Below are 1,153,433 nucleotides of genomic sequence, written 5' to 3' on the forward strand. Positions count from 1 at the left end.
GTCTAAGCACTATCTCACTGGAAAGCAATAAATATGGTATTTTAAAACGATAATTACTATTTTCTTCCGGTTTGGCTATTCTCATTAAGTATTCTATGTTTGTGGAGATGTCTTACATGATATTCGGCATATAAAATGTCGTACGTTACGTTTTATAGGTTATAGTCAGAATTATATTGTTACCAGTATAGAATTTATAACTTCAATTGCAGATTTCCGTAGAAACGTCCGGAAATATTTAAAAAGTGGGTTATAGCTGTGAGAAGGGTACACTGGACCCTAACAAAATGGGAGATGTTCGATACATTTTCAACTTCTTTGAAATAATTTCAGAAAAGATTAAAGAAACAACTGATAGGGGAGCCCTAAATGTAGATCAATGGTGATTGATTATTTTGTAAAGTGTATATATTTTGTTTATTAAGTGTATATTCCGATGTGAAGTTGTGTATTGTGTATTAATATATACACGCATACGTATGCTGCCTTTGTCCTGATAATAAATATGGTTCAGAAACTGATTTCAATGAATTTTCAATTGACCGTCATTCGCAGATATTTCCCGTCTAAAATCACTACCGGTAGGCTATAATTTTGTATGCATATGTTTCGTTTGTATGGCGTCTTCCTAGTGTAGGTATTGGTCTCGAAAGCCAAGAATAACGGCTGAGAGGATTCGTCGTGCTGACCCCACGACAACTCCTAATCTGCAGGCCTTAGGACTGAGCAGTGGTCGCTTGGTGCGCCCTGGCCTTCGAGGCTGTTGTGCCAGGTGTTTGGTACTTTTTTAAGTGCAGATATACGCATTTACTGTCTTGTGATCACTTAAAGAAAAATGTTTCAGAATAATCGGGCCTAGAATATATTTTCATTTTATCCAATATTCCTAGGCATTTTCAGTTTCAAATTGCTATTAATCCTCTGAAATATATATTTCACCGTAAATCAGGTGAAATTTGCAAGAGACATTCCGCTTAAATGTTTAAAATTCGCTATGATACCTGTGTCTCGTCGCATGTACGTATACGTCCGTCACGCCTCCATGCCGTACAGCTAGTCGCCCCGGAAGCCGCACTTCGCTCCCATACAGCCGGTAGATTGAGTCGTAGATCCTCACTGAAGTAGGTTTCCCGTGCCAGTACATAAACAATTCTGGAGGGTGCCAGTTTACCTACTCCTAGGGTCTTCTTCAGGAAGCTTGCTTTGACCCTTTCTATCATCTCCAAGTCACCGATTGTCAGGTCGTCCCATATTATTTCGATTCCGTATGACAAAATTGGGGTTATTGCGGTCTTGAATAAAGTCATCGCTGTATTAAGGGATAGCATAGATATATTCTTGATATTGTGGATGGCTCTGATTGCTGCTGTCGTTCTGTCTATGACGTGGTTATTGAAGGATGACATGCTCGTTCGGAACGTGATGCCCACGTATTTGAATTTCTTGACTATTTCTAGTGGTTTATTATTTAATGATATAGCGTCGTCCTTGGCGGTCTTGCCACCTTTTCTGAACACCATCTGTACTGTCTTTTCCTGATTAATTTCAAATTTGTTATCTGAAGCCCAAGCTTGTAACTTCATCATTGTCGACTGTAGTTCTGCATTTGAGCTCGATCTCAGAGCCATGTAATCAGCGTACATTATTAGAGTAGTCTCAGGGGAGACCGTCATTATTTGTGTGATATCTGCCGTTGCTACGTTGAATAGTAGCGGACTTAGGGGGTCTCCTTGGGGTACCCCATTTGTTTGAATTACTTTCCCGGATGAGGATGCTCCATTTTCAATTTGGATTAGGTTGTAGTCTAGTATGGTCTCAACGATTCTCACGAGCGTGTTGTCACCAATCATTTGTTTTAATTTTCCTATCAGGATATCTCTGTCGATAAGATCAAAAGCCTTCTTATAGTCAACAAATACGACGTAGTACTTCCCTTTTGGGTACCTCAGTGCCTCTTCAATTTTTTCTTTCAGGCATGCTGCGGCTTGTAACGTGCTTTTTCCTTTGCCGAAGCCTAGTTGGCATTCTGGTATGAATGGGTCTATTTCGTTGTTCAGGCGATTCGCTAGAATAGTTGCAAATACTTTGTATAGATTGCTTTCTAGAGGTATACCTCTATATGGGTCGGGGTTGTCACTTTCTCCTTTCCCTTTGTACAAAACCTTAGCGTTGCCGTTCTCCAAAGTTAGCGAATTGGTCAATACTTCCCATTTTCTCTAATTCTGTCTAAGTGAATCCGATAAACTGATCGATATTTCGGTCATAAATAACTTTGGGTTTATTACCATCTTATAAAATATCAGCTATCCTACGTTTTCCTCCACACATCTGATGTTGCGACATTCCTATTGAAGCCGCTGTTTTAGGGAGTGATGTTATGCCCGTTTCGCCATTAGAAAATGCTATATAATTTCTCAGCATTTTCTGATGTGGTACAGGTAGGCAGTGCAAGGATCTCAAATCTGTAGCCGGTGGGTGCTTTCCTATGCCAGGGGACACAAATTTTTAGCGACGTTTCTCCGTACTTCACTATTTCTTCCTGTAATATTCAGTTTGTTCTAACAGGAGTAAAGCTCCTAAATGATCATTTGTACCATTATTATTTCTATTTGGTTTACTTTTTGATCAAGTTCAGATACCGGTACCTTACATCATTTTTCTGATTTCATTAGCGTATCCTACTTCTCAATGTAAAGACTGTTTTCCGTAATCCAGCATTTGAAATCAGTATATATTTAGATTTAACAGAGACACTCGTAGCCTTTCCCTGGCATAGAAACGAGACTTGTAGTACTTTTTTTTTGTTTGTGGGTGACAAAGATCAGTTATATGCTGAAGATATGGTATGTTCATCGGTATCTGAATCAGAAATTTTACTAAATTTTGATGGCAATACGCCATTTCTTGGAGCTGGAGCCTTCCTGCGTTTGACACCTTTCTGTTGTGAACAGGATATGCACTAAAAACCGAAGGAACTTCATTGGGGACAATTCGCTTGAATGATATTCTTACACTGAAATCTGATGTATTAAAATGCAAGCTACATGCTCGTTCCACGAAATAGCTTGCCTGCATTTCTCGCTAGCGCACTCCGAAGGAAAATTATGGAACGTCACATTTTCTTGCTTTTTAGCGGTATCCGAAGTATAGAGGTACACAACAGTGCACCATGCTTTTCAACCTCACGGATACTCACCGACAGAAACAATACGCACAATAAATTGCATAAAACCAACACAACATCAAAATTACTCCGTACATCACAATGTTTAAGTCCGCCAAGAGCAGAACAGAAAACTGACATGTAGTGGCCAAACCGTGAACACGGTCGGGCCATCCTTTCAGCGGCAAATTAGTAGCTATGTCCAGGCCTTGTTTATCTCGTAGAGACAGACCGTACTTTACTCCCTGGATAGTTTTTAAAAGTTTTGCTACAGCGATCCACCAATTCTCACTTGATTGGTGCATAGTTGTAAACGAACAACTATATTTACGGATGCTCAAAGTGTACTTTATGCATTAACTCGAACAATCAGGAGTTTACATAACAGTAGTGTGGATCCCAGGGCATTCTGGTATTTATGGAAATGAGCGAGCTGATCCTGCAGCTAAGGCAGCTAGTACTCAAAGTACAGCACCAATACTTGTAGCACCCCCCCCCCCCCGTTGACTTCCTTTCTGAACTTTACGAAGTAGCATATAGTTCGTGACAAGAGAATTGGCAATATTCCACTAATACAAAAGGCAATTTTTTATCAAATTCAGCCGCAAATTTCACATAAGCCTTGGTTTTTTTTATGGATCATACACTCGTCGGCATATCACAAATATCATACGTCTTCGTTTCAACCACGCACTTACATCGCAATATAAGTACCGTTTCCAACTTTCTAACCTCTCTACCTGCATGTGTGGCCACCCACATGGTGTCAGTAATCACATTTTATTTTCATTGTCCAAAATTTGATTCTCCCCGTCGTCAATTTACGCAACGCCAGTGTTTCCTGTTTATTGTCAAACCTCACTCCCACTAATTGATACATTAAATAAGTTTATTGATGAGTCCAAATTGCAGTTGTAAAAGATGAGCTATTCCCTCCTTCATACAGTCAAAATATGCTTCTTGTTTCCACTGTAAAATTTATTCCAAACTCTACGGGTAAATACAAGCAAATCATAACAAAGCTGTGAAATTTTTATAAAAATTGGTTCCATAACATATATTATATATCTCATATTCTAAATAAAAGGCATATAATAAAATTCCGTACCCAAGACACTTGTGATTACACCACAGATGTAATGACTGGACAAAATTCATAGAGTCCAACAACGGCCATCTTGATATATAGAGGCCTGCTACCAACAGTTGTGACGTCACGCGTATAGTGCTCACTCTCCGTCGTCGCGTGTAATTCCTATATTGCTGATACGATACTTTTTATCATAATTTGACAAATAAAATGCAACAACAAGCCTATAAACACAAAACACCGAAGAAACACTTTCAAAAGTATACATAAGAATACACAAATATATGCTCTCAAGGTAATATATTATATATTGTAAAATGTTCGACTGAAGGCTACTCACCTGGACTGTACGATGACGGTGAATAGGCGAATGGTTTTCTTTCAAAACAATGCAATTCTTTTATGCTTGTCTGAGCACATGAATAAGTTAAAAACGTATTTTCAAAAATGACAGATTTTGGTCACAACACTCATTAACTCAGCAGCACACACCCACACTTGTCACGGATTTTTCAACTTTCATTATCAAAACATTGAAAGAAACATCCCTAGAATTTCCACTGTCTAAAAAAATATCTTTGAATCAAGTTAATGTGTAGCTTTCCACAATTTAAAAAGTAGTATGATGGTCACTAGGCAAAATGTTCCTGTTTCAAAAAAGGCCATTATATTACACTTATTTGAGCACATAGTGTTATTAATTAATTATTTATGAATGACAGGAAAATATTTGCTATGATATGATAGATCTTGGACACAATGCTCATTAACTCTGCAGCTCACACCCACACTTGTCACAGAAATTACCAGGTTTTTTCAACTTTCATTATAAAAACATTGAAAGAAACATCCCTACAATTACTACTGAATGAGATATCAAGGTCTTAGTTAACGTGTATCTTTCCACAATTTGAAAAGTAGTATGATGGTCACTCGGCAAGCTGTTGCTCTCTTTAAATTCCTTATATTACACATTATACTTAGTTGAGCATATAGTATTATTAATTAGTTATGAATGACAGTTAGCAAAAATATGTGCCATGATATGATAGGTCTTGGACATAACACTCATTAACTCTGCAGCACACACCCACACTTGTCACAGAAATTACCAGATTTTTTAACTTTCATTATCAAAACATTGAAAGAAACATCCCTACAATAACAACTGATGAAAGTGGTGGTGATTATTGTTTTAAGAGGAAGTACAACTACGCAACCATCCTCTACAATAACCACTGAATGAGATATCAAGGTCTGAGTTAATCTGTAGCTTTCCACAATTTGAAAAGTAGTATGATGGTCACTCAGCAAACTGTTGCTATCTCTAAAATGCCCTTATATTAGACTTATTTGAGCACATAATGCTATTAATTATTTATGAATGACAGTTAGGAAAAATATTTGCCATGATATGATAGATCTTCGACACAACACTCATTAACCCTGCAGCTCACACCCACACTTGTCACAGAAATTACCAGGTTTTTTAACTTCCATAACCAAATCTTTGAAAGAAAGATCCCTACGATTTCCACTGTTTAAAAATACATCTTTGAATCAGATATCAAGGCCTGAATTAACATGTAGCCCTCCATAACAAATCATTTGATGCTCAATAGGCGAACTGTTGTCTCTAAAATGTTATTATTTTACGCTTGTTTGTGCGCACAGTGTTGTTGTTAATTATTTTTGAGTAATTGTTACAAAATATGTTTCCGAAAATGTGGCAGATGTTGGACACAATATTAATGAACTCTATAGCACACATAGACTTATCACCGTAATTGCCAGTTTCTTCAACTTTCATTTTCAAAAAGTTTGTAAAAACATCCCTGTGACTTCCGGTGTTCAAAAAGGCATCTTCAAAATCAGATATCAAGGTCTGAAATAAAGTGTAGCCCTCCACAGCAATTTGAAAAACAAAATCTGTAGGCTGTTTCACCCCTCTCTGCACAGCTTTAGAAAGCATGAATTTGGTTTGAAGCTTGTAAAACAAAACTTTTTTGACATCAATTTTGGTAGAAAATTCAAGTACATTTAGGGTTGTTAACAAGTCCTCATAATTTGATATCTTGTCTCCTTCTTCTGGCGATTTTCGTTTGGCAGATATTGGTTCAATCAATCATCAATCAATCATCAATCAATACTGATCTGCATTTAGGGCAGTCGCCTAGGTGGCAGATTCCCTATCTCTTGCTTTCCTAGCCTTTTCCGAAATGATTTCAAAGAAATTGGAAATTTATTGAACATCTCCCTTGGTAAGTTATTCCAATCCCTAACTCCCCTTCCTATAAATGAATATTTGCCCCAGTTTGTCCTCTTGAATTCCAACTTTATCTTCATATTGTGATCTTTCCTACTTTTATAGACGCCATTCAAACCTATTCGTCTACTAATGTCATTCCACGCCATCTCTCCGCTGACAGCTCGGAACATACCACTTAGTCGAGCAGCTCTTCTTCTTTCTCTCAATTCTTCCCAACCCAAACATTGCAACATTTTTGTAACGCTACTCTTTTGTCGGAAATCACCCAGAACAAATCGAGCTGCTTTTCTTTGGATTTTTTCCAGTTCTTGAATCAGGTAATCCTGGTGAGGGTCCCATACACTGGAACCATACTCTAGTTGGGCTCTTACCAGAGACTTATATGCACTCTCCTTTACATCCTTACTACAACCCCTAAACACCCTCATAACCATGTGCAGAGATCGGTACCCTTTATTTACAATCCCATTTATGTGATTACCCCAGTGAAGATCTTTCCTTATATTAACACCTAGATACTTACAATGATCCCCAAAAGGAACTTTCACCCCTTCAACGCAGTAATTAAAACTGAGAGGACTTTTCCTATTTGTAAAACTCACAACCTGACTTTTAGCCCCGTTTGTCAACATACCATTGCCTGCTGTCCATCTCACAATATTTTCGAGGTCACGTTGCAGTTGCTCACAATCTTGTAACTTATTTATCACTCTATAGAGAATAACATCATCCGCAAAAAGCCTTACCTCCGATTCCACTCCTTTACTCATATCATTTATATATATAAGAAAACATAAAGGTCCGATAACACTGCCCTGAGGAACTCCCCTCTCAACTATTACAGGGTCAGACAAAGCTTCACCTACTCTAACTCTCTGAGATCTATTTTCTAGAAATATAGCAACCCATTCAGTCACTCTTTTGTCTAGTCCAATTGCACTCATTTTTGCCAGTAGTCTCCCATGATCCACCCTATCAAATGCTTTAGACATGTCAATCGCGATACAGTCCATTTGACCTCCAGAATCCAAGATATCTGCTATATCTTGCTGGAATCCTACAAGTTGAGCTTCAGTGGAATAACCTTTCCTAAAACCGAATTGCCTTCTATCGAACCAGTTATTAATTTCACAAACATGTCTAATATAATCAGAAAGAATGCCTTCCCAAAGCTTACATACAATGCATGTCAAACTTACTGGCCTGTAATTTTCAGCTTTATGTCTACCACCCTTTCCTTTATACACAGGGGCTACTATAGCAACTCTCCATTCATCTGGTATAGCTCCTTCGGCCAAACAATAATCAAATAAGTACTTCAGATATGGTACTATATCCCAACCCATTGTCTTCAGTATATCCCCAGAAATCTCATCAATTCCAGCCGCTTTTCTAGTTTTCAACTTTTGTATCTTATTGTAAATGTCATTGTTATCATACGTAAATTTTATTACTTCTTTGGCCTTAGTCTCTTCCTCTATCTCGACATTATCCTTGTAACCAACAATCTTTACATACTGCTGACTGAATACTTCTGCCTTTTGAAGATCCTCACATACACACTCCCCTTGTTCATTAATTATTCCTGGAATGTCCTTCTTGGAACCTGTTTCTGCCTTAAAATACCTATACATACCCTTCCATTTTTCACTAAAATTTGTATGACTGCCAATTATGCTTGCCATCATGTTATCCTTAGCTGCCTTCTTTGCTAGATTCAATTTTCTAGTAAGTTCCTTCAATTTCTCCTTACTTCCACAGCCATTTCTAACTCTATTTCTTTCCAGTCTGCACCTCCTTCTTAGTCTCTTTATTTCTCTATTATAATAAGGTGGGTCTTTACCATTCCTTACCACCCTTAAAGGTACAAACCTGTTATCGCATTCCTCAACAATTTCTTTAAACCCATCCCAGAGTCTGTTTACATTTTTATTTACCGTTTTCCACCGATCATAGTTACTTTTTAGAAACTGCCTCATACCTGCTTTATCAGCCATATGGTACTGCCTAACAGTCCTACTTTTAAGACCTTCCTTTCTATCACATTTATTTTTAACTACCACAAAAACAGCTTCATGATCACTAATACCATCTATTACTTCAGTTTCCCTATAGAGCTCATCTGGTTTTATCAGCACCACATCCAAAATATTTTTCCCTCTGGTTGGTTCCATCACTTTCTGAATCAGCTGTCCTTTCCATATTAACTTATTTGCCATTTGTTGGTCATGCTTCCTGTCGTTCGCATTTCCATCCCAATTGACATCTGGCAAATTCAGATCTCCCGCTACAATCACATTTCTTTCCATGTCGTTTCCCACATAGCTGACTATCCTATCAAATAATTCCGAATCCGCATCAGTGCTACCCTTTCCCGATCTGTACACTCCAAATATATCAAGTTGCCTATTATCTTTAGAAATGAGCCTTACACCTAGAATTTCATGTGTCTCATCTTTAACTTTTTCGTAGCTTACAAATTCTTCTTTCACCAGAATGAAAACTCCCCCTCCCACCTTTCCTATCCTATCTCTACGATACACACTCCAGTGCCGTGAGAAAATTTCTGCATCCATTATATCATTTCTCAGCCATGATTCAACTCCTATTACAATATCTGGTAAATATATATCTATTAAATTACTTAATTCTATTCCTTTCTTTACAATACTTCTACAGTTCAACACTAACAATTTTATGTCATCCCTACTTGATTTCCAGTTCCCTGTTCCCTTATCACCGCTCCCTAGGCCATCCCGTTTCCCTGAATGTACCTCCCTATTACCCTTCCAAACAAATTTCCTAACTTATACGTACCACTGCGGTTTAAATGAAGGCCATCCGAGCGCAGATCCCTTTCTCCTACCCACCCATTAGGATCTAGAAATTTCACTCCCAGTTTCCCACATACCCACTCCATAGTCTCATTTAAATCCCCAATCACCCTCCAGTCAGTATCCCTCCTACACAGTATTCCACTAATAACAATCTCCGCTTTCTTAAACTTCACCTGTGCTGCATTTACCAGATCCCACACATCTCCAACTATGTTGGTACTTATATCAGCTTGCCTTACGTTGTTGGTACCAACGTGAAACACTACCACCTTCTCCTTCCCCTCCTCCCTCTCTTCTACTTTCCTCAACATCTGCCTCAACCTAATTCCTGGATAACATTCTACCCTGGTTCCCTTTCCTCCACACACTTTCCCCACGTGTCTAACGATGGAATCCCCCATGACCAGAGCCTCAACCCTACCCACCTCATTTGATCCCCTCCCCTCCTGGTCAGCCCTATCTTTCCTGATAGCTGCAGAAGCTACTTCCTCCTCCCTTTTCTCCTTCCCATGACCCCGTTCCACCTGTCTTTTCCTATCCTCTACTCTACATTTCCCTTTCCTACCTTTTCCCTTCCTCCTACTTCCACGCATCTCAGCAACAGTTCCCTGTCCCTCATCTTCCCTCTGTTGTTCTACCTGGAGTGACTCGTACCGATTTCGCACAGACACCTGTCCTGAATTCTGATCCTGAATAGAGCCCTTGGCCTGCAATCTCCTTCCCCTTAGAACATTAGACCACCTGTCTTCTACAACTCCTCCCTTTCCTTCCCCTCCCTCTTGTACACCTACTGTAACCTGTACATTGTTTGAGGGAGTCCTATCTTCCTTCCCGTCTTCTGTGAGAATCCTAATTATCTCCCTCAAACTTTCCAACTCCTCCCTCATACCCCTCAATGCCTCACCACACCCACAATAAGTACACTCGCGCTCCTTAGCCATTCTTTACGGGGGGAAATTTTAAATTAAAAAAATAAAATAACTTATTTGCAAAAAAATAAATGAACGGAGGGATATATTGTCTGGGATAGTACACAACAATAAGGTAATTAATATACGACTACACTACAATACTACTTAGTCGTGCTCTATTATTATTTTTTTAAATTTTTTTATCCTACAACCCCTAACAGGATAAAAGCTGCTGTTAATTACTGAATATCGAAAGTAATACACAAGAACTACACAATTCCAAACTGCAATTAAGCCTATCCTAATTTCAACAATATTTTAGTTGAGACATATATGACGGCTGCCCAGGAAATATAGTTGGAACAGCATCGTCAGTTAGTTATGGCTTTACCCTAGGCACAGTTAAAGCGGAACCATCAACTCGAATTATGTGATTTTCGGAAAAATGTTTAATACAGACACAGGCATATTTACTGAGTTCAAAATTAGATCGGTGTATAGCATAAATCCATTTTGCTCGCTTCTCCTTATCGCTAGGAAACGCGAATGTTAAGATAGCCACCTCCACTCTACACGTTCGCCCCATTTTGCAAAGAGGAGCATACACTACACTAACACATTATAGTAATAATCATAATTAAATGATCAACTTTAGAGTACTTTAGACAATTCATAATAGCTCAGTAGGTACACTTAACTTATCACATAACCTAGCAGTACTTCCTAACATCAGGCTGCTCAAATTAGAATTATATAGTATTTAACAAACACTATTGCTGAAAATACATACCTTACTGATGCGTCATCATACATTTATGACTTTTAAACACGAACCAACACCTCTAATGACGTTGAAATAACAACAACGTGCTACGAAACCACCATGTAAACAAGACTCGTGCCCACATATCGCTGCACTAAAAAACTGACGTCATCACTATGGAACTCTCATGTGTAGCAGGCCGGAACTTCGAGTTGGCCGTGGTCCAACCCACACCATCAAGAAGAAGAAGACGTATCGCCCTCGCGGTGAAGCGTGTCTAAGTTTACGTGGTCGTAGCTGTAGAAAACTCTGTGAAGTTTACTAATTCGTGAGTGTAGTGAAGTGAACTAATGGATCAAGACAGTGGTGGAGATGAAGCTCCCAAGCCAGCCTCAAGAATACCGGTTGATCATGAAGAAATTGTGGGGCCAAAATTAGATATGTCAAATAGGTCTCCTTTTAGCCCTTCCTTGTCGGATCCAAATAGCAGCATTTCGTCTACAGGGTCTCTTTCTAAACAAACTACTAATGTTGATATTGAAACTTATTCTGTAAATCACCCTGGTACTTTATTGTATTTCTTTCTGCCCAATGTTCCAACAATATAGGCTATTTACATCCTATGGCCCTCGGAAGGCTGTTTTATGAACGAGACATTCATGTAAAAGCGATCAAGCCCAAAGGACGAAACCGTATCCAGGTTGAATTCGCAAAAGCTCTTCAGGCAAATCCTTTTTTTAGGCATTCTGTGTTATTTACCCATAAATTAAAAGCATTTCTCCCACACTCCAATATATATCGGGGTTGAATTGTATGCGCTGTAGACATTTATCTTTATTTATATTTATCTATATTTATTGATCTCCTTAGTATAATTAAGAGCGATATTAAGGTAAAATCAGCTCAACGCTTAAATAGAAAAGCCATTCAAAATTACGAGGTCATATACGTTACCACTGGAACTATTAAGATTGTTTTTTGGTCTAAGCAACTGCCTACATTTGTCTCTATCTATCAAGTTTACTAAGAGGTAACACCTTTTATTTTTTATTCCATAATATGCTCAAAATGTCAAAGGTACCGACACACTCAAAAGAACTGTCAAGCTACGTCCTACCGATGCCGTAACTGAGCATTAAATATAACACTGCTGCCTGTCTTGAAAACGTTTGCAAGTGTTTATATTGCCACAAAGGGAACATTCTACTGGTTCCTCTGAATGCGCCACGAACAAGCTACAAATTGAAATTAAGAAATGTATGTGCTTAGACAACATTTCCTTTTCAGAAGCTTCCTCTCGGCTATATCTCCCAGAATTTAATGCTTATGGCAAAAATTTCCCCCCTTCCTCAACAGCATAACTCATCACCAGTCGAAACGCCTTGAAAGAGGAAATTTACTCAAGTCATCGTAAAAGAGCAACCTCCTATTCCCACACCAGGGTATGACAGGTCTGCTTATCTCCAGATAATTCAATCAACTACTTTACCCAGACAGTTTCAGGTTCATTCCGCAATGCCTAATACATCCCCTTCACAGCATACTCCATCATCAAGACAGCGTGCTCTTATGCAATCCGCACACCATTCCATGCCTGCTTGAATAAGCAGACTCAACGAAAACACTTAAAAAGCAGCATTAACAATTTACTTCTTCAACTACACCAGTTATTGGGCGATCAAACTATTGTACTGCCCGCGTTATGTCAACTTCGAGATAGTTTAAATGTCATGTTTTCCATTGATGGTTGCCATTCTCCAATAGCATGTTAGAAGTCTATTAAACAAACAATTTGAATTAAAAATGTTATTACAGGAAACATTTCCGAAAATTGTCGCAGTACAAGAAACAAGGTTCTCACCTGCCACTGATTTATTTTTCAAGGATTTTCAAATCGAACGACATTATGGTAATGGATATGGTGGGGTTGCCCTGTTGATACATATGACGCTCTCCTATACCCTGTTGCCAATTCGGTATCAAGTAACAAATACATATGTCATCGGCATTGTATATTGTGACAGTTTCGAAAGGTCTGATGACACGACTTTAAGGAGACCGAGTGGTATATCTCTGGGTTGGTGTTCCCTGCATACATATGGTTTCCCATAAGGACTTGGTACTCTTACAGTTATTTAGTTTTGGTCATAACTTAAGCTATAAAACTACAGACTGGTGTCGGCAGCTGAGGAATAAACCTGTTTGGAGAGCGAAGGGGAAAAGGAAAGAAATAGAAACGTGCCTAGCGAATGTACGAGAAAGTTGAAGGCTATGTCACCGACTATGTCAAATTTAGCAAACGACTAGTGTTATTATTAAATAGCGTGATGGAAAGAGAACGTTTATTCCAATAATAATAATAATAATAATAATAATAATAATAATAATAATAATAATAATAATAATAATAATAATAATAATAATAATAATAATAATAATAATAATAATCAGCAACATCAGAGATGCACCCAAATCAATCCCACTGGGGGACAAAGCAGTACAAAGGACTAACTCCTTCAAGTACCTAGGAGGATGGATAACCCCAAACATGAATGAAGATCAGGCCATGAACAGCAGATGCATCAAATTGGAAAGCGCTTACCACCTATGTAAGAGTATGTACCAATCCAAATTCCTCTCCCTTGACCTCAAAATCAGGCATTACACTACTAGTGAGACCGTCAGTTCTATAAGCCTCAGAATGCCTAAATATGGTAAGAAAAGGGCAACTTAGAAAACTGGGGCTGAAGGAAAGGAAGATCCTGAGAAAAATCATGGGCCTTATTAAAGAAGAATGCAAGTACAGAATCAGGCACAACAATGAACTGTACCAACAATTGGAGAGCATTACATCTATGAGGAAGAGGAGATTGAACTCCTATGGTCATGTCATGAGAATGGACAATCAGAGGCTCACCTCCAGAATCTTCCACGCCATCTCTAGAGGGAAAGCGACTAATGTCACGTTGGCAAGACTTGTCAGAAAAGACCTTCAAGAACTGGACATCGCTCCCAGTGAAATCTATGACAGGAATAGGTACAGAACGTTGATCAAAACATCAAACTCTCTCCAGTCACTAGCAGAAAAAACAGTTCGCCCGGGAGGAGGTGTGAAATGGACTCAGGAGCGAAAAGATATTCACAGTGCAAGAATGAAGGAATACTGGTCAAAGAAGAAAGCTGCTAGAGATAAGAACCACGTGGTCCATAGCAGGCCCAAACGGAACTAAAATAATAATAATAATAATAATAATAATAATAATAATAATAATAATAATAATAATAATAATAATAATAATAATAATAATAATAATAATAATAATAATAATAATAATAATAATAATAATAATAATAATAATAATAATAATTACATATTTTAACCATAATATCACAAATAGAATGAATTTTGGATAATATTAACATAATCGTGAACTTGACGAGACTTCCGGCATGTGCAAGAGCGGTGTGCGGTGCTACAAGGACACACTCGCCAGATCAGAGTAGGTTACTGGGTCATCCGGTCGCCAAACGTCATTCATTCTCCACATGTCATTCAGTCGAAGGAGATCGTTCGCCGGCAGGCATACATTCCTCTTGCGGAATCTGGGGAAGCAAGACTTTGCTTCTGAGTAACTGTGTGTCCCGCAGACATATTACCTGGGCTATTCTGGTTGATAACGTGCATAACATTAACAGACGTAAAGTTAAATCGAGACTACTTAATTTCAGCTCTAAATCAAGAAGAGGACAACTACAAATTCAAGATGGAGATGTTGCCTACTACCGTGTGTAATAGTGCCGATATGGAGGCCTAAACCCTAAGACCTCAGCTGACAGCGATGGGTTAAGAGGAAGCCACATGTAATTGTATCATTGAGGACAACCAGTCGTCCAGCATCATGAAGACATCGAAAAGCTAAGTCGACACAATAGTAGGCCTACAATAAATATCTGTTCTCTAGTGGGATAGTTAACTTAGTTAGAATTGGTAAATGGTCTTGCATTATTGTATAGTTGTGCAGTTATGGTATGTTTCCATGTAGCAGTATCAACAGACGATCATCACATACTTTGTTTCCGTTAGATTTTGATATAATAGTGAATGGTATACGTAATTTTCTGAATTATGTTCGGCGAATCATTTATTAAAAATCCTTATAATTTCACTTTGTTCGTTAAATGTGGGCATAACTTGTGGAGAACTGTGTCAGGATCTCCGTGTATGTAACTTAGATTTTCTCGGGTGTACAGTCGTTTCACTGAATCGAATTGTAATTTCAAATAGTGCATGTTTTGAATATAAATTGAGTGTGATCTTAAAACTCAAGTCTTGGAAATGATTCTATTCCTTTGGATCAAAACCCATTAACGTGATAACAGAGGAGAGATAATATTAAGTCGAAAAAATGAAAACCGGAAGATGGGTTGGATCTTCGAGAATTCAAATCTGTTAGTTAAGTGTTGAGTACGCGTAGGACTTGTTGCGTGATACTATATTTATGAATTTGTGACATCCCGGTGCGGATCACAAATGTATGGCTCTGTTACATGGGACATTATAGTTCACTTCGCGATTATAAACGTGTTAGTCCTATGTCTTCAAGAGAGTGTATTATAGTGTATAATGGATGTATTAGAATATTATGCGAGAGTAAAGTAACGCTATGATTATTGGAGATGGTTATTTATGCAAATGGCAGTTAAGCATTGTGATATTTAAGATATTTGTGTGATATTGGTTTATTATACACTGCGCGTATTTGATCTTGGACGACGTCTTCGGTTAGTGTATTTATTTATTTATTTATTTATTTATTTATTTATTTATTTATTTATTTATTTATTTATTTATTTATTTACGAAGCACAAAATACAGCTACACTGAGCAAATTTCACTTGCACTGTCAACAGACTATTTAACAAACGTAAACTTTCGTAATAAAATATAACAAACATAACGAAATAAAACAAGTTCAGGTACACAGCCTACTAATAACAACTGTCCAAATCGAAAACCATGATAATGTCCATGTTCATAGCCAAGTCGCCGTGGGTCAAGATGGTGGTATAATCCCTTCACGTCAACTTATATTTAAGAGACTATTTACACACCTCCCGAATACACTTTTATTTGATGCTATATCAAGCTCTTGTCTCCTATTAATATTGTTAAAGAGTGTTGGGAGGCAGATTAGGAAAGATCGTTGAAGTATTGAGTGCTGAGTGTGGGTTCTGGTGGAGCGGGAAGGAACACGGAGAGAGAAGGGTGAGACAAGATGTTCCGAGCGGTAATGCCCATTTAAGATCCCATGGAGGTACACAGGTCAGCTACCTGTCGCCTGATGTGCGGCGGTGACATATTAATTGCCATTAATACCTGCTGCGTAGACAGAAATCTGAGCTTGGGGTTTCTGCTCCTTACAACTGCAGCAAAGAAGGACACTGCTCTCTCTAACTGCTTAGTATTGGAGGGGGAGGCTGTTGTCCAAATAGGAGAGCAGTAGTTTAAGAGAGGTTGAATGAGGAAAAAGTGACGAAGAGCAATGGGGTCAGAACTTTCTGTGAAGCGATAGAAAACGCCTAGTAATTTCGTAGCCTTGGTTGTATATGTTTCCATGTGGGTCTTAAACTGTAATTTTGTATCGAATATTGCACCTAGGTTACGCTGTTGCGTAACTACGGTGATGGGCTTGTCGAGTAGGTAATATGATGTCGGTAGAGGAGATTTCCGTAGTGTTATGGTCATGTGGCTGCATTTTTGTGGATTGGGGATAAGTTTCCAAGTACGGCACCAGTTCGAGAGGGGATTAAGTGAGGACTGTAGCAGAGCTGCATCTGCTGGATTCCTGATCTCCCTAAATATCTTGCAGTCGTCAGCAAAGAGTAGGGTATTGGCTGTTTTATTGAGTTCGGACGGCAGATCGTCCATAAACAAAGAAAACAGCAAGGGGCCAAGAGTACTGCCTTGTGGGACACCAGAGGTGACTGGTAACCATGAGGATGAAGTGCCTGATATTACCCGTCTCTGCCAACGGTTATGTAGGAAGCCAGCAAGAAGAGTCAGAAGACTGCCATATATATTAAACCGTTCGGAGAGTTTATGGAGCAACAGAGTATGGTCTACAGAATCGAAAGCTTTCGAAATGTCTACGTAGCAGATATCCAGCTGTGATTTAGCTGCAATGGCGTGTGATGCAAAGCTATGCAGAGTGGCCAGCTTTCTTAGACAAGAGCCACCTTGTACCGTACCCAAGGGTAAATACCCTCTAGGACGATGCCTCCATTCCTGTATGAACATCCGACTAACTCAGGGTTGGGCAGAGTGTGGGTAGGTTGTCGGTTGGGTCAGGATAAAAAGCCGAAGTTCTACTCTAAAATATCAATCAATGACAGGAAATGGATGTATAACACGAATGAGAAACAATCATAGGGGGTAAGATGGATTTATTGATAAATATCCCCGATCATATTACGAGAAAACAATTAAATCAAGAACAAAATAATATGTCAAAATGAACTCAAAAATGTAGAAAATAAATGGAAATCAAAACATTACTTGAATGATAAGACAAAATTTGAAATCAAAAATCAAGTTCAACAAAGAACATCATATACATCAAGACTGAGCTGCTTCCTATAGTCCATTGTTTATATTGTCTGGCAACAAGTGTACGCAAACACTGACATGTGGTATTTCCGTATGGAGTTACACACTATCGCATCACAACGATACGGTTTCTAAATTTAAGTTAAATCCGAGAGTCGTCGAAATACTGCCGTTTAATAAAAGTTACATTATAAAGAGAAGTTACGACGAAAAGGAAAATAATTAAGACGCAACGGACGCTATGTAAGTTATGTAAAATACCAGGGGCATATCCTACACTATATTTACAACAATTCAAATAATCAAACTAAACACATCTATATACATCGGATATCGAGTATAGTCTTAAATGCTACACAGATTCTAATGTGAAACCCGGTTCACTGCAAAAGATCTAGACAGAACTAGATAAACCATCAATACTTCAGCACTTGGGCTGTTCCCTTTTAAAACAACGAGACAAGTATACGACCACAAATAACAATGTAAAACATCAACCTGTAAGGGAAAGACATATAAATAACCTTTGATATCATGAAGAAAGCAATGGGCAACATTGTCTCCTTCTGCTGCATTTGAACGCTCAACAGCGCGGTCATCCGTCGTGTCCTTCCGGGTAGATTACGAGCTGAAAAGAAATGTTGAACTCAACACTATGCTAAAGTTTGGATTCTGTCTCTCGGGGCGGTCGCAAGGAAGTATCGTCTCCTTCACACCTACAGATAAACACAGGCCAGAAATCAGCTTGCCATGAGATAACGCCTTTCGCCTGCTACACGGAAACTCACGTATATTCATACCTTCTTAGCATGCTTTTACCATTGAATATCATCAGACTCAATAGTCTGGAATTATACTGTCCATTCTGATCACAATATACACTCAGAAGACACTTAGCAGGCACACACATCTGCACAATATCCTTTCTCTTGTCAGGCATACAATCAGCCTGCATCAATACATTATAATTCGGCATGCAATCTTTATCTCATTATTTCTCATAAATCCCATTGGCCTTCCACATTATGAGACTCAGTTCGTGTCCTTTACAGACCATCAGGTAAAACAGAATCCAACTTAACACAAAGATCTTATTTTAACAACGACGTTCTGCAGCTCCTTCAGTCCGCTTCCGTAAAATCATGCGTCATGCAGAGTATCTATACCTGTCTCTCTGAATAACCGAAATGAAAAGAAGTAATACGTATTGAACGTTGTATAAAGATGAACCTGTCAATCTAGCCCTTCTAACATATGAATAAGGAAAACTCGGAATATCCTATACTAAGTAACATGCGTAAATAAACAACAACTAATCCTATCAATCCCTCATTTTCCCAATCATCTAATCATAAAGCAAAATGAAAATACACTGACTGACAGAACAAATGCAACACCAAGAAGGAGTGGTCAGAACTTTATGCCAATTGCAGGGTAGACTGACGTCACTGAGGTATGCTCATGATGTGAAATGCGCCGCTGTGCTGCGCACGTAGCGAACGATAAATGGGACACGGCGTTGGCGAATGGCCCACTTCGTACCGTGATTTCTCAACCGACAGTCATTGTAGAACGTGTTGTCGTGTGCCACAGGACACGTGTATAGCTAAGAATGCCAGGCCGCCGTCAACGGAGGCATTTCCAGCAGACAGACGACTTTACGAGGGGTATGGTGATCGGGCTGAGAAGGGCAGGTTGGTCGCTTCGTCAAATCGCAGCCGATACCCATAGGGATGTGTCCACGGTGCAGCGCCTGTGGCGAAGATGGTTGGCGCAGGGACATGTGGCACGTGCGAGGGGTCCAGGCGCAGCCCGAGTGACGTCAGCACGCGAGGATCGGCGCATCCGCCGCCAAGCCGTGGCAGCCCCGCACGCCACGTCAACCGCCATTTTTCAGCATGTGCAAGACACCCTGGCTGTTCCAATATCGACCAGGACAATTTCCCGTCGATTGGTTGAAGGAGGCCTGCACTCCCGGCGTCCGCTCAGAAGACCACCATTGACTCCACAGCATAGACGTGCACGCCTGGCATGGTGCCGGGCTAGAGCGACTTGGATGAGGGAATGGCGGAACGTCGTGTTCTCCGATGAGTCACGCTTCTGTTCTGTCAGTGATAGTCACCGCAGACGAGTGTGGCGTCGGCGTGGAGAAAGGTCAAATCCGGCAGTAACTGTGGAGCGCCCTACCGCTAGACAACGCGGCATCATGGTTTGGGGCGCTATTGCGTATGATTCCACGTCACCTCTAGTGCGTATTCAAGGCACGTTAAATGCCCACCGCTACGTGCAGCATGTGCTGCGGCCGGTGGCACTCCCGTACCTTCAGGGGCTGCCCAATGCTCTGTTTCAGCAGGATAATGCCCGCCCACACACTGCTCGCATCTCCCAACAGGCTCTACGAGGTGTACAGATGCTTCCGTGGCCAGCGTACTCTCCGGATCTCTCACCAATCGAACACGTGTGGGATCTCATTGGACGCCGTTTGCAAACTCTGCCCCAGCCTCGTACGGACGACCAACTGTGGCAAATGGTTGACAGAGAATGGAGAACCATCCCTCAGGACACCATCCGCACTCTTATTGACTCTGTACCTCGACGTGTTTCTGCGTGCATCGCCGCTCGCGGTGGTCCTACATCCTACTGAGTCGATGCCGTGCGCATTGTGTAACCTGAATATCGGTTTAAAATAAACATCAATTATTCATCCGTGCCGTCTCTGTTTTTTCCCCAACTTTCATCCCTTTCGAACCACTCCTCCTTGGTGTTGCACTGTCACTGTCAATCAGTGTAAAATAAACATGCATTGTTCTCGTATCCGAAGCTATCATAGTAACAAAATTAAAACAAACACATGCCGTCAGGCTTACTTTACAGGAAAATTAAAAATTCTATCTACACTGCCCTAGTACCTTAACATAATTTACATATCATGCCATAAATAACACATGCGTCTTAACTGAATTCCATCCGACGACTCTCGAGATACCAGGATAGCAGCTTACATCCCCGCTGATTTAGGGATTTACTCCATGTTAATCACACCATTTACATGTGGGAATGTACTTCCTTCTTCTGCATGCATGGCCATCATCTTGCTTGAAAATAATCCACTGGAACACAGAAGACTATGGTTGACAATATCTTCGCTGGTTAATGCTACGAGCCGAAATACCCTTTCTCTTTACAAGATCAGCTATACACACTGATACATATAATACACACTTCACTTAAAGGGTGAGAATACAGTTTAAAAAGCAGCACACGGTTCGCTACGGAAGTTCCTCGCGAAACGCGCCCGTCGCGAAGTAGTGAAACAATAGCACGTCTCCACCACACTTGCTACACATCGGTCACTAAGCACCGTCTTTATATATTGAAAGTAAACTCTGCTAAAATATACTATTCCATTTACTCAAGAACAGTAAAATCTTCCAACTGCACAATTTAAAATATCATTTAGAACCAGATACTGTTACTGGAATCATGATCACCAATTCAGAGTTTGTGCTTCCGCACTATCCAAGCATTTAACACAGAGTGACGCTCTCCAGAGCTGGGGTTACTGAGGAGGCTTCGGTGACGCCATATCCATACTGGGGTTCCCGGGTGTCTGAACAACCACCAATCAGAAAATTCGTTGTATATGATGACACAATATTTATTTGTGATATATTCACAAAACACAGCTCAAACACTAGCAAATCGCTTCCACCAATTTTTATATTACTTTTCCAAATATATCTGACTTCTGAAACTGTAGAAAACCGATTACCGACATAAACTGACTTTAGCAACTGAGCACGTTGGTCATTCTGGAATCAAGATTTGGCGCGGTGTGGCCTCCATGTTTCCCAAGTCCTTAATTTCCATTGGCTGAAATATATTGCTTGGTCAGCATCTAATACACGTGTCGATCCTTGCCAGCGCTTGGTTACTCCACCCTTCCTCATGGTCATATGGAAATATGAAGCAATATCCAGCGACTCACAGTCTTGCTCAACATCCGGTATCAACTGTCTTGGGATACGATGCTTTAACATGTTAGACTGTAACTTTTATAAATAAATTTTACATATTGGGTCAAATAATACTCTAATTATAATTATGGGCCGGTAGGATACGGCTCAACGTGGTAGAAAACCATGATGCTTGGTTGAGATATACGGCAAAGTGAATGCGAGGAGACGCTGGTGTATCATTTTTTCAAAGATAAAAGATTGTGTGGGGAGAATAGAAATTGGTCGGTAAGATGAAACATTAAATTTGTTGACTGATATGAGAAGTGGAACAATATTTGCCTGTTTCCAGGTAAAAGGAAAATAGCCCGCGGCGAAACATCTGTTAAATAATTTAGAGAGAGGGACGCAAAGAGTGCTGACAGTATGTTTTAGGAAAAGAGGACCTATAATGTCGGCACCAGTAGCTTTGTAGGTACGAAGAGTTTGAAGAAGGTTATGAACTTCACTTGGTGTGGTTTAATTATATTCCGAATTCTCCGAAGTTTATTGTCACTTTAATAGTCACGTTGATTCACGATATTTATGGAATATTCTTCGAGATTATACCTGAACATTCAAGGACATTCATCGGTCATCTACTTAGATTTCAAAGACATAGAAGTTCATTTAATAAAGCAAGGAATATGTGACTATATTTGAACATGATGTCATCTCCCTTGTTGCCAAATGTTGTAAATATTGTAGGATATTCTGTAGATATTGTGGTTGTTATGTTCTGAACACTCTACTAAATATATTTATTCAGTACTTAACATTATTTTATTTGGACATACATTTAATGCACAGCACGGTGTATCTCTTCATTACAATGAAAGTCCTAATGAGAAGAACAACTGTTCTCTCCAGAGACTATACATCTCTGTGGCGTTACCCTGATGTTACCAACGCAATCAATGTATTTTTTAAAAAACATTATAGTCTCCCCCCCCGCCTTAGATTCGTGTTATACACTGAATTTTAAATAGACGCTATGAAGCTGTGAACTTATCATATAAGGAATATAGACTAATTAAATAAGAGGGAGAACAGATAATCTATGGAATTTTCAAAAAGGAACTTCAGTTCTCACAGGACAGTCCAGCTGAGATGATTCACAAAACAAAATCACGGAACCGCACAGGCAGTCGAGTAAGTCTCAAAGATCTACGGACACGTACATTGTTGGAATATCGGGATTCTGTCATGGTGTCACTGTCACATCGGGGGTTGGTGAATTTTCTACTAGAACAGCTGGATCTTGGTGTGGTGTTATTGTTAAATTAGAATTAACCGAGTCATGACAATCTGGAGCTCTAGGCACGTCGTATCACTGGGTTGGTTCAAATGTAACTGATTTAGGTCGAATCAGTGTCCCACGCATTTGGTCAATATGGCGTTTTAGTGTCCTTCCTGATTCGTCCAAAATAACTAGATGGTGTCGCTGACCATACTTCCTGCAACTTTTCCAAATTTCCGAGTGTAATTGTTATTCCAGAATAAGCGCACCTGGACTCTCTCTCCCGCTTGAAACGATCGTCCTGGTTTGGCTACTGATAATGAAGGTTGAGGTCGGATAGAGAAGAAAGCATCCAGGCGAATCCTCATTTTCCGGTTCAGGTACAGCTCTGCTGGTGACTTTCCACATGCAACGGGTGTACCACTGTATCGTTTGTATTTTCTTATGGACTGTGACATTATCATCTGAGGCAGAACGGAGACAATTCTTCAATATTTGAACATGTTGTTCTGCTAAGCCATTAGTGGCTGGGTGACCAGGTGCAATGAATTTTTGAAAAATTCCATTTGTTGAACAATAGGTGCGAAATTGATTGCTTTGAAATTTGGCTGCATTATCTGAGACAATGCTTGCTGGAAAATCATGAGAAGCAAATGTACGGTTTAGCAACACAATTGTGGAGGTACTTGTTGGTGTATCTCGTAAAATTTTCACTTCTGTCCATTTCGATTTGGCGTACACACAAATCAGAATGTTGCAGTTTTCAAAAGGTCCTGCGTAATCAATATGCACTCCTTCCCAGTTCCCTTTTGGTTCGTCCCATGGATGCACTGGTGATTTTGGTGGATTTTCTCTTGTCAGAGCACATGTTTGACATCCTTTTACTAGGCGTTCAATGTCTCGATAAATTCCAGGCCAGTAGACGTAACGACGGGCCACCTGTTTCATCTCCATGATGCCCAAATGAGTTTCGTGAAGTTCATTTAAAACCTCATCTCTTAGTCTGGAAGGGATAACAACTCTATCTTGTCTAAACAGCACACCCTCATCCCGAGTATATTCTGAAACCATCCGTTCATTCTTTAAATCAAAAACAAGTTTACTCAATTCATGATCATTACGTGTTTCATCCTGGATGGTGCGAAATGTGATTCGTTCGCTTGAAATTTGAAAAGTTAGATGTGTAAATAACTGGTTAACTTCATCTCCGATGGAGATATTTCTTGAGGAATGGACTGCTGTAGGGAAGTCTGCGATAAAGAGTCAACATTTTGGTTCTCTGCACCCTTCTTAAACTGAACTGTGTAATCAAATCCTGACAAGAACAAAGCATTTCGTAGTAGACGAGCAGATGTCATCTGTGGTAGAGCTTTGTTTTGCTGAAAAATACGTGTTAGGGGCTCATTATCAGTCACTAGTTTGAAGTGCCTTCCAAAAACATAGGCGTAAACGTGGTTGACAACAAACATAATTGCCAAAGCCTCCCTGTCTATTTGGCTATAGTTCTGTTCTCATACAGTCAGCGACCGTAATGCATATGCAATCGGCAATTCTTCTCCATCAATTAGATGGCTAAGGGAGGCAAGACCTGTTGGACTTGTATCTGATATCAGAACTATTGGTAATTTTGGATCATAGAGCGTTAAGACCCTATCGCTATATAACTCTGCCTTTAACTTGAGGATTGCGGCTTCAGATTCCTAAGTCCATATGTAACGTTGACCTTTGCGGAGCAGGTGCCATAATGGCTACGACATGGTCGAAAAATCTGGTATAAACTTAGAGTGGTATGTGATTAATCCCAAAAATCTGCGTAGTTCATCAACGTTTATAGAATGAGGCATGTTATTAACAGCTCTACCTTTTTCTGGGGATTTACTAATGGTATTGTGCTGGAAACATGGCCCAAATATTCAGTTCTCTCTTCAAAGAAAGAACACTTAGCTCGTTTTACATGCAAATTAAAACCAGATAATCTCTTCAAACATAACCGCAAATTATGTGTGCACTCCTCAGGAGCTGATCCGTGTATGATTAAGTCATCAAAATAAGCTTCTGTTTTTGGAAGTCCCCTGAGGATTTGTGAAATGATTCTGTTAAATTCGGATGGCGTTGTTTTAATTCCGAAACTTAGACGATTCATTCTATATGTTCCACGATGTGTGGATATAGTCTGGATTGTAGCACTTGCATAATCAACTTTCAAGTGTAGATATTCTTCGAACAAGTTATATTTACAAAAATATTTGGAATCACATAGGCTATTCAACACATTATCAATTCCCCTTATGGGGTAATTTGCAGCAACAAGTTTCTCATTTACCCCACATTTGTAATCAACACTTAATCTAACTCCTCCATATGGCTTGGGAATGACGAACAACGGTGAATTCCAGTCACTTGATGATACAGGAGAGATGACCCCAGCTACTTCTAGTGAGTCCAGCTCCCTTTCAACTCGTTCACGAAGTGCACAGGGAACATCCCGTTCTCGTGTATATACTGGTTTAGCTCCTTCACCTAACTGCAACTTTACTTAAAATTTTGGAACACGCCCAATTCTCTCATCAAAAACATCATGAAATTCATTAATTATGTCATCAACTGAAAAGGTAGTGTTTACTGGATACGACATGAGTGGAGTGAACTTGCTAGCATGTATTTCCTTTAATTCAATACCAAGTCTCCTAATCCACAATCTTCCAAGGAATGCCCAATAGCCCTATGGGAAAGGTAACAGTCTCAGCTGTATATAAAGACAAGGAAATCACAGATGATATATACATATTGTCCCAAATGGCTAGTACACACCAAGCGACAAAGCCGCGGAACACTTGTATCGCGACAAGTCTAAGGGATGTCCTGCGACACTTTTTCCGTGTTTGGGACGGTCGCGATACAGAAGTTGCATGTCGCAGGTCTCCCATTCGAAATGAGATACATGATACAAATGTTGAGCAACATGATGTAGTCTGGACGTTTCGTGAGACGAAGACCTGGGACACGCCGATGCCAGTGTGCAGATAGCCGCCACATGATTGCGTTGTGTTGTGTTTTGTGTTCTGTTGTTTTGCGATCGAAACTATTCAAAAAAGTATTGAGAATTTACAAACCCTCCTTTGTCTTTGGAATGTTACGTCTACCGAGTATAAAAACAAAGAAAAAAGGAGGGAAGAAGTAGAGACTCTTGCTAAAAAGTTCACTGTGTCTATTTACGAGATGGAGAAAAGATTCACAACATTAAAAATCAATTTAGGCGAGAGCAAAAAAACTTACGGAATCCAAAAAAGTGGTCCTTCCCTCAAGAAGTCAAAGTGGTTTTGTTACCAGCCTTTAGTGTTTTTACTTCAAGGGATGGAATCGAGAGGAAGCAGAAGCACTGACGGCGATGAAGGCGGGGATAGTCAGACAAGTAATGAGGTAAGTACATTTTATTTTGTTAAAACAATTTATTATTATTAACTACACGTTCACATTTAGTAACACTTATTACAAAATAGGTAACGTTCGAAAAATTGAAGTACAAATTTAATAAGAATAAAAATTAGTTTTTATTCCTATACAAATGTAATGTAAACATCATAACGGCGCTTTCATAGATTGTTTTGCCATGGTAACGCTCCTTCTGGAGACAAAATAATCTCGAACGTTATGCACTTGGGTGAGTGAACGTACAGGCATGTTTTGTAAAGTTATTAAACCACTTTCTAATTCAGAACTCCATTGTCCATGTACCTAATTACCATCTGCATCTTCCAGATCAAATTATCCTGGAGAAGTATAAAAGCTTCTTGATTCAGAGTTTTTTCTTAAATTTAGTGTATGTAATGACAGTTAAAACCACTGCTTCCACTTTATCAGGGTGAAGAGCAATAGGTTTCAAGAGTACTCGAAATTTGAAACTTACAATACAAAATATATTTTCAATAATTCGTCGCGCTCTAGATAACCTGTAATTAAAAATCTTTTCTGCTGGTGACTCACACTATCGACCTGGATAGGGTTTCATTACATGGATGATTAATGCTGAAGTATCATATACGACAAATACATATGGGGCAGAGGTCGACCTTCTTGGCAAAGCTATTTCTGGGGGGATATTTAATTTATTTTCCACCATCTTCCTCTAAAGGGATGTAAATTTCAAAACACCGCCATACGATATTCGGGCTTGACACCCTACATCTGCATATATATGGTTGTAATTGGCATCACCAACTCCAAAAAGCACTATACTGAAATTTCCTTCGTAATTATAATACATGCTGCCACAATCTGAACGTGTTTGCCGTCCATATTACATAATCTGAGGAAAATTCCATCTTGCTGAGAATTGCCCCGCTACTTCTGTCCATTCTGATTCAGTTTTGGGATCTGAAAATCAAGAAACACATTGCAATATATTAAAATATAATAAAAGAACAATAACAATAAAATAAAAATTAATAATTCGAAATAATTTGTTTGCCCCCAGGAGGTCAACAACGACGAGGAAGAACAAGGACATCAAGCAGCAGAAGAAACTGTTCCACCTCAAGAAGAATTTAGAAATTCACCAATACCCAAAAGAAAGAAGAACAGCGTTGATCAAAATTACATCGCGAGGGAAACCGTTAATTGCATAAAAACATTAACAGAGGTGGTTACTCGAAGAGATGAATTTTCGGTTTTATGGTGAGCATATTGCTTATAAACTGAGAAACTGGAAAATTCTTTAGCTCAGCGTGAAATTAATGATATAATAATTAAATTATAAATGGGAAAGAACAGCACAGACCAGTCAACTTGGGCATCACTGGACTTATTAACCCATCCAATCAATAGTTCATCATCAACAACCCGTAGCATAAATAGCAATCACTCAGTCTATTCGGATTCCTTCTCACCATCTTCCGAAAGTGTCTCTACTCCAAATTCAGATGCGATGGGACGAGACCAAACAATACAGACTTTTCTTAACCGAATTTAAATGATGAAATACCACAAAACTTGTTAATGCGTAAGTTGTGAGAAATATTTCATTCATTATCATGTTAATTAGTTATTATTACGTTTAGCATTGTTTTTCATTAGCGCGGACAGAATTAAGTCGATTTATTGTTATCAAAATTTGTGTTATTTTGTATACATATTTGTTTCATTATTGAATATAAACAAAATTACGTATATAGAAGGTAAATAAAAATTTGATTATATCTTACCTTTACAAATACTTTTAGAGAAGTAATTAGGGCCTGACAGACTTCTGGAACGATATGTGAAATAGCTTGTTTTGTAATTCGAAAAATAAAAGATTCAATCAATCAATCAATCAATCAATCAATCAATCCTGATCTGCATTTAGGGCAGTCGCCCAGGTGGCAGATTCCCTATCTGTTGCTTTCTTAGCCTTTTCCGAAATGATTTCAAAGAAATTGGAAATTTATTGAACATCTCCCTTGGTAAGTTATACCAATCCCTAACTCCCCTTCCTATAAATGAATATTTGCCCCAGTTTGTCCTCTTGAATTCCAACTTTATCTTCATATTGTGATCTTTCCTACTTTTATAGACGCCATTCAAACCTATTCGTCTACTAATGTCATTCCACGCCATCTCTCCGCTGACAGCTCGGAACAGACCACTTAGTCGAGCAGCTCTTCTTCTTTCTCTCAATTCTTCCCAACCCAAATATTGCAACATTTTTGTAACGCTACTCTTTTGTCGGAAATCACCCAGAACAAATCGAGCTGCTTTTCTTTGGATTTTTTCCAGTTCTTGAATCAGGTAATCCTGGTGAGGGTCCCATACACTGGAACCATACTCTAGTTGGGCTCTTACCAGAGACTTATATGCACTCTCCTTTACATCCTTACTACAACCCCTAAACACCCTCATAACCATGTGCAGAGATCGGTACCCTTTATTTACAACCCCATTTATGTGATTACCCCAGTGAAGATCTTTCCTTATATTAACACCTAGATACTTACAATGATCCCCAAAAGGAACTTTCACCCCATCAACGCAGTAATTAAAACTGAGAGGACTTTTCCTATTTGTAAAACTCACAACCTGACTTTTAGCCCCGTTTATCAACATACCATTGCCTGCTGTCCATCTCACAATATTTTCGAGGTCACGTTGCAGTTGCTCAAAATCTTGTAACTTATTTATCACTCTATAGAGAATAACATCATCCGCAAAAAGCCTTACCTCCGATTCCACTCCTTTACTCATATCATTTATATATATAAGAAAACATAAAGGTCCGATAACACTGCCCTGAGGAACTCCCCTCTCAACTATTACAGGGTCAGACAAAACTTCACCTACTCTAACTCTCTGAGATCTATTTTCTAGAAATATAGCAACCCATTCAGTCACTCTTTTGTCTAGTCCAATTGCACTCATTTTTGCCAGTAGTCTCCCATGATCCACCCTATCAAATGCTTTAGACATGTCAATCGCGATACAGTCCATTTGACCTCCAGAATCCAAGATATCTGCTATATCTTGCTGGAATCCTACAAGTTGAGCTTCAGTGGAATAACCTTTCCTAAAACCAAATTGCCTTCTATCGAACCAGTTATTAATTTCACAAACATGTCTAATATAATCAGAAAGAATGCCTTCCCAAAGCTTACATACAATGCATGTCAAACTTATTGGCCTGTAATTTTCAGCTTTATGTCTATCACCCTTTCCTTTATACACAGGGGCTACTATAGCAACTCTCCATTCATCTGGTATAGCTCCTTCGGCCAAACAATAATCAAATAAGTACTTCAGATATGGTACTATATCCCAACCCATTGTCTTTAGGATATCCCCAGAAATCTCATCAATTCCAGCCGCTTTTCTAGTTTTCAACTTTTGTATCTTATTGTAAATGTCATTGTTATCACACGTAAATTTTATTACTTCTTTGGCCTTAGCTCTTCCTCTATCTCGACATTATCCTTGTAACCAACAATCTTTACATACTGCTGACTGAATACTTCTGCCTTTTGAAGATCCTCACATACACACTCCCCTTGTTCATTAATTATTCCTGGAATGTCCTTCTTGGAACCTGTTTCTGCCTTAAAATACCTATACATACCATTCCATTTTTCACTAAAATTTGTATGACTGCCAATTATGCTTGCCATTATGTTATCCTTAGCTGCCTTCTTTGCTAGATTCAATTTTCTAGTAAGTTCCTTCAATTTCTCCTTACTTCCGCAGCCATTTCTAACTCTATTTCTTTCCAGTCTGCACCTCCTTCTTAGTCTCTTTATTTCTCTACTATAATAAGGTGGGTCTTTACCATTCCTTACCACCCTTAAAGGTACAAACCTGTTTTCGCATTCCTCAACAATTTCTTTAAACCCATCCCAGAGTCTGTTTACATTTTTATTTACCGTTTTCCACCGATCATAGTTACTTTTTAGAAACTGCCTCATACCTGCTTTATCAGCCATATGGTACTGCCTAACAGTCCTACTTTTAAGACCTTCCTTTCTATCACATTTATTTTTAACTACCACAAAAACAGCTTCATGATCACTAATACCATCTATTACTTCAGTTTCCCTATAGAGCTCATCTGGTTTTATCAGCACCACATCCAAAATATTTTTCCCTCTGGTTGGTTCCATCACTTTCTGAATCAGCTGTCCTTCCCATATTAACTTATTTGCCATTTTTTGGTCATGCTTCCTGTCGTTCGCATTTCCTTCCCAATTGACATCTGGCAAATTCAGATCTCCCGCTACAATCACATTTCTTTCCATGTCGTTTCCCACATAGCTGACTATCCTATCAAATAATTCCGAATCCGCATCAGTGCTACCCTTTCCCGATCTGTACACTCCAAATATATCAAGTTGCCTATTATCTTTAGAAATGAGTCTTACACCTAGAATTTCATGTGTCTCATCTTTAACTTTTTCGTAGCTTACAAATTCTTCTTTCACCAGAATGAAAACTCCCCCTCCCACCTTTCCTATCCTATCTCTACGATACACACTCCAGTGCCGTGAGAAAATTTCTGCATCCATTATATCATTTCTCAGCCATGATTCAACTCCTATTACAATTAGCAAATGAACAGATAATTATTTCATTGCGTCGATTAAGTTTAAGGGAAAATTATCGCATCAAATTATTTGTAAAATCAGTAACAGTAAATCCAGATTTTGGGCAAATAACTGAAATTTGTTTTAATTGTCGTACAGAATTTATTTTTCTTTTCCTTTCTAATATTTCAGGTTGGATTATCAGAACCTAGATCTTTCACAGTTAGTTAAATAAAACTGTATGCTTAAATCATGAGTGAAATCAATATGTAATTCTAAATTTTTTAGGGCGAGATATGGCAAAGATTCATGTACCAGGACATTTGATTTATTTTTATGTACTTCAAGAACATAATTTAATTTTTTATTAGCGATCATTTCCATAATCATTGTTAAAAAGGATGACAATATGATACTGTTATTATGTCAATATACCATTCCAATATTTGAATTTTATTCAGTATTTTTCTTGATTACATGCCAGAGTATTAATAATTTCCATGCATGCCATATCCTTTATTATTTCACTCATGCGTCCTAATTCCGAACTGAGCACCCCTGAGGTGTCTCAGTGCTCTGCGACTGTTTTTTATGCTAACGGGCAAAATATTAACATACATATACCATAAATTTATATTGATATTTACATTCCATATGTCCAGTGGATGAAATTTTTTCAACAGTTTGCACATGCCAATAAAGTACTCATTCGCGGCGATTTCAATCTTCACCACACGCAGTGGGGGTCCAATGTTGATACCACGCAAATATCTCGGTTTTTAAGGGCGGCACACAAACATGATTTAGTGATATTCAATTATGGTTGACTAACACGAGTTAATCCCCCTTGATCCCCAGCCAGTGCGGTCAATCTAACGATTTTCTAGGTCTAATACTGGCTTTTTTTTTACCACATGGCGTATATTAGGAGATACCCATCATAGTGATCACTTCCCGATTCTAAATACGTGTGGTATAGGGCTTCCACCCCCTCCCCCTCCACCCACTGCCTCTTCCGGAGGTATTCTGACATTACGTCATTTTGATGACAAGTGTTTTCATGCCTTCATGGTACAACACCTTTGGATAATTCCTGTGGATGAGTTAAATTATAATTCCTTACTACAATTATACACACTTATCTCGAACTCCACTATCCGTTGAAAATACCACATAACCGATCTACCCATCACCAACATGGTTTAGGGTGATGGGATTACGAACGTCATCAGCTTGTTCTAAAGAGAAGTCGTCTGCTCCGCATTTATCGCAGAACTTTAACTCAATTTCACTTCTTTCGATTGAAACGACATATTGCTCATACTCAGCAGATATGTAATCACAAGCGCCGACGTTCCTGGAAAATGTTTATATCCTTCTTCATTGGAGACCTTTCTGCCTCCAATTTATGGAATGCTGTCCGTGCACTTACAAGAGTCTCTACTCACACACCTCGTCCTGCAATAGCTCCAAGTATTTTAACTGACTTTCTCACAACATTAACCCCTGATTATGTAGTATCACCTTTCACCCCCTCCCCCATCACGTCCCTCGTCTACTTACTTTTCAGTACTTCCACAACACATGGACAGCAACGAGTTAGCAACAATACTTCAACGCAATAACACTTCCTCTCCTGGACCAGCGGCCTGATCCACGAACGGACTTTGCAATTTTTCACTTTGTACTTTTCAGTTCAGAATTTGTTCCACCATCACTTTTCAGATTTAGCTTGCAAAATGAAAAGTGAAAAGCTAGGAATCTTTTCATTTTTCAAGCCTGTTACGTTCCTCTATTGGCACATAAATGCAAAGTGCAAAGATATGAAGTGAAAAGTTTTCATAAATCTTGCAAAGAGACGATTCCCTTTTCATCTGTTAATTAACAAGTATTTGCACGAGTTTCTCGACGTAGAATTTAGTTTAGTGATATAAACACGTTGCGACGAGAGCTTTTGTTAGCATCAAATGAGCACAGTGATGAAGAATCAAATAAGAGAACGTACAAAGACAGGAATAATTTTCATAACTTCACTTCGACGGAATTTCACGAGTGATTTCGTATTACTCCAACACAGGCTGACTATTATTCTTGAAATAATCCGTCATTTATTGAAACATGCAACAAAAAAGAAGACAATTCCTTTCCGAAAAAGAAAAAATATTATATGCTTACATTGGTTAGTAAATGGTGCCCAGCTGCACGGTGTAGCAGCAAGGCATGGGACATCAACATCAATTATTTGCATAACTGTTACCAAGTTCGTAGATGTTATAGTAAATGTAATATTTCCTAACAGTACGTTGGCCTAATAATCCACATAATATAGCAACGTGATTTCTAATGAAGGGTGAATTTCCTTCTGTATGTGGATGTGTTGACGGTACTGTCGTTAGTATTGATGAGTGTCATCATTTGAGAGGTTATTTTTAAAGTTGCCAAAAAGGATGTCACGTTTCTCCTTGACAATTTCCAGCACAGCCAGCTTCTTATAATAACCTTTCCTTCCCATGACAAAAACGTTAACGGTACCACAATTATACCGTCAAGTTCGCCGCGTAAATAAAGCATTAAAATCATAGAGTATTAGGCCTATACAATTTGCTCATGGAATAAACTCGATCGGATCTCTCATTCACAAAGACTTTTCACTTTGCGAAGAAATTGAAAAGTACATCCTAGATCGTGGTGGAACAGAAAGACTTTGCACATTGCAAGAATTGAAAAGTGAAAAGTGCAAAGTTGAAAAGTTGCAAAGTTCGTTCGTGGAACAGGCCCCCAGATTACATCTCTTATGCTATGTTGAAGGCCTTGGCTACAAGAGCTCAAAGAGTGTTATTACAGTTATTTAATAATGTTTTACGCACCACCATGCCCCTTAAAAATGGAATGAGTTATTTTTGGTTACTGTTCTCAAACCTCGACTCCATCCGAATGATCATAATAAATTTCGTGGCATTGTTCTTGTCTCTTGTATTGGAAAAAACATTTTTAAATCATGTTACAGAGGTTTTATGGGCATTAGAATACTATACTCTCATGCCGAAATATTAATATGGATATGTTAAAGGAAGGAGTGCTCAGGATACTATCAACACGTTAATCATTGATATTCTCCTAGTGAAATCTCGCAAGCAAAGTACAGTTGCAGTTTTTTCGACATCCGTGGCGCTTTTGATTCTGTTACCCTTCATAAACTTTGGAACATACTAGCTCTCAAAGGTCTCCCACCTCCATTTTTAAACATCTTACGCAATCTACTCAGCTATCGTAACCTAATTCTCAAAACGCCTCAACCTGCCCAGATTATGCGTCAATAATCAATCGGCGTCCCTCAACGAGATACTTTCAGCGGCATCCCTTTTGTGTTATTTTTGACTGACCTGGAACATCCGGTAACAAATGTTGCGCGCATTCTCATGTATGCAGATGATATCGTTATCCATTACGGACATTTGACACGAACAGGCAATGTATAAAACAACGCATGAGTTAAGTTCAGCAGTGGCTTACTTTACACGGGTTATACGTTTCCCCTCTAAATGTTCTGCGGTGATATTTAGCCATAAACGCCAATTCAATACTGAACCCATAGTGTTTGATCATTATGAAATTCCCTTACGCCCATGTCATAAGTATCTCGGTGTCATGATCGATCGCAAATTAACTTTCAAGGAACATATAAATAGCCTACGAAATAGCACTGCTGCATATATCAAAATATTGAAGGCCATCACACCTCGATCATGCGGATCTGACTCCGCTACAGCTAAGTTGCTCTTTCGCTCTATAATACGCTCAAGGTTTGACTTTTGTGCACATGTCATTGATCTAGCATCCCAGTCTTCTCTGCAATCTATGACTACTATACAGTATCAAACACTACGTATCTGTTTTGGAGCATTACAAACCACTCCAACCAATGCACGAGTAAAGTTAGTTACTTCATCAACAATATAGTTGGAAGGTCCCTACGGTTACAGAAGTGCAACATCCCGGATACTGTCATACACCCCTACTATAGAGAGTACTGAACAATATAATTACCCTATATCTCCAATATGCCTTTGCTGGCAGGACCTAGTGTTTACATGGCACTATGTCTTCTGGTATAGGCTAGAGCAATTTTGTTACTTTCATAGATCTGTCTCTGTCTTATCCTTGGGTTTGACAATATGAAAGTGACTGAGGTGTGAGCGATGCTAGTAATGCCAATCCTTATGCAGCCAGTCCCTGCTATGAATAGTGTGAAAATGTTGCCCATAGGGTCGGTTGGTGCATGTATTTCAGAGGGCTTGGCAGACTGATATGTAATAGCAACTCTGGCTCGGTGAGGAAAGCAATGGGAAACTACCTCACTCCTCATTTCCCTAATACGCCTCTTTAGTTATGCCTAGGCCATCTATGACAGCTGATGGCAGAGCTGTTGAGGATCCCTCCAGCGGCATCGCTGACGGACTGAACATACATACATACATACACACATACATACATACATACATACATACATACATACATACATACATACATACATACAATAGATATGACGATCTGTTTATTTATGTGTAAAATTGTGTGTTTTTGTGACAGTGCTCCTCGTATGTACGTTCATCTGTAATGTGAGCGGGGAAAAATACAGCGCCCATTAATCTTTCAAGAAGAAGAAGAAGAAGAAGAAGAAGAAGCTACACCGATTCACATGAGCATTGGATATTACCATGAAATACATAAATGCCAATATATTTCTTCAATGAAGAAGCTCCCACAATGCCTTTAATATTTTTGTCAAAGATGTTCTACTGGCCAGATATAGAAAACAAAGCAGGATCGCTATATTTCTTGATATTAAACGTGCCTACGACTCCGTACCACTGCACATTCTATGGAATAAACTAGCATTACCGAAAACTATTGAAGGATTTTTAAATATGCTATGGCAATTAAGAACCGAACACTGTGCGTTAAAACGACACAATACGGCATACCCTCCCTCCTCCCCCGAGAGACATGACGTAGATTACCTCAAGGGGATAACTTGAGTGGTATACTTTTTGCCCCGTACATGAGTGAGTTTGAACAGATCATTTTACGTTCAGCGCGTCTTGTTGCATATGCGGATTATTTCGTGCTTTATTACTCACTCGATAATTTACACGAATGCAGACAACATATGACGTTCACCATGCGCGAGGCATTTACGTGGCTCGATGCCCATGGCCTTCAAATCTCACTTTCCAAATGTTATGCAATGATTTTTACATACCACCGATGCCATGATAGCTCTCCGATCTCCTTTGACACATATGAAATAACAATTGGTAATCAATAAAAGTACTTGGGAGTAATCTTAGATAATAAACTCACTTGGACGAAACATTTTCAATACATTCGAAGAAAGAGTTATATTTACACTCAAGTACTTAAATCAGTTTCCCGTAGGTATTGGGACGCTGACCCGTGTGTTGCCATATATTTGTATAAATCAACAACATGAGCGTACTTAGACTATGGTTCTCGATATAGCATCGAGTACTAATCTGACGCAGCTCAATACCAGTGGCGGCTCGTGGCTGAAAAGTATGGTGAAGAGCTATAACCCGTTCGGTTCCGAGCGACAGATTTAGGAACTACGTGTTGTTTTTGGTTTTGTACTCGTATCTCGTACCAGTGACTGGCGGAGGGTCCAGAACGCGACCAAAAATGTATACAGACCGGAGCGCTGTGTAACGTCACAGCGCTGCAATCATGTGGCTGCTTTTGCTCTAAAATGCAAAGTGGAGATAAGATCTGACCAGGAGACTAACAATTACGGAAGCGCGGCACCTTCGGGAAGAGCTGGACATTTTGTCGTTTTTTCATTTACGACGCACAGCTGTTTACTGACGCTAGAAACAGAAAAAGTCACAGCAGTAAAGAAAATATATATTTACATTAACTGCTTTTTCTTAATAATTGAACTCACTAATTTTTTGTATATCAAGTCGATCCTCCAGTCCTTTAAAGATGTAAATTTGTCGGTAATGTCTTCATAGAATGGTTGTTTGTTCATTAACTGCAGAAGTAGTTCTTTCTGAATAGCAATATTCTCTCTTCTGAAATTGCATTTCTAAGGTATGTTTTTATACGTTTTAGGCAAGAAAAGTTTTTTCCACTGACGCAGTAGCAGGTGAGATGGACAGAATAAGGGAGAACTATTTATAAGCGTCCGTAAAAATGTCTTTATTTTCGTGAAGCATTTGGAACATCTTTTCAGTAAAAACATGTGTGCACTTTTCATCGGCTTACAAAATAGAGAGTTCGTTTCTTAAGCGATGCATCTTGGGAAACATAGATCCAAAGAAATTTTGTACTTTTTCAAGAGCACTAGAAGGAAAGCACGTGTTTTTCTTCAAATTTTGTGTTATCAGCTAAGCAAACAAATTTAATTTTTCCACATTCGCGAAATCTCTCATCAACTTCCATCTAAATGTTATCCAAAATTTCAAAATATAATACTCGATACATCTGCACACATTCGTCCTGAATAAGGGTGCTATACTCTCAGGTTTGACTCATATACGTCATTTTGCTGGCCTTTTCATATATAATTAGAAAATGCTCATCGGTCCTCTTGTTTCTTAGATCACATGTTGTTCTTATTTTTGATATACGATTGTTCACATCCTATGACCTATTTTGAAAAATATCATAAAGAATATCAGTTAAACAAAAAATGTCATGAAACCCTACAGCCATAAAAGTGAATTCAAAACTGTTCATGTCGTGAAGAAAGCCTCTGGCAAGTAGAATACATTTGTCACCGGACTGTTCACTGGTAACTATATTTTCGAAAACTTCTTTCAGTTTTTCCAAGTCATCCACAATTACACTCAATAATTTTGAGTTCGAGCTCCAGCGGACATGAGGTACGGTTGGAATACGTGGCTCCGATACAGCAGAAATGGCGTAAGTTCTCTTCGCCAAGTGATGGAAAAAGGATGGTATTCCAGAAATTGGTGAAAAAATATACGACAATTTCGTATTGTTTTACAACTCTGTTGTAAGTCCAAATTTAATCGGTGAGCCAAACAGTGTACAAATACTGCAAGAGGAGCTTTCTCTTTCATCTTTCTCTGGCTTCCATTTAAATGGCTAGACATCACGCTAGCACCATCGTAAGACTGTGCTCATAATCGAATGGTCCCAAAATTTTTGTCCAATAAGGCAAACAAAGCATCTGAGGATCTGTCAGCACTTTCATCACGGAAACCTAAGAAACATTCCAATAGAGTCCCGTCAGCATTAACAAACCTCACAATTACAGAACACTGAGACACCTGTGTGATATCTGTCGTATCCACATGAACAGAAAAAGCAGCACTCGTCAATTCTATTTTTACGAAATCATCGATGTATTCTGAAATGCACTCGATCAACTCATTTTGAATACTTTTTGATTTGCCACTAAACACACTTTTTATTTTAGAATACTGGTTTTGTATTTCTGCAGGGCTCCTTGTTACCAGCAATGTTAACAATTTCCTGAAAATTACCGCGATGTATTGAATTTGTTTCTTCATTACCACGAAAAGCTAGTTCTTGCTTATTTAAGTAGAGCACTGCATCAATTACCAAATGAAGGAAAAGCCTATTTAAACGTACATTTTCATTGAACTGTACAATATACATTCTAGAATTTTTCTTCAGGGCATCAGAGATCGTATTTTGGTTTCTTTCCAAAGTCTTCAAATCTAGCTGGCATTTTATATGTTCCACAGAGTCTGAGTGCTTATGTAAGGAACGTGTTATGCTCATCGTCAAGTTCACCAACAGGTGGAAAAAGCAAGAATTAATGATGGCCAAGAAGAAAATTAGACAACTGCAGTCCTCGGCAGTTGGAATAGATGCTGCTGGCCACACGGTCTACATAAATGATCATCTCACTTCTAAAGCTAAGGGGCTACTAAAGGGCGATAAAGACCCGAGGATGAAGGGGTATAAATATGTGTGGACCCAGGATGGGAAAATATATGTGCGAAAATATGATACCACCCAAGTAATTAATGTCAAAACAATTTATGATATTGTCAGATTATAATCATGAATTTTACAGTTTAGCCACTTAAACAAAAATTACCATCATAATCATCATAATCAATGGATAGGTCAGAAAATCAATTAAATAGCTTAGGCGAAGTTAAAGATAAAGTGAACAAAATTAGGATATTATACACTGCCTGACAGAGCAAATGCAACACTAAGAAGGAGTGGTTCGAAAGGGATGAAAGTTGGGGAAAAAACAGAGACGGCACGGACGAATAATTGATGTTTATTTCAAACCGATATGCAGGTTACACAATGCGCACGGCATCGACTCAGTAGGATGTAGGACCACCGCGAGCGGCGATGCACGCAGAAACACGTCGAGGTACAGAGTCAATAAGAGTGCGGATGGTGTCCTGAGGGATGGTTCTCCATTCTCTGTCAACCATTTGCCACAGTTGGTCGTCCGTACGAGGCTGGGGCAGAGTTTGCAAACGGCGTCCAATGAGATCCCACACGTGTTCGAATGGTGAGAGATACGGAGAGTACGCTGGCCACGGAAGCATCTGTACACCTCGCAGAGCCTGTTGGGAGATGCGAGCAGTGTATGTGCGGGCATTATCCTGCTGAAACAGAGCATTGGACAGCCCCTGAAGGTACGGGAGTGCCACCGGCCGCAGCACATGCTGCACGTAGCGGTGGGCATTTAACGTGCCTTGAATACGCACTAGAGGTGACGTGGAATCATACGCAATAGCGCCCCAAACCATGATGCCGCGTTGTCTAGCGGTAGGGCGCTCCACAGTTACTGCCGGATTTGACCTTTCTACACGCCGACGCCACACTCGTCTGCGGTGACTATCACTGACAGAACAGAAGCGTGACTCATCGGAGAACACGACGTTCCGCCATTCCCTCATCCAAGTCGCTCTAGCCCGGCACCATGCCAGGCGTGCACGTCTATGCTGTGGAGTCAATGGCAGTCTTCTGAGCGGACGCCGGGAGTGCAGGCCTCCTTCAACCAATCGACGGGAAATTGTTCTGGTCGATATTGGAACAGCCAGGGTGTCTTGCACATGCTGAAGAATGGCGGTTGACGTGGCGTGCGGGGCTGCCACCGCTTGGCGGCGGATGCGCCGATCCTCGCGTGCTGACGTCACTCGGGCTGCGCCTGGACCCCTCGCACGTGCCACATGTCCCTGCGCCAACCATCTTCGCCTCAGGCGCTGCTCCGTGGACACATCCCTATGGGTATCGGCTGCGATTTGACGAAGCGACCAACCTGCCCTACTCAGCCCGATCACCATACCCCTCGTAAAGTCGTCTGTCTGCTGGAAATGCCTCCGTTGACGGCGGCTTGGCATTCTTAGCTATACACGTGTCCTGTGGCACACGACAACACGTTCTACAATGACTGTCGGCTGAGAAATCACGGTACGAATTGGGCCATTCGCCAATGCCGTGTCCCATTTATCGTTAGCTATGTGCGCAGCACAACGGCGCATTTCACATCATGAGCATACCTCAGTGACGTCAGTCTACCCTGCAATTGGCATAAAGTTCTGACCACTCCTTCTTGGTGTTGCATTTGCTCTGTCAGTCAGTGTATATTAATGCTCAGAGTACACGTAACAAATGGATAACGTCAACTCTCATTGTGCAAGCATACATGCCGGATGTTATAGTTATTACAGAAACTGAGCTGAATCCAGATGAAGAAATATATTATAACTTATCAAATTGTGATGACGAATTTTGTTCAAGATCGTTAAAGGAGGGTGGTGGAATTGTCATATATGTCAGGCAGTGCTATAAAGCCAAGGTCCTAACAACTGTAAAATCTACAGATATGACGTTTAGTATGTTATTAGTTGAAATTTCTGGTTCTGATAGAGAGTTTTTTGTTCTAGCATGCTATAACCCAAATTTTAAATATGCTGATTCATTCATCACTTGTCTTGAAGAGATGTCGTGTAAATATAACAGGAAGTTATGTTAATGTTGGAGACTTTAATATAGATAAACTGGAAAACCAGCAATCTGAGGAATTGTACAGGCTGGAGTGTGTGTTATAATCAAATATCTTGTGTGTGCATATATATACAAACGAACACCGCTGTTTTCATTTGAACAACAATTTTATGATTTTAGTGACCATAATATATTAATATTTGATTAGAAAATCAGATAGCCGTCCAAACAAACAAGAAACATCTTGTAAACAAAAGAGTAGATGTTAAACGTTTAACTGAACACATGTTTAATAATCCCTTAATAATTGATAAGAATGACAAGTGTAACAGATTAGTGAATAAACTAATTAGCTTTATAGATGAAAAGTGCACGCTGTTCGTTAATAACCGAGGTAACTTAAACAGTAAGAGAACACATGCCCATGGATGACACCTGACCTCTTGAAACTTCTTGAACAAAAGAACAAGCTTTATGCCAAAATTAAAAGGCAAAACTTAGAAACTGTATGGGGTGTGAATATTATTCAAAAGAACTGGCAGGGGACTACAAATCACTGTGTAGAAAAGTAAGTAAGACGAAAAGGGAACTAGAAAATTCATATTTTATCGACAGATTAAATACTACAAAAAAACTATTGGAAAGTGGTAAATGAAATTCTAACCACCGACAGCGATATTGATAGTAAAGAAATTCACTTGAGAGTACAGGATACATTTATCACAAATTCACTAGAGATATCTAAAACATTTAATGAATACCTATTTCACTATTATTGGTAAAATCCTAGCTGCTAATATTCCAAGAAAAGCCACTCCCAATTTAGGAACAGGTCCATGTAGTTCTCTATTTTTACACCCTACCAGCGGTAATAAATTATTTAATACAATCAGAAAACTGAAAAATGCCTGTAGCCGTGACTGTTATGGTGTAAGTAACAACCTTATAAAGAAATTGGCTCCGTACCTAATCCCTTATAATACATAAATATGTCGTTTAATGAGGCTACTGTCCGCAAAATGTTGAGGGTCACAAAAATTGTACCAATATACAAAGGTTTACATAAATTTGACGTAAATAACTATCGTCCAATTTCTATACTACCTATCTTATCTAAAAATTTAGAAAACATATTTGAAGGGAGATTTCGGAGCTTTTTACTTAAAAATAATCATTTTACGGATATCAGTATGGATTTTTACAAAATTATAGTACATACAATGCAATAGAAAGTATAATAATCAAACTTTAGGAAAATTTAGACTCAGGAATCATAGTGTGGGATTACTCATTGACTTGAAAAAACCTTTCGACACAGTGGATCATGATATTTTAATAAGGAAGTTGCAAGCTACTGGAGTTAGAGGAAGAGCATTAAATTGGTTTATCAGTTAACTTACAGACAGAGAACAATTTGTGTCCTGTAATAATGTTAACAGTACCCCATTGCCTATAAAAATAAGTGTACCCGTGGTTCAGTACTAGGTCTCATTATTTTCTTCGTATTTATGAATGATACAGGATCACTAAAATTGTACGGACGATTGTCTCTATTTGCTGACGTCACTAACGTGTTTTACACGGACACTTCTCTGGATAACCTTGAAATCATGGTGCAGTCCGATATTAGCTTACTTCATAATTGGCTTCTTGTAAATCGTCTATCTATTAATCTGACTAAAACAAATTATATCATCTTTCATAAACCAGCGTGCAGGCTTTCTCTGGAAATAACACTCAAAATTTATGACTGCAAAATAACTAGAGCTGGGGCGACAAAGTTCCTAGGATTAATGCATGACGAATTCTTGGATTGATCAGATTCAGGCGATATGTAATAAAATTACACAAGCAATTGGCGTTCTTAATTGACTTAAATACACACACACTAACACTCTGTATAAGAGCGTAATAAATATTCTTTAGCAAAGTCATATACATTATATGGTGCATATTTGGGCATGTTACAGTAAAGAGCTATTTCAGACTGTTGAATTTATACACGGGAGAGCATTAAAATACTTTTTAAGCTACCTACATTGACACCAACAGCTTATCTATACAAACATTGTAATGTTCTTCCACTCGAGGCTTTACGTCAGAAAGCTTCAGCTGTGATGGTCTACAAATTGATAAATAATCTGGTTCACTCCAATACCTTATGTGTGATAAAAACTGACATACATTCTTACGATACAAAAGGTATCAATAAAATACACATTTAATTAATTAACCCAACTTAGTATTGCAACAAATCTGTATGGTACTACACAGCGCATGTGTATAACTCACTTTCTGGACATATTCGACAGGTTGCTTCATTTTCTGTATTTAAGCAGAAACTTGTAAAATATTTACATAAAATACTACAAACATCTGAGTTATCTTGACTATTTAACATGTATACGTTAAATATATCGTACCTCTATGATGAGTTTAACACACTTTCCGTTTATTCTCATGTAAAACATCTGTGTACTTAAGATTCTTTGTTATCTCCTAATTCTGCTACATGTATATCAGATATGTACTGCACCTATATGAGCCATGGCTCAGGTGCCATTTATGAAATAGTAAATAATTAAACAAATAAAAAATAATTTAAGTTGTACGAAAACACTGGAGACTAGTTGCTGTAAACAAATACAATATCTGTATTTTATTTTTTGTAAATTTGCACTGCGTCGTGCGGCTGAGGGAATAAACTGAAAATGATAAATAATCTCTTCTCAATTTTTGGTCCTACATCTAGTATTATAAATTTATCTCTCAATTGATTAAGAACATTCCTTGGACTTTTAATATTACCCTTCATTTACTGATTAATTCCCTCACGTCTCACAGTTACTTGGTTTTCAATTACAAATACCCTTCATAATGAATTTAAAACTTTAATTGGACCAACTAGCCATAATGGGAGAACTTTCATCTTCATTTCATTATTCTCACTTATTTTATTTAATAATTTTCTAGGGTTATTCCCTTATATTTTCACAAGTTCTAGTCATTTAGCATTGACATTCACCTTTACTGCTTTTCCCAAGTATCAGTTAGCAACATTAAAGGATAATTCATCTTCATTTTACCCATTTGTTGTGAGAAATACGACGAAGTACATATTTAAAGAGTACTGTTTATAAGATATGTTTTACATGAGACGAGGGTAATCAAAATTACTCTTGAACTGTAAAACTTGTTTCATTAGATTCCTGTATGGCAGTATAGGAAATATTTGATGTAGAACTTTCCGTCTTTAATAACAATGGTGAAAGTGCATACCAATATAGAAAACTAAGCGATTTGCTTACAGAAATAAAATATTGCTGCATGCGTGGCCGCTTACGTCCGCTATGTAAACATGCAGCGTGGGCGGGGCTAGCGCAGACGTCACCTTTTGACCCGTCCTCCCCTTCAAGCCACACTACTCATATTCAGGCTTAGGTGCTAGGCCGTCTCCCTCTCTCACTCCCGCCATTGGCCGCGCGGCGTAAGGACTAGAGAAATTACGAGACGATCTACCTGGAACCTTCCTCCTCGTGAAGTTTCTGAATACATGTAGCAACCGGTCTGTTCTGGAATGACTCCCCAGATATATAAGGCAGCCGCATGGGCGCCCGCAGGAACTTTTCCAGGGGGGGGGGCACATTAACAATTTTCTTGAATATAAAAACCAATATAACGTCAGCAACATTAAATTGTTTACAGAAACTTCCAGTTATAACATATGCTAGATGACTGTCAGTAATTTCAGTTTATGAAATAATCTAATAATAATCTAATAATAATTAAACAATTGAACATCAACATCTTTAGAATTCCAGGGGGGGCAAGTGCCCCCCTTTTCCCCCTTGCGGGCGCCCATGGGCAGGAGGACTTGCCAGGAGTGGGAGTTGTCAGTTCGGTCATTGAGGGTGTGGACTCAGTGGGAGCAAAGGGTGCTATAGTTACGGGTGAGCTCAATGTGAGCTCCGTCAGTTGGTGGCCGAGTGTTCAGTGTAGTATAGCCTGAATTGAGAACGGAAGTCTGTTGGGGTATCCGTCTGTGGGAGCTGAGGATTCGTTCGGTACGCCTGTCGTCGAGTATGGGTGTCTCTTGGACCAGCTGTTGGATGGGAACATCGAACGTCCTCGCGCAGCCTGGAAGTGAATACTGGAATGTAGGCACGGGCTGTGAACAGAATTCTACTGGAGTGTGGGGACAGCGGATAACATCCTAGTCCGCGAGACTGTCATACGTGGGCTGCGAACTGTGGAATGTGACAGCGCCAACGAGTCTAACTGGGTGATTGAGTGAGACTGTAGTGTGAGTGGATTCCATGTGGTTTAGTGTAAATAAGCGGTGATAATAAGTGTGAACGCGTACTGTGTAATTGTGCGTCTATCTGTAGCTTCAGTAATTATTAATAAATCTTAGAAGTAAAACGCTACCAGATTCACTCTTCATTTATTTACCCAACCAATATGTTACCATTCTTATGCGCCAGAAAAAGAGACGTGTGAAGAAAGCAATGGGTGAACTAAGCACTATTACCGACAGTTTTAAGGCACGGATAGATAAAATTACTGAGTGATGTTAGTTGCTTTACCAGTTAGGCCTGTATCATTGTGTCTGTATAAAAGACAGCAAGATAAGACGTCAGCTAACAACAGCAAAAGCTCTATGGAAAGTGAAAAGCATCTGTCAATACATTTCAGTTTTTCTCCAAAAGCAACCCGGTATTCGTTTGTGAAAAACACTTTCCACTATTCCATTTCAATTGTTTTATACATTAACTATAAGATTAATTAATTAGCCTATTATTTCTTGTAGTTAAACTGGTGCACCCCTTGTAAGCGTAGTCGGCATCTACCGTAAATAGGAAACTGTGTGTTAATCTGGTGGAGGATAGTGTGGCGAGTGATATATAAGTTGCAGAAATGTTGGGTACAGTACAAACACCCAGTCCCTGAAACAAGGAAATTAACTTTTACGATTAAAATCCCCTAACCGGCCGGGAATCGAACCCGATTGACGTAATGTCAGACACTGCCCATTCAGCCATGAATACGGATAATGATTTAATCAAATGTACTGATGCCTGAATATCTCTCTATTTTTATTTACATGGTTTACTTGAATAGCTTGGTTTAACAATTTTATAATAATAATGAAAGGTTAGTGTGGTGGATGATAGATTTTTAGATAATATATGAAATTTAGGACATTTGCATTACTTTCATTGTCATTACCTAATTCATAGGCCTACTCTGTATGTTTTATTGTGTATGAAATTATGCGTATAGTATAAATCTAAATAAATAGTATATACTTAGATTTAAATATTTATGAGCAGTTTACAACGTTCTCCTATTATCAAATATAGGCTATACCGTTGTAAAAATGCTCTATACCTTGCATATCTGCAATACGTTTGAGCTAAATAGAATTGCATATTGTATTAAGCCCCATTCACAATGCAAACGTAACGTAACGTATACTTAAAATTAACGTTAACTTAGAAGTTAGCGGCCATCTTATATAATGGAACCATTCACAATGCGCCGACGTAAACTCAACTGCGAGTCCGTAAAATTAAGGGATTGCAAACTCCAAGCTCTTGCGGTTAATTTTACGTTAACTTGAAGAACCAGCCAATCAGAGCAGAGGTAAACATTGTGTGTTGTGCACGACATAATGACTTCTTTCGACGAAACACTTATAATTCTCTTTCAAAATAATCTTTGTGTACAGGCTATGTATGATAGAAGGAAAAAGAATTACAAATACGCTGTACCGAAAAATAATAGGTGGAAATACACTGACTGACAGAGCAAATGCAACACCAAGAAGGAGTGGTCAGAACTTTATGCCAATTGCAGGGTAGACTGACGTCACTGAGGTATGCTCATGATGTGAAATGCGCCGCTGTGCTGCGCACGTAGCGAACGATAAATGGGACACGGCGTTGGCGAATGGCCCAATTCGTACCGTGATTTCTCAGCCGACAGTCATTGTAGAACGTGTTGTCGTGTGCCACAGGACACGTGTATAGCTAAGAATGCCAGGCCGCCGTCAACGGAGGCATTTCCAGCAGACAGACGACTTTACGAGGGGTATGGTGATCGGGCTGAGAAGGGCAGGTTGGTCGCTTCGTCAAATCGCAGCCGATACCCATAGGGATGTGTCCACGGTGCAGCGCCTGTGGCGAAGATGGTTGGCGCAGGGACATGTGGCACGTGCGAGGGGTCCAGGCGCAGCCCGAGTGACGTCAGCACGCGAGGATCGGCGCATCCGCCGCCAAGCGGTGGCAGCCCCGCACGCCACGTCAACCGCCATTCTTCAGCATGTGCAAGACACCCTGGCTGTTCCAATATCGACCAGAACAATTTCCCGTCGATTGGTTGAAGGAGGCCTGCACTCCCGGCGTCCGCTCAGAAGACTACCATTGACTCCACAGCATAGACGTGCACGCCTGGCATGGTGCCGGGCTAGAGCGACTTGGATGAGGGAATGGCGGAACGTCGTGTTCTCCGATGAGTCACGCTTCTGTTCTGTCAGTGATAGTCACCACAGACGAGTGTGGCGTCGGCGTGGAGAAAGGTCAAATCCGGCAGTAACTGTGGAGCGCCCTACCGCTAGACAACGCGGCATCATGGTTTGGGGCGCTATTGCGTATGATTCCACGTCACCTCTAGTGCGTATTCAAGGCACGTTAAATGCCCACCGCTACGTGCAGCATGTGCTGCGGCCGGTGGCATTCCCGTACCTTCAGGGGCTGCCCAATGCTCTGTTTCAGCAGGATAATGCCCGCCCACACACTGCTCGCATCTCCCAACAGGCTCTACGAGGTGTACAGATGCTTCCGTGGCCAGCGTACTCTCCGGATCTCTCACCAATCGAACACGTGTGGGATCTCATTGGACGCCGTTTGCAAACTCTGCCCCAGCCTCGTACGGACGACCAACTGTGGCAAATGGTTGACAGAGAATGGAGAACCATCCCTCAGGACACCATCCGCACTCTTATTGACTCTGTACCTCGACGTGTTTCTGCGTGCATCGCCGCTCGCGGTGGTCCTACATCCTACTGAGTCGATGCCGTGCGCATTGTGTAACCTGCATATCGGTTTGAAATAAACATCAATTATTCTTCCGTGCCGACTCTGTTTTTTCCCCAACTTTCATCCCTTTCGAACCACTCCTCCTTGGTGTTGCATTTGCTCTGTCAGTCAGTGTAAATATCCTGTAGCAATGAAATCTGGCGGTAAATGGCGGGAGACAAGCTAGCAGCGCTGGCGAACGGACGAGAGACAATCCCTGTCATTAATAAAACAGTGTCCCTGTATATTTCTTAACATTATGACGGACTACTAGTTTACGAAAACGATATCATCCAAACAAATAGATCCAAACATCTCATCGGGGTGTGATAGATAGGGTCATACTCGTAGATGTCGGTAAAGGAGACCTTACTTTTCCTTTTATTAGAAAAGGGGAAGCAAATCGTAAGAAAGGCAAACAGTTCAGGTTTCATCCGCATGTCCAAAACGAACTGATGAGGATAATTTCTTATAGTAGATTACCGAAATCGCCCTGAGATAACCTTATTTGATTCAAGGGATGAACCCATTTTCTGCACCGTTGTTTAGATCGCCTTTTTAGGTACCGTTGGCCTACACAGCTCCCAGGAGCAAAGCAATAGATGTGTGAAGTAATATGAATTCCGCTACCACGTTGTTTGATTCCATCGAGCTACTGAAATATAAAACTGCGAGATAGCCCAAAACCCGACTTCCGTGCTAAATAACATGGCAGAGTTTTGATTGGCTGCTGTGTACTCTTTACGTTAATGTTACGTTCCTCTATTTTGAATACCGCAAATTTTACGTTAATTTTACGGTTACGTTTGCATTGTGAATGGGGCCTAAGTCTATTTGATCGCATAATTCTGAATCTGTAACCTACTGCGATTTAAAACATGTTCTGGATTGTCACTCATTCAATAAAACAATCAATCGCTACAGATCTGCTTTTAGGGCAGTCGCCCGGGTAGCATATTCCCTATCCGTTGTTTTCTACAAGTCTTTTCTTAAATCCCCTTGGCGAATTATTTCAATCCCTAACTCCCCTTCCTATAAACGAATATTTGTCCTCTTGAATTCCAACTTTATCTCATATTGTGATCTTTCCTACTTCTAAAAACACCACATACACGTATTCATCTACCAATGTCATTCCACGCCATTTTTCCACTGTCAACTCTGAACACACCACTTAGTCGAGCAGCTCGTCTCCTTACTCCCAAGTCTTCCCATCCCAAATTTTGGAACATTTTCGTAACGCTACTATTTTTTTCAGAAATCGAACAAATCGAGCTGCTTTTCTTTGGAATGTTTCCATTTCTCGAATCAAGTAATCCTGATTAGGGTCCAGTAGAACGGGTTGGGGTCTTACAAGAGACTTACATACCCTGTTCTTTACATCCTTACTATAACCCCTAAATACCCCCATTACCATGTGCAGAGATCTGTACACTTTATTTACAATCCCATTCATGTGATTACCCCAATAACGACCTTTTCTTATATTAACAGCTTGGTACTTACAGTGATAGTGATCCCCATAAGGAACATTCACCCAATCAATGCAATAATTAACACTAAGAGGACTTTTAATATGTGTGAAACTCATAACCTGACTTTTAACCATGTTTATCATCATACCATTGCCTACTGTCTATCTCACAAAATTATCGAAGTTATTTTGAGTTGCTCACAGCCTTGTAACTTATTTATTACACTTTGTAGAATCATATCATCCGCAAAAATGTTTATCTCTGATTTTCGTACTTTACTTAAATAATCTATATATATAATAATAAAACATAAAGGTCCAATAATACTACCTTGAGGATTTCCCCTCTCTATTATTACAGGATCAGATAAAGCTTCAACTACTCTAATTGTCTGAGTTCTATTTTCTATAAATATAGCCACCCATTCAGCCACTATTTTGTCTAGTCCAATTGCACTCATTTTTGCCAGTAGTCTCCCACTATATACCCTATCAAATGCCTTAGATACGCCAATCACGATACAATCCATTTGACCTCCTGAATCCAAGATATCTCGCTACCGGTATATATTGCTAGATCCTACAAGTTGAGTTTCGGTGGAATAACCTATCCTAAACCCGAACTGCCTTCTATCGAACCAGTTATTAATTTCGCTAACATGTCTTATATAATCAGAAAGATTACTTTCCCAAATCTTACATGAAACAATTTTCAAACTGACTGGCCTGTAATTTTCAGCTTTATGTCTATCAGTCTGTTCTTTGTACACAGGGGCTACTATAGGAACTCTTAATTCATTTGGTACAGCTCCTTGATGCAAACAATAATCAAATGAGTACTTCAGATATGATACTACATCCCAACAAATCGTCTTTAATATGTCCCCAGAAATCTTATCAATTCCAGATGCTTTTTGTTTTTGGCTAAGATGCTTTTGTATCACGTCACGTTGGTAACAAGAGGAAGTAATAATACTAAAATGACTTCGAAACGGCCTATTCTCATAGGAATTAACTGGCACTGGTGACCTGGCCAATATGGGTGAACAACGAAAAACTACGCATCAGCGAGTAAGTACTTTGGGGTAATCATCACCATCTCTATATTATTCTGTAATCGTTGGATACATCGATCAGATCATAGTCATGACCTAGATCGTCCAATTCCATTCCGCAGGCCACGGACACCTTGTAAACAACTTGGCGAACAAAATAGATATCAATAGCGTGCTATCTATATTACTGGGGCTCGTGTAAGAAAGAAAGAAAGAAAGAAAGAGAAAAGTAAGAATTGTCAGAGTCGGCGAAGAGGTTGTGTTAGTGTGAAAGATGTTCAGCTAAGGAAGGATAACGAGGAAGTAATAGGAAATAAACAGGAGTAAAATGATGAGTAGTGTGTAGTTGGAGTGTACATTAGGAAGTATATATTGCATATCATATTTATTGAAAAATATAAAATGTCAGGGTGGAAATGTGAGAATCAGAGTTTGACGCCATGAATGTCAATGTTCACGTTCGGATTTTTATATGCTAAACGGCAGAAAACAGATTCCTGTTGAGCGATCTATGGCTGAATTTAATAAATGCTTTAGAAAGAAAATGACTCTCAGGAGATCTCAGGAGGGGTATAGGAAGGATTTTCAAAGATGCGCGCCAAAACCAACACGCCACCCTCGTATCGTCATGGCAGAGCACAAAATCGTGGCATTGAAACGGCGCGTTTGGATCCTAAAATAATGCAATTAAAAACACATGGATTGCTGAATGCGCTTTTCTCCACCCTTCAGAAGTCCTACAAATTCTGAAGAGTTTGTTCCCACAATTTTAGACTCTGAAATAAAAAGTCTTCGTTGATGTAAGTCGAATGGAAGAGGATGGTTGCATAGGAACTTAATGGACTCGGAGATTGAGGTGTAATGAAGTAGAAGGAGACCAAAGCAAAGATGGCTACACTCAGTTTTTAACGATAGGCATCAAATATGTAAAACTAAACAAGGCCACAGAGCTAGTTGCAAACAGAGAATTGTGGAGGCGTTTAGTTAATTTACAGAAGCTTGCAGACTGAACACTGAAAAGCATAAAACAATATAATAAAATTCATTTGTATTAAAATATTTCTGTATTAATAATACTTCAAAATAAAGTACAAATTACGGCAGGGCAGCAATGCAATCAAATGAAACTACTACTATAACTGATACGGTTGCCAAATGCCCAGATGGGAAATACGGAACACTTCAATTTCTTTAACATATAGCGCTGAAATGAAACGTCGTGGCCGTTTAATTAATGAGAGAAGGGACCAGGGACGTACTGAATCCGTAAACTTTGGTGCAGACTGAGCCATAGCCCAAAACTCCTGAGATTTTCCGATGCAAAGTGAGCTCAAATTTTAATACATGCAAAGAGTGGAAGCTCCTTTTTTATTTCGTATCCTGACTGTGCGATCTCAGTGACCAGATGGTATCTCAAAACTGTTCCCACGAGTTGTGTGCTGACGCCATTGCCACGTGTAGATCGCGAAGGTATACGTGGAAAAATGTTGACATGGAGCTATTTCCATAGCAGTTAAGCCCTTGTTAAAACTAGAGGAAGGAAATTCATTGAATTGAAGAGGATATTGTTACGAGTTCACCAGTGAAAATTTATGTTCAAATTTTTAGAAGGGGTATAGGAAGGATTTTCGAAGATGCGCGCCAAAACCAACACGCCACTATCGTATCGTCATGGCAGAGTATAAAATAGTGGCATTAAAACGGCGCGTTTGGATCCTAAAATTATACAATTAAAATTATTTCGAAGCTAGTTGGATGCCTTATATACATGACAATTTCTGAGGAAGAAAACTGGCCGTCTTCAGTTTTCACATAGACAGACGAGCCTGGGAAGGGCAGCCGAGGTAATAAAACCAGGGTAGCCATGTTGGATTTTCATCATTGTTTTAAAAATTTCAGAGCGACACCACGCGTCTCACTGCAAGTTAAAAAAAGCGCGATTTATAGACTAAGTTCAATACGTGGGTCTTAAACTCAGAGCGAGGTGGATAGATAAAGGGGCATAGCCCCAAAACGGGTTGAAAACGAACATAGACGGGGATATCATGTAGAACTCACAGCCTTTTGAGTGCCGGTAACTTTAGACTTTAACTAAAAGTAAATTATCGACAAACATTTCTGTTCAGGGAACGGTTGTATTTAACATCGAATCGACTATATTCTGAAGTTTATTCTCGATCCAACGCATATTTTAAATAGAGACGACTGTTAATACATTTTGTTGTTGGTCATAAAGATGGTGTAAATTTTCAGTTAACTCTTAGACACTGCGGTGAACAGCCATAAAAATTCGTAATTGGTGCCGTGTCATTGAGCTATACCAATCACATTAGTTGTCTTTTACAGAAAGATGTAGTCCTTGTACGAGTTTAACAAAGTGATAATAAAACTTCAATATAGAAGCTAATCCGTATAAACTGTATATTTACATGTAATTATTTTCAGGTTAAAAATGTAAAGCAAGTCATAGTACCCAAGAAATCCTAAATGAAAGAAATTAAGTATCCAAATAATTGTCCGATTGTCAGGATGGTAGTCTAAATAATAGAGATAGCTGGCGAGTCCGCGATGTAGGAAGATGTGTCGACAGCGCTGGACAGCAACACGTAAAGTATTATCCGCACACTTTATCGTGGTGCATTTACACCCTAGTGCTGAATCGGTTGACCTCGGTGATCTTCGAGATTCGTACTGGCAACCTTTGAAACACAAACTATGAATCGCTTAAGCATCGTTGTGCGACATCTGGCGTACACTTTACGTATTAGTACTGTTGTTGTTTACACAACAAAGCCAAAGTATAGAATTCATGCTAGGAACAAGATTCGCATCGAGAAATGTTTTATAATGTTATATAATGTGTATGTGACATAGTTGTTGGCTTAAGATGATAACGGTTTAGAAATTTCATATCGATCGATCATATTCTCGGTTCAATTCAGATTTCATTTTCATTCAGTCGGCAGCACCAGGCAGCACTATCGATACTGGGACAGCTCCCTCCTTACTCCTCAACCCGTACACAAATGTACCAAGATAAAGTGTGCGGATAATACAAATGGCTACGCACTTGACATGACATGGTATTTTATTGACACCAACAACGAGTGCACAAACAGGCCAGCAGATGGCGCTGGACAGAAACACGCCAGTGATGTCGCATGAAATTCGTGTGCGGTATAAAAGAAGCTGCCGTGAGAGAAGGCGTCAGAAACGTCTGCAATCGTGGAATGTCATGCTTAGCCTGCGCGGTCCCCCGACCTCAATATGTGTAATTACTGGTTGTGGCTTTACCTCAAGTCGCAAATCTACCGCGATCATCCGACTTCATTAGGGATGCTAAAGGACAACATGCGACAGCAATTTCTCACCGTACCTACGAACATGCTGTACAGTGCTGTTCACAACATTGTCTCTCGACTACAGGTATTGTTAATGAATGACAACCGGCATATTGAGCATGTGTTAAAAAGAACAGCGTCCTAGCTAAACCTCGATTGTTGTGCTAATTATTGCTTGTTCATCGTATGAAGCACCATCTGTTGGTCATTTAGTGTACTCTATTTTAGTGTCAATAAAACCGCATGTTATGTCAATCACGTGTGTCAAATATTAACTCTCTACCTGTCTACCTCCAATATTCTGTGAAGTATTACCTTGTCAAATGTTAACACACTTTTGGGTCACCCTGTACTAAGTCGTTAACTGATCACTATTTCTTCATAGAAATGCTTTATTTAGATCCAACATTTGCGCCCCCTCACTGCTGCAGTTTTCTACGATAAATATGGTAGATATGTGGTAGTGTTAGACCAGCTCCATATTATTCTTCTCGCATGCCAACGGCAGGGTTGGGCACGATGAACACCAAGGAATAAATAACCGAAAAACACAACACATACACAGGCAGAAGGATAACGAAAAATAAAAACAAAGCAAAAAGGCAGTGGAAGTTCAAATCAACCAGAGGTAACGGGACGATAAATAAATACTTACCTATCATGTTCGTGTGGACCTGGTCGAAAATGGCCAGAAACAAAGTCATGAACTGAACTCGAGCCTATTAAATCAAAATGGTAAAATTTAAAAGGCTACCTCTTCTACTCCTACAATAATAACGCCGAGTAGGAAACAAGGAGTTTATTAAATAAACATTAGATCAAAATAATAAATGGCCACATGAAAATCAGGCACAAATAAAATAGTGAAAGAAAACCGGCCCTTATGGGAACAATACATAGGCCCGATAACCTATTCACTACGATCATAGCATCGTGCCTACGCATAATATGATCCAGCCAACAGGTCCATTCATAAAATACAAATATTCAGAACATAAGAAAATAAATTGTTAACTTAGGAAAAAATACGCTAATTCCATAAGGCAGACCTCGGCCCAAAGTAATATATCAGTTGATATCCTTATCAACAGGACGAGTATTCATAGATCGCAACACACGGCCATTAAATGAATGCAACATACAACAATCGTTTCAAACGATCTCAGAAAAGAGGGAAAGATAAAATATGGCCGAACAAAAGATCAAAGAAGGGGAAGCACGCCCAAGCATAGCGCCAGGGATCAGGGATAAACATGGCGTTGCTAAGAGAATATACACAAAAAACAAGTGCCAAAGAAAATGCAAAGATAAGAACAAACGACACAAGTAGGCAATATGATATGCGTCCTACATATCTCACATTCGAACACCCACGCAGTAGGTTAAAAGGGTCCAAGGAGCAGGGAACGTTTAACGTAACAATGGTCAAAAAGAGTATAAAAATGTAGAAGCACGATTCAGAAACCCACACAAGATTGGAGGCCCAAATCACATCATCAGTACGTCTCTCATATAAAACTCAAGGGCGCCCATAGGATAGTTTGTAGGGGGGATTAGACCTGGGGATATGTAGTATTTTTAACATTTTGGAAGATGAATGGCGACTTGTATTCCACGGTAAAATACCACACCCTGTATCCCCTACCACTTCTACGTAAAGCCGATTTTTAAATCTTTTTCTTGAAAGAAAAACACCTGATTATATTAGATTTTTCCTTTTCTTGGAAGCTAGGAGGGGGCCGCGTCCCCATCTTGCTCCCGGACATGGGCGCCCATGAATTACAACTCAAATGCCAAAACAGCAAAAACCTCCTATGCACAGGCCCTTCCGATACACAACCGCATAGCGGGGACATCGGAGAGCAAATTGGTACATGAGTAATAAGGTAGAGACCTCCACAACTTGAACCGTAGAATAAAGTCGACGTAACACACATCTAAGGTGCAACAAAGCTCATTCACGCAATACAGACACAATTCAATGTACCGAGTTGTGACACGAAGAAAAAGATTCCTGATATAAATAATGTAACATGGACAACAACAGAAAGAACCAATATGGCCCTCAAAATAAATAAATAAATAAATAAACAAATTAAATAAATAAATACCAACGGGGAACAAAGAAATAGTGGCCAACCACAATGCCACGTGGTGATAAAAGCAAACACAAGAAAATAGAAGTTACATTACCTTAATCAGGCCATTCATATATGTGCAATAATGCACATTGGAAAACTCCCGAAACCAATAGCATTCTCGTCCTAAAACGATTGAAATAGCGCTTGTAAAAACAAGCGTCGGGAAACATTGTGTCGCTCGCCATAACCCTTAACCAAGATAAAAGCTTAGATGAAGAGCCATGGAAAAGCTAGACAGACCAGATCGGGAACAAACGTCGTAAAATCACAGAACGGCAAAGGCAACATCTGTGGTCTCCTTGGACTAAGTATGCGTGTACAATTAAAGTTGAAGTCGGCCATAATAACTATGTCAATGAGTACATATAAATAACAGAGAGCACATCAGCGCCCATATGACAGTTTGTAGGGGAGGCAGACCTGGGGGTACGTAGTATTTTTAATATTTTGGAAGATAAATGGCGACTTGTATTCTGTGGTAGAATAACCCACGGTGTTCCTTGCCTGTTGGTGGGGAACAGTTCGTCCGAAAAGCGAACCAGATAAAAATTGAGATGGTCAAGATATGACACAAATTTCAGGTACTTCCTTCCACTATACAATGTAACTCAGCTTCAAATCATTGTTTTAAAATAATTCGGGTGGTAAACCTTTCTCAGAAATTTCAGAAAAATATTTGGTCCTCTCCAATTTATATTGTTAAAACTTGCCCTTTCCTATTATTCTGGGATATGACTATTTTCCTCTTCCACGGGACTTTTTATTCCACCTTTAATTCTCGTATGTCATTTCATTTTCATTATTTGCTCCATATTCCCCTTTACCGACCGTTTTGATTACCGGTAACCTACTCATTATTCGTGTTTTATTTCTTATAATTCCTTTATCGAGCACTCCCAAAGACAGGTAGTGAATCATCTAAATGATCAAGTTTCTGATGTCATATCACCAAATTTGGGTACTGTTCTTAATTATCAGGCACATTTGATCGATCAAATTCCGATACGCTCTCCTCCCAACAAGTTAAAACCGCTTAGTATGCAGAAGACGAATGGTCTTCTTGAAGAAATGCTTGCCATGTCAATTATCGTTCCGTCTACTTCTGACTATGCTTCCCCAGCCTTTCTGGTAGACAAGTCAGACGGCACTTCCCGTCTTATTGTAGACTACCGTAAGTTGAATAAGAAACAAATTCTATGATGCTACCCATTTCCAATACACCTTCCAATATTTTAGTAACGCCTAATATTTTTCAATTTTGGATCTTAATTCGCAGTGGCGCTGACTTTGGGGGGCAAGGCGTTTCCTGCCCCTATAATGATCTTAGTGGGGCAGAGTGCCATTTTGCCCCCAAAAAATTCTCCTCCTAGATGTTAAGTCCCCTTAAAACGTGGAGTCTGGTAGTCTTCGGGGGCTGCTAAGGCGTTAAATCTGGAGGAGGAGGTAGACAGTTTTATATCAAGAAATGAGATTAGAAAGCGGGCATTCCTTCAAAGAACTACATTTCCCAAAGGAGACTGTCCAGTCGGTACATCTGGTGGTACAGCTTTTCAGATTTCGTATCGTGAAATGCACAATATTTAGTACGGCAATAGGATATTTATTAAGAATATGTATTTATGAAGCAAGTTCTAATTTTTACTTGGGATTATTTTTTGATAGCTTTGTTCGTAAAACATTCCTTCAAAATATTTACTATATTTATGAATCAAATTATATTATTCTGTTTACTTGTGAATATTATTGAAAACTCCGTACATAAGCCTCGTTCAAAAATGTATTTGAGAAACAAACTCTATTGCTGTTCTGTTTCTTTCTGTTTGTGAATATTGTTATTGTATAGAAATGTTTGTTCCTCATTTCACATGCCTGTTAATTCATCCTATAACCTAATTCCTCTTTATCCTCGGCGTAATACTGCATTTATTACACAAAATAGTTTGTACGAATGCACTAAAATCCATCCTGGCCTTAATTTCGGCTCTCAAATTATGCGAAGGTTTATCGACTCTCTTATTTTCTGACATTAAATTTCAGCACTGGCGTAGCCAAGGGGGCGGGCAGTGGGGCCTGGGCCCCCCAAAAAATATATTTCCTGAAACTAAAGCGACGATCAGCCGTTATTTTACGTACGTTACGAAAAACTTAAAAACTTACGCCGAAATGTTAAATTAACGTAACGACAAAGTATCTACTAGCAAGGTTTAATAGGTCTAATCATAATTCTCCATATTTGCACTGCCTGAATGAAAGGAAAACACTTAGGATTGTGATGCGCGGGAATATTTCCCTGTAGAGGTCTCAGTATTGGGAATGTAACCGTGTGTTGACAAATGCCAAGACATGAGGAAAAGGGGGAAAAATGAAATGAAATGGCCTATGACTTTTAGTGTCCGAGGGTCCGAGGGCAAGTTCGGCTCGCCAGATGCAGGTCTTTTGATTTGACACCCGTAGGCAACCTGCGCTTCGTAATGAGGGTGAAATGATGGTGAAGACGACACATACACCCAGCCCCCGTGCCAGCAAAATTAACCAATTAGGTTTAAAATTCCCGATCCCGCCGGGAATGGAATCCCGGACTTCTGTGGCCAAAGGCTAGCACGCTAACCATTTAGCCATGGATACGGACAGGAAAAGGGCAATTACCAAGGGATTACTCATTTGGGGGCCGGAACGTGACCACCGAGATAATTGGGGCCACGGCCAGAAACAGCTACAAGCTTACAACATAATGTCAGATTTGGAACATCGGTTCTAGGAAACAACAATATCCTAGGGATCCTCGGGTTGTACCGTGGTTGAGAGATGTGCTGTGTTTAAGTTGCAGCGTTGGGAAGACTGTGACAGTATTTTGAGCTGTACGTCAGTTCCCCATTTTGTGCCATATAAGTAAATTTTTTTGAAGAGGGCCATTTCGTCACTGAGAAGCCAAAACTATGTACATCCTCGGTAAGTTATGAAAATGTTTTCTTTTAAATTCTAACAGTAGCAAGACAATCGCGGATGCGTGCCTAAGTTCGATATATAGGTCTATATATTTTGTCAAATGGCCGGCGACTGATTGGAACCTCAAATTGCACCATCAAAAGTACGGGTAAATATTTTGTAATTGCCCGGCGTGATAACTCAGTTCCAATGGTTCTATCTTCTCATCGGGACGGCCCAGGCTTGAATCGTAGTCGATGCATGAAACATTTTTAAAATGGGAAGTCACGTTGTATTGATATGGATTCTACTGTATTTAAAACACTAGATCCCGTCCCTTACCTTTCTTTATACTTTTGAGCCATAACCGCGTCATTTATGGTGGTGTATTTTGAGTATCCAACCATTCTTTGGTCTTACCTTGTACCTTAAATGGAGAGTGGATGCAGTGGCGCACCCACAAAATAATTTCAGTGTGAAGTCGAGGCCAGTAGCGTGGATACAACTTTTCCTTGGAAGGGGTTGTGAAAATATTTTTTATTTAGAATTTGCTTTACGTCGCACCGTAGGTTTTATGGCGACGATGGGAAAGGAAAGGGCTAAGAGTGGGAAGGAAGAGGCCGTGGCCTTAATTAAGGTACAGCCCCAGTATTTGCCTGGTGTGAAAATGGGAAACCACGGAGAACCATATTTATGGCTGCCGACAGTGGGATTTGAACCCACTATCTCGCGGATGCAAGCACACAGCTGTGCGCCCCTAACAGCACGGTCAACTCGTCCGGTGGATACGAAAAAAGGCCGGTCTTACCGAGTGCGATGACGGATTTTCAGTAGATATTGATGGTTCTGATTTGTTACCATGTACAATCATAGCTTCTGTACTCTTAACATAAACCGGCTGCATTATTGAAACTGTTCCTAAAATTGATAATATCGTTCTTCGTTTGTGAGGAAGTAGAATTTTCATTTAATTTGTTTTCTTAAAAAAAGGAACCACTTTGGTACAACACACCATGAAGGTGACTACCTTCCAGGTCGTAGATATTTCGATTACGGGAGACTCAAGGCCAACTCTACTGCACCCACAAACAAGGTTGTGTCTTCCGCATCCCATGCCTTTCTTAACTCTGTCAGTGACGGGAATCGAATGCAGGATATCTTAAGTCAAATTCTAAAATAAGGAGACCTAAAAGTAACCAGCCGGTCCCGCAGTGTAGGGGTACCGTGCCTGCCTCTTAGCGGAGGCCCCGGGTTCGATTCCCGGGCAGGCCAGGGATTGTTACCTGGATCTAAGGGCTGGTTCGAGGTACACTCAGCCCACGTGTTTATAATTGAGGAGCTGTCAGACGGTGAGATGGCGGCCCTGGTCTAGAAAACCAAGAATAACGGAGGGGAGGATTCGTCGTGCTGACCACACGACAACTCGTAATCTGCAGGCCTCCGGGATGAACAGCGGTCACTTGGTAGGCGATGGCCCTTCGGGGCTGTTACACCATGGAGTTTGGTTTGGAAAAGTGAACAGAGAAGGAAGCGACACCACTGCGAGACTCTTTAGCTTCCAGCTAGTTCTTCTGTCCGGCCTCGTGCATTTAGGACAGTTGGAAAACGTACGCCGTAATAAATGCTCCTCATAAAACCTTCGTAAAAATACTAATGGCATCTATTTATAACAATAATCACAAAAGCCGCCTTTTCATGCGGCTCGGTTGGTTGAGTCACTGTCCTTCTGAGTCCGAGTTCGCAGGTTCAAATCCCGGCTTGGGTTGGTGGCCCTTAAAACGGTGTTTAAATGGCAACAGTTCCGTGTCGTCGGTTATGGCACGTTAATAAAAATTATACAAACGAATATTAGCGTCACAAAACTGTAACTTTATACTACTATATTCTGTATCCCAGGCTGGCGAGGGAAACTGATTAACAATTTGCTTTACGTCGCGCCGACACAGATAGGTCTCATTGCGACGGTGGGATAGGAAAGGCCTAGGAGTGGGAAGGAAACGGCCGTGGCCTTAATTAAGGTACAGCCCCAGCTTTTGCTTGGAGTGAAAATGGGAAACCACGGGGAGCCATTTTCAGGGCTGCCGACAGTGGGGTTCAAATCCACTATCTCCCGTATGCAAGCTCACAGACGCGCGGCCCTAACCGCGAGGGAAACTAATAGGACAAGGTAAACTCTACCTGGCATATGTTGTGACGTGAAATTTTTCTTTGCCAACTAACAAACTATATATATACCCATACGCTTTACATTCTATATTTATTTATTTATTTATTTATTAGTGCCTGAACGCTGAATGGCATAACAATCTATAATGATAATGTATGTATGTATGTATGTATGTATGTATGTATGTATGTATGTATGTATGTATGTATGTATGTATGTATGTATATATGTATGTATTAGTGCTTCTGTACAGTGGCGAAGTTAGGGCTCCTGGCCCTCTCGTATACTTAACCATATACTAATCAGAATATAAAGTAAAATACTGAGATAATTGAAATAGTTAAAACTACATAAATTAATAGAATTGAAAATAAACAGAATTGAAACTAAATTTAAATATATTACTAACTAAATTAATATTAAAACTAATTAATATTAAAAACTATTAAAATGACTGATCCTCAGGCACGCACACATTCATATTCAACCATTAAGTCAGCTGTCCTCAGCAGGTAGTCTCGGCAGGTGACCTGAAATCGTGATTTTAAAAAAGCGACAGCCGCCACAAATGATTTATTAACTTTATTTGTGGGGTGCAGTGGAATAGAAAGAATGAATCTAGAACGTGTATTTAAGTTGTGAAATGATGATAAAAAGATGAATTTAGAAGAAATATACAGTGGCTGACTTTCAGTTACTATTCTAAACACCATTGTTGAAGTGTGTAGCTGCCGGCGTTTATCAGACATCAACCATGAGGCAGCCTGAAAGTACGGGGTGATATGAACATCGTCCCCTATATTGTAAATAAATCGCAGGCAGGAATTCAGTGCTCGTTGAAGTTTAAGTGTTTCTTCTCTCGCCATGTCAACTAAAACAACGTTACAATAATCAAGAATAGGGAGAATGAGTGTCCGTATGTGTTTGGTCTGTAGCTCAAATGCCGTTTAAGAGGGTGAAGCACTCCAAATTTTTTTTTACGTATTTCTTTCGTGTAATCTGACCAATCAACTATTTCATTCATCATTACGCCGAGATTTTTAACCGTTTTACTGTAGGGAATAATGTTACCATTCAGTAGGATAGGCGGGATTACGACATTGTTTGAGCAGCTCAGTAATTTTCGTGATCCAATTATGTGTGCCTGAGATTTTGTGCGGTTTAGTATAAGAATGTTTCGTTGTGCATATATATTGAGTCGTCGGAGGTCATTGTTAATATCTTGTCTTGCAATGTCGATATATTTGAAGATCGTCAGCATAGAGGTGGTGTGTGTTATTTCCTGTCACAGATGGTATGTCATTGATATAAATACAGAAAATTAGAGGCCCTGGAATACTGTCCTCGGGGGTAATATTAAGTTTCATTTTCCATTTAGAGGCCTTGTCGTTTACTGTTACACTCTACTGACGGTTACTCAAGAAAGACTAAAAACCTTAAGCGCAGCCAGGTCGAAATTTAGCTGTTTCATTTTCTTTATCATAGTCGGAATTACTATACTGTCAAAGGCGCTACTGACGTCAAGTATAGTGAACAGTCGTTTGTCCATAGCGTTTCTAATGTCTTCAGTAATCTTCAAAAGAGCTGTCGCGGTACTGTGACCCTTCTTAAATCCAGATTGCAAAGGGTCCAAAAGAGCATTTTGATTTAGGTATTCCAGAACTTGCTCGTACACTAAACGTTCAAGGGCTTTAGAAAGCGCAGGGAGTATAGACCTAGGACGATAGTCAGAGGTGATTGTGGGTTTAAACTCTTAGGTACCGGTATAGTATTGGCTGTTTTCCAGACAGTAGGGAAATTTCCGTTTAGCAAACAGTAATTCAGTATGTGCATCAGTAGTATGGACAGGACAGTACCCATAATGTTATGTATAAAAGTAATAGGAATATTATCTACACCTGTAGCCTTTGATTTAATGGAATGCAAAGCCTTTTCAACCTGATTTTCTATGACACTGTGAAATGTGAATGGTGGATTGGCTGGAGGGGGATGGGCGGTGAGTCGGTGCAGTTAATTGGGGTAGGTTGAATATTTATTCTACTAAAGTAATCGTTCAGTTCGTCACGTGGAATGTCAGAAGTCGTCTGTCTCTGTTGATGTATTCCTATTCCTAGAGCTCTAAGTTGGTCCCATGCGCTCTTAGAATTTAAGTTGTTAGCTAAATTCCGTAAATATATACATTTCTTATTTTGATTAACTGCTTTGTGCCATGTTTTAAGATGCGGTAAGACTCGAAGTCTGTGTCATCTAGGGTTTGTTTATAATGTCGAAATAACGAGTCACGGTGGGCCATCATTCTCTTGGCTTCATCATCTAGCCATGGGCAAGAAGGGCGAGAAACCCGTATTCGGCGCGCGCGTGTGTGTGTGTGTGTTTCTTTGTCGCATTATTTGTATAATATGTCACTTCTTTATTGCTTATCACATGACCATTATTATAATTACCGTATTTATTCTAAACCAGAATATTGCATCTTTACTCGCATTGTTTATTTTTGCAATAATTTCACTTGTACTTGGAATATATGAAATGCTGCAGTTATGTTAGGATGGGAGTAACAGAGGTAGGCGGGGGGGGGGGGGAAGGCCTTGTCGTTCAAGGAGTCCAGACACCCCAGGAGTTTTAACGAATCTACGTTTATTAAGCATTTTATATATAACGTATATTAAAATTAGCTTCCGGAGTCCGACTCATTGGCTGTATGATCAGTGTTGGGGCCTTCGGTTCAGAGGGTCCCGGGTTCGATTCCCGGCCGGGTCGGGGATTTTAATCGCGAATGATTAATTCTTCCGGCTTGGAGACTAGGCGTTTGTCCCAACACTGTCCTCTTCATATTCAGACAACATACTACACTGCCAACGACCAAAGAAAAACACAAGAGTGATTATATCCCTCCATTATAGGGATGACGTCGGGAAGGACATCCGGCCATAAAACAGGGCCAAATCCACCTGTGCGGCACAGTTCGCACCCGTGACCCTACAGATGTGGGAAAAGCGAGGAGGGGGGCAGTTGTAAAAAGAAGAAGATTACTATTAGCTTCCGGAATCCGCACGAATCCACCACTTTTACTTGGATCCACGGACACTAATTTCCTTTTTAGGTATTCTACACCACCCAAACTCTGGAAGTTTGGACACCTATCAAAATAAAATTCTGGATGAATGGCCCCCCCGCAAACTGAAATCCTGGCTACGCTACTGAATTTCAGTATCTCTTCCCATATGTTTACGATTTACTTATATACAGCCCCGACTTCGATTCTTACATTTCTCATTTAACAGGGGTTCTGTCTAGATTATGTCAAGCTAATTTAATTGTCAACCCTTCAAAAAAATTTAGCCCATAATTTTGTAAAATGTTTAGGCCATATCCTTTCATCCGAATATGTCGCAGTTGAACCCACAAAGCACCCCTGCTATAAATCAAACTCCTCCTCCTAAGAATCTCAAACACTTCGTACCTTTTGGGGAATGACTGGATTTTACAGTAAATTTATCCCCCTTTATTCCCATATTTCAGAAAACCTTCACTCCCTAAAGTATAAGGGTGTAAAATGTCATTGGTCAGAACCCCAAAAATCAAGACTATTAAGTTAAAATGCTTGCCTGTTCAGGCTCCTATCCTTCATATACCAAATTTCTCTCTCACATTTGAAATACATACTCACCCATCAAACATCAAATTCTTGAGCAACAACCCTTGCCTGTTGCCTACTAAAGTCACCTACAACTGTCCCCTAGTGAGCAACACTATTCGACTTATGAGCAGGAAGCTTTTGCCCTCATGTTAACCTTAGAACATTTTTCCAACTACAGTATAATGACCACAAAGAATTTTCTGTTTAAGCTGACATCCAAGCATTGGCCTGGCTATTGAATAATACTCCTAAGATTGGGAGTACAGGTCACTGGTTAATGTGCTTGTCTAGATTCAAGTTTTGTACCAGGTAACTACAATAGTGTGGCAGATGCTCTTTCTATACTTTATGATCTTTCTCGTGATTCTAATTCTGATTCTTTTTCTAAACCACCATCATCCCCCTCTGTAGATGGTGAAATATTGTCTCTTAGTCAATTTTCCTGCCTCATTCGAATCATGTCAGAGCCATCAACTCACCGACCCTTTTTGTATCCAATTAAAGCAAACTATCTCAGCCTGACTATAAAGAAGCATTTTGTGTCCTTAGCAGCCTATTGGTATATAAACCCACTCCGGAATCTACACCCAAAGTAATTCTCCCCAAGGCATTACAACCCATGATCCTTTCCGATTATCATCTTTTACTGGCCCAAAATGTATGATGCTGTTCAAACCTCTTTACGTACGGTACCTGTGAATCTTGCCAGAAGAACAAACTACATAATACACTACCTTCTGGTACTTATTCTGCGGCACATCTTACATATGATACAGATGTTGATTCCCATAGGGAACCTGAAATATTTGTCCTGAATGAGTAAATTTATAATATGTAAGTGGTCCATTATTGGACATTATAAATTTTCCATGTAACTCATTCCTGGTTGCCCAACTTAGCACACTGGGGCAAAATACTGGCAACCAGGAATGAGTTAGCTAGAAAATTTATAATGTCCAATAATGGACCACTTACAATGATATTATAAATTTACTCATTTGGGACAAATATTTCAGATTCCCTATGGGAATCAACTTCTGCATCATCTGATGGCCAGGCAGGCATAAATTTTTGGTAATGAGACAAAGTCTCTCATAGTGCATTGGCACTGACAGTTGCTCCAAGTAGCCTCCACAGTGGCCTCCACGGTATGCACTAGCCATGCGTCTTGGTGGGTGTGCTATTTACCAACCGATGAGCCCAACTTATCACACTGGGGCAAAACGCTGGCAACCAGGAACGAGTTAGCTGGAAAATTTATAATGTCAAATAATGGACCACTTACATTGGTAATACATCTTTCATACCCGACTGAAGTTTTCTACGTATATGTTTGGTTATCCATCCTATTAGAAATGCTTCCACTACCACCACAAAAATCTTAGTCAATCAGATTTTCCCCTCACGGGAATTCCACACAAGTTAGTACTGGATAATGCTATTATTTTCACTGCTAAAGCATTTTATGACGTGTTTCTCACTAGGGATTAAGATAGTTTTCACTACACCGTATTACCCTCAAGCTAATATGTTGGAGAGATACCATCAAAACCATAAAAGAATTCTCTCTATCTTTCTTAGTGATAACCACAAAACTTGGGACTCGGAGCTTCTTTACTGCACTTAACTCTTGCTTTCAATTCTACTGGCAATGATTCTACTAAGCATACTCCTACTTAATTGTTTTCAGGCTGAGAGCAACACTCTCCCCTTTCCTTAAATTAGAATCTGCCAACCCTCAGTCTTCCAAACAAGCCTGGAAATCAACTTTGAAAAATCTGTACCGGTATCAATCACAGCAATTGTATTGTAAGAAGTGTAGTTTCAAAATATGGATATGATTTCTAAGTTCCGATTTTGGTATTCCACTCTTCTACATGAAATCTAACTGAATTAATTAAAAACAGAAAATATGTTTTCGTGGGTTTACTGGGCCTTTAATATTTACCCAATTTTAATCCAGAAATACAATATGTACCTGCCTGCCTTCCTTACACATAAAAACATATTCCTTGTACTTATGCTGTCTGCTACAATCATTTCTCTTTATTGAAAGAATATTCCAGCAAGTCCACCAGTGAATATAGAGTCCTAACTTGTCCATAATTGCATTTAAACTTGGAATAATACCTTTGTTGTACAGATTCAGCATAAGCCTTCATAATGCATCATGATCAAAGCTGTCAAAGGTTGGCTTTTGATCTCCCTTGAAGTTGTATTTTGGCAGGATTGTTAAAAGCTCCTTTAGACTTTTTTTTCTGTAAAATTCTATGAATTGTAGTTTTTGCACTTTGATCCCAAACTCTACCAATAGACATTAACGATTTGCCATGTCTTGCGTCCTCAAACTTATTTTCAAAATACTCGCATACGTGACAGACTAGCTCATTCCTATCTGAACGTATTGCTTTACCCATCCCTCCAAGCAAGCAAACAAACAAGTAAAATAAGACAGAACATAACCAGTGATTCCATTAACACATCCATCTCTAACTAAACCTATATTAGGTTGTATGTTTGATTTTCTGGCTTCTGTTGTGTACTCTGATGTATAACAGTACTTTGAACAACAATACTGACACACAAGAGTTATTATTGCAAGAAACACACACACACACTCTCTCTCTCTCTCTCTCTCTCTCTCTCTCCTCCTGCTGCACGTCTGGAGACTGTTCACCCCTCCTCACCCCTCTTTGAGCCACAAATACTTGAAATGCTTAGCGGGAGGATTCTCTTTACTGCCCTTAGCAACCTAAGCAATGGGATCATACATGGCAGTGAATTAAAGACATTTTAATCTTGGATAAACATTTTAATTCCCTTGTGAAAATAAGAATATTATAATTAAAACAAAACAACTGCACTTTTGGGGCAACATAGCTACTCATTTCTGGTATTTAGTAGTGGAAAAGAACCAGCTTACTGTGTGTTCCTATTCATGTTCCTGTCTTTCTATATATTGTATGCGGCAAAACGGACAACACTGAAATGTTATTTAACTGCGTTGGTACAGATGTGTTCATAATGTGTACTAACATGTACTACACATTGTTCGTAAGGTTTCTGGAGATTATTGAACATGTTGATGAACAAAGGTTGTTGTAAGGACACAAAAAAATGATACTTCTCATGTAATTCGGAAATGTTTGTAGTTTAGTCATCCGTCTTGAAAACAAATTCTTTCAATATGCTCCAAATGTAGGCATCTGGGGCCATGAGATCACGAGAACAAGAAGGGTATGGGAATGGAGTTCCACAAGAAATTAGGTGATCGCCAAAATGTTGATGCAGAAGGGCAAGTGACCCCCTCGTGTGTGCTTCTACAATTGTAGGGGGTTAACCTTGGTTACCCTCTTCAATTGAAGATCTGCGTGGTGAGGGGGACTAGTAGCTCCTTTCTTGCGATGCCGAATGGAGCCCTACTGGGTAACCATTCGGTATACAAGGAGGAGGAGGAAGCTAATGCACCACCCAACCCTAAGGTGTAACGCGACCCATGCCGATGGGGTGCATGGCACATGGGAGATGTGTCTTGAACGGAGCCTTCGAGATACTTGGCGCCCTCTCGAAGTAAGTAGCCTTACCCGGGTATGCGGGGCTCTGCCTGGGCGAACTCGTGGGACCTAAATGAGTGCCGTAGCTACCCATAAACCGGAGAGCTCTTCTGGGGCCTCCGAGAGGAACACCAGTTCAGCAACAACCGATGGGGACTCTTCGGAGGTACCCTCGGACAGCACGACCTCGACAGTAAGAGAGCTCGCTCTAGAGGTGGGCAATCTACTAGTCCAGAAGAAAAAGAAGAAACAGCGCTCCGGCGCTGAGAAGAGGAGGTATAAGAAGGCTTTAAAGGCCCAGGAGCAGGCCAAAGAGGGCCTAACTCCTGGAGCTGAGAGGCCTTCTACTGCCACAACAGCGACGACTGCGGGGGGGATCCAATGGGCACAAGAGGCGGGACCCTGAAAAGGGCTCTGCTTCTAGGGCACAGAGGACTCCACCCACCAAGATGCCAGTGGGGAAACGACTTCTGTCGGGGGCAACCCCAGAAGAAGATCGGCAGACCCACAAAAAACCCAAGGTGGAGTATGCTAGGATAGCTAAAGCTGGGATCAGGATTGCCATAGTACCTGTAGGATATCCTGACCAGCAGCTAACCGAGAAACAGGTGGAATCTGTGGAGGAGGCTATCACCAATCTGATAGACGAGCTTCTGGAGCAGGGGCCCATTAAGCCTCAGTTCCTGGACTGCTATCTGTCGAGAGGTGCGGCCGTCATTATCGCAGAGAATGATGAGTCTGTAGCATGGCTTTCTAGATGTTACAGGTATACAATCGTGGGAAGGAGCCAGGCTCACAATTGTGGGCATGGATAAACTCCTTTCCTATAAGAGAGTCATGGTCTGGATACCAGGACAACCAAAGGACAATAACGTCCTTTTGGGAAGAATGGCACGCCAGAACCATGGCTTAAATCCCAACAGCTGGAGAGTCTACGACCGCAAGGAGGAGAAGAGAGGTATCCGACTTGTGGTCAGCATGGACTCCAGAGATGTGGAGAAAGTGGTGGGGAAGAAGATCTTCTGCGGGGTGCATGTAGCTACCTTCACCTTGGTGGAGGGCAAGCGTGACAAGCAGAGGACCAACCCCACCACAGACAACACTGAGACCAGCAGGGGCGAAGAGCGGGAGCCCGGACAGGAACCAGGGCCAGCCAAGCCTCAAGATTCATCGCAGGAGACGGAGCTGCATGTTCCAGAGACCGCATAAGGTAAAGTATTGCATGACAGTAAGGAATGATTACTTTCATACAGGCAAACATACAACATTGTATAGCGGCCTGTAGGGTACGTATCAGAAGTATCCAGAAAGGCAGGTTTTTGGTCGCCCTGATACAAGAACCCTGGCTTAGACAGGGGCATATCATGGGACTAAAATGTGCAGGCTTCACTCTATTCAGTGGAGTAGCAGATGAAAAGCCTAGAGCATGTATACTAGTTAAGGATCATAATACTTGGGCTATACCAGGCTTCACTACTAGAGACCTTGCAGCAGTTCTAGTGAGATATGAAGAGGGCAGACAGCCAAGAGACCTGGTTGTTTGTTCTGCATATTTCCCAGGAGACTCTGTATCTCCACCCTCGCCAGAGGAGTTCAAGAGACTGGTGATATACTGTAGGAAACAAGGACTAAACCTCACAGTAGGATGTGACGCCAATGCTCATCACAGCATTTGGGGAAGTAAACACACAAACCAAAGGGGAGAGCATTTCAGAGAATTTCTATGTACAACTGATCTTGAGATCATGAACATAGGTGATACCCCTACCTTCATCAATAACAGGAGTGAGGGGATCATAGATCTTACCCTGGGTTTCATGGGAATCATACTGGAATTTAAAGACTGGAAAGTTTCTTTGGAGCCTTCCTTGTCAGACCATAGACACATTGTGTTTCATATAGAGGGCTTCTTTGAGATCCCACCTTATAGAAACCCTAGACGAACCAATTGGACGTCTTTCAGGGAGGACGTGGGGAGGGGACTGGAAGGAGGACCCTCAAATATAATTAAGAACAAAAAGGAGCTGGAGCTCAGTGTGAGCTTTCTCACACAGGCACTGATTACCTCTTATGAATTAAACTGCCCAGTCGTTAGGCAAAAAGAGTAACAGGAAGCTTCAAGTGGAATAGTTATCTTGAACACCTGAGGAGAAACACACGAAGGCTCTGGAATAAATACAGGGAACTTCAGGATCAAGAAAGCCTAGATTCTTATAATCACCAAGAAGGTACAAGTCAGAAGTCAAAAAGGCTTCTAAGAAATCTTGGAGACAGTTTTGTGTCTCCATTGAAAGTCAACATGAAGCGGCAAGGCTTCATAAAATTCTAACCTTGGATGGAAGGGCAAGGCTGGGCTCACTGGAGTCACCTTCGGGTGGATATACATCCATAGAGAGGGAGACCCTGAACTTCTTGATGCCCACTTTCCAGGTTCAGCAGTCACGAATAGTGAAGTAGAATCGAGCGGATCCTTCAGACCCAATAGAAGTGGCTGGAAGGAAGCCACAGAGATTGTTACCCCAGGAAGGGTGAAGTAGGCATTAGAATCTACTGCCCCCTACAAAAGCCCAGGAATGGATGGGATCTTCCCGGCGCTTCTTCAGGAAGTGGGTGGGGTCCTTATACCATACCTGGTCAGAATTTTTAGAGCCTGTCTCACTATGGGGTACATGTACTCCTTGTGGCGTCAGGCGAAGGTAGTGTATACACCCAAACCCGGAATTTCTTCATATACTAGACCTAAGGATTATAGACCCATCAGTCTTTTTGTTGTATGTCCGGCGCTCCCTTTCTCGCTCCGCCAGCCAGCTGCACGCGCGCCTGTGTATCATTCTGCTAGCTTCGACGCGCAGCCCTCAGTGCGCGTGCCTGACCATCGAGTGTACTATAAATAGGAGCTCCCTGCCTACTCACTTGCCCACTTGCCCCGGTGTCCAGCTCCAGAATACACCCTACGTCGAGCACGGAGGCTACTCCTCTTGAAAATGTGCTTCGACCAGGTGGACTGAATTTCTGGCAGTACGAGGTTTCACCTCTGGTCACCGTTCCCTTTCCTGTTTCCGCTGCCTATGTTCCGTAATTCTTTTACAAGCCATTTTCATTCCCTAATTTATGCAAGCTCCCTTAGTTTCGCTAGGTGGAATTTCTTCAATCAATTGAACTTGCTTTTTAGGAATTCAGGCACTTCAACAAACAAGGACTCTCATGAACATTTATGTTAGTGTGCCAGATAGTTCTCGACTATCAACGTGTCAATTCATAAAGACTATCTTTTCAAGATAGAAGTGTATATAAAGACTGCAAACCTGTACATATTGTATAAAGACAGACTTTTCTCAAGATTCAATATTCCTTTTTGCTTCAAAATAAATTTCAGTTATTTGTGTAAATATCATAAAGTGAAGCAAATAAAGTTGTGTTCTGTAAACTTCAACCTTGGTTACAACACAACTCTATGGCGACGAGGTAAAAAAGCGACACTACAATTCATCGGCCCCAGTTGCCAACTCTATAGCGACGAGGTACACACGAAACCAACACTACAATTCAACGGGCCCAGTTGTCAACTCTACGGCGACGTGCTAAACAACAACGACACTCCAACCAGTTCTGACACACAGCTTACCTTACTATTTCTTGCACGCATCTCGCAATGGCTACTGCGGAACAACTCGCTACGGTTTTCCAAGCCTTACAGCAACAACAACAACAGTTTATGCAACAACAACAACAACAGGCAGCATTAATTCAGGCTATTCAAGCTATTTCTGTCTCTACACAGCCATCAGCTATTCCTCCGTTCTCTGCTTTTGATCCGGCTAAGGAAGAATGGTCAGTTTATTTAGCCCGCTTGCAACAGCATTTCATCTGCCATTCTGTCCCAGATGATCAACGCCGCCGCGCACTATTTCTTAGTTCGGTTGGCAATGCTACGTGTGAATTACTACGTAAATTAAGTCCAGAAGAACACTTATCTGAGGTACCCTTCACGCAGCTCTTGGCCCGTCTCACGGAACACTATGCTAAAGCTCCTCACATAGTGGCTGCTCGCTATAAATTTTTTCAGAACAGAAAGCAACCCCATCAGACACATACTGAATGGATAACTGAATTGCGTGGTCTAGCTAAACCCTGCCAGTTCATCTGCTCCAAGGACGGTTGTGGTTCATCCTACACTGATTCTCTCATTCGGGACATGATAATTTTACATACTCCTGAAGACAAAATACGTTTTGACGCTGTCAAGCAGAGTAACCCTTCTTTAGAAGACGTCCAGCGTATTGCTACGGTTTATGAGCTTACTACCAAGACTGCCGCAGCCATAGCTTCTCCACACGAAGTTGCACAAGTCTCGCCTCAGGCCCGCAAGTCCTCTGCTACAGTGAACCGTACGGATAAGGCGCTCTCCAACAAGCATTCTCGCCAGGTTCCCTCTCGTAATGCTACACGGAAGCCCAATTCTAAAAGCACCTCGAAACTCCTGCCTTCCTGCCGAGGTTGTTTCAAGCATCATGAACGTCGTGACTGTCGTTTTTTCAAAGCTACTTGTGAACGATGTAATAAACTTGGACACATTCAGACTGTCTGTCAAAGTTCGCTCCGCCCTGCTAAGACTACTGCAGCGCGCCGGAAGCATATACAGCCCCGCCAAGACATGGAAGTTGATCAGATCAATCTTATTCTTCCCACAAAGGATTCTCACAAAATCATCATTCCTCTCTCATTCTCTGATCGATCTGTCGATTTTCAATTAGACACTGGATCACCTGTCTCTATTATTAACCTGACTACCTACCACGACTTAGGTTCACCTTCATGCTCTCCAGCTGACATCCAGCTCGTGACATTTAACAAGAATAAAATTGACATCAAAGGTCAAATTAAGCTTCAGGCTAGTTATAAAGGAATTCAGAAGGCCATTCCTCTTCTCGTAGTTAACAACTACACTGCATCAAACATTATGGGCATGGATCTATTTAACTTATTTGGTTTCCAGATACATGACAACATTAACGTCGTATCTACATTGCATCCTACTTCTGACGTTACCGCTCTCCTAGAGCAGTTTCCTGAAGTCTTCGACTCTCAGCTCGGAACAGCAAAAGACTATACAGCTCACATACAGCTGAAATCCGGAGCTAAGCCTCGCTTCCTCAAAGTACGTCCAGTACCCCTAGCACTTCAAGACCAGGTCACGAAAGAATTAGAAAGATGGATACAAACTGGAATTGTAGTACCAGTTACTTCTAGTCAATGGGCTACTCCACTCGTGGTAATCAAGAAACCTGATGGTAATGTTCGACTTTGTGGCGATTTTCGATCTACAGTCAACGCACAACTCGAAACCGATATCTTTCCTATTCCACGTCCAGAAGACTTATTCCGTCGTCTCTCTGGTGGACAATTCTTCTCTCGAGTTGATCTTAAAGAAGCATATCTCCAGCTACTTTTAGACGAAGAATCTAAGAAATTTCTCACACTCAACACTCCTCTAGGACTGCTCCAGCTCCAGCGGCTCCCATTCGGTATTTCATCCTCAGCGGCTATTTTTCAGCGCTATTTGGCTCAACTCACCGCCTCAATTCCCGGTTGTGCTAACTACCTGGATGATATTATTGTTACTGGAAAAGATCATCAGGAACATCTAACCAATCTCCGCCTTCTTCTCCAGAAATTGAAAGACAATGGCCTACGAGCGAATCTCGCTAAATGTACCTTCTTTCAACCTCAAGTTCACTACCTCGGACATATACTTGATAAGAATGGAATTCGTCCTAGTATACAGAATGTCTCCGCGATAGTAAACATGCCAGCACCTCAGAACCTCAAGCAGCTTCAGTCCTTCATAGGCAAAGCGAACTATTATAATAAGTTCATTCCACGCTTCGCTACAGTAGCAGCTCCATTAAACGCTCTACGTAAAAAAGGTGTTAAGTTTCAGTGGACTCCGCAATGCCAACAGGCATGGAAAACAATCAACAACGCCTTAATTCAAGCTATACAACTCACTCATTTTCAGCCCCACAAGATCATCACGCTAGCTACTGACGCTTCAGACTACGGTGTCGGTGCCGTTCTCTCCCAGAAGGATCGTCATGGACAAGAACGCCCCATCGCCTTCGCTTCGAAAACGCTTAATGACCATCAACGTCGATACTCACAGATAAAGAAGGAAGCTTTAGCCATCATCTTTGGTATTCGCCGTTTCAATGAATATCTTTATGGCAACCATTTCCTGATCATTACCGATCATAAGCCTCTCGTACACTTATTCCATCCTGGTAATAAGATCCCAGAGAATTCCCTCAGAAAGCTTCAAAGATGGTCCATGTTCCTTTCTGATTATTCCTATCAGATTGTATATCGAGCCACATCCCAGCATTGTAATGCTGATGCCCTCTCCCGCTTACCCGTTGGTCCTGATACTGCCTTCGATTCTCAAGAATCTGAATGTCTTCAGTTGGACATAGAACTTGAAGATACTGTATCCAGTTTTCCTATTGATGCTACCTGCATAGCTAAAGCTACGGATAAGGACAGTACACTTGCTACTGTACGTACTTACATCCGCAACGGTTGGCCTCTTCAGAGCACACTTCCTGCCCACCTGGCACCTTATCATCGTATGCAGCATCGTCTCACGACTCGTGCCGGAGTTGTACTACTAGAAGCAGGCACCATCTTCCGAGTGGTTATCCCACTTAGCCTACAGAAACAAGTTCTCGAGTTATTACACCAAAGCCATTGGGGTATCTCCAGAACAAAGCAACTCGCCCGTCAACACTGCTACTGGCCCGGTATTGATGCCGCCATCGAAAAGCTAATACGTCATTGTGAGCAATGTCAAACGAATCAGAACGCCCCGTCTTCTGATCTTGCTTCATGGCCTCCTGCTACTACTCCATGGGAACGAGTTCACATCGATTTCGCAGGTCCTTTCCTCAATTCCATGTGGTTAATAGTCATCGATTCACTGTCAAACTTTCCATATGTAGTGGATATGCATTCGACTACTACAACCGAAGCTACCATTCGTGCTCTCCAGAAAATCTTTACTACTGAAGGTTTACCGCAAGTACTCATTTCGGACAACGGACCTCAATTTACAGCTACTGCTTTTCAGAACTTTTGTACACATAATGGCATTCGTCATATCCTAGCACCACCTTTTCACCCTCAATCTAATGGTGAAGCTGAACGCTTCGTACAAACATTTAAAAGAAGTATGAAGAAAGCTGTCTCTTCAGGCTTAACTAAAGACCAAGCCTTGCTCCAACTCTTAAACAACTACAGAACTCTACCCGGCGCTGATAATATCACTCCTGCACAGAAGCTCCATGGACGACCTCATAGAACTTTACTTTCTCTGTTACAGCCTCTTCCGGCCCAGCATAAGACCTCACCAACGAAGTTCTCCCTCAACGACAAGGTCTACACCAGGACATTCAAATCCAACCCACTCTGGATACCTGGAGTCATCTGCAGATCTTTGGGTCATCGTCTCTCCGAGATACAGACTACGGAGAAACGTATCTGCCGCCATCAAGATCAGATACGTCTGCGCTACCGCCCCTGTCCAGCTATTGATGCTATTGCTAAACCTGATAAATCTATTGCTGAAAGAGCTTTAGATCATTTAATAACAATGGGTTCCTTTCAGGACGAGACAGCGCCACTCCGCCCAGTTCCAGCTCCGGACACTACAACAGAAACATCAGCAGCTCCGCCCCAGCATCGCAGTCGCCGCCAGCGCCGCCGCCGTTTCACGCCGTACCGGCGCATTTAGGAGGGGAGGGTGTTGTATGTCCGGCGCTCCCTTTCTCGCTCCGCCAGCCAGCTGCACGCGCGCCTGTGTATCATTCTGCTAGCTTCGACGCGCAGCCCTCAGTGCGCGTGCCTGACCATCGAGTGTACTATAAATAGGAGCTCCCTGCCTACTCACTTGCCCACTTGCCCCGGTGTCCAGCTCCAGAATACACCCTACGTCGAGCACGGAGGCTACTCCTCTTGAAAATGTGCTTCGACCAGGTGGACTGAATTTCTGGCAGTACGAGGTTTCACCTCTGGTCACCGTTCCCTTTCCTGTTTCCGCTGCCTATGTTCCGTAATTCTTTTACAAGCCATTTTCATTCCCTAATTTATGCAAGCTCCCTTAGTTTCGCTAGGTGGAATTTCTTCAATCAATTGAACTTGCTTTTTAGGAATTCAGGCACTTCAACAAACAAGGACTCTCATGAACATTTATGTTAGTGTGCCAGATAGTTCTCGACTATCAACGTGTCAATTCATAAAGACTATCTTTTCAAGATAGAAGTGTATATAAAGACTGCAAACCTGTACATATTGTATAAAGACAGACTTTTCTCAAGATTCAATATTCCTTTTTGCTTCAAAATAAATTTCAGTTATTTGTGTAAATATCATAAAGTGAAGCAAATAAAGTTGTGTTCTGTAAACTTCAACCTTGGTTACAACACTTTTCTTCTTAAGACATTGGAAAGACTGGTGGATAGACATATCAGGGAGAAAGTATTAAGAGACTGTCCCCTGCATCCTCATCAACATGCATATCAACCAGGGAAGTCGGTTGAGACGGCACTACACCAGCTAGTTTCTAGGCTGGAGAGTGCCTTGGATCAGCAACAATTTGCTATGGTTGTATTCCTAGATATAGAAGGGGCCTTTAACTACACATCTTTGGGCTCCATAGAACTTAGTCTAGAGAGAAGAGGGGTGAGCAGGATGCTCATAAAATGGATTATGGCCTCACTGCAGGGCTGTCAAGTTCTGTTTACCCTCAACGCTGTAATGTTGAGAGCTAATATAGACAGGGGGTGTCCACAGGGAGCAGTGTTATCACCAACATTATGGTGTCTGGTAGTGGATGAACTAGTTACCAGGTTAAATGTTGGAGGAATTTACGCCCAAGGCTATGCAGATGACATTAGCCTGATGGCGGTGGGAAATTTCCCCAGTACAGTTTCAGAGCTCGTTCAGAGCTCCCTACGTAGGGTGGAAAGATGGTGCCACGACACGGACTTGTCAGTTAACCCCGACAAGACGAAGCTCGTGGTATTTACCACGAGGAGGAGGCTAGACGGACTGTCAGAGCCTTTCCTATTTGGGAAAAAATTAGTTAGGACAACCTCAGTTAAGTACCTAGGGGTAATCCTTGAGGCAAGACTGAGTTGGAAGAAACATATAGACCATAAGGTGGATAAGGCTCGCAAGATAATGTGGGCCTGTCGGAGGGCCGTCGGAAAGACTTGGGGCCTAGGACCTAAGGTGGTCCAGTGGCTCTATATTTCCATTGTACGGCCCACGATCACCTACGCATCTTTAGTCTGGTGGCCAGGTTCGGAGAGTAAAACTGAGACCACCAAGTTAAACAGTGTCCAAAGACTTGCGTGTCTAGGAATAACAGGGGCACTGGATACTACACCATTATGGGCAATGGAGGCCATCCTAGGTCTTCCCCCCTTACATTTATATGTTAAGGAAATAGCGGGAATGAGTGCCTACCGCCTCTGGTCACTTGGAGGATGGTCCTTCAAGAATCCGAATAGAGGTCATGCCTCTATTCTTACAAGGCTTCACCAGACCTGCCCTACGACAATGATGATCGGGGACCTGATGAAGCCTAGTTTTAATTTGAATTATAAGTTCACAGTGGTGATACCCACAAGGGAGGAGTGGGCCGCTGATGCTGGGGCCCGTCTTAGGTCTGGGGGCTGTACATGGTACACAGATGGCTCGCAGACAGAGACGGGCACAGGCGCCGGGGTCTGGGAGCCTAAGACAAGGCTCTCCCTACCTATGGGTAAATACGCTACTGTTTTCCAGGCCGAAGTATACGCAATACTGGCCTGTGCTGTATATATATGGAACATGCCTGGACACATAAGATGCATCGCCATTTGCAGCGATAGTCAGGTAGCGTTAAAAGCACTATGTGCAGTTAAAACAACATCAAAAATGGTATGGGAATGCCAAAGGATGTTAGATCAGCTGTGTGAACTTAGCTCAGTTACCCTATTATGGGTCCCTGGGCACACAGGTATCAGTGGAAATGAAGAAGCTGACAAACTAGCGAAACAAGGCTCAAAAGGTCCTCTTATAGGACCAGAGCACTTCCTGGGAGTGTCACTCCGTAGCGTGAAACTGGTAATATCCCAGTGGACAAACCAGTCTCACTTAAACATTTGGAAGAGGTTAACTATAGCAAGGCAGGCACGTGAACTTATCAAAGGGCCTAGCCAAAGTTATAAAAAGGTCCTGATAAATTTGAATAGGACCAGAATGCGAATGGTAGTTGGACTATTGACAGGCCACAATACCTTACAGAGATACCTACACATCATGAAAATCAGTCAGGATCTGATGTGTAGAAGATGCGGTAGGGAGGAGGAGACCTCCGCGCATGTGTTATGTCGGTGCGAGGCTCTTGCAAACACTAGACATCGATGCCTTGGCTCACATTTCGTGAGCCTGGAAGACATTAGGAATGCCAACATCCGAACACTGGTATCCTTTATAGGAGCACTAGGGCTGGACTAGGCAAACCCGTTTAAGGGATACAAAGGGTCTTCACAGACCTACGGGTGGAGCCCTGCGAAGGCAGGGTTCACCCATTCTTTATCTATCTATCTATCTATCTATCTATCTATCTAAGGGCAAGTGACTCCCCCGCGGTGTGGGAACAACACTCGGCTACAATACTGTAATCGGGCTTGCACATCCCTTTCTGTTGGATGCTGATCAACTTAAATGCTGTATGCAAATCAACATCAGCCTGACAGTCCAATTGTTCAGAGTTTCAGCAGTTTGTTCATAGACTATGCTTTGGGGACTGTAATATCTGTGGCAGAAGTCTACAAGAGCTAACATTGTTCTTTATTTGGTGCTTCCTTATTAAATTTCTCCTCGTACCCTTTTTTAATGTGAATCAAACTCCATCCTTTCTCACCCCCCACCCCATATGTAACTTATAAGCTCTTCAGTCTGTCGAACGCACAGTTAAATATAAATATACAACACACCTGTATAAAAAAACATTATTAGACAAGGGATAAAAATACACACTATTAAACAATTGTCTAATAATGCTTTTTGTACAGGTATGTTGTAGTATAATATTTATATTTAACTGTGCATTGGACGGACTGGAGAGCTTTTTAAGTTACATTTAACTGAGTCGACACTAATGCTCTATATGATCAGAAATAATGTTTCACGATAAACATCTCTGTTGTGAGAACAATATTATAGAAATTAACAAAACGCTGAATTCACAATATGTCAACTATTATATACAATACTTCATTACTAAGTAAACATGAACAGCAGATTTTTTTTTTTTTTTTTTTTTGCTAGGGGCTTTACGTCGCACCGACACAGATAGGTCTTATGGTGACGATGGGATAGGAAAGGCCTAGGAGTTGGAAGGAAGCGGCCGTGGCCTTAATTATGGTACAGCCCCCAGCATTTGCCTGGTGTGAAAATGGGAAACCACGGAAAACCATTTTCAGGGCTGCCGATAGTGGGATTCGAACCTACTATCTCCCGGATGAACAGCAGATTAGCAATAATTTCAGTTCCATTGGTTTTGTTACATACGTACCGAGCAAGTGGCCGCGTGGTTTGGGCCACGTAGCTAACAGTTTGCATTTGGGAGATAGTAGGCTCAAACCCCACTATCAGCATCCCTGAAGGTAGTTTTCCATGGTTTCCCATTTTAACACAAGAAAATGCCGGGGCTGTACTTAATCAAGGCCATGGCTGTTTCCTTCCCATTCCCAGCCCTTTCCTATCCCATTGACAACATAAGACTTATCAGTGGCGACATGTGACGTTTTGAAAAGTGTTACCACCACTCCTGAGAGTATATTGTCGCTTGCACCCCAGCATTATTACGAGCAGTACAGATGTCATTTCATAAAAGTGAAAGACTTTATAATTGATATTACTTTTGTATAAGATAACATTATTTGAAAAGGAACAAATGGCACATAATATATTTAACACTAGTGAGCAGCAATATCATAGAAACTAGCAGTCTCGATCATGCACTAATTGAAAATAGTTCACATCATGCAAAACGTATGGCACTCATAAACATAAAGTTTAAAATAATTTCTAATGGAGCTTTAAGGGTTACATCACTATTACTTATTTGTACTTCAGGTCAATACGGCGGCATGTTGTGGCATCTAAAACGTCTATCACAGCATCGTAGAAATTAAGTCCTCTTCATTACATCACTCAGAACTTTATTCTTAATCGCAATGAAAGCAAGTGGAGAGAGCCTGTTCTGTACTTGTGAATTTCTTTGGAAGGTGTGTATACTTTTTTGAGACTGAGAAGCTTCTTCCAGCTGAAGCGCTTGTTGCTGGGATGGTGAGAATTAGGTCAATCAATTTCGTCTGAGTTATCTTTCATTTCTCTGAATAATTCATGGAGATCTGTACAGACAGAGGACACAACTTCAACCAGCCTACCAGCATATATCCATCGGGTAGGCGCTACTTTAGTAATCTTCTCCGTATTATTTTGTCACGAACAGTGGCCCTTTTAGGGGATGATGAAAAACCCCTGGTAACCCGGACAAGGTCTGAAAAAATACTTTGCATTCCTTGATGTGGTTAACAGATTGCTGTAATATCAAGTTGAGCCTATGACCAAAGTAGTGAACAAATACAGTCTGGTCATATTTATCCCTGACTAACTTTTGCAACCCACTGTACTGTCCTGACATCACTGCTGCGCCATCAAATGTTTCTGCTACTAACTTTTCACCATACTGAAATTCTAGTAACACTCCAAAGAGATATTTAGAGACAGAAACAGTGAACGATCACCGCTTACATCACTGAATCTCAAAAATCTCCCTTGAAATTCGCCTTTGGGACTAACATATCTAAATACCATTGAGAGTTGTGTTCTGTTAGAAACGTCCGTACTTTCATCCAAAATAACGGAAATAAAGTTTGCTTTCTTAACCTAGTCTTTAATTTCACTCCTCATAAACGCAGCTATGGCTTCAGTAATATAATTTTGTGTAACAGATGAAAGCCCTGACAAAACTGTAGACGTTTCTAAGTGGTGCCAAAATACGCCATCTTTCTTAGCAATTAATGCTAGTAACTCCCTGTAATTACCTCTGTTATCAGATTCTTCAGTTTCTCAATGACCCCTGAAAGGTAATCATTGCTTTGAAAGAAAACACACAGTATCTATAAAGTGCTGAAAATTTCTCTGTTATATTTTACTAGCTCATTATGCTCATCAATTTTCTTTCTGTAAGCTGTACTCAAACAGAACTCTATTCTGGACCTTCCGAACTGAATTATATCGTCAACAGCATTAATGTGTGCTTGAGACACCTCATGGCGTCTCTCAAACTCTGAAACTGTTTAAATTGTCCACACCGTCTTTATTCCAAGCTTTATTTTCTGAGGAAAATATAATACATAGCCGTTTATTCATTTTTGCACAACTACATAACCAGTCCAGATTTATGTACCATGAGTCATGAAAATATCGTACTGTTCTTTTCGATTCCTTGACTAAATTTTTAAGAGAAGGTGTGGGTCTACCTTTTTCAATTATGTTTTTATTTTCTTCAAAAGTTCTTAATGAAAATGGAGTATTCATGAAGCTTTCTATTATACATGAACATTCTGGGCCAACCCACTCACTTATTTTCGAGGTGGAAGTGACAGTACTCATAATGTTTAATACGTTGTGCAGTCCTGTAGGCCAAACATCGTCAATCGAGAGCGAAATGCCTTCGGAGCAAGTTTGCTCCCCGCTCTCGAGGAACGAGAGCGGCTTAGCGAGTGCATGACGTAGTACTACTGCAGTCCAGTGGCGCAAAGATAGCACATCTTTCTGGGCAGGTTAGATTAGGACAAGATACGCATGAACTCCATGTGAAGTGACAGTAGTTTGTTTCCATGTCTTTATCCTCACACCACACAACGTTCAAATCTAGTTGGTTAATGTTGCATTTACTATGGAAGAGAGTTCAGCACAGCGTAGGCTATCGATGCCAACAAGTTTCAAACCTTCGTGGGAAGAAGAGTATTTTTTTTTTTTGAGAAAATAATATAGCAAAATGTTTAACATGTAGTAAAATATTGAATCACATTAAAAAACATTAGGATATAAAGAGGTTTTAATGTCACTATATGACGATTTTGAGAGTAGGTTTCACAATATTCAGGCATGAGAAAAGGATCTGCAGGTGTTCGCTATGCCCTTCTCACTGGATGTGCAAGCTGTTAGACCAGAACTACAGCTAGAGGTGATTGACCTACAGTGCGATACTCAAATGAAAGACAAGTTTACAAACACAAACACATTGAATTTTATGTTCGTTTTCCAAGGGAGAGATTTCCGAGATTGTACAGATTTAATGCTCATATTGTAAGTTTATTCGGATCAACTTATTTATGTGAACAGGTATTTTCATTAATGAAGATATATAAATGTAGATACAGCAGTAGGCTCACCGATGAAAATTTGAAATGTGTTTTGCAACTTGCCAGTATATAAACGATAGTACCAAACATTGACATGATGCCATCTAAACGAGACCAAAGGTCGCGTGAAGGAGTACACCAGTGATGTGTTTCAGTTTGTGTATTTAATTTGTTGTCAATCATAAATGATATGCAAATATTGAAATGTATGTTAATGAGAGTGCAAAGAATATGTACAAATCACATAAATTGTATTTTCTGTTGGTAAATGTACGTGTCCCAAAGCCTCAGTTAATCGTGAAAATGTATTTATTCAGGAAATATTGCACACTGCTGTATATTTCCTTTGCCAATGAATAATTTTCTTGTCCTGTTATACTCTGTAATCTGTGTCCTGTTCGTCTCACATGATCCATGCTCCAAATTATTATTATTATTATTATTATTATTATTATTATTATTATTATTATTAAAGCTGTTGTTCATATGGTAACATTTGCAAGTGGCAAGTACAGTATGACCACGGTATGCAACCCACCTGTCCGCTGTTCTATGGTCACGTGACAGGCAGCCGTCCCGAGCAGAGCAAGTAACATCGGCTCCCTGAAGCAACTACGTGATGACCTCTGCTATAGGCTATCCCTACCTAACATAAATTAAATATAAATTCACGCTTTAACAAGAGCAGCCACATTGTATTATAATAGAAAACAATAACACAATAATATAACAATGCACTGTTGAGCACGGTGGAAAGAACGGACAGAACAGCTCAGCTCCTACGTTATAAGCTTTTGTTTCCACTTTCCACAGTGGTAACACGACCAGAGAACGTTGCAGAATACATCTCAGTGTCAAGGGGAGAGAGGCTTTGCTTGGCGCAGTAATACTCACCCAGCTGTTAGAAGAGATTCAAAGCGTAACCATTGCACGGAGTGGTAACAGCCTCTCGCTCAGCTTTGACGGTAGCAATCTGATGCAATAGAGTTCTTGCGACACGTCCAGGTGAAGAAACAAAAATATTAAATATTAATATTAAAGAATATTCGATTTTTATATTTTCAAACTGTTACCACTAGCACGCTCACCACTAAGACTTATCCGTTTCGGTTTGATGTAAAGCTAATTGTAAAAAAGAAAACTACGTACCGTACAACTTCATTTCTGATACTAAATGTACAATTAGTAAAGGTACCACTGAAAGTAACATTTCTAACACCATTTGTGATGTTAATATTTTCTTTTACATCAGTGGGGCTACTAATGGCATATTATATTGAAACAAATTCAAATGTTTCAGTTTATTCTATTCTATATCCTATGGCATTGTTGCCATCAATATTAAGGGACTCCCATTCATGCAATGACAATAACATATATTTCATTATTTCAGCATTAAGAGATTTTTGTGGTGGTAGTGGAAGCATTTCTAATAGGACGGATAACCAAAAAATATAGAAAACCAATGTAGCAAAGTGAACATATATACATTTCCCTTGGTTGCCTTATAATGCAGTATTGGATAATAAATCTTACTTGTTCACATGTCTTACACTTAAGAACAAAGCATATACTTACAATCACATGGTACAATAAACATACTTTTTTAAAGCCAAACCAAAAATGACAAGACACCATGATCAATATAATGAAGAGGGAAACTTTTGTCTTAAACACTGCACCATATTTTTCCCCGATTGCTGTGCTGATTATAACCACCTTGGCAATATAACGTAACCTTTAAATATTTGACAATTTGGATATTTCTAGAAGAAATTATCTGGTATGAAGGGGTGTCAGAAAATAACCAAAATGATTTTTTTGTGTTTCAATAATCCCGCACTGGATTTTCCAGGTGGTAGTACTGGAAAGGTCTGACCTTGAGTGATACAGTGCGAAGCACGTCACTCACCTCAGGCTTCTCAGTTGCAGGGGAGCAGCTGAGGAAAGAGGCCGTGTTTGCTGTACCCAACATGGATCTCAAGTTACAGCAGCGCGCTTCGATTAGATTGTGTGTTCCCCTGGACAAAACTCCAACACAAACAGTGGAAATGTTGCAGCAAGCTTACAGAGAAGAAGCCATGGGAAAGTTGCAAGTTTTGAGAGGCACAAACGCTTTAAAGAGGGTAAAACTGATCTTGAGAATGCTCCACGTCCTCGAAAACCCTCAACTTCAAAAACTGACATCAATGTGAACAGAATTGATGTCATGTTGCGGGCAGACCACCGTTTAACCATTGAACAGATTGCTGGAATGATAAACATCTGTGGATCAGCCAAAGACATTATATGCAATGTTCTAGGGAGTAGAAAAGTTTCAGTGAAGTGGGTGGTACGTGTGATGAATGACTAACAGAAAGCTCACTGTGTGATGGCATGTCAAGAATGGAAAGGGAGACATCGGCGGGAACTAGATTTTTTCAGACAGGGTCATCGCATGTGATGAGTCCTGGTTACATAATTATGACCCAGAAGCAAAACAGCAAAGTGTCCAATGGAAACATCCTTCCAGTCCAAGACCCAAAAAGGCGAAAGTCAGGCGAGTGCAGAGAAAGTCATGCAGCTTGTCTTTTTTGATAAGCAGGGTATTGTGTACGATCATGTAGTGAAAAAGCAAGGTACTTTTACTGCTGATTATTGTGTGGAATCACATGCGAGCCCTCTATTCCGCATGACGTCACAAACTCGTATGGCAGTGCACATGTCCACAGTAACCAAGTGGTAGACCTAAGTCTGCTGTTAAAGGATTTGGAACAAGCAGTAGAACACTAGGAGTTCAAAATACTGTAATCTGTTATGTCTCGTTCGTGATAATACTAACATAGTTCAATTTCTGGGGAAAACACGGACCATGATTATAAGTTTTGAATGTGTATTTCTGTGTTGCCAGCACAACAGTAAAGAACATTTGATGTAACAGGGTGACTGGATTATAAAACTTAAATTTTGCACACAGCAAAATGAATGGTCTTCAGCTTCTGAAAATAATTGATGCACTATACAGTTGAACTTAAAATTTATTCCTCGATCCACAAAAACAAGATTTGGTTGAAAAAAACAGGAGGGAAGAGATGCTGATATACAGCAACCTCAAAGAGGAAATAACAGGGTCCCTTATATAAAATACATTGTTTTAATAAAATACTTTCAATAGGATTTTAATATATAATTCCCACTCCATTACACTGTACCCTTTTTTCGATTCACATTCCACTAGCCATTACAATCACAGCATTTCCTGCAATTAATATAGGGGAAAATAAACAAAATAAATATATTTATATTTATATATATATGAAAAACAAAGAGACATACTTTGATGTACAGCTAAAAAGCATTGCACTTTCCATTCCAATTCATCACAGTCAACTCCTTGAACATCCTATACATGACAGACTTACAGCAAACAGGCATCGAACATGAAAACATAGACAACTACTATGATGAGCAACAACTACTAGATTACTATACCAGGATAATAATTAAATCTCTCAGACGTTTATTAAAAATTAGACTGACACAGGGTCAATGTATATTTGACATCGCTCCTGTCTATTTAAGAAATGATAATGCTTTATTACACTGAAAAGCACTTCCATATTTCATTATATTCTCAATACAACTAGACTCAAAATTATGCACTATTTTAATTACATAGATTCATTCCTATTTTAAATTACTAAAAGAAATGGTATTTCCATATTCTCAATAACGTACAATACTATTTATAAGTTTGAACTTACAATATCAAATATTTTATTATTATTAATTCTTCCCTGAGTTCTTTTCATATAACTTTGATATCAAAGACTACAACTATTGAACAATATCTATAATATAAAACTTGACTGAAAATTTTAAAAAAATCACAACTATGATTTCTCGTTTTTAAAACTAATGAAAAACAATGTAGTTTTACACAATTTATATTTACAAAATCATGTTTTAACAATTTCTATACTTAAGTACAGAATCACAAACTTCAATTACTTTGTTTAAAGAAAAAGAGTCACCAATCCAAGACATGAATAACTTGATTATATTGCACTATTGGATTACACTTTCAAGAAAAATATGGATTACAAGACAGAGTCACCACTACATCAATAATAACTGTTCCTATTTACAATGACAAGTAATGTTTTCAACAGTTGTACAGTTTACTTAAAGAATATGAAGACGAAAAAAATATGAGATAAAATATGACAGAAGAAACATACCTTTTAAAGTTATGTCAAAAATCAAAGAAATAATCTCCGAAGCTGTGACAACAGTCACACTTTGGAATATATATGTACAGAAATGTCTTTTGAAACAAAATATGAAATATGGATAATTGGGCTAATGGAACACTGTGGGATCTTTCAATTGAACTCATTCAGTTCAGTTTGGAAGGTGTGCAAGCAGCTTGAATTTGTATGCCAAGCACAACTTTGTGACTAGATTGTTGTTTTTTTTTTTGTTTTTTTTTACAAAATAATATAAGTAAAACTCTGCAGAACGAACTAACACTAAGAAGAATATCTTCAAATTACCAAGCATTTTTGATGAAATAAATTTAATTTATGAGTGAGAGGCATAACATCTAGGTCCATGTTAGTAGCATGAATCAAGAGAAAACATGAGGTGGACGTTGGTGTGTGTATACACACACGCACATTTTACTTAATCATATATGCTGTATGACCTGACATTGCTTCATGCTCAAGCACTTTCACATACAGAACATGAAAGAAATATTCTGTGTATCTCACCACTGGCACTGAAAAATGAAACCTATGCAAAGACTGCATACAAATTTTGAACATACACGGGCAATAGCAGATTACACTCAAAGGGTTTGCTGATGATATTTAAGCCTTAATTAACTACTTTCATTTATATCCCCTGTCTTGATCATATTTACTTAATAATGGAAGCAGTAACGATGGCCACAGTGAGTGCAAAACTATAGACACTTAGCTATGCTGATCATGATCAAAGGAGGAAACAAAATTAAAAACAAGATCTTTAAAACATTCAGTTAAACTGCATGTGACATGCAGAGTAAAAGAAGAAAGAATACCATCTGGAACTCATCCTAAGCCAGGTTTAATTTGAAAATTTGAAGATTTTTTTGAAATACAAATATGAATATCTGGGCATGATTCTGAAGAACAATATTCTCACATGGTTCTGAATTAGAAATTACTTAAATTCTCAATTTCCTTTTATAAATCTCACTTGCTATTATTTCCAAACTAGTCAAATTTCAAAGGTACAAAATGTACTATTTCACAACTCCTAAAATTGAAAAGTAGAAAGAATAGGCCTTCAATAAAAATATTTTCTTTTGCTTCTATAGGTACAAGTCAGCTCATATCTGCATTCATCTACAGTATCAAGTATAATTTACCAAAGTATTTCAACTTGCACAGTAAATTCCACAACCTTTCTAACTCATTGCTAATAAGAAATATTGTAGGTATAGGCCTAGTACTCAATATTCAGGAACCCTTTTTCAGAAATGAAGGAAGGTAATGTATTGACTTGGTCAAATGAAGACATTCTTCTTAATAATATTCCCACAACTATTCTTCATAATATTAAACAAATTCATAACTTCCATTAAAAAATAAATTTCATTTTGCAAGTTACTTTGTATGATTTATAGCTCCTAGATGTAGTTTTACACTGAGTCAAGTTGTAAAATTAAAAAAAGGAGAAATTCAATACCTGATAAACTAACAAAAGATCAAATTCAATATGCCTTTTCCTCAAGAGAATAAAGCTTACCATCACAGTTATTCATTTAAAATATCAACTCGCCCATTCCACTTCAAGACGAAAATAAAATAATTAACTTGCTTTTATTACAACAGTATATAACAAAATAGTATGAATCTTATGTTAATATGGCAATTACATAAACCATATTACCACTGATATACATTTCTTTCTATTTGGCGTGATATTGATAACAAAAACGTATTATTTTCTTTCTTACTCTTTTTCTTTTTTTGAGGATTTCAATTCACAAAAATTTCTTCAATATATTTCTCACTGAACAATAAAAATAAAAAAACTGCTTTTAGTTATTGTATCTAATGAATATGATCAGTTGTCTCCTCAGGTCATCTTATGCTTATAGTCACTTTCTCTACACCTAGCAGTTCTCTCACTCTATCATTGTACTTAACTAACGCTACCTTCGAAGCACGAATGTTTACTTTCTCACCCCCACCTAGTAAGTGGCAACACTTTGCCTGTTCCAAGAAGTCTGCCATCTTTAACTCACGTAAAACACTTTTAGGAGGCAATGACGGATCCGTGTTGATCTGCCGTAATAAAGCTTCACGTGATTTGATCCTAAGAAGTGCAGTTAAGTCTTGTAAGAGCACCCACCGTTCTAACACTGGTTCACCACGTAACTTGTACAGCACAGGTAATGCTACATCACTTAGTTCAACATCAATCTCGTCTTCTTCCAGGGGTTCTGGAGACATGCATGGTGGATCCTCTAATGGATCATATCCACTATTGGGAGGGTCTGAAACATACAAACTATTCCTTAACAAGGCACAGAATTTAGATCAATAAATTCAAAAATTAATGCTATACCAATACAATATTAAGGCCAGGTGCCCTTCTCTTATCTAATCAAACTAATATAATAAATTTACAGACATTATGGTGTGGAGGTTGTCCTTGTCCTTTCACATTTTTATGTTTGTTTTCTCTCTATTTCTATTGCTCCATCTTCCAATGCTGACCTGTCACTGTGTTTATCCTATTATGTGTTCTTATTTATTTTCCTACCTTTTCTATATATATATGCAGTGTTCTCCCTAGGACCTTTTTTATCGGCCTTGCCGTTTTTACAGACTGCCTGGCTAACATAACCTAGATATGTACAAGTTACATAATATTAATACACATTGTAGTCACTGGGTCCTCCAAATTAAAATGTAAATACTTTAAATCTGTTTATTTAAATGATAAATCTTCATTACTGTCAGCATAATTGCATCAATTGTATCAGAGTTTAAATGTTTAGCTTGACTATCATGTAGTGTCATGCGCGAGCAGTGCATGGATTAGCGCCGAATCCCATAAAAGCACTGGATTCTGCGGGAAGACACAAACCCGTATGGCACTCCACAGCAACTGAGTGGTATGAATTATGATTATGAATGAACAATAGAACACTAGAAGTTCAAAATACACTATTATGTTTTTTTTATGATAATAACATTCAAATAGTTCAATTTTGCAGTTTTCCTGTCTGATATTACTGTTAATGCCCTGAAGGGAATAAATTAAAATTTTATCATATTCATTTTATACGTAGTATTCCCTGCCTGACTATTCATTCTTGCTACCCGGCTGATGGAAATTTCTGGGGAGGACACTGTATACGACTTGATTTTTCACTTGTTTGTTCCTTTCCAATACTTATGCTGACCGACTGGGATCCTCTTCTTTGATGATGTCCTGTGTTCCTAGCCTTTTACCACCTGTATTCATCTTTGTCTGGCTTTCTCCTTATCCCAAACTTTCCATATGAAGACTTAGATCTGTTAATATGGTTCCTCAGTGATTCTGATGCCCACCCTGCTAATGAAGCCAGGAAGCAGAAACAAGCTCATTGGGGGGGCTGAGAATGATAGATATACATGAAATGGGTCTTACGAGGAGAGAGCCTGTCTATTAGAAGATGGAGTTCATAATATGGAGAGAGTCCTTGTCCTTTTGTGTTTCCATGTTTATCCCCGCCTGCAAGTTGTGAAATTTTACACATTAAAATAAAATCACCACCACCACCAGTCAAAAAAGGGTGATCAAGTAGATGAAGAGAGTGCAACAAATCTCTTTCATCAGGCATATATTCAGTTTTTATAGGAAAATGAGTACTGTAAATTATTAATTTCAAACTAGATTATAATCAGTAATGGTTTATTATTGATTTGATTAAGATAGGGAATACAATTATGTTCAAATAAACATTAAAAAATTGATGTACGAAAAATGTTGTCCTGTATCCAGGATCATCATTTTCGGGTGAGGTGGTACAGCTACGAAAAAGGTGATGCAACTCACTTATTGTTAGACGACAGGTTGTTGATGAAATGCAACTGTCCACACGTCAGAATAACATAAAAGAATACACTGAAATGGATGAGAAACTGCCATAATGGTTAAATAAATATAGTATGTGAATTGGGAGACACACCTGACAAGTGAAGCTCAATGTGAAGCACTTCTCGGCTTGTTAGTGATATTGTAGGGGAAAGGTTCTCTGTTATCAACCAGGAGATATGGGGTTTGAATACTGATATTTTTGGGTTTTACAGGCCTCCATCACTCTATTATGTAACGGTACCATACTAACAGTCTTTATATTTCCACTCTGAAAGCTTGCTATGAGCACGTAGTTTATCACCACTGGCCCTTCAAAGAACTGTTATAGATGTGTAAATATGCAACATGCCAAGCACAGAGGGGGATAGCCTTACAATATGAAGCATACTCATGTGACTGCCAGTTAGCTCCAAGGAAGCATACATGCCTGTCAAGGTGAGAACCAGGGTTCAAGTCATACCCTATACATATATTTATTTTTTTTTTTTTTTTTTTTTTTTTTTTTTACTTATGCTAGTCCTGAAAAGGAATGTTTTAGACATGACTTAACACCTTGTCCAGTATCTTTTTTTTTTTTTTGTGCTAGTGGCTTTACATCCCACTGACACAGATAGGTCTTATGGCGACGATGGGATAAGAAAAGACTAGGAGTTGGAAGGATGCAGCCATGGTCTTAATTAAGGTACAGCCCCAGCATTTGCCTGGTGTGAAAATGGGAAACCACTGAAAACCATCTTCAGGGCTGCTGACAGTGGGATTCGAACCCAGTATCTCCCGGATGGAAACTCACAGCTGCGCGCCCTTAACTGCATGGTCAACTCGCCCGGTAAGTGTCCAGTATCTATTGGCTTGAACAACTTGGAACTGACTCAACAAGCTTTCTGAAGTATTCTTCGTCGAGGACGATCTCCTCCCAAGCATCCAATGTAATGCCCTACAAAGCATCGTACAAACAGAGAGGAGGACGAAGCCAGTGTTTTTTACATGGCGTTTCCACCTTGCCCGCGCACGTTCAATGGGGTTCAAATCTGGAGCTCGAGGGACCCAGTTGGGTAATTCAGTGGCGTCCTGCACAGAAAACCAGCCCTGAACACAACTGCTCGTGTGGATTGAGGACTTGTCTTGTATGAACTGTATTACTTCATTTGGATAGCACTCTCTCACACTCTGAACCATAATATTCTGCAGAACGTCCAAATATCTGTCTGACGTGAGATGGTCATCAATCCAATGAAGCACTCCTCCAGACCCATCAGATAATAACCATCCCCAATACAACACAGACATATAGCAACTGTCTTAACACCCAGCTATATATCTTTCATCGTATCGAGCTCCCTGTGGCCTGTAAACATGAACTGGCTTGACCTCTGCTAAACTGAAATAAATCTCATCAGAGAAGATCACATGATCCCAATTACAATTTAACTCCATCTCAGCAAAGGTGCACTGATTAACCATCTGTTCATCGGAGAGAGACTTTTTAGTGGTAGCTTTTCTGCAATGGAATCCGGCTTCTTGTAAACGTTTACGGGCCGTGTATGAACATTTAGGAAAATTGATCACCTGCACAAGCTCCGCCAAGCTTAAGAAAGGGTTCTCCTGTGAAGTTTCAACTAACCTGTTGTCTTCTTCCCTAGTAGAAACCTGCTTTAAACCAGTGCCTAGTAGAAGTCCAACATCCACTGACACCCGCCACTTCTTTATCAGTCTCTGAACAGCCCTAGGCAAAACACCACTCCAAATCGCTGCCGTATGAATACTAAAATTACTAAAATCGCCGTGTTGGACAAGAGACAGTCATTTTAGGTGACACTTTCTCTCTTGACGCATGTTAATAATGTCCCATGTCAAAATGAAGTGAAGCATTTAGCATCGAAGTTAGCGTAGCCAAACTTGGTGTGTTTGTTGCCCGACATCATCACGGAATATTCATTCATGCCAGGATTCAAACCTTAGCTGTTATGGTAGGCACGGATTTTGTAACCTACTGCTGACCCACTGCACTACATGGGAGCATGCCTAGTTCTTATAATTTCATAGTACTGTATGCAAGTGCATGTCACCGGGCAAGTTGGCCATGCAGTTATGAACGCGCAGTTGTGAGCTTGCAGCCGGGAGATAGTGGGTTTGAACCCCACTGTCGGCAGTCCTGAAAATGGTTTTCCGTGGTTTCCCATTGGCAAATGCTTTTGCTTTGGTCCGTCTAGTGACGATCCAAGAATTTCACCTCTAACATCGCAAGCACAAGAACTGCACATCACTTTTAGCAGGGTATGCCCTTTCTGCATATGACTTGAAAATCACAAAAACACTTACAAACATATCTAAAGAAGTAAAAAATAATGATAGTACGGTAACACTATTACTTGTCCACAATTCAAAAATATTTTCATAACAAAATATAGACTATTCTCAATATGTCAAAATAGAGTGCTCTCATTTTTACAAGGAAACATGTTGTCCTCACTACGGCAAACTAGCGATAGTGACGAACTAGCGAACCTGTAGTTCTAAAGTTTTGGTCCAGATTTTTATTATTTATATAATGTCTACCCTCTGACAAAGTCTCACATCTGCAGCTTGTTCTGTGTGGCTAACACATAAAACCAATCATTAAATATAAAAATTGACTTGACATGAGTAATCACAACTTCTTTCAGCTCTCCTAATTTTTTGACAGTTTGCGCATTCGTTAATTTGCCAGAGGGGAAACGATATAATTCTGCCACTGACGAACATCCGGCTCTCTTAACTGCAGCACGGGAAGCCAGGTGATAGGTGATAAAACATTCCAGCAATTAGCTGCTTCTGAGAATTGTATCAGATTGTGACTTACTTGTGTATTATTGCATATACTACTTGTGTATTAAGTAATCGATTGGGAAATGAAGTATTCGGTTGAACAGCAAATTTATTTGGTAGAATGTTATGTAAAATAAGATAATTACAAAAGATGCTTTTGGAGATTTACTTGTAAATATCCTGCCTAGCATTCCTACAAAACCTTGTGTTTTGAAGTTTATGAAAAATTGGCATACAACAGGTTCAGTATTTTCTTATTTAAAATATACATGGATTTTGCCACCTTTCAATACTGTTATATTTCAATTTGGTACTCTACAAATTGTTCTTTATCATTAGCAAGGAAAATTATGAACAGTACATGTTTCAGCTTTTATTATTAAAAGTTCATAGATTAAAATTTCTGGCCATTCTGGCATAACCAGGGTGACCAGAATTCCTCTTATCCGGACATGTCCTCCTTTTTAGATCACTGTCCAGGGTCCGGGTGGATCATTTAAAAGACCCAAAATGTCCTCCTCTTTTAGTGAATTTAGTTATTTTGGAATAATTTGTTTTACCACTTCGTTTTTAGAATTATTCATTACACGACAGCATCACTGATATCATATCGATCATGTGATTATGGATATATGGAACATACGATTATTTTATGCATGCCTTGTATTGTGGTAAAATACGCTATTCACCACTCTGTATATTGCATGCTTCTCTCTCAGCAATACTCTGTCGGAACACTGCTATGTTAATGTGTGACAGCTGACAACATGACAAGTGAGAAGAGATCATCTGGATTTGAAGGAAGCCTGTTTTAAATGGATGGTACTGAAAGTAATACTTATTATTGTGATGTTGAAAATGTACTGTATTCTGCATTTGCCTTTCAAACTGATGATGTGAAATCTTTTGATCGGTTCTGCAATTTCAAACAATTCATGAACGAGAGTAGTAATGACCCTGAATATAATAACAAGTTACCTTGTAGTCAGAAATGGGCAAAGCTGATTGTAGTTCAGAAAACTTGCAGAATACTTTTTCTATACCAGGGCATAATGCAGTTATAGAAAGAGTATTTTCCTTTAATCTCAGCACAATGGACTGATAATAGGAACTGTTTCAAAGCAGAATCTGTGAAAATCTTCATGGTTCAATATAATCTTTAAAAAAATTATATGTTGTTGTTGTTGTTGTTGCTGCTGTTGTTTTTGTTGAGTCATCAGTCCATAGACTGGTTTGATGTAGCTCTCCATGCCACCCTATCCTGTGCTAACCTTTTTCATTCCTACATAACTGCTGCATCCTACATCTGCTTGTCATATACATACCTTGGTCTACCTCTACCATTCTTACCCCTATACTTCCCTCAAAAATCAACTGCAAAAGTCCTGGGTGTCTTAAGATGTGTCCTACCATTCCATCTCTTCTTTAAGACATGCCAAAACTCCTAAAGTCAACTGAATCTTCAGAAAAGTACCAGCAAGGCATGTAAATTAGTTCCATTGTTTAATTTTTTGTAAGAATTTACTGTATAGTATGGAAATGGATTTAAAAAAATTGTATGTGAAACTTAGAATATATAAGTCTAAATTCAGAGTCTCAACAAATGATTTTTGTGCCCTCTATTTTTTTTGGGGAGAGGCATTGTACCCCTTTTTAAATAGTTTTGTCCTCTTTTTAAACTATTTGCTTCTGGTTACCCTAAACATAACAAGAATGCTTGTTTCATCAGTCTTTTAAGTGATTTAAGAAGATTTTTACAGGAACATTTTTTTGACGAGTTGTGTTTTACTTAGAAACACTTACATTTTTAATTTTTTGCTGTCGAAGAAAGCTTAGTAAGAGCTGAAGTTTATGGTTCTTCAATTCTTACTAATGAAAAAGAACTTCAGTTTGTAGAATAAATAAATGAAATATAACAGTAGTGAAAAGTGGAAAAATCTATAATCTTTTAAATAAGAAAATTGGTAAAACAATTTTGTCAGTGGCGGTGATTATTGTCTTAAGAGGAAGTACAACTAGGCAACCATTGTTTATAAACATTAACCAGAAGGAAAAAATGGAAGGAGTGCGTTACAGGGAAAAATGAAGATATCGGCCAAAGAAAGACAAAGGCCATGAAGATCGTGAAAATTAAGTTTCCTTAGCCCTCGGAATATAATAACATCTGCATTGGAAAATAACAAGAGTTGACCAAAGGAGGTCAGATAGGATAGATGAAAGTGACGACCCTGGCACAAGTAAGTGAAAACAATGCCACGACTCAGCTAATGGGCCCCGAATTCTTCTGTCACCACCCACAGGGGGCGGAACAATTCTGTCAGTGAATTCGGAACAATTATGAAGTTTATTACTTGCAACAGGTTCAGTTTATGACGTACAGGGAAAGTGGAAAAGAAATGTTTCAACTGAACTTGTGGATACTCGGGTGCGGTTCGAAGCAAGTCCCAGAAAATCACTTAATCGTGTTATGCAGGAAACAAACATAACCATGGGGTTCGCCCACAAGACAACCAGACTGCTAAAATTTCGACCACCGGGCTGATTGGTTCAGACAGTTGAGGCACTGACTTTCTGACCACAACTTGGCAGGTTCGATCCTAACTCAGTTCGGTGGTATTTGAAGTACGTCAGCCTCGTGTCAGTAGATTTACTGGCACGTAAATGAACTCCTGCAGGTCAAAATTCTGGCACCTTGACATCTACAAAAATTGTCAAAAGTAGTTAGTGGGATGTAAAAACAAACATTATTCTCTCTCTAAAATGTCAACCATATAAAATAAGATTTGTGCAGGAACTTCACCAGACAGACAATGCCACGAGAATAAGGTTCTGTAAGTGTTTTCGTACAGTGTTTACATTAGAAATTTGGATCCACAACTAATGTTTATGTTTGACAAGGCATGGTTCCATCTTTCTGGATATGTAAATTCTCAAAGTGTGCAATTGTGAAATACTGAGAACCCATATATTGTACAAAAAGTGCCTGCCATTGCATCACATTAAAACAAGGGTGTGGTGAACAGTAAGCGTGCAGTGGGTAATTGGGGCTCTACTTTTCGATGAGTGTGTACATTCAGATGCAAATGTAACTATTTTTTAATGAACTGATACAGGAACAAAAGGATTATGGATATTTTCGACAGCATGGTGCCACAGCCCATACCACCCTTCATTCTATACACACATAATGTCCAGTTTTTGATGACCAGATAATTATTACAAGTTTATCAGCAAACCTTACTGTGATTATTATCTTTGGGGAACTCTAACGAGCAAGGTTTACCAAAATAATCCCCTATACTATAGAAGAACTGAAGGCTGAAATAAAACTTGCATTATAACGTATTACTGAAGCAGAATTATAGAAAGTGGCAAATAATTTGTTTAAATGTTGTAAGCCATGTCTTACTGAGGAAAGGAGATCATTCTGAACAGTATCTGAAATGGTGAGTGATAAACCTGTATATCTGCACAGTATTTTTAACAGTAACATTTAAATTTGTTGGGGTTATTTTATTCTGTAGTTGCTAAATGTCTTTATTTGCTGGTAGTAATGGAACACAGTCTACTGGATTCCGTTGGTATCTAGTTTCCTTATTCTAGCTTCCCACACTGCAGTTGAGAGAGGCAGAAGTTGGTCCGTGGCAGAATGATCCGAAGTTTCCTCATAAAATGAGAACACTGTATATAAGCAATTCTGTATATCACTAACGCTCGCATAATTTAGTATGATACATTCTGAGTTTGGACTACACGAGATCTATAGTTAAATATATCATTACAATTTCTTATATAACAAAATCTGAACATTAAATAGTTCATACCTAAGCACGAAGCAGATCCCTGGAAAGCCCATGGTGCTGCTGGAAGTCCTTGAACATCTGCCAGATGCTGCTGCAAAAGTCTACGGGAAGCTTCGTCTGAGGCTAAAGCCAGCGGACTGACTCCACTGTAAGTTGCTAACAAGGGATCAGCTCCATAGGAAAGCAGCAATCGCACCAGCTCGGTAAACCCATTCTCTGCTGCTTCATGTAGTGGCCTGAAACAAAACAAAATAACCCACTCTCATATATTTACTACAATTAAGTTGAGAGGACTAGAAGTCAAAATAAATCTCTACCTTTGCTATAGGTCTGCTCTTTTATATTGAATTACATACATGTGCTATACTGTTCAAAATGAAATCTGCATAGAGATAGTGACTTGCCAATGCAAAAATGTCCTTAAAAAATGTTTGAGGTAATCTAATCTGCCTGACTGCATTTATTGTAATGAACTAAATTAAGGAAAACAGGTCAAATTGGTACTTAAGATATGTGGGCATGAAAACTTAATATTTCGCTACCATGCAATTTCCTGTAGATGGAAATTTATTATAAGTCAAATTTTGCTTTATATTGAACTGACAATGTCAATGTGCAAAACCAATACACAGTAATCTGTATGCCGGGCTGAGTGGCTCAGACAATTGAGGCGCTGGCCTTTTGACCCCAACTTGGCAGGTTCGATCCTGGCTCAGTCCGGTGGTATCTGAAGGTGCTCAAATACATCCGCCTCATGTCGGTAGATTTACTGGCATGTAAAAGAACTCCTGCGGGACTAAATTCCAGCACCTCGGCGTCTCCAAAAACCGAAAAAGTAGTTAGTGGGATGTAAAGCCAATAACATTCAGTAATCTGTACGATGACCCTTTATGCAATTGAAAACAATTAAAAGACACAAAGGTCAGAAGAATTATTGGGGAAGTTGTCCAACACAGAAAAGGGAATGATCACGGAGATACAGCGTTTTTATATAAAACCTGACCGCTCGTGCAGGGCTGAGCCAAGGCTGGCTGGCCAGCTGGTTTCCTTCCCCCACACCCATGGCCGATTTGGCTGTCTGGCTCACTTCCTGTCCTTCACCTCCTACATTCTAGTCACTAATCCGCATTCATTTAAGAAGATGGAAAGATAGTTACCTCAAACGAGGCATGGTTCCACCTAACTGGGCATATCAACACTCACAACACATGCCACTGGTGTTCTGAAGATCCACCTTGTAATGAGGAAATTCTTCTTTATGATAGGAAAATCGGAGTTTGGTGTGCAATCAGTGCAACACATATAATCAGTCCAATTCTTTTACAAGGATACAGTAAATGGAGAGTGGCACTGAACTGCCATTCCCACCGTATTTTTCAGCTAACAGAAGAAAAATCATATTTTAGGTTTGAACAAGATTTCACAACTGCTCATACAGCAGATACAATTACAGAAGTGTTGGAAGATAGAATAATTAGTGCTGGTATATGGCCCTCCTGGTCCCCAAATCAACAGTCTGATTTTTATTTGTGGAGTACCCTGAAGGACAAAGTATACCCCACTCTCTCTCTCTCTCTCTCTCTCTCTCTCTCTCTCTCTCTCTCACTCACTCACTTATTTACTTACTTACAAAAAATATATGAACTGCAATAATAAACATTACAGTGACCAAGCTAAATTATGTCAACTGAAATGTATTTACCCGGTACAAAGCTTGTTTAGCTATGGACAGACAACATTTTCAGCACTTGGTATGAGGTACGAGTTTAGTTTCTTATACAGTCTTATGTACAGAATTGGGAAGTAATTTAGTAAAAGTAATCAGATTACTCCTAAAGATTATATTTTCAGTAATTTTTATTTGTAATCATTACTTTTTACAGAAAGTAATTTGTACTTTTAATTTACTTCTTGAAATAAATTTGATATCATTACCTTCTCATAATCATAACTTTCTAGTAATTGAAATGGGAGAAAAAATAAATAATAATGATGAAGATAACTTTTTTTTTTCAGTTCTACTACTGCAGAACCAGTAGCTTCACCAGTTCTGGATGAGGAACTGTACGTTCTTATCTCTCCAGTACAAGAAGACATAATTCATACTTATCCCTATGATGTTCTTAAAATTAAACACAGGTACTCTTTCAAATGAACCTGTCGGGCATCTCTTCAGTAAATGCAAAGATGTACTTACCCCTAACAATACCTAGTCTTAGCGATGAGAATTCTAAGAACCACAATTATTTTGTTTCTAAAAGTAAATGAGAAATTATCTGAAATGCTGAAAGTCATTAACTAAAATAAAAATTATGGGAAAAGATCATTTTGTAAGTTCCCAAGTATCATGTTCATTCTCACCTTGTGATGATAGCCAATTACTGTCTCTATGCTAAAGAATACACACAAAATGAAAAACACCTTTTTCTTGCAAACTTTTGTATTATTCCAACCTGGTGCGAAAAAAAAAAATGTCGGAGATTTCCTTAAGACTAGTGTAATCTGTAATGTAATGTACTTGTTGAAAAAATAGTTTTATAACTGAGTAAATATTTGTCAGGTAACTGTATTCAGCCTCTTTTTTTTTTTTCCCCCATCACTGTGTATATGCAGATTGACAGATTTAAGAAGCGAAGACAGAGTACAGGCCGGCTGTGGCCGGGTAGGCCATGGGTATGGGGGAACCCAGCCGGTCTTCGCTCAGCCGTGTGCGAGCAGTCAGGTTTTATAAGGATAATGTGATATAAAATAATTTAGAAAACATACACATGTGAAGAATTGGAAATGTCAATGGTGTACATTGAAAGAAAGAGGAATGTTAATATGTATAATATTTTGCAGAATGTGCAGGTAGTGGCAGCACAAATTGGCCCAAAAACCATTCAGAACCAACCCTTTGGTCTATTGAACTGCAGATGAAGTCTTAAGAATAGATGGACTCTCCATGATTCACACAAATTATCCTTCCTGAAGAGTATACCGGTTAAGAAAATGTATGCTATGCAAGTGGAAAAGCATCCCAACATTGCGGTGTCATTTGAAAGCTACAGAAAATTATTCTAGAAGTAGTTTACCGAGCTCAATAGCGGCAGTCACTTAAGTGCGACCAGTATCCACTATCGTAAGTTATGATCTTCATTTCCGTGTTGACGTTTAACCTATAATGTAGAGTTTGAGGGATGTTCCACCATTCAACACATTACAACAATGTATCCACTATTCAGGGAGATAGTGGGTCCGAACCCCACTGTCGGCAGCCATGACGATAGTTTTTCGTGGTTTCCCATTTTCACACTAGGCAAATGCTGGGGCTATACCTTATTAAGGCCACGGCCGCTTCCTTCCCACTCCTAGCCCTTTCCTGTCCCATTGTCGCTATAAGATCAATCTGTTTCAGTGTGATGTAAAGCAACTCGTAAAAAAAAAAAAGTTATTTAACATCATTTACAAATATCTGCACAGAAATGCGTGAAGTACGCGTGACTTGAAATAATTTGTCTGGAGGTGAGTCAAGAGTTTTATTATGCTGGTCTAGTGGGTTCTGGGTTTTTCAAGTTACTTGAAGAAAGGGATTTACTCCTGCTAATTGCCTGACTGTCGTGATGGTGAAGCACCTGGATTTTCTTTTCTTTCATAGACATTATCCTGTACTATATTTGACCTCCTTTTTTCATGTAAACAATTTTGAAATAACCTTTGTATCCTATTAATAGATATGTGTCAATTGCCAAGACATGATGATGCCTAGGAAGTATGTGTCATTAACACTGAACAAAGAGGTGAAGGTTAAATAAGTGAATGAAAAGAAAAAGTTGTATGTGTGTGAAATTATGTTGTGTTTCAGATGTGGAAAACTTAAATTTATGAGACATTAAATAAAGCACAAAGATAACATCGCTAAGCAGTTGATGGTGGGCAATGAACAAATGGAGAGGAAAGCTGAAAAAAAGGTAACGAAGAAATCAAAAGCTGAAAAACGGGTAACAAAGAAATTCACAATTTAGTTGAGGAATTGTTCATCAATGCTTGTTCGAAGACCTTTTGGTTCAGAACTAAGTATTTTTTATTTTCCACCTTGTCGATACATTAGTTGCTTAAGGCAACTTATTGGTTAAAAGTGGTACATGTTTTGAATATTATTAACATCTTCAGCCACATAACACTGTTTAGATGAAAAATTCATATATTGACAAAGTATCAAAGAAATTCTGTTGAATCTGTTGAAGTGTGATTCGGACCATGAAGCTGATTTTATGTAACATTTTGGTTAGTGGACTTATGCTACAGAATGAGGCTGTCACTATCGCCAAATCACTTGGCAACAAAGACTATAAAGCATCAACTGGGTGGCTGGACAGTTTCAAACCAAGGCACAATATCATATGGAATGAAGTTTGTGGGGAGTTGAAAGGTATGGATGGAAATTGAAGCAGTAAAACTTAACTTCTGGAAGTGACTGGAAATGTTGCAGGATATGTAACTAAGCATGCAATATAGATTAATACATTTACAGTGATGACCAGCTTGCTACTCGCTACAGTTTTCAGTCTGCTGTACAACAACTAGAGATCCACTGGGCACAGAATCAAGAAGATAAAAATCTAAAGGATGAAGGTCAAGATGAGGAAGAGGAGGAAAGAGGAGAACAGGAAATATATGCACTCATGAACAAGCTATTCAGTGTGTCAGTGACATGAAATTTGCTTTCAACTTGAATTCACCATGACTTCTAGAACTCCTGTACAGCGCTGAAGACAACATTGAAAAAGATGTCAGATGAAGGAAGGTGAAATAGGTTTCTTTTTTAGATATGTGAAAAAAGAAGCCATCATCTAATTGGTATTCAGAGTTAGAAATACGACAGCATGTTAAGTGTATTATAGTGCATGAGTGAATAATTCAACATTATGTAGGTAGAATTCCAATTCATAAGGCTAAATAATGCATATGGAGCCACTGTTGTATACTTATTATTGTAGAAATTATTAAAGGTGTAAACTTTAACAGTGGTTATCCCTAAACATGGAAAATTTGACATTCCCTCATCTTCCTATGTACGGTACCTTCCATTTTCTATAATTATGGACATAACACTCATTTCAACTCCAAAAATTAGAGAAAACAATATTTTTAACGTTAACTGACTGTTAATTAAATGTATGTTTGTATTATGAAGGTGAATTTTGGGACACATGATTCAAAATCTGCCAGGGACAACAGACTATTGGTGAACCTAGGTCTGTTTGCAATATGTTAATAGAAAATTAATAACATATTCAATATAGTGTACAAGCAGACCAAATATGAGTTTGACAATTTGAATTGCATGCCCAGAAGTGACAAAGTAATCTCATTTTCTCAAAAAGAAACATTTTCTCCACCATTCCAATTGTGTCATCGTTCTTTACATAACATGAAGAGCATCCGTGATTTTTTGCTGGTATAATTTAAGATATACTCTGTATAAACTTACCTTACTCCTCCCAAGGCACTGGCACTGACATTTGCTCCATACATTAGCAGCAAACGAGCTATGTCTAAATGACCTCTGGAGCAAGCCTCGTGAAGGGGTGTGTAGCCAGCATTGTCCTGTGGTGACGGAGTATTCTCCAACTTTTCAAGACAATATGCAACCACATCCTAAACAAAGAAATAAATGTAAACAGACAAATTCTTCTCAAGAGAGAAAATCAATTTCTGAACTGAACAACTGAAACAGACAATGATGGAATCAAATTTTGACAAGGCAAAACTTAACTTGCAAGTTTTCAAATGAATTTTTTTAAATAATATTTTTAAAGAATGATATCATTAAAGCATGCTGAAGTAGTAGCAGGCACAGGAAGGCAGAAGAAGTCTGGAACTGTAACGTTCTACAGCAGCATGAAACTCAGGGTAAATACACCACTAAGAATGCATGCAGGAGGTAGCTTATGCATGTCTTTTGCAGGATCTTAGACCTAGTGGCTATCAATGCCTAGGTCATTTGCAAGCAAGTAATGGTTAAGAAGATTAAGCAGAAGAAGTTAATTTCTTGGCTGGCAAGTGAACTGACAAGAGGGGAAAAAGCAAGGACAGCATCAAGAAGAGGAGGTTGTACGACCATGTCCATCCAAAAAGTTGAAGAACATTAAAAATTTCATTGTGATCTATATTGACAGTTGTGAGTCACTGTATGGGTATACAAATATTGTTTAGGTTGACTTTAATTAACATTTAATTTTGTAACGTAGAAGTAGTCTCAAATTGGTCTGTATAAAGGCAATAAATCCAGCAATGTCTGCAACAAGTGCCTCAAAGCCATCTGCAAAAATATGCATGAAAAGTAGAAGTCACATGTTGTTAAAGTATTTCAGAAAATGTAAAAGTATTGCAATGTCGAGGACTGACTAACAAAATGTGTTCAGTTGGTTAATATTATAAAAGCTCTTTAGAGAAACAGTCACCTGTATGAGTAGGCAGCAGCAGTATGTTATCATTATCAATCACCCTAACAAACATTAAACTAACAAGCAGCCTCTTTGGCAGTTGCACTCGGTAGCAGAAAGATGGAACCATGCCTCGTCAGACACAATCATTAGCTGTGAATCTAAATTTCTACTGTAAACACTTACAGGACCTTATTCCTGCTGTGAACTTTGGCTGGTGCAGTTCCTCTACAAACCATATGGGTGAAAATTCACCCGTCTGGCCACTTTGTGGGCGAACCCCATGGGTATATTAGTTTCTTGCACAAGACAATTAAGTGATTTTTCTAGGACTTGCTTCTAACTGCACCTGAATGTCCCACAAGTTTATCTTCTCTTAAAATGTGTCTTTTCCATTTCCTCTGTACATCACAAACTGAACCTGTTGCACGCCACTTTTTCATCAACTTCGTATTACAAAATATTTTAGGAATGCTAGTCAGGATATTTACGAGCAAAACTCCGAACGCATCTCCTATAATTACCTTTTATTTAGTAACATTCCACCAAATAAATTTGGCATTCAACCAAATACTTCCAATAGATTACTGAATGTTCAAACAATATACACAATAATACACAACAACAATCGCATACACATTCCAGTACAATTCTGAGAAGCAACTAACCGCTGGGATGTTTTGTCAGCTGTCACCTGTCACTTGGCTTCCCACGCTGCAATTGAGAGTCGAATGTTGGTCAGCGGCAAAAAGATATAAAGTTTCCTCGTAGAATGTGAGCACTATATACTCACATGGGCGGTAACAATGCATAGTTTTCCACAAAACTGTCTCAAATTTCAGAGACAAGAGTGAAGCTTGTCAACTGCCAGGCGTTCAGCTTGGGTTGATTTGTGATTGAAATGGAGAACTTTGAGAAGCTGCTGGAATCTATCTCAATATTTGTCTTTCATGAACTGCCGTCCACAAATGTAGGTTTGATGTAGGTTCGGTTATGTATTAAGGTTAGGTTAAGTGTATAACTAGTAAACATTTTTCAAGTGTGCATTTTCAGCAAACTTCTAGATGTACAATACTTGTGGTAATTCAAGGGAACTCTGAAACAATAACTTATCAAAGATGTCTGTGTATTAATTAGAATCTTCTGGATTCCTTGTGGTAATCGGATGTTATGAGAAATCCAGAATTGTCTTAGTTGTGCTGATTCAAGAGAACTTAAGAGCACTGACTTATCAAAGACATCTGTGTATTACCATAATTCTAGAACTTTCTGGATATCTTGTGGTAATAAGATGGATGTGACAAACACAGAATTATTTGGAAACAGACAGAAATGTATATAAATGGCAGTACAGTCAGATCGGTGATCAAGTTGTTGCTGTTGCCATGTTGTTATGACTTTTATACGAGGTGGAACGACTTGAGTCAGCTGTGTATCGATACCGGTTGATGAATCAGTTATGGATTACTGATTGTGTATGCATAATAACATATTTATTAATGCAAGATATGTAAATATATGAGTAGACAGTAAGAGAAGCAGTTTTATTTTACTGCATAATTGCACTATGGTAAAATAGCGACCACGACAGGACAATCTGAGGGTTAGAAAGACAGAACCAAGAGCTGAAGCAGGTGCTACAGATTCATCTAGTACACAAGGAGACCGTCAGGTACCACAATAGCTCTCTGCTTCACGATGACATATCAATCATGCCACTGGATACACCCCGGCAGAGCTGTTCCTTGGGCGCCAACTACATTGCACCGATGACTGGGGTACTAAATTATCTCTCACATCTGGTCAAGACAACACTGAATGGCAGCACAACATGCAGAGGATGACATGACATCCAGAGAAAGCATGTGTTAGCCGAGAAGAGAACATTTACCCAGGCCGAGGCACTAGACAATGAAGAAAACCAGGTCTTCCTACCAGGCCAACAGGTACTGCGGCAAAATCACCCAGTCAGTAGCAAGATCAACGTTCAATGTTCATATTGAAATACCATTGCTATTTTTAATTTTTCTTGCTACCTGTTTAACGTAGCATAAACACAGTTAAGATTTAGACGCTGTTGAACAAAAACAGATGAGAAAGGAGCAGGAGATTCTCAACATCATCAAGATGAGGAAACCTGCCTACTTTGGTCATGTGATGAGACACCCTGAGAAATATGGTCTCCTCCATCTCATCCTGCAGGGAAAGATGCATGAAAAATATGGCCCAGGAAGAAGAAAGACCTTATGGCTGGGAAACCTACGTCAGTGGTTCGGGCTTTCCTCAAGAGCTCTCGAGATCAGTCATCAATAGGATGACTTATCCAACATGAGTGCCAATGTCCGCTTCCGGACATGGCACATCAACAAGAGAAACGAGAAGGACAAGAACTGGGAAGGTAGCATCCATTGCCTTAATTAAGATGCCTGGTGTAAAAGTGAGAAAACACAGAAAACCATCTTCTGGGCTGCCAATGGTGGGGTTTGAAGTCACCACCTTCCGAATGCAACCTTACAGCTATATGACCTGTACTACATATCCAACTCACTCTGAATTATTATTTCAAATTTTCTATTGACAAAATAAAATGGATGTAAAAACACTCAATGGTGCTAGAGCTCTGATGAGCCTTAGCCCATGAAGTGAACGCTGCTCAGCCCGAAGACCTGCAGATTACAAGATTACACGTGGTCAGCATGAAGAATCCTCTCGACCATTATTCCTGACTTTCTAGACTGGGACCACTAACTCACCATGAGATAACTCCTTAACTCTTTCACATACGCTGAGGGGATCTCGAATAAGTTCTCAGACCCAGTTAAAATTCCTGACCTGCCTGGGAATTGAATCCAGGCCTCTAAATAAGTAGGCTCACTACCCCTAGACCAAGCAACCAGCCAAAATGAATGTGAATAGGAACAGGAATTAAGATTTTTGCATTCAAAGCCGCATTAACCAGTTTCTTCTGCTCAGCACATCTAGTCACTTTATTCTTTAATAAATTGCTGCTCTAGTACAGCATAAAGATCTTAAAAAATGAGATTCTGAGATAGCACAATTCTTAGTCTGTCTCATTCTGTACTAAAATATCTTGAATTCCAGGGAATTCACAGTCTGAAAATAATATTAGTGTCAATACGAAATGTTCAAGCGATTCTTTCAAAATAGCTATTTTTAAGGTCTTACTTAGTATTGAACTAGCGCAACAAATGGTGATCATTTCCTCAAGAGCTAGAATATTCCCTGATCTTCCAGCTTTATCATTTTAATACTAAAAATAAGTTCCAGCCTGAGTAGTAACATACCGTATATCCCAGCCTAGCTGCACGATGAAGATGGGTCTCTCCTAAGCCCTTGTTTATTACCCAGCCTCTAATTTCTGTCTGGATATCCTGCACTGATTCAGAGCTTGGTCTTGGAAGTATACACTGCAACAAAATAAATGAAACTGAAACAAATTTGCACAAATAATGTTTTACAATAAAAATCCAAACTCGTGGAGGAAATTAGATGTTCAGTTAAATGCAAACAGGAAATATCAATACTGTATTTGTATATACTTACATATATTATTTTGACATGAAAATAATGTAACTGTACTGAAGTAGACAAGAATTCTTGTGACCCTATAGATACATCTCCTTACCTATTTTGATGATTAAGAAAATTGTCAGAGTTGCCCACAAAATGATCATCACACTTATTAATCAAATCTATATATACAATCTGATAAACCTTTTCCTGGAATGGAAATTTAGGGAAAATGGCTAAATTGATTTCAATGACAGATCCCTCATTTTAAAGCATACAATTTGAAGGTCCAGTTTTTAAAAAATTGCAAATTTTCCTACATAATTTTCTTATTATCTTAAATAGTTCCAAGGTTCTCCATTACATACCAGGTGGCAACTGGTATCGTTGCTACCAGTGCTATAATGGGAAATGGAACCACGGTAAAGTATTATCCAGGAATTAGGTTAAGGCAGATGTTAAGGAAAGTAGAAGGGCAGGACGAGTGTACGGAGAAGGTGGTACCAGTTGCCACCTGGTATGTAATGGAGAACCTTGGAACTATTTAAGATAACAAGAAAATTATGTAGGAAAATTTGCAATTTTTTAAAAACTGGACCTTCAAATTGTATGCTACAAACAACATATGGCAAGCAGGAATACGTACCACTATAGTTAATGATGTGAAGGATCTGGTTATGATAGTGCAGGAAAAGTTTAAGGGAGATGAGATTGTTATCGGGGGTATACTATGTAGAAGGGATACTGGCTGGAGGGCAATTGGCAATTTAAATGAGACTATGGAGTGGGTTTATATGAAAAACTGGATGAGAGATATGTAGATCCTAATGGGTGGGTACAATATAAGGATCTGTGCTCAGATGGCCTTCACTTGAACTGCAGTGGTATGCTTAAGTTAGAAGATTTGTTGAGAAGATAAGTATGTAGCTGAATTCTGGGAAATGGGAAGGAATGAGGAGCAGTGATAAAAGAGGGAGCTGGAAGTCAAATGAGGAACTGGCATTAAACTGTAGAAGTATTGTAAGGAAAGGAAAGAAATTTAATATACAATTACCAGATCTTGTGAGTTTAATCACAGCTAAGAAGTGATATTATGGATACTGAAATTTTCTCTTGGAAACAGAGGGTTTATTGTAGACGCAGGATAGATATAATAGGAAGGAAAGTACTCAAGCCAGTGAAAAGAGGAATTTGTAAGCTATGAAAAAGTTAAGGCTTGATGTTTGTGGGATGTACAGACCTGGAAGGGGTGATGCTGATGCAGAAGTATTTGACAAAATAATCAGCTATGTGGGGAACGACATAAAAAGAAATGTGATTGTTGTAGGTGATCTTAATTTACCAAATGTTAACTGATATAGTAATGCAAAATACAGAAAACATTACCAACAAATGGTAAATAAGTTAATCTGGAAAGGACAGCAGAATCAGAAAGTGATGGAACGAACTAGAGACAAGAATTATACTATTGAGGTGCTGATAAAACCAGAGAAGTTCAATAGAGAAACACAAGTTGTTGTAGTTAAAAATAAATGTGATAGAAAGGAAGGTTGTAAAAGTAAGACTATTAGTCAGTACCATATGGTTTATAAGACAGAGGTGAGAGAGTTTTAAAAAAAGTAATTATGATCAGTGGAAAATGGTAAATAAAAATGTAAAGAGCCAATGGGATAGGTTTAAAGCAATTGTGAAAACAGGTCTGTATCTTTGAAGGTGATAACATATGGTAAAGACCCACTATATCATAAGAGAAAAAATATATTAAAAAGGAGGTGCAGGTTAGAAAGAAGAGTCAGAAATGGTTGTGAAAGTAAGCAAAGATTGAAGGAGATTGGTACTTGTAGGAAATTTAATTTAACAAAGAAATCAGCTAAGAATAACACGATGGCCAGCATAATTGGCATTCATGAACTTTATTGAAAAGCAAAAGGCCATATATAGATAGATCACCTTGAGGCAGAAATAAGTCCAGGAAGGACATTCCAAGAATCATTATTGAACAAGGGGAGTGTATACAGGATTTACAGAGGCAGAAGTATTTAGTTAGTAGTATGTGCAGATAGTTGGAAATAAGGATAATGTTCACATTGAAGAGGAGACTAATACTAACAAAGTATTGAAATTTACCTACAATAACAATGGTATTTACATTAAGATACAAAGGTTGAAAACAGCAAAAGCAGCTGGAATTGATAAGATTTATGGGAAAATACTAAAGGCAGACTGAAGTATTGCACCATAGCTGAAGTACTTGATTACTGTATACATGAAGGAATTATACCAAATAAAAGAAGAGTTATTACAGTAGCCCATGTATACAAAGGAAAGGGTGACAAACATAAAGCAGATAATTACAGGCCAGTCAGTTTGACAGGTGATGCATGTAAGCTCTGGGAAAATATTTTTTCTGGTCTATATTAAGACACGTTTGGAAAATTACTAACTGGTTTGACAGAAGGCAGTTCAGTTTAGGAGAAGTTATTACAATGAGAGTCAACTTGTAGGAATCCAGCAAGACATAGCACATATTCTAGATTGCAGGAGGTCAAACAGAATGCATCGCTATTCACTTACCAAGGTTTTTGATAGGGTGGATAATGGGAGACTGGTGACAAAAATGAGGGCTATCGGCTTAGACAAAAAGATGATTGAATGGGTTGTTGATAAATTTCTAGAAAACAATCTCAGACAATTAAATTAGGTGAAGCTTTATCGTATCCTGTAATGATAAAGAGGGAAGTTCCACAAGGCAGTTTTACTAGAACTTCACGTTTTCCTATATATACAGTATATATTGTAGCCACTGATGCTTTCACAGCCCGCACTTATAGACACGATAACAACAGTTCTCTGCGACACGTAAAAAATTTCACCTTATTTTCTTGACACAGCATAAGCCCAAAAGCCTATACAGTATCGTGTCTACAGTATATATTGTTGTTTTGTGGAGCCAAGCTGAAGGAGGAACGATCCATAATGGCCCCAGTGACGTCGATGTGCTGGAGCCTTGCTACCTGCTGTACAACCAACCTGACTGGGGGAGGACCGGCACACATCAGTCAGATACTGCTATAGCGACCGTCATTGGCCGCTACATTGCTCAAGAGGTGCAGAAACTATGAGGCACAAGGAGTGAGAGATTTCCATATCTGGAGGTTTCTAAAGGGCTTGAGTGACTGACGTATCTCAAAGGGCCGCCGTAAGTCAGGAGCGACCTGCGAGACAAGTTCAATTCAGTTGAGTTGGAGCTCAGCGAGTGAGCAAAGGAGAACGAAGGGTGCTATGGTCACAGATTCAGTAGTATGGGCGAGCTCAGTGTGACCTCCGTCAGTCAGCGGCTGAGTGAGAGGACAGGCTGAGCCAAGTGTACTAATCTGTTGGAGTGTCCGGAGCAAGCTGCTGAAAGAGAACATTGCGTGTTCTGGTGCAGCATGGAAGAGAACATCAGATTTCGGCATGAGCTGTGAATGGAGTTTTACCTGAGTGTGTGGACAGTGGATACTATCTTGAACTGCTAGACTGACAAGTGCAGACTGTGAACTGTAGACTGTGACAGCGGTGACAAAGTAGCGAGTGAATTAGTGTGAATGAATGGTGAAAAATAAGAGAGAGTACGTTAACTGTATAAATGTGTATCGTGTACTATGAGCGTAAGTTGTAATCTCGGTATACCTGTGAGTGTTAATGTGTAGGCTAGTAATTAGTTAATCAATTTTAGAAGGAGAATACTACCAGTTTCTGTATTCATTTATTTACACCGCCAACTCGGACCAATATGTCTATATACCAAGCGGACTTGCTGCGCATGTTAATGCTCTATGGCTACGGAGCCAAGCACTGCATTCAGGAGACGCGTGGGCCCAAGCCCCACCGTCGGCTGTCCAAAAATGGTTTTCTGTGGTTTCCCATTTTCATTTCCAGACAAATGCTGGGACAGTTCCTACTCATAGCCCAAAGCCGATTCCTGCCTTACCCAATTTCATTCACTACCATTCATTTCATCTTCATTAGCTCCTCAAATAACGTTGGCATCGGGAAAGGGATCCAGCCATAAAAACATTCTATATACATTCATCTCACCTTATCCCCGACCTCGTATCAAGAAATGGGACAAAGGGATAGGCACACACACATATATATATATCAGTAAAGAACTGGAATCTGAGATAGCCTAAGGCTTTCTGCAGATTACGTTATAATGTAGAGTAATAAATAAGATACAGGATTGTGAGTGACCGCAAAAAACACTCAACAATGTTGCGAGATGGACAGATTGTAAATGGGGTGAAAAGTCAGATTGTTTCACAAAGAGGAAAATTTCTCCCAGTTCTAATTACTGTGTTGATGGAGTGGAAGTACCTAATGGGGAATACTCTTAAGTTATAGCAGAGAATGGATCAACCAAAGTATGGCTACTACATCACTGTCAGAGAAGCACCATGTTCTACCAGAAATGCTATAAATATAAGAAATTTAAAACTATGCTTTTATGAATCTAGGCTGCACCTATTCCTTTTAACGTACCTTGACAAATATTCCTTTAGAGACATATGTTATAAAAACATAACAAACAATGGCAAACAATGTCAGAGCTTATCGAGAGACAAAGAAGAAAAATTAATTTTAAAAAATATTTTGTTAAGAAATTGACAAAAATCAATTTTCAACAGATAATTTAGAACATTTACCTTTTTCTTTTCTTTGACTCCATCAGAATCAAGGTTTTCCTTTTTCTGCTGCTTCTTCTTCTTACGAATATAGTCAAACCCAGAACGAAATTTACGGCGGACGGTACGTAGTTTGATTCTTTTCCCAACTCGTGGGGTCGCTTCAGCAGGTAGGGGTAGAATAGGAAGACCATCATCTCCAGTAGTTAACTGAGGTAGCAATACGACTGGCTCTGGAGAAATACACTCTGAATCTTCACTAGCCAGAGCGGACAACTTTTTTGATGCAAGCACTCTTAGGAGATCGTGGTTCAAGTGTCTACTACTGTTTAATAAATGCCGTTTTGAATTGAGAACTGCCTTGTGGCTACGTAGAGCTGCTGCACTGCGTACACTTGTTCGTCCAGGGTTGCTGATACCCCTTGTTACCATACCGGAGCTATTTCGAAGCACCGTATTTGTCCTCACCTCCGAACTAACCAAACAAGCTTCCGTAATAGTGGGAGGGGCTGATGCTGGACGGTCTTCCCCAAACACTTCACGAATAGTAGCTTTTCGACGCAATGCACGAGTTTGAGTTCGTGTCCTAGACCTAAACGTATCAGAAGAAAAGTTTTCCCCAGCAACACCTTCATCACGACGGAAAGCGTCACAAAAATTAAGAGTTTCTTTCTTAAAGTAGCGTAAAGGACTCGAGTCAGAAGTATCACAGATAGCTTCACTTCCTTCATCCTTGTTTTCCTTAGGAGACTTCCTATTAAACTGTTTTCTAGAGGGGGATTCACACTTTTTATTGTTCCCTTTAGAACCTGGAGATGTCTTGGGAAGTCCAGTACTCTCTACAGTGTCAGACAAGGGTAAACGTGGAGGAATTTTCTCAACAAACCACTTTCGATCCAAGGATTTCTTGCGAGGAGATTTGCTACGGCTATATCTGCGCATAAGCTGATCCACTATGGAAGTGTTATTGTCATTTGCACTATTTTTCAATCTGCTAGATATAGTAGTAGATGAGGTTGCTTCTTCAGAATCAACAGCACCATCCTCACTCTTGATATCCTGTTGCCAACTCAATGAAAAGTTGGATGTGGAATCTAGATCACTATCAGCCAAATCACTGCGGTTGCAACTCCAAGAGCGTTGAGGAATAGCAGAACTATCGAGAAATTTGCTACGAACCATGTTACAAAAGTCACTTGAGTCCATGGTAGATGTGGCAGGAGAATTCGGGCATGGATCTAGATCTGGCAATGATGCAGACAAATGACGTGCATGAGGTGGGCGAGGTATATTGATAAGCTGAGCTGGCATACGTAACGATCGCTTGAAACGGTACATTTCCTCCTCCCACCCAGGATAGAAGTCTGATCCGTCACCAAACTGTGTCTTTTTCTGTTTATTTGGTGACAGTTTTGGTTCACTGTCAACTGCCGACACTTTCACTGAAGTGGAGGAATCCTTGGAACGTAATCTCATGCCAATAGATTCAGCACCAACACTCCGCTGCTTACGACGACGAAGTCGCTCTGCAACTGTCTCCTGATGTTCTTCACTGCTACTATCATCGGTATAATCACTATCACTGTCACTGTCAACACTACTGCTACTGCTGCTCACACTTTCCTCCACTGATAAAACACTAAATTTCTCATTCCTGTCTAGTCTAGCCTTTATTTCAGCTAAACTAATTTCATCCTCCACATCTTTGTCATATTTCTGTGATGGTTTCTTATATCTACCTTTATGCTTAATTAAAGGCATATCTTCATCAGATTCATCCTCCTTTACTTTCTTAATGACTTTGTTTTTCTTTGGAGTACATTCATTCTTCTCCATTCTCTTACAGTCATCTCTTTTTTCATGATCCTTCAAACTTTTCTTTCCTTTTTTGCACTCAACATCCTCTTTTCCATCCTCTTTTACAGATTTCCGACCATCATTTTTCAGTGCCTTTTTTCCTTCATCCTTCGTTAATTTCTTACTTTCACAATTAAATACTTTCTTTGTATCTTCTTTAATAATCTTTTTGGCATCACTTTTAAATATTTTAATAGTTATAGGTTTCTGAAGTTTCTTTTCATCATCTTCTTTCCTCTTTCCATCCTTGGTAGCCTCAGAACCATCTTGCTTAGGTGATCTTTTATTTTCCTCTTTCATCTCGCCTCTCACTTCCTCTTTTCCAACTTTTCTTAGAGTAACTTTCATTATGTCCTTATCTTTTAAACCTTTCTTTTCATCCTTAATATCTCTTGTTACTTCCATTGCAAGTTCCTTCTGAATATTATTTCCTTCTTCTTTAAGAATTTTCCTGCTTACTTTTGATGGGCGTGTATTTTCTTCTTTGATCATCTTACTTTCTTTCTTTAATGACTTGATTTCCTTAAGTACTACTTCCTTTTGTTCAAGGCCTTTCTTTTCTTCTTTTTCTTCTTTTGAAAATTTCTTGGTTTCATCCTTCTGTATTTTCTTTCCACTATCTTTTAATAATCGTCTGATCTCTTCTCTTACCATACTTTTCTCTTCTACCAAGTGCTCTTCATGATCTGTCTTCTTTCCCCTGTCATCATTAAGTATTATATCGTTCTTAAATACCTTTCCATGCTCACTTTCCTCTTCTGTTCCTCCTGGTAATAAAGGCTGAGATTCCTGAATTGCATCTTTATCTTTCTTAATTGACTCAATTGTACCTTCCTTTTCTACAGAAGTATTCATAACAGGAATAACATTTTCCTCTGTCTTATCAGGTTCAATTTTATCACTCTGATTACTAACCGATGCCAATGCTGCTTTCCCTTTCCTACGAGTCTTTTTCTTTACATTTACTCCTGTCCTCAGCTGTTCAAGGAAATCATCACATGTTGCTGACCAAAACGGGTCCTCTGGTTCAGACGGACCTGCAGCATCTGGACCTTTTGCAGTAGCATCATTGTTATTTGTAGAATTTGTTTGCTCTTCTGCAATTTCAACTGGAGACAAAATAGAGATGGGAACTTGCTGTTTAGTGAGAGATTTTCGGTCTCTTCTCATTTCATCTAATGTCTGTCTTTCTAACACAGGCATTTCCCCCTCTGAATCACTGTCCCGAAAATCAAACACAGATGTTTCTGAGGAGCTTCTGAGACCCGAAGTATCACGTGGAGGAACCAACGATGTTCCAGTAACATTACTACCAGACTGTTCATCATCAGGACGACTGAAAAGCCTCCTCCTAGGGGCTGGAACTCCCCGTTCACGTGTAAGTTTGGGTGGACTGCCACCACTTGATGCACCCCCACTAGCACTGCTACTCTGCACGGCAGACAAACGGCCCAGAACATCCGGAATTGGTGGCTGAACAGATGGTGGTGGAGAAAAGACTGTAGGAGTACCAGGCGTTGTACGTGGTGAATGCACAGAACTGTTGGATGCAGATACAACACTGGAAGCTGGTGTTGGGGATCGGAACTGATGCATCATATTCATCTGTTCCAAACTTGGACCAACCTGAAAATACAGAAAGATAAAATGAATAGATGAACACACTATCTCATAATATGAAATACATATATATGTGTCTTCAGTGTAAAATTAGTTTTTACTTGTTGTTTAAAAGGGCCCTAAAAAAATTAGTTCAATGTAAGCTCAATTTATTATTACAAGTAATATATGACATGTTTAGCCCGTATTGTCAACTTGGAACAGTTTAAAAATATTAACATTAAAAGTTCCACCTTTACAATACTCACGACAAAAGTTTTTATTCTTAAAGCAAAGTTATAGGGACATGTTTCGTCCCTCTTAGGGACATCTTCAGCCTAGTGAAGAACGAAAGTTAAATAGTTAAATAGCATAACAAAAATGTGTTATGAAGTCCATGTCTACAACAACTCAAATTTACAGGGTCTTAGTGTGCCATTTGACAACAAAGAGGTGACGTGAAATCACTTTGAAACATCTCAACATTTTTCAAGTATAAAAGAATCTTATGTCTGCTGACACACAGGTTAAGATTCTTTTATACTCGCATAACGATGAGATGTTTCAAATGGATTTCTTGTCACCACTTTCTGGTCAAATGGCACACTTTTTTTTTGCTTTACGTCGCACCGACACAGATAGGTATTATGGTGACGATGGGACAGGAAAGGCCTAGGAATGGGAATGAAGGGCCACGGTCTTAATTAACGTACAGCCCCAGCATTTACCTGGTGTGAAAATGGGAAACCATGGAAAACCATCTTCAGGGCTGCCGACAGTGGGGTTCGAACCCACTATCACCTGGATGCGAGCTCACAGCTGCGTGCCCCTAACTGCATGGCCAACTCGCCTGGTAACAGCACACTTAAGACCATGTAAATACGAGTTGCTGTATACATGAACTATATAACACTTTTTATGTCATGTTAATTTTACTACTTAACTTCCGTTTTTCACTAGGCTGAAGATGTTTGCAAGAGGGACGAAATATGTACTTATAACTTCGCTTTAAGAATAAAAACTGCACTGTATTGTAAAGGTGGAACTTATAATTTATTCATGGTCTAAACATAACTTCTAAATTCACACTTTGGGAATAGAATAACTGAAAACTAACCAAATGGAGGTTCAGAAACAGGCAAGTAAGCTTTTTAGTTTTAAATTACAGATGTTACTGTGATCATAGCCAAGGGACCTTTCATTTTATGTGGAATCTGAACCACATGCACATGACTTTTCTTTTCAAAATTTGCACATGTATTGGCCGGGATTCAAGCTGCAATTAACTTGGTATGAAGTTAGTGACAATGCCCTGAGGATCAAAAGGAAACACAAAAACACCGATAGCAGCTGCTCCGAGTTCACTGCTGCCACAGTTTTATCTATCACAAAATTACATTATTTATTTCATCCTCTAAAATGCTTCAGTATCGTAAGCACACAGTAATAACGAGTACTGTGTCTACTATCACTGATGAGAGGACTGAAATAGCAGTCACAAAGGTAATTTTATATCCATACTTATTGCGAGTGATTTCCCTAATATTTTCTTGAGTTTTGAACAAAAGTAAGAAACAAAGATTAGCTAATCACACTCCACTTAAGCATTAATAACACTGATCTCCTGTGCGAGTAAGTGTTAAATATGAAGGTACACTATTATGTGTTACTGAATAATAACGTTCTTATAATAAGCAACTACAGTAGCTTTTATCCAGGGCTCCACCCATGTCAACCGGGTTTTACAAATCCAAGTAAGCGATTGTGTTCTCTGGGTTTCATAAAATAAACCACAAAGTGGAACACAAAAGTGTATCACTTTTAGCTACTGCAGAAAAATGGATTTGAATAAACCTAGGGTAAACCTTGGCCATCAGAGGTTCGATGAAAACTTTTAGGAGGTAATACTTCCAATGCTGCTGTTTTTGTCAGCTACACATCACAACTTCTTGTTATTTATCTTACTGCCAAGTGCAGCATTGTTACTATGGGCAATCTTTTCAAGGTATATGGTCTCATGGACTTTATCATAAAACTTTCTATGCTCTATAATTCTTCTATTCATAGTTTGAGAGGTCTTTTAACAGTTTAGGCAGCACCAAACTAACCCTAAGTAATGCTCCTCCCATACCAAGGATGGGGTTTCTATTATTAACAAACATTAAAAGATGTTATTGTGAATGACTTCTTAAAAATAGGTACGAGGTCCCAAGGACATTTTTGTAGAACAGTTTTGATCTAAAATTCTCATGCACATCTTTAATGGTTTAGGCAGCGTGAGCTAAGAATGAGTTTGTGTAGTGTCATTTTTCTTCTGAGTTGTTTCTCAGAAACTGTTACTGCTCAGCTTCCTTTCATCACAGTGTAATATTTAATAAACAGAAACTTTCCTCAGGAGATCCTCTAGGCAAAAGCAAAACTGCATGAAAATCTGTACAGAGGTTCTTGAGTTGTACATACACAAGGGTGTCCATATGATCGTGTGTAGGGAGAGAGGCCTAGACCTGGGGGTGTGTAGTATTTTTAATATTTTGGAAGATGAATAGAGACTTGTATTCCACGGTAGAATAACACCCACTGTGTGTATCCCCTGCCTGTTGGTGTGGGGGTACTACCACTTCTATGATATATAGACTTTCAAATCATTTTCTTGAAAGAGAAACACTTGACTACATTAGATTTTTTCCTTTCCCTGAGAGCTAGGACATGGACACCCTTGTACATACCTTGAGGTTTTTATATATGTATAGAAGAGATGTAGTGGCTATATGAAAGGATTACAAACTCACTATGCTTTCAAGATATGCACTGATATTCTGTAGTCCAGAATTTTATGTAGGTAGCACATTTTTACCCCATCCTTAGCACCAGAAAAGTTTGAACAAAATACAATTCTACGTATTTATGGATAAATCATAGAATTTAACACATTTGTGATGTGATAAAACTTTGGATCTAATGCCATTTTCAGGAATAAAATTCTGACACAACCATGCAGGATGTCACAGTAGCTTCCCGCATTGCAAGTAACTAAGTGCTGTAAACATTCAATAACACAGGTAACTATTGCTTGAAAATTACAGAAATATGCTTTCCCCATCACGGATTGACATGACAAAGCCCACCCAACTCAGTATTGTAATGTCCATCACCGCAGAGTAACAGTTAATGCTATTTGCTGCCATCCTCGGAGGGCCGGGTTTCGTTCCCAGTATTGCCAGAGATTTAAGAAGGGCAGGAGGCTGGTACGAGTATGTGGTTAAAATGGTACAAGCAGCTCACATTCATTATGGGTGTGCCTGAAAAGAACTGTACCCCCTAAGAATGAGGACACTATTTACTTACAGGATCACAGTCAAGTTTTATAATGCAGTAATTGTAATTCTTTTAAAAAACTGCCTTAAATCAGAAAGTAGTTTGAAATATGATTCTGGTTTAATTGCATAATTCATGGCTCTGCATGCATGGGAAAAACATTCTCAAAGAGAATGACAGTGACATGCTAGGATGATTCTTTTTCACAATATCAAAAGGTACACTTTGTAGAAGCAACTCACCTGTTTAAGTTCTGCTTTGGTTCTTATGCGAGCAGCAAGGTAAGCAGCAAACCGATCAAGATCAGCAGGACCAGTGTTACTGTTGGCAGTTAGATCATGCTCAGGTCTGGAATCAACCTGCAACTGTTGTTGCTGTTCTTGCTGTTGTAGTTCCTGCTGTTGTTGCTGTTGCTGAAGATGCAACTGCTGTTGTGGTTGCTGCTGCAGTTGTTGTTGTTGTTGTTGCTGTTGCTGCTGCAGAAGGACATGCTGTTCTTGTGCCTGTTGCTGAGAAGCAGGAACTCTCATTGGAACAGTACCCGATTCCGAATCGATACAAACAGAGTCCATGGCTTTAGGTAAGTGGAATTTGTGTGTAGGATATGTCACCTGGTTTCCAAGAGTTGGTGCTGGTGACGATAACTTCTGACGTATCTGCGGCACTTGTATTTGAGGAATATTAGGTTGCACGGATCTTCTATTATTTTGTTGAGCAGCCTGCTGACTCTGAAGACGAGCATTCTGTTGAAGTTGATTCTGTAACTGAGAAATTCGAGCTTCTTTGATTTCCAGGTTGCTGCGCAATATACTGATAACCCGTTTGTCTGTCACTCCTCCATTTCCTAAGCTGATTTTACTACTGCTAGTTGTAGTACTATTAGTATTAGGCAGCTGAGGAACTGTTGATGTTAGCAACCTCTGCAGAGCCTGCTGACTACTGTGGACTTGTTGCTGTGTTGAATGATTAGGGTATTGCTGACTATTATGAGGTGACGTATATGCAGTGTTCTGAGAGGCTTGACTCGATCCAAAATTGTGCTGAGTCTGGGGCACTCGTGGATGAACTGCCATTTGATGTGAATGTGCTGACTGTTGCACTGAGTGTACAGAGGTATTTAAATTTGCTCTAATATTAGACGCAGCAAAATCTGTTTCAGATAGCACAGTAGCACTGTTCATACTAAGATTCCCATTGTGCAAACTGCTTGCAAGCTGCTGCTGCTGCTGCTGCTGGTGTTCTTGCTGTTGCTGCTGAGCTCTTGATGCCGCATATGAGGAGAATCTCTGTTCTATCTGCTGATCTATCCAAGTGTCCAAACGAGGCATTTTAGCTGCTGCTGATTGTCTCATGTCTCCACTCCTCTTCTGTCCAGCAACAACTCCTTCTCTGCTTGTATTTACAGAAGGAGAATAAGCAATGTTTGTTGGTGTTCCTGAGTAATCAACTCGATTACCACAAAAATTTGATCCTGCATCTGAAGACCTCTTGGAAGTGTCACATGCAGATGGCATGGAATAGTGTGTGTTTGATGCATGGCTATAAGGTGGCAACATGGCAGATGCTGATGCACTATTACTGGAGTGTCTCTGTTGCATCTGTGCAACTGATGTCTGATAATACTGAGAAGTTTTGTGCTCAAAAGAGGTTAAATTTGCAGATGTAGTTTTCTTAAAGCTAGCAACATGAGGCAATGTGGCTTGTTGATGAGCAAATACCTGAAGGTGTGAATTTGCTCTAGCTGGAGAACGTTGCTGAGAATCAGATGAATAATTTGATGATGGCACTGCACTATTATGAGAAGCAGCAAAATTTGGAAGGAAGTCTACTTTGGGAGAGGAAGTAACACTGCTGTTATTACCATTATTTGTGGTAGCAGCACTACTGTTATTTGGACCTCTTGTATCAAATGAAGGGTATGCCATACTGGAAGGTAGCTGTAATGGTGGTAATACAGCTCCCTGCTGGGGAGTACGACTTCTTCCACTGAGCTTTGCACTTCGATGGTGGTCTAGTGATACAGGAGAATAGCTAGCTATGTTGTAATTTCCATCACTATCATCTTTAGCAGTAGAGTCAGCAGACTGGCGGACAGTTTTAACAGATAAATCCAGTGGAGACTCCCGTTTGCTTCTTGAGTTTCCACTCTGCAGTGAAGTTGAGCCTGGTGCAGCACCCGCAACAGGCGTAACAGGTACAGCAGAGATCTGGTGTCCGTTTGTCAAAAGGCTAGAAGGATTTGCTGGTGTAGCTTGCAGAACAGAACGTCCAGATGTTGCAGATGCATAGTATGCCTTAAATAAAATAAAAAATGTATAAATTAAGGATTTACAAATAACTTACACATGTTAAAGATCCTGTAATAATAAATAAGTTAACTGTTCCTATACAACACTAACTTTTTAAATGCTTTCAAATACTCAACACTTATGTTTATATGAATCCATTTATTATTATTATTGTTATTATTATTATTATTATTATTATTATTATTATTATTATTATTATTATTATTATTATTATTATTATTATTATTATTATTATTATTATTATTATTATTATAATATTTAAATGTTATAAACATCTTTGAGTTTACATTTCTTTTAAATCTTAAAATGAAGTCCAAAGATGGTTGGCAGGTTGTAGTGATGCACATTCAGACTAGTAACAATTAGAGTTTGGAAGTAATCAAGTAAGTAATTGAATTACTTGATACTTTAATTATGGTCACTCTCCGAAGACCGAAAAAGAAAGTAGTGGGTCGTCAAGCAAATAGCATTATTATTATTAATTAAGGTCACGGCCGCTTCCTTCCCATCCCATTCTTTCCTATCCAATCATCACCATAAGACCTATTCTGTATCAGTGCAACATAAAGCAATTTGTAAAAAAAAAGTAACTTCATGTCCTGTGCTGTTGCACAACACTCTTAAGTACATCTGCAACTCAGTACCTAGCATCCATGTTAGCCAAGCTCTCGAAGATTCATCAACTGAACACCTGCTCTCACAACAGGAATATCCTGACCTTTCCCGCATACACCACCAAACAGTACACCCAATCCTTCACAGTAGGCTTATTGTGGGTCTGGAACTCCCTACTGAACGAGTTAGGGAGCCTGATACCATGCTCTTCATTCAGATACAAATACAAGAAACATCTATTATCTGTTTAGTAGGGAGTATTACCACTGTTAAAACTACATGTAGTTGGTCCCCACCCCAGAATACATATTTCTGGATTTGCATTGTGCCAAGATAACCGTACTCACTGAAGGACAGGAGTCCTTACTCATCAACATTAGACTACTCAAGAGTGGAGCGTATGATTTTTGGTAATGAGACTAGGATTGATTTAAGACTCGTCACTAAAAATATGAGAGTATGGAGGACTTCTGAACAATTCTGGGCATGAATAATCATCCAACAGCAACCCATTCATGGCACTCTGATTGGTCCCTGATATGTACAAGAGATACCAAATGTTAGTGTTAGGCCCTATAGATGTAATACTGGGGACTATTTTCTTCTAGGATAATACAAGATCTCATCATTCTAGAGTGGCATGTCAGTATATTGAAAGATACATCAGCAGAACAGACTGGCCTTCACAGTTCCCAGACATCAATCCAATTAATAATGCACTGAGTCGAATCCCATTTCTCACTTCTGAGAGCTCAGAACCTACCATAATCACTACAGTGATCAACATCTGGTGATTTTTCATCTTGTAGATGAGAGAATTTAATTTGTTTTTGTGAGTCATAAGCAAAGAATGTGAAATCATCATGTCAATCACAATCCATTGAATAGAATAAACAGCATCAATGAAGTCAAACCTATTATATGCCAAGCTTTTTGAAGTGTATATTATTAAAAGTGATATTCATCAGGTGACAAACAGTCTGGTGTGTGTGATTATATTTGGAAGCAAAAGCCGTAAAAGCAAATGTGGGTAAAAAATAGAAAAATACAATGTAATTTTCAAATGTCAAACGTGAATCAATTTACTATTTTGGGGGGGTTTTAAAAGGGTAGTTATTCATGTTTTCCATAATAACAAAGACCAACTTAGATTTAGTGCCAATGAAATACATGGCTAAGGCTAAAATAATTCCTAAACATTATAAAATTTCCATAAACTAACCACAAATGACCTAAAATTATTTAAAATTGAAATATTTTCATACAAGCAAAGACTACAAATTATGAGTTTCTTTGTCAACAAACCTGGTGAGCTGAATATTGCTGCCTAGACTGGAGAAGTTGATCAGCTTTTGTGAGAACATCCTGGGCAGGTTGGTGCTGAACAGAGGCTTGGTGGGGCTGATGGTACACATATTGCTGCTGATGGCGTTGCTGCTGCTGCTGCTGCTGCTGCTGCTGGTGCTGCTGCTGCTGTTGTTGCTGTGACTGTGACTGCTGTTGCTGAAGCTGTTGTTGTTGCTGCTGTTGCTGATGTTGCTGCTGTTGCTGATGTTGATGTTGCTGTTGTTGTTGCTGCTGCTGATGATGATGATGCTGCTGTGATAAGGGGGAAGACATGCTCATCGAGGGAGATGAAGATGGTACAGATAATGAAGATGCAGAAACAGGACTTGGAACATAGTTAGTATAGACTGAATTAACAGAACCATGATACTTAGATGTTCGATGTCCATATTGTACAGCATTCACGTTACCATTATTACTATGTTGCACTGTATTATTACCAGTCACGTAACGAGCCTGGTTTTGTTGCGATATACTATAGTCTGTATGAGTCCGATGTAAATTTTCACTTGATGACGCTAGCTTACTAGACATCTGATGCAATGGTATGGGAGCTGTGGCTACTTGTGGTTGTACCGAATGTCGATGAGAAGAGTTTGACAAGATATCTTTAGCACCTGTAGAGCCATTTCGACTAGCATGGTAATTAGATAAAGCAGCTATTGGTGGCAGATTATGACCTTGTTGTCGTGGAGGTGCTTGTTGTTGAGGCTGCTGCTGCTGCTGTTGTTGCTGCTGCTGCTGCTGCTGCTGCTCTTGTTGTTGCTGTTGCTGCTGTTGCTGCCGCTGCACGTGATTCTGGTAGCTGGCTGCTTGCAGTTCCAATGCTGAGAGCCGGCTTCCATTATAAACTGTCTGAGAGGCAGAAGGATGGTTCTTTGGAGGTAAGTACCGGTGGTGAAGAGCCTGCTGCGACGGGGGTACTACAGTGATGCCTTCTTTGCTTCTCTGGTACTGGGTGTTGGTTGAGGTCGCGTGAGGTGGCCAGTAGGAAAGAACTGATGCAGTAGCTGGGGAGGAGGTTGAGGTGGGTGCTGTTTGTTGTACTTGTCGCTGCAAAGGTACTGTAGCAGACGTGGTGGTGGCAGGTACCGAGGAGATGTTACCCCCAGTATGACTACCCCCACCCCCATGATCGTAATGCTGTACAGCTGACACTGCTTCCTGCTGTGGTTGTTGAGAAGAGCTTGCTGCTGAAGCAGGGGATGGAAGACCTTGGAAGTACTGGCGTGCACCCTCCAGAACGTTGCTAAAGCTGATGTCCATCGCCCACTGGGAACCTAGAACGAAATAAAACAATGATTTGTATAAGTTTACCCAGTACAAGTACAATCACAGAATTATGGTATAAACATGAAAGAATAACTCAAGAGAAACTTTCAAAGAATACTTTGAAATTTATTTCAAGTACGATGTGGTTGTGAAAATTTAATATTCATCAGAGAATAAGCTTCAGCAGTAACATACCATACATTTTTTTAAATGAGAATGAACTATAAAAGTGATTAAAGCAGTAGTTTCATTAATGTAATAGTTTATTTTTACTTTGAACTTAAGTTATATGTTTCATTAATGAAGAGATGGTGGTATCAAGATACATAGGAAGACGATGATAATAATAATAATAATAATAATAATAATAATAATAATAATAACAATAATAATAATCTATATATTTACAACAGTAGGGTGATTTCTGTTACCGCGAGTTATGGCTGAACTGATCGACATCGCAAAGCATTCTGACGAAAGCTCATGACCTGTCGATTTGCAGTGTATCTTTAAGAGCATAAAAATATATTGCCGTATATTTGTAAATTATTTTAAAAATGTAGCATTCTGATTGGCCAAAGCGCTCACAAGTACTTCAAGGCCACCTGATGGTCCATTGTCGGCCATGTGCCGTGACGGGAATTCTGAAGGGCGCACACGTATGCGCCGTCTGATATGTCTCCTCGATGTGGTCTACATAACTGAGCGGTCAGTCGTGGACTCGTGGTTTGTCGAGAGTATTTCATGTTTATTACACAAATATTCAAGCACTCACCATTTCTTTCTGTCAGAGTAGAGTTTCTGTTCTTCTACATCCTCACATTTCACTTTTTGGCTCTCCTACTGCTCTTTTCCCTCTCACTTCTCTGTCACGAACATTGTCCACCTAATTTCCTGTCATGGAAACCCGAAGGATTGTACCTGTACTAGGTGATGGAAATTGCTTATTTACACCAGTTTCGTACTGTTCAGGTATATCAAAACGAAGAACGTATTGTGAGCTGCGTTTTCACACTGTTGAAAAAAAAAAGTTTCTGACTGAGTTAATTATATGGACTTTAATATTGGAGATTAGTCTTATCGCTTTCTCAAAAACCAATGCGAGTGTGAAAGTCTCATGCCTCTAGTCGGTGATTATTATTATTATTATTATTATTATTATTATTATTATTATTATTATTATTATTATTATTATTATCATCATCATTGAATTAATGTAAGAATACTTGAGGCTGGAAGGTCTTCACGTTAGATATTAGTAATTTATGTTGTACATGCATTTGAGAAAAACACAGCTATTTCCAGGTTCGGAAAAACATCCAGAGAAACTTTGGTGAACATTCGGAGAGTCCGAATCATGAGACATCGATATCCTGAAGTCAGCTTCGTAGCTAACTACGAACCCACTCCAGTAATAGCTGGCGAAGGCATTGCCTTAGCCCGTAATGCATTCTGTACTTAGAGGGTTTCACAGAGTTAAGAAGTAACATCTTTACGTAAATATATCAGCGAAGCTAAACGATTAAAAATGGCAGGCTTCTATAGGCGAACCTGCCATTTCAACCAAACTTGGAACACACATGACTCCAAATAGCTAAGATGTACGGTGACACTCCGCAGGCCGTTGAAGTCTCCATCGGCATTGGGGGTGAAAAGGGGTGAAGAAGAAAATGTCCAAAATTACTGTGCGCAGTTTTCGGGTTCGTTAGGCTGATTGGTGACAGTGCCAATGACAGTTGGAATCGTGTACATCCTATTTATAGCGCGACGCGCAAATATATACAATTATCACACATTTTTATTAATTGTTTGGAAGGACCGGCTTCAACAAGGATAAACTTCCACGCGAAACAATACAATCTGAAACTAAAACGTTTAATTAAACACACAACAATAAATCTAAAACTACACAATAGTTCGTAATATATCAATGAACGTCACAAAGAACTCTACAAAAAAACTCATTTCAAACAAAATTAACAGGTAATATAAATCCTAAAAATAAACATTCAAGTAATAATAATAGCACACTATCGCCACATGAAGGCATTTTGAGTTGGCGCCATTTAGGCTGGCTGAGTGTCAATTTTGACGTTCCGCAGGACTAAGTAGCTCAGACGACAGAGTGCTGGCCTTCTCGGTTCGATTCCGGCTTAGTTCAATGGTACATGAAGGTGCTCAAATAACTCCTGAGGGAAAAACATTCCGGCACCTCAATGTCTCCGAAAACCGTAAAGTAGTTACTAGGATATAAAAACCAATGACATTAACATTAATAATTTGACGTTCCGTTTTACTCTGTTAGATGGCAGAGAAACGAATATCTGTTGGACGATCTGTGACTAACTGCAAGTTGCCATTAATTTTATCGGGTAAACACCGAATGAGTCAACAGAGATCTTTGATACGTCGACAAAGTGTGGAATGGACTTTTTCGTTTCTTCACACTTCAAATATCAGTCTTCCTCTGTCGGGTTTGAGCCCGCGATCTTGAGGTCTAGAGGGTAATATTCGACCACTAATCTACAGAGTGTGCCCGTTTACATCTCGTAGACAGCTTTCAAAATGGCGCCGAATGAAGGTATGGCCCATCCGATCTATGAGATACAAGGAAAATATATGTAGTGCGATATTATAGAAGGCCATGCATGTCTGGGAACGGACAAATATTGAAGGCACTACGGGACAGTAGAGAGTCAAGTGAATTGTTTTACAAATAAAAGAGAAGCGAAGGGATTGTTAAAAATTTCACTTAAAAATATGCATCGCAAGAGTGAAGACGTAACCGGTAAACGAGCTATATATTGAAAGAAGATACAAGAATTTTGAGGAGATTCTTGAAGAAAAGGGATCGTCGTTGTAAAACAAATAATATAATTCACCGGCCGACGAACCAGAGTTAATTGAAATATAAAAAATAAGCAAGATACGGCGATATACGCCTAGAAGGATCCCAAGAGCAATCGCGTCGCATTCTGTAAGGAGGGACCAATTGAAACCCAAGAGAAATACTTTCATACGGCAAGAAGAGAAGAAGAATAAATCTTCGAGATTTTCCCAGAAAGAGCCGATATATATACGGAGAACTTAATCCCGACGAGATCAAAGTTATATCTCAGAAAGCAAGAAAAAGGAATAACAACTGGAGAATTATTATTGTCAGATGGATTATATCATGACAATTTTCTGCTCCGAAATGTATATTTTTGTTGCCAGCAGAAGTAATAGGATGTGTGCCTGCTAAACATGCACGATGGACCAAACTGGGGAGCGGTACATCCTAACCAGATGACCAACCCACAATGAGGAAGGCAACGGCCAACCAGATGATCAACCCATGATGAGGAAGGCAACGGCCAACCAGATGACTAACCCACATCCTGACCGCAGAGCTAACGACATTTGAGTGGAGGAGGAAGAACTGGACCAGATGTAACGACAAGCAAGCTAAGTCTTTACATTTTTAATTACGTAGTTTTTGATTTGCGTATACATTTACTTTTGGCATGTGCTGATAAGTTGGTTATATAAACCATTGAATCAAGAGTGCAAGTGAATAATGGAAGTGAAGTGTGAGATATTTAAGTCTATAGTAATACGATCGAGCAGTGTAGAATAAGATTCTTGTACATTACATACACGTCACCGCATTTTTTGGTCAGAATAACTAATGAGTTACGAGAATTTGAAGGAAGTGTCTTTTATAACAGCTGATAGCAATGATTTGACACATTGTGGAATTTTGATCAATCTCGTATTGGTTATACTAAATGTTTACGTCATGTTTGGTCCGCGCGTCTGAGATGAATGTGTAGAATCACGTACTCTTTGCTCCGCAACATAAGAATATGGAACTCAGTTTGGGGTTATGATATATAACGTTATTGAGATGTAAGAAAGGCAATTGTGACATATTTGGCACGGTAATGTAAGAGTAATCGCGACATGTTGTAGTGGAGGTTATGATAATGAAGTTGTTGGTTGAATGTTGAAATCATGTTACAGTATTGGTAACTCGGCGAAATAAGTCAATGTATAATGAAATGCGGATGTTTATTTATGTGTTACGGAGAGGGCAAGGATTGCCTGCATCTAAGGAAATGCCATGTCACATTTATAAGAGGTAAGGATTTGTGTGAAATGATACATGTACGTGAAACTGAGCACACCGCGGGAATGACCTAAACTAAGGTATGAGTGATATACATTGAAGTAGAATTGAGATTTTGATGGGATTATATGACAATAGTAGATGCTGTAATTCAAATACGAGAATATTATGATGTATTTTATAACGGTGTTCATGGCCAAATGCAAATATGATATTTATAAATGCGGTAATATATTTCCGAGCATAAATGCGTAGTATTTACATTCTGACTGCCCAAATGAATTGAGTAACTTGCGAAGATGAGAAATGTTATGGAATATGACAAAGGGAGAGCACATAGAGCCTGAAATAGATGTGTATGTGAATCAAAAATTATGTGGAAAGCTAGATAGATAACTTATTTATTCTGACACAGAGTTAATTTGAATTTACATTCTTTAAGAGAATAATGGATAGGGAAATGATAGGCTAGGAGCCAGATTTAACAGGCATTAGGGAAATATGCCTTAGCCCGTAAGTCGTTACCGAAGCGTATCTAAGAAGAAAGACCAAATTAAATGAGTTCAGATTTATGTCCGAATTTATGTTCAAGCTTATGTTCAGATTTATGAGTAGATTTATATTCATATTCAAACTCAGATCTATTTGTTTATTTTACATTTCATTCTGCTAAACTATACATTTTATTCAGATCTATTTAGCCTGATTTTGATGATAATGAGCAATCTAAACATCATAACGATATTTGCGTCAACTCAATGACTTGTTTCCAATGAAGACTGTGGATGTCCAGTGATCAATTGTAAATAGTAATATCCATTTTTGACTTCATTTCGGAATTGGTGTAAATAGCTTAACACTGCATTTATTTTTATTTTTACAAGCCACCGGTGACTCTGAGTTATTATCTGTACATAGTAACAAAGCAAATACTACCCTAAATTACATTACTTTTTCCTAGGGCAATCTTTTATTCAAATAAATATTATTATTATGTTTTCTAGAATTTGTGTGTGATGAATTATTTCCCTTTTACGTAGTTGATAAGCTAGTTGGTAAGCCAAGAAAGTAACTGACTGAGTTGATGCCTGATTTGAATTTATCAAGGCCTTACATCGTTGGTACTTTAGTCAGGTGAATTAATTATTTGGTATTACATCCTCGGTGAACCGGCATTCTCTTCGAACTCACGTTAAGCGAGACCTAATGTAAAATCTTCATATTTTACTCGAGAGATGAATACCCTGAGAAGAAATTGAGCCGCTGGGAATTATCTGCTTACCCTTTTCCAACAGAGGGGGCACAAGAGGAAGCTTCAAAACATGTCTTGCGGCTGTCATGAGAAAATATTAGACCGAACTGACGTAGTTACCAACTTCTTCTGACATCATTCATCTCTTCTTCGTTCGGATTGAGACACCACCTAGACCCTAGATGAAGCTTGTAGAAACGTCAACAGCAATTCAGCCAGCCCTCTATAGCAGTCTTTTGCGTTTTATGCTAATGGTTTTACGTTGCACCGACTGAGACATGTTTTATTGTGACGATGGGATAGGACAGGGCTAGGACTATGAAGGCAGCGACCACGGCCTTAATTGCCTGGTATGACAATAGAAAACCACGGAAAACCATCTTCAGAGCTGCCGACAGTGGAGTTCAACCCACTATCTCCCGGTCCCCCTGTGGGTAGGGGCGATGGAATAACATTCACGGTATCCCTTGCCTGTCGTGAGAGGTGACTAATTGGGGCCCCAGGGGCTCTTAACTTGGGAGCGTGGCTGATAACAACGGGCCCCGTAACTGAGTCCTGGCATTGCGTCCACTTCCTTGTACCAGACTCCTCATTTGCATATACCCTATCCTGTTCGACCTATCTTAGTCAACTCTTGTTCCTTTCCGACCCTAACGGTATTAGAGCATTCGAGGCCTCATTTTTAGGTCCTTCGTAACCGTTGTCTGTCTTCGGCCGATACCTTCATTTTTCGAAGTGCCGGATCCCTTCCATTTTCTCCTTCTGATTAGTTAATAGAGGATGTTTGACTAGTTGTACTTCCTCCTAAAACAATAACCACCATTATCTCACGACTCTGCCAGTCGCTCGGTCTTGTTCTGTCTTTTACGCCCTGTAGAGCATTCTTGTTTTAATTACGTTTCCTATGGAGTGAAAATAACAGACTGACTGCTTCCTAGAAACTCTTCGCACAGAAATACGTGTTAAAAGTACCGTTGATCGTCCTCTCGGCAAATAATTGTTCAAAACAGATCACGTTCTGAAAGCGCACGTACGTTCACAAGATTTTCGATGATCATTTGCATATTCTCCACCAGACAGCCAAGGCCCTACTTCACTTGCTTTGAGCCAAATTGCATATTCCTGTGAGCAAAACGCCGGCTAACGTTAGGTCATGCAAGTAATCGGAAAGCAGAATGTCAGGGAACGAGATTTTAAGGAACAATGGTTACTGTCAACATAACTGTAAAGTCCTGGAGATGCATTCAGAATATTACAATTTCCCATATCTTCAAGTGTAGGCCAACTCAATATTTCTTGAAAAAATGAAATATACCAAAGGTTTATAAGTTTCTATTTCAATATTTCTTTGGATTCAGCGACATCAAGTACTCCATAGAGCATTTTACGATTGTAACTATCTAATTCATTCCTGTTATACTCGTCAAACACCATGTAGTGTTCACTTTTTTAAAGTTGCTTTACGTCACGTCTTACGACGACGATGGGACGGTATAAGAGTTAGGAGTGGAAAGGAAGCGACCGTAGCCTTAATTAAGGTACAGCCCAGCATTTGTCTGGTGTGAAAATGGGGAAAACGGAAAACCATCTTCAGGACTGCCGACAGTGGAGTTCGAACCCACTATCTCCCGAATGCAAGCTCACTACTGCGCGCCCCTTCTCGCTACATAACAATGGCTCGCTAGGTAAGGCAATGCGCATTGACCTCCTCTGTCAAGCTCATGAGATCGAATTCTTTTTTTTTTTTTTTTTTTTGCTAGGGGTTTTACGTCGCACCGACACAGATAGGTCTTATGGCGACGATGGGATAGGAAAGACCTAGGAGTTGGAAGGAAGCGGCCGTGGCCTTAATTAAGGTACAGCCCCAGCATTTGCCTGGTGTGAAAATGGGAAACCACGGAAAACCATTTTCAGGGCTGCCGATAGTGGGATTCGAACCTACTATCTCCCGGATGCAAGAGATCGAATTCTGACACAGTAGGATGACATCTACAGTCAGCACAGCTGGAACGTGAATACAAATTGGCTGTTTTGTAAAATGAATATCTATTTGTTTGCACTTTTCTGGTAGGAACATGATAAAAGTACATACACTATGTGATCAAAAGTATCCGGACACCTGGCTGAACATGACGTACAAGTTCGTGGCGCCCTCCATCGGTAATGCTGGAATTCAATATGGTGTTAGCCCACCCTTAGACTTAATTACAGCTTCCACTCTCGCAGGCATACGTCCAATCAGGTGCTGGAATGTTGCTTGGGGAATGGCAGCCCATTCTTCACGGAGCGCTGCACCGAGGAGAGGTAACGATGTCGGTAGGTGAGGCCTGGCACGAAGTCGGCGATCCAAAACATCCCAAAGGTATTCTATAGGATTCAGGTAGGGACTCTGTGCAGGCCAATCCAGGACAGGGATGTTATTGTTGTGTAACCACTCCGTCACAGGCCGTGCATTATGAACAGGTGCTCGATCGTATTGAAAGATGCAATCGCCATCCCCGAATTGCTCTTCAACAGTGAGAAGCAAGAAGGTGTTAAAAACATCAATGTAGGCCTACGCTGTGACAGTGCCACGCAAAACAACAAGGGGTGCAAGCCCCCTCCATGCAAAGCACGACCACACCATAACACCACCGCCTCCGAATTTTACTGTTGGCACTACACACGCTGGCACATGACGTTCACCGGGCATTCGCCATACCCACACCCTGCCATCGGATCGCCACATTGTGTACCGTGATTCGTCACTCCACACAACGTTTTTCCACTGTTCAATCGTCCAATGTTTACGCCCCTTACACCAAGCGAGGCGTCGTTTGGCATTGACTTGCGTGATGTGTGGCTTATGGGCAGCCGCTCGACCATGAAATCCAAGTTTTCTCACCTCCCGCCGAACTGTCATAGTACCTGGAGTGGGTCCTGATGCAGTCTGGAATTCCTGTGTGATGGTCTGGATAGATGCCTGCCTATTACACTTGACGACCCTCTTCAACTGTCGGCGGTCTCTGTCAGTCAACAGACGAGGTCGGCCTGTACGCTTTCGTGCTGCACGTGTCCCTCCACGTTTCCACTTCACTATCACATCAGAAACAGTAGACCTAGGGATGTTTAGGAGTGTGGAAATCTCGCGTACAGACTTCTCACACAAGTGACACCCATTCACCCGCCCAACTTCGAAGTCCGTGAGTTCCGCGGGCCGCCCCATTCTGCTCTCTCGCGATGTCGAATGACTACTGAAGTCGCTTCTATGGAGTACCTGGCAGTAGGTGGCAGCACAATGCACCTAAGATAAAAAACGTATGTTTTTGGGGGTGTTCGGATACTTTTGATCACGTAGTGTACGACGTCTATTTTTAATACATGAACTCAAATTTTACTTATCACCTTCAGAAGATAAATGAACTATATATTGTGACAGTTTCGATAGGCCGGATGGCTCGAATATATGAACCGAGTGGTAGCCTATATCTTGGAGTTAGTGGTCTTTGCATTCATATTGGTTTCACCTGTGGACTTAGTACTCTTCTAATTAGTTGATTTAAGCCATAAGACTTCATACTAGTCTCGGCGGTTAGGAATGAACCCGTTTGTGAAAGAAAGAAAGAAAGAAAGAAAAAGAAAGAGAAACGCGCCTCGCGAGCGTACGATAAATCTGTAGATTATCACCGGCTGTATCCAACTTCAAACGACTAGTGATACTATTAAACAGAGTGCTGGAAAGGCAATGTGTATTCCAACAACAACAATAATAATAATAATAATAATAATAATAATAATAATAATAATAATAATAATAATAATAATAATAATAATAATTCTGAATATTATCTGGCAAGCAAAACAAATGTGGGAAATTATTACAGTTGTGAATTTGACAAGGTTTCCGGTCTGAGCACGCGTGCGCACTGCTTCAAGGACTCCAGCTCGCCAGATGATGTGAAAGTAGGTTACTGGGTCAGTGAGTCGCCGTACGTCAGTATTCTTCGACACGCCATTCAGGCGAAGGACTTTGTTCGATAGCGGACGGTTATACCTTACACGGGATCTGAAGAAGTCGAACTTTGATTTAACGTAGCTGTATGCCCCGCAAATATATATCATTTGGGCTATTCTGTTTGTCAACGCACATAATACAACAGACGTCAAGATAAATCGAGTTTCCTACAGTATATATCTTTTGGACAATATTTCCAGGAAATGGTGGTATGACAAATTTATTAATTTTTATTGTACCAGTTTCAGATTGAAATCCAAGAAGAGGACAGTTACAAATTTCATCATAGTGATGTTACCTAACGCCGCGCGCGCGTGTGTGTGTGTGTGCGCGCGCTGAGATGGAGGCCTAAATTATGAGACCGTAGGTGACAGTGATGGGTTGAGAGGAAGGCACTTATAATTGTACTATTGAGGACGACCAGCCGTCCGGCATCACGAAGACATCGTGCAGCCAAGTCGACGCAATTGTATAATAATATCTGTTCTGTAGTGGGATAGTTATGTAGTTATAATTGGTAAATGATCTTGCAGTTTGTTGCAGTTGTGTAGTTGTAGTACTTTGCCATATTGTAGTACCAATAGATGATCGTCACATATGTATCTCCGTTAGATAGGTTTAATATAATACTGAATGGTATACGTGATTTTTTAATTATGCTCGGTGAACCAGTTGGTAATAATTCTCATGGTTTCATCTTATAAATTCATTATAGCCACGACTGGTGGAGAATGATATTAGAATATTCGAGTACATAGATTAGATTTTTCTGGATGTACAGTCGTCGCACAGAAGCAGATTGTACTTGCATATGGTATCCGTTGGAATATAACGGTGTGTGATATTTGAACTTACGTCTTGAAAAATGATTCCGTTACTTTGAATCATAACCCGGGTATGTAAATGCAGAGTGGGGATAGTTAAATCGAGACTCGACAACCGGTAGATGGATTGGATCTTCGAGAATTCAAAGATAATTATATACGCGTAGGACTTGTTGCGTGATGATATTGTAATGAATTTGTGACATCCCGGGGCGAATCACAAATGTATCGTCGTGTAATATGGGTCAATATTATAATTTCACTATTATTAATGTGATAATTTTGTGTCTTCGAGAGAGATTAAATTATAATGCATAACTGATGTATTTCTTCGAGAATAGAGTCACGCCATGATTATAGAAGATGATTATTGAGGCAAATGATCATTAGGTATTGTAATATGGTGAATACTTGCGTGATTTTGGATAATGAGTCTGCGTATATTTGAGTTTGACTACGTCTTCGATGAATTATGTCTAATTAGGTTCTATCCCGAGTTCTCCGTAATTTGTAACTTTAATGTTTGCGTTAACCCACAGTGGTTCTGGAACAATCTTCGAGACCTTGTCCGAATTCGAGACCTTTCCCGAATGTTCGAGGACTTTCATCCAAGTCATCTGCCTGAATATTAGAAACCTTGAGGTACACTTAGCTATGCTAGGATTATTCGATGGTATTCGGATGCTGTGATCATCTTCCGTGTAGCCAAATATGTAGATATTGTAATATATTTTATAATCATGGCTATGGTAGTCTGAGTTCACCTTTTATCTTATTGTCTCAGATGGTGTTATACTATGTGGGCAGTGTTACTTTCTTTGATATTCGCATCCAGGATATGTGATGTGACGTGTCGGAAGTTAGATTTTGTTAGGCAGACCATTTGAAATGACTATAATGGTATTTCCAGACTTTAATTTATTTATTTAATTTCGCTAATCCAGTAAGCGCCTGGTAATTGAACAGATAATTATTTCGTTGAATCGATTAAGTTTGAAGAGAAATTATAGCATCAAAGTATGTCATAGTAAAATGTAAACTTTGGGTAAATAATTGAAAACTTGATATGATTATCGTACAAAATTTAATTTAATTTTTCTTCTTTCTAATATTTCAGAGTAGATCATCAGAACCCAAAGCTTTCAGTTAATTAAATGAAATCTGTTTACCTGAACAAAATTATCGAAATTAATATGTAACTGTGATTTGTTAGGGCAAGATAGGGCGAAAAATCATGTACCACCCCATTTGATTTATTTTGTTTGTACGTCAAGAGTTGCATTTTTAATTTTATTAGCGGTCATTTCCACAATCATTGTTATTAATGGATGGCAATCTGAGATTTGTTGTTAATAAACCATGCCATATGTGAATTTTACTCTTTATTTTCTTTATTAGATGCCACAATTTCAGTTCATTTTCCTATGCATGCCACATCCTCGGGTGTTTTACTTAGGCGTCCTATTTGCGAAGTGAGCACTCCTGAGGTGTCTCAGTGTTCTCCGGCTGTTGACTAGTATTAACGGGTACAATATATCACAAAACACAAAACTGAATTTTCTTTACTACTTTTCTATTCGTACACTTCATTCTAGGAATTAATCCAAGCACACACACACACAAATCAATACTTCCACAATATTAGTATCGTGTGGCATATCCTTTTACCTCAGTAACTTCCTCGCACTGTCTTTGCATAGAAGAAACTAGTTTCTTGCATTGCTCTGGACTGATGTTCTTCCATTCTTCTGTAATGACTCTTCGGAGCTCCGTTATGGATGCACTCTTGTAGTTTATGACCCTCCTTTTTAAAATCGGCCATAAATATTCAACTGGATTTAATTTCGCTGACTGAGGATGAGTTTTAAGTTGAACGTTCCAAATCAGCCAGGTTTTTATGAGTTCCGAAGTATGTTTAGCGTCATTATCATGTTGAAACATGTAATTACCATGAAATCCCAGTTTTTGGGCACTATCTTTCAAATTTTTGCCAATATATTCTTGTGCACAGTTTTGTCCATTCATCCCTCAATGAAGTGCACATCTCCCACTCTCTCTCTCTCTCTCTCTCTCACACTCTCTCTCTGAGAGGATATACAGATCCATAACAGAATGAAAACGCGTCCATGTTTCACTGTTGGGATAGGATTTTCATTACGGTAGGCTGTGTTGGGCTTACTCCAAACTTTGCTGTTTCTATCCGAACCAAAAATATTTATTTTTGTCTCATCAGTACATATGACTCGATCCCAAAATTCTTGACCTTTTGAAACATGTTCCTTCGCGAACGTCAATCACTTCAATCTGTTGCACTAATGAAAGGCTTCTTGCGTTGAACTCGGCCACGGTAAGCATTTCTCCATAAAACACGACGTATAGTCTGGTTAGAAAGTTCCCTTCGCAGATTGTTTTGTACAAGAATGCGCAGTTTTGGTACACTTAACTCAGGATCATGTCTAATTTGATGTAAAATATACGTTTCAACCCTTTCATTTAATTTTTTTCTCTCTTGGTTTTCATCTCAAATTCTTCCACTTAGCCTCACATTGGAATTTTTTACGATATACTCAATTGTTGAATGCGTTTAACCAACTATCGTACTTATTTCCCTTTAAGAGCAAGCTGGATAATTTTCATGTCACCCGAGAGCTCTCTTCTTTGCACCATCTCGCACCAAGCTACAGGTAGGACTGGGGTTCACAGACGGACATAAGTGTTCACACAGAGGCCCAATCAGTATAAAATAGGTACGGTAGCAAACTGAGTACGTTGTTCGATCCATTATGAATTGAAACGATACATTATGCATACATACGCTAAAATACGTACGGTAAAATCTTAATCATCATGAAGAGATGAGGAAAATAAGGCCGGGCAGTGGCGGTATGCCTGGAGAGAAGTCCACACACACACAGATGAAAGCTATCCACAAAACAGAGTAGTAAACATCAGTTCTGACTTGAACAGTGAGGAAAATTAGGAAGGAAACTACTACTAAAGAAATAAAAATAATAGTAAGTCTGCATGAGGTAGGCAAACCACACGCCGAAATAGCACAAATCATCAAACGAAGCTGTTACGCAGTGTGCAGTATCATCAAGAATACAACTTCAAAAACATTGACAAATAAAGAAAGAAATGGACGTCCCCGTAAGTTCACTCTGAGAGAAGGGAAGACTGTAATTAGGACAGTGTAAAAGACTTCGAGAATATCAGCTTCCGAAATTGCAGCAGAACTTCAGGAGTTGCATGGTAAACAGATACATCCTAAGACCATTCGTAGAGCTCTTCATAGAGTTGGATATCACGCCCGAAGTCCCAAGAGGAAGCCATTTATCAGCCCAGTAAACAAAAAGAAGAGATTGGCATTGGAAGAATGTTGGTGTGGAGGAAAATCAATGCAGAGTTTGAAACAGCCAACCTCCGGGCTACAGTTAAACACGATGGAGGAGGTGTTATGGTGTGGGCATGCATGGCAGCTCCAGGTGTTGGGGACCTAGTGTTTATAAATGGAACAATGGACCGGTGTGTTTATTTGGATATTTTGGAAAACAATTTACGACACAGTACCCAAAAACTGGGTTTACAGGCTGATTACTACTTCCAGCAGGACCCGACCTGAACCATACCACGTTCGTTATTGGATTATTTGTAATACACCTCATATCCTAATAACCCCCCCCCCCAGTCTCCCGACCTTAATCCCATTGAACATCTATGGGATGAATTCGAACAACGAGTCAGAAAGCACCACATATCCGGCAAAAACCATCTGAAAGAATTGCTTCTGCAAGAGGAATACTATTGGTGAAGAAGTCACAAAAAAATTGGTAGGTTCAATGCCCAACAGATTAAGACGTGTTATTCGCAACAAGGGAATGCACACACGTTACTAAACCGTACACAAATGGTGACAAACGCGTAGTTTTTCTTGTGGGAATATTTATGCCCAACACTAAAAAGACTTCTTCTTCTTCTTCTTCTTCTTTTCTAGCCTATTTCAATCCACTGCTGGATATAGGCCTCTTCCATGTGCTTCCATCGTCTATTATTTTTTAACAAAGCAGTTATTTTCAGTTTGTGTATTCTGTAACTGAATATACAGTTATAAACGAAATACATTTCTTTTAAATATAAATTTAAAAAGCAATTACTACTGCCAATATGTGTATATGCCAAATGTCTCTACTGCTGTGTGAACACTTATATCCGTCAGTGTATTTCAGGGCAGCTTGTACGAATAGAAATGTTGTAAAGGAAGCTGTTCTGATTTTTGTGCTTTCTGAGAATGTTAGTACATTTTCTGAATGTGATATGTAATATTTGATTTCATGTATTAAAAATAGACGTCATACTTTATCATGTTCCTACCAGAAAAGTGCAAATATACCGGTATATATACAGTTACTCACAAGAATATTCCTACACATTATATATTAATCATCGTCCAATGTTAATAACAGTATTATGGCTGTCAAATGTTTTAATATTTGTAAAATATGAATGCGAAATGTACAGTCAATAGCACATGCTGGGTACCTCGTGTACAGAAAACAGTTTTGTCTTGCGAAACGTGAAGCAACGTAACTGGAACAATAACGTCACGTCACAAAAGTATTCGTACTTAGCTCTGAAACATCGGTTTGGTTTTGTCCTGAATGGAAACTACGCCGAGGATGCACTCAAGATAGCAGTTGTGATACAGACATAGACCGCAACAGTCTACTGCTCCTACAAACAGTACAATGGGGCGTAAAAGCAAAAACACATCCATTGAATTACGTCAGCTGACAGTTGATCATTTCAAGAAAGGTAAAACATGCCGACAGATTAAAGAAATCACGGGAAGATCTGTTTCGACAATCCAGTAAATCATCAAGAAATTCATGAAAGGAAACAGGCTTCAAGATGAACCAAAATCAGATCGTCCTAGACTACCGACTCCAAGAGGTGAGCGATTTATTGTAAATAAAATAAAATCCAAGAATGAGTGCTCCCATTATTGATTCCTGCTGTGAAAACGATACTGGTGTAAAACTAAGTGCGAGTGTTAAGGAGGAACAATTATAAGGGGAGAGTAGCTAGAAAAAACGTATATCAGTCAAATAAATCGCAAAAAGTGCGTGGCGTTTGCTGTGGAACATGCAATCAAAACAGAGGAGTTTTGGAAGGACGTTATATTTACTGGTGAAAGTAAATTTAACATGTCTGGGTCAGATGGTAGGCAAATAGCATGGAGAAAGGCAAATGACGAACTAAATATAAAAAATCTTAGTTCCAGTACGTGGGTGGTTCAGCAGTAGTGTGGGGCTGAATGTCTTCCGGTGGTATTGCAAATCTAGCCTTCATTAAACGCACGATGGACTAATACAAGTACGTAGACATACTGAGACGAATAATTTAAAATAGATTGCTATAAAAATGGGTATACAGAATAGTTTCAAATTCTACCAAGGCAATGACTCGAAGCACAAGTTATTACTTGCATGTAGTTGGTTGTTATATAATTGCCCTAAAGTACTGGAAACACCTCCCCAATCGCCGGATATCAATCCTATAAAAATTTTTGGTCTCACCTTGTAAAACAACATCGAAAACATGACATTCGAAATGCTACAGATCTTAAAGAAAAACTTCAAGAAGAATGGCAGGCTATTTCACCATCAATAACAAGCAAGTTAGTAAAATCAATGCATAAACGGCAAGTGCTAATTTGTAGAACATTCGTGTTGTATGCATACTTTTGTGCTGCGTACGAATACTTTTGTAATGGTACTAATACGTTTGAGGCACTGTATTGTTATGATTTTGTGATATTCCTTACTATTGTCCTATGTAAAGGTCAGAGATGATTTAAGTTCATATGTAAAATCTGTATTCCTTTTCATTTTTATAAGTAATATCACAATTCAAACATTAAATCTCTTTCATTTATAAATACCTCTAGTGTACGAATACTTTTGTGAGTAACTGTATATATTTATTTCACAAAACAGCCACATTCCCGCTGTACGAACAGAACTGTTACCGACTGCAAGTGCCTTTAAATGTCAGACATTTGCGTCGATTGATTTACCTACGCATTAAAGAACGGATTTTAGGCCTAAATTCCGGGATTCTTGGGTCTCTTGAAACTATCAGCATATGAAGTGACGTTAAACACTATTATTATTATTATTATTATTATTATTATTATTATTATTATTATTATTATTATTATTATTATTATATTATGATAAATCCATCTGTTTATCAGTGGTAGTGTTGCCCTCCAGATGCCAAGATCGCGGGTTCAAATGCAGCAGAGGTAGATAGGTTATTGAAGGCGGAGGGAGTCCATGCGGCATTTCACCCCGATTCAACTTAATCTCCGTCGACGGAGTATTTCAGATAAAGCCGGTTGCAGAGTGAAACCATGCCATGCCGTGCAAACAGCCAATAGCACTCAAGTTTGCTCACGTTTACGATAAGCGAGACGTAGGTCTAATAAAGCGGGAGGAGTTAGTCTGGCGCGCGCGCCTGTTATTACGATGGTCCGGCCCCACTGCTGAGCATGCAAGCATTACTTACTTTGACACTGCGTTCACCAGCATAGTTATGTTATTGGTTCTTACGTCCCACTAATTACATTTCTTTTCCTTTTTTCTTCCGGAGACGCCGAGGTGCCGGAATGTTATCCCTCAGAAGTTATCTTACGTGCCAGTAGGGTAAATCTATCGACACGTATTAGAGCACCTTCAAATACCACCGGACTGAGCCAGGATCGAACCTGCCAAGTTGGGCTCAGAAAGTCAGCGCTCCATCGTCCGAGCTACTCAGCCCGGCTCACCAGCTTGATGTAAGACAAACCGTCTGCTATGCTTATAACGCCTCGTCACTTCAGTCGGAACCCTGTACTACAATCCTCCGCCACCCACCTCAGAGCGCTGCAAAGATGTCGGCCGAGATAAGATCTGCTATGACAAACACCGAGGACGAGCTTGACTGTGGTAGCGGAAGACGTACGTACCTCTCGCTCCGCTCTTCCTCTCCTCGCCAGGTGGTCTGTACTTTCTAAGTACTAATCAGGCAGCTGTACTTGTTGGTACACTTGCAAAAGAGCATTGCCTACTGTGTGTACGCAGTGAGCTTTGTCAGGAAGCACTTTGTAGTGCTATGTCTCTTTCAAGATTTTATTTTCAAGAAACAAAAGGGATGATGGAACTGCGAGAAGACCTACCGGAAGGCTACAGCGAAGCAGTGGCGGATGTCGTACAGTGGGTTGACCATAGGGCCGTCTCACTGAACGTGGTCCTCCCTGCTCTACTGGTGCATTACCGACAGGGACACGATCCCAACAGGGAGGCCTACCTCATCGTCGACCTTCTCACCAGGCTAGAGGGGGCTCCAGGGAAGGACCTCTCAACCGACGCCGTCGAGAACATCCTGAACTGGGCGATAATCATTCGCCCCATGGACCCAGCCCAGATCAGCCGCTACGAGAGGAACTTTTCTGCTTACTTTCAGGTCACCCGACAACCAGCAATGGGAAGCTCTCCCACCAGCACCGGCAATGAGGAGGAGGCCACCCAGACGTCACAGGGGACGTCTACAGTCGGGACACAGACAGCCAGGAGGCAGAGGCACAAGCACGTGGGATCGGACCCACGCTTCTTGGCTCCTCTGGAGCCAAGGACGACGGCGGCGCTCCCGAGCGCTACGACGGTGCGACCCAGGTTGATTTGCTGTACTTCACGCAAGTACACGCAGACCAACAAGGCCGCCAATCAGGCACGTCCACCACCTGGTCAAGCCACCCAGGGAAGGCCTACCACCCGGGCGCAGACCAGGAAGGCGACCCGGACGGCGGAATGCGACCCCAGGCGTTCAGAGGCTGCTACCCAGGCCCGGCCTGCTAACACCTCGTTCTCGATGCAGACAGCCATATGCGCCCTACAGGACAGGGAATGCACAGAGATGCCAGCAACGAGCGGAGCCGTCGCTGCCGCCGCCGCCGCCAGCCAGAAGGGAAAAGACGGCCCTGCAGCGGGGCCACCCACCACAACACGGTCACCAGGTACGGAGGAGGAACGCTCCCAGAACGCGGCCTCTTCCCCCGTTGAGAAAAGAGCACCACCGCCAGGAAGCAGACGCTGTCCACGGACCAGGAGGGAGAAGAAGAACAAGACAACGACGTCGGTCCACCAGGAGAGGGCCAACCAGTCGCAATCCAGGACTGCTACAGAGAAGGCAGCCGAACGAGGAGCCAATCAGGAGTGGACCTCAACGTGTAGCGGCAGATAGGTGAGAACAGAACGTCCTCCTCAGCAGCCCTTGCGGTGTTTCCGCTGTCTGAGGTGGAGCCACCGTCAGATCAGCTGTGAGCTCCAAGTGAGGTGCAACCACTGTGGTGGTGATCATCATTACACGGCCTGCGCTACACTTGGAGGCGCCGGTGTGCGCCAACTGCGCGGGGGGCCACCCGGCCTCCCATCGCAGTTGCCCTGTATACCGGGCCATGGTGCGGGCAGAGAGGAAGGAGGCCCGGCGCCATGTTTCGCACCCATCCAGCAGGTCTCCGCCTCGGTGGGCTTGGCCTCATTCTCTGGGATCGGAGACTGGGTACGAGGGATCCCCGAGGGAGTCGGGCGGTGCGACAGGCCCCAATGGCTATTGCCGCATGGCTCGGCAACCGGCAAGGCCCGCGCTAGCCACAGCAGTGCCTAGAAGGTCTGATCCCCTGAATAACTGGACTGGCGAGGAATAGGCTTATGACTTGTGCATGATACCTATTCTCAACTAACGCAATTACCTGGACCTCTCCAGAACCACATCCTTGCACGTGTTATCTACAAAATGACAGGGTTTACATGTAGGCATCTTTCTATTTCTGCCTATGTGGTTTTGTCCTGACCCTTATTACCCGATTACACCACTATTGATACCCATCACCACATCTGGCCTGGTAACATGCTGAGCATGGGGACAGGCAGATACTCCTGTAGTATCACACTCCCACTCCTCCCTGCTATCTTTCTCTTCTTAGAACTAATAGCATGTCGGAGGCAATGTAGAATAGAGTCGATTGCCATGCGGGGGAGAGCGAGCATCCCCCCCCCCCCGAAAAAAAAGTCGTGACAAACTGTACAGACGCATGACACAGATGATTTCGAGCGGTACAAGATTCTGAGAAACAGAACCAAGCAGTTATTTACGAATTCTAAATATAAATACTTTCAGGAACTGATGAACAATAACAGCCCGAGACAAAAGTGGCACAAGGTTGCACCTGACAGTTGTACTTCATGTTGGCACTACTGCAAAATATAATTGAACTTCACCTTCAATCAGAACGACCAATCCACTATCTTTTATGTCAGATACAGTTATACATTCTAGACATATTAATTTGTATTTAATTTCGTATAGTGTGTATAATCTTTTATTTACTTACAAAAACATAAGCTTTTTTAAAATGTAATGTTTAAGCGAGCTGAAAATACGAATTGTTTTCATTTGGTTTTTGTTGGCAATATGGGTAGTATAGTGGTGCCATCTATAACTACCTTGAGTTCCGTGTTGAAGTGTTGCCGTTTGTCTGCCGTCGCTAGCACGTGGTCAGGTGTGATCGCGCGTTTATGAATGTGGTGTTTTCTTTGTGACATAATTGTGAAGTTTCTGTAACTAGTGCAGTGCGATGTCGCGGAAACGACAACATAGTGATGAATCGTGAAAATATAATCCTTTGCGCCTAGGAGTGCCCCTTAATAGTCAGACATGTGAATTAGTGCAGAAAACTCCCAAGTTTTACGAGAGGGAGGGAGAATTCGTACGCTTGTATGACCATCCCTCTGTTCCTGAAGATCAAGTTGTGGAACGTAAAAGTAACACATTAAGACTTTCAAAGCGTACTGTTATTCCGAAAGATGCCCACCTCAAGAAACTGAAGGTAAAAGGGAATGGGGAACATAGCAGTAGCGGAAACATAGCTGATAATGGGGACTTGATTCTTAGCACTCCAGGAAAGAAGCCATGGCCGAAGAACCGAATTAAGTCATCTCCTATAACATTTCTCCCATGTTCCTACAATCTCACGTGTCGTGCAATCAGCTGTTGTGGCGGCAACATCGCTTCGTGCGCCATTGCAGTATGACCAACATTTTGCGCAGCTGTCATGTGCAACCTTATGCCGGCCCACCTATAGGTAAAGCCGTAGAGCAACATGTACCAAGCATATCGCTAGAGGCTTTAAAATGACCATTTCGCACGGCCAAGAATAGCCTCTACCTCCTTCCCTAAAAGTTCACTAGCCTTGTTTCAACAGCAGTCTGTGTATGAGCAATTCTCTTTTAGAAATGTCACCTCGAATGAAGTTCAAGGTGTGATATACTCCATTACATCTAATGCCACAGGTAATGATGGCATTCCTATATCACTTATTAAGGATATCTTAGGAGCTGTTCTGCCAATACTAACTCATATATTTAACTACTGCCAGACAAACGGAGTGTTCCCAGATGTTTGGAAAGATGCACTAATTACACCCATCCCGCAGAGCTCCAAGTTAGATTCTCCTTCAGATTATCGTCCACTATCCATCCTACCACCCTTATCCAAGGTGCTTGAACGTCTAGTTCACACACCTCACTAAGCATTCCCTCCTCAACCCCTTTCAGTCCGGCTTCAGGAAAGGACATAGCACTACGACAGCTTTACTACGAGTGACAGATGATATCAGACGTTCAATGGACCAACGGGACGTGACTGTACTGACATTATTACATCTCAGTAGTGCCTTCGACACTGTCAAGCCTCAGTTACTACTGCAGAAACTTCGAGAGCTAAATTTTAATAATTACATCCGGGAGAGTGGGTTCGAACCCCACTGTCGACAGCCCTGAAGATGGTTTTCCGTGGTTTCCCATTTTCACACCAGGCAAATGCTGTGGCTGTACCTTAATTAAGGCCACGGTTGTTTCCTTCCCATTCCTAAGCCTTTCCTATCCCATTGCCGCCATAAAACCTATCTGTGTCGGTGCGACGTACAGCAAATACCAAAATAAAAAATAAAAAAATAGTGTGTCACTTGGTTTTTTCTCTTACCTTGAAAATCGCCGGGAATATGTTACAGTCGGAAATGTGAGTTCAGGATGGCAAAGTAAGACCCTCGATGTCCCTCAGGGGTCGGTCCTCACAACACTTATTTACCATCCAAATTAAATATATATCAAAAGCTCTTAAATTCTGCATATTACAAGTGTACGTGGATGATGTGCATATTTACTCTCATTCGAAACCAAGTGATATCGATACTTCAATTACTAAAATAAATTCCGACCTTCAACATCTTAGTAGCTATGCAAATAAAGACAGTTTTATTAACAAACCCAAATAAAACTCAAGTTATTATCATCGGTACCAGTAAAAACCTATATTCCCTCAAGCAACAGAACATCTCCCCAATAATTTTAAATAATGAAATTATACCCTACGCTACTTCAGTGACTAAGGAATTATTATGACTGAGACCCTAAATTGGACTCAACAGGTGATAAGCACATGTAATAAAGTACATAAATGCTTATATCCATTGAAACTGTTCTGTAATGTATTCTCTGTTCAACTTAAAGTACAACTAAAAACTCACTCTCTGATACTACCTACATTTGACTATTGTGATACTGTGTTGACTGAAATACCCTGCAACATTAACAAGAAACTGGACCGAAGCCTGAACAGCTGCGTAAGATATCTTTAAACTGCGATATGATGCTCATGTATGTATGTTGGGTATTCAGCCCGAAGGCTGGTTGGATCCTCAACAGGTCCACCATTAGCTGTCATAGATTGCCTAGGTGTCACTGAAGAGGCTACTAGGAAAATGACGAGTGAGGTAGTTTCCCGTTGCTTTCCTCATTGGACCAGAAGTTGCTATTGCGTATCAGTCTGCCAAGCCCACTGAAATGCGTGCACCAACCGACCCTATTAGAGACATTTTCACACCATTCATAGCAGGGTCTGGCTGCATAAGGAATGGCATTACTGGCATCACTCATACCGCAGTCACTTTCATGTTGTCAAAGCCAAGGATAAGACAGACAGGTCAATGAAAGTAACAAATTTATTCTAGCCAATACCAGAAGATATAGTGCACTGCAAACACTACATCTTGCCAGCAAAGGCACGTGATGCTCATATATCACCTTATTATAAGGAGCTGCTCTGGCTTCAAGTGCACCAGCGCCGTGAGCTTCACATGTTATTACTTCTACACTAAGTATGTTCCACTAATACTACCAACTATCTGTCTTCATCTTTTTCTTATCTCTCGTCCTATCAAGACCACAATACAAGATCTGGCTCCTCTCTTGCCATACCTGTAAACCGCACTGCTGTGGCAGTTGAAGGAATTAGGGTAAGAACTGGCTCAGTCTATTCACCATGTGAGGGTGCATATGAGGACGAAATTGACAAGTTTTATGAAGCATTGGGTGACGTCATAGTCGGGATCAACAGCAAGAATAGGATAATGTTAATGGGCTATTTTAATGTGACAGGTGGAAATAGAGCTGAAGGATATGAGAAGGTGATAGGTAAATGTGGGGAAGATATTGACGCTAATAGGAATGTAAAGAGTTTACTGGATGTCTGTGCTAGTATGAGATTAGCAGTTACGAATATATTGTTCTAGCATTAGGCTATTCAGCGCTACATATGGGTGGGTACGGGGACCAGATTCATAATAGACTATCACAACCGATTTTGAATTTAGGAAATCTGTTAGAAATGTGCGGATATTTAGGAGGATTTCTTGATAATACAGACCACTATCTGATCTGTAATGAACCAAGTATCCCTAGGCTTAGGACAGAGAAAGTGAAATCTGTCTGCAGACGAATAAGAGTAGAAAATCTCCACAACGAGGAAATTACACAAAAGTACATGGATATGATAAGTGAAAAGTTCCAAACAATAGATAGTAAGCAGGTTCTGGAAATAAAAAGAGAATGGGTGGCGTACAGGGATAGTGAAATACATAGAAACAGGAAGGGAATGCCTACGAACAACTCTGTGTAAAGATGGAAAAAATCGAACATCTTGGTGGAATGATGAAGTGAAGGCAGCTTGTAAACGGAAAAGGAAGGCGTACCAGAAATGGCTCCGACAAGAACTGATGGAGACAGGGAATTGTACGTAGATGAAATAAAGAGAGTGAAACAAATAATTGTTGAATCCAAGAAAAAGTCGCGGGAAGATTCATTAGTAACCTGGAAAGGCTTGGTCAAGCGGCAGGGAAACCTTTCTGGACAGCAGAGATTGTCTTGTCATGTTTTTCAGCGTTCAGTCTCCAAGCCTCTGATAGGCCTTCCTTTTCCGTTTACAAGCTGCCTTCACTTCATCATTCCACCAAGATGTTCGATTTTTTTTCCATATTTAACTAAAGCGCCTCCACAAGCCTCGTTTTGTAACTAGCTCGTTTATTTCCACACCTCTTATCACTACAGCCATTAAAAACGGAGTCTAACCTTCATCACTTTAGTTTCCCCCAACTTCTTTAACTCTTCGTGGCTGAGCCCAATATTCTCCTCGGTAACCTATCACTCTCCATTCGCCTCACATGACCCCACCATCGAAGCCGGTACGTGATCTTGGGAGGTTTATTTTTCAGTTAGAAACTAGTATAAAAAATTTTAGCCTGAGATAGTAATATGAGAATACTCTTCCACAAAGATAATACGAGAAAAATTATGTGACCAGTTAACTTATTCAAATTAATGGAGTTCTCGAGCTGGTTCTGAAGCCGAACTTCCGGGGCTGAATTTTTTCACAGGCTGATTGGGCTATTTTACGCTCAAATATTCCAACGTCCAATGCCTTCCAAGAAAATTCAGTGCGAAACTTACACCAAATTCAGAAGCAAAGATAAAACAAGTCCTAAAAATATGCTCAGAAAATTACTACTGTACTTGTTCATTACATTAAATATTTCAATGATTGCAATGCGGTAGTACAAAAGAAGTCCCATTCTCTTCAGATTTTACTTGCTCGAGATGCTAGATCCCAAATACCCGTGGCGCCATTTCAATTGGGACTAAAAGCTAGCTCGGAAATGCTAGATGCTCTTACGCGCGTAGACGGCGAAAGTGGCACTGTTAGATCGCAAAGTGTGAAAGGTGTAAAGTGGGAAGGCCGCCAAACTGAAGTCTCGTTTGAGGCTAGCAAACGTCGGTCGCGCCACATAGGTACAACGCATAGAATTCTTAGAAGTATTAGGAATACAGTAGATCGGGAGTCTTCAAATGGCGACCTCCGGTCTGGGTCCGGACCCGGATGCTTTTTTCTTTCACCAGATCTGCACGGTTTATACGATGTCAATAAGAAAAAAAGAAAGAAAGAAAGAAAGAAAGCAAAAGAAGGAAAATATGCGATGAAATCAGTAAAAAATATCTTAGTAATGTTCTACTAACACGCTCCCTGGCCTAAAACAGTATTATTTGCTCCACAAATATCAGTACCGAATTTTAGAGATATCAGAATGAACAGGTTTCCTATTTACTCCACATATGGCAATGAGTATTTTGGTTTTTCGCGAGTCTGCAGTCTCTTCCCTGCCTCATTTAGTAGCAAGCAGGCTTGCTCCGCACACGAACTAAACGTACCGTGTTGTTTTTACATCAGCGTAATTTTTAAATTATTTCAGGGAATTTTTGCGTCATGAGTGACTACAAGTAAAGTGCACTCTGAAGATCGCATCTTCAAGCCTGAATGGTAACTGCAATTCTTCTTCATTTTTCCTGAGCGTAAAGGCGCAAAACCGACATGTTTAATATGCAATCAGACAATTGCTTTGATTAAGAGAGGAAATTTAAAGCGGCAGACATAAACACTATGCACCATTATATCCGAGTATGATATGGAATGGGAAAACCTGGTGTGGTGCTTGTAGCACGATGGGTGAAAAGAGTGAGTGACCTGGTGCATTTTATTCCGGATCAAAATACGTAGTAATGTGTTTTGCCACTGCATATTTCACCAAACCGAACTGTGCAGTAAGTTGTCTCCTGGCTTGTCGGAAGTTAAAGAGTACAGCCACTCGTATGAAAATGTTGTTTACGAGAGAGATCATCATTTATAAACGAACTTTTCAGAACCTACTTTGAGGAATTTGGTGCCATGCACACAGCTCTTCTGCTTCACGACAATGTTCGCTGGCTTAGCAACGGATTATTTGAACTGAAAGACGAAATCAGAAGTTTCCTCAATGGCTGTTAAAGACAATTACCAGAAACGCCAATTCATCAACTTTCACGGTCGCTTACTTCTAGCCCCTTCCTATCCCATCGTCGTCGTAAGGTCTATCTGTGTCGGTGCGACATAAAGCAAATTGTCTGTATATATATATATATATATATATATGTTAATCTTGATGTAGTGTAACAGATTTCTGCATACACGTAAATGGTTCACTGGCGGCGGTCTTGCGTTTTAGTGTGTCCTCGTAGAAGCTGGGTGAGGTCTTGTTTATTTTATTGCTGTTGATCTTACATTAAGTATATGAACCTCCACAGGGAGGGGTGGGAAACAGTCAACAACTTGAAATTTATTTTACCATTCCTCCACGACAATGTTAGTTCTCTGCCGGTCACTATCTCCACGTTACAAACGTCCCACACTTCGGGAGAGAGCCTTACTTGGAATACAAACCACGGGAACGTAACTTTTCGTTCCAAAAAACTCGCACACATTGGCTGGGATTTTTGTAACAATTGCCTTGATAAGAAGCCTGTGACAGCACCAATCAGCTATCACGTTTCGTAATATAAATACATACTGTATCAACCACCCCTCATTATCACCGGTATAAGCCGCAAATCAGAGCAAATTACATCAAAGTATATATAATGTGTGTACAGAGAGGGCATTAATAATGTTAAGCTCAGCCTACCGACTGAGGAATCCACTAGTAAGCTATTGCTAATCGTCCTCCATTTTGGGCATGATTCATAAGTAGTAGAGTAATTCCATGGTCTAAATGCCAAGTCTGCTTGTAGGTATTTCATGCTGTGTTGTACAAGCATTAGACTCGTACAATGCGAACAAGTTGATGACCCAACATGGGTTTCAGAAATTCGTAAGATATGGTACCTCTTTTCTCCAAATTCCAAGCTCACCAACTTAAAGGGTACATTGCACCGCAAGTGTGCTGTAGCAACACATTAATAACACTTTTCAGAAACTGTAAACATATTCCGTTGTAACAGCTGAATCTGAAATATACGTCAGTACCCTAAAGAGAGTTCTAATGAGATAAAACAGATTAATGCGGAGTCAGTATTTCCCGTAGGAAAAAAAGGCTACATTTCTGCTATTGAAGATTTCAACAAGTGAGTTAGACCCTGACTGAAGCAGTAGCTCGTTGAACATTTTTCGAGTAAAGTTAAGGTAATTTTATGCACAATGATCGATATCACTCGAATTTTTATTTAGTACACAACGAATTTTTTTTTTTCTAATTAGCTCCGTACAAATTTAAGGTCACGAGATGCCACTATTGCAAATAAACATTAGTGTTTAACCAGAATAATGTTAGAACAGGATCTCTATAACAGCAATATTGTTATCGCTTTAATACAAAGTGGATTCAGTTTAGTACCAACAAGCGTGCGAGAAAAATGTGGGGGGAAAAGCCATCCGACTGTGAAGTGTTTGATCTATCACGCGCGCGTTTTCTCTATCTCTCTCTCATATATTTTAGAGCGCAGTATTCCATTAATCAATCCCTTTCACAACGATCACAGCCAAACAACAGAACACCAGCCAGCTGTTGAGCTGCTAAAGGTAGGTTAGTGTGCTAGAATCCATGTCGATCAGGTAGCTTCTATCTCATTACAAGCTATCATGATAATCACCTTACACCGTTACCAATATAACTCGGGATTCACTCCTTCAGTAACTTTCAATATCACTAGCAAGTAAGAAAAAACATCGGGCTGAGTGGCTACGACGGTTTCTGAGCCCAAATTTGTGAGTTTGATATCGGGTCAATTCGGTGGTATTTAAAGTGTTAAAATACACCAGCCTCGAATCGGTAGATTTACCGACAAAATTCCAGCACTTCGGCGTCTCCGAAAACCGTAAAGGTTGTGAAACCAAAAACATCATTGTTACGAATAAAACACTGTTTTATAGAACAAATTTAATCTAGGATGATCCAATCAGTGTACACACACAATACTCGACCTGAATTACAACTCCTCGCTAATTACTGCCCTTTTTAATATACAAAAGTGTGTGATCTTCTCATCGGATCTTCGGCTGGGAGTCTATCTGGAGCGGATGATTTTCAGTACTACAACGCACGACGACTCCAGATAAACTTAATAACTCGCGCAATCAACTCACGTGACCGCTCCACACAGTGAACTCTAAGTTCACGACTCATAACTAGGGCCCGGATTTAAAAAAAAATGCATATGCACATATGCAAATGCATATTTTGAACGTTAGTGCATATATAGGTATATTTTTCTCTTGTGTGTGATCAATTATCTAAGATTTCTGAATGAAATGAAAAATCTAATGGTCTGTATATATGTTGTACATCCCTCGGCAACACGAGAAGCCTTCTCTGACCAAGGGAAGAGTTTCCAGTGTCGCAGACGGATAATAACCCTTTTCACAACAGCCCAATCGCCCAGTTATGTCCATCGATATGGAACGATCATGGTCAGCGTTTAAATGAATTTTGTCCGACAGCAGAAAGTCACTGACCCCTGAAAACCTTGAAAGGGTCTTAATAACATAATGCCATGCATAATTTTGCAAGGAATGAAACACGTTTATCAATTTAACACTGAAGCAGAGTTAAATAATGCGTTTTGTAAGCGTATTTTGTTTTTTTACTGCATATTTGCATATTTTCAACATTTTAATGCATATGTGCATGCATATTGTTTGAGATTTTAGTGCATATGAATCCGGGCCCTACTCATAACTGACTACTTAACACACAACAATATAATCGACAACCTCTCTTCGAAGCGAGCCTGCTTTTATATACTTGGTAATGAAGTTCTAGTATCTTCGGGGTACAGCCAGAATATGAGTGTTATAGTTTCGCCTCCTAGAACATTCACGGAGACAACAGACGAAAGGAACAATAGAAGCAGAGACTGGTGACACGTCCTGCAGGCCGGCCGGAAGCTCCCCAGTCTGATTTACTCATCCCTTCCAGGTACTACCAAAGGGGGCTCCAAACAGCTGACAGTTCCATTACCGGTTTATCATTATAATCAACTAGTCGAAAAATAGCTGTCCCAAAAAACCTATAGAAATAAAACTACAATTTTGTCTGTACACTTCAAATTTTTGCCTCATACTTCGTTTTTTTTTAAATCTCGGATTAGGTATACAGAAGTCGAAAGAGCGTGCATTTAATTCTTGTGTTTGTTTATTTATTTGTTTGTTTGTTTGTTTGTTTGTTTGTTTGTTGCGACTTTATGGAAAAATGGCTCAACAAATTTTCTCGAAACTCAGTATTTATGTTCAGGAATAGCCGGGGTGTGCGCAAGTCTATGTTGTATTTAATCGGTATACAATAGTGGAGCAATATTAAGGGGACCATAACACGAGATGTCAAATTTCTCCATTAATATTAGTTGTATCGAAAAGCTGCATATAAAAGTTGTGCAAAATAAATTTTCCTATTATTTGTTTCATGCGCTTTTATCCTACGAGGCATTACAATGGACATATTCGCGATGAAAATGAAATGGCGTATGGCTTTTAGTGCCGGGAGTGTCCGAGGACATGTTCGGCTCGCCAGGTGCAGGTCTTCTGATTTGACTCCTGTAGGCGACCTGCGCGTCGTGATGAGGATGAAATGATGATGAAGACGACACCTACACCCAGCCCCGTGCCAGCGAAATTAACCAATAATGGTTAAAATTCCCGACCCTGACGGGAATCGAACCCGGGACCCCTGAGGCCGAAGGCTAGCACGGTAACATTTAGCCATGGAGCCGGACTATTAATTATGAATCTACTTTGACGAACTGAACTTATACATTTAAGACGAACACAAACATCCAGACCCCGAGCCGGATATTTTAACCAGACGAAATTAAAATCCCCGGCCCGGCCGGGAATAGAACCGGGGATCCCAGTGACCAAAGGCCAGCACACTAACCCACCTCTACATTTTTAGCTGGCCGAGAAATCTCAATGCATTCCCTCCTTTGTTCTCAGGGACTTAAAATTTTTAGCCGATCACTTCGTATGTCAAAAAGTGTTCAGGGTATTTTCCAGGATGGTTACAAATCCGGAGAGGCCCCGGTGCTGGTCTTTCACATTGAAACCCGTGGGTGACCTGCGCATCTGTGAGGATAGGGCCCTATCTAGGATGTAAGACGGCACGAACAGTCAGTCCCTAAAGCAGAGGAATTAACCAATGAAGGTTAAAAAAAACCCGACCCGGCCTGGAATCGAAAGAGGGAACCCTCTGGAGCATGATAACCAGCTCGCCGCGGAGCACAGCTGGTATACGGTTAAGATGGCACAGTCGCATGGTATTGTATGTTATGTTCCTCCCATGTATCTGTAGTTCAATTGCTCTATTTATTTTCGGTTTCGACTGGGTTTACCTATTTTTGTGAAGTCTTCCGGTCAAAAGTAATGGATAATTCATAAAATTCCTGAAAAAGAAAACATCTACGGCACAATAGTACATCTTTTTCAACATTATTACATTCATCAGTTTCGCGATTATTACATTTTCCACAAACTTCCAAATATTTCCGGAAATATTAGTTCTATCTATAATCTATACATGAGAACAATTTATAAAATACAACTTCCGGTCATTTATGTCGCATACATTGTTACTGTATGGCTCTGACAACAAAGATATTTACGAATTTAGATATTTAGTGCGAAGTTCATAAACGCCGAAGAAAGACCGATTACGAAATGATTGACGTATGAAGCGTTCAGTAATTCAAATCAATACAGATCAGGAAAAGTCCAGCTGTGGCAGTATTCAAGAGCTTTCCTAACAAAAGAAATTTCAAGTGTACGTATTTTTATTGGTCACATAGGACGAAGACTGTCCTACAGGCGGTTTCATTGAGTAGTAGTAGTAGTAACTACCTTGTTATTCTCTGTATGGAACATACATTTTAAAGAATAATGTCGGCCATATGCTCGGATGTTTTAACTGGAACACGTATTCTAAAATTACTAGTGCTTTTGCAGCAAATTTCACGAAACAATAATGTTTCGAAGGTACTTATGTTAAACTGCAGTTTGTCTTTGTGATCTAGTTATTGCAGTTAAAACTCTCCAGGCTCGGTTTCTTTCAGATATCTCTCTATAGGATTGGCCGAGGCTACTGGAACGTTGACTAGCGGACATGCTAGTATACTGATTTGTATACTAACATTGTACAGAGGGAATGTAACTCCCCAAGTTCCTAACAACAAAGCTTCAAGCCACAGCTCGTAACTTCACGCTACCGTCTTAACACTATATTGACATTCTACTGATTGAAACTAGCGATCCACCCACTATAGCGCTAGTAGCTGTCATACCCTTCGAGCATAGAAATAGCTGATAGAGAGGGCGCTCCGTATGTTTCTACCGGCCAAGCGTGGCACCAACATCAAGCTCTGAGCGATCGGCTGATGTAGGGCAAAACAAAGCGGTCTTCCGTAAGAAGAACATCGCGGAGTGTTTTAAGCGTGCTCCTTACGCTTAATTGATTTAAACTATTGAAGATGGTGATAAATGCAATTCCCAAGGAATATTTCCGTTCCTTTTTGTATGAAAAGTGTTAAGTATCATTTTATATGTGTGATATTCTGATGTGTTTATGTATCAGTTGAGCGATACGGTGACGTGAATAGGTCTCACACGTTGTTAACCTATTTTAGTTCTCCTAATTTCGCAAGTTTAATTTTTCTCCGCAATTTTCGTCTGAAATAGTTATTTTTTAAATATTTTCACAGTGCTGCAATTAATACACTCAACAAAACATACCAATAACTTGAATTTCTAATAATGCCGATTTTATGCTGGTTAAGCCTTATGAATCAAGAAACGTGACCGATAATAACACAATCGTCCCCACTGCACCTATAATAATTACGGTCAAAGAAAGTTTGAAATTACCAATACTTAATACAGGTGATAATCTCGAGGTTCTGTTATTATAAAACAGCTGTCACCATCATCACACTTATTCAAAGACCTTCACATTTAGTTTACAGATGTACATTTAGGCATGATGATAATTGTTTCAGGCCTAACATCTAGGTTATCAGCCACTATCAGATATGAATAAGTACACACACCAAAAGTTGTTCAACTGTTCTAAATACTCAAGATATTTCAAACTATAACTTAGTTAAGCCTAATGAGATGTAACATTCACAAAACTATCCTTAAAATGTACAATATGATGAAAGACAGGAAGCAATGTAGGCTACAACTCACCAAAACAGCTGCAGCCAGTTAATGCACAAATGTATGATACAACACAAAACTATAATTGAAGTAGTTATGCCTAATTACCTGTAACATTCACAAAACTATCCTTAAATACGTACAATAACGTAATGTACAATATGATGGAAGACAGGAAGCCATGTAGGCTACAAGTCACCAAAACAGCTGCACCCCGTTAATACCCAAATGTATGATAGAACACAGGAAACAAATATTTACATGTAAGTTATTCACCATTCTTCTCCAGGCTGAAGATCAGGAACATTTTGAAAACCAGAGAACTGCATATCTTCACAATACTGTCCTAAAACACTGATGATTGAACATATGTACTTGTTCAATACACTTCTTACTTTCTTTCTGTCTTCTACCTTAGCACATTCGTGTCGCATTCTGGAAATGACATAACACTTCACAATTGCCTTAACCAAGTCCATTTCATGGCTCCGTGCAAGTTATTGCTCAAGTAAATGGTCCTTTATACAATAAAACAAGGCTCCATTCACTGACCTCAACAAACTCCTTTGCTCCTTAGTACATTGATATTTCTGAGTGCACTTTCTGTCAACTTACACAACACTATCACATCTTAGGAGGGCACGATTAATCTCTCACTTCCAGAGTACATCCTCACCTTGATTAAAGCGTAGTCTGTGTAGTTCTCTCGGGCACTCCTCAGAGCACTAGCATACTGCACATTTGGTAAGGCATTCCACCTTCCTCACTACAAATCTGGCAATATATGTCACATCACTCACATATGGAGACAACTATTCAAATGCTGGATGATTACAGTAGTCATGGTCAAAATCTGGAATGAGTGGGATTTCTGCAACCCTATCCTGTGATACTGGGAGAATTGCATGTCACTGTAAATCTGGACTGGGCTCGGAGCTAGATACGCTCAATATATTAATTTGATCCAAGGTAATGCAATTGCTTGAATCTGCTCCTTTTACCTCATGGTGAGCCAGCAGTCTTTTGTATGCAGCTTTAAACAGAGCAGCAGTAGGGTTATTGTTATTATCACCACCTCTCCTTCTAATGGTAGAGAACAATACCTCCAAGTAGTCCTGACTGAATTTGAACAATAATAAGTACTTCAATTTATGTTGCTCACTGAGGACCAAATACTTATAGAGGCCAAGGCAACTTCTTTTGTACACCAAAAATCCAAGAAATCTAGTCTTTTTTCTTGAGTGAAGAACAGAAGAGTCTAATGAACTTGATGTTAATAGCTGCATGATGTATGATTCTGCCTTGCTGGGGAAATCCTTTATAGAAACCTCTGTTTTGGGAGAGAATGCACATTTAAATCCCTTTTGTAATATACTTCTGCTGTTCAAAATGCCAAATATGTTATTAAAAATTTCTACAAATTCAGCTGTAGCTTCACAGTATTCAAATAAATCAAACCCTGAATTTTTCAAATACCTGAGTGCCTGAGCTACACTGTTACTCAAAGTTTGGACTGCTAATTTGACTTTCACCTTTTCCGATTCCCAATTAATATGGCATTTAGGAATCTTAGTAGCAAGCTTTAATCCCTCTTCTAGTTGTATTTCCACTAGTTTTTCTACGTACGTCCATTTTATGGTATTACCTTCACTGTTATAAATTGTGCCCAGAAAAGTCAAAGAATTCCTCACCAATTTCAGCATGTGGCACACATATAGAAAAATAAACACTGGCTCTTTTGTCACTCTGTGCTAAAATGAGGTTTTCTCATTGGCTTAGTGAATATGCAGGCCCACAAATTTTACCATTGACAAGTTGCTGGCTGCCCCATCAAACGTTAAACTGACTACATGAAAATCCAGTGTTATGCAATATGGTCAGAGCAGTGGTTAGTAAATTTGCCGTATCTTCTCCTGACAAGCTATCGATTAAAAATAAGCTATGGGAGCCTTCCAATGGTCATTGATGGCATTTGCCAGAAACACAAGGGCCTTTTTGCTTCTGGGAGTGAATCATCATCAACATCAGTCCCCATGTCCACATAACCACTTGTGGCCTTTCCATCTATCTTGTTCATGATGGACATTTCATCAATGATGAGGCTACGAAGGACTGGTTTACCTGTGGCATTACCTTCTTCCACTTTAAGCTTTAGAGCTGTTAGAGCTTCTTTTGTGAAGCCAGGAAGCTATCAACATGTTGGTAACATTTCGTAAGAGTGCGTGGATAAGGCAAGCATACATTGAACACCTTTCTTGCATAGTCGTAAATGTTTTCGGTGGATGGAGCATGCTGCTCAGTTGAATTATCATTACTATCAATTACCGGAAGTGAAGATAAAGTGCAAGAGGTGTTTCGATCTTTAGGTGGCTTACGATGCCTGGAATATTTGCTCAGGTGTCCTGGAAATTCAAAAACAGTCGGAACTCGGAACTAATCCTTTCAGAGGAAATGGATGGCCAAACCTCTCTTTGTCGAAGCAGCTAGGTTCAAAATGTTTTTTAAAAAGCTGACTAAATTTTGATGGCTGAAAAACCTCTCTCTTCACATTTATGACCCATTTCTTCAGCAATTTGGGGTCTGAAGGGAAACTGAAATAAGTGAATAACATAATCAGTTATGCTTAGAGGGTGATATCCAGCAATGTATCCCACACATAACCCATTGATATTCTCCCACCCCAAACATTTATATCTTACATTAAATAAATGATGATGTTACTTCATTTGAGTGGCGTGGGACATATTGGCCATCATCCCCTTATGCTCAGGTGTTTGTTGAATTTGTCTGATAACCTAGCGTGTGTAACTAGTTTTTAAGGTCTAGGATTCAGGTAAGGGGGGGGGATGCTTTATACAAGTTACCATCCCGGCATTTTCCTGAAAGGAGTACTGGAAAACCCGGGGAAACCCACTACTCTAAGGACTGCCAGTTAGCACCGGGATTCGAACTTTCTATCTCCGAACATCCGGCTTAGCCGCGTAGTGATGGTGCGCGACTTACGGCTGTGCTGTAAGGTCCAGAAATACATTTATGCTACCAGGAAAAACGAGTATGCCAAATAAGTTCAAAGTAAGATAAGTCCACGATGTAGTTATAAGTCAGAACTAAACTATATGTACCTAGGCCTAATATTTCATTTCGCTCCAACGATACAAGTAAACATGTTAATATCTATCTATGGGAGAAGAGTACAAGTCATTTTCTGACTTATACTCGTTTTCCTTGGCAGCCTAGATACTGTATGAAATCAAGACAGTGTCTTTTCAAGATACAGATTTTAATCCTTACCCGTGAAAAGATATCTTACTGCCTTTTCAAATCTCTGACTGCAATTGTAAGCAGAGCAAGATATGACCATTTTTGCTATATTCTTTCAGATTGGTGTACTTCGCTTATCACATCAACGAAAATACGTGGTTTTTATGTTTGTGACACATTAAAATTGCATAGAAAAAGTCTTGTTTGTCGAATCCTTGAAATCTCCCCGCTTACGCCGATGGCCCGCGCAATTTACGATAGGTGCCCAACATCGGCTGATTTGTATCTTGGCGCCACGTTCTGCTGGTTGCGCCCCCTCTATCTATTTGTATACTCGAAGGTCATACCAGCTGCCACTCGGTTAGTTGCGGAGGACCTAGGAACTACGCCAGCTACTACACGGCCAACTGGATCCCTCGCTGTGCTCCAGCTAGCTAGAGCGACGCTCAAGTCAGCCGTGGCTACTATACGGTATCTAGCCAACACCTCCTAGATAATAAGGCCTAACAACAGCGTAGTGACGTCACGCTACGGAGGCGATGCAACACCTCCTAGATATGTAAGGCCTCACAACTGTTCTGGGAATATACTGTGACGTCAAAATCGGGAGGCAAGCTTGAACCTTTTCAGTAATAACACAGCAATGAGTTTGGCCATGTAACGCTGAAATTAGAAGAGTTTTAATTCGTTTAATGGTGCCAATTGTTAATACCGTTGTACGTAATGGTACTGATGTGTTGCGTACTCAACTTTAAGGAGAATTCCGGCAGTGATAACGAAGTGCATGCATTAAGTTTACGAAAGACGAGGTTATGCGGCAGATATGTTTACGTGCAATTCCAAGACAAGACTACAGATTTACTAATAACTCAACGGTGAGTACCGGTAACTATTATTATTACATTCTCACACAATCATAATGAGTATAGGCCTTTGACGTATTTAACTACACGCAACAGCTGGTGATATGTAGGCATATTTACTCTTTAATGATATAAGGTTATGTTAGATCACAATCATGGGATACATTATTTCAACGGTATTATTATTATTATTATTATTATTATTATTATTATTATTATTATTATTATTATTATTATTATTATTATTATTATACGCATTAAAACATACCACCTACAGGAGCTGCTGGTGTAGGCCGATTCACTCTGTAAATGCACGAATTTCGCTCACGGCGATACATTATTTTACAGGTATGCCACAGACATTTCAAAGTCGGTGATATTTTATGGGAAGTAACTGGTACTGATCCTGCCAGAATGTGACTATAAATATGATGGGCAGTTGGAAAAGATATAAGCCACTGCTGTCTCTGACAATCATGGTCTTGGAAGAGGAGTAGTTAAAAGAACCAGGCAAAAATGTAGAATAGAAAGGAGCAATAAACAGAGCCATTGAAGATAGTACATATATCATACACAGAATTTCAACACAGCTGAAAAGTACAATAAACACGTTGTTACCTGATGGTTGTTGTACTGTGATGAAGGGAACGTAATTTTTCTGTACGTCGATACATCAAGGCAACCATACTGCATGGCATATGTAATCATCTTATAAGACATGGCCTTTATTCTAAACGGGTTTTATTAAAGTAAAAATATTTCTAATGTATATGTGGACAAAATTACTAATATAAATGCGGTATATTCTTTAGTTACAAAACATCATAGCTGCATCACAAGGAATGAGTGTAACAATGTGTAGAAAGATTCAATAAATAAGTTAATTCTAGTCCTAGTTGGTGAATTGGACACCGAGGATGATGTCCCCACAGTTAATTTAATAGCCATAGTTAAAACATTTCTTAGTTCATAAAGGAGTATGTGCATGATTTTCTTGTTATTTGTTCAACCTTCTGTCTGATATCTCCTCATGTTTACAAATTTATGGCCGACCCCGTGGTGAGGGGATATAATACCTGCCTCTTACCCGGAGGCCCCGGTTCGATTCCAGGCCAAGTCAGGGATTTTTACCTAGATCTGAGGGCTGGTTTGAGGTCCACTCAGCCTGCGTGTTTACATTTGCGAGCTATCTGACGGTGAGATAGCGGCCCAGGTCTAGAAAGCCAAGAATAACGGCTGAAAGGATTCGTCATGCGGAACCCAAGACACCTCGTAATCTGCAGGCCTTCGGGCTGAGCAGGATCAAGGCCAAGCCCTTCAGGGCTGTTGCGCCGTGCGATTTTTACAAATTTATGAGACAGTAGCAATTTAATGTTGCCACAATATGTCAATACTTTTAAAAGAGTAGGCTCCAGTCCGAATGGTAGTCCAATATTAGGTTAGAAACTTACATACTTTCTGGAATACATAAAGGTTTCGAACAGGATTACAAATTAGTAACATCGATGGCAGGTGAAATTCTCATTAAACCATACATGAACTTCAAGAGAGGAAACATTGTAGGCTCATGTGCAAATACTGCCAGTGATGCTACATCAGCTTAGATGTTAGGCCTATGCTAGTATTATACGTGCTAGTTTTCTTTTAAGATCACGTAATACCTATTTAAATTGAAATATGTTTGTAACATTCTGTTGTGATGTTAGCAATTCGGCTTAAGTGAGTTAACATTGCATAATGCTGTCGTGTTTTACAACTGTCTGCTGTTTATCTTTAATGGCAGAGTCACTAAAATACGGTAATAACGACAATATAATTCAATATCCTTCAAATTTGAAACGCTATTTGTTAGTAAATAAATTATTCCATTGGCAAAAATATTAAATTCATGTCTGTGTTTAACTATGTTCCGCGTTTCTCTGCATTGCCATCGCCCAACACCTCCTAGATAATAAGGCCTAACAACAGCGTAGTGACGTCACGCTACGGAGGCGATGGCAATGCAGAGAAACGCGGAACATAGTTAAACACAGACATGAATTTAATATTTTTGCCAATGGAATAATTTATTTACTAACAAATAGCGTTTCAAATTTGAAGGATATTGAATTATATTGTCGTTATTACCGTATTTTAGTGACTCTGCCATTAAAGATAAACAGCAGACAGTTGTAAAACACGACAGCATTATGCAATGTTAACTCACTTAAGCCGAATTGCTAACATCACAACAGAATGTTACAAACATATTTCAATTTAAATAGGTATTACGTGATCTTAAAAGAAAACTAGCACGTATAATACTAGCATAGGCCTAACATCTAAGCTGATGTAGCATCACTGGCAGTATTTGCACATGAGCCTACAATGTTTCCTCTCTTGAAGTTCATGTATGGTTTAATGAGAATTTCACCTGCCATCGATGTTACTAATTTGTAATCCTGTTCGAAACCTTTATGTATTCCAGAAAGTATGTAAGTTTCTAACCTAATATTGGACTACCATTCGGACTGGAGCCTACTCTTTTAAAAGTATTGACATATTGTGGCAACATTAAATTGCTACTGTCTCATAAATTTGTAAAAATCGCACGGCGCAACAGCCCTGAAGGGCTTGGCCTTGATCCTGCTCAGCCCGAAGGCCTGCAGATTACGAGGTGTCTTGGGTTCCGCATGACGAATCCTTTCAGCCGTTATTCTTGGCTTTCTAGACCTGGGCCGCTATCTCACCGTCAGATAGCTCGCAAATGTAAACACGCAGGCTGAGTGGACCTCAAACCAGCCCTCAGATCTAGGTAAAAATCCCTGACTTGGCCTGGAATCGAACCGGGGCCTCCGGGTAAGAGGCAGGTATTATATCCCCTCACCACGGGGTCGGCCATAAATTTGTAAACATGAGGAGATATCAGACAGAAGGTTGAACAAATAACAAGAAAATCATGCACATACTCCTTTATGAACTAAGAAATGTTTTAACTATGGCTATTAAATTAACTGTGGGGACATCATCCTCGGTGTCCAATTCACCAACTAGGACTAGAATTAACTTATTTATTGAATCTTTCTACACATTGTTACACTCATTCCTTGTGATGCAGCTATGATGTTTTGTAACTAAAGAATATACCGCATTTATATTAGTAATTTTGTCCACATATACATTAGAAATATTTTTACTTTAATAAAACCCGTTTAGAATAAAGGCCATGTCTTATAAGATGATTACATATGCCATGCAGTATGGTTGCCTTGATGTATCGACGTACAGAAAAATTACGTTCCCTTCATCACAGTACAACAACCATCAGGTAACAACGTGTTTATTGTACTTTTCAGCTGTGTTGAAATTCTGTGTATGATATATGTACTATCTTCAATGGCTCTGTTTATTGCTCCTTTCTATTCTACATTTTTGCCTGGTTCTTTTAACTACTCCTCTTCCAAGACCATGATTGTCAGAGACAGCAGTGGCTTATATCTTTTCCAACTGCCCATCATATTTATAGTCACATTCTGGCAGGATCAGTACCAGTTACTTCACATAAAATATCACCGACTTTGAAATGTCTGTGGCATACCTGTAAAATAATGTATCGCCGTGAGCGAAATTCGTGCATTTACAGAGTGAATCGGCCTACACCAGCAGCTCCTGTAGGTGGTATGTTTTAATGCGTATAATAATAATAATAATAATAATAATAATAATAATAATAATAATAATAATAATAATAATAATACCGTTGAAATAATGTATCCCATGATTGTGATCTAACATAACCTTATATCATTAAAGAGTAAATATGCCTACATATCACCAGCTGTTGCGTGTAGTTAAATACGTCAAAGGCCTATACTCATTATGATTGTGTGAGAATGTAATAATAATAGTTACCGGTACTCACCGTTGAGTTATTAGTAAATCTGTAGTCTTGTCTTGGAATTGCACGTAAACATATCTGCCGCATAACCTCGTCTTTCGTAAACTTAATGCATGCACTTCGTTATCACTGCCGGAATTCTCCTTAAAGTTGAGTACGCAACACATCAGTACCATTACGTACAACGGTATTAACAATTGGCACCATTAAACGAATTAAAACTCTTCTAATTTCAGCGTTACATGGCCAAACTCATTGCTGTGTTATTACTGAAAAGGTTCAAGCTTGCCTCCCGATTTTGACGTCACAGTATATTCCCAGAACAGTTGTGAGGCCTTATATATCTAGGAGGTGTTGATCTAGCTCGTTGGTATCTAACCACGCACCACGGTACCTAGCGGAAGATTTTGAGACTACTTGAAGAAAATTTTGAAAATTGTGTAGAAAAATTGATGATAATATAAACGCTACTATTTTTCCAAGGATCTTCAGATATTCACGATTGAAAGTTTTACAGGATTGCCGATATTGTGATTACAGCCAAGGAACCTCCATTTCATGCGAAATCCGAACCCCACAAACGTGATTCATTTCCAAGACTCACATGTACTGGCCGGGATTGAAACTGAAGCCGCATTACTGAGAAGCCGGCGACTGCCATTCGGCTATGACATTCCCGTAATTTTGCGCGCGCGCGTGTGAGTGTGGGTTTTTCAAACATCTTTATTTCTGATACACCTGTAACGATTATTACGCATTTATCCGTTCATATGACACTGATTCTTGTTGTAATTACCTGATTTTATACTTCAGCTACCAATACACTAGTGCCACACCGCTACTTCCTATCTTCAATCTTTCTAACTACGTGTCTGTTACTCTTACACCGGGAAAGTGTTGGGGCTGTATCTTACGGACACGGCCGCTACCTTCCCAAGCCTAACATTTTCCCATACGTGCGTCGCCAAAAGCTTCGAAGTGTTAATGTGGCGTTAAACCACTAGCAAAAACAATAATAATCATCAGTAATGGTGGTGGTGTAGAAAAATTGACAATACTATAAAAACTCCCTATTTTCCCGAGGATCTTCAGAACGTACGCTTGAAAAGCTTGTAGTTTTACATGACTGTCGATATCATGATTATAGCCAAGAGACGTAAAATCCGAACCATAGAAATGTGACTTATTTCCAAAACCCACATGTATTGACCGGGATTGAAACAGCGGATCCTTCGAAGAATGAAGCTATCGACAAAAGAAACGGATGGACCATTAAAGGCGTGAAAGTAAAGTTACCCAGGCCTCGCTAACCTAACACCGTCGTGGTCGGAAGATTTGACCCATGGAGGCCTGATAGGAAAGATGAAAGTGAGAAGCCTAGCACAAGGAAGTGGAAAGAATGTAACACTCAGTTAGGGGACCCGTGGAAGCCAACGCGTGTTCCCAAGTTGAGGGCTCTAGGGCGTCCCCTTTCGGTCGCCTATCACTCTCACCTACAAGACGAGTTGTTAGATGGTGGGACTAACGAAAATGATGTCTAACGTTGAGATACGTACTGTGATGCTATTTTTTTCATCAAAGGAGCATATCAGCACCTTCGAAGATCGTAGAAAACGAGCTGTGGTGTTGTAAGCAGCCACCGTACTGGTGCATGACGACACTAGACCGCACATGAATTGTTAGGTAATAATTTATTGCTTTTATGTTCCACTAACTACTTTTATGGTTTTCGCAGACGCCGATGTACTGATTTTTTTTCTCCCGAAGGTGTTCCTTACGTGCCAGTATATCTACCGATACGGAGCTGAATTATTACGAGCTGTTACTAGGAGGTTCTGGATCATTCTACCCAGACTGATATCCAGCCTATTGGATCACTGTAGACGCATCCACGTGGAAGAGAATAATAATAATAATAATAATAATAATAATAATAATAATAATAATAATAATAATAATAATAATAATAATAATAATAATAATATTAATAATAATAATAAAATTTTATTTTTTTCGTCCCACTAACTACTTTTAAGGTTTTTGGAGACGCCGAGGTGCCGGAATTTAGTCCCTCAGGTGTTCTTTCACGTGTCTGTAAATCTACCGACACGGGGCTGACGTATTTGAGCATCTTCATATGCCACGCGCAGGTCGCCTACGGGAGTCAGATCAAGAGACCTGCATCTGGGGAGCCGAACTTGTCTTCGGACACTCCCAGGACTAAAAGCCATACGCCATTTCATTTATTTTTGTCGGAAACAGTACGTTATTTTGACTGTTTTGGCGTTGACACTCTACTTAAAATAGGTCATACTAAAACAAACTACTCCGCTCCTTTCCTTGCATAACGATTTTAACGGAGGAAGCGGTGGCAACGGAGGTAATCGGAGATATCGATTGATGTTGCGCGAACAACTTCTCCGCTCCTACCGCTCCTTTTTCAGTACTAAGCTATACTAGACTTAACTAAAGTTGGTGTCTGACAGGTAAGGTTGAAGGGAGCAGCACTGCACGTGCCATTTCACGATGTTGCCACAATCCAGCATTCCTTTCTACATGCTCTTACCCCTCGCTTCCGGCTCACTTGTTCCATCCCTTCATTCTGACCGCCGTGATCTGTTGTAGACTACCTGGCCAGGCGGTGTCGTCCCATTTGCGATCACTCTTATACAAACAATCAGGTTCTTATCAGTGACATACAAACAGTCAGGTTGCTGTGAGGGAATTCCTTACTGAAGGATTGGTACAGGAAGACATCCCTCAAGTAACTGGCGAAACTGGGAATCTTACTAATCGTATGTTGAAAGTCATTAAATTACTTATATTTACCGTTTGAGACGGATGCGTTTATATCGGGACTGACAGGGAATAAACAGGACTCAAATAAACCTTTTATTTACCGAGCTGGAGAGCTGCAGTCGCTTAAGTGCGGCCAGTATGCAGTATTCGGGAGATAGTGGGTTCGAACCCCACTGTCGGCAGCCCTGAAGATGGTTTTCCGTGGTTTCCCAGGCAAATGCTGGGGCTGTACCTTAATTAAGGCCACGGTCGCTTCCTTCCCATTCCTAGCCCTTTCCTGTCCCATCGTCGACATAAGACCTATCTGTGTCGGTGCGACGTAAAGCTACTTGAATAAAAAAACTTTTCTTTAGAGTTACCAGATGGTTGTGGGTGTAAAGGCAGTTAAATGAGTATTAAGAAGTGGGACAAAAGATGGGCGTATTAAAACCGTTGAATTTTACACTTTCCGATTTCAAAACAAAGGATTTTCCTGTAACACTTAACATTTTCGACAGTGCTACCCTTTTTAAAGCAATTGTAGCTCATCTCATACTTAACAGTTAACTTACACTTTCCTATACAATAAGGGACAATATTAATATTAAATGAATGCTTACATAATGCTCAAACTGTTCAAATATTCATACTATGACGTTAAGTAAGCAGCTGCTCAAAATATAATCAGCCTACTTTCCTCTGTCTGTATGCATGTCTACCTCTCAGTCTCGTTTATTGATACCGGGTCAGGATGAGATGAGATTAATTTATACAACATGTTTCTACTGCCGGATGCCCTTCCAGGCACCAACCTCAGTTGAGGAGCTAATGAAGACTAAATGTGTTATGGTGAATAAAATTGGGTAAGGGGTGCCTATGGATAGGAACTGTATCGGCATTCATCGTACTCGAAATATAAATTAAAATACAATGATTGCACGTGCGTACGTGCGTAAATAGTATTTAAAATAAATTAGAAACTTACTAACGGCCACTCATACTGAACTGCTTGCGACAAGATCTAGCTCACAAGTGAAGTGAGAGGTTTGGCAACTCCCAGCAAGACGACCTGCCCTGAAGTTTGATCTCCATGGCAACCGCAGTCGCCCCACCCTCGTTTCCATGGCAACCACACAGCCACTCCCTTTATCCCGCCTCGGCAGGCAGTAAACGGACCTCCCTCAAAGAAATGTCACACACCAACTCTTATTATTAGCAGTATAGATTTGAACACAGAGCTACACGCCACGTAACACACAATGACTGTTCCTTGGTTTGACTCCAGTTATTTACACAGTCACGTGCAGTGAACAACTAAACAGCAGGACAGTACTCACAAAACAACCATTAGCACTGTTCCAATTACCCTCACGGTAGCTGCTTCGGTCGCCGACTCTACGACGATCCTCTGTCCACAGAATCACACAAACACACAGTACTCTCAGGCAGTACGCCGTCTTCAGCTACTCATTCACTCTCCGATGCAACAACAGCCACAACTCCTCGTTCAGACCTCGGTGGGACACTAGCGATAGCCAACACTTCTGTCGCCCTCAGCCGTGCCACCGAACCTCAATACACCGAGTCTCACACCGATTCCAACACTGAACCCCACAGTGACTAACACAGACTCCAAGTCCAACAAGGACTCTACCACGGAATCCAACATTGACTGAGTGTCCGCCGCTAGCCTCCCTTTTTATAGCTGGATGATGTGTACCAGAATATTCGCGACGTGGCTAGAGAGAGAACATTCTCGTTGCATCTCCCAGAAACTCACAAAGTAAACCAGCCTACGAGAACAGTACACCGAAAGGCCGACTCGGAGATTCCCAGTCGTCTGACTCACTAGCCCCTTCCAAGAAGTAATGAAAGGGGCTACCACGGGGCTGGCACGTAACATCGTTAAATCCGAATTCTGACCTATGCATGTATGAATTTAAAATGACGACGGGTTTTTGTGGTTCTAATTTCACGTAAAACTCGAGGTCACAAAATCGACATGAAAAAATGCATTTACTTCTTGTTAATATAGTCCTACACTTTACACATAAGATGAGAGTGTACGTTCTCAAAATGATCTACAATTCTACACAGTGATGCCTTTGTATATGAGAGCTTTTCAATGTAAATTACGTCATTGGTTATACAGAAGCATGAAATGGTCTTGCTTTCGCTCGTCACAGAAAATTCCTAAATGACGTTTAAGCTGCCGGTGGAAATCAATATAGCTTTATATGATCCTACTTGTGGAACGGTGCGTCTGTGGAGCTCCTTTCGTTGCCTAGTAACATGTGCTGGGGTCCTGTCTAAGCTCGTCACAATTTCAATAGCTGTTGCTGATTCGTTTAGGGGCACTGGAGTTCGGCCCCGCGGTGTAGGGGGCAACGCGTCCGCCTGTCATTCGGCGGCCCCAGGTTCAATTTCCCAGCTGGGTCAGGGGTTTTCAATTGTGAATGATTAATATCCCTCGCCTGGGGACTGGGTATTTGTGACGTCCTTAACGTTCCTTTCCTCACATTCAACGCTCTACACTGCCTCCATTCCAATTACACGCAGGTCCATATCACATGGTGCAAGTATTGCACCTTGTATTGCATCGTGTCCGTGAAGATTGCCTTCAAGCCCCGCGGCGTCTCAACGGACGACGACTGCTTGACAGAGTTACGGTCGTGAATGTTTTCTTTAATGCGGAAAAATAACGAGAACATCGGTTTATGACAAGAATCTCTCTCTATTTTTTGGAGAATATATCTACAGTTTCGGAACCGTACTTGGTCAGTGAGCTATACATAAAACATGAACGTTTTAAAATCGAAATAATTTCTAGACAAGACATGTTTTCCGAATAACCTATCCGCTCCAGCAAAGAAGTTAAACAAGGTAATTCGTAGCGAAACATAGAATGTTCCACAAGGAATGTTTACTGCAATTTGTATGGTAGTGACACTTAGGCTAATCTCCCTTCAAAAGAGGCATTTGAAGGCAGAGAACACATTAGGTCAACAAAATAAGAATATGAAGATAATCCTTAAAAAACAAGAAACGTCAGAGAAGCGGGCATATCTCCTAGCTATTGTGAGATAATGATGTCCTTTCAATTGTAGCTATTTAGAACGACACCAGGTTGCCAGGATTTTGACCTGTAAGCGTTCTTTAATGTGCTAGAAGTGACAGCATTTAGACAACCCCAATTTCAGACGGAATAGAACACGCCATCTTGGGAACAGTTCGACAACTACCGGTACTCGATACTGAGTTGAGTGTTGACATATCTGGAGATCGTATAGTATTTGACGCTATTCTCGGCATTTAATTCTGATTCAGAAGCACAGAACACGTCGCTTTGCGGGAGGTGTACGGTCTCAGCGACGGAGCTATTCATAGCTCGCAGCATGCTACATTACTGTATGCAGATCAACTCTCAGCAGCACACCTGCTGCTCTCACTTTCTGATCTCATCTCCTTCCGACTAGACCGATGTGTAACTCCAGTGTTACTCAACACTTGCTGTCGCGTCCGCACTTCGGCATATCACAAGGTCTAACCCGGTAGGTTCTAGGACAGGTATGGCGAACCTATGACACACGTCCCACCACGTGACACGTGAACACGACTTGTGTGGCACATCATGCTAACAGTTCTTAACATGTAATAAATAGGTCGGAAGTCTAGCAACATAGCATATTTTAATGTTAGGCTTTAATAAAGAAGTATGTATCAATTCTATGGCCTTTTTTACAAACTTGATTGCGTTAAAGAAAAAATATACCTTATTCTTAAAATGTACACGTTGAAAACATGTAATTTTCCGTGATGTGTGCAAAATAAAATCATTAATGGATTTAAAGGTAATACAATCTAATACCTAAATGACCGGGCGAGTTGGCCGTGCGCGCAGAGGCGCGCGGCTGTGAGCTTGCATCCGGGAGATAGTAGGTTCGAATCCCACTATCGGCAGCCCTGAAAATGGTTTTCCGTGGTTCCCCATTTTCACACCAATTAAGGCCACGGCCGCTTCCTTCCAACTCCTAGGCCTTTCCTATCCCATTGTCGCCATAAGACCTATCTGTGTCGGTGCGACGTAAAGCCCCTAGCAAAAGAGAAAATACCTAAATGAAGTCATATGATGGGTTTCATGATGATTTTAAAGGAAAATAACCGATGGCACACTGGACAGTAGAAAATAATAAACCAGACCTTAACTGACACGCTAGTCGGCAAAGGTTTGCCATCCCTATTCTAGGACATTTCGTACCACTTGACCGGCTGATTACCTGCGAAGTGTCAGCTAATGACTTCAACATATTTAGGAGAGGACATTCCGTACCGCTTGAGAGAGTGAGAAATATTGCGAAGTGAAAACGATATCCTAATGAATGTAGACCTATTCATTTGTGTACGGTATCCATTGTCCATTAGTGGCGCAGAACCCTCCGCGCGGTGATGTTAACCTCCGTCGTGCGCGACTGACCGGATTGGCACTCGTATTAATTCTTATCTCGTATTCGTCATTCGCGGGGACCTAGCTACATGCACCTTTCAGTAATTTCCTGTTTCCGCGTGACCTTCAAGCCCATATCGGCCAGTTCATCAGAATATTTTATTTTAATTACTTGATAATAAAATAGTGCATAGTTTATAAATATTCACAATAATAGTAATATTAAACATCCTTATGCACACCAGGAACATTGCGCCCGAATACGATGTACATTTCTATTGTATTGTTTTGTTTCAGAATTTATACTTCAAAAACCGACTTTCCTATATTAATATTTACATAAACGTAAGTACGATAATTAATTTCGTGTGGCTATTTCTAGCCGAGTGCAGCCCTTGTAAGGCAGACCCTCCGATGAGAGTGGGCGGCATCTGCCATGTGTAGGTAACTGCGTGTTATTGTGGTGAGGGATAGTGTTATGTTTAGTGTGTGAGTTGCAGGGATGTTGGGGACAGCACAAACACCTAGCCCCCGAGCCACTGGAATTAACCAATGAAGCTTAAAATCCCGGGACCCGGCCGGGAACGGAACCCGGTACCCTCTGAACCGAGGGCCAGTACGCTGATCATTCAGCCAACGAGTCGGACGTAAACGTATTTTTAAAAATTAAAAATGCTATTTATTCGGGGCGTCGACATAAGATATTTTGCCCCTACTTTGCACCATATGTTGTGAACCTGCGTGTATTTGGAAATGGCGGAAGTGTGAAGTGTTGAATGTGAGGAAAGGAACATTAACGATGACACAAAAGCCCAGTCCTCAGGCCAGGGATATTAATCAATTACAATTAAAAACTCCTGACCCGGCCGAGAATCGAACCCGGGGCCGCCGGGTGACAGGCGGACGAGTTGCCCCCTACACCGCGGAGCCGGAGGACGTAAACGTAAGTGATAAGTATAGTTTAAAAGGCACTTATTAATATAATATCGAAGTTTTCTTCAGCAAATGTAAATTATTTTTGTTTCTGATTCCTGAAGTGTGTCTGTCAGGCCCATTACGCCCGCTGGCGTGGAAATGGAATTCCAATGACATCAAGTGGTACGGATTGTCCTGGCGTAAATAATTGGGGATTAAGGGAAAACTGTTGGCAAGTAGATAACGTCATAGGTGGTACGAAATGTCCTCAAAAATCAAGTGGTACGGAATGTCCGTGGTACGAAATGTCCGGACACCAACCCGGTAAGGGTCGCAAGGAACCATCCCACTTGGAGGTCGGGTAGTTACGAAAGCGCCACACGTCTAGTTTGCATGCTCAATATTGGCAAAGGAAAGCCATCTCCACACGGACCGTGAAGGCCACTGGAGGAGTGGAAGATGCCTCCATTATCTGTCGGCGGTAGATGCAGAGTGGGTCTCGGCCCTCAAGTGGCCACGGCTGGTCCGTGGTCCAATAGCACTGCACTCTGACCGGCCAACCGAGCAAAGGAGTGGCCAAGGCTCTACCGTGGCTCTACGCCTCTGCATTCGGGAGCCGGAACAGGGCTGGACCTCATGGCTGGCCCGAATCGTCGGCTGTCCTGAGACTCGTTTTCCGTGGTTTTCCATTCTCCTGCACCAAGGCGAATGCCAGGACAGTTCCTAGTATAGGCCACGGCCGCCAAACCCCTCACCTTCTCCGTGCATCTCCTTCACCGTAACAAATCTCCCGGCCTGCGAGACGGCGTCACCGTCTAAGAGGCCCGCCTCCCCCCCCCCCCCCCCTTTAGGAGAGAAATGAAGACATTTTAGTATTAGCAGTCAATTATCCGTCCACTGGATCCCCAGTCGGCAGCCTTTGAGTTGTAGCGGAACACTTGCTTTTGCCCCCTAACACCCTTAGAAACCATTAATACGTGCCCGTGATTCTAGTAGCACGTTGTTGTCAAGCTGCCCCTTTACCGCTCTCTTTCGGAGTATTTGTTTTGAACACACTCCGTAAGAGGCTTACACACAGTTATGTGAACACCTAGAAATATTAAAAAGAAATAAAACTAGTGCGTACTGCTGCAGACAGTAAGATACAGTAAGAGTAATGGTATTTAGCAAAAACGCTTGTTTTGAAGAAGCCTACATACCTTTCAGGGTGGGTATGACCTTGTATCGATAACATAGCGTTCACTTTGATATCGGCTGAGGATCCAACGGGCGCAGCGATTACAACCTCGGCACGAAGTGGAACAGAGGATAGTACGGAGCCTTTTCTTGATCCCTGAGCTCCAGAGTGCTGAATGGGAACTTGGGATCAAGAAAAGGTTCGCGTACTATAGTTAGCTCTACACCCGGCCACCTTTCGATCCATGAATTAACCTGCTACTCATTTTTAGAGCCATGTACCTGGTAGACATGATCGTTTAAGTATTAAATCTGTATGGTCTCAAACCGTGGTTAGCCTGGTTGCCCGGATGCCCTACCTGACATCAACCTCATCAGAGGATTTAATGAGATGAAATGAATGACGTGATCATGGATAGTAGGAAGAAGAAAGGGGAAGCCCGGCGCTGTCACACAGTCTATCCCTGTCGAATAGCACCAAGGGGTTTGTTCAAGGCTTAACATCTCCATCCGACGGATGAATCGCTATCAACAGTGACATATACCCTCACTTCATATGAACACTGTGGAAAGGCCTGGAATTGAACTCAGGCTTTTGGCACACAATCCAGTGATTATGAATTGTATACAATCACCTCTCCTACCCTGCCGGCCAACATTCTGACAGTAACATTTCTTTCAATCGACGGGACTGGAATCAGCTAACCACCGTGACGCTTGAACGATCATGCTCACCTGATGGCCTAAGTCAGGTGATAGGAGTAAGGGAGCGAATAGAGGTGATAGGAATTACGTCAGCCCTGCCTTTTCTTCTTCAGAGTAAAGCGGTAAAGTCTCTCGAACCATACGACCACCAGCTACATGCAGTCTGCTTTCTTCGTCACCACAGTGTTAAAATGAACGTCCAAGCCATGTTCCGTTTCCCTATGGGGTCAGTTATGAAGTGAGATAATTGTAGCGAGTTTTACGACCGGATGCCCTTCCTGACGCCAATCTAATTACAAGATTTAATGAGACGAAATGAATAAAGTGATATATACTAGCAGGAATGTTCTTATAGAGGCTTGAGATTCACGATGGCAATTTCTCATCAAGCTTTTTTCTGTAATGGTTCCGCACAAATGTCGAGTCATTTACAGGTGGAGTTGACTTGGTGGTGTGTGCTCGGGATAGGAGATAACACGTCTAGGTCAGAAGGTGAACGATCCGGTACAGAACTGCTTGCTTATGATTGTGTTGGGGGTGAGCTCTGGGGTAGAGTTAATCTTTCCTGAATATCTGTCACTTTCATACTGAAACAAAGTATTTTTTTTAAGGTTCCAAAGTCGCAAGAGGAATGGAGACAAATAGCATGAGGATTTAGGAATAGATGGAGTTTTTCTCATTGCTTGGGTCATGATTGTACCACCGCCAGCGAGTGGTTCGTATGTTTACAATTATAAAGGATGAAATAGCATGGTACTGATAGCTGTCGTCAATGTAAATTATGAATTCATTGTGTGTGCATTTAGTGTAAACGAAAGATGTACTTAAGTTAGCGCAAATTTACTTGCACTGTGTAGACGCCGCCCAGTGTTCCGTCAGTTTTGTGCAAACTATACCGCACAAGTAAGTCGCTGGCGTGCGGACGTCCCCATATATTCTCGCTCCATATGAACACTGCGGAGAGGTCTAGAATTTAATCCAGCAGGCTTTTGGCACCCAATCTAATGTTTAGAAAGTGTATACCATCAGCTCTCCTATCCTGCCGGCCAACATTCTGATAGTGAATATTTTGCGACCAACGGGACTCAAACCGACTAACCATGGTGAAACCATTCACAGACTTGACGCCTAAACGAGCATGGCCATCAGGCGGACCATCACAGAGTTAAAATATCATATAAAAACTTAAGGCTTGTTAACATGGAGGTCTATTTGGAATCAGCGTCATCAATTTCCTGACACAATTGTAAACATTGCAACAGTGTTCGTCATGTATGAAAACTAGGTCAGTAGCGTCATCTATACGTTGCTATAAGAACGTAGCTCTTAATTACATGTTATAAATCGCTCTCTCGCCTTCTATAGTTCTATTAAAACAACGTGCGTGTTCTGACAGCTCCCAGCGTGGTAGTAAGAGGAGGCAGTTACTATGGCAACCAGTACACGCCTCCCGTTTAAGCCAATCCCTGCTAGACCTTTTCCTACCCCCTCTGCCTTAAAGCTCCGCGACGCGGCCGGTCCGAGTTCTACGTTGCCAATTAGTATACCATGGTACATGTGGCTGGACTATTTAACAGTGTCTGCTTTTAGTGATAGCATTCATTATCTGTACGATGTGTTTTTGAAATCAGCTAAATATGTATAGTGCTACTGTGTTCATCTTCATTGTATTTGTTGTTTTTTGTTTCTTGCTTCGGATTTCAATAAAATAAGGTCCCATGACTAATGATCGCAAGTTTATTTAAAGGCATTCGAAACAAGATGAAAGACGGACTTTTACCTATCACAACTCTCATTTCAATATTATAGCTGGCATCTTGAATTGTGCCGACGCCTGTGGCAGGATCAGACCGATTTCTCCTCTTTATATATAGTATACAAAAACTCTCTAGATATTTCTCCTATCCTCAACCGGACTTGAACCCAGCACCAAGTGAATCATTTTCCAATGCTCTCTACCTGCTGTATCTACGGCCCGTATTCACAAACGTCAGTTACCTTTTCTGTTATCTCGGATAACGCACACTTCTATATTCACCACAGAATTTATTATCTCGGTTCATCGAAACTAAGTTTTCGTTTCGGTGTGAATCTGAACTTTATTTGTTCATACTAACGAACGGAAAACAAATTTCGTTCGGGGTTAGCAAATAAATTATCATAAAATATGTCTGCTATTGACCTGAAACGAAGAAGGAAGCCTAACATGACTTTCCAAGAGAGTGAATTGTTACTGAATTTGGTGATAGAAAGCATTGACATCATCGAGGATAAGAAAACAAATTATAGCCTACATCTTGTATATTTCACTAAAAAAATAAAGCAGTATTCCTTAATTCTTTATTAAAAAGTCATCCAGTCGTGTACCGTACAAGATATAAGCTATAATCGAGAATTTATCTTAGGCCTACCTATGTGTTGGGAATTCCAGGTTATGGTCGATCATGGATAATACTGGCAAGTGGAAGCTTTAGATCAGGCATCGCCAATCGAGAGCAAAATGCCTTCGGAGCCACTTTGCTCCCCGCTTTCGAGGAACGAGAGCAGCTTAGCGAGCAAGTAGGGGAAAGTAGGGGACGTTCATGATAATGCGTACTGAAGGCCAGTGGCGCAAAGGTATAGTACATCTTTCTTGACTGGTTAGATTCTGACACGATACGCCTGAACTCATGCGAGGTGACATTCCGTATTATACGAACGTGCAGTGGTTAAGTAGAAGAAAACTCTTTATGGAAATGCACAGTGAACCACTAAGGGAACTGAACAATGGAAAATAGATAGGAGATGTGGCATTTCTAGTACTGTAGATCTCACCAGCCACCTTAATATTCTTAATTCCTCTCTACAAGGTAGATATCTTATCATTATTCACCTCTTTGATCGTGTTAAAGCTTTTGAATATATGTATATTGCTATTAGCTTTACGCCGCACCGATACAGATAGGTCTTATGGCGACGATGATGGGATACGAAAAGCCTAGGAGTGGAAAGGAAGCGGTCGTGGCCTTAATTAAGGTACAGCCCCAGCATTTGCCTGGTGTGAAAATGGGAAACCACAGATAACCATCTCCAGGGCTGCCGACAGTGGGGTTCGAACCCACTATCTCCCGGATGCAATATTAAAGCTTTTAAGCGAGAAGTACTATTGTAGGAAAGTCAGTTCGTGAATAAAGGCAACGCGTTTTCCGACTGTGACTGCTGAGTTGTGTCTAGCTCCAAACTACCCCGGTAGAGCATTAGAAGAATATAAAGAGGTTTCAATGTCACTATATGACGAATTTGAGAGTAGGTTTCACGATATTCAGACATTAGAAAATGATCTGCAGGTGTTAACTACGCCCTTCTCCGTGGATGTTCAAACTGTTAGACCAGAACTGCAGCTAGAGCCGATTGACTTGTGCGATACTCAAATGAAAGGTAAAGGCAAACAGTTTGACTGAATTTTATGGTCGTTTCCTACGGGAGAGATTTCCTAGATTGCACAAATTTAATGCACATATTTTAAGTATATTCGCATCAACTTATTTATGTCAAAATATGTTTTCATTAATGCAGATTTGTAAATCTAGACACAGAAGTCGGCTCACCGATGAAAACTTGAAATGTGCTTTGCGACTTGCCAGTCCGCAAACGATAGTGCCAACCATTGATACAATACTATCTGAGTCCAAAGGTCCCGTGAAGGAGGAATACACCAGTGATATGTTTTAATTCGTGTGTTTAATTTGTTGTCATAGTCATAAATGCCATACAAATATTGAAATGTATGTTAATTAGAGTGCAAAGAATATGTACAAATCACACAAATTGTATTTTCTTTCGCTAAATGTACGTGTCCCCAAGCTTCAGTTAATCGTGAAAATGCATTTATTCAGGACATATTGCACACTGCTGTATATTCCTTTGTCAATGAATAATTTTCTTGTCCTGTTATACTCTGTAATCTGTGTCCTGTCCATCTCACATGACACATGCTCCAAATTATTATTATTATTATTATTATTATTATTATTATTATTATTATTATTATTATTATTATTATTATTATAACAGTTGTTCATATCCGAGCGGGAAGTACAGTACGGCCACGGTATGCAACCCGCCTGAATGCGTTCTCTTGTTACGTGACATACAGCCGTCCAGAGCAGAGCAAGACACCCGCTCCCTAGAGCAACTACGTGAAAACATCTGCTTTACATAACCTAAAGCGGGTTTCAGAATCAGTGTCATCGTAGTCTTCAAAGCATGTAACGCGTTCGTTTTATCCGCCTAGGACGTTTTACTGCAAAATCTTTGTTATATTCTTCGTCGCTGTGATTTTCTCTGTTAGTTAACTATTCCAGCTGTCTACGGACTGCCATCTCGAAAGGCTATTATCTTAGATTTCCTGTTTTACCGGCCAACCTTTCTCCAGTAAAATTTTAAACCGAGATAATAACCGTTATCGGAGATAATGTTGTTGGTGAATACAAATTCAACTGTTATCTCGGTTTTCTTAGCTTTAAACCAAGATAAAAGTATTTACTTGCGTTTGTGAATACGTGCCTACGAGTTAATTTGGCTATCAAAGTCGAAGATCTGAAAATCTGACCACTCTCGAGACCGGAACCCGAACATCCCGATTAATGTGAATGTCACCTGTCGACCGCCCTAGCATAAACGCTGACACACTCATGTGGAGATCAGAGGATTCGGGTTCGACTCCCGGGAATAACATTTTCAGTTCCTTCGTTTTGGATAACGACCCCATTAAAAAATAAAGTATCCTATAAAGCCACGTTCAAATAAGCAAACCACAATGAGACCAGGAAATGGTCCGAGAAACGCAAGATTGAGTTTAGCAAGATAATGAAGGATTACTGGGCCAACAGGAAAGCTCAAGGTGCCAAGAGGAAAGCAGCAGCCAAACCGCACCATCAAGAACTCCAGAAGCGGAAATCATCGACTATTTTTATTCAATAGCCTATAGAGAGAAGACTTTTTAAAACATAAAATACATAAAAGGGCAGTTATGGAGTGTAGCCAAAATACGCCTATATCCACAAACTGTGAGACTTCCTTAGCGTTAGCCCACTTAAGCCGCGTTTAAGCCGAATGCTACCAACAAATATTTATAACTCTTTTTGTTTATTAACACGTCTTTGCAACAAGTGTTGGTAACAGTAACATCAGTGTCTCTTCTACTTTCGATGATCGCAACATTTCCTCCGCTCCTTCTCATCACGCGATCACTTATCGCCCGCCAAAGACACCCTACCAGCGAGTGCGAGAGAATCGTTTCGTAAAAGATGTGTTGGTAAAATTTGGTGTAAACGCAGCTTAACATGTGTTGGTAACAAATGTTGCTAACATTCTTTGATCTTTACGGTCTTCCGACACGGAAAATCTCTTGCTAACATGAGATATTGATACATTCATCAGCGTTTTTCGAAACATGAGTTAGCAACACCTGGGTAATCGCGGCTTTAAAATGTTCTATGCTATAGCACGCTACTACGCTACACTACTGGCTCATGAAATGGAAGCACTATATCAATGCCATCTATGTAGGTGTGATGGAGCGAAGCGTACAATTTACAGATAATATCCATGTATTCTATATCATTGTTTACATTTCCCTCACACGTAAACAGTGATTTCATATTATTCCGTGTTCAGTCTGGTTTTATTTTACAAGTTTGTTGTATGACATTTACTCAATTCTAGTAGTGGCTTCATGTGTTTGTACGAAGTTAAGTCTATCATATACCTCTCTGTATACTGCTGTTTTGTTTATAAATGTCCGTGTATGCATCACTTAAACTTTTTATTACCAACATGTAATGCAAAGGAAATGTAAGGGTAGAACATACAAACATATTCATTATAGACTGTTCCGCCTTCCGCGTTCAGTCTGCAATCCTCTGTAAATTAAATAACGGACTCTACAGACCTCTATTAGCAATTAACATTGTTGGTGTTTGGGTCATCAATCCATAGATTGGTTTGATGCAGTCCTCTATGTCACCCTATCTTACATCTACTGTCATATTTATGCCTCGGTCTACCCCTACAAACGTTTTTACCGCCTACACTTCTCTCAAAAACGGGCTGAACAAGTCCTGGGTGTCTTAAGATGTGTCCCATCATTCCGCCTCTTCTTCTGGTCAAATTCTGCCAAATCGTTCTCTCAACAATTCGATTTAGTATATTTTCATTCGTGATTCAATCTACCCATCTCACCTTCAGCATTCTTCTGTCACAAACATTCTAAATGCTCCTATTCTCTTTCTTTCTGAACTAGGTATTGTCATTGTTTCACTCCCACGCAATGCCACGCTCCAGACGAAAGCCTTCAAAAACATATTTCTAGTTCCTATATCAGTGTTTGAAGTGGGCAAATTTATTTTCTTAAGAAAGGCCTTCGTTGCTTATGCTAGTCAGCATTTCGTGTCTTCCTTACTTCTGCTATCGTTAGTTAATCTACTACCAAAGTAACAATATTTCTTTACTTAATTTAGGACTTCATATCCTAATGTAATATATCCTGCATCACCCGACTTCCTTCGACTGCACCCCACTACATTTGTCTTATAATTTAGGCCTGTTTTCATCTCGTACTACTTCTCCAAGACTGTGTCCATACCATTCAGCAGTTTCTCCAGGACTTCTAAAGACTCAGATAAAATGACAGTATCATCAACAAATCTCAGAGTTTTGACTTCCTCTCCTTGGATTGTGATTCCTTTTCCAAATTCCTCTTTGATTTCCTTTACCATCCGTTCTATACAAACGCTGAAACGGACAGGGGACAAACAGTAGCCTTACCTCACTAATTTTCTGCACTGCTGCTTCTTTCTCATAGATGAATGATTCCAATTTACAAAAGTTAGTACTGGTAGGCATATGTGAGGAAAGCAACAGCAAACTACCTCACTCCTGATCATGCACTGTATCTATCATTATGGCGCCGTCCTTGGTTTTTGTGATTTCCTTATAACCGCATAACCTTAGATGGTGCTGTCTGAGGATTCAACCAAGCTCTGGGATGAAGACTTAACCTACAGACAGTATCAGTTAGCGCTATGATTGTGTATTGCGGAGGACGCGGGAAGAGCGATCCACCGAGCTAAAAGTAAACAAACCTGTACCGTGGTTTACGTGACTGTTGATGCCGTGATCATAAACAAGAGGGATGCCTTACGCTGACAAGATCTTGTGTTTACAGAGTGGCCTGGGTTAAAACACATTTATTACTTTCACTGACCTGTCTCAGTCTCAGTGGTGACAATATGAAAGTGACTGAGGTATGAGCGACGCTAGTAATACCATTCTTTATGCATCCAGTTCCTAATGTAAATGAAGTGAAATTGTCGCTCATGGGTCGGTTCGTCGTGCATTTCACCCTACTACGCTTCTTCAGTGACGCCTAGGCCAACTATGACAGCTGACGGGGAGATATTGAGGATTCAACCAGCTTTTGGGCTGAGTATTCGACATAAAGCCAAGGTGACTTCTATATTTTTCGTGAAATCCGAGCCACAGGTACGTAACATGCTTTCACCGGAAGTCGAACCGCAGCCACCTTAGTAAGAAGGCAGCGGCTATGTCATTCAGCTATTACGCTCTCACCGTACAAAAAGAAAAATCCGGGACTTCTGCACATTAGAGCAGCCATACGTGCACATTAGAGGCTAAAATCAAGTGATCATGCCGAATGCGATTTTTCCTTATGGATGACACACTGTATTTCGAACCGCGACATAAAACACACACTTTACCACAGCTTGGTTACTGATACAAGACAACGAAAACAAAGGAACTACATCCTCAACAGTTTTCAGTTTGCTACACGTCGCACCGACATATGGCGACGATGGGTTAGGAAAGGGCTAGGAGTGGGAAGAAACGCCAGCGGCCTTAAGGTACAGCTCCAGCATTTGCCTGGTCTGAAAATGGGAAACCACAGAAAATCGTCTTCAGGACTGCCGACAGTGGGATTCGAACCCACTATCTCCCGAATCCAAGTTCAGAGCTACGTGACCCCAAACTGTACGACAAACTCGCTCAGTGTGTCTTCTTCTTCATACATGTATTCACCACAATCTGAAAGGTGTGTGTGGGGGGAGGGTGATTAGCTCAATTGCTCAGCTGCTGGCTTCCCACCCGGTCGATCCAGGGTTGAGATTTTTATCTCAAAAATAACGTCGTGTCAGGAAGGGCATCCGGTCTTAAACTCCCGGTCAAAACCAAAATGAGTCTAGGTAGCTCCAGCGACCCCAGAAATATCTGGAATAAGCTAAAGAAAGTTAGATCGAGCGGAGTAGTTGCGCGTATTAACGCAGGACAGCTCTGCATTCGGGAGACGATTGGGTTTGAACCCCAACGGCTGTCCTTATAATGGTTTTCTGTGGTTTCCCATTTTCACGTCCAGACAAATGCCGGAACAGTCACGCCACAGCCGATTACTTTCACCTTCTCACACAATTTCATTCACCGTCATTCATTTCACCTCCATTAGCTCCTCAACTGAAGTTGGCGACGGGATGGGCGTCCGGCCGTAAAACATACCAGATAATATCATCTCACCTCGTCCCGACCCCGGACTAGGAAATGGGATTAAGGGGTAGACATACATACCACAGTCTGAAATATTTGCACTCAAGTGATCCGAACGTAAGGTCATGCAGCCTATTGATGAAATGAAATGGCGTATGGCTTTTAGTGCCGAAAGTGTCCGAGGACATGTTCGGCTCGCCTGGTGCAGGTCTTTCTATTTGACTTCCGTAGGCGACCTGCGCATCATGATGAGGATGAAATGATTATGAAGACGACACATACACCCAGCCCCCGTGCCAGAGAAATTAACCAATGATGGTTAAAATTCCCGACCTTGCCAGGAATCGAACCCGGGACCCCTGTGACCAAAGGCCAGCACGCTAACCATTTAGCCATGGAACCGCGCCTATTGATAGCAATGCCTAGTCTATTAGTAGAGGCATGATTTTTTCGCATTAACGGTAAACGCAACAAGAAATGTTTTGAAGCGATTTTCAGTCATCTTAACGAATCGTATGATTCTAGTTAAGAAATTAGTGATTTTGTTTTTGCGAATTACATCGACAAGGCCTATTGAAAGCGAAATTTACTTATTTTGCGATATGTGCGAAAATGCAGCGAAATTCATGGAAAATAACGATCTTGACATTTTATTCCAAAATTACGTGTGTGAAGGGAAACATAAGACAGAATAAAATTTCTCATTTCGATAGAAGTATTTCTTCGTAGTAACATTGTATAAAATCCCTCAATCGTATGGCCATATAGGGTGAAAGCTATGTCCATGCAGGGTGAAAGGGTAATTTGTTAAGTAATCTTGATTAGGGCTATATTACAGTCTCATCCAGATTACATAAGGAATAATAAATTATCATCAATATTGTTTCTCTTTATTTATCTTTCACATGAATAATTCACAAATCTCACGAATTAAAGTTGTATGAATACTTTTAGGAAATGATTAACGCGAAATTAAAGCGATGGGGTCAGCTCTATTTCGCGAAATAACGCGAAAAATTGTTTCCTTTTCGCGAAATCCAACAAATTAATGCGAAAAAAATCATGCCCCTATCTATTAGCAATAAATGCACACGTTTTTATTACCGGTATATATTTGTTTAAGTTTAGGACGTGGAGGATTGAGCACCGACCAATTTGCAATATGGTACAGGAAGATTATAACATCAGTAGATGAAATCTTCAAGTCAATGCACGGAACGCACTCCTGCTCTGAAAGTGAGAAAGTTTGTGTTCTGAATATTCCTCTGCTTATAGCAAGCGCCCAGGAAGTGGACAACAGGACTTGTGGTTGTAACTTGTAAAACAATAAAGTGAATGAGACCCGCTGGGCTCGAACTGTGAGGACGACCGTTGTCATGGCAGTAGCAGCAACTCCCCGGGGCGACCACTATCGATTTCGCAACACACAGCATAGCAACATCGTTCGCAGGGGGCAGACGAACGCGTGCCAGGCGTGAGCGGGCAACCTTCATCATAGACTAGCTTCGACCAGGGAGACACTGCTACTAAATTTAGAAAGTTGCATTATTTCACACCACACAAAATGGTAATAATCCGAAGCACCCCACCCCACTATGCAGCCCTGCCTTCTCGAGGATACCACCACGTCTCACGCGGTCGACATGACGAACAGCAGTAGTTTTGCATCACAAACAGTTCCTAACTAATTGTGTTACCACTTACAACCATAGGGTTAGAAGATATACCACTTCTGTTGGCATGGGAATCCTACTATAATTGAACCGGTAATATTTTTTAAATTTCTTTTTACAATTTGCTTTACGTCGCACCGACACAATTAGGCGATGGGATAGGAAAGGGGTAGGAGTGAGAACGAAGTGGCCATGGCCTTAATTAACGTACAGTCACAGCATTTACCTGGCGTGAAAGTGGGAAACGATGAAAAACCATCTTCAGGGATGCAGACAGTGGGGTTCGAACCCAATGCCTCCGGACTGCAAGCTCACAGCTGTGCGACCCTAACCGCACGGCTACTTGCTCGATAATCGGTAATTTCTAAAAGGCCCCATGCGCATGGAGATTATTTTTGAGAAAAACACAAGAATATGTATTACCGGTACATTTACACTATTTATCTGAGACCAATCATTTTTGTGCATTACATGTAAATGTCATAATAGTTGTTTTGAAATAGTCCGACTCGTTGGCTGAATGGTCAGCGTACTGGCCTTCGATTCAGAGGGTCCCGGGTTCGATTCTCGGCCGGGTCGGGGATTTTAACCTTCTTGGTTAATTCCAATGGCCCGGGGGCTGGGTGTTTGTGCTGTCCCCAACTTCTCTGCAACTCACACACCACACATAACACTATCCTCCACCATAATAACACGCAGTTACCTACATATGGCAGATGCCACCCACCCTCATCGGAGGGTCTGTCTTAGAAGTGGGGAAACGACGAAAAACCATCTTCAGGGATGCCGACAGAAATAGCCACACGAAATTATTATTTATTTATTGTTTTGAAATAAACACTTTTTTGGTCCTATTCACTGGGAAGGATAGAATAGGCTTTCAAATTCTGTAAAATAAGGGCCTTTTAGAAATAACTCTCTACAGTCAATATTTATATCTACTAAATGTTTAATATTCTGGTGATTATTTGTTCTTTTAATGAACACATCCGTTAAAAGTGTCTAAAACTTCAATTTTTAATGGTGTTATTCTCCGAAATACATATATTTTTTTACATATAATGGTATTTTATAACACAGAATAGCATCAAGTATTCCTCTTGTGGGATGTATCGTACTTTCTTGATGTCTTCTACCTTGTTTGTGTTAACTGGAACGCATCCGTAGAACGCAGGGTACCGATAAAGATTAATACGTTGATGTCCTAGCAAACTTGAAGCAAAAGTGAGCTTTACAAGTTCACCATTAGAATCGAAAATGGTCAAAGTATGAGGAATTGTTGACTGGTATTTCAATTCAGAGTAACTGATATGACTGAATGATACCTTTGACTGGGGTTCAACTGCCCTTCCTCAAGATTCCATGGAGAGACCTCCCTTCTTGCAGAGATTTGGCTACCACATGTTAAAATCCAAAATATCCTCTGTACCTACATAGTTTACAATGATTTCCACTTTGTGGAGGAAACATTACATTTTTATTACATTTTAGCTGGCTGAAACTAGGAATTAGTAAAAGTGGTACAAGTCCTGTTGTCTTATCAGCTACTTCTTTCCTTTATTTTTTAAATTATTAACAAAATGATTAGCAGAAATATGCATAAAATGTTGTTCGTCGCGGTAACCGATTTGTACACTGACTTAGCCAATGTCATGGGATAGTCACCTAATAGCGTGTGGGGCCTCCTCTGGCCCTGCGAACTGCAGTGGAAGTAAGTCGACGAGTCCCTGGTAGTCCTCTGGACGCAGCTGACACCAAATCATTTGCAGAGCGGCCGCCAATGCTGGTCTGTTCGTGGGTGCAGGATCCATGGCATGGAGCCTGCGTTCCAGGACATCCCAGATATGCTCGATAGGGTTCATATCGGGACTCCTGGGTGGCCATAGCAGTCGTTGGACCTCCGCTGCATGTTCCTGGAACCATTCCCGGGCGACGTGGGAGCGATGTGGCGGCGCGTTATCATCTTGAAACACCGCAGAACCGCCTGGGCGCTGGAAGGCCACAAATGGGTGGAGATGGTCTCCGAGCAGCAAAACATACCGCGTACCATTCAAAGTCTCTTCCAGAACAACTAGGGGGCCCATTCCATACCAGGAAAATGCACCCCAGACCATAACAGAGACACCAGCGCCCTGGACCACACCTTCGAGGCAGGAAAGATCCATCGCTTCATGTGGTCTGCGCCATACACGGTGCCTCCCATCGGCATGGTGCAGTTGAAATAGTGATTCGTCCGACCATATCACGTTACGCCATTGTTCCAGTGTCCATCCCTGGTGACTGGCGACAAATGCGCGTCGTTGTGCCCGATGACGTTGGATTTAACAGTGGCACCCGTGTGCGGCGCCGGCTCCCATACCCCATAGAACCCATGTTCCTACGGATTGTCCACTGGGAGACGTATCTAGCACGGTCTGTGTTGAATTGGGCCGTGATTTGTTGCACGGTTGCCCGTCTGTCACTATTGACAATCCGTCTCAGATGTCGCCGGTCACGGTCATCGAGGGTGGCTGGACGGCCGGTCGTTCGTCTGTTGTGGACAGTGACACCCGCATTCAACCATTCACGATGCACCCTGGACACTGTTGATCGCGTGAAGCCGAATTCCCACACCACTTCCGAAATCGCACTTCCCATCCATCGGGCACCGACCACTATACCCGTTCGAACGGTGTTAGCTCACGACGATGTTCCATGTTGCACCTGTCACATGCACAGCCACTGCTCACAAGGTCTCCTATACAACTGCCGCTGGCACAGGGGGCGTGTGGTGCGCAGACACCACACCTGCGCATCAGTGTTCCGCTATCTCATAACATTTGCTCAGTCAGTGTATAGCGTCACAGCAAATACTGGAGACTTTGCATGTGCTGTGAGGAAGGGTTGCAGGGTGGTGTGGTTTTTTCTTCAAGGTCATGGACATTGAAGTACGATTCACCTGCGCGCATTCGTCAGTCTGGCAGTCTCTTTAATGTATGTTAGCTTCTTAGTGTGGAGTCAAATACTAGATGATTTTTAATGTTATAATCACGCTGTACTATTTAATTGTAATACATGAAGAAATATTCTTTCTTTGGTGACAGTTTTATTGTACAGTACTGAATCAAAATATTTAAACAACTATTATTACTGCTCTTAAGTTGGTAAACTGTTAACATTTACATTTCTGTTGTAATTGTTTTTTTTTTTTTCCCCAGTTTTGATATATATACCCCGCACCCACCCACCCCCACACCCCTCGCTCGCTATATCCCACAAACCTGGGTACCTTTTGTTGTCTAAACATTTTTGCCCCCCCCCCCCCTTCATATTCCCAATCGCCGCTACTGTCTGTCCAACTTATTAACAACTCGCGTGATGAGTCCTAAATCTCTCACATGGCAGGTATAAATGAGTAAATGACCACGAATCGGAAACATACGAACAATGTCTTCAAACCGAAGCCGAATAATTGAATGAGTCTTGTTCTGACCACAAACGAATCAACAAATGCAAAACCTTCGCAGAACGTGGCACGTACTCCTCTATGTACAGTACCGGTAGTTAAACTTATTTATTTATAGTAGACTTATTCACGCGTTTCTAATCAAAACTGTGAATTTAACACAGAACTGCCCGATAAAGAACCTGTTATGTTACTCACTACATCATAGCAGAGGATCTGTTAAGAAGTTTCCTTTATCTCCACTTGATGGCATCTGCTTCTAGCTTGCTCTGGTTCCTTTCTAATCCCCCCTACCACCGCAGAAAGGGCCCTTTAGAAATTAATGCAAATATCATTGTCGTTCTGTAACTAGTGTAGGTAGAAAGAAGTCATTTCAGCATGGAAAGTGTCTTTACTTCTCAAGAACTCCAATCCATACTTAACTTATTTTCAGCAAAAATGTCAGAAAGGACATTTTTATATATGACCTTTCTCCAGCACTTTTCCAGTTATCATTCCTTCACATTTACCTTCTCATTTTTCATAGGCATCGTGATTACTTTCATGATCAATATTCAAGAGGGCCGGCATTCTTGTACCTTACTCAAATAATCAGGACAACCACCATCACCGCCAGTCAAGTCATTACCATGGATAAATTTCTCGACATCAGTGATGCTCAATGTTGACAATGCAAGTTCGTGAATATCTCCGTATGTACGGTAAGATATGAACGATTAGAAACTGAATTATCTACAACTTTTATTAAGTAATATTTGCGGAGATATTTGGAAGTTATGCTTTTGCTGGCAGAACGTAGTGTTTACAGTGCACTATGTCTTCTGGTATGGGCTAGAGCAATATTGTTGCTTTCGTTGATCTGTCTCAGCTTTATCCTTGGCTTTGACAAGATGAAAGTGACTGAGGTATGAGGTATGAGTGATGCTAGTAATGCCATTCCTTATGCAGCCAGTCCCTGCTATGAATGGTGTGAAAATGTTGCTCATAGGGTCAGTTGGTGCATGCATTTCAGTGGGCTTGGCAGGCTGATATGTAATAGCAACTTCTGGCTTGGTGAGGAAAGCAACGGGAAACTACCTCACTCCTCATTTCCCTAGTACGCCTCTTCAGTGATGCCTAGGCCATTTATGACAGCTGATGGCGGAGCTGTTGAGGATCCAGCCAGCCTTCGGGCTGAGGACTAAACATACAACACATTTGGAAGTTTGTGAAATATCAAACAATCGCTAACATCCCCATTATTATTCCTCGCACGGTAAAAAAATAATGAAAAATAAAAGATCACCAACTCACAATTTCTATTAGGCCTATGTACAGCTTTCCGAAATAGCTAATTTGAAAGTAAAAATGTGATACCTCCTGTCTGGCCAGGTTATATTGCTAATCTACTGATCGAAAAACATATAAGCTTAGAGCACAACTCTGCTATCCCTGAAGTTAAATACTGAATTTCGAGAAATTCTGTTCAGCTGGTTTCCTGTGATGTCATGACAAAGAAAAATTGAACTGAACCAATTTTCGACTTCTGTGTACCTAATCCGAAAACAAACAATGAGACAAATCTAAAGTGTAAAATTTCATCTATACAGACGAGGCGAGTGAGTCCGGCTCCTTCGGTTAAAAACGCTCTGGGTTCGATTCCGGGCCGAGTAAGGTATTTTAGCCGCGTCTAGTTAACCACTCCGACGCGTTTGCGTTTGTCCTATTATGCTGCTTCATATACACACTCAACACACCACATTACCAACTACCATAGAAAGAGCAATAGCGAACAAATCCATCCCCATAAGGTTGGCGTCAAGAAAGGCATTCAGTCGAAAAACAGGACTAAACCAACGCCAGGGTGAGATGTGTGACTGAAGAATAATAAGAAGAAGAAGAAGCTGTGAATTTTTTTAAAAAAAGCGTTACCATGTATCAAAAACAGTGGGAAACATAACTAGACCAGCGCTTCGGTGTAAATTAGATACAATTAAAGATAAATTATATTTCCGAGTCATGTTTAAGAAGTATGGAAAATATAAGTGTTAGATCACCAGAATGACAAAAATTCAGAATCTGCTCTCCACTTTCCAGGCTGCTTCTAGTATTCACTCATCCAACTATCAAAACGAGTACTGAAGGTTTTGGCAGATTCCTTCCTAGATTAAAGCCGGTCGACGGGCAAAATTGATCGCATTTTCCTCATCGTCAGCAATACAAGTCAGAATATGACAAGCATTATTTTCCGCTTTTGTGTACCCAACCTGAGATAAATATGAAGCAAAAATTTAAGAGCATACGGACAAAAGATTAACGAATAACGGATACTTACGTTCACCTAGTTGAAATATAATGCTACGATATTTAGAAGCTGGGAACATAAAATATCTGCATAGGTGTCACTTGTGAAGCGACTAGTCTGTGTTTCTAGAACTAATTTGAAATAAAGTACCATTTCAGTACTTATTATGAGTGCGTGTGGAAAAAAATGAAGCACACGCACAGGATGGCTACTAAAAGACCATCGACGTAAGAGTCTGTACTGCACTAAATTTCTCCATGCTGTTACGTTTAGTATAATATGTTTCCACGGGCTATCTATAATTTTTCCGGCATTGTCAGCGTCTTGGCTTTCGGTCTTCGGAGCCATGAGTTCGATTCCAAGCCGATCCGTAGGACTTTAAGCATGAGTGGTTAATTCCGTTGATTCGGGGACTGGATCTTAGTGTAGTACGAAACATTCTGCAATTCACACACCACACAAAACACTATCCTCCACAAGAATAACATGCAGTCACCACAGCAGATGCCACCCACTCTCATCAGAGGGTCAGCTTTACAAGAACTGCATCAGGGTAATAATAGCCACAATAAATAATCATCATCATCAATATGGTTCGTGGTACGGGTTACTGTAGTTAACATCCTAGCTGGCGAACCATGGGCAACGGTTGAATGGACTGGTAAATGGTTCTAAGAGTCTGGATACCAGTTTCTATGGAATGGGAGAGGACATCTGAGTCGTGGCTCTCCTTGTGCATTAGGATTACACAGTCCAACGAAAGCCCCTAACCCATTAGAGAAGAGATCCTCACTGGGACTATGTGCAAGTAGGGTAGCACCTTGCATCACAGAATTTACCGAGCTCAGAACATTTTAAGCAAGCCTCGAACCTATAGGAGTAACGGAGTCCTACTTCCATTTGACAGACTGGGCACTCCTTGGAAACAACTTGAACGATATGGGATTCGATGGGGAGCTACCAATATTAATGGGGCTCTGGAAATAAAATTAACTGGCTAAGTCAGCAAAGAGGATGCGTATGGATGCATTAGGAATAAATGATATTCAGATAAGGGGAGATAACGATGAAGAGGTAAAATATTATATTCTTAACGGTGGTTAAAAAGGGTAGGGCACTGTGTGCGGTAGGACTGTTCAGCATGAGCGGATGATGTGGGTAGATTTCGTATTTCGAGGAATTAGGACGAGAACTGCCTCAGTTCATGTAGTCAGGGTCAACAGCAAGAATATGATAATGCTTATGGTTATGGGCAATATTTCAATTCGATAATTTGAAACAGAATAAGGATGGTGGGTAAATGTGACGAAGATATGGAAGCTAATAGGAATGGGAATGGACTTCTGTGCTAGTATGTGATTAGCAGTTACGAATACATTCTTCACGCATCGCACAAGGCTATTCACCGCTACACTTGGGAGGGTGCTGGCACCAGATCTATTAATAGACCATATCATAACCGACTTTGAATTTAGGCAATCTGTTAGGAATGTGTTGGTATTCGGGAATTTCCTGATGATACAGACCACTATCTGAACTGTACTGAACAAAGTATCTCTAGGCCTAGGATAGAGAAAGTGAAATCTGTCTGCAGACGAATGATGGTAGAAAATATCCGGACGACGAAATTAGACAGAAGTACACGGATATAAGTGAAAAGCCCAAACAGTACACAGTAGGCAGGTTCAGGATATAGAAAGAGAATGGGTGGAATACAGGGATACTGAAGTAGAAACAGCAAAGGAATGCCTAGGAACAACTGTGCGTAAGATTGGGGAGAAGTGAACTTGGTGGAATGATGAAGTGAGAGCAGCTTGTTAATGTAAAAAGAAGGCATTTCAGAAATGGCTCCAAACAAGGACTGATGCAGACAGAGAATTGTACGCAGATCATGGGTGAGAAGTTATATTATGGATGCGGAAATTTTCTCAAGGAACTGGAGTGTTTATCGTTGAGACAGATTTTTGTCTATCTCCGCCAGATCGAACCCACGAAATTGGGATCATGTGTCTTACACACTACTCACCCAGTTACTTTTTAAATTATACGCCACAATGCGTTCATCGATATATCTATGCGAATTCCGTTAATTATCTGTTGCATGAGATGAAGGCTGTTTGAAGACAATCGCGTAGACTCGTGGAACGAAGAACAACTTACCTCAGCGAGCGTGGGATTGAATCAGCAGCATCCGGCCGGGTCTCGCAAGCATCCTGCAACACAGAACACATAAAATTAATATTAGCCTTCGCTACATATACTGTACACAGACAGGGAAACAAAACCAATACAACAGTAAATGGTTGACCAACAACAGATATTAAGTGCCTTATGTCAATATTTTATTATTTTATTATTATTATTATTATTATTATTATTATTATTATTATTATTATTACTGGCTTTACGTCCCACTAACTACTTTTTCGGTTTTCGGAGACGTTGAGGTGCCGAAATTTTGTCCCGCAAGAGTAATTTTACGTGCCAGTAAATCTACCCACATGCGGCTGACGTATATGAGCACCTTCAAATAGCCTACCAACGGAATGAGCCACGATCGAACCTGCCAAGTTGGGGGTGAGAAGGCCAGCGCTTCAACCGTCTGAGCCACTCAGCCTCACTCAGCTCTGTCAACTAGATCGCAAACCGTGCAGACGCACATTTTACTTTTTTCTCCAGGTCTTTCGCCTTGAATTCTCCAGCACTACGTTGTAGACAGTGTTGTGTTAAGACTTCAAATGACCACATTTTACAACCGATCATTAGGTGTTCCAAATTGAGATTTGTCCGTGTGGTTCAAACACTGAGCTTGTGACGTTCAGTTTTCAGACTAATATACACAGTATGCCAGTTTCATTGAAAAAGGAAAATGCAACCAAAGTTATTTCTCACCATTAAATGTCGTTGTGTAGTGAAATTTCTAGGAGTGGAGAACCCATTATTATATTCGGTTTACATCGAACCGAGGACGATGGGATAGGGCTAGGAAGGAAACGACCACGACCTGAGTTAAGGTACAGTCCCAGCAATACTTTGGTGTGAACATGGGAAACTACGTAAACCCATATTTCATGGTTACCGACAGTGGGGTTCAAATCACCATCTTCCGAATGCAAGCTCACAGCTGTGTGGCCCGAACCACGCAGCGATCACGCTCGGTAGGACACAATGAGTTGGATTCGGTATTAGCGTTAAAGTAAACAAAAGCAGCTGGTGTGGTCACTCCTCGAGTCACGTATCTTAATTTTTGTCTCTAATATTTTCAGTAATCGGCGGTACTCCACTCCCCATAGAAACGTAAGTTGTAATCGAATGTCCACACTTAATTATACAATACTGATGTCAGTGCTCAGGTCTTTGAACGAAAATATACTACAAACTGTACCCCTTCGAAGAGTTTGAGTTACCTTCACTTTTTCATGTACACCCGGCAGCCAGATTGATAATCTCGTGGCTTCAATGCTCTGATGTAAATACGAAGTTCTACTCCATGTAGTCCAACTAGACGTATGTGAAAGTATTTAAGTTTAAATTTCATAAATCCTTCCATATTTGTTCTAGGACTGTTCACTGGAAATAATTATTCTATTACAAACATGAGGTAAATTGCTACTTTATTTTCATCTGTTGCCGTTGATTTTGATTCACAAGCAGTGAAATGCGTCTCCGGTCCCTCTCAGTCAGGATATTTTTCTGACCACAATTCTAACGTCGTGTTTCGTGGTCACGTGTAGTACACCACTGCTTGTAGACACGTTGAACAGTCCGCTATTATAATTTCGTGTGGTTGTTTCTAGCCGAGTACAGCCCTTGTAAGGCAGACCCTCCAATGAGGGTGGGCGGCATCTGCCATGTGTAGGTAACTGCGTGTTATTGTGGCGGAGGATATTGTTGTGTGGTGTGTGAGTTACAGGGCTGTTGGGGACAGCACAAACACCCAGCCCCCGAGCCACTGGAATTAACCAATGAAGGTTAAAATCAGAGACTCGGCCGGGAATCGAACCCGGGACCCTCTGAACCGAAGGCCAGTACGCTGATCATTCAGTCGGACGAACAGTCCGCTACGAAACACCAACAAATCCACCAACTTCACGCGCCGTACGGCCATGGGCACGGTCAAACACGATTGCCCTTTTTGCCACTCTTTCACATCCTTCCGTCTACCAATGCTAACGTACACTGTCCGCTTGAAACATCTATGTCTCACTGATCGTTACTGCCTTATGCTCACGAAGAGGCAGTGTGCGTGCGGTTGATCATGGGGTGTCGTCGCGATTGCGAACAGTCTCGATTGCAGACATAAAATGTTGACGCAAGTGTGATAAACAGATATAACTTGAAAACAATATTCGCTCACCCATGGCTAACTAATGCAAATATCGAGCTCACGTTATTATTATTATTATTATTATTATTATTATTATTATTATTATTATTATTATTATTATTATTATTTTACGATTATGGTTGCTATTATTATTATTACTTGTATGTGTGGCTATGAAGGGTTACATCCAATTAGTATTAGTATTATTATTAATACATCATATGTACATACGATATCGCGCTGTTTGTGAGGTTATGTCATCGAAACATGTTTTGTACATACATATTTATATAAGTTCAGTTACTGTAAATACCTGTAAATTAATATTATATAATTTATTCTTGCCTGTATTTTGTAATCCATAATTGTGAAACACACTGTAACTTCCAGAATGGTAATAGGTAGACGAGAATTATTGAGAATATTCTGTACACAATTTCTATGTATTGAGCACTCTCAAATTTTCGAGAAGGTATATTTTGTAATGTAGCTTTCTAGAAACCTGGCCAGGCACATATATAGGGAAGCGATCTTGAAGGTGAAAGTGAGTTACTGTTAAGTGAGTTGTTGGAAGAGAGTTATTGTGTAGCAAGGTTAATGTTGTGATCACGCATGGACATGCTTTTAAGCAGTCAACTGTTTTATTTGTGTTCCAAGGATTGGATTTTGTCAAAATGAAGTGAGGGTATTGTTGTGACAGCGGTGATCCCGGTTATGTGTGTGTTTAATTTGTAAACACCTGTAAATACAATAATTGTGTCAACTGACAGCATCTCGTGTGCGTCTTTGCGGATACGTTAATGTTTGGGAGGAGTGCCAGCTCGTTCCAGGGTTTTTCCCTTTCAGTTGAGTGCTTATTGCTTATAGTTTCGATTAATAGTCTCGATGTGCCTCGATTGCAGATACTATTTCCTACAGGATAAGCCTTCGTGGATTAAAGCATCTATATTGTACTTTTATAACTAGGACAAATGAGTAAAGGTTCACTGTTAGCGCCAACCGGGACTGGATGGCCTTTTTGTTTTGTTTTTAGAGCACTTCGCTATTTTCGAGGTAGGCCTGCCGTGTGGCTCAGCACATGAAGTTATGGGCAGGCGGTCGGAAGATCCACGGACGCCATGAACTCGCACAGTTAACCGTAATCGGCCTTTAAAATAATGAAGATCTAGTACCATAATTAGCTTCTTTTTTTTTTTCTTTGTCAGAATAACTGTTTGCACTTTTTAAGAAGTTTGTCGTTTTACTACTAATTATTCACGTATTAATTTAGGCTTATAATCATTTCTCATTTACAAGATTCGTCATAATTTTAAATACTTACCGCTAATAATACCTTTATTTACATCATACGTTTTTTGAACGAACGACACTTACGCTTACTCCATTCTGAGGACAAATGACATTGCATCCAAAATCCTTATTTATTTTACAAGTTGGTTTATGTCCCACCGACACAGATAGGTCTGGGACAGGAAAGGGCTACGAGTGGGATGGAAGCGGCTGTGGCCTTAATTAAGGTACAGACCCAACATTTGCCTCGTGTAAAAATGGAATGTCGGCCGGCACCGTGGTGTAGGGGTGTAGCGTGCCTGCCTCTTACCCGGAGGCCCCGGGTTCGATTCCCGGCCAGGACCTGAGGGCTGGTTCGAGGTCCTCTCAGCCTACGTGATTAGAATTGAGAAGCTATCTGACGGTGAAATAGCGGCCCCGGTCTAGAAAGCTAAGAATAACGGCCGAGAGGATTCGTCGTGCTGACCACACGACACCTCGTAATCTGCAGGCCTCTGGGCTGAGCAGCGATCGCTTGGTAGGTCAAGGCCCTTCAAGGGCTGTAGTGCCATGGGGTAAAAATGGAAAACCACGACAGTGGAGTTCGAACCCACTATCTCCCGAATGCAAGTTCACAGCTGCGCGACCCTAACCGCGCGGCCAACTCGCTCGGTTATGACAACTACCGGAATTGTGTCCCGCATGAGTAAATCTACTGACAGGAGGCTGACATATTTGAGCACCTTCAAATACCACCAGGATCGAATCTAACCAGTGCCAGCGCTCTAACCGTCTGAGTCACTCAGCCAGGCATGTGATTCAGTTGTGAGTGTTCTAAATAAATACATCTATCTACAAAACGGTACATAACATTCCTCAGTCGTTTTTTGTTGAGTTCGCCTGAATGAAATAACTCCAAATGCCTGCCCCCCACCCCCTTCAAAACATGTATTTGTTGAGTTTGCACTTTATGTTTGTAAAACCTCATAAGTGTACAGAAATGAAACGCAATACGTTCGAGATGGTTAAGAACTTACTGATATAAATAATGGGAAGCACTTCAAGTATTGCTACAAAAATAAACAGGGTAGTTAACACACTCGACTGACAAGCTAATTACACAGCAATCGTGGACGTCATGAGCATGTTTTCCTTAACTCCGGTAACCAATGAGTGTTTTACCAACATGGAATAACATCATGCAATTTATAGCGGAACATTACAACCCAATTACACGACTATAACATGATCCTGGCAACAGGAATGTAGGCTCTAATAATACCAGTGCAATTAGGGTGTAAAATACAATTAAAGCCATAAGTAAGCCATGTAGGCCTATGTATTAACAGTCTATCACATTTGATAAGTCCAAGTCAGGAGGAAATGTTAAGATAGAAGTTAACAACATACTAAGACAACATCGACTTCAATACCATTCTTCTTCTTCTTCTTGGTATATTCCTCAATTGTTGAGGTACCGTTAGCGCTATAATTAGGCGTACACGGCAAGAAAAGGAGTGAGGTAGTTTGTTCATTGTTTTTCTCGCTAGGCCAGAAAGGGCTATTGCAGCACGACCATCCTGTGAGTAGCGCCTTTCATGATACTCAGACGCACTACTCGCGCTCTTAATAAAATTACTCAGCATCACCCAGCTTCCATACCGTCACAGCCATAAATGAGACAGACTTCGCTGGAAACCACATTTTGTTCTGGTCTGTACAGGCAGATGTAAAAAAATACTGCATTCATCACAAAACAATAACAGGCGAAGAGCGCAATCTAAACTTTTATGAACGGCTGTAACTCATGTAAAGTGCAGCAAAGCTAACGCGGTGCAATCAAGGGTATTCTATAAGAAAGAAACCAGCTCTCGGATGAAAGTATATTTCCATCAGTCAGTTTTCAGACCCACTTCACTGTACGGGAGCAAAGACTTTAATATTATGGCTGGGTGGACTCAGGATACATTATTCATAAGCGGAAGTAACGGACATGAAAGTAGCAACTATGATTGATGGTAACTAACATGTGGGAACAATGGCAACATAAGGCTATTCGGAATGAGAATGATGAAGAAGCTGTACCCGTAAACAAGCTTGGGAGGTGGCGTTAGGTGAGGCGAATGGAGAAGAATAACAGTCTCAGCCATGGAGGGTAACAGAAGCTGAGGGTGACCAAGAAGACATGGTTAGACTCAGCTTTCAATTATTTAATACCGGGCGAGTTGGCTCTGCGGTTATAGGCGCGCAGCTGTGAGCTTGCATCCAGGAGATAGTGGGTTCGAACACCATTGCCGGCAGCCTTGATGACGGTTTTTCCGTGGTTTTCAATTTTCACACCAACAAAATGCTGGGGCTGTACCTTAATTAAGGCCACGGCCGTTTCCTTCCCACTCCTAGCCCTTTCCTATCCCATCGCCGTCGTGTCGGTGCGGCGTAAAGCAAACTGTAAATATATATAGTTCAAGAGTCCAGCTCCATGGCTAAATGGTTAGCGTGCTGGCTTGCCGGGTTCGATTCCCGGCAGGGCCGGAAATTTTAAGCATCCTTGATTAATTCTGCTGGGACGGCGGTGGGTGTATGCATTGTCTTCATGTCATCCTCATCAAGACGCGCAGGTCGCCTACGGGAGTCAAATCAAAAGACCTGCACCTGGCGAGCCGAACGTGTCCTCGGACACTCCCGGCACTAAAAGTCATACGCCATTTAATTTCATCCAGTCAGAAGTCACCATTAATATACAAATGGAGATGTGTGTGGAGACGGGTGGGGTATGAAGCGAAATGAATCTTCGTAGCCAGTTTTTACGACCGAATGTCTTCCCTAACGTCAATCTTATCAGAGGAGTTAATGAGATAAGATGAATGACGTGATGTATGAAAGCAGAATGGGAGAGGGTGAAGCCCGGTGCCGGCATATGAACTACTACTGTCGAACAGCACCGACGGGTCAGCTCAAGGCCTAGCATTTCTATTTGTACACATACAGAGGTATGCTAAGAAACTGAAATCTGACATCGTTCGTGCTTCACACAGGATCCAATTTCCTTTTTCTCACGAACTGACCGAGCAAGTGACTGTGCGGTTTGGGTCACACAGCTATCAGCTTGCATTCCGGAGATAGTGGGTTCGAACCCCACTGTCGGCAGCCCTGAAGATGGTTTTCCCCGGTTTGCCCATTTTCATACCAAGCAAATGCTGAGGCTGTACCATAATTCAGGCCACGATCGCTTCCTTGCCACTCCTACCCCGTTCCTATCCCATCGTCGTCATAAGACCTATCTGTGTCGGTGCGACGTAAAGCAGATTGCAATAAAAAAATTAAAAATCTCATGAACTGTTCTCTCTCTTCGGCCGGACAGAGTAGCTGAGACAATAGAGTCTACTGCCCATCTTGGCAGGTTCGATACTGGCCGTTCGGTGGTATTTGACGGTGCTCAAAATCGTCAGCCTCGCATCGGTAGATGTACTGGAACGTTAAAGAACTCCTGAAGGACAAAATTCCGACTATTATTATTATTATTATTATTATTATTATTATTATTATTATTATTATTATTATTATTATTATTATTATTATTATTATACCGCTTTTCCCACACCTATGGGGTCGCGGATGCTAATTGTGTCGAACATGTAGATTTGGCCCTTTTGTACGGCCGGATGCATTTCCTGACGCCAATCCTATGTGGAGAGATGTAATCACTAGGGCCCGGATGTTTATGACCTAAAAATGTTAGAAATATTGAAGCATTTATGACCTAAAATATATGAAAATATGACAAATATGACTTCAACAATTTTTGGTCACATTTTCGAAATCTTCAAAATCTTGCCGCTGTTTAAATTATATTGGAAATACACTTTTAAAATTAATTTACATTTTATATGTTGAATTGATTTTATTTTATTTAATAACTCAATCCAGAGGTAACTCTTCGACTATGGACAGAATGAAATAAATGTCAACATTTTGATGGGAGATCAGAAAGAATTACAATAGCATATTACATACATTTTAAAGTTTTCAAATGGGAACGATCTTCTACTTTCACGCAACATGACTTGTAACGGGAAAAATGACCGCTCAACATCGCAGCATGTTATTGAGACATATTTGAAATAAGTCAATCCATTAGAGTTCAATTGAGGCTCACCTCCATGGAATGTTGGGGAGGCAATGGCACAGAAGGGACCATTTCCTTGAATTTCTGCACTCGTGGTGAAGATCTGATGAATATTTTGTTCACTACTGAAATTAATAAAACCACGTCAGGATAATTTCCACGAAATCCTTCCGCAACTCGATTTAGTGCATGTGCAATGAACGTTACATGTACCGTATCATTTTAGGGTAGAGAAGCTGCAGATCTTTGCCAGCTTCCACCATATAGGGAGCAGCAAAGTGACTAGAAGTAGAACATTTTCTCTTTCCATTGCTTCAGTCCACAACAGAATCTGTCCAATGCTTCACAGCAAATGAGAAATTTATCTCCTGCTCATTCTCCCTTAACACAGCAGCAACAACAATGTTTGCCACATATCTCCTTTCAGCGTCGGTGATTTTATCCATAAAACCCAGATCGTATTATCAGCTACACAGGATCGTATTCTATTAAAACATCTTCGTAACAGGTAATGACGTAGTTCTTACGAAGTGTTGTTGCATACGGAATGTACTGATTAAGTGTATTTCTTCCAAAAATCGCGGAAGTGCTGATTATTAACTTTCTCCAGCGGTATATCAGCAGACAGTATCATGGTACATACATCCTTGTTAAAATCAGAAGTTTAGCTTGTCACAGACGGTGACGAAATTCTCTGGAACAGGAGCTATGGACTCTTCTGTGACATAACATTTCGAGCGCAATTGTTTTTATGTTTTGCTGTGCTGCAGTGTTCTTCAAACATTAAATCTCTTCTTAGCTTCTATTTTAATTTCGCACAGCTTACAGAACAGAATAGTGTCATCTGTATTGAAATGATTATCTCCAAACTCCCGCACAAATACTTGCAAGTTTTCACTTACCGAACCATTTGTTTTAGACATAATGAACAGAGTATCCGCGATCAAACACACATACAGCGAAATCTTGTCTAGTAACCGAGCCTTCTGTACCTCCATATCACCCCTCCTTATCTAAGGCACCCCCGCGAAAACAATTCTACCTGCTACAGTTATTTACAGAATTTGCATTGTTACGGAGTTATCCGTGGAAGGCAGAGGTGAAAGAAGGTGCGGGCTGGAATGGGTCTAACTACAAGTCCGAAAAGCGAATTAAAATTTCAAGAAAGGTTATATTTTCAAAAATGCCAAAACTTAACAAGATTTAACAAAGCTTTAGACTTCAACAAATAACAGCAAGTTAACCAATAACCAACAATAAGGTCCAAGACCAGGGAAGTTAAAATTTAGAGGCAATTAAACATATTTTCACTAGGTGAAATTACCACAAGGCAAAATCCAGGTACAAGTATGATTTTCCAACTGAAAGAACAAGTCCAATGTTCGTTACAAGTCCTGGGCTTCAAGCCCCACCTTACATCTTTGAGCTTCAAGCCCAACTTTGCCAAGGTGCCTTTTTAACTAAGGGGCAGAAAACCCCATCATACCAAGGAGCACTTGCTCCTAATTACAATGTTAAGCCTTCTAGAGGCACACAGAGATCAAATCTAGGAAAGAGCAGACCCGCTCTCAATAATTCAAGCCTATCAGAAGGCCACAAACGGACTGTACACTTAACTGCCCTTAAGGCACACTTATAAATAAACAGGGGTAACTAGTACCCAACCTACAGGGCCTTCGCAATGAAGAAAAAACAACAGGGTAAGTCGGTAAGTTACTGGCCCAAAGTACAGAGAGGACTGGAGGCGTGAACTTGCACTCCTAAATACACATTATAAAATGTAAGTGGCTCTCGGCCAATTACACAGGGGCTAATCCCAAGGTAGGGAGGTGACTCGTATGATAAAACTTTAATACATTAAGGAAGAGAAGAAACGGTTATGAAAACGTAGTCACCTCAACTTCAAAATGAAGGGGAACTCGAGAGGGTAAAGCACTCTCTATCCCCGAATTACAGTTCAAGTTATGTGAAGTTTTTACAAGGGTAGAAAAGGCTTACATATTTAAAGATAAAGGTTACATATTAAAGATTTCGAACCTTCCCCGAGAGTTAAACTGCTGAGCTAGCAAGAAATACAGATGTTAAAAGGCCATTACCTTGTTGAAGAACGGCTGCCTGAAGAACGAGGCGCTTCCCGCCCCCTGCTACATATTCACACTCTGAGCAAGATGTTATAAGAGTGGCCCAGAGACAAGAAAATCAGCAGTTTTATACCCTCGTGGAAAATTCGAGACCTTTCAGGAATGAGTAGACACATCCACTCAATTTTTATTGGTTGACTAAGAGTTACACATGGACATTCGAAGAAGAAAGCTATGATTGGAGGAAAATTAATTACAGAAATTACTGATTGGCTAAATTAAAAACAGGCGGAAGGAAAGGATTAATATTGCCAACCCACAAACCACAGAACAAAATTTAGTAAAGACAAAACTTATGAATACAACATTTCTCCAAGAAGGTTCATTCCTTTACACCAGAGTTCGTTATCATAGTTTTTGGTAGAGACATCTGTTAGAGAATGTCCACACTTCTTGATCAATGAAAAACAAAAGCAAATCAAAAACACACAGTGACATCTTCTGATAACCAGTAGAGTTAGTTCAGTTGTTAAGTTCCGGGTTTCTCCAGTAGAGAAGTTTCAATTGGCGCAAGATTTGAACTTGCGTCGTAGAGGTGTACCGCCCGGTACATGCATAATACCTGACAATAGCCAAGCCTTTTTCTTCCTTTTCATCTGTCACTTTCTACGCATCTGTCATTTTCTATGCTTGTTACCCTCCTAATTCACATAAATATACGAGTATATTTCTTAGATAGATAATTGTAAGAAATTACAGACAATAAGTAGGACGTGAAAAATCCGTCTTTGAGACGACTGCAAGCAGGTATGCGTAAATGGAATTAAAAAGATGAAAATATGACAATAGGAAAATTCACGGGAAAATATGATCGTAATACGAAAACTTACACGGAAAATGACAAACAACGTTAAAGAAAGCCAAAATATGACTTTATATAACCCGTGAAAACTGCATAAATTTAGCCACCGTACATAAAATTACGCTTAACTTGTATTTCCATGGAAATAATATAAAGAAAGAAAATACGACATGGCATAAACATCCGAGCCCTAATAATCACTACTGTGTGTTTCTGTGGTGGTTGGTAGTGTGTACTGTTGTCTGAATATGAAGAGGAGAGTGTTGGGACAAACACAAACACCCAGTCTCCGAGCTAGAAGAATTAATCACACAGATTAAAATCTCCGACCCTGTCGGGAATCGAACCTAGGACCCTCTGAACCAAACGCCTCAACGCTGGCCATTCAACAAAGGAGCCGGGTTATTATTATTATTATTATTATTATTATTATTATTATTATTATTATTATTATTATTATTCCTCTTCACTCTCAGTGCGCCATATTGGAGTTCAGAAACGATCAACACCGCATGTCACCTGTAGCCAGTATCACTTTCCGTTTGGTTCTACGAGATCATGAAGAGGATTCTTTGAATTCTCAGGATGTACAGATTGTAATGTGACAGCGTTCAAGAAGCTTGACACATGCATCTCTTGACGAGTCCAAGATCATTCTGTTATGTATCCACAATGACTCGACAACGACGTATTTAGCGTGTATCCAAACACCAAACGCCGCTACAGAAACACAGTGACTCCCTCTGGCCAGATGCCAGTTGGTTGGGCGGCCAGTGGCTCCTATCGGAACTCCCTCCTATTGTTCATCTGTCACAGTGACAACAATGTCATTCATATGGCCACATTAGGTTGTGCCTTCTCTAGTTACGAATGCCAGCATGTCAGATTTACTTCAACTGAGTGACACAGAGGTATAAATTAAAAGGGTAACAGAATTATCTAAATGACAGGTGTGAGGTAGAGGGATTTCTAGCCACTGTTTCATGTAAGAAGCATGGGGTACTGTGATTCAACAACCTCGTTTATTAAGACATCTGAGTGAATAAAATTTGATAACGTGAGTCCCTCTATTGTAGATGCTGCAGTGTGCATTCATACAGGGTGAAACAATAAAGAAAGGCCGAATTTTCATCAACATCATCATCATCATTCCTGGCCTTTCTTCCAATAACTGTACTTAGTTTTGGAATTTCAAGTGAATTTTTACAGCCGGATGGCCTTCCTATCTGCAACCCCTTGTGGAGCTATGTATTCACTATTGCGCGTTTTTGTGATGGTCGGTAGTGAGGTGTATGTAGATGAAGAGAACTGTGTTAAGAACTCTTAACATCCAGTGCTCGAGCCGAAGGAGTTTACTGTTCGCGGTTAAAATCGAATCCATGGCCCTCTGAGTCGAAGGCTAGTACGCTGACCACTAAGCCAAGGGCCAATTTTTTGTCCATCATTCTTGTTCTAAAAAGTATTTGAATTACAGGCCAACTTAATAAATGTGATTTATGAGTCTACCAAGCGGCCGCAGCTAGCTGATTATTATGCCCATTTAAGATTTCGTGGATGCTGTTGATGATTTATTATTATTATTATTATTATTATTATTATTATTATTATTATTACATTAACTTATTGTGACAATTTCCCATTAGGGTCTCTCTCTCTCTCTCTCTCTCTCTCTCTCTCTCTCTCTGTAGCTGTAGTTGTCATCGGGCACATGTAAATTAAATTGGACAGAAAAGACTAACGTGTTTTTCATTTCACCGTAAGTCAGACTTGTGCCGGTGACGTCACGAACATCCAGCGGGACAATCCCTGCCTTGTCCACACCCGTATTTCAAAAACTACAGTACGTTTTAAAATGACAATCAAATAAACAGTACACAGAAACACACCTGGAAGGGTACGATAGCTGAGTGATATCGTCGCGCATCAAAACAGAGCGGTTCGAATTCTTACCAATGCACGTTGGATTTCTGAAGATAAAGAAGTCTTTGTGTTTCGGATCCCTCGAAAAACTGTAGGAATCGTGACTATGACTACCAACAAAAACTTAAAACTAAAAGCTAGCTAGCTGGCTTGCTTGCTTGCTTGCTTGCACGCTGGTTATCCGTTTCTCTGCGCATTTCATTTCTATACACTCGGTCGATACGCTGCTTGCAGTCACTCTCGGCCGAGTTGTTGCTTTTGCACAACGAATGGTTGACTTCGACTGTTCACGTGAGGATTTTAAGGCGTTACAGAAATATGAAGTACGCAATTCAGACCAGCGCAGCAATCCTTTTTTACCAGAACACCCAATTCCTTGGCTAGTTCTTACTGTCCTCACATAAATTTTCTTGGCTGCTCTATATGCTGCAACGCCATACCTGTGCGAGTTGGTGACGTTTAAGAGAGTGAATGATTCCTATTGGTCGTAAGTAGAGCTACGGTCCAAGTTTCGGATCCTTACTAGATAATATGATCTGGAAAGGTCGTTCACTCAGCCTCGAGAAATAAAGAGGCGCTTCGTGATACCAGCTAATTATAACTTCAACACTAGTCATGTGCGACACAAAGTTCTAACCCTATAAATCATCCAGTTCGATCGGGCATATTTCTTCGGTACCGAAGCTTTTAATCAGTGCCTAATGCACAGGATAAGTAGAGATAGTAACATGTAAAGTTAAGCTCTTTCAATTACGAGTATTCGTGGCAACTATCCAGTCAATCGGGTCGGATTGCGGCATACGTTACTGATGCTGGCAACGTAACCTGGCTCTTAAAAAAGGGAACTGTTTCGGATGGACCAGACAGATTACAATGAAACATGGGTGAATGATCAAATTACAATTTTAATTTAATGTTAATTGTTACGGGGTTTCCGTAACTCACAGAGGTGTAAGAAGCGGCTGGGGTTAAGGGGTGGACGAGGAATTAACTAGATCACAATTCAACACAACAAATTTTGACATTTTATTTCTTTCCTGTTTTTTAATTTAAAAATTGATAAATAGAATATCTGAACAAACAATAACAATATTATAATGAGCTCGTCAGCTCCAACAACGTAGTGGACGTAGAAGTCCGATTATCGTGAACAAAACTTGACAGAATTACAAAGGATAAATTACACAGAAAAGAGGTGAATTTATTGCTCTTGGCAGGTACAAGATTTACAAGAGCACGATTTGCTCCTATCCTTCACACAACAGGGGAGCCTGCGCTCCATCCAGCTTCGCAGAGGCATCAATTTCTAATTGCGCACTGCCAACTTATTGGTTGCTCTTAATTAAATAATTTACACAAGGTAGCTCCGAGATGGGCTTGTCTATTGCTCAACAGTTTATAACTTTCTGTCCCTCAAGGGACTTCACACCAGACTCAATTCTACACACCACAATAGATTTTCAGCGGCATTTTTGCCCATACTAAATGGCCTTAATGCAAAAGAGAAGGTTGGTTGTAATCGGTCATAAACAAAATGCAAGGAGGCGAAACACCTGCAAGGCCTTCCAGAAATACTTAAAACCCTAAGTGGGCTTATGGCCCAATGACACAGAGGCTAAGCCTATTCTACAGCGGGGTGACTAAATGAGAAACATTAAATACCAAGAGAGTGGAATGGGAATCAACAAAGGGTAATCGCTCTTTGTTCCCTTACATTACAGATTTCCTAGTGGGGAATAGAACAGAGTCCTCAAACTGGCCGAAAATACTACATTTAAACCACCAGATTTAGAAATTTACATGAACTAAAAGAGGTTGAAACCTTGCCCTCAAGCTATCTGCAGGAGCTGTCACATGTCTATAAACATTCTGCCATTACCTTGCCTGGTTAATACATGAGTTCAAGTTAGATTACATAGATGAGCTTATAGAAGGCGCGCAGTTTAACTGATCGGAGAAGGTGTACCCCAGGTACAGTAATAATCATTTGCTGTAAAATCAACGGTAGTGTTATAATGAAGTGCAGAAAAAAATATAATAGAGTTTGAGGGATGTTCTGCCATTCAACACATTGTAAAATACATTAAATTTATTGGGCGAAGACCGGTTTCGACTCCCTTGGAGTCATCATCAGTTCTTGTTGAATATCAAATCAAGGGGAATCTGATAATTATCATTAGGGTTGCCTACATACAACTCGATTGGTTGACATATGACATCATAATAAAAAGTTATACACACAATCGCCATTATGTGTATAATGATCTTCTACCACAATAACACGCGGTTACCTACACATGGCAGACGACGCCCACCCTCATCAGAGGGTCTGCCTTACAAGGGCTGCACACGGCTAGAAATAGCCACACGAAATTATTATTATTATTATTATTATTATTATTATTATTATTATTATTATTATTATTATTATTATTATTATTATTATTATATCCATTCATTCATTCGCCTGGTAACAACAACAGTATTAATGTGAAGTCGCCTGGGCGGCAATGGACAAGATGAAAATATTTGTTGCAACAGAAGACCTAACACTGCCCTCCTAATAAAGAGTCTCCGGAGTTCAAAGGAAGTGGGACGTTAACAATTACTATATGAGCCTGGCATTGCTTTCACTCACCCAACGCAAATTTATTTCTGATCAAGTCTTGTTCTCTGATGTCCACGAAAGGTGGAAGAATTAAACCGTTCTTAAGGGAAGTTGTATTGTCCTACCTAACGTACGATAAAATTGCCAAACTTGTGGGTTACGTTGTACCGTACCCAGGGGTAATACCATCTAGGACGATGCCTCCATTCCTGATTAAACATCCGACTAACTCAGGTTTGGGCAGAGAAGTGGGTTGGTTGTCGAAGGGCAAGTCTAAATGTCGAAATTTATCACTAACTATATGACAGGAAATGGAGGTTTAACTCGAATGAGAAACAATAATATGGGGTAGGATGAGTTTATTTCATAAAATAACCCCGAATCATATTATCACAAATGAAATTCAAAATGTACAATGATTATAAAATTATCACCGAAATTAAACTGAAAAGAAAATGGACAACAAAACGTTAAGTACGCAATCATTTAAATGAAAAATGAAAGTTCAAACACAACATTAAATACTTATGAACTTCATAATAACTTCACATAATTGTCCAATGTTCATGTTTATAATTGTATTCGTATTCGATTCGATTCGTATTCGGTTCGTATGGAGTAACACGATTTTAACTATCACCACAATACGGATTGAAATTCAGGAGAGTTACTAATTGCTTTACGTCGCACCGACACATTTACGTCTTCCGGCGACGGTGGGATAGGAAAGGCCTAGGAATGGGAAAGAGGCGGCCGTGGCCTTAATCAAGGTACAGCCCCAGCATCTGCCTGGTGTGAAAATGGGAAACCACGGAAAATAATTTTCAGGGCTGCCGACAGTGAGGTTCGAACCCACTATCTCCCGGATGCGAGCTCACACCTGCGCGCTCCTAACCGCACGACCAACTCGCCCGGTCAGGAGAGTTGCCGAAAAATTTAACATTAAACGAAAATTAAGGCGCAATGGGACATGATATGAACTATGAAAAATACTAGTGGCATTTACCTACGCTATATTTACAATAATCACTGTTCCGGGGTATTTGTGGGTCGCAGAGGTGAAAGAACGTGCCGGGATGAATGGGTCTAACTACAATGTCAAGAACAGAATTTAAAACTTAAAGTGAAGGTTATATTTTCAGAACTTCACACATGACAAGATTTTATGACAATAATGCAGGTACAAGTTGCAATCATTGAACAATATTTTTTATAAAATCCAAGATTCAGAACCTTAACACCTTGGGCCTTAAGCCCCTAACTTTACATTTCCTGAGCTACAAGCTCAAAATTACAAAGAGCACAAATTTTACTCAAGGGCAGAAAAACCCCTAATTCATGGAGAACTTGCTACCATAATACAATATCTAGCCTTCCAGAGGCACTCGCTAACCCCAAAATAGAAAAAGAACTAACAGGCTCTCAGTTTTCCAAGCCTACTCAAGGCAACATTGCATGAAAATATAAAAATCTCTGGCCTTACAAGGCACTCTTTACAAACAGAAATCACCTTACACAGAGGTAGCTAGTACCCAACTTACAGGGCCTTACTGAAAAAGAACAGGTTAAATAAACGGCCCGAGTACAATTTGAATGAAATCGAAGACTGCGCTCAAAAAAAAACTTATAGGGCGCTGGGCCGACGAAACAGGGGCTATTCCCAAACTACTGAGGTAGCACGAATGGAAATAAGTTTAATACATTGTAGAAACAAAACGTGGCACCTCAAACCAAGATGAAGAGGAGCTCGAGAGGGTACATCACGCTCTATTCCCAATTTACAGTTGAAGATTTTATGAAGTTATTACATTAGCCGGGAGAAGTTTACATATTTAGAAAAGAAGGTTACACGGTTAACGATTTCCGACGTTTCCCTCGGATTAAACTGCGGAGCTTAGCGAGAAATAAAGATGTTAAGTGGCCGTTACCTTATAGAAGTTCTAGCAGCTGACGAAGAGGCCTCCCGCCTCCTACTTGACACACACACACACTCACTCACTCACTAAAATGACGATCAATTGGCCAAGAGACGTAAAAATCCGCAGTTTATAAACCCTAGAGGAAAGTTCGAGACCATTCAAGATTAAACTAGCCACACCCTCTCATTTTATTGGGTAATTTAAAGGTTACACTCAAAATCGAAGAAGAAGAAGAAGACTGTGATTGGTACAAAATTAATTACAGAAATTAGGGATTGGCTGGATTCAAAACTGGCGGAAAGAAAAGATAAATATAGCCAACCCAAAAATAAATGAACATCAATTAGTAAAAAAAACTTAGGAATACAAAACTTCTTTAAATCAAAAGTTCTTTCATTTCGCACCAGGGTGCATGATCATTGTTTTTAGCGGTGACATCTATGGAAGAATGTCCAAACTTCTTGATGAATGGCAAACAAAACAAGTAGAAATACAGTCAATTCAGGAAACTTCACAATAAAATTATATCATATTTTAGTGGTGACATCTTCTGAGTAAATTTAAAAGTTGGTCTAGTTTCAATTTCACTGTTTCACAGTAGAGGAGTTCTTATAGGCGCTAGATTTAAATGCGCGGCATTGGGGTGTACCTCCCACTACAATCACAAAATAATTAGAATATCTCAAATATTTACAGTGGATTAGGAAAGGGAAAACTTGTGTACTACACTGACTCGACGTGAAACGCGGTTCACCAAAAGGATCTAGTAAGAAGTAGATTGACCACAAACATTCACTCAGCGCTCGGGCTGTTCCCCATTAATCAACCAGACAATATATCAAACAATATGAAGTTGCACAAAACACCATCTTGTAAGAGAAAACAAATATTATACTTGAATAAACAAGTGGAAAGCAATGGGCAACATTGCGTTCCTCTGCTGCATTTGCGCACCGGAAAGTGCGTTCATCTGTCACATATTTCCTGCTTCGCTGCGGGCTAAAACGAAATGTTAAAACTCAATACTGCACTGAGGGCTTGGTCACTGTTCAACAAGATTGTATTACGGAAACGACATCTCATTTCACACTGTCTATATAAACACGGCTGATAAGTAAACCCGTAAGGCGAGCTCGTATTTCCTCAACTGCTCGGAAATTCACAATCATACTTCTTGCTAGCATGCTATTATAATTCAATACACACATCAGATTCACTGGCCCGACATTAATTTCCCGTCAATTCTGATTCTCAATAATCTCTCAGAATACAATTGCAGCACTATTCTCCCTGCACACAATTCTTATCACATCATGAGGCATGCACTGGGCCTGCATAATCAACTTCATAAATCAGCATGCAGTAAATTCTCGTTTATTTCTTACGATCTCATCAGCCTTTCTCATTATAAATCCGGGTTCGATTCCCACTCAAATCATTGTACGAAACAGTGTCCAACCCACATTGGAAGAATCCGTTTCTAGTCAACATTGCGATGCAGCGCTACACGTGTCACAGCTCCTGAAATAACATGCGTCATGCAACCTAACTCTTACTAACTTTCCTAAATGGAAAAAATTGAATTTACTCTCAACGCCGCAAGTGTTTAACTCGGAAAGTGAATGATCTTGTCAATCCAATCCTCCTATTTCTAACATACAAGAATATTGGAATAATCCTAAGCTAAGTAACATGCATAATGACACAAAAACAAAATAAATCCTAAACGTCTCCCTCAATATCCCATCTAACTAATCGTAAAGTAAAAGGAAAATATAGAAATAATATTTACAGCATCACAAATGTAAAATAAACACATGCCGTCCGGCAAAAATTACATTAAAGAAAATCCCTACACTAATCTTCACTAGTATGCTTTGTGTTGCACCGACGCAGTTAGGTCTTATGGCGACGATGGTATAGGAAAGGCGTAGGAATGGGAAGGAAGCGGCCCCAGCATTTGCCTGATGTGGAAATGGGAAACCACGGAAAACAATTTTCAGGGTTGCCGGCAACGGGTTTCGAACCCACTATCTCCCGGACGCAAGCTCACAGCTGCGCGCTCCCAGACACTCGTTCAACTGACATATTATACTGCATAATGAGCCAAACTAGGGGTTTTAGTTATTGTTATGATTAGTCTATTATTATTAGTATTATTACAATACAGCCGGGATGTCCGTATACCAACAGAACTAATGCTATACTGTAATACGTACTAGCACATAAGCATTATATTGGTCTGCGCACGTCCTGGCTACTGAGAAAACACATAGTTACATGGCGGACGTAGGTTTTTGAACGCCGCGTCGTGTATATTCTGTTCGATGCTACACGACAGGCCCATTTCTTGATGACAAAGGTGCCAATTAAGAGAGCACGCGGTTCTGGCTGGTGCTAGCAATAGACTTCGCACTATTCAGGGTTAAACGCCAACTTTTGACAGCTGTTTTGAAAATTTCCTCTAGTCAGTCAATATGTATAACCTTAAACATGCATTTTAAATCAATGGATAGAGTGAACACTAATTCATTGAAAATATTGCTGGCCCGGATCATGTACTTAGAAACTGCTCCAGCTAGACAGCCCAACCTTTACTGCACGTCGTCTTGGACGTCACGAATTTGTGTCTCTAAATCTCTGAAATCTTCTCCGCTATAATTTTGAAAAAAATATTTGGCATCTACTGTAAATTCAATGGACCAAAAGGAAGTGGCCTTTCTGATTTCGATGTGATATATGGCTTTATTTAAATCACTTTTTTGAGAGGAACATATATTACCTGTGTCTGATTCCGAAAATGAGAACAATATTTCCTGCGATTTGATTTGTTTTAGCTATTTTAAAGACTTGTTGATAATTTATATATTCTCCGTTCAATAGTTCGAGAGCTATAGGAACCCATTTTCAAATGCCTAAAGTTATCATTGAATTACAATGTATACTCATATAATAAAACACTAAATTACAAACCAAGCACCTCGATCTAGGCCAGCGATTCCAAATCATAGTTCCGCGGTGCCATGTTGGCGGTTCCCTGAAATTGCATAAAATATTTTACGAATATCAGAACACTCAACTGCTCCTACAGTGAACGCTGCACACGGACATGGCTTATGATTCGACATGCGAACTTTCTGCCATCGGACAGAAGGGCGTTTCTTGTAGTATCGCAGTAAGCTTTAAACATATTACTCCAATTCTCCACATCTTATGTGAACAACCGCTTTCGTGTTTGTTGAACTTCTTTTTTTCAATTTGCTTTACGTCGCACCGACTCAAATAGGTTTTATGGCGATGATGGGATAGGAAAGGGCTAGGATGGGAAGGAAGCGACCGAGGCCTTAATTAGAGTACAGCCCCAGCACTTGCCTAGTGTGAAAATGGGAAACCGCGGAAAACCATCTTCAGGATTGCCGACTGTGGGGTTCGAACTCACTATCTCCCGAAGACTGGATACTGGCCGCACTTAAGCGAGAGCAGCTATCGAATTCTGATGATGAAAATTAAAACGAAAGAACGAAATAGGCTTTTGTCCGCCAAAGAAGAACTTCGTGTTTGTCTATCAAATCTGCGACCAAGAATAACATTATTGTGGTTCAAGAGCCAAACCTAAATATCACAGAGAGAACTGTTTACCTTTTTTAACTGAGAGTGTATCCCTTTTTTTAATGTTTTGCAGATACAGTATTATTATGAATCTCTTTATCTGAAATTCCTTCGTATAAATATACAAATCTTGCACTTCTTATTAACACTCTTTTTATGTTGTAAATCTTTGAAGATTATTAAGTGGGCTCTAAAATTTAATTGAAAATATACAAATTGCAATTTGGCCCGCCTACTGTACAATACTTATTTTGCACAAAGTTAAAATATGAGTCAGGCAGCCAGAGTTCCCCAAGGTTTAGTTAAATATTCCTAGGGTTCCTAGATACAAAAGATTGGGTAACACCGGTCTAGGCAGCCATATATTCTATAGCAATGTTACCAACCTAAATGACGAAACTTACTACAAATTAGTGAAAACCAAAGCTTTCTCAGTCACTTCGCTTTTGGAATGCGGAAATTTCAACAAAAGAATGTGAAAAATGGACAAGCCTAGTTTTAACGATCTTTGTAAAACATCAAAAATTGTTTCCGGGACGAGTTGTAATAAATGATACACCAATTCAATCAGAATATTGTACAGTTCTTCGTAGGATGAAAACCTAAAAATGTCCAAAATGTTGACTTTTAGGGTTTCATTTCCCCTTAAGCTTTGAGAACGGAAATCCTCTAAAGTCGAGGGGTTCTTTTTTATTCTTTTCCTAGTGTCTTGCTTCATCTCTGTGAATTATATCCTGTATGCAGTTTGTGTAGTACACGAACGAACGACTATTTTCGATGCCGACTGGTGATCAGGAGGGCTTCGGGAAGATGAGGCAGTGTGGCAGTATCGATCTGCAGGCCCTGGCCCGTGCCGGAATGGAGGGCAAAAGCTAGTTCCACACATCTCAATCCAGGCCCTGGCGTCTCCGACTTGCAGCTCTCAACAACTCCTATCACTGGGTGTACATCACTTGCGCTCGAAAGAGTTAAGTACAGTAATCAGTTGCGCTTGGACCATTCCGTTGTAAACACGCCAGTTGCGTTCGGAGTACAGTACAGTAAAAATTCATGAACGAGTACATATATTAAACTGAAAGGCACAGTAAATGCTAACAGAGGCAATCCAAAACATTTCGAACACGCAAACAGTACGTACATTGAAGAGCTGTTTATCAATATAAGAACATCCACAGCCTGTTTCCAGTTTCGAACGGGTCAGGAATGGAATGAAGCCCCCATCTAGCGGCGAGGATAAGAACTGTGCCGGCTGCCGAAGCCTGTCGCACTACTCTGGGGCAATGAGTAATGACAGATGAAATGAAATGATGGAGAGGGTTGCTGGAATGAAAGATGACAGGGGAAAACCGGACTACCCGGAGAAAAACTTGTTCCGCCTCCGCTTTGTCCAGTACATATCTCACATGGAGTGACCGAGATTTGAACCACGAAACCCAGCGGTGAGAGGCCGGCGCAATGCCACCTGAGCCACGGAGGCAACTGTTTATCAATGCAGATAAGGAAATAATATTAGCACACTACATTTCCTGAGAAGCGTTAGTTATTATAAACATAAAAATGAATTCTTGTTCCAATTATTCCATACACTTTGACAAGTATCAAGTTACTGATACGATCATTTAAACACTTTTACGGATATCAAGTCACTGGTAGGAATATTTTGAACAGCATCTTAACCAAACCCGTTGATAGGAAACTTCTTCACGGAGAGTGTCTCTCTAAAATGAGAAGGAAAACGCCACTGCGCGGAAATTGATCACCGGGCGCAACTGATGCGTTCCGATCAAATATAATTTTCATCTTCAGTGCCACTGATGAACTCCCCTTTCCCTGCCAGCTGAAGTGGTACACACTAATCCTTTCGTGGAACCATTAACCATCAGAACAAAGGAGTAAATAATCCAACAGATTATGGTCTTGATAACTGGAGACAATCGTACGTCTGGCGTCACCCTTCTGCCGTATAGTTTACAGTAATTAATGCGTGCTATTCTTCCTGTTGGAAAACAATCAACTGCAATAAAAGTCGCGCAGCCTCTCGTCAGAGGCTACCACAATGGAAAGTAAAGTGTGAACGATAAGTGAATGCAGACACGAAGCGTCAAGTCACGGGCTAATTAAAACCGAAGGCCAGCCACGAGGGGCGATCACGTGAGAATCTCTGTAAATACTCTCTTTGAACCCTATTTATACGCGTTAGGAATGCCGTACGCATCGAAAGCATTACGTTAATTATTCGCAGCAAGAACGATGATCGCATATGAAAGCACAACATTAAGTACTGTTCAGGCTGAAAACGTGCGAATATGAGAAACATTGAAGGTTCGATTCTTCATCAGATCGAGAGTATTTATTTATTTATAGTCAGATACTTCAACTGAAGAACTTGGATTATCATGGGCAACAGCATCATGTAGGCCTACTTACTGCATTAGCAAATTTTACATAGGAGCCTGTGTTATTACTGAGTTTGTTTTAGTGAGCATGTACTGCACTTTTTATCAACCAGAATTAGGATTGGTGAAGATGTAATAAATTGTTATTGGCTTTACGTCCTACTAACTACTTTTACGGTTTTCGAAGACGCCGAGGTCCCGGAACTTAGTCCCGCGGGAGTTCTTTTACGTGCCAGTAAATCTACCGACACGAGGCCGACGTATTTCAGCACCTTCAAATACCACCGGGATGAGCCAGGTTCGAACCTGCCAAGTTGTGGTCAGAAGATTAAAGATGTAGTCCTGGTCATGCCTAGTTTTGAAAGTTGAAACCATTCCCAGGGTGGCCGTGGGCAGCAGTTACGCTCACTACTTACAACACGGGGGAGTATTTCATGATCTTATCTAGATGATGCTGCTGCTGCCACAGTTGCTGATAAAGATGGGAAAAGGAAAGACTCAAAAGGGGCCCATTTACAGTTGAGCCGGTCCATGAAATAAATCCCCGCCTCGAATCCGACTGGCTCCACTATTACTATACACTAGCGAACTGGTCGGCGAACCGGTTCGCCAGTCAGTAAGTATACCGCTACCTGGGAAGTTCACAATGAATGGAAATAGTACATAACATCCCCTAATTTTTCATTATGGCCCAACGTATACATTCGCAAGTGCCTATAGCTGTTGCAGCATTATTGAGCTTTGATGAGAAAAAGAATGGATAAAGAAACAGTTGAGAGATAAACCACGATTTTCTCATGTCAACATATTACGAACTCTGTACGTACAGGAACCTGCAGATTACAAAAACTTTGTGCATATTGAGTGAAGTAGGATTTTTTTTAACTGTTCGAGTTGATTCAGCCAAACATTGCGGAACTGCAGACCACACATGAGAGAGACCATCAGTTCTGAAGAAAAAAAATAAGAGAGTTTTTCCTACTTGTTTTACGTCGCAATAATAGACCACATCGAAGGTTTTCGGCGACGAAAGGATGGGAAGAGTTAGCATTGGGAAGTTAGCGGTCGCGGCCTTAATTAAGGTAGGCCCACAGCCTGGTGTGAAAATGGGAAACCACACAAAACCATCTTGAGGACTGCCAACGGTGGGATTCGAACCCACTATCTCCCGAAAGCAAGCTCACAGCTGAGTCACCCTAATCGCAGAGCCAACTCGCTCAGTTACTACGATTCTATCGACAGGGAGATGTTATGAAGATCCCATATTTAGCAGTGCAATATCTCCTCAGTGACTTCAAAAAATCATCCGTGAGAGGTGTTGGGCAATCTTCGAAATGTTGCAGCCAGAATATTTGTGCGTAATCACGGAAAACCATCCTCAGCATAACCGATGATCGGGTCCGAACTCACCATCTCTCGAATCCAATCTTAGAGTTATGTGAACCGAATCGCGCAGCCAACTCTCTCGGAGACCATAGAATATTTAACGAAAACGATATAAGCACATTTGAAATTAGAACCAAGTTAATTGTCTAAAAATAATTTTAAAGTGAAAAGCTACACATAATGCAAACAAAATTTAAAACTAATGAAAAAGTTAAATATTACACAATGGATACAAAATAAATTCGAAATAATCAATACTGTAAAAGTTAATGTTTGCTTCATCCATTGATTTTACCTCCCATAGACAAGGATTCGCCCGGTACATTGCAACAAATCCTTTCCAAAATTGCTTATTTTCCTCAAAGTAATGGACTTCACAACTTAACTTACACAGGAGCCGGTCGGATAGTTGGCCATACGCACACCGACGGGTTGACGGACCGGTCGGATTCGCCCGGTTATCTGTCGAACCGCCAACACGGACCCAACCTCGAGCTCAACCACGATCAACCTCCCATACATTCCAGCCGGTCACTGCGACCGAGATCATGCACCGGTTGGTGGACGGTTCGACTGCGAATAGTCCCCTCAAGACTCTCCAAACTCCGCTGATAGTGAAGTGCTTCCAATCATTGTCGAGTGTGTGTGTGTGTGTGTGTGTGTGTGTGTGTGTGTGTGTGTGTGTGTGTGTGTGTGTGTGTGTGTGTGTGTGGAGGGGGGGATCATCCTCGATTAAATTAGTTCAATAAAATAGTCAGTATTTTACTCGTGACAATATAACACGAAGTTTAGTAAAGAGCATGACAAATACCCCTATAATAAAACCATAGTTTAATAATGCACTTACTGAGCTCGATAGCTGCAGTCGCTTACGTGCGGCCAGTATCCAGTATTCGGTAGATAGTGAGTTCGAACCCCACTGTCGGCAGCCCTGAAGATGGTTTTCCGTGGTTTTCTATTTTCACACCAGGCTGTACCTTAACTAAGACCACGGTCGCTTCCTTCCCACTCCTAGCCCAGAATTTTTATAAAGTTTTCAACCTTAGTTCATGTAAATTACTAAATCTGGTGGTTTAAATGTAGTATTTTCGGCCAGTCTGAGGACTCTGTTCTATTCCCCACTAGGAAATCTGTAATGTAAGGGAACAAAGAGCGATTACCCTTTCTTGATTCCCATTCCACTTCGTACGGGATGACTAAAGTACCTCAACCATTAAATTTCCTTACACTCTCTTGGTATTTAATGTTTCTCATTTAGTCACCCCGCTGTAGAATAGGCTTAGCCTCTGTGTCATTGGGCCATAAGCCCAGTTGGGTTTCAAATATTTCTGGAAGGCCTGCAGGTGTTTCGCCTCCTTGCATTTTGTTTATGACCGATTACAACCAACCTTCTCTTTTGCATTAAGGCCATTTAGTATGGGCAAAAATGCCCCTGAAAATCTATTGTGGTGTGTAGAATTGAGTCTGGTGTGAAGTCCCTTGAGGGACAAAGATATAAACTGTTGAGCAATAGACAAGCCCACCTCGGAGCTACCTCGTGTAAATTATTTAATTAAGAACAACCGATAAGTTGGCAGTGCGCAATTAGAAATTGATGCCTCTGCGAGGCTGGATGGAGCGCAGGCTCCCCTGTTGCGTGAAGGATAGGAGCAAATCGTGCTCTTGTAAATCTTGTACCTGCCAAGAGCAATAAATTCAGCTCTTTTCTGTGTAATTTATCCTTTGTAATTCTCTCAAGTTTTGTACACGATAATCGAACTTCTACGTCCACTACGTTGTTGGAGCTGACGAGCTCATTATAATATTGTTATTGTTTATTCAGATATTCTATTTATCAATTTTTAAATTTAAAAACAGGAAAGAAATAAAATTTCAAAATTTGTTGTGTTGAATTGTGATATAGTGGATTCCTCGTCCACCCATTCACCCCAGCGCTTCTTACACCTCTGTAAACCATGGTATCCCCGGAATAATAATAATAATAATAATAATAATAATAATAACAATAACGGGGGAGTTAGCTGTGCGGTTAGGGGCGCGCAGCTATGAGCATGCATGCGGGAGATAGTGGGTTCGAACCGCACTGTCGGCAGCTCTGAAGATGGTTTTCCGCGGTTTCCCATTTCCACACCAGGCAAATGCTGGGGCTGTACCTTAAGGGCACGGCCGCTTCCTTCCCACTCCTCGGTCTTTACTATCCCATCGTCGCCATAGGACTTATCTGTGTCGGTGCGAAAGCACAATAATAATGATTAATTATTAATCATTATCAATTCATTATTATTATTATTATTATTATTATTATTATTATTAGTGTGGCGTGTGACACCCGAAGAGGCCTGGTACAAGTCTTTCGAGTTAACGCCGTATAGGCGACCTGCACGGTTGTGAAGATCGGGCTCTACCAACGATGGATTATAATGCTGAAGACAACATCGCCCCACCACCAACCCCGAACCATTGGAATTAACCAATGAAGGGAACCGAACCCGGGACCCCCTAGACCAAAGGCCAGCACGCTAACCATTTAGCCACGAAGCCAGTTTTCTTTAATGACTAAGCAAGACCAAACCTCCAGAACGGTATCCAGAGCTCTTAACCAGTTTTCCAATATTCAACGTGGTCAATAAAGTTCAAACATCTGCCAATAACTATAATTTAGCAAGAGTCAAAACAGCACGCAGAGACATAAACAGTAGCTCGACACAATAGGTACTAGGGAGTATTGTTCTCCAGCTGCAAATGCCATAATAGAATTTTCAGTCATAACTGAAGCAAAATATCGTTGATGAAGGAATCTAATACTGGAACAATGAAATATATCTTTCAAGGGAATATATGAACTGCGTACGAAACCCATTACGAACACCTTTTGTAGTGCTTATGAGAAGTTAAAAGGATTACAACAGAAATGATGCGATATTAAACCTTAAGTTAGTATATATATTATGAGCATGAACTACCATAATTAAACAGGCAATTCTTGTATTATTTGTCCATCAATCCTAGTGTTTATGGTTTGCATCAGTAATTCCCGCCTATTGCCATTTCTTGATGGATGCAGTATTTTTGTATCCGTCTCTTGGCACAGGCCAGAGCAAAGTGTAGCTTCCACCGAAGTCCCAGTCCCATCCATGGCTGTGACTATGGAAGCTGCTGGGGTATGGGTGGTGCTGAGTAATGACATTTGGAGCACGACTAGTGTCTGAGTGTTATGAAAGGTGTTGCTCATAGGATCAGTCGTGCTGCAGTAGCACCTTCTGTGAGGAAAGCAATGGCAAACTACCTCACTCCTCATCTTGCCTAGTACGCCTCATTTGGGCTCTACCATTGCTTTTTGTGGTTTTCCTATAACTGCATAACCTTTGGTGATGCTATTTGAGGTTCCAACCAGCCTCTGGGCTGATGACCTGACAGACAGACAGACATCAGTAATTCACGAAGGAAATTTCGGTAGAAACGGTTTTGGTCTATGATAACGTAGACTATCTCAAAGTCTCCCCGTGGGTAAAATAAGGAACGACGGAAAACCATTTCGATTATAAATGACGATGTCTCCTGAATACACTAATAACACCATGCTAACCAGTGATCGAATGCTATGAACTGTCCAAGTAACTTAATCGCATACTTAAAGTTGCAACATATAGGTCTATACAGATTATCGAATTTTAAAATATTCGTGTATTGCGCAACAGCTCATTAGGGCCTTGGTGTGCCAAGATTTGATTTCCTTATAAACTCATATGATCGGAATTCACCATGCAAAACTGTAATACCGATATTATAATTAGATTATAAGGATAGTGTCAAATCAAGATTAGTATGACAGTAAAAATATTATAACTTAGCAATTTTGCAACTAAGGTACTTGTCGGCAACAGAAGTAATTGACTGATGTCCATGTGGCACACGTGAGGAACATCTGCTGACAATGACAATTATCGGTCCTATGCAATACAACGAACTGTTATTGTAGACCAGTTCATCTAGAACTCAAAACGGTGATCAGCTACGGGACTTGTCACGGCGACGAATCCCTCCAGTGTGGCAGAAATATGTTCACCCAAATGTTAATGCACTGAATAGCAAGATATGTTAGTTCTTTTTCCCACTATAACGTAAACTGCTGAGGAATTAAGATACTAGCAATTTAGTTTAGTTTTAACATGTAAATATAATAATACTAAAATCATTTAATAGAAAGTTAGGTTTTATAAACTCTATTTCTAGATTTACTGGGTTTGCAGGTTATTTATCAAGTGATTCGGGTTCGCCCATACATGATCAATTAGTTGTCTACGATATGGTTCATTTTCGTATATTGCTTGCCGCGGTGTAGGGGTAGCGACCTTGTCTGTTACCTGGAAGCCCCGGGTTCGATTCCCGGCTAGGCCAGGGATTTTACCTGGATCTGAGGGCTGATTCAAGATTCACTCAGCCTACGTGATTACAACTGAGGAGCTATCTGGCCGTGATATGGCGGCCCCGGTCTAAAAAGCCAAGAATAACGGCCGAGAGGATTCGTTGTGCTGACCGCGCGACACTTCATAATCTGCACGCCTTCGGACTGAGCAGTGGTCGCTTGGCAGGCCATGGCCCTTCGGGGCTGTTGCGCCATGGGACTGTTTGGTTTTTGCTCAGCTAATTACTGAAAGTGACAAAATAAAACAACTTCGGTTGATTTAGAGTCTGCGGCAGAAGATTTCTTGCATATTTAATAGAATTAGCCGATGGCGATTTTTTGTTTTAAGAGGAAGTTACTAGGCAACACTAATTAGTGGAAAAAATATAAGTATTTCAACCACTGGAAGAATTCGGGTATAAGAAAGGAAGGGCTACGAATGGTCCAGAAACAGTCCTAACAAACCTTGAAACCGTCGTACAATAGTCACCATGTGCTACAATTGCCTGCAGCTGCACCATTCAGCTGCTGAATGCAAAAATGCCACCCACTGCAACAGATGTGGTAAGTGTACGGTACCAAGGGAGCAGGCGAATTGTGCGAATTGTTTCGGCAATCACGCAGTTTCGTATCCTGGTTGCCCTTTCTTCAAAGAAAGCCATCAAGGAACACTACTTCAGACAGCAGTATCTACACAGACAACCACCGCAGCAACAAGCGAAGTCACTCCAACACAACTCACAATATTGTATTACTACAGTCCCTACTCTAACTCCTAGGAAATTCCTGCTAACTAAACGAGCCCTCACCCCTTATCCAAGACCTACCCCCTTTAAAAGCACTGCATACCCCCAAAAGCAAACCACACGCCTCATAAACCTCAATAAGAGAGTCAGAACTGATGGCAGACACCTTCCTGCTGTACGTTCAACAGCCCCACTTCCAAAATCTTGTACCGCAACCACATTTCAACTTCTGCACAACCGCAACCACATATCAATTTCTCCACACCCACGTCTCACCTTCTACTTTCCCTTAAATACCGGAAGAGTAGGATTTAAGTCGCAACGACGCTGCTCACACAACGTTTTGTAATACTGCAATTAAACAATGCTTAAACAAGAAGTTACCAACAAGCTATTATGGTACATAGGACCACAAATGCTCGGCGGTCCCACCATTCATTATCCACACACAAGGGCACACAAGGGAGCCGCAAACAGAATACCGTCGGAGTAGGAAGAGAACATGAACTCTCCGAGAGAGATCGGATACGAAAGTCTGAAAATGAGGAGCCAGGCACAAGTGGAACCAATGATATACTCGGCTAAGGTTCCCGTGGTCGCCAAACCACGTTCCCAAGTTGGAGCCTCTTGTGACAGGCTATTTCGATGATGTATTCTACAGACCCCACCTACAGAGCAAAAGAGATAAATTACATAAAATGATAATTTATCTAACACCTTAGAGTGAAACAACACACACAATCCCACGTGTTACAAGTAACGGGATTCCCTCACCACACAGCCCTAGTTACGTCATACATGCACTTTAGCCTGTCGGTTTTGCAAAAACAAGAGTGTAGAGAAATGGGTCACGCGAACTACTAGCCAACTGAATAGCTAATGAATGCTGTGATATTGCGTGGCCTTGACTGGGGCCTGCAACACAACCGTTACCCAATGACGTAGCGAATTAGGTCAGCGGAGTCGGATACGGGTTTAGGGAGAGCCTTAGGGAGACCTACTCGAAACTCGTCTCTAAACCGGAAAAACGTCACGAGTCTTGCTCGTTCGTTGTTAATGTTGGTTTGTACGTCCCACTAACTACTTTCATGGTTGGTTTTCGCAGACATCGAGGTGTTAAAATTTTGTCCCGCAGGAGTTCTTTTACGCGCCAATAAATCTACCGACACGAGACTGACGTATCTGAGCACCTTCAAATACCACCGGACTGAGCCAAGATCGAAACTCCTAAGTTGGGCTCGGAAGACCAGCGCTCTATTCAGCCCGGCCGTTCGTTGTTGATGATGCTTCATGTTAAGGACATCGTGCACTTTAGTACTACATGAAGTAGATATGTTAACTTGGGGTTCTTCTTCCTGGCCTTTTTCCCAGTTTCTTGGGGTTGCCACTTGTATGGATTTGGCTTACGTTTACGGCCGGATGCCCTTCCTGACGACTAACCCTAAATGGAGAGAGGGGATCTTGATGGTCGGAGGTCCACTTAACGTCAGCTTCGAAAGCTGGATACGAAACGTGCACCACTGACGGAACAATCAAGCACCACGACGTCGGATCATATCGTCGTAATTTACAATTTATTATTAAGCTTAACTATGATACGTTTCTCTATAAATTAATTCCTGACCTTTTACAAAGACCTTTGACTGATGTGTAATAGCAACTTCTCGCTCGGAAAGCAACGGGAAACGACCTTACTCCTCGTTTCCCTCATATACCTCTTCAGTGACGCTTAGGCCGTCTATGACAGCTGATGGCAGAGCTGTTGAAGATTCAACTAGCCTTCGCGCTGATTACTCAACATACAGACAGCAACAGAACGTGTGCCATCACTATGCCATAAACAACTGTAGTACAAAACTCTCGATAATAATCGCTTTCTACTCGATATATTTTTGCAACGCTATACCGTTAATTTTTAAAGCTAAATACGGGGAAGAATGATAAAGGTAAGCGGGAGAAGTGCTGAAAAATTGGGAGTGTCATGCCTCGTACAAAGGGAATAAACACAGTCGGCATAACTGTTCTGCTTGGCAATTGAAATACGACCCCTGGACTTAAAATAAGTTACTATGCTAACATTTTCCAAGAATAAGGAATTTTTTTAATTTGTTTTACGTCGTACCGACACAGATAGGTCTTGTGGCGGCGATGGGATAGGAAAGGCCTAGTAATGGGAAGGAAGCGGCCGTGGCCTTAAGGTACAGTACCAACATTTGCCTGATGTGAAAATGGGAAACCACGGAAAATCATCTTCAGGGCTGCCGGCAGTGGGGTTCGAACCCACTATCTCCCGGATTCAAGGTCACAGCTGCGCGCTCCTAACCGCACGGCCAACTCGCCCGGTGAATGAGAATAGAAAAACCATTCAAATCTAGAGTTTATGAGAGACAGAACTTCTCAATCATTTCATTTAACGTTTAATAGTTGAGCCTCGTCATGGTTGAGCTACGATGGTTAATAAGAAGAAAATGGCAGTTCATCTGTGGAAACATCTTTAAAATCTCCAACAAATATATTTCACTTTTTAATTTTATTCAAATACATTAACTAAAATCGTCATAAAATTATGTATGTATATATGTATGTTGATTTTTCAGCCCTAAGGCTAGTTTGATCCGCAACAACTTCACCACCAGACAGTCTCTAGGCGACATGAAAGCATAATAGGAATACGATACCGTTACACATCAACCGCCAAGCGCGGAGAAACCTACACACCATTCGACCCCGCAGGCGACATTTTCACACCATTCGCCACAGAGATTGGCTACAATGATCGCTTGTACTCTATCACTTTCATATTGTCAAAGCCAAGGATGAGACTTACATCAATAAATGAAAGTAACAGATTACTTCTTGCCCATATCACAAGATATAGCGCACTTTAAAACCCTCTTAAAATGTATTATTTATTACGTCATTTAATCGATGGGCTGGATTCAAAACTAATGAGGGGTATTTCGGGATTATTTTTCCCACGAGCATGTTGCATCGCTTATGCAGGAGTGGATTTTTTGGATTCTCCCTCTCCCCACGAGCAGGCTGTATCAATGGTCAATTAGTGCGGACACCCACCACCCCAGTCAAACCTAGGTTACGATACAGATACGATATAGGATTCTAAACGAATACAATATTTACATGGAAATCACTATTTGTTACAGCTCAGCCACTCGAAACGGGAAAAATGGCTTCTGGAAGAAATCAACTGAAGTCGGCACACAATATAATTAAGAATGTAAGGCATGTAGCAAATTAATACTCGTGCAACAATCGCGATCCTGACATGAGCTTTCTATGTTGCATAGGATCTACATTTGCCTTTTGCCTCCAGCCAAATCTCTCTCAGTCTTTTTCACTCGATCCATTGTGCACTGTGGTTGGTTATCACTTATCATTCATTGTACACCATGCTAAACAGAACGAGGTCGAATCCTGGTGCAGTCGGTTGGCTTTTAAGAGTGCTTAAATACGACAAACGTGTTTCACTATATTTAGTAACACCTTGAGGAACCTATTTTCTGGGTAATCTTCTCTTTAAAAACATCGTGTGACTTTTTTAGTCGGAGAAAAATAGACCCTGCGATGGGCGGTGCCTGTCGTGTACGGGAAACTTCGCATTAATGTGATCAAGGATAGTAATGTGTGGTTTTTGAATTGCATGAATGTTGAAGGTATAAATATCTAGTCTCCGAGCCAAGAAAATTAATCGTTTACGATTAAAATCATACGATCCAACAAGGAATCGAACCCAGGGCCCTACGACCAAGACACTGACCACTCAGTCATGGTGTACGACGGTAATATATCTAAAAACTTGTATGAACTGAAGGAACGATAGCATCTCCTACAACCATTAAGATCAATCATGTGTTCTGTTTTGCACACAGAAGTCACTGAAGTCAATGTGAGCACTGAACATCAGACACCTCCATCAACGAAGGTAGTAGAGCTCTAATCAGGATACTGATGCCCTAATCATCAATCCCGTTTGCTTTCTATGAATGGAATCTGACTGATAACCTGTATTTACCGCGGTCTTTATACTGTATATGTACGTGAGATGAATAATGACTAGGAATGGTGATAGTGACTCTGTGCTGGAACTAAGGTAGGCCGTCTAGGCCTACTCAAATGTTACCCTAGAATACATGAGAATAAACTGAGAAATATCTACCTTCAGAACAGCCACCGAAAGTATCCGCGACCTGACATCCAACCAACCAGTCATAGACTGCAAATCTACGAAGGTCAACCACAGTAGACAGTAATCACATTTACGTGGGACCCCATTAGCACTACCTGTAACAGCAGGTATGAGATATACATTATTGATTTTCAATTGACCTGAGGGTTAAGAACTGCTGTCATCGCTGAAAATTGTCGATTTCAAATTTTCTGAAAAGAAAAATATCCATGCCAAGATTACTTTGAGTTCAATTCGTATGTGGTAGAAGTATACCTTCCGTTAATACTTTACCGGGCGAGTTGGCCGTGCGGTTAGGGGCGCGCAACTGTTATCTTGCATCCGGGAGATAGTGGGTTCAAACCCCACTGGCGGCAGCCCTGAAGATGGTTTCCTATTTTCAGACCAGGCAAATGCTGGGACTGTACCTAAAATAAGGCCACGGCCGCTTCCTTCCCACCCCTAAGCCTTTCCTGTCCCACCGTCGCCATAAGACCTGCCTGTGTCGGTGTGACGTAAAGCAAATTCTAACAAAAAATGAAAAAATACTTAACTCGTAACCCAGGAATAACTTCTCACTATTCTCACGTTACAATGAAGATGTACCACAATCGTACAAAAGCAAACGATTTTGGGTTATAAAGCCCTAGATATGAGAACGTATAATTAATCAGCAAAATACTATTCTCTTTAGGGCTATACAAAGTCATTTCAGGAAGATATATGTAAAACTGTTTTCACTTTTCAGAAATGCGTAGTGAGAACGAGTGTTCTAGCCGCAAGTTGGCGGGTTCGATCCCAGCTCAGTCAGGCGGTATTTGAAGTTGCTCAAATACGCCTACTTGGTGTAGGTAGACTTCCTGGCACGTAAAAGTACTACTGAGGGATAAAATTCCGGCACCTCTGCGTCTAGTATTCATATAAGTAGTTAGTGAGACGTAAAACCAATAGACCCTAACATTATTGTTATTATCATCATCATCATTCAAGAAACTCATCCTTGACATTATTGTTGCTTCATTTAATGTAACAACAGCAATAATGACGTGTGGCCTTCGGAAAGGCCTGGTCTTTACAACTGACACGGTATGGGTGACCTGCGCGTCTGTGAGGGTGGGGACTTACCTAACTCTAATGTTGAAAACAGCACAAACACCCAGGCCCGAACCGGATGAATTAACTAATGATAGTTGATGTCCCCGACCGGGCCGAAATCGAACCCAGAACTCCTGGACCAAAGGCCCCAATGCTAACCATTTAACCATGGTGCTGGGCGTTTAATGTACTAGGATTACAGCGGTCATTGTACAGTCACTCAGAGAAGCAAGACCGCATGGTACTGTAATGTTTCTCGCGGGTACACTTTTCTTAGAAACAATTGAACCTATACATATATGCTGATGTTTGTAGTGGGTATCCGTAGGGTTTGTGTCTATATCGAACGTGATATTTTGGTAATAATCAAAAATGTCTGCTAAAATATCAAATGCGAGGAACATACAATACCATGCACGCATGACTACACATACGTTTCAATTCCACCTGGCAGTAAGCGCTGTTGCAGTATTACAGTAATCATTTGGGGACAAAGCTAGGGAAGATGTCCTTGGATATACTAAGAGGCGAAGCATTGAAAAAATCTAATCACACTAGCGGGTAAGAAAATGTCATTTACTACTACGTCTGGTGGGCCTACCGACATTTCGGTTCCGCGGTAAAGCCTTGTCTCTTGGGAAGGTGTCCGAAATTCACACCGAGTCGTCTGCTGCTGAAATGATAAATCAGTGCGTTCTGTGAGATCTGATAGATAATTGGCAAGTAATTTGACAAGGGGAGGCTATGGCGCTTGGGTGACCGATTCGATCATCTTTGGTACATGTATAGGGCATGATCAGGAATATAGCAGGTGCAAGTAGTAAGGCGCAATTCTCAGCCGTTTCCGCGAAATTAATGAAAAATTGCAGTGCGTTTATGGGCACCTTAGTACTTGCACCTGTTATACTCCTGGTCATGCCCTACACGTGTACCACAGACGGATCGAATCGGTCACCCAAGCGCCATAGCCTCCCCTTGTGAGACCGGATCACTACCAACAAAATCGGAAAACGAATGTTGGACTTAAGTTGATGTAACATATAGATGATGATGATGATGATGATGATGATTCTTGTTTAAAGGGGCCTAACATCTGGGTCATCGGCCCCTAATGGTACGAAATGAAATGACAAATTAAAAGTTCAAAAGCATCCACTGACCAAAATAAAAAATGCTATGAAGAATGAATGGATGGATATGAATTTAAAACTATCAGTGGATCCGACCCAAAAACTACCATAAAAGTAGTATTATTCACCAAGGGATCACTTCTAAAGCACAAACCTGAATTTACGATGCTTGTTGTCTAAAGGGGTCCAAAATCCAGGTCAACGGCCCCTAATAATGGTACTTGTCATGATGGGGTATTTTTTTTTTTTTTTTTTTGCTAGTTGCTTTACAGATAGGTCTTATGGCACGAAGGGACAGGGAAGGGCTAGGAGTGGGAAGAAAGCGGCCGTGGCCTTAATTAAGGTACAGCCCCAGCATTTGCCTGGTGTGAAAATGGGAAACCACGGAAAACCATTTTCAGGGCTGCCGACAGTGGGGTTCGAACCTACTATCTCCCGAATACTGGATACTGGCCGCACTTAAGCGACTGCAGCTATCGAGCTCGGTGGGGTACTAATCAAAAGTAGCGTAGACTCACGGTATTCCACACGTGATGGTACCACTCACAAGTCTTGTACGTCGCACAGGTAACGCAGACCTGTGGTGTTTCTCACATAATGGCGCCACGCATAGGCAACGCTAATCGATGGTGTTCCTCACTTAGGTGTACTAATCACGGGCGCCGGTATTCCCGCGGTGTTCTTCTCACAGGCAACGCAGACCCACGGTGTCGCTCATGCAGTGGTACTAATCACAGGCAACGCCCAGACCCGTGGTGTTTCTCACAATGGTACTAATCACGGGTACTGGAAACCCACAGTGAACCACTCTCTGCTGCTACTAATAACAAACCGATTGTGTACCTAAAATAAGTTAGTGGTTCGCAAGTAAAGGCGAACCATGGTGTTCCCCGCGTGATGGTACTAATCAAAAGTAGTTTTATGGATCTACTACAATCACCCCTTGGTCGCCCCTTTTAGTCACCTCTCACAACAGGCAGGGGATACCGTGGGTGTATTCTTCGTCTGCATCCCCCACCCACAGGGGGTAGACAGAGAGAAAAAGGAAGAAAAAGAAGGGATCCGTCACTTCGAAAACTGAAGTAACGGACGAAGAAAGGTAAAGGCCACGAAGGGCGTGAAACTGAAAGACTCCCTAGGCCTCGAATGCTCTAATACCGAATGCTCTAATAGAGTTGACCAAGGGAGGTTGGACAGGATAGATGAATGTGAGGAGCCTGGCAAAAGTAAGTGTAAACAATGCCAGGACTCAGCTAAGGGCTCCGTGGTCGCTACCCCACGCTCCCAAGTTGAGAGCCCCTTGGGCCTCTTTTAGTCGCCTCTTACGACAGGCAGGGAATACCGTGAGTGTATTCTTCATCTACGGCCCCCACCCACAGGGGGTGATGTAACATATAAAAAACAAACTCGTCTGTAATGTACATTTTCGAGAGGAACAATGGCTGCTTCCACCGTCCAAAACGTCAAGAATATAATGGACGAGGAAAGAAACTGGCAGACCTATTGTGTATTAACGGACTTGTTACAGACTAAGTTTGCAGCGTTGCCTTGACATACGTCTGACAGCCACAGTAAATGAGATTCCTACCAACTCTTCGTCAATGCAACAGCGGTCTACGCGAAGCTGTTGCTTTTCAAATAAAACGTGAGGAACATTCCCGTGCGTACCAAATGACTTATCTGTCGATGGTGGTGATTTCTGTCGTTTTAAAATCAGCAATTTAGCATTTTCGAAGGTTGAAGAAAAACAAATTTTAAGTTTATTGTGATAAACAGGTAACGTCTTTTGATAATATTAATGTTAAACTAAAATCGTATTTACATAGAGCTAATAGTAAAATAAAAATGTTTTAAGCATAACGAAACTGGACATTTATTTTAAATTGATATAGGCTAATGCATAACAAAGACAAAATGGCATTTATATTGAGGTAAAGGAAGAATAATAAAAAGAAAATATACAAAATTTACCTTTTCATGCTCATAAAATAGTGACACTGTTCAAGGAAATCTTCGACCATACCTGAACATCTTGTTCCGTCATTCGTGATCTTCTATTACTTACAATATTAAAATTGTATGTTTTGAAATATCCGTTTTTATCAATTTGCTTTACACTGCACTGTCACAGATAGGCCTTATGGCGACGATGGGATAGTAAAGGGTTAGGAGCGGGAAGGAAGCGTCCGAAGCCTTAATCACGGCACAGCTCCAGAATTTACCAGGCAGCAAGAATTGGGACACACGTAATACAGACAATCTGGTTTAATAGATGACATTCTCGCAAACTACAAAAGGAGAATTCTACTCCCTCTTACGACTACAAACTATAAACTGCGCATTATTCTTCGCAATTGTATGCGCAAACATCCAAAACATACTTCTAAATGTGTATATCGAGGGAACCCAGGGAAGATGTCCTTGGATTTGCCGAGAGGCGAAGCATTGAAAAAACCTTATCATATTAGCGGGTAAAAAAATGGAGGAGATGAAATTATATGCATTTTAAGAAATATAATATGCCTTTAGAGCTAAATGTCTTTGTCTGGATTTCGAAAGAGGAAGTGGAACTACTTTTGTATGTTAATATGGCAAAACAATGCAGACATTGAACATAACCAACGCACTTATCAGGGAGAGGATCAACAATTAACCAAAACTTTGTCAAAACTGAACTTGAACAATTTGAAACTTTCGTAAAATATAAATATTTTTATTTCGTTTTCCTTGCGCGTGTTCTTTGTTTTCCAGTGCCATTTTGAAGACGTATAATTCTATTGACACCACTCGCTTTTGGAACGGGGTTCCTAACATTCGATATCCACTGGCGACAATACAACACTGGCCTATCGAGAGAGCCACTTCCGACCTGTAGGTATCGGAGTTCGAAAGTACCGGCATAGCAGTATTGGTGTACAGTATTTCTCAGTGCAGCAAGAAGTCCTCTCACGCGGCGGCTATAGGCACCCGGTCCGTTGCCAGTCCCTAGTGTGTGCACTGATCAAGAAAGCACAGCATTTTCCCTACATTCTCCATACACAAGGATCATGTCGGTAGTTTCAGGATTTCTAAATAACATGCGCTTTCAGCACGACGTACTTCTATACAATGCGACGAAGTACCGGTACTGTAAGAAATTTAAATGTAAGCTACATAAACCTATAGCAAAACATCTCTGACAACATACATGATTTTAACCCGAATGAATGACAACTGAACTTACACTGCCGCTCGAAAGTTTGATTACGAAAAGCTATGGCATGGAACGAGCAATACAAAGGCTGAAGCTGTTTCTTCTGTACAGGAGTCCGCTCAATTTGTGTGTCAAGAAGCGTACAGTTTTGTGACTTCTTTAATTTCTGAAGTTCTTTTATAGACAGTTCCTCGCGTACGTCTGACTATAGTGATCAAAATTTTGTGGTATTTCATCACCCATCTGCATTCATTTTATGCGAGTACAACTTTGAGCGAGTAAATTCCATCGTCAAGAAGATACTCTTTAGTCTATGTAAAACAGGGAATGCGCATGAGCACGGCAGTCAAGCTGTTCTTACTCTACCGAGATTCTCGTCAATCTTCCTCAGGCCGTGTGAAGGGAGGGATGTGAGGAGGCGGCAATTAAATCTGCATTATGTAATATCTAAGATATCCTTAAGCACTACAATGGATACCACAAGAATGGAAAACTCATGAAAGGCGAAGTTAGGAAACAATCGCAATTTGTGGTCCCGTGATTCGTCATCCAACCAGTGTTACCTCCATAACCACTTTCCTTCACTCAATCTAGCAACGAGAAGCAACCAACACGCATCTTTTAGTCAACCACTCATCTCACGGTGTCCGGCTCCATGGCTAAACGGTTAGCGTGCTGGCCTTTGGTCCAGAGGGTCCCGGATTCGATTCTCAGTCAGGCCGGGGATTTTAACTTTCATTAGTTAATTCCTATGGCTCAGAGGGTAGGATGTGTATGACGTTTCCAGCATTAGATTTCATCTTAGATAGACGCGCAGGTCGCCTATGCGACGCCTAATAAAAAGATCCGCACCAGGCCACACGCCAGTATTATTATTATTATTATTATTATTATTATTATTATTATTATCTCACGGATTTGAGCATATTATCAAACGGAATGGGAAGAAATAGTATGTACATGAATTTGTTAACACAGTCGAGGATGTTAATAATAATAATAATAATAATAATAATAATAATAATAATAATAATAATAATAATAATAATAATAATAATAGAAAAGGTTAAGAAGAATCATAAGAAGTTCGTATCTGACTGACAGAGCAGATAATTATTTACAGGTACCTGGTTATATCCGATAGTAATAAGACAACCTGGAGATCCTGATCATGTAAGACGCCAGCTTTAAAACAACTAGGTACGGATTCGAGATAGACTGATACTGGTTCTTACCAGCAGCTATACAACTGCTCCTGATAGCTCTACGAAGGAGAACTATCTCCCCTGCCGTAAAAAAACGGCAATGCTCATAATCAAACCATTCACTATGATTTCTAATACAGTACTACAGTCTTATACACTCATCTCGCGGTGTCCGGCTCCACGGCTAAATGGTTAGCGTGCTGGCCTTTGGTCCAGAGCGTCCCGGATTCGATTCTCGGTCAGGCCGGGGATTTTAACTTTCATTAGTTAATTCCTATGGCTCAGAGGGTTGGATGTGTGTGACGGTGGTGGTGGTGGTGAATACTGTTTTAAGAGGAAGTAAAACTGGTTTTCAGTTATAACTATAGATCCTATCGTCTACGTACAGGAACGAAGTGGAATGATAACGGATGCAAAGACACGATATTGCGTATCAGTCATTAATAAGTATAATATATCTATTACTAGCAGTAGTGTCCGTCGTTGAAGGGACAATCATGTAAGCATGTGCAAAGTTATCAAGATTTCGAAACACACTTTGCAATTCATGAACACTGACGGAACGCACAGTGTTCCAGTTCCCCATTGATAAAATTAGCATGAGTTTAAATCAGGCCGACGAGGCCCTTACTGATGATGTAATCATCATCGAACACTTTCTGCAACAGTCACATAGAGCTACGTGATGTACGGGCAATCGTACCATCTTGCTGAAAATAGCCATTCCTTTCTTCTTCTTCTTCTTCTTCTTCAGTCAGTTGCGAAAAAGAAAAAAAAGATTAGAGAAAGCTGTGAATATAACTGTTAGAAGTAATTATGCACTGAAAAAATCTGACCGATAATTCGTCGGGGAGTAACAGCGCACCACACACCCACCTCCACACCGTACAGAAATCTCGGTTGTTAAAATGTACGTGTTCTCCGTATCCCGAATCATATTGTTCTATGAACTGACATTCAAAAGAAACCATGCTTCGTCATTCACAAAAAGAAAGTTCGGACATACGATACCATCGCGGACACTATTCATTAAATAATAACCCTATAGCACTACAGCTCTGACGGACCTTGGCCAACCAAGCGACCGCTGCTCAGCCCAAAGAAGCAAAACTACCACCTGATTTCAAGTTCATTTCGCCATCCGAACTGTTCGTCGCTATCAAGGGGCTAAAAAAAAACAGGAAATTCCCACCCCAAGACCAAATCTCCGCCACATTTCTGAAGAATTTCCGCAAAAAAACTGACCTTTTATGTTCCGCTTTGCCCACTTCCCTTTACAATAGAAGCTGGCCAAATTCATCATGATACTAAAACCTATTTACGACTCCACCTTTCTCCAGAATTAGCGTCCAATCTCGCTATTATCCATCCTTTTCAAGCTCTTTTAAATCATTCTTCATCGAGGATAAACATTTCTTGAAGGAAGAACAGTTCGGCTTCAGGAGCGAGCACTCCACTACCACAAACTCGTAAGGCTCGTTGAATAAATGACTAGAAACTACAATCATAGGAGGCACACGAAAGTCTGTTTTCTAGACATTTCGCGCGCGTTTGACAGCATATGGCATCAGGGTCTTATCTACAAACTTAAATTATTAGGGTTCCCATTATACTTAATTCACCTCATCTCTAGCTATCTTTCAGACAGACAATTCCACGTCGAGGTGAACGGCGCCCTGTCGACCCTCCCGCGAACAGGTTGGTGGTGTCTCTCCCATACTGTTCAACTTATGCATGTCAGGCATACTCCGTCCACCGACGAAAATATACATGTATACAAATGATACTGCCCTATCCTCTGTTTGATGGCAATTACCCAGAGTCCAAATTTACCTTCAGGAAACTCTCTCCGTATTCGAACCTTGGTTTCGAAAGTGGAGAATCAAAATCAACGTCGCCATGAGCAGTGCCACTCTTTTATCAAAACGCACTAGAGCTGATTCCAAACCACAGGCCTTCTTCGTCGAATTGATCCGGTGGTCAAATATTACCAAATACTTGGGTGTAGGCTTGGACAGACGACTAACATTCAAGGATCATGTCATCAGAATTTCGGCCCAGGCCATTAAGCGCCTTTCAGAAATTATTCCATTAATGAAAGCCGAGAATGTGCTTAACCTAGAAAACAAGCTCACGCTGTACAAAACCTCCACACTGCCATTGCTTGAATAACCAGTCCCATCTGCGGGGTCCCAGCCAAAACACACCTTGATAGAATACAGCGTATCCAGAATAAAACTTTAACGCATGATTTCTGGCGCGCAATGGTCCGAACGGGATAAAGAAATACACGATGATATACACATGCAAGAAATTTACACCAGAATCTAGAGGACATCCCAAAAATTCTATTCTGGTGTCAATGCCAATCCCAATCCCAATCATATCCTCATTGAAAAACTTTTTTTTTTTTTTTTTTTTTTTTTTTTTTTTTTTTTTTTTTTTGCTAGTTGCTTTACGTCGCACCGACACAGATAGGTCTTATGGCGACGATGGGACAGGGAAGGGCTAGGAGTGGGAAGGAAGCGGCCGTGGCCTTAATTAAGGTACAGCCCCAGCATTTGCCTGGTGTGAAAATGGGAAACCACGGAAAACCATTTCAGGGCTGCCGACAGTGGGGTTCGAACCTACTATCTCCTGGATACTGGCCGCACTTAAGCGACTGCAGCTATCGAGCTCGGTCATTGAGAAACTACGACACAGAAGAACTCGGGTACAAAATGCTTAGATCCCTACGTGACTAAACATCTACCTTCAGATTCCGTTCCAGAAGTAACACCACTTCCATACCCATCTATGCAGCGCAGTAAAATGGCTCAAAAATTGCACTCTAGGCCTCATGGGCCGAAGCGCTAAACTTGCTCAATAGGTTCGGGCGTGTGGTCTGTCTCTCTGTATGATTAGGGACAGAAGGGCAGGAGAGTTATTCGAAGTTCGCATTTCTTCCGGGGTATCACTTGGTGTTGACGAGCTCTACTATCATTTTTGTGACCATGAACTTCATTTACGACAGCTGAGTGACTTAAGCAGTCCTGAGAGTCGGAATATCATGGATAAGGAATAGACATCTCGGATATATTTTGTGTGGTGGCGACTCCCTTCCTTCTCAAGCGGTTTACATTATCCAATACACCAACTAGTCCCAGAAATAACAGACAAAATTCGTGGGACTGTATTTGGAAAGTTTACTACTGCCAACTCCCTCCTTTGGTTTTTAAGTCTGACCTCCCTACCCCGATAGTATTCATTTTTCCAACCCCTAATGGATTTCTCCTTTCTTTACCCGATGCTTCATTCGTGGACGGGCTTCTTCCCTTAGGCTTAAGGTAATATTATGAAGGGTAAAATGCCTCAATTTTCCGCCAACTCTTACCGATAAACGGGTGATGTATCGCAAATGCCCGCCCTTGTGAAATAGATCGACTGACGCTATAATCCAATGATCATAAAAGTCATAAAACTTGGCGATTTCATCGAATGAATAATCCTTTTTTGTACTTCCTGTGAAAAAACAGATAGTTTTCTATTTTGGTAGAAAAACAATGTAGAAATCTTAATTAAAGTTGATGTAATGGATTTATGAGACGAGAACTGTAAAATGTCACAAATGTCTTGGTCTTTTTCACTACACCACCTGGTAAAGTATTTTTAGGTAAACTGTTCTAAACATGCCCGGTCCCAAAAAAGTTAAAACCATAATCGCTATCTCAATTCCAAACTAAGCACAGATTTCCGGGCTGCATTAATCAATTTAACAATTAAGTATCACACGATTTGAAATTTTCCATGAATACGAGTATCGTATTGTTGAAAGATATATTTTCCGAACAATGGGCCTTTTATCACAGTGAAGAGTAGCTGATTACAGTAAGGCCTAACATTAAAAAAAAAAAACTACCAAAGAGTGGTTGCTCAAGTTTTTAAATAGCTTCAGTGAACCGGTTCTCGAAGCGGAAGAATTCTGATGGTCTACTGTATGTTGAGTGGGGGGTCCTTGAACTGTCAGATGTCTGCAGCAAGGCACGAGGAGAGTACTATTCAATTCCGACTCTTCATCAATCAGGACTGCAGACACTAACATAAACTGCATTCCATATCTGACATTAACACTGTATCATGGGCATATAATAATATTAGGCGGCAATCAATGCTATGCATAGTTTATATGTAGCATAGCTTGTAGTCTTAGTAATCATGTGTAGACATTTCAATCTGACTCCATCTAGGATGATGCATGCCCGTCAATTTCGACTTTGTTTTACTCTACCAGATTGCAGAGTAGATCTGATTTCTCTTGGACGGTTTATGGCTAAGTTGTATACACCAAATGTGTCACCAGAGATTATTTAAATGCCGACATCGTACAACATTGTCGAATGGACTTTCTCCGCCCTTCAAAAATCCGACTATCTCTGCCAGGTTTGAACCAAAGATGTTGGGATCTCGAGGCCAACATTCTACCACTGATCTAGAGATGGAGCTATATATAGCAATATATATACTGTATTAAAAAAATACGAGTTTTGTCTGTACATTGCCCAGAATTTAAAAAGAATGGTATCTGTATCGGTCGTGTCCACAGTAAGGAGAAAATGTACCTTTTAATTTTCCGTAATTTCTGTCTGTATCTGTATGCATGTATGCGCATCACGAGAAAATGGCTGGAGAGAATTTTTTAAAAAATGGGTATGTAAAGTCGGGGAATAAGTCGCTACAATCTAGGGTATAAATAATTTTATGCTCAACGATGCCGAAATATATTATATGCCAGAAAACTGAATCTTAATGAGGCTCATACTTCAAGTTTCATTATGATACAGTTTCTCCACCAATCAGAGTTCAGATTTTCATTATGATACAACTGTTTGACCAATTAGGCAAGGATAGCATCGCACCTGCGCCCAACGGACTAGCTTCACACGTCTTTCCAAAATCAAACATGTCGGACACACATATCGGACACTTCGGAATAGAATTAGAGTAATAATTCGAAATAAGAAATTTTCTTTTTACAATCACCTGGCTGGAAATTTAAATGTGTCAAACACTTGGAAACAACTTCGTTCCATTGGAATTGGGAAAGCTTTGCCCCAGCCATGTAATCCAGACATCTCTCTGGATAGATTGAATGCTCATTTTTATGAAATAAAAATTAAACCGGAAATACACACAATATCACAGACTATAAAATCTCTTCTGAACCAGCCACCACCAAATAGGCCATTCTTTGAATTTCGCGAAGTCACAGAGATTGACGTGAAACGCGAGGTATTATCAATCACATCATCTGCTGCAGGACCTGATGAAATACCCATACTCTTAATACAACACATCATTGACATTATTCTTCCCGCCATTACTCATATATACAACACGTGCCTCACAAGTGGCATCTTTCCAAAAATGTGGAAAAATGCCATTATAAATCCTGTTCCCAAAACTTCCTCATCTGTACTTATAACAGATTATCGACCTGTTTGCATACTTTCATCTCTCTCCAAGCCTCTTGAACGCATAGTACACGTGCAATTAACCGACTATTTAAATAAATACAAACTACTTGACGCTTTACAATCGGGTTTCAAAAAGGGACACAGTACGGCCACTGCCCTGCTGAAAGTTACAGACGACATGAGACGTGCTATGGACGAAAGGCAGGTGACGTTACTTACACTTCTTGATTTTAGCAGCGCTTTTGACACAGTAAATATAGACGTACTGGTTGCTAAATTGAAATCGCTTCACCTTGGACAGACAACTCTAGAATTCTTTCTCTCATATCTTACAACGAAAACAACGCGTAATTCTTCAGATAGGTCATCCGAATGGGTAATGAAATATTCAGTACCACAAGGCTCTGTACTTGGACCACTTCTCTTTGTTATCTATATTAACGATATATCTACACGGCTAAGACACTGTAAATACCACTTGTATGCTGACGATCTACAGATCTATTATCATTCCAAAATTTCAGACATCAATCAAGCAATAGGTTGTATGAACACTGACTTAAATAATATCTGTGCATACGTTCATGAAAACTGTATTTGAATTAATCCATCAAAATCTAAAGCTATTATTGTTGGGCAGACGAAACAAATCAGTGCGGCAAAAAACAAAAACATTCCTCCACTAACTTTATCTGGTAAAATTATTCCGTACGAAAACTCGGTAAGAAATCTTGGTGTAATTATAAACGAGAATCTTAACTGGGGAGAGCACATTACAAATATCTGTAGAAAAGTGTATGCGTCCCTTCACCCACTAAAATATCATCAAAATATGCTGCCACTAAACATGAGAATTAGGCTTATGAATACTCTTATCCTCCCTATATTTTCCTACTGTGACGTAGTACTAATTGATGCCACGAGAGAACAACTAAACCGATTACAACGTGCTATGAACTCTTGTATTAGATTTATATTTTCTTTACGCTATGATGTTCATGTTACCCTTTATTATCGACAACTTTCCCTTCTAAAATTTGAACAATATAGAAACCTCCACGTGGCAGTATTAATCTTTCGAGTATTAAAAGAGAATATCCCATACTACTTATCTTCACAACTCAATTTCCTATCCTCTTTCCACCAGCATAACACACGCTCCGGCAGTACACTTGCTATCCCTTTCAGCAGGTCAGCAGCATTTAGCCGTTCCTTTGTTGCAAATGGAGCTAGAATATGGAATTCTCTCCCCCAAAACATTAGAGCCATAAAATCCTTAAATTCCTTCAAGTTGTCTTGCCGTGAGTATCTCCTCGATGTGTGCCGCCAGGCTGAATGAATCTGGTAGAGTGAATGTGTGTATGAATGTACGTTTACTGTGCTTATGGTATTTTGTGTCATTCAACTTTTAATTTGTAACGATAGTTTTAAGACATGACTAAGAATATTTATAGAGTTTATGTTATTTTGTTTCATAGTTTGTAATGGTAGTTTTAAGATAAGATTATGAATATTGCCCTCAGATGTACAATGTTAATGAAGTGTGGTTAAGTGTAAGAGAGGACCATGAGTCCTAACTTCGCCACTACAAATAAAGGCAAATATAATAATATTATTAACATCAATGCACCTTCTACTTCCAATATTCCACAACCACACGGCACATTCCCGCAAATTCACTTCACCAACTGTACAATAAGCATTTTTTTTTTTTTGCTAGCGGCTTTACGTCGCACCGACACAGATAGGTCTTATGGCGACGACAGATAGGATAGGCCTAGGAGTTCGAAGGAAGTGGCCGTGGCCTTAATTAAGGTACATCCCCAGCATTTGCCTGGTGTGAAAATGGGAAACCACGGAAAACCATCTTCAGGGCTGCCGACAGTGGGATTCGAATCTCTCCCGGATGCAAGCTCACAGCCGCGCGCCCTTAACCGCACGACCAACTTGCCCGGTGTATTTGAAATAAAGCCAGGTTATGATAACCTTCTATCAAAACTTTGAAAACATATGACATTGTCAAGGTCTCTGATCCACTCACGGAAAATCAATGACCAAGCGCATGCGCTCTTTTCAGTACACTCAACTGTCAAGCAACATCTCGACAGAAATGTATGAATATTTAAAAAATAAGAGTTATAATTATCGTCGAGCATAAATAGTCGTATGCAACTCGCCTATAATTAGAGCCCCGCACGGATACGGATATCCGCGAGGTTAGTGTCTTGGCGGATACAAATTGTATGGTAGTGCGAATAATTTTGCTGATAAATAATGACGTTTATTGATTTTCAGTCAGGTATACTCATTTTTGCTTTTTGATTACGCCGACTTCGCAAGTAGTATGGGAGAATGGTGATATATAAAGAGCCTTGAGACCATAAATCCGTAAATCTGACCTGAGCTTACCTGACTCCTGTCCGCAATTAATGGAAGAAAGAAACACAGGTCATTATGTCGGTAGTTGTCGCAAGAGAAAATCTCTCATAAACCCATAACTGTAGGGGTTCTGGTGCCAGGTGTCAGCCTATTGTATTATGTTAACAGATCTATCAGTTTCAAAACCTTGGGTGTACCATACTGTAGTTAAATATTTACAATATCCGCGGATAACCATTTGCGGACGAAGGAAGTGCGGATGTGGAGCGGATGCGGATATTATTTTGTATATCCGTGCAGGGCTCTACCTATAATGGTCATTAAGACACTCGTATGGAAATCGTTAAACTCGCTTCGCTCGTTTTATAACCGTAATCGTGTCTTAATTATTGCCATTATAGGCTTGTTGCATAATGTACTATTATTCACGCTGAATACAATGGTAGTTTAGGGAAAGGCCTACAATTTACTTCTCAAATATGTATGTCATTAGGGGTCCTATCGATAAATACTACATCAGTTCATCCTCATCACGATACGCAGGTCGCCTACGGGAGTCAAATCAAAAGACCTGCTCCTGGCGAGTCGAACATGTCCTCGGACACTCCCGGCACTAAAAGCCATACACCATTTAATTTCATACTGAAGTTATATAGTATTAAATTTCCGATCATTTATGCCTTATACATTTTTACCGTACCGCTTATGATAACAGAGATGTTCATAAATTCGGTTTTTTGTTACTAAGTCCATATCAGCGCCGACTCAGGAGAAAATGGGTAAACAGAATTTAATGAAAATCGGCATGTAAAGTCAGGGAATAAGGAACTACAGTGTACACTATACGTGCCGTAATTTTATAAGACGCCCTTATATCACAGAGTCGAAACAAAACTAAATGTGAAGGCCTACAATATAGAAAGCTCATAAAATTGATCAACAATAACATTACCATTGGCCATCGTTTGTTTTGATGTGCTTTGTGCTGTGGATTCGTGTCTTCTGTTGCCACTCATCTCCGTTAGATCACATTACTGCTGGGTACCAAGTATAACAGTCTGCCTGAATATTGGCGGGAAGTAGATGGGGAGTTAGATCTCTCTCTTCTTTAGCATACCATTCCTCTGGTTCATCCATTTTTTGATACTACTAGTGCATAACACACTGGTTCATCATAACATCCCAGATCCTTACTCTGAGGTGCTGACTGGAATGAGCACTGTGTAGGCCTACATTTAACGGAATAATGGCAGAGGAGTGTTCACGACTGTCTGCGACCTGGTCATTCCAGCTCTGGAACTTTGGACTGTTAGATTGGCACCGTACTACTGTTCGTTAAAAGTGAGAAAATGTGCGGTTTTTCATTTGATCGAGTATTTTATAGGATAGCATTGCTTTTAATCGCTACATTCCTACTGACATCACTGTAATGACCTATGTTGACTTCAGTTGGGTAAACCACAAAGACAGTCTTTCTGAGAATTCCGTAGCGAAGCACGGGTACATCAGCTAGTGTAACTTATCATAGTTATGGCAAGCTGAAATGCCACCAACACCAATATAATGCAAGTGTAATATTTCACGTTAGATGACGCAACAACAACTTCAGCGGGTAAAGACAAAGTATAGCAGTGCAGCAGGTACTCTATCTACAGTTTATGTTTACGACCACATGGATATGTTTAAATATTTAATAATAATAATAATAATAATAATAATAATAATAATAATAATAATATATTCTTCCTACAGTTTGTTACGACTGCCGAAGTAGCAAGATATCCGATCCCGGGGACAAGGTTATCGGATACACACTTGGACTATGGATATCTGGAACTTATCATATTGGATGACGGCAGGAATGTTGAGGACCAAGCAGCACAGACTAAACAAGTCTCAACGTTAGCCATGCCTTTGATTTCCAGTAGAGGAGGGAATAATAATAATAATAATAATAATAATAATAATAATAATAATAATTTCGTGTCGTTATTGCTAGCCTGTACAGGCCCCGCGATGTAGGGGGAGACGCGCCTGCCTCATACCTGGAGACCCCAGGTTCGATTCCCGGCCAATTCAGAGATTTTTGCCTGTATCTGAGGGCTTGTTCAAGGTCCACTCAGCCGAAGTGATTACAATTGAGGAGCTATCTGACGTCGTGCTGAACACACGATACCTCTTAATCTGCAGGCCTTCGGGCTGAGCAGCGGTCGCTTGGTATGCCAAGGCCCTTCAAAGGCTGTAGTACCATGGGGTTTAGTTTGGCTTGGCTTAGCTTAGCTTAGCTTAGCTTAAATAAAAATTTGAGCAAACTGAACGACGGCTCTGAGTTCAAGTGCAAAGAACAGAACAGTAATATCCTGTTACGAGATGTGGATAACACTCGATTGCTCGCCGGGTGACACCCGAGATTCAGGGTTTTGTTCCGCACGAGTTCTTTTATATACCGATAAATCTACCGACACGAGGCAGGTGTATTTGGGCACCTTGAAATACCACCGGACTGACTCGGGATCAAACCCACCAACTTGGGGTTAGCCAGCGTTATGCTGGGGCGAGTGCAGGTTAAATGTGGTTGAACAGAAATTTAGAACAAGAACCACCATACAGCATTTCCTTCTTTCTGAGAAAGCAAACCCTAATGGTGGTTCTTGCCAGAGTGGAATAAAATAATAATCTCCCTCATATGACCTCAGTTAACGTGTGCAGGTATTTTGATTTTAAGCCATCTAAGGCTGCCTGCCCAAAATTTCGACGAACCGTTTTACTCTACCAAACGGCAGAGTAAACCGGATCTCTTGAGCGATCAATGGCTGAGTTCTTAATTAATACTGTCAGATAAAACACCAAATGTGTCATTATGCATAGCAGACGGCGATGGTCTGACACTTGCTCAACACTAAGTTTGTTCATTACATATCAGCGACAAGCATCTTCCAGTTGCCGATACATACGCCGAAATTTATTTCTGAAATTATAAAAACATCCGAAGAACGACATGATGGAAGAGTTGATTTCTATTTATTAGTGACATGCCGGGAAGATGAATAATGTCTTATACGTACGCCCAGACAGAGTAATTCTGTACCTGAGTTTAAATACCCAGTTCAGTAAATAATGGTATATTTTTAATTGCATTATTGTTTGTTGTGGTGCTGATGTAACAGTCGGAGCTTGCAATCGGTGTAGAGTGACAAAATGTTCAATCAATCAGCATTTAGGGCAGTCGCCCAGTTGGCAGATTCCCTATCTGTTGTTTTCCTAGCCTTTTCTTAAATGATTGCAAAGAAATTGGAAATTTATTGAACATCCCCCTTGGTAAGTTATTCCAATCCCTAACTCCCCTTCTTATAAACGAACATTTGCCCCAATTTGTCCTCTTGAATTCCAACTTTATCTTCATATTGTGATCTTCCCTAATTTTTAAAGACACAACTCAAACTTATTCGTTTACATGTCATTCTACGCCATCTCCCCACTGACAGCTCGGAACATACCACTTAGTCGAGCAGCTCGTCTCCTTCCTCCCAAGTCTTCCCAGCTCAAACTTTGCAACAATTTTGTAACGCTACTCTTTTGTCGGAAATCGCTCAGAATAAATCTAGGTGCTTTCCTTTGGATTTTTTCCAGTTCTTGAATCAAGTAATCCTGGTGAGGGTCCCATACACTGGAACCATACTCTAGTTGGGGTCTTACCAGAGACGTATATGCCCTCTCCTTTACATACTTACTGCAACACCTAATACCCTCATAACCATGTGCGATCTGTACCCTTTATTTACAATCATATTTATGTGATTACCTCAATGAAGAACTTTCGTTATATTTATATTTAGGTATTTACAATGATCCCCAAAGGGAATATTCACCCCATCAACGCAGTAATTAAAACTGAGAGGACTTTTCCTGTTTGTGAAACTCACAACCTGACTTTTTATCATCATACCATTGCCTACTGTCCATCTCACAACATTATCGAGGTCATTTTGCAGTTGCTCACAATCTTGCAACTTATTTATTACTCTGTACAGAATAAAATCATCTGCAAAAAACCTCATTTCTGATTTCACTTTTTTTACACATATCATTGATATATATACATATAAGAAAACATAAACGTCCAGTAATACTGCCTTGAGGAATTCCCCTCGTAATGATTACAGGGACAGATAAAGCTACGCCTACTCTAATTCTCTGATTTCTATTTTCTAGAAACAGAGCCACCCATTCAGTCACTCTTTTGTCAAGTCCAACTGCACTCATTGACCTCCTGAATCCAGGATATCTGCTATATCTTGCTGGAATCCTATAAGTTGAGCTTCAGTGGAATAACGTTTCCTAAACCCAAACTGCCTTCTATCAAACCAGTTATTAATTTCGCAAACATGTCTTAATATAATAGGAAAGAATGCTTTCCCAAAGCTTACATACAATGCATGTCAAGCTGATTGGCCTGTAATTTTCAGCTTTATGTCTATCACCCTTTCCTTTATACACAGGGTCTACTATAGCAACTCTCCATTCATTTGGTATAGTACCTTCATGCAAACAATAATCAAATAAGTACTTCATATATGGTACTATATCCCAACCCATTGTCTTTAGTATATCCCCAGAAATCATATCATTTCCAGCCGCTTTTCTAGTTTTCATATTTTGTATCTTACTGTAAATGTCATTGCTGTCATACTGTCATAAAATTAATTGTAATACTTCCTTAGTATTAGTCACCTCCTCTATCTGGACATTATCCTTGTAACCAACAATCTTTACATACTGCTTACTGAATACTTCTGCCTTTTAAGATCCTCGCATACACACTCCCCTTGTTCATTAATGATTCCTGGAATATCCTTCTTGGAACCTGTTTCTGCCTTAAAGTACTATACATACGCCAATTATGCTTGCCATCATGTTATCCTTAGCTGACTTCTTTGCTAGATTCAATTTCCTCGTAAGTTCCTTCAATTTCTCCTTATTTCCACAGTCATTTCTAACGCTATTTCTTTCCAACCTGCACCTCCTTCTTAGTCTCTTTACTTCTCTGTTATAGTGGATCTTTACCCTTCCTTACCACCTTTAAAGGTACAAACCTATTTTCACATTCCTCAACAACTGCTTTAAACCCATCCCAGAGTCTGTTTACATTTTTATTTACCGTTTTCCATCGATCATATTTACTTATTGATTGATGATTGATGTTTGTTGTTTAAAGAGGCCTAACATCGAGGTCATCGCTCCCTAATGGTACGAAATGAAATGACAACTTAAAATTCCAAAATCCTCCACTGACCAGAATTCAAAGCATGAGGACGAAGAATGAATGGATGGACGGATATGAATTTAAAACGATCAGTGGAAATTAGCCACAGTGCCTCACATGCACACAAGCTGGCTGGTATTACTGACCAAGGGACTGCTTCTATAGTACGATGCTCAATCGATTATGCGTATTGTCAAAACGGGTCCAAAATCCAGGTCATCAGCCCCTTATAATGGTATTTATCGCTAGGAAAGTAGAACCATGCTATGTGTAATGTTGCGGTACTAATCAAAAGTAGCGGATACTCGCGGTATTCCACACATTATGGTACTATTCACAGGTAGTGTAATGCGCACATGTAACACAGATCTATAGTGTCTCGCACACTGCGGCACCACTTACAGGCAACGCAAACCTATAAAGGCAACGCAAACCCATGGCGTTCCCCACTTAAGTTGACTAACCACAGGGACTCGTACTATCCCGTGGAATTCCTCACACAGTGGGAACTGAGCATAGGTAAGGCAGAACCATGGTGTCGCTAATCCCATGGTGTCACTCATATACGGGTACGAATCACAGGTACTGTAGGACCCTCCTCCTGATTCACACTGTCGCTACTAATCACAAACCTATTGCGTACCTAACATAGTGGTACTACGCGCAAGTAAATGTAACCAATGGTGTTCCCTGCGTGATGGTACTAATTACAAGTAGTTTCATGGTTCTAATTCAACCATCCCTTGGTCGCCCCTTTTAGTCACCTCTTACGACAGAGTGGATATCGTGAGTGTATTCTTCATCTGCGTCCCCACCCACAGGGGGTAGTGTGTTTGGTCCGCGAGAGGCATTTTATTTCCCTCAAGTCCGCCGGCAAGCCGGTTAGGACCCCCTATCCGCCACCTTGGACGCGCCACGTCGGAGTATCACCTCTCCCCCTTCTACGTCAGCGTAGTAGGTTCATGGTATTTACTTATGAAAAACTCCCTCATGCCTGTTTTATCAGCCATATGGTACTGCCTAACAGAACTGATTTTAATATCTTCCTTTCTTTCACATTGTTTTTAACTACCACAAAAACAGCTTCGTGATCATTAATACCATCTATTACTTCGGTTTCTCTATAGAGCTCATCTAGTTTTACCAACACCGCATCCAGAATATTCTTCCCTCTGGTTGGTTCCATCACTTTCTGAATCAGATGCCCTTCCCATATTAACGTATTTGCCATTTGTTGGTCATGATTCCTGTCGTTCGCATTACCTTCCCAATTCACATTTGGTAGGTAAATTGAGATCACCCGCTATAATCACGTTCCTTTCCTTATCGTTTCCCACATAGCTGATTATCTTATAAAATAATTCTGAATCAGCGTCTGCGCTACCCTTTCCTGGTCTGTACACGCCAAAGACATCAAGTTGCCTATTATCTTTAGAAATGAGCCTTACCCCTAGAATTTCGTGTTTGTCATCTTTAACTTTTTCGTAGCTTACAAATTCTTCTTTCGCCAGAACGAATACTCCCCCTCCTACCATTCATATCCTATCTCTACGATACACCCTCCAGTTCCGTGAGAAAATGTCTGCATCCATTCTGTGGCTTGGTTCTAAAAGGGCCAATGTCATATTTTATCGAAATTGAGATATTAACTGATACAAACGCGTTTTATCCTGGCTAGCAACATGTTAAAAGTACCAATGTCTCTGTTAAGTACTAAACGAACAGTTAACGTTTAATTAAATAAGCCCTAGCCAATAATGTTAGATTACCAATAAAGATTAGAGACCTGGCAATTTTTAAAGAATACGATAGAAAAAATTATCGTTTAATAAGGTGACTTCTACAAAGAAAGTATAAAGTTATTTAAAGTTAATTGTCGAAAAAAATAATTGGAAAACTATAAGCAAAACTTCAAATGCCCATAGCTCAAAAACAGGTTTTTTGACATTGGCCCTTTTAGAACCAAGCCACTGCATAATATCATTTCTCAGCCATGATTCAACTCCTATTACAATATCTGGCAAGTATATATCTTTTAAATTATTTAATTCTATTCCTTTATTTACAATACTTCTACAGTTGAGCACTAAAATTTTTATGTTATCCTTACTTGATTTCCAGTTCCCTGTTCCCTTAACACCGCTCCCTAGGCCACCCCATTTCCATGAATGTACTTCCCTATAAACCTTCTAAACAAATTTCCTAACTTATTTGTACCACTGCGGTTTAAGTGAAGGCCGTCTGAGCGCAGATCCCCATCTCCTACCCACCCATTAGGATCTAGAAATCTCACTCCTAGTTTCCCACATACCCATGTACTGCCATGTACTGGTTTTAGCACAGCCCACTGACAACGCCGCAGCGTAACCAACGGTACACTAGGTAAACTTTTTATCTGTAGCAACTTTGTGCGACATTTTTAACTCCTGAAGAGTAGTCTGAAAGACACACAGTATTTAAAATGATAAAAAATACGATGTAATCTGGCAACTACAACTGTATATGGATAGCGTACAGAGGGACAAGACTAACATTAATTGAAGTTGCTTATTTCATTAACGATATCTAAACACCAATCAAGATTCCAGCTGCGTTACTAACTAGCCTTAGGTCCAAGAGTCGCGGGTTCTATTCCCTACCGGGTATTTTAATCTTCACTGGTTACTTTATCTGGCTCGGAGACTGAGTATTTGTGCTATCTTCAAAATAATATTTCATCCTAGGTAGTGCAACATCCTTATAGACGCGCAGATCAACCATGGGCGTCAACTCTAAAGAACTGCACGAGGATTCTCCAGAGACCATACAGCGTTATTATTATTATTATTATTATTATTATTATTATTATTATTATTATTATTATTATTATTATTATTATTATTATTCAAGAGGTTCTTTCTTTTACAAGTTTCTATACGTCGCACGGACACAGATAGGTCTCATGGCGATGGTGGGACAGGAAAAGGCTAGAGTGGGAAGTTGCCATGGCCTTAATTAAGGTACAGCCCCAGTATTTGCCTGGTGTGAAAATGGGAAACCACGGATAAAAACTTCAAGGCTGTCGACAGTGGGGTTCGAACCTACTATCTCCCGAATACTGGATACTGGCCGCACTTAAGCGACTGCAGCTATCGAGCTCGGTATTGTTCAATAGTGTATTCAACACTAGTGTCTGCTACTGAGCTCGTAATTCGAAGCAGTGTATCGATTCATTCAAGTGTCCAAATGAATCGATTCACAAGAACGGCGAGCTCACGGCACACGATTCAGCTGACTCGCAGCGGACAATGCTGTAAGAAGAGGACAGTGAATGTAAGTGGGTATTATTTTCAAATGAGCTGAGCTCGCGAGTCCATCTGTATGTATTGCCTCAGAGGAAATGCTGCTCCCCGCCAATGTCCAGTGTACCGATAATGAACCGTGAGTGAGTTGTGTCTCACTGGTCCGTGACTGCGTACGATTCTTTCGGTGTGCCACATGGCTCACTGTATGTCTCGCTGCAGCGGAAGCTCGGCTCCCCGCCAGCGCCAGTGTCCAGTGTGCCGATAAGGAGCCGCACCACTGCCTTCGTGATATACAGGCCGTACTGTAGCTCTGATGATGTCACGCTTTGGGTGGGACTTGGAGGCGATACACATCCGCTCCGCTTGAATAACACACTCTGTTAACACCTTATAAAACCAAAAACTATTCATGAATATATTTGTTAGTTCTGACATACAATGCATATCCTTCCCCGTAACGTTCTATTTCTCGCGTAAATCCGTTCATTTACATGAGCACGGGCTAACTCTTTGAGACATATTCTTGCGAATTCTATCCATTTTCTAGTGAACTGGAAAGTTCACATCATATACGCAGCAAGCAACCAATTACCAATACAATATACTACAAATGTAAATCTCCCTTTTTTTTTTTTTCACCACCAATTCAGTACCTACAAGAGAGATTATGAGTAAGCTAACCTCCAACAATAACAAAACATTTACTGTCACTATCATGAAATTCAGTAATTGTTTTAAAAAATGTAGATTTTTAAACAGCAAGTAATGCATATACACTGACTGACAGAGCAAATGCAACACCAAGACTGCTTGCTTGCTTGAGAGTTTTCATTCCCCGCCCGAAGGACGGGGCGGGCCCCCTAGATCGTGTCGCGATCTCTCGGGCCAAGGGGAGCGACGATAACTGTGAGGAGCAAGGAATGAGTGAGATGGGAGGAGCGATGTGACAAATTTAAGGAGGTGGGCTACGGATATGCGAATTTTAGGGGATTTTCGCTAGGATTGAAATTTAGAGAAGATTGTGAGGATAGCATTGAAAGGTGAGGAGATGCAAGGACGTAGTGAGATTATGAAGGGAAGATATTAGGTACCGGATGAGATGGAGTGGCGGAGGTGGGTAAGGAAAGAAGCTATATGGGTGAGGAGGTGGACTGACAGATTGACTAGGTGAGAAGTTGACTGCCTGGGGGCGGCGGGGAGAATTGTTGGTGGGTTGTCTGACAGGATTAGGGGGAGAGATGGACGGTTCTACTCGATGACGTTGGCCATATATGTAAGCTCCGTGGTCAATGAGGTGTTGAACATCTGTGGCGCTCGGGACATGGATGCGTACCATGAATGTTGGCCCTGTTGCATTCTTGATGCGGAAGACTCGGCGGACTGGAATGTCTTTAGCTTGTAGTTGCTGAAATATGGTCCTTTCGGAGAGAGCCGGGTCCACTCCACGGATGACACAGCTGGACATTCTGTGAGAAGTTGTTGGTGGCTGCGAGGGCGATGATGTTGCGGAGGCTGCTGTTCTGGGTGAAGCTGGCGAAGGCGGTGCGTCGACTGTGGTATGCGTTGTTCCAGGAAATACATAGGGATGTGAAGGGAAGGGCGAAGTGAGGAGTGGAGAGGTCATTAGTGAAGGTGGGTGGCATGGGACAACTGTTGTAACAGCGATCTGGGAAGTACGGAGGGTAGATGTTGGAGTGGTCGAGGTGACAGTGGTGGTCGTGGTGGTGTAGGTGGTGGTAATGGGAGTGATTTAGAAATTTGACGAAGTCTGTAGTTGTGGTGGTTTCTGTGATGGCGTAGTTGTAGGCTCGGCTGTGGTATAGGCAGTTGGCTGGGCTGACGTAGTTGTTGCCGGAATTTCTTCTACTCGATGGAGCTTGCCTTGGATATAAACGCCATTATCAACAGCATTCCAGAAGTCAGCTGCAGATGGAGTATAGAGTAGCACATCAGTTGATGGTCCTGGGCCAGCGGAAGATCGTATGGCATGGTGGATGCCAATCGCACGGAGTTCTGCTTCAATTTCTTCTTCGGGGATAGCTGGATTGACATTCCTGGCGAGACAGATATACAGAGTGGGGAGGCCGACTTCCATCTTGGTGTCAGCCTGATATGCTTTTTTGGGTTCGGCGAGGCAGCAAAGTTAGAGTTGGTGAGCCACCAGGCCGAAGAAAAAGTAATTGGAGATGCGCAGAGAATAAGGCAGTCAAGTTTCGAGTTGCGCGAGAAGGATGTCCTGATGAACACACCAAGAAGGAGTGGTCAGAACTTTATGCCAATTGCAGGGTAGACTGACGTCACTGAGGTATGCTCATGATGTGAAATGCGCCTCTGTGCTGCGCACGTAGCGAACGATAAATGGGACACGGCGTTGGCGAATAGCCCACTTCGTACCGTGATTTCTCAGCCGACAGTCATTGTAGAACGTGTTGTCGTGTGCCACAGGACACGTGTATAGCTAAGAATGCCAGGCCGCCGTCAACGGAGGCATTTCCAGCAGACAGACGACTTTACGAGGGGGGGGGGGGTATGGTGATCGGGCTAAGAAGGGCAGGTTGGTCGCTTCGTCAAATCGCAGCCGATACCCATAGGGATGTGTCCACGGTGCAGCGCCTGTGGCGAAGATGGTTGGCGCAGGGACATGTGGCACGTGCGAGGGGTCCAGGCGCAGCCCGAGTGACGTCAGCACGCGAGGATCGGCGCATCCGCCGCCAAGCGGTGGCAGCCCCGCACGCCACGTCAACCGCCATTCTTCAGCATGTGCAAGACACCCTGGCTGTTCCAATATCGACCAGAACAATTTCCCGTCGATTGGTTGAAGGAGGCCTGCACTCCCGGCGTCCGCTCAGAAGACTACCATTGACTCCACAGCATAGACGTGCACGCCTGGCATGGTGCCGGGCTAGAGCGACTTGGATGAGGGAATGGCGGAACGTCGTGTTCTCCGATGAGTCACGCTTCTGTTCTGTCAGTGATAGTCACCGCAGACGAGTGTGGCGTCGGCGTGGAGAAAGGTCAAATCCGGCAGTAACTGTGGAGCGCCCTACCGCTAGACAACGCGGCATCATGGTTTGGGGCGCTATTGAGTATGATTCCACGTCACCTCTAGTGCGTATTCAAGGCACGTTAAATGCCCACCGCTACGTGCAGCATGTGCTGCGGCCGGTGGCACTCCCGTACCTTCAGGGGCTGCCCAATGCTCTGTTTCAGCAGGATAATGCCCGCCCACACACTGCTCGCATCTCCCAACAGGCTCTACGAGGTGTACAGATGCTTCCGTGGCCAGCGTACTCTCCGGATCTCTCACCAATCTACCGATATTTAAACAAACAAAAAAGTGAATATTATTTCTTCTTTCTCCCAGCCTAAAAATGAAAAAGTAAAACCTAACCTACAACGCGTAATATACTGGACCAGTACGAATCTACGTAACGTAAAATTTAAATTTCACTAATTAAATTATTGCAAATAAACACTAAACACCAATGTTTATAGAACTAAATGCCTCTCTCTCTCTCTCTCACACACACACACACACACACACGCGCGCACACACAGACACACACAATTAAGTACTTTATCACTACGATACTACACAGAGCTCTTGTAAGAGTCGACCGCTCGCTAGCTCGTCCAACAATCTTCTCATTGTTCGGTGGTGGATTCATGCGAGTCGAATGAAGATTACCTAGGAGAATAATGGACTCGGGCACGGAAGATAAAAGATTTAGGGGGATACCAAGGCGACGATGCTTAGACTCTGTTTGTGATGATTTATGGTAAGAAATATGGAACTAAACGATGCCTCAGTTGTAGTTAGAAATAGGGGATTGTGGAGTAGCGTAGTTAATTCACAAAGGCTGAATGGCATAACAATCTATAATGAAGGTGTATGTGTGTGTATTTCTTTTTTATAACAATATTAATAGTAATAAAATAATAATGAGGTCGCGAAACAGTTACTTTACTCACAGTACGTCGTGAGTAGCCTCTTTAAAGCGCAGTTGGCAGCCTAGTGGACGATCTAAAATTGGACTTCATTACGCACTACTACTTACCGCAGTTCTTGTTACTCGCAATCAACTTAATTTCGTTCTCTGATCCCATTCATGAGATTTACCTAGTCGGTGCTTTCATGATTCGTCCCTTGGTCGCCCCTTTTAGTCGCCTCTCACGACAGGCAGGGGATACCGTGGGTGTATTATTCGTCTGCGTCCCCCACCCACAGGGGGTAGAAGATTATGTACATAGATGGCGTAGCACAAAACTGAAATACTGGCTGATTAATTTCTAAATTATGGACATCAATTCCCGTCACAACACTTAAATTATATTCAAATTCAAGAGGTTTCATAATCTTACAACAATACAGTATATTACGCCGGTGGTTCACGAACATTGTAGAATACGGAGCACAAAATTAATGAAGGAGCACTAATTTTCACCACGCACTTAATGACACTTCTGTTCGGCTCCTTAGCTGAATGGTCAGCGCAACGGCTATCGGTTTAGATGGCCTGGAGTACGATTTTCGGCCGGGTCGGAGATTCTAACTGCGTCTGGTTCATTCCGTCTGACTCGGAAACTGAGTGTTTGTGTTTGTCCCAATACTTTCTTCTTCACACATACACAATGCACCAAACTGCCAACCACCACACAAACACGGAACAGTTAAATACATCCCTCAATGTATGCTTGGCATCAGCAAGAGCATTTGACCATAAAAGTGAGCTAGATCCACGCAAGGTAGAACCATGGTATTTGTCATGTTGTGGTACCAATCAAAAGTAGCGCAGACTTGCGGTATTCCACACATTATGGTACTACTCACAGGTAATGAAAGTCGCACAAGTATTACAAGACCTACGGTGTTTCGCACATTGCGGCGCCATTTACAGGCAACGCAAACCTTTGGTGTTCATCACATAAGTGTACTAACCACAGGAACTCGTACTACCCCGTGGTGTTCCTCATATACAGTAGTGGGTACTAATCATAGGCAAGCCAAAACCATGGGTTCCCTCATCCCATGGTGTCGCTCATATAGTGATACGAATCACAGGTACTGTAAAAGTCGCCGCGCTCTCGTTTGCTACTAATCAAAAACCTATTTGGTACCTAACATAGTGGTACTACGCGCAAGTAAAAGCGACCCATTGGGTTCCCCGCGTGGTGGTACTAATCACAATTAGTTTCATGGTTCTAATATAATCATCCCTTGGTCACCCCTTTTAGTCGCCTCTTACGACATGCAGGGGATACCGTGGGTGAATTCTTCGCCTGCGTTCCTCACCCACAGGGGGTAATAATAACCTAAGTACCAAGTATTTTAGTGTTATCTCCAGTTCTATTGTTTCAGGTAACCTGTTATAATTAAGATACGCATAAGTGCAGTTGAGAATTGTAGAGTGGTGATTTTAATAGATAGTGCAGGCGAGATCGGTTAGGACGACTCTGAAGAGACCGGTAAACAACGGTTGTTATAACCGATAGTCGCACAAACCGGTTTTATTTTTCGTTGCTAAAAATGTAATCTCTGTAAGTTTTAGGCTGCACACATACATGGTTAATTAACATACTATTATTAAGTTAAAACGTAACTTATCTAAGTACTGTATCTGTACATACAGTATTTGTGGAGTGGGACCGAGAGTAATTTCATTGGCTTTAGCTTAAAGAGATCCATTGATCGGCACATTATTTGTTCTTTGCTGCTTAAACGAAAATACAGGGTGTCCCAATAAAATATATACACTCTTTGACAGTCCATAAACCGGGCGAGTTGGCCGTGCGGTTAGAGGCACGCGGCTGTGAGCTTGCATCCGGGAGATAGTGAGTTCGAATCCCACTGTCGGCAGCCCTGAAGATGGTTTTCCGTGGTTTCCCATTTTCACACCAGGCAAATGCTGGGGCTGTACCTTAAGGCCACGGCCGCTTCCTTCCAACTCCTAGGCTTCTCCTCTCCCATCGTCGCCATAAAGCCTATCTGTGTCGGTGCGACGTAAAGCCACTAGCAAAAAAAGACAGTTCATAACAACCACGCTTTTTGTCTTTTTTCAGTTGTGGATACTTAAAATAATGGCTGGAGTCAGACTAAACTTTGAGGAAAGAAAATTAATTATAAAGTGCTATCGGAAGACTGAAAACATAAGTGAAGCGCAAAAACTGTTTAGAATGGAGTTTCAACGCGATGTACCATATAAAATCACAATTACTCGCTTGCGAGATAAGTTTGAGGAAGAAGGTACTGTTTAGGATGTCCATAAGAGCCATTCCGGAAGACCACGATCATCCACCATCCCCACAAGAGAATGAGAAGTCACGGCGCGATTTCAGCAATCGCCTAGAAAATCTGTTCGGCAAGCGGCTCGTGAGACAGGAGTTCCAATTTTGAAACATTCCCAATGAAGAAGTTTTATTCCTATATTAGTCCGCGCTCTTAATGAAGATGATTATGACAGGAGAATTGAATTTTGCGAGTGGCACACAGCAAAATCTGCACAGGACAATTCCCATACTAGATTGTTTGAAGTGATAAGACTACGTTCAAGTTAAATGGTTCCATTAATCGCCACAACAGCTGGGCAGCTAACAATCCTCATATGACAGTGGAACACCGGGTGAACTCACCTGGAATTACAGTGTGGTTGTGGTTTGTCAGCATTTGATTTAATTGGACCTTCCAGTTTTGATGATACCGTTAGTGGTGCAAATTACCTCAACTTGTTACAAGAATAAACTATACCAAACACACAAGAGATGTTTAGGAATGAAGAATGATACTTCCAGCAGGATGGAACACCTCCCCACTACAATCGGTATGTAAGGGCCTATCTTGACGACCACCTGTCAAACAGATGAGTAGGGCGAAGAGAAAGTAACGAGTAACCTCCACGCTCACCGGATTTGACCCCCATGGATTTTTTTCTGTTGAGGTATGTTAAACACAATGTTTACACCACAAAACCAGCTACAACCAATGCATAGAGAGCAGCCATTGAAAGAGAATGTGCCGACATATCAACTGAAATAACTAGGAACGTTTTGGATTCAATATGTCAGCGTTATCAGCTGTGCCTGGATCACAATGGCCAACAGTTTGAACACTTTCGATAATTGGCTGGTTTCTACATTTGTTCACATAATTTTGTTTTTGAAACTTTTCTGTATTATAATAACTGTTACTGTTATAGTCATTTAAGGAGTATACATTTTATTGGGACAGCCTGTACGTAACAAAAAATCATTCGACATTACAGCCGATACATTCCTCCGAAAATGTGACAAAAATACGTCGTTTTATACGATACGTCGTAATAAGCGACGTCGTATTAAGCGATGTATTAAATACAGTGTTTATATAGAATTCCGGCGGGACAATTAGATTTCGCCGTTATATCCATACGTCGTTAAAAGCGGGGGCGCAATAAACGGTTTTTGCATCTTGTCTGCTATATGCAAAAGAAATACCAAGGAGGGTCTGCAACAGGGCATAAAATTTAACAATATCTTACTTAATAATAATAAAAGTATAGCTGATGGCTTTGCAACCTTTTTTGGATCGGTATATTCGAAACCTCCACCAACCTATGTTATTCCTGATTCATCTGATGTATATGTTAATTATCCGTTATCTTTAGAATTAGTGGACGAAAAGGAATATAAGTTAGCTATTAAAAAATTTAAACCTAAAAGGTCATGTGGTGTTGATGGAATACCGCCGTACGTACTGAAAGCATGTTCGAATTTGTTGGATTTTCCCTTACGAGCCTTATATAACATTGTGGTAAAAACGCAAACCTTTCCAAAAGTATGGAAGATAGCGAAAGTGTGTCCAGTTTTTAAATGTGGGGACAGTAAAAATATTGAAAACTATCGCCCTGTTTGTATTTTGTGTGCACCGGCTAAAGTATTTGAGCAAATAATGTACACGCGTATATTTAATCATGTGAGGGTCGGTATACATATCAATCAGCATGGTTGTATGCCATGTAGATCAACTACGACTAATTTATTAAAATTTATACAATATGCTTATACCGTTTTGAATAATCAAGGACAGGTCGACGTAATATACACAGATTTTTCCAAAGCCTTCGACAAATTAGATCACGGCATTTTAATGAAAAAATTGTCATGCATTGGTCTGACCCCTCCTTGGTTAAAACTGCTTGCATCTTATCTTAGTGCACGGAAACAATATGTTTACTATCATCAACATGAGTCTTTCACATACAATGTTACTTCTGGTGTACCACAAGGCTCTAACATTGGCCCTTTATTCTTTATTTTATATATTAATGATTTGTCCACTAGAATTAGGTTTTCTCACTATTTATTATATGCTGATGATGATGTCAAACTTTATAAAGAGATAAAAATGTTGATGATATGTTGAAATTACAATATGATTTGGATTACTTATACGCATGGAGTATTGAAAACTGTTTGCAACTTAATATAAATAAATGCTGTTTCCTTCAGATTTCAAATAAGAAAAATACATTGAATTATAAATATAAAATTAATATTGAAGAACTCAAAGTTGTCCACTCTGTTAATGACTTAGGGGTAATTGTTACAAGAAATTTATCTTTCAAGGAGCATATTAATACAATGGTTAATGATTCCTATAAGAAATTGGGTTTTATAATTAGAAATTCAAGAGATTTTTCTAACACGTATGCACTCACCTTATTATTCAATAGTATTGTCCGATCAAAACTTGAGTATTCATGTATAATTTGGTCTCCATGTTATAAATCTTACCAAAATCAAATTGAAAGGGTGCAGAAACGCTTTTTAAGATATATTTATTATAAAAAATATAAGATATTCCCCTTTAGAAATTATGTTTCAGATGAATTTTTGTTGAATGAATTTAAATATGTATCGCTAGCCAGTAGGCGTGTAATAGCCCAACAAATTTATCTCTATAAGATGGTGAATGCATTAATTGACGATAATAGTTCGCTTCACGAGTTATGTTTCAATGTTAGAAAAGGAAATTTAAGATTTCGGCAATTGTTTATTACTCCAGTCTCCAAAACTGTATTTTTTAAGAACTCTCCGTTTATCAATATGTGTGAAACATATAATAACTTAGTTAATAAGTATCATATAGATCTTGACTTTGCTTATGAATATGACACATATGTAAATATATTAAAAGAATTTTTCTCGTCGAAGTGATTTGTTTATATGTATAATATTTACATGATTTTGTTACAATTTTTTGTTTGATTTATTAACAGGCTTCTGTATACGATATATTGTTTCATCCATTTCATACAGAGCATTATCATCTAATTTACGTAGCGTTTTCACATTTTCTTCTTTTTGGTATTTCTATGTTATTTGTTCAAATAATTTGTAAAAGCCACCTATAATTGGAATGTGTCTCTGTTGGTGGCACATGTATTAAATAAATAAATAAATAAATAAATAAATAAATAAATAAATTCGTGTATAATCCTTGTGTATGGTAACCCTTTCGATATGTAAGCGTTTAACTGAACGGCAAATTTTATTTCTATTAGAGCATGGAAGGGTAAAATAATAATAATAATAATAATAATAATAATAATAATTAGAGGACTCGTTCTGCTTCGCAGCATTCGTTATAAATAGGTGAGATAACTCGTCTTGATATGCCTGTCGTAAGTCATATTGTTTTGCCCACATTTTTCAATGGTTTTATGATCATTTAATAAGAAGCGCCATATATTACACCGCAGTTCGTAGTCAGAATTCATCTATTCTGACGCCATCATGCCGTCTGTGCAGTAAAAAAAATCTATCCATATATTCGCTGTTTTATCCTGCAGTTCTTGATGAAAAGCTTGATATTGTGTCCTAGAAGGCAATGGCATTTTTAACCGCAGAGCACAATCCGCTGCCATCTGTTGAATCTATTTAGAAGCCGGAAAAGGTTAGAGAATCAAAGTTTATCTAGCAGGGAATAGTATCCTTCCGTGATCAGAGGAAGTGTATACTCTGGCTTGACAGGTAGTAATCAAACATGGCTGCATGCAATGTCATTACCCAGGATGAAAATCAGAAATCAGAATATTCATATACGTGTTAGTCGCTCAGCAACCTGCTGAGTACAGCAGGTATTGCGAGTTAGGGAAAGCCTTCGCCTGCAGTTATTGGAGTGATCATTTAAAGATCTGTTTTTATGATTACACAAAGATGGCTGAACTTAGAGACCTATCAATGTTTCATGATTCACCGGTAGGTAATTCCAGAGAGTATAAAACCAAAACGAAGAAATCGTTACAGTACAACGGAAGGACGGATTTGCCAAAGCTGCTTTTAGTAAACTCTTAATATATAGATATTAATAATAATAATAATAATAATAATAATAATAATAATAATAAATGTCTGCGCATTTGTGTAATCCTTGAGTAGTTCTTGCGAATTTCAAATTTTAATTGCAATTTTCATTTAAGCCTGCGCGTAATAATAACCTATTGTAATTAGGATACGTTTGAACGCGAGGAAAAAAAGGGAGGCGTTTCGTATTTACTGAGAAAAGTACGGATAAAAGACGCTCCACGCATGAACAAACAACAAGCATAAAGTAAAAACTTTTATTAGAGTAAATGACATTTAGTGTAGCTACAGTGCTGAGAGTAACGAGTAAACTGTGAAGGTAACGTACAAACTATAGAGTATATACCATATAAGCTATAAAAATTCAGAAGTTCCCTGTGTGCTATACGGGGATAATTCAGTGATGTGACAAGTAGTGGGTCTGCTGTAACATACAAATGCCCTACGCGGAAACGCACTGTAAATGCAACTTTGGTGATGCTCATAAAAAAAGAACACCTTGAAAGACTAGAGATAAGAAGTTTATATTTTCAGGACATGTTCATTAGTATGTTCTACAGAAACGGTTTGCATTCAGTCACCTAGGTTCAGCATGTGTCCTGTTGCCTAGTAGGCACCGGGTCCTCCATGGGCATTAATAACTTGTTCCATGCGTGACGGCATCGACGCGTATAAGGCGCGAATGGCGTCCTGAGGTATAGCCATCCATGCTGCATTCACCCGGTTCCACAGTTCATCTCAGGTGGTTGGCATTGGGTCACAGCGCCGCGCCCGTCATTTAACCCTATCCCAAATATTTTCGATTGACAAGTCCGGTGGTCAGGCGGGCCAGGGCAACAGCTTGATATCCTGTGACAACAAGAAGGCACGTGTTCGTGCAGCAACATGTGGTCGCGCAATGTCCTGCTGAAATGTTGCGTCTGGGGTGTCGTGCAGAAAGGGTATGGCTACGGGTCGCAGGATGACATTCACATAGGTCAAACTGGTCACAGTGCTCTACATACGCAACAACTGTGATTTGTGGTTGTACCCAACAGCCTCCCACACCATAGGGCCTTTTGTTGGCGCTGTACGTCTTGTGCGAACGCAGTCAATGAGATGCCTCCCTCCCTGTCTGCGGCGAACCAAAATGCGGCCATCATTTTCAAACAAACAGAACCTGGATTCGTCCGAAAACACTATCTGCTGCCATTCCTGTCCCCAGTGACGTAGTTCCATACACCATTGCATGTTTATGCACATTAGTCAAAGGTAAGCGAAAAAGTGGACGACGCGCCGGTAACCCAGACCGTAATAAACGGCGACGGACTGTCACTCTTGATAGTCTACGACATGTTTCACTGTTCAACTGTTGCGCCAGAGCCGAGGAGGATGCAGATCTGTCCTGCAATGCCATTCGGATGAGGTGTCAATCTTCTCGGGAGGTGGTCTGGGTGGTGCGACTAGATCCATTTCGTCGTGTTCTACGGCCTTCTGTGAACCATTCTGTACACACCCGTTGCACTGCTGACACACACCGTCCTACACGAGCAGCAATTTCCCGGATGGATGCATCACGTTCTCTCAAACTCACGCATTTGACGGTACGGTTCTCGCATACGTCTGCGAGGCATCCTGCACGTCTGCTCAAGTCACACGGATCTATTATCTTCGGTTTATAGCAACAACGAGAGTCGCAGGCACATTTTATCAGTCGGTGGTGGTGCGCCGAGATATCTATGTTGACACTGTACCTGAGAGCCGACATGGTTCAAATGCTCATCATTTCTTCAGAATATACTAGTGCACTTGTCCTGTGAATATGAACTTCCTATCTCTAGTCTTTCAAGGTGTTCTGGCTTTTACGAACATGAGTACTAATCGTGAGGAGCGAACAGGGTATGCTGTAAAAACACACTGCCGTAATGACACACTCAATTTACGCATGAATGCCAGACGTAATACGGCAGCACGCGGCCGCAGCTGACAGCAAAGTGACACTCGCTGCTAGGATGACGCAGGGCAACACAAACTTTTCTCACAGTCGGTTAACATATTTAATAAAACAGCATTATTCTCAGCTACTAAGAGCTTACCGGATTTACTAGTTGAATTATTTTCATTCATGCAAATCTGTTCTGGGCGACCTTAAAAAGTAGAAGTTACTACCCGTAAAAAAATACAAGTAGACCTACAATAAATTGTATTTGAGTTACAACGCCGCAGTCTATCAGTCGTTGGTTTTCTATTACGATAGAAAGCTCACACATGGCTAAGGTCTGTGGTATTTGAGGATGTTTTTATGCAAGAACTCCATCCCGAATTCTGGCATGTTGAAGAACTCCTCTAGGGCAAAATCTATCCATCCTGATGTCTAGTTTTTCAACCCGAAGGGACATTGAACATTATTATTACTATTATTATTATTGTTGTTGTTGTTGTTATTCGTTCTTGAATGAAAGAATGAATGAATGAATGAAGTGTGAGATCCCTACAGGGTCACATGAGGTGAATATTTCGGGAGAGAGAGAGAGAGAGAGAGAGAGAGAGAGAGAAGATTCGCGAATTAATTTATTGAATGACCTTTTCTCAGGAATGGCTACCTAGATGCACTTCCCTTTCGATCAATATCACCATCAACACTACAGTGGCAGAAGAACTAGCTAGCGCTGATTAATATATTTAGTTTATAATAATTTAAAGTAGACGGGAATGGTAACAAACGGCTAGAAAGCGATAGTCGACAGAAGGCTTTCTTGGTGCCAACCCCATGAATAACACGGTCACTTTCAAGATTTGTATTTGTTGGTTGCGCGAAGCGCTTCGAATTTCAGGTAAACAATATTGTGGCGAGTACAAAATGGTGGTTATTATTGTAAGAGCACCCATCCTCTCCATATCCGATCCTTCGAAGAATGAAGGTATCGGCAAAAAAAAAAGGGAAGGGCCACTAGGGGTTTGTAATGAAAAGCGCCCTAGGCCTCGCAAACCTAGTACCGTCGGAAGTGGGAAGAGAACAAAGTTGGCCAAGGGCGGTCGGATAGGAAAGCTGAAAGTGAGAGGACTGACGTAAGTAAGTGGAAACAATGCCAAACTCACTAGGGGTGCGTCTCGCAGTTCAATTCTCTCCGACACGAATAACAACCCTTGACCAACTAAGGCACCAAGTAGACTGTCGATGGTGAAATACTGATCAGTGTGGCAATACCTACATCACAGTCCCCATACGAAAATATAGATCAAATCTTCTGCGCGAAATCATTAAAGACGCACAGAGACCGTTCGGGCATAATGTATGTAGTTCTACCCTGAAAGTGGCAATTTCAATGAGTTTATTTCCCCTTCTACTACTGTATGCGACCTGTTTAGTATTTACAACAGAAACCTCGACATGGGACGGTGTGATTAATGTTCCTCTGAAATGGCTGTGGAACTCAGTCGATAGCGAGCTGCTGATGTAAACCTTGCATAGCGCAGTACATCCCAGCGCATCAATCACAAGTGCACCAAGCTCCCATACACTCGGGAGATAATCGATGACTAGGCACAAGCATGTTTAAAGAAAGGGGCACTTCTCTACACGAGCTCAGTAAATTGCTGTCGTAAATATTGTCACATGATGGATAGCAAGAGAGAAACCAGCATGAACTTCAAAAGAGAAAAGGATAAATAATAGCTGAGTAGCTCAGATAGTAGAGCGCAGATCTTCTGACATCGGTTTGTGGGTTCGAGCTCGGCTCAGTCCGGTAGTATTTGAAGGTGCTCAAATACGTCAGCCTCGTGTCGGTATATTTACTTTTGGGGGAGGGGGGGGGGAAGTTACTTTACGTCGCACCGACATAGATAGGTCTTACGGCGACGATGGGATGGGAAAGACCTTGGAGTAGGAAGGAAGCGGCCGTGGCCTTAATTAAGGTACAGCCCCCAGCATTTGCCTGATGTAAAATGGGAAACCAAGGAAAACCATATTTAGGGCTGCCAACAATGTGGTTCTAGCCCACTATCTCCCGAATGCAAACTCACAGCTGCGCGCCCCTAACCGCAAGGCCAACTCGTATTTACATTCTATACTTCTAAATAATTTGAAGTCAGAAGAAGCGTAGCGAAAGGAAAATCCTTTTACGAAACATCGGAACATGGGATGGAATTGACTTGCTATTTAAAAAGGGACAATTCTTATCTTGCCAGTATCCCGCTCAAGGCCACTTCCCGGCTTTAGAATTAACGAATCTTTTAACACTTTTTATATCTAATTTGACTAATCGGTTACTTTCCATTTTAATGTTGTTTGAAAGTTTAGTATGCAGTTGTTAAATACACGTAATTTTCCAAGCTATAATTTTAGCTCGACAGTATATTTTTTCCACAGATTGCATGCTGCAAAAATTTTGCTTGCATGATATTACTCAATGTGGCCATCACATTACACTGAATGTACAAATCTTGACAGGCAAGCGATCACCGACGCTATGTCCGGCTCCATGGCTAAATGGTTAGCGTGCTGGCCTTTGGTCACAGGGGTCCCGGTCGGGAATTTTAACCATAATTGGTTAATTTCGCTGGCACGGGGGCTGGTGTATGTGTCGTCGTCGTCATCATCATTTCATCCTCATCACGAAGCGCAGGTCGCCTACTGGTGTCAAATGAAAAGAACTGCATCTGGCGAGCCAAACTTGTCCTCGGACACTTCCGGCACTTAAAGCCATACGCCATTTCATTTTTTACCGATGCTATAAATTAGCCTACATGTTTTACTATTAGTACTCTATAGTATTATGCAGGAAGGTCACTGGTTCAATGCTGACAGCGATAATATGTATCTTTGAACGATAAGAAAATCTTTCTATGGGTTCATTTTAAAACGTGTGTCGACCGTTCGTCAAAACTAATCTCATACTTTTTTTTAATCAACACCAGTGGTATCAGTTCAAGAACCATACAACCTGTAGCTGAGACTAAAGCAGTAGTAGTAGTAGTAGTAGTAGTGGTAGTAGTAAGCGGATGTAATTGTTCCGAATCATGAAGAAAGCGCACTTAGATTTGAAAGACAGGCGGGGAATATTGGACCTATACAAAAATCAAAGAGTGAAGACGGAACTTAATGGACAGCAGCACAAATACAAGTTAGAAAAGGAGGAAGGTAAGGTTGTTTCCCGTCATTATATTTGTTTAAAATCTCCATTGAAATAGTAGTGAAAATACGGAATCAAAAACACCTGTAATCAAGGTAAATGGAATTGCCATTCACCTTTAAGTTTTGCTGATATTACACTATTGGCAGACAGTGAAAATGACGTGCAGAAAATACTATACATTTTCTTACATATTTAAAACATAATAATTACAAGAACGAAACGAGCTTTCACATAGATAAATACCTTTTTCGGCACTGAAAGAAGAAAAAAACAGTTTGTGAAAATATATATTTGGAAAGTTTATTTTATGGTTGTGAAAGCTGGACTCTTTCTACACAAGACAAAAAAGCGTTTAGAGGTATTGGATATGTTGTTATAGAGAAGTCTTTCGAAAACTAGCAGGACAGAAAGAAAAAAAATGAGAAAGTTTTTAAAAAAGAAAAGAAAAAAAGCCTCATAGCTAATATCCAGAAGAGGATGGCAACTTGTTCAGGCACAATAGCTTTATAACAAAGGCCTATTTGTAGACAAAGTTCTGGGTAAGACGTAAAACGATTATCGAAGATGTACTAGAGCAGAGGTTCTCAAACTACAAAGAGATTGTACCCCTCAATCGTGGCTAAAAGTTCAATGTACCTCTACAAAAAAAAAAAAAAAAAAAAAACCTTAATGATAGGTTTAAAAAATATCAGTACCTGGCTAATTATTAAGTCATTATTATCAATTAATTCAAATACACAACGTACAAAAGGCGAGATTGTGAAATGAAATACATTTTTGTAACACATCATAAGAAATTTAAGAGTTCGTGACTGTATCAAGTATAATTCAATGATAATAAAGTAACACAAGATACCCTGTTTGTATGAACATTGCACAAAACGAACAATATCAAATACAGTACTAAATAGGGATGAAAAATGTTCGATCTTAATTCTGAAATTCAGACATTGCGAACCTTCAAAATTTCAATGGGATGGGTGTGCCTGTATAGTGTGACAGTTTTCTGATGTAATGCACTTCAGGATCAGTTTTTTTTCTATGAATTATTTGAATGACTAACCTTTTACCTTTCATTTGGTGAAAACAAAATGAAATTATCTTAAATATCTCCGGAGATATAGCCCTAAATGTTAGTTGTTGTCGCTTAAGTTGTCTCTTTAAATTTCAGACTACCACGACCACATTAGTTTGTCACGTACTACTCTGAAAGAATGTTTAATGCTTTCTCGCTTGGTCTCTATTTCCATGGAGTTCGTTGAATTTCTTTCACTCTCTGAGGAACTGGATTTTCGATTTTCTATTGTTTATCTTTGTTTACTTGAGAAATGTGGTTACCGTGAGTACAACGATTGAAATTGTTTTGGTGTGAAAGTAGTGATATTTGCGCGTGTATAATTAGTTGTAAGTGTAGTGGTTATTAGGAGAATATAAATGGCAAAACGTACGGTTATATATAGACCTAAAAAGGCAGGGCTCCATGGAAACCGGTACAAAAACGCTGGAAACAAAGCACAAGCACATGGTACTCCGAACCAAGTTTGCGGTAGTGCTTCAGCAAGAAAGCTTTCCAGCAACACCAGTTTTAGTAGCGACTGTGCCAGTGATGTAAATATGATTTTTAATTCAAATATAATGTTTAGTAAACTTGAAGAATGTTTGCGTTGTGTGTGTGTGTGTGTGTGTGTGTGTGTGTGTGTGTGTGTGTGTGTGTGTGTGTGTGTGGAGCTAATGTAAATATTAAAGTAGACAGGATAGTAGGATTAGGTTATATTGTTAAAATAATGTGTAACAACTGCAACGAAATTGCTTCTTTTGACAATTGTAGTAAATTAGGGAAAATCAAGCATGTTTATTCCATAAACAGACAAGCAATTTGTGCTATGAGGTGTTTCGGACAAAGTTTGGCAGGTATGACTTGTGTTTTGTGGACTCATGAATATGCCACCACCTGTCAAAAAAATCTACTTACTGTATGGTAAACAAACGCATTCTCACAGCAACATCTGAAGTGACTAAAGGGTCCCTACGTAAGGCAGCTGAAGAGGAGCAAGCCTCACAGGAAGCAGGGACATATCTGCGAGTTGTGATGGATCTTGGTTGACCAGAGGACATAGTTCACAACATGGGGTATGTACCGTAATTGGTGCTATGACTGGTAAAGTAAAAGACACAGGTATTGACAAAAATGTGCAAGGAGTGAGGGGTGTGATCAGTGGAAGGGAAAGGCTAATACTATAGAGTATTCCGAGTGGCTGGAATGCAATAAAGACGTTTGTGTTACAAACCATGAGGGTAGTGCAGCTAACATGGAGGTGGAAGGTATGAGAGTGATATTCAGGCGCAGTGTCGATAAGCACAATTTGCGATACCTAAACTACCTTGGTGATGGAGATACAAAGACATACAAAGCTGTTGCAGAAGACAAACCATATGGACCAGTGACTCATATTGTGAAAAGGGAATGCGTTGGTCATGTCCAAAAAAGGATGGGTAACCAGTTGCACAAGTTAAAGGATACCATGAGGGGGGGGGGGGAAGCTTAGTGATGGGAAACCTCTAGGTGATAAAAACAGATTGACTGATTCTGTCCTAAATACCCTCACAGTTTACTATGAAAATGCCATAAGAGCCAATTGTTCATCTGTAGATGATATGAGATAAGCAATTTGGGCAATATGGCACCCTAAGCGATCCAATGATAAAGAACCAATGCATTATTTTTGCACAAAGGGTGGTGACTCATGATGTCCATATCAATAAGCGGTGGCTGAGGGATCTGTAGAGCAATACACACATAAGAACACTATTGGCCCTGCTTTAATGGAGGCAATAAAGCCTGTATTCAAAAATCTTGTTCAGACAGAGTTGCTGAGGAGGCGTGTCGGTGGTTACACCCAAAATAATAATGAATCGTTCGACTCCAAAATTTGGAAAATATGTCCAAAAACTTGATTTGCTGGGAGAAAAACTGTTGAGATAGCAGTTAATGATGCCATAATGACCTTCAATGATGTGATGAATGATAGATTTCAAGTGATACAGAAGCTCGGACTAAAGGTTGGGAAATTTTGTGTTAAGATGCTTCATGAAGAGGATGACAAACGGGTAAGGTCAGGAAATAAACGTGCACATGAAGCCACAAAAGAGGAAAGAAAATGCAGAAGAAGGCTTAAACTAGAAGAAGCAACAAAAGCCAGCCAGGAGGGGGCTTAGTTTATGCAGCAGGGGCTTTTTAATCTAAATTCTACCCTTAGGTAACTTTGAACCTCGTTTCCCAGAAACGTTATTTTCACACAGCGTTTACATAACTCAAATACTATTCAAGATATCTCAACGAAATTTTGCATGATTGTGCATTGTACTAATGTGAACAACACAATTTTTTTAATTTTTTTAAAATTACATTTTGGCATTTGGTCCGTAAGACAATGCTGCCAACTCTGTACATTTAGAAAACAGGAAAGTCAAAGAGCAACATCTTTACAACATGGGACCGTTCATGGCATTATGACTAATTGGTGATGGAAAGCCACGGTACAGGAACTTTGGTTGGATGAGAAGACAACACAATCGTACACCAAAATATTTTGTATATCGAGTACACTTCCTATTTACGAGAATACTTTTTACCCAACAAAAGTTATATATATATACATTTAGAGTAAGAATATGAAGAAAAAATTTCCTGAATACGTGCATGAATTATTTTCGTGTATGTCGTAGGCGTAAATGTTACCAACAGCTCAAAAGAACATTCATGTAAATATTTTAAACTGTGGTGTACTTATCATGTAAACGCTGTCCAGTCGCAAAAAAAGACTGAAGGTTTAGTGGTATAATAATGCATTACTGCAAGCATATTATAAAATGTGTTTTGTGAATAATAATGATTGAACTGTGTGTAATAATCCTGCAAAGTTTTATTTCTTTGCACCATGTACTTTATGAGATATTTTAAAAAATAACTCAGTAGAAATTGTCATGCGAAAGGTGTACCTGGCCCCTTAGCGAAGCGTTGCTCGATGTATATACTTAACTTTTTTTTCTTATTTATTTCCATAGTTCAATTTTTCTTCACTTTTTCCCCGACGGCTGCTCGCATACCCCACTAAAAGTCTCACGCGTAGACCTACCAGAGTTTCATAACCACTGTACTAAAGGCCACAAGGTGTTAGAATGAAGAGGAAAACAGAAAAAAAGAGAGAAGAATGGTTGCGACGACAAATCACAACCTTTACAATGAGGAGATATTATTATTATTATTATTATTATTATTATTATTATTATTATTATTATTATTATTATTATTATTATTATTATTATTATTATTATTATTATCATCATCCCTGGTCTTCTTCCACTTATGGGTCTTTACGTCGTGTAGATTAAGCCCCGAGTCCAGTTTTACGGTCGGATGCCTTGCCTCTCGCCAACCCTATGTGGAAGGAAGTACTCACTATTGCATGTTTCTGTGGTGGATGGTAATGTGATGTGTTGTATGTAAATGAGGACACAGCATCCAATCCCCGAGCCAGAGGAATTAGACCTGACCGAGCCGACCGAAAATTATCATTTTCTATTTTATTTTATTTCTATCGTGTTTCCGTTGCGTTCTCTGTGATTTGACACGCGTTGATGACACACTGATAACACACGCACAGAGAACCGGGCTCGAACCCACCAACTTGTACGTTGAGTGAAGACTGGCTCTCTGGATTAAAAAGAAATAACGTTATTCTCATTGACGACAAGAACACCCCGGAATCAATGCAGTTAAAAGTTAAGTCCTTATTGTTCTGGAGACAAGCCCCAAATGAATTAAATTTAATCATTTATTATTCCTTCATCAACTGGTGATGGGCTTGGAAAGTTCACACGCCAATGACGTCAGACCAGGTCAAGGTCCGGTAGCGCTGATCTGGAAATGACAAGCAGTACGAGAAAAATAGTCCCGTTCGCTCGGCAGGAGTCCCTCAATAGCAGTTAAAGGAGAAAATATTTACTCGTCTGGTAAGAGGCTCCCACTCCTTCAACCAAGCGAAATAAACATGTCGTGTACACATGTCTGGGCATCTCGAGTGAGGAAGGCAAAGAAATTACGTCATTCTAAACAGAAAAAAAAAATCACTACCTTGTGTGGTAGTTAGCTAACTTATGTCTAGGTAGTTCCTGGACTGAATTTCTCGTCTTACCCAGAGATGTCTCTTCAGGATGACAGCGTATAACGAAGTAGACTGTCTGAACTGAACATTATTGGAATGGAACTTCGACACTTGGACAGGAGCTCCGTTAACAAAAGATGAAACACGAAGTTGACAGATATGGATAAATACTCTACCCGCATGGAAACAGCTTTGGTTGGACCAGACCGACTCCTATGAAACTTTGTAGGAAGATCAGTTAAGATATCATAAACATAATAGTAACTGCCACTCTGCTGTAACATAACACAGTATGTACGTACTGTACTTCAAAAACTATTCATTTGTAGCTGCAATTTTAAATCGATCGACTGCGATGAAACTTCATAGGATGATCAATTAAAACATTAGAACACGCCTGCCGTTACGAAGGCTATTCTTAGCATGACAAAATGAGTGATTATGAAAAGGAATATGGCAGGCCCCTTGTTTATGCTTATAAAAGATTACACGAAGATATCTTCTGATAAATAGGTAGTGTCTTCCGATACTGTAATACTGGTGTGAAATTAAAATCGCATTTACATAGAACTAAAAGAACAATTAAAGTACATGAAGTATACTACAACTGTACGTTTATTTTGAACTAGTGTAGGCCAAAGCATAACAGAAAGAAAACAAATGATGTAAAATCAGAATAGACTAATAAAAAGAAAATTTTAAAAAATCTGTGATATTCATGAATCAATGACATTGCTGAAGAAAATTACACAAGATTCCTGCAGATTTTGTTCGGTCATTCGCGTTCTCCCATCACTTACAAAATATTTACTGAAAGACATTACAGTATCTACGATCTTGGTAGGACCCCAAATACACTGCTGAGCTAATCGGACAAACTTTGGGTACTTGAGCTGAACAGCCAACAGCATTTGCAGGCAGTTGAAGGTGAAAAAACTGCTCGGTTTAAGATTCCAGAAAAAAGTACAACAAATAATTTGAAAAAATCCTCGGTGTAGCATGTTATGTTTTCAATACACATTTTAAAAGTGGTTTTTCCATGGCGAAAAATGAAATTTAAGGTCCTCTCTCTAAAATATATCAATAGGTGTATGTAAATTTCTCTAAATTTAGTTTATTCATGGCAACTGTTTAAAGCTATTCGTTTTTATTTATTGAAGGTGTTGTAAATATGTGTATATAAATGTCCCTAGATTTAGTATAAATATGGTAATTATTTTAAGAAAGGAGTTTTATTTATTTAAGGTGTATCTGTCGTACATAACGTTTTATTGAACCATCTTTTATTTACTTTATTAGATACTTTATTATTATTTTTCTCTAGATCTACAGTAATAATACCCATTTGATCCTTTAAATGAGAAAAATAACATGTTCAGCCCATGCCAAAATTCACTCTTTCAAACTCTACACACTGTACAGAAAAAAGAAAAGAAAAATAAAACACGCAGAGAACAAAAATGAGCAAACAAAACAATATTAACAAGAAAGAAAAAAATCAAACGTACTCCATGGACATGCCATGAAATTCCTCAGATACTCCGGAAACGTAACCCCCAAAGTGAGGGTCACCACGGTAGTCATCCTCGACCCTTTCATGCCACGTCCAACGTCTTTGCTGAATATTCCTGTTGTCTTCCCAGAATGTGTAGTTTAAATAAACATAATTAAAGGACATAATAAAGTTATTGAACCATCTCAAATTGGGTAAATAACCTGATGACGATAAGTAAATAAATCTAAGCACAAGCCTTTCTGATTCGACGCTAATATTGGTAGTTTTCGATTATTATTGTACGCCATTCCCTCCCCTAGGTTTGCTAGAAGGTGTCTTACTCCTCCAGTATCTTTTCGAGATAGTAATTCGTATTTGTACGAACTTTGGTTGAGAGCTATTATGGAAGATACTGTACACACATACAGTACATCTGAATTCTTTATCATTTTCTCTTTCATACGTTTTACTTTAAGGATTTGTATTACCTGTTTCAAGTGTTTTTCTTAAGTTTGCTTAATTGTGACGCTAATTGACTGTTTATGAACTCTTTTGTAAATTTAGAAATATTGTTGTGTGTTTTAGCTTGACATTATTTAGTTTCACTTTAAAGTATTTCCTTCTGACAGCCCAGATTGTCTAGGATGTAGTTGATCCTTTCAAACAAATACTAAAAACAAGTTATAACGTAATGTATTTACGCGTCGCATTATAGATATGACGTACACCATGAATCACCATGCCGATGTGTGATGAATTTGGGACTTAAACGACATCCGAAGTGTCACTATTCATCTCGGTGACCCGGAAACTATGGATTCGATACTAATATCGGCTGTTATTATTTTACATGGCACCCCTCCCCCAGAGGTGTCTTACCCCTACAGTATCTTTTCGAGATAGTAATTCATACCCATACCGAGTTTGGTTGAGAGCTGTTCTGGAACATGCTCACATACGTCCATAATCTGGGACATTTTGGACATTTTCTTTTATCACACCTTCTCACCCAACACCCACCCCCCTTGCCATGGGGAATGATCGTCAAGCTTAAAGGCATATGGAGTGTCAGTATTCACGTAAGCGACACCAAACACTATGGATTCGACAGTAATATTCGTCATTTTCGATTATTTTTAGTATCATCCCCTCCGCCAGGGGTGCTAGATGTGTCTTAACCCAAGCATTTTTTTCCCCAGATAGTATAGCAAGTCATGTGTGCGCAACAATTTTAGTTGACAGCTATGCTGGAATATAACACATCCATAATCTTGGGTCATTTTGGATATTCTTTTTCGACCCTTCTCAACCTTTATTCCGACGGGGCCTGAACTATGACTCAATCGGCATCCCAACTGTCACGGTGTTAGGGGACTCCTGCCCCCACAGCCATTTCTTCAGATAGTAAGCCATGCATGTACTATGTTTGTGTGAAAGCTATGCTGGAACATACATTCAACCATAATCTTGGTTATTTTGGATATTTTCTTTTTCATTCCTTCTCACCCCCGTGCCGATGCGGGAGAACTTGGACTTAAACGACATGAGGAGTGTCACTGTTCATCTCAGCAACCCCAAAACTTGTGGGTTCAAAACTATTTTCGATTATTTTTATAAGCCATCCCATCCCGAGACATAACCGCTAGGGGTGGCTTACCCCCACAGTGCTTATTTCGAGACAGTCATATGTGTAGCAGAATCTCCCTTTGGCCTAACCTATAATTACGCACGTGCCTACTTCGAACACCAGGCCTGTATTCTACTGCAGAATCCCTGAACTGACGTTGCCATTGTTACAGCTGGTCATTTCTTCATCCAATTCTTAGAGCGGGGTATGTGATGGCAATATCTCCAAAACGGTTGGTTTTAGGACCTTAAAACATGGTTTAGGGGCCCATATGGCCTTACCGAGTTTTGTTCTTCGCGTCGTGAGGCTTAAAATGAGCTTTATCTCTTCCTGGTACGACAAATCGGATATTTCGCCTATATTACCTTATGTTAATGTGCCAACGGGCCTAAATCTAAGGAATGGAGAACGATAATATTTCTTGCAGATGGGGTTACCCGTAGGGTCCTAAAAGGTAAGTATACAAAATTTGGTTCAGATTGGTGGAACGGTACATATTTGTATAAGGAACAGACACACAGACAGACATTCTCTTTTATACATATACAGTAGATATATTTAAGACACATAGAAGTATAAAATTTTACCGATATTTATGCCTTCCATAACCCGAATTGCCAACACTGCTTGTCACTTTCCAAGTGTAGCAAAACTACGTGCGATTATTGGCAAAGTGCGTTTTGGACTTTAAAGAATAAGAAAAGAACGATCATAGCATAGGACGCGGATTCTTCCGCGCGGAAGTTCGCTCAGCTTTTGTATTGAACCCATGACCTTTATGCCCTAAGAATTTTAAGTATGAAAAGTTACTACATTTCTGAACATTTCTTGATATCACGGGAGTGACACGTGGCAAGGAGGTAGCTACTTTTCGTCCCACGCTCTGAGATGTGACGTCATCCGCACGTGTCGGCAGTGGAAGGATACAGAAGAAAGTTTATGTTGAATAAATATAATTAAATGAAAGAATTAGTGGTGAATACAATATAATGATGGTCCTGTATTTATCTTTAAGACAATTGGTCTTTAGTAAGACGGATTTGAGACTGCTAAACCATTTCTGGGGATTATTTCAGAAGGGCGCGCGTCTCTAGCGTCCCCCACGCGAAGTCGATAGAAAAGTAATGCCTATCAAATGAGGCCATCTAACCAGTTAATTTAATATGCATAAATTTTAAATTCCAGGAACACTACCGATAGCCATGTAGCAAGTACGTGGTTACATCCAAAACTCTTTTAAATACGGTTCATTTAAGTCGAAAAAGTTACGCAAATTTTCTTGGCGGCAAAGGGAAAATGCCTGGAGGGAGGAGGTAATGGCTATAAATATAGAAGGGACGCCATGTTCAAACTCCTGCATTGTGTTATTGAATCTTGAGCGAGAGAGTTAGACTGTTCTGTAAATCAAGCGACAAAAAGTAGACTAAGTCCGACGAACAGATTTTGGCCGATGTGGCTGGGGTCTTGAATCCAAGTGGATTTTGTTTGAGCAAAAGTAGTCTTATAAAAAGAACGGTCAAGATACTGCAGAAGTAGTATTAGAGAGTTGTAATTATTTTTGTGTGTGTTGTAAAAGTAATTCGTAGCGGGCAGTAAATACCATCAGTCGAGTGCGATCAACGGAGACACGTGTGAAGGGTATTTCTTTTTTTTTAATGTTTTATTTCCAGGAAAAATAAATAAATATTATGATGTACAGCCAGAAATGTAAAATGGCTAGATAAGCGACAGAAGGTCACGGGTGAGCCAAACGATGGAATTCGACGTAAACCTAAGGTAGGTGCCTTGCCATCTTACCACCTACTATATCTTGTTTTGTGATGTCAAACTTATGTGCATTTGAAACGGGTTTTTATGACTCAGTTGGTCACCCATATGTTTTTTTGGCGAATGTCAGAAATACGACGAAAGGTCATTTGTTTTATTTTCTGCTTGGATAAATTTTAAAATAATGCGAGTGCTGTGTGACATGTAAAAGTTATTAGTGAGGGTTTCGCAGTGATATCACGTCTAGAGTAGATCGTCATTTCCGTGAATTTATTGATGTTAAATTAAGACAATTTTATCTGACGTAAATTTTTTCTGTTTGAAATTTGACGGAAATGATGTAAGAAATCCATGGTTACCCATTTTCAATCGAGTGGAAGCGCGCTGTCGGGTTGAGAAATGTGGAGTGATGAATTTTGCCGCGAAGGGAAACGTTATTCTATATCCATTTAGACTGTGCCTGACTGATGATAAATAGTAGAATTTTGAGTCATTTTGTGAAATCCAGTTTTGGAAAATACGAGATCAGTATGCGAAGTGTTCATTATTAATGTATTTTTGCGTATTATGCGTCGTGGATTCTAAGTATTTTTTAATTCCAGTTTTTGTCAGTGAGAGCCGTCGAGTTGAGACAAGAGTTAGATTTGTCGTATGAGTTGAGATAGGATTTGTGAATCAGGTGATTGGAAGCCTGTAATGTGCCGAAATATGTATAAGCCCGAAGGAGATTTTGTGTAATGTTTGGGATGGAAAGTAGAACTAGAGAATCCACGCCGGTATTAATTTGCGACGTGTACAATTATTGTAGGGCATTTTGAAGTATAATCTATGTGCATTTTGCTGGTCAGAAATATCGTATTTGTTTAATTATGTCGGCGAAGTTAATTCATTCTGAGAGGCCAGTCAGGCAAGACGAAACAGATGTTCCATATCACAGCGGAGCGGGGGTCGTGTTTCAATGCCGTCAGCTGATAGGAGTTCGCAGGTCGAGAATAACGGGATTTGGGTAGTGTGTCAGAATTGAGATCGCATTTCTTGGCAGCGGATATCAATAATTATGGAATCTAGTTAAAACATTTCATCCGGGAATAACGTGTGTGTTATTAGATACTGTAAATTTGTTTAATTGAGATTGTAATGTACATTTGAAACCCTAAAATTAGAGTATAATGAGCGAGGTTAGCCAATTTCAGGGTTGTCCAAAATATAGAGCGATGGTAATGATGATTGTTTTGTTTGTGAGGGGCGCACAGAGCTTCACGGAAATGTTATGACAAGATATGACATCGTAATCGGTTTACATTGTACGGCGAGTTACTTATGGTTTTGTACTTACTTATCAGGGTTATCCAAGTAGTAATAATGGTTGGTATTAGATTAAATTAAAGTGCGATGTCACGAAACAAGATAAATACTGGGAATAAATTATGTAAATTTTTTCCAGCTACAGGGATAAACAGCCGACGATATACACCCAACATGATTAAAAATGAATTACGTCAGGACTTGTGTAGGGACTTGTGAAGGAAACAATTCGTCCGCGGAGATAGAATTTGTTGTTCATTAGGATTTTCATTAAATCATTTAAATTTATTTAATTATTCAATTCAGTGGAAACGTATTTTGAAATAACTTTAAAACAAGCGAATAACTTGAAGATGCATTCTGGAAATCTTAGTTTATTTTTCTGGGGAATATGTAAATGTTAACGTAACGATTAAGGGGACATATCCGAAGGTAATGGATTTTACTCCCACAAAGTATTGTGAGCATTGATGTTGTTGCATTATTTGACTTTGACTGATGGAGCAGTAAATGTGCTGGGGTTGTTAAAAGTGGAAACTTTGGTCATCAACCGATGTAACTTAATTGTGTTTAGCCTTCAGCTTAGAAACTTGGATGGTCATGGGGTCATCAACCTCAGTGACTTAGAGTAGGGCCATATGCCACCGTAGCATCATTTTCCTTGCGGTCATCATCCACAATGACTTTAAAGTAACTTAGAAGTTTAGATGTCGGTCCATGACATAGTCGCAGGTCACATTTCAATTAAGGGTCCATGCCGTATAACCACTGTGTGGCACACATCGATTGGACTGCCTTAATTATACCCAGAGTCCAGAGTTCGTGTTACGAGGACTGGACTATAAAGAATGTAGTCTCACATGGAAGCCGAATTTAAGGATTTCCAGACTTTCTTTCCTTTAATTAATTATTGAGACAATGGTTTCTAATGAGGATCCCATCAGGCAGTTATGTCAAAGGCTCACACCAGTGTTCTGACCTTCTGTATAAAATGATTGTGGTGTCCAGTGGACATGATTGGATCCCAATGATACCGATGATAAATTATTAATCATTCAGAAATTATATGAATAAATAGGAATATTTTAAACAGACCTTTCATTTGAGTAGATAGATTAGAATTACTGAACCCTATCTTTCCCTCAGCAAGTGACGAAGAACCCGATACGACCCAAGAGATAGATCTCATGAAATTTTGCTGATAGGTAAGGAAGGTAGGTATCCTTCATAGTGGACCCAAGTGTTCAGTGTCAGAAAGTGTATAATCTCAAAATAAAGTTACGGATGAAAAGTCATGATACAATGAGAATGAAGTATAAAAGAATAACATACAGATGGACAAAACATGCTTTTTTTGCGAGTTGGCCGTGCGGTTATGGGCGCGCAGCTGTGAGCTCGCATCCGGCAGATGGTGAATTCGAACCCCACTGTCGGCAGCCCTGAAGATGGTTTTCCGTGGTTTCCCATTTTCACACCAGGCAAATGCTGGAGTTGTACCTTAATTAAGGCCACGGCCGCTTCCTTCCCATTCCTAGGCCTTTCCTGTCCCATCGTCGCCATAAGACCTATCTGTGTCGGTGCGACGTAAGAAAATGGAAGGAAATAATATAATACAGTACTTGGTGTGTAATAGAATACCTGCGAAATGTTACATCATTTGTAATAGTACAAGCTAATGTTCATCGTTTACATTCTCAAATTGATGGCAAATCTAATTTATATTGCTGTAATGTTTGTAATCATGTGTGTGCCATGGAGCGTTCGTTGTATGCATTATTTAGTCGATCCATACCTAGTTGCATAGACTCACAGTATCTGTTACAGGATTGGCTGGCTTAGTTTGAAAGTCAGGAACATATGCTAAATTGAAGCCCATGCATCGTCTCTAATTCCTGAGATCAGTTTGTGAATAACTTCCAGTTTCTATTGTTATTTTTTTACGTCGCAGCGACTCAGACAGGTCTTACGCGACAAAGGGATAGGACAGGTCCTTTATTAAGGTACAAGCCCGGCATTTGACCGGTGTTGAAAATGGAAACCACGGAAAACCATCTTGAGGGCTGCTGACAGTGGGGTTCGAACCACGTAGCCAACTCACTCGGTCTACTTCTCTTAATTATGTTCTTTTTTTTTTTTGCTAGGGGCTTTACGTCGCACCGACACAGATAGGTCTTATGGCGACGATGGGATAGGAAAGGCCTAGGAGTTGGGAGGAAGCGGCCGTGGCCTTAATTAAGGTACAGCCCCAGCATTTGCCTGGTGTGAAAATGGGAAACCACGGAAAACCATTTTCAGGGCTGCCGATAGTGGGATTCGAACCTACTATCTCCCGGATGCAAGCTCACAGCCGCGCGCCTCTACGCGCACGGCCAACTCGCCCGGTAATTATGTTCTTTTATGTAGCAGCAGCAGCAGCAGCAGTTGTAATAATAATAATAATAATAATAATAATAATAATAATAATAATAATAATAATAATAGTAGTTACTGTTGTTTAAAAATTTCGGCCGGATAAACCCAAGAACATCACTGGAGACAGGCACAATATGAAGAAAAATTTGCCATACATAATTTAATGTTTTAAAATATCTTTGTTCTAAACTGTTTCGAGCAAGTTTACATCAGTATTTTTTTTTTTTAAATACTATTTTATAGAAATACTATTTTATTGATTAAGTTAGGCCTATATTTAATAATACGATAGCAAATGAAATACAATCTCAATAATTTTGTAGTATTTCAGCATCAAGAAAGCCTTACACTGCCAGAATAAAATAAAGCATTTGTTACTTCAGCTGGATTTATCACTGGTTAAAATACAAGTCGCGTTTAAATATTTTCTGGCAAAATGTTGTATCTTCTGTGCGACGAAGTAGCCGACAGTGGTACTCTAGGACGCTAGGAGGGAGTTAAAAGAGAAAGTCAGTGTTGCCAGATTGCTGATGGAAAGAATGACTTGGGTTTTTCAGATGTGTTTCCTAGAAAATTCTCTCGATACAATATCTGGAAAAATTGAGGGAGAAATAAAATAAATGTGAAAAACTGGATATGTTACAAAATTTGAAGTAACAGGAAATATAAAATTTTACGAAAATAGTATTTACAAAATAAAGCTACAGAGAGCCTCCGTGGCTCAGGCGGCAGCGCGCCGGCCTCTCACCGCTGGGTTCCATGGTTCAAATCCCTGTCACTCCAAGCGAGATTTGTGCTGGACAAAGCGGAGACGGGACAAGTTTTCCTCCGGGTACTCCGGTTTTCCGTCATATTTCATTCCAGCAACACTCTCCAATATCATTTCATGTCATCTATAATTCATTAATCATTGCCCCAGAGGAGTGCGACAGGCCTCGGCAGTCGGCACAATTCCTATCCTCGCCGCTAGATGGGGGCTTCATTTTTTCCATTCCTGACCCGGTCGAATGACTGGGAACAGGCTGTGAATTTTCATTTCAAAGCTAAAGAGAAGAGCCATGGAAGACAACCTGAACCTCACAAATCTTAACATCAGGATCAGAAGCGAACAAGAATGGATCAAGAAAGGTCAGGTAGGAAAAATGAAAACCTGTCACAAGAATAAAATACTCGCAATAGACTTACACGAGAATTCCTACCCTCGTGAGACTATACGAAACCTACGCGATGCTGATATAGATTGAAAAGTGGAAGGAAACCGCCCTCGCTATAGTGAATACATTTCTGCCCTATCCCACTGTCCAGTGGTCCCAACAGTAAATTCCCCAACGCTCGGTCATGAATATAAGAGAAACTTTAGAATGAGATAGAAGGGGAATTCAACACTCACGCTTGGTGGCCGTCCGGCTCGATGGCTAAATGGTTAGCGTGCTGGCCTTTGGTCACAGGTGTCCCGGGTTCGATTCCCGGCAGGTTCGGGAATTTTAACCATAATTGGTTAATTCCGCTGGCTCCGGGGCTGGGTGTATGTGTCGCCTTCATCATCATTTCATCCTCGTCACGGCGCGTAGGTCGCCTACGGGTGTCAAATCGAAAGACCTGCACCTGGCGAGCCGAACTTATCCTCGAACACTCCCGGCACTAAAAGCCATACGCCATTTCATTTTACTTGGTGGCAGTCCATCCATGGGAATAGAGAGAGAGACAACTGTTTTGTAGAGTTGTTCTTGCATAGATGATCAGGGCAGAGAATACCTAGTTCCGAGCTGGAGGTAGTTCTATTGAATACAGGACATACAGTGAATTGTGCGAACTCAGCTGGCGCCCTTCCAACAGCGCCTCATCATTCAAAAATGCAAACATTCACCGAACTAGGGTCGTGAAACTTTCAGGTCTTAACGAAGTACCTAGCGTCTATTTAAACTGAGACAGAACTACTGGCAGTCAACAATGATCGAGGATACAAGAGCATCAATGGCTATAAAACCGTGTAATGTGCATTAAGAAACTGTAGCAGCAGTAGTAGTAGTAGTAGTAGTAGTAGCACACAATACATTAAAAATGGTTTTAATATACCTTCAACTGCCATCGCCCATAATATGGAGTGCCCAGATTTTGTGCTGAAAAGGTTTATATCTTTTTTACTATGCCATCAAATCTTACACAGGTCTCTCGTTTCAACACAATTATGTCAACCGATTGCGCCGGGAATGCAGACAAAATCCCTGAGCTAAATGCGAACGTCTAACCAACTACTCTGTACAGCTGTATATCTGTTCTGTTGTTGATGATGATGTCTTATTAAGGCAGTTACATCCCAGGATGCTTGAACTGTATGAAAGATATGTCTGATAGCTTGCATTATCTCTACTGTATATTAATATGGAGACTTGGCTTAGCTTCTGATCCGGAATGAGAAGGGGTCAAGTAATCAGCTGGTTCAAATTCCTTGTGAGCTGACTGATTATTACAGAAGGATTAAATTTTATTTTGATATGTTATCCCAAGGTACCGTACCGTTTCATCCAGTGAAATGCACTCGAATGTGTTCCTATTCAGAGTTATCAGCAGAGGTTATCAGCGGATCTTTACATATCAATATGGCATTAATTTTCGTAGTATATATTTGGTGTCCGATCTCGGCTAAAGAAGTTGTTACTTGATCTGTAAGAGGTTCAGCTGCTGCTTTGTTCTTACACAGACGCGGCAAATCATCGGCAAAAGCAAGTGCCGTCAGACTGTCCATACTCGGGATTCAGTTGTACCCATATTCCTCCGCTATTTCTCTTTCACTTAATTGTCTAAGAATATGATCAACTGCAAAATTGAACAGTGTAGGAGGGAGAGGAACACGCTGAGCTACGCGTTTCTTGATAGGAATTTGACTTGTTCTAGTTGTTGCGTTTATCTGTATGCTGTGTGAATTTTCCTTGAGGAGAATAATTATTAGAGTTCTAAGGTTTTGTGAAATGGGAATGGTGCTTAGCGTTCTTTCTTTATGCTGATGGGATACGTTATCAAACACTTTATAAACATCTAGAAATAAAATGCAGCAGTCCCTCCTTTTAAGTTTTTAATATTGTATCAGCCATCTACACCAGATGATACAAAACCATTCTGATTAGTATTTGAGTTCCGATATTTTATTTTATACATCACTCTTTCAACAATTCTCCGTAATATGGAGTAGACTGTAATAAGTCGCAAATTCTGGACATTGACTGGATCCCCTCTTCATGAATTAATATCGTTCTGCCTTGCCTGAAACACGATGGGACATATCCCCCAGTGAACCATGAAAGTTGCTTTTGTCGTTCCTTTTACTGGCCTGTTCAAGATTTCAAAATCTTTTGTAAGTTAGTCCATCAGGATTATATATCCGGGCCTGCCTCTTTTTTACAGTATTTTACTGATGGATGACGTGGCCCTTTACAACTATTCACAGCTTCTTTGAGAAGTACGCAGAAGTCATCCACTGCCTTGTCACGCTCTTGATCTTCAGGTGAACACACAGAAACAAGTCCTTCAAACATACTTTCCCCATTCCTTACATTCATTGTTGACGTCATGTCGCAGATCTGAGCTATTTTGACATGGATAGTTTGAAGTTGGAGCTGCAAAATCAGTATTGCTGGGATTCGTCGATGGAGTTGACTAACGTTGTTCCAGTGAACTTAAGGGTGAGATCGAACCAGGTGGCGAATGATACTTTTGAAAAGCCCTCCGTACAACTCATATTTCTTCAGTGATTGGGGTAAACTGTTAAGGATTTTAGATGTTACATTGCCAGGAGAACTCTGTGTATCATTAGGGCCTTCACTGTGACAACGACTACTGTTATTCACATTGCCTCTCGTGAAGCATTCTACGAGTGTTCGTTTTCCCTTTTCAGATGTTAAATTAAGTCAATGATAACATCGATTTAATTTTAATGTAATGAATTACGAAGATATGTGTGATGAACGAACCGAAATAGTAACTGGTTCAGAAAAGCAACACTACAGTACTCGGCACGTAAGGCTATACTATACACTAAAAAGAAAATATCGTCACCCAATTTTCCTTTTTTACGGCGAAGAAGATGAGAAGGTTGGCAGCCGTGGTCTCTAGGCCTGCTAGGAACTGTTCCGGCATAACAATACTCCTGGTGGATCGGCCTCTCGTGACATTTAGGGTTCAATTCCACATTATATAGGGGTGTCCGGATACGTTTAATCAGGAAGTGTACTGTATAACCTATTTCGGAAGTGCTAGAAACAACGAACTATACATCTCTGAGTTGGGGCCACACGCAGAAAGCCAAAGGAAATCGCTATAGCCCAGATTCGAATCACTAAACTTTGTCATGTTACATGACCTTAAGGCACGGCCAAGTGGATAAGAAAGAATCAAACACTTTAACAGAAAGCGAAAACAAAGCGTAGTAGATACTGCGCCTCCAACTTAGCGTGATGCACTAGGAAATTGGGTAACTCTTCAGTAACCGGAACCACAACACTGTACTTGAATGACGATCAATAGCGCAAGCAGCTTTCTACTCGTTAAACCTTGGGAGAGTTGTGGAAGGCCAGCGTGTGGGAAAGATTAGTTCACAACATACAGCTTTTCTTGAGAGAGTATCCTTGACCCTGCGACTGCGCAAGGGAATCAAGCTGGCCTAAGGGACGCCTGACAGCCAATCAACTTCAGTCGCCTCAAAGTACAGTAATAGGTTCCAATACGACTGCCAGGAAGTGGTTCAGATGATAGAGCGCTGCTTCTAAACCCAAGTTGGCAGGTTCGATCCTATCTCAGTTTGGTGGTATTCGAAGGTACTCAAATACTCTAGTGCTGTGTCGGTAGAATTACCAGCATGCAAAACAAACCCCTGTGTCCGACTCATTGGCTGAACGGTCAGCGTTGAGGCCTTCGGTTCGGAGGGTCCCGGGTTCGATTTCCGGCCGGGTCGGGGATTTTAATCGCGTCTGATTAATTCTACTGGCGTCAGTATCGTATCTATGGACCCAAAAGTTATATTTCAAGATTTAAAACCCTCCATTCAAAAGCCTCCACTCAGTCTGATTTATGAGAGTAAATGGCCTGTCATCACGTGATCTTACCATCTCACCTTCGATTTCGGAGTGAAATTTTTTCTCTACTTCAGAATTTCCCAGACCGGCAAAATATCCCTCCTTGCTTAAGTTCATCATTCTGTTATTATCCCTGTCCAAGAAAGACTAAAACGTATGACAGAAAGCCAAGATACGCAACCCAACGGTAAAAAAAAAATCTCTCCAATTTTACAGATCGCCAAGGAGGCGATTTTCATAGCTGTAGCTGGCTTCGCGCATGGGCATAGTCACTTCTTTGCCTGGCGTCTAGCAAACAGTCGTTTCATGTGTGTGGCTTTCGTGACTTAGCTCAATACAGCAGCTATCATTGTTTCTGTGTTTGTTAAATCATGGAAGCCAGACCAAAGTATACAAGACTGATTGAAGAGATACAAAAATATACTTGTCTCTCAAAATATTAAAGAAATTTAACCATGAGAGATAACTGTTGGCAACAAATAAATGAAACTCTGGGAATAGATTATGATGATTGTTGTTTCAAGGGACCTAGCAGCTAGGTAATCGGCCCTGTCTGGAAATTGAATGTACGTCTTGCTTTTACATACATTTTTACCCTACATTCTGTAATTTGGATACTTCATATTCATTTTTTCCTTAGAAACAGAGAAAAGTTCATGAAGCTGTTCCTGATTTAGACGGAAGTAATTTTTAATTCATCACTTCCGTACAATGCTTGAATCAAATGATGGAATTTACCGTGAATTATTCTCCCTCCAATTTCACGTATATAGAATCTTCTCGTATTTCTGTGTTTTTTTTTTCCTTTTTCTTCGTCTTCACGACAGCGGCCAATAAAAAAGTTTCCTGTTCAATTAATCCGCCATCTTTAAACGGCTGCCTAGCACAGTTTAGCTTAGCTTTTTATTCGTGACACAGCACAACATAGCTTGGCATTGCTTAGCACAGCGTAGCTTATCTTAGCTTTGTGTGTGTGACGGCCTTAATACAGGGCGATCCACATAGACCTTTACAATGTTAATGAACTACCGGTATAGTATCCCTCTGGAAGCTATTGTAAACTTGAAATTGAGTTTAATGTTCTCAGTGGCTATGGGAAAATCTATATTTGTATTTCTACCATCCATTGTTGACTATGTCCGGCTCCATGGCTAAATGGTTAGCATGCTGGCCCTTGGTTTAAGGGGTCTCCGGTTCGATTCCCGGTCGGGTCAGGGGTTTTAACTTTCATTACTTAATTCCTATGGCTCGAGGGCTGGATGTTTGTGACGTTTTCAGCATTAAATTTCATCATAGGTAGGGCCCCATCCTGACAGACACGCAAGTCGCCTATACGGCGTCAAATCGAAAGACCTGCACCAGGCCTCGCCGAAGGCTACACCCCATTAAAATAGTTGACTATTATTAATTAGCTTTTGAGTCATAATACGAACATGCAGTACTCTCATCATTATCAGTTTTAACCAACTGGATGACAAATTCCTTGACAAACACAACGGGCATTTCGATGAGAATTCGAGGTGCACGATGTTAAAATCAGATACGAAAGCTGGAGATAATTGGCTCTATTCTCAGCAAGAGTGGAAAAAACAGATCTGGAATGAGTCAAATTGATGTTAATGTTCGAGGACGCTCACTGAACTACCAGATTGAGACAGGGGACAGGTTACTCGCATGGCACATGTCAGAGAGCTAGACAGAAATCTAACTTACGAGCATACTGAGTGCATGCACTGCAAAACAGAATTGAAACAACCAGACGTGGAAACAATAGCTCTGAGGAATCTCTCACAATTACTCTCTAATTCAGAACAGATTGCACACGTTTGCTACTATCGGTTCAAAAGTTAAGTCATTAAAATTGTAAAGGTTTATATGGATTGCCCTGCTACAACACAAAACATGACTTGTGCTACTTCACAGTGCAACATTTCATATAATAAAATATTACATCGGAGACGAGTCTGAAACGATCGTTCAGGAGTACTGTGTGCTGAGTGTAAGGAATGTGTAGAAAATCTTTGTAGAGGGAAGAGGCACGGTTCACATGTGAAATTTCAACTAACCTATTGTCTTCTTCCGTAGTAAAAACCCGCTTTACACCAGTGCCCGGCACTTTGTGAAAATGAGAAAGTGTCTCATAGAGCATTCGCACTGCCGGTGGCTCCAAGTAGCCTACGCAGTGGCCTCCACAGTATGCACTAGCCATGCGTCTAGGTGTGCTATTTACCAACTGACGAGTCCAACTTAGCACACTGGGGCGAAACGCTGGCAACCAGGAATGAGTTAGCTGAAAAATGTATAATGTCCAATAATGGACCAACTATAAAGGTGTAGTATTCCAACCGATGAGCCCACTGCTACACTGGGACGAAGCTCTGGTAATTTCACGACTGAAAAAGCCTAAAGACTTAAAGCAAGGCGTTTAGGCTTAAACACTCGCTCATTCGCTTCGTACGAGAGAGAATGTTTTCAGTCGCTGAACAGTATTATGCCGGAAATATGTAGCGAAATATACGTACCCCCAATCTAAAAGTATCTTGTTTGAAGACTTAGCATGAACAGTAATTTGATTTTGTGTTACTTGACTGAAACCAGAACCAATAGTTTTTTATCACGCTTTTTTTGTTGATTTTTTCCTTTCTACTGGACAGAAGGATCACAAGTACATTGTAGTCTCTGAAAACGTTTACATGTAAGAATTTTGAACTATATCAATTTCAACACAGTTTTTAAAAGTCCTCAATTTACACCGATGAGTACAGCGGAGCGAGCTTTTTGGCAATCAGCTGAGATTTCAACATTCTACGCTCGTGACACTGCGTGGTCACTGCCGTAGTGGAACCAGTTAGTAGCACTGCCTTCGTAATGTCCAGGCCGTACTGTACCTCTGATGACGTCACGCTTTGGGGGGGGGGGGACTTGAAGGCGATACGCATACGCTCCGCTTGAATAACACACTCGTTTAAATTACTTAAAGAACTGTTAACACCTTATAAAACCAAAACCAATCCTGAAAAATTTCCTAATTCTGACATACAATGCATATCCTTCTCCGTAACGTTCTATTTCTCGCGTATATACGTTCGTTTGCGTGAGTACAGCCTAACACTTTGAGTCATATTCTTGCGATTTTATCCATTTTACGGTCAACTGGAACATTCACATCATACACACTGAGAGAAAACATGCAGCCAATTACAATTACTATTTATTACAAATATAAATTATTTCTGTACCTCACTGTTTCCATTCCATGACTGCAGCTTTCCTAGATCTCTTACAGGAAGTTACACCAGTATGGAGTAGGTCTGCTCTCTTTGAAGCACTTTGTTGAATACACAAGTCGGTGTGAATTTTGGAAAAGTTATTTAAAAATATATTCACCCAAATATATATACACTGTCCGGCCAGGTCTTCCAATTTCTTCCCGCAGTCACAAATGAATAGGGAATCTGCCAACTGCATTGACTCCAAAGCCAAGAATTTTGTGACACACTTAGGATTGTCTGAATTTAGAAATACCATCTTATATGTATCTGACACTAAGACACAAAATACTTTGTACAACTCAATTCCAAGTTCTATTGACATGTCTGATGGATACTTTAAGCCCCCTCGATTTAGGAAATTCAGATATCTTACTTCTGGAGGTAATTCATAAATAAGATCTGAATCTGTCAGAAGATAAGATTTACATAAATCACACTGCTGTTTGATACTCATACATTTTTTAATCTTTTTTTTTTTTGCTAGTTGCTTTTTGTCGCACCGACACAGATAGGTCTTACGGCGACGATGGGACAGGAAAGGTCTAGGAATGGGAAGGAAGCGGCCGTGGCCTTAATTAAGGTACAGTCCCAGCATTTTCCTGGCGTGAAAATAGGAAACAACGGAAAACCATCTTCAGGCTGCCGACAGTGGGGTTCGAACCCACTGTCTCCGAATACTGGATACTGGCCGCACTTAAGCGACTGCAGCTACCGAGCTCGGTGATACTAATAAATAAGACTTGCATTTTCAAATACACCGAATTCAGATAAGCCGTAGGTCTGATTACATAAAAATATAGGGCCTACCTAATGTTACCCATGTTTATGACAATAAAAAAAAGTTAACTCACCATCTGCACGAGACACACTTATTTCCCTCAGGATGTGATTTTCAGGAAAGTGCTTGATACACACAACTGCGTTGTGATTAACTATTAACTTCTCCCTGGGAATAGCCTTCTTCCATAACTTCACTCGTTCTTCATCAGAAGGAAACACAAATGCCGGAGTGTACTCTCCTTGTTTATAATTGGCTTTGCAGCCAGGCACACAGCAACTCTTAGGCATGGTGATTTCCCACAATGATCATCTTAATTCAAGTATATACAATTCGTGGTTAATAATAAAATACAGAATGCACTAACTCAATTAATTTTACACTAAAAATATAACTTTACACAAATAAACTACAAAATTAAAACACTGAAGAACGATCTTCTTAACCTATAGCTTCACATAAATACACGCTCACACTAAGTTTTCTTCACTAATTAACGACTTTCCACTTAATAATGCAGTCGATGACGACGCATTCTCACATATATCTGAGTAAACATGCGGCCATCGTTAAAAATTTCAATAAAACTGCGAAAATCTATGTTTAACTCTACTAACTCATGTGCTAAACTTCCCCCCTAACGATCAGCTGATTGCTTTCCCGCGCTCGTTACAGTACGGCCTGGATATCACGAAGACAGTGTTAGTAGATAATGCGCCAGAGGCAAATAGCTTAATATGATAATAGTGAAAACTCCTGCGAGAAACTGGCGACACCGCTTCTGCGTGACATCTAGCGGTTCAAGGGGCTAACTACACTTACTCCTGCTGTCAGCTGTGCATGTTACAAGTGTCTCATGTGTACGTCAGATTGTTTTATGCTTGTTATGTATCACTATTTTGGAAATGGTAGGAGGAGGAGTTATTTGTGCTATGAATGGGTGTTTTAATTACAAAAGACAAAGTGATCGCAAGTCATTTTGCAAATTTGCTAACAACAAAGTGCTACCTGTTAATGTTTACGTGCATATATGTTTTTCTATTTATGTGAACATGCTTTCTTTAAAACATTGTTATTATTCAATCTATGCATTCAATCGATTTTTGGGTGTACTCAGTGGGCTGTGAAGAGCAGAAGGCCAGATTTAGATGAAATTCTGAGGACCAAAAAAAAAAAAAATATATGCCGACCATTATGTCATGGGCTGGGCATATAACAAGTTTCCCCGTGCTAACTGTAGCGATGTATTATGATTATGATTATAGCATGGGAACTTTGTACATAGAAATGAAGTATGATAATTCTAAAATGATGTTTCCAAATATTTGTGGGGGAAAGTTAGGTGCTGTTTCTTTTTTCTTTTTTTTTCTTTTTTTTTTTTTTTACAATTTTGCTTTACGTCGCACCGACACCTAGGTCTTATTGCGACGATGGGATAGGAAAGGCCTAGGAGTGGAAAGGAAACGGCCGTGGCCTTAATTAATGTACAGCCCCAGCATGTGCCTGGTGTGAAAAACGATCTTCAGGGCTGCCGACAGTGGGGTTCGAACCAATCATCTCCCGGATGCAAGGTCACAGCCGCGCGCCCCTAACCGCACGGCCAACTCGCCTGGTCAGGTACTAAAATATCAGGAACATTTAAAGACAGTTTTTGTCAGTCTTTGTTAGAAAACACACATGGAATTAGAAGAAAATTAACTGACAGGTTTTTGTCATTGAATGAATGTTGTGAAGGCATATTTAACAGTTGTATAAAATTACTAACAAGTTTTTCAACGCCCTTATAAAGGCACATGCGAATAGAACCAATGATACAACACAGAAAAATCTTGCCAGTAAAAATATCAAGTTGAAAAATATATTGCTTTTGTGATTTGTTCTTGAGATTGTAGGCCCTAGTCATAACATGACGATCGAAAGTTTTAATTTGATAATACATTTGTTTTATTCTTATTACGGGTTCTTTGAGATCTACATCCACCCTTTACCTTCCCTATATTATGTTACAAGAACGACGCAAATGTCTTAAAATCTGTATTTCGTTGGATTCGAAGTCGAAATGTGTAGTGTTTAATAGCGCGTTGTGTTAGTGTTCCCCTCGAGCCGCTAGATGGCAGCACTTGCCGCTGCTCCGCGTGTTCAGTGAGGAGTTTCTACTATTATCACATCACGGCCGACTTGATGCGTCGCTCTAGTCTAGCTAACTCCTTACCGGCCTTGACAATCGGGTGCACGCACTGTAATCACGGCCGACTGGATCCCTCGCAGCGGTCCTTATACCGCCCTTGACAATCGCTTCTGAAGCCCAGCATAAAGCTGTCATTGGAAAGTTTCACCATAATGCCGCTGGAGCGTTGGCGTCCTAAGCCACTGACAGTAAGCTGTATACAGCAAATTACCGCATTTCCAGTTTTATTTATATTGTTTTGCTGTCGTAAATGTTGGCAATGTGTTCGCAATGAGGTGTTGAGGCTTGATATTGAGAGCTGATAGTTATGCGTTAATCAGTTTATATTTTATTGTGTAGTGTGGTAATTTGATTTTTTAAATTGCGTTTACAAATCTTGGAATATGTGATATTATTGCGCGCCTTTTTGTACTTCGACCAGAAATTTTCTGCAAACAAATACGAATGTAATGTGTGGCTCAAAGTGATTTCTCGCCATAACTTCGTCCTAAACAAGAATTTTAATTTATATGCTAATTCGTTTTTTTTAATTGTGTAGTGATTTGCTTTTCTTTAACTGTGTTTGGAAATATTATAATATGTATTGATGTGTGTCTTTTTGTACTTCAAACAGGAACAAAAGAGCAAAGGGACACCATCATTTCACGAATTCTCTGTAGACCGGGACAAACCTACGGAGTGGCTCAAAACAGTTATCACTTTCATTTTAGTTTTCCGTTTCTACAGTATTTAGGGTATTTATCTTCTTTCTTTCTTTCTTTCTTTCTTTCTTTCTTTCTTTCTTTATCTTTTTACCCCTCCAGGGTTGGTTTTTCCCTCGGGCTCAGCGAGTGATCCCACCTCTACCACCTCAAGGGCAGTGTCCTGAAGCGTAAAACTTCGGGTCGGGGATACAACTGGGAAGGATGCCCAGTACCTCGCCCAGGCGGCCGCAACTGCTATGCTGAACAGGGGCTTGTGTTGGGGATGGGAAGATTGGAAGGGATAGACAGCGAAGAGGGAAGGGAGCGGCCGTGGCCTTAGGTACCCCGCATTTGCCTGGAGGAGAAGTGGGAAACTATGGAAAACCACTTCGAGGATAGCTAAGGTGGGAATCGATCCCCTCTCTACTCAATTAACCTCCCGAGGCTGAGTGTACCCCGTTTCAGCCCTCGTACCACTTTTCCAATTTCGTGGCAAGAGTCGGGAATCGGGTCCGTTCCCACGACAGCGGGGCCTGATCTCGGGTTTATTTAATTATGTTGAATGTTTTTAATATTTTTAATCCATGAAATTATATTTTTTTCTTTTCCCCTACTTGTTTAACGTCGCATTAACACATCGAAGATTTTCGGCCACGGAAAGATGCGAGTGCAGCGGCCGTGGCTTTAATTGAAGAACAGCCCCAGTATTTCTCTGATGTACAAATGGGAAGTCACGGGAAATTATATTCAGGGCTGCCGACGGTGGGATTCGAACCCATTATCCCCCGCATGCAAGTTCACAGGTGCACAACCCTAACCGCATGGCCAACTCGCTCGGTAATTATGGTTTCCTTCTGGAAACGTAATTTTTGATATTTTATTATTGTTTATACAACTGTGTGTTACAGAGACATACGTTACTTGACAAGTCTTTAACGAAGCGATTATAGTTTTTGTCTTAAAAGTTACGTTCGTTCCGTTCCGTTTGTTCTGTTTTTATTGTTTATTCGTGTGAACTTCCATTCTGCAATGTCTTCGATTTACATTAGTCATTTATGGAGGGCGAAAAGTTCGATGCTTCACAATGAAACTAGTTCATCTTGTCTGTTAACACATTTTACGTTCTCCGCCACTTGAGACCGAAACAATTACAGAGTGACGCTAACCAATAGCCACATATTGTATGCGTTTCTTGTGTATGTCGCCGTTGCCTACGTTATAATACAAGGCCTGGAAATAGAGCCCGTAAAACGCTATAGAAGTGGTTACACTGAAGTTCAATGCCGGGCCGCTAGGATCGCTATCTTGCCCCCTGTCTTACCAGGCTCGCGCCTTTAAACGTGTTCATTAACTGTGAGTTGGTTGTGAATGTATTATGTATTTGTCTGATGTTAAGCATTCGCAGTTCTAGTGATGGTTTATTCACGAGAAATTAAAGGTAGTGGAATTTCGTTTCACAAGTTTTCAGTGAATGTTCAATGTTCGAAACATTATACAGAGGAAGTATTACGCATGAGATACGACTTCAAGCTGATCGAAGTAGGCCTCTGTTCCTAAGTTTTGATCCGAGTTACGCCATAAGAATCGGGCGATCCCAAAATTTGTCACTGGACTTTTTTAAAACTATGCTACCGTGACCGGCAATCATTTGAGAGGCATCTTCAAACTCAGAAATCTTAAATTAGGAAACCAACGAGGAAAATAATTTGCTCAACAAATTTCACGAAAATGAATGTAGCAAGAGCTAAAAATATTGTATTTTCCCCTGAAACAATCACCGGTTTTGTAAAGTATGGAGGTGGTTTTGTCCCGAGAGCATAAAATACAGTTTAAAATAAGCATGTTTTATGGAGCATTTTATTAAATTGTTTAATGCGCATAACGTCTGCAACACCTCACATGGGACATATTCAGGAACGAGAACAAACGAGCATCTTTTAACCGGGCGAGTTGGTCGTACGGTTAGGGGCGCACGGCTGTGAGCTTGTATCCGAGTGATAGTGGGTTCGAATCCCACTGTCGGCAGCCCTGAAGATGGTTTTCCGTGGTTTCCCATTTTGACACTAGGCAAATGCTGGGGCTGTACCTTCGGCCGCTTCCTTACAACTCCTAGGCCTTTCCTATCCCATCGTCGCCATAATACCAACTTGTGTCGGTGCGATGTAAAGTCACTAGCAAAAAAAAAAAAAAGCATATTTTAGTACTGAAGATGAACTCCTCAGTTGGTTAATTAATGATTTCCTGTCATATATTAAGAAACTTAAAATGCATTCAGAGAAAGTAAAAAAGAATCATGAGAGAAATGTATCAGGCATAGATCTTGACTACCCAGTCCACTGTGGCCTGCGTAAAATACTTCATAAGTATACATTTACATTATGCATTGATGAGGAACCTAACGAGCTATGACATCGAGCTCTTCTTCAGCTACCTAAGACGCCAAGCGGAATACAATGGCATTATGGTTCGTGTGGCAAAAGAAAAAACAGACTGTAAAGGCTGTTTAGAACATATCTGTTCTCCAGCTACTCAAAGTCCAACATTGTGTCTTATTCGTTTTCAAGATCGAGGAGCCCTCAGATACCGAAAATCGTCTGTGGCACTTCTGCAGTGAACGACGGAATTTGTCACTTCCGCTACGCAGTACTTGTCCCGAAGAGAGTTACCTACTAAAAGGTGTACGTTTATTTTTTCGAAAGACATATTCAACAGTGAAATTAAGGGTGGAAAGTGTAAAGGAGACAAACCACCTCTTTTTCAACTATGAAAATTTCTGAGACCTCTGTTAGACAACATTACTTTGAGCCACTCAAGTAGAAGAGAGAAAGTTTTGAAACTTGATAACAAGCCCCTCAGAAGAAGAGTTTTGAAACTTCAATGACATATCCAAGCCAAAGCAGCACCGCTCTATAAATAAAGTACTGTCAATACTCGCAAAAACATTCAGTTCTTTTTATTTAGGATATACTTTACTTATTGACATATACGGCCATGCGAATACAAGGGAGCAAGACCGCGATCCTAGCGGCTGAACGGTGAACTAGGAAGCAACCCGTTTCCACGAGTGCATTTCAAGGCCTTGTATTATAGCGTAGGCAACGATGTCGCTTTCAAGTTCCCAAACATATATCGCTATTGTAAATAGTCTACTCCATAGTCGAGGGGTTTTGCCGCGTCTGGTAAGTTTCTCTGACTCGAGTACTCTGTATTTGTGTTCGTCTTAATGCATACTTTTGCATATACATGTATTACACTATTGACAATAACAGAATAGTAAATACGCCGGACTAGGTAGCTCAGCGCTGGCATACAGAGCCCAAGTGGCAGATTTGATCAAGGCTCAGGCTGGTGGATTTGAAGGAGCTCAAATACGTGAACTTTGTGTCGGTAGATTTAGCAGCACGTAAAAGAACTCCTGGGGGAAACACAATTCTGGCATCCCGTCGTCTCCGAAAACTGCAAAACAGGAACCGATAACCTTTATGCTGTCCCTTAAACAACAATCATCTTAATAAAAAACGTAAAAGTATTTCGTGGGACGTAAACCTATAACATAATTATTATTGTTAAAATTGTGAATCCACCTAGGATTTGGCGTCAAGAAGGACATCCGGCCGTAAAACTGCGCCAAATCTACATACAGTCCTGAACCCAGGAAGAAAAGGGAGGAGAGGGAGGAGAGGAAGGTCATAAATGATATGAAAAAATATTGTAGGCTACTATAAATATTTTCATAAGCAAGCATAGGCTGAAACAAGCAGAAAAATATTGTTGTTTGAGTCATCAGCCCATACATTGGTTTGATGCAGCTCTCCATGCTAACCTTTTCATTTCTACATAACTGCTTCATCTGCTCTAATCTGCTTGTCATATTCATACCTTGGCCTACCCCTAACGTTCTTACCCTCTACACTTCCCTCAAAAACCAACCGCACAAGTCCTGGGTGTCTTAAGATGTGTCCTATCATTCTATCTTTTTTTCTCGTCAAATTTAGCCACAACGATATCCTGACACCAATTTAATTCAGTATCTCTTCATTCGTGATTCGATCTATCCATCTCGCTTTCAGCATTCTCCTGTAACACCACATTTCAAAAGCTTCTGTTTTCTTTCTTTCTGAGTTAGTTATCGTCCATGTTTCACTTCCATAAATGTCACGCTCCAAACGGAAGTCTTCAAAAACATTTTTCTAATTCCTATATCAATGTTCGAAGTGAGCAAATTTCTTTCCTTAGTAAAGGCCTTCCTTGCTTGTGCTAGTCTGCATTTTATGTCCTCCTTACTTCTGCCATCGTTAGTTATTTTACTCCCCAAATAACAATATTCATCCACTTCCTTTAAGACTTCATTTCCTAATCGAATACTTCCGGCATCGCCTGAATTCGTACGACTGCACTCCATTACTTTTGTTTTGGACTTATTTATTTTCATCTTGTACTCCTCGCCCAAGACTCCGTCCATACCATTCAGCAACTTCTCCAGATCTTCTGCAGTCTCAGATAAAATCATATCATAGGTAAATCTCAGAGTTTTGATTTCCTCTCCTTGGATTGAGATGCCCTTTCCAAATTCTTCTTTGATTTCCTTTACTGCCTGTTCTACATAAACACTGAAAAGGTGGGGGGACAAACTGTAGCCTAGCCTCACGCCTTTCTGGATTGCTGCTTCTTTTTCATTGCCCTCGATTCTTATCCCTGTAGACTGATTTTTATATAGAACGTAGATAATTCTTTCTCGGTACCTGATCCCGATCACCTTCAGAATCTCAAATAGCTTGGTCCAATCAACATTATCAAATGCCTTTTCTAGATCTACGAACGCCATGTACCGTATCTCTGCTTGCCATTCTTCATTCGATCCTCTAAGATGTAAAGTCAGGATTGCTTCACGTGTTCCTACATTTCTTCTGAAGCCCAACTGAACTCTCCCAACTCAGTTTCAACTTGTCTTTCCATTCTTCTGTAAATAATAGAATTTTGCAGGCGTGAGATACTAAACTAATAATGCGGTCGTTTTCACATTTGTCAGCACCGGCTTTCTTGGGAACAAGTGTAACAACATTCTGCCGAAAATCGGATGGCACTTCTCCCGTCTCATACATCTTGCACAATAAATGGAATAACCTCGCCATGCTGGTTTCTCCTAAAGCAGTCAGTAATTCAGAGGAAATGTCATCAATTCGAAGTGTTTTGTTCCTATTTACGTCTCTCAAAGCTCTGTCGAATTCTGACTTCAAAATTGGGTCACCCATTTCATCAGCATCAACAGTAACGCGATAAATTCTAGAGTACACGGTAATTCTCAGTATGGCAGACAAATGTGACTGAGCCCAATGAATTATCTATCTAGTGCGCTGTCGTAGTAGTTGACACATAAATAATGAGAGTACGTTATGTGCGGTCATTACTCTTATTACATTCAATCACAACAACACTTCTCGGTTAAAATATTGCTGAAAACTAAAGTTCTGTGTTTCAATAATAATAATAATAATAATAATAATAATAATAATAATAATAATAATAATAATAATAATAATAATAATAATAATAATAATAATATGCTGTTACTTACGGACGGTGTCTGCTTACTGGTTAACAGACGTATTTTTCCAAGGCAATCCTTACCTGCAACAAAGAAATACGTTGTACTAATAATAATAATAATAATAATAATAATAATAATAATAATAATAATAATAATAATAATAACCATCATTTCCAAGATTAAAATGGTGGCAGTTAGGATTAAATCTAGGAAGATTGAAAGCCAGGTAGTAAATACGAAACTGGAACAGGTGAACCATTTCAAGCGGCTGTTTGCATTTCCTCCGAATGACAGTGCATCGGAAGGGTGAAAACATGCCTAGTGAGTCGCTAGGTATATCGCTATCGCTGCTGGCCTCAGTGCACGGTGAAAAACTTAGGTTAAAGTATCAATCGCGATCTGCTTTGTCAACTCGACGGTTTTTTTTGTATTAATCTCACCACTGATATGAGGGTGATGATCTTGATGGTTTGGACCTCCCTCCTCTTCAGGCACATGACCAGATCAAACAATAGTTGTTCAAGGAGAGAAAAATGCATCAGAGAACACTTCGAAACATTTTTCCTAGCACATTTACAAAATATTGCCACACTAGCTAAGAGCAATGTGCAGTCACGTTTTATTTGGGTACTACTTACAAGTTGCTAAAGTGTATTCCGCTGTAATTTTAAGCCATTGAAAATGGATGTTATTTGCACTTTATCTTTTGTCCATTCATAGTACCAAAGTTGCGCACTTGTTTTGCAATTCCCAGCTCCCGGCTTAGTACAAAATGTACGTTGCTTTTTGTTTTACTACTACTACTACTACTACTACTACTACTATACTACTACTACCAGTGGCGCGCACTGAACCCCCATCTACTCCAGCGCAGCTAGGGTAAAGAACTTTCTGCAAGTTGCTTTACGTCGCACCGACACAGATAGGTCTTATGGCGAGGATGGGATAGGAAAGGGCTAGGAATGGGAAGGAAGCGGCCGTGGCCTTAATTAGGGTACAGCCCCAGCATTTGCCTAGTGTGAAAATGGGAAACCACGGAAAACCATCTTCAGGGCTGCCGACAGTGGGGTTCGAACCCACTATCTCCCGAATACTGGATACTGGCCGCACTTAAGCGACTGCAGCTATCGAGCTGGGTAAAGAACTTTTTATTAACACTTTCTAATTATTCCTTAGAACGCTTTTTATAATGTTTAAAAATGTGAACGTCCAAGCCAGGGCCTCTCAAACGCCCAAAATCTCACGCGTGCAGACAGCGGCGCCGAGTTCCTGTGCACAGTGCATCGGTCCCGCTCGGCTCCGCTCGGTCCAACGCTTCGTCTCTGGGCTACCCGGCTAAGCTCGGCTCGGATTTGGAGCGCTACGGAGCAAATGATGAAGAGGGAGACAGGGGGAGCGGGCGAGACAGGCGTGGGGAAAGAGAGAGACAGCGCTATTGCTTTCTGCACTCTGGTCAACCAAGCGAAGTCGTCTTTTGCACCGTGCACAGTGCATGCACCAGGCACATGCACCCTGAGAGGCCCTGATCCAAGCCAAGTACAGCTCTCTCGACAATACGCTCGCACTACCAAAGTTCACCTTCTTCAGCGAGCTGGGTTTCCTTGCCAACGCAAGAGAGAGCTACCCCAGCGAAATTTAAGGTCACTTGGGTGACGCATGAACTTGAAGCTTCCTTGTCCTGGGAGCGAGGCGGAGTTGTAGGCCCAGCAATTTACGCCGACAGGCCAGCTAGCTTAGGTAAGGTAATGTTAATTTTAATACTTTACACTCGAAGTCTCCAGCGCCACACGCTAGACACTGCAAGAAAAATATCAACATCTTAACAGTATAGCCACTTGCACATCGTCTTGCTAATAAAAATAGAGCCAGTACATGAAATCAATTGTAATATAGAAGAATATATTTTAGTCTTGGGTTTAGGCATGTATACAGTTTTTTCGAGCAATTCACTGATGGCACGTGTAGAGTATGTGTTCCGATAGCAGCAGAAAAATATTTAGGTTGTCCAGCATGAACACAGAGTTAAGCGTGAATGGTTGTCTGTGATGGTGGTATATAGTGAATTTTTGTAGTGTTCCCCTTGGATTATAGGTGAAGGTTTCGTGAGTTCTGTGGCGTTCTTCATGAATATAACGTGTGTTATACGCCGTGAGAAATATTTTCCCTCGTTTGTCGTTGATGCACGTACACTCAGTCTGCGAGTGAAACTATCAAACTAAAGCGACGGTAAAATACCAGTTAAATTATGCCGATTAGTTTGGATAAGGTTTTTTAAGTAAAAACACAAATAGTCCCAGTGTATTTTTGTGAAAACCATGACTATACTATCACGAAGAGTCACCAGATGAAACTGTAAGTACATTGTTTAAAATCTGCTATAGATTAAGTTATGATGGTGTCATCACTGCCGTGGATATCAATTTGGAAGTATGTGCGAGCATGTGGTTGAAAATATTCTTGAAAGATCTTTCTCAGGTAGACCTTTCCACGAAAAACGCAGCCTTATAAAATGGCAATGTTGACTTCAGAGAGTGTAGTGGGACTACGATAGTTTAAAAAACATGTTTGCAGCTGGGGTAATGAATATGTTCACCGCACGCCATTGACTACTACTACTACTACTACTACTTCTTCTTCTTCTTAAAAGTTTTCACTCTGTATCCTGATGAGGAACGGCAGGCCTCGTGGACGGTAACGCCGTCTACCAGACCACGGAGATGGGAATTGCGGAGAAGGTGAGGGGGGTGCGGCCTATAATACGGACTGTCCGGCATTTGCATTAATGCAGGAGAATGGAAAACCACGGAAAACCATTCTCAGGGCAGCCAACGGTGGGTACGAGCCCCTCCACCTCCCGAATGTAGAGCTGCAAAGAACGTCCCATATTGAGAGTTCGCTGAGTTATCACAATTATTTGCTCCATAATTCCTGTTATTTTCAACATTTTTTTGAGGGTGAGTGCCTGAGAGTCCCAGGGCGAAAACTATGCCCTTTAAGTCATATTTTCCGAGAAATGTCGATGAGTCGGAAAAATATATTTTGCAGTGGCGAGAGAAAAACGATCTGGTTGACAGGCGTATTCACCTTCCGCCAGAGAAGAAACCCCCTCTTCGCTGAAGCATTGGGATTTCATTTTGAGTCTGAGTTAGGGGGGATTTCCCTTCTTAACAAACGGCCCCTTTCGGGGGTTTAATTTCGAGTTTAATTTAGTGAGAGAATGATTTTAAATTTGGAAAAGGCCGAAACAATTTCCATTTCCTATTAAAACAGGTCAGCGAAGGAGAAATGAACCTGACTGCACCAATCAGAGCACAGTCCGTCTCGCTGACATCGCGGCAAACATCTATACGGAAGAAGTCATTTGTATCGTGGCGAGACGTCAAGGCACTCAGCCGGACGAGATAGCGAGACATCTCGGGCATGCACTATTCCATTTAGTTCAGTGTTTGTTTTAGCACACTTACATTTTCATAGTTAGTATTAATGATCAGAATTATAATAAAAGACTAGCTGGTACCCACGGTTTCGCTCGCGCGGAATTTTATAAAAATGAATTGTTCCTCGTTACTGCACTAAGACATTACCTTAAAATCCCTAAAGTATAAAAACTCGCCAAAAAATTGCATGCTGCGAGCTCGCATCCGAGAGATAGTGGGTTCGAACCCCACTGTCGGCAGCCCTGAAGATGGTTTTCTGTGGTTTCCCATTTTCACACCAGGCAAATGCTGGAGCTGTACCTTAATTAAGGCCACGGCCGCTTCCTTCCCATTCCTAGGCCTTTCCTGTCCCATCGTCGCCATAAGACCTATCTGTGCCGGTGCGACGTAAAACAACTTGCAAAAATTGCATTTCATTTACGCCAGAACCTCTTTGTAAACCACGTTTGTGGCATTGCCTTTTGGGGCTAAGATGACCAAGCTACTGGCAGAGCTAAATCTGGAACATGCGACATGGAACTCTACGTGTGAGAAACAGTAAAAGAAAAAAAAAAGAAAAAAAAAAAAAAAAGGGGGGGGGGGATTCTTTATTTCTAAAGGAGATTACAAATACCAATTTTCATGCCTGTAACATGTTAAGTTTATGAGATATACTGTATATATACTAATTTTAAAAACTGCCCCACTGCTTGGCTGAGATTTCATCGTTGAGGCCTTCGGTTCACAGAGTTCCGGTTTATTCCGGGCTGGGTCGGATATTTTAATCGCGTGTGATTAATTCTTCTGGCTCGAGGACAGGTTGTTTGTGTTTGTCCCAACAATCTCCTCTTCATATTCACTCAATACACCACATTACCAACCACAACAGGAATACGCAGTAGTAATTACATCCCTACACAAGGTTGGCGTCAAGAAGAGCATCCAGTCGTAAAACAGCGTCAAATCCACATGTGGGACACAGTTCGCACCCGCGGCCCCACAGGTGTGGGAAAACCGGTAGAAGAGAAGAAGATACTCATTTTAAAATATCACCCGCCTTTTAAAAATGTTCACCCCCTTAAGTGAATTTTCCAGAAAACGTGCGTTCATTTATTTTTAAAAGAGATTCCACGTACGGCCTACCATGTTAACGTCTGTAACATTTTCCATTTCTGAGATATATGTATTCTCATACAAATAATTCAATTCCTTCCTCACTTCTTTTCAACCCTCACCCCTTAAGCGGATTTTCTGAAAACAAAAGTTTGTGTTCTTTTATTTTAAAGGAGATTCCAAATAACAAATTTTATGTTTGTAACATGTTAGGTTTTTGTGATATATTGTAGATAATCTCGCTGCTGTAAGCATACTGGAGCTGATGTTGCCATGGTTACGGCAGTTCATTTCTTTATCCGATTCCTAGAGCAGGGGTAGTGTGGTGCCAATATCTCAATAACGGTTGGTTTTAGGGCCTTAAAACATGGTTTTCGGGCCCGTATGGCTTATCGAGTTTTGTTCTTTGAGTCAAGGAGCTTAAAATGAGCTTTGTCTCGTCCTTGTACGACTAATTCGATATTTCGCCTATATTAGCCTAGTATTTTTATATCTCTCCACGTCGCCCCCCACCCCTCGAATTGTTTTGAAAATAAAATAAAGCCTATAGCACTCAGGGATAATGTGTCTTTCTATTAATGAAATAATTTTTAAAATCAGTCCAGTAGTTCCTAAGATTAGCCATTACATACAAACAAACTTTCTATAGATTTAAGTAGATGTAGGGTGTAGTAGTTATGTAGAAATGAAAAGGTTAGCATAGGATAGGGTGGCAGGCAGGGCTGTATCAAACGAGTATATGGACTGATGATCCAAATAACAGCAACAACAACAATTATGATCATTATTATTTAATATATTTGATAAGCTAGGTGTAATTAGTTCACTGACTTGGCTGCTCGACTTTCACTATGACAGCCGGGGTTAGTATTCCGGCGGATCCTAGGACGGGATTTTCACTTGAAAAGTTATATAGCGGAAGGCAGTCAGCCTGAAAACCCCGACCAAAACTCCGATGATATGGTGGTTTAAGCGACCTTGGAAATAACTGTCTTTCCCGGACGCCGGGTTTGATTTCCGGTACGAAAAGAAATTTAAGATTGGCATGAGAAAGGTGCATGCAGCTCACCTCTACCGGGTGTGTGCCTGAAGAGAGTTGTACCACCTCAGGACGAGGACACCAATTTTCCTTATCTAGTGAAACTGATTCTACCGGGCGAGTTGGCCGTGCGGTCAGGGGCACGCGGCTGAGCTTGCTCCGGGAGACAGTGGGTTCGAACCCCACTGTCGCCACCCCTGAATATGGTTTTCCGTGGTTTCCCGTTTTCACACCAGGCAAATGCTGGGGCTGTACCTTAAGGCCACGGCCGCTTTCTTCCAACTCCTAGGCCTTCCCTATCCCATAGTCAGTGCGACGTAAAGCAAAAACTGATTCTCTCACTAAAGTACGCCTAATGCGAATGCAGTATCTGGCCGTACATTTGTTTCGTTTTCCTTTCGGTGCGATTCTGAGAGGGCTGACAAAATGCGCAGATAATATCCATCAATTATTCTGTTCAGACTGAATAAATGCAAAAGCTGCAATTCTGTTTTTTTTTTAAAATATATATATATACCAATATCAAAGTAGAGACATCCAGAATTTCCCTACACTCGTATCAATACGTTAAGTCAGAGCTGAGAAATAAAATGTTTTAACCTATAGAATACCGGCTTTCAGCCGCACAGAAGCGACCAATGAGTTCAGAGGCTTCTCCCGCGGACCAGATCCATTGTGGTTGCTTGCTCACAATAGCGGTTGTGTTAGGTAGCCACCTTATTGACTTCTGCTCGCTGTTACAATGCAAAGCCATTCGAACTAAAGTCTCTAACATAATTCACGTGTGCACTGACTGCGAGATTGTGTCTTTTCGAGATCTTTAAACTTAATTTCCTTACACCCATACTTACAGTAACCCTTGAACCACACATTATTGTGAGACTTGATGAGTAGCGTTCCATTTCGAGGCGCCAGTAATCGCGTTCGATGTTAAGGTTATGAATATTTTATCGGATATTTCGATTTCCACATATTACTGTATCCCTGACCATTGCGGATGAATTAGCGGTATGATTTTCCATGTTCTGCCATTTTAAAGGCGCAGCGAGACATTTAAATGCCTGCCGCATAGCCATTTAAACGCCTCTTTCTGTTCGTCCCACACACAACATTATCCTGTACACGCATTTATGCATTTTTTGAAATACCCTCTGTATTACTGACCCTGAATTGTGCTGCAATCTGGCGCTGAATATAGGTACTATTACTACGTGAAATAAATAAATAAATAAATAAATAAATAAATAAATAAATAAATAAATAAATAAATAAATAAATAAATAAATAAATAAATAAATAAATAAATTTTGCATTTAGATTCTATTTGTTTTCATTTCATAAGTTTTTCTAGTTGCTTTTAAAATATGAGTAGATGAACTAATTCTATTTCTGTAATATTTGTGATTACTACATATTACCGTGCCGCATATTACTTCTATTTGCATGCAAGTATTTGAGAGAGTTGTATCTATCTTTCTTTTTGTTTTGTAATTTATTGTGGTTGTGAATCTTCTTGCAATTGTATTGCATTCTGTGAATGTATTACTTAGTTATTATAAAATGCATTCAGTCTCTTCCCACTGGTATAAGCCAAAATGCAAAAGCAAAAAGAAAAGAAGAAAAAGTGGCAATATTAAAAAATATAGACGATTTTAGAAAATATGCTATAGTCTCAGTTTTACATTTTCACAAGTATAAAATGTATTTACGTGCTACTGAACTGATGCTTTTATCTTGGAAATTCACATGCATGTTCTTCAGTACATTATCCATAAATACATGTATTATTTTTAGGATTGCAGTACTGGTTTGCCTGTAAAAAAATTTCAAACCTTAAATTTTCAAGAATTTTACAAAAAATAAACTTTAATAGGGAAAAAATTGGATCTTCATAGTAAATAACAATCTCAAAAACGATGCACCGTTTCATTTGTTTAATACCGTACAAGCTAATTATAGAAAAAAAAATGCGCTAACTGAATCGGTTTAGCACGCTTAACATTTAGAATATATCTGAATAATTTGCATATAAACATTGGAAAATAATATCTATGAAACTAGTAAAGTTACAAAGTTGAACTTTGGTACAGATATTCATACTACCACATAATTTGAGCCAGAAAAGTATTAAGCTGGTATATTAATATTTACAGGAATTTCAGTCCCAGTGTCCCTTAAGGTGTAAACATTCTCTCTTTTTAACTGTAACTCGTTGCGTGGAATTCAAAGCCATCTGAAATATCAAATTCTAGCACCGCACAAGTTATGAGACCTCAGTTTTAGTATTAGTAGTGGTGTTTCTTGCCAATTACGGTATATCATACGCCCACTTTAAGAAATGGTTCTCTACAACCCTTACTCTCTTCTTTCTGAAAATGTACAACTTCTATCAACAAATCCATAGAAGCCAACATGTTCCAATGTTACTACAATATGGTGAACGCATTCTTAGACTACAGTTTCCAGTGTTCTATAAATAGCCACGAAATAAATTTCCACGCCTGCGAAGCTACGGACAAAAGCTAGAAGACACTACACATGTATAAATTAATCGGCTACTAAAATTCAAGATATAGGCCTAGACACACTACAGAAAAATTCAAGAAATAGTTTATAGCACACTGAAGTAGGAAAATACATCTCTTTAATATTCAGTGGAATTTCATTACTCTGTAAGTTGTATTATAACGGATGAAATGAAATGGCGTATGGGTTTTAGTGCCGGGAGTGTCCGAGGATATGTTCGGCTCGCCAGATGCAGGTCTTTTGATTTGACACCCATAGGCAACCTGTGCATCGTGATGAGGATGAAATGATGAAGACGACACATACACCCAGCCCCCGTGCCAACGAATTTAACCAATGTTGGTTAAAATTTCCGACCCTGCCGGGAATCGAACCCGGGAACCTTGTGACCAAAGTCCAGCACGCTAACCATTTAGCCATGGGGCCGGACATTATAACGGATTATCATGTATAAGCAAATGACACCTGTTATATTGTCTCTCAGAATATTTTACAGTGAGAGAAAAGTCGTTCTAATTCACGTGTAGTAATCGGTCAAAACTTTTATTTCATCAGTTTCATGTGGCTCAAGTACGGAAGTACCGAATTACTACAAATTACTGTATGTTTTCCACCTTGGATTACGCTCAAGCACACGCTTAAGTCTGACATTCACTGGCGGGGCTATGCTGTACTGGCAGGGACTTCCTCTAAAGTTTTGGTAATCTGTCAAACAACGTTGACAGTTTCTATCAGAGATTTGTTTCTTGCCTCAAGCGTTCTGTTATGGCATCTGGGATTCCACAGAAGTGGCGCTTGATGTACGTCAAGACACCATTTAGGTTCCTTGCTAATAATCCCGCCTTGATTTCCTTCACAAGCGGGCCCCGCGGTGTAGGTTTAGTGTACCTGTCTCTTACCCGGAGGCCCCGGGTTCGATTCCCGGCCAGGTCAGGGCTTTTACCTAGATCCGAGGTCTGATTCGCGGTCCACCCAGCCTACGTGATTACAATTGAAGAGCTATCTGACGGTAAGATGGCGGCCCCGGTCTAGGAAGCCAAGCCGAGAGGATTCGTCGTGCTGACCAAACGTCACCTGATAATCTGCAGGCCTTCGGGCTGAGCAGCGGTCGCTTGGTAGGCCATGACCCTTCGGGGCTGTTGCGCCATGGGGGAGGGGGGGTCCCTCACAAAAGTTGCTTTTCGAGTTAAATTCCTCGATCAGAGAGAGAGAGAGAGAGAGAGAGAGAGAGAGAAATGTCATTTCACACACGACACATTTATCGTGTGAATGTTTCTCTGAAAGACGTCACTGAACTCTTTATTATGTGTTTAGTGTGTTTTAGATTTTGTTTTACTTTATTTTATTTTAGCCACTATCATTTCTCCGAAGAAAGAAAGCCTAGACTTCTTCGCGACGATTTTGAGATTCATTAACGTCTGTTCGTTCAGTTCCAGGTGACATGCGTTTTTTCACATCTCATCTAAAATCACGAGTTCGACGTAACGATTCACTTAATTTTATTCGTTCTCTACACAAACGTTGATTTCGGAAAACAAATACTGAAAATAAAATAAAAACAAGGTGCAGTGATAAGTAAGTTTCAGCTTTCACGCAAATCAAGGAACATTTTCCCATTTGTAGTGAGAAGAAAAAAAAGATCAGAGACAATCCATTCGTTCCATTACACACTTCCACAACTTCTCTCCTTTCATATTCTCCAAGTTTTCAGCAGCAGATGTGCAAAGAAATACCATTTAATATACCATAGAATTGCCAATTTTGTGCACGAACAGCCATTTAAAACATGTGAAAGTCTGACGCATTAGTGATTCATCAACCTTCTGTTATGTTCCTCTGAGAACGAAAATTCAAAACAGTCTTCCGATCCATTAGTTCGGGACACATTAGGCCGTTTCACGTTATTATGCAAGCACTTTTCTTCCTAGTAAAATAGCTTACATTTCAGCAATGTATCAGTGCATGAACAACCATTTTAAACATGTGAGTGTCGGAAGGGTTAATGATTAACCAACCTTTACGTTTGTTCCTCTCAGGAGGGGCAGAAAATCTTAAACCGCCTTCCGATTCAGTAGTTTCATTTTAAAAAAAAGCTTAAATTTCAGCAATGTATACGTTTGCAGGATATGCCAAGCTCGATAAAAATGTTACGTTAAAACTTATGAATATTCTATATTCGCAGAAAAGCGAACATGATCTTTCTAGACGTTTAACGTCGCACTAACACGGAAGATTCCAGACGACTCAAAGATGGGGAAAGGGCTAGCTAGGAATAGTAAGATAGAGGCCGTGACCTTCATTAAAGCACAGCCCCAGCATTTGCCTGGCGTGAAAATGGGGAAACCATGGAAAACCATTTTTAGGGCTGCTGACGATGGGACTCGAATCCACCATCTTCCGAATGCAAGTTCTGGCTACACGACCATAACTGCAGAGCCAACACGCTCGAAGGCGAAATGAAATAAATTTCCTAAAATGGGTAGTTTTAGGCTTCAGTCATCAGAATATGCACAATCGTATCAAATGGGCATTTGTAGGAACCTTAAAATTGGACTCTCCGACTCGGAATAACAAGAAAGGCGTTTATATCTCAAAAGCTTACGTTACCGCTGGGAGAAAAAACCTTCCCTTAGTCACAGAGAGTCAACGAACGATGGACATTAGTTTAAGCTCTTTCTTCCCTTCAAACAGCAAGAGAGACGGGGACTTAATTGTGTTTCTTGTACTTCATCCCACCCCTCCGGAGGGTTGAAGGTCGAACGAAATACAACCTGTGAGTCTGGCAGGTGCACTAAAGCTGACGGACACAGCTGAGAGTCACGTGCAAGCGGCCCACTGTACATTCAACCCCTGGTTGCCAGGGTCACAAGACAGACAGGCAGCGCACAAGCCAGTTCAATTCACTCCTCTTCTACAATCCCTCTACACTTCCTAAACGTTCCGAAATGAAAAGCTTCTTCTTGCGACTCCATTACAAATTAAAATGTCACCATCAACATCACACCATTGATTCGCCACATTAATACATACCACAATGAACAGCGGGATAACAGGTTGAACATCAGTAAAATCTACCAGAAGTTTATATCCTCTTCCTCCTCCACCCCGAACCCTTTTCCCTGTCACCTGGGATAGGCACTTCTTACGGACTTAGCCCAATTTTACGGCCGGATGCCTTCCCTCACGCCATCCCTAATGTGGAGGGTTATATTCACTATTACATATTTCTGTGATAGTTTTGTAGTGTGATATGTTGTATGTAAATGAAGATACGTATTAAGACGAACATAAAGACCCGGGCCCTGAGCTAGAGGAAAAATCCCCGATCAGAGCATGAATCAAACCCGGGATCCTCTGAAACGAAAGCTGCTATGCTAATCATTCAGTAACAAGGAGTTGGCTTCACCTTATATGGCTTTAAACAAGTTCTTCACCGAGGGTATCTCATCCGCGACCTTAATAGAAAGGAATCAGGCAGAAGAAAGGGGATCCAACACCGCTATCACCTTGGGAGCCTGGAAATGGGTAACCAAGTCAAACTAATACAGCTCTAGTTCTTGTGCCTTCTTCCCATACAAAGTTGGCAACCATCGTATAAGAGCTGCTGCATCGTGGATGTCGAACTGCTGTCGGAGGTTAACACCTAGGATAACCTCCGCCCACGTCCACGTTTGTCTTTTATCTGACTTCTATGCTATGACCAGCTTTATCAGACTGTATTTGTTATTTGACCAATATAGGCTGCTTTCTTGTGTTGCGCATCATTTCCTGGCATGACGGAGCACTTCGTCGGTAATGAGGCCTACCCATTCAACATTCTGCGATGCATTCACATTTCTAGAGCCCACAGGCGGTTCACTGACAAAGTATTTAGTTTGTTAAAACTGAAGCCATACTTGTCAGTGTCGGCTCAGTTACATTAAGTGTTTAGTGCCAATCCTTAGACACAATTAGAGAAGTTAAAAAGGCATCATCGTCAACAAAATTACAATTTGTTTCACGTCGCACCGACGCAGATAGGTCTTATGGCGACGATGGGATAAGAAAGGCCTAGGAGTGGGAAGGACGCGGCTGTGGCCTTAATTAAGGTAGAGCCCCAGCATTTGCCTGGTATACAATGGGAAACCACGGAAAACCACCTTCAGGACTGTCGACAGTGGGGTTCGAACCCACTATCTACCAGATACAAGCTCACAGCTGCGCGCCCCTAACCGCACGGCCAACTCGCCCGGTCAACAACAATACTATTGCTATTATTATTACCACCACCTACGATTGAATAATTCTTTGAGCCCGATAATTTACAAGTTAAATGCCACTATAGTTAAGCCCAGTATGGCTGAATAAATCGCTTAAAGGCAGAGCTCTAAACAAATTATGAAGAAAGGTTGGAAGAATTTAGAGGTACACAGGGACCATTTTAATGAATAGGCTTACGGTTGAATCTTCCTGGAGAAAGAAAAAGTATGTACAGTAATTTAATTTATGGTGAGTGAAATGTTCAAAAATGTTTTATTCTAAGTTAATCATTAGGAACATTATGTTAATTTTAGACAGTGACTTATGGTAACTGCATGTGCTGTAACGAGATCTCTGTATAATAATAATAATAATAATAATAATAAAAGAATGCCGGTCGGTGCAGTGTGATTGTTAAGTGCTCTCTGTTATATCCTGCGAAAACAGCAATAACAACCGCATCTAGGTACGAACTCTCTCACGGAAAACATTTGTACAGTGTTCTAGTTGAAATATAACACTAAAACATGACACTTAAAGACGATAATCAAAGAATAACTGTCTTTGAAAGTCAACTGAGTGACTTCCAAGCTCGCCTGGCAGCAGCGACCACCAGTGCTGGCGACACTACTACCAACCCACGACAAGAAATACAGAGCCTGACTGCCGACTTTGAAACCTTCAAGGACCAAGTGACCACTGAAATTGCCGAACTTAGGACTAAGATATCTACGATGGACGAGACACTAACCCGTCATGAAGAAATGATTGACGATTTGGCTCAGTATAGCCGTGGTAACTGCCTCCTACTGCACGGTGTTGCCGAGGAACCTGATGAAGACGTGTATAAAAAAGTTACGGACTTCATCGGGGATAAGACAACTGGACATCTCACTAGGAGATATTGACCGCTGCCAGAGGCTTGGTGAGCGGAAACATACAACAGCTGAAGCCGTAGTGACGGGAAGACGACCCATCATCGTGAAATTCCTTAGGTTTCAAGATCGTAAACGGGTTTGGAGAGTTAAAAAACTTCTCAAAGGATCTAAATTTCTAATAACTGAATCGCTTATGAGTATCCGGAAACAGATTCTAAACAGAGCTAGGGATATCCTAGGGCATAAGCGGGTATGGACAGTCGAAGGACGCATAGTAGTGTTACTAAATAATGGAAGAAAATATATTAGTACTGTAGGTGCCTTGAACAGAACTCTAAACTCGGCAGGTGTACAGTGAATTAAGGTTTAAGTCCTAAAATGTTCAGTAGTTTTCATGTGTATACACTGACTTAGTAAATGTCATGGGATATTCACCTAATAGCGTGTGGGGCCTCCTCTGGCCCTGAGAACTGCAGTGAGACGCCGTGGAAGTGAGTCGACAAGTCCCTGGTAGTCCTCTGGACGCAGCTGACACCCAATCGTTTGCAGAGAGGCCGCCAATGCTGGTCTGTTCGTGGATGCAGGATCCATGGCACGCAGCCTGCGTTCCACGACATCCCAGATAATGCTCGATAGGGTTCATATCGGGCCTCCTGGGTGGCCATGGCAGTCGTTGGACCTCCGCTGCATGTTCCTGGAACCATTCCCGGGCGACGTGGGAGCGATGTGGCGGCGCCTTATCATCTTGAAACACCGCAGAACCGTCTGGGCCCTGGAAGGCCAAAAATGGGTGGAGATGGTCTCCGAGCAGCTCAACATACCGCGTACCATTCAAAGTCTCTTCCAGAACAACTAGGTGGCCCATTCCATACCAGGAAAATGCACCCCAGACCATAACAGACACCATCGACATGGTGCAATTGAAATCGTGAGTCGTCCGACCATATCACGTTACGCCATTGTTCCAGTGTCCATCTCTGGTGACTGGCGACAAATGCGCGTCGTTGTGCCCGATGACGTTGGGTTAACAGTGGCACCCGTGTGCGGCGCCGGCTCCCATACCCCATAGAACCCATGTTCTTACGGATTGTCCACTGGGAGACGTGTCTAGCACGGCCTGTGTTGAATTGAGCCATGATTTGTTGCACGGTTGCCCGCCTGTCACTATTAACAATCCATCTCAGATGTCGCCGGTCACGGTCATCGAGGGTGGCTGGACGGCCGGTTGTTCGTCTGTTGTGGACGGTGACACCAGCATTCAACCATTCACGATACACTCTGGACACGGTTGATCGTGTGAAGCCGAATTCCCGCACAATTTCCGAAATCGCACTTCCCATCCGTCGTGCACCGACTACCATATCCCGTTCGAACGGTGTCAGCTCACGACGACGTTCCATGTTACACCTGTCACATGCACAGTCACTGCTCACAAGGTCTCCTATACAACTGCCGCTGGCACAGGGGGCGTGTGGTGTGCAGACAACACACCTGCGCATCAGTGCTTTGCTCTCCCATGACATTTGCTCAGTCAGTGTATATTTGTGTGTGTGCGTGCGAATTGAGTCAGCGAATGTACCTGGGAAATTCTCGGTAAGTGTTTCTTTAGTTATGCTTGATAATGGCTAAGACTAATGAGCCTGTGCTTGTAGCAGATGAGGAATTCCTGCATGCCATTGACCCGGACGTATTCCAAGACAATGACAACCCTCTTTCACAATCTCCAGTAGCTCCCCTACCCCAACCCGAGCCCACAGGAATCCTATTGAACGTGCCTTGTCGCAGTTTCCTAGAACCCTGGAATGTTGCCACATTAACTGTTTATCACTTTTAAGTCACTTTGACGAAGTCCGTTCTATAATTTCTGAAACAAATATGCATTTAATCGGTCTGAGTGAAAGTTGGTTGACTAACAGTATCGGTTCCGCGCTTGTAAACATTGATGGGTATACTTTATACAGGAATGACCGCGCAGGTAAACGAGGCGGTGGTGTTTCAGTGTACTGTACAGACGATATTAAGAGCAAAATAATCAGTAAATCTTCCCCCAATGACAGCCCGCATAGTGAATATATATTCCTTGACGCGACTGTTAACCACCAGAAAGTGTTAAATAGTAGTAGTATATAAGCCTCCCAAAGTAAGTAATATAGACGCACTTGAAGCGGATCTGCTGAACCTTATACCAGGTTACGAACACATCATAATCCTCGGTGATTTTGACATAAATCTCCTGACCCAGACTAGCGACTCGGACCGAATTCGCAGACTCTTTTCAATGGACATGACCATCTTACCATTAGACGCAACTAAGCACGTACACACACGTAACGGCTCAACCCACACTCTAATTGACTACTTAGTGACAAATAATCCCCATAAGGCTATCAAGCACGGACAAATCTCTATCCCTGGTATCTCTACACACGATCTTATCTACCTGTGCTACTCACTGCGGGTGCCGAGTGTAAAGCTAAGTATAAAAACTACAGAGACATGAAAAATATAGACTTAACTCTACTACAATATAACGCGTATAATTTGCCTTGGGACGACATACGACAATTGCACGATTGAACTTGAAAGTACATCGATTTAACTCCTTATTAATAGGAGTCTATGACAAGTATGCTCCCGTTCTGTAGGCAAGGGTTTCTCGCTCTCCTGCTCCGTGGTTAAACACTGAGATAAAAGCAACAATGGCCCGCCGTGATCCTTTGTTTCGCCGGTACAGAGCAACACAAGAGCAAACGGATTTCGAACAATACTGTCGTCTACGGAACAAAACGAAACAATTAATTAGAAACAGTAAATTTAAATATATCAGAAATCAAACTAAGAATCTCAATACAGTTAATGCGTGAAATCAGTTATGTTCAACAGGAATAGGAAAAATTAAAGAACCTCATATTCCAACAATATCGCTGGACACACTTAACTCTCATTTCACTGGTAAACAAATCAAAGAAACTCGACCCTAATCCGGAATCCCGTTACACGAATATGGCAATTACTTGGATATTGAACCAACATTCTCATTGCGAAATGTCAATATAAACGAAGTAAAACGAGTCTTAAATTCCATTAAATCTCAAGCGAAAGGAGCAGATCATATTCCAATGGGCTTCATAAAAAATGTCATCGGCGCAGTATTACTGATTATTATTCATATCTTCAATTGCTGTATAAATTCAGGAACTTTTCTAGACATTTGGAAGGATGCTCTAGTGATTCCAGTATTAAAGAACACCGCATCAAATTATCCATCAGGCTACCGCCCTATATCAATATTCCCTCCGCTTGCGAAAGCCCTTGAACGACTAATTCACGAGCAACTAACTGAATATCTCACAAATCATTCACTACTAGATCCGTTGCAATCTGGCTTCAGGAAGAGCCACAGTACGACGACAGCACTCCTTCGGGTAACAGATGATATCAGGCTTGCTATGGATAAACGACAAGTGACTGTACTCACGCTCCTTGATTTTAGCAGTGCATTTGATACAGTCAACATACAACTACACCTTTCAAAATTGTGCTCCCTTGGCGTCGACCGGAATGCCCTCAATTTATTTATATCCTACCTCACAAATCGTCGTCAGTGTGTCTCTGTAAACGATGTTACGTCCAAATGGGCTATATGATATCTGGCGTGCCTCAAGGATCTGTGCTGGGACCTTTATTATTCAGCCTACATATTAATGATATTTCATCCCCACTTGTCCACTGTAAATACCATCTGTATGCTGACGACCTACAGGTATATTAACATACCAATGTAGACAGTATATGCGAAGCGATCCAGCATATGAATACAGACCTACAACGACTCACAACGTATGCCAGAAACAATGCCTTACTCATCAACCCACGAAAGACCCAAAGTATAATAATTGGACACAAAAAATTACTATGTGCTCTAAATAGTAATCACAATCCTCCTCCAATTACCATCGATGATACCGAAGTGCCATACTCCAAGATTGTTACAAACCTTGGGGTCATCTTAAATGAGACTGACCTGGAATGAGCATAGGCTATAACTAATGTGTGCAGAAAAGTACATTATCCTTTGAGCGTCATAAAAATGTTCTCCCACTGGACCTTAAATTAAAACTCATACACTTTTATTTCTAATCTTTGACTACTGTGACGTTTATTGACTGACCTAACCTGTGAACAAGCAACAAAGCTACAACGTGTACCAAACTCTTGCATTCGATATGCCTTCCAGCTCCGACATGATGCTCATATAACACCATACTACAAAAAGTTGGGATGGCTACGTCTAAATGACGCATAAAATGACCCTTGTCTATCAGTTGCTTTCTTCAAAAAGCAACACTTCTCTATCGTCCAATTTTAGGCTTCCTTCTTCATTCCACGAAATTAACATTCGTTCCGGATCACTACTTGAAATAGCACCGCATCGAACAAATACCTACAGCCACTCATTCCTGGTCTCTGCTTCGAGAGTATGGAATACGATCCCCGGAAGATATTACAAAGTCTTGCTCGTCTAGGACATTAATACAGCCTACCGTAAATTCCTCCAGAGTGCATACAGTTGACTCGAATGAACGTAGGGTGAATGACGCGTGAATGAAACCAAAAATTACGTACTGGATTTAAGTTCTTAGGCTATCCCATTTACGTTCTTACTACTCTCATTTAAGGCTATAGACTGTTCGTAGAAATAGACTACACAGTAACATCGACTTTAGTATATCAGATTGTAACATACTAATATTCAGTTCATTTATTTTAGCCTTATATTTGAATAAGTTTTCCTTTAAGCTAGTTGTAGATATATTCTTTAGGTTATAAGTTTTTCTTATTACCCACTCTATTTATCCTATAATTTTTCATCAGTAGTAACCTTAATTAATTGTATTATTGTAATTCCTTATCTGACTTATCTCAATAACAGTAATTGATTACCATGATAGATTAATACTGTAAAAATAAAACATATATATGTGGTTAAGTGTAAGAGAGGGCCAAGAGCCCTAACTTCGCCACTTAATAAAGACACAGATAAATAAATAAATAAATAAATAAATAAATAAATAAGAGTGATTCGGACAGTCTTAAAGAGTGAAATGATTCCCTGAAAATCTAAGACCTATAGGATCGGAGTCGGAGGAAAACAACAATTAGATGTTCAGCTTCTTCTGCTTGTATCATACCTGAATTGGTTCGTATCTGGGGACTTGGCTCAGTTTTATGGCCGAATACCCTTTTTGACATCACCAACCTTGTGTGGTGCGATGCATACCACTATTAAACTTTTCTGTGGTAGGTGGCAGTGTGATGTGTTGTGTGGAAATGACGAGATGTGTGTTGAGACGAAAACAAAAACCTAGTCTTCGAGCCAAAGGAATTAACCTGACGCGACTAAAATCCTCGGTCCGGCCACGAATCGAATCTAGGGCCCTCTGAACCGAAGGCCACTACCCTGACCGTTGAGCGAAGAGAGCCAGACAGAACAAGAGTGTTAGATAGGCCGAAAAGAACTAAAAAGTCTGACACGTGTGAGGAATAACATACTGGGGCAGGCAAAGCTCCACTTACTCAGGCTTTATTTTCAGTCTCAAACGGACGGCCTCTGACGTAACCCACATAACCCTGTTAATGGGAAACACTCAAAAAACAAACTAATACATTTCCCCATTTATTTAAAATGCTTTATAATTATTACATATTGCACCGATGAAGGATTATGTTGGTGTTTATATTTTTACAGTGAAAGTCATCCTATGTATCTCTACCCTAGAAATGCATTCGCTATATAATCCATCCTTCAGGTGGACCCGCCCGTATATCCATTGAGACGCGTGGTCTGTCTGTCTGTCTGTCTGTCATAATGAACGTTCAACATTACAGAATGGTTTAGGCACTTGCAAGCCATCGTTGACCTTAGGTAGTTTTTCATTCTCAGACTCGAAAATAACCTTTCTGCTGTAATCGTTCTAATAAGGAGTCAAACGAACTTCAGAAACTCTGTAAACCTGGATTCATTTCCCGATTTCCTGAAGAACGTCAATCACAGATGTCACCCTGAGAGAACACTTGCAATTCTCGTTTTCTTGCTAGAGGCTTTACGTCGCACCGACACAGATAGGTCTTATGGCGACGATGGGATAGGAAAGGCCTAGGAGTTGGAAGGAAGCGGCCGTGGCCTTAATTAAGGTACAGTCCCAGCATTTGCCTGGTGTGAAAATGGGAAACCACGGAAAACCATCTTCAGGGCTGCCGATAGTTGGATTCGAACCTACTATCTCCCGGATGCAAGCATTCTCGTTTTCAAAATATCTAAAAGCATGTCTGGATGTAATATTACTCTTTCTATCATCGATATCTTGAAAGCACTACGCTCCTCAAACTGTCTTCCGTTTAATTCAATTCGTTTTTGGGGACCAACTTCACCGATTTTGGAGGCGGACGGAAGAGGGGGGGGGGCGAGGGGGTGAAGGGACCTGGGGTCCACGGAGTTGGCGCCCCTGTGAGGAAGCAGTGATCAGCTATCAGAGTTCTGTTGTAGCTATTTATGAACTTGAGAGGAGAGCTAAACCAACAATTATATTCCGAACACATATTTCTGCCAATACAATATTTCTGTGTAGGAATTAGTTCCAAGAATAATCATACTGCAAGTTTTAGCGACACAAGAGACTTGAGTCTAGCTGAGCACGCCTTGTTTACGAAGCTGTCGGTTTAAAATAGCCATGGCAGCACCCACTGAGGTTCTGCTAACCCGGAAACCATTGAGGTCATTTCGATACGAGCGAGCCGCATTACCTTCATTCTTGTGACAACTTACGCGCACTGGGGCCTAATGACAGCCTCCTACAGCAGCGGGTCAGGTAGAGCAAGACACAACTGATCAATCAGATAACTCAAGCGTCACAACAGACACCTCGTCGTAAACTACCCCCAATTACCATAAAAGACGATCCACTACCATCCGCACAAAGAAGAGCGTTCATGAAATCTTATATCCACGGGCAATTTACAGCAAGAGTAGTCAGAAATAATTTAGTGAAATACCAGCTCTATGAAATGGATGACTACCATGCCCTAATCAAGGCAGTGAAGGAAAATAAAACCACCTTCTTCACACACCCAACAGCACCCAGCAGCAAAACTTCTATCATTCGAAACCTCCCAATCGACATCGCGACAGAAGACATCACCACAGCCTTAACTGAGAAAGATTATCCAGTCTGTCAAACGGTGTAGCTAACGAAGACACACACCTACATAACCAAGAGAACCCAAGAGGATGAACTGAAATAGAAGAAAAATTACAGAGGGAAGAAAAATACCACTCTACGCTGTAACGCTAAAATTCACCGACAAATTCCGACAAATTTACGATAAAACTAATTTACTGGACTTAGTCATCAAAGTAGAAAGACCAAGAAACCCGTGGGGCCACCGCAATGCAAACGGTGCCAGCGCACTGGGCATACTCATCGTAACTGTAACCTCGCCCCCAGGTGCGTTAAATGCCCAGGAGCCCACAGTACTGAAAAATGTGCTATACTGAGAGTCAACTCAAGATCTACGCGGTCCCTTTGATGTTAGCCGGACTTCTGGTCAGTGAAGAGGCTTCCGCGGCGGTGAATAGTTCACTATTTCACTCGATGTGTCCTTTGTTCCTCTGAAAGTGAATGGGGCACCCAAAGGGAACAAACCTTTCTAACATGGAGATGGTCGTGTAGAATTGAATTGAATGAATCGCTGGTGCAGGGATGTGGAGGGTCTCTTTTACCTGCCGATATGTCAACCGCCTCTATTGCTGCAACATTTTCCTCACAGCTTCAATGTTTTCCTCAGTCACTGATTCAGATGGTCGTCCAGAACGAGGATAGTCTTCACCCCCAAAATTTCCCCTCTGGAACTCTTTGTAGCAGCGGTAAATTGTTGTCCGATGTGGACAGTCTTTCCCCAGCACACGAGTCATTTCCTCCAGGCACTGGTCAACAGTTAATCCACGAGCAAAACTGTAGCGGATAATTGCGCGATATTCACCTTTAGACCACTCTGACATCTTAACTTGCTTTCAATCCCACTGCTTGCTAACAACCGGTGTGAAGGTCGCGCCTTGCTGTCTTCTAGAGCGGTTTTCACCCCTCACCATAACAGGGGCGTCCAGCCAACAGCGCATTGCAAAACTTTCCTAGTTCCCTTTGTATCACAATACATCGTATTTGCGACAATGATCCGTGCAAGGGATATTTTAGTAAATATGCGTCCAAAAATGCATGCGGAACAGTTCCGTGAGTAGGCACCAATGAGTTAAAATGCACAATTACAGGGAGAGAACTCAGGTAAGAGGAATCAGAACCCTGAAAAGAGTAGAGCCCATTTCGTTCCATCCCGGCTCACGAATAGACAAGCAACCTCTTCGCACGCAAGTTTAATCTGAGATAGGCTATTATTTCCTCTTTTTAACCAAGGCCACTTGAGTGCGTGTTACTTTCCTTTCCATTAGCAACTCAACGGACGTAACGATCGTCGTATGCTATGTACGATAATTATACAGTCCCAAAGTTTCCACTGCTACGTTGTTCAAACACTTGTGGACTTAAACTCCACTGTTTTAGCGCCCCTACTACGGATTTTTTTCTCTGGGGCACGTAAGCTCATTAGGAGCATTAGCCTGCCGAAAGGCCAGTTGATATTTTGACTGCCACGTGGTCAGAGTGAAGAGTTTCTTAGTCGTATTGCTTCCCTTCCTCGATAAGGTCTGATGTTTCGCAAATCACACGACTCCTAGTTGGTCTCACCAAGCTGAGTGAATCCCGTTCCAGACCTCAGCCCACGAATCTCTAAGAGGCAGATTCACTACTGGCTGTGTATGATATTCATATTGAGTTTTAAGCCTGAAGGCTGATTGGATCTCCAACAGCTCCACCATCAATTATCACAGATAGTCAAAGCGTCACTAAAGACGCTTACTAGGGAAATGAGGAGTGACGCAGTTTCTCGTAGCTGTCCTCAGTAAGCCAGAAAGTGCTATTACATATCAGTTCGCCAAGCCCACTAAAATGTACACACCAACTGATCTTAAGAGCAACATTTTCACATCATCCATCTCAGTGACAAGCTGTATACGGAATGGCATTACTAGCATTGCTCATACCTCAGTCACTTTTACATTGTCAAAGACAAGGATTAGACTAAGACACATCAATGAAAGCAACAAATTTGTTAGTCCATTTCATAAGACATACGGCAGTATAAACACTACGTCTTGCTAGGAATGGATCTGGGTTCTATGCATTATGACTGATCCCAAAGAAATGAGGATGACAAGAAAATGAGTAAACAGAAGAGAAATACGATTCATCCTGGAAAAATGAGTTCTAAGAACTAGGGGGAAAACAGACCATGACAGACAGAAGAGGACTGGTCAAAAATTACTAACAGAAAAATAACGACAGATTCAGGTGGAAAATCAGCCCAAGTCGCTAAAATTACCGAAGCCACCAGTCATTGTCAGCCGTAGATGGTTTCAGTGTACCCCAATAACCTCCACCTACGTGCGATCTGAAGCGGAGCGTTACAAATATATTACACTGATCCACATTGGACAGTTCCAAACTCGTTCCTAAAATTAAACGTTGGAAGGGACATGAGATGAGTGTGTGAGGATCTCTACACCTGGTAGCATGTCAACAACTAACCTTGCAGTGCATGTGACCTACAGAGTGCCTAAAAATAGAGCCCGCGAGTCTACATTACGACACGTGCAGTCCCTGGCTGGAGCAACTCCCAACACGTGTACTAAACTTTCTCCGAGTCTCTATGTCGAGAATGAATTTAATACCGCTACATTATTTCCGTACTTGTGTTCAATTAAGATATATCCAATGAACCTTTATAAGAGAGCATCAGACTAATACAATCCTGATAAATATTTTCGCAAGCACCATAGACAGGACAGTAGACACGTACAGTTTTATAGAGGATGATGATGATGCTTGTTTAAAGGGGCCTAACATCGAGGTCATCGGCCCCTAGTGGTACGAAATGAGACGAAATGAAATGACAAATTAAAAGCCCCCAAACATCCACTGACCACAATTCAAAACGTGAGGACGAAGAATGAATGGATGGATGGATATGAATTTAAAACGATCAGTGGAACCGACCCATAGTGCCTGACATGCACAGAAGCTGACGTAGAACAATAGCATTACTGACCAAGGGACTGCTTCTATAGCACAATACTGAATGTATGCTGCTTGTAGTCGAAAGGGGTCCAAAATCAAAGTCATCGGCCCCTTATAATGGTACTTATCGCTAGGAAAGTAGAACCATGGTATTCGTCATGTTGCGGTACTAATCAAGAGTACTGTAGACTCGCGGTATTCCACACATTATGGTACTACTCACAGGTAAGGAAATTCGCACATGTATTACAGACGTACGCTGTTTCGTACATTGCGGCGCCATTGACAGGCAACGCAAACCTATGGTGTTCACCACATAAGGGTACTAACCACAGGGACTCGTACTATCCCGTGGTGTTCCTCATGTAGTAGGTACTAATCATAGGTAAGCCAGAACCATGAGTTCCCTCATCCCATGGTGTCGCTCATATAGAGGTACTGTAAAAGCCGTCGAGCCCTCGTTTGCTACTAATCACAAACCTATTTTGTACCCAACATAATGGTACTACGGGCAAGTAAAAGCGACCCATGGCGTTCCCCGCGTGGTAGTACTAATCACAAGTAGTTTCATGGTTCTGATTTTATCATCCCTTGGTCGCCCCTTTCAGTCGCCTCTTACGACAGGCACCCCCACCCACAGGGGGTGTTTTATAGAGGAGAGGTTTCGTTTAATTGGTTACGATCCTCATTGCAATCGAAGCAATATTTTCTCCCGGGATTTGGATTTCACATACAATTACTTCTGAAATAACTACGAATGAAAGTGAGGCGGTTCACAGAGCTTTCTCACTTAATGTTAACCGCGTTCATCCACATATTTACCATTTTGTACACGCCACCTCTGACCTGAAGCATACTAGAAACCGCTAACCGAGGCGGGAGCACGCTCACGTAAATGCTGCCTATTATTAATGATGCTGTATTTCTTCAAAATTAATATCCGCACACCCACGCTAAAGTAAACTCCCCGTTTACTAAAGTGATTGTCACTGCGTAACATTATCGGTAACAGTCTCATTGTTCCCAGTTCTGCAACACTGCGCGTGGTCAGTACTTGGATGGGCGACCATCCAGTATTACCACTTAACGACACACACGTAATGCTGTGCTAGTCATTCACTGAATGTGGTTACAATCCTCGCACATTAACTTACACAAACACACATACGGATAAAAACACAATTATAATGATACTATAAAATGCGAATGGTAGTTAAGCAATATCGGGCGTGGTGACCAAACGCCCGCACTCTTACTACTCACTAATTACTAACCAATACATGCAAAAACCACCTAAACTGGATTAAAGCCACAGACAGAACACACAACAGTTACACTTTTACTACAGACCGACAGAGGAGCTCCGAAGAGACACCGGTATCGGTACGAGAGATAGGTGGAACATACAGATAACCAGGGCCATCATTCAAATACAAACGAGTACATATATTTCACTGAATTACGTACAAAAAGCTAATAGTGTCAAATATAAATATTTAAGAAAAGCAAACAGCACATTCAGAGTTGATTATTCTCATTAGCATTTCCTCGAAAGCATTAGTTATTTTTTATCAACTTCATTGTTGTTCCAATTATTTTGAACACTTTGACGAGAACCAAGTTACCGGTACAATTATTTTAAACACTTTGACGAATACCGTGTTACTAATACGATTGTTTCTAACATTTTATAAGAGGAGGATCTTCAGCCACTGAAACATCTTCAAACGGCGAGAGTTTCACAACATATTTCAAGTTCTGCAACAAGTAACTGATCGGGATGTCGGAAACGAGGTAAAAAGGTAGTCTCTCGCCCAAATAAGGATGGCTGACAGGTATGCTGATATACACTGATATACACTTGATAATTAAAAAATAATAATCTCAGTTTAAGCAAAATTTATTTTCATTTTCAAAACATCATTACGGAATATGAGAAAGGATATTTCCATACATATTCCGAAAACAGTAATGCTCAAAATATTTCAGTTTAAGAATATAGGGCTTTTTCAATTACAAGAACAAGAATCTGACAGATTTTCTGATAATCGAAATTACTGATTTAAATGACGAAAGTGTAAGGAAATCTACTGGAAACTTGTTGAGAACGTGATCAGTAGGAGGTACTGGCACCCCTTGCTGCAATTACCGCCACAAGTTTTCTCGGCATGCTCCTGGTCAAGCCCTGCATATCCTTTGGTGGTAAGTTCTCCCATTCTTGGACCGCCACCTTTAGCTCAACCAGATTGTCGAAAACTCAGTGTCGAATGCAACGACCAATGACGTCCCACACGTGCTCAATACGGCTGATATTTGGACTCCTGTCTGGCCAGTCCAGATTGGGAATGTTAACCCCCCAGAAGGAACTCCGTGACAAAAATGGGCAGCATGGGGTCTTGCATTATCATGCACAAGCACGGAGTTTACGTCGAAAGCGAATGCAAATTACATTACGTGATTAATGAGAATCTTTTCAACGTACACGTGTGCCGTGAGAGCCATTCTCAATCAGTACAAGATCGGTACGTTTATCTGAAGTTACGCTACCCCACACCATCACGGAACCACCTCCAATGATGGTGTATTCTCGGTAAAAGTACAGGAGGCAAATTGTTCTCCTACCCTTCGCAACACCTTCATCAGGTGACCTCAGATTGAATCTGGATTAGTCCCAACTGATCCTCAGTCCAATGTTCATGGACCTGCGCAAAATGAAGACGGTCTCACAGGTGTTGTGGCAGAAATGCCAGTCCTCTGGTTGGTTTTCTAGAGTCTAAATTTGCCTCATTAAGTCTCCTTCTGACTGTTTTTACTTACAGCTACGTCGTGGACGCATCAGAATACTCCGAGCTTCAAATGCTGCAAGATGTCGGTTCCTCAACATTTGTAGCCTCGAAAGACGATCTTGCAAGGCAGAAGTGCACTTACGAAGGCCTGAACCAGACTTTCTGTGGTATGAGTATTCTGAAAATGTTTCACAGCCCAATAAATGCTTGTAGGAGGCGCATTTAAAACTTCTGCTAGCTATGCCCATCATTCCCCTATGCTACTGCTTTCGGCGAGTCCGTGGGACTTACAGGCATGCTGATGAGTTGTTTATGGCTCAGAAACCTTCAGTTAATGCTCAAATACTGGCCAATAAGCGTCAAAGGGGCGACTACAATGCTGAAATATTGGTTTTCATAACTGGCGCGAAATGAATAAGGAATGTGCGCGAGCATTCACCATTGTTTGAATGGGTTATAATATAGCCTTCGGTTGTTATTCATCATTGCTTCTCCTCCAGTAATGCTCATATAACACTAGTCAATCTACAAATATTGGAAAAAGTATGGCAGTCGTATTCAACTTAGAATTTAACTGAGCTTTCAACTAAAGTATCAAGTGTCACGCTTTTCTTTTTAGAGGGCAGTGTATCATTACGTTATAAACCTCCAAGCTCCGTTGTCTGTTTCATCAGAGAAAGTTCGGCTATGATATTAACGTTTTACCGCATTTTATTTTAAAGTGAACATCACTCCTATATGGCTTTTAAAAGCCATTAACGCGTCACACATTAAATATTACTCATAAAAGTTTGGTCATAGCGTCAGTAAATCTCAAGATAAGCGACGTGATCATGAAGCAGCTTAGAAGGATATAAATAAACATTCTCCTCTAACAGTCGGCTTTTCTTGCTCGATATGAAACAAACCTGTTAAACCAGTCACTACTGTCAGCAGAATTTAAATTCAAATAAAGATTTCTGTAAAGTGTCCCAACTTCTGAGTGTCAGATGTTTATTAATCAGAAATATTCTGATCTCTTCTACAGTATAGCACACTACAGATACAACACTAAAGATATAGCAACTTATAACAACAGGGTTACGATCAGACATCTGGAGTAACGTAACTGCATTTGATTTTTAAAATACCGAGAGAGTTGGCCGTGCGGTCAGGGGCACGCGGCAGTGAGCGTACATCCGGGAGATAGTGGGTTCGAATTCCACTGTCGGCAGCCCTAAAGATGGTTTTCCGTGGTTTCACATTTTCACACCAGGCAAATGCGGGGGTTGTATCTTAAGACCTATCTGTGTCGGTGCGACGTAAAGCAAGTAGCAAGATTTTAAAAATGAAGTATTAGGATAATCATCAGAATAGCTCTAGCATTTAGGCGATGGACACTGCGGCCCCCGGTGAAAGGTGGGTTTGAATTCTATCACCAGTCAAGTACTGTAAATTTCCTCTGTTTTAACCATTTCGGTTCCTAAAAATGTAGAATACCAGATATACGCCACGGAGGAATTCCCCTAAACTACTTCCGCCGAACTAATCCTGCCCATTGTTTTCGTTCCTTCACAGTTAGCGAGGTTATCTGAACGATATACTGTCCAATTCGTTCACCTCGAATTAGTTTTGGCTCGAGTATAATAATCCATCCAGTTTTTCGCTTTATGTCCAAAATATGATAAGTCTACAGTAAATATGGTAGTACATGTTTAATATCTTTATCTTCAACAAAGGACCCCAATTACTTTCAGCTTATCCATAAACCAACAACATATAGTAACCAACCTAAATTACTAATCAAACCCAATATTTTCTTCAAATCAGAGATCTAACAGAATCCTATCTCATTTTTCATTCTATACAATTCCACCTTCTTTCCTCACTCACTTTTAATGTTTATGTAGAGCAAACAATAAAGTAAATCAAAGACAAATTGGGAAGAGGAGTTACAGTTCCAGGAGAGAAAATACAACAATAATAATAAAAATAATAATAATAATTGTTACCGTGGTTTGGTGGATCAGCAGAGGTGAAAGAAGGTGCTGGGATGAATAAGTCTCAATCTACGAAATTAAAGTTAATTTAAAATTTAACAAGGTTATATTTTCTTTTCAAGATCAAGAAATAACAAATATAACAGGTACTTAGTAGCCTAGCAATAAATCGAGAATGTACAATTACAGTTGTTACAGGATTTGGGCTCCGAGAGCCAGACACACAATTCTTGAGCAATTAGCCCAACTTTAGCCAAATACCAGGTTTGACAAAGGAGCAGAAAACCCCAATCATGCCCAGGAGCACTTGCTCCCTATTACTCAGTAAAGCCTGCTCGAGGCACACATAACCCAACATTAAGAAAGAGCAACCCGCTCTCAAAGTTCAAGCCCATCCAAGGCCACACCAAACTCCACATTCAAGCTGTCCTCCAAGTACAATAACACAGGAGTAAAAATACCCAATCTACTGAGGCCTATTCAGTGAAGAAACCGGACAATGACATGGCCCCAAAATACCAATTTGAGTGGAGGCGTACTTGCACTCCTAATACACTTTATTAAAGCCTAATTTGGCCCTAGGCCGCTTATGCAAGGGCTAATCCCATTCTACGGAGGTGACACAATAGAAAACTTTATGACATTACGAGTAGAAGGGAAACTGTTATGAAAACGTAGTCACCTCGAAACAAAATGAATGGGAGCTCGAGAGGGTTAGGCACTCTCTATCCCAATTTGTAGTTTAAAGAGACAGAATTTATACCAAGAGTCTTTTACATTTTAGAGGAAAGTTACATGGTAAATGCTTCGAACCTGCCGTGAGAGTTAAACTGCTAAGCTAGCAAGAAAATAAGTTATTAAAAGGCCATTACCTTATGGATGAACTGCTGCCCGAAGAAAGAGGCGCTTCCCGCCCCCTGCTACATAATTACACTTTGAGAGATGTTACTGAAGTGGCCCGGAGACCAGAAAATCAGCAGTTTATATACCCTCGTGGAACATTCGAGACCTTTCATGAATGATAACACCCGCCCACAAGCTTTTTATTGGACGGCCAAAAGATTACATGTCAAAACTGGAGAAGAAAACCAGGATTGGTGGAAAATTAATTACAGAAATTTACGATTGGCCAATTTCAAACTGGCGGAAAGAACGGATTAACATTGCCAACTTAAACAATGGCTGAAAGAAATTTAATAAAGAACAAACTTATGAATAGCAAATTTCTTCAAAAAAAGGTTCCTTCACTTCGCACTAGGGTGCACCCTTGTAGTTCTTAAGTAGTGTCATCTAGAAGAGAATGTTCACACTTCTTGCTACAGAGAAAACAAAAATGAATCGAAACTGACACAGTTCAGAACACTTCAAAATTTACAATAGCGACATCTTCTGATAAACTTTAGAATTAACATGGTTGTTCGAGTTCAGGCTTCCTCCAGAAGAGGAGTTTCAACTGGCGCAAAGTTTGAATTAGCGGAGCGGAGGTGTACCGCCCGGTATAATAATAATAATAATAATAATAATAATAATAATAATAATAATAATAATAATAATAATAAGCTTTCCTTCAATTTCAGTAGATACTTGAAATCAGTTTTATTTTTATTTCTAAAAAACACTGAAGTTCCTCCAGACATATCAATTCATGCATGGAATTAGCTGTGCTAGGTAAAGCCAATATAGTGACTCAGGTGGATTCTGCTTATCGCCAAACATAACGATCAGGAAAAATAGGCACATTCAGTGCATACAATTCTGTAATGTATTTGAAGTGGCACCGCATGGTCATGGTAAGACAGAAAATTCGATAAATCCTGGAATTTTCAATTCATTAAGTTTACACCTGACATAGACGTTGCTATGAAAGAGCACCAGGCCAAAGCTTCTGTATTCAAAGATACGTCGAAGATAATTCAGAACGAGTTTCTCGGTTGTATGTTGAATGTACCCGATTTCAGCACCCCGTCTGCTGTTAATCGCACGGTCCAGCGCACACACAACTTCCCATCAACATTACTCTTCATCAATTCAGTATCACACTGTATGGTTACAGCGATTGTAGTATCTGATAATCATGACTAAGTGCTTCGAAACAAGCCCAAGTTTCCCGTTGTACGTTTATCCTGGGCTGAGAAAATGTTTTAGAAAATTGATAAGAACTCTATTTGGGGTAGTTGAAAAAAACTGTAACTTGAGTATTACACTACAAATGCATGTGGCTATAACATATAACAATGTTATTACCATCATACAAGTAGTTCTTCACGCATATATTTTTAAGTGAGCGGTTCCTAGAGAAGAAGCCAAAAACCCGGACAATATTTATTACAACCACAAATAAAAAATAACTAATGAACTTCAAAAAACAATGTGTATTATACTGTATAATGCATAATTAAACAGGGAACTGGTTTAATTCATTCTGAAATAGGTCTGTTGGTTCATTTGTACTTAACGCCTAAACTCGAGTGTCCACAATAAAAAATCCAACAGTAATAAGCTGGAAGTCTATTTCAAGAACACCGCGGTCTCGAAATTTAAGTATTCAATTACAACATATTTTAGGAGACGTCAGGGTGTCGGAATTTTGTGCTGCACGAGTTCTTTAACTGTCAGGTGCTAACGATACAGCGTTGTCACATCTTAACACCCACAAACACCGACCTCAGCCATGATCAAACTCGCTATCTCGGAAGAGGGCGACGACTAACTGACAAACATAAGCCGAAATACTATTATTTTCATTGTTTTGTTTTTTTTTCCTAGTGGTTTAAAGTCGCACAACACATCGAAGGTTTTCGTCGACGCAAGGATGGGAAAGATATGCAAATGGAAAAGAAGCGGCCGTGGCCTTAGGTACAGCCCCAGCATTTCCGTGGTGTAAAAGACACTGCGGAAGACAACCTTCAGAGCAGCCGACGGTAGGATTCGAATCCACCATCTCGTGAATGCAAGATCACAACTACGTGATCCTATCCGCGTGGTCAACTCACTCTGTAGCAGATACAAAACGGATTATATTTCCGGAGGTGAACTGCGTCAGACGAGTGCCTACCGATATGAGAATGGCGTATTTGAGCACCTTCAAATACCACTGGATTGAACTGGAATTAAACCCACTAATTTTCGCTCAGAAAGCCAGCCCCGTACTGTCCGAGCCACTCAGCGCATAACGTCCCTTCATTTGTGTTAGATTTTAAGAAACGTCGAAGTGCCGGAGTATTACTAGTTTATCCTCAGACGAGCTTTTTACTGACTCTGATCTGTTCTGTTCAAGCGCTCTTCCATGTAAACAGACTTCGTTCGGATTCGATCCTCCAACCTAGAGCACAGATGATGAGGTCCTAGGTAAAATCACTCTTGAGGAAAGAGAAAGCGCGCGCGCTAGTGTGTATGTGTATGTGTGTGTGTGTGAGAGAGAGAGAGAGAGAAGGGGGGGGGGTATGCGTTTCGCTACTGGCGTATAAACAAAACTAATGTTGGGAGCGCTCGACGGGCTCCCTGCTGGCTGTGGGCCGAGACCTTTTTATAGAGAAGTGTACAGGTAACTGCAAGTGTGCACCGAATGAAAACAAGCACTTAAACATGAGAGCTTTTAGAGGACAGGAAATGAGCAGAGAGTACACAACATAAAACAGCAAAATGAAAATTAACTAGTTCCTGGCATATTTGAGAAGAGAGAGCTTTCAATTTTCTAATCCTACGAAAGGAACTTTGCGTGGCTACTTCTCTTGTCTTAATACAGTCTCTTGTCGGATATAGTATATTTTGAAGTATTTTCATCACAATAAATAAGACAATGCGACAGTGAGAGTTAATGGCAACTTCTCAGACACTTTTTCTACTAGTGCTGGAGTGCGACAAGGTTGCATTCCCTCCCCCCTCCAATTTAATGTATACAGTGAGTACGTTATGAGGGAGATTCTCGAGGATTGGAGTGACGGCATCACAGTAGGTGGCAGGAAAATTAACAATCTCAGATATGCGGATGACACTGTGAAGCCATCATGCGGAGGTTAGATGAGCGAAGCAGAGAATATGGTCTTGAAATCAACAATAAAAAGACAAACGTGATGATTGTAGACCGTTTTAATAACAACAGACCTGCCATAACAAGAACTGCTGATTATGAGGTTGTCAGTCGCTTCGAGTATCTAGGACCTATTGCCACAAATACCGGAGACTGTGAACCTGAGATCCGTAAGCGCATTGCGAGAAATTCAACAGCAAAACTTACTCGCATCTGGAAGGACACCTCCATCACTTCCAAGATAAAGCTCACCCTCATTCGAACTCTGATCTTCCCTATCGCGACCTATGCAGCCGAAACCTGGACTTAAGCCAAGACTCTTCAAGGGCTGTAGTACCATGGGGTTAGTTAGTTTTATTGTGTGGCAAGAGAGTTTCCGATCTCAAAAAGGGAATAAAAAGAGGTGGGTACCTGTTAGCGTCAATATGTTGTGTGCCGAGCGAGTTGGCCGTGTGGTTAGGAGCGCGCAGCTGTCAGCTCGCATACGGGAGATAGTGGATTCGAACCCCACTGTCGGCAGCCCTGAAGATGGTTTCCCGTGCTTTCCCATTTGGTAAATGCTGGGGCTGTACCTTAATTAAGGTCACGGCCGCTTCCTTGCCATTCCTAGGCCTTTCCTGTCCCATCGTCGCCACAAGACCTATCTTTGCCGGTGCGACGTAAAGAAAAAAAGTTGTGTGTCTCAGTGCACGGCTAGGATCGACAATTCTCCTCGACAAACATGTTAATAATATAATAACTATAATAACGGTAGCTTTCCATGTCATCTCTACTGCTTTAATGCAGCGAACTCTCCGTTTAGTGTAGGTGACGGGAATATTGCTGGAGACATCAATCATCTGTTCTTCGCCTACAATAGATTTCCACAACAGGAGACTTTCCTGCAATCACTAAGCAAACATCAACATCAGTTCCCAACATCGATATCTGCACTCCTAGCTTCACAAGACAGAAATATATACCTGACAATGAGTAAATATCTCAGATACACTCATTTTGAAATCGATTTTAATGTATTACAAACTGTTCTATACTGTGGTTGTTCTTTTTCTGAACATTATTGGTAAACTTCGGTGTTTTCCTTGTACAGGTAGCTCATTTACTGTGTTGCGGTTTTCTTTCTCAGATTCTTCTAGAATAAAATTCATGTAAACAGAAATGTAGAAATACATTTTAGAAGTTGCTTACGTTGCACCGACACAAATAGATCTTATGGCGACGATGGGACAGGAAAGGGCTAGGAGTGGGAAGGAAGCGGCCGTGGCCTTAAGGTACAGCCCCAGCATTTGCCTGGTGTGAAAATGGGAATGTAGAAATATAAATGTAAAATAAATGTAGTTGGCTGTATGGTTTCGCCAACTGATAATAAATAAAGAAGCAAGATGTCTTATATTTTCGGTAAAAATTAGCATGGCAGATCTAAAATTAAAAGGACGAAATTAATGTCTCTATCTCAGTCATTAATAGTGTTATGGAAAAGCGATGTTACAGGATTATTAAGCCATTATTATTATTATTATTATTATTATTATTATTATTATTATTATTATTATTCCTAGTTCATCGTCTGACTCCTTGGCTGAATAGTCAGTGAGGAGGTCTTCGGTTCAGTGTGTTCTGGGTTCGGTTTCCGGCCGGGTCGGGTACTGTGTAGAGATGAGAAGAATGCAAGAGTGAGGAATGTGGCCTGCAAGCACTAACTTCCTGTTCTGCCCAGACAGATCGGCTCTTATCTACTCTTATCTGCTACACAAAAACATTGACTCACACTTCGCAGTTTGCTGGATTACAACTGACAAGAGCAAAGATCTCCCAGTAGAAGACAATATAAAGTCGTCTGGGTAGTAGCGGAGTTGCTATAGTAACCATTGCGTCACTGGCTCTGCTGGTGAAAACCCCTTCGCCCCGTTCCTCACCGGGCACGTGCATTCTTCTGATCTCCCAACAATACTAGGTGTTTATGTTCGTTTCAATACGTCATGTCTCTTCCTATATATACTGCTGGAAAAAGCAGAATACCTGGAAGGGCTTTGTCGGTTTTGATCTGATGACAGCATATGCGACCTGGGATATACCGTAGTACTGTAGATGTACTGATTGATAACGGTTTCAATTACGTTCACCAGCAGGTGGCGTATTGGCCCAGCTCTCACAGCACGAACTACGTCTACCTTTTAAAAGGTAATGCCCACTGCCATAAAGATTAATTAACCTAGTAGAGGAGCGCACCGATACCATAGCATTCCGGGAATGAAGAGGGGGTGTGGGGTTAATTATTTAAAACCGATGGTTATAAAGTTCATTGTGCTGTAAACTTGTAGGCAGACAGACACTATGCCAAAAAGACGCACTCGTGCTTCCAAGAGCCAACTGAGCGAGTTTGGGAGGAGTCAGATCGTGGCCTTTAAAGCGATGGGGGGTGGTCCTTTCGGAGAAATTCCGCACAAGTTGGACATGCCGGATCGGTTGTTCAGCGATTCCGGTACCAGTGGAAAAATAAGCATTTCTGTACCACACAGTGGTAAGAGTTCTCTATATTCTACTCATGTTTGTATGGCCACTGGCTGCAATAAATATTTCACAGAAATCAATATTCTCGCACTTGAAGACAAGGTTCTGGTCATCCACGCATCACAGACGCCCGCCAAGATCGTCGTATTGTAAGAACGGCAGTGGCAGACAGTACAGCTACCACAGCACAGACAAGAAGAAATGTGACCGCAGAAGTGTCAGCACGAACTTTTGGGTACTGGTTACCAGCAGTGGTACTACGGGTACGCACACAGCTAGTCTGTCTTCCACTCAACCCACAGTATCGACGTGCATGGCTCCACTGGTGCTGTCAGAGGATCGCCTAGATCACATCAGGATGAAATGGTGTGCTGTGGTCTTCAGTTATTGCCAGTACGCAAGTTGAGCGCCTTCTCGTAGAGTGCATTCTTCTAAGACACACAAGTCCCACCCCCCCAAGCCCTATGGTCTGCGAAGCGATAAACTACAACACTCGCTCACCTTTGGTGTTTGTGGAGGAAACGCTGATCGGAGCTTGGTACGTGCAGAACGTTGTTCGACCTGTTACTCTGCCGTTCTTGTAACAGCAAGGTGATGGTATAGAGGACATGGTGGGAGAAGTGAATTGTACGACACCTCTTACAGAATTACGCGAATAGGTCAAGCAGGTATGGAATAGTGTATCTCAAGACATTATTTGCCACCTGTACGATCGACTGCATACCAAACTCGAGGCTTGTATCGCTACCTGTGGAGGCTACACCGCATATTAGTAGTGCATGGGTGTTTCGGCAGGGTAGACCGGAACCGCTTGAGCTATTGATTTGAAAATGTAATCATTTCATGCACTCCGTATGTATTATTTCTACAGTAAATCTTGACTGAATTTTAAACTCCCAAAAGTTTTTTTTAAAAAAATTTCCGGCAGTAATACATAGGAAGGCCATTCAAAAAGAAATGAACCTAAGGCTATATAATGAAAACCGGTACTGTTATTTCAAAAGCATTGCACAGCACTGTTGAGGCACTTGCCTCACTGCGACACAAGGCGGTGAATGGCAGTCTCGTAAAAATTCCTGGGGCTGCGTTGTAAGCCAGTTCCGAACGTACTGCTTGACGTCGGTGTTCGAGGTAAACCGTTTGCCTCTCAGAGCCTTCTTTAACTCGCGACCCTGCTTGCTTCCACTGGAGACTTCGTCGTTTTGACTCGGGTTCGAAGTGATGACACCATGTCTCGTCTTCAGCGACCACTCGTGTCAGGAACTCATTCCCTTCTTTGGCACAGCGCAGATGTTCAAGAGAGAGGTCCATTCGACATGCTTCCTGTGCTGGTTGAATACTGTGAGGCACTTTTAGCGAAATTTCAATCTGTCCTTAATGACGGTGTGAACACTTCCGACGCTCACTCCGACTTCTGCGGCAACGGCTGCTACCGTAACTCGCTCGTCTTACATAATGAGTGCATCCACCTCGAGCACAATGGCATCGATAATGCGGTGTGGCGTTCCAGACCGTGCCTTATCGGCCAACGACACGTGTCATTCCCTGAATCGCTTGTGCCATACCTTGACCCTTGTGCAACGGACATGCAGTGCTCTCCGCACATTTGTGCCATTCTTCCATGAATTTTCGTTCCCCTCACTCCTGCTGTCAGAAAACGCTCTACAGCCCTTTGCTCTTCTTTTGAAGCCACCATTTCACTGTTTTCAGCGCGACTGGGTGCAGTGGACGATCAACGCGTGTTTCTCGCTCTGTCGTCACGTGGTGTGCACCCATGTCCCTCCAGCGGTGAGTTTAGGACCTCAGTGCTCTCATAGGGACCGCACCTTTTTCCGCAGGCAATTGCATTACGATCCTTTCAGCGGTTTTCATTTTGTAAGCTCACATATCGCATACACCACCCTACCAGCAAACACAGAAGCATCCAATAGTGAATACTCTCTTCACATAGGGCTGGCGTCACAAGGCCAAGTCCACATGCGATGCACAGCTAGCACCCGCGACCCTAACAGGGTATGGGAAAAGATACAGAAGCCTAAATCCTACTTATTAGGCTACGCCGTAAGAAGATTTTGAGTGACTCAAAGTTAAAATATCCTGGGCTGTTAGATAAGAAAGAATGGGCTGTCGAGAAAATGCCTGGAAGCTGGACTCCATTAAAAGAGAACAATGCCCGCTTGATGTATACACTACAATGGTATCTTTCTTAGGCAGAACTAGAACTATAGAGGAATGGGATTTGTTCTGAACAACGCAATCAGCTTTGACACCCTACTGACTTATGAGAGTCATGGGTCATTCACACCCCGAAGTATTTGTGCGTAAGAGAATGTTCTTTCAATGGAAAGACGTCACGTTTGCGATTTATGGAACAAAAGGACATTTGAAGTATAGCTAACGTGCAGAATCGAAGACTTTCTAGAATCAAATACAGTGCATTCGAGAAGTTTTAAGAATCAAACTTTGTATTCGAAACGAGTATACACACGACTATATAGGGCCTGCAGCGAAAGAATCAAATATGTTCGGAGAGTTATCTCATGGCGCTAAATTAATAAAATAAATTAATAAAAATATGAATAAATGTAGATTAACCTCACGAAAGTTTGACATAATCTGTATCGACCACACTACAGACTATCCTTGTCAACTGTGTCTTCTTCACAAAATCACAAATACCGTAACTACTGTCTGTTCCGTTCCACCTAATTCAATCGGCTAATAATAATAATAATAATAATAATAATAATAATAATAATAATAATAATAATAATAATAATAATAATAATAATAATCAATGGAAACTGACAAACCAAAGTTCGCTGGCTAGTGGATACACAAAAGGACCTCGCAGAAGTCGACGTTGATCCAATGCAACCACAAGGAATATACAGACATGGACAAAAGTATTCACACCCCTAGCCATCCAATACAAAATGCTTTATTTGCTGGACCAATACGGAATACAGGTCAAAATTACAAACCCAAACATATACCTTGTACCGCAGTAGTCATTACAAAGCACACAATAATGTGGAAGTAAATAACAATACATAGCAAAGCAACAAATGCGTACTCCATGATACTACTTGTCTGGACATAAGTATGCATACCTTACGTGTAAAAATGGGGTTTGAACGAGTAAAGAGGAACATGTGTTGTTCCGTGGCATTAGTTGTGTAGTAGATGCAGACAGAGACGGACTGATCAGCTGGTCATAGTCGGTACTAGTCCAATGGCAAGGAAAACCAAGGAAACGTCTGTTGAAGAGAGACGACTTATTCTACGCCTTCACCACCAAGGAAAATCGTATTCTGAGATCGGAAACATCATTGGAAGAAGTAAACCAACTGTGCAAAGCATCATGCAAAGGTTAAAAGGACAGGATGTTCTTATAAGCAAGAAAAGAAGTGGTCGTCCGAAGAAACTGACCACACGAGAAGAAAGGCTCATAGTAATCACAATTAAAAGAACAACCACACACTACATCTTCGGCAATAGCATCGCAGCTGGCAGAATATTTCCATCATGCAGTGTCAAACAAGCCAGTAAGGAGGATCCTTCAGCGTACCGGGTATCGATCTAGGGTCCCAAGGAAAAAACCGCACATAACGAAAGTGAATCGACGAAAGAGACTACAATTTGTGCAAGTATATGTGACGAAAGATAATGCGTTTTGGTCGACAGTGATGTTTACAGATGAGAGTAAATTTAATATTTTCCGAAGTGATGGACGCATTTTAGTGTGGAGACGCCCTAACACAGAAGTCGATGAGCAGAAAGCAGAACCTCGTTACCACTGTGAAGTACGGCGGGTGTGGGGTTATGGTGTAGGGCTCAATGGCCGCTTCAGGTGTCGGGGAGTTGGTATTTATGGACAGATTTCAATATTTGAACATCCTGAAAGAAAACGTTCGCAAAAGCGCCGAAGAGCTTGGGATTGCTGATGAGTTTTACTTCCAACACGACAATGACCCTAAACATACGGCGGAAATTGTTCGCTTGTGGGTGGTACTCTACAACACGCCGCTCACATTAAAAACTCCTCCCCAATCGCCGGATACCAACCCCATCGAGCATCTATGGAGTGAATTGGAGTCCAGACTAAGAAAACACCGCATAACAAGTAAAGCACACTTGAAACAGTTACTACAACAAGAATGGGGGAACATTTCATATAAACTAACACGGAAACTGGAGTTCCCAATGCCCAGCAGGTTAAAAGAAATAATATACAGAAAATGCAAACAAACGCGTTACTGATCGAGTCGGTAATATCTGTTTCTTCATTGAGGTGTGAACTCTTCCGGAATACGGTATGAATACTTATGTCCAGATAAGTAGTGTCATGGAGTACGAATTTGTTGCTTTGTTATGTACTGTTATTTACTTCCAGTTTATTTTGTGCTTTTTAATGTGCACTGCTGTACAAGGTATACGTTTGGGTTTGTAATTTTGACCTGTACTCCGTATTTGTCCCGCAATAAAGCATTTTGTTTTGGATGGGTTGGGGTATAAATACTTTTGTCCGTGTCTGTATACAGACAAAAGATCAACACCCATAAATTTGCACCCAAGAATTCATCTGAGGAAAGCTTGAAACTCAAAAACTCATGGAGACAAGAAAAACGGCAAGCCCGTAGTGAAAAGACGAGGAAGTTTTGGGAAGATGAGAAGAACAAGAAGAAGAATACCAGTGTTATTTAATGGTTCCACGTGTTCCTTAGGGGGCTAAACGAATGTATATATGTAATAATAATGACATGCGTGTTCGTCGGACACACCTCCGGTGTTTCGTCGGACACACCTCCAGTGTTCCGTCCGACGGCTCGACGGTATGTGTGCGCGGAGTTGATTCGCCGCCCTTCAGAGCAGGCGTCCGGCCCCTGACAAGCGAGGGCGCATGGCATGGACGACGGACCTCCGGCCCAGCTCCGGCCCCGCTCAGCTGTTGGTTTGGGGATGCCTCGGACAGAAGAATGTTGTAGACTCCCGTCAGCGGCGCAAAAGCTTCGGGTAATTTCACGACTCGTCTTGAAACACGGACCAAGGAGTCCAACATGTGCGCGAGTCATTGGGTTGACACTAAACCTGAAGGCGCAATTAAAGTGAAGGTCCCGCCTCGTGCGGACCGAGGGAAGATGGGCCGCGCTTCTGTGCGGCTCCGCATTCCCGGGGCGTCTCGTTCTCATTGCGAGTTGAGGCGCGCGCACCCAGAGCGTACACGTTGGGACCCGAAAGATGGTGAACTATGCCTGGCCAGGATGAAGTCAGGGGAAACCCTGATGGAGGTCCGTAGCAATTCTGACGTGCAAATCGATCGTCGGAGCTGGGCATAGGGGCGAAAGACTAATCGAACCATCTAGCAGCTGTTCCCTCCGAAGTTTCCCTCAGGATAGCTGGTGCTCGAACGAGTCTCATCTTGTCAAGCGAATGATTAGAGGCGTTGGGGCCGAAACGACCTAAACCTATTCTCAAACTTTAAATGAGTGAGATCTCCGGCTTGCTTAAAACATTTTTGAAGATAATGACGTGTGGCCTCAAGAAGCCTACAAGTCTTTCTAGCTAACGCCTATGAGGGACCCGGACGTGTGAGGATAGGGGCCGTGCCTAGTACAATATGACATCTAATGATGCAGACTGTATAAACACCTAGTCCCCTAGCCAGAATATATAAACGGTGAAGGTTAAAATCTCTGACCGGGGAAGGAAATTCGAACCCAGGACCCTTTGGACCAGAGGCCAGCAAGCTAAGCAGTTAGCCACGGTGTGGGACATTCAGTCAGCAGAATGGCATATGCATGATAGAATTACAGCAAGAACCCTGGTGTCTCTCCCTTCCGCTGTATTTACTTAACGCGGAAAAGGCTGGTGTGTTTCATTATTCACCACCAACACTGCAGCGCATTAACAAGCAAGTGCTCTGGAGTAAGAGAGTGTGTTACAGTACACTGTAGACCAATTTGATCAGAAAAAAGAACACTATAACAAAGAAAAGACATCGAACATTTTAAGAGGATGTAAAAACAAGGCAGAGGAAGAGTTCTTACCCTTCAAAGAAGTAAGATATCGGCAAATAAAGGAAAGGGCTGTGAAGGCTATAGCAATGAAAAATTCCCCGAGCCTCGCAAAGCTAATCTCGTCGCGACTGGATGCAAACAAAAGTTGATCGAGTATGGTCAGATAGGAAAGAAGGAAAGTAATGAGTCTGGTATAATCACGTCATGTATAGCGTTAACCTCTAACATGAGAGGAAAGTCGGCATAATCACCGCTTTAGATGTCCTCTACATGCAGAGTGAAGGTAATGTCCCTCTCTGCCACGCGTCTTCTGCATATATCAACAACCAAAGCCGCTCTTGTGACATTTAATTGTGTGGATTTTACATGTGTCCTTGTGAACCAAGATGTGAAGACCTTGGGAACGTTCTACAAATGAAGTGAAAAACGACGTTCTTGAAAACGACGTTGTAGCTGTATCACCAACTAGGAGAAATATTCGAAAGGACTAACAACGTAAGGGTATAAACGTGACAACGTCGCTGCTAGTGTGAAACAGCGGCTTAGTGTGAACAGGTTCTTCACGTGTTATACGTAGTACAGCACAAAGCGAGCCTTGGTTAGTGTTTGATATGTCCAGGCTATACTGTACTTGTAAGTGGAAGCGGGACTCAGCAAGGGGTCCTGTGGTTATCAACCTATGTTCGCAAATTGAGAGCACCTGGGGGGCATTTCACATCAAATTCCTGACTTGACAATGTCTACCACAGTTCGTAGTCTACAACAAAATACGAAACACCGGACGGAACTCTACCTTGTGTCCACGGGCAGTGAAATTCCAACAGAAGGGATATGTAACTGCTTCACGAGAAAACTGGTAACTAGCAGAAAACGAATGGCATGTTTTTTATAAAGTCATACAACCTGTGACATTCAAGTTCAGTGAATGAAGTCAGAACGGTCGATCCGGCAACATTGGTGACACGCAATGCTGCACCTGAGTAGCAGCAGGTTTTGACCACCTGCTCCCAACATTGTTCAGTTGAGCATCGTGTGTGTGCCGTGTAAGACCTATTTGACACAGTGCGTGTTTAGTGCGTTGGTTCTGAACTGCGAACAGGAATATGAACGACCAAAAGATCAATTTACAGTTTTGTTTTAAGCTTGGCAAGACACCGAAAGAAACGCATGCGACACTGGTGCGTGTTTATGAAGATCAAGCACTGTTCTTTAAGTGTGTACGAGTGGTTCGCCCGTTTTCGAGGAGGCCGAGAAAGTGTTTCTGACAACCCCCGTAGCGGAAGACCGGCGACCGCCGTCAGTGACGAAAACATTGAGAATGTGAGGACATTAATCACGAACGATCGGCGATTAACTGTGCGCATGATAGCGGATGAACTGCAGATTAACCGTGAATCCGTGCGACAAATCGTTACCCAGGAGTTAGGGAAGAGGAAAACGTGTTCTCGTCTTGTGCCACATGACCTGACCGCTGCTAGTGTGAAACAGCGGCACGTTTAGAGGCTTCACGGGATTTTGTCGAAACGGCGGATGCGACACCAAATTTCTTGAACTGCATCGTTACTGAGGATGAAACCTGGTGTCTCAGGTACGACCCTGAAACGAAATGGCAATGCATGGAATGGCGTTCATCCCCCATACCTGCCAGAGCTCAATCCTCCAGACTTCTCCCTATTCCCACGACTCAAACTCGCTTTAAAAGGAAAGAGATTTAATGATATTCCTGACATCCAACGAAACGTGACGAGCCTTTTGAAAACCATCCCAAAGGAAGCCTTCTTGCAAAGTTTCCAGGGCATGTATCGCCGTTCTCAGCAGTGCATAGTTATAGGGGACTATTTCGAAGAACAGTAAGATCACTGTCGTGCACTGTTCATCTATGTTGATAGTACAGGACTATTCACCGAACTTTATTGTCACAGGCTGTATTTAACATCCGCCTGTTGTCATTTCTTGATGGATGCAGAAAAGATATATGCAGAATTTCTGCATCTATATCTTGGCACAGACCAGAGCAAAGGGGTCACATGATTTGATTCTTGTCGTTGACTATGATGATTGCCGATATTTAGATGCTTATTGCTCGCGATACAAGCTGGATATATTTTAGAATGACAATGCTTTTTGACCCTAGTCTTGAAGAATGTTGGGTCATTACTGATCCTGGATAAGTGAGTTGTTATAGCTCTTTAAATTTTTTATATCGGCAACAATCTTCTAGATTTTAGCAATTATTTTAGATATGGATTTTACTCCCGTCGGTCAACTACGGAACAGTTACGTGGTAACGTAACTATCTTATTTTTGGCGAATTCTTCTAATCTTGAAAATTGTAAGTTCTATCTTTATACGAGATATGCTTGGTAAGATTACCATATTCAGTACGTGGTTTTGCACAGTCAATTCTGTCTTCCTGGCAACGCCTCCTTTGCTTATTGTGATCCTGATTGAATACAGCTGCAAGTTTGATAGCGTTTGAGAAGTTGTACTTGACTATGTATTCCTTAATTGAATTTTTTGCCTCTTCCATCCCTCACCGAGTAATTTCGACTCATGCAGTTTTATTATCGGAGTTTAATGTAATTGGTATGTACATCTAAACTATCTATGTCTTTCTGTTGATATTTGTCATATTTTGATTATATTTTATTTCCTTATTGAATCCCTTGCTGGTGATTTTAATAATTGTACTTTATTTCTTTGATTTCATTGGGCAATTTCCTGTTAGATGGAATTTCATTTCTCATATTTATTGCTCATTATGAAACTCACTACGAGTGCGAATTGGATTTACTTGTAACTGCTTATCCTCGATTACCCAACCTATTTTAGGTAATTTTAATATTAACTGATTTGAATTTCCTAGCACACTGTTATGCTAATTGAAATCGTAACCTTGTAAACTCAAGTTCTACTTGTTGTTTCACCTAGGTTTGTCCCACGCACATTTATCTTTCGTTTCCTTTCCTTCCAAATGTGCGTATCGCTACACTGATTAAATTTATGATCCTATTAACTTGGTATGACTTTAGATTATATGCAATACCGATCACTGTGTGCAATGAGCATTCTGTTTCCATGTAATAGGTCATACCCCTGATTGAATATATATGTGTTCTTTTTTTTTTTTGCTAGGGGCTTTACGTCGCACCGACACAGATAGATCTTACGGCGACGATGGGATAGGAAAGGCCTAGGAATTGGAAGGAAGCGGCCGTGGCCTTAATTAAGGTACAGCCCCAGCATTTGCCTGGTGTGAAAATGGGAAACCACGGAAAACCATCTTCAGGGCTGCCGATAGTGGGATTCGAACCTACTATCTCCCGGATGCAAGCTCACAGCCGCGCGCCTCTACGCGCACGGCCAACTCGCCCGGTATGTGTGTTCTAAGAAAATGAAAAATAATTGTTATTTAGTAAAGATGGTTTAATCCAAGTAGATTAGTGCAGTGTCTTGCTGACATTCTTTCGCGTTTCGGTATTAGATTTTATCCGCTCTCTTGAGGGTCCTGCGTTTACCACGTTGTATTGAATTATCTCTCTGGCCGGGTCACTGCAAGGTAAGTTGGATTTTCTTATTTGGTTGTGTACTTGTAGTGGAATTCATTCTGAACTGTGTTTTGTCTTGAGTGCATTCGGTCCGATTTGAAATTGTAATGCAATGAGGGTTATTTTGGGAGCTAGCCCAGTGAATACTTAGTCATGTCTGAAATTGTATTACACACCAAAGTGCAGTCTTTTCCATGGCTGTGACAGTATGGAAGCTGCTGATGTATGGGTGGGGTTGCGTAATGACTTGAGTGTCACGGAAGGTATCATGCTGGCCCAGCGAGACAAGCAAATGCGAACTACCCTATTCCTAATCTTGCCTAGTATGCCTCAGTTTGCGCCGCCATCGGTTTCTGCAGTTTCCCCTCATCGCACGACCTCTGTGATGCTGTTTGAGGATCCAAGCAGCCTCTAGGCTGAATGGCCGGACGGACATATTTAACATTTCCCAAATAAGAAATTGTAAAAAAAAAATAGCTGTTAATTCAGTGGCTTGGTTCTAAAAGGGCGACTGTCTAAAAACCTGTTTTTGAGCTATGAGCATTTGAAGTTTTGCTTATAGTTTTCCAACTATTTGTTTCAACAACTAACTTTAAATAACTTTATACTTTCTTTGTGGAAATTACCTGATTAAACACTAATTTTTTATATCGTATTCTTTAAAAATTACCAGGTCTATAATCTTTATTGGTAATCTAACATTATTGGCAAGGGCTTATTTAATTAAACGTTAAGTGTTCGTTTAGTACTTATCAGAGACATTGGCCATTCTAACATATTGCAAGCCAGGATAAAACGCGTTTGTGTAAGTTAATATCTCAGATTCGATAAAAGAAAATTGCATTGGCCCTTTTAGAACCAAGCCACAGAATTTTGAAATTTACAGCAGTGTGTAGTTTCAGATCGTTGGAGACACTATATGTGGTGAATTCAAAAAACATGTTTAAATATGAAACGTATAAATAACTTCGTTAATCACCGTGTAGTGGTTAGAAAAACAGCGGTATTTTCAACTCCCGTTTTTGTCAAGATTTTAAGACTGGTTTAAGGGACAGAAGGGCTCGCAGCTTCAGGTAACACAGAAATGAGATCAAATTCCACTCTTCGTTTTTCTACTACGTGGTGTCCAGTATCAGTTAAACGCAAATGTTCGTAGCTATATAGGTTATGAAACAAATACCCAAGGACTACCGGAACCTTGCATGAATTAACACAAGACAGCTATAACCAGTGGTGATTTTGTTGGGCAAAGAGGTTTAATACCGATACGAAGACACTGAAAGTTTCTTCAGACACTAGAACGAAGTTAATTCCTGAGGCCAATGACGAAAGCGATCGGGCACAGGGCACTGGGGAAGTCGTAGAAGGGCACTACTTCGTGGCATCCTCATGGTATGTACGTAGATGGCTTTACCTTTGCTTCACTTCATAGATTTTCTTGTTCGATAAAGTTTGGCTCGCTGATATGGCATTATTAAAGAAGAGCTTAGAGAAAGACGAGAAAGGTACCATCAAGGTCACATTCCACTTTCTCTGGCTGACGCCATAGTTTCACTTCACGGGAACTTGGCAGTAAAAGTGAGGCGGACAGAAATCTTACAAACACTCATATAATACTTGGGAGCATTTATAGTGACTGCCCGGCTCTTTGGCTGCCGGTCAGCGACGATGTCTTCGATTCTGAGAGTCCCGGGTTAGATTCCTGGCCGGCACGAAGATTTATCAGCGTCCAATTATTTGCTCTACTTGGGAAAATTTGTCCCAATACACACCTTTTCACAAACAATACCTGGCATGCTTTAATTTCGTTGCTGTCATTCGTAACCAGAGCTTCCACAGGTTCCTTCGAGACAACTTTACCACCAGAAAACTCGAAGCTGGTGTCGAGAAACCAGTTCCTAATTAGTTTCGACAGGTGAGGGGTATCTGCAAATAAATGCCATTTTTCTGACGCCCGTGGGTTCAAAAAACATGTTTTTGTTTCATTGATTCCATATGCTTTCCACAAGCCTTGATTTGCTGCGCCCATGACACAGACACATGTCATTACTTTGTACCCTATTTCCGAAAGACGAGAAACCAAATTGTCTAGTATGTCTGTTGTCTTCCTTTTTTTTTTTTATATCGAAAACGGCGTAAATTACTCTCTTCCAATTCTTGAACAGTAATCTCACCACCATAGCTTGCAAATGTGAACTGGGGCCTATAATTTCATCCTTCAGGAGGTCATATTCGAGAGCACTTTTAACGCGCATTTCTTCAAACTGGAGAACTGCAATTTTCTCGTGATCTTCATACGAGACAGCAGCAATCTTCATCATACGCATAATATCTTCCAGGATTCCACTTCCGTTTCGCATGTCAAATTTTGAAGCCCTCTTTTCCAGCGTTGAAAGTCCAGGCAGAGGTTAATGCAGTTTTTGTCTCATATAAATGTAAGTTTTCGTCCCTAGATACCTTAAAGTGAAAGCCGCCGATATGTCTTCATCACTCCAATTAACGCGTTTTTGCTGGTTTGTGAGTATCTTTATTTGATTTTCAGTAAAAATTCCTTTCAAACCGTTCGCCAGTTTTGTATGGATGCTCTGAACAGAATGTTTTAACCTCCCACATTTAATTAACTCTTTACGTAAATTACTTATAGATATGCGGCTTTGATGTAATTTGCTTTCAGCTGTCTCTAATTTCAATTTAAGGACATCGTTAGTTTTTCTTTCGTCATCTGTGTTTTCAGTCTTTCAATTTCTTCAATCAGGGCCATAGTATTATCATCGACCTGGGTAGGTGGAGTGGCTGGAGGTGGTGGTGAACTTGCAATAGTCGTGTTATGTTCTGAATCTTTTAATAAATCATCAGCCATTTTCCTATTGCCCCTCCTTTCCTTCCTTCTTAACCTATTATGTCGCACTTGTATGCTATGAAAAACACCCAATTTTCTAAAGGGAACAGCGTCTTTGTTGAGCACACCTTTGGGAGGAAGCCCTAACAATTTGCCTTTTAGATCCCTTTCAAAATCGCTCTCAGAAAAGTGTTCGGAACACACCCGGCACGAATCTGCGTTCCACTTTCCATCACGCCTACATTTTTGGATCCACTTCTTCCTTAGTTCCTCATTTTTTGGGAAACTGAAGTATTTTATATGACTTTTGGAGGGATCTTTCCTAGTTTTCATCCAGCTATTATGCACACAGCAACCGTACACCTCATACAAGGCATGTTTATATGCAACCCGACACAAATCAATTTAAGTCAAACACAAAATAACACTGACATAAGAAATCGGCTGTTCACCACAAGGCCTAGTCATAGAAAGCACCATGAAACCATAAAATCAAAACTGCAACTCACTTTGCTCCTATTAAAGAAACTCACACACTACTCACATACAGTATTACTGCACTGACGTTTTGCGAGACTGGCGGTCAAGCTTACTAACCTTGGCGGTGGGTAACTGTCTGACGTCATAACCGAGCGTAGCCGAGGCCCTCCGAACGCAGAAACCCCTATTCTGGGCAACCTTTTATATACTAACCTTGGTATCGACGAATCACCCGTCACCTAGGACGTTCTGGCGTGTTGAGACCAGTGGATGCGTGAGCGCACGCACACATGGCTACTGGGCTCAGGACGTCTCCCACTGACTACCAGGAGAGAGGATAGTCAGATCCTACAACAAGCACGAGCAGATCGGATTGTTAAGTGTCCGCCATCCGTACACATGTAGTACCGTCACTACAGGCCCCCGTCTTTGTCCAAACCATTTTCAGACGCTTCGTCGAAGAAAACAGACCCCCTCCCACCGTCGTTCTCCGTTTGCAGTGATGTCGTGAAGAACAAAAGCAATAGAAATATCTTTGCGGATACATAGTTAATGTTTTTTCTTGTCCTTTCGAGTCCTGGACTGCTACGGACTGGAACCAGATTGTCTTTAGTGACGAATCCAGGTCGAATGGTCCAGTTCGTGACTGGAGGCATCGTGGTGAACGCCACAATCCTGCCTTTGCTGTGGTGCGATACACCACACCCACTCATTATTGGTATGCTGGTCTGGGGGACCATTGCATACGACAGTCGGTCAACCTTAGTAGTGATTCGAGGGACACTGACTGCACTGCGATATGTGCAGTACATCCTGCGGCCGCATGTGTTTCACGCCATGGCAGGGCTTCCAAGAAGTATTTTCCACAGGATAATGCTTGACCGCAAACAGCAAAGGTGTCGCAGGAATGCCTCCGCAACACTGCCACAATTCCATGGCCAGATTTATCACCCACAGAACATGTTTCTGACCAGATGGGGAGCCACTACAGCAGTCTAGGATTTAACACGATCTAGATGTCCAGTCGAGTTTAAAATACCGGATACCCTCTGGGGTATTCAATAGCTCTGTACAAGACGTACAGGGTGATAAGAATGGATGTACTCCGGCACGTGGTGCTTTTGCTACGGGTGAGCGCGCGCTCGTTTGCCGCGTGTAAGTAGAACTCAATAACGGGAGGAGAAACCATACAAAATAACACAAGCAATTTTAAGTTCATTACTTAGCATTACTGCTCGCCTTCATTCTCCACATATTTTTGGCATCTCCTTAGGAAATTATTCATCACTCGCTGTACGTATTTCACGTTGAATAATTCGGCAATTTCCTAACGAATGTTAGTTTCAGTTCTTGAATGGTGCGAGTGGTGTTCTTGTACGCGGCTTTTTATTTAATTTACCCCACAGAAAATAATCACAGGCGAATAAATCGGGGCCAGAGGAGGCCACAAATCCCTACTAATAAGTCTGTTCTGTGGAACACTTTGCGAACTTCTCTGCTGTAGACTGCCTTGAGGTCTGAGTGCGGAACACTGTAGTCCTGGCTACCACTGCTGAGCTGTTGCTGTTACGTAACTCACTGTATTTGACCTTGTGAATTCCTGATTTTCTCTAGAGTCTAATCAAGGAACGGGCATCGTGTGTTATTGGGGGGGGGGGGGGGAGGTCAGTAGTCCTGCGTTCAAACTTCTGCATGCAGGTGTGTGTGTGTGTGTGTGTGTGTGTGTGTGTGTGTGTGTGAACGAGCGGAGCATGCGAGTGAAAATGAAAGGCCTGTCAATAAGGATTACGGCCCCTTTCAGGTAGACTGTCCAGCTAGAGTCCTGCTGTGAGAAATTTGTAAATAAATAGCAATTAGTGAAGGCTGGTCATTCATGGCTGAAGAGAATTTTGTGTGTGTATATACGTGTATGCATTTATTGGGTCATCTTTAAACAGAGCGATAAAACATGCGGTGTTTTATTCGTAACAATTGTAACGGTTCAAATCCCGTTACAGGGTGATATCTGTATATTATTATTATTATTATTATTATTATTCCCGTACTATTATTATTTTATCTGTGAGATTACTATTGTATTATCATTATTATTCAATTCAATTCTGCAATGCTCGTCGCTTGCGTGATTGTAGTTAAATGTATGTATATATACGTGTGTGTAGATTAACACTAAAAACATGTACAGTAGGAATTGCTATATATCAGATGTTGGATGTGACATTGCTACATTGTGCAATATTGCTGGCCTTACTGCAAGTCATGGCTACGTCATCGTGCTTATTTAGTGATGAGCTCACTTTCTTTGAGATACCCAGGGTGCCCATACCATAGGGTGTAATATTTGTCGCGAGGTGGGAGCGATCATAGTTATTTTTGGAGATTACGTAGGTGCGTCAACCAACGTCTATAAAAGGTGGCTGCTTATTGTAGCGTCAGTCATTATTCAATTGGAAGCAGAGGACACAGTTGGTCGGAGAGTGAACGAGATGGAGTGGCCTCAGTCAAGTCAACTGGAGTCATTAGTTAAACGGAAGGAGAAGAGAGAAGTAAAGTGGATAGTGAACAGTGATGGAGTCATAGAAGGATACACTTGCAATGAAGTCATACCGTACAGACTTACCAAGAAGTCACATGATATGGAGAAGCAGCAGTCACATGGATACATCACCAAATTAGGCGTGATACATTTACAGTAAACACCAGATCTAAGGAATACGTCGTAATTACGTTCAAAGTGTTGAAGGTACAGTCAAGTGAACCTGTGAGGCATATATTTCGTATAAATGGTTAAATGTCCGGTCAAGAAGAATTCAAATTCATGCCTAGTTTCTTTCAGTTGCAATGTCATAATTTCATATTCTCATCTGTTTTAATCGTCAGCAGTTCTCACTATTTTATTGAAATTATTTCAAGAATATATTTTGTTCTATCAAATTAATTTAGCGTTTCATTTCCAGAATAGAATAACATAACCTCAAATTTAATAGGGAAACCGAACGCCCATCTCCTTTTCCTAGAACTTATATGGTTTGTTATCAAAAGTTAGCTCATTACCCCACACCCTAGAGATAGTCAAGATTCTCATTCTATTATTGCTGCACTGAGTGGTAGCTGGCGCCCCTCAAATAACGTATGTGTAAGTAAGCAGGTAAGAAGTAAGTGTGAGTACAAGGTCCGACGATTGTGTATTTTATTTCATGAATATTAATTTTCATATTTTCAATATAAATGCAGTTTTATATATATATTAATTTAGTAAAGGACTTAGGAACTCTTACACAATATGTTTTTTGTACACAGAGAATGACCTCTCTAAATCACAAGACATATGAGTGCAAACTTAAACGAACATATTTGTAACAGTGTCAGGTCAAATTCTTCATTCAAGTTTTCACCGCTAAGAATGTTCTTTATTGAACAAAAGAATATGTAGTCCGGGTTCGCGTTTATGATACTGTCCACTGTATTCTTCGCCGCTACACACACTTTCCCACGGGCATAACTGAGGGCCTATGGAATTCCTCAACAATTGACATTGAGTCTACCAGTGGGAGACATGTGACTTCTACTGTAGTTATTGTGGAGGGTGGTTTGCAGAAGTTTGTTTTAATCTAAATTAAATCCTGCTCCACATTTTAACATTCATCTCTGATATGCACTGGATCATCTGGCGAGGAACTGTTTATTACCTAAAACGAAAGAGTATTTACTTTAGAATGAAATAAGAAGAATATTCATTCCAATCATTACAATTTGGTACGGCAACTAACACAGTATCAGTTTCATTTCATACCGATGTAATGACATCAAAATCGTCAGAGTAAAACATTACAGCTTTCAACCAAAGTACCCCATCTAGCAAGGATGGGCTGAGGGGATAATTGTAAATCAGGTAGATTCATTCTCTGTAAGCAGTTACACGTGCACCGTCTTTTAAAAACACCGGTATAGAACAAAATATTATTTAAAACGGATTAATCTCTGCCACATTTCTTTTTCCTTTTTTAAACCAGCTTTCGGACCATTAAAACTTATACAGGCCTAAGTTTTACAAGCATCATTTTGCTGACTAGGTCATAATTAGACCGCACTGCTTCTGCAACACGATGGAGCCCATGGGGAAGACGCGTAATGTGTTTTAGATTACAACAGCACATATCTTGATTGCGTTCTCGGCATTCAGCATTTAAGGAGCAACATCACTTAGAACACGCAACAATACTCTGTTTCTGTTTAGATTATTTGACCAAAGAATATCTAAAATATCAGAAGCACTTCAGCAGAAAGTTTTCACAAAAATAAGTGACTTTTGAAGGGGAATGTTGAACACTACAATATATATTCAATGACCCACGCAATCCGTCGTCAAAGAAACTCACAATTGTGGAGTTATTTGTTTTGTGTTTTATTTTATGTTTATTTCTTCAAGACTTTACAGTACAGCAGATGGCGTTGACTAGATCCATCCGCAGTCAATTTTCCTACAATCAGATTAGCAACATAGCACCTCATAGGATAGGTAATTTCGTCTACAGAGATCCGTATGTTTGAAATTCCCAATTCGCAAATATTATCCAATACTTGCTTATCCACCCATTTAGTATGTTTACATATGCGAAAACGGGTTTTTATTTATTTTTACAGGAAATTAAGTTATTTTAGCAAATACATTATGTAATCCAACCCGATAAGATTTTAGAACATAATATTTCCTCAATATAGAGGAGTCAGGGACATCATTTGATGTACATATGCCGGCCTGAGTGGCTCAGAAGGCTGAGGCGCTGGCCTTCTGACCCCAACTTGGCAGGTTCGATCCTGGCTCAGTCCGGTGGTATTTGAAGGTGCTCAAATACATCAGCCTCATGTCGGTAGATTCACTGGCACGTAAAGCCAATAACATTATTATTTATTATTACTGATGTATATTTCTCCAAAAAACCCTTAAGAGTTGGATTTATATTTGCTCTTACAAAAGCAAGAGTTGGATTTATATTTGCTCTTACAAAAGCATGCACAAAGCCATATAATAATTATTTTGAGGCGCCTTAGGTGCGAGAACAGTACCTAACGGAAAAAATCGGAGACGGACAATTACGCTAGGACATCACATTTTAAAAAACCATTCAAATATGCATTTAAAATTAATATTATGTATATTATAACCATGATTAAGCTAAAAATTTCTTAAATATGCATTATGCATGTTTTCTCCAAAAGGGCTAAAACATATGAACACGGAAAAAGAACACTTATTTGAAACCAGAAAATAATGACATGGAGAAGTACTCAGTTTGAGCTGAGTTTCTATCAAAACAGGCAACTGCATGGAATTCTCGTCTCTAGTCATAACATACCCCACTCAATTTAAACGCAAGTGTGAATAGTGGATATACATGAGACCTTTTCGTACTACAGTCTACGGGTAGACTGTACCTCCTGTAACAAGGTCGGTCCGGAAACGTTACAGTAGTTTCTCGAGGCGACTTCCTTCGGCACGATAGAGGTAATGCAACAGAATGCGCGTTCTCCAACTTTGATAACTGTATTTAACAAACAGAAGAAGTGTACAGGACCATACTTCTTGGTTTAAAATGCGTTTTACCTTACAGGAGAAACTCCCTGTTACATACTATGTAACTGCCGGAGAAAGATGGCAGTTAATGGGTCAGTTCCACGATCTTCTAACTCCCTCGTGATTCTCCACTTTGGCACTCAACAGCATCAATTTTTATACTGGACAAGAACAAACCAAAAAAATATATAAGATCAGGGATACCGACAGTTGGTTTTGAAACCAACATCTTCTGAATGCAAGCTTCAAGCTAAATGACTTGTACCTCGCAGCTAACTAGCTCGATCACACGACAGATATAGTATGGAAATAAGCGTCTGTAGATCTCTGAGAGTACCAAATAATTGTATAATTCTCAAAAATATCTGTCTCTGGAATTTTTCAGTAAATTTATTGCAAATTATCTAGCGATGCCATTTCCTACTGCATGAAATAAAAATTCGCACATGATGACTGTCAATGTTTAGACGAACACACTGATAAATGTTGAGGTAACACCATCACCAATTATAATACGAAAATAATAACGATCTGATCTCGGTTTTCTTAGTTTATAGAATGTCTTAACGTTCGGAAAGACAAAGATATCTATATAATTTAAAACGGCGCAAATTTTAATCATGCAGAAATAGATAATGTTACGTGCCAGCCGCGTGGCAGCCCCTTTCGGTGCTTCTAGGAAGGGGCGAGTGACTCACACGACCTGGGATCTCCCAGCCGGCTTGTAGGATGGGGTCGGCCTTTCCGTGAATTGTTCTCGTCGGCCGGCTTACCTGTGAGTGACATCGCAAAATTTCTGGCTCAAATCACGCGAGCTATAAAAAGGGAGGCTAACCACGGACAGTCAGTCAGTGTTGGACTCGGAATGATAGCTAGGCTCCGAATGGAGTCAGTGTGTTGGGGTTCGGTGGCTGGGCTGAGGGCGACAGAGGTGTTGGCTGTCGCTAGCGTCCCACCGAGGTCTGAACGAGCGAGCTACTGTTGTGGTGGTGTCGGAGAGACAAGTGAGTACGTGAATTGGAGACGACAGAACGGAAGACTGTACTGTGCGTTAGTGTATTTCTGTGGACTGAGGCAGAGCGAGGGAAGCCACTACCACGAGTGTGAAGTTAAATGGACCTGTGTTCAAATCCAGCGGTCTACACACAGCTGCTATAGGAGGTGACTTGACTTGGGGAAAGTGAAAGCTGCTGTTGTGGTGTCGGAGAGACCAGTGAATACGTAACCGTCCCCAGGTAATTCCAACCAGCCAGGACTCCCTGGTGTGTGTACAGAAGAGATATTTGTAAATAGTACGTGTGGCCATTTCATAGCTGGTTAGAATTATGTGTGTTTATATATGTGTGTGCATTTATTAGGTCATACTGAAATAAATTAGAGAAATGAAATGGCGTATGGCTTTTAGTGCTGAGAGTGTCCGAGGACAAGTTCGGCTCGCCAGATGCAGGTCTTTTGATTTGACTCCCGTAGGCGACCTGCGCGTCGTGATGAGAGAGAGAGAGAGAGAGAAATGATGATGAAGACGACACATACACCCAACCCCCGTGCCAGCGAAATTAACCAATTATGGTTCAAATTCCCGACCCTGCCGGGAATCGAACCAGGGACCCCTGTGACCAAAGGCCAGCACGCTAACCTTTTAGCCATGGAGCCGGACAATTCGAGTAATGAAACAGATGGAGTTTTATTGGTAACAATACCATTGGTAACATTCTCTCAACTGAATGAAGATCACCTGTGCACATGCCGTCCAATACCTTTTAAAAAATGTATTTGGCTTTAGATCAGTTACAGACCAAACAGCCACCTGGATATTACAGTACGCTGGTTTGAACTTTACAATTCATTACAAGTCATTGTCACAGTGTGAAATATATATAAAAGGCACAGATGTTGCACATCATTACATTAAAATCACATAAATTTCCATAGAAAATTAGTCAAATGTGTAGACAAGTTGTTAAATAGTTCCCAATAATAGTATACACGTTGTTGTTTTTGGTCGCCAGTAGTGTACTTACACAGGTTGGTAACTGTTGCTTAGCGTGAAACAGAGTTGTAATAAACACATTTTGCTGTTGGTGGTAATGAGCACATGCAAAAGAGAGATGGTTTAGGTCCTGAATCGACTGGCCATTACACGAACAGTATGGTGTGTCCACTACGTTGATGCGATAAAGGTGACTTCTAAAACTTCCGTGATTGAAGCGCATTCGAGTGATTGTCGAGATGAATCGTCGTTGAGTGTTCCATTGTGCAAACCAAGGACATCATGGAAGATTCTGTTCAATCGTTGAGTAAAATTTACCTTTGTGGCTCTTTGTTTCCTCCCACTTCTGTGACCACTGACTATAGGCTCTTTGGAACATAATCACTGTATAATCCATGAAGTTGCTGGGAGTATTCAGGACCTGTCCACTGACACATGCTTTCTTCGCTAAGTCATTTACATATTCATTATGTGGTATCCCGATGTGGGCTGGGACCCATACGAAGTTTACTCTAGAACCGCGTCTTTGGAGTTTATATATTTTTTCAATAATACTGATGTGGTAGATATTCTGGATGATAAGCGGTGTAGATAGTGTGGAAAGGACGCTCAATGAACCGGTAAGTATAGTGATACTCTTACGATAGAATCGTCTGGCATATTTGAGCGCTTCTATAATGGCAAAAATAGCTTCTGCTGCATAGATAGAATTATGTTCAGGCAAACGAAAACCTTGAACTTCAAGTTGATCAGGGCAATAGAATGCACATCCTACGCCACGTATTGGTATTTTTGAGCTATCAGTATACATTTTAACAGACGAAGGATACCGGAGAGTCAAATCCTCTTTGCATAACTGCGCCAATCTGTGATCTTTTTGTAGATATGTTAGTGCTCTATTCACTACCATAGGGCATATGCAGTGCTCAAATGGAATGTCATATGTTTGCTGTACTTTTTCGTCCAATACCTATTGAATCCAACGTCTAAACGTTCTGCGTTAACACTGTAAACGTTATGGATCTAGCACGAGTCATGGAATGCAAGGTACGAATTGCGTAATACACTGCAGCTGACAGTGCAGCAGTAGGTTTGTGTTCAGTTTCGTAAGTGCTGAATAATTTAGATGATAGGAATGAGAGTCACGCAATTTCAGGAACAAAGAAAGAGGAGAAATTCTACTCGATCAGGAATATAAAGAAGACGCAGATGGAACTACTGACGTAACAGGTTGGTCTGTTAGTACGTTACCAGAGCAGCATATTAATATTTTTTTTTCCATGCCGCACATGGGTAATCAAGATCCTTGGCCTGCAACAACGACTGCTGCCCAGCCAAGTGGCCGGCAGGTACGGTAGTGTCACGTGTTTAAGGTGACAACATCCTCAAGATTATTGCTTGGTTTCCGCGACCGTGTCCACTGCCTCTTGTATTAGACAGCGCCTCAGTTGGCTTCATGTGGCTGAATGACCCCCCTTCCCAGCCCTCAGTCTAGTAGTAATATCCTTGGCCTGGCCGGGAATCGAAGCTAAGATCTTCGGGTAAGAGACGGGGCTGGCTATGGGTGTTGCAGACTCCGTGCTCTGACACCATTTAGGCAGCCAGCGGCTAAATTTTGACGTTCCGTTTCACTCTACCAGATGGCAGAGAAACTGGAACTCTGTATGGCGACCCAGTGAGTTAGCCGTGCGGTTAAGGTCGCGCAGCTTTGGGCTTGCATTCAGGAGATAGTAGGCTTGAATTCGACCATCGGCAGCCCTGAATATGGTTTTCCGTAGTTTTCCATGTTCACACCTTAATTATGGCCACGGCAACCACCTTCCTAATCTTTGCCCCTTTTGCGTCCTTCCGTCGCCAAGAATCTTCGATGTGTTAGAGCGACGTTAAACAAGTGGAAAGAACACAAATCTCTGTTGGACAATCCATAGCCGAGTATTGATTAATTTTTATCGGTTAAACAGTAAATGCGTCACCAGATATCTATTACATGCAGACACCGTACGACATGGAGTACCGAATTAACATTTCCCCGCCCGTCAAGACTCGGAATACCTCTGTCAGGTTTCAACCGCGATCTTGAGATTCGGAGGCCGACACTGTATCACTGATCCACAGACCAAATCACAGTAGTTCTTAAGCGGTAACAACAGAAGCATATAAAGGAAGTTACCGTACTCCACTGAACATCATTCGGTATCCGGATGCATGATATATCAGGTTCGATCTCAAGCTCGACGGATAATGGGAAGGAGGTTTAATCTTACTTCATCCATCTACAGCATGGAAAGGATTATTTAAAATGGCTGCGATTGCGATGTGAAAAGGACTGCTCTAGTTATCAGCACGATTGGAATAACACGAGCAGCTATGTAAATAAACAAACAAACAAATAAATAAATAAATGCAGACTTTCTGAAGTGGTGTTATCGACATTTCGATTTTGCTGCTATCTAACAACGAAGGCGTAATCCTACTGGACGGCTCCTATGGCTGTGTTAATTTAATTTTGCTGGGACTGTACCTTAACTAAAGTTACGGCTGCTTCCTTTCCACTCCTAGCCCTTTACTATTCCATCGTCGCAATAACGCCTGTCTGTGTCGGTGCGATGTAAAGAAAAGGAAAAAAAAAAAGAAGACGGGTAACACTACTGCACCACCAGAAATCCCTTAACATGCCAACAACAATGACATGGAGTGCCGAGATTTTTGACCGCGCTTTGAAAATGGACAATCCTGGCCCGGATCATGAGTCGGCCACTCAAATACTTATCTACCGAGATACATACTGTAGAAATATGGTGACAGTACACCGAGCTTTAGCCATACATACACTACTACTCTGCTCTGCTTCGTCAGCTGTGAGATACCATTCCTTTACACAGCTAATATTTACGATCAAGACAAACTTCTGAAGAACTAAGGAAAATGATGTTCATAGTGTGTGAGAACGGACTGCAGTAATGCTCTCTTCCGGCCACGGAGGGTTACAGCAATACACTAGCTGTTCTCTCTCTCTCTCTTTTTGCTAATGACTTTACGTCGCACCGACACAGATAGGTCTTATGGCGACGATAGGGTAGGAAAGGGCTAGGAGTTAGAAGGAAGCGGCCGTGGCGTTAATTACAGTACAGCCCAAGCATTTGCCTGGTGTGAAAATGGGAAACCACGGAAAACCATCTTCAGGACTGCTGACAGTGGGATTCGAACCCACTATCTCTCTCTCAACAGTCTTATTTGAAATTAATTTTTGAGGACTTGGGTCGCTGCTGTTCTCAACGCTGGATACTCCCTTCGTCTTTAAGATTACCTGTATTTTAATGCCCGTGCTTGTGTTAATCCAAAAACGGTTACGAAAGAAGCAGCCGTAACTCATGCGAAGGTTATCCAATAATAAATTTTGCCTGAAATAGAAACGGGAATGGATATCTCTCAATCAACGCAGACTATTCTAAGATAATGTACCGAAATGATTAGAGAACATCAATAGTTGTTGTTCAGAACCCTACTTTTGTACACACATTAGTATTATTTTGACTAATACACGCAGTGTACGAAAATTACCACACAATAATGTATAAAAGGAGCAGGACAACTAAAATGAGGATAGGAACCAACTCTTAACTCGCAATTTCAATCGAGAGTTAAAGGGGGGTGGAAGTTGGGTGGAAGTAAGGTAATGAAGTTTTGCAAACATAATTTATCACATGGTGGTCTCTGCGGTCGTTCTGCCTGCTCTCAGCTCGATTCGAATGTTTGTGTGAATGAAGGGAGAATTCATGCAAAAATTCGATATCTGGCTTTTGACTGATCTTGAAATTTCATGCCCACCAGACACGAAAAAGAAAGTGTGTAGCAACGTAACAGTTATTTAAGACGTTATGCGTGCTCCTTCAGAGGCATTTGGGTCGCAGACCTCGTCTGAAACAACATCTATGAAATGACGGCTGAGTGCGGGGTGGCCGGCGGAAAGCAATCAAGCCAACGCAGCTGTGACAATGTGGACAAGGCCAGCAACGTGCAAAACAATAGCGCCAGCGAATGTTGAAGCTCCTAGAATATGGAAGCTGAATAACAATGGACCAAACGCCCAGAATGGTATGGAAGTGGGAACTACTAAAAACCTTCTGCAGTCCTGTATCATAAGAGCGCAAATGTGGAGCGCGAGGTCATTGTCGAGCGAGTCAAATCTCGAATGCGTCAGTCTTGTGTGAAAGTAAGTGGTGGTGGTTATTGTTTTAAGGGGAAGTAGAACTAGGCAACCATCCTCTATTGAGTGAAAGTAAGCAGTTACAAGAAGGTCGTAAGTCCGTCACACGGCTACACGGAGTTTAACGAAGATTGCTAGTTGCGAACTGCTTTGGAACGACACTACACTGTGGAGAACAGGAAATCGAAGAGCCGGCGTGCAGTGTGACCGGTCTCTCTCTCACACACACACACAGACAAAAACCACCACCATGGCCAGTTAACACGACTGAACAATATTTCCATGTTAAGGATATGAATATTTATCATATTCGGTACGGTAAAATTATATAAGAAATTAATGATCGAAAATTGTATTCTCTGTAACGTTTGTTACACACACACACACACACACACACACACACACACACACACACACACACACACACACACACACACAGAGAGAGAGAGAGAGAGAGAAGAAAAATTGTGTCGAGAGGAAAACTCAAACCCCAGTGAACCTGTAATTAACTGTACATATTAGTTCAATAATTGTAGTGGATAGTAGAATATGGTACCTCTGTGTAGTAGTTAAGTTTTAAGAGCCCCGATAAACTGCGATATGTTACTTGCCCCACTTGAATCTGGATGAAAATTGAGAGTTTGAAGCTCTGTTCCTAACCTCACTTTACTTTTCTTCCCGTATAAAAGAAAGCCAAGTATCGGGTTAATATCGAAGAAAGAAAGAAAGAAAGAAAGAAAGAAAGAAAGAAAGAAAGAAAACACTGACAAATCTGCAAACCTTTAAAACGTTGTGGGAACGATCTCCATAGAAACTCTCTCTACAGTTTATAGAGTTAGTTACCGGCTCTTGGCCTTAAAATTTCACGCAAATACCACTAATATTTCCCTTACTTTTCACTGTATCGGAGAAAAAAGAATAGAACAAAAAATCTAAATAAATGATGTCATAAGCTATTTCCGTGCAAAACCAACCGTAACAGAGATACAGAGAGTTTTATGCCCTAGGTCCATTCTCAAGCACTCCCTCCTGCTGAAATTTTTTGAATTTATAGCTAAGATGCTACTCGACCTTATCCTAAACTGAAATACCAAGTTTCATTAGAATCCACCCATCCCTTTTCCCGTGATGCTGTAACAGATACAAATATTAAACAGAACTCGACACAGATCATTACAATGACATCAGTATTCTTCTCAGAATACACTATTAATTAACCGACTGGAATGTCGCGGTTTAAAGCAATGCTATTATAAGAAATTCTCAACGAAACGAAAAACAAGCTCAGTTTCTCACTTTTCACTAATAGCACTATGCTAGCATTCTAACAATGCCAAATTCCAGAGCTGGAATGACCCGGCCACAAATAGCAGTGAAAATGCAGTGCCATTTTCCGTTAAGTGTGCACATTCCCCATTCTATCGCTGCCTTATAGAAAGGATCGAATAACTGGAATTCTATGATGAACCAGTGTGTCACATAACAGTAGTTATCAGAACACGTATGAGCCAGAGGGAATGGCATGCTAAAAAAGAAAGTTATATCTCCCCAAATGCTTCCCGCCAATATTCAGGCAGGCTGTTCTACTCGGGTAGGTAACTCAGTTAGCTAACGCGGCATCTAGCAGTAGGCCTAATGACATCTATCGTAGATGAGTGGCAGCACAAGAGACAAAGCACATCCCAACAAACGATAGTCAATGTAATGTTATTTTTGATTAATTTTATGGGCTTTCGATATGGTAGGCCTTCAAATGTAGTTTTATTCCGACTCCGTGATATTACAGCAGCCAACGTAAAGGGAGTCCTCCTTTCATGGCTCCTCCCTTACCGTAATGACGACAAAAACCACCACCATGGCCAGTTAACACGACTGAACAATATTTCCATGTTAAGGATATGAATATTTCTATCATATTCGGTACGGTAAAATTATATAAGAAATTAATGATCGAAAATTGTATTCTCTGTAACGTTTGTTACGTAGTACTTACCGCTAGGACCACTAATAACATAGATATTTGAAATGTTAAGCCTTCCCCTGAATTACCATTGTAAGTCAGTAGACATCCCAACACATAAATGAACTCCTGCGGGACGAAATTTCAGTTGTTCGGCATTTCTGAAAACTATACAGAAGTAGTTAGATTTAAAACTACAATAGGATAATTAATTCTTCGCTAATCAAATAACGCGTCAGTCAGAATATGGGCCTACCATATAATAGTACGTTATACAACAAGCCTATAATGGCAATACACGAGTATGTTTATAATTTCCATACGAGTGTCTTAATTACCATTATAGGCGAGTTGCATACGACTGCTTATGCTCGACGATAATAACTCTATTTTTTAAATATTCATACATTTCCGTCGAGATGTCGCTTGACAGTTGAATTTACTGAACAGAGCGCAAGCACATACGCTGGTTTGTATTGATTTTTCGTGAGTGGATCAGAGGTCTTGACGACAATGTCATATGTTTTCGAAGCTTTGATAGAAACTGATGCAAATTGTTTACTGTACAGTTGGTGAAGTGAATTTGCGGGAATGTGCCGTGTGGTTGTGGACTATTGGAAGCCGAAGGTGCACTGATGTTAATGTGTGTCCGACATATTTGATTTTGGAAACAAGTGCGAAGCTAGTGAGTTGAGCGCAGGTGCGATGCTACCTAATTGGTCAAACAGTTGTATCATAATATAAATTTGAACTCTGATTGGTGGAGAACTTGCATCATAATGAAACTTGTACTATAATGAGCTTAATTAAGATTCGGTTTTCTGGCATATAATATTTATATTTCAGCATCGTCGAGCATAAATAATATAATGAATCCATCCCAGTCTGATTCTGAAAACTCGAGAACAACAACAAACCGTATGCACTCAACGGCTATGCAGACAACTACTCAAGTAATCTGTTGGACCTTGACAGCAATAACTTACAAGGTCGATGTCGTGAAGGTAACACCTACGCAGGGACCGCACACAACATGCAGCCTTACTACAAAACTTACTCGACCACAGGCCCAGAATGAAAAGTCATGATAAAACTTTTCATTCTGGAATGGAAACTTTCTTGCATAACTGATAGGTCTACTTTTTCCTCAACGAAAATACTTATTTCAACAGTTTACTAGAAATCTAAAGCAGTCTGGAACACTATTTCTATTCCATACAAGAGAGAAATATTCAATTGCAGCGTCATACTGACTCTTCTGATTATAATTTCCCACCCTATCATAGAATTTCCCAAATTACAGCCGTAACAACTTTTGTACGACGCCTATATAAACCCACAGCTTTTGAGAGTGCGGGCGACCATGAGGCCCTATCTGGGTCGAGCACTGCTTTAAGCATATTCGACGTCCCTTAGTCAACTTTTGTTTTCATTCCCAACCGCAATGGTCGAGCGGTACGGCCTGGCCAGCTGTGAACCACAGTTTGTTAGGGACTCGCCTTCTATATTCGAAATTGCGGAATCAAATTTCAGCGCAATCGTTTCACCTTTTAAAAGTAGTCCGCGTTAGTACATATGCACAGCGTTCGGAATGTCCCTGTGCACTTAGGCTAAGCATGTAGATTAGGTCTCTCGAAAAGGCGAAACATTAACATATTTGTGCAGGAGGCATTTACTCCAAAAATTCTCACAAACAACTGTACCTCATCGCAAGGTAGTTCGTTGACTCACGCGAAATTTTGAGAGACAGGCTCAGTGTTAGATGGCGAACGAAGAGGACGGCCACCTAAACGAAATAAAATAGTTGGTGAACGTTTCTGACTCCACTGCGCAGCCAATCAGAATTATTGCTAGGTTGGAAGAGGAAGATGCTGGGCTTGCAACAGCGCATAAAGCGATTCGAAAGCATTGAAAAGGTTTATGTTATGGTGAATGTTTGAAATATTTATTGAAAGGGATATTCTTGATGTCACGCTCTATGCAGACAATACCTGGTCCAAGCATTCTGGTTAAGACACAAAACACACTATTGTGGTCAAATAGATCTGCAGAGAGTTTTTCCAATAAAATTAAGTGGGTTCAGGCTTTTACTGCCGCTCGTGGACGTCATTTTCAACATTTGTTATAATAGCACGGTGTCTTTCCGAACACCCTGTACTACCCCGTTAAACAATATATTTTGAAGTACGGTGTATCTGAAGATCGATCAAACATTAACTAACTCATTGTTAGGGATGATCGTAAACGCTCACGACCAATACTGTCCCCAGACGGTCAAAAGACAGGTTTCGACAACAGCAACAGTCCTTCGCAAAGTGCACTGCCAAATGCTTGATGGGATACTGATCACGTCACCTGAAAGACCCCTAAGGTTTTCATTGCTGCTCGAAGAGGTCCTGCCACACTTCGATAACACTTTAGGACTAGGCCCTAATTAGATTCTGGAACACTGCTTGCATGACCGAATCTGATGAACAAGAAGGAAATGCACGCCTTTCAATGTGCACTTATTTTTCAGATTTGGGGATTGTATACAAAATACTCAGCCCTGACATAACACACAAAATCTAGTGTTACTGTTTATCGTTTCTCAGCGTAAGAAACAAGAACTTAGAAGAGCATTCTTGAAAGTACAAAGTGAACTTTTCAAACCATTTCCCGAGACTGTGGCTGACCAGTGTCAGCTGGCCTGGATCTCAACCGGTCGGACCGTTACATTAATGTAATCTGATATTCACTCGCCCGCGAAATGTTCTCTACCTCACCCACGCGCCAAAACAAAGTAATTGGAATGGTGTCGGAAAGAGATCCTAACCCGTTTACCGATCCTTTCCTCACCCCGGCCCACGCTAGTACCAGTATCTGCACTTACAACGAGTTAAACTCATTATTACCTCCTCCTCTTCCTCCGACAAAGAGGACGCTCCCACCTTACTCAGCCAACCAGTTGAAGAGTCCCTACACTGATGTTCTTCACCAATGGGTGAATAAATATTTGATTTTCGACACTGTAAGTTGGAGAGCTTCAGGAATGACTGGGAAGTGAGGTTTTCCTTAGAATCTGTCTTCAAAAACATCAAACAACAAGAAGGTACCTATCAGTTCGCGACATTTAATATTTTTGCACATGGAAGCAACTGCCTAACCGAGGCATCAGGGAAGTGCTCGCTTCATCTGGAAGGATGTAGATTTGATTCCCCGTCCGGAAGTCGAAAAATTCAGAAATGATATTTCTACATCTGGAGAGGGACATGACCTTGAGTTTCACTCAGCTTACACCAAAAACGAGTACAGTACCAAGAAAATTCCAGGGAGCAAAGGCGGCCGGGCATAGAGCTAACCACTCAATCCCATTTACAAGGGAAACTGTTCGGCAGGTGTGCAGCGATGTTCTGATCTGTCGTCTTATTTGATCATCCTACCAAGTTTTATTACAACGTACCACGTACCATTTTAAACTGCATCAAAAATTCCTATATTTGTAAGTACAGTAAGTAAATGTTATTTTACGGCAGAATAACTATTATCTTTAAGTTCACGATGTTTTAACTGATCAACTTACCAAGTTTTATTGCAACCTCTCTGGTCTAACCCTAAGAGTTAACTCATTAGTGACACGAGTATTAGTAATTACGAGTAGTGGAAGTCTTTAGAAAGCCTACCTTTAATTTCTACAAGGGCTTTCATGGCCTGTGAGGAGATGGCTTTGCTTGATGGCTTGATAATAGGCGTCCTAATCTCTAAAAACAATCAAAGAATTCGCATAATGCTGAGTCATTTCAGTCATAAAATGCTTTTATCACTCCTGGATTTTGTTGATGAACCCCTTTTTCTTCACTGGTTTAAAAAAAACCTGCCCGGTGATCTCCAGCGCAAGATACAATATCAGAACTTAATCTACAACGGAGTTACACACAGACATTATTATTATTATTATTATTATTATTATTATTATTATTATTATTATTAATTTCATTCCTAGGACAGAAGTTCTCCATAAATCCGTCTCATGATCCTAGTGCGGGTCGCGACCACTGTTCTCCACAGAAGAAGAGCGCAGGGATGAATAACACAATACACAGCGCGAAACGGTAGAGTGAAATGTTCGTATGACTCAGGAATTAAAGATAAAAATGGTTAAAACGACCGAAAAGCTTGTGCCTAACTCGACGGGAAGAGGAGACTTAGAAATGTCATTCGAGTCCGGACCAACTACAGTAATGCATTATTCAGTCATATTTTCCCGTCTCTGCCGTCAGAAACTGCAGCGACAGAAAATGGGGAGAAGTTGTAATAGCCGCTGTATCTTTAAAATGCATTATGTAAGAATTTGGACAAAGAAACAGAAAAGCAGCCAACAAGCAGTGAGAGGACGCACAAGGGATCGATTCGAAATCCCTGGAAAACTGGCAAACACGACTGTGAGCATGACTATCTCCATCGGAAGACGTAATGGCTCACATTTTCTTGTGACTGTACTGTGCATAAAGACGGTTTTCCTGCCCTTGAAATAAATTCTGTCATTCCTATGGAAAATCAAGCAGAACCTCGTGGTTCAGTGGTTGACGACCTACTTCCTCTAATTAGAACGGGTCTAGTTGCACTACTCATCGGGTTATTCCTTGCAAGATTTCCTGCACTCGCTGAAGATTGAGGAGGAGGGTGCGGGTCGTTTTGGCAAGAAGTGAAAGTCCTGAGCAACCCCTCATGAGAACGGGATCGGTGCTCTTTCAGCCTCATATGAGGATGTGTGAACGCAACTTTTTTCCCCACTCTGTCGAAATATGAGACACACTTAATGAACAATGAATTACAGGTATGTTATAGTGGTTTTTTAAAAATAATTATTTATTGTCGCTTTAACTTAGAAAGTCATATCGCGACATTCATAATTATACATACAGGATTATTACATTGATTAGATAAGAGTTACAATTGCAAAAATAACAACACTATATATTGATCAGATAGTCATTGAATGTCATTGAATAGATTTGTTTCTCTAAAAAACTTAATGAAGTTTTTACACTGAGTATCTTTGTTCAAGATATCACCTACACTATTATCCTGGTTTAAATTACACAATTGTCTTTGTTGATCGTATAGATGACATTCTAGTAAAATGTGGTCAACAGTTTTTCTTTTTTGACAGGTGTCACATATTGGTGGAGGTTTCTTAGAGAATATATGTGCATGAGTCAGTTTGCTATGGTCTATACGTATTCTAGTAATGAGCACTTTTCCTCGGCGCTGAAGGAATGAAACATCAAATTTATCTGTAGATCCACGCCTGATATCATGGAGTCTTGTGGGTTGTTCCCGTGTCCACTCAGTTAACCACTGTTTTCGGATCTTTGTAGTAAGAAAAGGAGCAACATCGGTGTGAGGAATTTGAAAGTTTGGATCATGTACATGAAGACGAGTTGCTTCTTTAGCTGATATGTCAGCTTGTTCATTGCCTTTTATTCCTTTATGTGAGGGGATCCATATTATGGTAACATGCTGTCCTTTATTTTTCACAGTATTGTAAATCTGCAGTATGTCTTGGGCTAATGTATTTGAGGATGGTGCATTTTGAATGAGTTCTACTGTTGATAAAGAATCACTAAGGATTAAAAAAGGTTCTTTCTGGGGGAACTCTTTATGGATTCCATAGCTTTTAGGATAGCATACAGTTCAGATGTGAATATGGAGCATGTAGCTGGTAGTGCATACTTCACTGTGTGATCAGGGTGGACAATAGCACAGCCGCTGCCATATTCTGTTTTTGAGCCATCAATGTATATAGGAGTGTGTCTGGGCAGACTTTCACATTTTTCAGATAACATTTGTTTAAATACGGTACTGTCTGTTGTTTCTTTATTGAATTCACTTAAATCTAATATTATTGGTGGTGGTTCAGCTTTCCATGGAGGGAATGCGATGTCTTTTTAGTTCTTGAAGCAATCGGGGGAACTGAAGAATTAATTTTCTGTAAGTATTGCGTAAACCTAATGTGGAAGGGTATATGTCTCTTTTGTTGCGAGAAATAGCGTTGAGGCTGATAGCGTGGGAAAACATACTCGTGTGCTCTGGAGTGAGGAGAGGTCGCTATCTTCACTGCGTAGTTGATAGTTGTTTTCTGCGAGTCCGAAGCGGGGGTTCATTATCTTCTATTAATAAACTTGAGATTGGGCTAGTTTTGAATGCTCCCAGTGCAATCCTGAGAGACGTGTTTTGAATCGGGTCAAGCATTTACAATGAAGATGCTATAGCTGAATTATATATAATAGAACCATAATCCAGTTTGGACCGAGCTCGATAGCTGCAGTCGCTTAATTGCGGACAGTATCCAGTATTCGGGAGATAGTAGGTTCGAACCCCACTGTCGGCAGCCCTGAAAATGGTTTTCCGTGGTTTCCCATTTTCACACCAGGCAAATGCTGGGGCTGTACCTTAATTAAGGCCACGGCCGCTTCCTTCCCACTCCTAGCCCTTCCCTATCCTATCGTCGCCATAAGACCTATCTGTGTCGGTGCGACGTAAAGCAACTAGCAAAAAAAAAAAAAAAATCCAGTTTGGTGCGAATTATATATTTGTAGGTGCACATTAATACATGAAGATCTACTCCCCAGTTGTTAGCTGCCAATGACTTGAGTACATTAATTCGATGTAGGCAATCTTTTTTACAGTTTTCAGATGAGAGTTCCATGTTAATTTTCTGTCAAAGGTCCTTCCTAGTATTTTTATTTCATTTACTATCTCAATTTTATTTCCCTTGAGGTACAATTCTGGGCAGTTACTATCACTCTTTTGTTTGAAAAATAAGATGCATTTGGTTTTGGCTGAAGAAAAGGTAAAGCCTGTGTGTTTTCCCCATTTGGCAATATCTTCAAGAGAATTTTGTATAATTGTTTGGGTGGTTAACAGGTTGCGACCTCTGCAAAAAATAGTTATGTCATCAGCAAAGAGGCAAGTTTTTACAGGAGGGTTAACGCATGACGTGACGCCATTTATAGCAACTAAGAACTGAGCCTTGTGGGACACCATTTTCTAAACTAACTTCTTGGGATAGGACACCATTAGCTCGAACTAATGGGGAAAACACACAGGCTTTACCTTTTCTTCAACCAAAACCAAATGCATCTTATTTTTCAAACAAAAGAGTGATAGTAACTGCCCAGAATTGTACCTCAAGGGAAATAAGTCGGTCTTGCAGGAAGTTATAGATAAAACGGATCATATTCCCCTTAATATTATGTTGCAGTAGAGTTTTAATAACGCGAGTTTTCCATACCATATCATACGCTTTATGAATATCTATGCAGACTGCAATGAGATGTTGACCATAATGAAAGGCATCCACGATTTCTGACTAATACTACTAAGGTGTCAGCTGTTGAGTGAAACTGTCGGAAGCCACACTGTTCTGCAATGAAGAAATGCTGTTGTTATAGAACCCATTTTAGTCTTATTTACTTTTTCCATTAGTTTGCACATAGCGCAGGTTAGAGCTATTGGTCGATAGTTATCTGGTAACACGTGGTCGCAGCCAGGCTTAGGTATTGGAATTACTATAGCTTTCCTCCAAGCTACAGGAAAGACTTTATGTGATCAAATGAAATTAAATATTTCAGTTAGGAATGCTAGGCCTTCAGGAGGAAGTTCTTTCAAGAAGTCATATATAATATCGTCAGGACCTGGGCTTGTACTTCGACAGCTACTAAGTTCAAATAGTACTTCAGTAATACTGATATTATCGTTGTAGCATTGGTCAGCACTTAGATGGATGTGTGACTGTAAATCTGGACAAACTTCACGAGAGGATAAAAATTCTTGTTCATAGTTGGAATCACTTGAAATTTTTGCAAAGTTCTCTGCTAATGCATTTGCAATATCGTGATGTATAGTTGTAATTGATCCAGTCGTTTTACTGAGGGCTATGATACGTGAGGGTTTTTTAAGCCCTCTTATTTTTCGTAGGTGTTCCCAAATTGTGTTTTGTGGGGTCTGATGAGAAAGAGATGACACATTCTTCAGCCAAGAAGCTCGTTTACTCTCTTTTATGACTTTTCGGGCTGCAGCACGAACCGTAATTTGTTTTGTAAAGTGGGATGGCGTTTATACTTGTAGAATGCTTGGTTTTTCTTTTTAATTGCAACTTTACAGGAATCATTCCACCAAAAACTGATTTTCTGTAAGTTGTATTGTTGGTTCTTGGAACAGAATTTTCTGCGGCTTTAAGTATGATATTGGTGAATTCTCTTACAATATAGTCAATACTGTAATTTTTGAAATGGGTAGGTGGTGGTAATCTATATAACTGTGCCTTAATATTTTCTTTGTATTCTTGCCAATTAGCTTGTTTAGTATTCCATTTATTTGGGCATACACTTGGGTGGGGCTTGTTGTTTCCGTTTATTATGATAGGAAAATGATCACTTCCGAAAAGAGTTTTGCTAGCTGATGATGTATATATCGTTGCTGCATCTGGAGTGCTCAGACACAGATCTATAGTACTAAAAGTTCAATGCTGGATATCATAGTGAGTAGGACCATTTGAGTCTATTAGCATCAAATTTTCAGAATCTAGCAACGATTCAACTATCCTTCCTCTTGTGTTAGTGTAGAGACAGTTCCATAGGATGTTATGGGAGTTGAGGGGATTTAATACCATTAGTTTCTTCTTAGGCTGTTTAGAGGAGGAATGGTTTAGGAAGTTGATTTATCAGATCTACTAATTAATTTAAATCCATGTTCTGGCTGCTGGGCAAATAAATATTGCAGATGCATAGGGAAAATGTTAGAAAGACGGTAAGTGCTCCTGCTTCCAAATTGGTTTTCAGTGGTATTTCTTTTTTAGGAACATTGTCACGAATGTAAGTAGCAACCCCTCCACCTGCATGAATGGGATTGTTGCGGTTTTTGTGATATGCTGTGAAATGTATCATATTAGCTACGTAGTTATCTCGAAAATTAGTTTCTTGTAAGCAAATTATTTCGGGTTGGTGTTCATTAATAAGTTGTTGTAGATATTCGTATTGAGGATAATATCCGTTAATATTCCATTGCAGTATCCAAGAATTCATGATGGCTTTTAAGAGATGTATTTACTAGATTTGATCCGTATCAGTTATTGGGATTGTCTGATCTGGGTCAGGCCTATTGCTTTCTCCGTTTATGGCAGTAAGTAGTTTCTTTGCAAGTCTGGTACTCTGGTTTTAATTTTTTTGTCCTGATACTAGGGATATAGATTATGCAGGGTCTCGATGAGATCTTCAACATGGGAAGTATAAGATAATGCAATAGGTAAGATATTTGTTGCTGATGTTCATTTAGTATTTTCAAATAAACTTTTGAGTTGTATGAAATTAAGAATAAAATTTGAGGGATTAGCTTCTATTACTTCCTTAACAGGAAGTAGTTGTTCTTCAAGACTGAGGGGATTTAATACCATTAGTTTCTTCTTAGGCTGTTTAAAGTCTTGGGTTTTATGTGATCCTAGAACAGGAAATTCATCATCTGTTTTATCATCTCCCGAGATAGAAGAATTATCTAAGAAGGAATTATCAGCCTTGAAAGTGTTATTTGCACTTGAAAGCAAGGGTCGTTTTTATTCCTTGAGGTTTAGTTATGAGCGATTCTTTATTTGCTTCATGTATTGGGACTGAAGTGTTTAAGTTCAAGGAGATGCTCTGTTCAGGGATTTTTCTAGAGGAAGATGATGTGTCATTAGAATATTCAATAATTTGCTGACGGTCAGTAGTTGGCTGAGGATTCATAGTTGCATTTGCTGGGTTGGAAGTGTCCTCCTTGGAGGAAACTGAATGTTGATTAGGTGGCTGGTTGTTTACTTCTAGAGTCTCAGGTAGTGAGAGACATACTCGGCCCGGGTGGCCTTCTTCTTTGCAAATAAAACTGGTGGGAACGTCTGACGAAGTGTAGATCCAATAACTGGTTGCTTCAAAACATATTTGTAGTGCATTCGGTAGTTTATTGAAATCGTCAGGTGAATCCCGGAATATTAATTCCAGCCTTTAGGTTGGATATAGATGACATTGGTTTGCAACCCAGTTGTTGTAAGTGTTCTTCAATGACTGTGTTGGGTAAAATAGGGCATACATTGGATAATATCACTCTCTTGTTTGCCACAATTAACGGTCTGAGAGTGAGATCAATATTATTGATTCTAATTATAGGGTGACTTGAGTGACAATTCCTGAACAATTTTTGTGTTCGATAGGAATATGCAAATTCTTGAGTTTGAAATACGAAATATGTAACGCATGTTAGCTGGATCTGTTATTTTTCATACAGCAAGGACGTAGTCTCTTATTGGGATTCCGTCGTGAGCATCAATAATAATAGCCTGTTCCTTTTTTTGTGTTAACTGCATTACAGAAGCATAACTTATCTGAGACGGCATGGGTACATTATGGGTAGAACTGTCGGTAAGGTTATGTACGGACTGATTTCCTTGGTAAGAAGCCATTTCCTTGAGGGTGGGAGGCTTTGAAGCCTCCCTGAATTACGATGTTCAACTGTTGATTATTGATATCCTAACGGTTTTCTACTGGGTTTTCTACACGTAGAACAGAAAATAATCAATTTCACTCTAATTAAATAAAATTATGTCGAGTCCAGTCCTCGAAGTTTACATTGAGTGTTAATACTCACATTTAGTCCAGTATTTGTATTGAGAAAGGACTTGAAGTATGTTTATTTAGATTAAGACTGGCACACATCAATAACACGTTTGTACGGGAAACTACCTCATTCCTCATTTCCCTAGTACACCTCTTCAGTGATGCCTAGGCCATTTATGACAGCTGATGGCAGAGCTGTTGAGGATCCAACCTGCCTTCGGGCTGAGAACTAAATATACATACTCATTCACTGCCAACTCTATCTCCGTTATAGTGTTCTGTTATAATTCGTGTTTCGACAGACTGGAAAACCTAAACGCTGTATTACCTGAGTCGAAACCGACTTAATAAATATGACAACATGAAGAGGTGTACTCGGGAAATACTGTATGTTGTCCATGTATAGATGTATAGTGAGATGGGTACGGGACTATGAGTAGTAGGAAACTATAATTTCGTAAATGTGAGCTAAGACGACAATGTCAGAAGTGGAGGCGCACAATTAAGATATGTTCCGCACATTTATTTACGAGTGGTGAGAATAACTTCAGATGGGTCTCACAATCATGACCAAAGCACCACGATCCAGAGAGAATTTATTTCTAACGGTATAAAGAGAAAAGCGTGCGATGAAAACAGAGAACTTCCTTCGAAAATGGTAAGAAAGGAAATGCTAGCAGATCGTAATCAGAGTGCGGGTAGTTTGCTGAGTAATGCTGTACGCAAAATTAAATGAAACACTGTGGTCGAGAAACGTAGAAACTTGCCACCTCTAACTAAAAAAATGTTTACGATGCTCTGATCATTACAGACATAAGATAGTTAAGTAAAACAAAATCAATTTTGTCTACTGTTCATATTAGGTCTTCTGACAACATACGTTTAAAAGGAGGGCACGTATATTTCGCTGTCTTGTGTAAATGTCCAAGACTTTGGTATTGTTCCGCCCAACGACCAAAAATGTTCACTCTCGTGCGAAGCGAATAAGCAAGCTTTTAGGCTTAAAAAGCGTTTGCGAGATTTTGGGGTAAAGTAGAAAAAATACTGCCATCGCTGGTTTAGACGCTGTCTTTCTGAGCCCAAGTTGGCAGGTTCGAACCTGGCTCATTCCGGTGATACTTGAAGGTGCTGAAATATGTCAGCCACTTGTAGACAGATTTACCGGCACAGGAAAGAACTCCCACGAGAAAAAAATCCGACACCTCAGCGTCATCGAAAATCGTGTAAGTAGTTAGTGGGACGTGAAGCCATTATTATTATTGTCGATGTTTTCTAAACGTGATCACAAGTGGAAATATGACACTCAGTTGTGGTCTCAGACTATTATGGAGCTTTTATTTAGCTTTTCCTGAAGTGCATGATTTGCTTTAAGGTTTAAATATATAAAATTATTTCAGTTAATGGAAAGGGAGAGTGGTAAAGTGTACGACTGAAGAGAACTGAAAACTACTTACGATACTTTTTACAATTTGCTTTATATCGGACCGACACAGATAGGCCTTACGGCGACGATGGTATAGGAAAGTACTAAGGGTCGGAAGGAAGCGCCCGTGGGCTTAATTAAGGTACAGCCCCGGCATTTCCCTGGTGTGAAAATAAGAAACCGCGGAAAACCATCTTCGGGGCTGCCGACAGTGGGGTTTGAACCCACTGTTTCCCGAAAGCAAGCTTACAGCTGCGCGGCCCTAACCGCACGGCCAACTCGCTCAGTCAATAATTTATTATTCTTGTATATAGCCCTATATGACATTTAAAGGAATAATAATACTGACGAAAGTAAAGGACTCGGATGTTCACACGGTGTTGCACATCTAGTCCCTAAATTGTAAAATCTGGTAGGGTATGAATGCTGCACGTGTTGTACGAAGGGAAAGCAACACACTGTACACACAGAAAATATATTCATTAGCTTTTAATACAATAAATACACACCAAAAGTGAAAAACGGAGCACAATTCCAGGTTATCATGGATTTCTTTTCCTATTTTATTTTTTGTACCAATTTGCTTTACGTCGCACAGACACAGATAGGCCCTGCGGCGACTACGGGGCAGGAAAGGGGTAGGAGTGGGGAAGGAAACGACTGTGGCCTTAATTAAGGTACAACCCCAGCATTTGCCTGGTGTAAAAATTGGAAACCACCTTCAGGGCTGCCGACAGTGTGGTTCAAACCCACTATCTCCTGAATGCAAGCTGACAGCTACGCGACCTAAAGCCTGCAGCCATTCACTCGGTATCAAACACATGATTTTTCTGGATGTTCGCTTTCAAAGGCATGGTCATTCAGTGAAAGGAAAATGTCATCCCTTATATTTCCTAAAACTTTAATTTCAGTCTTCAAGATAAGATCCAAAGAATCTCATTCACGCCGACAGGGGTATCAGTCGCGAAGTCAGCCCAAGTAGGCCAATTCACATGACATGTTAACTACCAATTGTTATTTATTTAACACTTCGGTTAAAAGTACCCCGTTTCACGAACGCATTTCCAACATTTGTTACGAAACAATTGTTAAGGGCAAATTAAGACATTTCCGTGAGATTTCTGAACGCGTGTGGCAGTGCGTGTCTTTTGTTTCCTTACATAAAGCGCTCGTAGTGGTGTGTTGAATTAATATTTTGTCACACATGATTGACATTATTGTAGGTTATGGTTAGTGGAGACCGCTAAGACGTAAACATGTCAAGTAAGAGGCAATGAAAGCGTTGTTATGATGAATACGAGACAATGTTGTTATAGTTTCAATTTGAATAGTATGCAAGTGTGCTTAAAAAATGAAAGAACGGACCGTTATCACAACATTCGATATAGCCTATTCTTATGAGTGCAATCTAAGGCTCCTACATCACCGGGAAAATGTGATAATTGGTATGTCTTTAATGATTTTCGGGCATTATTTTATTGCGGGGAAAATAATAATACATTGTTAATGCTGCAATGGCAGCAGGAATTCTTTGCAGAATTCCACACACTCTTGTCTGGCACTCGTGAACATAGTCGCCTACAATTACATGAAAAGTGTCTCAACCATAATATATAACGAGAGGCCAGACCCTGTTGTCAGCCAATTTCAACGAGCTTCAATGTACCTGTGAGGGGACACTCAACAGTAACTCGTGTTTCGTTTCCGGAAAAAAATTGTCATGACACAGGATCTGCTTCGGACAAAGTGAAGTTGGTACACCATTAAAAGGCGAACAAATTTTACTAAAACATGTCAGGTCCGCAACCTAATTTCTGAAAAATTGATGAATCCCCGATTCCAATGCAACGTATATATACTTGGAGTTACATCACAGTCAAACGGAGTGGTGGCCTAGTGGTCACCGTACTTGTCTGTGAACCTCGTAGACGTGAGTTTGAGTCTCGTCGCAGCTATAATTCTTGTACAAAATATATTAATAATTGAGGGAACGTGAAGATAAACATGGGAACAAAAATATTACGCAAATTGCAGTACACTTTATTTTCTAGCTGAAACGAATATAGGCCTAAACGTTCTCACAGTTACTGCTGGATCTCTCTCTCTCTCTTAGTTTGAGGTAGAAAACGTAGTTCACTGCAGTTTGCCTAATTTTTGTATTCGCATTTTTACCTTCACGTTCCCTCAAATAATAATTTAATTTGTATAAAGAATATAGCTACAGCGGGACTCGAACTCACGCCATTGCGGTTCGATGATAAGTCCGGTGACCACTCGGGCACCGCTCTGCTTGACTACGATGAAACTCCAAGTATAACTTACATGCGTTGTATTAGAATCGGGGATTCATCAATTTTTCGTAAATTATTAGGTTGCGGACCTACATGTTTAAGTAAAATGCGTTCGCCTTTTAGTGTTCTATCACTAGAGCCCTGCGCGGATATAGAAAATATTATCCGCATTCCCACTTCATTCATCCGCACCCGCATCCACAAATAGTTATCCCCATCCGCGAACATCTACCACCTCCACTTGGTCCGAAGCGGACCCTGCCTCATGACATTTGTCCTCAATTTTTTCGCAAACGAAAGCGTATTGACCTAAACTCTTATACACGAGTTACTGTTGAGTGTCTCCCAACAGGTACATTAAGCTCGTTGCAATCGATTGGACGCAGGGTCTGACCTCTCCTTGTAAAAACTATAAGCAATTGCTGCATTGAAGAGACTGATAAGTTTCAGTCTGTTGGAAACTCTAACCTATTTTCAATTTCTTCTAGTACCATGTTCATTATGGCTTTAGTAATTAGATAACTTTGTACAAATCTTTCTTCTGACAACTCTAAAGTTCTTTTTCTTAGTATGGGTCGTCCTTTGCCTTCATCAGTCTATATAAATATAGCAGTAAAGCTTCAAACTTACGTCCTCTACATGCCTTCATTTCGAAATTTTAGCAGCTGTTAAGAGATTTAACAAAGAGCTGCTGCCATGTTAATTTAACACAAGTATTAACAATATGTTGCCAGCCCCGTGGTGTAGGGGTAGCGTGCCTGCCTCTTACCCGAAGGTCCCGGGTTCGATTCCCGGACAGGTCAGGGATTTTTACCTGGACCTGAGGGCTGGTTCGAGGTCCACTCAGCCTACGTGATTAGAAATGAGGAGCTATCTGACGGTGAGATAGCGGCCCTGGTCTAGAAAGCCAAAAATAACGGCCGAGAGGATTCGTCGTGCTGACCACACGACACCTCGTAATCTGCAAGCCTTCGGGCTGAGCAGCAGTCGCTTGGTAGGCCAAGGCCTTTCAAGGGCTGTAGTGCCATGGGGTTTGGGGGTATTAACAATATATTAGAGTTAACAATTCTTGATGAGACGATTTTGTTAAATTATGTGTTAAGTCTCCTTAACAACAGACATTTGTTGAGGAAAGTGGGCCTAACTATCACGCAAACTATTATTTTATACGCACGGAAATGAATTTCAAGGAAACATACCTGAAAAATGATACGCCATTGCCCTTTATGAACCAGCCATAAGCTGCATAGGAGACCGGCATTTTACTTCAGAGAAATATATATTTCAATTTTTCGGGAAGCTCCATTAGTGACTGCCAAAAATCCGGCTTTTGCCAAACAGCGCGCTCGCTCAACTTCGCACGCGACTGCAGTGCCAGTGCTACCTCTAGTGTATTATTTACTAACTCAATGCTCATGCCCCTGTTTATTTGGTAATTGTTTCTGGTGTGAAGTTCCCTTGAGGAACATAAACTGTTGAGCAATAAATAAGCCCACCTCGGGGCTACCTTGTGTAAATACTTTACTTAAGAACAACCGACAGGTTGTAAGTGCACAATTAGAAACCGATGCCTCTGCGAGGCTGGACTATGATATAATTGGAGCGCAAACTCCCCTGTAGTGGAAAAGATAGGAGCAAATCGTGCTCTTGTACATTTGGTACCTGCCAAGAGCAATTTAGCTCTATTCTGCGTAATTTATCATTTATAATTATCTCAAGTTTTGTACCTGATATTCGGACTTCTAATTCCATTATGTTGTTGGAGCTGACGAGCTCATTATAAGATTGCTGTTGTTTATTCAGGTGTTCTATTTATCAAATTTTAATTTAAAAAAGGAAAGAAATAACATTTCAAAATTATTTGTGTTAACTTATGCTCTAGTTCATTCCTTGTCCACCCATTCACCCCAGGCGCATCTTATCCCTCTGTAAACCACGGAAACTCCGTATAATGTATTATTATTATTATTTCATGTCGTTTCGGCCAACCAAGGACCACGTCATTTCAACTGTCCCTTTCCCCAGGCTTTCAACATTTGCCCAGTACTCTCGCATTCGTTGTCTGTTCCTTTCTTTCTTTCTTCGGTCCACACCTTCCTTGTTTTCAGCTTCGGCTTTTCTCGGAAACTCTTGTGGTCTTAAGTTTCTTTTTAAGTGAGTTGCGCTCCAGGATATCATCATGTGTGAAGCCCACCTCTTGTAGATCTTTTTTTATCTCACTGAACCATGTTATTATTATTCTGTTGCTATTTCTTAATAATAGATGTTGTATCTTTGTATCTGTGTGTTAGGACAAGCCAGAGCAAAATTTAGCTTTCATACCAGTCTTAGACACATTTCCGTCTGTTAAGAGTATGGAAGCAGCTGAACACTAGTGCGTGAAAGCTGTGAGAAGTGTCTATCATAGGATGAACTGAGCTCCAGTGACTCAGTGAGAAAAGCAATGGTAAGGTATCTCACTCTTCAACCTTTCTAGTACTCCTTATTATAACGCCCTCAAATGTTTTTTTGTTTGTTTCGGTCTCTATCAATGCAGTCACTACTGGAATTATTTGAGGATCCAACCAGCCTCCAAGTAGATGACGTAACATCCAGAAATGGGTCTTTCCGGGGTTGAATTTTGAATTATTTAGAGAATTGTATGTTGTATGTTGGGTATTCAGCCCGAAGACTGGTTTGATCCTCTGCAGCTCCGCCAACAGCTGTCATAAATAGCCTAGGCGTCACTGAAGAGGCGTACTAGGGAAACGAGGAGTGAGGTAGTTTCCCGTTGCTATTACATATCAGTCTGCCAAGCCCACTGAAGTGCATGCACCAACCGACCCTACGAGCGATATTTTCACAACATTTATAACACGGACTGGCTGCAGAAGCAATGGTATTACTAGCATCACTCGTACCTCAGTCACTTTCATGTTGTCAAAGCCAGGGATGAGACTGGGACAGGTCAATGAAAGTAACAAATTTCATATAGCCCATACAAGAAGACATAGTGCACTGTAAACACTACATCTCGCCAGCAAAGGCATATTTAGTGACTTATGGTGCTATAATTTGGAATAGGTCGAACTTTTAATTCTAGACCGGGTCATAAGTGAGCCTCTGCCATTATTCCATTAAGTGTGCACACTGATCATTCCAATCAGCGCGTCAGAGTAGAGATCGAATAGCTGGAATACTATGAAGACCCAATGTGTTCCGTACCAGCAGTATCAGAAAATGTATGAAGCAGAGGAATGACATGCTAAAGAAGAAAGTTATCTAGTTGTTACACTCTGTGCGCAGCAGTAATCCTATCTATCGGAGATGAGTGACAACATAAGAGAAAGTATACCGCAACAAGCAATTGTCAATGTAATGTTACTGTTGACCAATTTTATGAGCTTTCGATATTGCAGGTCTTCGTCACATTTAGTTTTCTTCAGACTGAAATACCACTTTTCATAGTCGGTACGGCAAAACTGAATAAAACAAATGATCGGAAATTGTATTCTCTATAACTTTTGGTATGTAGTACTTTTCAACAGGACCAATATATAGGTATTTAAAAACTAAATTTTAGGCACCTTCCCCTAAACTACCATTTCATCCAGGGTGAATAAAATACCGACATACCGATTTTCATTAAATTCTGTTTACCCATTTTATCGTGCCTCGGCGCTGATATGGACTTAACAAAAATACAAATTCTTGAATATCTCTGTTATAGCCGGTAGGTAAAAATGTATTAAGACATAAATGATGGAAAATTTAATTCTATGTAACTTTAGTTATGTAGTATTTATCGATAGGACCACTAATAACGTAAATATTTGAGAATTAAATTTTAGGCCTTCCCCTAAACTACCATTTCCTTCAGCGTGAATAAAATGGTGTATAGCCTAGATTGTAGTGGCTCATTCCCGACTTTACATACCGATTTTCATTAAATTATCTTCAGTCGTTTTCTCGTAATTACGGAAAATTAAAAAGTTCACTTCCTTGTTACTGTGGACGTGACAGATATAGAAATACCATTCTTTTTAAATTCTGCGCAATGTACAGACAAAACTCTCATTTTATATATATATAGATAGATATGTAGAGAACATAGATGAGACAAAGACTTCAATGGACGGAGCCAAGTTTTATTCACAAGATTTTACTGCCATCGTATTTTACTGCATTAGAGTTTAATACATATTTATGTTAAATTACTTCAGACTGTATAGATTAATAATGTACACTCATTTGCATGTCGTTCCCAATGCTGACGATGGCTCAAAGACTCGAAACGTGTAGGCCTACGTTCAAAAAATATAATACGTTAATTAAATAATCTAGAGCCTCCGTGGCTCAGGTGGCAACGCGCCTGCCTCTCACAGCCGGGTTCCATGGTTAAATCTCGGTCACTCCATGTAGCATTTATGCTGGACTAAGCGGAGGCGGGACAGGTTTTTCTCCGGGTACTCCGGTTTTCCCTGTCATCTTAAATCCAGCAACACTCTAATATCATTTAATTTCATCTGTCAGTCATTTAACAATTCACCAAAGTGCGACAAACTTCGGCAGCCGGCACAATTCTTATCCTCGTCGCTAGATGGGGCTTCATTCAATTTCTGACTCTGTCGAATGACTAGAAACAGGCTGTGATTTTTTCTAATTAAATAATCTACAAGATTACATTATATAATACTGAATTGGTTGAAATGTTATATTCTAATTCAGATAAAAGTTAATACATAGTCTACTTGATGTAATATATACATACTGTATATGGATATAGGTAAATTGAAATATTACGTATTCTAGTGCAGTCCTTCGAAGTGCAATTGATGAAAGACAGGAGAAGAAGTCCATTTTAGAGCCCAAGGAGCTGTGTAATTATACAAAGTTTGGATAACCTATATTGCTTTGGTGTACATATTATTTAACTTAAAAAAGAAAGGAGGAAGAATTGGATCCTGAAATCTTTGAGCATTCGATCAGTTCCTTTAATGCTAGTAGTGTTGGCAGATTTCATTGTCAGTTAAATCGTGGCGTCTAATTTACATTATGTTAATCATGTTTCATGTACTGTACAACCGTACCGTGTGTTTGCGTTCCTCACCTAATACTAATTTGACAATAAAGTAAGATCTAACTATACCGCGTCTCCGATCGCTCAACACGTTCTCCTTATAAAAAGAAGATTGCATCAGCGATCCAATGACAAAGTCAGGGAAGCAGAAAGGGAATTTATAGCAACAGGTCTTGGGATCAACCTATCACCTGTCATCGAGTTCACAGAAACCATTTCACACTCGACATCCCAGTAAACTATGTATGTGCGTAGAAACTACCTGATAACCTGTCCGGCTCCATGGAGAAATGGTTAGTGTGCTGGCCTTTGGTCACAGGGGTCCCGCGTTCGATTCCCGGAAGGATCGGGAATTTTAACCATCATTGGTTAATTTCCCTGGCACGGGGGCTGGGTGTATGTGTTGTCTTCATCATCATTTCATCGTCATCACGACGCGCAGGTCGCCTACGGGAGTCAAATCAAAAGACCTGCACCTGGCGAGCCGAACCCGTCCTGGGTCTCCCGGCACTAAAAGCCATACGCCATTTCATTTTACCCGATAACCTCTTACTTACTACAATATTGATATCCAGAGGAAAATGCCTGGTGAAGTAACATTTTTCATATTTTATAAGAAAATAGAATGGTTGATAAGTGATAACTCTCCAAAGTATATTCACTTTCTTTTAATGAGACATGCTGGAATAGGAATATGAATTATCTAATTTTTTTTTTCATAATTTATCAATGTTTATACAAACTAGCCAGTAGATAACCCGGGTGAATTATCGGCTTATCAGATTTCCACGCTTTTCTCTTCATCCAGATGAAAAATATTTTGGCTGAATCATCCAATTCTTTAATTTCCATATGCCATAAGAAAACACAACTTTCGTAAAGCTAGTGGAAGTACGATAGATCGTCAAAACACTTCTGTATATCACTATAGCAGAATTCTGTGAAGTGGATATTTGGAGAACAACAACAAATTTCAACAAAACAGAGCTTCTTAGCATCTTCTCAAGGTTTTTAACAACCCTTTCTTAAGACTAGTTAGTTTTCCCCATGTTTAAAAAAAATATATTAATATTTACAAACCACTTTACAAGACGACGTTGAAATAAAAACATCGAAACTTCTGCCCCAATTAGGTTTTCTTTTTGTAAGGTTGTCTGGGATGTAGGTGGCAGGGAATTTAAATAATGCACGACCCCAGCATTTTAATGAAGTGAAGTCGAAAAAGTATTTTTTTTTAATCCTTTCAGTAGGTGTTTAACCCGATCCATATCATTAGTCATTCCCCCTGGTTTGGCGTCTCTACACCCCTGGTGAAAGGGGGGGGGGGTGTCTTACGTATGCTGGTACCGGTGCACATTTAAGCGTTCATCACCCAGATATTTTTTTTCTTTTTGCTATTTGTTTTACGTCGCACCGACACAGATCTTATGACGACGATGGGACAGGAAAGGCCCAGGAATGGGAAGGAAGCGGCCGTGGCCTTAATGTACAGCTCCAGCATTTTCCTGGTGTGAAAATGGGAAACCACGGAAAACCATCTTCAGGGCTGCCGACAGTGGAGTTCGAACCCACTATCTTCCGGATGCGAGCTCACAGCTGCGCGCTCCTAACCGCACAGCCAACTCGCCCGGCAGAATTTGTTTAAATAGAGTTTGTATTTTCTTTAATGTTGATTAGTTTTAAAGTGGTTTATGATGGTGAAATCACCCGGACGTGGAGCACTCAAGTACGGTTTCCCAATCTTACCCTCGAGCGAGTTTGCCCGTTCTTAACGTTTGGGGCTAGCATTCGGAATATGATGGATTCGAATCTCTCAGTCGGAGCCATGAATATGATTTCCCATTTTCACATTAGGCCCATGTTGGAGCTGTACTTAAAATCAAAGTCACAGCCACACCTTCCCAGCCCTCACCCTTTCCATCCTTACGTCGCCGAAAACCTTGGACATGCTAGTGCGAAGTTCATCCACTAGCATAAAGGAAAAAGCTAAATCTGATCCTAAGTCGTGCCGTTTAAAAGTTCAAAATCATTATGTTGTCCTTCAAGAGTTTAGGTTTGCAGACTGATGTGAGATCAATATTACTTACTTATCTACGTCTAGTACAGTATATAACGACAGAGAAAGTCTACACATTGATACAAGATTTCACTTTCCGTCACTTCAAAACTAATTACAACAGCAAAACTTATTAGCTCAGACCGATATACGTAATGGGGGCGTTGAGACGAGCAAGCACGAACACGCCGCATTTAACTGTATTACACGTAGTAGTTCACAAGATCACGAGTGCAAGCACCAACACACACACATACATACACTAACACTAATCACCACTTCTATTTTATTTTTCCTGTACACTACATCATTGGATTACAGGGAGTAGCACCTAGTTCCTGAATCTCACCTGATAAGCTTCGGTCCCTTGCACTGCACGCAGCTCGGCCTCTGAAACAACAGAAACACTAAATTACTCTGAGGAACACAAACTTCGCATCATTTTACTCTACATCATATCTTAGAATGATGCGTTTGCAAAGTTGGATAAGGATGCTAGTAAAGTTGCAATCACTTTGTGATAAGTAACACACCAATCAGTACAGCTTACATCACATCACATCACATCACAACACAACACAGAATAAAGGCAAACCTTGAAGAGTGTACTGTACACGCTTCTGTCCCGCTTGAGCGAGCCCCACGAAGTCCTCGGAAACCCAGAGACCAGAAACCGGTATCGACAACTCACACCACGCTTAGCACAAAGGGGAATGATTCAAAACTACAGTTCCATTTCACTTCACTGAGGGCAGTTCGACCTTCACCTTAACCCCCATGTCCCGACTTTATACTAGTCCAGAAACTGGGTTAAAAATTGCTACATCAAATTATTTCAAATATTAGACAACGTGTTACTATAATGGAATTGCTGTGAGTGTTATCAAACCACTCTACCCTGAACAACCCCGGGACTCCATATCGATGAGTAGGGTTTGAAGTTGAAAGAGGTGCAGAGAGGCAGCATTCATAGCCGCCCTCAAAGGCGTCGGGGTGAGGGAAGACGAGAAGAAATTCCTGCCGTCCTCGAGTAGATTTAGATCGCCCTACCAGTTGCAGTATCAAAGTTCTTCTTTCAATAGTTCTAATAAATACGCATAATTATATCTGGTACATTATATCAATATCCATCATGGAGAAATACGCCCCAGCTCAAACTTTACACCCATCCCCTGACCTACGAACTACAGTTACAGGCCAGTCGCACGATAATGGAAGTTTTCCGAATGACGTCGGAGGAATATTAGCCACAGCATCCTTCAAGCAAGCACAAAGGAAATTCTCGGAATGGTCTTTATTATTATTATTATTATTATTATTATTATTATTATTACTGGGCTGAGTGGCTCAGACGGTTGAGGAGCTGGCCTTTCGATCCAACTTGGCAGGTTCGATCCTGGCCCAGTCCGGTAATATTTGAAAGTGCTCAAATACTCGGCCTAGTGTCGGTAGATTTGCTAGAACGTAAAAAGAACTCCCGTGAGACTAAATTCCGGCACCTCGGCGTCTCTGAAAAGCGTAAAAGTAGTTGGTGGAGCGTAAAGCCATTATTATTATTATTATTATTTCATTAATGCTCTTGAAGATATAACATCGTCTTTTACAAGCTTCTCTGATTAAATACCTATACTCCGCACTGCTTTACTTCCAAATTGACGTTTCGGCCGATTTTGGCTCTGTCTGGTGGTTATGCGTTGAAACATAAAACATCCAACCAATCCCAAGCTACCAGTCATATCGACTTACGTCGGCAGGAAGTGATCTCGAAACTCAGTTGCCAACTCTAATATTTACATTCACCAAGTGGTTTAACCTATCTCGCTCAGCATGTATGGTATTCGGTACTGTTCGTGATCTTGTGCATTTTTCTTCAGTTATTTTTGTTTTTCATATTAGTCTTTATCTCTCTAGTATAGTACAGTATGCCAACGGCCGTAGCCGTGTTGAAACACCGGATCCCGTGAGATCTCAGAAGTTAAGCAACATTGGGCGTGGTCGAGATTTGGATAGGTTGCCACGCGCTGTTGGTGGGGTAAGGGAATGACGAAATAACACATCACTCAACCGCTGGTACAGGAAGGAAATGAACTGGCCACCCTACCGTACGTAAACTCCGGCTCAGGCACACCTCTGCGGAGGTTCGGACCTGCCTTCGGGTAGAATACACCTTTATAGTACAGTATAGCGTAGTTAACAGTTTAGCATAATGTGTTAGTAAAATACTGGTTTAGTAGTTCAGTGTTTAAAAATAGCTGTAGTTTTATTTACGTGCATGCATTGGTTAGTGTACTTAGTTTGTGCGTGTTTAGAATGTCTCAATGTTGTTCGGGAAAGACAAGTGGCAAGAAAGTGACTCAGATCACTGGAGTGTTCTCTTTGTAAGCCATAACCTCCTTCCTGTACCAGCGGCTGAGTGATGTGTTATTTCGTCATTCTCATTTATTTTAATATTTTTTTAGTGTCGGAAGTTGTTAGTATGTGTAGTTTTTGTGAATTTGTTTCCACTCCCGATTCATTAGTTTTTCTGAGTACGGCATTACATTCTACGAGGGCTGTTTACCGCGGTCGTTACGCATCAACTGTTCTTGCGGCAGTAGCGCGCTGGCAACAGAGGTAAAGCGATGCTCATTTGTTTTGCGAAACGTCAATTTGGACGTAAGGCCGTGCGGAGTATAGTACAATGTAAATTCTGAATTAGGTTATAACATTAGTGACTATGTAACATCCATAAGCTGTCATAATTTCATTTACTGTTTGAGGTATTTATATTAGATTTTAATGCATGTCTTATAATAAGGAGTAAGATAAAAGTAAGACTACAGGTTACCTTCCTGCAGCATTTGCAAGTTGCCAGAATGACAAAGAGTAGGCCTACCTAAAGACACGCAATTAGTTACAATGCATAATTATAAACTGGAACAGCAGATTCTCGCTAATCTGGACATTCCTTACACAGAGGGGTGGCGAATTACTGACTGTCGGATTAACCAGTGTGTCTGTCCGGCTCCATGGCTAAATGGTTAGCGTGCTAGCCTTTGGCCACAGGGGTCCCGGGTTCGATTCCCGGCAGGGTCGGGAATTTTAACCATAATTGGTTAATTCCGCTAGCTCCGGGGCTGGGTGTATGTGTCGTCTTCATCATCATTTCATCCTCATCACGACGCGCAGGTCGCCTACGGGAGTCAAATCGAAAGACCTGGCGAGCCGAACTTATCCTCGAACACTCCCGGCACTAAAAGCCATACGCCATTTCATCAATGTCTCAGAGAAATTTAGATTAACCTTTTGCAGTATAGTTTACAAGGGAAATCACTTATTCATGAACAAAACAAGTACGTAAAGTACATTTTGTCCGGCCCCGCGGTGTAGGGGGCAACGCATCCGCCTGCCACCCGGCGGCCCCGGGTTCCATTCCCGGCCGGGTCCGGGGTTTTTAATTGTAAATGATTAATATCCCTGGCATAGGGACTGGATGTTTGTGTCGTCCTTAACGTTCTTTGCCTGTCATTCAACACTCTACACTTCCACAATTCCACTTAAACGCAGGTTCCTCTTATATGGTGAAAGTAGTGGCAAAAAAGCTTCACAGGTCGATGCTACGAACAAATATCATTTTAAAAACAAAAGTAAATTTTATACACAGTTAATGGACAGAGTGAATACAGTCAAATAGTATATTGTTCAAATTCGTCATTTCACCAAGGTGTGATATTTTTCAAAACACTCAGTGGAATGAAGCCCCGGATTTCTGGAACGTGTTTGACAAAAAAAATGTTCTTTGCCCCTGCCCTTTTCCTTTTCGGTCACTACACACTGCACAATCTTTAGTTTTGGATTTCTCAAGTTCACCAAGGAAGTGTTGCCTTTTGTCCAACCTTTCCTCTTCGTCCAGTGATGATGGTCTGCCCCTTTTTCTAAAAATGCTTTCATTTCTGTCAATGTAACATATTTCCATGGCCACCAGATAGAATTTCTTCTCAAGGGAGCATAAGCAAGCTTGGCAGCTGCATATCGATTTGTTTCATTCACTATTTCAGTCAAAAGCTCGTCGGAAAAAATAATGAAAGAAATCCGACAGCGTCTGTGGGAACTGCAGAGCCTGATAACTGAATACCAGGATTAGGAACTGTGAAGTTATAATGTTTGTAAGAATTGCCTGGTGGGTTTATCTTCTTCCAACCAGAATCGTCTGTTGTATTTATTTCTCCTTCTGCTTCTATTTCACTTTCTTCATTATCATCACTCTCACTAACTTCAATAATATCTTCGTCAACAAATTCACTATCATCCGAGGATAAATTATCTTTATCAACCAACAAAAGACCTTCAATATCTGAATCGTTCAAGTCACATTCATTTGAAGTGGAGGCCATGTTTGTTTACAAACAAGAGTTACGGTAGGTCATAGATGGAAAGAAAAGACACTGCACTCAAAACACGCAAACATAACAAGAAACGAACTGAAATCTGTAGTTAAGAAGTTTACTCACCAGATGACATTAGCGGAAACTTCCAGTACAGGAGTAAATTATCAATAACTAAAGGAATACGTCTTGTCCAGCGGGACTGGCCAAAGGACCGCAACGGAGAGAGAGTTGATGTCCAGTCCCGCTGGACAAAGGACCGCAAAAGGTTAATACCTACTGCACTTAATTAAATCCAATGTTACAATATAGCACTCACACAATTAAGACAAATTTAGCACAGAATATACTAGTCCTTGAGTTCGCTGCACAAAGCATCACTCACTATGAAACAGGCCTCGAAGTTTTAGTTGCCACAATGACGATACTGGACGGCGACATGCTTTGTTACGCAATCGCTTTAAAAGGCACTACATCGGTACTGCACTTTACCTTGTTGCGTTATACAGGGTGAAGCGTAATTCGCGCACTCGGGCGTCGCAGCGCGACTCCTTACATGCCAGCAATAAAAAAATGTCTCTTACAAAATTTCGTCTTGCGAGTATATCCGGTAGAAAACGGACATTAAAGAGTAGTAATCTGGCAACACTGTAACCATATGTAGGGTAACTACCGCTGTCAGCACGTCCACCCTGTGCTGTACAGTTGGTGCAGTAGGTAGAGTTTTTGGTTGGCATGCAGGAGGTCGATGGTTCGATCCTGGGTTGAGACGCATTTTTTATTTGCTAATTTCCATCTGACATTACCTACTGTGATACAGTAAGACACCGTTTCTGAGGTCACATGTATCCTACATTTACAACATAATAATAATAATAATAATAATAATAATAATAATAATAATAATAATAATAATAATAATACATTGAGATACGTACTAAACAGCATGCAGTTACCAGACGCAACACGCAATGTTGAAAGGCAGAATTATTGGGACCATGGTGATAACACATACAAATTGTAACCGAGTTTGGACATTATTCGCAGAGCACGTTGCTAGGCCTACTGGTAACGTAAGGCCCTAACGCAATGTAATGGACCTGAACGAGGCAAGAATAATAGTTGGTACTAATCTATGGGACCATTGGAGGAGGGTACAAAGAAAACAGGTTTCACATGTAGTAGATGAAGTGGTGCGAATAAATTCACGCCCACGACGTGGAAAGGGCGCCTTTCAAAGCTGACCAATGAAAACGATTGTTCGTCCATTTCTAGGATCGTAGTATGTAAGTGCAAATGGTTTCTAGAGGACCCACTGCAATCGCTGTTGACGATTAAGATGCCAGATATCATACCACCTGGACTACATTTACGAAATAAAAAACATACGCCTCAACCCAGGATCGACCACTCGACCTCCTGCATGCTAACCCAAAACTCTTTCCATTGCACCAACTGTACAATACGCGGAACGTCTGCTGACAGAGGTAGTTACCCTACATGTGGTTACCGTGTTGCCAGACTGCTAATCTTCAACGTCGTTTTTCTGCCCGATATACTCGCAAGATGAAATTTTGTAAGAGACATTTTTTTATTGCTGGCATGTGAGGAGTCGCGCTGCGACGCCCGAGTGCGCGAATTACGCTTCATCCTGTATACCGTACTACAGGAAGATTTCTGCAGGTTCTGCAGTAGGAGAGTGGGAAAATCTCACGTTCTCTGCTTCTGCTACGTCCTCTTCTTCATCGCTTTCTTCCTTACTCTCCTGCACATTTTAATTATTATTCTTTATTAGTAAACACCTGGTCTACTTTATAGTTTCACTCAGCCACTTAGTAACGTCTTCTTCATTCATTCCTCCTCCTCTTCCTGGAAGCTTGTGGAACAAGTTATGAACATGATTCAGATTATTTATTTTGAATTAATCACGCGACGTGACGTCCAGGCGACGTTTTAGCTGAAAGGTCAGCGCAGGTACCGGGTTCGAACCAACATCGAGCCGGCGGGGGATTGGCGTATGGCCGCGTCCCTGTGGCTGTGATCTTCATCGCAAGCGCAACGGCTTTTTCTCAGTACCAACCACCGCGGAGCCTCGCTAGAGGACATGCGTCGTTGAGTGCATTGCGAGGTCATCCGAGCTGCGCCATATTGGGTCTCTATCTTCCACGGGTAGGGTACCGAAGCTTTACCATGGAACTTTAAAAGCACTGCTATAACAAGAGTGTTTATGAAGGCTTTAGCGAATCCAAACAGTTTACAAAAGTCGGCAGAAAGTTAGGGGATGGTCCGTCTGACTCCTATCATTACGCGAATCACAGCCATTGTTTCAAGATGGTACTTTTCAGGAAAGATATGTAGGTATGTCTTAACCAGTGCCGAAGTTAGTGCTCTTGGCCGTGTAGATTACAACATAATAAAGGAACATCAACATTCAATTACAAAACAAAAAATAGCTATGCAAGATAACAGCTTGAAAAATGCATAAGGAAAGCAATAAATGTGCATCAAAGAAAAATATGGAGCATAATAATTACAAAGTAATAAGAAACAATAGGGCCTACATCATGAAAATCAGTAAGGTGTGATATATCACAAGCATAAGTGAACACTATACATACATCTTTATAAAAGGGTACGTAATAATATAAGTATGGCCTACTGCGCTACCGACGGTTAACAGTGATGTTACTTAAATTCTACGTAAACGAGTTAAAAGCTAAAGATTATGCACATATAAGCTATTTTATTTTTTGCCCTAAGTTTCGGTACGTGTCAGACAGCCAGGGTTCTTCAAGATTTAGTTAAATATTTCAAAGGTTCCCCCTAAACAAAAAACAAAAAGTTGGAAAACACTGCGTTAAAGGATCGTATGAGATATTTTTTTCATAATGTATCACTTTTTATCCTTTTATCCAACAAATCATGATTTTATCAACCGGTCATTTTCCTAAAATTCTAAAATTCATCCTCAATGTACCTACCGGTAAATAGAATATATTCATTGATATTTAAAAAACAACATTTCATCTTCCGGTACGCCATATTCATAAACGAGGGGTCTTGTACAGCCCTGGCGATGATTGAAGGAGGCGGCAGTGGAAATACCGGTTGGACCAAGCTCCAAGCCTGCAGCCCAGTCGAGGCCGCCTGTCCCCGTTACCCACATACTGAACACATTACAGCTCTCGCTAGCTCACTCGCACTCTGGTTCACTGACATCAGCTCTATCGTGTGCGGCACTTTGATTGTATTACTTGTGATTTTGATTGTGACTGTTTTATACAGGTTGTTACTGGAAATAATACATTGTTGAGAACAACAAATTGTCACTAATAATATGAGTTACAGAACAACAATACTTAATCCGTATGGAAGATAGTTTGCACGGTTTAATGACCTTCCAACAACATACTGGCCTTCATCACCAAAGGGTTATCCTCTACAATCAACCTCAAAACCGCATACAAGAAAGCAGACTTGTCAAAAACTTATGTCTATCCGAACTCATGTGCCATACCTTAAACAGAAAATAGTGAGAGCTAATAGAATAATAATAATAATAATAATAATAATAATAATAATAATAATAATAATAATAATAAGTCGATTAGTGGTAGTGTGCAGGCCTACGGATCCTAAGATCGCGGGTTCAAATCAGACATTGGTAGTTGGAGTTCTGAAGGGAGGGAAACAAGTCCATTCGGTACTCAATGCCATACGATGTTTGCAAGTTTGATCTCTGATCACACATTAATTTAGTGTTTACCTATCAAAATTAATTAAAACTTGGCACCATAGATCGCCTCCCCACAGAACTCCCCCCGGTTTCATCTTGCAGAGTAAGACAGAACGTCAAAACTGACATGCAGGCAACCATAACAGTGTCAAAAATGTTTGCACACAGTAGCTGCGAACATATATTATTATTATTATTATTATTATTATTATTATTATTATTATTTACTGATTTATTTCCTCGTTATGCCCGATTTTAAAGAGCACGTTTGAACTTGTTAGCTTAGTCTGACGGCTTCCCCTACTTCTCCAAAAATCTCTTTATGAATTCGCTGTGGTGTTTTTTCCGTCCTTCTGTCCACTGTTTTCCAGTGGTCTTTTCAGTTTTTTTCCACGAATCTGTGATTTGCAACCAGAATTCCATAGACTACGATTCTTGTGGTATCGTCCGTAGCGTTTATTTCCAGTAAATCCTACTTAATTTCTTCCGACCGGTTGTTCTTGACCTTGAATTAATACTAGTTTACAGGTTTTTAACCAACCTATTATTGTCCATTCTACAGATGTGACCATACAATTTCAAGCTCCCCTACCCACGGCATCAGTAAACTTATTTGTTGCTCTGTACAGGTCTGTAGGTTTTCCTTTTAATCCATATTCATTCTCTCAACCTACAACAGAAATGAGTTCCAGATTCATTCCCGGGAGCAAAGACGGCCGGGCATAAAGTTAACATTTTATCACACAGAGTGCTGAGGTTGCGACAGAGGAGTCTTAAGCCTGTATCTCACACTCCTGTTGGTGCCTGCATGGCCAGTAGAGGAGGCCGCTTTGTTTGGCTTTGCTTTTCTTCGCTTTTCAATTCCGCTATTCAAGACAGAGTTCACATCGTTCCAAATCTTCAAACCAGAATTGTGGCAGAAGTGGGAACCTAACCCAGGTCAACTTATTGGGACGAAAATTAGAATTTTAATATATGTTCACTTTATTGTTTTAATAAACTCGCCTCTTAAATAGAGGCTGTGTCGAAACATAAATATAGGGATATTTTGTTATTAATTTGCTGTATATGGATTAGTGCGTGAATGTTAATGAGTTGCGCTATGTTACTATAGCAACCGAAACACGTAATCTGTTATCAAAAGTAAACATGTTTGTTCGTTAAACAAATTTACTGTACACGCCTACACTGATCAGTGTGCACCAAGGCTCATGAGGCATTACACCGGGTCTTGAAGGTTATGTCATCAAAGTTTTAATAATAATAATAATAATAATAATAATAATAATAATAATAATAATAATAATAATAATAATAATAATGTTATTTGCTTTACGTCCCACTAACTACTTTTCAAGGTCTTCGGAGACGCCGAGGTGCCGGAATTTAGTCCCGCAGGAGTTCTTTTACGTGCCAGTAAATCTACCGACACGGGGCTGTCGTATTTGAACACCTTCAAATACCACCGGACTGAGCCAGGATCGAACCTGCCAAGTTGGGGTTAGAAGGCCAGCGCCTTAACCGTCTGAGCCACTCAGCCCGGCATCAAAGTTTTAATAACATAAAATTGGTCATAATTTATGTAGTATACGGGTAGAAGGTATTGATACCGAAGATCTTCAGAAATAGACTGGACACACGAAAAGCATGGAACTTAGAATAGCACGGAATAATAGACTGGACACACGAAAAGCATGGAGGTATTTATATCGTCACTGGTAATAATATGTGATATACGGGTAGAAAGTTTTGTATGTTTAAGCCATTTTTAAACCAAAACTCTTAACGAATAGACTGGACAAATTAAGAGCATGGAACTTCAAATAGCAAGGAGTATCTATGATAGGCCTACAATCTAGAGATTTATTCTCTGAAAATTTAACCTCACATTCCATAAATAATAATTTATTTCAGCCGAGTGCCCATTAAGTTACATACATAAATATGACGGATTTGTTTTAATTTGCACTATATTCAATCAGTAATTTAGTTTTTTCATGGCACTTGTTGAAGTGATGCTGTTCACATAAATTCCCGCACAAGGCACACACACACGCCACTTGGTTTGTGAAAACCTGTTCATATATACATCTTATGATGATATTCTGGAAGGATGGAAGAACAGTCGCCGCGGAACAGAAAATGTACAAAAACTGTAAACTCCTTCAAGTATCTAGGAATCACCGTCCAACCTACGGGAACTTCCTTCAGAATACACGTAAGAAAGATCAGCTGCGGCCATCAAGAGCATATATGAAGTTTAAAAAAAACCTACCAAATTATAGCTTACAAGTGGCGCATTTTGCTCTATCATACAACATGAAACTTACAATAGCAATATGATACAATCTAGTAATTTGTTCTCTGGAAAATTAATCTCAATTCCATAAATTAGCATAAAATGATTACTTATAGGTGGCGGATTTTACTCTCTGATGCAACATAGCAATTTATTGTCTGGAATGAATACTAAGTAGAGGCGGAAAACTATCGATAGCGCTATCGATAGTTATCGATGGTCAAAGACAGTTCTTTTTTTCCCCCGTCACTGGCTTATTTTTCGCGCTAACAGAAATTGTACAGCTGTTTGCAGTTAACTGGTGAGGAATTTTTTCCAATTCATAGGTGTGCATTTAAGTATCTCTGCGTACCTGGGATTTCAGTAACGGCAGAAGACAATTTAGCATTTTGGAAGGTGGGATTCTCCATTCAACCTAACCTTAGTTGAGTTAATGCCAATACGGGACAAAAAATGAGATTTGTATGTTGTCAGAGACTGTATGTAGGCGAGAGAAGAAAGGGCACATTTTAGATCAAAGACTTCATGACAGCAACTGAAAACTCTTCTGCCACCTGTTGAGAATGCTGTAAAACAAATTTCCAAAGATAACCCGAGAAAATGTCGGGCGATCGCAAATGAACACTGCAGCTGAACGAGAATTTCTCGGGAAGTCACGTTATGGGCAAGCGCGTGCAGACAGAGAATGTCCCGGACTTGACGCTGAAGAAATTCATGAGTGATTCCGATTTGAATTTCAGAAATTACATAGCATGAAATAGTTGTGCTTTCTACTGATTTTTTGTGGAATGTGTTCAATAAATGTTCTATTTTCGGGCATAATATGATTCGTTCCACTTTTTGAAAACTATCGATAGTAATCGATAGTAGAGCTCATAATATCGGAAAGTATCGATGGCGATTACTATCGATAGTTTGCCGCCTCTAATACTAAGTGATTGCTTTCAGACATATTTCCTCAAGTCGTTTATTCCAACCTATACAGACTTCGTATCAGTCGTAGATTGGATTACTGTACTTGAATCGTATGTACCATAGTTCTCCATTCTTCTACGTGATATAATATTACATTCTGTTAACACAGCAGTTCATGTGCATTATTTAATTATCTCGAAACTTTGTAAGAACATCCGTGAGGATATTAATGAACAACATGATACGTTGCGGGCGGAGCCCATGGGAAACTGCTAGTATGTATTCTAAAAACAAACTAACAGAAAAGGTTTACAAACAGATGCTATTTCAATCATGGCTACACAATCAATTAATTTCTTAGGCTATTTCTAATGTTTGTAACGAAACAAGTATGTATTTCGTTTTCAACGTAACTTGATCTAGCGTGAGGGCGACTCCTTCCTATACATAGTTTATTGGACACGCCCTTGTACTTCGCAAGTCTTATACAGAATGTTCCTAAACGTGTCGGAAGTAATCGGGGCGTGGATAGTACAACACAAGACGTTCTTATGAACATACGTCCTATGGTCGATCGCTTACGAGCTACAGAGTTCCGTAGTTATACTGCTTGGTGTCAGGAAGGGCAACCTGTCGTAAAACAGGGCCAAGGCAATTGTGCCACACAGTTCGCACCTTCTACCCCACCAGGGTATGGGAATAATAAGAAGAAGTCCTTGTCTGGCACATTCCACCTCCAGTGAATTTTCGGCTACTGAACAGCGTATTTCCGAGTTGGTGGGGAATTTTGTATGACGTTATCAATGAGAGAATCTTCCGTAGTTTTGCCCAAGGAGGAAGAACAGACATAATCGAACTCGCAATGATTACACGGTAAATTTAAATGATACGAGACCTTACGGCAGAATTCCTGACTCCACAATTAACACTAATTATCTCCTCTATTCCAAATTATAACATAAAACATAAAACTCGTAAACAGTCGACCACAGGACGTGTTCATAGGAACATTTTATGTTCTTTTGGGGTGTAAAACTATCCATACCCTGACAACATCCCACATTTTTGGAAACACCGTGTAGGCCTATAACGTTGGAATTTTCTTTATAGTGATTTAACGTCGTACTTTTTTCTGCGACGGTGTGTAGGGAAAGGGCCAAAACTGGAGGGATAGTGGCAATGGCCTTGATTATAATATAGTCCAGACGGTTGCCTGGTATAAAATGGGAAACCTTGGAAAACCACCCCTAGAGCTGCCAATGGGGAGCGTCGAACTCACCATCATCCGAATGCAAACTTATAGTTACACGACTTGTATCGGGTAGCCAATGCATTCAGTACAATTATAAATTATTAATCAAATTCATGTAAGCAGTATTCCTGTGCATAGTGACTTTGCTGGCAAGACCTAGTGTTTACAGTGAACTATGTCTTCTGGTGTGAGCTAGAACAAATTTGTTACTTTCATTGACCTGTCTGTCTCAGTTTCATCCTTGACTTTGACAACATGAGAGTGACTGAAGTATGAGTGATGCTAGTAATGCCATTCCTTACGCAGCCAGTCCCTGTTATGAATGGTGTGAAAATGTCGCTCATAGGGTCGGTTGGTGTGGGCATTTCGGTGGGCTTGGCAGACGGAAATGTAACAACTTGTGGCTCCGTGAGGAAAGCAACGGGAAACTACCTCACTTCTCATTTTCCTAGAGCACCTCTTCAGTGACGCTTGGGCCACCTATGATGGCTGATGCCGGAGCTGTTGAGGTCCAAACCAGCCTCAGGGCTGAGTACTCAATCCACAGTGCATCTTCAACATGTCCGGCTCCTGGGCTGAATGATCAGCATAGCGACCTTCGGTTCAGAGGGACCCCGATTCGATTCCCGGCCTGAGACTGGGTGTTTTTGTGTGCTTGTGTCAATTCACATCCCTTCATCTACATACACAACATAAATACTACTAACCACAACATTTAAAAGAAAACAAGCAATTGTGAATACATCCCTGTACATCTGATTACTGTCAGGAGGAAGGGCATCCGGCCACAAAACTTGGCCGAATCCACACTAAGTGCCGACCCAAGAAACTGAGAAACGGTCAAGAAAAAGAAGAAAGCACGATAATACTTGTGTCGATACATGTTCTAAATATCAGAATGACGATGGAAACCACGACATGTATCTGACTCTCGGTACCTATTATAAGCGATAATCGATGATAATTATCAGTATCAGCTTGTATCGTTGTCTGTATCACTGTCGTGAAACGTGATACCTCGAGTATGAAACTGATACGAATTTCTTTATGTTTCACTGTGTATGTGTCAATATGTTTGTAGCGTGTTGGGAAGAGCTTTTGAAATGTGCTAGTTATTTCCCTGTTTGTGCCACTGTATGAAAAGCAGAAGGACTATTTTAAAATACAACTTACGGAAAAGGCAACAGAACCTGTTGGAAAATATACGGTACCGGTATGTGGAACGAAGTTTTGTTACTTCTTTCCGAAGAGAAATTAATAACTTACTGTATAGCTTCATTGAAAAGTGGGGCATCGTTTGATGAAAAATATGAACCAGACTAGTGGTACTGTTACGTTTTGAGCTTCGTTGCTTTCTCCATATTATTGTATGGCGGTTCTTTAAAGATTATTATAGTATTATTTCAACTGCTGCAAACAATGGCTGGAGAAACAACATTTATGTATAGAGTTCTCAACTAAACTGATGTCTTAGTAATGTTGAACTGATACTTGATTTTAAAAAATCTGATATCGATTTGTATCTTTACCTGTATCACCACAGATCTCAAGAGTGAATAAGGCCTTTGATTTGTGAGTTCTGGAGTCCTTCGAAGAGTGAAGGATAGCGCCGTAGCATTATCACCTGAAGATCAACAAGAGAGTAAAGATTGGGGTTGAAAAACGCACGTAAGCCTGAGGAACTTCAAGCGGCTTATGTTATAAACCAAAGTAAGGCTAACTTTTTTCATTCATAAAGCACGATCACGTTTGCAATTAACTAATGGTGACGATGTCCTGGGGGATGCTGCTCTCTCGGGAAGAGTTTCAGGGAAGACAACTCCCTACACGTGAGCCAGAGATAAATTGCCCTCCGGCTATACGCTGTCAGGAGTTTAAATCTCCAATCACATTACTACCTTCATAACACTGCCCTTTAGTGTGGAAAAGAACGAAGGAATTAGAAAGACAATTACATTATAAAAGTAGCGACAAATTATCTTGAGGAAACGGAACGTACCACGTGCTGCCAAGTACTGTAGACTACAATCATTCTTCAAGAGAAGATGGTAAGATGGAAATACAATGTCGTGTAAGGAGCAAGTCGAACTAAGCCAAATAACACGGGAAACGCTAACCTGCTATTGAAACGCATTACCTAGAATAGTAATACTAGGTATTTGACGCAGTCGGGTTAAGTAGCTCAGATTATAGAAGTGCTGTCCTTCTAAGCTCAAGTTAGCGAATTCGATCCCGGCCCAGTCCAATAGTACTTGAAGGTGCTTAAATAGGTCAGCCTCGTGCGGGACAAAATTCTAACACCTCAGCGTCTCCGAAAACCGTAAACACAGTTAGTGGGACGTAAACCCGATGTATGTCTACCCGTTAGTCCCGTGGGATGGGGTATGAAGGGAGATGAATTCATATAGCATGTTTTTACGGCCGGATGCCCTTTATGACGGTAACCTCAGCTGAGGAGTTAATGAATATGATTTATGGTAAATGATTTATGTCCCAGCATTTGCCTGGAAGTGAAACTGGGAAACCGCAGAAAACCACTCTCAGGACAACCGACGGTGGGGTTCGAACCCACGCGTCTCCCGAAAGCAAAGTTTGGCGGCTACTCCTCTGGGTAGGGACGTAAACCCGGTAACATTACTAGAGATGATGCAATCGTGCCAGCCTCCTAGCTTGAAGACTGATGCGATTACTGCTTTCGTCCAATCGGAGGCTACGTTACCTCGTCAATGACTTCAAAAAATACTGGAGTGTGTTTCACTGCGAAGACAGAGGGAGAGCTGCCCAAATGACAAATTTCCGTACCGATCATGAGGCGCGGAGAAGAGTGGAAGGTAAAGATTTCCACAGTCTGTAATCTCGGCACTAAGTGGGGTAGAGTGGTTGGCTCTATGTCCGGCCACCTTTGCCCCCAGAAATTAACCTGGTACTCATTTTCTGTGTACACTGAATGAATTAAAAGGATATGTGCCTCTCCAAATGTGGATATTTTGTTTCTACATTTGTCTACTTCCTGACAGGAAATCTAACCCATGGCCTTCAGGATGAACCAAAAAATCCTTAATCGCCTCGACTGGGTGTTCCCTAATAACTGCTATAAGCTTTAGTAAGTATACAAACTCTACCGAAGACAGAACATGAGTTATACGTTTACACGATTCTATTAAAATGGTCGAGTACAATATAGGAACTTTTACTAAAAAAAAGCTAAAATCAAAACCAAGTAGAATAAAACATTAAATAACTTTACATTTATCAATAATCTTAAATCTAAATTACCATAAATTCTGTAAACATTAAACAATAAAGTATAAAATAATAAATACACCCCAGCCTGTAACCGCTCAGGTTGATAACCCCAACCCAAAATTAAAAACAAAGTTGGAAGAGTTAGTAATAGTACAATAGCTACTATAATAAAACCGAAAATATCCTTGAAGGAGAAATAAGGGTGAAATGGGATTTTATCTGAATTTCTGTTAAGACCTAATGGGTTGTTCGATCCTGTTTGATGAGGGAATAAGAGATGGATTATAACCATTACAGCTACAATAAACGGAAGAACGAAGTGGAAAGTAAAGACTCTGGTAAGAGTAGCATTATCAACGGCGAATCCACCTCAGACCCATTGTACTAACGTCCGCTCCATGGCTAAGTGGTTAGCGTGCTGGCCTTAGGTCACAGGGGTCCCGGGTTCGATTCCCGGCAGGGTTGGGAATTTCAACCATAATTGGTTAATTCCTCTGGCACGGGAACTGGGCGTATATGCCGTCTTCATCATCATTTCATCCTCATTACGATGCGCAGGTCACCTATGGGTGTCAAATCAAAAGACCTGCATGCACCAGGCCTCTTCGGAGAACACAAGGAATTTCATTTCACTTTAATGATAAAAATAAAAGTGACATGATGTCTGTGTGCGTGTTTGTTCCGGATAGGCTCGAAAACTACAGGGTCGATTGAGGTGAAATTTGTTAAGGATATAGCTTGAAATCCCAAGCCACTCAAGGATAATAATAATAATAATAATAATAATAATAATAATAATAATAATAATAATAATAATAATAAAACAGTAATATTGGCTTTACGTCCCACTATCTACTTTTAAGGTTTTCGGAGACGCCCGCAGGAACTGTTTAACGTGCCAGTAAATCTACCGACACGAGGCTGACGCATATGAGCAAAGGACTGAGCCAGGATCAGAAGGCCAGCGCCTCAACCGTCTAAGCCACTCAGTCCGGTCCACTCACAGATACATTTGATTTTTACGAATTTCACCGTTTTGAACTAGTGGGGGAATTTTACGGGGATATGTCCCAAGTCTGAATAGTTTTTGCCTTATATCAACTAAACTGACGAACGTTTGGTCCTATAGAAAAAATGAAGTGCACTACGTGGCCTTGAAATTATATTTTCTACATGAAACGTCATATGTTTTTTCTTTGAACTGAACGGTTTTCGAGAAAATTCAGTTTTCATGTCTTTCTGTCTGTATAGTCACTTTCACTGATGGGGTAGGGGTCACGTAAAGCTAATGCTACGAATAAAGCACAAACAATTCTGATCAACTATGAACGGCCACACTTGCTATTTACTGTATATATTTACAAGTCCCTCTTCGTTACGGCACAGCAGGCGGTCCAGCCCATTGCTATACATGCGGATAGTACAATCACCAGTCACCTCATACAGCAGCTGTGTGTAGACCGCTGGCTCTGAAAACAGGGGTAAGGGCCACTCGACACACGATGACTGTTCGTTGGTTCGACTCCACAGACAATCCCTCACACTCACGATAGCGGCTTCCCTCGTCGACTCACGCCGAGCCTCAGTCCACAGAAATACATGAACACACAGTACAGTCTTCCGTTCCCTCATCTCCAGCCGACCCACAGACTGGTCTCTCCGACACAACAGCTCCTCTTTCATACCTCGGTGGGACACTAGGAACAGCTAACACCCTTGTCGCCCTTAGCCCAGCCACCGAATCCCAACACATTGAGTCTCACACAGACACCACAGACACACCCAACTCTGACCGTCCACGTCTAGCCGCCCATTTTATAGCTCGGGTGATTTGAGCAAGAATTTTCGCGAGGGGGCTAGAGGTAGAACATTCCCGTTGAATCTCCACGAAACTTACAGGTAAGCCGGCCGACGAGAACAATACATGCAAAGACCGGCCCCACCTCACAAGCCGGCTGGGAGATCCCCGGTCGTATGATTCACTAGCCCCTTTCTGGAAGTAGCGAAAGGGGCTGACAAGTAACACTATGTTCGTTATCATTGGAAATCATTCCCATAAGGTCGTTATTCGCCTGCTGACAGGCCAGCTGAAGAATAAGCGCGCCATTCTGTGGAAAGTGTCTGGAGGCTACAGTTGTATTGCTGAGTGTGCTAAGCGTGCTTATCCATATTACTGAGAACTACCATGGACTAGAGCTTGTTATTCAGCCATTTTCATTTCCATCGTCATCGAATTCAATTTATATTCCGTGTTTCTATGTTTAATATTATACGGGGTGGTCGGAAACAACGTGAACCGGGTCTATGAGAGTTGGTCATACTGATAAATAATTGGAAAACAAATAATTAGATATCTTGCTCCGTTGTCATTTTATCAGCTGCTGAAGTTAGCCAATCAGATCACTTAGCGGGTGACTTCAGAAGGGCTTCGCGAGGCGGTGTTGCTAAATCTCCATGTGGCTTATGACCGGCTTGAGAGCGCCAGTAGAAGAAATAAACTTCTCCAGGGAACAAGGACCTCGCTGCTGATAGGCTCGGCCCATAGCAAGTACACTACGGTGGCATTACCTAAAACCCACGGTGTGTTAGTGTTAACCTCCAGTGCCATCCAGACTAGAAGAAAGAAGAAACGCCGGACACCTGCTCTGAAGCCTTCTTCGCGCCCCTTTCCAGCCACCCCGCCTCAATCTCTCCCCAGCCCCCACCCCTCCCTGGTCATCCAATGCTTCAAACTGTCTCCAACTGCATCACACCGCTGCGTCGTGCACCAATTTTAGCCGGTGCAATAGGTGTGGCGGCCCTCATCGCCACACGGACTGTAAGAAGCCTCGTGACCAGGCGAGGTGTGCCAACTGCGAGGGGAACCATGCGGCCTCCTTCCCTGTGTGTCCATTCATCGAGAAGACTATACGGTCTCACTATAGGCACGCCAGGCACCTACGTCAACCAACTCACCCACCACCACATCTCAACCACTCCACTCCCCCACCTCTTTCCCCCTCCACACATCACCCCAGCCATGAAAATTCCGCTCTCATCTATCTTCTTCTTAACCTTCTCCCCCCCCCCCCCCCTTTCACCCCAACTCCCGACAATTAATTGTCCAGCAATCTTATCCTGCCAAGTACCATCGTCTTGCCAACCTTCCTCCCTCACAATTATTGCCTCCTTCTTCTTTCATTATTACAAAACTTAACACCAATGTCTCCCGGCCTTGCCTCCTAGCACTAGTTTACTGGAGTTTTTATCAGCGAAGCGAAGAGGGGGTTTTCACCTCTGACGTGGCGAACTAGTTTCGTCACGACAGATCGCTTTCTTCCCCGCTAGTGCATCGTCGTGTTGGTGCTGTTCCGATCTTTCGGGAACTCCGCATACACAGATGAATAGAGAGGCGACTTGGGACTCCCAACTACTTGACAAAAAAAAAAAAAAGTGTTCGATGCTTATGTCGCGACATGGCTCTCAAGCCCGATCATGCCATGTGCGCATATAGCAACACCGCCTCGTAAAGCCCATTTGAATTCGTCCGCGAAGCGATCTGATTGGCTAATTAGCAGCTTAAAAAATAACAAAGGCGCGAGATATCGACGAAATTTTTTAAAATTACATATCAGTATGATCAATATTCTAACACTCATTTACCCGGTTAATATTTAGTAGATATATATTTCACATTTCATTGTGCGCAGTCTTAGAACAGAATGCCGGGCTGAGTGGCTCAGACTGTCGAGGCGCTGGCTTTCTGACCCCAACTTGGCAGGTTCGATCCTGGCTCAGTCCGGTGGTATTTAAAGGTGCTCAAATAAGTCAGCCTCGTGTCGGTAGATTTACTAGCCTGTAAAAGAACTCCTGCTGGACTAAATTCGGCACCTCGGCGTCCTCGAAAACCGTAAAGGGAGGTAGTAGGACGTAAAGCAAATATTATTATTATTATTATTATTATTATTATTATTATTATTATTATTATGATTATAACTGAGAACTACTTATTCAGTGAAAGACTTATATCTTATGATGCTGAATTGCCAGACGAGGACTGATTCACTATTAACCCACTTCGCGATATCCACAGCACACAAGTTTGTGGCATGTCAAATTATGAAGAAAAAAACCCCGCACCATTCTAATGCAATACATGAATAACAGCTCAAAATTCGCCCTATTACGAGTACAGCAGTAACATAACGGACTTAGCGGGAAGACCTTGGAAGGATCTTATAGGGCGTGATCGAAAAGTTTCCGTTTGACGGTGTTGTTGCAGCCGACATGCAATGTAGCGCGACTCCGATTCGGGCATATAAGCACGGACATATAGGCAAAGGCGAGGTGCATGCGTTAAATGCGGCCACGTGAACAATGGCGAAATTATTACCAAATGCGTCCAAACAGGACCAACGTGCTGTTATTCTGTTCTTGGCTGTCGAAGGACAAACCCCGGTGGACATCCATCGGAGAATGAAGAATGGGGCAGGATGTCTGTCGAAAACCACCGTTGTGGAATAGTGCACCAAGTTTCGACACAAGACGCCGGTCGATCTGGGAGGCCAAGCTCATCCATTACCGGCAACAACAAGACAGCGGTGGATGAGGATAGTCCTGATCTCTCCCATGCGATTATCACGCTTCCGGTCCCCTGAAAAGGCCTTGAAGCGTCGGCGCTTCCTGTCGGACGAGGATGTGCAGCAGGCGGTTACGGACTTCACACACCAGGACAATGTGTTTACCACACGGGGATATTCAACCTGGTCCGTCGGTGGGATGAGTGCTTCGATGCTCACGGCGGTTTTGCCCGATTGGCATCCCGATTTCAGGACTGTACGGCCGTCGAATGGAAACTTTTTGATCGCCCCTTATACTTTCATTTCTGTTCCAGATACGATTTTTAGTATTGTACTCAGATTTCTCAATCCTAAAACGATATTGTATAAATTGCGATCTTATCGGCAAATACAATTTGCGAAACCGTGTGAACGTAGACGATTCCGTTCCTATACAGTCAGTAAGACATACATTCCTACACTTTATTAAGATATAGAAATGCATGCAGAATAATTACAGTACTTCGTCTTCTGTACAGACGAACCGGAAATTACGAAAACAATCTATGAACGACACGCAGCGCGGCTCCATTATACAGTATACAATACGTCATGAGACCTCCGGGAGGTCTCACCGCCCAGAAGTAGTGTCAGCGAGACTCACAGTCGCGTCTCATACCTGCCAACGTGTTTTAAAAGTTGAGAAAATGATTTACCACGCCACAGTAGTTCATTTTTGAACTAGATTGAATGAACTTTTGTGATGAGTGCGGGGATTCGTTCTTAATTCGCTGCTCATTATGAAAGTTAAAAATTTGCTTCGATTTAGTTTAGGAACTCTGACAATGTCCACTTAGTAAAACGTAACTCATACCTCCTGCTACCACCTTCTTCAGAGACAAATGCTATTCCCATCACTCAAGGGTAAAATTTGCATCGTTTTCGTATGAACAAGACCGACCAATAGCAGCTAATAACAATAATTTCGTGTGGCTATTTCTAGCCGAGTGCAGCCCTTGTAAGGCAGACCCTCCGATGAGGGTGGGCGGCATCTGCCATGTGTAGGTAACTGCGTGTTATTGTGGTGGAGGATAGTGTTGTGTGTGGTGTGTGAGTTGCAGGAATGTTGGGGACAGCACGAACACCCACCCCCCGAGCCATGTAGGTTAAAATACTTGGCCCAGCCGGGAATCGAACCCAGGACCCTCTGAAACGAAGGCCGGTACGCTGACCATTCAGCCAACGAGTCGGACACCAATAGCAGCTAACACTGCACATTCGAGCAAGATGTTATTTGACGCTTTGAATTGTATCATCAACACTGTGCTTGACCGACCTCAAAGAGGAGCCGGGTTTTCATTAGTTTCACGCACACCACGTAGGCGAGCAATAGAATCTTTCAGTGCAAGTGATATGATATTTAAAATATTTGATGGGAAGTTTGGAATGCACGCACTGATGCATGAACTGTTACATGCAAATCCCTCACAAGAGAACACCTGTGTTGTACTGGCACGCTGCCAGTCAAATGTAAATACTAGCAATAGATGAAGAGGCCGCGTAAACAATGAAGGAGGGGAAGTATCCCCGCCTGCATCGATCGCTAGTCATAGGCCGCAACAATAATGACAGCTCGACTCTCCACTCTCGAGTCGATAAACTCGCAATGCATTCGAGATGCCAGAGTTCTACCAGCGGATCATCTGTATTGAATCAAACCTGCACCCTTTCGAACTGTTCTTTAAGATTCACCAAGGTCAAATTTTCTAACAATTCGGCTCCCTCTGTGGATCTGTCGATCTCCGGATCCTAAGATCACGAGTTCAAACTCGGCAAAGCTCGGCTTTCTGGACGGTGGAACAGTCCTGCGATGTCGGCATGTGAAAGATCTCTGGTGACACAGATGATATTTACCCCGACAAAAATGATTACATATCAGCCATAGATTGCCCGTACATCCACTTCCCTGCCATCCGAGAGTAAAACAGAACGTCGAAATTGACACGCAGGCAGCCTAAATAGTATAAATTCAAAATGCCTGTACAGGGCACGGCAGCTGAAGCCATATGATTGTAATAACAACACCAATAACAATAATAATAATAATAAGAAGAAGAAGAAGAAATAGTTTTCGGGGACATCGAGGTACCGGAATTCTTTTCTCGCAAGAGTTCTTTTACACTGGCACGCGGCTGGCATTTGGGGACATCCTCAAACTCAAATACCACTGGACTGATCTGGGATCGAACCCACCAATTTGCTCTCAGAAGACTAAACACAAGACTAAGAAAAAAAGAGTTGGCCAAGCGAGGTAGGATTGAAAAAGACCTAACAACAATCGGCATTAAGAGGGAACAATTCTGACTTAAGTAATGGCCCATGGTCGCCATGCGTTCCTCGAAATGTGTGAATCCCTATTACGTTCCCTAGCAAAGGCCCATGAACGGGGCAGTTTCATTACTTGAAACTTGCGAGACGACAGTAACCCGACTTTTTTTTCCACCCCTGTAGTATTATGTTTGTCAGGCAACAAAAGTAATTCCTTTTCCAACCTTTCGTTAACCGATAAGTACATTATTTATTGAAGCGCTGACAACCATTTTAAAAGCATAGATTATAGAGACAAGAGGAACGGAAAATAATTATCAAACTTCACAATGAAACAAAGTCCCTGTCTGAGATTTCACGAATAATCAATCGACCTCGATCACCAGTTCAATCCATCATTGACAGGTACTTTGTGACTAAAAGTGTACGGAACAGGCCCAGAAGCGGTCGTCCGCAAGTACTGAACAGGGCGTTTATTGTTCGAACTGTGAAAAAGGATCCGAAAACTAGTGCCCCTCAGATTGTTGCCGAGTTGGAGAAGCGGGACGTTAAGGTTTGTGCGAAATACCATGAAAACAGCAGGGTAATAATGGTCGAGTGTCTCGGAGAATTTTTTTTTGTTAGTGCAAGGAATCGCAAGAAACGCCGACAACTCGCTTTTAAAACATGTGAATAAGACGGACGAATTTTAGAAGCGTGTGATTTTCACCGAAAAAAGTAAATACAGCGTATTTGGTTTCGCTGGGAGAAGATTAGTGTGGCGAAAACCGAACACAGAACTGGACCCCAGAAATCTTACTGCTACAGTCGAACATGGAAGGGGTCCGTTCTTGTCTCGGGGCCCATGAGTGCTGCCGGTATTGGATATTTGTGGTTTATAGATGGAACCATGGATCACGAATGCTACATAAATATTCTCAAAACATATACCTAGTGCTAGGAAACTTGGTTTGGAACATAAGTTCATGTAGGGCAATGATACAAAACACACCGCACATAATACAAAGATGTGGATACTTTACAATGTGCCAAAGCACCACCCTAAAACCCCTCAGTCCCCCGACTTCAATCCAATAGAGCAAGTATGGGAGATATTGGACAGAAAATTATGATCCAAGATAATCTCCAACAGGAATGATCTCCAATCTCCCATACTGGAAGAATGAAACAACACTGCCGTCATCGGTTACCAATAACTTAGTTACTTCCATGAGACGACGACTTCAGGCAATAATAAAGGCAAAGGGGAACCCGACGAAGTATTAAAAAGTGAACAAACGTCTCGGACTGGATATGGTGTGTGAATACTTTTTCCGTGTGTAATTCTTTAGAGGAAATGCGGCTGTCAATTTTGTTTCAGACGTACCTTCATATTGAAACAATTATAACATTCCAAACTATGCAATCCGTGTTTTATTTTTATTACCTTTGATATTTGCCCTTAAATCTACGCACATGTACGTCCGTTCTCGCATAATGTGACGTGTACGAATACTTTTTCGAGTATCTGTACGTGATAACACGAATAAAACTAAAAGTACGTAAACTATATACACCAAAATATTATCATGAGATGCCAAAGAAATTCTCATGCAATGCCAAAGACACGAATCATCCGTTAATTTATCTCCACAATCCCTCAACGTTCATCTACGTCAATGTTACGAACGAGCTACAGTGACCGTCATAATTTTTCGGACAGAGTTCCTTTATATTTCACATAAAAAAATTAATAACAAACACAAATAGTATAATTTTGCTTACCCCAGAATGAATAGTTACTCATACAGATACCTAAAATAAATACTCACTTCATTTCACGTACACAACAAAGTTGAAATTTATGAATGTAATTATAATAGTACAAAAATTGCCTGTTCATAAATATTCGGACAAAAATAAAAGTACAAGAAAAATATGAAGGATGGAGTCCATGTAGGAATATTAATACTTCGTAATTCTTTTCTTCCTGCGAAGCACTTCAGTCAGGCGTCCCGGCATGCTCTCCACGAGTTTTCTTGTGGTGGAATGGGACAATTTTTCCCACTCCCCTTGCAGTCGTCTCTTCACATCTGCTTTGGAATTTATGGGAAGTTTCCGGATGTTGTTTTCCAGTATATCCCATAAATTCTCTATGGGGTTAATGTTAGGGCTTTGTGGGGGGAGGATTCACAACTTGAGGACAGTTCTGAAACAACTTTAGCTGTACAGTATAGGCTGTATATTTCGGGTAGCTGTCCTGATAAAATTTAAAACAGTCCCCAAATCCCATATTTTCTGCAATTTTCTTCAGGCAGTCATTTTAAAATCTGAAGATACTGGTGGTGGTCCAGGTTTCCGTCCATAAAAACCAGCTCACTACCCCTTGAGCCACCATACAGCCCCACACTATAACATGTCCCCCTCCATGTTTTACCGTTGCCTTAATATTTCTGTTCCGGATGCACTATTTATTGGGCTGTCTCCAAACTATGATGCGCCCATCTGAATTTCGATTCATCATAGAAAATGACTGTCTTCCACCAATTCATGTCATTGGTAAGATGTTCTTAGCTAATCATTGTCGCTTGATCCTATTTATTTTGTAGATGTAGGGCTTCCTTCTTGCAGTTCGCCCGTGATAATCATCTCTATATAACACCCTCCGAATTGTACTTGCACTGATCTTCTTTCCATACTCGCTCTCAGCTGCAGCAGTAATAGTGGTTGTAGTAAGACGTGGATTTCTTTTCACTTTTGTTACTACTGCCCTCTCTTCTCTCCTAGTAAGGACCCTCGGGCTACCTGTCTGTGGCAAATTTTCAATTCTGTCTTGAAATTTCTATCAGCAGATAATATCGTTAACAGTAATTTTCTTCATGTTCAGCAAATCTGAGATTTGTCGACATGTTTTTCCCTTTTCCATGATGGAATATTACTAATTGCCTTTGATCAAATGTACTGTTGTTTCCTCTGCGTCCCGTTTCACTCATGAATCGTTACGTCTGATTTGTGCATTAGGAAGGCACTGACTGGGACCTGCCTGCACAGCACATAACAAGTACAAAGCATACCTTTAGCAGCTAAACATCTCCTGTCCGAAAAATATTGACCAGCAAATTTTTGTACCTCAAATAAATAAAAGATATTACTACTTTGTAAACTCATCTACAAATCACAATGGGATAATTCCAGTACCTACGAAGTGCATTAAATTTAGGGTTTAGAAATTTCGAATTTATTACCTGTTCTTTCTTTAATAACAGGGGTATTACATGTAGACTATAGATTATTCTGTCCGAAAACTTCTGACTGTCACTGTATTTGCTTCAAGGTACAACAGCAGCCACTTACCATCGTCACAGTTCTACTTCAATTCAATTCAATCAATCAATCAATCAATCAATCAATCAATCAATCAATCAATCAATCAATATGATTCCGGATGCACAATGACGAAATCTGTTAGTAGTTTCAAAAACAAAACCAACAAAAAGACAAAAGAAAATGCCGAAAAGCTTACGTGACTGTTGGTTTTAGGTGGAATACGAACGACAGAAGAGTGACTTTTCATTTTATAAACCTTTGTTGTCTGGAATTCGAACAACGGCCCCCTTGATGATTATAATAATAATAGTCTCACGTCCTTTAACTACTCTTGTGGTGTACGGAGACGCCGTGGTGCCGGAATTTTGCCCCGCAGGAGTTACTTTTAAGAGCCAGCAAATCTAGCAACACGAAGATGATGTATATGAGGACTTATACATACCAACAGACTCCGCGATCGAACCTGTCACACTGAGTTCAGAAGGCCAGGCACTCAGACCAGCTTTTGGAGAGAAGCCACTTGCCTACCACGCTCCAACCCGCAGCTACATCGAAAGACGGACCCATCCCTCAGTCATCTTCGAGTGTTTACCTTGCCAGAAGACACGGCTTTGAAGGGAAATGATCGCGGTCCATGCTTCTCACCAAGACTCGAAATCAAATCAATCTGAGAGAGATTTTCGAAATGGAAGTTGCCTCCCTCTGGATTTCGCGTTAAACTTGTACGTTTAAAACCCAGGCCCCGAGCTAGGGGAATATACTGGACGAGCCGGGAATCGGACCTGAGGACCACGGAACCGGAGGTTATTCAGCCATGGAGCCATGGAGCCGGGTTCTATTACTATCACAAAACTAAGAAGGTCCAATTGATTTAACTAGTTCGTTAGTGATTATTCCGCCTCATAAACCTAAAACCTGAAAGACTAAAATAAAATCATTTAAGACTAGCTAGCTCTCCAAATAGTACTACAGCTGATATCAAGACCTTGTTGCCGCACGCTGTTCCACAGACCATTCTTTTGCCAGTAATGTTCATCAATCGTGCCCTTCACAAGCCCTTTTGTCCTTATTGCGTAACAAAGTAAGATGAATAGCACAAGCCTTCACTCTCATATTAGAGCGAGGCAGAAGCTCAACTTATCTCATTATAAATACAGGCGTCCTTGACTCACACATAGTCAACTTTCACTTGAGCTCGCTGGACAACACAGTGTAAGCCTAGTTTGTGCCCCAGTGTTCCTCAAGAGCAGCAGAATTATCGGAGCAAACTCAGTTATATACAGCCGTATAATAATCACACATCATCATCTAACTGGCCTTTCCCCGCAATACGGATCGGCAATTTGCATGGAATAACTCCGGTTTTACGGGCGGATGCCTTTCCTGACTCCAACTCTATCTGGAAGGATGTATTCAATATTGCGTATTTCTATTATGGCTTTATGAAACACGTGGAGAGCCACAACTGCCATTCTGGATTGCTGCTTTCAAGGCTTGTTCCATGTACGATATTAATCGATATCGGACATGAATAGTTGGAAATAAATAGGTGGAATAACAACAGTACTTTAATGAACGTCACGTCATTAGAATACAGTTACGTCACATGTAACGAGCATATTATAGTATGGTCGAACAAAAAAGTGGTAATCGATCAGGAGCATTCTAAGTTATTTTAATACTTAAAATACCAGACACAGAACCGAACGGTCTTCGAGAAAAAACATTTTATCATTTCCTAATGAAGTTTTTCTGATGATTCGGTGTGTAGTAAGCCTTTCCAAAAATATAGTATTATACCAAGCGAATTGGCTATGCTATATACGTCGTATAGCTGTGAAGTTACATTCAGGACATCGTAGATTCGAACCCCACCGCATGTAGACAGAAAAATCCGTTTCCATGGTTCATCTACTTCCACAGCAGGCAAATGCTGAGGCTGTGTCTTAAGGCCGAAGCTGCTTCCTTCCCAGTAGTCCTAGAGTTGCCAAATACATACAAATGTGTTAGTGCGACATCCTGGAGCGTGATTTTCACCTTAAAAAATATGTGGCGTCGGGAGGGTGTCCGTCCTTAAAATCCGGATCAAAATCCAAAATCAGTGACCAGAGAAATAACTGGGATAAGCTGAAGAATGTTTAAGATACTGGCTATCTGGTAAGTGAAGGTCCACGCTCCTCAATAAAATGTGACATATTGCTCGAGCTGTGGTGCGTCAGAAGATATGGACGTTTTATCTTACTGAAAACAGCAAAAGAGTACACCAAGGAGTGGCTGATGATAGGACTCTTGTGAACACCTCTAATAATAATGTTCTTGGCTTTACGTTCCAATAACTATTAAGTGGCGCCGAGTTACCGGGAATTCTGTCACACAGGACTTATTTTGCTTGCCAGTAAATCTAACAACACGAAACTGGCATATTTGAGCACCTTCATACACCGCCGAACCGAGTCGCGGGCCCGCGTTCAAACACACTAACTTAGGTTCTACTATTTTAGCTACTCAAACCACCGCGAACACCTCTTCAAGAAAATGTATTAAAATTAAAATATGTATTAGTCTATGTATAGAAGAACTAGGGACACCAAATTTTAATTCTGAATATAAGGGAGACTTGAAAACCAGAAAACTATTTGGACGTCCTTAGAAAACTATATAGAGTACACTCTTTAACTGGATAGGTACATTACAAAATATCTACTTAATATTTCGAACTTGACTTGAATACATAAACAAAACCTGGATTGGGTTTCAACAAGTTAATAAACTCTTTTACAGGAATATATAAACAGTATATGTATACTTATATAGTATATATATACTAGGAAAGGCCTAGGGGTGGGAAGGAAGTGGCCGTGGCCTTAACGTATAGCCCCAGCATTTGCCTGGTGTGAAAATGGGAAACCGCGGAAAACCATCTTCAGGGCACAGCCAACTCGCCCGGTTTTTCCAGGAATAACTTATAACATTAATGCAATACTTGCTCCACATTTGGACGTCAATTGTAAGGTAACTGCTATCACATTGGTCGTCATTTGTAATTTTACAGATTCTACTTAACTTGAACTTACAGTATTTGAAATAAATAAAAGAATTTGAACTGTCCATAATTTGAGTGTCAAAGTTCACCAAAGTGGATACCTCGAATTCAGATAAGAGTGCGAAAACTTTCTCTTCTCTCCCAGGCCGTGCACATGAAGCAATTGTACTGGTACATCCGCTACGGGCCGTAAGCTAATCCTCTGGAAGCGATTTAACGGGTTAAACGGGTGGGAACTGCACCACGGGTATCTACCTCAAATGAAACCTCCACAATGACATGGGATAAACTAGCTATGTTCTATCATGACATTATCCAGGGATATCCGCTTCATCAAACTCTACTAACAATCATATAGCCTATACTGTATGCGGCAAATCAAACGACACGGAAATTTTTGCTCATCTACTGTCCACATTTCCCCAGGAACGAGGTATTTATTTGACACGTTGTAAATTCAGTGTTGTGTTGATTTCTGCATTTATGATTCTGATAGCAGAGAAGAAGGGTTATGCCGTGCAACATTATTTCTTATCATACGGAATGGGGCGTTAAAATGGGCCCGAATTCATTTCAAGTTAGTAAGTTACGAGGAGCGGATTTGTAAGGCGGCGCCAAATGATAGAACAATGTTAGCTGTCATTGACAAGTTCTGTCATAAGGGGTAAATCAGTCTTATATCAACGAAAGGAAACATTAAGGCGTCCCCCCAAAACAGCCACCACAACGACAATCATGAACGACTTCTCCAACAGGTGTTACATTTTCCCGACGAACATTGCTGAAAGTCTGTTTGAGCGACAAGTCTGTTCGGCAGATGTTTATAGAGAGCTGGGTGGATTTGCCAACAGAGTGGTGCCTGATTAGCTACCCGCTAACCGTACTGTTGTGAACTGTTCAATTATCTTCCGCGACGGGTATTACGGCTAGTCAATAACGTTACTACAACGTAGCCTGTTTTCAGTGTTTCAAACTAAGTCAATTTGCAAATCTGTACAACAAACTAATTGTGGGAAGAAGAATACGTAACAAACGCTCGAAGTTATACAAGCGGAGAACTACGGTCAGAGTGGTAGACAAGAGCTGGTGTTACGTGATCGAGAATGGTGTTGACACCCAGGGTTACATACAAATGGATAGCAAGCACAAAGACGCAGGCGAGCAGCCTCAAACTTTTCAATAAGAGAACACCCTGAAGAAAGAGAAGAACGAGGAACTACACCAACATGTACTAAATTTTAAATTACAGCAATGGCATGCAACAATTAACAAGTGTTTTCCAGTGCGAGATATCTCTGGATTACCAAGAAAGCGAGCAAGAACACTGGTTTCTAGAAATAAATTGGAGACAACATGCGATGAAAACAAGTACGTGCAAGGAAATACCAAGTCTTACCTTTATATGAGCTGTGAGGAGACGTGAGTCCATTGCGAATATTAAGTGACGCGTGCTTGCAAGCAACAGAACACAGAACCCCTACGAGCTCGTAGACTGATGGTGAACGAAACCCTCCGAGCCTGCAGCATGCGCTGCGGGAGATCGAATTGCAAATTGTGGGTGGGCGGGCGACCAGGGAGCTCGTGCGCATGTCTGCACATACACATGGCGTTACCAACACCATGTGAAAAGAGTTTTTAAAGAGCGACACAATGCATAACAGTAAAAGCACGTTCTCGACAGCGTATGAAGTCCGCTGCCAAGACAAGTGGTTTTAAAAGTAAATGAATTCCATAAAACAGGTGACGTTCTGCACACAAGCAGACATACAGTTGCTGCTTGTCTATAACACTACGCATTCAAAAAGTAGGCGTGCAATAAATGTAGCACAGGTAATTTTTTTTTCCTAGTTGCTTTTGTAACGGACTCTTCACCTCACCGGCAACTACTGTTATCAACCTCGCCACGCACATAACCTTTTTCTACAATTAATAGGGACTTACCTTCATCTGGATACACACCGCATTTTCTCTTCAACTGGAATTTACATACTTATGTGGATTTGCACACATCATACCTTGCACGAATTCTGCCTTATCCACCTTTCCGACCGACGATAAACTAACCTCCCTTTCGCTGCCTGACGTCATGTGACATCGTCCGCTTTGTCACGCATGCTCCACTAACTTCTGGAATATTCCAGACATATGTCTCATTATTCCACACTATAAATACCCGGCCTTCCTCTGAATGTGTTGAGATGGACTTTGGCCTGTGTGGAGGGAGGAACCTTTAACATCATCTCCGTCTTTAGCAACATGTGCCCTGGACTCTCCATTTTTGGGCAGAACTACTTGGTTCAAGATGAGGTATGACAAACTAAAAATGTCCTTATTGTAAATAATGCTGTGTTGCATATGGAGCTATTTTATCTGCAAATTTTGACTGGGAGCAGTGCATTTCCAGGCCGAGATTTTACTTGCATTTTCAATTTCAAAGCCTCTATTGACTATCCAGTGACTGTTTGCTTTCAAAATGTGCGTGTGGTATATCCGCAACTCTGCGACTCCTATACACACTTGTGGTTAATGCTTCACCATGTATGTTTTGGTACACTTGGAGACTGTTTCATTATTGTATACAGTGACTTAAGCCAGTAGGACAATCTTTATTTGTGCCTATTTTCGGGTGTTAATTGAAGAGGTGGCAACTTTCACATGACATTAGACTTTGCTTTGTAGACTTCATGTTGGTATACTTCAATCTGGTAACTGCGAACATTCTTTCTTATTCTCGTTGTTCAACATTTTTCTTTAAACTGTATTCATCCCCTTTTCGTCCATCCCTTTCCTCTCCTGGCCCCTTTTCTTATTTGCTTTCATTTTCTTGAATATATTTACTCTTGATGTAACTATTTGTATTAATTCTGGTTGGGAAAATTCCGTATTCGTACTGACTTCTATTCTTCTAATATTGTAAGAGTTTGATTTGATTTTTCTAATATATGTATATTTCCAAATTTTGTCTTGGTTTCTCTTCTATTTTCACCTGTCCCTTATTTCTCCTGCCATTTTCTTTTAGTTTTTTTTAATATTATCTAGCATCGTTTCCACTGCGCTATCTGTGTTTATTCTGGAATGTTTATTTGAAGAACCCTTTTTACCACGGCCTCAATTCTCAATTTGGCATTTTTCTCATCGCGTAAATTTATTCCCTACTGTTTGTAAGTACTCGGTGTCGCCGATACTTTGGATTTCCCTTGGCTGGATTTATGAATAAATATATTCACATATGCATATACCCCCATTGAGGGGTTATTACACTTTACGTCGCACTGACACTGATAGGTCTTATGGCGACGATGGGATGGGAAAGGCCTAGGAATGGGAAGGAAGCGGCCGTGGCCTTAATTAAGGTACAGCCCCAGCATTTGCCTGGTGTGAAAATGGGAAACCACGGCAAACCATCTTCAGGGCTGCCGACAGTGGGGTTTGAACCCACTATATCCCGAATACACGCTCACAGCTGCGCGCTCCTAAGCGCACGGCCAGGTAACATTAGGAGATCTACGGTCTAGGGGTTATAATAATATCATCCTGCCCAGTTGGCTCAAGTTCGATTCCCGTCTGACTGACGGTAGTGAGTACCGGCATTGTTTTAAGAGTGTCGGGCTAAGTACCGGAGCCCAAGTTGGCGGGTTCGATCCCGACTTAGTCTGGAAATATCTGAAGGTGCTCAAATAAAACAAACCTCGTGTCGGTAGATTTACAGGCATGTAAAAGAACAACTGTGGGACAAAATTGCTGCGTCTATTTAAACCGTAAAAGTAGTTAGAGAAACGCAAATCCAATTATTATTATTATTATTATTATTATTAGAAAGAACGAACAAACTGAACCTCATATCTGACTGCAAAATGGTTAAGTATGGACTGAAGCTACCTCGTGCAGGCATTTTGAATAAGTGCCATTCCAACTTCCTACTTCCTACTCGTCTATTTTGACATTTCATTCTACTTCACCAGACGGCAGACAAACCGGACCTCTATTGAGGGGCATACTGCTATAAAATTCCAGCTATCTCTGACGAGTTTAAACCCGTGATCTTGAGATCCAGAGGCCAACACTCTACCTTTGATCCAGACGGAACCTGCGTACAATAATAATAATAATAATAATAATAATAATAATAATAATTGTACCGGGAGTACACCTTCTCCATCCCGTTGATCTGCGCGCCTTCTAGTCTGTGATGTGAATCCTGAATTAATGTAATTCAAGATACTTGGACTTTTAACCTTTAGATGTGTCTACTATCGGCCATGTGCTGACATGAATAAAGTGGGACCTACTATCAACCAAACTAAAAGAGTTTTTTCATCTAATGAAGTAACCACCCAGGACTCTAAATCAAATCGAGACTGCCTCCACTAATGCTTTACGACGGGGTTATAAAAATAAAAAGTTATTGACAGCGAAAGAGGAAATCCGCTTGACGAATGGGAGCAGTGTCGCAGAAATTAAACAGAACAATAACGAGCGGGTAAAACAAGAAGTTCGTATCGAAGACGTCCAATTCAAGACATCATCCTTTATCAATTGTACCTTAAGGTGTATCGAAGTCAACTGGTTCACACAGTTATTGTGAGAGTGTGGTGTTAAAGTATGTCCGCTATTAACAGCATTCCAGTGCGATGAAATATTTCGAAAATTACATCATAATTATCCAAATAAACAACAATAAAATTATATTGGTGAATTCTCATGTTGAAAGTAGTAATGCACCTGTTTATATCGGTTTATAAATACCACAGTGACGTTACGTGGTTCGTTTAAAGAGATACTAATTTACACTGGTACTTCAATGAAACATAAAACGTGGCTGATTGAAATAAGATTTTCTAAAAATGTAGCCGAGCACTGTATCTTTAAACATATTAGAAATAAAAGGAATTAATTTTAATCAACTATTTTACTTAATGCCAAGGAAAGTCAACAAAGGTGTATGTTATATTCTTTTTTCTTCTATGTGTCATATCAGGTCATTCTGATGGCTACCAATCTGGAAATTTCACATCCATTTACAGCTGTTTTAAAAATCTATTCTACTGACCGAACTGTACAATCCTTGATGTTTTCTACTAAGCCAAGATATTCTCCTCCTTTCAGATCCACGGCGACCATACTCTCAACCCTGGAGTATGGTTTGCAGAAAATAATATTTTGCCCCGCTCAGTACGTGTCTGCGATTTTCTGGCATTTCACTTATCTTAAAAGTTTACGCTCTGCATTAGCTCGCAGCAGAACTTGATTGTCTGAAACACCGTCAACCCACGATATTCGAACCATACTTCTATACGGTCACCTTTCAAATTCCACAGATGATTCCTTAAACTTCCTTGCGTAATTTCATTCGCCATCATTCAGAAAGGGCATCCGGCCGTAATAAATATGCCATATAATTTCACCTCACACCATTCCCGACCCCGTATCAGGAAACGGAATTAAGGGGCAGACATACATACATTAGAATATTCGGTTAGAATTAATCCTCTCCGTTCTTAGTTCTCTTAAAGCGTCGGTTACATTTCATGGAACTTGTTATCGCAATAACATACTAAATGTTGCCAGACTGAATGGCTCAGACGATAGAAAACTGACCTTCTGAGTCCAAGTTTGTGAGTTCGATTTCATCTCAGTCTGGTGGTACTGTATTTGTAAGTCCTCAAATACGTCGGCCCCGTGTTGGTAGATTTACTGGCAATTTAATACTTTTTTAAAAAAATTTGCTTTACGTCGCACCGACAGAGATAGGTCTTATAGCGAAGGTGGTAGAGGAAAGGGCTAAGAGTTGGAAGGAAGCGACCGTGGCCTTAGGGTACAACCACAGCATTTGCCTGGTGTGAAAATCGGAATTCACGGAAACCATTTGCAGGGCTGCCAACAGTGGAGTTCGAACACACTATCTCCCGAATGCAAGTTTATAGCTACACCTAGTGTAAAAAGTACTCGAAACAGTATTTTGTAGCGAATATAACACAAATACGCTAGTTCCTTCATATATAAACGTCATATAATTACTGAAATTAAGCTAGATATTTCCATGATAACGAACAAAAATTTTTGAATATAGTTTAAAAACACTAGCACGGCAAATATTCGAACAGTCTCAGTTCACAGGATATTTCAGCCTCCTAAATTCACACGGTAATGGTAATGTCGGACAGGTGCAGGTTTTTTGATTTGACGACCGTAGGCGACCTGCGCGTAGTGATGAGGATGAAATGATGAACACAACACATACACCCGGCCTCCGTGCCAGGGAAATTAACCAATGATGGTTAAAATTCTCGACCCTGCCGGGAATCGAACCCGGGACCCCCGTGACCAAAGGCCAGCACAGTCTATTATGGTGTATGGCTGGTATCTATGTGCCCTTGAGATTGTTTCCGCGGTCGCCGCTGTCGGGGATTTTATTTGAAGTCTGGTCCTTGGTCCATCGTGTGTAAGGGTCTGAAGTCTGCTTCATAAATATCTGTACGGTATTTATTATCGAAGCTCATTACTTTGAGACCGGATGGTAGATGAGTTAGTCATGGTTTGGAAAAGTGTCTGGGTTATAAGATATTCTCGGCATGGTTTGGGCCAATCGACGACGTTATCAATGGAATAAATAATGGTGTACTTTGATATTTAAGCGAAGACTTATTCACGTCACGGTACATGAGTCTGGACTATTACGGATTCTGAGTGTCTTGAGTGTTTGACGATCGTCTGAGAGCAATAGATAGTACTCGTTAATGACTGAAGGAAGAGGATTACATTTTTATTTTATTCTTTGTTCCTTTTCTTTCGTTCTTATGTAAATGTTTTAATTTTTTGGGCTCTGTTTCCTTTTGAGTCCCTTCGGCTCGCTAGGTGCAGGTCTTTTGATCTGAAACCCGTAGGCGACCTGCGCGTCGTGATGAGGATGAAATGATGAAGACGACACATGCACCCAGCCCCCGTACCGGCGAAATTAACCAATTATGGTTACAATTCCCGACCCCGCCGGGAATCGAACCCGAGGCCCCTGTGACCAAAGGCCAGCACGCTACTCATTTAGCCATGAAGCCGGACAACATCAGGATTGATAGCTTAGGAAACATTTGTTATCCATCTCCCTTTCTTTACTTTGCATACTGCAATCGAAAATTCTGTTGGATCTCTCTACTGTCAACATTCACCTCCGTGTTTTTTAATGTCGGCCATTCAGTGTCAAGTTTCTGAATATAATTTTTAACACGCAGCTAGAAATGGTCTCATCAACTGACTGGACTCACTCACTTAACATCCTGATCTGATTATATGCGGGTCGGGGATTTTTCTACGAATGGTGCAGTGAAGGGTGAGTTTTGAGTTCACTAAGAGGGGAGAGATTACGTAATTCGAGCTTAAAATGAATGCGAGAAATTACCTAACGAACGATGTTATCGATAAAACGCCGCACAGCGAGACGACGAAAGAGTTTTTCAGCACAAATATATTATGAACCACTTATCATTTTTCTTAAATTTGGATAGGATTTTTTTTTTTTTTTTTTTCAGGTTTCCTGGTGTGTTGCAAAACAATCGGGAGATCTGAAATTTCGGGAGACCTAGCAACACTGGAAGACGTACTGAAAACCAATGCTACATCGCGGTAGCTACAGCCAACACTCAACAACGCTACTGCTTTCGCTCGAGTCCACGGGACTTAAGAGGCACGTTGATGAGTTGTTTATGGCTTAGAAACCCTTCAGGTAATGTTCAGATACTGGTCAATTAGTGTCAAAGGTACAAGAGCGACTACAATGTTGAAATAATGGTTTTCATAATAGGTGTAAAATGAATAAGAAACAAACTTATCAGTTTGAATGGGTTACAATATTGCATAAAAAAAGCCTCCTGTTGTTATTCATTGTTGATTCTCCTTCAGTGAAGTTCATAGAAAACTAGCTATTCAATTAATATTGGAAAAAGTATGGTAATCATGTTCAATGTAAAACTTAACCGAGCTTTCTACCGAAATATCACGTGTCAATTTTTTTTTTTTTTTTTTGGAGGGCACTGTATTATTATTGTTGTTCTTCGCACCTGTTTAACAACGTACCAACTCAGATACGTTTTCGGCAACGATAGGAAAGGAAATGGCAAGGACTGGAGGCAATCATGGCCTTACCTTAAACATCTGAATGGTGAGAAAATGGGAAGCAACGGAAAACCATTTTTGGTGCGGTTCGAACCCATCATCTCCCATATGCATGCTTACAGAAGCACGACCCGTACTGCACAGTCAACTCGCTTATTATTATTATTATTATTATTATTATTATTATTATTATTATTATTATTATTATTATTATTATTATTATTATTATTATTATTGTACCGGGCGGTACACCTCCACTCCGCTAATTTAAAATGTGCGCCTGTGGAAACTCCTCTGCTGGAGGAAGTCTGAACTTTATTTACCCTATTAATTTTCCAGTTTCTCAGAAGATGTCACCACCTGGAAATTTTTGAGTTTGTGAACTGTGTCATTTTCGACGTACTTTTGTTTTACTTGAAGTAAGAAGTGTGAACTTTCTCTTCTAGAGGACACCACTGAAAAACTACAATAGTGCACCCTAGTGGGAAGAAAAATAACTGTTCTTTGGAGAAAATTTTATTTCAAAAGTTTGTTCTTTGTTAAATTTCTTTCTGTTATTGTTTAAGTTGGCTGTATACCCCTCTCTTTCCCCTTGTTTTGCTTTTGACCAATCCCGAATTTCTGTTATTAATTTCTGACCAATCATCGGTATCTTCCCCCAACTTGAATATGTTTCTATACCCTAGCCAATAAAAAGTTTGTGGGAGGGTGTTTTCTTTCCCCTAACACCTAGAACCTTCCGCGAGAGGATATAAACTGCTGATTTTAGGGTCTCCGGGCCACTTCTGTTCCATCTTTCAGTGTATTAAGTACATAGCAGGAGGCGGGAAGCGCCTCTTTCTCCGGCAGCGGTCAACAATAAGGTAATGGCCGATTAATATATTCTTTCTTTGCTAGCTCAGCAGTTTAACTCTCGGGGCGGGTGCGAAGCGTTCCACCATGTAACCTTTTCCTAAAATGTAAATGTAACTACTCTTTTCATCTATTCTCTTGTAAAGCTACATTCTGGGATAGAGAGTGCTAACCCTCTCGAGCTCCCACTCATATTGTTTTGAGGTGAACTTATTTTTCTCAACCTATTCTTCGTTAATGTAAAACAAATTGTTCTCTTCTTAAGTCACCTCTTTAGTATGGGATTAGCCCTTGTATTAACGGCCTAGCGCCAAGTAGGTCTTAATGTAGTGTATTAGGAGTGCAAGTTCGCCTCCTCTCAAATTGTTATTTTAGAGGTCATTTAATTAACATTCTTTTCGTTTAATAGACCTCAGTAGAATGGGTATTTTACCCCTGTTTGATGTCCGTTGAGGACAGCTTGAAGGTGGAGTTTGGTGTGGCCTGGTAGAGGCTTAAATTTGAGAGCGAGTGGCTCTTTTGAAAATTGTATGTTGTATGCCTCGAGGAGGCTTTTCAGTGTAATTTGGAGCAAGGGCTCCTAGGTATGAATGGGGTTTTCTGCCCCTCTGTTAAAACTTGTGTTTGGGGTAAAACTGAGCTGATTGCCCAAGCATTGTGAACTCGGGGCGCGAAGCCCAAATTCTGTAAATATTGTAACTACCTTATTTGACTTCCTATTGTGTACCTGCCATGCTTGTTACTTATTTATTTTGAAAAGAAAATATAACCGTATTAAATTTTAAATTTACCTTACAGGCACTATAATTTCGTAGCTTGAGATCCATTCACACCCGCACCTTCTTTCACCTCTACCTACCGCTAAAACACGGTAACAATTATTATTATTATTATTATTATTATTATTATTATTATTATAGCCCCCGTGGCTCAGGCGGCAGCGCACCAGCCTCTCACTGCTGGATACGGTGGTTCAAATCCCGGTCACTCCATGTGAGATTTGTGCTGGACAAAGCGGAGGTAGGACAGGTTTTTTTCTCCGGGTACTCCGGTTTTCCCTGTCATCTTTCATTCCAACAACATTCTCCATTTACATTTCATCTGTCAATCATTTATCATTGTCCCAGAGGAGTGCGTCAGGCTTCGGCAGCCGGCACATTTCCCATCCTCGCCGCGAGATGGGGCTTCATTCATTCCATTCCTGACCCGGTCGAATGACTGGAAACAGGCTGTGGATTTTCATTCATTCATTCATTCATTTCTTCTTCTTCTTCTTCTTCTTATTATTATTATTATTATTATTATTATTATTATTATTATTATTATTATTATTGTATATATACCACAGAGTCCTGATTCCTGATACGGGGGTTGGGGATTAGGCGAGATGAAATTATACGGCATGTTTTTACGGCCGGATGCCCTTCGTAATATCAACCTCAGTTGAGCTAATGAGATGAAATAAATAGGGTTAATGGTGAACGAAATTTGGTACTGTAAAATGTTCATATTAAAACCCCGAAATTTATTAAACGTAGCTACTATCAATTACGATTGACGTATGTATATTATATAAAGTGGCATAGTGTTATTTGATTAAATATTGTACTTTTTTCTACAAGTTTTTCGCACCATCATAGATAGATCTTATGGCGACGATGCGATAGGAAACGACTGGAAGCGACCGTGGCTTTAATTAAGGTACAGCCCCAGCATTTGCCCGGTGTAGTATCAGGGCTGACGACAGTGGGGTTCAAACCCACTATCTCCCGAATGCAATCTGACAGTTACGCGACTCAAACCGCGCAGCCTTTCACTCCGTAATACTGTACGTGTTAGAATAGGTTTAAATACTGTAGTAGAATGATACCAGACGACATATTATTTGTGTGTTGTATTTTTGGACGAGCGAGTAGTGAGAGCTTGGGTTATTCTATAACTCAGATGAAAACTTTCTTTTTCACAAGAAGAGTTGAACGAACGCTTGGGCTGCACTAGCTAGCTCTGCAAACCTAGGGCCGAGCCTACAGGTATAAAAGGAGGAAGATGTAATCAGGAAGTGACATGATATCGCCGCAGTGAATGAGTGAGGTTGTGACGTTGCTCACACAGTATATTTTGCTTTGTGAAACTGTGCAGGAAAATGTGAGACGGTGTTTAAAAGGTATTAAAGTGTGCAGATTAGTTTATTGCTAACAGTTCTCATTTAGTGAAATGTATAGTGTTAACTGCGTTCGGTATATGCCACTTATCATCAAGATTAATTCATTTTGGGATGACAGTCAGTATATTAATGAGTGAGCTCAAGTCGAGCTTATCAACAATTTCATCGGAAGCTATTTGAGTCACGGAGGTGGAACGAGATGCTATTAAGCATCCTGCATGATACAAACCGAATAGACAACTCGAATCTCATTAAGTAATGAGAAATGAGGGAGAACAAATGTCCGCCTGTAAAAATGTCAAATTAAAGGACATCCCGGTATTTACGAAGTAATATAAGCGACAAGTGTAAAAATTGTTAGGAATACCGTTCTGTCCGGATTCTGTCGGTTGTTCTTTATGATATGTTGTTTTGAAAAATGTATTTGATTTTTTTTCAAGTTTGTTTATAGATTCTTGGTGGACAAATTCTTGTGGCATATCCTTCCTCAATTCTATCGTTTACAAAGAGTATAAAGTAAGCTCCAACAGAATTTGCAGTTCATGAACGCGACTATTATTATTATTATTATTATTATTATTATTATTACAGTTAATATTACAATTAACGCCCAAACGTGGAGCTAATAAATTTATTAGTAGAATCAAGGTGTTTCAATGGCGACCAACGGATTGCAGTGAAATTACAACTGGCACCCACCGTGCGGCGAATAGTTTATTTACGAAGGTGGCTGTCGACTAGGGAATATGAACTGTTCTGGCATATGCCTGGAAGTAAAACTGCGAAACCACCGAAAACCATTCTGAGGATAGCCGACAGTGGTGTTCGGACTCGCTTGTCTCCCGAAAGCAAAGATTGGCTTCATAGCCGCAGCGCGTTCGCACGCGCGACCACTCGTCCAGTTTGTTATTATTATTATTATTATTATTATCATTATTATTATTAGGAAAGCAATGGCCAACTACCACACCCTTCCATCATACCCTGATGACCCATCACGCAGACATCGTCTGTAATCAATAGGACTTAGGATTGTGAATTAAGAGATGGTGGCCTTTCATAAAAGCAGAATCCCTGCTGCTTTCTGATACGATCGCCGGTGTTATACGAATCCAACCACTTACAAAGTAACCTATAACAGAAGTGGGAACAGAAGCGGAAACGATGGAACGTGCACGATTACTGAAGCACAGGTTGTTGAAGCATAGACAACCTGTGTTCATGTGTCCAAGCAATTACGTCAGTGGCGAAGCGTCAACATGCATCCGCCATTATCTCGCGAACGGTTGGATTACAACCGTATATTCACTGATGTGTGTACGTTTCTCAGTTTCCGATACACCCTCTATAAATGTCCATTACGGCCAGTGAATAACGCGCTGTGAGCTATGCTGGTGGAAACGAGTAACATGTATCTATAACGTTCTTTTGCCAGTGAGCTTTTCATTTCAAGAGATTTTGTCTTTGGCTATTAGTCTGAAGCAGTTAGAGTAGAAACCGGATTGGAAGTCTGAATTAGTAACGGCGCAGCTTCTCTGTCGTTTAATATCAGCGCGCTCGCGTATGAAGGTGGGCGGCTTCTAGGAATAGTCATGTTACATGCTTTTCATAATACACGAGACCGAAATGTATGAAGTATATCAATTCAAATTCCGTACGAATAGCCATATTATTCTCTTGATTAAGTTCACACTTAATTGAAAGATGTTACTTACCATGTAAAACAACTCTTCATTTTCTCACAAATCAGAAAAGGACAAGAGGTTTCATGCTCGTGAGCACTATTGTTTTTCTTTTTTTTTTTTAACGCAGAATACGTCTACCGTCTCATTCCAGTTCTACGTCTCTCGGTAAAACCCCCGTGTCCCAATAATTTCAAAAATGTAAAGAGGCTTTGCATCGCACCGACATAGATAGGTTGTATGGCGACGATGGGATAAAAAAAAAGGGGGCTGGGAGTGAGAAGGAAGTGGCCGTGGCCTTAATTAAGGTATAGAGTCACCCAGCATTTGCCTGGTGTGAAAATGAGAAACCACGGAAAACCACCTTCAGGGCTGCCGACTGTGGGGTTCAAACTTTCCATCTCCAGGATACAAGCTAACAGCTACGTGACCCGAACTACGCAGCCACTCGCTGGGAATAATAATAATAATAATAATAATAATAATAATAATAATAATAATAGGGGAAGTTCCAAGGAGTCGTAGCTTTCATAGCCGTATGCTGCAATAGTGAGTGGGGCGCGCATTCGCCATTTTGTGGTGGAATCTGAGCTCGAAACGTGCGGTAAAATTAGTATAACTCGGGGTCCGGCTCCATGGCTAAATGGTTAGCGTGCTGGCCTTTGCTCACAGAAGTCCCGGGTTCGATTCCCGGCAGGGTCAGGAATTTTAACCATCATTGGTTAATTTCACTGGCACTGGGGCTGGGTGTATGTGTCGTCTTCATCATCATTTCATCCTCATCACGACGCGCAGGTCACCTACGGGTGTCACATCGAAAGACCTGCACCTGGCGAGCCGAACATGTCCTCGGACACTCCCGGCACTAAAAGCCATACGCCATTCCATTTCAGTACAACTCGGGACCACGACGAGAGAGCACGTACCAAGAGATTTATCGATGCGTGTGATCATATTTGTGAGGAAAGATGACAAGCCCAAGATGTCCGAAGCTGGGCGTAAGAGAGCGCATGAACTACGTAACGAGGCCGTGCCACGAGCCCCAACAGTACGTCAAACTTACTGCTACCGTCTAGCCTACGGTAGATACGTCCAGCCAACGCCCGAAAGACCTGCGACTGTGGCTCCGACACAGTCCCCCGCGACCGTTTTTACTCGCAGGACGAGGCTCCAAAGGCTGTATCTTTAAGGCCACAGTCGCTTCCTTCCCATTTCTAGCCCTACCCTATCCTATCGCCATCGTAAGAGCTGTCTGTGTCAGTGCAACGTAAAGCATTGAAGAAAAAAAAAAAAAGCTCCAAGAGCGCCAGGTTGAAACGCTTGCAGTACGCCATGTACAATATGTATGTATGTATGTATGTATGTATGTATGTATGTGTCTCCTCAGTAAAGGATGCCGAGAACCTCAAGGGATCCATCATCAGCTGTCAGAAGTAGAATAGGTTTCGTTGAAGAAGTGTACAAGGGAAATGAGGAGTGAGGTAGTTTGCCGTTGCTTTTCTCGGTAGATACGTCCAGCCAACGCCCGAAAGACCTGCGACTGTGGCTCCGACACAGTCCCCCGCGACCGTTTTTACTCGCACGACGAGGCTCCAAAGGCTGTATCTTTAAGGCCACAGTCGCTTCCTTCACATTTCTAGCCCTACCCTATCCTATCGCCATCGTAAGAGCTGTCTGTGTCAGTGCAACGTAAAGCATTGAAGAAAAAAAAAAAAAAAAAAAAGCTCCAAGAGCGCCAGGTTGAAACGCTTGCAGTACGCCATGTACAATATGTATGTATGTATGTATGTATGTATGTATGTATGTATGTATGTATGTATGTATGTATGTATGTATGTATGTGTCTCCTCAGTAAAGGATGCCGAGAACCTCAAGGGATCCATCATCAGCTGTCAGAAGTAGAATAGGTTTCGTTGAAGAAGTGTACAAGGGAAATGAGGAGTGAGGTAGTTTGCCGTTGCTTTCCTCGCCGGGCCAGACGGTGCTGTTACACAATCAGTGCCATGTCCATTGAAATGCATACACCAACCGACCCAATGAGCAACACATTCAAATCATTCGTTACAAGGGATGCCTTCGTAAAGAATGGCATTACTAGCATCGCTCACACCTGTCACTTTCATATCGTCAAAACCATGGACAAGACTTGGACAGGAAAATGGAAGTACGGTAACAAACTTGATCTAGCTCATACTAGGAGAAGTACAGTATACGCACTGTATCTCAGTAGAGATAGATGTGACCAGACTAGACCATGAAGACAAGTAGTAAAGAATCATAGAAATGCTACTTCTATGACAAGTTAATATACTGCAGCCAGTGAATTTTTACCGGTGTCCTGATAACTTGTGATGGTGTAGTATACCGGCACTTTACTGCCGAGAGGAGTACAAGGCCAACCACTCTCAGAGGATCAAGGAGAAACTTCGTGAGGTCACCAATTAGTCTATACTGTAAAGAATGCAGACAAAGCAAAATAACCGCAAAACCATTAGCAGGTATCGTCAATAGTTCTAGTCGAACTATGTAGGGCCTACTGTCATATACTGTAATAGAATATTCTTAAGTGCGAACTGAGCGAGTGCTATGTGAATAATAAAAAACGGTACATAATGAAGTCATTCTGTTACATAATACTCTGCTGGAGAGAGAGAGTGAGAGAAAAAAAAAAGGAATGCAAGGCCAAGCGAAACTGGAAATCTGAACATCAGCCTTTGAGCTTATTGTTACACTGAATTGTTCTTGAATATTGCAATAATCATCTTCCTCTACTGCCACCGCTATCGAGCTATGGTCGTGGGTTACATCTAGCCGTGGTCGGTGGATTTCAGAAACAGAAAAATCCACACCCCCTCACGCCGCTTATGGTAGCGTGTAATGCACCCGTCAGGCGTCAACATGGCAAAATTCTCATTCTCAGCACTCCGATCCTTCTCCATCGAGTGATCGGTTTCCCTATACGGAGCGTTGAATGTTACATCAACAAAGCGCTATGGCATGGCAGGAAGAGCCAGCTGGCCCTGGTTCGATTCCAGGCCCTGCCACGAGGTTAAGACTAGGTTTTTTTTTTTTTGCTAGGGGCTTTACGTCGCACTGACACAGATAGGTCTTATGGCGACGATGGGATGGGAAAGGCCTAAGAGTTGGAAGGAAGCGGCCGTGGCTTTAATTAAGGTACAGCCCCAGCATTTTCCTGGTGTGAAAATGGGAAACCACGGAAAACCATCTTCAGGGCTGCCGATAGTGGGATTCGAACCTACTATCTCCCGGATGCAAGCTCACAGCCGCGCGCCTCTACGCGCACGACCAACTCGCCCGGTAAGACTAGTTTGAGAGATGACTGCTCTTTGTGAGTCTCTCAGTTCTGTTGCTTTTGTTATTGTTCGAGGTAGTAGCTAGACATTAAATCGACCCAGACATCATCTTATACACTGTTAGCGTGCAAGATATCGCTAACTTCTTGCGTAAAGCAACAACAATTAATTTCTTGAAGTACTTTAAATGCAAATTATCCCATGGCCGAAAATGCACTGTGAAGCTGGTCCGGTGAAAAAGACCTTGTGTACATCCAGAAAACAGAAAGAATTCTCGTTGGAGTATTAAGGGTGATCATCATTTTTTTTTAAACTTGCTTTACGTCGCACCGTCACAGATGGGTCTTATGGCAACGATGGGCCTAGGAGTGGGAAGAAATCGGCCGTGGCCTTAATTAAGGAACAGTCCCAGCATTTTCCTGCTCTGAAAATGGGAAACCACGGAAAACCATCTTCAGGACTGCCGACAGTGGGGCTCGAACCCACTATCTCCCGGATGCAAGCTTACAGCCGCGCGCCTCTAACTGCACGGCCAACTCGCCCGGTAGATCATCTTTTCAAATCAATCTTGTTTAAATAAGATTACTGTAAGGGACAGGATTTCTTAACGCCTTAAAAAAAAATACTGATTAATAATACAAACACAGCGCAGGGAAAAGTCCTCTTCATATCACTTTATCAACGACACGACAACGCATGTCCAGTGGGTGTAGTGTATTATCTGCGCACGTTTTATCGATAGATTTGTGTACGGGTTTGAGGAGTAAGGAGGGAGCAATTCCGGTTCCAGTAGTACTGCCAAATGAAAGGAAATTAAATCTGAATTGAATCGATAATATGATCGATCGATCGATATGAATTTTGCTAAACTTTGTTATCTTAAGCCAACAACTGTGTCACACACACATTATATAACATTTCTCGATGCAAATCTTATTCCTAGAGTGAATTCTATGGTTTGGCTCTGCTGTGTAAATAACAACAGTACTTGTACGTAAAGTGTACGCCAGATGTCGTACAACGAAGCATAAGCGATTCATAGTTTGTGTTTCAAAGACTGCCAGTACGAATCTCGAAGATTGCCGAGGTCGACCAATTCAGCACTAGGGTGTAAATCTATCCAGAAAAGGTACGCAGACAATATATCTCCAAAACGTCACATTCTGCGAGTCATCTCAGCCGCCTGGAGACAGGTCCGTCGTTGTTGCCGGTCCCGGACGATGTTTATCCTGTCTCATGTCAAGGCCCCATGAACATTATATGAAATTACTTACTACTTACTCATTTTAGCCCTGTAATATTTTTGTAGTCGAATTATTATTTTCAAATAACTACTTCAATTACACGGCTTCGGTCATCATGATAACAATCCCGAGTGTCAGAAGTAGGCTACTGTCTGTCAAACCGAGTGCCGGGCTGAGTGGCTCAGACTGTTGAGGCGCTGGCCTTCTGACCCCAACTTGGTGGGTTCGATCACGGCTTAATCCGTAGTATGCCCTATTTGAAGGAGCTCAAATACGTCAAGCCTCGTCAGAATCGAACGTGGTCAAGAAGCTATAGTACTGAGCGAACCTCAAGCAATGTAGCTTATTTTACGTAGCAGGTTTAAACTGTTAAAGATGGATATCCAACTTACTCAACACAAAACAGCATAAAGCGTAAAATAATATATACCGAAAAATACGTCTGAAACGAACAGAAACGCAAGCTAAAGAACATCTAATACAAAGCAAAGCCATCTCCGTACAGTGCATGAAGGCCCTGGGAGGTGTGGAAGGTAAGGCTTCCACTATCCGTAACCTGGGCACTTGGTGGGGTAGAGTGGTTGGCTCTACGCCCGACCGCCTTTGCCCCCAGGAATTAACCTGGTGCTCATTTTTAGTTTAGGCTGAGTGACCCTCAGGGCCATGTGCACCTTCAGAAGTGGAAAACTCGTTTCTTAAATTTTTCGACTTCCTGACGGGTAATCAAGGGGAATCAAACCCTCGTCCTTCCGGGTGAACCGAGCACGCCTTTACCGCTTCGACCAGGCAGCCCCTCTTATTATTATTATTATTATTATTATTATTATTATTATTATTATTATTACCATGACAACTTTACGTATTTTGCTTCCGTCTCTTGCCACACGCCAGAAAAAAATTTAGTTTCCACCGAAGTCTTCATATTATTTATAGCTGTGACAGTGTGAAAGTTGCTGAGGTATGGGTAGTGTTTACTAATGGTATGCTAGTGTGTCTGGATGCTATGCAAGGTACTACTCAGTGTCTGTCGTGCTACAATAGCACTTCTGGCCTGGCCCAGCGAGCAATGCAAAGGCAAACTACTTCAGTCATCATGCCTACAATGCCTCATTATAGTACTGCCATTGGTTTTTGCGGTTCCCCTATAACAGCTTAACCTTCAGTGGTGGGATGTGAGGATCCAACCTACCTCCGGGATGAAGACTTAAAAGACGACAGAACAGGACAGAACAGAACAGAAAGCTCTATGTGAACGCTGCTAAACTACAGCGAATGCCGATTGTTAGCTGGGAATGGTCAATGTTTTGACGTCATGAAGACGGAGCCAATTTAGTGCAAAATGCCAACATTCGCATTCCACGGGCTGAAGTCCAGGTCTGGGTCACGCTACTTCCTAGCGAGTCCCGTTAGCAGTGGTAACGGGCCGCTGCGCCATCCGGATTCGTGGTTCACTCAAGTACCGGCCGTGCTATACATGCAGCTCTGTCGTGTTGCTGCTGTTTTCGTCGTCGTCCTGTACTGTGTTGACCTTTCCATCTCGATCTGACTATACTAATCTAATCTATCACATTCATGGCTTAACCTTCACCAGCATTCTTCGCCTCTACACTTCCCTTCAAGCCGGACTGAAAGGCTCAGACGATAGAGCGCTGGTCTTCTGAGGTCAAATTAGTCGATATACGATGCTGCCTCAGTACGATGGTATTTGAAAGAGCTCAAACACGGCAGCATCGTGTCGGTAAATCTACCGGCACGTAAAAAAACACCTGCGGCGAAAAATTCCCCTCACGTCTCGAAAACTTATAATCTGATTTCACCGGGCTCGTCAGTTTGATTGCCATATCTTTCGAAGACTGTGACGGCTAACGCGAAGCCATTTGTATAACTGGGAGTACGTATATCCCCTATTGCATTGTCAAAGCATTCACTTATAAAGGAGGCTTGCAACGGTGCCTTAACGGGCCACACTGGGCGAAAGGCTCTTAAAAACACGAGAAATGACCTAAAGAGTTTTAATATCGTGAAAGCAGTTAGAAGAACGAAAAACCAATAACAACAACAACAACAACAATAATAATAATAATAATAATAATAATAATAATAATAATAATAATCTCTACAAATAATACCAGCGTTTATAGGTAGGGTAACTTCCAGTAAGTCATAGGGGAACCTGACCTCTTCAGAGCGCATCCCCAGCTGGCGGATAGGAGGTTCCTAGCACTTCTGCTGGGATGGTCTTAGGACTCGCGGACAAACAGGTAGCCCAATTCTTGAGCGGTTTAAAATACTGAGACACCCTCTCTCCAGGATTTATAAATATGGAGGGCGCTAATCTCAACGGTAGTGAAGTCGTAGGGAATGGATCTCGATACGGCGGAACTAGCAGAAGAGACAGCTAAATAAACTAAAACCATTTCGCGTCTGACTTAAGAAGCGGCTAAATGGTCAGCGTCTGTTCACCAGAGGTGCGGCTAAAAATCTTTCCTCGGAGCTAACAACCTCCAGTAGAATTTTTAAGGGACTTGTTCCCTCAACCCATCAAACAATCAACTATGGACATGCACCTTATAAGAGACTTTACCCCAAAGGAATAACCAATCTCCCATTTCCAAGGAAATGAAAAGTGGGCATTCGGATTCTGGGGCCCACAACATTATGCAAAAGATGAGTCGGAGCATCCTGAAACCTACCTTAAGCAACATTCATACAAAATTAGGCACGGAAACATAAATTACTTGGCTATTTTTATTGTGAACTCACTTTTAAACACGGGAAAACTTAAAACATTAACCGAGTTAAAAACATGTTAATAACAGCAATTCAAGAAACAAGATGAAAATCACTTTGACTCAAGAGCGATTCAGGATATTTAAGGGAAAACCAGGAAAAAAGAGTTATGAAGAATGTGCCTCAATTTGTAACAGGTTTTAATGTAAACAAGAATATACTAGATTCTATAACAGAGTTTAAATCTCCTAATGAAAGACTTTCCATGCTAATCTTTAAATCAACGAATAAATTCTACACTATTGTAAATGTACATGCACCTACAAATGAAAAAAAACAAACAAAAATGACACAGAAAAAACAGAAACATTTTGGCAAGAAGTTTCAAACACTTTAGAACAAATTCCATTCAAAAACACAATTTTGCTTGGAGATTTTCATGCTCAAATCAACAAAGAACGTTGTCATCGAACTATAGTAGGTAAATTCCCTGCTCATCGAAGAACAAATGCTAATGGAGAAAGACTCAGTCTATGCAGAGAACATCATATAGTACTGAAAAATCTACATTATTTAAAGAACTCCCTAAAAAATGGACTAAATGGGTCTCCCCAAATCCAATCTGTGGTGAGAAACAACTTGACCATGTTGCCATAAGTAGACAGTCTGCACCAGAGATACTTAATGTAAAGGTTGCCAAGAGTGCCAGTTTGGATTCAGATCACTATGTGTCAATAATTAAATTCAAAATTAAACCAATAAGTAGAAAAAAGAATCTAAAAAGTTTGACGTACAAAAGCTAGACAAAGAAAATAGTTTTAAAACACTCTTGGAAAAAAGGACACCTGAAACATGGGTACAATTTCAAAAGGACATTTTACAGACAACAGAGGAAACTATTCCTCTTAAAAAGAAAAGAAAACATGCTTGGTTGAATGATGAATGTGATCAACTACCACCGGACCGAGCCAGGATCGAACCTGCCAAGTTGGGGTCAGAAGGCCAGGCCGGTGGTGGTGGTAGTAGTAGTAGTATTCGTTATACCCGACTAAGGAGCGCGATTGAAATTTAGTTGATGATGTCTTTTTTTCTTCTCCCAAAATCTTTTCATCTTCTCGCCGTGGCTTTTCTTGCTTGCGATGTTCTGACCAGGTTTTATTGGTGGTAGTGCTTGGGTGGTCTGCAAAGCAATGATTGTCGACTAATTTTATGTACTTCATCTGTCTAATACAATGTCATCTGTGATGCCTATGACCTGAAGATTTGTTCAACTTCGAGCAGTCAATTGGTTTTTACTTTCACTGACAGGGCAAGGTTCAGAATTATTTTTGTCAAACTGTCATTACTCATCCTGAGAATATGTCCGTAAAGTTTCAAACATTTCTTCCTAAATGTGTCTGAAATTTTCTCTGAGTGTTGGCATTAAGTCATGAGATTTCGTTATTATTATTATTATTATTATTATTATTATTATTATTATTATTATTATTATGGCAGCCAGAAAAGAGGCGCAGCAATTACGATAAGAAAATTAGGATGTTCACGTCTAAAGTGGTGTCAATAGGGGATTACAAACTGGAACAGGTGAATCATTTTAAGTATTAAGGATGTGTAAATTTAACTACACGAGGATGGTATATTTGAGCACCTTCAAATATCACCGGATTGGCCTAGGACCGAACGCATGAACTTGGTCTCGGAATATCAGGGCTTCTACCACTGAGTCACTCAGCTCAGAGTTATTAAATATATAGTGCGCCCGATGGCCATGATCGTTGCAGCGTCATGTCTAAATGATCTGACGCCGTGGGCAGACGGTTCGAAGTCCGGTGGTAAAAAAAAAAAAAGAAAAAAAAAGGAAATCTGGGTAGGAAACGCGGTGGTAATACAATTTCTAATCACTAGATTGCGTAGCTTGGGTTCAATTCCAAGACCTCTCCGCAGTGTTCATATGAAGGTGAAGAAATGTGACGCTGTTGATGGTGATTCGTCCGTCAGATGGAGACGTTAAGCCTTGAGCAGACCCCTTGATGTTATGCGACAGGAGTACTTATGTGCCGACACCGGATTTACGCACTCCCTACACCACCACCACCACCACCACCACCACCACCACCACGACCATCATATTCCCACACGCAGGTCACTCGTGAGCGTCAAATAGACTTCCACCAGGCGAGCTGAACATGTACTCAAGACACTATCGCCACTAAATGCCACACGACAAAAAAATAAAATATTCCGACATTGCTTGTCTTAACCACAATCCGTACATAAACAAGCTTTAGTAGAGTTTTAAAAGGTAGGAAAGATCATAGTATGAATATTAATTTGTACTTCAAGAAGACAAATTGGGGCAAATATAAATTTATAGAAAGAGACCGATCGTGACAACCATCTCAGCCGCACTGTTTGGTTTTTCATGACCGGATCCACTGTCTCTCATATCAGACATCTTATGGCCTTACGAGTTTGAATGAAACACTTTCCAGCTGGGCTGAGTGGCTCAGACCGTTAAAGCGCTGGCTTTCTGAGCTAAAGTTGGCAGGTTCCATCCTGTCTTAGTCCAGCGGTATTTGAAGGGGCTGAAATGCGTCAGCCCCGTGTCGGTAAATTTACCACCACGTAAAAGAACTCCCGCAGGACAAAATGCCGGCAGCTCGACGTCTCCGGAAACCGTAAAAGTAGTTAGCGGTACGTAAAACCATTATTATTATTATTATTATTATTATTATTATTATTATTATTATTATTTAGTATTATTAGTATTATTAAAAGCATTCACAACTGTCATTCTCTCCTTCTTCTACGCAAGAGTGAATATATCCCTCCATATTGATGATGATTGATCTAGTTCGGTCCCCTTCATATTGAATTCACGTCAAGAAGGTTATCCAGCCGTAAAAACCGGACCAGGTCCAGTTTGCACCTGCGAAACCACCAGGGTGTAGGAAAACTAGCCGTAGTAGGAGTAGTAGTAGTAGTAGTAGTAGTAGTAGTAGTAGTAGTAGTAGTAGTAGCAGTAGTAGTGGAAGAGAATAGAAACTCTTTACCACGAATCTGGCAAGCGAAAGTTAATACATACGATAACAAAACACCAAACACCCTACAATTTATAGAAAGACCAGTTGTCATACACTTAGTCTGTGAATTAGTGTTCATTGATTTGGAGATAACGCCAGTAAACACAGCAGAACTGCGGGGAGTAATTACGTGGGACGTTACGTCCATTGATCACTGTCAGATCTGAGCAGGAGCATTTCCAACCTAACTCTACCGCAAACAAATATTCTAGAACAAGGTAATACATGTTTCTGTGAACGCTACATGGTATGTGCAAAACAATGAACTCCATCGTAATTTAAGTAGGCCCCTAGCACTGAAAATACTGATAAATTGGATCAAAGATTCTTCTTCATACTGCTAAATGGACTTAAGGCCAAAACACTCAGCGACTGACATCTCATTTTCTTAAAGATTTATTACTTGCAGGAACTGATTCAGTTCAATCAATCAATCAATCAATCAATCAATCAATCAATCAATCAATCAATCAATCAATCAATCAATCAATCACTGATCTGCATTTATGGCTGTCACCCAGATGAAGCTGGTCGTGGGGTTGTGTGAGGCAAATGGAGGAGGATAGGTTACCGAAGTGAATAATGGGCTCGGTCATGGAAGGTAGTAATGATGAGGTGCGGAACTAAACGAGGCCACAGAACTAATTGTAAACAGAGGGTTGTGGAGGCAGTTACTTCACAGGGGCTTGCATACTAAACACTGAAACGCATACGAGTCTAAAATGTTGATACATGAATGAATATGATTGATTTAATTGTATGAAGGTGGCGCAATAGCGCAGTGGTGTAACAACTCTGATATCCCTAGTGTATTGAGTTCCAATCCTGGCCATTCCCACTGAGATTTTCGCTAGGACTAGCGTGCGGTGGTGCATCCATTTTTTTTTTTTTTTTTTTTACCTCTGGCCAAGTCTTTAATTGTCGTGCGTGCTCCGTTGACTGGCGGCCCCGTGATGTAGGGGAAGTGTGCCTGCCTCTTACCCGGAGGCCCCGGGTTCGATTCCCGACCAGGTCAAGGATTTTTACCTGGACCTCAGGGTTGGATCGAAGTCGACTCAGCCTACGTGATTGGAATTGAGGAGCTGTCTGACGGTGAGATAGCGGCTCCGGTCTAGAATGCCAAGAATAACGGGCGAGAGAATTCGTCGTGCTGACCACACGACACCTCGTAATCTGCAGGCCTTCTGGCTGAGCAGCGGTCGGTTGGTAGGTCAAGGCCCTTCAGGGGCTGTAGTGCCATGGTGTTTGGTTTGGTTCCATTGACTCCACAGAAATATGAGAAGGTGACGTAGAAAAGATGACGATGATGCTTATTGTTAAAAGGGGCCTAACATGTAGGTCATCAGCCCCTAATGGTACGAAATGAGACGAAATGTAATTACAATTTTAAAGTCCAAAATCATCCACTGACCAGAATTCAAAACGTGAGAACGATGAATGAATGGATCGATATGAATTTAAAACAATCAGTGGATCCAACCCGCAATGAATCACATTCACAGAAACTGACGTAAAACAATAGTATTACTGACCAAGGGACTGCTTCTATAGCATAATACTGAATCGATGATGCTTGTAGTCTAAAGGAGTGCAAAATTCAAGTCATCGGTCCCTCATAATGGTACTTATCGCCTGGAAAGTAGAACCATGGTATTTGACATGTTGCAGTACTAATCAAAAGTAGCGTAGACACGCGGTATTCCACACATAATGGTACTACTCACAGATAATGTAATGCGCACATGTAAAGCAGACCTATGGTGTTTCTCACATTGCGGCGCCATTTACAGGCAACGCAAACTTATGGTGTTCATCACGTGTGTTCTAACCACAGGGACTCGTGCTATCCCGTGGTGTTCCTCACATAGTGGGTACTAATCAGGCAAGCCAGAACCATGGTGTCGCTCATATAGTGGTACTAATCACAGGTACTGTAAAAGCCGAAAGCATACAATGTCGCTACTAATCACAAACCTATTATGTACCGAACATAGTGGTACTACACGCAAGTAAAAGCGACCCATAGTGTTTCCCGCGTGGTGGTACTAATTACAAGTAGTCTCATGGTTCTAATTCGATCATCCCTTGGTCGCCCCTTTTAGTCGCCTCTTACGACAGGCAGGGGATACCGTAGGTGTATTCTTCGTCTGCGCCCCCCACCCACAGAGGGTTTTTTTGTGTTTGGTCCGCGAGAGCTATTTTATTTCGCTCAAGTCCACCGGCAAGCCGGTTAGGACCTCCCTATCTGTCACCTGGGACGCGCCACATCAGAGTATCACATCTCCCGCTGCTAGGTTGATGGCGTAGAAAAGAAAGAAAGAAAGAAACAATCTGAACTGTATAAACAGAAACAGACATTATAATCTAGAAATGCAAACAAATGCCTTAAAATTAAAAATTTCAGAAATTTCCACTTTGTTGCCCAGTGAGTGTAGATGTGTTGTTACTATGTACATTAATTCTACGTCCCTTGTAAACTATTAGAAAGAGTTACGATAAGGGTTGTCATTTCTCCTCTCCGGCTGGCAGCTTAATGGTTCATTCGTTGTAGTACCTCATAGCAGATACGGCACTCTATCCTCAGATCTTGTACTAATACCGTCAACACGCATACATTCATTCGCTTCTGCGAGCGATTCAACGCCGAATAATCTCTCTCGCTTGCCCTCACCCTTTCACAGATTGCCTTTCTCCTCTTCATATTAAGTGTGTCTCTGCTAATGACTGACAGAATGAAAATGAACACCATACACCTCAATTTTAACGGTTAACGGCCTTATCAAATGCGAAGACACCAGCATTTTGTCCCGAAAAATGATTCAATCGAGCAAGTTGGCTACGAGGTTATGATCGCGTAGCTGTGAGCTTGCATTCGGGAGACGGCGGGTTCGAATCTCATCGTCGGCAGCCCTGAAGATGGTTTTCCGTGGTTTCCCATTTTCACACCACCAAAATGCTGTGGTTGTAGCTTAATAAGGCCACGATTGCTTCCTTCCCAATCATAGCCCTTTCCAATCCTTGCGTCGCCGAAGACCTTCAATGTGCTAGTCCAATGTTAAACCAGTAGCGAAAATAGTTCTTTTAACGTGACAGAAGCTAAGAATTGAAGCTGGATTTTAACATCCTAAAATGCCACCAATCTAAGCCAGGATCGAACCGGCTATGTTGAGAATAGAAAGCCAACGATTAACCGAATGCGCCATCGTGGTCGGCGTTTAATAAAATTACGCTTCCTCAAAAGTTAGAGCACCGTATCCTTCAGAAAGCCTGTTACTTCGTTGTTCTCTCCTTAAAATATAAACACCACTGTATTACGGAAACTGAGAACAAAATCTCACGAAGTGTTAGCTAAAGATTCGACGGCGAGATTTTGGCATTAATATTTTCCTCACTATTTCTGGCCAAGATTCACATAAAGAAGTCGGTTGACGAGAATTTTTGATCATATTGTATTGCAGATCAAAAGCCAACATTAATTAACGTCCAGTATATCTTATTTTTCCCTTATTGCCTTTCATTGTCCTCTAGCTTCCGTACCCAGACATCCTAATTCTTTGTGTGTCAGAAATCTTCCTCGCCTGTAAATCAATCCCAAATCCTCCACCTAACATCGATGTTATTAGGGTCGCAACTGAAATGAATCACTATCAGAGTGTAACACATGTTAGTAACCGCTATCCTTCCAGCGATCCGCACACTCAGTATTGTGATAAGGAGTTATCGACGCAAGTTATCTCAACTAATGTACCTGCACTAAGCCGGCAATGGAACTGCATCACTACAATAACTGTTTCAATACAATGTTGCCTGTTTACAAAACGTCTCTATGACCAGGAATTCGATACTAGCTCTTTTGTTTTACGTGAACCACTAACTTTTATTTGTGCTAGATAACAAATTCCTGCAGAGAGGTATGAGAAGTGCAGTCATTTCTAAAGGAAGATGTATGTATGTATGTATGTATGTATGTATGTATGTATGTATGTATGTATGTATTGTCCCCTTCAAATTTGGCCTACAATGAACATTTTATTTTGTGTGGAAAATGAGAGGCTATCATTCTTTTATTAAGGGTGATATATTTCAAGTTCATTCTTACACAGTCGTGTTCGCATGCATAGAACCGATTTTTACAGGCCGGGGGAGCAGTATTGATTTTTCAATCGACCAGTCAGCTGTGTCATGTGACCTACTTGGGAAATTTCAAGGCCCGGTTAATTAACAGCGCGTGTGAAATGTTCTGGAGAATGTGATATCTAGAATTATAGTAAGCTATCAGGTGCAAGTACGACGTCCAATTATGAGACGACGTTGTGACACACCCACCTGGTAAATTCTTAAATACCCGTGTTTTACGAACAAACGCTCTTATTCTTCGATTCTACGATATTCTAACTCTCTTACATTCGGATTCTACGATACTTTGACATTTTGACATTCTGGTAGTCGTCGAATAAAGCAAATTTTCGAGAGCTAAGTTACGTACTGTTCTTCAATAAATTAAACGTGGTTGTGTGTGGAAACATAGACCAAAATTTTGTGTTAGTTTCAGCTTTCACCTTATCAAGAGAGAAGAGGATCGCAACGTGTTCGATAATCTTCGCCAAGACGTTTTAACTACCATCCGAAGGATAAATCTACAAGATTACAGATCTGGACTTGGTTGTCGACATGGAGAATTAAGATGTAGGCATTATTTAGCATGGGGAGATAGCGACTGGAGCAGATTACCATCAACATGTGAACGAGCAGATCCAGAATATCGACGGAGATCCAATATCCGATCAGAAATTTAAGTACCATTTTATAATGTTATTCCTGTTCATCTTTATATAAATAATACTCACTTATTCGTTAGTGGTAGTATTTCTATTAGATTTGTAAATTTTGATGATATTCCAATTCTTCTTTCACATGGGTAATGGTAGTGTTGTTACGTTGAGGGTATATGAGTTATTGGATTCTATTAGAGTAGTTAGACTGTGTGTGTCTTCTATTATAATTCTGAATGTCCCAACCAACAGCTTAGTGTACTATTTAAAAATCAATGACCTCACCGATAACAGATGATTGTTTTTGAGAGGATATTTTCAAATGTTGAACTCGGCATATTTAATATGTTGAATTTCAGTGTAAATTTTACCTCACGTATTTCATTGGATTTTATGCGAGTTAGTATCATCAGATTCACTGTCGAACTAAGATCTTTGTGGAAGTAATATCCAGCAATAATAATAATAATAATAATAATAATAATAATAATAATAATAATAATAATAATAATAATAATAATAATAAACATTATAGCTCGCGTTAAATTAAGATCAACGGTCATGAGTTTAAATGTTACTTGTTCTTATTGTGAAGTGTTTGATATGTGCTCAATTAAGTGGAATATGCGTCTGGAATATGGCGAAATCCCAAGGGATTAATTACTGGATCTATTTGGGAAGTGTGTGTGTTTGGTGAACCATGACTTCTGCAAATGTTGGAGCACGTGTTAAATGATGTGTATAAGATTTAAAGTAATAATAATATTATCGTGACTCATGAACTGCAGGTTCGATGGTGTTAATGTTTGACCTGTATTATGTGTGTGTTTGTAGTCGACAATTCTTCTGAATATTGAACCGATGATATTCCTAATGATCAACGTTGTGAGAACTTTGTTATTTCTGAATAAGTGATCGCCGATATTTTATCACATTTCTGTGAGGGTCGTGAGTTGATATTTGACCGATACCGTCATCATTAAAATTCCATGAGTAGGGAATAATAACCAGAATTTAATAGTCAAATTCTAGAATCCGCTTGTAATATATGTAAATAATATTCGTGTATCATTTGTGTGAGTGTTGTAGTTAATTACTGTTTCTGTGATTTATTGAAATGTGGTTCTGACCTGGCCACGTGTTCACCATGTTGGGCCCAGGTTATCGTCCGCGTTGTTTAGGATGATTTATTTTGTGTTGATTTAAACCTTTAGTGAATTCATTTAAAATTTACATAAAAGTAACATTAAGGTACCAGTCACGAATGGATAAGTGTGTACTATTTCATAAGTGAGGGCAAAGGCACTCGAATTTGTAAAAGTTGTTAATTTAATTTTTGAGGCGTCAGATAAAGTGAATTGATTAATATCACGTATTATTCAGTGAAAATTTGAAGGAGTTTCATGGAAATAACAATTATAAGAATGTAATTTAATGGTGATAAGTCGTAAATAGACATGCTTTAGCAAAATTTTAGAATACATATTTGAAGCATAGTTCAGGGGAACTCACGCAAGATAAATGAAATAATGTTAATAAAATTCACCCACAAGAAGGACGACTTTGTTATAATATTTCTGATAGATGTATGTGAAGTTAATGACGGCACAATTAATTAATTTCTTCAGAATACATGAAGTTTCTTTGTGTGAATGTAGATCTTATTACGATAACACATTTGATTTAGGATAGTTTAGGATACCCTAGGATAGCATAGGTGTAATTTTCGAGCCATGGAAAGCTCATTGATATTTAATTTCTTACAAATTGTAAATAATCCCACCATTATTAAGAGGAGATACTCCCAACATAATTTAATTTCTTTATTCAAGCCAGATGTAGGCTAATAAATATTTATTATGTATTTCAGTTAAATTCAAGCTTCGATATGAGTGGAGAACGATGGTGTTATATCTCGGGCAACTTGCAGAGAAGAATGAGTAAAAATCCATCAAGATTTGTTTATTAAAATTTGTTAAATTTGTGTTTTGAGGTGCTAGTTTTAAATAAATGTTAAAAATGTTGTTTTAAATGTTCTTTTTGCGATTGTCGTCAGTCCTTGTATTTTTCCTGCCTTTTTAAAGTAAGCAAAGCCTGACAGCGAACGGTCCACGTCTGGGACTTTCGCTCTCCGGCTGAGCCGACCGGGAATAAAGGGGGCAGTATGTATGTTCAAACGCGCAAAAATCGGCCGTCGCAAAGGATAACTTTACTTCAAAATCCACTTGTTTGGAATAGGATCAACACGATGTGCAGCTGGTAGGATTCCAAGTATTGTCTCTTCAGCTACCGGCTATCCACAGTTTACGAATATCCTCACGTTTTGAGAATATATAAAATGAAATATTTCTTTGCCGGCCAATTTTGAGCGGCTGACTTTATGTACAGTACATAGACATCATCTTTACAGTCAGCAAACCTCAGGTAATTTACTAACTGTACGACTCCACAATCCTCCGTTGGTAACCAACTCCGTGGTTTCGTTTAATTCTACACTTCACATCTTCAGTTCATTGAAAAGCGACTCTAATATCGTCACCTTGCTCCTCCTCTATTTCTCTTACTCTCCATGGCGGAATCAATTATTCTCCTACGTAACCTATTCTCCTACATTTGCCGAGGTATGCGCACGGCTACATCCATTGAGATTATTCCCAACTTAGCCCTTATATCCTCATTCCGAGTATTCAATTGCAATTGTTCCCACCTTCTTGTACTGGCAATCATTCCCGCTACCATCATATATTTACTTCCAACTTCTGAAACAGACCGGTATTTCGTCCGAGTGCTCACTTCTTTCTTACAGAATATTGTTGATCGAAACTGCCAGCAAACCGCCACTTACCATACTACCATCCTGGGAGAAACACATCCTAAATACTACCTCTTCCAGGTTTGAACCATGGATATTGGTATCTGCAGATTCACAGCGAGAGCAAACGACTCTAATGACTGCGTAGAATAGACAGAGCCCTGTTGAAATGAAGCTTGAATTAATAACATGGGCCGATGTGGCCACTGAGGTAAGAGAGAAACGATCAAAGGAAATGTATGACTTTCATATTTCTAAACTGTGTACGCACTCACTGATGACATTCCATTTACACGCAACAAACGATAAATCTGCTAAGAGCGACACGTCCGGCCAGTTGCGAAAAGCTACGTTATTACAAATTAGTTTTCATTTTATTGTCATGATTTGAAAATAACAGGAGAAGAGGTCTTAAACGATGTGATAGAGAACTCTAAACAAAGCTGACCGTTTACAAAATATCGGCACACATCCATTTAAATCCCCCCTTCCTCCTCTGAATATCCAGATGACAATTACCCTAGCATCTAAGATAAGACAATTATAAAATATACGCCCAGTTTCATTAAAGTATGCCCGCCGTCTCGACGTGATCCTCGAACAAACACACATATAGGCCTACTACATTACAGTCTCGTTAATCTCAACTACGCTAATTCGAAAATCTGGTTAATCCGAACAAACTGGAAGATAAAACAATGTATCGCAATAGTACAAAGTAGCGAAAAGAAACAATGTATAAATCCACTCAGTTTGATTTGCTTTCGAACACGATGAAAACAGCATAGGCCTACAGTCGGGTACCGTACTTAACAATAAGCATTTATTGTACAGAACATATTTGACATGTTTATACAAAAATGTACCTTTTGTCGTAATGAAATGAGAAGCCTCCGTGGCTCAGGCGGCAGCCGTTATTCAATATGAGACGATGATGATGATGATGATGATGCTTGTTGTTTAAATGGGCCTAACAGTTAGGTCATCGGCCCCTATTGGTATGAGATGGAACAAAAGGACATGCTAATTAACATTTTAAAATATTTCCACTGACTAGTATTTAAATACAAGTATTATGAAAAATGATTATGAGATTAAAATAATCAGTAGATCTAATTCACAATGACTTATTTTCAAATACAATTATAGATAATATATGTTACAAAGGAATAAGCCACTGCCTTGAAGTACCTAGATATCATTCAAGTTGGAAGTTAAAATAACCGGGCGAGTTGGCTGTGCGGTTAGGGGCGCGCGGCCGTAAGCTTGCATCCGGGACATAGTGGGTTCGAGCCCCACTGTCGGCAGCCCTGAAGATGGTTTGCCGTGGTTTCCTATTTTCACACCGGGCAAATGCTGGGGCTGTACCTTAAGGCCACGACCGCTTCCCTCCCATTCCTATGCCTTTCCTGTCCCATCGTTGCCCTAAGACCTGTGTCGGTGTGATGTAAAGCAACTAGCAAAATAAATAAATAAATAAATAAATAAATAAATAAATAAATAAATAAATAAATAAATAAATAAATAAATAAATAAATAAATAAATAAATAAATTCACATAGTGATTTTTGCAGGCTCTCAATGACGATATATAGGCCCTATGTACTATACAGTGTATAACAATTGCAAGGAAAGGTGTTTTAGTCAAACTTATAATTTTCATTGTGCGCAGACAAAATGTACTAAATTTTACCAATACAGGTTAAGTTCTAGTATGTTTTGTTTCTGTTTTGCTATTATGTATTTACGTTGCACCGACACAGACAGGTGTTATGGCGACGATGGGATAGAATAGTACGAGGACTAGGATGGAAGCTACCGTGGGAACCATGGAAACCCATTTTCAGGGCTGCCAACAGCGGGTTTCGAATCCACTATCTCCCGAACACAGACCGCGTAAGCAACTCACTCGGTTCGTCGAGTATAAACATGAAATCAAATTTCAAGAACGATAGACGCTTCCTTCAACACCGGATAAAACTCTCTCATTTCATCATTCATCGAAGCGCCTTATCCAAACCTGGAGGTTGATGACCTAATCATTGTCTCCCAAGCTTAGCCGAAGGTCACTGATCAGGCAACCTGAGCCGCAGTTAACTTGGGGTGGCACAGTTTGTTTCCGCTCCTTCTCTAGCCAACACTACGATGAAAATAATGATGTTATTGGCTTTACGTCCCACTAACTTCTTTTTCGGTTTTAGTTGGCGCCGAGGTGCCGCAATTTTGTCCCGCAGGAATTATTTTACGTGCCAGTACATCTACCGACACGAGGCTGACGTGATACCACCGGACTGAGCCAGGATCGAAACTGCCAAGTTGGGGTCAGAAGGCCAGCGCTTCAACCATCTGAGCCACTCAGCCCGGCCCAACAGTACGTCGATACCCATCCAAGTAGTGACCATGCTTAACGATGCTTAACTTCGGAAATTTCATGGGTTCAACACGGCTATGCCGTTGGCTATATAAAACTCCTACCCCACCAAACATTATATTCTGATAGGTCAATACATGAAACAAGAGAGTTTTGAACCAGGAACACAGAGTTGAAACGCAAATATCTATCGGCTGAGGTACGAGGTAAAACAAACGAATACAAAGATAAAACGTTATAATAATGCTGACGATTGATGACATTGTTCTAAACGGCCAACTTGACGGTTATCGACCACCTGCCAGGATTCTCCAGCAGAGAGGACAAAAAATACCCTTGGCCCTCGATGAATGAGGACGTTACGTCCTCTAAAAACAGAAGTGCGAAGAGAGACAGATAGGTGAGAAACTCGACCTTTAAATTAGAGCAAGAGGTTGCTAGTTATCTACTCACTAACAGCACACGGAACGCTCTACAGTAAACAAACGTTATCTCTCGCAGGGAACGTACAGACCTATGACAATAACCTCACTGTACGAGAGAAGCGTAAACATTTCAATGGCTGTACAGCTCTCATCCGCCGACTTATGTTACAGCAGGGTACGTAAGGACAGGTCAAGGAAGAAAACTGATCAACAGCGCACCTTGTTTGAGAGACTTACGCCAATTTCCGAGAGGTCGCTCAGACAGCAGAACACTGAGCTCAAGTTTACTGATTCGATCTCGGCTCAGTCAGGTGGTATTGAAGACGCTCAATACGTCAGTAGATTTACCGTATTGTAAAATAACTTCTGCGGGACAAATTTCCGGCGCCTCAGTATTTCAGAAAACCGTAGAAGTAGTTAGTGGGATGTAAAACTAAGAACATTATTTCTTTTAACATACCGTTTCGGACTCATAGGACCACGGTTAACTCTCGTCAGTCTTTCTGGATTTCCATATTCCGTCATGATGTTCTTCACTCTTTGGACCACCAAGTCATCTTCTCACTCTTTCCGGAAGATTCTTTAACACGTGCACCCCAGTGCTCAACCTGCTTCTTTCATGAACCAGTGTTCAGAGATACCAGTCAGATCCTCCTTCACTGCAGAGGTACATTTCCAAATCATGAATTCTTCCAGATATTCTGGTGTTAGGCACTAGAGGCAGATGGCCATAAAACATAAGACGACGCTTCCTCACAACAGATGAGAGCTTTTCAGATTTAGAGTACAGCTCTGCATTTGAACATACAGAAAACCAGGCGAAGTTCTGGGTGATTTTTTTCTCGATCAGAAGGACGAGAATCAGGTGAAACGAAGGATGGACAAGATGCCGGAGGAGGTGAGTTGAGTAAGGACTCAAAATATTGAGGTAATCGTTCACAGTAGTCATAATTATTCTCATCCTGGAAACACAGCGAAGGGGCTTGGTACCTGGTAAGTTCAGATTTAAAGATATAGTGTTGCTTTTCCTGAAGGATTATTATTATTATTATTATTATTATTATTATTATTATTATTATTATTATTATTATTATCATCATCAACTAGCTTTAATCCGCAACTTCATCCCCCTGTGGGTGGCAGCTGTAGAATAACACCCACGGTATCCCCTACCTGTCGTAAGAAGACCACTAAAATGGGGGCGTGGGTTGGAAACCACGGGGCCTTAAGCTGAGTCCTGGCATTGCTTCCACTTACTTGTGCCAGGATTCTCACTTTCATCTAACCTGTCCGACCTACCTTGGTCAACTCGTGTTCTTTTCCGACCTCGAAGGTATTGCGCGGGAAGGCTTAGGGAGTCTTTCACTTTCACGCCTTTCGTGGTCATTGTCTTTCTTTGGCCGATACCTTCATTTATCCAAGCGTCGAGCCCCTTCAATTTTTCCCCTCTGATTAATGTTAACAGAGGATGGTTGCCTGGTTGTACATCTCCTTAAAAGAATAGTCACCACCACCACCCACAGCTTCGCAAGCATAGGATTTGTTGTGTCCATTCAAAAAAGTGATATGAGATGGCGGGGCAATCGTTGGCCAAAAACAAGGTCTATATACACAGGTCTGGTCACGCTCCCAGAATTCTTTGCGGCAGCGGCCATATTTGGACCAAAGGTCTCCACCGCTGTGCATTGTACAGTGCACTGAGATTAAGTTGCCATGGGTTATTGTGTCGCTCCAAATTGTAGAAGTCATTCATGTAAAGGGGCCAGGTTATTTACATTCCCGAAAGATAAGAACAGGAGGGCAAAATGGGTTCAAAATTGCCGACCTGATAAGTGGCAGCCCACAGAATATTCGGAGCTGCGTGAGGTTAGTATGACCATTGCTAGATAAAAGTAAATAATCACCAGGTTCAATTGCATTTGCTTTTGTGGTGCAGTGGTTAGTGTGATTAGCTGCCAGCTTTGGAGGCCCGGGTTCGATTCCCTGCTCTGCCAAGAAATTTGAAAAGTTGTACGAGGACTGGAACGGGGTCCACTCAGCCTCGGGAAGTCAAATGAGTAGAAGGGTGTTCGATTCCCACCACAGCCATCCTCAAAGTGGTTTTCCGTGGTTTCCCACTTCACCTCCAGGCAAATGCCGGGTTGGTACCTAACTTAAGACCACCGCCGCTACCTTCCTCTTCATTGTCTAGCCCTTCCAATCTTCTCATCCCCCGACAAGCCCCTGTTCAGCATAGCAGGTAAGGGCGCCTGGGCGAGGTACTGGACCTACTTCCGAGTTGTATCCCCCGACCCAAAGTCTCACGCTTGAGGATACTGCACTTGAGGCGGTAGAGGTGGGATTCCTCGCTGAGTCCGTGGGGGAAACCAACCCCGGACGGCAAACGGATTAAGAAAGAATGACAGAAAGAAATAACAAGGCAAAATTTACATAAATTATTCAATGATTATTATTATTATTATTATTATTATTATTATTATTATTATTATTATTATAAATGTACATCACCGAGCAAACGGCTGCGAGTCTTGGGTCATGTAGTTATCAGTTTGCTTTCGGGAATAGTGAGTTCGAACCCCACTGTCGGCAGCCCTGAGGATTGTTTTCCGTGGTTTCCCATTTTCACACCGGGCAAAAGCTACCTTAATTAAAGCCACGGTTGTTTCCTTGTCTTCACCTAGCTCTTTGCTCTCCCATCGTCGACATAAAACCTATCTGTGTCGGTGCGACGTAAAGCATGTAATAAAATGTATTACATAACAACAGTAAACTTGTGTCGTCATCCCGTGGCGGTGCGGCTCTTTATTTCAGGCACACCCGCAATAGATGTGAGCTGCATGTACCATTTCGACCACATGCCATTCTTAAATTTCCGGTTGTACCGGGAATCGAACTCGGACCCCGAGGACAGCAATTTATTACACTAACCGTTACGCTACGAGAGCAGTTTACTAATATACGCGTTTATTCCTGTTACTAGAAATTTAGCCTAAATTGCTGGCTTTAATATTTATTATAATAGGTCTAATGTTGTGTTAGGCCTTAGCCTACATGTATTTATTTAATTTTAATCGTCCACACTTCTTTGATAATTCTATTACTTTGTTCATGCTTAGGTATTTTAGATTAGGCATACTGGCTGAAGAATTGATTATGATAATTTTGTACTACTGTGCTGACTACTACTAAAATGTTGTCATTCATCCCCTGAAGGGAGAGGCGTCCCTCTTAGACGGAGACGCCGTCTCTCGGGCCGGGGGATTTGTTACGGTGAAGGAGATGCTCGGAAAAGGTGAGGGGTTTGGCGGCCGTAGCCTATGCTAAGAACTGTCCCGGCATTCGCCTTAGAGCAGGAGAGTGGAAAACCACGGAAAATCATTCTGAGGACAGCCACGGTTGGGGACAGCCGTACGGTCCAGCTCTGTCCCGTCTCCCGAATTCAGAGACGTAGTGCCACTGTAGAGGCGTGGCCACCCTTCCTCTGCTTGATTGGCCGGTCAGAGTGCAAAGCTGTTGGACCACGGACCAGCCGTGGCCAATCAGGTTTTACACGTAGGCTCTTTCTCCTTTCTGCCTATGTGGTTTTTCCCTGACCCTCCAATACCACACCTTAACACTACCTTACCAACACAAACTTTGCCGTGGTAGCGAGTCTAACTCGGAAACCGGCAGATACTCCTTGTATCACTTCCCACTCTTCCCTGCTATCTCTTTTCTACTTAAAAACTAATAGCATGTCGGAGGCAATGTAGATTGAGTCGATTGCCACGGCGGGGGAGCGGGCTACGGGGGCCCCCCGTAAAAAAAATTTAAAAAGTGGCCACTCATGGGCTGAGACCCACTCTGCAACTTCCGACGAATTTTTGTCATATAGCCTGTTCTTATGCCATTGCAACTGCTCACAATATATGAAAACCGAGTGCTTTATAGATGACAAAATTATAAATCTTAGCATTAGTTCATAATTCGCAGGTTATGGTACTAATTACATGTAATCAAAGGCAAAAAGCTTTTTTGTTCTTAAATCCACTTTTTAAATCCGAAACTCGCCTGTATCCAACAAGGAAGTACTAGGGGGAACGCCCAGACTTAGTCCCAATTTGGCGGCTCCATAAGTAACATGCGTGTCCTGACCTGTGTATGTAGACCTTGGCCAGAAAATGCGAACCAGGAGAATATGTCAACCAATAGTAGCTGGCATATACTGGAGCTTCCTGTCAAGCAATTGTAGCGCTTAAGCGTTCCAAACGAGTGTTATATGAAGCTTGCTTCTACGAGGGTAGGTGGCGAAATGAGTGTAGAATATTATTTTCTTAGCACTTCTTAATTAATGGGCAATACTGACCGAAAATACACACTGTAGAACATTATTAATCAATATTAAATTCTTGCACTACTGTGTGGTTCATTTAGCTAAGGGATTTGATGATACTGTTCCAGACACTATGCTGTTCGATGGACTGTTGACAGTAACCATAAACACACTCATTCTGATTTATCTATTGAAGATAAACAAACGCTGTCGCGAATTTTTTATCGCTTTCGTTACATACATGCTCATGTGACTGCCAGCCCTCTGGAAACCCCCTTCGGTATTTCCTGGAAGGGATAGGTGAGTGAGTCAGGCCGAAGACCTCCCAGCCAGCCCGAGGGCATGTGCCGGCCTCTCATTGCATTGTGTATTTCGTCTTGTGTCTCCGTGGATTCTCTGGAAGGCGAAACTCGAACGTTGCCATTCTGGTCAATCGCCGAAGTTACCAGAACTTCCAACACCAGGTACAGTGTATAACAGGCAGCTCGCGAACGAGTAGTTGTGTTGGTTGGAGTCAGTGTTGGCCGAAAGTAGTGTGTTTAACAATAATGTTATTGGCTTTACGTCCCACTAACTACTTATTCGGTTTTCTGAGACGCCGAGGTGCCGGAATTTTGTCCCGCAGGAGTTCTTTTACGTGCCCGTAAATCTACCGACACGAGGCTGACGTATTTGAGCACTTTCAAATACCACCGGACTGAGCCAGGATCGAACCTGCCATGTTGGGGTCAGAAGACCAGCGCCTCAACCGTCTGAGCCACTCAGCCCGGCTAGTAGTGTGTTTGAGAGTAATGTTGAAGTGTCGTCGCTGCTTAATAGTGCTGGAATAGTGTGTGGTCGTCGGTGTTGAGTTAGTGCTGTGTTAATGTCTTGTCGAGTGATGCGTGTTCAGTGTGTAGAGCAGTCAAGGGGGTTGATTGGGCGAGTTATCGGCCTTGGCTGGAGTCGAACCAAGTGAACAACAGTCGTGTGTTGTGATAGTCAACAGATCTGTGTCTGAAAGGAACCGAGGTGTCAAGTGATATTCGTGAGAAGCGAAGTTGAAAGCTATTACAGTAATAAAGATATCGGAAGGACCGACAGTTCCAGGTAAATACCAGCTACCTGACGACTCGCTGAGAGGACTAGACACTTTGTAAATAGCCACTAATTAGTGAACTGTGTAAGTATATGTTGTATGTACGTGTGTGTACTAATTGGGTCACCCTAAATTAAATTAATTAAATTCCCAACAATACGTACTCTTCATTAAATACTATTATGCCAGTCAGCATCCAGTCTGCAAGATTGTGAATTCTCTGTAACTAGCTCTACGGTCTCGTAATGCCCCATACCTCTTATCTTTAAATCATTAGAAACTGAGTCTAACCATTCGTCTTGGCGTCCCTCTACTTCTCTTACCTTCCATGGCCGAGTCCAATATTCTCCTAGGTAAGCAATTCTCGTCCATTCGCCTCCCACGACCCACCACCGAAGCCGGTTTTTGCGAACAGCTTCATTAATCGAGTTCACTCCTAACTTAGCTTCTATCTCCTCATTCCGAGTACCCTCCCGCCATTGTTCCCACTTGTTTGTACCAGCAATCATTCTCGCTACTTCTCACTTATGAACAAGATAACCCGAGTCCACCCAGCTTGCACTCCCTTAAAGAAAACAGAACGGTATAAAGATAGTTTCGTGCGGGAGTAGACTTCTTTCTTACAGAATACTGGTGATCTCAACTGTAAACTCACTGCATTAGCTTTGCCGAACCTTGGTTCAACCTCACTTTTTTTTTTTTTTCTAGTGACTTTACGTCGCACCGACACAGATAGGCCTTATGGCGACGATGGGATAGGAAAGGGCTGGGAGTTGGAAGGAAGCGCCCGTGGCCTTAATTAAGGTACAGTCCCAGCATTTGCCTGGTGTGAAAATGGGAAACCACAGAAAACCATCTTCAGGGCTGCCGACAGTGGGATTCGAACCCACTATCTCCCGGATGGAAGCTCACAGTTGCGCGCTCCTAACCGCACGGCCAACTCGCCCGGTCAACCTCACTTACTGAACTACTATCTGAGAGAATACACATCCTAAATACTTGAAATTATCTACCTGTTCCAGCTTTGTATTCCCAACGTGACATTCAGTTCTCTTTGGTTTCTTCGCAACTGGTATCACTTTAGTCTTGGAATGACTTAAAGACCACGTCGTCGGCGTCGGCCACACTGTTTACTACATTTTCACCTAACTGAATCCCTCCCTGCCACTTAATACCGCTCAGCAGATGATCCACGCAAACAATGAACAACAAAGGTGAAAGATTACAGCCTTGTCTAACCCACGTAAGTAACCTGAACCAAGAACTCTTTCAATGAAATACCTCGATAATTGTTAATCCTTCCTGTTCTCTGATTTCATTAGGCTAAGCTACAATAATTGTTACCCGTATAATTTTGATGTATCTATAGTAGTTTAGCCAGTATATTCACTTTTGAAGTTTCCGAATACGCAATTTTGTTGACTTGTTTCACTTTTTACTTAACTGCTTGCTCCTCGGATGTTAGCATAATTATGCATAATCTATAATCTAGAATAAATAAACTTTCTTATGGTGAAGAAAATACTGAAATCAGTTGAGTCGTTTCCGAAATTACTCTCCATACACAAACAAACTTTATTTATAATATAAGTACAATACTATAAAATACACTAACCAGTAGACCATTGACCACGCCTTTCTAGCGGCGGTGGACCTTACGTGTAATGATGCCTAACACAGCAAAGGCGAAATATCGGAAATGCATGTTACTTTACAAAGACATGACAAAATTAAATAAAGGCCCAAGGCCATCAACTTCATTGGTAAGAGTCGCCGTGATATACGAATAATGTCTTCCCAAGTTTTACAGTAAGAGGAAAACAACTTAACGAATAGCCGGCAACAAGACACGATCAACAGCTGTGTCAATGACACCTTTTGCCGTTTCGCGAAACTGTCAGTAAACAAGAGATAAGCCATACAGCCATTGACCTTGGTAGAGATGGAACTTAGCGCGAGCGATAGAATACGTCAACGCACCACAAACGACAAGACTTCATGAATAAACTCATTGCACGTATGGTTTCCGGGTTGGAATTGCTTGCACACAAGGACAATATGGGTTAAATACAATTTCAATAAAACATACGGTAGTACAATATGAAGCTACAAAGAAAATGACAAAGTAATGAAAGGAACGCCATTTTCCTGCACAGTGCACACAGACCAACGTCCTTCAAGTGCATCTTGTTTTGGAAGGCTCCTGTGATATAATGGTAACGAACTTCTTATCTCAAATGTCTCACTGAATGAATGTGATATTACGTGCTTAAAATAAGACTGCATCGGTCATCCCAGGAACTACTGCTTGTTTACCTCCGGTCTTCTGCCAGGTGGAGTAGCAGCGCTAAATATATGACTGTTCAGTCAGTCTGATGATACAGTGGCTCCTTTCGCTTTTCACATTTATAGTTTAGTTTAGCACTCTCAAATTCTTCTCTGAAATTCATATAGTTCAGTCGATATTGCCAGACTCATTGCGATGACTGTACTCGGTCCTCTGACGTGCCTGGTGTTCGCCCCGCTGTCCTCTACCCTCTGTGCTAAACACCGCCCAAGTGCAATCAGGAGTTGAGAAAGCAATGCATATCCTTGCGTGTTAACTTAGTTTACTTGAGTGTACATCTTTTGCAGCCCCGCGGTTTAGGGGTAGCGTGTCTGCCTCTTACCCGGATGCCCCGGGTTCGATTCCCGGCCAGGTCAGGGATTTTTACCTGTATCTGAAGGTTGGTTCGAGGTTCACTCAGCTTACGTGATTACAATTGAGGAGCCATCTGACGGTGAGATGGTGCCCCCGGTCTAGAAAGCCAAGAATACCGGGCGAGAGGATTCATCGTGCCAACCATACGACACCTCACAATCTGCAAGCCTTCAGGCTGAGCAGCGGTCGCTTCGTAGGCATGGCCCTTCGGGGCTGTTGCGCCATGGGGTTTGGTTTTATACGTCTGTGATAAAAGCTTTTTTTTTTTTTTTTTTACAGTGTGCATTACGTCGCACCTACACACATAGGCATTATGCCGACGATGGGATAGGAAAGGGCTACGAGTGGGAAGAAAGCGGGCGTGGCCTTAATTAAGGTACAGCCCCAGCATTTGCCCGGTGTTTAAATGGGAAACAACGGAAAACCATCTTCAAGGCTGCCGATAGTGGGGTTCGAACCCACTATTTCCATAATGCAAGCTCACAACTGCGCGCCCTTAACCGCACGGCCAACTCGCTCGGTGTGTAATAAAAGCGACATGGTCTTGAAACCTTCTGTTTCCAAAATAGTGAGATCGATCCCGCCTGAGGTCGTTGACACTTGAAAATTTTTAAATGTGACCATTCTGTAGCGTTGGCTTCCGGTACGTTAAAGAATCCCCGGTGGGATAAAATTCCGACTCTCTCGCGTCTCCTTAATTATATAACAATTGAAGGGATGTTACACAAATTATTATTATAATAGTAATGAACAGTAAAAAAAAAAGCTCTTCACTTCCAAGAATATCAGTATACTGTACATCTTAGAGGACACAGGCCTGCAATATGTGTAGTTTCGACGACAAAAGACTGATTGCAGCGTTGAAATGTGGTGCTGCGGAAACTTTTTTTTTTTGGCTTTACGTCGCACCGGCACGGATAGGTCTCGGAGTGGGAAGGAAGCGGCCGTGGCCTCAGTTTTTCAACGATGTATACAGTAACGAATGAGGAAATGTTCAGAAGGAGTGAGAGAGTTCATGTTCGTGGAATATTCTGACCCAAAGAAGAGAAAACTGGACAGGGCATGTGTTAAGGTATGAAAGTCTTCTGCAGACAATAACTGGAAGGAGAGAATTGTAGAGGACGACCATGCCTCGTGTACATCAATCAAATAATGGGAGACACAGGTCCTAATGAACGGGCAACTTGGAGAGCTGCTATAAAGCAATCTCGGACTGAACACTGCAGAAGAGATTGAATAATACATGACTGACATTAGGTAAGATTGCATGAAAAATCTTTTCCGTGTGGAAAGACTGCGCGTAGATAGCAAGAGCAAGTTTTGAACCTTCGCTGAAAATAAAATTAGCCACCGTAATGTAGTTATTTCTGTTCCATGCAGCTTCTTAGGCCATCGACTTTGTAAAGAGAACTGAGTAAGAGACTGAAGGTAAAATCTGTAAATCGGAGACCAGGGAATAATCTGAAATTTTTGCTTAGTTTGAACTTTATATTTGGGGATGTCAGGTGTGAAATAAAAATATAAATCACTTCTAAGCATTGTACTGTATACATGGTTTGTTGTTATATGTGTTAAGGAATGATTCAGTTACCGGAAGACTGGTACCACAATAGAACTATCATTTCTCTGACACTAAAGTGCTCGGAAATTTGGACCGGGGAATGGATCCTTTAGCGGGATAAATATCTCGTTCGTTTAAGCACTTTAAATGTCAAACGACTGTGCCGGGGTTGGATACAGCATGCTTCAACAAAGAACGCACATGAACCAAGCGACTTGGCTGCGTAGTACGGGCCGTGCACTGTAAGCTTGCAATCAAGACGTGGAATCGAACCCCACCACCGGCAGCACTGAAGATGGTCTTCCGTAGTCTGTGGTATGCACAGTATCTTGACGTGTCACACGGTTATACAGGTAGGCTATGAAAGTCCACAATATAGTCCTTTAATCTTTTAAAAATGTATTTAAAGTATCATCGCGGATTCACTTCCTTCAATCTAGCCTGGTAGGACTTATCTAGTTACGTCCTGTAATATTTTGTGCAGGTTAGAGCACATTAATACTACGGAGTTTCGTTCACCATAGCATGTCGCTGTGATAGCACGCGACTGCTAGTTGCGGGTATCTGAAGTGGCATACTATAGTTCTTATCTCCAGGCACGCGTATTAATTTGCTACCAATACCTGCAGTTAACTAATTGGTAGCATTCCTTTAGTTTGGTTTCAGAGGCATCCGGTGCATAAGCTTATACAGACAGCTTCGAAACAATCATGTTATTGAATATTGGAGCACTGAAGTGATTTTGGATAAGCGCGTTCAGGACGTTGATAGCATTACGGCTTTGGAGGACGATATCAATATTGTCGAGTAAAATTCGCTAACGAAAACACTTCTCAAAGCTTATGACGGCTAAACGTCATTTAAAACATGCCCCCCGCCCCACTCTAGCAACATTACGAAAACAGGGGTAGTTTCAAACGTTTATAGCTCCCTTCGTTTACAGTCGATCCCAACGGAACAGAATGTGTTCTAGGCCTATACAGATATAGTATATATATTTTGTAAAATACATTTTTTCGTCCGATAATAGGTATGGCATCATCACAAAGACTACAAAAATCGCTCCTCCAAAATTTTGAGGCGCTACAACTTCCAAAATTGAAAACATACAGAAACGAGCGAGAGCTTTAAATTAAAGGTCTCAGAATACTATTTAATTAAGAAAAATGCGTTTGAAAAACATACACGCTTTCGATGTTTTCAAGGTCATCAAAATTGTCTGTTGCTCACATAAAGAAGAGATACAAAAAGCAATACCAACAAGAGCAGCACCAAATAAAGGACGAACTGGATTTTAAGAAAAAAATCGGCGGAGTCCGACGCAAAGCGCATGCGCAAACTCATGCACCGTCGGGAGGCCTGTGTTCGACGCGCCATCGGAGCCTCGGCATCTAAATCGAGTCAATCGACAGTGATTTGCGTAATCGAAATAAGGATTTCAAGGCAGAAAACGTAATCCTTATATTTCTCCCAACATACCCAACATATCACAAGAAGAGATCAAACGATTTTTCAGTGACGAAACTGAGTGCATGTTTAACCAGATAAGTTTCACCAGGTGGAATGGTTTTTATCTGTACGGGTTTAACTAGAATGTTTAAGAAAAATTGCTGATTGAGTGAGAAATTAATCAAGAACCAGACTGCACAATTTGTTTCAATACTGTAGCTTCCACCGAAGTCCCAGTCAACATCCATGGCTGTGACAATATGGAAGTTGCTGGGGTATGGGTAGTGCTGAGTAATGACATTCAGAGCATGACTAGTGCATCTGATTGTTATGAAAGGTGCTGCTCATAGGGTCAGTCGTGCTGCAATAGTACTTTCTGACCCAGTAAGGAAAGCAATGGCAAACTACCTCACTCCTCATCTTGCCTAGTACGCCTCATTTTGGTGCTGTCATTGGTTTTGGGGGTTTCCTTATAACCGCATAACCTTTGGTGGTGCTATTTGAGGATCCAACCAGCCTCTGAGCTGATGACCTAACAGACAGACACACTGGGAGGGACAAAAATAAATTAGTGATAGTGATATGTCGAAGTTCGGCACGCGGTTTTGAGGGTCGAAATATAGCAGAGATGTAAACACTCTCCCTGTACTTTTTGCTAATTCAAGAGATATACGATTATTTCAGAGATAACTTTACTGCTTCCAAATTAAAAATTATAAATGACAAATTAACTTATGCCTCGATTTGTAATAATTATATCTCCGATGACGCTGCATTATGGGGGATATAAAAATTCTGACGAGGAGAAAGAAATCGTTAATGCAGCTGAATCATTTCACTCCAAATTCTATGCCTTCTTTTATCGCAGTCATCCGAACTACATAAAGATCCGAAGCAGCTATTAAAAAAATCATGCCAGGAAGAATATAAAGGAAACAGCTAAATAAGGAAAACTGCACACCTGCGTCACCTATACAACAGCAAATACACATTTTCCCTTTCTTTAATTTACTTTACGTTGCACCGACACAGATATGTCTCACGGCGACGGTGGGATAGAAAAGGACTAGGACTGGAAGGAAGCAACCGTGGCCTTAACTAAGGTACAACCTCAGCATTTGCCAGGTATGAATATGGCAAACCACGGAAAACCGTCTTCAAGACTGCCGACAGTTGGGTTCGAACCCACTATCTCCCGAATGCAAGCTGATAGCTACATGACCCAAACCACGCGGTCACTTGCTCGGTACAAATTTCGTCAAAAGTCTCATATTTAAATAAAATAACAAAGTAAGAAAGGCCTCGGGCAACATTTTACCCACAACCAGCCATGCAATGAACATAGCCTGTCTTAAGTCGTGGGAAGTGGGAAGGTAAGTGTTACGTTGGTCAAGGAAATACGGAGGTGCTGGAGGTAACACAGTCTCCGGGCGGAAGTGTACGTAAGTGTTGTTCTGATTGTTTTAATATGATCTTGCTGGAGATCAGTGCAATCCAGAGAAATAACCGTTATTTTGGCACAGATATGTCTTATAGCATGATGGGTGGGTGGGTTCATCTGAAAATCTACATTACAAAATTAGTCACAAAATGTGTGACGGAATTGTAACCTAGCAACCGTGCAGGTTGCGATGTAAAGCATGGATGGATGGGTCGACAATGTTACCAAGCAACCATGCAGGCTATGTCTTATCGCTGGTGATCATCTGAAATTAGCAATGGCCATGTCCGAGAGACATATTTATGATCATCTGATTTTCGCAAAGGTAAAAGTGGTTTCATTTTTGTTTACACAATGTATTTATCAATACTCAAACATGTATAATTACTGCTGTGGACAGCTACAATTAGGAGAGTAAACACTATTTAGAGCTGAACTTCCAGTCCTGTTTAATACGGCATTAAATTACTTTCCGGGAAGCACTTTATGGAAGTTCCTTGTCAAAGTTGGTCAGTCCGGAGTAAAAATCCCTTAGAAGAATAATCACCATGGTCGTGAACGCCGACATCCCACGCGCACGCACACCCCATTTCAGTTAGGGAGAGTACAGGATATAGAGATCATTATTGTTCCGGTCCTTGAAGCATGCAGGTTTTTTAAAGCGGACCTCGTTGAATAATAATTGGCGAGCCGTGGTCTTGCGGGCGAGATGTAGAGGGATGCGAGAACAACGTAACATACATTGATCGCATGCCGTGACATAACGAGCCTGATTTATTGTTCGATATGCACAAGCGTCAGCTGTTGCACGATCGATAGAGGCTCACGTTGCTTGCTTGCTTGCGTGTGCGAGTCGAGGTCCAAGGGGATGTCTTTCATTACACAGCAGCGACTAGCACAAGCTTACAAGTCAGCTTTGTTGCTCTACATAATATCGTCTAAGCTTGTGTGCATTGATCATTTTCATTCATTCACGGTAATTCCTTTACTATTAGCCAATATAAATACAGACTACGTTTATTCTCAAGGTTAGGAAAATTATGACATTCCGTGTTTGTTTCTAATAATAATAATAATAATAATAATAATAATAATAATAATAATAATAATAATAATAATAATAATGGTTTTACATGGAGGTGCCGGAGTTTTATCCTGCAGGGGTTCTTTTACGTGCCGGTAAATCTACTGACACGAGGTGCAAGTATCTGAACATCTCCAAATACCACCGGGCTGAGCCAGAAACGAATCCGCCAAACTGGGCTCAGAAGGCCAGTGCTTTAACGAATGAAGAGTTATACAGCCGGGCATTATTATTATTACTTGGCTGAATAGTCAGCACTGAGGCCTTCGGTTAAGAGGGTAATGCACTTGAAACCTTTGATTATTAATTCATTATTTCACGATTTTAACTTCAGAACAATGTGTCAGTGTTTCTGTCCACAATTTGGGATGTTAACGGAATTGCAAATGCAACAGTCAAGAATCCCAGCAGTAAGCGGTCAAAGGCAGTGCAGAGAGAGTATTAGTTCAAAATTCTACTGTCAATCTTTTGCAGGAACGATAACGGATTCTCGACAAGACTTCTTCCTTGTTCGATTTGAATAACTGAAGTAAAAATAATTCTTTTCCCAAATTATTCCACCTCGTGGAATCGGGTTGAGCACTTTAAGAGCCGGATGTTTTCGGCTGCAGTAGTAGGTTGAGTTTGGAGTGGCCAGGCAGGCCCGGGGGTTACTGAACCGGGAAGCCGTTCGACTGCGCGCGATGCAGCGCGGGCGAGAGTAGCGTGGCTGTCCTGCTCCGTTATGGAAGCTTCTACAGTACTCACCCACAGGACACAGTACTTGCTTTGAAATGGGCGTCCGTGGTGCGTGGCCTACTTGAGATGATGTATTGGCAGAATACCTAGTTTTTCATTCAAGTGGCCGTGGCCAGACTGAGTAGCTAAGGTGGGAGAGTGCTGGCCTTTCTACTAAGCTGCAGCTTCGAGTATGAGTTGTTAGCTGTATGTGTTTAATAAAAATCAAGACTTGTAGTAGCAGCTCAGCCTTCTGAGCTGAAGTTGGCGGTTTCGATCCCTGTTCAGTCCGGTCAGCCTCGTGTCAGTAGAAACATAGAAGAACAACATCGGGACAAAATTCTAGCACCTTAGCGTCTCCTAAAACCGCAAACGTAAAATCAATAGTATTATATTACTACTTATTATCATAAAAATAATGAACAATAAATGGAAAACATGTTTAAGAATAAACAACTTTGCTTGCCTGTGCCATAATTCCTCGTCCAGTAAAGAAACTCGACTGTAAGTTACGGTCGAAGGAAGATATTACTTCTTTCACTGCTATTATCCACCTCGAGACTGCGAGGCGCTGTTGAGTTGTGCCTTGAAGGGAAGTGAGGCGTTTAAGGAGTCTGTTCTCTGCATGTATCCTGGAGGGTAGAGAGAATTCACTGGCCGAAAAACCGCCTGACCTCGGCAAGATGCAAGAAGTAGGCCAACAGCATGGAATGTAATCCGTAAGTGGATGTATCGATGGCTGTTCTGAAGTCAAAATATCTACAGTATGCTGATCGCTGTGGCAGGCAGGGTGAATTCGGACTGATGAAGCAAAATCCATATTCACTACTTTCGTAATGAAATGATGGCGCAATTTATATTACTTTATTATAACAACACTTTGCATACAGACATATGTATTCACTCTTTTCCGCAAATCAAAGAACAGTGTGAAATGAGATGGAAAAGTGTGAAGGGTTCGTGATACATCCAACTACATGGAACTACGCAGTTCAATGCAATGACCCAAGTTTTCTAAATTATAGTATTCTTGAAGATTTAAGAAATATTTTTGTTCTCAATAATAATAATAATAATAATAATAATAATAATAATAATAATAATAATTAGGAACCGGTCTTCAGCCCTTCGGAGTCTTATAACACTTCGAGACAGACTGGCTGACAAGTTGGTAAGACGATTGAGTTGCTGTCGCGGAGCCAGACTGCTAACCTTCCCCTCTTCCTCGAAACCACTAAAGGTAATCGCCCACTGCAGGGAACCGCGCCGCGCCGCGCGGAACAAGCTTGTGGAACATTCCACGGGCCATTTTCCGAGACTTCGCCCATACAGCACACCTCACCGCGCCGCGCCGCCTCTCTCCAGTTGGGGAAGTGCAGCTCACACAGAAATATGAGTTCCATTTCCGAGGAGGACTTATTATTTGCGGTTGCGATACGTGCAAATGAGGAAGAAGAAAAACGCGAAAGAAAAGTTTGGGCCCACAACATTTATGAGAAAATGGAAACGAACGGAGAGTTTCACCATTTATTTCCTGATCTACTAAAGGACCGAAGTAAATTTTCCCACTGTTTTCGTATGTCCCAAGAAAAATTCTATGAACTATTGAACCTAGTTAAGCCGTGTGTACCGAGCTCGATAGCTGCAGTCGCTTAAGTGCGGCCAGTATCTAGTGTTCGGGAGATAGTAGGTTCGAACCCCACTGTCGGCAGACCTGAAAAGGGTTTTCCGTGGTTTCCCATTTTCACACCAGGCAAATGCTGGGGCTGTACCTTAATTAAGGCCACGGCCGCTTCCTTCCCACTCCTAGCCCTTTCCTGTCCCATCGTCGCCATAAGACCTATCTGTGTCGGTGCGACGTAAAGCAACTAGCAAATAAAAAAGCCGTATGTAGAGCGAGAAAATATCACCTTTCGCCGAGAAAGGCGTACAGTGCACAATACCACTAACCGCGTGAAGGTACGAGCGTGCTGGCACTAGTCGAGGACTCACGAAGACTGCCGAAACGGCACGAAACCACATTCTTTCCATTAATCCTTCCTTCTACCCTCGCCCATACAAGCGCGCCGAAAGGAAAAAGTTCCGTTCCAGAAACCTGGGGGCTTCTGGTGCGGAAATTCCACAAGCTTGTTCCGCGCGGCGCGGCGCGGCTCCCTGCAGTGGGCGTTAAGCCATTGCATTTCACAAGAAGCAGACCACGGAAATTTCTTCTCGGCTGCGCTGCGCGGCGCGGCGCGGTGTAGTGGGCGATTACCTTAACACTGCTCTCAGCGTACAAGGCGGGAACGCGTCCGGAACACCGTCTGGCCAAGTCGCCTAGATGGTGCTGGGTTCAACAGGCATCTCACGAGGATAATGATTGTTTTTGTTAGTATTTAATGAACTCCACGACGGCCAGGACTGAGAAGAAAACAGCCGGGTTTTTAATTAATGTATGGACCCAGGATTTGCATGGACTGGAAATGGGAAACGAGGGAAAACCATCTTCAGGGCTGTCGATGGTGCAATTCGAACCCATCACCTTCCGAATGCAACCTTACAGCTATGCGACCCAAATAACGCAGCCAACTCGTTCCATAATCGTTTCATGTATTCGATGCGCCAGCGCACGTCGGGTGAAAGCGACTGAGGTTTGAGCGATGCAGTCCTTGTGATGGCTGGTATACTTTTCAGTGGGCTTGTAAGATTGATATGTAATAGCATCTTCTGGTCCGGCGAGGAAAGCAATGGAAAATCACCTCACACTTATCTTATTTCCCTAACAGTCCTCTTCCGAGATATTTCTGTGAAAACTTATGATCGAACTGCTGAAGATCCAATCACTCGTCGAACTGATGACTCAACATATTTACGAACAGTGGCAAATACATACAACTGATTCATGAAAAAAGTAACTGTTGACATCGTGATCATTGCTAAGGGACCTTCAATTTTACGTAGAATCCGAACAACAGGGACGTGACTTTTATTCCAAAAAATCTCGCAAGTATTCGCCGGGAATCGATCTTCGGCCATCTTGGTAAGAAGCCAGTGGGAGTGGCCACGCAGACGCAGCTATCACGCCCCCAATTATTCATCAAATACTAAGGGATACAGTAAAAACAGTAAGTAAATGTTTCCCACGGGACAGAATTTATCCAATATATACATGCTACGTGAACAGTAAACGATAACATCGACAGCACAGTCCTTTATTTGTGTTATTACAGCTGCCTAAACTGTGTTTATTACTCATGGACGTCCACACCAGAGTCCGTAAGCCAGATTCAGTCCTCCATGATATTACACCCGGCTCGCGGACAAAACCTAAAATCAACTCAGTATTTTTATTTTATTTTTTTTTGCAAATATGATGCAGAATAAGAAGTGAATTGTCATAACAAGACTCCCCCAGTTCTGAAAGTCCTTTTCCTCTGACTTCTTCCTATGCAAGCATTAATGAGTGTATTAATACGGATAGGTAATTTAACCAACCCTATATACTACACTACCGCTTATTTAGCTAGAGATTAATGTTTTAAGGTGAATAACAACAATAAAAAGGAGAAAAAGTATTCCAGTATCTCAAACACATATGGTTGAAGATGGAGCAATCAGACGATTTACGAGATTCCCCTCGTGATAGCTTCTTGTCGTTTAAGGGGATTTTCTTGAAATTTGGCCCATATGTACACTTGCGAGCAAAAGATATGGCCATTTAGGTTGGTAATAAAATATCTAACAGCACTTCACAGCCCCTCCTTCTCCCTGTACGTTGGAGGTAAAGGGGCACTAACTCTTTTGTTTTCTTTTACGAATTTTTTTTTTCTAGTTGCTTTACGTCGCACCGACACAGATAGGTCTTATGGCGACGATGGGACAGGGAAGGGCTAGGAATGGGAAGGAAGCCGCCGTGGCCTTAATTAAGGTACAGCCCCAGCATTTGCCTGGTGTGAAAATGGGAAACCACGGAAAACCATTTTTAGGGCTGCCGACAGTGGGGTTCGAACCTACTATCTCCCGAATACTGAATACTGGCCGCACTTAAGCGACTGCAGCTATCGAGCTCGGTACGAAATGTTTACTGTACTTCATGTGCTCTTTTCTGCAGCGTTAAAACACTTTCTGCTACGCGCACTAATGGGTAATAAGCGAGCAAGTCAGTTTGAGGTAAAAACCACCAAGTCCAGTATACTTCTAAAACAAGTGAAAGAAATAATCAAAAATTGAGAAGTGCCCTTTACTTTCGGGGTACAGGTTAGAGCCGCGGAAGTAGCGAGTAACTCATTTCGTCAGATAATACCTCTCCACTTCTATTACTCTACTACTGCTTCGCTACGGGATTCTCAGAAAGACTGTCTCTGAGATTTTCATAACTGAAGTCAACTTCGGCCATTACAAAAAAGTCAGTAGGAATGCTGCGATTAAAAGCAATGTTATCATATAAAATACTCGATCAAATGAAAGAACCCGCACATTTTCTCACTTTTAACGAACAGTACTACGGTGCCGATCTAACAGTCCAAAGTTCCAGTGCTGGAATGACCAGACCGCAGATAGTCGTGAACACTCCTCTGCCATTATTCCGTCAAATATGCACACTGCTCATTCCAATCAGTGACTCAGAGTAGGGATTGAATAGCTCGAATGTAATGGTGAAACCAGTTGGTTACGTGTCAGTAGTATCAGAAAATTTATGAACCAGAGGATCGGCATGCTAAAGAAGAAAGTTATCGAACTTCCCAGATATTTCCCGCCAATATTCAGGCAGGCTGTTATGCTCGGTACGACCGGGCGAGTTCGCCGTGCGGCTAGGGGCGCGCAGCTGTGAGCTTGCATCCGGGAGGTAGTGGGTTCGAACCTCAATGTCGACAGCCCTGAAGTTGGTTTTCCGTGGTCCTATCTGTGTCGGTGCGACATAATGCAAATTTTAAATTAATACTCTGTACACACCAGTAATCCCATCTATTGGAGATGAGTTGGCAACAGACACACAAAGCACATCACAACAAAGATGGAAAATGTAATGTTATGAGCTTCCTGTATTGTAGACCATCTTCACATTTAGTTTTCTTTCGACTCTGTAATATTAGGGCGTCTCACAAAATTAATTATAGAGTAGACTATAGTTCCTTATTCCCCGACTTTACAATGCCGATTTTCAATAAATTCTGTTTACCCATTTTCTCGTGACTCGGCGCTGATATGGACTTACCAACAAAAATCCAAAGTCATGAATATCTATGTTATCATAGCCGGTACGATAAAAATGTATACATAAAATAATCGGAAACTTAATACTATATAACTTTAGTTGTGTAGACTAGTATTTGTCGACAGGACCACTAATAACACAAACATTTGAGAATTAAATGTTAGGCATTCACGTAAACTACCAATTCACTCAGCTTGAATAAAATTAGTTACACTCTAGATTGTAGCGACTTATTCCCCGACTTTGCATACCGATTTTCATTAAGATAGAACCACTAATAACATATAAATATTTGAGAATTAAATTTCAGACCTTCCCCTAAACTACCATTTTTCTCAGCGTGAATAAGATGATTTGTGGGCTAGATTGTAGCGACTTATTCCCGGACTTTACGTACCGATTTTCATTAAATTTTCTTTAGCCGTTTTCTCGTGCTGCTTGTACATACATACATACATACATACATGATAGATAGATAGATAGATAGATAGATAGATAGATAGATAGATAGATAGATAGATAGATAGATAGATAGATAGAAATTGCGGAAAATTAACAAGTGCATTTCCTTGTTACTATGGGCACGACCGATACAGAAATACCATCCTTTTTAAATTCTGAGCAATGCACAGACAAAACTCATACGCCTTCACTCCATATGAATGCTGCAGCAATTCAGATAACGACAAATCAACGTCATCTCCAGCTTCGACTGTAACTTATGTATTTCTTTAGTTGGCAAAATTCTCGCATGGCAGAAATGCCATCCGAACTGGGGTTGTCAATTAAGTTTTGTTGAGGTAGACGCGTATACGTTTGTCGTATTAAGTAAAAAAAAAGTAAACTCGTGTCCTCATCCTGAGGTGGGGCAGCTCTTTTCTGGCACACCCCCAATAAAGGTGAGCTGTATGTACCATTTCAAACACATACCAGCCCTCCTGCCATTCTTAAATTTCTGGCAGTACCGGGAATCGAACCCGGGCCCCCGAGAACAGCAGCTAATATCACTGACTGTTACGCTACACGGAGGCTGACGTCGTATTAGGTAAGGCTGAAAAACACTTTCCTCAGGAGAAATATGTTGGTACCGCAGAATATCTGACGCTATGGACGAGGAGTCACTAAAATCAACACCACTAAAATAACGTTTTACTTGTATATAGATTTAAGAAAAACAAATATTTTTTGAAAAAATATATTGTTTTCGTGACTCGCCTCGCGTGTGGGGGTAGCGTGCGAACCTCTTACCCGGAAGCCCCGGGTTCGATTCCCGGTCAGATAAGGTATTTTTATCCGGATCTGAGGGCTGGTTCGAGGTCCACTCAGCCTACGTGATTACAACTGAGGCGTTATGTGACGGTGCGAAGGCAGCCCCGATCTAGAAAGCTAAGAATAAAGGCCGAGAGGATTTGTCGTGCTGACACATGACACCTCATAATCTGCAGGCCTTCGGGCTGAGCAGCAGTCGCTTGATAGGCCATGGCCCTTCGGGGGTGTTGGGCCATGGGGTTTGGTTTGGTATACTGTTTTGGTGATTTTTTGCCCATAACACCTACAGTCTTTTTAATTAACATAAATACATACATACTTTATTTCAGATGTATATTTTTCAGCGTTCAGTCTGCAAGCCTCTGTGAATTAACTAAACGCCTCCACAATCCTCTAATTACTCTGTGGCCTCGTTTAGTTCCACATCGATATCTTTATTTTGTATTAAACGTAATAATTTTGGTCCCTCCAAGAATAGCAACATCTAAAGAATTCCCTATCATTTAAATGAACCAAATAAGGTCAGAATATTCAATTTTTGTTTATCCCGGACCAAGAGAGAGTAAATAATGCAATTCAAGCAAGAAAAGCTACATATGAGGTACAGTACAGTGTTGTGCTCATATGCCACACTTCCAGTGTTCTGGAGCACAAAACTCTTCCATCAAATGCTAATAGCTACATTTAAAAAAATTAAAAATAATTTTTTAAATTGAGAATTTTGGCGCGAAAATTGATAAGAGACGAAGGAAGATGTGATCAGTCAAATTAACTGAAAAATACGCAACGTGATGAAATTCAAGAGTAGGCCCTATATGGTTTTCAGTCGAAAACTATCGGTATGGGGGTAAAGCATGTCTCACTCCAAAGGCCACATAGGTGATCGCGAGTGTTGAAAATCGAATGATCTGATGCGTGATATGTATCGTAGAAATAATAATAATAATAATAATAATAATAATAATAATAATAATAATAATAATAATAATAATAATAAATCCCAAGAAGAATAGTGGAAAACAAAGAATGAAAGATCTTGAAGAATATCCTTGGTCCTGTCAAAAAATAAATAAATGGTGAGTTTAGAAGAAGACACGACCACGAACTACTTACGCGCGTGAAAAATATAACGGAAGCAATTCGAAAGAGCAAGGTTGCCTATTATGGTCACCTGACTCGAATATACACGAGGAGATGAACCAACCGGATCTTCGGCTATTTCCCAGGTAACAAAACCAAGGGAGCCTTATTTACCGAGGCGGAGAGGGACCTGGAAGAGCGTGTCGTCTCAAAACTCACGAGTCTCAAAACTCACGAATTCCAGGAAAAGGATTAGTAAGAGTGAGTTTCTTACCTGGGCCAGTGTCAAAACTCACGAGCGGGGTCAGTTCTTCTTCTTTGAATGAGTAAATGTCCACCCTATTAATAATCGAACGAGTTTCAAATATAATTCAGTTATATCGCGCAGAAAAATAGGATGCGTCATGAATAATTTTTACGGTTTAAGTGTGTCGGGCGGATAGTCGATTGAAATAAATGAATAGATGAACTCTTACGAAAAATAGAAATACGCCTTTTTAAAATGAATCTCGAAGTGTTGAAACGAGTGAATAAACTGTCTTGATCTTTAATAACTCTAAATAAAATTCCTTATTCAAGTAAATGCCGCATAATGGAACTAAGCTCCAGTACTACCAACTGACTAGCAGCGGGCAATATACCTACTTTAATTTTATTTCGTCTGGATGCATGCATAAATGGTTAGCATGCTGGCCTTTGGTCCAAGGGCTTCAGGAGGTCCCGGGTTCGATTTATGGTCGGGTCGGAGATTTCAACTTCCTATAGCTCGGGGACAGGGTATTCGCGCCGTCTTCAGCATCAGACTTCATCTTAGGTAGGGCCTCAAACTCACAGACGCGCAGGTCACCTATAAGGCGTCAGCTCTCCTGCACCAGACCTCCCCGGAGGCCACACGTCATTATACATTTATGTGAAAGGTAAAAGGAAAAATGCATTATTAACTTTAAAACAACAGCAAAATATTTTAATAATAATAATAATAATAATAATAATAATAATAATAATAATAATAATAATAATAATAATAATAATAATAATAATAATTGTTACCGAGTTTTGGTGGATTAGCAGAGGTGAAAGAAGGTGCGGGGGTGAACAGGTCTCAAAATACGAAATTAAAGTTAAGATAAAATTTAACAAGGTTATATTTTCTTTTTAAGATTAGGAAATAACAAATAGAACAGGGACTCAGTAGCCGAAACACAAATCGATAATGTACAGTTACAGAGTTACAGAATTTGGGCTCCGAGAGCCAGACACACAATTCTTAAGCTATAAGCCCAACCTTACGATATACAGAATTCAACAAAGGGGCAGAAGACTCCAATCATGCCCAGGAGCACTTGCTCCCAATTACACAGTAAAGCCTCATCGAGGCGCGCAGAAAACAAAATTTTAGAAAGAGCAACCCGCTCTTAAGTTCAAGCCTATCAAAGGCCACACCAAACTCCACTTTCAAGTTGTCCTCCAAGGACATGAAAACAGGGGTAAAAATACCCAACCTACTGAGGCCTATTAAGTAAAGAAACAGGTCAATTACATGGCCTCTAAAATACCAACTTGAGAGGAGGCGTTCTTGCACTCCTAATACACTTTATATAAAACCTACTTGGCACTAGGCCGTTACTGCAAGGGCTAATCCCATACTAAAGAGGTGACTTATAGAAGGAGACAATTTACATTACGTTAAGGAAGAAACTGTAGTGAAAATAAGTTCACCTCAATGCAATATGAGTGGGAGCTCGAGAGGGTTAAGCACTCTCTATCCCAATATGTAGTTTAAAAAGATAGAATTGATACTAAGTGTCTTTACATTTTAGGGGAAAGTTACATGGTAGAAAAGCTTCGGACCTGCCCCGAGAGTTAAACTGCTGAGCTAGCAAGAAAAGAAGTTATTAAACGGCCATTACCTGGTGGTTGAACTGCTGCCCGAAGAAAGAGGCACTTCCCGCCCCCTGCTACGTACTTTACACACTGATAGATGTTACTGAAGTGGCGCGGAGACCCGAAAATCAGCAGTTTATATACCCTCGTGGAAAGTTCGAGGCGTTTCAGGAATGAGAACACCCTCCCACAAGAATTTTATTGGCTAACAACGAAAACCCCTACACTAGATGAAGAAGAAACCCATTATTGGTGGAAAATTAATTATAGAAATTACTCATTGGTCGAATTCAAAGCTGGCGGAAAGAAAGGGTTAATATTGCCAACTTAAACAATAACTGAAAGAAATTTAACAAAGAACAAACTTATGAATTCCAAATTTCTCCAAAAACACAGTTCTTTCATTTCGCACTAGGATGCACAATTGTAGTTCTTCAGTAGTGCCATCTGGGAGAGAATGTCCACACTTCTTACTACAGGCAAAACAAAAATACATCGAAAACGACCCAGTTCAGAAACTTCAAAATTTACAAGTAGTGACATCTTCTGAGAAACTTGAAAATTAACACAGTAGATAAAGTTCAGACTTCCTCCAGTAGAGGAGTTTCAACTGGCGCAAAGTTTGAATTAGCGGCGTGGAGGTGTACCACCCGGTACAATAATAATAATAATAATAATAATAATAATAATAATAATAATAATAATAATAATAATAATAATAATAATAATAATAATAATAATAATAATAATAATACACATAGGTCTCTTTCATTCACCAGCCATTATTTTTCACCTGTGGATTGGGGTGGCAGAACAACATCTACAGTATCCCCTGCCTGTCGTACGAGGAGACTAGAAAGGGAAGTGTGAGTAACCTCGCACCTCCTCCTGCCGTCATCGCAAGCACCTGCTATCTGGAGTCGTGAGTTCTGATACTATTTGTTACTGATTTTAGCCCGTGAGTTTTGAGACGTAACCCTGAAGGAGTATGGAATCATACATGAAGACTGTATATTCAGAACGGGAATCCCTTTAAGGAGAAACTTCAACCATACCAGGGTTTCCAAGTAAAAGCGAAATGAAAGACAGAAAATGTGTGGACTGAGGAGAAAGAGAACAACATTGAACACAAATATGCTAAGCAGGAATATTGAGTAAAAGTCGAAAAATACGGAAGAAGACAATGTAAATGACGTAGTCCTCAGTTGGCCGAAATGAGAGAAGAATGAGAAGAATAAACCATAACAGCTTTTGCAGTTCGTACTCCGTTGTCGTTTTTTCTATTTGGCCCGCATCCCTATTATTACCGCTAATTTTCACTAATCACCACCACCACCACCACCACCATCCGGCTCCATGGCTAAATGGTTAGCGTGCCACGGGCTTAACCTTAATTAGTTATTTCCACTGGCTCGGAGCCTGGGTATGTGTGTCGTCCTTAAATAGAAAATAAAACGAAAAAAGGAAATTATGAGAGAAATAAGAAAATATCACTATAAATGTATTAAAAAAAATTAAAAACCATCACCACCACACTGATAATACATCTCAATGTCTTTTTTTTTGCTTTACGTCGCACCGACTGTAACGGACTCTTCACTTCATCGGCAACTACTGTTATGAAATTCGCCACGCACATAACCTCTTTTCTACGATTAGTATGGACTTACCCTCATCATGATATAAACTGCATTTTTTCTCCAACTGGAACTTGCATACTTCTGTGAATTTGCATACTTCATACTTTGCATGAACTCTACTCTATTCATCTTCACCATCTTCGATAAACTAACTTCCTTTTTGCCGGCTGACGTCACGTGACCGCCTGGTTATTCGCGCATGCTTCACTAATCTCTGGAATCTTCCAGATATATTTCTCATTCTACTCCACACTATAAATACCTGGCCTCCTCTGGAAATATTGAGATGGACTTAGGCCTGTGTGGAGGGAGCAACATCCTACGTCAACTTCGTCCTTAATTACATGTGCCCAGAAGTCTTCATTTGCGGGCAGTTCAAGTTGCTTCATGATGAGGTATGACAAACTGATTTCTTTACTGTAAATATTTTTAATTGCATTGGGACAGACTTTCCCTGCAAAATTAAACTGGGAGCATGGCATTTCCAGGCCGAAATTTCACTTGCCCCTTTTGTATTTAAAACTTTTCATTGACGACCTTCGTAACAACTTTCTTTTGAAGTGTGCGTGTGGTGTATTGGCAACTGTGCGACTTCTACTGTACACACACTTCTATTCGTTCAGTGCTTCGGGATATTGTGAAACTGGTTTAATGGAACTACATTGTGATTATTCGGCTGTAGAACTACGTTACCTAGTGTTAATCTGTGTGATAACGGAAGTGGTGGTGACCTGCATATAGTATTTGCATTTTGCTGAGATAATTTTTCTGTTGGTATACTCGAATTTGCTAACTGAACATCTTCCCTTTCTTGTCGTTCTGGGTTTCTCTTTTTATTGCAGTATTCATCCTTTCCTTGTTTGTCCCTTTCCTTTCCTGCGGCATTTTCTCTTTTTCCTTTCTTTCTCTTGGATATCTTCTCTCTTTTTTTGTATAATGAATTTGTAATCCGTGTAAGTGGTTGGGAAAATTTTATATTTGTATAGTCCTCCTTTCATGTAAATTGTCAGAGCTTTGATTTATTATTTATATATTTATTATATATATATTAAATTTTATATTGGTTTCTGATCTATTTTCACTTATCATGTCCCTTATTCCTCCTTACATTTTTCTTTAACTTTCCAGGTTATGTAGCATCCTTTCCTTTGCCCAATATCTTGTTACTCAGCAATGCTTGTTGGAGATTTCTAAGACCACGGCCTCCATTCTTAATTTGATAGTTACTTCATTGCATAAATCTTACTACTTGAGGGAAACTATTCTTAGATTTTCCCTTAGCACTATTATACATAATATATGTATATTACTCCCATGGGCCCCGTTACACGACACAGATAGGTCTTATGGCGACGATGGGACAGGAAGGGGCTAGGAGTGAGAAGGAAGCGGCCGTGGCCTTAATTAAGGTACAGCCCCAGCATTTGGCTGGTGTGAAAATAGGAAACCAGGGAAAGCCATCTTCAGGGCTGCCGACAGTGGGGTTCGAACCCACTATCTCCCGAATACAGGATATTGGCCGCACTTAAGCGACTGCAGCTATCGAGCTCGGTACCTCTCAATGTAGTAGATAGTAATTCGTCTTACCGACGATCGAATAAAAATGCTCACGTTTGTAACTACTATAATGACTACTGCGAGACATTTTCAATCCTTCAGAAGTCAGGTCATCATTATGACGGAGGAATTAAATCATTAAACAAGAATACAGATATATAAGATAATTCGCCCAGAAACATTACGACAGAACACGCTTCGCTTGTTCACCATGTACTGTAGCTTGCATCTGGCGTCCGTCGCAGGCAGCTCGTGACAATGACCTTAGCGCTGCACGCCATGACACGAGACAGTGAAACAATGTGGCCGTGTTATAATGCACGGCATAGCTCAGCTGGTAGAAGACCACGAGCGTACCCATCCTAAAGACACAAGTATTACCGGAGGATCCCGCTTCTAATCAACCGATACTATTATCATGATGCAATTCCAAGACCTTTGAAAGAATCTTCAAATTTCGTCCAGAGTGGTGTTAGAACACCACAATATCCTCCCGGCTTCCCAATATGTTTTCCGTAAATATAAGAGCACACTGGAGAACTTAAGCATAATAAACACCGATATCGGATATAGCTTATACAGCGTGATTCAGCCGCCCCTTTAAATGCAGTTTTATGCAACTCACAATATTCATTCCGCCCTGATAACATCTGCCCTGCGGGTATGCTTAGAAAATACAACCGGATATCTTGGTATTTACCGCCTCACCATGATAGGACGCCGTAAAGTATTAAACACTGGAAGACATGCGTGTGTCTTCTAGATCATATGAACCTGACACGCCGGCGAAATACTAAATGGATATTATGACCGCAGTACACCTAGTACTTACTATAAGCTGCCCAGTGTACCGTACGGAACCGTAGTGTAGTTGGTAAAGGCGAGGAGGAGCGTGCTTGCATGACAGGTGGGAGGTTCGAGTCCGGGGTTAAGATTACAAATTTTTGAAATATTTGTTTAATACGTACCGCACGCAATGTAAGTTCAATGCCCGTTTCATGCAAATTGCGTGTGAATGAATGTGTGGCCCTAAGAAGGGCCGATTAGTTAACAGGCCGGACACATACAGACCGGAAATAATAGGAATACAACTGTCCTGACAATGTTTTATCGCAGCAAATGCTCGATGTGATGACCGTTTTGGTTTATACACATTCGCGTCCGGTATCTTGCGCGCTGAAGCATTTCTGGTGTGATTGCTCGACAGGCGTCCATGATGAGTTGCCGGAGCTGGTTAGGGTTTTCCGGCGCTTGAGTGTTAACAACGTTCTCCAACTGTCCCCACAAGAAGAAATTTAACGGCGTTAAATCCGGTGAACTGGCAGGCCAACAAACAGGGCCTCCTCGTCCTATCCATTTACCTGGCAGTTCCTCGTTCAGATGGTTATGAACGGGCAAAGTCGAATGTGGTGGAGCTCCATCCTGTTGCAACCACATCGTCAAACGATCGTGCAAGTGCACATCCTCCAGCAGCAGTGGGAGTTCCTGTCGCAGAAAGTGCAGGTAGCGTGGGCCCGTCCAATGGCCCTCAAAGAAATAAGGTCGAATCAGACGATCCCCCAAGTTTCCACACCAAATCCCCATCGTACTTGATTGGCAGCCTGTCGCACCCAGTGAGGATTGTACGGACTCCCATAGTGCATGTTGTGGCGACTGGCGTTCCCATTATTGTCGGAGCGCGATTCGTCCGAGAACAAGATACGCGATACGAATGCTGGATCATTGTCCAGCTTGCCTAACCTACAAAAGTCCATTCGAGCTTCGAAATCCCGCCCATGAAGCTCTTGGTGTAGCTCAAGTTGGTATGGGTGAAATTTATGTTCATGCAGTATTCGCCAGACGGACGGCTGGCTGGTGTTCACCTGTCGTGCAATTCCCCTTGTACTGATGTGTGGATTATTACGAGCTGCCTCCAGAACGGCCTCTTCTGTTTCACCCGATGTAACGGGCCTATCGCGGACTGGTGGCTGGTTGGAAATCACGCCTGTTGTCCTTAGGCGTCTTTCAACACGGCAGAAAGTCGTAACAGCCGTGTGCCGCCTGTCGGGATACCGTTTCTGGTACAGACGTAGTGCCTCGCGCGCGTTTTGTCTTGCTTCCCCATAAATGAGGAGCAGGTCAACGTATTCCTCTGTGGAAAACATGCCGAATGAGAGGAGGGATTACAGTACATTCAGCCCTAACCAGCGGAGTATGCGCAGGGCACAAGATGAATAACAGCGTCATTCTACTGTTTGAATGTGGCAAACGTGGGCCTGTGTTTACGTATTCAAACTTCATACAGGTGAAAAGAATATTTGAACGATGCAGGATTCGAACCGCCACTGGCACATTCCATCGATTGCTAGGCGAACGCCCAACCACATCCAGTACGCTACACTGCCGGAAACATGCTGGAGAATAAAAGTATTGGACTTACCCTTCTCTTTTTATGACCCCCCACCCCCTCCATTTGTCGAATATTTAAACCACAACATTTGCATTTGAGGCGCTGGCCTTCTGACCCCACCTTGGCAGGTTCGATCCTGTTTCAATCCGGTAGTATTTGAATGCGCTCTAATACGATAGCCTCGTGTCGGTAGATTTACTGGCACGTAAAAGAACTCGGGACAATCTCCGGCACCTCGGAAAACCGTAAATAGTGGGACGTAAAGCCAATAACATTATTATTAGTTGAAGCGGCATAACTGGCACTCTCCATACGTTGACACACTGTGCGTGAGCCACACAGTTAAAACTCTCCACTACTGTAACATGTCATATGGATAGACTGCTGAGCATACACTGACTGAACAAATATGATGGGATAGTCACCTAATAGCGTGTGGGCCCTCCTCTGACCCTGCGAACTGCAGTGAGACGCCGTGGAAGTGAGTCGACAAGTCCCTGGCAGTCCTCTGGACGCAGCTGACACCAAATCGTTTGCAGAGCGGCCGCCAATGCTGGTCTGTTCGTGGGTGCAGGATCCATGGCACGGAGCCTGCGTTCCAGGACATCCCAGATATGCTCGATAGGGTTCATATCCGGGCTCCTGGGCGGCCATGGCAGTCGTTGGACCTCCACTGCATGTTACTGGAACCATTCCCGGGCGACGTGGGAGCGATGTGGAGGCGCGTTATCATCTTGAAACACCGCAGAACCGTGTAGGCGCTGGAAGGCCAAAAATAGGTGGAGATGGTCTCCGAGCAGCTCAACATACCGCGTACCATTCAAAGTCTCTTCCAGAACAACTAGGGGGCCCATTCCATACCAGGAAAATGTACCCCAGACCATAACAGAGACACCAGCGCCCTGGACCACACCTTCGATGCAGGCGGGATCCATCGTTTCATGTGGTCTGCGCCATACACGGTGCCTCCCATCGGCATGGTGCAGTTAAAATCGTGATTCGTCCGACCATATTACGTTACGCCATTGTTCCAGTGTCCATCCCTGGTGACTGGCTACAATTGCGCGTCGCTGTGCCCGATGACGTTGGGTTAACAGTGGCACCCGCGTGCGGTGCCGGCTCCCATACCCCATAGAACTCATGTTCCTACGGATTGTCCACTGGGAGACGTGTCTAGCACGGCCTGTGTTGAATTGAGCCGTGATTTGTTGCACGGTTGCCCGTCTGTCACTATTAACAATTCGTCTCAGATGTCGCTGGTCACGGTCATCGAGGGTGGCTGGACGGCCGGTCGTTCGTCTGTTGTGGACGGTGACACCCGCATTCAACCATTCACGATACACCCTGGATACGGTTGATCGTGTGAATCCGAATTCCCCACCACTTTCGAAATCGCACTTCCCATCCGTCGGGCACCGACCACCATACCCCGTTCGAACGGTGTCAGCTCACGGCGACGTTCCATGTTACACCTGTCACATGCACAGCCACTGCTCAAAAGGTCTCCTATACAACTGCCGCTGGTACAGGGGGCGTGTGGTGCGCAGACAACACACCTGCGCATCAGTGCTCCGCTATCCCATGACATTTGCTCAGTCAGTGTACATCCACCTTCAAGAAACGACCGGACTCAATTTACTTGTGAAAAGCGACCATGATGCATGAACTACAGTACGTTATACACCACCAGTTGTACTCAAGGACGTTTCTGTACCCGCATTCATATAAGATTACGAGTTATCATCGTCACCCAATACATACAGTATTACCTATCCAGTTCTATGTATTCGACACAACTGTAAATACCAACGTTCAGACAATCTTGCAGACTACTTGGCCGGACTCCGTGCATAATTACACAGATGGCTCCAAGACTACAGGTGGAGTAGGCTATTCGTATTACTGCCCAGCTATACATGCAATAGAACAACTTTCTCTTCCGGAACCAACATCACTTTATACTTCAGAAACTCTGGCAATCTACGTAGCAGTCCAGTATGGTATAACTCACCAGTTCAAAAAGAACCTCATTATGACAGATAGTCGTAGGGTAACACAGCGTCCAGACCGCCCAGAAAATGGAATGATCGAACCCATGTTACATCTACGATATACTATAACCTGTGAGAAATGCACAACGACAAGGGGCCATCATACATCTGTTATGGATTAAAGGCCATGCAGGAATACAGCACAACGAAAAAGTCCATCATCTTGCAAAACAAAGTAAGAATAACGAAAGCTCCACTCAAAGCTGTTCCACTTCCTTACGATGATTTTCTTCGTACTATCCGCCGGAAAACTTACGATCGATGGTCAACCGAATGGACCACTAATGACTTCCAAAAGGACGACACTACACCGTTCTGCAACCTACAATACTCAAGAAATCATCTGTATAAGACTAGGACACGGCTGTTACTCCAGTCATCTCTATAAAATAAAAGTGTTGGACTCACCCTTCTCTCTTTTTATGACCCCCGCCCATGTGTCGAATATTTAAACCACATTTTAGAATATATAAAATGCTGTACAGCGAAGGTCAGATTATATGGACAACTCCTTCAGTTAGGAACGTCATTACCAAGAAGTTTGTCGGCGCTACTAACTCCTTGCAACCAAAGGATTTACTCAATCGCCCAGTTTTTACAAGATTCAGACATAAACATATGAGTTCCCAGTGATCAGATCCTATATAACACGAAGTGTTTTCTCCGGTATACAACAGGGCGAAATCATACGAATTATGGTAAACCTACACAAATTACCGTACTTTTAATAAATAATTACTGTACACTAAAAATGACTCAACTCTTAAGGTACAGCCCCAGCATTTGCCTGGTATGAAAATGGGAAACCACGGAAAAGCATCTTCAGGGCTGCCGACAATGGCGTTCGCATCGCCTGTTTCCCGAATGAAAGCTCACAGCTGCGCGCTTCTAATCGCACGATCAACTCGCTGAAGATTTAAGAATGACAGGAGGGCTGGTATGTGGATATAATGCTACACGCAGCTCACCTACATTCGGGGTGTGCCTGAAAAGAGGTCATGGGTTTATTTTATTAGACACTTTAGGTACAGGAGATCTGTGCAAAATACTTACAGACAAGTTGAAGAGTCCTTACAGAGAATTTTCGGCAGCAATGAACGTCCCTGAAGTACATCGAGACTTAAAAACACTTATTATTATAATTATTCGATATTTTAGCTAGCTAGCAGAACCAAGAAAAGGGAATGAAAAGTAAGAGTTTTATTTCCTTGGATGCCTTTTTGGGGATTGACTTTCCAGGAAAGTTCAATTAATAATCAGTGACAACACTGGAAATTAAGATGTGCCATCTGTCCATGACCGGAAGGACGTAGATCAATTCCCCGTCAGGGAGTCAAACAATTCAAAGAAAGAGATTTCCACTTCCGGAGGTGCACATGGCCCTTACGTTCACTCAGCCTACACCAAAAATGAGTACCCGATGAATTCCTGAGCACAAAGGCGGCCAGGCGTAGAGCTAACCACTTTACACTACCCGCCAAGTGCTGAGGTTAAGTTACCTTCCACCTGGACTGTACGGAAATAACAATGATAATTTCGTGTGGCTGTTTCTAGCCGGGTGCAACCCTTGCAAGGCAGACCCTCCGATGAGGGTGGGCGGCATCTGCCATGTGTAGGTAACTGCGTGTTATTGTGGTGGATAGTGTTATGTGGGGTGTGTGAGTTGCAGGGATGTTGGGGATAACACAAACAACCAGCCCCCGAGCCATCGGAATTAACCAATGAAGGTTAAAATTCCCGACCCGGCCGGGAATCTAATCCGGGGCCCTCTGAACAGAACGCCAGTACGCTGCTGACCATTCAACCAACGAGTCGGATTGTATGGAAATGGCGTTGCTCTTTTTGAAATCTGTTTATGGGGAGGACAGTCTATTGACTAGAGGTCTATATAAAGCTTTATTATATTTTTTAAATTTTTGCGCGGCCCTGTGTCAATAATCAAAGGTCAATCAGTGAATGATCTGTTATCTTTGTTGTCTGTTGTGCTGTGTTCATGGGCTGTCTTAGATCCAGTGTCTATTCTCTACTGTTTGATAGCTGATACGTGTTAGTGAACTATAGTGTATGGCTTGGTTTCAAGGTGTAGATGAGTCTTTTGAAAGATATACATGTGTTTGAAAAGTGGACGGTATGATTATGTTGTTTGAGTCATCAGTCCATAGCTCTCCGTGCAAGCCTATCCTATGCTGCTTTTTTCATTTCTACGTAACTGTTGCTTCCTACATGTTAAGTTTTAATTTTAATGTTATTTGCTTTACGTCCCACTAACTACTCTTTTACGGTTTTCGGAGACGACTAGGTGCCGGAATTTAGTCCCGCAGGAGTTCTTTTACGTGCCAGTAAATCTACCGACACGAGGCTGACGTATTTGAGCACCTTCAAATACCACCGGACTGAGCTAGGATCGAACCTACCAAGTTGGGGTCAGAAGGCCAACGCCTTAACCGTCTGAGCCACTCAGCCCGGCATCCTACATGTTCTCTAACCTACTTGTCATATTCATACCCTGGTCTACCCCTACCGTTCTTACCACCTACACTTCTCCCAAAAACCAACTGCACAAGTCCTGGGTGTCTTAAGATGTGCCCTATCATTCTATTTCTTCTTCTTGTCAAATTTAGCCAAATCGATCTCCTCTCACCAATTCGATTCAGTATCTCTTCATTCGTAATTCGATCTATGTATCTCACCTTCAGCATTCTTCTCTAACACCACATTTCAAAAGCTTCTATTCTCTTTCTTTCTGAGCTAGTTATCGTTCATGTTTCACTTCCATACAATGCCACACTCCAGGCGAAAGTCTTCAAAATCATCTTTCTAATCCCTATATCAATGTTTGAAGTGAGCAAATTTCTTTTCTTAAGAAAGGCCTTCCTTGCTTGTGCTAGTCTGCATTTTATGCCCACTTTACTTCTGCCATCGCTAGTTATTTTATACCTGTGTTAAGTGAGTGAGTGGCTAAAACAAGGTACAGTATAACAAAGGTGATCTGAACCAGGATACCACGTGTCGGTGGAATAGTCTCTCAAAATAGCGTAGGCCTACACTGCAAGAAGTATCTTTGTTCGTCGTTGTTAATACAATTACTTCAATTGGTAGTAGCGCCTGATTTCCCACATATTGTCCGGCCCCATGTCTAAATGGTTAGCACCTTAAGAAAGGCCTTCTTTGCTTGGGCTAGTCTGCATTTTATGTCCACCTTATATCTGTCATCACGGTCCTGGGTTCGATTCCCGGCCAGGTCGGGAATTTTAGCCATCATTGGTTAATTTCTCTGGCACGAGGACTGGGCGAATGTAACGTCTTCATCATCATTCACCTTCATCACGACGCGCAGGTCGCCTACGACCGTCAAATGAAGCGACCTGCATACGCCATTTCATTTCCCATCTATTTATTTGAGCTTTAGATTTAGATATTAATGAGTTAGGGGAAAACTCTCCAGTTTTTGTTGAAGGGTGTCTATGTATCATATATATTATGAGATTGTTACCAAATTCAGATTTTGGTGAAGTTGATATCCGTGGATTATATCATTTTAGAATTGTAGCGAGTTTATTCGAAGTCACGTGGAGGTAGTTTATTTTCTTTTCTCATTAAGGTACATAACCGTGGAGCATTTCCCACCCGTTTAATCCTTTTCAGAGGGTTAGGTAAGGCCCGTAGCGGATGTACGAGTACACAGCTTCTTGTACACGCCCTGGGAGAGAAGGGAAAATTAAAATGCTCTTATCTACATTCAAGGAATCCGTTTTGGTGAACTCTTGCGTCCAAGTTACGGGCATTTAATTACAATTATTTTGTTTAGTTCAAGTCAAGTAGAATGAAGTTCCAAATGGCACCCAGTGTGGGGAAAGTATTATATTTGTTTTAAAAAAATGTTAAGGTCAGCAGCAACCAACCGACCCCTCATGTAACGCCTTGAATATGAGAGAGCGCAAAGTGTTTCCGCTTACAACATGGCAATAAAGCTGGAGTTAACTATTGTTATGTGGCTATTTCTTGGAAGTTTATTACACAATCCACTTTTCTTTTTAAACTGTAGACAAAGCTCCATAATGCAGAAACGGAACATTTGATGAGCACACCAAAACCTAGAACCACTGTTGCTCGTTTGCAACTGACCATCTTCATGAATATACAACTGATGTTTTTGAGCGAGAGAAACTTCGTAGATAAATCGTGGCGACGCTGGTATAGGAAAGGGCTACTAGGAGTGGGAAGAAAGCGACCGTGGCCTTAATTAAGGAACAGCCCTAACACTTGCCTGGTGTGAAAATGGAAAACCTTCGGAAACCATCTTCAGGGCTGCCAACAGCGGGGTTCGAACCCTAAAATTTATTATGGGTACAGTTGAGATACTGGAATAATTTTTATATCTTTAACGGTTTTCCAGGAAACTCCTTGAAACATAACCAACTCAAAAAACAACCCGCGAGAATATGAGCCATACCGGGCAAACTAGCTGCGCGGTTCAGGTCGCGTAGCTGTGAACTTGCCTTCGGGAGATGGTGGGTTCGAATCTCACCATTGGCAGCCCTGAAGACTTTTTTCCGTGGTTTCCCCATTTTCACACCACCCAAATGCTACCTTCGCAATCCAAACCCTTTCCCATCCTTGCGTCGCCGAAAACCTTCAGTATGTTAAGTGCGACATTAAACCTGTAGGAAAAAATTACCCTGTCTACTCAGCTGCCACATATCTCCGCTAGATAGTAATGTGTTACAGCTGTAGGAATTACGAAGGTACGTTTCCAGCAATTGTACACATGATGGGCACAACAGTAAGTAAGCTGTAAAATTAAGCTATAACAACATAGCTCCACGAATTCTATTTTGCCGTGCTGCTCTAGCTTACACACCACAAGAGCGAGGTCTCGTTAAGGAAGTAATTGCTATCCTGCATGCTTCCTGCTCGCCTCTACGTATTACACATTTGGTACATGAGTGAGACACATCTCTTGTCTCTCTGCCACTTCTCACCGTTCCCACGGGACACTCACTCCCTCAATCACATCACACTAATGCGTTACTTGTGAGCACCCGCAGAGGACGGAAAACACTCAAGAGAACAAAGAATGAAAACTCTAAATGAACTTCCTTAACCTTTAAATGCATATAGTGGTGAGAAATGCTGGGATTTTTTAAATATATTTTTTTGCTAGTTGCTGGGAAGGGCTGGGAGTCGGAACGAAGCGACCGTAGCCTTAATTAAGGTACAGCACAGCATTTTGCCTGGTGTGAAAATGGGAAACCACGGAAAACCATTTTCAGGGCTGGCGACAGTGGCGACCCTACTATCTCCCGAATACTGGACGCACTTAAGCGACTGCAGCTATCCAGCTCGGTAAATGCTGGGAATTTACAAGGATAGAACGTATGGGTGAAAAGAGACTTGGGGAGTGAAGGTAGCAAGAGCCTCAAAACTTTAAAGAGGCATCTAGTGAAACGTACTTATTTTCACTATAAAACATAGATGGAGCTTACTTTTTTGTGCAAACGCAGTGTTACTACTCGGAGAGATACTTGCGTCACTATCGAAAACTTATGATAGATGACAACATTCGTGATAGACTCGAGCTTTCTCTGTGCAACGTCGATGTTGTCTTGTTTATGTTCATACTGAAAGCTCTCGCATGGAATTTGCTTGTTCTTTGTACTCATACCTCCTGCTGAAAAATGCTCTCTACAGGGTGCGGCCGGTTTTCCTCGATGAAATATGACAAGTGTGTGCTTACACTACGCTTCCACAAGAACAAGAATTACTTCAAAACATTTCACACACAGTGATAGTCAGCAGAATTAAAAAAAAAAACATGTGTGAGAAAATGTCCCTTCACTACGGACTAAAATTGATTTTTATAATTTGTTTTGTTTTCAATTGTGCTATAATTTGTCGGTTGTATGTAGTGTCTACTTGTAAATGGACAATTTCATTATTATTATTATTATTATTATTATTATTATTATTATTATTATTATTATTATTAATTACTATAGTGTGAGCCATTAAACAAACCCCATGGCACTACAGCCCTTGGCCTACCAAGCGACCGCTGCTCAGCCCGAAGGCCTGCAGATTGCGACGTGTCGTGTGGTCAGCACGACGAATACTCTCGCTTTTCTTGGCTTTCGAGACCGGGGCCCCTATCTCACCGTCAGATAGCTCAATTCTAATCACGTAGGCTGAGTGGACCTCGAACCAGCCCTCAGGTCCAGGTAAAAATCCCTGTCCTGGTCAGGAATCGAACCCGGGGCCTCCGGGTGAAAGGCTACCACTACACCACGGGGCCGGCAGTGTGAGCTATTAATGGCTTTAAGTTTGGAATAATAATGTTACTACCGGGCGAGTTGGTCTTGCGGTTAGGGGCTCGCAGCTGTGAGCTTGCATCCGGGAGATAGTGGGTTCGAACCCCACTGTCGGCAGCCCTGAAGATGGTTTTCCATTTTCACACCAGGCGAATGCTGGGGCTGTACCTTAAAATAAGGCCACGGCCGCTTCCTTCCCACTCCTTGCCCTCTCCCATCCCATCGTTGCCATAAGACCTATCTGGGTCGGTGCGACGTAAAACAAATTGTAAGAACATTATTACCTTTAATCCCACTAACTACATTTTTAAGGTTTTTGGAGACGCCGAGGTGCCGGAATTTAGTCCCGCACTAATTCTTTTACGTGCCAGTAAATCTACCGACAGGAGGCTAACGTATTTGAGCACCTTCAAATACCACCGGACCGAGCCAGGTTCGAACCGGCCAAGGCCAGCGCCTGAACCACTCAGCCCGGCTGTATATATTTTTAAATTATGACCGAGTCTGGAACAACAGGTATTGTATACCTGTATGAATAACACTTTTATTTGAGGCAACATTAAATGCCACATCAATGAAGACACTTGAATCGGTGGTAGACATAACACTTATTGTCAGTTTCATAGCTTCACATGATTTACGCCAGCTGAGTTATACTTGAGCTCACTTCGCATTCAGTGACACCATTCGAATCATTGTGAAACGAGGGGACTCACGTTTTCTCATGGGATTAATTCGGTCGAGAATGTAGCTTAATGACCAGGTGGTGGACACTCCTGCCGAACCTCGGTGCTGGCCAGTCTTCAAACGCAGACGTGAGTCTCATCTTCACCTTCTGCTTTTTATGGTCCTTATTTTATGAAGTTGAACTCTTTTACAGTGACTACAGTTCTTTATATTATTTTATTTTAATGGCGCAGTCAGCTGTTGGCATTCTTGCTCTCAAGACAGCGGGTTCGATTCCGACTGACCTCGGTGACATTTGGCGGTGTTTAAATGTGAGAACTCCATCTCATTTGGCTTCTGGGACACTAAGGAACACCTGTGGGACAAACTTCCGACGCTCCAGCTCGTTAGGACAAATAGCAGTTAGAATAGTCATAACACTACGACAATTACAGTATTATTATTATTATTAGTACTATTATTATTATTTCGTAAAGCAATACAGAAGTGTGGGAGACGTAATAACAGAGAAGTGCAGTCACTGATTTCTCACCAAAGCGGCGGTAGTTCGAATCTCGTTCAACGCATGTGGGATTTTTAAAATGAAAGATTACATCCACGTGGTTTGGAATCCATATAAAATAGGAGGTACTACTGCGGCTATGACAAGAAATCAGCTGATCACACTATCAACATCTGCTCTTAAACCATAGAAGTGTGTTACGTGGAACAGTTGCTTGATGAAGGTAGAAATTACACGCCAAGGTTCTTGGGGATATTCACCTGGCAGGTGCAGCGCAGCTACATTTAAACAAGGTCAGGTCATTACTCGCCCACACAGCAGAGTGAGTCACCTTGTCTTTCGCTCGAGCATTGCTCCACAAATATTTGGGAGACTGAGCAAAAGCAGCGTCCACTCGCTGAAGCGCCACCGGTGCGATCAATGAAGTTAACAGTTGCACCAGCGGGCGCGATACGCAGGTGTTTAAATAAGTCATGTATCTCTGTTACTTCTAACTTATGAATAACATATCCCGAATCCACTCAGTCTTCACTCCCAGATAGCAAAGTAGCTATGACCGATGTGAAGATATTTTCGTACGGGAGCTAATTTTTTCACGATAATTATTAAGTTATTCATTATTATTACTATTATTATTATTATTATTATTATTATTATTATTATTATTATTATTATTATTTTAGAATGGATGAGAAGAGACTAACGAAAAGGATTTTCACAATACTAGACAGCAGACCTCAAGTGTCGGACAAATGGTTCAGGGAGGTGAGAAAGGATCTCAGACAGGTGGGACTAAATTCGGAAGACATCTCAAACCGAACAAAGTTTAGGTCAGTGATCGACAGATTTCAGGGATTCCATGACGAACCAAAACTTAACCGTGGGTGGACGGACGAAAGAAGACAGGCTGCCAGAGAGAGGATGCTGAAGTTCTGGGCTGTGAGGAAGGCTTCCAGAAACATATAATTGTTATCTAACGTGGTCTCTAATGGCCGTAAACGAATATATTATTATTATTATTATTATTATTATTATTATTATTATTATTATTATTATTATTATTATTATTTGCTACAGCATTATTACTAGTAAAATATTGTTACGTGCCCATACAACAGTCAGCCCTGTCCTAGCCCCTTCGGTACTTCCTGGAAGGAAATATGCATAGAAAACCGCACGAAAAATGTAAGAAAACATGCACCATAATATGTAAAAACAAATGAAATATCATATAAACTACTATACTTATTTTGTGGGAAATCCAACCTTATTCGTGGCTATTACAGTACAGTATATTGCATGAGAAAATGTTTCCTACTTAGTACTGATTGGATTTCCTTTGACTGCTTAATTACCTCGTGAGTCGGGCCGAGGATCTCCCAGTCGGCGGAGGACATGTGGTGGCCTCTCCTTCTGATGTGATTTGCATCTGGTGTCTCGGTGGATTTTCTGGAAGGCGTAATTAGAATATTCTTACTCCAGGCACGCCCCGAAGATTCTAGTACTTCATCACCAGGGACATTAAAGCAAGATCGCCATGAACAACAGGAGTTGATGGATTGTGCGCGCGCGCGCGTGTGTGTGTGTGTGTGTTGGAGCAGAGTACTGTTAGTGTTGAGATAATGTTGTCGTGATGCAATGTTGGTAGTGTTAGAGCCGCTCTGTCCAAATATCATCTAATGTATCTTCTTCTGAGTTAGCTACACTCGAGGCCTCACTTATATCAAACTGTGCTTTAACACGACAACGTCTCAGTTTTCAATAGAAAAAAAAAACTAGCAGTAGAGAATGTACAAAGAAGTGTTAACATTTCTAGCGGTAGAGTTTTCCGTGGTTTCCCATTTTCACACCAAGCAAATGCTGGGGCTGTACCTTAATTAAATCCACGGCCGATTCCTTCTTACCCCTAGCCCTTTCCTATCCCATCGTCACCGTAACACCTATCTATGTCAGTGCGACGTACAGCAACTTGTAATAATAATAATAATAATAATAATAATAATAATAATAATAATAATAATAATAATAACCTACGGCCTCAGCTACCGTGCTGCAATTCGATATGAAACCATTTGGGTTACCCGCGTGTAAATTTCGAGGTTCCGTTTTACTCCACCAGATGACAAGAAGCCAGAAATCTGTTGGGCGATCTATGACTTATGACTGAGCTTTTATTCAAATTTATCGAGTAAACACCAAATGTGTCACCAGAGATCTTTTACATGCCGTGCTGAATGAACTTTTTTTTTCCATTCATAAAAAATCCGACTATCTCTGCCGGGTTTGAACCCACAATCTTCGGATCAGGAACCCGACACTCAGAGGGAACTTACCACAATGATAACGGCAGCGTTATAGAACCTTTGAGACAAGCGAGTACATGCGTCATTGTTTACAATTGTAATTTATGAACTTAGACAACAAAAACAACCGTGGTTGGAATGGCTTCAATCCCCACTTCTTATGCATTGACTTATTTCAATCATAACAAAATACCCAAAATGATGATGATGCTTGTTTTTTAAAGGGGCCTCACATCGAGGACATCGGCCCCTAATGGTACGAAATGAGACGAAATTCTCCACTGACCAGAATTCAAAACGTGAGGACGAAGAATGAATGGATGGAGATGAATTTAAAACAATCAGTGGATGCGACCCGCAATGCCTTACATTCACAGAAACCGACGTAAAACAATATGTATACTGACCAAGGGACTGTTGCTATAGTATAACACTGAATCGATGATGCTTGCAGTCTAAAGGGGGTCCAAAATCCAAGTTATCGACCCCTCATAACGGTACTTATCGCTAGGAAAGTAGAACCATGGTATTTGTCATGTTGCGGTACTAATCAAAAGTAGCAGAGACTCGCAATATTCCACACATTATGGTACTACTCACAGGTTATGAAATTCGACATATAATACAGACCTATGGTTTTTCTCATATTGCGGCGCTATTTATAGCCAACGCAACCCTATGGAGTTCATCACATAAGAGTACTAACCACAGGGACCTGCACTATCCCGTGGTGTTCCTCATATAGTGGGTACTAATCATAGGCAAGGCAGAACCATGGTAGCTATCATCCCATGGTCCCGCTCATATGGTGGTACTAATCACAGGTACTGCAAAAGCCGACCGCACGGTGCTCCTGTGTCCTACTGATCACAAACCTATTTGGTACCTAATATAGTGGTACTACGCGCAAGTAAAAGCGACCCATGATGTTCTCCGCGTGGTGGTACTAATCACAAGTAGTTTCATAGTTGCAAGACAATCATCCCTTTGTCGCCCCTTTTAAACGCCTCTTACAATAGGCAGGGGATACCGTGGGTGTATTCTGCGTCTGCGTCCGCCCCCCAACACAGGGGGTTGTGTGTTTGGTCCGCGAGAGGTAAAATACCCAAAATGAAATGACCAGTTCAACCCATTAGGGCCTAGGCTTGCCACGACCACTGCTACCAAGGCCAGATGTCCTGCAGATACTGTGTGCCACATGGTCAATGTGACGATACCCTCAGCCGTATTGCTTCGCTTTTTGACCGGGTCCACTGCCTCTCATATCATACAGCTACTCAATAAGTTTAGAAAAACCCCTTCGAACCCTTAGTGCAGAAATAAAATCCCTGGACTGGCCGCGAATCGAATCCGGTTTCACCGGGTTAGAGGCAGGTACGACGTTGGGGTAAAACCTGAAGATGTTAGCAATAGTACGAAATAGAGGAAATGTAGCAAAGCAGCGGATCCCATGATTTGGGATAAACGTTAGGAAAGAGAGAGGGGCAGGCATGTTAAACCTTTAGACCAGGGCCTCTCAGGGTGCATGCGCGTGGTGCATGCACTGTGCACGGTGCAAGAGACGACTTGGCTTTGTTGACCAGAGTGCAGACCCCCCACTCCTCGATTTGGAGCAATAGCGCTTACTCTCTCTTTCCTCACGCCTGTCTCGCTCGCTCCGCCTGTCTCCCTCTGCCCTACTTGCGCCGTAGCGCTCCAAATCCAAGCTGACTTGAGCCGAGCATAGGCGAGTTGAGCCGAGCTTAGCCGAGTAGCCCAGAGACGAAGCGTTGATCCGAGCCATGCCGAGCGGCAGCGATGCACAGTGCACGGAGCTCTTGCGCCTCTATCTGCACGCGTGAGAGTTTGGGCGTTTGAGAGGCCCTGCTTTAGACTACACCACGGACCTCGCTTTAAAATAAATATCACACCTACACTAGTATCCAAAAGTTAAGCGTAAGTTACGAGTAAGCAGGGCAACAGGAAATAGACCGCAAATCGCACGACATATGCACCTACCAACCTTACGTGTTCGCACTGTACAGGAAAGGAGTGTTCCCTGCTTTGACAAGCGGCGTAACCGCAAGGTAAACACAGCCAGTGCCTGCGCCCGACATTCCCTCAGTCGTGTTTGCCCTGTTATAGTGTGCGGAGAGTAGCCTCGTGGTGAACTTGACAACATAAAGGCACGACGCCATTTCGACTCCGTTTTGCAGGGTAGAATACTCGGCCGCCTGGAAGCAGGCCAGACAGACCAAAGTCGCCGTATCCTTGAATGTGTCACAAAGTGTCATTTCCAGGTTAGGAGACGATTTCGAGACACAGGAGATGTTAGTCGTAGGCCAGTACCAGGTCGACCATGGGTAACCACCCCACAGCAGGACCGATATCTGGCCTTAACCGCCCGACGAAATCGGAGTGCACCTGCAAGACAATTGTCGGCGGAGCTTGCAGCCGTCTCAGGGGTTGCCGTTTTCCGGCAAACTGTGTACCGGAGGCTCAGAACAGCAGGGCTGTTTGCCCGACGTCCAGCGGTTTGCGACCCGCTCACTCCGGCACAGAGACGGGCCCGTTTACTGTGGAGCCGTCAACATTAAAACTGAACCGTGAATGAATGGAGGCATGTGCTCTTCACAGATGAATTCCGCTTCAATCTGCAGAACGATTCCCGTCGCACGAGAATCGGGTAGCCGATACAACCACAGGAACATCGTGGAACGGGACCAGTATGGTGGTGGTAGCGTACATGGTGTGGGGCAGCATCGTGTTGAATGGCCGTACGGAAATCGCGCATCTTCATGGTTGGTCCGAGGAACACTTAACTCTTGGAGATACAGGAATGAGGTACTGAGACCACGTGTTCGACTCTTCAGAGGTGCAGTTGGTCCAGACTTCCTCTTAATGGACGATAATGCCCGCGCGCACCGCACTGCTCTGGTGGATGAAATTCTGGCTAGGAAAGACATTCATCGCATGGACTGGCCAGCGAGGTCTGCGGATCTGAATTCTATAGAACATGTCTGGGATGCATTGGGGAGGCGAACTGCATCCCGTCTGCCTCCACCAAGGACCCTCCAAGACCTGTGCATTGCCCTTTCGGAGAACGGGATCGACTGCCACAAGAGCTCTTGGACCAGCCGATAGAGAGCATGCCACGTCGCTGCGAAGCAGGTGTGTCCGTTAGAGGTAACCATATACCGGGCGAGTTGGCCGTGCGCGTAGAGGCGCGTGGCTGTGTACTTGCATCCGGGAGATAGTAGGTTCAAATCCCACTATCGGCAGCCATGAAAATGGTTTTCCGTGGTTTCCCATTTTCACACCAGGCAAATGCTGGGGCTGTACCTTAATTAAGGCCACGGCCGCTTCCTTCCAACTCCTAGGCCTTTCCTATCCCATCGTCGCCATAAGACCTATCTGTGTCGGCGCGACGTAAAGCCCCTAGCAAAAAAAAAAGAGGTAACCATACACCCTATTAACAGCATATTTTGTTGTGGAAGACATTGCCAAGTTTTGTTAGTTGTTGTCAAAGGTGTACCTTAGCTATCAGAACCTTTCTCACACTTTCTTTTGGACAAGTTGTGTGACATATGGTGTGTGAGTCAGCTTCCGTTTGTTCAGCAATCCGTCTGACATTCTTATCAAGCGGTGTGGACTTGTTTATTGATTATGCTTAACTTTTGGACACTAGTGTACTATATATAAAATTTTTGTCTGTACATTGCTCAGAATTTAAAAATAATGCTATTTCTATATCGGTCGTGTCCACAGTAACAAGGAAATGCACTTTTTCATTTTCCGTCATCTCTGTCTATCTGTCTATTTGTATGTATGTACGCGCGTCACGAGTAAATGGCTGAAGATAATTTAATGAAAGTTGGTATCTAAAGTCGTGGAATAAGGCACTACAATCTAGACTATAAAGCATTTTATTCAAGCTGAATGAAATGGTAGTTTAGGGGAAGGCCTAACACTTAATACTGAAATATCTATGTTATTAGTGTTCCTATCAATAAATACTACATTACTGAAGTTAAAGTAAACAGAATTAAGTTTCCGATCATTTATATCTTATACATTTTTACCTATGCTACAAGAGATATTCATGAATTTCGAGTTTTTTCATTTCAATGCCGAGCCACGAGGAAATGGTTAAACAAAATTTAATGAAAATCGTTAAGCGAAGTTGAGGAATAAAGCACTTCAGTCTAGGCTATAAAAAACTTGACTGAAATTGTATTTTAGGGGAAAGCGCCTAAAATTTAATTTGTTAAGTACTGTACCTGTGTTATTTACTCGGAGGCCCTGGGTTCGATTCCCGGCCAGGTCAGGGATTTTTACCTGCATCTGAGGGCTGGTTCGAGGTCCACTCAGCCTACGTGATTAGAATTGAGGAGCTATCTGACGGTGAGATGACGGCCCCGGTCTAGAAAGCCAAAAATAGCGGCCGAGAGGATCCGTCGTGCTGACCACACGACACCTCGTAATCTGCAGGCCTTCGGCTTAGCAGCGGTCGCTTGGTAGGCCATGGCCCTTTGGGGCTTTTGCGCCATGGCGTTTAGCTTAGTTTGGTTTGGTACCTATGTCATTATGCAATGTAATAAAATCTTATTCACAACGTGTTTACGACTCCATCTGGAATTCTGTATGGAATGTAGAATTCCGTAGCGAAGCACGGGGACCCCAGCTAGTTTAATATAAATATACAATCAATACTGACGTAATAAAAACATACACAAGTCAGTGCATGTAATAGGGGCTGGCATGTGAGACAGCAACAAGGAGTCCACGAGCAGTTCAATAATAACTGATTTGTTCTTTCGAGCTCATCTCTATTATCTACTGAAGTCACGCGGCCTCTCCCCCGACACACGATCAGTTCACTTGATGAGTGCGCGCGTGACTCTGTCTACAGCTGTTCATGAAGGTTTAACAAAACGTAAGCGTTCCATACAAAACAGTATTCACGTCATCAGCAGCAGCTCGTGGTGGAATCACATGCAAATCCAATTGCGACCCGAGAACAATTTTAACTCTGGGCTATTGTGGATCCGTTTATTGGCTGAATTGAACGAGACTATCGCGGTAAACTATTTCAGAAACCACTGTTAGGTGCAACTTAATGAGACTACGGCAGTAAACAATCTCAATGTCCATATACTGGTTTAATTTAACCAGACTACGTTAATAATAATAATAATAATAATAATAATAATAATAATAATAATAATAATAATAATAATAATAATAATAATAATAATGTTATTGGTTTTACGACCCACTAACTACTTTCACGGTTTTCGGAGACGCCGAGGAGCCGGAATTTAGTCCCGCAGGAATTCTTTTACGTGCCAGTAAATCTACCGACAAGAAGCTGACGTATTTGAGCACCTTCAAATACCACCGGACTGAGCCAGGATCGAGCCTGCCAAGTTGGAGTCAGAAAGCCAGCGTCTCAACCGTCTGAGCCACTCAGACCGGCACCAGACTATGGCGATAAACCATATCAGGATTCACTTACTCTTGATGTACCAGGACTATGACGATAAACCATATCAGGATCCACTTAATGGTTCAAGTAAAACCTATTATGGCAATAAACCATCTCAAGGTGCATATTCTACACTGTTTTTCAACTTAACCAGACTATGGCGACAAATATCAGCATCCAATGGCTGGTGTACTGGTTCAGACTATGACAAAAAAAACCGTCTCAGTCTCCATTTGTTCAGCTTAATCAGACTGGTGATAAGCCATCTTATGATCCGCTCATTTATTCAATTTAACCCGACTATAGGGATAAACCATATCAGGGTCGACTTACTGGTTCAGCATAACTAGACAAGGCGATAAACAATTTCGAACAAGTTGGCTACGCAGCACAGGTAGTAGCAGTGAGCTACTTCAAGCCCCGGCGTCGGCGACCCTGTTCCGTGGCTACCTGAACGGTCATCAGCCCTGCCATAATCAATAGACCTGGCCGAAATTATAACTGATACCAGTGTTGCCAGAAGTCCCGGATTTTACGGGACAGTACCGTATTCATGCTAAATGTCCCGGGCAGTTCCTATCCGGGGCGGCAACTATCCCATATTTTGAATCTCGAGAGAAATACGCCAGTCTTTCCACCTTTGGTAAGTACCAAGAACTTTTCTTCTTTCTTTCAAAGAGGATAGATTTTTTCACTCCTTGGTTTCTCTATCTGGTTTGAGTTCGTAGACTTCTAAAACTGTTTATTTTATTATTTGCGTTCTCGGGTTGTCCATCCTAGGGAATAAGATACGTTAAAGCGGACAGCTACCTGAAGTAGTCCGAATCCACCGCCTATTCGTGTGAAATCGTCAGCTGTGAGAAATATTATGTTCTATTGACTTGATTAGGTCAGAGCAGTTCATTTCTATAAATTTTCTTCAATGTCATGCAGAGATTTTTATGAAATTGCTAAGAATGACAAAAAACTTAATAGCGCTTCACAGAAATGAAAACATATGGATATTGGAAGAAATGGTATGAATAATTGAATAAACTAAGTTTTTCCTATTTGTTATACGTCCCACCGACGGAGGCAGGTCTTACGGTGACGATGGAATAGAAAAGGTCTAGGACGGGAATCGACCGTGGCCTTAAACAGGCTACAGCTCCAGCATTTGCCTAGTGTAACATGACATGAGAAATCACGGAAAACCATCTTTAGGACTGACGACAGTTAGGTTCGAACCCATCGTCTCCCGAATATAAACTACATGACCCAAACCGCGCGGCCAACTTGCTCGGTACTGTAAGTACAAGTCTGTATATAAATGTTAAGGCATGCATTAATAAACTACACTATGATGTCATAATAATAATAATAATAATAATAATAATAATAATAATAATAATAATAATAATAATAATAATAATAATAATAATAATAAGCGTACCATTTTTAAAGGGAGTTTATAACTTGTAGAATACGAGCCTGTTTATTTCCTCGATCGCACATCTGTCCCGTATTTTGATTTCAGGTATCTGACAACCCTGATTCATACCTTCAGTGAGTACGGAAAACTAAAGAGTGAATTACACTTAAGATAGCAACTGAAAATTTCCATGGAACTTCCCATTTAGACCCGTAATCAGCCTTAACAAGCAAAACTATCGATTGCATCTAGAAAAAGAAGGGTAAAAACAAAGGATAAAATACTTTACCATCATTTTTTCTAGGATCAGCAGGTCATTTGCGAAGGGCACAAATTATGAGCAACTCGCAGATAGTAGAAAAGCTCTTGCAAACTGTGCAGGTCACTCACCTGGAATAAAAGAAGAAGAAATATGTACCGGTATTAATAATCACACAAATTTTAGTTTTACATGAAATGATCTTTCATTATACAAATATTTTTCAAACCATTGTTCAAAAGAAAAGGTCCTTATTACAATATACACAGTGTATCCGTGATGATGTCACAAACTTTCCGGGATGATAAAGGAGAACGACAAATGGTTCAATTTGAGATAAGGATCCGTAACTCGGAAATGTTCGAGTCAAAAGTTATTAATAACCCAAGTTGTTTTACGTAGTAGGTCCGTTTCTTCTTCCTCCCCGCCTAAATGCAGCAGTGCACACAGTGGTGCTAAGAGATGTACTACTCACGTTCCTGGAACACATCCCACTTCCCCTTCGTCAACGTACGTGGTTCCATGATGGAGCCCCACCTCACGTTGGACTGAGGGCTCGTGAACACCTGGATCAGACATTCCCTGCAAAGTGGATAGGAAGAGGAGGTCCCGTTTCGTGGCCCGCTCGTTCGCCTGATCTCACTCCACTTGATTTCATCTTGTGGGGCCATGTGAAAAGCCTTGTGTATGAGACACCTGTCGAGACTGAAGACGATCTCTTGGCAAGAATCACCGCTGCCTGCGATGCTGTTCAAACGACACCGGGGATATTCGAACGGGTACGACAGAACTTTGTGCGGCAATGCCATGCTTGCATTGACTCAGGGGGACGCCATTTCGAACATTTGTTGTAAATGGAGCATCTTGTGAAACTTCTGCAGGTAAACGGACTTAAACGAGTAGAATTTTGCTTAACTTTTGAGTCGATCGTTTCCGGAATATGGTTCCGTATTTCATATTGATCCATTTGCCGTCCTCAATCACTGAAAGTTTGTAACATCACGGATACACTCTGTATGAATGCGAGGAAATAACTTGATTGAGAAAGTAGCTATCTAAGTAAAAGCGCAGGTAAACAGTGTAAACGTAGCCCACAGATTACCTTATCCATGAATGAATGAATGAATGAATGAACAAGCGCTATTCCACACGAATTATTTAGAAATGTAAGAGATTTTATAAGCAGGGATGATTGGCTCAGACAGCGAAACGCTGGCCTTCTGAGCCTAAGTTTGCGGGCTCAATTCCAGCTCAGTCTGGTGATATTTGAAGAGGCTAAATGTTAGCCTCGTGTCAGTAGGTTTACCAGTACGTGAAAAGAAGAACTGCGAGACAAATTTCCTGAACTTCGCTGCCTCTGAAAACTGTAAAAATAGTGGGACGTAAAATAATAATAATAATAATAATAATAATAATAATAATAATAATAATAATAATAATAATAATATACCACTTTTCCATAGCCGGGCCGAGTGGGTCAGACGGTTGAGGCGCTGGCCTTCAGACTCCAACTTGGCAGGTTCGATTCTGGCTCGTCCGGTAGTAAATGAAGGTGTTCGAATACGTCAGCCTCTTGTCGGTATTTACTTGCACGTAAAAGAACTCTTCCAGCACCTCGGCGTCTACGAAAATCGTAAAAGTAGTTTGCGAGACGTAAAACCAATAACATTATTATTAACTCTGGGGAGGGATGCATTCACTATTGCATATTTCTATAGTAGTTGATAGTGTACTGTATTACAAAGCCTCCGTGGCTCAGACGGCAGCGCGTCGGCCTCTCACCGCTGGATACCGTGGTTCAAATCCCGGTCACTCCATGTGAGATTTGTGTTGGACAAAGCGGAGGCGGGACAGGTTTTTCTCCGGGTACTCCGGTTTTCCCTGTCATCTTTCATTCCAGCAACACTCTCCATTATCATTTCATAGCATTTATCACTCATTACTAAATCACCTTGGGAGTGGCGACCCCATTGTAATAACAGCCTATATATGTTTCCTTCATTACATCCCTGACCCGGTCACTGACTGGAAAACAGGTTGTAGGTTTTCATTCATTTTTCAGTGTACTGTATTGTGAGTGTATTGCGAGGTGGTTATTGAGACAAACATAAAACACCCAGTCTCGGAGGCCAAGACACTGACCACTGAACCAAGGAGCCGGACTAATTGTTGTTGTTGTTATTATTTATTTATTTATTTATTTATTTATATCGTGCCAGAAGCCGTTATATACACACGGACTATATAATGATGTACAAAAATTGTCAATAGAAAAGACGAAGAAAAAAACCTGTGCACCAATGGTTCAGATTGTAGTGCACCAGAAATTAGGAACGTCGAGTGCATTCCTTATCGCTTCAAGCAGCTCTTTCTCAGTACATTTGACAGGACAAAGATGACATTCTAGCAGATGGGACGTAGTCTGCACTTCATCACAGCCACACACAACAGAATTCACCAAATATCCCCATTTGTGCAGATTGGTCTTACATCTACTGACACCCGAGCGCAGCCTGTTTAAATATGTCGAAGATTATTATTATTATTATTATTATTATTATTATTATTATTATTATTATTATTATTATTATTATTATGTCTCTCGTTTATCTACTCCCAATTTTATCATCAGAAACGCAATAGCTTCATCGGTTAGACGAGGAGGCCCTAGGCTTCGTAACCTCATACCGTCCGCCTCGGAAAGATGGCAGTGACGAAGCTGGCACTAGTACAAGCCTCCGAGCTGGTCGCAGAGTAAAGAGGGTCAAGGCTAGGCAGTTAGCTGCCGCGCACTACAGACAGCTGATCATTCCTTCTTTCAGGCAAAACGTGTTTATAATCACGCGTGTAGTAGGCCTATTTCAGGCATCTCAAGTTTCTGAATATATCACAAAGTAGTTACCAGGACGTAAAACAATACAAAATTCATGCTACTAAAACGTCGAACTGGGTGGGCTCTTCTTCCGTTTATGTGTCATGTCCATGTGATGTGCTCGTCGGAGATTGTACGTTAAGGCTATTTGCTTTACGTCGCACCGACTCAGATAGGTCTTATGGCAACTATGGGGCAGGAAAGGCCTAGGAATGGGAAAGAAGCGGCCTGTGTGAAAATGGGAAACCACGGAAAACCATCTTCAGAGCTGCCGACAGTGGGATTCGAACCCTCTATCTCCCGGATGCGAGCTCACAGCTGCGCGCCGCAAACAGCACGGCCAACTCGCCCGGTGTGTACTAGTGATGGGACATTCGATTCATTTTACTGAATCGATTCATTTGATTCCGTTCACGTTACTGAATCGATACAGTGATCCGATTCACGGCTCATTGGTCACCGCTCCTACTGCATCAGTGTAGTATGTGCTGGTAAGACAGCAGCAACAGCATTCAGTGCTCGCAGCTGCCATCTGGTCTTCATACTATGAACTCCTTTCTTAGAAAAAATGCTAGTTACTCTAATACATCGAAGGTTTCCGGCAACGCAGGGTGGGAAAGGTTAGGATTATGAAGGTAGCAGCCATGGCCTGAATTAAGGTACAGAGCCAGCATTTCCTGGTGTGAAAATGGGGAAACTACGGAAAAACCATCTTAACGGCTGCCGACGGTGGGATTCGAACCCACCACCCCCCGAATGCAAACGCATAGCCACGCGATATTAACCGCACGACAACTCGCTCAGTCTTTTTTAAAAAGTATTTTTCTATCAGCTGAGGATTTTTTTAAATCGTCATATTTTGTATAGGCTACTCGAGATGTACAGTAGCCCGCTGGTTTTCTGATTCAACATACTGTTATTGCGTCTGTCCACATATGATTGAAGTCTTGTGCAACGATGTGACATATGAACTGAGAAAATACTGAGCCGTTCTTCCCAATATAAAACAGGTACTTTTGAGTGGTCATGAGCATGACTCATAGTCATAGGACAGGCTAGAGTCGAGTTTGTCAAAAGTCAATTAAGTTATAATACTAAGATTCATTAAACTAATAAATAGTATAACCTAATAGCCTACCTACTTACTAGCTACTTCAGAATTATGTTATGACTACCTTTTTAACACTGCAAATAAATCCATCTATTATTTAAACCTCCCTGTAAGAAGAGGACAGTGAATGCAAATGGGTATTATTTTCAAATGAGCTGAGCTCGAGAGTCCATTATAGCATACGATTCTTTCAGTCTAGCATGTCTCACTGTATGTCTCGCTGCAGCGGAAGCTCGGCTCTCCGCGTGTCCAGTGAGCCGAAGGAGCCGTGTGTATCATGCGTCTCACTGAGCCGCGCTCGTTCACGATTCTTTCGATGTGCCATGATTCACTGTATGCCTCGCTGCAGCGGAAGCTCGGCTCTCCGCGTGTCCAGTGAGCCGAAGGAGCCGTGTGTATCTTGTGTCTCACTGAGCCGGCTCGTTCACGATTCTTTCGATGTGCCATGATACACTGTCTCGCTGCAGCGGAAGCTCGCCTCCCCGTCAACATCCAGTGAGTGCGCCACTCAGCACTGTCCGCTGGGAGTAAGCTGAATCGTGAGCCGTGAGCTCGCCTTTCCTGTGAATCGATTCACTCGGACACTTGAATGAATCGATACACTGCTTCGAATCATGCATTCAGTAGCCAACACTAGTGTGTACGTTAAGGAGTTCCCATTCAATATATTACGAAACATTAGACACGCTTGTTTCAGTTGTATCGCGTACATACATACTGTTGTGCATCCTTCTGCTTTCGTTTCCACCGTCAGGAACTGCACGACAAAACTGTTCTATTCTTTTAATCCATTTGTCTCATGTTTCAATTTTCACTGTATTTACTCAGAAATCGGATTTTCATCTTTAGATACACGCGCTTTGTTTTTCACAGATGACCCGTATACTCTCAAAATGCTGAACGCTTGGATGGTGGATCATGTCGGCACTTATATCGAGGCATTTCCTACAAGTTACTCTATTTCCAGAAAAACTAATGAATACTTTCCCTGCCATCTGTACCAAGTCAATAGCCTAAATTACAGGTACCCACGTTCAGTTACGTCCAATTCCCTGGTTATCCGTATGTGTGGAATGTAGTTTTAAAACAACTTATTTGGTTCTTATATTCAGTTTGGGTTATATTAAACAGTATGTGTACAGACGTTTGACCACCCATCCAGTGGGTGACCACGCCCGATATTGCTTAACTGTGTAATTGTGCTTTTCAGTAGATGTGTGTGTTGAGTGTAGTGTATTGTATACGATTGTGTATGAGTGACCAGAGAGTCGAAGTTTCATTTGGTGATGACTGACACAGCAGTAACGTGTGTGTCGGTTGCAGTAGTGCTGGGTGTTCGCCCATCCAGCAACTAACTACGCCCGTTTGCATTCGGAAGTTTGCAGTGGGACTAAACCGACCTATCCATAATACATTTAAGCCCCCCCCCCTCCTGCCGTTGTCCAAAACATCTTTAATTACACTCTGTTACAAGCCGTGATGGATTGAAAAGAAAATAAACTTGCGATGTATTCCTGTTTTTTTTTAAACAGGAAAAAGACGATATGGTTAATATAGGAGGAGAAAAACCACATTTCTAAGAGGTAGAAACGGAGGTAGAAAATTAAAATCCACAGCCTGTTTCTAGTCATTTGACCGCGCCAGGGATGGAATAAATGAAGCCCCCATCTAGCAGCGAGTATAGAAACTGTGCCGGCTGCCGAAGCCTGTCGCAATGATTAATATGAAGAGAAATGTTGGAGAGTATTGCTGGAATGAAAGATGACAGGGAAAACCGGAGTACCCGGAGAAAAACCCGTCACCCCTCCGCTTTGTCCAGCACAAATCTCGCATGGAGTGACAGGGATTTGAACCACGGAACTCAGTGGTAAGAGGTTGCTGTTGCTGCATGAGTAACGGAGGTAGAACATATTCAAACTAAGATTGCACTTGGGCTAACCGACGTGTTTGTTTATCATAGTGGGTAGAGGAAAACTGGGCGAACAGCGGACACGTCAATGGACCGACAAGGGCTACTGAAGTTAACGCGATGGAACCACTGTATCACGAAGGACTTACCAACAGACTATCTGAGCAAACACAGATTTAGCGCGCTACAGTATCTGCCGACGGAGCCGGCTGACAGGGCACTGGGCGTAAAGAAGCAATAGTTCCTGGACGAGTGCAATCACATTCTGAACAGGTAATACAAGGAGCAACAAAGCCTGTTCGGATGGTGTGTGCCGTCGTCCGATCCTAAGCCCGTTCAAGAAACAGTGGTCGTCACCTCTCCTTAGACGCAAATGGGTTGATGTTTACAGAGTTAGCGTGGACTCGATAGGAGGCATGACGCTCACCAGCGCACCTGCCTGGCAAGCAACATCGAATATCGTCAAGTGTATGTTCGGTGAATGGACAGGCCTGATTAGAACTCGGCGGAACTGACATTGGTAAACCAGCTGAGTGAGGATCGACGTCACGCAATGTGGTATGAAGAGACTAAAAAAAAAGTCGTACACTGTATCCAAGTCATCGGCCTGGAGGCTGGTTGAATCCTCAAATAACACTACCGAAGGTTACACAGGTATAAGGAAACCGCAAGAACCAATGGCAACGCTATAATGAGGTGTACGACGCCATTTCGTTTTCTGCTACTCACTCACTGTGCCGATTACAAAAGTTTGCCCAAGGTTTACTGTTAATTTGTGACTACTGAATATAATATACCGTACAAACAATATATCTTGTCACGGTACTCTCTCTCCATTAAAGCCAATAATTGATGTAGCAAATCTGTTTTACGGCACTTATACATGTCACCCAAACTACAAGCAGTGTTTCTGACTTGGCTCTCCGAGCATAAACTTCGCTTTCCGAATTTTCGGTTAAATCGGGAAGGAAAATGTTGATGCAGCTGGAGTCGGTGCAGTGCTTTGGAGCCAATTTATATTCGAACATATCCGTCAGACACCTTGCCCCGGCCGGGTTCAGCGGCAGAGAGTGTAAGAACCCAATATGGTGGGTTCGATCCCGACTCCCGGGTGGTACTTGAAGGTGCTTAAATACGCCACCTCGTATCGGTAGATAAACTGAATCGTAAAAAAAAGAACTTCGATGGGACAAAATTCTGGTACTTGGGCGTCTCCAAAAACTGTAAAATTAGTTAGTGGGATGTAGAACCAGTAGACTATTATAATTATATCTTGCTCCGGAATAAAACAGCGGCTGCTTCGGTGGGAGACACTGTTTCTGAGATCCCCGCACCAATAAATATTAACAGAGTTCAACAGCTTTTAAATGTGAGTCGACTTCGTAATTTTAATAACCGAGAACACATGTCTGGACGTTACTTACTTCTGTGTAGCCATGGCAATTCCATTTGATGGAGAAAATCACTCCATACCTTGTTTCCATGAAATTATATGAGTAACATAATAGCATTAACTGGAACAGAAGCACGGTGAAGTCTTTTCAATTTTATAATGCTATTATCTAAAAAAACTAACACACTTAACTTCGGATGTTAACAATACCACCTATATCATGAAAGAGAAATGCTAGAATGTATTTAATGAACGAAAACTTAGTATTTTCGTTGAATTTAATGACGTACCAAATTACCTTCGGCCCAAAGTCCTAGATCAAACAGCAAGAGTGGTTTACTGAGAAATTACTGGATATTGGATGCTCGAATCACGATGATGATATAATATTGGTCAAAATGACCAGGGAAGCGCCAGAGCTAATGGCTTTATCAGCCTTTTATCAGTGGATTCAAAGAAGAGACATAGATGGGAGCCAAAGATGGAGTATCATAAAGAGAAATACTATCTGCGAACCACGGTCCGGCGCCTTGGCCGAATGATCAGCGTCCAGGCCTTCGATTCAGAGGACCCTGGGTTCGATCCCTGTAGGGTCGGGGATTTTAACCCCGGTTGCTTAATTCCTCTGATTCGGAAACGGGGTGTTTGTGTTTATTCTAATGCACTCAATACACGCCTCTTCGTACGCACACAACACATCACACTACCAACCACCACAGAAACATGCAAGAGTGAGTGCATTCCTTCACATAGCGTTGGCGTCAGGAAGGTCACTCGGCCGTAAACTAAAAGGGGCCAATCCACATTTCCAACATACTACATACCTGTGACCCCGCCAGTGTGCTGGAAAAGCGGTAGAAGTATAAAAAGAAAACCATTACAATATTCGGTTGATGACTGGTGCAAGTGGAACCATTCCATATTTCTTTGAGAACCTCTGCAAATAGGGACTGTCGAAGGCCTTATAACAGTCATTAGAGGACTACAGGCTACTTAGGGAATCCATGCGAACATTAAAGACACCAACCCACTGTGCTATATCACTCACTGTTCGGATTACAAAAGCTTGCCCACTTTCTTTCCTAAACAACTCTGCTGCTTCATTTCGGATTAGGGACCGAGAACTGCGTCGAATAAATCTTTCGGAACATATGGTATGGTAGTTGGGTATAAACATGTATTATTTCCGCCCAGTACTTTTTGCTAGCGGCTCTACATCGCACCGACACAGATAGGTCTTATGGCGACGATGGGATAGGAAAGGTTTAGGAGTTGGAAGGAAGCGGCCGTGGCCTTAATTAAGGTACAGCCCCAGCATTTGCTTGGTGTGAAATTGGGAAACCACGGAAAACCATCTTCAGGGCTGCCGACAGTGGGATTCGAACCCACTATCTCCCCGATGCAAGCTCACAGCCGCGCGCCTCTAACTGCACGGCCAACCGCCCAGTATTACAGTGCCCTGAAGCTTGAAAAGATATTCCTTGTTTCAACGCCGGGACATGATCCATTCGATACCGTCCCATTTAGAGACGTCAATAAATAATAATAATAATAATAATAATAATAATAATAATAATAATAATAATAATAATAATAATAATAAATAATAATAATAATAATATGACATCCCATTAACTACCTTTAACGGTTTTCGGAGATACCGAGTTGCCGTTAATTTGTCCCTCAAGGGTCTTTGTTTTTAGGTGCCGGTATATCTCCTAATATGAAGAAGTTGAGCACCTTCAAATACCACAGGATTGAGCCCGGAGCGAATCCAGCAACTTTGGCTAAAAGATCATCGTTCTATCATCTGCGTCACCAAGCCCGGCTTAAGAGATTTCAATAACTACTTCCTAACAGTCAATGTTTCACATCCGTACGTCAAGAGTTGGTCTATATAATTTATGTTTAGTTTCTTTGCTGGTATTATTCGGCAGTAGGCTACGTGCCGAGAGCGGGTTTCACCCTCTCCCTACATCATCATCATCATCATCATCCCATACCCAGACGCGCAGGTTAAGATGGGCATCAAATATAAAGACCTGCACCAGGCGAGCCGAACATGTTCTCTGACTCCCTCGCTCTAAACACTATACGCTAGATAAAACGGAGGCCGGCAGGTTTTCTCGGGTACTCTAGTTTTCTGTCATATTCCATTCCAGCAACACTCTCCAATATCATTTAATTTCATCTGTCATTCGTTAATCATTGTCCCAGAGGAGTGCGACGGGCTTCGGCACCCGCACAATTCCTATGCTCGCCGCTAGATGGGGGCTCCATTTTCACTTCATTCCTGATCCGGTCGAATGACTGAAAACAGGCTGTGGATTTTCATTACATTCAGCGCCAATAACGGTTTCTTTCTCGTGAGCATATCACAGTAGGTCCAGTATCAATACAGGCTTCCTTTACCTTTGAAAAAAAAAGTTTTCCCACAGAGTGAACAAATTCTTACGCAAGACACTTATGCAGATTTACTTCTGAACCTCAATTTCGAATACCACTAGCAAGTTCCCCTCGGGTAGTTATTTTTCCAGGTATCTTGTGGGGTATTAGGTTCTCAGGTACCACCACATTTTAATTTTCTAGGGTTCCTGAAAAAGCCTCACTAATTCACATAGGGCGTATACAAAAAATATTCTCAGAAGGGAACCATAATTTCATTTCATCCACTGCAAATATAAAAGTATTAACTGACGAACTCGCAACGACACTAGGACTGGTATTTTCACGATTGAAAGGTTTCGAATACATTCGTAGGCACTGGTTTGCATCGGAAGACGACGTGTGTGACTGGTTCCGTCGACAGGCCGCCAGCTTTTTCAAGAATGGGATTAGCCGTTTCATGACCCAGCGGGATTAATGTCTTAAAAGTTTGGTGATTACTTTAAAGTAACGAAATCTTCTATTATACTTCGTGACGGGTGAACCGTTTCCATGTGACTGCCCTTTACACACACACACACACACACACACACACACACACACACACACACACACACACACACACACACACACACACACACACACACACATATATATATATATATATATATATATATATATATATATATATACATATACATAAGAGGGCTGTCAATAAAGTACTGGCAATATTGATAGAGCGCAATATTTAATGAAGTAACAAGCACAATTGCATTACGTCTCTTCAATGTTGTCACCCGCAAATCATATTACAAATGTCGGGAAGCCACTGGGGACCGTTGGCAAGGCGTTGTGTTAATGACAGCGACGGAGCACCCTACTGCGCGCGCGGAGTACAGACGCCACGTCAGGAAATCGGCGGCCTTGGAGGGGTTCCTTCAATTTCGCAAAGAAGTCGAAGTCGCAAGGATTCATCCCCGGTGAGTACGGACCTAATGCCACCATTGCAATGAGAGCCTGACAATGCTTGCGACATGACAAGGTGCGTTGCCATGCAACACGATAGGGCGATCTTCCCACAATAAACGTAGACGTTTGCCGGACGCAGATGTCGCTCCAGAAATCGGCAACAGCAGTCAATGTTGACTGTTTGTCTCTCGGGCACAACATGCGTAAGAATAACACCCTCGTAGTCGTATGCCACAGTCAGCATAAGCTTCAGCCTACTAGGTTACTGTGGAAATTTCTGTGGACGTGGCGAAACTGGATGACGCCATTCATTCGATTGAAGCATTAATTCAGGCTCGTGGCCACGTCTCGCCAATGGCGACAATACGCTGCAGAAATGCGTCTCCTCCGTTGCGGTATCTTTCCAGGCGGATGCCGCCAGTGCATACAGCTGCCATTTCTGTACGTCGGTGAGTTTATGTGAAACGCAATTTTCCTCCTGTTATGATATTTCGTCAGTATGTGCCACACCGTTTGATGACTGAGACCAACCTCTACGGATGATACCCGGACAGTCCATCGATGGTCTTCGGAAACGAGACCACTCACGATGTCAATCTGATTGAGGAATGGACGGCCGACCTGTGTGGTGCAAATCCGCAGTCTCATTCCGACCCCACAGCACGAAACATCTTGACCCATCGTGCAACCGTCCTATACGGTAGTACATTCTCGCCACAGGCTTCACGTAATCTTCGATAACATTCTGATGCATTTCTGCCACGGGCAACCTCGATTTTAATCCACGAACGCTGATCGCCTTTTGAAAACATGCTTTAGAGAGGAGAAATCGACACTCTTCACTTCAACGCCGCACAGCAACAATACAACTCTCAATGCCCATCAAATGCACACTACACATCGACAAATGCGCCACCCGACCGCTCCCACATTCTGTTTGCGCATGCCCGACCTCCTGCGAGTGTCTGGACTACATTGCACCACTTTATTTACAACCCTCGTACATACATACATTGAACCTGTTGTCTCCAAGGTCTTTATATGAAACAAAAAATATTTTTAGTCAAACAAAATTGTTATTTTCATAATGTATACACCAAAGGAAAATTTTATTTACACAGGTTTATACTCACAAGAGTGGGTAAAAGCTTCAACACTGTCTTCCTTCTTTATCAGTCGGTATGTTTCCTTACAAATATCGCTATATCTGAAATACACTGCCAGTATTTTAGTTGTTTTGCTGATTAAACTGTACAGCACAGAACTGCTGAGCGCTTGCCAAGGAAAAAGCGATCGTCGTCCAATAACCGCCATCAATCGATGTTATCGAGACAGATACGCAAAACAGAGAGCGGAACGCCTCTTTTAATTGATGTCAATTAGGAGCGAAACCACAGCCGAGCCTGTTGGATTTTCTCTTCAGTTAACTACAGAAAATAATGAATACGTGCAGTGGCGTAACAGGGACAGCGGGATAAGATCAGAACGCGCGTGCCGTGATGGGGGTTACCACAATTCAACTCTTACAAATTTCAAACGCAACTGCCGGATTTTAATATAAAGCATGTTTCTACCTACATAAAAATAATATGAAAACGAAAACGAAATATTACAGTTAAAATAAGACCTTCAATATAAGACCTTCTTTCTGAACCACCATGGTATTCAATTACGATAAAAGAAATGCCCTCCCTTTACTTCTCTACACATTACTTCAGTTAATCGCCATATACTGTATACTGTATCTCATTTCCGCCGTGAAACAGAAAAGGATGGGAGCAGTAGCAAGAGCACTTTGAAAGAGGATTATGAAAGATTATGATGATGATGATGTTTGTTGTTTAAAGGGGCCTAACATCTAGGTCATCGGCCCCTAATGGTACGAAATGTTATGACAAGATAAAAGTACAAAATCCTCCACTGACCAGAATACAAACGATGGATGGATGGATGGATGGATGGATGGATGGATGGATGGATGGATGGATGGATGGATGGATGGGATGGATGGACAACCATCCTCTAAAGGAAATACCAAGAGATCCTATCCACAAAAGAAATGGAAGTATCACGAAGGACATGAAAATAAAAAAATCCTTAGCCTCACAAGCCAAATACCGTCGAGTCGGAAGAGAACAAGAGTTGACCAAGAAAGATTCGATAGGATAGATGTAACAGAGGAGCCTAACACAAGTAGAAGCAATGCCGAACTCAGCTAGGATAACTTCGGTCACCAACTCCCGCTCCCAAGTTGACAGCTCCTGGTCTCCCTTTTAGTCACCTCTTACGACAGGTAGGGTGTATTCTACCCCCCCCCCAACCAGAGGGGGACGAATTTCACATGGAAACAACTACCAGCCATTTCGATTAAAGTACCGAAGCATTTGGGTGATTAAACATTGTGAGACTTGTGATTTGAGACCTGAATTAGGCAAACTATATCAGAAGTTTAAAAAACTATCACTATTATAAACTAAGGGTAAATAAAGAAGTTTGTCAGTTTTTATTGCTCAGAAACAAAGAGATAGAGTTTGCTGCAAATTATGTATCCAAAAGCTTGATGTCACCACCAGTTGCTATTTCTTGACAGACGCAATATTTCTCCATCAGTCTCTTGGCAAAGGCCTGAGACTCATTTATGGCTGTGGCAGTTTGGAAGTTGCTGAGGTATGGGTGGTGCTGAATAATTACAATGTAAGCACGAAAAGTGCGTCTGGACGGTACTGACTCTGTGCGGAAAGCGCTCTCTTTATGGGGGGTTCGTGAAAGATGCAGTGTTTATGCCTCATTTACCAACAAACCTAACAGAATTGCGAGCTCGCATAAACAATGCTTCAGATCAGATTAATAGGAACATGTTACCTCGAGTGTGGAAATAACTTGATTACAGACGTAATATCTGCAGAATCAGTACAGGAGCACATATGCAGGACTTGTAATGCATTTCTAAAAAACTTTATGAGTTTTTCTACACAACTGTTAAGTTTCGTGATAAGTCAAATAATATAACTACAGTAAATTTGTCGAACCATTTCAATGATTTGTAATTACTAATTAGTGTAATGCTGAATCAGTGCGATGTGATCAATGGACGCGATGCCACCTTATATCAAGGAGATAAATGCTTGAGTAACTTTGGTACTCATGTCAAATAATTTAAAAAAAACACCGCCGAAATAAAGCAGTGGTCTTCATTTGACCTATTTTTATCTGTTTACCTACAAAACATTAGAGAAACTCAACTAAACACTCACATATAGGGTGTATCCGATATGTTACAAACTTTCAGTGGTGATGGAGGACGGCAAATGGTTCAATCTGAGATACAGAACCATATTCCGGAAACTGTAGAGTCAAAAGTTAAGCAAAATTCTACTCGTTTAAGTCTGTTTACCTGCAGAAGTTTCACAAGATGCTCCATTTACAACAAATGTTCGAAATGGCGTCCCCCTGAGTCAATGCAAGCATGGCATTGCCGCACAAAGTTCTGTCGTACTCGTTCGAATATCCCCGGTGTCGTTTGAACAGCGTTGCAGGCAGCGAGAATTCTTGCCAAGAGATCGTCTTCAGTCTCGACAGGTGTCTCATACACAAGGCTTTTCACATGGCCCCACAAGAAGAAATCAAGTGGAGTGAGATCAGGCGAACGAGAGGGCCACGAAACAGGACCCCCTCTTCCTACCCACTTTGCAGGGAAATGTCTGATCTAGGTGTTCACGACCCGTCAGCCCAAAGTGAGGTGGAGCTCCATCCTGCTGGACGAAGGGCAAGTGGTATGTGTTCCAGGAATGTGGGTAGTACATCCCTCAGCACCACTGTGAACACTGTGTAACGGACGGACGTTAAAGAATTCGGATTATTAATGACTTTTTACTCGAGCGTTTCCAGGCTACGGTTCCTTATCTCAATATGATCGATTTACCGTCCTCCATCATCCCTGAAAGTCTGTAACATAATCACGAATACACCCTGTATAGTTGGAATATCTGAAGATAATAGATCAACCAGGATAGATAAGAGTGTTTAAGCACTGGTTACAGTGACCGATCTTTCTTCAACTTATTCCAGTTTTTTTTTTTTTCCTGGGCGTTTTGAAAATGTCAACCCAGGATAGACCGGAATTCAAACCTCAGCCTTCTGGGTGAGAAGCTAGCGATAAGCCACTAAGCTAATCACGCCCCAACGGTGACACATACCTATGAGATTCAAATAGTACCGTGTAACATTCGTGAATGTGCCTCAGTGGCTTTACAAGTGCAGGAAATGTTGAAATGATAACCACCATGAAACGCGCGGCACTTTTAAAGGCAAAGTGTAAATATATTAATGCGTACTACCCAATGAATAACGCATTTCATTTTTCCGTATAAGAGGATACCTTCTTATTCTTTGCATTAATATATAAACAATGTTGTGGTTTTTACAGTCAGATGCAGCCTACAATGACGGCAGGTGCCGTTTGCCGTATATGGGAAACTGAGTGTTGTGGCGGAGGATAACGTTGTATGTGGTGCGAGAGTTGTAGGAATGCAGGGGTAGTACAAACAACCAGACTCTGAGTCTGTTCAGATAGGGCTAACTATTATAGCTGAGGTAAAGACATATTCGGTTCACTCGTAAGGACGTGGGTTCACGACCCCGTAATGAGACAAGAAATTTAGAAACGGGACGTCCACATCTGGAATACCCTCGAGTTCATTTACTTGATAACAGCAATGAGTACCAAGTTAATTCCTGAGGACAAGGCGGCTGGCCAATTCCCAATTACAGTAGGTGCATCTGGAGGTGGTGTAAACAAAGCAACAATTAACATGATTTGAATAGTGCTTTTATGTGCTAGACACACAACTGTATACACTACCGACCTAGTTGGGCAACACCGCACCGCGCATACACTGACAATGGCTTGCAGTACAGTGCTGTGTTTACGAGCACTGGAAGTCGGTAGCTTGTACTCCTGCAAATACCTGTACGGAGACTGCTTTCCTTTTCCCCATTGGCTAAGTTTAAGATACAACATAAGTCTCAATGGGGAACTTTCCAAGCCACCAGCAAGTGGTTTTTAAACATCCGCACATCTCAATAACGTTTACATAATGACATTGCAGATTCCGCCCATATCTCACCCACGCACATCTCACTGCCCATCAGGGATACAGTCGCCTACTGAAAATTATAAGTTTCATTCAAAGTCCGCAGAGCTGTGTATGATCGCGAGCGAAACACAATAAGACAACACCCAGGAAACCTTACCCACGCATCATCGGATAAAATGAAACTGGAAGGTGGGTTTTTCTCGGAAATTAATGATTAACAAAATCGGTTGATCGGAAAAGCAAAAAACGCAGTATACACTGATGTTATATAACCATAGCAGGGGAGGAGTAAATTGGATTAAGGTGTTTGTGTGAGAGATCACCCTACACACTGTCAAAGACGTGGAGGGCTTTTGAATTCAAACAAAACTGAGCCTGATCAATTCAATAAAAAGGAACAAACAAAGATGTGGTACATACAGCCCGTTATGGGACTTGTCTTGCTAAGACGACTGTTGCAAATATTGGAGTCACGTGGTCAGCGTGACAAGATTGCTTGGCTTTTACCACCAGCTCCGCTACCTCACACATTATTCTTTACAATTTGCTTTACGTCGCATCGACATAGATAAGTCTTCTGGCGACGATGGGATGGGAAATACCTACGAGTTCCTCACAGACAACTCCTCAGTTGTCTTCATGAGGCTGAGTGAACACCATTCCAGCTCTCAGCCCACAATTAAAATGCTTGGATGGTCGGGAATCAAATCCGGGGGCTCCGCTTAAAAGGCACATACGCTATCCCTACACCACGAGGCAGACCTATTTGCTACTAAAGATAAATAGGATTGTAACCTAACCCAATACTGCAAAACATACAATAACAGTAATAATAACGTTATGGTTTTACGTCTCACTAATCATTTCTAGTGTTTTCAGAGACAATGATGTGCCAGAATTTTATCCCGTAGGAGTTCCTTTACATACCGGGAAATTCACGGACACGAGGCTGACGTATCTCAGCATTTTCAAATATTCTCGGACTAAGCCGGAATCAAACCCGCTGACTTCTGCTCACGAGGGAATTGCCATGCCCTCCATGCCGAAACCTACCTTGAAACTAGGATGACATAATCTGTTTCCACCGCAAGTCGAACCTGGAATACCACGTAGCAGACGGTAACGCAGCGCAGCGCAGCGCAGCGCAGCTGAACATGCCTGCCTCACTGATTTCTGCTCATCCCTCCACTGCTGGCTTGCCCACACTGACGGCTGTATAACCCAACCTGTAGCGAAAGTATTACTCTTCTATTGCTTATATGCCTAATTCATGGATTTATTTCGGAGCCCTAAGGTTGCATGTGGTTTTCTCGTAGCACATCGGTTGATACCAAAGTTTCCAGGTAAGTTTCGGCATGAAGGCATCTTTACTGCATAATTCTGTCCCAGTCTTCAGAGCACTGGGAGGAAGATCTGTCTTCGCAGACTAATTCTTGTGGAGTGTGCAAGCGTTAATGGTATGGAGGTGGTGTAAGCAATTCAAGAATTACCACCAACAAGGTAAGATTATTATCTACATGATTTTAATAGTGTTCTTGATGGACTCACGCCTGCACACGCCTACCTACCTAGTTGGCCAACACTGCACTGCGCATACACTGACAATGGCTACTTCTCATATGCCATTAACGCCTGCACACAGATAGAAAGGAAATCCTCATCTGACCTCAGATGCCCAGTTAATCAGTCCGCTGTCCTGTTCCGGAGATAGAGGGCTAGACCTCAGCTGAGGTAGGAGGCATAAAGGTGTTGTAAACGCGACTACTCCGCGCCGCGCCGTTGACTTCAAACACATTGAGACTAAACTTCGACATCCTGCGTGGCGCCTCTAAAAAGTTATCGCAACTGGAGGGACGTTACACAAATAATAATAATAATAATAATAATAATAATAATAATAATAATAATAATAATAATAATAATAATAATAATAATAATAATAATAATAATAATAATAATAATTTCTACGTCCCACTAACCAATTTTATAGTTTTCGGAGACGCCGAGGTGTCGGAATTTAGTCTCATAGGAGTTCTTTCATGTGCCTGTAAATCTACAGACACACGGCTGACGTTATTTGAGCACCTTCAAATACCACCGGACTGACCCAGTATTATTATTTGTTGCTGTTCCAAAGTAGTTACAGGGTTTAGACAAGGCTGTAATCTTTCACCCTTATTGTTCATAGTTTAATTGATTATTTAATGAAAGGTATAAAAGGACAGGGAGGGATTCAGTGAGGTGAAGATGTAGTAAGCAGTTTGGTCAACGTCCACGACTTGGTCTTCATCGCTGACTATGCTGAGAGCCCGCATTCTACGAGGTAGTATGTTGGAGCTACGAAAAAGGTGCAGTGTATTTCCAAGACTGAAGATATGTCTGTAGGCGGGGGGGGGGGGGGGTCTTATGCAAGAGGACTAATCAGGTGGGGGAAACAAAACAAGGTGCAGCGAAGCTAAATGCAGTGAGTTCGCAGTTGCGATCAATGGTAGGCCTATTCAGTAAGAAATAAGTCAGCTCTCAGAAGTAACTATCTTAGCATCGGACTGTTTTCAGATCGACTTCGCTGGATGGGAGTGAACTTTCGGTGAACTCAGCATGTTTTATTCATACGTAGCGAGTTTGACTACTGGTACAAACAGGTGGGGACAATGGCAGGGGGGCACTCGAAATTAGGAATGAACTCGATGGACGAAGTAGTATGCATAAACCGGCTTCGGTGGTAAGGTCATGTGAGGGCATTGGGAGAGGGTAGATATCAAGGGGGATAGTCATGGAAGGTAAAAGGAGTAGAGGGAGACAAAGACGACGACGGTTTATGATTTAATAATAAGAGGTGGGGAACTAAACGAGACCACAGATGATTGTGTAGACGTTTAGTTAATTGACAGAAACTTACAGACTGAACACCGAATTACATAACAGTCTACAATAAAGATGAATGTATGATGCTGTCTGTTGTTGTTCAAAGTCCCCCTGCTGGTTATGTACATGTGCTAAAGTAAATAATAAATAAATAAATAAATAAATAAATAAATAAATAAATAAATAAATAAATAAATAAATAAATAAATAAATAAATAAATAAATAAATAAATAAAAATGTCCAGAACATTTCAAAATTTTATCAAATACGCCTATAAAGAACATTCACAATGGGATATTTAAGTAAACGATTCAACTATATTTTCTAGCAAACATTCTCCTGTTTAGGAAGAGATAACAGAGTAACTGGCTTGTAACCATTGCGGCCGTAGGATTATTGTAAAGTCATGTCCGTGGTTGTCCCGAGGCTTTGGTCACGATATCAACAGTCAAGTAAATCTACAAGTTTGCTTTTTTAAATTTCTGATTTCGGTTTCAAGCATGCGGGACCAATCGATGTACTCGAACAATTCACATCGATCCGAGCATATCACGTCGATGGTATTTAGCTCCTTACGAGAACTCTATGTACCAGTAGACTGATAAACGAACATCTGGTCACCTCATCCCTACAGTATAAGCCAAGGAAGCAAAGTAATGAACGAGTGAGAATGACAGACGTTTTCCTTTATCTTCCAGTTACCCTTGAAACGCCAGGAGCAGCTTCTATTTAACGAGGATACTGAAGGATATGAACCATGAAAGGCGCTCCGGAAATTAAGACACATACAGGATTACCCTGGGGGATACTAGGTACAGGAAACGTCTATCACTTGTATACACTACTCACTTGTTCCATCCACAACTTTCTAACGCCCGCCAGTGCTTGTAATGGAGCACAGACGCCTACGGTACACGATTCAGTATCAGCACACGAACAAGTATTTCGAACTGATTCGTGACAGCCCTGGTGAAAGATCCTTTCACAAATAACTGATAAAGCAGCTAATAGAGAGATCGGACAAATCGTACCGAAATTTTGAAGATTCATGAGGCTGAATTACAGAATATGAACGGGAATATTATGGTACGTTACAACGGTTGTCTACAGGCTGAGGGACAGCATTTTCGACACGTATTGTAATGGGATTAAGTTTTAATTATTTACCTATTTTTCAATCTGATTATCCATTCACCGAAATTGATGGGTTTTCTACGGCCGTGACGGCGGCCGCGCTCTCGATTACCGACATGCAGCGTGCAGGAAGAACGGCCTTTAGTTTAACATCAACGTCGCTTGTGTGAAAATGAGTAACTGATCAACAGTTTTCTTCTAAGAGACCAATACTTAAATCGAACTAAATACAGTGTGTCCCATTCCCAGTGGGTCCGGGAGACAACATGCATGTTCCGAGCGATATATTCATAACCTCCCGCGTATTCTATTAACGAGCGAATTGGCCGTAAGGTTAGATGCGCGCGGCTGTGAGCTTGCATCCGGAAGATAGTGGGTTCGAATCCCACTGTCGGCAGCCCTGAAGATGGTTTTCCGTGGTTTCCCATTTTCACACCAGGCAAATGCTGGGGCTGTACCTTAATTAAGGCCACGGCCGCTTCCTTCCCACTCCTAGGCCTTTCCTATCCCCTCGTCGCCATAAGACCTGTGTCGGTGCGACGTAAAGCCACTAGCAAAAAAAAAAAAAAAAAAAAAAAAAAGCGTATTCTATTACCGATATTATTACATTTATTGCTTATTTATGCACACAAAAGCCTTTATCATGCCCCGATGACCTTTATCATGAGTAACTAACCTTTTTACAGACGATGTTCATAGTGGTGTCCCTCAACATTCAAACATTCCTGGCATCTTCTAATGAAATTGCTGCCGGGCTGAGTGGCTCAGACGGTTAAGGCGCTGGCCTTCTAACCCCAACTTGGCAGGTTCGATCCTGGCTCAGTCCGGTGGTATTTGAAGGTGCTCAAATACGACAGCCCCGTGTCGGTAGATTTACTGGCACGTAAAAGAACTCCTGCGGGACTAAATTCCGGCACCTCGGCGTCTCCGAAGACCTTAAAAAAAGTAGTTAGTGGGACGTTAAATAAATAACATTATTATTATTATTATTAATGAAATTGCTATTCACACGCATACGTTCCCGTTGCGTAATTGTCCTAATTGCTGTTATATTGTTTTAAATTTCATCTATGGTGTCGGTATTATTTCTGTAAATTTTTTGCAACGTCCATTTACAGAAATTTACCCTGGCTTCATCATCACAGGGTCGTAATTGGTGGACGATATTCACTCTGTAAGGTTTTAATTTCAATATTTTAGTAGCCCTATGTACTGAGGATTTTGAGATACCTACTTGTTATGCAACACGTCACACAGATTTAGTGGGAGATCGTACGAATGATGTGTTAATGTGTCATTTTTTCTTGCGATAGAACCCTTCGTTTCGGTTTAGGAATTACAGCATTAAATGATTCCGTTGTTCTTGATTTATTCACGAGACATCTGTTTCTCTATTTGGAACTGGAACCCCCAGAAAATCTATCCTGAAAGAGCCTATACGCCTCTCTAAGATGACTAGGTTGTTATAAATGTGTTACACATACAAACTATTTGTTCCAGCAAACATTTCACTGGCATTTCAACGGTGTAATATTGTAATTAATTCTACTGTAATTCAGCCACACGTGCGCTTGCAACAAACCAAACACTTCACGGCTTCCCACGACACACAAATTCAAGTTACTGACCGCTTCGTGGCTATGCAGTGAGGCAGCATGAGGTTATGAATACACTGCTCGGAGCGTGCATGTTTTATCCCGGCCCCACTGGGAGTGGGACACACAGTGTACATTAAATATTGATACATATAAAGCATCAGTGGTTACAAAGACATGTGGGCTGAGCGGATTGGCTGTGTGGAACGCGCCGTGTAGGTTGTGTAGCTGTAAGCTTGCATTCGGGAGATGGTAGATTCGAACCCAATTATCGGCAACCGTTTTCCGTGGTTTGCCATTTTCACACCAGGCAAAAGCTGGAGATATACCTTACTTTAGGCCACGGCCGCTTCCACCTCAGTCTTTCCTATTCTACATTCACTAGAAAACTATATGTTTTAGTGCGTCGTTAAACCGCAAGCAAAATAAAAAATAAACTAGACTTATGGAACCTCAAACTCCACATACTGGGCCTCGCAAACCTCAAACCGTCGGGATCGCAAGAGAACAAGAGTAAGCAGTCAGGAATAACAACATCGAAGGTTATCTGCGATGCAAGGATGAGATAAAGGGCTAGGATTGGGAAGACGCCGACCGTGGACTTCAGATGAGGTGGTGATAAAATGGCAAACCACAGAAAACCATTTAGGGTTGTCGACGGTGGAATTCGAACCTGCAATCTCCTGAATAGACGCCCACAGCTACGGTAATCACAAGTAGTGAGCCTCTGAAGTGTTTCCTACTTGAAGCTGAGAACGTCACTAACTTCGCAGGAAGTGCGAAATAGCAATCTCCTACCAACCAAATGATAAAAGAAGTATCAACAAACAGCGATATTATGGTCACGTTTATGACTCATTGTTAACAGTTGCCGATAACCTCTTTTCGCTCCAATTCCAATGAAAACTGGGAACAGAATACGAAACACACAATGACGTAAGACTGTGACTATGATTTCACTGGCAGGAAGCTGGAAACTCTGCTGGAATTCTTCGTTGCCCTAAACAACGTATAACTCAGGATATCTCCGATCACTCAATTCTAAAATTAAAACCGCTTCTGTCCGGCTTCTTAGCTGGTTTAGAGGGCCCTGCGTTCGATTCTCGGTCAGGTTGGGGATTTTAACTGCGTGTAATCAATTCCTCTAGCTTGCGGGGTGGGTGTTTCTGTTCGTCTCAATACGCATCTTCATTCACATACATGTCACACTACAAACCACCACGAAAACACGCAAGTGATATATCCATCCACATGTACAATACTACAATAACATAAGTTCAGTTATATTTTAACGACGATTATGTTTGTAATAATAATAATAATAATAATAATAATAATAATAATAATAATAATAATAATAATAATAATGTTATCGGATTTACGTACCACTAACTAATTTTACGGTTTTTGGAGACGCCGAATTGCTGACATTTAGTCCCGCATGAGTTCTTTTACGTGCCAGTAAATTAATTTTTTTTTTTTTAAGTTGCTTTACGTCGCACCGACACAGATAGGTCTTATGGCGTCGATGGGACAGGAAGGGATAGGAGTGGGAAGGAAGCGGCCGTGGCCTTAATTAAGGTACAGCCCCAGCATTTGCATGGTGTGAAAATGGGAAACCACAGAAAACCATTTTCAGGGCTGCCGACAGTGGGGTTCGAACCTACTATCTCCCGAATACTGGATACTGGCCGCACTTAAGCGATTACAGCTATCGAGCTCGGTGCCTGTAAATCTATCGACACGAGGCTGACATATTTGAGCACCTTCAAATGCTACCGGACTGAGCCAGAATCGAACCTGCCTAGTTGGGCACAATCTGTAAATGTGCCGGGTGCAACCCGTGTTGACAACCGAATTTTCAGCTATTTCATTATCCAAGATAACGTAAGCTAAATCAGAACAAGAAAAGGTTAGAAAATATGCCAAACATTTATAGCACAGCTTACCGCAATGGGAATTAAACTGTTCTTTGTTTTGTTTAAATAGCGAACTATTATAACCACAAACCGTGCACAATATTTAATTATGTACACTGAATTAGTAGTCCTCGGTTAAAAAAATGAAATGGCTGGAGTGTCCGAGGCCATGTTCGGCTCGCCAGGTGCAGGTCTTTTGATTTGACACCTGTAGGCGACCTGCGATTGTGTGGTCGCTAGTTGCACGGGTCGCATGCGGCACGGTCGCATCTGGCACGACATTTTCAAGTTGTCCCTTCTCCCAAGATCGAAGCGTCTCGACATCACTAATCGACATCTCAAATGTCTTTGAGTGTTCCTCTATGATAATTTTTAAAGCTAATTTTTATTTTGCAAACTTTACGATTTTTCTGATCTAATAACAATTGCGGCATTTTCAATTTTCAGCACATTGCAGTCGGGGCACAACTAGGATTGATTCGATATTCTAACGTTTCTGAGTAAGGTATGCTAAATAGAGAGTTTAGAATAAAACAAGTAGGACACGCTATAAAATGAAGGGTTGGTCCTGCGTTCATATTAATCAGAAGAGATAAAACAGTAAAATGGTTACAGCACGGAAAAGAACTCCTGTGGCACTAAATTCCGGCACCTCGGCGTCTCAGAAAACCGTAAGAGTCGGTAGTGGGACGTAAAGCAAATCGCATTATTATTATTATTATTATTATTATTATTATTATTATTATTATTATTATTATTATTATTATTAAAATGGCTACAACCGTCGATGGTAGAAATTTCGTGAGATCATATTACATATTCAAACCACATTCCAATACATACAGCATAGAAGGTAACTGATGCACCAAATTAACACAGTAGGTCTAGGAGAGAGGATCACAATGCCGTAATTTTCAGGTCTCTTGCCCGCACCGTTACGCTAAGACTTGGGAGAAAGGAGACGAGCTGCTCGACTATGTGGTATGTTCCGAGCTGTCAATGGAGAGATGGCGTGGAATGACAATAGACGAGTAAGTTTGAGTGGTGCTTTTAAAAGTAGGAAAGATCACAATATGAAGTTGGAATTCAAGAGGACAAATTGAGGCAAATATTCGTTTATACCAAAGGGAGTTAGAGATTGGAATAATTTACCAAGGGACATGTTCATTTCTACTGAATGAAAATTGTTATACACCTGAAAACATTGCAGACGGGTTTGCCGAGTATTTCTCATCGGTGTATGTCAACACGGATTTTACTTATAACGTGGAACATCTTCCTTTGAATGAAGTTTATGTTCTTCGCAGCGTCGGTAAATTGAACATCACTCACATATCAGTAGATGAAGTAAGAACAGTTATTAATGAAAGTTAAAACGTAAGAAATCCAGTGGACCTGATGGCATTCCACCATACATTAGCAAGGGCTGTGCTGACATACTGGGCGATTAATTAACCTTCATGCAACCGGATATTAATAATATTATATTATGGCGTGTTAGCAATAAATTATTCCTAAATGTTAAGAAATGTAAAATTTTGGTATTTACCAGGAAGAAGAAATATATAAATCCGCATTATCATACTGGTGAAACAACACTTGAAACTGTAACGTCTATTAATGATTTAGGAATTATTTTCAAGAGCAAATTAACTTTTAATAGCCATACTGCAAAAGTAATGAGTCCATCTAACAAGATGCTTTGTTTTATTATTAGAAATTCCAAATTATTCACTCAACCGGAAGTAATTGTTATGTTGTATACAAGTTTAGTACGAATCAAGTTAAAATATTCATCGGTAATCTGGGACCCACTTTAAAAGGACCAAACACGTCACAATGAGACTGTACAAAATAAATTCAAGATATTTGTATCATAAAAGTTTCAATGTATTTTGTCCATTTGACATTTTAACCAAGTATTTATGAAATTCGTTCAATTTCACGTCTTTGAAAAACAGAGGAACATTAATTTCGTTACAGATATTGGGGAAAATTTTGAATGGAAAAAATGACTGTCAAGAATTATTTACTTTCATCCCTTTTCATGTATACCACAAGTAACACCACGACAGCAAGTACTATTTCACATCCCAAGATCTTGAAGAGTTCATTACTTTAATTCACCACTACTTATACCATAATCGGTTTATAATTCAATTAGTGCACAAGTTGATTTATTTGCTAGCGCTAGATTGTTCAATAAGCAAAGAAAGGCTTTTTTTTACTTAAACATAATCATTACTAAATTCCTTGTTGCTGGAATGCTAGGTACTCTTAAGTTTTTGTTTGTGTTCTTTTTCTAACTCGTTCAGTAATTTTCTATGGCTGATGTATAGCTTATATTATTATGTTTTTTATATATGGTAATAACTTTAAATTGTGTTCTGCTTATTCGTTTTCTACTTCTTCTTGCTGTGATTGTTAAGCCTACTATTGTTATTACTTTTTGTTTGATGTATTTAAAGTTTAAACCCATATATCATGTAGGAACGTAATTGGGCTCAGCCCGTGTACCTTCGTGCTAATAAATAAATAAATAAATAAATAAATAAATAAATAAATAAATAAATAAATAAATAATTTCCAAATTCTCTGAAAGAAAAGACTAGGTAAACAGCCGATAGGCAATCTGCCACTTCGGCAATTAACTAAATACAGATCAGCGGTGACTGACTGACTTGACAGACTGGTCGCATGCGGCACGGTCGCTTCTGGCACGTGACCAACTTGAAAGCGGCGAAGAATGTGCCTCGAGGAACTTTGCTCAGAAAGGGGAAAGATTTACATCAATTATCGATTTTACATTCAGCTGGTCCTTCGCGTGACTGTCACAAAAACGAAGAGGCTATTGTTTTGATTCATTAATGAGGAAATACTAGAGGAATGACTCATGGCTGATCCAAGTCAAGACAAATATTGCTACTTTAAAAAAACATTAAATGAATGTATGTGAGAGAGCCTAGAGGCTCTTTGGATCCTCCAACAGCAGCAACCAAAGGTTATACAGTTATAGCGAAACCGCAAAAACCAATGCCGACGCCATAATGAGGCATAAAAAGAAAGACGAGGAGTGAAGTAACTTGCCATTGCCTTCCTCACTAGCACACTCACGAGGGCATTTAAACACTCAGGCCAGCGATTTAAATGCTCTTGTAGCCCTTCACAGAACACTTTAGAAAATTGAACTATTAGTTCTAGAAACTTAAAATGTTGCACATACCTAAATAAAGCATCTTAGTAAACATTGACGGTATAGTTTGTATCTTCGAATTCAAAATTGTATCACTATCTCTGGAAATAGTAATAAAATGCTAGTAAATGAGATGACTTATCTTCATGAAAAAGAAAGAAAAAAAACACATTCCAGTTTCTTACTGATACTGAAGAAGATTGCCTAAATGAATCGAGGTGCCGAAGTTTTGTCCCGCAGTAAAGTAAACTGGGTCCTGGGAAGGAAAAAATGTTCCTTTATTATGTGTCTTCAGTCCCATACCCTTGCGAGGGTTGTACAAAATATACTGACAAAATATACAGTAAATGCAGTTTGTTCGGGAAAGCACTTAAAACGCCTTACCTGACCGACGCCCGCGCACACGAAGGTCTCGCTGAACGCCCTAACATCTTTCATAACATCCAGGTGTGTGGGTCGTGCTCCGAGTATCATTACTCAGCAGTACTCACACCTCGGAAGTTTCCACACAGTCACAGACTTATTTTGGTGGAAGTCTACACTTTGCTGTGACCTGTGTCACGGCACGGACGCAAGAATACTGCATCCATCAAGAAACAACTGCAGGCGGAATGAAATGAATAGAAATACGAAATTTAATCAATACATGTTATTATTATTATTATTATTATTATTATTATTAATTGGTTTAACGTCGCACTAACACACTCCGTGTCGTACGACATCGGCATGCAAACGTTCCGACACAGTTGGTGTCTACCCAAACAAAATTAATTAAAACTCAGTCACAGTTCGCCAAACAGAGATCCAGTTCATTCTGCCATATGGCAAAGTAAAAATAGACACGGAGGTACCCTAAATGCCCTGCACGTGGTAGCTGAGACCATGTGATTATTAGTATCATCAATTAATAGCAGTAGAATTTAGTCTATTCTGAGTGTTTCACAAGTTTCGCCCCCCGTTTCACAGAAAGCATTGTAAGAACGGGATCCTATCGTACGCGCTCAACCGATGTCAACATATCTCAGCCCACCCACTCGAAGCCTGCACGAGTAGACTGGTGCTGTGACCCCAATTTCAAGCGTGGTCCGCAGAATTCGGGAAGTTAGTGTCTCGGTCCCACTCCATTCACACAATCCGAACACTACGGTACTTAGCAGCAAGTAAGCACATTTTTTTCATGGCCTAGAATGTGTACGAAGATGTGTGATGATCGAGCTGGTGATTGTTGATTTATGAGCCAAAACAAAGCAATCTTCAGCCCCATGTTAACACTAATCGTAGGTAAACAAGCAAGAGGTCTACTCTTTCGAAAAATGAAGGCACTGCCTATGGAAAAAGATCGTATATGAAAGTTGTGAATAAGCAAGCAAGTTTGTAGATTTTGGTGACTTATTATCGTGCAAGGAAGACCTCCAGTTTTATGTGAAATTCGAACCACAGAACAACGAATTTTCATCTCAAGAATCCCACATGCATTGGCCCATTGGCCAGGATTCGAATAGAGACTGGTGACAAACTAGTGACAGTATCACTCGGCTAACAGGTTCCACAAGTAAAAATGGAATGGCGTATGCCTTTTAGTGCCGGGAGTGTCGGAGAACAAGTTCGGCTCGCCAGGTGCAGGTCTTTTGATTTGACACCCGTAGGCGAACTGAGCGCCGTGATGAGAATGAAATGATGATGAAGTCGACACATACACCCAGCCCCCGTGCCAGCGAAATTAACTAATTATGGTTAAAATTCCCGAGCCTGCCGGGAATCGAACCCGGGACCCATGTGACCAAAGGCCAGTACGCTAACCATTTAGCCATGGGGCCGGACGTCCCACAAGTGAAATACAATTTTACAATTTGCTTTACGTCGCACCGACACAGATAAGTCTTATGGCGACGATGGGATAGAAAAGGGGTAGGAGGGGAAGAAAGCGGCCGTGGCCTTAATTAAGTTACAGCCCCAGCATTTGACTGGTGAGAAAATGGAAACCAATGGTCGGGAATCGACCCGGGACACTCTGAACCGAAGGCCTCAGCAATGACCATTCATTCAAGGAGTCGGACTTGATTCCAAATTATTCTAAAGGAACGAATTACGAATCCCTAGAATGAACACTATATTGTTGTTTTTTTCGCCGTTGTCCTGACTGTGCTGTCCGTAACGACGAGTGATGTACGGTCACCTGCAGCGAGAACAAAGAGCAGGTTCAGATCTCTTGGCTAGTGCACATGCTCACAGCTGTTCTCTACAGACGTGGGAGTATTGATTGCCCACAGATAAGCGGCCCGCTATTCGCAAGAATAATGGGACAGGAATAAGAAAATATGGTGCAGCCCTATCAATAGAACATTCAAGCAGCCCCGACTTAGTTATGATCTTATTAGCTACCGATTCAGAAGACGAGCAACGGTGCCAGATTGTAAAACAAAAATTGTGCCACTTTGTAAAAAGGACAAAGGAACCTCAATTTCACGCGCGGAAGTTACTTCTGATATGTTCAAGAATTTAGACTGAATTCGGATAAATAACTGTTTTTCAGTGTCTTAAAGGAGAAAACCAAGTACACCAAATCGATCCAAAGGTATGTTCAAGCCGGGTGTGAATCATTTCTGGTCACAGTTGTACAAATACAGTATGTGAATTACATACAGGATGAATACGCTAAATGTTCATCTGAAATGACTCAAAAAACCTTTAAAGTTATCAAAAACCTGTTTTCACTTTTACTAATGTTACCACGGGGCTCATAATCGAACTTCCAGAATTTTTTCAGAGTGTATCTGCCGAAATAACTGTACAGGCACTGACTTTGTTCTTTTAAATGGACCTACACTTGTTTTCTACACTTATCATTAGTCGTGGACCGTATAAATTCAAGGATGTAACTATTTTTAAAATCCAACACGTAGCTGAGGGAATAGGATGTCTCCAAATATGTTTCTTTTGCCAGGCACAGGCCGCCCTATTCGAATGAATAACTAACCAGGCGGCCAAAGCACGCGCTACGAGAATCCTGAGTCTGTTGATAAACAGTAACAACTTTTCACCTTCTTCTGACAGCTAGGCATTCGCTCTAACATAGCATGGAGCCGGACAGGTAAGGAAGAAACGAATATGCGACGGCTTGTAACAGAGAAGCAATGCAACCCGTATTATGTTCATTTAGCCTTACTTTATTTGAAAATGAAAACCTACAACCTGTTTTCCAGTCTTTGACCGGGTCAGGGATGTAATGAATGAAACATATATAGGCTGTTATTACAATGGGGTCGCCACTCCCAAGGTGATTTATTAATGACTGATAAATGCAATGAATGGAGAGTGTTGCTTGAATGAAATATGACAGGGAAAACCGAAGTACCCGGAGAAAAACCTGTCCGGCCTCCGCTTTGTCCAGCACAAATCTCACATGGAGTCACCGGGATATGAACCACGGTATCCAGCGGTGAGAGGCCGACGCGCTGCCGTCTGAGCTACGGAGGTTCAGTTGCTTACTTTATTTATGTAATATTATTACCAAACAACCACAACTTTGGTTGCATTTCCAACATTCAATATTACTGGTTAAATGTTCCTAATAATAATCGTCATATTTTTATAATGGTGCTTTTAGTCACTACTTTAAGCTATATTCTACCTGCTCATAAGGCTAACCAACAGTCTGTCTTCCACAGGTGATATCAACAACAATGGCCTTCTGAACCCAATTTGGAAGGTTCGATCCTGGCTTAGTAAGGTGGTATTCGAAGGTGCTCAAATACGTCAGCCTCGTGTCGGTAAATTTACTGGCATGTAAAAGAACTCCTGCGGGACACAATTCTGACACTCGACGTCTCCGTAAAGCGTAAAAGCAGTTAGTGGAACGTAAAATCCAATAATATTATTAGAATACCGTGCAGCATCCAAGTATTTTTTGCATGGAATTAAAATGCAAATTTATGAGGCGAATTGACAGCCAGGGATCTGCAGTTTTTATAACGTTGATATTCTACGTCAGTGGATGAAGGTTTTCGCCTCATAGCTACAGACCGATACACTATCTTTCAAAAGGACTACTTTCCCTTAAAGTGATGTTAAAACCATGGATAGTCATTTACTTGTAACGATGCTCATAATATAGCGAGTTCAAACGCGTCCTGTAGAGAGAAATGAGATTCCATCAATTACACGCATAACAGAGTCTGTGAAGAGAGAACCGGCCGAGCAAATAATTCTTACTCCTAACGATACAGTAAAACGACCAAACCACACTGTCATTCGTAACATGTACCATACATGGAGAGTAGAACAGCTTCCTAGTAGGCAAAATGTTTAAAATATATGTTTATGAAATAACACAAATACGTAAAACTAATGAAATATAACAAAACGTCGTAATATTTGCCAACAGTGGCGCGTATTTGATCTATGTAAACCTAGATTTTAAGTCTCCTTCTCGCAGTAAGGATCTAATTGCGGAAAAAAGGCTGTGAACTTAATGTTAAACATCATCCCGAAATATACATGGCCATGAAGTAGTGGATCGACGAAAAAAACTTCTACAATGATGAAGTGTTAACCAAGTTCTCAAGTCCTGAGAGGCTTCCTTTCCAGTCCTTCAAACTAGTTTATTTATTATTTGTGTCTTTGGGTGAATGTTCAGCGTACTGGCCTTCGGTTCAGAAGGCCTCGGATTCAATTCCAGAGTTTTATCCACACATAATTCCTCTGGTTCGGGGACTGGGGTTTGTGTTTGTCTTAATGCACTCCTCTCCATCTACGCACACACCACATCACACTACTAACCACTACAGAAAACATAATAGTAAATGCATGGTTTATTTATTTATTTATTTATTTATTTATTTATTTATTTATTTATTTATTTATTTATTTGCTTGCTTCAGGTAAACAGCCACACGGACAGAAAAGAACATCATAGGGCATATATACAGTATGAAAATGAAAACTCTCAGCCTGTTTCCAGTCATTTGATCGGATCATGGTCCGGCTCCATGGCTAAATGGTTAGCGTGCTGGCCTTTGGTCACAGGGGTCCCTAGTTCGATTCCCGGCAGAATCGGGAATTTTAACCACCAGACTTACACCTGGCGAGCCTCGGACACTCCCGGCACTAAAAGCCATACGCCATTTTATTTCATCGGATCAGGAATAGAATGAATGAATTGTGCTCGCTGCTGAAGCCTGTCGCACTCCTCTGCGGCAATAATTAATGAGCAAAGGATGGGATTTTACCCCTTTTTCCTGTCGCCACTACGATGTAGACGTGGCCAAGTTTTACGGCCAGATGCACTTCTTCCCTATGTGGAGGGAAGCATTCACTATTGCGTATTTGTGTGGTGGCTGGTAGTGTGGTTGAAGAGAAGTATATCACGACGAACATAAAAAAACCAGACCCCGATCCAGAGGAATTAACCGTACGTAATCCAAATCCCTGCTTGTTGCCCTTTCTTGATGCATGCAATACTTACGCATCTGTTTCTTGGCACAGGCCAGAGCAATGTGTAGCTTTCACCGAAGTTCCGTCCGACTTGTTGGCTGAATGGTCAGCGTACTGGCCTTCGGTTCAGAGGGTCCCGGGTTCGATTCCCGGCCGGGTCGGGGATTTTAACCTTCAGTGGTTAATTCCAATGGTTCGGGAGCTGGGTGTTTGTGCTGTCCCCAACATCCTTGCAATTTACACACCACACATAACACTATCCTCTACCACAATAACACGCAGTTACCTACACATGGCAGATGCCACCCACCCTCATCGGAGGGTCTGCCTTACAAGGGCTGCACTCGGCTACAAATAGCCACACGAAATTATATATACCGAAGTTCCAGTCTGACCAGTGGCTGTGACAATGTGGAAGCTGCTGGTGGTATGGGTGGTGCTAAGTAACTAATGACTAATGACATTTGGAGCATGGCTATAGTGCGCCTGAATGTTTGTTGCTCACAGGGTCAGTCGTGCTACAACAGCAGTTTATGGCTCAGCGAGAAAAGCAATGGCAAACTGCCTTACCCATCATTTTGCGTAGCACGTCTCAGTTTGGTGCTGCCATTGGTTTCTGCGGTTTCGTTATAACTGCATAACCTTCGATGATGTTATTTGGGGATCCAACCAGTCTCTGTGCTTATGAACCAGCAGACAATTAAATTCTTTACAGATAGGTCTTATGGCGACGATGAGATAGGAAAGGGCTAAGAATGGGAAGGAAGCGGCCGTGGTCTTAATTAAGGTACAACCCCAGCATTTTTCTGGTGTGAACATTGGAAACTAGGGAAAACCATCATCAGGGCTGCCAACAATGGGGTTAGAACCCACTATCTCTCGGATGCAAGCTCACAGTTGCTCGGCCCTAACAGCACGGCCAACTCGCCCAGTACGCTGACAATTCAGCCAAGGAACCAGACACAAAAATGTGTAAATGGTCGTGGGAAGAGATATACAGCAATTTCTATCCTAGAGATAAAGTTTTCACGATCTGTTACACTACCAAGTTGTTTTTTCCGAAATGGAGTGTATTATCTTTTATGTACCTTACCTGCAGGTTAATGACGGTTACAATACACGGCAGGTGAGTGATGCATTGCTACTCGATGCGAGGTATAGGCTAATCAGTCTCCGCAGCACTGATTTGGAGCACACACGAGTTTTGTTGAGTAGCGACCATGACCTTCATTCACGAAGACAGGTGTAATACATGCGCGAAAGCCTGCGCCCCACTCTCTCAGGTGAGACAGCAAGCCGGCAGAGCTGTTCGCCAGCATCACAAACAATGCTGCAAGTTAGGCGAGCGAAAGGATGTGAATATAGACAGATATTTACAAGCAATAGTTTATAATTACGTTACAAAGGCCGAAAGTGAGGTTCATCAAAAAATTAATCGAGATGTTCCGAAATGAATACACGAAACACCTTCCTTGTTATAGCGAACAAGATCCTTAATAATAATAATAATAATAATAATAATAATAATAATAATAATAATAATAATAATAATGTTACCGATTTTACGTCCCGTAACTGCTTTTATGGTTTTCGGAGACGCCGAGGCACCGGCATTTCGCCACAGTTTTCTTTTTGCACCGAACGCGTGGCTGCGCGGTTTAGATAACATAGCTGTTAGCTTGCATTCGGGAGATAGCGGGTTCGAACCCCACTGTCGTCAGCCCTGAAGATGATTTTCCGTAGTTTCCCATTTTCACGCCAGGCAAATGCTGGAGCTGTACCATAATCAAGACCAGGATCCCTTCCTTTTCCCTCTTAGCCCTTTCCTATCCCATCGTCGCCATATGACATAGGCCTATCTGTGACGGTGCGTGGTAAAGCAAATTGTAAAAACAAAAAAAAGTGTTTTTGTGTGTTAGTAAATCTACCGACACGACCTGACGTATTTTAACACATTCCAATAAAACCGCATTGAGCCGGAATCGAACCCGCCAACTTGAGCTCAGAAGACCAGCGCTCCACCATCTGAGCTACACATACTAGGCCCTACGTTGAATTTATTTTTATTTAAATAATATTTACATTTACTGACATGTAAAAGAACTTCTATGGGACAAAATTCTGGCACCTTGGCGTGTCTGAAAACCGTAAAAGTAGTTAGTGGGACGCAAAACTAACGATATTATTACTACCATCTAAAACCGACTACAATATTCTCAGTAACATCGAAACCAAAATGGCGGAAGTCGCTGGCGATCAGCTGAGACTGTTCAAGGTCAGGACGTCATCTAAATAACTTTATTTAGACTCGAAACCATCGCATATTACATTCCTTTCTTCCAGGAATTCCAAGATTAACGTTAAAAAACGCATGTAAATACCCTACATACAATAATTGCAATGATGCACAATAAACAAGAAGTAGGTTACTAAAAAATATATTAGTTAGGTTAACTCCCTTTTTTCTTTTTTTTTTTTTTTTTTTTGCTAGTGGCTTTACGTCGCGCCGACACAGATAGATCGTATGGCGATGATGGGATAGGAAAGGCCTAGGAGTTGGAAGGAAGCGGCCTTGGCCTTAACTAAGGTACAGCCCCAGCATTTGCCTGGTGTGAAAATAAGAAACCACGGAAAACCATATTCAGGGCTGTCGACAGTGGGGTTCGAACCCACTATCTCCCGAATGCAAGCTGACAGCTATGTTATCTAAACCACGCAGCCACGCGCTCGGTGCAAAAAGAAAACACTCCTGAGGCGAAATTCCGGCGCCTCGGCGTCTCCGAAAATCGTAAAAGCAGTTACGGGACGAACCTATTCTATCAAAATTAAAATCCTTTTCTCTTTCAATGTGTTTCAGAATCTTGCTTAATGGCAGTGTTTGAATATGTTGCATAACTCAGCTTCAGAATCGTGACACTGATACAGTTAAATGCTTTTTTTCTATTTGTTTTACGTCGCACCGACACAGATAGGTCTTATGGCGAAGATAGGATAGGAAAGGCCTAGGTATGGGAAGGAAGCGGCCGTGGCCTTAATTAAGGTACAGCCCCAGCATTTGCCTGGTGTGAAAATGGGAAACCACGAAAAACCATCTTCAGAGCTGCCGACAGTGAGGTTCGAACCCACTATCTCCCGGGTGCAAGCTCACAGCTGAGCGCTCCTAACCGCACGGCCAACTCGCCCGGTGTTAAATGATTTAGTCAGTCTTGTGGAAGAGCTCATATTCCAGTATTTAGCGAGACTGGTAGTTTCCATCATGTCTTCCTGCAAGGCACATACTGCTTCTGTAAATTTGGCTCTTCTGTTAAGGCTGACATTTTTATGTAGCAGTGGAGGGTCGTATAGTCGTGGTAGTTCCGTACATTTCCTGTCAATGCAGTTTATTACAATTCCTTTTTGTACCTTTTTGTTGTACCAATTGCACCGTGCAGTGCGAACCAAACGTCCAGATCTTTTGGGAACGCCATAATCCTACAAGATAACGCGACAGCTCACACAGCAGCCATCGTTCAGCGTCGCTTACAACGGTGGGGATGGGAGGTTCTTCCACACCCGCCTTATTCGCCTGATCTGAGCCCATGTGACTATGATCTAATCCCCAAAGTCGAGAAGCCATTACGTGGACAACGGTTTGCTAACAAAGAGGACATCGTAACAGCATTTCGGAGAGGTGTCACACGTTAGCGATACACATGCAGCGAATGGTATTCAGCGCCTGCCCCACCGTTGGCAACGCATAGTGGAAAACTTGGGTGATTATTTCGGAGGTCTGTAACCAGTGGAGACCTGTCCTTTGTACGTAGTCTTGTGTATTTGCTGCCTATACCATAATAAAACAATGTTCACCAATGGGCCATGCTCTGTCTCTTTCCTACGAGAATCTCCTGAAGTCAGAATTTGTCTTCAGGCACTATGCATTAAGTACATGCCCTATATTTCCAAATGCATATCTTAGATTTTCCGTGTTTCCTGTTCGCGAGAAAAAAATAGTTGCCATGTCTTATGACTAGACCCTCGTATATGTCCCTGCGTAACGTGCATACGGTACAGTCCCTTGAGTGGAGTTTTAAGAAGTAGGAAATATCATAATATGAAGATAAAATTGGAATTCAAGAGGATACATTGGGGAAAATACTAGTTTTTGTGGAGAGGAATTACGGAGATGTTCGATAAATTTCAAACTTCTTTGAAATCATTTGAGATCTACGTCAATCATCGATAGGGAATCTGACACCTGGAAGACTGCCCTACATGCTCATATCCACCATATCCGTAGGCAACAACGCCAACACTTGACTTGACTTGTTGGAGTACAACAAGAATGAAATTTCCTCCTACCACTGACTTTGCCAATTTTAAATGGCATTTCCTTGCGAAGAATAGGGAGGTGTGCTTTGGTACTTCAACATTCCCCTGTACCTAACACCGAATACCTGCTATTAATACACGAAGTATCAATAAAATCGGTGACCCGAAGATCAAAGGTTCTTCTTGTAGGTGAAATATTCAGCAGAACGATAATTGTTCTCCAATCGAGTGAAAAGAGTAATAGCAGTCCCATTAATGAAGAAGAGTAGTTCGGATTCTTCATTGACATAGTACAGAGGTGGAAAGATCATAAGAAGCGGGAAAATGAAAGAGCTCCTAGGCTTCCAATACCGCCACTGTTGATCAAGGGATGTTGGATGGGAGTAATAAGAGATGAACCTACCACAAGAGCGTGGCAATTATGCCAGCTCAGTTGGTGGTCTATGTTTCGTCTGACAAGCGGCGAGCTCCCGGGGGAGGAACGCTACCTCCCTCCATTCCTGTCGTTCTCTCTTCCCTCTAAGAGACTTTCGTGAAAAACAGTGCCATCATTTCCGCGCAGCTGATTTAAAGGTGACGGATATATTCTCTGCTCAACAAACGGAGTCATGATTGGTCTTATCCAACTCTTTTTCTCTTTTTGTAGTTGGATGACAGGAGAAAACACATCAAGTTGAATGGAAATGTATTAATGTGTCAAGTTTCAAAGTTATATCTACTTTCTTATAACTACTCTATAACTGCTTTCTTCCTGGAGACAGATTTTCAACTGATGGTAGAATTACAGTTCCTTTGCAGAGATGAAGAGGGAATTAGTCCGTAATAAAGAAACATTACTACTGATATTAGTATTTAGTTACTTTTCTGAGTGTTGGGTTGTAGTTTTTACGTTACACCAACATAGACAGGTCTTAATGGGATAAGACAGGCTAGAGGACTGGGAAGTAAGCGACCGTGGCCTTAATTAAGGTAAAAACGTATCATTTTCCTGGTTGTTTTGTAGAGGGTTCGAGCCCCACTGTCGGCAGCCATGAAGATGGTTTTCCGTGGATTCTCATTTTCACACCAGGCAAATGCCGGGGCTGTACCTTAATTAAGGCCACGGCCGCTTCCTTCCAACTCCTAGGCCTTTCCTATCCCATTGTCACCATAAGACCTATCTGTGTCGGTGCGACGTAAAAGTCACTAGCAAAAACAAAACATTAGTAACTCACCAACAGCTCACCTTAACAGCTTTTTAATCGGATTAAATGTTCCCCTCTCCATTGCCGTTTTGTCTAGTTTGAATGTTTTGGTGCTTCATTATCGCAATCTCTCCCTACTCTGTACTGCTATTTGGCATATGATGTGACAATAGATTGATTTGTACTGGCTGCACGTACGATCATCTTTGTATTGTAGTTGTATACCATTCCGAATGGGCTAGGGAGTCATTCGGCCGTATGGCAGAGCTGGCACGACCAAACTATGAACTGGCAGGAGACGTGAGTGGATGGACGCAATCCTGTTTATGCGTCACAAAGGGAAAACTTTCTAGTACGCTGGCCATCTCTCAGCGAGCCGTCTTCAGGAATCTCCCGGAGGCGCTCTCTTGTGTACTGTATACCTACAGGGTCATGCCTACAGTAGTTCAAATCGTGTAAGATTAGTTCCCGAAAATCAAATATGGTAGAATTAAACAAGACCCATCATTGTTGCCAACTTGAACAATTACTTCTGAAAATCACCAAACATCACCTCAATACAAATGGTAACAATGGAGATCCATTTAATTGATTAGGCATACATTAGTCATGAAACTTTAGGTTTACCTGTGCTCCGTATAATACGGCCATATGAAATAAATTATGATATCCCCACTAAGTCAGTTTTCTAGCTCACTGAGTAATGAATATTGTACCGAGACTAATGAATCGATACGTTTTCTATTTTTACTTACACTCTGAAATGTACCAGTAGGATCGATCTCCACTGTCACCAGCCCTGAAGATGATTTTTCATGGTTTACCATTTTCACACCAGGCAAATGCTGGGCCACGGTGGCTTCCTTCGCACTCCTAGCCGTTTCCTTTCCCATCTATTTGTGTCGGTGTGAAGTAAAGAAAATTGTAAAAAAGTATGTAACAGTAGCATCTTCACGATGCGAGATCTGAACATTGACAGGAGTTCAGTTCCGTGCAAATCACGGACGAACGCTGCCAACAAACGAATTAAAATATAAATGCTAGATGCCGTGTCGGTAAGCAAGGTGTCTTCAATGTAAACTGTGCGTGTTTTAACACATAATGTAGCCCGTAGCTGTCATCTTGGATTCGGTAGGTAGTAGGTTCAAATTCCACTGTTGGCAGCCCTGAAGATGGTCTTTACACCAGGCAAATTCTGGGGCTGTACCTTAATTAAGGCCACGGTCGCTTCCTTCACACTCCTAGCCCTTTCCTATTCCATCGTCGCCATAAGACCGATCTGTTTCGGTGCGACGTAAAGCAAATTTAAAAAAAATACTTGGTACACTGCAGTAATCCTATCTCTCGGAGATGAGTGGCAACAGAAGGCACAAAGCATATCACAACAAACAATGGTCAATGTAATGTTATTGTTGATTTTTATGAGCTTTATATATTGTAGCCCTTCACATTTAGTTTTCTTTCGACTCGGCGATATTAGGGCGTCTTATAAAATGATTTATAGCGTAGACTGTAGTTCCTTATTCTCCGACTTCACATACCGATTTTCATTAAATTATATTGTCCAACTCATTCGCTGAACGGTCAAGAGTACTGGCCATCGGTTCAGAGTTTCCCGGGTTCGATTCCCGGCCGGGTCGGGGATTTTAACCTTAATTGGTTAATTCCAATGGCACGGGGGCTAGGTGTATGTGTTGTCGTCATCATCATTTCATCCTCATCAAGACGCGCAGGTCGCCTACGGGTGTCAAATAGAAAGATCTGCACCTGGCGAGCCGAACCCGTCCTGGGATATCCCGGCACTAAAAGCCATACGACATTTCATTAAATTCTCTTTACCTATTTTTCTCGTGACTCGGCGCTGATATGGATTTAGTAACAAAAATCCAAATTCATGAATATCTCTGTGATCATAGCCGGTGCGGTAACAATGTATAAGATATACGGTAAATGTTCGGAAATTTAATACTGTATATCTTTAGTTATGTAGTACTTACCGATACGACCACTAATAACAAATATTTGAGAATTAAATTGTGGGCCTTCCCCTAAACTACCATTTCACTCAGCGTGAATAAAATTATTTATGGCCTAGATCATAGAGACTTATTCCCCGACTTTGTGTACCGATTTTCATTAAGATAGGACCACCAATAGCATAAGTATTTAAGAATTAAATGTTAGGTCTTCCCCTAAACTACCATTTCACTCAGCGTGAATGAAATTATTTATGGCCTAGATTGTAGCGACTTATTCCCCGACTTTGCATACCGATTTTCATTAAATTCTCTTCAGCCATTTTCTAGTGATGCGTGTACATACAGACAGACAGACAGACAGACAGACAGACAGACAGACAGACAGACAGACAGACAGACAGACAGACAGACAGACAGACAGACAGACAGACAGACAGACAGACAGACAGACAGAAATTATGGAAAATTAAAAAGTGCATTTCCTTGTTAGTGTGGGCACGACTGATTAAAGAAATACCACCCTTTTTAATTTCTGAGCAATGTACGGACAAAACTCTTATTTCAAAAATGGTTTTCACGGCCATTTGGGTGGTTAGGCCGTGTGCATTTGCAGAGTTTCGCCCAGACGTGCCATTTGGGCTCATCAGCTGGATTGGCATAGAAAAGCGGAACCAAGTGTGTTATCACTAGTTGTAGCTCTAGTTGTCATTTTGCTAGAATAAACATACATGTTCCATTTAAAAAAGCGCAACTTGGTGTTGGAGGTGTTATTTGTTTGCCTTTGTGGATTGTGCGTGCCTTCTCATTGTGTGAGCCCCTGACATGGGTACGTTCCTGGCCAATTGGAATTTTCATATTTTGTTTCATTTCGGAGATATTTGGGGTCGCAGAGTTGGGTGGGACACGCTGTACAAGGGACGTGAACAGCGTCAGACCAACGACGGTAAAATACGGGTTTATTTTGCTAATTAGTTTAGATTAGGATTTTTAAGTAAAAAACAAACAGTTAGCCCAGTGTATTTTTGTGAAAACCATGACTACTATCACGAAGCGTCACCGGATGAAACTGTAAGTACATTGTTTAAAATCTGCTAAAGCTTAAGTTATGATGGTGTCATCACTGCCGTGGATATAAATTTGGAAGTATGTGCGAGCGTGTGGTTGAAAATATTCTTGAAAGATCTTTCTCAGGTAGACCTTGCCACGAAAAAGGCAGCCTTATAAAATGGTAATGTTGACTTTAGAGTGTGTAGTGGGGCTACGATTGTTTATATTAACCGAGCTCGATAGCTGCAGTCGCTTAAGTGCGGCCAGTATCCAGTATTCGGGAGATAGTAGGTTCGAACCCCACTGTCGGCAGCCCTGAAGATGGTTTTCCGTGGTTTCCCATTTTCAAACCAGGCAAATGCTGGGGCTGTACCTTAATTAAGGCCACGGCCGCTTCCTTCCCACTCCTAGACCTCTCCTGTCCCATCGTCGCCATAAGACCTATCTGTGTCGGGGCGACGTAAAGAAACTAGCAAAAAAAAAAAGTTTATATTAAAAACAACTTTTTTGCAGCTGGGGTAATGAATATGTTCACCGTACGCCACTGTCTTCATTAATGCTGTTGGTTTATTCTTTGATACGCAATTGACAGTCCCGCCGATCAACTATTCGCGATCTTGGAAGTAAATAAACAGCTGAGCTCTACCAACATTTCCACTTTAAACTCTCTTTAATAACCAGCCCGACCGTTGTACGCAGCATGCATATCCATGCTTATCTGATCTGAATTTTATTAGCAGGCTCACTCCAAGCTCCAATTCCCTGCTACGTTTTGTTTACTTCTGATCGAGAAGTCGCAGCAAGAGAAGTAAATCAGGCATTTCAAGTCCTTCGGCTACTCCACAAAGTGGCCATAACTCTTTCAAGATACTTTTAAAAGTACCCAAAGAGATGGAATAAACTAACGAGCGAAGAACCTCACATCACTGACACACTTTTAATTCCCTGCGGCTACAATTGGCCGGTCCTGACAGAACAAATACGTTTTCATTTTATCACTGCACAACATGAACAATGCTACGCCTCGTCTGTTGTTTGAACAACAGAAATCAGATCACTTACAAGAACAATTATCATTACGGAAGTTACTATATGCATATGGTAATACTCGTCAACAGTTATCTCGACAACTAGCTAGGCACACTGATTGATAATAATAATAATAATAATAATAATAATAATAATAATAATAATAATAAACACATGTGAAATAAAAATCGGAACCATGCTATAATCACTCATTGGGCTGATATAGTTACAATTTTAGAAACCGACAGATGTAAATTAAACAGAAAGCCTGAAGTAATTTACCCTTTATTTTTGCGATGGCAGTAATGTCAGAGAACAAGAAACAGGATGGAAACCCCTGTTTAGTAACTGTCCCAATAATGTATTTTACAGTAGTTTGCCACTGTTGACAAAAATGAATAGGGGCAACTGTACTCAGTCACTTTTAACACACATCTATGTCTGTTAGCAAAACTATAATATTGCCTGAACACTTCAAATATTTACCCCATAGTTCGTCTCTTCCTCGAATAAGGTATATAAAAGCCGAAAGTGGGTTCCGTTCAACTTTCGTCGTTTGTTTGTTTGTTTGTTACATCACGGGATAAACGGGACAACAGAATTTCTCGAAATTCGCCCATACGTTCAGCAATAACCAAGTTGTGCACTAGGCTACATATTATTTCGTTAGTATACAGTGGTGTTCCAGGAGGAACTCGATCAATATGTAGTGTGATATGGCAAATGACCAGCTGATAGATCCCATTATTTTAGACGAAAGTAAGGCTGAAGCAAAGTACCTGCGATTTTTGCAATCTATATTGCCAGAACCACTCGAAGACGTTCCAGTGGCTGGCTACACGATTTATGACTGAGCTATTCCTCATTACTGACATCGGGTGAGGGAGCATCTCAACACCACATTTCCTAATCGGTAGACTGGTCGTAGCAATATCATTCCCCGGGTCCAAACGTCAACAACTTACATTTTTGTTTATGGGTTTCGGTGAAGGATAAAAATTACAGAAGGGAAGTTATTACACGAAGAGAACTGCTCTCTCGCAGAATGGATGATTTTGCTGGCATATAGGAACGTAGCGATGAGCAACACGTCGTCAACTTCAACAAGCTGAGAAGTGCGTTGTGGTAGAAGGTGGAATGTTTGAGAATTTATTGTAAAATCATTGTCGTGATGATGGTTGTGATGATGCTTGTTTAAAGGTGCCTAACATCTAAGGTCATCGGCCCCTAATGGTACGAGATGGACGGGACGACATGAGATGATAATTAAAATTTTAAAATGTATCCACTGACTAGAGTTTAAAAGAAATTGTGATAGAAAATGATCATGAGATTAAAACAATCAGTGGATCTAATTCGCAATGCCTTATTTTCTAATAAGATTATAGAAAAATACAGATGACAATGGAATAAGGCATTGCCTGGAAGTACAGATATATGTCAGAAGTTAAGATAACACATTAAAATACGCACAAACACCAACTAAAATACAGTCAATGGGATAAAAGCGCGGTTAACAGAAATAAACTAAGACAAAGGACAATATTACACACTATAAAAAAGACCACTGTCACTCATAAAACGGATGACGAGGTCTGCTGACTGCTCGTCATCGCGCAGGATGAGGGAGATGGTACTCGGGAGTTTTCGACTACGGCGCAGGTCGACCAGGTCCACGCACTCCGTGGGATGTGTACCACTGTAAGATGATCGCCGCATGTACACACCGGAGGGGGTTCGCCTTTCAGTAAATAGGAGTGCGTTGTTATACAGTGGCCGATCAGAAGACGACATAATATCACTGCTTCCCTCCGAGAAGCCCGAAAGGAAGTCCTCCATACCTTCGTTGTACCTTTTATCGCTCTCAGCTTATCTGGCCACTCCATCTCCCAATGGGACGTAACCAAATGTCTCAGCTGAGAGAGAATATCACTTGCTGGAACCTTGTAAGGCAACGGGGGCAGTGTAACTGCCTCCTTGCCAGCCTTATCTACTAACTCATTTCTCTCTACACCCATGTGGTTTGGGAGCCACACAAACGTGATTCTGGTGCCGGCATCCGAACACCCGACCAGCAGGTCCTGGATCCGCTGCACCAGAGGATGCCCAGGAAAACAGGTATCAATAGACTGTAGCGAGCTCAAGGAGTCAGTGTATGTATGTTGTATGTTAGGTATTCAGCCCAAAGGCTGGTTTGATCCTCTACAGCTCCACCAACAGCTGTCATAGATAGCCTAGGTGTCACTGAAGATGCATACTAGGGAAATGAGGAGTGAGGTACCGGTAGTTTCCCGTTGCTTTTCTCACTGAGTCAGAAGTTGCTATTACATATCAGTCTGCCAAGCCCACTGAAATGCATGCACCAACCGACCCTATGAGCGATATTTTCACACCATTCATAACAGAGACTAGCTGCGTAAGGAACGGTATTACTAGAATCGCTTATACCTCGGTCACTTTCATATTGCCAAAGCCAAGAATGAGACTGAGACAGGTCAATGAAAGTACACAGCAGAAAGCGTCGGCGCTCATCGGACAGTGCGTACCGCAGAGCTCCACAGATAGCACAGAGCTCTGCTGTGTACACACTACAGGTTTCCGGGAGAGAAAAAAGAAACCTATCGTTATCGGCAATGAATGCACAGCCGACTTTCGTTTCTGCCCTCGAAACATCCGTGTAACCGACGACTAAGCCTGGATACCGGCCAACAACGGACAGGAAGGGCCTCCGATAAATCGAAGGGTCCGTGTTTTCCTTCGGACCAGGGTGCAGATCCAGGATTATTTGAGGTCGTCGTATTATCCACGGAGGTACCCCACTTGGTTGTCTGAACAGCAGGGAACAGAAGGTAGCCTACGTCAAACAATCTGTGACTGCTATCCAAGCATATTCCTACCGGCCGCGTTGCTCGAGAATAAGCTGCGTACAACTAACGGTTCCACTCCTAGGAACATGTCCATATGCGTGGGACGTTTGGCTCATTTTGTTTTAAAATAAGGACGAATTTCTGAATCTACTTCGAAACGTAGGGATTTTTCTGCGAATTACTGGGACAAAAGGTAATGAAATTTTTAAAAAATCATTTTCACTGCAGATGTCAAACAAATGTGCTAGTGTATTTGTTTTGGACAAGTTTGTGAGCATGATCTCACCATGTGTAGAAACATGTGCTAGGTGAATCCCCTCGTTTTTTCTCCCCCGCAGTATTTTATTTCATGTAATCGAGCAGTGGTTTTAGTTAGCTGTATTATTACATAATGCTGCGATGAGCTGTTCATAAAGTATAGTTTTCCGTTGGTATTAAAGATGTTTTAAACAGTACGGCAGCTTTAATGACCTTCTTTTGACAGTTTCAACGCCGTTAAGGAAAAGGTAACTTCCAGAAGAACTTGAACAACTGAGAAGCAAAGCCGAAAATAGACATTTAGGAAAGCGAGGGAAGAAGAAGAAGAATGATACTGATTTTATGCCCCACTAACTACTTTTACGGTTTCTGGAGACGCCGAAGTGTCGGAATTTTGTCCCGCAGGAGTTCGTTAACGTGCCAACGAATCTACCGATACGAGGCTGACTTACTTGGGCACCTTCAAATACCATGGTACTGAGCCAGGATCGAACCTGCCAAGTTGGACTGTCCGAGCTACTCAGCTCAGCTGAGAAGAAGAAGAAGAAAAAGCTAACAGGTGTTAAGTTCCTTTAACCCATAGTTGCCATGCAAGTAAATATGTACATCAAAGTCTATTAGGCCTAGGTCTTTTTCTATTATACATATACGTTTTGTTTATTTGCAATTTTCTTTGGAATAGTGACTTCCAGAGTGAATATAGGGACATTTAAGTGATCTGTAGGCACATAGTAGAAAATGAGTTGGCAACACTGATCTTCTGTAGCTAAAAATATGCAATGTTTCGACTGAATAAAATACATGGAATAATTACTCAGGTAAAGGCAAAAAATGCATAGAAAATCGAACGTGAAACGTCAAGCTCGTGAAGCCGGAATGTTACCGCCTCGGCTACCCGAAGGGTTGAAAGCGGAACACTTTTAATACGAAAACTGCTATGAATACGTTTGTGAGTTTTATTTCGAGACTGGCACGCCAGTACGCCCTAACATACTATAATTAATAACACCTTGAGGATCACTAGCATCACACGCAGCCTGCTCCCAAAGTCAATTTCTCAGGTAGTGTCTTCCTCGTCAGTTGCAGATGTAAAGATTCGACGTCCTAGCTAGGCAAATGAGACAATTTATGCACAACATAACAGGAAGCAATGTACTTGCATTTAAAACGGTAAACAATCTCCTTGGACGCAATTTACATCACCTGCAAGGAATATGCAAACGCCATTTCACAACTCGTTTACTGGATATAAACAGAAGCCGATAACTAATACCTGTACCGTCTGCAAGCGATATCATGATCATAACAGTTGACTAAACATGCGTCAGCTCGACCATGCAAGTCATTACTGGACTATGAACATACACGGGCTGTTTAAAAATAGCCAGCCAACATTTCCTGAGAGCCGTGGACGGACAGAAAACACACAACGCCACTCTTTCAAAGAAACAATAATCACAAGCATTCAACGCGCGATAAAAATAAAAACTACATTAAAAACAAATTGAAACAGTCTACGTGAAATGATGATGCGCTGAATGCCTTTTTATAAGAGTGAAACAAAAACAAACGTGTGAATGAAAATTTTTATTTATAAAACTTATTTTATTATCGGACTTTACTCTCTTTTTTGGAGAAACTTTCACTTATCCAAATGTCAACTACCAAGGCACCCCCTTCTTCTTTCTTCTTTCTTCTTCTTCTTCTTCTTCTTCTTCTTCTTCTTCTTCCAAGGTAGTTGGTAGTGTGTTAATATGAAGCGGAAAGTATTGGGACAAACACAAACACCCAATCCCCGAGCCAGAAGAATTAGAGACGATTAAAATCCCTGACCCGGTCGGGAATACAATCCGGAACCCTCTGAACAGAAGGCCTCAACGCTGACCATTCAGCGAATGAGTCGGATAATAATAATAATAATAATAATAATAATAATAATAATAATAATAATAATAATAATAATAATAATAATAATAGGCCCTTTTTTTTGCTATTTGCTTTACGTCGCACCGACACAGATGCGTCTTATGGCAACGATGGGACAGGAGAGGCCAAGGAATGGGAAGGACGCGGCCGTGACCTTAATTAAGGTACAGCCCCAGCATTTGCCTGGTGTGAAAATGGGAAATCACGGAAAACAATCTTCAGGGCTGCCGACAGTGGGGTTCGAACCGACTATCTCCCGATTACTGGATACTGGCCGCACTTAAGTGATTGGAGCTATCGAGCTCGGTAATAATAATAGGCACTAAAAATAATGATGTTACTGGCGTTACGTCCCACCAACTACTTTTATAGTTTTCGGAGACGCTGAGGTGCCGGAATTTAGTCCCGCAGGAGTTCTTTTACGTGCCCGGAAATCTACCGACACGAGGCTGACGTACATGAGCACCTACAAATACCACCGGACTGTGCCAGGATCGAACCTGCCAAGTTGGAACCACTCAGCCCGGCACCCCTAATTAGTGTAAGTGCATCACTGTACTTGAAGATATGTGCGAATCATGCTGTAAGAGAGTGAATGGAAACAGATTTGACCATAGATCGGTCTATAACAGGCTGGCTATTTTAAAGCATTTGTGAATTGATATACAAGTGTTTCTTTAAAAAAAAAAAGTAAAATAAAGGACCTAACAGGTCTAATTAATCAGTAGTATTGTTCCCATTTCTATGTGCTTTTAATTATTTTAATTATCTCCTGTGCAGTATTCCCGTTTCGGGCACTGTTTTACATTAATGTATTGGGATAGTGTAGTGCCGTAAGATGGCGGTGGCCACACGCTTCCGGCTTCAGAATCGTGCTGCTCATTGCCAGTCTAGATCTACGTGTCTGTGAGCCGAACAAACGTTCTTCAGCTTATCCCAGTTATTTCTGGGGTCAATGGAGCTAGCAAGGCTCATTCTGGTTTTGCTCGGGGGTTTAAGACCAGATGCCCTTCCTGACACCACGTGATTCTTGAGATGTAAAAGCACAGGACTGACCGGGATTCAAACCTCAGCCTTCCGGGTGGGATGCCATAAGCCTGGACATTGTTGTTTTATTAATATTATATAACTATTTGCACCGTGTTTATAATTATCACTACTGTTAATATTATTCTACAACTGAGCGAGTTGGCCGTGTCGTTACGGGCGCGCAGCTATGACCCATCGTCGACAATAGTTCTTCCTCTTTAAAATGGGATATTGAACACTGTCGTCGTACATGTTTCTTTAATTATTTCCATTTTAAAACTTGCCTATTTTCGTAATGTTCACCGTCCCAAGTATGGTTCCGAAAATACGTCAAAAAATTCTCAGCCGTTGACCATGGTTCACGAACTTCACGAACTGCCTTCAATTTAATATCACAATGAATAAGTTCACTTTCTTCTTCGTTATGCCCGTTTACAGAGCGCGTTGGAACTTGTTAGCTTGATGATGGTTTTCCTTTCTTCTTCTCCTCCCAAAATCTCTTCATGAACTTCCTATGCTGTTTCTTGCGTTCTTCCATCAATTGTTTCTCTGTGGTTCTTTTAGCATTTTCAGTTCACTTTCTTTAAAAACATAAATTTTTATTTGTTGCTAGTGGTTTGACGTTCCATTAATACATCGAAGATTTTCGGCTAGGATTGGAAAGATAGCGACCATGTTGTTAGTTAAGGTACAGCATCAGTATTTACCTGGTGTGAAAACAGGAAGCCACTGAAAACTATCTACAGGCCGCCGTCTGCAAACTCACAGCTATGCGACCCGAACCACGCAATCAACTCGCTCGGTACAACAGGTACAACTGTTTCCTCAATTTCTAAACAGAAAATATCCATCTTCTGCGACTACCATAAGTTTGGATATGACTGATGAAAACAAAACCACAGAGATTAAAACAGAATAATTAACCCACAAAATCTTAACAAACGGAACCGTAAACATTTAAGCAACTCGCTCATTCGATGTGCTACTTTAGAGATAAAGATTTCGCCTTGAAATTGATTGAGAGATAAGTTGGTGCGAGCTTCTTGCTGTCCCACAATGCAGACCAGTTTCGTGTAGTGCTGGCCACTGAGTGTATGATTCGAAGCAGTGGATCGATTCATTCAAGTGTCCGAGCGAATCGATTCACAGGAACGGCGAGCTCACGGCACACGATTCAGCTGACTCGCAGCAGACAGTGCTGAGTGGCTCACTCACGGATCAGTGAGACACAACACAGACACGGTTCATTACCGGCACACTGGACATCGGCGGGGAGCCGAACTTCCGCTGCAACGAGACATACAGAGCCATTGCACACTGAAAGAATCGTACGCAATCACGGCTCAGTGAGACACAACACACGCAAACGGTTCATATCGGTACAGTGGGCATCGACGGGGAGCCGAACTTCCGCTGCAACGACACATACAGAGCCATCGCACACTGAAAGGATCGTACGCTAAGACGGGCTCTCTCTCTCTCTCATCTCACTTGAAAATAATACCCATTTGCATTCACTGTCCTCTTCTTACAGGGAGGTTTAAATAATATATGGATTTATTTGCAGTGTTAAAAATGCAGTCAAAACGTAATTTCAAAGTAACTAGCTAGTAAATAGGTAGGCTATTAGGTTTAATGAATCAGTATTATAACTTAGTTGACATCCGACAATTAATTCAACTCAACACTCTAGCCTACCTTATGACCAAGTCATTTTCTCAGTTCGTAAGTCACATGAGTGCACAAGTCTTCAATAATCGAGTCAAGAGATCGCCGGTGTACGTGGACAGTGGGTAAGTGAGCCGACTGACGCAATAATAAAAATAAAAATATGTTGAATCAGAAAACCACAGGGCTACTCTCCATCTCGGGTAGCCTATACAAAACATGACGATTTAAAAATCCTCTACTAATAGAAAGAGAGATATTTTCAAAGATGACCGAGCAAGTTGGCCATGCGGTTAGGGTCGCGTAGCTATGAGCTGGCATTCGGGGGATGGTGGGTTCGAATCCTACCGTCGACAGTCGTTAAGATGGTTTTCCATGGTTTCCTATTTTCGCACCAGGTAAATGCTGGTGTTGTACCTTAATTCAGGCCACGGCCGCTTCCTTTCCACTCCAAGCCCATCGTCGCCATAAGGCCTGTCTGTGTCGGTGCGAGGTAAAGCAAATCATTTGATTTATATTTAATTATGCACGCTACTTATTGCGAACACAGGTATTTTTACATCTAATTCTGTATATATATATAAGAGTTGTGACTTTCCGAGAACTGAGGGAAAATCATAAGTTAGTGTATAAAATTTGAGTTATGTCAGTTCTTCTTCTTCTTCTTCTTCTTCTTCTTCTTATCAATATTAACTACGTAAGTTTCGTACTGTAATATAACGAGCATGTATACTACCACACAAGTGCCTATTTTCTCCTGCATTTCATTTTAACTTATTTGTTTTGTGTTGTGTACTTACCGTGAATACAATGCAATTTCCATGTTCTTTGAAATCATTTAAGAAAAGACTAGGCAAACAATTGATAGAGAATCTCTCACCTGGGCGCCAGCTCTAAATGCAGATCACTGATGATTGTGCGTACAGATATTTTTTCATCTGATTCTATATACGTGTTTAATGGAGTTGTCACTGTGGGAGAAGACTTAGTAACATCAAAATTTGATGCGAAGAGGTGGCTGCCAGGAGAAACCTGAATCTGAAAGCTAGATGACGCGTAGGAAAGCAGTTCGTAGAATGAAGACCAGATGGCAGCAGCAAGCTCTGAATGTTGTTGTTGCTGCTGTCTTATCAGTAGACGCTACACAGATGTAATAAGAACGGTGACTCAAATGTGCCGTGAATCGAATCACTGTATAGATTCAGTAACGCGAACGAAATCAAATGAATCGATTCAATAAAACAAATCGAATATCCCATCACTAGTTTCGTGTACGAGACAATGCAAACCAACTAGCCTGTGTACAACTAACCGACAGCTTTATGCAGAACCTAAACTACGCGAAGGAGAATTCTGATAACTTTTTTCTAGTGATTTAATGTCGCACTAACACATCGAAGGTTATCGGCGGCGGAAAGATTGGGAAAGGGCTAGGATTGGCCTTAATTTAGGTACAGCCCCAGTATTTGCCTGGTGTGAAAAAGGGAAACCACAGAAAACCACCTTCAGGGCTGCTGACGTTGGGATTCAAACCTATGATCTCTCTCGGCGACCCTAACCGCGCGGCTTACTCGCTCGGCAATAAAAATCTTAGCAGAGATCTACAGTACATAACAGCAGTATTTAAGAAATAAGATACAGTATTAGCCCAGTAAGCACGGACCTCGAAAGTTTGTGGGGGTGAGCATACATTATTTGATATAAATAAATAAATAAATAAATAAATAAATAAATAAATAAATAAATAAATAAAACAAGGTAGTTTAGAACCTACATGGACGTTATAAGAGTACGAATCTAGCACCTTTCTTCATACGTCAATAATGAAGAACAATTTACGATTGAAGTTTAACACTGCGTTCAGACGTGCAGAAGTTTTAATTACCAATCAATGAACGCGGTATTAGCACCAACGCGAATTTAAAAGTTAACGGAAATTGGGAGAAAGTTAATACCACTCAGAACACTAATAACATTTTTTTAGGTGCTCGCTCGTGTGTCCAAGACTGATTGAATCAAGTCAAGTCGGTCGCTTTACTATGAGAGTGGTGTGGTGATTATTGTTTTAAGAGGAAGCACAACTAGGCTACCATCCTCTCTGTAACACTAATAAGAGAGAAAAAGTGGAAGGGACCAGACACTTGGAAAAATCAGGGTATCGGCGAAAGAAAGGCAAGGACCACGAAGGGCGTGGAATGAAAGACTCTCTAGGCCTCGATACCTAATACCGTCGGGTCGGAAAAGGTCAAGAGTTGACTAAGGGAGGTCGGATAGGATATAGGAAAGTGAGGAGCCTGGCAAAAGTGGAAGCAACGCCAGGACTCAGCGAAGGGTCACGTGGTCGCCAACCCACGCTCCCAAGTTCAGAACTCCTGGGCCCCTTTTAGTCGCCTCTTACGGCAGGCAGGGGATGCCGTGGGTGTTATTCTACCGCCCCCACCAACTATACTATGAGATACCTGGGATACTATGAGAGACCTGTGTTAGTAGATTAGTCAAAGGAAAGGGAAAATCTCGGGCAGTCTGGTCTCTAAGATTGAGACATTCAAGAGACACCGAACATCAACTGTATTTTTAAAAATATAATAGTGCTGGTTTTACGTCCGAATAACAACTGCCATGGTTTCCGGAGATGTGGAGTCGGAATTTTGTCTTGCAAGAGTTACCACTAGGCGGAGTCGGGGTCGAGCCCGGAACTTGAGCTAAGAAAGCCAGCACTTTACTGTCTGAACTACTCAGCCGGTTAGCATGATCATCACCATCATCATCAGATAAGGTCATATTGCATACATGGCGAACTATCACAATGCATCGATGAAATACTAGAATACATAACGACTAATCTGTAGTCGCGAACGTACGCGAAAAACAAAATACGGCGCACTCCACTACGGAGAAGTTGAGCGTGGTTCAGGAAGGCGTTGCATCTCTGTTCCGCCTTAGTTTTTACATCGCATGTTACAGCGCTATTAAAACGCAGACGCGGAAGAGAGCAGGCGGGCGTGGCAAAACAAAACGCTGAAAAGAAGAGTGACAGCGAGGCAGTCATCTTAATCTAGAGAATGTTGGCCCAGTTGTGGCGTGATAAATCAGTCAATCAACCGTGTGGTGGAGACTGCTGCTTAAAGGATAAAATTAACAGATAACCAGTCCCTCGTAACGGAAACCTTTTTACACTTACGAAAGTAGAAGAGCTTCGATGAGCTGATGGTGATAGTGGTTGTTCTACTACTACTACTACTACTAATAATAATAATAATAATTAAAATTAATATAATAATCGTATGGCCTCAGCTACCGTGTGCAGACATTTCAATTTGACGCCATCTGGCTGTCTGCTCGTCAATTTCGACGTTCCGTTTTACTCTAGGCCCCCACTAGATGGCAGACCGAGTAAACCGAAACTCTCTTGGGCGTCTATGGCTGAGATTTTAATGAATTTTGTCGGGTAAACGCCAAATGTGTCACCAGAGATCTTTTACATGCCGACATCGTACGACATGGAGTGTCGAATGGACTTTTTTCCGCCCTTCAAAAATCCGACTGCCTCTGCCGGGTTTGAACCCACTATCTTGGGATCCGGAGGCCGACACTCTACCGCTGATCCACAGAGGCAGCTACTACTACTACTACTACTACTACTACTACTACTAATAATAATAATAATAATAAAAGTATGGCCTCAGCTACTATGAAATGGTATTTTTTATTTGAGGTCAATTAAGCTGTCTGTGTGTCAATTTCGACGTTCCATTTTACTCTACCAAGTGGCAGAGAAATAAATCTCTGTTGGGCGATCTATGGATATGCTAACCTCTTCATTTCTACGTAACTATTACATCCTACATCTACATCTATCTGTTATATTCATACCTTGGTCTACCCCTGCAGTTTTTACCACTTTCACTTCTCTCAAAACCGGGTGAGTTGGCCGTGCGGTCAGGGTGAGCTTGCATCCAGGAGACAGTGGGTTCGAACCCACTGTCGGCAACCTGAAGATGGTTTTCCGTGCTTTCCCATTTTCACGCCAGGCAAATGCTGGGGCTGTACTTCCTTCCTACTCCTAGCCCTTTCCTATCCCATCATCGCCATAAGACCTATCGATCTGTGTCGGTGCAACGTAAAACAAATTGTAATTAAAAAAAAAGAAATAGAAAAACTTCTCTCAAAAACTAACTGAAGAAGTCTTGGGCGTCTTCAAGTGTGTCCTATCATTCTATCTCTTCTTCTGCACAAATGTTACCAAATCGTTCTCCTCTCACTAATTCAATTCAGCATTTCTTCATTCGTGATTCGATCTACCAGTCTCACCTTCAGCATTCTTCTGTAACACCACATTTCAAAAGCTTGTCATCTCTTTCTTTCTGAGCTAGTTACCGTCCATGTTTCAATTCAAGACAATGTCACGCTCCATACTAAACACTTAAATGATCGAAGTGAGCAACTTTCTTTTCTTGAGAAAGGCCTTTCTTGCTTGTACTAGACTGCATTTTATGTCCTCCTTAGGTCTACTTCTACCATCATTAGTTATTTTACTGTCCAAAAAATAATATTCATCTACTTCCTTTCAGACTTAATTTCCTAATCGAACATTTCTTGCATCAGTTGACTTCATTACAATGCATTCCATTATTTATTTATTTTCATCTCCTCCAAGACTGTGTCCATACCTATCAGCAATTTCTCCAGATCTTCTGCAAACTCATTCAATACATTGTCGCCAAATCTCAGTGTTTTAATTTCCTCTCCTTGGATTGCGATTCCTTTTCCAAAGTAAGCTAACAAGTAAATAAATCAGCCTCCATAGCTGATGATACATTTATGAATAACAAAGCTCCATTTAAAACGAAGCGAGTGCACAAACTTTTCCTCTTTATTCCGACCACTTTCTGCAGTTATTTTGAGATGTGTCTTCTCCACATCTGTTCCGCTGCGAGTCTCAAAGCTCACACAATAGGAGTGTCAGACGTCCAGTCCGTCTGTCATTCGCGCATTCTCGCACTACTCCTCTTTTCCCGTCCGATAAAACATCAAAAAGAAGGCGGGCACAAACCTTCCCTACCAAGTGATCAAAGCAGCCGCTTCGACTTCCGTGATTACTAATGCAAGTTTCGACGGGCCTAATGCGGGAAAGAACAACCACACCACCAAATGGCAAATAGAGACTGCAGAGAAATTACATTCTGAATAATTTAATCGTTCATAAGCGTATATCTGTTTTAATCCTACCCCCGATTATATTGTTATTTACCGGTATACGTTAGTAACATTGTGGTCAATCTCCTGTGTTTCTGTGTTTCATTAACTGCACCGGGAATCGATCTCTCAACGTGGAGGATTGATTTTAGGACACTGTCCAAAAGTTAGGGATCTGAATCAGAGTCCTGCACAGCGGCCCAGCCCATGAGCTGCTTCGGCAATAGACCACAATGGGCTTTGAAAGGCTCGAACATACGAAGCTCGTGACGTCATCATACGGGCCGGTCTGAGCAGCGCTATGTCATTCGTATGCGGTGAGCCAAAGACAGCGCTGCGGTAGTTCTTTGGGCTGCCTGCTTCAATAGTACAGTGTACTGCGTGTCAGCGGAGAGCGTTGCATTACGGTCGAGTGAAGACGATCACTTTTGCTGTGGTTTTCAGTTTGACTTCCCTATCCTGTTATCGGAAACGAATGTGGATTGTAGTTCCAAAAGAAAAGAAACCGTTGCAAGAAAAACGTGAAGTAAAAAAAAAAAAAAAAAAAAGAAACAAACGAACTAGAAATCACACAATACAAGACTTCTGAACCTGATCCTAAACTTAAAAGTCGTATTTGGTCGGTATTCGAGCCTGTAGTTGACGGTGATGGGAAAGACGTTAATTCTATGTGCTGTGAACTTTATGTACACATTATAGAAGTCGGACTGATTTTGTCTTTTTCTGATTAAAGGCCCCTGCGAGCGAGCGGTTGTTCTGGTGTCGGAGAGACTAGTGTGTAGGTGGAGACGATAGAACGGAAGACGAGTACTACCTGAGAGAACAGTGTGCTTGTGTATTTGTGGACTGAGGATCACCGTGAGCCAGCGAGGAAAGCCGCTATCGCGAGTGTGAAGGTAAATGGAGCTGTGTTAATGTTCGCTGTTGTGAGTATCGTCCTGCTGTTGAATACTGTTGAGTTGTTTAGTTGTTCATTGCATGTGACTGAATTACTGGACTGTCTGTGAAATCGAACCAACGAACAGTCATCGTGTGTTGTGTAGCCAGTGGCACTGTATTTATTATTTATCGTATGGTTTAAAATCACATCACACACGGCTGCTGTACGAGTTGACTAGACTTCGGAAAGTGAAAGTAAGGATTACAGCCGTCCCCAGGTAATTCCAGCCGCCCAGGACACCCTGGCGTGTTACAAAAGAGAGATTTGTAATTAGACAGTAATTAGTAAGTGTGGCATTCACAGATGGTTAGAATTGTGTGTGTTTATATATATGTGTGTGCACGTATTAGATCAGGGCCTCTCAAACGCCCAAAATCTCACGCGTACAAACTGAGGCGCAGAGGTCCTGTGCACAGTGCACGAGTCCCATTCGGCTCGGCTCGGACCAACGCTTCGTCTCTAGGCTACTCGGCTAAGCTCGGCTCAACTCGCTCGGCTCGGACTTGGAGCGCTACGGAGCAAGTGAGGAAGAGGGAGACAGGCAGAGCGAGCGAGACAGGCGTGGGGGGGGGGGGGAGAGAGAGAGAGAGAGAGAGCGCTATTGCTCCAAATCGAGGAGTGGGGGTCTGCACTCTGGTCAACCAAGCGAAGTCGTCTTTTGCACCGTACACAGTGCATGCACCGGTGCATACACTCTGAGAGGCCCTGTATTAGATCATACGGAAATAAATTAGAGTAATGAAACAGACGGAGTTGTATTCATAAACATATTTTATTTTGAGTTAAACGCGAATGAAGTCCTATGAATATGCTTCGTGTTATTTAGATTAATTTTCAATTAACTTGATGTCAACTGCAGATGAATATTAGTTTATAATAAAGTTTCTGTTTGTGTATTATTATTATTATTATTATTATTATTATTATTATTATTATTATTATTATTATTATTACAGTGCAGGACAGATCTCTATCGTTTTATTACAAAATGCGATTAGCCTACTTTGGAATACGTTATTAGCGTATGGGAATTCGTATAGCGAGTGATACGAATAGAAGTGTGAAGTGAACATTTCGTTGTACACGGCGCACGCGTTATTGCGGGAAAGTAGTCGAGGTTATTCTACTGAGCCCGCCTAGTGCGGTGGACTGCGACGGGCTGTATGAGGCCAGCGCTATGGGCCAGTAAGCGGCCGCGTCAGAAGGGAACAACACTGGACGGGCTGGGCTGCCGGAGCCCGTGGGTTTGAAGTGTTGCGCGGTGGGCCTCTCTGCAGGACTCTGATCTGAATACTGGGGCAGATAGTGGCAATCATGTTATTGTGTTTTCCCTATAATTTCTCCTCACTCATTCAAAGAAGATAAAGAGTAACGCAGTGTAATTGTCTGCACTACACAGTTTAAATGGCAAAACACAAACAGGCTTATATTTAAAATGTGTACTTAACATGAAGGTTTTTAATACTAAAATGACCGGGCAAGGGGTGCGCGGCTGTGAGCTTGCATCCGGGAGATAGTGGGTTCGAATCCCACTGTCGGCAGCACTTAAGATGGTTTTCCGTGGTTTCCCATTTTCACACCAGGCAAAATACTGGGGCTAAACCTTAATTAAGGCCACGGCCGCTTCCTTCCAACTCCTAGGCCTTTCCTATCCCATCGTACCCATAAGACCTATCTGTATCGGTACGGCGTAAAGCCACTAGCAAAAAAAAAAAAAAACGAAATTATTGTTATAACAAGAATTGCTAACTTTTCATTTATTTTACAACATTTTGGAGGAGTGAGGATTCAACAACGCTAGTCTTTAACTCTTGTGAGAATTTATTAAGTGGCCATGATACTACCGTATCATTTCCCAAGTGTAATTGTACAGTAAGAGTGTCCAGTTCTTTAGCTGAATGGTCAGCGCCCTGGGTTCGATTCCCAGCTAAGCCGAGGAGTTGAAGTGACACTGGGAGTGAGTTTTTCCATCTATTTAGTTATTATCCGAATTTAATATATTTTGGCATATTATTTAATATATTTTAATATATTTAATATATACTACAAAGTTTTGTACTCCTATCTTCAAAACATGAACATTATGCAAGTTCTGAAAATTCCCCTTGCGCATAACAGAGAAAGTTAGTACAATCATTAAATTATTTTCTGGTGTGTTATTCCTGTACAAGTTAACTTACGAATTCATGTTTACAGTCTTCTATTATTTACTACAATGCCGTAAATTTTCTGGTACAATTTCTTTCTCAAAAAACAAATATTTTTTTGAAATTTGAATATTGTATTCTTTTCTGAGTAATCTATTTTTGCAACAGCAATAATAATGTTTGAAGTTGTAGAAAATTCAGCAATGAACATATAGAATAATTTAGGACTTAGGTGCTCTAAAACTGGAGTACAAGGAATTAATTTTATCTTTAAAAATAGAAATAGGAGAAGAAAAAGCATTTTTATGAAAAAAGTACATATTTGCAGTATGTCAGCTTAATATATTATTGTTTTATTTTAGTTTGTATATTCACCACATAGTACTATTAGTAATAGTTCTTATCAGTGCCACTAGATCGGAATCTATTAGTCTCTCCAGGCACGCGGCGGGGAGAAATTTGATTTAATTAGACTGAAAATTGGATAAAATACACTAGCTAGGCATATCTAACAGGAAATGAAATGAAATGAAATGAAATGAAATGAAATGAAATGAAATGGCGAATGGCTTTTACTGCCGGGACTGTTCGAGGACATGTTTGGCTCGCCAGGTGCAGGTCTTTTGATTTGATTCCCGTAGGCAACCTGCGCGTCGTGATGAGGATGAAATGATGATGAAGACGACACATACACCCAGTCCCCGTGCCAGCGAAATTAACCAATGATGGTTAAAATTCCCGACCCTGCCGGGAATCGAACCCAGGACTCTTGTGACCAAAGGCCAGCACGCTAACCATTTAGCCATGGAGCTGGACATCTATCAGGAGAGGACGTTTAAAGGTCGACGCGCCGGACATTTGATACCTGTGTTGGACCTTTAAAAATGACACTAAATTTCACACACACACACACACACCCCCCCCGGTGTTCCTTAACTGTGTATGGTTAATTCCTCTCGCTCGGGAACAGAGTACTTGTGTTTATCTTAATACGCATTTCTTCATCTACCCTACAACACATCATACTACCAAGCATCAGACTAACACGCGAATCTGAATACACGTAGGGTTGGTATCACGAAGGGCATCCAGCCGCAAAACTGGGCCCAATCCACCTTGTGTACCTACACTAATAAATCGGTAAAAAGGCCAGGACGAAGAATAAGAAAATTGTGCATGAGGGCACTTGAACTAAGAACCAGCTGCCTGGTGTTTTTCCTATCGGCGAGCTCTGCAGTCGCTACAGAGTTCAATGCACAGAAAGTGTGCACACATCTGTCCTGGTCATGGATGAAAGGCAAGCTTGTTAGCGAGTACCTATCGTAAGAGGAATTTGTGAGATGTGTGCTGCACCGTCATGTGTATTAAATAAATCACGAAGTGTTTTATGGCTCAGTATATGTTCACTACTGCACAATGAGCATTTATTTAGGATTCATATGTCAACTCAGCCCGCCAAGTTCAAACACGATTTTAAGAAAGATTCTCGGGTGAAAAAGTTCCAGGTCGTACAACAATTCAGGATTTTTATAATAAATATCCGGCTACCGGGAGTATTTAGCCTAAGAAATCAGACTGCGTAGAGTTCTCACCAAAGAAGAATTAGGTGAAAATCATCGTTTGGAAAACTTTCGACAAGAAAAATCCTCACGCATTTTTCACAAGTAAGAATGTCTCATAGTTCTGTGTGAAAGGCTAATTAAGTCAAGGCCATATAAATTAAGTAACAAACTCCTTAAAATAGTTGATGATACTGTTGTATGGGTGCTTTACCACCGCTAAACTCGGCCGGCACACGGCGACTATCGCGCTCGCCGAACGAAAAAGAAAAACACCGCGCGGCTCGTTTATAGTTCAAATGCACTCTACATACTATCCCGGGTGGAAAAATAATTCACAATGGTCGTCAAAAGCTGCCTTGAACTGAGATCGATCAGTCCAAACGTGAATTCCTAGTCCTCAAAATGAGATAGTTATTCAATGAGAATCTCCATGCTTATGTTACACCAAGCCAACTGCATGCGAACTATGACATGCACAGTTGTATTATTCGTTGTTAGCTGTTTCATCCAAAAATAAGTTCTTGAAACGAACAATGTAAGTTATTTACTTTCAAATATGGGTGTATGATAGGGAGTGATTGCAACAATAAAGCACGCGCAGGCTTGCTGTGGTAGTGGTCAGCGTTCGTGGTGTGCATCTTCTGCTGTCTGAGTAGGCCAGTTGGTTATTTGTCGAGACTGTCTGTCTTCACGGTTTACGTTAAGGCACGAGGAAATGCCTTTGAGCCAATACTGCTCTTTTGTTGCTGGGAAGAGTTACAACCGGTGATGATCAAACGCCTTCTTTCTGTCTCGTTCAGGCGCTTCTTGTTTCCATCGTAACAACGTTAACACAGTTCTGATCGTATTACCATCGAACTGTTGATATAAAGCACCATCCATTTCCAAGAGATGTTTTCTCAGCAGTGTTCTGATGTTCACACTACTCGACTGTGCCAGGTGGAGGAACTGGCTTTGGTTCGAAATTATAATTTTTTCAAGTGTTTCAGGTAGAAAGTAACAGACGTTTATTTTACATCCATCCATGAGAGCTAATATTCTTTTGTAATAAAAAATGGGCAATTTTCGACGAAGATTAATTCGCAATTAATTCTATAGCAGCCGAGTAGTAGCCACCTTTGGGGAGCAGTAGTAGAGTGCTGAACTCTGAATCACATGATTTTAAGTTCAAATCCAGAAGAAGTAGACTGTTTTTGAGAGGCGGAAAACCATTCAGCATTCCATGTTGTACAATGTCGGCATTAAAACACCTCTGGTGACACATTTGGCACTGACCAGACAAAATTAATTTAAAAACTCACCCATAGGCCACCCAACAGAGCGATTTCTCTAACATCCGACAGTATAAAATAAACCGCTGGAACCGACACCAACAAGAATGGAACCTGAAGAAAAAAAGGAGAAGGAAATGAAAATTCCAGCGCTTTACATTATCACGCCTACACTAGAAAGTTGCTTTACTGATTGTCTGTGCTCCTGATGGACGAAATTGGACACGGAAACGCCTCTATCGTTATATAAAATAAATCCGGCGTGTTAGAAAGTAGCATCTTTATGAGAGAATGTCCGAGAGCACTGTAGAATATTTAATGGTTCTAAAGTAAGTAGTGCTTCATGTTCCTAAATATATTAATTTAAGATATACTAATAAATTCCACAATTAAATCCTAAGAATAAAACCCAGCCTAAGGAGTTAACTAATAAGCAATTAGCACAGCTTGACATCCGGCAGTATGTCACTCTGTTGATCAGTTGTTCTCGTACAGCTCCTGCTACTGAAGAAATGTTAATGCTATCGCGCGGAACCAATATCCTTCCTGTTCGCCATGCCCTAAGTCACGAGCAACATTAGAACAAATGACATCAAAAACAATCGCGTGCATCATGTCAGTAGTCTGTCATGTAACTCCCCTCTCCAGTGGGACTTGGAGCACATCGTGCCACCGGTTCAACGTATGCCTGCTCCCCCTTCCTTCACCTTTGCAGACGAACACTGTGAGGTCACGCCTCTTCATTCTATCAGCCTACAACAGGCCGAGGCTACCATGATCACGAACAACCTCTCTATATGTCACTCTCCTTTGTTGAATAAGCGTAGCCGGGCTGAGTGGCTCAGACGGTTAAGGCGCTGGCCTTCTGACCCCAACTTGGCAGGTCCGATCCTGGCTCAGTCCGGTGGTATTTGAAGGTGCTCAAATACGACAGCCCCGTGTCGGTAGATTTACTGGCACGTAAAAGAACTCCTGCGGGACTAAATTCCGGCACCTCGGCGTCTCCGAAGACCTTAAAAAGTAGTTAGTGGGACGTAAAACAAATAACATTATTATTAATAAGCGTAGTGGCCTTCGCTTCCAATGGTCACAGGTTCGATTACGGCCGGGTCAAGAATTTTAGGTGCGTTTAGTCAATTTCATTGTATCGGAGACAGGTGGGGTGCTGACTTACGAGGAAGTATAGCTGGCCAACCATCGTCCCTTTAAAGGAACTAAAATAATCGTTAAGATGTTTCTGATTAATGTACTGTCGTGGGTGATAAAATTTCTCGATCCCTTTTACTAGAAACCATGTAAACATGTCTGCTTATAATGCTCCCTTTTTTGTTATACCAGAACACGCACACATGTTTGATAGTTCAGATCGGGCGAAAGATCCGTTCGAACATCTCAACATTTTTTGTTTCCCTAAAATGGGACGATGTCTGATGAAATAGCTGTACAGACTGCCCCTTACACATCCGGCGGACTGAAGTAAAGAGCGTTCAACATTGCACAAATGAACAGAAAGTACAACAACTGTAAATAAATTTATGGCGCATTTAATTTCCTTCTGGTCCCAGACCTAAGGATCGTAAAAAAAAAAAAAAAGGCCTTTTTCGCACTGCCATTAGGACTACGTGTTATCAGATGTGCGGAACACAATACAGTGCTCTGTAGTTAACTGTACTGCTATATGCAGTCATTCATTACTCACAATCAAAAGTGAATATGACATAACTCTTGTGTAACTGTTCGTGTGCTAGAATAGGAATGAGAAAGAAGGTGTTGTGGTGACGTAAGGTGATTACCTTTCCCGCCAGAAGATGTGCGGACCATGAGGTAAGAAACTGAAAGACGGTCCTAAGCACCAGTTAATTACCACCGGGGCTGGATGAGAAGATATGGTGATTTTAAACTCTGGTCAGAGAAGTCCAAATACAGCAGAAAATCCACAATTATTAATTCATAGTGACCACTGGCCTACAGTCCAGCAGACACATTTCCCTAAGGTTCTGAGCCTGGCACTGTTTCCACTTGCTCGTGTCAGTCTTCTCGCTTTCATCTTTCCTGTCCGATCTCTCTTGGTTAACCCTTGTTATTTTCCAACCCGGATGGTATCAGTTTTGCAAGACCCAAGGAGTCTTTCATTTTCACGCCCTTCATGTCCCTTAACTCCTTTTTGCCGATACTTTCGTTCTTCCGAGTGTCGGACTTCTTTCACTTTTCCTCTGATTAGTGTTAAGACACAATCGCTGCGCAGCTGTACTTCTTCTTAAAACAATAATCACCACCACCACCTCTTCAGCAGACTCAAAGCATGAAACCCTTCCCATGCACAGCTCAGAGAACTCACTCGGCTGGAACTCTATTACTTCTCCAGAATTTCACGGCATGCCTTCAATCACTTTGAACCATTCTGGTATTCGACCTACCCAGTCGGCTGCGGGCCAGGCTGAACAGAATTCGGACAGATCACGGTATATGCATTGATGCACTCCGTAAGTGGAGCAAGTTGCCATCTGCCGAGGGTTCTCTGAGGGCTTACCATAGTAACCCGGAGATTTTGTCAACGTGACAACAGGAATCAATGGACTAAATACCGAAAATGTGAGGAGTGTGTATCAAGTGTATTTGTTATAGCAACGTCCTATAAATGCCCGCAAGCACAAAAGTCAATGTTTTCCGTTTTGCTTTACATTGCATTTGTTTTAAATCTCACGTGCATTGGCCGGGATTCGAACCACTGCCGCTTTGGTGAGAAGCCAGTGACAAAGCTCACTCGCTTATCACGCTCCTGTTATGTGCTGTCTCTTTCCACCCTATTATCTATAATTTCTATATTTCTGTCTGGTAGTTGGTAGAAGAGCGGCACATCTTTCGAACTATTGAATTGCGTGGCATCATTTGCTCATTGGCGTGCCTAACAAAAACTATGTTGCGTTATGTTGCGTGCAATAGTATTCGTCACGAACAGTCCTACCCCACATTCTGCCCTTCCCTGTTTTAACACCCGTCAAGAACACTTTATAATCTCCTATCACCTGACAACTATGTGAGGAAGGGTCAAATAAAATGAAGAGTCGGAGTTAAATTGTGTAGGAGAGAAATTTTAATTTAAATTCTACCAGAACCTAGCTTGTGTACTCACCTAGTATTCAGTCGTCAGCGTTACCACATCGTGAAAGTCGCCAAAACCTGCAACAAAATAGTAGACGATAAATTACAACTGTTGTACACCACATTAAGGAAGGAAAGATAAACAAAACACAAAAGAGACCAATGTCAAAAAGGATTTAAGGTTTATATTTATGAAAAAGGGAATGTAGCTAATACAGACCTATGCATTTGTTGTATTTTGAATTTAAAGGAAATTATTATTATTTATTTCGTGTGGTTATTGCTAGTCTGGGGCGGCCCTTGTAAGGCAGACCCTCCAATGAGGGTGGCCGGCATATGCTGTGTATAGGAAACTGCATGTTAGTATTGTGTAAAACAGAGTTGTGTGTGGTCGATGAGTTGCAGGGATATTGGGGACAATACAATCACCGAGTCCCCAAGCTAAGGGAATTAACCGTTTAGGAATACAATCCCTAGACCCGGCCCAGAATCGAATCTAGGACCGCAAAGACCGAAGTCGTAGACACTGAACACTCAGGTAGGTCATACGTAAAATTTAACTGAATTCTAAACGTCTATTTCACCGGGTGAGTTGGCCGTGCGCGTAGAGGCGCTCGGCTGTGAGCTTGCATCCGGGAGATAGTGGGTTCGAATCCAACTGTCGGCAGCCCTGAACATGGTTTTCCGTGGTTTCCCATTTTCACACCAGGCAAATGCCGGGGCTGTACCTTAATTAAGGCCACGGCCGCTTCCTTCCAACTCCTACGCCTTTCCTATCCCATCGTCGCCATAAGACCTATCTGTGTCGGTGCGACGTAAAGCCACTAGCAAAAAAAAAAAATTGTCTATTTCCCTTCTCTTTCACTCCGTTATCCGTTTCTTCTTGCTGTCTTGTCCTCTCAACATTCGATCACTGTTAGATAATAATAATAATAATAATAATAATAATAATAATAATAATAATAATAATAATAATAATAATAATAATAATATATGATAAATTACAACTGTTGTACACCACATTAAGGAAGAAAAGATAAACAAAACACAAAAGAGACCAATGTCAAAAAGGATTTAAGGTTTATATATTTATTATTATTATTATTATTATTATTATTATTATTATTATTATTATTTTGCCCACAATGTGGATCTTGAAAGTTTAAGTTATCTAATGGCATATTCCTTTTATTTCTCCAACGTCGCCTTCCCACGTTCACGTGAGGTCAGTGGAGTACCTACTGCCAATTTAAGACTTAGCCGGGATTTTTAAGACCGGATGCTTCTCTTGCGCTTCCAGTGAAAATACCACAAAAAGTTGCCGGGATTCGAACCCACGACTCTCGAGTTTGGAGTCGAGTGGATAGATCACTGTGCCAGCGCGTCCCCAATGTACTGGCCACTCAATCAATCCACTAATGAACTGTGCTATGATTTGATCCCACCAAACGTACAACAGACGACCATCTAGAGCTGTATGACAGTCGCACGGGACTGCCTGGCAACACTAATACAGCAAAGCTGTCAGGAAAATAACCAAAGGGCTGAGATGAAATACACTCCTGTTCATAAAAAACAGAACACCTTGAAAGACTAGAAATAGGAAGTTCATATTCACAGGACATCCTATTTCTAGTCTTTCAAGGTGTTCTGTTTTTTTATGAACATGAGTGTATTATCGTGTTGGTATGCGGTAAACGGCAGGTAGACGGAAGGGGACTAAATACTGTGCATGCAACAGCCAAGGTAGCATAATCTATTATGGCTTGCTGACAGGTGAATCATACAAAAGAGATGATATAGGTGTTCTGTGGATATCTGGCGGCGAGGGGTTTGTGTGTGTGTGTGTGTGGGGGGGGGGGGGGGCGACAAAATCAACGTTCTCCATTTTCCCTGGAAACGATATCCAAGAGGAATAAGACTAACGGCTTAGCGGAGGGGGTAAATTGCCTTCTTACGCAAAAAAAAAAGCGTAAATTTCTTCCTGATTATTTGATCTACGTTACGTAAATTGACTCACTTTACGTAAGAGAACAACAAGCTTCCCGTTTACACATACGCCACTGCAACCACATGTTTCTTAAGACTTAAGACAGTAATACAGGCTTTCGTGTAAAATTAGCACAAATTACTGGCATGGTTAAAAGTGTAGAAACAGTTTCAGTTAGAAAAAGTTTGCTTCATAAACAATATATTAGATACTGACTTCTTAAAACAGGCAGGAACTTATAAAGTCGAGTAATCTGTTTTTGACGAAGTGCATGTATTTTATTTTGAAAAAAAAAAAAAAACTTTGATGTATTCATTTTGTTGACATAGTACAAATATTATCCACTGCTTTACGCTTTAATTGATTTGACCTTTTCGATCGAACACACAAAACACACTGAACGATGCACGTGTATAACTTGGCGTATGGATATAAAAACATCACCTACACGACGTCATTTCGGCAGATGAACAAGTACCGTGTGAGATGGAATCACTGGAGGATTTGGAGACAACATTGTCCTAGGCAAAGGGAAGGCAATTTACGTACATCATATCTAGTAAACAGGAGGCCCAGCTTCTTGGCAGAATGGTCGCTGTAATAGCCTTCGATTTAAAGAACCCCGCATTCGATTCCCGGCAGGATCGGGGATTTTAACTTTGGTTAATTCCTCTAGTTCGGTGCTTTTGGATATTTATGTTCATATTAATATACATCTTTATCTATATACTTTACAAACCATCACAGAAACAACGCTATAGTAAGTACATCCCTCCACATAGAGATGACGTCAGGAGAGGCATCCGGTCGTATAACTGGGCAGAGTCCATACCAAGTGCTCATTTCAACTGGGAAAAGATCAGGAAGAAGAAGCAGTAGTAAAAGAAGAATATATGGTACAAGGGAGGCAATGTGCGTGCGTATGAAAAAAAAGGTAACCAAACCTCCCGGACGCAATTTACATCAACGTCGGCCTAGATAGGTAGAAGTAATAGCGAGTAGCATTAAGAGTGCGAATAAAATAATATAGGAGTGAAAGACAATAGATTAATCCCTATGTTATAACGGCATTGCTCTACGCACATGTGCGCAGAAAGTGCGGCCAAACAGAACAAGTGTCTATACCTGATGACTTCCTTCCACGGGAAGGAGATTCAAAATCCTTGGATAATCCTGCCATTGTTAAGTTACTAAAGCGCAGAGCTGCCCACCTAAAGAGGATCACGTGATCAAAACCTCTCTCTCCTGAGAGCAACTTGAAGATAAATAACTCTCCGTTCAGATTGTGTACTTTTAGCCCCCATTCAAAGGAACAGAAAACACCTCCACGTTCTTTTCGACACCGCTTTTAAAGTTCTAACAGCAACAGTACGAATAAAAGTGTTAAGAGGGAATTTGTGAATACAGTACATGTATAAACTTCGTACAAATTCTAATAATCACAAAATGAACAAGCCTAAAGTATGGGATTAGAGACAATTTTTGTAATAAGAACTGTTAAAATACGGCAGTAATAATACATGTAGTATATGTACAGTATTAGGGATGCAAAAATGAAACATGAAAATATATGGCCGAGTAAGTGGATAGGCGGTTGGAGTCACGTAGCTGTTAGCTTGCGTTCGGGAAATAGTGGGTTCAAACCGCACTGTCGGCAGCCCTGAGTGTGGTTTTTAGTGGTTTCCCATTTTCACACCATGCCTTAAAAAGGGCATGGTCGCTTCCTTCCCACTCCTAGCCCTTTCCTGCCTCATCGTCGCCATAAGACATGTCTGTGTCGGTGCGACGTAAAAGAAATTATTGAAAATATACAAAACAATGTCAACAAAAGATCAGATCTTCTTAAGTTTTTAATTGTTTTATATCTTTCCAAATATGCAGTTATGCCGACCGCTGTTAATTTTCTAACAAAGAACAGATAATAGGCCTATGTGTTGCGTGATTATTATTGTCCTATTCTTACATTCTTATCACAGAAATCTTCGTGTACAATTTCCAATTTTAGGTTTGTCTATCTCGTAAACCAGCTGTTCTCAACCTGGTGCTCTTCAAAAAACGTTTGGTGCTCTCGACTTGCAAGCAAAAAAGTGTTCGCGAGCACGAACACTCCAGAGGTCCTTGTTCAGGGTGAGCAAACATATTTTGTGAAATGAAAGAAATTATGTTTTATTTTCGGTTAAAATTAGACAGACACTTTTCTACAGCAAGTCGCAAAGAACAGCAACATTTCCCAGAACGTGAACAGTCGTTTAAGAAATGAATGGCCGCATGGTATTGTATAAGTTCTTAGCAGGCACACTTAACAACTGAACCCATAGATATAAATAATGTTTGTTGTGGGTATCTACAGAGCTTGTATGGGAGGTGAATTATAATTTGATAATGAAGTCTGAAAATATATCAAATGCAAGATACCATGCGCTCATCCTTTTTTTTTTTTTTTTTCAATTATACACTAGTCTTACCCGTTGCCGTTTGTGAGATTACGTATTTTTTCATGTGTCTTTTGGCACAGGCCAATGAAAACTGTAGCTTCCACCGAAGCCTCGGTCCCATTTATGGCTCTGATTGTATAGAAGCTGCTGAGGTATGGATGATTCTGAGTAATACTAATCCGAGCACTACTACTGCGTATGAATATTATGAGTCATCGAGTCAGCTGTGTTGCAATAACACTTTCTGGCTCAGTAAGGAAAGCAATGGTAAACTACCTCATGTCTCATCCTGCTCAGTACTCTTCATTTTTTCACCGCAATAGGTTTTTGCGTTTTTCGTGCTGCTATTTAATGATAAAACCAGGCTTCGGACAGAGGACCAAAACAGACAGACATACACTAGTCTTGACCGAGCGCAGTCGGACTGTAGTAAAATTGTCCAGCCAATAGAAGATCTTTTGAACAAATCTGATAGACTGTTTGTGTGTAAGATTGTGTAGTATATAAGTTAAACCATTTCAATGTATTCAGTGTGGGCTTCATCAGAAAGATCATTGTTATTCAAGAGAGTAATGTGACTGCTTTTGCGGAACTTATTCCAAATACTGCTGAGTGTTTCTCAGAAAAGACTGGCTAGTTCGGGACGACTTATCTAAGCAATAACGTTCTCTCACTTACGAAATACCCCCAATAGCAAGCACGGCCACAATTAACTGATTCACATCCGCAGGACTGTTTAGATGTAGCTACAAGTGACTTCACCCTGGACATCAATGAAATTCTCAATAGCCTGGCGAGTGCTTTAAAAATGTTTCTTTTTAACTGTTAAAATTTGTACTGAGGTATAATGGGGTAAATCGATATAGGATATAGGATTCAACAAATAAGACGTCCTTAAAATTATGGTAACCTGTATAGTCGAAGAGCAAGACTGGGTGGAACTTATATTAACATGCACGTAGTCAATGTTCTTGGGCTGGGGGTGTACCTGGAGTTAGCGCCGTCAATTTAGTGTGGACAGAAATCCCACACAGCAGTAATCAATATTCGTTACCCACCTACACTAAGCCTTCGTCATCTTCTCCCTGACGTTAATATACCGTGTGCTACTGCTACTACTAAATTGTGTTCATTCATTCCCTGAAGGGGGATGCGTGCCTCTTGGACGGTGACGCCGTCTTTCAGGCCAGGAGATTTGTGGCGGTGATGGAGATGTTTGGGGAAGGTGAGGGGGGCTTGGCGGCCGTGGCCTACACTAGAAACATCCCCGGCATTTGCCTTAGTGCAGGAGAACGGAAAACCGTAGAAAACCATTCTCCATTCTCCGAACAGCCCCTCTCCGTCTCTCGAATGCAGAGATGAGTCACGGACAAGCCGTGGCCACTGGTAAGCCGAAGCCTACTCTGCAATCGCCTTTTTTTGTTTTTTGTTTTTGTTTTTAGAGCGATTACACGAGAGCGAAAACTATGCCCTTTTACTCATCCGTGTCCAAGAAACACCCGATGAGTCGGAAAATCTCCACTCTACTGCGCTGGCGGCTGAGAAACCGATCTGTCATGGAGGCGGTATTTTCCCCCACATGTCAGAAAAGAACAACCCCCCTCCTCATCGCTAAGAATTTTGAATGTTTGAATGTTATTTATGTTTGCGACTAAAAATAAACGTAAGAAATGGGCCTTTTCGGTGATTTGATTTTGATGTCAATTAATGAAATGTGTGTTTTAAATTTGGAATAGGCTACAAAATTGGAGAGGTACCAGTTAAAACAGGTCGTAAGCTAGCCAAGAGCTGCAGAGTTTGAAACGAGTACTGGGCTTCTTGGTCCTTAGGGCCAAGGAGTAGGATGCGTCGGTCGGTAGACTGACTGAGGAGGATTCTAGACTTGGTCATCTTTACTATTTTGTTTACCTGAGATCTAATGAGCGGAATACGAAGTTCGTATCTTTTTATTAGATTTTGTTAGCGCGGCTTTAGTCATCATGCGTAATATTTTATTTTGAAAAGTTTGTAATTTGGAAATATGAGTTTGGGGAATATAGCCCCAGGCCTCACAGCCATACAGCAGGATGGGCCTGACACATGCTAAATAAATGTTTCTCTTAATAGTTGAAGAGATATTTAATACTGTATATAGAAGAGGTGTCAAGGCTTGCAGCCGTGCTGTGGCCCGCTGAAAAGCCTGTTCTCTATTCTTGCTCCAGGACACCATTTTTAAGCCGAGATAGTTGATTTGTTTAGACCAAGACAGCGGGACATTGTTAACAGTAAGATGACCGAGCTCAATAGCTGCAGTCTCTGAAGTGCGGCCAGTATCCAGTATTCCAGAGATAGTGGGTTCGAACCCCACTGTCGGCAGTCCTGAAGATGGTTTTCCGTGGTTTTCCATTTTCACACCAGGCTGTACCTTAATTATGGCCACGGCTGCTTCCTTCCCACTCCTAACCCTTTCCCGTCCCATGGTCGCCATAAGACGTATCTGTGTCAGTGGGACATAAAGCAACTTGTACAAAATAAAATAGTATTATGACCAAATTTAGGCCGGCGCTTGGCCGAGAACTCTACAGTAGGTACACATGGCCGTGTTTTAAACGAGTTTCCACTGTCTTTGATTGGCGTTTCGTCCAGGTCACAGCAAAGCCCCTTACATGGCAACATCACCGAAGACAGCATAGTATTTTTCTCATATGTATCTTGCGAATATTTATGGCCATAAAATTGTGTGCTATCTCAGCGACCATTTTGCTGGACGTAGATCTTGATAGGTGGGGCTATCTTGTGACATAGCATGAGAAGGTTTTGTGCTGGATCAGCTGTCGTATTGTTCGAAGTACATCACGATGCTACACATTTCTTTCGATTTATGGGAACTCTTTATCTTCCCTGTGGTGGAGTGAAAGGATGCATGATCTGTACCCCCTCCCCTCCCCGAACGTCGTTAAGAGACTACAAAGAGGGGGAACAACCGAAGAATCTGTACTCACATTCTCGTCTTCCAAGATGCCATGCTTTCTCGTGTAACGGAGAAGTTTGCATACTTCTTTTTTAATGGTGAATTGTATAATTTATATATAAGTATCAATTGTTTCACTTTCACTAGAAATTAGAATGTGGGTTTATACAACCACTTCTGCGAATCGGATCTATGAATCGAACGTCCATCTAAAAGTGAGAGTCAGATCTGTCAGTGATAGGAATCGCCGGCTGCGGTGTGGAACCATGATTCTTGAGAATAATACGATAGAGTGAAAAAATATACATGACATTCTAGTAAGAATAAAATGGACAAACACAGTTTTAACGCAGAAAATATTTTTTCGGAGAACTATTTGGTCAAAAGCGATAAACAGGCAGTGTCATCAACTGCCGTATAGTGCATGCGTGTGCTCTGCTGTGGTCACTGAAGTGCGGTGTAACTTGTGTGAAAAATAAGCCTATTTTACATATTTTCGTTTATCTATTTGTGCATTATAAACACTGCTAGGGCAAATAATAATGGTCTATTAGAATAAAATAGTAATCATTATAAAGACACTGTAAACAGTTTTGTAAAACAATCACGTGCAAGCTGATAGTTGGTACTTGGGATATGTGAACGTTTCTCTAAATAGGAGTGAGTAAAGTCTGATCATAAAATGTTATAAATAAACATTTCCCTTCATATGATTGTGTCGCTTCATTGTTAATAACAACGAAAAACCTACAACCTGTTTTCCAGTCACTGACCGGGTCAGGGATGGAATGAATGAACCCCCCCCCCCCCCCTTCTTGCGGCGAGGATAGGAAGTGTGCCGGCTGCTGAGGCCTGTCGCACTTCCCTGGGGCAATGATTAATGACTGACAGATGAAATGAAATGATATTGGATAGTGTTGCTGGAATGAAAGATGACAGGGAAACTGGAGTACCCGGAAGAAAAGCTGTCCCGCCTCCAGTTTGTTCAGCACAAATCTCGCATGGAGTGACCGGGATTTGAACCACGGAACCCAGCGGTGAGAGGCCGACGCGCTGCCGCCTGAGCCACGGAGGCTTGTTAATAATAATAATAATAATAATAATAATAATAATAATAATAATAATAACATTGCTTTTTACGTCCCATTAACCACTTTTACGGTTTTCGGAGACTGTGAGGTGCCGGAATGATGTCCCACAGTTCTTTTGCGTGCCAGTAAATCTACCGACACGAGGCTGACGTATTAGGCCACCTTCTAATACTACCGGACTGAGCCAGGATAGAATCAGCAAGTTGGGCTCAGAAGGCCAGTGCACTACCGTCCGAGCTGCTCAGACCGGCGTTTTATTGTTGTATAAAACATATTCTACACAGGTTGCTTTCATGAAAATAATATTTTTTGATACACTGATCCTGTAATATCTTGATAAAATAACCGCAGCAGATTTTCTAACTTTGTAGAGAGGTATTCAAATGAGGTTCATCGACCCACTAGGCTGACTAATATTCCTTTAACTCGAACGCTTTCTATTCCGAGGATACATCCCATACACGAACTGAACTCCGTCCATACAATGTAAACAAATGATTCTGCTTGTCGACGCAAATGGACGTTGCCAACAAATAATGAAAGCGGAGAGACGTGTGGGATGTTCCGGCACAGCTGTGGTAGGACTGGACTAACGATCAATCAGCTGCAGGGATAGTGCAGTATGAGAAAGAAAAAAGGAAGCGAACACGCACTGAAAATATTAGCGCACATAAATCCCAACCCAACTCAGCTGAATATGTCTTGAACGGTACACATCCCATCTATTTATAAGTAGCTCGACGAGCAAGATAATTACATGCTCATCAAGGTCAGGAGGCCGCATCGGGAGAAAGAGCAGACGATCTCCACCTAAGACGCTCCGAGACCGTTCTAAAACATACCTAAAACTATGTAGCAAAATTTTACACAGTTTTGGTTTGTTTACTGCTTAATTCTGTGATTATTTTGAATTTATAAGTATTCTTAAGTGTCAATATTTTGGATGAGATCATGAATTGTTCAATTTTCTTAAAAGCTACTGATATTGCACGCTCATTTAAGACAACTAGAGAGCCCTATATAAGAAATCTAACATACAGTATTTCAAGAATTGCGGGGAATAAGTGCAAAAATACTGAATAACACTTAATCTTCTCACACACAGTCTCCCATGATAGCACAGTCCCAACGTCCTTCATACCTTCTTTCCATGCAGTGATGTCTTGGTAAAAGCATTCACCGTGTTCCTAGCTTACAGCTCCTAAATTTGGTCAAAAGAAATCAATATGAGAAAACGAACAGTGAATTTTCACAGACATTCTACATCCAAGTACATGATAACTATCGTCTATCAACTGCATGCAATTCTCACTTTTACAGTTGCTCAAATACTGTTGCACTGACATTCAAAAAGCATCCCAAGCATCCATCAAGAGTCGTTGCATCTGCAAGTTTTTTTTATTTTCACATACGAATCGGAGGTCCGGTGAACATTCCACCTTTTATTTCTCCTTCAGATAACACGGGGAACATCTGTAATAATAATAATAATAATAATAATAATAATAATAATAATAATAATAATAATAATATTTGCTTTACGTCCCGCTAACTACTTTTACGGTTTTCGGAGACGCCGAGGTGCCGGAATTTAGTCCCACAGGAGTTCTTTTACGTGCCAGTAAATCTACCGACATGAGGCTGACGTATTTGAGCACCTTCAAATACCACCGGACTGAGCCAGGATCGAACCTGCCAAGTTTGGGGTCAGAAGGCCAGCGCCTCCACCGTCTGAGTCAGCCCGGCGAACATTTGTTTGATGAGGCTCAGACCCTCACAGTTGCTATCTAAATATTAGACGCGTTGTTTAAGAAGTCCAAGTTCGATATGGAGTGATGGTAACATAATCTTCATCGTGGACACAGGCAGCTCATTTCTTACGTTGTGTGCACCTGGAACGAGTTCTTTTCTTGTTGGTCATTTTTTCCTGGTGTAATGCTGATCATCCGCTCTGCTATCCCACAGGCAGGGGAAGCAAGAATATTTAGTGTAGCCACCTTGAAGCCCCCAGAAGACATCCCGAACAGTGTTCTTCCTAGGACCTTTTTAATGGGCGCACTCCCTGCCGTTTTTACAGACCACCCGGCTAATATAATCTAGACAGATGCTAGTTACATAATATTAATACATATCTGAGTCGTTGGGTGCTCCAAATTAAAAACAGTTAAACTGCATCAATTGCATGGGAGTTTAAACGTTTAGCTTGACTATCGCGTAGTGTCGTGCTCGAGCGGTGTATGGATTAGCGTAGAATTGCATGCGATCACTCGATTCCGCCTGACGTTACAAACGCGTATGGTACCCCACAGCAACCGAGTGGTAAGCACCGGAGTTACGTAATTACGAACAAGTAGTAAAGTAGAACACCACCCGGCTGATGAAAATTCTTGCGGGCATCGCTGCCGAAGATCTCCCAAAATCTTAAAATCACCACAAACATCCATACGTAAGTTCTTCCAAGAGCGGCTTCCTATTTCTGTGGAGAACGAGCTATTGGTATGAAAGGAAACTTGTTCCCAATGTGTCCCATTTATTTCGTTCATACGGAATCTTAATGTGTTCAAAGAGACCATTAACATCACTACAGAAACAAAGATTTCCGTACATTTGGTACAAGCACGCAAACTCTCCGTGCCTTACATTTTGTTACTTTGCAGGATTTATTGAACAAGTTATATTACTTACGACGAGATGCAAGGAGTTCAGCGTTTGATTTGGTTATTTCCAACTCCCTAGCAAGGTCACCCAATTTCGGCTGAGTAAAGAGCTGTCGTTCCAAATTGCTCTCATCACTGAAACGGACATCACTGTCGTTACTTAAATTCTTCTCTAATTTATTTTCACTAGTAGTCTCTTTAGGCGGTGATGGAATTGGCAGCTCCTCACAATGTGGTACTGGAGCAGTACATGACTGAATGCTAGGATATGAAATATTTTTTTCTATTCTTGGTAATTTTGTAATGTGTAATATCCACCATTCAAACAACAGTTGTCGTGATGATTTGTAAGCCGTCGCCATATCCAGGGAATTGCAAAAAATGGCAAACACTCTCTTGATCCACGAAGCCAACCCTCTAAAGTACCCCGGCAGCTGCTCTATGTTGGTCTTGAACATGCACACCGAAAAAAGCGCAGTACGCCTCAAAGAACTTTGTGCCGGATACAATTTTATTTTTCACTTGTTTAGATCCAATGTAATGTCCGCAAACATAACAAAACGTGTCTGCTAGCAATTTACAGCTTCTAGATGTTCACATTTTACGTTACAAGACAACAGTCAACCCTTCCAGCTTTATATTAACCAGGTTGGAACATTACATTAGAGCAATCTACTGATGATCATTATGAACAACTACGATTGCCAGAAAAAGTGGTAAATTTACAATTTTTCTAAAACAGCTAAAACAAAGAACAGTATGGATATCCGAAAAAAAAGAACCGAACGGAATATTCGCGTTTATCACGTTCCTTTTACACAATGAACAGAAACAAATAAACAATTTTTGTTACGTAGCGTTCTCCTTTATTCAAAGTGAATGGTTAATAATAATTATACATATTACAATTTGCTTTACGTCGTACCGACACAGATAGGTCTTATGGCGACGATGGGATAGGAAAGGGCTAGGAGTGGGAAGGAAGCGGCCGTGGCCTTGATACGGTACAGCCTGTACATTTGCCTGGTGTGAAAATGGCTTTTGGTGCCGGGAGTGTCCGAGGACAACTTCGGCTTGCCAGTTGCAGGTCTTTTGATTTGACTCCCGTAGGCGACCTGCGCATCGTGGTGAGGATGAAATGATGACGATGACACATACACCCAGCCCCCTTGCCAGTGAAATTAACCAATTATGGTTAAAATTCCCGACCTTGCCGGGAATCGAACCCGGGACCCCTGTGACCAAACCATTTAGCCATGGAGCCATGATCCTGGGTGACTCCAGCGACGCCAGAAGTATCTGGGATAATTTGAAGAAAGTTGTTGGATATCCGCAGAAAGCACTAAGCTACATATTATTTGATTAAAATTTATCAACAATAGCATTATCCTGACAGACTTGCCGTTACCGGGCGAGCTGGCTGTGCGCTTGGGAGCGCTATGAGCTTGCATCCGGGAGATAGTAGGTTCCAACCCTTGAAGCCCTGAAGATGGTTTTCCATGGTTTCCCCACTTTTACACCAGGCAAATGCTGGGCTGTACCTTACTTAAGGCCACGGCTGCTTCCTTCCCATTTCTAGGCCTTTCCTGTCCCATCGTCGCCATAAGACCTATCTGTGTCGGTACGACGTAAAGCAACTAGCAAAAAAAAAAAAAAAAAAAAATACCACCACTTTCCTTGCAAGAGAAATATACTGTCGTATAAAGTATTAAAGAATAAATAAACTGCCCGCTTACGTTCGACTTCCGAATATCTCCTTTAAAAAAGTCAATAGCGTAACTCTTTTAACTGGCTATAATCCTGAAACTGTTGCAAACGCTCCCAAATGAGATGCCATGGTATAATCCTTCCAGAAGACTCGTAACTTTTGCTCCTCCTTGTAACGTCGTAATTTTGAAATGCAAAAAGGGAAAATGTACTACGTAAGTGATTTTGACCATACTGGTAGCATGTAGCTTACTAATGAAATAGGCGAGAAACGTTGATGGACGATGGATGGAGTATTTATGGGAGAAGACTTCGCTGAAGTGCGGCCAGTATCCAGTAATTGGGAGATAGTGGGTTCGAGCCACACCATTGCGTGTTTCTGTGGTGGTTGGTAGTGAGGCGTGTTGTCTAAATATGAAGAGGAAAGTGTTGGGATAAACACAAACAACCCAGACTCCGTGCCAGAAGAATGAAGAACTCGATTAAAATCCCCGAGCTAGCCGGGAATCGAACCCGCGCGAAGGCCTCAATGTTGATCATTCAGCCAAGGAATCGGACATGTATTCACAACATTATTATTATTATTATTATTATTATTATTATTATTATTATTATTATTAATAACCGTGAGTGTAAATACAGTTTTACACGACTATATCCTATAGTTATGAACTACTGAACAACCACTGTTTCAAGAAGATGAACAACAGAGACGTGACATAACAGTTCGAAAAATTTCATTTGTATGATTACCATTTGAGCCGCATTCGACCTGGGGAGAAACAAGTAACATCATCCCCGTCTGCTCAGGGCGTTGAATGTGTGTTCAGCTGAGATACTGAACCTAGAACTTCCCAAGCACTACATCATGACGTAGTTATTGTGCAGGATTTCAGGTCCTACAGATACTACGCTGCCTTCTCTCAGTCGAGTGGAACGAAGTCCACAACAGCGATATCAGAGAAACAGCGACTGGATGACCTTGAGTTCAAGCGCGTGCATTGTAGTCTAATCGCAAACATAAATATCGTCGCTGCACCTAAAAGAACCGCTGCGTGATATTATGTTAGCTTGGAGCTCTTAACTCAGTCATCTACGGCTCAGAGTTGCACGAACTATACGAATTTTCGTTGCAAGTGATACATGTGTTGCGGGTCAGTGTTTCTCCTCTCAACATTGTCACATAACTGTATTTCAAAGCGCAAGGTCAATATGCTTCCGCAGTAGCCTACATCTGAGAACAGAAAACAAGCAGGCTTGTAATAATAATAATAATAATAATAATTTTTTTTTGCTAGCTGCTTTACGTCGCACCGACACAGATAGGTCTTATGGCGACGATGGGACAGGGAAGGGCTAGGAGTGGGAAGGAAGCGGCCGTGGCCTTACAGCCCCAGCATTTGCCTAGTGTGAAAATGGGAAACCACGGAAAACCATCTTCAGGGCTGCCGACAGTGGGGTTCGAACCTACTATCTCCCGAATACTGGACACTGGCCGCACTTAAGCGACTGCAGCTATCGAGCTCGGTAATAATAATAATAATAATAATAATAATAATAATAATAATAATAATAATAATAATCATATGGGTTTAACGTCCCACTAACTAGTTTTACAGTTCTTCGGAGACGCCAAGGTGCCGGAATGTAGTCTTGCAGGAGTTCTTTTACGTACCAGTAAATTTACCGACACGAGGCTGACGTATCTGAGCACCTTCGAATACTACCGGACTTACTAAGTTTGAGTCAGAAGGCCAGCGCCTCAACCGTCTGAGCCACTCAGCCCGGTACACTTGTAGTTTCACACGACTGCTGATATCGTGATCATAGCCGCAGGACCTCTAGATTTACGTGAAATCCGAACCACAGTGACATCACATAAGTGCATTGGCCGTGATCGAGCTGGGGCCGCCTTGGTAAGAAGCCAGTCGGTTATCACGCCCCTGGTTAAAAACAACGCAGAGAACGCAAGGATTTACACACAAAGCCTGTTAAAATGTAGCCTTATAGGCTACTAACTGTACATAAAATAGCAAACTATTTGCCGTTTCCCACGTATTTTTTGAATATAAGTTCATTCAAATTTCAAGTACGGGAGTCCGGCTACTTGGGTGTAGTGTCCTTCGGATCACAAGTGCCGGGTTCGATTTCCGGCCAGATCGGGGAATTTAGCAGAGTCTGTTTAATACCTCTAAATCGGAAACTAGATGTTTGTGCCTGTTCCAAGACACCAACAGAAACACGGAATACTGAACACACAGCGTTGGCGTCAGGAAAGTCATCTGGTGTTAAACAGGGCCAAATTTCACAGGTGACATAGTTTGCAACCCCATCAGGCAGAATCAGAAGAAAAGTACCAAAACCAAACCCCATGGTACTACAGCCCTTGAAGGGCCTTGGCCTACCAAGCGACCACTGCTCAGCCCGAAGGCCTGCAGATTACGTGGTGTCAGCACGACGAATCCTCTAGGCCGTTATTCTTAGCTTTCTAGACCGGGGACGCCATCTCACCGTCAGATAGCTCCTCAATTCTAATCATGTAGGCTGAGTGGGCCTCAACCCAGCCCTCAGGTCCAGGTAAAAATCCATGACCTGGCCGGGAATCGAACCCGGGGCCTCCGGGTAAGAGGCAGGAACGCTACCCCTACACCACGGGGCCGGCTCAGAAGAAAAGTACGGAATTCGTAAAAATATAATAAGATGACACCGATTGGCTTCTTCTGGGGATCACTGGTTCAGTGTCGGCCTGCGGATGCCAAGAACGCGGGTTCAAACCTGGCGGATGTAGTCGGGTTTTGCAAGGCCGAAAGAAGTCCATTCGGCACTCTTAAGGCGTACGATATAGGCAGGTAAAATATCTCTGGTGACATATTTGGTGTTTTCCCCTCAAAGTTGGTTGTAGATCGCCCGACAGAGAACCGTGTCTCTGTCGTCTGGAGAGTAAAACGGAACGCGAAAATACAGACAGCCTACATTACACCTAATCAAAATGCCCGCACACGGTAGATGAGGCCACATGATGATTATTATTAATTATTATTAATAAATAATAATACGGACTTCATCACTGTCTTTGATGGTAAATAAGCGGTTTAAGTCGATTTTGATTTAGCTTTAACTCTAATGTTGGTAACAGGCCTTATCCTCGTTAGGAAACGGTACGGTGGCACAATCTACAGGAGGTTAACAACAGCGGATGGCTAGGTTGCTTTCTGACTTCCATCGAGTTTGTGACATTTGCACGGAGATGAATGTTAGTGACTGTAGCACAGAATGATCATTGTCGTGGAGAATCCGAAATTTAGATGACTAGGACAATGACACATGCACGAGAGGTGGAGGGGTGTCTTATTGGGGTTAATGGGAAAATCCTTTCGACTACGGAACCGCCAAATAAAAGGGGAACAGTAGGTAAAAATTTCACTTAATGTTACTGCTTGCTCACTATTAACTAACTTAACCTTATCGTATTCACAAAGACGCACACACGAGATGCTGTCAGTTGTGTGGACTGTTGTATTTACAAATTATTAGTTGCACATCAAATGAACCGCCATCGTGAACTCAATCGACTGCACATTAGCACGTCAACCAACTACAGAACACTTGCACCAACACAACATGAGTTCACATAGCCCTACTTAACTCGACCAAAGTCTTTCACTAACAACTCAACTCCCAAGACGGTCCTTTATGTACTATGCCCGGCCAGGCTTCCAGAAAAGTATGACAACATGCTTTCTCGTATCTTCGAGTCTCCAATAACCTATATACAAATGAATAGAACATTCTGTAAAACTCGAGTGACAAAGATGCGTTGTTCTAGACTCTTACCTTGTGCTGCACAACATTACATCAGGTTTATAATCATATTTACAGGTGATAATAAATTATATGTTACTAATTACGTGTTCTTACATTAAATAAAGTTGTATTAATAAACATACAGCAGAAGTATCGTGACATAACCTCACATGTACTGTTACACAAAACAGATCATACAACACATAAATAATAAATAATATACCAAATAAAGTCCGTGCTGAAAACCTGTCGTACATAACTACGTAGATAATAATAATAATAATAATAATAATAATAATAATAATAATAATAATCGACGTAAAACTTCATAAATCAAAATACCATAGCCACACCTCACAAGTCATAATCATAATACCACCACCTACTAATCGAGATCGATATTTTCACTATTTACCCATGGGTTTCGAGAATTGTTTCCAAGTTGTACTAGTCCATTACACACTTTCGTCAACCTAATATAATGTAGATTTCAAGGATTCTACATAATAATTTGTGGTTCAATACACGAGAGAAAGATGACAATCTGAGACTTGTAATGATAAAAACTATTACATAGCTCCCCTGCTTTAAACAGAGCATTCAAATATATGGTATTTACACTGCCCCTCGATATTCCGGGCAAGTGTCGCAACCCGATCTGTCACTCTGCCAAGGTTGCTGGTACTCTGTAGTTGCTGGGTATGGAGCTTGTTCCGTGCAAGTGTTCCGAACCCCTTCTAAGAGTCCAGTTAGTTTCAGTTCACATAGTGACAAGTATGTGTGTGTATTTTCCCGCTTGTTCTCTATGTTTTTATCCTGTAATCACATGTACTTGCTGTCCAACCTCCAACTTGCGCGACGGTTATGTTCTAACACACTCAGAGAAAATCAACGAACTCCTTCCCCAATAGCAATACAGTCTTTCAGCCATAGCTGGAATGAAGACAACGAACAGGCTCACTAATCCGCTTGTGCAACGTAGAGTTCAAAACAGGGTCAATGGCAGAGGCATACCATCTTCTGCCTAAAGCCGCGCCCACCACAACCAACAGGTTTCATTTTTGTGCTCCGTGCAAGTAAGGGCAGGAAATAATTATCTACGCTATCTTAATTTAGTTACCAACAATAAAAGCACACACAGTTAACATCATACCTCTCGTTTGTTCTTTTTACTTCGAGCTTTAAGTTAAGAACTACAATGCCATGGCATGGGAACGAAGCAAGGACCTATTCGTATCCGACTTCTGTGCTACCGATAAGCAGAGAAGCCGTTGTATAATCGACCCAATTGTCAAATTCAAGACTGATGTGACAGCCAGTAAAAGTCAGCAAGATATATATATTTGCTTTACGGACCCACACAGAAAGGTCTCATGGCGACGATGGGATAGGAAAGGCCTAGGAATGGGAAGGAAGCGGCCGTGGCCTTAATTAAGGTACAGCCCGGTGTGCCTGGTGTGAAAATGGGAAACCACGGAAAACCATCTTCAGGGCTGCCGACAGTGGGGTTCGAATCCACTATCTCCCGATTACTGAATACTGGTCGCACCTAAGGGTCGTATTCATGAACGAGACTTTGACTTCGACTTACGTAAGTTTACTTAGTTGAGTTTCGTGGAAGTCTGTTTCATAGACGCAACTTTTACAAAGTAGACTCTGGCGTAAGTAGACTTTGGTAAGTTACGATGTGAAGAATTAGATATGAAGTTGGCAATGAAAACAATGGAAGAGCACTGTAGCATCTCCCATCACTCAATGTTTTTTCTTAATAAAGGGGCAGAAGAAGAAGAAATTCAGCTGTTTCCTGCGTTATAGATCGCGTTATAGACTCTAAACTCAATCCAATCCAGTTAATTTTTATTTCTCGACGATGGATGGAAACAAAATTGCCAGCCTTCAACAACTATGAAAGGGAGGTGTTACTAGAACTAGTGAAAGAGAAGAAAGGTAGCCTATAGTTGAAGTCGAAATCAATAAACTTCATCTCGTGGTTGACTATGCCCTGACAATTGAAACTAAAAATCCCTTTCCTATTACGGAATACCTCAGCATGGTTGCCACCTGGACTTATTATTGGTATATGGGTGCAATCTATAGCTCCAACCACTCCAGGGAAACGGGATCTTTCATACACACGTCGCGCATTATTTCGACATTCAGCTTCATTTGGGAACGAAACAAACTGTGGTCTCTTTCGGGCAGTCAGGATCGAAGTCAGGATGGAAGTGTGAAAGGCTATTGTATTTACCATAAGAATGCATTAATCTGTACTGATCATCCCTTAACCTAACTAGATAACACGATGAGTAGAAAGTGCAAAAACTGTGCGCTATAGTAACAATAATTTTACTCTTACTTGTAGCATAATATCTTAACGACTGGGCGATTTGTCCGTGCAGTTAGGGGCGCGCGGCTGTGAGCTTGCATCCGGGACATAGTAGGTTCGAACCCCACTGTTGGCAGCCCTGAAGATTGTTTCCCGTGGTTTCCCATTTTCAAACCAGGGAAATGCTGGAGGGCTGCACCTTTATTAAGGCCACGGCAGCTTCCTACCCATTCCTTGGTCTTTCCTATCCCATCGTCGCCATAAGACATCTGTATCGATGTGACGTAAAGCAAATAGCAAAAAAAAATCTTAACGAAATTAGCAACTGTATCATTGGAGGTATGAGTGATCCTCGATTATTATGTTTCTGTAATTCGTCTTCAAACATCGTTAGTACATCTAATACTGTACGTTGGTCGAATCTATATCGTTTTCTGAACTCATTTTCTGTATAAAATTGAACTGGGTTCCGTGCATCTCTTATAATACGCCGAGGATTAGGCACAACGTACTGAATAATTTCCTGGATCTCTTCAACTTCGTCTACAAAATTAACTACATCAGCAATATATCTGCCATTTTATTATTTTTCTGATCTCAGAGTCTACTTAAGTACGGAACATCGGCGACTTGGAAGTAAGTCGCCATCTAAGTTTACTTACCTCCAAGTAGCGATCATGAAATGGAAATGGCGACTTACCGCCTCCTAAGTCTAAGTCTAAGTCAAAGTCTCGTTCATGAATACGACCCTAAGCGACTGCAGCTATCGAGCTTGGTCAAGAATCCTGAAGTCGTGGGACTCACGGTCGAAGCCAGAGGCACGATTAGTTCACTTCTACAACAGGCTCAAAAATCAACAAAGACGTCATCCACGCCGTAACCCTCACAGTAATGAAGGGATCAATCACGATATTGAGACATCATGTGGAGGGACGTATTCACTATTGCGTGTTTCTGTGGTGGTTTTTACTATGGGATGCTGTGCAGTTAAAGATGTGTATTAAGACAAACATCCAGTTAACTATACGCAGTTAAAATCCCCGACCCGGCCGAGAATCGAACCCGGGACCCAATGAACGAAGGCCACTACGCTAACCATTCGACAATAATGAGCCGGACCACTGCTATCTCACATTCACCGTCAGATAGCTCCTCGACTGTAAACACAAAGGCTGAGTGGATCTCGAACAAGCCCTCAAATCCAGGTAAAATATCTGACCTGGTCGGGAATCGAACCCGGGGCCTCAGGATAAAAGGGAGGCACGCTATCCGTACACCCTCATTAGTGTATACAGAATTATAAGAAGGCAATTCTTTCGGCGCTGACTGAACTATTTTGTTACAGAGTGTAAATATATCGTCTGTAGCATTTCTCTCCGCAAGAGCACTAGGGTAATTAATTGGCTTTGGACCTTATCCATACCATGCTTATGAACCAGTGGTTTCTAAGGACATCACTATTACTTCTCACTGTATCAATTTTTTCATTACATTTTCGAAACGTAGGTACGACTGCATTTCACTTCACCATTTTTCAGTTCACTATCACAATAAAATTTAAAACCATAAACTGATTAAATCTTTGCCTCGTTGACTTACACCAAGCACAATACAGGAAGAGAGCGACTCGAATAGCCAACCTCAGATAATCGGGAGAATGGCTAATAATAATAAGAAGAATAAGAATGAGTACGTGGAGACCAATCCGAAGAGTGTTACTCTACCAGTTAATGACGAAGATCTTACAGGAACCTACATCCTTCAGATAGTCTACTTGGGATTCCGTTTACTGAGAGAAATTTCAGCCATACATTCCGTCCTTAGCTATGGAATTCGTCGTTCGTAGGATCCTCATCATTTCTTACAGTGCGCCCTTCAGAAGCTTCAACATACGCGTTGGGACGTTATAAAAAAACAGTAGTCTATGTCTCTGACAGTTCGAATTTAACCAACATGGCCCAGGAAACAGCCGGTATCGTAGTTCAGCTGACGAAAGAAGCCACAAAAAAATATACATAGTTTCTACTATCACATTCAGACGTCTTGTCCACAATCGAACAGTAGGCGCACAAAGAATGATCCTATTTGAACACGATGCAACTCGGGAGAGGAATACCACACTGTTTCTTTCAGGCTCTGCCCATTCTTATATGCAGGTCAGCTTCATATTTCGCCTTATCTTTTATCGTTCCTCCAACATGAACATGTCAATAGAATTATATACATACTTAAATTTTCCGTGCGTACAGAAGGCTTCACCGCGTTGCTTTTATCATCGATCCACTATGCACATGTATTTATTGACAATTCCATTTTTTTTTTACGAATATATCATTTGTTTCTCTTTCTATCCAGCAGAAAGCAGAGAAATCCATTAATAATCCATAATGCATGTGCTATCTGTCTCTGCCACCAGAACGCGAAGAAATCGAATGATTTAAAATCAACTACTAAGAAAACTGCTGTATTTCGAAAGTTGGAGAAAATATTATTGGGAGCAAGTACTATTGGTAGTAGAAGCCCTGATGTTACTGCATTGCCCCAGTAGAGACCGGGTCGCTGTCCAGTTTCCTGATACGGGGCCGGGGATGAGGTGAGATGAAATTAAATAGCACATTTTTACGGCCGATGTCCTTCCTAACGCCAATCTCAGTCGAGGAGCTAATGAAGAGGACTTTTTTTTTTTTTTGCAAGATGCTTTACGTCGCACCGACACAGACAGGTATTATGGCGACAATGGGACAGGAAGAAGCTAGGAGAGGGAAGGAAGCAGCCGTGGCCTTAATTAAGGTACAGCCCTAGCATTTGCCTGGTGTGAAAATGGGAAGACACCGGAAAGCATCTTCAGGGATGCCGACAGTGGGGTTCGAACCCACTATCTCCCGAATACTGGATGAAATTACTTTTTTTTTTTTTTTTGCTAGGGGCTTTACGTCGCACCGACACAGATAGGTCTTATGGCGACGATGGGATAGGAAAGGCCTAGGAGTTGGAAGGAAGTGGCCGTGGCCTTAATTAAGGTACAGCCCCAGCATTTGCCTGGTGTGAAAATGGGAAACCACGGAAAACCATCTTCAGGGCTGCCGATAGTGGGATTCGAACCTACTATCTCCCGGATGCAAGCTCACAGCCGCGCGCCTCTACGCGCACGGCCAACTCGCCCGGTGATGAAATTACTAATGGTGAATGAAATTTGATAAGAAGGAGGGAGGAATCGGCTGTAAACTATGAAAAGGAACTGTCCCGACATTCTGCTGTAAGTGAAAATAGGAAACAACAGAAAACCATTCTTAGGGCAGACGAAGGTGAGGTTCGAACCCACTCACCTCTCGAATGCAGAGCTTGGTTCCACAGCCGTAGCGGCACTTCACTCGATAAGTTAAGTAATAATGAATGTAAGTAATAACAAAGCACAATGATTAATAACGTGGATAAACTGTATAATTTAATTCAAATAATCATGCCAAATATTACACAAAATGTCTATTTTCAGTCCACTACAATATCCTACATCAAAATATGTTTAATCATTACAAAATGCTAACTTTAAAATTCAAATGCGGCTGAGAATTTGCGGGTGTCAGTGGATAGCTACAGACTCGGTGAAAGGAGACAAATGCCGGCGCAACAGAGAATGTGTGCATGGCCAGCAGCTAGTAAAACAACACTGCCGACGAATTGTTGAGGCTCGCAATAATGAAGCTCCTTAGAAAAAAATGGTTAACATTAATTCGTCCAAAATGATCTGGAAGTGGAAACTACGAGAATCTTGCGCGGGACTATACAGAGCGCAGCTGTGGGAGCGAGTGAGTTAGTCTTGAGTCAGTTACGACAAGGTAGCGAATCCATGACGAGTCATTCTTGAGTAGCGAGTCCATCAAACAGCTATGCGGAGTTATTTTTAATTACAATTTGGTTTACCTCGCACCGACACAGATAGGTCTTACGGTTAAGATAATACCCGCCTTCCATATCTCGGACACCACATATCAGGGAGAGGGTATTATTTATTGTAATCTTTTCTTATTTTTGATACATGCAGTATACAAAGATGGGACTTACGGCGACGATGGTATAGGAAAGGCCCAGGACTGGGAAGGAAGTGGCCGTGGTCTTAATTAAGGTACAGCCCCAACATTTGCCTGGTGTGAAAACTGGGAACCACGGAAAAAACACCTTTAGGACTGCCGAAATTTGGGTTCGAACCCACTATCTCCCGAACGCAAGCTTAAAGCTGCACGATCCTAACCGCACGGCCAACTCGCTCGGTTATGTGGAGTTCAACGAGGCTTGTTATTTGTGAACAGAACTGTTTTGGAACGACACTGTGCTGTGAGAATCCATGTTGCAGAACAAGAGTTCGACGCGCCACACTGCTGTCTTTTTGATTACGACCGCGAGTAAAAATTGTGTCAAGTGGAAAATTCAAAACAAAAGTAAACCTATAAATAACTGTAAATAGTGATTTAATCAATTCAGAGGAGAGGCAAACATGTTAGGTTTCGCATCCGACACCTTGGCTGAATGGTCAGCGTAGTAGTATTGCCTGATAACTTCATGTGAAGTAGAGAGGAGGTTCTTTTAATTTAACAACATTCTTTTTTTTTTTTGCTAGGGGCTTTACGTCGCACCGACACAGATAGTTCTTATGGCGACGATGGGATAGGAAAGGCCTAGGAGTTGTAAGGAAGCGGCCGTGGCCTTCATTAAGGTACAGCCCCAGCATTTGCGTGGTGTGAAAATGGGAAACCACGAAAAACCATTTTCAGGGCTGCCGATAGTGGGATTCGAACCTACTATCTCCCGGATGCAAGCTCACAGCCGCGCGCCTCTACACGCCCGGTTAACAACATTCTGACAGACAACAAACATGCGTTCCTATTACAACGTTTGGAGGAATATTTACAGCAGTTCACTGCCAATGACATTCCTGAAGAAACTCCTGTGTGATATTATTTTGTTACTGCATAAGCGTATGAGAGATAGCCGGCCCCGTGGTGTAGGAGTAGCGTGCCTGCCTCTCGCCCGGAGGCCCCGGGTTCGATTCCCGGCCAGGTCAAGGATTTTTCCTCTCGACCTGAGGGCTGGTTCGAGGTCCACTCAGCCTATGTGATTAGAATTGAGGAGCTATCTAACGGTGAGATGGCGGCCCCGGTCTCGAAAGTCCAGAATAACGGCCCAGAGGATGCGTCGTGCTGACCACACGACTCCTCGTAATCTGCAGGCATTCAGGCTGAGCAGCGGTCGCTGGGCAGGCCAAGGCCCTTTCAAAGGCGTTAAGTGCCGTGTTTTTTTTTTAAGTTTTTTTTTAGGCGTGAGTGCCTTTTAAAATTACTATCTGTTTTGCCTGTCACTTTCCACTGCTTTTAGTGACTACAAATCCGGAGTGTGTTAATCACCAATACACTCTACCAGCCGAGATTCCATCCCCGAGCTGGAACTCAACAGTAGAGCAGTGGAGAGCGAGGTCGATGACTCCGCTGCCATCACACGTGTACTCCAGGACAGGTTCTATCACTGACACATATTACAAAGCTGAGAGCGGCGTGTCGTAAGAAAGAGTGGGATAAAACACAGAGGAACAAGCCTGCTTACCGTTATACCACATTTATTGTTACAGTAGATGTCGAAAGTGAATGTGATGATGTTAACAACTATTACTTTAAACAGCCTGTGCGAGGTTATTGATCTTTGATTAGGATCTCCACGAGATTAATACTGAGGGAAACATGTCTTTAAATCTCGCAGAATCAGGGTATGGGAACTTAAAACACGAGTAGAGTCAAGAGAAAGACATGACGCAGATCAGAATGAACCTCTAAATCGTTGGAAAAAGTAAGAACACGCCGAATTGAAGAGACTTCGGGCTCGTCAACTGTCGATCTATGGTAGCACACAAGCCCCCGTCGGTGTACGTAGCCTACCAAATTCATAACCGTATGAACGTGGAACGGCGACTATGAGGGTCCACCTTAGCCTCACATTACTTTGAATTATGCCAGATGTTCCTCCTTCATATGTCCTATCGCACTTTTGAGACCGACGATATTACGTTTGCGAGGCCCAGGGAGTCCTTTGTTTTTAACAGCCCCCCCGTTTTTAGCCGACACTTTCATCCGCCTTCAATGATCAGTTTGAAGAGTGGCCAATAATCCCATTGTTTTCTCCTTTAACACACCAACAACCACAAAGTTATCTGGTGATTTTTTTTTAAGCTTTAATCAGTGCTACCAAGTGCAGCGGGATTACACTATAGGTAACGAAATTAGAAACTTGCGACAGCAGATGCGGAAGAAACTGAAGAAAATAGTATTTTAATTGCAGAGCCTTTTTCTGGTTGGAAACGAAACAAAAACTCCTGCAAGAGACTAGGCTTTCACAAAGGCTGGCTATGTCTTTGATTGCAGCGTTTTGTAGCTCTGTGTAGATTAGCAAGGCCATCCCCATCAAGTATCAAGACCATGAAGGCCTCAAGACAAATAATGACTTCCACTACCTACAACCTCAGCATTCTCAGTGAGCCCAATCGTCTTTGCATCCCAGGAATTAACCTGTAGCATGGTAGGCTGAGTGAATGAGGGGAGGTAGTTTCTTTCCTAAATGTTTAAACTTCCTGATGGGAATTCGAACCAAAGACCTTTCACCCGAAAGAGCACACCTTTAATTCCTCGGCTAGGCACCCCGCTTTTTGATGACACACTTATAGTACTTGATGGGCTATTTTACAATCCTGCAGGAATATCTGTGGTACACTCCTGGCACGAGGAAGAGAACGGACTGCCTTGGCTGCACTGAATAGGCCCTACCTTGCTTGGTACGTCTCTCTGGCGTGCATCCAACCGACATCACGCCGTTGATTAAACAGAACTAATTCATTAGCACAATAACTAGAGTTTGCCTACTAACGCTGGGGTGGGCTGCAATTTTCTTGAAGCTTCCCTATAGGATCTTCTCTCAACCACATCAGCGGTATACCTGCTTCAAGGTGAAGGTGTGTCGCATCATGTGCAACATTTTCTATCATTACATCTTATGTCCCACTAACTTACGGTTTTGGAGACGGCCGAGGAGCCGTAATTTTGACCCGCAAGAGTTCTTTTAACGTGCCGGTAAATTTACCAACATGAGGCTGACGTATTTCAGCACCTTTAAATACCACCGTACTAGAGATCTGTGAGGGAGGACAGGTACCGTGTCCCGCCCGCTCCTATTGCGGGATGGGATCGTCCTGAAGCAGCCCGCTATTTCACAGAGGTGGGATGTAGGGTGACCAACCATCCCATTTTGCGGGACGTCCCACACTTTACGATATTTCGTAAATGTCTCGCGCGGGACATAATTTGTCCCGCGATTGTTTCGTTTTCTATCTGAATGAATTTTCGTGTTACTGTCATCGCTACGAATTTTCACAGTAAGCAACTGTCCTGCAATCTTTCTTCAACTACACATAGCGTAACTGTTACCAAGAGTATGATCTTTGAAAGAGCAAAGGTTATAGCATCTTCGAAGAAGCGTTCCGGATGTACCTTCCGAATTCCGATTTTCCGTTAGCCCGAGGCGTGTGTGGCCATTCTGTAGCACGAAGTGCATCAACATAGACGTCTTGTATTAACTGGTGTTTTTCTTAAGTTTTTGTGAGTTTTTAACTGGATTCGGCGTCGGACAGTGATGACTGTATTTCTACTTCGTCACACACACACACACACACAAAAGCCATCATTTAAATACGAGAAGGCAGAAGGGAAAAATAAATGCGTATGGGCATACAATGAAAAGTGGGAAACCAACACGCCATATTATACCCTGATCGATGCAAGGTTCACAAGGCGTTTTGTAAACTTTGGAAGAAGACGTTCAGTGTTTCTCATGGATGAAGGGTTTTCAACCCACAGACTGCACAAGAAATTGTTAAAATGAGTGAAATGTATTTTTCTATGTTATTACGTCAGTAGGAGTACTCTTGGTCAAAAAGGGAAACTAGCAACACGATGCTTTTAAAAATGTTTCAATTTTTGTCGTTTTAAAATTACAGCTAAATATGTAGCTGTCCCCCAAAATTACGGAATGCCCCCCCCCCTTTTTTTTGTGACTGTCTTGCCCCTCATTCAACAGCTGGTCACTTTAGTGGGATGGGAGGGGCTAAGACACAAAGCGGGCTGTACGACGACACGCGGGTGTATGAGTAGTTTGTGTGTTCATGTTTCGACAGCGTACAGGACACTTACTACCACTGTGAAATGACCTGTTTGAAACAACTTTCAATTAAAACGTTATAAAGGAATAGGTATGATATAGGTGCGTTCACCTTTATTTTTTTAAATTTTGTCTCAGGTCGCACTAACCACAGATAGGTCTTATGAAGACGATAAGATAGGAAAGGGCTAGGAGTGGAAAGGAAGCGACAGTGGCCTTAATTAAGGTACAGTCCCAGCATTTACTTGGCGCGAAAATGGGAAACCACGGAAAACCATCTTGAGAGCTGCCGGCAGTGGGATTCCAACCCACTATCTCCCGAATGCAAGCTCACAGCTGCGCGACCCTAACCGCACGGCCAACTCGCTCGGTGTTCACCGTTAAATCAATAAAAGTATAAACATGCAACCAAGTGAAGTGTACAAGATGATTAGCCCTTTCCCTTCCGCGTAGAATTGCAGAGATCACTAATCGCCTCAAAATAAGACCTGCTTGCCGGCAATCCCGTTCGTCGCGTCAATGTAAAAATATGCAGGACAGACAGGATCACGATACGAGACGGTGCGTGAAAAGCGCAGTGTATCGGCGGGCAGGACAATCTGTGCTTCAGAACGGGATGGAAAGGGAAGCTCGTAACGGACGAAGCGGGCAGGATGGGATGAGAAAATGGGACAGATATGCAGAGCTCTAAACCAACTGCGTCGAGATCGAACCCGGTAACTAAGTTCAGAAGACAAGCGCGCTCTACCATGAGCTACTCAGCCCAGCTACTAGGCTTTCGTTTTCATTATTTTAATCTTATATGCTTATACTTTGGCAGGTCACATTACACACAGATTTAAAAAAACAACCACTCCACTACTGTTTTATGCTATTCTCAATCACTTCTCAGTTTAGGAACAGGGAGGAGATACCTTGGATGTATTCTACCGAACCCATCGACAGCGGAATGCCATTGCTTCTACTTACATGTGACAGACTCTTCCATTACATGTTTATGTCCGACCTCCCTTGACCAACTGTTGGTCTCTTCCGACCTCGGCGGTGTTAGGTTTGCGAGACAAGAAACTCCTATCAGAGCCGTTACTTTCTTTATTCCGATACTTCCATTCTTGGAAGAGTCGAATCTCGTCATCTTTCTCCTACCGAGCAGGTCAGATCAGTGCGTTGCGCCACGACCAGTTGATGTTTGTTGTTTAATGGGCTAGGTCATCGGTCACGACCATTTAATGGCTGCTGGTTCTGTACTCGGGAAACAGTTGGATTCGAATCCCTCGTCGGCCATCCTCGAAATGGTTTTCCGTGGTTTATTATTTTCAACTCCAGGCAAATCCCGGGAAAGTACCTTCCTCAAGGCCACGACCGTTTTCTTCCCATTTCTAGCCGTAACGTTATACCCACAGTACACTCTCAGACAATACCATCACAAAGCGGTACATGTCCGCCGCAGCTACAGAAATGGCGAGCCGAACATGTCCTTACACTAAAGGCCACGTTCTCCAGTGCTTACCGTTAAGAACGAATGATTATCTCGCTGTACTTCCTCTTAAAACAATGTTCATCACTATCGCCAACATCACCACCCCAGTTGACCTGAAAGCCGACGTAGCGGACGACCTAGGTCGCTTTCTATCAATTAATTGTTATGAATTATTTTATTAATTAATTTTGAAAACAACATTTTCCCACGCTACCCAGACAGACATTTTGTAACAAGTATTTACAATTTTATTTAAATATATTCTTAATACAAAAGTAAAACAAGGTTATCATACAAAAACAAGAACGTATGGTCATTTAGCCGTTAAACAAACAAACAAACAAACAAACAAAAACCGTGGCGCAATTAGTCATTAAGGGTCAACCTAGCCAAGACGATTGTTATCCAGCCGGATGGCCTGTCGATCTGCGTTAATGATATTCCAAGCGACACGGCTGTTTCTCCATCCTCGCCTCAATTACTCTGCGTATTCCACACAAGCAATTCACTTTCTTGTTAGAAAGTGTGTCTACGTCTGAAATCTGAAATTAAAACACCTATGCAAGTGTGATCTCCGATTCCAAACCCGTTAGCGTGTCTTGCAGTGTTGTGTATTACCGAATGTTGAGTACAGGCCTAAGAAATGCGGATGTATCGCAGAATGTTCAAGATCGTAGCGTAGACCACATCACCAACGAGGAGGACTCTGCCGTGTCGGGAAATCACGTGAGGTCTTAATCCTGGCAAAACGCAGAAAAACGGCCTATTTCAGTCTCATCTGTTGACACGACAAATATAGTCCGATACAACTGATCACAGAAGACGATGAAGAAGGGAGACGTAGTCGTGGGTGGAGGGGATTGTTCTGGGCGCGGAATCTCCGGCAGTGGTTCGAAATCACGATATGCCAACTCCGATACGGGATACACAAAGTAGGAAGATGGCATCCCACCTACTATTTTGAGAGATGCGCTTTTTCCTTTCATCCGGTCTATTGCATCGTACTGGCAACGGTACTGATACAAAAAATGTCAATTTGCAAACGCAGAATGGAAGGTGGAGCAATATTCTTAGCACGTCTTGCTCTTCCTGTCAACGAGCATCTGTCTACTTTAACCTTATCGATACTGCACTTGTGTAAACATCCCCAGCTCAATATAGAACCAATATCTTTGGAGTAATCACTCAACTGTCATGACGATTATTTATTGCATACTTTCAAAACGCTGGGACGAATAACCGTTATGTTCCTTAACAGAGTGACTATGGGAATTAGGTTGAGAATATTGAAATGTTTATCCCTTTCATCCCTCTTGTATTCATCCCTGGGGACCATAGTAGTAGTAGTTACATCGTGGTCATCAGCTTCGAATACTTATAATGCGGCGAATGGTATTACATGTTTAAAACATGACTGCATTTGGTAGCTAAGAACTACTACTTGTTTACGTCAGTGCTTTGGTATCCGGCTCCGTAGCTAGGTACAGTAGCACGCTAAATCTACGATTGCTCAGTAAACCAATCGTTGGTGATACAATGGTTGCGTTCGCTCTGACGTTCCATGGATTTATGCATTGTTAGTTCATTTTTAAGTAATTTATTAAGTATAGCGTAAATTTCTACTACAGTGTAGTGTTTAGCGCAAGTCACAAATTCTTCTCTAAAATCCACCTTGCCCAGTCCTCAATAACATCAGTGTCACCTCGCCCAAGTGCAACTTTAATTTTGAATAAGTAATGATCGCGGGTCTGTAACTGAGTCCAGCATTATCTCCTTTTATTTATGTAAAGTATCCTATCTGCAAGCAAACTTGTAGCCTTGAGACATAGTTTATGTGGAATTCGAGCCACAACGACGTAATTTTTCATTTCTAAAATCCCACATGCACTGACCAGATTTCGAACTTCGGCCATTTTCATGAAATGCTACTTGGCTTTCAAACCCCTTTCCGACATGCAATCTCTTCCGACCCCGACGGTATTAGGCTTGTGAAACCGAGGGAGTCGTTCATTTTCACGCCTTTTAAGAAATCCAACCAATACAACTGAGGATGACGTCACGCTAGCCACATGGACATCTGCTGGGAATCTGACTAGGCAGAAATCTTCTATTGTGACCCGGTTGTTTGTTTGTTTGTTTGTTTGTTTGTTTGTTTGTTTGCTTAATATGCTTGTTACGTCCGGCTCCTTGGCCAAATGATAAGCCTACTAGCCTTCGGTTCAGAGGGTCCCACGTTTGATTCCTCATGTGGATAGAGTAGGATTTTAACTGCATAGAGTTTGTGTTCGTCTTAATATATATACAGTATATATAAAATCACCACGCTACCAACCAACCACCACAGAAACACGCTATAGTGAATACATCCCTCCACATAGGGTTGACGTCAGGAAGGACATCCAGACGTAAAACTGGACCAAATTCACTCAAGTGCCGCCGTCATTAAGTTTGAAAAAAAAAAAAAAAAAAAGCAAAAATGAGAAGAAAAAGTTAGTTACGTCACTTAATAATAACAAGTGTCTTAAGAGACGCAAGGTTTTCTAATGTTACCCCAAAAGGTTTAAAACTCCAAAAAGCGACCTGTTGTACTGAGAGTCACACAGCATGCGAATCGTGCGAGAGAGAGAAAGAAAACCGCACCCGCATTCGCGAATGATTATCCGCGGATATTGCAACTATTTAACTATAGTAGGGGATAGATCTATTAACATTACACAACAGTTCATAAGGTTACACGGGCCGTGAAAGTCTAAATGATGATAATATACAACAGGCCTTGATACCTGGCACCAGACCTTCTACAGTCACAGGTTTATGAGGGATTTCCTCTCGCGACTACGACCGACGTATTGAGCGGTTCCCTTTCGGAACATTTGTCCCTTCCTTCTTCTAATTGCGGGAAGGAGCCGGTCAGGCTTAGGTAAGATGTACGACTTTATGATGTCAAGGCTCTTTATATATCACCGTTTTCCCATACCAGTGTCAAGGGTCGCCTAAAGACAAGCAAAAATAAGAGTAAACCTGAGAAATCAATAACATTCATTATTTAGAAATTATCAGCAAAATTATCCGCATGATCATACAGTTTGCATCCACCAAGACACTAACTTCCCGGGTATCGGCATCCGTGCCGGGCTCTACCTATATCTAGACTGACGAAGTTTAAGGCAGTTTAATGTGGATTTAAGCAATACATGACACTTTTAAGGAGTAAAACAACGAAATTATCAGCCTCCACATTGAGTTTCTCCTCCACATTAATCAATCATACGGTCCGTGTCGATCTGCCTTACACAGTCGCAAGAGGCTTTTAAACGGAAGGCAGGTATAGCCAGTTGCGAATTAAAACGTGTCACAGAAAGAGACCCCGCGCAGAGCAAACAACGTGGTATGTTTCCCGAATGTCCCTGCTTTATCGGATGATGAAACTCGCGCACGAATTTATGACGGGGGTCCTCAACTTCACGATCGCGAACAGCATGGCGCTCAGAAGTTGGTTATGTGCTCGGCTTCTGAGTTCCCAAACAACTGGCAGTGTAAAGATTCGATCCAGTAACCTTGAACACTGAAGGCGATGCCTCATAAAATATTTGAACTGAATGAACATCTCGGTTGGTCAAGCAGAATAAAATGTTACGAGTTGTTTATTAATTGCTGGCCATGTGTTTATTTATGCCCTTTACCTCTACGAGGCTCACTCCGTTCCCGAACCGACGATCACATGACAAATTCAAGAACAGCTTTTCATATAATACTCTGAACATTATTATTATTATTATTATTATTATTATTATTATTATTATTATTATTAGTCTATTATTATTATTATTATTATTATTATTATTATTATTATTATTATTATTATTTCCGCTATTTGTAACTGTGGAATTTACTTCCAAACCTCTGTTATTTAAATGAGTAGAAAATTAGTCTAACCATCGTCGCCTTCTCTTACCCTCTGTGACCGAGTCCATTACTCTCCTTGGTAACCTATCCTCCTCCATTCGCCTCACATGACCCCATCACCGAAATATGTTTATACGTTCAGCTTCATCTATCTAGATATTTCCTTATGCTTTATTTCCTCATTTCGAGGATCCTCCGCCATTGCTCCTACTTATTTCTTCCTGCAATCATTCTCACCACTTTCAAGACCGTTGCTTCGAATAAGATATCCTGAGTCCAACCAGCTTTCACTCCCTTACAGTACAGTCGGACTGAAAACAGACCGATGCAAATATATTTTCTTCCGGGAGTTGACTTCTTTCTTACAAAATGCCATAAAACGTTATTGCCTTTCCCTTCTTTTTTGTTTGTTTCGTTTTAGTCTGCCGGGATGAAAGGCTCAGACGGCAGAAACGCTGGCATTCTGAGCCAAGTCGAGGGGGTCGATCCCGGCTCAGTCCAGTGAAGGTGCTGAAATTCGACAGCCTCGCGTCGTAGATGTACCGGCACGTCAAAGATCTCCTACGGGACAAAATCTGGCGCCTCGGAGTCTCCGAAACCGTAATGTAGTAGTAGTAGTAGCAGTAGTAGTAGTAGTAACAGCAGCAGCAGCGGCAGTAGTAGTAGTAGCGGCAGTAGTAGTAGTAGTAGTAGTAGTAGCGGCAGTAGTAGTAGTAGTAGTAGTAGTAGTAGTCTTATTTATCAAAAACCAGTTTTGTTCGTAAATATGGAAAGTTATTTGTATAATTAAATCTAGACATCTAGAGACAAACCGATGAAGTTAACCAAGGCACAGAAGTGCGGCAAGTTTTTAAAGCGGAATTCCATCGTAACTCGTGACCGCTGTCCTATACCATAATCTTAGAGCAGTCTTTCTGTAACTTCCTTTTATCAAACATTCGTTTATTTTCCTTATCTTTTATTATTTACACTGTTGAGACCAGTAAACATTCACATAATAATAATGTTATTGGCTTTTCGTCCCACTAAGTTTTTACGGTTTTCGGAGACACTGAGGTGCCGGAATTTAGTCCCGCCAGTAAATCTACCGACACGAGGCACCTTCAAATACCAACGGACTGAGCCAGGATCGAACCTGCCAAATTGGGGTCAGAAGGTCAGCGCTTCAACCGTCTGAGCCACTCAGCCCGGCACATAATTCTTACTTGCTTACGTATCTACTTTCATACATTTCTCAATGGTATTGCAAACATCTGCATGATACTGATGGTGTTTCAACACGCGCATACACAATAAAACACACTAACAGCACGGGACCACGGAGAACAGACAAGACCGCAGCCGCGTTAGCATGAACAGACAGCGCGCAAGACCTGCACAAAGGTCAAGGCCTCGCGCCTTCTCATCTCGTCTTTGTCTCGTCTCCAAACTCGGGGAACCCATCAAAACTCCTCTCTCTAACGCATCAAATTAATGATTGTCCTTGCTGGAATATTTCTATGATTCATTGATGATCGCATCTCAGCACAATGACATCCAAGTTTTCCGTCTAGTGTTCGGTTACTCGACGTATCGAAAGAGGCCTTGCGAGTCTAAATTAAGTGGTTCATTACGGATATAAGGCGACTTTCAGAGGCCAATTTGAATGTAAATTTAGTCCACCTCCCGAAATATTGGTATCGTCTTTCAAGTCCTGGCTGGAGCAGTACTTTTCAGTTACATCAATCTTCATTACAGGCTGTTATGACTTTCAGCATTCACTCTGCAGACCATGTGAATTTACTTACCGCCTTCACAATCGTATATTTGTAACTAGCACTGTGGCCTAGTTTAGTTCCATATCCCTTGTTTTTAAATCATTAGAAACTGTGTCTAACCATCGTCGTTTTGGTTTCCCTATACTTCTCTTACCCTACATTATTATCCTAGGTAACCTATCCTCCTCAATTCCCCTCACATGACTCCACCACCGACGCCGGCTTATCGTATCACTTCATCCATCGAGTTCATTCCTAACTTGTGAGCCTCTATCTCCTCACTCCGAGTAACCTCCTGTCACTGTTCCCACCAGTGATCATTCTCACTACTTTTATGTCTGTTACTTCTAACTTATTTGTATTCTGACCGAGGAAGTTGGCCGTGCGGTTAGGGGCGCGCAGCTGTGATCTTGCATTCGGGAGACAGTGGGTTCGAACCTCACTGTCGGCAGCCCTGAAGATGGTTTTCCGTGATTCCCAATTTTCAAACCAGGCAAATGCTCGGGCTGTATTTTAATTAAGACCACTGTCGCTTCCTTCTTACTCCTAGACCTTTCCTATCCCATCGTCCCCATAAGACTTATCTGTGTTGGTGCGACCTAAAGCAACTAGTATATCTATCTAGGCCTATCTATCTATCTATCTATCCATCTAACTAGAGTCCATCCAGCTTTCTCTCCCGTACAGTGAAGTCTGTCTGAAAACAGACCGGTATGATGTTTCGTCCACAAGGTGAGTTCTTACAGAATACTGCTGATCGCAATTGCAATTTGTAATAGCTTTGCAGCACCTTGATTCAACCTGGCTTGAAATATTGCTATTTGTTTTATGTCGCACCGACACAGATAGGTCTTATGGCGACGACGGGATAGGAAAGGCCTAGGAACGGGAAGGAAGCGGCCGTGGCCTTAATTAAAGCACAGCCCCAGCATGTGCCTGGTGTGAAAATGGGAAACCACGGAAAACCATCTTCAGGGCTGCTGACAGTGGGGTTCGAACCCACTATCTGCCGGATGCAAGCTCATAACTGCGCGCTCCTAACCGCACGGCCAACTCGCCCGGTGGCTTGAAATAAATTTCATTTTGGATCCGTATTGACAATTATGTTATATAAATAGAAAAACTAGTATATTGGTTCCACCTAGTCAATACCTATAAATTTATTTACAATTCTAAGTTGTAAAAATATCATATTAAAATAACAGGGCATGTTTCGGCCCCATTTGGCCATATTCAGTCGTCTAGAATTTACTTAAAATTTATGTACTAAATGTTATAAAACATGAATAAAATTCACACTCATGTGATATACGGTACTTATAAAATACAAAAATAAACGCATCTGGCTTACAAAACTACAATCCTGGGAGAATATACATCCTGAACACTTGATATTATCTACCTGCTCCAGTCTCGTATTCCCAACCTGACATTCCATTCTCTTAAAGTGATGTCAGTAGTGAAGAAACCTGTTTTGGAATTGCTAATTTTCATTAATATATACACTTATTTTAACAATTTGTTCTACGTTGCACCGACACAGATAAGTCTTATGGCGACGTTGGGAAAGACCTAGTAGTGAGAAGGAAGCGGCCATGGCATTAATTAAGGTACAGCCCCAACATTTGCCTGGTGTGAAATGGGAAACCACGGAAAACCATCTTCAGAGCTGCCGACAGTGGAGTTCGAAACCACTATCTCCCGGATGCAAGCTCACACAGTTGCGCGGTCTTAACCGCACGGCCAACTTGGCCGGTATTTTCATAATTATCACACTCATACTTTTTTTTTGTTTCAACCTCAAATTAGCTTTATCTGTGGATCGGCGGTATAGCGTCGGCCTACAGAACCCAAGATCGTGGGTTGAAACCCAGCAGCGGTAGTCGGATTTTTGAAGGGCAGAAAAATCCCATTAGGCACTCCGTATCGTATGACGGCGGCATGTAAAAGATGCATTTGGAGTTTAGCAGACACAAATTAAATACATCTCAGCCACAGAACGCCCAACAGAGGTCAGGTTTACTCTGTCATCTGGTAGAGGAAAACGGAACATCTAAACTGACAAGCAAGTAGTTGAGGCAATATGATTATCCGGTAAGAGGTAAGCACGCTAACCGTCCACCACAGGGCTGACAACAAGGGCTGCAATACTACCACTTCCCGTTTTGGATGGACGCCTGGGCAATCTGTGACAGCCGATTGCGGAGCTGATGAGGATACAAACAGTCTTCGGGTTGAAGACTCAATATAGGTAGGCTATACATTGACAGTTTAAAGAAAAGTATTTTAGAGCGTTTCAAAAAAAAAACATTTACACTACAGCAGGATAAGGAGGGAAAACAAAATCTACACCTTTAAAGCGGCAACAAAATCTCGGTCAGGACAACCTGTCCCGATAAACACGGTATTTACATGACATCGATAATACATCGAAGTGTCAATGACATATCCCACGTGCAATGTGGAATTTAAACGGAAGTATAAAACTACACAGACCTTATACGAGCATGGCGTTTCAAATTTGAAATTACTTTTTGATGGAAATTGAAATGACATTGTAAATGAGTTGACGCAGCTTCACAACGAAAATGCCATTTTACTGCACAATATCTCGAACAAAGAGCGAGTGAGGATTCATTTCACGTCGCTGCACATTGTTTTTTTTTATTTACGTCGCACCGAAACAGATAGGTCTTATGGCGACGATTGAATAGGAAAGGCCTAGGAATTGGAAGGAAGCGGCCGTGGCCTTAATTAAGGTACGGCCCCAGCATTTTGCCTGGTGTGAAAATGGGAAACCACGGAAAACCATCTTCAGGGCTGCCGACAGTGGGGCTCGAACCCACTATCTCCCGATTACTGGATACTGGCCGCACTTAAGCGACTGCAGCTATCGAGCTCGGTGCACATTATGTTAGAACAAGGACACTGTTTATGAAGGTTCTTGTTGACTGCAGGCGAACACCGCTCCCTGGGTCCAGCGCATACAAAGCAGATTTAATTACAGGAAATATCGTCTTCGTTGCTTTCACTGTCACGAGAAACAAAGTATAACATAACACAGTATAAGAATATAATTAACAGTCTGGAAAACACTTGTGAAACAGTAGGCTATGTCGAAAACGAACTGAGTGCGTCTAATAACCCGCGAGCGGTAGCACACGCCATAGACTTTTTCAAACAGATTTTTTTCTTAAGTAATAATCTAACTCTCTAATTGGCTGAATGGTCAGCCCTGAGGTCTTCGGTTCAAAGGGTCCCGAGTTCAATTCCCCACCGAGTCGGGAGTTTTAATTCCGTGTGATTAATTCTCCTGGCTCGAGGACTGAGTGCTTGTGTTGGTCCCAACATTATCCTCTTCATATTCAGACAACCCACCAGACTACCAAGCTGCACTGTCGGCAGCTCTGAAGATGGTTTTCAGTGGTTTCCTATTTTCACACCGTGCAAATGCTTGGGTTGTACCTTAATCAAGGCCACGGTCAGTTCCTTCCTATTTCTAGCCCTTTCGTATCCCTACGTAGTAGTAGCAAGTTTAACTCTACGACCTGAAACGCTTTTATGAAACTGGATACTATATTTTATATGGTAAGTACTTTACACTTTAATGCCTGGCTTAAAAGCAAATATGTACAATCTAAAATGAGCCTAATTAAGTGTTTTTCTATATGATTTTTCGCCTCAAACGACACTTGGATGACGTTATAACAAAGTTCTACTGTAAAACTTACACAAGCGAGCGTAGTTTCGGGCAAGGCTGTTAACCACGCAGTTCCTGGCCCTTGTATCTGGTAGCACGATCTATGATAAGTGATAAAGAGAATAACTAAGTAGCTACATTCTCAGTCTATTCAAAAACGTCCTTGTTACTCGACCTACAGGATAGCGAAACCGTAAAAATTGCGATAGTTCAGTGACTCACGCTCTGGCCTCGACGGTCACAGTTCGATTCCCAGCAATTGCTCTGGTGTAGTCATGACAAAGAACCTTGTCCCTGCACTTCTTATTTTACATGAAATTACATATCATGGTAAACAACCGACCGAGTAACCAGACCTAAAGTAGGCCTAGGCCACCGATCAACAAATTCGTATGTTCAAATTTGTTTCGAATTGTAACACACAACGCACACTACGATTTTGCGGAATAATAATAATAATAATAATAATAATAATAATAATAATAATAATAATAATAATAATAATAATAATAATTTCGTATGGCTATTAAAGCCTAATGCAGCTCTTGAAAAGTAGACCCTCCGATGAGAGTGGGCAGCGTCTGCCATGTGAAGGAAACAGTTCCTTTACAGAGTAGGAAAGTGTAGGTTTAGTGTGCGAGATACAGGGATAGAATAAAATACTATCCTCCAAATGACAGCGATTACACGTTTAAAATTCCACGACTAGGCGACTCGGTCGAGAATCGAACCCGCAACCCTGCTGTCCAAAGACTAGAACGCGACCACGTAGCCACAGGTTCAAACAAGACAACCACGTCCACCCTAATGAAGTGGGCATTAGTATGGTAAAACTGAAGGGTTATTTTAATTGTGAGTTTCAACAAAGTACCAACCAAAATCATGAAATAAAACCGATGACGTTACAGCCCTATGGGGTTCGGCCTACCAAGCGACCGCTGCTCAGCCTGAAGGCGTGCAGATTTCGAGGTGATGCATGTTCAGCGCGACAAATCCTCTCGGCCTTGACCTTCCCAGACCAAGACCGCTATCTCACCATCACATAGCTCCTCAACTGTTCTCACGTAGGTTGAGTACACCTCGAACCAGCCCTCAGATACAGGTAAAATTTCTTGACATGGTCGGAAATTGAACTCGAGGACTCCTGGTAAGAAGCAAGCCCACTATTCCCAGACCGCGGGGCCGACTCAAAATCATGAATAATGATCAACTTGTTACCCCGTCTAATGAATACTTTGGTGCTTTATTTCTTTATATTCGATCTGTTTACCGAGTGAGCAGAGCAAGTTGACTGCAAGGTTCGAACCGAGTAGCTTGCATTCAGGAGAACGTGGGTTCGAATTCCACTCGGCATATGGTTTTCCATTGTTACGCCAAGCATATGTTGGGGCTGAACCTTTATTACGGCCAAGGTCGTAGCACTGTTGTATGTACGGTATTATAGTACTGTTGCTCGCTGAAGGGACTGGTCATCCTGAAACAAGACTTAAAAGGTTCTCTGTACTTCGTACTGAAAGAGAGATAAGGATGGCATTATTTCCCAGTCGTCCCATCACAGTCAAACGGACAAGCACGGCCACTTCTCCAAAATTTATGTTTGGAACAGAATCAAAACTCTGCCTTGCTGGGTACATCTTCAGCTGGTACCGCCGCGAGAGTGGGGGCGTGCCCTCCGAACAATATCGCCGTAACTCACCAGTGCTGTCATTTGACAACACAGGAATAAAAAGAAGGAGATCAGTAACCGTCTACCTAGTGAACTTCTGAGAAGTACATCCACTTAAATAAGTTTTTTTTTTAAATGTCCAGAAGGGATGTCATACGTCTTGACTTAGATTTGTCGTCTATACAGTATGAGATAACGATCATCATCATCATCATCATCATCATCATCATAAAAGTTTTCATTCCCCTCCCTGAAGGGAGGCTTGGTTGCAAGAATGGTGTGATAACTCAGTACCCCCCACAGTTTTCCCTGTGTCGGTAACAACCATGGAAATTTAGTTTATCTAGTAGGACGTACGCCTTTGCTGGCAGGACCTAGTGTTTACAGTGCACTCACTATGTCTTCTGGTATAGGCTAGAGCAATGTTGTTACTTTCATAGATCTGTCTCTGTTATCCTTGGCTTTGACAATATGAAAGTGACCGAGGTATGAGCGATGCTAGTAATGCCAATCCTTATGCAGCCAGTCCCTGCTATGAATGGTGTGAAAATGTTGCTCATAGGGTCCGTTGGTGAATGCATTTCAGTGGGCTTGGCAGACTGATATGTAATAGCAACTCTGGCTCGGTGAGGAAAACAACGGGAAACTACCTCACTCCTCATTTCCCTAGTACGCCTCTTCAGTGATGCCTAGGCCATCTATGACAACTGATGGCAGAGCTGTTGAGGATCCCACCAGCGGAATCGCTGACGGACTAAACATACATACATACATACATACATACATACATACATACATACAGTAGGACGTGGTCGACACTCCACAGAATCCAAACTAACCATAGCAGATGTGTTGACCTACTTCAGAAGTGGAGAAAGATATCTGCTATGGAGTGTAGTTGCAGCTTCCCAAAGCAGACAGTCCGACTTATTGTTGAAGAGTGCCCTCTGAGTTCCTATCCTGGAAAACTTAGAGATTACCGTACTTGGATACTACACTAGAGGCGATAAGCTACATAAATAACATTTGTAAATACTGCTGTTATAGTTAGTGATAATAATATACATTGTCGAGTTGCTTGAAGATATATTTCTATAAATAAATCTTGTCAAATCAAGTTGACTTCGAGTGTGATGATATATATATATAAAAAAGTGAATGGCCAATAGATTCGAGATAGGGTCGAGAAATCTCAACAGACACAGAAGTCGCTCCAGTACTGCGATTGAGCCAGTCACGAAATCCTAGCTTACTCTGAATTTCTTCCACATACTTACCTCATACCTCTCAGTCCTCTTTCCTGTTCGACATTCCTAGATCAACTTCTGACCTAGGGTTTACGTGGCCTAGGAAGTAACTTATTTTTCTGTCTTCACTTTCTTTATACCGAACCCGCTCTCTTAAAAGGACTGGAGAACTTCCATTTATGGCACGAGGGGCTGATAATTACAAAGCAAAGCCGACATTCCGTACTGCCCATGAAGGCCCTTGAAGGAGTGAAAGGTGAAGGTTTCCACAATCCGTAACCTCGGTACCAAATGAGATACAGCAGTTAACTCCAACCCAGGCTGCATTTTCCCCCAGGAATTAGTCTGGTACTCATATGGTGTTCCTCCCCACAAGCTGAAATCTCGTTTCTAAATTTTCGTCTTCCTGACGGGGAACTGAACACACGCCCCTTGGAGCTGATGACGGTTTACAACAACAACAACAACAACAACAACAACAATTATTATTATTATTATTATTATTATTATTATTATTATTATTATTATTATTATTATTATTATTATTATTATTATTATTATCATGCCACAAGTAAACTAACCTTTACGTTCCACTTCTTCAAGGGCCTTCATGGCCTGTGCGGGGATGTAAAATTAGCTACTGTGCATCAAAAAATCGGACTCCATATAAAGGGCATGGTCGTTCACAGTAACTCAAGAGTAAAGTACTGTAGATGCACATGGATTTGCGGATTCCACTTTTCGCCCATAAATAAGTATATGGTTATGTCATACAATCTCAAAACGAGTCTGATTGTATATATTTAATATTTCACTGAACACTACTCCGTATTGCGCGTCTGTACAGGAAGGAATGTGTAAAACATATATATCACAAATTCCACAAGAACCATACAACTAACGTAATTAACCTCAAGTTCGTTTTAAAATAAAAAATAAAGTTCATGCAATCGAATTTTCTAAGTGGTCCCTAAGGAGCCATGGATCAGCTGGAACAAGAGAGCACAGCAATGCGCACTGGCTAAACATGTAACGAATACGAACATGAAATCAACATTGAATCCTGATAAGATGAAAGTAATAATAATAATAATAATAATAATAATAATAATAATAATAATCTGAGTTGAAATAGGCACTTCTTTTTTTATTAGAAATAAACTACTACTATATTTGCCGCTCTTCTGCATAAGACGCACCCCGAAATTTAACACTCTTCAGGAAAAAAATACTATAATTTAAAAATACTTAACAAAATACTCTAATAGCTTTTGAACAGTGCACTGACCATTTGAAAACCTGCAAAATCCATGCCACTGCTATGTGAATCTTCTCCCCACTCATGTCATCGTTACCATCGACGTTTGTTTCATAGTCATCATCATCATCATCATCATCATCGTCTGCACGTACAAAAATGAACCTCGTTTCCATTAAGGGCATTACTGATGCCACACTTAAGAAAATATTAATTACAATTTATTCGTTCGCTTGCGATCATGATGCCGTCACTCTGATATTAGGCCTTCTAAGACCCGTTTTGGTGTCACCTGAAGAACACTGGCATCCATTTGTTCTATTATTCTCTTATGTACACTTTCAAAAGTTTCTTTAATCAATTGAACATCAAAGGGCTATACAAGGGAAGTTAGTCCTGAGATAACAGCCAATTCAGTACTGCACTGTTGGAATCTGCTTGATGGACTTGGTGAAGTGTGATTTAAACCGATCAAGAACAAGAACTTTCCTCCTTTCCCACACTTAATCATTCCATACTTTCATGCCATTTACAACCATCTAACCCATTTTGCACAAGCACACCCGCTGGTATCTTTTCCTTAGGCTGAGCTGAGTCTTTCGCTTTAAGATTATCATCGGCGGCAGCTTAGAATTAGTACCATCAGTATTACTTGCACCCGTTTTCACTATAACGGTTTTTTCACCTTCCTCAGCAACAGTCTCTGAGGGCACATCAAATGTGAGCAGCGTTTCGTTCTTCTGAGCGCAACTTGGCAGGCAAAAAGTGCGTCTTATATAAGTGCGGAAAATACGTTTTATTTATTTGGCATGAAATTAGTAAGGAAACGAGATTATGTAAGAAGCACCTCAATCATATTCTACTACGATTTAGTAGTGGCACTATAAATTTTACTCCACCACCCCGATCGCGGCTCTAGCCTCAGTATCTACTACTGTACGCGCACTTTTTAGTGATAGATTTTTGTACTCGGTGAGGAGTAAGAAGGAAGCACTTCTGGTTCCGGTAAATACTGCCAACTGAATGGAAATGAAATCTGAATTGAATCGATAATATGATCGATCGATATGAATTTTCTAAACCTTTATTATCTTATCGCCAACAACTGTGTCACACACACAATATATAATACTATATAATATTTCCCGATGCGAATCTTGTTCCTAGCATGAATTCTATTGTTTGCCTTTGCTGTGTAAACAACAACAGTACGAGTACTTAAAGTGTACGCCAGATGTCGCACAGCGATGATAAGCGATTCTTAGTTTGTTTCAAAAGTTGCCAATACGAATCTCGAAGATAACCGAAGTAGATCGATTCAGCACTAGGGTGTAAATCTATCGCTAAAAAGTGCGCAGATAGTAGGTATGAACATGAGAAACCCGGGAAAACCTCGGAGGCGCGCCGACGCGACGGCGAGGTTCGAGCACGTCATCTTCTGAATACATATGACATGTTAGGTTACATTACACAATTTGTTACAAAAGAGGGCAACAAATTGAATGTTTCCCTACATTCTGTGTCCGGATAGCCAATCTCACCATGTCGATTACCTACTCGTAGAATATAAGCGATTGGGAAGCAGAAGCAGAAGACTAAGAATAAGAATAATAATTTGGAAATAAAGATCTTGAATTAATCAAGAAGGAAAATATCCGGAGCGCGATAGGACCGCAGAGGGAAGTGACGTCACAAGACATCCTCCCTCCCGTCTAACGCACCATATCACAGAATGCTATACAAATGAGATGATTAGAAACATCCGTCGAGTAGCCCGCACCTTCAAGGACGATATTAATGTGTTCCGTTACAGATTTCGCTTTAATGAGCTCGCTCGGCCGAAGTGGGTCGCAGCGCGCTCAACACAGCCGGACGAGAAAGTGACATTGGCTGGCTGACGTTAGAGCACGTGACCATCCACCTGCTCTCTGCGAAGTGGTTTACAAAATTTTAAAATGATGAGTAAGAAGGGCATTAGTCTGTCGGTTACGTGTCATACTGAACAGCTTCATTTCAGTTCAAGAGAAGGCACAGATTCGATGATTAAATAACTTCAGTTACCTATAACAAACATCACCGATATCTGTTGTTGTTGTTGCTTAATCTACGCAGACTGTGTTGTACCAGGTTGTAGTGCTGGCTCGATATGAGGTAACAGGGTTCCCACTGAACAGCAGTGTGTAATGTTTCAAGGACTTGTTTTTGCCCACACTAGAGGAACTCTCCCAAATCAAAATCGCAAGCAAGTTTTACGTGATTGTTGATATCGTGACCACAGTAGCTACGGGGCCTCATAGGGATGTGACTTTTCATTTAAAATTCCATATGCATTGACCAGGAACTGAACCGTGGTCGCCTCAGTGACATATCACTCAGGAAGCCGATGTTCAATCAATCACCACTTATCTGCATTTAGGGCCGTAGCCCAGGTGGCAGATTCCGCATCAGTTGTTTACCCAGTATTTTCTTAAATTAATTCAAAGAATTTGGAAATTGAGCAAACCTCTTCCTTGGTAAATTATTACAATCCGTAATTCATCTTCCTATAAACAAGTCCTCTTCTTTTCCGACCGCTTTTTCACACACCTGTGGGGTAGCGGGTGCGAACTGGGTCGCACATGTGGATTTGGCCCTGTTTTACGGCCGGATGTCCTTCCTGACGCCAACCCTATATGGAGGGATGTAAGCACTATTGCGTGTTTCTGTGGTGGTTGGTAGAGTGGTATGTTGTCTGAATATGATGAGGAGAGTGTTGGGACGGAAACATACACCCAGCCCCAGGGCCAGAAGAATTAATCAGAAGAGATTAAAATCCCCGATCCGGCCGGGAATCGAACCCGGGACCTTCTGAACCGAAGGCCAGCACGCTGACCATTCAGCCAACAAGTCGGACATCTTCCTATAAACAAGTATTTGCCCCAATTATTTTTTCTCTCGAATTCCAACTTAATCTTTCCTACTTTTGAAAACTCTACTCAAGCTTATTTGTTTACTAATGTCATTCCAAGCCATACCTCCACCGACAACTTTGAACATGCCGCTTAGTCGGACTGCTCGTCTACCTACCCACCAAGTCTTCCCAGCTCCAAGTTTGTAACATGCTGCTTCTCTCTGTATCTTTCCCAGTTCTCGAAGCAAGTAATTCCGGTGAACGTCCCATATACTGGAACCATACTCTAATTCGCATACCTGCCAACCCTTCCGATTTACCCGAAAAGTTTCCGTTTTTATAACTCGTCTCTCGATTTTTCGATTTATTTTTACTTCTTCCTATTTTTTTTAGCAATATAACCTCCAGTACGGTCAATACTCTTCCCCTAGGATAAATTATTGTGTGCTTGTGTAATTTACGCAACCTCATTTTCAGGCGTACTTACTTGATGCTTCATTTGACGAGTGTTTCGTCCGTCGCCTTCGTGTATCGTATTTCCCACTCAATACAGCAGGGCTTCTCAGGGTGCATGCACTGTGCACGGTGCAAAAGACGACTTCGCTTGCTTGACCAGAGTGCAGACCCCCACTCCTCGATTTGGAGCAATAGCGCTTACTCTCTTTCCTCACGCCTGTCTCGCTCGCTCCGCCTGTCTCCCTCTTCCTCACTTGCTCCGTAGCGCTCCAAATCCGAGCCGAGTTGAGCCGAGCTTAGCCGCGTAGCCCAGAGACGAAGCGTTGGTCCGAGCCGAGCCGAGTGGAACCGATGCACAGTGTACGGAGCTCTTGCGCCTCGATTTGCACGCGTGAGATTTTGGGCGTTTGAGAGGCCCTGCACTACAGCATCGCGTGTGTTTTACAGCTGGGAATTCGGGACGACAAACGTCCTACAAGCGAGAGAGGCTAGCGTGCGCTAGCGAATCCGTTAATCGGGACGGAAGATTGAGTTTCTTATTGTTTGGTTCGCGCGCTGTTAACATCATTTCTGTGGGTAGTTTCGTTGGAGTTGTAGGCTACGTGTGGTTTTCTTCTTTTTCTTTTTTTGTGGTTCTGTGCTTTTACCCCTGTCGAAGTCGCGTGTTAATAATGTATGATACATATTTATCTGTTTTGTATGTGGTAGTTCCGCGTATTTCAGGCGTTTCTGTTCATTCTTAGTTCATAATTTTAATGAGTTGAATGTATTTCAGAGAGTTGTGTCGGCGACAGTTTCTGGTATTTTCTCTTCACATTATGGCCACAAAACAACACTCGCTATCTCATGTGTTCAGGGATACCTATAAAATTGAATTGTCATGTTTCATGTGTTTGTTAAATTTCCTTGTAACCATATGTATGTTTTCTCAGTATAAGATTTTAAAAGTAATGGTCAATTCGCCTTGCAACTGTAAATATGGATGCCTTTTATGTTGTCCTTTTTTCAAGACAGTGTCGCAATATACGCGATGAAATCCAAGACTTAAAAAAATCTTCCTATTATTGATTTCTAAAAGTTGGCAGGTATGAAAATTGGGATCTTACCAGTGGTTTATACGCCCTCTCTTTTACATCCTTCTTACAACCCTTAAATACCCTCATTACGATAATCATATGAAGAGATCTGTAACCTTTATTTACAATCCCGTTTATATTATTGCCTTAATGATGATATTTCCTAGATACTTACAAGTGATCCCCATGAGTTATTGTCACCCCCATCAGCACAATAAGTAAAACTGTTCAATTACTAAACTTTGCGTCACAGGTTACCGTACCAAACCATAACGTATGCTCCGTCACAGTATTATGAAAGCCGGGCTGAGTGGCTGAGGCTCAGACGGTAGAAGCGCTAGACGAGTCACGGATATTTTTCATACTTACAGTATGTGAAGGTGACCCTTGGAATATAAATGTCGCAAAGCCATTGAGACGGATACACAAACATTCCCGAGAAAATCGGCTTAGACAAATTCCAAGTACCGTATCAACTAAACTAAATAAGTGACAAGAGAGCGCATGGCTCGATAGAAAGCACTCGAATTTTGCAATGGAGGGATCGCTGGTTCAAGTCTCGCTCCGTGCATGGTTTGCTTTTCCTTCTTAAGTTCCACTCTTCTATATTTCTAGGTAAGAATATACTTAATATGTCAAAAGATGGGCATGAAAATGAAAAACGACGCATAGGAAATGGAATATGTTTGTATTTTTCCATAGCAATCCAAAACATTAAACAATAACTGTCTTAATATTTTATGTTGCACTTTTCAGCTTTGTTCGAAACTTCTGAACCATTACAAATATTCTTTGCAAGTATAAATTTATAATTAAACACATGCAAGAGAAAACCATTTCCTTAACGTTTAGCTGTCAAAGTAGATTTTCTCGAGAATGCCAGGACATCTGGCATAATAGATTTGGGACATTAAAATTCGAGGGGTAACCTATAATGTACTATGAGTATGAAAACAATGCGTGGTCCGTCTACCATTTGAGCTCAAAATGACGGGTTCGATCCCGGTTTTTCCACGTGGTGTTTGAAGGTGCTCAAATACGTCAGCCTCGTGTCGATAGATTTACCGGCACGTAAAAGAACTCATATGGGACAAAATTCCGGTATTTCGGTACCTCCGAAAACCGTCGAAACAGTAAGATGTAAAACCAATAAAAGAAAGGGATTGTGAACATGCCTTGTTTCAAGATAAGAGGTTGGAATCCCTGCAGTTACAATCACTATCTTGCAAGCATTACTTTCACTTATGTCGAAGAGGAACCTAACATACAGGATACAACTTCCTTCCCAATCATATCCCAAACGAATTACAAATACTGTAATAGACATCAGTACCTATAGACCACACCGCAAGCAGATCACCAGGAAGACTGCCGGGCTGAATGGCTCAGACGGTTGAGGCGCTGGCCTTCTGACCCCAACGTGGCAGGTTCGATCCTGGCTCAGTCCGGTGGTATTTGAAGGTGCTCAAATACGTCAGCCTCGTGTCGGTAGATTTACTGGCACGTAAAAGAACTCCTGATGGACTAAATTCCGGCACCTAGGCGTCTCCGGAAACCGTAAAAGTAGTTAGTGGGACGTAAAGCAAATGACATTATTATTATTATTATTATTATTATTATTATTATTATTATTATTATTACCAGGAAGATAGAATAAATGATTCAATCGATACCGATGTTTCAAGCCCCTTACATGCGAATAAAGTTGTTGGTTTAACGTCCTACTAAGTACTCTTACGATTGCTGGAGTAATTCTACCCACACGGGGCTTGCGTATTTGAGCACCTTCAAATACCACCTTTGTGATCGAACCCTCAGCTCATAAAGTTAATTCTAAATGTGTGTGTGTGTGTGTGTGTGTGCAAGTGCAAGTATTCTCAACCGCAACCAACTCATTATCTTCAACTACCCATTTAACCGTTTCTTGATCACGTCATGCATGTATTGGGTCACGTATCAGAATATTTAATTTTGAAATAATATTCGACCACATTATTCAGTCACTTTGTTTGGTACATTCTCACAACATACCGTTACCAGGATGAATGTCCGGCTACATGGCTAATGGTTAGCGTGCTGGCCTTTGGACACAGGAGTCCCGGTTTCGATTCCCGGCGGGGTCGGGAATTTTAACCATAATTGGTAAATTTATTTGTCATGGGGCTGAGTGTATGTGTCGTCTTAATCATCATTTCGTCCTCTCAGGTCGCCTACGGGAGTCAGATCAAAAGACCTGCATCTGGCGAGCCGAACTTGTCCTCGGCCACTCCCGGCACTAAAAGCCATACGCCATTTCATTTCATACCGGGATGAATCATTTCCTACCTCGACTATACTCCACCATGAATTCTAGCAAGAGAACACAAGTGACGACATAAGAAAGAAACCATTACGGTACCCCATAATCACCGATTATACTCTGCCTACACAGTTTCAGGAAGAGGAACGAAGGCCTTTTTAACTCTGGGTGTTAGTTACCATTAACTAGTTAAATCGTATCCAACACTCACGGCGGTGCAAAGTTAATTCCAAATGTGTGTGCAAGTATTCTCAACCGCAACCAATTCGTTCTCTTCAACTACCCATTTAACCGTTTCTTCATCATGTCATGCTAAACATGCTGTATTAGGCCACATATCAGCAACCGTAATTACTTCCAGGTTGACGAAAAGAGCAGACGTCTCTACATAACACAAGTCTGCTCTGTTGCGTGACTAATTACAGTCAACCGCATTCCTATCACGACAATAGCATCACACTATAACCGTCCTTGGTGATAAACAGACAGCAAATAAGCTACTTCTATGTGATTCACAACTCCGACACTTTACACACCTATCAATTGCCTATTAGTGTCACGTCCTCAAGCAGATTGCCAATCGTCCTCACGAGACTAGTAATTTCTTTAAAGGGAGCGGTATCTCTTCATGGGCCAAAAACGTGTATTTGTCGATTATTTAACGCAGAATACGTTTCTTGGAGGACTTATTGGTCAAACGCGTTATCAACAGCAGCATACCGCATTCGTGCACTCTGCCGTGGGTCACAGTCACCACACACCCGGGATCGGCAACGCGGTGCCGCAGGCGCCTAGGCGCCCTCTTCACAGACGTTAGGCGTCCACCTTATATTTTGTAATTTTGTGCATTTTATTTTAAATATTTTAATTTGATAAATAACAGGATGGTTGCGCAGTATAATTTAAAATAAATCTTCTTTGTTATGCAGTGCTCGTTATCCGAGCAATTTGAAATTCAATTCCGTGTTCTTCAGTGTCCTGAATACGTTCTGCAGGCACATGGTAAAAATTGAGTTGGCAGCACTGCTTGAGTGCATACTCATTTTCATCTTGATAACTGCTTACGTACAATTTCATTTACCCTGACTACATATAAAGTTAGCTGACGCTATGCACTGCCATGTTTCACATTAACGATTGGTACTGACAAAGTTTGCAATTTGCATAGCCTAATTTGTATATTAGTATGCTAATTTGAAATGTCATTAAATGATTCCATTAATATCTTTACAAATAAGACTTTTGTTTAAAAAAGGCGCACTTTGTAACATGCCCCAATATTTGAGGCTAAAATACTGAAAACTGTAGAATGATGATTTTGTTTAAAATTTGCTTTACGTCGCACAAACACAGATAAGTCTTATGACGACGATGGGATAGGAAAGGGCTAGGAATGGGAAGGAAGCGGTCGCGGCCTTAAAGTACAGGGCCGCCGACAGTGGGGTTCGAACCCACTATCTCTCGGATGCAAGCTCACAGCTGCGCGCCCCTAACCGGACGGCAAACTTGCCCGTTCTGGAATTGTTTATTGTATGAATTATTCTATCGACACGAGGTCGGCGTATTTGAGTGGACTGCCTTTAAATACCACTGGACCGAGCCGGGATCGAACCTGGCAACTTGGGCTCAGAAGGCCAGTGTTGTACCATCTGAGCCACTCAGCCTAGCTGGGTGTGCAGATGTGAGGCTAGTAAGGGTAAGTTAAATGGTCAATCGACCCCTACTAACGATCGCAAATATTATTTCGAATTAAAACAGGGAAGCCATTCGGGATTAATTCTACCCTCATAGTTTGAAGCAGCTGGACTTCGCTTTAGAATTATTCTATTACAGTAGATGTAATTTGATGTTTAAACCATGCGACAAACAATCAGGTTACAAGACAAAATAGGGTACACACTGTACCGATGTCAAGTATTCGACATGTTACAACATGCCATTAGCGGTCAGCCAGCAGCCTTCTTTATTCAGGACAGAGCTGGAACATAGCCGTTTACACAGCTTGTTCTAATAGTGGCCATCAACTATCCCTCCACCCCACCATCCTCATTTTTCAAACACAATTCAGTCACCGCCCATTCAGGACTATAATTTAACAATAACAACAACAACAACAACAACAACAATAATAATAATAATAATAATAATAATAATAATAATAATAATAATAATAATAATAATACCGGGCGAGTTGGCCGTGCGGTTTGTAGGCTTAGATGTTCGCGCCCTCCTGTGAAAATATTATGTAAAAACTTAAATGAGATCGTAGCCTCTTAAAATCGAAGGTCTTAAAGATATTGTTCACAAATAGTATTGGGCATATTGGAAGTTCAATACTATAGTCCTGTTATAGAAACACCGCAGTCTTCCCTTCCCTCCCTCACCATCTGTACATGACTACCACGGGATTCATAATAATACTTTCGTGTGGCTATTTGTAGCCGAGTGCAGCCCTTGTAAGGCAGACCCTCCGATGAGGGTGGGCGGCATCTGCCATGTGTAGGTAACTGCGTGTTATTGCGATGGAGGATAGTGTTATGTGTGGTGTGTGAGTTGCAGGGATGTTGGGGGCAGCACAAATAACCAGCTCCAGAGCCACTGGAATTAACCAATGAAGGTTAAAATCCCTGACCCGGCCGAAAATCGAAGCCGGGATCCTCTGAACCGGAGGCCAGTACGCTGATCGTTCAGCCAACGAGTCGGACACGGGATTCATAATCGAACACGAAGTCGTGTTGTATAAACGAAAATGCCAAATGCCAACTGGTATTCGATTTATAAAGGTGAGAATTGCAAAACTGAATACCATGTTAGCCTATATATCGGTTTAGCATGGTGACACTATCTATTAACAAACTGCACGCCTTGGAAAAGTCGATGTGTCGCAGAATGTTCAAGATCCCATGGAGGTACTACGACGTGCCAGAAAATCGTACTAAGTTTAAACCGGCCCAAAACGGAAGAAAGCAGCGTATTTCAGTCACATGCTCCGAAATGATCAAATAAACCTGATACAACCGATCACAGAAGACAATACAAAAGGGAGATGTAGTCACAGGCGGAGATTATTATCGAGGGTGCGGAACCTCCAACATTGGACATACACGATATGACAGCTCTGATACCGGAAACGCAAAATAGGAAAAATTACTCCACGATGATCGCCAACCTTCTGTGAGAAGAAGAATATGTATTTGAAGTATAAATTTCATTGCATTAAATATCAAAGAATAACCTACACAGTTTTCTACAGCCTTACATAATCAAAATAGCTGAAACACGCCAGCAGATTCCATATCATTATCAAAGAGATGATGGTACACCAGTTTGCCCGTACAAAAAAAAAAAAGCGGGAACGATGGCAGGACCTTATTCGGAAAGAAGAGATAACGGAGTGAACTCGACTGATGAAGTTGTGCGATAACGGCGTCATGTGAGGTGAGTGGAGGAGGAAGGATAGGTTACCAAACGAAATAATGAACTGTGCGGTGGAAGGTAAGAGACGCAGACGGAGATCAGGGTGACGATGGTTTAACTCTGTTTCTAATTATATGAATATAAGAGGCGTGGAACAAAACGAGTATGGCTGCTTGGATGAATGGCCAGCACCGAGGCCTTCGGTTCAGAGGGTCCCGGGTTCGATTGCCTGCCGGGTCGGGGATTTTAACTAGGTTAATTCCTCAGATTCAGAGACTGGGTGTTTGTGTTTGTCCTTACACACTCTCTTCATATTAGCACAATACATCACACTACGAACTATAGACATAGGCCTACGCAATAGTGAATTCTTCCCTCTACATTGGGCTAGCATCGAGAACGCCATGCGGTCGTAAAACACGGCCAAATCCACAGGTGCGAGACAATTCGTACCCGCGACCCCATAAGGGCGACGGGGTGGGCGGGTGGGGAAGCGGTGGACTCGGCCATGAAGAGTAAAAGAAGCAAGAAAAGACCAACGATCAATGAAGTTATGATGCAGAACTAAACAAGGACACACAGCTAGTTGCAAATAGATTGTGGGGGTACATAAGTAGAGCACAGGGCCATGCAGACTAAATACTTAAAGGTAATGAAGATGTATGTACATAATTCTCTCACGTGCCGACTATCTCTGTAAAAGCGGTTAACGCACTGCTTCGAGAGTGGGGACTCTGTTAGCAGTTCCAATTTTCAACAGCAGAAACAACAACAACAATAATAATAATAATAATAATAATAATAATAATAATAATAATAAAATAATAATAATAATAATAATATAATAGAAGACCAGTGTTCAACAGTATGACAACGAATACGTTCCTGTGTTTGCCATCGAAATAACTCATTCCAATCAATTCATGGCAGTTACGTTAACGAATTCCTAACCATGCCCCATGCATAATGAAACGAGCAGCGAAAGTTACGTAAAACCAACACGCTGTCGACGTCACCCGATTGATATGATTGCGCTATCCAACAAGATGTGTTAGGAATCAAACATCGTCAACACGTGACTCTTTGGAAGAGGAAAACACTAACTTCTGAATTGTTTACACTTTCCATTACCGCAATCGAACGTTACTCAGCTGAACACAGGGAATGCCAAAGGTGGTGTTCATTTCACTAGGGCCGGGATGAAAGCCATGTAATGTCGTTCGCAATTGGCTCGAGGCCAATTTGCCTTCATTTGTGATAGCGATACCACACAAGATAAGCCGACCTTTAAATAGCTCACCGCATCGTGTTAGCAAGAAGGATTTTGAAATTGAATGACTCCTCCAGCCCTGTAATTGTGTTTAAAGTATATCTCTATTCCCCACAAAACAATGCGAAAGTAACATTATAAAGAACAGGCGTCGCTAGTACACAAACGAACTTGCACTGAAAGTTGTCCGCGCTAAAATACTCCACATGACAGGATTGCGTAGTATAGTAGCATCTTCAGCCATTATTTCCCGATATTCATCTCAAGGAAAGATTGAGGGTTGATGGTTCAATCTCCTGACATGGATACGTGCTTTCGGGATGGAGGCGTCTGTTAAAGTCAGACACATAATAGAGAATGGGGTCTATTTTCCTAATAGCCCAGCCCAAGTTGGCGGGTTCGATCGCAGCTCACTCTGGTAGTAACTGAAGGTGCTCAAACATGCCAGCCTCGTGTCGATACATTTAAAGGCACTTAAAAATACTGATGGGGGACAAAATTCAGACACGTCGGCATTTCTGAAACTCATAAAAGTAGGATTTTTTTACAAGTCGCTTTACGTCGCTCGTCTTAAGGCGACGATGGGATAGGAAAGGCCTAGGAGTGGGAAGGAAGTGATCGTCGCCTTAATTAAGGTACAGCACCAGCATGTGCAAAAATGGGAAACTGAGGAAAACCATCTTCAGGGCTGCCAACAGTGGGGTTCAAACCTACTATCTCCCGAATGCAAGCTGACAGCTGCGCGCCCCCAAGGTAGTTAGAGTATTCTACGTACGTTGCGCGCCCCTAACCGCACGGCCAACTGACTCGGTACATATAAAAGTAGTTATTGGGATATAAAACCAAGAATTTCTTCTTCTTGTTGTTGGCCTGTACCTCATTTTTTGGGAGCGGTTCGGTAGTAGAGTTTGCCCATGTCTACGGTCGGATGCTCTTCCTGGCGTCAACCCTATATGGAGAGATGTAATCTCTACCGCGTGTTTCTGTATTAGTTGGTAGTGTGATAGGCTGAATATAGGGAAAGAGAAATGTATAAAGACGAACACAAAACAGAGTTACCGAGCCAGAGGAATTAAACATACGCAATTAAAATCCTCGCAGGCCCCGCGGTTTAGGGGTACGTGGGTCTACGAAGTGCATTGTATTCTGCTCTCCAGGGAGCATTAGGGGTCGTATTACTAGAAGTAACAACCCGACGTCTAGTTTCCGCGCGCTATGATTGGTAAATCAGCGATTTTTACCGGGATATGAGGGCTGGTTCGAGATCTACTCAGCCTACGCGATTACAGTTGACGAGCTATGTGACGGTGAGATGGCGGACCGGTCTAGAAAGCCAAGAATAACGACCGAGAGGATTTGTCGTGCCGAGCAGCGGTCGCTTGGTAGGTCATGACCCATGGGGTTTGGTCATTTTAGTTAAAATCCCGGCCTAAAATCGGACTCGGGCCCCTCTGAATCCAAGGCCAGTAGGCCTACACTGACCATTCAACCAAGGAGTCGTAAAAACCAATATTATTATTATTATTATTATTATTATTATTATTTTTTGCTAGGGGCTTTACGTCGCACCGACACAGATAGGTCTTATGGCGACGATGGGATAGGAAAGGCCTAGGAGTTGGAAGGAAGCGGCCGTGGCCTTAATTAAGGTACAGCCCCAGCATTTGCCTGGTGTGAAAATGGGAAACCACGGAAAACCATCTTCAGGGCTGCCGATAGTGGGATTCGAACCTACTATCTCCCGGATGCAAGCTCACAGCCGCGCGCCTCTACGCGCACGGCCAACTCGCCCGGTATTATTATTATTATTATTATTATTATTATTATTATTATTATTATTATTATTGTACCGGGAGGTGCACCCCAACGCCGCGCATTTAAATCTAGCGCCTGAAAGAACTCTTCTACTGGTGAAACAGTGAAATTTAAACTACGCCAACTTATAAATTTACTCAGAAGATGTCACCACTAAAATATGATGTAATTTTGTTATTGTGAAGTTTCCTGAACTGACTGTATTTCTACTTGTTTTGTTTGTCATTCATCAAGAGGTTTGGCCATTCTTCCATAGATGCCACTGCTAAAAACTATGATCATGCACCCTGGTGTGAAGTGAAAGAACTTTTGAATTAAAGAAGTTTTGTATTCAGAAGTTTTTTTACTAACTGATGTTCATTTATTTTTGGGTTGGCAATATTTATCTTTTCTTTCCGCCAGTTTTAAATCCATAATTTCTGAAATTAATTTTCTACCAATCACATTCTTCTTCTTCTTCTCCTTCTATTTTGAGTGTAACTTTTAAGTTAACCAATAAAATTGTGAGGGTGTGGCTTGTTTTATCTGGAATGGTCTCGAACTTTCCCTGAGGGTTTATAAACTGCGGATTTTCACGTTTCTTGGCCAAATGATCGTCATCTGACCTAGTGTGTGTGTCAAAGCAGGAGGCGGGCGGCCTCTTTCATCAGGCAGCAGTACTTCAACAAGGTAATGGCCATATAACATATTTCTTTCTTGCTAACTCCGCAGCAACTTTTCTAAAATGTAAATCTTCTTTCGGCTAATGTAAAAACGTCGTAAAAACTTTAACTGTAAATCGGGGATAGAGAGTGATGTACCCTCTCGAACTCCCCTTCATCTTGGTTTGAGGTGCCACGTTTTGGTAACATTTCGTTTCTGCAATGTATTAAAGTTATTTCCATTCGTGCTACCTCAGTAGTTTGGGAATAGCCCCTGTTTCGTCGACCCAGCGCCCTATAGGTTTTAAATTTCTTTTGGAGCGCAGTCTTCGACTCCATTCAAATTGTACTCGGGCCGTTTATTTAACCTGTTCTTTTTCACTAAGGCCCTGTAGGTTGGGTACTAGATACCTCTGTGTAATTAGATTTCTATGTGTAAATAGTGCCTTGTAAGGTCAGAGAGTATTAGAGTTTCATGCTATGTCGCCGTGAGTAGGCGTGGAAAACTGAGAGCCGGTTTGCTCTTTTTGAAAGTTTTTGTAAGATTAATGAATGCCTCCTGAAGGCTAGATGTTGTACTTTTGGGAACAAGTGCTCTTTGAATTAAGGGATTTCTCCCCCTCACTAAATAATACCTCTTCCTTTGTAAAATTGTAAAACTAGGGGCTTGAAGCCCAGAATTTGTAAAAACCACTAATCTTGGACCTTCCTACTCTTGTTTCAAGATTGATTTTGACCTGATATTTTGTTAAGTTTGTTTAGGAAAAGAAATATAACATTTTAAAGTTTTAAATTCAATTCTTGACATTGTAGTTAGACCCATTCACCCCAACATTCTTTCACCTCTGCGTCCAAGGGAAACCCCGGAACAATTATTATTATTATTATTATTATTATTATTATTATTATTATTATTATTATCATCGTGTACCCTAATTCTCGTGCTTACTTCTTTCTTTGTGTTTTGTAACAGATCACAAAAAACTTACCTGATGTGAGAAAAATTGTAATAGCAAATATATTACATACAATAATATTGTTGGTATCTCCAATTTATGGAATTAAAAGCGTTTCTGGGGAAAGATCCAGAATAACTAGTAATAAAGCTATTAATCTGAGTGCACCAAAATGCATTGTGCTTTTCTTTTCTAAGGGGTTTTATGCGTATGGTCAAGTAATATAGCTGTCATAAAACCTTATTCAAACTTTTCACAAAGGCGAACGAGGCAAGTAAGTTTTGCCGACTCCACGCTAAGCGTAAGATATGCTCCTCACATCGTAACTTTCACAGCACCGTTACACAATTTCAGCCTGCTGCAGATCAGAATGATTTACGCATGTTACATACAAGTTGTACGCGGTACGTGGGACTACGAGGTGCATTGTATTCTGCTCTCCACGGAGCATTAGGGATCGTATTACTAGAGATAACAACCCGATGTCTAATTTCCGCGCGCTATGATTGGTAAATCAATAAACATCATGGCGTTCATTTCACCGTCAGTTATAATCACATCTCCAGTGTCGGATGCATACCGCTACCATCCCATGGCCCTCTTCTATTTGATATAAACTAATATTCGAACTGTTACAATTTTGTACAAGTGATCATAAAATATTCTGCGTGTTACCAACCTTTAGCGGTATGCTCTCACTTTCGTTGACATATGCTTTTCTTGTATCTTCTCTGTCCACCTTCCCTTCGTCAACTCTCGCTTTCTTCTTCCCACGCCAGCGGACAGTTTTTAGCAGCCTTTCTCCATGCACTATCAATATTACAGTCACAACTGCTGACATGCCCGGATACTTATAAGTAAGCTAAGGATATTTAACATATCTAAGCGTATTTGTTTCTGTTGGCCTAACTGCTGAACAAGCAGAACTCCGGGCTGAGTGGCTCAGACGGTAGCGCGCTGGCCTTCTGAACCTAACTTAGCAGGTTCGATCCTGGCTCAGTCCGGTAGTATCTGAAGGTGCTCAAATACGCCAGCCTCGTGTCACTGGCACGCAGAAGAATTCATGCGGGACAAAGTTTCAGCCTTTCCGAAAACCATAAACGTGCCGTTAGTGGAACGTAAAACAAATAACTAGACCCCGGATTTTCAGCAAAAACCTATTTTGTTTCTGAAAAGATAACTTTAAATGAAGTTGTATCTACACGTTTGATGTATTTATGGGGTTAAACCGGTGGTCCTATATCGTCTAAAAAAATGCCTAAATTGACCTTAGTACCTATATTAATGCTTTTAATTTATTCCGAGAAACTGAAACATTTGCCGACTAGTTTTCAGTATCTTGAACAGTATATTCTTTTTAAAAAAACTTCCCTTCGTCAACTCTCGCTTTCTTCTTCCTACGCCAGCGGACAGTTTTTAGCAGCTTTTCTCCATTACAGTATCAATATTACAGTCACAACTGCAACTCCCCGAAAGTCCTTAAACTTGCCGCGGTAAACACGCAAGGCAAGGAAGTGTGTTCAATGATCTGTTGGAAACAAAACTCATTTCATTCCCTGAGAACACTTCAGTGTGTACATTACGCCGAAAGTGTCAGCTTCCACGTAGTCTCTAATTAAACAACGGTTACACGGGTTTCCCCATTTCACATTGAAAAGACAATTATATTCTGTGACGTTTGTAGCAAAGAGAAGAGTTATTTTTATATTATATGATATGATATTATATTATATTATATTATATTATATTATATTATATTATATTATATTATATTATATTATATTATATTATATTATATTATATTATATTATATTATATTATATTATATTATATTATATTACTGAATAAGCAAAGTGAATCCCTTTTAGGTAAATTTACAACGAATAAAAGGCAATTGTTAGTGCCTACAAATACTCATTTAAAACGTTATATTTCATTTTTTGAATGTTTTAATTTTTGCTTCGATGCATTTCCCTGGTCGGCAGAGAGGTATACATTTTTACTTGAAGAAAACAATGTAGTCAAGTGTACTTGAGAGCGCTGTTTCAGTATTTTCAGTACAGTTTCAGTCCGCTTCTTCGCAGAACTGAGATCAATAACAAACTGGCACTTCCAAATGCAGTTAAACACATATTTAACATTGTTCATGAGATCAGTTAATTTTTATCATGTGAATGGGTACGCGGTTTTTGCCGCGTAGCCGTCAGCTTGCATTCCGGTGATAGTGGGTTCGAACCCCACTGTCAGTATCCCTGAAGATAGTTTTCGTTACTTTCCATTTTTCACACCAGGCTGTACCTTAATGAAGGCCACGGTCCCTTCCCTTCCCTTCCCTTCCCTTGCCGCTATAAGATTTGTCTGGTGTCGGTGCGATGTAAAAAAAAATGAAGAATGTACAGTAGTTAATACAATGCTCGGTTCCTTGTCTGGCGGTCAGCGTCGAGGCCTTCAATTAATGGGCTCTGGGCTCTATTCCCAGTTTGAGAATTTGAACCGAGTCTGATTTAATGCATCTGACTCGAGGACTGAGTGTTTGTGTTTCTCAACACATTCCCCTTCATATAAACACAGCACACCACATAAACTCTGAATAGAATCCTCTACATAGCGTTGGCATCTGGCCATAAAACAGGGCCAACTGCCCACGTGCTAGTTACTTCGCACCCGCGACCCCACAACAATGGGGAAGAAGCGGCCCCTTGTGGGAGGGGAGAGTAGAATAACATCCACTGAATCTCCCGCCTTTCGTAAGAGGTGACTGAAAGGGGGACCAGGGACTCTCAACTTGGGAGTGTGAGTTGGCGACCACGGTTCCCCCAGCTGAGTCTGGCATTGCTTCTACTTCCTCGCTTTCATCTTTCCTATATTCGGCTCCATGGCTAAATGGTTAGCATGGTCCACGGGGATCCGGGTTCGATTCCTGGCCGGGTCAGGGATTTCATCTTCAATTAGTTAATTCCTCCGGTTCAGAGGTTGGGTGTTTGAGCCGTCTTTAGCATTAGAATACATCCTCATACACGCGCAGGTCGCCTTTACGGCGTTAATTCGAAAGACCTGCGCAAGAGGCCTCTTTGGAGGCCACACGCCATTATATCCTATCCAACCTCCTTTGACCAACTCTTGTTCTTTTCCGACCCCGACGGTATTAGTCTTCTGAGGCCTATAACGTCTTTCATTTTCACGCCCTTTGTGATCCTTTCTTTTGCCATCGCCTTCATTTTTCGAAGTGTCGGGCCTCTTCTATTTTCCTTTTTGATTAGTGTTAATAGAGGATGGTTGTCCTCTTAAAACAATCACCACCACCACCACTGTGAAAAGCGGAAGAAAATAACACAAGTTTATATAAATTGTAAGTGTCTATTTAATATTAATGCCTAAAATTTAGCTTACTAATAAAACTAATTACCCGTAATTATCCATAGAGTGGTTTGATGCATGCAACTGTCCATACAACCCTAATCTGTGCTCACTTCTACGTAACTACTGTATTGCATCCTACATCTACTCTGTCATATTAACGCCTTGGTCTACCCCTACTCTTCTTACCGTCTACACTTCCCTCAAAATCTAACCGAGCAAGTCCTCGGTGCCACACGATGGTCCTGTCTGTCTATCTTGCATATAACTCTTCTCTTTGTTAACTTTTGCAAGATAGTTCTCTCACCAACTCGATTCAGTATCTTTTGATCTGTGATTCAATCCATCCATCTGACTTGTGGTATTCTTCTGCAACACTACATTTCAAAAGTGTTCTTCTTCTCCTTCTTTTTGTAACAGTTATCGTCCATGTTTCACTTTCCCACAATGACACTTTCCACACAAAAATCTTCAAAACATTTTTGCAATGTGCGTATCTCTCCCTTACATCTAAAAAATTAATCTCTTTCTTTGCGGTAAAGCATGTTTCTGGGTATAAAGTAACTCTCGATGAACTGTACAAGAAGAAATAGAGACCAATATGCGGTTTCGGCTGAAAATATTCCGTGCAGGTCTAGCTCCTCAGAGCGTGCTATTGATTCGACAAAGTTTAAACTATCTTTCATAATATGCAGTAGAGCAAAACGAGGAACATCTATAAGCAAATTAGTGGTATTTGTAAGTTATAAAACGGCTACGCCATTCCTCTGGAGGAAAATTCGCCAAGAGCTGGAAGAGACAATCGAAATCTTCGAATAAGATGCCTTGTGTCGCAATATCTTCAGCGAAGAACTCCTTCGGGCCGACAGTGTAACTTCCTTGCCGGAAGTAAAACGAGCCCTTACAAGGCAGGCAGTTTTACCTTCTCTTAGGCCGATCTTGTGTTCAAAAATGTGGGATCGAGACTTACTTCTGCCGGATGACCTTCCTCAGATAACTCTTATTGTCGGGCTGAGTAGCTCCGACGGTAGAAACCCTGGCCTTTCTGACCCCAAGCTGATGGGTTCGATCCCGGCACTTATTCTTTTCAGACTCCGACGGTATTTGGCTCCGAATCACAGGAGTCTTATATCCCTGCCCTTCCTTTAGCGAATGCCCTCAATTTTGGAAGGGGTAGTTTTTATTTTATAGCTTTCATTCCCCACCCTGATGGGCTGGGAAGGGTCACCTAAAGAGTAACACACACTCTCTGGCCAGGAGATTAAGTATGGTTAAGGAGATGAGAAGGATAAGTGAGGTGAGTGGAAGGGTCTTGTAGGCGTTTATTCGTACTGCATACGATACAAATAATTGTATAAATTGTATAAAACCAAACAGTACTTTTCTTACAATTTATAAATGACAAATAGTAGATGACGAATGATGACTAAGGGGTGTCCGGCACAATGGCTAAATGGTTAGCGTTCCGGCCTTTGGTTCAAGGGGCCCCGGGTTCGATTCTCGGCCGGCTCGGGGATTTTCACCTTAATTTCTTATTTCCACTGGCTCGGGGACTGGGTGTGTGTGTCGTCCTTAAATAGAAAATTAAATTAAAAGAGGAAAAATGAGAAAAATAAGAGAATATCCGTAAAAAAGGGTGATAAGTAGATATATAATTAAAGTCTATTTTTTCGTTTTATTTTATTTATTTTTATGAAAGTTGAGCAGTACACAATTTTCCATGAATACATTATGACTTGATGGAACAACTAACACAGACATGTATATATAGACTACAATTTGGTGGTGAGTAGACTAGGTCGATGGTGACGGGAGCCAGCAGATTGTCTTGTACCGTTGGTGTGATGATTGTGAGAGGTTGGGTGATCGGGTGGCTGGGTACCCAGACACGGTCAGTTCTATAGGAAGGAGGGTCGAAGGGCGTCTTTGGTCCTTAAAACAACAACTACACCGCCATCATAATATGGGTGTTTAAAATGCGAGGCACTCAAACTCACGCTTTAAGAATAATATGCCAGCACACCAGTACTGAAAAGTTAAAAGGTCGTTAAAAGCACAGCGTTACTAGAAACAAGCACGTACGTACTCTATCTTATTCGAGAAGGCATGGTCCCCAAAGCGGTAGCGGATCGATCTCCCTTCCGCCCGCGGCCTCCCGCCAGGCTGCGCCGCTTACACAGTCCAACACCTCGCCAACAAGGATATTACTGCAGCTCACATTTTCATTTCATTAGAAGCACGGTACCACAATGAAGAGCAATCTTACATTATTTCAGGTGGAAGTTCGCCGCTGACACTGTCCTGGAACGATGCAAGTGTAATTGCAGACACGAAGACTGGGTTTCTCTCACAACGAAATATCAGAGTGCCACGCTTTTACGCACTGTGTACTGAAATGCACGGCATTCGGTATCTATGGCAGGGTCGGCGGATGCAGAGTGGGTTTCGTCCATGGCTGAACCGTAGCTTGACAGCTCTGCATTCCGACCGACCAGCCGAGCAGAGCAGCCTTTGGTTTGCCGGTGCCCACGACTCTACCGAGGCTCAGTATTCTGAGGACGGAGAGGGGCTAGTCCCCATCGTCAACTGCTCTGAAAACGGTTTTCACCGAGCGAGTTGGCCGTGCGGTTAGGGTCGCGCAGCTATGAGCTTGCATTCGGGATATAGTGGGTTCGAACCCCCTGTCGGCAGTCCTGAATATAGTTTCCCGTGGTTTTCCATTTTCACACCAGGCAAATGCTGGGTCTATACCTTAATTAACGCCACGGTCGCTTCCTTCCCGCAGTCTAATGAACGAAAGAGAAATGTTTTGGAACGGGTAGTATTTCAGAAAACACGTGCTTACGATTGCTTCCTTCCACTATCAAACATGATGAGACAGGCGGCAGTGTGTAATTTTACCCATACCCACAGCGGGGAATGAATGAATAACAAGCGACCGTCTACAACAGCTACGTATTTAGGATTGAGCCATGGAACATGCAGAACACAATGATATTTCAAAACATTACTCATATTCAAGGAATGTGTGATGTGAAAGAGACTGTCTCCAACTAGCGTGTCAGTTTTTCTTTCTCCTATCAACCAGAGAGTACAGAAGATTTTAGCCTAATTTCTCAAAAATAGTGCTTTAAATATATAATTTGTGTCTTTTTCACCTGTTATTTAATCAGACATTTTTATTGATTCTAACCATTTTTTTAAAAGGTGTGAATGTCAGAACATCCAGGAAGTTTGTGGTGTGAAAGACTGTTTCAGGTGATCTTTTCTGTCTGCCAGTACCGTAATTTCTTTCCTGTGCCTGTCATGTGTATATATGCATTGTTGTGTGATTTGTACATTAATAGTTTGTTGGCTGTATGATTGATGGGGTCAAAAGCCAATCATTAAAATAAAAAAATAAAAACACTATTCACCACGTTTCCACTGAACGACAGATCGGACTCCTCTATTTATTTTTGTTTAATAACCATACTACCGTAGAAATAGGTTATTTCTTAGGTAGTGGGGTCGTCACCAACATAATGTCAATCACATGTATTCGCCACTACATGCATAGACGATTTTCGCAAACGATTCTTATAAAGGTTAATATGAAAAATGTATCGTCTAGCGGTTCTCGGAACGAGAACAAAACCCTGGACAAGAGGAAATATCTCTCGCTTGATCCCTTCTCAGGTAGAGAGACCAGAGAAGTCTCTCGATCATGAAATAATGGACCGTAGAACATCGAGTTATGCGAGAGAACAGGACGCATTCTGTATCCACAGCTCGCTGGTTAATGAGATTCCCCCGCCCACAGCCACCATTTCCACGACTTGTACTCCCAAAGTAGGTCGCCCAGCGCGCTCGCCAACTCCACAGCTAACCAGAACTCGACAACACAACGCTTGGCGTTTCTTTTAACCTTTACAAATTCGCAGAAATGATAAATAAAAGGTAATGTGAAGTATATTTAATAAAGAGGCTTTTCTACGAAGTCTAATACCATTATTACTGCTTTTGAATAGTGTTGGCTTTTTTCCATCAGTACTTATAACTGAATGACATTCTAAGAAAAACATACCTCGACTACATCCACAAGAGGTAAGCATGAAATACACAGAATAAAGTACAACACAAGGAATGGATCTTACAATGTTACGGCGATAACGCTAAAAAAGTAGGTGAGGATAAGATTCATTTTACACCGTGTAAATCTCATTACAAAGTGTCGTATACCACCTCCTCTCCTGCCCTGCCGGTCAACATTCTGATGGCGAACATGTTTTGACCAACGGCTAACCATGCCAGGCGTGGTATAATAATAATAATAATAATAATAATAATAATAATAATAATAATAATAATAATAATAATAATAATAATAATAATAATAATAATAATAATAATAATAATAATAATAATAATAATAATAATAATAATAATAATAATAATAATAATAATAATAATAATAATAATAATAATAATAATAATAATAATAATAATAATAATAATAATAATAATAATAATAATAATAATAATAATAATAATAATAATAATAATAATAATAATAATAATAATAATAATAATAATAATAATAATAATAATAATAATAATAATAATAATAATAATAATAATAATAATAATAATAATAATAATAATAATAATAATAATAATAATAATAATAATAATAATAATAATAATAATAATAATAATAATAATAATAATAATAATAATAATAATAATAATAATAATAATAATAATAATAATAATAATAATAATAATAATAATAATAATAATAATAATAATAATAATAATAATAATAATAATAATAATAATAATAATAATAATAATAATAATAATAATAATAATAATAATAATAATAATAATAATAATAATAATAATAATAATAATAATAATAATAATAATAATAATAATAATAATAATAATAATAATAATAATAATAATAATAATAATAATAATAATAATAATAATAATAATAATAATAATAATAATAATAATAATAATAATAATAATAATAATAATAATAATAATAATAATAATAATAATAATAATAATAATAATAATAATAATAATAATAATAATAATAATAATAATAATAATAATAATAATAATAATAATAATGTATATAAACCTCACGCACTTGGTTCTACGAGTTCTAGAGTTTCATTTTATGGTTATTCGTAGTCCGTTTTTTTATGTGTTCACTCTATGGATGTTCAATACTTCCCTCTTTTTGTCGTGAACCTTCAGTTCTACTCTCTACTTTACGTAGTTCTGTCCAGGACATTCGAATGCGCTTAGGATAATTCAATTGTTTACTGCTTCCTAACACTCATGTGATTAGTGTATCGATTAGCTCGACCGGCTTGAAAGATTTTGACCCGGGTTCGATTCCTAGGACTGGCGACAGCTTTTAGCTCCAACCCACTTCAACTTCTGGAGACTTAGATTGATTCATCACCAAAATCAAATTCCATGTTTCTAATACTCGAAAACGTTTTCGTTAATATTTTGTAGAAAAATAATTTGATTGGGATACTCATTTTATTCGTAAGAATCTCATTGTTTAAAATGTAGAGCGTGTGATTAAAAGAAATTGCTTTCAACTTTTAATCACCACATTGCGTGCCAAAAGCCTGGATTCAGTCCCAAACCTCTCCGCAGTGATCATATGGAGTGAAGGCATATGACGCTGTTGATGGTGATTCGTCCGTCGGATGCTGACGTAAAGCTCTGAGCAGACCCCTTGATGTTATTCGACAGTAGGCTATGTGCCGACACCGAGTTTCACCCTCTTCCTACCTCATTATCATCATCCCACATCGAGACGCGCAGGTCGCCCATGGCCGTTAAATAGAAAGACTGCGCCAGGCGAACTGAACATGTCCTCTGACACTCCCAGCACTAAAAGCCATACGATAAATAAAACATTATTTTTATTGTTATTATTATTATTAGTCCGACTTCTTGAGGTCTCCTGTTCAGACGGTCCCTGGTTCGATTCCCGGCTGGGTCGGGATTTTAATCGCGCCTGAGTAGTTTTTCTGGCTAGGGTACTCGGTGATTGTGTTTGTCTCAACACTCTCCTCTTCATAGGGTTGGCTCCTTTATTCATATTAATATTATTATTATGCAAGTCAGGGTCAACAATCATTATGAATGGCGCTACAGTGGTTGCCATGCTTCTTCTAGTTGCAGTCACATAAAATACTGTACATGCACGTAATATACTGTGAAATGAAAGACTAATAACCTTATATACTTTACGTATTATCATTTTAAAAAAATCAGTTCACTCATTTGATAGGTCACTGCTCCGTGAACTCACAGTAGCTCCACTATAAAGAATGCAGTAGCCTACAAGTCACCCACTTGGCTCGGCCAGCTAACGGGAAGATATACACGTTCACAAGAGAAAACACGCGTTACTTATCCAGGCTGCGCGCGTAATATGTTTTTCTGCTGCGACTGTCCTCCAGAGCCGATTACGTTACACAACAGATGTTACGCATTTTAACATTCATAGAGGAACATTCTCGCTGAAGAAGTAGTTGGGAAGTTTCAGAGTCTTGTGCCGTAATATAGTGTCAATAATCTGGTCTATTAAGCAACTCTGAATAGGAAATTAAATGTGGCCGGTATTTGGCTAGCCTAATCAACATCAAAAGGAGAAGAAAAAGAGACTTGTTTATACCAAGAAAGATCTTTTACTTCAAAAATACTGCAAACATATTTAGTAGAAACAAGAACTGGAAACAAGTTCCCCCCTTCTTGGAATTACCATTAAATTGGAAAGAAAGAAAGAAAGAAAGAAAGAAAGAAAGAAAATTTTATTTCAGGGGCCTTCAATAGTATTTTTCATAGGAGTGTAAAGGAACTGAGTCCCTAACAAGACTCTTACAATACATTGGAGATGGAATATAAAATTATGCTCGCATACAAAATTGTAGCAGCTAAGAACAAGGAGGAAGACCGGAATAAGGTTGCGATATTTAACACGCTTTCTCCATCATCATCATCATCATCATCATCTAAGACAATTCCGAACTTTTATGGAATTTGATCTTTTATTCTAAACTGTTTGGGATTAGTGTATTGATTATGACCTTTTCAAATACCGACTTAGGGAACGATGTTTCTGCTTCCATCACTATCGGATGAACGACTTTCTTTTCAATTATGTTCCATAAACTGGTATGTTGTTCTTGACTGCTGTAATTATTATTATTATTATTATTATTATTTATTATTATTATTATTATTATTTCCGAGGAGGCCTGCTAAGGACCACGTGCCAATTTCAATTCAGTTCTTCATACTTTGTTTTCTCTTCCGTTCCTTCCAATATTCTTTCATCCTTTCACTACGCTGTTTCTTTCTGTCCTCGGACCACTTCGCACCAGGCTTCTTGTTCAATCTTCCTTGGAATCCTTCCGTACTTACTACCCTCTTTCTAAAAATCTCTCTGTCCATAGATACTGCTTTCTTATATTCTTTCTAAATCTTTCTTCTTGAATCCAGCTAGTTTTGGCTTTTTGTTCCAAGGTACTTGAAAATCCTTTTTGTTAATCTGGAATCATCCATTCTGTGAATATGTCCGAAAAATTGCAATCTTCTTTTTCTTATGGTTTCTGTTATGTTTTCTATGTTTCTTATATTTCATCATTAGATCTTAATTTCCATAGCTACTTCTGTTGTTTTCACAGGCCCTAAGATTTTTCTTATGATTCTCCTTTCTAGTAGCCTACCTCAAGTTTATCTAATCTATAGTTTAGTACCAGGCATTCACTTGCATATAGGAATTCCGGTTTCACCACTGTAGTGTAGTGCCTTATTTTAAGAATTTTAGATAGACACTTTTTGGTTATAAGAATTCTTGGCGATACGATATGCTCTTTCCATCTTGTGTACCTTTTCTTCTACTGCAGATTTGTCTAAACCATTTTCTTGAATTATTTCTGCCAGATATTTGAATTTCGTTACTGTTTCCACTGGACCAATATCTATTGCCAAAAATGTTGGAGCATTCTTGATGTTTGTAATTTTTTTTTCTTCGGAGATTCTTAAAGCTGTCTTGTTGGCTATTTCTTCCAAGAGACTGATTTGTGTTGTTGCACTTGTTAGGTTTTCTGACAATATAGCAAAATCGTCTGCAAATGCTAGGCAATTTATTTCAATGCCTTCGTTTTTTCTCACCAAAGTTACCGGCAAAATGTTATGTTCTTTAAGCTTTACATTCCAAATTCTTACAATTTTCTCTAGAACACAGCTGAATAGAAGGGGTGACAATGCGTCACCTTGACGTACCCCTGTATTTATCTTAATAGGTTTTGATATCTCACCCATAAAATTCACCTTTGATATGGTGTCAGTAAGTGTTTCACGTATTAGGTTTGCCAATTTAGTTTTCACTCCAAATTCACGAATTGTTTTATCTATGGTTTCTTTATCAACCGAATCAAAGGCCATTTTAAAATCTACAAAAGTCGCAACAATGTGTTTTGAATTCAATATCCTATGGCGAATTATGGATTTTAAGTTAAATATTTGTTCTGGACAAGATCTACCATTTCGAAATCCAGCTTGATACTCACCCAGTTGCTTATCAAGTGATGTTTCTACTCTATTCAGCAGTATTTTTGAGAATACCTTGTATGCAATTTCTAGAAGAGAGATGCCTCTATAGGTATCAACATTTCGTTTTATTATTATTATTATTATTATTATTATTATTATTATTATTATTTGATTTTTCTTATATCTTTAAGCAGTCGTTCTGAACAGTATTCACGGTTCTCCAACTTCTCACATATGTGATGACACTCCTTCCTGAGATGGGATAACCCGAGTTTTTTCACCCGAGATGGGATAACCCGAGTTTTTTCACCCTGGCGGCCGCGGGTCGAATTGGTCTTGTGTAGTTGGTGCGGGGTTCATGGAGCGTACACTAGAGTAGAACGCAGCCCGGAAGGCGGTTTCGTTGCGCAGAGAGAGACAGAGGTATGAGGTGCGGTGATGCCAATTTGTGTGTATGTGTAAACATTTTTCATCCAATTATATCTTTAATTCCAAAGCGATGACCTATATTTTTTGTAGGATTAAAAGTTTCCTGAAAGTCCAAATTAATTTTTAACATCAAACCCCGAGAAAGTGTTGAGGGAAATTTTCGAGATATTAAAGAAGTTAAATGGAAGTTGAGAGAAATTAAGGCAAAGTGCAGAGAGCAAAACAGCAAGAATGTGTAAACATTTTTTCATCCAGTTATATCGTTAATTCCAAAGCGATGACCTATATTTTTTGTGGGATTAAAAGTTTCCTGAAAGTCCAAATTAATTTTTAACATCAAACCCCGAGAAAGTGTTGAGGGAAATTTTCGAGATATTAAGGAAGTTAAATGGAAGTTGAGAGAAATGAAGGCGAAGTGCAGAGAGCATAACAGCATGAATGTGTAAACATTTTTTCTTCCAGTTATATCTTGAATTCCAAAGCGATGACCTATATATTTCGTGGGCTTAAACGTTTCCTAAAAGCCCAAATTAATTTTTAACATCAAACCCCGCGAAAGTGTTGAGGAAAATTTTCGAGATATTAAGGAAGGTAAATGGACGGTCCAGTTTCAATGCCGTAGGATATTCGCCGTTTTTATACATGGTATCAAATTTTTATTGAAATCATCGAGGACCGTCACTGGCTTCTTCCTCTAAGGGTTCTTCTCTGGCGACCTGAACACCGCATTATTTTTATTTCCGAAGCTTGTTTTATCCTCTGTACTGTTCGCAGGCCGATACCACACGCGAGTGCTGTCTTTTTTGAAGCGTGGCAACATGGCGTTCCTCACCTTCTCTGCATATGAACGCCTGCTGCTGCATGCTTACAAAATACAAATACACTTTAAATACTATTTCCCTCGCCTGTCGATGGAATACTTGTCTTTTTGCTCTTCCTGGATCTATCGTACACACGCAAATAGTTCCCTAAATTCGTTGATTATGATATTTACAAATAAAACTCGAAACATTCACTCGTGACCCGCAAAAAACAGGTACCTCTTACTGAAATGATTCTATTGGCTCAGCGGAAAACACGTCATACTACAAAGCCCGCGAATGTTACTGCGCAACCCTCTTCAAACCGCCTTCCGGGCTGCGTTTTACTCTAGCATCGACAGCTTCCCATGGTCGTAACTTCACTGGAGTGCTCCTCCAACCACCTGGGTGCCACCATAGAGCGGTGACATGGCGCATTGTCCTGTTGACACAGCATCCCTATCAGGGTACTCTAGGGCCAGAAAGGGATGCAGATGGTCTGAAAGAATGTCCACATAACGTGTACCTGTCAGCGCTCCCTGCAGCCGGAAAATGGGGTCTAACTGCGACCGTGAGAACGCCGCCCAGACCAGAACTGAGCCACTGGACACAATCTTGTTGACATGCAGAGGCATACGCCACGCTCTCACGCGCCCATCAGCTCGATACAGCTAGAACCGGGATTCATCGGACCATACCACACGCCGCCACTGTTCCATGGTCTATTGCCGATGTTCGCGGGCCCATGCACGTCGTTGAGCTCGTGTCGAGGTGTCAACAAAGGGACACGAGTTGGTCGTCGCCTGGTGAAGCCTGTTTGGTGCAGTTGCCTCCTTACTATCCTGGTAGAAGTGGGTAACCGACTCCCAACATTCAAGTGGGCAGTGATCTGACTCACAGTAGCCTGTCGAGCGCCCAGTATGGTTCTGCGAAGGCGAAGTGATGTCCGTTCGTTAAACACCTGAGGTCTTCCCGTGCGGAGGTTTACGCGGGTGGTAACATTCTCTCTACGATATTGAAGATCCACCATCGACACTGTTAACCTAGTGTAATCTCCGCAATGCGCCGAGCGCCGATGATCTTCCCACGTTCAAAGTCGATTAACTAGCGACGTGTTGCCATCTTCACGGCACTGGTGTCTGTGACAGACTGCTCAGCTACGCCGCAGCGCTCAGGGGTCATACACTGCACATTTTCTAATGGGACACCCCTTCCCGTTACTTTTGGCCACTCAGTGTACAGGAGGTCGATGATACGAACATCTTACACAACAACAACAACAACAACATTTTACTTAAATTTAACTTCTATAGGCAAGTTCAGTTTTAGTCAAAGTCAGGCGTGAAATCTCTTGATGTATAACTTCGTGCATAATGAGAGGCGCTCGAGGAACTTCGTTCAGAGTTGTAGCAAAAAACCATATAAGCCGTTCGCTTGTTACAGCCTGTTAGACGTAGGCCAAATGAATGCGCGTGTGTGTGTGTGTGTGTGTGTGTGTGTGTGTGTGTGTGTGTGTGTGTGTGTGTGTGTGTGTGTGTGTGTGTGCCATATGATCAAGGAACTAACAGAACAGAACTTAATTTAAGTTAGCACGAATAAAAACAGAATTACGAACTAAAACTCAGTTCAGTCTACAATTTTAGTTCCTCGTGAGTAATTACCTCCCTTTACACCGATGATTCTCAAACATATTCAACTGGCGCCATCTTCCTCCTTTGTAAGCTACACAAATTCCATGCCCCCTTATATCGTTATCGGTACAGTATTAACAAAATGATAGCTTTTACCCGGACACTTCTAATTTTTGCCCTCATATTTCGTAGTTATTTTAAATCAGGTACAAAAAAGAAAATATGTTCATTTTTTTCTTTCTGTGTCGACATCACAGGAAAATGGTCGAACATAATTTCTCGAAACTTCGTATTTAGGTTAAAGGATAGCGGGGAGGGTGGGCGGGGGTGCCCTAGGCTATTGTTTCGTTAGTATACAGTGGCGTAGCAATATCAAGGGGACTAATAATAATGTTATTTGCTTTACGTCACACTAACTTTTACGGTCTTCGGAGACGCCGAGGTGCCGGAATTTAGTTCTTTTACGTGCCATTAAATCTACCGACACGAGGGTGTCGTATTTGAACACCTTCAAATACCACCGGACTGAGCCAGGATCGAACCTACCAAGTTGGTGCTAGAAGGCCAGCGCCTTAACCGTCTGAGCCACTCAGCCCGGCATCAAGGGGACTAAAAGAGGAGAGGTCAAATTTCTCCACTAATATTAGCTGTATCGAATTATTAAATATAATAACATTTGTGTAGAAAAAATATATTAGGTCGATCTAAAATGTGTGCATAACAATAATTACACAAGATACAACTGTCAATCATGTATGTATGTTTTTGCTGTTTGTTTGTTAAGTGTTCAGCCCGAAGGACTTACGGCGCCACCCCGCCGTCTTTCCTGAAACACCTAACATATTTCACTCCTGTAACCGATTATATACAGCGATGGGCAAATATAGCGAAGTCGAACTTATGGTTATGGTGGTATGCTATTCAGTTATACAACGTTATCTTTATTAATTTGGTTTTAAGTATTTCGCTTTTATACTTTCAAGATAAGGTAAATATTTTCAGAATGTGGCTGCATGCAGCCAGCAGGGTATTTTCTCTTAGGCTTGAGGCGCTTGGGCTGTGTCAGGACTCCTGATTCAGGAGAGTCGTCAGTCTCGTTCCAAAGGTAAGCTGGTCTGCGCGGTTAGGGAGGAGTCTGAACTGTGATATTGGCTTATCACGGCGAGGAAGAGAGCAGGCAGGTGTGAGGGCGGTCCAACGGAGTCCACAGCAACATCGCCAACCACCTAACAATGTACCTAGGTTTAATACATGGGTTGATTTTTTAATAGTGGCAACTATGCTGTAACAAATGTGGCCAGGCAATATAATGTCTACCTCAGGCAGCTTAGACACCCACCCTCCCTTTGCGTAATTGAACTCGCCCTCCACATGCTATGCACGAGTAGTGATGGCAAAAATGTTCAAAATGTCAATATATCTGTTTTTCGATACATCGGTGTTACAATATCGATGCCATTGAAATATCGGTATTCAAAATATAGATATATATCCGATATATCCGTTTTTAAAATATTGGTGCTATTATCCATTATTGTAAGTCTAGTTTCACATTTAACATAATGATTAAAGGATTCATTAGGTTTATTAAGTCTTGACACAGATCAGAAAACAAGCTTCTCTAAGAAACCTCCACCAATATGTGACACCTGTCAAAAAAGAAAAACTGTTGACCACATTTTACTAGAATGTCATCTATACGATCAACAAAGACAATTGTGTAATTTAAACCAGAATAATAGTGCATGTGACATCTTGAACAAAGATACTCAGTGTAAAAACATCATTTTTTTAGAGAAATAAATCAATTCAATGACATGTAATCACTATCTGATCAATATGCACTGTTGTTATTTTTGCAATTGTAACTTTATGTAACCAATGTAATTATCCTTTATGTATAATTATGAATGTCGCGATATGACTTTCTAAGTTAAAGCGACAATAAATAAGTATTAAAAAAACAAGCTTAACAGTGACCAAGTAACATGACTTCTTCACTACAATGACACATTATAAAAACGTTTACAGCCGAAAGATGTTACGATACATAGAAAAACAGTATATGCAAGGTGTCCAGTAACGAGCTAATAACTTACATCGAAAAACCATATGAAATACTACAAACGTATTTGTGTACGAAGTACATCTGATAATTATCAGACCTCTATAAAATAATAAAACATTTCCTTCCCAACTTCTTCCTCAGCACTGCAATTCCATTTGTTGGTGAAAAAAACATGATGGTGATCTTAGGTCAATTCCCAATACTTCTTAGCTAAGCCATTTAGAAAACGCAGCTTGGATAACATTTTGCCATTTAATCGTTTTCTCTTTTCCGTGATGGTGTTACCGGCCTTTGAAAACAGTCTCTCTGCTGGCACAGAGGTCGCTATAATGCTCAAGTATTGCCTAGCTAACGTGTAAAGCTATGCATACAAGGTACGCACGTTGAATGAGTTGTGACATCACTGTATTTACCGAAGTGAATTGAGAAATGAAAATTCAAATTTCGGAACCGTAGCATGGAAAAGAATCAAATCGTAGCCAAAAGTATTAAATTAGACAGAAGTATGGATATATCGGGCACAAAATATCGATATCGACAATATATCAAACCTCAAAATATCGATGTCGATATTTCCAACTCAAAAATCAATATTCGTTTGCCATCTCTATGCACGAGTGCAGCGAGAACAAGAATGCAGGTTTGAACGCGCGCTTGTGGAGTGCAGCTGTAATGATTTAATGTCGTGTGGCTATTTCTAGCCGAGTGCAGCCCTTGTAAAGCAGACCCTCCGATGAGGGTGGGCGGCATCTGCCATGTGAAGGTAACTGCGTGTTATTGTGGTGAAGGATAGTGTTATGTGTGGTGTGAGTTGCAGGGATGTTCGGGACAGCACAAACACCCAGCCCCCGAGCCAATGGAATTAACCAATGAAGGTTAAAATCCTCGACCCTGCCGGGAATCGAACCCAGGACCCTCCGAACAGAAGGCCAGTACGCTGACCATTCAGCCAACGAGTCGGACAGCTGTAATGATTTCCAAGCAAGATCAGAGGAGCTGGTTGAAAATTCAATGCCCTAGAGGTCGCAATGCAAGGCAGTGTTACGACGGATTGCAAGGGGCTTGCGAGGACGCACCGTTAATGCGGAGTATTACTGTGCATTTTTGCAAACGAACCTGGTAGCATCTCTAAGAAGAAAACGAGGACACTTACTGAATAACCCACCCATCATTCTGCACGAGAATGCAAGGCCACATGCAGCAGAAGCTGTGACTGAGTTGTTCAATCGCTGGGGCTGGGAAGTGCTTTACCACCCTCCTTATTCTCCAGATCACAGCCCCTGTGACTACGATCTCATCTCTAAAATGAAAGCATCGCTTCCGCACAGTGGATGACATTCTCCAGGCCACCCACCGACCGCTCCGCCCGCGACCTCCAGAGATTAGGCGCCATCAACGGCATCTAACGGCTTCCACATCGCAGGGAAGGAGTGCTACACAACGGCGGTGATTACTTCGAAGGCCTGTAAAATACCTAACGTTGTAAGTATGCTATGCATCTAAATAAAAAATAGTTGCCACTATTAACAATCAACCCATGTATTATTAGAGATAAATTCCAAAGCATTTTACGAAATAATGTATTCCATTAAACTGATCATTTAAATAATTCAGTTTTATAAAGAAGCCAAAATAAAGATTTAAAATGCAATTATAAGATGATAGCACCATTTGTAGGCTGGTCAAATTGTTAAATATGTCTTCATCAACATCTCCATGTTCCTGCTATGTGCTGTTGGCCATCACTGACTTCAACAAGTGTGTCATCCAACACTTTGCGGATCAGGAGAGAGAACGGATTTTATCGACGAATCATCTAAGGTATCGTTACCGTACTTTAACCTCCTCAGTCCGTATGTAGCATATGCTCTACATATGGTTTGCTTTACTTATTGTTAGGCCCCTTAAAACAACAAGCATCAGCATCAGCTTTACTTATAATAATACAAAACAATTTAAAGCAAAAATAATAATGGTCGGAAAGTCAACTCTGAGTCGTGATGTAGCATATATGCTACACGTCATAAAACAACTTTGTGAAACATACTACATTCTTTTGTGAATTTTTAAATTTATTTGAGAAAACTATAATCTATCGAATGCAAAAACAAGCTCGGGACTGAAGAGGGTTTTAATTATTTTCACTATGTGATTGTTCTGTCTCGAAAGATAATATCTATGTAGGCAGCGCCATCGGATTATTATTATTATTATTATTATTATTATTATTATTATTATTATTATTATTATTATTATTATTATTTTATAAATTATGTTATTTCATCTAATTGCGGTGCTGATCAGTAAAAACTGGGCTGGATGGGGATTATTTTTATGGTGGCAGAGCCCTGCCAGAGTAAAAAGTCAGGAATCGCCACTAAAGAGGCATACTAAGGATATAGGAGCAAGGTAGTTTTCCGTCGCTTTCCTCACTGAGCCAGAAATTACTGTTACATATCAGTCTGCCAATGAGCCTCCGTGGCTCAGACGGCAGCGCGTCGGCCTCTCACCGCTGGATACCGTGGTTCAAATCCCGGTCACTCCATCTGAGATTTGTGCTGGACAGGTTTTTCTCCGGGTACTCCGGTTGTCCCTGTCATCTTTCATTCGAGCAACACTCTCCATTCTCATTTCATAGCATATATCAGTCATTAATAAATCACTTTGGGAGTGGCGAACCCATCGTACTAATAGCCTATATCTGCTTCATTCATTCCATCCCTGACCCGGTCAATGACTGAAAAACAGGTTGTAGGTTTCCATTTTCATCAGTGTGCCAAGCCCACTGAAATGCATGCACCAACCGACCCTATGAGCGACATATTCACACCATTCGTAACAGGGGATGGCTAAATAAGGAATGGCATTACTAGCACCGCTCATACCTCGGTCACATACATGACACAAATAAACAGGCACAATATATGATAAATATCCGCCTCAGCTACGAAGCCCCAAGGAACTTATATGGTATTGAAGTTGTATTCATTTGTTAGACTACGATTGTGTTTCTTTTTTTTTTCTTTGTCGCAGAATTATCAAAGCCAAGGATGAGACAGACAGGTCAATGAAAATAACACTTTTTTAAATAACAATAAAATAATACAAAATGTAATTTCAATCATTTTCATTTAACACCTTTTATCAACAAATCATAGAGATATTCACGAATTTAGATTTTTATTGGAAAGTCCATCAACGGCAAGCACCGCTGACGTGAAAATGTTGTTCGGTCGTGACAATGACTACAGGCCAAATAGCTGGCCACAAATCGTCCTAGCAGTTTGATGTTCACACCGGGCTGCTAGATTTTAAGAGACCAGTGTGTTGGAATTTTGACCCGAAGAGGGGTTCATTAACGTAAGAGCAAATATAAGAACACGGATCACTTCCATTTAAGGATATGCGAACTCGAAGTACCTGTTCGTTGTTAGATTATTCAATGCATACTACACTATAACAAACTAAATTCTGTAATAAAGAAAAAAAAACACAATCGTAGTATATCAAATGAATATAACTTCAATAATATAAGTGCCTTGGGGCTTTGTAGTTGAGGCGGATATTTATCATATACTGTGCCTGTTTATTTGTGTCATGTCATTGTGTTCCATAGCGTTGACTTGCGTTCGGGACGAAAATAACACAGAGAACGCGCAACGTCCGGATTCGCGAATCAATGAAGTCAGTTGAACGACCTGATAGTGAGGTTTCTCATCCCGCCTGGACAATAAAATATCCTCTCTAATGCCGACGTACACATAATAAATACAATGCCTTTGTGACAAAAAAGAGGTCTCTGATCTCTTCCTCGTACAACTGTCTTCGTTCAGAGTAGAGAACGCACAATAACATACAGTACATCGACATATTAGATATATTTTGTCACAAATGCTACGCTGGTAAATAAAGTATCTCTACATTATTAATACTACTAAATATGTTTCATTGTGCCCTTGAAGCCTCCGCAGCTAAACTAAAATTCTCTTCGAATTTCTTTTAACACCCACTGTTTAAGTCCATTAAACAACAATTTCACATACCTTTGTGATATGTGCTTTTAGATAACTTTTAAAGTAATTAAGGAGACCCGTAATTAAATATCTAATAGAGGAAGTATCTGCTATGGCTTTGGTGGATTCTTTCAATTGCTTTATAGTATCTCCGAAAAAATTACAAAAACCTAAGGTTCAACAGTTTGTGAACTACAGATATGTTAACGTAGAAGATTTTTCCGGAGGATGTACTTGGTCCAAAGCAATAGTGATGGCACATTCGATTCATTTTACTGAATCGATTCATTTGATTCCGTTCACGTTACTGAATCGATACAGTGATCCGATTCACGGCACATTAGTCACCGCTCGTACTGCATCTGTGTAGTATGTACTGGTAAGCCAGCAGCAACAGCATTCAGTGTTCGCAGCTGCCATCTGGTCTTCATGCTATGAACTCCTTTCTTAGGAAAAAATGCTAGTCACTCTAATACATCGAAGGTTTCCGGCGACGCAGGATGGGAAAGATCTAGGTGGCAGCCATGGCCTTAATTAAGGTACAGTCCCAGCATTTACTGATGTGAAAATGGGGAAACTACGGAAAACCATCTTAACGGCTGCCGACGGTGGGATTCGAACCCACCATCCCCCGATTGCAAGCGCATAGCTACGCGATACTAACCGCACGTCCAACTCGCTCAGTCATTTTTGAAAATATGTATTTTTCTATCAGCTGAGGATTTTTTAAATCGTCATATTTTGTATAGGCTACCCGAGATGTACAGTAGCCCGCTGGTTTTCTGATTCAACATACTGTTGATGAAGTTATTGCGTCAGTCGGCTCACTTACTGTCCACATATGATTGAAGTCTTGTGCAACGATGTGACATATGAACTGAGAGAATACTGATCCGTTCTTCCCAATATAAAACAGGTACTTTTGAGTAGTCATGAGCATGACTCATAGTCATACGGCAGGCTAGAGTCGAGTTTAATTGTCAAATGTCAACTAAGTTATAATACTAAGATTCATTAAACTAATAAATAGTATAACCTAATAGCCTACCTAATTACTAGCTACTTCAGAATTATGTTTTGACTACCTTTTTAACACTGAAAATAAATCCATCTATTATTTAAACCTTCCTGTAAGAAGAGGACAGTGAATGAGAGTCCATTATAGCATACGATTCTTTCAGTGTACCATGGCTCACTGTATGTCTCGCTGCAGCAGAAGTTCGACTCTCCGCCAGTGTCCAGTGTGCCGATAAGGAGCCGTGTGTATCTTGTGTCTCAATGAGCCGTGCTCGTTCACGATTCTTTCGATGTGCCATGATTCAGTGTCTCGCTGCAGCGGAAGCTCGGCTCCCTGTCAACGTCCAGTGAGTGCGCCACTCAGCACTGTCCGCTGGGAGTAAGCTGAATCGTGTGCCGTGAGCTCGCCGTCCCTGTAAATCGATTCACTCGGACACTTGAATGAATCGATACACTGCTTCGAATCATGCATTCAGTAGCCAACACTAGAAAGCAACACGCGGACAGTATTATCAACAGCTGTTTAACGCATACGTGTAAACTGCCGTCGTCATAGCTACCATAAACCATTGTTAAGTACGGAATGCGGTAAAACAAACGACACTGAAATTAGTGCTGATCTGCTGTCCACGCTTCCCCAGCAACGGTATTTATATACTGTGTATTATCGTTTGATACACTGTGACTGTGTTAATTTCAGCAATCGTTATCGTGGAATACTTTTTGGTCATACGGAGCGGGGCATTAGAATGGTCCGAGTTTCCTTTACGTTAAAGAACTGTGCAAGGAGTGATTTAATGAGACATCAAATAACAGAACAGCTGTCGTTGATGAGTTACGTCATACGAGATTAGTCCTATGTCACCTGCCTGGTCGTCATGGTCATTAAGGCGCCAAGTCTTTATGGTCTGAAACCGTGGTTAGCCGGTTCGATACCCTCAATGTTGAACGCTTTGTTGTCCCTTTTCGTTGATGCAAGACTTTCTTATCTAATGGGTTTTAGTGCCGAGAGTGCACATCTCTCTGTCTGACGCCCGTGAGTGACTTTCGCGTATAGTATGGAATGATAAGGTAGAGGGTGAAACTCTGATCGATAAATCTCTTCGGCAAATGTTTAAAAAGCGGGATGGATGTGCATACAGCATTCTAGATACTCAGTGTCTAACAGAAAGGGATGAGCAACCCGATTACTGTAGGCCTATTGCAGCAAAGTTTTGTCCATGACGTATGAGGATCTGCAATATATGGTTTTCAGATGAAAGCCATATCCACCTTGATTGTTACATCAACCGACAAACAACTCGTTTTTTTATGGTCTGAGATGCCAGATGTTGCTATAAATAATCCACTAAACAGTGCGGGGTTACGATTTGGTGCGCGCGTCCAATCATGGGATATTGGGCCCTTAGTTCGCACGGGCCCTTAGCACGGAATCCAAAAACAGTGGACCAGTTAGTCTACAGAGACATTATTATCATCCCATTCGTGCGGAATTTGAGCTGTTTCTGTCGCACCAGACACCCCTTCAACGATAATGGATGCAGCAAGACGAAGCTAAATGCAATTAAATAACTTTTCAGTGTCGTTTGTTTTGCCGCATACGGTATAAATTAAAGGTGAAAAATAAGTCTATTGTTACATTCCAGTCGTGTCGTTGCTCCCTTTGGTATTTCTTGGAAGGGATCACTGACCCAGACCGGGGAGCTCCCATTCGGCCCGAGGACATGCCGCGATCTCTCCTCTATTGTTCTCTTCGTCTGGTTTTCCGTACACCATCTGGAACTTGCAATGAAAATGTTCGGTCACTAGCAAGGCCTCGAAGATTCTAGTACTCCATCAGGGTATAAAAAGGAGGCTAGCCGCAAACAGTCGGTTCGAGGAGCAAGCTCTCCTTCTGTCGTAGGCCTACGTCTCCTGTGTGTGCCTGCAATTAAAGGCGCTGTTGTGAGATTCTATTGTGTGGGTTTTTCCTCTGTATTTATGAACCAAAATATCAAGGACTTGGGAACATGCTACAAGTAAAGTAGAACGACGTTCTGGGTGACAGCATTACAGCTGTACCAGGTTGCACCGGAAATATTCTTAAGAACAAGGGAAATTTTAAACAAGCAATCAACAGGGGAACAATAAACGTTGACAACATCGCTGGTGATGCGGAGCAGCACCTCAGGGCGAACAGGCTGTTGATGTGTAACTCATACAAAGCGAGCCAGCCATTATCGCTTCAATTGCCCAGGCTATACTAATTTCTTTGTAGGCCGAGTAAACCCCTGGGTCGTGAGCCCACCAACGAAATTTTTAATTTCCCTACTTCCTGACGGGGAATAGAACCCCTACAATTTCGCGAGAACCAAGCGTGCCTCAACCGTCTCGCCTAGGCAGCCACCAGGTAAATTACGAAGTACGAAGAACCTGCCACTGTTATTCAAACACTTTGCTGAATCACAACGAACATGATCAGTCCCGTGATACTGTACAACACGCTGTACGGTTTGGTGAGATGGAATGCTTGAGGATGAACGAGAATGTCATGGCTTTTCGTGGATATATTTAGCGCCGCCGAAAGAATTCCGTAGTGAGGTCGCTCACCTTGAAAGGGAACAAAAGACTGAACGGGCGGTACAAGCTTCACATATACAACCATCTGGACAGGACGAGTAATGGTTTTCCTGCGTTCTTCCACACACGGATGGAAAACATGATCGCGACTAAGAACTTGTTCACTTCGGTGCAATAACATCAGCTAGCTTTCAGATTACAGAAACAATACTGAACCAAGTGTGGTACAGGGCGTGTAGCTGTGAGCTTGCATTCGGGAGACGGTGGATTACAATCCTACCATAGGCAGTCTTGAACATAGTAAAAACTGGAAGTGTTAGGGCCACTGCCACAACCTATCCTGTCTAGGCCTTTCCGAAACAATCGCCGCCGGAAATCAAAATGTGTAAACTAACATTAAACAGATAGCATATCATCATCATCATCTTCTTCTTCTTATTCTTCTTATTCTTCTTGGCTTTTTCCGAATTTATTATGGCCGACACCTGATATGAATCTGGCCCATTTTTACGGCCAGATGTCCTTCCTAATGGTGGACGGATGTATTCACTATTGTACTGTAGTAGTTAGTGGTTGGTAGAATGCTGTTTTTTTATACAAGTTGTTTTACATCACACCGACACAGATAAGGTCTTGTGGCGACGATAGGATAGGAAAGGCCTAGGAGTGGGAAGGAAGCGGCCGTTGCCTTAAGGTACAGCCCCAACATTTGCCTGGTGTGAAAGTAGGAAACCACGGATAATCATCTTCAGGGCTGCCGACAGTGGGATTCGAACCCACTATCTCCGGAATACTGGATACTGGCTGCACTTGAGCGACTGCAGCTATCGAGCTCGGTAGTGTGCTGTGTTGTACCTAGATGAAGAGAGAGAGAGAGAGATGAAGACGAACACAAGCACCCAGTCCTCGAGCCAAAGGAATTAACCAAAAATGATTAAAATCCCCCACTCATCTGGGAATCGACCCCGGGATCCTCTCAACCGAAGTCCAGTTAGCTGACCATTCACCTAAGGAGCCGGCCTTTGACCGGACTGGCTCGGTCCCTCTCATGAGGCTGAACCACGTTCCAGTCAGCAATTTATGATAATCATTGGATGAATCTAAAATCGAGACGGGGGCCTCCGTGTAAGATGTACACACGCACTTCCCCCACGCCTATTACTACTAAAATGGGCTCTCAAAGAATTTCGAAATAGGGGAAAGCCGTCGTAAACTGCTTTTCAATTCCAGAGATATTTTAAAGCCCGGCAATGGATGGTATCCGAGACTTAAACATTAAAACATTTAAACATTGAAATGTGACATCTAAAGACATACATATCCCTCATCAGTTCAAATAGTATAAATATAGCAGGTAAACACGCGCCGGAAGACTGTCTGGAAACGGGTTATATGGAAACGGCCCGAGGCATTCACATTTAGCTCTGTAAATAAAATCCTCGTGTCCCAGAGTAATATAAAAAAGAGAAGAGATAAAACTCTGCTAGAAACTTTACTACGTAATTCACCTGACACTACGGCAGTGATACTATAAACACGTACTTCATAAAAATGTTTATTAAATGGCATAAGAACAGTGGTTGAAATTATCTTTTAAAAAGGGAATACATTACGACATCTATGAACCTCGAACCTTCGAAGAGAACGAACAAAACACTTCAGGCTATGTTCAATGATCTTTCAAAATAAAAGGAGAAAGGAAGGAATGAAAATGATTTTCAAAAGCCGATATGAACACTAACACATAAGAAAGGGACTTAAGTTCCCTGAATAACAGAAACTCTCCAGAACTTGAAATGTACAGTACCTAAAAAAGAGTCTATTCACACACATTACGGGAATGATGAGATCAGCAGTATTCACATCATCGGCTAGTATGAGTTCGAGTGTTCCTGGCAGACCCACGTTTCGTCTTGGGCGAGAGAGATCCACACACACGCTCTGTGAGGAAGTGGGCGCGACGGTGAAATTAGCATCACCTAAAGACATTGGGGGGGATTGTCTTTCTCCCTCTTAATGTGGTAAAAGCGTGTAGATCTTCCATGACCTATCGTCAACCTGCACAAAACTATGGTTTCCCTCCGTGAAGGCCGGAAGGAGGACTGCCACACCACAATCGTCTTATATGTAAACTGCGCCAGTGACAGCCCCTTAGCAGTATACAAATTGTGCCAGTGGAGCTAATTTATTGTTTTGTATTAGCTGCTGATTTAGGTCTGCTAAGCCATATTAGTAGTCTGAAAATTACTGTATCTACCATAAATAAAATGTCACTTAGTTCATACTGTATTTTGTCACCTTCAAGAGAGTTTCGCCCAAAGGGTGACGGCCAGCGGCGAATTTTCTATACTTGTCTATATTGTCTAACTTGTACCAAATTTCATCTTGTTGTTGAGGTGCCAGTTTCTAGTTTTATGTGACTACTGATATAGTAATCACGGTTACGGGACATGCAGTATTACGCGAAATATGATCGTCAGTGCCCTCTAATTTAAAACATCCCACATGTACTGGTCGGAATTCCAATCGCGTCCCCCTTGGTGAGAAGCCAATGACTATGCTACTCGACTATCATACCCATCCTCTGTTCTTTAGGATATACACTGTCGAATCACATTATGATCACCTGCTAGTGTACAGAGTAACCGCCCTTGGAAGCACGGACAGCAACTGTACGTGTTGGCAGTGACTCGGTCAGGTGCTGACAGGTCTCCACGGGAATCTGAGGCAATGTTGTCTGCAGTGCGTACCATAACTGTCGAAAGGTGCGTGGCGGAGGAGAAAGACGGCGAACACGACGATCGAGGTGATCGCACAGATGTTCAATTGGATTAGTAAGATCGGGGCTATTTGGGGGGCCAGGGAAACACTTTGAATTGTTGATGGTGCTCTTCCAGCCACCTGCGGACACTTCTAGCCGTGTGGCAAAGCGCATTATGCTGAAAGATTTCGTCCTCTCGAGGAAAGACAATCATTATATACGGGTGGACGTGATCACGGAGAATGGACTCATAACCAAATCGAGGAAGAATGCCTTCCACACGGATGGTGGGACCTAGAGAAAACACGAACAAATTCCCCAGACCTTGTGTTTGTCCAGCAATGGTTGCAGAGTGTTGATTCTTCGACGTTTCTCGCCCAACACGCTGACCTCCATCCGTTCTATGCAGCTGGAAACGTGACTTGTCGGAGAAGGCTACCTGTCACCAATCACCAGCGGTCCAGTCGCCATACTGTCGAGCAAATTCCAGACGTTTCTGTCGATGCACCTGTGTTGAAATGAAATGGCGTATGGCTCTTAGTGCTGGGATGTGTCCGAGGACTTCGGCTCGCCAGGTGCAGGTCTTTTGATTTTTGACGCGCGCGTCGTGATGAAGATGAAATGATGATGAAGATGGCACATACACTCAGTCCCTGTGCCAGGGGAATTAACCAATTGTGGTTAAAATTCCCGACCCTGCCGGGAATCGAACCCGACACCCCTGTGGCCAAAGGCCAGCACGCTAACCATTTAGCCATGGAGCCGGACACCTGTGTTAACATGGGTGCAGTCACTCTCCGTCTACTCCGGACCCCATTCGCTGAACTGCTGCAGTAGAAAGTATCTGGATGCCCCCTGATTCATTTGGATGTAAGCTGTTCCACTGTAGCCTGTCGGTTGACGTTCACCTCGGAGATCAATGGCGCGTTGGAGCTCCGCAGTTTCCACGACGGTTATTCCCAATGATGCCATTCGTCCACTCACGATACACTTTTATCACAGAGGCACATGACTAATTCACAAACGGTTGCTGTTTCCGAAATGCTGCCCCCCGCCACCCTTGGTCCGAAAGCCGATGATCATCCCTCTTAGTAACTTGGTTAAATCGCTTCACTTACCTAGGAAAGCACGAAGTGCAGTATGTACACACAGAGAGAGAACCATCTTGGATTTTTTTTTTGCTAGTTGCTTTACGTCGCACCGACACAGATAGGTCTTATGGCGACGATGGGACGGGAAAGGGCTAGGAGTTGGAAGGAAGTGGCCGTGGCCTTAATTAAGGTACAGCCCCAGCATTTGCCTGGTGTGAAAATGGGAAACCACGGAAAACCATTTTCAGGGCTGCCAACAGTGGGGTTTGAACCTACTATCTTGTTTGTTCAGACTGGGCCTAAACCGAGAGAATTTTAGCCTGTCGGCCAACTGAGACCTTGAGTGTTATTCATAAAAGTAATTTTGTGTACTACCGACAGGCTGGCTGCATTATAATACCAGCTTCCCCAGCCAACGTCACGGGGCATACGTCATGGGCTACGCGCTGCAGATGGCACTGCTAGCAAGTAGTCATAATAATGTGATTCGACTATACTGATATCTACTGATATGTTTGCTATTGATAACTAGATGTTTGAATTTGTTCCGACGGGCATGGGGTTCGACACACTCATAATCGAAGGATTATGACTACTGAATGGGAAAGGGCCCAAGTTGACCACCGTCGCAATTTACACACCCTTCTGCGGGTAGATTCCTTTCATCGATGGCACAATTTACTAACAGCCGTGTTAACTCTTCTCAGGGAAACATACACGTAGACATTCTCACAGGATGTGCTGTTGTAATTGATTCGACAGTTAGGTTTGAAGACAATGCTGAGCAGCCACATAGAATTAATCTAGAGAAAAAAATATATACGAGCCCACAGTGTTAGTGGGAATAACGAAGTTATAATGATAACTGCCAGAGCAACTATTCGGAAATTTTTAGTGGGTACTTTTAAGCGGTACAAAATTAATCTAAATTTAATATCAGATAAAGTTTACTTTGAAAGTTTTAGTATCATTCATGCGAAGATATTTACCAGAATTACCACGATAATTAACGCTGAAATGTATAGTTGTGACTGATTATACTTTGTCAACTGGCAACCTCTGGTGAGAGGAAGTTGAAATACATTTTCATTTTCTCTTCTAAATATAATTTTGTCTCTACACAGCAAATTATTGGCTCATACTCGCATTTTCTTCTCGCTTTAGATATATAAAAGTCGAAGTAAGTTCAGTTCAATTTTTGACTGTGTATACACTATGGGAAAACTACATGATACATATGATGATGTCGCTCTCACTTCGGTATCTTTAAAAAGTAGTTCTAGAAAATGGGTGCTTAGGTTCAGGGATAGCCGGATGTGCGCTTGACTGCATATTATTTGATTAGTTTAATTTTTTTAATTTCGTGTGGCTTTCCCTAGCCGAGTGCAGCCCTTGTAAGGCAGACCCTCCGATGAGGGTGGGCGGCATCTGCCATGTGTAGGTAACTGCGTGTTATTGTGGTGGAGGGTAGTGTTATGTGTGGTGTGTGAGTTGCAGGGATGTTGGGGACAGCACAAACACCCAGCACCCCGGCCACTTGAATTAACCAATGAAGGTTAAAATCGCCGACCCAGCCGAGAATCGAACCCGGAACCCTCTGAACCGAAGGCCAGTACGCTGACCATTCAGCCAACGAGTCGGACATTTGATTATTATAAAGTGGCGTAGAAATATTCTGGGATCAAATAAGAAATTTTGAAACTCTTCGATAATATTAGCTGTATCGCACAACTGTACATAACTAATCTTGTAGAAAATGACATTTCCAATCTTGTATGTCTTATACATTTTTACCGTACGAGCTACGGTAGCGAAGACGTTCATGAATTTAGATCTTTACAGCCGAATCCATCAATGGCGAGCATTGCTGACAGCCCCGCCTGGAGGCTATAATCCTTAAGGTCTATATGATCGGACACCGTAGTTAGCTGGTTTGAGTTCGGTTGTTGACAAAACAAGTCACTGTCAGAATGTTGACCGGCAGGGTACGAGAGGTGGTGATGGTGGTATACAATTGTTATTCACTAGATTGCGAACTAAAAGGCTAGGTTCAATTCCAAACCTCTCCACAGTGCTCATATTAAGTTAAGGCAGGGCCTCTCAGGCTGCATGCGCCTGATGCATGCACTGTGCATGGTTCAAAAGACGACTTCGCTTGGTTGACCAGAGTGCAGACCCCCACTCCTCGATTTGGAGCAATAGCGCTGTCTCTCATTTTCCCCACGCCTGTCTCGCCCGCTCCGCCTGTCTCCCTCTTCCTCACTTGCTCTGTAGCGCTCCAAGTCCGAGCCGAGTTAGCCGAGCTTAGCCGAGTAGCCCAGAGACGAAGCGTTGGTCCGAGCCGAGCCGAGCGGGACCGATGCACTGTGCACAGGAACTCTGCGCCGCTGTCTGCACGCGTGAGATTTTGGGCGTTTGAGAGGCCCTGCGTTAATGTATACGATTTTGTTGGTGGTGATTCGTCCGTCGGAAGGGACGTTAAGCCTTGAACAGACGCCTTGGTGTTATTAGTCAGGAGCAGACTATCTGCCGATATCGTGTTGCACCCTCTCCCTTCCTACTATCATAGATCACATTCGACAAATTTGACCATTTTCGGTCCCTTGGTTGGTCTGTATTGACTAGGTTCATATAATATTCTACGGGTGATGGTTTGGTCCGCCCTGTCAATATATTATCAGTTTCTAATTTTGTACAATTATTTCACTCGTACATGTTTCGGGAGCCCCAACTCTCTTCATCAGCGATTTCTACACCAAAATCAATATTCCCCATATCTTAAAATCTAACATATTCAGCTATACATCGTCAATATATAACATTATTTTTAACACATACACACATAATGACCACTTCTTGATAATGTTTGTTGTAACAGAACACTTTAAAACACTAATAACGGGTTATTCTTATGTTATACAACACTCTAAAACACGTATTAAAACGTCAGATGGTTTCCTTAGAAAAATCGGCCAAAGGTAAAATGTTTCTTGCTACTGTTTGTTCGGTTGTAGACCACTTAAGCGTAGGCCTATTAAAAATCAACGATTATACTACCAGAGTTAAAATCTTCGCCTTGTTTTTGTTCCTCGATTCCATCTGACCTGATATAATCAATTACATATTTAGATCATAAGGAGTCAAATAATTCAATGATGAACTAGTTCATTCTAGAAAGGATTCTAACAATAACACGGCGAAGACATGTACGAGTAAAATAACTGTACAAATTAGAAGCTGATAATATATTGACAGGGCGGACCAAACCATCACCCGAATATATTATACCATTTATCACGTCATTCATTTAATCTCATTAACCCTTATGATGAGACACATCAGAAAGGGCATCCGGTCATAAAAACTAGCTATGAAGATTCATCTCACTTCATACCAAACTGTGTAGACAAACGGCACAAGGTTTGAACACACATACATTTTTACCGTACGAGCTATGGTAATGAGTACTGTATGTTCATCTTCAAAGCCAAGTCCATTAACGGCGAACATTGCTGACAATCCTGCCTGACGGCCATAATCGTTTAGGCGTCAATCTATATGGTCTGACATTGTGGTTAGCCGGTTCGAGACCCATTGGTGGACAAAATAATCACCATCAGAATGTTGGCCGGTAGGATAGAAGTGGCGTTATACATTTTTTTATTTACTGGACTGGGAGCCACGGAGAAGGAAGTACCCGTATACACTATACAGATGACCAACTTGTCCCTGAAGGATCCAAAGTGGAAGTGGCGGATGAGTGTAAATATCTTGGCGTACATCTAACCAACAAGAATAAGGAAATGGTAGAAATACAGGCAAGAATTCAAGCTGTCAATAGAGCATACTTCGCAGTACTACCTCTTTTCAGAAGTACGGATATAAACCAGAGCCTAAAAGTTATGCTATACAAGACCCTCATTCGCAGTATAGTGATGTATGGAAGTGATACGTGGACCCTCCCAAACAAAAGTCGTGGAGAAGATAGATTCCTTCGAAAGGAAAATCCTGAGGAGAATTTCTGGACTCATATGCGTATAAGGGGAATGGAGAATTAGATACAACAATGAACTATATTCCCTGTATGGGGAGGCACCCCTGTCACATGCCATTCGAATGAAGAGACTTAAATGGGCAGGTCATCTAATTAGGATGGAAGAACACCGAATTCCAAATAAGGTATTCTCAGGAGACTTTGGAGGAGGGAGGCCTGTAGGAAGGCCACGTAACAGATGGGAAGATGGTGTACATCAGGACGCAGCACACATCCTCAAGATCCGGAATTGGAGAGTTGCCGCGCGAGATCGACAAGTTTGGCGGAGAGCAACTGGGGAGGCCATGACCCGAAAACGGATCGTCGCGCCATAGGTAAGGTAAGATAAGATTGGGAGCCAAAAGCCTAGATTCAATCCCAAACCTCTCCGCAGTGTTCATGTGGAGTGAGGGCATACGACGCTGTTGATGGTGGTTCGTCCGTCGAATGGGGACGTAAAGCATTCAGCAGACCCCTTAGAGTTATTCAACAAGACAGGTATACTGTATGTGCCAACAACCGGGTTTCACCCTCTCGTAACCTCGTAATCATCATCATCATCATCATCATCATCATCATCATCATCATCATATCCTCGTACGTCAAATAAAAAGACCTGCACCAGGGGAGCCGAACATGTCTTCGAACACTCCCGGCACTAAATGCCATACGCTAAATAATAAATACATCGCTGAGATGAAATATAATTCCCGGGATTCGAATGCATTAATATCACCAACCTGCAATGTTCAAAGCCTCTAACTAATATATAACAGCATAACACTAATATGTTAGTCGAAGTGTGCTCTATCTCTTCTGCTGCCACTCATGTCCGCTACTTGTATAAAAATCAATCCGTCAACGACCGGCATAACAGCTAGTACACGATAATATGAGATAAGGTGATTTATTCAACGTGGCAATGTGAGCATGAGACGTTTGGGAGGGTTGTGTGTTTATTTACCTGGGACGGTCAGTTTAAAAAAGGGAGCGTGTTGGTTTTCCTGAATAACAGAGGGCGTTCAAATAACAGACTACTCCATCACACAAACAACGCTAGTAGCAGTCAGTTTATGAGAATGCAGGCTGACTGTGAATTGGAGATTTCTGTTATAGAGCACGTATTGACTACAAAAGAGGGACATTGTTTGTATTGTGACTGACAATTTCAAACTAATGGGAACTAAGAGATGGTAAGGTGAAGTTTCTATGTACGAACAGAAAATGCACTGTGTAAACTGACTCAAAACTTTCGAAAAATATTTGTGTGTGTGTGTGTGTGTGTGCGCGCGTAGCATAATCACTGACCCACGACAATAGAGGACATTTATTTAGAAATTGTAAGAAACGTTGCTAGCCGGACCCGTGGTGTAGGGGTAGCGTGCCTGCCTCTTACCCGGAGGCCCCGGGTTCGATTCCCGGCCAGCTCAGGGATTTTTACCTAGATCCGAGGGCTGGTTCGAGGTCCACTCAGCCTACGTGATTAGAATTGAGTAGCTATCTGACGGTGAGATAGCGGCCCCGGTCTAAGAAGCCAAGAATAACGGCCGAGAGGATTCGTCGTGCTGACCACACGACACCTCGTAATCTGCAGGCCTTCGGGTTGAGCAGCGGTCGCTTGGTAGGCCAAGGCCCTTCAAGAGCTGTAGTGCCATGGGGTTTGGTTTGGTTTGGTTTTAAGAAATGTTGCTAAAAGGAAAGCTGAAGAACACGCGAATTCTCAAAGAAAACAAAAACAAAAATGTTCATAGAGAAAAGTGCGTCGCCTCAGACCCACATCTACATGATTAATATCACCTTGGGAGTGGCGACCCCATTGTAATAATAGCCTATATGGTTCATTACTTCCCTGACTCGGTCAAAGACTGGAAAACAGGTTGTAGGTTTTCATATAAGCTCTTCAGATTGGACAAGCTCTAAAGGGTTAAATTGTTATTTTGAGGAAATAATTTGTAGAACTATTATGACTGATGTGTAATAAACTCACATTTACCATCTAATTATAAGACGTATGTTTGGAATGCTTTGTCCACTGGGCAACCTCTGTCCAGAGGAACCAGAGAAGCATATGCTGTTCAAAATACGAAGTAGTATACAATCAACATTGAATGAGGTAACCAACAACTGTTTATATAATGTGACCATGTGGTTGTGCATAAAATACGTAGGAAATCTCTACATAGAAAACTGTCTGATAGTATGTGAAAATGAGCAATATTTTTTTCTTAACGAAGACTTGGCCGCTTTCGTACCGTAACAGTTAACACTATTAACTACCGTCCTCGGGAGCCCGGGATCGATCCCCCGTACTGCCAGATTATTTTTTTTGCTAGTGGCTTTACGTTACACCGACACAGTAGGTCCTATGGCGACGACGGGATAGGGAAGGCCTAGGAGTTGGAAGGAAGCGGTCGTGGCCTTAATTAAGGAACAGCCCCATCATTTGCCTGCCGTGAAAATGGGAAACTACGGAAAACCATCTTCAGGGCTGCCGACAGTCGGATTCGAACCCACTATCTCCCGAATGCAAGTTCACAGCCGCGCGCCCTTAACCGCACGGCCAACTCGCCCGGTAACCAGAAATTTAAAATTGGCAGTAGGGCTGGTATGTGGTTATAATGGTACAAGCAGCTCACCTCCATTAGGTGTGTGTCTGAAAAGAGCTGCACCACTTCAGGATGAGGACACGAGTTTACTTAACTAACGATGTTTTTTCCCAATTTGCTTTTTCAAATTTTGAACTTCTATGTTCAGCTTTCGGAGATGGAACCTTTTCTTATGCTCACAAATTTTCCAATCAACTATACACACAACTCATGTGCATGACATGGGCGTATTACGCACCACCTGTGTTCGCATTTCTCGTTTTAAGGACCATCGAACAATACCTGAACAGTGGACATAAATACAAAATACTGTGTTTTTGGTTGCTGGGATCTACTTTCACCTTGACAAGATTTTACGCAGATTTTGAAAAAGTAGCATATACGGCGGTAGAATCTCTTTCCTGAATGCACTATCCACTGATATAGATTCTATCTCGCCCAAAACTGGTACAGAAACATGGAAACGTTTCCACAATTGAGGAAGTAACTGTAAATTCAGAGTCGCAAGTAGGAAAGCGACTTCATTATTTTTTCGGTCTGCCGTTATGACCTCTCGATGAGGTTGGCGAGGTTTTCACAGCACTGGTAACCATAGTACCAAGTACTGATCTGCCATTTGTTAAGAAAATTACATTGATTCGCATTCAAAATTTCCTCCTAGCATTTTGGCTGCAGAACCTACCACTCATCCCAGAACAAATAATGGACCAGAATCCTTCCACTGTCATTTTAACGAGCAGGTCTCCACCCCTCACCAAAATGTGGATAATGTAACTTACATTCTTCTTTTAATTAAAAAATAAATACACTAAAAATCAATTAAAATAACACTGTTTAACACCCCTTGTAGAAGCACCAAAGAAAGATGGGGGAAGTTTATAAACAAATCTGAAGCATATATGATTGGGGAACTAACCTCACTCGTATATTTAAAATATGGTCCCTGTCATTATGCTTAAAATTTTCTTAAATCTGCAGAATATAAGGCGACAATAGTTCCCTTGATTACTATTTTAATTTAAGAAACAACACATTTAATCATATCAGGGCACCAGTTAAAAGTACCCGCCAGTCTCAAGTCTGCATAAAATGAGAGTGAAAATGTTATTTCTGTAAACGTCCCAAACGTCCTATGAAAACTGGTGGGTTCTTCCCAAACGTTCAAAACTTTTTTTTTTGCTATTGGCTTTACGTCGCACCGATACAGATAGGTCTTATGGCGACGATGGTGCAGGAAAGGGCTAGGACTGGGAAGGAAGCGGCCGTGGTCTTAAGGTACAGCCCAAGCATTTGCCTGGTGTGAAAATGGGAAACCACGGAAAACCATTTTCAGGGCTGCCGACAGTGGGGCTCGAACCCACTATCTCCCGAATACTAGATACTGGCAGCACTTAAGCGACTGCAGCTATCGAGCTCCGTAAACGTTCAAAACTTGGCGAAGTTAAGGACGTATTTACACTTAACCAGTCCTAATCTCGGGAATTTTAACTCTAGATGGTTAATTCCGATGGTTCGGTGTGTGTGTGTGTGTGTGTGTGTGTGTGTGTGTGCGCGTCGTCTTAATTATAATTCATCACAGCTCGGGTCCCATCCTTACAAACGCGTAGGTCGCCTATAGGAGTCAAGCCTCTCCGGAGGCCATACGCCATTCTTCCAGTGGTGGAAGAGCGAAAGTAATGGATCTTTCTACCATTTCCTGTAACAACTACACTTAAATACTGCAATGCAAATAATTATAATTTCAACATTTTGTTTTACTTTAGGCCTACCAGATGGCAGAATAAACCAAATCTCTCCTGGGGGCCTATAGCCAAGTTTTAAAGAATCTCGTCATGTAAACAACAAATGGGTCACCAGCGATCTTTTACATGCTGGGAAAAATGGAAATGGTGTATGGAGTGCCGGGAGTGTCCGAGGACAAGTTCGGCTCGCCAGATGCAGATATTTTGATTTGACTCCCGTAGGCGACCTGCGCGTCGTGATGAGGATGAAATTAGATGAAGGCGACACATAGACCCAGCCCCCGTGCCAGCGAAATTAACCAATTAAGGTTAAAATTCCCGACCCTGCCGGGAATCGAACCCGGGACCCCTGTGACCAAAGGCCAGCACGCTAGCCTTGGAGCCGGACAGTACATGTTGGAGTGTCCAAATGGACTATTTATTGCCCTTCTAGAATCCTACTACCTCTGCCGGGTTACTGATCCACAGAGGGAGATACACTATTAATGGTAGTAATGCTAAAATAGCACACAATCAATAGAAGTAGATTTACAAATTAAAATTAATTAAAATACGAACTTTTAGCATACGTACCGAAATATCGCTTTCAATATAGATATGTTAGAAATTAAGCAAAGGAGAAATAAAACCATGATGGAGACAAGTGAATGACGATGTAGAGAAAAGAAAGTGGATGGAGGGAACACGTTGAAACTGTTCCAGTCGCATACCTGACTTGTCCGTAGCTGTGGTACTTCCGCTAACAACTAGTTCAGAGACCTCCCACATCTGCTTGTGCAGTGAAGGTCACGGGGTTTAGCCCCACGACAACACGCGCCAACCCGAGAAGACTGAGGCCCCTGCCGGAAATGACACGCATTCATGCACGTGGCCCACCGCACACCAACTGGCGAAACCAGAACCAGAACAATAATAATTATTCCACTCACTGCGAAGTAACAAGAGGCAATATGTTTACACTAGCATCACTACACATCCTACAGCATCTCTATAATCGTGTGTATCCAAACTCAAATGCTACCTGCGTCAATTTCTAAAGATCAGTGATTCAGCTTCAGACCACGGTGGATATTATAAATAGAGTTTTCCTGACTTTTCTACATTGTGGTAAAGTAAACTCGTGCAGCTCTTTTCAGGCACACCCCCATTGGAGGTGAGCTGCATGTACCATTTCAATCACATACCAGCCCTCCTGCCATTCTTAAATTTCTGGCAGTACCGGAAATCGAACCCAGGCCCCCGAGGACGGCAGCTAATCACACTAACCGTTACGCTACAGGGGCGGACTACACTGTGGTAAGATTTAAGAAGCGATGCCGTACAATTCTATTCGGTATATGTGCTACCAACAACCTTAACGATTTTTGGAGACACCGAGGTGCCGGAATTTTGTACCGCAGGAGTTATTTTACGTGCTAACAAATCTACTGACATGAAGCTTGCGTAGTTTGAGCTCCTTCAAATACCACTGGACTAAGCCGGGATCAAATCCGTCAAATTAAGCTCAGGAACTTAGCTCCTATCGAAAATTAAGTATAATTGGGAAACTACATAATACTAGAACGGATGGAAGAGCGGAAGTAATGGATCATTCTACTGCACGTGAAGAGAAAACCACAGTAAGCTGAAAAATGTCATAAGACACAGGACATACAGTTTTATGTAGATTTCAAACCACTGCGATGAACCTTTCCATTTCAAAACTTCTACATGCTCTAGTTACCTCCATCTGCGGTTTATCACCCTTCGTACAGGATGAATATTTATGCTACCTTTTTTTTTTTTTTTTTTTTGCTTTATGTCGCACCGACACAGATAGGTCTTATGGCGACGATGGGACAGGAAAGACCTAGGAATAGGAAGGAAGCGGCCGTGGCCTTAATTAAAGTACAGCCCCAGCATTTGCCTGGTGTGAAAATGGGAAATCACGGACAACCATTTTGAGGGCTGCCGACAGTGGGATTCGAACCCACTATCTCCCGGATGCGAGCTCACAGCTATGCGCTCCTAACCGCACGGCCAACTCGCCCGGTGGATGAATATTTAATCAACTATGTTGGCCTAATGCAATTCAATAAACTTTGGCCTGTTCCTAAGCTCGTGCTAATAATCCCGGCATTTAAGACAGAACACGTCGTTGCCTATAAATATGAGATTTCATATTCAGTACACTGACAATAACCTCAACATATGCACAAGTTAAATTGAGAATATAACTGTACAACTAGCCAACTGTACAACTAACAACGAAAATAATATTCAGGAAACAAACACTTAAATTATTACATAAACCAGCAACAACTAACACAGCTAACACAGTACTACTCTGAATTATATCACAAAAGCGACTGAGAAGAAAGCCAACCCACGTGGCGATAGCATTCTTAAATGTGGCATCTCTGTTATCGTTGCCATAGCAACAGAGCGTTTTCGAGCAGCGTTAGTCAACTTTTCCTCGCAGGTGGCGTTAACCGCCAGACTTCAACTCTCGCCGGCCCAACTATAGTGATGATTATACCTCGGATTTGTAGGTGGTAATAAGTTAGATTGCAAAGTAATTTGGTCTGTAGAAAGTGCCATGCAACCCATTGTACCAAAATGTAGGAAGAGTAGCATAAATTCAAGGAGTTCTATAGGCTGTACCCCTAATATCTATGCAAATCTCATAGCATAACCGTTGTACAGTTTAGGGTACACTTGTTACTGGCTGGCATTATAACCTATCAGTACCTAATAATCCGGACTCTAGTGATGATGTCGCCAAACTACTGTATTGTGCCTTACAGCACGTGAACTGCAGCTGAGGACGTTTCACCAGTGGTCCAAGTCTCGTCCACAATGAACGCTCAGTTATGAGAATGGGGAGACTTGACTTGGATTCGCTTTATATCACTTCCCTTTATATAACTCTATAAACCTGTCTATATTGCATTTAAGAAAGAAACAGGAGGGAACAGATAAATTAATACAAAGCAATACTGCTTCTGATACGAGTTGAAAGCCGCGACCATCAGCCCTGTATCAAGAGAGTGTACATCTTGTTGCGAGTTGATAATATAAATAAGATTTCATTGAAATCAACAGCGAAAACAGAAAATTTTGCAAAATGAAAACAGTACATTCAAGATGGTTATCGCAGCATCGGGACTGGAATCGCAGACTTTCAAACGTGCAGTTTCCAGAATTACACATTTGCCACGTAGGGTGAGGAGTATCTTAGCTCTTGATACTCTACCCTTGAAGTTAGTTTCAAAAGCAAGCTTATAGTTTTACATAACTGTGATATCGTAATCATAGCCACACACACACTACCTCCAGCTTTACGTAGAATCCGAACCAATAGGACATGAGTCTCCTTTTCAAAAATCTCAAGTGCACTGGCCGAGATTCGAACTGCGTCCACAATGGTTAGTAGTAAGAGACGCTGCCCCTCGTCTATTATGCCGCAAAGTTTTGTTTAATATTTGGACAGCGCAAATGTACGGCATTTTAGATCTAAGATATAACAGAAAACCTGTCTGGAATTGAAATAGGACACATCAGAAAAACCAAGCGAGTTGGCTGGGCGGTCCGCCCTGTGTAGCTGTTAGCTTGTATTCGGGATATGGTTGCTTTGAACGCCTCTATCGGCAGCCCTAAAGATGGTTTTCTGTGGTTTCCCACCTTCACACCAGGCAGTACTTCAATTAAGGATACGGTCGCTCCCTCTCCAGTCCTACCTAGCCCCTTCCTATCCCGGCGCAAGTGCTTGTCGTTCAAACCCTCCTTCAACTTACCCATCTGTTAGCGGCAGCCATCAGGGAGGATATAATTATGCACTCTATCTATACAGTTTGAATTGCAAAATAAAGCTAGTGTCGAAGTAAACGGTTAATAGCGAAACGTAAATCAAGATGAATCAGAGAATGTCTGTTAAAGAAAGATGAATTTTCTCATGTGAAGCTACTACGAGAACTACGTGATGGAGCAGGAGACTGGCGTAATTACTTGAGGATGGATGTTGAGACTTATACTCATTTGCTGAATTTAGTGACGCCTGCCATTTTTTAAATATAACTGTCTCTGTTGGCTAATACATCTACATCCTGTGATACAGCTCAATAAATTCACATAGAAATTCACGAGAACACTGGAGGAGATCAGACATATTAAAATATATACTTGTTACGTGATGCAGAAAACACTACGCGGATTAACCATCAGAAGACAAAGAAGCTGAATGACAAGACGGAAGATAGTCCACGCGTTTCGTCTTGTCGCATCAAATCTCAGAAATGTATGCTCCCGCGTTCACTCTTTCGACTCGTCGTCCAACCTCATTCCGTTCATGCAAGGCGTACGTTTTGTAGTCCACATGTTCCGTCTTACTTGAAACTATTTGTCTGATTCGATAAGACGTACGATAAATCGTAGCGTATAGAACGGCCGTAAGACCTGTCTATGACGTAAAACAAATAAACCATGCTTAGGATACGGGCTGCTGCTGTACAAGGTCGGATCAAGAAGTTCCCTAACTAGCTCCGTAGCGGGCTAATAGATGGTGGCAACAAATGTTGGGCTAGCAGTGACCTTCAACCTTGATAAGGCAGTGTGCTTGGAGAGATCTCTGTCTTAACATCGAGAGTTGTTCTAGTGGTGTTTAAACTGGGCAAATATGGACACAGCACGCTTCCACTCGCATAAGGCGAAGAGTTGTACGCTTTTGTTTCGAGTGGTACTGGCGCTATACAGGTGGAAGAACATCCCCTGAAGACGAGGAGCGATTTGGAAGACCTTCCACGAGCATGAGTCATGATCTGCGTGCAAATGATCCTTCATGTCCAGAATCATCACCGACGAGTAGTCTTCGGTCTACGAATACGACCCGGAAACAAAGCTCAACGAAGCATGTTCAATGTTTCTGTTGCCGATATGCCCAGTTTAACACTAAATTTCACGTTGGCTCCACTTTTTGTCCATAATTCAATCGCAAACTACCACATTCGCGTACACAATAACACCGTTAGGTACAACTCCAAAACTTCAGCACAGTGATGTCTCCCTGCACACTACCTTGTCAAGGTTGAAGGCCACCACAGTTACCAACGCAAGCTTGTGCTACCATCTGTTGGTGCCAGTCCGGGAATTTCTGATATGCCCTTGTATTAGTTAATATTTATGTTGGGTTTTCTGTATCCTGTGGAAGGAAGGCAGACCACAGCTTGCGATATCTCTGCTTTTTGTTTTGTTGAAAGTGAATGTTCTACCAGTATGTCCGACTCATTGGCTGAATGGTCAGCGTTGAGGTTTCCGGTTCAGGGGATCCCGGGTTCGATTCCGGTCCGGGTCGGGGATTTTAAACGAGTTCGATTAATTCTTCTGGCTCGGGGACTGGGTGTTTGTGTTTGTTCCAACACTTTCATCTTCATATTCAGACAACACAATACACTACCAACCACCACAGAAACACGCAATAGTGATAACATCCTTCCATATAAGGTTGGTGTCAGGAAGGGCATCCGGCCGTGAAACAGGGCCAAATCAATATGTGCGCCACAGTTCGTACCCGCGACCCCACAGGTGTGGAAAGAGAGGAAGAAGAAGAATATTCTACCAGTATGATGACGCAAAAACGTGACATTCCATTATTTAAATATATGTGTATTTATTGACGAGACAGGAGTTTCTATCTAAGATGTGGTTACCGCGGGGGACGGTGGTAGTAGTTTTTTCTTTTCCGTCGTGGTATTTCTCTGGGCTTCCTAAGAACTAAGGAAAAATATATTTTTTTTCTTATATACAAAGGAAAAATGCTTTATTAACAAAACTCCTCAAGAAAAGAACAGGTAATTCCACAAATAGGTAAATACATGTACAGTATGTATGTATGTATGTATGTATGTATGTATGTATGTATGTATGTATGTATGTATGTATGCTAGGTATTTGCTTTACTCGCACCGACACAGATAGGTCTTACGGCGACGATGGGATAGGAAAGGCCTAGGAATTGGAAGGAAGCGGCCGTGGCCTTAATTAAGGTACAGCCCCGGCATTTGCCTGGTATGAAAATGGGAAATCACGGAAAACCGTCTTCAGGGATGCCGACAGTGGGGCTCGAACCCACTATCTCCCGATTACTGGATACTGGCCGCACTTAAACGACTGCAGCTATCGAGCTCGGTATGTATGTATGTATGTATGTATGTATGTATGTATGTATGTATGTATGTATGTATGTATGTAGGCCTATGTATGTGGTTGAGAATACCAGAGGGAGCCCCGACAACCATAGTTGGAATCATAATCTAGCCTCCTCCTATTTTTTATGTCGAGGATCAGTTAATAGCAAGAATCAGTGAAATTTTCACAGTTCTATTGCAGTGATGAATTCAGACGCTCCTTAGAATCGTAACTCCGAAAACAGTCAAGATGCGAAGGACTAAACAACATCCCTCGGCAACGGAAGTAACACTGCCGCAGAATTCAACCCTCCTCACTTAATTACAAAATATCGTAATACAATGAAATCCAATAAAGAAGTATACAGCAAGATAGTACAAATAAAGACAGCAATTAGAAAAAGAAGATTGCTGTTTCATGGGCACATCTTCTGTATGTATAATGACCGGCTAACAAAGAAAATCTGGAATTTTCTAAAACCAAAGAAATCTAAGTTGAGATGGTTCCAAGAGTGTGAGAAAGATCTGAGAGAGGTGGGTATTACGGAGGATGAAATCAGTGACAGGATTAGTTTCAGAAGGATGGTGAAAAGCTATCAGGGTTTTATGGTAGAGACGACGGAGAGGTCCTTTACCAGAGAAGCGGAAGAAAGCGCTAATCGATGGGACTAAGAGATACTGGTAGGATGTCAAAGCCGGAAGACGAACAACACACAGGCACTGAAAATGAGACTGGTTGTTAACACGCAGTCCATAGAGGCTCAATTCGAAAAACAAAAACAAAAAAAATCGCAAGAATCTTTCACAAAGTGAAACAAAAACAAATGATGGTAACATTCCGCCATAAATTCAATTACGTCTGAACACTGGATACCAAAGGGAGTAGCGCCTATATCATTCCACAGTCCAGCACGATCAAAAAATATTTTCTGGTATTTATAGAAGCTTTTAGCAAGAGTTTATCATGTTCATTAAAATAAAATTCCAGGACACCAAAATTCAGTTTTTACAGAGAGGAAATCCAGTTAATGAACTCTCCCTCCTGAGATCTACTTCAAATGGCTTATCAGTTTGACAAACTCCACATTTCTGACCTATATTGTGTGTCTGTTCACAGTTTACTGTGGTGATCATATTAACATAGCAATTTGTAAAGTGCCATAAGTTCTTCTTAAACTTGCAAAATGTATACATTTGTTGTACGAACGAAATGTGTTAGTCACGGTAGATCTAAGTATGTCGAATCATCAGCCAGAAGGAAAGTTGGATACACAACAGCTCCACTATCGCCTGTCCTAGACAGCCTAAACGTCACTGAAGAGTCGTACAAGGAAAGAGGGGCGAGGGAGTTTCCTGTTGCTTTCCACAATTAGTCAGCGCTATTTTATATTAGTCAGCTAAGCCCACTGAAATGTACGCACCAACTGGCCTACAAGCAACACTTTCACACCGTTCATAACAGGGACTCGCTGCATAAGAAATGGTGTTATTAGCATCGCTCATACCTCAGTGACTTTCACATGGTCAAAGCCAATCATAATCCTGAGATAGGTAAATGAAAGTAACAAATTTGTTCTAGCCCTTACCAGAAGACAGTGCACTTTAAACACTAAGTATTATTATTATTATTATTATTATTATTATTATTATTATTATTATTATTATTTAGACGTCGCGCTAGCTACATTTTAGCGGTTTCTGGAGACGCCTAGTTGCCGGATTTTTCTCCTACAGCAGTTGTTTTATGTATCTACCGACACGAGAATGACATAGTTTAGCACCTTTAAATACCACCGCCGTGAGGATCGAACCTCCCAACGTGGGCTCAAAAATCAGCGCTCTGACCGACCGTCTCAGTCACTCAGTCCGGCGCGGCGTGTAAACATTGTAACTCACCTGATATGAATCTGGGTTTGTCAAAGAACTCCTGCGGGACGAAATTCCAGCACTTCTGTATACTGGTAACGGCATGTGGAACCAATATCATGAATGTAAACCAATCCTACTTCCTGTATATTTTCAATTCCGCCGTTGTCATCGAATACCCCTTTCTTCTCCACTTAGGTTTCGTGTAATTTTGGGAAACAAGACAAGTAAGGAAAGGATCCTTAACAACGGTCTTCCTCAAAGATCGGTACTAGCACCTCTGCTGTTTAATATATATATCAGACTTACCGAAAACAGCATCCAAAGCATTTGGTTATGCGGATGACTGAGCATTCGCGACGCAGGGCAAATCTATGGAGAACACCGAAGATACGCTGACAGCCGATCTCGCCACCTTAGATCAGTACTTTCGTAAGTGGAGACTTATGCCAAGTTTGAGTAAAAGTGAAGTCTCATGTTTCCATCTCAACAACAAACTGGCCCACCATGAACTTTATGTCAAATTTCAGAACACTAGACTTCCTCACAACAGACTAACCCTTGACAGAACACTGTCCTTCAAGGAACATCTGAAGATGACAAAAGCTAAACTCCAGTCACGGAACAATATCATCCACAAACTGTGTGGCACCACCTGGGGTTCTTCTGCTTCGACCTTACGAACTTCAGCCCTTGCCCTTGTCTTCTCAACTGCAGAATATTGCTCTCCAGTCTGGCTGAACAGCTGTTACACAAAACTGGTTGACACACAGCTAAATCATACAAAGTACTTTGCGTATTGTATCGGGAACCATAAAACCTACCCCCCCCCCACTTCTTGGCTACCAGTTCTCAGCCATATTCCTCCACTTCTGAGTTTCGGAGCCGCTCGATCTGTCCAGACTCGTCTCTTCTCACTGTGATCTATCAGACAGAATTTGTTCAGTGAAGTTGAGCGCCTTTCCGGGTTTTGTCCTTTCAAACAATGATTGAACAGAGTGCTGGAACAGGAAGCTTTTAAAGAGTCTAGACCGAGCGGGACCCAGGTTATACGTCTACTGAGCTCGTTTACCTGTTGCCTAATGTTTGCTTCATGTGTGTGCGTTATGAGTGTTACATGCAGCGGCTGCGGCTACACTGTACCACTGAATTAGTTTTTTATTAGTTTACGCGAGTCTACGCGTCGTTTTGCACAGCTTCAGTACATACCGTAACACAAACCTGTCAGCACTGTAATGATCGTACAACGTAATGCTGATGATAGAATGCCGAAAGTCACCTTGAGCAAGTGTAGGATTGCGAGGCGCACTCTGAGATACTGTTAACGAGCCAAGGTCGTGTGTGGGAGACATGGAGCTAGCAGCAGGTGACTGACAAATCTAGTCCTCCAAGGAAATACTATGCTCACTTGATTTGGATATCGCAGATTTACTGCGGTATTTTGACGACGCATACACTTCCAGTACATTGTCTGCTCTGGACAAAGCATTTGCTGACAATGCTCCTCAACGAATATTCTATCTCAGCGCACATGGACACAAATTAAGCGTAGGATTAGGATGTTACTGACATGTCACACTCCTTACCGACTTCTACCTGAGATACAATGCTAAATACTGCCTGAACGTTTCTACGTGTATTGATACATATTCTGTACGACATATAAATGCACATTTAGTCAATTTTTTTATTCCGATATTCCGCTAGTAAGTATATGTGTCGTTTAACGTCATATTGTGGCCATACTTTGATGGAAAATCACATGAATTCGTACACCTACAATTGATAAAGACCCCAATGGCACTACAGCCCTGATGGCCTATATAGTGACCGCTGTTCGATCTGAAGGCCTGCAGATTACGAGGCGACGCGTGGTTGGCGCGCCGAATTCTCTCGGCAGTTATTCATAGCCTTCTAGACTAGGGTCGTTATCTCACAGTCCACATAAATCTTCAGCTGTTCTCATGCAGGCTGAGTGGACATCGAATCAGTCCTCAGATCCAGGTAAAAAAAGAAGAAAAAGAATCCTGATCTGGCCGGGAATTGGACCGGGGCCTCCGACTAAGAGGCAGAGTTAGATATATAAAAACAAAATAACCAATAACCTACGTAGTTTAAATGAGATACGCTACAAGAAATAATGAGGAATGAATTCGATTAGCGTAGTAATATATAAGACATTTACTAAAAGATTACACTCTTGGGCGTCTATGGCTGAGATTTAATGAATTTTGTCGGGTAAACACGAAATGTGTCACCAGAGACCTTTTACATGCCGACATCGCACTATGACTATATGAAGTGTCGAATGGACTTAAGTCCGCCCTTCAAAAATCCGACTACCTCTGCCGGTTTTGAACCCGCCATCTTGGGATACGGAGGCCGACACTATCACTGATCCACAGGGGGAGCTAGTGAAGTGTTGTCATTCATTGTCGAGTATAATATGTGTACGTGAGTTAGCTGATTAGGTCATCCTCGATTAAATCTCAATAAAACAGTCAGTGGTTTTTTTTCAAGAAACTAAGGTTTGTGAATCTATGGGTTTGCCTCCCTTCCAAATTGTAGGATCGAATTCAGATACCATCGATTGGCATTCTATGAGAAAAAGAGAGATAGTCAAAAGAATGCGGCGTATCCTAACACTATCTGTGTGTTACGGGACTGTATTCTTCTCATCCGCAGCACGTTTTCCTGGTATAATAATTCACACAGTATCCTCCCTTCCTGTTCATCCCGGTTCGATGCCCAGTTGAAATAATCAAGCAGCCTTAAGTAACACAATTGTATTGTGAAGATAAGTGGGATAAAATACACCCTAAATACTAAAGGTACATTTCGTGGTTTCTCCACTTCGAATGCCGCGATGTTACCTGTAATAAAAACTCATGGTCTCTTTCACTCCAATCCTAGCCAAGGACACAGAGCAATCGACCAGGATATCTTAATTTCCTTCCATGAATTAACACCACCATTTTATAACTGTGCAAGTCGTATAACTTCCTTCTGATAGAGAAACAATACAGCTACGTAACATACAGTATCAGTGGTTAAAAAACTCATTACGTACAATAGCATACAATTATTTTAATTAAGATCATATGACACTGTGGTAAATTTCCTAACACAGGAACTCTCCATATGTTTTTGAATGGCCATACAGAGCGCCTATAAACAAGAGAAAGTGTGTCTGCTAGGTGTTTAAGTGAATCGCTTCCAAATCACATGGAAAGAAAGCGCTGTCTCAAAAGAAGGAAAAAAACGTAAGAGGGAAATAACGAAATTATCAAGTATTCTTAATACTAACCATAGTGATAGCCCCGCAGTGTAGGGATAGCGTGCCTGCCTGTTACGCAGAGGTTCCGGGTTCGATTTCCGGACAGTCCAAGAATTTTAATTCCTGACAGAGCAGTAACAGGGTTCACTCAGCCTCGTGAGACCAAATGAGCTGTCTAATATGAGAGTCTGTGGACTTGGTCACGAAAACAAGGCAGTATGGCTAGGGATGTAGTCGAGCTGTCCATGTGACACTCCAATATCTGTAGGCCATCAGACTGGGCAGAATCGCCTTGGTAGATCAAGACCCAAAATGGGCTTCTGTGCAACGAGTTTTTTATCTGGTCTTAGCTCTGATCATAGCGAAAAAACGAATAATTTTGACCGTTCGAAGAATGAAGGTAACGATTGAAGGGTCACGCGAGTCTCCCTAACCTCGTAAAGTTAATATCGGCGGGGAGAACAAGTGCTAACCACAGGAACTCTATTTTAAAATATGTAATGAAAGATATTCAGCCAAGGAGGCGGACTTAAGATTTTCAGTAGCAGACAGTTCCAAAAAGTAGATCTACTATAAAGACTAGCAACACTGCCACAATGTTTCACTATCGTCAGAGTGGTGAAGCCGCAGGGGTGAAAGGGACCTACTGTGCAGTCATAGTGCATGCACTTCACTTCATATCGATGTAAATATCCGCTGAAATGCTATTAAGTCACAGCGGATGCTTCTGTCAGACTTGCGAGTCTCGTTAACGGCACGAGTTCAGCTGGCGCTCATTATTCTACAGACCGCCGGTGGGGTCTTTGTTCAATAGCCACAACACAAACAGCAATGAAACTGAATCGATTATTCACGAATTACTAAAAGAAGAAGAGATGTGTTCAACACGTCATAAAGTACTGTCGTTAATCCTACACTAAAAGACGACCTAAGATCCTGTTAAGGAGAGTCGAGGATCAAACGAGCCGACTAGGAGACCTCATACTTTTTACTGCATTCATGTAACATCTGTCTTCTGAGTTACGACCAATGGTCGGATGAGCGCCGCTTGTAGCATAACTTAAAGATCAGGTATGATACACCTGAAAATGTTCGAAACACGCGAGAAAAGCAACACTTGTCGAAATTTGAATACACTGAAACATCATATTAAAAAAACAAAAAAACAAAACCAAGAACAACGAACTCTTTAAAACAGATGGGAACTACAGCAGCGTACGATCAATAAAATAATAACCTCGGCTGCTCGTATTACAACAATGATCTTATGGTGTATGGTGGAGGTAGGACTCTTGTTTTCAGATGAGTTACAATGGGATAATTATCCCCTCGTAACTTTTATGATGGTGCTTACGATTGTTATTCTTATTAATCATAATTTATTTTAAAGGGAGGGAATACAAATGGACAACCATCCTCTCTCAACTGTTAAAATAGGAGGTATAATAAGGAGCTCTGCCAAGAGAAAGTGGCCGTTAATGGAAGGTGTAAAAATGAGAGATTGATACCATCTGGGTCGGAAGAGAACAAGGGTTCACCCAGCGGAGTCGGATAGGTGAAAGTATTACCCACTTTTTTTTTTTTTTTTTTTTTTTTTTGCTATTTGCTTTACGTCGCACTGGCACAGATAGATCCTATGGCGACGATGGGATAGGAAAGGCCTAATTAAGGTACAGCCCGAGCCCCACATTTGCCTGGTGTGAAAATGGGAAACCACGGAAAACCATCTTCAGGGTTGCCGACAGTGGGATTCGCACACTTTTTAGTGATAGATTTGTGAACGGGGTGAGGAATAAGGAGGGAGCTCTCTCAGTTCCGATAATACTGCCACCTGAATGTAAATGAAGTCTGGATTGAATCAATAATATGGTCGATCGATATGAATTTTTTAAACCTTTATTTTCTTGAGCCAACAACTGTGTCACACACACATTATATAACATTTCTCGATGCGAATCTTACTTCTTGCATGAATTCTATAGTTTGGTCTTAAAGTACCAGTACGTAAAGTGTACGCCAGATGTCGCACAGCGATGCATAAGCGATTCATAGTTTGTGTTTCAAAGGTTGCCAATACGAATTCGAAGACTGCCGGAGTATAGACCGATTCAGCACTAGGGTGTCCATCTATCACTAAAAACTGTGCGAGTAATATCTGTACAGTTAAATGAAAATCGGAGCATAGCGATGTAGAATGGTCAGGTATCAAAATGAAAATACTCATGGACATGAATTAATGAGGTACTTCTTAGTACCCTAGAAATGTAAAACTTTGTACGAGAACCTGATGCAACCAAGATCCCTAAGAAATAGGAAAGTCTCAATAAAATTCCCCGAGAAAGCTGAAGCTGAGGAGGTTCAAATTTGGGACTCAGAAACAAGACACCAAAAGAGAAACTTTTTTTTCCAAATATACAGGATAACTACATGTGCTTTGGAATAAAACAGATCCCGCTTGTTGCCATTTCTTGGTGGATGCAGTATTTTTGCACCTGTCGCTTGGCACAGGTCAGAACAAAATGTAACTTCCGCTGAAGTCCCAGTCTCATTTATGGCTATGCCAGTATGGAAGTTGCTGAAGTATAGTTGGTGCTGACTAATGATATTCGAGCATAACTAGTGCGCCTGCATGTTATGAAAAGTGCTACTCACATGGCCATTGTGCTGTATCAACACTTACTGGTCCCCCACTTTTCATCATGCCTTGTATACCTTATTACTGTCTAACCATAGGTTTTTGCGGTTTCCCTTTATCAACGTAACATTTAGTGGTACTGTTCAAGGATCCAACAGTTACCGCAAATATAAAAGTTAATAATTTTAGTCTGGAAAATATCAAGTTACATTCACTTTAACTAGGCAACAATGTAAGTAAAGGTCTGCAACACCAACGCGGTACGCGAGAAGCGGGAGCGGGAGCGGGAGCGGGAGCGGGAGCGAAACCTACAATCCCGCCGTCGCTGCGAAGTTCGTCCTTGTCTTCACACCGGAGCGGAAAACAGTAGCTGAAATGGATTTGTCCGATGGGGAAGTCCTTCTGCTTCTAGGAGTTGCTGAGGATGATGGCCGCAGATTCATATTATTATTAATTACTACTACTTCTTTAGCTTATCCCAGAAATTTCTGCGACCCTGGGTTGTCCAGCAATAACACTGCTTTAATAGGCAGACCCTTCTTTCTCAAAAACGTTTTAGTTTCAGGCACGACAACAAACACGCGTGATCTAAGTAGAGGGAAACATGTCGGGAATAAGCAGGGGATGAAATGCTGTAGAAAAATCATTTTAAATTTGCGAAAGGAAAAATTCAAATAACGCTCGGATTTAACGGAGCCTCAGACTTCCGAGACTCTACTGTACGAATTTTTCTTTCAGATTTCTGACTACTGGAGATTTCTATTCTACAATTGGTCATAGTTTCCGGGTCGGATTCACAACATTTGGTACTATTGTGCGAGATAATTTCGTGTGGCTATTTCTACCCGAGTGCAGCCCTTGTAAGGCAGACCCTCCGATGAGGGTGGGCGGCATCTGCCATGTGTAGGTAACTGCGTGTTATTGTGGTGGAGGATAGTGTTATGTGTGGTGTGTGAGTTGCAGGGATGTTGGGAACATCACAAACACCCAGCCCCCGGGCCATTAGAATTAACCAATGAAGGTTAAAATCCCCGACTCGGCCGGGAATCGAACCCGGGATCCTCTGAACCGAAGGCCAGTACGCTGACCATTCAGCCAACGAGTCGGACATTGTGCGAGATGATAATCAAGCTATTTGTGACAGAATACAAGGAAAATATATGCCAGAACCATCCACCAAAACACGGATAGAATCAGTTCAAGGATGTTACAGAATGTGATCATTCCCAAACTGTATTGGTGAAATGAAATGGCGTATGGCTTTTAGTGCCGGGAGTGTCCGAGGACATGTTCGGCTCGCCAGATGCAGGTCTTTCGATTTGACACCCGTAGGTGACCTGCGCGTCGTGATGAGGATGAAATGATGATGAAGACGACACATACACCCAGCCCCAGTGCCAGTGAAATTAACCAATGATGGTTAAAATTCCCGACCCTGCCGGGAATCGAACCCGAGACCCCTGTGACCGAAGGCCAGCACGCTAACCATTTAGCTATGGAGCCGGACACTGTATTGGTAGTATCGATGGAAAGCACGTTACTATAAAATGTCCGAGGAACAGTGGATCAAATTATTTTTGACACCTGAATAAATTCTCTGTTGTGCTTTTATCAACTGTTGGTCCAGATTACAAGTTCCTATGTGTGGATATTGGAGGGCACAGAAAAGAAAAAAAAAGAAAAAGAACAATGATGGTGGTATTTCTGTATTTCTGTAATGGGACAACGGTTAGAAGCGGGTGCTCTTGCTGTTTCGAAAGACAAAAATCTCCCCGGACAGAATGTGCCCGTGCCTTACTTCATAATAGGCGATAAGCGTTTCCCCTAAAAGGGTACTAATAATGATAATAATCGTATGGCCTCAGCTACCGTGTGCAGACATTTCGATTTGACGCCATCTGGCTGTCTGCTCGTCAATTTCGACGTTCCGTTTTACTCTAGGTCCGCTAGATGGCAGACAGAGTAAACCGGATCTCTCTTGGGCGTCTATGGCTGAGATTTAATTAATTTTGTCGGGTAAATACCAAATGTATCACCAGAGATCTTTTACATGCCATCTTACGACATGGAGTGTCGAATGGACTTTTTTCCGCCCTTCAAACGTCCGACTACCTCTGCCGGGTTTGAACCCGCTATCTTGGGATCCGGAGGCCGACACTACCACGGACCCACAGAGGCAGCTAAAGGGTACTTAATGAGACCGTTTCCATACAGGGAAGCAAAACGAGACTAATGCAAAGAAAATGACAACTATCGACTGGGTAGACCAAGAAGGGTCGTAGAAAATGCCTTCGACAAATTAGCACAGAAATGGAGAATTTATTATAGACCCATGGAAGTTAATGTGGACACAACTAAGCGTATCTGTAGAACAACGTGCATTCTGCACAACTACCTGACAGAAAATTACGAAGATAAGATCCGCCGGAATCAGAACTCGGAGCCTTTGCAAATATTGACAATAATGCACGACGAGCACCCGCTGTAACTTTCGCTGATCGTAAGAAATTTGTGGAGTTATTTGGAATGCATAACAACAGTGTATAGATGTGTGCAAAAAGAAGTAAAAAACAGACAGTGATAATCATATAATTGATACCAGGTATATGTATTTCTTTTCCTATTCATCTCACAAAATATCTTTCTTCCGTACTTTCTTACGATCTTCATTATTCATGTCGTAAAGTATTGGATGATTCTTAATGCACTCTATGAATAGTTCAGTCGCCAATGAACCCAGGACGCGGGAAAACGCTGCATGCAGCGAACTGAAAATGGTTCGCTGCAATCCCGCCATGTAGGCGGGAGAGTGACGCTCCGGTGTGAGTGGATTCATATCCCGCTGTACTCGTAATAGTTCGCGACGGGATCGCTCCCGCAGACCTTATACGGTTTATGAAGAAATGAGGAACCTGTTACAAGCAAGTGGAAGCAATGCCGGACTCGACTACGGACCCTGAGGTCACCGCCCCCAAGTTGAGGATTCTGGGGAATAATGATTTTATGGGATTATGGAAAATTCAGGAATTTTTAAAACTACAACTTCAGAATTTTCCTACAGTAAGCCTAAAACGTAAAGTGCCCCAGGTTTGATCTCCAAGATGTTCGGACAAAACCGGTAGACACCCGGGATATCCAATGAAAACTGTGGTGTGTCCTGGATGGAATCACTCAACACTGGCTTCACTGTTCCATTAGGAATCATCTTAAGGCACTCTGCTATATGGGTCGAGTGTCATACTGCGTTTTCATCCGCTACAGTCGGCCAATTTTTTAAAATGCTATTTGTTCGGGGCGTCGACCCATGTGGATCTTTTGCCCCTGCTGGCACCATATTGTATGAACTTGCGTGTAATTGGAATTGCGGTAGTGTGGAATGTTGTGTGTGACGAAAGGAAGATTAAGGAAGTCGCAAACACTCAGTCTCCAGGCCAGGGATATTCATTATTACAATTTAAAAACCATGTCCCGGCCGAGAATCCAACCCGGGGCCCCAGGGTGACGCGTTGCCCCCTACACCGCAGGGCCGGACACAGTCGACCATTCTTTAATTATTATTACTCTGTACTCCCTGTTTCACTGAGGACAAACATTCTACCAGTATGAAATATGAATTCAAAAACGCCCCAACATTCCGGATTACATCAGATCTGATTGAAGTGGTATCAGGTTATCTGCTGACTATCTAGCTTACAATAAGGCCAATGAGATAAAAGTCTAGGACAACTCTAAGATAACCGAAGTATCGTACAGATATAACATCAGCATTATCTTCAAGTTAGAATGAGTAAAGAAGGTTTTAACAAAAAAAAAAAAAAAGGTGCAGTGTAATGTGCTGTAGGGGTAGTGTACTGCCCTCTTATTCGGAGGCAGCGGATTCGATTCATGGGCGTCCAGGGATTTTAATCCTGATCTGAGGGCTCGAATGAGGTTAACTTAGCCTTGTGAGACCAACAGAGGAGCTGTACGATATGACAGGCAGCGGAACCGATCAACAAACCCATGCTATACGGATACTTTCTGTTCAGAGATTCGTCATAACCTTGTCACTTGACATGTGCTACGAGTGCACGTCGATAAATGACACTCAGGATCTCCGCTGTGTGTCCTAGTATTATAACCTCGGATCACCGAACGGCGAACGGTGCAGTTCTATCGTAGAGTGCGAGTGCTAATGAACGCGTTTGAATACGAGCGGCAGAGGTTGCAGTTGTGATGTAAGAGCCAGTCAGTCAGTGCAGCAGTACACAAATCTAACTTAAAGAAAAACGTCTATTTTCAAGTTTCCAAATAAAATACAGTGTGGTAGTACTGTTTAAGTACGTTCGTAGCGGTTTTGCAGCCTCTTTTACTGTATGTGTATTTGTTTAAAATTTGCTTTACGTAGCACCAACACAGATAGGTCTTATGCGACGATGGGATATGAAAGGGCTGAGTGGGAAGGAAGCGACTGTGGCCTTAAGGTACAGCCCCAGTATTTGCATGGTGTAAAAATGGGAGAACCGGGCGAGTTAGCTGTGCGCGTAGAGGCGTGCGGATGTGAGCTTGCATCCGGGAGATAGTGGGTTCGAATCCCACTGTCGGCAGCCCTGAAGATGGTTTTCCGTGGTTTCCCATTTCCACACTAGGCAAATGCTGGGGCTGTACCTTAATTAAGGTCACGGCCGCTTCCTTCCAACTCCAATCCCATCGTCGCCATAAGACCTATCTGTGTCGGTGCGACGTAAAGCCCCTAGCAAAAAAAAGAGATAACCACGGAAACTATTTTCAGGATTGCTGAGAGTGGAGTTCGAACCCACTATCTCCCTGAATTTTATTACAAAGCAAAGTATTTTGCTGTGTTGATTTAAACGGCTGAATAGTTTTGTTTTTATACAAATGTACTGTTATTCTTACTTTGATGGATTCAAATTTCTAGCCAGCTGAGAATAATGTAAACTGCCGTCACGCTGTCTCTCACAATGCTGCACCAGGCTAACAATAGCTACACGAAATTATTATTATTATTATTATTATTATTATTATTATTATTATTATTATCAATATCATCATCATCATTGCACTACCTCAGAACCGAGCGCACTCTGTAAGTGTTGCCACGGTCCAATTGAAGTTTATCAGCCCTTAGTCTCCACGTCGCGCTCATGCCGGCCACTGATTTAAGTATTCGAAGAATAGTTGATCATTTAAATTGAGTTTGGCTGATTTCATTCACCTCTCTCTCTGACCGAATAGTGAATGATACATGACATACTTCATGACATGCAGCAACTTCACAAGTAGACCTAGCACGTTCGGTTCTTACTTCCTACTAACTTACGTTTCAGGTTGGTTTGCTCCTAGTCGAAAGTATCTTTGTCGGTAATGACAGTATTTCAAGTGATCTGTGCCTGTGATTACCGCAGCGGTGGTGACTCGTGCACATAAATCACCCCCTCTCCCTCCCGCCAACCCCGGGCCGAATCGATTCACCCTGGCCGAGCCGACGGTAGGTAACTGTTTGACCGCTTCGTGAAACAGAGGGGACTGAAACATAATGCTGGTGCAGTAGGAACAGTGTAGTGTAATCTCGGTGAGAGACTGCTTTATGTTGAAATGCAAATTACGAGCCTATTATTTTATTAATTCACAAAGCATTAATTCCCACGTGCACTGTCAACAGATGAATTAACGAAGGTTTTAATTTCGTGTGGCTATTTCTAGCCGGGTGCAGCTCTTGTAAGGCAGATCCTCCGATGAGGGTGGGCGGCATCTGCCATGTGTATGTAACTGCGTGTTATTGTGGTGGAGGATAGTGTTATGTGTGGTGTGAGTTACAGGGATGTTGGAGACAGCACAAACACCCAGCCCCCGAGCCACTGGAATTAACCAATGAAGGCTAAAATCCCCGACCCGGCTGGGAATCGAACCCGGGACCCTTTGAACCGAAGGCCAGTACGCTGACCATTCAGCCAACGAGTCGGACATTTTATTTATTTCGTGTCAGAGTGTTGAGAAACTTAAAAATACATATAAGGTATTATATACAAATAAAACAGAATACATTTTATGTCAAGTCGGACATTAACGAAGGTAAACCTTGATAATGGAATATATCAAGCATAAGAAATGAGTAACAAGATCAGAGACAAATAAATATCCATTGTCCAAATCGAAAACCACGCGAATGTCGATATTCATAGCCAAGTCGTCAGTAAAGATGACCGTAAAGCGCGTCTCACTAAATTTTATGAGATGATTTACCTTGTTCTGGAATATACCTTTACTTGATGATGTCAAGCTCGTGTGTCTGATTTATATTATTAAAGGGAGATGAGAGATGGACTAGAAAGTACGTTGAATTATTGTGTGCCGAGTGTGAAGAATTTTGAGAGGGTCTTTGTAGCGGGAACTCGGTGGATTGAGTAGCCGAGACCCTGTCGCCAAGAAATCTTCCAGCCAAGTAACACCAAGTTAACCCTCCTCTCCTTAAAACCAAGAAATCCTACTCCCACCAAGCACATAACTTTCCCCATACCCAAGCCGAGAATTATCTCACTTCTTCGATAACCACCAATACGCTGCCTTCACAAACACAAATGCAAAATCCAACCTCAAACCTGAAGCACCAGAAGAGGTTGTCGAAGTGCGGTGCACCACCAAATACCTACAAGTGATGCTGCTTCTTCCAAATTCTAACATCCGTACACCCATATTAAACATATATGTCACTGAGCACATATCAACGGTATAGTCCCGTTACAACCCCAAAAGCAACATTGGGTGTGGTTAGTACCTGGATGGGCGGCCATCCAGGTCTACCACATACTGAATTGTATTGTTCGCTGTGCCAGTCTGCTCAACGGGCAGTACGATCGCGTTCCCTGTCAATTATCTACAAACACAAATTACACACTTTACAAAACCTACCCTAAAACTAATTAAAATCACCTTAAACTAACAAAACTTCGCAAACGTGCAACACATACAGCTCGACTGAGGAGCGCAATGGCGCACCGGTATCGGTACTACACAAACCACCTATCTCCGAACCTATCTTTTCGGAAACAGGTGGCACATACGGATGACGAGGGCGGGACACTGAGAAAGCAGCAAGATATTCTGAGCGGAAAAGTCCATTTAAAACAACATGGTGGAAACTCAGGTAAGCTATAGCGGTGACACATTTGATAATAAGTATGATGAATTTGGCTCATTTTGGTCATCAACCCAGTGTACTTACTAAAACATACAGACCATGTAGGGGCCAATGACCTGGATGTTAGGCCCCTTTAAACAACGACAATCATCATCATCATACAGGCCATTAAAGTCCTTGTAGGAGTGGAAGGTGAAGGTTACTACTCTCCGTAACTTTAGCACTAAGTGGGATATAGTGGTTAATCCTTTGTCGGCCACCTTTGGCGCCACGAAATAACCTGGTGCTAATTTTTCGGTGTAGGCTGAGTGAACCTCAGGGTCATAATGTGCCTTTCCAGAAGTGGAATTCTCGGTTCTGAATTTTTAGACTTCTTGATGGGGAACTGAACCCACGTCCTTTCCAGTGAAACGAGCACGCCTTTACCATCTCGGCTAGACAATTCTCAGTTGTATGTATGTTGCAGTACTTCGAAAACACTTGCACCGATCTCACATTTGTCAGAAATATAGATGCATGTCATTTGTATTTTATGCAATTCCCATACCACCGACCTCTGATGAGCCCCTATTCAACTGACTCGCCGGAGCAGTTCTGTGGAGTAATCATCATCCAGTATCAACATCATACTGTAGACCTATAGAGATTACATTTTCTCTAAAAAATCGCCGGTGTTGGTTTTACGAGAAGATTCTGACATGAAAACTCGTACAGAGAATCTCGTGAACTGTACTTTGACCTTTGGTGATTGAACATTAGATGTAATCTTCGATTTTCTTTTAGCTATGGCGGATGGCAGCGTGTGTAAGTGTAAACAACGCAACCTTAAATTGCTTAATTCGTAGTGCGGAAACAAAAGAAACTAATTTAACTAAACCTTGTGAAAAGCCTTCAAACGAAGCCCTCTTTTCATTTGGTCTATCACCCCTTCACGCCATGATATCAACTTGAACGTTTATTATGTATTGCGTATCGTCTATTCTTCAAATCCTGACAAATTATGCATCCACGAGAAAAAAGAAAAAACTGAGTTTAAAGCAAAAATGGGCCAGTCTATTGGCAAACTGAAACAAGGCTTTGGGTCTTCCAACGATGGAAATATGGCCAGAAGGTTCTGATCCTACGAAGACTTCTGAAATAACAGTCACTGAAGGAACCCTCATTAGAAAGTTATCTGTGATTTTACGGTAAGTTGCTAGCGACAGATTCATTGATGTAGACAAGTTTAAAGTTCTTATATGTGATACGAAAGAATTGTACCTAAATTATACAAGCAGTTTACACAATATGCTAGTTCCTAGAACAGATACTGTATATTACAGGCCTTTTAGTTACCTGGAGGAACGTTTAGAACAGAATAGAATTTATTTATTTAATTATCTACAGAATGACGCAATTAAAGATGATGCAATTAATTCATTCATTCATTCATTCATTTATTTTGGGAGGAGGCTTTACAAACCCTCCACAAAGTCTTCCGCCACACCAGGTTCAATCATAAACAGAAAACTTTAGATACACTATTTGTTTCAACCTGACGACGCACATGCTTATTGTATCTGACTGCACTGTATCCTCAAAGAGAATAAGGATGGCAGATACGGATCTGGAAAGCTATTTTACAAAGGATGCTGGTCAGCTCCATACCTCCAAGACAGTGATGATGATGGCTTATCTAAGAAAATCTAGAAATGTTGTGGTCACTATTCACTGATTTATGTACCGTTATGTACTTTTGTTTCGTTTATGTTTACAGTGCCGAGAAAAGTATGAATGTATAATAAAATGTATTATTGTTACTGGATTATCGGACGAGATAAACTTTACTACTGTGAATATACTAACAACAACAAACATGCTTATTTCAGGCGTATTCACCACCTCTCCGTCTCCGGCACGTGCTGCCTCAGCTTTGCGGCGCCCTCTGAACAGACGTACTTGCTCGGCGGATGTCGTTTCGAGCTTGTTGGATTCCTCGTTCGCTCCTTTTTGTGGTTTGATATTATCGGTGTTGTTTTGCTCACTTATTTTGCATGTAGGCCTATACCTGGACGTTTTTTCACCAAAACTCTTGTCATTTTCGCTTTCCCTCGTCTGAAATATTTGGCTATCCACTATTATATCTTCATGATGCTCAACAACATTAGTCAACAGCGATTGCAGCGGATCCTATGGAAACCATTTGCACTTACATACTAGGAACCTAGAAATGGACGAACAATCGTTTTCATTGGTCGGCTCTGAAAGACGCCCTTTCCACGTCGTGGGCGTGAATTTATTCGCTGTTGACTATCAAGATGCTAGATACCATACCACCTGGACTACATTAACGAAAAACAAAACATACGCCTCAACCCAGGATCGACCCCTCGACCTCCTGCATGCTAACCCAAAACTCTATCCACTGCATCAACTGTACAGCACGACTAACATGTGCTGACAGAGGTAGTTACCCTACATGTGGTTACAGTGTTGCCAGATTACCGTACTTCAACGTACTTTCTCTGCCGGATATACTCGCAGGACCAACTTTTGTGAGATACATTTTTTATTGCTGGAATGTGAGGAGTCGCGCTGCGACGCCCGAGTGCGCGAATTTCGGTTCACCCTGTATTTGAATACTCTGCTTAAAGAAGGGGAGCTATGTAGCCGAATAGTCCTGTGCATGAACCACGAATTCTTATTCTTTACAATTTACATTCGAGATTTTCATCTCACGAATCATGTGACGTCAGGAAGGGCATCCGATCTTGAAACTCCCGGCCAAAACCAAAATGAGCCTGGGAGCCTCCAGCGACCCCAGAAATAACTGGGATAAGCTGAAGAAAGTTTTACCGGTAAGTTAGGTCAGGTAATAGTGAGCAAACATTACATTACAGCAAGTGAATTTTTACTTACTTGCCCTTACCTTTCTATTTCACAGTTCATAGTCGAAAGAATGTTCCCACTATCTGGTACCCAAATACGAGCAACCCCACCGCTCCACCTTACTCTCGTGCAAGTGTCACTGCCATAATCATCCAAACCTCGCATTTCCCACTACAATGACCAAGAGTCACTAAAGTCCACCCCCTGCAAATGTCGCTCCATGTAAGTGTCACAAACTCACTTAATATTAAGAGCGGAACTAGGGAATTCCCACGGATTGTCATGCAGTCAAAGCAAGTCCAAACAGTACTAGGCAGGGCAACTTTTCTTATAAAGTTGAACGACCAGGAAAAAGGAAAGATATCTCACAAAACAAATTGTTCGCTTATTTGTGGCCATTTGCTTCTGCATACTTTGGTTCATATTTGACATTTTTGTGCATTTTTGAACAAAATTCAGTAATTCCTCTTCTCCTACATCGAAAAATCTAGTTACACTGCTAGTAATAACAATATCAGTTCTTACAAGCGAGAAATGGACAAGTTCGAAAGAATAAACTGGAATGCTCACCGTGCACTTCGGGCGCTGGAAGACGAGTTGAAGTCAGGAACTTCGCTATCCTGTAAAGAAAAAAGGAGAAATATATTAAATACTGTTCTTGTTACCAATGGATTAAAGTAGGCCATTCCAAGTGGGCAGCCCCAGGCTCTCAGGGCTGAGAGTGAGCCCCGAAGGAGAGAGAAATAGCGAGTCAGTGGGGAAAAAGACGAAGGGGAGTCAGGTGTATGGACAGCAAGTGTTATGAGACACGGACAGAAATAATTCAAGAATTACAGAAAAAAATACAATAGAATACCAAAAGTAAAACTCTCAGTTTTTTCTGCACTTAGGACACTTGTTATTGTTTTTATTTCACCGACTTAGTGATGTGAGCGACAATTATTTGAGCAGAATGAATGGGTAAACCCGGTCCGGCCCCGCGGTGTAGGGGGCAACGCGTCCGCATGTCACCCGGCGGCCTCCGGTTCGATTCCCGGCCGGGTCAGGGGTTTTTAATTGTAAAAGATTAATATCCCTGGCCTGCGGACTGGGTGTTTGTGCCGTCCTTAACGTTCCTTTCCTCACATTCAACACTTCCTCCATTTCAATTACACGCAGGTTCATACAATATGGTGCAAGTACGGGCAATGAGTAAACCTACTTCCAACGCAACGTCGGACAAACAGTCTAGTTTTTACTCTTATTCGTGGTCATAACAGAGAAGGTGTGTTCAAAACACTATGTAGGCATACACTAGAGCCAAACACGGTAATTTATCTACCGAGCGAGTTGACCGTGCGGTTAGGGCCGCATAACTGTGAGTTTGCATATGGGAGATGATGGGTTCGAATACCACTGTCAGCAACCTGAAGTTTTTTTTGTGTTACCCTATTTTCATACCAGACAGATGCTGCGCCTATACCTTAATTAAGGCCACGGCCGCTTTCTTCCCAATCCCAGCTCTTTCCCATCCTTGCACCGCCGAACACCTTCAATGTGTTAGTGCGACATTAAACCACAACAAAGTAATTTATTTGCATGCCAATATGGACTATTTTTGTTCGAAGTTGGTATAAAATGCAAGGAGACCTGTCTTCCAGAATTGTGTTAAACTGAATCTTTTTGAAATTTGAGTGGAGTCTCCTAAAATTTGCAGAAAAAAAGTTTAATTCAGGTGACATTTCTAAACCATAGCCGAACTGTTTAAGCGTTTCACAGTTAACTATTAGTGTTCCAATCGGACTAGTCACATGGTGGTAAAGATGGGAATTCTTCAAAAAGAATCCTGTAATTGTTTTCTGACTTCGAACAATGAAACTTCCATCTTAAAATCACAAATTCTGTTTCATATAGCAGCAATCAACAAATTTTTGCCTGGAACAACATTTTTTAAATATAATGTTGGCTAAAAAGGCAAGGTCAGCACCTCATGCGTGCGTTCTTACATCACCATACACTCAACGACAGACAGCAGTCAGCCCTGGGCGTTAGAGCTCCCTAGCCCTCAAACGCTGAGTTGGAATGCCTGGATTAAAACATAAAACACATCGAAAATCACTATGAATATTAATGAATTATCAACTGATTAAAATATCATAACGATACAAAAATGGCTCAATGTGGTGAAGAAAGAGGATAGATTTTCTCATTACAGCTTAAAATATGATAGAAACACTCACGAATTGACGTTGCGTTTTTTAGAGCGGACGAAATAGGAAGGCCGCATCACTTACTCCGACGATGTCATTCGCACATCCTGAAGAAAACTTCGTAAACACTGAATTTAAATATCGTCCAAGAACTCAAAAGCTCGTCCTTGAGTTTAAATACCTGGCCGTAGAAGGCTACATCAGTACATCAAGAAGTAGAACTGATAAGCCGTTAAGCCTAATCTTACGGAGGAAGATGATCTACACGCTGAAACTGAACCGCTTACGAGGAGTCCTAAAGTATGATACTTCCCAACACTTCTCCCAAACACGAGTCCTATTTTGAATACGGGTGAAGATTATGTGCAAATGGCGCCAAGTGAATCAGCAAGCAGGACGCTTCTTACATAAAATCACACAAACCTTGAATTTAATTTTTTTTTCTTGCTAGGGGCTTTACGTCGCACCGACACAGATAGGTCTTATGGCGACGATGGGATAGGAAAGGCCTAGGAGTTGGAAGGAAGCGGCCGTGGCCTTAATTAAGGTGCAGCCCCAGCATTTGCCTGGTGTAAAAATGGGAAACCACGGAAAACCATCTTCAGGGCTGCCGATAGTGGGATTCGAACCTACTATCTCCCGGATGCAAGCTCACAGCCGCGCGCCTCTACGCGCATAGCCAACTCGCCCGGTTGAATTTAATTAGTACAGTACCTAACATTATATGATACACAGAAAGATCCAAAAATGCCCTCCAATAATTACAGTCTGTGGTAAAGGAGACCAGGACAGTTAAAACAAGAAGAGGATTCAACCCTCCATTTCGCAATATTCATCCAGAATCAACCGCGGCAAGTACTGTGGCCCAAATAGGCTATCGTTTGAAATACTTCAAAAGGGCCCCTACAACGTCTTAAATCATAGTTATGATACGTTTTTTTTTTTTTTTTTTTTTTTTTGGTCTAGGGATCGCGAAACGTCAAGTTACGTCAAAAACTGGAAGTCGGATTTTTACACACATACAACACTTCCTTCACTCTTATCTTCGGTCGAAAGTGAGAATGGAGCCGAGAGCAAGAAGAACGGCCACCGATGCGAGGTATGAAATATTATGATTATAAACTGCTCGATGTTTCTTTCGATAGACGTTGACCGTGGCTTTATTTAAGGTATAGCCCCAGCCAACACTTGCCTGATGTGAAAATGGGAAACAACGGAAAACCATCTTCAGGGCTGCCGACAGTGTTGTTCGAACTTATAATTTTCCAAACGCAAGCTGACAACAACGCGACCCAAACCGAGTAGCAACCTGCTCGCTGAATTACATTACCATGGGACTGTCAAAGCCTTCAACTTCTAAGAAGAGGAGGTTCCACAGCGAAATGTTGGTTTTTTTTTTTTTTTTTTTTTTTTTTGCTAGTTGTTTTACGTCGCACCGACACAGATAGGTCTTACGGCGACGATAGAACAGGAAAGGGCTAGGAGTCGGAAGGAAGCGGCCGTGGCTTTAAGTAAGGCACAGCCCCAGCATTTGCCTGGTGTGAAAATGGTAAACCACTGAAAACCATTTTCAGGGCTGCCGACAGTGGGGTTCGAACCTACTATCTCCCGAATACTGGATACTGGCCGCACTTAAGCGACTGCAGCTATCGAGCTCGGTCTCACACACACACAGCGAAATGGAAGAACTGCTTTACTGTTATGAATATAAAGAAAATGTTCAGTTTGATCGATCAGACGCGTCCACTCAGAACTGGCTGGTTTGCGGGATGTATTTCCAGCAGGACTCGGACTCAAGGTAAGGTTTGGCTGCCCTTGCGCCAGACGGACGAGACCAGTATGGCCACGGAGATCTTGTCTGCCGAGAGAAAGAAATTTAAAGCCGGATGATAGATAAGCGAGACTGTTCGTACAAAGCAACTGGTATGCGAGGGTCATTTGGTGGGTGTCACAAAAGCGTCATGTCAGATCTGGAAGGCATATCAAAAACAACAACTCTGTAGGCCTAACCTCGTAGTTTTGCGGGTTGTTGACAGGTAATTATTAATTTGCTTTACGTCGCACCGACACAGGTGGCGACGATGGGATAGTAAAGGGCTAGGAGTGGGAAGGAAGCGACCGTGGCCTGAAGGTATAGCCCCACCATTTACCTGGTGTGAACATGGGAAACGACGGAAAACCATCTTCAGGGCTGCCGACAATGGGATTCGAACCCACTATCTCCCTAATGCAAGCTGACAGCTACGTGACCGGAGCCTCACGGCCACTTGCTCGGTTACTTTTGATTTATTATTTTCCAAAAGAGTGCATCTACAATTTAATGTTAATAATAATATTTGCTTTACGTCCCACTAACTACTTTTACGGTCTTCGGAGACGCCGAGGTGCCGGAATTTAGTCCCGCAGGAGTTCTTTTACGTGCCAGTAAATCTACCTACACGAGGCTGTCGTATTTGAGCACCTTCAAATATTACCGGACTGAGACAGGATCGAACCTGCCAAGTTGGGGTTAAAAGGCCAGCGCCTTAACCGTCTGAGCCACTCAGTCCGGCCATCTACAATTTATGGACGGCAGATGGAGAAAGGGCAAGCCTCACTTACACGTATCTCATCTCAGTTTAAATATACAGGGAATTTGAGAGATGAAATGGCGTATGGCTTTTAGTGCCGGGATATTCCAGGACGGGTTCGGCTCGCTAGGTACAGGTCTTTCTATTTGACTCCCGTAGGCGACCTGCGCGTCGTGATGAGGATGGAACGATGATTAAGACAACACATACACCCAGCCCCCGTGCCATTGGAATTAACCAATTAAGGTTAAAATCCCCGACCCGGCCGGGAATCGAACCCGGGATCCTCTGAACCGAAGGCCAGTACGCTGACCGTTCAGCCAACGAGTCGGACATTTGAGAGATAAGTACAAATAACATTACGGAAGGTAGGCAGTTCGTTAATTACGTTATTTTTTAAATTTAGCGCATGATTTCTCCAAGGGAGGAACTTGACGATGTTTGTGAGGTAGTTTTGTTTGCCTCTCAGCTTATAGTTACGCCATCCACCGTGTCATGCTTCCTGCAGTACAGCATGCGTAATGCGCAAGAAACTATTCTTAGCACATCACTGCAATGCAGCTTTAGGTAGAATCATGAATAGGCCTAACTTGTATGAAAACGTTCTATGTACAAGAAGCGAACGTTTTCACAATGGCACATATTGTAAGGTACGTAAGCAAAGCCCTCAGTCATTTATCATTAAATACTACCTGAGCTACAAACATCAAATTTTCAACTTCATTTCTTTATTTTTGAAATACGACATTATTTTGACAACACGTGTATTCAGGGCCCTACAAATAACCACCAAAAAACTGCACTTACCTCCCAAACATTCTGTATACTGTACATATTAATATCTGCACGTTACATTTTACACCTTAACATTGCTCATATAGACCTACACTTAACTCCTGTATATGTTGGATTTTTCTTTTTTGCAAGTGGCTTTACGCCACACCGCCACATATACGTCTTATGGCGACGATGGGATAGGAAAGACATGGAAGGAAGCGGCCGTGGCCTTAATTACAGTACAGCCCCAGCATTTGCGTGGTGTGAAAATGGGAAACCGCGGAAAACCATCTTCAGGGCTGCCGACAGTGGGATTCGAACCTACTATCTCCCGGATGCAAGCTCACAGCCGCGCCCCCCTAACCGCACGGCCAACTCGCCCGGTATATGTTAGATCAATAAATACGCTATCACAGCTGTCAAAGACTGGGGATAGAAGTGTTCGCATCAGCTTTCTTTTAATATCGGGGGGAAAAAACAAATAAAACCTAGAAAAGGAACGATAAAACGTAGATACAGCTAAAACGATTACATTGAAACAAAACTTGCTACAGCGCAGGTGACATCAGTTACTTCAAATAATAATGTCGCGAACAACCTCAAAAGATGTCACCCACTGAAGCGTATGCGGTATCAGCTACGGTGACGTCACAAGTAAACAAGAGAGAAAACAAAAGGCGGCGGTGATCAGACGACGATGAACAGATTGGAAGGCAGTTTAGCAATGCACAGAGTGCATCTTGTCGTCTTGCTTCTATAGCGAGATTAAATCACATGGACGATAATGTAAGCTAACTACGTCGTTATCGGCATGATTAGAAGGATGGCAGCGGACAAAGAACAGAGCGCTATGTGATAATGTTACAAGTCAAAGGATCATTTCAACAATACACATTCTTCAAGTTTCCTCATTAGCCGACAACTGTAGAGCAGCCATCTCTAACCTAAAAGGAGATCATTTTAAACACTTCGTGCAGTAAACCTCGAGGATAAATGAACTGTATTTAAAACTTCGTACGGAACACAAAATTGCACGAGTTCGGTACGCCTTACGTGGACCTTGGGAGATGGTTCATTCATATTTCCAAGAACTCGGTAAAGGGAAGTTCCTTAAGCATCATGTTTGTTTAAATAAATCAGTGTAGTAACGCTATCCTCTATAATCCTTCGTATTATTATTATTATTATTATTATTATTATTATTATTATTATTATTATTATTATTATTATTATTATTAATCTGTACCAGGACTTAAATATTTCCACTGAATGAGTTGGCTGCGCGGTTCGGGAAGTGCAGCTGTTAGCTTGCATTCGGGAGTGGGTTTAAACCCCATTGTCGGCAGTCATGAATATGGTTTTTCACAGTTTCCTACTTTCACTCCCAGCCCTATCCTATTGCCGCACGACCTGTCTAATTCGGAGATTCACAGGGATAAACTGTTGTATCGGCATTTGCGGTTTATTTTTATTTTTTAGATTACAATTTTCTTTACGTCGCACCGACACAGATATGTCTAGCGGCAACGATGGCTAAGAGTGGGAAGGAAGTGACCGTGACCTTAATTAAGGTACAGCCCGGTGTCAAAATGAGAAAACACGGAAAACCATCTTCAGGGCTGCCTACAGTGGGGTTCAAACCCACTATCTCCCGAATGCAAGCTGGTAGCTACGTGACCCAAACCACGCGGCCACTTGCTGGGTTTGGTATTAGCTATGAGATTGTAGAAAACCCCGAGGAAAATTACATATCCTATACTCCTATAGAATAGCAACAAAAATCACCATCTTGGGGATGTATCACTGATGCTTTAGTTCCTTGCCTTAACCACACAGCTCCCTCACATACTGACAGATGGTCGATTTCAGGACAATATTAGACAATCACAGCTCCGAATTCAAACTTTCGTAAGTTTCAATGTAATGGCGGCGAGAGGGATAAGATCTCAGGGGAATAGTCGCGCAAAAAGGATGAATAAACTAATCTTCAAGACACAACGTAACTATAAACCACAGCGAGTAGAATCTTCCAATCGCTATGTACAAAGCAAGAGTGGAATGTTGTTAAAGAGGGAATTATACCCGTAAAAAGAAAGTTGGATACTGAAGAGAGAAAGCCCTAGTCAGATCCCACCCTGTAAACTACAACTGGTGAAAGCTAGCTCAAGTAGTAGCATTATAATTTTCCATCAGTATATCCGAATAATAAAGAGTCAGAAGTACAACACAAACTGCAAATCCTTTCTTTGTTCAAGTGGGCACAAGCGGAGCATTCTTGTAGTTTTACGTGACTGTTGATACACGGTGATAGACACAGAAACGCAGATTTTGTAAATCTTAACAATAAGGATGTAAAATCCCATAATATGCATTTATCGGAATTACAACCATAACTGCGTTGATGAGAAGGCAGCGAAGACATCACGTCCCTTCACGTAGACTGAGTTCAGCAATATAAAACTTTGAACATCAAGTTATGCAGAGGACAACCACATTTTTAATCTGCATCCTGAGCACAGTAATCAGAAGCGAAAATAAGCAAAATTGTCCATTGCAGTGCATCAACATGGTTAGTATGGTCGCTACCTAACGGGTTCATTTTGGACTCAAACACGAATAAATGCAAATGACCAATTGACAGGGTGGATCATTCAGCCTCAAGTAAAACTGAGTAAGGAAGTGGGTTAAAATTCCATTCTCGACACAAAATAAATGTGCTTTTCTTTGTTTTTCCACTTCGTGACGGTGGTGGTGGTGATATCTGTTTCAAAGGAAAGTTTCTTCACTTCACTGAGATTGTTTATTAATAAAGATAATAGACCACAATTTAAGAAGCTTGTTAAGAAGACTTGAGCCTACGTTGCATTAAAATTTGGTTACAATTCCATGAGACGAGTTTCTAACATGGAGGTACATCCATGGAAGCAAGAAACATGTTATTTTCCGATCCCGTCAAAATATTTGAAGCCTAAAACAAAGGACAAATAATATCCTATACATTTGTAAATGTAGGAAAAAAGGAGATACATTTTAGTCTATTGCTAATTGAAACCGTCTCACTAGTTTAATATTCACTGAGGTTTAAACTTGAGTCTACATATTTTGAATTCTGAGTGTAGATAGCTGTGCCCTCTTATCGCTAATCAAAAGGGACAGGGAAGAGGGCTCGACACTTCGGGGAAGGAATGTATCGATAAACGAAAGAGAAGAGTCACAAAGGGTATGGAAACGAAAGATCTCGTTAACCAAATACAGTCGGATGGGTCTTCGGCGACGGAGGGGGGTAAGAAAGAGCTAGGACTGGGAAGGAAGCAGCAAGTGTTTTAATTAAGCTAGAGCCTGGCGTAAAAATGAGACACTGCGGAACACCATCTTCAGAGCTGTCGACGGTGGGGTTCGAGCCCCGCCCGAATGCAAGGTGTCAGCTACGCGACTCGTACCACGCAGCCAACTCGCTCAATGACGAGAATCGGAACACAGTTTCTGTGGACGGGACGTTGTTAGCGAGTCGAACCTTGGACCAGAGTTTACGAAAGGAAAAATGGGAAGGTATACCAACATATCCCCTCCCTGAACCTAGCGCACAATACTTAGCTCCCAGCGATTAGCTGGCGTACCTGTGACGTTAAGACACAGGCGGGAGAGACTGAAATATGTGTGACGTCAGCCAAGAGCAGCTCATCCACGATGCCGAGAAAGATACAAGAGTAAAATCCTTTCTATTGGCGGCTCACAAGTAGTCACAAGCTCGGAGATCCGAAACGGGCACCAGCTTTACCATAAGCAATGTCATTATCAACTTACGGAAACTAAGCAGAGTGAGCAAGAAGAAGGAAAGGAACAGCTGCACTTTCCCACTACACTAAAACGTGCAGGAGCATACAGTATTAGCATATCAAGCGGCAAGGTTGTCGCCCTCCTGGTTCGCTGGCACTTTTATACATGCAAAGCATTAATCTGTCTATTCCACAGACATCCTTCTCTTACAGTTCGAGCAATCCTTCTTTAAAACTCAACAATATGCAGTTACTTATTTAACTGCTGAGCGAATCGACTGCTCAGTATGGGCCCCGTAGCTGTAAACCTGCATTCGGGAGGTGGGTTTAAACCCCACCCTCAGCAACCATGAATGTAATTTTCCGTGGTTTCCTATTTTACACCAGGCAAATGTTGGGACTGTACCTTAATCAAGGTCACTGCCACTTCCTTCCCAGCCCTAGTTCTTTCCTATCCCATCGTCGCCAAAAACCTATCTACCGGCCGAGTTGGACGTTCGGTTAGGGTCGCGCAGCTGTGAGCTTGCATCCTGGAGATAGTGGGTTCGAACCCTACTGTCGGCAGTCCTGAATATGTTTTTCCGTGGTTTCCCATTTCACATCAGGCAAGTGCAAGGCCACTCTTCATCAATAAGTAACCTGACGACACAGAACTCTGGCAACAACACACATGAGGTCGTTGACGCTTCCAGCAGAAGTACTTTACTTACGCAGATTTCAGGTAACTTAGCATGTCTCTGTTCTGGTGTAGCGTGCTTGGAAAGTCTGTTACACTCTGTGCCCGTGTGACCTTTTTGTTACTACAACACTCGATGTCGCGGTTGTTCGAGACCTTGCAAAATGGTACTATATATATTTCTGTGGATGGCCTTTCAGTGTCGGTAAGGGTTTACAATTAGCAGATTTACTGTGAAAATTACGAACGTAAACACATCCACTGATGTAGACTTAAGTCTTTTGCTGTCACCATAATTTAGAGATCGTCATACAGTAGTATCAGGCTGATACATTAATTGTTAATTTGTAGAGTTTTCTTCCCCGTGCATCAAAGATTTTTATTTTTATTTTTACACATTTGAGATACAAGGAAATTACAAACTAATCAGCAACATTCTCCTGCATTATCAATTACTTACTACCAATGCTGCGGCAATTTCTTCACACCTCAATAAATCTGTTGGTTTGGTGTTACAGAAGTCATCAAACCAAGTTCGTAGACTATTTTTATTATCAAATGAGTTTCCTAGGATATTGTTGGAATTCTGAGGGCATAAGAACAGGACAATAAGGGGATGGCGATTTAAAAACGAAAAATACCGAGCAACCGCCAGGCAACATCCGCCCAACTTTTGCAACAACCCAATAGCTTTCCGTCCGGTTGAATTTCCGGCCTTTCGTGTCTACAACATAGTGTATTCAGTCAGCCCTGGGAATAAAAATAAAAATAAAAAGATAAGTGGCTCAATATCCCACTCTTAGCCATCTTAACAAGCAATGTCCCCATGTATTTCAGCTCCAGAAATTTGTCAAAATAGTCCCAATTAATTACAGACCTATTCAGACCCTACTTATTAACGCGGAAATCCTGATGAAAGTTCAAGAAGAACAAAAGTCTAATCCACCACTAGTTTGGAAAAGAAAAGTACAATGTTTCGGATATATATGCAGCACAACACATTTCTGGCAACAAGGCAAAAATCTCGGGAAAGAACAGTGTAACTGTTCAAATCCCGTTACAAGATGATATCTGTATTTTTATTATTGTATGATTTTATCTGTATTATTATTATTATTATTATTATTATTATTATTATTATTATTATTATTATTATGTTAGTATTATTATTAGGTTATCTGTGATATTGTTACTATTATTGTAATTATCAGTCTTATTTAATTCGATTTTGCAATTGCCGGTTGCTTGCAAGATTGTACTTAGATGTATGCATATATACGTATGTGTAGTATAACACTCAATACCTGTACAGTGAGAATTGTTGTATATATCAGAGATTGGGTGTGACGTTGGGACATTGTGCAAGATTAGTGGCGATTCTGCCAAGTCATCGCCGCGCCATGGCTATGTCATCGTATTTATTTAGATATGCGCTCACGGAGTTAGCCGCCGCAGGGCTATTTCACCACTGTATGTAATATTTGCCGCGTTGTGGGAGTATGTCATGGTTATTTCTGGAGATTACGTAGCGGTGTCAACCAACGTCTATATAAGGTGGATGCATATTGTAGCGTCAGTCATTACTTATACGGATGCAGTACAGTGAAGAAGTCTACTAGAACAAGAGGCCTCAGTCGGTCAGTCAACAAGTGTGAACGAGAGATGGAGAGGACTCAGTGAGCCATTAATTATTGGTCATTGAGAGAGTGAGACCAAACTTGGTCCGTCACTTAGTGGAAGACACGGACGCAAGGGCTTACCATAGAGTCAGAGAGGGCAACCCTGGACCTGCCAAGAGGTAATACCATATTGACTTACAAAGAAGTCAGATGATATGGAGAAGAAGCAGTCACAAGGATGTATCACCAAGTTAGGCGTGACACATCTACAGTAAACACCAGATCAATGGATTACGTCGTAATTACACTCAAAGTGTTGAAGGTACAGTCAAGTGAATCAGTGAGGGAAATATTTCGTATAAATTGTTAAATGTCCGGTCAAGAAGAATTTAAATTCATGCCTAGTTTCTTTCAGCTGCAATGTCATAATTTCATATTCTCATCTGTTTTATCGCAACAAGACTCACTATTTTTTGATATATTATTTAAAGAATATATATTGTTCTATCAAACGAATTCATAGTTTTATTTCAATGAAAGTAAAATATCTTGACCTCAAAATTAATGGGGAAACCGAACGCCAATCTCCTTTTCCCAGAACTTATATGGTATGTTGTCAAAAGTAAGCTTATTACCCCACACCCTGTTAGTTTTAGTATTAAAAAGTCACAAATTGGCCCCGCAACGTGGTGCACGAAGAAATTCAGAATTTGTTCTGAATGACAGCATATCATAGGTTCATTTTGGGAGGAGTATGCAAATTTAAGCCAACGGAATTATTACCGGTAAATGTTAGGAGTGTAACTTTGTGATATATATTTGTATTTTGGGGATATGTCAAGGGATTTGAAGAGGGAAATTAATTTGAGATCGCGTACTATCACTAGTGAACCAAAGATGGACAAGGAAGACAATAACAAGTCATGTGACGACGAGGTCATTGCTTCTGCGGACATCCAAGGTGAGATTGAAAAGACGGAGCAGGTGAGCACGATGGAAGGTTCTGAGATAATTCAGGAAAGTGCAGAAATTGAGAAGCATACTGAAACTCAAAAAGAAATCGCGGGGGGACTGAACCAAGATATTTTAAATTTGCTGATGGCCAGATTTACCGAGTTCAGTAATGAAAATAAGAAGCTCAGTGAAAATAGTCAGAAATGTATGGAGGTAAATAATAAAGAGATGAAAGAATTAATTAGTAATAATAATGAAAACTGTAAAAAATTGTTTGAAACTAGTAATGAAAACTGTAAAAAACTGATTGAAACTAATAATGAAAATTGTAATAAACAGATTAACTCTCTAAGTAGTAAAATGGAACAAATAATTAGTAGTAACGAAAATAGTAAGAAAGAGATAAGTAATAAAATGGAAGAAATGATTGGTATTAGTAATGAAAATAATAAGAAAGAGATGAAAGTATTAATTGACAATAGTAATGAAAATTGTAATAAACAGATTAACTCTTTAAGTAGTAAAATCGAAGAATTGATTAATGGTAACAGTGCGATTAATGATAAAATAGATGGGCTAAGTGAATCACTTAATTCTAAAATAGATACTAAGATAGTAGACGTAACTAGTCAAATATCTAAGTTAGAAGATAAGGTAAATAAAGAGTGTGTTGACCTTAGAGAAGAAATGGAGTCGAGTCGGAGCGATCTTCATACTCAAATTGAGCATGTCAAAGGAACTTGTACAGAGAATATCAAAGAGTTAAGTAATAAGATTTCTAGTAATCAGGAAGAAATTCACGAGATCATAGACAAAAGACTAGACAAGATTCATAATGCAGTGGGGCAAGATATGAAGGAATGTGTCAGTAAGGTAGAAACGTTTGAAAAAGAGCTTGGGCAGGTCAGAGAACTAAAGAATAAACAAGAAACTTTGTCGCAGAAGGTTACAGAGAAAGAGGAAAAATTACAGGAAGAATTGAGAATAATGAAAGAGAATGCGGAGAAAGTGGCGGAAGAAAAAGTTTTGAATTGCCAGAGGGTACTACGACAAGAAATGAGAGAAGGTCAGATTACAAGAGAAATAATAGTAACGAGTGGTTTATACAATAGGGACCAAGATTTGCCTAAGTTTACTGGAAAACAATTTAATCCTATGGAATTTCTAACATTAGTTGAGAAAAGATTTGCAAATAAGTTGAGGGATAATATTATCGAATGGGAATACGTATTAGAGATCTTGTCGAATTCCTTCATTGGTGAAAGTAAAACCTGGTTTCAAGTGTACCGTAATAATATGTCTAATTTGGAAGAATTTAAAGAGAAGTTTATTAATAAGTTTTGGGATGAGAATGTCCAGGGTCGTGAAAGAGAACGGATTATGTTTGGTAAATATAGACAACAGGAGGGGGTGTCTATGACAGAATACTTTCTGGCACACGTGCTTATCTGGAAAAATCTTAATAGTATTGGTTCAGAAGTCGATATCGTAAGGATTATGTTAAAACATTATTCTGATAGGATTAGGGAAGCTGCGTGTATGCAGAAAGTCAGTACTATCAAAGAAATGGAGGTATTGCTAGATAGTTTTGAGGCTCTGAATAGTAGCATAGGTGGCAATCGACCACAAAGTAGAAATGTAGAGGGAGCGGGAAACAGGGCAGATAATTATCAGAGGAGAGTAAACAATTATGATCAGACGAGGGCTAATAGGAATTTTAATAGTGATAGAGGTCAGCAGAGTTACCCGAGACAATCCGACAATGGGAGGCGTGGGGATTTGAGTCATAGAGATGAAAATAGGCCTAACACGAGTGTTATTCAGGATCCATCATTGGGCCAGCGCACTTTAAACTCTCAGCGGACTGCATAAACAGGTCACGTGAACAGTCCGAAGGTAAAAGTTGTCAAAAACAGGTAGGTAGTGTAGATAATTGTGTATTAAAAGTAGATTTAAGAGAACAACGTGACTGTGACCTAAGTAGTGATAAGTCAAATGTTTTAAGTGATGACGTAGTCATAGGTAATAAAGTAAGAAATAGTAGTATTAATTTAGATATAAGGAGTGATTTGTTAAGCGATGTAAGTAGTTATAATACTGAGGATATAAGTAGTGAGGTAGTGACTCCGACGATAGAAATTATTATATGGAGAAGAAAAGTGAAGGTATTATTAGACTCTGGTAGTGAAAGGTCATGTATTAGCTCCAAGCTTTACGAGGAAATTCTGAAAGAAAGTCAGAATATAACAGACATTCCTGTGAGGCAAACCTTCATTATAACAGCGGTGGGTAGCAAGTCACAGAAAGTAAATAAAATGATAGCGGTACCAATTACGATTGAAAATGAATGTAACTTTCAACCATGCCTTGTTGTGCCAAATCTGGTGTATTCAGTTATTTTAGGAGCTGACTGGCTTACAAATCATGGAGCTAGATTAGACTTTGATTCGGGTAGTGTGTGTTTGTCCTGGGGGACAACTAGCAAACAAGTATGTGTGAATTATGAAGGGTCTGAGGTAAGTGTTGATAACGTGTGTTCTGGTAAAGGTATTAGGGTGGTGAGTGAAGGTGTTCCTAGTGAGAGGAGATGTTTTGACGTGTGTCACTTGTGCATAAGACAGGATCCAAGGGATAGTCTGTATGAGACAGTGGCGAGAAGTAATTTGAGTGAATTACAGGAGGAGCAGTTGTGTTCGATGTTAGGTGAGCATCGAGATGTATTTAGTGATAAGCCAGGAAGAACACATGTATATGAACACAAATTTGTTGTACATGACCATTCATCATTTGTGGGACCTAAGTACCCCATTCCACTCAAATATGCTAGTGCTGTCGAAGAACAGATAAACATTATGCTGGATTACGGAATAATTGAACCATCTTGTAGCCATAGTATTAATCCTTTAATTATCGTTGCCAAGAAGGACGGGTCAGTCAGGCTGTGTATTGACGCCAGGCTTATGAATCAGAGGATTGAGGCAGACCAACAGAGGCCTGAAACAGTGGAAGAACTCATTCAGCGTTTTGAAGGAAAAACATGGTTTTCCATCATGGATTTGTCTTCTTCATTTTGGCAAATTCCCCTCAGAAGAGAGGACAGACCTCCCACAGCTTTCGCATATAAGAATTGTTTGTATCAATTTGCTAGAGTCCCTTTTGGTACGAAAACCTCTTCCGCAGCGTTGATTCGTGCTATGTCTAGAGTTTTAGGTCGGGATACAGGGGATTTTGTTACAATGTACATTGATGACGTAGTAATAGCATCTCACACTTTTGAAGAACATATGGAACATTTGAACATAGTTTTACAGAAAGTCAGAGAGGGAGGCTTCACATTAAAACTGGATAAGTCAACATTTTGCACACAACAGATTACATTTTTGGGGCACACTGTATCTGCACAGGGGGTAAAACCAGAACAAACGAGATTAGAGAAGATTAACAACACGAGCACTCCACGTAATAGTAAACAGTTAAAATCATTTTTAGGGGTTTGTAATTATTTTAGACGTTTTGTCATCCAATATGCAGCGTTGTTAAAGCCATTCAGAGGCTTATTGAAAGGTGGAGCTAAATGGGAGTGGACAGTTGAACATGATGAGGCATTTCTTAGGCTGAAGGAAGGTTTTAATGATGCCGTTATGTTAAAATACCCTATGCCAAATCGCGAGTTTGTACTCATGACCGATGCGTCAGAAAAGGGCATTTCCGGATGTTTGTGTCAGAGGGATGACGAAGGAAATTTGGGTATTGTTTCTTTGGCGAGTCGGGGACTCAGCTTGACTGAAAAAAGGTATACCATCACGGAAATTGAGTTCTTGGCTATTATCTATTCATTAAGCAAATTTAGGATGTATGTATTAGGGAATAAGTTTGAGATATGGACAGATCATCAGGCATTAGTATTTATTAAAACATGTAAGTTAACAAGTAATAGAATGACAAGGTGGATTTTAGCTATCAGTGAATATGACTTCACTATTAGACATATTAAAGGTAAAGATAATGTCTTAGCCGATTTCCTCAGTAGGAATTTATCAGGCAATACCGAGTCAAGGTATGTAGATATACGAGAAGGAATACTGGTATGTGTGGGTAATGTGACGGACAACATGACAGAACGAGATCGATTACGTCATCTCATGGTGGAACAGGAGAGGGACGATGAGATGAATGTTATCCTGACCTGGTTAAGAGATAAGGAGGCAGATGTTCCTGTGAAGAAAGGTAAACATGAATATAAACTAAGTAGTGGTTTCCTGTCAAGGAAGTGTCATTCTGGGGAATTTAAAGTTTGTGTACCAAAGGCATTACAGGAAGACATGATTTGGTATTATCACAAAGAACTCGGTCATTTTAGGGCAAACAAGGTTCTTTATGCTATTCAAGGGAATTTTGTGTGGAAGAATATGGGAAGGAGTATTAGGAAATTACTTGCGACTTGTGATCTATGTCAACGTAGTAAGCATCCTAACAGGACGTTAGAGGGTCCACGGCAAGCAGTCATTGTAGACAAGCCAGGCCAACTTATATGCGTAGATCTGTTCGGGCAACTAGTAAAATCTCGGTATGGATACCGGTATGTGTTCGTTTTGATTGATGCCTTCAGCAAATATGTCAAAATGTATCCCCTGAGAAAAGCTACGGGAAGGGGTTGCCTAAAGCAGGTTATTGACAGATATATTCCTGAGTTTGGATGTCCACTCAGAATATTATCAGATCACGGCAGTCAGTTCAGTTCAAAGATATGGACTACCAAGTTGAATGAATTGGGTGTTAAGGCCATATATTCGTCTATTCGATACCCACAAGGTAATATGGTCGAGCGGGTCATGAGAGAGATCGGGAGAATATTCAGAGCATACGTACATGATAAGCACAGTTCGTGCTTTTCACGACTGGGTGATGTAGAACGATGGTGTAACACTACGTTACACGAGTCTACGGGATGTACGCCGTATGAAATTCATTTTGGTAGGAAGCCAACCGATCATATTGCAAGTATGCTAGACTTAGACTTGGGAGAGGGAAAATCTAAGGATTATTATATCCAGCTGGCTAGGGAAAATTTAATCAAAGCAGGCAATAAACGTATTCGCCAGCAGAAAAGGGCAAAATTGGACGAATTCAGTTTGGGTGACAAGGTGCTACTCAGAGTTCCATTCCCATCATCTGCAGAGGCAGGAAATATGTCTAAATTCTTTCTTTTGTATCAGGGGTATTTCACTATTGTGAGCCGTATCGGGAAGTGTGCATATTCCTTAAAAGATCAGGAAGGGAAGATTGTTGGTACTTACAACATTAAGAACTTAAAGAAGTATTTCACGTGAGATTTGTTGAAATAAGAGTAAGATGATTAAATTTTGTGAGAAACTGGCAAAATAAAACTAACATCTGCGATATGCGTGTGAACCAAGTGTCGTATTGGTGTATTGGAAGAATAAGTGCTATATTGTCATGTTCTGTGTGACAAAACGGAGAACAGGACATTGGACAGTTACCTGCGATAACAATATGCGAGAAAAGTTCTCATATAAGTGAATTTTCACAAAATGTTTAAAAAAAGGAGAAGAATGTTGTATATTGATTGAAAATTATTTGTGTGTGTTAAATGAAGGGCTATGCTCTTGTGAATTGTATGGGAATGGGACACTGGACAGTTATCTACGATGACAATGTGCGAGAAAAATTCTCATATATGTGATGTATTATAAAATGTATGGATGCTGAAAAAGAAAATTATTGTTGTATACTCATTTAAAGTGTTTATATGTGTCAGTGTTATATATATAATTTTGTTCATAAATCAATCGATTCTTTGTTCTTCGATTTATTTATGAGGGAGGCGAATTGTAACGGTTCAAATCCCGTTACAAGATGATATCTGTATTATTATTATTATTATTATTATTATTATTATTATTATTATGTTAGTATTATTATTAGGTTATCTGTGATATTGTTACTATTATTGTAATTATCAGTCTTATTTAATTCGATTTTGCAATTGCCTGTTGCTTGCAAGATTGTACTTAGATGTATGCATATATACGTATGTGTAGTATAACACTCAATACCTGTACAGTGAGAATTGTTGTATATATCAGAGATTGGGTGTGACGTTGGGACATTGTGCAAGATTAGTGGCGATTCTGCCAAGTCATCGCCGCGCCATGGCTATGTCATCGTATTTATTTAGATATGCGCTCACGGAGTTAGCCGCCGCAGGGCTATTTCACCACTGTATGTAATATTTGCCGCGTTGTGGGAGTATGTCATGGTTATTTCTGGAGATTACGTAGCGGTGTCAACCAACGTCTATATAAGGTGGATGCATATTGTAGCGTCAGTCATTACTTATACGGATGCAGTACAGTGAAGAAGTCTACTAGAACAAGAGGCCTCAGTCGGTCAGTCAACAAGTGTGAACGAGAGATGGAGAGGACTCAGTGAGCCATTAATTATTGGTCATTGAGAGAGTGAGACCAAACTTGGTCCGTCACTTAGTGGAAGACACGGACGCAAGGGCTTACCATAGAGTCAGAGAGGGCAACCCTGGACCTGCCAAGAGGTAATACCATATTGACTTACAAAGAAGTCAGATGATATGGAGAAGAAGCAGTCACAAGGATGTATCACCAAGTTAGGCGTGACACATCTACAGTAAACACCAGATCAATGGATTACGTCGTAATTACACTCAAAGTGTTGAAGGTACAGTCAAGTGAATCAGTGAGGGAAATATTTCGTATAAATTGTTAAATGTCCGGTCAAGAAGAATTTAAATTCATGCCTAGTTTCTTTCAGTTGCAATGTCATAATTTCATATCCTCATCTGTTTTATCGCAACAAGACTCGCTATTTTTTGATATATTATTTAAAGAATATATATTGTTCTATCAAACGAATTCATAGTTTTATTTCAATGAAAGTAAAATATCTTAACCTCAAAATTAATGGGGAAACCGAACGCCAATCTCCTTTTCCCAGAACTTATATGGTATGTTGTCAAAAGTAAGCTTATTACCCCACACCCTAGAGATAGTCAAGAGTCTCATTCTATTATTGCTGTACTGAGTGACAGCTGGCGCCCTTCAAATAACGTATGTGTAAGTAAGCAGGTAACAAGTAAGTGTGAGTACAAGGTTCGACGAGTGTGTATTTTATTTAATGAATATTAATTTTCATAATTTCCATTTTAAATGCAGATATTCAGATTTTGCAATATAAAGGCAGTTTTATATATATAATATATATGTTTGTAAATTTAGTCAGACAGTTAGGAAAGTCACAACAGGAAGATCAAGAATCTAAAGTTTGCCAACAACGATGGAATATAATTCCTACTTCCAGATGAAGGAAGTTGTCCTGAAAAGGGGCCAGTGACAAGACACAGCCTTTAGTTGTTTGACTAATTCATTAACTGACAGATAATACAACCATATATATTAACGTATAAACCAAATAAACGAGAATTCTCAAGCGTCTTATCTACATAAAGGGTTGAGTGAAGTCAACTTGGCATAAACGTACTCCACAGTACCAACTGACGCGTGAGTAGGTTTTGTGTGTGCGGCTTGATTTTTTGCAGGAGATCTTATTAAAAGACAGACTTCCTACACAATTAGAACATGAGGCTATTGGCCACGATGACTCAAGATCCTAAAACGAAGTATCAACAATCTATGAACTGCGCATCTTTGAGTACTTGGCTGTTGTTCAAGCTGGGTGGTTTGCACCGAATTTATAGCATTGCTTTTCGTCGAAAATATTCCGAGATGTACAAAACTGTTATGATAACCAAGCACATTCTAGCAACGACAGGAATGATAAATTCTGCATTCTCTTTCGTAAGTAATCTATGAGAGAGCAAACACTCTTATCGAGAGAACCATGGTACTGTATACCCAACCGCACAAAAACTGACCATCGCACATTACTTTCTTTCAGAATCCTCTTGTTGAAAATAAGATGAACATACTCTGCAAGTGGTAGCATTCCAACCACCGGCTATCCACAGTTTACGAGTATTCTCGCATTTCGAGAACTTATATTTCTTTGCCGGCCAAATTTTGTGCCGTTGAGTGTACACGGACAGCTAACCTTGCCAGTACAGTATATAAACTTACGAGTGAAACTATCTGAATAATCCCATCAGGAGGTGGAAAAAGTACACTCGATTCCGTGATCTCTGTCCCGGCTTCCAAATGTAACAATTTTGAATTTATGACGATATGCCTAAACGATTTCCTTTTGGACAAAATTGTTTTTCCTACTGATGAGTGTGTACTATATATAGCTCAGGGCGAAGTTTTTCCAATGCCCTTCCGGCCGCCTTTCTGTTAGCTCCCTCCTCCCCCCCCCCCACATAAAATATTTATCCTATTTCCGTGCTTTCACAACGATGATAACTTCTAAACAAGTAATGGAAATTACATCCTGTAAAGCGTATTTTTTATTCATAACATAACTGAGGTGGATAAACAAAGCCCTCAGATGGCCGGTTTCTTTTTCGTTGACTTCCTTCTCTAAAATCGCCAATCCTCTGCTTTCTTTTGTCGTAGATTAAATTTAGACCTTCTCCAGCGAAAACCAACCGCATCCAAATCCTTTAGTTGGTTCTCAAGAAGATTATCCCACACAAACAGATGTTTTTATTGGTTTTTACAATCTTAACTTAAGAGTTTTTAGGAGAGACAGACAGACAGACAGACAGACCGACCGACCAATTTTGTGGAGATTTTCCTAACAAGTACTTAATAGTAACATTGTCTTTATTCACTGGAAGATAATTTCCGTTATTACTTTTCAGTGGCGTAAAATATCGCGGATTTCAGTGGTATGTAGGCTTACTTAACGTGTGTAAAGTCTGGTAACCTATATCGTAGGCAGTGTTGCCAACTTAGCGGATTTTCCGCTAAATTTGGCGGAATTAGAAGACTGTCGGCGGATAAATATATCATTTAGCGGACAGCGGATTTTTTGGCGGAATTCTAGATTTATCATAGCGGAATTTAGTGTTTACTGTCCGGCTCCATGGCTAAGTGGTTAGCGTGCTGGCCTTTGGCCACAGGAGTCCCGGGTTCGATTCCCGGCAGGGTCGGGAATTTTAACCATTGGTTAATTCCGCTGGCACTGGGGCTGGGTGTATGTGTCGTTTTCATCATCATTTCATCGACATCACGACGCGCGGGTCGCCTACGGGTGTCAAATCAAAAGACCTGCATCTGGCGAGCCGAACATGTCCTCGGGCACTCCCGGCACTAAAAGCCATACGCCATTTCATTTTCATTTTAGTGTTTATTATTATTATTATTATTATTATTATTATTATTATTATTGCTCGTTTTTATTGCTCATTATTTGAGATCGGATTTCTTGGCGGAATTTTAGCGGATTTCTAGTAGTATGTAGCGGATCTTGAAAATATAAGTTGGCAACACTGATCGTAGTATGTGTGCATGCATGTCTACCCTTTAGACCCGCTTCCTGATACCGAGTCCGGGATGAAGCGAGATGATATTTTATGTCATGTTTTACAGCCGGATGCCCTTCCTGACGACAACCTAAGTTGAGGAGTTAATGAAAATTAAATGAATGATGAATGAAATTCGGTAAGGAGTTGAAGGAATTGGCTGTGGGCTATGGATAGGAACGGTGCCTATTTGCCTGGAAGTGAAAATAGGAAATCACACAAAACTATTTTCAGGACAAGCGAAGAAGATGGTTTCCCGTGGTTTCCCATTTTCACACCAGGCAAATGCTGGGACTACCTTAATTAAGACCACGACCGCTTCCTTCCCATTCCTATCCCATCGTCGCCTACCTATGCCGGTGCAACGTAAAACAAATTTTAAAAAACACACAATGTTGAAAATTAAATTTAAAGTACACTTTGTTTTCAAAATATCAGCATGAAACCATTTTAAATCCCCTGTTTAGCCCCCTTCGTACTTGGATTACTGCAATGTAATAAATTAGCCCAGCATAATTTAAATGGCGACATTTGCTTTTTACTGAAAAACCTTACGTGATTCTGAGTATACATACAGAGAGACAGATAGAAACTGAACCGACGCTCTGTAAGGTCCTTATATGACCTGGAAACATATGCAAGTCAAACAAAATCATAATTTTGATCACGAACAGATGAAACGTTAATTTTGTTTAGAGAGATATTTTGTCAATATCATCTGCTGTTCTTATAAGAGTTTGAATAGCCTCAAGCCGTTAAATTCCTGTCACACGAGTCTCCCTGTAGCGCCTCCCGGTCCGTATGACGAAACATTATTATTTCCTCATTCCGCATTCTGTTCCAACTCTAGTAGCAGCTGATTATTCCCAGAAATGACGAGCGTGAATGATCGATTACCGATTGTTGCTGTTATTGCTATATTACAACAGCCTCGTGTATTTGTGTCTGAGAAACCTATGAAATAACACTTTCAATTCTGATAGGCCTATCCCTAGTGTGCCGGCCCCGTGGTGTACGGGTAGCGTGCTTGCCTCTCGCCCGGAGGCCCCGGGTTCGATTCCCGGCCAGGCCAAGGATTTTTCTCTCGACCGGAGGGCTGGTTCGTGGTCCACTCAGCCTACGTGATTATAATTGAGGAGCTATCTGACGGTGAGAAAGCCCAGAATAACGGCCGAGAGGATGCGTCGTGCTGACCACACGAACCCTCGTAATCTGCAGGCCTTCGGGCTGAGCAGCGGTCGCTGGGCAGGCCAAGGCCCTTTCAAGGGCGTTAAATGCCGTGGGTTTTTTTCTATCCCTAATGTGCGCAACTCATTTATTTGATTTGGTTCTATGTTTTAGATCTACGCCTGGTGACTTTAAATAAAACCATCACTGTAGTTCGGTACTGTTCACAGTGACTTCACCTGCACCGAACGACTTGGCTACGCGGTTCAGGTTGTATAGCAGTGAGCTTGCATTCCGGAGATGGTGGAGTCGAATCCCACCGTTGGCGGCCCTCAATATGTTTTTCTCATTCCCATTCCCACACCAGAAAAATACTGCGAAAGCACTTTAAACAAGGTTACGGCCGTTACCTTCTCAATCCTAGCCCTCTCCCATTCCAGAGTCGCCGAAAACTCGCGAGTTAAAAGCTGAACAACCTTTTAAAATTACCTCGAACTAAAAAAAATAATAATAACTCAATGAAGTCTACATTTGTATCATCAGTGTAATGGTCAGAATTCCTGCAATAAAGTCTCCATAATCCTTATATGTAATTGGAATCTATACGCTGTTAGAAACTCTGCTCAGTAAGTGGATAACTTGCAGAATGTCGTAACTTGTTTGTTGTTTCTTTGCCCAACAAACAGGTCTGGCCGCGCGTGTTGGACTCGATGCCATGGAAAGTATACAAGAACACATTCTTTACAACTAACACGCCGCATGTTGTTGGCGCAGCGATTTAAACACGACACATACGTATTACGGCTCTCGTAAAGCTTATCAGTGAGAGATCGCAACAGAACTTTTCCTACGGGTCGTATATAATTCGCAAACTACATTGCAGGACACAGCCCTCCAAACACTTTTCTTCCAAAACTTTCAGTTAATGCTATTAACAACTGTGACGGTGAAAAGACAGATCGCAGGAAGGGGAAGGGGGTAGGCCTAGCGGGCCAGCAGCGAGCAAAACAATAGCGCCGAGGCTCAGGATAAGGAAGCCCTTAGAAGAAACTGAAACAATTAAGAATGCGCTCAGAATTAGTTGGAAGTGGAAACACCGAGACCCTTCTGCGAGCCTATAAATAGAGCCCAGCGCGGATATTGTAAATACAGTATTTAACTACAGTATATTACACCCAAGATATTGAAACGGATATATCTGTTAATGTAATAAAATAGGCTTTATACCTGGCACCAGAACACCTACAGTCACAGGTTTATGAGGGATTTTCTCTTTGTTCCTTCCTTCCACTACTTGTGGGCAGGAGTCATATTTACGGCTTTATGTTCTCAAGGCTCTTTATATATCACTATTCTCCCATACCAAAGTCAAGGGTCGCCTTACCACAAGCAAAAATAAGAGTATACCTCAGTGAAAATGAATAAACATTATTTAGGAATTATCAGCAAAATTATCCGCACTGCCATACAGTTTGCATCCGTCAAGACAGTAACTTCGCGGATATCCAAAATCCGTGCAGGGCTCTACCTACGAGACGGTCTCGGCCCTTGTGCGTCATCTAGCACTGTAGGGAATCACGACAGTCTGATTACGCGGCTGTGAAGTGATATGTTCTGGAACGCCTCTACGCTGTGAGAAGCCGTGTTGGTAAACAGGAGTTCAACAACGGCCGTAATTAAAAACTGTATCGAGTGGAAAACTCAAACGTGAGTGAACATTAAAATGACGGTTGTTTAAACACGGTATCTCTCTGAGTAGTAACTTTAGTTTTGAGGACCACGACACGAAGACTGACCAGGTTAGCAACCAGGTTGTTTTACGTCGCACCGACACAGATAGGTCTTACGAAGAAGACAGGACAGGAAAGGGTTAGGAGTGGGAGGAATCGGTCGTGGCCTTAATAAGGTACATCCCCAGCATTTGCATGGTGTGAAAATGGGAAATCACGGAAAACCATCTTCAGGTCTGCTGACAACTATCTCCCGAATACTGGATACTGGCCGCACTTAAACGACTGCAGCTATCGAGCTCGATTCGCCAGTTTTAGAGACCAATAATTCGTCTGGGGTCATGTCAATTATCGTAGTTCTTTTTCAGTACTTAGATCATTTCCTAATAGGCCTGTAGCTCACTTTGTAGATCCCAGGATCGTGGGTTCAAAACCTAGCATTCTGAAAAGCGAAAAAACCCACATTCAGTGTTTATCAGACAAAATTAATTAAAACTCGGCAGTACGTCGCCCAACCGAGTTCCAGTTTCTGCGCCATGAAGTAGAGTGCAACAGAACATCGAAACTGAAACACAGGCATCCAATATCGTGTCTAATTAAAATGCTTGCAGCACATGGTAACTGTTGTCCTATTTATTAGTATTTCTAACTGAACAGACATTATGTTTTTCTAATTAAAATAAAACTAAAATGAATTTGTTACCTTCATTGATCTGTCACAGTCTCATCCTTGGCTTTGACAATATGATAGTGACTGAGGTATGAGCGATGCTAGTAATACCATTCCTTATGCAGCCAATCCCTGTTATGAATTGTGTGAAAATATCGCTCAGTGTCGGTTGGTGCTTGCATTTCAGTGGGCTTGGCAGACTGATATGTAATAGCAACTTCTGGCTCAGTGAGGTTTCCCTGGTATGCCTCTTCACTGACACCTAGGCTGTCTATGATAGCTGTTGGCGGAGCTGTGAAGGATCAAACCAGCCTCCGGACAGAATACCCAATATACACACAAAACATGTTTTACTAATTTCCATACGCAACAGCATTCTTTTAGTGTGGAAGAATTATTCTCGTTGGTAGTATTACGCCAAATACAAATAAGTAGCCTACAATGCGTCACCGCTTGTTGCTATTTCTAGATGTGCAGAGTGGGTTTTTATTTCTAATTTTTTTTTAATTTCATCTGTTTCTCAGCACAGACCAGAACAAACCAACTCCCACAGAGGTTTCAATCTCATTTATGGTTGTGATAGTAGCTGCTGAGGTTTGTGGGGTAATGCTGAGCAATTACATTCACAGTACGACTAGTGTGTCTGAATATTATGCAAGCTGATACAAGGCCAGCCGTGCTGCAATAGCACTTTCTGGCTCAGTGAGGAAAGCAATGGCAAACTACCGTACTCCGTGTCATGCACTGTACGCCTCACTATGCACTGCTATCGGTTTTTTGCGGTTTCCCTATAACTGCAAAACTTTTGGTGGTGCTATTTCACGATCTAATCAACTTCTGGGCAGAAGACTTAACAGACAGACAGACAGACAGACAGACAGACAGACAGACAGACAGACAGACAGACAGACAGACAGACAGACAGACAGACAGACAGACAGACAGACAGACAGACAGACAGACAGACAGACAGACAGAAAGTATGAAGACATTAAGTTTTATTTCAAATTTGTATGAACGTAGAAAAATCTCCGAGAGCTATCCCCTGTTGTTCCCTCTTATTAGTTATCACATGCTAACAATCTGCATCAGGATTCGATTCCCTAACCTTCAGAACAGAAGGCTACCTATCAGCTGAATTACACAGTGAGTATAATTAAATGAAATGCTATATTTATAATCATTTCATCAGAGTTTCTGAAAGTAGAAATTTTAACACAGTGTTGTCCTTTTTTAGCAAGGAATTTATGAACAAGGAAGTGGCCAGAGTCCATCTGAAAGTGAAAATACAGTTATATGGCGGAATCAAATTGGAGAAAGAAAACCATTTTAAAGATAATATCTGTACCCACACACTTCTAAAATACTTGCAGGCTATCCTTGTCGGCGTGAATATCGTCAATACCGTCCAACAAGCGAAGGGAATTCAGTAACGAAGACTTTCTGACAATGCCTTACGATAAGACTGAAAATGAATTTACTATAAGGAAGAAGAAAGTACACGTTGATATCAGTGTGGTAATGCTCTATAGGTTAGGTTACCCCCTAGTCCCATTGACATCCATTGGTGTCTCGAATTACTCTTATATAATTGTAGGTCAGCGGCCGAGTTGGCCGTGCGGTTAGGGGTGCGCAGCTGTGAACTTGCATCCGGGAGATAGTGGGTTCGAAACCCACTGTCGGCAGCTCTGAATATGGTTTTCCGTGGTTTCCCCTTTTCACACCAGGCTGTACCTTAATTAAGGCCACGACCGCTCCTTTCCGCTCCTAGCCCTTTCCTATCCCATCCTCGCCGTAAGACCAATCTGTGTCGGTGCGACCTAAAGCAAACTGTTTGAACAAAACACTACTACTAGTCACAACATGCAATCTTTAATGCCAACTCACTGTGCTGGGTTTCGATGTCACAATATTGGCCTCAGGAAAGAAGTGCTTTTCTGGACTAACAGGCTGGTCGTAAAGAAGCGACTTGATTGACAAGGAGGACCGAACGTGTACGTTCTATTCAATAGTTTGTCATGAAAGAGAGTGTACTTAAATGAAGAGGACTACATGGCCTGGTTAAAAGGAGCAACAGATATCGAGCTGATGTGTACATACTAATATGGAGAACTGTACGGTAGTTATTGTGGTAGCGACAACGTGGCGGATGCAGATAACATTATCATAACGTGCCCTTAGCCCGAATCCCTAGTAATGACACTTCAAGTTCCACAAGTTCAGTCCGTGCTGGAGAACAAAGATACGGTTTCCATTCCGCGATGTCGCAACGACGACGGGTTAGTAAACCGCTGTAGAGCTATGAGCAATTGCGATATTCGGGAGAGAACAGCTGTTTCATTTCTAGATGGATTCGAGATTCTTTTCGTTATTTATAAAACCTTTATCCCGCCGTAACACAATATGGGACAACGGCGTGGCCAATACTGAAACACTGGATCCCGTAAATCCCCTCAAGTTATGCAGCACTGGGTATGGTCACCACTTGGATGGGCAGTTCGCCATGTTGTTGGCTACAGGAGGAGCAGAAATGAACTGGTCACCCCACCGCCGGTAAATTCTGGCTCAGATTGTCTGATCAGTGCCCTCTGGCCTACCTGCTGGCAATTACTAACCTGGTTATTATTTCCGCCTGTGGTTACTCCTTTACAGATGCAGTACAGTATGTAACAAAACAAGCAATACTACCAAGCGAGTGGCAGCGTGGTTTGAGGCATGTACCTGTCAGGTTGCATTCGGGAGATAGTGGGTTTGAGCCCCACTATCGACAGCCCTGAAGATGGTTTCTGTGGTTTCCCACTTTCACACCAGGTTGTGCCATAATTACGGCCACAGTCGCTTCCCTCCCGCTCCTAGCCCTGTTTTATCCCATCGTCGCCATAAAAGCTATCTGTGTCGGTGCGACGTAAAGCAAATCGTTAAACAAACAGTACTGGAATTACTAACATGTTCTGAACATCAAGATACATTACTATAACATGCAAGGCCACGACAGTAACACGTATCTAACTGTGTTGCGACAGCATTTGTTCAAAATAAGCACCTTCACATCTCACCCATTGTTCGTAACGGTCCTGTACAATAGATTATCGAACATGATGTACACAGGTTGCCTGCACGGACACAAAAATAACTCTCTCTCGTAATTCGGGGCGGGCACAAAGAATCCGCTTTCCGATCAGATGACCCAACCAGGAATGTTTCCGAACTACGAGAGAAGATACAGTCATTTTTTGTATCTCTGCGGCAACCTGTTTTCATAAACATCTTCGACAAAGTACAGAACCGTTATGAACAACGCGTGAGAAGTGAGGGTGCACATTTTAAACACACGCTGTACCGACGTAGTTACCGTTGTCACCTTGCGTGTTATAACGACGTATCCTGATGTTCAGAGTAGGTTTGTAATTTTAGTTCTGTTCATTTTTCCACATTCTGTATTTTATATATGTCTCTAGGCACAGGCCATGTAGCTTCCACTGAAATCTCGGACTCATTTATAGATGTGATATCATGGAAGCTTTTGAGGTATGGATGTTCAGTAATGGCATTCTGACTAGTGCGTATGGATGCTGTGACAGGTGTTACTAATATAGTCAATGATGAAAGCAATGGCAAACTATTTCATTACGCTTAGTACGCCTCAGTACACGCCATCGGTTTTTGCTGTTTCTGCAGGGGTGAGTAGGTCAGGCGGTAGAGTACTGGCCTTCTGAGCCCAACTTGGCAAGTTAGATCCTGGCTCAGGCCGGTGGTGTTTGAAGGTGCCTCGTGTCGGTAGAAATATTAGCACGTAACAGAACTCCTGCAGGACAACATTCCGGCACCTCTGTGATCCTGAAAACCTAAAATGGGACGTAAAACTATTATTATTATTATTATTATTATTATTATTATTATTATTATTATTATTATTATTATTATTTACTGCATAACCTTCGGTGGTCCAATTTAAGCTTTAATCAGCCACTCAGATGACGACGTTACAGACTGAGCACACTATGAATATCGATACTGTATTATACTCGTATTTGTACGGTTCACATTGGCCTTTGAGCCAGAATAACCTGTTAACACACCTGCCCTACAAATTTTAAACCTAATTTGGAGTGGATGTTAATATAAAAGGCAATCCATTACGCATTAGGTATCTCGAGACCCTACTTGTCTTGTCGGGATCTGGGTTCTCTACACGCGATGCACCCCGAAGTTTAATAAAATAACTTGTCCCGACTGATTCACAATCGTCGAGCCAAGACTACTGGACATAAAGAAATGAAGTTTTGAGGATACATTCATATTATAATATAAGTTAGGTGTTCGCTAAGGGAGAATTTTCGGATATTCCGTCGCTAAGGGGGTGAAAAGGGGGGTGAATTTTTAAAATGAGTGTATCTATATCTCGAAAACAGAACAGTTTAGACATGAAAATTGGTATTTGGAATCTCCTTTAAAAATAAAGAAGCACGTATTTTGTTTTTGGAAAATGTACTTAAGGGGTGGTGAAGAGGAGAGACAAAAGGGCTGCCGACAGTGGGGATTCGAACCCACTATCTCCCGAATGCAAGCTCACAGCTGTGGGCCCCTAACCGCTCGCCCAACTCTCTATCTTCATCTCTCTCTCTCTCTCTCTCTCTCTCTCTCTCTCTCAAACGAGCGCGACTTCATTAGCGTGTCTGCAAGGAGATAGTGCCAGAGAGAGCCAGGAAGTGGGTACGTCACAAATCGCTGACAGGGAGAGGAATGCCCGCCTGCGTATCTCAGAATCTCGGGAACAACACGAGGGGTCGACAAAAATGTAATCATGCACATGCTAAATAACTGTCCCGTCAACGACAGGTAGAACAGCTAATCAGCCACAAAACAAGTGGGGCACAACTTACTGCCAGATAAAAATCCTACTCCAGTATTATCCAAGATCAAATCCATTCTTCGTTCTACCTCAGATGCCGCGCTGATTGGCACGTGCGATCCACGGGATAAATACGCGGAATAGATAGATGTGTCAGTCCGCCCATCGTAGACGATCAAGGACACAAGGCAAGGGCTTGAAGTGCGCATTCCAAGGCAAGCATCTGTAGCAACAACGTTGCCAGACTCTCGCTCTCGGCCTTTGTTTGGTTCCTCGGGCGACCGACCTTCAGACACGGGCTCCACACCGTTACACTCACCCAATTACAGGGGCGATAGTACCCCTACCCTTGTAGCCACAGCTTTTACTTCACTGCACAATCCAATTTAAAGACGTGAGAGGACGTAAATGATTATTCGGGTCTAGTAATCTCCTTTCTGCAGGCGCATCCAAACCTCTGTTGGGAAATTCTCAAAATAACAAAATTTTAAACCAAAATAGACAAATAATAATCATATGGTCACAGCCACCATGCTACAGACCAATTTCGACATTCCGATTGTGCTATCTAGCAATGAAAGCTGAATTCTACTGGAGCGGATACTATGGCTGAGTTAATTGAATTTTGTAGGGTGACACTGAATGCAGCACGAACATGGCAACAACAATAACACGGAGTGCCCAGATTCTTGATCGACCTTCAAAAATGCACTACCTCGAAACCGCGAACTTGGGATCGTGAGTCTAAGATTCTATCACTGATCCATCAAGGCAGCGGGGATGAAAGTATGAAGAGATGAATGATAAACGTTATTTGTTTAACGCCCCTTCAATTGCTATATATTTTAAGAGACGCCGAGGTGTCGGAATTCTGTCATGCAGGAGTTCTTTACCGTGCCGGAAGCCAATGACAGGGAATTGTTGCATTTAAACACCATCAAACGCTACCAACTTCAGACGGGATCGATCCCGCTAACATAGGAATAGGAGAACAACGACTAACCGATTGAGCCACTGAAGTCTGTGAGTATTAATAGAATGTTGACTGTTAAAGCAGCTGTATTTAAACACTCAACTCTCTCTAACTCTCACTTGATTTCAATTAGAGTGAACAATGGTAGTTCAATGTTAGAAGTAATGTCATGCATTTTTCCTCACTTTATGTATGTATTATATCCATCAGTGCTGTGAAGATTATTTCCTGTAGGGGAAGCGCAAAAGTATGACCTATACAAATGGGTGAAGCTTTTTCTTTCAATCCAGTTTTTTTCAGGTGAAGATAAACGAAGCTGTACAATAATTCTATTCATTTTTTGTTGCTAGTGGCTTTGCGTCTCACCGACACAAATAGGTCTTAAGGCGACGATAGGATAGTAAAGGCCTAGGAGTTGGAAGGAAGTGGCCGTGACCTTAATTAAGGTACAGTCCCAGCATTTGCCTGATGTGAACATAGGAAACCACGGAAAACAATCTTCAGGGCTGCCGACAGTGGGATTCGAACTCACTATCTCCCGGATGCAAGCTCACAGCCGCGCGCCCCTAAACGCACGGCCAACTCGCCCGGTAATTATATTCTTAAGGGAAAACGCAATATCATTGTCAAAAGAAGTCAAATACAAAAAATATCAAAATATCAAAAGTCGGAGTTCGAATTACTGTAACATTAGGAGCAAGAGTAAAAAGGGCGCACATCTGAGAGCTTGCATTACGGAAGCTCTGAAGATGGTTTTCCGTGGTTTCTCATTTTCACTCCAGGCTGTACCTTAATTAAGGCCACGGCCGCGTCTTTCCCACTCCTAACCCTTCCTTATCCCATCGTCGCCGTAAGACATATATCTATGTCAGCGCGACGTAAAGCCAACTGTAAAAAGAAAAGGAGTAAAAAGTAAAATTGGTTATTACCTATGTTTAATTCACTGGAAAGAGGTTATTACAAAGGGCTGTCCAAAAAAAGACTGACCTCATAGAACTGTTTTGAGGACAAAAGCAGTCACGACTGCTGAGACACGCAGAGCGAGACCGGAAGTGGCCTGCTCCAATGCTGCTGAGACATGCTAGAGTACTTCCGTGTTCACGGTGATTTAGTATGCTGGCGTGAACCATTATCGTCTGAGATGGGAGATGACTGATAAACTAATTCCTGTTTTTCTTTCTGAATATGCCTGCTACTCTACAAGGACTATCGAACATCATTATGAAAGAGAAACGCGTGCAGGATTTTTTTTAAGAAAAGGAATATCGAGAAATTACAGAATGTCTTACTTTGTCTCATAGGAACAATTAATTATTATCTGATCACTATCACACAGCATAAGGTGATAATCTGAAGTCGACTTACAACTCAGCTTACTACTACTACTACTACTACGACGACGAAGACAACGACGAAAAGTAGCAAACGAAGAGTAGACTAAGAAAAGAGTGAAAAAAAGGCAAATGTCTATTTCTGACTGTTGGCGAACAATTCGTAAATTCTAGAATAGGATCCTCCAGCTCTGAAATGCCACGATTTTCTTCCCGAGTCACAAACAATAATAACGCTAAATGTAATTACTGGAGAAGCGTTAAGAGTTTCAATATTGATAAGGCACGGTGAATCAGTGAAATTAAGCAATGGTTCCCCACAAAAAAAGTTTTAATTTGAAATTCAAAAGCAGGCATTTTTTGCAAACGGAAGTACACATCTCCCCTAGTATAGCGTCACTTCGTTGTGCTTCAAAGGGAGCTTGCAGTGATAACTATGTTCACCTCAAGGCGAAGAACTCTAAGGAAGACATTTACAAAAAACAAAAACAAACCCCATGGCACTACAGCCCTTGAAGGCCCTTGGCCTACGAAGCGACCGCTGCTCAGCCCGAAGGCCTGCAGATCACGAGGTGTCGTGTGGTCAGCACGACGAATCCTCTCGGCCGTTATTCTTGGCTTTCTAGACCGGGGCCGCTATCTCACCGTCAGATAGCTCCTCAATTCTAATCATGTAGGCTGAGTGGACCTCGAACCAGCCCTCAGGTCCACGTAAAAATCCCTGACCTGGCCGAGAATCGAACCCGGGGCCTCTGGGTAAGAGGCAGGCACGCTACCCCTACACCACGGGGTCGGCTGAAGACATTTAAAGAAAGTGAAAAATTACGAACTCGAACAAGTTTTCAGAAATAATCAGCAAGAAATAATTCTTGTTTTTGTGATATCTATGTAATATTCCTGTATATACAAAAATTTGGTTTTAATAAACGGGGGATGACAGGCTGAAAGCTGGGTGGGTGTGATTAACATGTCTGATTAACGCGAAGAAAATTCACAACACACATGAAAGAGCAAACAAACCTCTTTAAAAATGTAATTCGGACAAAACCACCAAAATTATATAGCCAAAGAGTCCCTTCGTTGGACTGGTGGCCCACTCCCCATGAGGATTACGAAATAACGATTGGAAGAAGAAGAAGAAGAAGATCAAAGCGCATTAGCCGATAGCGTTCTGGAGAGGTGTGGTAATTTCAACTAACGAGCCCACTTGCTACTCTGGGGCGAAACGCTGATATTACAGAAATAATTTTACGGCTGAAAAAGCCTGAAGAGCTGGAATATTAATAAAATACATGTTATTAGTTTTACGTTTCACTACTTCTACAGACGCTGAGGTGACTGAATTTTCTCCCATATGAGTTATTTTACGGGCTGGTAGATCTACCGGCACGAGGCTGAGCACCTTCAAATACCACCCGCAAACTTCGGCTCGGTCTACTGTATAACTTCCGAGCCACTCAGCCCAGCCAAGTAATCGGGAAAAGGTCCGGTTCCTTGGCTAAATGGTTAGCGTCTGGCCTTTGGTCACAGGGGTCCCGGGTTCGATTCCCGGCAGGGTCGGGAATTTTAACTATCATTGGTTAATTTCCCTCCCACGGGGGCTGGGTGTATGTGTTGTCTTCATCATAACTTCATCCTCATCACGACGCGCAGATCGCCTACGGGCGTCAAATCAAAAGACCTGCACCTGGCGAGCCGAACCCGTCCTGAGATATCCAGGCACTCAAAGCCATACGCCATTTCATTTCATCGGGAAAAGAACGCGAAAGAGGTTCTTTACCAAAACAAGACGTTGATGACCCATATTTCATGGCAGGTAGTAATGAGATTCAGCCTAGATTTGAACTTCTACCTGATACAATGCGAATAGTTCACTGTTTACCGCCAGGTGGAACAAGACTCCCTTTCAGAAGCACGTTCTCTCTTCCAACCTTCACACCAGCGAGGTTGACCTTGTCACCTGTTAGTTAACCGCATGCTGGCCGACGAGAAATACGTTACGTCACCTGCAGTCACACAGCAGCACTTCACGCTATATTCGTCGCTCGCTACGTTTGACGACGATACTGAATGAGATCGCGAGCCTGTGAATAATAATCAGACTGACAGATAGCAATACTATCTTCAGATCATCCCTTCACGATTCTACGGACAGAACATGCAGCATTGGAGTATTGGGAAATATTGGAGATTTCTTTTTGCTATTGGTTTAATGTCGCACTAACACACTGAAGATTTTCGGCGACGCAAGGATGGGAACAGGCTAGGGTTGGGAAGGCAGTGGCCGTGGCCTTAATTATGGTACACCCCCAGAATTTGCAGGGTGTGAACATTGAAAACCACGGATTGCCGAAGGTGGGATTCAAACCCACCGTCTACCGAATGCAAGATCACAGCTACGTGACCCTAACTGCGCGGGCAACTCACTCGGTAAAAAAATAATTATGTTCTGTGCTATTACGAAATTCCTATTTATTTCCATATTTTCAATTAAGTTATATAGGCTACCCATATTTAATATTCATGTGGTCCGGCTCCAAGGCTAAATAATGCTAAAGGCATTCTGGCCTTTGGTCCAAGAGCTCCCGGGTTCGATTCCCGGCTAGGTCGGTGATATTAACATCGGGCTCGGGGACTGGGTATATGTGTAGCGCCCTGAACGTTAGGAATCATCATAGGTAGAACCTCAGACACGCAGGTCACCAATAGGCTTCAATTCGAAATACCTGCACAAGTTTTCCGGAGTCCATACGAAAAATAAGTAACTGTTCATATATTTATTTTCTTTTGTGCCTAATTTCCAAATATCTGAAAACATGACAAATACATTTATAGGAATCTACAAATGTGCGCACGCTCTATTAATACCCGAGTGACTTCATATGAAATAGTATTTCAATCACAGGGCATTCCGAAGGCACATATTTCACTTACACAATAATCGTCGTGGGGTACTGTCTTGCGACTTGCGCAGCATGTTTCTATTCTTCATATCTTCACTGGCCGGCGTTCTCAAGGAATGTCTTCACGAAGATCTTCCTCGGGGAATCTTGTCTGATTATCTCAGTCATGAAACTGCGAAGGCGAATCCTATGGCCTATCCATCTCAGGTGTCACTTCCTAACCTGACTCAGCAGCAGTCTCCTCTCTTGCAGCTTGTCGAACATCTCAGCATTGGTCATCTTCACTGTGCAACTGTCTGCATTCGGCGCCAACACCGCATCTCGAAAGCTTCCAGCCTCTTGATGGTCCAGGTTTCGGCGGTAGAGTACAGTACAACGCAATAAAGCAAACACATACCGTCAATATACGTTTGCATACGGTAAGGGATATCGTAGTTTGGCACAACAAGGATTACTTGTCTCGGAATGCTTGCTTTGCCATAGCTATTGAAGTCCTAATTTCAAGAAGGCACTGCCAATTTTCAGTGGAAGGTATGCTGTACTGGCTCGTCAGTTACTTACACGTGTTAATGGATGCGGATTCTTGCAGATCACCATTACCTTTGTTTTACTGTTCATGATTTTCATTCCATAGACCTTGACTTTCTCAGCAGTAGCATCATCCTTGGTAGGATCGTTGGATTTCGCGCGACTCTAAGTTGGTTATCAGCAAATTTTATGGCCTGAATTAGTCTTTGTCGCTTTTAAAAATAGTTTGCCGTGTGTTCGGCGAAGACACTCAATAATCCTTGTCAAAAAAAACATCTTTGTCTTACTCCCTTGCGAATCTTCACAGGGGTTAGACAAGGCTTTAATCTTTCACCTTTGCCGTTCGTAGTTTGCATGGAACATCTGCTGAAAGGTATAAAATGGCAGGGAGGGATTCAGTTAAGTGGAAATGTAGTAAGCAGTCTGGCCTATGCTAACGACTTGGTCTTAATGGCAGATTGTGCCGAAAGCCTGCAGCCTAATATCTTCGAACTTGAAAATAGGTGCAAAGAGTATGGTATGAAAATTCTAAACTGACGTAGGTAGATATGAAATTCAACAGAACTGAATGTCAGATTGGTGATACAAAGCTGGAACAGGTAGACAATTTCAAGTATTTAGGTTGTGTGTTTTCCCAGGATGGTAATATAGTAAGTGAGATTGAATCAAGGTGTAGTAAAGCCAATGCAGTGAGCTCGCAATTACAATCAACAGTATTCTGTAAGAAGGAAGTCAGCTCCCGGACGAAACTATCTTTACATCGGTCTGTTTTCAGACCAACTTCGCTTTACGGGAGTAAAAGCTGGGTGGACTCAGGATATCTTATTCATAAGTTAGAAGTAACAGACATGAAAGTAGCGAGAACGATTGCTGGTACAAATATGTGGGAACAATGGCAGGAGGGTACTCGGAATGAGGAGGTAAAGGCTAAGTTAGGAATGAACTCGATGGATAAAGCTGTACGCATAATCCGGCTTCGGTGGTAGGGTCATGTGAGGCGAATGGAGGAGGATAGGTTACCTAGGAGAATAATGGATTCTTATGAAGGGTAAGAGAAGTAGAGGGAGACCAAGACGACGATGGTTAGATTCAATTTCTAACGATTTAAAGATAAGAGGTATAGAACTAAATGAGGCCACAGCACTAGTTGCAAATCGAGAATTGTGGTGACGTTTAGTAAATTCACAGAGGCTTGCAGACTGAACGCTGAAAGGCATAACGGTCTATAATAATAATAATAATAATAATAATAATAATAATAATAATAATAATAATAATAATAATAATAATAATAATAATGTATGTATGTATGTATGTATGTATATGAGCAACCCACGGATCCCCTGATAACTGTTGGCGGATCTCTGAGGATCCCCGGAGCACACTTTGGGAGCTACTCTACTAGAACCGCTAAAGAACACTTTCGGCACTCCAGCGAGTCGTTAGGACCATCTCGAGTTAAAAGGACGTCACACACTGTGCTGACGTGCCAGTTATTTGAGGAATTTCGTGGTTATTATGTCATTAGGCCTACCGTTATATAAATTAACAATTTTAATTCACACCGGTAAACATTATGAGAATATTTTCTTAACGGGCTGGTACATCTTTACTGATAAAAAATTGCACTTATTCATTAATTTCTGTCTCTTTAATATATCATTTACTCCTTGATCTGGTAAAAACAGAAACATTAACTTATCTCCACTGTGTCTAAATGCCCTTCTATGTCGTTTGCTGCGCTCCACTATCTCAATAACGTTAGTTGCTGATTTTCCGTACGGCAACATTCATTTTCGTACATGGTTTATATCATCTTCAATAGTTATTAAGGATATGTACATGAAATTTTGCACAGCATTTTATTTTATTTATGTGAACAATATGTTTCAGACTATTTTCTTTGACAAGAGTACTGTGTATTTTTTGTTTGTTAAAATGGCATGGAAGTTAATGAACAAGAAAAAAGGTGATTTTCAGATGGAATATCTTATTGATTATAAAATACAGACTTACGCAATCATATTACCAAAAGAATCAAATAAATATACAATGAATTTTAGTATTTCTGGTGCGAATTCCATTATAAAGATCTGAACATTATCCCATGAATGTAGGCCTATGCACAGCATGCAATATTTTGTTAAGTAATATTTGTTGCCGAGCTGTAAAATATAGGATTTTACTAAATTTAAGGTAGCAAAAGGTGCAACTTATTAACCCCTTAAATTTTAAAAAATGATGTTATGTACCGTACTTAAGGTCCTTTAAAATACGATCAGTCTTAGTCTCTGCACTATGCGGAACTCTTGCCCATAACAGGAGATCTTTAAAGTAAATTTACGAACATAAAACTCTCGCAGTTAAACATTTTTACATATCAATCAAATCTGTCAAAATTCGACCCCACAACCTTGAGAATATAGGAAGCAAGCACCCCAGTAAACTGCATTACGCAATCGGTTATAAAAATGTGATAGCGGATATGATTCAGAATACATAAATGTTACAGTACTGGCAGACAAGAACTACCTTAAGGGCAAGTTATTAAACTAGAAGAATATCAGCAGATATACAGGGTGGGTTAAAGTAGCTTTCTCCCCAGATTTGCAACCTTGGACTTCTCGTGTTTTTTTTTTTTTTTTACGATGTTCGTTCAAAATTGAGACCCTGAATCGTGATACATAATTCGCATAGCTTGGGATTCATTTACTCGTTTGTTCAAGTAATGGCATATGTACCATATATATATATATTTAAGCCTAAATTAGCATGAAACCAGAACTACATTTTGGTGAAAGCTACTTCTATCCCACCCTGAACAACGATCAAGCACAGTACATTGTATTAGGCCCCTATACACAGAATTAGAGATAACTGCCGTTTTGGCGAAATGGCGTTGTAGTCGGCCTGGTGAATGTAATACAGTAGTATAGTTAACACACGAGAGCGACGTAGTCAGACCTCGTACTGGCCGTGCGAGTAACAGTTAAACACAGGATGGCAAATCCAGAACCATTTCCTCGCATTGGGGTACAAAAGCCACAAAGACTGAGATGGACAAAGGCATGTCGCCACTGACCTCTCGAAGAATGGTAAAAGATCACCTAGACAGGTTAGACATGGTACCAGTTGGTACGCGCCGATGGCAGGGTATGAGTGCGTACTCAAGCACATGAGGTAGGATGCAGTTCAGACTGGTGATGATGGTATATCCTCATGTGGAGACTTCACGTGAGATGATATCTACCTGCCAACGTCCCTCATCGGCGAACGATACAAGATCCGGCTGGCAGATCATATCCACACATTTCGTCGCCTTCAACGCCCTGGAAGAGACCTACACCTACAGCAAGATTATCCACTCATCGCACCCGAATTAGGCCGAATGCTTCCATTAACAATCCATGGGCATGATAATGCTTGCCTAGCTCTCAAAATCAACTGACTCCAATCCTACCGAGTACATCTGGCATGCTGTGAAGAAGAAAGTGCGCGTCCTGGACACAATTCCGACAAATCTCCGTGTATTATGGGACAGTTCAGCGGTTGTCGATCAGGATGGATTCCCGACGCTTTCAGCGTCTTCTCGAGTCCCTGCCACCCTGCATCGCCGCCATCATGATGGTGAAAGTTTATCCTACACGCCACCAGCCCGGTATCTTTAATTAAACTGCTCATCAGCGTACAGGAATGGAAGAGGAGGCGTTGTAAAGAGTGATTCACATACTGTTTACCAGATCATATGAGTAATATATGCTGACAAACAAAGTCACCTCCGTACAGGCCATGAAGGCCCTTGGAGGAGTGGAAGGTAAAGGCTTCCACCATTGTTAACCGCGGCACGTGATGGGTTAGAGCGGTTAGCTCTACGCCCGGGCGCCTTTGCCTCCAGAAATTAACCTCGTACTCATTTTTGGTGTAGGATGAGTGAACCTCAGGGCCATATGCACCTCCGGAAGTGGAAATCTCGTTTCTTAAATTTTACGACTTCCTGACGGGGATTCGAACCCACGTCCTTCCGGGCGGACCGAGCACGCTTTTACCGCTTCGGCCAGGCAGCCTCTAATATATGCTGAGAGCAAAGAAACAACTGCAAGGCAAACTGGTATTTCGGGAATACAATTTCCATGGATGCTTACATCACTTTCTAGAATTTATATACATTACTCCAACAAAGACTTTGGTCGCAAAATTATTAATTTTCAGGTGAACTGATCAGTCTCCGCGTCACAACAAGGAACGTAAGGTAAAGTAAGTGGACGGGAAATGTTAAAGAACCAAAAGGAGAATTAACAAAAGACAACACCCCCAGTGGGAGGACATAGTAGACGATAAGCTGATGGGGAAAATACTTTCACTTTGGTTATAATGTTACTATATATAAATAATAATAATAATAATAATAATAATAATAATAATAATAATAATAATAATAATAATAATAATAATTTGACAAGTTCAATCCCCGCTCAGTCTGGTGGTATAAACCATCCTAGTGTTAGTAGATTTACCGGCAAGTAAAAACTCCCGTGAGACAAAATTCCGGCACTTCAGTAACTCCGAAAATCGCAAGTGGATGTGAAACCGATAACTTTAACAATATTATAAGAACAGATCTACAAATTATTCTCTCCCATTCTTCTTCATCTTCTTCGAATAATCCTTTTCATGGTACGATAAATCAACTTTGGTTACTTTTCTTTGCATTTAACTTTATCCGTTTCCTAGACTTCCTTCCTTCATTTCCTGAGAATGTTGTTCCTTTTCCTGTTGAGTCCATTTTCTTCCAGTTGTTAATTTCTTTGTCTCCCGCCTTTCGTGTTACTTCTCTGAAACGTGTTTTGTTTTCTATCGTATCTATTTTAATTCCAGCGTTTTTCATATCATTTTCAATTTATTTATTTATTTATTTATTTATTTATTTATTTATTTATTTATTTAGCACTCTTTGGTCGGCTGACGGCACCATATGGCAGGCTTCATAGACCTGTTAACGTCCTTCCACTCAAGTAGAAGCGAAATCTGGTTCTAGGAATTACTTTTCTAAGCTGCGATCATTTAACGTCTTATTATTTATTTTCAGGGTAAAAACTTAAGTTTCCGGCACGCAAAATCCTGTCGTAAACTCTGTGGAAGTGTTTAAAAGTCGCAATTATACACTCTTTTATCTTTCGCACTTAAAAGAGAGGAACATGAGGTAGTTTGGACGGCGACTATGCCAGGAGTGAGAGGCTTGTTATCGACTAACATTGGCCCTGACCTCTACGAACCTAGGTCATCGCCTTTTCTCGGTACGCCTTTCCTTCAGGGATCAATTTGCACTCACATTTTACTTGCATGTGCAATAATGAACTAGGTATTTATATAGGCCTACAACCCTTCTATAAACAATGTTAAATGGCATGTTCAAGGAGTAACTACGAACGGAGCGATCAACGTGTAACATGCACGTTCTGTTCAGTTATCGTTCCTTTATTTATTTATTTATTTATTTATTTATTTATTTATTTATTTATTTACATATTTTTGCCGATTTTATAAGTAAATACAATTCTATCATACTTATTCATAAGTACAGATTTTCTATACCTATAAGGCGGTATGTTCTACTTCTTAGGTATCTCCTACCCACATTTACGATCCTTGGCAATACCAGCAATTGGTTTCTTTGTTACGTCAGGGTACCCTTGTCTCTGTACTTTATTTCAAGACGGGAATTGCCCGGTCATTAAGGAGGGGCTGTATCCGCAGTCTTATTAAACATCCTTTGCCCCTCCACCAGTCCGTATCTTAAAATCAGACACAAAAGCTAAAAAATATACAAATGGTCATTACTACACCTGAAACGGGTAACTGAACAAAAATTGTAAACGTACAGACACACGGTCGTTACGATTTTATTTATATAATGTAGACTGAAATACTTCAGCCTCCTGTTGGTAGATTTACCGCGGCATTTAAAAGAACTACGGGACAGAATTCGTACACTTCGGCGTCTCCGAAAACGATGAAGCTGCTTAGCTGCGTAAAACTAATCTTTATTATTATTATTCCCAGGTTCTTTATAAGAAATATTTTCCAAATACACATGACACTGCTGACCATGATATCCTTGAAATAGAAACACCAAGTCTTCAGTTTCTGAGTATATTCCACAGTAATAGCTACATGCTTCAGTTGGAATCGAATCTGCTATCTTGGGAATAAAAATAAAAATAAAAATATTAATGGTATGGTCTCAGGCTGCCGCGTGCAGGCATTTTAATTTCCAGATGGCAATTTATGGCAGTTTTAGTTAATTATTTTGCCGGGTAAACACGAAACGTGTCACGAGAGATCTTTTACTTGCCTAGAGGAGTGTCGAATGGGCTTCTCTCCGCCCTTAAGAAACCCGACTGCTTCTGTCAGGTAAATTACAAACATTAAGGGTGAAGGATCACAACCTCGTCCTACTCTTGGAACTGCTCTGAATCAAGAACTAATGCTACCATCAATTCTCACTATGGTCTAGCACGTTAACATTAATTTTTTTTTAAAGAACTATATTGCCGATAGAAAGCTTTCATCACAGCACAGAATAATAGTTACAGACTAAACTTACACCTCCAACATGTTCTTGTCATCCAGGGTCGAGCAAATCACAAGTCTAAGGCTGCATCAAGAGCTGCATTACAAGGATTACATCACTGCACTGACACTTGATTGTAAGGAACTTGATTGATGGTTGATGAGGAATACAGGCTGACAATAAAACTTTTATCCGCTGTACGTCCCACAAACTGCTTTTATGGTTTTCAGAGATGCCGACGTGCCAGAATTTAGTCCCGCAGGACACAATTTTTAAAAAACTTACGAGACAAACAATTAGCATTTGCAGTCAAGCGAACAAAATATAGAGACCCAGACCGAAAGTATTCCCATAGGTCCCGGTTTCTACTCTTGGCCATTTCAAAACCCAAGCAATATGGCTGAGGATTTCGTCACGACGACTACGTGGCACTCTACTATCTCTAGACTATCTGGCTGAGTGTCAGTCTTCTTGGCAGGCTAAGGACCTTAATAGATTGTTACGCCACGAATGTTTTACAACTACAAGAAATCCACTAACTTCTCTCCCATGTGATCACAAACTGAACCGTGAATCGATCCCGGAACCTCAAGCACATGGGTGAGCGTCAAACTGAGCTACACACAGCCGGTCAATCAGAAATGGAAGCATCTGGGATCAACTACAATATAACAATTTCCTACAAGAGATAAAAGAAAGCCAAGAAAGCTCAGCTCACTAACAATCATACAGGAAACTTGGTTTACCCTTCCCTGAATCATAGGAGAAAGTTATTTTATTTCAACTAGAACAAAGTGGTGCACTTCGAAAGGGGATCCAGTTTCTATAAATGGAAATAAACTACTCTGTAATCCTCTTCTTGCTGTCAACGTCCTTGTTTACCACTCTACGTGATGGACAGTCATGGAGAAATAACAACTCCAAAATCAAGATATGTTTGCCGATGCTCCCACCCAGGGGAAAAAAGAAGTGAACATACTCAACTCATGAAATAGTTCATAAATATTAACGACAAAACAAACAAATCTACAAAAATCACTTCACACGTAATTAACAGGTAATACAAATTATAAAAGGTAAACATTCAAACAACTACCAGGGTAGCGCCAGGTACTGCAGCTAGTTAACTGACAAAGTCAGCCACAGGTCGCCGAACAGAGATCCGATTTATTCTGCCGTCTGGTAATTTAAATGCCTCAACACGGGAGCCTGAGACCATACGATTAATATTATTATTTTTGTTCCCAAGATTCGATTTCAGCTGAAGCTATTAGAATATACTCAGAAAATGAAGATTTGTTTATATTTTTTTAAGGACATTATGGTCATCAGTGAGCCTCCGTGGCTCAGGCCGACCTCTCACCGCTGGGTTCCGTGGTTCAAATCCCGGTCACTCCATGTGAGATTTGTGCTGGACAAAGGGGAGGCGGGACAGGTTTTTCTCCGGGTACTCCGGTTTTCCCTGTCACATTTCATTCCAGCAACACTCTCCAACGTCCTTTCATTTAATCTGTCATTCATTAATCATTGCTCCAGAGCAGGGCGACAGGCTTCGGCAGCCGGCACATTTCCTATCCTCGCCGCCAGATGGGGGCTTTATTAATTCCATTCCTGACATGGTCGAATGACTGGAAACAGGCTGTGGATTTTCATTTTCATGATCACCAGTGCTGCGTGCATTTGGAAATATTTATTATAAAAATGTGGAAGTAGTAGTAGTAGTAGTAGTAGTAGTAGTATGAAGAAGAAGAATAAGGTCACGCCCCACTAAGTTACCTTAACAGTTTTCGAAGACGCCGAAGTGTCAGCATTTTGTCCCTAGAAGTTCTTTTAAGAGCCGCGGTAAACCTACCGACAGAAGGCTGAAGTATTTCAATAATGAAGTTATTTGTGTTATATAAGTCCCAGTAACTACCTCGGCGGTTGTCAGAGATGCCGAAGTGTCACAATCTTGTGGGCCGATGACCTCGATGTTAGGCCCCTTTAAACAGCAAGCAATCATCATCATCATCATCATCATCATCATCATCACAATCTTGTCCCGCAGGAGTTCTTTGCGTGCGGTAAATCTACAGACTGTGAACGCCTGTGTATTTTTGAACTTATAAAGTTACGTTATAATGTTCAGTTATCATCACCGTTTGATTTTAGCAGCCGTGCTCGGATTGGCAGCTGTGAAGACGAGATTTTAACCCTGGTTCTTCCAAACAACTGTAGCTGCTTACATACCACTAAGTAATTCCCTAGAGCAGTTCACTTTGTCCTGTGATTGATCTGTCGCATGTTATCGCTTATTGATAACGCGGTATCCAACATTCCTATCAGTTACGGATGTGAACGTTTGGAGATCTTCTCCACAGTCGACTTCGACTCGGAGCTGGCAATGTAGAGAAGGAAGACTGTACTCATGATTGTTAATGTTCTTCAGAGACATCGAGGTGTCGGACTTCTGTCCCACAGGAGTTATCGTACGCGCCGGTAAATCTACCGACACAAGGCTAGCGTCTTTGAGCACTTTCAAATACCATCGGACTGAGTCGGAATTAAAAGTCAGACACAGAAGACCGGCGCTTTACCACCCGAGCCACTAAGCCCTATCTAAAAATTAAAGGACTGCAGATTTGTCCTGAATAGTTTTGGATAGTAGGTTCGAATCCCACTATCGGCAGCCCTGAAAATGGTTTTCCGTGGTTTCCCATTTTCACACCAGGCAAATGCTGGGGCTGTACCTTAATTAAGGCCATGGCCGCTTCCTTCCAACTCCTAGGCCTTTCCTATCCCATCGTCGCCATAAGACCTATCTGTGTCGGCGCGACGTAAAAGCACCTAGCAAAAAAAAAAAATAGTTTTGGAATAGCTGTTAAAAAGAATATAACAGAATTAGTAATACAAACAAAATGTTGCATTTAAACGACTGTACAGCGATTTAGTGCTGGTTGTTTATGTCGCACAAATGCAGAAATATTTCTTCTAGAGACGATAAGATAGGAAGAAGAGGGGACTTGGGGAGAAAGGTACAGACCTGGGATTTACCTGGTGAGAAAATTGGAAACCACAGAAAAACATCATTAGGGCTGTCGATAGTGGGGTTTGAACTCATCTTCTCCAGAATGCAAGCTAACAGCTACAAGGCCCGAACCGTGTAGCCAACTCGCACGGTGCAATAAAAATTGAAACTAAAAATGTACCCTATCGGATGTACGAGCTCATAAATTCGCTACGTAAGCATTTGAGGGCACCGAACGAGTGGCTGCGTGGCTTGGATCACGTAGCTTTCAGTTTGCACTCGGGAGATGACGGTGGGTTCGAACCCGCTGTCGACAGCCTTGAAGATGCTTTTCCGTGGTTTCCCACTTTCACACCAGGCAAATGCTGGAGATGTACATTAAGGCCACGGCCGCTTCCTTTCCATTCCTATCTAATTGTCGCCATCTGCATCGGTGCGACGTAAAACAGATAAACAACCATTCGGCATTTGATTCCACAAACAGCACTTCCGTATCCACATATAATCAATCGAAAGAAGAAAACCGATACCTGAGTGTGGCACTAACTTGTACCGTGGATGAGAATTCACTGCTGTTAATGGGGCTGTCTACTAGCACAAAAAAGTTAAGAGATATTCTTCAAAAAGGGCTTGCTTTCTTTCTTCCTCGCCCACATAATTCAAATGAATGCTACATCCTGGCACGCTCCAACCCCCGCAAAATCGATGCACGACCCGTCTCCAGAGTTCCTCGCTCACTAAACTGCGAGTGGAGAGCGTATTCAGAGTCCTTTTAAAATATATTATACAAGATGTACTTAATCGCTCAGCAAACTAAACTGATACATCAGATTATTTACAGAATGAAAAACAAAACAAAAAACAAACAGTATACAAATAAATGAACTACTGTAACTTCTTGTAACTAAGAATTTTGCTAGAAGGAGGTTAGTCCCAACGGACCCCTCATGAGCATCCGTTCGAGTGCAATCCATAACAGATTATTAGTTAGTTCAGGTCTTCAATTCTGTAACTTCGAGATTATCCATCCACCTTTCTCCTGCCACAAACTTGCCTCAGGAGAAGATCCAAAGGCTGTTTGACACCATGCCGAACCGCATATGGGCATGCATTGCGGCCAGTGGGGGGCAACATACTGCCAAGGACCTTGTCTTTTTCATCCCATATTGTAATCAGTTCAATAAAGGCACATGGTCTTTCATTCACTTTCACCCACTCCTTCGCGTTGCTTAACTTTTTTTTGTCAGGCAGTGTATGTTGTACACACCCATACCTCCATCTCGCTGCAAATTTTTGGACGCTTTGTCTTGAGGCAGTATTGAGATCTACTTTGAAATGTGATGATGATTGTTGTTTAAAGAGGCCTAACATCTAGGTCATCGGCCCCTTTAATGAAGTGTGTTTGGCAGCACCTAGAGAAAAATCTTCCAAATCCTACTGACTGAAGTATGGGTCACTAACGATGGAAAGGTAGTTTTCTGCCAAGACTGAAGTAAGAGGCCCCTATTATATTTTTGTAATTGCGGACTAAGAGCGCATTTCGTTGTAGCATTTATAGGCCTATTCATTTATGTATTGTGGCAAGCTGGATTTTTGCAACGGTAAGTTATATAATTTAGGCCATGGACGATGAGGGTGCTGTCTATATAAGAGAAGCCAAGAAAGCCATGTCCTGTCCATCGATTGGATCAGATTTGGCGTTACTGACAGCAACTCGAGCAGGCTGCCGGGAACTATCACAGAGATGGAGAGAAGTGACATGACCCTTGTGAGTCCATTAAGATTGTGAAAGAAGTTATGGGAAGTCTTGAGCAAATATCTGGGTAGGTAGCCGCTATCTGGAAAAAGTTTGATAGGGTCCTGCAACGAAATCCAGAGTGGAAAGAGACAGCAGATGTACCACTTCATGTGATGTGATGTTGAGAGATCCATCTCAATAGAGAAACATTCTTCATGACAACAGAACACGACTGCTCCCTGAAAATATTGACAATTTGTTAGCTGTAAATTCGTTCAATGGCCATTGAGTGTACTAAATTATAAGTAATTTTTTATACTTATTTGGTTGTCTATTTTAAACAATGGTACCTATTTGCGTGGCTATATGAACTGTTTTAGTGCCTATAAATCCTAATCCTAGTTGTAATAATATGTTCCAGACAAGCCGGAACACTGTTTGTCCAACCCTTGTCCCGTTTCTCTACGGAGTCGGGTATAAAGTGAGATGAAACTTCGAAGCGAGTTTTTACGACCGGTTGCCCTTCCTGATGTCAACCTCAGCAGAGCAGTTAATGAGATCATTGAATAGCGTGATGTATGATAGTAGGAAGGTAGAGGATGAAAGTAGGTGTCGGCACATAGCCTACTCCTGTCGAATAGCATTAAGAGGTCTGTTCAAGGCTTAACGTCTCCATCCGATGGACAAAATCACTCCACATGAACAATGCGGAGAGGTTTGGAAATGAACCCAGGCTTTCGGCACGCAGTCTAGTTATTAGAAATCCTGTATACCACATCACCTACCTGCCGGCCAACGTTCTTATGGAGAATGTCTTTTCTGACCAACGGGACTCGAACTGGCTAACCACGGTGTTAGAGCATATAGTCATGACGCCTTTACCTACCTACCTACCTACCTACCAAACCAAACCAACCAACCCTGATCTGTATTCAGAACTGTCGCGAACTTGGCAAATCCCCAACCGTTTGTTTATCTAGTCTCTTCTTAAATGATACCAACTAGGTAAGGCAGAACAGTAAAATAATTAAATCAAGCATTTAAAAAGTTATTATACGTTATGTTCGACAATGCTTCCTCGATGGATTAATGGAAAAGTATGTATGTATGTATGTTCAGTCCGTCAGCGCTTCCGCTGGTGGGATCCTCAACAGCTCTGCCATCAGCTGTCATAGATGGCCTAGGCATCACTGAAGAGGCGTGCTAGGGAAATGAGTGAGGTAGTTTCCCGTTGCTTTCCTCCCCGAGCCAGAGTTGCTATTACATATCAGTCTGCCAAGCCCACTGAAATGCATCAACCGACCCTATGAGCTACATTTTAACACCATTCATAGCAGGGACTGGCTGCATAAGGAATTGGCATTACTAGCATCGTTCATACCTCAGTCACTTTCATATTGTCAAAGCCAAGGGTAAGACAGAGACAGATCTATGAAAGTAACAAAATTGCTCTAGCCTATACCAGAAGACATAGTGCACTGTGAACACCAGGTCCTGCCAGCAAAGGCATAATGGAAAAGTGGTTGTAGCCAATACGGTTGTAGTCATTATTGTTTAAGAGGAAGTACAATGGGCTCAACCATCCTCTCTTAACATTGTGAGATGTGAGCTTGCATTCGGGAGATGGTGGGTTCGAACGACACTATCGGCAAACCTGAAAGTAGTTTTCAGTAGTGGTTTCTCACTTTCACACCAGATAAATTCTGGGGGTGTACTTTAATTAAGGCCCTGTGCAATTCCATTGTCACCGCACGACTTATCTCAGTCGGTGTCCCGTACAACAGCATTCGAGTATCGGCGAAAGAAGGGGAGGGGGATGGGCCACGAAGGGCGAAAAGTGAAAGACTCTAGGCCTCACAAATTGAATACTATCGGGGTTGGAAGAGTTGACCACGGGAGGTCGGATAGGAAAGATGAAAGTGAGGAGCCCGAAAAAAGAAGTAGGTAAAAGCAATGTTAGTCTCAGTTAACTGGTCTAGGGCGGGGATGACAAACCTTTTCCGACTAGCGTGTCTGTTGAGGTCTTGTTTATCACCTTTTACTGTCTAACGTGCCATTGGTTATTTTCCTTAAAATCATCACGAAACCGCCCCTCATTTGACTTTATTTAGGTGTTAGATTGCATTCTTTATAAATCCATTCGACTGAATGTTCCCTGATTTTATTTTGCAAACATCACTGAAAATTATATTTCAAAAACAGGTAACTTTTAAGAATAAGATATAGTTTTGCTTAACCTAATACAATTTGAAAAAAAAGAAAAGAAAAAAAACTGTGGCCAAGTAATTAATTGTGACATGCTTCTTTATTAAAGCATAATGTGAAAATATGCCATGTTTCTAGATTTTCGACCTATTTATTACATGTTAAAATACGTTAGTATGTTGTGCAGTGATCCACAGAAGTCGTGATGCATGTCACCCAGTGGCAAGCGTGTCATAGGTTCGCCATCCCTGGTCTAGGGATAGCGCGCCTGCTCCTTTCCCGGAGGCCTCGGGTTCGATTCCCGACCAGGTCAGGGATTTTTACCTGGATCTGAGGGCTGGTTCTAGGTCCACTCGGTCTACGTGATTTCAAATGAGGAGGTATCTGACGGTGAGATAGCGGCCCCGGTCTAGAAAGCCAAGAATAATGGTCGAGAGGATTCGTTGTGCTGACCACACGTCACCTCACAATCTGCAGGCCTTCGGGCTGAGCAGCGGTCGCTTGGTAGGCTATGGCCCTTCCTTGATAATCGTACAGTGTCCTAGAGCGAGTGAGGAATTTTATGGTAGCTTTGATAACATTCGTAAATTATCAATCAACGGTACAATGAAGAAATCTACAAAAACTATATTCATACATAATAATTAACAGGTAATACAAATCCTAAAAGTAAACGTTCAGAAAAAGTACCCGGGCAGCGCAGGAGCAATTTTATATCTGGGGCTAGTCGCGTAGCTGTAAACCTGCATTGGGGAGACCGCAGGTTTGAAACCCACCGCTAGCAGTCCTGAAGATTGTTTACTATGACTTCATTTCACGCCAGGAATATGGGAAGGGGCTTTATTGAATTACTTATAAAAAAACAAGAGTCCACTTACGGTAAAAAAAAAGAGTTATTAACGGTAACGGACACTTGAAATGGGCCTATTAGTACACGAAGGTGAGCATAAAAACAATCAAAATTAGAAAAGATACAAAGAAGTAATAAAAGGGAGGTAAAAAGCTCGGTCAATTTTAACAAATATTATCGTGCTACTTTCCTTTTGATGATTTAATCTTATGCTGGATCAGAAGTTTTATAGTACAATATAAGAATTTGCATTGGAATTAAATTGGAAACAAATATTTTTTTTAAAAAAACTGGAATCTTGTACAACCACTCCAATGAAGTTAAAAGTATACGAAACCCTTGACAGTATACAATCTTGAGATTGTAGCCCGTCTGTTAAGTATCCCACTATCATTTGCTTGAGGTAGTGCGTATCGCACCAATCGGCTCAAGGAGTCAAATTAGGGTTACATGGACCAAGTGCACACGATCTAGTTGCCCACGCAACACACACAAAATTTTACGAGAATCTGACGGAGGGTTGACTGCCGTAAGGGAAGCCACAATTAGAATTTCACTACCGTATTAAGTTGGCGCGAGTCCAAGATATTCGTGAAGCCACAATCGTTGTTCCCACATCCCTTCTGCCCCAATTACCGCTTCTCCGCCCGACCATGCAGTCAGCAACATGCTCCACATACACACATATCCATTACAGCTGTCTGAAGACCTTCAGCCACGACTCCCCAACATTCCTGTGTTGCCATAAAATACGATCATTCATTGTCTAACTCCTCCCTTCCGGGCAGTGGTTCTTTGACTATCTCTTGCCGGAACTCGCTGATATAAAGCGGTAGACTATCACCTGCGACATAGGGAGATCCAAAATTTTAATCCCCGCAGCTGTAGGTGACGTCCTGTGTGTTGTAATTCCCAAGGTTTTCTCACCCCAGGTCAACGAAGTATCTAATGATGTTAAAGATAAACACCATGTTCAGTAAATAATTACAGAAGATTAATGAATAATTTCCCACGGGTTACCATGAGGCTACAGTTCAGTCTGCCATAAAAACTACTCAGCTTCAGGTTCCTATTTCATTTCCTGTGTGTGGGAGCGGTAGTATACATCAACGGTGCCCCTACTTGCGTAAGAGGCGACTGGAAGGAGAATCCCCAGGGACCATCATACTGGGAGAGTGAGTAGGCGACCACAAGACACCTAGCCGAGTCTGCCATTGCTTCCCCTTACTTGTGCCAGACTCCTCACGTTCAACTTCCCTACCCGACCTTCCTTGGTCAACTCTTGTTCCCTTCCTACCCCGAAGTATAACTTTGTGAGGCCTGGGAAGTCTTTCATTTTCACGTCCTTTGTGGCTCTCCCCTTTCTTTGTCGATACCCTCGTTCTTTCAAGAGTCAGTCGTTTCTTGTTTCCCGTTTCTGATTAGTGTTAAGAGAAAGATTGCTCAGTTGTAGCCTATTTCCTCTAATTACCACCATTCGGGAACTTTACTAACATATCTTTTGTCAAGTCTTCATCTCTTCTGAAAATTAGGACATCAGGTCCATGAGGCCTAAGGGGTCTATTCCAACCTTCCCTTTCAATAACCCACATTCATTCATCACAGTGTTGCCCCTGTGCTCCTTTAAGGAGAGGGCAAAATTGCATTGTTGTTACTCTTAAATACAATCAGCAGTGCCACACAATGAAGTAATTGTAGATACGATAATCGTCTGGATTTATGGCTACACCAGGGCCTCTTGGTACATGCACCGGTGCATTGCGCGATGCAAAGTGCAAAAGACGACTTCGCTAGGTTGACCGAAGTGCAGAGCCCCACCCCCCAATTTTAAACAATAGCGCTGTCTCTTTCGCTACGCCTGTCTCGCTCGCTCCGCGTGTCTACTCCTTCCTCACTTGCTCTGCAGCGTTACCCATCCGAGCAGAGTTGAGCCGAGCTAAGCCGAATAGCCCCGAGATGAATGCTGACCCAAACCGTGCCGAGTTGGACCGATGCACGGGGCACAATACCTCTGCGGCTCGGTTTGCACGCGTGAGATTTTGGGCGTTTGACAGGCCCTGTGGTACACGGACTGACAGCCGAATGGCGTAGTTACTACATAGCTTATAACCAAGGTGTCCGCGGTGCGAACCCCAGCCAATGCATGTAGATTTCTTAAATGAAAAGCTACGTCACCGAAGGCTGGTTGGCATGTATTCGGGAGACACCATCGTCAGCCCTAAAGGTGGTTTCCTCTGGTTTCTCATTTTCACATCAAGCAAAGGCTGGGGCTTTACTTTAGACAAAGTCACGGCAGCTTCAATCCTAGTCCTAGCCATTTCCTATCCCATCGTTGTGTATCTGAGTAACAGCGGCCTTAAAGCTCTTGCAGCCGTCTTTGTTAGCAGCCAGTGACTGTCACTCGGCTATCATTCCTCTTCTGATCTGAGTGAGGCAGTGTATTTAGTCACTGGTCTTTTGTTCTCAAGGACGGAAGCATTTTTGGATGTTTAAAAGTAACTACTTAGTGTCGTTGGCTTGCAGCACGTTAAAGAACTTTCGACACTCTGGCGTCCATTAGGACACTAAATAAATAACTAGAGACAGGCATAATATGAGAAAAATATTGCCAAAATATGAAATTATAAAGAGAAACTAAACATTTGAATCATTATTTTCATGTTGAAGTACCATTGTCCCTAAACTGTGTTATTCTCATGGAGACGACAGCCGACATATTTGTAGACAACGGTCCGAAGAGTTTGAAGTCAAAAAAATAAAATTATATTTCCGCAGAGAAAGTTTTTTATGAATACCTATGCATTTGGTTTCCTTCGTATTTATGCACTTTTATCATTACTTATTTAATTTTGTGGTTATTAGCTAAATAGTCAAATTAAAATGTACGACTCGAGCTACAGATTTTCTCTAGATAAACTCTGGATCTCTCGTTATATTACACAGATAATTGTATCGATACATTCACTTATCCGAAAAGCCCGGTTCGTTTCTTATATAATTATTAGTAGAGAAAAAAAATATTACAGTACCGAATGAAAAAAACAAGGTTTCTATTTCTTAAAAGCGAAAAGTTACAAATCTTAAAATATATGAACTGGTAATATTACATTTTTCATTAAATGTAATGAAATTGCGCAAAAAGAATTATGCACACTTCTACCGCTTTTCCCGTACTTGTGGTGTCGCGGGTGCGAACTGTGTCGCACATGTGGATTGGGCCCTTTTTACGACCGGATGCCCTTCCTGACACCAACCTTATATTAAAGGATGTAATCACTATTGCGTGTTTCTGTGGTGGTTGGTAGTGTAGTGTGTTGTGTTGTCTGAATATGAACAGGAAAGTGTTGGAACGAACACACCCACACACCCAGTCCCCGAGCCAGAATAATTAATCAAACACGATTAAAATCCCCGACCCGGCCGGGAATCGCACCCGGGACTCTCTGAACCGAAGGCCTCAACGCTGACCATTCAGGCAATGAGAAACAGGAATTCTGCACACTACAAGTCTGAAATCCTTGTTCCCACAGCGGTTACAACCATGGCTTAGAAGAGCGTTTTTCAACCGATGGTATGTGTACCATCTGTGGTACCTGAGGTGGTGTTCGGTGGTACTCACCGACATGGCTGGGTAAAATGTTAAAACATTAATAAAATCTTAAAGAACAGATCAATGAACTTTCATGTGAGAAATACTGCACCGAAACATCCTCTTTTTGACGTTTATGATTAAAGCAAGCACTATGTGGCTATCCCGAGCTCGCCGAGATGGCAATCAAGTTCACTGTGTCCTTTTCTTGACAACAGGTTTATGTGAGCAAGTATTTTCATGGCTTGTATTAATCAAAAGGCAGAATGCGTGTGGAGGCCGACAGAAGACATCCACTGAGCAAATTTCAGCCTGATATAAATAAACTGGTGTCAGTAATGCAAGTACAGTATCTCATTAGTATTACTCACTGTGTTCTCTGTTCTACTCACCTTTTAAAATTACAGTGAATATTACTAATCATTAAGTAATTACCTGGCCATTAACAAAGTATATATAAGGCCTATATTTCAGACTATGATTCAGTCTTTAAGGTTTGTTTTTCCTTAGTGTCTATAGAATGTATTTATTTATTTATTCATTCATCATCATCATCATCATCATCATCTGTTTACCCTCCAGGTTCGGTTTTTCCCTCGGACTTAGCGAGGGATCCCACCTCTACCGCCTCAAGGGCAGTGTCCTGGAGCTTCAGACTCTTGGTCGGGGGATACAACTGGGGAGTATGACCAGTACCTCGCCCAGGCGGCCTCACCTGCTATGCTGAACAGGGGCCTTGTGGAGGGATGGGAAGATTGGAAGGGATAGGCAAGGAAGAGGGAAGGAAGCGGCCGTGGCCTTAAGTTAGGTACCATCCCGGCATTCGCCTGGAGGAGAAGTGGGAAACCACGGAAAACCACTTCCAGGATGGCTGAGGTAGGAATCGAACCCACCTCTACTCAGTTGACCTCCCGAGGCTGAGTGGACCCCGTTCCAGCCCTCGTACCACTTTTCAAATTTCGTGGCAGAGCCGGGAATCGAACCCGGGCCTCCGGGGGTGGCAGCTAATCACGCTAACCACTACACCACAGAGGCGGACTATTTATTTATTTATTTATTTATAAGTGGCGAAGTTACGGCTCTTGGTGATACTTAATTCACTGGAACAGAGGAGAGCAGTAATTTCACGCAAAAAGGTTGGAAAACAATTCGATTGTGAAATTTCATATTTTGCCTGTCTCTACAATAACTTATTAAGTTGGGAGCACTGTTCCGCAATCTGTCACTCATTCCAACTGAAGTAGGCCCGAGTAGTCACACCACAAGCGAGAGCTGTACGACCCTGAGGATAACTCGGCTGGGAGCTTGTGCTCCATGACATCGTCATGCTTATTTATGCACCATAATACTACTGTAGTATTTATACACCGTAAACACTGCCAAATGCACTCAGACCTATAAAATGCTAATGAACATGTAATCAGATCTACTCGATCTTCTCGTAGAAAACCTCACACAATCTAGTGGACATAATAAAATGAAGATTATTTTATAAGCGAGCACAAACCTTTAAAGCTTCATAATAATAACACTAATAATAAAAAGCAAACTCACAGTTTTACGCGACGGTTGATACAATGATCATAGCCACATGATCTCCAGTTTAATGTGGAATTTGAACCACAGGGACGTGGTTCTTCATTTAAAAAATCCCATACTCATTGGTCGCAATTCGAAACGCAGCCACCTTTTAAGTCCTCCTTCTGCCATCGTTAATCATTTTACTAACCAAGTAACAATATTCATCTACTTCCTTTAAGACTCAATTTCCTAATCTAATATTTCCTGCATCGCCTGCCTTCGTTCGACTGCACTCCATTATTTTTGTTTTGGACTTATTTATATTCATATTGTACTCCTTACTCAAGACTTCAGAAACTTCTCAAGATATTCTGCAGTCTCAGATAAAATAACAATATCGTCGGCAAATCTCAAGGTTTGGATTTCCTCTCCTTGGATTGTGATTCCCTTTCCAAATTCCTCTTTGATTTCCTTTGCTGCTTGTTCTATGTAAACAGTGAAAAGGAGGGGGGGGGGGGTGGGGGTGGGGGGCAAACTGCAGCCTTGCCTCATTCCTTTCTGAATTGCTGCTTCTTTTTCAAAGCCCTCAATTCTTATCACGGCAGACTGATTTTTACAGAGATTGTAGATAATTCTTCGTTCTCGATATCTAATCCCAATCACCTTCTGAATCTTAAATAGATTGGTGCAATCAACATTATCGAATGCCTTTTCTAGATCTACGAATGCCATGTACGAGGGCTTGTCCTCTTTAATTCGATCCTCTAAGAACAGACGTAAAGTCAGGATTGCTTCACGTGTCCCTACATTTCTTCTGAAGCCAAACTGACCTTCTCCCAACTCAGCTTCAACTTGTCTTCCCATTCTCCTGTAAATAATACGTGTTAAGATTTTGCAGGCATGAGATACTAAACTAATGGTGCGGTAGTTCTCACACTTGTCAGCACCGACTTTCTTGGGAATAGGTATAACAACATTCTTTCGGATGGCACTTCTGTCTCATACATCTTACACACTAAATGGAATAACCTTGGCATGCTGGTTTCTCCTAAGGCAGTCATTAATTCAGAGGGAATATCATCAATTACAGGTGCCTTGTTTCTATTTAGGTCCCTCACAGCTCTGTCAAACTCTGATCTCAAAATTAGATCTCGCATTTCATCAGCATCAATAGCCTCTTCTTGTTCCAGAACCGAGTCATCTACATCTTTACCTTGATACAACTGTTTGATATGTTCCTACCATCATTCTGCTTCGCCTTCTTCCTTTTTTTTTTTTTTAAGTTGCTTTACGTCGCACTGACACAGACAAGTCTTAGGGCGACATAGGACAGGAAAGAAGCGGCCGTGGCCTTCATTAGGTACAGCCCCAGCATTTTCCTGGTGTGAAAATGGGAAACCACGGAAAATCATCTTCAGGGCTGCTGACAGTGGGGCTCGAACCCACTGTCTCCCGAGTATTGGATAATGGCCGCAGTTAAGCGACTGCAGCCATCGAGCTCGGTCTCCTTTCCCTAGAAGTAGCTTTCTATCTGAGTTCTTAATATTCATACACCTAGATTTCCTTTCTCCAAAGGTTTCCTTGATTTTCCTGTGTGCAGCATCTTCCTTTCCTAGGACCATACAACCTTCGGCATCCTTGCGCTTCTCCTTCAGCCATTCTACCTTAGTTGGCTTGCACTTTCTATCCACTTCATTCTTTAATCGCCTGTATTCTTTTCTGCCTCTTCATTTCTAGCATTCGTGTAGTATCTCCTGAGTGATCCACTGATTCTTAGTTGATCTTTTCTTCCTTCCTACATTTCTTCAGCAGCCCTACTGATTTCATTTTTCATGACTATCCACTCTTCTTCTATTGTGTTTCCTTCATCCTTTTCATTTAGTCCTTGTGCAACATGTTCTTTGAAACAATCCCTTACACTCTTTTCTTTCAACTTGTCTAGATCCCATCTTTTTGCATTCTTTCCTTTCTTAAATTTCTTCAACTTCAGATGGCTTTTCATGACCAACAAGTTGTGGTCAAGAGTCCACGTCTGCTCCTGAAAAAGTTTTGCAATAAAACACCTGGTTTCTGAATCTCTGCCTAATCATAATGAAGTCTATCTGATACCTTCCAGTGTCTCCAGGTCTCGTCCACGTGTACCGCTTTCTTTTGTGTTGTTGGAACCAAGTATTGGCAAGGATTAAATTATGATCAGTGCAGAATTCAACCAGCCGACTTCCTCTTTCGTTCCTTTGTCCCAATTCGAATTCTCCTACTGTATTACCTTGTCTTCCTTGGCCTACCACTGCATTCCAGTCTCCCGTCACAATTAGATTCTCGTCACCTTTTACATATTGTATTAAATCTTCTATCTCTTCATATATTCTTTCGATTTCCTCATCATCCGATGAACCAGTAGGCATACAGACCTGCACTATTGTGGTGGGCATTGGTTTGGTGCCTATCTTGACGACAATAATTCTTTCACTATGCTGGTCGTAGTAGCTTACACGCTGCCCTATTTTCTTATTCATTATTAAACCAACCCCTGCATTTTCCCCGTTTGATTTTGTGTTCATAATTCTGTAGTCGCCTGACCAAAAATCCTCTTCTTCCTGCCTACGTACTTCACTTATACCAACTACATTTAGTCTATCCATCTCCCTTTTCAGATTCTCTAACCTACCGCAACGATTCAAACTTCGAACATTCCACGCTCCGACTCGCAGAATGTCAATATCCATCTTCCTGACGATCACCCCCTCTCGTGTAGTCCGCATCCGGAGATCCGAATGGGGGACTAGTTTACCTCCGGAATATTTTACCCGGGAGGAAGCCATCATCAGTACATCATTCATACAGAGAGAGCTGCATGTCCTCGGGAGTTAGTTACGGTTGTAGTTTCCCGTTGCTTTCAGCCGTGTAGCAGTATCAACACAGCCCCGCTTTCGATGAAGCATTCGTTAGTCTGTTCTCTCAACAGATACCCATCCGATATGGTTGGACCTGCGGCTCGGCTATCTGCTTCATTGGGACACGCAAGCCTCCCCACCGCGGCAAGGTCACATGGTTCACAGAGGAGAACTGAACACGTATGGGACATTTTAGGACGACAAATCCAGCTTCATCCAATATCAGCATTAACCGTGCTGATTTGACTGACCAATCCAGCAGGCGTGGAACTTCATCCCATAAAATGACATACAGCACCTGTACGATACAATGCTTGCACGTCTGCATGCTTGCATTCAAAATCGTAGCGAGTACAGCGGTTATTAATGTACCACCATGTCACAGGTCTTCTCGCGTACCGGTATCCTTGAACCTGTGACCTGAAAATTTTAAGCAAATAAATGTTACGTAGACAACTGCACAGCCTAAATTGCATTCTTGGTGTTGGGATTTCATTTTCAGTGTAAAACTGTTGACTTTTATAATGTTTACAACCTGTAAAGGGAAGGTGGAAAAAACATCATCGCCATCTTTTTCTACCGCTTTTCCCACATTCTTGTGGAGTAGCGGGTGAGAACTGTGTCGGATATGTGCTTGACCCTGTTTTACGGCTGGATACCCTTCCTGACGTAAGTTGTAGGAAGTTGCTGAGAGCATAAACGACCAGTCTACGAGTCAGGGTAATTAAGAGTTAACAATTAAAATCCCTCGAACTGGTCGGAATTCGAATTCAGAGCCCGTGACCAAAAGCCAAGACAATGTCCACTCAGCCATGGAGACGTCGGTTGCAGTCATGAACGTGTGAGCCAAGAAAGTCCTGTCTACACTGTGCACACGCTTCCTTATGAATGCAGCAACTACACTCTGATTACACTCGAGTTTCACGAGCAGCGCTTATAACATGACCGAGATTTACCCATATGCACCATAAAATCTAATTTCGACTAGAGAGGAAAATCATCACAACTGAGAAAACAATGAAAATCAACTGAGCTACAAAGACCTTTTTTTTGCTAGGGGCTTTACGTCGCACCGACACAGATAGGTCTTACGGCGACGATGGGATAGGAAAGGCCTAGGAGTTGGAAGGAAGCGGCCGTGGCCTTAATTAAGGTACAGCCCCAGCATTTGCCTGGTGTGAAAATGGGAAACCACGGAAAACCATCTTCAGGGCTGCCGATAGTGGGATTCGAACCTACTATCTCCCGGATGCAAGCTCACAGCCGCGCGCCTCTACGCGCACGGCGACAAAAAAAAAGAGACTTTCGTCTGGCAGAGATCTAGCGATGGGTAATCAATTCTCTCTCGTGGTCTCCCCGAGGAGCCTTATGTAATATCCGAAAGGTCCCCTATGAATTAACAGCAATATATTAGCAGCATTAAATGAGGGAACTATTGTTTCAACAAGAGGGGCATTAAGTATTCCAAAATATTACGCTAGTTATTTTTTCCGTCAGATATTAACTAACGTGCTATTAAGTAAATACCAAACTGCACTTAAGTTACATAACAGCAGCAGACAGACGGAAGTAAGTACCAGAATGAGATATGAGAACTCCAATGTCCTTGAGTCTTAGCTGCACACTTGCTATGACGATTGCTAACTGAAGCAAAATGTTCTCCGCATTATAAATTATTGTACGCTTCAGTCCCAAGTTACGACCATGCATTCTAAAAATTGGACTGTCCGAGGACATGTTCGGCTCGCTAGTTCTGTAGTTGCTTTTCCCGCTACACCCAATATCTGGCGAAATCGAGATATCTAGGGGGAAAAAAAGTCCCTGAAATAAAGTGAGCTTAAGAAGAACTCATTTATTTGCTCTTCGCAACGGGTTAAAATATACACTAGGCCATTAAACTTCACATTTCCAGCTGCTACCAAAATATAGTGAGGTACATGAACCGTCGTGAGGTACATGTACAGGGAATGGGGAGGAAGCGGCCGTGGCCTTGAGCAAAGTACCATTCTGGCATTTGTCTGGAGCTGAAACTTGGAAACCACGGAAAACAATTTCAAGGATGGTCGACGGGGGATTCCCTGTTTACGAGTATAGAGCTAGCAGCCATAACTGGCTGTGGGGCAAGGCACTGAGCTAACCTTTTCGGTTATACACAGGCTGGGCCATACTTCGAAAGATCCAAAATGGCACATCTCTTCTCAAAACATTATTTTACCGTGATACTATCAAAACAACTTACGTTTTTTTTTTGCTATTATATTGCAATTGCAACTATCAACTATAATAGTAAAGGTTGCCTTTAGTTAGAAATTACAACATATGTAACACTTTGGTCACATTTTCTGTAGTCTTCATATAATGTAATATAACTCTACGACGATAATTTAATCACTTAAAAGAGGGCATACCCACCTTCAGCGCTATGAAATTATTATTTTCTTAATAGTCATAAACTCTATTAAACTAAAATTTGATATGATTAAGTAATAATACGCTCTGTCTTTGTAAGCCATCTCATAATACAACTCGAAAAGAAATCAAGATATCCAGGACGGGCGGGGGGGCAGATGATCACGGAAATAGAGTGAGCATAAGAAGAACTCATTTCTTAGCTCTTCCCAATGAGTTAACGTATACACCTGGTCATTAAACTTTACATTTCCATCCGCTACCAAAATATCGTAAAACTGCATGCATTATTTGTAAACACGATACAAAGTGGAAAACTGACGGAACGATCGGGATATAACATAAAATAACGGCAATGGCCGTACAGAAGTCGAAATTAGGATTCAATTCAACCTTTGTTTGTTACACCATGCGAAAACTAAATTCGGTATATAACACAAGTTGTAGAAAATGCAATTTCCGGTTCGTTTTCGTCTTATGCTTTTATACCGTACGATAGATAACCATCAACGACGAGCTGTTCTGCGGCTGGAACACCCTGTGTTACTAGAGTGTACCTATAATACAGTGTACTGCAATTAAAGCACTCTGGGTTGTCAATTGCATCTGAGTACAGTAATCCTTTAGAAAATTCGTCTTTACTTTAACCTTTATTACAGCAACAAGAAATGTTTTACTGGTGGTTAGTAGTAACCAGCTGCGAGGGGAAGTGACGAAACTCGACCCTCCCTCCATGGAACAGGTAGGTAACAGGTTAGTGGGTTCAGGTATGCGGCGAGTTCTGTGCGCGCTTTCTACTACTAAAGAGCTCTGTAGCAACCCAGCATCTGTTGGGACATCTGACCACCAATTACAGTTCTATTTAACTCATTTATTTTTTATCTATCCCGATCATAATTTATTAGTTGTACTAATTCTCTAGCACTGGTCCCAAGTTCGACAAACGCGGTTCATAATATTATCAGTGTGATCAGCTGGAAAACCTGTGGAGATCCACAATCGTACACATCGTTTATTAACGACATGATTTCGAATTGAATGTGATGGGGTTGTTACCTAGAAGTAATATCCTGATTATAAATTTGCTAACTAAATTTCATATTTTTAAAAACCGTAGTGAAGGGAAGCGGCCGTGGCCTTATCTTGAGGACTGCTGATGGTGGGGCTCGAACCTACAATTTCCGGACTGCAAGCTTACAGCTACGCGACGCGTACCACGCAGCCAACTAGTTCAGAGAAAGGGCACTTCTTCTTTTATTTGTAACTCGGAAATAGTTTTTAAAGAAAAAAGCCGTTATCCTCTACGGTAGGATTTTAAAAAAACCGGATCTGCTATAGTAGTAAATGAAAATAACCAATCTGTGGTATCTTACATGTTTTAAAAATAAAACTGTTTGTGCGTGGCGTCGACCTCTAGATATGAACCTGCGTGTTGAATGCGAGGAAAGGAACGTTAAGGACGTCCCCAGGCCAGGGATATTAATCATTTACAATTAAAAACCCCTGACCCGGCCGGAAATCGAACCCGGGGCCGCCGGGTGACAGGCGGACGCGTTGTCCCCTACACCGCGGGACCGGACAATCGGTGTTATAATATACAGACTTTGTAAAAGACAAAGAAAACTGCTAGCTCTATAGATAATACAAGTAAATTTCGTTCTGATATGAAACAAGACATGTTCATATTTATAACCATTCATATTCATAAATATACATCACGAATAGTCTAAATAATAATATAACATTCACTTTATTTGTTCTTAATGTTTTATGAATGAACAGTATATTTCTGATCAATGAACTAGAGGCCTAATATGCTACTGTGATGTTCTTTCAGTTTTGAATGCAACTATGTAGTGTTCTTAAACAATAAGGACCGAGAAAGCTGGCCGTGTGGTTAGGGGCACGCAGCTGTGAGCTTGCATTCCGGAGATAGCAGTTTAGAATCCCACTGTCGACGACCCTGAAGATGGTTTTCCGTGGTTTCCCCATTTTCACACTATGCAAATGCTGGGGCTGTACCTTAATTAGGGCCATGGCCGCTTCCTTCCCATCGTCGCCATAAGACCTATCTGTGTCGGTGCGACGTAATAAACAATAAAGCGTTATGTTATGTTTGTTTAATTCATTGATAAAAAACTGAAAAATGTTATCTACAGTCCATTACGACATACGAAGCCATGAAGGATAACGAAGACTTCACGTTACTACGGTTTGGAATAAACGTACAGTGAAGTACAGTATACTGCACGAGTGATAAACGCAATACATCCAATGTTATTTCCGCCCCGCCCGCTTCCGCGTCAGAGCCGCCTCTCACAGTGCGAGGAGGGTGACATTATATTCTACGAGCACAAAGGGTTGAGGGAGCGTATGCAACGGTAAAAAGTGCAAACAGGACATGGATCGTAATGGATTCTGTTCAACACGCAATGCAATCTGTTGGAGCTCTCTCGTAATGTAGTCGGGTAAGATTGTACTCATTCTTACACAAGCATACACTGAAAACAATTTGTCGCGACTTAAAATTGTATCTGTCGTAATTTAACGAGAGCTCCAGAATTTATCAAATTAAATACAGTAAATAGGACGTATTTATAATTTTAAAACATTTTCTTATTTTTTCATTTAAACTGTTTAGGCCACAGCCTGCCAATATGTCTGCTGTTGAGGCTACAAAATACTTCGGAATATACAGTATAACCATGACGAATTACCTAGTGAGATCACTCACCGAGTTCAAGCGCGCTCCCGCAGAGCGGCGCTAGTGGAGCCTAACACCAACGCTACTCGGTCAGCAGATTTAATGGAAGTTCGATACGCAAATAATCAAATACAACACATTAATAATACTGTCAGAGAGTTATAAATAATATTCTCAGTCCCCATGAAGAAATATATTTGAACTTTAATAAGAGAACACACGAAATAAAATGAAACGTTACGAAAAGCGAGAACAATATTGTGCTTTACATACTTAAAGAAAACTTTTTAAACAGAGCACATTAAACATATACCAGGCTGTTAATAACACTGACATTCTCAAATAAATTTAATGAAGTAAATTACTCACCAAAATTAGTTTGAGGCCACTTTCCATAGTTTACGAGTAGACTTGACAGATTGCCGAGTTTGCAGTTCTCTGCGGATTTCTCTCACTCTGAAGAAGAATCGATACTTTAAATAGTTGTGGACCAGTTTTGTAATAATGTTCAAAGTGTGTTCAATAAAATACCCAGCTCCTGATGGCACAACTGAAATAGCCTCAATCGAGTCAAGACACTTGTGAAAAATATCGCCCCACATTCAATTTAATCTCTTCTCTTAGTTTAACCTCATCGAATATAACTATCTCGTACCGTTTATTTTCGTCCATTTCATCTTTAAAATAATCTAAAATCGCACTTATGCAATGAGGATGTACACCACAGGGACAATTAAGTCCTTTGCAGAGTTTTCTCCAATGGCTTTGTGAGGGAAGAGGCAACACATTATGCCGCAGACAGTGCCTATATCATTTAGGTGATTTTATTCTAATAAACTCTCTACAAGAAAATCACTACTGTACCTTATACCAATGGGAGATTTTACTTGACATTTCTTTAACATAGTGTCTATAATCATTTTCTGTTTGTTGCTAAGAAATTTACAATCTTTAAATTGAAATTCTTTCTTATTAATCTGCCCCTGTAGGAAATCAATCCTAGCTTTGGCTGAGGAAAGACTGCATTTAGTTCACATTAAATTACGAGGTGCATTATTTAGTCGCCTTTCGAGAGACAATATAGTCTTTTCGGCATTGGTAAGAGAGCTAAATTGACCCTGAATTTGACTACAATTAGGCTGACCTTGAACTTGAACTTCACCCCCTACTGTTGTCATCAGTGCTTCAATCACTCCGTGATTTTTGTTCCTTATCCTCTTGATACTGTCCTCACTCCTTTTCCTACTGGGTGCCTTTCGCGATTTTATCTCAGTGGAAAGGTATTTCGGTAAATTTGGAAATATATGAGGCACCGCTCCTGCTTTTAATTTCCACCTCACGAGCAACTTCAACGTTTTCACCATTCACAACGAAACAGTCCGCCTTTTATTAAATCTGCCGAAAAATGCAGGTTACATAGTCTGTTTTTGGCGGTGAAAAATCGACTACCACTACTGTACCTCATACCGTAACCCGATTTACAACCCGGAACGAAACGGTACGACATTTTGTCGAAATAAGAGAAAACTAGTTGACTGCACACACAAAGTGCACAGATAATAACACGGACTTTCAAAAAATATTAAAACAAACAAATAGGCATTAAAATTATCACCACGACTTCACGTGCGCTCGCTGTTGGCAGTATGGGCGAAACAGACCGAATGGCATACCTTCAATAACATTTAAAAAAAGCCCCGTCGATTGAGCGCTTTGTGATCAAATGTACGGCATAAATATGTTTCTATGGGCTGTCCTGGTGACTGAAGTGTAAGAAAATGAGATAAAATAAACGTGATGAATCGAAACTGATACCATAGTGGAGACAGGCAGATGTAATGAGTTTAAATCCCTGATATTCTTATACCAGATTGGTCAATGATTCATGATCTAAATAGTCATCATAAACCACGAGATATACAGTGCTTTCGTTTCGAAGATCTCACTTTCATTGACCAGGACTGGAACCACGACTGTTTTGTTAAAACGCCAACGACCATGTAATTCTTGTGTGTGGCCCGAATACAAATGAAAACTAGGCACCCAAATGCATTCCAGCGCCATGGCACACACAAATGTTAACACTTAAACACAAATATAAAGCAACGAGTATCGTGTTTCATTAGACGAGCCGCCTACGCTACCATAAAATATGGGCATGATTTTATGCAACACGTCAAAAATGGAAAACATTAGGGGTTTTAATTTTAGTAATTGTAGGAGTACTGTGTTGTCACACAACTTCTACTGTTACAAATCTAACTACACCACGTTGTTGTTGTTTGTGTAAATGGAGAGTCAAACATGAGGGAGGTCCATGTTCAACCCCAATATATTCCCTTTTTGACGTGTTAATTTGTTTAAAATCACTACCATATTTTATGGTAGCATAGGCGGCTCGTCTGATGAAGCGAAAGTAGCGGTAATTTCAACGGCCTGTAGCTCTGCTTAAATCAGACAGTTGAATGATATACACTGCTTTAATCTGAAATTGAGTCGCACTTGTATAATTGTACAAAGTTTTTGTAAAAACTGAAAAGTATTAAGTATGGCGATATTTAGAATTTAGGAGTAAAATTTCGACATTTCGAAACTTTGAAATGTTATTGTAATAACAATAATAATAATAATAATAATAATAATAATAATAATAATAATAATAATAATAATAATAATAATAATATTGGCTTTACGTCCCGCTAGTTTTACGATTTTCAGAGACGCCGAGGTCCCGCGGGAGTTCTTTTACGTGTCAGGAAATCTACCGACACGGGGTTGACATATTTGAACACCTTAAAGTTTCACCGGACTGAGGCAGGATCAAACCTGCCAACTTTTGGCTCACAAAAGCAGCGACTTAACCGTCTGTGCTACTCAGCCCGACCGAAGTTTTATAATTTTTGAATTTAACAAGACAGCACAGTGAACGAGGACTTAAACTGTAGTGTCTGGAAGGTTATTTAAGAAGTAACATTTTTCATTTTTAAAATTCAAATTATGGTAAAACATTGAACAAACTTTATTTTAAGAAAATTCGGGGTTCCAGTCAAGCAGAAATATAAGGATCTCTATAAACAAAGGAAACAAAGGCGGCGACAGAAAAAAAGAAGTAATAAAGTTATCAGTGACTTAACATTTCAATCCTGATTGAAGTCCTTTACTTTTGTTTTTCTACGAGTTCTATGCCGCGCTAATTCCCATAGGTTTTCGATGCTGCTGGGATAGCACTGGACTAGGAATTGGAATGCCGTGGTTTTAATCAAGGTACAGTCTCGGAAAATAATAATCCAAGGAAAACCATCTTCAGTGTTGCCGATGATGGAGTGCAGATCTACTATCACCCAAATACAAGTTTATGACTTAGCAAATGTTATTGGTAGGGCTCGGATGTTTAGGAAAAGTCATATTTTTTCTTTGTCTCTATTTCCTTGCCTGATTGGATTTTGCTGCAATTCAGGTGAAAATCGTCACAATTAAGCGATTTTTATTTGTCATAAATGCATATTTTGGCTATTTTTTGTCATAAGGTCATATTTTGACCTATTTTCGTAGAAGCGTCATATTTCAGCGGTCTGACGTAAGATGCAGCTGTGCAAAATCATCTTCAACTTATCGAATGCGAACTAGTGTTCACAAAACTGCTTCTCGGCATCACATCTGCAGTTAATGCAAGTGGAATACCGTTTGTATAGAATGAAAGCCATAGACTTCACTGCACCTTTTACATGATTTATATCTCTACAATTGGACTGGGTCACATGGAGATCACTAAACAGGTTAAGAACAGGTGTTGGAAAGTGTAAGGAAAACTTAGTGAAATTGGGATATTTGGATATGTTACCACTATGTGAAAGCGGAGAGGTGCAGACTACCAAGCATTTATGTCAGCGCTCATGTTGCCCTGATTCTTGCAGTGAGGAGGATTTGCTCCAGGCACAAGAAAATGCAGTCGCAGTTGCTCGCTTCTGGGCAAATACTATTTAATACCATTTTGATATATATGTGTACAAATTGTCCGCCTCTGTGGTGTAGTGGTTAGCGTGATTAGCTGCCACCCCCGGAGGTCCGGGTTCGATTCCCGGCTCTGCCACGAAATTTGAAACGTGGTACGAGGGCTGGAACGGGGTTCACTCAGCCTCGGGAGGTCAACTGAGTAGAGGTGGGTTCGATTCCCACCTCAGCCATCCTGGAAGTGGTTTTCCGTGGTTTCCCACTTCTCCTCCAGGCAAATGCCGGGATGGTACCTAACTTAAGGCCACGGCCACTTCCTTCCCACTTCCTTGTCTATCCCTTCCAATCTTCCCCATCCCCCGCAAGGCCCCTGTTCAGCATAGCAGGTGAGGCCGCCTGGGCGATGTACTGGTCATTCTCCCCAGTTGTATCCCCCGACCAAGAGTCTGAAGCTCCAGGACACTGCCCTTGAGGCGGTAGAGGTGGTATCCGTCGCTGAGTCCGAGGGAAAAACCGAACCTGGAGGGTACACAGATGATGATGATGATGATGATGATGATGATGTGTACAAATTCCTTCTGTTTTATTGTTACTAAATTGTAATGTAAAAACTGAAACAAACAATTTCTATTGTATGCTTCTGACTCGAGTAAATAATCATAAATAAATGATTTAAATATGCACCAATAATCTTGCGACACAGAAAGGAGCTTCTGTTCTTACAAGAATGTGTTAAGTGATAATCGGAGGTCCTTCGCACTTGATGATTTGAAGATGAATCTTGTCATACATTTCAGTTCCACCCGCGGAGAAGAATGATAAAGGTATGTCAGTTTTCACTTTAGGCCCTGCTGACCTACCATAATGCACTGAAAGACATCTACTTAATTCGTTTCGTTGTACTCAATTTAAACTTTAACACATTTAATAATATTAATGAAATCTGGGCTTGAATGTTCCAAAATATTTAAAAAATAGATTGATTTCTAGTTTTCTCGTATTTCAAACCACCACTACAGGGTGCAAACATGTTTTGACTTTTAAAATGTTGTGTGATCTGATAACCTTTGTACCGGTACTTTATAGCTATGCATTCACAAATGTTCGATAAGTGAACCGAGGACAATAGACTGAATAACTGCTAAACATGTATATTCGGAAAATTAGTTTAATATGAAATTAAGAATAAAGAATTAAGTTAAAAAACATGTATCAAATTGCCATTTCGACTTTTTTTTTAAATGTCCATATTTAGATTAATCATTTTTGGTCATATTTCGTAATTTTACGTCATATTTCTCCACTTTTAGGTCATATTTCTCCACTTTTGAGGTCATATTTTATATCATGTGAGGTCATATTTGCTTGCTTATTTGGGCAATTTTTAGGTCTTAAACATCCGAGCCCTAGTCATGGGATAGTCACCTAATAGCGTGTGGGGCCTCCTCTGGCCCTGCGAACTGCAGTGAGACGCCGTGGAAGTGAGTCGACAAGTCCCTGGTAGTCCTCTCGACGCAGCTGACACCAAATCGTTTGCAGAGCGGCCGCCAATGCTGGTCTGCTCGTGGGTGCAGGATCCATGGCACGGAGCCTGCGTTCCAGGACATCCCAGATATGCTCGACAGGGTTCATATCGGGGCTCCTGGGTGGCCATGGCAGTCGTTGGACCTCCGCTGCATGTTCCTGGAACCATTCCCGGGCGACGAGGGAGCGATGTGGCGGCAAGTTATCTTGAAACACCGCAGAACCGTCTGGGCGCTGGAAGGCCAAACATGGGTGGAGATGGTCTCCGAGCAGCTCAACATACCGCGTACCATTCAAAGTCTCTTCCAGAACAACTAGGGGGCCCATTCCATACCAGGAAAATGAACCCAAGACCATAACAGAGACACCAGCGCCCTGGACCACACCTTCGAGGCAGGCGGGATCCATCGCTTCATGTGGTCTGCGCCATACACGGTGCCTCCCATCGGCATGGTGCAGTTGAAATCGTGATTCGTCCGGCCATATCACGTTACGCCATTGTTCCAGTGTCCATCCCTGGTGACTGGCGATAAATGCGCGTCGTTGTATCCGATGACGTTGGGTTAACAGTGGCACCCGTGTGCGACGCCGCGTCCCATACCCCATAGAACCCATGTTCCTACGGATTGTCCTCTGGGAGACGTGTCTAGCACGGCCTGTGTTGAATTGAGCTGTGATTTGTTGCACGGTTGCCGTTCGGTCGTTCGTCTGTTGTGGACGGTGACACCCGCATTCCACCATTCACGATACACCCTGGACACGGTTGATCGTGTGAAGCCGAATTCCCGCACCACTTCCAAAATCGCACTTCCCATCCGTCGGGCACCGACCACCATACCCCGTTCGAACGGTGTCAGCTCACGACGACGTTCCATGTTACACCCGTCACATGCACAGCCACTGCTCACAAGTTCTCCTATACAACTGCCGCTGGCACAGGGGGTGTGTGGTGCGCAGACAACACACCTGCGCATCAGTGCTCCGCCATCCCATGACATTTGCTCAGTCAGTGTACAACTACAAGACCGCGCCGACAGTAAGCTCAGTTTATTGTAATTTAGCTTCCACACTAAGTACTAACGTCATTAGCAGTATTACCATGCATCACCGACACACAACAGATGAGAACGCTACAAACATCCGAATCACAGTTACAAAATCGAGATATAACGACCGCTTTGGCGGCTAGTAGTAGTACTATTTCCGTACCCTGATGGGGCAGGGTGGGCCTCCTAGATGGTAACGCCGTCTCAGGCAAGGGAGATTTGTATCGGTGATGTGATTTGTGGACAGGGTGAGGTGAGTGTGGCCGTGACCTATAATAAATGATAAGCTAAACTATTATAAGCAACACCAAGATAAATTTTACAGGTTGTCAAGGAAGCGATTTTCATACCTATAGCTGGCTTTGCGCATGTGAACAATCAACTGTTTTCCCGACATTTAGCAAAAAGTGCTGTCGTGTATGAATTTCGTGAATTACTTCAATACAGTAACTATTATATTGTTCGTTTCACCAGCTTCGCGGTGTAGGGGTAGCGTGCCTGCCTTTTACCCGGAGGCCCCGGGTTCGATTCGCGGCCAGGTCAGGGATTATTACCTGCATCTGAGGGCTGGTTCGAGGTCCACTCTGCCTACGTGATTACAATTGAGGAGTTATCTGACGGTGAGATAGCGGCTCCGGTCTAGAAAGCCAAGAATAACGGCCGAGAGGATCCGTGGTGCTGACCACACGACACCTCGTAATCTGTAGGCCTTCGGGCTGAGCAGCGATCGCTTGGTAGGCCATGGCCCTTCGAGGCTGTTGTACCATGGGGTGGGGATATTGTTTGTTTCAGTAACTGTATATTATCCTGGAAGGTCGTCGCCATAAGACCTATCTGTGTCGGTGCGACGTAAAGCAAGTAGCTAGAAAAAAAAAAAATATCCTGGAAGGCAGACAAAAGGACGAAAGACTGACTGAAGAGATACAAAAATACCCTTGTCTGCAGGATACAATGCCAGACTATTATAAACTTAACCATGAAAGGCAACTACGAGTGGGAAGGAAGCGGTCGTGGCCTTAAGGTACAGTCCCAGCATTTGCCTGGTGTGAAAATGGGAAACCACGGAAAACTATCTTCAAGGCTGCCAACAGCGGGGGTCGAACCCACTATCTCCCGGATGCAAGTTCACAACTGTGCGCCCCTAACCGCACGGTTAATTCGCCATGTGAAAGACAACTGTTAGACAAGAAATAAGTTAAATTTTCGAAACTGAATGTACGAATCATGTATGGCTTTTACACACATTGTTTCCCTATATTCTATAATTTGGATACTTCTTATTCATTTTTTCTTAATGCGATCCTCATTAATAGAAAAAGATCATGAAACTGTTCCTTATTTAGACAAAGATAACTTGTAAATTTATCACGATTTCCATACAATGCTTGAATTAAACAATCGAATAAAATAATTCACCATGTATTCTTTTCCGTTTACAATTTCACATAGGCCTATCGAGAATTATCTCGTTTTTCTGTTCCTACAGCTTTTACTGCAGCATTTTTCTCTAATATGGACAAATCCGAAGGAATTTTATTTTTATTTTCAAAATCTTCCTCCACTTGGAGGCTGCCAAAGACAAAGAATACACAAACAATTTCGTTCAAAAATAAAGTAAATTGTGTCTCAATCTGGCGAGTCTCAGCCTGGCGAGTAGGCCTACAGGTGGTGTCTGAGTATCAAAAGAGAACCCCTGAGCGCTTTCAGCCCCCCAGTCGATGAACTCCTTGGTACTGATGTTAAAGGTCTTCATCAATTCTATCGTCTTCCTAGGGACTGTCCCTCTCGCACCGATCATGAGACCTAGAGATGAGGAGATTCTGAACGAATGATTCAAAATGAACGAATCATTGCACTGAACGATTGAATCATGATTCAGTGAACGAAATGAATCGACTCGTTGGTGAATCGAAATCTGAATCGAGAGATGGCAGCCGCAACTTGTTCCTTGGTTCCTCGTTCGTTCTGATTCATATCGCCAAATCGGGTATCCACCATTTTTGAATCAATGACTACTTGTGAAGAACGACTCGTGTTATTTTTTATTTAACCTGAACTAAAAGTCCTGTCCACAAGTCAAATACTCTAACCTAACCTTACAGGAAAAAATATTTTTTTTTTTTTTTTCAATAAGAAATTATCACGTAGTTTCAAGTCACACACTTCTCGGAACTTTAATATACATTCAACTTCCAGCTCGTTGCGAAATGTTAGGTTAAGTTTACTTCAAGGTTTCCGTTCACGTTCTTGTTCTTGTGAACTAACGTGTGAAACATGGCCACAAAAATGTTCATATCTACTATAAATTTCAATTTCGATTCTCGTAAAGTTTCGAATGGTAGCTACTTCAGTTGATTAGTCAGACAGTTGTGTAGCATTTCTCGACCGTAACCTCTAAAAAGGATATTACTCTTGTTAAAATGCTATCAATTATTATTATTATTATTATTATTATTATTATTATTATTATTATTATACCTTGAACATTTCACTTCTTGTAACCTGTAAACATGTAAAGCAGTAGCAGTTATAAATAACATAACGGAATGGTTCATCTGAGTCCATGGTTTCGCTTTCGGCTCTCTGTCACCCGGTATTGGAATGAATGAACTAAATGAACGAATCAAATGAACGAATCATTTTAGTGAATCGGTTCAAATGAATCGGTTCTTCTAAAAGGATCAGATTCCCCATCTCTAATGAGACACCTCACTTCTATGTCGTGCAGTTCGTATTTGTTCTTATAATACGGCACTGTAGGCTGGTAGATAGACTTCTTTTCTTGGTCCACTTCGTCTGGTTGGTCGGAGTGTGTTCGAATCTTACTGTGGGGTCTAATATATATCCTTTCTTCCCTTTGATTGCGATCATATCAATTCTTCTCGTGCTGCCATTTACTCCGATGCAATGGACTTCCTCATGCACTTGATATCCTTTCTCACGGAGCGTCTGTGCTATGGATGATCTGATGTGATGTCTAGTGTTTCAAAGAGCTTCACCGAAGGCACAGGAACCCAAGACGTGAGGTAATATTTCAGTCTCACTACATCTTCTGCAGCGATTACCATCGAGGGACCGTCCTAGTACAGCTCTTATAGGTGCAACGTTACGTGCTATTTTCAGCGCATCTCTCCACTCCGTGCTAGAAAGGCCATCATGGTTTCTAACCCAGCGGTTTACAGGAGGGAACTCCTTGTACAGACACACTCCCTGACCTTTACTTCTCAACTGGCACCATTTTTCAAATTCAGATTCTCGTAGTTTGTTTCTGAGTTTCTTGGTGTCATACTCACCGTGTCTGTTCTTTATATCCTCCGTTTTACCATTTACGTTTAACTCAGTTAAACATCTGTTAATTTCTTCGTCTAGGTTTCTGGTAGCTTCAATATATCGGTTCTCTTCCCGTTTCAGAATGTTACAGCTGTTTATATTCTGAATCAAGGCTTCCCAGCTTGCTCTAAAAACGCCTAACCCTTTGTAGCGTTTATCTGAGTAAATTATAGAATCCGGAGTGTCAGTAGGAAGGGATAAGATCTCCTTTAGTGTACTCTTTACGAGTTTATCAGCGTCTTCCAGAAATCGCCGTGGTATTTTACCTGCAGGAACGCAGAGGAACTGGTAAGTCAACGTAGGGCAGACTGAAGAATTTAGAATTGAAAATTTCTGATCCGAATGAAGCCAGGGACAGGATGATAACGAGCGGACTGAATAACCTGCTGCTAAGCGGATGTGTTTCAGGAGAACTTCCTGAGCAACGAAACGGTTTCAGAAAATTATTTCCACCGAGCGAGCTGGCCGTGCGGTTAGGGGCGCGCAGCTGTGAGCTTGCATTCGGGAGATAGAAAAAAATTCGGAATTTGTTTAATCTTCCCTAAGTAATGTTATTCCTTACGCAGCCAGTCCCTGCTATGAATGCTGTGAAACTGTTGCTCACAGGGTCGGTTGGTATGGGCATTTCAGTGGGCTTGGCGGACTGACATCTAATACAACGTCTGGCTCCGTGAGGAAAGCAACGGGAAACTACCTCACTCCTCATTTCCCTAGTACGCCTCTTCAGTGATGCCTAGGCCATTTATGACAGCTGATTGCGGAGATATTGAGGATCCAACCAGCCTTCGGGCTCACGACTAAACAAAGTCTCGCAGACTCGTAATATATTCCACAATCTGCCGGATGAGGAACATTATTTTGGAAGAATTTGCCGGACAATGACGTTCAGAAATAATGCTCTACAGACCATCTTTATAAATCGCCTTTAACATTCCAGTGTAGATACTGTGGGTGCAGTCAGCTGTGAGCGAGCACCAGTCGAGAGCTGAACAGGGTCCAAAAGGTCTGTTTTTATTGATCTGCAATAGCGTACAGGATTCCACCCTCGCTGCCTGGAATGTTAATGTTTGCACTGGGGTGTCCCTGGTCTAGGGGGAGAAGGGCTACAGCCCCTATCGTTCAAAGGGCGACTCAGTCTCTCCTCTCCTCCCCGCCATACACCTGCTAGCTGCCATGTTGCCAAACTGCACTGCGGCCTCGCCGTGGCCAACCTCCCCAAAGAGTTCGCTCTCCATAACAGAGAAACTTAATTATTGTCTTAACGGAGATAGGGAGCCGCTTTGTAATTCGATTCTGAACTTCATATCCATTGCCCGAACGATGAGTAACGCAGGTGCGATAAACTACAAACGGAGAGCGATGGTCTGAGTGGACTATAATCGATGACTAAGAGTAAGTCTCAAGGTTAACGTCCTAACAACTGCGCATGACAACTGTTTCTGTATGAGGACTTTTCAGTCTGAATAATCATAAATCAAAGCCGTCTTGCATCGCAGCGATTACTTCTAAAGGAATGGGAAATGTTACAGCCGATCAACACTACTTCAAAAAGTAATACTACCGGGCGAGTTGGCAGTGCAGTTAGAGGCACGCGGCTGTGAGCTTTAATCCCGGAGATAGTGGGTTCGAATCCCACTGTCGGCAGCCCTGACGATGGTTTTCCGTGGTTTCCCATTTTCACACCAGGCAAATGTTGGGGTTGTACCTTAATTAAGGCCACGGCCGCTTCTTTCCAACTCCTCTATCCCATCGTCGCCATAAGACAATCTGTATCGGTGCGGCGTAAAGCCACTAGCAAAACAAAATTAATACTTTTTTGATGAAAAGATACCACAAAAAACACACACACACACACAGTGTTCATCTTTGGAAAAAGTACTATGAATATTAAATTGAATTCACCCCTGTTAGGGGCCGATGACCTTCGATGTTAGACCCCTTAAAGCAACAAGCATCATCATCAGCATCACCCCTGTTAGCCGGGCTGAGTGGTTCAGACAGTTGAGGCTCTGGCTTTCTGACCCCAACTTGGCAGGTTCGATCCTGGCTCAGTCCGGTGTTATTTGAAGGAGCTCAAATACGTCAGCCTCGCGTCGATATATGTACTGGCTTGTAAAAGAACTCCCGTGGGACTAAATTCCGGCACATCGGCGTCTCCGAAAACCGTAAAAGTAGTTCGTGGGACGAAAACATTATTATTATTATTATTATTATTATTATTATTATTATCATCACCACCACCACCACTCTTGCACGCTGCTTTAGGTCGCACCGACACAGATAAGTCTTATGACGACGATAGGATAGGAACGGGCTAGGTGTGAGAAGGAAGCATCCGTGGTCTTAACTAAGGCAATTACTTGGTGTGAACATGGGAAAACCACAGAAAACCATCTTCAGGGCTGCCGACACTGCGGTTCAAATCAACTATCTCCCGATTATGTTTCATTACCCTTCAAACAAAGTTTTTTTTTTTGCTTTACGTCGCGCCGACACAGATGGGTCTTACGGCGACGATGGGACAGGAAAAGCCTAGGAATGGGAAGGAAGCGGCCGTGGCCTTAAGGTACAATCCCAGCATTTGCCTGGTGTGAAAATGGGAAACCACAGAAAACCATCTTCAGGGCTGCCGACAGTGGGATTCGAACCCACTATCTCCCGGATGCGAGCTCACAGCTGCGCGCCCCATACCGCACGGCCAACTCGCCTGGTCAAACAAAGTTTAACAGGATGCCGAGATGTGGGAAATTCAGGCCATAGGAGTTCCTTAAAGTGCCGGAAGCCAACGAAACGAAGACGTCGGAATTATCCTCAAATCTCCCGACCTTACACGGAATCGAATCCAGTATCTTGGGAACAGAAATGAACAGACAACCCACTGAGACAATGGTATTGACCAATTTTCCGTTTAATGTTGTTCTGCTGGGCTGAGTGGCTTAGACGGTTGAGGCGCTGGCCTTCTGATCCCAACTTGGCAGGTTCGATCCTGGCTCAGTCCGGTGGTATTTGAAGGTGCTCAAATATGTCAGCCTCGTGTCGGTAGATTTACCCGGCACGTAAAAGAACTCCCGCGGGACTAAATTCCGGCACCTCGGAGTCTCCAAAGACCTTAAAATAGTAGTTAGTGGGACGTAAAGCAATTATTATTATTATTATTATTATTATTATTATTATTATTATTATTATTATTATTATTATTAATGTTGTTCAATAATTCATGCTGAGCTTCACAACCTTCGTAACGTATCAATTTGTGGCGGTAAACCGTAGTGGCTGACCTCTTTCTCTGCGGACTGTACTGTAGTTCCAGTGAGTACCCACCGTTCTCGTTTTTTTCTTACTTATAAAGCAGCCATTGTGTGTGTGTGGTAATTTTCTAAGTTGGTGTCATTGCATGTCTCGAGGGCTGTACAATGCAGTCGTCACGCAAGATGACTTATTGTGCAGAATAACCAGATCAACTCCGGGACGACGCCATGCCTCCATGGTCTAGGGACAGTGATTCCCAAGGTTCGATTCGCGACTCCGGCACGAATTTAAGATCTACCCCGAAGAATCGGAATGGTCTCGGCCTCACATAACTTCAGCGGCGCTGTCCGCTATCCTCCTTCGTCCTTCCGTTCTCAAGATTGCAGATTCGATCCTGACTAAGTATGCTGAAAATTGAGAATTAAAAGGCCGGTTGTTGGCAACTGATAAACGATCGAACTCCTTTATCGCGTCTTACGCAATCTGCAAGAACTAAAGATGGTGGTGATTTTTTTAGAGAGGAAATACAACTGGGCAACCGCCCTCTCTTTACACTAATCGGAACGAAAATGGAAGAGGTCCGACATTTCGAAGAATGAAGGTATAGGTAAAAGAAAGGGCCATGAAAGGCATGAAAATGAGACTCCTTAGGCCTCGGAAACTGAATACCGTCGGGGTCGGAAAAGAACAAGAGTTGACCACGCGAGGTCGGACAGGAGAGATGACGAAGAGCCTGACACAAGTGGAAGCAATGCCAGACTCAGCTAAGGGACCAGTGGTCACCAACACGAAAGCCCATGGGTCCCTCTTTCAGTCGCCTCTTACGACAGACAGAGAGTAACGTGGGTGTATTGTAACGCAGCCACCCACAGGGGTTAAGAACTGAAGGTATGATAAAACAATTCAGTAATAGGTAGTACCGGTAGTATGTTTAGTAGGAAAAGTAAGAGGGCGCAAGAAATATTCTATGTGGGGAGGGCTACAGTTAAAGAAAATTACGCAACACTCGCCTACTACAGTCCATCACAGGAAACGACGAACGTAATGATATCCTAACTGGAAAGAACAGACAACATAAAATTAACGTAATCTGGATGCTCAGTTCCGATCAAATCACTCCCGTTTGTTTTGCTATTAAAATTTTCTCGGGTTGATCTAATGCTAAAATTCACCTTCATTTTTTAAGCAATTTTTACTCCCTATAACGAGTGTAATAATTATATGAGGTTGCTATAGCAAAAGCCCATTGGAATAAGTTATTCACACAATAAATTCCTGAAGTCAGTCAAAAGAATACCAAAGTAAAGGTTATCTTAGGATTACCAACGAAAATCACTTTGTGAAAAACAGCCTCATGATCAAGCTTATAAGCAGTATTTCGTTAATTATTATTATTATTTACTTTAAATACAAGTGATGGATGACTATGGTGTGCTCCTTTCTCTTTCCTGCGTGACATCTCCATTTCTCAGTCCTAATTGTTCAAGGTTAAAGGATGGGTGAGCATAAGGTCACGTGAACATGATGTTAGGAATAAAACACTGACTGTTTCACTGAATTCATTTAATCAACGATGACCCAGTCGGCATCCCCCTCCCACCCAACCTATTTTATACTCGACGAGGAAGAGCAACACTTCACTAATTACTGGCTATTTACAAAAGTTTATGTCCTCACAGTGGGTCTTCGGCTGGAAATCTTCACCTGGAACGGGTGATCCTGCGTAATCGTGACAGGTCTCATCTTTTACTTCGCTGCGCACGCACCACCGTATTTCACACAGCAGGTATATACAGCCAGGCTTAAACACACGTCCGTTGGCTATCACCATGCACGACGACTGTACACTTGGCTCGACTCCAGACAAGACCGATAACTCGCACAATAAACTCATGTGATCGCTCCACACACTGAACCTCAGCTCACGATTCTCAACTGGCTAACTCATCTCTCAACACACACTTTTATATACATTGTTGTGATGAAGTACGGCCAGAATATGAGTTTTCTAGTTCTGGTTTTACCTTCCAAAACATTCACAGAGATACCAGACGAAAGAGGCCACCGTAGCAGAGGTTGTCACGTGCCCGCCACCGGTAGTTCCGCAGTCAACCTTTCCAGGAATTACCGAATGAGACTTCGAGAGAGGTGCCAGTCGCACTACTACTGGAACGTTCGCTCTAGAAGGCTTTTAGTGCCGGGAGTGTCCGAGTAAAAATTCGGCTCGCCAGGTGCAGGTCTTTTGATTTGATACCCGTAGGCGACCTGCGCGTCGTGGTGAGGATGAAATGATGATGAAGACGACACATACGCCCAGCCCTCGTGCCAGCGAAATTAACCAATTATGGTTAAAATTCCCGACCCTGCAGGGAATCGAACCCGGTACCCCTGTGACCAAATGCCATCACGCTAACCATTTAGCTATGGAGCCGGACGCTCTAAAAGGGACGAATAGTGTGTATGTTTATGTATGGTTTATGCTCCGTTTCGATGTCCAAACGTTAACCAGTATCACCTGCCGACAATAACCACTTTTACGACTGTCTGGAGTCTGCTCCGCTTTTAGCCGATAGCATGACAGACTCCACGTGGAGTCCAGCGTGGACTTCCCAAGCGTGAGGGTCGTTAATAAGAAAATTGCAAGTACTTCTTAAGCTACACATATGGCCTACGATGGGATATTTTGCCGTCAGCTATTTTTTTATGAGCCCACTTTCTACAATTACAAGTTTCACGACAGATTATATACACAAATATGGAAATGTTCTTCTGCCGCACTGCCGGAAAAAAACACAACGTAGGTAATGCCGAACGCTACGTTACTACAAAATCAATCAATCAATCAATCAATCAATCAATCAATCAATCAATCAATCAATCAAGGCCGCTACTACACTGATGTTCTTCCTGTTCCGAGGCGTAGTCTATTGCTACCTTGGAGCTAATGATCAATTCATAATCAATTTCTATCGAAAACCTTCAAAATATTACAGTACTAGCAAGGTACCCGTGCTTCGCTACGGTATTATACTGAAATTTATAATTGAATGCTTATTGTTTTAGATATATAATCCGCCGAAATTCGCGAACTGACTCGTTTTCTGCGAGAATCCACCAAAATTCCCGATCTGACTGGTTTTCTATTATTTCATGGCACGTTTCCTCCCATTTTTCAATCTTCCTTTCCAGCAATCAATTTCGTACTTGCAGGGCTAGGCTCAGGTATTCCTCCCGGTCAGTTGGGTCCGTAAATCTTTGCCATCTTTTCCTATAATCGTTTTTAATATGGATAAAATCCTTCAGGAGATCCGGCGTGGTGTCATATTGGGTGCCTTGGCGGCACTGAACCCGCGGCTGGACTGCATTCTTAGTTATTTGTCCAGGAGCCGTTACCAGCGCGGTCCGCACATTTGACGACGGTCCGGAATATTATTATTATTATTATTATTATTATTATTATTATTATTATTATTACTATTATGTGTTGCTGGAATGGCTGATGACAGGGAAAACCGGAGTATCCGGAGAAAAACCTGTCCCGCCTCTGTTTTGTCCAGCACGAATATCACATGGAGTGACCGGGATTTGAACCACGGCACCCAGCTGTGAGAGGCCGGCGCGCTGCCGCCTGAGCAACGGAGGATACTTATAAGTACATTAATAACAGTAAAATCAATTGGATACACCCCCTTCTACACCCCACCGCCGTTAAGTTTATTTACCGCCACCCCCCCCCAAAAAAAAATATTAAAATAATGCTTGTTTCTTTATGTTTAAGGGAGATTCCAAACACCAATGTTCACGTCTATTACCTTAAGTTTTGAGATATAAGTATCCCCATAAAAATAATTTACTTTTTTCACTTCATTTCACAATACTCCCCCCCACCGAAGTGAATTTTCCGCTCAAAAAATACTTGTTTCTTTAATAGTAAAGGATCTTCTAAATGCCAATTATCACGACTCTAACTTCTTCAGAGTTTTTGATTTATGTGTCCTCATGAAAGGAATTCAACTCCTTTACACTCCCGCCCTCCAAGATGGTTTCCCCACCAAATGCGTTTTTCTTTGTTTTTAAAGGAGATCCAAATACGAATTTACACGTCTGTAACAACTTTATATTTATTAGATGTATGAATTCTCATAGAATTAAGTCAATTAATTTTTCAATTCTTTCACACACCCCCCCTTCAAGGGATTTTCCGAGAATACGTGTTTCTTTACTTTTAAAGCAGATTGCAAATATCAAATTTCACGTCTGTAACATCTTCATTTTTGAGATATCAGTAGGCTAATTAAAAGAATTCAACACCATTTTCAGTCACTTTTACCCCCCCCCCCTTCCACCCGAGTGGTATTTCCGAAAACTAAAAATACACGTTTCTTTATGTTTAATAGAGATAAAAAAATTACCATTTTTCACTTCTGTAACATGTTAATTTTTTTTAAGATATACTGTAAAAATTCTCATTTTAAAATTTCACCCCTTTTGAGTTCCCCTTAAGCGGAGTTTCCAAAAACAAATCACTTATGTTTCTTTACATTTACAGGAGATTCCAAACACCCACTTTTTACGTCTGTAACATTTTACGTTCCCAAGATAATCTTTCAAAAAATTCACCCCAATTTGTCACTTCTGTTTAACCGCCATTAATAGGATTTTCCAAAAACTAAAAAAAAATACGTGTTTCTTTATTTTTAAAGGAGATCCCATATACAAATTTTCAGTTCTGTAATATCTTCCGTTTCCGAGATATATGTATGCTCATTAAAGGAATTCAACCCATTTTTTACCCTTTACACCCCTCCTATTGGGATTTACAGGAAACAAAAAAATACGTGTTCCTTTATTTTTAGAGGACATTCTAACTACCAATTTTTACATCTGTAAATTTTAAAGTTTTAAGATGTAGACACATTCATTTTAAAAAAATTCACCCCCCTTTTCACCCCTCAATATTTGGATTTTCCAAAAACGAAAAAATACGTGTTTCTTTACATTTGAAGTAGATCCCAAATACCAATTTTCAGGTCTGTAATATCTTCGGGTTCTGAAATATAAGTAGCCTCATTAAAGGCATTCAACCCATTATTCACCCTTTTACACCCTTCCTATTGCGATTTTCCGAAAACAAAAGAATACGTGTTTCTTTATTTTTAAAGGAGATTCTAAATACCAATTTTTACATCTATAAACTGTAACAGTTTTGAGATATAGATACACTCATTTAAAAAAATTACCCCCTTTTCACCCCCCATGAATTGGATTTTCCAAAAACAAAAAAATACGTGTTTCTTTATTTTTAAAGGAGATCCCAAACACCAATTTTCAGGTCTGTAATATCTTCAGTTTCTGAAATATATGTAGCCTCATCAAAGGCTTTCGACCCCTTTTTCACCTCTTTTCACCCCTCCTATTGCGATTTTCCGAAAACAAAAAATACGTGTTTCTTTATGTTTAATGAAGATTCTAAATACCAATTTTTACATCTGCAAACTTTAAAAGTTTGGAGATATAGATTCACTCATTTTAAAAATTCACCCCATTTTCACCTTCCCATTAATTGGATTTTTCAAAAACAAAAAAATACGTGTTTCTTTATTTTTAAAAGAGATCAAAAGTACCAATTTTCAGGTCTGTAACATCTTCAGTTTCTGAGATATAAGTACTGGTATACTGATTAAGGGCATTCAACCCATTTTCCCCATTTTCACCCCTTTTCACCCCTCCTATTGGGATTTTCTGAAAACAAAAAAATATGTGTTTCCTTATTTGTAAAGATGATTCTAAATACCAACTTTTACATCTGTAAACTTTTAAACTTTCGAGATATAGACACACTCATTTTAAAATTTCACCCCTCTTTTCACCCCCTTAGCGAAGGAATATCCAAAAATCCTCTCTTAGCGAGCACCTACATCTTAATATGAATATATCCCCAAAATTTCATTTCGTTACGTCCAGTAGTTTTGGCTCTGCGATGATGAATCAGTCAGTCAGTCAGGACAAGTTATTTTATATATATAGATTTTGTGAGTAAGTCTTCAGGCCTTTCAATTTTCAGACTACTACATTTATCTTATCTACTTAATTTTGTTTACTGGTAATACACAGCAGTGAGGTTCTCTTCCGCTTGCATTACACCACAGAGTAATATCAAATGATAACTGACCAGTTAAACATCCTGAAATGAGTACGTGACGCTGAAGTCTCGTGATAACATTTGCGTGGTTCCAGAAAGAGTGATTTTAACTCCACATCCACAGGGAGCGCAACATGAATTTAAAGCTGGTTCGTAGAAATCTTGTTTTTAAACGGACAGAATTTGATGTAGGAACAGCTCATAAAATACACGGGGCAACCGCGTGAGAAATGAAATGGCGATTCGCCGAACAGCGCGGTCGTTGATCTCTCGAATAGTGTAAGAAAACATAAACAAAACCACGCGGCGGAAGTCATGGCATGGATGTAAACGTACCGAATGCTTTGGCAACAAATTGCATCGAGGGAAAGTGTGCACTTAAGGATATCTTCCTTACAGTACTTCATCCTTTATCAGCACATATACGGTAAACTTCTACAATTGCGGCAAGAATATGGCAGCGAGAAAAACATCCTGAACGCCCAGTTAGTTATTTATATGCTGTACTTCAGTACTTACAACCCGAAATTCAGTGCTTCCATCCCACAACGCAGAGAATGTAACGTTACAGCGTGAATCACGCAAATTTACCGCTTCTTTTTCAACAGCTCATTTCTGAAGGCATTTGGAGTGAGATATGGCATATAAAACAGGGCCATATTCTCAACATGCAGTTACACCAGTCTGAAAATTGTAAAATTTCCTTTTCTTGAGTTTGAATGAGGTATTAAAGTGATGCTGATAATCAAGTTGTTTTGTCCCTTAAAATAACTATCATCTCGATGTTCAGAAAAATAAAGAATAATTGTTACAAAATTAATCTCTTTAATTATCTCGTATTTTTCAACGTCCATTCGTGAGCTAAGATTTACCTAGGAACTCAAGAGTAAATTATACCATATAAACTAGTCTTGCTCTCAACATTCACAGTCACATTAGTTTGAAAATTCAATACACTGCGTAAGAGCTCTGAGAAAGTGGCACGTTCCCTGGCTTCTCACTAATCCGGCCGCGGTTCGAATCCTGGCCAATATATGTGGGACTTTCGAATGGAAAATCACATCCCTGTGGCTCGGATTCCATATACAACAGGACGTCCCATGCGTATGATCACGATGTCAACAGTTAAGTGAAACTACGAGCTGGCTAACTAGCTAGCTTGCTTGCTTGTTCGCTCGCTTCAGGGCTGGCAAAGGAATTCTCGATCTGAAACCCAGGACCAATCACTGTAAATGTCTGAAAGAGAGAAAGAGAGAGAGACAGAGAGATCACATCGACAAGATTCGTATCGGGAATCTGATCTCGGACCGTCGGCACGTCTGGGTCACCAGTCCACTTTCACCGTCTGAAACTTATCATTGTCTCCCAGAATAATAATAAGAGACTAAATGAGACTAATAATAATAATAATAATAATAATAATAATAATAATAATAATAATAATAATAATTTACAACTGCCTTCCAGGGTAATAACATCAGACATGGTTTATTACCACCTCCCAGTTTCGTAACACAAGACCTTGCAGTTTATCACCTGTATACTTTATCGTAGCTAGTTCTTTTATAACTGTCACTCCATTCCATTACACACGAACAACAAAACGCAATGTGCAGTTGTGTCTTACGACCTTTCTATCCTCAGAGCACGAACTAAAGCACGATATGCCATTAAAATGAAAAATGTGTTCCGTACTCCATTTATTTATTTATTTATTTATTTATTCATTCATTCATTCATTCGTTCGTTCGTTCGTTCGTTCGTTCGTTCGTTCGTTCGTTCGTTCGTTCGTTCGTTCGTTCGTTCGTTCGTTCGTTCGTTCGTTCGTTCGTTCGTTCGTTCGTTCGTTCGTTCAGTTCCACTGCAAAGACGTTACAGTAATGATATGCGTTTGAAACTTATTCATTAAAGTGTAAAAAAAAAAGTGTTCCCTGCAAAATTATTGATTATTCATTAGTTGAAGAGTATTCGAATTGCATGCAATTGTGTCCTACAGATAAGTTGCCGCTGATTAGTAGATGGACGCCGTGTTTAACCTTTTAATTAGCAGTGGGCTGTCTCAGTCGCAACCAAATGCACCCATCGATCTGCTGCAGAGCACAGAGCGCTTGCCTTCCAACGTAACAAAATATAGACGGTTTAATTTGTCATCCTGGTTGGTAACCACACCTCCCACGAATATAAATTACAATTACTTTTACATCCACGACTATGTGGGAGTTTTTACGGCAAGAAATCCTTCCTAGATCACACACAGTCAACTTAGCCTACTTTCGCAGCATCCTGAGATGAACTGTCCCGAGGCAATTCAATTCCCCTTCCCTTCCAACTCTCCAAGTAAGAAAACAATGCAATTCGCCTGCGTGGTACAGGTCTTGTAGCTTAGATTCGCGAGACAGAGTTCGAATTGCACAGACGGCAGCCCTGATGTGGTTTCCTATTCTGATATCAGGCAAATGTCGGGGATGTACATTAATTAAAGCTAAGACCCCTACCTTCCCAATAACGGCCCCGTCATGTCCTGTTATCGAACGGCTTTCAGTTCAAAGGGTCCTGGGTTCGATTTCCGGTCGGGTCGGGGGTTTTCATTTTAAATAAGTTCCTTGACTCGGAAAATGGGTGTCTGTGCTGTACCGAACATCCCTGCAATTGATAAACCACACACAATACTATCCTCCACCACAAAAATACGGACTTTCCTATACACGGCAGATGCCACCCACCCTGGTGGAAGGGTCTGTCTTACAAGGCTTATACCAAGCTAGCAATAACACACGAAATGATCATACTTTCGCCGAAAAGTTATTTGAATTACAGGGACGTTAAAAACAAACAGCATGAAGGGATTGATTTATAGTGCCACACTACGTAGCAAGCACTAAAATACATTAATTTCAATCTATGAACAATACAACCATTTCAATTGTTTTTGTTTCTCTGCACAATTTTATTTCTCACTTCTGAGCAAAGCTATATAAAACCCAGAGCAGGTAAATTTCTAGCAATGAAGAACTTTCTTCAGCTTATCCCAGCTATTTCTGAGGTCGCTGGAGCCACCGAACCCATACTGGTTCTGGTCGGGGACTTCAGATCTTGATGCCACGTGATGAAAATCTCACCCAGGATAGACCCGGATTCGAACCTCAGCCTTCTGAGTGGGAAGCCAGCTAGCAAGCCACCGACATAATTATGAACCCCAGAGAAGTTTCTATCAATGCAGAAGAAGCAATGGTGAGTTAAGCATATATCCGTTAAGTGATACGCGATTCTTACTCCTTCATACAGATAATCCCGTTTACAAGAATCACACAAGCACAAAACGAGTTTCAACAACAGTTATGTCCCAAGTTCATTTTAATCTCCTAACTAATGTTTGATAACGGATATACTTCAAACTATGAATCGTACGCAAATTCTGAAACCACCTGTGTTACGCAAGGTCAACCCGAAATAAATAAATAAATAAAAAACACACACACAGGAGAGAGTGTGAGTTTCACCGATTGCTATTACCTTGTGTCTTGTGAGACAGGAAGTGTGCTTGCGTTATCATTTGTCTACAGCGCCGTAAACGAACGGAAAGCGAGTGAACACCCTAAATACCACACTCCTGTCTAATTGATGTTAAATGCACTGAATTTCACAGACAACAAAAATATCAAACACGTCTGGTAGTGTTCTCCGGCGTAACAGCTAATCTCGGCCCAGAATGCCGTAGCTCTACCACCCGTGCCACTCAGCCCAGCAAAACAGTATTCACAATACAAGGTACATTCCTCTCACCACTTTTAAAAACAAGCGTCCTAATATACTGTGGATAGCGGATTTCTATATAACACATAGGCTCCCTGAAATACGTACAGATATTAAACTGACCTACGGAACGTGCCCTATTACCATATATAGCCTACACTTCCTAACTTATTTTTACACTGACATTAGGTTTACTATCGGTTTGCATACTGTTAGCCCTGATCTACCACTTGATTTAGGGACTAGAAACACTACGGCCCGGTTGTATAAAACATTTGATCTGAGTTTAACGAGGAAAAATGGCTGTCAGTCAAGTCGAACTTCGATTTTCCGTTCTATAAACACTAATCTAAGATCATCTCGTCTTAATCTAAGTTCAGATTTGACTGCCGAATATTCGTCGGTTAATCTCCTTGAACCTAGATCATTATCATTCATATTAAACATTGAACTAGACCTGAAGACTTGAGAAGTGTTTCCTTGTATCGTATCTGCGTAAGAATACCGCACCTTAATAATATCGAAGTGAGTTATAAATATCTTGAATGTTAGTAGTTAAATAATATTGCTAAAGATCGCTCGATTTTTTCAGAAGTTAGGTTATGTGAATATCATATAATATCATGATACTGCTTCAATAATTAATTATTTTAAATTATGTTTCAAGTTTACAAAACAATTGTGTAATATATATATATTCTTTAGCAGGGATGTCAGATTATTCCGACTTTTCGTCTAATGAAGAGGAGTTGATTTTACGACGGGCTCCTCGCGTCTTTCGGTACAGACGGAATGCGATGATTGAAATGAGTGATCAAATGTTCAAAATGAGATTTCTTTTATCGAAAGATGTTGTGGAACGAATGGAATTAAAGTTAAGGGACACACTACAAAAACCTAAAAGAAATTATCCCCCGCCACCCATGTGTATGTTACTAATAACTCTTAGGTTTTATGCTACAGGAAGTTTTCAAATGGTTGTTGGAGATCTCTTTAAATTGACAAATCAACGGCTTTCTCTTTCAACTTTGATGTCACCATACTGGTTCTTTTATTTTCTATTACGGTATATGTTTGTACCTTGATAGTACAATATCCATCAGATCGTCCTTTTATTTCGGTGTGAAATTCGCAGAACGCTCCTTTGAAGTTCCTTCCATGTTTACATCGCGAGATTACAATATTATCTTCTTCTCCTTCTTCAACAGTCACGGCAATTTCGTATTTCATTTGTTGACAGTCACGGCCAGGTCAATCCCACCATTTAAGTATTATCCAACGGGCCGAGTTATTTCGTATTTCATTTGTTTTGCGGTGTTGCCACGTCCACTTTTTTGAACTCAGATTACATTTGAACTACACATGTGTAAACCGAGTTCAATTTTATACAACGCGATGAATTGTAATCTTAGGTCATTTTCAGAACTAAGTTCTTAATTGATCTCCAGTCAGATGTCTTTATACAACCGGGCCTACGATCATCAGCTCTCAATTTATTTGAAAATCCACAACCTGTTTCCAGTCATTCGACCGGGTCAGGAATGGAATGAATGAAGCCTCCATCTAGTGGCGAGGATAGGAATTTTGCCGGCTGCCGTCCTCTGGGGCAATGATTAATGAATGACAGATGAAATGAAATAATATTGGAGAGTGTTGCTGGAATGAAATATGACAGGGAAACCGGAGTACCCGGAGAAAAACCTGTCCCGCCTCCGCTTTGTCCAGCACAAATCTCACACGGAGTGACCGGGATTTGAACCACGGAACCCAGCGGTGAGAGGCCGGCGCGCTGCCGCCTGAGCCATGGAGGCTCTCTCTCAATATATATAATTTATTTATTTGCCTTGTTTTGCACTTGGCTACTCATCCCAGGAGTACTAGTGCTGGTGATCACAGTAATACTGACGAGGGCTTCTGTACATGATTAGAACTAGGGTTGCAAAGATTCTCTGGTAGGCCTACGTCATAATTACACAGAATTTACAACGAATGAGCATTGAAAATTGCTATAAAATATCAATTTGGAATCACAGAACTTATGCTTTATGACTGTTTAATGCCACAAATCAGATAAATAATAATAATAATAATAATAATAATAATAATAATAATAATAATAATAATAATAATAATAATAATAATAATAATAATAATAATAATCGTTTTAGGTCGCACTAACTACTTTTATGGCTTTTCCAGACGCCGGGGTATCGGCATTTAGTCCCACCCGAGTTCTTTTATGTGCGCGTAAATCTACCGACACGAAGCTGGCGTATTTGAGCTCCATTAAATGTTGTTGCGTGCCAGCCCTGCGGTAGCCCCTTTCGGTAATTTCTGGAAGGAGCTAGTGAGTCACACAACCGGGTATCTCCCAGCCGGCCTGGAGGGCGGGGCCGATCTTTCCGTGTATTGTTCTCGTCGGCAGATTTACCTGTGAGTTTCCATGGGAGATGCAACGAGAATGTTCCGTTTCTAACCACATCGCGAATATTCTAGTACACGACACCCGAGCTATAAAAAGCAGACTAGCCGCGGATAGTCTGACAGTGTTTGGCTCCGTGGTGGAGTTAATCAGTGTGGGGACTCGAAGTGGAGTCAGTGGTGCACTCGGTGACTGGGGTGAGGGTGACAGAAGTGCTGGCTGTCGCTAGTATCTCACTGAGGTTTGGACGAGGAGTTGTGGTTGTTGACAGTAGACTGTGTAGTGTACTGCCTTAAGAGTACTGCATGTGTACTTCTGTGGACTGAGGATCACCGTAAGTCAACGATGGAAGCAGCTATCTTGAGTGTAATTGGAACTGTGTTAATAGTCGTCTTATGAGGAGTACTGTCCTGCCGTTCAGCACTGTCGAACTGTTGCTGTGTAGTTTTTCACTGTGTTTGACTATATAAATCACTGGAGTCGAACCAAGGAACAGTCATAGTTTGTTGTGTGGCCAGTAGCCTGTATTCAAACCTAGTTGTCTGCACGCACCTGCGGTGTGGAGTAACTGGACTGATGACCGCAATTGAAAGACCCGTCAGTCAGGCTTATAGCATCCTTCAGGTAAAGACTGCCCAGCTGGAGCTCTGCTGTGAGAGACTTGTAAATAGACAGCAATTAGTGAGTGTTGTCATTCACGGTTTAACAGTATTGAGTGTGTGTGCATTTATTGCGTTATCCTGAAATAAAAGAGTTATAAAACAGACGGTCCGGCCCCGAGTTCGATTCCCGGCCGGCTCAGGGGTTTTTAACTGTAAATGATTAATATCCCTGGCCTAGGGACTGGGTGTTTGTGTCGTTCTTATGTTCCTTTCCTCACATTCAACACTTTACACTTCCACAATTTCCAAATACACGCAGGTTCATAACATATGGTGCAAAGTAGGGGCAAAAGATCTTTCTAGGTCGACGCCCCGAATAAATAGCATTAAAAAAATAAAAACAAAACAGACGTGTTTTATTCGTAGGTCTAACAATACCATAGGACTGAGCCAGGATGGAATCTGTCAATTTACGCTCAAAAGGCCAGAGCTCTACCACCCGAGCCACTCAGCCCAGCAAATAAGTATTCGCGATACAAGCTACCTTCCTCTCACCACTTTTGAAAACGTATCACGTAATGTCTCATAACAAACAAGCATTCTGTGATAGTATGGACGGTAGATATATACAAAAACTATATACCGTAATATATGTATGCATGTTCAGTCCATCAGCGATTCCGCTGGTGGGATCCTCAACAGCTCTGCCATCAGCTGTCATAGATGGCCTAGGCATCACTGAAGAGGCGTACTAGGGAAATGAGGAGTGAGGTAGTTTCCCGTTGCTTTCCTCACCGAGCCAGAGTTGTTATTACATATCAGTCTGCCAAGCCCACTGAAATGCATACACCAACCGACCCTATGAGCAACATTTTCACACCATTCATAGCAGGGATTGGCTGCATAAGGATTGGCATTACTAGCATCGCTCATACCTCAGTCACTTTCATATTGTCAAAGCCAAGGATAACAGAGACAGATCTATGAAAGTAACAAAATTGCTCTAGCCTATACCAGGAGACATAGTGCACTGTAAACACCAGGTCCTGCCAGAAGTATACAAAAACTAAACTCTGTAACCACTGGTTCGAGTTTGGTCAACCCTCGTTTAACAGCTTCCTCAGCCATCAAATAAGCTCGAACTTATCCACAAATATATCCGTTGTGTTAAAAAAGTGCCTTCAAAGAAGATAAGATAGCTCTAACAAAATTTGCAGAAACATATTATGGCGCCAAGCGACGCAGACTACAGCATGACATAAAGAAATTAGTTATGAGGTGTTATCACAGGCAGAATCACATCAAAGAGCGCGCAATAGATCCGGTGCAATGCAATACTTGGTGAGCAGGTTGTGGCGCTGGTCAATGACCCGCCCCATGGGGCAGCTCGGCTCAGCTCGAGTCGGCTGTGCTGAGGCAGCTACCAGCATGAAACACGCCAAGGTTGAGAACTCCCGTCTCTTGATGTGATCGTACCACAGCTCGGGAATAACTATGAAAAGCTATTCGATTAGGTCTCACATAAATCATGCTATTAAGTGTAATTCCACGTGTGTGGTTTGTTACTAGTGATTTTACGTCCCACCAACACGTTGAAACTGGGCGATTTGGCCGTGCGGTTAGAGGCGCGCAGCCGTGAGCTTGCATCCGGGAGATAGTGAGTTCAAATCCCACTGTCGGCAGCCCTGAAGATGGTTTTCCGTGGTTTCCCATTTTCACACCCGGCAAATGCTGGAGCTGTACTTTAATTAAGGCCACAGCCGCTTCCTTCCCACTCCTAGACCTTTTCTATCTCATCGTCCCTATACGACCTGTCTGTGTCGGTGCGAAAAAAAAATTAAGGTTTTCGGCGACGCAAGAATGGGAAAGGGCTAGGACTGGGAAGGCAGGGGCCCTGGCCTTAATTCTATGTTCTTTAGATGCCTACTACTCATATTATTATTATTATTATTATTATTATTATTATTATTATTATTATTATTATTATTATTATTATTATTATTATATTATTATTAAGGCTCGGAATGCTAAGACCTGGACACACTAGAAATATGCATACACTTACTTATGCCCTGAAAATACTACGAATGGTGCTATTTGCTTTACCTTCCACGAACTATTTTTACGTTTTTCCGAGACGTCAAAGTGCCGGAATTTAGTCCTGTAGGGGTTCTTTTACTTGCCAGTAAATCTACCGACACGAGACTGACGTATTTCAGCACCTTCAAATACCACCGGATTGAGCCAGGATCCAATCTGCCAACTTAGGGTCAGAAGGTCAGCGCCTGAATTGTCTGATCCACTCAGCGCGGTCCTAAAAATACTAAAGCATGATATAAAACTTGAAATATGACACAAATAATTAATTGTCCGTCTGAGCAACTTACGCCACCTGGAATACTACTGGAGACGAATACATTATGTTGAATGTGCGTTACCGTAAATCATCAGTGAATCTGAATGCACGATTTAAAACTTCGATGTGGAATTACAGAGTGTGTGTGTGTGTGTGTGTCTTTGTAATACCATCCACCATAGTTGAGGTTGAACATCTACCTTTGTACTTGGTGCACATAAGCCGTGGGTACTTTTATATATCCCCTTGGGACCATTCGGGGTCTCAAAACAGAGAAGCATGCATAGCGACTACAAGGAACAAGTTGAGTCAAGATCACCAGTTCTTCGTCAAACAGCTGTTTTCTTTTAATCCAGCCGAGCTGAATAGGTCAGACGGTAGAGCGCTAGCCTTTTGAGTTCAAGTTCATGTGTGTATTCAGAATAATCAATAGCACAGCGCTGAACGACAACATCCGTAACAAATCTCTTATGTACAACAGAGCAATAATGAATCTAATATGTGAAATATACATTTATAAAGGACACAAATGTAAACAAAATAAGTGTACAAGCCTAAAGCAAACAAAATCCCTTATTTTACATGTTTATATAAACAATGCCATGAAGAAAGGAACATTCACATAAATACAACAGAAGAGACTGAGAATGGGATATCAGGGCGGAACCGTAAGAAAAACTGAAGCTAAGTTATGTAACACACACATACATACATACACACATACATACATACATTATTTTAGACTGTTATGCCTCTCAGCGTTCAGTCTGCAAGCCTCTGAGAATTTACTAAACGTCGCCACAATCCTCGATTTGCAACTAGTGTTGTGGCCTCATTTAGTTCTATGCCTCGTATCTTTAAATCGTTAGAAACCGAGTCTAACCATCGTCGTCTTGGTCTCCCTCTACTTCTCTTACCCTCCATAACAGAATCCATTATTCTCCTAGGTAACCTATCCTCCTCCATTCGTCTCACATGACCCCACCTCCGAAGCCGGTTTATGCGTACAGCTTCATCCATCGAGTTCATTCCTAACTTAGTCTTTACCTCGTCATTCCGAGTACCCTCCAGCCATTGTTCCCACCTGTTTGTACCACCAATCATTCTTGCTACTTTCATGTCTGTTACTTCTAACTTATGAATAAGATATCCTGAGTCCACCCAGCTTTCGCTCCCGTAAAGCAAAGTTGGTCTGAAAACAGACCGATGTAAAGATAGTTTCGTCTGGGAGCTGACTTCCTTACAGAATAATGCTGATCGCAACTGCGAGCTCACTGCATTAGCTTTACTACACCTTGATTCAATCTCACTTACTATATTACCATCCTGGGAGAACACACAACCTAAATACTTGAAATTATCGACCTGTTCTATCTTTGTATCACCAATCTGACATTCAATTCTGTTGAATTTCTTACCTACTGACATCAATTTAGTCTTCGAGAGGCTAATTTTCATACCATCTCATTGCACCTATTTTCAAGTTCCAAGATATTAGACTGCAGGCTTCCGGCACAGTCTGCCATTAAGACCAAGTCGTCAGCATAGGCCAAACTGCTTACTACATTTCCACCTAACTGAATCCCTCCCTGCCATTTTATACCTTTCAGCAGATGATCCATGTAAACTACGAACAGCAAAAGTGAAAGATTACAGCCTTGTTTAACTCCTGTAAGTACCCTGAACCAAGAACTCATTCTACCATCAATTCTCACTGAAGCCCAATTGTCAACGTAAATGCCTTTGATTGATTTTAATAATCTACCTTTAATTCCATACTCCCTCAGTATGGCGAACAACTTTTCCCTCGGTACCCTGTCATATGCTTTCTCTAGATCTACGAAACATAAACACAACTGCCTATTCCTCTCGTAGCATTTTTCAATTACCTGGCGCATACTGAGAATATGATCCTGGCAGCCTCTCTGTGGTCTGAAACCACACTGGTTTTCATCCACCTTCCTCTCAAGAACTGATCGCACCCTACCTTCCAAGATGCCAGTGAATACTTTGCCTGGTATACTAATCAATGAGATACCTCGATAGTTGTTGCAATCCTTCCTGTTCCCTTGCTTATAGATAGGTGCAATTACTGCTTTTGTCCAATCTGAAGGTACTTTACCAACACTCCACGCTAATTTTACTACTCTATGAAGCCATTTCATCCCTGCCTTCCCACTATACTTCACCGTTTCAGGTCTAATTTTATCTATTCCTGCTGCCTTATGACAATGGAGTTTATTTACTATCCTTTCCACTTCCTCGAGCATAATTTCACCAACATCATTTTCCTCCTCCCCATGAGCTTGGCTGTTTGCAACACCACCATGATGATTTCCTTTTACATTCAGAAGATGTTCAAAATATTCCCTCCACCTCTCCAGTGATTCCCTGGGATCTATTATGAGTTCACCTGAATTACTCAAAACACTGTTCATTTCCTTTTTCCCTCCCTTCCTAAGATTCTTTATTACTGTCCAGAAAGGTTTCCCTGCTGCTTGACCTAGCCTTTCCAGGTTATTACCAAAATCTTCCCATGACTTCTTTTTGGATTCAACAACTATTTGTTTCGCTCTGTTTCTTTCATCTACGTACCAATCCCCGTCTGCCTCGGCCCTTGTTTGGAGCCATTTCTGATAAGCTTTCTTTTTACGTTTACAGGCTGCTCTCACTTCATCATTCCACCAAGATGTTCGCCTTTTCCCATCTTTACACACAGTTGTTCCTAGGCATTCCCTTGCTGTTTCTACTACAGCATCCCTGTATGCCACCCATTCACTTTCTATATCCTGAACCTGCTTACTGTCTACTGTTCGAAACGCTAAGTTATGTATTAAAAAAAACAAAAAAAACCGTAGATGAATAAAGGATATGATGAAGATATCTAGGATCCTATTACCAGATAAGGTACTGGCTGGAATACATACAGAGATGGACCTCTGGGTAAGACAAAGGCGAGTAGTTATTGGATTTGATCACGACTCAGTCCGGTGGTGTTTGAAAGTGTTCAGATGCGTCACCCACCTGTCAACAGATAAACCGGGTCGTAAAAGAATTTCCGTTGAACTATATTCCGGCACCTCGGCGTCTCCGAAAATTGTAACATTAATTAGTGAAATGTGAAAGCATGATTATTATTATAGGTCACATTAACCTACTTTTATGGTTTTCGTAGACTCCTGTAAATGAGAGTGTGTACCAAGGAGGCGTCAGTCGTTGCTCTCTAGAAGAAATGTCGCGATTTTACGAAATCACTTATATGCTACATAATAATGTGTTAATATCCTTAATCTCTTCTACTATTTTCCAATCGTTTGTCAGCAACTGTATAAACATATTTTGAGTCTTTGTTATGCTTTGTCCGTGTGGCAGTCTTGATAATTTTCAGGAAGCTAATTAAAAAAAAAAATCAAGGTGATGAATCAGGCAGGATTAGTTCCTCACAAGGTCATCAAGAACCTAACACCGGACGTTAATGTGTGCTTCCTTAAAATAAACCTTTCCCTGCAGTGAAGTAAAAAGAAAGTGATTTTACAGTTCACAATGTTCAATATCAATGCGAACAGAGCATCCAGAATTGACCTTGACGCTGAGCAGATGAAGCTACCACTCATTCACACACACTTAATAGCCTAGTTTGTCATGTGTGAAGGACTGCACTTCTATTGCCGGGAGGCCTCTCGCACTGCAGGGAGTTTTAAACATTCTCAGTGAGTCTCGGAATAAAAGCTCAGTGAATGAGAGGAATTCAATTCTCTATAGGCCTACATCCTTCCACGTTAGATGGATTAAGGCAATGGTTTCCTAACTTCGGTTCGCAAACCTCTGGGTAGTTCGCGAAATTTTTCAGGGGTTTCCGACAAGATATTTCTCTCACGCCGGAACTTTAGATGATGCTGATGATGATAATGACGACGATGATGATTATTATTATCATCGACAGTGAAGTCCAGTACTACAGTTTTGTGGTTATGAGATTGAATACTAGAAATAAAAACTTTAGGCAAGTGGTTCACTCAGCTCAGATCTTTGTGAAAGCTAGAAAGTTCGGAAAACATTGACTAAGAGATGAAGGAATGGAATAGTGTGGCCATGTAGCTATGAACGGGCACTTGCAGTTATCTATGCCAGCGATAGAAATTACAAGTCAAGAGCCTACAAAAGAAATATGAGGAATGTTTTCATTGATAGCCACAGTATTTATACAGCCCACAGAGTTCATTCATTTTCCAAATGTTTTGTGATCAAACACTTCCATATGATGACAAACAGAACTTTCAATCGTGAAGACAGTTATTACATCTGAGATTACTTAGTTTTATTTATGTATTTATTTATTCATGCACCTGACACAAGATAGCTGGGTTTGCAGACTGACGGAAGAGCGCACAATCAATTTTTTCATTCAGAAAATACCGAACAGTTAAAGAGTGGTGAGAACAATTACACTGAAAATCTACGAACTCATGCAGCCTTCAGAAGTAATATGATACAAATTACGAAGGTGTCCCACTAAGGAGTCAGAATATTTAATAACGCACGTCATGATTTCATCTTGCCTTTTTTTTTTCTTGTCCGATCTGTGTTTCTACCGCCAGGTTACAAATCATGCCAGAATTGTACTCCTCGCACCAAGGAATAGGCCTGTCACAATAATCTGCCCCAGACGGTATTATTGATGGAAAAAAGGATTATTTCCTTAATTCATTCAGGATCGCAATTTCTCTCTCTCTCTCTCTCTCTCTCTCGTATTATAGGTATTTAATCACTTCCTAATAGAGTCAACTTCAGTGTCAACTACTTAGTCGTGTGCGGATTATCGGGTCTGCGGGTTATTTGTGCAACCTTCAAAAAAAAGTTGTTTAATTAGGCTAAATTTCCAGTACTTTGAGTATTTGACGTCAAGGACATTTGGCCGTAAAACTGAGCGTGACATGCGTGACACGGATCTTTCGTGTTGTGTTTAGAAGTCAGTATAACGTGAATTCATAAGGCGATAAATTTCTTCGCTATAGCGGACTGTCGTTATATCCGATTTTCCGTAAACGTCGGAAAATATTTTAAAAAAAGCATTAAGATCGGTATGATCCACCAACCAGTTTGTTCAAAACTTTGCGCAGGTGATTTCCGTACAGCGGCATACTCGTTAGTTACTGTATTTTCTAATTCCGATTCTCTGTTAACGTGCCTGTTCCGTTTCATTCTTAAAACTTGTAACAGCTCTACTCTAGAAGATTCTGTAGCCAACGTTTGAATCGTCTTACTATAAACACTAGGCCATTCTTTTTCCGACAACTTGGTGAGGATGCAGGTGCGATTCGTGTCACGCATGTCACGCTCAGTTTTACGGCCAGATGTCCTCCTTGACGCCAATCATGTGTGATTTTTTTTTAGTGCTAACACTAATTCAGGTTAGTTTTCGGCGACGATGGGATAGGAAAGAACTAGGACTGGGAAGGCAGCGGTTATGGCCTTTATTAAAGGACAACCCCAGCGGTTTGCCTGGTGTGAAAATGGCAGACCAAGGAAACACATCTTCAGGGCTGCCGATGGTGGGGTTCGAACCTACCATCTCCAGGACGCAAGCTAACAGCTTCGCGACCCGAATCGCGCAGCTATCGGCCATTGCATGTTAAGAAAACAGCACTGCTTTTATGACAACACGGTTGCCATATCGAACGGCTGTGCTCACCAGCATCACGACAAAACGGCGGCACACATATTGGTGAAACTCAGCATTTAATTTCAACATTAAAAGAAACTAAGCCGCAAATTATTTTTATGAAACCTAAGGTACAGGGTTTATTGAGGCGGCTTATTTACGTTTTTACTGCAACAATGGTAAACTACTGCACATACAAAACCTCGTTCAAGGTAAATTGGGTGAGAAAATATGCAACACATAATTTTATAGCCTCGGGGAGTAGGGGATGCAGTTAACTGCATTTAATAAATTTGCCAAGGCAACGCCGGGTACTACTGTGCCGTCGTATCGTCCCATGAAAAGAATGGTAACAGTTAAATACGCTTAGGAAACAAAAGCTAAATAATAGAAGCAAACAGATAAAAATCATAGCGAATTTCTGTATCAGTACAAGTCATGCCGTGGTGTATCGCTGCACACCACAGCATCAGTAACAACTGCTGTACAGTACGATCATTTTATACACACACACACGCACACAGATAAAGAGAGACTTCTCTTCAACAGTGATAAGCTGCCGACAATTCACAGCGTAACGGATCAAGCGTTACATGCAAAAGAGCAACAGAGAATGAATGGAAGGCAACAAAGCGATGGCTGTTTCCGCCATTGTGCTTCCTCCCTGTGAATGTATTATGAAATAAAGAATGTTTAGTTATTTTAATAACTCACGGGCAAAAATATCTCATCCTTTTTCTTTCTTTCATAATACAATATAAATTACATCATAAGATTCCTTAAACACGAGCAATTATGGGTGTCGAAGAGGGAGTGTGTTCACTCCTTGTAAGTCCATAAAAGCAGTAATGCTTTCTCCTTATGAAATTATCTTAAGCTCGTTCGATCCTGTGTGGTTTAATGTCACGTCCGTATAACAACGTTCCCTCGTAGCCGACGCAGATCTATTTTTCCGTTACCTGTTAACATACAATACGATCACACAATTTATCATTGCGTATTTATGGGCACAAGTAGAGCGAATACCTACTGACCGAAAGAGTGGCTGCGCAGTTTGGGTCACGTAGCTGTCAGCTTGCATTCGGGAGATAGTGGGTTCGATCTCCACTGTTAGCAGCCGCGAGGATTGTTTTCTGTGGTTTCTCACTTTCACAGGAGGCTGTACCTTGAATACGGCCACGGTCACTACTCTCCCACTCCTAGCCCTTTCCTATCCCATCGTCGCAATAAGACCTATCTGTGTCGCTGCGACATAAAACAACTTGTAAGAAAAGACCTATCTCTGTCGGTACGACATAAAAGAAACTGTAAAAGAAAAAAAAAGAATACCTGCTATAGCTGTCAAAAGAAGGTGAAGGAATTATGTCAACAGCTAGCTCACGTTTCATACGTGGCATGAATCAAAGAGGGCAGCCCCTGGCTGGCAAATGGAGGACGTTTTGATACACTTTTTCAAAATAATCACGGTGCTAAATTTGTAATGTTTGTAAATTTAAAGCTGGGTGCAGAAAACAGCGTAGTTCTTTTTTTTTCTATTTGTTTTACGTCGCACCGACACAGATAGGTCTCATGGCGACGATAGGACAGGGAAGGGCTAAGAGTGGGAAGGAAGCGGCCGTTTAAGGTACAGCCCCAGCATTTGTCTCGTGTGGAAATGGGAAACCAGTGGGGTTCGAACCATCTCCCGGATGCAGGCTCACAGGTGCGCGCCCCTAAGCGTACGGCCAACTCGCCCGGATGTTCCATTTTAAAAGCAAAGTTAGTATCTTTATCTAGGCAGTTACAGACATCCTGAAAAAGAACTCTAAGTCCAATTATGAGCCCCTTGCTAACATTACTGAAAGTGAAAACAGAATGTCGATATCTTGACGGTTCAAGAGTTATTTCAGGACAACTTGGCTGAACAACCCTGCATATTGGTATAAAGGTGTCCGAACGCGACGTTATAGGTACAGTACGTATTAGCTTAAAATGTGTTATTTCCTCGCCGTTGCGCAGTGCACGTCCATCCCTGAAGCAAGATTATATGTAAATTACCTTCCTAAATGTGTGATCTTGGCGACAGTTGATACAAAACAAGCAGCATAAAAATATATCTATGAAATAATGAAAGGCACTGAATAATTCTCTCTCCTCGAGTGATAATATGCTTCGAAGTGAAGGTGCAGCGATCATTTAGATCATAAGAATACAATTAAAATTCAGTGCACGGTAAATTTTCTAAAAAGTAATTAGGGAGACAATGAAATCTTAGACAATCTTGAAGGTGCTCAAATACGTAAGCCTCGTGTCGGTAGATTTACTGGAACGTAAAAGAACTCCTGCCGGACAACATTTGAACTCCTTGGCGTCTTCGAAAACCGCAAAAGTAGTTCGTGGGACGTAAAAACCAAAATTACCATTATTATTATTATTATTATTATTATTATTATTATTATTATTATTATCATCATCATCCTGAGAGCAGAAGAATAAGGAATGACCTTCGGTGCCATTGAGGGCAGCACTCGCATGCGGATCCCTTGTTCCATGTACGCGTAGGCCTACTTCAAAGAATCTGCTAAGGCGGTCAACATACAAGCGAATCATATTTAATTCTTCATGTTGGGCAATTTTTCAGCTCTTTCACTTTGGGTAAGAAAAGCAGCATATTAATGTCATTTTTTAAAAAGCATTTCATTGCTTTAAAATATATTTATTATTATTATTATTATTATTATTATTGCTGTATTATTATTTACCTGATCACCTACAATAGCTCCCGCCTTTTTTCTTCAATGCTGCACTATTTCCACAACAGAGAATTTATGGAAAACGGGAAGTGTCATCATTGATATACCGATCAGCTGGTTTATTTCCGAAATTTTTATCACGCAGGTTTTCTACGAGGTTGACATCGCGATATCTCATATATAATATAAAACAAAGGCTTCTCTATACAGGCCATGAAGCCGGAAGGCAAAGGCTTCCACTATTCGTAACCTCGGGACTAAGTGGGAAAATTGATTATCTCTTTGACCGCCGGCTTTGGACTCACGTCAGGAATAAACCGGTGTTCATTTTTTGTGTAGGCTGATGTGCGCCGCAAGAAGTAGAAATCTCGATTCTTTAAATTTTCGGATAATCGAACCCATGTCCTTCCGGGTGAACCGAGAAGGCATTTGTCGCCTTAACTACGCAACCCCTTATATCTTATTTTATTCTTTACTTTCGTCCACTTCTTCTTAACTCTGATGGAGTCGCGTTGCACCCAGCTTTACGGCATGAAGGCCTATCTGATTCCAACCCTATGAGGAGGGTTGTGTTCATTATTGGTTTTTCCTGTGGTGTGTTGTGTGTGGACCAAGAGGTGTGTATTAACACGAACACAAAATACTTATTCCCGATAAAGCAGGGGATCAAGCCAGTGATCATCCGAACCGAACGCCTACATTGCTGACCATTCAGCTAAGGAGCTAGACTCATAACATAGGCCTACTCAATTCATTATAATTCTAAGATTAAAACTCCGCGACTGTTCGAGGTCACTGACCTTCATTTGCCCACCGCCTGTAGAACTTTAACAGCTTGCATTAAGCCTTGCCAAGAGCATTTTCAGAGAGGCGGAGAAGTGAAGCAGAACATTCCCAACGTACAGTATTTCATTATTACGAAGGAACTGTGGTACCGCTATTTCCGTCGAGAAATCTTGAAAGCACAGTAAGGCTTCACGCACTGGCAGCCTACCCGCAATCTCACGCTTCAATAAGCAAGAAATAATTGGGGGAGATGGCGGGGCGGGGTTTAGCAGTGTGTGGGGGTTGGCTCTGTTACACTAGATTACATCAGACACTTGTTTTCGTGTTAAAGACACGATCGGTTTGGGTTCTGTTTCAGAAGGGGTATGCTTCACTGACAGCTGCTCACCCACCCATGATCGCAGGAATTCCAAAACACTGCACAGCACCATATCATGGGAATGTAACACATGTTATGTTATGTCTGAAGGGATCACATTCAACTTTCTTATCCTTCCATTAATAATAATAATAATAATAATAATAATAATAATAATAATAATAATAATAATAATAATAATAATAATAAGCAGCCGGGATGAGTGGCTCAGACGGTTGAGGCGCTGGCCTTCTCACCCCAACTTCCCAGGTTCGATCCTGGCTCAGTCCAGTGGTATTTTTAAGGTGCTCAAATACGTCAACCTCGCGTCGATAAATTTACTGGCACATAAACAGTAAAAAAAAAAGAAAAAAGAAAAAGAAATGGCGTATGGCTTTTACTGCCAGGAGTATCCGAGGACATGTTCGGATCGCCAGGTGCAGGTCTTTTGATTTGACGGTCGTAGGTGACCTGCGCGTCGTGATGAGGATGCAATGATGATGAAGACGACAAATACACTTAGCCCTCGTGCCAGCGAAATTAACCGATGGTGGTTAAAATTCTCGACCCTGCCGGGAATCGAACCCTGTGACCAAAAGCCGGCACGCTAACCATTTAGCCATGGAGCCGGACTTAAACAATGCTCGAATAATAATCGAACCCATGTCCTTCCGGGTGAACCGAGAGGGCATTTGCAACCCCTTTTATATACAGTATATACATACAACCGCCTCTGTGGTGTAGTGGTTAGTGTGATTAGCTGCCACCCCCGGAGGCCCGGGTTCGATTCCCGGCTCTGCCACGAAATTTGAAAAGTGGCATGAGGGCTGGAACGGGGTCCACTCAGCCTCGGGAGGTCAACTGAGTAGAGGTGGGTTCGATTCCCACCTCAGCCATCCTCGAAGTGGTTTTCCGTGGTTTCCCACTTCTCCTCCAGGCGAATGCCGGGATGGTACCTAACATAAGGCCACGGCCGCTTCCTTCCCTCTTCCTTGCCTATCCCTTCCAATCTTCCCATCCCTCCACAAGGCCCCTGTTCAGCATAGCAGGTGAGGCCGCCTGGGCGAGGTACTGGTCATTCTCCCCAGTTGTATCCCCGACCAAGAGTCTGAAGCTCCAGGACACTGCCCTTGAGGCGGTAGAGGTGGGATCCCTCGCTGTGTCCGAGGGAAAAGCCGACCCTGGAGGGTAAACAGATGATGATGATGATGATATACATACAAAACCTCAGTATTGAAGTTCAAGGCAAGGGAACTGAATAATCCACTCCCCTAACCTATAAAATTATTATATGTTGCCCATTTTCTCCCCCAATTTGCCTTGAACTTGAATACTGAGGTTTTGTATGCGCAGCAGTTTACTTTTGTTGCAGTAAAAAATCTAAATAAGCCCCTTCTATAACCCCTGTACCCTGATTGACGCCGCGGAGGATATCTGTCCGTAAAGCTGAGCGTGACATGCGTGACACGGATCGCACCTGCATCCTCACCAAGTTGTGGGGAAAAGAAAGAATGGCCTAGTGTTTGTAGTAAGACTATTCAAACGTTGGCCACAGAATCTTCTAGAGTAAAGCTGTTACAATTTTTAAGAATGAAACGGAACAAGCACGTTAACAGAGAATCGGAATTAGAAAATACTGTAACTAACGAGTATGCGGCTGTACGGAAAACACCTGCGGAATGTTTTCAACAAACTGATTGCTGTATCCTATCGATTTTAATGTTGTTTTTTTAAAATCTTTTCCGACGTTTACGGATTTTTTAAATTTTTTGCTATTTGTTTTACGTTCGCACCAACACAGATAGGTCTTATGACGACGATGGGACAGGAAAGGCCCAGGAGTGCGAAGGAAGCAGCCGTGGCCTTAATTAAGGTACACCCCCAGCATTTGCCTGGCGTGAAAATGGGAAAGCATGGAAAACCATCTTCAGGGCTGCCGACAGTGGGGTATCAAACCCACTATCTCCCGGATGAAAGTTCACAGCTGCGCGACCCTAACCGCACGGCCAACTCGCCCGGTTTTACGGAATTAACGGATATTTACTTCTCATTCTCATGCTGGCACCTGGCAGACAAGTATTTGCCAAGTGTGTCAAGTTTTGGACCGACTGAAAAGCTTATCAATTTTGGCTGGGACAAAATTTCGGTACCTTGGAGTCTCCGAAAAACGTATAAGTAGTTGGTGGGACGTAAAGCAAAATAACATTAATATATTATTATTATTATTATTATTATTAAGAAAGCCTCCGTAGCTTAGGCGGCAGCGCGCCGGCCTCTCACCGCTGGGTTCCATGGTTCAAATCCCGGTCACTCCATGTGAGATTTGTGCTGGACAAAGCGGAGGCGGTACAGGTTTTTCTCCGGGTACTCCGGTTTTCTCTGTCATATTTCATTCCAGCAACACTCTCCAATATCATTTCATTTCATCTGTCAGTCATTAATCATTGTAGCAGAGCAGTGCGACAGGCTTCGGCAGCCGGTACAATTCCTATCCTCGCCGCTAGATGGGGGCTTCATTCATTCCATTCCTGACCCGCTCGAATGACTGGAAACAGGCTGTGGATCTTCATTATTATTAAGTTCGTAAATGTTATTTTTACGCCAGAATAATTATTTACCATCAAGTTTGTCTTAATTCTACATTGCAATCTGTCTGATCCAACGCAAAAAGCTCCTTCGTTACACAACAAGGATTTCTCTATGACTGAATTTGTTACAGTAACCTTATCTTGTGTATTGATCAATGTTCGATACAGCTTATACTCTTAAGTCAATTACACACCTAGGGAATGGATAAGCACGGGGGAGGGGGGGGGGGATAAAGAAGTCAATGCAGCTGACGTTGCTGCTCTGTTTATTATAAATATATTGTAGTAGGGAGGGAATGAAGCTAAGTTTTGAATTCAGGTCACGTAACGATACCATGTCAACGCACATACACGAATAAAGACAGGGCTATAATGGCAAACAAGTGCTTGTTCGACAAAAGCAAGCCTGCCACCCTTGCTCCCTCCCGAATGGAATATCAAAGCTAACGACATGTACCTAGAATGCTGTCACTCAACCCACGCTGGCTGACGTCACGAGTTGGCATGCTGCGTGATGTAGTCAGGTATTAGAAAACAGGTCCTCGGGAATTGCACGCTAGAACGTCTCATCATGCTGGTCGTCACTCAATAGCTGACCGAGATAATCACATTGTCAACCCATTAACTACCGTGCATCAATTTGCAAATTTGTATTCCCGCTTGTTGCCATTTCTTGGTGGATGCAGTAGTTTATTCTAGTTACCTTGGTACTTACTTATCTGTGTCTTGGTACAGGCCAGAACAAAATGTAGTTTCCACCATAGTCCCGGTCTCATCCATGGCCGTGACAATATGGAAACTGCGGGAGTATGGATGGTGCCGGTTCGGCCCTGCGGTGTAGGGGACAACGCGTCCGCCTGTCACCCGGCGGCCTCGGGTTCGATTCCCGGCCGGGTCAGGGTTTTTAAGTCATAATGATTAATATCCCTGGCCTCGGGACTGGGTGTTTGTAACCTCCTTAATCTTCCTTTCCTCACACACAACATTCCACACTACCGCAATTTCTATTTCACGCAGGTTCATACACTATGGTGCCAGCAGGGGCAAAAGAGTAACGCCATAGTGTGTCTGTTATAAAAGGTGTTGCTACCGAGCTCGATAGCTGCAGTCGCTTAAGTGCGGCCAGTATCCAGTATTTGGGAGATAGTAGGTTCGAACCCCACTGTCGGCAGCCCTGAAGGTAGTTTTCCGTGCTTTCCCATTTTCACACCAGGCAAATGCTGGGGCTGTACCTTAACTAAGGCCACGGCCACTTCCTTCCCACTCCTAGCCCTTCCCTCTCCCATCGTCGCCATAAGACCTATCTGTGTCGGTGCGACTTAAAAGCAAAAAAGTGTTGCTCGTAGGGTCAGTCGTAGTGCAATAGCGCTTTCTGGCCCAGTGAGAAAACCAATGGCAAACTACCTCACTCCTCATCTTACTTCATAGACCTCATTCTTGCACCGCCATTGGTTGTTGCGGTTTCCCCGTAACCGCATAACTTCTAGTGTTGCTATTTGAGGATCCAACCAGTCTCTGGGCTGATGGCGTAACAGCCAGACATACATTGTGTTAAGAGGGAAACTATTTTTCCAGTGTGTCGACACAGTGTCTGTGTTTTATGTGTCAAGTTTTGGACAGACTGAAAAGTTCATCATTCTACAGTTTAACGAATCTTATATATGCAAAATGAGTCTTGCTAGTGGATGGCGCTTCGACCGTCGTAAGCAGACATATTCAAGGGCAACTATTGACCAAAAGTCATCAAGATAATCTAAGAAATGTCAATCATGAATTTTTATAATGCAGTCGAACCTTCGTATAACGTTTTTTTTCGGGCCTAAGCATATCGTATTGTTATATCACTGTTTTTATTCTCGTGAGGGGATAGGAAATTGCTTGCAAAATACCGTTTCTTTTACAAGCTGCTTTACGTCGCACCGACACAGATAGGTCTTATAGCGACGACGGGATAGGAAAGAGCTAGGAATGAGAAGGAAGCGTTCGTGGCTATAATTACGATACAGCCCCAGCATTTGCCTGGTGCGAAAATGGGAAATCAAGGAAAACCATCTTCAGGGTAGCCTACAGTTGGGTTCGAACCCACTATCTCCCGAATACTGGATACTGGCCGCACTTAAGTGACTGCAGCTATCGAGCTCGGTCAGAATACTGTTTAACCAACACGTTAATTCAAGGTAATATAATGCAAAGGGACTTAAAATATTTTTAAACAATCATTAATATGTACTTACATATTCAACAGTTTATCTAATTTAGCTTCATAATAAAATTTATTACATAATAGCACTTAAAATAAATAGTCCTGTTGTAAGTTGTTGAGAGCACAGCATACACGAGTTGAATTATTCAACTGCTTGTTTATAATACAGCAGATGTCATTGCCTACGGTCTGCGTTGAGCCTGTGCTATTTCGGCTAAAGACTGGCTACGAACTTCAGCTAGTGTTTACGTTTCATGTGCAATGCGTATTTTCCAGCTTGACGAACCAGAATTGCAGCCTTGATTCAGGGGAGCGATTGTGGCCTTAATTACGGTACAGCCCCAGCATTTGCCTGGAGTAATAATGGGAAACCACGGAAAACCATCTTGAGAGCTGCCGACAGTGGGATTCAAACCCACTATCTCCTGGATGCAAGCTCACAGCTGTGCGCCCCTAACCGCGTGGTCAACTCGCTGGGTGAGAGAGAGAGCAGGACTGTGTGACGTATGGCAGGTACACTGAATAACGCCGATGTTATTGTTAGTTCCTCTGTAGATCAGTGGTAGAGTGTTGGCTTCTGGATACCAAGATCATGGTTTCAAACCCGGTAGAGCTAGCCGGAATTTTGAAAGAGGGAAAAATCCACTCGGCAGTCCACGTCATATGATGGCGGCAAGTAAAAGATCTTTGGTGAAACTTTTTGTGTTTGCTGATAAAATTATTTAAAACTCAGTCCAACAGAGATCCGTTTCTCTACCATTGGGAAGAGTAAATAGGAACGTTGAAAGTGATACGCAGGCAACCTAAACAGTTGAGGCTTCATTGTTAGTTTATCAGATCAGGCCTGTTATTTTCCGCATTAGAGAAGAATCTTAATGAAGCTGATTAAATTGCGCTTCAGATAGGCCTACTCAAACTTATCTCCATTTCAAAGCAGAGACGAGGCTCAAACCTGAGCATCTTGCAACGTTACGTCGGTGAAGTGATCACCTTGTTGGTTAGGTGACACGCGTCAGCACATGCCGAGCTGGGTAGCCCTATAATGCTGGCCTTCTAAATTTAAGTTTGCGGGACAAGTCCGGCGGTATTATTTTGAAGGTGCTAAAATGCCTCAACCTTATGTCGGCAGAAATACTGTGGAACAAATTCTGGCAGTTCGACACCTGTCAAAACTGTGAAAGGAGTTGGCGTGACGTAAAAATAATAATCCTATTATCATTATTATTTTATTTATTGATTTCCTAATCTGCTTACCCTCCAGAGTTGGTTTTTCCCTCAGACTCAGCGAGGGATACCACCTCTACCGCCTCAAGGGCGGCGTCCTGGAGCGTGAGACATTGGGTTGGGGGATACAACTGGGGATAATGACCAGTACCTCGCCCAGGCAACCTCACCTGCTATGCTGAACAGGGGCCTTGTGCGAGGATGGGAAGATTGGAAGGGATAGACAAGGAAGAGGGAAGGAAGCGCCCGTGGTCTTAAACTAGGTACCATCCCGGCATTTGTGTGGAGGAGAAGTGGGAAACTACGGAAAACCACTTCCAGCATGGCTGAGGTGGGAATCGAACCCACCTCTACTCAGCTGACCTTCCGAGGCTGAGTGGACCCCGTTCCAGCTCTCATACAACTTCTCAAGTTTTTGTGGCAGAGCCGGGAATCGAACATGGGCCTCCGGGGCTGGCAGCTAATCACAATAACCACTACACCACAGAGGCAGACATTATTATTATTATTATTATTATTATTATTATTATTATTATTATTATTATTATTACACATAAGCACAAACCCAGAATAACAGGGGAAAAATTTCTCGAAAGGTTCTAGCATCATACTTGCGTAACGAAATACGTGAACAACCCATTGTTACGATACATGTTTTTAAAAAAATAATGTAGTCTATACAATACAGGGGGGAAAATGTTAGTACAATAAAACAATAAACCTCGATGGTGAATGCTTATAGGATGTTCTTAACAACAAACTAAAACGTACGTGAACGCAGCACACAAACTGGTAAGGAGAACTACTTTCTTCCGCGACCTACTCAGCAACGGGCTGCGTCAAGGCTACTTGTGAGGAGAAATTCTCGTTCCACTTAAACGCAGCTCGCGTTAGTCCAACGTGGTTGGCCTCATAATGTAGCACAGAATTACCTCAACAACAAATATAATTTACAGACACTATTACGTCCATAAATATACCAACAAGCGCTTTCATTTGACTTTTTGAACTGTAGCAGTACTAAAACGAATACCGTAGTCAATGACAGAAGTCATATTCCCGAAAATTACCACTAAAGTGGAGCACACTTCCTGGTACAGAGGCTGAGTAGATTCCTGCATGGAACATTCAGTGTCAAGTTTTTATACCGTGTCCCGTGTTATGGTCTTCAGTCATAAAATATTTATTGTCTTACACTTTAACATGCATCTGGTAAAAAAAAAAATGAAATGGCGTCTGGCTTTTAGTGCCGGGAGTGTCCGAGGACAACTTCGGCTCACCAGATGCAGGTCTTTCGATTTGACGCCAGTAGGCGACCTGCGCGATGTGATGAGGATGAAATGATGATGAAGACGACACATACACCCAGCCCCCTGTCAACGAAATTAGCCAATTATGGTTAAAATTCCCGACGCTGCCGGGAATCGAACTCGGGGCCCCTGTGACCAAAGGCCAGCATGCTAACCATTTAGCCATGGAGCCGGACACATGTGTCTGGTAATACACTTGCTTAGTTCTATTATGTTAGGAAAGTGACAAAACATCGAGTTTACAGCAACTGGCAGAGAATGTAATAATTTAAACTCACTTTAAAAGTACATATGAGACGAATGGACGAGAACAGATTACCTACGAAAATAATGAGCTGTTATGGAGGGTAAGAGGGGTAGAGGGAGACCAAGACGAGGTTGGTTCGACTCTTTCCACTGATTTAAAGAGATATAGAGTTAAACGTGGGCACAGAACTAGTTAGAAATAGAGGACTGTGGCAGCGAATAGTAAATTCACAGAGGCTTGCAGACTGAACGCTGAAAGCATAACAGTCTATAATGAACCTGTATGTATGTATTATGTATTTATTTATTTATTTATTTATTTAAAAGTACAGGAGTCAGTAGCGTAACCAGTATCGGCCGATGAGGAGGAGGGGGCGGGGGTGTTATAGTTACAAAATGATGAAAGAACACAACGAACTGGGTAACAATCCTCAATTAACATTAATCAGAGAAAAATAAAAGGGATCCGACCCTTCCAAAAATGGAGGTATCGATCAAAGAAAGACGAACACGTGAAAATGGAAGACTCACTAGGTCTCGAACGCTCTAATACCGTCGGTGTTGGAAGAGTACAAGTGTTAACCATGGGAGGTCGAACAGACTAAGAGAAAATGAGGAGTCTGACATAATAAACAAAACCACTGTCAGACTCAGTCTCGTGATCGCCAACCTCACTGCCTCATACTACAGGCAAGAATACCAAGGATGCATTCTATAATAATAATAATAATAATAATAATAATAATAATAATAATAATAATAATAATAATAATAATTTGTTCCGGGAATACCCGTGGAGCAGAAAGAATTTAAAGAAGGTGCCGGGATGAATGGGTCTAACTACAATATCAAAATTAATTTAAAACTTAAACTGAAGGTTATATTTTCAGAACTTCAAACTTAATATTTTCATGACAATATTACAGGTACAAGTAGCAATCATTAAACAAGACTGGGAAAATCCAAGATTCAGAACCTTAATACTTTGGGCCTTAAGCCACCAATTTTACAAAAGAGGAATTATTTACTGAGGAGCAGAAATCCCCTAATTCAAGAGCACTTGCGCGGCATTGGGGTGTACCTCCCGGTACAATAATAATAATAATAATAATAATAATAATAATAATAATAATAATAATAATAATAATAATAATAATAATAATAATAATAATGTTATTACCGGGCGAGTTGGCCGTGCGGTTAGGGGCGCGCGGCTGTGAGCTTTCAACCGGGAGAATAGCGAGTTCGAATACCACTGTCGGCAGACCTGGAGCTGGTTTTCCGTGGTTTCCTATGTTCATACGAGGCAAATGCTGGGGCTGTACCTTAAGACCACGGCCGCTTCCTTCCAACTCCTAGGCCTTTCCTATCCCATCGTCGCCATAAGATCTATCCGTGTCAGTGCGACGTAAAGCTACTAGCAAATAATAATAATAATAATAATAATAATAATAATAATAATAATAATAATAATAATAATAATAATAATAATAATAATGTTATTGGCTTTACGTCCCAATAACTACTTTAACGGTTTTCGGAGACGCCAAGGTGCCGGAATTGAGTCCCGCAGGAGTTATTTTACGTGCCAGTAAATCTACCGACATGAGGCTGGCGTATTTGAGCACCTTCAAAAACCACCGGACTGAGCCAGGATCGAACCTGCCAAGTTGGGGTCCGAAGGCCAGCGCCTCAACAGTCTGAGCTCCTCAGCCCGGCAGGATGTATTCTACCCCGCCCTCCAAAACTGGGGAATGTGAGACTTCCTAGGCCTTATCGGGGTCGGAAGAGAACAGGAGTTAACCAAGGAAAATCATACAGGAAAAATGGAAGTCAAGACCCCGCCGCAGCAAGTGGAAGTAATACCACATTGAGCTAGGGGATCTGTCGTGCACACTCCGCACTTCAAAGTTGAGGGAGAAGGTCTTAAGTCAGGTAAACAAGCAATGAAGAGTACATCTAGTGTAACAAAAAAACCTCTAGTTCCGTAGTACGTAACTTTCTCTCCAACAGTCTGTTCTTTGCTGTCTAGTATGAGTTTGCTGAGCGTGCTTCTCTCTTTTCAGTGTCATTTCACCTAAATCACCAAAGCAGAGTGAATGTGAAAACATTACGCGTGTACAAGTAACAGTCCGAGTAGAATACACAGTAAAAGATTCGCTTTGTAACCTACTGTTTTACCTTACCAGTGTTCAGGCACGCGAGATTGTATTATTTCCTCGTCGATTCTCCGCAAGAATGAATGTGTCGGAAAAAATATTATTATTATTATTATTATTATTATTATTATTATTATTATTATTATTATTATTATTATTATTATTATTATCATCATCATCATCATCATCATCTTTACGCTGTGGGGACACTGGCCAACTTAAGATTCTGTGACTGAGAAAAAGAGAAAGAAAGAAAGAAAGAAAGAAAGAAAGAAAGAAAGAAAGAAAGAAAGAAAGAAAGAAAGAAAGACAGAAAGAAAGTTCCTCAGGAAGCTCCTAACACCCAGGAAAGTGTCAGAAAGATGTACCTTCTCCCTGAAGTCGAGGAATTTATGCGAAAACAAAAAAGATTCACTAGCACAATGATAACAAGGATGAACTCCGAGAGAGTGGCTCTCAAAATTCTCATTCTTCAGGAGAAATATAAAATCCATCCCACTCTCGCTCACAGAGGTGCGCGTAGATCTACGTAAAAGTATGAAAAAAGAAGAAATTCAAGCCAGACTTCTTTAAAAATTGCAGAATTGAGAGATAATCCTGAGAAAGAAGCTGCTAAGCCGCGGAACATATCGGAAGAACGAGAGAGGTGAAGCCGCAAAACAAAAAGATGTCGTGTAGCTGTGTGCTCGTAGCCCACAGCTGGTTATATCGGCGTAGACTTAAGTAATTAATAGTAATACCAATCTGGATATCAGCAACATCTGTTGTGATCTTCCCACAACCACTGACGACCTGTTCGATCGGAATACTCGCAAACCAATGAAGTGGAAAAACATTTCTCACTCGTGCAGAGCAAGTATACGTTATTTACTGCATGCAGACGAAGAGAAAAGGTAGCTGTCCACGTAGTACATTTGAAAAACATTCTTCGAACAATTTAAGTACGGTTATAGTGTGCCAGCATGTCTCCCTAGAGAGCTAATTCAGCCTTACAGAGATAACGCGTACGTCTACGTCTTCCTGGAAATGTTAACGTAAAAGCGATGGGTTCACGCTCAAATCCCGAGGGCGGTCAAGTTTTCAGCTCTGTCCAGTTAGATAACGACCGCTTTAAGAGAATCTATTCCCTCAAACCATTTCTACCGGGAGGGTTGGTCGTGCGGTTAGGGACGCGCAGCTGTGAGCTTGCATCCGGGAGATAGTGGGGTTCGAATCACAATGTCGGCAGCTCTGAAGATGGTTTTCCGTGGTTTCCCATTTTCACAGCAGGCAAATGCTGGGGCTGGACCTTAATTAAGGCCACGGCTATTTCCTCCCAACTTTCCTATCCCATCGTCGCCATAGGAAATATCTGTGTCGGTGTGACCTAAAGCAAATTGTAAACCATTTCTTTATATTTTTGCCCGGAGCACTTAATTACTTCAGCTATCAAGGAGAACCTTTTCCGAAAAGATAGGTTATAGTCCCACTGTATATCAGATTATCTGAAAAGTGTATACGAAGTGTCAGGGGAATAAAACAGACAAGTCAACTTTTTGTGGTAATCGAGTTAGCGGTGATATACTGGGCATCGGACCAAGCTTAATTCAGTTTAGTACATTTCGAACTTCAGATATTCAAAGCATTGATTTGTTAACTTTTCATTTGTTGATCTAATAACGTTTTGAAATTAAAATTGTATTTTTCTGAGTTCTGAAGGAAATTGACTTAGCCTTCCTTTTTTCTCCCCATTGACCTTTCATGAATTATTTTATTTGTCTTTAACTCTTGAAGTATTGTAGAGTGCTGGCCTTCTGATCCCAAATACACCGACATGCCGTTGGTAGATTTACTAGCACGTAAAGGATTACCTGCGGGACAAAATCTCAGCATATCGGAGTCTCCAGAAACCGTAAAAGTAGTTAGTGACACGTAAAATCAATGTCTGCTTCGTCGGTTAGATCATCAGCCCGTAGGCTGGCTGGGTCCTCAAAAAGCATGAATTATGCAGTTATAAAAAACAACCAACGGCGGTCCCAAAATGTCGCGCACCAGGCAAAATGAAGATTGAGGTAGTGTGCCATTGCTTTCCTCACTGGACCAGAAAGTGATATTTCAACACAACCTATGAATAACACCTTAAATAACGCTCAGACACACTAGTCGTGCTCCGAATATCGCATTACTCATCCATACCCCAGTACAGCCATGGATGAGACTACGACTTCAGTGGAAGCTACATTTTGCACTGATCTGTGCCAAGAAATAGATGCAAAAATACTGCATCCATCAAGAAAAGGCACCGAGCGGAATAAAATAAATAACATTATTATTATTATTATTATTATTATTATTATTATTATTATTATTATTATTATTATTATTATTATTATTCCTAGTAGTGCGTAGTATTTTACAAAGTATTCTTCGACACACTATCAACAATAAATGCGAATTAGTTTTTGCCTAACAGCCCAAAGACAAATTAATAGAAAATCGCAGTAAAATACTTCTCAGACAAACAAAGACAAAGTCACCTCCGTAGAGGCCATGAAGGCCCTTGGAGGAGTGGAAGGTATAGGCTTCCACCATTGTTAACCGCGGCGCGTGAAGGGGTAGAGTGGTTAGCTCTACGCCCGGCCGCCTTTGCCCCCAGGAATTAACCTGGTACTCATTTTTGGTGTAGGATGAGAACCTCAGGGCCATATGCCCCTTCGGAAGTGGAAATCCCGTTTCATAAATTTTACGACTTCCTGACGGGGATTCGAACCCACTGCAAAATATTACCGGTAGCATATCTTTGATGTGCTCAAGTGAGACTCTTTCTTACTTTATAAACTTCATTTCATTTTTTAATATGTCTTATGAAAAATTTTAAAAGATATCTTACTATTTCTTTATGGAAATTATCGACGACATCTTTCAAAGTGTTGTAAACTTGGAAGAAGAGAAGCCGACGAAAATATGTACTGGTAGTTTTCTCTGTTGAAATGTGTGTTTAAATATTATTTTAGAAGTTCGAAGGTAATGTGTTCACTTATTATAACCATCATTATTTCACAATACGTCTAACTTCCGCAAACGGTTATGTTCAAATTCAGCATTATAAAAGTATATAAAAACAAAATTTATCTGCGTTTCAAGTAACTTGCTATGGTGTGGGCATATTTAGAGACCGGTTTTAATGAAACTGGTAAATGTTTAGCAATTCTTGTCATATTATTTCTTGTGAAGGATATTTTCGCGCAATTGCTTTAATTTTCCCCAGAGTCTTGTCCGCATGCACGAAGATATTCTGTTGTAGATAAAATATTGGAGTATACAAATATACAGGGGAAGAAGTCTCAAGTCACTCGCCAAAAGTTGTCGCAGCCCGGAATCGAACAAGTCTATATCTGATTCCTGGCAATATCTTCGAATAAACGGCCACGAACGTAGCGGATGAGACAAGAACAACTCAAATGACCTCAGAGAACACAATCTAGGATTCAGAAGTTTGAAGCTCACCTTTAATCGCTACTGAAACCGTCAAATTTATTTATTTATTTATTTATTTATTTATTTATTTACATACTTATCTGTATATTTACGTTATTTATAGGAGATTAACGTACATTTTCCCAGAGCAGCAGGACGTTACGGTGACTTCTACGAATAATTAACATACAAGGTTTCACTTACACATTAAATCACATATACAAATCGATAAGTGCTCGCGTGACGAAGTTAAAGAGCACGAACAATGAGGGCATACCTAAACTCTCCTTGTAGTTAAAAGAGGAAAATATACAAATAGACTGTTTTTTTCCACAAAGATTTTGATTCGTAGTAATTGTTTTACAAGCTGCCTTACATCGCACCGACGCAGATAGGTCTTATGGCGACGATGCCATAAGAAAGGGCTAGGAGTTGGAAGCAAGAGGCCGTGGCCTTAATTAAGCTACAGCTCCAGCATTTGCCTAGTGTGAAAATGGAAAACCACGGAAAGCCATATTCAGGGCTGCCGACAGTTGTTCTCCTGAATGCAAGCTCACAGCTGCGCGCCCCTAACCGCACGGACAACTGGCTCGGTGATTCGTAGTGAAAATCCGAATCCAGGTTAAATGTGCACATTTCCGTGCTGTACTTAAGCTCGTGAAATATAAGAATAATTCAATGAATACGATAACGATTCCTCACAATGCGCCTAGCTTTGTGCCTGGGTGATCAATGTCTTAGCCTTCGGGCCCTGGGTTCGATTCCTGGACGGGTTGAAGGGTCTTAAACAGCTTGGAGACTGGGTGTTTGTCATGTACGCAACATCCCTTCAACTCATACACTACACTAGCAAGCAGTTTCCCATGCACGATAGATGGTGCCCACCCTCGTCGAAGGGTCTACCCATACAACTAAGAATAGCCACAAGATTATTAATATTATTATTCCACTGTGTAAATAAACATGAAAGAAGAAGAAACCAAGTGCCTCATCAAAGCCTGGGCGTTAGTTATCTAGTCAGTGTCCGAGCTAGGCCAAAGGCCAATGATCAGGCATCCTGACCCGGAGTTTACTTGCAGTAAGGTTGACAGTTACTTGCCGTTCCTCGTTCAATCAACAGCACGTAGCTACCCACACAAGTGCTGACAACGCCCAATGTTGCTTAACTGCGGAGAAATCTCGGGATCCGACATTTCAACACGGCTACACCGTTAGCACAGCTCCCATATACAAGTATAAAATACAATACCTAAACTTGTGTAGCCATTTGTACAAACTGGATACTAAGGCGCTTATCTCGGCATAAAAAGAAATCATGATCAAGCGTCTGACATCAGCACAAGACAGGTCGCTGAACTTAGTCCTTTTCCACCTATATGCTTCTCGAATGGTGGATGAAGTCAGGACAGGTGCAGAAGCGGCGCTAAGAAGCACGTCCCGCAATAATTGAAAATGGGCCCCGCGTTTCCGACTAAGGAAAGTTAGAAGTTTGTTTCGTAGTACAGGATTGTATATTATTGCAATGAACGACAACGACGCAATAATAATAATAATAAAAAATAATAATAATAAAGTAATAATAATAAAATAATAATAACATAATAATAATAATTACATAATTTCGTTTTCAGATACGAAGGAATTAAAATAAAACACTTACATGGTACGAACACACACACGCGCCAAATGCATATTCCAACTAGGTATAGTAACCGAAACACGCTGACCGTCACCATATTAAGAAATAATCTATTTTCACACCAGGAAAATGCTGGGACTGTACCTTAATTAAGGCCACGGCCGCTTCCTTCCCATTCCTAGGCCTTTCCTGTCCCATCGTCGCCATAAGACCTATGTGTGCCGGTGCGACGTAAAGAAAAAAATCTCGTTCCTAGGACGAAATAATTTACAACTCAACCGTCCATCGTAAGCCTACTTAGCTACACTGACCGCCGAGAGTTATAAACCGGCTCGGAACTTCAGTATTTAGAGTTTAGATAAGGATGTCTTTGATATCAGGGGCTGCCTGGCCGAGGCGGCAAAAGTGTGCTCGGTTCGCCCGGAAGAACGTGGGTTCGAATCCCCGTCAGGAAGTCGTAAAATTTAAGAAACGAGGTGCACATGGCCCTGAGGTTCACTCAGCCTACACCAAAAATCAGTACCAGGTTAATTCCTGGGGGCAAAGGCGGCCGGGCGTATAGCTAACCACTCCACCCCACCAAGTGCCGAGGTTACGGATAGTGGAAGCCTTTACCTTCCACCCCTCCTAGGGCCTTCATGGCCTGTACGGAGATGACTACTGGGTTCTCAGAATTGGCTAATTACTTCAAAAATCTTGTTTATTGTCGCGAGTGGCAGCAAGGAGTGGTTGTTATTGGAACAGGTTAGAAAACCCACAAAACTACCGTACTCTTATTGACGAAAGAAGCTCTGCCTATGACGGCCTAAGTATGGAATAATCCTCTGTAATACAAATAATACTGTGTTGGGTGCTGTAGGTTTGTCAATGTGTAAAATCACTCTTCAGCTACTGAATTAAGAAACAGTCATGCCTCCACCCCCTCCCCCCCGCGGGGTCCTCATCGCCGCCACTGACAGGTTGATCCAACACCCTCCCAATGCTAGCGCCGCAACAACTTACTTGCGCGGCAAGGTACGTAAGACCTGATTCTGAGCAGCATTCAGACGTCTATTCTCGACATCTTCAAATCTATCTTCAGTTCTTCGACTCATTGCTATGAACACTAACTTTGGTGTTGGGAACTGTAACCGCAAACGGAATTCAGGGGAAGTCAACTGAAGAGACTCATTTCGACAGTCACGACCATACGGTACTATACTGCATGTGTGTTCATTGTCATCTACCATATTCACCAGAAATCCAATAACAAACTGACAAACCTACAATAAGTAAGAATTTTTCCAAGTTCAAGGCAACTGCAGCTGGTCGTTATCAGCCTGCTTTACGACTAAAGAATTATGTTCTAACGCCCATGAAGGATCAATAACCTCTAACGAAGTTAAGAATCTTTAGTCTTCGCTCTGGCCTACACACACGCACTCTCTCTCTCTCTCTCTCTCTCTCTCTCTCTCTCTCTTGTCCAGTCTGGCGGCTGCCGGACATACAAAAAGTATTTAGAATCGACCCATGATATTTTCCCGATCCAATAACCTAGATTTTACTGTCAGAGTTTCTCGTTTTCTGCACCTCTGCAAGTACCTTCAACGAACCTCACGAGGCTGGGTCACTCCAGCTCGACGGTAATTAGCCAGACTATGGTTGCAAAGACTAAATATATCGCCATTGTCCATGCTACTCCACTCGCAACACAACAATAGCCGACATGTCCAGTAAAACGAGTCTTTTTTATCCTACTCAACCGCCCCATGGCTCTGGCGCTTGTGGGGGTCAGGCAACTCAGCTTATTGATCACAGTACCGAAGCTAAGTTGAGCACATTAATATGCTGACATCCTGTCACGTGATGGTCTGCTGTAAGCCTGGTACGGCCTACTGCCACGCACACCGTATCAGCCTAGTCTAATATTCACTAGAGGAATTCACAGTCGAACCTGTATACTTCGTCAAGTTCGAATCTTTTGAAATAGAAACTATAAGTAAACACAACACATTAATTCACTCTGCAAACTTCAACAGAAATGTTCTTGATTACTGTTTAGGTCTTATGACTAAAATTATACACATTGTAGTCAATTTTCATATAGTCTAAGAAGAAACTACAATGCAGAATATAACAAGTTGCTTTACGTCGTACCGACACAGATGGGTCTTACGGCGACGGTGGGATAAGAAAGAGCTAGGAGTGAGAAGGATGCGGCCGTGGCCTTAATTAAGGTACAGCCCCAGTGTTTGTTTTCTGTGCAAATGTGAAACCACAGAAAACCATCTTCAAGACCGCCGGCAGTGCTCGAATCCAGTATCTCCCGAATGCAAACTCTCAACTGCGCGACCCTAACCGCACGCCAAAATATTGTTCAGTTTACCCAGATATTCTGGGGTCGCTACAGGCCAGGCTGTAATTAGGATTTAGCTGGAGGTTTACGACTGGAGCCCTTCCGGACACCACTTAATATTTCAGGTGAAAATTCCAACTCGGGATCGACGGGGATTCGAACATAGGCTGTGTGAGTAGAAAGCCACTGCACTAATAACCTCCCAATAAGAATAAACAGTATTAATTCTTATTCTTGTTCATATTCTAGGATTTTTTCTCAATTTATTGCGGTCGGCACTTGGCTGTACATTTGGTCCACTTTTACGACTGGATGCTCTTCCTGCGCCAACACTACGTGACGATGTCGACATCCTTGCGAGGGGCTATGCACAATGAAAGGAAAAACAAATACGATTTTCTTATAAAAGTTCCAATGTTCAACCATACATGCTTAATCTCTCTGTAAGTGTCCACGTTTGCTTTCCAATTCTACAACGTCTAAGAATATTATCTGACATAAGTCATCACAATCCATACTAATTGTAAACAACGTGTTTTTTGTTTTTTTTACAATTTAGTTTACGTCGCACCGACACAGATAGGTCTTATGGCGACGATGGGACAGGAGGGGGAAGGAAGTGGCCTTAATTAAGGTACAGCCTGGTGTGAAATTGGGAAACCACGAAAAACCATCTTCAGGGCTGCCGACAACGGGGCTCGAACCCACTATCTCCCGGATGCAAGCTTACAGCTGCGCGCCCCTAACCGCACGGTCAACTCGCCCGGTAAACAGCGTATTATTTGCTGCTTAATGTTCCAGATTCATCTATAAGAATACGAATTTCTCGTTTGTTTTCTACCGTGTGGATCACAAGGTCTCTCACTGATGAACGATACAGGAACCTGCTGATAAATCATCCATTAGTTCGCCTCTAGAACCCTACAAGAAACCTATACCTACAGAAGGACGCACGAACTATCACTTCGGAATTGTGGCCGATTGGTTCGATAAATACTTCATGGACGTAAGGATGCTTACCTCGCCCATAAGATCAACCGACCTCTGTTATTTTGAGCACATCTGGGGTGCTGTCGAGATCAGTGTGGGCACCCGTACCCTGCCCCGACCAATCCCCGCTAACTATGGGAGGTTGCACAAAAACTCTAATCTACTTTATGCCTGAAATACAACCCCATTACACCCTAAAGATCAATTTCAACGTTTTACTATTCGTGATGTATTTGCGATATACTGTACTTCTTCATAATCGTCAATATTTGATATTTTTTTGAACAGATCTGGAAGAAAGTGTCGTGGGGATCAGTAAGTCTGCATCTGGTGGAACGACTTTTCTAAGGCAACTGTACTATTATGGATGATTCAGTGTGTACGAAGCACGACCGTCGCCTTAGAATCATGGGCAGTGAGAAAGAAGGATTAAATTTAAATACAAATAGCATTACATTTTGTAGTAGTAGGCCTATGCTATAGTGTGGTGAGTGAGAAATTAAAGGCATGCATAAAGAATTAAAAGTAGATAAGTTGAGTGGTAAACTGGAGAAAAGTAGACTGAGATGATTTGGACTTTCTAAAAATATCAATGGAGATGCAGTCCAAGGAAGAATCTGGCTGCAGTGTAGGGAGCCAGTTAAGAACAGCTGAAAAATTCAGACGGTAAATCACTGGCCTTCTGAGCTCAGTTGGCGGGTTCAGTCCAGTTGTAGCAAGGATGTAAAGGAAAGAGTGTATAAGTCGGTAAAACCCCAGTTAGAGTAAGTATGGGACCCTTACCAGGATTAGTTGATTTAAGAACTAGGAAAGATCTAAAGGAAATGAGTGTGACTTGTTCTGGATGATTTCCGACAAAAGAGTTGCTCAACTAAACGGTATGTTTCGAGCTGCAAGTGGAGAGGTGGCACGGAATGACATTAACTTGTATGGGATTTTTAAAAGTAGGAAGGATTACAATGAATATGAATTAGGAATTCGGGAAGACAAATTGGGGCAAATAATTTATAAGAAGAAGAATTAGAGATCGAAATAATTTACTTAGATATTCGATAGATTTTCAACTTCTTTGAAATCATTTAAGAAAAGATTAGGTAAACAGTTGATAGGGAATCTGCCACCTGGACAGTTTTAAGATAGTTGCAACTGAATGACTGAAGAAGCAAGTACGCGGTCATTTTATTCAGTTTTGGTAAATCTTGTCATATTCCTCCTCTGGAAGACCAGACTACACAAATAGTTTCTTTTTCCATAGTTTAGCGCTTGTTTCTGTTACTTTCTGTCTAGTATTTTCCAAAGTTCATGACTTTTACCCCTGTACTCGTAACCTTTTACAGTAGCCTCCGTGGCTCAGGCGGCAGCGCGTCGGCCTCTCATCACTGGGTTCCGTCGTTCAAATCCCGGTCACTCCACGTGAGATTTGTGCTGGATAAAGCGGAGACGGGACAGGTTGCTCTCCGGGTACTCCGGTTTTCCCTGTCATCTTTCATTCCAGCAACACTCACCATTATCATTTAATTTCATCTGTCAGTCATTAATCATTGTCTTAGAGGAGTACGACAGGCCTCGGCAGCCGGCACAATTCCTATCCTCGCCGCAAGATGGGGACTTCATGCATTCCACCCCTGACCTGGTCATTGACTGGAAAACAGGTTGTAGGTTTTCATTCATCTTCACTCGTACCTTTTACAAGCCAATAGCAGCAGTCCATGTAGTAGTTAAATCCGTAAGTACAGTGCGCTACAGTGTTTCATGTATGCGGACGAGTGTATCAAGATTTCTGGATTTAAGAGTGATTCTAATCCCCCCTTGGACGCAATTTCAGTGGGGCATTTCTTCGTCACGATAATTTGCTGTCACACTGGTCGAGGGCTGTTATTACGCCACGTCATGAGTCAGGCTGTGTGTGAAATGGGCACAGTTCCAGAAATAACTTGTTTGCGCAGCATGCTACTTTTAGGCTGTGCATTCCCAAGTTCATCTCGGTTTGGGTACGTCATTATACTGTTATTGTTCGTGATTGGCTAAATGTTTCTCTTCTAATTCCCAGTGCTAGAGGACGGAACAGTATATTTGTAGGGCCAGCTGGTTTGCTGAGTAACTTACGGTAGGAATATCACGCTCGGAATCCAGTCATTACTCATGGCGTGTCACTCGCGCTGTCAAATTCTGATCGCCCAATCATTAACGTTTTGCGCCTTGTCCATCCATACTTAGATAGTGATTTGCCAGACAACTCCCTCCATGTAAATGCTGTTTCAAACAAGTATAATGAGAGAACAAGGAGTGAAAAGCTGGGCTTTCGATTCCGGGCAGCTATGACATTCACCTTGATTGAATTCAACAGATCATAGAGCAGAAGGCTGGCCCACATTTATCGGGTTTATCCCTCTGTGGATCAGTGGAAGTGTGTCGGATTTGGATCCCAATATCGCGGGTCCATACCCAGCAAAGGTAGTGTGACTTCTGAAGGGCAGAAGTTCCGTGTCGTACGATGTCGGCATGAGAACACTTCTGGTGACATTTCAATCGTCGAACATAGGTGCGGTTTACTCCATCTGGGAGAATAAATCTGAACGTCGAAAAATGACAAGCAGACAACTTAAATGCCATCCATTCACACTGCTCACGCAGACCAGCGACCATACTTTGGAAGCCGCATTATTCGAAGTCTGAGGTTCGGCTCACGTCAATGGCAGCTGCTTCCTTAATTATAGCCTTGCATCGCGTTTTACAACAGTCGGTCCAAGGAAATGCATCCTGCATTCATTTCAAGGCTAGGATCGACTATTCCATTCCTACATCCGAATTACTGCACAACGCCATGACCTGAAGTAAGATCCCTCTAGTTAGTGCTCATCGAAGTTTACCACGGGGTACAAGTGGAAGGCGTCCACGTGACAGTGGACCGGGCCAAGTTTCTTTCTGGTCTATGGCTAGTTCCTGGCTGCCAGGCTCTGTAGCTGACTGTCAGCGTCTCCTCGTAGCCCGGGTTCGATTCTCGGCCAGTACATGGGTTTTTAAACGTATACGGTTAATTCCCTTAGCTCGGGGACTGGATGATTATATTGTTCCCAGGATTCCTGCAGCTCCTACATCTCATACAACACTATCCACCACTACATCAACACGCATTTACTGTACATACCACCGACCACCTCCTCAAGAGGCCGCAACACCCACCCACCTCCTCCACCGATTCAAACCTCTCGTCCCCCACTTCCCAACTCCCAGCAAATCTCCAAACCCACCGAATCTCCTGGCCAGAGAGAAGGCGTTACCTTCTAGTTGGCCCGCCCCTCCCCCTCGGCAAGGGGAATGGAAACCTTCCCCCATCCCATACTGTACATGGCAAACGCCACCCGGAAGGTCTGCTTGATAAAGGCTGCACCAAGCTAATAACAACCACAAACAAACAAACAAACAAACCCCATGGCACTACAGCCCTTGAAGGGCCTTGGCCTACCAAGCGACCGCTGCTCAGCCCGAAGACCTGCAGATTACGAGGTGCCGTGTTAATAACAACCACACGAAATCAATTAATTCATGACTAGCAAACATAAGAAGAGCGTTATTATTATTATTATTATTATTATTATTATTATTATTATTATTATTATTATTATTATTATTATTATTATTGCTATTTGCTTTACGTCGCACCGACACAGATAGGTCTTATGGTGACGGTGGGATAGGAAAGGCCTAGGAATTGGAAGGAAGCGGCCGTGGCCTTAATTAAGGTACAGTCCCGGCATTTGCCTGGTGTGAAAATGGGTAACCACGGAAAACCATCTTCAGGGCTGCCGACAGTGGGGCTGGAACCCACTATCTCCCGATTACTGGATACTGGCCGCACTTAAGCGACTGCAGCTATCGAGCTAGGTATTATTATTATTATTATTATTATTATTATTATTATTATTATTGTTGTTGTTGTTTGAATTCTGCGCTGAATTGTCAGCCACAGGCAGTGTGAGTTTGTGACCGTCTCAATACACTTCCCTTCATTCCTCCTGGCAGGAGAATGTACCCACGGTAGGCCCTGCGTTTCGTAAAAGGCGATTGAAAGCGAAACACCGGAGCTTTCAGCGACAACGGATCCCCTAGTTAAGTCTAGCATTACTTCGACTTACTTGTGCCTGGCTCCTCATTTCCATATTTCCCCACCTCCCATAGCCAACTCTTGTTCTCATCCGACCTCGACGAGAGAGTCTTTAATTGTTATTGCTTTTCTTTTGTTGATATCTGTATTTTTCAAAGGATTCGACCTCTTCCATTCTCCCTCTGATCAGTGTTAAGAGAAGACGGTTGCCCAGAACTACTGTACTTCCTAAAATAATAATCACCACCATCTCTTCTCATCTTTATTCAACACATCATTTCAAACCACCACACAAACACGAGATAGTAAATAAATCGCTCCACATAAAACTGGTATCAGGAAGGACATCCGGCCATAAAAATGGGCCAAATCCATATCAAGTATCACCCTCAGTAAATTGGGGAAAAGGCCAGATGAGGAAGAAGAAGAATAAGATAAATGTGGTATTATTTGCTACTTGTTTAACACCTTAACTCAAATAGGTTTTCGGCGACGATGGGATAGGAAAGGGCTACGACAGGAAAGAAAGCTGCCGTTTGTGGCCTTAGTTATACTGCTTGGTGTGAACATGGGAAATCAAGGGAAACCATTTTCCGGCGTGCCGTTGTTGGGGCTCGAACCCAATATCTCCCGAATGCAAGATTACGGCTATGCGGCCTGTACCATGTAACCAAATCGCTCGATTTTATTATTATTATTATTATTATCATTATTAGTGAATGGTCCCTTTCGGAACACACGAAGCTTTATTTATGGTTTCGTTTGCGGAGGATCCAGGATGCTTTCATCTGTTAACTAAAGAGCATCTTCCTTTCTTCCGTCCACTTGGTACCTGTTCTTTTTGGTACTTCATTCTCTGGAGTAACTTCCCACTTGTCAATTATTATTATTATTATTATTATTATTATTATTATTATTATTATTATTATTATTATTATTATTATTATTATCACCACCATCATCATCATCATCATCATGCCTTCAATTAAAGTTCGGTGCAGACCAGCTCTTTGGCTGAATGGTCAGTGCATTGGCCTTCGGTTCAAAGTGCCCCGGTTTCGATTCGAGGCCTAGTTGGGGGGATTTTAACTGTGATTAATTCCTCTGGCTTGGGGGACTGGGTATTAGTGTTCATCTCCATACGAACGTCACGTTACAAACTACCACAAAAACTTGCAATACTAAATACATTCTTCTACATAGGATGGGAGTCAGGAAAGGCACCCGAGCGTTAAAATGGGCTGAATCCTGGCTGCAGTCGCTTAAGTGCGGCCAGTGTTCGGGAGATCGTGGGTTCGAACCTCACTGTCGGCATCCCTGAAGATGATTTTCCGAGGTTTCCCATCTTCACATCAGGCAAATGCTGGGACTGTACCTAAATTACTGCCACGGACTCTTCCTTTCCACTCCTAGCCCTTTCCTGACCCATCGTCGCCATAAGACCTGTGTTGGTGCCACGTAAAGCAACTTGTAAAAAGAAAAAAAAAAAAACAATAAAACCTCTGGGTCTAGTACCACTCCAGAAGAGGGAGTCGAATCCATGACCTCCCGGGTGAACCGAGCATGCCTTTACTGCCCCTGACTGTACTAGAATGGATAGCAATAGTTATCAGGATTGGGAAGTAAGCAGCTGTTGCCTACATATTAGATACATCCTGGCTATGATCTAGAGATAAGTCTGAGTTCAATTCCCGGCCCTGTTATCAGTAAGATTGGAGCGGCAACGTAACTGAGAAGTGGGTTAAAATCCCTCTGTATCACACTAGAAGTGGTTTTCCAGGCGGACACATCAGAGGAAGAACTTCCTGAAAAGGATAGCTGAGACGACTTGAGGTAGTGAACACAGAGCTATCACTAATGTCCATAATTAAGATCCGGAAGGGTGGGTTTGTTCGTCGTCTATAATCACTTGACTCAACAGCGCCGTACCTCCCCAACCACGGAACTAATTAGTTGTGGCTAGCACAGTGACTGCAGGGCAGATTCTGGAGCTGGCGAAGTACGATAACAAACCTATAATATTTCGTTCCGTCCGATGCTTTAATAAACTTCGTTGTCATAAGACAGGTGCGATACCGAGCGGGGTTGCTGCATGGTTCGAAACCAGTGTAGTTATTGGCTAACATTCGGGAGGAGGTCCACTCAGTTCAGGGGGCCCCAGATTCGTTTCCCAGCCAAGTCGGAAATTTTAACGGTGTGTCGTTAATTCCTATGGCTCGGGGAAATAATAAATGGAAATACGTAATTTACAGCTATACAATAGCGTCTAATGCGATTTTTAAACAGCAATATTGACATGTTTAAATGTCTTAAATTACAATACTTAAGCAATACATGTGTAGATTCTCAGCTTACAATCATATCGAAAAGTTAGTCGGTGCCTTGGAGTCTACTAGAATTAATGTAAGACAGTTACGATTAACGCCCTTTAGACATGCATGTACAAAGTTGGCCTGTTACTTCTCCATCCTCGCTTCACAACACCCGGCCAAGTTATTCCAGCTGAGTAGGTGACGAGCTGGGGGTCATATGCGCCGCAGATGATGGCTGAGAGTTCTGTATGTGTTGCCTGCAGCGGAGCACAAGTAAATGCATTTCATGTGTCATATCCACGTGCAATGAGAAGGAACACTGGCGACTAGATTCGTATCTATTAATGGCCAACATTACAACTTCATATGCATAATTACAGTAAGGCGGAATGGTTGATATGGTAGAGCTGGCCTTCTAACCCCAAGCTGGTTTGTTCGATCCCAGCTTAGTCCGTGGTATTTGAAGGTGCTCAAATACGCCAGCCTCAAGTCGATATGTTTACTGGGATGTAGTAGAATTCCTGCGCGATAAAATTCCAGAACCTCTGCGTCTCCCGAAACCGTAAAGTAGTCAGTGGGACGTAAAACAAATAATAATAATAATATATAATATATATATAATATATAATATATATAATATATAATATTATTATTATTTCAGTGTCGTATTTTTGCCGCATACCGTAGTTATGTAAGTTACAAGGATCGAAAACGAGGTTTTACGTTCGAGTTGAGATTTCGGAAGGCGTGAAATTCTTTTACCCGTGTAACGTACGCTATATCATTTCATTCTACGCTGAACTCTTTAGTTTAATTCTGTTATTATTATTATTATTATTATTATTATTATTATTATTATTATTATTATGACATCTAGAACCACATTTAGCAATAACGGGTGCGAAATCTAGGTGCCTGCAGTGTCAGTTCAGGTTTGCATATTTGTTTAAAAACCATTTCTAGGTGAGAAATTCGGACTAATTCCTCAGACTGACATACTGTATTCGTAAGAGGGTAGGGTATCCTAGACTTAATACATAGCGTAGGACCGCAGTTGAAGGGGTCACATTAAAAGCAGGGGAAGGAAGGGGGTCGTCTAAACTTCTGAAAATTGTTAAATTTTCTCTCCACGATTGCCTGGATAATTACCATCTAATCGTCTTCTTTTTTTCTTCCTAGCCTTTTCCCCAACTTATTGCGGTCAACACCTTTTGTCGATTTTTCCCATTTTTACGGCCGAATGTCCTTCCCGATGCCAACTCGATGTGGATAATGGAATCCTATTGCGTGTTTCTGTGGTGATTGGTAGAGTAGTGTCTTGAATGTAGATGAAAAAATGTATTAATACAAATACCCAGTTCCCAAGCCATAGGAATTAACCATATCCTGATGCATCCCCTCAGCCCAGCCGGGAATCGAACTCGGGATCGTCTGAACCGAAGGCAGATCATTCAGCCAAGGAGCCGCACACAGTTACCATCTAATCTCTCACAATTATTGGAAGTCCATTTCCCTTTAAACTACAGAAAAACTTCATTTATTCGTGAACAATTCGAACTATACTCGCGGTCCCTTGACAATTCTATACAACACATTGATAAAAAATCATGTTTAATTCCAATAGTATATTGTTTCACTCGAAGTAATAATGCCGTACTAGAATTCTCACATTTCAAGAAGAAAAGTGTGTGCCTTGGTCGAAGATAGAATCGTGCTGGTGCTGGAAACAGAACTGTAGTTTCTGTGAAACTAAGAAGAGGTTCAAGCTCTTGGCCGCCTGAGGGTAGGCTATGTTTATTGAATAGTCTTATTATTTCGCCATCGACGAACCACTGAAAAATTCTGATAAAAAAAAAAAAGAAATCCGGGTAAGTACGGCGTGTTACATTTAATTCAAATTCATGGTTACTTTTTTCCCTGATATATTCAGATTCGAAATAACGAAGATCTACTATAGCAAAGATAATCTCTGGTGCACTCGCCAGTAACTACTATGTTCGTCTCGCATTGATATCAGCTGTTGTATGAAGTCTGCGTGTATTTGGTCGTCAGTGACAATATATGAGAATTGTTCAAACACAGACTCTAAACTAAGACACACAAGTAGGCGCTGTTTCTCTTCCCAATTCAGAAAGTATATAGTAAACAGATTAGTTGGAGCAACTCTTTCAAATGCGGCACTGAGGGCTAAAGGAGGAACGATGACCATAAAGAAAACTAGAAGACGGAGAATTAGCTGTTGGCACGCAGCAATCACTCACTGTCACAAAGATGGCAACAAATATCACGTCGTTCATCACCCATCCGACATACATGACAAGATTTCCCTGCTTCTCCTTCTATTCGATCCATGTCATCAGCCCAAGGGTTCGGTGAGCCTTCGAAGAGGCTTTCCGGAGCCAAAGTTTACGGTATTACGAGCAATTTGGTCTCCTATTCCACATCAACTACATGTTACCACTCGCCTATGCCCGATGTCCCAAACAATAGATGAATACAGCGACCTAGGTGCTTCAACACTACAAATTCCTAAGTAGTAGTAGTAGTAGTAGTAAATTTCGGGGATTTAAACGACTATCGAGTGGTTATGTAGGAATCGGGGAGTGAGATTTGTAGATCCTAATGGGTGGGTAGAAAATAAGAATCTACGTTCAGATGGTTTTCATCTGAATCGCAATGGTACGTTGGTACGTAGAAGGGGGTTTGTTTAAAAACAGGCTGAACTAGGGACTGGTGATGAGAATATTGGGAGGTGGAAGCCAAGTAGGGATGGCAAAGTTGTTGGCGTAAAATCGTAGAAGTATTGTAAATATTGTCACAAAGACGGCAAAAAAAAAAAAAAAAAAAAAATCCCGTCATTCATCACCCACCCGACATACATGACAAGGTTTCCCTGCTTCTCCTTCCATTTATACACAGTCGATCAATCAGTCAATGTACATAACTGTATAACAGATATTGTAATAGGAGCTGAATCATGGCTAAGAAGTGATATTATGGATGAGGATTTTCTCATGGAACTGGAGTGTTCATCGTAGAGACAGGATGGGAAAGGGAGTAGGAAGAGGTTTCATATTGGTGAAAGAGGAATTTCTAACCTACAAAAAAGTTAAAAAAGAGAAACATGAAGTTCTAGGAGTAAGGCTCATCAGTAAACATAATAGGCAACTTTATATTTTTGGGATACGCTGATGCGAAATTATTTGATAAGATAATCAGCTATGTGGGAAACGAAATAGAAAGGAACGTTATTGTAGCGGATAATTATAGGAAAAAGAGGGCATAGTTTTCGCCCTGGGACTCTCCATTTACTCGCCTCAGCATTAAAAAAAAGCACTCTAGTATTACAAGCGATTAACAAGTAAACTTGTGAAGTCTTGATTTTGACAAAACAAATGATGGTGTACAACAGGCTTTATTCATATAAATGATAATAGTAAAGAACCGGAATCATAGTTAAGACGTTTTGCAGATTATGTTGTACTGTACCGGTAATACAATACAGTCGCCGGCCCCGTGGTGTTGGGGTAGCGTGCCTGCCTCTTACCCGGAGACCCCGGGTCCGATTCCCGGCCAGCTCAGGGATTTTTACCTGGACCTGAGGGCCGGCTCGAGGTCCACTCAGCCTACGTGATTAGAATTGAGGAGCTATCTGACTGTGAGATAGCGGCCCCGGTCTAGAAAGCCAAGAATAACGGCCGAGAGGATTCGTCGTGCTGACCACACGACACCTCGTAATCTGCAGGTCTTCGGGCCGAGCAGCGGTCGCTTGGTAGGCCAAGGCCCTTCAAGGGCTGTAGTGCCATGGGGTTGGGTTTGGTTTGGTTTGGCAATACAATACAACTTCCCCCAAGAGGAGGCTGCCACAATTTGGAATGAATTTGGAATGTGGCTTGATGTATGGTTCTTCCAGCCAGTTGCTTTACGACGCGCCGACACAGATAGGTCTTATGGCGACGATGGGACAGGGAAGGGGTAGGAGTGGGAAGGAAGCGGCCGTGGCCTTAATTAAGGTACAGCCCCAGCCAGCATTTGCCTGGTATGAAAATGGGAAACCACGGAAAACCATTTTCAGGGCTGCCGACAGTGGGGTTCGAACCTACTATCTCCCGAATACTGGATACTGGCCGCACTTAAGCGACTGCAGCTATCGAGCTCGGTGTATGGTTCTTCAAATGTTATATTCTATAGATGATTGCAGAGTATGGTTACTGAACCTCGTATTGCGGCGATAGCGATATCGTGGAGTCGTGTCCGGTTGAGACAGAGAGAATCTCATAGCTGTACAAGAAATTTAGGGATTGTGCCTCGAGCTCCGATCATAAGCCCATGGACGGAGATATTTTTTAGGTGATATCTGTCTTTCGAGTAGTTCACGGTTGGCTGATAAAATTGACTTCTTCTCGGCGTCCACCTCTTCGACCTGGCCTACGTGCGACTCGAAGCGTATTGTGGGATCTAAGAATAGTCCTTGCTTGCTATCTGGTTGAAAGGCTATCATATCAATACGCCTGTTACTCCCACCCCCACTAGCAGCTAAGCCAGAAACACCTTCGTGCTTCGTGAAACCGTGATCCCTCAGCACGGTCGCGATCATGTGTTGTATTGAATGATGACGAGAATTTCTCAATACCTCCCAGTGAGGACAGGCACCCAGGACAAGGGCAAGAGTTTCGTGATCTCTGTGACAACGCCGACAGTGTGTGTTGTCCTGGGACCTTCCCGGCACGGAGCACACATTCGCTGTCATCTTGATGGCCTTTCTCCATTCCGCACAGAAGAAGCGTCGGTGATCTCATACATTTGTTCCCTGGCGTGTATTCCTGGAAGAGCCTAACGCCCTTCCCTTTGTGCGGCAGCTTCGTCCATGACTGAACTTCTGTCTCGTAGTACGTGTCGAACCTTCCTTACATTGGAAAGTTTGTAAGGGACTGCAAAAAGACCTGGACAACATTGTGAAATGGATATCAGGCAATGCCAAATGGTCAAATATCACCCAAACCAAAACCAAACCCCATGGTGCAACAGCTTCGAAGGTCCATGCCCTACCAATCGACCGCTGCTTAGGCCAAAGACCTGCAGATTGATGATGACGACTGTTGTTTGAAGAGGTGCAACAGCTAGGTCATCGCCCCTAATGGTACGAGGTGTAACAAAATGCAAATTAAAACTTCAAAATGTATCCCCTGACTAGAATCTAAACCGAATGGCGATGAGAAAATGATCGTGAAACAAAAACAATTAGTGGATCCAATTCACAATGTCTTAATCACTGGGATGATGCTTATGTGAAGGGATCCAAAATCCAGGTCACCGGACCCTCACAATGGTACTAATCACTCCTACGGTGGTACTGATCACAGGTAACGTAGACTCATGGGGTTTCTCGCATGGTGGTACTAATCACAGGTAATGTAGACCCATGGCATGTCACACTGTGATAGTACATATACCATCACACCCTCGCACTGTATTCACAAATAAGATATTTTTTTTTTTGCTAGGGGCTTTACGTCGCACCGACACAGATAGGTCTTATGGCGACGAAATATATTATTATTATTATTATTATTATTATTATTATTATTATTATTATTATATGTGATATGAGTGATATGAGTAATTTGTTTTGCACAAACGGATGGGAAAACAGTGTGCTATTTACAACTCGGAAAGTTTCCGTGAGTCATGTGGAACAGCCCCGAGTCCGATGGCGCTGCCTTGCTGTTATTGTCTTGGGACCCGGAAGAGGTTCGGGGCGTGGTCTTGGTATGGCAAGAGGATCTTCCACTCGTGAATGGATGGCCAGGATCAATCTAGACGTGAGAGTAGGGGGAAGTTGAGGTCTATTTAGGCATGTGGGAAAATAGCGGAGAGGGAGGAGATGTAACTTTTGTGGAACGTGGTTGACATGAAATTTTTGTGGAATTTGAAGTGTGGTACTGACCTACAAACTGTGGAGTGCTTAGGCACTTGATATTGTATCACTTGTGGTGACTTGGTGTCTTATATGTTGGTGAAAGCTTTGGGGGACGGTATCTCAGACTTTCCATAATTTATATTCTGGAACAACAAGCTTTTGTTGCTCAAGTGAAATTATCTTTCAACCAAGTGTTAGAATCAGTGAACACAGAATTATAAACATACAGTATCAATGTGATACAACAAGTGCCAATAGTGAGAATCTGCAAGCTGTGTTGATACACACAGACAGACAGTGAAGAGTACTTATCTACATATATGTGCTTTGTTCAACGGACTGACTGCAAATGGTGGCTTAGTCCTCGCTTTTGGTTTCTCACTGCTTTTGTTGTTGTTGTTGTTGTTGTCGATAATTGTGTAAATATGGAGTCTTCCAGCGGTATTTTGTGAGGGTACTATATGTATATTTTGATGTGTTGATGAGGTGCTCATGTACGGATACTGTTCAGAATATAGTTAATTATTTTACAATCAGTGGAGTTATTGATGAACCTAGGTGCAGTTCCTACCTATTTAGTCGTTTTCAGAAGGTTAGGTAAGGCCTGAAGCAGATGTACCAATACGCAGCTTTATGCATACGCCCTATTAAAATTTGAGGGATCCATTCTGGCGAACTCTGGCGCCCATATTACAGACATTTCGGTTAATTAATTTTATTATTTTATTTCAATTATTTTACTTATTTGAGTTATTTTATTTATTCAGATGTCCTATTTGTATATTACAAATGACGCCTAAACGTGAGGCGAGTATTTTATTTTATTCATATTCTATTATTTAAATCATATTTCAATGGTTATTTATTATTTTTAGAGATATTGCAACACACAATGGCACCAATCGCAGTTAACACAAACCCATGGTGTTTCGCACATAGGGGCACAACTCACAAGCAATGCAGACCCATGGTGCTCCTATATAATGGGACTAATCACGGGCGCCGGTATTCCAGTGGTGTTCCTTCCTTGGTGAAACTAATCATAGGCCATGTATAATCATGGCGTCGCTTACATAGTGGTACTAATCTTAGGCGATGCAGACCACGGTGTATCGCACATTATGGTAACGCCCACACGCAACATAAGCCTATGGTGTTCCTCACATAATGGTACTATTCTCAGGCAATGCAGACCAATGGTTTACCTCAAATAGTGGTACTGTACTAATGACGGGGATCAGCCAAACCCGTGGTGTTTATGATAAAGTGGTACTTTTCAGGCGTTTGCTCTATTAACCAGCGTTTCGTCTTAGGTCTGACACTAGACTCATCAGAGCAAACGCCTGAAAAGCTTTACATCTGATATGTTTTTGACATTTTTGACATGCTCTATTGGTGAAAAATATCTAATTCCTTCCATGGGAATTTAGAAATTTCCAAAGTGGTACTACTCAAAGGTAACTCAGACCCATTCTGACCACAGTGGAACCGACCAGTGGAATACACATGATGACATCTATCATAAGCAATACTCAGACCCATAGGCTCCTCACATAATGGTACTGCTCCTATATAACGTAGACCCATGGTTTTCTTCGCATGGAGGTACTAGTCGCAACTAACGTCAACCCACTAGTTCCGCACATAATGGTACTAATTACAATTATTCTCATGGTCGTAATTTAATCATACCTTGGTCGACCCTTTTAGTCACTTCTTACGACAGGCAGGGGATACCGTGAGTGTATTCTCCATCTGCGTCCCCCACTCACAGGGTGAGGCTTGCAGATTACGAGGTGCCATGTGGTCAGTCTGACGAATCCTCTCGGCCATCACTCTTGGCTTTCTAGCCCCGGCTAGACCATCAAATGGCTCCTCACATGTAATCACGAGGCCGAATGGGAAACGCGATGGAAAGTCAGGTTGTACTGTACGTTTTTTTGTTTTTGTTTTTGCTAGTTGCTTTACGTCGCACCGACACAGACAGGTCTTATGGCGACGATGGGATAGGGAAGGCCTAGGAGTTGGAAGGAAGCGACCGTGGCCTTAATTAAGGTACAGCCTCAGCATTTGCCTGGTGTGAAAATGAGAAACCACGGAACACCATCTTCAGGGCTGTCGACAGTGGGATTCGAACCCACTATCTCCCGGATGCAACCTCACAGCCGCGTGCCCCTGAGCGCACGGCCAACTCGCCCAGTAATTACTGTACTCATGGGGTGAAAGTACCTCACGGGGATCACTGTAAAAGTTAGGTGTTAATATAAGGACAGATTTTCATTGGGGTAATCACATTAACGAGGTTTGTGAATGAACGTATTTAGGTGTAGTAAGAACGTAAAAGAGAGGGCGTATATAAGTCCTGGTAGCAGGGAAGCAGCACGATTTGTTCTGAGCGAATTCCCACAAAAGAGTAGCGTTACGAAAAGTTTGTACACATTTTGTTCTGGGAAGACGTGGGGAATAAGGAGACAAGCTGTTCTGAAAGAGGAAAGTTCCGAGCTGTCGGTGGAAAATGCGTAGAATGACATTAGCAGACGAATAAGCTTGAGTGGAACGTTTAATGGTGGAAGGATTATAATATGAAGATAAAGTTACAATTCGAGAGGACAAATAGAAGCAAATATTAATTTATAGGAAGAGGAATTAGGGATTGGAATATTTTATCAAGGAAAATGTTCAATAATTTTCCAAGTTCTATTAAATCATTTAAGAAAAGACTATGTAAACAGCTGATAGGAAATCTGCCACCTGGGCGACAACCCTAAGTACAAATCGATACTGACTGATTGATCACTTAATAATAAGAGTAGTCATAACAAATATGCGTGTGTGCGTTTGATGACATTAATCCATCGCAATTAAGCAAACAAATACCAACTGACCGAACCGAGATTAGATCGCACAGCCTTGAACACAATAGGTGAGCACTCAATCAACTGAGCCACTCAGCCGGTGAACTACAGTTAAGCAGTCTTCCACAACCCCGCTTCAAATAAACAGTAGCCTATCTAATACTTTATCACAACAGCAGAGAAATGATAAGTGGTAAGGATCTTTTGTTCACGGTTATCTGTAACTCTGAGGCAGATGAAAGTATAGAACATTTCCCTTTATACACTGTTAACAAATGCTGTATACTCCCAAACAAATAAGCAAAACAAATACGTGTTACAACAGTCAATCAGGGCCTTACACAGCTAAGAAGACTATTGCCCAGCTAGATTTTTTTTTTTTTTCCTAGGGGCTTTATGTCGCACCGACACAGATAGGTCTTATGGCGACGATGGGATAGGCAAGGCCTAGGAATTGGAAGGAAGCGGCCGTGGCCTTAATTAAGGTACAGCCCCAGCATTTGCCTGGTGTGAAAATGGGAAACCACGGAAAACCATCTTCAGGGCTGCCGATAGTGGGATTCGAACCTACTATCTCCCGGATGCAAGCTCACAGCCGCGCGCCTCTACGCGCACGGCCAACTCGCCCGGTGCCCAGCTACATGGCCAACAGATGGAGTGCAACGTGGTCAGTGTAACATCCTCAACCTATTACTCGGCCTTTGTGACCGGGTCCGCTGCCTCTCGTATCAACAGCTCCTCAGATGGTCTCCGCTCCAGCCTTTAGTGCACAATTAAAATCCCTAGACTGACTAGCAATCAACACAAGGCCTCCGAGACAGTCGTAAGCACACTATAAGTTTGTAGACCGAATCAAGTGACTTATACACGCTACCGCTATTATTTCTAGTTAGAAAATACCTCCACTACAATTTACAGAATCAAACTTGGTCGTACAATCCTAATAATCACCGCAAGAATTAGTAAGTGCCAACTGAACTGTGTCGGGTTTAAACAATCTTACATACAGTACATTTAACATACTATCACTATCAATAATTTGTCGTTCAGTAACAGCTGAGATGTTATAAATTGCAAATGAATGACACATCCCCAAGTCGAAGTTATGTTAAAGCAAAAAAATTTCGAGTGGGGCCTTTTAGAGCTCACGGGCACAATTTTTTTGATTAAAATACGTGTAATATATATTGTGGAAATAAAACAGCCTATCTAGCGAGTATGGGTTTAAAATAATATTTTGTAATTCTAAACCAAGTTAGACCCCTGCAAGACTGAGTTCCAAGTCATTTTCCACTACCGTAATAGGCCAGTAGATTATTATTATTATTATTATTATTATTATTATTATTATTATTATTATTATTACAATTTGTTTCATGTCGCACCACACCGTCTTATGGCGACGAACCTATAGTAGATGTTTTACGCTGGGGTATATCAGCGCCGAAATCGTCACACGACGCTCCCGATAAACTTTTTGACGCCCGGCATGGGTGAATTTGACCATTTTACGAAAGTATATCTTTGCATTTCTTCGCACCACAATGTTCACAAATCACCCACTGAAATAAAGATACCCGGCTAGTATCGTGTGGCATTCCGTTTCGCCCTGATGACGGCGGCGATGCGTGATACTGACTTCAAAAGACACCGGAAGCGTTGGGAAACCATGCTGATCCATGACCTCAGCACAATCTCCCAAATTTCCCAGTTTTGTCAAAGAGAGTCTAGGGCGCGAACATCCCTCTCGACGGCGTCCCAGGTGTGCTCAATAGGACTGAGGTCCGCTGACCTTGCCTGTCAGGCATCCTAGTGTCCGCGGAAAGTTCATCATACCAATCGACTACAATTCGGGGGGCGATGAGCATTGCTGTAGATGTAGGTCACCTACAGGATGGAAGAGACCAAGAAATTGGTCGACACGATCTGACAGCAGGTTCCCGCATCTTTCGCCAATAAGGGACGTTGCCAGATGTACCAGGCGTTCCATTTCATCCCACGTGAACAGACCCCCTAAGAGGATACCACCACCACCACCACCAGACTGAACTGTACCCTGCCGGCAAAAGGGATCGTACCCTGCCATCGGCGTATAATCTATTCAACTGTCCAGGTGATCTTTTTCCATGCTTCTACAGTCCATGTCCGCGTACATTCTTGAATTCAGTAAGCAGAGAAAGTCCACAGGAAAGCGGTTCCAGTAAGCCTAGGTCTAGGGCGCTTGAATGATTTGGCTGCTCACACCCCATTGTTGTCCAGCATTGGGTTCACGAGGGATCTGCTGCACAGTGGCCCGTCGATTGCTCTTAACATTCAAGCTACCAGACGGTCCCTATCATTATGACGTACCTGTTGGCGGCGATTTTTCCCAAAATCCACACACTGAAGGTACACTCGTGGAAAGCCCTGCGCAACTTCGGATATGGACTGGCTCACATGTTGGCAATCAACAATTATTTGACTGCGAAAATATGCGCTGGCACCTCAGATCTCACCTATCCCGTACTCAATTGGTACTCACACGATCATGACAAAATCTGTGGCACCTGCTGCCACGACGTTACATTCGCCAGGTCGATCACTGCACCATTTCGGCAAAACGGAACCTTTCTCTAATTCAATATTGTTCATCAGTGTGCTTCCCCATATACTTGTAAAGGTCACTAAGACGAATCAATCGACACCTAACACGTCGTGCTACCTACACCGAAGACAAGAGCTACACAACAGCCATGCGACACGGCGATTTTAGTACCTCAAGATGGCAGCACAATTACGTCAACCGATGACGCCATACCTAGATCACAGACTTGTTGTTTTCTAGTTTAAAAAATAGAACATGTTTTGTAACGCTCACCGGCTCAAGTAATATTCCAAAACTATAGATGTAGCCTATTTTATGTAAAAACATTTAGCAATGTCATAATACGTTTTAAACATATAATCGAAATATATACGGAAGACTTGAAGGCTAAGCACATTGTTCAACTCAAATAGACAATTACGCAGAGAGAATGTGACTTGGGTAGACGTGGCAACGCCGACCTCCCGTTCCAACTTGAACCCAGTTGTCCAATTATCGAGCGTTCCACAGGAGTGCCTAGCCTGCTCGAGCTGGCTCGAGTGCACGTGTCTCCACATTCAATATGTCACTCTCCTGGTTAGTGTCATCACTAGGATTCGGATTTCTATGCGGCCATATTTTTTTATCCCGATCTCTTTTTACAAAGGAAATTGAACACATTCCTAGCTTTTGTGTACACAATAACACGTTTTTTATTGGCCAAGATGCCAAAGTAGAATGTACAAAATAATGCTAGGAATGTGACCGGTTTGCTGCTAGTCTTCTAAATAAATTCTTATCTCCTCACCTTTTCCCCAGTTATTTCGGAAGGGCGTTAATGTAGGGTAAACCCTGTTTTACGGCCGGATGCCCTTCCTGACGCCAATCCAATGTGGAGGGATGTATGCATTACTATGTGTTTTTGTGGTGGTTAGCAGTGTAGGTGAAAATGTGTATTAAGACGATCGCGAACACCCAGCTCCCAAGCTATAGGGATTAACCAAACCCTGTTAAAATTCCTGACCTGACAAGGAATACGGGGCCACTACGCTGACCATTCAGTCAAGGAGCCGGACTGACCTTCGAAGCAAAATATTGAGACAATGTCCGGCTCCATGGCTAAATGGTTAGCGTGCTGGCCTTGGGCCACAGGGGTCCCGGGTTCGATTCCCGGTAGGGTCGGGAATTTTAACCATCATAGGTTAATTTCGCTGGCACGAGGGCTGGGTGTATGTGTTGTCTTCATCATCATTTCATCCTCATCCTCATCACGACACGCAAGTCGCCTACGGGTGTCAATTGAAAAGACCTGCACTTGGCGAGCCGAACATGTCCTCGGACACTCAAGGATGGTTGCCTAGTTGTACTTCCTCTTAAAACAATAATCACCACCACCACCACCACCTCGGACACTCCCGGCACTAAAAGCCATACGCCATTTCATTGAGACAATATTTGATTTCAAATATATGTACTCATCACAGGATAGCTTGCAGTACCGGTGTGCTAGCCGGCCAGTATCTTGGAACGGTGCGGTTTCCAATTGTTGAGCCCAAGCCGCATTGGGACGAAACACTGATGCTTTTACGATTGTTCCCTATATTTATTTAGTTACCTCAGTAGAAATCCATAATTTTTTATTAATATTAATTTCCTTTAAATCATATTTTCAAGTTTTTATGTCACGCATATCTTTAGAGCATATGTACATACATATTTCCAGAGATGTTACGATATAGAAATCCACGCACTAGTCACCACTATGCAGAAGCCCAGGTTGTTGCACGTAAATACGCTACGATAACAATGCATGATTTAAAACTTTCGGAGTTCTCGAGTTTCTTCCGAAGTCGAGCTCGTTTTTTATTTTTTAAATTTATTTTACATCCCACCGGCAGACAGGTCTTATGGTGACGATGGGAAGGGAGAACTGGGACTGTGAAGGAAGCAACCGTGGCCTTACTTAAGGCAGAGCCCTAGCATTTGCCTGGTATGAAAATGAGGAAGCACGGAAAACCATCTTCAGGGCTTCCAACGGTGGGATTCAAACCCACCATCTCCTGAATCCAAGTTCAGAGCTATGCGACCCTAACTGCTCGACCAGCTCGCTCGGTAACCCAACTCTTCAACTGACCCTTTCAGAGTTTGGGAACCAATTCCCGTTAAGTCATAACTTTCAATGCAGTCTTAGACGACAATGTAACGGAAAAACGGATATGTGACGGCTTGTAAGGGATCACATTATTATCCTTACATGTAATGTTCACCACAGTCCCCTTTATTACGTACCTTTTGCCTTAAATATATGTCCATGTTATTTTATTACTGCATAAATACAATTCTGGTTGAATTTCAAACATTCAATGACATGGGATATATGTCACGATTTAAATTTCAGTGTATTTACGTGCACGTTAGAACACCAGCTGTCAGTGGCGGGTGAGGGAAATTATTATTCAAACGCAGTGTATGTCCTGGCCGCTTGTTTAGTGATTAATTTGAACATGAAGGCCACGGTTGACGAATGAAGAACGCGTGAAGACATTCCGTTTTATGGAGAAGTACTTGTTGGATTTTGAAATCAATCACAACCCTGAATTTTCAATGTCTATGACTTTAATCCTGGAGTCTGAATATGATGTCGCTTTGGCCCAGTTTCACGGCCGTATGGCATTCATGACGCCAACCCTATGGGGAGGGAGGTATTCATTTCTTTTTACGTCCAGCTACCCAACTTTAAGGTTTTCGGAGAAGCCGAAGTGCAGTAATTTTGTCCCGCGAGAGTTCTTTTCCGTGCCAGAAAATCTACCGAGACGAGGCTGGTGTATTTGAGCATCTTTAAATGCCACCGGACTGAGCCGGAATCGAACCCGACAAGCTGGACTCAGAAGGCCAGCGCTCCTAGCGTCTCACCCTCTCAGTCCGGCTTTAATAATAATAACCATATTGGTTTTATTTTCGAAAATTAAAGAGTCCAGAAAATGCTTTCGCTCTGTGGTGATGTAAGTATTAACTGAGACATCGGAGTGCCTGAATTAGACCCTGAACGCGATTTTTAAAATGTCCGCCAAAATTGACACGGATCTTTCGCATTCGTAAATCAACCTGCCACGCCGGTAGTTAATTCTGAAATCTTACAAAAAGCCAAAGAGATTGCGCTCCACTGCTGACTATCCGTTTATGACGTTATAAGAGACATCGTGGTCACCATTCTTGTGTATTTAGAGTCTTTGGCAACTTTCTAACATCTGTATACGGAGTAACTATTTAGGCCAGAAATCATAAATGAAATAACAGAACTAGAAATAAGGTCGATATGAAACTGTGTCTCCATTTGAACCACAGATCTTGGAGAATGCAAGCCCACTATATGATCTTCGTTCGACCGTAGGTCAACGAAATAAAATAATTCAGGGTAAGCCGCACAGAACAGAGAAATATTAACATATGACTTTCATTTCACGTTGCTGACATCGACCTCAGTGAATGACCTCGAATGATAACATTCATATTTATGTTAATATTTAGCAAAGTGTAGTATAATTTTAGACTTTACATGCGGTGCTAGTGGATATTACTATCATACACAAGTATTATTTGATGTCAGAGATTAAAAGAAAAGGGAATATTACTATTTCCATTTGTCGATGAATCACACATTTCAAGGACTGAGAGCAAATACATTGCATCTGTTTACTTATGATGCTCCTCCGTTGGCCAGATAGGAATCGGTATCTCAGATTCAAATGTCACTGACATCAAATGGGATGGACAAAGTGAATATTTTCTCCAGTTTCCTTTGTTAATCTCATTCTAGAAATAGCTCTCTCTGTGGATCAGTAGTAAAGTGACGGCCTACGGTACCCAATCTATCGCAGCTTGAAACTGGGAAGGGCTAGTTGGAATTTTGAAGGACGGAAAAAAGTCTCAGGGTGTTTCCGTGATGATGATACAGACATTCAGAGATATGTATCAAAGTGAGACAGGGAACACCGGTCCGGGAACGTCTATTGCATCTAATAGGATAACGCCATGTTTGGTAGGTTGCAGGTGAATTCTACAAGATGCAGCCCCAGCCCATTTTTCACATATTACTCGTAAACACTTTAATCAGAGGTTCCTGAAAAAAAAAAAAAAAAACGCATAGGAAGAAGAGATCCTGTTGCACGGCCACCTCGTTCGCCTGACTTGCCGCTCTTGATTTCTTCTTGTTGAATTATGGGAAGACTGCGAGACACTAGTAGGAACTGAAAAAGAGCTCCTGGCAAGAATTCTCCCTGCTAGTGACACTGCAAGAACGACGCCAGATATGTTCGACCGGATACGCCAAGAAGTCTTCGTAGCGAGTAAGGTGTCCGGCTCCATGGCTAAATGGTTAGCGTGCTGGCCTTTGGTCAAAGGGGTCCCGGGTTCGATTCCCGGCAGGGTCGAGAATTTTAACCATCATTGGTTAATTTCGCTGGCACGGGGGCTGGGTGTATGTGTCGTCATCATCATTTCATCCTCATCACGACGCGCAGGTCGCCTACGGGTGTCAAACCAAAAGACCTGCACCTGGCGAGCCGAACTTGTCCACGAACACTCCCGGCACTAAAAGCCATACGCCATTTCATTTTCAGCGAGTAAGGTACACCTTTCAATAAAGACTATTAAGTTTTATTTTAAATCCCACGTTCACGAATTCCACAACACATTTTGTGTATATCCAGTGACAGGAACGTTGCAAGGCTGGCGTTCCCCATCTCAAATTGATACATGTACATTTCTCCAGTGTTATCATCACAGAAATACTCTGTATAAGGCATTCAGTGTCCAACGAAGTCTCCCGATAAAAGACATCTGGCGACACATTTAGTGTCTACTCGATTAAATTAAAATACAGCAAGAGATCACTCAACAGAGACCCCTTTCTTCGCCGTCTAACAGAGTATACATGAACATCTAAGCTAACAGACAGGCAGCCTAAATTCCATCAAACCAAAATGCATGAAATTGTAGCTTAAGACATATTATTATTATTATTATTATTATTATTATTATTATTATTATTATTATTATTTTATGTCCCACTACCAACTGTTACCGTTTTCAGAGACGCCAAGGTGCCAGAATGTTGTCCCATAGGAGTTCTTTTAAGTGCCACTAAATCTATCGACATAAGACTGGCGTATTTCAACACCTTCAATCACCAGACGCGGTCGGGATCAAACCCAACAACTTGAGCTAATGAAGGCCAACGTTCTACCATCCGAGCTATTCAGCCTGGCCATTATTATTATTATTATTATTATTATTATTATTATTATTATTATTATTATTATTATTATTATTATTATTATTTATCAGCGCAAAACCCAATCTCCGACCCCGTATCAGGAAACGGGACTACGGAGGTAAGCATTTTAATTATTATTATTATTATTATTATTATTATTATTATTATTATTATTAGTATTATTATTAAGTAACATTCCATAATCATTTATACGTCATCGCCCCAGATGGAACGATTATTAAAAGAATAACTAAATTCAGAGAAACGGGTGAAGCTCCCATCAACTTCTTGAAAAATGGATTCAATATTACTGATAAGTCAAGTAGCAACTACTTAGGCTGGCTGATTGAATATGTGCACTTCTCTAAAATAAACATGATCTTGAATACGAATTACTTTTAAATGGGAAATAGTGATACGCAACCGTGTATTAGCGCATTTCGTAAAAAAGTAAATATAATTTCCGAACGAGATGTCTTAGAATGTACCGGTACTACGTGCAATATAGAAGTGTAAATGTATCGTTAGTAGGTTAATTAACTCAACACAAGAAGCAAAACATTCTGCCACATGAAAGAGAAAATAAAAATAAAGTGGCTGTGTGCCAAGATTCCGAGTTAAGGATGTACTTAAACGTATTCTAGAGAAAAATACGAGAAGTATTAGCATAATTAAAGTTCTTATTATCTACGTACTATGTGCTTGTGTTCCTATTCGCTTTTTTTCAGCCTATTAAGCTGCGAGACCAAATGTCGTTATTCGCAAGATACAACAAAATACGCTATTCCTTTCTAATTCAATAAAAATAAAAAAATAAAAATTGGTGCGGCTATATATAGCCGAGTGCAGCCCTTGTAAGGCAGACCCTCCGATGAGGGTGGGCGGCATCTGCCATGTGTAGGTGACTGCGTGTTATTGGGGTGGAGGATAGTGTTACGTGTGGTGTGTGAGTTGCAGGGATGTTGGGGACAACACAAACACCCAGCCCCCGAGCCACTGGAATCAACCAATGAAGGTTAAAATCCCCGACCCGGCCGGGAATCGAACCCGGGACCCTCTAAACCGAAGGCCAGTACGCGGACCATTCAGCCAACGAGCCGGACTCAAATTCAATAATAATAATAATACTAATAATAAATAATGAAAAAATGAAATGGCGTTTGGCTTTTAGTGCCGGGAGTGTCCGACGTCATGTTCAGCTCGTCAGGAGCGGGTCTTTTGATTTGACTCCGTAGGCGACTTGCGCGTCGTGATGAGGATGAAATTATGATGAAGGCGACACATACACCCAGCCCCCGTGCCAGCGAAATTAACTAATCGTGGTTAAAATTCCCGATCCTGCCGGGAATTGAATCCGGGACCCCTCTGACCAAAGGCCAGCACGCTAACCATTCAGCTATGGAATAATAATAATAATAATAATAATAATAATAATAATAATAATAATAATAATAATAATAATAATAATAGAAACAGAAGGGTTCTTGATAGCAATCCAGGATAGAGTCATGAACACTCGTAACTACCGCAATTATATCTTAACGGAATAAGTGAACGACAGGTGCAGGAGATGCGGAGAAACAGCTGAGACTGCTCATGATGAGGAAGCGAAAATTGTACACCAAGAGCTGAGAACAAGTCGGGATTTATAGATGAGAAAATCTCATGTAATGAGTAAAGACGATCTGATGTGTTCGAAAACGAAAGATTCAAGCTGTATTGGAATCGATTTCTGTAGACAGACAGACAGACAGACAGACAGACAGACAGACAGACAGACAGACAGACAGGACAATAAGATCAAAAAGGCCGGATATTGTCCTTATTGTCAAACAGCTTAGAAAGACTGATCCGGTGTATGTGACCAGTCCCTCAGACCACAGCATCCACCAGGCCTATGTCCAGAAGATTGAAAAGTACACTGACTTTGCAGGAGAAGTTCAAAAACTGCAGGAAAATGGACCTGGTAACAGCGAGGCCTTTTAGTCATTTCCGCCACAAGAATGTGCAACCGAGCTCGATAGCTGAAGTCGCTTAATTGCGGCCAGTATCCAGTATTCGGGAGATAGTAGGTTCGAACCCCACTGTCGGCAGCCCTGAAAATGGTTTTCCGTGGTTTCCCATTTTCACACCAGGCAAATGCTGGGGCTGTACCTTAATTAAGGCCACGGCCGCTTCCTTCCCACTCCTAGCCCTTTCCCGCCCCATCGTCGCCAGAAGACCTGTCTGTGTCGGTGCGACGTAAAGCAACTAGCAAAAAAAAGAATGTGCACAATAACCCGCAACAACACCTGCAGGATTTGGACATCGCCACGGCGAGTATATTGTACTTAATCCGCCCTTATACCGCATATACACTTCCACAAATGCATAAGCCTGTCATTCTAAACACCTGTCGCTTGACATGAACTTTACAATCAGAGTGGTAGAGGTCGGACTGCTGATCAAACCACAACGGCGAGTGAAATAATAATAATAATAATAATAATAATAATAATAATAATAATAATAATAATAATAATAATAATGCAAAACAGGTTCATGATGAGTATTCAAAGAGGAGTGAGCGCGATTAGCGCAGAGGCTCAGCTGTTAGATTTCCACCCAGACGACAAAAGGTCGAATTACAGTCGAGTCCAGTTCCGTGGCTAAATGGTTAGCATACTGGCCTTCGGTCCAAGGGATCCCGGGTTAGATTCCCGGCCGGTCGAGGACTTTAATTGGTTAATTCCGCTGATACAGGGGCTCGTGTGTTTGCGCCATCTTCAACATTAGAATTAATCTTAGGGAACAGTTCGTAATTGTAAACAACAGATCGAGAAAGGCTACTGATAAGATGTATTAAGCCGCCGCTTAATATATCCAGTTGTCTTATACTGAAAATACGGTTTGCTTCGATGATAGCTATTTTTCCTTGCGATTGTCAAGTCCATTTATTGCAGGTCGCTATAAATAATTGATGATGATGATAATGCTTGTTTAAAGGGGCCTAACATCTAGGTCACCGGCCCCTAATGGTACAAAATGAGACGAAATTTAATGACAATTTAAAAGTGCAAAATCATCCACTGACCAGAATAAAAAAGTGATGATGAAGAATGAATGGATGGATGGATACGAATTTAAAACAATCAGTGGATCCAACACGCAATGCCCCACCTTCCCAGAAACAATAGTATTACTGACCAAGGGACTGCTTCTAAAGCACAATCCTGAATCGAGGATGCTTGTTGTCTAAAAGGGTCCAAAATCCATGTCAACGGCCTCTCAGAATGGTACTTACCGCTAGTAAAGTAGAACCATGGTATTTGTTATGTTACGGTACTAATCAAAAGTAGCGTCAACTCACGGTGTTCCACACATTAAGGCACTACTCACAAGTATTGCACGTCGCACAGATAACGCAGACCTATGGTGTTTCTCACACAATGGCGCCACTCATAGGCAACGCAAACCCATGCTATTCCTCACCTAGGTGTACTAATCACGGGCGCCGGTATTCCCGTGGTGTTCCTCACATAGTGGGTACTAATCACAGGCAACGCAGACCCACGGTGTCGCTCATACAGAGGTACTGAAATGAAATGGTGTATGGGTTTTAGTGCCGGGAGATCCCAGAACGAGATTAACCAATGATGGTTAAAATTCCCGACCCTGCCGGGAATCGAACCCGGTACCCCCGTGACCAAAGGCCAGCACGCTAACCATTTAGCCATGGAGCCGGACTATGGAGGTACTGATCACAGGCAACGCTCAGACCCGTGATGTTTCTCACAAGGGTACAAATCACGGGTACTGGAAAACCCATACAGATCCACCCTCTGTTGCTAATAATTACAAACCTATTGTGGACCTAACATAGTGGTACTACTCTCAAGTAAAGGCGATCCATGGTGTTACCCGCATGATGGTACTAATCAGAAGTAGTTTCATGGTTCTAATACAATCACCCCTTGATCGCCCCTTTTAGTCGTCTCTTACAACAGGCAGGGGATACCGTGGGTGTATTCTTCGTCTGCGTCCCCCACCCACAAAGGGTGCTCGGTACATTTGCAGGAAGACAGGAATTCGACCAATTTGTGAGATGACATCACTGCTTTGGTTGTACACACGTGAACTCGGGCGAAGGGGGAATGCGAGCCAACTGTCACTCGTTCTGGGCACTAGATCAAGGTAAAACAAATTTACTTCCAAGGTCAGATGTAAGTTCTTGTGGATATCTACAGCCCATCACTGCGAAATCCTGTCACGTACATCGTTTACAGTACTAATGCATAAGATTATTAAGAAAAACCATGCTTCAACATGCTCATTTTAATTAATGCCTTCACCAACCGAAAATGAAGAATACGAGAAACTAAGTTCACTTATTCACTCAACAGTGGCGTAGATGAGGGGCATCAGAGGGATGTATCACCCTCATGAGGTTCATGTACTAATTATTATAAATAGATACATTTATTACTTTAACGAGGATAAAAATGATAAAAAATAGCCAATTGCAAAAACATCCATTCAAATATGTTTATTATTATTATTATTATTATTATTATTATTATTATTATTATTATTATTATTATTATTATTATTCATACCATCCCCCCCCCCTCCAAGGAAATCTACGCCACTGCATCACAATCTCTCAGGAACTACCACACCGATGAGAGTGAACTTTGGGATAGAGCTTACTCTTAGGTCGTAACAGGTAAGAAACTTTTTCAAATTTACATTTTATGCCTCTTGATGGTGTTGATACGTAGTCAAATCCAACCCAATGTCACAATAGCCCCGAAGGGCCATGGCCCACCAAGCGACCGCTGCTCAGCTGTTGACGATACCCTCATGCGGCTTGGTAGCGTTAATTTCTCTTGCCATGGCTTTTTCTGTGGTGTGCCAGACAGAAAGCCTGCATGCGAAGACCGAGTAATTCCGTTAGTGCGCTATTTGTTTAGAACAAAAGATTAGAGAATATGCCTTTCACTTTGGAGCAATCTAAAAGCCAAGGTTCATATTACAGTACAATTTCGTAATTCTTTTACTTTAGTGTGATCAGTATTCTAGTTTTATTTGATTCAAATCAAGTTGTGTAATATTGTTAACGCCTCAGCCTCATTCCAAAACTGCAAATCTTTCATAGTTACTGCATAAAATAACTGCTGTTTGTGTAACGTCCGTTATAAATCATCCTAGTTTTAACCGACACCAGTGTGTTGAAGTATGCTGCTACCCCGACTTCTTTGAAGCGTCAGAAGTCAGTAATATGGAGTTGTCCATAAATTCCCTCACATGCCACTCACTCCAGCGACGATGGAAACCGCTATTTCGGGATTTTAAGGGACAAAACATCGACGTCATCGACCCCGCTCTTGGGAACCGAAGACCAACGACTGACCGACTGCCCCACTGACGTCTACCAACATGTTTTGAACCTATGAAAATCGCAATCTGATCCTTCTACTTTCCTCCAATTTACTGGGGTCGGCACTTGTTCTGGATTCGGCCCAGTTTTACGGTCGGATGTCCCTCCCGACGCCAACTCTACATGGAAGGATGTATTCATTATTGCGTATTTCTGCGATTGTTAGTACTGTGATGTCTATGAAGTGTATTAAGTCAGAGGAATTAACTTCGACCCGGCCGTGAATCGAACCCACGGTCCTCTGACCTGAAGGCCAGTACGCTGACCATTCAGCCAAGGAGCCGAACACAATCACGACTCATTCAGGAACTAAAATATAATAGGACATGCATTATATGGTTCTAGGACATTTCGTACCACTTGACCGGCTGATTACCTGCGAAGTGTCAGCTAACGACTTTAAAATATTTAGGAGGAGACATTCCGTACCAATTGAAAGAGAATTATAGCGAAGTAAAAATGATATCCTAATGAATATATTAATTTGTATAATATCCACAGTCCACTACTGGCACAGAAGCCTCCGCGCGGTGTGACCACTACCAATGGTAACCTTCCGGGTGGCGCAACTGATCTGACTGGCACACGTGTTAATTCTCATCTCGTATTTGTCATTCGCGGGGACCTACTTACCTGTTAGTAGTTTCCTCGTGACCTTCAAGCCCATATCGGCCAGTTCATCAGATTTTTTTATTTTACTTACGTGGTAATGACATAATGTACCTGTTTATAAATATTTAAAATAATAGTATTATTATCCATCCTTATGCACGTCAGGCACATTGCGCCAGAACAAGATGTATATTTGTATTGTATTGTTTTGTTTTACGATTTATACTTCAAAAAGTCGACTTATGATAATATTTACGTAAGCATAAGTGATAAGTATAGTTTAAAGGGTAATTATTAAAAAGAAGTTTTCTTTAGTAAATGTAAATCATTTTTATTTCTGATTTCTAAAGTGTGCCTACTTGGCTCATTACGCCCGCTGTCGTGGAAATGGAATTCCAATTGACATCAAGTGGTACGGATTGTCCTGGTGTAAATATTTCCGGATTACGGGAAAACCGTTCGGAGGTTGATAACGGCCTAGGTGGTACGGAATGTCCTCAAAAATCGAGCGGTACCGAATGTCCGGACACCGTATTATATCATTAAATGCCTCTGGACATAATCCTGGACACAGAGGAAACTAAGAAGCGGAAATCAATGCTGTCTTCCCGGCTTGGCTTAGACAGTGCTGTGTGATTCAACTGAAGTGACAATTGCTTCTGTTTTCAGGTAGATGTGTTTTCTTACAATTTACTTTACGTCGCAGCAACAAAGATAGATCTTATGGCGACGATGGGATAGGATAGGGCTAGAAGTGGTGACGTGGCCTTAATTACGGTACCGCCCCAGCATTTGCGTGGTGTGAAAATGGGAAACGTGACCCAAACCACGCAACTAGTTGGTTGGACAGATATATTTATTAAAATGGTTAAGTATTAGACTAGATTAGATGATGTTCAATGTTCATGTTAAAAATAAGTTAATTAAGTTTTGCAGGAGATGGTTTTCTAAGAAATATTTTGATATCCCTGTACCTGCCTCTGCAACAGTTTCAAGAGTATAGTTGTGAGGGCGTGGAAGGTTAAGGCTTCTACTGTTCATAACTTTTGCACAAGTAGGGGTAGAACGATTAGTCTTAAGCCTGGCTGCCTTTTCTCCATGAAATAAAAATGATGCTCATCTCTGTTGTAGGTTGAGTGAACCTCAAGTATTTGTCTCTCATTTCTAAATGTTTCGACTTCATGACGAGGAATCGAATCAACGTCTTTTTGGGTGAAACGATCACGCCTTTATTGCCTCAGCTAGGCAGCCTCCAGTTCATGAATTAAAACAGTACACCGAAATTCCAAGAAGGAACTGAAACATCTACTGCTGTTTCTTCGCCTAGGAGCTGAAAAAATAGGTTCCCAACATCATCGATGAAGGTGAGTTTTGTATTAGGCCTATATTTTGAGTCTTCAAGCCGAAGGCTGGTTGGATCCTCAACAGATTCACGATCAGCTGTCATAGGCAGTATAGACGTCACTGAAGAGGCGTACTGGGGAAGTGAGGAGTGTACGTAGGTATGGTCTTCCGATACAACTAATAGTATCTGAAGTAAGAGTGGAAAATTACACGCACGAGACAACCACCGAAAGTAGTCAAGCATAAAATGGGTTTCTCAGCCACTACATAAAACGTATCCTTAGTGCGTTCAATGGAGAATTTATCTAGACTCAATATGCTGCACATGCAGCGGACGTCTCCCGAATGATTCAAGTAATTTCTTATCAAGTTTTCTACGTATCCTTGCTTAATTCCGATACCATGGGGGAAGGGGGAGGTGGGAAAACAGGGGTAGGTTTATTTGGTCACCAATATTACAGTAGGCTTTGTGGATGACTCAACATGAATGCAAGGTCCAGTATGGTTATCGCAGCGTCCAGGGATGTCCTTATGGGAGGGGACTTCTCCCGCTGATCTATGACACGGAACGAGAGTACTACTGCCTTAAGATAATGTCATAATTGAAATGCATATCAGTGTTTCCTTATAGAAAACATACTACACAATTAGACCATCCTCGGAGACTTGGGCTCGAATCCCGGTACAGACAGAAATTTAAAATCGGTAGAAGGGCTCGTATTGTGTGATTAAACAGGTAGCTCCATGCAGCTCACCTGCATTGAGGGTAGGCCTGAAAAGAGCTGCATGAACTCGGAACGAGGACATGAATTTACGTTTCAACAGTACTTTGCGGTTCCCTTGCGGATCTTTAATCGATGATTATTACACCAAAACAGATACTTTGATAAGATAAGTCACACACTGATTTCATTAGCAGTATCAACTATCAATATGTATTGCTGTATCCTAATATCAGAAGTGCGACCAGCTCTTATTCAATTCAGCTGACCAATGGAAAAACTGCATTGAGGACCGTAGCTAAGCAACAGAGCCCGGCTCCCAATCACTAGTTGTTACTAACGTTCTACGCTGGTCGTATCACATAATGTTGGAGATAACACCGTTTGAAAGCATCCGCATGCCTCTTAACTTATCAGAACATGACGTAGACAACCAAGGCGTGAACTCAGATACGATGCGGTAGTCAGATTTTGATGAAAATTCCAAACACGCTAACGAAATGGCCTATCAATTTAAGCCGATCGAATCCCAATGATTTGACACTAGCTGGAAATTTTCCATTATAATGACCTAAAATAAGGGAAAATAGGAATTTCCCAGTGCACTGATATGTTATCATTCAAATTGTTCGCATATCAGAGGAATGAATATCGCAATGTATATCACTGCTTGAATAGTGCATGACTGCCCAGCCTCTTATGCTGAATCGTCAGCGTCGTGACCTTCGATTCGGAGGGCCCCGGATTCGATTCCCGGCCGGGTGAAGGATAGAATTCTGTATACAATGTAGAATTTCGTAGCGAAGCACAGGTACATCAGCTATTATGAAGATTAACTTGGAATTCACGAGGACAAATTAGGACAAATATCCGTTTATAGGAAGAGGAGTTGAGGATTGGAATAATTTACCAAGAGAGATGTTCAATAAATTTCTAAATTCGTTGAAATTACGTAAGAAAAAATGACGTAAACAACTGATAGTAAATCTGCCACCTAGGCGACTGCCCTAAATACAGATCAGTGGTGACTGACTGGCTGATTTTAAGGTATATACAGTGAATGGAAAATGTTATAAAAATTCCATGTCGGTAGTTTAAAGAGCAATGATATACTTTCGTACGTTATGTATAACATCATGTATACACACTCGTTCCACAATCGATGTAGGCTATTACTATGTATAACATATACATGAACAAGTTTTCTTTCTCATTTCCACTTATCAGCATTTGTGTATTTACATCACTCACAAAGCTGTAGGTGAACCCATGATTTAGCCTACTTTGTTGTTTCAGTTTTTCGCAGTGTTTCCCCCACTTCAGAAGGAATAAATCTAGTGTTATCACTCCAGGCTACTGCTGGACACTTGTGTAGCAATTGTCTTTGTTTAAAGAAGACGTAACATATTTTTTTGCAAAAACAAATGTGAACCTACTGCATCCAGGAAACTTGTATCAGTTTCGTTTGGTATTCCATTTGGGTCAGTGATCAGTCGAACCTAGTCTTCAAAAAGCGCTTATAGTGAGGCAGAACTTCAAACTTCAACTCACTGCAGTATGATGGAAACCTCTTTCCAATCATCAGTAAATACCATTTTAAACTCACAGTGCAGACACTGACATACCAATGTCGGAAATATTCTATTAACAACATAGAGCACATACGAATCGCTCACTATTTCACCGAATTCTCTCCAGAGGCACCCAAATCACTTTTAAACCGACATGCAGATATGCCATACCATGCATTTAATGACTTAACTCCGATGACAACATTTTCACGCTGAGAATTGGAACATAAAGGAGTTCTGAGGTCTTGTGCTGAAGTGTGAATTGCTGAGATATGAGACTGGGGCTTGCAGAGAAGACATAACATTCTCTAATGATGGTAATGATTACAACAGCAACGATAACGTAAGAGCACTACAACAACAACAACAGTTGTTCACAGCTGACCCTTCCTTGCCATCGTATTTTTAACTGATTGGCGACAAGCCCAGACTGGTCGGTACAGGCAACTACAAGAAAAATACATTACAAGCACAAGAAAATATTAAAGCAGACACACCATGACAAGCATTGACACAAAGAACAATTTTATTCATGCTGTAGTGATTGTTCCATGTGGATGATGGCGGTTTTTAACGGCGAGATCACACGAATTATGTCCAATTGAAAAGTAGTGGATTAAAAAAGAAAATCGGAACTATGGTACATATACCCGTTCGGCCTACTCTCTCCAGTCTAGACTAAGAAATATATATCTTATGTATTATTGGTCTTATTTATAAGTTTTAATGTAGATCTCCAGTTCTTTGCTTACAAGTCAAGTAAAAGTCGACTTATCCACCTCTTGCAGAACATATTCCAAGCATATTATTGTTTAAAGGAGAAATAACAATGAGATAATCTACACCTCTAAATCAGGGTTTCTGAGCCGCGCGAGATTCTCTTCGACTTTTCAAAACAATTCTTACCAATTAACTTTGAACGGTGGAAATATTCTTAGGACAATAATGTTCGTGGTTGTGGTAAGAACTGAGAGATCCACCAATCTTAATACACACAACGCCTGTAAATATATTATTTCGCATTTGAGTGTGTGATAAGTGTTTCGCTGACAAGCTGGAATGCTTCTATTGCTTTCCCTGCCCTGCTCTGCTGACCTCTGCGGTGAATTACACCCCATAATAACTTTTCCAATTAGCATTTTTTTTGGCAACGTAATTAAAATCAATTTAACAATATAGTGATTAATGTTAAAAACTACGTATTATAAGAAAGGGATGTCAATACAAATTACAATAAATTAATGTTGTTGGCTTGGGGAAACTGCATGCTACAAAATTGAATTCACCCAGTAACATATTATCGTGTCCGGCCCCGCGGTGTAGAGGGCAACACGTCCGCCTGTAATCCGCCAGTCCCGGGTTCGATTCCCGGCCGGGTCAAGGGTTTTTAATTGTAAATGATTAATATCCCTGGCCTGGGGACTGGTTGTTTGTGTCGTCCTTAACGTTCATTTCCTCAGATTAAACACTTTACACTTCCGCCATTTACAAAATACATGCAGGTTCCTCACACATGGGGAAAAAGATCTTTCTAGGTCGACGCCCCGAACAAATAGCAATAAAAAATAATAAACATATTATCGTCAACAAGTCACACATTTATCTTTATGATTATGCAATGTTTCAAAAGTATGAACTTAAAAAACTGTAATAATAATAATAATAATAATAATAATAATAATAATAATCGCATGGCCTCAGCTACCGTGATGCAGACCTTCTGAAATGGTGCCATCCGGCCGGCCTACCTACCAATTTCGACATTCCGATTGTGCTGCTTTCTAGCACAAAAACGGAAATGTACTGGATCGGACACTGTGGCAGAGTTAATTTAGTTTTGTCGGGTGACACTGAGTGCGAATGTGACTATAACAATAATGTTATGAAGTGCCACGATTAATTTGTTGGGGCTGGGCCCTCGTCTCGTACAAAAATGATTTACCAGCCCACGGTCTCTCAAAGGTTGAAAACCGTTGCTCTGAACTGTAAACAGCAAGAGAAAGTTGTCTGGCCTATGAAGAATGGTAGTGGCAAAAGAAAAGGAGGACTCGTAAATCTAACACCGCTGGGGATGAAAAAGAACAAAAGTTGATGAAGAGAGGTCGGATAGAGTAGACTGATATTAAGAGCTTGGCACAAATAAGTAGAAGCCATCTCAAACTCAGTTCAGGGCTCTTTAGTCACCACTCCATGACGTTTACGAGTGGGTGTTAATTGCGCTAATGAGCTCATGATAAAATCGGGAAATTCCTTGAGCACAGATGACACATACCATGCCAATAAGGTCACTGACCGAGGGGATAGGATGATACTGTATTTGCATATACACTTTCACGCTAGTATGGGGAGAAATACTGCCATGCTCGAAATATTTAGAGCTAGGCAATGTATGCAACTACTTCATTCTTGTAAATGTATTCATTAAAAGACTAACTGCAATTTGGAGCCAAGACGAAGGTTCCTAATTTTATAGCTTTCATCTTCAAACTGTTTTAGATGAACTGGTGTGGGAGTGTAGTGCATTACACTTCTTATTAACGCATCGCCATTTCTGACCACGCTTGGCGATCGAAATTTTAAATTATTTACCACTCGCATACATTTCCAACTACCGGTACTGAAACAACAAAGGAATCATGAAGAACTAGACATTCTTCGAATACAGTATACCATGAGTTCTACTTTATTTCTAGAAACAATGGACTTTCCACACCTGAATGGTGCGAGCGAAAGATACATGGAAATATAAGTTTGTCAGAGTAACAATAACCTATCCGGTTCCTTGGCTGAATGGTCAGCGTTGCGGACTTCGATTCCCGTTCGGGCCAGGAATGTTAGCCGGGTATGGTTCATTGAACTGGCGCGGAAAATGGGTGTTTGTGTTCGTCTCAATACACACAACAAACGGCCCACAGAAACACGCAATAGTGAATACACTGAATACATCCTCCACATAGGATGCGTCAGGATGGGCATCCTCGTGTAAAACAAGGTCGAGTGTAGACTACATGTGCGACAAAGGCACCCACTATCCCACCAGGGAATGGGAAAAGCGGTGGAAAATAAGTTTCTCGACCTAGAATAGGTCTATAGGGAGAATGCCCCACGCATCTAAATGAACATCTAACACACAGAAAGGACCAGCGTCGAGCTCCGAAATTTGGATCTCCGATCAGTATTGGCTTCTTATCTTGGAACCTTAGTTAGCATACGAGCACTCGAAAAAAACTTTCCGCAGAGAATCAAGCGGTCATGTCCATAGATGTGACGGATTGATTACCGCCTTAGTCTTCATTTCGTAAAATCATTCCGCTTTAACGACTCAGCACATTGTAAGACCGTATGGACACTGGCGTACAGTTTTACACTCTATATTCTTGTCGTTAGATGCTCTGGACATCAAGGTGAACAGGCCTAAGGCTGTGCGGCTAAACTGTGTTAATATCTGTGTTTGGAATTACTGGAGTTCAGATTGGCCGTGGTCCATAGGACAGGTACTTGACGACACAGAAAGTGATCAATTGAAAATGTCTATCGGAGTATTAGCGCAACTGAAAAAAAAAATCCATTGGTTTTACGTCAGGCTTGTGAGTTCTTTTTTACGACTTTAGGAGAAGCCAAAGAGCAACAATTTTGTCCGGCAAAGTTCGTTTACGTGCCAGTGAATCTATCGACATGAGGCTGACCTACTCGAGCATCTTCTATACAACGAGTTTAAATTATGATGATAATGATGCTTGTTGTTTAAAGGGGCCTAACATCTAGGTCATCGGCCCCAAATGGTACGAAATGAAATGACAAATTGAAAACCCAAAATCCTCCATTGACCACAATTCAAAAAACGAGGACGAAGAATGAAAGGATGGATATGAATTTAAAACGATCAGTGGAACCGACCCACAGTGCCTCACATGCACAGAAGCTGGCGTAAAACAATAGTATTACAGACCAAGGGACTGCTTCTATAGCACGGTACTGAATCGATGATGCTTGCAGTCGAAAGGAGTCCAAAATCCACGTCATCGGCCCCTCATAATGGTACTTATCGCTAGAAAAGTAGAACCATGGTATTTGCAATGTTGCGGTACTAATCAAGAGTAGCGTAGACTCGCGGTATTCCACGCATTATGGTACTACTCACAGGTTATGAAATTCGCACATGTATTACAGACCTACTGTGTTTCGCACATTGCAGCGCATACACAAATACTCATTCCCGGAGTTAGAGGTATCAACTAGAAGCGCTAAAATACCCAAATCTGCCGGGAATCTAACCCGTAACCCTCCGAAGGAGCTGGACATCCACAGCAACCCTAATGCCAGGATTAAATCCTCCACATGGAAAATGAAATAACCGAGAAGAAACAACCGCGCTAATCCTAGGAACCACAGCGGCGGTTTTTAGTAGCTGAGCCATAGGTGTGGGAGGAAGACTCTTGGTGAGACCACCGTTAGGTTCTACGCTGGAATTCCGAGTAGTGGTACAAGGAAACTAGAATCTCGGCTCATAAATAAGAAATACATAGGCTTCTTGACGGGAGGGCAATCGTGACGCATGAAGTCATATCACGCAGAAATTATTACACATGAATAATACATACACACCTCGCCGTTAGATGGGGGCTTCATTCATTCCATTCCTAACCCGGTGGAATGACTGGAAACAGACTGTGGATTTTCAATACATACACAAGGGACAAACTACGAGGACAGATACCGTCCCATTAATATAGATTGTAAACAGCTTCCACTGGACACTGGAATACTCGTCAAAAATAGCGTAACTGCATTATTATTTTTTAAATCAGGCGTTATCATCAGAATGGCGGTTCAAAAACGTCCATACCAACACTATTTTCAACAGTAACGTACCTTATATCTCAATGGCTACTTAAACTCGTTTATCTTTACGATTCTTTTCCGGAAAAACAAACCATCTCGTGTTTACAACCAGTCGAACATCACGTGAGTAGTATAAATTACACGTTCCACAGTAGATATTTGTGAAGTATACGCTATTAACTACGCAGTAAGACTTGAGCGAACAATCTTTCAATCACTGCGGGAAGTTTTAGATAATTCGTCAGCCCGCCTGGTGACCATGATCTTTAAGTCCTTACGGTCTGATATCGTAGTTAGCCGATTCGAGTCCCTTTGGTGCAAAAAATTCACCATCAGAATGTTGGCCCAGGGTAGGAGAGGTGGTAGTATACAATTTAAAATCACAATATTGCATGCCAAAAGCCTGGGTTCAATTCCAAACTTCTCCGAAGTGTTCGTGTAGAGTGAGGGCATATGACACTGTTGATGGTCGCATAGAGACATTACGCCTTGAGGAGACCTGGTGTTATTTGGCAGGAGTAGGCTATGTACCGACACCAGGGTCATCCTCTCCCTATGTCGTTATAATCACAGGTGACGTCCATGGGCGACCTGCACGAAGCCTCTCTGAAGGCCACACATCGCATCTATTCGCTAAGTCACTGAGGACGGTGGAATAATGCCACTAATAGTTTTTTACTAACAGCTGGCGCCAATGGTTAGTGTGATAACTTCTTGTACTCACGACTGGGAGTGTATTCTTTTAAGGGCGGAAAAACCTGTAACACACCACGTCGTTCACATCGGTGCATAAAATAAATCTGGTGAACTGCTACTTTCCCGGCCTTTTTCTCAATTATCTCTGATCGGAAATAATGTAGATTAAGCCCAGTTCCACGTCTGGATGCCCTTCCTTCAGCCAACCCTATGTGGAAGGACGTATTCACTATAGCGTGAAAATAAATCTGGTGAAGATATCTGGCTAGCTCACCTCATTCTAAGGGCTAGGGCAGGGGATTCTATATGTTTTACGTCGCATCACTCAGATAGGTCTTATGGCGACGATGGAACAGGACAGTGCTAGGTCTAGGCTATGTGGCCCTAATTACGTTACAGCCTGGTGTGAAAAGAAGGCTTCAGGGCTGCCGAAAGAAGAGTTCGATGCCACTATGTAAAGAATGCAAGCTCACAGCTGTGTTACCCAAAACGCGTTACCAACTCGCTCAGAGGAGGAAACGACCGCGTCTATATATTAGGAACCATCTCAAATTTATCCAGGAGTGAGGATAACCTCACTGAGGGCGACTTCCTCCTCTTCTCAATCGCATTATCTGACGATGAGTGCACCCAGTGGGAGAAGATGGACTTGAATCTGGGTCAAAAGAGTGGAAATCTACGATGCCAACCTCCAGAGAAAGGGAGAAGGGGGGGGGGGGGGGTTGAGAAGACCCTGGTAAGAGTGGAAGGTAAAATATTCCACGATCCATAACCTCGGCACTTGGTGGGGTGCAGGGGAGTGACACTTCATAGGGAGCGTCCGAAGCAGTTCTGAGGTGGGCCAATCGATCTCCGCCAACTAATGAAAACTAAAATTCTCTTTTAGAGGGTTAATTTAGAAAGCAGAGGTTGGCATTACACATTCAGTTGCGTGGTACAGCAAATTCAAAACACAACACCGTTATCGTTGCGCGCGAATGGACCTCGTACGGTATGTAATAGTGCTTGTTAGACGAAAATTTGTTGAGATTCTTTCGCATTGAACGAGATTTTTGATCCAGTTTTTCGAGAGTATGGTGTGAAATTATAATTATGCGCGTTCTTAGTGTGAAGAAATAGTATTATGATCATGAACGTACTTCACATTGAACTACCTAGCTGTTGCGAGTAAACGTCTGTGTGATTGTGCTTCTTACCTGTTGTTTGGAATAAATAAATTCAAAATATAAACTGTGTGCATTAAGCTGTATTTTACTTTCATCCTTTCCTTCTCGTGTTTTCCATTCCCATACATAAAAGTCGTGGGAAGGGTTCAACGAACGAACGAAAGAATGAGGTTATGTTAGATCGTGATTTAGGCAAGTATGGGCGTTTTGGGGTTTTATATGAATTGCATTAACATTTTCAGTAATCAATGTTGCATTTATCACTTAATAGATGTAAATTTACATTAAAATGCGAACGGTGAAACAACGATACAAGCTAGCGTTATAACAGTATTGCCAACATACAAATACGGTAATTGCAATTTACTTTTCAAGTAAAAGACACGAGAGAAGCTTTAGATACAACTTTCCTACCGAAATACAATCATTATCTCAATCACAATTAAAATTTTAACAAAGTAACAACTATCATCATCGTGTTTACTACGAGGTACTATCGTGGAATTTATTTCCTTATGTTGGCAGAGAGAAAGTGGCCACTATAGCTTCCATGACCTGTTTTCTCAGCCAACTTTATTATACAGGAGTGACGGATCTATTTCTCTTATATGATCCTTGGTGGGGTGGACTGGTTAGCACTACGCCCGGGCCGTCTTTGTCCCCAGGACGTAACCCATTTTTGGTGTAGACTGAGTGGACCTCAGGGCCATATGCACACCAACAGTCCAGCAGCACAAAGCTCAAAATATCTAACACACAGATATTATGCCAGAACTCATTCAAATGATAATGGAAAATCCAAGGGTAAATCAATTCTAGATGGTCACTGAATATTGTTGTCGAATACGTAGCGTTAAACCACGCTATGCAGGCAGCTTTATGGAGAAGTTGACAGTATCGTCAGGCTAGCTAGGTGTCACTACAGAAACAGCCAGCCATGCTGTTGCTGTTTATTGCCTCATCGCACGCCTGGCCTTGGCCAACGAACCAAGCTATTAACCATCGCCCAGTCGACCTGCAAGGAGGCCTTTCACCAAGGTTCAGACACTGCAGACACATTTTCCACGAACGTACAGTCTGCCATGGAAAACGTACGATATTATAAAGTGTCAGGAGCCATATTACAGTACTACGCTCCTTGATGGTGTCAGGAGACGCCAGGATGTCAGAGTTGTAGGAATTCTTGAAAGTTCTTGCTTCACGTGCTAATGCATGAACTAGTGCAATCTTTCATAATATCTTAGCTACAGACTGCCAAAGAGTCTGGACATGTTGTTGCTGCTCTATTAGTGTTGTTGTTAGCCAACAATGTTTTGGGCGCACAAGCCTATGCGCAAAGTCTAATATCCGTGCTGCGATGACTAAATACTGGGAATGATGCGGCCTTTCTTGGATACCATCCTGTGCAGTTGGAATTGGAAACCGCGGAAAAGCAATTCAATTATTCATGGTGCCTCGGGCTGTTGAGCCGAGTCCTGGGTTGGCGAGTAGCTACTTCGCCATCCTTCCAGTGGGATTTGTCTACACTATTTACCATGGGCAAAAGCGTTAGCTTCTGTCTTGAAAGACTGAGAAGCAAAATACTTCTATGGTGGTCACAGTAAGAGTCTAGCTGATATTTAAAATGTTTCTGAGGCGGATGTAGTAATTTATCAGTGTTGTCTAGAGGCTAGTTAGATCCTCAAAGGTCATAAGGAAATCACAAACACAGGAAACAGCGCCACAATGAGCTGTACCAGGCATTTAGAGGTAATTTGCCATTGCTTTCTTCACGGACCAGAAAGTGCGACTGCAGGACGACCAGCCCTATAACTTAAGTAGCAGCTTTCTCATAACATCTAGACAAAACTTTTTTTTATTTTTTTATTGCTATTTGCTTTACGTCGTACTGACACACATATTATGTCTTATGGCGACGAAGACAAAACATTAGTGGTCTAAATGCCATCACTCAGCACCACCCGTACCTCAGTAGCCTCCATACTCGGTCCGGTCCCGCGGTGTAGGGGGCAAGGCGTCCGCCTGTCACCTGGCGGCCCCGGGTCAGGGGTTTTTAAATTGTAAATGATTAATATCCCTGGCCTGGGGACTTAACGTTCCTTTCCTCACATTCAACACTCTACACTTCCGCAATTCCAATTAGGCCTACATGCAGGTTCATATTATAGGTATGGTGCAAGTAGGGGCAAAATACCTCTATATTCGACGCCCCGAACAAATAGCATTTAAAAAAAAAAGCCTCCATACTCGCGCAACCACAAATGAGACAGATTTTAGTGGAAGCAACATTTTCGTCTGGCATGTGCTAAGAGACAGATGTGCATTCATCAAGAAATAGCAGCAGACGGGTTTTAACACTGACACGAGTAAGTAATAATAATCCATACATATGGAACTGAAATTACAAAAATAAAATGCCTAAATGTGGCCGAACTCAGGTCCTAAGTTGTCCTGATGCTTGGATGAATGGTCAACACATTCGTCCTCAATTCAGACGTACCCAGGTTCCACTGCCGGCCAGGCCCAAGGATTTTAACAGCGTATGGATAATTCATCTGGTTTGTGGACTGCGTGTTTGTGTTCGTCTCAATACACTTCTCTTCATACTAACCATCACAGAAACACACAACAGTCAATAAATCCCTCCACATGGCGTTGGTATCAGGAAGGGCATCCGATCGTAAAAATGGGTCAAATCCATGTCAAGTGCAGACTCCAATCAACTGAGATTAAGACCAGAAAGAATCTCAGGTCCAAAGTCTTAATTTCGCCCTTGGAAAATAATGAGTGACACAAGATTTCAAATAACTGAAGCTCACGAAGTTTTTAACGCGTTGTTTGCGTCACACCGACACAGATAGGTGACGATGGGATAGGAAAGGGCTAGGAGTGGGAAAGAATCCGCCTTGACCTTAATTAAGGTACAGCCCCAGCATTTGCCTGGTGTGAAAATGGGAAAACACAGAAAACCATCTTCAGCACTGCCAACAGTGGGGTTCGAACCCACCAACTCCCGAATGCAAGCTCACAGCTGCGCGCCCCTAACCACACGGTTAACTGGCTCGGTCAGGTAGGCCTACAGTAGTGAAAGATGCAAGCAGAGAAGCATTGTTAAGTATGTGAACTGCGAGACATTTATCCTCTACGTGGGAGGTTTAAAATTACGACTTTTACAAGATTCGCGGTGTCCACGCACTGTTTCAAAATTACTTACATGCCTTACATTTGTCAACAAAACGTTGTGCCAATGACTGTTACATAATGCCAAAATAACACTCGGGCCACCACAAAGAGAATTTGGACGATGTCTAGAATTTCAACGAATTTGGACGATGCCTAGAATTACAACGCTTTCAGAGAGTCTTTAGCTGCCCTCGACTCTCCTTCCACACGCATCCGCGCCTCCTCCCAGTTGTGTTACTTGAGGTTGAGAGCACCCTGTTCGACTTCCTCAAACCAGTAGGGCTATTACTATCCTGACAGGGTTACTATGCTACGCTGGACTTCCGAGCGCTAAGCCCACACATTTCTTCTTCTTCTTCTTTTATTATTATTATTATTATTATTATTATTATTATTATTATTATCCAGTTCCTCAACGAGTTAGGGCACTACGAAGATTGTAGATACTGAAAAATATTTCAGTAAAATAAATGTAGTATTTTATTATACTTAATGTATTTTTATTCTATTACCTCTACATAAATGCGATTTTCATTTTACAATTCAAATGCATATTTGTTAGAATTTAAATTCTTTCCTTTTTTAAAAAAAGGCTACAAAACTCGAAATTGTTGCTGTTGTTTGGGTCATCAGTCCATAGACTGGTTTGATGCAGCTCTCCCTGCCACCCTATTCTGTGCTAATATTTTCAGTTCTACACGAGTACGGAATCTTACATCTGCTCTAATCTGCTTGTCATATACCTTGGCCTACCCCTTCCGTTCTTACCCCCTACACTTCTTTCAAAAACCAACTGAACAAGTCCTGGGTGTCTTAAGATATGTCCTACCATTCTACCTTTTCTTCTCATGAAATTTAGCCAAATCGATCTCGTCTTACCAGTTCGATTCAGTATCTCTCCATCTCACCTTCAGCATTGTTCTGTAACACTAGTCTACATTATAAAAGATTCTATTCTCTTCTTTTCTGAGCTAGTTATCATCAATGTTTTATTTCAAATGTAATATGCTAAATATACAAATGCCGGCCCCGTGGTGTAGGAGTAGCGTACCTGCCTCTCGCCCGGAAGCCCCGGGTTCGATTCCCGGCCAGGTCAGGGAGTTTTCTCTCAACCTGAGGGCTGGTTCGAGGTCCACTTAGCCTACGTGATTAGAATTGAGGAGCTATCTGATGGTGAGATGGCAGCCCCGGTCTCGAAATCCCAGAATAACGACCGAGAGGATGCGTTGTGCTGACCACAGGCCCCTCGTAATCTGCAGACCTTCGGGCTGAGCAGCGGTCGCTGGGCAGGCCAAAGCCCTTTCAAGGGCGTTAAGTGCCGCGGGGTTTGGTTTTGGTAAATGTACAAATCAAAATGGTAAATTTTCACTTCAAAACACCAAAAAATCACCACCCTCAATCAACTTACTTTACCGTCGCAGTGTTTAATGAGACAGAAAGCGATACAATGAAACTGTCACTTTAATTATGCATGTCTGTCTGTAAAGTCATCAGTCCGGAGGTTGGCTGGATCCACAAGTAACACCACCAAAGTTTATGCATTTCTAGAAAAAGACTGATGGCGGAACCAAAATGTGAAGTACTATGCAGGATGAGGAATAGACTGCCATTACTTTCTCACTGGGTCAGTGCTATTACAGCACAACAATAACACTCTTCGTTACATTCAGGCGCATTAGTCGTGTTTTGAATGTCATTATTAAGCCTCATGCATACCTCCGCATTTTAAATACTGTTAGACATAAACGAGAGCGGAACTTCAGTGAAAGTTAAATTATTATTTTTTTTCTGGCATGTGCCAAGAGGCAGATGAAAATAACACTGTGGACTTGCTTCGGCGGTACATATACTACATATACCCAAAAAAGAAAAAAAGACCCTGCATTCATAAAAGAAACAACAGGCAGCATGTTGTTAGGCAGTAGCAAGAACATATTCGTACACTACTGAACAGCCGAGAATACCGAGTCCTTAGAAGTTTCTGCGGATGCTATTGCAAAACTGATTAATATATGGCCGAGATAACTGGATTCGAGGTTATCGCATGCCTCTCGCAGAATTTATTTTATCTTTATCAGTAGCAGTTTCCTACTAGTATATTTCGGTTCTGACGTTGGTTCAATGACCACTCCCTTATTATTCTCCACTCTATCATCATTTTTAAGATTGTAACCCAAGAGAGTTAACGTATTTTAAGTTAGACTCCTTTATCATCTACCCAAAGAAAAGTCCAGATTACCTTATCGCATTATGAAATAATAATAATAATAATAATAATAATAATAATAATAATAATAATAATAATAATGCGGAGGAGATTTGCATGGTATGGCCACTTGCTAAGATTGAAACCAACACGATTATCGATGATGATGATGATGATGATGCTTGTTGTTCAAAGGGGCGTAACATCTAGGTCATCGGTCCCAACACAATTATCGAACCAGATCTTTACCTATTTTAAATATAAGACGGCCCAGGTAACTTGGTTCGAGTAGGTGGGGATCACTTATGAAGATTCCCAAGAATGCAACCCACTCAGGAGGAAACTAAAAGACCACCAGGGTTTTCAAGAAAGCCCAAAGTTGAAGACGAGAAAGACGTGGACGGAGGAAAGAAAAGAGCAACGCCGGCAACGAATGAAGGAGAACTGGGCAAAGATCAAAGCCCAGAGAAGACAGCTGAAATGACGTGGTCATTAGTAGGCCCAAGCGAACAAAGGAATAATAATAATAAAAAATAATGTGCACGTTTTATTAACTTACTATTCACGAAATATCGCTTAATTACGTAGGCTTATCCATATTCATAGCACAACAAATCATCCAGAAGGATTTCAAAATATGTTCTATCCGATTTTTCCATGACTGGTTTTTATGACTTAAAAAGACACATTTACCTAAAGATTTCCGCCAATTTTATCGTAAATGGAGTGTAAAATTCACAACATTTATAGGAGGGTCTATTCAATATAAAGTTAATATGTTTAAAACCCTCCCCTGCGAACCATGTGACCCTGCTGCGGTGGGGAGGCTTGCCAGTCCCAATGAAACAGATACCTGAGCCGCAGGTGCAACCATATCGGATAGGTGTCTGTTGAGAGACCAGACTAACGAATGGTTCATCGAAAGGGGAGTAGCAGCCTTTCGGAAGTTGAAAGAGCGGCAGTATAAATGATTGACTGATATGGCCTTGTAATAATACTCAACATGGCTTAGCTGTGTTGATACTGCTACACGGCTGAAAGCAACGGGCAACTACAGCCGGAACTAACTCCCGAGGACATGCAACTCTCTCTGTATGAATGATGTACTGATGATGACTTCCTCTCGGGTAAAATATTCCGGAGGTAAAATAGTCCTCCATTGGGATCTCCGTGTGGGGACTACACGAGAGGGGGTGATCATCAGGAAGATGGATACTGACATTCTGCGAGTCGGAGCGTGTAATGTTAGAAGTTTGAATCGTTGTGGTAGGCTAGAGAATCTGGAGATGGATAGACTGAGGTTAGATGTAGTTCGTATAAGTGAAGTACGTTGGCAGAAAGAACAGTATTTTTGGTCAGGTGACTACAGAATTATAAACACAAAATCAAACAGGGAAAATGCAGGAGTTGGTTTAATAATGAATAAGAAAATAGGGCAACGGGTAAGCTACTATGACCATCATAGTGAATTATTGTTGTCAAGATAGACACCAAACCAATAACCACCACAATAGTGCAGGTCTATATGCCTACTAGTTCAGCGAATTATGAGGAAATCGGAAGAATATTCGAAGAGATAAGGATTTAATACAATATGTAAAAGGTGACGAGAATCTAATTGTGATGGGAGACTGGAATGCAGTGGTAGGCCAAGAAAGAGAAAGTAATACAGTAGGAGAATTCGGATTGGGACAAAGGAATGAAAGAGGAAGTCGACTGGTTGAATTCTGCACTGATCATAATTTAGTCCAAATTTAGTTCAAACGCCAAAAACGACGGCTGTACACGTGAATGAGACCTGGAGACACTGGAAGGTATCAAATAGACTTCACTGTGATTAGGCAGAGATTCAGAAACCAGGTGTTGGATTGCAAAACTTTCCCAGGGGCAGACGTGAACTCTGACCACAACTTGTTGGTCATGAAATGCCATCTGAAGTTGAAGAAATTGAAGAAAGGAAGGAATGCAAGGAGATGCGATCTAGACAAGTTGGAAAAAAAGAGAGTGAGGATTGTTTCAAGGAACACTTTGCATAAGAACTAAATGAAAAGGCTGAAGGAAACACATAGAGGAAGAATGGATAGTCATGAAAAATGAGGTTAGTAGGGCTGCTGAAAACATGTTAGGAAGAAAGAAAAGATCAACTAAGAATCAGTGGATAACTCAGAAGATGCTAAACCGGATTGATGAATGACGAAAATACAATAATGCAAGAAATAAAGAGGGCAAAAAGGAATACAGGCGATAACAGAATGAAGTGGATTGAAAGTGCAAGATAGCTAAGGCAGAATGGCTGAAGGAGAAGTTCAAAGGATGTTGATGGTCCTAGGAAAGATAGATGTTGCATACAGGAAAATCACGGAAACCTTTGGAGAATGGAAATCTAGGTGTATGAATATTAAGAGCTCAGATGGAAAGTCACTTCTATGGAAAAAAGACAAAGCAGAAATATGGCAGGAACATATCCAACAGTTGTATCAAGGTAAAGACGTAGATGATTTGGTTCTGGAACAAGAAGAGACTATTGATGCTGATGAAATAGAAGAGCCCAATTTTGAGGTCAGAGTTTGACAGAGCTGTGAGCGACCTAAATAGGAATAAAGCACCTGGAATTGATGATATACCCTCTGAATTACTGACTGCCTTAGGGGAACCAGCATGGCAAGGTTATTCCATCTAGTGTGCAAGATAGATGAGGCAGGAGAAGTGCCATCAGATTTTCGGTAGAATGTTGTTATACCTATTCCCAAGAAAGCCTGTGCTGACAAGTGTGAAAACTACCGTACCATTAGTTTAGTGCCTCATGCCTGCAACATTTTAACAAGTATTATTTACAGAAGAATGGAAAGACAAGTTGAAACTGAGTTGAGGGAAGATCAATTTGGCTTCAGAAATGTAGGAACACGTGAACCAATCCTGACTTTACGTCTGATCTTACAGGATCGAATTAAGGAGGACAAACCCACGTACATGGTGTTCGTAGATCTAGATAATATTGATAGGACCGAGCTATTTGGGATCAGATACCGAGAACGAAGAATTATCTACAATCTGTATAAAAATCAGTCTGCAGTGATAAGAATCGAGGGCTTTCAAAATGATGCAGTAATCCAGAAAGGAGTGAGACAAGGCTGCAGTCTGTTCAATGTTTACATAGAACAGGCAGTAAAGGAAATCAAAGAGGAATTAGGAAAGGGAATCACAAGCCAAGGTGAGGAAATCAAAACCTTGAGATTTGCCGATGATATTGTTATTTCATCTGAGACTGCAGAAGATCTCGAGAATTTGCTGAATGGTATGGACGAAGTCTTGGGTAAGGAGTACAAGATGAAAATAAATAAGGCCAAAACAAAAGTAATGGAGTGCAGTCGAACGAAGGCAGGCGATGCAGGTAATATTAGATTAGGAAATGAAGTCATAAAGCACGTTGATTAATATTGTTATTTGGGTAGTAAAATTACTAACGATGGCAGAAGTAAGGAGGACATAAAATGCAGACTAGCACAAGCAAGGAAGAGCTTTCTTAAGAAAAGAAATATGCCAACTTCAAACGTTGCTATAGGAATTAGGAAGATGTTTCTGAAGAATTTCATCTGGAGCGTGACATGATATGGATGTGAATCATGGACGATAACTAGCTCAGAAAGAAAGACAATAGAAGCTTTAGAAATGTGGTGTTACAGAAGAATGCTGACGGTGAGATGGATAGATCGAATCACAAATGAAGAGGTACTGAATCAAATTGGTGAGGGTAGATAGATTTGGCCTCTGAACCGAAGGCCAGTACGCTGACCATCCAGCCAACGAGTCGGACGTTCATAACATACTGTATCTACGATAATATTCCAATCACCTACTCCCTCGCCACTGATCAAGTTTTCGGTTGGGTCAGGTGCAACACGACTTCATCCACTATACTGTCCCGAAGACAACCGATTGTGATCTGTGCTAGTGCTACCGCCCGGTACCACGGGGGCTGGCAATACCAAAGAGATAATGGCCTAATGGGTCTTCATATGTATACGTTCATAAACTTACCATGAAATGGAAAATTTTGTAATCCTGGTTACTTTTACACGTTCGGCCGTTAACCCCGTGCAGGGGATGCCCGAACAGATACGCCGAGGCGATGGTAGAGGGAACTAGGAGAGAAAGAGAGACAGACAGCCTTCACTGGCTGTAGCTGCAGGCTTTTCCCCACTGCAGCCCAGGATCCCTAGTGAAAGCTGTGCTTTGCATACGGTGAGCTGACATTACTGCAAGCTCGCTTTGAAGAGGAGCAGGGGATAAAATGGTTAATGTGCATGTATATCGCTGTATTCACATGTACGACAGCGATGTCATCTTGATTAGACAATGAAGTAATTGAAAGATAAAGAACAGCAACCATACCAAATGTAAATTAAGGTCGGGTAATTTTTGAAATTGGGGATTTAGAAAACCGTCAGGTTTGTTTAGAAACCGCACTGTGTGTATTAGCAAGGCTTTTCAGGCAACACGCACGTGCCAAAATCTCATTATTTTGTGCAGTCGGGTCGCGTAGCTGTGCTGCATTCGAGCGATGGTGGGTTCGAATCTCACCGGCGGGAGCCCTGAGTATGGGTTTCTTTGATTTTCCGCTTTTCCATCAGGCAATGCAAGGCCAATACCTCCCCAATCAACCCCAATTAACCTTCCCTTTCCCATTCTCACGTTGCCGAAAAACCTTAGATGTGCCAGGGCGACGTTAAGCCACTAGCATAAAAAGGACACCTTCGTTCGAGAAGACTAACAAGAAAAACCACCACTGGTATCGAAACATGTTACCCTACACCCTTTTAACGTTCGAATGTAGTTATAATTCAATTTTGTTTCTTCCAAGCAAGCTTTGTCTTTTTTTTTTTTTTTTTTTTTTTTTTTTTTTTTTTTTTTTTTTTTTGCGGTCTCCAAATTGGGGGAAGCAGAAATAAATGCATTTGTCACGCACTAGCCCCGGATACTTTCACGACAGGGAGCTGGGTGCGCGGTTCGAGTCGTGTAGCTGTGGTCTTTTATTCGGGAGATGGTAGGCTCGAACCCCACTGTCAGCAGCCCTGAAGATGGTTTTCCACGGCTTCCCATTTTCATACCAGGTAAATGCTGGAGTTGTACCTTAATTAAGGCCACGATCTCTTCCTTCCCAGTCCTAGCCTTGACCTATCCCATCGTCGCCGTAAGACCTGTCAGAGTCGATGTAAAGTAAAACTAATATCAATTAAATAGTGTACTTCCTCGCAATTCCTGTCCCTAAATACTTACAAATATACATACTACAGTCACACAAATTATCGGCCAATTTCACACGTATTTCCACCTCTACACGATTTTCCAGTATTTACTAATTTTTTTATTCTATGCAATTACACATAGCTTACAGATGCGAACTTGTATTCGGGAGATAGTGGGTTCGAACCCCACTGTCGACAGCCCTGAAGATGGTTTTCCGTGGTTTCCTATTTTCACACTAGGCAAATGCTGGGACTGTAGGACCTACCTTAATTAAGGCGACGGCCGCTTACTTCAAACTCCTAGCCCTTTCCTATCCCGTAGATCTATTTGTGTCGGTGCGTCGTAAACAAAAATTGTACACATAGACTTCGGCAAATCACACTTTCCAGTCCCCTTCCGAGAGACACCAGAAACTATGTCGACTGATTCTTGAAAAAAAGGATAAAAATATGTTCCAATAATAATAATAATAATAATAATAATAATAATAATAATAATAATAATAATAATAATGTATGTTGGGTATTCAGCCCGAAAGCTGGTTGGCTCCTCACTAGGTCCACCATTAGCCGTCATAGACGGCCTAGGTGTCTCTGAAGAGGCGTAGGCCTACTAGGGAAATAAGGAGTGAGGTAGTTTCCCGTTGCTTTCCTCAATGAGCCAGAAGTTGCTATTACATATCAGTCTGCCAAGCCCTCTGAAATTCATGCACCAATCGACGCTATGAGCGACATTTTTACACCATTCATAACAGACACTGGCTGCATAAGGAATGGCGTTATTAGTATCACTCATACCTCGGTCACTTTCATATTGTCAAAGCCAAGGATGAGACTGATCAATGAAAGTAACAAGTATATTCTAGCCCATAGCAGAAGACATAGTGCACTGTAAATACATCTTTCCAGCAAAGGCAAATAGTAATAATAATAATAATAATAATAATAATAATAATAATAATAATAATAATAATAGTAATAATAATAATAATAGGTCTAATAATCATATGGCCTCAAGTTAACGTGTGCAGGCATTTTGTTGTGATGCCATCTAGACTGCCTGCGCGTCAATTTCTACATAAAATTTTACTCCACCGGACGGCAGAGAAGCGGATCTCTTTCGAGCGATCTATGGCTGAGTTTTAATTTACTTTGTTGAGTAAACACGAACTTGTCATCAGAGATCTTTTACAAACTGATATCGTACGACATGGAATGTCGAAATGACTTCTTCCCGTCCTTCAAAAATCCAACTACATCTGTCGGGTTTGAACCCGCGATATTGGGATCAGGAGGCCGACACAATGATCCACAGAGGAAGACCAATATTCTTGTAAAAATTAGTTACCAATTTGTACACAGAAATGAGAACGACTTTAATCAATTATTTTACAATCTGCTGTACGTCGCATCGACACAGATAGCTCTTATGGCGATGATGGGATAGGAAAGGGTGAGAAGTGGGAAGGAAGCGGGCGTGGTCTTAATTAAGGTATAGCCTCAGCACTTGTTTGGCATGAAAATGGGAAAACACGGAAAAGCATCTTTAGGGTTGCCGACAATGGGATTCGAACCTAATATCTTCCGAATCCAAGCTCACAGCTGCGACCCCAACCCCCCACTCCCGCACCACCAACTCTCTGGGTAGGCCTACAGCTTTAATCGCCTGGATCCGTGTTATCGAGTGTCCGCAGAAACAAAGAGGGATAGAAAACAAAATTTATTATCTGATCTTCCCTGTCAGACTGCGCATGGGAAGACATCTCTCTTTATTGGCTTGTATTAAGGAACAGGGAAGGGGTGAGGAACTGGATGTTCTAGAAAATTAATGGTGTTACTGGAAACGTTCCTCATCTTGAGGACCTTTTAATACAAGGAAAGTAAATAGTATACCTTCTGTACTTCGACATCATATTTCAGTTAAATCTATAAACGATACAGAATGCTAATTTATAACAGCATCGTGATATAATGGGCGCAAGATTAAAAACAAGAATCGAAGTGAAGTGATGTAGCATACTATACTCCGTACGACTCTACTTCTAAATTGACGTTTTAGCAGATTTTGGCTCTGTCTGGTGGTTATGCGCTGAAGCATAGACATCCAACCAATCCCAAGCTGCCATTCATATCGATTTATATCGGCAGAGCACGATCTCGAAACCTAATTGCCAACTAATATTTACATTCACCACGTGGTTAACCTATCTCGCTGAGAGTGCATGGTATTCGGCACGGTTCGCGATCTTTTGCATTTTCCTTCAATATTTAGTGTGTTTTTCATATTGTTGGAGGGTTCCAGTGACTCTGAGATCAGTCGAGTGTTCCCTTTGTAGGCCATAACATCTTTCTGTGCCAGCCATTAACCGTTATCAATCAATCAATCATTACTGATCTGCATTTAGGGCAGTCGCCCAGGTGGCAGATTCCCTATCTGTTGCTTTCCTAGCCTTTTCCTAAATGATTTCAAAGAAATTGGAAATTTATTGAACATCTCCCTTGGTAAGTTATTCCAATCCGTAACTCCCCTTCCTATAAATGAATATTTGCCCCAGTTTGTCCTCTTGAATTCCAACCTTATCTTCATATTGTGATCTTTCCTACTTTTATAAACGCCATTCAAACTTATTCGTCTACTAATGTCATTCCACGCCATCTCTCCGCTGACAGCTCGGAACACACCACTTAGTCGAGCAGCTCTTCTTCTTTCTCTCAATTCTTCCCAACCCAAACATTGCAACGTTTTTGTAACGCTACTCTTTTGTCGGAAATCTCCCAGAACAAATCGAGCTGCTTTTCTTTGGATTTTTTCCAGTTCTTGAATCAGGTAATCCTGGTGAGGGTCCCATACACTGGAACCATACTCTAGTTGGGGTCTTACCAGAGACTTATATGCACTCTCCTTTACATCCTTACTACAACCCCTAAACACCCTCATAACCGTGTGCAGCGATCTGTACCCTTTATTTACAATCCCATTTATGTGATTACACCAATGAAGATCTTTCCTTATATTAACACCTAGATACTTACAATGATCCCCAAAAGGACCTTTCACCCCATCAACGCGGTAATTAAAACTGAGAGGACTTTTCCTATTTGTGAAACTCACAACCTGACTTTTAACCCCGTTTATCAACATACCATTGCCTGATGTCCATCTCACCACATTTTCGAGGTCACGTTGCAGTTGCTCACAATCTTGTAACTTATTTATCACTCTATAGAGAACAACATCATCCGCAAAAAGCCTTAGCTCCGATTCCACTCCTTTACTCATATCATTTATATATATAAGAAAACATAAAGGTCCAATAATACTGCCCTGAGGAATTCCCCTCTTAATTATTACAGGGTCAGATAAAGCTTCACCTACTCTAATTCTCTGAGATCTATTTTCTAGAAATATAGCAACCCATTCAGTCACTCTTTTGTCTAGTCCAATTGCACCCATTTTTGCCAGTAGTCTCCCATGATCCACCCTATCAAATGCTTTAGACAGGTCAATCGCGATACAGTCCATCTGACCTCCAGAATCCAAGATATCTGCTATATCTTGCTGGAATCCTACAAGTTGAGCTTCAGTGGAATAACCTTTCCTAAAACCGAATTGCCTTCTATCGAACCAGTTATTAATTTCACAAACATGTCTAATATAATCAGAAAGAATGCCTTCCCAAAGCTTACATACAATGCATGTCAAACTTACTGGCCTGTAATTTTCAGCTTTATGTCTATCACCCTTTCCTTTATACACAGGGGCTACTATAGCAACTCTCCATTCATCTGGTATAGCTTCTCCGACCAAAAAATAATCAAATAAGTACTTCAGATATGGTACTATATCCCAACCCACTGTGTTTAGTATATCCCCAGAAATCTGATCAATTCCAGCCGCTTTTCTAGTTTTCAACTTTTGTATCTTATTGTAAATGTCATTGTTATCATATGTAAATTTTATTACTTCTTTGGCCTTAGTCTCCTCTTCTATCTCGACATTATCCGTGTAACCAACAATCTTTACATACTGCTGACTGAATACTTCTGCCTTTTGAAGATCCTCACATACACACTCCCCTTGTTCATTAATTATTCCTGGAATGTCCTTCTTGGAACCTGTTTCTGCCTTAAAATACCTATACATACCCTTCCATTTTTCACTAAAATTCGTATGACTGCCAGTTATGCTTGCTTCTTTGCTAGATTCAATTTTCTAGTAAGTTCCTTCAATTTCTCCTTACTTCCACAGCCATTTCTAACTATATTTCTTTCCAGTCAGCACCTCCTTCTTAGTCCTTCTTAGTGATGTGTTATTTCCTCATTCTCCTTTATTGTTAATAATATATTCTCTTAGTGCCAGATATTGTTAGAAAGTGTAGTTCTTGTGAATTTGTTTTCAATCCATATTCATATTTTTTTCTGAGTACTGTATTACAATTTACAAGGGCTGTTTACCGCGGCCATATTGCATCAGCTGTAAGGCCGTGCGGAGTATACACATCACTGCGTGCGACATGACAAGGAAATAAGGAATTTCCAGTAATGTAACGAACACCATCCATCGTGAAGTTGTAGAAGTGTACGACTACAGTTAGACCGGAGGAACTTAAAGCCACATGGCTATAATAATAATAATAATAATAATAATAATAATAATAATAATAATAATAACTTAGTCCTTATGCTACACGATTACTGATTCTAGGACAAAAATCACCCATGGCAGTTTGCTAATAACTGAAACCCGCATACTAAATCATTCGGTAGGCAAGACAACATCCTAAAAATTTTCACTGAATTCCGGTATATGAATCATAAATATATCGCGTCCACAGGCAGAAACACCGGATCCCGCAAAATACCTGAACTTATGCAACAATTTTGACACGGACGGAGTCTTGGATAAGGAGTACCATAAGAAAATAAATAAGGCCAAAACAAAAGAAATGGAGTGCAGTTGAACGAAGGTATGTGATACAGTTAATGTTAGATTAGGAAATGAAGTCTTAAAGGAAGTAGATGAATATTGTTACTTGGGTAGTAACATTACTAACGATGGCAGAAGTAAGGACGACATAAAATGCAGACTAGCACAAGCAAGCAAGGAAGGCCAGTCTTAAGAAAATAAGTTTGCTCACTTCAATGATATAGGAATTAGAAAGATGTTTCTGAAGACTTTTATCTGGAGCGTGGCATTGTATGGAAGTGAAACAAGGACGATAACTAGCTCAGAAAGAAAGAGAATAGAAGCTTTTGAAATGTGGTGTTACAGAAGAATGCTGAAGGTGAGGAGGATAGATCGAATCACGAATGAAGAAATACTGAATCGAATTGGTGAGAGGAGATGGATTTAGCTAAATTTGACGATAAGAAGAGATAAAATCGTAGGATACATCTTAAGACACCCAGGACTTGTTCAGTTGGTTTTTGAAGGAAGTGCGAGCGGTAAGAACGGTAGGGGTAGACCAAGGTATGAATATGATAAGCAGATTAGAGCAGATGTAGGATGTAACAGTTACGTAGAAATGAAAAGGTTAGCACAGGATAGGGTGGCATGGAGAGCTACATCAAACCAGTCTATTGACTGATGACTCAAACAACAACATGCAACTATGAGTATGGTTAGGAAAAGAGTAGATAATGTTGCCTGGTGGAGGAAGGGATAGGAATAGGCTACCATTTAACACCGGTTCAGAAAGGAGTTTCAGTTATTCCTTGACTTAACACAAAGCTAACTTCCTCGATTGGCTGAGGGAATAAGCCCAAATGGATATTACGGGACAGTTAACATGTTGCCGACTGTTAAAACATCATAAAGGCAGTCGACACTTCGATTGTTTTACACAGGAAGTGTCAGTGTGGTAGATTCACGCGCAATTTTCTCTCAGATCAACCATAATTTTAACTTTGGTTGATTTCTCCCTTAAACATTTCCTGCCTTTCATTCGCCCTTCGTACACAGTTTTATCCAGGGATTCAAAAGAGGGTACAAGTAAAGGAGTGAGAGTTTCTATCGTTAATCGAATGCACGAGATACGTTAACACCCCAGTGCAGGGCGGCCCAGCCGTGAATGATGAGGAGGAGTTACAAGAATACAAGACACCCCTCGTGTGCTTCTCACGCAAATAAACAGTACGCCTAGTCGCATTCATTTCACCGTAACTGCAGAACAGGTACAAGAACACAAGTTAAATCCGCTCCACAAGAAACTATTATATAGCTATAGCCCCTTTATCCTTCAAAAAGAATCAAAGCCACTTCAACACAGGCCATGAAGGCCCGTGGAGGAGTGGTTAACTCTGTGCCCGGTCGCTTTTGTACCAGGGAATTAGTAGGCGTTACTCATTTTTGCAGCAGTCCGGTTCCTTGGCTGTACGGACAGCGCACTGGCTTCAGGTCAGTGGGTCCGAGGTTGCATTCCCGGTCCGGTCAGCTATTTTGAATTCCTATGATCAATTTCTCCGGCTCAGGGACTGACTGGTTGTCTGTTCGTTTTAATACACATCTCTTCAGCTACATACAACACACGGCACCACTAACAACCACAGAAACACGTAATAGTGAATACATCCCTCCACAATGGGTTGTCGTCAGGAAGGTTAACCTGCTGTAAAACTGGGAAAAATGTCCGGCTCCATGGCTAAATGGTTAGTGTACGGGCCTTTGGTCGCAGGGGTTCGATTACCGGTAGGGTCGGGAATTGTAACCATTCCGTTGGCACTGGGGCTGGGTGTATGTGTCGTCTTCATCATCATTTCATCCTCATCACGACGCGTGGGTCGCCTTCGGGCGTCAAATAAAAGATCTGCACCTGGCGAGCCGAACTTGTCCTCGGACACTCCCGGCACTAAAAGCCATGCGCCATTTCATTTTATTACTGGGACAAATCCAAATAACATTCGAACTCAAGAAAAAACGATACGAGGATGACTCATTTTTGGTGTAGGCTGAGTGAACCCTAAAACCATATTGTCTCTCCAGAAAAAAATTAGCGAAATGTTTCTACTTTCTAACAGGGAACGTAACCCACGTGCTTCTGGGTGTCCTCCGTCCAGAAACATTTTCCAGCCCCTCCTTCTGTTCTCCATCCAGACAAAATGTTTCCAAAGATTAAAAAAACTGCAAGTTAGCACTCAATGGAGCACGAATATTTGGCGACCGAAAATTCCCAGGAGATATTATATAAAAAACAGGGTTTCAATAAAAACTTATATTGGAGAAGGAGACCTTTCAACTGTCACAAAGAGTTCATAATTTGTATTCATCGCAAAGAGTTCATAATTTGTATTCATCGACTCCTTTTAAGAAAACATACCTGATCGGTTTGAAATAAAAAGTTCACTGTAGTTGGGCGAAACAAACAATTATTAAAACCAGAAGGTTTACGAAGCTGCAAATCCCAATAAAGCGAATTTTCCGAAAGAAAAAGATACGAACGAAATGCGCTTCACTGTCACACCCCTCACACTCAGAGGCGATAACTTTTGTTATTATCAACGATAAAGTGCAAGGCCATTCCTACTATAAGGTACGTGTTTTCCTCAGATAGCCCATTTTTCCCATAGAAAATTAAATGCTGAACTCACCGGGATGAAATTAAAAAATAATTCAAAACTGAGAGAACGTTTTTTAAATAAAAACAGTTTATATGGAAATACCTCACTGAAGTGTTGTTTCGTCTTTACAATCGAGTTAATATTTCGTACAGAAGTTTTTCGAATGAGGTCACGGTATGTCGTTGACCTATAGCGACTCCTCATGACCTTTATGAATATCAAGAGCTGCGAAAATAATAATAATAATAATAATAATAATAATAATAATAATAATAATAATAATAAGTAGTCTGAATGGCGTTAAATCGAAACGTCTACGCACAGTAGCTGAGCCAATATTATTATTATTATTATTTACAAGTAACATTTCAAGATCTACCGGTCTTAGGACACGCCCGAGTACTGCATTTCGTCTTTTAAAGGGGTTGATTATCCCACCAGTCAATCTACTGATACGAGTCCCTCGCATTTACCACTCTTCTATGCCAATCGACTGTACTAGGGTTCAATTCCATCTAAGCAACAACGCTATGTAGCATGTCTTAACACAGGCAACGTACCACAAACGTAAGGGAACACATTTCTAGTCTTAAGTGTTTTAAAACTAATTAATATTTATCATAAGAGGCAGGATCTTCAATTACCCACAAAATTCAAACTCCACAGACGTCTCACATGCTCCAACGGGAGTCTCTTAATCTGTCATTGTAAATGAAGGGATCTGAAACAATTATATTACAAAAACTACAACTCAACAATCCAATGCTCTCTAGAGAAAGAATCATCTCCACCCTGTACATTTACTATTCAAGAATTGAATCACCATTTAGACAACAGCTTTAATCTCTGTCACATAAAATGGTATCTCTTTTCCTTTCAACCTCTTTTAGAGAATCTCGCTTCACACACTAGACCACCAACCCATGTAATATTGTTTTCCAATATTTATTCGCTCTCACCGCTGATATTATCACCGGTGGACACGCGTGAAATTAATGGTGTAGGACAAATATATATTTTCATTAAATGCAACAATGAGCTTGTTAAGGAAGCAATCTCACAGTCGAAAATTGTAAATTACATATTCCAGCCATCGATAAACAGAGAGATCGTTCTGTAATATTGGACCCAACAGTACGTCTAGAATCAGGCGAACAACAACCTAACATGTGCACTCTGAGAAGCAGGCGATCTATGTTCCAGTATCCAATTACATCGTGGAGTAATATCATGTAATCTCAGTCACCGTTTGCGGATTGTTAGTGGGTGCAAGAAGTACCACACCAGGGATGATGGCCGAGTTGTGGAAGAGGTTTGCCTTCAAGGAAAGTTATCTAGCCACGATTGACGAGGCGGCTGTGCGTGGGTCCGTGCCTCTTTTTCCTATTTGCTTTACGTCGCACCGACACAGATAGGTCTTACGGCGATGATGGGATAGGAAAGGCTTAGGAATGGGAAGGAAGCGGCCATGGCCTTAATTAAGGTACAGCCTAAGCATTTGCCTGGTGTGAAAAAGGGAAACCACGGAAAACCATTTTCAGGGCTGCCGACAGTGGGGTTCGAACCCACTATCTCCGGGATGCAAGCTCACAGCTGCGCGCCCCTAAGCGCACGGCCAACTCGCCCGGTCGTTCATCTTTTAAGAAACCATTTACACTCCAAAACACAAAAATCGTACAATACCGTGTCTTACGGCCCGTTGAGGTCCGGTTTCCTAAATAAAGGAGGATATATATATATATATATATATATATATATATATACTAATTACACTAGAAAGACTGAGGATGAAAAGAAGAAACTACTCTGTTATGATCGAAAACCACCACCTATCATCAGAGGTCATACGTGTTACGTCGACATTCGACCTGATGTCACTGAGCTCACAAGAGATACCCACGACTATAGCGACAGTCTGGGTAAATATGCCCTATATTAAGACAATAAGGAGAAAAATCAATCCTAATACCGTAGTAGTAGCTAGTACAATCGAAAAACACATCTCAGGAAGAAGTCATATATATTATTTAAACAGTAGTATAGACCCCTTTTGCGGCGCTCGCGAGTAACCGATCGCGACAAAGGAACATTCAGAAAAGGGAATATACATTAGCAGTGACAAATTGCACACTTATTTCATGAAAAGCGATAATTTCTTTTAAAAAATAGTTTAAAGAAATTGTACGAAGTGTGCGATTTGCGAACACTGTTCCTGTAGGAAAATATGCGTCATCATGCAGTCCACTTCACATTTTGGCCGCTGGGACGCTCGTTTTATGTCATTATAATGAAAATCCACAGCCTGTTTCCAGTCATTTGACCACCCCCATCTAGCGGCGAGGATAGGAATTGTGCCGGCTGCCGAAGTCTGTCGCACTCCTCTGGGGCAATGATTAATGAATGACAGATGGCATAAAACGATATTGGAGAATGGTGCTGAAATGAAATTGACAGGGAAAACTGGAGTACCCGGAAAATAACCTGCCCCACCTCCGCTTTGTCCAGCACAAATCTCACATGGAGTGACCGGGATTTGAACCACGGAACCCAGCGGTGAGAGGCCGGCGCGCTGCCGCCTGAGCCACGGAGGGGTCTTATGTCATGACAATATGTTGTAATTGTCAGTTAAGAAAAGAATGATAGTAAAACTAAAAATTGCTTCCGGAACATTCGTCAGTATAATAATGCACTTGCATTTGCATCCGTTCAAGTGGATACCATAAATGTTAAAAAAATCAAAGATTACATTAAGTGGTAAGACTGTCTAATAGTGTACTGATTTGTGTATTCCTCAGTTCACCACAGACTTTATGAACATGCGAGATTTCTCGCACGGGTCCCCTAGTCACTATAAAATACCCATTCAATCAACAAACTAAATGTTTCACTCTGCAACGGAAACGCAAAGGCACAATAATATGTCCGCCCTAAACACTGCAGTCTCTCGCACCTACATAGATTACAAACCCGCGGGCGACTTCCTTTCACCAAAGCGGCCGTGCCTATTACGAACACACCAGGACAATACAGGCCTACAACTAAAAACGAGCAAGTAATTAACGAATGCTGACTTTATAATGTAATTCTTTACTATAGAAACTAATCCTATTAGACACAATGTAAATCGCCAAACAGTAAAATGAACATGCATGAAATAACAATTCCATCGAAACTCACACCCTGAGGGCTGGTAAAAAACGAGCTCCAGCCTGATTCCCCATTGATTCGAATTTCTAAAGATACAATATATATCTCACTCGTCTCAGATGTGTAAACTAATCGTCAGCTCTTGACACATATTCACGTCGTAAGCCTGATAACCTCAACATTGAATTTGAGGTTTAATTCGAAAATTGCAACGACCCCTGTAATGTGCTCTAGCTCCCAGTCAACAAAATGAACGACCGTAGAGATAAGCCTATTCCTAAATGAATGTTACTACAAATTATATGAAGCTAATTAGTAATCATTTCCAGTTTCTAGCCGGCCTGAGTGGCTCAGATGGTGGGTTCGATCCCATCCCAGTAGGGTTGTATTCGAAACTGCTCAACAAGAAGAGTTCAACCGTTGACTACAAAAGCCATATATTAAACAGGACCGATCATTCGTGTTAAAGTAAAAGGTAGACCGCAGGAAATAAATTATGGTAAATAATAGTTTGCAAATCAGGGAACTGATAAATGAAATGCAGCAGTCTCAGGGCCTTTTATCCCCAAGAATAGGCTCCAATATCCTGTAAATTTTGTATAAATTCGAAAGTGACTGATTTTACAACGTTCATGTAATAGCAATTCATCATAACGCTCAATCTACGGTAAATCGTAACGTTAAGGCATTGGAAATATATATATATATATTTGCTAGGGGCTTTACGTCGCACCGACACAGATAGGCCTTATGGCGACGATGGGATAGGAAAGGCCTAGGAGTTGGAAGGAAGCGGCCGTGGCCTTAATTAAGGTACAGCCCCAGCATTTGCCTGGCGTGAAAATGGGAAACCACGGAAAACCATTTTCAGGGCTGCCGATAGTGGGATTCGAACCTACTATCTCCCTGATGCAAGCTCACAGCCGCGCGCCTCTACACGCACGGCCAACTCGCCCGGTAGGAAATATTTTAGTTATTTGTGAATTTGCATACGGGAGTCGGTGCATTCGAACTCCACTGTCGGTAGCCCTGAGGATGGTTTTCAGTGGTTTCCCATTTTCACACCTAGCAAATGTTGGGGCTGTACCTTAGTTAAGGCCACAGCCGCTTCCTTTCCACTCCTAGGCCTTTCCTATCCCCTCGTCCCCATAAGACCTATCTGTGTTGGTGCGACGTAAAAAAAAACTAAATCCCATTCTTGGCTTTCTAGACCGGGGTCGCCATCCCACCGTCAGAGAGCTCTTCAATTGTAATCACGTAGGCTGAGTGGACCTCGAACCAGCCCTCAGATCCAGATAAAAATCCCTGACCCAGCCGGGCATTGAACCCGGGGCCTACAGGTAAGAGGCAGCCAAGCTACCTCTACACCGCGGGGTCGACGATGCGACGTAAAGCATATTGTAATTTATTATTGTGTTCCACCACTAGCGCCATTTTAACCGTCAGTTTTTGTATTTTGTTTTAATGCAACTATTTTTTATTTTTACTTCGTCATCGTGAAAATTATTTTTTATACGGAATTTCGTGTAATATTTTGTTTTCATGTAGGCCTATCTCTCATTTATTGTTGATTTTACGTCATTACTGAATTAATTTCGTTGTTATATTGTAAGTAAGAATTGAAACCGGAATACCTTCCAACTACAATATATTTCTTAATAATAATAATAATAATAATAATAATAATAATAATAATAATAATAATAATAATAATTACAAAATGACCGCCTCATGGCGGTAAATTAACTAGCATGGACAAAATTCGGGCACGTCCACCTCTCCAAAAACCGTAGAAGTAGTTTAGTTGGATGTAAAACCAATAATATCAGTACCGGTAGTAGTACAATTGCGGTATCTATCTCTACTTCACACATGTTCTGCAGAAATAAGATAGAGTGAACCCTGAAGCCCCGGGAATATAAACACGGAAATCAAAGCTGGCAAGTGCTGGCCCTGAGCCAGAAGGCGAGGACGAACGACGAAATACTATCGCGCCTCACTGAAATGTAGAACTAGAGCGCTCCATCTGCAAGAGGCACAACACAGCACAATTTAACAGTCGTAGCTGCTCGTATTACGAGCATACATCAACAGGCCTCCAGCTAAGAACCTAACATAGCAAGCCTCCCAGAGGAGCCCCAGAGCCGTAGTTCATGTTTAGTGAATGGGAGACGCCACAGAATACTAACAAGCGCCAAAACATAGCAACTGGCCTCGGTCGACATCAACAAGCAATGCAACGCGTTGCAATATCCCTTCTATTACACGTCGAAAGAAACACAAAGGCCCTTTTGTATATCAGTAAATCTACTAAACATTCACGTGCACATCCCATTTATGCACTCTTGTACAACGACAGACTGTGCCAGTTTTCGATACCCAAACCTTAAACACAGAACATTAAAAAGAAATAATGGGTTACTTACCCACCTTCATCTATTCTGAGTTATGTTGTCACAGGATCGTATGTTTCAAATAAATATCACTAGTTGATATAGATAAAATAATCCTGAGTACTGAATCGAACCGGCTAGCCCAGTGTTGCCTTTTAATCGGAGACCATGGATTTTATTTCTGAGAAGTCCAAGGATTTTAATTCTGCGCTGAGGGTTGGAACAAGGTTCGCTCAACTGAGGAGGTGTTCATAAGAGAGGCTGCGGACTCAGTCAAGAAAGCCAAGCAATACCACTGAGGATGTTGTGGCGCTGACCTTTGCAGCCAATATGACTGAGCAGCAGTAGTCTTAACATGTCAAGGCCCTAATGGACTGTTGCGCCACTTGTTAAATCTTCAGCCCGGAGGCTTGTTGAATCCTCAACAACAGATGACGATGCCAAATTAGGCGTACAAGGCATGACAAGGAATAAAGTAGTTTGTCATTGCTTTCCATAATGGGCCAGAAAGTGCTATTGCAATACGATCGGAAATGCAAGTAACACTTTTCTTAACACAGTATGCAGACACACTCGACGTGTCCTGAATGTTATTACTCAGCACCACCCATTCCGCAGTGGTGTAGCCAGGATCGGCCGATTGGGAGGGGTTTGTAGTTACAAAATGATGGTAGAACACAATGGCGTAAGTGCCGAGAGTGTCCGAGGACAACTTCGGTTCGCCAGGTGCAGGTCTTTTGATTTGACTCCCGCAGGCAACCTGCGCGTCGTGACGAAGCCGACACATACACCCAGCCCCCGTGCCAGCGAAATTAACCAATGATGGTTAAAATTCCCGACCCTGGCAGGAATCGAATCCGCGACCCCCGTGACTAAAGGCCAGCACGCTAACCATTTAGCACCGTGCCAAGAGACAGATGAAAAAAATACTGCGTCTTAATAATAATAATAATAATAATAATAATAATAATAATACAATTTAAATTTTGTACGAAGGTAAGAGAGTTCGCAGGGAAATGCAGAATACCAGCACGCATTTAGAGAGAGGTTTTGATATATTTCTCACATGAATAGTTACTCGATTTAACTGGACATGGATGATTCAACCGACATCACATATTACACAGTAAATATTCCCCATTGGATCGTACAGTCCATGCAGATCAGCAGTATATGTGCCAGTCTCCAACAAAAGCATTAATGTTTATTCAACTGATGTCTGCGCGTTGCGTCACAGGAATGTATTACTAACATGAACACATTTTTCCGGAATAATCGGTATTAAAATGTAAGGGATAGCGTAGTAGCCCCAGTAGCTTATACCACGTACAAAATAAACCCCAACCTACACTAAAACAGTAATTGTGCTAAATAAGAGACAATAGATGGTACCTCATAGTAAAAGCTGCTAGACTGCCGTAACAAAACGCATTCATTCAAATGCAATATACAGGGTAATTCACCTAACATGTTACACGGAAATAACTTCTAAACCATTACAGATATTAGAATTCTGTTTTCATATTCGTAAATGGTACGCAGGGTCTTGTAAAATAACGTGCTGCTTAGTCTCATGGGGTGATTAACAACCGAGATATTGATACTAACTCCATATTTTTAAATGGAACGGCACAAATTCATACCGCTGATTTAAAAGTTCATCTGCGTACAAGTTTTCAAATATGTAAGTATTTTCAAAATCGGACAATTACGTTTTGAGATATAAGTAAGAACAGCATGTGCTGTTTTGCATGCCGCATTAGACGGCGTGAAATCGGGCAAGGACATATTGAGGAGCAAGCAGTTTCCTGGGAGTGAGTTCAGCCACAGAATGGATACGAGGCATGTAAGCACCTCGTTCACATGTGATAGGTGTGCAAAGTGTGTATGACAGACGAACACACGACAGGACAGAAAAGGTTGATGTGTTTAAAAGGAATGAAATAAGTACTTTGCCTTGAAAGGAACATAACGAAAGCTATAATTGTCACTGGTTTTAGTGTCTTCTCACCAGGGGTGATGACACGGCCGGGCAGTAGCGGTAGATTGTCCTTAATATTAGTTCTTGTTTTTATTTTATTATCCCTTATTGTTCATTGATTTTTTAAAAAATATTAAGTGTAGACGAGGGACGTGACATGTAGGGACTGAGGATGACTGCTGTGGGGACCCTCCCTTGGGAGTGTCACGTTTCCGGGGTATCCAATGAACCTCATGGCATGCCCAGAAATTTTGTATTTCTATTTTTCTTATTTTGCTGTCAGCTGTCCTTGTGAACATGTATTGGGGCTAATTCGCCTGTTATGTTCAATAAATAGTAATATGTCACTGGTTTTAGTGTACAGTTCATACTATTCTAAGAGTTGAGAAATAAACATAACACAAAACACCGGAAGACCACCTTCTAGAAAAGCAAATGGTCAGAGCTGATCGTCGTGGTGAGATGACAGCAACACTATTATTTATGTTTTACTTTACATGCATTAATCTCCGCAGAGCTCCAGCACGACTGTAGTGCATTCGGGAGAACGTAGGTTCGAGTCCTGCCTCGCCCAACCTGAAAGTGATTTTCATGGTGTCCCATGTTCAACATCAGGCAAATACCGGATGGGTACCTTTGCGATAGGCCACGGCCGACTTCCTTTCCAAATCCTTCCCATTCCCATCCGTGAGAAAAAGAACGCTAAACTGAGCGCAACCTATTACATGTCAAAACAAAACAATACAACTTAATCTCCCTTCCCCGTTGTGTGTTCGCCAGTTATACAATAACGTTGCACACCCAGGGTATGTTACGGTACATCACATTATGTTTACAGTACATGCCTGGCATCCATTCTGTGGCTGGAATCAAGACCAGGAAGCAGCTTGCGCCTCAATATGTCCTTGGCCGACCTCACGCCGTCTGATGCGGCAGCAAAACCGCGCATGCTGTTCTTATTTATATCTCAAAAAGTATGTGCCCGATTTTAAAAATACTTACATATTTGAACTTGTACGCAGTTGATCTTTTAGGCCAGCTGTATGAATTTGTGCCGTTCCATTTAAAAGTATGGAGTTAGTACCAATATCTCGGTTATTAATCACCCCACGAGACTAAGTAACACGTTATTTTACAAGGTCCTGGGGTACCATTTACGAATATGAAAACAGAATGGTTTAGAAGCTATTTCTGCGTAACATGTTAGGTGAATTACCCTGTATATACACCCATCTCTGATTGTGATTACGAAACACTTGAAACCCTAATAGCAACTTCCGCCTGTAAATAATTGCCATCTATTTGAAGAAGTCAACAGATTGGAGAGATGAGTCCACATGCTCTGTCGGAGTACAGGTCGTATGCCAAACAAGTTAAGTGAAAGAAGGCAAACAAGCAAATTTACCAAAATCTCGCATGCATTCGAACCGCAGTCGCCAGTAGCGATGTTAACTGGTTATCAACAAGCACCTCAAACATTTCCTACAATTCAGTTAATCGGTAGGACTGAGTGACTCAGACGCGTTGGTCTTTTGAGCCCCAGCTGGAGGGTTCGATCCCGACTCACCCCGGTGGAATTTGAAGGAGCTGAAATACGCCAGCCTCGCAACGGCAGATTTACTGGCAAGTTAAAGAACACGTGGAGGAAATTACCTTCAATGAGTGCTGCTACCCACATTATTCGAATAGTGAGTCGTTGAAATCCCTCTATCTTAAGGAATAAATAACTGTTCCTGTCTTATTTTACTGTTATATAATGAATGATGACATTTCATGAGCACAGATTAGTTCAAGTAAAAAGGGATACAAACAAGTTGAAGAATTACTAGCCATGTTTTCTTATCTGCATTCTTATCAACTTACTGGGAATTTATCAACATAACATACATAAATAAATAGACACAGTTGTAAACAATTTTTCACCCCTTGGGCCCCTTCTAACACTAAAGATTCCTTAAATCTGAGTGATTGTGATGGTATTTTTTCCATTCTTCTAATGGGCGTAATCACAGAGTTCTTCACTAATTTCCGCGTGCCTTCGTAATGCAATTCTTGACACGTGTTGATTCTCGCCTGGCGCTTGACCGATATAACTTTGATGGACATATTAATTAATATATCTCCCAGGAGATAAATGCCTAATATTAATTCCACCGAGCTAAATAGCTGCAGTCGCTTAAGTGCGGCCAGTATCCAGTATTCGGGAGATAGCGGGTTCGAACCCCACTGTCAGCAGCCCTGAAGACGGTTTTCCGTAGTTTCCCATTTCCACACCAGGCAAATGCTGGGGCTGTACCTTAATTAAGGCCACGGCCGCTTCCTTCATAGTCCTAGCCCTTTCCTGTCCCATCGTCGCCGTAAGACGTAAAGCCAATAGCATAATAACAATAATAATTCCCCTTTTAAATGTAGGCCGAAAGGTTTGCGAAGCATGGCTTTTATGACCTTATCCTTTTGTAATGACAGGGGACTTCATATCAAAAAGTGTCATCTGTACAAAATATCTGAGGTTATTTCATAACAAACAAACAAATTCGTAGTCCAAGAGCCCATGAGGCCCTTGGTTTTTCAAGACGACTGCAGTCCAGTCAGGTATAGCATACAGCCCTACACTCCTGGCTTTTTTGACGGTTGGCTCTAGCATGAGACAGTTCCTCACATGGTCTCAAGAGGTTGAGTAAACCCCGTGCCAGCACTTAAGCCCAGAAGAGGCCGGGAATGGAGTGATGGTGATTATTAATGTTTTAAGAAGTATAACTATTCAAGAGGGAAAAGTGAAAATGTCTGCTCTGTCGAAACTTGAAGGTATCAGCAAAAGAAAGGTAGGAGCACGAAGATGTGAACACGGAAGATTCCCTAGGCCTCACAAACCTATCAGCAAAAGAAAGGTAGGAGCACGAAGATGTGAACACGGAAGATTCCCTAGGCCTCACAAACCTAACACTGCCGGGGTCACAAAAAAAAGGCTGACCAAGGGAGGTCAGATAGGAAAGATTAAAGTAAGGAACCTGGCACAAGTAGTCCAAGTAGAAGCACTGCCAAACCGTTGCCTATATTATACAAGCGGCCGTGACACGACCGCATCCAAACGCGGATCGTAAGAAGTCTATCATCATCCGTTAGGAGCACTGACTCGCAGGTTACGAATCGACATGATACTGTATAGGCTTTTGGGTTTATGCCGTGTCAAGAAAATAAGGTGAAATTCTTTACGTTTCGCATCTTCTAATGGCGCAGAGCACAGTTCTCTGAGAAACGTATTTTCTTGGCACGGCATAAGCCCAAAAGCCTATACAGTATCATGTCTATAAGTACGCGCCGTGAAAGCATCAATGGCAACATGTTACGAATAGGTTCATAAATACTTTTTTCTAATACCACTAGAAAATACAGTATGTTTTTCAGTTTTGTGATTACGGCTCAAGTCTTAAAATTTGACTGCAGATGATTATATTTTCAAACATTTCCAGATTAAAGGTTTTCTCGATACGTTCTCAGGAATATCAAGGTCACTGCTGACGTCCCTTTCGTGGTCATCGATAATTGGTTTTAAAACTTTGCTCACGACAATGCCATTGAGTAATACTTGATCACAATCGCAGGACAAACGTTTCTCTAAATTTGAAAACTATACCATCGTTCAGTATCTCAAACACCTCGGCATGTCCCAAATGTCTCAAAACCACTACGGCGCAGTACAAGATATCTTTCAGAAAATATACAAACCACGGATTTACCAGCAAGTAAAAGAAATTATATTAAAAAAAATTCCGATATTTTTGCGTCTTCTAAAGCCGTCAAAGTAGTTAATGGACCGTGAAAGCGATAACAGAGTGGTTTAACCATCATTGTCTTGATCTCCCTCAGCTTATCTTACCCTCCTCTATTCGCCTTACATGGCCCCACCACCGATACCGGATCATACGCAGTTTCGATGATGATACTTGTTGTTTAAAGGGGCCTAACATCTAGGTCATCGGCCCCTAATGGTACGAAATGTTATGACAATTTAAAAATCCATAACCCTCCACTGACCAGAATTCGAAAATGTGAGAACGAAAAATGAATGGATGGATATGAAGTTAAAACAATCAGTGGATCCGACCCGCAATGCCATACATTCCCAGAAACTAGCGTTAAACAATAGTATTACTGGTCAAGGGACTGCTCCTAAAGCACAATAAGAATCGATGATGCTTGTAGTCGAAACGGGTCCAAAATCCAGGTCATCGGCCCGTCATAATAGTACTCATCGCTAGGTAAGTAGAACCATGCTATTTGTCATGTTGCGCTACTAACCGAAAGTAGCGCAGACTCGCGGTATTCCACACAGTACTCACAGGTAATGTAATGCGCACATGTAACACAGACCTATGGTGTTTCGCACATTGCGGCGCCATTTACAGGAAACGCAAACCTATGGTGTTCCTCACATAGTGGGTACTAAGCACAGGCACTAGGTAATAGTACAGAACCATGGTGTCGCTCATACAGGGGTACGAACCACAGGTACTGTAAAATGCATCCTGAGCCACACACTGTCGCTACTAATCACAAACCCATTTTGTACCTAACATAGTGATACGCAGTTTCATCTGTGGAGTTCATTCCTTATTAATGTCTTCATTGTAACTGTCGTCCTGTTGTTCCTCTTTGCTGTATGAGCAAAAATTATTACTAATTTCATGTCTGTTATACGGAGCTTATAAATCACCAAAACTAATTATTTTCATTTACATGAGAGTATGTAGCTCTGGTTCCTATAATTCATTTTTCATGTCTCATCGTCCAGCTCTATGGCAGAATGGTCAGCGTAGCAACCTTAGGTTCACTGAGTTCCGGGTCCGATTCTCGTTCGAGAAGAAATACACTTCTGGTTTTAGGGACTGAGTATTTATGGTCGTCTTAATACACACAACACTATTCTGTAACAGAAATAGTGACTACATCCCTCCAGACATTCCGCCGTAAAACTGCATCAAATCCACTTGCAGTCGAGTAACTGGAGAAAATCCAGGAAGATCAGAACGGCCTCGCTTAACATTCTAAGAATCGGAAAGGGTCGTTTTGTTGATGTTACGGGGGCCTGATAATGTCGTTGATTAGCCACTGAAACATCAACCACCACCTTCTAGTTCTTTGGTGACAGCATTCTACTGACATGAAAATGATACTCTGTGGCGAAGGAAGTGATAGCTGACGGTAAACCATGCTGGAGGCACCGCAGACCGCACCTGCTGCCATGTCTGGGTCAAGGACGAGCTGCTTCTTTCAAATTATGCCAATCGAGCGGTTAGTGAATGCATAACAATGAATTACGAGTGACATAAGAACGTGTAGCTACCTGCGCTCGACCTCCAGTAATCCATGCAGTTATTTCGCTCTTGACGAGGAATGCGTGTTCCATCAGGTATTTATTAAAGTTAATCTGAAGCTCTATTTCATGTTACGAGTGTCATTGGTAAACAAGTACAGATGAGTCATCAACTTTACAACTACTACTACTCAACGTTTTCATTCCTCCCCTGAAGGGGAAGGCGGGTCTCTTAGACGGTGACGCCGTCGCTCAGGCCGGGAGATTTGTCATAGTGAAGGAGATGCGGGGAGAAGGTGAGAGGGCGGGCGGCCGTGGGCTATACTACGAACTGTCCCGACATTCGACCACGGAAAACCATTCTCAGGACAGCCGACGGTTGGGGCCTGCAGTGAGGTCCAGCCCTGTCCCGTCTTCCCCATGAAGAGGCGTAGAGCCGTGGCCACCCGTCCTCTGATCGGTTGGCCGGTTAGAGTACAGAGCTGTCGGACCACGGACTAGCCGTGGCCACTTGAGGGGCGAAGCCCATTCTGCATCTACCGAGCCGACTGGCTCAGACGCAGGAACGATGGCCTTCTGACCCCAAGTTGGCGCCTTCGATCCTCGTTCAGTCGGGTGGTATTTCAAAGTGCAGAAATAGGCCAGCCTTGAGTCGGTAGACTAAAAGTATTCCTGCGGAACAAAATTCCGGTACTCGGCGTTTTCGAGAATAGTAAAAGTAGACACTGGGACGTAAAATGAGCAACAAAATTATTACATCTAGCTTACTGTCGATGCCATAGAATATTGTCGGCAAATTGCTCACAAGAAAACCTGATCACTGGTTTTACACCTGATGAGTAACACACTATACAGGCTGGTCGAAAACAACGTGAACCGAGTATATGAGCGTTACAGCGTTGGTCATACTGATAAGTAATTTTTAAAAAAACGTCGATATCTTGTCCCATTGTAATTGTATCAGCTGCTTCGCGGGCGAATTCAAATAGGCTGAAGGGGGCGGTGTTGCTAAACCTGCACGTGGCTTGGCCGAGAAACGAGCATCGAACACACCGTGGGTTTCAGCCATTGCCACCGTAGTGTGCTTGGTATGGGTCGAGCCTATCAGCAGGGAGGTCCTTGTTCAAGTCCCTCCCCTGGAGAAGTTTATTTCTTCTATTGGCGCTCTCAAGCCGGTCATAAACCACGTGCAGATTTGGCAACACCGCCTGGGAATGTTCATCCGATGACACCCGCGAAGCGATCTGATAGGCAGCTGATAAAATGACAGCGGCGCGATATATCTAACTATTGTTTTCAAATTATTTATCAGTATGACCAACCCTTTAACGCTCATATACCTGGATCACGTTGTTTCCGACCACCCTTATGTCTACATTTACTGTGTGTTCCTTGTTTCATGTCGCTCTAAAATCTGAAGTTTTACAGCGACAATAGGAACACAGCGGCCGTAGACCTAATTAAGGCACAATCCCGACATTTCCCTGGTGCGAAAATAAGAAACTGTATTCAGAATTGCCAACGGTAGGGTTAATCTCACCATTTCCCGAATGGAAGGTTACAGCCAAAAAGCCCGTGCCGCTTTTTATTTAGTTTTTTTTTTTTTTGCTAGTTGCTTTACGTCGCACCGACACGGATAGGTCTTACGGCGAGGATGGGACAGGGAAGGGCTAGGAGTGGGAAGGAAGCGGCCGTGGCCTTAATTAAGGTACAGCCCCAGCATTTGCCTGATGTGAAAATGGGAAACCGCGGAAAACCGTCCTCAGGGCTGCCGACAGTGGGGTTCGAACCTACTATCTCCCGAATACTGGCCGCACTTAAGCGCTTTTTATTTAGTGTGTGTTATGCCTGTCAATATTCAGTCTATACAAACCACCCACCCGTGTTACGTTTGCCAAGACTACTGATGTCCATTCGGATAGCCTTCAGATACTGGACGACTTCCACCATGTAACCCATCTTTGTAGCTTCATCATCCGCTGGTCGCAGCATAATGTCCTATACCTCGTAGTCAATTTTCATGCATTTTCTCCGGGATCAGCGCTAAGCAAAATCGTTTCCTAATGTCTACGTCGGAAGTATGATCCGATCTAATGACGCATACTCAACATCTTTGATTCCATGAGCCTCAGTCCACAACATTCAACCACTTCCGTAAAGACGTCAACATCCGGCGCTAGAAAGATCAATAGGACGGATGACGGCACGAAAAATCGTCGATTTCACGCAGTTTTTCATCCAGTGATCGGAGGTGACGCCTGTCGTCATTCGGCACTTCTTCTAGGCTGAATAAAAACGAAAGCACGGAAGTCACGCGTTGACTTCAATGATTTATTTATAACTTGTTTAAACTGAAAGAAATGCCACAAACATTAAATAGGCTACTTGTTCCGGAAATCTATGTACATTGTGTATTATGTCTTTGAAGATTACCACTCGCCTCTTCACAAAGACAGACTCTTTTCATAACTTTGTTGCGGGTCCCTGGATGTAATATTGTTCTTAAGCTGTTCAATGGTTGCTGGCTTATCGACGACGAAGAAAACCTGGGGAAGTTAAATTTGGGGATAAGCGAGAATTCTGATTTTATTTTTTCAAAGCGAAAACAAACGTTAAGATGTAGATTATTTGAACCTAAGCGTGACTTTTGTGTTCACCCTAAATTAAGTATGAGGCCGATGACCTCTATCTTTGGCTCCTTAAGACCATAATTGTGGGTTTTATGGTGAGACAATGGATCAAGCTGACGAAGCTTTACAATGCTATTATTCGGCTTTAACAACAGCATGCGTTCTATACCGTAGCAAGTAAATGTACTGGGGCAAAAGTGCCTTGCCCTCCCAAGACGACTGCTGTGCGGTCAGCATGACGACATCCTCAGTTTTACTTTCGCCACCGGGTCCACTGCTTCTCAACTCACCTCAAGAAGCTGATTCAACCCCGTTGTTCCAGTCATCTATTCGCTACAAATCTCTGAACTGGTCACGAATCGAACCCGAAGCTTCCGGGTAAGAGGCACGCACGCTACCCCTATATCAAGGGGTAGAGTAAAATTACCTCCCACTCAAAAATAATCTATAAACTGCTAGTTCGTTCAGCATCCAGGTCAGAGAGAAAAACTCTGAAAGAGACAAGCTTGGTATAAAGCAGTCCTAGCTAAGACCGCGTGATCTAATGAACGAATTGTAAGCTGTGGACCCCTAAAGCAAGGAGGTAACATTCGTCATGTTTGTAAAAACTTCAACAACTCTTAAAGCGAAAGTCAATGCTGTACTGGTACTGTAGAACAGTTGAAAATTATGATTTTGGGTTTCAATTCCTCCCGGGTCTGCTGTTGCTATCAGTCCCGCAAAGGACCGTAATCATATTAAACTCCCCTTAATGCGACAGTGCACGGTATGCTGATTATTCCGTGTTAACAGCCAACCTGTATAAGCACGCGTGTCTTTCGAACAAGTTCGTAGACTGCTTCAGGCTACAAAGTCCGTAATCACTAGAGGTTAAAAGAGAAAGCAATACAACCTACAATGGCACGTATTTTAGAGGCTCCAGTTTAGGCTTCTCGCAAGGTTAGACACGAAACTAAAAGCCAGGCAGTATACACCCCTTGCTTTCATAAGATTACAAACACAGCATTTAAAAAATGAATAGAAACAGTTAGTTACACAAGCACTTATCAAGGTCATTGCCAACTGGAATAAATTATGCAGGTATTTGATAGTAAAACGAACATAGAAGCTACAATAAAATGTGATAGGTTCACTTGCTAATTATACCACTTTTGTTGCACCATCAGTATTATAAACACACAACAACGTAACAGCGGCCATCTTGAGTACAATACGACACTTGTTCCTCTAAGTTTATTTAAGAGAATTTTTCTGCAAGCCACTTTACGTCGTACCGAATCAGATAGGTCTTATGGCGACGATGGGAGAGGAAAGGGGTAGGAGTGGGAAGGAAACGTCCGTGGCCTTAAGGTACAACCCCAGCATTTACCTGGTGTGAAAATGAGAAACCACGGAAAACCACTTTCAGGGCTGCCGACAGTGGGGTTCGAACCCACTATCTTCCGAATATTGGATACTGTCCGCACTTAAATGACAGCAGCTATCGAGCTCGGTTTAACAGAATTTAATAATAATAAATTACGGTACATTTTTATAGTCACAGGGACAATTCTCTATAAACACAATTTCCGTTCTGTCAGTTCATTATGAAAATTACCATTTTGACTAACAAGGAACACTGCTCAAAGTGAACACACTGATTTTTATGTAACTACTGTCACTAAAAATACTTTCAAAATGAACAATTACATCTATATGGTACGCAATCATCAATGTACTGCACGGAAAATGTGGAAAGTTTGATCTCAGACTGAGAGAAAATGTATTTCAACCAGTAAACGATTCCGTAACTGCTTCTAGATCTGCTAAACTAACAAAGGATCATCTGAAAGCATGATTTAGAGATGTATTCGTCCCACATGTTGTTGAAAAAGTACATTATTAATAGATTCCTTGGACACTTACAAAACTAATGCAATTCCCCATTATGGCAAAAAATTGGTAGTACGGTAAGCGAAAAATCACCACCACCCCTACACATAGTCCATCTACCTTCTTTCTGATAGTGTTGTCACAATAGAAAGTGATAACAGCTCATCGGCTTCCACAGATTATCTGGCTGATAGTAGGCCACACCGAAAATAAAATGATACTCTAAGACCTGCATGAAAGATGAACAAGCATGGGCATCATATAATAATAACAACAATATCATCAGCCGAAGTAGGTTACGCTATTTCAAATCTTGTAATCATGGACCTCGGTAGCTAAACTTCGGGCGTTCATCTAATTTCACTCTAGGAAAATGCATCGGACATTGGTACTCCACACATAACGCGACGTTGCTGACAATGGCGTTCCTACTCTGTACACAAAGCTTCAACAACACTGCGATTGACACTTCAATATGGTGATTCAAGTTGATGAGGACAAATGGAAATGAAATCATCAGACAACACAAAACAAGCCCCATGTTTAGAATATCACATAAGCAGAAGCTGCATTAAGCAAGAATATTAGCTTCCAGGCAATACACACAACATTAAATTAGGAGTTTGTAAAAAACAATCACGAATAACTACGTCTATGTCAAAGACAGAAAAGAAAAAAAAACTTCACTGTACAAAAACACACACAGAACTACTATATGCGAAATGAAGTGTTTCCTTCTTTTGATCTCCATAAAGCTAAATTACTGAACAAAAGCATATGCACTCTTACTGTTATTAGGTGAATTATTTACACACCGCACCCATTCTAAAAGTAACTGTCGCCCAAGTCGAAGTAACTGACTGGTTACATACAGACGCCAGAACGTAGGACCAGCGAGCTTCTACAAAGAGTTATTAGCCTCATTCAACGACTTTCTACCAAAATTAGCCGAACTCTGGAAACCTGAATATTAAGAAACGTTAACAATCTTATGTTTTATGGCGAAATCCGCAATTCCAAGGATCGCTGAATAAGGTAGGCTACAAACACGAATACAAATACAATCACAACAACTTAAGTCTACGAGAAACATATTGACTCGATTGAACACTATGCCATTCCCGCAATACAAAGTATAAGAGATTAATGAAAATTAGGCTCTCTCACACAGAGGGAGAGAGAGTGCAATTATAGTTTCTTGTTCCTAGTCAGGCTTCCTCGGGAATACTGGAGGTAAAATACATGGGTTCAACCACTTTATCCCGTCATAAGTAAATTAACAATTGGTGATATCTCCAAATCTTGACGACTTACAAAGACTTTTGTAATGAGTCTTCCTTCCAGTGCAATAATTGTAAATTAAGCAGTGATCTTAACTGTTTTTATTATTATTATTATTATATAAAGTTTGCACTGAAAATTTCTTACAATCCGTAACTGGTCGAAACTACGATACAGTGTTTTTGTAGACGATAGGGAGGGATTTCGTCATCAGACCCCATTCCACGTCCAACAACAGCGTGGAACACAGAACACAATCAGCTACGACGGTTGGCATGTAGAGTAATGAAATGGCGTATGGATTTTAGTGCCGGGATGTGTCCGAGGACTTCGGCTCGCCAGGTGCAGGTCTTTTGATCTGACTCCCGTGGGCGACCTGCGCGTTGTTATGAGGATGAAATGATGATGAAGACGACACCCAGTCAGGGGAATTAACCGATGATAGTTAAAATTTCAGACCCTGCCTGGAATCGAAGCCGGGACCCCTGTGACCAAAGGCCAGGACGCTAACCATTTAGCCATAGAGTCGGACGGCATGTAGACTGAAATTGAGAAACAACAGCATGAAGATTCTCCCTTAAAACCCAGGTCCATGTTCAAGGACATTTGGTGACGTAGAAGAATGTTATGGATGCTGTTTCAACTTTAAAATTCATGAGCTCTGAAAAGTTGTAAACAATCCGCTTCATTAATTATTCATCGATAAGTCTCATGGCCAACACAATCACACATGTGATCCACTCAATCTTCCATCACTACAGATTACTTGTCACGCAATAAATTATTTGCAACGACAAAATACGCGGTAAATACAACCAATAACGTCAATAAATTCCAGAGCACTATTTTTGTTATAAACACGTTCTTACACAAGTCGTAGGAAAACGTCATGCCATATCAGCGTTTCATGCTTTTCCTCGTTTTGGTGACTGAGGACACGATCATAGCACTAGTCCTCAACGACTACAGTACGTACGAACACACACGGAACTACTGTATTATAGGCTACGCGAAGTGTTTCCTTCTGTTGAAAATTCATTACTAGATAACATTGAATTATTTCGGCGCTTGTAATACTAGATAAATACTTTTTTTAAAAGTGGCTCAGTGGAATTCACCGAACAACTGGCCGCTCCGTTTGGGTCACGTAAATATCAGTTTGCATTCGGGAGATGTGGGTTCGAACCCCACAGTTAGCAGCCCGGAATACGGCTTTCCGAAATTTCCCATTTTCACATCAGAGAAATACCGAAGTTGTACCTTAAATAAGGACACGGTCGCTTCTTTCCCACTGTTAGCTAGCCCTTTCCTAACACATCGTCGCCATAAGACCTATCTGCGTACCCGCTACGTAAAGCAACTTGCAACAACACTGAGGTATCACATTAAAACTTCTTCGTATACCACCGACCCAGTCGGAACGGCCCAATAATCTTGGGAATAGAAGGGCAATAATTAGCTGCAGCACATAGGTCAGCCTTTAAACAAAACAAGAATGGTAGCCTACTTGATCCGCTGACAAGTTTCTTGGGATAACGACGAGAGTGCTCCTGTTATTAAAGGAAATCGCTTCTCAGCCCACAACTCCTGGTGTAGGACCAGTGCATCGACGCCGCAAACAGCTTGGTACCAAACCCTCACCTGGTCTTATCCTTACCAACCAACCTGGCTCTTATCGGCATCAAAACAAAAACGGCTCTCATTTGAGAACACAATTGATCTCCACTCCACCCCCAAATGAGATCTAACTTGACACCACTGAAGTCGCAGATGGCAGTGATGCGGAGTTAGTGGCATGAACGTTACAAGACGTCTGGTTTGGAGCTGTCCCTCAAACAATCGTTTTTTTACAGTTTGCCGTGTCAATCTGATGCCAATTGAATCTCGAATGGTTGGCAGATGCAGTATGATCCACCACAGCCATGCGGCGAATACGGCGGGCTTCCCCTCCGCAGTGGCCCGGTCCCCGGATGTCTAGAGGAAGTGCCTTACCGTGACCACCGATGCACTAAGGATAGTACATTCCCCTTTAAGTCCTTCTGCAATATCGCGAGAAGAGCATACGCCTTCTCGTAGCCTTGTTACACGGCCTCGTTCAAGCTCAGTAAGCTGCTGATACTGACTTCTTCGTTTCCTTAAAGGAATATCCAACTCACACCTACCTCACAACGTCAACATTGGACGATTGCTAACGCCCACGAAGTGTACAGCGCGTATTTAAAACATTTTTGCTTCGCAAGGCGATAGTGGTATTACCAGCAGCACTCTTCGTCGACTAGCGCGCAAATTTGATTACGAGTCACCTTTCTGATGTGCAAACACGCCTCCTGAATCTAGCACACCTCCTCCTCGGTGTTGGGATTTAATTTTCCGTCAATGTAGATGGCAGTTTGAGAGTCTACAGACAGTCATACACTCACACGGTTCAGCCACGTGTCCCAATGCTGAACAAGTTTCTCTATACCTTCCACAATGATGGATGGTGGTTGAACCAGTATTCCACAGCATTAGGAACCGCATGATCGGCGGTGAACCGCTCACTCTTCAGCATACTAACGGCGTGACTTGCCAGGGGAGCGAACATGGCTGAAAGGCGGGTGATCCCAGCGGAAACAGTGCCGAGTGTCCATCGGTGTGGTGGTGGTAGTGTTGACCTACTTTACCATGGAGCACACTTCGTGACAGTGCTGCGTTGTTAGTGTGCTGACGTGCGTTAGCGTGGAGCACATGCACACTAAGTCACAATTTTCCTGGTCAAACCATATTCTTTGGACGTAACCACCAAGCAGGAATCTTCCTCCAACCTTTTTCACTATATAATAGGCCTATAGCAAACGTGCGTCTCAAACTGACCACGTTCTGAACTGTTACTACGAACATGAAATCATGCAGTCAGTTATTTGCGGTGTTGTCATCTCTGTCTATGCTTCAACTGGAAAAAACATACTGTATATAAGTTAAATAAGAACGATATGACAGATAACACAGCAACAAAACTGCAATGCGCTGGAGAGATGTACGAGAAATTCTCTGTCTTGTCGAATACTGACTCCCAGTGTACAGAGATTTTACATGTAATTTTACGCATTACGAAGCCAGACAGTCAACAAATAACTGGCCCAGTCGCCGCAGCTAACAGCCGTTAAGCCTACATACTTTACTGTAATGGAAACCTTAATTTCTTCTTTAGCAGGAGAGTTCAAGCCAACTTTGAGCAAAGCTTTGAAAAGAAACTAATAAAGGACACGAGCAGCAAGCAGGCAAGCGAGAAGTAAACCAGGCCAACAGCTTATGGGAATCGATCTTGAGTCCTCAAGAGAGCTTCGTTCAATTCCGCGTGATTCTTTCCAACTAAAATCCCAGAAATGTATATCACCAGCCTGTTCGACAAATGTGCGGGATGAAGGAAAAAGCTATCCTAGTAAATGCCATTTAAGGGACAGTAACATTTATTAGGTGCTTAATAACTTGCAAATATTAATCAACACAACCTTACTGACTAATCACTTTTGGTTATAATGTAACAGGAATAAATACAAATATCTCAAGCGCTTTTCTTTAGAATAGTAAGCGCTAGAAGACAAAACGTAGGTCGTCTCTTCCTAAGATAGCTGGTTAGATCCTGGTTGATGTCGTTGGTATTTGAGGGAGTTTTAAATGAGAAAACTGTACCGTCTGCTCCCAAGAACCCACAGTACTGAGAAATTAGAAGATACGTAAAAAATGTGCTTCAACAAATGATGACATTTAAAAAAAATGCCATTTTCTAATAGACAGAGATTCGTTCTGACTAGCAGTGAAATGATTTATTATCTACCAGACCGGAAGTTATAACGAAAATACCACATGAATGACATATACCAGAGACGTTCACATTTCATGACAACGCCCACTTGTACCGTTCATCGTTGAGTTTGGTCGCTCATAACGTAGGCGCAGTCTGACAGCGCATGCTCCCTTTGGTTTCTCCCGCTGTTAGATATGAGGAATCTGATTCATTTAGAAGAACCGATTCATTTGAAACGATTCACCAAAATGATTCGTTCATTCGATTACCACTTGACTGAGATCCGAAGATGAACCATTCTTTATGTTCTTTACAACTGCTACTGCTTTACAAGTGTACAAGTTGCAAGAAGTGAAATGTTGAAGGTAATCGCTAGCATTTTAACAAGAGTAATATCCTGTTTAGATGTTACAGTGGAAAAATGCTACACCACTGTCCGACTAATCATTTCCAAACTTAAGTAGGTTAGGAACTGCCGATGCTTAAGTGTGATTTTAAGAAAGAAACGCACATTCTTCAAAGTTACCATTCGAAACTATACGACAATCAAATTTGAAATTTATAGTAGATATGGAATTTTTTGTGGCAATTCGAAAGTGAATATTGACAGCAGCTCACCATCAGTTCTTTACCTTTTTTTTTTTAAGTGAAGAAATATGTTTAAAATATCTGAAAGCAAATATAAAAGTGTTCACTGTGAAATAATCAACCGTGACAAAACAACTGCTACGTTACGGTTTTTTGAACTTCGATTGTTCTTAACGTTTCTTACGATTTTCATTAAGTTCACAAGCTACTCACTAGATAACAAATTTAGGCCTACTCTCTGTAGTCGACAGTGAAATAATAGGAAAGAAATCTGTGCCCACATGTAAGACTATGGTTGTAATGTCATCCTCAAATGGATCATGGTCAATTTGGCAAGAATAACTGTTCATAAACAGTAAATAGCGGAAGACTATAAAAAGCAAAATAACTGCCAACTTGGCAGGTTCGATCCTGGCTCAGTTCGGTGGAATTTGAAGGTTCTCAAATACAGCAGCCTCGTGTCGGTAGATTTACTGGCTCATAAAACAACTCCTGCGGGACAAAATTCCGGCACCTCCGAAAACCGAAAAAAAACAGTTTGTGGGACGAGAAGCCAATAAGACATTGCGTTATCGAAGTAAAGAATTTGACTCTTAAAAGAAAATACCATTTTCTGTACGTCGCACCGACACGGATAGGTAGGAAGCAGGACTGCCGACGGTGGAGTTAAAATCCACTATCTCCAGAATGCAAGCTGACAGCAAACCGCGCAGCCATTCGCTCGGTGACTTGTATTTTCTTTAGTAAGGCTGCCACTCCTCAGAGTAACCATAGACACCAGAAAGGTGAGCGCCAAAGGGGGAAGTATGGAACAATGTACGAAAATGCTTAAGAAATAATTGAGGTTATGTGTCAGATAGTAACTGGTGTACATTTCACATTCACAAGAATCTATCACTTGGAGGATTTATGCATTGCTTTATTTGGTCCCTTCCTCATCATGATGAAAACCCTGTAAGTAATGTACCTTAATAGTCTTATATTGCCTATATACTACAAAGAAATCATAGATAGCTCTTTCACTTCCACTTGCATATACACTTCATGATATGACAAGATTTTAAAAAATTACTTATACGGTTATACCGATTCTTACTAAGGGCTGTGAAGGAGAACGGGGAGGCTTCCATGTACCTCACGTTAGTTCACAGTAGTTCACGAGAACGAGAACCTTGAAGTAAACTTAACCCGACATTTCGCAACGAGCCGGAAGGTGAGTGCATATTACAGTTCCGTGAAGTGCGTGACTTGAAAAAAAAAAAAAAAAATCCTATAAGGTTAGGTTAGGAGTATTTGACTTGTGAACCGGACTTTTAGTTTAGGTTAAATAAAAAATAACAGTCGTTCTTCACAAGTTGTCATTAACGATGAACCAAGGAACGAGTTGCGGGGTTGTGGCTGCCATCTCTCGATTCAGCTTTCGATTCACTAACGAGTCGATTCATTTCGTACACTGAATCATGATTCAATCGTTCAGTGCAGGGATTCGTTCATTCTGAATCACTCGTTCAGAATCTCCCCCATCTCTACCAGCTAGTCTCAGTAAGGAATCAGGCGAGTTAGGATGACACCGAATCGTTCACAACGCAGACCTGCGTTTGGTGTGATGCCCCTGAATTCTCTTAGGCTATCGTTATTTTAAAATATTAGCATGCAGCCTTTTAGTACAGCATGAAGCAAGTTTCATTATGGCAAGTTCTCTGCTTTAAAAGACCAACAGCCTAACGTGCAGTTCCCTCTCCCACTCAATTCCTTTCGCGCTTTTCTCACTACCGCTCCACAGACCCCGTAGACAGACTTTTACACAGTCTTTCTTTGTTAAATTTGAATATCCCGTGTTTGAAGTATCTGGCGTTAGCAGTAATGTGGATAGCGAGACAAGAAATACAGTACATTAAAAGACTGAACAGTGTACAAATTATCATTTACATTAAACACACACGCAATGGCGGCAACGTGTTTGTGCACAGAACCAACGTCCCTTGCCTCGGTACACTTCATTCTATTTCTTAACTGCTATCTTCCAAGGACGACCAAATATAATATCCAAATCATCCCCCTATGACTGATCTAAAATGACAAGTCAATAGGATTACTGGAAAGCAATATGGAACGTCATAAAAAAAAAAAATGGCAAAGCCTGAGGCATAGGCCTACATAGTCCGTTCACCGACCCTGCATCGCGTGTTACAGTCACCTACCAGCATGAAGGCTGTAATAATGGGAGGAGCGCGTAATGAAGGAACAAAAACAAAAGCTGTAAGGTGAAGGAACAGGAAGACATGGGGACAATTTCTTCTTCTACAATACGGTTGAGTACACTGAAATACTGACAAATGTAACTTATTATTAAAGAAGGGTCAAACACAACAAAATATATAATCGATATCCTTGATAAAAATCTATAGGCCCTATTATAATCGATGAAAGGACATGAATATTCGAAATCCCAGATGATGATTGGCGTAATTTCGAGATCGACTGTGAGAAATCGGCTATGGTCGTTCCAGCCGATGCTATAACTGTTAGCTTATCAACACGTAGACTGGTTGGAACCTCCAATAGCACGTCCAGAGGCTATGTGGTTTATGGCTGCGCTAAAACGAAGTGTATTAGGTAAGATGACGAGTGAGGTAGTTTGCCACTGCTTTCCTCATGGGGGCAGTATGACTGACCCTATGAGTACAACCTTTCATAACACTCAGACGCACAAGTCGTGTTCCGAATGTCATTACTCAGCCCACTCACACCTCAGCAGCTCCATACTGTTACAGCCATAAATGAGACTGGAATTCTGGTGGAAGAAGCTTTAACATGAAAACAAAATAATGATTCCATCCCATCACCTAACCTGCCAAATATATCAAAGAAATTGTACTTAATGCTCGCACACTAGGTCAACAGCTCTCTAGTAAGAAAAGAGATCATAGATACTGTAATCTTAATAATCAATGGTGGAGCATGATTTCTTCTGACACATATCCACCTACAGTTCATTGGTAAGACCTGAATTAAGCCAATCACTGAAGAATCCTGATGCGATGGCTTGAACGTTAACGTTCGAATAGAGCTGTCAACGACGATTATCTGTTCATAAATTACTGTCACTAATTCATTCTAAAGGCTGAGGATATCTCTGAACCGAACTGTAAAGATTTATGTATGCATTACAAATAGCATGCGGAAAGCAGAGGCACACACGTATTGTCCGCGAGCTTAATGGAAGAGATACGCACAGATAATGTGCCATGATAATCAAAGCCTAAGAACATTGAGTCCCCCTTTCCAACAACACAAGGTATTTCTGCACCAGCGGTTAATTTCGTTAAGTTAGAAATTTCTCATGCAAGAGATGAGGTCATTAATAAATCAACAACGAATAATTTTGAATGTCTGATCATTAGCACATATCCCTATACTATTCCACGTACATTAACGGAATCTCGCGCTGCATTGAGAACTTTACAGTAGACCATGCCTTCTTTAGGCCAGAGTAACCGGCTACAGACAGGCTCTATAAACAGATACTGACCTTGAACAGTTGGCCCGGTCAAACTGTTCGTGAGTCTGAGGGAACATTATAGCATGAACAGTCTTCCTAGGCCAAAATAATAGGCATAACATCTTATTCAACGAGTCAAACTGCTAAATTTCTCAAAGAAACCACGACTATGCCAATAATACCGCGAATTTTGAATTAGATCCCACCGTTATAGTTATTATAAGCATTTACATTCCCCATCACATAGATATAATATAAAGTTTAATGAACCTAATTTGCTTTCATATGATCTCCTGCTATGAGAAGTAGGCTATGGATGTAAGGATAGAAAACCGTACTTGTTGGAACATAGTCGTATCACGAATCTCGTAAAAATAATTTCACCGGAGTTCATGATCTATATTGCAGTAGGCCTATGTACTGTATATAAAAATGAAGTTACATCTGTCTTCCGAAACATCACGCCTAAGCCGCTGGGCGGAATTTCATGAAAATGTCTACAAACATTCTCCGAGGAATCCGTCACATGGCATTTTTTAAAATTTCAAAATATAGAAATGAAAATATTATTTGAGCCCGGATACCATGGTTATGTGAGCACAGCGATAACAAGTTTGTTACTGAACTTGCACACGTTATATCCGCTTTAAACCAAAATAACCAATGAATGATTAGTCTTATCATCACATAAAGCCCCCAGCATGTGTATTCAAAAATCACTGTACATAAAATGTTGTAATGCAGACCATCCGTCGGCCGAGCGGTGTTCGGTGCGAAGGTTGCTGTTGACAAATTCCACATCAACGAAGGTATAAATAGACGTTTGGTGATAATGCCAACTACCGGCTCTAACTGCTGAACTACTTCCAAGTTAACAAATAAATAATAATAATAATAATAATTCAATGTTATTCAGGTAATATCCGTTCGGTCCTGACACCGGCGTCGCAGAACGTTACCCTGCTAGAGTTCTCTAACTTGTCAGAAGGTAACGAGTACCAGGGGGAGTTGTCGCATCTCAACAAAACTCAAGTGATCTCAGCCAGGATCGAACCGCTTATTTTGGAATCACAAGGCCAACAACTGCGTTACAGAGGTCCGTGATGGAAATAAAAGTATCGTCAATTCTTGTCTGTTATGATCAAAAGCATCCCTTATCTGCTCCAGTTATGTTAACTGTACACAGTTCGAGAAAGCTCAACGGATGGGATCATTGGGTCGAACGGCTTAAGTAAACTGCATTCATTAGATTCTAAAAGTACGCGGGTGCTTGCCTTGTATATTAAATTTACAGACTGGTCCATCACAATCATAATCTGTATGGAGAAAAGAAAGGATTTCAATGCCACTCAAAAAAATCTAATAACGCACCGTACAAATATATATTACGTGCCCCGAATCAACAGTCCTCTTCTAACGAACTAACTGCCCTGCGATAACCCCCCCCCCCCCCCCCCCCAGAATCTACAATTCCATCAAACCTAAGCTATATACCGAATCTTGATATTCTCGTTCAAGAACTCGTCACTCCATTCCAGTTTTTATAGTAATCGTTCTGAACAACCTTCGTGGCATCCCGATTCTACGAGCAATCTTTTGTTACCAACATGCTACACTTGAGAAGAAGGATGGAATAGTCCGTTAACATACACCAATAATCAGAGGGAAATGCACTAACCTAACCAACTAAACATCTCAGATGTTATGAATTAATAACGGCATTCACACAACAGCAATAATTCAGAATTGAAATCTCCTCTAAACCGCTTATACAAGTCGCAACAGACGGAATTTCGGGACTGCGACGCGATACAATGGGAGACCATTATCCTCGCTTTAAAGAGACTGCATAATACCACAACCACTTGAGGGACTCAGAACGCCAAAATTAAGAGTTCCGACGTTTGTGTACAATCGTGTAGGCTATTTTGCAAACATGTCCATTATAGTGAAAATATTATACAAAAGCAATATAAAATATAAACGAAGGAATGAAACGAAGCCACGGGATTTCTACAGCATACGCCGACAAATTTCCCACACTACAGTCCAATAGCTGATGAACCGAGGAAACTCGTTAAGATTACCAATTTAAAAAAAAAAAATTAAAAAAATCAAAATTATTCTAACTCAAATCCATTTATTTAACGAAAGCACCATACACCCTTTATCAAGAAGGTATTCAGGTTAATAATTAACTTTAAAATAGTTTCGTTTAGGAAATTTTTATTACAAATAGTTTTCTAATAATTTCCTTTCTCACTACTTATCCACTGACACTGTTCAGACCAGGTGCTGATATCGGGCATCCTCAGCATAGGTCATCCACACTTAACACTTCCCAATATGAGGCATAAAACTGCAGCAATGCAATACAGGATTAAGGTTACGAAAAAGTAACCTGCATCCGGACAACACTCAGAAAATCCGGCATAAGTATGCTGTAGAAATCCCGTGGCTTCGTTTCATTCCATCGTTTATGTAGTATTTTATATTGCTTTTATATAATCTTTTCGCTATTCTGAATATGTTTGCAAACTGCACGATTGTACACAAATGTCCGAACTCTATAATTTTGGCGTTCTGAGTCCCTAGGAAGTGCTTGTGATATTATGCAGTCTCTTTAAAGCGGGGATAACATCCGGAAACTGCATTTGAAGGGAAAAACGCACGATTTACTCTATAGTGAATTCACAGGAACATCACGACAAAGACGGAGCTAGGATAATTAAATGAATTCAGGTGGACAATGAAGTAGAAAATCAAGCAAAATTAAACCAATGTTCTGCTGTATCCTGTGCACATTACACGATTTCCAGATCATTCAATTTAGGCTAAAGATGATGAGTGCTGTTTGAAGGGGTCTAACATCTGGGTCATCGGCCCATTATAGGCTACAACCGCACAAAAATTGGCCGGCAAATATTTAATCTTCTACATTCTCGAAACGCGGGAATATTCGTAAATTGCGGATAGCCGATGGTCGAAGAGATTATAAAATAATAATAAATAACTAAATAAAACTTAAATAACTTATAAAACTTCGCATGACTACACGCCGCTCGAATATTTCAAAGATTTCCCTGCTCAGCACTTGGAATCTACCACCATCGAACGAAAGGATTTTGGGTCATCTTCAGCGACGGACAATTTTTGTGCGGTTGAATGTACGTACAAGAAAAATTGTATTCCTTTAAAACGCCTCTAATTGCTATGAATTTTAAGAGAGACCAAGGTGTCGGAATTCTGTCCCACAGGAGTTCTTCGACTGCCTAGGAGTCACCGACACAGAGTTGTAAGGAAGTATCACCGAACACACAAACCTAAGGACAACTAACTCAGTGTGCCAATGAGATCAGAATAATATTTTCTATGACCTATACATGTCTTTATGAATCTTACTTACTACGCCCTCATTATCCGCAAATAGCATTACATGCTATAATTTGCTATCTCCACACAACCACTTTTGTTGTTTTCTTAGGCAGGACTACAGGCCTAGCCAGTATCTTTTCCGCTTTAACAAAGCAATAAAAGGGGCAGTCGCCTCTTCTAAAAAGTTTTCACTCCCCGCATAACATTATTATGACCATTACCATGATGCAATTGGAATATTTATAAGACGACTAGAACCCCGTCGCCATGTTTTTCCATGAAGGAGTGCAGACCAGCGAGGAACCCAAAGCCACCTGCATCTACTCAGACCAGATTTAGAATCTAGAAATAATGTGGTAGTGCATATCAAAGGGTTCGGATTTAACTACGCCAGGTTATGCAGTACACATTCACTGCGATAGAAGCCAGATTATAAAACTTACGACTACACACCTCTCAAATATTTCCCCGCCAGCACGTATATATTTCAGTTCAAAGAAAATAACCAGTAACAGAATATTGAGAAAATGTATGGAAGTATTCTTAAATTATATTCGATGGACGAGAAAGGAAAAGCACATTTATAGGATATCCGGATAGGCTAAACAATAAGAATGACCTACTGTCCTAGTTCCAGTCTGCAGAGGAAAAAAATCCGGTTAGCTAACACAAGAGCAGACCTGCGAGGAACATAAAGCCACCTGCTTCTCCTCAGACCAGATTTAGAATCCAGAAAGAATGTGGTCGTATCGAAGGGTTCGAATATGACTTGACCAGGTTATGCAGTACACGTTCACTGCAACAGAAACCAGATTATAAAACTTTGCGTGACTCCACCACTCTCGTATTTCTGAGATTCCTCGGACAATCCCTACTTAAAACTGTAATCACTTGTTTAATTTCTGAATTAAATTATCCCGATTATCAGTCATCGTTTTTTATTACGTTCGCGCCTGACCAAGAACGGACTAACGAAATAAACAGAAATACAGAATCATGGAGTCCCTCGACATACCGTACCCACTCAGTAAAACAAACGCTGAAAATGGATCATTCCGAGTGCTCTCGCGATCTGTCATCGTATGAGCTTACGCGCCTACATGTTCACGAACCCAGTACCATAGGGTACGTTTATTCTCCTACGATCGATATTTAAAAAATGGAAACGAAGATTTCCGATTGTTCGGAGATAGTGTTACAGGTGTAATATATACGTGACGTGAATTTATGCTCTGCAGAACGTAACAAGCTGAAATTATATTTTAACTAGATCTAAAATGAAATAGCATAGTCCTAATAATGCTGAGAGACGTATGGTATGAATTCACGGCGAGGTCTATATTACATTTTAACTGCACGAATAGGTGCCTACTTCAAACACACCAAGTTCAGTACAGTTGGGTTATTTCTGGTTTCAGTACTTTACAGATACTAAAAAAGGTACTCTGTAAAGTCTGCAAGCATATAAACACGTAAACTATTCACGGTTTAAAGCGTGCCGATAGCTGCCGACCCACGCACTAGAACGGGTAACAAACAATGCTCATATGTAAATAACAACATATCAGGAGGTAAACTGTATATTGCGAGTTTCATCTTAAATGAACGTAACTCGTAATTTTTTTTCAAAGGGAACAAAGTGTAATTTTATCGTGCAACGCTACCATTTGACAAACGTAAGGCACTAATGAAGGTTCAAATCTGTCTGGCTCATAACAATATGAAACACCTGTGATCTCCACGTCACCAATCTCTGTTACGCTTGAATGAAGAGCCCACTGAGTATACATGCCGTCATATAAAATAATATGTAACTCCCCTACCACCAGTGTGTGGCAAGCAAGAAAACCATACAGAAAAATTACACAGCAACAACAAAAAACATACGTAAGTTAAGTTCTGCACTCACCTGTTCTAACGAAAATATATCCAATGTCGAAGATCAACAAGTCTTCATAGATCTGCGTGATTCTTCTTTACGTTTCCTCAAACATGGACACACGCGACACTAGAACACTCCACACTATTTTAGTGACTAATATCAAAATGGCTCCACAATAGGTTTCAGAAAGCAAAGAAGGTCCAGCTATCCCAACACTGCCAATGGAACTACGTCCTGTTGACAGACCACAAACCTACGTGGCAGATTTTTCTTTCACCAACCTGAAGTAATGTTAAAGCTATTCGCACTCGAAATTGTACAGTAATGTCAATGAAGTCAGCAAATATCATGCAATTATCGTACATAAAATATTGTACTTGGTCACAAACTTAACTTTTACACCAAATGTCACGGAGGACAGTTCAACAACACTGATTGGAAAACGCTACGAGCGTATGTCTTCCAGTATCCAAACAAAAAATTAACAACGGATAAGTTAAAATGTTTCGAATTGTTTGAACTTACACAAGATGAGCATTCCCAAAATGTAGATATCCTTGGCAGGTTAACTTCCTTCAAAACATAACTTCAATCACGTATATTCACATAACTTTTCACAAAAACACTATTATGTATTGTACTTCACTATTCACGCAAGCGCCATTAGCGGAAGAAACACGAAGGCAAGCAGCGATCATCAGCTTACGGAACCCTCGATGGCCGGGGCCAACATTCGCCTTCCGATCGTTCCAACACTACGAAACACGTAAGGCTTCGCCTTAATACGATGAGATAACTAATAACCCACACAGATTTACACTTGCACTCGATAAAACACGACGGTAAGCACAGGATATTTAACTGTAGCAGTAGAGATACGCGATACTGTAGTCCAGACGAACTGCTCACGAAGAGAGAACGTCACAGCAGCGCGCTCGCACTCGGAATGGCGAGGCTGAGAGCAGTGCGCTACGACAAAGGCGCAGCTCAGGGAGGGAAATGGAATTAAGTTGGTCGTGTCTCGTGTTGAGAGAAAACAGGTCTGCTCGCTACGTCGCTCGTTCTCTTCGCGCGCGGGTTTTTGGAGGATTTCTTTTCGTAATCTCCTTTATTACTCAACACAGAAACGACTCAGATTCCCTTACCATTCGTAACTACCAGAGGCGCAAGCTATGTTGAAATACGGCAATTCAAATAAAATAACTCCAAATAATCATGCCAGTTTTCTATAATCGTGTTCGCAAAGTCAGTAAACCTAGATCTGCGTACCTTATCATGATACATGATAATGTATGTATGTATGTATGTATGTATGTATGTATGTATGTATGTATGTTGTTGTGTCCTCAACCAGAAGGCTGGTTGGATTCTTAACGGCTTCACCATGAGCTATCGGGGGTCACTCCTCTGTTGGTGCGGGCGGTAGAGTACATCCTCGGTATTTCCTGACAGTTGTAAGGAGCAACTGAAAGGGGCATCTGCCAGGATCTCTCCAATTGGGAGCATAGATTAGTGACAACGCTTCCCCTAGATGAGTCTATCATTGTTTACTTATGCTAGGATCCTCACCTTTTATCTTTTCTATCCGATCATCCTTGGTCAATTCTTGTTCTCTTTCGAATCCGAGGATATTACATTTGCGAGGCCTAGGGAGTTCTCATTTTCACGCCCTCCATCGCCTTCCTCTTCCTTTTACCGATGCCTTCATTCTTCGAAGAGTCGTACCTGTTCCTTTTTTCCTTTGATTAGTAGGCCCTAGTCTATTAAGAGAGCAGCTGTACTTCCTCTTAAAACAATAATCACCACCACTACCACCTGTCAAAGATAGCCTAGGTGTCATTGAAGAGTCTAACTGGGTAAATAAGGTGTGAGGTAGTTTCCCATTGCTTTCCTCACTAAGACAGAATGTGCTGTTACGTATCAGTCTGCTAAGCCCAATGACGCTTCCACAATTCATCACAGGGACTGGCTGCATAATGAATATTACCGAGCTCGATAGCTGCAGCCACTTAAGTGCAGCCAGTTTCCAGTATTCGGGAGATAGTCGGTTCGAACCCCACCATCGGCCGCCCTGAACATGGCTTTCCTTGGTTTCCCATTTTCACACCAGGCAAATACTGAGGCTGTATCTTAACTAAGGCCACGGCCGTTTCCTTTCCACTCCTAGCCCTTTCCTGTCCCGTCGTCGCCATAAGACCTGTCTGTGTCGGTGGGACGTAAAACAACTTGCATAATGACTATTACTAGTATCACGCATTCCTCAGTCACTTTCATAATGTCAACAATCAGACTGAAACAGGTCAGTGAAGTAACAAAATTGTCCTTTTTTTTATTTGCTTTACGTCGCACCGACACAGATAGGTCTTATGCCGACGATGGGATACGGAACGGCTAGGAGTGGGAAGGTAGCGGCCGTGGCCTTAATTAAGGTACAGTCCCAGCATTTGTCTAGTGTGAAAATGGGAAACCACGGAAAATCATCTTCAGGGCTGCCGACAGTGGGGTTCGAACTCACTATCTCCCGGATGCAAGCTCACAGTAAAATTGTTCTAACCCATATGATAAGACATAATGAGTTGTAAAAAAAAAAATAGGTCTAGGACTATGTGTCACCAGAAATAGATCTGTGCAAATAATAATAATAATAATAATAATAATAATAATAATAATAATAATAATAATAATAATAATAATAATAATAATAATAATAATAATAATAATAACAAGAATATGATGCATAACATCCCTTTACAGATTGAAGGGCTTAAGAGATGCCGTGGGGTCGGTATTTCCACTGGAAGAGGAAGCAAAACTAAGCATGTTTTAAAGTTTTCTATGACTTGTTATAGCGATCCGTAAACTACAGGACCTTCAGTTTTACGAGGAATCCAAAACACAGGCATATGGCTTCCATTTAATAATAATAATATTAATAATAAAGCAAAGTCATCTCCGTACAGGCCATTAAGGCCCTGGGAGGGGTGGCAGGTAAACGCCTCCACCCATCCGTAACCTCGACACTTGGTAGGGTGGAGTGGTAAGACCTAACCCCAGCCGTCTTTGCCCCCAGGAAAATGAAATGGCGTATGGCTTTTAATGCCGGGGGTGCCCAAGGACACGTTCGGCTCGCCAGGTGCAAGTCTTTTTTGAATTGACGCCCGTAGGCGACCTCCGCGTCGTGATGAGGATGAAATGATGATGAAGACGACACATACACCCAGCCCCCGTGCTAGCGAAATTAACCAATTAAGGTTAAAATTCCCGACCCTGCCGGGAATCGAACTCTGGACCCCTGTTGCCAAAGGCCAGCACGCTAACCATTTAGCCATGGAGCCGGACTGCCCCCAGGAATTAATGTGGTACTCATTTTTGGTGTAGGCTGTATGGACCTCAGACCATGTACACCTCCGGAAATGGAAATCTCGTTTTCTTAAATTTTTCGACTTCCTGACGGGGTATCAAACCTACCTCCTGGCCAATGCTAAGCCTGCCTCGTTCCACACCTCTGCACCTTCTTCCTTCCCCAATCCTTCTGGTTCCCCGCCGCAAATTTCCCTTCTCCCCGCGCCTGTCCGTCTGCTTAGCTGTTGAAGGGGACCGGTGCTACACTTTGCGCACTCTATCAGCCTTCCTCATAGCTCTCCTTTGTAATTCCCCCATTGTATTTGTCAGTTTACTTTTTTCTGAAATGTTTATGAAAACGTTTGCGACGATTCCTTAAGCGTAATGTCGTTGAACATGTCAAAACTTATCCAGTGCTGAAAATTAAAACCTGAAATTCCACATGCAGCGCAAAAGACCACGCTTCAATCTAGATTATTACGGCCTATGTCACGCAGTGTGACATCACTTCGTGAGCGTCAAAATCTATCTGAAAACAGTTGAGCGTCATAAAGTTGCAGCTCCCGAAAGTTCAGCGGACCTTCTTCACCGTGACTTCCGTGATTTGCTTGAAGATGAAAAATAAATTTTGACACGCTCAACGACATTACGCTTAAGGAATCGTCCCAAACGTTTTCATTTCAGAAGAAAGTAAACTGACAAATACAATGGGGGAATTACAAAGGAGAGCTATGAGGAAGGCTGATAGGGTACGCAAAATGTAGCACCGGTCCCCTTCATTAGCTAAGCAGAAGGGCACACGCGGGGAGAAGGGAAACGTGCGGCGGGGAACCAGAAGAATTGAGGAAAGGAGGAGGTGCGGAGGTGTGGCACGAGGCATGTTAAGCATTGGCCAGCAGGTATTCATCTCTGTTCGCGCGGAAGTTGAAATGTCGCAACTTTATGCCCCTTAGTTAACGCCCTAATGAATGTCGGCACCCAAAATTGATGCTGACATCTTTCTTACGTGTACCTCAACGTGTTTTCCAAGTTTCATCGCGATCGGAGAGTTTGCCGATGTTCCCTCGTAACTCCACCCTTACGAATGCTTCACTCAAACATAACAAACTATAGGGCTTTATATACTACTTCATGCAAGATCCACGGAATAACTTTGTGATTAACCAATATTTACAGACAAGAAAATAAAACTAATACAGAAAACTTTACCCCATTGAAATGCGCATATTGCGTCACCTACACGGTATGAGAAACATCACAATGCATGCTGATAGATTGTTTACAAAGTTAAGTTTACATATTAGTGCCACACCGCGGATTTCATGCTAAGAATATAATGGGAATGTACTTATCACTTGCTGTGTGTAACCTGCTGTCATACGGTGGTACCCATATGGATTTAGTTATCCATAACTGGCGTCTCGCTAGCAGGAAGTCCTGGGTCCATCTCCTTCGGGGTTGAATCCATGGTGTCTTGATCTGCTACCTCCTACTGCTGGACGTTCTGCATTGTCTCCAAACAGGATTTTCGTAGGCACACAGGCACGTTTTCGTAGTGGTGAATCCTGAGTTCGAAGAGCACTCACATACATGCGAACAAATTAGGAATCGGTTATTTAAAGCACTGTTTATATGTCTTCGAATAACATTACATTGATAGATATACTCATAGAGTCGAAATGGACTACCCAAGTAGCGATTACTGTCCCTGAAGACCGCTACTCGATTCCCGTTCGCTATACAGAGAAACATTCACTAATTTATTTGTTCCTACGTACCGTCAGTATTCATTTATGGTACACATTTTTGGCTAATATGACAGCGTTTATTCGTTATATTGGTTGTTTCTGACGACTGCACATACATTAATCACAGCACCATAGCTACTGGATTCTATCTTCCATATCTCACTACGCCATGACGATTTTAGCAACGATACCCGTTCTCAACAAACATAGTCATTTAAACCGCAGTAGGACTACTTGTATGCACTTCCTTATTGAATAATGGGATTAGTATTTTACACGTCTACCCACAACAACTATCACTTCACACACAGAAAATGTAACTGCACTATGACTGTGTATCAAACTGACGCGGAGTAAACCTATGGCTAACACAATCCGAAATACACTGAATATCGAGCTTTCTCGAGGGTGGTCTTATATAGAAGACACGGGTCGTCATCTATGGAGAGGGTAAACTCCTCCCCCATGAGAAAAATCGCTCCGCTAATAATTGTCTCTTAGAGTCGTATTAATATTAATTTTGTAGATCTTGACGTCTTCTATTTACTGATCTACTTTCGTTTAAATCGCATCGCAGGATTTCCGGTAATCTCTCAAGCGTCCTCTTACATTTTAGAGCGCGAAGAGGTGGGGGATGGGGACTCCCCTATCTGTGTCAAGATAAGTACTAGGGACAGATGGTTAGCATCACTGCACTTAACCCTTGAACCTACCGCTCCATCGTTGGTCGTCTGCCACAGCTGCTTCAATAGTGCAATATCGAACTCTTAGATCTTGGGGTCGTAGCGGTTTTTTTCTGTCACTACATTGACCAAACGATAGGGTTCAGAAAAGAGCCTAACTACTTTAAGTGAGGAGCAACAATGTGCTTACTAAAATATTTATTCAAATTTAATCACGATGAACACATTTATTAAATTGGTTAGAAAAATCACTTAAATTTTTTACAACGTTTTAACGCAGTCATAGTTTAGTTTAGTTTAGTTTAGTTTAGTTTAGTTTATTGCCTTTCTTATATGGCGGGGCTCAGGCTATGAAGCCTGCTATTATGCCAAACCATATTATACAACAGCTTTATACAATTTACAGAATAATGTACATAAAATAATTTTTTACAAATATTTCTAAAAATCACTATTAATTTACTTAACCTCTAAAATTTTGTGTCCTTATTGATAATTAAGAGCTAATTATTAAATTTTTACTTTGGTGAAATCTGCTTTTTACATATTTGAGTACCACATTAAACATTTCCTTTTAAACAGCTTCGGATTGCCTATGCCTCTAATTTCAGCTGGGATTGAGTTCCAGGAACGTATGGTAGCAGGTATGAATGAGTTGTTGTACGAGTAACTGTTGTGAATGGGAATGGACAAGAGGGAACGTGTGGATGACCTTGAGGGAGCTCTATCGGAAGGGGAGAGGTATTTAAAGTCTGTTCTAAGATAGTCTGGTTTGCTTGTTTGCAGAATACTGTGGAGAAGGGAAACAGCGTGGTATTTACGTCGTTCAGTCAATCTTAGCCATGACAGCTGAGAGAGGAAAGGGCTAATATGAGTTTGGATTGGGATATTTAATACGAATCGAGCACACGCATTGTAGGCTCTGTACTAATAATTTTCTTGTGTTTCTTGGAAGGAAGTCCCTCATCCTTTTTGCAAATTTTTGTGACATGTTCCGACCAACTTAAATATTTATCGAATACTACTCCAAGGTTCTTTACATGATCGCTAAATGTTACTGGTATTCCACTGAGCACAACACTGGGTATAGACGTGTTTTGTATTTTAGCATGAGATTTATACGTGCCAATTATGATGATGGCCTGTGATTTTGATGGGTTCTCTTTCAGGCCATGTCTACTAGTCCAGTCATTAACATTTGCTAGGTTTTCGTTTAACTTAGTGATTGAATTTTTTAAGTCATTAGGCTTTGTGTGAATATATAACTGAATATCATCTGCATACAGGTGATATTTACAATTGGTCAGCGTCTAGGATAAGTCGTTCATGTACAATGAGAACAAAAGTGGTGACAATACTCCTCCCTGAGCCACGCCCATCTTAGTGGTTTGCCACGAAGATGTATCGTTTCCCACTGATACGCGCTGCTGACGATCGCTGAGATAGGAGTGTACCCAGGTTAGAGTGCTGTAAGAAAATTTCAGCGCCTTAAGTTTAGCGAGTAATATGTCTCTATCTACACAATCAAAGGCTTTGCTTAAGTCTAAGAGAACAAGTATAGTCATTTGTCCTTTATCTATCGCTAGTTGCATGTCATTTGTCACTTTAACTAATGCAGTGGTAGTACTGTGGTTTTGTCTGAATCCCGATTGATATTTGCCAAGTAAGTTGTACTGTATAAGATATTCAGTCATTTGTTTATGTACTATTTTCTCCAACAATTTTCCTAATATAGGAAGGATAGTTAGAGGACGATAATCTTCGGGTCTGTTGGGGTTGTTGCGTTAAAACGTTGTAAAAATTTTAAGTGATTGCATGTTTCCAATTCGAAGGAAATACTCCAGTCATGAGTGAGTTATTAATGATATGCGTGACCGTTGGAAGTATGATATCTATGATTCTTTTTAAAAGAGACAGGTTGACTCAATCATGGCCAGTGGACCCTGACTTTATTTCACTGAAGACTTCCCTAACGTCACTGGGGGTCACATGAGAAAAGTAGAACTGCTCGCCATTATGTCATAATACATAACGTGAGTGTTATTCTGTTAATACTATTGTTCGACATTATTTAAAAGAATGAAAATGTATAAAATTCGTGGACAGCAAAAATCAGAAAACGAGAATAAAAACCAGAAAATCGGGCACCATTAATCTAAACGATAACTGAGAGTTAATCCACACGATCCGTGGAAAATCTGACCTTCAACAATTAGAATTCCAGATTTATATTTAATTAAGGTTATCCGCCGGTCTAGTATCCTATCGGATATTGGAACATCCCCCGAATGGACCCTTAATCGAACCAAATCGCCTATCAGTTGCTTTGGATAGGTGGAGAAACATTACCAGAAAGCATGGTGTTCACTACAAGCTAACAACAATTATCACAATCTAAATAAAATTCCACCATTTATTGTCATCTCGTGACATCCTTAAGTTACAGACTAATCCCGATGCTGAAACATGCATCACCCCAAACAGATGTTCAGAAGTAACCAACAACAACTTGATCTGGGGGATCTTACGTTACGTCGTCCCGAAGGAACAAAATTGCGATATGCAGGAACACATTAATTCATTATGCATTTAGAAGAAATGCCAAACACTGAAGTTAGATAAAAGTGATGTCACTTGAAAATGTTCTTACTGAACCAACTTTCAGGTCATAAACGGTTATGTCGTTAAGTTTATTAAATATTTCAAGTCCACACTATTAACAAAATAAAGGATATCCTTCCAATTTCTATAACTACGACTACCATTACAAATATGTCTGCCTACACTTCTCCCATTAAACTAAACTACAAGTTATCGGTAGATCAACGTCTCATCTACAATAAAGTGAAATAACCAAAATTGAAAAAAAAATATTAACAGCTGACGAATCGAAACCGCATTCGTAGCTTAAATCCAACAAATATCAACTAAGTGTCAACACATGGCACTATCATAAGATACCGGACATCGAATTTGAACACGAGCGGCTAAGCAGTCTCCTTTAGCTAGGTTTCCATGTGGGATAACCCTCACATTCATGCCAATACTAATGCAACGCTATTATGGGGAGCACCTTCTGGCTAGTGAGAATTATGCCGAAACATGGCCTGGATAATACCTGCTAACACTCTTCACATTCGTATTCACTACTGCAGACACTAACATCGTTCAAGTCGATTCGCAAAAATGACTAACCTATGACTTGACTATATACAGACGACGCCCTAATCCTGTCGTTGAGCCTATGTAGTGTCTACACATCCGTATATTTATATAATACGCGCAGCATCCTAAATATATCGTTGAGCCTACATTAGGATGTCTACAAATCATTTACACTGTCAGGCGAAATCTAAACTTAAAACACAATCCCGGGTATTTAAATCTAATCCTCGTTGACACTCTAACACAATGAAATGAAACTCGCCACAGAATGAACTCGAACCTGGAAATATATAACTATGTTCATTTCTTGCAGTAAAGTGTGAAATCGAAAATTATACAACATGTCCGAATAGTTTAATCCATTTCTCAATTCAATCTCAACACATGCAGTGAGGTTCGGTAAAAAAATCAACTCTTGTATGATTTTACCTAATATCGCTGACAACAGTAACCACCACCATCACGAGATCCACAGCATAACTCAAGCCTGAGGCTCCAAACGGCCTAACATCTCACTGCTCCAAACATGTATTACTGTGAACTGTCCAGTGAAGCAACTTTCCATCAATCTACTCAAGCTACACTCTCATTATAATAACATTCAATTTTCTCATCCGCAATGTTTCTAGTCAACGATAATTTCGTCTCGTAAAAATACAGAATAGAATTCAGTTTACAATGATCAAGTATTACTTTGACCGTGTGTCAGAATGTATTTTGTTCGTGAGGTCGAATATCACAAAAAGGACTATGCTGGTACTACATGGAATCATCACTTGGACTTAATTGCCAAGACCTACGGTCTCATATAAAAAGTGACCATGGGAGAACATCGCCCTGTAATTAAAATAAGCGTTACAACGCTCTCACTTGGGTTGTGACCACTATTAAATTAGTCAACTGTTCCGGATTGCTTACAGGACAGCGTCATCTTACACAGCCTGTCTCAGAAATATTACCTCTTCACATACACACTGTCACACAAATTTTTCTCCTTAGAAAAACAGGGCCTATTGTCCTCAGCCTCTTGTTCATTATACATCACTCATAAAATACAGGCTTCAACATCTTCCTAACTGTTCTCATAATATTCCATTTTCATTACAATCCACTTCTTCCTGTTCGAAACTTTTCAAATATACGTAATTCCATGATCAGTAACTTTATAAGGATCTCACAATCGACTTCTTTACATTTTTCTGACCTCAACAGCAAAATAGCATACAGTGATTTTCTGTATCACAAATACACGGTGTCACAAAATTTAAGCTTCCCAAAAATAAATGTTAACTTTATCAGACTTCACTGGATTTCGGTATAAATCGCAAATTTCACTTAAGATTACGGCTGAACACATAGTTTCTTCTTCTTAATTCTCAATCCTAAGATTGGCAGCAATTCGTCTTCTCCACTCTTCTCAGCAATCCGCTAATAGTTTATCATTAAAAAATTATACTGACGTGGATATTATTTATTATTATTTTCATTAATTTAATATTAAACTTTATCACGCTCACCATGACCATTTTAACGTTATTATTATTGTAACTATTAATATCCTGAACATATTTAATTGATTTTCAGTACAATATTCAAAACTTCGCATATTACATTTTTCTAAAGAAATTTTAAACACATTGTTAAAAATTCACGCACTGACATGACTAATAGACATTTCGCTTCAACATCACAATATACTTAATTTTTACACACACAACATAGTAATTTAATGGGACAAGCATTTACTGTTCTAACTACAAAACATAACATTTATTATTATTTTAAACACATTTTTAAAAATTCACGCACTGACACGACTAATAGACATTTCGCTTCAACATCACAATATACTTAATTTTTATACACACAACCTAGTAATTTAATGGGACAAGCATTTACAGTTCTAACTACAAAACATAACATTCAAAATAGACAGACCTTGTAACTGCGCCGTAGCTTCCGAGGTCATCCTGGCTACATTAGAGCCAGCTCGTATCAGAAATTAGCCACTCATTCTTCTCCTTTTATTCTATCTTATAATTACATAGACTCTACACTTTAATTTTGCAGTCGCTTAAGTGCGGACAGTATCCAGCATTCGGGAGATAGTAGGTTCGAACCCCACTGTCGGCAGCCCTGAAAATGGTTTTCCGTGGTTTCCCATTTTCACACCAGGCAAATGCTGGGGCTGTACCTTAGTTAAGGCCACGGCCGCTTCCTTCCTACTCCTAGCCTTTCCCTGTCCCATCGTCGCCATAAGACCTATCTGTGTCGGTGCGACTTAAAGCAACTAGCAAAAAAAAAAGCACTTTAATTTAGCTAACATGCGTAAATAACAAATTATTCTAGATGCACACAATATGTACAACTACACCGTTCCTCGATGAAAACTCGACTCTCCTTGAGAACTTCCCTCGCTCTCAACCTCTTGTTATGCCAGGTGGTCACAAGATATGAGACTTGAAGCTTATCTTGGCTAGTCTGCGGTTCCCTTCACTGACTACAAAGACACACAGTAATTTACAGTTCTTTGAGACTCACCGCAAAAATTCCACCTTATTTCCAAGCCATGATGGTGTTGTTTGTTGATTTTTACCGTGCGTGTAATGGTCGTAGTTAATTAATTTCGTGCAGATGATTTCGCGCGCATTTGGATTGTGTGGACTTGGTACGTGTATCTAATCTGCCAGTATGGATGCCAAGTTTTCTCCAGGTATTTTTTGCTAGGGGCTTTACGTCGCACCGACACAGGTAGGTCTTATGGTGAAGATGGGATAGGAAAGGCCTAGGGGTTGGAAGGAAGCGGCCATGGCCTTAATTAAGGTACAGCCCCAGCATTTGTCTGGTGTGAAAATGGGAAACCACGGAAAACCATCTTCAGGGCTGCCGATAGTGGGATTCGAACCTACTATCTCCCGGATGCAAGCTCACAGCCGCGTGCCTCTACGCGCACGGCCAACTCGCCCGGTTTCTCCAAGTCTAATTACATACATTTCCACTCTGTGGATTTCAGCTTCATTAAATATTTCTTAAAATTCTTAATTATTTATTTCTTGGTAAATGATATTGCCGAAATCTCTTGCAATGGAGGTTTATTATGTTGAAGTTGATTAGTTATTACTCGAAGTCAATCGAAGTGTTCCGAGATCGAGGGTGGCTCGCTCGCTTCCACGGCGAGTTCTCATGGCACGGAATGTGAGATAAGCTTGCAATAAAGAATTACGGTTGCACTTGTAGTTGCAAATTTTAGCAGGGTAGAATTATGGGTTCAGCATCTCTGTCTAAAGTACGTCATTAATAATGCGCTCGATAAATAATTCATTTTCTCACATGATCAAATACTGCAAATTATGCTGAGTTTATTGAGTCCTGACTTGTAAATTTCTCAAGCTTGTGACGAATTTTTATTGTTATTATTATTATTATGATTATTATTATTATTATTATTATTATTATTATTATTATTATTATTATTATTATTATTATTACTTCACGCGCGTAATTTGTGGGTTGGTATCCAAGAATATGGAGTGAAATAATTGAGAATATCCAGCTCTCAAATTAGAACCTTGTAAATTTAACTCCGCTTCCTGATGTAGGTAGTAGTTGAACGTGGTGTCGTACTTCTCACTCGCTTGCACGATAGAGAGCGCAATTCCAAGGTCTCGCTGTACTGAGAGCTCTCCCTCTCGGTGCGCACAATTAGAGCTTCAACCTTCGAGCTCGTGCAGCGTCGCTCGTATCCCGAACCAGGCATAAAATGCTTGTTACCGGGCGAGTTGGCCGTGCGCGTAGAGGCGCGCGGCTGTGTGCTTGCATCCGGGAGATAGTAGGTTCGAATCCCACTATCGGCAGCCTTGAAAATGGTTTTCCGTGGTTTCCCATTTTCACACCAGGCAAATGCTGGGGCTGTACCTTAATTAAGGCCACGGCCGCTTCCTTCCAATTCCTAGGCCTTTCCTATCCCATCGTCGCCATAAGACCTATCTGTGTCGGCGCGACGTAAAGCCCCTAGCAAAAAAAATGCTTGTTACGACCAAATATTTCATTGAATGATGCGGAAAACGGCACATATGTCTTCCTGGCCATCATGGCATATCTCTTAGTATGGTATTGAACGGTTACAATATGAATTTAACCAGCAAGGGTACGAAGCATTTTTATCGGTTTCAGTCTACGTAATATCACGTGCAATGTTTCACTTACCAATATATATATTCAATTCGTGATAATTTAAAGCACAAAGTGTTTCCTTCTCTGAATTTCCATGGCAAGAAAGTGGTATCCAGCGCAAAAGGCCTAGGCAAACCGAACGAGTTGGCCGTGCTGTTAGGGGTGCGCAGCTATGAGCTTGCAGTCGGGAGATAGTGGGTTTGAACACCACTGTCGGCAGCCCTGAAGATGATTTTCCGTGGTTTCCCATTTTCATACCAGGTAAATGCTGGGGCTGTACCTTAATTAAGGTCACGGCCGCTTCCTTCCCACTCTTAAACTTGCCTTTTCCTATCCCATCGTCGCTATAAGACCTGTCTGTGTCGGTGTGACGTAAAGCAAATTGCTGTTTCCTTCCTCCTTCCAGCCCTTTCCTATCCCATCTTCGCCATAAGACCTGTCTGTGTCGGTACGACATAAATCAATGTGTATTAAGAAAAGGCCTATGAAAAATCTGTGTGTAGCAGAATTTTGTAATGTTCCGTGGTGAGGAACAATCAAGTACGGTGTTACTCCGCGAGAAGCCTGAGGTTCGAGTACGTTTTGGGCTGATTTTTATTTGTGTCATTATTAAATCGCCCGGGTGGGTTATGCTTCTAGCCCAGGACATCACTTTCAGTAAACAACCGGTTAATAGTACCGCAAAATGTTCAGGCCGATTAAAACAAAGAAAATAAACGAATGAGCTCTTCATATTCGTAGACCTATTCCTGTAACTCCAGTACATATTCACTGGCTTATCACTGAAGTTCAAGACTACCAGGAAACGGGAGTAAATCAAATGTCTCTCAACGAGATCATTTCTTTGTATAACTGCGTCTTGCGGGGTCAAAGTCTGGTCTGAGCAGATTACATATGTTTGTGTGCTCAAAGCAACAGCTTGAAGGTGATTCATCGGTCACTTACAAAAAAGACGCATATAAAAGCACATTTCTAAATGAGCTGAGAATATTTAAAGTCACTAGCAAAAAATGATGAAAATAATGTCAAAAGTATACGTGAAACAAATGCTTTATTTCTGTAACGAGGAATACCTCTAATACGGGAGTTAGGAATGATTATGATACATTAACATAATACATAATATAAAACGTATGTACGTAGCGGGTGGTAAAGCCTGTTATATGCATTATACTTACACGAATACACGTGCCTATATTTTCCTCAACAAAAGAAAAGAAGGAAAACCCTTACTGTAAGGAAGTTATCATTCAGTATAAATCCTTCAGTATTTCTATAGAGACTATAGAGATTACAAAGATATCTAATTCAACTCGGCCTTCTGAAAATACAGATTTTTAGTTAGCATTGAATTTGTTTCAGTGAATTTTGTCTGGTGATTACGGACTGCTAATTCGACATCGATGCAAACATTATACTTCTATTGATCATTATTTCCCATTAATATAGATTATTATTATTATTATTATTATTATTATTATTATTATTATTATTATTATTATTATTATTATTATTATTATTTAGACTGTTCTCCCAGTTTCCCACGACTAATGGTTTCCTCGGGGACAGTTTAACTGTCTACCTTTTTAATGTGGTGGTACTTTTTTTCAACATAGAAATGAAGTTGCAATAAACAGGCAACAGTGCCGGCCGAGAACTTCAGCTTTGCCGCGGCAGCGTGTCACCAGTCATTCATATGCTAAACGAAGCGAGTGGCGTTGTGTAGCATTCGTTAATACACATTTTTATTTACATGCAGCATATCACATTGCCAAAGAATCCCTCCACGCATGGGTGGTGTGAGGAATAACATCCGACCGTAAAATAAGGTTTAATCCACATTAGTGTCGATCCGAGGCAGCTGGGAGAACAGTCTAGATAATAATAATAATAATAATAATAATAATAATAATAATAATAATAATAATTGAACCGGGAGGTACACCTCAACTCCGCTCATTCAAAATAAGCGCCTTAATAAACTCCTCTATCGATCAAAAGGTGAAACTGATACTACACGAACTTGGAACATTAAACGGAAATATTAAGTAATTGTGTTATTGTGAAGTTTCCTAAACTGATTGAATTTCTCCTTGTTTTGTTTTGCTATGCATCAAGAAGTTTGGACATTTTTCCACAGATGTCACTACCAAAAACTATGATCATGCACTCTGGTGCAAGGTAGAAGAAGTTATAACTTAAAGAAGTTTCGTATTTCTAGGTTTACAGAACAATCTACGTTCATTTATTTTTGGGTTGGCGAAAACTTCTCTTTCTTTACGCCAGTTTTGAATCTGGCCAATCAGGAAATTTTGTAGTTAATTTTCAACCAATCCCGCATTTCTTGTTCACTTTGAATTTGCCAATAAAAATTAAGAGTGTGTGTCCTGATTAGTCCTAAATTCTCTCGAACCTTCCCTGAGGGTATATAAACTGTGGTTTTTCATGTTTCCTTGTCAATTGATCGCCGTCTTTCTAAGTGTGTGTGTTAAGGCAGGAGCGGGGCGCCTCTCTCTTCGGCCGGCAGAACATCTACAAGGTAATGGCACGTAACTTCTATCTTTCTTGCTGTCTCCACAAATGTATCCGAGGGGAAGGTCCGAATTTTTAACTATGTAACAAACTTTTCTAAAATGTAAATCTTCTTTCGGCTACTGTAAATTTCATAAATTTTTAACTGTAAATCGGGGATAGAGAGTGAGTTACCCTCTCGAGCTCCCCTTCATCTTGGTTTGAGGTGACTACGATTTCGCAACCTTTCGTTTCTGTAATGTATTAAAGTTATTTCCATGCGAGCCACCTCAGTAGTTTGGGACTAGCCCAAGTTTCATCGGCCGAGAGCCCTGTATGTTTTTAATTTTTCATTATCTGGGAGCGCAGTGTACGCCTCCATTCAGTTTGTGTTCGGGCCGTTTATTTAACCTGTTGTTTTTCGCAAAGGCCCTGTAGGTTGGGTACTAGATACCCCTGTGTAAAACTGTTTCAATTTGTAAATAGTGCCTTGAGAGGCCAGAGATTGTCAGATTTGGATGTTGCCTTGAGTGGGCTGCAAAAAACTGAGAGCTTGTTAGCTCTTTTCAAAGTTTTGTAATAGTGAAGGGTGCCTCTGGAACGCTAGACATTGTGATTTAGGGAGCAAGTGCTTTTGAATTAGGGGATTTCTGCCCTTGACTAAATTATTCCTCATTTTGAATTGTAAACTTGAGCTGGTAGCTCAGAAATTGTAAAACTAGGGGCTTTAAGCCCAAAATTGTTAAAGTTCTGAATCTTGGATTTTTCCAAGTCTCGTTTCAGGATTGGCATTGTACCTGTCTTTTTTTTGTTATTCCACCTAGTGGAAATTTGTTAAGTTTTTTAATATTGAAACCTTTGTTAAAATTTTAATTTATTTTTGATATTGTAGTTAGACCCATTCAAGCCCTCACCTTCTTTCACCTCTCGGCTTTCCACAGATATCCCGGAACAATAATAATAATAATAACAGGCATTACACTATTGTAGTGAGACCGTCAGTACTATACGCCTCAGAATGCGTAAACATAGTAAGAAAAGGGCAACTTAGAAAACTGGAGCTGAAGGAAAGGAAGATCCTGAGAAAAGTCGTGGGCCCTATTAAAGAAGAAGGCAAGTACAGAATCAGGCACAACAACGAACTGTACCAACAATTGGAGAGCTTTACAAAATTTTTGAGAAAGAGGAGATTGAACTTCTATGGTCATGTCAAGAGAATGGACAATCAGAGGCTCACCTCCAGAATCTTCCACACCATCTCTAGAGGGAAAGCGACTAATGCCAAGTGGGCAAGACTCGTCAGAAAAGACCTTCAAGAATTGGACATTGCTCCCAATGAAATTTATGACAGGAATAGGTACAGAACGTTGATCAGAACATCAAACTCTCTCCAGTCACTAACAGAAAAAACAGTACGTCCGGAAGGAGGTGTGAAATGGAGTCAGGAGCGAAAAGACATTCACAGTGCAAGAATGAAGGAGTACTGGTCGAAGAAGAAAGCTGCTAGAGATAAGAACCACGTGATCCATAGCGGGCCCAAACGGAACTAAAAAACAACAACAACAACAACAATAATAATAATAATAATAATAATAATAATAATACCATAATAATAATGGCGGTTTTACGTACCAATAACTACGTACATTAACGGTTTGTGGCAGACGGCTAAGGTGCCAGAATTTTGTCCTGCAGGAGTTCTTTTACGTGTAGATAAATCTACCGACACGAGGCTGGTGTATTTTAGCACCTCCAAATCCACCAGACTGAACGGACAGCATATGCTCAGAAAGCTAGCTCTTTGCTCTCTGAGCTACTCAGACAGGTATTTTCATTACGAAAATCTGTAATTGCCTTACTGGGATTCGAACTGCAGACGCTAGTGACATATCAGTAAGCTATTTCACACCAAGGCAATCTACAAGGTAATCTACAAATGCTGATCAACAGTGAGTGTCTCGCAACGTGGAGGCTGTAGGCTCCTCAACATACTCCATCCAGTCCAGTGTCAGCAGACACATATATAAATCTATATAAATAAAATGACAATTTTTCTGTACACTTCCAATGTTTGCCTCATATCTGTTTTGTTTTCTTTCTATTTTAAAAAATCTCGGATTAGGTAAGCAAAAATTGAAAATTCGCTCAGTTCAATTCTCCCTCTCTGTCTGGATATTGTATTTGTCTGCATATAACGGGAAAGCAGATTGACGGAATTTCTTGACACTCGGTTTTTAAGTACTCTAGGCCATCTCTCCATTGGTCTGTGTTTCCTCCACTGTGCTCCTTCCCCGAAGGAGGAAGGGGGGGGAATACGCAGCGAGGTATATCGTCGTACCCTGTGCGTCTAAACGCTCCTCTTACGATGTTAAAAAGCATGAAAATTCTGAGTTCGGCATGGTTTAGCCTATACCTCAGATGCTTAGGTATGGATGGTTTGAAATGTTCTGAATTTCAGAATTTAATTGGAGAGGAAAGTGCAATTCTGTTCGACAGTATGGCGACACAGCTCGCATTTAATATGCAGTTTTGTTCAGTTCTCGGTGAATAGAAATGTGCGGACGTTTTCCACCCAACCAGTGGGTGACCACGCCTGATGTTGCTTAACTGCGTTTGCGTAGTGTGCCTGCCTCGGTGGTTGCCTCGATTCCAGCGCTGAAGTACAAAGCTAAGAAGTTAGTTTTTAGTAGGCCAGTAGTCCGCAAACATTTTATGTCGCTCCCCCCACCCCCCCCTTCCAGAACCTAAATATGCTACAGCTCCCCTTTATTTTTCCTTGCTCCATACTATCCGTACTTTACTCTAAAAAAACGGCTATTGAGATCTTCTGTTTTGGTCTATATTTATAATAATAATAATAATAATAATAATAATAATAATAATAATAATAATAATATGATGGGAGGGGAACACAGTCTCTTTGTTGACAGCTTCCCAACCGGACGGCCGGTCTTCGAGTAGGGCCTACTTGAGACACGTGAAAAATCCGCAGCCTCAGAAAGGGCACCCCGAGTGTATATTTATGCATGACCATGAAACAAAGCTTATGATTCGTCAAAGAAAAGAACAAATTAAGAACTTTTAATTACATTAAAATAAATAATATCCTTAAATCTCACCAAATTTCAACAGTTTTATGCAAAATAATCCTGTATTTGTATTCCTCAAAGGTATCGAAGATTGAATAGGCCTATTACAACTAACACATACATGTTAATAGTTGCATGTGCAATTATTTGGGTTTTGAATAAATTGTTCACTCGCTTTAGGAACTTTGTCACTAATTAGTTCTTCACTAGTTCACATCTATGTTGCTTAGTTCAATTAGAAAGAATTGCGTATGGCTTTTAGTGCTGGGAGTGTCCGAGGACAAGTTAGGCTTGCCAGGTGCAGGTCTTTTGATTTGACTCCCGTAGGCGTGATGAGGATGAAATTATGATACACCCAGCCTCCGTGCCAGCGAAATTAAGCAATGATGGTTAAAATTCGCGACCCTGCCTGGAATCGAACCCGGACAGCGCGCTAACCATTTCGCCATGGAGCCGGCCAGTTCAATTAGAATATTTTTATGATTTGAAAGTTTACTAGTTATGAATATTAATAAGGTTGCCAAAACGCGAAATAACATGTATGATATAAAAATGTATTAACATTGAAATGTGAATTAAGTCAGATCATAGCCGCACCCCCTTGCATTACCTTCTGCGCCCCCCCGGTGGGGCGCGCTCTCTCACTTTGCGGACCGCTGCTCTAGGCTATATATTATTTTGATTAGCATACAGTGGCGTACCAATGTTATGGGGACCGAAACAGCAAATGCCATATTTCTCCGTTAATATTACTTTAGCTGCAAAGGAGAACTGAACTTAATAGCCTATAATAGTTGTGCAAAATGTAATTTCCAATCTTCTTTTTTTTTTTTTTTTTTTTTTGCTAGGGGCTTTACGTCGCACCGACACAGATAGGTCTTATGGCGACGATGGGATAGGAAAGGCCTAGGAGTTGGAAGGAAGCGGCCGTGGCCTTAATTAAGGTACAGCCCCAGCATTTGCCTGGTGTGAAAATGGGAAACCACGGAAAACCATTTTCAGGGCTGCCGATAGTGGGATTCGAACCTACTATCTCCCGGATGCAAGCTCACAGCCGCGCGCCTCTACGCGCACGGCCAACTCGCCCGGTCTTCTTTGTTTCATGCACCTTTACCGCGCGAGGAGTAATGACAGAGATATTCGCGTTTATAACATTTTCATAGACTTACAAATATCTTCGGAAAAATCAGTTTCATAAACAATTATAGAAATAGAGTCGAAACCGTTTATTGCAACATCGCCTTTAATGACGTATTGGATGCGGCGAAATCTAATGGTCCCGTCTGGATCCTATATAACACTGCGTTTTAAAAAAATCGCTTAGTACGACATATCGTATAAAACGGCGTAATTTTTTAATCACATTTTCGGAGAAATATATCGGCTATAACGTCCAATGTTGATTTTGTTGATTTTGGTGATGTTTGAGGATTGTTGACACAACAATGTAACGCTTATTTTCAAACTCTTGTTTTCAGTAGATTGTACATTTCAAATGAATCTGGCTGTTAAATAGTCAAGGCAAGCATCGCCGTGAAGATGTCACAAAAGAGAAAGAAAATATTTAATATTGAAGAAAAGTCACAAATACGAGGTAGTATCGACGGATCTAAGTAAAATGACTTACGGTCATCGCCAAAACCGTTACTTCAATATTTTTCTCCTGTATACAAATCGTATCTCCAGCGCCCCAAACTTAGCAGCAATATAGATCTTTAAGAACATCGTAAGTCATGTCAAAAAAAGCATTCACGGATGAAAAGAGTCGCAACTCACGTTTCGATGTTTCTCCTCGGAGAATAATAACACAATTAAAACAGTGACTCTAGTTACCATGTTTGTACACGAAAACGTTTACTGTTTACAAGTCGCACACCCAGTAAAACACTCGTGCGAAGTATATCGGTGTTTATCGTTCTCGCAGCAGTTAGGACCGCTGTCGTTTAGGGCCGCCACTAGCCATGTGCCCATTGTCACTGCCTTCGTAATGTCCAGGCCGTACTATACCTCTGATGACGTCACGCTTTGGGGGGACTTGAAGGAGATACGCATACGCTCCGCTTGAATAACACACTCGTTTAAATTACTTAAAGAACTGTTAACACCTTATAAAACCAAAACCTATCCTCAAATATTTGTTAATTCTGACATACAATGCACATCCTTCTCCGTAACGTTCTATTTCTCGCATATATACGTTCGTTTGCGTGAGTACAGCCTAACACTTTGATACATATTATTGCGATTTTATCCATTTCCTGGTCAACTGGAACATTTACATCATACACACTGAGAGAAAACATGCAGCCAATTACGAATTACTATTTATTACAAATATAAATTATTTCTGTACCTCACTGTTTCCATTCCATGAACACTGCAGCTTTCCTGGACCTCTTACGGGAAGTTACACCAGTATGGAGTAGGTCTGCTCTCTTTGAAGCACTTTGTTGAATACACAAGTCGGTGTGAATTTTGGAAAAGTTATTTAAAAATATATTCACCCAAATATATATACACTGTCCGGCCAGGTCTTCCAATTTCTTCCCGCAGTCACAAATGACTAGAGAATCTGCCAACTGCATTGCCTCCAAACCAAGGATTTTGTGACACACTTAGGATTGTCTGAATTTAGAAATACCATCATATATGTATCTGACACTAACACACAAAATACTTTGTACACCTCAATTCCAAGTTGTATTGACATGTCTGATGGATACTTTAAGCCCCCTCGATTTAGGAAATTCAGATATCTTACTTCATAAATTCATAAATAAGATCTGAATCCGTCAGAAGATAAGATTTACATAAATCACACTGCTGTTTGATACTTTTTTTGTGCTATTTGCTTTTCGTCGCACCGACACAGACAGGTCTTACGGCGACGATGGGACAGGAAAGGTCTAGGAATGGGAAGGAAGCGGCCGTGGCCTTAATTAATGTACAGCCCTGCCTGGCGTGAAAATGGGAACCACGGAAAACCATCTTCAGGGCTGCCGACAGTGGGGTTCGAACCCACTGTCTCCCGAATACTGGATACTGGCCGCACTTAAGCGACTGCAGCTATCGAACTCGGTGATACTCATAAATAAGATTTGCATTTTCAAATACACAGAATTCAGATAAGCCGTAGGTCTGATTACATAAAAATATAGGGCCTACCTAATGTTACCCATGCTTATGACATAATACAAAAATTTAACTCACCATCTGGACGGGACACTCTTATTTCTCTCAGGATGTGATTTTCAGGAAAGTGCTTGATACACACAACTGTGTTGTGATTAACTATTAAATTCTCCTGGGAATAGCCTTCTTCCATAACTTAACTCGTTCTTCATCAGAAGGAAACACAAATACCGGAGTGTACTCTCCTTGTTTATAACTGGCTTTGCAGCCACACAGCATGGTGATTTCCCTCACTGATCATCTTAATTCAAGTATATACAATTCGTGGTTAATAATAAAACACAGAATGCACTAACTCAATTGATTTTACACTATAAATATAACTTTACACAAATAAACTACAAAATTAAAACACTGAAGAACGATTTTCTTAACATATAGCTTCACAAAACTACACGCCCACACTAAGTTTTCTTCACTAATTAACGACTTTCCACTTAATAATGCAGTCGATGACGACTCATTCTCACATATGTCTGAGTGAACATGCGCCCATCGTTAAAAATTTCAATAAAACTGCGAAAATCTATGTTTAACGCTACTAACTCATGTGCTAAACTTCCCCCCCTAACGATCAGCTGATTCATTTCCCGCGCTCGTTACAGTACGGCCTGGACATCACGAAGGCAGTGCCATTGTAGAAGCGGTCATCATTATGAGTGTAACGAGTGGCTTCGATGACAATGGGTTCCGTGATCGCTATTTACGTCTTTCTGGTGTCTGTTAAGTTCTTAAATTATTATGCATTCCAGACGAACGTTAAAAATTATTAGTATGATTGACAACCCTACGAATACTGTCCGTAAGTAATTCTTTTCTCTTTAGTTACAAATGATAAAAATAAAATGAAGGGTCTCCATGCATGCCTTTACTGAATGAAGAAAATAATAATAAGAACAACCAAATTGTCTATGTTCCGGATCAGTGGGTCATTCAGAGATTAATTAGGATGATTAAAATCACCGACAAGCCATACACACAGTCCATGAAATGAAGGTGGTGCAGAAACACACCTGTATGCACGATACCAATAAAAATAAGGCGATGTGAAGTAAATACGGGAATTTTCTGTCTTAGAAGGTCGACCATACGAAGTGTACTTAAAGTACACTTACGACGAAGAAGCAAATATTTTTGTCCAGAAGCGATCTAGAGGAAACCATCCTGCGACATTCTTGAGTAGGCATATCATGGGTTCACGCCGATCAAGGAGCAGAAGTTGAAGGACCTTTGTCCTTATGCTATAGTAATCATAGTTATCATATGAGAAACAGGAAACCGACATAGCGCTACTTACGATCGAAATATTTTGCTCATATTTCCAGGTGTAGCACTGGACGAAATTGTAGATCTAGTTGAAAGCTGAGGATTGTGGAGGTTCTTCGTTCATTCAGAGAGGCTTGTAGACTGAACGCTGAAGGGCATAACAGTCAGTAATGAAGATGCATGTTTGTTGTTGAAAAATGGCGAAAAGCTTGTACTTTTACTTTGCAGTTGATATAGTGACCTGCGCTTGACAGCTCCAGTTTTACATGGAATCCAAATGTCAGGAACATGCGCTGGGTGGTATAACAGCAGTAGCTTTGGTGGTAAAGCAGTGACGGATCTATCCGGCTCCGCGGCTTTGGTCCAAGGGTCTCCGGTTTTGATTCGTTGCCGGGCCGGGGATTTTAAGTCTCATTGGTTAATTTCTCTGGTTCGGGGGCTGGGAGTTTGTGCCGTCTTCAACATTAGAATTATTCATCACAGGCGCGCAAGTCGCGTATAGGGCCAACTCGAAAGAAAGGCCTCACCGGAGGCTGCACGCCAGTATTAGTGACGATCTCACTCGCGCCCTTGATAATGGTTTCTCTTCATAGAAATCGATAACCTCAATAGTTGTGAACTCTCAAGAGCCATCTCTGCTTCTACACTGCCATACTCTACTCATCATCAAGATTTGGCTGACTTCCTTTGGTCTTCAGTATACAAGTATGTTTTAAGAGCAAAATTAAACCAGACTTCTTTTCACCTCCATTTGCTTCAGTGTGTATGCGTGTCGTATACCAGAAAAATGAATTCTTTCCTCTATAACGAACTGTGAGGATGCTGTTGACCGCAACAGATAAGATCAATGGCACGAGATGAAAGACGTAGAATTAGGGAGATAAGGAATTCATGAACAGATAAGAGGCACCATTACACTGACAGATATGGAACCGGACCTCACAGATCTCTCAGTTAATGATAACAGTTCAGCTAGCGCAGACGATAATCTCGTATGTTATCTACTTGGCTACTTGATTTACGCTGCGGCAAAGAAAAGTGTAAAGTGCAGTGAGTGTATTAAATTATTTGATTGTGATCCTAAAACTCACTGTGTCCTTTGTGGTGTGAGCGTTCTTTCCAAATTACGGGGCATAGGCGTTAGTGACTCTAAATGTCTCAAATATCCTTCGTTAGCCTTCTGTCACGTGCTGAAACGTGTAGACTACAATGGAAGGAAATCTAAAAGGAAGCGAGTTGTGTGGAGATGATGTACAAACTTCCAGTGTTTCGAAATTTGTGCTGCTCAGAGCGTCATCTTCTATTACATTTATTCAAAACAGTATTTCATTACACTAAGGCCGGCCGCAAAATTAGACGCAGGTCCGTGAGGTGACGCAGGATGACTCACGTCGAATTCTTCACGGCAGCGTGAGTCACGGCGACAATCGTCGCAAGTTGGATCGCAGTTTCAGTACGCAGTTTATGACTTATCTGTGCCGGTGCGACGTAAGACAAATTGTAAAAAGAAAGAAAAATACTCATAATTACTTCCCTCTCTCATACCCCCTCGTCATTACCGTCACATTATTTCTTACTTATTTTTCTCACTAAAACGCACTCTTTTGTATACGGAAATAAGTTGTTTTCAATTTGTATATCTCAGTTTAGCCATTACAAATAATTTGCATTTGTCACATGAGTTTATTTTTGGAATTTCTCATTTCAAAACAATTGTTTTTGCATTCACCAATAGATAAAACATTTAACTGCAGTAATTGGTATTCTGTTGCTTTATATTGTACATTAATTCTTCCTCGAAACACAGTATATAGTTTATGGTGGTTTAGACAAAAAATACATTTAATATGATATTTCAAAAAGAATTCCTGAGTCAGAAAAATGGATTATCAGCAATATGAACAACCCAAATCACCGTGAGTCTTGCAGGAAACTGCGGAAGAGATACTGCGGTCCGCAGGGTCACCACGCGCAGCAACTGCGTCACGTCACCCTGCGCCGTAACATGCGCGGGTCCAGTCAGTTCTGTGGTTCGCAGAAACTCACCGTTAGTCACCCTGCGTCACCTTACGGACCTGCGTCTCATTTTGTGGCCGACCTAAGTGCAGATTTATTTTTCTGGCAAAGGAAATATCAAGAAAGGCGACGTTGTTCTAAAACAAGAAGAACGGTATTGAATGTTTCTTCCAACTAGAGGTAAACATTTTCAATTGTGTAATAATGATGTTACTGTTATCACGTCCCACTAACTACTTTTTGACGGTTTCCGAGACGCCGAGGTGCCGGAATTTTGACCCGCAGGAGTTCTTTTACGTGCCAGTAAATCTACCGACGTGAGCCTGGTCAGTTGGGTCAGAAGGCCAGCGCCTCAACCGTCAGAGCTGTCAGACATGTTGGCCATGCCGCGCAGTACATCGCTTCGTGAGAGGCTTACATACTTTAACATTATGCAATTGAATTGGTCACAGTACTTCGCTGCCTACTGCTTGTTAAACACTCCTTTACATGAGCACCGCCCGAAAATCCACGTAATGTTTTCGCAAAATCTACTGCGATCTTGTAGCTCACAACGACAAACTAATCCACCTTCAGGTGTTTGCTTTCCGCCGTATCAGAATGCAGACAATGAAACAAGTAAACACTTAGATCTGGTTTTATAGGATAGCGCACCGGGCGAGTTGGCCGTGCGCGTAGAGGCGCGCGGCTGTGAGCTTGCATCCGGGAGATAGTAGGTTCGAATCCCACTATCGGCAGCCCTGAAAATGGTTTTCCGTGGTTTCCCATTTTCACACCAGGCAAATGCTGGGGCTGTACCTTAATTAAGGCCACGGCCGCTTCCTTCCAACTCCTAGGCCTTTCCTATCCCATCGTCGCCATAAGACCTATCTGTGTCGGTGCGACGTAAAACCCCTAGCAAAAAAAAAAAAAAAATAGGATAGCGCATCTTCGTTACTTAAAGAGAATGATCTCAAAATGTGATCGTAAGTCGTTATTCACGTATAGTAACAAGGTGTGGAACGCTTACGCTGTTTCCCCGTGAATTGACAGCTAATGAACCTGCCCGGAGAAAGGAGGATCCAGGTTCGTATTCTGAGCTCGTTCACATTTATAGGATCTATTTAATCTACACGTTCCTCTCCCCATATAGACGTACTTAATTCTTGCTTTTCTTCTATCGCTTATTCCACAGTCTGAAGGGTTCGCGGGTGAGAACGTTGACCCTGTTTTACGGCTGTATGCCCTTCTTGCCGTCTTTGGTGCGATGTATTCATCATTGTGCGTTTCTGTGCTGGTTGGACCGGGCGAGTTGGCCGTGCGCGTAGAGGCGCGCGGCTGTGAGCTTGCATCCGGGAGATAGTAGGTTCGAATCCCACTATCGGCAGCCCTGAAGATGGTTTTCCGTGGTTTCCCATTTTCACACCAGGCAAATGCTGGGGCTGTACCTTAATTAAGGCCACGGCCGCTTCCTTCCAACTCCTAGGCCTTTCCTATCCCATCGTCGCCATAAGACCTATCTGTGTCGGTGCGACGTAAAGCCCCTAGCAAAAAAAAATGTGCTGGTTAGACCGGCCTGAGTAATTTAGGTGGTAGAGCGCTGGCCTTCTGAACCCAGATTTGATCCTGGCTCAATCTGGTGGTATTTGAAGATGCTCAAATACTTCAGCCTCGTGTCAGTAGATATACTGGCACGTAAAGGAGTTCCTGCGGGAAAGCATTTCGACACCTCGGCGCCTCCTAAAACCATAAACATGTAGTTAGTGGAACGTAAAACCAAACATTATTATTATTATGATGATGATTGGTAGTGTGGTGTGTTTGTGTGTATCAAGAGGAGCGCATGGGACAAGCACAAACTCCCAGTCTCCGAATCAGAGGAATTAACCATACGGATAAAAATCCCTGACTCACCCGGGAATCGAACCCTGGATGCTCTGAACCGAAGTCCGCGACGCCGACAATTCAGCTAAGGAGAGGGAACCCCCTCCCCCGTATTTATCAATTTTGTAATGCTGTAGAATATCTTTGAAGACTAATTCTCTCCTCATTATTTAACAAACCAACATTCCTTTATACAAGCCTCCACTCGGAAAGCTACGATCGCAGTTTCTAGTGCTCTCTTTTAGTTCAGAAGAACAAAGAAATCACCTTCAGGCGTTTCTTTTCCACCGTAACCGATTTCAGTCAAACAAGTAAAAGTTTCGAACTGAATTTAGAGGATAGTCCATCTTCCTTACTTAAAGGTAATGATCTCAAACAATGAATGAACGAACGAACCAACGAATGAACGAACGAAATAATAATAATAATAATAATAATAATAATAATAATAATAATAATAATAATAATAATAATAATGTTGGATTACGTCCCACTAACAATTTGTATGGTTTTTGAAGACCCCGAAGTGCTGGATTCTTTTCTTTCTCGAGTTGATTTACATGTTAGCAAATCTACCGGCACAAGGCTGACATATCTGATTGTGAGTACCTTCAAATACCACCGGACTGAGCCTGGATCCGTCAGCTTGGGGTCAATCTACCGTTCTAAACCACTAAGCCCGGCTGAACGAGCGAGCGAGCGAGCGAACGAATGAATGAATGAATGAATGAATGAATGAATGAATGAATGAATGAACTAATTAATTAACCAGTCATTCAGTCAATTAGGGAAAATAATAAGCGTAGTGGATACGGCCGAGGTTCGAACCCTGACGGATCTTTGCCTGAAATTTCACTTAAGGAATTACGTGGCATCAGGAAGTGCAATCCCCCTGTCAAAACATCAAACGAGCCAGGATTACTCCTGAAATAAGCTGACGAAAGAGTTAATCAATCAGTTCAATCCAACCTTATCCAATCAATTATTCCGATAGTTCTTATAACGGTTCAATATTTTGACAAAACATACTTTTTTTCAGCTACAACGATTATATTAATTTTAATGAATACAAGTAGGCCGTAGTGTAAACGGGCGCTATTAACCTTCGGACCCTTGGTAATGACGGGAACTATTTCCAGTTGAACGTTGGGATCTAGGAACCCTACTGGACCATGGTCTACCACCTTGGAAAATTTCTTCTACTTTCATTGTGACACCGGTCGCGAGCCTAACCTATTAGTAATTTAGTTTATCTTTCGGAAGTTTGGACGACTATTTCTGAACGATGCCAAAAAATTCGCATTACTTACTTAAGGTATTACGAACTATCTGCACATATGCGTCATTGATGGATTCAAAAGGTTCCTTAACGTTGCACTTCTGTATAACACTCAAACATAGCTTACTCAAATGACCCCATTATTTCCTGGTAGACAACGTCTTTGTGGTACTGTATGGTGTGCAAGTAAAAAGTGCAGATCTACTGCTGACGCGGGAGCAGACGACAGAGTTATCCATAGAAGCAGCTCGAGCGCACGTCAAGCAGACGCTTGCTGGAAGCTGCAGACTAACATGTTGAAAACAGTGAATGCAGCTGGGCTGGTCATTGGCGGTCAGTCGAGGAGGGGATTAGACTGCTGGGATGTGTTGAGCTCCTCTTCACTGCAGTCTCGTATGTCTTCGGCTACCTTTTCACATGCCTTTGCTGGCGAGATGTAGTGTTTACAGTTCACTATATCTTCTGGTGTGGGCTATATCAAATTTGTTACTTTCATTGATCTGTCTCAGTCTCACCCTTGGCTTCGACAATATGAAAGTGACTGAGGTATGAGTGATGCTAGTAATACCATTGCTTATGCAGCCAGTCCCTGTTATGAATGGTGTGAAAATATCGCTCATAGGGTCGGTTGGTGCATGCATTTCAGTGGGCTTGGCGGACTGATATGTAATAGCAACGGCTGTCTCGGTGAGGAAAGCAACGGGAAACTACCTCACTCCTCATTTCCCTAGTACGCCTCTTCAGTGACGCCTAAGCTATTTATGACAGCTGTTGGCGGAGCTGCAGAGGATCAAACCAGCCTTCGGGCTGAATACCCAACATACATAGATACACTTTTTCACAAATTGCTTTACGTCGCACCGACACAGCCAGGTCTTATGGTGACGATGGGATAGGAAAGGGCTAGGAGTGGCAAGAAAGCGGTTGTATCCTTAATTAAGGTGAGTTACATCCCCCACATCTGGCTGTTATGAAGATGGAGAATCATGGAAAAACATCTTCAGGGCTGCCGACAGTGGGGTTCGAATCCACTATCTCCCGGATGCAAGCTCACAACTGCGCGCCCCTAAGCACACGGCCAACTCGCTAGGTCGGCTACCTTTGAAATAAGAGAGCAAGTTCGAACTCTTGCAACACACATGGATACCTTAAAACAGGTATACTTCGCAACTTCAGGGGTACTTTTCATCAAAAGTGAAAATAGATTTACCCCTATCTGCTGGACAAAAGGCTAACTGAACTTAAGTAGTTTTGGCATAGTCCAGAAGATGGAATTTCGCAGCAAACCTTGAACAACTTTCATAGATATTCCCGCCATTATGGTTACTCTGTTTTCATATGTTCATTCTTGTGACCATAAGCTATTCCAAAAGTTGTCGGAAAAATCCAGCAAAGTGATAAACTATTCTATGAATAGAGGGATGTTATTGGGGGAATAGACCGCCCAAATTGATTGGGTGAATGGGGATTTTTCTGAACTTGAATGGAAATTGTAAAATTGAACCCAGTTCGTGCAACTTCGTACACAGTGTTGGATGTTGTAAATTTTATTTTGTTCATTAAATTGTTGAAAGATTTGGATTATAATTGCAGTATTTTATTCTATTCAAATTTTCTTCATTCTTCCCTTCCTTTCTTTCTTTAAAAATGTGCTATTTCTTATGTGAAACCTTATATTACTACCCATAATGTGATGGCCTTTATTTCTTGCCATACAATTGGCTTCTGTACTCTAACTTTGCATCTGGTCACATTACTCATTGAAATACAGTAGACGCTGTTTATTGTAATCACGGATAAGCAACCGTATTATATAATCACTTTTGTGAAGTCCCATACGGACAAATACTGAGACACTGAAAATTTTTCGTTTATTATGATCATTCTGAATTCGGATTATGTTAATACATTTGTTTACAAGGATTTCGTTCTCAAGTATGCGAATAGAGTGCATACAAAGGTAACGCTCCCAAACTTTAAAAACACCGGGCGAGTTGGCCGTGCGGTTAGAGACGCGCGGCTGTGAGCTCGCATTCGGGAGATAGTGGGTTCGAATCCCACTGTCGGCAGCCTTGAAGATGGTTTTCCGTGGTTTCCCATTTTCACACCAGGAAAATGCTGGGGCTGTACCTTAATTAAAGGCCACGGCCACTTCCTTCCAACTCCTAGGCCTTTCCTATCCTATCGTCGCTATAAGACCTATCTGTGTCGGTGCGACGTAAAGCCACTAGAAAAAACTTTAAAAACCCGTTTTTACACTGCGCCTGTCTTCAATGGCCTTTCACGTCTCATCTTTTGTTAGTAGCAGGTGTACGGCAGAAAACCCGTCAGCGCAGTTGATAACCCTCCCGCATACACTTTCTCTTTTGTTTCTTCCCTTATGGCAGTTTAGCCAACCACTCACACGAGTCTTACTAAAGCTTTCGCACTGTGAATTTCTTAGCATTCTAGTGCAGTGATGGCTAGTGTGAAAAGCAAACATAAAAACTTGAGAATTAAAAATAAATTTTCAATTATTGAACGTTATGACAAATTGCCTACAATGAGTCAACGCAATGCTGCTGTGGATTTTCGAATTTTCGGAACCTCTTCTGAAAAATTGAAATATCGAGGCAGTATTCTTATGGAAGCAAAAGGAAACAAAAACCTCAACTGTAAGCGAAATCGTCGTGGAAAAGATGGTCAAGGTGAATCAGCTCTAAAACTTTGGTTCCCAAATGTTCGTGAGAAATATGCTCGTGTCGACGGTCATCCGATGCGGCAAAAATGCCCAAAAACTGGCAAAAAAATTGGGAAAAATAATTTCGTGGCAACGGAAGGAAACATTATAAAATAAAACCACTATTTCCCGGATGCTAGCTCATAGCCGCGCGCCCCTAACCGCACGACCAACTCACCCGGTATTCTGCATTGTATACGGAATTCTAGGTTAGGTAGTGAACAGGTTGTGAGCAAAATTGTATTAAATTGCATAACTCTTAAAACGTTACCCTAGAAACGTGACGGGAAAGTCACCAAACGTCTTTTCTCATATGAATACTGGGTTAGGGAATTTTCATTGTAATGGTAGGCCTGCTTGCCTAACCATCAGTCATAATCAGGTTGGGGAGTTTTCATTATAATGGAAGACACTCTCCACCTGCCTTTTTACATCCTCGGAAAGACTGTCTTAGTGGTTTTCCCAACTGAAATGAACATAGGTCATTACAATGATGTCAGTAGGAATGGCGCGATTAAAAGCAGTGCTTTCATATGAAATATTAGATCAAATGAAATACCACACACGTTCTCACTTTTATCGAACAGTACTACGCTGCTGACGTAACAGTCCAAAGTTCCAGAGCTGGAATGACCAGACCGCAAACATCCTTGATCCGTGAACACTCTTCGTTTTTTATCGGCGGCGTGGTGGTGGTGGTGGTGGTGGTGGTAGGGGGGGTTGTCGAATAGTGGAGAGTCCCAGGATAAAACCTATGCCCTTTTACTAATCTGTTTCCTAGGAGTACCCGGTGAGTCGGAAAACCTTAATTCTCTATACTGGCGGCGAAAAAATCTGACTTGAGGCCATTTTTTCCTTCAGACCAGAGGAGAAACCCCCTCTTCATTGCTATTTGGAATAAAATAAATGCAGAATTTAATAAATGTTAAGAGAAAGAAGCTTTTCTTAGGAAACGGCTCTTTTCAGGGTTGAATTTTGAGTTATTTAGTGAATTGTGGTGCTATAATTTGGAATAGGCCCTAAATTGTATTTCTAGACCGGGGCCTGTTTCATAAAGCTACAAGTCTACAAGTGTACAAGTTGTAGTTACAAGTGCATGTTCCTACACTTGTAAGAAATTTTTGTTTCATAAACAAAATTTCTACAATTGTAAGGTTGGTACTTTTCACTACAAGTCTTACAAGTCAGCTGATTTCTGTGAGATAGACAAGTGGAGTCAAAGGAGTCAAAGATGAGTAGTAAACAGCAACAAATTGCCAACAAACTTTTAATCCTGAATAAAATCAGGGATGCAAAAGAAATTTTGTTTGGAGCCTTCTCTTCTTCACTCACAAAAGAAGATAAAGTTAGAGAGTGGAGGAATATCCACAATATTGCCTTATCTGTGGGTCTTATCCCTGATACTAAAGATGTCTTTTGGCAGAATGTAAAGAAGACCACTGTTGTACGTATTAAAACATATATTGTCACATAGGCCTATATTCCTAACTGTTATATTTAAGGTTAGGTTATCATTGTATACAACTTTGTACTTAATAATTTTATAATATTCTGAATTTCAGACAAATAGTATTCATATACTTATATTTATTACACAGTCAGAATATGAATTTGTTATACATGTACATTTTCCATTATTTCACAGGCAAAATTGGACAATGCCAAAAAAAAAAACAGGTTCTGCTGGTGGCAAAACATCAAAGCTGACAGATATAGATAATATAGTAATTGATATAATTGGCAAAGAATCCTCATTGTAACAAGTTTAGGGGTAAATGAAACATGGGAGAAACATTAGAAGAGACTACTGCTTGTGAAAACAATGCAGAAGCAACACCAGTAGTAGTTGGTGATGAAACACCATGTTCAAGCAAAGGCAAGTTAATATTTCTTATTTGTTTACAAATTTCAGATACATTCTAATATTTTAACCATATTTACCCATTTTAACAATATTTTAACCTTTAACCATAATATTCTAACCATTTATGAACATTTCAGGTCAGAAAAGGAAGAAAATTTCTTCACTTCACCACACAGATTTCCAAGAAATTCAGAGGAGAAAGAAGATAGCCCTTCAGAATCAGCTATTAGAAATACAAATATATAAATCAAAATTGGAGGCTTTGAAACTTGAGAGAGACTTGGGCCTACCCATGTCTCATTTTACAAAGCATATTACAAAGTGTGATAATGTAGAACAGGGTGTTTATTATTTATTAACAAACGGAGTGGCTGAAGAAGCTAATGAATGATTTTACATCTAAGTTTGATTATTTTTCTCATGTAAATTAAACAATAACATTAAAGTAGTTTTTCTGTGTAAATAACTGCCTTTTATCACATTATTCCACTACATGTTTTACAAGACATTATTTCACTGAATATTTTAGGTACCATAAGCCTTAATCTTAAGCAAAATGGTTAATGAGTTGTTGTAGGTGCCTATGTGCTGCCTGAAGTGGTACATAGTAAAAATCTGGTTCATCGTTTTCATTTTCAACAGGTTCTATGTTCATCACATTCTGATCTTGAAGTTCTCTTGAAATGTTACAAAGTGTAACACAACAAATAAAAATATTAGCTGCAAAAGTAAGGTTAACTCTAAGATGATTGAGACATGGAAATTTCTCTTTTATGATCCCAAGAGCATTTTCAATTGTACGTCTTGTTGACTTATGAGCTTTATTAAAACGCATTACTGCAGGGTCATTTATATTATTCAAGACAGGTGTAATGAGCCATTCCTTAAGTGGGTACCCTGAATCACCAAGAAGAATAGCACCTGGAAATGGACGCCACCCAGCATCAAAGCGTTGAGAAAGAGTGCTGTTTCTTAGTACACGTGCATCATGCACACTTCCAGGCCAGTTAGCACTTGCATAGTAAAACTTAAGATTTGGTCCACACACTACCATGCAATTTATGGAATGGTTCCCATGCCTATCAATGAAGTCATTCTCATGTCCTACTGCAGGAGCATCAATGTTTATTAGTGTTCCATCAATACATCCACATACTTGAGGTATACGAGCAATATCATGGAACTCTCGAACAATGTGCCAGTTTCCTCTGGCCAGTCAACAACTGTGGGAAACTTGACAATATTCACTGCATTCACAACTGAATGAACTGCTTTGCACACACTAGATTTTGATACACCATGCATATCACCTACTGCATGATATTGGCATCCATTTCCTAACCAGTGTAATGCTATAGGTAACTGTTGTTTTGGAGATAGAGCACAGTTTCTGTTAGTTGCATGTTGAAGTTGATTACTTACATTTTGAAGGAGTGACTCCAGTTTCACTGAACTCATTCTAAACCTTTCATTGTATTCATAAAAGCTTGGGAAAGCCATGTTAACCCTACTTCTGAAAGTTCTTTTACGTCTTTGCCCATTCCCTATTATATCTTCATCACTATCACTACCGGTACTACTATATAACAAATCCATATTCCACACAAAAATGAACACAAAGCTTGAAAGCGAATTGATTATTTGGTATTTAGCAGAAAATTACACAGACTTGTAATCAACCTTACATGTCTCAAACAACTTGTAAGAAAAACTGTGTTTTCTACTTCTTGTACTCTACAAGTATCTTTATGAAACAAAACATGAATTTTGACTTGTTGACAAGTCTTGTAACTTGTATAAATTCACTTGTACGTACAAGTGCTTTTATGAAACAGGAATTTGTTTTTTCCTACAACTTGTATGAAAAATTACTTGTAACTTGTAGATTTGTAGCTTTATGAAACAGGCCCCTGGTCATACTACTACCAAGCGAGCTTCTGCCTAGATTGCACACTGCTCATTCAAAACAGCGCGTCAGAGTAGGGATCGAATAGCTGGAATACTATGATGAACCAGTGTGTTACGTACCAGCATTGTCAGAAAATGTATGAACCAGAGGAATGCATGCTAAAAAAGAAAGTTTTCTAACTCCCCAGCTATTTCCCGCCAATATTCAGTCATGCTATTATACTTGGTACGCAGCAATAATCCCATCTATCGGACTTGAGTGGTAGCATAAGAGACAAAGAACATCACAACAAACAGTGGTCAATGTAATGTTATTGTTGATCAATGTTATGCGCTTTCGATATTGTAGGCCTTCACATTGAGTTTTCATCTGACTCTGAAATACCACTCTTATCATAGTCGGAACGGTAAAACTGAATACAAAATAAATAATCGGAAATTGTATTCTCTATTAACTGTTGTTATGTAGTACTTTTCGATAGGACCAATTACATAGGTATTTAAAAATTAAATTTTTTGCGCCTTCCCCTAAACTACAATTTCATCCAGGGTGAATAAAATTGTTAATAGCTTAGCCTATAGTTTATTATTCTCCGACTCTGTATACCGATTTTCATTAAATTCCGTTAACCCATTTTCTCGTGGCTTGGCGTTGATATGGACTTGGCAACAAAAATACAAATTCATGAATATCTGTGTTATCATAGCTGATACGGTAAAAATGTTGGAGGCATAGGGCTTAAGTGTTCGGAAATTTAATTCTGTATAACTTTAGTTATGTAGTATTTTTCGATAGGACCACTAATAATATAAAAATTTTAGAATTAAATTTTAGGCCTTCCCCTAAACTATACATACGTACAGACATCACGGAAAAGTAAAAAGTGGATTTGTTTGTTACTGTGGACATGCCCGATACAGAAATTCTGAGCAATGAACAGACAAACCTCTTATTATATATAAACCAAACCAAAAACCAGACCCCATGGCACTACAGCCTTTGAAGGGCCTTGGCCTACCAAGCGACCGCTGCTCAGCCCGAAGGCCTGCAGATTACGAGGTTTCGTTTGGTCAGCACGACGATTATTATATATATTGAAGCGTATCGTTCATGATGTGAAAGATTGATATTTAACGCAGTGATAGTATTGCATCATAGGACTCAATTCACAATTGGCGCGAAGCCATGTTGGAAGGTGTAGTTGGGGTGTAGTCCACTGAGACGAGCGTGGCACCAAGTGTGAGTGACAAGCAATGTGTCAGAAAGGGACAGGGATACAAATACTTGGATTTTGTTTGGGGAACCAACATGCCATCTAGATAAAAATTAAAGCGACAAGAAGCAGGCTTGTCACGTCGTGGAAATCGAGCCATATCTACTCTCTAGAGGGTTACTAGAGAAAATAAAACTATAGCAATAATCGTCGTAATTTTCCGAACGTCATGGTGTGTCTTGAGACGTTAATAAATAATAAATTCATAAATACAACATTCGCGCGTGCACCGTGGGAACGAGATGACTAGCCATATACCAGTCTCAAGTATTTTTCCTAGTGAACCCCCTGGCGTGGCGTGCCTTGCTGCTCCCTATAAGAACTGAGAGATTTGGAAGGAGGCATCTCATTCTGTTCCAAGATTTGCTTCAGTGCGGTCGTGTGTATGTCGGTTTGATCAAGAAATTGCGGCACAAACTTTGTATAGAACAAGGACTCAACTTTCTTTAGTGCGGTCGTGATTATACTAGTTCGGCCGATAATTGCGCCATGAACTCATTGTCAGAACAGGTTTTGATTAAACTATTCCGTTCTTACATTTCACAGTGCGGTCGCGAGTGAGTAACTGTACGACCGATGATAACGCTGTATACAAAGACTCCGTCATAGGAACTGTATGAGCAAACTATGTAAAGATGTAAATGTGGAGTGTAGCTAGAAATTTAGACTTGAATAGCTAATATTACTACCGCCAGATTGATATTCGTGTGCAGTAGAGCACGAGAAAATAACAATTTATGTTTCAACTAACTAGGCTACCATTTATGCCTTCAGTTGAAGTCATTTCACAAATAAATTCGCATGCGGTTGAGCAGTAGACAGATAACAATTGTACTTGGCTTTACATACCTCCAATTTCTGCTTTAATGTCAATGAGAGTGAGTAGCAGCATCCTTTGTGCAACGCAGTCGACTAATTAGGCGTCTGATTGCAGTTAGGACCTGGAACCCACGTCAAGAGCTGATAGAGCACGAGATCTACCTACATTTACCTCAAGTAGACGACATCACCATGAAGCCATCCGAGGAGCTGAATCCAGGACTGTCAACCCAGGATGACGGCAGCCTGATGATGGGCTAAATAGAATAGCCGTGTCCGCAATGGAGGCGCCATGAGGTCACCAGCAATGATAAGTGAACAGGTGTTTTGGCATGTGTTAGGGATAGTAATGTTTCGCAGATAGTTTACTTTTAATGCAAATAAGATGTTGATTAAGCCCTTCAGGCAACCTTTCAGTGAAGATAAGATGTTGGTCAAGCTCTTCTGGCAACCTTCGAATGTAAATTAGATGTTGGTCAAGCCCTTCTGGCAACTAGTTAATTTTCACAGGACTTTTGCATGTGTAGATAGTGTTTGTAGCTTTGCTTTATGGGTAATGAGGGAGATAGATATAACTTAGGTTTGTTACCAGGTAAATATTTCATTTTATCATTTTATGCAATGTAGTTTGTTGTACAGTTAGTGTCTTCAAAATGGAAAATTCTGCCACCTTAAAATGTCGAATGGGATTTTTTTTTACGAAATGTTAGTTAACTTAAAGATAGGATTGGCATGATTATACTGTACGTGTGCATGAATTTCAGAGAAAGGGGCTAAGCAGTGTGCATGCATGCATTTGCAAAGTCGAATCAGGAAGGATTTTCTAAATTTACCGGCAGAGTTTTCCACAACTGTGCACTCGATCTGAACCGGTGACTTAGGGACAAAGTGTTACATTGTACGGATGATACTCCATAGAATGATACATGAAAGTATTTTTATTTGATCAAGTAGACCCAAGAAGAGGTCAGGCACATAGGCCTTAATGTGAATGAGAAAAGAATGATCCCATTTGTATTATGGAGAGGCCCAGTGAGACAAAACTATACCTGCTTTTAGAGAAGCAGAAGATTAACTGTCCCATTTTGTCGAGACAGTGTCAGCTGTGTGGAACTAGGTCGTGTAGAAGGGTCTGTTTATCTTTTTTCCCGGGTCGAGACGAACTTGTCCATCCCAATCTGCCAGCGGTCGATGACAGCCCAGCACCCCGGGGGAGAGTGAGATTCTTTCCGTAAGAAGACTACGAGTGAAATGTGTTTCTTTCCTTTTAGCATGTTTTAATTTTCAGGTGTGGCAGAATCTGTTGTATTACCGTTGTTGTCACATTGTGTTGTTTATGTTTTGTTATATTGTGGTATGTTTTGTTGATTAGAAAGTGATGTAGCACGCAAGCTACCTAGTGGTTGTGGGTTCAATCCCATTATTAGTTCAGTGAGATTCGGGCTCACATTTAATTTTGTGATTTTGGAGGGAATAATTTAGTCCTGTTTTCATGTACATGTGTAAATATATTCCGTATGTGAGGGAACTTCTAATAGTGATAATTTATAGATCTGCGAAGTATTACTGCTTCTAACATCCTAAATCATTAACCTTGTGCAGAGCGCTATATACAAAAGGCCTGTTCAAACTTATTGTAATTCCTCAAGGCAAAAGCAATTATCACTTAGTCTCCATGAATTTTTTGTTCGATTGCCATTTCATGGCCTATAATTTAACTTGTATTTTATTGCAATCACATTATGTAATTTTGAGTTAACTTTTATAGTCTCATTTTATGCTTTCGCTCATTAAAACTTGTTTATCTTACTTTATTCCTCATTTACTCACACAACGACGCTTACTGTCCAATTATATTCATTTAGTTATATATTTATTAAGGCCACAGGACCGTACACGCGCTCTCCGACGACTAGCCAGGAGAAGAATGGACAGGAACGAAAGGTAAGTTGTATAACCCCGTACACACTCAACTAATTATAAATGTACCAGTAGTGTATTATATATAGAGGTCAAAATAAATGGTAAAGTCGAAGTAAAATCGACTGTCCCTACGAACACTATCGAAACTGAGAATGTGAGGATTACTGTAATCGGCTTCAATATTAAATAATAATAATAATGACTCCCCGCCTTCGACTCAAGAGGAGATCCACCAACATATCATCACACTCAAAAACAACAGGGCATCTGGAGAAGACGGCATAGTGGCCGAACTGTTGAAAAACCTCGGACCAAACTCATTTAGAGAACTCACGCCGATTATCACGGACATCTGGATATCAGAACAGCTGTCAATGGAAATGCGCAATGATACACCCACTGCACAAAAAGTTGACCGCACCGATGTGAACAATTATAGGGGTATTTCACTAATACAAGTAAATTACAAGATCCTTTCAGCGTTCCTACGTCAAAGGATACAGGATCAGCTGGAACATAAGATTAGTGAACACCGGGCAGGCTTCCACCCGGGTCCCTCTTGTGCAAAACAAATCTTCAGTCTAAAGACTACTTTGAAAATCAAAGCCCTCCGGAACACTCCAGTCATATGTACTTTTGTTGACTTCAAAAAGGCCTATGACTCTGTTGACCGCCAGTCGTTCTTCAACATCCTTCACGAACAAAGTTTGGATAGCAAGATAGCCTGATCAAACAGACATTGACAGACACGACATCCACAGTGAAATTCATGGGGGAAATATCTGAACCCTTTGAGATCAAGAAAGGCGTTCGTCAAGGTGGTGGACATTCACCGCTCCTCTTCAATCTAGTGTTAGATAAAGTCATCAAGGAATGGCAGAAAGAGCTGAAGATACAAAATCACTGGAAGCCAGTGCGACTAAAACGACGTAAGGACGGACTAGAGATCAGTTGTCTTGCTTTCGCAGACGATCTGGCACAACTAACTGATAACGAAACCACTGCAATCAGACAGATAGAAGTACTTAAAGAGTGTGCAGAAAAAGTAGGCCTACAAATCTCCTACCAAAAGACTGAGTTCTTCTGCACAAAATTCGATACATCGGTTTTGAACACGAAATATGGCAAGATCAACGGAGTCCCCCACTTTAAGTACCTAGGCGAAGTGCTCAAACCGACCGAAAAAGAGACAATTGCGCAGAAAACTAGGTTACTGAAGATGAAGAGAGCCTTATACAAAACACAGGGTATCTACAACAAAAAGATGTTTATCCACCTCCGCCAAACTTCGTCACTACAACACTGTGATTAAACCGGAAGTGCTATACGCAAGTGAGACCCTGATGTTACACACCACAAGCTATCTGGAGAACCTACTTAAAGAGGAAACAAAAATCATCAGAAAAATTATCGGTTCAAAGCTCACGCATGAAGGGTACAGGCTTCATTTCAGGGATACCACAGAGAGGTTGTCTAACCTCGCAGCAGACATCCGAAAAAGGCGACTAAAATTTTATGAACACGTAAGCAGACTCCCACAGTCTAGACTTACGTTCGGAATCATCAGATACATCCAGGGAGTCAAGACCACTACACCATGGATGACGCAAATAAAACTCGATCTGGAAAGGGCGTAGATAGATTCAGCGGACATTGCAGACAAAAAACATCTATAGGCACAAGATATACAAGTGGGAATTAATGCCAGAGAATGCAGCACGTAAAGCACCAAGGCCGAGTCCGACTCGTTGGATGAATGATCAGGGTACTGGCCTTCGGTGCAGAGGGTCCCGGGTTCGATTCCCGGCTGGGTCGGGGATTTTAATCGCTTCTGATTAATTCTTCTGGCTTGGGGTCGGGAACTGGGTGTATGTGTCCGTTCCAACACTCTCCTCATCTTATTCAGACAACATACCACACTACCAACCACCACAGAAACACGCAATAGTGATTACATCCCTCCAATTAGGGTTGACGTCAGGAAGGGCATCCTGCCGTAAAACAAGGCCAACTCCACATGTGCGACGCAGTTCGCACCCGCGACCCCACAGGTGAAAGAACACTAGAAGAACAGGAAGTACAAGCAGTCATGAATGCTTCACGTGGTCTGATATCGGCCTATTACGTGTGTAATAATAATAATAATAATAATAATAATAATAATAATAATAATAATAATAATAATAATAATTTCCTAAGTAGTGTTGGTTTCATGGACGGAAAACGCATCACAGTTCAATCACGCATTAATAGTGGCAGTGAATACTATAACTATTTTTTTTTTTTTTTGCCATTTGCTTTACGTCGCACAGAGGTAGGTCTTAAGCGACGATGGGAAAGGAAATGCCTAGGAATGGGAAGGAAACGGCAGTGGCCTTAATAAAGGTACAGCCCCAGAATTTGCCTGGTGTGTAAATGGGAAACCACGGAAAACCACCTTCAGGGCTGCCGACAGTGGGATTAGCTGTGGCGTATACTGGGAGCAAGACGTGGGCAACCACTAGACTTAGGTTACCCCTTTTCGATAGTTGGTTTAGTGAATGTGAAGCTTTCAGAATTTTGAGCTGCAGCCAATAGCCAATGGAGAAGCCTGCTGTGTTGTCAAGGCTGCTTCACAAGCTACTGCCCTGGCCTCCGCCACTGCCAATACTCAACACCTGACCAGTGGAGATGGTAACCTAAGCTTTAGCAAATTAAAGTCCTTTGGTCCGATAGGCCCGGTTCAATTTTCAGAATTGTTAATTCTCCGGGCTTGGGGACTGGGTATTTATGATGCCTTCGCCGTTCATTTTGTCCTCATTAGGCCACCATCAAGACTATACAGATGCCATGCACCGTTATTATTATTATTATTATTATTATTATTATTATTATTATTATTATTATTATTATTATTATTGATGTTCTGGACCCAACAGCAAGATGCAAGACCGTTACTTGGCGGTAAATGACATCTGCTGCCATTGTCATTGTTGACAATGTGACTAGCACCATTGTCGCGCGTAGGCAAGTGTGCGGGATTTCTGGCGATACGAATGACATACTTCCGTGCATTAGTGACCTTATTACAGAGGTGAATAACTTGACGGTCAATCGCATTCCTGTCGTTTATTTCAAATGTGTTTAATTTTTTATTTATATGCCAGGAGAATCTACTGTAATCTAAAAACGTTCTCCGAAGGAAAAGATAACTGTTGAAAATGAACCCAGGAAAGATTAAAAATGATCGGTTTATGATCAGAATAAGTACATCGAAAATCTACAGCCTGTTTCCAGTCATTCGACAGGGTCAGGAATGGAATGAATGAAGTCCCATCTAGCGGCGAAAATAGGAACTGTGCCGGCTGCCGAAGCATTCCTCCGGGTCAATGATCGATGAATGACAAATGAAATGAAATATTGGATAGTGTTGCTGGAATGAATGATGACAGGGAAAACCGGAGTATCCGGAGAAAAACCTGTCCCGCCTCCGTTTTGTGTAGCACGAATATCACATGGAGTGACCGGGATTTGAACCACGGAACCCAGTTGTGAGAGGCCAGCGCGCTGCCGCCTGAGCAACGGAGGCTCCTTATGAGTACATTATGAACAGTAAAATCAATTGGTCTCACCTCCTTTTACACCCCACTGCCGTTAAGTTTATTTACCCCCCCCCCAAAAAAAATTAAAAGAAGGAGTGTTTCTTTATGTTTAAAGGAGATTCCAAACACCAATGTTCACGTCTATTACCTTTAGTTTTGAGATATAAGTATCCCCATTAAAAAACTCACATTTTTCACTTCCTTTCACCCCCCCCCCCCCAAGTGAATTTTCCGGCAAAAAATACTTGTTTCTTTAATAGTAAAGGATCTTCTAAATACCAATTATCACGACTCTAACTCCTTGAGTTTTTTATTTATGTTTCCTCATGTAAGGAATTCTACTCCTTTTCACTCCCGCCACCCAATATCGTTTCCCCCCCCCCAAAACGCGTTTTTCTTTGTTTTTAAAGGAGATCCAAATACCAATTTTCACGTCTGTAACAATTTTAGTTTTTATTAGATGTATGCATTCTCATACAATTAAGTCAGTATATATTAAATTCTTTCACCCCCCGCCGCTTCATTGGATTTTCCGAGAATACGTGTTTCTTTACTTCTAAAGCAGATTCCAAATATCAAATTTCACGTCTGTAACATCTTCATTTTTGAGATATCAATAGCCTAATTAAAAGAAATCAACACCATTTTCAGTCACCCCCACTCCACCCAAGTGGTATTTCCGAAAACTAAAAATACACGTTCTTTATTTTTAATAGAGATAAAAAATATCATTTTTCACTTCTGTAACATGTTAAGTTTTTTGAGATATACTGTAGAAATTCTCATTTTAAAATTTCACACCCTTTTAGTTCCCCTTAAGTGGAGTTTCCAAAAACAAATCACCTATGTTTCTTTACATTTACAGGAAGTTACAAATAGCCACTTTTTACGTCTGTAACATTTTACGTTTCTCAGATATTCTGTAGATCTAGTCTTTCAAAAAATTCACCCGAATTTGTCACTCCTGTTTAACCGCCATTGATTGGATTTTTCAAAAACAAAAAATACTTGTTTCTTCATTTTTAAAGAAGATCCCATATAAAAAATTTCAGTTCTGTAATATCTTCAGTTTCTGAGATATATGTATCCTCATTAAAGGCATTCAACCCATTATTCACCCTTTTACACCCCTCCTACTGGGATTTACAGAAAACAAAAGAATACGTGTTCCTTTATTTTTAAAGGAGATTCTAAACACCAATTTTTACATATGTAAACTTTTAAAGTTTTAAGATGTAGACACACTCATTTTAAAAATTCACCCCCCTTTTCACCCTCCCATTAATTGGATTTTCCAAAAACAAAAAAGTGCGTGTTTCTTTATTTTTAAAAGAGATCAGAAGTACCGATTTTCAGGTCTGTAATATCTTCAGTTTCTGAGATATAAGTACCGGTATCCTGATTAAAGGCATTCAACCCCTTTTTCACCCCTCCTATTGGGATTTTCTGAAAACAAAAAGTACGTATTTCCTTATTTTTAAAGAAGATTCTAAATACCAATTTTTACATCTGTAAACTTTTAAAGTTGTGAGATATAGATACACTCATTTTTAAATTTCACCCCCCTTTTCACCCCCTTAGCGACGGAATATCCAAAAATCCTCTCTTGGCGAGCACCTACATCTTAATATGAATATATCCCCAAAATTTGATTTCTTTATGCCCAGTAGTTTTGGCTCGGCGATGATGAATCAGTCAGTCAGTCAGTCAGTCAGTCAGTCAGTCAGTCAGTCAGTCAGTCAGTCAGTCAGTCAGTCAGTCAGTCAGTCAGGACAAGTTATTTTATATATATAGATTAGGTGAGGAAGTATATACGATAAGTAACGCATGGTTGATAGTAAGCAGTGGTGATCTGACGCAACGAAGCCTACGGGAGATAGTGGGTTCGAGCCCCACTGTCGGCAGCCCTGAAGATGGTTTTCCGTGGTTTCCCATTTTCACACCAGGCAAATGCCGGGGCTGTACCTTAATTAAGGCAACGGCTGCTTCCTTCCAATTCCTAGGCTTTTCCTATCCCATCGTCGCCGTAAGACATATGTGTCGGTGCGACGTAAAGAAAAAAAAAGAAAAAGAAAATGAACGTTACCCAGGTAGTTAAAGAGACAAGCAGAGGTGTTCAAAAAGTAATGTAATATATTTTAATGATTGCTTTCCTAATATAATTATACTCGTGAAACTGTTGTTATTTTTATATTTAAAAAAATTAAAATTACATTTAAAAATTATAACTTCTTCTTCTTAATCTGTTTACCCTCCAGGGTTGGTTTCTCCCTCGGACTCAGCGGGGGATCACACCTCTACCGCCTCAAGGGCAGTATCCTGGAGCGTGTTGGGTCGGGGATACAACTGGGGAGAATGACCAGAACCTCGCCCAGGCGGCCTCACCTGCTATGTTGAACAGGCGCCTTGGTGGGGGATGGGAAGATTGGAAGGAATGGCCAAGGAAGAGGGAAGGAAGCGGCCGTGTCCTTAAGTTAGGTACCATCCCGGCATTTGCCTGAAGGAGACGTGGGAAACCACGGAAAACCACTTTCAGGATGGCTGAGGTGGGAATCGAACCCACCTCTAATCAGTTGACCTCCCGAGGCTGAGTGGACCCCGTTCCAGCCCTCGTACCACTTTTTCAAATTTCGTGGCAGAGCCTCCGGTGGTGGCAGCTAATCACACTAACCACTACACTACAGAGGTGGACTCTGCATTATTATTATTATTATTATTATTATTATTATTATTATTATTATTATTATTATTATTATTATTATTATTTAAATCGCACTCTGAATTTCACCGTATCATACCTAAATAACCGTACCATCGTTCGATCTGTAGGACATGAGATACAATTAACTATATGCAACAAACCAATATATCAGAAATTTGGAGGATTTTCACCGAAAGTTTATCTTCAATCCCACCTCTGATGCTTCGGTTTTTAAATCATTCAGCTTTGCTTCCATATCCTTAAAACTATTGGCTAGCAAACACAAGTCATCCGCAAACGGAGAGAAAACCAAGGAGATGCGTTATAATAACCGAAACAAGGCACTGTTATTTTTAGGAAACCAAGAGATCGAACAATTCAATCAGTTTTGCTACCTGGGAAGTATAGTCACCCCTGAGGGAGGAACTATAGAGGATATAGGAAATAGAATAAATAACGCTAAAGGAGCATTTACAATGCTGAGACCAATATGGAAATCAAGGGAACTTAACACCTATACCAAACTACGCATCTTCAATACAAATGTCAAGTCAGTACTGTTCTATGGGTGTGAAACATGGAAGACTAACAAACAACTGATTTGCAGACTTCAAACATTTGTGAACAGAAGTTTGAGGAATATCCTGAGGATATGGTGGCCACAAGTAATCTCCAATGAAGAACTGTGGAAAAAACCCATCAAACACCCATTGATATTGAGATGCGTCGTAGGAAATGGAAGTGGATTGGGCATACATTACGGCGAGATAAAGACAACATAGCAAGACAAGATCTGGAATGGAACCCACAAGGTAGCAGGAGAAGAGGCAGGCCAAGAAACACATGGAGGAAGAGCGTAATAGCAGAAGGGATGGAGAAAGGAGGGAAGACCTGGACAGAGATCAGGACGATGGCGCAGATCGGAGTCCGGTGGCGGAAGTTCATTGATGCCCTATGCTCCACTTAGGAGATACAAGAAATAAGTCAAGTAAGTCAAGTACTCTATTTTCATGACGACTTCTAATTTGTCTCACCCATCCACCATTTTTCATTGTTTGATAATTTATATCCCCCCTTTTTTTACATACCATTAACTTGGTTTTCTGTGTATTCATTTTTAAATTCGAATGTTTACAGGAATTTATACTTCCCTGCATGCTATTCACGGAAGTGAGACCCGGAATATCCTTATTCTCAAGAGCTGGGTAAGCCCCAGACTCGAAACGTTTAAAAATGTAATTTATGATGTAGTAGGAATTAGTGAATTAGTGCTTTACTGGTTCCCGACGTCTCCTATTCTTAGACTCTTCTGTTCCAAATGAACCCTGAAAGGCCTGACACTTTTTTCTTTGCATCTTCCAAGATAATGTCTAAGCGTTTTTTAATTTCGTCCCAAGGCTAATTTTCATTTGATGAAAATGTTGCTTGTCGTTGGGATCCCACAAAATATTCTGCTTTCCGTATTTTTGAATCAAAATAATGGCATCTGATTTATTCAAGTCCTTTTTTTTTAAAAGTTGCTTTACGTCGCACCGACACAGATAGGTCTTATGGCGACGATGGGACAGGAAAGGACTAGGAGTGGGAAGGAAGCGGCCGTGGGCTTAATTAAGATACAGCCCTAGCATTTGCCAGGTGTAGGAGTGGGAAACCACGGAAAACCATCTTCATAGCTGCTGACAATGGGATTCGAACCCACTATCTCCTGAATGCAAGCTCACACAAGCCAACTCGCTCGGTTTATTCAAGTTCATATTTAGTTTGTCTTCTTCCACTTTTCTACCGCCTGTGGGGTCGCAGGTGCGAACTATGTCGCACATGTTGTGTTGGTCCTGTTTTACAGCCGAATGCCCTTCCTGTCGCCAACCCTGTACGGAGGAATGTAATTACTATTGCATGTTTCTGTGGTGTTTGGTAGTGTAGTGTGGTGTCTATATATGAAAAGGAGAGCGTTTGGACAAACACAACCACCCAGTCCCCGAGCAAGAAGAATTAATCACAAGCGATCAAAATCCCTGACACGGCCGGGAATCGAACGCGGGACCCTCTGTAACGCTGACCATTCAGCCAAGCAGTCGGACATATTTATTTTTACTGCCATTATATAATAATGTAATGAATAATGAATATTTAATTTTCACCACTGCATTGTACTTGAAGTAAACTTTCAACGAATTAGGTCGTGTTAGAGCAACCGACGTGAAATCGGAAGACTGTGGGTTCGGATCCCACTGGTGTCCGGTTGGCCATTTTGGCATGTACTTAACATATCTTCAATATGTATTACATGTACTGAACAGGACCAAACCAAACCCCATGGCACTACAGCCCTTGAAGAGCCTTGGCCTACTAAGCGACCGCTGCTCAGCCCGAAGGCCTGCAGATTACGAGGTGTCGTGTGGTCAGCACGACGAATCCTCTCGGCCGTTATTCTTGGCTTTCTAGACCGGGGCCGCTATCTCACCGTCAGATAGCTCCTGAATTCTAATCACGTAGGCTGAGTGGACCTCGAACCAGCCCTCAGGTCCAGGTAAAAATCTCTGACCTGGCCGGATTCGAATCCGGGGCCTCTGGGTACGAGGCAGGCACGCTGCCCCTACACCACGGGGCTGACACTGAACAGGACCTAATACGTTAAAAGTTTATATCGGATAAATCGCTAAGGTTTTTAAGTAAATGCGGGTGCTTATAGGTAGTATTATGTAGTGAATGTTATTGGTTAAATAAACACTCACACGCATGTTTATCGGGACGTACGACACACGACGTACTGTGGGTACAGCTCTGCGTACAATAAGCGTTTCTTCGTCCTTGCTCCACCGCCGGATGACCTGTTATCCACCTGCAGTGACCTGCTGGAGTGTGAGGAAGCCTTTCCAGTTCTGAAATGACCCATTTCTGCTCACCCCACACTTTAGTTCGAAGTGACATCATGACACGCCACTACATGATGATACAGGTTATGGAGTGAACTGGCTTCCTAACTGACACTGCATACTGCACTACTTTCTGCTTCGTTTTCTTTTCTCAGAAGAAGTCAGTGGACAAACATTTATTTCAAGAAAATCATTCTCCACACGTGGATTTACAGAGAAGAAAACAAAGCGTTTTAAACAGGAGATGTTCAGCCGTATGGTGTATCCCCAATTACCGTAAAACCGCTGCAACAAAAGCATTGAAAGCAACTGAAACAAACGAAGACCAGAGTATGGACATAGTATAGTGGCATGGCCATGATGTGTTGATAGCAACCCTACTCAAAGTGCTGGGTGTGGAATACGCCGAAAAACAGTTCAACGAGCACATCTAAGGACGAGAGTAATAATTACTAGACCATACTGACAATGCGCTGTAAATATACGAAGTAGTTATGTTATCTAGTTGCTTTACCTTGCACCGACACAGATAGGTCTTATGGCGACGATGGGACAGGGAAGGGCTAGGAGTGGGAAGGAAGCGGCCGTGGCCTTAATTAAGGTACAGCCCCAGCATTTGCCTGGTGTGAAAATGGGAAACCACGGAAAACCATCTTCAGGGCTGCCGACAGTGGGGTTCGAACCTACTATCTCTCGAATACTGGATACTGGCCGCACTTAAGCGACTGCAGCTATCGAGCTCGGTACGAAGTAGTCAGGAACTCGTTTGGAGACACAGATTGCATCCCAGCAGTACCGTCAATAGGCTGTAAAAATAGCATCTGTACTATACTCTCAATAAGCTGTCCGGCTCCATGGCTAAATTGTTCCCGGAGTCCCGGGTTGGATTCCCGGCAGGGTCGAGAATTTTAACCATAATTGGTTAATTCCCTTGGCACTGGGACTGGATGTATGTATCGTCTTCATCATCATTTCATCCTCATCACGACGCGTAGATCGCCTACGGGCGTCAAATCAAAAGACCTGCACCTGGCGAGCCGAAGTCCTCGGACACCTCTCGGCACTAAAAGCCATACGCCATTTCATTTCAATATGCTGTATTACGCGGTTACCGGTGGTAGCGATGGGAACTAACTACTTGCTATAAACAGAGTGACACAATCTCTTAGCCCAGTGCGAACGGTTTTTTTTTTCTGTTTGTTTTCGTCGCACCGATACGGATAGGTCTTATGGCGACGATGGAATAGGATAGGCCTAGGAATGGGAAGGGAGCAGCTGTGGCTGTAATTAAGGTACAGCCCCAGCATTTGCCTGGTGTGAAAATTGGAAACCACGGAAAATCATCTTCAGGGCTACCGACAGTGTGGTTCGAGCCCACTATCTCCCGCATGCAAGCTCACAGCTTCGCGCTCCTAACCGCACGGCTCATGTCTTCGTGGGACGATAGCGAATTGTCTTATAGAGCTGCCGTTGTTCAGTACGTGAATTGCTGTCATTCATCAGTTATTTTTGTGTTACTTTTATGTTGATTACGACGTCACTATCGGTTTTTGCAGTTTTCCTATAACCAAATAAACTTTAGTGGTGCTTTATGAGGATCCAACCAGCTTCAGGACTGAAGACTTAACAGAAAAGCTGTGTTAATTAATGGAAGCGGTTTTTTATTTTGCTACTTGCTTTACGTCGCACCGACACAGATAGGTCTTCTGGCGACGATGGGACAGGAAAGGCCTAGGAGTGGGAAGGAAGCGGCCGTGGCCTTAATTAAGGTACAACCCCAGCATTTGCCTGGTGTGAAAATGGAAAACCACGAATGGAAGCGTAGCTCTTCATAGAAAAGAAACACCTCTGAAGAATTCACTTAAAGTGATTCGTTCTTAGAGGAGAAAATAATATACATTGTTTTTTGCTATGGGCTTTACGTCGCACGGACACATATAGGTCTTGATGATGATGATGATGCTTGTTGTTTTAAGGGGCCTAACACCGAAGGTCATCGGCCCCCATATAGGTCTTATGGCGGCGATGGGATAGGAAAGGCCTAGGAGTTGGAAGGAAGCGACAGTGGCCTTAATTATGGTTCATCCCCAGCATTTGCCTGGTGTGAAAATGGGAAACTACGGAAAACAATCTTCAGGGCTGCCGATAGTGGGATTCGAACCCACTATCTCATGGATGCAAGCTCACAGCCGCGCGCCTCTGACCGCACGGCCAACTCCCGGTAAAATAATATACATAATGAATGATTTTGATAAACATGGTGCACATCTTTCTTGGATTTCTATGTACGCAAAGAAATTCCTACGGTGCCACGACTCATTAATTGAACAGGTATTCGAAAGGATTGTGGAGATGTTGGTTGGAAAGTGATGAGGAATCTAGCATTGTGAGTGAGACAGTCAATAGACACAACTGATTTGTTACACTGATGCGGTGGATGACGATTTTGACGTCGGGTATTCTTATCAGATACTGTATTGAACGTTAATGGCTTAGTGTAGCGTGTGTCTGTATGAAGTTGTATAGTAGTGAAAATGAAAACCTACAACCTGTTTTCCAGTCAGTGACCGGGTCAGGGATGGAATGAATGAAGCCCCTATCTTGCGGCGAGGATAGGAATTGTGCCGGCTGCCGAGGCCTGCCACACTCCTCTGGGGGCAATGATTAATGACTTACATATGAAATGAAATGCTATTGGAAGGTGTTGCTGGAATGAAAGATGACAGCTAATACCGGAGTACCCGGAGAAAAAACCTGTCCCGCCTCTGCTTTGTCCAGCACAAATCTCACATGGAGTGACCGGGATTTGAACTACGGAACCCAGCGGTGAGAGGCCGACGCGCTGCCGCCTGAGCCACGGAGGCTTCCAAGTTTTATATTCGTATAGGTAACAATATCGATGAAATGTCGTATGGCTTTTGGTGCCGGGATATCCCAGGTCGGGTTCGGATCGCCAGGTGCAGGTATTTCTATTTGACTCCCGTAGGCGACCTGCGCGTCGTGATGAGGATGAAATAATGATGAAGATAACACATACACCCAGCCCCCGTGGCGTAGGAATTGACCAATTAAGGTTAAAATCCCCGACCCGGCCGGGAATCGAACCCGGGACCCTCTGAACCGAAGGCCAGTACGCTGACCGTTCAGCCAACGAGTCGGACAACAATATCGATACCAACAGCATAATATCCGTATGCTGCATTCCCAACCTGCTAACAGTCGCTAGTAGTGCCTGGAAGTGTGTGTACGTAATGACTCCCTCCTCTCGCTAGCGGCTATGATTTACCAGAAAAGCAAAATGCAGTTAAGAACTCGTTTAGGACTTAGGTAGCTCCCAGACTATACTGTCCATGTGTTATACTGTAAATACAATTAATAATAATAATAATAATAATAATAATAATAATAATAATAATAATAATAATAATAATAATAATAATAATAATGATATTTGCTTTACGTCCCACTAACTGCTCTTTTACGGTTTTCGGAGACGCCGAGGTGCCGGAATTTAGTCCCTCAGGAGTTCTTTTACGTGCCAGTAAATCTACCGACACAAGGCTGACGTATTTCAGCACCTTCAAATACCACCGGACTGAGCCAGGATCGAACCTGCCAAGTCGGGGTCAGAAGGCCAGCGCCTCAATCGTCTGAGCCACTCAGCCCGGAGTAAATACAATTAAGAACGCATTTGGAGACTGGAATAGTCTAGAATATACTGTCAGTACTACGTAACTATACTCTAAATATCCTGTAAGCACAATGAAGAAAACATTTGGATAAGATAATAGAGTCTGGTTTAATGAATAGAACAAAGCCATAGGTATATAAATATACCAATAAGTAGGTCTACATTTCTTTACGTCGCACCGACACAGATAGCTCTTATGGCGACTACGGGACAAGGAAGGGCTAGGAGTTGTAAGGAAGCGGCCGTGGCCTTAATTAAGGTACAGCCCCAGCATTTGCCTGGTGTGAAAATGGGAAACCATGGAAAACCATTTTCAGGGCTGCCGACAGTGGGGTTCGAACCTACTATCTCCCGAATACTGGATACTGGCTGCACTTAAGCGACTGCAGCTATAACTATAGATACACAAGCTACATTAACACTATTACAGTAATACAAAAGAGTACCAATTAACTACCAATTTACCAGCATGTTAGGATGGCGTTGACCTTCATATCGCCCCTTGAAAAAGCGTTACTTTTTCTTCAAATTCGGATACTGAGTAGAATGCCAAACAATTTTTAAGATTTCTTTTGAAGTTACATAGCGGCTTCTCCTTTACTTGGACAGGTAGTTTGTTGAATAGTTTAGTGCAATTATACCTGTGTTTTCCTCAACCTAACATGTGGCTAATCTAAGTCATTCCTATTTCTTGTGTTATGCGAGTGTACATTTTTGCGAATTGTTAGGTCATCGATATTTTCTTTAGTACTGAGAATGCGATGATGTATGTATAATGAGGGAAGAGTCATAATTGAAAGACCTTGAAACATAGATCTACATGACTTCCTGGTGGCCTTACCTTTATTACATCTTATTGCCTTCTTTTGCCACTTGAACACATCTTGAGCCCATGTTGAATTCCCCATAACATAGTACCATATGATAGATGTGAGTGAAAGAAGGCATAGTGTGCCCACATCATCTGACTACTACTAACCGGTCCTTTAAGTCTGCGAAGTTAAATGATCACTCTAGCCAGTTTCTTACATACAATAGCTCTTGCATGTGTATATTCCAAGTTAATTTACAATCCGGATATAATTCTAGTAATTTGACAGACGTTTGATCATTATTACCCAGACTTGGATTAATTAAATGAAAGTAGATAACTTCTGTCTTGTTACTATTTGAGATAAGTTTATTTCCCTGCAACCAAGAGGACGATTTGTGTAGCATTGTGTATTCTCTACTAGCAAATGCACCCGTGCTTCGCTACGGTTTTCTACATCGTATACGGATTTCTCCGCAAATTACTGTAAAGGCAGTGTGTAAGATTTTTTTTTTTGCTATTGGCTTTACGTCGCACCGACACAGATATGTCTTATGGCGACGATGGGACAGGAAAGGGCTAGGACTGGGAAGGAAGCGGCCGTGGCCTTAATTAAGGTACAGCCCCAGCATTTGCCTGGTGTGAAAATGGGAAACCACGGAAAACCATCTTCAGGGCTGCCGACAGTGGGGTTCGAACCTACTATCGCACTTAAGCGACTGCAGCTATCGAGCTCGGTGTGTAAGATTATATTACATTGCATGTCTCTTAGCGATAACCGGGAAACAAAACAGGGAGCACGCCATACGTTGTTTCCGATGTAAGGTGGGCATTGGGGAAGTTTTGCTGATAATGACAGGCCACATTCTCTACTGCCAACCCCAATCGAGCTCGGGAGTTTCTACGTTAACGGGAGGCTCAGTTGGCAACAGCCATTCACGATAGAGATGGAGAGTTTTCAAAAGTTGTTTACAATGGAGGGTCTTTACACATATAGTGCACAGATTTCACTGAAAATCAATAGTATAAGAGAAAATGAAAGAAAACTGTTTTGGTTTACTTATAAACCCCGTCTATTCAGAGATTTTAAAGTGATATTCATATCAAAACCTTCCCCGGTATGAGTATACTCTATGTAAGAAGTTTGTTTGAGATATATCCAGCCGTTTCGCCGTGATGGTGAAACAAACAAACAGACACGAAAAATAAAAACCAATGATTCGGTCTTGAGTTGACCTAAAATGGATTTAAAAAATTGAAAAAACAAACGAAATTACAGACAGCGGACCCCCTACAACTTTATTTATAATGATTGCTTATTATGATAGTAATGTCTTCTTCATAGAGCACTAACCTGCAGGGTAAATGATTTATAGTATCATTTATATACAGAAGGAAGAGAAAAGTTCCTATAACTGAACCCTGAGCCACCTCTGTTTTTACTTTGAGAGCCACATGCTGATGATTTTGTACCAGTACAATTTGATGCCTGTCATTGAGGTAGGATGTAATTAATAATAATTCTAAATCTTTCACGCCATAATAGCTAAACTTATTTATTGCTTAAAGGTTTTTATATTTTCCCTACTTATTTAGTGTGTTTGATTTAGTAAAGTTAATAGAAGATTTAAATTTAAGAGACCAGTAATTACTTCCAGTCAACTGATGACGAATTTATGGGTATATTGTGTGGTAACGAATCAAAAGCTGTGCTGAGGTCCAACAGTGTGGTACTTGTAACGTGGTGAGACCCAAAGCCTTGAATTACTTCAGTCAATACAGCTTCTAAGGCTTTAATGGTGGATTTCTTAGTTCTTAGCACAAACTGTGTGGAATTTCATAAATTATACTCTTCTAAATATACATTTAGCTGTTCCTTTATACAATGTTCTATTATTTTAAATATGACTGGAACAATTGAAATGTGTCGATAACTGCCTGGATCCATAACATTTCCATTCTTAAACACGAGTATTGTAACTGTAATTTGTGGACAATATGGCAAAATCCCTTCAGCAAGTATCCAGTTGATGAGGTAGTTAAAGGAATATTATTAGTATGTCAATAATTTGTTTTATACTAAAGGTACTTGAAGAATTTAGTTCTGAAACTATTTTGTGGACTTTCTCAGTCTTTATTACTTGCCATTTAAAAGGAAGGTCTGTTATTTTCTAGAATTTCACTATATTTTAGTATGTTATTGTACACAGTTTCGTTATCTCCAGAGGTGTTACTGTTATTTATATGTTTAGAAATTATAAATTATTTATACATTATTCAATAAGTAGGAACATCGAGTTCTATTGGCACAGAATTCTCTCCCTTTGCCCTCCCAGTTTCATAATTTATAATGGACCAGCTGCCTTACATTTATTTTTCGAGTTATTAGCTTGCCTTTCTGCCACTTGAATTTCCTTGCGATATATTTTTTTATGAGGGTATAATTTTCTTTATCTGCATATTCTCCTTGCTTTGCTTTATTGTAATAGATTATCATTAAATTCCTAATGGTTGCGAGGCAAGGAGTGTACCATTTCCTTTTACGCTTTCATTTGTATTTACCTGATGTGCTAAATACCTTTTTAGTTCTAGGGCGATACTCTTCCTAACAATAACCTAGCAACTGTATAAAGTTCCCAGTTGCTTCCGAGACATTGTTAGAGTTTAGTATAATGTTTTCAAAAAAGATGTGAATTCATTTTTTAACTTTAAAATATAAATTTATCTTAATATCCTGATGAACTTAAGTTGCGTATGGTCATGCTGCTTTTTCAAATCAGTTTTTAATTTTAAGCCCGAGACCACAATGATGTGATAATATAGGCTCTGTGACACCATATCATGTGAAGTCACTGTTTTGAACATTAGTGATTATATTGACAAAAGAAGAATTTTTCCTGGTGGGTTGGTCGTTGGCAAGATAGAAGAAATAAGACCTTAGAATATCACAAACATGTTTTTTGATGATTCAACTAAAATATTAATGTATCCTATCCAATAGATTTTGTAACTTCTACACCTTTTCAAGTACTCGTCAAAATAATCCCACCAGTTCACAAAGGCTTGAATATCAGAATCTGGTGTTCGGTGTAGGGAAATAATTATGTATATTATTAGCACAATTAAGACCACATTTGGAGACGACGATAGGGTCTGGACTGAAGTCAGTATTATGTAACCACAATTAAGAACATGTTTGGCGAGGAGAAAACTGTAGAGAATGAACACGTGCCTGGGATCAGAATGATCATATACACAGCTTATGAAACAAAATGAATACAGTACATTCACCCATCTCGCTGAAGTTTAGCAAGACAATATGTTGATGACAGCGTGCCGACATTTTCCCCGGAAGAGACAGAAGAGAATACCAATTAATCGTAGTGCTTTTAAAAGATCAACATATGTCTCTCGGATCTCATTGCTCACTCTCCCAGTTGAGGGTTCTGCATATAGTCGTATACGTTTTTTGACAGTTAAGTTTTAATGAATAAGTCTTGGTCTTTAATTTCAGAAAGATATGAGACCTGTAAATTTTGTTGATCTTCCGCTTTAAGATGGGTCACTACCACTTAGTGTTCACAACCGTGCATTGTATTGTACTTTGAAAGACTGCACGACAAATCAGTAGCGTAGCAAGGATCGACTGATGGCCGGGGGTTATAGTTACAAAATGGTCACAGAACTTAGTGAAGGTGCTTGTGCTTTACGCGCAGCACGATTGTCATTATAAGGGCACTGATACAAGGGGATTATGTGATATATAATAACAATAATAATAATATATTTTATTTATTCTGATAAAGTTACGGATGTACTCCCTTTCCTACACTTAACCACTTTTAACCTAGAACACTGTTAATAATAACTACTGATGGCAATAATATGAAAACAATATTAACCACAATAACAGTATTAGTATTAATAAAAGTAATCATACGTAAAACAATATCATCTATATAATACACATCGTACGTAGATTACATCAAATATATATGAATAATGAGTAGGCCTAATATAGCTACTGCTTAAGAGCAAGTTCAGAAAATATATACATTTCTACAATATACCGAGATATCGTCTCAACTGAGAGGTGGAGAGAAGGATTAATGATAATAATAATAATAATAATAATAATAATAATAATAATAATAATAATAATAATAATTGTGAAAGGAAGAGGGATTTCAGAGTTGCAATACCGGTACACTACAAAATTTCACATTAAAATACAGAACAAGAACCATATGTTCAAGGTGAACAGTTTTACAGCGAATGGCATGTTGAGACTACAATCTAAAATCCAACTTTTGAGTCTTCTTAGAAAACAGACACAAGAGATCTGTTAGTTTTACAATTACGTCTCTGTGGATGTTCAATGGAGCCAACCCATTGAGTGGAATTTTACTTGTTTATTGTCAATTTCTGTTTATTTTCTTTTGTAAGAATTCCATGGAGGGTTGGGGCTGTTCTAACCCCCAGTAATGCCCCTTTGGTTACGCCCCTGCGACAAACTAATCACTAACACTTCTATGTAACAAACTTCAACCTCTTCCCGATCAAACTAAACCACAAAATGCAAGGAAGAACTGTTGGCAACATTTCTACGAGCGTTGACAATACTCTAAGCTCCAGTTTCATCACAAACGGGAGCGGAGCGCAACAAAAGCCTCTCCCTCACCATTCTTTCACATTGACACTATAATTCGATACAGAAATCTTGTTTCATCCATCCTTCTTATGATTTGTAACGTTAATCTCTTGAAAAAATATATAAATTAAAATGTTCTGGCTCACGAAAAATAAAACTCCGAATTATGTCATAAACTGAGCGACTTTTACAGTATTTGAACACTATAACACACCAGTAAACGTTAACACTTATAATTTCTCATTTTTACAGGTATTTCGTGCATATTTTGATTTAACTATAGGTGATCCAGGATGTAAGCAGTTATCATCATGATGGGATCCCGAGAGCCGAGTTGGGATAACTTTTTTGTGGGTGTCAAAGATCTAGACGATACTTACATTCTTATCCGTTTTCATCCATGTGCAGGCTAAGAATGACTTCGACACTTGTTCTAGATACCCTACGATCAGATAAAAAGTTTTTGTATTCAGAAAATACTTCCACTTTCGTTATTTGTCGCTGGAAACCATAGAAGCTGCAGAGACTTTGAAGAAGAAGTATAGTGATTAAACATCCCAGTCAAAATACTGTTCATGCACTCACTGTCATCTTTTTCTCTTCCACGTTCCTTCGTAAACTTCCAGGGACACAGACAGGGAGAGGGACAGAGAAGTGTAGAAATATACACCAACCAATATTCCAGAGCTCACTGACAGAGAAAGTTACAGGACCAGTATAGAGAATCACCTATCGGGGAGACAAGATAAGAAGAAGATACTGGAAATCTCAGCTGAAGAACTGGAGAGAAGGAGAGAGATGGTGAAGAGGTTCGCAGAGGAGGAGAAGAAAACCCAAACCATGACAAAGTTACCCGCAGTCCTACAGAGGCCGTAACGGAAGAAGAAGAAAAAGAAGTTATATTACTGTATTTGCAGTATTGATTGATCTAAATCAGAAGTCTGATCAATTTCGTAGAGGATCCCTTACAAGACATTTTAAAGTCGAGATTTGTTTGGAGAAGACTGAATTTCAGGTTATTTTCTTTTTATTCCAATTAAAATAGGTAGGCCTACATCAGTGAAGTTGCAAAAAATATTGTATAACGCCAGTAAACGTAGAAAGAATACAGCTAAGATTTGGTGTGATTAGGTTTGGAATTTGCCCAACCGTTCATTTTTAGCGAGGTTTAAACTCGAGACCTTTGAATCCACCAGTAAAGTGTACCGAGTTCGGTAGCTGCAGTCGCTTAAGTGCGGCCATTGTCAAGTAACTTATTGGGGAGATAGTGGGTTCGAACCTCACTGGCGGCAGCCCTAAAGATGGTTTTCCGTGGTTCCCCATTTTCACACCAGGTGAATGCTGGAGCTGTACCTTAATTAAAGTCACGGCCGCTTCCTTCCCACTCCTACCCCTTTCCTGTCCCGTCGTCGCCATAACACCTATCTGTGTCGGTGCGAAGTAAAGCAACTTGTACTACCAGTAAGGTGTAAGAGTATAGATAATTGAAGTTGATGCAATTGAGAATACCCACCTCCACCCACAATGATTCCACCTTATTCGCGCGAGAGAAATATAACACTGATGTTACAGGTCTTAAATGCCTAGTAACTATGCCGGCATTCGTACCCCGAACCTTGAACATAGGACGTCAATAGAGACGGAGGGAGGCGTAAAGAATTCGCTCATTCATGGTATTGATTCGAGAGTGGTGTAGGGCTGATGACTCATCGAGTTAGCGAGAACAACCCATACATGTCCAAGCAATCTCTACTCTTTTACCTCAGATAGAATCGAAGCACTCTTGTTGTGGGGGCTGCTGTGCGGTGTTCACGTCAGGAAGCCCAAAATTTCTGCCTACACCAGGTATCCGGCTCCATAGCTAAATGGTTAGTGTACTGACTTGTGTTTCAAGGGGCCTCGGGTTCGAATCCCGGCCGAGTGGGAGATAATCTTAATCCATTAATTCCACTGGTTCTGGGACTGGGTGTGCGTGTCGTCTTTAACATTAGAATTGTAGGCTATTTATTTCAAATATATAATCATTTCATTATGTTGTTCATTCACAGTTAATAGGAAATGACATAAGCAGTAAAAAAGTAATACTAATGGCTCAATATGAAAAAAGTATAATACAATTAGAGACACGCTGATTGGTAGAACAACCTAGAGTAAAAAAAAAAGTGGGGCCAGGCATAGTACCGGGATTATTTACCTTTCAGTCTTCGAGAGGTCTTCTGTGGGGATGACTTTCATTCTTCTTTTGCAATAAAAATGAGCTGCAGATTAATTTCTAGCAGCAAAGGTGGTTGGGTATCCTTTTCGAAACCGAAGGTACAACTTTTACAGAAAAAAATCTAAATTTTTCCTTGCTAGAAAATAATGGTAAATGACAACCTTACATATCAAAAATAATAAGGTTACACAATTTTTTCAGACGAAGTTATGACCTAAACATATATGTGCTCTCTTTGCTGGCGACATCTAGTGGCATACAGTGCACTATGTCTTCTGCTATGAGTGAGAACAAATTTGTTACTTTCATTAATCTGTCTCAGTGTCATCCTTGGCTTTCACGATAAGAAAGTGACTCAATGCTTCACGCAGAAGTTGTCATACATTAGCACTCGAAGTTGGGTTGAGGTTTTTTTTTTCCATAACATAGGACTTCAGTTGAGGCCAGATCACTACTATTGAGCTTGAAATACGGTGATATGGGTGAAGTTCAACACTTCGTGCCCGCATGAGGCTGCCATCTCTCCTACAGCATACCTTTTACTGCTATTGACTAATTTGATTTCCTGCAACATAACTGCCTTGATAGGCAGGGCTATAGGTTTTGGCTTTAAAAAAATGCATTATACTACACAAAAATATTTTCCTTGACATTGCTGTTCAGACAAGGAAACCGAATCAGCTGCCGCCCCAAGGCCTCTACGTTATTGCACAAAGCTAACTGAAAAGCAATACACTTCACAAATATTAATTAATGATGTTTGCTTTCAGACAGCAAACAAAGCAGGTGTGAATTGTGTGAGCTGAGAAGGAGACTGATGTCTATTGCAATAAGAGGCGTGTTGGCAACATAGCTCTGGGGAATGAAAGCCCACTACCGTCATAAAGCACCAAGGAAGCGGCCGGGTATCATTCGTATGCCGGTTTCTTTGCGACTGGCTGGGGATCCGTTGCCCGTCTTAACTATATATTTATGTGATCCGAATCATAAATGTTATTTTTTTCTCAAAATCTTTGCCTTTATAAGAGGTTAATTTTAGTTGTAATTTCCCAACATTTTAACATTACATAATTTATTATCTGACGGTATTTAGGAGTTGTCGTAAGGAGTTCTCATCAGGATTCACTACAAGAGGTGAACCGAAGTCATGCACTAAGGTACCCCACAGCATGATACCAAGAAAAACCCCTGTGGGTGGAGACGGTAGAATAACACCCATGGCATCCCCTGCCTGTCCTAAGAGGCGACTAATATGGGCGCTAGGGGCTCTTAACTTGGGAGAGTGGGATGGCGACTACGGGACCCTCAGCTGAGTCCTGGCATTGCTTCAACTTACTTGTGCCAGGCTCCTCACTTTCAGCTATCCTATCCGACCTCCCTTGTTCAACTCTTGATCTTTTCCGACCCCGACGGTATTACAACACTTGAGGCCTAGCGACTCTTTCATTTTCACGCCCTTCATGCCCCTTGTATTTTTTGGCTGATATCTTCGTTTTTCGAAGTGTCGGACCACTTCCATTTTTTCTCTCTGATTAGTGTTATGTAGAGGATGATTGCCTAGTTGTACTTCCTCTTAAAACAATAATCACTACTACTACTGACACCAAGAAAAAGAAAGTTTGTGTAATGCTCCACAACATTGGCAGAATGTGTCCAGTCACCTGACCAATGCCACAAGCACATACCATGATCATTGTGGTAATAATAATTTCGTGTGGCCGGGTGCAGCCCTTGTAAGGCAGACCCTCCGATGAGGATGGGCGGCATCTGCCATGTGTAGGTAACTGCGTGTTATTGTGGTGTGTGAGTTGCAGGGATGTTGGGGACAGCACAAACACCCAGCCCCCGAGCCATTGGAATTAACCAAAGAATGTTAAAATCCCCGACCTGTTCGGGAATCGAACCCGGGACCCTCTGAACCGAAGGCCAGTACGCTGACCATTCAGCCAACGAGTCGGACATCATTGTGGTAAAGCAGGACATAAAGTGAGCGCTGAACATAATGCGACGCCGTTTTCATCAACCCATCATCTTTGAAAAAATCTACCAGTTCGTACTCACCAATCACACGCTGGAATATTGGTTTCTAGAATTATACTCAGAATTGAAGTGAACAACAAAGGTCATCTCCAAATTGTCCATCACAAATGCATGCCGATTATCTCTAAAGAACGCCTTATACTGCGAAAACGATCGCTCCACAGCACAGGAAGCCAGACGTGCATAGTTAAAGAGAGGAATGTCAATTTCACCAACATGAGCACCCTCCAATACATTAGCAACTTCGCACATTTTTAAACCCTCTGTTTTTTCAGAACAAATGTTGATATTTTAACAGCCCCTGTAGCCTACCTGCGAATCGATCAGCATTTATTGTTTCACGGAAAAATATAGGCCCTATAATTCTGTGAGTACTTATTGCGCACCAAACTCCTATCTTTACATCATAAAGTAGACGGACATGCAGCTGGTGGGGATTTTCTGCACACCAGTAGCGATTGCTCTGACTATTTACACAGCCACTTAAGTGTAGCCATGCTTCATCACTATAAAAGTTCTGGGTCAACATACCCATCGTGAACTTACTGAAGCAATACCGAACTCTAGCGAAACTGTCTGGTCCTCTTAAATATTGGGCAGAGGTGGGTTTGTACGATTTGCTTTTAACAGTTTTGTTGCTTTGTGGGCAGAAGATAACGACACATTAGCTTGTACGGCGAGACGCGACAGGGACTTTGTTGGAGTTCTTTCCAAGATAGCTCCTATATCGTCAAGCTATTCCTCTGTTGAAACGGTTCGTCTCGTGCGTGATTTCTTGTTAAGAATGGATCCAGTGGTGCGGAACTTCTTTACTAATTTGCGTTCCGTACTCCTATGGGGAGGGAGGATCCGAGGACATTTGCGCATGAATCGAAAACGGCATTCTGTATAAGAACAATGCTTCGCATAGCACAACACAATGAATACACGCTGTTCTACTGTATACGTCACTCGTTAAACACACGATTAGTATTCCTACAGAAACTACGCTATTTTAAAGCGAACAGATTGAACACACTACCAATACCACGGATGTTGAACTAAACTATTGCTGTGAAGCAATGGTTATCGCTGCCGTACTGCATTAGATCATCTTAGCCGGTCATGAAGCAATATATCTCTGGGCAAATGCGTCACCCGGCCGCTCTATCGCCTTCCGTGCGTGTTCCCCTGACACATGGAGCCAGCCAAAAAATAAAAAGATAAAAATAAAGACCCTGTATTTCTTCTCTCTTAGAAATTCAGACAAAATTACACCACAGGAATGATATGTGGACTCGAACAACTAACGTTACTATTAGGAGTGACTCAATCCGACTACCTCCTGTTGGAGGAATATCTTCCCAGTCCCCAGTGAGCAGTTTAATGTACGGTATATCGAACTCGATAGCTGCAGTCGCTTAAGTGCGGCCATATCCAGTATTCGGGAGATAGTGGGTTCGAACCCGTCTATCAGCAGCCTTCAAGATGGTTTTCCGTGGTTTCCCATTTTCACACCAAGCAAATGATGCGGATGTACCTTAATCAAGGTCACGGCCGCTTCCTTCCCACTCCTAGCCCTTTCCTGTCCCATCGTCGCCATAAGGCCTATCTGTGCCGATGGGACGTAAAACAAACAAACTAACTAAATAAATAAATTACAGAAATAAAAAGAAAATGTCAGTAATATTGTCCTAGTCAGTGTCAGCCTCCACTCACTCTACCTTGCAACTGACTGGTAAGAACACTCACTTTGTACAGCGAACAACAGAAAGATCCTTACTTGATGTTGTGTGCCTTCAAGTCGACTGCAAACCTGTGTGGTTCCTGACATCTATCTGCTCCACATAACTGGAGATTGCACATATACGACCGTCTGGTCTCATGGAGACCAATGATGCGGTCCATATGACAAAGCTTCTACGAGGTATACTTTGGTGACCTTCCCTCACTGTGTTGACTGATTGACGCTCTGGACATGCCGTTATCACTGTTGCTATAATCGGGATGGCCCCGCTGTTGTGGAACTTCAAAAATCTAATCATTTACACATTCGTCGATGGTATGGTATGCACATGCACCAAATTATGTCCAAATAAGAGCATTCTTTCCGCGGTTTCATCTTCTTATCCGCGTGTGTACAGTACATGTATTGGACTCATATTATTCATCCCATGTAACCTTCCTGTCTGACCTCCCATGAACCAATTCCTGTTTTCTTCCGACCCAAACGGTATTAGTTTTGCAAGGCGTAGGGAGCCTTTCCCCGTCTTTTGTTGATCTATTACTCTACCCAATATTATCTTCTTTGAGGGATTCGGAGCCCCTTTCTTTCCTCCTTCAGTTAAGAGGGGCCGTTGGTCTCGTTGAAACAATGATCACATCCACCAGTGGTTCAAATTCCTCATGGGTCTGTGGGTACCATGGCGATTGATCACAATAATAATAATAATAATAATAATAATAATAATAATAATAATAATAATAATAATAATAATAATAATAGCATCAACTTAGCTACTGTGTGCAGGCGTTTTATAATTTCACACAATCTAGGCTGTCTGCGCGTTAGTTTCGACGTTTGATCTCTTTTGAGTGGTCTATGGCGGAGTTTTAATTAATTTTGTCGGGTAAACAGGAAATTGGTTATCATATCTCTTTTATATGCCGATATTGTACGATGAAATGAAATGGCGTATGGCTTTTGGTGCCGGGAGTGTCCCAGAACATGTTCGGCTCGCCCGGTGCAGGTCTTTCGAGGTGACATCCGTAGGCGACCTGCGCGTCGGGATGAAGATGAAATGATGATGACGACGACACATACACCCAGCCCCTGCGTCAGAGAAATTAACAAATGATGGTTAAAATTTCCGACCCTGCCGGGAATCGAACCCGGGACCCCTGTGACCAAAAGCCAGCACACCAACCATTTAGCCATGGAGCCGGACATTCTACGACATGGAGTGTCGAATGGACTTTTATCCGTCCTACAAAAATGTTACTATCTCTACCGGGTTTGAACCCGCGATCTTAAATTATTGGCTTTACGTCCCACTAACTACTTTTGCGGTTGTCGACGACGCTGAGGTGCCGGAATTTAGTCCAGCGGGATATTTTTTACGTGCCAATAAATGTAACGACACGGGGCTGACATATTTGAGCAACTTCAAATACCACTGCACTGAGCCAGGATCGAACATGCCAAGTTGGGGTCAGAATGCCAGCGCCTCAACCGTCTGAGCCACTCAGCTCGGTGAAGTTAGGATCCAGGGGGCTGACACTCTATCACTGATCCACACAGGGAGCTACTAACTCCAAGCTCGTTTCCTTTGAAGTATGGAAGAGCAGGCAGCCTGTTGCAGTCGAGTCTCCTCTCACTCGACAATTACAGTATTATCAGCTCGGAGAAAAGGTCAGACGAGCGAGTCTCTCAGCATCGAGCTACGGTCACAGTCAATTCGGAAGTAAGCTGTGCGGCCTACAATAGGATTAGGAACAGACCAGAACTCCGTAGTTTCACTGACCTTCGGAACTCGCTTCACACAGAGGACCTGAAAAAGAAGTTTAGAGGCGCATCTAGCGTAAACTACGCACAGCGTGAGCACGGAAAGTACTTCAGCTCCCGTCTACATGCAAGTCATTCCAAGTCTTCTTTTCTAAAACACAGTACAGAAAAAGGAAAGCTCTTGGACGAAATAATCTTTAAATCGCTCTGTCTTCAGACCGACTAGTAAATCCACCGACACTAGGCTGATTTTAGCACCTTCACATACCACCGGGATCGCCTTTGTGGTGTAGTGGTTAGTATGATTAGTTGCCACCCCCGGAGGACAGCGTTCGATTCCCGGCTCTGCCACGAAATTTGAAAAGTGGTACGAGGGTTGGAACGAGGGTCAACTGAGTAGAGGTGGGTTCGATTCCCACCTCAGCCATCCTGGAAGTGGTTTTCCGTGGTTTCCCACTTCTCCAGGTAAATGCCGGGATGGTACCTAACTTAAGGCCACGGCCGCTTTCTTCCCTCTTCATTGCCTATCCCTTCCAATCTTCCCGTCCCCCACCAAGGCTCTTGTTCAGCATAGCAGGTGAGGTCGCCTGGGCGAGGTACTGGTCATCCTCCCCTGTTGTATTCCCTGACCCAATGTCTTGTCTCACGCTTCAGGACACTGCCCTTGAGGCGGTAGAGGTGTGATCCCTCGCTGAGTCCGAGGGAAGAACCAACCCTGGAGGGTAAACAGGTTAAGAAATAAATAAATAAATAAATAAATAAATAAATAAATAAATAAATAAATAAATAAATAAATAAATAAATAAATAAATAAATAAATACCACCGGACTGAGCTGGAACCGAACCCGCCAAATTGAGCTCAGAAAGTCAGCGCTCTATTGTCTGAGCCGTTCAGCTCAGTTGATTACTGTTTTAAAGGGATGTACTGCACACAACCATTCTTTCTTAACACTACAGTAATCAGAGGATAAACATGAGTTTCGAACCTTCAAACAAAGGACGTCGACAAAAGAAAGGGAAGGCCTCGAAACCTAATACCGTCGGGATCGCAGTAGCGCCGATTGGGGATTAAAAGTGGGAGAAGGGCACAAAAATGTAAAAAATTACCCGGGTCCAAGGGATATCGCTGGGAGGGGGGGGGGGGGCATCAAAATTGACAAAAAGTTGCTATAAAAAAGTTTTTGATGCTCTCTGAGCTGACACTCTACCAATTTAAGTGCGGTAATAAGTAATTTAGTATTTGACTACACACTAACAACAGCACTACACAGACACATTTACTGAGTGAGATTACCAGAATGACGAATGCGGGTAACCTTGGTAAAAATATACCCCTGCTACCCTTCGTCGCAGAACATGCTACACATTGCTCCGCGGCTCTTCACTACTTGCTGTGGCACTGTACAATTCGGTTAGCCGCGACAAACGACACTTTTTATTGCCTGTTTTCACTAAATATTTTTCTCAATAATAAAATAAATTAAAAGAAAGAATTGGCTGAAAAGACAAGAGGGTTTGCACAAAAAGTCCAGTTTCAGGCGGCTAAAATTGAATAATAATTTCATTTATGCTCCCACCTAATTGCCGCTACTACATGGTCGAAAGTTAACAAGAGTTGACCAAGGAAGGTCGGATAGGAAAGATGAAAGTTTGGCACAAGTAAGTTGAGAGCCCCTGAATGTTACACTTTTAGACGTCTCTTACGTCAGGAAGGAAATATGCTACCGTCTCTACCCACCGGTCTTGTTCAAACTGATGACTATTACAAACAGGGAAATATTCTGTAAAAACAAAAATGGCAACCATGAGCGAATGACTTGCTCCCCACGACCATAAGTCGATTATTATTATTATTATTATTATTATTATTATTATTATTATTATTATTATTATTATTATTATTATATTGCGAAAGGCCCTTTCCGAATCAGATAATACTTGCACCAGCAATATTATTCATGACAGGTAGCTTCCTTGATGCAATTGAGAAAAAAAACTCAGCTTATCGGCCACCTGATAAGACACTCCTATCGGTGCACCATGCTGCTGGAAGATCGTGCTGAAGGCAAATTACCCAGAGAAAGACCTACAGCAGCATTCCTCGATAACGTCAGACAAAAAACGACCTTATCATGAAATAAAAGAAGACAGTCAATACATTACTTCCATGTTGCCCACCAACCTTTGTGTTGAGGAACAGTGGCGTATGCTGAGTACAAGACATGGGCTACCACTAGACTTAGGTTACCCCTTTGCGATGGTTGGTTAGTGAATGACAAGCCTTTTAAGTGTTTTGAGCTGCAACGAAGAACAGTTGCGTTATGGATAGTACAGGATAAGGAGGGACATATTTACCCATACAACATGGCCTTAAGAGTAAAAGATTAAAGGTTGCACATAACTGGCCATTAACAAAAGGCAAGGAGGTGAAACTCCAACACTCCTTATAGAAATTACTAAAAACATAAGTGGGCTTACGGCCCAAAGATACAGAGGTTAATCCCATACTAAAAGAGGGTGACTAAAGGAAGAACCTTTAAAGCCAAGACGAGATTTACAAAATTTAGAGTATGAAAACTTTAGTTACCCAATTGCAAGGTTAAATGGGAGACGGCAGAGGGTCACCACTCTTCTTTCCCATACATTGCATAATTCTCTCGGTAGGGAATAGAAACAGAGTCCTCAGACTTCGCCGAAAATCCTTCATTTAAACCATCAGTTTACAAAATTACATTAAAAGAAAACGGCTAAAACCTTCCCCTCAAACTACCCGCAAGCGCTATCACATGTTTAGGAAAATTCTGCCATTAGAAAAAAAATTACCTTGTATCGCTGGATATTCTTAAAAAAACCCGCGCCGCTGACTCCTAGGCCTCCGTCAAGTCACTGGAGCAATTCAAACAAGACGGCCCTAAAGTGCCCTGCTTATGTAATTCCGTAAGGGGAAGCTTCCCGATTAAATTGAACCACACTTTGGTGATAGGCTAGATTCCTGTACACAACCCCGGTTTTGATTGGCTAGAGAACATATTTACAAGCATCTGATAGTTAGATTGCAGTAGAGGAGGAACCAGCTGAAGTGTTGACAATTTCGGTACATGAAAAAAAAAAAAAAAAAAAAAAAAAACAGTCTTCAGAAAAAGGTTTACTAATAACAAAAATGAAATTTCCTAAGTCTAGGTTCGTGTTTAGTGCGTAAGAGTGAGCTAGCAAATCGATGTTAGAGCCATCTAACTGTAGAAGACGAAATTCTTTGGGAGTTTACAAGTTCAAGTCCGTTGGCATAGATGGCCGTAGACAAGGCGCGCAGTTTAAATAGCCAGAAACCCCTGGTATTATTATTATTATTATTATTATTATTATTATTATTATTATTATTATTATTATTATTATTATTATTATTATTAATGTCATTTGCTTTACGTCCCACTAACTACTTTTACGGTCTTCGGAGACGCCGAGGTGCCAGAATTTAGTCCCGCAGGAGTTCTTTTACGTGCCAGTAAATCTACCGACACGAGGCTGTCGTATTTGAGGACCTTCAAATTATTATTATTATTATTATTATTATTATTATTATTATTATTATTATTATTATTATTATTATTATCATCATCTTCATACACTTCATATATACAAAACACATCACACTACCATCCACCACAGAAACATGTAATACTTTTGACGTCCCACCATAGAGCGTTGGCGTCAGGAAGGATATTCAGCCGTAAAATTTGACCTAACTACGGTACGGACTGACTAATGAATTTAGTAATAGAACAGGAATAATAATAGCAATAATAATGTTACTTTCCCCCTGTGGGTGAGGCCGGTAGAATACACTCACGGTATCTCTAGCCTGCCGTAAAAGGCGACTAAAAGGAGTCCCAGAGGCTTTCATTTTTGTAGCGTTTTTGAGCCTGACATTGCTTCCAGTTACTTGTGTCAGGCTACTCGCTTTCATATTTCTTATCCGACCTCCCGTGGTCAATTGCTGTTCTTTTTCTGTCCCGACGGTACTGGGTTTCCGAGGCCTGGGGAGTCTTTCATTTTCAAGCCCTTTATGGTGCTTGTATTTCTTTGGTCAATACATTCATTCTAAGCATTGTTAGAACTTTTCATATTTTGTTTAGGATGGTTGCCCAGTTATACTTTTCCTTCAGTCAATAGAAACTTGATAAACTGCATTCCTTCAGACCATTTACAAATGAAACTGACCAATTAAAGGGTGATGTACATGAAATACACGCATTAGTGTAAGAAACCATCAAACACACACTTTCTTGTGCGTGCGTGCGAGAATGTTTTCATTTCCCACCCTGAAGGGGTGGGGCGGGCCACCTGAAGGGTTACGCCCTCCCTCTGGCCGTGAGCTTGGGCGGGTTGAGGAGATTTAATAGAAGAAGGAGAGGGGAAAGGAGATGTGTGATTAAGGAGTGGGGAGACCAGGCGTCTTTCTTTTTATTTTTTTATTTTTTAATACAAAAGAGAGATGAAGCTTTATTGAGCAGCGATACAATGCAAAATGTTATACAGTTATGTTATATGACGATGTGACGGAAAAAATGGAGGGCTAGGAGGTGGTAAAAGGAGGAGAAGTTAACAAGGGAAGTGAGTAGAAGATGGAAAAGGTCCGGGTTGGGTAAGGGGGGGATAAAGTGGTTGGGAGATGGTGGAGCGGTGAGATGAGGACGAGGAGATTGGGGAGATGGGACGGGCCGGAGACGACTGGGTAGTGTGTGATTACGGTGCGATGGAAGTGGAGAAGAATGAGAGGGTTCAACCCTATGATAGCGGCCATAGATGTGGATGCCCTGGTCTATAAGGCGTTGGACGTCGGTGTGTGTCGGCAGCTGGAGTCTCACCAGAAATGTGGGACCGTCGGAGTTATAGATGCGGGATGCTCTCTTGACAGGTACTCCGGCCTGGCGAAGGTCACGGGTGATGGCAGCAGGCGCTACGTTGAGGTCCATACCGCGCAGAACACAGCTGTAAGTTGAGGGATGATCAGCTGGCGGTAGTGGCGAAGATGAACGTGCCGCATTGTCAGGAGGTTCGGTAGAAGTCCCCTCGTTAGACGGTGGTTGAGACGTTTCCTGGCGACGTGTCTGCTCAGGGTTGGGAGGGAGAGGAAGAGAGATCAGGAGAGAAGATGAATGGGACAAGGTGGTAGTAGTAATAGAAGTCATGGGAGAAAGTTGCGTAGAAGTAGTGGTGATAGTGGGAGTAGTCGTAGTAGGGACAGGTACGGTAGGCAAAATGTTGGGAGAGATAGGACCAGAGATGGGAGTAGTTGCGATGGTGTTAGGTGTGCAACAAGAAGATGATGGAAGTGGGGGTGGTGTATACGGTGGAGGCGGGCGAGCAGCAGGCAGTACAGGTACTTGAGCGTTGGTGTGTGCAGGTATAGATGATACACGATGACGTCTGTGCTGGATAACCACGCCGGTAGCTCGGACGGAATGGCTGGTACTGGCAGAATGGAAATGAAGAAGAATCTCCGGTGCAGGAACTGAGCCGTAATAGAGGCGAGTGACACTGAAGACACCGAGCGGGCGAAGTTCATTAGCGATGTCTTCAACCGATAGAGCTGGATCAACATCACTTACGAGGAGAGTAGACATGGCTGGCTGGGGAAGGCCGTCAACCCAACTTGGGGACAGCCGATATGCTAATTGGCTCGGCGAAGAACGAAGTATAGATGTGGTGTCCTCCGGCCGAACAAAAATACAGGAAGAGACAAAGGAGCGATGAGTCCTCGTACAGAGATCTCCTCGTGTGTGTATGTATATATCCCCACTTTCTTTTTTTTCTCTCAATGCTTTCATTCCCCACCCTGAAGGGGTGGGGCGGGCCACCTAGAGGGTGTCGCCCTCTCTCTGGCCAGGAGAGATGACGGGGTTGAGAAGAAGTGAGAAAGGAGGGAGATGGGTAAAATGCGGTATGAGTAAGTAATGGAGGTGAGAAGAAAGGACGTGTCGGTTATCGATTGCTTTAGTGACTGATTTACAAGGACAGATGGGCTATGTGCGAGGTGTGGAGGTTAGAGCGGTGTGCTTGGATGGAGATGAAAGTTTAGAAGATTGAGGGTAGCGGTAAGATTACAAAGGGAGGTAGTGAGGAGACGAAGGAGTTCGTACGTCGGAAGGGGTGTAGCGAAGAAACTTGTCGGAGGAAGGGGCGGACAGACTGGTTGACGAGGTTCGAAGGGTGGAGGGGCTGGCCGGGGGCGACTAGACGTGTTTGGAAGGGAATGACGAAGTTGTAGGGGCGATGAACGAGGGGGTTCCACTTTATACCGATGGCGGTGGATCGTTGCTCCGTTGTGAATAAGATGGTGTACATCGTTGTCAGTTGGAAGGTGTAGTCTGACCATGTATGAAGGACCGGAGGCGTTCTGGATCCTGGACGCACGGCGGGCGGGGACACCAGCTGCTTGAAGTTCCCAGAGTATTTCCCGTGATGAGATTGTAGGGTCGATGCCGCGAAGTACACAGCTAGGCATAGCTGTGGATGATGGTGGTAGCTGCGTTGGCGATGACAGAGACTCGGCGGTTGCTGCGGCGTCAGGGTATGGAGATAGTGGCGGTGGCGGTGCTGCGTGGGAATCCAAGACGTTCGTAGGGGGTTGCTGGGGGATAGATTGTGCGGGAAGTGAAGTAAGAGGAAGGGATGATATCATTATTGACGAAGAATGACAGGTTGTTACAGTAGCGGGGGGAGTATTGGAAGGGGTAGAGACTGAAGTCGTAATGGTGGTGGTGGTGGTGGTGGTGGTAGTGGTGGTCGTGGAAGTGGGAAAAGGGGGCAGTGACTCTTCTTGCGGCGTCCTGGGTGGAGAATCAACTTCGGCGAGCAGGTTAGCAGGATCTGTGTTGAGTTGGGCGATGATGTTCGGAGGAGTAGGCTCCACTTGGTAAAAGCGTTGGTAGATAGTAACTCCGGTGTCGAGGAGACGGGTCACATCGTCCACTCTGGGGAGATAAAGAAGAACCTTTGATGACCGTAATCCAGTAGTGCCATCCAACAGCCTACAGGCGTCGTAGATGGGGGCGCCGGTTGAGCGGAGTTCGTGATAGATGTCAGTATCGGTGAGAGCGGGATCAACACCGCTGAGAAGACAGTTGTGCATGGTGGTGTTGGGAAGGCTGACCTCCAACTAGGTGCCAGCCTATGTGTTTGTCTTGAGGTCGGCTGGGTAGCGAATATAGATGAAGGCCACCCGGCCGAGCAAAAGAGTTGAAGTTGCTGCGACGGGAAGTATGCGTCCGCTCTCCAAGAGAAGTGAAGTCGTCCTGGGCCAGCCCCACTTTCTTTGAAATAAAGTATACTGATGATTCAAATTTTGCGCAATGAGTGATGATGGTATTACATAGATAATAATAGTTTGTATGTAGATACGATAATAAGCTTTTTTTTTTTTCAGAGAACTTTGCTTTGCGCCTTGAAAAGATAATCTCGTCTGTTCACGAGCAAGACTTCTCTAAAGATGAATGAAGGTTTGAATCACTTGAACTTAAGAATGCTTTACCGTTGTCTATAGTAAGTGATACTCTCGTTCGCCACTAGATGGCTCCCTGTGCGCAGTGTGAACCATTTCGTGATGAGGAGAATACGAATTTGGAAAAAATTCGAAAGAAAAAATAACCGTGAAAGGACACCTATATAAATCATTAATGGCTGGCAACCACGTAGACCTATTAAGTAAATGACAGAGAGTGTCCCTGTTGAAATACGTATTTCGACAGCTTTCCGTATAATCCCAGACCTGTAGTGTTTAGTGTAAGAGCTCGAACATCGGGTCGGCGGATGCAGGCTGAGTCTGGGCCCACATGTGGCCACCGCTGGTCCGTGGTCCGACAGCTCTGCACTCTCACCGGCCAACCGAGCAGAGGGAGGATGTCCACGGCTCTACCGTGGCTGTACGCCCCTGTGTTCAGGAGACGGAGAAGGACTGGTCCCCACCTTCGGCTGTCTTGAAAATTGTTTTCCGTAGTTTTCCAATCTCCTGCACTAAGGTGAATGCTGAGACAGTTCCTAGTATAGGCAAAGAACGCCTACCCCCTCACTTTATCCAAGCATCTCCTGGTCTGAGAGACGGCATAACCGTCTAAAAGGCTCACCTACTTCTTCAAGGAAGGAATGAAAACATGTTAGTAGAAGTCGCACATCTTGGAACGCGACATAGATAGGGCGTGCTCAGCTATTGCAGATTTGTCTGGCAGGTTGAGACGGATATTACTTTGGTGTTCCTTGATACGAGTACCAATGGAACCGGAATGTTTGGCCAATGTGTACCTTGCCGAAAATACAGGGAATTTTGTACTCCCCAGGGTGTATTTTGTATGGCTTATTACTAAGAGTGGTGCAGCCTTTGTAAGGCAGACCCTTCAAGGATGAGGGGCACCATGTACCTTTAAAAAAATAAGGAAACAAGATCTTGCACGGAGAAACTTTATTTTACAGGCACATAAAAAGATACATAGTAGTACACATTGCTATTCAACATACTCACTATTCTTATCCAAGCTCTTGTTCCCCTATATCAAGACATCGATGTTGGCAAGACAGAAATATGCTTCCAGTTTCTGAAGCCACCTCATGACGTTCATCCTCGTGCTTCATCAACGATCCGAAGAGATGGAAATTACTGGAGGCCTGGTCGGACGGTCATCGCTCAGCCCAGCTCGACAAGGTTTGCCTTTTTCTAGGTGAGATAAGGAGAATAGAGCTGTATTGGGATGTGTTTTTTTTGGGGGGGGGGGGTGCCGTGAGGCTCCGCCCCGCCTCACAGCCCGTGGTGACCTACCTGTTTGGACAAATGACCGACAAGCGAGTACTAACGCAGGAACATAGCCTAGTACAAGAGTACAGAATAACTTGAGGTGCAAAGGCTAGTCTTCTGCCAGCCACTTCCACCCCTCCGTAAAGGAGAAGTTATGAGAAACCTCCCTAAACCCACCAGGCAATCCCATATCTCCTTTCGGCACTGGTTACTCTGTCGCGGTCATACCAAGACATTCCCGGCGCTAGACCACTGCCGCTCAAGAGCCACTGTCACCCCCGGTCCATGGCCGCCTGCAAGGCTTTCAAGGTAGAAAATGGAGAAGATATAAAATAAAAAAGAAATTTTGACGCGCGGTCGAGAGAGAATAAATAAATAAAACGTAGTCTTGTAAACGACCATGCGGATGGCCAGTAATGCGAAAGCTCTTCCCAAAGGAGCTACTTCGCATACCCCCTATATTATTGGGGCCACCACTTATAACATTAAGGACGGACCGCATAGAGAATGTGGTGCCGCACCATTGTTGTCATAGCGATGGTGGTGAATATTGTTTTAAGTGCACGTACAACTGGGCAATCATCCTCCGAGAACATTAATAAGAGGGGAAGGGAGGGGAAGTAGAGGGGATCCGACAATTAGAAAAATGAAGGTATCAGCCAAAGAAAGACAAAGTTCACTACGGGCATGAAAATGAAAGACTCCCTAGGCCTCGTGACCTAATACCGTCGGGGTCTGAAATGAAGAAGAGTTGATCAACTGAGGTCGGGTAGGAGAGATGAAAGTGAGGAGCCTGGCACAAGCAATGCCAGGGCTCAGCTAAAGATCCCGCTGTCGCCAACCCACGCTCCCAAGTTAAGAGTCCCTGGAGCCCATTTTAGTCGCCTCTTACGACAGGCAGGAGATATCGTGGGTGTTATTCTAGTGCACCCACCCAGGCGATCGGTCAATTGATTGATTGATTGATTCATTCATTCATTGATTCACTGATTGATTGATTGATTGATTGATTGATTGATTGATTGATTGATTGATTGATTGATTGATTGATCAGTGTCGTATGCTGGGATCAAGACGTGGGGTACCAGTAGACTTAGGTTACCCCTTTTCGATGGTAGGTTTAGTGAACGCCAAGTCTTCAGCGTTTTGAGCTGCAGCCAATAGCCAATAGAGTTGTGTTGTGAAATCTGCTTCACAAGCTACTGCCCTGGCCTCTGCTACTGCCAATGCTCAACACCTGATCAGTGGAGATGGTAGCCGAAGGTTTAGCAAATTAAAACCCGGCTTTGTGGCTAAATGGATAGAACGCTTGCCTTTGGTCCGATGGCCCCGGATCAATTTTCAGAATCAACCTCCTCATACTGTGAATTCCCGTGGCTTGGGGACTTGATGCTTATGACGTCTTCGCCATTCATTTTATCCGCATTAGGACACCACCAACCCTACACAGATGCCATGCACCATTATTATTATTATTATTATTATTATTATTATTATTATTATTATTATTAATAAATATAAATGCTGAATATTACAGCGGTCGTACCCATCGTTCACTGGTTTATTAGCTTGCTCAGGAGATCAGTGGTGGTGTCTGACCCATGATCTCGGGTTCGATTCCAACCAACAAAAGAGAACGTGAAAGATTGCATTTCATTTTAGCAGTTATATCTATAGAAATAAAACTATTGCTCCTATAACAGCAGACCTGCAGTGTCTTCCTACAAGGATGTAGAAGGAAACGGGAATGACATACCAGTACTCTATTATCTATATGATTAAGTCAGAAGAATGAGGTGAGGAAGTATATACGATCAGTAACGCATGGCGGCATGGTTGATAGTAGTGGCGATCTGACGGACCGAAGCTTAGCACACCTACCCCCTCCCCCGGTCCTCGCTCCCATACGATATACAGCAGCAAGCCACTATGGGTGAGAAGAGGGGAGAGAGGCGAGAGTCTGGGCTGCGATATCAGTCTCCGATCCTTCGCTCTCAGAAATACGTGCGACGTTTTTTCTCACTGCTTTCAAGTTTTGAAAATGAAACAATGTGTCAGATGCTTACATTATAATGTGCTTTCGTTCTCAACTGAGGTTTGGGCTTCACCGATAGCCTTGGTAGCCTTCAGTATACGCCACTGTTGAGGAATGTACGACGATGACGATTATTATTATTATTATTATTATTATTATTATTATTATTATTATTATTATTAGTATTATTACAGCAATAGTAAAAAGCAAATTATATACTCCTTAGTGCGTGAAACCGAAACACAGCCAGCAGTGTTAACCTTTCACTCTCTGCCGTGTTGCAACCGGCGTGGCGAGAAGACTGGCCTTCGAGCTCGGGACAGGAACTGCCATGGGCACAGGATCGTGGCAAAAAAGGAGGCGAAAGCCAACAGTGACCGTTTTCGACAACGCTGTATTAGGGGACATCCATTCCCTTATTAAAATAACCCAGAAAAACCCAACGAATTTTCGGTACTCAACATGCGTAGGCTAAAGTACACTGAGTGGTCAAAAGTCACGGGAATGAGTGTCCCATTAAAAAATGTGCCGTGTATGACTCCTGAGCGTTGCGGCTAGCTGCGGCGTAGCTGAGTAGTCTGTCACAGACACCAGTGTCGTGAAGATGGGAACACGTCGCGAGTTAACCGACTTTGAACGTGAGATGGTCGTCGGTGCACAGTGGAAGGGTCATAAGCATTGCGGAGATTACACGCAAATTCGAGTTTAATTATGTTATTGGCTTTACGTTCCACAAAGTACTCTTACGGTTTTCGGAGCCACCGAGGTGCCGGAATTTAGTCCCGCAGGTGTTATTTTACGTGCCAGTAAATCTGCTGACACGTGGCTGACGTATTTGAACACCTTCAAATACAACCGGACTGAGGCAGGGTCGAACCTGCCAAGTTGGGGTCAGAAGGCCAGCGCTTCAACCGTCTGAGCCACTCAGCCCGGCCAAGAATTCGGGTTTCCGAGGACAACAGTGTCGAGGGTGGATCTTCAATATCGCAGAGAGAATGTTACAACTCGTGTAAACCGCCACACAGCATAGAAAGATCACAGGTGTTTAACGAACGGACATCACGTCGCATCCGCAGAACTATACTGGGCGCTCGATGGTCTGCTGTGAGTCAGATCACCACCCAGTTGAATGTTGGGAGTCAGGAACCCATTTCTACCAGGACAGTAAGGAGGCAACTGTACCGCATAGGCTTCATCAGCCGACTGCCTACTCATGTCCCTTTGCTGACACCTCGACAAAGAGCTCAACGATGTGCATGGGCCCGCGAACATCGGCAATGGATCATGGAATAGTTGCGGCGTGTGGTATGGTCCGACGAATCCCGGTTCTAGTTGTATCGAGCTGAGAGCGTGGCGTATGCCCCATGAAGCCATGGATCCTGCATGTCAACAAGATTGTGTCCTGAGACTCAGTTCTGGTCTGGGCGGCGTTCTCACGGTCGCAATTAGACCCCATTTTTCGGCTGCAGGGAGCGCTGACAGGTGCACGTTATGTGGACATTGTTTCAGACCATCTGCATCCCTTTCTGGCCCTAGAGTACCCTGATAGGGATGCTGTGTCAACAGGACAATCCGCCATGTCACCGCTCTGTGGTGGCACCCAGGTGGTTGGAGGAGCACTCCAGTGAAGTTACGACCATGAATTGTCCCTCCAGATCGCCCAATCTTAATCTAATTGAGCATTTATGGGATGCTGTCGATGTTGGTGTACGCACCAACTACACAAGAGCAGTAGCAGTGCAAGATGCGTGGGTCCAAATCCTTCCTACACCTGTAGAATCGATGCCTCGCCGTATTGCTGCCGTTTTGAGGACCGAGCTCGATAGCTGCAGTCGGTTAAGTGCGGCCAGTATCCAGTAATCGGGAGATAGTGGGTTCGAACCCCAATGTCGGCAGCCCTGAAGATGGTTTTCCGTGATTTCCCATTTTCACTCCAGGCAAATGCTGGGGCTGTACCTTAATTAAAGCCACGGCCGCTTCCTTCCCATTCCTAGGCCTTTCCCATCCCACCGTCGCCATAAGACCTATCTGTGTCGGTGCGACGTAAAGCAAATAGCCGTTTTGAGGGCTTGCGGAGAAGCAACTCGTTATTAACATCACATTCAGTGTCTTTCCATGACTTTTGGCCACTCAGTCTATTACGTAACTCTAAAGTAACTTGATGCAAAGCACTGTATGGAAACACAATGATGAAAGAACTTAGAATAATTTCGTTTTGTTGCTTACAGGAACACAACTCTGGTTAAACACAAACTGCGAAAATATTAGTAATAATCTTCTTCCACCACTTTCCCCGCATCCTAGTGGGGTCTACGAACATGCCGGACATATGGAATCGCCCTCTTTGTCGCCAGGATGCCCTTCCCGACGCTAACCCTATGTGGATGTATACTGTATATTAACTATTACGTGTCTTTGTTACGGTTGGTAGCGTGATTTTTTGCGTATACATAATGAGGAGTGGTTTGGGACAAACACAATCACCCATTCCCCAAGTTAGAGGAATTAACCAGACGCGGTTAAAATCCCCAACCCGGCCGGGAATCGATCCCGGAGCCCTCCGAACCGATGACTACTAGGCTAGCAATTCAGCCGAGGAGCGGACTTCTTCTTCTAATTATTATTATTATTATTATTATTATTATTATTATTATTATTATTATTATTATTATTATTACTGAACTTAAGGAAATGTGACAGAGGTCCTCGAAATATTTTTACCGCTAGAGGCTCAAGAAGGTACTGATCTAGACCTGAGTGTAACTAAAGTTTGACAAACAGTGGGATAGCGTTCAGTTGAGACTTTGAGACCGAGTCCACCAAAATAAAATAAATAAATAAATAAATAAATAAATAAATAAATAAATAAATAAATAAATAAACAAATAAACTTTTATCTGTTTACAAGTTGCCTTACGTCGCATCAACACAGATAAGTCTTATGGCGACGATGGGATAGAAAAGGGCTAGGGGTGGGAAGGAAGCGACTGTGGCCTTAATTAAGTTACAGCCCTGGCATTTGTCTGGTGTGAAAATAGGAAACCACGGAAAACCATCTTCATTGCTGCGGACAGTGGGGTTCGAACCCACTATCTCCGGAAGCTGACAGCTACGTTATCCAAGCTACTCAGCCACTCGCTCGGTTAAATAAATAAATAAATAAATAAATAAATAAATAAATAAATAAATAAATAAATAAATAAATAAATAAATAAATAAATAAATCGAGAACTGGGAAAGATCCAAAGGAAAAGAGCACGCTACCCCTACACCGCGAGGCCAGCCCAATGTGTACACAAAATTATAAAAACACCCAATAAGAAATACTATTTGTATAGCACTCTTTAAAATATTTTGTCATTATAAATGGGGAATGCAATTTTTGGTATTTGCATGTATTTGTGTCAGATTCTTCTGCACCCTTGTGGTCATCTGGAATGCCGGACAGACGTTCGCTTTTTAGAAACATACTGCCATCGTTATCTTTTAGTGTCTTGTGCTTAGGCAACCTTGATGAAGATAAGGAGTGCAGTTGATAAGAGACTGGGTTAGTCGCAGTCTCAAACAGTGTGAGTTATAGCCTGTCGATTTTCTACTTAAATTTCGATATGGTCTTCCAGGGAAGGCAGGTTTATTTATGCTACAAACGTTGCGTAAAACTCAGCATCTGGGACTGGAGAGATTTAAATCCCGTATGGTTGTTTCCTTGAAGGGAGCGGAAACTTAAAAGTAGGATATAACGGGAGGAAGCAGGGTAGGTCAACATTTCTGTCACTTGCTTGACATTTATAGTGCTGTAGTGGTCACGTATCAGTGGTGCAAGTGCTGACTAAACGTATTAATTGGTGTGGAAATATGGAGGATTCTACTGATGGAGTGCCACACTCTCTTAGCGTCAAAAGGTCATTTTATCATCATTTTTTTGTAAAAATAATATCATGCCAACTCTATTAATATCTTTCTTTCTTTCTTTCTTTCTTTCTTTCTTTTACCCTCCAGGATTGGTTTTCCCTCGGACTCAGTGAGGGATTCCCCCCTCTACCACCTCAAGGGCAGTGTCCTAGAGCGTGAGACTTTTGGGTCGGGGGATACAACTGGGCAGGATGACCAGTACCTCGCAAAGGCGGCCCCGCCTGCTATACTGAACAGGGGCCTTGTGGTGGTGGTGGTGGTGGTGGTGGTGGTGGGAGGGGGAGATGGGATCGGAAGGGATAGACAAGGAAGAGGGAAGGAAGCGGCCATGGCCTTAAATTAGGTACTATCCCGGCATTTGCCTGGAGGAGAAGTGGGGAACCACGAAAAACCATTCGAGGATGGCTGAGGTGGGAATCAAACCCCTCTCTACTCAGTTGACCTCCCGAGGCTGAGTGGACCCCGTTCCAGCTCTCGTACCACTTTTCAAATTTCGTGGCAGAGCCGGAAATCGAACTCAGGCCTCCGGGGGTGGCAACTAATTTCACTAACCACTACACCACAGAAGTGGACCTCTATTAAATATTTTATTTTAAAATCTAAGCTGATTTCAATAATAATAGACGAGACGTAAAATCAAATTTCATTAAGTTTAATTATTTCACTGAACATCAAACTATCAACACCGGGAGTGTTGGCCGCGCTGTTAGGGGCGCGCAGCTGTGAGCTTGCATCCGGGAGATAGTGGGTTCGAATTCCACTGTCGATGTCGGCAGCCCTGAAGGTGGTTTTCCGTGGTTTCCCATTTTCACACCAGGAAAATGCTGGGGCTGTACTTTAATTAAGGCCACGGCCGCTTCCTTCCGACTCCTAGCCCTTTCCTCTCCCATCGTCGCCATAAGACCTATCTGTGTCGATGCGACGTAAAGCAAGTTGTAAAAAAATCTACCAACACAAAATTTGTCTATGTGGCTACGTAAACACTTCCAAACTTAAAAAAAAAAAAAAAATTCAGTTTACCCACACCATGTTGTCACGTTCCGCCATTGGTGGCAAGTAGGATTCATGTCGTACATGTGACGACAAGAGTGAGGTGGTTAAAAGTCGAAAGGAGTGTTAATAAACAAACCAAACAAACTCCAAGGCACTACAGCCCTCAAGGGTCTTGTTCTGCTCAGTCCGAAGGCGTGCAGATTACAATGTGACACATTGTCAGTGAGACGAATCCTCTCGGCCGTTGTTTTTGGCTTTCTAAACCGGGGTCGCCATCTCACTGTCAGATAGCTCCTCAATTGGAGTCACGCAGGCTGAGTGGAACTCGAACCAGCCCTCAGATACAGGTAAAAGTCTCTGATCTGGTCGGAAATCGAATCCGGGACCTCCGGGCGAAGGCAGGCACGCTACTCCTAGACCGCAGGGCCGCCTAACAAATGAAATAATTTAGTTGATTAAATTTGGCAAGAAATTAATTTAAAAAAAGGTTAATATAGAACAAAAGTAACGTTGATCCTGAATGACTGTCGTCAGCAGCAAGACTCTACAGACAAAAAAGCAGACCGACTGACCTGTGCGGCCTCTTTGTGTTCGGAGCTGTTCGAGCGATAGGCGGCAAGTCTCTCTGTCGGCACTTCTTGCTTTAGATAAATTTCAAGAAGATATTCTCGGCTTTACCTCTGATTTTAATCCTGATCTAAGTGCTGGAGCGGCGTTCTCTCGGCCTCGAGAGACCACACGAGGAGTTGTTTGATTTCAGAGCCGGTGGATCTTGATATTCCAGTATCTCCAGAGCGTATAGCGGAGCAGCAAGGCCAGGGTCCTCATTGCCACAAATTAAAATTATACAGTAACACGATTTTTGTTTGCCCTGTCAAAGCAAGTGGAATGATGTTTAACATTGAATAATTTTCACTTGTACGAGTCCAGCAGGAGCATCAGATACATTGAACGTTAGTTTTCTTTTTGCAAGTGGTTTAACGTTGCACTAACACATCGAAGGTTTCCGGCAAAGGATCCTAAAGTGAAGGTATCGAACGTGACCTTTATTACTGTACAGCCTGGTGCCTGGTGTGAAAATGGGAAACCACTGAAATCTTCGCATCTACCACCATGCAAGCTCACAGCTATGCGACGTTAACCACATGGCCAACTCGCTCGGTCAACGTTTAAATGAGATGGTGTATGGTTTTTAGTGCCGGGAGATCCCAGGACGAGTTCGGCTCGCCAGGTGCAGGTCTTTCGATGTGACCGCCGTAGGCGACCTGCGCGTCGTGATGAGGATGAAATGATGATGAAAACAACACATAAACCCAGTCCCCGTGCCAGGGAAAAATCCAGTGATGGTCAAAATTCCCGACCCTGCCGGGAACCGAACCCGGGGCCCCTGCGACCAAAGGCCAGCACGCTAACCATTTAGCCATGGAGCCGGACCGGTCAACGTTGAAGTATGTGTACACCAGGGGTTGGCACTGAGCCCGCCACTGAACATTGTTCTGAACCAGCTGACTGTAACATATTCAAAAGCCAACACTTCGGAATAAGCTCTATGCAGATGATATTGTGTTACTAGCAGAAAGTGTACCAGGGATTAAGGAACATCTCGAACGATGGAAGAATGCCCTTGAGCAGAATGATCGCTGTATAAGTCGAAGGAAGACTGAATATAAGTCATGATCTTCAGCATCCCACCTCATCAGCCAGCGACAGTTGATGTACCTGACGATGGATGGAATAAAATTAAGTTGACAAATATACCTGAGCGTCGATAAGTTACTCTCAACTGATAGTACAAGATGCACAGATTGAATGCACGTAGGACTACGTAGCACAGCCGTACTAGAAAGTTCTGTGATAAAATAATGCCCATAAGAACTAAGGATAAAATATAGAGAACTGCTGTTCGGCCAACCATACTCTATGGCAGTGAATGCTGGGCGATTAAGGCAAAGCCCACAATGCGTATGCCGCGCTGGTCAGGAAAACGTCACTGAAAGACCAAGTAAGGAATAAGTATTATCCGCACACTTTATCTTGGTGCATTTGTGTACGGGGGTGAGGAGTAAGGAGGGAGCTGTCCCGGTATCGATAGTGCTGCCTGGTGCTGCCAACTGAATGAAAATGAAATCTGAATTGAATCGAGAATATGATCGATCGATATGAAATTTCTAAACCGTTATCATCTTAAGCCAACAACTATATCACATACACATTATATAACATTATAAAACATTTCTCGATGCGAATCTTGTTCCTATACAGATTTCACCGAGAGAACCAGTCGTGATGTAAACATAAGCACGTGCTTGGGTTAACGTTTATTGGTTAGTGCTTCCGCGGGACACCTACGCGGAGACATGAAACTAGTTCTTTAGCCACATCATGGCTAATGCGATCCTAGATGCAAAATGTCCGAAATATTATTCCTCAAATAATTTAAGTCAGAGAAATATACAAAAAACTATTTGTTTTCAATGTTATTTAAAATAAACAAGCATTTCAAATTGAAGAGCACGAGGGACACATTCACTCATGCTTGACCGGCCATTTTGTTAAGCTGTGAGCTTGGGAAGCAGCAGTACAGTGCGTGAGTAAGTGAGTGAGACATTACTTGTTCTTGTGCAATGTGGATCACCGAGTTGAGTTCGTTAAGCATCGCAAGGGGAAATCTTTGAAAAGTGGCGAGAAGGCAATTGCATTGAATGTGTTTCATAAATTTTGTAAGAAATACCCGACTTTTAAAAGATTTGCGAAGCTGACATCGGATTTCACTTGTGTTTCGGAGTGGAGCATTAATACCGCACGCAGCGAACGACTGCACCAAGGATTGGTAAGAACACCTGGGAAATCGAAGAAGCGCTTACTTGGAAGGCGTTCGTCCTTTATCATATTCTGATTAGGTAAAGTACCGGTACTGTACATTTTATTGTTTTAATATTGCCTCTTCTAAGTTCCTCGCTAGAATTTTACTTCATTAGAATATTAAATGTGTGAAGTTTTCCTTATATGCGCTGTTATGATTGATTTATTACGTATTTACGTTTCGGCCATAAATTCAAATCTATCTTTTCTGATATGTTATGATATGATATGATTTATTATTCATTGTTGTTTATTTTTCGCGGACAGTGAGTATAATTTGTGCCGTAATCCGCAACACAATTGCCTGTCAGCTACTGTACATGTTGACGTCAGTGGTATCCGAATACAGTCTATGTAGAGTTAATCCTGATGTAATAGCCGCAGTCAAGCGAAGTAACGACAGTTTCAAGACTTCCACGTGGTTCCTGCCATGTGTCCGGAACTAGCCCAGTGATTCTCCAATCAGCGTTTAGACCGCGGATGGATACATACGGATACACATTTTTCTTTGTTTACATCAGGTTCGGTTCTCTCGGTGACGGGAGAATAGCATGAATTCTATACTTTGGCTTTGTTGTGTAAACAACAACAGTACTAGTACGTAAAGTGTACGCCAGATGTCGCACAACGATGCTTAAGCGATTCATAGTTTGTGTTTCAAAGGTTGCCAGTACGAATCTAGAAGATCGCCGAGGTCGACCGATTCAGCACTAGGGTGTAAATGCACCAAGATAAAGTGTGCGGATAATATGTGCGGGGAGGTTTGAAGGTTACATCTATCACTGACGAGCGAACAGTCATGTCATGTAGCAAACCGATCAGAAGATTATGAAAGCAAGAAGTGTATCTCCATTTCCACTACTAGAAAGAGGACAGGCTAGACCCCTAGCTAGCTACCCAGAAATACGTGAAGACCCTTTGACTGGAAGAAGAAAGAGCGTCTTCCTAAAGAATGGTACCTTTTGATCAGGAAGGCTGACTCCATTCAATCGAGGAGAAAGAAGCCGTTCTTTGTACAGTACGGAAGTGTTGCATGGTTGTAATTCCCTCGGCTTAAATCATCTTCATAGATATTACACATAGAGGTGTATTTTTTCTCCCTTTTACAATTTGCTTCTGGGGTGAAAGTTCCTTTTGGGGATCGTTGTAAGTATCTGGGTGTTAATATAAGGAAAGATCTTCATTGGGGTAATCACATAAAAATGGGATTGTAAATAAAGGATTCAGATCTCTGCACATGGTTATGAGGGTGTTTAGGGGTTGTAGTAAGGATGTAAAGGAGAGTGCATATAAGTCTCTGGTAAGACCCCAATTAGAGTATGGTTCCAGTGTATGGGACCCTCACCAGGATTACTTGATTCAAGAACTGGAAAAAATCCAAAGAAAAGCAGCTCGGTTTGTTTTGGGTGATTTCCGACAAGAGAGTAGCGTTACAAAAATGTTGCGATGTTTGGGCTGGGAAGAACTGAGAGAAAGAAGAAGAGCTGCTCGACTAAGTGGTATGTTCCGAGCTGTCAGCGGAGAGATGGCGTGGAATGACATTAGTAGACGAATAAGTTTGAGTGGTGTCTTTAAAAGTAGGAAAGATCACAATATGAAGATAAAATGGGAATTCAAGAAGACAAATTGGGGCATATATTCATTTATAGGAAAGGGAGTTAGGGATTGGAATAACTTACCACTTATCCTATTTCTTTGCACTCATTTAGTAAAAGGCTAGAAAAACAACATATAGGGAATCTGCCACCTGGGCGACTGCCCTAAATGCAGATCAGTATTGATTGATGATGCACTCACTCAGATAAGTCATCCGATGGGATAGGAAAGCGCGAAGGAAGCGATCGTGGACTTAATTGAGGTACAGCCCCGGCGTTTGGCTGGTATGAAAATGGGAAACCACGGAAAACCATTTTCAGGGCTGCCGGCAGTGGGGTTCGAACCCTCTATCAGCCGAATGCAAGTTGACAGCTACGTGACCCAAAGCACGCAGCCACTCATTCGTTGTATCATTGTAAGTTAGGCACTCATCTCCTAGCTCACGGCTGTGAGTTCCAATCCTGCCTGGTACAGTTGCCAGGCACTTTAGAGTGCGTAAATGTGATACTCTCCTGCCATGGAGAATGAAGGGCATTTCCTCATTTAATCGCCTTAGGAACGACTCCGTCAGGTAGTGTAATGGCGAAGAACCTATCGTTGAAAAGTTGCATGAGAGTAGGAGCATATCCAAAGAGTAGCACATGACACCGTTGCGAGCACTACTTACCATCTGTCCGGCTCCATGGCTGAATGGTTAGCGTGCTGGCCTTTGGCTCAAGGAGCCCCGAGTTCGATTCCCGGTGGGGTCGGGTATTTTAACCATAATTGGTTAATTTCGCTGACACGGGGACTGGATGCATGTCGTCTTCATCATCATTTCATCCTCATCACGACGTGCAGATAGCCTACGGGCGTCAAATCAAAAGACCTGCACCTGGCGAGCCGAACTTGTCCTCGGACACTCCCGGCACTAAAACCCATACGCCATTTCGTTACTCCCTCGATACGACCTTTGTCCCTCGAATTCCATGGCTAGACTGGCTTTTGAGGTTAACAGGATGTAGGCCTACAAAACATGGACAACTTACACGTAAACAGTAGAGCCCTTTCTAATTTTCGCGTACGTTGTGATGTACAAACTTCGTGACGCAGTCACATTGTGGGGTACAAATATTCCAGATTAACGTGATCGCATTGCACCCGTATTTATCTCCGGGGAATGTTGAAATAGATTTTCTTGAGTACGGCATTCCTTCGGGGTTCCTCTGTCACAATCCTTGGAGAAAAATGCTGCAATTGAACATTCTTTAGTTGACTGGGATGACTAACTCAATTCGAGGTACAAAGGTACAAACTATGCTAACAGAGGTTAATAGAGTTCCTACACGGAGCTAATGTGTCCAATATCCAATAATCTAGTACATCACTAAATTTAAAGACTGGTCTACAACGATGCATCAATCTGCTATCAATGACAGATAAAAGAATTAGATCTAATTTGCTTAAAGTATTCAATTTTCCCTGGACAATTCCTCTTACTCTAGCATTACCCGTCTGCTAGATAGCATCAACATTATTGATTTCATGCAGGGGATCAGCATGCTCGAAGGGTTGTGCAGTCCGCTGCAGCCCCCTTCGGCACAACCTGTTCCAAAAGTAACCGTTACATGTAATGAGCACTCGCTCGAGAGGCGACGGTCCAGGGAGATCAGTGTTATTGAAAGAACCCTGCTGGTCGTGGATATTGCACCATATCCTTAAAAACATACAGTATTAATAATTTCAAATTTTAGATTAAATTAATGTCCTAAATAATATTTGAAACATGAGGCACTGCCTTCCTTCTTATCCGGGAGAGTACAGAGGAGACAACTGACATGGTAGCTTCCTACCCTGCTCGTCTTTAGTTCGATTCCTGTCTGTCATAAACTTTGTTTCAAGGAATGACTGGAATGTTCTCGGCCTCAGGCAACACAACTGAGCAGAGAAGAATGCCATCTTCTATTGAGTGCAAAGAAATGACGGTATAGTATCTAACATATCGTAGCTTAAGAATGGAGACCTCGTAAGTAACAACAGAGCGAAAAGGTTGTCTTAGGGCTGAAAAAAAAAGCACCACAAATTATGAATTAAATTTGATAGTGTCCGCCTCTGTGGTGTAGTGGTTAGCGTGATTAGCTGCCACCCCCGGAGGCCCGGGTTCGATTCCCGGCTCTGCCACGAAATTTGAAAAGTGGTACGAGGGCTGGAACGGGGTCCACTCAGCCTCGGGAGGTCAACTGAGTAGAGGTGGGTTCGATTCCCACCTCAGCCACCCTGGAAGTGGTTTTCCGTGGTTTCCCACTTCTCCAGGCGAATGCCGGGATGGTACCTAACTTAAGGCCACGGCCGCTTCCTTCCCTCTTCCTTGTCTATCCCTTCCAATCTTCCCATCCCTCCACAAGGCCCCTGTTCAGCATAGCAGGTGAGGCCGCTTGGGCGAGGTACTGGTCATACTCCCTAGTTGTATCCCCCGACCAAGAGTCTGAAGCTCCAGGACACTGCCCTTGAGGCGGTAGAGGTGGGATCCCTCGCTAAGTCCGAGGGAAAAACCGAACCTGGAGGGTAAACAGATGATGATGATGATGATGATGAAATTTGATAGTAGTCACCGGCCCCGCAGTCTAGGGGTAGCGTGCCTGCCTCTTACCCGGCAACCCCGGATTCGATTCCCGACGAGGTCAGGGACTTTTACCTGGATCTGAGAGCTGGTTCGAGGTCGACTCAGCCTATGTGATTACAGTTGAGAAGATATCTGACGGTCAGCTGGCGCCCCGGTCTAGAAAGCCAAGAATAACGGCCGAAAGGAATCGTCGCACAGATGATGCGTCACCTCGTAATCTCCAGGCCTCTGCGCTGAGCAGCGGTCGCGTGGTAGGCCAACGCCCATTAAGGCGGTAGCGCCATGGGGTTTGGTTTGGTTTTAGCAGTCTTGTTGATCAGTAAATGATAACGGTAATAATGCTATGTGCCCCTAACTACACGTTTATACTTTTTTCGCAGACGCTGAGGTGCCGAAATGTTGTCCCGCAAGAGTTCTTTTGCGTGTCAGAAAATCTATCGACACAAGGCTGACGTATGTGAGCACCTTCAGATACCACCGGACTGAGCCAGGATGAAACCTACCAAGTTGGGGTCAAAAGGCCAGCGCTCTACCACCTGAGCTACAGAACTCAACCCTGGCTTAATATTTTTATTTTGCACTTATGAGGTACCTGTAGACATAATATATGAAATGAAATGGCGTATGGCTTTTAGTGCCGGGAGTGTCCTAGGATACGTTCGACTCGCCAGGTGCAGGTCTTTTGAGTTGACGCCCGTAGGCGAAGTGCGCGTCGTGCTGAGGATGAAAAAATGATGAAGACAACGCATACACCCAGCCTCCATGCCAGCGAAATTAACCAATGATGGTTAAAATTCCCGACCCTGCCGGGAATCAAACCCGGGACCCCTGTAACCAAAGACCAGCACGCTATCCATTTAGCCATGGAGCCGTACATGGTCTCCACAGAACGATCCGAACGCTTCGTATAGCCATAACGAAATAATAAAATGATAATGTACTTCGGAAACATTATCGATACGAGGCCTCTGTTTTTTTTTTTTTTTTTTTTTTGCTACTTGCTTTACGTCGCACCGACACAGATAGGTCTTATGGCGACGATGGGACAGGAGAGGACTAGGAGTGGGAAGGAAGCGGCCGTGGCCTTAATTAAGGTACAGCCCCAGCATTTGCCTGGTGTGAAAATGGGAAACCACGGAAAACCATTTTCAGTGCTGCCGACAGTGGGGTTCGAACCTACTATCTCCCGAATACTGGACACTGGCCGCACTTAAGCGACTGCAGCTATCAAGCTCGGTCCTCTGTTATTGAAAGACCAAACTTCATATTTAGAATCTACCCATCCAGGAGTAAGTTTTAAACCTTAAATGCACAGCATTGCATTTTTCTTTTTTACGAACAAGTGATATTGTTCGTGGCGTCGATCTCTGTAGATGGGCAATTAGTTGCACCGTATGATATGAGCCTGCCTGTAGCCTAGTTGTAATTGCGGAAGTGTAGAGTGTGAGGAAAGGAACGTCAAGGACGACACAAACACCCAGTCTCCAGGCCAGGGATATTAATCATTTAGGCTACAATTAAAAACCCCTGACCCGGCCGGGAATCGAACCCGGGGCCGCCGGGTGACAGGCGCACGCGTTGCCCCCTACACTGCGGGGCCGGACCACATCATTGCATATGTGCAAAGGAAAATTTACTTTCTTGTTTTATCTGCTGTACGAGTTTACAAGTGTACCTTTACTTCTGAAGTGCCGCAGTAGCTACAGTAATCGTACAGTTTTGCATATATCGGTACGAAAAACATTCAAAACTCTTAACATTTTACTGATCCATAAATAATTATTTAACAAATTTTCTGATAATATTGTATTACCTACTTTTGGAATGAAGAACCATAATATTTGAAAGAATAAATCGCGCATTCCGTCCCAAAGTCACTCAATGAAGTACTGTAAGGTTTAAACGAAGACCAAAATTGCTATTTAACATTTTTTTTTCACATTACGTGCAAAACATCTTTGTAAAAGGGACTGTGATATCCGATTTGGTTAGTCACTGGTTTTTCCTCATGGTGGCCGCAGTTCGAATCCCAGCTGATGTATGTGTTTCAAAAAAGTAAAAAGTCACATCCTTGTGGTTCGTATTCTACGTAAAACTCGAGGTCCGATGGCTATGATCACGACACGTAAAACTACAAGCTTGCTTTGCTCTTAGTAAAACGTCCGTTTATTATTAACGATTTTTTTACTCTTGAAATAACGCAGCAAACTAATTTCTACAGGACATATGATTTGCGGCATGTGACTGGCTCTGACATAGCTGTCAGTTGGTTGCCATGGTAACTCTGTGGTCTATCTGCCAAGGCAGCTAGTCACGTATCGGGATGTTATACTCGTAATATTAAAAGAAGCATTCTGACAGATAGGGCTGAAGGGAGGAGCATTGTACGTGCCATTGCACGGTGTTGCCACATTCCTACATTCCTTTCTTCTTCCCTTCGCTTTCGGCTCACTTGTTCGTTTGTACAGACCGCTGTGTTCTGTTTTAAGTAACTTAGAAGAGAGAGGTTTGGCAACTCCAAGCAACACGACCCGGCCAGCAGGCTTATCTCCATGGCAACCGCAGTGGGTCCACCCTCTTTTCCATGGCAACCATACCCCGTACTCCCTACTCCCTGTCCCCGCCAGGCAGGCAGTAAACGGACCTCCCTCTAAGAACAGTCAGTACCTGTCTTTCAATATTTCCATTGTCCGACTCGTTGGCTGAACGGTCAACGCACTGGCCTTCGGTTCAGAGGGTCCCAGGTTCAATTCCCGGCCGGGTCGGGGATTTTAACCTTAATTGGTTAATTCCAATGGCACGGGGGATGGGTGTATGTGTTGTTGTCTTCATCATCATTTCATCCTCATCACGAAGCGCAGGTCGCCTACGGTGTCAAATAGAAAGACCTGCACGTGGCGAGCCGAACCCGTCCTGGGATATCTCGGCACTAAAAGCCATACGACGTTCCGTTCCAGTACTGGATAGCTGGTGATTACCCTGTTTATCTGCGTGCCACAGAATAGAACACGAAATATTGTTTATCAGAAGCCTTTTGATAGGCTAGGTCATGGGAGATTACTGACAAAAGTGAGGGCATTTGGACTAGACAGAAATATGACTGAATGGATATCAATGCTATCGAAGGCCACTTTGAACATTTTGTGTAAGAAAGAGTTTCATATGGTATGCTGGTAGGTTCTGTTTCTGTGTGTGTGTGTCACGATGAATTTAGTATGTACAGTTCTAACATGGAAATAAAGCGTTTCCGGACCCAAGTCCACATCAGATATTTTCCCTTCCTATTTGTGAGGTATGTGTCCTGAAGGTTTGCCCTGACTTATTGTTACAACCTGTATAAATTATATGAGCAAAGGACTATAATAATAATAATAATAATAATAATAATAATAATAATAATAATAATAATAATAATAATAATAATAATAATAATAATAATAATAATAATAATAATAATAATAATAATAATAATGAGTCTCCGTGGCTCAGGCGGCAGCGCGCGGGCCTCTTAGCGCTGGGTTCCGTGGTTCAAATCTCGGTCACTCCATGTGAGATTTGTGCTGGACAAAGCGGAGGCGGGACAGGTTTTTCTCCGGGGACACCGGTTTTCCCTGTCATCTTTCATTCCAGCAACACTCTCCAATATCATTTCATCTGTCAGTCATTAATCATTGCCCCAGAGGAGTGCGACAGGCTTTGGCAGCCGACACAATTCCTACCCTCGCCACTAGATGGCTTCATTCAATCCATCCCTGACCCGGTCGAATGACTGGAAACAGGCTGTGGATTTTCATTTTTCAATAATAATAATAATAATAATAATAATAATAATAATAATAATAATAATGTTAGACGCCGAAGTGTCGGAATTTAATCCCGCAGGAGTCCTTTTACGTTCCAGTAAATCTACCGACATGAGGATGACGTATTTGAGCACCTCCAAATACCAACGGACTGAGGTGGTGATTGGTGATTATTGTTTTTAGAGGAAGTACAACTAGGCAACCATTCTCCCACCGCACTGAGCCAGGATTGAACGTGCCATGTCAGGGCCAGAAGGCCAGCGCCTCAACCGCCTGAGCCACTTAGCCCGGTAGTTAAGGATTATGAGCGACTGCAAAAAAGACGTCGACAATGATGGACAGAGGACAGTGGTGTGATGGTAAACGGGGCAAACAGTCAAGTTGTGAGCTCATCAAGAGGAAAAGTCCTCTCAGGGAATCACTGTCAGTACCTAAGTGTTAATATAAGAAAATATCTCATCACTCTTGCGTGTTTCAGTGGTGGTTGGTGGTGTGGTATTGTGTGTATATGAAGATGTGTATTGTGAGGAACATAAACACCCAGCCAGTACTCGGACTACAGGAATTACAGTTAAAATCCTTAACCCGACCGGGAATCGAAACCTGGGGTCTCTGAACCGAAGGCCACTACGCTGACCATTCAGCCAAGGAGGCGGACAACAACAACAACAACAACAACAACAACAACAACAACAACAACAACAACAACACTGACTATTGTTAATTGAGATTGTACTCCCTCTCACTCTTCGGCTGCTATTCATCTCTGCTTGGCATTGCCTCTGCAATTATGCAGAGTGGCGCAGAAGCCTGGGACCGTCTTGAAAAGCGTATAACTTCTTGGCTGTGATTGCTATTTTCGTTTTTCTTGCAGGTTACTCCAGAGGACATTTGGGAGTTTTATATGCGCAGTTCGTGCCACTATGGCACTTCTAAGGGATATTTTCGGCGAGAGGCTAATCTCCAAGGATTTGAGGTTCAGATGGCCGGCGTGTGCTCCAGATTTGTCGGCCACTGATGACTTTTTGTGGAGTACTTGAAAGAAAGAGTTTACGTGGATAAGCCGCGCACCATTCCTGAGTTGAAGGATAACATCCGAGACGAAATTCGGGCTTTGAAGCCTGAGATTCTTCGAGCCCTGCACTTGAACGAGCCCGTGTCTGTGAAAAAGAGGAAGGCTCTCACTTAAAGGACAATTTTTTATATCTGATTGACTACAATCTTCCATGTCTGTACTTTCAAGTGTAAATCAAATAACACATCCATGAGGTACTCATACATCGCTATTATTATTTTAAACAGGTCCCCGACTTCTGAGACGTATAAAACAAATTTTCAACGCGGATTCAAAATAAGTTTCTTGAAATGATACTCTTCTCTGTGGTTAATTTCGAAAGACCGAACGAGCTGGACGTGCGGTTAGGGGCGCGCAGCTGTCAGCTTGCATTCGGGAGATAGTGGATTTGAACTCCACTGTCGGCAGCCTTGAAGATGGTTTTCTGTGGTTTCCCATTTTCACATGAGGCAAATGCTGGGGCAGTACCTTAATTAAGATCACGGCCGCTTCCTTCCAACTCGTAGCCCTTTCCTATCCCATCGTCGTCATAAAACCTATCTGTCTTGATGCGACGTAAAGCAAATTGTAATAATAATAATAATAATAATAATAATAATAATAATAATAATAATAATAATAATAATTCGAAAGATGGGTACGAATGAATGTGGTAAAAATAAGTTTGGTATGTTCGAAAAAAACAGTGAATTGCACAATTGCAATGATTGCGATGGACGGATGTTCTCTCCCCCGATTGGTCATCCGTGACTGAGGGGGGGATTCTGTTCATTGTCTTCGTCCATTCATATGCAGTATAAATAACATAATAATAACTTGGGGATGTTAGGTCACGTAATGTTAATAATCTGCTGACGCGTTTCGATCTTGCGACCAGGATCGTCTTCAGAGCAATAATAAATAATGTATTGACAACCCTCACTCCACAGTAACCAGAGTCAAGATAAAGAGACCCTGTTAGAAATATAGTTCATTCCATGGCCTCCAGTGTCAAGGAGAAAGAAGATGACGAGTTAAATATGGAGGGTAACCATGATCTATTCATACTCACTAATACTTAAGTTGTATATAATGGTGCTGGATTTTGAAAGTTCAGCTAGTAGTGTTTCTTGTCAATTCCTTTCCATGGAGCAGCTTGTTGTACTCTTGTTGTTGTTGTTGTTGTTGTTGTTGTAGGGTAATTGTAGTTGAACTTCACTTTATTATCACTTGTAATGTTAAGCTAGTAGTAAGCTCAACCTATAGTACTGTAAGCTGTAGTGTTAAACACTTGAAATACGTAAGTTGTGTGTGAATTTGCATACAGTATGATGAAGCTGGATTTAGAATGTTAAACCAGTGGTATTTCTTCTAATATTTTCCTTCCATGGAATTGCTTGTTGTACTTTTGTTGTTTGTTTGTTTGTTTGTTAGTTTGTTTGTTTGTTTGTTGTTGTTGTTGTTGGGTAATTATGTTAACTTTATTATTACACTATTGTAAGTGACCGTTTCCAGCGCGATATTTCCCACTTGCGATGTATTTGTTAATAATAATAATATGGCCGTCACCTTTGTTAAAATTCTTCGGGAAGAACTAACTATATTTCTGAAGACGCGTCAGCAGTTGATTAACATTACGCACCTAGTATCTTCCAATTTCTTTTTTTTTTTGCTAGTTGCTTTACGTCGCACCGACACAGATAGGTCTTATGGCGACGATGGGACAGGGAAGGGCTAGGAGTGGGAAGGAAGCGGCCATGGTCTTAATTAAGGTACAGCCGCAGCATTTGCCTGGTGTGAAAATCGGAAACCACGTAAAACCATCTTCAGGGCTGCCGACAGTGGGGTTCGAACCCACTATCTCCCGAATTCCAAATTATTGTTAAGTTGTTTAGTGGTCGTGGAAGTCTACATATTAAGATATTATACAACCTTATTTATACTATGTATTAGGTATGCAACATATACTAACATTATTGTAACATTGAAGAAATTGGGGTATCTTTGGATTTTGTTTTGTTGTACGTTCAAGTCCGCCTCTGTGGTGTAGTGGTTAGTGTGATTAGTTGCCACCCCCGGAGGGCCGGGTTCGATTCCCGGCTCTACCACGAAATTTGAAAAGTGGTACGAGGGCTGGAACGGGATCCACTCAGCCTCGGGAGGTCAACTGAGTAGAGGTGGGTTCGATTCCCACCTCAGCCATCCTGAAAGTGGTTTTCCGTGGTTTCCCACTTCTCCTCCAGGTAAATGCCGGGATGGACCTAACTTAAGGCCACGGCCGCTTCCTTCCTTCTTCTTTGTCTATCCCTTCCAATCTTCCCATCCCCTCACCAAGGACCCTGTTTAGCATAGCAGGTGAGGCCGCCTGGGCGAGGTACTGGTCATCCTCACCAGTTGTACCCCTGACCCAGAGTCTGAAGCTCCAGGACTGCCCTTGAGGAGGTAGAGGTGGGATTCCTCGCTGAGTCCGAGGGAAAAACCAACTCTGGAGGATAAACAGATTAAGGCCCGGTTTCATCAACACATGTTAGTACTTAACAAGGTGTTAAATCATTTTAACATACGATTTAAGAAAATTTGCGTTTCATCAACAAATGTTAACATTAACAAATGTTAAACTGCGTATTAAAGTTAACATCAGCCATTTCCAATGTTAAATGGCTAACATTAGGATTTAGCAACCTGTTCCAAAATGGCTGCTGTGAATCTCGCTTTCGAGGCGGAATTGCTCTATTTAGATCTTTTACAAAACAGTCCTGATCGAAGAAAAGTTCAGCGACGTAATGACTTTGAAAATTTGACGGATCCGAAATTTCTTCATAGATACAGGTTATCAAAAACAGTCGTTGCTAAGGTTGTTGACGAAATTCAAGTGAGGTTAGAATATCCTACGAAGAGAAACTTACCTCTTTCTCCAATGTTGCAGGTACTGATAATATTACGAGTTTTTGCTACTGGTTATTTTCACATAATGGCCGGAGACAATGCTGGAATTTCTAAAGCCACTGTTAATAGAGTTGCTTGTCGTGTGTCTGCAGCCATAGCATCCATGAGAAGGAGGTATATAACATTCCCTTCAGTAGAACAGCGTCAGTAAATTATCCGCGACTTCTATGAAATAAGCCGTTTTCCTGGTGTTTGTTCTACGTGCAATAGATTGCACACATGTAAGAATCCAATCACCTGGAGGTAATTGGGCCGAAATATATCGTAATCGAAAGGGATATTTCTCTGTTAATGTTAATGTTCAGGTGATTAGTGAGCCTAACCTCCAAATCAGGGATATACTTGCTAGGTAGTCTGGTTCTGCACACGGCAATACAATATTTAATAACTCCCATATCGGAGCACAGTTTGAAGTGGGACAATTAACGAAGTGATTTTGTTAGGTGACAGCGGATACACGCTAAAAAAAAGTATCTGTTTACCCCATTGAAAACCTCGCGGACTTTTCCCCCGCCTCGTCCTTTTCTTTTATCGTCAAGCCATCTGTGCGCTTGCACTCAATAACTTATATATATTTACTAACTAATTCAATTAACAACTCTTCTTCGAAGGAGGAAAAATTAGAACTACGATTCCGTTTCACTTCACGCGCCATATTTTACAGCTGTGCTCAAACAAAAGCGCATCGGAGCGCGCTGTAAAACAGCATGTTCGTACCACTGCCTCCTTGATTCGCACCAGTTCGCAATATTGGGAGAGTTAACAGTCGATTAGTTAACATTTCACAAGAAAAGTTTGATGAAACGCAAGAAACCTAACAAGATGTTAAATTTCTAACTCCGTATTAACTAACTACTTGTTAGTATATATTTAACATGTGTTGATGAAACCGGGCCTAAGAGATTAAGAAAGGAAGAAGTACGTTCAAATCTAACTCCGTGTAATGATATAGATTACAATAAACGAATACGCTCTCCCCAGTTATTGGTTATTCGTGACAGGGAGAGAAGTGTATTCATTCATTCATTCATTCATTCATTCGAAAGATGGGGTGTGTAAGTGAGTAAGTGTGAAAGTTTAGGTGTGATCTTTCAGGTGGTGATGTAAAACGAGGCGGACATGACTGTGTGAGAAATTGTGAGTAAGAGAAAGCCCGTGGTCGTGTTGTGTTGTAAGGTAGACTGGAGATGTGACCGAGCGTTCATCAAGGACGAAATGACCAAGAGAAAGTCGGCCAAGGTGGACAGAGCCCGCACACCACATATGCTCCACATCCGCCAGCAACTCTGCTGTGGGTTGTACACCGTACAATATTGAAAATGAAAACCTACAACCTGTTTTTCCAGTCATTGGCCAGGTCAGGGATGTAATGAATGAAACGTATATAGGCTGTTATTACAATGGGGTCGCCACTCCCAAGGTGATTTTATTAATGAGTGATAAATGCTATGAAATGATAATGAAGAGTGTTGCTGGAATGCAAGATGACAGGGAAACCCGGAGTACCCGGAGAAAAACCTGTCCCGCCTCCGCTTTGTCCAGCACAAATCTCACATGGAGTCACCGGGATTTGAACCACGGTATCCAGCGGTGAGAAGCCGACGCGCTGCCGTCTGAGCCACGGAGGCTCCAGCGTGCAATATTATCATATGAAATGTTTCCTCTAACGACAAGGGCAACGACCTGTGGGTTCCGAGGTACGCGGCAGCTGAGACACTGAAGCGCACACCCTATGTTTGTTTACCGAACCTAACTTAACCTAATATCTATGAAAATCCTCAGTCTGTTTCCAGTCATTAGACCGGGTCAGCAATGGAATAAATGAACACCCCATCTAGCGGCGAGGATGTGAATTGTGTCAGCTGCCGAAGCCTGTCGAATTCTCTGGGGTAATAATTGATGACTGACAGATGAAACGAAATTATATTGGAAAGTGTCACTGGAATGGAAAGACGACAGGGAAAGCCGGAGTATCCGGAGAAAACCCTGTCTCGCCTACGCTTTGTCCAGAACAAATCTCACACGGGATTTGAACCACAGAACCCAGTGGTGAGAGGCCGGCGTTCTGCCGCCTGAGCCACTGAGATCGAAAACTAATATTTATCTATATTAATAAGAGGAAGTGTTTGGCTATCCGTGTATGTGCATGCGTGATGCCCAGCCAAATCTACGGCTCGCAGAGATCTGAAATTTTTAACTTAGGCGTATTCGTAGATGAGTATACAGGTAAAGACATGCTTTCATTAAATATTTATATTCCTTTTTTAATAGTTTTAACTACTGTTTTTATTTATTTATTTCATGTTTTCATGATATTCTTTTCATTCACTTAAAATTTTAGGTAATACGAGTATTTCGTCATACCAGCAATATATTTACAATTTGTTTTACGTCGCTCCGACACAGATATGTCCTATGGCGATGATGGGATAGGAAAGGCCTAGGAGTGCAAAGGAAGCGGCCGTGGTCTTAATTAAGTTACAGCCCTAGCATTTGCCTGGTGTGAAAACGGGAAACCACGCAAAACCATCTTCAGGGCTGCCGACAGTGGGCTTCGAACCCACTATCTCCCGGATGCAAGCTCACAGCTATGCACCCCTAACCGCACGGCCAACTCGCCCGGTACCAGTGATAAAACGTGAACCGTATTTTCTTTCAACTAAATTTTATATTTGATTTACAGGAAACAATATAGGCCTAGTACATAAGATAGATAATAATAAGCAAGAAATAGTAATACATATATCAATCAAGGTGCTATTTTAAGTCCATGGCAGTGTGTATGGGTGTGGTGCCCAGCCAAAATTATGGCACGCAGAGATATGAAATTTTTGTTACAGGTGGGCACAGTATTTCACCGATCACGCATTGCTATGTCAAACAGCAATTCTTGCTCCAAGAAATGAACATCAACATGCAGCTTTTACAAGAATTACCCGGTGTTCTACAAATTTACAAGTCTATCGACACAACATGTAACACACATGAGGCTGGCATCCACACGACAGAGCGTTTGAACTATTTGGAGTCACATGGAGAACCCTCGAACATCTTGGAGCGGCCTATTGTGCTGCCGATTATCCTTATCAGGAGTAGGAATCTTCCTTCCCTCTGCAACGGACCGCGACTCTCAGTTGAGAAACTGATGGCGAATATTATTGAAACCACCATCATGGCTGGACATGCCTCGGGGGAAGTAGTATTCACTCCATTGATTCAAATCATCCCTTCGGACATACCGTTTCAATTTAGAGGTCTGCAGCTTGCCGTTAGTTTCAGTTGTGTTACGTGCATCAACAAGGCACAAGGGCAATCACTTACAGTTGTAGGACTCGATCTTCGGAAACGGTGCTTATCCTATGGTCATCTGCAAACAAACAGACAAAGACACCAAAGCTAAAAAGTGTGCAGATGTTCATTACTACACCTGAAACGGATAACTGGACGGAAATTTCGCCAAAATAGTCAATGTACAGACACACAGTCGTTACAATTTTATTTATATAGATAAGGAATCTGTTCCACGTACAACACATTTTGGGCTATGTCCATTGGACTTAGCCTGTAAAACCGCCCGTTAATGATATCTCTCTTATTAATCATCCTATCGAAAAGTGCATATCAGAAAAGAGTTTTAGAAGTGGATTTCCATCAAGGTTGGTCGATTCCCATCCACGTTGGTGTGGTATATTTTGTGGGAGAGTAAAATTAATGTTTCGGTTTCCTATAAACCCCCAGTCCACTCCGGGAATTTGAAATGCTATCAATCTTAAAACCTAACGTTGGACAGGGGGAAGCTAAATATGAACTTTGGTTAAAATATTTGCAGTGGTTTTGTAGTTGTAAGAAATATGCTTTACACGCATCCGCTGTTAGGCTAAGTCCGCTCGAACTTAGATTGAAAAACGGTTCGTTAATGATATCTCCCTTATTAATCTTCGTATCGAAATGATGCACATGAGAAAAAAGTTTTAGAAATTGATTTTCATTAAGGCAGGTAGATTTTCATTAAGTTTGGTTGTGTACATTTTGTGGGAGTGCAGAATCACGGTTTCGGTTTTCGTATAAACTCTTCAAAGATTTAGAAACAATATTGCTCCTAAAACCAAAGACAGGCGAATTCTGAATTTGAAGTTTGGTAGAAATGTAGCCAGTAGTTATCAAGTTATAAGAACTCAGACAAACAAACATACGCCCACCAAAGCTAAAAAATATGGAGCATTACTTTTACACCTGAAACGGATAACTGAACGAAAATTTCGCCAAAATAGTCAATGTACGGGCACACGGTCGTTACGATTTTATTTATATAGGTAAAATTATGTAATTCATGCAATTTAAGTAAAATGATGTGTGTTAATAAATATGTTTTTATTTTGCTTTCAAATAAAATTAATGTTGTAATTATTAAATCTTCAAGTCTTCAGATTCATCAGAAGGCGAGTGGGTGTACGGTGGAACACTGGTTGTCAGGGCCCAGTTTCGCAAGATCGATTCTGGCTCAGTCCAGTGGTATTTGAAGCTGCTCAAATACGCCAGCGTCATGTCGGTAAAATTGGCCGCACGTAAAAGAACTCCTGTGGGAGAATATTTGAGCACCTCGGCATATCCGAAAACCGTAAGAGTAGTTAATAGGTCATAAACTCAATACTGTTATTATTATTATTATTATTATTATTATTATTATTATTATTATTATTATTATTATTTGCTTTGCGTCCCACTAACTACTTTTGCGGTTTTCGGAGACGCCGAGGTGCCGGAATTTAGTCCCACAGGAGTTATTTTACGTGCCAGTAAATCTACCGACACGAGGCTGACGTATTTGAGCACCTTCAAATGCCCCCGGAGTGAGCCAGGATCGAACCTGTCAAGTTGGGGTCAGAAGGCCAGCGCCTCAATCGACTGAACCACTCAGCCTGACTATTAATAATAATAATAATAATAATAATAATAATAATAATAATAATAATAATATTGCGGGGGTATTGTGGCCCTTACCAACTAGTTTTTGCTATTTGCTTTACGTCGCACCGACACAGATAGGTCTTATGGCGACGATGGGATAGGAAAGGCCTAGGAGTTGGAAGGAAGCGGCCGTGGCCTTAATTAAGGTACAGCCCCAGCATTTGCCTGGTGTGAAAATGGGAAACCACGGAAAACCATCTTCAGGGCTGCCGACAGTGGGGCTCGAACCCACGATCTCCCGGATGCAAGCTCACAGCCGCGCGCCTCTACGCGCACGGCCAACTCGCCCGGTTTACCAACTAGTATAGACAAATGGAAGTAGCTGAGTTGTAAAATCACTGACTTCTTGCTGAGGCGCCCGTGGTTCGAAACATTAAGGAGATCTTGAAAATATTTTCAATGAAAGATCACGACCATAATGTTAGTTAAACAAGAAACAGCACAAACGCCAATGATCTCCCCATACCTCATTGTCTGATAATGCTGTTGTTCTGGCCCTCAAAACTTTTACTGTACTTTCTTCAGCTTATCTCAGTTATTTCCAGGTTCGCTAGAGCTAATCAGACACATTTCAATTTTGACCGGAGGTTTAAGGCTCTCTCTGACGCCATGTGACTTTTGAGATGAAAATCTCGACTCAGAATCGACCGAAATTCGAACCTCAGCCTTCCGGGTGAGAACCAGCAGCTGAGCCACTGAGCTAATCACGCCGTCCCTTATAAATAAATTAAATAAATAAATATGAATGTTTCTTTGTTCGTCTCGAATGGACTCAAAAACTACTGGACCGATTTCGTTGAAAATTTCACAATTTGTTCTTATTAGACTACTCCCGAGAGAGTTTATGAAGTGGTTTGAATGAAATCCGATAGGTATTTTTTATGATGAGTAATTGTATGTAATAAATTTAATTACAAAGCCGCACCAAGATTTGGATCGACCTTGTTGGACAGCGACTTACTCTGTAGCATTAGGCCTACAGTCCGGTAAGAAACGCTGTACATAGGAGAATGGGAACACGCCGCCATGTTTAATGAAGTACCTTTCCATGTCTCATCCTAAACCACTAGACAAATTTCAACCAAACTTGGTACACTTATGACTTACTCTCTGGAGACACACACTGTGGGGTTCAGCCACCCTAGCACCTCTAGGGGTGGGAGTGGGAACGGGTAGCATATAAAATAATGGAAAATAGTTTCGAATCGATAGTTTTCGGGGTCGCTGAGATGAACTGTGACACTCTAGATGCCGTTTAAGTCCAAGTTCAGCCTCCATACGGGGTGAACAAGAATATATCCGAAGTAACCAATATTTGTGTTAAGTACACAGTTTTCAGGGTCCCTAGCCTGACTGGCAACAGTTGGAATCATATCTGTTGCGCGGGGCGTAAATACAATGTTTTTATGCTAGTTGCTTTACGTCGCACCGACACAGATAGGTCTTATGGCGACGATGGGACAGAAAAGGCCTAGGAATGGGAAGGTAGCGGTTGTGGCCTTAATTAAGGTACAGCCCCAGCATTTGCCTGGTGTGAAAATGGGAAACCACGGAAAACCATTTTCAGGGCTGCCGGCAGTGGGGTTCGAACCCACTATCTTCCGCATGCAAGCTCACAGCGGCGTGCTCCTAACTGCACGACCAGCTCGCCCGGTTACAATTTGTTTTACTTAGCACCGACACAGATAGGTCTTACGGCGATGATGGGATAGGAAAGGCTTAGGAGTGGGAAGGAAGCAGCCGTGGTCTTAATTAAGTTACAGCCCCAGCATTTGCCTGGTGTGAAAATGGGAAACCACGGAAAACCATTTTCAGGGCTGCCGGCAGTGGGGTTCGAACCCACTATCTCCCGGATGCAAACTCACAGCTGCGCGCTCCTAACCGCTCAGCCAACTCGCCCGATAAGGCGTAAATACATACAGTTATAACTTACTTTTATTAACTTGTGAAAATTTAGATTTTATAATTCCACCTTTACAATACTGTAATTGTCTTTATTACAAAGACTACATTAAATTACACTTTTATTATTTGTTTTAAAGGATCGGCTACTTCCCTGACAACCTGGGCTGCTACAAGGAAATAGTTTAAAGCGAATTGATAACCTCAAACTAAAATTTAAAATTAAACACATAATATTAACCTTAAATTTACAAAAGAGCTCGTAAGCTGTCAGTTAACGTCACAGAAAAGAAATCTAGAAACAAACAAAAAACTTCAAACAGTTAATACAAATCCTAAAATTGAACATTCAAAGAAGATGCCCGAGCAGAGCCGGGTAATACAGCTAGTAAATAAATAAATAAATAAATAAATAAATAAATAAATAAATATAAACTTCAGTTCTGTCGCTGATATAATGATATAACCTAATCAGCGCAAAGATGATAGTGTCGAATTATAAGTATTTTTGAGATCACACGCCTTTTAAGGATACCTCCGTTATAATAATAATAATAATAATAATAATAATAATAATAATAATAATAATAATAATAATAATAATAATGCCGGGTTGAGTGGCTTAGACGGTTGAGGCACTGGCCTTCTGACCCCAACGTGGCAGGTTCGATCCTGGCTCAGTCCAGTGGTGTTTGAAAGTGCTCAAATACGTCAGCCTCGTGTCGGCAGATTTACTGGTACGTAAAAGATCTCCTGCGGGACTAAAGTCCTGCACCTCGGCGTCTCCGAAAACCGTAAAGGTAGTTATTGGGACGTAAAGCAACTATCATTAATAATAATAATAATAATAATAATAATAATAATAATAATAATAATACTGTAATATTCCGGATCTTTGGCTGAATGGTCAGCGTCGCGGTCTTAGGTTCAGAGGGTCCGGCGTTGGATATTTAACCGCATTTGGTTACTTCCTCCTCTTTTTTGCTAGTTTTTTTGCTATTTATTTTGCACAGATAGGTCTTATGGCGATGATGGGACAGGAAAGGCCTAGAAGAGGGAAGAAAGCCCCAGCATTTGCCTAGTGTAAAAATGGGTTGCTAGTTGTTAAACGTCGCACCAATTGAGACTGGTTGTTTGGTGACGATGGGATGGAACAGGGCTAGGACTGGAAAGGAAGCGACCGTGGCCTTAATTAAGGTACAGCCCCAGCATTTTCTTGGTGTAAAAGTGGGAAACCACGGAGGACCACCTCCAAAGCTGCCAATAGTGGGGTTCGAATCCCACCATCTCCCGAATGCAACGCAACTACAACACGGCCCGAACCAAGCAGCCTAATCACTCCATAGGTGACATCTTCTTGTTTCGACACATACCTCTTCATTTACAGACAGTACACCACACTAGCAACCATCATAGAAGCACGCATACTGTTAGCATCAGAAAGGGCATCTGACCGTATCTAGGCCAAGTGCTTATGTGAGACACAGTTCGCACCCGCGACATTACCAGGGTGCGGGAAATGCGGTCTAATAATAATAATAATAATAATAATAATAATAATAATAATAATAATAATAATAATAATAATCCCACCAACCTGGGCCAATGTTTGGGAAGCCAGGCTCTGCGTGTCACAAGTCAGGACAATGGGCGAGTGATAGAGGAGTAACCAAGAAACCTTGGTCCAGCTGACCCGGCTGGTTATCCCATGTAGAGTAATGGTCCCTTACCAGGGTTACGGTGAATACCTCAACGGCAGTAAAGGCGGAGAGAGTAGATGTCGGTACGGCGGAACTGGCGGAACAGGCATACCATCCTACAAAATCCACATTGTGTCTGTCTTGTAAGAAGCGGCAAAATGGTCAGCGTCTGATCCTCTAGTTGAGGCGGCTGCGCTGAAATCTTCTCGAACTCAAAAATCGAGTCATACACCAGTGGTCTAAATTGAGAGCACCCCCAAAACCAATAAAATACCAAGGCATCATGTGAAAATCTTATTAGGCGAATTTAACGCACATCTAGGTAAAGATAGAAAATTCAGGGATACCGCAAGGCCCCGTACCAAGCACAAGCGTACCAACAAAAATCGTGAAAAATTAATTGATTTTGCAGAAACTTCGAACTTAAAATCATGAGTATCCAATTTCAGAAACCTTCACAAAAATTACCGGCATGGAGATCACCCAGTCTTCGACAGGGTGAATAGCAAATTGACCATGTCGCTATTTCAAAGAAAAGCACAAAAGAAATTCTTAATGTTAGAGCTCGCAAAGGAGCCTTTTAATCGGACAATTATCTTCTCCAAATAAAGATTAAATTCCAACCCAATAGAATACAAAAAGGGCCACCTAAAATTATTAAACCAATCCAGAGTACACGGATCTCAACAAAGAAGAAATCTTCATGCAAATAAATCAGGAGAAATTAAGAGACTGGCAGAAAATCACAAATAAAATTCAGGAAGTCATGAAACTAGGACAACCCCTTCCCACCAGGAAACATCGCTGGTGGAATGCAATTTGCGATCAGGCAATTGACAACCGCATAACTGCGTGGAAGAAGTTTAGCGCCCGACCTCGAAGAATTTGAAGAGACCATCAAGCAGCTTAAAAACAACAACATACCAGGAGAAGATGGGATCATCGCTGAACTTGGGAAATTAAACGTTCCAGCACATGGGCGCCCGCAAGGGGGGGGCAAGGGGGGCACTTGCCCCCCCCTGGAATTCTAAAGATGTTGATGTTCAATTATTTAATATCATACCAGATTATTTCATAAACTGAAATTACTGACAGTCATCTAGCATATGTTATAACTGGAAGTTTTTGTAAACAATTTAATGTTGCCGACGTTATATTGGTTTTTATATTCAAGAAAATTGTTAATGTGCCCCCCCCCCCTGGAAAAGATCCTGCGGGCGCCCATGTTCCTGCACTAACGCAGAAACTTCATAACATAATTTCGGACGTATGGACGACAGAGCGAATACCAGAAGACTTGAAATGTGCTCTAATTCACCCCTTACACAAAATCAATCAATCACAAATGATCTGCATTTAGGGCAGTCGCCCAGGTGGCAGATTCCCTATCTGTTATTTTCCTAGCCTATCCTTTAATGATTGCAAAGAAATTGGAAATTTATTGAACATCTCCCTTGGTAAGTTATTCCAATCCCTAACTCACCTTCCTATAAACGAATTTTGCCCCAATTTTTCCTCTTGAATTCCAACTTTATCTTCATATTATGATCTTTCCTACTTTAAAAGACACCACTCAAAATCGTCAAATGATGTCATTCCACTCCTTCTCTCCACTGACAGCTCGGAGCATACCACTTAGTCGAGCAGTTCGTCTCCTTTCTCCCTTCCCAGCCCAAACTTTACAACATTTTTGTAACGCTACTCTTTTGTCGGAAATCACCCAGAACAAATCGAGCTGCTTTTCTTCGGATTTGTTCCAGTTCTTGAATCAAGTAATCCTGGTGAGGGTCCCATACACTGGAACCATACTCTAGTTGGGGTCTTACAAGAGATGTATATGCCCTCTCCTTTACATCCATACTACAACCCCTAAATACCTTCATAACCATGTGCAGAGATCTGTACCCTTTATTTACAATCCCATTTATGTGATTACCCCAATGAAGATCTTTCCTAGGTACTTACAATGATCTCCAAAGGGAACTTTTACCCCATCAACGCAGTAATTAAAACTGAGAGGAATTTTCCTATTTTTGAAACAACCTGACTTTTATACCCGTTTATCATCATACCATTGCCTACTGTCCATCTCACAACATTATCGAGGTCATTTTGCAGTTGCTCACAATCTTGTAACTTATTTATTACTCTGTACAGAATAACATTATCTGCAGAAAGCCTATCTCTGATTCCACGTCTTTACATGTATCATTGATATACATAAGAAAACACAAAGGTCCGATAATACTGCCTTGAGGAATTTCCCTCTTAATTATTGCAGGCACAGATAAAGCTTCGTCTACTCTAATTCTCAGAGTTCTATTTGTAGAAACATAGCCACCCATTCAGTCACTCTTTTGTCAAGTCCAATTGCACTCATTTTTGCCAGTAGTCTCCCATGATCTACCCTATCAAATGCCTTAGATAGGTCAGTCGCGATACAGTCCAATTGACCTCCTGAATCCAGGATATCTGCTATATCTAGCTGGAATCCTACAACTTGAGCTTCAGTGGAATAACTTTTCCTAACCCAAAACTGCGTTCTATTAATAGTCGCAAACATGTCTAATATAATCAGAAAGAATGCTTTCCCAAAGCTTACATGCAATACATGTCAAACTGACTGGCCTGTAATTTTCAGCTTTATGTCCATCACCCTTTGGGCTACTGTAGCAACTCTCCATTCATTTGGTATAGCTCCTTCATGCAAACAATAATCAGTTAAGTACTTCAGATATGGTACTACATTCCTACCTATTGTCGTTAGTATATCGCCCGAAACCTTATCAATTCCAGCTGCTTTTCTAGTTTTCAACTTTTGTATCTCACTGTAAATGCCATTGTTTTCATAGGTAAATTTTAATACTTCTTCAGTATTAGTCACTTCCTCCATCTGGACATTACGGTATCCTTGTAACCAACAATCTTTACATACTGCTGACTGATTACTTCTGCCTTTTGAAGATCCTCGCTTACACACTCCCCTTGTTCATTAATGATTCCTGGAATATCCTTCTTGGAATCTGTTTCTGCCTCAAAGTACCTATACATACTCTTCCATTTTTCACTAAAATTTATATGACCACCAATTATGCTTGCCATCATGTTATCCTTAGCTGACTTCTTTGCTAGATTCAATTTCCTAGTAAGTTCCTTCAATTTCTCCTTACTTCCACAGCCATTTCTAACTCTACTTCTTTCCAACCTGCACCTCCTTCTTAGTCTCTTTACTTCTCTGTTATAATATAGTGGATCTTTACCATTCCTTACCACCTTTAAAGGTACAAAGGTAGAAACCTATTTTCACGTCCCTCAACAATTGCTTTAAACCCATCCCAGAGTCTGTTTACATTTTTATTTTCCGTTTTCCACTGATCATAGTTACTTTTTAAAAACTTCCTCATGCCTGTTTTATCAGCCACATGGTACTGCCTAATAGTCCTAATTTTAATACCTTCCTTTCTATCACATTTATTTTTAACTACCACAAAAACAGCTCCGTGATCACTAATACCATCTATTACTTCGGTTTCTCTATAGAGCTCATCTGGTTTTATCAGCACCACATCCAAAATATTCTTCCCTCTAGTTGGTTCCATCACTTTCTGAATCAGCTGCTCTTCCCATATTAACTTATTTGCCATTTGTTGTTCATGCTTCCTGTCGTTCGCATTACCTTCCCAATTGACATTTGGTAAATTGAGATCACCCGCTACAATCACGTTCCTTTCCTTATTGTTTCCCACATAGCTGATTATCTTATCAAATAATTCTGAATCAGCGTCTGCGCTACCCTTTCCCGGTCTGTACACTCCAAAGACACCAAGTTGCCCATTATCTTTAGAGATGAGCCTTTCACCTAGAATTTCGTGTTTGTCATCTTTAACTTTTTGGTAGCTAACAAATTCTTCTTTCACCAGAATGAATGCTCCCCCTCCTACCATTTCTATCCTATGTCTACGATACACACTCCGGTTACGTGAGAACATTTCTGCATCTGTTATATCATTTCTCAGCCATGATTCAACTCCTATTCCAATATCTGGTAAGTATATATCTATTAAATTACTTAATTTTATTCCTTTCATTACAATACTTCTACAGTTCAGCACTAACATTTTTATGTCATCCCTACTTGATTTTCAGTTCCCTGTTCCCTTATTACAGAGGATTACAGAGGATTACAATTACAGAGGAATCTCTTTGCTCCTGGTCGCTTACAAAATCCTCCCCAAAGCTTTTTTAAACAGGATAGAACCGCAAGCGAATCCACTAATTGGTGATTACCAAGCCGGATTAAGAAAAGGGCGATCATGTGCTGAACAGATCTGGAGTTTGAAGACGATACTACAAATGAGGAAATGCAGAAATACAGTAATTACATTTATCGACTTCAGAAAGGCATATGACTCAGTAGACCGAGAACCCTCTTCAAAATCAGGGAAGAATTCGGGACAGACAGAAAGACGCAAAACATAATTGAACAGCCACTTAGAGGAACAGTGTCCAAAGTGAAATTCATGGACGAAATATCGGAGCCTTTTGAAATAAGAACTGGAGTCCGAAAAGAGGAATGGACTATCCCCTATCCTTTTCAATGTTGTCCTAGAAAATGTCATTGGATTATGGGAACCTCATGTAAAGGGCATCCAACTAGATATCAAAAATGAGAACCGAATTATAGTCAAGTGTCTCCCTTTCGCGTACTACATTGCGATTATTACAGACAACAGAACTGAAGTGATACTCGCAGCGGAGAAACTACATGAAATTGCGCATAAAAACGTACTACAAATTTCTTATGAGAAAACCCAGTATATGGAAAAACACGGTCAGAAAATAAATCCCCTTTAATCACACAATACGGCAAAATCGTACAAGTAAGTCATTTTAAATACCTTGGTGAAACTATACAGTGCTCGGGACTAAACCGGATCTCCAATGAACAAAGAATCACCAAGCTACAGAAGGCCTACAAGCTAACGTGGGCTCACTATAACAAGAAAAGCATTTCGATAGATACAAAATTACGGCACTATAAAACAGTAATTCTTCCAGAAGCAACCTATGCAGCCGAAAAAAATGGCGATCGACGGCCATTCTGAAATTAATAATGTAGAAAAACAGGGACGAAAAATTCTTCGGAAGGTTTATGGGGCAAAATTTGTCATCCAGACAAATGGCATCTGGATGATGAGACCGCAGAACGACCTCTATGAAGAGATAAACACCATTACGAATGAAATCAGACAAGTTTTACGCGCACATTTACTGAATGGACAACTCCAGAACGGCAAAGAAACCACTCAACATCGTAACAAAGAGTAAATGCGGTACGGAATGGCTAAGAGAGGTTCAGAGAGACCTACAACAGTTCAACATAGGGAATCTCGAGGACCACACCGAGTGCCGAAATAAAATCACAAATGTAAAATGTTAGTCAAGAATATCACGACAACATGGGAAAAGGTCGACAGACGAGCGGAAGATGAAGCATTCAGAGAGGATGACGAGATTTTGGGAATAAAAGAGGAAAAACTCCCGAAGATGACATTATGCATTCAAGTTCAATCGTTCTCCTTAAGGGGAACAATCGTGTAAATAAATAAATAAATAAATAAATAAATAAATATAGAGCATTCCAACGTTGCAGCAGACATCCGTAAAAGACGTCTGAAATTCTATGGGCACGTCCACAGATTGCCGGCAAGTAGACTGACACACAAGATTCTCACCTACATAGAACATCTAAAAAATATTCCATGGGTACTAGAAGTGAAGAAGGATCTGGAAAAAGCCCAGATAAACCCAGATGACACCTCGGACAGAAACCTTTATAGAAAAAAAATTAATGGATGGAAAGTGCAACCAGAGAACGAAGTGAAAAAGAAGACTGGTGCAAAGTGGACAGAAGAACGAAAAAGGATCCACGGAGAAAGGATGAGAGCTGTTTGGCAACTCAGGAAACAGAATCGTTAGAGCTGTGCGTGATCCATGGGGTCCATACGCACATAATAATAATAATAATAATAATAATAATAATAATAATAATAATAATAATAATATGATGTTTATTTAGGCATTAAAATACGATGCGTGGGAGGAGTAGGACAGTAGTTTGAAAGATAATCCCAGAATGCAAGATCAAGGATAGAATGTTGCAAGAAACTGAGCTCATTCTTGTTTTCTGGAAGGAAGCGGGAGCTGGACGGCTTCGCTTGCAACCGACGAGATTGTGCTCTTTTTACACATTCGATCGGGGATAAAACGCGGGGGATTATCAGCCTTTGGCTCAGCTGGCTTTATCAGCTGTAAAGAAATGAAGGGCCTGACAGGGGTGGAATGCCAGGTGAGTAAAGCAGAGAGGTGGGACAACGATGGCTGGGCGTAGGACTCGATATCAGTTGTCTCCAAAATGTATCGTTAGGCCTCTTATATCCACGGGTACATCAGTTGCGCGCGGATCATTCTGTCGTAAACACGTCAGTTGCGCGCGGATCATTCTGTCGTAAACACGTCAGTTGCGCTTGAACCCCACTTAGATGATGCTCGTTGTTTAAATGGTGCCTAACATCTAGGTCCCGTTTCCACTTTGTCCAGCACAAATCTCATATGGAGTGATCGGGATTTGAACCACGGTATCCAGCGTTGAGAGGCCAGCGCGCTGCCACCTGAGCCACGGAGGCTCTTCTACGTTTTTGACATATACTGTAGATATACCGATACTCATTTTAAAAATTCACTTGCTTTTTTAATTCTTTTCACCTCTTAAGTGGATTTTCTGAAAAAAAAAGTACTTGTTTCTTTATTTTTAAAGGAGATGCCAATAAAACAGTGTTCACGTCTGTAACATCTTCAGTTTTTGAGATATAAGTATCCTCATAAAAGGAATTCAACTTCTTCTTCAATTCTTTCCACCCCTCTTCCCGTTAAGTGGACTTTCCGAAAACAGTAAATACGCCTTTTTTATTTTTAAAGGAGGTTCAAAATAACAACTTTCTTGTCTATAACATCTTGAGTTTCTGACATGTAAGTATCCTCATAAACATAATTCAACTCCTTTACTTATTTTCACCCTCCCCCCCCCCGCCTTAAGTCGATTTTACTAAAACAAAGAAATACGTGTTTCTCTATTTTAAAAGGAGAATCGAAATACCAATGTTCACGTCTACAACATATTTAGTTTTTTAAATATAGGCCTAAGTATCTTCATACAAATAATTCAATTAATTTTTCAATTCTTTCACCCCCGCTTAAGTGTATTTTACGAAAACGAAAGAATACGTGTTTCTTTATTTTTAAAGGAGATTCCAAATAACAATTTTCACGTCTGTAACATCTTCATTTCTTGAGATGTAAGTATCCTCATACAAAGAATTCAACTAATTTTTCAGTTCCTTCACCCCCCGTTAAGTGGATTTTCTGAAAACAAAGAAACACGTGTGTCTTTATTTTTTACCCGTGTAACATCTTCAATTTTTGAGATATAACTATCCTAATAAAATTAATTCAATCCCCTTTTCAGTCCTTCTTAACCCCTAAGTGATTTTGAATAAACATTTCTTTATTTTTAAAAGATTAAAAATACCAATTTTCACGTCTGTAACATGTTAAGTTTATGAGATGTTCTGCAGATATTCTCATTTTAAAAATTCACCCCCTTTTTCAGTTCCCCTTAAGTGGATTTCCCGAAAATAAATTATCTATGTTTCTTTACTGTTACAGGAGATTCCAAATATCAATTTTCACGTCTGTAACAATTTACATTTCTGTGATAATTATACTGTAGATATAATTTTTTTAAATTCACCCCCTTTGCCACTCCTGTTCACCCCCCCCCCATTAATTGAATTTTCCTAAAACAAACAATACGTGTTTCTTTATTTTTAAAGGAGATTCCAAATACCAATTTTCATGTCTGTAACATCTTCAGTTTTTTAGATATAAGTATCCCCATAAAAGGTTTTCAACCCCTTTCCCCCTTTTTTCACTCCCCTTAGAGGGATTTTCCAAAAACAAAAATACGCTTTTCTTTATTTTCAAAGGCGATTCTAAATACCAATTCTTACGTCTGTAAACTTTTAAGTTTTTCAGATATAGATATGCTCACTGAAACAATCCACACACCCTCAATTTTCACCGCCTTAGCGACGGAATATCCTCTCTTAGTGAGAACCTACACTCTAATATGAATGTATTCCCAAAATTCCATTTCGTTCTGTCCAGTAGTTATGTCTCGGTAATAATGAGTCAGTCAGTCAGTCAGTCAGTCAGTCAGTCAGTCAGTCAGTCAGTCAGTCAGTCAGTCAGTCAGTCAGTCAGTCAGTCAGTCAGTCAGTCAGTCAGTCAGTCAGTCAGTCAGTCAGTCAGTCAGTCAGTCAGTCAGTCAGTCAGTCAGTCAGTCAGTCAGTCAGTCAGTCAGGAGATGTTATTTTACATATATAAGTTTAGATTATTATTACATCTATAATTTTGTCACAGTTCATCTCAGCGACCCTGAAAACTATGGATCGACACGAATATTGGTCTTTTTTGATAATATAGAATCCTTGATTTAACGTTGCCATGGTTACGGCGGGTCTCTTCTTCAGCCGATTCCTAGAGCCGGGGTACTGAGGTGCCAATATCTCGAAAACGGTTGGTTTTCGGGGCTTAATATGCGGTTTTCGGGTCCCATAGGGATGTACCGAGGTTTGTTCCTTGCATCGCGAGGCTTCAAATGAGCTGTCTCGTCCTTGTACGACGGATTCGATATTTCGCCTATATAGCCTATTGTGATGTGCCAAATAGCCTAAATCTAGGGAATGGTGAGGACTTAACATGTCAAACCACTTCCACAACCCTCGCAGGAGCAATAAGAGCAAAATATGACATTTTCAGCGAAATCGGTGCAGTAGTTATAGAATACGAACAAACAAACATTCTTTTTTATACACAGTATAAGATAAGATGCCGGCCCCGTGGTGTAGGGGTAGCATGCCTGCCTCTTACCCGGAGGTCCCGGGTTTGATTCCCGGCCAGGTCAGGGATTTTTACCTGGTCCTGAGGGCTGGTTGGAGGTCCACTCAGCCTACGTGATTAGAATTGAGGAACTATCTGACGGTGAGATAGCGGCCCCGGTCTAGAAAGCCAAGAATAACGGCCGAGAGGATTCATCGTGCTGACCACACGACACCTTGTAATCTGCTGGCCTACGGGCTGAGCAGCGGTCGCTTGGTAGGTCAAGGCCCTTCAAGGGCTGTAGTGCCATGGGGTTTGGTTTGGTTTTGTTTATAAGATAAGATATGTGGCAACACTAACCACGGAGAATATTTACATATTTCATAGCATCTGACGAATTATTTCCTCCCGAGGTTTTTGTTTTCAGATACAATAATTACTTGTGAAAGAACTACAAATGGATGTGAGACATTTCATAGAAATTTCTCACTAAACTCGAACTGTATACATCCATATATTTACAATTTTGAAGTAACTGTCATTTAAATACAAATGAGTACATATATTAAGCTGAATGGCGTAGAATATGCTAACAGAGTCAGTCCAACATAAAATAATGCCGCAAACAGTAGTCTACACTGCAGAACTGATTCCAAACATAGAAAAGGAAATACCGGCATTAGTGCACGACATCTCAAAAGCATTAGTTATTATTAAAAAACTCTTCCAATTTTAAAAAATACTTTGATGATTACAACGTTATTGGTACGATTATTTTAAACAGCACTTTTAGCCACAACCATTGTTAACAAGCTGTTCCAAGGAGGGTTCTCTCTATAAAATGGAAGAAAATGATAGCAAGTCGGTTCATAATCTCCTTCTATGACTGTGCACAGGCATGTAGCTGTTAGCTTACATTCGGAAGAGAGCGGGTACGAGCCTCACTGACGGCAGCCCTGGATTGCTTTCCGTGGTTTCCCACTTCACAACAGACAAATGCCGTGATTATATCTTATTGAAACTCACGGCCGCCTTCTTTCCAGTTCTTCCATTTCCATATCTGTATGTGTGCTCCTTACACCCGTTTCCTGGTACGGGATCGAGGATGGGGTGAGATGAAATTATATGGCATGTTTTACGGCCGGATGCCCTTCCTGACTCCAACCTAGTCGAGGAGCTAATGAAGATGAAATGATTGGTGGTGAGTGAAATTGGTTAAGGAGGTGGAAGGAACCGACTGTGGCCTATGAATATGAAGTGTCCCAGCATTTGCCTGGAAGTGAAAATGGGAAACCACAGAAAACCATTCTCAGGACAGATGGCGGTGGGGTTCTGAATGCAGAGCTTGGCTCCATAGCCACTCCGTTCGGTGTAGCAATTTCCATCTCTGAAAACCTATAAGTGTTAGTGTAACGTTAAATACTTTTTTTTTTACAAGTTCTTACGTCGCACCGACGCAGACAGGTCTTATGGCGACGATGGGACAGGAAAGGGCTAGGAGCGGGAAGGAAGCGGCCGTGGCCTTAGTTAAGGTACAGCCGCAGTATTTCCTTGGTGTGAACATGGCAAACCACGGAAAACCATCTTCAGAGCTGCGGACAGTGGGGTTCGAACCCCCAACGTTAAATACAAGCAAAATAATAAATAAATAAAATATATATTTGCATTATATTCTGTTAAGCCTTTAAGTCCGCGGATTAATTAATAAAATTAATCTTATTCAAATCTAATGCGCACATTTTTAGCCAAATTTAGTCTCCAAACCGGATTAGACATCGATGGCGCGCTAAATGCGTATGTCCGAAAATTATGCGAAACTTGTCTGCTTCTGTCAGGGCATCGGCTCTGTCCGTTTTACCTTGTTCCACACGTTTCACTTCCGCTTCGCGCGCTTGCGTATTTTATTTTACTATCGATATCGTACTTTAATAATTGTTTTATAATAAAAGTTTAATTGCGACTTGTAGTTTCACTTAATCAAGATACAGAAGAGAAAAAAGCAAAACTTCAAACGGAAAATAATACTTTATGCAGAAAACCATAAAAATGTATACGCAGAAAGACGAGTCACCGGGCGAGTTGGCCGTGCGTTCAGGGGCACGCGGCTGTGAGCTTCCATCCGGCAGATAGTGGGGTCGAATCCCACTGTCGACAGCCCTGAAGATGGTTTTCCGTGGTTTCCCATTTTCACACCAGGCAAATAAATTATTACCGTAATTAAGGGCAAGGCCATTTCCTTCCAGTTCCTAGGCCTTTCCTATCCCATCGTCGCCATGAGACCTATCTGTGTCTGTGTGACGTAAAGCAACTAGAATAAAAAGAAAGACGATTTGCTGGTGACGCCAACACAAAATGGCGGTATTTGCTTCTAAAGCGACGAGAAAAGCGTTCACTGGCCTTCAAGAAAGAAGCCATCTTGAGGTAGACGAAGTTTTTAAGTTCGTAAATATAATTTAAGTCCTTAAATGGGGCTCATTGTTGAATACAGTAAAATTAAATTAGCACCACTTTTGCAACTACGCATTACAATCTCAAGCAAACATAAAACAAATCAATTATTTTAAACCTGGTGTGGGCAATAGGTTCGATCGTGAATTAGATTAAAGAATATACGGTATTGATAACTAATATTCTGCGGCCACATCTGTTCCCGCACCTCTTCTTTTGAAATCATTAATCGCTGACTCCAATCATCGTGTGGTCAGAGATCCCCACCTTGGAACGATTCTCGGCCAGCTAGAGGATTTAGTTCTGGACATCTGCTCGTGGTTGTCTGGCGAACATGGCAGGGAGGAGTGAGGAGGAGAGGAGAGTGAGCCAGGAGCTCATCACACTTTCTCTGTTACATAAACCATTCGCTGTCAATGTGTCACAAACACGTGAGACCTTTTAAATTCATCACGTGCCGTACCTTGTTCGCAGGCAAGCACATTATTTAACGAGATAATATTTACTGAGGGAAAATTTCGTCTGGGACAACTTCTGAGCGTTCGTTTGACTAACGTATAGAGGTAGAGGCTTCGGACCTTCCTACCAACGAGTGTTTACAAAAAATAAGACCACAATCTACTTAAAGAGCAGATAAAACAAAACAATGAATCTTTACATACTGCATCTAGTCCCCGCTAGGGTCTGTGTGTGTTTGTGTGGGCTAATATCGAGAACCATTGAGTGGATTTTCATCATCATCATCATCTGTTTATCCTCCAGGTTCGGCTTTTCCCTCGGACTCAGCGAGGGATCCCACCTCTACCGCCTCAAGGGCAGTGTCCTGGAGCTTCAGACTCTTGGTCGGGGGATACAACTGGGGAGAATGACCAGTACCTCGCCCAGGCGGCCTCACCTGCTATGCTGAACAGGGGCCTTGTGGAGGGATGGGAAGATTGGAAGGGATAGGCAAGGAAGAGGGAAGGAAGCGGCCGTGGCCTTAAGTCAGGTACCATCCCGGCATTCGCCTGGAGGAGAAGTGGGAAACCACGGAAAACCACTTCGAGGATGGCTGAGGTGGGAATCGAACCCACCTCTACTCAGTCGACCTCCCGAGGCTGAGTGGACCCCGTTCCAGCCCTCGTACCACTTTTCAAATTTTCGTGGCAGAGCCGGGAATCGAACCCGGACCTCCGGGGGTGGCAGCTAATCACGCTAACCACTACACCACAGAGGCGGACGAGTGGATTTTAATGCGGTTTTAACAGTTACGTAGAGCATTTATCGAGGAAGGTTTAGCCGTATGAATCATTTATCTGTGACAACAGGGAGCCGAGCTGTGGAGATTTTAGTGGAGGAAGTCGAAGAAAACAAACGACCATCTGAGCGCTTTCTTGATTTACGCTGTCAACGACAGACCTCAAGTATGTGTGGAAGAATATTTACGAGAAAACGCGGGACAGTATGTACTTATATGTAAATGGTAGTCTTGAATAAGCATTTATATCCTAATTTTCAGTAAAATATCGCCGGGCTGACTGACTCAGACGATTGAGGCGCTGGCCTTCTGACCCCAACTTGGCAGATTCGATCCTGGCTGAGTCCGGTGGTGTTTCAAGGTGCTCAAATACGACAGCCTCGTGTGTCGATAGATTTACTGGCACGTAAAATAACACCTGCGGGACTAAATTCCGGCACCTCAGCTTCTACGAAAACCGCAAAAGTAGGTAGTGGGACGTAAGACCAATAACATTATTATTAGTATTATTATTATTATTATTATTATTATTATTATTATTATTATTATTGAAAATGAAGACCTACAACCTGTTTCCCAGTCAATGACCGGATCAGGGAGGGAATGAATGTAGCCCCCATCTTGCGGCGAGGACAGGAATTGTGCCGGCTGCCGAGGCCTGTCGCACTCCTCTGGGGTAATGATTAAAGACTGACAGATGAAATGAAATGATAGTGGAGAGTGTTGCTGGAATGAAAGATGACAGGGAAAAGCGGAGTACCCGGAGAAAGCTGTGAGAGGCTGCCGCCTGAGCCACAGAGGCTTCAACATTATTATTATTATTATTATTATTATTATTATTATTATTATTATTATTATTATTATTATTATTATTATTATTATTATTATAGTAAAATAACTACTTTAATTTTAGAAACCATATTTTGGGATTAATCAGGTAATTCTTACAGAAATATTCATTCACTTCGATAATCTTATTACAATATATATAGTATATTATTTGGATAGAAGATTTCGGAGTCATCAGCGTTTGAGTGGGGGAGAAGGAATGGTTTAAATAACCCCTGTGTGCGGGGGCGGTGGAATAACATGCGCGATATCCCCTGCCTGTCATAAGAGGCGATGGAAAGGGGGACGAAGGGCTCTCAACTTTGGAGGGTGGGTTGGCGACCACGTCCCGTTAGCTGACCTCCCTTAGTCAACTCCTGTTCTTAGGGAGTCTTTCATTTTCATGCCCTTTGTGGCCCCTGCTTTTCTTTTGCCGATGGTTTCATTCTTCGAAAGGTCGGTCGGATCTCTTCCAATTAATGTTATTAGCGGATGGTTGCCCAGTTGTACTTCCTCTTAAAACGATAAACACCTCCGCCACTACGACAACCAATTGTTTAAATATCGTTGGGGTAGAAAGGAGCTAGCTACAAAGGTGGCGCTCGGAAGGGAAACTGTACACATCAGACGGGAAACGACAAATGTAATCTACAAGGTAATCTTATAAAGTTTATCACCACGAACCGCAATCTCCTCCCATGCTCTCTGGTGACTGAATCGCTTGGGTATCGTTTGGCTTCGACTGCCGGTTGCAAATAGCTTGACTCCACCCGATGAAATTATATGTCAGTTTCTATCAGGTAACTCGTACCACCAGTTTGAGCCAAAGTACAAAGCGCCATATTCAGGGTAGTACAAACAGATAAACATCTTCTAACACTGCCAGGCTGAAGCGCTGACTAGGCTATTTGAGCCCAACTAGGACGGTTCGATCCTGGCTCAGTCTGGTAGCCGATGGTGGACAGAGGCATATCTAGGCAACAAACCAAGGACTTTAGAGGTTTAGAGGGACAGGGAAGGAGTCAGTAAGGAAGAGAAGATCCTAAATAGAAGAGAGGAGTGCGAGAAAGAATAAGAAAGATACTGGGAGAAAGTGAAATTCCGCCTCTGTGGTGTAGTGTAATTAGCTGCCATCCCCGGATGTCCGGGTTCGATTCCCGGCTCTGCTACGAAATTCGAAAAAATGGTACGAGGGCTGGAGCGGGGTCCACTCAGCCTCGGGATGTCAACTGAGTAAAGTGGGGTTCGATTTCCACCACAGCCATCCTCAAAGTGATTTTCCATGATTTCCACTTCTCCTCCAGGCAGCCAACGGCCGTAGCCGTGTTGAAACAACGGATCCCGTGAGATCTCTGAAGTTAAGCAACATTGGGCGTGGTCAAGATTTGGATGGGTTGCCACGCGCTGTCGGTGGGAGGGGGTAAGGGAATGGAGGAGCGGAAAGGAACTGGCCACCCTACCGTAAGTAAACTCCGGCTCAGGCACACTTATGCGGAGGTTTGGACCTGCCTTCGGGCAGAATACACCCTTACCTTACCTCCCAGGCAAATGTCGGTATGGTATCATACTTAAGGCAACGGCCTCTTCCTTCCCTCTCCCTTCCAATCTCCCCATCCCTGTTTAGCAGAGCAGGTGAGGCAGCCTGGGCGAGGTACTAGTTCTCCTTCCCAGATGTATACCCCCAACCAAAAGTCTCATGCTCCAGGACACTGCCCTTGAGGTGGTAGAGGTGGTAGAGGTGGGAACTCTTGTCGAGTCCGAGGGAAAAACAACCCATAGAGGGGTTGAACGAAAATTAATGAAAATGAAAATCCACAGCATGTTTCCAGTCATTTGACCGGGTCAGGGATGGAATGAATGAAGCCCCCATCTAGCGGCGAGGATAGGAAATGTGCCGGCTGTCGAAGCCTGTCGCACTCCTCTGGGGCAATGATAAATGACTGATAGATGAAATGAAATGTGAATGAAGAGTGTTGCTGGAATGAAAGATGACAGGGAAAACCGGAGTACCCGGAGAAAAACCTGTCCCGCCTCCGCTTTGTCCAGCACAAATCTCACATGGAGTGACCGGATTTGAACCACGGTATCCAGCGGTGAGAGTCCGGCGCGCTGCCGCCTGAGCCACGGAGGCTCGCTTGAACGAACATTAATAATAATAATAATAATAATAATAATAATAATAATAATAATAATAATAATAATAATAATAATAATAATTTCTTTTTCTTTTTGCGGCTATGATCACGATGTCAACAGTCACGCAAAACTGTTTGCTTACCTTCTTCTCTGAACTACGCAGAGATCCTATTATCTGACCACTCAGCAGCTATTATAGAAGAAATCTCTCAGTTTACTTAGAAAGGTTACACAAATCACTTGTAGCTCAGGCGGTAGAGCGGTGGACTTCTGAACTCAAGTTGGCATGTTCGATCCTGGCTCACAAGGGGGCATTCCTTACTCATCACCACCGATTTCGCTCAAATTTATAGAACATGCAGGGCTTGGCTAGAAATGAAAGTACCTGAAGTGGGAACTCCAGATGGCTAATCGTATAGAAAATAAAAATAAAAATATAAATGTTGACGCGGCTCTCGCACCGTGTAAGCCACTTACGTTAGTACGCACGCTGGGCAGTAGTTGGCGTAGCGGTAAGAGCTCGGACGGGTAATTCGATTGGCGTGGGTTCGACTCGCCGTGTGGAGATAGGTTTGTTCTGTCAACTTTTATATTATTCATGTTCCAATTAAGCAAAGAGGTGAATAATTCATTTTATTATTATACGCAAAAGGCATAGAAAAGGTAAAAAAATTGGGATTTCATTGTCAGACTTTTTCTTCCTGCGCCAAGAACCTATTGTTTGTGTACAGCCGCCAGGAGAAACCTTCACTTGTGCGGTGAAAACGAATCTTACAGCGAAACGACTATTCACGTTTATGGCGCATTCCCCAAGGAGGGGAGATAGCCAATAAAGGAGAAAAAAAGAAGAATTTCTGTTTGAACACGTCGGGAAAGTTCGCAACTCCAAATTTTCTACAATTGTGCTCTCATTAAAAACATGACGTCTTATATGACTTTTGCATATAAATAAATAAATAAATAAATAAATAAATAAATAAATAAATAAATAAATGAAATAAATTGAAATAATTGAATAATATAAAAATTGAGAAAAATATTCTCTACGCAGGGAGTCGAACCGACGGCTATCGAATAACCTGTCCGAGCTCTTACCGCTACGCCAACTACTGCTCGGCGTGCCCATTAACGTGAGTGGCTTATACGGTGCGAGAGCCGCGTCAACATTTTTATTTTTATTCTTATTTTCTATACGCTTGGCCATCTGGAGTTCCCACTTTGGGTACTTTCATTTCTAGCCAAGCCCTACATGTTCTATAAATTTGAGCGAAATCGGTGGTGACGAGTAGGGAATGCCCCCTTGTCAGTCCGGTAGTATTTGAAGCTACTCAAATACGTAATGCCCCCTGTTGGTAGATTTACTGGCACGTGCAAGAATACCTACGGACAAAATTCCGGCATATGGGGTCTCTAAAAACAGAAAAATACTTGGTGGATCGTAAAAGCAATAACATTATTATTTGTTAAAAATCCGTCATTTCCGGCGGCATTATATGTGTGTGTGTGTGTACTTTTCATTAATGAATGGAGCATTTTGATGTCGCGATAGCAACACATAAATTAGCTCGCTTCGGAAAATACCATATCGTCATTCATTACTCTGCGGAACCTGCAGCGTTATGTTGGACTGGCTGGGATAAAACGGATGCATTTAAAAATGAAACTCTCAATGGATTAGATATTTATGTGTGACCTAAAAGCGGTTCGTACTCATTAACGTGTTCGTTAATTCATAACAACGGAGCGTTTCTACACTGATAGATGTCTCGTTACATGTTTCCCTGGAATATTGTTCGTATTGGCGACGCGTATGTTCGGTGCGGACGGCCAATAAAACTTCCTCCGATTGTGGTGACGATAAATAGGTTGGTCTGTATACCTCTCATCCGGGTTCGATTACTGTCTCGTTCAAGAGTTTTACTCCTGGACTGTCCGACTCGTTGCCTGAATGATCAGCGTACTGGCCTTCGGTTCAGAGGGTCCCGGGTTCGATTCCCCGCAAGGGCGGGGATTTTAACCTTCATTGGTTAATTCCAATGACTCGAGAGCTGGATTTTTATGCCGTCCCCAACATCCCTGCAATTCACACACCACACATAACACTATCCTCCACTACAATAACACGCACTTACCTACACATAGCAGATGCCGCCTACCCTCATCGGAGGGTCTGCCTTACAAGGCTGCACTCGGCTAGAAATAGCCACACGAAAAAAATAATCCTGGACTGACAGCTGGTCTGCCCGTTGCTATTTTGTTGGCATGCTATTTTTTCCATCAGTTTCTTGACACAGACCAGAGTAAAATGTAGCTCTCACTGAATTCTCAGTCTCATTTATGGCTGTGACAGCGCGGAAGCAGCTGAATATTTTATTATTTCAAGTTGCTTTACATCGCACAGACACAGATAGGTCTTATGGCGACGATGGGATAAGAAAAGGCCAGGAGTTGGAAGGAAGTGGCCGTGGCCTTAATTAAGGTACAGACTGGTGTGAAAATGGGAAACTATGGAACCTACAGGGCTGCCAATAGTGGGGTTCGAACCCTCTATCTCCCGAATGCAAGCTCACAGCTGCGCGACCCTAACTGTACTGCCAACTCACTCGATGGCAGCTGACGTAAGGATGTGTTCAGTAATGGCATTCGGAGCCCAACTATACCAGTAATATTGAAAGAAGCGTTCTGACAGATGGGGTTGGAAGAGAAGCATTGCACTTGCCAATGCACAGTGTTGCCACATTCCTTTCTCCCTACCCTCGCTTACGGCTCACTTGTTCGTTCACACCACTGTGCTATGTTGTACACAAATCAGAAATGAGAAGTTTGGCAACTCCAGTCAACACGAGCTGGCTTATCTCCATGGCAGCCATACATCCTACTCCCTTATTCCCAACCAGGCAGGCAGTAAACGGACTTCTCTGACCGAGCTGCCCGATACGGAATGTGTAGCTGTAAGCTTGCTTCGGGAGATGGAGGGTTCGATTCTCACCATCGGCAGACCTGAAAATGTTTTTCCGTGGTTTATTATTTCCATTTACCTTAACGAAGGTCCCAGCCACTTGCTTCCCTTTCCCATATTATCGTCACCGAAAACCAGTCTGTGTTAGAGCAACGTTAAATCACCAGTGTGTCATAAAATAACCAACACCAGACAGGTGCGACTGAGTGTTGTGAAAGGTGTTACCCATAAGCTCAGTCGTGCTGCAATACCACTTTCTGGCCAAGTAAAGAAAGCAAAGGCAAAACTCCTCAGCTTTCCTAGTAGCCCTACGCCTCATTTCAGCGCCACCATCGGTTTTTGCGGTTTCGCTATAATCACATAACGTTCAGTGGTACTCTTCGAGGATCCAACCAGCTTTCTTTTTTTGCTAGGGGCTTTACGTCGCACCGACACAGATAGGTCTTATGGCGACGATGGGATAGGAAAGGCCTAGGAGTTGGAAGGAAGCGGCCGTGGCCTTAATTAAGTACAGCCCCAGCATTTGCCTGGTGTGAAAATGGGAAACCACGGAAAACCATTTTCAGGGCTGCCGATAGTGGGATTCGAACCTACTATCTCCCGGATGCAAGCTCACAGCCGAGCGCCTCTACGCGCACGGCCAACTCGCCCGGTCAACCAGCTTTCGGACTGATGACCAAACAGACTGAGGTGCAGAACGAGGATCCCTCGGCCTTAGAGAAAAACTCGGGAGCTTTCTGATATGGTATGGCACACCGATATCTGTAGGCCATTTGGCTGGGAGGAGTCGCCTTGGCAGTTCAAGACTCTTATCGGCCACATGTTGAGTTTGTTTTGTGGTGACGACGGACACCCGAACTTGGACTGATACGTTCGAAATATTGACAGCCTACATAAAACAGTCCAACCTGATAAACAATTTAAAATTAGTCTAACAGACCGTGGAACCTTCAACTCTAGCTGCCTCTGTGGATCTGTGGTAGAGTGTCGGCCTCCGGATCCCAAGATAACGGGTTTAAACCCGGCAGAGGTAGTCCGATGTCGGCATGTAAAAGATCTCTGATGACACATTGGGTGTTCACCCGACAAAATTCATTACTTTATTTGGTCTGCCATCTAGTAGACCTAGAGTAAAACGGAACGTGGAAATTGACGATCAGACAGCCAGATGGCGTCAAATTGAAATGTCTGGACACGGTAGCTGAGCCCATATTATTATTATTATTATTATTATTATTATTATTATTATTATTATTATTATTATTATTATTATTATTATTATTACTACTACTTATTACCCTCAACTTTGAGTCTGATAGTATTTTCTGAACTGCAGCAACTTTTGTCTTTTCATGTCTAACTTTCTGTGTCATTCGCGTGGTTCGCCTGAGGTTATATTCTATCGGCTCCTTTCAATTTCAAGCTTTTCTTTCTCTATCGATCACAACAAATCTCTATATATCCATCGCACATTACAGTAATTGGTTTCACGGTCTGGAAGCGGGTAGGGCAAGTACGGATGCCACAGCAGCAGCAGCAGCAGCAGCAGCAGCAGCAACAACAACAATTATTATTATTATTATTATTATTATTATTATTATTATTATTATTATTATTATTATTATTATTATTATTATTATTATTATTATTATTATTATTATTATTATTATTATTATTCCGGGGTTTCTGTGGAAAGCAGAGGTGTAGGAAGGTGCCGGGTTGAATGGGTGGACAGAGAAAAGATGAAAGTATAATTTAAAACACTAAAATTGGAAATGTTATTTATTTCCTTTGAATTTCAATCTTGATGAACAACACCAAATACAAGACGAGCTCGTCAGCTCTTGTGACAATAATGATTAAACTTCAGGTACACAATAATTTTCAGAATTGAGCTTGTAGCTCCAGAGTTGCAATATTCCAAGAGCACCATTGCTCTATTCAATTAATACTCAGGGAGACTGCACTCCAAAACTTATTACAGTCTAGCCTCTCCAAGGCACAATTTCCTAATCTAAATTGCACTTTAGATCAATACAAACAGTTATTACTGTCTTAACTGCTCGACAGTTTGATTTACACTTGAATAGGAATAGTTAAAATTTAACAGAGGCAGTAAGTGCCCATCCTACATGGCCTTAGTGATAAAAAGAAAGAAAAAAAAAAAAGGTTAAAGAAAACGGCCACAAACCAAAATGCTAGGAGGCGAGCACTTGCACTACTTTCGAAATACGCTTTAAACACTTAAAACCATATCTGGACTTATGGCCCGAAGTTTCAGAGGCTAAACCTGTACCACAGAGGTGACTAGATGGTGACAAAATTTAAGTTCCAAAAACAGAGTTCAAATTTAAAGTTTTACAAAATCATAGTAACCCCAGTACCAAGTTGAATGGCAATTACAAGAGGGGGAACACTCTCTATTCCCCAAGTTACATTTTGAATAAGGTCCTTAGACTTGTTTGAAAATTTACATTGAAAAGATGGTGTTGATATTTGCATTGAGAAAGAATTCTGAAACCTTCCCTTCAAGCCAGATTTCTGAAACTATCACATAATTGAAAGATGTCTGCCATTACCTTGAGCTGGTGGGCCTTCCGACGACGGGCAAGGCTTGCCCCCTGCCTCCATTACGTACGCACTCTAAATCTCTTGACTGGAGGAATGGAAAAGACAACATGGGCCAAAAGGTCCCAGCTTTTATAGCGGAGGGGAAGGTTCTAGAACTCTCTAGGCCGAAGCCCTGTACACACCCTCAGTTCTGGTTGGCTAATTTAATAAATGTCGAGAATTTCTGATTGGTTGATAATTTCATGAAGAAGGAAGAGATAGCAGTGCTAGTAACCTTAGAACACAAAAAATCTACATACATTTCGGTTTTGTAAATCTAGAAACTACGAATTTCCTCTGAAGATTAATTGTCCATATTCCCACCAGAGGGGGCATATAAGTCAACATCTGAATATAAAGTTCGAAACTTCTTCTGACACACAGTTTAATGTTCACATTACATACGGCCTTCTAAAAGGCGCTCAGTTTAAATATACGGAGTAGCTGTACCTCCTGTACAGACCTCCACCCACAAAAGTCCTTCCACGGTTGATACAGTTTTGAAATTTAGCATGTTAGAAAATTTTAAATTTAGAGATCGAAGTCAAAAAATTTCTTGATGGAGATTTCATTCACAAGATATTAACTGAGAAAAATAATTCTTGAAGTGTTTATTGGAGTTGTAGAAAGCCGGTCAGTTATGTCCAAGGTTGACGGCAAGAGTGGCCGCAACTGCCGAAGCTTGGGTGGGGTCCCCCGGACCGCCAAGTACCCTCAGATATGTCTCTCCCGCTACATTGAGGGGGGTAGCCATGGTGATGGTCACTGAAAATTAACACTGAAAAGATTATGTTCAGATTTGCATTAATAAATAATTTTGAAACCTTCCCAGCAAGCCAGCTTTCTGAAAATATCACATAATTAAAAAAAGTCTGCCATTATCTTGAGCTGGTGGGCCTTCCGACGACGGGCAAGGCTCGCCCCCTGCCGCCACTACGTACGCACTCTAAATCTTTTGACTGGAGCAATGGAAAATACAACAAGGCCCAAAAGGTCCCAGCTTTTATAGCGGAGGGAAAGGTTCCTGAACTGTCTAGGCCGAAGCCCTGTATACACCCTCAGTTCTGATTGGCTAATTGTATAAATGTCCGAAACTTCTGACTGGTTGATAATTTCTTTTTTTTTTACAATTGGCTTGACGCCGCACCAACACAGATAGGTCTTATGGCGATGATGGGATAGGAAAGGATTAGAGGTGAGAAAGCTGCCGTGGCCTTAATTAAGGTACAGCCCCAGTATTTGCCTGGTGTGGAAATGGGAAACAACGGAAAACCATTTTCAGGGCTGCCGACAGTGGGGCTCGAACTCACTATCTCCCGTATGCAAGCTCACAGCTGCGCGCCCCTAACCGCACGGCCAACTAGCCCGGTATTGATAATTTCATGAAGAAGGAAGATATAGCAGTACTAGTAACCTTAGAACAAAAACAATCTACAAACCTTTTCAGTTTTGTAAACCTAGAAACTAGAAATTCTTTGAAGATTAATTGTCGATCTTCCCACCAGAAGGGGGACATAAGTCGACAGCAGAGACATCTGAAGATTAAGTTCGAAATATCTTCTGATATACAATTCAATGTTCTTATTACAGTTGACCTTCTAAATGGCACTCAGTTTAAATGTTCGGAGTAGGTGGACATCCAGTAAAATTATTATTATTATTATTATTATTATTATTATTATTATTATTATTGTTATTATTATTATTATTATTATTATTATTATTATTATTATTATTATTATTATTATTATTATTATTGTACCGGGAGGTACACCTCAACTTCGCTCCTTCAAAATAAGCGCCTTAATAAACTGATCTATCGACCAAAAGTTGAAACTGATACTACATGAACTTGGAACTGTAATCACAAGATGTCACTACTGAAATATAAAGCAATTTTGTTATTGTGAAGTTTCCTAAACTGATTGAATTTCTCCTTGTTTTGTTTTGCTATACATCAAGAAGTTTGGACATTTTTCCACAGATGACACTACCAAAAACTCTGATCATGCACTCTGGTGCAAGGTGAAAGATAACTTAAAGAAGTTTTTGTATTTCTAGGTTGTCCATAACTGACTATGTTTATTTATTTTTGGGTTGGCAACACTTCTTTTTCTTTCCGCCAGTTTTGAATCTAGCCAATCAGGAATTTTTGTAATTAATTTTCAACCAATCCCACATTTCTTGTTCACTTTGAATTCACCAATAAATTTTGAGAGGGTGTGGCCGGTTTAGTCTTGGATTCTCTCGAACCTTCCCTGAGGGTGTATAAGTTGCGGCTTTTCGAGTTTCCCTGTCAATTGATCACCGTATTTCTAAGTGTGTGTGTTAAGGCAGGAGGCGGGGCGCCTCTTTCTTCGGCCAGCAGAACATCTACAAGGTAATGGCCACATAAATTCTATCTTTCTTGCTGTATCCGCCAATTAATCCGAGGGGAAGGTCCGAGTCTTTAACTATGTAACCAGCTTTTCTAAAATTTAAATCTTCTTTCGGCTAATGTAAAAAATTTCATAAAATCTTTAACTGTAAATCGGGGATAGAGAGTGAGTTACCTTCTCGAGCTCCCCTTCATCTTGGTTTGAGGTGACTCCGTTTTAGCAACTTTCCTTTCCTGTAATGATTTAATGTTATTTCCATCCGAGCCACCTCAGTAGTTTGGAATTAGCCCAAGTTTCATCGGCAAAGAGCCCTGTAGGATTTTATATTTCATTATCTGGAGCGCAGTGTTCGCCTTCATTCAGTTTGTGTTCGGGCCGTTTATTTATCCTGTTCTTTTTTCGCAAAGGCCCTGTAGGTTGGGTACGAGATACCTCTGTGTAATAATATTTCAGTTTGTAAATAGTGCCTTGAGAGGCTGGGAAAACTGAGAGGCTGTTAGATCTTTTTCAAAGTTTTGTAACAGTAAGGTGTGCCTCTGGAAGGCTAGATATTGTAAATTAGAGAGCAAGCGCTTTTGAATTAGGGGATTTCTGCCCTTGACTAAATTGCTCCTTGTTTTGGGATTGGATTTTTGTAAAGTTGAGCTGGTAGCCCAGAAATTGTAATACTAGGGGCTTGAAGCCCAAAATTGTTAAAGTTCTGAATATTGGATTTTTCCAAGTCTTATTTCAAGATTGCAGATTGTACCTGTTATGTTGTTATTTGTTAATTTTTGAAATTCTAAAGAAATATAACCTGAATTAAAGTTTTAATTCAATTCTTGATGTTGTAGTTAGACACATTCAAGCCCGCACCGCATCTCTGCGTTCCACAAATACCCCGGAACAATTATTATTATTATTATTATTATTATTATTATTATTATTATTATTATTACAATCAGTACTAGCAGCCTGACGTCACCTAACACCACGTATGTCATTCATTGTATGTCTTCTACATCATCTCAATATGACATCATAACACTGAATGAATGTCGTTCCAAGTCAATACGCTTAGGAAAAATTCACGAAATTCGTCAGAATCAAACTCAAGACCACTCTAACTCTCAGCGTCCAGTCTGCAAGCCTCTGAGAATTTACTAAACGTCGCAACAATCCACGATTTGCAGCTAGTGTTGTGGCCTCATTTAGTTCTATACCTCTTATCTTTAAATCGTTAGAAACCGATTCTAACCACCGTCGTCTTGGTCTCCCTCTACTTCTCTTACCCTCCATAGCAGAGTCCATTATTCTCCTAGGTAACCTATCCTTCTCTATTCGCCGCACATGACCCCACCATCGAAGCCGGTTTATGCGAACAGCTTCATCCATCGAGTTAATTCCTAAATTAGCCTTTATCTTCTCATTCCGAATACCCCCTACCATTGTTCCCACCTGTTTGTACCAGCAATCATTCTTGCTACTTTCATGTCTGTTACTTCTAACTTATGAATAAGATATCCTGAGTCCACCCAGCTTTCGCTCCCGTAAAGCAAAGTTGGTCTGAAAACAGACCGATGTAAAGATAGTTTTGTCTGGGAGCTGACTTCCTTCTTACAGAATACTGATGATCGCAACTGCGAGCTCACTGCATTAGCTTTACTACGCCTTGATTCAATCTCACTTACTATATTACCATCCTGGGAGAACACACAACCTAAATACTTGAAATTATCGACCTGTTCTAGCTTTGCATCACAAATCTGACGTTCAATTCTGTTGAATTTCTTACCTACTGACATCAATTTAGTCTTCGAGAGGCTAATTTTCATACCATTCTTATTGCACCTATTTTCAAGTTCGAAGATATTAGACTGCAGGCTTTCGGCACAGTCTGCCATTAAGACCAAGTCGTCAGCATAGGCCAAACTGCTTACTACATTTCCACCTAACTGAATCCCTCCCTGCTATTTTATACCTTTCAGCAGATGATCCATGTAAACTACGAACAGCAAAGGTGAAAGATTACAGCCTTGTCTAACTCCTGTAAGTACCCTGAAACAAGAACTCATTCTGCCATCAATTCTCACTGAAGCCCAATTGTCAACATAAATGCCTTTGATTGATTTTAATAATCTACCTTTAATTCCATAGTCACCCAGTATAGTGAACATCTTTTCCTTCGGTACCCTGTCATATGCTTTCTCTAGATCTACGAAACATAAACACAACTGCCTATTCCTCTCGTAGCATTTTTCAATTACCTGGCGCATACTGAAAATCGGATCCTGACAGCCTCTCTGTGGTCTGAAAAGACACTGATTTTCATCCAACTTCCTCTCAACGACTGATCGCACCCTCCCTTCCAAGATGCCAGTGAATACTTTGCCTGGTATACTAATCAATGAGATACCTCGATAGTTGTTGCAATCCTTCCTGTTTCTTTGTTTATAGATAGGTGTAATTACTGCTTTTGTCCAATCTGAAGGTACCTTACCAGCACTCCACGCTAATTTTACTACTCTATGAAGCCTTTTCACCCCTGCCTTCCCACTATACTTCACCATTTCAGGTCTAATTTCATCTACTCCTGCTGCCTTATGACAATGGAGTTTATTTACTATCCTTTCCACTTCTTCAAGCATAATTTCACCAACATCATTTTCCTTCTTCCCATGAGCTTGGCTGTTTGCAACACCACCATGATGATTTCCTTTCACATTGAGAAGATATTCAAAATATTCCCTCCACCTCTCCAATGATTCCCTGGGATCTATTATGAGTTCACCTGAATTACTCAAAACACTGTTTATTTCCTTTTTCCCTCCCTTCCTAAGATTCTTTATTACTGTCCAGAGAGGTTTCCCTGCTGCTTGACCTAGCCTTTCCAGGTTATTGCCAAAATCTTCCCATGACTTCTTTTTGGATTCAACAACTATTTGTTTCGTTCTGTTTCTTTCATCTACGTACAAATCCCTGTCTTCCTCGGCCCTTGTTTGGAGCCATTTCTGATAAGCCTTCTTTTTACGTTTACAGGCTGTTCTCACTTCATCATTCCACCAAGATGTTCGCCTTTTCCCATCTTTACACACAGTTTTTCCTAGGCATTCCCTTGCTGTTTCTACTACAGCATCCCTGTATGCCACCCATTCACTTTCTATACCCTGAACCTGCTTACTGTCTACTGTTCGAAACTTCTCACTAATCATATCCATGTACTTCTGTCTAATTTCCTCGTCTTGGAGATTTTCTACCCTTATTCGTTTACAGACAAGTTTCACTTTCTCTACCCTAGGCCTAGAGTTACTTAGTTCACTACAGATCAGATAATGGTCTGTATCATCGAAAAATCCGCGAAAAACTCGTACATTCCTAACAGATTTCCTGAATTCGAAGTCTGTTAAGATATAGTCTATTATGGATCTGGTACCCCTAGCCTCCTATGTGTAGCGGTGAATGGCCTTATGCTTGAAGAATGTATTCGTAACAGCTAAACCCATACTAGCACAGAAGTCCAGCAAACGCTTCCCATTCCCATTAGCTTCCATATCTTCCCCACATTTACCAATCACCCTTTCGTATCCTTCAGTTCTATTCCCAACTCTCGCATTGAAATCGCCCATTAGCACTATTCTATCCTTGCTGTTGACCCTGACCACAATGTCACTCAATGCTTCATAAAACTTGTCAACTTCATCCTCATCTGCACCCTCACAATACACGGACACAATTCTTGTCCTAATTCCTCCCACTGACAAATCTACCCACATCATTCGCTCATTTCCCAGGCAGAAACCTTTTCCTGTGCGACCACCAGTCCCTCGATGCTACATTCCTCCTTCCACACCCCTCCTCAAAGCCTCACAGCAGGACATCCTACCGCCCTACCTACATCTGGCGCCGTGCCGACTGGCCTGCAATGTGTCGTGCCCTGGAATGCCTTCCCTGGAGTCTGCTCGAAATAGCTGATATCGAATCGGCTCTTGACCTGCTGTACGACTGGCTGCAAGCTGCAATTAAAGACTTCGTACCTGCACAACGGGATACTACTAGCAAACATCAACACTGGATATCACAAGAGACCAGACTAATATTACTTAATAAGAAGAGAGCTTGGCGCCTGTGGAAAGACTTCCCTAACCCACACACTCACAATACCTTCGTTAAAATCCGCCGCCACGCGAGGTTTATGGTCAGAAGAGACTACAAAACACAAGTAGACACTGTGACTGAAAACGTCCGCAGCAATCCCAAGCGCTACTGGAGTCTCATCAACACACGGAAAAGGACGGAGCGGATTCCTGTCAGCGTGAACCACAACGATACAACAGCAGATGGCGCCGATCGCAATGAACTGTTCAACAGGTATTTCTTCTCCAACTTCTCCCCTCCCTTACAAAACCAACCCGCTCCCTCCCGTTGGTACAGCTTCAAACAGAACCCTATCAAGCATAACTACCACACCAAGTGAAGTTCATAACCTTCTTCAAACTCTTCGTACCAACAAAGCTACCGATGCCGACACTATAGGTCCTCTTTTCCTAAAAAATACTGCCAGCACTCTTTGCGTCCCTCTCTCTAAATTATTTAACAGATGTTTTGCCGCGGGCTATTTTCCTATTACCTGGAAACAGGCAAATATTGTTCCACTTCTCAAATCAGGCAACAAATTTAATGTTTCATCTTACCGACCAATATCTATTCTCCCCACACTATCCTTTATCTTTGAAAAAATTATACACCAGCGTCTCCTCGCATTCACTTTGCCGTATATCTCAACCAAGCAGCATGGTTTTCTACCAGGTGGCTCTTGTCTAACAAACCTGGCCACTCTGCATAGCTTTGCATCACACGCCATTGCAGCTAAATCACAGCTGGATATCTGCTACGTAGACATTTCGAAAGCTTTCGATTCTGTTGACCATACTCTGTTGCTCCATAAACTCTCCGAACGATTTAATATACATGGCAGTCTACTGACCCTTCTTGCTGGCTTCCTACATAACCGTTGGCAGAGAGTGGTAATATCAGGCACTTCATCCTCATGGTTACCAGTCACCTCCGGTGTCCCACAAGGCAGTACTCTTGGCCCCTTGCTTTTTTCTTTGTTTATGGACGATCTGCCGTCCGAACTCAACGAAACAGCAGCTGTGCAGCGGTGACACATTAATTGCCATTAATATCTGCTGCGTAGACAGATTTCTGAGCTTGGGGTTTCTGTTCCTTACAATTGCAGCTGCACAACAGGCGACAGGTAGCTGACCTGAGTTTCCTCCACGAGATCTTAAATGGACATTACCGCTCGGAACATCTTGTTTCTCTCTTCTCTCTCCGCGTTCCTTCCCGCTCCACCAGAACCGAAGACCTTCTCCACATTTCCCACACTCAGCACCGACGATATACAGCATTACGCTTCCTTGCTCACACGTCTTTATAAACCCTCTTCAAATTTCAAATTTGATTCCGTTTACCGAAATATTCTTCGGATAAAGACTAAATGTTGCTTCATTTCGAAATAGTACAAACTGTCATTGCTTGAATCATCCAATCACACATCCTCTTAACATAACTTTTAATGTTTTCCGTTTATAGCCTGCTGCTTTAGACAACCCTGCGGAAATTTCCAGCTTCAACAGCTGCGTACCAAAATTGACTGGGTTTCTCAAATATATCACAATGACATACCTATGCAGACTCTGCTTTACATTGTAAATAAACATAGTGAACCCATGACCTTTTAGTCATAATGAGCCAGAGTCCTAAATTCATTAAACGAGGCCCCATATCATTTACAAGTCCTGAGTAGCCCTAGTTGCATTTTTATCTCTGACCAGAGACGGCACGTGATAATAGGTGGTGATTCTCATTCCCACGCTACAGAAATTACATCACCCACAGGTGTTGAATGTGCAGGGATACGAAGTAATTTGGCGGAACTATTTTTTTAGTTAAAGTACATTCTAAGAAGAATTGGCGACGAAACCGCCGCAGTAAAGGTCAGGAAATCGTAAGTGAAACAATTTGGTTGTTAGTGGTATAGACTTCAGACCGCTAAATAACTCCAGAAGGAAAAGTGTCGAAAGACGTGCTTGTTCGTTTAAACTCTGTTACATCGACCAAAATATAGTGCCCAGCTTATGAGTTAATATAACGACTCAGTTTGTTAAGAGAAACCCTTAATGCTTATCATCCAAACCGCTATTAAACTGAACAACTATTTGTTATGTCGTAATCAGCCATTATTACGGTTTCTGTGAGGTGAAATGTGTCTGTAAACTTTTGGCGGTAAATGAGGATGGCATGCGAGTGGGAGAACATTTTATAAAAACACGCCGCGCAATTTGCAATCCTCGCATTGTTTCCAGTGAATTTGAAGCGACGGCACGTCATTCAGACTAACATTATAAAATTATTGTGGAGATTAAATCCCCAGAAGGGAAAGCAGTTTTGGCCGAAGGTGGCTGAAAAAATGAAATGGCGCATGGCTTTTAGTGCCGGAAGTGTTCGAGGACATGTTCGGCTCGCCAGGTGCAGGTCTTTCGATTTGACACCCGTAGGCGACCTACGCATCATGATGAGGATGAAATGATGTTGAAGACAACACATACACCCAACCCCCGTGACAGAGAAATTAATCAATGGTGGTTAAAATTCCCGACCCTGCCGGAATCGAATCCGGGACCCCTGTGACAAAAGGACAGCATGCTAACCATATAGCCATGGAGCCGGACGTCGAAGGTGGCTATCTAACGTCATTTCCAAGTGGAGATAGATTAGCAGTCAAATTAATGGTCATTATAATGCCGAAGTCCTGCAGTTGAATGATAAAATATAATTGTTTTACTTTATTGCGTGTGCGGATCGATGAGTTGACGAACGTGTTCGGTTCGCGAGGAAGAGAACGTGTAAAGGGCAATTTTTTTGTTTATGAAATTATTTTCTGGTGAATTGTACCAAATATAAATGGAAGCAAGTATACGTTTTGTAAAGCCACTATCGGCCGAGTGGCTAGATAAGGAATGAGAGAGGCTGGTGGGCCTGTTAAGATTTAAGACCGCGTACGACTTCCAGGTATGTAGACTACTTTTTTATAAAGTGCATTTTATTTCACGATGTCACTATTTTATTTGTGTATCTGAGACGCATTTTGGTCACCCTTTTATTTTGTAAAAATGTCAGAGGAATACGTCAAGAGTTCATTTTTTATGTTTCTTGGGTAATCGAGAAAATCGCGAAACTAGCGTGTGAAATGTTGTACAGTAGTAGATTTGGTGACTGTAAAACGAATATAAAGTCTACAGCGAAGTATCATTTTCATAAGTTTGTTTCCTTTATTTGTTGTTTGCCAAAGTTAAGATTTAACTAATCATAAAATTCTGTTCAGTGTAAAGATGGGATTCCTGTAACTGTAATCCGTGGTTTACCATTTAGAGCGAGTGCACGATAATGATGGAATGTCAGCTGTTGCGGAAGGCACACCGTCATGTGTTCGGCGCTGTAAATTTGTCACGGGAAGCTATGAGGCGAGGACGCTGTGTGATTTGTGGAAGGGAAATATTATTCCAAATATCTGTTAAAATCTGTGTAGAATTGATGAGAGGAAAATAGCGGTAACATTTTGTAAGTCGTGAGTTTTGGTTTTGGAAATATGGTGCTGTTAAACTCAAATATGTGAGGAGAGATGGTTAGTTTATCACAGATTGTTTCATGTAACAACACAGTGGATCACCGAAGAGAGATATTCCATATTATTTGTCGTGTAGAGAAATTGTGGTAGCAAGTGGTTCAAGCCTTTCGAAGAAAGGAAGGAATGTGGATAATGTTGCTGAAATCCAGTAGTGCTGAAGAGACTTTGTGCCGAGATTTTCATTGTAGGGAACCCGAGAATTTATTTTGTGTAATTCAGTTAGATGGAAATACGGTCATTCTATAGTTAGGATTCCACGTGAAAACGTAGGACCGTGACGGATAAGAATATTTCAGGTGGCGTTTTAAATTAAATCTCTTCGTATAGTCAGTGTTGGTCAATAATTGTATTTCATGCGAATTGTCAGCGAGGCGAGGTTTTCATTTGATACATGTCATGATAACGTGTGTGTTTTCTAAGGGATAGCGAGGAGGGGTCGTGTTCTCGGTAGTAAGGCAGCTGTTGGGCGGTCGAGCCAGTTCATTGTTGGAAAGAAATTGTAATTTATAAATTTACAATAAATGTTTGGAATTAAATTTCATTAGTTAGGAAGAGAGTAATTTAGTAGAGGACTTGAGATTCATTGTCGGGGCGATGGAAATGACACGATGGTATGTTATATTGTGAAATAAGCATTTTCCAGGGGTGCCAGAATTTGAGAATCTGTAGTGATGTTGTTTCGTGTTGTTGAGGCTTGTCCAAAGTTTCGCGATCATTTTATTTGAATGTCACGATAGCTTGTCAATCCATAGAGTATGTAATGGATGATTGTGTTGTTGTTGTTGTTGGTTTCCAAGGCACAAATGTAGGTTTATGTGATATGAGGTCATGCTTGTGGAGCACATGGGGTGCAGTAGTCCATCCACCCTATAGTTGGGCGAGGTGCATTACAAAACTTGAGTCTCATCGGCCTGAAATAATATCGAAGGAGGTGCCGAAATTGTTTTTGCAATTGGCTTTACATCGCACCAACACAGATAGGTCTTATGGCGACGAAGGGATAAGAAAGGCCTAGGATTGCGAAGGAAGCGGCCGTGGCCTTAATTAAGGTACAGCCCCAGCATTTTCCGGGTGTGAAAATGGGAAACCACGGAAAATCATCTTTAGGGCTACCGTGAGTGGGGTTCGAACTGACTATCTCCCGGATGCAAGCTCACAGCTGCGCGCCCCTAACCGCACGGCCAACTCGCCCGGTCAGAATACTTTTAATGGGGCTCTACAAGGGCACTAAAAAGATCACGGACACGATGCTGAGACGAAGGCTGAAATTCTACGGACACCTAGTAAGTATAGATGACGAACGGCTGACCAAAAGGATCTTCAGATACAGGATGGGATTTTAGCCTACCTCCATGTGGATAGAAGAGGTCAAGAGGGTTGCAGAAGAAGTTGGAATTACATTAGAGATGATCCACAATAGAAGAGGGTTAGAAGATTCGACAGTCTAAAATCATTTGAAGAGAAACTACTAAAAAGGAGACCCAAACGGATCATTTCTGAAGAGGAGCGAAAGAATGAAGAGGTTCTGGGAGGAGAAGAGAATAAAGGCAAATAAGCCTTTAAGTTCTTACTATACGTCTATATTTGTAAAATTTGGAAACAAAATACCGTATTTTATTTCAGTGGTGGTGATTATACATGTTTTGAAAGGAAGTGCAACTGGGTAACCACCCTCTTTTAAGATGAATCAAAGGAAAAATGGAAGAGGTCCGTCTCTTCGAAGGATGAGGGTATCGCCAAAAGAAAGGTAAGATACTCGAAGCACGTATAGATGAAAGACTTCCTTCGCCTTGCAAACTTGATACCGTCTCGGTCGGAATGAAACATGAGTTAACCAAGGTTGGATAGGATATGTTATGAACTCGTCAAACAAATAAGTGGAAGTCATGCCAGATCAGCTAAAGGCTCAGCTAAAGGCTCACGTCCAGACTCTTTGTGTTATAAATTGCTCGATCGTCTTGAGGGCACCTGAATTGTCCTATACAGAAGATATAACCATAAAAAATGAACACGTAATAGGATCGATACATGAAGGGTCAGTGCGAAAGGAGGGAACAAGAGGAAAAAAGAGAAGAAACAACTCTTTTCCGTTGCTCCCTCTTCTCACACGGACCTTTTCATGTATTTATGCTATTACGTGTTCTTTTCCATGTTGCTATATTTCTTTATAGATTCTTTCTTTCTTTCTTAATCTGTTTACCCTCCAGGGTCAGTTTTTTCCTCGGAATTAACGAGGGATCCCATCTCTACCGCCTCAAGGGCGGTGTCCTGGAGCTTCAGACTTTGGGTCGGGGGATACAAACTGGGAAGGAGGACCAGTACGTCGCCCAGGTGGCCTCACCTGCTATGCTGAACAGGGGTCTTGTGTGGGGATGGGAAGATTGGAAGGGACAGGCAAACAAGAGGGAAGAAAGCGAGCGTGGGCATAACTTAGGTGCCATCCCGGTATATGCCTTGAGGGTAAGTAGGAAACCGCGGAAAATCACTTCGAGTTGGCTGAAGTGGAATCGAACCCACCTCTACTCAGTTGACCTCTGGAGGCTGCGTGGACCACGTTCCAGCCCTCGTGCCACTTTTCAAATTTCGTGGCAGAGCCGGAAATCGAACCCGGGCCTCCGGGGGTGGCAGATAATCACGCTAACCACTACACCACAGAGGCGGACTTGTTTCTTTTAATTGCTCAAATTGTCAATACATTTCTTTTATTATATGTGTGTATTGTACTTATCCGACATGTGACTTGGGGGATATCACTTCGTAATCCCTGTGATCGAAAATGTGAGTCAAGTGTTCGATTAACGGCGACGATTTGTTCCCTAAAAAATCTTCCACGTTATTAATTGGGCGAATATCTTTCATTATGGCTGCTTCTGTACACGCTAGTAATTGGGCAGATATCTTTTATTATAATTGCTTTTTTTTTGGTTGGCTTTCCGGGTCTGAATCATCCGCTTACCAATCCCTGTGTTCCTTGTAACGATGCGACTGAAAACTGCAGGACTTGAACACCGATCACAGAGCTTCAGAACTTTGAGAACACCCTATAGAGAGAGATAAATACTGATGAATGTTTTAAAGTGTATGTACGGTTGTGCACTCGATCACAAATAATCTGAATCTGTCAGTTTTATTTCAAATCAGGATCGTTTCATTTTTATTCAAAACAGTGGAACTTCAAATTTTCAGCTGTAATTAATATCGGCTGTATTTTCTACCAGGATGAGCATAATACATGTTGTTGAGGCCAACCGATAGATGAAATGCTGCTGTTGTTCACTTTACGTCATGTATGGTAAGTGTTACGTGTTCGGTTTTCCTTGTCGAGTTCGATATTCGAGCTGTGATTCGATGAGGAATTATCTTTCGTTTTGATATCCCTTCCTGTAATTCAATTTAGCATCAGAGAAACCCTATATTCTTCTTCCTCCCGGGCTTTATACCAATTTATTAGGGTCGATTCTTGAGTGGCGAGGGTATTCTTGAGTGGCGGGGGTACTTGTCCCAGTTTTACGGCAGGATATCTCTCCTGATACCAATCATATGTAGACATTGTGTGATAATCCGATGTGTTGTGTGTATATGTACAGATGTGCATCTGGGCAAATACACGGGCGAAAATCCCCCAAGTCCATACGTGCCACATAGGTCGCACCCGTGACCCCACCTTGGTGTATACCAACAAGAATAATAATAAGAATAAGAATAAGAATTCCTGTTGTTAGAAATATTTGCAGCGAAGTTAGAATACAATTGTTAAGAGATTTCAAAGGCTTACCAAAACGCTCAGCGATGTTGTGCAAGGACTTGTAAAGTGCGTGAGCGAAATTATACTGTTTTTATTACGATTTACTTTACGTCGCATCGACACAGATAGGTCTTACTGCGACTATGGGAGAGGAAAGGGCTAGGAGTAGGAAGGAATACTGTGGCCTTAATAAGGTATAGCCCCTGCATTTGCCTGGTGTGAAAATGGGAAACCAACGAACACCATCTTCAGGGATGCCGACAGTGGGGCTCTAACCCACTATCTCCCGAATACTGGATACCGGCCACACTTAAGCGACTGCAGCTATCGAGCTCGGTACTATCAAACGTATAAATTAGTGAGGCTGTTGATGCTGATGAAATGGGAGACCCAATTTTGAGGTCAGAATTTGACAGAGCTTTGAGAGACTTAAATAGGAACAAGGCACCGGGAATTTGATAACATTCCCTCTGAATTACTGACTCCCTTTAGAAACCAACGTGGCGAGGTTGTTCCATTTAGTGTGTAAGATGTATGAGACAGGAGAAGTGCCATCCGATTTTCGGCAGAATTTTTTAATACCTATTCCCAAGAAAGCCTGTGCTGACAAGTGTGGAAACTACCGCGCCTTTAGTTTAGTATCTCACGCCTGCAAAATTTTAACACGTATTATTTACAGAAGAATGGGAAGACGGGTTGGAACAGAGTTGGGAGAAGATCAATTTGGCTTTAGAAGAAATGTAGGAACACTTGAAGCAATCCTGACTTTACGTCTGTTCTTAGAGGATTGAATCAAGAAGGACAAGCCCATGTACATGGCATTCGTAGATCTAGAAAAGGCATTCGATAATGTTGATTGGACCAAGCTATTTGAGATTCTGAAGGTGATTGGGATAAGATACCGAGAACGAAGAATTATCTAGAATCTGTATAAAAAATCAGTCTTCAGTGATAAGAATCGAGGGCTTTGAAGAAGAAGAAGCAGCAGCAATCCCGAAAGGAGTGAGGCAAGGCTGCAGTTTGTCCCTCTCCTCCTTTTCAATGTTAATATAGAACAGGCAGTAAATGAGATCAAAGAGGAATTTGGAAAGGAATCACAATCCATGGAGAGGAAATCAAAAGCCTGAGATTTGCTGATGATATTTTATCTGAGACTGCAGAAGATCTGGTGAAATTGCTGAATGGTATGGACAGAGTCTTGGGTAAGGAGTACAAGATGAAAATAAATAAGTCAAAAAGAAAAGTAATGGAGTGCAGTCGCAGGAAGTGAGGTGATACAGGAAATATCAGGTTAGGAAATGAAGTATTAGAGGTAGTAGATGAATATTGTAACTTGGGTAGTAAAATAACTAGCGATGGTAGAAGTAATGAGGACGTATAGTGCAGACTAGCACAAGCAAGGAATACCTTTCTTACGAAAAGAAATTTGCTCACTTCGAACACTGATATAGGAATTAGAAAGATGTTTTTGAAGACTTTCGTCTGGAGCGTGGCACTGTATGGAAGTGAAACATGGACAATAACTAGGTCAGAAAGAAAAAGAGGGTAGAAGCTTTTGAAATGTGATGTTACAGAAGAATGCTGAAGGTGAGATGGATAGGTTGAATCACTAATGAAGAGATAGTGAATCGAATTGGTGAGATGTGATCTATTTGGCTAATATTGAGCAGAAGAAGGGATAGAATGATAGAGCACATCTTAAAACATCCAGGTTTTGTTCAGTTGGTCTTTTAGGCAAGTGTAGGCGGTAAGAACGGTAGGTGTAGACCAAGATATGAATATGACAAGCAGATTAGAGCAGAGATAGGATGCAGCAGTTACGTAGAAATGAAAAGGTTAGGGTACCGTAGACAGTTGCATCAAACCAGTCTATGGACTGATGACTCAAACAACAACAACAACAACAACAACAACAACAACAACAACAACAACAACAACAACAACAACAACAACAACAACAACAACAACAACAACAACAACAACAACAACAAGGTGATGCCATCGCCTGTTGCTGTTCCTTGATGGAAGGAGTATTTTCATTTGTCTCTTGGCATATGCCAGAGCAAAACGTCCCGGATTTTGTCTCATTATGGCTGTGACAGTGTGGAAGCTACTGTGGACAAATATAAGTTCCCAGTTCCCGAGCCAGACATTTTCTTCACACGCAGCTAAATTCCCCAAGTCCACATGTGCCACACAGGTGACCCTATCAAGGTGTGAGAGAAGAATAAAATAATAATGTTATTGTTTTTACGTCCTACTAACTACGTTTGACGGTTTTCGAAGAGGCCGGGGAGCCGAAATTTAGTCCCGCAGCAGTTCTTTTAAGTGCCAGTAAATCTACCGACATGATGCTGACGTATTTCAACACCTTCAAATACCACCGGACTGAGCCAGGATCGACCGTACGAAGTTGGGATCAGAAGGCCAGCGCCTCAACCGTCTGAGTCACTCAGACCGGCAGCAGCAGCAGCAGCAGAAGAAGAAGAAGAAGAAGAAGAAGAAGAATACGAGTATTGGCATTTAGAGCATGACTAGTGCGTCCGAATTATGAAAGTTGTTACTCACGGTGCCAGTCGTGATGTAATAGCACTTTCTACCTCAGTGAGGAAAGCAAAGGTAAACTGCCTCATTCCTCGTTATGTCTTGTACTCCACATGGGCGTTTTTGCGGTTTTTTTGATAAATGCGTTCACTTTGGTGGTGCTATTTTTATTATCCAACCGGCCTCTGGGCTGAAGATTTCCCAGATTGGTGAGGTTTTCAAGGGGTCACTGCTATGCAATACTGCGAACCTGTACGTAAACTGGATTTTGGGCAGTGTTCATTGATATATGTTTACCGTTCTTCTCTAAATCGCAGAAAAACAATAGTCAACGGAGGGTGGTCGGGTGGGTAGGATGAAAGACGAGATGTGCTAGCGGGCCAAAGTGGGAGGCTCACCGAGGACCTTGTGATCGCGAAGCACGCCTTTTCGCTGCGAGTCCCTTGTGTTTCATAGATTCAGTATGAGATGTTGCTGATGGAGCGTAACCTAGTACTCACGTCAAAAGGGGTCTAAGAACGATATTATCAACCTCTCTTAATACAGAGTGATCAGTGATCACCGATCAGATATGGTTTACTCCGGCGCGAGCTCCCCGCTCGTTCGCCGTACACAGGAAGGGGATGGCACAGTATGCCCTCACATGTTATGCTCCCTGACACTGCCCTTTGTTTTCTGTTCACGCGCATCCCTGCCAGCTGACCTTGTACACGTGTCCAATGTTGCAGATAAAACAGGGTTAGATAGATTCCGTAGTATTGAAGATAGACAACTATATAAAGGAAGCTCAAACGAAGGAAGAAAAGGAGCAAATGGAAGTCTCAGCCATGGTTCGACGAGACCTGTTATGAAAAAAGAAAGCAGGTGTTAGTTCTCCTACAAATTGCAAGAAACACCAAGTCCAAAATAGATTTACAGGCAAACAGCTCTCAAAGGCACTCGTACAAAAATCTACTCAAGGAGAAGAGAGCAACATGGGAAGAAGAAGAAGAATGTGGCTAATAGAGAAGACCACATATAACTACTATGCGGCACTGAAACCCAGGACACCAAAATTCTCCCAAACCATCACAATGGAAACTTCGCAGTCGCACTTTCATCAGACTTTTTTTTTCTATTTGCTTTACGTCGCACCGACACAGATAGGTCTTATGGCGACGATGGGATAGGAAAGGCCTATGAAGTGGAAGGAAGCGGTCGTGGCCTTAATTAAGTACAGCCTCAGCATTTGCCTGGTGTGACAATCGGAAACCACGGAAAACCATCTTCAGGGCTGCCGACAGTGGGGCTCGAACCCACTATCTCCCGATTACTGGATACTGGCCGCACTTAAGCGACTGCAGCTATCGAGCTCGGTCATCAGACTTTCAATAGGCGAACAACATAAAAGACAACTTACATAACTAGCCTAATCGACTTCCCGCGTATTACAGAACAGAGGTTACACACACGATCATGGCACTGAAGAGCCACAAAGCTGGCGGGCCTGATGAAATATTTAATGAGCATCTGAAAGAAGCCCTGCCATACTTAACGACAATATGGACGGCCCTATTTAACAAGTGCTTGGAAATGGGTAAAGTACCGAACAATTGGAGGACTGCGACTATTAAAATCCTATGTAAAGGCTAAGGCAGCCCTGATAATTCGGATTCATACAGAGGAATCACATTGGAAGATTTAGTTTAAAGTTTTCTCCAAAATTCTGCCTGCGAGACTGGAAAAAGGGAACAATCAGTCATATACCGGAATACCAGTATGGATTTCGGAGAGGCAGATCAACGTTGCATGCAAAAAGCAACCTAAAGGATGGTATCAAGGAAGCCCTTAGGCATCACAGAGGAAACTTCCACGTCATATTTATTGACTATAAGAAGGTCTTTGACTTATTAGACCGCCAGATAATCATTGACAGGATGAAACATATGATCGAAGTAATAATCAAAGACAACATCCAATCCTTGGACCCAATACCACAGACAAATGGAATATTGCAGTGTGACCCAATGAGCCCCTTTCGTTCAGCCTCGCAACAGCAGCTGATATCAAGTGCTATGGCAGTCTAAGAAGGTAACATTCTACGCGTACGCAGACGACATGGCATTAGGCTCATCAAACTTAGAGGTCCTGCAGGAATGCATGTTTCGTCTAGCATCATGGGCAGAGAAGAATAAGCTGGAGATAAATGAGCAAAATATAGTACATGTGATATTTAGGAAGGAAGTGAAAATAACGGAAAAAGAACAGCTGTCTCTGACACCAAACCAAGAACTGATTAGAATGGCAAAGGAATTTAACTACCTCTGAATAACACTACAGAAAACTGGAACTACCTTCACCAAACACGTCAGAAATAGAATAACGGCAGCTTTATTGCCCATCAATGATATTCAGCTCCTGCGTAGACTATCTGTATCTACTGCTATGAATATTTTCAATACCAAGATAATGCCTGCAGGGACATATGGTATAGACTTAATATCAGTCTAACCTAGTCAGCGGTCGGAGGCAGACGTACTGAGTTGAGTGTGCCGGGAGAGCGGGAGTGGAGTGTGAGCAACGAGTGGAAAAAGAAAGACGGGTGCGAAGAGGAAGATGATTGGTGTGGATAAATATCGGGTAGTTATTGGAAGATGGCAGGGGAGATGGAAGAAGGAAACAGCCAGGAGTGAAGGAGGTAAAGTGGAAACAACAATGATGGGTGAGATGATACTGGTGGCAGCGGTGATTATGGTACTGCTAGTTATAGGGGGTGTGGAAGTAAACCCCGGTCCGACTTCCAGTGGTAACATGAGCTGGGAAGACTTGGAGGTCATAAGAAGAGTGGTTAAAGAAGTTGTGGAAGAAGTATGCCCGTTTGAGCAGATTAAAAATATGATAAAGGAACAAGTGAAATAATTTGAAAATATGAGGCGCTGGATACAGGGAAAAACAGATGAAACAATGACCAAAGTGAAAACCAACGAGAGAGAAATTATATCACTCAAGGTGAAAATAAGGGAGTTGGAGGAAGAGGTAGTGAAGCTGAAGGCAGAAATAGAAGACGGTAGCCTAGAACGCAGGAATAAATGCCTATTTATATATGGAGTGCTGGAAGAAAAAGGAGAGGACAAAGTGCTGACTATCTACAAAGTTGTGGAAGTCATCCAAAAATGATGAAAATTAACATTAGTGAAGCTGATATTGACGATGTAGAAAGGATAGGTAAAGCACGGGGTAATAGGCCGATAAAAGTGAAGTTGTTTTCCACCCTGATGGCGCAAATTGTGATAAGAGGTGCGGAGAATGTACGGAGGACCAAAATTTGGATTGAAAGAGACATGGGAAGAGAAGGGATCAAGAATATAAACACTCTGAAAAAACACTTGGTCAGGGCTAGATTGCAAGGGTTAAGAGCCTACATTAAGGGTCAATTATTAGTGGTAACCAATGGACAATGGATCACATTTTGGACAGTAATGAAATTACGTGAAATGGAGGAGAATATGAAGAATGAAGTGGTAATGGAGAAGAGAGTGGAAGAAAGGCTATTTAGAGACAGTAAAGTTGGTGAAGACTGGCATGGGGATAAAGTAAAAGCCAAGGAAAATAGGGCACTGGAACAGAGCTTGCAGCTAAAAGAAAGTAACAGAACAGAGGAGGTCGCGCAGGCTATCTTGGAATCGTTCATAGAAGGAGCCAGGGAAGCAGCAACTGAGATGAGGAGGGAGACCAGGGCAATATTTAAGGAGATGAGGATGGAGATCAGTGCGAGAGGAGAAAAGAAGATACAGGGAATGGATATGGGGGGTGAAGCACAAGATGTGACAAGTGTACATAAACGAAGTGAAAATACGGCCTGGAGGGAGAAAGCAGAAGCACGAGGTGCCTTGACGAAAGGGAGAAGCTTGAGCCTAAAAGAAATGTGGGATAAGACGAGCAATTTGGACGTAGGCGTAACAACGAGAAGTAATAAAGCAAGCAACAGCAGTAAGTAAATTGGTTAAGCACATGAGAATAGTGGAGGGTGTGTGTTGCTTTGTAACTGAGATAAGAGCGATTAAGTAGTTAAATTAGTAGATGGTGAAGTGTGTATTTAATATAGTGAGATGGTAAAATGTAGTGGTATAATTTAATATGGTGAGAGGCTTGTGTGGATATAGTTGAAATACTTTGTTGGTGAATACAAGTAGGTGGCAGGATGAGTGCGATTCAAAGTTGTGATGGCAAGTGTGGTGGCTTAGTAAATAATCACGAGGGTTCGTGATTAAGTTAATGTGTGGAGTTGGATGGTATAAGGTGGCTGAGTGATTGTAAAATATATGTGATGAGTCAAGGCTGGCGGACGAATAGGGAGATAGTGATTTTGGGCTGGTAATGTATGGACTGGCAAGTGAGATGGGCTCATTTAGTGTCGAGAGTTGCCTGAAATTGTAAAAGAAAATAAGTGTAGCAAGACAATGGAGTTTAACAGCGGACAATAGTAATGAAACGTAAGGAGAATAATTGCACACCGGCACGTCAGTGGATGTAGCATGAAAGCTGGGTTGCAACTTAAGTAGAGCATCAGAGAGGTCAGTGTTCAGAAAGGATTGCGCTGAGTTGCAAACCAGGCCGGAAGTGATATGCTGTTTGTTTAAGTTACAGATGCCGTCTGCTGACACGATTGTATTCTACCTACGAGGTATATGTTACTGTTTTAGTTTCTTTATTATGATACTGCCTTACTGTCTTCTTCCATGGCCAACAGACCACCAATAAAGGTTGATCTCGGACCAGGCGACAGTGATTATCCTGCCTCATTGTATTTTATTTTTATTATTTATATTATTATTTTCATTATTATGTATGGTTTTGTTCATGTGGCTGTCTATCTGGTGACGTTCTTTTTCTTTTCTTTTTGTGAGCTGGCTTAGGTAAGACTTGTTATTTTTTCTCCACATTAATGGATCATATACATATTATGTAGATCTGGAGAAAGAATAAAGAATAATAATGACTTAATATGGATGTACCTCATCAAAACAAATCTTAAGGAAATCGAGCAGATGAAAGCATCATATCCCAAGAGACTAATGTGTGTTTCTAAATTCACGCCATCTAGACTAACATATGAGCTCGTCGGAGCGACTTTCTTCATAGAACTAAGGCAAAAAGGGTTTCTTCCATATACAAGGGCATATCAAACATTGTTGGAAGAGCTGCAGCGAAAGGAAAAGGAGATATGGTTGGATTTATACGCGACTGAAGCAATGACTTGTGTAGAATGGAAAGAAGCGGACTATGACCTGCGACACACGATGACGAGATTTGCTGTACATGGATTCCATCATCGTTTCGGCAGGAAGAAAACTTTCCACTTCCCGGATGAAGCCACTTGTTAATGTGAACTGTACGGAAGACGGAGCGATCGGTACCGTGCGCTATGGTGTCAACGGAAACTAATAACTATCACTCAATTCTGTAGTGACTAAGGCGATACAGGCAGATCATTCATGTACGATATGCATTTTGCACTTATTATTAATATGTCATTTAATATTATTGTGTGTATTTCTTTATGGCCGTTGGCTGCAATAAATATTTATTATAGTATTTCAGCTGTTCAAGTGTGTCTTGTACAGTACTTTCCACATCTGTAATTAGTCATAAAGGATAGCACGGCTCGTGCATTTTCAACGACACAGTGTGTCTTTATGTACGACTCATATATGTTTACTCAGACAGCTCAAAGTTCAACGACGATTTCAACAATGATTCCCAGACGTTCCAAGTTGTAAAACAGTCCATAACGTTTGTTATAAATTGCAGGAAACCGGAAGCATTCAGCTTTAAAGAAACGGAATAAGAAAAGGCGTAGGATTCTCACCGACGAAGAATTAGATAAAATTGGTCATAGTTTGGAAAAATCTCCTAAAATTCACTTCGTCGTCTTGCACAGCATGTGGGAATTTCATATGGATCTGTGCAACAGGCTACTGAATTATCACAGTCAAAGCCGTTTCTTTGGCACATGCTCTTCAAGCAGGTGACCCTATATGCAGACGCACATTTTGTGAGTAGAGTCTCTGGAAAATAACGAGTGGGGCAGCTATTTTTGCGAATTTAAGCAACCCGCAGTATAAAACCTAACGTGAAAACAACTCTCCTGTCATCTGATAACTGTGTAGATACATGGCTCGAAATGCATGTATTCATTGCTGATAAACTAGCAATAAGTAGGTAATAATGAATTAATGAACGCATATAAGCGTGATACGCGTATAAAAAGAACACTTCGTGTTGATCAGGAAACTAGGTTAATACTGAAATGTCGATATAGGAAAAACCGCACCAGACTTCTCTGTCACGGCGCTGAGTTTTGTGTTCGGAAGTTCAAACCCGTTGCTGGCAGAACATTTTTGTGCATTTATTTTAATCCCATGAGAGCCACAATAATAAAGATATCATACTAACCTCATATTTCAGATAATTAACCGAGAGGGAGCGTGATGTTCCATTTTTTTTAACAGGATTATACCACTGTGAGAGAAATTCACAAAATGTTTCCATAAACCAGAGTTATTAGTAGCTCTACATATTTGTGGCCCTCTCGGTTCGCCAATTTATCCGCCTGAGATTGTCACCTCCGGAGTAAATTAAAGATGCCGTGTAAAAATGAACCCGCACGCCATACAGGTACTGAATAGTTTTCGTTACGAAATCGCCGGGATTCCTCCAAGTTAACTACACTGAGAGATCAATAATTTTCTAACAAGGCCCAAAAAATGTGTGGAGAATGAACGCAAGCAGTTTCAGTACCTCCTTTCATAATTTGGTAACTAATGGACATCTTAAAATTGTTCGTGTTACAGTTGTATGGTTTACCTTTCCGCCACTCATCTTGACTCGCACGCGGCAAAAGAGCGCGCTTTTGCCCATAATACAATCTCCGTGTGCCGGAATAAAACATATCTGATCACCCTGTAGCATTCGAAGAAGCAAAAAGCAACAAAACAAACAAACAGTACGAACGGAGGTGTAGCCGAGTGGCAGAGTCATTCTCACCAGGGCGTCTATGATTCGAATCTCGAACAATGGCATTTGAGATATTTGAAATGAAAAGTCACGGCACAGTGGTTCGGATCCCACATTAAACTATAAGTCCCATGGCCATGATCGCGATATCAACAGTCATTTAACACTATCTTGCTGGCTTGATTTTATTCTTCAAAGAGTGAGGTTATCATGCGCGGGTCAGAACGGAATGAGAGTTAATAATACACCAGGGAAAATGGAAATTGCAACACTGTGGAAATGGAATGTCGTATGGCTTTTAGTGCCGGGAAATCCCAGGACGGGCGCTCGCCATGTGTAGGTCTTTCTATATGACTCCCGGAGGCGACCTGCGCGTCATGATGAGGATGAAATGATGATGAAGACAACAAACACAACCAGCTCCCGTACCATTGGAATTAACCAATTAAGGTTAAAATCCCCGACCCGGCCGGGAATCGAACCCGGGACCCTCTGAACCGAAGGCCAGTACGCTGACCGTTCAGCCAAAGAGTCGGAGAACACTGTGGAGAAGTGTGCCTACAACGCTCAAAGTGTGCACGGTGGTCGGGTGTGAAACAGTGATGTGATATGATGCCAGCACATGCGGACACACGTCAGTACAGGATATGCCCACCTCGAGGTGCAATACATTGCTGAATCTTGTGTAGTAATGAGTCAATAAGTTCCTGGATCGCGTCCTGCGGAATTGTACCCCATGCTTGCTGCACCACGGAGTACAGTCCGTGCATAGTTCAGGGTGGTTGACAAGGGTCTACCCATCGAACGCACACATGTTCAATAAGGTTTAGGTCCGAGAATCTGATGGGCCATTGTAAAAGCGTGATGTCTTGGAGAGCCTCCTTGGTGATGTCTGCAGTGTGAAGGAGGACATTGTCTTGTTGAAACATTATATATGGGACGGTTGTCATCAGAGGGACAACCACCGGATTTGACACCTCTTTGCAGGCATTCTGCCCTCAACAACCACGTATAGAGATTTCACATGAAAGCCAATAGGCCCCAAGGTTGTTATACCTAGGATTGGCCCCGTGTGCCACTTGACAATAAGAATGGCGCGGCCCCTGACACCGTACGTTGTTGGATACGATTGCGACGATCATTTCGGCCAAGGCGACAGAACGATCATTGAAGACAACACTGTGTCATTCATCGTCTCAGAGTGACCGTTCACGACACCTAGACAGTTACATACGTCAATTTTGTTGGATTAATGGAACACTTGCTGTAAGGACACGGGTTCTTAAGGAGGTGCACGCAAATGATTACCGATTGTTTATCGTGTAACGTATGGTGCCACCGTAGCTTGAATTTCCGCTGCTGCTGTTGTTCGGGGGTCTGTTCGGGACATCAGAATGAGGAGGCGATCGTCCCGCACTGTTGTTCGTCGGGTTTGTCTTGTCCCAAGTCTCCGATTATGTGTCCCTTTATTTGACCACTCCAATGCTGGGGTTGTACCTTAATTAAGGGGCCACGGTCGCTTGCTTCGGATTCCTAGGCCTTTCCTGTGTCATCGTCACCATAAGACCTATCTATGTCGTGACCACTCCTGACATAGAGGTTGTATCAGAGATGCATATCAGCCATCATGTGTAGCGACAGCCCGCACAGATTACCCACTCTCACGCAGATCAATTATCCGGGCCCTCTCAACCGGTGACAATTGTTGATATTCTGCCTGTGTCCGTCAGCGTTCACAAGTGAACACTTCAGGTCACAGACTGCACGTCAACTAAGCTCTATCGTGCTTCACATGCAGGAGGCGGCTCGTCCGTAACCAGTCAGGCGGGAAGTGTCGTATTAATAATCCATCTAGTTTGATACCGGAATCGTTTACGTTTCTAGCTGGCACAATTCCGTATCTCCAATATCAACACGAATGAATCGTTCATTCGTGATATTGCAGTTATCATATTTTTCGTAGTGTAATAATAATAATAATAATAATAATAATAATAATAATAATAATAATAATAATAATAATAATAATAATAATAATAATAATAGCTACCAGATACCAGATTCGAGACCTTGTAAAATGTTGTCATGTAAGCGGCCTACCACTTGCGACATTTCGATTGTTGTCATCTAACATCGAAGAGAAATTCTGCTCGACACTTCCAACGGTTTAGTTAATTTATAGTCCGCCTCTGTGGTGTAGTGGTTAGTGTGATTAGTTGCTACTCCCGGAGGCCCGCGTTCGATTCCCGGCTCTGCCACGAAATTTGAAAAGTGGTGTGAGGGCTGGAACGGGGTCCACTCAGCCTCGGGAGGTCAACTGAGAAGAGGGGGTTTCGATTCCCACCTCAGCCATCCTTGAAGTGGTTTTCCGTGGTTTCCCACTTCTCCTACAGGGAAATGCCGGGAAGGTACCTAACTTAAGGCCACGGTCGCTTCCTTCCCTCTTCCCTGTCTAACCTTTTCAATCCTCCCATCCCCTCACAAGGCCCTCTCTTCAGCATAGCAGGTGAGGCCGCCTGGGCGAGGTACTGATCATCCTCCCCAGTTGTATCCCACAAAATCAAAGTCTCACACTCCAGGACGCTGTCCTTGAGATAGTAGAGGGGGGATCCCTCGTTGAGTTCGAGGGAAAATCCAACCCTGGAGGGTAAAGAGATTAAGAAAGAAAGAAAGAAAGAAAGAAAGAAAGAAAGAAAGAAAGAAAGAAAGAAAGAAAGAAGGTTGCAGAGTGCACCACCAGAGGTCTTAAGCATGTCAACAATTATGACATGGAGAGTCAAGATTTTTCTCGTTTTTAAAATATTAACTACCGTAAACCGGGGCATGTAGGACGAAAGTTGTCGATGGGAGTCACATAATATGTTTAGAAGAGCGGAGCATTCACAAGTAAGTGGATTCATTTTCAGCTTGGCCGAGACCTCGCAGTTGTTAACCTGTAGGTCGTTAGGAGTTCATCTATACGGGGACGTGATAGAGGAGTGACATCATCACTGGTTTCTCACCAAGGCAACTGCGGTTGCAATCTCAGCCATTGCATGTGGGATTTATGAAACGAATTCCTCATCCCTGGGGTTTCTATGTAAAACTGGAGGTCGTAACGCTATGAGCACCGTATACACACAGTGAGTAGAATACTCCCATCCCCTAGTTCTGGATCGCCTGAAACTAGGGAGAGATCACACTTTTGTTGCACTTCATTAAGTGTGATACTTGCATTACATTCTCCTGTTATAATTATTTGACTATTACTACACTAGACTAGACTAGGAGCGGGGAGGGAAATACTGAATTTAGCATTCAAACAACAGATGGAACACTTAAAGGATGGTTACTGGCCTACGTCCTAGACGTTAACAATGCTAAATTGTCTAGGACAACATGTATCTTTCTTTAGCTTATGTAATGCTTATTTTTGTGTCACAAGTCTTTTTGGAGTATCCTACCATTATCACACAATCACTACTGATCTGCATTTAGGGCAGTCGCCCAGGTGGCAGATTCCCTATCTGTTGTTTTCCTAGCCTTTTCTTAAATGATCGCAAAGAAATTGGAAAATTATTGAACATTTCCCTTGGTAAGTTACTCCAATCCCTAACTCCCCTTCCTATAAACGAATATTTGCCCCAATTTGTCCTCTTGAATTCCAACTTTATCTTCATACTGTGATACTTCCTACTTTTAAAGACACCACTCAAACGTATTTGTCTACTGATGTCCTCCCACGCCATCTCTCCTCTGACAGCTCGGAACATACCATTTAATCGAGCAGCTCGTCTTCTTTCTCCCAAATCTTCCCAACCCAAAGTTTGCAACATTTTTGTAACGCTACTCTTTTGCCGGAAATCACCCAGAACAAATCGAGCTGCTTTTCTTTGGATTTTTTCCAGTTCTTGAATCAAGTAATCCTGGTGAGGGTCCCATGCCTTACTTAACGGCTGAATTATGAATAGAAGGTAATGAGAGGACAATACAACAATTTATATAATTACTACAATTGATATTATATTTAAGCTAGTAGTAATTATATTCATTATTCTAGGATACGCAGGTCTCTTATACATCTTACCCTTATCCTTCTTTACTCTAGTTTGTATTGGTTTTTGATGTTTTTTAATTTCCTTTTTCCACATACTTTTTCAAATACAAAAAAATTGCTATTCTTCCTGGTGTAATCCACTCTCTTTATTTAATATTTTAGCAATTGTATAGAATTCAGAAGCCGGTCCTGTGGTGTAGGGGTAGCGTGCCTGTCTCTCGCCTGGAAGCCCCGGGTTCGATTCCCAGCCAGATCAGGAATTTTTCTCCCAACCTGAGGGCTGGTTCGAGGTCCATTCCGCCTACGTGATTAGAATTGAGGCCCCGGTCTCGAAAGCTCAGAATAACGGCCTAGAGGATGCGTCGTGCTGACCACACGACACCTCGTAATCTGCAGGCCTTCGGGCTGAGCAGTGGTCGCTGGGCAGGCCAGAGCCCTTTCAAGGGCGTTAAGTGCCGTGGGGTTTGGTTTGGCTTGGGTTTGGTATAGAATTCAGAAGGGGCTGCCTCGCCGAGGCGGTAAAGGCGTGTTCGGTTCGCCCGGAAGGACGTGGGTTCGAATCCCCGTCAGGAAGTCGTAAAATTTAAGAAACGAGATTTCCACTTCAGGAGGTGCATATGGCCCTGAGGTTCACTCAGCCTACGTCAAAACTGAGTACCAGGTTAATTCCTGGGGGCAAAGGCGGCCGGGCGTAGAGCTAACCGCTCTACCCCATCAAGTGCCGAGGTTACAAATGGTGGAAGCCTTTACCTTCCACCACTCCAAGGGCCTTCATGGCCTGTACGGAGACGACTTTGCTTTGCTTTATAGAATTCGGAATTCTCTTTCTCTCTATTTTTATTTTATGTTTGCTTCCCACATATTTTACTCTCAGTTCTTCGGTTACCCTACAAACTCTTAATAGATGCGCTTCTTCCATTTCTTCTCCACAGAGTAGAAACTGATTTTCGTTATTTCTCTCTCTCTGACTCTTATTTTTATAAATTCCCATTAGTCATCACACCATTCCTCTCACTTCTCTCCTGAAATGAAATGGCGTATGGCTTTTACTGCCGGGAGTGTCAGAGGGATTGTTCGATGCGCTTGTGAACAGACGGCTGTGGAGGGAGCTCTTAAATTATAGTAGTGATAAAGTAGTTAAAGCCTATTGAAATTGTTCAATTTTGTGTGATCCATTTTGTGCTAATTATATATTGATGTTTAGTGGTTGTTGGTAGAAATTTTGAGTAATGATATTTATTTGAATTTTATAACAAGTAATTCAGTTGGTGTTCAGTAGATTAGGTTTTCTAGGTTAAGTAGGCTAGCTAGGTGTACCTTGTTTCGAATTTAGGTTTAGGAAATACTTAAGGTAATAATATTAACCTTAAAATATTTTTAAATATCTGTTGATTCGTTGGTATAATACTTACAAAGGCAGATTATCATAAGGAGTTGTAACTTCCGCCGCAACTTTTCCGGTATTTCGTATAGATATCCGTTCAAATTATCACGAAGGTAATAATATATTAAATTAAATAACACGATACACATGTAAACTTCGATTTAAAAAGAGGTAAAAGAGAATACACGGCAATTTCACTGGATAATTACGGTACTTAACAGTTTTTGGATTGTTGACGATTGTTGCTACATGCACATGGTAGTGTGTAAACAAATACAAAATCAGCTGATTATTTTATTCCAATAATTTGTAGTCTAACTTTCCGGAATACTTTATACTTTCGTTTATTCATCGAGTAAAAAGTTAATAATCAAATTCCTACATCCCAGTAATATTGCAGTTCAAGCCCCCGGCATACTTTTAACGGAAATTATTGTAGGCAACCTCTTATTTTCAGCATTTAAGGACACTTTTATTCTCCGTCCCGCGTAGTAGGGAAAATAATAGTAAACCACCAGCGGTAAAAATCATAATTGTAGTGTAGATACGATATATTTAGATAGTACCGTATCTTGCCTGCTATATTCGTGTGTACCTTTGTGTGTGTATCTTTCGTGTGTATCTATTAGAGCATAGTACTAATAATAATCTGTCTAAGCATTTACCTTCTTTGGTAATCTTTGAGTACAGTAGTTCTTGCAAATTTCAAATTTGCAACTTTCATTTTCTGTTTGTGCTTAGTGGTGACATACGGTACCGGTATTGTAATTAAGATACGTCTGAACGTACGGTAGTTTAAAATTATTGTAGTGTACTGTACAGTAGTATACGAGTAATACATTCTTAGAAATTAGCGTGCTTATTTTATTATTGTAAAATATTTGTGTAGTATAGTAGAAGTATCTGTAGAAACTCTCTTACTAGAATTTTGTTGTTGTAATTAGAATAGGCTTAACTGCAGTTTAGAATCGTGTAATTCTTGTGATTCCTTTCGGTATCCAGTAATTAATAGCGATTTTTATCCTGTTAGGGTGTTGTAGGATAAAAATAGAGTACGACTAAGTAGTATTGTAGTGTAGTAGTATGTTAATTACCTTATTGTCGTGTGATCTTTGAGTACTATCCCAATATTTCCTTCCGTTCATTTTTTGCACATAACAAGTTATTTTCTTTTTCTTTTCATATTTCCCGTAAAGAATGGATAAGGAGTGCAAGTGTAGGAACTGTGGGTGTGGCGAGGCATTGAGGGGTATGAGGGAGGAGTTGGAGAGTTTGAGGGAGATAATTAGGATCTCACAGGAGACAGGAAGTTAGGTAGGCCTCCCTCAAAAAATGTACAGGATACAGTAGGTATAAAAGAGGGATGGAAAAGAAAGGAGGCAATTGTAGAAGACAGGAGGTCTAATGTTCTAAGGGGAAGGAGATTGCAGGCTAACGGCTCTATTCAGGATTATAATTCAGGACAGGTATCTGTGAGAAATCGGTACGAGTCACTCCAGGTAGAACAACAGAGGGAAGATGAGGAACAGGGAACTGTTGCTGAGATGTGTGGAAGTAGGAGGTAGGGGAAAGGTAGGAAAGGGAAATGTAGAGTAGAGGGTAGGAAAAGACAGGTGGAACAGGGACATGGGGGAGAAAAGAGATGAGGAAGTAGGTTCCGCAGCTATCAGGAAAGATAGGGCTGACAAGGAGGGGAGGGGACCAAATGAGGTGGTTAGGGTTGAGACCCTGGTCATGGGGGATTCCATTGTTAGACATGTGGAGAAAGTGTGTGGAGGAAAGGGAACCAGGGTAGAGTGTTATCCAGGAATTAGGTTGAGGCAAGATGCTGAGGAAAGTATAAGAGAAGGAGGAGAGGAAGGAGAAGGTGGTAGTGTCCCACGTTGGTACCAACAACGTAAGGCAAGCTGGTATAAGTAACAACATAGTTGGGGATGTGTCGGATATGGCAGATACAGCAGGGTAAGTTTAAGGAGGCGGAAACAGTTATCAGTGGAATACTGTGTAGGAGGGATACTGACTGGAGGGTGATTGGGAATTTGAATGAGACTATGGAGTGGGTATGTGGGAAATTGGGAGCGAGATTTCTAGATCCTAATGGGTGGGTAGGAGATAGGGATCTGCGCTCAGATGGCCTTAACTTAAACTGCAGTGGTACGTATAAGTTAGGAAATTTGTTCGGAAGGGTAATAATAATGTTATTTGCTTTACGTCCCACTAACTACTCTTTTACGGTTTTCGGAGATGCCAAGGTGCCGGAATTTTGTCCCACAGGAGTTCTTTTACGTGCTAGTAAATCTACCGACATGAGGCTGACGTATTTCAGCACCTTCAAATACCACCGGACTGAGCAAGGATCGAACCCTCCAAGTTGGGGTCAGAAGGCCAGCGCCTTAACCGTCTGAGTCACTCAGCCCGGCAGGAAAGATAATAGGGAGGTACATTCAGGGAAACGGAGTGGTCTAGGGAGCAGTGATAAGGGTACAGAGATCTGGAAGTCAAGTATGGATGACATAAAAATGCTAATGTTGAACTGTAGAAGTATTGTAAAGAAAGGAATAGAATTAAGTAATTTAATAGGTATAATTACCAGATATTGTAATAGGAGTTGAATCATGCCTAAGAAATGATATAATGGATTCAGAAATTTTCTCAGGGAACTGGAGTGTGTATCGTAGAGATAGGATAGGAATGGTGGGAGGGGGAGTATTCATTCTGGTGTAAGAATAATTTGTAAGCTACGATAAAGTTACAGATGACAAACGTGAAATTCTAGGTGTAAGGCTCATTTCTAAAGATAATAGGCAACTTGATATCATTGGAGTGTACAGACCGGGAAAGGGTAGCGCTGACACGGATTCAGAATTGTTAGATAAGATAATCATCTATGTGGGAAACGACATGGAAAGAAAAGTGATTGTAGTGGGAGATCTGAATTTACCAAATGTCATTTGGGAAGGAAATGCGAACGACAGGAAGCATGGCCAACGAATGGCAAATAAGCTAATATGGGAAGGGCAGCTGATTCAGAAAGTGCTGGAACCAACTAGAGGGGAAAATATCCTGGATGTGGTGCTGATAAAACCAGATGAGCTGTATAGAGAAAATGAAGTAAGAGATGGTATTGGTGATCATGAAGCTGTTTTTGTCGTAGTTAAAAATAAATGTGATAGAAAGTAAGGTATTAAAATTAGGACTATTAGGCAGTACCATCTAGTTCGAGAGACCAAGGCCCTCCACGGACTGTAGCGTCCAGGAGTAAGTAAGTAAGGCAGTACCATATGGCTGATAAAGCAGGCATGAGGCAGTTTTAAAAAGTATTATGATCGGTGGAAAACGGTAAATAAAAATGTAAGCAGACTCTGGGATGGTTATAAAGCAATTGTTGAGGAATGTGTAAACAGGTTTGTACCTTTAAGGGTGGTAAGGAAATGGTAAAGACCCGCTTTATTATAACAGAGAATTAAAGAGACTAAGAAGGAGATGCAGGTTGGAAAGAAATGGCTGTGGAAGTACGGAGAAATTTAAGGAACTTACTAGGAAATTGAATCTAGCAAAGAAGGCAGCTAAGGATAACATGATGGCAAACATAATTGGCAGTCATACAAGTTTTAGTGAAAAATGGAAGTGTATGTATAGGTATTTTAAGGCGGAAACAGGTTGCAAGAAGGACATTCCAGGAATAATTAATGAACCAGGGGAGTGTGTATGCGAGGATCTTCAAGAGCAGAAGTATTCAGTCAGCAGTATGTAAAGATTGTTGGTTACAAGGATAATGTCCAGATAGAGGAGGTGACTAATGCTAAAGAAGCATTGAAGTTTACATATGATAACAATGACATTTACAATAAGATACAAAAGTTGAAAACTAGAAAAGCGGCTGGAATTGATCAGATTTCTGGGGATATACTAATGACAATGGGTTGGGATATAGTACCATATCTGAAGTACTTATTTGATTATTGTTTGGTCGGAGGAGCTATACCAGATGAATGGAGAGTGTGTAAAGGAAAGGGTGATAGACATAAAACTGAAAATTTCGGGGCAGTAAGTTCAAAATGCGTTGCATGTAAGCTTTCGGAAGGCATTCTTTCTGATTACCTATATTAGACATGTTTGCGATATTAATAACTGGTTCGATAGAAGGCAGTTCGGTTTTAAGAAAAGTTATTCCACTGAAGCTCAACTTGTAGGATTCCAGCAAGATATAGCAGATATTGTGTATTCAGGAGGTCAAATGGACTGTATTGCGAATGATCTGTCTAAAGCATTTGATAGGGTGGATTATGGAAGACTACTGGCAAAAATGAGTGCAATTGGACTAGACAAACGAGTGACTGAATGGGTTGCTATATTTCTAGAAAATAGATCTCAGGTAATTAGAGTAGGCGAAGATTTATCTGACCCTGTAATAAATAAGAAGGGAATTCCTGAAGGCAGTGTTATTGGACCTTTATGTTTTCTTATATATATATAAATGATATGAGGAAAGAAGTGGAATCATTCATTTTTTTTGTGGATGAAGTTATTCTGTATAGAGTAATAAATAAGTTACAATATTGTGATCAACTGCAACATGACCTCGATAATGTTGTGAGATGGACAGCAGGCAATGGTATGTTGATAAACGGGGTTAACAGTCAGGTTGTGAGTTTCACAAATAGGAAAAGTCCTCTCAGTTTTAATCACTGCGTTGAAGGGGTGAAAGTTCCCTTTGGAGATCATTGTAAGTACCTAGGTCATAATATAAGGAAAGATCTTTGTTGGGGTAATCACATAAATATGATTGTAAATAAAGGGTATAGATCTCTGCACATGGTTATGAGGATATTTAGGGGTTGTAGTAAGGATGTAAAGGAGAGGGCATATTTGTCTCTGGTGAGACCCCAACTAGAGTATGGTTTCAGTGTATGGGACCCTAACCAGGATTACTTGATACAAGAACTGGAAAATGTCCAAAGAAAAGCAGCTCGATTTATTCTGGGTGATTTCCGATAAAAGAGTAGCGTTACAAAAATGTTGCAAAGATTGGGCTGGGAAGAACTGGGAGAAAGTAGACGAGCTGCTCGACTAAGTGGTATGTTCCGAGCTGTCAGCGGAGAGATGGCGTGGAATGACATCAGTAGACGGATACGTTTGAGTGGTGTCTTTAAAAGTAGGAAATATCACAGTATGCAGATAAAGTTGGAATTCAAGAGGACGAATTGGGGCAAATATTCATTTATAGGAAGGGGAGTTAGGGATTGGAATAACTTACCAAGGGAGACGTTCAATAAATTTCCAATTTCGTTGAAATCATTTAAGAAAAGGCTAGGAAAACATCAGATAGGGAATCTGCTACCTGGGCGACTGCCCTAAATGCAGATCAGTATTAATTGATTGATTGATTGATTGATTGATTGATTGATTGATTGATTGATTGAGGACATGTTCGGCTCGTCAGGTGCAGGTCTTCTGATTTGATTCCCGTAGGCGACCTGCGCGTCATGATGAGGATAAAATGATGATGAAGACGACACCTAAACCTAGCCCCGTGCTAGCGAAATTGACCAATGATGGTTAAAAAACCCTACCCTGCCGGGAATCGAACCCGTGACCCCTGTGGCCAAAGGCCAGCACGCTAACCATTTAGCCATATTTCTCTCCTTATTGCCGTATTGTGCATAATTTTACAAAATACCAGCAGTGTCCTTTTAGTTCCACATTCTGCTATAATAGTCTGTTTTTCAGTATCCTTTTCTCTGACCATTACTTTCTTACTGAATTCCTTAACTTTATACTGAATCTCATTACCCCAGTAGCTTCCCATTCCTATTTTGTCGAGCATCCTTTCCACTTTCGTTAGCCGGTAATCATCCTTTAAGTGTTCCATCTGTTGTTTGTATGCTAAATTCAGTATTCCCCCTTTACCCCTTCTTAATCTTAACCAATATTTTATTATTTTCCTGGCTATATCTGCTTGAGTGGTTTTATCCTCACATCGTCTTCTAAATCCACAATTCGTTGTGCAATCTGGAAGCCTCATAATTATTTTGTAGAATTTATAATTTTTTAAATCTAATTTTTTCTCTCTACTTAATGCCCTATATTTGTGCCCCATACAATGCTCCTGAAATCACTAGCGCATTTAAAATATTTTTATGTAATTTGTATTCAGTATCCGGCATCTTGCTCTCTAAACACCTTGTGCTGGATAAAGCGGTCAACCCTTTCAACCAGGCGAGTTGGCCGTGCGGTCAGGTGCGCGCGGCTGTGAGCTTGCATCAGGTAGATGGTAGGTTCAAATCCCACTGTCGGCAGCCCTGAAGATGGTTGTCCGTGGTTTCCCATTTTCACACCAGACAAATGCTGGGGATGTACCTTAATAACGCTTAATAACGCTTCCTTCCAACTCCTAGGCCTTTCCTCTCCCGTCGTCGCCATAAGACCTGTCTGTGTCAGTGCGACGTAAAGCCAATAGCAAAAAAGAAAAAAGAAAAGCGACTCTTTCATTTTAGCTCATTCCGCTTCCCAATCGATGTCATTATAATTCCTAGATATTCTATTTTATTGACAACTTCCATTTCTATACCATCTAATCTCGAGCCTCTTTCATTTTTCTTTATTTCCTTTTTAGATATCATTGCTTTTGTATTAATATTTATTTTCAGACTATTTTGCATACCGTCTGGTGTTAGAGAGAGCAGTAGGATGTCGTCCGCGAAAACTAGGCCAGGAATTTCTTTTTCATACACGGGCATTTTCTATCCTCCTTCTTGTTTATCTAATAAATCATTAATGAAAAGTATGAACAATATTGGTGATAATTTACATCCCTGCTTAAGTCCAATATTTGAGTGTATGTCTCGTACTGCCAAGTCTTCCTTTACTTTAATCGTGCATATCACTTCTGTATATAATTTTTGTGTGGCCCTGATCATTTTGTTTGACAACCCTATCCTAGATAGATTCGCTAAAACAGCCCACCTGCTCACTGAATCGAAAGCTTTTTGGAGATCTATCGCTGCAATATACAAATTCCCCACCTTTTCTATTTAAGTATTTATCTATTATTATTCTAGTTATAAATATATTATCTGTGGTTCTCATTCCTTTTCTAAATCCCGACTGGTACGCTGAGAGTAATCTTCTGCTTATTTCATAATTTTTTTTGCTAGAATCGCGGTATAAATCTTACTAAGTGGTTACACACAGTGTGTGAACCTTAGTGGACGTGTTGTCAATGTCGATATTTCTGAGACTGGGACTGTGTGAAAGAGTACGTGGCCTAAATGATGAAGGCTCATTAACATTGCATATTACAGGTGCTCGGCTCCTTGGCTAAATGGTCAGTGTAGTGGCTTCCGATTTAGACGGTCCTTGGTTCGATTGCTACCCGGGTAAAATGAGACTAACTTCGGAACCCTCGACGTTTCACAAAAGCTTTCGTTTGTTTTCTCGTAAGATACTACGTGTGTGCTAATAATGTGGAGAGTGCTGGAATTTTTTTCTGAAAGGAGGTTCCTTAATGGGTTAGCATACCTATTAACAAGGACGTTTCGTATTTAAGAGCTGTCAACTTTCTTTTTTTACAGTTTGCTTTACGTCGCACCGACACAGATAGGTCTTAGGGGGATTATGGGACAGGAAAGGGATAGGAGTGGAAAAGAAGAGATCGTGGCCTTAATAAGGTATAGAGCCAGCATTTGCCTGATGTGAAAATGGGAAACCACGGAAAACCATCTTCAGGGCTGCCGACAATGGGGCTCTGATCCACTATCTCCCGAATACAAGCTGATAGATACATGACCCAAACCGCGCTGTCACTTGCTCGGTACCGAACAGATTGTCCTGGATTTCAATCCTATAACGTTAGGCATAAGAAAGTTGCGTCTGAACCAATTACGTTACCAAACAGGTCTCGAGATTGAAGAAATCAACTAAAGGTTCGTAATTCTCTCAAACCTCTAAACATATAAGGAAGGTAAGTAGTATTTACTTTGAAACTTACTAGTAAAGTCTGCTTAACTCACGACATGCTTATACAGTATTCCCCACTCTCACATTCCACATAATGAATAATACACAATTTACACTTTTACTATGGTAAGTAGGCCTATACTAGTATTAGTATTACATTGTTTCTACAGAAATACGTCTGCTTCACTTTCATATTTTTAGTTGCTATTAAGTAAATTAATTTACCTCCCTTGGAAAGTTAGTAAGAAATATGTTTTAATAAACTGATCTGAATGTTTTATGGCAAAAAAACAATATAATCCTGAAACTCGACATTTTTACTATTATTATTATTATTATTATTATTATTATTATTATTATTATTATTATTATTATTATTATTTTAAGTTTACCCTCCAAAAAATAAACAAATATTGTAAAATTCACATCACTGTCACAACCATCTTACGGTGCTGTGGTAGCAGTATACTTATGGAGAATCAAGAACAACTTTAATCACCTGGATTTCACATACTCGCGTGTAATTGTGGCTCAAGTTTTGTTGTTATGAGTTATGTGGGTGGGATTGCGTGCAACTGTGATTGTAAAGCATGCTATTGGAATATTCAGTATTATTTCCTGGATTTTGAAATCAGATACGGCATCATCATTTTCATCGAATTAGTATCATTGGTGTAACTGCATTTTACGATTCCTCAGCCCCGCCCCCTACAATCCCTGCCAAGAAAATGCCCACTCGTTATGAACACATTTTATATAAGGAATCAATTATAATTGTAAGTAGCCAAAACTATTGAAATCATTTAGTTCTAGAGAAAGTGTTGAAATATGTTATACCTCCCACCATCGATTTAACAGGCCAGTCTTATGCGATTTGCATTCATGATGGGTTCCAGAAATGAATTAAACGATTGCCATCTTCCTCTCGTATCAGGAAAGTCCTTGATCAATATCGCAGACCAAGTATAATGATATTTTAAATTATTTGTGTGTCTAATTTATTACATTCGTTTGGATGTAACGCTCTTCAAAGACGAATAAAAGAGTTAACCTGTAAGACTATGCAAAAAACTGAACACTAACATTTTATATAACAATATTTAACCTCTTTTCGGTCATACGAAACCACAAAATTCAAGGGAGACCGTTTCGTTTACTGTTATCGGAAGGATTCCGACTAGGGTTGACAACACTCTCAGCTATAATTTCATTGCAGCTAGCGGCGGGGCGTAACACAGATTCACCTTCACTATTCACTGGCATTGCGTCATATCATTCTTCAACTTGCAAGGGAAAAATCTCTTTATTCAACCATCCTTACTTATTGTAGCATTGATTATATGAATACATGTTTAAATTAAAATATTTTAATTAAGAAATAATAACGCTTCAAAATACTCTGCAGGGCATTAGAGGTAGTCGGATTTTTGAAGGGCGGAAAAAAGTCCATTCGACACTCCATGTCGTACGATGTCGGCATGTAAAAGATCTCTGTTGATACATTTGGTGTTTACGCGACAAAATTAATTAAATCTCAGCCATAGACGCCCAAGAGAGATCCGGTTTACTCTGTCTGCCATCTAGCGGACCTAGAGTAAAACGGAACGTCGAAATTGACGAGCAGACAGCCAGATGGCGTCAAATCAAAATGTCTGCACACGGTAGCTGAGGCCATACGATTATCATTATTATTATTATTATTATTATTATTATTATTGTTATTATTATTATTATTATTATTAGCATTGTAAGACCAAGAAGGACTTGACTCTTCACAACCAGATTTATCGGACAGAATACCCACCTTATGCAGGTGACATGTTTACTCTTGCAGCTCGGTGTGACGTACAGAACATGGGGAAATTATACAGTGCGGCCCCACCATGGGTGTCAATAACAGCTGCTACACCTCTGTTAATTTTAAGAAGATAAAGAAACAGTAGAGAGGCTTGGGAAGTAGTGATACTAATGGAAGTATACTCCCTCTCCCCAGGCCAGGCATACTTCCAGGCAGATTTGGTATTAGGTGGTGTGCTACTGGAGTTTGGCGGTAAGGGCCAGGAGAAAACCCCGTAGGCAGAAATAGGTAAAACCTGGCAAGTTCTACATAGTACATCCAAGGTTGTGGGCAGGAAAAGTCCAGTATGATGCATAAGTCTGGCCCAATTATTCCGGGGATCAGTATTTCTAGGCACTGTTGTGAATAGTGCGGGCTCTTCCGGCTACTAAGCTATGTCGCGAGAAATCCTAGGACCTGGACCTGCTGCCCAGCCTGCTCTTCATGGATCCCTGGTGCCTAGTATCTGATCCCGGAGAATGTGGCCACGTCCACCGAGGAGGGGACCTATTGGATGGGACAAGCTCATGGAGACAGATCTCCCTGCCCGTGCTATGGTAGAGAGGTTACAGTTTGCGCACATCGGCGTCTCCCTAGATGCCGAGCAAACTGTGTGGTGGTGGTCTCCAGAACAGCGATTGCAGCGTACCTGGAGCCCCCAATTAACCTGACAGTAGCCCAGTCTCATACAGCGGGAAAATTGGAAGACCTTCTGAGGGGGACGTTCATATCTCACCTGATTTGCTTTCAGCTAGTGGTCTCTACTGATTGGTTCTTGGGTTGACACTTCCTCTCTGGGTGTAGTCGCAGGTAGCGGCTGGGTAGTCCTCTCCTGGTGCGGAGGCGGCGTCTTCTAGGCGATGGTCTCTGCTATGCAGGAGATGAGGCCTCCTCCTGGTAGTGTCCCACCTGATGGCCTGGGTACCGTGAGGAAGGGTCTGCCCCGCTATACCTCTTCTCCTTCTTTCTGGTCGGTGGCGGCAGAAGGCGCTGATGCTTTGATGTGAACCCTATTCTGTTGGGCGTTCTCCTTTGTGCCGCGGTTTTGTCCTCGGCGCTGCCTTGGTGGTAGGCCCTTCTTGGGTGGGCCGTGTGGGGGCTGGGAGTTTCAGGCTGGTTGACTTGGGCGTCTGCGTCCACTTCGAGAAGCAGGGCAGGAGGACCTGTGTCGCACCGTCGCTGCGCTGGGGTGTATCGCTATCCACACGAGACCTTGTAGCCGTGGGCTTTATGAGCCCGTGCCTCCTGGCAATCTGCGTGGCGATGGTCGTTGTCTACTTCGGAATGATGAGGGCTGGCCCTTCTGGTTCGCAGCCCACGCTTTGATGTGGTCCCTGTCCTGTGGGGCAATTCATTCGTCTGCGTTGTCAAGGGGGCGCTGTCAGGTTGGGAGTCCTGGGGAGCAGCCTCGGAACGCCAGAGAGCGCCCGTGTCCACCTCCGTGCTGCCAGTTGGGGGCAGTTGGTCCTCAGCTGTGAGCTCAATGACACAGAGAGGCACGACTTTGTGCCCAGCTCCTTATGTCTCTCCCTCCTAGATGTCTGCGTGGTGGTCGCCGTCGTCGTCTCAGGCCTCGCGACAGCTGGCGTTCCTGGTTCCACCGGTCGGCTGGTCTCTCTCAGCGGCCATCAAACATTCACTAATGTATTGCTTATCAGTACTGACATTGGTGCGCGTGCTGGGCCACTCGGCCAAAGAACTGATGAAGCAATGTTCTAACCCGCTTCACGCATTCCCTCAACGTGGGGTCTACCAGGTGCTTTCTTCTTCGTGTTACACTTTTAGTGGCCGGCAAGAGTGCATTCCTACCACTTAGCCCCGTTTGCTGACATGAGGTCGGGGATGGGATAATATATAGTTATATGACATGTAACGACCCGATGCCCTTCCTGACGACAACCTCAGTTGAGGAACTAATGAAGATGAAATGCATTATGGTGAATGAAATCGGGTGAGGAGGTGGAACGAATCGGGTGTGGCCTTTTAATAGGAACTGTCCTGGTATTTCCCTGGAAGTGAAAATGTGAAACTACCGAAAACCATTCTCAGCGGACGATGGGGTTCGAACCCAGAGCAGAGTTTGGCATTAAAACTCGCGACCACTTCACTCGGTAGTGTCCGGCAAGAGTAAAAATGACATGGCGTATGGCTTTTAATGCCGGGAGTGTCCGAGGACAAGTTCAGCTCGCCAGATGCAGGTCTTTTGATTTGACGCCCGTAGGCAACCAGCGCGTCGTGATAAGGATGAAATGATGATGAAGACGACACATACACCCAGCCCCCGTGCCAATGAAATTAACCAATGAAGGTTAAAATTCCCGACCCTGCCGGAATCGAACCCGGGGCCCCTGTAACCAAAAGCCAGCACGCTAACTATTCAGCCATGGAGCCGGACTCCTGCAAGAGTAATAAACAAAATAATAGATTGCTTTTTTTGAAATTAAACTGGGATGTCTTAGGAAGTTCATCTCTCACCCCTCCACGTTTTGCAAGATTTTGCGCCATATTAGTTACATCACTACAGAATATGCAAAATCCCACTGGAAATGAAATTCAGAGTATCAGCTCCCAACAGCCAGGATTCGAATCGCAGTTCTCGGAATAGATCAGTTTTCTAATCCTATAGTGAAGTGTAACTTAAAGTACTAGGCTACGAAAGTAGGTAGGAAGGGAATTAAAGGACAAGTCCTCCACAACCTGACGGAAAGAAGTTTCTTAATGTCGTTGTATTTCTTCATTTTCCGGTGTCGTAGAACAGATAAGGATCCTTATACAAAGAGCCCTGTTGTAAAATTCGTTTTAATCTACAGCGCTGACATTCAGTAGGTGTCTCTCATTACTCCTTCATTTCCTGCAGCTATTCTTCTATTTTTCTTTCAGTCCATTTGTTGGTGTTTCATAACATCTCCTCGTCCCGTCTCTCCTGGACGAAGTTCTATCAGAACTCGCGACTTCATGAATAATCTCTTTACCTTCATATCCGTCCTTTAAAAAGGGTCTGCATAAAAACATCGCTCCCTATTTCCTCTCATCGATCTTAACAAGCACGTGACTTTATTCTTAAAGGGGAACACTGCGTGGAAAATCAGTCTCAAGTCAATAATGATCGTTAACATGCAAGGAGGGTGATACATATTGTTACGAATCGTGATGTAAAGTAATTCACGTTACATATACTGTAATTAGCTCAAATGCCAACAGTTTACAAAATGTGCCAGCGACTTCCTTACATGGGTGTCGCGGAAAATGTAAAAACATTTTACTAACAGATAACTTATGCAGCTTTAAGCTCGGATAAACGAGGGTACGAAGTGATATCTATTGGACACTGAGTACACCAGTTTTTTTGTTCTCTCTGTGATTTCGCGTAAGAACTTGTCCTAGATGTGAGGTGAGGAATGATATGCCTAATGGCACACTACGAAAATAATGTTACAAGGCATTGTCTTTCTGAAAGTCGAGGAAGAACTAAGGTTTCCGTTTCTGCATAGGTACCTGGCTCTAAAGGTCACACAGTCTCCAATGAAAATGCGTACTAGGTTCATTCTCAAAAGGACAGAACCGGTTGGGCGCAAGACAAACTACTCTATCCCACTTAGAGCCCAGGTCAATGATTGTGTAAAGACTTTCTCTTCAACTTTTATGGTCTGTAACGGTTATGGCTTTGATTTTTATTAATAAAAGTTTTAAATGACGGGAAATGGAAGGCAAAGGCTTCTGCTATATCTTGCCATTAATTGGGTTACAATGGTTAGCGCTGAACCCCACCGCCTTCTCTCCCAGCCATTAACATGGTGCTCTTTACTGTTGTAGCCTGAGTGAATCGGAGGGCCGTGTTCCTCTCCTGAAGTAGAAGCCTCGTTTCTAAACTTCTTGATTTTTGACGCAACTTTGAAATCACAACATTCCAGGTGAATTGAGCTCGCCTATATCGTGTCAGCAGGCAGGTGTAATCTTCTACTGTTTTATTGTTAGTATATTGGCGGTGAGATACCCTCTAGTTTTGTGAAATATTTTAGTCGTAATGAGTCATGCGGGCGGCATTTAACGGAAATAAATACTACTATCATTGTAAATGATGAAATAAATTATGATGAAATATATATATATATATATATAAATTGTAAATCAACTGTTACGTTTACTGAAACGATTAATGGAGAAAGACATCTGTTCACTAGAAATTCGCTACAGAATTTCCTATGGGTATTGAACGTCAAAAGGCTAAAGGTTCTGATCTGAAGTCAAAATAAGTGCTCCGTAATTCAATTTTAAGAAAGTTGACGATAGGTCAAAGGCAGTAACAATATAATCATTTATGATCGCTGGTATTCTAAAATAACTAACTAACTAACTAACTAACTAACTAACTAACTAACTAACTAACTAACTAACTAACTAACTAACTAACTAACTAACTAACTAACTAACTAACTAACTAACTAACTAACTAACTAACTAACTAACTAACTAACTAACTAAATAAATAAATAAATAAATAAATAAATAAATAAATAAATAAATAAATAAATAAATAAATAAATAAATAAATAAATAAATAAATAAATAAATAAATAAATAAAGTCGTCAAAGAGCAAGGAAAGTACATTTCAGTGTTTTGAAAAGAAAATTCTATCTACCATAAAAACATACCTCTTTCATGGAATACTGCCTGGGAACATGTCAGCTGCCCCTTGAAAAATACACAGCTAGCCATTATTACTGTACTACAATGTTTAATAACTATCACCAGGTTGAATGGTAGTACATTCGAAATAGTTTTTTCGACAGACTGATTATCGAAGTCTCCAGTGACAAAATCGTGTTTCTGAAAAATAAAATGTTAACAATTACATTTTATGAATATTAAAATTTTAGGTAGTCCATTGCTATTCGTTGTTTCCTCTTTTTATGTCTTCATCATTACTCGATATGCCTATAACTGGACTGCCATATGACAATAGTCCTCAAGAGTAAAAAGGATGTCCACCAGAGGTATAAGGCACAGTTCATTCCCAACTCCTAAAGCAGTCAGTACAGTTAAAATTTGTATTCTAGGGAAAGTGATTGGCTATTTAATAAACAATGGATATTTTAAAACGAAAATCTCCTTGTTCAAAGTGGAATAAACAACATTTCTCCCTGACTTTAAGTGTAAAATTGTATTTTATGTGGAAGTCCTCTTTGCAAGATACAGTAATATTTTCCATGATTATTGACACGTCTTTACCAGAGATCCATGTACGCTTCCGTAGCGTAACGGTTAGTGTTATTAGCTGCCGTCCTCGGAGACCTGGGTTCGATTCCCGGTACTATCAGAAATTTAAGAATGGCAGGAGGGCTGGTCTGTGGTCCAAATGGTACATGCAGCTCACCTCCGTTGGGGGTGTGCCTGAAAAGAGCTGCGCCACTTCGGGATGAGGATACGAGTTTACTTAAAAATATTTTGTACTTGCTTCGGCTCAGCCTGTCAATCCAACTACTTATTTAAGAAGTAGTGATTGCCCGACATTTCCTTCGTCTTCTTAAGACAACACTACCACCACTACAATAACAACAGATGTAGAGACGATTTTAATGCGATACAGTGGGTATAATTTTAACATTCCAGAGAGAATAGATTTCAATGAATCAGCCTTTAGCCGAATATGGGACGAACTTTAAATCTTGAGTAGGATGCACTTTGAACTGTTGTAGTTCTGATAATTCCGATCTTCTGGATTATTTTTCTTTCTTTTGATAATTTACTTACCACCTAATAATTAGATTACACAATGAGCCAGTTGGCCGCTCACTTATGGTCACGTAGCTGTGAGCATGCTTTCGTGAGATGGTCGGTTCGAATACAAGCGCACCGGGCGAGTTGGCCGTGCGGTTAGGGCCGCGCAGCTGTGAGCTTGCATCAGGGAGATAGTAGGTTCGAACCCCACTGTCGGCAGACCTGAAAATGGTTTTCTGTAGTTTCCCATTTTCACATTAGGCAAATACTGGGGCTGTACCTTCACTGAATCGATTATTTGTAAAAACCCTTAAGTCTCTCATTTCGTCATTGTCGTGTTATGAGTGAAAACGAAAGCTGCAACATAGATGCATCATTCTATATAAATATCCCATAAGTGTGATGAATAGAATGGACGTGAGGACACTGGGAACTTTTGGTATGATTTTGAAGTTCTGTAGATAATTGATTTTCGGGATTTCTCGAAGTAACTATTTTGTGTATTCTAGGGGCCACTTTGGTATAGTTATTGCTACCTAGTACGTTGATGGTCTTATAAGCTAAAACCTCAGGTTTCTTAACAGTACTCTCAGTGTCATGTGATGCCAGAAAAAGGGCGTGAAAAACAGAATATTCCAATTAATATACAGAAAATGGAGGATTTGAAACAAATGGAAGAATACATGCCGAATGAAGGGGAAATTCAAAGATTCTGGAAAACCGTGTATGACTGGGATATCATTGAGAGAGATTGGTTAAAAAGGTTGTTCATTTCAAAATTATTTCTACAGTGTGTACTTTCATAAAAACGCAATTTTCTAATGTTTCTAGCGATGTTTTTACTAACTGACATGGACATTATTTTCTAAGTGAATTTTATGTTAAAATGTTATGATAAAAATAATTAGTTTTTGAAATACCGTGAGTCATCAACATTTAAACTAGTCTTGTATTGTAATAAAAATATAGGTTTACGAGCAAAGTACCTCCATGGCATGCTAAATCAATATTTACATTTCAGAAGCAATAAAAGCATATAACATTTCTCTACGTAATTCGTTATTCGGTTTTCTTATTTTCCCACAAATTTACAATTGCTGACTTACGGGGTTTTAAGAATAACCGATTCAATTAAGATCACGACCGATACCTTCCCAATACTATCCCTTTCCCATCCTTGCTTCGCCGAAAACCTCCGATGTGTTCGTGCGACGTTAAACTACTAGCAAGAAATGAAATACAACTAAATAGCTCATTCTTTCATAGGTTACAGTGGGAAGGAATCAATATACAGAATGCAAGAATGAGGTACGGTCAACTTTCTGGGCACATTCCCCACATGTAGAAGAAGAAATATGTTATGTGGACTTGGGTCCGGAAACACTGTATTTCCACGTTAGGACTCATTTTATGCAACTGTACATGGTACTATTCACGAAACTTTTAGTGACACTGGGGTGAGGAGTAAGGATGGAGCTACAACGGTTGTGGTAATACTGCCAACTGAATGGAAATTAAACCTGAATTGAATCGATAGTATGATCGATCGATATGAATGTTCTAAACCACTGTTTCGATGTTGGAGCTCTAGATTGTTCTTGTGATGTACTTTGATTTTCCTCACTCATGTTCAAGCTTAACCTATATTTTGACTTTGCTGTGTAAATGAAAACAATATTTAAAGTATTGCAATTATACCGCAAGATGTCTCACGGCGATGCATAATTGATTCATACTTTTTTTTGTGTCAGAGGTTGCCAATACGAATCTCGAAGATAACCAAGGTCTACCGATTCAGCTCTTGGGAGCCGAAGTATCACTAAAAGAGTCTAGGACTGTACATTAATGGCGAGAAACACACAGGAGCAGAACGAACCTGTATACCACATGCAATGTTCTAAATGTCCTGCGGGATTCAGTGCGACGCCGGGTTGAGGCATGAATCAAAGCTGTATGCTGATGCATTCTGTTCCTGTGTTTTCTATGATTAATGTACTGTGTGGAATTGTAGAACATGAGTTATAACCTGGAAATGAAGCGTTTCCGGACTCATGTCCATAACAAAATTTTTCTTCGACGTATAATGAATGTGTCCTGAAAGTTTGGGCGTCCATTAATTTAACTTACGGTACTCAGACATTCTGTTTAAAGGTCTGTATATCATCACCAGAAACACACACGCGGATGAACAAATTAACAAATTACGAAACGTAAACTGAAAGTGCCATGTACCCAATGTACTATCATCCTTCAAGTTTCAACAGTTCTTATGATCTCACTCTCTTAGTTTTACTTGTATACATCTGGCACGAGAAATAAATTGTGTAAATGAAGTGTGCCGGTTGAACACTAGCTTTAACCATCAAAACCTACCTTTAATTACTTTTTAGGCTACCGGGCGAGTTGGCCGTGCGCGTAGAGGCGCGCGGCTGTGAGCTTGCATCCGGGAGATAGTAGGTTCGAATCCCACTATCGGCAGCCCTGAAGATGGTTTTCCGTGGTTTCCCATTTTCACACCAGGCAAATGCTGGGGCTGTACCTTAATTAAGGCCACGGCCGCTTCCTTCCAACTCCTAGGCCTTTCCCATCCCATCGTCGCCATAAGACCTATCTGTGTCGGTGCGACGTAAAGCCCTTAGCAAAAAAAAAACTTTTTAGGCTATACAGAAATTCATCGAACTATTGACTTCATCAATTAATTGACACCGTTCTTCATTCCACTTTCGCTTTTCCCACAGTTCTTAATTCAGTCCGCTAATGAAACAGCATGTCATAAAATGCTGTTTTAAATGTTGAAATGTGAAACGCTGCTATCCCGAAAAATTATTTATACTGGCTATAGGCACGCTCTGCATCACACGAGATGTATTTAAAATTGCAGGATAACACTTTCCAGTCTGCTTCAGAACCTTAGTTTTTAAACTCACTAACATCATTTGTTAATTTGACAACTGTACATCTCTTTTGACAACAGGATATTGACTGACGGGGATGATAGGTATTTTGCAGTTAAATCACGCCAATACCTTCTCTACCAGTCTCAAAGGGATATTTACTAGTTTTCAAGTTAAAGCCACACATTTTAAATATATATAATTCTCTTCTCAAAGGATTCAAGTTCAGGAACGGGTAACTTTGCATGCATTGCTCTACGTTCTGTCATAAGAGGAATTCTGGTTGTCTGTACTGTAAAAGAAAAAGATACGGATATAAAGCTGCTAAATATGGAATAATATGTATTTGTATAGTAATATGTGCTAAACCCAGGAATATATAAAATTATGTAAAATAAATTTGTGTCATTTGTATTACAAATAACATAACTGATAAAGATAAGTTAAAATATGACTATCTTTGTGATAAATAAATACACATTTTCAATATACCAGACTCAATATACCGTCATATAAGTATCCCGCGTGCACTAATGATGAATGGGGTGCCTAATCGTTGGTTTACAAAGGAGTGCTACAACGTGGTCTATTTTGGATGTAATAATAATTTCGTGTGGCTATTACTAGCCGATTGCAGCCCTATTTTGGATGTGAAACAAATAGAAGTCATTTTACTTCACGCGCTCTGTAACAGTGTATTTGTAAACACGCCAAATATGCAGAAAATAACTTATTGAAATGTATGACTTTTAGTGCCGGGATATCCCAGGACGGGTTCGGCTCGCCAGGTGCAGGTCTTTCTATTTTGACTCCCATAGGCGACCTGCGCGTCGTGATGAGGATGAAATGATGATGAAAGCAACACACACACCCAGCCCCCGTGCCGTAGGAATTAACCAATTAAGGTTAAAATCCCCGACCCGGCCGGGAATCGAACCCGGGACCTTCTGAACCGAAGGCCAGTACGCTGACCGTTCAGCCAACGAGTCGGACAATAACTTATTAATTTAAACACATACAGACATTTCACTTTACCAAAAAAGTTGCTAGTATGTGGTGTGTGCCTTGAACGATTCATTAGCTTTTAATTGCAACTGTGTTCGGTAAAGTACCTTTATAGGTGTGTTGAGGGCAGGCCACTATTTGGAAACTCCTGCGCAAACCAAACCAGCACCATTCTGACCAGATTCTCCATGGATTAAAATAATGTCTGTGCACTTGTCGTTGCTGAACACCCCAGCCACTGTCGTGCTGCTGTGCCTACTATTGAGCGTTCGAAAACGAGGCTTTCTAACGCAAGGGGGCGCGTTCGACTGGTAATGCTGGGGAACATGCAGCGAGCGGCCGTCTCTTTATTATCTCTTCATATTCTGACGCAAGTAACCCGCAGGCAGTAATGCCCCTTGAAAATCAGTTATTAGATATCCCATTCATCACTAGTGCATGCGGGACACTTATAAGTAGAAAGTACGGCGTTGACGGACCACCTGGTATATCCAAGCCGTGGTCACTCGTCATTTGTCACAGAAAATAAAGGCGAGAATTTTTCAACACTGGAAGAGTATAAAAATCTTTAACATTTGTGTTAATCAATCGATGAAATCAAACAACGAAAGTTCATGTTTCAGTGTGAAGATTTTTTTGACATATCTATGTTGAGCATTCAGCCCGAAGCCTGGTTTGATCCTCAATAGCTCCGTTATCAGCTGCCATATATAGCCTATGCGTCACTGAAGAGGCGTCCTAGGGAAATGAAGAGTGAGGTAGTTTCCCATTGCTTTCCACACCGAGTCAGATGTTGCTATTACATCTCAGTCTGCCAAGCCCCCTGACATGCCCGCTAGCAACCGACCCTGTGAGCAACATGTTCACACCATTCATGTCAGGGACTGGCTGCATAAGGAATGGCATTACTGGCATCACTTACACCTCGGTCAGTTCAATGAAAGTAACACATTTGTTCTAGCCCACACCAGAAGACATAATGCACTGTAAACACTAGGTTTTGCCAGAAAAGGCATATTTCTGACGTACTATAAATATTATGCGAGATATGGAATCTCAATATAGGCAGAGTGCGTGGCGGCGTAGAACGTCACACCACATCAACAGATAACTCTTCCACGACGTTTCATGCATGATACACCGCGCTGTCGGGTTTGTTTATAAGACTTCATTCTCAGTGTTGTTCATATATACATGAAATGATATCTATCTGCCTGCCTTCAGAGTAGGTGAAGATTTATCTGTCCCTGTAATAATTAAGAGGGCAATTCCGCAAGGCAGTATTATTGGACCTTTATGTTTTCTTATATATATCAATGATATGTGTAAAGAAGTGGAATCAGAGATAAGGCTTTTCGCAGATGATGTTATTCTGTACAGAGTAATAAATAAGTACGGAATTTCATGAAATGTCGCTTAACCATTGTCAGAGGGGATCTGTAAGATAACAATATTATATTTAAAAATTTAGACCTGAAAATATTCGTATATTATTAGTGAAATTATTTGCGGAAAATCGCGTAATAGCTTACTCCCAGCCCAGGCACCATGGTTACGCGAGCATAGCAATGACATTAGTTTATTGCGACAAAGCTACAGATGACATCTGAATGCCTGTCTATGTTAACTTACCTCACTTGTGTAATAGAGCATCTACAAGAGCGATAACTGAAAAAAATGTGTAAGAAATGAAGTTAAACTGAAAATATAACGGAGCCGTACATTTTTATAATTTTAAAGTGCAATGGGAATTTCAAATCTGAATTACAATACATTAAAATTAGGTAAATTTGAAAAATAATGATACCAAGCACGTACCCGAAAAGCGTTTAAAAATGTTATATGAAAACATTGGTTTATTTGTTCTCTGCCCATATAGCAAAGAAGTGACTGCCGGATTACCGATCGAATCGACATATCTTTACAACAGTTTGTGTTCAGACAGATTTTAGTAGTATATGGGAGTGAAAGCTGGGTGGACTGAAGGTATCTTATAAAAGAAGTAATAGACACAAAAGTAGCGATAATGATTGCCGGTATAAACAAGTATATGTCAGGAGGGTACTCGGAATGAGGAGATAAAGGCTACGTTAGGAATAAATTCGAAGGATGGAGCAGTACAACCGGCATTGGCGGTGGGAGTCGTGTTAGCCGAATGGAGAAGGACAGGTTACCTAGGAGAATAATGGACTAGGCCTTGTAGGGTAAAGAAGTAGAGGGAGACCAAGGTGACGATGGTTAAAATTAGTTTTTAATGACTTAATACAAAAAGGATGGAAATAAACGACGTGTTTATTCTGTTATGTTTTATTTGAATACATTACCTGAAAATACCATCATCATCATCATCATCTGTTTACCCTCCAGGTTCGGTTTTTCCCTCGGACTTAGCGAGGGATCCCACCTCTACCGCCTCAAGGGCAGTGTCCTGGAGCTTCAGACTCTTGGTCGGGGGATACAACTGGGGAGTATGACCAGTACCTCGCCCAGGCGGCCTCACCTGCTATGCTGAACAGGGGCCTTGTGGAGGGATGGGAAGATTGGAAGGGATAGGCAAGGAAGAGGGAAGGAAGCGGCCGTGGCCTTAAGTTAGGTACCATCCCGGCATTCGCCTGGAGGAGAAGTGGGAAACCACGGAAAACCACTTCGGGGATGGCTGAGGTGGGAATCGAACCCACCTCTACTCAGTTGACCTCCCGAGGCTGAGTGGACCCCGTTCCAGCCCTCGTACCACTTTTCAAATTTCGTGGCAGAGCCGGGAATCGAACCCGGACCTCCGGGGGTGGCAGCTAATCACACTAACCACTACACCACGGAGGCGGCTGAAAATACCATATGTGAGAAATTGTATTTTAAAAATATAGTTAAAAAGATAGTGTCTAGTCACTTCCCAATCAATTATTTCAAAACTGTTCGTCTCCATGGCCAAATGGTTAGCGTGCTGACTTTTTATCACAGGGGTCCCGGGTTCGATTCCCGATGGGGTCGGGAATTTTAACAAAAATTGGTTAATTTCTCTGGCGTCGGGGTTGGGTGTATGTGTCGTCTTCATCACCAGTTCTTCCTCATCACAATGTGCAGGTCGCCTACGGGAGTCACATCAGAAAAGACCTGCATCTGGCGAGCCGAACTTATCCTCGGACACTCCCGGCACTAAAAGCCATACGCCATTTCATTTTATTCATTACGTCTAATCTACTAGCCCAATGAAGCCAGTAGCGTAACCAGGATAGATCGATTTGTGGTGGGGGGGAGGGATGGTTTAAAAATTATGATAGAACACAATGAAGGTGCTTGTGCGTGTGTGGTGCGCGCACGCAAGACTTGCAATCATAAGGACACTGATACAAGTGAGTAATGTTAATATTCCGATTGCAGTACCTGTACACCACAGTCTTACATTAAAAATCAGAACAAGAACAAAATGATCAAGGTCCACAGTTTTGCAGTGACTGGTATATTCAGATTACATCTAAAATCTAACTTTCGAGGCTACTTAGAAAATAGATTTAAAAGATACGTTGGTTTTACAATTATGCCACAATGAATGTTCAAAAGAGCCAACATATTGAGTCGATCTTCACTTGTTTATTATCGGTTTCCGTTTGTTTTATTTTGTAAAAGTTCCATGGGGTTGTGGGGGGAGTGGGAGATCTAATCCCCAATAACCCCTCCCCACCCTGTCCCTGAATTGAGCTGAAATTTTGTATGGACATACGCCTAATATTCAGTTTAAATACAAGCCTATAGTAATTTTTCGGCTGCCATTAATATTTATGTGTTTGATGAACTTAACGTTTTAATCCACTAGAAAGGTAAATAATGGGAAAATAGTAGTTAGTCCTATCACGAAGTGAAGTCCAGAATATGTACGTAAAATTAGGTTTCTTGAAAGGAGGCCATACGCATTTTCTTTGTAACTCTAACGGTTGTCCAGGAAATTCGGCCTTTATATGTTAAAACACGCCTGTCAAACTATAAAATATACGTTTAAAAGTACAAAATTAACCTAAAATAGATCGAGAAATGTAGCTCTATCTAACGTATAAGGGATTGAGATTCGACACAAAGTCATAGGACCAAAGTTGTAGATCTCTTCAAATTGAGCCGCGAATGTGCTGTCTGTTTTGTGATACGACTTACCGTTTAGCCACCAATTACCCTGAAACGAAGGTCTACACCGTCATTAAATTACCTCCATGTTTCGATATTTTTCGCGACTAAAATTTACACTATTGAACATATTTCGACATTTGCCGGGGACAAAATTTATACATTTGCATAGCTTGGAATTTTTTCTCAAAGGAAAGAGAGTCCAGATTCCGGGATTAGTACTCGCATACATACGGAGAGTTTAACGAAGAAAGTAATACAGTTTAGGAAGTTGACATTAATTGAAGATAGGATAATAACTGAGGACAGATGGATAGGACAAATATGTAAAAAGCAAGTGGATGTACTGGAAAATGAAATGTCCTCCCTAAATTGTGATGATATGAATTACGGATTTAAGAAAGTGGTAATGCAGGAGAAATTTACAGAAGGTGCAGGATTTCTTAGATAAGATAAGATGACTTATGGTGTTATTACTTGAGCCGAAAGGGGCAAGACAGAGGCAGGAAATTAAAAGATGGAAGTAGAAGAGAAATACAGTTAAAATTACAGCAAATTACAGCAAATGCCATAAAACACCTTGCGGTGTGAAATAATGTGCTACATTGCGCGGTACTGTTGAAATAAATAATATTCGAAGACGATTGTAACCTCCAACTGTATTCCTGGAATATCCCGCAGAATGGCGGCTTGACGTTTCTTTCGTCTTCTACCCATCGAACAACCACGAGTTTACAGGAATAATGTCGAAAATGGCATTACGTTACTTCCCTGCTGGTAAGCAGCCAGAGACGTTGCCATGGTAACCGGTAGGTTCGTTGTTGGTCTGTGCGGGTGTTGGTCACTCAATGCAGAGTATGAAACCCCCAGAAAAACGTTATTTTCTCCGTCATTTGAAGAGTAAGCCAAATATTATGTACTTACATAACAAAAGTTGTTTAAAATGAAGAGATGTTTCACATGCGATCTACGGATTTTACAGAAAATCAACAGTATAAGAGAAAAAAACTGTTTTGGTTTTCGTATAAACCCTCAGTCTAAACAGTGATTTTTAAATCATATGCATATCTAAACCTGCTCCTGGATGAGTATACTCTAAACATGAAGTTTGGCCGAGATCTAACAAGCCGTTTCGTCGATGATGGTGGAACAGGCGGACAGACGGTCAAACAGTCACAAATGCAAAAAGCACTGATACGGTCTTGAGTTGACCTAAAACGGATAGAAATCTGAAAAATTGGCAAATCAAACGAAATTAGAGACAGCAGACCTCCTAAACCTTATTTATATAGAAGATAAGAGATTTCAGTAGACCTAAAATTAATGGGGATATTAAAGAATAATAAATAAATAAAGAATAACTTATGATCCCCCTATAAACCCATATTCAGTGCGATTACCTTGAAGTCATGTGCATCCTAAAATACATTACTGAATGGTTAGATTCGAGTATGGGTGACTTTTACAGTTTTAGGAACCCTAAAAGACAGACAGACAGACAGACAGACAGACAGACAGACAGACAGACAGACAGACAGACAGACAGACAGACAGACAGACAGACAGACAGACAGACAGACAGACAGACAGACAGACAGACAGACAGACAGACAGACAGACAGACAGACAGACAGACAGACAGACACCAACAATAAAGAGTTTTCAGATGATCAGTATTACGTATGAAATGAATAATTACAGGATTAAGAAATTTTGCCAAAATCTCTATATATATATATATATATATATATATAAATTTAGAGTTTTGTCTGTACATTGTTCAGAAGTAAAAAAGGATGGTATTTCTGTATCAGTCGTGTCGACAGTAACAAGGAAATGCACTTTTTAATTTTCCGTAATGTCTGTCTGTCTGTATGTATGTACGAGAGCAGATCAGAAAATAAGTTGCACTTCCCAGATATGGCCATTTATTACACCACCTATACAACAGCAACACGACTATAACGACATACACTGTAACGTCACTTTTCCACATAGTTCCAAGAGACTCCAAACATTTCTGCGAACGCACAATCAACTTGTCGATGCCGGATGCATAGAAATTTCCTCCAGCGTTTTGCAACCACTCGGAGACAGCGGCCTTCACCTCCTCATCGGCCTGGAAACGTCGACCACCGAGCTCCGTTTTGAGCTTACCGAACAGATGAAAGTCACATGGCGCTAGGTCGGGACTGTAGGGTGGATGTTGCCAGACCTCCCACTTGAAACGCTGCAGCAGTTCTCTCGTTTGGCGGGCCTTGTGAGGTGTTGCGTTATCGTGCAACAAAATCACACCGACGCTCAATTTCCCCCGGCGCTTCTCTTTAATCGCTTTACGCAACCGGTGCAACGTTTGACAATACGACGCCGCGTTAATCGTCGTTCCTTTCGGCATGAATTCCACGTGCAGCAAACCCTCCATGTCAAAGAACACTGTCGCCATAACCTTACCGGCTGAAGGTTGAACCTTGGCCTTCTTTCGTTGTGGTGATGAGGGGTGCACCCATTCCATTGATGTTCGCTTCGTTTCGGGGGTGAAGTTGTGGACCCACGTTTCGTCGCCTGTGACGATTCGCCGCAGAAACCCGTTGCCGTCTGCGGCATAGCGTTGCAAAAATGCCAGGGAGGTTTGGAAATGTTGTCCCTTGTGCTCAACGGTGAGAAGACGTGGGACCCATCTTTGACACAGCTTACGATATCCAAGGTCCTCGTGAACAATGGCGAACACACTGCCATACTACATGTTCAGCTGCGTAGCGATTTCCCTCAGTTGAATGTACCAGTCCTGTCTAATGATCGCATTCACACTGTTGACCTTTGCACGGGTCCTGGACGTTGCGGGCCTGCCTTCGCGATGGTTGTCCGTGATATCCGTGCGTCCGGCGTCGAATTGCTGACACCACTTTACGATACCTTGTAGGGAAGAGGCCCGCTCCCCATACACAGCACCAATTTCACGATGAATGTCCGTGCAATTCCTCCTTTTGGCCCATAGGAATCGGATTGTCGCACGCACCTCATATTTGGAGTGAACGTCCAGTTGACGCGCCATTGCATTTGGCCGCTATTCACAAATACTAGACGAGACACCACAGCGACCCGCCTAACAGACGTGTGGGCAGTGTCTGTCCCTTTCTCCGCTGTGCCCACGTTTGCGACACACAGCGCGCTGCTGCGGCGCGTTAGTGCAACTAACCTTTTGATCCACCTACGTATGTATGTATGTATGTATGTATGTATGTATGTATGTATGTATGTATGTATGTATGTATGTATGTATGTATGTATGTACACGCATCACGAGAAAACGATTGAAGCGAATTTAATGAAAATTGGCATGCAAAGTCGGGGAATAAGTCGTTATAACCTAGGCCATAAATAACTTTATTCACACTGACTGAAATGGTAGTTTAGGGGAAGGCCTAACATTCAATTCTCAAATATTTATCTTATTAGTAGTCGTATCTTAATGAAAATCGGTATTCAAAGACGGGGAATAAATCGCTATAATCTAGGCTATAAATAATTGTATTCACGCTAAGTGAAATGGTAGTTTAGGGAAGGCCTAAAATTTAATTCTCAAATATGTATGTTATTAGTGGTAGTATCGTAATGAAAATAGGTATGTAAAGTCGGGGAATAAGTCGCTATAATCTAGGCTATAAACAATTTTATTCACGTTGAGCGAAATGGTAGTATAGGGGAAGGCCTACAATTTAATTCTCAAATATTTATGTTATTAGTGGTCGTATCGATAAATATTACGTAACTAAAGTTGTATAGTATTAAATTTCCAATCATTTATGTCTTATACATTGTTACCGTACCGGCTATGATCACAGAAATATTCATGAATTTGGATTTTTGTTGTTAAGTCCATATCAGCAGCGAGTCACGAGGACATAAAAACCAAACCAAACTCCATGGCACTACAGCCCTTGAAGGACTTTGGCCTACCAAGCGACAGCTGCTTAGCCCGAAGGCCTGAAGATTACGAGGTGTCGTGTGGTCAGCACGACGAATCCCGTTATTCTTGGCTTTCTAGACCGGGGCCGCTATCTCACCGTCAGATAGCTCCTCAATTCTAATCACGTAGGCTGAGTGGACCTCGAACCAGCCCTCAGGTCCTGGTATAAATCCCTGACCTGGCCGGGAATCGAACCCGGGGCCTCCGGATAAGAGGCAGGGACGCTACCCCTACACCAAGGGGCCGGCTCTTGAGAACATAGGTAAACAGAATTTAATGAAAATCGGTATGTAAAGTCGGAGAATAATGAACTACAGTCTACGCTATAAATAATTATATAAGACGCCCTAATATCGCAGAAAGAAAATTAAATGTGAAGGGCTACAATATAGAAAGCTCATTAAATTGACCAACAATAACATTACATTGACCATTGTTTGTTGTGATGTGCTTTGTGTCTTCTGTTGCTACTCATCTCCGATAGATAGGATTATTGCTACCTACTGAGTACTTTTTTTACTTGCTTTACGTCGCACCGAAGCAGATAGGTCTTATGGCGATAATGGGATAGGAAAGGGCTAGGAGTGCGAAGGAAGTGACCTTGGCCTTAATTAGGATACAGCCCCAGCATTCGCCTGGTGTGAAAAGGGAAATCACGGAATACCATCTTCACGGCTGCCAACAGTGGGTTTCGAATCCATTATCTCCCGGATGCAAGCTCACAGCTGCGCGCTTTTAACCACACGGCCAACTCTACCAGTCGTACCGTGTGTAACAGCCTGCCCGAATATTGGCGGGAATTAGCTGGGGAGTTAGATAACTTTCTTCTTTAGCATGCCATTCCTCTGGTTCATAAATTTTCTGATACTACTAGTACGTAACACACTAGTTCATCATAGTATTCGAGCTATTCTATCCCTACTCTGAGGCACTGATTGGAATGAGCAGCGTGCATATTTAACGGAATAATGGCAGAGGAGTGTTCACGGCTGTCTGCGGCCTGGTCATTCCAGCTGTGGAAATTTGGACTGTTAGATCGGCACCGTAGTACTGTTCGTTAAAAGTGAGAAAATGTGCAGTTTTTCATTTGATTGAGTATTTTTTAATGATAACATTGCTTTTAATCGCTACATTTGTACTGATATTTTTGTAATGACCTATGTTGACTTCAATTAGGAAAACCACAAAGTCAGTGATTCTGATAATCACGTAGCGAAGCACGGGTACATCAGCTAGTGGTATATATACAGACGCCTGGCCCTTACGATTTTATTTACATAAATATCCCAACGTAACGACTGATGTTGGCTCATTTACCGAACCGTGACTGGCGCTAATGTAATGCGCCTGAATTTGCATTGTGATCACCACCCACAGTTGATCAGTGATCCCTTGTCTTACTACATCCAGGGCTAGATAAGGGACAGCTATTTTTAAGCAACGATTACAGTTCGAAGGTCCCGTAAAGATATAGCACGAGAGGGAAACTTACACCACCTACTTGAATGAACAGCAGATAGTGATTATGACGGTGTTTTACGTAATATATTATTGTTGTTTACAGAGCTGCGTTGAACCGAACTCATTGCTTGACGAGGTGAAGTGGAATCACGATTTCATGGAGCGTGTAATTGTATTGTCTCACTTCCCAGACCTATTGAAATATGTGGGATTTATTGTGCTCAAAACAAGCCTGCTTCACAAAATACATCGTTGATGAAACCTTTCCCAAATACTGAGGATTGCTGTTCTATTAATAAACCGGGCATTGGAGTCTTCGGAAGCAGGCAAGGCAATTTTGTTTTAATAGGAAAATACATTTAAGAACTTTATAACGTCGAATAAGTCTGTATTTTTGTTCCAATACTAGTACCCTTGGTAAAAATGTGAGTATCCCAAAATGGTGTATACCAGACTTCTTTCAATAACTTCAAAAATACAAAAGCAAGCATTAAGTATAATAAATTATTTGAAAAGAGGAAGGTCCAAAGAGTCTACTCAAATAGCTTTGAAGGTCAGACGAGGCAATAGTGAACGGATCGCAGATCCACCATTCTGTGTTGAAGTCGGAGCTTCGAGCTTGTGGCAGAATTAGTATTCCTTTTTTTAAAGAATTGGCCTTACGTCACACCGACAGAGATGGGTCTTATGGCGACGATGGGATAGCAAAGTGCTAGGAGTGAGAAGGAAATGTCCGTGGCCTTAATTCCAGCATTTGCCTGGTGTGTAAATGGAAATCACGGAAAACCATCTTCAAGGCTGCCGAAAATGTGGTTCGAACCCACACTATCTCCTGAATGCAAGTTTACAGCTGAACTCCCCTAAGCACACGGCCAACTCGCTCAGTAAAATTAGTATAACTTGGGACTGCGTCTTGATAACGTGCATCGCGATGTGTCGTTATTTTAATCTAAGGGAGATATATCGATATCTGTATTAATCTTCGTGAGAAAACTTCATTATGTACGTGAACTATTTGTGAACTTCGTGAACATTTCCGTAATGTTTCAATACCTTAATTTAAAGGAGGTTTAAGTCTACCGGAGACGGAATAAACAATGAATCAGAAGGAATCGAACAAGCCAAATATATCCGAGGTTGAGCCTACATAGAGGGTAAGAAGCGTTTTTGCATTTATGACATTCTGTGTTTTTAGCTGGAATGGGGAGATAGTTCTTATTTAGGATTAAGTTTGGAGTCTGGAATTTCGTTACAGACGTTGCAATATTTCAGCAGGGTGTGGAACAAGGTTGTCATTGATGCCTGGTGTGTTCGAACATGTCTGACAATCAACGAGGCGGCAGATTCAGCAGTGCATTCAGGGGTACGGTGGACATTTTGAGCACTTTAAAAAAATCAGAATGCAGTATCCCTACTGGTACACCAACAAAGCCACAGCAACTCGACGTGGGATATGCGAGGTTGACATACAACGTCAGAAAGTCTGCAACTCATAAACGACCGATCATAGGGCAAATGTTCATAAGGACTTTGATATTTATTTTTGGTGTCCCACATACTTATGAACACTCTGTATATTTGTCACCAGACACCTGCACAGGCTACCTATAGCCTTTTTTAAATACAATTCTTTAGAAGAATACTCGTATTTTTATTTGTCCATCTCTTCAATACAATGTTGATACAAGCCACATAAAACCAAATGATATGTACACTAGAAAGACTAGTAGAAATAGGTGTCATCTTCAGCTAGCGTACATGGAATTAATATATCTTAAAATTTCCTATATGAAATATGTAGACTAAGAAACACGATTAATGGCGAAGTTTAGTGCTGATACATTAAAAGTTTTTAAGATCATCACGCATTAATTCTCAAGTGAGAAAAAAGGGGCAGTGATGATCATTATGGTCTATCTTGGTGACCACAGTCCAGTCATAAAATACGCCTGGCTGGAGCAGTTGTTGCTTGTGTTATTCGTTGGACCATTTCTCATACAGTGTTTTCGGTAAAATGTTGATGCCCATGTTTCTGACTATTCACCCTCGATTACTTCCCATATGTTTGTGAACACCCTGTGTTTTATAAGTTTTATAAGTGTACATTTGGTATTAAGTGGCTTGTATCAACATTGCATTGATCAGGTGAAGCAATACAAATGTATTCTTCTAAAGAATTATATTAAAAATTGTTAAATCAATATGGAACCAAGTTTGAGATTCGTCACTTGTATCTGTATGTATTGACTAATTGTTCTGCGTTGGATATTTACAACGTTCCTGAGGATACTTGAAGTGCCGTCGTCATCTACTCCTGGTGTGATTGTTTCCTTATAACACTTTAAATAACGTTAAATAAGAGTCATTTACACTACCGCATGAATAGTTTTCCTTTTGATATTTTCCTTTATTATGCTTCACAATGAAATTGCTTCACATTGATTTATCTACGTCGTCATGTTATGTATTCTACACTACATGACAATGAAACAACTTCGAAGTAACACAAACGACTAAAAACAATGTATTTTATGTATTTTCTCACGTATAAATGTCTCTTTCGAACAGATAAATATCTTTCTGTTTAGTTGCATGCATTACAGGTGCCTTCCACTCCAGGTTCGGATTCGCTGTATTGCGCAACGTAGTACTTTACGCATGTATGTATGTATGTATGTATGTATGTATGTATGTATGTATGTATGTATGTATGTATGTATGTATGTATGTATGTATGTATTATACCGTTGGAAACGTTGAAGCGGCGGTAATCTGGTCTAGGGTTCTGCCACGGCACTCTGTAACAAAATACAGTATAGGTCTACTTACCGCTCGGAGACGCGATCAGTTCGGAATTCTTCTAAATTGGTACAATAAGGGAATTAAATACTACGGGTACTATCGCTACTAAATGAGAATAGGCCAGACTAAATTTTAACTAATTAATTTATTATAATCGTGAAATTAATTACATTCCCAAAAGTATAAGTGGACAAACAAATCATTAAATTGACTCAAATTGCAGAACAACAACCAATAGTTAGGTTATGCCATAAGCAACAATTCTCCATAAAGCTCATAACTAAATACTCTTACCACATCACAATCAATTAAAATGGTTAATTAAGTTGAAATTGATTGCTGACACCAAAAGCGTGCAATCTATATATTAAAAGAATTTACTAAAAGCAGCTTTGGCAAATCCGTCCATCCGTTCTACTGGATCGATTTGTTTCACTTTTTTTATTTTCTCCGGAATTACCTGCCGGTGAATCATGACATCGATAGGTCTCTAAGTTCAGCCAACTTTGAGAAGTCATAAAATCAAATCATTAAATGATCACTTCAATAATTGCAGGCGAAGGCTTACCATAACCCGCAATACATTCCGTACTTAGCAGGTTGCTAAGACACCAATACTATTGTCAATAGTCTGATATATGTGATTTTCATCCTTTGTAATGCCATTGCATTCAGCCATGTTTGATTACTACCTGTCAAGCCAGAGAGTGAACACTTCCTTTGATCACGGAAGAATACTATTCCCTGCTAGACACTATTTGATTCTCTAACCTTTCCCAGCGACCAAATACTGCTTATTCAACAGGTGGCAGAGCGTTCCCAATAACTTACATTCTCCTAAGAGAAAAATGTCTACGTACAAATAGACCCCATCATAACATACGCCTTACACACTATCTGGGAACACCTATCGAAGGATAACCTAGCTACACTAGAAAGAGTGAAGGCCATGCGTCTTACAAATGTTCTCTGCCTGGCAAAAATGCTCCTTCGAGACTAACCTATGAGCTCACAAGAAAACCGTTCTATATAGAAAAACTGCGATTGAAAATATCATTACCTTCTACGACACAATACCAAGCTTTACATCAAGAAATGCAGGATAAAAAAGCGAAAAGACACCATGATGACGCCAGAATGCATGAACTCTGACTACAAACTGCGGAGTACCATAACGCGCTTCTTATTAAATGTTCAGAAAACCTTTGAAAAGAGCAGGCAAAACAATATGACTACGACAGCCATATCAGGACGAGTTATCTGATCTATTTATAACGAATGCTACGGAGTAGCACGAGTCCTCCAGTAGTGGTTAAATGATTGACGTAACCTTAGTTATACTTCATTCTAAAATGTCAAATACAATAATCGTTACATAATGTAACTCTGAACAGTGTTGAAGTTATCTTTAATTAAATATAAAGTCACCAAGTTACACTGATATTTATGAATTGAAACTGCTCCAATAAAGGACAGGAGGTTCCTTAGAACACATGTCAATTTGAGAGTTTACTTCTCCCAGTTATATTGTTCTTATCTAAGTTAGCATAACAATACGTATGGCCTCAACTGACCTTACATGACCTGATATTGGATGGATGCTCAAACAAAACTACAAAAACTTATTACGATACATAATCGACCTGAGTTGGATATAAACTGAATACGAGCTAACTATAACCTGTATGATTTGTGTATGAGCAAGTTGTAAACACTTATGAGCATTTATGATCATTGTGTTGTATACATGGATTCTGTGAGTCAAATACTATTGATTTATCCTTTAGATCACCTGAACAGAACTGCCTAATATTTACATATTAGAATTGTACACACTCAAAACTTTTAACCTGATCGGGTATGCATGATTCGCAGATATTTTACAACAGTTACAAAATAAATGCCTTAAAGTCTAAAGTTTTACATTTGCAGTCTTATTTATTCACACTTTACAGATGTCAGTTCAGTTATTTAATTATTCAGTTGCAATTTGCTTGGATACTGTAAGCGAAATGTTATTTTAAAATGAGGTAGCTGAGCTGCCTTCCTTCTTTAAGGATACTGACCTCATATGTACATTACTGACCATAAAACAAACTAAATGACACAATAAATAATCAGCTAAGCCTCTGTTATCCTAATTCTACCTCTAAATACACTCCTGTAAGAGAAAACACTCTATTATATCTAAGCTATACTATTTACACAGAGCAATACAAGACCTTTAATACTTCTGAGATGCTGATCGCACCTGTTATTCAAATGACTGAATATTACTATATGTTCTGATGATTTCAATCGTCACAGTGGCTATGGTAATGTCTCACCGTGGACGGGGTATAACCAAGTCCAATTATCTCATATCATGGTCACCATAACAATTTAAACTAGTTTGATATGTCGCTTAACTTTAACATCAAAAGAGTCAGATCAAAATAAATAGGCCTGTAACCTACTTCACGAAAATACACCCGGCGCTAAGATCCTCGTAAAATATCCTACAATTATTCCTCCTAGATAAAATTACGAATGAAAGGTCAAGCAAAATCATAGACCTAAGTATTATTATTTAAACTTCATGGCAAATGTTACCGTGTCAGGTATTGATCATTTGATTATTATTATCATCGTCATTAATGTTATTATCATTATTATCCACATGCGTAATTTTAAAGTATAAAGTAATTGGGTATCAATTTAACTCTGCTTCATATCAGAGGACACAATCTGGAATAAACTAAATATCAACTATATATTCCAAGTGAGTCTGGATGTTGTGATTATGACGGTCTTCATAACTTGTGTCCCAGCATTTATAAGCAGTCATATGCCTTCCTCTATCACAAAGTGTCTTGTCCCTCTTTATTTCATCTCTTATCTTCAACGTAGATTCTTATTTCTACTTCTTTCCCATTGTTTCCTCGGAGATTTATTTACATTCTTTCCATCCTTATTCGTAGACATTTTCCTCTTCTTGCGTGGTTTTATTACTTTCTCATTGTGGGACAAGATTTTCTTATTGTTCGATTTTGTATTTATATCAGACCTCGACTCACTTCCTCCCTAGGGACCGATGACCTTCGATGTTAGGCCCCTTAAAACAACAAGCATCATCATCATCACTTCCACCCATCCTGTTGGCACTGTATCAGTTAACTCATTGTTACGTAAACAACGCAAAACTTTTATCAATTATTTCTTAGAACTTCCCAATTACTTTATTACCGTATGGCTATCAATAACAGGTCCTTCTAATGGACATCAATTTTCTCATATTCTGACCTTACGTTGAAAATTTCGTAAATCCCATAACTTTAGAGTTGGCTAAATAACTCATGTAAATCGCAACAGTATTATTATTATTATTATTATTATTATTATTATTGTTATTATTATTATTAATATTAGCTGACTTCACAAAGTTTCGTAAATAGTTATTATTAATCATGTCATCAAAATATCATGTCAATTATTATTATCATCGCGACCCATCACCACAACATTTTTGTTCGCAACAAACATATTATTATTACTTTACTCCTTCTTATTATAATTATTTTCATGTGACTTAGAAATTAGGGACACTGTAAATATAATTTTAGATTATTAAGCGACACAGTAGATATCCCAAAACCTGAATATAATGAAATCATACACGTTAAGTAGATAATGACTTAATGCCGGGTCCTGTGCTCACTTCTTGCTAAGTGCATTTATGACATAATTGCTTCACAATCCCCAAAAGTGTGTGCTTCAACTCTGTTATTGTGGATGAAATTGTCTACGTCGGTGGGCTGTGGCAAATTCTGCAGTCCTTGCTAGAATTGTCGAATGCTGCTTCGTTTCTAGTCAGAAATTAATGAATTAAATATTCCACCATATCGCCTAAGGCAATTTGGGTGCAATAAGTATGTATGTATGTATGTATGTATGTATGTATGTATGTATGTATGTATGTATGTATGTATGTATGTATGTATGTATGTATGTATGTATGTAGTATGTATGTACGTGGGCGGATCGAAATGTAAACCACACTATCTTTTTACGAAATTTTGAATGAGTAGGGAAAACAATTACACAAGTATTGTAGGGTTTACCTATTTTTCAAAATATGAACCAAGTCTCTCGAGACTTTTCTCCCATCGTGACACCAAGTTGAATAAGCCTCGTTCATAGAACTCCATTCACTGGGTGTAGACCCACCTGAGCACAACCTATTCCCTTCTTCGTCTGAACCGAAGTATTGACCTCCTAGGAATTTCTACAGTGGTCCGTAGAGGCGAAAGTCAGAGACGGCGCACGGTGTGGGCTATTCTGGAAAAAACTGAGAAGTATAGTTGGGAGGTACTCAATCATCTACCACACAGTACACACAGCAAGGCCAATGCATACCTCACACTGTTCTAATTGGCGAGAATTTTGGATTTAATTGTGAGGCATGAGCATACTGTGGAGTAGATTGTGCATCGTACAGAATTTACCTCAACAAGCCTGGCGAGTTTAGTTCACCGAGCCCGCCTCCGGACTATCAAGTGGCTCGTTCTCTAGGGACACCGGGAAAGATCAATGATGAAGCGGCAAAAGCAGAAGCACAACTATCGTGCAATACGCAAACAGCTCACATGAGAGTCATGTGTACCTACGTGGTGTTAAGTTCTGATCTTAACTTCTACTTTTGAGAAGAGCTTTTAATTTTGGATACTTTATACAGTATAAATATCCACTTGATAGCATCGGTTCAGTTTGAAATGTAACCTGAAGGTTATAGCTTTTCTTGACACTAGCTGAAACTAAACTCGATCTACACATACAAGCGGATGAAGTGACACAGTTTTGTATTCTGAAACTAACACGAAACATAACACAAAATAGTTTACTAACTGTTTGGTCTAAATTGATGCTGTGTTTTCTGAAACTAACGCGAAACACAGGTTATGTTTAAACAATGATATATCACGAGAAGTTGAAGTAAGACCCGCGAAGCCAAGTGATATAAGCGCTATACTAAGGCCCATGAGAGTTGGAGTCTGACGTATAGCGGAACCGTCGAGAAAAAGTTGACTAACGCTGCTCGATAATGGTCTGTTGCTATGGCAACGATAACAGTGATGCCACATTTAAGGGGTGGGTTGTCTTGCTCTCAGTCGCTTTTGTGATAGTCTATTATTCGGAGTGGTGCTGTGTTAGTTGTTGCTACTTTATGTATTTACGTGTTTGTTTGTTTTCTGAATATTATTTTAGTTGTTATTCTTTTGTAAGTTGATCAGTGGCTAGTTGTACAGTTCTATTATGTACTTAATTTATACATTTTTGTGGTTATTGTCAGAAACTGACGATTTTGTTAGTGATTATGAAATCTCATACTGACGTTTTCTGTCTTAATTGCTGGAATTATTGGTACGAGCTTCGGAACGGGTCAAAGTTTAGTGATTTGCATTAGGCCTACAGTTTTATTAAATACTCTGCCGATATGAAAGGGTGATATGCCACATATGGAGGTAACTATGACAACGCAGCGTACTTCGTAGTTACTGCTTTCGCCGCTCACATGTCAGACTCCAAATCTCGTGGGCCCAACTATAGTTCCGTCAGCTGGTGAGACAGAGTGAATATGAGAGAGTAGATAGAGAACTCGCTGTAGCTATATCTCTCCATTCACAATGAATAACTTTGTTTTTAGCACTAACCATTACTTAACACACGGAGATAATAAACTTCCGATGGGATATAGTATCATATTCGAAAAAAGACGTCAGCGAAAATCTCGTACCCAACACAGTGCAACTATTCAGCGTACAAGAGCTGGTAGCACTGGCTGTTTAGGCTTTGGTGTTGTCAAGCCATGCGCAGTGACAGACAAAGCATTGAGCTAGAATACTTCCATGCTGGCTAGACGGAAAAGTCTCCCGTGAGAGAGATAGGTGAGCACTGATCAGCAGTCACTATTCGGCAACATTGGGCGATTTTCATTTCGATTGGCTCGTGACGAGGCACTACCCTGTACAGGTTAGAAAGCTATTGGTCTTGCATGATCAGGGACAGAAGGGCATGGGACGTTATTGGAAGTTCACATTTCATTTCAGTTCATTTGGAGTTGCAGAGCTTTAGTACTAACTCGTCACTGTTGTGGTGTCTGTAACTAACACGAAGCAAATGTTGAACTACGTTTACAAACCATTAAGATGGAAGCCATTCTGTCTAGTGTCGACTCAGTTAATTTAACCCTTTTTTCAGGCATTCGAACGCAAAATACAAATTTATGAAAATAATCTAGCATACTTCTAAAATAATATTTTTTATTATTCACAGAATGACAAGTTTCGTTGTACAAGAACATCTTCAGATTATACCAAAGTTTTAAATAATACATATTTTACACTTTTATAGAATGTTATAGGTGCAATATATCTATACAAAATTGTTTACGTTGCCTAAACTTGTCAGTGATTGTGAATGCAAGATGAATAATTGCAACGCCATTTTAATTTTAATATTCTGTGTTCAAATCTTAACAAATGCGAAAATGTTTTCTAAACTTATCTTAACGCAGTAAAGTTACTACACTCCTCTCATCTGTTGAACTAGACTAGGCAAGATCGTTGGTCTCACCACTAGCTGCATATAATATCAAACCGGCTTGGTTTCAAGTGGAATATAGTTATACACTCAACTCTCGATTTACTGAAATCGGATCAACCGCCTTGCGGCTTAACCGCGATATCAAAAACACTAAAAATGCACGAGTGTTAGGAGTTACAGTAATACAGAATTACAGCCAGTTGCTTTACGTCGCACCGACACAGATAGGTCTTATGGCGACGATGGGACAAGGAAGGGCTAGGAGTGGGAAGGAAGCGGCCGTGGCCTTAATTAAGGTACAGTCCCAGCATTTGCCTGGTGTGAAAATGGGAAACCACGGAAAACCATTTTTCAGGGCTGCCGACAGTGGGGTTCGAACCTACAATACAGAATTACAAAGGGTCGGGATAATATTGCCGGGTCGTAATAGTAGCAGGGGTGGCGCGACCTTGAAGTTATTTGTGTCTGGTTTGTCACCGGCCATGAGCACCTACTGTATTCCACACCGCCCCACTCTCAGTCATTGTCTTGTTTTTGTGCAGTGCAGTTCAGTTCGCAAACAATCTACGTTTGAGGCACTTGACAAATGCATGTTGTGTCCGATAGTGATGGGAATTTCGATTCATTTTACTGAATCGATTCATTTGATTCCGTTTACGTTACTGAATCGATACAGTGATCCGATTCACGGCACATTAGAGTCACTGTTCCTACTGCTTCTGTGTAGTATGTAATGGTAAAACAGCAGCAACAGCATTCATTGTTCGTTGCTGCCATCTGGTCTTCATACTATGAACTCCTTTCTTAGAAAAAAATGCTAGTCACTCTAATACATCGAAGGTTTCCGGCGACGCAGGATGGGAAAGGTCCTGGATTAGGAAGGTAGCAGCCATGGTCTTAATTAAGATACAGTCCCGGGATTTCCTGGTGTAAAAATGGGAAAACTACGGAAAACCATCTTAACGGCTGCCGACGGTGGGTTTCGAACCCACCATCCCCCGAATGCAAGCGCATAGCTACGCGATACTAACCACACGTCCAACTCGCTAAGTCATTTTTGAAAATATGTACTGTATTTTTCTATCAGCAGAGGACTTTTTAAATCGTCATATTTTGTATAGGCTACCCGAGATGTACAGTAGCCCACTGGCATTCTGATTCAACATACTGTTGGTTAAGTTATTGCGTCAGTCGGCTCACTTACTGTCCGCATATTATTGAAGTCTTGTGCAACGATGTGACATACGAACTGAGACAATACTGAGCCGTTCTTCTCAATATAAAACAGGCACTTCTGAGTGGTCATGAGCATGACTCATCGTCATAGGGCGGGCTAGAGCCGAGTCTAATTAATTGTCAAATATCAACTAAGTTACAATACTAAGATTCATTAAACTGGTAAATAGTATAACCTAATAGCCTACCTACTTACTAGCTACTTTAGAATTATGTTTTGACTACCTTTTTAATACTGAGGACAGTGAATGCAAGTGGGTATTATTTTCAAATGAGCTGAGTTCGGGAGTCCATTTAGCGTACGATTCTTTCAGTGTACCAAGGCTATGTATGTATTGCTTCAGAGGAAGCCCGGCTCTCCGCCAGTGTCCACTGCCCAGTGTGCCGATAAGGAGCCGTGTGTATCTTGTGTCTCACTGAGCCGTGCTCGTTCACGATTCTTTCGGTGTGCCATGACTCACTGTATGTCTCGCTGCAGCGGAAGCTCGGCTCTCCGCCACCCGCCAGTGTCTAGTGAGCCGATAAGGAGCCGTGTGTATCTTGTGTCTCACTGAGCCGCTCTCGTTCACGATTCTTTCGATGTGCCATGATTCACTGTCTCGCTGTAGCGGAAGCTGGGCTCCCCATCAACGTCCAGTGAGTGCGCCACTCAGCACTGTCCGCTGGGAGTAAGCTGAATCGTGTGCCGTGAGCTCGCCGTTCCTGTGAATCGATTCACACGGACACTTGAATGAATCAATACACTGCTTCGAATCATGCATTCAGTAGCCAACACTAGTGTCCGACTCCATGGCTAAATGGTTAGCGTGCTGGCCTCTGGTCACAGGCGTCCCGGGTTCGAGTCCAGACAGGGTCGGGAATTTTAACCATCATTGGTTAATTTCCCTGGCACGGGGGCTGGGTATATATGTTGTCTTCATCATGATTTCATCCTCATCACGACGCGCAGGTCGCCTACGGGAGTCAAATTAAAAGACCTGCACCTGGCGAGCCGAACCTGTCCTGGGATATCCCGGTACTAAAAGCCATACGACATTTCATTTACATTTCACTGCATGTTGTAGTGGTTTTCACAGCAGCGAGCTCAAGTTACTCGAGTATCGGGACCGATCTGTATGACCAAAGCGAAGTTTTTCTTCGCAGCTCACGGGATGGAGGGTGATTTTTATGCGTCATCCCAATGGTTTACACGCTTTAAACAACGACATGGCGTTCGTGATTTCAGTGTAAAGGCGAGTTTGTTAAGTGGAAATACAGAAGCTGCTCAACAGTTGAATTCCGATTTTGAAAAATTTGTTCTAGATGAGAGTTTGTTTCCAGAACAAATTTACAATGCGGATGAGTCTGGCCTGTATTGGAAATGCCTACCAACTCGTACTCTTGATTTAAAACAGGAGCGTTGTACACCAGGCTAACTATCTAAGGAAAGAATGACGATTATGACCTGCGCGAACGCAACGGGCACTAATAAATTATCTTTACTCGTCATTGAAAATAAAAACCCTCGGTCTTTAATTTGCCTGTTGTGTACAAGAACCGAAAGTTTGCTTGGATTAACAGTGGGATTTGTAAAGTGTGTTTAGCAATAACTTCGTCCCCGAAGTTCGTAAATATTTAAAGTCAAATGGACTCTCAGAAAATGGTGATAGATAATGCGCCCTCGCACCTAAAACAAACCGTTTTAAAATCAGCAACTGGCAACATTTATGCAAAATTCTAGCCTCCCAATGTCACTGCAATAATCAAGCCTATGGGCCAGGACGTAATATCTGCACTTAAGCAAATTGTCGGTCATCTCTTCTTCAAAAGGAGATTGAAGGGTGCAATGAACTCAAAACTTCTTGGAAAGAATTTACAATTCTCGACGCTATTTATGATAATTTTTCGGCTTGGGAGAAAATAAAACCATTCACAATTGTGCGAACTTTAAATAAAACGACCCCAGATATTTCTGAAGAAGTTAGATTTCTCGGATTTGATGAAACCGATACAGTTAATACAGTGACTGAAGCCGTAAAATCTGTCCCAGGCGGAGAGGAAGTTGACAAAGACAATAATCGTCAGTGGTTCGATTGTGACCAGAACTACCAAGGCTACGAAGACCTGACTGACGAACAGATTGTTGACAAAGTAAGGGGCAACGAAGGAGCGGAAAGTGAAAGTGATGAGGAGGGAAAAACAGCTGCTCGCACCGCACAAGCACAACAAACAGTTATGCATGGGGCTGCCTTGGCAAATGTCGAATAATTGCTGGAATGCATCGAGTTCCAGGATGATACTCTCATCACTGAAAAACTTGTTTCGAGAAACTTGAGAAGCAAAATAAAGAAAAAGTGTTTCTCGGCACAAAAGTAGAAAACCATGACTGATTATTCTCAGAAACAGTAAAGCTAAGTAGTCGGAATATTTTTCTTTGCCTTCTTATTTTCATCGAAATGAGCTGTTTATTTTTCGATTTATTAATTGTGCTAAGTGCTATTTTTACTGCAACTTATTGGGTAAGTCAATAAAAAACAATACAGTAGTATAATTTATTATCATTTTAACTGTACTTTCAGTGACGCCTGTTCTATTTTTTAATGTTTGCGTGTTAATCGCGAGTTTACTTATTCGGGAATCCTTACCCCTACATTATCCTGGTTAATCGAGAGTTAAGTGTAATCAATCTGCTTTCGTTTTTATTTGAAAATTGTTTACAGGATAACGATTCTGGAGTGCCTTAGTGTGTATTAATGAATTATTAGGGTAACGGCCTTAAAAGCCCTGTGTCGTCCCGATAACGAACAGTCTCGATTGCGGACACCCCGTTAATAGTCTCGACTGCGGACACAAAATATTTGGGAATGGTGACAACTCATTCCAGGGTTTTCTCCTTTCGATTGCTTCTTTATTGCGAACAGTCTCGATTGCGGATATACTTCCATTGCAGACACTTCCTACAGACAAGCCTTCGTGAAAACATATCTATATTGTGCTTTTATTACTAGTACCAGTGCGTAAGGGTTCATTTTTGCACCAACCGGACTGCGTGCCCTTTCTTGTTTAGTAAATAATTTTCCTTGCACTTCTTCGTTTTCTCTTTCAAACAAATGCATCTGGTAACACAATTTTTACTTATTCTAAATTTCTGTAACTATAACCATTCAATAAAGTAAGTGACTTACCTTTCTCCGTCTCGATGCATTCCATAATAGCAGGAAAAAGGATTTATGAACAGAAATAAACAGAGAAACTAAAAACTCAACACTGCATTCTCTATGGCAACCAGAACAGAACTAGACTGGTAAGACGTGTGGAAGACGAGTGGAAAGGAAAACTCAAAAACGAGCTGGCTCCCTTCCCAAATATTTTGTGTCCGCAATCGAGACTCTTAATTGGATGTCCGCAATAAACACGCAACCAAACCCCTGGTAAAAACCAAAATGTGCCTGGGTGGCTCCAGAGACTCCATACATATCTGGAATGTGCTGAAGAAAACATCAAAAGTGTACCTGCGACGAATTTATACAAAACCATACATTCATTCCTTTCTTTTGAGCGACTGTACAGGCAAAGACAATCTTGAAACTCTTACGGATACTGCAGAAACTACTCCATAGTACTTGGAAACTAGTGAGTCGACTCAATGCTCGATGAGTGGGGACACTTTCCATAACATAGAGAACACACAGGGTCATTGGACCTGCCTACATCTTCCTGAATTGAAGACGAAGAGCCAGAAAAGGAAATACCTGAAGAAATGGCAGACATAATAGGTGATAAAGCGAGTGGTTTAATGTGTTTATTAATTATGGTACTTAATTTTATCTGTGTAAAACAGGGCCAAATTCACATGTGCGACACCTCACAGGTGTGGCAAAAGCGGTAGAATAAGAATAATAAGAAGATATTTTATCTGCGTAGGTGTTCTTGCTCCAATCTCATTTCAACACGACGTTCATTTTTTATGACTTCTTATTCACCAACTAGGTTGTAAAATAATGTCTACTATTACAATTTGCATTACATCGCACCGACACAGATAGGTCTTATGGCGACAATGGGATAGGAAAGAACTAGGAGTGGGATGGAAGCGGCCGTGGCCTTTGCATTTGCATGGTGTGAATATGAGAAACCACGGGAATCCATCCTCTCGACTGCCGACAGTGGGGTTCGAACCCACTATCTCCCGGATGCAAGCTGATAGCTACCTGATGTAAACCGCACAACCACTTGCTCGGTCTAAAAATGAAACGTGACACCCGGGAAAGACATAGAGATTCGTAGCATATAAACAGTTCGTAAGATAGATTAATTCATGGCCTACAATTGGTCGTGAAAACAATGTTTCCATACCATCATGTGCTTTGAATCGAATATGAAACAAGTTTCCTGCATTATGTTTTATCGGTACGATATTTACGAGTTATTTTACAGTTAAATGCCACTTCTACGTAACCTTTACGGCTGACAGTGAGAGGAGTAAGTAACGGCACGCATATTTTATCAGGCTCTCTACTTCCGCATTTTGTAATCGCATCGATTTCGGATGAAAATCTGTACTCTTGGAGTTTTCATTTTTTAGGCATTCATAGTGATAAGTGATCTTAGATCGGACTGCTCCTTCAAGGTGTTGATCACAGAATTTTAAATTTCAAATGGTTTTACAGTTGTTCGTAATATCATCTATTTCTATTCACTGACGATTTAACGCAGCGTAAACAACTTTTTGCATATATACGCATGATATAAAAGTGATTTGATAGACTCTGAGGATGTTTGTGTAGGAAGAAACATGCCATTCTGTTATTAATAAAACGTTACCTTTTCCAGGTAAATATTAGTGTTTTCATAAATTTGTAGTCCGGCTCTTTGGCTGAACAATAAACATACTGGCCTTCGGTTCAGAGGTCCTCCAATTTAATTCCCGTCGGGAATTTTAATCGTCATTGGTTAATTCCTCTCCTCTGGCTCGGAGGCTGTGTACAGTTTGTGTGCAGTCTTCGACATTATAAATCATCCTAGGCAGGTCCACATTTTCACAGACACGCAAGTCGCCCATGGGAACCAATTCAAAAGACCTGCACCAGGCCTCTCAGGAAGCCATACGCCATTAATTATAAATTTGTACGTTGAGAGCTCCTGTGAAGTTACTATTTTAGCTGTCCCTTAAAACAGGTATAGGATACAATGGATGGATTCTCTGCCCCCACTCATAGGGGATTTCATATTAGAATTGCTGGTTCATTGTGTATTCTACTTCCCATTTCACATTTACGCCTGTGAAATGCTTTCTAGGGAATGTAGAGATAAATAACCAGACCTTCCTCCTTTCTTTTGCAATTTAGAGAACGCAGACACTGTCTAGTTATACGTTCTAACGACTGACTTCGACTTCCTCAATATACCGTGGTTGAGAAGTGTCATCTAGGGGCTTAGATGCTCTTTCGCTCTACATGATATCCAGCGCTCCCCTAATTGCTCCTATTCAGTGGTTAAAGCGTAGGAACACCCATTATTGATGTGGAGCAGACAGATTCTATACTAAGTGCTTGACGTCGTAATGCGGTCACGTGGATACGTTTATGAACCAGCCCGACGTTTGTGATATAATAAAAGCTACAGTAGAGGGCGGTATATACCCGGCTGCTTTCGTGAGCATGACGTACATGACTGATCCGTAATAATGAATTTTATATTAGTGAAGGTCTACCTGATAAAGTACTTGTCTACTCAATAGGCGTGATTTCCAAGGTCATATTAACTTTTTTCAATGCATGTTAGCTATGAAAGTGTAAACTGATGTACTGATCGCATAAAAAATCCTACTCTCGGACGAATCACCTGTTCACAATAGTGGCACCCTCAGTAGACATAATATGGACTGTGGAAGCGTTGATAATCCTCGTTGGGTACGACGTACAGCATTTCAAGTGGAGGGGAATAAATGGAAGGTGAATGTATGGTATGGAACCTTAGGTGGCCACCTCATTGGACCATGTTTCCTTGAGGACCATCCGTTAGGAACACGTTCTCTACATTTTATAGGCACTGATCTTCCACGTGTGCTAGAAGATTTGCCTCTTAGGAACGATTAACGATGTGAATTTAACACTACGGAGCTCCACCACATGGGATGTTGGCCGTCCGCAACCATCTAATTGAGACATACCATGGTGCATGGAAAGGAAGAGAAAACTGTCCCATAACCCGTCAGACCACCCGATTTTACGTCACTAGACCGTCTTGTGAGGCATTTCAAAACAAACCGTCTATGCTCTGGAGCCGGAATGTTCCAACAGCCTTCATTTTTTTCTTTTTTGCAACTTACTTTACGTCGCTCCGACACAGATGGGACGATGGGATAGGAAAGTCCTAGGAGTGGGAAGGAAGTGGCCGTGGACTTAATAAAGGTACAGTCCCGGCATTTGCCGACACCCTTCGACAACTCGTCGCCGATACTTGAAGGTCAGATAGACTGGTTATGTTACAACATTCCAGAATGTGCCTCCAATCACATGGAGGTCATCTCTTAGAGGAATTGCTTCCTTAATTAACTATTGCTCTCGTACCTTCAATTCACCTCCTGGCCAACCTATCCTAATCCAATCCTGCTAGAGTTTCAAAAAACCTCCAATCATTAAAAATGTGTAAGCGGGGCGTAAAGTCACTCAAAATTATGGAAGGAACCTGCCTCATCAGACGACTGACTCATTCGATGTTCATGACTTCCTTCTAACTGTGCTACTCCAAAATACATTAAGGTGGCTGTAGACTACAACTCATCCCATACTCTGTGTATGTTTTACATACGTTTCTTCCACATATGAGACTCATTATAGAATGCATGGAGTTATTGAATAATACTTGGTTACCAGACTGGACACACAATGAAATCCGTTGCGTAATTGCAGGGACTGACTTTTACAGGTAGTCCATAAACAACGGGTGGTAAAACTGGTTCACCTGGTAGATATCGGATAATGACTTACTGTACATTTCCTCTACGTCCCTCTACAGTGTAATACAGAGAGTTCAGATACTAGCCCTCTAGTACATTCTCAAGCCTCCCTGCTGTTATTCATAGTGTTCAGATACTGTCCCGCAGTACAGTCTGAGCCTCCATGCTGTCATACATACAGTTCAGATACTGGCCCGCAGTACATTCTCAAGCCTCCATGCTGTCATATACAGAGTTCAGATACTGGCCCTCTAGTACATTCTCAAGCCTCCCTGCTGTTATTCATAGTGTTCAGATACTGGTCCACAGTACAGTCTCAACTCTCCATGCTGTTATTCATAGTGTTCAGATACTGGCAGCAGAACAGTCTCAAGCCTCCATGCTGTCATACATACAGTTCAGATACTGGCCCGCAGTACAGTCTCAAGGTTCCATGCTGTCCTACATACAGTTCAGATACTGGCCCGCAGTACAGTCTCAAGCCTCCATGCTGTCGTACATACAGTTCAGATACTGGCCCTCTAGTACATTCTCAAGCCTCCCTGCTGTTATTCATAGTGTTCAGATACTGGCCCGCAGTACAGTCTCAACTCTCCATGCTGTTATTCATAGTGTTCAGATACTGGGCCGCAGTACAGTCTGAGCCTCCATGTTGTCATACATACAGTTCAGATACTGGCCCGCAGTACAGTCTCAACTCTCCATGCTGTTATTCATAGTGTTCAGATACTGGGCCGCAGTACAGTCTCAAGCCTCCATGTTGTCATACATACAGTTCAGATACTGGCCCGCAGTACAGTCTCAAGCCTCCATGCTGTCATACATACAGTTCAGATACTGGCCCGCAGTACATTCTAAATCCTCCATGCTGTCATACATAGAGTTCAGATACTGGCCCTCTAGTACATTCTCAAGCCTCCCTGCTGTTATTCATAGTGTTCAGATGCTGGCCCGCAGTACATTCTCAAGCCTCCCTGCTGTTATTCATAGTGTTCAGATACTGGCCCGCAGTACAGTCTCAAGCCTCCATGCTGTCATACATACAGTTCAGATACTGGCCCGCAGTACATTCTCAAGCCTCCATGTTGTCATTCATAGAGTTCCGATACTGGCCCGCAGTGCTTTCTCAAGCCTCCGTGCTGTCATACATAGAGTTCCGATACTGGCCCGCAGTACATTCTCAAGCCTCCATGCTGTCATAATATAGAGTTCAGACCCGTTGTACATACTTCTTTAGTCCCTGTTCTATCATACAAAGAGTTCAGACAATGGTCCGCTATTGATTGACCAAAGACCCCAAATACCTTTACCGCTTGTCTGTGTAATCCAGCGAACTATGCGTTCCATATTATACAATTTATGTACTTCATTCTTCTACAAGTCGTCCCATGTAAACTCATGAATTTATCCGTTATACATTCTTCTCAACAATCTCCAGTTTCAAATAATGTCTATTTAAATGGCAGGGAACGATTCAATGTCGGCTTAACGAATATTACGTCATATTAAGGCTACCGAAAGATGTGGTAGTAGAATGACTGAGTGGCTCAGACGGTTGAAACGCTGGCCTTCTGACCCCTACTTGGCAGATTCGATCCTAACTCAGTCCGGTGGTATTTGAAGTTGCTTAAATACGTCAGCCTTGTGTCGGTAGATTTACTGGCACGTAAAAGAACTCATGCGGGACAAAATTACGGCCTCGGAATCTCCGAAAACCGAAAAGTACACCTACGTTCATAAAAAACAGAACACCTTGAAAAACTAAAGATGGGAAGTTCATATTCATAGGACATATGCACTAGTATGTTCTGAAGAAATGATTAGCTTTTGAAACATGTCGAACCTCAGGTTCAAGGTCCACATCGATATCTCGGGGCACCACCACAGATTAGTAAAATGTGCCTGCGGCTCTCGTTGTCGCTATAAACCGAAGGTGAATGGATCAGTGTGACTTGAGTAGACATGCAGGATGCCTGCCAGACGTATGAGAGAACCGTACCGTCAAATGAGTGAGTTTGAAAGAGGGCGCATTATTGGCGTGAGAGAACGTGATGCATGCATCCGGGAAACTGCTGCTCGTATGGGACGAAGTGTGTACAGAATGGTTCACAGAAGGCCGTAGAACACGACGAGATGGGTCTGATCGCACGACCCGGCCACCCCCAGAGAAGATCGACACCTCATACGAATGGCATTGCAGGACAGATCTGCGTCCTCCTCGGATCTGGCGCAACAGTGGAACAGTGTAACACATCATACACGATCAGGAGTGGCAGTCCGTCAACGTTTATTTCGGTCTGGGTTACCGGCGCGTCGTCCACTTCTCCGCCTACCTTTGATTAATGTGCATAAACATGCTAGACTGCAGTGGTGTGTGGAACGACGTCACTGGGGACAGGAATGGCAGCAGATAGTGTTTTAGGACGAATCCAGGTTCTGTTTGTTTGAAAATGATGGCCGCATTTTGATTTGCCACAGATAGGGTGAGAGGCATCACTGTGACTGCATTCGCACAAGAATTACAGCGCCAACTCAAGGCCTTATGGTGTGGGGTGCTCTTGGGTACAACTACAAATCACACTTGGTGCGTGTCCAGGACACTGTGACCAGTTTGACCTACGTGAATGACATCTTGGGACCTGTAGCCATACCCTTCCTGCACGACTCCCCAGACGCCATGTTTCAGCAGGACAATGCGCGACCACATTTTGCTGCACGAACACGCGCCTTCTTGTTGTCACAGAATGTCAGACTGTTGCCCTGGCCCGCCCGATCACCAGGCTTGTCGCCAATTGAAAATGTATGGGATATGGCGAAACGGCTGGTGCATCGGTGTGACAAAATTCCAACCAATAAACCTGAACTGTGGAACCAGGTGAATGTAGCATGGATTGCTATACCCCAGGACGCCATTCGCACCTTATACGCGTCGATGCCATCACGCATGGAACAAGTTATCAATGCCCATGGATGACCCAGTGCCTACTAGGCAACAGGACACATGCTGAACCTAGGTGACTGAATGCTAATCGTTTCTGCAGAACATACTAATGAACATGTCCTGTGAGTATGAACTTCCCATCTCTTGTCTTTCAAGGTGTTCTGTTTTTTATGAACATGAGTGTAGTTAGTGGGGCGTAAAGCCAATAATGATATTAGTAGAATGATTCTGACTTTGGAAGGTAAATGGTGAGAAATTCAGCAATCAGGCAGATTTCACATACACTAAGTACCGTACACAGGTTCTTGACCACGATGTCACAAGGTGGGACCGTGTAGTGGTAATATTTGTACTGCTGTGAGCATAATTAATTGGGAATGGGATTGATCGGAACGTAGATACCGAAGCTTAATTACCATTCGAGCATTCATCTGGAGTTAAAGCTGAGAAAGTTTAATCAACTCTTTGTATTAGAAGAACTGTGCGCTCCCTGCCAACAGGGGGATGGCTGTACCAAGAATAGTCATTACGACCGCCAAAAGTAGTGCTGGTCTTGTCTCCTGCGTAGCTTTGTGCTGAGCTTGTGAGTACGTGAATGTTTTACAATGTGCCTACTTTAGAAAAGTGAGAATGAAAATGCAATATTGAGGAGTTTTCTCGTATTATTTATGTGGTGCATGTTATTAATTTGTGCTGGGCTGAGTGACTCAGACGGTTGAGACACTGGCCTTCTGACCTGAACTTAGCAGGTTGGTTCCCGCCTCTGTCCGGTGGTATTTGAACGGCTCAAATACGTCAGCCTCGTGTCGGTAGATTTACTGGCACGTAAAAGAACTCCTATGGGGCTAAATTCCTGCACCTCGGTATCTCCGAAAACCGTAGAAGTAGTTAGTGGGACGTAAAACTAATAACATTATAATTAATTTGTGTTGGCGTAGTATCCAAAAAATATCGTGCGTATGTTGTGTGACCAGTCGTAAACGAAATTTCTCAACGGGACCGAAAGTGCAAGTGTTTTCGTTTCCACTGGAGGAACTGTTATTAGAAAATTGGAGATGAACTATCCCAAGGAAAAAAATGTAACTCAAGATGAAACAACAAATTAAATAATATAATGTTTCTTTATGATTATAGTATGACGTTAATTACGAAAGGCATAGCTAACCTTAAATATTCACATAACCGAAGAAAATGATGTGTTACTGTTTTTATAGTTTTGTATTATTAATTAATTTTAAAAACTTGCCTTCCAACGAACGTAGCCCCGTAGAACTCAGTATACTAAGAGACATTTTTTGTAACTGCTACAGCAAACAATGATATTGATTTATGATTTGGCAGGTTTTCTGCAGCACCGTCACTACAATCGCATCTCTAAGACAGGATGGTAAGTCGAATCTCTTCCTAAAATCTTCAAAAATCTTTGGTACAACACTTCGAACTCCCAGTGAAAGACCATAAATCTCGATTGACTCCCGAGTTGATCCATTCACTGCAAGGCAACACATTTCCTCATTTACTGTCCAGGTCTTCTTCTTCAGGGCGTCATCTATCTTCGATATTACAATCAATCAATCAATCAATCAATCAATCAATCAATCAATCAATCAATCAATCAATCAATCAATCAATCAATCAATCAATCAATCAATCAATCAATCAATCAATCAATCAATCAATCAATCAATCAATCAATCAATCAATCAATCAATCAATCAATCAATCAATCAATCAATCAATCAATCAATCAATCAATCAATCAATCAATCAATCAATCAATCAATCAATCAATCAATCAATCAATCAATCAATCACAACTGATCTGCATATAGCGCAGTCGCCCAGGTGGCTGATCCTCTATCTGTTATTTTCTTTGTTTTTCTTAAATAATAGCATAGAATTAGGAAATTTATTGAAGATCTTGCCTGGTAAATTATTCCAGTCGCTAACTCCTCATTCTGTAAACGAATACTTGCCCCTATTTGTCCTCTTGAATTCAAACTTTATCTTCATATTGTGATCTTACCTACTTTTAAAATACCACTCAAATTTATTCGTCTACTAATGTTGTTCCACGTTATTTCTCCACGGAAAGTTCGGAACATACCGTTCAGTCGAGCAGCTCGATTTCTTTCTCCCAGGTCTTCCCAGCCCAAACATTTTCCTAACGCTACTCTTTTCTCGGATATCACCCAGAACAAATCGTGCTTGTTTTCATTGTACTTCTTTCCAGTTCTCAAATCAAGTAATCCTGGCTCGATACGATACTCTTCACTGGGAGTTCGAAGTGCTGTACCAAAGACTTTTGAAGATTTTAGGAAGAGATTCGACTTGCTATCCTGTCTTAGAGTGCGAATGTAGCGATTGATTGATTGATTGATTGATTGATTGATTGATTGATTGATTGATTGATTGATTGATTGATTGATACACTGGAACTATACTCTAGTTGGGGTTTCGCCAGACACTTATATGCCCTCTTCTTTACATCCTTACTACAGCCTCTAAATACTCTCATGACCATGTGAATAGATCTGTAACCTTTATTTACAGTCCCGTTTATGTGATTACCCCAATGAAGATATTTACTTATATTAACACCTACAGTAGGTACTTATAGTGATACCCTTAAGAAACTTTCACTCTATCAATGCAATAATTAAAACTGAGAGGACTTTTCCTATTTATGGAACTCACAACCTGACTTTTAACCCCGTTTATCATCATACCATTGCCTACTATCCATATCACAACATTATCGAGGTCATTTTGCAGTTTCTCACAATAGTTTAACTTATTTATTACTCTGTACAGAATAACGTCATCCACAAATTATCTTATCTCTGATTCCACTTCTTTACTCATATCATTTATATATAAGAAAACGTAAAGGTCCAATAATACTGCCTTAAAGAATTCCCCCTTAATGATTACAGAATCAGATAATGCTTCGTCTACAGTAATTTTCTGAGTTCTATTTTCTAGAAACATAGCGACCAATTCAGTCATTCTTTTTTCCTGTCTAATTGCACTCATTTTTGCCAGCAGTCTCCTATGATCCACCCTGTCAAATGCCTTAGGTAGGTCAGTTTCGAAACAGTCCATTTGACGTAAAACAATAGGTATCTTGGATCTGGTCACGATATCAACAGTCACGCAAAAGAACAAGTTTGTTTGCATTTGCTATCACGTAGTTTATAGTAATTAGATATTGGGTATAGTTATCATTACGGTTCAGTGGCTGAATGGTCAGCCTAGTTGCCTTCGGTTCAGAGGATCCGGCTTCTATTTACGGTTGGGTGGTTTTTAAACTGTGTTTGGTCAATTCTTCTAGCTCTAGGGCTGGGTGTTTCTGTTCGCCTTAATATACATCTTTATTTACGTACATCACAGTACACAAGACCATAGAGACAGCCAATAATGAATATATGCACGTTAGGTACCAAAATGGGTTAAAAAGCAATTGTATAGTATTTTTCGAAGTGATTCCACATACTGTAAATGAGTTGATTATGTGTGTAAGTTACAGAAAATATTATGAGTGGAATTTTATAAATAATGTAAATTTATTAAGGATGAGCTATGTGTTTAATAGAAAAATTGTTAATGTAAATTGTATGACACTGTATTTTATGAAAAATGTCTTCTTTTCCTTTTGAGAACAATGTATTTTTGTGTATCATTTTCCACCGAGGTTGACACCTCATTTGCAAATAAAGTATTTTGATTTGATTCGATATCCCTCCACATTGGGTTAGCGTAAGGAGCAGCATCTGGCTGTAAATCTGGGCTTAACTGCACATCTAGTACAGACCCCAAGTCGTTGAGAAACGGCCAGGAAGTGGAAGAGGAAGAAAAAGAGGAAGTGGAAGAGGAAGAAAAAGAGGAAGAGGAAGAGGAAGAGGAAGAGGAAGAGGAAGAAAGAGCAAATGCCGGGCTGAGTGGCTCAGACGGTTGAGACGCTGGCCTTCTGACTTAAACGTGGTAGGTTCGATCCTGGCTCGGTCCGGTGGTATTTGAAGGTGCTCAAATGCGTCAGTCTCATGTATGTAGATTTACTGGCACGTAGATGAACTCCCTCGGGACTAAATTGCGGCACCTCGTCGTCCCCTAAAACCGTACAGATAGTTAGTGGGACGTAAAGACAGTAAAATTATTATTATGATTATTATTATTATTATTATTATTATTATTATTATTATTATTATTATTACCATTATGATTATTAGGAAGAATATATGCTGAGTATTGTTTAATTTTAATGTCCTTTCAAATTTTGGATATTAGTGACATAATTGATGCCCACTACTAATTGAAAGAGCGACACATTCCAATGTATAAGCCGATACTGGTACTGAACTCGAATGGCAATAACAACAAGTCAATTTCGAGATGTTTAAGAAATGTTGGCTTCTGATGTTGTTCTGCTAACTGTGGTAACTCAATGAAACCGTACACCTTTTCGGTAAAAAAAGAGAGAGCCGACTGAGTTGACCCAGTCCACATCGACCTCTACATGTGACTATCGCTGAAGAAAATACGCTATCTTACTTTACATGAAATTTATAGCTGATTTTATTTTATACTGTGTGATGAAGGAGTTCAGAAGTTTGTTACATAGTAGTGCACACAACGTCAGTATTCACTTTGTTGTTTGGGAGTGCTACAAAAGTTGCGGGTAAATCTTATATTAGTCTTATTGACATCCCAACATTGTGTTGTTCTTTTTATAGTTATGTAGTGTCACGAGTTCAATACTGGACTGTTACTCCTTCCTAATTTTTTCTAACTGCACTTCAAGTCATCAAGGGACCTAGAATACTGGCCCGCTGTACTCTCTGCCTGATTTCCCCTATTTCCGCTCCCCCGCCATGCTGTGTCGCGTACAGAGGTTTAATATTTGCTCATTGTATACAGTGAATGGTATCAGTCATTTCCTAACTGCCGCTGCGTAATTATCTCTATGCAATTCAGACATTGGACCGCTAAGCACTTGATTTAATCATTCCTTTGCTCGCCACCTCGAGAGAGAGCTCAGATAGGCCGGTGAGATAGGATTTAGACCTCTTAAAACAACAATATAAATCATTTCCGGACTACCTTTGCATAATGTCACATAAGGAGCTCAGATACTGACCCGCTGAACACTTATCGAGCCTCATTCCTTTGATCGTGTAGCGTGTCTCGTCAGGGAGCTCGATACTTCCCCGCTGTACAGCTTACACGATCTCGTTAAATAACAGACTACCGCTGCATGTCATCTAAGGAGGGTAGAAACTGGCCCGCTGAACACATTACCTAACTCTCTACTTCTGTTCCATACATTGTAGCGATCTCTAGTTCTGCGAAGTCCCAGGGATTAACCATTTAATGTTCATGTTGAAACACTAAGGAAATGAGCTACTTCAGATAAACCATTTTCTCTTCACCTTTCTGCAATATTATATAGTTATGTTTCGAGTAGTTTACCCTAATCATAGACAGACAGCAGTTTATAATATGCCAACACACCCACTAGTACAGACCTCTGTTTCCGAGATGTTCATTTTCTGTCCCACTTACTGCTAATTGGTGAATAACAGGTATGAAAGAATTATTTTTTAACCCTCCTCTAAATACATGCTGATATAGGCGTTTCTTTACTATGACCTCTTGAAGTTTTCTTTCAAAATCCGCTAATAACAGTACGATTGCGGGAAATTAGCATGTGAATGAGGAGCAAGAGTGAGCCTGAGGGTGAAAGTAAAATATAAATAAGACGAAGAATAAGGAACCAGCTTCGTAGTCGGTTTTCGTTGCCTGGATGGGAGGGGTGGGGGTGGGGGGGTTGTTTACCTCGGTTCGAGTAGGAGTAAATCAGTCACCTTAATACAACATTCTGTAATGTATTCGAAAAGTCGACCACTTGTACATAAAGTGCATGAAACAACATGGTCCAACATGGAAGAAGAACGTAATAGAAATTCTATGTTTTTTTCTATTTGCTTTACGTCGCACCGACACAGATGTCTTCTGGCGACGATGGGATAGGAAAGGCCTAGGAATGGGAAGGAAACGGTCGTGACCTTATTAAAGTACAGCCCCAGCATTTGCCTGGTGTGAAAATGGGAAACCACGGAAAACCATCTTCAGGGCTGCCGACAGTGGGGTTCGAACCCACTATCTCCCGATTACTGGATACTGGCCGCACTTAAGCGACTGCATCTATCGAGCTCAGTTAATAGAAATTCAATAGGACTGTAGTATAGATGAGGATGGTGCGACCGGGTTGTGAGAACCTCCGTAACTACTGTACTTTGAACTTAAAACTCGTCATATATTTTCTGGTCTCGTTTGGATCATTTACATTTTTATTTCTTTTGACCCATGGTCCGTGTAGCCGGTCCCGCGGTGTAGGGGTAGCGTTCCTGCCTCTTATCCGGAGGCCCCGGGTTCGATTCCAGGCCAGGTTAGGGATTTTTTCCTGGTTGTAAGGGCTGGTTCGAGGTCCACTTAGCCTTCGTGATTACAATTGAGGAACTACGTGACGATGAGGTAGCGGCTCCGGTCTAGAAAGCCAAGAATAACGGCCGAGAGGATTCGACGAGTCGACCACACAACACCTCGTAATCTGCAGGCCTTCGGGCTGAGCAGCGGTCGCTTGGTAGGTCATGGCCCTTCGGAGCTTTTGGGCCATGGATCTTTTCATGGTCCGTGTAAACTTCAATTTGTAAACAAATGAGTTAAGGACACCGCATTGCCTTAGTAAATGTATTAAACTAAATGTTCAACCAAGAGGGCGATTTATCGACATATGCAAGCTTTATCACGAAATTTCATTTTAGCTGCCTAAGTTGGCCACGATACTGATCAACCAGATGGAACTAACGTACGAAGGACGCGCCGGGAAGTGTAGTACCTTCTGGATGTGTTGCTCATAAGGAATCTTTAGATTATAACAACCTGAGGGATTTGTCCCCCTTAGGGACAGTACCTGCCTTGAAATTATGAGAGTGAATATGAATGTTCCTCCAATTCAGTACGAATATTATGAGCCATATTGGTGCACACAGAAACAGTGGAAGCCAATGACGGCATTGAACACCTTGATTCTGTCGTTGATGCTGAGAACGATCGTTTAAATTGGTAGTTGAATATGTTAATTCTGTTTACGTTTCTTAAGGTTATTCACAGATATAAATATGTACCGACATCCAGTTTAATAAAGAATGAAATTGCACGGTATCATAATGAATTTCAATCATATTGTACAAAATGCATAAACTTTTAGCCATATTAAGCTAAATAGTCAAATCACTGAGATTTCAGACAGCCATAGTAAACGAATGCATCTAACGTTGTAGTAAATTAAGAATTATTCCACCGGGCGAGTTGGCCGTGCGGTTAGGGGCACGCGGCTGTGAGCTTGCATCCGGGAGATAGTGGGTTCGAATCCCACTGTCGGCAGTCCTGAAGATGGTTTTCCGTGGTTCTCCATTTTCATACCAGGCAAATGCTGGAGCTGTACCTTAATTAAAGCCACGACGGTTTCCTTCCAACTCCTAGGCCTTTCCTATCCCATCGTCACCATAAGACCTATCTGTGTCGGTGCGACGTAAAGCGACTAGCAAAAAAAATTATTATTCCTCATAGACTTATTTTTCTCCCAACAAATTCGTACTAACACCTGCATACGTATATGTTGGGAAACAATTATGAAATAAGATATTATTTGCAAGTTATGCATGACTACATTTCAACTTCGTTTTTCACAAAAATAACTTTTTGTGCTTAATAACACACCTTAATTCCGGCCACACTATTGTCTGATTCATTTTCTTTACTTATAAAGTTCTTCTCGCTGTTTCGCGTAAGGGGCTTAGTATAAGTGATATTTTTCAACATGCTATCAACTCCCTGTGATAAATGGTGTGATTTCAGTGCCTGAAGTAATATGTTTATTTACAACAAATTGTACGAAACGGCCATCGCCTATTGTTTTATACCATCCCGACAATGAGAAAATTCGTGAAGTGTTTTACGGGAAATCGGTTTGCAGTTGTGTTCCCGAGCTGAGTACAAACCGTTCCAACCATTAAAACCAGACTTAAAATTACGATAGAGCGTGGACAACTACTTGTATTTGGGTAGTGAACTTGGTAACCCTTATTGTTAAACCCTGAGCCCACTGCTTGATATACAGTATTTCAGTATCTGAAGCGCTTCTTCTGTCCTATCAGGAGCATGTACCAGATAATAAGTAGTATCAGGAAATAATGTAAGCCAGTTCTACTTCCTTCTGAGACAGCAGTTGATTAATCTTGAATGAACCTCCGTTGATAATGGAGGGATCGAATTATAACATCAGTCATTGTCTTCTTATCGCAGCGCAGGTCTGTTTACCAAGCCGCCTCAGCTGTTGGTCTTCTGCACGTTATATCTGTCAGCATTCACTTGCTGTCTACCATGCATTTAGGTTATACTGTGATTAGGGATTGAAATGTATTTATTTCTGCTCCCCCTCCCTCCCTCCCATTTGGAGGCTGCCAAAAAGACAAAGCGTACATATAAAGTGGATTGACAACTCCAAAGGTCGTGCAAAATATGTCATAAGTGATTAGTATATCATATTATATCTATTGCTCAATAAAAATAGCATCAATCAATAATTTTGAAATCCATATAAAGTTCTATTTTCAATATACGTAACTACTTACAGTAAATGAAAACCTTAGAACTTGATCTGTGCAGATTTCTGAGTGTAGGGGTTGCTTCCCTCACCTGAAGGCCCTTGGTTCCATTCACGGACCGAGCAAGTTCGCTGTGTGGATGGGGCCGTGTAGCTATTAGCCAATATTCGGGTAATAGTGGGTTCAAACTCCAATATTGGCAATTCCCGAAATGGTTTTCCGTAATTTTATTTTCCTTATTCTTCTGCATAAGTAACGTCATGGTCAGTTCCTTCCCAGTCCTAACCCTCTCCCATTCCACAGCCACCAACATTTCTGTTTGAGTTGGTACGGCGTTACATTCACTAATAAAACTAAATACAGAGTGGTCCGCTATGCCCTTACAATTTAAATTTATGGAACTGTTAGTTTGAATATTCCACTTCCGGAGGTGCATATGGCCGTGAGGTTCGTTCAGCCTACAACAAAAATGAGTACCAGGTTAATTCCTGGGGCCGGGCGTAGAGCTAACCACTCTACCCCATCACGTGCCGAGGTTACGTATAGTGGAAGGCTTTACCTTCCACCCCTCCAAGGGCTTTTATGGCCTGTACGGAGATGACTTTTCTTTTAGTTTGAATATAATAGAATTATATTGCATGTATTGTTACACATACATTAACGGAATCCAACAATTAGAATTACAACATACATTTTGAATGAATGAATGAATGAATGAATGAATGAATGAATGAATGAATGCCTACATGAATATTGGTAATGCATGATTGTGTATGAATGAATGAACACTCTTCTCACCCAATCATGGATAGCCATCAACTGGGGAGAGAACATTTGTTAATGAATTAATGATTGAATGAATGATTAACTGAATGAAATGGATTGAATGTTCTCCGCCCACCGTTGCGGATACTGGCGAACTGTTAGTTCAAAGACAACCTAAAAATATCGATCCCTGCTCCTATATAGGACTAGAACAACGATGCTTGGGGTAAAGTTCGACAATGCAGACGGAATTGTTATGTGCCAATGGTAATTCAATGATACAAACTCTAATGAATCGCAGCTGCAAAATTATAACACTTCCTTTAGGACTGGAAGCGTGCATTAAGGCTGTGAACAAATACCGTACAGACCGTGAACGAACTACCACGCGTCACGCTTCGCACTAGCTGTTGCGGGAAAAGCGCGCTCACCCTCAAGATTACGAAGATGGAGGTTCTAATCCCAGGCTGTGTCATATTTTAGTTACGTCTTTTACTGTGTTTATAGTAGGGGGCACATGCATGCTCATTTCAGAAGAATGTATTTATATTGTTATGAAGGGCTGTTGTTGTAAAATCGTGATTCATTCAAAGAGGACTTCGGCTATGTCAATGGCCACTTTGTATAAAGTCTATTATTAAGCGGTCTGGATCACATAGCTTTGAGATTGCAGTCGGGAGATAGTGGGTTCAAACCCTACTGTCAGCAACCCTGAAGATGGTTTCCCGTTGTTTCTCATTTTCACACAAGGTAAATGCTGGGGATGTACCTTATTTAAGGCCATGGTCGCTTCCTTATCAGACCCCTTCCTATCCGATCGCTACATAAGACATGTCTGGGTCGGTGCGACGTAAAGGAAATAGCAACCATGTCCATTGACAACATTCTCGCGGAGCACGAAATAAGATCGTGGAGCTCTTGATGTAATTGCTGATGGTACGGGTGAAATTTATTGTTAGGTAATATATAATAGATGGCCAGCTGATGTTATTCTGTTCTACAAGTGCCTGTGTTCTGCACAACCTCTTCATTTCACCCCGACGTGATGGGAGCGTGTCTCTACCCAAGTGCTCCAGTTGCACACATCCGTCGTTCAAGGCTCTGGAACGTATTGGCTATCGGTTTTCTTCTATCAGGAAGCTACTAGTTGGACGTTGCGACTTCGTTGACTTCTCTCATATTTCTCTATAGATAAGTAGTGCATCCACGCACTCGTGACTGGAATACATAGGGATTGTACTTTAGGAATAAAAGTATGTTCGCTTTCACTTGGCACGTGAATGAACAAACTTTGTGTTCTGACTAATTTTTGTCACAAATCCGGAGTTCAGGTAGCATAAATGCTTTATTGTTTTATCGTTTCTAGGGAGACACTCTTCCGTAGATACGTAAAGTGAAACTGTGAATAAATTCAAAAATATCTGCTTACAGTAGGATTCGAATCGCGGACCCATTTACAGATATCGAAGCGAAGATGACGGGTACCTTACCGATTCACCCACACCGACTATATACTCCATGTTTACAGGAAACGCCTTCCTAATGCATGTCTTATCCTCCAAGGCATTTAATTTCATATCCTAGTGTCAGAGTTGTAGTGGGGTCCACTATGCTTTTTGAACTCAATTGAACAGTTAGTGACATGAGAGGCAGTGAATCTGGTCATAAAATCCACGCATTACGAGAGAAAATTCGTCACGCTGACCATGTGGAATTCTCCATTATCCGCATGCCATCTTGCTGAGTAGCAGTCATCTTGTCAGCTGTAAGGTCCATCGAGGTCTGTATGAACCATACTATTGAATTTTTATTCGTTGTCTGTGTATTGAGTCCGAGGCCTCGCTGAGACTCAGACGGACTCACCACTACATTCTTTCTTAAAATGCTTACCCTCCAGGGTTGGTTTTCCTCGGACTCAGCGAGGGATCCCACCTCTACTGCCTCAAGGACAGTATCCTGGAGCGTGAGACTTCGGGTCGGGGAATGAACTGGGAATGAGGACTAGTACCTCGCCCAGGTGGCCTTACCTGCCATGGTGAACAGGGGCCTTGTGGGAAGGGAATAGGAAGATTGGAGAGGATAAACAAGGAAGAGGGAAGGAAGCAGCCGTGGCCTTAAGTTAGGTACCATCCCGGCATTTGCCTGGAGGAGAAGTGGGAAACCACGGAAAACCACTTCAAGGATGGGTGAGCTGGGAATCGAACACCCGTCTTCTCATTTGACCTCCCGAGGCTGAGTGGACCCTGTTCCAGCCCTCGTACCACATTTTAAATTTCGTGGCAAAGCCGGAAATCGAAGGCGGGCCTCCTAGGATGGCAGCTAATCACACTAACCACTACACCACAGAGGTGGATCTCACCACTACATACTGGGTTTACTCATTGAGAAATCTGTAGACAAGACAAGTTTTATCCATGTTCTCGGATTTTACCTGTCATTGCCATTTCAATATTTATTTTCACCTTCCCCATTTTTCTGTGATGTCGGTGGAGCACCCAGGCTCAATTTAGGATGTGATCAGGATATAAGACCGGATAGCCTTCTTGAAAAGTTCATCCGAAGTACTGGAATTCGAAACCCTGCGACCTTAGGTTTGGAATACATTGCTTGACCAATGTACTATCATTATCTCCCAACCAATTTCGACTATTTCGGGACAGCAGAACTCGATGCTTATTCACAGTAACGGCTATTAGAAGTCACAACCAGTATTCCGGAACAGGAGAACTCTGTGCTTATTCACAGTAACGGCTATTTGAAGTCGCAACCAGTATTTCGGGACAGGAGAACGCTATTTCGGGACAGGAGAACGCTCGCTACGTCTCATCGCCATTGCCAGCAATGCGGTATTGAACCCAACTGGTTCATGTCATTGGCATATAAATATTGTAGATGGACAAAGGTAATATTATATGAGGTAGAGTTAATATGTGAAGCAGAACGTATTTCGCAACCCAGCTTGCTAAATTATATCTTCAACGGTGCACGTGTAAAAAAAAGCAGCGGATTTTGCATCAGAAAGAGGGTGATGGAATTTTACACTCTGAAGAGAAAGAAACGTGAGGACGATATGCGACAGAGATACTGAATTAGCTTGGCAGAACTTTCAAATCAACGAATCACAAGATAGCACGCGAGGGAAGAAATGAGGCCGTAGCAGAGATAACAATGTGAAAGCACTGTGACATAAGTCTAAATCCAGAAGAAGTGATTATTAAAGGCAAATACGACTTTCCTGTATTTATAAAAATGCAATTGAGATATCTTGGCAAACTTTTCTGGTTAGATATGTGGTTACTAGAGATAGGACGTGATGTAATCGGTCCGGGGAATCCCGAGACGTTTGTTCCACGAGGCACGCGGACTGGAGGAAGCCAAGCGCTGAAGAGAGGCACTCTACTCTTAACTTCGGGACTAATGGTTCGGACGCGTATTGTGATCGTCGCTGGAAAAACGGATAGACTGAGCATTTCTCGATGTAAAGGAATAATAACTTTTCTAATCCTGAACTTAATCCGCAGGGATTTTTTCCATAAGGGATTTAACTATATTAAATCGTCACAGATTGAAGTGAAGTGCCGACAGACTTTTTCATCAAGCAGTATTAAACTTACTTAATGATGAAGTTGCGGGGCACGTTGGAGCTTGAATTAATATTGAATAACGGATTATGGTGCAAATAGGTTACTGATCAGACTGTTCCGGGAATGAAGTGTTATTGAGAAGAATTTATTCATTGTGTTTGTCATTTGTATCATAATTAATTTGTATTTTTTGTATGCTCAGTGATAATCGAGTGTGTGCGCGGACACGTGTGTAGCAATTGTGCCGTACGTAAAATTGTGACAGGAACATGGACCTCAAAAGGAGAATTCTGGAGGAGAACCTTACAGACGGTTGTATTTCCGTCATGATGGAATGAGCATCGCATCGGTGACTGATATGGTGTGTGTTTGAATCATGGAACGAACCGGACAGGGACGAGTACATCTGATTTTATTTGAGTTCATACTATGCATTACAAGCTGTTTGTGTAGACTTGTAAATAATTTCTTGCATGTAATGTTTAAGGCTTATTTGATTTAAAGATATAGCAAGGGTCAGCTAGATTTAAAAAGTTAATTTTGTAGTTCTAATGCCTTAGGGGTATGTATTTTATATATAATCTGCGTGTGATAATGTTAATTTGATCCTTAGAATATATTCCTAAGCGTGGCATGACATAACTGGCTTCAATATCCAGGAAAAATGGCGTCAAAGCTGGAGATCTGCATGTGTGAAACACCACGGCATCCAAGACCCCACAACTGGACTCCCAGGATCTCACCTGAAGAGACACCAATGGTCTAAACTCAACCGTTTAAGAACAGGCCACGCTAGATATAATGCCATGCTACATAAGTGGGGACTTCGAGAATCCCCTGCCTGTGATTGCGGAGCCCCTTTCCAGTCAGTGCAGCACATTATTGAGGAGTGCCCTCTGAGGAAGTATGGTGGACCGGCCCAAGATGTCATCAGTGCTACACCCCCTTCTTAGAATGGCTACAGCAACTGGACATTGATTTGTAGATTGAACGCTACCAACATTCTTGTCTTTGTATATAGTGTAAATTTTCTTTTTCTTTCGTATACTTGCCAGACGAGAAATAAAAAAATCCTAAGCGTGTGTTAAATGATCTTTTGGAATGATATAAGCGTTGAATATCAGTAGGTGTAAATATTTTAATAATTTTAGATGGCATTTAGTACATTTAAGTAGTTCGTGGGGCATGTTAGCAGTAGTGGCATGTTGTATGATTATTTCCACTCTTCGAGAGAAATTCATCTATATTGTGCTACGGATTTGAACCAGCGACAGTCAGTGAACATTACAGTGTATATTTAGAGTCTTTGTTCTTTGATAAGTGATTTGATTTTTTGTCATGTTAATGATATGTGCTGTGAGTTAGTTCGTGTTTTTCAATATTTCGTTATTGAGTTTATTTTGTGCCTTGTTTGAGATAGAATACTTTAACACTCAGAACGCTAGTGGGAGGAAAATAACCAATGATAATGTGGAATGATAATGCCGAAGTTGATGTTTGAATGCAAAGAGATTATGTATTCTCGAGGAATAATAGTTCTGAATCCTGGTTAGGTTTGAACCAGTGGACGTTATAATTGAAGGCAAGATATTGTGTATTCCTGAATGTAGATTGCGAGAAATATTTTGTTACAAGCTTTCAGGTACTCTAATGGAATGTCCTGAGAGAAGTCACTTCGACTCTAGACCAGGTCAATGGACTTGGGATTCACTGAAGAATATCATTGCTGGATTTACTTATTGTTATGTGTGAAATGATGTTTATTATATATTTGGGAAAGCAAATTCTGATTTTTGGTTGTAGTGATTTTATTGACTTGTGGATTCCGTTCCATATGGTTGCTGCGTTTGAGGCAGGGGTTCTATTCCTACTGCAGTAGAGTCAGTGTAGGTGTAAGTTTTTGGGGGAATCTTGTGTTATTCATATTACGTAGGGCTCTTCGCTACATATTATGGTTTTATTCAGTGTGATTATATTGAGACAGCTGGTTATGTATGTGCGACGTTAGAATTTTTCCCTTAAATCAGATTTTCTCATGTAGTCGTTTCCGATGTACTCTTCAGTGCGCGTTCGTTTCATGATAGTTATTGTAAATGAGATGTAGTGAGCCATGATGGATGATGAATTAATGAATTGATAAATTAATGAATTGATGAAATAATGAATTTAATAATTTGATATTTGGAAATTCGACATTTTAATAATTTGAATTTGATTTAATAAATATAAGTTATGTTTTTCTAAAGAATGTAACTCAAATTAATTGATAAAGATAGCACAGGCCAACTATTTTTTGGGAATAATGTTCAATAGATTAATAATTAAACCCAATAAGAGGTAACTGAAGTAAAATTAATTAATAATTTATTCACGTCGGCAAAATTTGATTGTAACGAATTCGTAAATATGGATCTATCGAATGATGTAATGAAGTTTCAACCACTCAATATATATTTCTTAGGAGTATGAGTTTACGAAAGAGTATTGTTTCTCTGTCAGTGATTTAATGAGTGGAATGAAATTGAATCTGAAGCATGCCGACTTATTACATTTAACAAATGAAACATTGGTCCTTAGTGCAAGACAATGTTAAATGGATATAACCTATTTGTAACATCGGTGAATAATTATGGGTTTCAGTTGACCTAGTGAGAGTGGAGTAATTATTTTTATTTTTTAAGTGTTGTCATTTTTATTTTCGTTATCGCTTTGCGAAAGTTTTCTTTTTAATAAATTTGTTTGCAAAAAGGTTCTCATTCATAATCTTTTTCCTTTCCTGCTTATTAATTTAAGATTAGTTTATATTATTTCGAAAATATCACCAGCGATAACCCGTGTACGACCCTGGGATTATAGCCCGAGCCCAAATCATAGGCTGGAAGGGTAGAATATATTGATGATGGTTTGAATGTAATCAAAGCAAACCAATATATTTTGGTTCCCACCCAATTAAGGCTTGGCAACTGTATATCCGTAGCCACGATGTGTGATAACCACGGGCCACAGTCTCGTGGCGTAGCTGGCCCGGAAAAATTGGTGTCAAATTAAATTTCAAGTAGGCTATTAGAATGGAGTAAATTAATTAACATGCATGTTATTTTTAACATGCGATGTTGCGGATGTTATACGTATACTTACAGTAATATGTGTTATAAAACGATAGTACCTCTTTAATTGGAATGTATTGAAAAGGGACAACTTTTTAATTTATTTGTTATGTTGATCAAAATCCCGTGCATTTGCTGTGTGTGAATTTTTCTTTTTATCTGAGCTACGGTAATACGTTTAGTCAGTTGAACTAGATCAATTATCTAGTTTTGCTTACTTCTACAGTCATTTTATTTCAAGCCATTAGTTGATTGAAACATCAGTTTCCTGACATGTTTACCATTCGCAAGGACCGCGCCAAAAGACCACGAGATCTCAACTCTTTGTCTTCTTGCCGGCCCACCAGGTTTTCATCCTTTCGGAGTGTACTTTATTCCATGCATCATAATGGACTTGCTTCAGTTCAGTTGCGTCTTGATTTCTTGATGAATCTGTCTAAGTTTATTATTATTATTATTATTATTATTATTATTATTATTATTATTATTCGAGTGACTATTATAGCCTGGTGTAGCCCTTGTAACCTCCGAAGAATGTGCACGACGACTGCTCTGTACAGGAAACCGCGTGTTATTGCGGTGGAAGGTAGTGTTGTGTATGGTGTGCGAGTTTCAGGAATATTGGGAACAGCACAAAGCCCCAGTCTCCAAGTCAAAGGATTTAACCGTCTCCGTTTAAAATACCACGACCTGGCCGGGAATTGAACCTGGGATCCGGAGGTTCAATCAGCTACATATCCGAATAATAATAATAATAATAATAATAATAATAATAATAATAATAACCTTTTGTCCCATTCATTCAATTTTTATGGTTTCTGGAGAAACTGGAGTAGCGGAATATTGTTCCGCAGGCTTTCTTTTAATTGCGGGTAATAGCATCGACACGAGGCTGGCCTATTTGTACACCTTCAAATACCACCGGACTAAGTCAGGATAAACACGCCAACTTGAGCTCAGAAGGCCAGCGCTCGACGGTCTGGGTTACACAGCCCGGAAAGCAAATTTTGTGCTAGATTTCTTTTTTAATTTTGGTTTTACGTCGCACCGACTCAGGCAAGTCATATCGTGACGATGGGATAGGAAGGGCTCGACTTTGAATCAAGTGACCATGGCCTTAATCAAGCAACACGTCCAATATTTGCATGGTGTGGAAATGAGAAACCATGGAAAATTATCGTCAAGGCGGCCGACAGTGGAGTTTGCACCCACCAACCCATTAGCTGAATGGTCAGCATTCTGTCCTTCAGTTCAGAGGTCCTCGGGATCGATTCCTGGCCTGACGGCGGATTTTTACTGTGTATAGTTAACTCCTTTCGTAATATGCAGGCTTTCAGAATGAGCAGCGGTCGCTTGGCAGACCAAGGCCCATCGAAACTGTACTGTCAAGGGGTTTGTTTGCTTTCAGTAGTTAACTCCTTCGGCTTGGGGAGTAGATGTTTATGTTCGTCTTAATACACTTCTCTTCTCCTACCTCACTACCAGAAACACAAAATGCATCCCTTGACATAGGTTTGGCCTCAGAAAGGGTATCCGGCTGTGAAACTGGGCCTAATACATATTAAGTACCGATTCCAATACCCAAACCAAACCCAATGACGCAACAGCCCCGAAGGGCCATGACCTACCAAGCGACCGCTGCTCAGCCCGAAGGCGTGCAGACTACGAGGTGTCGTGTGGTCGGCACGACGAATACTCTCGGCCGTTATTCTTGGCTTCCTAGACCGGGTCCGCTATCAGATAGCGCCTCAATTGTAATCACGTAGGCTAAGATGACCTCAGATTCAGGTTAAGATCCCTGACCTCGCTGGAAATCGAACCCGGGACCTCCGGGTAAGAGGCAGGCACGCTACCCATACACCGCGGGGTAAAAAGTCCAGGAGGAAAAAGGAAGCGATGTCAAATTGAGCTCCATGTTTAACTGTGTTCGAGTCTCGCTTCTGTTGTGAATTTCAAATTGGTTTTAAAGGTCTGAGAAGGATGTGCAGTAAGAGAGTTAAAATTCCACTCTTGATCATCTCAGGAAAAGAAAGAACTCTCTCGCTCTATTGCTGAATAATGTATACTTGTGAGTCAGTCCCATCAGTTTTTCTCTTTCTCTCTTGCCGCGTCACGACATACTTCATGTCAGACCGAGATTTCCATTTCCCGACACGACATTAACGTGAAGGAGGAAGATGTGTACAGCTCGTTATAATCCAATTACTTTACAACCTGAAGGCCAAATGTCTAATCAGCTGTCACCTGGTTTCCTAATAAAGGCTCGGTCGTAGTCTTACAGTTGTTGTGGGAGCTTCCTAGGCGAGGCTATAAAGGTGTGCTTGGTTTATCTTGAAGGAGATGGGTTCAATTACACGTCAGGAAGTAGAGAAATCTAGATACATAGTTTATATGACACTGGAGTTCTTTACACCAGAAGTGAGTTAATTCCTGGGATCGAAGGCAGCCAGGTTAGTTTATCCCAGTTAGTACGGAGGTTACGGATAGTTGAAGCCTTTACCATTCACTCCTTCAAGGGCCTATATCTGTTATCCGGAGAGCGCTTTGCTGTTTTAACAGTTACGTTTTCTGTTTTGACGATTTAGTCATCTAAGTATCAATTACGACCCCTCATATGGGATACATTAACTCTCTCTAAGATCGAAATGACGGTAGCACGACGTTTGCCCTATGACCCACAAGGACAAAGTGAACGAGGAGTTGAAAATGTAAAAAATTCTGAATCTGGTTGATCGATGTAAGGTTTTTCAAGTAACTTAAAAATACCTCAAAAACTGTTGCATATACGGGAATGGTTCTTACTTTAAAATTAGAAAGATGAGTGCACAAGGCGGTAGCTGACGTAATACATATGACATCATCACAAGATGGGCTCCAAATTAACGCATGTTGGAGCTGTTCAGGATCCTTCGGGCTGAGGACTCCGCATATACACATTATATTCAGTTTGATCGTCCACGTATGGACTTACCTGCATTTGATAATTATATACTTTTCCACGTAGGTTTTAGATCGAAGAGTAATCCGAGTAACTTGACTACATACTTTGTCCTGTGATTGTAATTCAAAACAAACCCATAGCTTAATAGTAGGAGGGTCCGAAGGCCGACATAGAACAAGTAACTTCGTTTGACTCTTAGCATATTCAATTTCAAGCACCACTACACTGTATGATGAACCACGATATCCAGAGAGTGTTATGTTTTTACAAGTAATCATGCTCATATTGGTACGTATTGACTATATAGTAACTTGAGAAAAATATATATAGATTAATCACCTAATCAATACACAATATTTCGTTTTGAATTCTCTCAATCATCAAGATATATGGCATTACTACATTCATGATTTCGTTTGAAATGTGTTTTTGTTTATGTGCTGTTAATCTTATTTAAGTGTTTGGGTGATGATGATGGCTCCAAGAGCCGAAGCATGTTCACATATGTTAGATAAATAATCTTTTTAGATTATATTGTGTATTGATTAGGTGGTTAATCTATATATCTTTTCTCAAGTCTTATGTTTGTAAGATAGCAGCAGCGGGTTCGATGTGATGTAATGTTCAAGTAACGGAGTTGTCAGCACATACATGACCTGTGTTTACTGTAACGCCAGACCCTGAAGACCAGCATAAATAATTACGATGAATGATCTGTCAGTCCGTCTTCGGGGTTAACTTCATATTCGATACAATAATACTCATCTAATAGTGAATTGTAATGTGAATGCAGTGCAGTAGGTTAACATCACATTAGTACTGAAAGGACCGGTGCCATTGCCTTGGGCCAGGATGGATTGGAGACTGCTATGTCACTCAATTTAACGAACCTGTCTTGCTCAACAGTGCCTGCAGCACCCTCCAGTGGACGTTCCGATCGATCATACTCCTTCCCCGTGTTAGAGAAATTACTTGGGCAAACACGGAGTGGCTCTTAGGTTCCGGAAACTTTACTGATCACGAGAAGGGCACTCAAAGATACTTGTACTAGTTCAGATTGATTAATACTGAACTTAGATATAGATTGGATATTTTGTTTTAAAAATACATTTAACAAAGTATTCTAAGTTATAAAGGATTAATAACAATGAGGAATTGTGTTCATAATATATGAAATAAAGTGTAAATAACTACGTCAGAAATTCAAATCTCCACGCTTAAGGCAATGAATTAGTATATTTTACAGGAGAAACAGATGCATTTATGTCTATTTTTCCTGTGAATATGTCTACATTCCCGGTAATTCACTTCTTGTCGTAACCTCACCAACTATAGTTTCATCAACATATGAGAGCAACTTATGTTAAATCCCAGTTTCATTTCGTGCAGTCTAAAATACCAGCTGTGAAAGGACAATAATAATAATAAACATAATAATAATAATAATAATAATAATAATAATAATAATAATAATAATAATAATAATCATAATAACGTGGAACGTAAAAAAATTACATTAATAATAATAATAATGATGATGTCATTTGTTCTAGTCCAAGTAACTACTTTTACGGCTATTTATACGCCAAGGTGTCAGCATTTTGTCCCGCAGGAGTTCTTTTACGTGCCGATAAATCTTTAGAACCCAGGTTGACGTATTTGAGCACCTTCAAATACCAAAGGACTGTGCCGAAATCGAACCCGCAAACTTGAGCTCTGAAGGCCTGCGCTCTAACAATAAATAATCGGGAACGTAAATCAAGATTTTTACGTAAGTTGTTGAAAAATGTGATGTTATTGGACTTCTCCCCTCGTACGATTATGATGAAAAGAAAATGGAAACCTACAACCTGTTTTACAGTCATTGACCACGTCAGGGATGGAATGAATGAAGTCCCCATCTTGCAGCGAGGATAGGAATTGTGCCGGTTGCCGAGGCCTGTCGCACTCCTCTGGGGCAATGATTAATGACTGACAGATGAAATGAAATGATACTGGAGTGTGTTGCTGGAATGAAAGATGACAGGGAAAACCGGAGTACCCTGAGAAAAACCTGTCCCGCCTCCGCTTTGTCCAGCACAATTCTTACATGGAGTGACCGGGATTTGAACCACAGAACCCAACGGTGAGTGGCCGACGCACTTCCGTCTGAACCACGGAGGCTTATATGTACTGTTATGATGGACTTCGAAGTATCCATCCATCAAGCAGTTACATCGGTTTGGCAAGAAGCATCAATAAAGAACTGCCGTTTTATTTTGACGCAAGCAGGCATGGAAAATTTCAAAACATTGGTTTTGAAAGTGAATATTGTAATAAGGTTTCTGAGCGTGGTAGTTGGCTGATATGGGTTAGAATCATTAGACTCTTCAGAAATGAAAGATGTATTTCCACGCTCAGTTTAATGAGAATTTTATTAGTCCACATCACAATATATTTGTATATGGTGGGGACTTAAGTCCATTCGTATTCTAATCCATACAGCAGGAATATTCAACTTGGGAAGTCCACAACACGCTCTACAAAAGCATTTTTTTTCGTGTGGCTATTTCTAGCCGAGTGCAGCCCTTGTAAGGCAAACCTTCCGATGAGGGTGGGTGGCATCTGCCATGTGTAGGTAACTGCGTGTTATTGTGGTGGAGGATAGTGTTATGTGTGGTGTGTGAGTTGCAGGGATGTTGGGGACAGCACAAACACCCAGCCCCCGGGCCATTGGAATTAACCAATGAAGGTTAAAATCCCCGACCCTGCCGGGAATCGAACCCGGGACTCTCTGAACCGAAGGCCAGTACGCTGACCATTCAACCAACGAGTCGGACTACAAACGCAATAACACGGCGTCCTTCCATTGGAATGGCTAGGAGTTCAGCCGGCAACTTGTCCGTCTACGACGGTAAGTGGATATGTATAACTTCCAGGCGTTCTAACTGGCGATACGAACGGACTTACGTCTCCATCAGATATTTACTCAAGTTTTTCGACGTGTACGGTTAGATGTTGATATTAAAACGAAAAGTGGTAGCACTTCCAAACAAACTTTTAATCTTAAATATAGAAAATGGAAGCAATATCTACAAGAATTACAACAGCTCTGTTATAGCCAGCAGATAACAAGGCTACAGTATTCACATCGTACTTTGTACCATTATAAAAAGTAATTTCTTAAGTTCTTCTTCTTGATCTGTTTACCCTCCAGGGTCCGTTTTCCCTCGGACTCAGCGAGGGATCCCACCTCTACCGCCTAAAGGGCAGTGACCTGGAGCTTCAGACTCTGAGTCGGGGGATAGGGGAGGATGACCAGTACCTCGCCCAAACTGCCTCACCTGCTATGCTGAACAGGGGCCTTGCGGGGGATGGGAAGATGGGAAGGGATAGACAAGGAAGAGGGAAGGAAGCGGCCGTGGCCTTAAGTTACGTACCATCCCGGCATTTGGCTGGAGGAGAAGTGGGAAAAAATGGAAAACCACTTCCAGGATGGCTAAGGTGGGAATCCAACCCACCTCTACTCAGTTGACCTCCCGAGGCTGAGTGGATCCCGTTCCAGCCCTCGAACCACTTTTCAAATTTCGTGGCAGAGCCGGGAATCGAACCCGAGCCTCGGGGGTGGCAGCTAATTACACTAACCACTACACCACAGAGGCGGACAAGTTCTTAAGTTAAGAAGGAAATTTTCATCGGCCTATGATGGATTTTGTCGTGATTGTTGTTAACATCAGCAGTAAGCAATTTTTAAATCAGATGTGCTTACACTGGGCATTTCGTCCGTGGGCTCACAGCACTGTCAACGGGTGGACAGGCAGGCGATGAACGTATACTATTCACCCACAGTGACGTTGTGATTACGTCACAGACCATGAAGGCTGGGCAAAGTTCTCCCAGTTACTCTCGATCACCGGGACGATTCCCGAGTTTGAAATGAAAGAAAGAGGGCAGAAATCCACGCCATTTTCAATCTGTGTCGCAAGAAATAAGTTACTTATATTCATTGCAGTTTGTGTATTTTGACCAGATATAGTAAAGAGTTAGGCTACAACCTCAAACATTTTTGTGATGTACATAATGAATTACAATTCTCACTTTTATATTTTAGGAGGTGTTTTAGAAACATTTCTAATAAAATATGGAGTTAGAGCGGATTAGCTGTGGCTTGTGGTTGCTTGGGTTTAAATTATCTGATAAAATTATCTGATATCCAATAATGCTTACCGGGAATAACATCAGTTAGGTTATTTATTTGACTCCCGGGTGAGCTGGCAGTGCGGTTATGGGAGCGCAGCTGTGAGCCTGCACTCGGGTGATAGTAGGTTCGAACCCCACTGTCGGCAACACTGACGATGGTTTACCGTGGTTTCCCATGCTCACACCAGGCAAATGTTTAATTAAGGTCACTCGGCTGTTTCCTTCCCACTCCTAGCCCTCTCCTATCCCATCGTCGCCATAAGAACTATCTGTGTCGCGGCGACGTAAAGCAACTTCTAAACAAAATATAATATGTTGTACCAGGAACGCACATCAAGTACCGATTCCAATACCCAATCCAAACCTCCATTAAGAGCAATGTCGTATAATTATCACGCGCGCAGGGAACTCCAAGGTCGCTGTGTTTACATCTGCCAGGACGAGGCAGCGAGCGAGCGAGCGATCAGCTGTGCGTGACGTAGATGCAGGAGCAAGGCAGACTGGTCCGCCCAACTCGTCAACTACCTCGTGGCGAGAACTGGATACATCTGGAATCCATGAGTCATGCATTCGAGACTTTTCAATTCAGAAATTTACAAAACTTTTTAAATAATGGTCGTATCGTCTTGGGAGATACACCATTCTGTAGCCAATCACAAGAAAGTCTTGGTCGTCAAATCTCAAGATCGATGGATTTTCGGGTAAATCCACTTTGGAGTAATCACGTTATCATATGACGTTTAGGCCTTGACGGTATAAAAGACGGGGTTACTCAGCGATGGATAGACATCCTTCGGCAAAGGCTCTGCCTGGTCAGATCCTGTGTTATTCTGTCCATCGGGAAGTCAAGTGACGACGTGGTGATTGTAAAACGCGACTTGTAAATTCTCACGCCGAGAATTGAACTAAGTGTAATCCTCGAACTGTGGAACATAATATACCTTCGATCAAAAACAAAGTGAAGTGTTTAACTCATTTCGTGGCTGTGCAAGTGTTAGAACATTATTTAATATTTCAGTAACTGTGATATTTGAAAGTATTGGAGATATCTCATCGTTATAACACAAGTGTTTGCATATTTCTTGCCATTCAACACTTAAGTGCCCCTTTGAACTTTGAATACGATAAACTGTGCCAACCGTACTATTAAGTACGAGTGACTTAAACTGATAATCTATTACGGTGTTAATCTTAACTTGATTCGAACTGATTTCTGCACATAATTGCTTCTACATATTCCTCAGTGACTTTGTTATTTTATGAGACTCACTGTGCTAAGAGTGACTGACTAGTTATGATTTATTTCATCGTTATTAGCAGTGTCATACAGAGAAACTTTTTAATACCTCTTTTTTGTGTGTCAAGTACGACAGTATTATTTTTACGTTGTGGCAAGTAACCACAGGCAGTGTATAGCAAGTGAACTGTGTTTAATTTCATCGGTTTTCAGTGGTAAATAACCATAAACTGCTATCATAATTTCATTTTTGGCAACGTTTTCGTTTCTTAAATCAATGCTATCCGCATTTTCAACTTTAACATTTTGAAGCGACATCTACAAGTGCCAAGTGAAGTGCATTGGCATATTCCAAACAGTGTGTTGCCTGCCTATATAAATAAAGGACAGTACTCTGCTAATTTTGGTGACAAGTGATTGTGAAGTTTCGGGGGACTGTACGACTGTGGACACTCGTATAAAGCTAAATCACGAGTGATTACGCCACATCAAGATCGCCGTAGACCTCCGAGAAATTCGAGACTTTCAGGTACGAGGTACGGGCTCGATTCCATGGTGGCGAGTGGACTTGAGAACACGAGTCCAATTCCATGGTGATGAGAGGACCCTGGGCTACGAGTTTCCCGGAGAACCATTCTGGAAGACGATTTGGGAGATGGCGGTTCACTGTACCAAGGTGATATGAATTTCAAACTTGCCAAAATTTTGAATAAACCAAGAGTTCAAAGTTAATCTTCACTTATTGAATATAGAACCTCTCCTCATGTACCAAGCCCTAGCTATTTTTGCTCAGGAAGCGCCTTGAGAACTTTAATGCATGCTCTTTTCAAAAAGCAAGTTAGTACAGGTACAATATATTGCACCCATAAGGCGAATAGGCTCATGGTAATATAATAAAGTTAATAGATTTAGATATATGAATACAACATACAGTGAATTCAAAACAGGAATTTCGCTGGAAAGCGACAAAGGGACCTACCGAAGTTCAAGAGTATCCTTCTTACTTGGCTATAGGCACGTTTGGCACTGCACTTAAGTCATGAAAACCTCCAATAAAAATTAATGAGCCGCCTGGTGACAACTTTCACTGAAGATTCTCACGAAAGACCGGATAGCAAACGGAAAACAGGGATAAAGAGATACCCAACACCTCTTGACACAGTGGTTCAGTCCAAATAACACTACGTCAAAAGGACCGTGGGCAATATTCAAGCAACCAAAACACTGAAAATTTCGGCCGCCTAAATGACAGAAATAAAGGCAGTTAGTTAGTTTTCGCGACTCGGAGGTAAATTAAAGACGAAGTACTGTGCACCTGTCCTCATGTAATTAGGAATAATTTTTGTGATAATTTAAGTGCAAAATTATTACCTGGATAATTAATTATAAGCAACTACGTCGTTAAAGTGTGTGAAGTGGATTAGTCCAAGATAAAATGCCGAACTACCGTAAGTCGTTAAGTAATCCACTAGGAGACATGACGCTTATTATTTCATTTAAATATGCACGAACGATTCTAGTCATTCTTTTCAGCAGTGCAATGGCACCACATTTTGGAGTCGGGGACGACATTTAATGTATTAATTAAGCCACGGACGTCAGAATTAACAAATTGTATTAACTGTATTAATCTATCACCCCGTCTCCAAAATTAGTTCCGGAGCGTGGTCAGAAAAACTTACAAAACAAGCCGAGAACGCCGAGAAGCAGTCAGTCATAGTCGCAGTCACAGTCTGTCAGCAATCGGTTACGATCAGTCTACCAGCGAGATTAGTTCGTCACGTTGTGTCATCCGCGCCGTAGTGACAATAAACTTTGTGTATGATGAGGATTGGAAAAAAATATCAGATGTAATTCGGACCGGCGCCGTTCAATGTCACCAATACAACAAACATTTGTAAGCTGTAATTTATAAACTTTAATCAGACTTGCGTCGTTAAATAATTTAAGTTGTATGAAGTCGTATAATTGAATTAACAAGCTCAAATGCTGAACATTGAAGATAGCTTATTGTCAGGGTAGTGAATGTAAAACTGTAGCAATGGAAGAAAATAGGCGGAGAATGAAGATTATTGATGCTATAGGAAGCAGTTTTAAAGATAGTACGGTAAGAGAATTAAAGCCACATTTTCGTACAAACCGAAGGGAAGACGTTAGCCAGTAATGTCCATCGCTCAAAGGAAGGTGGTCAAGGACACATTACAAGTCCAGTCCAGTTTAGGAGCCTGGGCGATGACACACCTTATTTACAAAAGTTATCGGTAGTCCGATTATGATTGCAGAGTGAGATAATGCCTGAGCAGCTGACCAGGAAAGGAGTGTTTCGGCGATATGAATGACTTATTCCAGAGACAAACGTGATTTATAATATAATTGTAAAATTAGTGTAATGATTGTGTAAAATAGTATAAGCTTCAAGAATAGCATGGAATAAATTGATGCGTGTGAGCAGTGAAATAAAAATGCATTCTATTGGAGTAGTCTACGGCCTCAATCATGGGCTAATTTCGACGTGGATATGAGGGCCGACTGAATTCAGTAATCAACCGACGGCCAGCCTAAGGTAAAGGAAATGTTGAATTTATATATGCTATAATTAATGTGGTGGTGATCAATGCGTTGTCCGCATGTAGGGTAGATTGATATAGAAGCCCCATGTTGAAGGATTATACGATTAGTTATATGAAGTAGAAATTTAATTCACGTACCTAATAATAATGATGATAATATTCCATGTGGGAGATTGGAGCAATGGAGTTTAACTCGGTCGGCATTTGAGTGTTTTAATCTAGCATAAGGGTTTAGATGAGATTACGAGTATCCGTGTCATTTTAATATTTGTTTCTAATAATCAGAAGTATCCGACACCTATCGGTGTAAATATAACCGTCAATTCTGGGTAAGAGATATAACGGTATAATAATAATAATAATAATAATAATAATAATAATAATAATAATAATAATAATAATAATAATAATGTCCGATGAAAGTCGTCTCTATTGAAAAAATTTGTAGCTTGCGCGTATTAGATAAATATTGGTTACAGTGTTAATTTATGTCCATTATAGTATAAATGGTCGATTATGTGGGCGAGATGATAATAATAATAATAATAATAATAATAATAATAATAATAATAATTTTATCATGAAAAAATAATAATTTAACTGGGATAGCTTATGATTTTTCTGGTAATAAAAGTATAATTTGTGTGCGTAGTGAATCTACAGTAGAAGGGAGTATAATAATAAAATGTCAGAATTTATAAGGAAAGATTTGTAATTATCCACGAGTTTTAAATGTAGAAGAAATACATATTGTGTGGGCAATCAGATTTTAAATTACCGGTATAGTAAAAGTAATGCCCTGTTGGTAAAATATGAGTTCCATTGCTAACTTGCAAGAGATAAAAAATGAGATGTAATACTGTAGAGAGGTCCGATTGGAAGACTGAATGCACAATCAGAATTATGAAATGATATCCCAAGGGTAATTAATAGGTGAAATGCGCGAGAAACGGCCGGAAGGGTCATGCCATGAAGAAAATAAAACTGACTGCTTATATCGAGCGCAGTATAAATCAAACCGGAATCTATTGAAAAGGTTGGTTTTCTTGCGATTATGTTTTTTTTAAGATACTGTGAGAATAGAGGTAAGATGACGACTACTGTGTGTGAGTCTGTGATATCCGTAGTGGATAATGGTGTAAGATGCAGTGAAAAATGTGGCAAATGCAGAAGTGTAGTTAAAAATGGGATTCTGTGTCGTAAGTGTGATGAATGGTACCATTTTCGTTGTACAAATATTGTAAATAGGACTGATATTGAAGAAAATGTGTGGCTATGTCCCGAGTGTAAACAAACTGATAGTGAGGCAGAACAACAAGAAAGAGAGACTTACGAAACTATACTTCAGATTTTAGGAGTGTTACAAGAAAACTTATGTGCTCTAAAACTTAAAGCTTAAAGGACATAATAAAGAAACTGGAAGATAAAGAAGACATTGGAGAAGAAAGATCGCCGTGGACGGAAGTGACGCGTGGCCATTTTAGGCCTAATGTTAAACATATGGGAGAAACTATGTGCAACTTAAAACCGGGAGAAAACTCTTTGCAGTGCCAAAATAGATTTCAGTCATTGCAACAAGTTCCAACAGAAGACACATCAAGTTTTCCGAATAATTTTAAATCCAGTGGAGGTAACCTACGGAAAAAGAAAACCAACTGAAAGCCAAGATCGCCAAAAAATCATCTCTACGCAGACAGTTAAGGGCGGGGTATGGCAGAAGGCATCAAGGATGAGCTGCAGAATCCAGAAACTGAGGTTTTAGGACTAATAAAACCAGGTGCCAAAACTGAAGACGTCCTTTCAAGTTGTGATCCTGTGTTAGAGAAGGACAATTATGTGGTGATTGTGAGTGGTACAAATGACATTGCTGCAAATGAAGGTGAGGAACTAATTACGACCCTCAGAGGTAAGATTTCCAAACTACCTGTCTCAAAAGTAATTGTAATTAATATGCCACCCAGGTATGACCTTTTAGATGACTCATGTGTGAACAAAGCTGTACATGATGTAAATATAAAAATCAAGAGATTATACAAGGGTTTTAGAAATGTCTATGTAGTAGATACTTTAGGTCTTGGCAGGCAAATGTTTACTAGGCATGGGTTACATCTGAATGGGAATGGAAAAGCAACTCTCTGTAGAAAAATTGCTGCAATTATCAACAGAGATCTGCAAACTAATATGCACTTAAGAAAACCCATACCACAAAACTGGCACATACAGGGAAATTTTCCAGAAAACCCAGATCCTTAAATCAAGATCTATGTACAAGGATCTGGGTTCCAGGGAAGTTCTCAACTCATGCGTCAAATGTTACCCAATTGCAACAGACAAGTTTTAGGGAGGAAGGGGGTCTGAGATGGCTCTTGGTAAACTGTCAGAGTGTAGTAAATAAACAGTTAAAATTCGGTACATTGATGGAATCTTATGAGCCTGACTGGGTGATAGGAGTGGAATCGTGGTTGAGAGAAGGGGTGGGTAATAGAGAAGTATTTCCAGAAGGGCATACAGTCTATCGTAGAGACTGAGGAGATAAAATGGGAAAGGGTGTTTATTCTGGTGAAAGAAACTTATTGTTCACTTGAATGTTTTACCGAATAAAGGGATGAAATATTAGGGATAAAATTACTTTGTGATAATATGAAGGGGGTGGGAATTATAGGAACATATAGGCCTGGAAGAGAGGAAAGAGACATGGAAATATTTGAGAAAATAATAGATTATACTCATAAAACAATAATAATGATATGGTAATAATTGGGGGAGATCTAAACTTGCCTGAAGTTTAATGGAATGGAGCTGCAAGTGAAGCCCATGAACAGAAACTGGCAAATAAGTTAATTTGGGAGGGAGGATTTACACAAGTAGTACAAGAACCGACTCGTCTCAATAACTTTCTAGATGTATTCTTGGTTAAACCATGGGAAATTGTTGATAAAACTGAGGTAATTGAAGGAATAGGTGACCATAAGGCTGCAATAATGGATGGAGGACTTGTACCAAAAATACTTAATAAGAGGGTCAGACAAGACAAGACATTATACAGAAAAACTAAAGTCGATGAACTTGGGACTTACCTTAAATCACAATTCAGTTGTTGGATAAGTGAAAGGAGTAATGTGGATACACTTTGGGCTAAATTTAAAGGAATCATTTGGGAAGGAGAGAAGAGATTTGTACCTGTTAAGAAGGGTAAAATGACCTCAGACCCTGTTTATTATACAAGGGAAATAAGAAAATAAAAAATAAAATGTAGAATAGTAAACAGGAAAATCAAAGAGTGTAGGGAGAATAGAGAAACTAAAAAACAGCTAATGAGAGAACTGAATAGAGTGTAAAAGGAAGCAAAAGAGAATTATATGAATGGCATACTTCAAGAGGGTAATGACCACAAAGGGAAATGGAAAAAGCTGTAATCATATATTAGGAATCAAAAAGGGAAAGGAATCCAAATTCCTATAATGGTGGGAGAACGGGGTGAACACTATTGAACAGATACTGAGAAAGCAAATCTATTTAGTAGGGAATTCAGAGATTCAGTAGAAGATTGTCAGGAGTTGTAAACCGTAACAGAAGATAGAGAGGGAGAGACACAGAGGGAAACAAGAAGCTTCTCATTCCCAAATGAAGATATTTTCAGAGAAATCCAACTGCTTCAGCAAGGAAAAGCAGCAGGAAGTGATCAAATTACTGGGGAGGTATTAAAGACAATGGGGTGATACATAGTGCCTTATTTAAAATTTCTCTTTGACTATGTCATAAATAATAGTGTAATACCAACGGAATGGAAGGAATCTATAATAATACCAATTTATAAAGGAAAGGGTGATAAAAAGAAACCAGAGAACTACAGACCAATCAGCCTGACCAGTATAGTTTGTAAAATACTGGAGAGTTTAATAGCAAAGTACATCAGAGAGATTTGTGATGATAAAAATTGGTTCATGAGGAGCCAGTATGGATTTAGAAAGAAATTTTCTTGTGAGGCACAATTGGTGGGATTTAAGCAGGACATATCAGATCAGTTGGATTCAGGAGGCCAGTTAGATTGCATAGCCATAGATCTTTCCAGAGCCTTTGATAGAGTGGAACATGGAATATTATTAAAGAAATTGGAGGGAATAGGATTGGACGTAAGGGTTGTACGTTGGATAAGAACATTTCTAAATTCAAGGGTTCAGAAAGTCAAAGTAGGTAATAATATATCACAGGAAGAGAAAGTTTGGAAGGGAATCGCACAGGGTAGTATAATCGGTCCGTTACTTTTCTTAATATACGTTTTTTTTTGCTAAATGCTTTACGGCGCACCGACACAGATAGGTCTTATGGCGACGATGGGACAGGAAAGGGCTAGGAGTGGGAAGGAAGCGGCCGTGGTCTTAATGAAGGTACAGCCCCAGCATTTGCCTGGTGTGAAAATGGGCAACCACGGAAAACCATTTTCAGTGCTGCCGACAGTGGGTTTCGAACCTACTATCTCCCGAATACTGGATACTGACCGCACTTAAGCGACTGCAGCTATCGAGCTCGGTTCTTAATATACGCAAATGATTTAGGTAACCATATAACATAAAAAATAAGATGATTGTATGCAGATGACATAATTGTTTATAGGGAAATAAATAACATTGAGGATTGTTCAGAATTGCAAAGGGACCTTGAGAGTATCCGACAATGGGGTGAAGAAAATAATATGAAGGTTAATGGGGACAAATCAACTGTTATAACTTTTACAAACAGGAGCTTTAAAACTGAATTTGAATATACTTTGGATGAGGTAGGTATCCCAAAAGATGGCAAGTGCAAATACTTAGGTGTGAGATTTGAAAGTAATTTGCACTGGAAAGGTCATGTTGATGACATTGTTGGGAAAGCATACAGATCGTTACATGTCACAATGAGGCTACTTAAAGGATGTAACAAAGAATTAAAAGAAAAATGTTACTTAAGTATGTTTCGTCCATTATTGGAATATGCAAACAGTGTTGGGGATTATCACCAAGAGTACCTAATAAAAGAAATAGATAGTGTGCAGAGGAAAGCAGCAAGATTTGTAACAGGGGATTTCAGGAGAAAGAGTAGTGTATCAGAAATGTTAGAGGAACTTGGGTGGGAAACTTTAAGTAAGAGAAGGGAGAAAACTAGACTTATAGGATTATATAGAGCCTATACAGGAGAAGAAGCATGGAGAGAAATCCGTGAGAGGCTTCAGTTGGAAAATAATTATATCGGTAGAACTGGCCACAAGTATAAAATTAGAAGGAATTTTAGCACAAGCGATTGGGGTAAATTTTCATTCATTGGGAAGGGCGTGAAGGAGTGGAACAGTTTACCAGGGGTAGTGTTTGATCCTTTTCCAAAATCCGTACAGATATTCAAGAAGAGAATAAACAACAACAGAGAAAATAAATGAAATGTTAGAGGGCATTCGATCAGTGCAGGTTGTTGTAAAAAAATGTGTGTGAATAAATTAATTCCATCCCCTGGTCTATGGAGTTTGGACAGCCCAAGTAGGGGACTGCCTGTAGGGGTGAAGTACAGTCGGGACTTCGAGGGCCCTGGGACCACTACGGTAGCTGTGAAGGCCCTTCACGAAATCTGAAAAGTGGTGGCAAAAGGGGCTCTGGTTAAGACGCAGCAGGTCGTTATGCTACTTAGGTTCCAAAATGGGTAAAACAATAAGTAAGTAAATAAATGCCATTTAAATTTTAATCTTATACCAGTTGTATAGTATTATTTGAAGTAATTCCACATACTGTATATGAGTTGAGTATGTTTGTAAGTACATGAGATATTATAAGTAGAATTTTGTAAACAATGTAAATTTATTGATGATGTGTGTGTTTAATAGAAAAAATTGTTAGCGTAAATTTTATAATATTGTATTCTAGGAAAATTTTCTTCTTCTCTTGTTAATTTAAAATTTAGTGCTTGACAATAACGTATTTCAGTGTGCCATTTGCCAGCGAGGTAGACACCTTATTTGCAAATAAAGAGATTTTGATTTGATTTGATTTGATTTGATTTGATTTTGCCGAGTAGTTGAGGAGAGCTTCGTAGTCACAATCGAACGTCACTGCTTCTCTTCCCTGCAAATTGTGTTCGCTCTCTCGCTTCACTGTGACGTATACTTGCGACGTAAGCTGCCCACATTTACGTCAGGCCAGCCCGTTCACTCTGAGCTAGCCTCAACAGGCGCCCAGCTGAGCCCCTCTGGTTTGAACCATCATCATTGATCGATATAAAGGAATATGTTGCTAGACTTAAGCCCAGAACGGAGTAAACGATATTGACATAACTAATTTGTTTACTTTGAAGTGCGAAGAGTATTTGCCTAGATTTAATGTGACAGTGGGGGAATAGACGAGGAGCGAGTGTTGCGGGCTTTCATATCAGGTTGATGGCGACTGGTAATTCTTTTTGCCCAGCTTGATATTGCCCCCAAAATGTGCGTGGAGCGAGCTAGACTAGCAATAGGGTGATGACGGAGAGAGTGAGCGAGCAGACTCGACATTCTGCAGTGAAGTTACCAGCTGAACAGCTTGTTACAGACTGAACTGATACCTCTCGGGGGGACTGTGAACAGTTTAATTCCGCAGACCGAAACAAAGCCCATGAACAAGTACCACGACTTCCCAACTGAGCTCTGCCGTTAGGAAGCTCGGGATTATGGTACCATAATGGTTGCTCTACGATCTATAGGGACAATGTTATGTGGAAGTCGGAATTTCTTAATTTTCTTCATATTGACTTGTGCTGTTTATTGTGATCCATGACGTGTGTATCATTGAACAGATTATCTTAACTCGACATAACGGAGCAATTGTTCTATATGTAGGACAATAGGGTAGAAGTAAACCAGTGTATGAAATTTCAAAAAAATTATCAAGTGGTTTGAGACCGTGTCTGGTATCACTGGAAAGAGGAGTTCGATTAACATTGAATAGTGCTATCATAACTCTTATCAGACTTCAACTTTGCAAATGATAGCCGTACGGAACCATTATTTTATTTTTTCAATCTGCTTTACGTCGCACTGACACGGAAAGGTCTTATGGTGACGATGGGATAGGAAAGTGGTAAGGAAGCGGCCGTGGCCTTAAGATACAAATCCACCATTTTCCTGGCGTGAAAATGAGAAACCACGGAAAACCATCTTCAGGGCTCCTGACAGTGGGGTTCGAATCCACTATCTGCCAAATGCAAGCTCAAAGCTACGCGAACCTAACCGCGCGGCCAACTCCCTCGTTACATAATCTCAGGCTATACAATTTGCCTTCTATGTCGTTATGCAATCCGAAATGTAAGTTAGCATGACGTCACGGAAACTCAGCATGGTAGTCTGTCCCTACAAGCATTTTTGACGTGAGATATCTTTTTCCATTGAATGATCCATGTGATGTATTTGATGTAACGTAAAAGACGATACTTCAGCAGACAGGCTATTATATACACGGGAATGGTTTATATTTTTAAATTAGAAGATGTGTGTACAAGCTAACGTAATACTGATGACGTCATGTCAAGACCGCCGCCAAATTAAGGCATCTTTTGGCGAACGAAACTCAGTTACGGAGTGGTGTGGAAGTCGTGCCGAGGCAAGTAAAATGTAAATTTGATTAGTCTCGACGAGGTATATCAGAAACTAGAAAAATTAAAATATGACTGAAGTAGGTTTTGTGACTGAGAATTGATGGATATTGGGACACTTTACAAAAATATATAATTATATGACTAATTGCACTACTTACAGGGGTAGATACTTTACACTATGCAAACTATTTCTTGTGTAGGTTTTCGTGCTGATTTCAAATCTGAAAACAGTTTTGCTCTATTACGTCAGGTTTTGAATATGTTGACAAAGTTTTACTTTTCATGGAACAACGTTCATAAAAAATGTTTTCGTTAGTTTTCGTTATCTTTCATACAGCGCCGAAAACTTTAATTTTTTCTTCTATTTTTTATTGTCAGTGACAGTGGATGTTGCATAAATTCATCAGATCTGTTTTGCTACGTGTGCAGCTATGTAACAGGCAAATCCAATGTGTGTCATTTACACAAATTTTAGCTAAAGCCGTGTTCATTAGTACTCCATTTAGCAATCAGTGCTCCAGTAAAACTTCTGCCCCTGAGTCGTTTTCCTCGATACAATGTTAAACATGTGTAAATGATTTATGCTATATACCTCAAGGCCGGTGCCATATAGAGACAAATGTACCGGGCGAGTTGGCTGTGCGCGTAGAGGCGCGCGGCTGTGAGCTTGCATCCGGGAGATAGTAGGTTCGAATCCCACTATCGGCAGCCCTGAAGATGGTTTTCCGTGGTTTCCCATTTTCACACCAGGCAAATGCTGGGGCTGTACCTTAATTAAGGCCACGGCCGCTTCCTTCCAACTCCTAGGCCTTTCCTATCCCATCGTCACCATAAGACCTATCTGTGTCGGTGCGACGTAAAGCCCCTAGCAAAAAGAGACAAATGTTTTGCATATTTGGAATCAACATGTTTCAGATGTCTTAGAACGCATGTTGGATACCAAGATATCCATCGAATATTTTGTTGTTGATCAGTGATAGCGGGTGAAATCCTATAGAAACGTTATGCAGGAGGAAACTAGAATCAAGGGGGAAACTAGAATCAATAACGAATCGAATAAGGCCAAGAGTACATCCGCAGAACGAGTGAGACGACTACGGGAAATGACGCAAACGAGAACCTGCAGGAAACAAAGGAGAAACCGTGTGGTACAGATATACCTATGTTGGTTACAGGGAGCTTTAATGTAGACTCATCAAATTTAAGACTGCAAGGGTCCTTAGAAAACATTTCAGTTTAACACGAGATTTACATTTTGTGAAAATGAAAATTTAAAAGAATAAATAAAACAATGTGAACATATCAACTTGTTTATCATTTCTAATTACAACACACGATAGATGTTTAATGTAAAAGCAGTACTTTTTTTTTACTATTTGCTTTACGTCGCACTGATAAAGACAGGTTTTTAGGCGACGATTGGATGGGAAAGGGCTAGAAGTGGGAAGGAAGCGCCCGTGGCTTTAATTAAGGTACAGCCCTGGCATTTTCCAGGTGTGAAAATTGGAAACCGCGGAAAACCATCTTCAGGGCTGCCGACAGTGGAGTTCGAACCCACATCCCTAACCGACGGCCTGCTCGTTTTGTAGCAATAACTGTAGCGACTGTGTCTGGCTCTTTAGCATCCTGATACAACACGTTGTGAAAATCTGAAGGCTTTCTAGGAAGAGAGTTTGTGGGCATGGAGTGTATTTCTATTTCTACTTCTCTCCGTAGTAATACTTTAACTGGTCACTAAATAAGACTCAGAAAACATCTCCTTAGTGACTACGTGATGTTGCCTTGCCCACTCGCCACGGGTAAAGACAGCTTGTCAACATTTTAAAGCTGAGTTGTTTATTTTACAGCTCAATGAGCAAAAGACGTATGTCACACGCAGACTAACATGTATCGCGGGCAGGTATTCCGCGCCCACATTCGTTGCAAAGGAATCATTATATACGACTAAAACTTTGTTATTTTAGAACACGAGGTGCAGGGATTTAAATAAATTAGGTAGTGTGAATTCACATTCAGCTGAAAAGGCGGAATACTGGCAAGTCACGAAGGTTACTGTAACATATAAATTAGATACTCGCTCTGACATCTGACATATTATTTGAAGCAATGCGAGCATTATTCGCAATACTTTGTTGCTGAATATGAATCTAGGATGAGGTGCGCTAACTTGACATCAGAGTGGTAAACAGTACCGCGCTCCAGCCTACCAAGTAATTTGAACAATGTTCTAGACATAACTTATTATCTTCAGATAATTACGATATTTTTTGAGATTTTGTCTTGTGCGTCAGTCGAGTATCTCTTCTGAGGATGTGGAGTAAGTCTTCACGAAACGTAAAGAATTCCTAAAATGTACTTATTTGACACGACAGAAGCCCAAAAGTTTTCCATGTCTGTTTGTTTGATATTGTTATTATTGTTGCGTTTGAAAAGTACGGGAGTTTTCCACATATACGGAGCTGAAGTGGAAACAGCGCTCCAGGGCTTTATATATACATAACTCCAATATTTCTCTCTGAAAGGAAGTAACTTTTTCTTTATTCTCAGCGACCTCTTCTGAGGGGAAATTTGTAGGTGACTGTAGGTTTCGGCTGTTGATGATGGGGAACGTATTCAAGGTACCCAAAATATGGCGGTGTGTCATGTAGTATTCGAATGATATCTACTACATTTAGGGGAAAGTAAGCGACATTTTTAGGATTTGCACCTCCGAGAATTGCGCTTGTATAAGTAGTGTTCAGCTGTATTCTCCTTATGAAATAAAACCCTCTAATAGCTAAAGAAATGGAAGATTATATATATATTTGCTAGTTGCTTTACGTCGCACCGACATAGATAGGCCTTATGGCGACGATGGGACAAGGAAGGGCTAGGAGTGGGAAGGAAGCGGCCGTGGCCTTAATTAAGGTACAGCCCCAGCATTTGCCTGGTGTGAAAATGGGGTGCCGACAGTGGGGTTCGAACCTACTATCTCCCGAATAGTGGATACTGGCCGCACTTAAGTGACTGCAGCTATCGAGCTCGGTAGGAAGATTATAAAGCGAAAATAGTATACCTAAGACTGCACACTTTTGGCATGTGAATGTATCGCAGAATGTTAAAGATCCCATGTGAAGTTCACGTCACTGACCATGCAGTGTTGTGTCGTATCGTGCCGGCAGCGCATGTGAAGCCTCAACCCTCGCAAAACGCAAGAAAGTAGCCTATTTCTGCTACATTTCCCGAAATTATAAATACAGAAATACAGCCGATCACAGAGGGGACACGACGTGGACATGGCTTCATGTTTCATTCTAAGAAACAGATCGATGAAGTACGAACTCAACATCCTGTCTTGTTGCAACTACGTACAGTAGACTCCCTCTAGTTCGGCTTCGGTTAGTTCGGCCACCGGGAAGTCCAGCCGGCACCTGTCCTTGAGTCACGCTTCTCTCACGAAGAAATTGTGTAAGCTCTTATTCGGCAGGATAAAGAAGTAAAAGATGTCGATGAAGAAAAAGAAAATGAAGAGGGAGAGATGAGCCACACTGATGGAAGTGGAGCTTTAAAGTCGGCAGCGACTTATATCGAGCAGCAGACAGAAGCAACAGCAGCTGCTATAATGTTTATAAAGAAGAGGCTTGATTTTGCTTCTAGAAAGTAATTGACACCAAAAGGAATCTTTTAATTTTTGAATTCTTCCGAGTTTATGACACATTACTATACTGTAGTGTTTGTTTACGACAGACTGTGATGTTTATACGGAGTGTTAGTGTACTTTTACAAATTAAATTATCAGTGTTTGCAGTATGTTTTTCTGTATTTAATTTTTCGCCACGAGTGTCTATGTCTCATCGGGAGTGAAACTTCAATAGTATATGAAGACATCATAAAGATAACATCAACTCATTTCGGGTGAGTACACTTGGTAAAGACACATTAATAATTGGTTCTTTATTTATGTGCTGTATTTCATTTAAGCTAAATATTGTTATTTATAACATATTGCCAGTTAGTCCGGCCTAGGGTCCGGTCCCGAGGTGGCCGAACTAGCGGGAATCTACTGTACAGAGAGTAAAACCAAGTCGGTTCATTTTTCTTGAAGATGTCTTTCGGAAAGTTACACAGAAATTTTATCTCTTTTTTACATAGTTCATACAACTGTCCACACCATGGGACACATTGGACTCTGGGAACTGAATCCTTAAGTTGTGCCGGCATGAATATTTAAAATGCAATTGTCTGATTTAATGTGTAACTAACATCTCCTCCAGTTTAGGCGACACAAGTACGTAGAAAGAGAATGGAACGTTAAAGTGACCACTTCAGATCAAGATAGTTATGTGTGAGGCACTGCAATCCGTGTTTTAACTAATCCAAGACAAGTTCGGACTGGAAAATACGGAAGAATGGTAGAGTTTGCAAGATTCAGTCAATTCTGTGTTTTTTTTTTTTTTTTTTTTTTTGCTAGGGGCTATACGGCGCACCGACACGGATGGGTCTTATGGCGACGATGGGATAGGATAGATCTAGGAGTTGGAAGGAAGCGGCCGTGGCCTTAATTAAGGTACAGCCCCAGCATTTGCCTGGTGTGAAAATGGGAAACCACGGAAAACCATCTTTAAGGCTGCCGACAGTGGGATTCGAACCCACCTGTCTCCCGGATGCAGTCAATTCTGTCGAGTCTTCTGTAATATTACTCCACATTAAAATTCTTAGTCTATCCATTTCTGCTGTCAATCATGGTGCTCACAAGTTTATATAATTCCTGCTTTTTAATGCTCTGTCTCAATTTTCAACCTTGGGAATGACCTGTACTTATTCGCGGTCTTTTTCTGATTCTGCTTTGAGTAACAGAGAATTTGTTGAAGAATAAAGAAACTCCAGGCGGAGTGGCTCAGATGGTAGAGTGGCTTTCTAAACCGTATAATAGAGGTTCAATCCATACTCAGTCCGATGTTGTTTGAAGGTGCTCAAATTCACCAGCGTCATGTCAAAAGATTTGCAGGCATGTAAAAGAACTCCTGCAGGACAAAATTCGTGCATTTCTGTGTCTCCTAAAACTTTAAAATAGTTAGTGGGACGCTAAATTATTATTATTATTATTATTATTATTATTATTATTATTATTATTATTATTATTATTATTATTATACTTTCTACATCACTCACGATTTGCAGGCGACCAAGTGAATGACCCATGGTACTGAAGATACTATACATATGATGAACTTAATAGATGAATACAAATACCGGCGACCACAGCTGAGATTTCAAACAACTAAGCGACTGCTGTTCCAGGATCGCCCAGTCTCGTTCATATACAATCTGAAATTAAGATAATTCAAGTTAAGAAATAATTTCTAACTCTTAATAAAACTTCAAGAACAATACAAACAATGCGAGGTTAATATATCTCCGTACATCCCATTGATGTCCCTTGCTTCTACTATCCGTTACCTGGGCGCTACGTAGAGTTCGATAAATGAAATGCCTGTCCACTTTTGTCCTAGGAATTAACTCCATTGGGGATTAGAAAATATTCTAACCGGGCGAGTTGGCCATGCGATTAGGGCCGCGTAGCCTTGAGTTTGCGTTCGGGAGATTCTTCTTCTTCTTCTTCTTCTTCTTCTTCTTCTTCATCATCATCTTCTTCCGCTTTTCCCACACCTGTGAGGTAGCTAGACCTAACAGTATAAAACATATTGATTTGCCATGTTTTACGGCCGGATGCCCTTTCTGACGCCAACCCTACGTGGAGGGATGTAATCACTATTGTGTGTTTCTGTCATGGTTGGTAGTGTGTTCTGTTGTCTGAATATGAAGAGGAGAGTGTTGGGACAAACACAAACACCTAGTCCCCGAGCCAGAAGAATTAATCACTCACAATTAAAATCCATGACCCGGCCGGGAATCGAACCCAGGACCCTCTGACTGTTCAGCCAAGGAGTCGGACCGTTTGCATTCGGGGGATGTGGGTTCAAATCCCGCCACCGGCAGCCCTGAAGATAGTTTCCCGTGATTTTCCTTTTTCCCACCTGGCAAATGCTGGGGCTGTATCTTACTTAAGGCCACGGCCACTTCCTTCCGAATCTTAGCTCTTTCCTATCCTTGCGTTGCCGAAAACATTCAGTGTGTTAGTGCGACGTTAAACCACCAGAAAACAAAAACTGTAGCGATGTTATCAAGAATAAATACAAGTATTAGAAACAACTATAGCTATATTATTAGTAATTATAATAATAGTACCGGGTGAGTTGGCCGCGCGGTAATGGGCGCGCAGATGTGAGCTCGCATCCGGGATATAGTAGGTTCGAACCCCACTGTCGGCAGCTCTGAAGATGGTTTTCCATGGTTTCCCATTTTCACACCAGGCAAATGCTGGAGCTGTACAGTACCTTAATTAAAGCTACGGTCGCTTCTTTCCCATTCCTAGGCCTTTCCTGTCCTACAGTCGCCATAAGACCTATCTGTGTCGGAGCGACGTAAAGCAAATAGCATAATAATAATAATAATAATAATAATAATAATAATAATAATAATGCTACCAATACCAATACTACTGTATGACAAATAATGTTAATAATAATAATGGCGTATGGCTTTTAGTGCCGGTAGTGTCCGAGGTCACGTTCGGCTCGCCAGATGCAGGTCGTTTGATATCACTCACGTAGGCGACCAGCGCGTCATGATGAGGATGTAAATGGCGATGAAGACGACACACACACCCAGCCCCCGTGTCAGCAAAATTAACTAATCATGGTTAAAATTCCCGACCCTGCCGGGAATCGAACCCAGGACACCTGTGAGCAAAGGCCAACACGCTAACCATTTTGCCATCGAGCCAGACACAAATAATGTTATTTTTCTAGGAAAAAAAGAGGAACAGATCAGGTATGAGCCTTTCATCTCTTAGGGCCGCTTCACACTAGGCGACAGGAATCGGCGACCAGAATCGGCTACAGAGTAGCTCAGGTGAATTCCGTGTCGCCGGCCGTGCTATTTGGCTGCCTTCCCCGACCTGGTGACAGTTTTCATAAAGAGTTCTCAGGCAGAGGAGTGCCTCTTGCTGCTTTTATTATTGTCGGAAAGAAAGAAGAAAAGCTTCGTAGTTTTCATTCACATCCTCTGTTGAAAGATAGTTTGGAAAAAGTACTTTTCTATAAACTGTCCAACGATTTATGTGATGTTGTTACCAAGTTTTTTTAGTTACCGGTACTGCACCCTTGCAGAGCTCCTTCGGTGTAGATTAGATGTCAACGTTGCCTCGGCTGCCCTAAAAAAAAAAAAAAAAAAAAAATACTTACCGAAGGTGGTGAGGTCCTCTTCTCAGGCGCGATCAGTCCCTGTCGTCGAATCAGGATGCATAGGGATAGTGCATTCGGTAAAACTATTGACTACAATGACTTATGACTCAGACTGACTTGAGTTTAAATATGTATATAAACTTTTATTTATAAATCAAAAGAGAAAAGTAAATAAATTTTATAAATGTAAAATAAGATTGGTTAATGTTACATTATTACCTTATGAGACTGTACAACTAGAATTCTCAATAATGACACACATGACTACCTCATTAATCCCTAAAGAATAATATTTATAATTTTCCATAAAATTATGTTTTAAATGATGTTTCCCATATTAATTCATCCAATTATATAATGTCTGTGTAACTGTGCATATATACTAGGATAATGTTGTTTATAAACCAGGTGGATCAATTGAATAACAATATAATCATGAGAACTCTTAGTGATGATAATAATAATAATAATAATGATAATAATAATAATATTGATGTGAATAAATTTTTGTATAGCCAATTCAAGTTATTCATAAAAAAAACTACTTGCCATCAGTCAAAATAATTATAATAGATAAAATTGTTTTATATAAATATAAAAAATAAATAAAGTATCGATTAACCAATTAATAAAATTGTTTTGATATCACTGAATTACATTGTAAACCAATTAAAAGAATACAGGAAAGTCCCCACAGTGTATCCCAAATACATATCTGTAGTTTGGAAAACCAACCTAAAATGTAATACAATAGTAATAATAATAATAATAATAATAATAATAATAATAATAATAATAATAATAATAATAATAATAATAATAATAATTGAAATAATACGACGATTTTGCGCAGATCAAAATCTAGGAATGTCACTACTAACCTCTCAGATATGTGAAATAAGTTTGCAAACAAACATACCAAAAGTTACCATAATATAATAATTAATTAATTTTACTAATTTAATTGTACTCAAATTTATTAATTACATAATTAATTGCCTAACTGACCACTGGAAATCATTATCTTGTGACTCAAATCCTCCAATATAGTGATATCAGTGAATTTACAATGCATCGAGATGATAATAATAATAATATTGTAATAACAATAATAATAATAATAATAATAATAATAATAATAATAATAATAATAATAATAATAATAATAATAATTGAAACGATAATAGTAATATCACTTAATGAATGTTATTTCTATGTTGGATATCATAAAAAAAAATCCTAAAGAATTTATTATTGCCTACCAAAATCCAATACTGTTGTTAACCAAATCGTAGATCAATTGAATAAAAAAAATATATAAAATGTAAATTATTTAATTAATTAATAAATCCACAATTGATTGACACAAGTGATTAATATGGTATTCATCAAGACTCCCTAATTGCTTGTGAATTGCATTGGTAAAATGTTAAATAATAATATTCAATATTAATAATAATAATAATAATAATAATAATAATAATAATAATAATAATAATAAATAATAATATCTTAACATGACCTGTAATTACGGTACTCTTGATCCACCATCCTGATAAATTATAGTATGTTTATGTCAGTTATCTTAGAACATTCATTTGCCATGAGTAACACCATTTGAATAGAATCTTTCTTAACAGTGCTTATTGGGTTTTCTTTATCTATAAAACCATATTTGCCATAATTTAATGAAATACCTAATCCACTGTGTAAAGGCATAACCATGAAATTCTCATAATAGAGTTCACCAATATTAATAATAATAATAATATTTCTCTTATCAAAACCGTTACTGAGTTCCCATAATTTCAATATCTTCCTTCTAGGTGCAATAAACAATACTTGCTTTAACCTGAGAATTCAGTAACTTTAACTCACATAATGGACCTTGGTTGTTGTTGCACACAAATCTAAAGCTTTACTTTCGATATATGCGAGTGACCCTTACTTAGATATCGTAAAATTAATCTAGAAAAGACAGACTCTCCTACTTTAAATAAACATACACTAATTTATGCTAATATGTACACCAAGCGAGATAACGCAGCCAGAAATCCTAACCTAATACCTAAAGTTCCACTAATATATACATATATGAACCTTGTCATCAGCACACACCACACTTTTGGCTTATTTCAGCGTCTCAACATATTATAATTCGCTGAAATACAGCCATGACCCATTGCAAATGTTACGGTGGTTTCTTCAGAATAAAATGCATAGACAATGCACAGACAATAAAAGAATGTACCTAAATGATGGCTAATACGAGGCAAATAAAGTAATAAATATATTTAATATTAATAATAATAATAATCATCTGTTAAAACCAATAAAATAGTTCCTACTGGCAAGCATCCACACCAGCCCAGTTGTGTGATCCATGTTACCAACCTAACTTTAAAATATCATTCAAATGCGTACTATAACTTTCTCTGAATAAAACGATATTGTGTCACGGCTAAACCATTTACATGTATCATCTGGTCCTTCTAACTCGTATACCTTCTTTAACTGGCTTATTTATTTCCTCACATTTATTCATTTACGACGTCATCATCATTTCTTATTCTGCACGAATTCTATTACCTCTCAGCTATCACGCTGATACTTATATTTCCATTTTTATTGAGAATATGTTCACCATACTCTTTGTTCTCCATAATTATCTTCAGGTAAATAACCTCATGTGTTACCATATACTCTCAACTACGGACCTTCAAACATCTCAAATAAATTACCGTTGCTCAATATCGTTCTTATCATTTGACAACACCTTGTTTTACCTGAGCCAAAATAAATCCTTTTATTTAGCATTGTTCACTCAACTGTCTAACCGCGTTACTTGCCATAGCAACCAATATGTGAATGTATCAGTGTTACTGTCGTCCCAACAGAATTCTCGACAGTAACTATTGAATATATATATATATATATATATATATATATGTTTTATTATCATTAATTGACTTCATCACTCCTCCACCACGATAACTGTGCTTGCGTGAAACAAAAAAAATTCCGCCTAAATGCAATACTGACAATGCTACTGATAATAATAATAATAGTGCGGCTATATGCGAAACACCATTATAATTGCCTCAAAAATATAACTTGTTCGATACTAACAGATTAAATTTAGTACACACACGATTAATAACGATAATAATAATAGTAAATATTTACACTACTCATAAACAGAATTATCCTAATTTTCTGGCTGTGTACTCGGGTTTACAGTTACATCATCGTCACTCGCATACCTATCTAAATAAAGATACCATTATCAAAGGAAAGCTTTAGATTTTTAAATCAAACATGAGATTGTGTACTCACATTGATGCCATTTCGGGATCACCAGGACTAAAGGCAGCCATGATGTCTTACAGATTCATGACCAACATGTTAATATCATTGACCATTCTTGCTGTATCCGGCATTGGCTTATATTACTACTTTCCAAGCTTGCTTGACACTTTGCACACGTTTATTTCCTACTCATAATATTAAACACGACAACTTGTTTTAAAACTAGACATTACACTGTAATACATATATACACACATACGCAGTACTCAGATATTTTGGAACTTAGGCCGGATTTTACGTACTCTGCTTTAACACACTGCTGCTTCTCACGAAGCGAAGTCTTGCATGGGTTTAACGGTTTCCTTTGTAAAGCCCCAGCCGCGGGAGAAAGTGTCCACCCCCACTCGACCTAAATACTTATAGAGAGGGAGAGTATTTCCTCCGCTCAAATGTTTCAAACATACTAACAGCTCCGCGGTAGCAGGCATTGTCTCCACCATTTACGGCTTACACATATATTTTAAACTGTCTGGGTTGCTCTGCGGGCTACACACTCTAACTGCGTCACCTAAGATGTAACTACTGCATAATTCAAAGTTTCGTCTTCGCCCTGCATAGACTGAACACTCGTAAAATCTGTCAATTTAATACTCCACTCACTTGGGTGGTTTTAAATACCTTAACAGCCCAACTACTGTTTATAAAGCGTATTTCCATCTCCACTGTAGTAATAAATACACACAATTCTGTACCTTTGTACTTGAATACGGAGCAAAGTTAAGACACATCTGACCGCCACAGGACTCTTGATGATGACTGACCCGTGAGAAGCCACTACTCGGGGATGTTGGCGCACTAATCGGCGTAGGAACACTAATTCTTGCCACTAAAAATCCCAACCAAAGGAATGCTGGGTAGCTCCAAAACAAAGTTACCAAAAACATGAAATGCTTTGTACACACAAATTGCATCAATTCTTGTTACTGCCATGATGCATCGTGACTCTAAAATTGTTCGTAATTTCTTTTACAATACAGTAGGCGTTAGTTGGACTATATCTTCTGCCGCGCTGATAAACCACTCTCCACGCTGGCAAGGGGTTCCCACTGCCGGTGATAACAAACATCTGGATACACAATATTCCAATCCATTTGCCACAAACCAATAAGTTAGTTCAGAATTACTATAATAATTACTGACATCTCCTCTTAATATAATCTTCCTTAAATACTGACAGGGATTAATTACAAGCCACATGCCATTTGGTCGCGCTAATTTTGAAATTATTTAAATGCAGCAATCTGATTGGAGCACATACTCCGCTGTTCATCTATATGGACGAGTTCATTCCAAAATAAGGGGATTTGGGTATCTATAACCATGATTCTCCATCTCAGTCACTCCTGCCAGTACTTTTCCACTCTAACTACGCAGTTCCAAAAGATGATGTAATAACAGGTGTCCCAATAATTTATTTTTAGCAGAGAAAGAAGCGTGGGTTCCTATCAAGGCTTCATTCTCACGAGCTAGCTACCAGAAATTTCCAATGCTGTCCCTTTGTTTAAGAACGCTGGCTATAACTATTTATTAACAAATACAATTATTAAAATGTTGCCAATCAGACTCATCCGATGGGTGCAGTACTTCGTTTTTCTCTGTAGACTACTGAGAAGACGGTAATGTAGAGTTGTTAGTACACACAGTCGCCTCTGTGGTGTAGTGGTTAGCATGATTAGCTGCCACCCCCGGAGGTCCGGGTTCGATTCCCGGCTCTGCCACGATATTTGAAAAGTGGTACGAGGGCTGGAACGGGGTCCACTCAGCCTCGGGAGGTCAACTGAGTAGAGGTGGGTTCGATTCCCACCTCAGCCATCCTGGAAGTAGTTTTCCGTGGTTTCCAACTTCTCCTCCAGGAAAATGCCGGGATGGTACCTCACTTAAGGCCACGGCCTCTTCCTTGCCTGTCCCATCCAATCTCCCCATCCCTCTACAAGGCCCCTGTTCAGCATAGCAGGTGAGGCCGCCTGGGCGAGGTACTGGTCATTCTCCCCAGTTGTATCCCCCGACCCAATGTCTGAAACTCCAGGACACTGCTCTTGAGGCGGTAGAGGTGGGATCCCTCGCTGTGTCCGAGGGAAAAGCCGACCCTGGAGGGTAAACGGATGATGATGATGATGATGATGTTAGTACACACAGCCGCACTTTGAAAATTATTGGTTGATTCCCTTCAACCCTCATTTTTAAAGTAACATCAAGAACGCTCGCAACAAGGTGCCTTAAATATCGTTCTCTCCACAACTTAATATTAAAAAAATGAGTGCCTCTCCTTGTATTGGCACAATCTCCATTATCTTCTCATTCTGCCAGGCCTCTTCACAATCAATTGAGGTCGGCACCTTATGTGGATCTGACCCAAATTTACCGAGCGATGTATTCACTATTGCGTGTATCTGTGATGGCTGGTAGTGTGGTGTGTTATGTGTACAGACGAACAAAAGCACCCAGTCCCCGAGGCAGTGGCATTAACCATACGAGATAGTGAGTTCAAACTCCACTGTCGGCAGTTCTGAAGATGGTTTCCCATGTTCACACCAGGCAAATGCTGGGGCTGTACTTTAATTAAGAACAAGGTCGCTTCCCATACCTTAATTACAAAGCTCGTTTCTTTCCTGGGATGTTCTTTCTTTAAAGTCGCCGAAAAACTGTGTCATTACTTCTCAACTTCATTACTATAGCCTACTCGTCACAGTTTAATTTCCAGATGGTCGCTGCTCAGTTTGTATAATTACTGAATGTAATATATTTATTTAGTAGAGTTTATAATATTCTGAAACGGAATACATAACGGGAAGGTACTTGAAATGCACAATGACACTTAAGGATGTTTTGAATGGAACGCAAAGAGGACGAGTAGCTGGGTTACACAGTCGCCTAGTGTGAAGACTCCAATACTGTCCGGCTCCATTGCTAAATGGTTAGCGTGCTGGCCTTTAGTTACAGGGGTCCCGGGTTCGATTCCCGGCAGGGTCGGGAATTTTAACTATCATTGGTTAATTTCGCTGGTACGGGGGCTGGGTGTATGTGTCGCCTTCATCATCATTTCATCCCCATCACGACGCGCAGGTCGCCTACGAGCGTCAAATCAAAAGACCTGCACCTGGCGAGCCGAACTTGTCCTCGGACACTCCCGGCACTAAAAGCCATACGCCATTTCATTTCACTCCAATACAAAACAATGGTTCACCAGCTGTCGCCAGCCGGGCTTGCGGAATCTGCCTCGGTGAACGGTAGCGGGAGTGAGCTACTGCAAGGTCGGTCGCCGGGCTTCTTTCTGTAGCTCGGCTACTGAGTTACCCAGTGTGAAGGGCTCCATTTGAAACAATGTTCCACAAGCACGGGCGGCTGGTCGCCGATTCCAGTCGCCTAGTGTGAAGCGGCCCTTATTGCTCAGACACGTGGCTCTTTGGCTATCGAAACTCTCGTTCTATTTTGGAGTGTGAAATATATTTCACTTCCACAACTGTTTGCTCTTCACAAACGTTCTCCTCGCCAGGACAAACGGCAGTTAATAACTATATCAGTTCAAGGAATTGGGAGGGAGAAGAGAGCTGATTTACTTTTGAAGAGCACTCGAGCCATAGAACCTTGCGAAAACAGAACTGAAAGTCGTAACAATATTATCAATGGTAGAGAGATTGTATTCATGTTTTCTCAGAAGCTCTCAACATCAGAACTTGTATCTCCAAACGTGATTAGCGTGGGGAGAGTAAATACATGTTCAGGGGTAACTACAAGAGAAAACGAGAACATCATGGTTATAGAATATCACTGTACATGAGCGGAATAGGGCCCTTGAGGTATGATTCGCAAGAAGCGCCTCCTGTGGCTGGAGAGGCAAAGCTAAACAGTGCGGCAGTCTGCGAATGCGGATGCGTCTCCGCGAATCCCGCAGAAGGCTTTTCTGACTTAAATGTCCGGAATGTGAGTTAGGATATTTTTATCTGTTTACGCAGCGTCTTCGCCATTCGAGACGTTTTTAGTAGGGTATTTATTTATTTATTTATTTATTTATTTATTTATTTATTTATTTATTTATCGTGTCAGAAGTACAAAGTAAGAGAGACAAAAATTAAACAAGGAAATTTTAAACATTGGTTGACCAAAAATTGGCCACGTCAAGCGCATTTGGAGTTGCCCTCATTAGATCTTTAATGGTACAAGTGGCTGGAGAAGAAGGACACAGTAGATGCTCGTTAGTCTGCTTAGTACCACACTTGCAGTAAACTGTATCCAAAGGAAGGCCCCATTTCTGTAGGTTGATCTTGCATCTCGTGGTACTGGAGATACGAGAGAAACCTCCCAGTAGGGTGCATTTGCATGCGATATTGTTATACATCCGGGTGTCTCCTGGGCAACGGACTAGGACTCTTCCTAGACGGCTGATTCTCTCACACCAGAAGTAACAGAGTTATTTAATATTTTAGTAGGGTTATTATTTATCACTAAAAATAAGGTCCTACATGTTACATTTAATTCAGTTCCACACTTTATTTGATCACAGTCACGAACACGCATTTACTGCCTAATACACAAAATATGTAAGTTGAAGAAGCAATACCACCTACCCCTCTCCAACATACCGAACCAATGCGCACATATTCCAATCGCCGCACCTACTTCCCTTCCCCTCTCAACGAAGCCGAGTTGTTGCCTTCAAAATTTGTTTTCACTCCCTCCCTCCTGCCCTGCGGAAGGTAATGGACGACAGCAACTAAGATAAGTACTGGAAAATTTACATTTTACTAATGTGATGCCAACGGCCGTAGCCGTGTTGAAACACCGGATCCCGTGAGATCTCCGAAGTTAAGCAACATTGGGCATGGTCAAGGTTTGGATGGGTTGCCATGCGCTGTTGGTGGGGGGTAGGGGAGTGGAGGAGCGGAAAGGAACTGACCACCCTACCGTACGTAAACTCCGGCTCAGGCACACCTCTGTGGAGGTTCGGACCTGCCTTCAGGAAGAATACACCCTTACCTTACTAATGTGAAAGTAGAGAACTAATAGATTCATTATTTGTACACATTTTTTAACATAATCAATTAATAATCATTGCCTAGTTTACGCACCGCAAACAATATTTTATATGTATTGAACCATTCTGTTCATGGTCGAAGAAATTTGATATACTGATAATTATGGTAATCATATGAGTCCACAAAGAAAGAACATTAGATGGCATTTTATTGTGCATTAGTACCTAACATTGCGTGCTTTTCAAGAGAACTTAGCGTCAGAAGCGAGCTGAAGTTCCCAGGATGATCATTAACATTTATTAACCCAAGCGAACCGCTTAGCTCATGGCGTGGGACGCGAGCAACTGCGTGAGAAACCGCAAAGACGCCTAACTTGGAGGGAAATGAATTTCATTCGATATCTCCGCCCACAAAATGAACATAGAAATTTGAATACAAGAATCGGAATGAGCATATTTTCGTGCAAAATTTAATATGTTACATGGCACTAGTTGTAATCACAATGAAGAAATGTATAATTATTGTAAGTACCGTGGGAGAATTTTCATCTCCGCGGGCACGCTTACAAGGGCCCACACACGGTGAGCTCTTTAGCGTGGGTTCACGATCGTTAATATATACAGCCGGCAAGTGCGCGAGCGTCATTCTCTGTGTGTATCGCTGTCACGGCGACTCAGCGAACGGAAGATTACCTTTGTCTACGAGCATCGCAGTTAGAGTCTACATTGTCCTAGTAACTTTTTCTCTTACGTCACGTGTGTACCGGACGCTGCCCATCCATCACGCTGAGGTCGTAATTTCGAGTGGAGTAACAGAACATCCTTCACGGCATCGAGGTACGAGCGTGGACCACCAGTAACGTCCAGTCAACACACCGACCACATCGAGGAGGCGGCAATCCACTCACCTGAACTAGTTGCAGTTGAACGTCGCAGCAGACCAGGATGTCACCAATCAGCAAACCACGACTGCTGTTGCCTGCCCACAACGTTAACATGATGGCTTAAATTAGCGTGTCCGTAGGAGAACTGTTCAGATGCTATCACAAGACACAGGTCATACCACTTCATTTCTTAGCATGCAACAGGTAGCACAATGATAGGATCGTAACAGATAAACTTTGGCCTTCCGCCAACATGTAAATAGGAAAGGTGTCCGAGGGCATATGTATATAGAATTTATGCCCAGGACTCAATGCTTGTAGGATAATTTATGTTTGCATTCTGTTGTTTCTCATTTTATTTTGTTAGTATCACAAGTTGATATATATAATGTTTCAATCTACGGAAATCAGGGCCGTGTACTTTCATCAACCAAGACTTACAGTCTCGAATGGTTAGAGGCAGAACAAGACGTTTAGGGACTAGCTAATGCATGGAGCATGATAGATTGTAGTGTTTATTGTGAGATGAAGGAAAGCGTAAGATCTTCTATATTTCTTTAATGCACTCGGAATAATGTACTAAATTGAGCTGGTCATGAACTAAGAAGCCCATAGGAAATGAGGAATATGTTTGATAGGCCCAGAGTCAAGAGATAAGGCCGCAATAGCATAACGAATGAAGGCCTAAGTTGTAGTCTGATAGTTCTGTGTGCCAATAAGAGCACCAGTGTGGATTTGAATAAATGTGCCAGATGTAATTTGAGTGACAAGTAGAATAGAGTGTTTAATTTCGCATTATTTAGAATGAATAGATATTTGGTAATTACATGTGAATTATATGATTAAGAGGGCACCACGAAGTGTAGATCAATGGGCTAGAATGCGAGTGAGAGTCTTCACTTGGGTCTGTTTACCAGTTGTCAGACAAGCGAAATTTATGGCTGAAAAAACATGGCCGCTCAGTTTATACAAAAGCCGAAACGTGTTAAAAGAAAAAAAGGTAGGTCGTTCTGACGTCACGACAGGGAAGTCTGCGTTTGTGGAACAATACGGTTTCTGTCGAGGGAAGAAAAGAGCGTTGACCTATTTGTACTGCTGTTTGGAAGATAATTTTATACACGACTGCATGTGTCATTTAAAGGTGTACGTAACTATTCATAATATGTCTGCAACGTGTAAATAATGTGCTTCTTATCATACCATAAGTTGTGCTGTCGCAGGATTCGGTGTAGTCTCGTGTTAGATTCCCGGACGGTAGATTGTGTATCGCATGTTTAGTTTTAGAGCCCATATTAATCACGAGTCCTGTGGCATAGATTCACTTTAGGAATATGTTATGTTGTTTGTAGATATGGTTTGGATATGCGCAAACTTACAGTGTGATTTATTTTCTTTTTGAGGGAGCCATTGTTCTGGCTGTTGGATTATCAATGGGATACGATGCTAGGTATCTCCTACACCAGGAAACGAACTTCAGACTATGAGCCATCTTTTTGTATTAAATATATATATATTATGACAACATTATCAATTTATGAAAATTTCACATATTAATTTTGGTTTATATCCGATCTTCAACTATTATTGTAATAAATTGCCATTATTTAAGCAAACTTGCAGCTCACCTATAATTTATTATTTGGCTTGAGTTAGTTTACATCCTGATCGTTCTATTCCTCCTCATTTATTTTTTTACGGTGACCCATATACACCCAATTTTCCCCGTTGCTACCTGAGTTACGCCGAGCTGGAGAAGAGGATGGACGAGTCAGGTAAGCTATGTGCCAGAGGGATTCACCAGGTGGTGAGTGTATTGTCCACTATAATGTACTTGGTCATATTTCAGCATTTGCTTGATGTTGACAATTCAATTTATTTTCAATGTTAATCATTATCCAAGTCAGATAGTCAACTCAGTCTGCAATGATCAATGTTCAGTTTAATTTCAGTGTTAATCATTATTCAAGTCAGACATCCAGTTCAGTCTGCAATGTTCAGTAGTTGGTTGTCCGACTCGTTGGTTAAATGGCCAGCGTACTGGCCTTCTGTTCAGATGGTCCCGGGTTCGATTACCGGCGATTTTAATCTTCATTGGTTAATTCCAGTGACCCGGGGGCTGCGTGTTTGTGCTGTCCCCAACATCCCTGTAACTCACACACCACACATAACACTATCCTCCACCACAATAACACGAAGTTACCTACACATGGCAGATGCCGCCCACCCTCATCGGAGGGTCTGCCTTACAATGGCTGCACTCGGCTAGAAATAGCCACACGAAATTATTATTATTAGTAGTTGGTTTGTTTCATGGATGGTTGTTAGTCAAATAAGACATCCAGTTCAGTCTGAAATGATCAATGCTTAGTTGTTTTAGCGACATTCATGAGTTCAATTAGATGGTTAGCTCAGTCTGCAAGGACCAGTGGTTAGTTTATTCCAGTGAGAGTTAACATTTTGTGGATAACCATTACACGATCAGTTTAGTCTGTAATGATAGTGCGTTAGCTGATTTTTATTGGCGTTGATCACTGAAGTTACATGTTTAAGAAAAAATATGTTTATGACAGTACTAGTCATAGTTTTTGAGTAGCATATTTCTCCAATGGTCATGATGATGTTTGTGATTACTGAACTGAACAATAAATCTTCCTTTTATATGAGTGAGATGATTCACCTTGTTTCCTACCACAGTAGTGGTCATGATTATTGTAATGAACTATATTTACCATATTTTAATGAAAACCATTTGTTTAATATAAGTTCGCGTTAGTTGCTATTGATAACCTGGTGATGTTTGTTGTGACCCCATCCATTGACGTTACACTTTTCAGTTTTTTCTTTGTTGGTACCTTTCATAAAAGATCGCATTAAATTAATTTAAATATTATTCAGCAATGAAACGAAATGGCGTATGGCTTTTAGTGCCGAGTGTCCGAGGGCATGTTCGGCACGCCAGGTACACGTCTTTTGCTTTGACATCCGTACGCGACCTCCGCGTCGTAATAGGGATGAAATGATGATGAAGACGGCACATATACCCAGCCCCCTGCTAGATAAATTAACCAATAATGGTTAAAATTCCAGACCCTGCCGGGAATCGAACGCGGGACCTCTAACACGCTAACCACTTAGCCATGGAGCAGGATATTATTATTCAGTGAAGCGATAAGATTAATTTTCGGATATCCGTACTTACTGATTGATTTATTTATTTTAAATGAGTTTATTATAAACTAGCATAATCTGAAAGTTATTTGTATGTTAATGTCAACTCAAGTTTTTATTTTTTAAATAAATATTGCAGTTCAGTGGAAGAGTATTGTATATATTTTAAAATAAGTAATTATTAACTTTATTTATGGGTGTCTGGTTGTGTTACAACTATGTATTTTTACAGAGAGATCAGGGATTGATAACACTGAATTTTGGAACACCATGTCTTGCCAAGGAGGAAGTTAACCTATGAAGTAAATTCATTTTTGTGTATAACTAATCGGTTCAAATATAACCAGAGGTTGTTTTGGTTCGATTAAGGGTGCATTCGGTGGCTGATGATATCCATCGTGGTATTTTATAATCGGTGGATAACCTTAGCCTACACTAGTTTCAAAAAATTGGAGTCCGGTTGTGGAAACTGAATCTTGTGCCGAACCAAGCCTGCCTTGGTGGTGCACTTCCTTTATTCCTACTTCACCTTGACTGTCGTTGTCGCCATTAGGGATAAAATTACCCGAATATGACGTGAAACTTATAGTTTCTCATTGAAGATGGCGCTCTAGTCATCTGTGTTGATACACAGTCTGTCTCTCGCTCTCCGAGTGTTAAGTTGGTCTGCTCGTGATACCAACAATGGAGGGATCGAAAATGATGAACAAACTGGGATTTATAATGTGCTTCTTGATCTACGAATTGCTATTATCTTGGATTTACTTGTTTCAAAGCTCGGCTGTCTGCTGGGAGTCATTATTTTGATTGACGTAAGTATTTTGAGGATCCAGATGTGCTGCTCCCAGGTATTCTATTTTATTTTATTTAACGTGCCATAGTTACTAGAACGGTTCCGTGCGATTGTATTTCCGTAGTCCTTTATTACCTGTCTTTGCCTGCTCTTAGTTAATTAATTTTGTGTGTGTTTTAAATTTGTCTTTCTTTCTTTCTTTGTGTGGACACGCGCGAGAGCGGAGAGTGGTATTTACCTATCTGTTTGTTCGGGGCTGTGTGTTTGTGGATTTTGAGACTATGCACTTCTGTTTCCTTGTCGTTTTGAATCATGGCTGAGCATTGGTATATTGTATGATTTGACGCTGATTTGATGTTTGTCCACGTGAGGCAATTTGGATGTCCCGGGTAGCGGGTCGACGAAAGTTGTGATTGCTACGATTATATTTGGATCAGCCTTGCCTATTTTTTATGCGGCGGTCCAGCATTGTATCTGTGGTGATAGAACCAAGCTCGTGAGTCTATGATATCCGTCGCTATCCTGCGCGTAAGTATACGTCGCGTGCCTTGACACACCGGCCTGATCTGGGTCGATTTTATATTGGGTCTCTCTTCTTGTTCATACGTGTGTGTGCGCGTGCCTGTGTGCAGTTTATAGTACTCTCTGTATCTCGTAATTTTAATTATAATTTTTCTTTGTTTATCTTTTCTGTTTTCATTTTAGTTGGCCGATTTGGGCCATGTGTGGTGTGCTATTTTATATTTCCAGACCGTTATCTGCTCCATTGTCGGCGATTAGTTTTTGTTTTTGTAACTGTTGCAACACCTTGTTCTTTTGCTTCTGCTCCTTTGGGAGGCTATGCTTTGGCATAGTTGTTGTGAGGCGCTAGCATCGAGTGGACGCTCGTTTGGAGCACCGATGCTAACTGTTGATATGTGCGCGGTCCGCATTTGTACTACTGCATTATCCCCTTCGTGGTTCCATTTTCTGATTCCTTCGATAACGTGTTCCACGTCACATTATTTTTCTGAAACGAGTTTGTATTTTTATGTGGTCATGCGGAAGTAAATAGTGCGATCGTATGTACTGTCGCCGTGTAACACAAAACTTACTGTCATTGAACGGCATCTCACTGAATGTACAATTTTCTGCAGTTATGTAAGTAATTTAAATGTAGCTTCCCATTTTTATTTTCACTTTAACCGAGCTCGATAGCTGCAGTCGCTTAAGTGCGGCCAGTATCCAGTATTCGGGGGATAGTAGGTTCGAACCCCACTGTCGGCAGCCCTGAAAATGGTTTTCCGTGGTTTACCTTTTCACACCAGGCAAATGCTGGGGCTGTACCTTAATTTATTTTGCTAGTGGCTTTACGTCGCACCGACACAGATAGGTCTTATGGCGACGATGGGATAGGAAGGGACTAGGAGCTGGAAGGATACGGCCGTGGCCTTAATTAAGGTACAGTCCGAGCATTTGCCTGGTATGAAAATGGGAAACCACGGAAAACCATCTTCAGGGCTGCCGACAGTGGGATTCGAACCCACCTATCTCCCGGATGCAAGCTCACAGCTGCGCGCCCCTAACCGCACGGCTAACTCGCCCGGTGTGTACCTTAATTAAGGCCACGGCCGCTTCCTTTCCACTCCTAGCCCTTTCCTGTCCCATGGTCGCCATAAGACGTATCTGTGTCGGTGCGATGTAAAGCAACTAGCAAAAAAAAAAAAAAAAAAAAAAAAAAAATCACTTTATATTATGTGTGTTGGTAATAAACCCCATTTTATTTTGATTCATTCTTTTATTCATGGAGGTTACGGGTTCTTGCCTTTCTGTCCTTTCGCTCCTCTTTTGTCTACGCACAGGTCCAGCTCCGAACTGTTTTAGTTCGTTCCAGTCCATTCACGGCAATTTATGAAGAGAGGTATGTGAGGTAGGTATTTGCGAGTGTATGTTGTGTTGATGTGTTATGGTAGCAGGATGGGGAGTGGTAGAATCTTCACGGACCAAAGTGAATTGACTAACGGTGTTACTTGTAATCCGATAGTAATTTTCAGGTTTTTATCTTTTCATTTTTGTGTAATTGAATTCTTTTCTGGCAATGGTAATTTACGTTAACTTAACCCAATAACAATAAAACTAATTGTTCTGACGTCTTCATTTTATCCACATTTAGGTCAAATTTCTGTCAGCTGTTTCATTAATGTCAATTGTTTTATTCGATGCCTCACATCTATTGAACTTAGTATTACTTTTTAATAATAAATTCATTTTAGAGTACTCCTTGAATTTTATTTCATGTAATCATTATATTTCCTTATGCCACCCGCCGATTCATATCAACAAGTGACTGAAGAACTCGGAATCCTCTGAGAACAGAAGAATCTACATTAATAAGAGCTAGAAGCAGATGCTGGAAGCAAGGGTGCACGTCCGGGAATCTAACACAGAGCACTGTGAACCGTTCGTGTTTGGCTTCAAACTGATAAAGAGGGGAAGAGAAAAGAGAACTCTTTTATCATGTTGAGATATCTCCAAATACACATTCGGCGTGACTAAGCGCGCACATCTCGTGCGTTCTTCCTGTCGCGTGTCGCCGAGTGCACGCTGGCTAAAGACTCACAACCAGCCTACTATAATTCAGTCTAAGATAAGAAAATCACTCCTTATTGATTAGTGAGTGTAATAAAAGATGCATTTAACACAACTCCTATTTGTTTCTTTCTTAGTCGGAAACATTCAAAGAACAGCGCACTCTTTTCCTTGCAGAACGTCTTAAAAGTGTATCTGAGATGATAAGACTTTTTAAAATGCAGTGATATAGGATAAATATGAATATGTCAAACAGTAACTTTCCTTAATGTTTTGTTGATGAACGGGTAAAGATAAGTCAAGATAAAGAGCATTGCTTCATTTCGGCCTCATTCCTGTATTTTTGAACATATTTGAATTTTGTTGTACACCTCTGTGGTGTAGTGGTTATAGAGTGATTAGCTACCACCCGCGGAGGCCTGGGTTCGATTCCCGGCTCTGCCACGATATTTGAAAAGTGGTACGAGGGCTGGAACGGGGTCCACTCAGCCTCGGGATGTCAACTGAGTAGAGGTGGGTTCGATTAACATCTCAGCCATCATCCAAGTGGTTTTCCGTGGTCTCCCACTTCACCTCCAGTCAAATTCCAGGATGATACCTAACTTAAGGCCACGGCCGCTTCCTTCCCTCTTCCTTGTCTATCCCTTCCAACCTTCCCATCCTCCCACAAGGCCCCTGTTCAGCATAGCAGGTGAGGCCGCCTGGGCGAGTTACTGGTCCTCCTCCTCTGTTGTATCCTCGACCCAAAGTCTCACGCTCCAGGACACTGCTCTTGTGGAGGTAGAGGTGGGATCCCTCGCTGAGTCTGAGGGAAAAACCAACCCTGGAGGGTAAAAAGATTAAGAAAGGAAGAATAATTTGAATTTGATATTCTCACTCGAAAGCAATACATTAAAGTTTCCTTACGGGAACAATTTTTGAATATTCAAAGTTGTTCAAGCATTTGGCACTCCTACGCCAAATGAGTGTCTCGTTTGTTTGATGATGGAAAGTAGCGTCCTGTTCGTTGAACACCTCTAACTGACACAGCGTTGCACGTCTGTTCTCAGGTACCATTTTATCAACGGTATGTCAAGTCCATGATTAAATGGTTAGTGCGTGGCCTTTAGCCTAATAGGTCCCGGGTTCGATTCCCGGCTGGGTCGGGGTTTTACCCTTAACAGGTTCATTCTTCTGACTCGGGGGCTCGGTTTTCGTGATGTCTTCATCATCAGAAATCATCTTAGGTAGGGCCCCATCCTCACAGACATACAGGTCCCCTATAGGCAGTCTACTAGAAAAAGACAGGCACCAGGTCTCTCCAGAGCCCATACGATATTATTATTATTATTATTATTATTATTATTATTATTATTATTGTGACGGGTTTCCCGTGAAGCAGAAAGAGGTTAAAGACGGTGCCGCGGTGTATGGGTCTATCTACAATATCAAAATTAATTTAAAACTTGAACTGAAGGTTATATTTCTTTTAGAACTTCAAACTTAACATTTTTTCACTGAATAAACATAACAATGAAACATCAGGTACAATGACAATTTCATAAATTGGAAAATCCAAGATCAGACATTGACAATTCTGGGCTACAAGCCCCTAGGTTACAAATTTACAATTGAAAGTGGTATTATTTAGTCAAGGGCAGAAATCCCCTAATTCAAAAGCGCTTGCTCTCTAATTTACAATATCTAGCCTCCCAGAGGCACTCTTTACTGTTACAAAACTTCGAAAAAGAGCTAACAGGCTCTCAGTTTTCCCAGCCTACTCAAGGCAACATTACATGAAAATCTGACAATCTCTGGTCTCTCAAGGCACAACTTACAAATTGAGGTATCCAGTACCCAACCTACAGGGCCTTTGCGAAAAAAGAACAGGATAAATAAACGGCCCGAACACAAACTGAATGAAGGCGAACACTGCACTCCAGATAATGAAATATAAAATCCTACAGTGCTCTCGGCCGATGAAACAGGGGCTAATCCCAAGCTACTTGAGGTGTCGTGCATTGAAATAACTGTAATACATTACAAAAAGAAAAAAGTTGCAAAATCGCAGACACCTCAAATCAAGACGAAGGGGAGCTCGAGAGGGCAACTCACTCTCTATCCCCGATTTTCAATTAAAGATTTCATGAAGTTTTTACATTAGCCGAAAGAAAAGTTACATTTTAGAAAAGTAGGTTACATAGTTAAAGGTTCGGACTTTCCCCTCAGATAAAGTAGCGGAGACAGCAAGAAAGATACCATTTTATGGGGCCATTACCTTATGGATGTTCTGGCTGCCGACGAAAGAGGCCCCCCCCCCGCCTCCTGCCTTAACACACACACTTAGAAAGACGACGATCAATTGGCAAGGAAACTCGAAAAGCCGCAACTTATATACCTTCAGGGAAGGTTCAAGAGAATTCAAGACTAATCCAGACCCGCCCTCTCAAATTTTGTTGGTGAATTCAAAGTGAACAAGAAATGCGGTATTGGTTGAAAATTAATTACAAACATTTCTGATTGGCTAGATTCAAACCTGGCGGAAAGAAAAAGACGTGTTGCCAACCCAAAAATAAATGAACATAGAGTCAGTTAAGGACAACCTAGAAATACAAAACTTCTTTAAGTTGTAAGTTGTAAGTTCTTTACCTTGCACCAGAGAGCATGATCAGAGTTTTTGGTAGCGTCATCTGTGGAAAACTGTCCAAACTTCTTGATATATAGCAGAACAAAACAAGGATAAATTCAATCAGTTTAGGAAACTACACAGTAACAAAATTGCTTAATATTTCAGTACTGAAATCTTCTGATTACAAGTTCCAAGTTCATGTAGTATCAGTTTCAACTTTTGGTCGATAGATGAGTTTATTAAGGCGCTGATTTTGAATGAGTGGAATAGGGGTGTACCTCCCGGTTCAATTATTATTATTATTATTATTATTATTATTATTATTATTATTATTATCAACGGTACTTATGAATGCGTCTGATGTTGATCGTCGGACACTCCACTCTTTGTCCTCCACAGTCGTTCACACCTTCACATGTTGGGCAGATATCACTTCATCTCCCCGCCGGGTTGAGTGGCTCAGACGGTTAAGGCGCTGACCTTCTGACCCCAACTGGGCAGGTTCGATTCCGGCTCAGTCCGGTGGTATTTGAAGGTGCTCATATACGTTAGCCTCGTGTCGGTAGATTTATTGACACGTAAAAGAACTCCTGTAGGACAAGATTCCGGCACCTCGGCCTCTCTAAAAACTGCCAAAAAGTAGTTAGTGGGACGTAAAAACAATAACATTATTATTACTACTTTCCCTATACTTACACAAACCTCCTGTGTATGTTGACAGGTTCCATGTCCTTGCCCGCAGTAAACAGATCACTATATCGACCTCCTCCCGTTACCACTCGTTCACTAACTTCACCACTTTGCAACTGTCGCTTCACCTGGGTCCTACTTTACTGATTTATCCTCCAGAGCACATTCTATCGGTTTAATTAAGAAACGGATTCTTAATTTGAAACGAGCTACGTTTCTTTGTTTATGAGCAATAAAATAGCGAACTTACTTTCTGCTATTTACTTTACGTCGCACCGACACAGATAGGTCTTATGGCGACGATGAGATAGGGAAGGGCTAGGTGTGGGAAGGACGTGGCCTTTATTCAGATACAGCCCCAGCATTTACCTGGTGTGAAAAGGGGAAACCATGGCAAACCATTTTCAGGGCTGTCGACAGTGGGGTTCGAACCCACTATATCCCGGATGCAAGCTCACAGCCGTGCGCCCCTAACCGCACGGCCAACTCGCTCGGTGACACTTTCTGACTTACCCATATAGCAGCGTCCGGCTTTCTATAAATCTGGTTAGATTGTCATATTATATGCTCGAGGCTATGGGATGAAATCTCTTCACCGAGTGAGTTGAGACGTGTCAACTTGTATTCGGGAGATGGTGGCCGCTGACACTTCAGTCGCCCGCCATCGCTCCTCATTTTCACACCAGGAAAGTGTCAACACTGTGCCTTAATTAAGACCATGTCCCCGTCTATGTTTTAGGAGCATTTTCCTACTGCAGTGCAGCCGAAAACCAACTTACAACGCTAAACAGCAAACAGATATAATACAATTTTACAATTTGCTTTACGTCGTACCGACACAGATAGGTCTTATGGCGACGATGGGATAGGAAAGGGCTAGGTGTAGGATAAAGCGGCCGTGGCCTTGATTAAGGTACATTTTCCTGCTGTGAAAATGGGAAACCAAAGGAAGCCATCTTCAGGGCTGCCGAAAACAATGGGGTTCGAACACTCTATTATTATTATCATCCATAATAATAATAATCATAATAATAATAATAATAATGATAATATTAATATTAAGGGGCTGCCTGGCCGAGGCGGTAAAGGCGTGCTTGGCTCGCCCGGAAGGACGTGGGTTCGATTCCCCGTCAGGAAGTCGTAAAATTTAAGAAACGAGTTTTCCGTTTCCGAAGTTGCACATGGCCCTGAGGTTCACTCAGCCTACACCAGGTTAATGCCTGGGGGCAAAGGCGGCTGGGCGTAGAGCTCTAGCCCATCAAGTGCCGAGGTTACGGATAGTGGGAGCCTTTACCTTCCACTCCTCCAAGGGCCTTCATAGCCTGTATTTTGCTTTTATTATTATTATTATTATTATTATTATTATTATTATTATTATTATTATTATTATTTGATTGTGGGTTACTGTAGTCACGTCCTAGTTCGTGAACCATGGGCAACGGCTGAGTGGCCTAGTAAGTGGTCCTGAGAGTCGGGATACCAGTTGCTATGGAATGGGAGTGGGCATCTCGGACATATTCTGAGTCGTGGCCCTCTTTGTGCTCAGGCGAGGACTATGCAATTCACCGGTGGTCCATAACTCGTTAGAGGAGAGATCCTCACTTGGACTATGTGCAAGTAGGGTAGCATCCTGCTTCATGAATTTACCGAGCTCAGAACATTTTAAGCAAGCCTCGGACCTATGGGAGTAACGGAGTCTCACTCCCATTTGACAGGCGAGGGACTCCTTGGAAACAACTTGGCGAACGAAATGGAATTCGATGGGGAGCTATCAATATTAATGGGGCTTATGGAAGAAAGAAAGTAGAACTGGCTGAGTCAGCAAAGAGGATGCATTTGGATGTGCTAGGAGTAAGTGATATTCGGGTAAAGGGAGATAATGAGGAAGAGAGAGGAGATTATAAAGTGTACTTGACGGGTGTTAGAAAGGGAAGGGCAGAGTCTGGGGTAGGGCTGTTTATCAGGAATACCATTGCACGCAACATAGTTTCTGTTAGGCACGTAAATGAGCGAATGATGTGGGTAGATTTGTCAGTTGGAGGAATTAGGACCAGAATTGTGTCCGTGTATTCACCATGTGAGGGTGCAGATGAGGATGAAGTTGATAAGTTTTATGAAGCATTGAGTGATATCGTGGTCAGGGTCAACAGCAAGGATAGAATAGTGCTAATGGGCGATTTCAATGCGAGAGTTGGGAATAGAACTGAAGGATACGAAAGGGTGGTTGGTAAATGTGGGGAAGATAGGGAAGCTAATGGGAATGGGAAGCGTTTGCTGGACTTCTGTGCTAGTATGGGTTTAGCTGTTACGAATACATTCTTCAAGCATAAGACTATTCACCGCTACACATGGGAGGCTAGGGGTACCAGATCCATAATAGACTATATCTTAACAGACTTCGAATTCAGGAAATCTATTAGGAATGTACGAGTTTTCCGGGGATTTTTCGAAGATAAAGACCACTATCTGATCTGTAGTGAACTAAGTATCTCTAGGCCTAGGGTAGAGAAAGTGAAATCTGTCTGCAAACGAATAAGGGTAGAAAATCTCCAGGACGAGGAAATTAGACAGAAGTACATGGATATGATTAGTGAGAAGTTTCAAACAGTAGACAGTAAGCAGGTTCAGGATATAGAAAGTGAATGGGTGGCACACAAGGATGCTGTAGTAGAAACAGCAAGGAAATGCCTAGGGACAACTGTGTGTAAAGATGGGAAAAGGCGAACATCTTGGTGGAATGATGAAGTGAGAGCAGCTTGTAAACGTAAAAAGAAGGCTTATCAGAAATGGCTCCAAACAAGGGCCGAGGCAGACAGGAATTTGTACTTAGATGAAAGAAACAGAGCGAAAGAAATAGTTGTGGAATCCAAAAAGAAGCCATGGGAATATTTTGGTAACAACCTGGAAAGGATAGGTCAAGCAGCAGGGAAACCTTTCTGGACAGTAATAAAGAATCTTAGGAAGGGAGGGAAAAAGGAAATGAACAGTGTTTTGAGTAATTCAGGTGAACTCATAATAAATCCCAGGGAATCACTGGAGAGGTGGAGGGAATATTTTGAACATCTCAATGTAAAAGGAAATCATCCTGGTGGTGTTGCGTACAGCCAAGCTCATAAGGAGGAGGGAAATGATGTTGGTGAAATTATGCTTGAGGAAGTGGAAAGGATGGTAAATAAACTCCATTGTCATAAAGCAGCAGGAATAGATGAAATTAGACCTGAAATGGTGAAGTATAGTGGGAAGGCAGGGATGAAATGGCTTCATAGAGTAGTAAAATTAGCATAGAGTGTCGGTAAGGTACCTTCAGATTGGACAAAAGCAGTAATTGCACCTATCTATAAGCAAGGGAACAGGAAGGATTGCAACAACTATCGAGGTATCTCATTGATTAGTATACCAGGCAAAGTATTCACTGGCATCCTGGAAGGGAGGGTGCGATCAGTCGTTGAGAGGAAGTTGGATGAAAACCAGTGTGGTTTCAGACCACAGAGAGGCTGTCAGGATCAGATTTTCAGTATGCCCCAGGTAACTGAAAAATGCTACGAGAGGAATAGGCAGTTGTGTTTATGTTTCGTAGATCTAGAGAAAGCTTATGACAGGGTACCGAGGGAGATGTTCGCCATACTGGGGGACTATGGAATTAAAGGTAGATTATTAAAATCAATCAAAGGTATTTATGTTGACAATTGGGCTTCAGTGAGAATTGACGGTAGAATGAGTTCTTGGTTCAGGTTACTTACAGGGGTTAGACAAGGCTGTAATCTTTCACCTTTGCTGTTCGTTGTTTATATGGATCATCTGCTGAAAGGTATAAAATGGCAGGGAGGGATTCTGTTAGGTGGAAATGTAATAGGCAGTCTGGCCTATGCTGACGACTTGGTCTTAATGGCAGATTGTGCCGAAAGCCTGCAGTGTAATATCTTGGAACTTGAAAATAGGTGCAATGAGTATGGTATGAAAATTAGCCTCTCGAAGACTAAATTGATGTCAGTAGGTAAGAAATTCAACACAATTGAATGTGAGATTGGTGATACAAAGCTAGACCAGGTCGATAATTTTAAGTATTTAGGTTGTGTGTTCTCCCAGGATGGTAATATTGTAAGTGGGATTGAATCAATGTGTAGTAAAGCTAATGCAGTGAGCTCGCAGTTGCTATCAACAGTATTCTATAAGAAGGAAGTCAGCTCCCTGACGAAACTATCCTTACATCGGTCTGTTTTCAGACCAACTTTGCTTTACGGGAGCGAAAGCTGGGTGGACTCAGGGTATCTTATTCATAAGTTAGAAGTAACAGACATGAAAGTAGCAAGAATGATTGCTGATACAAACAGGTGGGAACAATGGCAGGATGGTGCTCGGAATGAGGAGATAAAGGCTAATTTAGGAATGAAATTGATGGATGAAGCTGTACGCATAAACCGGCTTCGGTGGTGGGGTCATGTGAGGTGAATGGAGGAGGATAGGTTACCTAGGAGAATAATGGACTCTGCTATGGAGGGTAAGAGAAGTAGAGGTAGACCAAGACAACGATGGTTAGACTCGTTTTCTAGCGATTTAAAGATAAGAGGTATAGAACTAAATGAGGCCACCACACTAGTTGCAAATCGAGAATTGTGGCGACGTTTAGTAAATTCACAGAGGCTTGCAGACTGAACGCTGAAAGGCATAACAGTCTATAATGATAATGTATGTATGTATGTATGTATGTATGTATGTATGTATGTATGTATGTATGTATGTATGTATGTATGTATGTATGTGAGCCGTATCCTACCGGCCCATAATAATAACTGGAATATTATTTGACCAAACATGTGAAATTTATTCAGAAAAGTTACAGTCTAATATGTGAAAGCATCGTATCCTAAGGTAGCTGATACCAGATGTTGAGCAAGACAGTGGTTCGCTGGATGTTGCTTCATATTTCCGTATGACCGTGAGATAGTATAGCGTACCCAAGCGTTGGCAAAGATCGACACGTGTATTAGATGCTGACCAAGCAAGATATTTCAGCCAATGGGAACTTAGGGATTTGGCAAACCTGGAGGCTACCCCGCGCTAAATATTAATTCCAGGATGACCAACGTGCTCTGTGGATAAAGTCAGTTTTTGTAAGAGATCGGTTTTCCACAGTTTCTGAAGTCAGATATATTTGGAAATGTATTATAAAAATTGGTGGAAGAGATTTGCTAGTGTTTGAGCTGTGTTTGGTAAATATATTACAATAAGTATTATGTCATCATACATGACGAACTCTCTGATTGGTGGTTGGTTCAGACACCCGGGAACCCCAACATTATTGGCGTCACCGAAGCCTCCTCAGTAACCCTTAGCTCTGGAGAGCGTCACTCTGTAGTAAGAGTTTGAACAGTGCGGATGTGATAACTTTGTATTCCGTAGTTGAAGTTTGAACAGTGCGGATGCACTAATTGTGTGATTTCAGTAATAGTAACTGGTTATCATTGATACTGTAAATTGTGCAGTCGCAATAATTTATTGTGCTTGAGTAAATGAAATAGTACAATTTTGGCAGAGTTTACTTTCAAGTGATAAAGACGGTGTTCAGTAACCGCTGAGTAACAAGTGTAGTGGAAACGTGCTATTGCTTCACTATTTCGCGACGGGCGCGTATTCGCGTGGAACTTCCGTACCGAACCGTGGGCTGCTTTAAAAACTGTGTTTTTACCCTTTAAGTGAAGTGTGTTATATATATGTGAATCAGTGTGTTAGCTGATCTGGTAAAAGAAAGGGTATCTCGGCTCGCAGCATTAAGCAGCGAAGAGATTATCAATAATAGTCTTCTGTGTTCCAGTGGATTGTTTTCCAGCAAGATGATGGATACACCTGCAGAGGAAGGAAGTGCATTCCCACATGTTAATGCTGTGATTAACATGGAGTAAACCAATAAGTAGTGGGGATGTAAGCTGCTATCCTGGTTTCCCGAGAGTCACGTAGAATGTAAAGTAAGACGCATGTATTATTTACCGCATGATATGTAAGGTATGTTAAGGTACTAGGGCAGTGTAGATAGAATTTTAATTTTCATATAAAGTAAGCCTGACGGCATGTGTTTGTTTAACTTTGTTACTATAATAGATTTGGATACGAGATTAATGCATGTTTATTTTATTTTCATTTTGCTTTATGAGTAGATGTTTGGGAAAATGAGGGATTGATAGGATCAGTTATTGTTGTAAATATAGTATTTAGCGTAGGATATTCCGAGTTTTCCTTGTATATAGGCTAGAAGGGCTAGATCGACAGGTTCATTTTTATATTACGTCAAACACGTATCAATTCATTTTATTTCGATTATTCAGAGAGACAGGTATAGCTATTTTGCATGATGCATGGTTTTACAGAAGCTGCCAGAAGGAGCTGCAGAACGTCGTTGTTAAATTAAGATCTTTGAAGTTAAGTTGGATTCTGTTTGCCTGATGGTCTGCCAAGGACTCGAACTGCGTCTCGTTATGTGGAAAGGCCAGTGGGATTCATGAGGAATAATGAGATAATAATTGCATGCTGAATTATAATGTATTGGTGCAGGCTGATGGTATGCCTGACAAGATAGAGTATTATGCAGATGTGTGTGCCTGCTTAGTGTCTTCTGAGTATATTGTGATCAGAATGGACAGTGTTAATTCCAGACTATTGAGTCTGATGTTGTTAAATGGCCCAAGCATGCCAAGAAGTAATAAATATACGGGAGTTTCCGTGTAGTTGATGATGGGCGTTATCTCATGGCAAGCTGATTCCTGGCCTATGTTATCGGCATGTGTGAAAGAGACAGTATTTCCTTGTGGCGGCCTTGGGAGACAAAATCCAATCTTTAGCATAGTGGAGTTAAATATTTCTTTACAGCTCGTAATCTACCCGGATGTACATGACGGATGACCGCGCTGTTGAGCGCTTAAACGCAGCAGAAGGAGGCAATGTTGCCCATTGCTTTCTTCATGATATCAAGGATTATTTATATGTTTTTCCCTTACAGGATGGTTTTACCTTATTATTTATGATTGTATACCCTGTCTCGTTGTTTTTTTATAGGGAACAGCCCGAGTGCTGAAGTATTGTTGGTTTATCTAGTTCTGTCTAGATCTTTTGTAGTGAACCGGGATTCACATTAGAAGCAGTGTAGCATTTAAGACTTTACTCGATATCCGATGTACATATATGTTTAGTTTGATTATTTGAATTGCTGTAAATATAGTGTAGGATTTGCCCCTAGTATTTTGCATACCTTACATAGTGTCCGGTGCGTCTTAATTATTTTTCTTTCCGTCGTAATTTTTCTTATTATGTAACTTTTATTTTACGGAAATAGTTTGACGACTCTCGGGAGTAACTTAAATTTGAAACCGTATCGTTGGGATGCGATAGTGTGAAACTCCATACGGAAATACCAAATGGCAGTGTTTGCGTACACTTGTTGCCATATAACATAAACATATAGGATATAGGAAATATTAGATTAGGAAACGAAGTCTTAAAGGAAGTAGATGAATATTGTTACTTGGGTAGTAAAATAACCAACGATGGCAGAAGTAAGGAGGACATAAAATGCAGACTAGCACAAGCAAGGAAGAGCTTTCTTAAGAAAAGAAATTGGCTCACTTCAAACATTGATATCGGAATTAGAAAGATGTTTTTGAAGACTTTTGTGTGGAGCGTGGCATTGTATGGAAGTGAAACATGGACGATAACTAGCTCAGAAAGAAAGAGAATAGAAGCTTTTGAAATGTGGTGTTATAGAAGAATGCTGAAGGTGAGATGGATAGATCGAATCACGAATGAAGAGATACTGAATCGAATTGGTGAGAGGAGATCGATTTGGCTAAATTTGACGAGAAGAAGAGATAGAATGATAGGACACATCTTAAGACACCCAGGACTTGTTCAGTTGGTTTTTGAAGGAAGTGTAGGTGGCAAGAACGGTAGGGGTAGACCAAGGTATGAATATGACAAACAGATTAGAGCAGATGTAGGATGCAATAGTTACGTAGAAATGAAAAGGTTAGCACAGGATAGGGTGGCATGGAGAGCTGCATCAAACCAGTCTATGGACTGATGACTCAAACAACAACAACAACAACATAAACATTGGACTATAAGAAGAAATTTAGTCGTGATTTTTATAAATGTTCTTTGTTGAACTTGTTTTTCCTTTAAATGTCAGATTTGTATTATCATTCCATTAACGTTTTTAATTTCGATTTGTTTCTATACTTTGAGATTAATTTTTTACAAATTTTTATTTTTCTTGATTCAATTTATTTTCGTGTGATTTGATCGGGGATATTTATTAATAAATCCATCTTACCCCCTATGATTGTTTCTCATTCGTGTTATACCTCCATTTCCTGTTATTGATTGCTATTTTAGTGTAGAACTTCGACTTTTTATCCTGACCCAATCGACAACCAACCCACACTCTGCCCAACCCTGAGTTAGTCGGATGTTCATACAGGAATGGAGGCATCGTCCTAGAGGGTATTTACCCCTGGGTACGGTACATATGTATGTATGTATGTTTTAAGGTATCACCATACATATTCCGTAGCGTAACGTTTAGCGCTATTAGCTGCCGTTGCGGGAGGCTCTGGTTCGATTCTCGATAATGGCAGAGATTTAAGAATGACAGGAGGGCTGGTATGTGGTTGGAAAGGTACATACAGCTCACCTCCATTGGGAAAAAGAACTGCACCAGCTCGGGATGAGGGCACGAATTTGTTTTTCTAGTACAGTGTTAATATTGCACACTCTCAGAGGCTCATCGGCTTCGGAGTATTGAGGCAGCGACAACGCGTGCTTAGCGAAATAAGACGTTGACTACTCACTTTCGTCTTTCCTATCCGACTTCCTTTGGCTAATTCTTGTTCTTTTTCAACTCCGGCAGTGTTAGATTTGCGAGCATATAGGAGTCTTTAATTTCTACGTCCTTTGAGGGGCTTTGCGCCTCTTATGCAGATGCCCTTACTCTTCGACGGAATGGTTATCACCTATTTCTCCTTACTTTCGATTATTATCTAGTTGTATTTCTGCTTACACAAAGTCACTTCCAATTAGAGTGCGGCATTGCATTGTGAGATGGTACACCCGCTCCCATTTGTTACCTTCTAACTGGAGAGTTCCTCTCTACTAGCATCACTCTCGCGGTAGAGTTTCTAGTTCATATTCCGAATCAGCCAGCTCGTGGAAGTATATTGTTCCCTCTTACCCGGAGGCTCTGAGTTCAATTCCCAGCCGGTCCAGGGGAACTGGCTTCGTTCGGCCTCAAGAAACCAACTGAGGTGCTGTCTGATACGAGATGTATTGTTACCATTTTGAAGGTAACTAGAATTTTATAGCGAGCGACTGGGTCTCAGTTTGACTAACCGTGAACGGTCTTATATTCCAATATGTGTTCTTTCTAAGAAAAGTGCGTTAACGGCAGCATTTTTTCTTTTAACAATTCTTGGACAATATCAGGGTTATTAAGTAGTGGTTCATGGTCTCTGGAAGACATTTTTGCCGTCAAGATGAGGAGCCAATGAGTAGATAGCCACACTCAGAAGATTACTTAGGACTGTACTGAGTGTAGTGATAGGCATCGCAAAGAAAGACAAAGAGAAAC

At 41.3% G+C, this 1,153,433-nt stretch overlaps 1 protein-coding gene across 1 annotated transcript; it reads right to left on the reverse strand.

Annotated features, from left to right (window-relative positions):
* Positions 1–86,042: 86,042 nt before the first annotated feature.
* On the reverse strand, positions 86,043–879,723 carry LOC136857790 (uncharacterized). The gene is made up of 13 exons (XM_068225167.1): positions 879,456–879,723; positions 670,912–670,961; positions 552,751–552,797; positions 378,752–378,792; positions 192,180–192,232; positions 123,379–124,446; positions 123,125–123,294; positions 119,138–121,189; positions 112,146–115,607; positions 107,232–107,354; positions 102,972–103,138; positions 97,520–97,734; positions 86,043–89,298 (listed from the first exon to the last, which is right to left on the reverse strand). Exons 6-13 carry the CDS (start codon positions 124,430–124,432, stop codon positions 88,883–88,885), a joined length of 7,659 nt encoding a protein of 2,552 aa, XP_068081268.1. The 5' UTR covers positions 124,433–124,446; positions 192,180–192,232; positions 378,752–378,792; positions 552,751–552,797; positions 670,912–670,961; positions 879,456–879,723; the 3' UTR covers positions 86,043–88,882.
* Between the last annotated feature and the right edge of the window lie 273,710 nt (positions 879,724–1,153,433).

The sequence above is a fragment of the Anabrus simplex genome, chromosome 1 (assembly GCF_040414725.1).
Source record: "Anabrus simplex isolate iqAnaSimp1 chromosome 1, ASM4041472v1, whole genome shotgun sequence".
Classification (NCBI taxonomy): Eukaryota; Metazoa; Arthropoda; class Insecta; order Orthoptera; family Tettigoniidae; genus Anabrus; species Anabrus simplex.

Bases quoted from the DNA above. Each gene is read 5' to 3' on its own strand.
- LOC136857790 (XM_068225167.1), bottom strand. From the start codon at position 124,432: ATGGACATCAGCTTTAGCAACGTTCTGGAGGGTGCACGCCAGTACTTC. The intron at 121,190-123,124 runs GTTTGTTGACAA...ATTTTATTTAAG, and splicing joins AGCAATATTCAGCTCACCAG to GCATACTATGCATCTGCAAC. The intron at 103,139-107,231 runs GTATGTTACTAC...TTCTTTGTTTAG, and splicing joins CAGCTAGGCTGGGATATACG to GATGTGGTTGCATATTGTCT.